The 1,153,433-nt window shown below is 33.6% G+C and overlaps 2 protein-coding genes and 1 long non-coding RNA gene across 14 annotated transcripts; 2 read left to right on the plus strand and 1 right to left on the minus strand.

The window, feature by feature from the left end:
• Positions 1–613,095: 613,095 nt before the first annotated feature.
• Positions 613,096–613,701, plus strand: LOC145819477 (uncharacterized). Its single transcript, XR_014360233.1, has 2 exons — positions 613,096–613,468; positions 613,557–613,701. It is a non-coding gene; the product is annotated as an uncharacterized LOC145819477 (long non-coding RNA).
• A 266,298-nt stretch (positions 613,702–879,999) lies between these two features.
• LOC145819830 (leucine-rich repeat receptor protein kinase HPCA1-like) lies at positions 880,000–887,617 on the minus strand. 12 transcript variants are annotated; one of them, XM_082913690.1, is made up of 12 exons: positions 887,496–887,614; positions 886,522–886,563; positions 884,836–884,890; positions 882,171–882,242; positions 881,794–881,868; positions 881,635–881,706; positions 881,372–881,545; positions 880,906–880,947; positions 880,698–880,769; positions 880,544–880,612; positions 880,376–880,450; positions 880,000–880,244 (listed from the first exon to the last, which is right to left on the minus strand). In XM_082913690.1, the coding sequence occupies exons 4-12, from the start codon at positions 882,227–882,229 to the stop codon at positions 880,166–880,168; spliced, it is 717 nt and encodes a 238-aa protein (XP_082769816.1). In that variant the 5' UTR covers positions 882,230–882,242; positions 884,836–884,890; positions 886,522–886,563; positions 887,496–887,614; the 3' UTR covers positions 880,000–880,165. The 12 variants fall into 12 exon arrangements, 10 of the variants coding, with proteins under 10 accessions (XP_082769816.1, XP_082769823.1, XP_082769814.1 ...); XR_014360602.1 differs by lacking the exon at positions 886,522–886,563 and having other exon boundaries at positions 880,544–880,565; positions 880,906–880,930; positions 881,487–881,545; positions 887,496–887,617; XR_014360601.1 differs by lacking the exon at positions 886,522–886,563 and having other exon boundaries at positions 880,544–880,565; positions 887,496–887,617.
• A 58,424-nt stretch (positions 887,618–946,041) lies between these two features.
• Positions 946,042–946,983, plus strand: LOC145820746 (uncharacterized). Its single transcript, XM_082917346.1, has 2 exons — positions 946,042–946,405; positions 946,550–946,983. Exons 1-2 carry the CDS (start codon positions 946,042–946,044, stop codon positions 946,981–946,983), a joined length of 798 nt encoding a protein of 265 aa, XP_082773472.1.
• Positions 946,984–1,153,433: the final 206,450 nt, after the last annotated feature.

The following is a 1,153,433-nucleotide window of genomic DNA, read 5'->3' on the forward strand; positions in this document are numbered from 1 at the left end:
TTGAACTTCCATTTTTAATTATACACAACTTTCATTTTTGTTTTCATTCAACTTCCATTTTTATTCAAGTAATTTTTTATTTTACTTCATTTTTTATTTAATTTCCCAATAGATCGTTAAGGTATAGTGGTTTCTTCAATGAACTTCCATTTTTAATTTTCAGCGACTTCCATTTTTATTTTTTTTCAACGTCCTTTTTTATTCATGTTTCTTTTCTCTTCAACTTCCTTTTTTATTTAATTTCCAAATAGATCGTTAATGTATAGTGGTTTCTTTAATGAACTTCCATTTTTAATTTTCTGCAACTTCTATTTTTATTTTTATTAAACTTCTATTTTTATTCAGGTTATTTTTCTATTCAACTTCATTTTTTATTCATTTTCCATATAGATCATTAAGGTATAGTGGTTTCTGGAATGAACTTCCATTTTTAATTTCACGCAACTTTCATTTTTCATTTTCTTCAACTTCCATTTTTATTCAATTTACTGTTCTATTCCACTTGCTTTTTTATTTAATTTCCAAATAGATCGTTAAGGTATAGTGGTTTCTTGAATGAACTTCCATTTTTAATTTTCTGCAACTTCTATATTTATTTTTATTCAACTTCTATTTTTATTCAAGTTATTTTTCTATTCAACTTCCTTTTTTATTTAATTTCCAAATAGATCGGTAAGGTATAGTGGTTTCTTGAATGAACTTCCATTTTTAATTTTCTGCAACTTCTATTTTTATTTTTATTCAACTTCTATTTTTATTCACTTTGTTTTTCTATTCAACTTCCTTTTTTATTTATTTTTCAAATAGATCATTAAGGTATAGTGGTTTCTTGAATGAACTTTCATTTTTAATTCTCTGCAACTTCCATTTTTATTTTTTTTCAACTTCCTTTTTTATTCAAGTTTCTTTTCTATTCTGCTTCCTTTTTTATTTAATTTCCAAATAGATCGTTAAGGTATAGTGGTTTCTTGAATGAACTTCCATTTTTAATTTTCTGCAACTTCTATTTTTATTTTTATTCAACATCTATTTTTATTGAAGTTACTTTTCTATTCAAGTTCCTTTTTTATTTAATTTCCAAATAGATCGTTAAGGTATAGTGGTTTCTGGAATGAACTTCCATTTTTAATTTTCTGCAACTTCTATATTTATTTTTATTCAACTTCTATTTTTATTCAAGTTATTTTTCTATTCAACTTCCTTTTTTTATTTAATTTCCAAATAGATCGTTAAGATATAGTGGTTTCTTGAATGAACTTCCATTTTTAATTTTCTGCAACTTCTATTTTTATTCACTTTATTTTTCTATTCAACTTCCTTTTTTATTTATTTTTCAAATAGATCATTAAGGTATAGTGGTTTCTTGAATGAACTTCCATTTTTAATTTTCTGCAACTTCCATTTTTATTTTTTTTCCACTTCCTTTTTTATTCAAGTTTCTTTTCTATTCAGCTTCCTTTTTTATTTAATTTTTAAATAGATCGTTAAGGTATAGTGGTTTCTTGAATGAACTTCCATTTTTAATTTTTTACAACTTCTATTTTTATTTTTATTCAACTTCTATTTTTATTGAAGTTACTTTTCTATTCAACTTCCTTTTTTATTTAATTTCCAAATAGATCGTTAAGGTATAGTGGTTTCTGGAATGAACTTTCATTTTTAATTTCGTGCAACTTTCATTTTTATTCAATTTACTTTTCTATTCAGCTTGCTTTTTTTTTAGTTTCCAAATAGATCGTTAAGGTATAGTGGTTTCTTGAATGAACTTCCATTTTTAATTTCATGGTACTTTCATTTTTCTTTTTCTTCAACTTCCATTTTTATTCAATTTACTTTTCTATTCAACTTGCTTTTTTATTTAATTTCCAAATAGATCGTCAAGGTATAGTGGTTTCTTGAATGAACTTCCATTTTTAATTTTCTGCAACTTCCACTTTTATTTTTTTTCTACTTGCTTTTTTATTCAAGTTTCTTTTCTAATCAACTTCCTTTTTTATTTAATTTCCAAATAGGTCGTTAAGGTATAGTGGTTTCTGGAATGAACTTCCATTTTTAATTCCATGAAACTTTCATTTTTCTTTTTCTTAAACTTTCATTTTTATTCAATTTACTTTTCTGTTCAACTTGTTTTTTATTTAGTTTCCAAATAGATCGTTAAGGTATTGTGGTTTCTTAAATGAACTTCCATTTTTAATTTCATGCAACTTTCATTTTTCTTTTTCTTCAACTTCCATTTTTATTCAATTTATTTTTCTATTTTACTTCCTTTTTTATTTAATTTCCAAATAGATCATTAAGGGATAGTGGTTTCTTGAATGAACTTCCATTTTTAATTTTCTGCAACTTCCATTTTTTTTTCAACCTCCTTTTTTATTCATGTTTCTTTTCTATTCAACTTTTTTTTTTATTTAATTTCCAAATAGATCGTTAAGGTATGGTCGTTTCTGGAATGAACTTCCATTTTTAATTTTATGCAACTTTCATTTTTATTTTTATTCAACTTCCATTTTTATTCAAATTATTTTTCTATTTTACATGCTTTTTTATTTAATTTTCAAATAGATCGTTAAGGTATAGTGGTTTCTTGAATGAACTTCCATTTTTAATTTTCTGCAACTTCCATTTTTATTGTTATTCAACTTCTATTTTTATTCAAGTTAGTTTTCTATTCAACTTCCTTTTTTTTATTTAATTAACAAATAGATCGTTAAGGTATAGTGGCTTCTGGAATGAACTTCCATTTTTAATTTCATGCAACTTTCATTTTTCTTTTTCTTCAACTTTCATTTTTATTCAATTTACTTTTCGTTTCAGCTTGCTTTTTTATTTAGTTTCCAAATAGATCGTTAAGGTATTGTGGTTTCTTGAATGAACTTCCATTTATAATTTCATGCAACTTTCATTTTTTTTTTCTTCAACTTCCATTTTTATTCAATTTACTTTTCTAATCAGCTTTCTTTTTTATTTAATTTCCAAATAGATCGTTAAGGTATAGTGTTTTCTGGATTGAACTTCCATTTTTAATTTTATGCAACTTTAATTTTTCTTTTTCTTCAACTTCCATTTTTATTCATTTTTCTTTTATCCCGGGTTTGCCCTTGTTGTACAGTGATCCGTACATGTATCCGTGGATGTTGGTAGTTGATTATTATCTTGTTTTCATCTTTTTACTTTGTATTTGGGTTATAAGATGTGTGGGCAGGTTTGTTACAGGTTGGTTGAGTTTAGAAACCAAAACTAGTTGCCCAGATTTTGACCTGTCCGCTCGAGCGGGAGTTTCACCCATCCAGTATTTCCTGTGCAGTGTTGGACGCTCGAGCTTGGGATTGGCCGCTCGAGCGGGATTGTGTGAGTGACGCTCGAGCGGGGAGTTGGAAGCTCGAGCGGAGACCTGGTTCTGTAAAAGTTCTGGGAGTGTGTATCCGCCGCTCGAGCGGGATTGTTGACGCTCGAGCGGGAGTCTGTGAGTGACGCTCGAGCGGGGAGTCTGACGCTCGAGCGGGGCTACTGGGTTTAAGTTCCGAGTTTTGACTTTTCAAATCACTTTTTCACTTTCTCTTCTCTCTCCTACTTTTCCAAAAACACCATTGTTGAGCCTCTCACTCTAGAACTCTACCTTCTCTCTAGGTTTTGATCTAGTAGGAGTGATTTGCTCATCTTTGGCCTCTACAAAAAAATTGTTGATCGTCGAGGGCTACATTTTAATTTGAAAATTTCGGGATTTGGAGCACGTTGGGTTTTGTCATCTTCTCCCTTGGGGCTCCGGAATTGAGGTAGGGATATCCTACTCCTCTCTATGGATTTTGTCTTTAAATTTTAGTATTTTGAGATGTTGGGGTTGGTTTGGTAATTTTGTGAAAGTTTGGGGCTTTTGTGTTATTTTACAAAAGTTGGGGTTTTATTTATAATAAACCTAGATGCATGTTTGGCATAGAGAAATGGAATAAATGTTGAATCATTGATGAAAAAGGGACCTTAAGGGTTGTAATGTTAATTATGGAAAATGACCTAATTACATTGTTTGATTAATTGAGATAATTAATTGTGAGAAATGAGGAAATGAAATGAAACGGAATTGTTGGGATTGGGAATGCATGGGGTTAAAGGGTGTAGTTGAATTATTTATCACTCACCGAATTGAAATGTTGATTGAATATCCATTTGTGCATTTATTTTCTGTTTAGAAATAACCGCTTTGGGCTATCGGTGGAGGATAGTCGTGATTGTTGTAGACAATGCATGATGATTAGGCAAACGAAAACTAATCAATAGAAGGTGTCATGGAATTTGACGGTTGATAGAATACGTTAACTGTATGTATTGAGTGATTGCATATAGAACCAATGTGTTTGTATACATTATGTGTAGAGGAGGAGATGGGGGATGTACTCCGCGGTTTAGGGGAAGATGGGGGATGTACCTCTAAACCGGATAGTGTTGGGAGAAGATAGGGGATGAACTCCGTAGATACAGCTCATATGCTTGTCTAGAGAAGTGAAGATAGAGCTCATATGCTTATCTTTGTGAAGTGTAGATACAGCTTATATGCTTATCTGTGAATGTGGGATATAGTTGTTATACATATCTGTTGAGAATGTGGATATAGCTTATATGCTTATCTGTGAATGTGGGATATAGTTTTTATACATATCTGTTGAGATGATGATAGAGCTAATATGCTTATCTGTTGAAAAAGGAAAAATGAAAAAGTAACTTGGACTCATAAGTCGTATGACATAAAATGTGATTTATGTGGATGCATCAGTGTTGGCCATCTATCAATTGCTAATCTTTTAGTCATTGTTCATGGTTGGTTTAGTGTATTTCTACTGGGCTGTGGCTCACCCTATATGGGATTATCATTTTCAGGTACAGGTAGCATGCCACCTCCAAGGACGTAGCTTGGGAGGCTAGAGGCGGACACACTTTCGTTGTCTTATTTTTGATGTATTACATGTAAATTCAAGCCAAGGGCTTAATGTGTAATTGAGTTAGTACTCTTATGTTGTAACCAAGTGTTAACTTGGAAAGCTGTAAGCCTTTAGGGCACTTGCTTTTGTCGTTAACATGTAATACTTTTTGTAATGAAACTCTGATAAATGGAAGAATGTGGGACTTTTATATGTATCAATGCATGTCTCTATTGATGGGTTTAATGTTGTTATTTTGAGGGCGTTACAGTTAAGGTATAGTGGTTTCTTGAATGATCTTCCATTTTTAATTTTCTGCAACTTCTATTTTTCTTTTTTATTCAACTTCTATTTTTATTCAAGTTATTTTTCTATTCAACTTCTTTTTTTATTTATTTTCCAAATAGATCGTTTAGGTATAGTGGTTTCTTGAATGAACTTCCATTTTTAATTTTCTGCAACTTCCATTTTTATTTTTTTTCAACTTCCTTTTTTATTCAAGTTTCTTTTCTATTCAGCTTCCTTTTTTATTTAATTTCCAAAAAGATCGTTAAGGTATAGTGGTTTCTTGAATGAACTTCCATTTTTATTTTTCTGCAACTTCCATTTATATTTTTATTCAACTTCTATTTTTATTGAAGTGACTTTTCTATTCAACTTCCTTTTTTATTTAATTTCCAAATAGATCGTTAAGGTATAGTGGCTTCTGAAATGAACTTCCATTTTTAATTTCGTGCAACTTTCATTTTTCTTTTTCTTCAACTTTCATTTTTATTCAATTTACTTTTCTGTTCAGCTTGCTTTTTATTTAGTTTCCAAATAGATCGTTAAGGTATAGTGGTTTCTTGAATGAACTTCCATTTATAATTTCATGCAACTTTCATTTTTCTTTTTCTTCAACTTCCATTTTTATTCAATTTACTTTTCTATTCAACTTGCTTTTTTATTTAATTTCCAAATAGATCGTTAAGGTATAATGGTTTCTTGAATGAACTTCCATTTTTAATTTTCTGCAACTTCCATTTTTATTTTTTTTCTACTTCCTTTTTTATTCAAGTTTCTTTTCTAATCACCTTCCTTTTTTATTTAATTTCCAAATAGATCGTTAAGGTATAGTGGTTTCTGGAATGAACTTCCATTTGTAATTTAATGCAACTTTCATTTTTCATTTTATTCAACTTCCATTTTTATTCAATTTACTTTTCTATTCAGCTTGCTTTTTTTATTTAATTTCCAAATAGATCGTTAGGGTATAGTGGTTTTTGGATTGAACTTCTATTTTTAATTTTATGCAACTTCCATTTTTATTCAAGAAATTTTTCCATTTTACTTCCTTTTTTTATTTAATTTCCCAGTGGATCGTTAAGGTATAGTGGTTTCTTGAATGAACTTCCATTTTTAATTTTCTGCAACTTCCATTTCTATTTTTTTTCAACCTCCTTTTTTATTCAGTTTACTTTTCTATTCAACTTCCTTTTTTATTTAATTTCCAAATAGATCGTTAAGGTATAGTGGTTTCTTGAATGAACTTCCATTTTTAATTTTTGTAACTTCTATTTTTATTTTTATTCAACTTCTATTTTTATTCAAGTTATTTTTCTATTGAACTTCCTTTTTTTATTGATTTTTCAAATAGATCGTTAAGGTATAGTGGTTCCTTGAATTAACTTCCATTTTTAATTTTCTGCCACTTCCATTTTTATTTTTTTTCAACTTCTTTTTTTATTCAAGTTTCTTTTCTATTCAGCTTCCTTTTTTATTTAATTTCCAAATAGATCGTTAAGGTATAGTGGTTTCTTGAATGAACTTCCATTTTTAATTTTCTGCAACTTCCATTTTTATTTTTATTCAACTTCTATTTTTATTGAAGTTACTTTTCTATTCAACTTCCTTTTTTATTTAATTTCCAAATAGATCGTTAAGGTATAGTGGCTTCTGGAATGAACTTCCATTTTTAATTTCATGCAACTTTCATTTTTGTTTTTCTTCGACTTTCATTTTTATTCAATTTGCTTTTCTATTTAGCTTGCTTTTTTTATTTAGTTTCCAAACAGATCGTTAAGGTATAGTGCTTTCTTGAATGAACTTTCATTTTTAATTTCATGCAACTTTCATTTTTCTTTTTCTTCAACTTCCATTTTTATTCAATTTACTTTTCTATTCAACTTGCTTTTTCATTTAATTTCCAAATAGGTCGTTAAGGTATAGTGGTTTCTAGAATGAACTTCCTTTTTTAATTTTCTGCAACTTCCATTTTTGTTTTTCTTCAACTTCCATTTTAATTCAATTTACTTTTCTATTTAGCTTTCTTTTTTTATTTAGTTTCCAAATAGATCGTTAAGGTATAGTGGTTTCTTGAATGAACTTCCATTTTTAATTTCATGCAACTTTCATTTTTCTTTTTCTTCAACTTCCATTTTTATTCAATTTACTTTTCTATTCAACTTGCTTTTTTATTTAATTTCCCAATAGATCATTAAGGTATAGTGGTTTCTGGATTGAACTTCCATTTTTAATTTTACGCAACTTTCATTTTTATTTTCATTCAACTTCCATTTTTATTCAAGTTATTTTTCTATTTTACTTTCTTTTTTATTTAATTTCCAAATAGATCGTTAAGGTATAGTGGTTTCTTGAATGAACTTCCGTTTTTAATTTTCTACAACTTCCATTTTTATTTTTTTTCAGCTTTCTTTTTTATTCAAGTTTCATTTCTATTCAACTTCCTTTTTTATTTAATTTCCAAATAAATCGTTAAGGTATAGTGGTTTCTGGAATGATCTTCCATTTTTAATTTCATACAACTTTCATTTTTCTTTTTCTTCACCTTCTATTTTTATTCAATTTACTTTTCTATTCAGCTTGCTTTTTTATTTATTTTCTAAATAGATCGTTAAGATATAGTGGTTTCTGGATTGAACTTCCATGTTTAATTTTATGCAACTTTCATTTTTATTCAACTTCCATTTTTATTCAAGTTATTTTTCTTTTTTACTTCCTTTTTTATTTAATTTCACAATGGATCGTTAAGGTATAGTGGATTCTTGAATGAACTCCCATTTTTAATTTTCTGCAACTTCCATTTTTATTTTTTTCAACTTCCTTTTTTATTCAAGTTTCTTTTCTATTCAACTTCCTTTTTTATTTAATTTCCAAATAGATCGTTAAGGTATAGTGGTTTCGTGAATGAACTTCCATTTTTAATTTTCTGCAACTTCCATTTTTATTTTTATTTAACTTCTATTTTTATTGAAGTTACTTTTCTATTCAAATTCCTTTTTTATTTAATTTCCAAATAGATCGTTAAGGTATAGTGGTTTCTGGAATGAACTTCCATTTTTAATTTTATGCAACTTTCATTTTTCTTTTTCTTCAACATCCATTTTTATTCAATTTACTTTTCTATTCAGCTTGCTTTTTTATTTAATTTCCAAATAGATCGTTAAGGTATAGTGGTTTCTGGAATGAACTTCCATTTTTAATTTTATGCAACTTTCATTTTTCTTTTTCTTCAACATCCATTTTTATTCAATTTACTTTTCTATTCAGCTTGCTTTTTTATTTAATTTCCAAATAGATCGTTAAGGTATAGCGGTTTCTTGAATGAACTTCCATTTTTAATTTCATGCAACTTTCATTTTTCTTTTTCTTGAACTTCCATTTTTATTCAATTTACTTTTCTATTCAACATGCTTTTTTATTTAATTTCCAAATAGATCGTTGAGGTATAGTGGTTTCTTGAATGAACTTCCATTTTTAATTTTCTGCAACCTCCAATTTTATTTTTATTCAACTTCCATTTTTATTTTTATTCAACTTCTATTTTTATTGAATTTACTTTTCTATTCAACTTCCATTTTTATTCAAGTGTCTTTTCTACTCAACTTCCTTTTTTATTTAATTTCCAAATAGATCCTTAAGGTATAGTGGTTTCTTGAATGAACTTTCATTTTTTATTTTCTGCAACTTCCATTTTTATTTTTGTTCAACTTCCTTTTTTATTCAAGTTTCTTGTAACGCCCCAACTTTCGGGCCGTTAAATACATACAGTAATACAACACAAGTAGGATAGATAACCAAAACATCTTATTATACATATATAACTAGAGTTAATATCACTGGTAATTCGTTTATGTTTCATTATAGGATTACCAAAACATTGCCAAACCAAAAGTCAAAAGAAAAAAAAAAAACAACTAGTCTAAGTCTTCAAATGAACCACAACTCCAACACTTCATCATATTTGCCTTCAAAATAACCTTCACCATTGTAAACTGCTTCATCACCTGGCATGACACGCCATGAGCGGTAAAACCACACACACCCCCCATATCTTCTATCAACCAATCAACCATACACAAAACAAATTGGGTAACATAACTTACAATATTACAACAAGGTTCTATGAATTAGTAGTTAGACTAGACGACTAGAATCCCCCAAAGAGATCCTTCTACCCAACCACAAGGATTGAACACCGGACTATTCAAAACTCCCCCTTTTGCTGCTTTACAGACCTTACCATCTATGCCCACCTCCCAGTTATTTACCGGTCAATGACATTGATGGACCTCAAAAGGGACGGCCAAACAAGTGGGCTCGCTTACACCCAAATCGTGCCTAGGGCTCGCTTACACCCTGCACATACCATACCAAATCGTGCCTAGGGCTCGCTTACACCCTGCACATACCATACCAAAGGGCTCGCTTACACCCTGAAACCACCACATAGAGTCTGAATACATCCGTGTCAACCTAGGGGCTCGCTTAGACCGCTTGTACAGGACTTAACTCATTTGGTTTTAATTCCATTCACATGTTTATTACATAAATCATTCTGAAGCACAAGGGTGAACGTCACCCATTACCAACCCCTTTCCATTTCCCATTTTCCCATTTATTAGATCTTTTGCCAAGCAAGCTAGTCACATTCGGTAATTCAGTAATATAAAAGAGCATGAGACAAACATAAGAAATGAAATATAGCCCATGATAATCGTACATAGGTATGGTAAGGCAAGCAAATAACATTAGGCATGCTTTAAAACACTTAGAGACGAACAACAAAACAAAACACCATTTCCAGCATTGTTCAGTTCTGCAGGTCTAACAAGAGTGCTTTGGGAAAAATACTTCTAGGTCAAATTAGGGCCTGAAATTGCACAGAAATAATAATTAACCTGTCTAGTTTCAATTCCAATTCACAGAATGTGCATAGCACCTCCAGAAATTCATCTACAAGCTAAATTCGAAAACCTGTCCAGGTTTGTCATCCGTTGGGAAAACTAGCTTTCCTCTCAATCTACCCAATGATTTTCACCCAAATAAATTCCATTGAAAAGAGGACTCAAAATCCTAAATTTGTATAGAAGAACCAACCTGAGATGATTTTTCTGGAATTTTATAAAATTGCAAGAAGTGGGCTATTTTTCAGAGACTCCGGACCAGATATTTAAAGAAGGTATCCAAGCCCTAAAAACACACAATTAGGGGCTAATAAAATTACCACAAGCTCTAAACACAACAAATATCTCACACTAAATTCAGAATTAAGAAATAAATAAATTTGATATTTCTTTTAAATTAGAGAAATTGCAGCAGTGCCTAATTTGACAAATTTGCAAGACAAAGTCACTAAATCAAACCCACACTATTTTATACATCAAAAACCCTATTTCCCATTAACATGCAACACAAGAGGGCATCTAACAATAGGATGGGATGGTGAAAGAATTGGAGAAGACAAGGGGAAGAAGTGTTCTTACCTTGACTCAAGAAGGTACCATTTTCTTCATTTTCTTTTCTTCTTCTTCTCTACTTCCCTTTAATCACACTCTCCTTCTCTCACCCTCTCCTTGGCTGCTGGTATGTGTGTGTGTGTGTGGAATTGAGACAAGGCTCTCAATTTATAGGAAATAAGCTTGGTCTTAGCTTAATGACTAAGGAAGCATAAAATATCTAGATATTTTTTTATTTTGTTTTTCAATCAATTCCCACCAAAATATTATTTGTGACACCTATGTACATATTCAAATAAATAATATTATATTCAAATAAATAATAAATAAAAGAACAACAAAAACAAAAATAAAAATAAAAATAAAATGTATGAATTAATTTATAAACTAAGAGGTAAATAAATAAAAACCAAGTTTTAGGGTATTTCCAATTATAAAGTGGTGTTCTCGGTTTAATTTTGATAATATACAGGAAAATTATTCTTTATTAGGCCATTTTGCAGACTTTTACGAAACTAGGTGCTAAAATGCTATTAAACTAAGGCTCAGGGTTTCATGTGTAATTACCAAAAATTAGGGTCTCTACATTTCTTTTCTATTCAAATTCCGTTTTTATTTAATTTCCAAATAGATCGTTAAGGTATAGTGGTTTCTGGATTGAACTTCCAATTCCAATTTTATGCAACTTTCATTTTTATTTTTATTCAACTTCTATTTTTATTGAAGTTACTTTTCTATTCAACTTCCTTTTTTATTTAATTTCCAAATAGATCGTTAAGGTATAGTGGTTTCTTTAATGAACTTCCATTTTTAATTTTCTACAACTTCCATTTTTATTTTTATTTAACTTCCATTTTTATTCAAGTGTCTTTTCTACTCAACTTCCTTTTTTATTTAATTTCCAAATAGATCGTTAAGGTATAGTGGTTTCTTGAATGAACTTCCATTTTTAATTTTCTGCAACTTCCATTTTTATTTTTATTCAACTTCTTTTTTTATTCAAGTTTCTTTTCTATTCAACTTCCTTTTTTATTTAATTTCCAAATAGATCGTTAAGGTATAGTGGTTTCTGGATTGAACATCCATTTTTAATTTTATGCAACTTTCATTTTTATTTTTATTCAACTTCCATTTTTATTCGATTTACTTTTCTATTAAACTTGCTTTTTTATTTAATTTCCAAATAGATCATTATGGTATAGTGGTTTCTTGAATGAACTTCCATTTTTTATTTTCGGCAACTTCCATTTTAATTTTTATTCAACTTCCATTTTTATTCAAGTTATTTTTCTATTCAACTTCCTTTTTTATTTAATTTCCAAATAGATCGTTAAGGTAAAATGGTTTATGGATTGAACTTATAGCGATCCCGATTTTTTCCCTTGGTTGTTTAACTGTAATCCGGACTCGGTTCTGTGGTTGTGTTGTCGTCTTATTCTTGTTTCTATCCTTTACTCTTAGTGTTTGAGTTTTAGGATGTGTTGGGCATGTTTCGAACAGGTGGTTTGAGTTTTGGTCTCTAGTGTTGTTGCCCTGGATTTTGGTTTTACGCTCGAACGGATCATTCTGCGCTCGAGCGGAGTTTGGTTTTTGGTTGTCCGCTTGATCGGGTCTTTTTAAGCTCGAGCGGGGTTTACACACTTCCAGTATTTCGTGGCCCTGCAGAACTTCTGCAGGTGTGTTTTCTACGCTCGAGCGGGTTTCTTGCGCTCGAGCGAGTCGTGCTCGAGCGGGATTGTTGGCGCTCGAGCGGGTGGTTCTTTTTCTAAAAAGTTCTGGGAGATGAAAATCTGCACTTGAGCGGACTGGTTCTTCACGCTCGAGCGGATGTGTTTTGCTTTTGTTTCTTGGCACTCGAGCGGTCATCCTTACGCTCGAGCGGTACCAGATATTTGTGCTTAACGCTCGAGCGTTATATTCTCCGCTCGAGCGGGTCGTGCGTATATGAGTTATCCGCTGGGTGATTTTAAATCACTTTTCACTTTTCTTTCTCTCTCTTACTTTTTCTAAAACCATTTTTGAGAGCCTCTCTCTCTAGAAACTCCCTTCTCTCTAGGGTTTGATCAAGTTAGAGTGTCCTCCTTCTCTTCGGCCTTTGTTAAAGTTGTGTTGATCGTCGAGGGCTATCTTTTGATCCGAAAATATTGAGTTTTGGAGCACGTTGAGTTTCTTCGTCTTCTCCGTTGAGTATCATCTTTTGAGGTAGGGATATCCTACTCCTCCTTATGGATTTTGTCTTTAAATTTTAGCATTTTGTTATGTTGGGTGTTGTTGGGTAGATTTGAGAAAGTTTGGGCCTTTTGTGTAATTTTACAAAAAATTGGGGTTTTGTTTGGAATAAACCTATATGCAAGTTTGGTAAAAAGGGGAATGAGTTGGATGATGGATTGTGGATGAAAGTGGAACCTTAGAGTTGTTTTGTTAATTAAGGTAATTTGCCTTAATTGTTTTAATTAATTGATGTATATAATTGATTAAAGGAAACGAGGAATTGAATTGGAAATGTTGAAATTGGGAATGTATGGGACTAAAGGGTGTAGTTAAATCACTTATTGCTGACCTAATTGAAATGTTGATATACTATCCATTTGTGCATTTATTTCCTGTTTAGAAATAATTGCTCTGGGCTACCGGTGGAGGGTAGTGTTGATTGTTGTAGACAATGCATGATGATTAGGCAAACTAAAACTAATCAATCGGATGTGTCATGAGTAGGACGGTTGATAGAATACATTAACTTTATGTGTTGGTTGATTGTGCATATGGCCAATGTGTTTATATGTATTTTGTGTAAACAGTTGACAGAATACATTAACTTTTTGTATTGATTGATTGCGTATGTGATTCTGTGTTTATATGCATTACTTGTGTATGGGAGGAGATGGGGGATGTACTCCACGGTTTAGGGAAAGATGGGGGATGTACCTCTAAACCGGTTAATGGTTAAGGGAAGATGGGGGATGGACCTGGGGATGCAGCTCATATGCTCGCCCATTGTAGTGATGATACAACTCATATGCTTATCTATTGAAGTGTTGATACAGCTCATATGCTTATCTATTGGAACGTTGATACAGCTCATATGCTTATCTGTTATAGTATTGATATAACTCATATGCTTATCTGTTATAGTATTGATATAACTCATATGCTTATCTATTGAAAAGTTTGTTTGATTTGATATAGCACTAAAATGTATATCATCATCATTTGCGAAGTATGGAAGTAGTTTATGTGTTATTGATACAACACCATAATGTGTATCCACCTTGAATTTCGAAAGTGTTCCTGTGATGAACTATAATCTCATCAAATGTTTTGGCCAGAGTACTGAGCCTTGTTTTCAAACTCAAAGTTGAATAAGAAATGGAAAGTGAATTGTAACATAGACTTGACTGTCATGGAACTGTAATAAGATGTAAATGGAAGTGTAAGTATTGACCATCTATCAGTTGCTAATCTTTTAGGCATTGTTCATATCCGGTTTAGTATATTTCAACTGGGCTGTGGCTCACCCTATATGGGAACATCATTTTAAGGCACAGGTAGCATGCCACCTCTGAGGACATAGCTTCGGAGGCTAGAGGCAGACATACTTTTGTTGCCTTATTTTCCTTGATTGTATTACATATAGATTTAAGCCAAGGACATAATGTGTAATTAAGTCAGCAGTCTCTTTGTATCCAAGTGTTAACTTGGAAAACTGTAAGCCTGTAGGGCATTTGCTTTTGCTGTAAACATGTAATACTTTTGTAATGAAATACTCTGATGAATAGATGAATATGGACTTTTATGCATCAATGCATGTCTCTATATGGATGGGTTTAATGTTATTATTTTGAGGGCGTAACAGAACTTCCATTTTTAATTTTACGCAACTTTCATTTTTATTTTTATTCAACTTTCATTTTTATTCAATTTACTTTTCTATTAAACTTCCTTTTTTATTTAATTTCCAAATAGATCGTTAAGGTATAGTGGTTTCTTGAATGAACTTCCATTTTTAATTTTCTGCAACTTCCATTTTTCTTTTTTTTTAACTTCCATTTTTATCCAAGTGTCTTTTCTACTCGACTTCATTTTTTACTTAATTTCCAAATAGATCGTTAAGGTATAGTGGTTTCTTGAATGAACTTCCATTTTTAATTTTCTGCAACTTCCATTTTTATTTTTATTCAACTTCTATTTTTATTGAAGTTACTTTTCTATTCAACTTCTTTTTTTATTTAATTTCCAAATAGATCGTTAAGGTATAGTGGTTTCTGGAATGAACTTCCATTTTTAATTTTATGCAACTTTCATTTTTATTTTTATTCAACTTCCATTTTTATTCAGTTATTTTTCTATTTTACTTCCTTTTTTATTTAATTTCCAAATAGATCGTTAAGGTATAGTGGTTTCTTGAATGAACTTCCATTTTTAATTTTCTGCAACTTTCATTTTTATTTTTATTCAACTTCTATTTTTATTCAGTTTACTTTTCTATTCAACTTCTTTTTTATTTAATTTCCAAATAGATCGTTAAGATATAGTGGTTTCTGGAATAAATTTTCATTTTTAATTTCATGCAACTTCCATTTTTAATCAATTTACTTTTCTATTCAACTTGCTTTTTTATTAAATTTCCAAATAGATCATTAAGGTATAGTGGTTTCTGGAATGAACTTTCATTTTTAATTTCATGCAACTTCCATTTTTAATCAATTTACTTTTCTATTCAACTTGCTTTTTTATTAAATTTCCAAATAGATCGTTAAGGTATAGTGGTTTCTTGAATGAACTTCCATTTTTAATTTTCTGCAACTTCCATTTTTATTTTTGTTCAACCTCCTTTTTTATTCAAGTTTCTTTTCTATTCAACTTCCTTTTTTATTTAATTTCCAAATAGATCGTTAAGGCATAGTGGTTTCTGGATTGAACTTCCATTTCCAATTTTATGCAACTTTCATTTTTATTTTTATTCTGCTTCTATTTTTACTGAAGTTACTTTTCTATTCTACTTCCTTTTTTATTTAATTTCTAAATAGGTCGTTAAGATATAGTGGTTTCTGGAATGAATTTCCATTTATAATTTCATGCAACTTTCATTTTTCTTTTTCTTTAACTTCCATTTTTATTCAATTTATTTTTCTATTCAACTTGCTTTTTTATTTAATTTCGAAATAGATCGTCAAGGTATAGTGATTTCTTGAATGAACTTCCATTTTTAATTTTCTGCAACTTCCTTTTTTATTTTTTTTCAACTTCCTTTTTTATTCAAGTTTCTTTTCTATTCAACATCATTTTTTATTTAATTTCCAAATAGATCGTTAAGGTATAGTGGTTTCCGGATTGAACTTCCATTTATAATTTTATGCAACTTTCATTTTTATTTTTATTCAACTTCCATTTTTATTCAATTTACTTTTCTATTAAACTTCCTTTTTTATTTAATTTCGAAATAGATCGTTAAGGTATAGTGCTTTTTTGAAAAAACTTTCATTTTTATTTTCTACAATTTTCATTTTTTTTTATTCAACTTCCATTTTTATTCAATTTACTTTTCTATTCAACTTCCTTTTTTATTTAATTTCCAAATAGATCGTTAAGGTATAGTGGTTTCTTGAATGAACTTCCATTTTTAATTTTCTGCAACTTCTATTTTTATTTTTATTCCACTTCTATTTTTATTGAAGTTACTTTTCTATTCGACTACCTTTTTTATTTAATTTCCAAATAGGTCATTAAGGTATAGTGGTTTCTGGATTGAACTTCCATTTTTAATTTCATGCAACTTTCATTTTTCGTTTTCTTCAACTTCCATTTTTATTCATTTTACTTTTCTATTCAACTTTCTTTTTTATTTAATTTCGAAATAGATCGTTAAGGTATAGTGGTTTCTTGAATGAACTTCCATTTTTAATTTTCTGCAACTTCCTTTTTTATTTTTGTTCAACTTCCTTTTTTATTCAAGTTTCTTTTCTATTCAACATCATTTTTTATTTAATTTCCAAATAGATCGTTAAGGTATAGTGGTTTCTGAATTTGTCACGCCCCCCAAAAAAATAACATTAATCCCATTAATTTAGACATGCATTGATATAAGAGATGAACATCATCATATTCATCAGAGTAATTCTTTACAAAAGCATTACATGTTAACAACAAAAGCAAATGCCCTACAGGCTTATAGTTTTCCAAGTTAACACTTGGTTACAAAGAGGAGAGTACTAACTCAAATACATATTAAGCCCTTGGCTTGAAATTACATGTAATAAAACAAAAGATAACCCAACCACAAACGTCTGCCTGCTTCTAGCCTCTCAAGCTATGTCCTTGGAGGTAGAATGCTTCCTGTACTTGAAAATGGTGTCCTATATAGGGTGAGCCATAGCCCAGTAGAAATGCACTAAACCAACTATAAACAATGACTAAAAGATTAGCAGTTGATAGATGGTCAATACTTGTGCACTCGTTTACCTCACATTACTATTTCATGACATTCGTGTCCGTGTTACAATTCACTTTCCGTTTCTTATTCACCTTAGAGTTTGAAAACAAGGCTTAGTGCCCTGGCCAAATCATTTGATGAGATCTTAATTCCCCACTAGAACACTTTCAAAATTCATGATGGATATACATGTTGGTGTCATATCTAAGTTTAACAGAACATTTCCATATTTCTCAACGATATACATTTTAGTGCTATATCAAATCAAACAAACAATTCCATATTTCACGAATAATAATGATATACATTTTAGTGCTATATCAAATCAGCAAACAACCACATACTTCACAAATGGTAATGATATACATTTTAGTGCTATATCAAATCAAACAAACACTTCTAATTTGCAGCCTGATACACATTGTAGTGCTGTATCACTGTCACAAGAAAACACTTCAAATTCGCAGCCTGATACACATTGTAGTGCTGTATCACTGTCACAGGATTCGGTTTAGAGGTTCAGCCCCGTTCTTCCAATAAACCGTGGAGTACAGCCCCGTTCTCCTCCCATACAATACAATGCATATAAACAATTATCATGTACAAATTTAACCTATCAATACCAAATTTTGATGTAGTGAACCAATTGTCATGTTCATTAGCATACTCAATAGATTAGCTTTAGATTGCCTAATCATCATACATTGCCTACAACAATCAAGACTATCCTCCACCGATAGTCCAATACATTTATTTCTAAATAGGAAATAAATGCATCAATTTGATATATTATCAATAGTTTAACTAGGTGAGCGATAAGTGAGTCCAATTACACCCTTTAACCCCATACCTTTCTAATTTGAATACTTCCTATTCAATTTCTCAATTCCCAAAATTTCTTGTACAAATTAATTTATCAATGTAATTAGGGCTTTACCCAAATCTACATAACAACACTAAGGTTCCATTTTCTTCAATAGTTCAACATTAGCCTCATTTCTCTTTATCAAACATGCATATAGGTTTACATATAACAAACAACCCCATCTTTTGTAAAATTACACAAAGACCCAAACTTTCTCAAAAATACCCAACAACCCCCAACCTATCAAAATGCTAAAATTCGATGACAAAACTCATAAGGAGGAGTAGGATATCCCTACCTCAAATTCGTAGCTCAAAGGGAGAAGATGATGAAACTCAAAGTGCTCCAAAACTCAATATGTTCGGATCAAAACGTAACCCTCGACGATCAACACAACTTTTGTAAAGGCCAAAGGTGAGGAAATCACTCCTACTAGATCAATACTTAGAGAGAAGTTGAGTTTTAGTGAGAGAAGCTCTCAAATGCCTTTTTCAGAAAAGTAGGAGAGAGAAAGGATGTTGAAATGTGATTTAAAAATGCACAGCTGCCAACTGATATACGCATGATCCGCTCGAGTGGAGAATAGAACGTTCGAGCGTCAAGCACAAAAACTGGACCCGCTCAAGCGCAAGAAGGTCCGCTCGAGCGCCAAGACACAAGAACAAAATACATCCGCTCGAGCGCGAAAACCAGTTCACTCGAGCGTAGATTACCCCCTCTCAGAACTTTCGCAGACAATGAACACCCCGCTCGAGCGTCAACAGATCCGCTCGAGCGTGACCCAGTCGAGCGTAAGGAAACCCGCTTGAGCATGAAAAACACATCTGCAGAAGTTTTACAGAGGCACAGATACTGGAAGTGTGAAAACTCCGCTCGAGCGCAAGAATACCCGCTCGAGCGTACCACTAAGAAACGAACTCCGCTCGAGCGCAGAATCAACCGCTCGAGCGTAACACCAAAAACCTGGGCAACAACACTAAAGACCAAAACTCATCCTACCAGTTCGAAACACGCCCAACACATCCTAAAACTCAAACATAGAGAATTAAAGGATGTCAACAAGATATATAACTACCTGTAGACACCCCATTTTTGACCAACCTTAAGACTCAGACGTCACCGATTGAGCGCTTGGTGATGTTGCATGTTGTGCTTGTTCAGAGGCCTCAGAGTCGCGGCTGCGAGCCCCGCCTCCGGACTTCCGAACCCTCTTCTGTACCTTGTCTCGGTTTGCGAACCAGACTCGGTTTTCTCTGTTTCTTTTCCTGAGGGGAGGGAGAGGTCCCGTAGACCATCTCTTAATGTCCGTAGGCTACATTTGGTGGCCGTAGGCCATTTTACCCATTTCGGAGTCCGGTTCCCGGTTTTCAGAGCCGTCAGGCTGTGTGCCTCGGTTCGGGACCGCTTAACCATCTCCTATTGCTCTGATTTTTGGCATACATCTTATTTCATCCCTTTTGAGGGACACTGGGGGCTGAGAAACCCACTTCGTGGCCGAACGCCACTTTCAGTGTTTAACAGCCCATTTTCGGGATCCCGAACTGCGTGTTTTGGTCCCCGAGCATTCGTTTTGCAACGGTTTTTGTTCATTTTTGGCAGGTACCTCTGTTTTATCACAGGGAAGGTCACTGAAGGGTGGGAGGCCAGCAATTGTTGCAGCAACCAGTTATCTCTCTTCCGGAGCCTCCCGGCGCCCGTTTTTCGCACTTCCGGGCTAATGTTGAATACCTTGGAGCTAGTGTTGCCAACTTTCAACCACATATCTGTGATCTACACACTTGAGAGGCCACTAAAAGTTGGTGGCCGGCCATTAAGGTCACCTGACCCTTTTGACCCCTTTCTTCCGGGCTAATGTTGAACCCCTTGGACTCTTTTTCTTGAACTTTGAACCACATATCTGTGATCTACACACATGAGAGGCCACTAAAAGTTGGTGACCGGCCAGTAATTCAACTTGACCCTTTTGACCCCCTCTTTCCGAGCCAATGTTGAACCCCTTGGACCCACTTTCTTGGAATTTTAACCACATGGTTGTGTTGTACACACATAGGAGTACCTCCCCAGTAGCTGGCCGGCCAGAAAATCACATTGACCCTTTTGACCCCTAGCCGGCCGGCTAGGGGGTGTGGCCGGCCGGCCACCTCCAGCAAAAGTAAGAGGCCGGCCGTGTTCCTCGCACTGTGCACTTTACAGCTGTGGGGCAATATCCCCCAGATATTTTCTGTATCCGGGGGATATTTTGTGGGGGAGTTTTGCTCTCCTTCTCCCCCACCTTTACACCCCTTTTTGAACCCTTATAACCAGCTGGTGGCCTCCTTTGCAAGGGTTAGAAAAACTGTCCTTCAAGCTTCCATAGCCAACTCCATCTTCTTCCTTCTCAACTCTTGAAAAAACCCTAAGTCCCTAACCATTATTCCTTCTACACCACCAAGCTCTACCACCACCATCTCATTTCCAGCAACAAGGAAGGATTCTTGAAGGCTAAAGAAGCTGCAAATCCATCCAAAAAGCAACAAAAGTTTGAATCTTCAAGGGTAAGTAACACTTTTACCCTTTTGACCCTTTCTCTTGATCTATTTCTAAGCCTCACTTCTTTTTGGTTTCAAGCTCCGGCCCTAACTGAAAAGGGCCATCTTTTGAGCTCATATTCACTTCTCATTAAGGGCTCAACCCTGTTTGAGCCCTCCATAATATACTTGCTTCATTGATCCTCTTGTATGTCATAGTTTTGCATGCTATTTTTGGCCCATGAAAAATCTGTTTTTGAGCATGTTATAAACTGATATAAGGCTTATTTTGAGTCCCTCTTCAACATTGGAGAAGGGCTCAACATTGTTTGGTGCTTCCATGTGTCACTTGTAGTTATATCCCCTATTTGGCCCCATTTTTGCATAAATTGATAGCCCTCTTTGCTTCTGTTTTTGGCCCTTGGTCCGAACTAAAAGTGGCCTTATTTTGGCCTATAATTCATGTTTCATTCACACTTTTTTTCTGTTTGGTGATTATTTTATATACTTCATGTTATAGCACCTTTTGAGCCTTGTCTTGCATCATTTTTGGCATATTTGTATACTGATTTGAGGTCTTCCATATACTGTAAATGTTCATATTTTTGGTCCCTCTTCAGTGTTGTAGAAGGAAATTTTTCAGTTTGAGTTTTGCTTATACCACTTGCTTCATTACCCCTCTTTTGGCCCCTACCCTTGCATGCTATTTTTCCCCTACCTATACTTGCTATTTGGCCATGTTTATAACTGTGAAAGTGCATCTTTTGGGACTGTCTAGCTTCTGTCTTTGCATTGCATGTCCATATTGTGCATGTTTGGCATAGCTATAGGCCATTTCGGGTGCCTAATGTTGCATTTCGGGACATTTCCTTGCATTTCATGTCATTTCGCTTCATTTCGGGACTGTTTTCCCCCATATTTTAGTGCTGAAATTCCATTAGTATGCTTGCATATCATTTTTGCCATATTTCATCACATTTTAGCATCGCCTCGGTTTGCGTGCCCGTGTGCACGCATTTCGAGGCACTTCATTTTCTGCCATCGGCATCTCATGCGAGTGCGGCTGAGGCTCTCTCATGTTAGTATAAGTCCATGTTGCATTTTCCATGTCATTCGCATCGCTTTCGCATCGCCTCGGTTTGCGTGCCCGTGTGCATGCATTTCGAGACACTCCTTTTTTTTACCCGCAGGCATCCTATGTGAGTGTGGCTGAGGCTCACTCATGTTGGTATAAGCCCATTTGTCATTTCCATGTCATTTCATCACATCATATCGTCACCTCAGTTTGCGTGCCCACGTGCACGCATTTCGAGACACATATCATCGCCTCGGTTTGCGTGCCCGCATGCACGTATTTCGAGACACATATCATCGTCTCGGTTTGCGTGCCCGCGTACACGCATTTCGAGACACATATCATCGCCTCGGTTTGCGTGCCCGCGTGCACGCATTTCGAGACACATATCATCGCCTCGGTTTGCGTGCCCGCGTGCACATATTTCGAGACACATATCATCGTCTCGGTTTGCGTGCCCGCGTGCACGCATTTCGAGACACATATCATCGCCTCGGTTTGCGTGCCCGTGTGCATGCACTTCGAGGCACCTCATTTTCATAGCATTCTGCCATTTTCTCGATTTGCGCGCCCGTGTGCACGTATTTCAAGGCATGTCATTCCATAGCATTGTGTATGTTAGGATTGTATCTTAGCTGCATTTCACGCATATCATGCATATTGCATCATGTCCGGAATAGGAGTTAGTCCGGGCACGGGAAACGAGGTACATTTCGTACTCCGAGTGACGGAATGCGTCTCAATTCCCCCAGTCACCGACACTCCTGATTATCCATGATGGAGTTAGGTTTTAGCTGTAGTTTCATGTGCATTCATCCTATATTGAGTTGTTCATTTCGACTCCTCGGCCATCATGCCTCGGTATGCGTGATTGGTGGCACGAGGGTCGAGACATGCATATATCTGTGCAAATACATTGCTATGCCCCTTTCCTGGTCTCTGTTGCGGCAAAATCAGGAATCAACAACCTTTTGGGGCTTGGCACGCATTTCAAGAACAGGTGTAAACAGAGGCTAATTGGGGCATTCCGGTGGATTTCCGCGCAAGACAATCCGGACATGCATCATCCATCAGAAGCAAGGCAGTCCCTGGCCTGCACGCCAGTTTTATTTGCTTTCTTAGTTAATTCTTTAATTAATTAGAATTTTGTAATATTTTTGGACTGTAATATTTTTTATTCGGGACTGTAATATTGGGACTGTATATTTATTCGGACCCTCTGCGCGAGGGCATGACTGTAATAAGTGTGGGTGAGTGTGATGTATGTCTTCCAACCCCACGTCTTTCTCCATTTTATTTATCCGCTTACGATGGTTAGATTAGGGCATGTTTAAATTAGCATACAGTATGACAGCATGTTTGCATCATTCATCTGTATTGCATGCACTGGGCTCGGCGCATCATACTAACTGCATCGTACTTTCAATTCCAAGTTGAATGTATGGTAGTTGTAACATTTCATATATCATCTTAGAATAGCCGAGCCTGCTATAATTGCATTTTGCATGTGTTGCATTAGGCATTTCTGTATAGTTAGGATCATGCATAATTTCTAATGAATTTCTATTTTGGCTTGGAGTACTCGGTGAGTTTTATTCTTTAGCATCCTTGCATGCGTGTGAGAGCTGCCATGAATAGCATGCTTACCATGAGGCTATGTGCTTATCTGATATAACTGCCTGAATGCCTGTGGATGAAGGTTGGGTTATCTGAATTGGGATAAATCATCAAATGTTTCAAGCCTACCTGCGGGTAGCAAACCATTTTCAAAAACAAGCATGAAATGTTTCATTCTAATTTGGGCGACCCGGTCTATATTTATATGTTGTGAGCATCGCATAGTAACCTAGGCTAATAACTGGAATACGAACTCACAATGTTTTCCAAAAATTGATATCATGGTTAGTAGAGGCCGGTCTATGACCGGGCGAGCGAGGGTGCTCACGAAGTGACCTTCCCCAATCGTACCCAAGTTCCCGAGCCGAGGCAACTTTGGTGATGACGGACACGTGGCCTTTTGGCACCGAGTCAGGGTTTCTTAAATTTCCCAAAATAAAATATTTAGGTGGCGACTCTGTATCTGGCAAAGCAGTCCATGTTTGGCACTTCTTTCAAAAAAATCTGTTTTCTAAAAACGATTTGCCAGATTTGGACTCTTTGGTTCAGATTAGGAACCGTGACTACAAAGTCGAGTCCGAGCTGTAGCGAGGTCCCCCGCGGGCTTGTTACAGTTTCTGGCGACTCTGCTGGGGATTTAGAGAACTTGACTCGAACTCGTGATATCTGTTTTTGACTACACTTGTGTGTTTCTTTGCATTGCATTTGCATTGGTGCGCCTAGGACACCGTGTTTGCCATCTGCTATTCTTGAACGGTTTGCCGGAGGCTTGTCTTGTCAAGGCATGACCATAAGGCTGACCGGTTGTGGGCTCTGCCAGTATGGGAACACAAACCCCGGTTTTACCGGGGCACCCTTTTTGACCATTCGACCTAGTGCATATTCGGATCCATAGTGACCATTCCAAATTAGGACAGGTTGTTTACCCGTTTATAGGTTGTTTGAAACCGCTGTGTGCGTAATGAAACCCTAGCTCCTGACACAATAGGACAGGGAAACCCTACCCCAACATAGGGGTGTTTTGGCTCTCACTTATCTGTTATGTGCTTTAGAGTGCGTCTCTACAGGAATGCATGTATCAGTATATGAGTTTGGGTATCAAGCCTGCGGGCATCAGTTCAGTATTGTCAGTATCAGGCCTGCGGGCATCAGATCAATATATGAGTACAAGTATCAGGCCTGCGGGCATCAGTTTAGTACATGAGTTTCAACAATTAGGCCTGCGGGCATCAGTTCAGTATTATGGGTATCCGGCCTGCGGGCATCAGCCAGTATTTGCGAACGAGTTATCTGCGGATATCAGATTCTGTTTCAGGGAACAGTGATACAGGGATAATAATCAGTGTTTGAGGCCAGTGTGTATTTCAGCTTATTGACTGTGTGTTGATTATGCCCGACTGTGTGTCTTGCATTTTATTTTAAGCTGTTATGCTGTCCGTTTATCTGTTTATTTATTTCCTTTTCGCTTTATTTATCTTTTGCTAGGTCAGTTTTAGCACGATTGCTTCCAACCCAATAGGCATTCCCCAAGCTCCTTGGACACGAGGTCGTCGACTCCACCGATCTGAGGATCTAATCGACGGACAGCCAGTGTTCCGTTCTCTACCCCCTGTTACCAGAAAGAAGCCAAAAAGGCGCAGTACGTCAGAACAGAGGTTGTCAGAACAGTGGATTACTTTATCAGAGGACTACAGGACTGAGGTCTCAATTACTGCTATAGAAATAGACATACCGGTTAGACAGATGGATCAACCGAATACATCAGGGATGGAGGCTTTGATGCGCCAGATGCAGGAGAGTATGAAGCAAATGCACGATGATGCCGCCCGTCAAGCGGAATTCTCCAAACAGCAGGCCACAGTCATGGCCCAGCAGGCTGAGCTGATTGCCAGACTGCAACAACAGAATACAGCGTCTCCTTCATAACAAATCCCTCCTCCGGCAGGAGCCCCAATACCTGAGCAGGCACTTGTTGTTCAGAATATTCTTCCGAATACCCAGAATACTCTACCAACTGTCCAAATTTTACAAGAGGACACGAGTCTTCCAACGGGGCCGGCTCCGCCCCCGCTTCCACCACAACTGTCCAAGGTCCATACATCCAATCACCCGGACTCTCCATTCGAGGTCGAGGTTGATCACACAGCTCTGAAGTTGAGCAAACTGGAGAAGCTTTTTAAGAAATCCCAAGGGGTCAAGGCCATGCCGGATATCGGAGATGGATATACCGAGGAGGCCGTAACACTCCCCGATAGGTTCAAAATGCCACAAATCGACCGTTTTGACGGGACTGGCGACCCCATGGTCCACATCCGATTGTTTGCGGATGTCTTGCGGCCAATGGGCCTTACACGACCACAGAAGCTCTCACTATTCGGCCGAACCCTATCGGGTGTGGCCTCCCATTGGTACGCAAGATTACAAGATGAAGTGAAGAAGAATTGGGACGAAATGGCTGAGGCCTTTGTCATGCAGTATTTATACAACACTCAGATCGAGGTCACAACCCGTGATCTTGAAACGACGAGGCAAGAGCCCAAGGAATCTTTCTCGGACTTTGTGATCCGATGAAGGGCAAAGGCGTTAACAATGACTTTAAGGCCCACGGACAAAGATCAAATCCGGATGATTGTGCGCAATCTCCACCCGAAACTGATGCTGAGAATGATTGTAGTCCCCTTTCCTACTTTCGCAGATTTACATGATATGGGGGTGCAAATCGAAGACGCAATGAAACAAGGTCTGTTTGACCACGATAGAGAACAACCGAGGAGGACGTTTAACCGTAACAACAATGCGGGCCCGAGCGGCGCTGCAAATACGAGAGCCTCGGAAGTTGGTATGGTCACCACCACTCCCCCTCCCCCTCCAAGGCCCATGACCGCCACACCCTTTTCCGGCGCGTCCGGAAGCAACACACAAGCCAACAGCCGATTCCAACCACGAGGCCAAAGAACCTTTACCCCACTATATGTGCCTCTGACCAAAGTTCTGGGAATACTGATCAGAAAAAATCATTTAAAACCCCTAGAACCAAAGCCATTGCCGAATCCACTCCCCCCCTCATATGACCCGTCAAAGTACTGTGCGTACCACCAACAACACGGTCATGATACCGACCGTTGTTACAGATTGCGTCATGAGATCCAAGATCTTATTGACAAACAGGTAATCGCACCTCCAGATCAACCCAATGTCACAACCAACCCTCTCCCACCACATAACCAAGCTCCTCCTCCCAAAAGAATTAACTTTATCCAGACTGGGGTCGCATCTTACGATCCTAGCATCTATATTACGCCCACCCACCTACCCAAGTCGGAGGTGTTCCTCCCCGATTGCACTGATTTCTTGTGCATGGTGGACATCTCCAAAACCCAACCAGAACCGGTGGTGGTGACCGTCGAAGACGGAACAGGGCAGATTTTGGGAGGAAATGAGATTGTTGAATCTGAAACTGGGCAGAATTTTGTTGGGGGAGCCTATGATCCAAGCAAGTACATCCTATCAACGAGCCGAATTGGGCTAAGTGTAGAATTTCCAGAGACAGGAGAACTATGCATGATCCGGGGGGATGGATCTGGGCTATGGGCAGATGAGCTGACAGCCGTAGAGGATGACTTTGCTAACTTGCAATTTCTCGAGGACCAGGAACTGGGGGATGCGTCGATTAATTGGTATGATTACGAAGGATCAGAGGAGGCCACTGGATGGCTCGAAGATCAACCGGATGCAGTGGGGGAAGCCCAATCAGAACAGAGCCCGGCAGGGGCAGAAATATCAGTTGTGGCCGGAACGGCCGAAAATCAAGTTGTACCGCCGGAGAGCGCCGGTGTTAAGAATTCCGCTCGGGATGTGGGCATTATGGATGTGGAAACTGTTGAACAAACAGCTGTACTGACGCAGCTGGAACAAGAAAAGTTTGAGGCTACTGAGAGAGCCAGGAAGGCGAAAGGCCCTGAGGGAACCGTAAGTGCCGTGTGCACGAGGACAGACAATGCTGCGAGTATATGGATAGAGAGCACTGAGAGTGCGAGTGGACCGGAGCCAGACAGGTGTCTGTTGGCTGCCAGTGGAATGTGGTGGGAAGATGACGATTTGTGTCTTGCCCACACGGATGAAGATTGGGGGAATAACCAGCCGGATGATACTTGGTATCTTGATGAAGTGGATCATATGACAAGAAGTGGGCGGTACTTCAAACCCCCACACCTGGACCAACCCGAGGCATCCGGGAAAGATAGAGAAGCGGAGAGACAGAAGGAGAAGCAGATTGAAGATGAAGCTGTGCTGAAACAGTTAAAAAAGATACAAGCAGACATCTCCATCTGGGGACTGCTAATGGCATCACGAGTGCACAGAGAAGCTGTCCTATCTGCTATGGACAAGTCCAAACTCTCCATAGACACCACGCCTGAACAGCTGGTTGGGCTGGTTTTTCCGGGAGGAGGTTCCCCGGCATTAACCTTTTCGGACAAGGAGCTACCGCCTGAGGGCACAAACCATAACAAACCTCTCTATATTTCTGTGGAATGTAGAGATAAGTGGATACCGGTGGTACTTGTTGATACCGGGTCTGCGATTAATGTCTGCCCGACCAGAACGGCATATGCAATCGGTTTAAAACCCGCGGATTTCGTCCCAACCACCCAAGTGATCAGAGCATACGATAATACCAGCAGAGAGGTGATGGGGACTGTTAAAATTCAAACCAAGGTTGGTCCAGGGCAACACAGCATTGAATTTCATATCTTGGACGTTCCCGCAACCTTTAACCTACTTTTGGGGCGACCGTGGTTGCACCAGGTCAAAGCAGTCTCTTCCACTCTACATCAGATGCTAAAGTACCCCCACGGGAAAGGGGTAGCGATAGTTTTTGGGAATTCATCAATCCATCCGCCGCCGGAGGTGTCTACACCTGTCTTGGAGATTGAGCACGGCACGGAGGATGTGTTTTTGTCGGGGTTTACTTTGGCCGAGGCTCAAGTGGTTCAGAACGTCATGGCTGTGAATGAGGGCATGTATGTTAGTGCACAATCTATCTACCTCATGAACAAACTAAAACATACCCCTGGGATGGGATTAGGGAGAAGTGGCCGGAAGGGCGTCTCAGTGTTGGCCGAAGTGCCACACAACCCTCACGCCTTTGGACTGGGTTATCTGCCCACCAAAGAAGACTGGGTAAGGAAAGGAAAGGAAATGGCCGGCAGGGCCAGAGCGAAGAAGGCCGGGAAGCCATTTGATTTAATGCACAGGCCCATCTGGGGTACTCTAAACGGACGTTTCGTCCGGGAGGGGGAAGATTTTCCATTCTGCGGCTTCTCGGAGCCATGGCTAAACGCGGAGGGGACGCGCGTGCCTGGTTTTGAAATATTCTTCGACATACAATTATGTGGGGATGACGTTGCCGAAGCACAGACAGACCCACCAACTGAGGTTGAGCAATGTGAAGCAGTGGATCCTGAGAGCACAGAGCTTGAAATGGGGGTAGCACTGGCGAGTCTACTATCAGATCCTCCGATCGGCCAAGAGTGCTTGGGGGATAACTCTTCGGTTTCTGTGATTAGAGATGAAATAGCTGCGGGCTTTCCAGCGCCGATCTTGGATGCATCTATCGCACCTTCTCTCATCTGGCAGTATGAAGAAGGCTTTTTATCTAGCAGTTCCGGGTCAGGTAGTGAGCCGGAATCTAATTCTACCGAATCTTGTGCGTCGGAATCAGATTCCAGCTCGACTGAGTCTGAGTCCAGTATTCCTGGGGGTGATAACCCGGATGCCACAGTCCTGTCTAGGTCGTCTTTTTCATTTTCTTTTGAGTCTGTTGTAACAGAGGAATCTGACGGCTTGGAAGTATTTAATGAGAATGATGTGGATGTGGTTTCCGAGTATTTTTCTGTGCCTTTGATTTATTGCTTAAATCAGGATTTTCAAAATTTTGATGAAAACAGCGAGGAAGAAATTCCCCCAGTTTTGCAACGATTAATTGATCAAGAGCAGGAAAGATTTGTTAAACCTTTAATGGATGAAATCACTACTGTGAATGTTGGTACTGAGAAGGACCCGCGGCTGGTCCAGATCGGGTCCACGTTGTCTTCAGAGGAGCGCGAGCGCTTAGTCGCTTTATTAAAAGATTTCAAAGATGTTTTCGCGTGGTCCTATGAAGACATGCCTGGAATCGATCCTGAGATTGTACAGCACCGGATCCCTCTTGATCCAGAGGCCCGCCCTGTCAAACAGAAACTCAGAAGGATTCGCCCGGACTGGGCTCTCAAAATCAAGGAAGAGGTCACCAAGCAAATTGACGCAGGGTTCCTGCTGGTATCTGAATATCCAACTTGGTTGGCCAACATAGTTCCGGTGCCAAAGAAGGACGGCAGAATTCGGGTCTCTGTAGACTTCAGAGATTTGAACAAGGCCAGTCCGAAAGACGACTTCCCTTTGCCGCACATCGATGAATTGGTGGACTTCACGGCAGGACATGCCTTGCTTTCGTTTATGGATGGTTTCTCAGGCTATAACCAGATAGTAATGGCACCCGAAGATCGGGAGAAGACTGCGTTCACTACCCCGTGGGGGACATATTGTTATAGAGTGATGCCATTCGGGTTGAAAAATGCTGGAGCTACGTATCAACGGGCAGCAACTACAATATTGCATGATATGATCCATAAGGAGGTCGAGGTGTATGTGGACGACATGATTGTCAAGTCCAAAGATAGAGAGGGCCACTACACCGCCTTACAAAAATTCTTTCAAAGGATCAAAGAGTTTCGGCTGCGACTGAATCCCCAGAAATGCACGTTTGGTGTTACAGCAGGGAATATGCTAGGGTTTCTGATCACACAAAGGGGCATCGAGGTCGACCCTTCCAAAATCAAGGCCATCTTAGAAATGCCACCACCAAGGACTGAAAAGGAGGTGCGAGGCTTTCTGGGTAAAGTGCAATTCATAAGACGATTTATTTCTAAATTAACCTTGACTTGTGAACCACTTTTTGGCCTCCTGAAGAAAGGAAAGAAATTCCAATGGGACGGCCGATGTCAAGCAGCTTTTGAGCAGATCAAAGAGTATCTACAGAACCCGCCCGTGTTGTCGCCGCCAGAGCTGGGGAGACCGTTGATATTGTACCTTTCGGTAACTGAGACTACCATGGGCTGCATGCTCGTGCAGGAGTCAGAAGACAAAGTGGAAAGAGCCATCTACTATCTGAGCAAAAAGATGCTGGATTACGAGACCCGCTATACACCGCTGGAGAAGGCTTGTTTGGCCTTGGTATGGGCAACCAGGAAGCTGCGGCACTACCTGTTAGCCCACTCTGTAATGTTGGTTTCGCGTTTGGATCCCATCAAATATCTCTTCGAGAAACCAGCACTTACGGGTAGGCTAGCTCGTTGGCTGCTGTTGCTCTCCGAATTTGATTTGAAGTATATAACGCGCAAGTCAGTAAAAGGGAGAGCGGTAGCGGAGTTCCTTGCCGACCACCCGGTTGAGGGGGATGAAGCGGTTGAGTATATATTCCCAGATGAAGCTATTCTACACGTCGAAGATGAAACTTGGACGATGTACTTTGACGGAGCGTCAAACCAGTATGGGTATGGGATAGGGGTGTTGCTGATAGCGCCTAACGATTCCCGTATTCCTTTAGCATTCAAGCTCCGGTTCAAGGTTTCCAACAACGAAGCAGAGTATGAGGCATGTATTGCTGGCCTGGAAGCAGCCCTGGAATTAGGGGCAAAACGGCTGGACGTCATTGGGGACTCGAACCTTGTTGTGTCTCAAGCAAAAGGAGATTGGAAAGTCAAGGAGGAAAGGATGATAATCTACCACCAAACCTTGGATCTGCTAATTCCTCGGTTTGAGAAGCTAAATTTCACCCACCTCGTAAGAGAGAACAACAGGTTTGCAGATTCACTAGCAACTCTATCTTCTATGATAGACATTCCGTCCGGAGTCCGGATGCGTCCAGTCATTATTGATCAAAAGTTTACGCCAGCATACGAGTCAATTTCCGCCATAGATGAGGTTCGAGACGGTAACCCCTGGTACTACGACATCTGGAACTTCTTGGAAAAGGAGACATATCCACTAGGGGCAAATGCCAAAGATAAGAGGGCTGTCAGGAGAATGGCTGCTCAGTTTATCATCTGCGGGGGTAAGCTGTACAAAAGGGGTCATCTGGGAATGCATAAGCTCTGTGTCGAAGCTGAAGAGTCAAAACGCCTGATGGAAGCCATCCATGGGGGGGAGTGCGGTGCACACATGAATGGAGTAATGCTGGCCAGAAAGATCCTCAGACAGGGCTACTACTGGTCAACCATGGAGGAGGATTGTATTAGCTTTGTTCGGCGATGCCACAAGTGTCAAATTCATGCGAACCGCATGAACATCCCGCCGTCAAAACTATACAACATGACTTCCCCATGGCCTTTTTCAGTCTGGGGAATCGATGTGATCGGAGCTGTTACCCTGAAGGGGTCCAACGGGCATGAGTTTATCCTAGTAGCGATAGATTATTTCACAAAGTGGGTCGAGGCCCAATCATACGCGGTGTTGAAGGCATCGCATGTCGCAAAGTTCATCAGGAACAACATCATCTGTCACTACGGGGTGCCAAACGAGATAATTTCAGATAATGGTTCCCACTTCAAGAAAGAAGTGATAGACTTGTTGGAGAAATACAATGTGGCTTTTCATAAGTCATCTACATACCGGCCGTAGACCAACGGAGCGGTTGAGGCCGCCAACAAGAATATCAAGCATATACTACAGAAGATGGTGGAAACCTATCGAGATTGGCCAGACAAGCTGCCATTTGCTCTGTGGGGCTACAGGACTTCAATCAGAACTTCCACTGGAGCAACTCCATATGCATTGGTCTATGGAATGGAGGCTGTTCTACCCATTGAGATTGAGGTTCCGTCGTTACGAGTGTTGGCTGAATGCCGGATAGCCGAAGCAGATTGGCAGCAAAGCAGATTCGAAGAACTCATGCTCTTTGATGAAAGAAGACTGAAAGCACTGTACCACATTCAAGGTTATCAACGCAGAATTGCCCGGGCTTTCAACAAGAAGGTTAAGTCTAGGAATCTGAAAGAAGGAGATTTGGTGCTCAAAGACAACCGAGCTCCCATCCACGACCCAAGGGGCAAGTTCAAACCCAATTGGACTGGTCCTTACATTATCAAAGCTATCTGGTCAGGTGGAGCTGTGGTTCTAATGGATCTAGATGGCTTGGAGTTCTCACAACCGATCAATATGGACAAGTTGAAGAAATACTATCCTTGAGAGGCTCGCTAGGCCGAAAACCCGAAAGGGCGACCTAGGCAAAATTCAGGGCACAAAAAATTAGAAAATATAAAAACTGAGCTCGCAAGGTTGAAAACCCGCAAAGGGCGGCCTTGGCAAAAGTTAGAGCGCAAAAGGAGAGTGAAAATACTCGAGTGAACCTTAGCCTGAACTACATAAGGCTTGATTCCCATCTTTGGGATACGTAGGCAACTTCACCTCGAAGTTCAGCTATAAACTTTTCCCCGATCAACTCTGTCCATTTTGATCATCTCAGTCATCTTTATCCATCAGCATTTATCACGATCTCCGGTACAGTGCTGTTCAGACTAGGGGCAGCTTTCCGTTGCCGCGACGATGCAAAGTTACTCAGACAAGGGGCAACTTTCCGTTGCTTTGCAGTGCCGCATTGTCCTTCAGACTAGGGGCAACTTTCCAGTTGCAGGGATCTGGGGTTGTGCATTTCAGTGACAGATCTCCGGCGTGTCCAATTCTGATCCACATCGAAAATAGTTTTGAAAAGTTTTAATAAAAGTTGACTTTGTTCAAATTAATCTTTTTACGACTAAGACCATTTTTGGACCAAAAACGGAAAATTTTCAGTACCATAACTTTCAATTTCATTGATTTCAAAAACTGAGTTCTCCTGCTCTTGCATACAATCGGGGTTGCTTTTTAGTACATTCATAAAGAAAACTTGAAAATGCTAAATAAGCAATAAATTTGAGGCATAGTTGAATCAAGTATCTCCGCGTCCCCTCCCAGAGCTGGACGGAGCATCTGATGCCAAACTAGGCCCAACCTGTGCCTCCTCATTGAGCCAATCCACGCACTCATCGGACAAAGTGCAACTGAAAGAAGAAGCAGGGGCCAGGAGCTCTCTCGTCCTCCATGCCGTGGCATATCGGGCAAGCTGTGCACCCCGGATCGGGAAAGCAGCTGGATACTCAATCCCCTCCGGTGGGCAGGTCTGATCATGGCCAAACTGACGCAGGAACCGGAACGGAAAATAGAATACACAATGGGTTAGACCAATCAGTTGGATCCCAATCAGCCGAGACATACTGTAGCTCATTGCCGGGAGGTTAAGCCAAGAACAACGCCAAGCAATGCCGTCTCCGGACAAATTGCACATCCAATCGAACCACCACCTTTCGTCAAGAGCATTGACTAGGCGCTGCCGAAAGAAGTAGCCTCGAGCTGAATAAACGGGGCAAGAGTCCACAACCTGCAACTTATCCATTAACCATACCTAGGGGAGGGATGGAAAATGAGAGAATAAAGAATAGAGAGATGTACGATGAGAGAAAAGTAAGACAAGGGTTTTGTGAGAAAAACCGAGCCTGAGGGCCGAGTGATGTGAGCAAATATATATATGTGAGGTCGGGTGGGAAACATTACCTGCAGCAGCAGTGGACTCCCGGCGAACCTAGTTGCCTCCCGGCGATAGACAGAATCTAAGCCCATCAATGTCTTGGCCAAGGTCATGGCAATACAGCTCTTTCCTTCTCTCAAACCTTGGGCGACTTCAATCAGGCGAATGCTAGCCCCGCCGAAGCCCGAGGAAAGCAGAAAGTGAGACAACAAACATAAGCAGAGGGCGTGTTGCCGAAAACCCTGCCAATAATGGTTGCTGCGGTCACCGGCGTCGGAAAAACGATGGATCAAGCCGAGGATGTCCAATTCCCCACTGCAGATCAAAGACCGAGCGTCATGCGCTGTGAGCCCACACATCCGCCCTAAAGCCTGAGCATGGCCAAAACGGAGCTGCGGCAAGATTACTTCAGAGCATTCAGACTCCATCAAAACCTGAAAATCTTTGAAAGTGGGGCACATCTCTTGGCCGCTGAAGCTAAAAACATGCGTCACTGGATTCCAGAACCTTGCCGCAGCATGGAGAAAAGGGAGATGTAGTGGAGTACGGCTTAGCGTGAATAGTGCATTCAAGCCGAAACCCCGGAAATTCAGCTTTTCTGAGCCGTCTAGAGAAGAGATCCAAGATGTGATATTTTCTGCGAGAAACGCCTCCATCTTTGCCTAAAACTAAGATGAAATGAATGTTCCCGAAGTTGAGGCTTTTATAGAAGGAAAAACACTATTCACAGAGACACGTGTCAAAAATCTGGTGGCTGCAGAACTGAATGGCCGGCCAGCCACTTTTTCTGGCTGGCCAGCCATTTACTTTTTCAGAAATGGCCGGCCAGCTGTCTCTCTCCACCAAAAATGGCCGGCCGGCTCCCAGGGATGGTTGGCAATGCTGCAGTGTATCTCCCTGGCCCTGTTTTATCCTTCGAGGGAGAGTTCCAAGTATTTCCATGCAACGGGAAAGTCAGAGGCCTTCATCTCCCTCCGTTTCGGATGCGTTCCGATGCTCAGATTGTTAGAAGAACACTCTGTTGTTGTTGTGTTTTGATTATCGAGTTGTTGTTTTGCTTATCGAGTTGTTTGTCGAGCGGACGTGTTTTGTGTTTTTGAGTCATTGCTCTCTGTTTAAGCAATCTTTGTTAAAGTCTTGTTTATTTGCGTTGTTGCATTTTGTTTATCGAGTTGTAAACTTGCTAAAGATTCTGTTATATCTTAGTAAGTTGAGTTGCTTAGTTTGTTGCGTCGGTTCACTACCTGACTTGGTGATTACACAATGCGCATTACCATTCAATTTCATTTTTGTGCGAAATAAATTGATGCGATACGATGCTAAAAATACAAACACCTTTTCAAAAGCTATTTCATTTCATCATGTTTTACAACAAACAAAGGTACAAGTTTTACAAAAAAAATAAAACTACCTAACAATGTGCAAAGTGCTACAAACTACTAGTAAAAAGAAAAATAAAGCAGGAAACAACAGCATCAAAGTCCTCGGGAGCGGGAACGAGAAGCACGCCTCATCCTCTTCTGCGGGATAATCTCCACACCACCATCTGAGTCGGAGCTGTCATCCTCAGGATCCCCCTCAGCCTCCTTCTCTTCCTCCCCGACAGACGTCTCGAACTGACGATCGGTAGCCTCCTCCTCCTCCTCAGCATCCTCCTCCTCCTCATCAGGCTCCACCTCCACAACGTGAGCCCTGCGTCTGCGGACAGGCCCCCCTCGAGCTCCTCGAAAAGGCCTAGATGGCCCAGCTCCTCGGGAAGGCCGAGATGACCCCGCCCCGTGAAAAGGCCCAGATGGCCCAGCTCCCCAATGAGGCCCGGATGGCCTAGCCTGCGGCTGACCTGACCATGAAGGCATCTGAAAACAAAGAGTTCAATTCAAATACATCAGTCCAAATATATACATCAGATGCAGATACAAGCAGAGGCTACATGAAGTGAGTGCATGTAAATACAGTGTACAAGAGGGGTGTGTGTCAGATGTGCTCTATACAAATAGTCTATCGATGCAATAGAAATCAGCATGTCATCAGAAGTATGATAAATGCCAGAAAACTGAAGGGTACCTGGATGCCCGCGACAGACAACTGTGCCTCCCTACGCAGGACCATGCCCTCGAGTGTGGCCACCAGCCCAACCACCTCCTCCATGTATCCTCATGATGGCTGCAAAAATGAGCTCATAATCATCAGTGAACAGAAGAGTGTCTAAACATCTGAATGATGAATGAAAAGAAGTGGAGCATACCGGCGGTGAGTCCGGATCAATGGCGTATCGATCACTGGGCATCGGAGGCTCTAGTGGAATCAGAGTCGGAGAGCTAGCCCCATACTGCCACGCCATCAACTCAGTAGGCATATCTGGCCATCCGACATGAGGATGAATCGACGGAGTCGGAGGAACCGGTCTACTCCCAGCTCTAGATGTACCGGCCCTGCTAGAAGAAGGGACGTCTGTAGCTCGAGCCCGAGCCTGGTCCGAGGATGACGTACCGGCAGGCCTCATCATCGGGATACGAGCTTCCGTCAATGGAGGCATCAAGTATATGTGACGGTAAGTGGCGTAGTCCCCCTCCTCAATGTATAGTAAAGCATCAGTGCCCAGCATGGCGCCGACTACCTCTGAGTAAGAGAGTCTGTCAGCGGTCCGCATACTGGCTGGGGGTACTGCGGGAATATCCTGAGAAAGATACCCCCATACCTGGCGCAGAAAGCGCTCCCCCAGGAACCATACCCTGCCAACCGGCCCTTCGAGCAGGACCCTATACTGGGAGATGTCCGATGCTCCGGTATACTGAAGACGGAGACCATCACCCAGGGACACCCAGGGCTGCCATGTAATCTGCGGATGATGAATGCATAAACCAATCAGAAATCGAGAATATACAGAGCAAATCAAAGATGAGAATGAAAAGAACTGAAAGTTCTGAGGTACCTCTGAATGTTGCACCGTGTCGAAATACTGTCGCAGGCGAAGGAGGGTCTCTCGAGGCCTCGGCCGGTGCGGGCCCTCGAATATCAATGAATATGGGGTCACGGGAATCCCTACTACCTCCAGCTCTGGGGCTAATGATGGGAAGTATACATAAACCCATAACTGAGAAAAGCAATGCAGAATGTAAGTACGAAATGCTGAGAGCAAAATACAGACTGTAAAAGTGCGCTGTGTGTGCAATGTACAAGTAATGAGAAGCAGGAATGTAAATCAAGGGGACAGAAAGTACCTCCCAGGCTCTCCAGTAGCCGCCAAGTAAGTCGCCCCGCCCGCGGGAGGTCGCGCTCATATAAAAGTAAAGGGTAGCCAGGCCAGCGCCACCCCAATCATATCTACTGACCTGTGATAGGTCAACCAGAGCGCTCAGCAGGTATAGCCCAATGGTGTTCCCTCTGTCGGCGAACAGGGTAGTCCCGAAGAGGAACATCAAGAAACCACGGGCATACTGCTCCGTCTCCTCGGGAGTCTCAGGCACCATCTCCGCCCGCCGGAAATGGGAGGAGAACCAAGTGTATCTAACTCTCCCAGAGACCCTGTCAACAGGTGGGTGAGCCCCCAATAAATACATCCAGGCGGCCTCCCACTCGCCCATGTCCTCGTCGTAGGGCATGGACCAACCTCCGACGTCAAGGCCGGTCAATACAGCAAAGTCAAAAGGGGTCATGGTCATGTCCCCGGTAGCAGAGAAATGAAAGGAATTGGTGGTGTCCCACCATCTCTCTACCAAAGCTGCCATCAATGTCCTCCTGGCAGGACAACGTGACAACCCGACACAGAAGGGGCCGAACCCCGCCAAATCTACCAAGTCTCTGACACCCTCCGGGAGCTCAGCGTACCAATCCCTCGCGGCAGTGGAACCATACCCCCGCACACTGCGGGAGCAAACCTGCATTCAGAATGAATACATGTGTCAATAATGAAATGAAATGGGCTGTGTGCCAATGGAATGAAAAAGGGCTGTATGCCAATGGAATGAAATGGGCTATGTGCCGATGAAGTGAAATAAGCTACTTGCAAAATCTACCTGGGCTGCGTGTTCAGAAAATTCGAAATTTGGGCTGCGTGTTCAACTTTCAGTTAATTTGTGGGCTGCGTGTTCACTATCTACCTGGGCTGCGTGTTCAGAAAATTCGAAATTTGGGCTGCGTGTTCAACTTTCAGTTAATTTGTGGGCTGCGTGTTCACTATCTACCTGGGCTGCGTGTTCAGAAATTCGAAATTTGGGCTGCGTGTTCAACTTTCAGTTAATTTGTGGGCTGCGTGTTCACTATCTACCTGGGCTGTGTGTTCAGAAAATTCGAAATTTGGGCTGCGTGTTCAACTTTCAGTTAATTTGTGGGCTGCGTGTTCACTATCTACCTGGACTGCGTGTTCAGAAAATTCGAAATTTGGGCTGCGTGTTCAACTTTCAGTTAATTTGTGGGCTGCGTGTTCACTATCTACCTGGGCTGCGTGTTCAGAAAATTCGAAATTTGGGCTGCGTGTTCAACTTTCAGTTAATTTGTGGGCTGCGTGTTCACTATCTACCTGGGCTGCGTGTTCAGAAAATTCGAAATTTGGGCTGCGTGTTCAACTTTCAGTTAATTTGTGGGCTGCGTGTTCACTATCTACCTGGGCTGCGTGTTCAGAAAATTCGAAATTTGGGCTGCGTGTTCAACTTTCAGTTAATTTGTGGGCTGCGTGTTCACTATCTACCTGGGCTGCGTGTTCAGAAAATTCGAAATTTGGGCTGCGTGTTCAACTTTCAGTTAATTTGTGGGCTGCGTGTTCACTATCTACCTGGGCTGCGTGTTCAGAAAATTTGAAGTTTGGGCTGCGTGTTCAACTTTCAGTTAAAATTGTGGGCTGCGTGTTCACTATCTACCTGGGCTGCGTGTTCAGAAAATTTGAAATTTGGGCTGCGTGTTCAACTTTCAGTTAAAATTGTGGGCTGCGTGTTCACTATCTAATCTGGGCTGCGTGTTCAGAAAATTTAAAGTATGGGCTGTGTGTTCACTTTCGAATTCGGGCTGTGTGTTCGACAAATCAGTGTTTGAGCCGTGTGTTCTAATGTGGGCTGTGTGTTCGCAATTAATTAATGAGCCGAGTGTTCCGAAATTCAAGTGTTGAAACTACATGTTCAAGATGCAAGCAAAGTACTATGTCATAAGCTAAACTGCGTGTTCAAGCATGGCAAAGGTGCGAAACGTAAAATACAGAAGATAAGGTAAATACCTCTCGGGCCTCGTGAGAGAGATGCTGCTCCGGCTCTCTGAGAAGCAGATCCACGGGTGCTCGCTCGTCAAAACTGGTAAAATGACGGAAGACAGCGCGCGGAAGGACGTGTGCTGGCGGACGGTACCTCCCGGGAATAAAGGGTCGGGTCCTCGGAGGTAGAGTCATGGGATCGAAATCATCTCCGGCACCTGGAAAACCTCCGCCATGGGAAGAAGTACCCGCCATTCTCAAGAATCTGCAAAAGGGGAGCAAAAATGAGCAAAATGGGCTAAAATTGGAAAAAGTCAACAAAAAGTCAACTCTCGAGAAATGAAAAGTCAACAAAAGTCAACCCCCGAGAAAATATTCCAAATATTGAGACAAATTTACCTCAAGTGGTGAAAATGCAAAAAGAAGCTTCGAAGTCGGAATTTAATCGCTCCAAAATGCTTAAAACTGAATGTTTTTACGGAAACAATTTGCGCGAGGTGTTGGAAAACGAGCGTGAAACTTAAAATCTAGAGAGAAAAGTGTTGTAGGAGGCAAGAAATGAAGGAGGCTCGGCTGCCTTTTATAAGCCCCAAGCCTTGGTTGAAGAAGCATGCAAAAAGGAGGGAAAAAGACCGAAATGCCCCCAGAAAAAGGCCATGGCCGGCCGGCCCCTTTTTCTAGCTGGCCAGCCATCTGCTTTTTGCAGAAATGGCCGGCCAGCCATTAGCTTTAATGGAAACCGGTTGGCCACCCCCCCTTGGGAAGTTAAACAGCCGGCCATGCTCCCCACATGCTCACCTAGCTCTCTGCAAATTTTGAGGAAGATCGGAGTTCCCGGGACCTGAAAAAGTTCAAGAAAAGTACACTTCCGGTCGCGAAATAGCTCCGTCGGGACTTCGGCTTCAAGTTTTGACATATGGCTCATCATCATTCATCGAAATCAAAGTATATCCTTTTTGAATGAGTTGTAACCTTTCAAGGAAGCGGATTGAAGGCCGCGATCGAGTCGCCTTCGCCGAAACGCGCATTTCTGTACTCGTTGTTTCATGACAAATGAACACCCTGATTCATGCTCGTTTTGTACTATCATGCACATAACTTGCATTCTATGAGCATACTTGCCTTGTCATGAACATTTCTTGATATTTGTATACCTCTGTGTTTGAGCATGCGTTGTCACGCATGTTCCATTTTTGCATTGCGATGCATTCACTCACCGACACTGCGTGTGTCGAACTTTCGGAATCACATTAAATATATGTTGGTAGCATATTGTGCTCGTTGAGTTTCTCTCTTTTGCAGGCACGATATTGTATGTACGGTTCAATTGAGGCTGGTGCGACCAGACGAATCGCGCAAGTATCGTATCTTCTCCGTGTGAGACGTGGCGGGGATTGAATAATCCTCCGCATTCTTAACTGCATGAAATGTAGTTGTTGCTTTGCATTCTCGCTTAAAACTGTTGCATCTATTTGCGAATACTTGCTTCATTACAGCTTGCTGCATTTGCATAATCATTGGGTTACCTTCGGCTTCTTGCATTTTCATTTGCATTTTGCCCCCTGCCTGCGGGCATGCCTGCGGGCACATCTCTGTTTATCTTGTATGTTTGTCTAAGTCTTCAGCCTTGTCAAAAATGGGTCGTCTCTGGGCTTTGACATTCACTCCCGTCACTTGTGACTTCCGAGTTCTGTCAAAGAGGGGCAACTGTAGACACCCCATTTTTGACCAACCTTAAGACTCAGACGTCACCGATTGAGCGCTTGGTGATGTTGCATGTTGTGCTTGTTCAGAGGCCTCAGAGTCGCGGCTGCGAGCCCCGCCTCCGGACTTCCGAACCCTCTTCTGTACCTTGTCTCGGTTTGCGAACCAGACTCGGTTTTCTCTGTTTCTTTTCCTGAGGGGAGGGAGAGGTCCCATAGACCATCTCTCAATGTCCGTAGGCTACATTTGGTGGCCGTAGGCCATTTTACCCATTTCGGAGTCCGGTTCCCGGTTTTCGGAGCCGTCAGGCTGTGTGCCTCGGTTCGGGACCGCTTAACCATCTCCTATTGCTCTGATTTTTGGCATATATCTTATTTTATCCCTTTTGAGGGACACTGGGGGCTGAGAAACCCACTTCGTGGCCGAACGCCACTTTCGGTGTTTAACAGCCCATTTTCGAGATCCCGAACTGCGTGTTTTGGTCCCCGAGCATTCGTTTTGCAACGGTTTTCGTTCATTTTTGGCAGGTACCTCTGTTTTATCACAGGGAAGGTCACTGAAGGGTGGGAGGCCAGCAATTGTTGCAGCAACCAGTTATCTCTCTTCCGGAGCCTCCCGGCGCCCGTTTTTCGCACTTCCGGGCTAATGTTGAATACCTTGGAGCTAGTGTTGCCAACTTTCAACCACATATCTGTGATCTACACACTTGAGAGGCCACTAAAAGTTGGTGGCCGGCCATTAAGGTCACCTGACCCTTTTGACCCCTTTCTTCCGGGCTAATGTTGAACCCCTTGGACTCTTTTTCTTGAACTTTGAACCACATATCTGTGATCTACACACATGAGAGGCCACTAAAAGTTGGTGACCGGCCAGTAATTCAACTTGACCCTTTTGACCCCCTCTTTCCGAGCCAATGTTGAACCCCTTGGACCCACTTTCTTGGAATTTTAACCACATGGTTGTGTTGTACACACATAGGAGTACCTCCCCAGTAGTTGGCCGGCCAGAAAATCACATTGACCCTTTTGACCCCTAGCCGGCCGGCTAGGGGGTGTGGCCGGCCGGCCACCTCCAGCAAAAGTAAGAGGCCGGCCGTGTTCCTCGCACTGTGCACTTTACAGCTGTGGGGCAATATCCCCCAGATATTTTCTGTATCCGGGGGATATTTTGTGGGGGAGTTTTGCTCTCCTTCTCCCCCACCTTTACACCCCTTTTTGAACCCTTATAACCAGCTGGTGGCCTCCTTTGCAAGGGTTAGAAAAACTGTCCTTCAAGCTTCCATAGCCAACTCCATCTTCTTCCTTCTCAACTCTTGAAAAAACCCTAAGTCCCTAACCATTATTCCTTCTACACCACCAAGCTCTACCACCACCATCTCATTTCCAGCAACAAGGAAGGATTCTTGAAGGCTAAAGAAGCTGCAAATCCATCCAAAAAGCAACAAAAGTTTGAATCTTCAAGGGTAAGTAACACTTTTACCCTTTTGACCCTTTCTCTTGATCTATTTCTAAGCCTCACTTCTTTTTGGTTTCAAGCTCCGGCCCTAACTGAAAAGGGCCATCTTTTGAGCTCATATTCACTTCTCATTAAGGGCTCAACCCTGTTTGAGCCCTCCATAATATACTTGCTTCATTGATCCTCTTGTATGTCATAGTTTTGCATGCTATTTTTGGCCCATGAAAAATCTGTTTTTGAGCATGTTATAAACTGATATAAGGCTTATTTTGAGTCCCTCTTCAACATTGGAGAAGGGCTCAACATTGTTTGGTGCTTCCATGTGTCACTTGTAGTTATATCCCCTATTTGGCCCCATTTTTGCATAAATTGATAGCCCTCTTTGCTTCTGTTTTTGGCCCTTGGTCCGAACTAAAAGTGGCCTTATTTTGGCCTATACTTCATGTTTCATTCACACTTTTTTTCTGTTTGGTGATTATTTTATATACTTCATGTTATAGCACCTTTTGAGCCTTGTCTTGCATCATTTTTGGCATATTTGTATACTGATTTGAGGTCTGCCATATACTGTAAATGTTCATATTTTTGGTCCCTCTTCAGTGTTGTAGAAGGAAATTTTTCAGTTTGAGTTTTTCTTATACCACTTGCTTCATTACCCCTCTTTTGGCCCCTACCCTTGCATGCTATTTTTCCCCTACCTATACTTGCTGTTTGGCCATGTTTATCACTGTGAAAGTGCATCTTTTGGGACTGTCTAGCTTCTGTCTTTGCATTGCATGTCCATATTGTGCATGTTTGGCATAGCTATAGGCCATTTCGGGTGCCTAATGTTGCATTTCGGGACATTTCCTTGCATTTCATGTCATTTCGCTTCATTTCGGGACTGTTTTCCCCCATATTTTAGTGCTGAAATTCCATTAGTATGCTTGCATATCATTTTTTCCATATTTCATCACATTTTAGCATCGCCTCGGTTTGCGTGCCCGTGTGCACGCATTTCGAGGCACTTCATTTTCTGCCATCGGCATCTCATGTGAGTGCGGCTGAGGCTCTCTCATGTTAGTATAAGTCCATGTTGCATTTTCCATGTCATTCGCATCGCTTTTGCATCGCCTCGGTTTGCGTGCCCGTGTGCACGCATTTCGAGACACTCCTTTTTTTTACCCGCAGGCATCCTATGTGAGTGTGGCTGAGGCTCACTCATGTTGGTATAAGCCCATTTGTCATTTCCATGTCATTTCATCACATCATATCGTCGCCTCAGTTTGCGTGCCCACGTGCACGCATTTCGAGACACATATCATCGCCTCGGTTTGCGTGCCCGCATGCACGCATTTCGAGACACATATCATCGTCTCGGTTTGCGTGCCCGCGTGCATGCATTTCGAGACACATATCATCGCCTCGGTTTGCGTGCCCGCGTGCACGCATTTCGAGACACATATCATCGCCTCGGTTTGCGTGCCCGCGTGCACACATTTCGAGACACATATCATCGTCTCGGTTTGCGTGCCCGCGTGCACGCATTTCGAGACACATATCATCGCCTCGGTTTGCGTGCCCGTGTGCACGCACTTCGAGGCACCTCATTTTCATAGCATTCTGCCATTTTCTCGATTTGCGCGCCCGTGTGCACGTATTTCAAGGCATGTCATTCCATAGCATTGTGTATGTTAGGATTGTATCTTAGCTGCATTTCACGCATATCATGCATATTGCATCATGTCCGGAATAGGAGTTAGTCCGGGCACGGGAAACGAGGTACATTTCGTACTCCGAGTGACGGAATGCGTCTCAATTCCCCCAGTCACCGACACTCCTGATTATCCATGATGGAGTTAGGTTTTAGCTGTAGTTTCATGTGCATTCATCCTATATTGAGTTGTGCATTTCGACTCCTCGGCCATCATGCCTCGGTATGCGTGATTGGTGGCACGAGGGTCGAGACATGCATATATCTGTGCAAATACATTGCTATGCCCCTTTCCTGCTCTCTGTTGCAGCAAAATCAGGAATCAGCAACCTTTTGGGGCTTGGCACGCATTTCAAGAACAGGTGTAAACAGAGGCTAATTGGGGCATTCCGGTGGATTTCCGCGCAAGACAATCCGGACATGCATCATCCATCAGAAGCAAGGCAGTCCCTGGCCTGCACGCCAGTTTTATTTGCTTTCTTAGTTAATTCTTTAATTAATTAGAATTTTGTAATATTTTTGGACTGTAATATTTTTTATTCGGGACTGTAATATTGGGACTGTATATTTATTCGGACCCTCTGCGCGAGGGCATGACTGTAATAAGTGTGGGTGAGTGTGATGTATGTCTTCCAACCCCACGTCTTTCTCCCTTTTATTTATCCGCTTACGATGGTTAGATTAGGGCATGTTTAAATTAGCATGCAGTATGACAGCATGTTTGCATCATTCATCTGTATTGCATGCACTGGGCTCGGCGCATCATACTAACTGCATCGTACTTTCAATTCCAAGTTGAATGTATGGTAGTTGTAACATTTCATATATCATCTTAGAATAGCCGAGCCTGCTATAATTGCATTTTGCATGTGTTGCATTAGGCATTTCTGTATAGTTAGGATCATGCATAATTTCTAATGAATTTCTATTTTGGCTTGGGGTACTCGGTGAGTTTTATGCTTTAGCATCCTTGCATGCGTGTGAGAGCTGCCATGAATAGCATGCTTACCATGAGGCTATGTGCTTATCTGATATAACTGCCTGAATGCCTGTGGATGAAGGTTGAGTTATCTGAATTGGGATAAATCATCAAATGTTTCAAGCCTACCTGCGGGTAGCAAACCATTTTCAAAAACAAGCATGAAATGTTTCATTCCAATTTGGGCGACCCGGTCTATATTTATATGTTGTGAGCATCGCATAGTAACCTAGGCTAATAACCGGAATAAGAACTCACAATGTTTTCCAAAAATTGATATCATGGTTAGTAGAGGCCGGTCTATGACCGGGCGAGCGAGGGTGCTCACGAAGTGACCTTCCCCAATCGTACCCAAGTTCCCGAGCCGAGGCAACTTTGGTGATGACGGACACGTGGCCTTTTGGCACCGAGTCAGGGTTTCCTAAATTTCCCAAAATAAAATATTTAGGTGGCGACTCTGTATCTGGCAAAGCAGTCCATGTTTGGCACTTCTTTCAAAAAAATCTGTTTTCTAAAAACGATTTGCCAGATTTGGACTCTTTGGTTCAGATTAGGAACCGTGACTACAAAGTCGAGTCCGAGCTGTAGCGAGGTCCCCCGCGGGCTTGTTACACTACCCACTCCACGGAACCTACGACCGGAACACTGTACATAAAGGGGACAAACCTGGGATCGCTATAACCTCCCCCCTTAAAGAATTTCGTCCCCAAAATTAAGAAAATAACACAATTACAAGGTCAACCGACCACAAAGCACTCAACCCCCGAGCATTTAGGGAAGAACTATTCTCTCAACAAATTTGTAGTTAACTCTCACAAAAGAAAGGACTAACTAAGGGAACACGTTCCAACTACAACACTCAGGCACAAAAGACCTCAACAAAACCAAACTCTTCCCGAGATAGATCACCAAAACACCCGATTAGCGCTCCCAGCTAAGTCACTTCTCAACAATTATAGCTCCAAATAAAACAACCAACGCAAATCCTTTGTATAAATATAAGGAAAATCATTCTCTTGCTCATGAGGCAAATCTCAAAGAAAAATCAAATTTTCAATGTTGGCATTCCAAAACAAACTTTGCATTTTCCATGCGAAACTTAAAAGTTTTGTAAACATTTTTCATAAACACGGTGTCATTCATAACACATGACCATCCACAATTCACTTGCCAAATACCTCTTATTGAAATGTTTCATAACGTTTAAGTTAAATCAATTTCTCAACAATATTACAATTTAATATTTAACAACTTGACCCATTACTGGTCACTTCACCCCTATTCAAGAGGCAATTTACAATGTATGCTACAACATGCATTTCTTCAAATCTAACAATTTCTAATATACATGGTTCACAATTTCATATCATAGTCAGTGTTCATGATATATTTCCAGTTCTGCAATACATTCAACATATGCAATGTTACACAACTTAAGACATGTTTAGTGCTCTTAAATTTTAACAACACAGCAAAGATACAACAAGTGCTCAACAATCAGAGATAGATCCGAAGTTTTCTTGCGGACCTGAAATTCACTTACCCAAGTGGGTTTTAACCCCACTATGTTTCCAGAACACCTCGATTGATTGGAGGATCCCGCTCCCCAAGACCCGACAACAATGATAACAGTAAGACACATGCAACCAATACCGTGTTCTCGACTACCGACAATACCCAAACTAGTATTTAGTACTTACAACCTCTACATAGGAAACACGAAAATATTCGTCCACAAGGCTTCCAGTCAACTCTCACAAAACGCGTATGTAAGACGAAGCACAGGTAAGGAACAACATTACGACACATTACTACCCCAATACTTCAAGGTCTCGTCAAAATCACACAGCATATAACCAGTAACTCAGGCTAGGTCGAGTCTAACTTTCCGTAAAATATTCAGGTTCGTAAGGCTACCACTAAACACGTCATTTACATCTGGCCACAGCCGAACTCAAAGATTTCTCTTAAATTATTTTTTTGAAAATAAGGGTAGTAAAACTCACGTTTCGATTCAAAAATCATTTTAGTTTACGAAGAGTACTCAATGATCCCTGAGTGAATCTCAACACAGCCGACCCACAAAACCCGCCATACTCACAGTGATGACGCAATACCCAAAAACAGAACTTTCAAGAAGGATTCCTAAACATTTGAAGTTCCCAACAACGCAACGACCTAAAGGATAACATTGCACACCCTCGTGCCTTACAACGCATGAACATGGCCCTAACGAACAAAAATGATTCTATAGCAGAGTGTCTCACTCACTCTTCACAACCTTACCACCTCGCTTGTGTTACCACCATCCAAACTGGACAACGGACACTTATAACTAAGTGACCTGGCTTAACCAAACATCTAACCTCTCGACTTCAATAAGGAACCACACCATTGCCTTATCAAGGTATTCACCTGGGATTTTCTAGGACTGATCCCCTTCTACACATCATCTAATAACAACCTACGAACCACACACTAACACGTACCGAACTAGGCAAAACCTCCTTATTTTGCAAGCTATCTTACTCCCATACTGAGTCCCTCCATGATCCAAACCCTGACATCGTCGCCTGTCGCCGACAAGGCTTTCACAGATTCACCATTCTAAATTTCTGGAGGAGTAAAAGTTCTCAACCTTCTCATTATCATCCCAAACCTTTCTTCGCAAAGACCAAACCACAGTGACTCTACTCACGGTTCACACCCAAACCAATCCTACCGCCGGCATCACCTGGTCTACCAGTATTAAGGTACAAACCTATCATATTCTACCATCATAAAGGAGCCTAGAAACTTAAGAAGCACCAATTATACCACCACTCAGGACATAACACCAGCTGCTCACCACACACCACTCCCAATGCCAATAACCACTATCTTATATAAGGTCTCCCACTTCCTTTAATAAAACTGCCAATCAGTACACATGCAAATTTGGCGACGTTACCTATCATGAAGGGATAAGTCTGGTCCTAACGAAACTGTGCACAATGTCTCCGTACAACATCACGTTAAATATATACAACACCAAGTACTAATCGCACACTTCACATCCCCTCGAGGAGTTCTCCCGACAAAAGATCAAAAATCTCTACCGAACACATAAGATTAAATGAGTAGCACCCAAGAAGTTCCGTATACTCGGCAAGTATACCTACTCTAGCCCCATAATAGCCCTGATTAGGATACGCATCCCTCCGTAATGCTTCCAAATTTGAACGCATGGCTTCTCAACCCTCATTTTCCCAAACCAAGTTACACGCATACAAATGCATCAATACAAAAAATTTTATGGTCACACAACAACTTATTACATTAATAAAACTTTAGTGCTACAACAAGCTCCAATCCACCCAATCCAAGGAAGTTAACAAACAAAGCATATATATATATATATATATATATATATATATATATATAAACATACGGTTCAGATGTTTCAATATTCCCAAAACACATTGGTTACACAACAAAACCCAATGATTACAAAACGATAAACCACCAATTACAGAATGGATTAGTCAAAACAAAACCAACCCATCGGTACTACCACTACTGTCGTCCCTCGCTGGACCGTCAAAGTTGGCCATCCCCAAACATAAGATAACCTACGAGCTTACAAGCCACGGACAAGAACTACTGATGTGCCCCAACTGGCCACACCTAGAACAACTGCGGACTTCTCCAAGTGGAACTTGGGAACTTAACTCTCCTGAGGCCCTTGAAGTCTGGCCTGCATGTCTCCCAAAACGGTATTGCCCCTGTCCAGTCAAATAAGGCTGGACCTGACTAGGTTGTAAAACCCTCAAAGACGCCCCTTGCTGAGTACAGAAACGACTGAAATGACCTGGTTGGTTACACACCCAACAAGTAAACGGCTCCTTAGCACAAGACTGGTTGAAAATCTGAGCTGATGAAGACCCCAACGACTGCTTTCCTACCGAACGTTCGATCGGCCCACAACCCGGCTGATTAGATGATTCTGATGGTACAACTATTGGTCGAACTGCCAATCCTGCTCTCTTCTTCTGTGGGCAAGCTAGGGACTTGTGGCCAAGCTGACCACATTCGAAACAAGTGACAACCTTACGTTCAGCCTTTCCCAAACCTAGACTCGGCACTGGAAAAGTAGAGCCGGGCTGAGCTCTCTGAAATTGTTGTGGATTAAAACCCTTCTGCCTCTTAAAAGGCCTACCAACACTCTGAATCACAGGAGTCATCGAAGTGGCCTCCTCTCTAACCCGTCCAACACTAAAAATCGTGGCCTCTCCCCTATTCTACCCCATAGCTAGCACCGCTACCTCCACATGAGTTGCAGCCCGGACAAGCACACTATAACTCCTATGCCAAGACCCCGCAATCCTTTCACGGATGTCATCACACAGCCTACTCTCAAATTCCAAACAACGCAATTCCTCCGTCTCCACCAATTCGGGAGCAAGCCTCGACAGGTTAGCAAACCATGTTTCAAACTGCACCAAGGGTGTAGTACCTTGGCGTAACTCCACAAACTGTTTTCTCAACTCTTCCCCTGCGGAAGGAGGGAAATCACAACTTCCTCACCTAGGCATCCTAGTAAAAGTAACAAAGGTATTAGCACGACGACAAGGGTGCCGAAATTATAACACTAGCATCCCAACACGATGGACAGCTGTAATTCATTCCACGTAAGCACATAAACACCTAAGCACTTATGAATTTCATTTCCGGATAAGGGTAGTCCCGAGGCGTTACTAGAGTTCCGGTTAGAAACAGAATTGATTAGGTGCCTTTCCAACAGGACTCCCAGAAACCCAAGGATCCAATCAACATCCAAGAAACTACATTCCATACCCACATAGTCACATAACATTACATCTAAGTCTCTAGCAAGCGAGACAAACCCATTGTGATACTAATCACTTCCCACGTACCCAAAGTATTCGAACCCGGTACACTCTGATACCAAGTTGTCACGGCCCCCAAAAAAATAACATTAATCCCATTAATTTAGACATGCATTGATATAAGAGATGAACATCATTCTATTCATCAGAGTAATTCTTTACAAAAGCATTACATGTTAACAACAAAAGCAAATGCCCTACGGGCTTACAGTTTTCCAAGTTAACACTTGGTTACAAAGAGGAGAGTACTAACAAAAATACATATTAAGCCCTTGGCTTGAAATTACATGTAATAAAACAAAAGATAACCCAACCACAAACGTCTGCCTGCTTCTAGCCTCTCAAGCTATGTCCTTGGAGGTAGCAAGCTTCCTGTACCTGAAAATGGTGTCCCATATAGGGTGAGCCATAGCCCAGTAGAAATGCACTAAACCAACTATAAACAATGACTAAAAAATTAGCAGTTGATAGATGGTCAATACTTGTACACTCGTTTACCTCACATTACTATTTCATGACATTCGTGTCCGTGTTACAATTCACTTTCCGTTTCTTATTCACCTTAGAGTTTGAAAACAAGGCTCAGTACCCTGGCCAAATCATTTGATGAGATCTTAATTCCCCACTAGAACACTTTCAAAATTCATGATGGATATACATGTTGGTGTCATATCTAAGTTTAACAGAACATTTCCATATTTCTCAACGATATACATTTTAGTGCTATATCAAATCAAACAAACAATTCCATATTTCACGAATGATAATGATATACATTTTAGTGCTATATCAAATCAGCAAACAACCACATACTTCACGAATGGTAATGATATACATTTTAGTGCTATATCAAATCAAACAAACACTTCTAATTCGCAGCCTGATACACATTGTAGTGCGGTATCACTGTCACAAGAAAACACTTCAAATTCGCAGCCTGATACACATTGTAGTGCTGTATCACTGTCACAGGATTCGGTTTAGAGGTTCAGCCCCGTTCTTCCAATAAACCATGGAGTACAGCCCCGTTCTCCTCCCACACAATACAATGCATATAAACAATTATCATGTACAAATTTAACCTATCAATACCAAATTTTGATGTAGTGAACCAATTGTCATGTTCATTAGCATACTCAATAGATTAGCTTTAGATTGCCTAATCATCATACATTGCCTACAACAATCAAGACTATCCTCCACCGATAGTCCAATACAGTTATTTCTAAATAGGAAATAAATGCATCAATTTGATATATTATCAACAGTTTAACTAGGTGAGCGATAAGTGAGTCCAACTACACCCTTTAACCCCATACCTTTCTAATTTGAATATTTCCTATTCAATTTCTCAATTCTCAAAATTTCTTGTACAAATTAATTTATCAATGTAATTAGGGCTTTACCCATAATCTACATAACAACACTAAGGTTCCATTTTCTTCAATAGTTCAACATTAGCCTCATTTCTCTTTATCAAACATGCATATAGGTTTATATATAACAAACCCCCATCTTTTGTAAAATTACACAAAGACCCAAACTTTCTCAAAAATACCCAACAACCCCCAACATATCAAAATGCTAAAATTCGATGACAAAACTCATAAGGAGGAATAAGATATCCCTACCTCAAATTCGGAGCTCAAAGGGAGAAGATGATGAAACTCAAAGTGCTCCAAAACTAAATATGCTCGGATCAAAACGTAGCCCTCGACGATCAACACAACTTTTGTAAAGGCCAAAGGTGTGGAAATCACTCCTACTAGATCAATACTTAGAGAGAAGTTGAGTTTTAGTGAGAGAAGCTCTCAAATGCCTTTTTCGGAAAAGTAGGAGAGAGAAAGGATGTTGAAATGTGATTTAAAAATGCACAGCTGCCAACTGATATACGCATGATCCGCTCGAGCGGAGAATAGAACGCTCGAGCGTCAAGCACAACAACAGGACCCGCTCGAGCGCAAGAAGGTCTGCTCGAGCGCCAAGACACAAGAACAAAATACATCCGCTCGAGCACGAAAACCAGTTCGCTCGAGCGTAGATTACCCCCTCTCAGAACTTTTGCAAACAATGAACACCCCGCTCGAGCGTCAACAGACCCGCTCGAGCGTGACCCGCTCGAGCGTAAGGAAACCCGCTCGAGCGTGAAAAACACATCTGTAGAAGTTTTGCAGAGGCACAGATATTGGAAGTGTGAAAACTCCGCTCGAGCGCAAGAATACCTGCTCGAGCGTACCACTAAGAAACGAACTCCGCTCGAGCGCAGAATCAACCGCTCGAGCGTAACACCAAAAACCTGGGCAACAACACTAGAGACCAAAACTCATCCTACCAGTTCGAAACACGTCCAACACATCCTAAAACTCAAACATAGAGAATTAAAGGATGTCAACAAGATATATAACTACCCACTCCACGGAACCTACGACCGGAACACTGTACATAAAGGGGACAAACCCGGGATCGCTATAGGATTGGACTTCCATTTATAATTTTATGCAACATTCATTTTTATTTTTATTCAACTTCCATTTTTATTCAATTTACTTTTCTATTAAACTTCCTTTTTTATTTAATTTCCAAATAGATCGTTAAAGTATAGTGCTTTCTTGAATAAACTTTCATTTTTATTTTTCTGCAACTTTCATTTTTTTTTTGTATTCAACTTCCATTTTTATTCAATTTACTTTTCTATTCAACTTCCTTTTTTATTTAATTTTCAAATAGATCGTTAAGGTATAGTGATTTTTTGAATGAATTTCTATTTTTAATTTTCTGCAACTTCCATTTTTATTTTTAATTAACTTCCATTCTTATTCAAGTTACTTTTCTATTCAACTTCCTTTTTTATTTAATTTCCAAATAGATCGTTAACGTATAGTGGTTTCTGGAATGAACTTCCATTTTTAATTTTATGCAACTTTCATTTTTATTTTTATACAACTTCCATTTTTATTCAATTTACTTTTCTATTAAACTTCATTTTTTATTTAATTTCCTAATAGATCGTTAAGGTATAGTGGTTTTTTGAATGAACTTCCATTTTTAAATTTCTGCAACTTCAATTTTTATTTTTATTCGACTTCCATTTTTATTCAAGTTATTTTTCTATTCAACTTCATTTTTTGATTAATTTCCAAATTGATCGTTAAGGAAAAGTGGTTTCTTTAATGAATTTCCATTTTGAATTTTCTGCAACTTCCATTTTTATTTTTAATTAACTTCCATTCTTATTCAATTTACTTTCTATTCAACTTCCTTTTTTATTTAATTTCCAAATAGATCGTTAACGTATAGCGGTTTCTGCAATGAACTTCCATTTTTATTCAATTTACGTTTCTATTAAACTTCCTTTTTTATTTAATTTCCAAATAGAACATTAAGGTATAGTGGTTTCTTGAATGAACTTCCATTTTTAATTTTCGGCAACTTCCATTTTTATTTTTATTCAACTTCCATTTTTATTCAATTTACTTTTCTATTAAACTGCCTTTTTTATTTAATTTCCAAATAGATCGTTAAGGTATAGTGGTTTCTTGAATAAACTTTCATTTTTAATTTTCTGCAACTTCCATTTTTATTTTTATTCGACTTCTATTTTTATTGAAGTTATTTTTATTCAACTTCATTTTTTATTTAATTTCCAAATAGATCGTTAAGGTATAGTGGTTTCTTGAATGAACTTCCAATTTTAATTTTCTGCAACTTCCATATTTATTTTTATTCAACTTCCTTTTTTATTCAAATTTCTTTTTTATCCAACTTCCATTTTTATTCAAGTTATTTTTCTATTCAACTTCCTTTTTTATTTAATTTCCAAATAGATCATTAAGGTGTAGGGGTTTCTTGAATGAACTTCCATTTTTAATTTTCTTAAAACACCATTTTTATTTTTATTTAACTTCATTTTTTCTTCAAGTTTCTTTTCTACTCAACTTCCTTTTTATTTTAATTTCCAAATAGATCGTTAAAGTATAGTGGTTTTCGATTGAACTTCCATTTTTAATTTTATGCAACTTCTATTTTTATTTTTATACAACTTCCATTTTTATTCAACTTACTTTTCTATTAAACTTCTTTTTAATTTAATTTCCAAATAGATCGTCAAGGTATAGTGGTTCCTTGAATGAACTTCCAATTTAAATTTTCTGCAACTTCCATTTTTATTTTTATTCAACTTCTTTTTTTATTCAAGTTTCTTTTCTATTCAACTTCCTTTTTTATTTAATTTCCAAATAGATCGTTAAGGTACAGTGGTTTTTGGATTGAACTTTCATTTATAATTTTATGTAACTTTCATTTTTATTTTTGTTCAACTTCCATTTTTATTCAATTTGCTTTTCCATTAAACTTCCTTTTTTATCTAATTTCCAAATAGATCGTTAAGGTATAGTAGTTTCGTGAATGAACTACCATTTTTAATTTTATGCAACTTTCATTTTTATTTTTATTGAAGTTCCATTTTTATTCAAGTTATTTTTATATTCAACTTCCTTTTTTAATTTATTTCCAAATAGATCGTTAAGGTAAAGTGGTTTCTTAAATGAACTTCCATTTTTAATTTTCTGCAACTTTCATTTTTATTTTTATTCAGCTTCCATTTTTATTGAAGTTATTTTTCTATTCAACTTCCTTTTTTATTTAATTTCGAAATAGATCGTTAACGTATAGTTGTTTCTGGAATGAACTTCCATTTTTAATTTTATGCAACTTTCATTTTTCTTTTTATTCAACTTCCATTTTCATTCAATTTACTTTTCTATTAAACTTCCTTTTTTATTTAATTTCCAAATAGATCGTTAAGGTATAGTTGTTTCTTGAATGAACTTCCATTTTTAATTTTCTGCAACTTCCATTTTTATTTTTATTCGACTTCTATTTTTATTGAAGTTACTTTTCTATTAAACTGCCTTTTTTATTTAATTTCCAAATAGATCGTTAAGGTATAGTGGTTTCCTGATTGAACTTCCATTTTTATTTTTATTTAACTTCCTTTTTTATTCAAGTTTCTTTTCTACTCAACTTCTTTTTTTATATAATTTCTAAATAGATCGTTAAGGTATAGTGGTTTCTGGGTTGAACTTCCATTTTTAATTTTATGCAACTTTCATTTTTATTTTTAATCAAATTCCTTTTTTATTCAAGTTTCATTTCTATTTATAGCGATCCCGGTTTTCCTTTTCGTGCTTAACTGTAATCCGAATTCGATTTCAGAAGGGTGCTGTTGTCTTATCGTCTTTCTATCCGTTTCTCTTTGTGTTCGAGCTTGGGGTTGTGTTGGACAAGTTGGGAATAAGTTGGTTGCGTTTAAAAACATAAAGTCTTTGCCCAGTTTTTGGTCTTTCCGCTCGAGCGGCGATTTTGACGCTCGAGCGGGACTCTGTTGTTGCTTGTCCGCTCGAGCGGGGGTGTTGGCTCTCGAGCGGGGAAATCACCCATCCAGTTTTTCGTCTGCAGTGGTATACGCTCAAGCAGGGGATTGGACGCTCGAGCGGGAGTATGTGTCTGACGCTCGAGCGGGGAGTTTGACGCTCGAGCGGGCATCATGTCTGTAAAAGTTCTGGGAGCGTGCATCCGCCGCTCGAGCGGGGGATTGGACGATCGAGCGGGGATCTGTGAGTGACCCTTGAGCGGGGAGTTCGACGCTCGAGCGGGGCGACTTTTATATATAGTCGAGATCCGACCTTTTTGTTCACTTTTCAACATCTTTTCTCTCTCTTACTTTTCCAAAAAGGTATTTTGAGAGCTCCTCTCACTAAAATCCTAACTTCTCTCTTAGGATTGATCTAGTAGGAGTTATTTTCTCACCTTGGGCCTTTACAAAAGTTGTGTTGATCGTCGAGGGCTATCTTCTAATCTGAAAATTTTGAGATTTGGAGCATTTTCGTTTCTTCGTCTCCTTCGTTGAGCCCCGTCATTCGAGGTAGGGATAACCTACTCCATCTTATGAGCTTTGTCTTTAAATTTTAGCATTTTGTTTTGTTGGTGGTTGTTGGGTAATTTTTGAGAAAGTTTGGGCCTTTGTGTAATTTTACAAAAGTTGGGTTTTTTTTTTTATAAATATATACCTATATGCATGTTAGGCATAGAGAAATGAGATTAACGTTGGGACATTGATGGAAATGGAACCTTAGGGTTGTTTTGTGAATTATGGTAATTTTCCCTAATTGGTTTAATTAATTAATGCATATAATTAATTGAAGAAAATGAGGAATTGAATTGAGAATGTTGAAATTGGGAATGTATGGGATTAAAGAGTGCAGATGAATCTTTTATTGCTCATCTAGTTGAAATGTTGATATATTATCCATTTGTGCATTTATTTCCTACTTAGAAATAATTGCTTTGGGCTACCGGTGGAGGGTAGTGTTGATTGTTGTAGACAATGCATGATGATTAGGCAAACTAAAACTAATCAATCGGATGTGTCATAGAGTATGACGGTTGATAGAATACATTAACTTTATGTATTGAGTGATTGTGTATATGACCAATGTGTTTATATGCATTATGTGTAGACGGTTAGTAGAATACATTAACTTTATGTATTGATCGATTGTGTATATGATTCTGTGTTTATATGCGTTGCTTGTGTAGAGGAGGAGATGGGGGATGTACTCTGCGGTTTAGGGGAAGATGGGGGATGTACCTCTAAACCGGATAGGATTGGGAGGAGATGGGGGATGAACTCCGTAGATACAGCTCATATGCTTGTCTAGAGAAGTGAAGATACAGCTCATATGCTTATCTTTGTGAAGTGTAGATACAACTCATATGCTTGTCTAGTGAAGTGTGGATACAGCTAATATGCTTATCTGTGGATGTGTAATATGCTTATCTATTGGAATGTTGATATAGCTCATATGCTTATCGGATTGTAGTATTGATGTAGCTTATATGCTTATCTGTTGTAGTAGTGATGTAGCTCATATGCTTATCTATTGAAAAGTTTGTTTGATTTGATATAGCGTTAAAATGTATATCATCATCGTTTGTGAAGTATGGAAGTAGTTTATGTGTTATTGATACAACACCAAAATGTGCATCCACCGTGAATTTTGAAAGTGTTCTAGTGATGAACTATAATCTCATCAGAATGTTTTGGCCAGAGTACTGAGCCCTGTTTTTCAAACTCAAAGTTGAATAAGAAATGAAAAGTGACTTGTAACGTAGGCTTGGTTGTCATGGAATTGAAATAAGATGTAAATGGAGGTGTAAGTATCGACCATCTTTCAGTTGCTAATCTTTTAGGCATTGTTTATAGTTGGTTTAGTATATCTCTGCTGGGCTGTGGCTCACCCTATATGGGAACATCATTTTAGGTACAGGTAGCATGCCACCTCCAAGGACATAGCTTGGGAGGCTAGAGGCGGACAGACTTTTGTTCTCTTATCTCCTTTTGATGTATTACATGTAAATTCAATGCCAAGGGCTTAATGTGTAACTGAGTCAATACTCTCTTTTGTAACCAAGTGTTAACTTGGAAATCTGTAAGCCCGTAGGGCATTTATTTTTGTTGTTAATGTGTAATACTTTTGTAATGAAGTACTTTGATGAATTGAAGAAATGTGCATCTTTTGTATATAAATGTATGTTTATATTGATGGGTTTAATGTTATTATTTTGAGGGCGTTACAACTTGGTATCAGAGCGTACCGGGTTCGAATACTTTGGGTACGTGGGAAGTGATTAGGATCACAATGGGTTTGTCTCGCTTGATAGAGACTTAGATGTAGTGTCATATGCTATGTGCTTAATTGATAACATGCTTATGTGACTATGTGGGTATGGGATTTAGTTTCTAGGATGTTGATTGGATCCTTGGGTTTCTGGGAGTCCTGTTGGAAAGGCACTTGATCAATGCTGTTTCTGACCGGAACTCTAGCAACGCCTTGAGACTATCATTATCCGGAAATGAAATTCGTAAGTGCTTATGTGTTTATGTGCTTACGTGGAGTGAATTACAGTTGTCCATGTATTAGGACGTGAGTGTTTAGCTTTGGCACATGTGTGAGTGTGCTAACGTGTCTCTGTTACTTTTACTAGGATGCCTAGGGGAGGAAGTTGTGATTTCCCTCCTTCTGCTCGGGAAGAGTTGCGGAAACAATTTGTGGAGTTACGCCAAGGTACTACATCTTTGGTGCAGTTCGAACGATGGTTAGCTAACCTATCGAGGTTTGCTCCAGAATTGGTGGAGACGGAGGACTCGCGTTGTTTCGAGTTTAAGAGTAAGCTGCGTGACGACATCCGTGTAAGGATAGCGGGGTCTTGGCATAAAAGATATAGTGTGCTTGTTGAGGCAGCTGCCCATGTAGAGGTTGCGGTGCTAGCAATGGGGCAGAGTGTGGAGGGAGCCATCTCGCCAACCCCCGTGACTCAGGGTGCTGGTAGGCCTTTTAAGAGGCAGAGGGGTTTAAACCCGCAACAGGGAGGTCGGGCTAGAAATACCCTTCCAGTGTCGGATTTGGGTTTGGAAGAACGTAAACAGAGGGGTGTCTTTTGTTTCAAATGTGGTCTACTGGGCCACAAGGTTTCGGGTTGCCCACAGAGGAAGGGGGCAGGGTTAGCAGTTCAACCAGTAGTCGTACCACCAGGATTATCTAACCAGCCGGGATTTGGGCCGATCAAATGCTCAGTAGGGAGGCAGTTGTTGGCGTCTTCATCAACCCAGATTCTGAACCAGTCTCGTGCTCAGGCACCGCCTACTTGTTGGATGTGTAATCAGCCGGGTCATATTCGACGTTTCTGTACTCAGCCGGGGGCTTCTTTAGGGGTTTTACAACCTAGCCAGGCTCAGTTTCATTCGACTGGGCAGGAACAGTATTGTTTTGGGGAACTAGCAGGCCAGATTGCGAGGGCCTCAGTAGGGTCGAATTCCCAAGCCCCAGTTGGGGAAGTTTGTAGTTGTTCCAGGTGTGGACAGAGGGGGCACGTCGGTAGTTCTTGTCCGTGGTTAGTACGCTCGTAGGTTGTCTTGTGTTTGGGGATGACCAATTTTGGCGGTCCAGCGAGGGACGGCAGTGGTGGTAATACTGAGGGGTTGGTCTTGTTTTGACTAATCCGTTTTGTAATTGGTGGATTATTGTTTTGTGATCATTTGGTTCCGTTATGTAACCAATGTGTTTTGGGAATGTTGAAACATCTAAACTGTTTGTTTATCTATATGCATACATATATGCTTGGTTGTTAATTTCTTCGGATTGGGTGGATTGGAGCATTGTGTAGCTTTAAAGTTTTATTGATGTGATAAGTTGCTGTAAGACCATAAAATTTTTGGTACATGCACTCTTGTGCATGTGTTTTGGTTTGGGAAAAGTGAGGGTCGTTGAGTTGTGTTTTCAAATTTAGAAGGATCACAAAGGGATGCGTATCTTAACCAGAAGTGCAAGGGGGCGAGAACAGTTATACTTACCGGTGTTCGAAATTTCACCAGTGTTATCTAATTGATTTTACGTGTGTGAAAGTGATGTTAGTCTACTGTCGCGGGAACTCCTCGAGAAGATGTGGAGTGTGAGATTAATACTAGATATAGTATGAAATTAACATGGGGTTTTGCAAGGGCATAGCGGATAATCTTGTTAGGATTAGACTTGTATTTCGTGGTGGGTAACGTTGCCAAATTGGCATGTGTTGTGATTGGTCATTCGATAGAGGGAGTGTTAGTCCCTATATAAGGGTGTGACTGTTAACATCGGGAGTGGTGCGTTTTGAGCAGCTGGTGCTATATCTCGAGTAGTAGCTTATGGATGCTTCCTAAGTTTCTGGACTTCCTTACTTTGATCGAAAGTGGTAGGTTTGTACCTTAACACCGGTTAGGTCGGGAGGTGCTGTCGTGAGGATTGATTGGGTGTATAACCCGTAGTTTGGGTGTGGACCATGAGTCGAGTCACCGTAGTAAAGTCTTTGCAGAAAAAGGTTTGGGGATATTAATGAGAGGGCTGGGGGCTTTTGCTCCTCTGGGAATTTAGAGTAGTGCATCTTTGAAAGCCTTGTCGGCAACATGTGATAGTGTCGGGATTGGTTCATGGTGGTTGTCTAACGGTAACATTGGCTAGTGGCGTGGCACGGAGACTAGGTGTCTTGATGGTACTCTCGAGATGAGTGACAAGTAAGATGTAGAGTAACGAGTGGACCCTATGAGTTATTGGGGAACTCGGTGTGGGAGTGAGAGGGCTTGCAAAATAAGGAGGTTTTGCCTAGTACAGTTGAATGTGTTAGATGTGATGGTTTCAAGAGTTGCGTGGTGTTGGCAAGATTATGTGAGAATGTTCGAGGGAATGTGAGATTTGTATCAAAAGTTAGTGGGAATGGTACCTGTATGTTGGTTCGTGTTTTGGGTCTTGCTAGTCAGTGAGTCCGTGGTGACCCCATTGGTTGTATAGGGGTAGCGTTCGTGTTGTGATTGGTTATCAATCGTTGGGTTTGGGTTGTGAGTGGATGCTGGCAGCATTCTTTGAAGGAAGAGCAGTTCGTGTTCTAAAGTAATGAGTATAGCGTTGGTCAAAATGGTCCTTCGTGTTTGGGTTGTTGTGATTGAGGGTGACCATGTCGGTCTTTGGTCAAGGAAGTGAGCAGGCTTGCTAGATAGCCATGGTGGGGGATGGTGATTCCCTTAGACGCAGTGTTGATACGGTTCAATTTTAAGAGATCCGGTGAGATTCCAAAATTTGTGGTTTGTGTAGAGAATTTCGTGGTTGGGGTCAGTGGCTAGAGTGGCACATCAGTGTGTGGATTACTAAGTGTAGAGTTTATTGAGTTGATTAGTCAGCTTGTCGGTATCAGGCTTTGGGTTGACATTAGTCACCTTGAGTTTAGTCTCATTTGTTGTAAACTTTGTATGTTGATTAGGGAAAAACTGAAACTAATCGAACATGTTTTGTCGTTGAATCTGGCGGTTGGAATAATACATCTAATATATGTATTGATTGATCATTGTGAATGATTGGCTTTTTATACATTATGTATGTATGATGTTTGGTTTGATATTGATACAGCACTATAATGTGTATCATTTGTGTATTAAAGGGAGGCGGGATGAACATTGCAAAACCATGATTTTCTTATGCCTTATGTGTTGTTAGTACTGTTGTTATTTCTATTAACCATCATTATGGAAATGTTATATTCTGTGTCGGTTGTGGCATCACTGTGTGAGTGATGGTTGTGGATGGTGCTGTTTTGGAAAGAAATGGAAAACAAAATTTTCCCAGTGTTTGGGCCATCTGAGGGCGTTGTTGAAAAGTTGATTTAAATTCAAGGATTTTAAAGAAATTCTAGATTAATCTTTTGGGCAAATAAACTGTGGATAACTCTGCATTTTGGGTAACACCGTATTTGTGAAAAATGTTTACAAAGCTTTTGAGTTTTCGTATGGAAAATGCAAGATTTATTCCAGAACGTTAACGTTGAAAATTTAAACATCTTTGAGAAATGCCTCTTGAACAAGAAAATGTTTTCTTATTATCTACTCTAAAGATTTGCTTTGGTCGTGTTGTTGAGTAGTGACTTAGCTTGGGGTGCTAGTCGGTTGTTGGTGAATTGTTTCGGGGGAGGTTTGGTTTGTTGAGGCTTGCGTACCTAAGGTGTGGTCGTTTAGAATGTGTTCCCTTGGTTAGTATCTTCCTTGGTAAGAGTGAGTCGGAGGTTTGTTGTGAAAGTAATTTCTTTCCCTGCGGCTCGGTTGTTGAATGCTCTGTGATCAATTGGCCTTGTGTTTTGGCGTACCCTTAATTTCGGAGACGAAATTCTTTAAGGGGGGGAGGTTATAGCGATCCCGGTTTTCCTTTTCGTGCTTAACTGTAATCCGGATTCGATTTCGGAAGGGTGCTGTTGTCTTATCCTCTTTCTATCCCTTTCTCTTTGTGTTCGAGCTTGGGGTTGTGTTGGACAAGTTGGGAATAAGTTGGTTGCATTTTAAAACGTAAAGTCTTTGCCCAGTTTTTGGTCTTTCCGCTCGAGCGGCGATTTTGACGCTCGAGTGGGACTCTGTTGTTGCTTGTCCGCTCGAGCGGGGGTGTTGGCACTCGAGCGGGGAAATCACCCATCCAGTTTTTCGTCTGCAGTGGTATACGCTCAAGCAGGGGATTGGACGCTCGAGCGGGAGTATGTGTCTGACGCTCGAGCGGGCATCATGTCTGTAAAAGTTCTGGGAGCGTGCATCCGCCGCTCGAGCGGGGGATTGGACGATCGAGCGGGGATCTGTGAGTGACGCTCGAGCGGGGAGTTCGACGCTCGAGCGAGGCGACTTTTATATATAGCCGAGATCCGACCTTTTTGTTCACTTTTCAACATCTTTTCTCTCTCTTACTTTTCCAAAAAGGTATTTTGAGAGCTCCTCTCACTAAAATCCTAACTTCTCTCTTAGGATTGATCTAGTAGGAGTTATTTTCTCACCTTGGGCCTTTACAAAAGTTGTGTTGATCGTCGAGGGCTATCTTCTAATCTGAAAATTTCGGGATTTGGAGCATTTTCATTTCTTCGTCTCCTTCGTTGAGCCCCATCATTCGAGGTAGGGATAACCTACTGCATCTTATGAGCTTTGTCTTTAAATTTTAGCATTTTGTTATGTTGGTGGTTGTTGGGTAATTTTTGAGAAAGTTTGGGCCTTTGTATAATTTTACAAAAGTTGGGTTTTTTTTTTTTTTTTTTTAAATATAAACCTATATGCATGTTAGGCATAGAGAAATGAGATTAACGTTGGGACATTGATGGAAATGGAACCTTAGGGTTGTTTTGTGAATTATGGTAATTTTCCCTAATTGGTTTTATTAATTAATGCATATAATTAATTGAAGAAAATGAGGAATTGAATTGAGAATGTTGAAATTGGGAATGTATGGGATTAAAGAGTGTAGACGAATCTTTTATTGCTCATCTAGTTGAAATGTTGATATATTATCCATTTGTGCATTTATTTCCTGCTTAGAAATAATTGCTTTGGGCTACCGATGGAGGGTAGTGTTGATTGTTGTAGACAATGCATGATGATTAGGCAAACTAAAACTAATCAATCGGATGTGTCATAGAGTATGACGGTTGATAGAATACATTAACTTTATGTATTGAGTGATTGTGTATATGACCAATGTGTTTATATGCATTATGTGTAGACGGTTTTTAGAATACATTAACTTTATGTATTGATCGATTGTGTATATGATTCTGTGTTTATATGCGTTGCTTGTGTAGAGGAGGAGATGGGGATGTACTCCGCGGTTTAGGGGAAGATGGGGGATGTACCTCTAAACCGGATAGGATTGGGAGGAGATGGGGGATGAACTCCGTAGATACAGCTCATATGCTTGTCTAGAGAAATGAAGATACAGCTCATATGCTTATCTTTGTGAAGTGTAGATACAGCTCATATGCTTGTCTAGTGAAGTGTGGATACAACTAATATGCTTATCTGTGGATGTGTAATATGCTTATCTATTGGAATGTTGATATAGCTCATATGCTTATCGGATTGTAGTATTGATGTAGCTTATATGCTTATCTGTTGTAGTAGTGATGTAGCTCATATGCTTATCTATTGAAAAGTTTGTTTGATTTGATATAGCGCTAAAATGTATATCATCATCGTTTGTGAAGTATGGAAGTAGTTTATGTGTTATTGATACAACACCAAAATGTGCATCCACCGTGAATTTTGAAAGTGTTCTAGTGATAAACTATAATCTCATCAGAATGTTTTGGCCAGAGTACTGAGCCCTGTTTTTCAAACTCAAAGTTGAATAAGAAATGAAAAGTGAATTGTAACGTAGGCTTGGTTGTCATGGAATTGAAATAAGATGTAAATGGAGGTGTAAGTATCGACCATCTTTCAGTTGCTAATCTTTTAGGCATTGTTTATAGTTGGTTTAGTATATCTCTGCTGCGCTGTGGCTCACCCTATATGGGAACATCATTTCAGGTACAGGTAGCATGCCACCTCCAAGGACATAGCTTGGGAGGCTAGAGGCGGACAGACTTTTGTTCTCTTATCTCCATTTGATGTATTACATGTAAATTCAATGCCAAGGGCTTAATGTGTAACCGAGTCAATACTCTCTTTTGTAACCAAGTGTTAACTTGGAAAGCTGTAAGCCCGTAGGGCATTTATTTTCGTTGTTAACGTGCAATACTTTTGTAATGAAGTACTCTGATGAATTGAAGAAATGTGCATCTTTTGTATATAAATGTATGTTTATATTAATGGGTTTAATGTTATTATTTTGAGAGCGTTACACTATTCAACTTCCTTTTTTTTTTTAATTTCCAAATAGATCGTTAAGGTATAGTGGTTTCTGGATTGAACTTCCATTTTTAATTTTATGCAACTTTCATTTTTATTTTTATTCAACTTCCAATTTTATTCAATTTACTTTTCTATTAAACTTCCTTTTTTATTTATTTTCCAAATAGATCGTTAAGGTATAGTGGTTGTCGAATGAACTTCCATTTTTTATTTTCGGCAACTTCCATTTTAATTTTTATTCAACTTCCATTTTTATTCAAGTTATTTTTCTATTCAACTTCCTTTTTTATTTAATTTCCAAATAGATCGTTAAGGTAAAATGGTTTCTGGATTTAACTTCCATTTTTAATTTTATGCAACTTTCATTTTTATTTTTATTCAACTTCCATTTTTATTCAAGTTTTTTTTTCTATTCAACTTCCTTTTTTATTTAATTTCCAAACAGATCGATAAGGTAAAATGGTTTCTGGATTGAACTTCCATTTTTAATTTTATGTAACTTTCATTTTTATTTTTACTCAACTTCCATTTTTATTCAATTTACTTTTCTATTAAACTTCTTTTTTTATTTAATTTCTAAATAGATCGTTAAGGTATAGTGGTTTCTTTAATGAACTTCCATTTTTAATTTTCTGCAACTTCCATTTTTATTTTTATTTAACTTCCTTTTTTATTCAAGTTTCTTTTCTTCTCAACTTCATTTTTTATTTAATTTCCAAATAGATTGTTAAGTTATAGTGGTTTCTAGATTGAACTTTCATTTTTAATTTTATGCAACTTTCATTTTTATCATTATTCAACTTCCATTTTTATTCAATTTTCTTTTCTATTGAACTTCCTTTTTTATTAAATTTCCAAATAGATCGTTAAGGTATACTGGTTTTTTGAATGAACTTCCATTTTTAATTTTCTGCAACTTTCATTTTTATTTTTATTCAACTTCCATTTTTATTCAAGTTATTTTTCTATTCAACTTCCTTTTTTATTTAATTTCCAAATAGATCGATAAGGTAAAATGGTTTCTGGATTGAACTTCCCTTTTTAATTTTATGCAACTTTCATTTTTCTTTTTATTCAACTTCCATTTTCGTTCAATTTACTTTTCTATTAAACTTCCTTTTTTATTTAATTTCCAAATAGATCGTTAAGGTATAGTGATTTCTTCAATGAATTTCCATTTTCAATTTTCTGCAAATTCCATTTTTATTCAAGTTACTTTTCTTTTCAACTTCCTTTTTTATTTAATTTAGAAATAGATCGTTAACGTATAGTTGTTTCTAGAATAAACTTCTATTTTTAATTTTATGCAACTTTAATTTTTCTTTTTATTCAACTTCCATTTTCATTCAATTTACATTTCTACTAAACTTCCTTTTTTATTTAATTTCCAAATAGATCGTTAAGGTATAGTTGTTTCTTTAATGAACTTCCATTTTTAATTTTTTGCAACTTCCATTTTTATTTTTATTCGACTTCTATTTTTATTGAAGTTACTTTTCTATTCAACTGCCTTTTTTATTTAATTTCCAAATAGATCGTTAAGGCATAGAGGTTTCCTGATTGAACTTCCATTTTTAATTTTCTGAAACTTCCATTTTTATTTTTATTTAACTTCCTTTTTTATTCAAGTTTCTTTTCTACTCAACTTCTTTTTTTATTTAATTTCCAAATAGATCGTTAAGGTATAGTGGTTTCTGGGTTGAACTTCCATTTTGAATTTTATGCAACTTTCATTTTTATTTTGATTCAACTTCCATTTTTATTCAAGTTATTTTTCTATTTTACTTCTTTTTTTGTTTAATTTCCAAATAGATCGTTAAGGTATAGTGGTTTCCTGAATGAACTTCTATTTTTAATTTTCTGCAACTTTCGTTTTTGTGTTTATTCAACTTCTATTTTTATTCAAGTTACTTTTCTATTCAAATTCCTTTTTTATTTAATTTCCAAATAGAGCGATAAGGTATAGTGGTTTCCGGAATGAACTTCCATTTTTAATTTCATGCAAGTTTCATTTTTATTTTTCTTCAACTTCTATTTTTTATTCAATTTACTTTTCTATTCAACTTGATTTTTTATTTAATTTCCAAATAGATCGTTAAGGTATAGTGGTTTCTTGAATGAACTTTCATTTTTAATTTTCTGCAACTTCCATTTTTATTTTTGTTCAACCTCCTTTTTTATTCAAGTTTCTTTTCTATTCAACTTCCTTTTTTATTTAATTTCCAAATAGATCGTTAAGGTATAGTGGTTTCCAGATTGAACTTCCATTTCCAATTTTATGCAACTTTCATTTTTATTTTTATTCAACTTCAATTTTTATTGAACTTACTTTTCTATTCAACTTCTTTTTTTATTTAATTTCCAAATAGATCGTTAAGGTATAGTGGGTTCTTGAATGAACTTCCATTTTTAATTTTCTGCAACTTCCATTTTTATTTTTGTTCAACTTCCTTTTTTATTTGATTTCCAAATAGATCGTTAAGGTATAGTGGTTTCTGGATTGAACTTCCATTTCCAATTTTACGCAACTTTCGTTTTTATTTTTATTCAACTTCTATTTTAATTGAAGTTATTTTTCTATTCAACTTACTTTTTTATTTAATTTCCAAATAGATCGTTAAGGTATAGTGGTTTCTTGAATGAACTTCCATTTTTAATTTTCAACAACTTCCATTTTTATTTTTATTTCACTTCCATTTTTATTCAAGTGTCTTTTCTACTCGACTTCCTTTTTTATTTAATTTCCAAATAGATCGATAAGCTAAAATGGTTTATGGATTGAACTTCCATTTTAAATTTTATGCAACTTTCATTTTTATTTTTATTCAACTTCCATTTTTATTCAATTTATTTTTCTATTAAACTTCCTTTTTTATTTAATTTCCAAATAGATCGTTAAGGTATAGTGGTTTCTATAATGAACTTCCATTTTTAATTTTCTGCAACTTCCATTTTTATTTTTATTTAACTTCCTTTTTTATTCAAGTTTCTTTTCTTCTCAACTTCCTTTTTTATTTAATTTCCAAATAGATTGTTAAGGTATAGTGGTCTCTAGATTGAACTTTCATTTTTAATTTTATGTAACTTTCATTTTTATTGTTATTCAACTTCCATTTTTATTCAATTTTCTTTTCTATTGAACATCCTTTTTTATTTAATTTCCAAATCGATCGTTAAGGTATATTGGTTTTTTGAATGAACTTCCATTTTTAACTTTCAGCAACTTTCATTTCTATTTTTATTCAACTTCTATTTTTATTCAAGTTTCTTTTCTACTAACTTCCTTTTTTATTTAATTTCCAAATAGATTGTTAAGGTATAGTGATTTCTTGAATGAATTTGCATTTTAAATTTTCTGCAAATTCCATTTTTATTTAACTTCCTTTTTTATTTAATTTCGAAATAGATCGTTAACATATAGTAGTTTCTGGAATAAACTTCAATTTTTAATTTTATGCAACTTTCATTTTTCTTTTTATTCAACTTCCATTTTCGTTCAATTTACTTTTCTATTAAACTTCCTTTTTTATTTAACTTTCAAATAGATCGTTAAGGTATAGTTGTTTCTTGAATGAACTTCCATTTTTAATTTTCTGTAACTTCCATTTTTATTTTTATTCGACTTCAATTTTTATTGAAGTTATATTTCAATTCAACTGCCTTTTTTATTTAATTTCGAAATAGATCGTTAAGGTATAGTGGTTTCCTGATTGAACTTCCATTTTTAATTTTCTGAAACTTCCATTTTAATTTTATTTAACTTCCTTTTTTATTCAAGTTTCTTTTCTACTCAACTTCTTTTTTTATTTAATTTCCAAATAGATCGTTAAGGTATAGTGGTTTCTCGGTTAAACTTCCATTTTTAATTTTATGCAACTTTCATTTTTATTTTTATTCAACTTCCATTTTTATTCAAGTTATTTTTCTATTGTACTTCCTTTTTTGTTTAATTTCCAAATAGATCGTTAAAGTATAGTGGTTTTTTTAATGAACTACCATTTTTAATTTTCTACAACTTTCATTTTTGTTTTTATTCAACTTCTATTTTTATTCAAGTTACTTTTCTATTCAAATTCCTTTTTTATTTAATTTCCAAATAGATCGGTAAGGTATAGTGGTTTTCGGAATGAACTTCCATTTCTAATTTCATGCAACTTTCATTTTTTACTTTTCTTCAACTTCCATTTTTTATTCAATTTACTTTTCTATTCAACTTGCTTTTTTATTTAATTTCCAAATAGATCATTAAGGTATAGTGGTTTCTGGGTTGAACTTCCATTTTTAATTTTATACACCTTTCATTTTTATTTTTATTCAACTTCCATTTTTATTCAAGTTATTTTTCTATTTTACTACTTTTTTTGTTTAATTTCCAAATAGATCGTTAAGGTATAGTGGTTATTTTTAATTTTCTGCAACTTTCATTTTTGTGTTTGTTCAACTTCTATTTTTATTCAAGTTACTTTTCTATTCAAATTCCTTTTTTATTTAATTTGCAAATAGAGCGATAAGGTATAGTGGTTTCCGGAATGAACTTCCATTTTTAATTTCATGCAAGTTTCACTTTTATTTTTCTTCAACTTCTATTTTTTATTCAATTTACTTTTCTATTCAACTTGATTTTTTATTTAATTTCCAAATAGATCGTTAAGGTATAATGGTTTCTTGAACGAACTTTCATTTTTAATTTTCGGCAACTTCCATTTTTATTTTTGTTCAACCTCCTTTTTTATTCAAGTTTCTTTTCTATTCAACTTCCTTTTTTATTTAATTTCCAAATAGATCGTTAAGGTATAGTGGTTTCCGGATTGAACTTCCATTTCCAATTTTATACAACTTTCATTTTTATTTTTATTCAACTTCAATTTTTATTGAACTTACTTTTCTATTCAACTTCTTTTTTTATTTAATTTCCAAATAGATCGTTAAGGTATAGTGGTTCTTGAATGAACTTCCATTTTTAATTTTCTGCAACTTCCATTTTTATTTTTGTTCAACTTCCTTTTTTATTTGATTTCCAAATAGATCGTTAAGGTATAGTGGTTTCTGGATTGAACTTCCATTTCCAATTTTACGCAACTTTCGTTTTTATTTTTATTCAACTTCTATTTTAATTGAAGTTGCTTTTCTATTCAACTTACTTTTTTATTTAATTTCCAAATAGATCGTTAAGGTATAGTGGTTTCTTGAATGAACTTCCATTTTTAATTTTCAACAACTTCCATTTTTATTTTATTTCACTTCCATTTTTATTCAAGTGTCTTTTCTACTCGAATTCCTTTTTTATTTAATTTCCAAATAGATCGATAAGCTAAAATGGTTTATGGATTGAACTTCCATTTTAAATTTTATGCAACTTTCATTTTTATTTTTATTAAACTTCCATTTTTATTCAATTTATTTTTCTATTAAACTTCCTTTTTTATTTAATTTCCAAATAGATCGTTAAGGTATAGTGGTTTCTATAATGAACATCCATTTTTAATTTTCTGCAACTTCCATTTTTATTTTTATTTAACTTTCTTTTTTATTCAAGTTTCTTTTCTTCTCAACTTGCTTTTTTATTTAATTTCCAAATATATTGTTAAGGTATAGTGGTTTCTAGATTGAACTTTCATTTTTAATTTTATGTAACTTTCATTTTTGTTGTTATTCAACTTCCATTTTTATTCAATTTTCTTTTCTATTGAACATCCTTTTTTATTTAATTTCCAAATCGATCGTTAAGGTATATTGGTTTTTTGAATGAACTTCCATTTTTAACTTTCAGCAACTTTCATTTTTATTTTTATTCAACTTCAATTTTTATTCAAGTTTCTTTTCTACCAACTTCCTTTTTTATTTAATTTCCAAATAGATTGTTAAGGTATAGTGATTTCTTGAATGAATTTCCATTTTAAAATTTCTGCAAATTCCATTTTTATTCAACTTCCTTTTTTATTTAATTTCGAAATAGATCGTTAACATATAGTTGTTTCTGGAATAAACTTCAATTTTTTATTTTATGCAACTTTCATTTTTCTTTTTATTCAACTTCCATTTTCGTTCAATTTACTTTTCTATTAAACTTCCTTTTTTATTTAACTTTCAAATAGATCGTTAAGGTATAGTTGTTTCTTGAATGAACTTCCATTTTTAATTTTCTGTAACTTCCATTTTTATTTTTATTCGACTTCAATTTTTATTGAAGTTACATTTCAATTCAACTGCCTTTTTTATTTAATTTCCAAATAGATCGTTAAGGTATAGTGGTTTCCTGATTGAACTTCCATTTTTAATTTTCTGAAACTTCCATTTTTATTTTTATTTAACTTCCTTTTTTATTCAAGTTTCTTTTCTACTCAACTTCTTTTTTTATTTAATTTCCAAATACATCGTTAAGGTATAGTGGTTTCTGGGTTAAACTTCCATTTTTAATTTTATGCAACTTTCATTTTTATTTTTATTCAACTTCCATTTTTATTCAAGTTATTTTTCTACTGTACTTCCTTTTTTGTTTAATTTCCAAATAGATCGTTAAAGTATAGTGGTTTTTTTAATGAACTACCATTTTTAATTTTTTACAACTTTCATTTTTGTTTTTATTCAACTTCTATTTTTATTCAAGTTACTTTTTCTATTCAAATTCCTTTTTTATTTAATTTCCAAATAGATCGGTAAGGTATAGTGGTTTTCGGAATGAACTTCCATTTCTAATTTCATGCAACTTTCATTTTTACTTTTCTTCAACTTCCATTTTTTATTCAATTTACTTTTCTATTCAACTTGCTTTTTTATTTAATTTCCAAATAGATCATTAAGGTATAGTGGTTTCTGGGTTGAACTTCCATTTTTAATTTTATTCACCTTTCATTTTTATTTTTATTCAACTTCCATTTTTATTCAAGTTATTTTTCTATTTTACTTCTTTTTTTGTTTAATTTCCAAATAGATCGTTAAGGTATAGTGGTTTCTTGAATGAACTTCTATTTTTAATTTTCTGCAACTTTCATTTTTGTGTTTATTCAACTTCTATTTTTATTCAAGTTACTTTTCTATTCAAATTCCATTTTTATTTAATTTGCAAATAGAGCGATAAGGTATAGTGGTTTCCGGAATGAACTTCCATTTTTAATTTCATGCAAGTTTCACTTTTATTTTTCTTCAACTTCTATTTTTTATTCAATTTACTTTTCTATTCAACTTGATTTTTTATATAATTTCCAAATAGATCGTTAAGGTATAGTGGTTTCTTGAATGAACTTTCATTTTTAATTTTCGGCAACTTCCATTTTTATTTTTGTTCAACCTCCTTTTTTATTCAAGTTTCTTTTCTATTCAACTTCCTTTTTTATTTAATTTCCAAATAGATCGTTAAGGTATAGTGGTTTCCGGATTGAACATCCATTTCCAATTTTATGCAACTTTCATTTTTATTTTTATTCAACTTCTATTTTTATTGAACTTACTTTTCTATTCAACTTCCTTTTTTATTTAATTTCCAAATAGATCGTTACGGTATAGTGGGTTCTTGAATGAACTTCCATTTTTAATTTTCTGCAACTTCCATTTTTATTTTTGTTCAACTTCCTTTTTTATTCAAGTTTCTTTTCTATTCAACTTCCTTTTTTATTTAATTTCCAAATAGATCGTTAAGGTGTAGTGGTTTCTGGATTGAACTTCCATTTCCAATTTTATGCAACTTTCGTTTTTATTTTTATTCAACTTGAATTTATATTGAAGTTGCTTTTCTATTCAACTTCCTTTTTTATTTAATTTCCAAATAGATCGTTAAGGTATAGTGGTTTCTTGAAAGAACTTCCATTTTTATTTTTCTGCAACTTCCATTTTTATTTTTATTACACTTCCATTTTTATTCAAGTGTCTTTTCTACTCGACTTCCTTTTTTATTTAATTTCCAAATAGATCGATAAGGTAAAATGGTTTCTGGATTGAACTTCCGTTTTAAATTTTATGCAACTTTCATTTTTATTTTTCTTCAACTTCCATTTTTATTCAATTTACTTTTCTATTAAACTTTTTTATTTAATTTCCAAATAGATCGTTAAAATATAGTGGTTTCTTTAATGAACTTCCATTTTTAATTTTTTGCAACTTTCATTTTTATTTTTATTTAACTTCTTTTTTTATTCAAGTTTCTTTTCTTCTCAACTTCATTTTTTATTTAACTTCCAAACAGATTGTTAAGGTATAGTGGTTTCTAGATTGAACTTTCATTTTTAATTTTATGCAACTTTCATTTTTATTGTTATTCAACTTCCATTTTTATTCAATTTTCTTTTCTATTGAACTTCTTTTTTTATTTAATTTCCAAATAGATCGTTAAGGTATACTGGTTTTTTGAATGAACTTCCATTTTTAACTTTCTGCAACTTTCATTTTTATTTTTATCCAACTTCCATTTTTATTCAATTTTCTTTTCTACTCAACTTCCTTTTTTTTATTTAATTTCCAAATAGATCGTTAAGGTATAGTGATTTCTTGAATGAATTTCCATTTTAAATTTTCTGCAAATTTCATTTTTATTCAACTTACTTTTCTATTCAACTTTCATTTTTATTCAAGTTATTTTTCCATTCAACTTCCTTTTTTATTTAATTTCCAAATAGATCGATAAGGTAAAATGGTTTCTGGATTGAACTTCCATTTTTAATTTTATGCAACTTTCATTTTTCTTTTTATTCAACTTCCATTTTCGTTCAATTTACTTTTCTATTAAACTTCCTTTTTTATTTAATTTCCAAATAGATCGTTGAGGTATAGTTGTTGCTTGAATGAACTTCCATTTTTAATTTTCTGCAACTTCCATTTTTATTTTTGTTCAACTTCCTTTTTTATTCAAGTTTCTTTTGTACTCAACTTCTTTTTTTATTTAATTTCCAAATATATCGTTAAGGAATAGCGGTTTCTGGGTTGAACTTCCATTTTGAATTTTATGCAACTTTCATTTTTATTTTTATTCAACTTCCATTTTTATCCAAGTTATTTTTCTATTTTACTTCCTTTTTTGTTCAATTTCCAAATAGATCGTTAAGGTATAGTGGTTTCCTGATTGAACTTCCATTTTTAAATTTCTGAAACTTCCTTTTTTATTTTTATTTAACTTCCTTTTTTTTCAAGTTTCTTTTATACTCAACTTCCTTTTTTGTTTAATTTCTGAATAGATCATTAAGGTATAGTGGTTTCTGGATTGAACTTCCATTTTTAATTTTATACAACTTTCATTTTTTATTTTTATTCAACTTCCATTTTTATTCAAATTATTTTTCTATTTTACTTAATTTTTTTTTAATTTCCAAATAGATCGTTAAGGTATAGTGGTTTCTTAAATGAACTTCCATTTTTAATTTTCTGCAACTTCCATTTTTATTTTTATTCCACTTCTATTTTTATTGAAATTGCTTTTCTATTCAACTTCATTTTTTATTTATATAGCGATCCCGGGTTTACCCTTGTTGTATAGTGATCCGGACATGTGTCCGTGGATGTTGGTAGTTGTTTATTATCTTGTTTGCATCCTTTCTTACTTTGTATTTGAGTTATAGGATGTGTTGAGCGGGTTTGTTACAGGTTGGTTGAGTTTAGAAACCAAAACTAGTTGCCCAGATTTTTGGCCTGTACGCTCGAGCGGAGGTGTTGGCGCTCGAGCGTAGATTACACCCATTCAGTATTTTCCTGTGCAGCGTTGTACGCTCGAGCGTGGTATTGGCCGCTCGAGCGGGGTTGTCTGAGTGCCGCTCGAGCGTAGGGTTGGGAGCTCGAGCGGAGGCCTGGTTCTGCAAAAGTGCTGGGCGAGTGCATTCTGCGCTCGAGCGGGAGGTTGGCCGCTCGAGCGGAAGTCTGTGAGTGGCCGCTCGAGCAGGGTGTTTTACGCTCGAGCGGAGACCTGGGTTAAAGTCCCGAATTTGTGACTCTTTAAATCACTTTTTCACTTTCTCTTCTCTCTCTTACTTTTCCAAAATCACCATTGTTGAGCCTCTCACTCTAGACTCTACCTTCTCTCTAGGTTTTGATCTAGTAGGAGTGATTTACTCACCTTTGGCCTTTACAAAAAAGTTGTTGATCGTCGAGGGCTTCATTTTAATCTGAAAATCTCAGGTTTTGGAGCACGTTGGGTTTTGTCGTCTTCTCCTTTGGGACTCCGAATTTGAGGTAGGAATAACCTACTCCTCTCTATGGGTTTTGTCTTTAAATTTTGGTATTTTGAGATGTTGGGCTTGGTTTGGTAATTTTGTGAAAGTTTGGGGCTTTTGTGTAATTTTACAAAAGTTGGGGTTTTATTCATAATAAACCTAGATGCATGTTTGGCATAGAAAAATGGAATGATTGTTGAATCATTGATGAAAATGGGACCTAAGGGTTGAAATGGTAATTATGGAAAATGGCCTAATTACATTGTTTAATTAATTGGTGAGAAATGAGGAAATGAAATGTTGATTGAATATCCATTTGTGCATTTATTTTCTGTTTTAGAAATAACTGCTTTGGGCTATCGGTGGAGGATAGTCGAGATTGTTGTAGACAATGCATGATGATTAGGTAAACGGAAACTAATCAATGGAATGTGTCATGGAACTTGACGGTTGATAGAATACATTAATTGTGTGTATTGTGTGATTGTATATAGAACCAATGTGTTTATATACGTTATGTGTAGAGGAGGAGATAGGGGATGTACTCCGCGGTTTAGGGGAAGATAGGGGATGTACCTCTAAACCGGATAGGTATTGGGAGGAGATAGGGGATGAACTCCGTAGACAGAGCTCATATGCTTGTCTAGAGAAGTGATGATAGAGCTCATATGCTTATCTTTGTGAAGTGTGGATACAGCTTGTATGCTTATCTGTGGATATTGTTGATATACATATCTGTTGTAGAATGTGGATACAGCTTGTATGCTTAGCTGTGGATATTGTTGATATACATATCTGTTGAGAATGTGGATATAGCTTTTATGCTTATCTGAATGTGAGATATAGTTTTTATACATATCTGTGGAAATGATGATAGAGCTAGCATGCTTATCTGTTGAAAAAGGGAAAATGAAAAGTAATTGGGACTTGTAAGTCGTTGACATAAATATGTAATTTATGTGATTGTATCAGTGTTGACCAACTATCAATTGCTAATGTTTTAGTCATTGTCCATGGTTGGTTTAGTGTATTTCTACTGGGCTGTGGCTCACCCTATATGGGAATATCATTTTCAGGTACAGGAAGCATGCCACCTCCAAGGACATAGCTTGGGAGGCTAGAGGCGGACATAGCGTAGTTGTTTTACTTTTGATGTATTACATGTAACTTCAAGCCAAGGGCTTAATGTGTAAACGAGTTAGTACTCTTTTGTTGTAACCAAGTGTTAACTTGGAAAGCTGTAAGCCCGTAGGGCATTTTGTTTTGATGTTAACATGTAATACTTATGTAATGAAACTCAATGAAATAAAGAAATGTGGTTAGTTTAATGTTATTATTTTGAGGGCGTTACAACTTGGTATCAGAGCGTACCGGGTTCGAATACTTTGGGTACGTGGGAAGTGATTAGGATCACAATGGGTTTGTCCCGCTTGATAGAGACGTAGATGTAGTACCATATGCTATGTGTTTATTTGATAACATGCTTATGTGACTATGTGGGTATGGGATTTAATTTCTAGGATGTTGATTGGATCCTTGAGTTTCTGGGAGTCTTGTTGGAAAAGCACTTGATCAACGCTGTTTCTAACCGGAACTCTAGTAACGCCTCGGGACTATCATTATCCGGAAATGAAGTTCGTAAGTGCTTATGTGTTTATGTGCTTATGTGGAGTGAATTACAGTTGTCCATGCATTAGGACGTGAGTGTTTAGTTTCGGCGCACTTATGAATGTGCTAACGTTCTGTGTTGCCTTTATTAGGATGTCAGGACGAGGAAGAGGTGCTAGGCGTGGTAGACCTGCGAGGCAGGAAGTACCGTTACAGGGTGAGATTCCGGCAGTGCAGGAGGGAGTTGGGCAGGCCAATGTGGCCGAGCCAGTGGGTCAGCAGGCTATGGGTGCCTTGGCCAGAGAGATAGCAGGAGCTTTGGGTATTCTTAGAGCTGGGAATCAGGCAGCTGAGACAGGGCCTTCCTTCTTGAAGAGGGAGTTCTTCCGGTGTAATCCGGACGAGTTTATCGGGGATCCTAAAGAGCCGCTTAAGGCAGATGAATGGCTCGAACAGACAACGAAGACGTTTGAGATGCTTGGCATCGAGGACGGAGCACTGAAAGTGACCTTGGCATCCTTCCAACTGAAGGGAGATGCGGGTCAATGGTGGAAGTACGAGAAAGCTCGTGTTGGTGGTACTTGGGAGGCGTTTGTGAATGCTTTTCAGGAGAGGTTTTTATCAGCAGCAGCTAGGGAAAAGCTGAGGGATCAGTTTAGCCAGCTTAATCAGCAGGGCTTGTCAGTGGCCGAGTTTGAGGCTACTTTTACCAGTCTGTCTAGGTTTGCACCTGAACTGGTGGCGTCTGAGGAATGCCGTTGCTATGAGTTTGAGCGGAAGTTGAGGCGGGGCCTCAAGTTGAGAATTGGTGGGTCTTATATTCGAGAGTATAGACACCTAGTGGACGCTGCAGCTCATATGGAGCTTATGATGCAGGAGGAGGATGAGGGCCAGAGAGGCTCCAAGAGGAGCCAGGATAGTCGGGGTGATGGCAGGAGGCAGAGGGGTTCTAACCCTCAGCAGTCGCAGGGTGGTGTTGCTAGATCGACCTTCCCAGTGCCGAGTGCAGGCTCCGGGAGAGGTGGTCAGGGGGATTTCACCTGTTACAAGTGTGGCCAGCTGGGTCACAAGGTATCTGTTTGCCCGCAGAAGGGTGGGGGTCAGAAAGCTGCTTCTTCTTCAGCTAGACCGCAGAGTCAGAGTTTGGGCAGGGGGCAGCTCTTGACTTGTTATCAGTGTGGACAACCTGGGCACATGAAGAGGTTTTGCCCACAGTTGAGTGCCACTTCGGGAGCGTCTGGTTCTAGACAGACGCAGGGTTTTCAGCCAGCTCAGTCTGTGCAGGCCTCGAGGGCCAATCCGGGAGCTTCGTCATCCCAGTCTGTGCAGCAGTCTTTTGCTCCGAGAGGTGAGCAGGTAGACCAGGGGCCTACGGGGCGCGTGTATGCTGTTACCACGCAGGACTTAGTACCGGCTCCATCAGTAGTGAGAGGTACTTTTCTGTTTTGCAACTCAGTTGCTAATGTGTTGATAGACACGGGTGCATCTCATTCTTTTGTATCTGCTGCATTTGCATCTGTTTTGGAATTGAAGTTAGCACAGTTAGCATCTCCTATTTGTGTGGTATCGCCTTTGGGTGGTGAGTTGATTCTGAAACAGGGTGTTAGAGGATGTGATATAGAGGTCGCCGACTATAGGCTTCCTTTTCCGTTTGTTGTCATGCCCATGAAGGGTTTTGATGTTATTTTGGGTATGGACTGGTTATCGTCATACCGGGCTGTTATTGATTGCTACCGCCAGAGGGTTACATTGTGTACCTTGAGCGGGGAGTGGTTCCATTTCTTGGGAGACCGGGTTGGTAGTGTTTTGCCACCGGGGTATGATTCGCGAGGGCGAAGTGAACTTAGTAGTCTACTTGCTAGCTTTGAGAGTGGTGAGAGTGGTGAGACCCAACATGTATTACCGAGGGTGGTTTGTGAGTATTCGGATGTCTTTCCCGAAGATCTTGTTAGTTTGCCACCTCACCGAGAGATAGAGTTCTCTATTGATTTAGTGCCTGGTACGGCGCCGATTTCTATGGCACCTTACCGTTTTGCTCCAGCAGAGTTGGTTGAGTTGAAAGTTCAGCTCCAGGAATTGCTCGATAAGGGCTTTGTTCGCCCTAGTGTTTCACCGTGGGGAGCACCGGCACTCTTTGTTAAAAAGAAAGATGGTGCCTTGAGATTGTGTATAGACTACCGGAAGTTGAATCGGGCTACGGTTAAAAATAAGTACCCTATGCCCCGTATAGATGATTTGTTTGACCAGTTGAAGGGTTCCCGTTGTTTCTCTAAGATAGACTTGAGATCGGGTTACCATCAGTTGAGGGTCAGGGAGGAAGATATTCCTAAGACGGCATTCCGTACGCGGTATGGCCATTACGAGTTTTTGGTGATGCCATTCGGACTTACCAATGCACCGGCAGTCTTTATGGACTTGATGAACCGGATTTTCCGGGAGTTCTTAGACCGATTTGTGGTTGTTTTCGTGGACGATATCCTTATCTATTCGTCTTCTGAGGAGGAGCACGAGGCACACTTGAGAGTGGTGCTTGAGTTACTTAGAGCCCATAGGCTGTATGCCAAGTTTGGGAAGTGTGAGTTCTGGCTGGGGGAAGTCAAATTCTTAGGCCACGTGGTATCCGGGGAAGGGGTGTCTGTTGATACATCCAAGGTTGAGGCAGTGCAAGATTGGGCACAGCCTAAGAGTGTGTTTGAGATCCACAGTTTTCTGGGATTGGCTGGGTATTACCGTCGGTTTGTGAAAGATTTCTCCAGGTTAGCGTCACCGTTGACTAGACTGACTCGGAAGGGAGTCAAGTTTGTGTGGAGAGAGACTTGTGAAAAGTCGTTCCAAGAGTTGAAAATTAGATTGACCACCGCTCCGGTGTTGATTATTCCGGAGAGAGGGTTGGGTTATGCGGTTTATTGTGATGCTTCACGAGAGGGTTTGGGTTGTGTGTTGATGCAAGAGGGAAAAGTGGTAGCTTATGGCTCACGTCAGTTGAAAATACACGAGAAGAATTACCCCACACACGACCTAGAGTTAGCAGCTGTGATCTTTGCCTTGAAAATCTGGAGGCACTACCTTTATGGTGAGAGGTTCGAGGTATTCTCGGATCACAAGAGTTTGAAGTATCTGTTTACACAGAGAGACTTGAATCTGAGGCAGAGGAGATGGATGGAGTTCATCGAGGATTATGATTTTGAGTTGCATTATCATCCGGGAAAGGCCAATGTTGTGGCCGATGCCCTTAGTAGGAAAACCATTAGTGATGTAGCTTGTATAGCCATCCGGGAATGGGTGATGTTGGGAGCACTTGGCGAGTTTGATTTGCTACTGGGCGAATCTGTTGAGGCTGCGGCCTTGTTTTCTGTTGTTGCGCAGCCTACACTTGTGACTAGAGTGTTAGAGGCACAGAGAGGTGACCTTGAGGTAGAATCCCTCCGAGAGAAGATCTCCAGTGGGAAAGTTGAGAAGGGTTTGACGGTGTATCCCGACCTGAGTGTGAGATACCGAGACCGTTTGTTTGTACCGGAGGCTTGCCGTGAGGAAGTACTCCGAGAGTTTCACCATTCGCGCCTTGCGGTGCATCCGGGAGGTACTAAGATGTATCAGGATTTGGGTCGCCAGTTTTGGTGGCGGGGTATGAAGAGAGATGTGGCTGTTTTCGTATCGAAATGCCTTACTTGCCAGCAGGTGAAGGCCGAGCATCAGAGGCCAGCGGGTTTGTTGCAACCCTTGCCTATTGCCGAGTGGAAGTGGGAGCATGTCACTATGGACTTCGTTGTAGGTCTTCCGAGGACTCAGCGGGGTAGTGATGCTATTTGGGTGGTTGTAGACCGGTTGACTAAGTCGGCACACTTTATTCCTATGCGCGTGAGAGATTCGGTAGATCATCTTGCCGATTTGTATATTCGGGATGTAGTGAGATTGCACGGGGTCCCAGTGACGATCGTCTCAGATAGAGATCCTCGTTTTACTGCTAGGTTGTGGCAGAGTTTGCAGAGTGCACTGGGCACTAAGTTGACTTTTAGTACGGCTTATCATCCTCAGACTGACGGACAGTCCGAGCGTACTATTCAGATCCTCGAGGATATGCTTCGGGGTTGTGTCCTGGACTTCAGTGGGACGTGGGAGAGGCACTTGCCATTGGTAGAGTTTGCCTACAACAATAGTTTTCAGTCTAGCATCGGTATGGCACCGTTTGAGGCCTTGTATGGCCGACCGTGTAGGTCTCCAGTTTGTTGGGCCGAGGTGGGTGATGCACCTTTGTTGGGTCCGGAGTTGGTTAGGGAGACGACGGAGAAAGTTGAGCTTATCCGTAGGAGGCTTGTTACAGCCCAGAGTCGACAAAAGAGTTATGCCGACCGTAGGAGGAGGCCTTTGGCGTTTGAGGTAGGTGATCATGTCTTTCTGAAAATATCACCTAGGCGAGGCCTGATGAGGTTTGGGAAGAGTGGGAAATTATCCCCTCGGTTTATTGGTCCTTTTGAGATCCTTGAGAAGATAGGTGAGGTTGCTTATCGGTTAGCCTTACCGCCGCAGTTGTCCGGAGTGCATGACGTGTTTCATGTGAGTATGCTTCGGAAGTATGAGCCAGATCCATCACATGTGCTGGATTGGAGCGATTTAGAGGTAGATGAGGATGCCTCGTATGAGGAGAGACCGGTTCGGGTCTTGGATAGGCGGGATCAGGTCCTGCGTGGTAAGACCATTCCTTTGGTGAAAGTCTTGTGGAAACATCACGGAGTGGAGGAAGCCACTTGGGAACGTGAGTTGGAAGTCCGTGAGAAATATCCGGACTTGTTTGTTGATGTGTGATCTTGTATTTAAATTTTACATTATGTTGAACTTAAGAGCTTTTATATATGTCTTAAGTTGTAAAACATTGAGAATGTTTTGATTATTGGAAGCATGTTTTGGAACTTGCCTCATATGGTAGTTGGATGTAACACTATATATGTTGAATATATTGTTGACATTGGAAAGTTAGTGCATAATGTTGGTGCATGTTAATAATACATATGTTGTTTACATATTGTGATATGTCTCTTGTTAAAGAGATGGGATGACCGGTAATGGGTCGAATTGTTGAATGTTAAAATGTAACATTGTTTAAAATGGAGGAAAACTTGTTTTTGAAAACTTGTGTTTAATTTCGGGGACGAAATTCTTTAAGGGGGGGAGGTTATAGCGATCCCGGGTTTACCCTTGTTGTATAGTGATCCGGACATGTGTCCGTGGATGTTGGTAGTTGTTTATTATCTTGTTTGCATCCTTTCTTACTTTGTATTTGAGTTATAGGATGTGTTGAGCGGGTTTGTTACAGGTTGGTTGAGTTTAGAAACCAAAACTAGTTGCCCAGATTTTTGGCCTGTACGCTCGAGCGGAGGTGTTGGCGCTCGAGCGTAGATTACACCCATTCAGTATTTTCCTGTGCAGCGTTGTACGCTCGAGCGTGGTATTGGCCGCTCGAGCGGGGTTGTCTGAGTGCCGCTCGAGCATAGGGTTGGGAGCTCGAGCGGAGGCCTGGTTCTGCAAAAGTGCTGGGCGAGTGCATTCTGCGCTCGAGCGGGAGGTTGGCCGCTCGAGCGGAAGTCTGTGAGTGGCCGCTCGAGCGGGGTGTTTTACGCTCGAGCGGAGACCTGGGTTAAAGTCCCGAATTTGTGACTCTTTAAATCACTTTTTCACTTTCTCTTCTCTCTCTTACTTTTCCAAAATCACCATTGTTGAGCCTCTCACTCTAGACTCTACCTTCTCTCTAGGTTTTGATCTAGTAGGAGTGATTTACTCACCTTTGGCCTTTACAAAAAAGTTGTTGATCGTCGAGGGCTTCATTTTAATCTGAAAATCTCGGGTTTTGGAGCACGTTGGGTTTTGTCGTCTTCTCCTTTGGGACTTCGAATTTGAGGTAGGAATAACCTACTCCTCTCTATGGGTTTTGTCTTTAAATTTTGGTATTTTGAAATGTTGGGCTTGGTTTGGTAATTTTGTGAAAGTTTGGGGCTTTTGTGTAATTTTACAAAAGTTGGGGTTTTATTCATAATAAACCTAGATGCATGTTTGGCATAGAAAAATGGAATGATTGTTGAATCATTGATGAAAATGGGACCTAAGGGTTGAAATAGTAATTATGGAAAATGGCCTAATTACATTGTTTAATTAATTGGTGAGAAATGAGGAAATGAAATGTTGATTGAATATCCATTTGTGCATTTATTTTCTGTTTTAGAAATAACTGCTTTGGGCTATCGGTGGAGGATAGTCGAGATTGTTGTAGACAATGCATGATGATTAGGTAAACGGAAACTAATCAATGGAATGTGTCATGGAACTTGACGGTTGATAGAATACATTAATTGTGTGTATTGTGTGATTGTATATAGAACCAATGTGTTTATATACGTTATGTGTAGAGGAGGAGATAGGGGATGTATTCCGCGGTTTAGGGGAAGATAGGGGATGTACCTCTAAACCGGATAGGTATTGGGAGGAGATAGGGGATGAACTCCGTAGACAGAGCTCATATGCTTGTCTAGAGAAGTGAAGATAGAGCTCATATGCTTATCTTTGTGAAGTGTGGATACAGCTTGTATGCTTATCTGTGGATATTGTTGATATACATATCTGTTGTAGAATGTGGATACAGCTTGTATGCTTAGCTGTGGATATTGTTGATATACATATCTGTTGAGAATGTGGATATAGCTTTTATGCTTATCTGAATGTGAGATATAGTTTTTATACATATCTGTGGAAATGATGATAGAGCTAGCATGCTTATCTGTTGAAAAAGGGAAAATGAAAAGTAATTGGGACTTGTAAGTCGTTGACATAAATATGTAATTTATGTGATTGTATCAGTGTTGACCAACTATCAATTGCTAATGTTTTAGTCATTGTCCATGGTTGGTTTAGTGTATTTCTACTGGGCTGTGGCTCACCCTATATGGGAATATCATTTTCAGGTACAGGAAGCATGCCACCTCCAAGGACATAGCTTGGGAGGCTAGAGGCGGACATAGCGTAGTTGTTTTACTTTTGATGTATTACATGTAACTTCAAGCCAAGGGCTTAATGTGTAAACGAGTTAGTACTCTTTTGTTGTAACCAAGTGTTAACTTGGAAAGCTGTAAGCCCGTAGGGCATTTTGTTTTGATGTTAACATGTAATACTTATGTAATGAAACTCAATGAAATAAAGAAATGTGGTTAGTTTAATGTTATTATTTTGAGGGCGTTACAATTTAATTTCCAAATAGATCGTAAAGGTATAGTGGTTTCTTAAATGAACTTCCATTTTTAATTTTTTGCAACTTCCATTTTTATTTTTATTTAACTTCCATTTTTTATCAAGTGTCTTTTCTACTCGATTTCCTTTTTTATTCAATTTCGAAATAGATCGTTAACGTATAGTGGTTTCTGGGTTGAACTTCCATTTTGAATTTTATGCAACTTTCATTTTTATTTCTATTCAACTTCCATTTTTATTCAAGTTATTTTTCTATTTTACTTCCTTTTTTGTTTAATTTCCAAATAGATCGTTAAGGTATAGTGGTTTCCTGATTGAACTTCCATTTTTGATTTTCTGAAACTTCCTTTTTTATTTTTATTTAACTTCCTTTTTTATTCAAGTTTCTTTTCTACTCAACTTCCTTTTTTGTTTAATTTCCACATAGATCGTTAAGGTATAGTGGTTTCTGGATTGAACTTCCATTTTTAATTTTATGCAACTTTCATTTTTTATTTTTATTCAAATTATTTTTCTAGTTTACTTCATTTTTTGTTTAATTTCCTAATAGATCATTAAGTTATAGTGGTTTCTTGAATGAACTTCCATTTTTAATTTTCTGCAACTTCCATTTTTATTTTTGTTCAACCTCCTTTTTTATTCAAGTTCTTTTCTATTCAACTTCATTTTTTATTTAATTTCCAAATAGATCGTTAAGGTATAGTGGTTTCTGGATTGAACTTCCATTTCCAATTTTATGCAATTTTCATTTTTATTTTTATTCAACTTCAATTTTTAATGAAGTTACTTTTCTATTCAACTTCTTTTTTTATTTAATTTCCAAATTGATCGTTAAGGTATAGTGGTTCTTGAATGAACTTCCATTTTTAATTTTCTGCAACTTCCATTTTTATTTTTCTTGAACTTCCTTTTTTATTCAAGTTTCTTTTCTATTCAACTTCCTTTTTTATTTAATTTCCAAATAGATCGTTAAGGTATTGTGGTTTCTGGATTGAACTTCCGTTTCCAATTTTATGCAACTTTCTTTTTTATTTTTATTCAACTTCTATTTTTATTGAAGTTACTTTTATATTTAACTTCCTTTTTTATTTAATTTCCAAATAGATCGTAAAGGTATAGCGGTTTCTTAAATGAACTTCCATTTTTAATTTTTTGTAAATTCCATTTTTATTTTTATTTAACTTCCATTTTTTAACAAGTGCCTTTTCTACTCGATTTTCTTTTTTATTTAATTTCCAAATAGATCGTTAACGTATAGTGGTTTCTTGAATGAACATCCATTTTTAATTTTCTACAACTACCATTTTTATTTTTATTTAACTTCCATTTTAATTCAAGTGTCTTTTCTACTTAACTTCCTTTTTTATTTAATTTCCAAAAAGATCGTTAAAGTATAGTGGTTTCTTGAATGAACTTCCATTTATAATTTTTTGCGACTTTCATTTTAATTTTTATTCAACTTCCATTTTTATTCAATTTGCTATTCTATTCAACTTTCTTTTTTATTGAATTTCCAAATAGATCGTTAAGGTATAGTGGTTTCTTGAAAGAACTTCCATGTAACGCCCTCAAAATAATAACATTAAACCCATCAAATAAGACATTCATTTACATATGAAATAACCACATTCTTCTATTCATCAGAGTTTGATTACAAAAGTATTACATGTTAACAAGAAAAGCAAAACGCCCTACGGGCTTACAGCTTTCCAAGTTAACACTTGGTTACAACAAAAGAGTGCTAACTCATTTACACATTAAGCCCTTGGCTTGAATTTACATGTAATACATCAAAAATAAAACGACAAAAGTATGTCCGCCTCTAGCCTCCCAAGCTATGTCCTTGGAGGTGGCATGCTACCTGTACCTGAAAATGATATTCCCATATAGGGTGAGCCACAGCCCAGTAGAAATACACTAAACCAACCATGAATAATGACTAAAAGATTAGCAATTGATAGATGACCAACACTGATACATTCACATAAATAACATATTTATGTCATACGACTTATGAGTCCAAGTTACTTTTCATTTTCCCTTTATCAACAGATAAACATGTTAGCACTATCCACGTTCTCAACAGATATGTATAAAAACAATATCCACATTCACAGATAAGCATATAAGCTATATCCACATTCTCAACAGATATGTATAACAACAATATCCACATTCACAGATAAGCATATAAGCTATATCCACACTTCACAAAGATAAGCATATGAGCTCTATCTTCACTTCTCTAGACAAGCATATGAGCTGTGTCTAGGGAGTTCATCCCCTTTCTTCTCCCAACACTATCCGATTTAGAGGTACATCCCTCATCTTCCCCTAAACCGCGGAGTACATCCCCCATCTCCTCCTCTACACATAACGTATACAAACACATTGGTTCTATATACAATCACTCAATACATATGGTTAATGTATTCTATCAATCGTCAAATTCCATGACACATTCCATTGATTAGTTTTTGTTTGCCTAATCATCATGCATTGTCTACAACAATCACGACTATCCTCCACCGATAGTCCAAAGCAGTTATTTCTAAACAGAAAATAAATGCGCAATGGATATTCAATCAACATTTCATTGCCTCATTTCTCACAATTAATTATCCCAATTAATCAAACAATGTAATTAGGTCTTTATCCATAATTAACATTTCAACCCTTAAGTCCCATTTTCACCAATGATTCAACATTTATTTCATTTCTCTATGCCAAACATGTATCTAGGTTTATTATGAATAAAACCCCAACTTTTGTAAAATAACACAAAAGCCCCAAACATCTACCAAATTACCAAACCAACCCGAACATCTCAAAATACTAAAATTTAAAGACAAAATCCATAGAGAGGAGTAGGATATCCCTACCTCGAAGTTTGAGCCAAAAAGGAGATGAAGACTCGAAGATCAACGTGCTCCAAATCCAAACTTTTTCAGATTAAATCAAAGCTCTCAACGCCCTCTATCTTTTTAACAAAGGCTCAAGGCTAGATTCACACTCTAGGGAGATCAAATCTTAGAGAGAGTGTAAGTTTAGAGAGAGAGAGTCTCGGATCTAGGGTTTGAAAGAAAAAGAATGTGAAAAACTGATGTTCAGAAACGCTACTGTCCGTTGATATAAAACACGCTCGCTCGAGCGAAGACTTTGTCGCTCGAGCGACCAGACACAGAAAACTCTCGCTCGAGCCAAGAAGTTCTCGCTCGAGCTGAAAACTCAGAAGTGCGCTCGAGCGAAAGAATGCTCGCTCGAGCCAACAACTCAAACCCTCAGGTCTGCAACCAGAAGCACGCTCGAGCGACAGACCTCTCGCTCGAGCGAAGAACAAACCAGACCACTCGAGCGAAGAAAGCTCGCTCGAGCCAAGAAATGCAACTCTCAGGTCCAGAACCAGACGCAATCACTCGCTCGAGCGAAGCCACTCTGGCTCGACCCACCAGACACAAACCCAACTCTCGCTCGAGCGACCAACTCCTCGCTCGAGCGAAGATCCAAAAATCTGGGCAGCAGCACTAGGCTCCCAAACACAACTAACCTGTAACAAACCTGCCCAACACATCCTATAACTCAAATACGAAGTAAAAAGGATACAAACAAGATAATAAACAGCTACCAACATCCACGGACACATGTCCGGATCACTGTACAACAAGGGTAAACCCGGGATCGCTATATTCCATTTTTAATTTTTTGCAACTTCCATTTTTATTTTTATTCGACTTGCATTTTTATTCAAGTTATTTTTCTATTCAACTTCCTTTTTTATTTAATATCCAAATAGATGGTTAAGGTATAGTGGTTTCTTGAATGCACTTCCAATTTTAATTTTCTGCCACTTCCATTTTTATTTTTATTCAACTTCTTTTTTTATTCAAGTTTATTTTATATTCAACTTTGTTTTTTATTTAATTTCCAAATAGATCGTTAAGTTATAGTGGTTTCTGGAATGAACTTCCATTTTTAGTTTCATGCAACTTTGATTTTTATTTTTCTTCAACTTCTAATTTTATTCAAGTTTCATTTCTATTCAGCTTCCTTTTTTATTTAATTTCCAAATAGATTGTTAAGGTATAGTGGTTTCTGGATTGAACTTCCATTTCCAATTTTATGCAACTTTCATTTTTATTTTTATTCAACTTCTATTTTTATTGAAGTTACTTTTCTATTCGACTTCCTTTTTTATTTAATTTCCAAATAGATCGTTAAGGTATAGTGGTTTCTTGAATGAACATCCATTTTTAATTTTCTGCAACTACCATTTTTATTTTTATTTAACTTCCATTTTAATTCAAGTGTCTTTTCTACTCAACTACCTTTTTTATTTAATTTCCAAATAGATCGTTAAGGTATAGTGGTTTCTTGAATGAACTTCCATTTTTAATTTTTTGCAACTTCCATTTTTATTTTTATTCGACTTGCATTTTTAATCAAGTTATTTTTCTATTCAACTTCCTTTTTTATTTAATATCCAAATAGATGGTTAAGGCATAGTGGTTTCTTGAATGAACCTCCAATTTTAATTTTCTGCAACTTCCATCTTTATTTTTATTCAACTTCTTTTTTTATTCAAGTTTCTTTTCTATTCAACTTCCTTTTTTATTTAATTTCCAAATAGATCGTTAAGGTATAGTGGTTTCTTGAAGGAACTTCCATTTTTAATTTTCTGCAACTTCCTTTTTTATTTTTGTTCAACTTCCTTTTTTATTCAAGTTCTTTTTCTATTCACCTTCCTTTTTTATTTAATTTCCAAATAGATCGTTAAGGTAAAATGGTTTCTGGATTGAAATTTCATTTTTAATTTTATGCAACTTTCATTTTTATTTTCATTCAACTTCCATTTTTATTCAATTTACTTTTCTATTAAACTTCCTTTTTTTTTAGTTTCCAAATATATCATTAAGGTATAGTGGTTTCTTGAATGAACTTCCATTTTTAATTTTCTGTAACTTCCATTTTTTTTTATTCAACTTCCATTTTTATTCAAGTTATTTTTTTTATTCAACTTCCTTTTTTATTTAATTTCCAAATAGATAGTTAAGGTATAGTGGTTTCTTGAATGAACTTCCATTTTTAATTTTTTGCAACATCCATTTTTATTTTTATTCGACTTGCATTTTTATTCAAGTTATTTTTCTATTCAACTTCCTTTTTTATTTGATATCCAAACAGATGGTTAAGGTATAGTGGTTTCTTGAATGAACCTCCAATTTTAATTTTCTGCAACTTCCATTTTTATTTTTATTCAACTTCTTTTTTTATTCAAGTTTCTTTTCTATTCAACTTCCGTTTTTATTTAATTTCCAAATAGGTCGTTAAGGTATAGTGGTTTCTTGAATGAACTTCCATTTTTAATTTTCTGCAGGTTCCATTTTTATTTTTGTTCAACATCCTTTTTTATTCAAGTTTCTTTTCTATTCAACTTTCTTTTTTATTTAATTTCCAAATAGATCGTTAAGGTATAGTGGTTTCGGGATTGAACTTCGATTTCCAATTTTAAGCAACTCTCATTTTTATTTTTACTCAACTTATATTTTTATTGACGTTACTTTTCTATTCAACTTCCTTTTTTATTTAATTTCCGAATAGATCGTTAAGGTATAGTGGTTTCTTGAATGAACATCCACTTTTTATTTTCGGCAACTTTCATTTTTATTTTTATTCGACTTCTATTTTTATTGAAGTTACTTTTCTATTCAACTTCCTTTTTATTTAATTTCCAAATAGATCGTTAAGATATAGTGGTTTCCTGATTGAACTTCCATTTTTAATTTTCTGAAACTTCCTTTTTTATTTTTATTTAACTTCCTTTTTTATTCAAGTTTCTTTTCTACTCAACTTCCTTTTTTGTTTAATTTCCAAATAGATCGTTAAGGTATAGTGGTTTCTGGATTGAACTTCCATTTTTAATTTTATGCAACTTTTATTTTTATTTTTATTCAACTTCCATTTTTATTCAAGTTATTTTTCTATTTTACTTCCTTTTTTGTTTAATTTCCAAATAGATCGTTAAGGTATAGTGGTTTCTTGAATGAACTTCCATTTTTAATTTTAAGCAACTTTCATTTTGGTTTTTATTCAACTTCTATTTCAATTGAAGTTGCTTTTCTATTCAGCTTCCTTTTTTATTTAATTTCCAAATAGATTGGTAAGGTATAGTGTTTTCCGGAATGAACTTCCATTTTTAATTTCATGCAAGTTTATTTTTATTTTTCTTCAACTTCCATTTTTCATTTAATTTACGTTTCTATTCAACTTGCTTTTTTATTTAATTTCCAAATAGATCGTTAAGGTATAGTGGTTTCATGAATGAACTTCCATTTTTAATTTTCTGCAACTTCCATTTTTATTTTTGTTCAACTTCCTCTTTTATTCAAGTTTCTTTTCTATTCAACTTCCTTTTTTATTTAATTTCCAAATAGATCGTTAAGGTATAGTGGTTTATAGATTCAACTTCCATTTCCAATTTTATGGAACTTTCATTTTTATTTTTATTCAACTTCTATTTTTATGGAAGTTACTTTTCTATTCAACTTCCATTTTTATTTAATTTCCAAATAGATCGTAAAGGTATAGTGGTTTTTTAAATGAACTTCCATTTTTAATTTTTTGCAACTTCCATTTTTATTTTTATTTAACTTCCATTTTTTATCAAGTGCCTTTTCTACTCGATTTCCTTTTTTATTTAATTTCCAAATAGATCGTTAAGGTATAGTGGTTTCTTGAATGAACTTCCATTTTTAATTTTCTGCAACTTCCATTTTTAATTTTATTCAACTTCTATTTTTATTGAAATTACTTTTCTATTCAACTTCCTTTTTTATTTAATTTCCAAATACATCGTAAAGGTATAGCGGTTTCTTAAACGAACTTCCATTTTTAATTTTTTGCAACTTCCATTTTTTATCAAGTGTCTTTCTACTCGATTTCCTTTTCTATTTAATTTCCAAATCGATTGCTAAGGTATAGTGGTTTCTTGAATGAACTTCCATTTTTAATTTTCTGCAACTTCCATTTTTATTTATATTCAACTTCTATTTTTATTGAAATTACTTTTCTATTCAACTTCCTTTTTTATTTAATGTCCAAATAGATCGTTAAGGTACAGTGGTTTCTGGAATGAACTTCCATTTTTAATTTCTTGCAACTTTCATTTTTCATTTTCTTCAACTTCCATTTTTATTCAATTTACTTTTCTATTCAACTTGCTTTTTTATTTAATTTCCAAATATATGGTTAAGGTATAATGGTTTCTTGAATGGACTTCCATTTTTAATTTTCTGCAACTTCCATTTTTATTTTTGTTCAACTTCCTTTTTTATTCAAGTTTCTTTTCTATTTAGCTTCCTTCTTTGTTTAATTTCCAAATAAATCGTTAAGGTATAGTGATTTCTGGATTGAACTTCCATTTCCAATTTTATGCAACTTTCATTTTTATTTTTATTCAACTTTTATTTTTATTCAAGTTACTTTTTTATTCAACTTCCTTTTTTATTTAATTTCCAAATAGATCGTTAAGTTATAGTGGTTTCTTGAATGAACTTCCATTTTTAATTTTCTGCAACTTCCATTTTTGTTTTTATTTTTATTTAACTTCCATTTTTATTCAAGTGTCTTTTCTACTCAACTTCCTTTTTTATTTAATTCCAAATAGGTCGTTAAGGTATAGTTATTTCTTGAATGAACTTCCATTTTCAATTTTCTGCAACTTCCATTTTTCTTTTTATTCAACTTCTTTTTTTATTCAAGTTATTTTTCGATCTTACTTCCTTTTTTGTTTAATTTCCAAATAGATCGTTAAGGTATAGTGGTTTCTGGAATGAACTTCCATTTTTAATTTTCTGCAACTTTCATTTTTATTTTTATTCAACTTCTATTTTTATTGAAGTTACTTTTCTATTCAACTTCCTTTTTTATATAATTTCCAAATAGATGGTTAAGATATAGTGGGTTCTTGAATGAACTTCCATTTTTAATTTTTTGCAACTTCATTTTTATTTTGGTTCGACTTCCTCTTTTATTCAAGTTTCTTTTCTATTCAACTTCCTTTTTTATTTAATTTCCAAATAGATCGTTAAGGTATAGTGGTTTATAGATTGAACTTCCGTTTCCAATTTTATGGAACTTTCATTTTTATTTTTATTCAACTTCTATTTTTATGGAAGTTACATTTCTATTCAACTTCCGTTTTTATTTAATTTCCAAATAGATCGTAAAGGTATAGTGGTTTCTTAAATGAACTTCCATTTTTAATTTTTTGCAACTTCCATTTTTATTTTTATTTAACTTCCATTTTTTATCAAGTGTCTTTTCTACTCGATTTCCTTTTTTATTTAATTTCCAAATCGATCGCTAAGGTATAGTGGTTTCTTGAATGAACTTCCATTTTTAATTTTCTGCAACTTCCATTTTTATTTATATTCAACTTCTATTTTTATTGAAATTACTTTTCTATTCAACTTCCTTTTTTATTTAATTTGCAAATAGATCGTTAAGGTACAGTGGTTTCTGGAATGAACATCCACTTTTAATTTCATGCAACTTTCTTTTTCTTTTTCTTCAACTTCCATTTTTATTCAATTTACTTTTCTATTCAACTTGCTTTTTTATTTAATTTCCAAATAAATGGTTAAGGTATAGTGGTTTCTTGAATGGATTTCCATTTTTAATTTTCTGCAACTTCCATTTTTATTTTTGTTCAACTTTCTTTTTTATTCAAGTTTCTTTTCTATTCAACTTCCTTCTTTGTTTAATTTCCAAATAAATCGTTAAGGTATAGTGGTTTCTGGATTCAACTTCCATTTCCAATTTTATGCAACTTTCATTTTTATTTTTATTTAACTTCCTTTTTTATTTAATTTCCAAATAGATCGTTAAGTTATAGTTGTTTTTTCTTGAATGAACATTCATTTTTAATTTTCTGCAACTTCCATTTTTATTTTTATTTTTATTTAACTTCCATTTTTATTCAAGTGTCTTTTCTACTCAACTTCATTTTTTATTTAATTTCCAAATAGATCATTAAGGTATAGTTATTTCCTGAATGAACTTCCATTTTCAATTTTCTACAACTTCCATTTTTATTTTTATTCAACTTCTTTTTTTATTCAAGTTTCATTTCTATTCAACTTCTTTTTTTATTTAATTTCCAAATAGATCGTTAAGGTATAGTGGTTTATGGATTGAACTTCCATTTTTAATTTTCTGCAACTTCCATTTTTATTTTTGTTCAACTTCCTTTTTTATTCAAGTTTCTTTTCTATTCAACTTCCTTTTTTATTTAATTTCCAAATAAATCGTTAAGGTATAGTGGTTTCTTGATTGAACTTCCATTTCCAATTTTATGCAACTTTCATTTTTATTTTTATTCACCTTATATTTTTATTGAAGTTACTTTTTTATTCAACTTCCTTTTTTATTTAATTTCCAAATAGATCGTTAAGTTATAATGGTTTCTTGAATGAACATCCTTTTTTAATTTTCTGCAACTCCCATTTTTATTTTTATTTAACTTCCATTTTTATTCAAGTGTCTTTTCTACTCAACTTCCTTTTTTCTTTACTTTCCAAATAGATCGTTAAGGTATAGTGGTTTCTTGAATGAACTTCCATTTTCAATTTTCTGCAACTTCCATTTTTATTTTTATTCAACTTCTTTTTTTATTCAAGTTATTTTTCGATTTTACTTCCTTTTTTGTTTAATTTCCAAATAGATCGTTAAGGTATAGTGGTTTCTTGATTGAACTTCCATTTTTAATTTTCTGCAACTTTCGTTTTTATTTTTATTCAACTTCTACTTTTATTCAAGTTACTTTTCCATTCCACTTCCTTTTTTATTTAATTTCCAAATAGATCGTTAAGGTATAGTGGTTTCTGGATTGAACTTCCATTTTTAATTTTATGCAACTTTCATTTTTATTTTTGTTCAACTTTCAATTTTATTCAATTTACTTTCTACTAAACTTCCTTTTTTATTTAATTTCCAAATAGATCGTTAAGGTATTGTGGTTTCTTGAATGAACTTCCATTTTTTATTTTCGGCAACTTCCATTTTAATTTTTATTCAACTTCCATTTTTATTCAATTTATTTTTCTATTCAACTTCCTTTTTTTTTTTTTAATTTTCAAATAGATCGTTAAGGTAAAATGGTTTCTAGATTGAACTTCCATTTTTAATTTTATGTAACATTCCTTTTTATTTTTATTTAACTTCCATTTTTTATCAAGTGTCTTTTCTTCTCGATTTCCTTTTTTATTTAACTTCCAAATAGATCGTTAAGGTATAGTGGTTTCTTGAATGAACTTCCATTTTTTATTTTCGGCAACTTCCATTTTCATTTTTATTCAACTTCCATTTTTATTCAAGTTATTTTGAATTCAACTTCCTTTTTTATTTAATTTCCAAATAGATCGTTAACGTAAAATGATTTCTGGATTGAACTTCCATTTTCATTCAATTCACTTTTCTATTAAACTTCCTTTTTCATTTAATTTCCAAATAGATATAGTGGTTTCTTGAATGAACTTCCATTTTTAATTTACTTCAACTTCCATTTTTATTTTTATTCGACTTCTATTTTTATTGAAGTTACTTTTCTATTCAACTGCCTTTTTATTTAATTTCCAAATAGATCGTTAAGGTATAGTGGTTTCCTGATGGAACTTCCATTTTTAATTTTCTGAAACTTCCTTTTTTATTTTTATCTAACTTCATTTTTTATTCAAGTTTCTTTTCTACGCAACTTCCTTTTATGTTTAATTTCCAAATAGATCGTTAAGGTATAGTGGTTTCTAGATTGAACTTCCATTTTTAATTTTATGCAACTTTCATTTTTATTTTTATTCAACTTCTATTTTTATTCAAGTTAATTTTCTATTCCACTTCCTTTTTTATTTAATTTCCAAATAAATCGTTAAGGTACAGTGGTTTCTTGCTGAATTTCCATTTTTAATTTTCGGCAACTTCCGTTTTTATTTTTAAGCAACTTCCATTTTTATTCAACTTACTTTTCTATTCAACTTCCTTTTTTATTTAATTTCCAAATAGATCGTTAACGTAAAGTGGTTTCTGTATTTAACTTCTATTTTTAATTTTATGCAACTTTCATTTTTATTTTTATTCAACTTCCATTTTTATTCATTTTACTTTTTTATTAAATTTCTTTTTTTATTTAATTTCCGAATAGATCGTTAAGGTATAGTGGTTTTTTGAATGAACTTCCATTTTTAATTTTCTGCAACTTCCATTTTTATTTTTATTCGACTTCTATTTTTATTCAAGTCATTTTTCTATTCAACTTGGTTTCTTGAATGAACTTTCATTTTTATTTTTATTCGACTTCCATTCTTATTCAAGTTACTTTTCCGTTCAACTTCCATTTTTATTTAATTTCCAAATAGATCGTTAACGTATAGTGGTTTCTGGATTGAACTTCTATTTTTAATTTTATGCAACTTTCATTTTATTTTTATTCAACTTCCATTTTTATTCATTTTACTTTTTTATTAAACTTCCATTTTTATTTAATTTCCGAATAGATCGTTAAGGTATAGTGGTTTCTTGAATGAACTTCCATTTTTAATCTTCTGCAATTTCCATTTTTATTTTTATTCGACTTCCATTTTTATTCAAGTCATTTTTCTATTAAACTTCTCTTTTTATTTAATTTCCAAATAGATCGTTAAGGTATAGTGGTTTCTTTAATGAATTTTCATTTTTAATTTTCGGTAACTTCTATTTTTATTTTTAAGCAACTTCCGTTTTTATTCAAGTTACTTTTCTATTCAACTTCCTTTTTTATTTAATTTCCAAATAGATCGTTAACGTATAGTGGTTTCTGGATTGAACTTCTATTTTTAATTTTATGCAACTTTCATTTTTATTTTTATTCAACTTCCATTTTTATTCATTTTACTTTTTTGTTAAACTTCCTTTTTTATTTAATTTCCGAATAGACCGTTAAGGTATTGTGGTTTTTTGAATGAACTTCCATTTTTAATTTTCTGCAACTTCCATTTTTATTTTTATTTAACTTCCTTTTTCAATCAAGTTTCTTTCCTATTCAACTTCCTTTTTTATTTAATTTCCAAATAGATCGTTAAGGCATAGTGGTTTCTAGATTGAACATCCCATTTTTATTTTATGCAACTTTTATTTTTAATTTTATTCAACTTTCATTTTTATTCAATTTAAATTTGTATTAAACTTTCTTTTTTATTTAATTCCAAATACATCGTTAAGGTATAGTGGTTTCTTGAATAAATTTCCATTTTTAATTTTCTGGAACATCCATTTTTATTTTTAAGTAACTTCCATTTTTATTCACCTTACTTTTCTATTCAACTTCCTTTTTTATTTAATTTCCAAATACATCGTTAATGTATAGTGGTTTCTGGATTTAACTTCTATTTTTAATTTTATGCAACTTTCATTTTTATTTTTATTCAAATACCATTTTTATTCATTTTACTTTTTTATTAAACTTCCTTTTTTATTTAATTTCCGAATAGATCGTTAAGGTATTGTGGTTTCTTGAATGAACTTCCATTTTTAATTTTCTGCAACTTCCATTTTTATTTTTATTTGACTTCCATTTTTATTCAATTTACTTTTCTATTCAACTTCCTTTTTTATTTAATTTTCAAATGGATCGTTAACGCATTGTGGTTTTTGGAATGAATTTCCATTTTTAATTTTCTGCAACTTCCAATTTTATTTTTAAGTAACTTCCATTTTTATTCAAGTTACTTTTCTATTCAGCTTCCTTTTTTAGTTAATTTCCAAATAGATCGTTAACGTATAGTGGTTTCTGGATTGAACATCTTATTTTAATTTTATGCAACTTTCATTTTTATTTTTATTCAACTTCCATTTTTATTCAATTTAGTTTTCTATTAAACTTCCTTTTTTATTTAGTTTCCAAATAAATCGTTAAGGTATAGTGGTTTCTTGAATGAACTTCCATTTTTAATTTTATGCAACTTCCATTTTTATTTTTATTCGACTTCCATTTTTATTCAAGTCATTTTTCTAGTCAACTTCATTTTCTATTTAATTTCCAAATAGATCGTTAAGGTATAGTGGTTTCTTCTATGCACTTCCATTTTTAATTTTCTGCAACTTCCATTTTTATTTTTATTTAACTTCCTTTTTCATTCAAGTTTCTTTTCTACTCAACTTCCTTTTTTATTTAATTTCCAAATACATCGTTAAGGTATAGGGGTTTCTGGATTGAACATCCGTTTTTAATTTTATGCAACTTTCATTTTTAATATTATTCAACTTCCATTTTTATTCAATTTACTTTTCCATTAAAGTTTCTTTTTCATTTAATTTCCAAATAGATCGTTATGGTATAGTGGTTTCTTTAATGAACTTTCATTTTTAATTTTCTGCAACTTCCATTTTTATTTTTATTCGACTTCCATTTTTATTCAAGTTATTTTTCTATTCAACTTCCTTTTTTATTTAATTTCCAAATAGATCGTTAAGGTATAGTGGTTTCTTGAATGAACTTCCAATATTAATTTTCGGCAACTTCCATTTTTATTTCTATTCAACTTCTTTTTTTATTCAAGTTTCTTTTCTAGTCAACTTCCTTTTTTATTTAATTTCCAGATAGATCGTTAAGGTATACTGATTTCTGGATTGAACTTTCATTTTTAATTTTATGCAAGTTTCGCTTTTATTTTTATTCAACTTCCCTTTTTATTCAATTTACTTTTCTATTAAACTTCCTTTTTTATTTAATTTCCAAATAGATCGTTAAGGTATAGTGGTTTCTTTAATGAACTTTCATTTTCAATTTTATGGAACTTGCATTTTTATTTTTATTCAGCTTCCATTTTTATTGAAGTTATTTTTCTATTCTACTTCCTTTTTTATTTAATTTCCAAATAGGTCGTTAAGGTATAGTGGTTTCTTTAATGAACTTCCATTTTAATTTTCTGCAGCTTCCATTTTTATTTTTATTGAACTTCCTTTTTTATGTAATTTCCAAATAGATCGTTAAGGTATAGTGGTTTCTGGATTGAACTTCCATTTTTAATTTTCTGCAACTTCCATTTTTATTTTTATTCAATTTCCATATTTATTTTTATGTAACTTCCATTTTTATTCAAGTTACTTTCTGTTCAACTTTTTTTTTATTTCATTTTCAAATAGATCGTTAAGGTATACTGATTTTTGGATTGAACCTCCATTTTTAATTTTATGCAACTTTCACTTTTCTTTTTATTCAACTTCCAGTTTTATTCAATTTACTTTTCTAATAAACTTCATTTTTTATTTAATTTCCAAATAGATCGTTAAGGTATAGTGGTTTCTTTAATGAACTTCCATTTTTAATTTTGTGGAACTTCCATTTCTATTTTTATTCAGCTTCCATTTTTATTCAAGTTATTTTTCTATTCAGCTTCCTTTTTTATTTAATTTCCAAATAGATCGTTGACGTATAGTGGTTTCTTCAATTAACTTCTATAGCGATCCCGGGTTTACCCTTGTTGGACAGTGATCCGGACATGTGTCCGTGGATGTTGGTAGTTGTTTATTATTTTGTTTACATCCTTTTTACTTCGTAATTGAGTTATAGGATGTGTTGGGCTGGTTTGTTACAGGTTGGTTGAGTTTAGAAACCAAAACTAGTTGCCCAGGTTTTGGCCTGTACGCTCAAGCGGGGGTTTTGGCGCTCGAGCGGAGATTACACCCATTCAGTATTTTCCTGTGCAGCGTTGTACGCTCGAGCGTGGTATTGGCCGCTCGAGCGGGGTTGTCTGAGTGCCGCTCGAGCGTAGAGTTGGAAGCTCGAGCGGAGGCCTGGTTCTGTATAGATGCTGGGAGAGTGCATCCGGCGCTCGAGCGGAAGTTTGGACGCTCGAGCGGGAGTCTGTGAGTGACGCTCGAGCGGGGTGTTTTACGCTCGAGCGGGAGACTGGGTTTAAGTCCCGAATTTGTGACTTTTCAAATCACTTTTTACTTTCTCTTCTCTCTCTTACTTTTCCAAAATCACCATTGTTGAGCCTCTCACTCTAGAACTCTACCTTCTCTCTAGGTTTTGATCTAGTAGGAGTGATTTGTTCACCTTTGGCCTTTACAAAAAAGTTGTTGATCGTCGAGGGCTACATTTTAATCTGAAAATCTCGGGTTTTGGAGCACGTTGGGTTTTGTCGTCTTCTCCTTTGGGACTCCGAATTTGAGGTAGGGATATCCTACTCCTCTCTATGGATTTTGTCTTTAAATTTTAGTATTTTGAGATGTTGGGCTCGGTTTGGTAATTTTGTGAAAGTTTGGGGCTTTTGTGTAATTTTACAAAAGTTGGGGTTTTATTCATAATAAACCTGGATGCATGTTTGGCATAGAGAAATTGAATGAATGTTAAATCATTGATGAAAATGGGACCTAAGGGTTGAAATGGTAATTATGAAAAATGGCCTAATTACATTGTTTAATTAATTGGGATAATTAATTGGGAGAAATGAGGAAATGAAATGTTGATTGAATATCCACTTGTGCATTTATTTTCTGTCTAGAAATAACTACTTTGGGCTATCGGTGGAGGATAGTCGTGATTGTTGTAGACAATGCATGATGATTAGGCAAACTGAAACTAATCATGAAATGTGTCATGGAATTTGACGGTTGATAGAATACATTAACTATATGTATTGAGTGATTGTATATAGAACCATTGTGTTTGTATACGTTATGTGTAGAGGAGGAGATAGGGGATGTACTCCGCGGTTTAGGGGAAGATAGGGGATGTACCTCTAAACCGGATAGTGATGGGAGAAGATAGGGGATGAACTCCGTAGATACAGCTCATATGCTTGTCTAAAGAAGTGAAGATAGAGCTTATATGCTTATCTTTGTGATGTGTGGATATAGCTTTTATGCTTATCTGTGGATATTGTTGTTATACATATCTGTTGAGCATGTGGGTAGTGCTTATATGCCTATCTGTTGAAAAAGGGGAAATGAAAAGTAATTGGGACTTGTAAGTCGTTTGACATAAATATATGATTTATGTGATTGTATCAGTGTTGGCCATCTATCAATTGCTAATATTTTAGTCATTGTTCATGGTTGGTTTAGTGTATTTCTACTGGGCTGTGGCTCACCCTATATGGGAATATCATTTTCAGGTGCAGGAAGCATGCCACCTCCAAGGACATAGCTTGGGAGGCTAGAGGCGGACATACTTTTGTCGCTTAACTTTTGATGTATTACATGTAACTTCAAGCCTAGGGCTTAATGTGTAAACGAGTTAGTACTCTTTTGTTGTAACCAAGTGTTAACTTGGAAAGCTGTAAGCCTGTAAGGCATTTTGTTTTGATGTTAACATGTAATACTTATGTAATGGAACTCTAATGAATAAAAAAATGTGGTTAGTTTATATGTAAATGCATGTCTTATCTGACGGGTTTATTGTTATTATTTTGAGGGCGTTACAACTTCCATTTTTAATTTTTTGCAACTTCCAATTTTATTTTTATTTAACTTCCTTTTTTATTCAAGTTTCTTTTCTACTCAACTTCCTTTTTTATTTAATTTCCAAATAGATCGTCAAGGTATAGTGGTTTCTGGATTGAACTTCCATTTTTATTTTTATTCAACTTCCATTTTTATTTTTACTTGACTTCCATTTTTATTCAAGTCATTTTTCTATTCAACTTCAATTTTTAATTTTAGGCAACTTTCGTTTTTATTTTTATTCGACTTCCATTTTTATTCAATTTACTTTTCTATTAAACTTCTTTTTTTATTTAATTTCCAAATTGATCGTTGAGGTATAGTGGTTTTTTGAATTAACTTCCATTTTTAATTTTCAGCAACTTCCAATTTTTTTTTTATTCGACTACCATTTTTATTCAAGTCATTTTTCTATTCAACTTCTCTTTTTATTTAATTTCCAAATAGATTGTTAAGGTATAGTGGTTTCTTGAATTAACTTTTTCTTTTTCATCAACTTCCATTTTTATTCAATTTACTTTTCTATTCAACTTGCTTTTTTATTTAATTTCCAAATAGATCGTTAAGGTATAGTGGTTTCTTGAATGAACTTCCATTTTTAATTTTCTACAACTTCTATTTTTATTTTTATTCAACTTCTATTTTTATTTAGGTTATTTTTCTATTCAACTTCCTTTTTTATTTAAGTTCCAAATAGATCGTTAAGGTATAGTGGTTTCTGGAATGAACTTTCATTTTTCTTTTTCTTCAACTTCCATTGTTATTCAATTTACTTTTCTATTCAACTTGCTTTTTTGTTTAATTTCCAAATAGATCGTTAAGGTATAGTGGTTTCTTGAATGAACTTTCATTTTTAATTTTCTGCAACTTCCATTTTTATTTTTATTCAACTTCTATTTTTCTTGAAGTTACTTTTCTATTCAACTTCCTTTTTTCTTTAATTTCCAAATAGATCGTTATGGTATAGTGGTTTCTGGAATGAACTTCTATTTTTAATTTTCTGCAACTTCCGTTTTTATTTTTTTTCAACTTCTATTTTAGTTTAAGTTACTTTTCTATTCAACTTCCTTTTTTATTTAATTTAAAAATAGATGGTTAAGATGTAGTGGTTTCTGGAATGAACTTCCATTTTTAATTTTAAGCAACTTTCATTTCTTTTTTCTTCAACTTCCATTTTTATTCAATTTACTTTTCTATTCAGCTTGCTTTTTTATTTAATTTCCAAACAGATCGTTAAGGTATAGTGGTTTCTTGAATGAACTTCCATTTTTAATTTCATGTAACTTTCATTTTTCTTTTTTTCAACTTCTATTTTTATTCAATTTACTTTTCTATTCAACTTGCTTTTTTATTTAATTTCCAAATAGATCGTTAAGGTATAGTGGTTTTTTGAATGAACTTCCATTTTTAATTTTCTGCAACTTCCACTTTTATTTTTTTTCTACTTGCTTTTTTATTCAAGTTTCTTTTCTAATCAACTTCCTTTTTTATTTAATTTCCAAATAGATCGTTAAGGTATAGTGGTTTCTGGAATGAACATCCATTTTTAATTTCATGCAACTTTCATTTTTCTTTTTCTTCAACTTCGATTTTTATTCAATTTACTTTTCTATTCAGCATGCTTTTTTTTAATTTCCAAATAGATCGTCACGGTATAGTGGTTTCTGGATTGAACTTTCATTTTTAATTTTATGCAACTTTCATTTTTATTTTCATTCAACTTCCATTTTTATTCAAGTTATTTTTCTGTTTTACTTCCTTTTTTATTTAATTTCCAAATAGATCGTTAAGTTATAGTGGTTTCTTGAATGAACTTCCATTTTTAATTTTCTGCAACTTCCATTTTTTTTTTCAACCTCCTTTTTTATTCATGTTTCTTTTCTATTCAACTCCTTTTTTTATTTAACTTCCAAATAGATCGTTAAGTTATAGTGGTTTCTGGATTGAACTTCCATTTTTAATTTTATGCAACTTTCATTTTTATTTTTATTCAACTTCCATTTTTTTTCAAATTATTTTTCTATTTTACTTGATTTTTTATTTAATTTCCAAATAGATCGTTAATGTATAGTGGTTTCTTGAATGAACTTCCATTTTTAATTTTCTGCAACTTCCATTTTTATTTTTATTCAACTTCTATTTTTATTCAAGTTACTTTTCTATTCAACTTCCTTTTTTTGTTTAATTACCAAATAGATTGTTAAGGTATTGTGGCTTCTGGAATGAACTTCCATTTTGAATTTCATGCAACTTTCCTTTTTCTTTTTCTTCAAATTTCATTTTTGTTCAATTTACTTTTCTATTCAGCATGCTTTTTTATTTAGTTTCCAAATACATCGTTACGATATTGTGGTTTCTTGAATGAACTTCCATTTTTAATTTCATGCAACTTTCATTTTTCTTTTTCTTCAACTTCCATTTTTATTCAATTTACTTTTCTATTCAACATGCTTTTTTATTTAATTTCCAAATAGATCGTCAAGGTATACTGGTCTGTAGATTGAACTTCCATTTTTAATTTTATGCAACTTTCATTTTTATTTTCATTCAACTTCCATTTTTATTCCAGTTATTTTTCTATTTTACTTCCTTTTTTATTTAATTTCCAAATAGATCGTTAAGGTATAGTGGTTTCTTAAATAAACTTCCATTTTTAATTTTCTGCAACTTCCATTTTTTTTGTTTGAACCTCCTTTTTTATTCATGTTTCTTTTCTATTCAGCTTGCTTTTTTGTTTAATTTCCAAGTAGATCATTAAGGTATAGTGGTTTCTAGATTGAACTTCCATTTTTAATTTTATGCAACTTTCATTTTTATTATTATTCAACTTCCATTTTTATTCAAGTTATTTTTCTATTTTACATCCTTTTTTATTTAATTTCCAACTGGATCGTTAAGGTATAGTGGTTTTTGAATGAACTTCCATTTTTAATTTTCTGCAACTTCCATTTTTATTTTTATTCAACTTCTATTTTTATTGAAGTTACTATTCTATTCAACTTCCTTTTTTATTTAATTTCCAAATAGATCGTTAAGGTGTAGTGGTTTCTGGAATGAACTTCCATTTTTAATTTTATGCAACTTTCATTTTTCTTTTTCTTCAACATCCATTTTTATTTAATTTACTTTTCTATTCAGCTTGCTTTTTTATTTAATTTCCAAACAGATCGTTAAGGTATAGTGATTTCTTGAATGAACTTCCATTTTTAATTTCATGCAACTTTCTTTTTTTCTTTTTCTTCAACTTCCATTTTTATTCAATTTACTTTTCTATTCAACTTGCTTTTTTATTTAATTTCCAAATAGATCGTTAAGGTATAGTGGTTTCTTGAATGAACTTCCATTTTTAATTTTCTGCAACTTCTATTTTTATTTTTATTCAACTTCTATTTTTATTCAAGTTATTTTTCTATTCAACTTCCTTTTTTATTTAATTTCCAAATAGATCGTTAAGGTATAACGGTTTCTTGAATGAACTTCCATTTTTAATTTTCTGCAACTTCTATTGTTATTTTTATTCGACTTCTATTTTTATTCACGTTATTTTTCTATTCAATTTCATTTTTTATTTATTTTTCAAATAGATCATTATGGTATAGTGATTTCTTGAATGAGCTTCCATTTTTAATTTTCTACAACTTCCATTTTTATTTTTTATCGACTTCCTTTTTTTATTCAAGTTTCTTTTCTACTCAGCTTCTTTTTTATTTAATTTCCAAATAGATCGTTAAGGTCTAGTGGTTTCTTGAATGAACTTCCATTTTTAATTTTCTGCAACTTCTATTTTTATTTTTATTCAACTTCCATTTTTATTGAAGTTAATTTTCTATTCAACTTCCTTTTTTATTTAATTTCCAAATAGATCGTTAAGGTATAGTGGCTTCTGCAATGAACATCCATTTTTAATTTCGTGCAACTTTCATCTTTCTTTTTCTTCAAGTTTCATTTTTATTCAATTTACTTTTCTATTCAGCTTGCTTTTTTATTTAGTTTCCAAATAGATCGTTAAGGTATAGTGGTTTCTTGAATGAACTTCCATTTTTAATTTCATGGAACTTTCATTTTTCGTTTTCTTCAACTTCCATTTTTATTCAATTTACTTTTCTGTTCAACTTGCTTTTTTATTTAATTTCCAAATAGGTCGTTAAGGTATAGTGGTTTGTTGAATGAACTTCCAATTTTAATTTTCTGCGACTTCCACTTTTATTTTTTTTCTACTTGCTTTTTTATTCAAGTTTCTTTTCTAATCAACTTCCTTTTTTTTTTTTTTTAATTTCCAAATAGATCGTTAAGGTATAGTGGTTTCTTGAATGAACTTCCATTTTTAATTTAATGCAACTTTCATTTTTCTTTTTCTTCAACTTCCATTTTTATTCAATTTACTTTTCTATTCAGCACGCTTTTTTATTTAATTTCCAAATAGATCGTTAAGGTATAGTGGTCTCTGGATTGAACTTCCATTTTTAATTTTATGCAACTTTCATTTTTATTTTCATTCAACTTCCATTTTTATTCAAGTTATTTTTCTATTTTACTTCCTTTTTTATTTAATTTCCAAATAGATCGTTAAGGTATAGTGGTTTCTTAAAGAAACTTCCATTTTTAATTTTCTGCAACTTCCATTTTTTTTTGAACCTCCTTTTTTATTCATGTTTCTTTTCTATTCAATTCCTTTTTTTTATTTAATTTCCAAATAGATCGTTAAGGTATAGTGGTTTCTGGAATGAACTTCCATTTTTAATTTTATGCAACTTTCACTTTTATTTTTATTCAACTTCCATTTTTATTCAAATTATTTTTCTATTTTACTGGCTTTTTTATTTAATTTCCTAATAGATCGTTAAGGTTTAGTGGCTTCTTGAATAAACTTCCATTTTTAATTTTCTGCAACTTTCACTTTTGTTTTTATTCAACTTCTATTTTTATTGAAGTTACTTTTCTATTCAACTTCCTTTTTTTATTTAATTTCCATATATATCGTTAAGGTATAGTGGCTTCTGGAATGAACTTCCATTTTTAATTTCATGCTACTTTCATTTTTCTTTTTCTTCAACTTTCATTTTAATTCAATTTACTATTCTATTCAGCTTGCTTTTTTATTTAGTTTCTAAACAGATCGTTAAGGTATTGTGGTTTCTTAAATGAACTTCCATTTTTAATTTCATGCAACTTTCATTTTTCTTTTTCTTCAACTTCCATTTTTATTCAATTTACTTTTCTATTCAGCTTGTTTTTTTATTTAATTTCCAAATAGATCTTTAAGGTATAGTGGTTTCTGGATTGAACTTCCATTTTTAATTTTATGCAACTTTCATTTTTCTTTTTCTTCAACTTCTATTTTTATTCAATTAACTTTTCTATTCAGCTTGCTTTTTTATTTAATTTCCAAATGGATCGTTAAGGTATAGTGGTTTCTGGAATGAACTTCTATTTTTAATTTTATGAAACTTTCATTTTTATTTTCATTCAACTTCCATTTTTATTCAAGTTATTTTTCTATTTTATTTCCTTTTTTATTTAATTTCCAAATAGATCATTAAGGTATAGTGGTTTCTTGAATGAACTTTCATTTTTAATTTTATGCAACTTCCATTTTTATTTTTTTTCAACTTCATTTTTTATTCCAGTTTCATTTCTATTCAACTTCCTTTTTTATTTAATTTCCAAATAGATCTTTAAGGTATAGCGGTTTCTGGAATGAACTTCCATTTTTAATTTCATGCAACTTTCATTTTTCTTTTTCTTCACCTTCCATTTTTATTCAATTTACTTTTCTATTCAGCTTGCTTTTTTATTTAATTTCCAAATAGATCGTTAAGGTATTGTGGTTTCTAGATTGAACTTCCACTTTTAATTTTATGCAACTTTCATTTTTATTTTTATTCAACTTCCATTTTTATTCAAGTTATTTTTCTATTTTACATCATTTTTTATTTAATTTCCAAATTGGTCGTTAAGGTATAGTGGTTTCTTGAATGAACTTCCATTTTTAATTTTCTGCAACTTCCATTTTTATTTTTATTGAACTTCTATTTTTATTGAAGTTACTTTTCTTTTCAACTTCCTTTTTTATTTAATTTCCAAATAGATCGTTAAGGTATAGTGGTTTCTGGATTGAACTTCCAATTTTAATTTCATGCAACTTTCATTTTTCTTTTTCTCCAACTTCCATTCTTATTCAATTTACTTTTCTATTCAACTTGTTTTTTTGTTTAATTTCCAAATAGATCGTTAAGGTATAGTCGTTTCTGGAATGAACTTCTATAATTATTTTCTGCAACTTCCATTTTTATTTTTTTTCAACCTCCATTTTTATTCATGTTTCTTTTCTATTCAACTTCTTTTTTTATTTAATTTCCAAATAGATCGTTAATGTATACTGGTTTCTTGAATGGACTTCCATTTTTAATTTTCTGCAACTTCTATTTTTATTTTTATTCAACTTCTATTTTTATTCAAGTTATTTTTCTATTTCAACTTCCTGTTTTATTTAATTTCCAAATAGATCGTTAAGGTATAGTGGTTTCTTGAATGAACTTCCATTTTTAATTTTCTGCAACTTCCATTTTTATTTTTATTTAACTTTTATTTTTATTCAAGTTATCTTTCTAATCAACTTCCTTTTTTACTTATTTTTCAAATAGATCATTAAGGCATAGCGGTTTCTTGAATGAACTTCCATTTTTAATTTTCCGCAACTTCCATTTTTATTTTTTTTCAACTTCCTTTTTTATTCAAGTTTCTTTTCTATTCAACTTCCTTTTTTATTTAATTTCCAAATAGATCGTTAAGATATAGTGGTTTCTTGAATGATCTTCTATTTTTAATTTTTTGCAACTTCTATTTTTATTTTTATTCAACTTCTATTTTTATTCAAGTTACTTTTCTTTTCAACTTACTTTTTTATTTATTTTCCAAATAGATCGTTAAGGTATAGTGGTTTCTTGAATTAACTTCCATTTTTAATTTTCTGCAACTTCCATTTTTATTTTTTTTCAATTTCTTTTTACATTCAAGCTTCTTTTCTATTCAGCTTCCTTTTTTATTTAATTTCCAAATAGATCGTATAGGTATAGTGGTTTCTTGAATGAACTTCCATTTTCAATTTTCTGCAATTTCTATTTTCATTTTTATTCAACTTCTATTTTTATTCAAGTTATTTTTCTATTCAACTTCCTTTTTTATTTAAATTCCAAATAGATCGTTAAGGTATAGTGGTTTCTTGAATGAACTTCCATTTTTAATTTTCTGCAACTTCTATTTTTATTTTTATTCAACTTCTATTTTTATTCAGTTTAATTTTCTATTCAACTTCCTTTTTTATTTATTTTTCAAATAGATCATTAAGGTATAGTGGTTTCTGGAATGAACTTCCATTTTTAATTTTCTGCAACTTCCATTTTTAATTTTTTTCAGCTTCCTTTTTTATTCAAGTTTCTTTTCTATTCAGCTTCGCTTTTTTATTTAATTTCCAAATAGATCGTTAAGGTATAGTGGTTTTTTCAATGAACTTCCATTTTTAATTTTCTGCAACTTCTATTTTTTTTTTATTCAACTTCTATTTTTATTGAAGTTGCTTTTCTATTCAAGTTCATTTTTTATTTTATTTCCAAATAGATCGTTAAGGTATAGTGGCCTCGAGAATGAACTTTCATTTTTAATTTCGTGCAACTTTCATTTTTATTCAATTTTTTTTTTTTCTCTTCAGCTTGCTTTTTTATTTTGTTTCCAAATAGATCGTTAAGGTATAGTGGTTTTTTGAATGAACTTCCATTCCTAATTTCATGGAACTTTCATTTTTCTTTTTCTTCAACTTCCATTTTTATTCAATTTACTTTTCTATTCAACCTGCTTTTTTTATTTAATTAGCAAATAGATCGGTAAGGTATAGTTTTTTCTTGAATGAACTTCCATTTTTAATTTCTTGTAACTTCCATTTTTATTTTTTTTCAACTTCCTTTTTTATTGAAGTTTCATTTCTATTCAACTTCCTTTTTTATTTAATTTCCAAATAGATCGTTAAGGTATAGCGGTTTCTGGAATGAACTTCCATTTTTAATTTCAGGCAACTTTCATTTTTCTTTTTCTTCACCTTCCTTTTTTATTCAATTTATTTTTCTATTCAGCTTGCTTTTTTATTTAATTTCCAAACAGATCGTCAAGGTATAGTGGTTTCTAGATTGAACTTCCATTTTTAATTTTATGCAACTTTCATTTTTATTATTATTCAACTTCCATTTTTATTCAAGTTATTTTTCTATTTTACATCCTTTTTTATTTAATTTCCAAATGGATCGTTAAGGTATAGTAGTTTCTTGAATGAACTTCCATTTTTAATTTTCTGCAACTTCCGATTTTATTTTTATTCAACTTCTATTTTTATTGAAATTACTTTTCTATTCAACTTCCTTTTTTATTTAATTTCCAAATAGATCGTTAAGATATAGTGTTTTCTGGAATGAACTTCCAATTTTAATTTCATGCAACTTTCATTTTTCTTTTTCTTCAACTTCCATTGTTATTCAATTTACTTTTCTATTCGACTTGCTTTTTTGTTTAATTTCCAAATAGATCGTTAAGGTATAGTGGTTTCTAGATTGAACTTCCATTTTTAATTTCATGCAACTTTCATTTTTCTTTTTCTTCAACTTCCATTTTTATTCAATTTACTTTTCTATTCAGCTTGCTTTTTTATTTAATTTTCACATAGATCGTTAAGGTATAGTGGTTTCTGGATTGAACTTCCATTTTTAATTATACGCAACTTTCATTTTTATTTTCATTCAACTTCCATTTTTATTCAAGTAATTTTTTATTTTACTTCATTTTTTATTTAATTTCCCAATAGATCGTTAAGGTATAGTGGTTTCTTCATTGAACTTCCATTTTTAATTGTCAGCGACTTCCATTTTTATTTTTTTTCAACGTCCTTTTTTATTCATGTTTCTTTTCTATTCAACTTCCTTTTTTTATTTAATTTCCAAATAGATTGTTAATGTATAGTGGTTTCTTTAATGAACTTTCATTTTTAATTTTCTGCAACTTCTATTTTTATTTTTATTAAACTTCTATTTTTATTCAGGTTATTTTTCTATTCAGCTTCCTTTTTTTATTTAATTTCCAAATAGATCGTTAAGGTATAGTGGTTTCTTGAATGAACTTCCATTTTTAATTTTCTGCAACTCCTATTTTTATTTTTATTCAACTTCTATTTTTATTGAAGTTACTTTTCTATTCAACTTCCTTTTTTATTTAATTTCCAAATAGATCGTTAAGATATAGTGGTTTCTTGAATGAACTTCCATTTTTAATTTTCTGCAACTTCTATTTTTATTCACTTTATTTTTCTATTCAACTTCCTTTTTTATTTATTTTTCAAATAGATCATTAAGGTATAGTGGTTTCTTGAATGAACTTCCATTTTTAATTTTCTGCAACTTCCATTTTTATTTTTTTTCCACTTCCTTTTTTATTCAAGTTTCTTTTCTATTCAGCTTCCTTTTTTATTTAATTTTTAAATAGATCGTTAAGGTATAGTGGTTTCTTGAATGAACTTCCATTTTTAATTTTTTGCAACTTCTATTTTTATTTTTATTCAACTTCTATTTTTATTGAAGTTACTTTTCTATTCAACTTCCTTTTTTATTTAATTTCCAAATAGATCGTTAAGGTATAGTGGATTCTGGAATGAACTTTCATTTTTAATTTCGTGCAACTTTCATTTTTATTCAATTTACTTTTCTATTCAGCTTGCTTTTTTTTTAGTTTACAAATAGATCGTTAAGGTATAGTGGTTTCTTGAATGAACTTCCATTTTTAATTTCATGGTACTTTCATTTTTCTTTTTCTTCAACTTCCATTTTTATTCAATTTACTTTTCTATTCAACTTGCTTTTTTATTTAATTTCCAAATAGATCGTCAATGTATTGTGGTTTCTTGAATGAACTTCCATTTTTAATTTCATGCAACTTTCATTTTTCTTTTTCTTCAACTTCCATTTTTATTCAATTTATTTTTCTATTTTACTTCCTTTTTTATTTAATTTCGAAATAGATCATTAAGGGATAGTGGTTTCTTGAATGAACTTCCATTTTTAATTTTCTGCAACTTCCATTTTTTTTTCAACCTCCTTTTTTATTCATGTTTCTTTTCTATTCAACTGTTTTTTTTATTTAATTTCCAAATAGATCGTTAAGGTATGGTGGTTTCTTGAATGAACTTCCATTTTTAATTTTCTGCAACTTCCACTTTTATTTTTTTTCTACTTGCTTTTTTATTCAAGTTTCTTTTCTAATCGACTTCCTTTTTTATTTAATTTCCAAATAGATCGTTAAGGTATAGTGGTTTCTGGAATGAACTTCCATTTTTAAGTCCATGAAACTTTGATTTTTCTTTTTCTTAAACTTTCATGTTTATTCAATTTACTTTTCTATTCAGCTTGTTTTTTATTTAGTTTCCAAATAGATCGTTAAGGTATTGTGTTTTCTTAAATGTACTTCCATTTTTAATTTCATGCAACTTTCATTTTTCTTTTTCTTCAACTTCCATTTTTATTCAATTTATTTTTCTATTTTACTTCCTTTTTTATTTAATTTCCAAATAGATCATTAAGGGATAGTGGTTTCTTGAATGAACTTCCATTTTTAATTTTCTGCAACTTCCATTTTTTTTTCAACCTCCTTTTTTATTCATGTTTCTTTTCTATTCAACTGTTTTTTTTATTTAATTTCCAAATAGATCGTTAAGGTATGGTGGTTTCTGGAATGAACTTCCGTTTTTAATTTTATGCAACTTTCATTTTTATTTTTATTCAACTTCCATTTTTATTCAAATTATTTTTCTATTTTACATGCTTTTTTATTTAATTTTCAAATAGATCGTTAAGGTATAGTGGTTTCTTGAATGAACTTCCATTTTTAATTTTCTGCAACTTCCATTTTTATTTTTATTCAACTTCTATTTTTATTCAAGTTAGTTTTCTATTCAACTTCCTTTTTTTTTATTTAATTAACAAATAGATCGTTAAGGTATAGTGGCTTCTGGAATGAACTTCCATTTTTAATTTCATGCAACTTTCATTTTTCTTTTTCTTCAACTTTCATTTTTATTCAATTTACTTTTCTATTCGGCTTGCTTTTTTATTTAGTTTCCAAATAGATCGTTAAGGTATTGTGGTTTCTTGAATGAACTTCCATTTATAATTTCATGCAACTTTCATTTTTTTTTCTTCAACTTCCATTTTTATTCAATTTACTTTTCTAATCAGCTTTCTTTTTTATTTAATTTCCAAATAGATCGTTAAGGTATAGTGTTTTCTGGATTGAACTTCCATTTTTAATTTTATGCAACTTTCATTTTTCTTTTTCTTCAACTTCCATTTTTATTCATTTTTCTTTTATCCCGGGTTTGCCCTTGTTGTACAGTGATCCGGACATGTATCCGTGGATGTTGGTAGTTGATTATTATCTTGTTTTCATCTTTTTACTTTGTATTTGGGTTATAAGATGTGTGGGCAGGTTTGTTACAGGTTGGTTGAGTTTAGAAACCAAAACTAGTTGCCCAGATTTTGACCTGTCCGCTCGAGCGGGGGTTTTGGCGCTCGAGCGGGAGTTTCACCCATCCAGTATTTCCTGTGCAGTGTTGGACGCTCGAGCGTGGGATTGGCCGCTCGAGCGGGATTGTGTGAGTGACGCTCGAGCGGGGAGTTGGAAGCTCGAGCGGAGACCTGGTTCTGTAAAAGTTCTGGGAGTGTGTATCCGCCGCTCGAGCGGGATTGTTGACGCTCGAGCGGGAGTCTGTGAGTGACGCTCGAGCGGGGAGTCTGACGCTCGAGCGGGGCGACTGGGTTTAAGTTCCGAGTTTTGACTTTTCAAATCACTTTTTCACTTTCTCTTCTCTCTCCTACTTTTCCAAAAACACCATTGTTGAGCCTCTCACTCTAGAACTCTACCTTCTCTCTAGGTTTTGATCTAGTAGGAGTGATTTGCTCATCTTTGGCCTCTACAAAAAAATTGTTGATCGTCGAGGGCTACATTTTAATCTGAAAATTTCGGGATTTGGAGCACGTTGGGTTTTGTCATCTTCTCCCTTGGGGCTCCGGAATTGAGGTAGGGATATCCTACTCCTCTCTATGGATTTTGTCTTTAAATTTTAGTATTTTGAGATGTTGGGGTTGGTTTGGTAATTTTGTGAAAGTTTGGGGCTTTTGTGTTATTTTACAAAAGTTGGGGTTTTATTTATAATAAACCTAGATGCATGTTTGGCATAGAGAAATGGAATAAATGTTGAATCATTGATGAAAAAGGGACCTTAAGGGTTGTAATGTTAATTATGGAAAATGACCTAATTACATTGTTTGATTAATTGAGATAATTAATTGTGAGAAATGAGGAAATGAAATGAAACGGAATTGTTGGGATTGGGAATGCATGGGGTTAAAGGGTGTAGTTGAATTATTTATCACTCACCGAATTGAAATGTTGATTGAATATCCATTTGTGCATTTATTTTCTGTTTAGAAATAACCGCTTTGGGCTATCGGTGGAGGCTAGTCGTGATTGTTGTAGACAATGCATGATGATTAGGCAAACGAAAACTAATCAATAGAAGGTGTCATGGAATTTGACGGTTGATAGAATACGTTAACTGTATGTATTGAGTGATTGCATATAGAACCAATGTGTTTGTATACGTTATGTGTAGAGGAGGAGATGGGGGATGTACTCCGCGGTTTAGGGGAAGATGGGGGATGTACCTCTAAACCGGATAGTGTTGGGAGAAGATAGGGGATGAACTCCGTAGATACAGCTCATATGCTTGTCTAGAGAAGTGAAGATAGAGCTCATATGCTTATCTTTGTGAAGTGTAGATACAGCTTATATGCTTATCTGTGAATGTGGGATATAGTTGTTATACATATCAGTTGAGAATGTGGATATAGCTTATATGCTTATCTGTGAATGTGGGATATAGTTTTTATACATATCTGTTGAGATGATGATAGAGCTAATATGCTTATCTGTTGAAAAAGGAAAAATGAAAAAGTAACTTGGACTCATAAGTCGTATGACATAAAATGTGATTTATGTGGATGCATCAGTGTTGGCCATCTATCAATTGCTAATCTTTTAGTCATTGTTCATGGTTGGTTTAGTGTATTTCTACTGGGCTGTGGCTCACCCTATATGGGATTATCATTTTCAGGTACAGGTAGCATGCCACCTCCAAGGACGTAGCTTGGGAGGCTAGAGGCGGACACACTTTCGTGGTCTTATTTTTGATGTATTACATGTAAATTCAAGCCAAGGGCATAATGTGTAATTGAGTTAGTACTCTTATGTTGTAACCAAGTGTTAACTTGGAAAGCTGTAAGCCTTTAGGGCAGTTGCTTTTGTCGTTAACATGTAATACTTTTTGTAATGAAACTCTGATAAATGGAAGAATGTGGGACTTTTATATATATCAATGCATGTCTCTATTGAAGGGTTTAATGTTGTTATTTTGAGGGCGTTACAGTTAAGGTATAGTGGTTTCTTGAATGATCTTCCATTTTTAATTTTCTGCAACTTCTATTTTTCTTTTTTATTCAACTTCTATTTTTATTCAAGTTATTTTTCTATTCAACTTCTTTTTTTATTTATTTTCCAAATAGATCGTTTAGGTATAGTGGTTTCTTGAATGAACTTCCATTTTTAATTTTCTGCAACTTCCATTTTTATTTTTTTCAACTTCCTTTTTTATTCAAGTTTCTTTTCTATTCAGCTTCCTTTTTTATTTAATTTCCAAAAAGATCGTTAAGGTATAATGGTTTCTTGAATGAACTTCCATTTTTATTTTTCTGCAACTTCCATTTATATTTTTATTCAACTTCTATTTTTATTGAAGTGACTTTTCTATTCAACTTCCTTTTTTATTTAATTTCCAAATAGATCGTTAAGGTATAGTGGATTCTGAAATGAACTTCCATTTTTAATTTCGTGCAACTTTCATTTTTCTTTTTCTTCAACTTTCATTTTTATTCAATTTACTTTTCTGTTCAGCTTGCTTTTTATTTAGTTTCCAAATAGATCGTTAAGGTATAGTGGTTTCTTGAATGAACTTCCATTTATAATTTTATGCAACTTTCATTTTTCTTTTTCTTCAACTTCCATTTTTATTCAATTTACTTTTCTATTCAACTTGCTTTTTTATTTAATTACCAAATAGATCGTTAAGGTATAATGGTTTCTTGAATGAACTTCCATTTTTAATTTTCTGCAACTTCCATTTTTATTTTTTTTCTACTTCCTTTTTTATTCAAGTTTCTTTTCTAATCAACTTCCTTTTTTATTTAATTTCCAAATAGATCGTTAAGGTATAGTGGTTTCTGGAATGAACTTCCATTTGTAGTTTAATGCAACTTTCATTTTTCATTTTATTCAACTTCCATTTTTATTCAATTTACTTTTCTATTCAGCTTGCTTTTTTTATTTAATTTCCAAATAGATCGTTAGGGTATAGTGGTTTCTGGATTGAACTTCTATTTTTAATTTTATGCAACTTCCATTTTTATTCAAGAAAATTTTCCATTTTACTTCCTTTTTTTATTTAATTTCCCTGTGGATCGTTAAGGTATAGTGGTTTCTTGAATGAACTTCCATTTTTAATTTTCTGCAACTTTCATTTCTATTTTTTTTCAACCTCCTTTTTTATTCAGTTTACTTTTCTATTCAACTTCCTTTTTTATTTAATTTTCAAATAGATCGTTAAGGTATAGTGGTTTCTTGAATGAACTTCCATTTTTAATTTTTGTAACTTCTATTTTTATTTTTATTCAACTTCTATTTTTATTCAAGTTATTTTTCTACAGAACTTCCTTTTTATTGATTTTCCAAATAGATCGTTAAGGTATAGTGGTTCCTTGAATTAACTTCCATTTTTAATTTTCTGCCACTTCCATTTTTATTTTTTTTTCAACTTCTTTTTTTATTCAAGTTTCTTTTCTATTCAGCTTCCTTTTTTATTTAATTTCCAAATAGATCGTTAAGGTATAGTGGTTTCTTGAATGAACTTCCATTTTTAATTTTCTGCAACTTCCATTTTTATTTTTATTCAACTTCTATTTTTATTGAAGTTAGTTTTCTATTCAACTTCCTTTTTTATTTAATTTCCAAATAGATCGTTAAGGTATAGTGGCTTCTGGAATGAACTTCCATTTTTAATTTCATGCAACTTTCATTTTTGTTTTTCTTCAACTTTCATTTTTATTCAATTTGCTTTTCTATTTAGCTTGCTTTTTAATTTAGTTTCCAAACAGATCGTTAAGGTATAGTGCTTTCTTGAATGAACTTTCATTTTTAATTTCATGCAAGTTTCATTTTTCTTTTTCTTCAACTTCCATTTTTATTCAATTTACTTTTCTATTCCACTTGCTTTTTTATTTAATTTCCAAATAGGTCGTTAAGGTATAGTGGTTTCTAGAATGAACTTCCTTTTTTAATTTTCTGCAACTTCCATTTTTGTTTTTCTTCAACTTCCATTTTAATTCAATTTACTTTTCTATTCAGCTTTCTTTTTTTATTTAATTTCCAAATAGATCGTTAAGGTATAGTGGTTTCTTGAATGAACTTCCATTTTTAATTTCATGCAACTTTCATTTTTCTTTTTCTTCAACTTCCATTTTTATTCAATTTACTTTTCTATTCAACTTGCTTTTTTATTCAATTTCCCAATAGATCATTAAGGTATAGTGGTTTCTGGATTGAACTTCCATTTTTAATTTTACGCAACTTTCATTTTTATTTTCTTTCAACTTCCATTTTTATTCAAGTTATTTTTCTATTTTACTTTCTTTTTTATTTAATTTCCAAATAGATCGTTAAGGTATAGTGGTTTCTTGAATGAACTTCCATTTTTAATTTTCTACAACTTCCATTTTTATTTTTTTTCAGCTTTCTTTTTTATTCAAGTTTCATTTCTATTCAACTTCCTTTTTTATTTAATTTCGAAATTGATCGTTAAGGTATAGTGGTTTCTGGAATGATCTTCCATTTTTAATTTCATACAACTTTCATTTTTCTTTTTCTTCACCTTCTATTTTTATTCAATTTACTTTTCTATTCAGCTTGCTTTTTTATTTATTTTCTAAATAGATCGTTAAGGTATAGTGGTTTCTGGATTGAACTTCCATGTTTAATTTTATGCAACTTTCATTTTTATTTTTATTCAACTTCCATTTTTATTCAAGTTATTTTTCTTTTTTACTTCCTTTTTTATTTAATTTCACAATGGATCGTTAAGGTATAGTGGATTCTTGAATGAACTCCCATTTTTAATTTTCTGCAACTTCCATTTTTATTTTTTTTCAACTTCCTTTTTTATTCAAGTTTCTTTTCTATTCAACTTCCTTTTTTATTTAATTTCCAAATAGATCGTTAAGGTATAGTGGTTTCGTGAATGAACTTCCATTTTTAATTTTCTGCAACTTCCATTTTTATTTTTATTTAACTTCTATTTTTATTGAAGTTACTTTTCCATTCAAATTCATTTTTTATTTAATTTCCAAATAGATCGTTAAGGTATAGTGGTTTCTGGAATGAACTTCCATTTTTAATTTTATGCAACTTTCATTTTTCTTTTTCTTCAACATCCATTTTTATTCAATTTACTTTTCTATTCAGCTTGCTTTTTTATTTAATTTCCAAATAGATCGTTAAGGTATAGTGGTTTCTTGAATGAACTTCCATTTTTAATTTCATGCAACTTTCATTTTTCTTTTTCTTGAACTTCCATTTTTATTCAATTTACTTTTCTATTCAACATGCTTTTTTATTTAATTTCCAAATAGATCGTTAAGGTATAGTGGTTTCTTGAATGAACTTCCATTTTTAATTTTCTGCAACCTCCAATTTTATTTTTATTCAACTTCCATTTTTGTTTTTATTCAACTTCTATTTTTATTGAATTTACTTTTCTATTCAACTTCCATTTTTATTCAAGTGTCTTTTCTACTCAACTTCCTTTTTTATTTAATTTCCAAATAGATCCTTAAGGTATAGTGGTTTCTTGAATGAACTTTCATTTTTAATTTTCTGCAACTTCCATTTTTATTTTTGTTCAACTTCCTTTTTTATTCAAGTTTCTTGTAACGCCCCAACTTTCGGGCCGTTAAATACATACAGTAATACAACACAAGTAGGATAGATAACCAAAACATCTTATTATACATATATAACTAGAGTTAATATCACTGGTAATTTGTTTATGTTTCATTACAGGATTACCAAAACATTGCCAAACCAAAAGTCAAAAGAAAAAAAAAAACCAACTAGTCTAAGTCTTCAAATGAACCACAACTCCAACACTTCATCATATTTGCCTTCAAAATAACCTTCACCATTGTAAACTGCTTCATCACCTGGCATGACACGCCATGAGCGGTAAAACCACACACACACCCCATATCTTCTATCAACCAATCAACCATACACAAAACAAATTGGGTAACATAACTTACAATATTACAACAAGGTTCTATGAATTAGTAGTTAGACTAGACGACTAGAATCCCCCAAAGAGATCCTTCTACCCAACCACAAGGATTGAACACCGGACTATTCAAAACTCCCCCTTTTGTTGCTTTGCAGACCTTACCATCTATGCGCACCTCCCAGTTATTTACCGGTCAATGACATTGATGGACCTCAAAAGGGACGGCCAGACAAGTGGGCTTGCTTACACCCAAATCGTGCCTAGGGCTCGCTTACACCCTGCACATACCATACCAAATCGTGCCTAGGGCTCGCTTACACCCTGCACATACCATACCAAAGGGCTCGCTTACACCCTGAAACCACCACATAGAGTCTGAATACATCCGTGTCAACCTAGGGGCTCGCTTAGACCGCTTGTACAGGACTTAACTCATTTGGTTTTAATTCCATTCACATGTTTATTACATAAATCATTCTGAAGCACAAGGGTGAACGTCACCCATTACCAACCCCTTTCCATTTCCCATTTTCCCATTTATTAGATCTTTTGCCAAGCAAGCTAGTCACATTCGGTAATTCAGTAATATAAAAGAGCATGAGACAAACATAAGAAATGAAATATAGCCCATGATAATCGCACATAGGTATGGTAAGGCAAGCAAATAACATTAGGCATGCTTTAAAACACTTAGAGACGAACAACAAAACAAAACACCATTTCCAGCATTGTTCAGTTCTGCAGGTCTAACAAGAGTGCTTTGGAAAAAATACTTCTAGGTCAAATTAGGGCCTGAAATTGCACAGAAATAATAATTAACCTGTCTAGTTTCAATTCCAATTCACAGAATGTGCATAGCACCTCAGAAATTCATCTACAAGCTAAATTCGAAAACCTGTCCAGGTTTGTCATCCGTTGGGAAAACTAGCTTTCCTCTCAATCTACCCAATGATTTTCACCCAAATAAATTTCATTGAAAAGAGGACTCAAAATCCTAAATTTGTATAGAAGAACCAACCTGAGATGAGTTTTCTGGAATTTTATAAAATTGCAAGAAGTGGGATATTTTTCAGAGACTCCGGACCAGATATTTAAAGAAGGTATCCAAGCCCTAAAAACACACAATTAGGGGCTAATAAAATTACCACAAGCTCTAAACACAACAAATATCTCACACTAAATTCAGAATTAAGAAATAAATAAATTTGATATTTCTTTTAAATTAGAGAAATTGCAGCAGTGCCTAATTTGACAAATTTGCAAGACAAAGTCACTAAATCAAACCCACACTCTTTTATACATCAAAAACCCTATTTCCCATTAACATGAAACACAAGAGGGCATCTAACAATAGGATGGGATGGTGAAAGAATTGGAGAAGACAAGGGGAAGAAGTGTTCTTACCTTGACTCAAGAAGGTACCATTTTCTTCATTTTCTTTTCTTCTTCTTCTCTACTTCCCTTTAATCACACTCTCCTTCTCTCACCCTCTCCTTGGCTGCTGGTATGTGTGTGTGTGTGTGGAATTGAGACAAGGCTCTCAATTTATAGGAAATAAGCTTGGTCTTAGCTTAATGACTAAGGAAGCATAAAATATCTAGATATTTTTTTATTTTGTTTTTCAATCAATTCCCACCAAAATATTATTTGTGACACCTATGTACATATTCAAATAAATAATATTATATTCAAATAAATAATAAATAAAAGAACAACAAAAACAAAAATAAAAATAAAAATAAAATGTATGAATTAATTTATAAACTAAGAGGTAAATAAATAAAAATCAAATTTTAGGGTATTTCCAATTATAAAGTGGTGTTCTCGGTTTAATTTTGATAATATACAGGAAAATTATTCTTTATTAGGCCATTTTGCAGACTTTTACGAAACTAGGTGCTAAAATGCTATTAAACTAAGGCTCAGGGTTTCATGTGTAATTACCAAAAATTAGGGTCTCTACATTTCTTTTCTATTCAAATTCCGTTTTTATTTAATTTCCAAATAAATCGTTAAGGTATAGTGGTTTCTGGATTGAACTTCCAATTCCAATTTTATGCAACTTTCATTTTTATTTTTATTCAACTTCTATTTTTATTGAAGTTACTTTTCTATTCAACTTCCTTTTTTATTTAATTTCCAAATAGATCGTTAAGGTATAATGGTTTCTTTAATGAACTTCCATTTTTAATTTTCTACAACTTCCATTTTTATTTTTATTTAACTTCCATTTTTATTCAAGTGTCTTTTCTACTCAACTTCCTTTTTTATTTAATTTCCAAATAGATCGTTAAGGTATAGTGGTTTCTTGAATGAACTTCCATTTTTAATTTTCTGCAACTTCCATTTTTATTTTTATTCAACTTCTTTTTTTATTCAAGTTTCTTTTCTATTCAACTTCCTTTTTTATTTAATTTCCAAATAGATCGTTAAGGTATAGTGGTTTCTGGATTGAACATCCATTTTTAATTTTATGCAACTTTCATTTTTATTTTTATTCAACTTCCATTTTTATTCGATTTACTTTTCTATTAAACTTGTTTTTTTATTTAATTTCCAAATAGATCATTATGGTATAGTGGTTTCTTGAATGAACTTCCATTTTTTATTTTCGGCAACTTCCATTTTAATTTTTATTCAACTTCCATTTTTATTCAAGTTATTTTTCTATTCAACTTCCTTTTTTATTTAATTTCCAAATAGATCGTTAAGGTAAAATGGTTTATGGATTGAACTTATAGCGATCCCGGTTTTTCCCCTTGGTTGTTTAACTGTAATCCGGACTCGGTTCTGTGGTTGTGTTGTCGTCTTATTCTTGTTTCTATCCTTTACTCTTAGTGTTTGAGTTTTAGGATGTGTTGGGCATGTTTCGAACAGGTGGTTTGAGTTTTGGTCTCTAGTGTTGTTGCCCTGGATTTTGGTGTTACGCTCGAACGGATCATTCTGCGCTCGAGCGGAGTTTGGTTTTTGGTTGTCCGCTTGATCGGGTCTTTTTAAGCTCGAGCGGGTTTACACACTTCCAGTATTTCGTGGCCCTGCAGAACTTCTGCAGGTGTGTTTTCTACGCTCGAGCGGGTTTCTTGCGATCGAGCGAGTCGTGCTCGAGCGGGATTGTTGGCGCTCGAGCGGGTGGTTCTTTTTCTAAAAAGTTCTGGGAGATGAAAATCTGCACTTGAGCGGACTGGTTCTTCACGCTCGAGCGGATGTGTTTTGCTTTTGTTTCTTGGCACTCGAGCGGTCATCCTTACGCTCGAGCGGTACCAGATATTTGTGCTTAACGCTCGAGCGTTATATTCTCCGCTCGAGCGGGTCGTGCGTATATGAGTTATCCGCTGGGTGATTTTAAATCACTTTTCACTTTTCTTTCTCTCTCTTACTTTTTCTAAAACCATTTTTGAGAGCCTCTCTCTCTAGAAACTCCCTTCTCTCTAGGGTTTGATCAAGTTAGAGTGTCCTCCTTCTCTTCGGCCTTTGTTAAAGTTGTGTTGATCGTCGAGGGCTATCTTTTGATCCGAAAATATTGAGTTTTGGAGCACGTTGAGTTTCTTCGTCTTCTCCGTTGAGTATCATCTTTTGAGGTAGGGATATCCTACTCCTCTTTATGGATTTTGTCTTTAAATTTTAGCATTTTGTTATGTTGGGTGTTGTTGGGTAGATTTGAGAAAGTTTGGGCCTTTTGTGTAATTTTACAAAAAATTGGGGTTTTGTTTGGAATAAACCTATATGCAAGTTTGGTAAAAAGGGGAATGAGTTGGATGATGGATTGTGGATGAAAGTGGAACCTTAGAGTTGTTTTGTTAATTAAGGTAATTTGCCTTAATTGTTTTAATTAATTGATGTATATAATTGATTAAAGGAAACGAGGAATTCAATTGGAAATGTTGAAATTGGGAATGTATGGGACTAAAGGGTGTAGTTAAATCACTTATTGCTGACCTAATTGAAATGTTGATATACTATCCATTTGTGCATTTATTTCCTGTTTAGAAATAATTGCTCTGGGCTACCGGTGGAGGGTAGTGTTGATTGTTGTAGACAATGCATGATGATTAGGCAAACTAAAACTAATCAATCGGATGTGTCATGAGTAGGACGGTTGATAGAATACATTAACTTTATGTGTTGGTTGATTGTGCATATGGCCAATGTGTTTATATGTATTTTGAGTAAACAGTTGACATAATACATTAACTTTATGTATTGATTGATTGCGTATGTGATTCTGTGTTTATATGCATTACTTGTGTATGGGAGGAGATGGGGGATGTACTCCACGGTTTAGGGAAAGATGGGGGATGTACCTCTAAACCGGTTAATGGTTAAGGGAAGATGGGGGATGGACCTGGGGATGCAGCTCATATGCTCGCCCATTATAGTGATGATACAGCTCATATGCTTATCTATTGAAGTGTTGATACAACTCATATGCTTATCTATTGGAACGTTGATACAGCTCATATGCTTATCTGTTATAGTATTGATATAACTCATATGCTTATCTGTTATAGTATTGATATAACTCATATGCTTATCTATTGAAAAGTTTGTTTGATTTGATATAGCACTAAAATGTATATCATCATCATTTGCGAAGTATGGAAGTAGTTTATGTGTTATTGATACAACACCATAATGTGTATCCACCTTGAATTTCGAAAGTGTTCCTGTGATGAACTATAATCTCATCAAATGTTTTGGCCAGAGTACTGAGCCTTGTTTTCAAACTCAAAGTTGAATAAGAAATGGAAAGTGAATTGTAACATAGACTTGACTGTCATGGAACTGTAATAAGATGTAAATGGAAGTGTAAGTATTGACCATCTATCAGTTGCTAATCTTTTAGGCATTGTTCATATCCGGTTTAGTATATTTCAACTGGGCTGTGGCTCACCCTATATGGGAACATCATTTTAAGGCACAGGTAGCATGCCACCTCTGAGGACATAGCTTGGGAGGCTATAGGCAGACATACTTTTGTTGCCTTATTTTCCTTGATTGTATTACATATAGATTTAAGCCAAGGACATAATGTGTAATTAAGTTAGCAGTCTCTTTGTATCCAAGTGTTAACTTGGAAAACTGTAAGCCCGTAGGGCATTTGCTTTTGCTGTAAACATGTAATACTTTTGTAATGAAATACTCTGATGAATAGATGAATATGGACTTTTATGTATCAATGCATGTCTCTATATGGATGGGTTTAATGTTATTATTTTGAGGGCGTAACAGAACTTCCATTTTTAATTTTATGCAACTTTCATTTTTATTTTTATTCAAATTTCATTTTTATTCAATTTACTTTTCTATTAAACTTCCTTTTTTATTTAATTTCCAAATAGATCGTTAAGGTATAGTGGTTTCTTGAATGAACTTCCATTTTTAATTTTCTGCAACTTCCATTTTTCTTTTTTTTTAACTTCCATTTTTATCCAAGTGTCTTTTCTACTCGACTTCATTTTTTACTTAATTTCCAAATAGATCGTTAAGGTATAGTGGTTTCTTGAATGAACTTCCATTTTTAATTTTTTGCAACTTCCATTTTTATTTTTATTCAACTTCTATTTTTATTGAAGTTACTTTTCTATTCAACTTCTTTTTTTATTTAATTTCCAAATAGATCGTTAAGGTATAGTGGTTTCTGGAATGAACTTCCATTTTTAATTTTATGCAACTTTCATTTTTATTTTTATTCAACTTCCATTTTTATTCAGTTATTTTTCTATTTTACTTCCTTTTTTATTTAATTTCCAAATAGATCGTTAAGGTATAGTGGTTTCTTGAATGAACTTCCATTTTTAATTTTCTGCAACTTTCATTTTTATTTTTATTCAATTTCTATTTTTATTCAGTTTACTTTTCTATTCAACTTCCTTTTTTATTTAATTTCCAAATAGATCGTTAAGATATAGTGGTTTCTGGAATAAACTTTCATTTTTAATTTCATGCAACTTCCATTTTTAATCAATTTACTTTTCTATTCAACTTGCTTTTTTATTAAATTTCCAAATAGATCATTAAGGTATAGTGGTTTCTGGAATGAACTTTCATTTTTAATTTCATGCAACTTCCATTTTTAATCAATTTACTTTTCTATTCAACTTGCTTTTTTATTAAATTTCCAAATAGATCGTTAAGGTATAGTGGTTTCTTGAATGAACTTCCATTTTTCATTTTCTGCAACTTCCATTTTTATTTTTGTTCAACCTCCTTTTTTATTCAAGTTTCTTTTCTGTTCAACTTCCTTTTTTATTTAATTTCCAAATAGATCGTTAAGGCATAGTGGTTTCTGGATTGAACTTCCATTTCCAATTTTATGCAACTTTCATTTTTATTTTTATTCAGCTTCTATTTTTACTGAAGTTACTTTTCTATTCTACTTCCTTTTTTATTTAATTTCTAAATAGGTCGTTAAGGTATAGTGGTTTCTGGAATGAATTTCCATTTATAATTTCATGCAACTTTCATTTTTCTTTTTCTTTAACTTCCATTTTTATTCAATTTATTTTTCTATTCAACTTGCTTTTTTATTTAATTTCGAAATAGATCGTCAAGGTATAGTGGTTTCTTGAATGAACTTCCATTTTTAATTTTCTGCAACTTCCTTTTTTATTTTTTTTCAACTTCCTTTTTTATTCAAGTTTCTTTTCTATTCAACACCATTTTTTATTTAATTTCCAAATAGATCGTTAAGGTATAGTGGTTTCCGGATTGAACTTCCATTTATAATTTTATGCAACTTTCATTTTTATTTTTATTCAACTTCCATTTTTATTCAATTTACTTTTCTATTAAACTTCCTTTTTTATTTAATTTCGAAATAGATCGTTAAGGTATAGTGCTTTTTTGAAAAAACTTTCATTTTTATTTTCTACAATTTTCATTTTTTTTTATTCAACTTCCATTTTTATTCAATTTACTTTTCTATTCAACTTCCTTTTTTATTTAATTTCCAAATAGATCGTTAAGGTATAGTGGTTTCTTGAATGAACTTCCATTTTTAATTTTCTGCAACTTCTATTTTTATTTTTATTCAACTTCTATTTTTATTGAAGTTACTTTTCTATTCGACTACCTTTTTTATTTAATTTCCAAATAGGTCATTAAGGTATAGTGGTTTCTGGAATAAACTTCCATTTTTAATTTCATGCAACTTTCATTTTTCGTTTTCTTCAACTTCCATTTTTATTCATTTTACTTTTCTATTCAACTTGCTTTTTTATTTAATTTCGAAATAGATCGTTAAGGTATAGTGGTTTCTTGAATGAACTTCCATTTTTAATTTTCTGCAACTTTCTTTTTTATTTTTGTTCAACTTCCTTTTTTATTCAAGTTTCTTTTCTATTCAACATCATTTTTTATTTAATTTCCAAATAGATCGTTAAGGTATAGTGGTTTCTGAATTTGTCACGCCCCCCAAAAAAATAACATTAATCCCATTAATTTAGACATGCATTGATATAAGAGATGAACATCATCATATTCATCAGAGTAATTCTTTACAAAAGCATTACATGTTAACAACAAAAGCAAATGCCCTACAGGCTTATAGTTTTCCAAGTTAACACTTGGTTACAAAGAGGAGAGTACTAACTCAAATACATATTAAGCCCTTGGCTTGAAATTACATGTAATAAAACAAAAGATAACCCAACCACAAACGTCTGCCTGCTTCTAGCCTCTCAAGCTATGTCCTTGGAGGTAGAATGCTTCCTGTACTTGAAAATGGTGTCCTATATAGGGTGAGCCATAGCCCAGTAGAAATGCACTAAACCAACTATAAACAATGACTAAAAGATTAGCAGTTGATAGATGGTCAATACTTGTGCACTCGTTTACCTCACATTACTGTTTCATGACATTCGTGTCCGTGTTACAATTCACTTTCCGTTTCTTATTCACCTTAGAGTTTGAAAACCAGGCTTAGTGCCCTGGCCAAATCATTTGATGAGATCTTAATTCCCCACTAGAACACTTTCAAAATTCATGATGGATATACATGTTGGTGTCATATCTAAGTTTAACAGAACATTTCCATATTTCTCAACGATATACATTTTAGTGCTATATCAAATCAAACAAACAATTCCATATTTCACGAATAATAATGATATACATTTTAGTGCTATATCAAATCAGCAAACAACCACATACTTCACGAATGGTAATGATATACATTTTAGTGCTATATCAAATCAAACAAACACTTCTAATTCGCAGCCTGATACACATTGTAGTGCGGTATCACTGTCACAAGAAAACACTTCAAATTCGCAGCCTGATACACATTGTAGTGCTGTATCACTGTCACAGGATTCGGTTTAGAGGTTCAGCCCCGTTCTTCCAATAAACCGTGGAGTACAGCCCCGTTCTCCTCCCATACAATACAATGCATATAAACAATTATCATGTACAAATTTAACCTATCAATACCAAATTTTGATGTAGTGAACCAATTGTCATGTTCATTAGCATACTCAATAGATTAGCTTTAGATTGCCTAATCATCATACATTGCCTACAACAATCAAGACTATCCTCCACCGATAGTCCAATACATTTATTTCTAAATAGGAAATAAATGCATCAATTTGATATATTATCAATAGTTTAACTAGGTGAGCGATAAGTGAGTCCAACTACACCCTTTAACACCATACCTTTCTAATTTGAATACTTCCTATTCAATTTCTCAATTCCCAAAATTTCTTGTACAAATTAATTTATCAATGTAATTAGGGCTTTACCCATAATCTACATAACAACACTAAGGTTCCATTTTCTTCAATAGTTCAACATTAGCCTCATTTCTGTTTATCAAACATGCATATAGGTTTACATATAACAAACAACCCCATCTTTTGTAAAATTACACAAAGACCCAAACTTTCTCAAAAATACCCAACAACCCCCAACCTATCAAAATGCTAAAATTCGATGACAAAACTCATAAGGAGGAGTAGGATATCCCTACCTCAAATTCGGAGCTCAAAGGGAGAAGATGATGAAACTCAAAGTGCTCCAAAACTCAATATGTTCGGATCAAAACGTAGCCCTCGACGATCAACACAACTTTTGTAAAGGCCAAAGGTGAGGAAATCACTCCTACTAGATCAATACTTAGAGAGAAGTTGAGTTTTAGTGAGAGAAGCTCTCAAATGCCTTTTTCAGAAAAGTAGGAGAGAGAAAGGATGTTGAAATGTGATTTAAAAATGCACAGCTGCCAACTGATATACGCATGATCCGCTCGAGTGGAGAATAGAACGTTCGAGCGTCAAGCACAAAAACTGGACCCGCTCAAGCGCAAGAAGGTCCGCTCGAGCGCCAAGACACAAGAACAAAATACATCCGCTCGAGCGCGAAAACCAGTTCACTCGAGCGTAGATTACCCCCTCTCAGAACTTTCGCAGACAATGAACACCCCGCTCGAGCGTCAACAGATCCGCTCGAGCGTGACCCGCTCGAGCGTAAGGAAACCCGCTTGAGCATGAAAAACACATCTGCAGAAGTTTTACAGAGGCACAGATACTGGAAGTGTGAAAACTCCGCTCGAGCGCAAGAATACCCGCTCGAGCGTACCACTAAGAAACGAACTCCGCTCGAGCGCAGAATCAACCGCTCGAGCGTAACACCAAAAACCTGGGCAACAACACTATAGACCAAAACTCATCCTACCAGTTCGAAACACGCCCAACACATCCTAAAACTCAAACATAGAGAATTAAAGGATGTCAACAAGATATATAACTACCCACTCCACGGAACCTACGACCGGAACACTGTACATAAAGGGGACAAACCTGGGATCGCTATAACCTCCCCCCTTAAAGAATTTCGTCCCCAAAATTAAGAAAATAACACAATTACAAGGTCAACCGACCACAAAGCACTCAACCCCCGAGCATTTAGGGAAGAACTATTCTCTCAACAAATTTGTAGTTAACTCTCACAAAAGAAAGGACTAACTAAGGGAACACGTTCCAACTACAACACTCAGGCACAAAAGACCTCAACAAAACCAAACTCTTCCCGAGATAGATCACCAAAACACCCGATTAGCGCTCCCAGCTAAGTCACTTCTCAACAATTATAGCTCCAAATAAAACAACCAACGCAAATCCTTTGTATAAATATAAGGAAAATCATTCTCTTGCTCATGAGGCAAATCTCAAAGAAAAATCAAATTTTCAATGTTGGCATTCCAAAACAAACTTTGCATTTTCCATGCGAAACTTAAAAGTTTTGTAAACATTTTTCATAAACACGGCGTCATTCATAACACATGACCATCCACAATTCACTTGCCAAATACCTCTTATTGAAATGTTTCATAACGTTTAAGTTAAATCAATTTCTCAACAATATTACAATTTAATATTTAACAACTTGACCCATTACTGGTCACTTCACCCCTATTCAAGAGGCAATTTACAATGTATGCTACAGCATGCATTTCTTCAAATCTAACAATTTCTAATATACATGGTTCACAATTTCATATCATAGTCAGTGTTCATGATATATTTCCAGTTCTGCAATACATTCAACATATGCAATGTTACACAACTTAAGACATGTTTAGTGCTCTTAAATTTTAACAACACAGCAAAGATACAACAAGTGCTCAACAATCAGAGATAGATCCGAAGTTTTCTTGCGGACCTGAAATTCACTTACCCAAGTGGGTTTTAACCCCACTATGTTTCCACAACACCTCGATTGATTGGAGGATCCCGCTCCCCAAGACCCGACAACAATGATAACAGTAAGACACATGCAACCAATACCGTGTTCTCGACTACCGACAATACCCAAACTAGTATTTAGTACTTACAACCTCTACATAGGAAACACGAAAATATTCGTCCACAATGCTTCCAGTCAACTCTCACAAAACGCGTATGTAAGACGAAGCACATGTAAGGAACAACATTACGACACATTACTACCCCAATACTTCAAGGTCTCGTCAAAATCACACAGCATATAACCAGTAACTCAGGCTAGGTCGAGTCTAACTTTCCGTAAAATATTCAGGTTCGTAAGGCTACCACTAAACACGTCATTTACATCTGGCCACAGCCGAACTCAAAGATTTCTCTTAAATTATTTTTTTGAAAATAAGGGTAGTAAAACTCACGTTTCGATTCAAAAATCATTTTAGTTTACGAAGAGTACTCAATGACCCCTGAGTGAATCTCAACACAGCCGACCCACAAAACCCGCCATACTCACAGTGATGACGCAATACCCAAAAACAGAACTTTCAAGAAGGATTCCTAAACATTTGAAGTTCCCAACAACGCAACGACCTAAAGGATAACATTGCACACCCTCGTGCCTTACAACGCATGAACATGGCCCTAACGAACAAAAATGATTCTAACAGAGTGTCTCACTCACTCTTCACAACCTTACCACCTCGCTTGTGTTACCACCATCCAAACTGGACAACGGACACTTATAACTAAGTGACCTGGCTTAACCAAACATCTAACCTCTCGACTTCAATAAGGAACCACACCATTGCCTTATCAAGGTATTCACCTGGGATTTTCTAGGACTGATCCCCTTCTACACATCATCTAATAACAACCTACGAACCACACACTAACACGTACCGAACTAGGCAAAACCTCCTTATTTTGCAAGCTATCTTACTCCCATACTGAGTCCCTCCATGATCCAAACCCTGACATCGTCGCCTGTCGCCGACAAGGCTTTCACAGATTCACCATTCTAAATTTCTGGAGGAGTAAAAGTTCTCAACCTTCTCATTATCATCCCAAACCTTTCTTCGCAAAGACCAAACCACAGTGACTCTACTCACGGTTCACACCCAAACCGATCCTACCGCCGGCATCACCTGGTCTACCCAGTATTAAGGTACAAACCTATCATATTCTACCATCATAAAGGAGCCTAGAAACTTAAGAAGCACCAATTATACCACCACTCAGGACATAACACCAGCTGCTCACCACACACCACTCCCAATGCCAATAACCACTATCTTATATAAGGTCTCCCACTTCCTTTAATAAAACTGCCAATCAGTACACATGCAAATTTGGCGACGTTACCTATCATGAAGGGATAAGTCTGGTCCTAACGAAACTGTACACAATGTCTCCGTACAACATCACGTTAAATATATACAACACCAAGTACTAATCGCACACTTCACATCCCCTCGAGGAGTTCTCCCGACAAAAGATCAAAAATCTCTACCGAACACATAAGATTAAATGAGTAGCACCCAAGAAGTTCCGTATACTCGGCAAGTATACCTACTCTAGCCCCATAATAGCCCTGATTAGGATACGCATCCCTCCGTAATGCTTCCAAATTTGAACGTATGGCTTCTCAACCCTCATTTTCCCAAACCAAGTTACACGCATACAAATGCATCAATACAAAAAATTTTATGGTCACACAACAACTTATTACATTAATAAAACTTTAGTGCTACAACAAGCTCCAATCCACCCAATCCAAGGAAGTTAACAAACAAAGCATATATATATATATATAAACATACGGTTCAGATGTTTCAATATTCCCAAAACACATTGGTTACACAACAAAACCCAATGATTACAAAACGATAAACCACCAATTACAGAATGGATTAGTCAAAACAAAACCAACCCATCGGTACTACCACTACTGTCGTCCCTCGCTGGACCGTCAAAGTTGGCCATCCCCAAACATAAGATAACCTACGAGCTTACAAGCCACGGACAAGAACTACTGATGTGCCCCAACTGGCCACACCTGGAACAACTGCGGACTTCTCCAAGTGGAACTTGGGAACTTAACTCTCCTGAGGCCCTTGAAGTCTGGCCTGCTTGTCTCCCAAAACGGTATTGCCCCTGTCCAGTCAAATAAGGCTGGACCTGACTAGGTTGTAAAACCCTCAAAGACGCCCCTTGCTGAGTACAGAAACGACTGAAATGACCTGGTTGGTTACACACCCAACAAGTAAACGGCTCCTTAGCACAAGACTGGTTGAAAATCTGAGCTGATGAAGACCCCAACGACTGCTTTCCTACCGAACGTTCGATCGGCCCACAACCCGGCTGATTAGATGATTCTGATGGTACAACTACTGGTCGAACTGCCAACCCTGCTCTCTTCTTCTGTGGGCAAGCTAGGGACTTGTGGCCAAGCTGACCACATTCGAAACAAGTGACAACCTTACGTTCAGCCTTTCCCAAACCTAGACTCGGCACTGGAAAAGTAGAGCCGGGCTGAGCTCTCTGAAATTGTTGTGGATTAAAACCCTTCTGCCTCTTAAAAGGCCTACCAACACTCTGAATCACAGGAGTCGTCGAAGTGGCCTCCTCTCTAACCCGTCCAACACTAAAAATCGTGGCCTCTCCCCTATTCTACCCCATAGCTAGCACCGCTGCCTCCACATGAGTTGCAGCCCGGACAAGCACACTATAACTCCTATGCCAAGACCCCGCAATCCTTTCACGGATGTCATCACACAGCCTACTCTCAAATTCCAAACAACGCAATTCCTCCGTCTCCACCAATTCGGGAGCAAGCCTCGACAGGTTAGCAAACCATGTTTCAAACTGCACCAAGGGTGTAGTACCTTGGCGTAACTCCACAAACTGTTTTCTCAACTCTTCCCGTGCGGAAGGAGGGAAATCACAACTTCCTCACCTAGGCATCCTAGTAAAAGTAACAAAGGTATTAGCATGACGACAAGGGTGCCGAAATTATAACACTAGCATCCCAACACGATGGACAGCTGTAATTCATTCCACGTAAGCACATAAACACCTAAGAACTTATGAATTTCATTTCCGGATAAGGGTAGTCCCGAGGCGTTACTAGAGTTCCGGTTAGAAACAGCATTGATTAGGTGCCTTTCCAACAGGACTCCAAGAAACCCAAGGATCCAATCAACATCCAAGAAACTACATTCCATACCCACATAGTCACATAACATTACATCTAAGTCTCTAGCAAGCGAGACAAACCCATTGTGATACTAATCACTTCCCACGTACCCAAAGTATTCGAACCCGGTACGCTCTGATACCAAGTTGTCACGGCCCCCAAAAAAATAACATTAATCCCATTAATTTAGGCATGCATTGATATAAGAGATGAACATCATTCTATTCATCAGAGTAATTCTTTACAAAAGCATTACATGTTAACAACAAAAGCAAATGCCCTACGGGCTTACAGTTTTCCAAGTTAACACTTGGTTACAAAGAGGAGAGTACTAACAAAAATACATATTAAGCCCTTGGCTTGAAATTACATGTAATAAAACAAAAGATAACCCAACCACAAACGTCTGCCTGCTTCTAGCCTCTCAAGCTATGTCCTTGGAGGTAGCAAGCTTCCTGTACCTGAAAATGGTGTCTCATATAGGGTGAGCCATAGCCCAGTAGAAATGCACTAAACCAACTATAAACAATGACTAAAAAATTAGCAGTTGATAGATGGTCAATACTTGTACACTCGTTTACCTCACATTACTATTTCATGACATTCGTGTCCGTGTTACAATTCACTTTCCGTTTCTTATTCACCTTAGAGTTTGAAAACAAGGCTCAGTACCCTGGCCAAATCATTTGATGAGATCTTAATTCCCCACTAGAACACTTTCAAAATTCATGATGGATATACATGTTGGTGTCATATCTAAGTTTAACAGAACATTTCCATATTTCTCAACGATATACATTTTAGTGCTATATCAAATCAAACAAACAATTCCATATTTCACGAATGATAATGATATACATTTTAGTGCTATATCAAATCAGCAAACAACCACATACTTCACGAATGGTAATGATATACATTTTAGTGCTATATCAAATCAAACAAACACTTCTAATTCGCAGCCTGATACACATTGTAGTGCGGTATCACTGTCACAAGAAAACACTTCAAATTCGCAGCCTGATACACATTGTAGTGCTGTATCACTGTCACAGGATTCGGTTTAGAGGTTCAGCCCCGTTCTTCCAATAAACCGTGGAGTACAGCCCCGTTCTCCTCCCACACAATACAATGCATATAAACAATTATCATGTACAAATTTAACCTATCAATACCAAATTTTGATGTAGTGAACCAATTGTCATGTTCATTAGCATACTCAATAGATTAGCTTTAGATTGCCTAATCATCATACATTGCCTACAACAATCAAGACTATCCTCCACCGATAGTCCAATACAGTTATTTCTAAATAGGAAATAAATGCATCAATTTGATATATTATCAACAGTTTAACTAGGTGAGCGATAAGTGAGTCCAACTACACCCTTTAACCCCATACCTTTCTAATTTGAATATTTCCTATTCAATTTCCCAATTCTCAAAATTTCTTGTACAAATTAATTTATCAATGTAATTAGGGCTTTACCCATAATCTACATAACAACACTAAGGTTCCATTTTCTTCAATAGTTCAACATTAGCCTCATTTCTCTTTATCAAACATGCATATAGGTTTATATATAACAAACCCCCATCTTTTGTAAAATTACACAAAGACCCAAACTTTCTCAAAAATACCCAACAACCCCTAACATATCAAAATGCTAAAATTCGATGACAAAACTCATAAGGAGGAATAGGATATCCCTACCTCAAATTCGGAGCTCAAATGGAGAAGATGATGAAACTCAAAGTGCTCCAAAACTCAATATGCTCGGATCAAAACGTAGCCCTCGACGATGAACACAACTTTTGTAAAGGCCAAAGGTGTGGAAATCACTCCTACTAGATCAATACTTAGAGAGAAGTTGAGTTTTAGTGAGAGAAGCTCTCAAATGCCTTTTTCGGAAAAGTAGGAGAGAGAAAGGATGTTGAAATGTGATTTAAAAATGCACAGCTGCCAACTGATATACGCATGATCCGCTCGAGCAGAGAATAGAACGCTCGAGCGTCAAGCACAACAACAGGACCCGCTCGAGCGCAAGAAGGTCCGCTCGAGCGCCAAGACACAAGAACAAAATACATCCGCTCGAGCGCGAAAACCAGTTCGCTCGAGCGTAGATTACCCCCTCTCAGAACTTTTGCAAACAATGAACACCCCGCTCGAGCGTCAACAGACCCGCTCGAGCGTGACCCGCTCGAGCGTAAGGAAACCCGCTCGAGCGTGAAAAACACATCTGCAGAAGTTTTGCAGAGGCACAGATATTGGAAGTGTGAAAACTCCGCTCGAGTGCAAGAATACCTGCTCGAGCGTACCACTAAGAAACGAACTCCGCTCGAGCGCAGAATCAACCGCTCGAGCGTAACACCAAAAACTTGGGCAACAACACTAGAGACCAAAACTCATCCTACCAGTTCAAAACACGTCCAACACATCCTAAAACTCAAACATAGAGAATTAAAGGATGTCAACAAGATATATAACTACCCACTCCACGGAACCTACGACCGGAACACTGTACATAAAGGGGACAAACCCGGGATCGCTATAGGATTGAACTTCCATTTATAATTTTATGCAACTTTCATTTTTATTTTTATTCAACTTCCATTTTTATTCAATTTACTTTTCTATTAAACTTCCTTTTTTATTTAATTTCCAAATAGATTGTTAAGGTATAGTGCTTTCTTGAATAAACTTTCATTTTTATTTTTCTGCAACTTTCATTTTTTTTTTTTTTTTTTGTATTCAACTTCCATTTTTATTCAATTTACTTTTCTATTCAACTTCCTTTTTTATTTAATTTTCAAATAGATCGTTAAGGTATAGTGATTTTTTGAATGAATTTCTATTTTTAATTTTCTGCAACTTCCATTTTTATTTTTAATTAACTTCCATTCTTATTCAAGTTACTTTTCTATTCAACTTCCTTTTTTATTTAATTTCCAAAAAGATCGTTAACATATAGTGGTTTCTGGAATGAACTTCCATTTTTAATTTTATGCAACTTTCATTTTTATTTTTATACAACTTCCATTTTTATTCAATTTACTTTTCTATTAAACTTCATTTTTTATTTAATTTCCTAATAGATCGTTAAGGTATAGTGGTTTTTTGAATGAACTTCCATTTTTAAATTTCTGCAACTTCAATTTTTATTTTTATTCGACTTCCATTTTTATTCAAGTTATTTTTCTATTCAACTTCATTTTTTGATTAATTTCCAAATTGACCGTTAAGGAAAAGTGGTTTCTTTAATGAATTTCCATTTTGAATTTTCTGCAACTTCCATTTTTATTTTTAATTAACTTCCATTCTTATTCAAGTTACTTTCTATTCAACTTCCTTTTTTATTTAATTTCCAAATAGATCGTTAACGTATAGCGGTTTCTGCAATGAACTTCCATTTTTATTCAATTTACGTTTCTATTAAACTTCCCTTTTTATTTAATTTCCAAATAGAACATTAAGGTATAGTGGTTTCTTGAATGAACTTCCATTTTTAATTTTCGGCAACTTCCATTTTTATTTTTATTCAACTTCCATTTTTATTCAATTTACTTTTCTATTAAACTGCCTTTTTTATTTAATTTCCAAATAGATCGTTAAGGTATAGTGGTTTCTTGAATAAACTTTCATTTTTAATTTTCTGCAACTTCCATTTTTATTTTTATTCGACTTCTATTTTTATTGAAGTTATTTTTATTCAACTTCATTTTTTATTTAATTTCCAAATAGATCGTTAAGGTATAGTGGTTTCTTGAATGAACTTCCAATTTTAATTTTCTGCAACTTCCATATTTATTTTTATTCAACTTCCTTTTTTATTCAAATTTCTTTTTTATCCAACTTCCATTTTTATTCAAGTTATTTTTCTATTCAACTTCCTTTTTTATTTAATTTCCAAATAGATCATTAAGGTGTAGGGGTTTCTTGAATGAACTTCCATTTTTAATTTTCTTAAAACACCATTTTTATTTTTATTTAACTTGATTTTTTCTTCAAGTTTCTTTTCTACTCAACTTCCTTTTTAATTTAATTTCCAAATAGATCGTTAAAGTATAGTGGTTTTCGATTGAACTTCCATTTTTAATTTTATGCAACTTCTATTTTTATTTTTATTCAACTTCCATTTTTATTCAACTTACTTTTCTATTAAACTTCTTTTTCTGCAACTTCCATTTTTATTTTTATTCAACTTCTTTTTTTATTCAAGTTTCTTTTCTATTCAACTTCCTTTTTTATTTAATTTCCAAATAGATCGTTAAGGTACAGTGGTTTCTGGATTGAACTTTCATTTATAATTTTATGTAACTTTCATTTTTATTTTTGTTCAACTTCCATTTTTATTCAATTTGCTTTTCCATTAAACTTCCTTTTTTATCTAATTTCCAAATAGATCGTTAAGGTATAGTAGTTTCGTGAATGAACTACCATTTTTAATTTTATGCAACTTTCATTTTTATTTTTATTGAAGTTCCATTTTTATTCAAGTTATTTTTAAATTCAACTTCCTTTTTTAATTTATTTCCAAATAGATCGTTAAGGTAAAGTGGTTTCTTAAATGAACTTCCATTTTTAATTTTCTGCAACTTTCATTTTTATTTTTATTCAGCTTCCATTTTTATTGAAGTTATTTTTCTATTCAACTTCCTTTTTTATTTAATTTCGAAATAGATCGTTAACGTATAGTTGTTTCTGGAATGAACTTCCATTTTTAATTTTATGCAACTTTCATTTTTCTTTTTATTCAACTTCCGTTTTCATTCAATTTACTTTTCTATTAAACTTCCTTTTTTATTTAATTTCCAAATAGATCGTTAAGGTATAGTTGTTTCTTGAATGAACTTCCATTTTTAATTTTCTGCAACTTCCATTTTTATTTTTATTCGACTTCTATTTTTATTGAAGTTACTTTTCTATTAAACTGCCTTTTTTATTTAATTTCCAAATAGATCGTTAAGGTATAGTGGTTTCCTGATTGAACTTCCATTTTTATTTTTATTTAACTTCCTTTTTTATTCAAGTTTCTTTTCTACTCAACTTCTTTTTTTATTTAATTTCTAAATAGATCGTTAAGGTATAGTGGTTTCTGGGTTGAACTTCCATTTTTAATTTTATGCAACTTTCATTTTTATTTTTAATCAAATTCCTTTTTTATTCAAGTTTCATTTCTATTTATAGCGATCCCGGTTTTCCTTTTCGTGCTTAACTGTAATCCGGATTCGATTTCGGAAGGGTGCTGTTGTCTTATCATCTTTCTATCCCTTTCTCTTTGTGTTCGAGCTTGGGGTTGTGTTGGACAAGTTGGGAATAAGTTGGTTGCGTTTTAAAACGTAAAGTCTTTGCCCAGTTTTTGGTCTTTCCGCTCGAGCGGCGATTTTGACGCTCGAGCGGGACTCTGTTGTTGCTTGTCCGCTCGAGCGGGGGTGTTGGCTCTCGAGCGGGGAAATCACCCATCCAGTTTTTCGTCTGCAGTGGTATACGCTCAAGCAGGGGATTGGACGCTCGAGCGGGAGTATGTGTCTGACGCTCGAGCGGGGAGTTTGACGCTCGAGCGGGCATCATGTCTGTAAAAGTTCTGGGAGCGTGCATCCGCCGCTCGAGCGGGGGATTGGACGATCGAGCGGGGATCTGTGAGTGACGCTTGAGCGGGGAGTTCGACGCTCGAGCGGGGCGACTTTTATATATAGTCGAGATCCGACCTTTTTGTTCACTTTTCAACATCTTTTCTCTCTCTTACTTTTCCAAAAAGGTATTTTGAGAGCTCCTCTCACTAAAATCCTAACTTCTCTCTTAGGATTGATCTAGTAGGAGTTATTTTCTCACCTTGGGCCTTTACAAAAGTTGTGTTGATCGTCGAGGGCTATCTTCTAATCTGAAAATTTTGAGATTTGGAGCATTTTCGTTTCTTCGTCTCCTTCGTTGAGCCCCGTCATTCGAGGTAGGGATAACCTACTCCATCTTATGAGCTTTGTCTTTAAATTTTAGCATTTTGTTTTGTTGGTGGTTGTTGGGTAATTTTTGAGAAAGTTTGGGCCTTTGTGTAATTTTACAAAAGTTGGGTTTTTTTTTTTTAAATATATACCTATATGCATGTTAGGCATAGAGAAATGAGATTAACGTTGGGACATTGATGGAAATGGAACCTTAGGGTTGTTTTGTGAATTATGGTAATTTTCCCTAATTGGTTTAATTAATTAATGCATATAATTAATTGAAGAAAATGAGGAATTGAATTGAGAATGTTGAAATTGGGAATGTATGGGATTAAAGAGTGTAGACGAATCTTTTATTGCTCATCTAGTTGAAATGTTGATATATTATCCATTTGTACATTTATTTCCTGCTTAGAAATAATTGCTTTGGGCTACCGGTGGAGGGTAGTGTTGATTGTTGTAGACAATGCATGATGATTAGGCAAACTAAAACTAATCAATCGGATGTGTCATAGAGTATGACGGTTGATAGAATACATTAACTTTATGTATTGAGTGATTGTGTATATGACCAATGTGTTTATATGCATTATGTGTAGACGGTTGGTAGAATACATTAACTTTATGTATTGATCGATTGTGTATATGATTCTGTGTTTATATGCGTTGCTTGTGTAGATGAGGAGATGGGGGATGTACTCTGCGGTTTAGGGGAAGATGGGGGATGTACCTCTAAACCGGATAGGATTGGGAGGAGATGGGGGATGAACTCCGTAGATACAGCTCATATGCTTGTCTAGAGAAGTGAAGATACAGCTCATATGCTTATCTTTGTGAAGTGTAGATACAGCTCATATGCTTGTCTAGTGAAGTGTGGATACAGCTAATATGCTTATCTGTGGATGTGTAATATGCTTATCTATTGGAATGTTGATATAGCTCATATGCTTATCGGATTGTAGTATTGATGTAGCTTATATGCTTATCTGTTGTAGTAGTGATGTAGCTCATATGCTTATCTATTGAAAAGTTTGTTTGATTTGATATAGCGCTAAAATGTATATCATCATCGTTTGTGAAGTATGGAAGTAGTTTATGTGTTATTGATACAACACCAAAATGTGCATCCACCGTGAATTTTGAAAGTGTTCTAGTGATGAACTATAATCTCATCAGAATGTTTTGGCCAGAGTACTGAGCCCTGTTTTTCAAACTCAAAGTTGAATAAGAAATGAAAAGTGACTTGTAACGTAGGCTTGGTTGTCATGGAATTGAAATAAGATGTAAATGGAGGTGTAAGTATCGACCATCTTTCAGTTGCTAATCTTTTAGGCATTGTTTATAGTTGGTTTAGTATATCTCTGCTGGGCTGTGGCTCACCCTATATGGGAACATCATTTTAGGTACAGGTAGCATGCCACCTCCAAGGACATAGCTTGGGAGGCTAGAGGCGGACAGACTTTTGTTCTCTTATCTCCTTTTGATGTATTACATGTAAATTCAATGCCAATGGCTTAATGTGTAACCGAGTCAATACTCTCTTTTGTAACCAAGTGTTAACTTGGAAAGCTGTAAGCCCGTAGGGCATTTATTTTTGTTGTTAACGTGTAATACTTTTGTAATGAAGTACTTTGATGAATTGAAGAAATGTGCATCTTTTGTATATAAATGTATGTTTATATTGATGGGTTTAATGTTATTATTTTGAGGGCGTTACCACTTGGTATCAGAGCGTACCGGGTTCGAATACTTTGGGTACGTGGGAAGTGATTAGGATCACAATGGGTTTGTCTCGCTTGATAGAGACTTAGATGTAGTGTCATATGCTATGTGCTTAATTGATAACATGCTTATGTGACTATGTGGGTATGGGATTTAGTTTCTAGGATGTTGATTGGATCCTTGGGTTTCTGGGAGTCCTGTTGGAAAGGCACTTGATCAATGCTGTTTCTGACCGGAACTCTAGCAACGCCTTGAGACTATCATTATCCGGAAATGAAATTCGTAAGTGTTTATGTGTTTATGTGCTTACGTGGAGTGAATTACAGTTGTCCATGTATTAGGACGTGAGTGTTTAGCTTTGGCACATGTGTGAGTGTGCTAATGTGTCTCTGTTACTTTTACTAGGATGCCTAGGCGAGGAAGTTGTGATTTCCCTCCTTCTGCTCGGGAAGAGTTGCGGAAACAATTTGTGGAGTTACGCCAAGGTACTACACCTTTGGTGCAGTTCGAACGATGGTTTGCTAACGTATCGAGGTTTGCTCCAGAATTGGTGGAGACGGAGGACTCGCGTTGTTTCGAGTTTAAGAGTAAGCTGCGTGACGACATCCGTGTAAGGATAGCGGGGTCTTGGCATAAAAGATATAGTGTGCTTGTTGAGGCAGCTGCCCATGTAGAGGTTGCGGTGCTAGCAATGGGGCAGAGTGTGGAGGGAGCCATCTCGGCAACCCCCGTGACTCAGGGTGCTGGTAGGCCTTTTAAGAGGCAGAGGGGTTTAAACCCGCAACAGGGAGGTCGGGCTAGAAATACCCTTCCAGTGTCTGATTTGGGTTTGGAAGAACGTAAACAGAGGGGTGTCTTTTGTTTCAAATGTGGTCTACTGGGCCACAAGGTTTCGGGTTGCCCACAGAGGAAGGGGGCAGGGTTAGCAGTTCAACCAGTAGTCGTACCACCAGGATTATCTAACCAGCCGGGATTTGGGCCGATCAAATGCTCAGTAGGGAGGCAGTTGTTGGCGTCTTCATCAACCCAGATTCTGAACCAGTCTCGTGCTCAGGCACCGCCTACTTGTTGGATGTGTAATCAGCCGGGTCATATTCGGCGTTTCTGTACTCAGCCGGGGGCTTCTTTAGGGGTTTTACAACCTAGCCAGGCTCAGTTTCATTCGACTGGGCAGGAACAGTATTGTTTTGGGGAACTAGCAGGCCAGATTGCGAGGGCCTCAGTAGGGTCGAATTCCCAAGCCCCAGTTGGGGAAGTTTGTAGTTGTTCCAGGTGTGGACAGAGGGGGCACGTCGGTAGTTCTTGTCCGTGGTTAGTACGCTCGTAGGTTGTCTTGTGTTTGGGGATGACCAATTTTGGTGGTCCAGCGAGGGACGACAGTGGTGGTAATACTGAGGGGTTGGTCTTGTTTTGACTAATCCGTTTTGTAATTGGTGGATTATTGTTTTGTGATCATTTGGTTCCGTTATGTAACCAATGTGTTTTGGGAATGTTGAAACATCTAAACTGTTTGTTTATCTATATGCATACATATATGCTTGGTTGTTAATTTCCTCAGATTGGGTGGATTGGAGCATTGTGTAGCTTTAAAGTTTTATTGATGTGATAAGTTGCTGTAAGACCATAAAATTTTTGGTACATGCACTCTTGTGCATGTGTTTTGGTTTGGGAAAAGTGAGGGTCGTTGAGTTATGTTTTCAAATTTAGAAGGATCACAAAGGGATGCGTATCTTAACCAGAAGTGCAAGGGGGCGAGAACAGTTATACTTACCGGTGTTCGAAATTTCACCAGTGTTATCTAATTGATTTTACGTGTGTGAAAGTGATGTTAGTCTACTGTCGCGGGAACTCCTCGAGAAGATGTGGAGTGTGAGATTAATACTAGATATAGTATGAAATTAACATGGGGTTTTGCAAGGGCATAGCGCATAATCTTGTTAGGATTAGACTTGTATTTCGTGGTGGGTAACGTTGCCAAATTGGCATGTGTTGTGATTGGTCATTCGATAGAGGGAGTGTTAGTCCCTATATAAGGGTGTGACTGTTAACATCGGGAGTGGTGCGTTTTGAGCAGCTGGTGCTATATCTCGAGTAGTAGCTTATCGACGCTTCCTAAGTTTCTGGACTTCCTTACTTTGATCGAAAGTGGTAGGTTTGTACCTTAACACCGGTTAGGTCGGGAGGTGCTGTCGTGAGGATTGATTGGGTGTATAACCCGTAGTTTGGGTGTGGACCGTGAGTCGAGTCACCGTAGTAAAGTCTTTGCAGAAAAAGGTTTGGGAATATTAATGAGAGGGCTGGGGGCTTTTGCTCCTCTGGGAATTTAGAGTAGTGCATCTTTGAAAGCCTTGTCGGCAACATGTGATAGTGTCGGGATTGGTTCATGGTGGTTGTCTAACGGTAACATTGGCTAGTGGCGTGGCACGGAGACTGGGTGTCTTGATGGTACTCTCGAGATGAGTGACAAGTAAGATGTAGAGTAACGAGTGGACCCTATGAGTTATTGGGGAACTCGGTGTGGGAGTGAAAGGGCTTGCAAAATAAGGAGGTTTTGCCTAGTACAATTGAATGTGTTAGATGTGATGGTTTCAAGAGTTGCGTGGTGTTGGCAAGATTATGTGAGAATGTTCGAGGGAATGTGAGATTTGTATCTCGAGTTAGTGGGAATGGTACCTGTATGTTGGTTCATGTTTTGGGTCTTGCTAGTCAGTGAGTCCGTGGTGATCCCATTGGTTGTATAGGGGTAGCGTTCGTGTTGTGATTGGTTATCAATCGTTGGGTTTGGGTTGTGAGTGGATGCTGGCAGCATTCTTTGAAGGAAGAGCAGTTCGTGTTCTAAAGTAATGAGTATAGCATTGGTCAAAGTGGTCCTTCGTGTTTGGGTTGTTGTGATTGAGGGTGACCATGTCGGTCTTTGGTCAAGGAAGTGAGCAGGCTTGCTAGATAGCCATGGTGGGGGATGGTGATTCCCTTAGACGCAGTGTTGATGCGGTTCAATTTTAAGAGATCCGGTGAGATTCCAAAATTTGTGGTTTGGGTAGAGAATTTTGTGGTTGGGGTCAGTGGCTAGAGTGGCACATCAGTGTGTGGATTACTAAGTGTAGAGTTTATTGAGTTGATTAGTCAGCTTGTCGGTATCAGGCTTTGGGTTGACATTAGTCACCTTGAGTTTAGTCTCATTTGTTGTAAACTTTGTATGTTGATTAGGGAAAAACTGAAACTAATCGAACATGTTTTGTCGTTGAATCTGGCGGTTGGAATAATACATCTAATATATGTATTGATTGATCATTGTGAATGATTGGCTTTTTATACATTATGTATGTATGATGTTTGGTTTGATATTGATACAGCACTATAATGTGTATCATTTGTGTATTAAAGGGAGGCGGGATGAACATTGCAAAACCATGATTTTCTTATGCCTTATGTGTTGTTAGTACTGTTGTTATTTCTATTAACCATCATTATGGAAATGTTATATTCTGTGTCGGTTGTGGCATCACTGTGTGAGTGATGGTTGTGGATGGTGCTGTTTTGGAAAGAAATGGAAAACAAAATTTTCCCAGTGTTTGGGCCATCTGAGGGCGTTGTTGAAAAGTTGATTTAAATTCAAGGATTTTAAAGAAATTCTAGATTAATCTTTTGGGCAAATAAACTATGGATAACTCTGCATTTTGGGTAACACCGTATTTGTGAAAAATGTTTACAAAGCTTTTGAGTTTTCGTATGGAAAATGCAAGATTTATTCCAGAACGTTAACGTTGAAAATTTAAACATCTTTGAGAAATGCCTCTTGAACAAGAAAATGTTTTCTTATTACCTACTCTAAAGATTTGCTTTGGTCGTGTTGTTGAGTAGTGACTTAGCTTGGGGTGCTAGTCGGTTGTTGGTGAATTGTTTCGGGGGAGGTTTGGTTTGTTGAGGCTTGCGTACCTAAGGTGTGGTCGTTTAGAATGTGTTCCCTTGGTTAGTATCTTCCTTGGTAAGAGTGAGTCGGAGGTTTGTTGTGAAAGTAATTTCTTTCCCTGCGGCTCGGTTGTTGAATGCTCTGTGATCAATTGGCCTTGTGTTTTGGCGTACCCTTAATTTCGGAGACGAAATTCTTTAAGGGGGGGAGGTTATAGCGATCCCGGTTTTCCTTTTCGTGCTTAACTGTAATCCGGATTCGATTTCGGAAGGGTGCTGTTGTCTTATCCTCTTTCTATCCCTTTCTCTTTGTGTTCGAGCTTGGGGTTGTGTTGGACAAGTTGGGAATAAGTTGGTTGCATTTTAAAACGTAAAGTCTTTGCCCAGTTTTTGGTCTTTCCGCTCGAGTGGCGATTTTGACGCTCGAGTGGGACTCTGTTGTTGCTTGTCCGCTCGAGCGGGGGTGTTGGCGCTCGAACGGGGAAATCACCCATCCAGTTTTTCGTCTGCAGTGGTATACGCTCAAGCAGGGGATTGGACGCTCGAGCGGGAGTATGTGTCTGACGCTCGAGCGGGCATCATGTCTGTAAAAGTTCTGGGAGCGTGCATCCGCCGCTCGAGCGGGGCATTGGACGATCGAGCGGGGATCTGTGAGTGACGCTCGAGCGGGGAGTTCGACGCTCGAGCGGGGCGACTTTTATATATAGCCGAGATCCGACCTTTTTGTTCACTTTTCAACATCTTTTCTCTCTCTTACTTTTCCAAAAAGGTATTTTGAGAGCTCCTCTCACTAAAATCCTAACTTCTCTCTTAGGATTGATCTAGTAGGAGTTATTTTCTCACCTTGGGCCTTTACAAAAGTTGTGTTGATCGTCGAGGGCTATCTTCTAATCTGAAAATTTCGGGATTTGGAGCATTTTCATTTCTTCGTCTCCTTCGTTGAGCCCCATCATTCGAGGTAGGGATAACCTACTCCATCTTATGAGCTTTGTCTTTAAATTTTAGCATTTTGTTATGTTGGTGGTTGTTGGGTAATTTTTGAGAAAGTTTGGGCCTTTGTATAATTTTACAAAAGTTGGGTTTTTTTTTTTTTTTTTTAAATATAAACCTATATGCATGTTAGGCATAGAGAAATGAGATTAACGTTGGGACATTGATGGAAATGGAACCTTAGGGTTGTTTTCTGAATTATGGTAATTTTCCCTAATTGGTTTTATTAATTAATGCATATAATTAATTGAAGAAAATGAGGAATTGAATTGAGAATGTTGAAATTGGGAATGTATGGGATTAAAGAGTGTAGACGAATCTTTTATTGCTCATCTAGTTGAAATGTTGATATATTATCCATTTGTGCATTTATTTCCTGCTTAGAAATAATTGCTTTGGGCTACCGGTGGAGGGTAGTGTTGATTGTTGTAGACAATGCATGATGATTAGGCAAACTAAAACTAATCAATCGGATGTGTCATAGAGTATGACGGTTGATAGAATACATTAACTTTATGTATTGAGTGATTGTGTATATGACCAATGTGTTTATATGCATTATGTGTAGACGGTTGGTAGAATACATTAACTTTATGTATTGATCGATTGTGTATATGATTCTGTGTTTATATGCGTTGCTTGTGTAGAGGAGGAGATGGGGATGTACTCCGCGGTTTAGGGGAAGATGGGGGATGTACCTCTAAACCGGATAGGATTGGGAGGAGATGGGGGATGAACTCCGTAGATACAGCTCATATGCTTGTCTAGAGAAGTGAAGATACAGCTCATATGCTTATCTTTGTGAAGTGTAGATACAGCTCATATGCTTGTCTAGTGAAGTGTGGATACAGCTAATATGCTTATATGTGGATGTGTAATATGCTTATCTATTGGAATGTTGATATAGCTCATATGCTTATCGGATTGTAGTATTGATGTAGCTTATATGCTTATCTGTTGTAGTAGTGATGTAGCTCATATGCTTATCTATTGAAAAGTTTGTTTGATTTGATATAGCGCTAAAATGTATATCATCATCGTTTGTGAAGTATGGAAGTAGTTTATGTGTTATTGATACAACACCAAAATGTGCATCCACCGTGAATTTTGAAAGTGTTCTAGTGATAAACTATAATCTCATCAGAATGTTTTGGCCAGAGTACTGAGCCCTGTTTTTCAAACTCAAAGTTGAATAAGAAATGAAAAGTGAATTGTAACGTAGGCTTGGTTGTCATGGAATTGAAATAAGATGTAAATGGAGGTGTAAGTATCGACCATCTTTCAGTTGCTAATCTTTTAGGCATTGTTTATAGCTGGTTTAGTATATCTCTGCTGGGCTGTGGCTCACCCTATATGGGAACATCATTTCAGGGACAGGTAGCATGCCACCTCCAAGGACATAGCTTGGGAGGCTAGAGGCAGACAGACTTTCGTTCTCTTATCTCCATTTGATGTATTACATGTAAATTCAATGCCAAGGGCTTAATGTGTAACCGAGTCAATACTCTCTTTTGTAACCAAGTGTTAACTTGGAAAGCTGTAAGCCCGTAGGGCATTTATTTTTGTTGTCAACGTGCAATACTTTTGTTATGAAGTACTCTGATGAATTGAAGAAATGTGCATCTTTTGTATATAAATGTATGTTTATATTAATGGGTTTAATGTTGTTATTTTGAGAGCGTTACACTATTCAACTTCCATTTTTTTTTAATTTCCAAATAGATCGTTAAGGTATAGTGGTTTCTGGATTGAACTTCCATTTTTTATTTTATGCAACTTTCATTTTTATTTTTATTCAACTTCCAATTTTATTCAATTTACTTTTCTATTAAACTTCCTTTTTTATTTATTTTCCAAATAGATCGTTAAGGTATAGTGGTTGTTGAATGAACTTCCATTTTTTATTTTCGGCAGCTTCCATTTTAATTTTTATTCAACTTCCATTTTTATTCAAGTTATTTTTCTATTCAACTTCCTTTTTTATTTAATTTCCAAATAGATCGTTAAGGTAAAATGGTTTCTGGATTTAACTTCCATTTTTAATTTTATGCAACTTTCATTTTTATTTTTATTCAACTTCCATTTTTATTCAAGTTTTTTTTCTATTCACCTTCCTTTTTTATTTAATTTCCAAATTGATCTATAAGGTAAAATGGTTTATGGATTGAACTTCCATTTTTAATTTTATGCAACTTTCATTTTTATTTTTATTCAACTTCCATTTTTATTCAATTTACTTTTCTATTAAACTTCTTTTTTTATTTAATTTCTAAATAGATCGTTAAGGTATAATGGTTTCTTTAATGAACTTCCATTTTTAATTTTCTGCAACTTCCATTTTTATTTTTATTTAACTTCCTTTTTTATTCAAGTTTCTTTTCTTCTCAACTTCCTTTTTTATTTAATTTCCAAATAGATTGTTAAGTTATAGTGGTTTCTAGATTGAACTTTCATTTTTAATTTTATGCAACTTTAATTTTTATCGTTATTCAACTTCCATTTTTATTCAATTTTCTTTTCTATTGAACTTCCTTTTTTATTTAATTTCCAAATAGATCGTTAAGATATACTGGTTTTTTGAATGAACTTCCATTTTTAATTTTCTGCAACTTTCATTTTTATTTTTATTCAACTTCCATTTTTATTCAAGTTATTTTTCTATTCAACTTCATTTTTTATTTAATTTCCAAATAGATCGATAAGGTAAAATGGTTTCTGGATTGAACATCCATTTTTAATTTTATGCAACTTTCATTTTTCTTTTTATTCAACTTCCATTTTCGTTCAATTTACTTTTCTATTAAACTTCCTTTTTTATTTAATTTCCAAATAGATCGTTAAGGTATAGTGATTTCTTCAATGAATTTCCATTTTCAATTTTCTGCAAATTCCATTTTTATTCAAGTTACTTTTCTTTTCAACTTCCTTTTTTATTTAATTTAGAAATAGATCGTTAACGTATAGTTGTTTATAGAATGAACTTCCATTTTTAATTTTATGCAACTTTAATTTTTCTTTTTATTCAACTTCCATTTTCATTCAATTTACATTTCTACTAAACTTCCTTTTTTATTTAATTTCCAAATAGATCGTTAAGGTATAGTTGTTTCTTTAATGAACTTCCATTTTTAATTTTTTGCAACTTCCATTTTTATTTTTATTCGACTTCTATTTTTATTGAAGTTACTTTTCTATTCAACTGCCTTTTTTATTTAATTTCCAAATAGATCGTTAAGGTATAGAGGTTTCCTGATTGAACTTCCATTTTTAATTTTCTGAAACTTCCATTTTTATTTTTATTTAACTTCCTTTTTTATTCAAGTTTCTTTTCTACTCAACTTCTTTTTTTATTTAATTTCCAAATAGATCGTTAATGTATAGTGGTTTCTGGGTTGAACTTCCATTTTGAATTTTATGCAACTTTCATTTTTATTTTGATTCAACTTCCATTTTTATTCAAGTTATTTTTCTATTTTACTTCTTTTTTTGTTTAATTTCCAAATAGATCGTTAAGGTATAGTGGTTTCTTGAATGAACTTCTATTTTTAATTTTCTGCAACTTTCATTTTTGTGTTTATTCAACTTCTATTTTTATTCAAGTTACTTTTCTATTCAAATTCCTTTTTTATTTAATTTCCAAATAGAGCGATAAGGTATAGTGGTTTCCGGAATGAACTTCCATTTTTAATTTCATGCAAGTTTCATTTTTATTTTTCTTCAACTTCTATTTTTTATTCAATTTACTTTTCTATTCAACTTGATTTTTTGTTTAATTTCCAAATAGATCGTTAAGGTATAGTGGTTTCTTGAATGAACTTTCATTTTTAATTTTCTGCAACTTCCATTTTTATTTTTGTTCAACCTCCTTTTTTATTCAAGTTTCTTTTCTATTCAACTTCCTTTTTTATTTAATTTCCAAATAGATCGTTAAGGTATAGTGGTTTCCGGATTGAACTTCCATTTCCAATTTTATGCAACTTTCATTTTTATTTTTATTCAACTTCAATTTTTATTGAACTTACTTTTCTATTCAACCTCTTTTTTATTTAATTTCCAAATAGATCGTTAAGGTATAGTGGGTTCTTGAATGAACTTCCATTTTTAATTTTCTGCAACTTCCATTTTTATTTTTGTTCAACTTCCTTTTTTATTTGATTTCCAAATAGATCGTTAAGGTATAGTGGTTTCTGGATTGAACTTCCATTTCCAATTTTACGCAACTTTCGTTTTTATTTTTATTCAACTTCTATTTTAATTGAAGTTGCTTTTCTATTCAACTTACTTTTTTATTTAATTTCCAAATAGATCGTTAAGGTATAGTGGTTTCTTGAATGAACTTCCATTTTTAATTTTCAACAACTTCCATTTTTATTTTTATTTCACTTCCATTTTTATTCAAGTGTCTTTTCTACTCGACTTCCTTTTTTATTTAATTTCCAAATAGATCGAAAAGCTAAAATGGTTTATGGATTGAACTTCCATTTTAAATTTTATGCAACTTTCATTTTTATTTTTATTCAACTTCCATTTTTATTCAATTTATTTTTCTATTAAACTTCCTTTTTTATTTAATTTCCAAATAGATCGTTAAGGTATAGTGGTTTCTATAATGAACTTCCATTTTTAATTTTCTGCAACTTCCATTTTTATTTTTATTTAACTTCCTTTTTTATTCAAGTTTCTTTTCTTCTCAACTTCCTTTTTTATTTAATTTCCAAATAGATTGTTAAGGTATAGTGGTTTCTAGATTGAACTTTCATTTTTAATTTTATGTAACTTTCATTTTTATTGTTATTCAACTTCCATTTTTTTTCAATTTTCTTTTCTATTGAACATCCTTTTTTATTTAATTTCCAAATCGATCGTTAAGGTATATTGGTTTTTTGAATGAACTTCCATTTTTAACTTTCAGCAACTTTCATTTCTATTTTTATTCAACTTCTATTTTTATTCAAGTTTCTTTTCTACTAACTTCCTTTTTTATTGAATTTCCAAATAGATTGTTAAGGTATAGTGATTTCTTGAATGAATTTCCATTTTAAATTTTCTGCAAATTCCATTTTTATTCAACTTCCTTTTTTATTTAATTTCGAAATAGATCGTTAACATATAGTTGTTTCTGGAATAAACTTCAATTTTTAATTTTATGCAACTTTCATTTTTCTTTTTATTCAACTTCCATTTTCGTTCAATTTACTTTTCTATTAAACTTCCTTTTTTATTTAACTTTCAAATAGATCGTTAAGGTATAGTTGTTTCTTGAATGAACTTCCATTTTTAATTTTCTGTAACTTCCATTTTTATTTTTATTCGACTTCAATTTTTATTGAAGTTACATTTCAATTCAACTGCCTTTTTTATTTAATTTCCAAATAGATCGTTAAGGTATAGTGATTTCCTGATTGAACTTCCATTTTTAATTTTCTGAAACTTCCATTTTTATTTTTATTTAACTTCCTTTTTTATTCAAGTTTCTTTTCTACTCAACTTCTTTTTTTATTTAATTTCCAAATAGATCGTTAAGGTATAGTGGTTTCTGGGTTAAACTTCCATTTTTCATTTTATGCAACTTTCATTTTTATTTTTATTCGACTTCCATTTTTATTCAAGTTATTTTTCTATTGTACTTCCTTTTTTGTTTAATTTCCAAATAGATCGTTAAAGTATAGTGGTTTTTTTAATGAACTACCATTTTTAATTTTCTACAACTTTCATTTTTGTTTTTATTCAACTTCTATTTTTATTCAAGTTACATTTCTATTCAAATTCCTTTTTTATTTAATTTCCAAATAGATCGGTAAGGTATAGTGGTTTTCGGAATGAACTTCCATTTCTAATTTCATGCAACTTTCATTTTTACTTTTCTTCAACTTCCATTTTTTTTTTCAATTTACTTTTCTATTCAACTTGCGTTTTTATTTAATTTCCAAATAGATCATTAAGGTATAGTGGTTTCTGGGTTGAACTTCCATTTTTAATTTTATACACCTTTCATTTTTATTTTTATTCAACTTCCATTTTTATTCAAGTTATTTTTCTATTTTACTTCTTTTTTTGTTTAATTTCCAAATAGATCGTTAAGGTATAGTGGTTTCTTGAATGAACTTCTATTTTTAATTTTCTGCAACTTTCATTTTTGTGTTTATTCAACTTCTATTTTTATTCAAGTTACTTTTCTATTCAAATTCCGTTTTTATTTAATTTGCAAATAGAGCGATAAGGTATAGTGGTTTCCGGAATGAACTTCCATTTTTAATTTCATGCAAGTTTCACTTTTATTTTTCTTCAACTTCTATTTTTTATTCAATTTACTTTTCTATTCAACTTGATTTTTTATTTAATTTCCAAATAGATCGTTAAGGTATAGTGGTTTCTTGAATGAACTTTCATTTTTAATTTTCTGCAACTTCCATTTTTATTTTTGTTCAACCTCCTTTTTTATTCAAGTTTCTTTTCTATTCAACTTCCTTTTTTATTTAATTTCCAAATAGATCGTTAAGGTATAGTGGTTTCCGGATTGAACTTCCATTTCCAATTTTATGCAACTTTCATTTTTATTTTTATTCAACTCCAATTTTTATTGAACTTACTTTTCTATTCAACTTCTTTTTTTATTTAATTTCCAAATAGATCGTTAAGGTATAGTGGGTTCTTGAATGAACTTCCATTTTTATTTTTGTTCAACTTCCTTTTTTATTTGATTTCCAAATAGATCGTTAAGGTATAGTGGTTTCTGGATTGAACTTCCATTTCCAATTTTACGCAACTTTCGTTTTTATTTTTATTCAACTTCTATTTTAATTGAAGTTGCTTTTCTATTCAACTTACTTTTTTTTATTTTTTTTCCAAATAGATCGTTAAGTTATAGTGGTTTCTTGAATGAACTTCCATTTTTAATTTTCAACAACTTCCGTTTTTATTTTTATTTCACTTCCATTTTTATTCAAGTGTCTTTTCTACTCGAATTCCTTTTTTATTTAATTTCCAAATAGATCGATAAGCTAAAATGGTTTATGGATTGAACTTCCATTTTAAATTTTATGCAACTTTCATTTTTATTTTTATTCAACTTTCATTTTTATTCAATTTATTTTTCTATTAAACTTCCTTTTTTATTTAATTTCCAAATAGATCGTTAAGGTATAGTGGTTTCTATAATGAACTTCCATTTTTAATTTTCTGCAACTTCCATTTTTATTTTTATTTAACTTCCTTTTTTATTCAAGTTTCTTTTCTTCTCAACTTCCTTTTTTTTTTAATTTCCAAATAGATTGTTAAGGTATAGTGGTTTCTAGATTGAACTTTCATTTTTAATTTTATGTAACTTTTATTTTTATTGTTATTCAACTTCCATTTTTATTCAATTTTCTTTTCTATTGAACATCCTTTTTTATTTAATTTCCAAATCGATCGTTAAGGTATATTGGTTTTTTGAATGAACTTCCATTTTTAACTTTCAGCAACTTTCATTTCTATTTTTATTCAACTTCTATTTTTATTCAAGTTTCTTTTCTACTTACTTCCTGTTTTATTTAATTTCCAAATAGATTATTAAGGTATAGTGATTTCTTGAATGAATTTCCATTTTAAATTTTCTGCAAATTCCATTTTTATTCAACTTCCTTTTTTATTTAATTTCGAAATAGATAGTTAACATATAGTTGTTTCTGGAATAAACTTCAATTTTTAATTTTATGCAACTTTCATTTTTCTTTTTATTCAACTTCCATTTTCGTTCAATTTACTTTTCTATTAAACTTCCTTTTTTATTTAACTTTCAAATAGATCGTTAAGGTATAGTTGTTTCTTGAATGAACTTCCATTTTTAATTTTCTGTAACTTCCATTTTTATTTTTATTCGACTTCAATTTTTATTGAAGTTACATTTCAATTCAACTGCCTTTTTTATTTAATTTCCAAATAGATCGTTAAGGTATAGTGGTTTCCTGATTGAACTTCCATTTTTAATTTTCTGAAACTTCCATTTTTATTTTTATTTAACTTCCTTTTTTATTTAAGTTTCTTTTCTACTCAACTTCTTTTTTTATTTAATTTCCAAATAGATCGTTAAGGTATAGTGGTTTCTGGGTTAAACTTCCATTTTTAATTTTATGCAACTTTCATTTTTATTTTTATTCCACTTCCATTTTTATTCAAGTTATTTTTCTATTGTACTTCCTTTTTTGTTTCATTTCCAAATAGATCGTTAAAGTATAGTGGTTTTTTTTAATGAACTACCATTTTTAATTTTGTACAACTTTCATTTTTGTTTTTATTCAACTTCTATTTTTATTCAAGTTACTTTTCTATTCAAATTCCTTTTTTATTTAATTTCCAAATAGATCGGTAAGGTATAGTGGTTTTTGGAATGAACTTCCATTTCTAATTTCATGCAACTTTCATTTTTACTTTTCTTCAACTTCCATTTTTTATTCAATTTACTTTTCTATTCAACTTGCTTTTTTATTTAATTTCCAAATAGATCATTAAGGTATAGTGGTTTCTGGGTTGAACTTCCATTTTTAATTTTATACACCTTTCATTTTTATTTTTATGCAACTTCCATTTTTATTCAAGTTATTTTTCTATTTTACTTCTTTTTTTGTTTAATTTCCAAATAGATCGTTAAGGTATAGTGGTTTCTTGAATGAACTTCTATTTTTAATTTTCTGCAACTTTCATTTTTGTGTTTATTCAACTTCTATTTTTATTCAAGTTACTTTTCTATTCAAATTCCTTTTTTATTTAATTTGCAAATAGAGCGATAAGGTATAGTGGTTTCCGGAATGAACTTCCATTTTTAATTTCATGCAAGTTTCACTTTTATTTTTCTTCAACTTCTATTTTTTATTCAATTTACTTTTCTATTCAACTTGATTTTTTATTTAATTTCCAAATAGATCGTTAAGGTATAGTGGTTTCTTGAATGAACTTTCATTTTTAATTTTCGGCAACTTCCATTTTTATTTTTGTTCAACCTCCTTTTTTATTCAAGTTTCTTTTCTATTCAACTTCCTTTTTTATTTAATTTCCAAATAGATCGTTAAGGTATAGTGGTTTCCGGATTGAACTTCCATTTCCAATTTTATGCAACTTTCATTTTTATTTTTATTCAACTTCTATTTTTATTGAACTTACTTTTCTATTCAACTTCCTTTTTTATTTAATTTCCGAATAGATCGTTACGGTATAGTGGGTTCTTGAATGAACTTCCATTTTTAATTTTCTGCAACTTCCATTTTTATTTTTGTTCACCTTCCTTTTTTATTCAAGTTTCTTTTCTATTCAACTTCCTTTTTTATTTAATTTCCAAATAGATCGTTAAGGTATAGTGGTTTCTGGATTGAACTTCCATTTCCAATTTTATGCGACTTTCGTTTTTATTTTTATTCAACTTGAATTTATATTGAAGTTGCTTTTCTATTCAACTTCCTTTTTTATTTAATTTCCAAATAGATCGTTAAGGTATAGTGGTTTCTTGAAAGAACTTCCATTTTTATTTTTCTGCAACTTCCATTTTTATTTTTATTACACTTCCATTTTTATTCAAGTGTCTTTTCTACTCGACTTCCTTTTTTATTTAATTTCCAAATAGATCGATAAGGTAAAATGGTTTCTGGATTGAACTTCCATTTTAAATTTTATGCAACTTTCATTTTTATTTTTCTTCAACTTACATTTTTATTCAATTTACTTTTCTATTAAACTTCCTTTTTTATTTAATTTCCAAATAGATCGTTAAAATATAGTGGTTTCTTTAATGAACTTCCATTTTTAATTTTCTGCAACTTTCATTTTTGTTTTTATTTAACTTCTTTTTTTATTCAAGTTTCTTTTCTTCTCAACTTCATTTTTTATTTAACTTCCAAACAGATTGTTAAGGTATAGTGGTTTCTAGATTGAACTTTCATTTTTAATTTTATGCAACTTTCATTTTTATTGTTATTCAACTTCCATTTTTATTCAATTTTCTTTTCTATTGAACTTCTTTTTTTATTTAATTTCCAAATAGATCGTTAAGGTATACTGGTTTTTTGAATGAACTTCCATTTTTAACTTTCTGCAACTTTCATTTTTATTTTTATCCAACTTCCATTTTTATTCAATTTTCTTTTCTACTCAACTTCCTTTTTTTTTATTTAATTTCCAAATAGATCGTTAAGGTATAGTGATTTCTTGAATGAATTTCCATTTTAAATTTTCTGCAAATTCCATTTTTATTCAACTTACTTTTCTATTCAACTTTCATTTTTATTCAAGTTATTTTTCTATTCAACTTCCTTTTTTATTTAATTTCCAAATAGATCGATAAGGTAAAATGGTTTCTGGATTGAACTTCCATTTTTAATTTTACGCAACTTTCATTTTTCTTTTTATTCAACTTCCATTTTCGTTCAATTTACTTTTCTATTAAACTTCCTTTTTTATTTAATTTCCAAATAGATCGTTGAGGTATAGTTGTTGCTTGAATGAACTTCCATTTTTAATTTTCTGCAACTTCCATTTTTATTTTTGTCCAACTTCCTTTTTTATTCAAGTTTCTTTTGTACTCAACTTCTTTTTTTATTTAATTTCCAAATATATCGTTAAGGAATAGCGGTTTCTGGGTTGAACTTCCATTTTGAATTTTATGCAACTTTCATTTTTATTTTTATTCAACTTCCATTTTTATCCAAGTTATTTTTCTATTTTACTTCCTTTTTTGTTCAATTTCCAAATAGATCGTTAAGGTATAGTGGTTTCCTGATTGAACTTCCATTTTTAAATTTCTGAAACTTCCTTTTTTATTTTTATTTAACTTCCTTTTTTTTCAAGTTTCTTTTCTACTCAACTTCCTTTTTTGTTTAATTTCTGAATAGATCGTTAAGGTATAGTGGTTTCTGGATTGAACTTCCATTTTTAATTTTATACAACTTTCATTTTTTATTTTTATTCAACTTCCATTTTTATTCAAATTATTTTTCTATTTTACTTCATTTTTTTTTAAATTTCCAAATAGATCGTTAAGGTATAGTGGTTTCTTAAATGAACTTCCATTTTTAATTTTCTGCAACTTCCATTTTTATTTTTATTCGACTTCTATTTTTATTGAAATTGCTTTTCTATTCAACTGCCTTTTTTATTTAATTTCCAAATAGATCGTTAAGGTATAGTGGTTTCCTGATTGAACTTCCATTTTTAATTTTCTGAAACTTCCTTTTTATTCAAGTTTTTCTTCTACTCAACTTCTTTTTTTATTTAATTTCCAAATAGATCGTTAAGGTATAGTGGTTTCTGGGTTAAACTTCCATTTTTAATTTTATGCAACTTTCATTTTTATTTTTATTCCACTTCCATTTTTATTCAAGTTATTTTTCTATTGTACTTCCTTTTTTGTTTAATTTCCAAATAGATCGTTAAAGTATAGTGGTTTTTTTAATGAACTACCATTTTTAATTTTCTACAACTTTCATTTTTGTTTTTATTCAACTTCTATTTTTATTCAAGTTACTTTTCTATTCAAATTCCTTTTTTATTTAATTTCCAAATAGATCGGTAAGGTATAGTGGTTTTCGGAATGAACTTCCATTTCTAATTTCATGCAACTTTCATTTTTACTTTTCTTCAACTTTCATTTTTTATTCAATTTACTTTTCTGTTCAACTTGCTTTTTTATTTAATTTCCAAATAGATCATTAAGGTATAGTGGTTTCTGGGTTGAACTTCCATTTTTAATTTTCTACACCTTTCATTTTTATTTTTATTCAACTTCCATTTTTATTCAAGTTATTTTTCTATTTTACTTCTTTTTTTGTTTAATTTCCAAATAGATCGTTAAGGTATAGTGGTTTCTTGAATGAACTTCTATTTTTAATTTTCTGCAACTTTCATTTTTGTGTTTATTCAACTTCTATTTTTATTCAAGTTACTTTTCTATTCAAATTCCTTTTTTATTTAATTTGCAAATAGAGCGATAAGGTATAGTGGTTTCCGGAATGCACTTCCATTTTTAATTTCATGCAAGTTTCACTTTTATTTTTCTTCAACTTCTATTTTTTATTCAATTTACTTTTCTATTCAACTTGATTTCTTATTTAATTTCCAAATAGATCGTTAAGGTATAGTGGTTTCTTGAATGAACTTTCATTTTTAATTTTCGGCAACTTCCATTTTTATTTTTGTTCAACCTCCTTTTTTATTCAAGTTTCTTTTCTATTCAACTTCCTTTTTTATTTAATTTCCAAATAGATCGTTAAGGTATAGTGGTTTCCGGATTGAACTTCCATTTCCAATTTTATGCAACTTTCACTTTCATTTTTATTCAACTTCTATTTTTATTGAACTTACTTTTCTATTCAACTTCCTTTTTTATTTAATTTCCAAATAGATCGTTACGGTATAGTGGGTTCTTGAATGAACTTCCATTTTTAATTTTCTGCAACTTCCATTTTTATTTTTGGTCAACTTCCTTTTTTATTCAAGTTTCTTTTCTATTCAACTTCCTTTTTTATTTAATTTCCAAATAGATCGTTAAGGTATAGTGGTTTCCGGATTGAACTTCCATTTCCAATTTTATGCAACTTTCATTTTTATTTTTATTCAACTTCTATTTTTATTGAACTTACTTTTCTATTCAACTTCCTTTTTTATTTAATTTCCGAATAGATCGTTACGGTATAGTGGGTTCTTGAATGAACTTCCATTTTTAATTTTCTGCAACTTCCATTTTTATTTTTGTTCAACTTCCTTTTTTATTCAAGTTTCTTTTCTATTCAACTTCCTTTTTTATTTAATTTCCAAATAGATCGTTAAGGTATAGTGGTTTCTGGATTGAACTTCCATTTCCAATTTTATGCGACTTTCGTTTTTATTTTTATTCAACTTGAATTTATATTGAAGTTGCTTTTCTATTCAACTTCCTTTTTTATTTAATTTCCAAATAGATCGTTAAGGTATAGTGGTTTCTTGAAAGAACTTCCATTTTTATTTTTCTGCAACTTCCATTTTTATTTTTATTACACTTCCATTTTTATTCAAGTGTCTTTTCTACTCGACTTCCTTTTTTATTTAATTTCCAAATAGATCGATAAGGTAAAATGGTTTCTGGATTGAACTTCCATTTTAAATTTTATGCAACTTTCATTTTTATTTTTCTTCAACTTACATTTTTATTCAATTTACTTTTCTATTAAACTTCCTTTTTTATTTAATTTCCAAATAGATCGTTAAAATATAGTGGTTTCTTTAATGAACTTCCATTTTTAATTTTCTGCAACTTTCATTTTTGTTTTTATTTAACTTCTTTTTTTATTCAAGTTTCTTTTCTTCTCAACTTCATTTTTTATTTAACTTCCAAACAGATTGTTAAGGTATAGTGGTTTCTAGATTGAACTTTCATTTTTAATTTTATGCAACTTTCATTTTTATTGTTATTCAACTTCCATTTTTATTCAATTTTCTTTTCTATTGAACTTCTTTTTTTATTTAATTTCCAAATAGATCGTTAAGGTATACTGGTTTTTTGAATGAACTTCCATTTTTAACTTTCTGCAACTTTCATTTTTATTTTTATCCAACTTCCATTTTTATTCAATTTTCTTTTCTACTCAACTTCCTTTTTTTTTATTTAATTTCCAAATAGATCGTTAAGGTATAGTGATTTCTTGAATGAATTTCCATTTTAAATTTTCTGCAAATTCCATTTTTATTCAACTTACTTTTCTATTCAACTTTCATTTTTATTCAAGTTATTTTTCTATTCAACTTCCTTTTTTATTTAATTTCCAAATAGATCGATAAGGTAAAATGGTTTCTGGATTGAACTTTCATTTTTAATTTTACGCAACTTTCATTTTTCTTTTTATTCAACTTCCATTTTCGTTCAATTTACTTTTCTATTAAACTTCCTTTTTTATTTAATTTCCAAATAGATCGTTACGGTATAGTGGGTTCTTGAATGAACTTCCATTTTTAATTTTCTGCAACTTCCATTTTTATTTTTGTTCAACTTCCTTTTTTATTCAAGTTTCTTTTCTATTCAACTTCTTTTTTTATTTAATTTCCAAATAGATCGTTAAGGTATAGTGGTTTCTGGATTGAACTTCCATTTCCAATTTTATGCAACTTTCGTTTTTATTTTTATTCAACTTCAATTTATATTGAAGTTGCTTTTCTATTCAACTTCCTTTTTTATTTAATTTCCAAATAGATCGTTAAGGTATAGTGGTTTCTTGAAAGAACTTCCATTTTTATTTTTCTGCAACTTCCATTTTTATTTTTATTACACTTCCATTTTTATTCAAGTGTCTTTTCTACTCGACTTCCTTTTTTATTTAATTTCCAAATAGATCGATAAGGTAAAATGGTTTCTGGATTGAACTTCCATTTTAAATTTTATGCAACTTTCATTTTTATTTTTCTTCAACTTACATTTTTATTCAATTTACTTTTCTATTAAACTTCCTTTTTTATTTAATTTCCAAATAGATCGTTAAAATATAGTGGTTTCTTTAATGAACTTCCATTTTTAATTTTCTGCAACTTTCATTTTTGTTTTTATTTAACTTCTTTTTTTATTCAAGTTTCTTTTCTTCTCAACTTCATTTTTTATTTAACTTCCAAACAGATTGTTAAGGTATAGTGGTTTCTAGATTGAACTTTCATTTTTAATTTTATGCAACTTTCATTTTTATTGTTATTCAACTTCCATTTTTATTCAATTTTCTTTTCTATTGAACTTCTTTTTTTATTTAATTTCCAAATAGATCGTTAAGGTATACTGGTTTTTTGAATGAACTTCCATTTTTAACTTTCTGCAACTTTCATTTTTATTTTTCTCCAACTTCCATTTTTATTCAATTTTCTTTTCTACTCAACTTCCTTTTTTTTTATTTAATTTCCAAATAGATCGTTAAGGTATAGTGATTTCTTGAATGAATTTCCATTTTAAATTTTCTGCAAATTCTATTTTTATTCAACTTACTTTTCTATTCAACTTTCATTTTTATTCAAGTTATTTTTCTATTCAACTTCCTTTTTTATTTAATTTCCAAATAGATCGATAAGGTAAAATGGTTTCTGGATTGAACTTCCATTTTTAATTTTACGCAACTTTCATTTTTCTTTTTATTCAACTTCCATTTTCGTTCAATTTACTTTTCTATTAAACTTCCTTTTTTATTTAATTTCCAAATAGATCGTTACGGTATAGTGGGTTCTTGAATGAACTTCCATTTTTAATTTTCTGCAACTTCCATTTTTATTTTTGTTCAACTTCCTTTTTTATTCAAGTTTCTTTTCTATTCAACTTCTTTTTTTATTTAATTTCCAAATAGATCGTTAAGGTATAGTGGTTTCTGGATTGAACTTCCATTTCCAATTTTATGCAACTTTCGTTTTTATTTTTATTCAACTTCAATTTATATTGAAGTTGCTTTTCTATTCAACTTCCTTTTTTATTTAATTTCCAAATAGATCGTTAAGGTATAGTGGTTTCTTGAAAGAACTTCCATTTTTATTTTTCTGCAACTTCCATTTTTATTTTTATTACACTTCCATTTTTATTCAAGTGTCTTTTCTACTCGACTTCCTTTTTTATTTAATTTCCAAATAGATCGATAAGGTAAAATGGTTTCTGGATTGAACTTCCATTTTAAATTTTATGCAACTTTCATTTTTATTTTTCTTCAACTTCCATTTTTATTCAATTTACTTTTCTATTAAACTTCCTTTTTTATTTAATTTCCAAATAGATCGTTAAAATATAGTGGTTTCTTTAATGAACTTCCATTTTTAATTTTCTGCAACTTTCATTTTTATTTTTATTTAACTTCTTTTTTTTATTCAAGTTTCTTTTCTTCTCAACTTCATTTTTTATTTAACTTCCAAACAGATTGTTAAGGTATAGTGGTTTCTAGATTGAACTTTCATTTTTAATTTTATGCAACTTTCATTTTTATTGTTATTCAACTTCCATTTTTATTCAATTTTCTTTTCTATTGAACTTCTTTTTTTATTTAATTTCCAACTAGATCGTTAAGGTATACTGGTTTTTTGAATGAACTTCCATTTTTAACTTTCTGCAACTTTCATTTTTATTTTTATCCAACTTCGATTTTTATTCAATTTTCTTTTCTACTCAACTTCCTTTTTTTTTATTTAATTTCCAAATAGATCGTTAAGGTATAGTGATTTCTTGAATGAATTTCCATTTTAAATTTTCTGCAAATTCCATTTTTATTCAACTTACTTTTCTATTCAACTTTCATTTTTATTCAAGTTATTTTTCTATTCAACTTCCTTTTTTATTTAATTTCCAAATAGATCGATAAGGTAAAATGGTTTCTGGATTGAACTTCCATTTTTAATTTTATGCAACTTTCATTTTTCTTTTTATTCAACTTCCATTTTCGTTCAATTTACTTTTCTATTAAACTTCCTTTTTTATTTAATTTCCAAATAGATCGTTGAGGTATAGTTGTTGCTTGAATGAACTTCCATTTTTAATTTTCTGCAACTTCCATTTTTATTTTTGTCCAACTTCCTTTTTTATTCAAGTTTCTTTTGTACTCAACTTCTTTTTTTATTTGATTTCCAAATATATCGTTAAGGAATAGCGGTTTCTGGGTTGAACTTCCATTTTGAATTTTATGCAACTTTCATTTTTATTTTTATTCAACTTCCATTTTTATCCAAGTTATTTTTCTATTTTACTTCCTTTTTTGTTCAATTTCCAAATAGATCGTTAAGGTATAGTGGTTTCCTGATTGAACTTCCATTTTTAAATTTCTGAAACTTCCTTTTTTATTTTTATTTAACTTCCTTTTTTTTCAAGTTTCTTTTCTACTCAACTTCCTTTTTTGTTTAATTTCTGAATAGATCGTTAAGGTATAGTGGTTTCTGGATTGAACTTCCATTTTTAATTTTATACAACTTTCATTTTTTATTTTTATTCAACTTCCATTTTTATTCAAATTATTTTTCTATTTTACTTCATTTTTTTTTAATTTCCAAATAGATCGTTAAGGTATAGTGGTTTCTTAAATGAACTTCCATTTTTAATTTTCTGCAACTTCCATTTTTATTTTTATTCCACTTCTATTTTTATTGAAATTGCTTTTCTATTCAACTTCATTTTTTATTTAATTTCCAAATAGATCGTAAAGGTATAGTGGTTTCTTAAATGAACTTCCATTTTTAATTTTTTGCAACTTCCATTTTTATTTTTATTTAACTTCCATTTTTTATCAAGTGTCTTTTCTACTCGATTTCCTTTTTTATTTAATTTCGAAATAGATCGTTAACGTATAGTGGTTTCTGGGTTGAACTTCCATTTTGAATTTTATGCAACTTTCATTTTTATTTTTATTCAACTTCCATTTTTATTCAAGCTATTTGTCTATTTTACTTCCTTTTTTGTTTAATTTCCAAATAGATCGTTAAGGTATAGTGGTTTCCTAATTGAACTTCCATTTTTGATTTTCTGAAACTTCCTTTTTTATTTTTATTTAACTTCCTTTTTTATTCAAGTTTCTTTTCTACTCAACTTCCTTTTTTGTTTAATTTCCACATAGATCGTTAAGGTATAGTGGTTTCTGGATTGAACTTCCATTTTTAATTTTATGCAACTTTCATTTTTTATTTTTATTCAAATTATTTTTCTATTTTACTTCATTTTTTGTTTAATTTCCAAATAGATCATTAAGTTATAGTGGTTTCTTGAATGAACTTCCATTTTTAATTTTCTGCAACTTCCATTTTTATTTTTGTTCAACCTCCTTTTTTATTCAAGTTCTTTTCTATTCAACTTCCTTTTTTATTTAATTTCCAAATAGATCGTTAAGGTATAGTGGTTTCTGGATTGAACTTCCATTTCCAATTTTATGCAATTTTCATTTTTATTTTTATTCAACTTCAATTTTTAATGAAGTTACTTTTCTATTCAACTTCTTTTTTTATTTAATTTCCAAATTGATCGTTAAGGTATAGTGGGTTCTTGAATGAACTTCCATTTTTAATTTTCTGCAACTTCCATTTTTATTTTCTTGAACTTCCTTTTTTATTCAAGTTTCTTTTCTATTCAACTTCCTTTTTTATTTAATTTCCAAATAGATCGTTAAGGTATTGTGGTTTCTGGATTGAACTTCCGTTTCCAATTTTATGCAACTTTCATTTTTATTTTTATTCAACTTCTATTTTTATTGAAGTTACTTTTATATTTAACTTCCTTTTTTATTTAATTTCCAAATAGATCGTAAAGGTATAGCGGTTTCTTAAATGAACTTCCATTTTTAATTTTTTGTAAATTCCATTTTTATTTTTATTTAACTTCCATTTTTTAACATGTGCCATTTCTACTCGATTTTATTTTTTATTTAATTTCCAAATAGATCGTTAACGTATAGTGGTTTCTTGAATGAACATCCATTTTTAGTTTTCTACAACTACCATTTTTATTTTTATTTAACTTCCATTTTAATTCAAGTGTCTTTTCTACTCAACTTCCTTTTTTATTTAATTTCCAAAAAGATCGTTAAAGTATAGTGGTTTCTTGAATGAACTTCCATTTATAATTTTTTGCGAATTTCATTTTAATTTTTATTCAACTTCCATTTTTATTCAATTTGCTATTCTATTCAACTTTCTTTTTTATTTAATTTCCAAATAGATCGTTAAGGTATAGTGGTTTCTTGAAAGAACTTCCATGTAACACCCTCAAAATAATAACATTAAACCCATCAAATAAGACATTCATTTACATATGAAATAACCACATTCTTCTATTCATCAGAGTTTGATTACAAAAGTATTACATGTTAACAAGAAAAGCAAAACGCCCTACGGGCTTACAGCTTTCCAAGTTAACACTTGGTTACAACAAAAGAGTGCTAACTCATTTACACATTAAGCCCTTGGCTTGAATTTACATGTAATACATCAAAAATAAAACGACAAAAGTATGTCCGCCTCTAGCCTCCCAAGCTATGTCCTTGGAGGTGGCATGCTACCTGTACCTGAAAATGATATTCCCATATAGGGTGAGCCACAGCCCAGTAGAAATACACTAAACCAACCATGAATAATGACTAAAAGATTAGCAATTGATAGATGGCCAACACTGATACATTCACATAAATAACATATTTATGTCATACGACTTATGAGTCCAAGTTACTTTTCATTTTCCCTTTATCAACAGATAAACATGTTAGCACTATCCACGTTCTCAACAGATATGTATAAAAACAATATCCACATTCACAGATAAGCATATAAGCTATATCCACATTCTCAACAGATATGTATAACAACAATATCCACATTCACAGATAAGCATATAAGCTATATCCACACTTCACAAAGATAAGCATATGAGCTCTATCTTCACTTCTCTAGACAAGCATATGAGCTGTGTCTACGGAGTTCATCCCCTTTCTTCTCCCAACACTATCCGATTTAGAGGTACATCCCCCATCTTCCCCTAAACCGCGGAGTACATCCCTCATCTCCTCCTCTACACATAACGTATACAAACACATTGGTTCTATATACAATCACTCAATACATATGGTTAATGTATTCTATCAATCGTCAAATTCCATGACACATTCCATTGATTAGTTTTTGTTTGCCTAATCATCATGCATTGTCTACAACAATCACGACTATCCTCCACCGATAGTCCAAAGCAGTTATTTCTAAACAGAAAATAAATGCGCAATGGATATTCAATTAACATTTCATTGCCTCATTTCTCACAATTAATTATCCCAATTAATCAAACAATGTAATTAGGTCTTTATCCATAATTAACATTTCAACCCTTAAGTCCCATTTTCACCAATGATTCAACATTTATTTCATTTCTCTATGCCAAACATGTATCTAGGTTTATTATGAATAAAACCCCAACTTTTGTAAAATAACACAAAAGCCCCAAACATCTACCAAATTACCAAACCAACCCGAACATCTCAAAATACTAAAATTTAAAGACAAAATCCATAGAGAGGAGTAGGATATCCCTACCTCGAAGTTTGAGCCAAAAAGGAGATGAAGACTCGAAAATCAACGTGCTCCAAATCCAAACTTTTTCAGATTAAATCAAAGCTCTCAACGCCCTCTATCTTTTTAACAAAGGCTCAAGGCTAGATTCACACTCTAGGGAGATCAAATCTTAGAGAGAGTGTAAGTTTAGAGAGAGAGAGTCTCGGATCTAGGGTTTGAAAGAAAAAGAAAGTGAAAAACTGATGTTCAAAAACGCTACTGTCCGCTGATATAAAACACGCTCGCTCGAGTGAAAACTTTGTCGCTCAAGCGACCAGACGCAGAAAACTCTCGCTCGAGCCAAGAAGTTCTCGCTCGAGCCGAAAACTCAGAAGTGCGCTCGAGCGAAAGAATGCTCGCTCGAGCCAACAACTCAAACCCTCAGGTCTGCAACCAGAAGCACGCTCGAGCGACAGACCTCTCGCTCGAGCGAAGAACAAACCAGACCGCTCGAGCGAAGAAAGCTTGCTCGAGCCAAGAAATGCAACTCTCAGGTCCAGAACCAGACGCAATCACTCGCTCGAGCGAAGCCACTCTGGCTCGACCCACCAGACACAAACCCAACTCTCGCTCGAGCGACCAACTCCTCGCTCGAGCGAAGATCCAAAAATCTGGCCAGCAGCACTAGGCTCCCAAACACAACTAACCTGTAACAAACCTGCCCAACACATCCTATAACTCAAATACGAAGTAAAAAGGATGCAAACAAGATAATAAACAGCTACCAACATCCACGGACACATGTCCGGATCACTGTACAACAAGGGTAAACCTGGGATCGCTATATTCCATTTTTAATTTTTTGCAACTTCCATTTTTATTTTTATTCGACTTGCATTTTTATTCAAGTTATTTTTCTATTCAACTTCCTTTTTTATTTAATATCCAAATAGATGGTTAAGGTATAGTGTAACGCCCTCAAAATAATAACAATAAACTCATCAGATAAGACATGAATTTACATTTAAACTAACCGCATTCCTTTCATTCATTAGAATTCCAAGACATAAGTATTACATGTTTAACCTCATAATAAAATGCCCTACGGGCTTACAGCTTTCCAAGTTAACACTTGGTTACAACAAAGAGTTCTAACTCGTTTACACATTAAGCCCTTGGCTTGAAATTACATGTAATACATCAAAGTAAAATGACAAAACTATGCCCGCCACTAGCCTCCCAGCTATGTCCTTGGAGGTGGCATGCTTCCTGTACCTGAAAATGATATTCCCATATAGGGTGAGCCACAGCCCAGTAGAAATACACTAAACCAACCATGGACAATGACTAAAACATTAGCAATTGATAGTTGGTCAACACTGATACAATCACATAAATTACATATTTATGTCAACGACTTACAAGTCCCAATTACCTTTCATTTTCCCTTTTTCAACAGATAAGCATGCTAGCTCTATCATCATTTCCACAGATATGTATAAAAACTATATCTCACATTCAGATAAGCATAAAAGCTATATCCACATTTTCAACAGATATGTATATCAACAATATCCACAGATAAGCATACAAGCTGTATCCACATTCTACAACAGATATGTATATCAACAATATCCACAGATAAGCATACAAGCTGTATCCACACTTCACAAAGATAAGCATATGAGCTCTATCTTCACTTCTCTAGACAAGCATATGAGCTCTGTCTACGGAGTACATCCCCTATCTCCTCCAAATACCTATCCGGTTTAGAGGTACATCCCCTATCTTCCCCTAAACCGCGGAGTACATCCCCTATCTCCTCCTCTACACATAACGTATATAAACACATTGGTTCTATATACTACCACACAATACAAACAATTAATGTATTCTTGCAACTGTCAAGTTCCATAACACATTCCATTGATTAGTTCCAGTTTGCCTAATCAACATACATTGTCTACAACAATCTCGACTATCCTCCACCGATAGCCCCAAGCAGTTATTTCTAAAACAGAAAATAAATGCGCAAATGGATATTCAATCAACATTTCATTTCCTCATTTCTCACCAATTAATTATCCCAATTAATTAAACAATGTAATTAGGCCATTTTCCATAATTACCATTTCAACCCTTAGGTCCCATTTTCATCAATGATTCAACAATCATTCCATTTTCTTCATGCCAAACATGCATCTAGGTTTATTATGAATAAAACCCCAACCTTTGTAAAATTACACAAAAGCCCCAAACTTTCACAAAATTACCCAACCAAGCCCAACATCTCAAAATACCAAAATTTAAAGACAAAACCCATAGAGAGGAGTAGGTTATCCCTACCTCAAATTCGGAGTCCCAAAGGAGAAGACGACAAAACCCAACGTGCTCCAAAACCCGAGATTTTCAGATTAAAATGAAGCCCTCGACGATCAACAACTTTTTTGTAAAGGCCAAAGGTGAGTAAATCACTCCTACTAGATCAAAACCTAGAGAGAAGGTAGAGTCTAGAGTGAGAGGCTCAACAATGGTGTTTTGAGAAAAGTAAGAGAGAGAAGAGAAAGTGAAAAAGTGATTTGAAAAGTCACAATTTCGGGATTTAAACCCAGTCTTCCGCTCGAGCGTAAAACACCCCGCTCGAGCGGCCACTCACAGACTTCCGCTCGAGCGGTCAACCTCCCGCTCGAGCGCAGAATGCACTCGCTCAGCACTTTCGCAGAACCAGACCTCCGCTCGAGCTCCCAACCCTACGCTCGAGCTCACAACACTGCACAACAAGATACTGGATGGATGTAATCTGCGCTCGAGCGTCAACACCTCCGCTCGAGCGTACAGGCCAAAAATCTGGGCAACTAGTTTTGGTTTCTAAACTCAACCAACCTGTAACAAACCCGCTCAACACATCCTATAACTCAAATACGAAGTAAAAGGATGTAAACACAATAATAAACAACTACCAACATCCACGGACACATGTCCGGATCACGGTATAACAAGGGTAAACCCGGGATCGCTATAACCTCCCCCCCTTAAAGAATTTCGCCCCCGAAATTAAGCACAAGTTTTCAAAACAAGTTTTTCTCCAATTTAGACAATGTTACACTTGAACATTCAACAATTCGACCCATTACCGGTCATCCCATCCCTTTAACAAGAGACATATCACAATATGTAAACAACATATGTACTTTCAACATGCATTAACATTATGCACTATCTTTCCAATTTCAACAATATATATTCAACATATACAATGTTACATTCAACTGCCATATGAGGCAAGTTCCCAAAACATACTTCCAATAAACCAAAACATTCTCAATGTTTCACAACTTAAGACATATATAAAAGCTCTTAAGTTCAACAAAATACAAAATTTAACTACAAGATCACATATCAACAAACAAGTCCGGATATTTCTCACGGACTTCCAACTCACGTTCCCAAGTGGCTTCCTCCACTCCGTGATGTTTCCACAAGACTTTCACCAAAGGAATGGTCTTGCCACGCAGGACCTGATCCCGCCTATCCAAGACCCGAACCGGTCTCTCCTCATACGAGGCATCCTCATCTACCTCTAAATCAGTCCAATCCAACACATGTGATGGATCTGGCTCATACTTCCGAAGCATACTCACATGAAACACGTCATGCACTCCGGACAACTACGGTGGTAAGGCTAATCGATAAGCAACCTCACCAATCCTCTCAAGGATCTCAAAAGGACCAATAAACCGAGGGGATAACTTCCCACTCTTCCCAAACCTCATCAAACCTCGCCTAGGTGATATCTTCAGAAAGACATGATCACCTACCTCAAACGCCAAAGGCCTCCTCCTACGGTCAGCATAAGATTTCTGCCGACTCTGGGCTGTAACAAGCCTCCAGCGGATAAGTTCAACTTTCTCCGTCGTCTCCCTAACCAACTCCGGACCCAACAAAGGTGCATCACCCACCTCGGCCCAACAAACTGGAGACCTACACGGTCGGCCATACAAGGCCTCAAACGGTGCCATACCGATGCTAGACTGAAAACTGTTGTTGTAGGCAAACTCTACCAATGGCAAGTGCCTCTCCCACGTCCCACTGAAGTCCAGGACACAACCCCGAAGCATATCCTCGAGGATCTGAATAGTACGCTCGGACTGCCCGTCAGTCTGAGGATGATAAGCCGTACTAAAGGTCAACTTAGTGCCCAAGGCACTCTGCAAACTCTGCCACAACCTAGCAGTAAAACGTGGATCTCTATCTGAGACGATCGTCACTGGGACCCCGTGCAATCTCACTACGTCCCGAATATACAAGTCGGCAAGATGATCTACCGAATCTCTCACGCGCATAGGAATAAAGTGCGCCGACTTAGTCAACCGGTCTACAACCACCCAAATAGCATCACTACCCCGCTGAGTCTTTGGAAGACCTACAACGAAGTCCATAGTGACATGCTCCCACTTCCACTCGGCAATAGGCAAGGGTTGCAACAAACCCGCTGGCCTCTGATGCTCAGCCTTCACTTGCTGGCAAGTAAGGCACTTCGATACGAAAACAGCCACATCTCTTTTCATACCCCGCCACCAAAACTGGCGACCCAAATCCTGATACATCTTAGTACCTCCCGGATGCACCGCAAGGCGCGAATGGTGAAACTCTCGGAGTACTTCCTCTCGGCAAGCCTCCGGTACAAACAAACGGTCTCGGTATCTCACACTCAGGTCGGGATACACCGTCAAACCCTTCTCAACTTTCCCACTGGAGATCTTCTCTCGGAGGGATTCTACCTCAAGGTCACCTCTCTGTGCCTCTAACACTCTAGTCACAAGTGTAGGCTGCACCACAACAGAAAACAAGGCCGCAGCCTCAACGGATTCGCCCAGTAGCAAATCAAACTCGCCAAGTGCTCCCAATATCACCCATTCCCGGATGGCTATACAAGCTACATCACTAATGGTTTTCCTACTAAGGGCATCGGCCACAACATTGGCCTTTCCGGGATGATAATGCAACTCAAAATCATAATCCTCGATGAACTCCATCCATCTCCTCTGCCTCAGATTCAAGTCTCTCTGTGTAAACAGATACTTCAAACTCTTGTGATCCGAGAATACCTCGAACCTCTCCCCATAAAGGTAGTGCCTCCAGATTTTCAAGGCAAAGATCACAGCTGCTAACTCTAGGTCGTGTGTGGGGTAATTCTTCTCGTGTATTTTCAATTGACGTGAGCCATAAGCTACCACTTTCCCCTCTTGCATCAACACACAACCTAAACCCTCTCGTGAGGCATCACAATAAACCGCATAACCCAACCCTCTCTCCGGAATAATCAACACCGGAGTGGTGGTCAATCTAACTTTCAACTCTTGGAACGACTTTTCAAAAGTCTCATTCCATACAAACTTGACTCCCTTCCGAGTCAGCCTAGTCAACGGTGACGCTAACCTGGAGAAATCTTTCACAAACCGACGGTAATACCCAGCTAATCCCAGAAAACTGCGGATCTCAAACACACTCTTAGGCTGTGCCCAATCTTGCACTGCCTCAACCTTGGATGTATCAACAGACACCCCTTCCCCGGATACCACGTGGCCTAAGAATTTGACTTCCCTCAGCCAGAACTCACACTTCCCAAACTTAGCATACAACCTATGGGCTCTAAGTAACTCAAGCACCACTCTCAAGTGTGCCTCGTGCTCCTCCTCAGAAGACGAATAGATAAGGATATCGTCCACGAAAACAACCACAAATCGGTCTAAGAACTCCCGGAAAATCCGGTTCATCAAGTCCATAAAGACTGCCGGTGCATTGGTAAGCCCGAATGGCATCACCAGAAACTCATAATGGCCATACCGCGTACGGAATGCCGTCTTAGGAATATCTTCCTCCCTGACCCTCAACTGATGGTAACCCGATCTCAAGTCTATCTTAGAGAAACAACGGGAACCCTTCAACTGGTCAAACAAATCATCTATACGGGGCATAGGGTACTTATTCTTAACCGTAGCCCGATTCAGCTTCCTGTAGTCTATACACAATCTCAAGGCACCATCTTTCTTTTTAACAAAGAGGGCCGGTGCTCCCCACGGCGAAACACTAGGGCGAACAAAGCCCTTATCGAGCAATTCCTGGAGCTGAACTTTCAACTCAACCAACTCTGCTGGAGCAAAACGGTAAGGTGCCATAGAAATCGGCGCCGTACCAGGCACTAAATCAATAGAGAACTCTATCTCTCGGTGAGGTGGCAAACTAACAAGATCTTCGGGAAAAACATCCGAATACTCACAAACCACCCTCGGCAACACATACTGGGTCTCACCACGCTCACCACTCTCAAAGCTAGCAAGTAGACTACTAAGTTCACTTCGCCCTCGCGAATCAAACCCCGGTGGCAAAACACTACCAACCCGGTCTCCCAAGAAATGGAACCACTCCCCGCTCAAGGTACACAACGTGACCCTCTGGCGGTAGCAATCAATAACAGCCCGGTATGACGATAACCAGTCCATACCCAAAATAACATCAAAACCCTTCATGGGCATGACAACAAACGGAAAAGGAAGCCTATAGTCGGCGACCTCTATATCACATCCTCTAACACCCTGTTTCAGAATCAACTCACCACCCAAAGGTGATACCACACAAATAGGAGATGCTAACTGTGCTAACTCCAATTCCAAAACAGATGCAAATGCAGCAGATACAAAAGAATGAGATGCACCCGTGTCTATCAACACATTAGCAACTGAGTTGCAAAACAGAAAAGTACCTCTCACTACTGATGGAGCCGGTACTAAATCCTGCGCGGTAACAGCATACACGCGCCCCGTAGGCCCCTGGTCTACCTGCTCACCTCTCGGAGCAAAAGACTGCTGCACAGACTGGGATGACGAAGCTCCCGGATTGGCCCTCGAGGCCTGCACAGACTGAGCTGGCTGAAAACCCTGCGTCTGCCTAGAACCAGACGCTCCCGAAGTGGCACCCAACTGTGGGCAAAACCTCTTCATGTGCCCAGGTTGTCCACACTGATAACAAGTCAAGAGCTGCCCCCTGCCCAAACTCTGACTCTGCGGTCTAGCTGAAGAAGAAGCAGCTTTCTGACCCCCACCCTTCTGCGGGCAAACAGATACCTTGTGACCCAGCTGGCCACACTTGTAACAGGTGAATTCTCCCTGACTACCTCTCCCCGAGCCTACACTAGGCACTGGAAAGGTCGATCTAGAGACTGCACCCTGAGACTGCTGAGGGTTATTACCCTTCTGTCTCCTGCCATCACCCTGACTATCCTGGCTCCTCTTGGAGCCTCTCTGACCCTCATCCTCCTCCTGCATCATAAGCTCCATATGAGCTGCAGCGTCCACTAGGTGTCTATACTCTCGAATATAAGACCCACCAATTCTCAACTTGAGGCCCCGCCTCAACTTCCGCTCAAACTCATAGCAACGGCGTTCCTCAGACGCCACCAGTTCAGGTGCAAACCTGGACAGACTGGTAAAAGTAGCCTCAAACTCGGCCACTGACAAGCCCTGCTGATTAAGCCGGCTAAACTGATCTCTCAGCTTCTCCCTAGCTGCTGCTGATAAAAACCTCTCCTGAAAAGCATTCACAAACGCCTCCCAAGTACCACCAACACGAGCTTTCTCGTACTTCCACCATTGACCCGCATCTCCCTTCAGTTGAAAGGATGCCAAGGTCACTTTCAGTGCTCCGTCCTCGATGCCAAGCATCTCAAACGTCTTCGTTGTCTGTTCGAGCCATTCATCTGCCTTAAGCGGCTCTTTAGGATCCCCGATAAACTCGTCCGGATTGCACCGAAAGAACTCCCTCTTCAAGAAGGAAGGCCCTGTCTCTGCTGCCTGATTCCCAGCTCTAAGAATACCTAAAGCTCCTGCTATCTCTCTGGCCAAGGCACCCATAGCCTGCTGACCCACTGGCTCGGCCACATTGGCCTGCCCAACTCCCTCCTGCGCTGCCGGAATCTCACCCTGTAACGGTACTTCCTGCCTCACAGGTCTACCACGCCTAGCACCTCTTCCTCGTCCTGACATCCTAATAAAGGCAACACAGAACGTTAGCACATTCATAAATGTGCCGAAACTAAACACTCACGTCCTAGTGCATGGACAATTGTAATTCACTCCACATAAGCACATAAACACATAAGCACTTACGAATTTCATTTCCGGATAATGATAGTCCCGAGACGTTACTAGAGTTCCGGTTAGAAACAGCATTGATCAAGTGCTTTTCCAACAAGACTCCCAGAAACTCAAGGATCCAATCAATATCCCAGAAATTAAATCCCATACCCACATAGTCACATAAGCATGTTATCAAATAACCACATAGCATATGGTACTACATCTACGTCTCTATCAAGCGAGACAAACCCATTGTGATCCTAATCACTTCCCACGTACCCAAAGTATTCGAACCCGGTACGCTCTGATACCAAGTTGTAACGCCCTCAAAATAATAACAATAAACTCATCAGATAAGACATGAATTTACATTTAAACTAACCGCATTCCTTTCATTCATTAGAATTCCAAGACATAAGTATTACATGTTTAACCTCATAATAAAATGCCCTACGGGCTTACAGCTTTCCAAGTTAACACTTGGTTACAACAAAGAGTTCTAACTCGTTTACACATTAAGCCCTTGGCTTGAAATTACATGTAATACATCAAAGTAAAACGACAAAACTATGCCCGCCACTAGCCTCCCAGCTATGTCCTTGGAGGTGGCATGCTTCCTGTACCTGAAAATGATATTCCCATATAGGGTGAGCCACAGCCCAGTAGAAATACACTAAACCAACCATGGACAATGACTAAAACATTAGCAATTGATAGTTGGTCAACACTGATACAATCACATAAATTACATATTTATGTCAACGACTTACAAGTCCCAATTACCTTTCATTTTCCCTTTTTCAACAGATAAGCATGCTAGCTCTATCATCATTTCCACAGATATGTATAAAAACTATATCTCACATTCAGATAAGCATAAAAGCTATATCCACATTTTCAACAGATATGTATATCAACAATATCCACAGATAAGCATACAAGCTGTATCCACATTCTACAACAGATATGTATATCAACAATATCCACAGATAAGCATACAAGCTGTATCCACACTTCACAAAGATAAGCATATGAGCTCTATCTTCACTTCTCTAGACAAGCATATGAGCTCTGTCTACGGAGTACATCCCCTATCTCCTCCAAATACCTATCCGGTTTAGAGGTACATCCCCTATCTTCCCCTAAACCGCGGAGTACATCCCCTATCTCCTCCTCTACACATAACGTATATAAACACATTGGTTCTATATACTACCACACAATACAAACAATTAATGTATTCTTGCAACTGTCAAGTTCCATAACACATTCCATTGATTAGTTCCAGTTTGCCTAATCAACATACATTGTCTACAACAATCTCGACTATCCTCCACCGATAGCCCCAAGCAGTTATTTCTAAAACAGAAAATAAATGCGCAAATGGATATTCAATCAACATTTCATTTCCTCATTTCTCACCAATTAATTATCCCAATTAATTAAACAATGTAATTAGGCCATTTTCCATAATTACCATTTCAACCCTTAGGTCCCATTTTCATCAATGATTCAACAATCATTCCATTTTCTTCATGCCAAACATGCATCTAGGTTTATTATGAATAAAACCCCAACCTTTGTAAAATTACACAAAAGCCCCAAACTTTCACAAAATTACCCAACCAAGCCCAACATCTCAAAATACCAAAATTTAAAGACAAAACCCATAGAGAGGAGTAGGTTATCCCTACCTCAAATTCGGAGTCCCAAAGGAGAAGACGACAAAACCCAACGTGCTCCAAAACCCGAGATTTTCATATTAAAATGAAGCCCTCGACGATCAACAACTTTTTTGTAAAGGCCAAAGGTGAGTAAATCACTCCTACTAGATCAAAACCTAGAGAGAAGGTAGAGTCTAGAGTGAGAGGCTCAACAATGGTGTTTTGAGAAAAGTAAGAGAGAGAAGAGAAAGTGAAAAAGTGATTTGAAAAGTCACAATTTCGGGATTTAAACCCAGTCTTCCGCTCGAGCGTAAAACACCCCGCTCGAGCGGCCACTCACAGACTTCCGCTCGAGCGGTCAACCTCCCGCTCGAGCGCAGAATGCACTCGCTCAGCACTTTCGCAGAACCAGACCTCCGCTCGAGCTCCCAACCCTACGCTCGAGCTCACAACACTGCACAACAAGATACTGGATGGATGTAATCTGCGCTCGAGCGTCAACACCTCCGCTCGAGCGTACAGGCCAAAAATCTGGGCAACTAGTTTTGGTTTCTAAACTCAACCAACCTGTAACAAACCCGCTCAACACATCCTATAACTCAAATACGAAGTAAAAGGATGTAAACACAATAATAAACAACTACCAACATCCACGGACACATGTCCGGATCACGGTATAACAAGGGTAAACCCGGGATCGCTATATATAGTGGTTTCTTGAATGCACTTCCAATTTTAATTTTCTGCCACTTCCATTTTTATTTTTATTCAACTTCTTTTTTTATTCAAGTTTATTTTATATTCAACTTTGTTTTTTATTTAATTTCCAAATAGATCGTTAAGTTATAGTGGTTTCTGGAATGAACTTCCATTTTTAGTTTCATGCAACTTTCATTTTTATTTTTCTTCAACTTCTATTTTTATTCAAGTTTCATTTCTATTCAGCTTCATTTTTTATTTAATTTCCAAATAGATTGTTAAGGTATAGTGGTTTCTGGATTGAACTTCCATTTCCAATTTTATGCAACTTTCATTTTTATTTTTATTAACTTCTATTTTTATTGAAGTTACTTTTCTATTCGACTTCCTTTTTTATTTAATTTCCAAATAGATCGTTAAGGTATAGTGGTTTCTTGAATGAACATCCATTTTTAATTTTCTGCAACTACCATTTTTATTTTTATTTAACTTCCATTTTAATTCAATTGTCTTTTCTACTCAACTACCTTTTTTATTTAATTTCCAAATAGACCGTTAAGGTATAGTGGTTTCTTGAATGAACTTCCATTTTTAATTTTTTGCAACTTCCATTTTTATTTTTATTCGACTTGCATTTTTATTCAAGTTATTTTTCTATTCAACTTCCTTTTTTATTTAATATCCAAATAGATGGTTAAGGTATAGTGGTTTCTTGAATGAACCTCCAATTTTAATTTTCTGCAACTTCCATCTTTATTTTTATTCAACTTCTTTTTTTATTCAAGTTTCTTTTCTATTCAACTTTCTTTTTTATTTAATTTCCAAATAGATCGTTAGGGTATAGTGGTTTCTTGAAGGAACTTCCATTTTTAATTTTCTGCAACTTCCTTTTTTATTTTTGTTCAACTTCCTTTTTTATTCAAGTTCTTTTTCTATTCACCTTCCTTTTTTATTTAATTTCCAAATAGATCGTTAAAGTAAAATGGTTTCTGGATTGAAATTTCATTTTTAATTTTATGCAACTTTCATTTTTATTTTCATTCAACTTCCATTTTTATTCAATTTACTTTTCTATTAAACTTCCTTTTTTATTTAATTTCCAAATATATCATTAAGGTATAGTGGTTTCTTGAATGAACTTCCATTTTTAATTTTCTGTAACTTCCATTTTTATTTTTATTCAACTTCCATTTTTATTCAAGTTATTTTTTTATTCAACTTCCTTTTTTATTTAATTTCCAAATAGATAGTTAAGGTATAGTGGTTTCTTGAATGAACTTCCATTTTTAATTTTTTGCAACATCCATTTTTATTTTTATTCGACTTGCATTTTTATTCAAGTTATTTTTCAATTCAACTTCCTTTTTTATTTGATATCCAAACAGATGGTTAAGGTATAGTGGTTTCTTGAATGAACCTCCAATTTTAATTTTCTGCAACTTCCATTTTTATTTTTATTCAACTTCTTTTTTTATTCAAGTTTCTTTTCTATTCAACTTCCGTTTTTATTTAATTTCCAAATAGGTCGTTAAGGTATAGTGGTTTCTTGAATGAACTTCCATTTTTAATTTTCTGCAACTTCCATTTTTATTTTTGTTCAACTTCCTTTTTTATTCAAGTTTCTTTTCTATTCAACTTTCTTGTTTATTTAATTTCCAAATAGATCGTTAAGGTATAGTGGTTTCGGGATTGAACTTCGATTTCCAATTTTAAGCAACTTTCACTTTTATTTTTACTCAACTTCTATTTTTATTGACGTTACTTTTCTATTCAACTTCCTTTTTTATTTAATTTCCGAATAGATCGTTAAGGTATAGTGGTTTCTTGAATGAACATCCACTTTTTATTTTCGGCAACTTCCATTTAAATTTCTATTCAACTTCCTTTTTTATTTAATTTTCAAATAGATCGTTAAGTTAAATGGTTTCGGGATTGAACTTCTATTTTCATTCAATTCACTTTTCTATTAAACTTTCTTTTTTATTTAAATTCAAAATAGATCGTTAAGGTATAGTGGTTTCTTCAATGAACTTCCATTTTTAATTTTCTGCAACTTTCATTTTTATTTTTATTCGACTTCTATTTTTATTGAAGTTACTTTTCTATTCAACTTCCTTTTTATTTAATTTCCAAATAGATCGTTAAGATATAGTGGTTTCCTGATTGAACTTCCATTTTTAATTTTCTGAAACTTCCTTTTTTATTTTTATTTAACTTCCTTTTTTATTCAAGTTTCTTTTCTACTCAACTTACTTTTTTGTTTAATTTCCAAATAGATCGTTAAGGTATAGTGGTTTCTGGATTGAACTTCCATTTTTAATTTTATGCAACTTTCATTTTTATTTTTATTCAACTTCCATTTTTATTCAAGTTATTTTTCTATTTTACTTCCTTTTTAGTTTAATTTCCAAATAGATCGTTAAGGTATAGTGGTTTCTTGAATGAACTTCCATTTTTAATTTTAAGCAACTTTCATTTTGGTTTTTATTCAACTTCTATTTTAATTGAAGTTGCTTTTCTATTCAGCTTCCTTTTTTATTTAATTTCCAAATAGATTGGTAAGGTATAGTGTTTTCCGGAATGAACTTCCATTTTTAATTTCATGCAAGTTTCATTTTTATTTTTCTTCAACTTCCATTTTTTATTTAATTTACTTTTCTATTCAACTTGCTTTTTTATTTAATTTCCAAATAGATCGTTAAGGTATAGTGGTTTCATGAATGAACTTCCATTTTTAATTTTCTGCAACTTCCATTTTTATTTTTGTTCAACTTCCTCTTTTATTCAATTTTCTTTTCTATTCAACTTCCTTTTTTATTTAATTTCCAAATATATCGTTAAGGTATAGTGGTTTGTAGATTCAACTTCCGTTTCCAATTTTATGGAACATTCATTTTTATTTTTATTCAACTTCTATTTTTATGGAAGTTACTTTTCTATTCAACTTCCGTTTTTATTTAATTTCCAAATAGATCGTAATGGTATAGTGGTTTCTTAAATGAACTTCCATTTTTAATTTTTTGCAACTTCCATTTTTATTTTTATTTAACTTCCATTTTTTATCAAGTGCCTTTTCTACTCGGTTTCCATTTTTATTTAATTTCCAAATAGATCGTTAAGGTATAGTGGTTTCTTGAATGAACTTCCACTTTTAATTTTCTGCAACTTCCATTTTTAATTTTATTCAACTTCTATTTTTATTGAATTTACTTTTCTATTCAACTTCCTTTTTTATTTAATTTCCAAATACATCGTAAAGGTATAGCGGTTTCTTAAACGAACTTCCATTTTTAATTTTTTGCAACTTCCATTTTTATTTTTATTTAACTTCCATTTTTTATCAAGTGTCTTTCTACTCGATTTCCTTTTCTATTTAATTTCCAAATCGATTGCTAAGGTATAGTGGTTTCTTCGATGAACTTCCATTTTTAATTTTCTGCAACTTCCATTTTTATTTATATTCAACTTCTATTTTTATTGAAATTACTTTTCTATTCAACTTCCTTTTTTATTTAATTTCCAAATAGATCGTTAAGGTACAGTGGTTTCTGGAATGAACTTCCATTTTTAATTTCATGCAACTTTCATTTTTCATTTTCTTCAACTTCCATTTTTATGCATTTTACTTTTCTATTCAACTTGCTTTTTTATTTAATTTCCAAATATATGGTTAAGGTATAATGGTTTCTTGAATGGACTTCCATTTTTAATTTTCTACAACTTCCATTTTTATTTTTGTTCAACTTCCTTTTTTATTCAAGTTTCTTTTCTATTCAGCTTCCTTCTTTGTTTAATTTCCAAATAAATCGTTAAGGTATAGTGCTTTCTGGATTGAACTTCCATTTCCAATTTTATGCAACTTTCATTTTTATTTTTATTCAACTTTTATTTTTATTTAAGTTACTTTTTTATTCAACTTCCTTTTTTATTTAATTTCCAAATAGATCGTTAAGTTATAGTGGTTTCTTGAATGAACTTCCATTTTTAATTTTCTGCAACTTCCATTTTTATTTTTATTTTTATTTAACTTCCATTTTTATTCAAGTGTCTTTTCTACTCAACTTCCTTTTTTATTTAATTCCAAATTGGTCGTTAAGGTATAGTTATTTCTTTAATGAACTTCCATTTTCAATTTTCTGCAACATCCATTTTTCTTTTTATTCAACTTCTTTTTTTATTCAAGTTATTTTTCGATCTTACTTCCTTTTTTGTTTAATTTCCAAATAGATCGTTAAGGTATAGTGGTTTCTGGAATGAACTTCCATTTTTAATTTTCTGCAACTTTCATTTTTATTTTTATTCAACTTCTATTTTTATTGAAGTTACTTTTCTATTCAACTTCCTTTTTTATTTAATTTCCAAATAGATGGTTAAGGTATAGTGGGTTCTTGAATGAACTTCCATTTTTAATTTTTTGCAACTTCCATTTTTATTTTGGTTCAACTTCCTCTTTTATTCAAGTTTCTTTTCTATTCAACTTCCTTTTTTATTTAATTTCCAAATAGATCGTTAAGGTATAGTGGTTTATAGATTGAACTTCCGTTTCCAATTTTATGGAACTTTCATTTTTATTTTTATTGAACTTCTATTTTTATGGAAGTTACATTTCTATTCAACTTCCGTTTTTATTTAATTTCCAAATAGATCGTAAAGGTATAGTGGTTTCTTAAATGAACTTCCATTTTTAATTTTTTGCAACTTCCATTTTTATTTTTATTTAACTTCCATTTTTTATCAAGTGTCTTTTCTACTCGATTTCCTTTTTTATTTAATTTCCAAATCGATCGCTAAGGTATAGTGGTTTCTTAAATGAACTTCCATTTTTAATTTTCTGCAACTTCCATTTTTATTTATATTCAACTTCTATTTTTATTGAAATTACTTTTCTATTCAACTTCCTTTTTTATTTAATTTGCAAATAGATCGTTAAGGTACAGTGGTTTCTGGAATGAACATCCACTTTTAATTTCATGCAACTTTCATTTTCTTTTTCTTCAACTTCAATTTTTATTCAATTTACTTTTCTATTCAACTTGCTTTTTTATTTAATTTCCAAATAAATGGTTAAGGTATAGTGGTTTCTTGAATGGACTTCCATTTTTAATTTTCTACAACTTCCATTTTTATTTTTGTTCAACTTCCTTTTTTATTCAAGTTTCTTTTCTATTCAACTTCCTTCTTTGTTTAATTTCCAAATAAATCGTTAAGGTATAGTGGTTTCTGGATTCAACTTCCATTTCTAATTTTATGCAACTTTCATTTTTATTTTTATTTAACTTCCTTTTTTATTTAATTTCCAAATAGATCGTTAAGTTATAGTGGTTTCTTGAATGAACATCCATTTTTAATTTTCTGCAACTTCCATTTTTATTTTTATTTTTATTTAACTTCCATTTTTATTCAAGTGTCTTTTCTACTCAACTTCCTTTTTTATTTAATTTCCAAATAGATCGTTAAGGTATAGTTATTTCCTGAATGAACTTCCATTTTCAATTTTCTACAACTTCCATTTTTATTTTTATTCAACTTCTTTTTTTATTCAAGTTTCATTTCTATTCAACTTCTTTTTTTATTTAATTTCCAAATAGATCGTTAAGGTATAGTGGTTTCTGGATTGAACTTCCATTTTTAATTTTCTGCAACTTCCATTTTTATTTTTGTTCAACTTCCTTTTTTATTCAAGTTTCTTTTCTATTCAACTTCCTTTTTTATTTAATTTCCAAATAAATCGTTAAGGTATAGTGGTTTCTTGATTGAACTTCCATTTCCAATTTTATGCAACTTTCATTTTTATTTTTATTCACCTTCTATTTTTATTGAAGTTACTTTTTTATTCAACTTCCTTTTTTATTTAATTTCCAAATAGATCGTTAAGTTATAATGGTTTCTTGAATGAACATCCTTTTTTAATTTTCTGCAACTCCCATTTTTATTTTTATTTAACTTCCATTTTTATTCAAGTGTCTTTTATACTCAACTTCCTTTTTTCTTTACTTTCCAAATAGATCGTTAAGGTATAGTGGTTTCTTGAATGAACTTCCATTTTCAATTTTCTGCAACTTCCATTTTTATTTTTATTCAACTTCTTTTTTTATTCTAGTTATTTTTCGATTTTACTTCCTTTTTTGTTTAATTTCCAAATAGATCGTTAAGGTATAGTGGTTTCTTGATTGAACTTCCATTTTTAATTTTCTGCAACTTTTATTTTTATTTTTATTCAACTTCTACTTTTATTCAAGTTACTTTTCCATTCCACTTCCTTCTTTATTTAATTTCCAAATAGATCGTTAAGGTATAGTGGTTTCTGGATTGAACTTCCATTTTTAATTTTATGCAACTTTCATTTTTATTTTTGTTCAACTTTCATTTTTATTCAATTTACTTTCTACTAAACTTCCTTTTTTATTTAATTTCCAAATAGATCGTTAAGGTATTGTGGTTTCTTGAATGAACTTCCATTTTTTATTTTCGGCAACTTCCATTTTAATTTTTATTCAACTTCCATTTTTATTCAAATTATTTTTCTATTCAACTTCCTTTTTTTTTTAATTTTCAAATAGATCGTTAAGGTAAAATGGTTTCTAGATTGAACTTCCATTTTTAATTTTATGTAACATTCCTTTTTATTTTTATTTGACTTCCATTTTTTATCAAGTGTCTTTTCTTGTCAATTTCCTTTTTTATTTAACTTCCAAATAGATCGTTAAGGTATAGTGGTTTCTTGAATGAACTTCCATTTTTTATTTCCGGCAACTTCCATTTTCATTTTTATTCAACTTCCATTTTTATTCAAGTTATTTTGAATTCAACTTCCTTTTTTATATAATTTCCAAATAGATCGTTAACGTAAAATGATTTCTGGATTGAACTTCCATTTTCATTCAATTCACTTTTCTATTAAACTTCCTTTTTCATTTAATTTCCAAATAGATATAGTGGTTTCTTGAATGAACTTCCATTTTTAATTTACTGCAACTTCCATTTTTATTTTTATTCGACTTCTATTTTTATTGAAGTTACTTTTCTATTCAACTGCCTTTTTATTTAATTTCCAAATAGATCGTTAAGGTATAGTGGTTTCCTGATGGAACTTCCATTTTTAATTTTCTGAAACTTCCTTTTTTATTTTTATCTAACTTCCTTTTTTATTCAAGTTTCTTTTCTACGCAACTTCCTTTTATGTTTAATTTCCAAATAGATCGTTAAGGTATAGTGGTTTCTAGATTGAACTTCCATTTTTAATTTTATGCAACTTTCATTTTTATTTTTATTCAACTTCTATTTTTATTCAAGTTACTTTTCTATTCCATTTCCTTTTTTATTTAATATCCAAACAGATCGTTAAGGTATAATGGTTTCTGGAATGAACTTCCATTTTTCATTTCATGCAACTTTCATTTTTATTTTTATTCAACTTCTATTTTTATTGAAATTACTTTCTATTTAACTTCCTTTTTTATTTAATTTCCGAATAGATCGTTAAGGTACAGTGGGTTTTTGAATGTTCTTCCATTTTTAATTTTTTGCAACTTCCGTTTTTATTTTTTTTCAACTTCCTCTTTTATTCAAGTTTCTTTTCTATTCAACCTCCTTTTTTATTTAATTTCCAAATAGATCGTTAAGGTATAGTGGTTTCTGGATTGAACTTCCGTTTCCAATTCTATGGAACATTCATTTTTATTTTTATTCAACTTCTATTTTTATTGAACTTACTTTTCTATTCAACTTCCTTTTTTATTTAAGTTCCAAATAGATCGTAAAGGTAGAGTGGTTTCTTAAATGAACTTCCATTTTTAATTTTTTGCAACTTCTATTTTCATATTTATTTAACTTCCATTTTTTATCAAGTGTCTTTTCTACTCGATTTCGTTTTTTATTTAATTTCCAAATAGATCGTTAAGGTATAGTGGCTTCTTGAATGAACTTCCATTTTTAATTTTCTGCAACTTCCATTTTTATTTTTATTCAACTTCTATTTTTATTGAAATTACTTTTCTATTCAACTTCCTTTTTTATTTAATTTCCAAATAGATCGTAAAGGTATAGCGGTTTCTTAAATGAACTTCCATTTTTAATTTTTTGCAACTTCCATTTTTATTTTTTTTTAACTTCCATTTTTTATCAAGTGTCTTTTCTACTCGATTTCCTTTTTTATTCAATTTCTAAATAGATCGTTAACGTATAGTGGTTTCTTGAATAAACTTCCATTTTTAATTTTCTGCAACTTCCATTTTTATTTTTGTTCAACTTCTATTTTTATTGAAATTACTTTTCTATTCAACTTCCTTTTTTATTTAATTTCCAAATAGATCGTTAAGGTATAGTGGTTTCTGGAATGAACTTCCATTTTTAATTTCATGCAACTTTTATTTTTCTTTTTCTTCAACTTCCATTTTTATTCAATTTACTTTTCTATTCAACTTGCTTTTTTATTTAATTTCCAAATAGATGGTTAAGGTATAGTGGTTTCTTGAATGGACTTCCATTTTTAATTTTCTGCAACTTCCATTTTAATTTTTGTTCAACTTCCTTTTTTTTTCAAGTTTCTTTTCTATTCAACTTCCTTTTTTATTTAATTTCCAAATAAATCGTTAAGGTATAGTGGTTTCTGGATTGAACTTCCATTTCCAATTTTATGAAACTTTCATTTTTATTTTTATTCAACTTCTATTTTTATTGAAGTTACTTTTTTATTCAAATTCCTTTTTTATTTAATTTCCAAATAGATCGTTAAGTTATAGTGGTTTCTTGAATGAACATCCATTTTTAATTTTCTGCAACTTTCATTTTTATTTTTTTTAACTTCCATTTTTTGTCAAGTGTCTTTTCTACTCGATTTCCTTTTTTATTTAATTTCTAAATAGATCGTTAAGGTATAGTGGTTTCTTGAATGAACTTCCATTTTTAATTTTCTGCAACTTTCATTTTTATTTTTATTCCACTTCTATTTTTATTGAAATTACTTTTCTATTCAACTTCCTTTTTTATTTCATTTCCAAACAGATCGTAAAGGTATATCTTAAATGAACTTCCATTTTTAATTTTTTGCAACTTCCATTTTTATTTTTATTTAACTTCCATTTTTTATCAAGTGTCTTTTCTACTCGATTTCCTGTTTTATTTAATTTCGAAATAGATCGTTAAGGTATAGTGGTTTCTTGGATGAACTTCCATTTTTAATTTTCTGCAACTTCCATTTTTGTTGTTATTCAACTTCTATTTTTATTGAAATTACTTTTCTATTCAACTTCCTTTTTTACTTAATTTCCAAATAGATCGTAATGGTATAGCGATTTCTTAAATGAACTTCCATTTTTAATTTTTTGCAACTTCCATTTTTATTTTTATTTAACTTCCATTTTTTATCAAGTGTCTTTTCTACTCGATTTCCTTTTTTATTTAATTTCCAAATAGATCGTTAAGGTATAGTGTTTTCTTGAATGAACTTCCATTTTTAATTTTCTGCAACTTCCATTTTTATTTTTATTCAACTTCTATTTTTATTGAAATTACTTTTCTATTCAACTTCCTTTTTTATTTAATTTCCAAATAGATCGTAAAGGTATAGCGGTTTCATAAATGAACTTGAATTTTTAATTTTTTGCAACTTCCATTTTTATTTTTATTTAACTTCCATTTTTTATCAAGTGTCTTTTCTACTCGATTTCCTTTTTGATTTAATTTCCAAATAGATCGTTAAGGTATAGTGGTTTCTTTAATGAACTTCCATTTTTAATTTTCTGCAACTTACATTTTTTTTTTTATTCAGCTTCTATTTTTATTGAAATTACTTTTCTATTCAACTTCCTTTTTTACTTAATTTCCAAATAGATCGTTAAGGTATAGTGGTTTCTGGAATGAACTTTTATTTTTAATTTCATGCAACTTTCATTTTTCTTTTTCTTCAACTTCCATTTTTATTCAATTTACTTTTCTATTCAACTTGCTTTTTTATTTAATTTCGAAATAGATGGTTAAGGTATAGTGGTTTCTTGAATGGACTTCCATTTTTAATTTTCTGCAACTTCCATTTTTATTTTTGTTCAACTTCCTTTTTTATTCAAGTTTCTTTTCTATTCAACTTCCTTTTTTATTTAATTTCCAAATAAATCGTTAAGGTATAGTGGTTTCTGGATTGAACTTCCATTTCCAATTTTATGCAACTTTCATTTTTATTTTTATTCAACTTCTATTTTTATTGAAATTACTTTTTTATTCAACTTCCTTTTTTATTTAATTTCCAAATAGATCGTTATGTTATAGTGGTTTCTTGAATGAACATCCATTTTTAATTTTCTGCAACTTCCAGTTTTGTTTTTATTTAACTTTCATTTTTATTCAAGTTAATTTTCTATTCAACTTCCTTTCTTATTTAATTTCGAAATAGATCGTTAACGTATAGTTTTTTCTTGAATGAACCTCCATTTTTAATTTTATGCAAATTTCATTTTTATTTTTATTCAACTTCCATTTTCAATCAATTCACTTTTATATTAAACTTCTTTTTTATTTAATTTCCAAATAGATCGTTAAGGTATAGTGGTTTATGGATTGCACTTCCATTTTTAATTTTCTGCAACTTCCATTTTTATTTTTGTTCAACTTCCTTTTTTATTCAAGTTTCTTTTCTGTTCAACTTCCTTTTTTATTTAATTTCCAAATAAATCGTTAAGTTATAGTGGTTTCTGGATTGAACTTCCATTTCCAATTTTATGCAACTTTCATTTTTATTTTTATTCAACTTCTATTTTTATTGAAGTTACTTTTTTATTCAACTTCCTTTTTTATTTAATTTCCAAATAGATCGTTAAGTTATAGTGGTTTCTTGAATGAACATCCATTTTTAATTTTCTGCAACTTCCATTTTTATTTTTATTTAACTTTCATTTTTATTCAAGTGACTTTTCTATTCAACTTCCTTTTTTATTTAATTTCAAAATAGATCGTTAACGTATAGTTGTTTCTTGAATAAACCTCCATTTTTAATTTTATGCAAATTTCATTTTTATTTTTATTCAACTTCCATTTTCAATCAATTCACTTTTCTATTAAACTTCTGTTTTATTTAATTTCCAAATAGATCGTTAAGGTATAGTGGTTTCTGGATTGCACTTCCATTTTTAATTTTCTGCAACTTCCATTTTTATTTTTGTTCAACTTCCTTTTTTATTCAAGTTTCTTTTCTGTTCAACTTCCTTTTTTATTTAATTTCCAAATAAATCGTTAAGTTATAGTGGTTTCTGGATTGAACTTCCATTTCCAATTTTATGCAACTTTCATTTTTATTTTTATTCAACTTCTATTTTTATTGAAGTTACTTTTTTATTCAACTTCCTTTTTTATTTAATTTCCAAATAGATCGTTAAGTTATAGTGGTTTCTTGAATGAACATCCATTTTTAATTTTCTGCAACTTCCATTTTTATTTTTATTTAACTTTCATTTTTATTCAAGTGACTTTTCTATTCAACTTCCTTTTTTATTTAATTTCAAAATAGATCGTTAACGTATAGTTGTTTCTTGAATAAACCTCCATTTTTAATTTTATGCAAATTTCATTTTTATTTTTATTCAACTTCCATTTTCAATCAATTCACTTTTCTATTAAACTTCTGTTTTATTTAATTTCCAAATAGATCGTTAAGGTATAGTGGTTTCTGGATTGCACTTCCATTTTTAATTTTCTGCAACTTCCATTTTTATTTTTGTTGAACTTCCTTTTTTATTCAAGTTTCTTTTCTATTCAACTTCCTTTTTTATTTAATTTCCAAATAAATCGTTAAGGTATAGTGGTTTCTGGATTGAACTTCCATTTCCAATTTTATGCAACTTTCATTTCTATTTTTATTCAACTTCTATTTTTATTGAAGTTACTTTTTTATTCAACTTCCTTTTTATTTAATTTCCAAATAGATTGTTAAGTTATAGTGGTTTCCTGAATGAACATCCATTTTTAATTTTCTGCAACTTCCATTTTTTTTATTATTTAACTTCCATTTTTATTCAAGTATCTTTTCTACTCAACTTCCTTTTTTACTTAATTTCCAAATAGATCGTTAAGGTATAGTGGTTTCTTGAATAAACTTCCATTTTCAATTTTCTACAACTTCCAATTTTATTTTTATTCTACTTCTTTTTTTATTCAAGTTTCATTTCTATTCAACTTACTTTTTTATTTAATTTCCAAATAGGTCGTTAAGGTATAGTGGTTTCTGGATTGAACTTCCATTTTGAATTTTGTGCAACTTTCATTTTTATTTTTATTCAACTTTCATTTTTATTCAATTTACTTTTCTATTAAACTTCCTTTTTTATTTTATTTCGAAATAGATCGTTAAGGTATAGTGGTTTCTTGAATGAACTTCCATTTTTTATTTTCGGCAACTTCCATTTTAATTTTTATTCAACTTTCATTTTTATTCAAGTTATTTTTCTATTCAACTTCCTTTTTTTTTTTAATTTCCAAATAGATCGTTAAGGTAAAATGGTTTCTGGATTGAACTTCCATTTTTAATTTTATGCAACATTCATTTTTATTTTTATTTAACTTCCATTTTTTATCAAGTGTCTTTTCTACTCGATTTCCTTTTTTATTTAAATTCCAAATAGATCGTTACGGTATAGTGGTTTCTTGAATGAACTTCCATTTTTTTATTTTCGGCAAATTACAATTTAATTTTTATTCGACTTCCATTTTTATTCAAGTTATTTTTGTATTCAACTTCCTTTTTTATTTAATTTCCAAATAGATCGTTAAGGTAAACTGGTTCTGGATTGAACTTCCATTTTCATTCAATTCACTTTTCTATTAAACTTCATTTTTTATTTAATTTCCAAATAGATCGTTAAGGTATAGTGGTTTCTTGAATGAACTTCCATTTTTAATTTTCTGTAACTTCCATTTTTATTTTTATTCGACTTCTATTTTTATTGAAGTTACTTTTCTATTCAACTGCCTTTTTTTTTTAATTTCCAAATAGATCGTTAAGGTATAGTGGTTTCCTGATTGAACTTCCATTTTTAATGTAGCAACCCTCACCTTACTCTAGCCATACTTGCATACATTCATGCATGATCTTGTCTTGTTATGATGTTTTGAAGGTTTTGCCTTGCCCTGTTTTATTTAAGTATTGCTTGCGTGATTTTGTTCCTTGCTGGGTGTGTAGCCGAGGTTACCTTGAGCTTAGTTCGCCTTTGAACCTTTGTACTTAGAACTGTTTTGAGACCTTGGTCGACCCCCATCTTCACCTCGGGTATTATTGCCGAGATGTTTTGCACTTAGTGAACCTTGTCCGCAGGCAGGTACGGCCTAGACCGAGATGTGGCACACCCCGGCCAAGGTGTGGCACAGCTTAGTCAAGCGTCGTCCTCCTTAGCCGATGTCTTTGTTATCCTATTGCTGAAGCTTTGACTTGAGCCGATGTCATCTCTTGCCGATGTGTCTTGCCCAGCTTGCTGCATACGCTTTGTCAGAGACTTGTCTTATCTATCAATCACCTTTTTGAGTTGAGCCAACCCGGTAGCGCCACGTGTCTGAGCTGATTGTTAAGACAGCCAGCAGAGCTAGAAACAAATCATTTTTGTCTCAAATCTTTGCCTTTAGAGAGAGAAGCTCTAGAGAAAGAAGGAGAAGTTTTTGAGTGAGAATAGATCTTCCAAGCTTGATCTTCGAGGTTTGAACCGTTGGATTCGAGTTTTGAGGTTAGAATCTTAACCTACTCTTGTTGTTCTTATTGATCATCTAGCTGCATTGCATGATCGAATTTGTTTTGCATGTCATGCATCGATTTGAAGTTGGTTTCGAAAGAGAAAGATAGTATTCATATATTCTTGAAGAAGTCTCGTTTTGATCCGAAAGTTTGGAGCAAGAACCATGTTTTTGTGTTCGTTCTTGTATGATCTTTCTTGTATGGGTACCCAGGTCCATGTTTTGAACTCATGGCATGAAACCTCAGATTTTTGTAACAAGTTATGATCTTGCATTCATCTTCTTCATGATCATGTTCATCATGTTCTTCATATTCTTCAAGGGGAAACCCAAGTTTTTCTCGACTTTGCTTTTGAATGAGGCCATCGGTACCACACCTCGGCAAGGAGGTGTAGGACCTCGGCAAAGACCTGGTTGGTGCCCAGTATGTTTTCATGAGACGGGAGCAGTGTTAAACTCCCAGCATGTTTTGCTTTGTTATTGACTTGGATCTGGTGAGAAAGCCGGGATCATTTGCATGCATATAAAGCTTGTTTTGAGAATGTGATTGCCATGTGATTGTAGGTCCTTCATCTTTGCTTTGAGCCTACACCCGAGGAGATCTATGTGAGTGGTATTTCTAATAAAGCTATGTTATACTGTTTTGATAAATCTCGCTTTGCTTTATTTTGACGAAAGTATTTGTTAAGCATGAATGAATAGCTCTGTTTTGATGTATCAAGTATAAGCCTTGTTTTGATGTCATTCTTGAAAAGTCCCTGGTGCTGGAGGACTCTAAATTTTCGCAGCACTAAGTATAAAAGGATACGGTCCTTTCTTGGAAAGACTACTATGTTAAATCGAGCTTCGGGCCTAAGTAACACAAGTTCTGTTATGTTAAATCGGGCTACGGGCCTAAGTAACACAAGTTCTGTTATGTTAAATCGGGCTTCGGGCCTAAGTAACACAAGTTCTATTATGTTAAATCGGGCTACGGGCCTAAGTAACACAAGTCCCTTGTGCTGGAGGACTATAAACTTTCGCAGTACCTTTGGCTAATCGATTACGGATCGTGCAGTCTTTGTTTTGCCACTGACGGTTTACCACGTCGACTTCCTTGATACTTGTAAGATTTGATTGATGAATACAGTTCATCCCTTGTTTTGCCGATGTCAGTAAGCATTCCTTGATACTTGTAAGATTTGATTGATGAATACGGTTCATCCCTTGTCTTGATAAAGTTTGATGTGTTTTATTTTGAAAGACCCCGGCTATATTCATGCAAAACCTTTATTATTAGTACCATTCACTGAGTATTCAGGCTCACCCCCTCTATATATATGTAGGTGATGAGCAGGACGTCGGCGACGCCTAGACTGTTTTGAAAGCTTGTTTTGGATCCGTGCTTATGTCGGCTTTATTTTGTATTCATGTCGGCGAATCTTGAAAATCATGCTTCTTGACTTGTATTCACTGTATTTTGTATATGTCAGCTCGAGAAGCCTTTTGATCAAGATGTAACATTTATTTTGCTTTGTTGTATTCAAGTTATAAAGATATATGCCATTACATTGGATCTATGCACCGCTCTTATGGATCACTTGTATTTGATTTATTGCTTCCGCATTTGTGAGCCCCCTATATCCATACTCTGTTTGTGTTAAACTTTTGGAAGTTGGCCTTCGGTAATTATGAATTACTGGCCATCACAGCACCAAACTACGAGGGGCGGTTTGGGGTCGTGACAGAATGGTATCAGAGCACAAGTTCCTCAGTATACGTTATTCACACACTTTGAGTCCTAAAGAGCATAGGATTTCCCTTAGAAGGATGTTAGGGTTGCATCATGGTACTTGCTATTTGAACAAGGTGTGCATTGTCTTGACATACCTACTTGTTACTTGCCTACGTGGTTATTTGCTTATTTGTTTTAAAGTCACACTTTGCATGCTCATAGCATCATGAGGAGAGGTAGACCTCCAACTGGCCAGGATCAGCCCGAAGACAGAATGGATAGATTGGAAAGATTAGTTGAAGGTTTGGCCCGCGAGCTGAGGCAAACAAGACAGCAGTTCGCCAGTGCCATGTCGACTCAGGCCGAGCAGATCAACGGCCGAAATGTAGTTCCACCTCCACCTCCTCCAGTGCCGCAAGTTCCCCCGTAACCAGCCTTATATGGGGATGGCACGATAGCTTTGATTAGGGAGTTCAAGAAAATGAGACCACCAAGATTCTCTGGGGGTATAGAGCCAATGAAGGCTGAGGCATTTGGAGATGGAAAAGTTGTTCGAGATCTTTCCTAGCACCGACGCTCAGAAAGTGACGTTGGCAGCATTCACATTAGATGATGACGCTCGCAGGTGGTGGATGATGATGAGAGAGAGAGCAATCCAGATCTGACCTGGACTCGATTCTTAGAGTTGTTCTACAACAAACATTTTCCCCTAAGTGTTCGAAACCGCAAGGCTACCGAATTTCATACGTTGACGCAAGGTAACCGAACAGTGGCGGAATACGACCGCGCTTTTACGGAATTGGCAAGGTTTGTACCCCACATGGCCAACGATGAATACATGAAGGCCAGGAAGTTCGAGTGCGGGCTTCGTGGACCGATTCAAGACCGGGTTAACTTGCTCAATATGCCGACTTATGCCGAAGTCCTGGACAAAGCCATTCAGGCCGAAGCTAACCTAAATCGATACCAGAGCTCAGGGGAGAACCAGCGAAAGAGATAGAACTATGACAATCGCCAAACGTAGCTGGGCACCAAGAAAAAGACGAACATGGGCAGTGCTGGTAACCTAAGGCAGGAAGGTAGTGCTAAACCGACGTGTTCGGATTGTGGGAAACAACATTTCGGGATCTGTCGTCGAACGTCTGGAGCTTGTTATGAATGCGGCGAAATGGGCCATTATGTGAAAGATTGCCCTAAGGCAAGGGCTGATAATAACAGGAAAGGTGAGAATACCTCGGGTTCCGTTCAGAAGGGTAATGCTGGAAAAGAGCAGATGAGGCAGGGCAGAGTCTTTGCGCTAGTACCAGGGGATACTCAGAACGCTGAAACAGTAGTGTCAGGTATACTCTTAATTTGCTCCCAATATGCCTATGTGTTGATTGATTCGGGTTCTACGCACTCGTTTGTATCTGCTAAGTTTGCCGAGAAAATTGATAGAGAACTAGAGCCCCTTGATTATGTGTTATCTGTATCTATTCCATCTGGGAGATCTATGATTGTTGCATCCATTTACAGAGCATGTGTCGTTGTGATTGAGAATGTTGAATTGTTAGTAGATTTAATGCCTCTAGATATAGCTCATTTTGATGTTATACTGGGAATGGACTGGTTAGTCGCAAATGATGCATCTATTAATTGTGTTTCGAAAAGTGTCACGCTGAGACCCCCAAACCTAGCCGAGGTTAATTTCCAGGGTAAAGGGATAGTGCCCCCACCTTATTTGATTTCGTCCATTAAGGCCTATAAGTTAATTCAGAAGGGGTGCCGAGGCTACTTGTGTAGTATACTGAGTGATCAGAACGAAAATGTTAATTTAGCCGACATCCCAGTTGTTAGTGAATTCCCCGACGTCTTTCCAAACGAATTGCCTGGCCACTTAACTCATAGAGAAATAGAGTTTACTGTTGACATCATGTCGGGAACACAGCTGATCTCCAAAACACCTTATAGGATGGCCGCAGCTGAACTTAGAGAACTGAAGCTACAATTACAAGAATTGTTGGATAAGGGGTTTATTAGGCCGAGCACTTCACCATGGGGAGCACCTCTTTTATCTGTTAAGAAAAAGGATAGCACACTCCGTCTTTGCATCGATTATAGAGAACTTAATAAGGTCACCATCAAGAACAAGTACCCATTACCTAGGATTGATGATCTGCTTGACCAATTACAAGGAGAACGAGTTTTTTCTAAGATTGACCTTAGGTCTGGTTACCACCAGCTCAAAGTTAAAGCTGAAGATGTTGAGAAGACCGCTTTTCGGACAAGATATGGTCACTACGAGTTTTTGGTAATGCCCTTTGGAGTGACTAATGCCCCTGCTGCATTCATGGATTTAATGAACAGAGTCTTCAAGCCATATTTAGATGAGTTTGTAGTCGTCTTCATTGATGATATACTGATCTATTCCAAGAGTAAAGCTGAGCATGAAAATCATTTGAGACTTGCCTCACAGATTTTGAGAAAATGAAAATTGTATGCTAAGTTTAACAAGTGTGAGTTTTGGCTTTCTACTATCTCCTTTTTGGGTCATGTGATTAATGAAGAGGGTATCTCGGTTGATCCTAGAAAAATTGAAGCCATAGTAAATTGACCGAGGCCGACTAATGTGTCCGAGATCTGTAGTTTTCTGGGTTTGGCAGGTTATTACAGGAAGTTTGTGAAGGACTTCTCAAGGATTGCAATTCCATTGACGCAATTAACTAAGAAGGGAACACTGTACGAATGGACTAAAGATCGGGAGTCAGCTTTCCAGGAACTGAAGACGAGGTTAGTTACAGCACCAGTACTCGTACTTCCATCAGGTAACGAAGAATTTCATATCTATAGTGATGCATCGCATAAGGGTTTGGGTTGTGTATTAATGCAAAAGGGTAAGGTTATAGCTTATGCATCTCGTCAGTTGAAACCTCATGAGAAAAACTATCCTACCCATGATTTAGAATTAGCGGCCGTGGTATTTGCTTTGAAGATTTGGCGTCACTATTTGTATGGAGCTTCTTGTCAGGTTTTTACAGATCATAAGAGTTTGAAGTATCTATTCACACAGAAGGAATTGAATTTGAGACAGAGAAGGTGGCTTGAGTTGTTGAAAGACTATGATATGCAAATCCAATATCACCCAGGTAAAGCTAACAGTGTAGCCGACGCATTGAGCAGAAAGTCAGATGGAACCTTGACGTGTTTGACTATGATGACAGTGGAGCCGACTATTGTTGATGAGGTAAAGACAAGACAGATGGAAGATAAACTCTTCAAGAAAATAGCCGAGGAAATTGACACAAAACCGAGACCAGGGTATACCATCGAAAACCAACTGCTCAAGTTTGAAGGTAGGTTATGTGTGGCCGACATCCCAGAGTTAAAAAGGAAGATTTTGCTAGAAGCTCATAATTCCAAGTTTGCTGTTCATCCAGGGAACACTAAGATGTATCAGGATGTGAAACAGATGTTTTGGTGGCCAAATATGAAAAGAGATATAGCCGAATTCGTGTCCCGGTGTTTGCATTGTCAACAAGTAAAAGTAGAACATCAAAGACCAGCAGGACTTCTTCAACCATTGCCGATTCCTGAGTGGAAATGGGAGCACATCTCCATGGATTTTGTGATTGGTTTGCCGAAGACACCGAAAGGTATGGATTCGATTTGGGTTGTTGTTGATAGATTAACTAAGTCAGCACACTTTCTACCTGTTAAGACTACCTTCAACGCCGATCAACTTGCCTTGCTATATGTGAACGAGATTGTCAGACTTCATGGAGTGCCGATGTCAATTGTGTCAGACCGAGATCCTAAATTTGTTTCCAGATTTTGGCAGAGTCTACAGAGGGCTTTCGGAGCCGAGCTGAGATTTAGTACAGCTTTTCATCCCCAGATAGATGGGCAGATAGAGAGGACAATTCAAACACTCGAAGATATGCTTAGGCTTTGTGTATTGGACTTCCTAGGAAGTTGGGGAACACATTTGCCCTTAATGGAATTCGCTTACAATAGCAGTTACCAAGCTAGCATTGGCATGGCGCCGTATGAGGCCTTGTACAGAAGAAAGTGTAGGTCGCCGATATGTTGGACCGAAGTTAGAGACAGAGCCCTGCTTGGTCCCGAATTGATTCAAGTAACAATAGAGAAGATTAAACTTATCCAACAGAGGATTAAAATCGCCCAGAGCCGACAAAAGAGCTACACCGACCAGAAAAGGAATGAGTTAGAATTCGAGGTCGGGAATCATGTATTCCTGAAAGTTTCACCAATGAAAGGAGTTTCAAGATTTGGAAAGAAAGGTAAATTAGCACCCCGGTATATTGGACCGTTTGAAATTCTTGAGAGAATTAACCCCGTTGCCTATAGGCTTGCATTGCTGCCAGATTTAAGCCAAGTCCACAATGTGTTTCATGTTTCGATGTTGAGGAAGTACATCCGAGATCCACTGCATATAATTGGTCATTCTGGGATTACGGTTAATGAGGATTTGGGCTACGAGGAGAAGCCAATGAGGATTATTGACAGGCAAGTGAGGCAGTTGAGAAACAAGTCAATATCAATGGTAAAGGTCGAATGGAAGGAGCATTATGGCACAAATGCCACGTGGGAAAAGGAGGAGGATATGAGAGACCGTTACCCAGAGTTGTTCATAGAGCAAGGTAATTTAAGTTTGGGGACCAAACTTCTTTAAGGAGGGTAGGATGTAGCAACCCTCACCTTACTCTAGCCATACTTGCATACATTCATGCATGATCTTGTCTTGTTATGATGTTTTGAAGGTTTTGCCTTGCCCTGTTTTATTTAAGTATTACTTGCGTGATTTTGTTCCTTGCTGGGTGTGTAGCCGAGGTTACCTTGAGCTTAGTTCGCCTTTGAACCTTTGTACTTAGAACTGTTTTGAGACCTTGGTCGACCCCCATCTTCACCTCGGGCATTATTGCCGAGATGTTTTGCACTTAGTGAACCTTGTCCGTAGGCAGGTATGGCCTAGACCGAGATGTGGCACACCCCGGCCAAGGTGTGGCACAGCTTAGTCAAGCGTCGTCCTCCTTAGCCGATGTCATTGTTATCCTATTGCTGAAGCTTTGACTTGAGCTGATGTCATCTCTTGCCGATGTGTCTTGCCCAGCTTGCTACATATGCTTTGTCAGAGACTTGTCTTATCTATCAATCACCTTTTTGAGTTGAGCCAACCTGGTAGCGCCACGTGTCCGAGCTGATTGTTAAGACAGCCGGCAGACCTAGAAACAAATCATTTTTGTCTCAAATCTTTGCCTTTAGAGAGAGAAGCTCTAGAGAAAGAAGGAGAAGTTTTTGAGTGAGAATAGATCTTCCAAGCTTGATCTTCGAGGTTTGAACCGTTGGATTCGAGTTTTGAGCTTAGAATCTTAACCTACTCTTGTTGTTCTTATTGATCATCTAGCTGCATTGCATGATCGAATTTGTTTTGCATGTCATGCATCGATTTGAAGTTGGTTTCGAAAGAGAAAGATAGTATTCATATATTCTTGAAGAAAGTCTTGTTTTGATCCGAAAGTTTGGAGCAGGAACCATGTTTTTGTGTTTGTTCTTGTATGATCTTCTTGTATGGGTACCCAGGTCCATGTTTTGAACTCATGGCATGAAACCTCAGATTTTTGTAACAAGTTATGATCTTGCATTCATCTTCTTCATGATCATGTTCATCATGTTCTTCATGTTCTTCAAGGGGAAACCCAGGTTTTTCCCGACTTTGCTTTTGAATGAGGCCATCGGTACCACACCTCGGCAAGGAGGTGTAGGACCTCAGCAAAGACTTGGTTGGTGTCCAGTATGTTTTCATGAGACGGGAGCAGTGTTAAACTCCCAGCATGTTTTGCTTTGTTATTGACTTGGATCTGGTGAGAAAGCCAGGATCATCTGCATGCATATAAAGCTTGTTTTGAGAATGTGATTGCCATGTGATTGTAGGTCCTTCATCTTTTCTTTGAGCCTACACCCGAGGAGATCTATGTGAGTGGTATTTCTAATAAAGCTATGTTATACTGTTTTGATAAATCTCGCTTTGCTTTATTTTGACGGAAGTATTTGTTAAGCATGAATGAATAGCTCTGTTTTGATGTATCAAGTATAAGCCTTGTTTTGATGTCATTCTTGAAAAGTCCCTGGTGCTGGAGGACTCTAAACTTTCGCAGCACTAAGTATAAAAGGATACAGTCCTTTCTTGGAAAGACTACTATGTTAAATCGGGCTTCGGGCCTAAGTAACACAAGTTCTGTTATGTTAAATCGGGCTACGGGCCTAAGTAACACAAGTTCTGTTATGTTAAATCGGGCTTCGGGCCTAAGTAACACAAGTTCTATTATGTTAAATCGGGCTACGGGCCTAAGTAACACAAGTCCCTTGTGCTGGAGGACTATAAACTTTCGCAGTACCTTTGGCTAATCGATTACGGATCGTGCAGTCTTTGTTTTGCCACTGACGGTTTACCGCGTGGACTTCCTTGATACTTGTATGATTTGATTGATGAATACGGTTCATCCCTTGTTTTGCCGATGTCAGTAAGCATTCATCAATACTTGTAAGATTTGATTGATTAATACGGTTCATCCCTTGTTTTGCCGATGTCAGTAAGCATTCCTTGATACTTGTAAGATTTGATTGATGAATACGGTTCATCCCTTGTTTTGCCGATGTCAGTAAGCATTCCTTGATACTTGTAAGATTTGATTGATGAATACAGTTCATCCCTTATCTTGATAAAGTTTGATGTGTTTTGTTTTGAAAGACCCCGGCTATATTCATGCAAAACCTTTATTATTAGTACCATTCACTGAGTATTCAGGCTCACCCCCTCAATATATATGTAGGTGATGAGCAGGACGTCGGCGACGCCTAGACTGTTTTGAAAGCTTGTTTTGGATCCGTGCTTATGTCGGCTTTATTTTGTATTCATGTCGGCGAATCTTGAAAATCATGCTTCTTGACTTGTATTCACTGTATTTTGTATATGTCGGCTCGAGAAGCCTTTTGATCAGGATGTAACACGTATTTTGCTTTGTTGTATTCAAGTTATAAAGATATATGCCATTACATTGGATCTATGCACCGCTCTTATGGACCACTTGTATTTGATTTATTGCTTCCGCATTTGTGAGCCCCCTATATCCATACTCTGTTTGTGTTAAACTTTTGGAAGTTGGCCTTCGGTAATTACGGATTACTGGCCATCACGGCACCAAACTTGGGGTCATGACATTTAATTTTCTGAAACTTCCTTTTTTTTTTTAATTTAACTTCCTTTTGTATTCAAGTTTCTTTTCTACTCAACTTTTTTTTTGTTTAATTTCCAAATAGATCGTTAAGATATAGTGGTTTCTGGATTGAACTTCCATTTTTAATTTTATGCAACTTTCATTTTTATTTTTATTCAACTTCCATTTTTATTCAAGTTATTTTTCTATTTTACTTCCTTTTTTGTTTAATTTCCAAATAGATCGTTAAGGCATAGTGGTTTCTTGAATGAACTTCCATTTTTCATTTTTCTGCAACTTTCATTTTTATTTTTATTCAACTTCTACTTTTATTCAAGTTACTTTTCTATTCCACTTTCTTTTTTATTTAATTTCCAAATAGATCGTCAAGGTATAATGGTTTCTGGAATGAACTTCCATTTTTCATTTCATGCAACTTTCATTTTTATTTTTATTCAACTTCTATTTTTATTGAAGTTACTTTTCTATTCAACTTCCTTTTTTATTTAATTTCCAAATAGATCGTTAAGGTACAGTGGGTTTTTGAATGAACTTCCATTTTTAATTTTCTGCAACTTCCATTTTTATTTTTGTTCTACTTCCTTTTTTGTTCAAGTTTCTTTTCTATTCAACTTCCTTTTTTATTTAATTGCCAAATAGATCGTTAAGGTATAGTGGTTTCTGGAATGAGCTTCCATTTTTAATTTCATGCAAATTTCATTTTTCTTTTTCTTCAACTTCCATTTTTATTCAATTTACTTTTCTATTCAACTTGCTTTTTTATTTAATTTCCAAATAGAAGGTTAAGGTATAGTGGTTTCTTGAATGGACTTCCATTTTTAATTTTCTGTAACTTCCATTTTTATTTTTGTTGAAATTCCTTTTTTATTCATCTTTCTTTTCTATTCAACTTCCTTTTTTATTTAATTTCCAAATAAATCGTTAAGGTATAGTGGTTTCTGGATTGAACTTCCATTTCCAATTTTTTGCGACTTTCTATTTTATTTTTATTCAACTTCTATTTTTATTGAAGTTACTTTTCTATGAAACTGCCTTTTTTATTTAATTTCCAAATACATCGTTAAGGTATAGTGGTTTCTTGAATGAACTTCCATTTTAAATTTTCTGCAACTTCCATTTTTATTTTTATTCAACTTCTTTTTTTATTCAAGTTTCATTTCTATTCAGCTTCCTTTTTTATTTAATTTCCAAATAGATCGTTAAGGCATAGTGGTTTCTGCATTGAACTTCCATTTTTAATTTTATGCAACTTTAATTTTTATTTTTATTCACCTTTCATTTTTATTCAATTTACTTTTCTATTAAACTTCCTTTTTTATTTAATTTCCAAATAGATCGTTAAGGTATAGTGGTTTCTTGAATGAACTTCCATTTTTTATTTTCGGCAACTTCCATTTAAATTTTATTCAAATTCCATTTTTATTCAAGTTATTTTTCTATTCAACTTCCTTTTTTATTTAATTTCCAAATAGATCGTTAAGGTAAAATGGTTTCCGGATTGAACTTCCATTTTTAATTTTATGCAACTTTCATTTTTATTTTTATTCAACTTCCATTTTTATTCAAGTTATTTTTCTATTCAACTTCCTTTTTTTATTTAATTTCCAAATAGATCGTTAAGGTATAGTGGTTTCTTGAATGAACTTCCATTTTTTATTTTCTGCAACTTCCATTTTTATTTTTATTCAACTTCCATTTTTATTCATGTTATTTTTTATTCAACTTCCTTTTTTATTTAATTTCCAAATAGATCGTTAAGGTGTAGTGGTTTCTTGAATGAACTTCTATTTTTAATTTTTTGCAACTTCCATTTTTATTTTTATTCGACTTCCATTTTTATTCAAGTTATTTTTCTCTTCAACTTCTTTTTTTATTTAATATCCAAATAAATGGTTTAGGTATAGTGGTTTCTTGAATAAACTTCCAATTTTAATTTTCTGCAACTTCCATTTTTATTTTTATTCAACTTCTTTTTTTATTCAAGTTTCTTTTCTATTCAACATCCTTTTTTATTTAATTTCCAAATAGATCGTTAAGGTATAGTGGTTTCTGGATTGAACTTCCATTTATAATTTTATGCAACTTTCATTTTTATTTTTATTCAACTTCCATTTTTATTCAATTTGCTTTTCTATTAAACTTTCTTTTTTATTTGATTTCCAAATAGATCTTTAAGGTATAGTGGTTTCTTTAATGAACTTCCATTTTTAATTTTCTGCAACTTTCATTTTTATTTTTATTTAACTTCCATTTTTATTCAAGTTTCTTTTCTTCTCAACTTCCTTTTTTATTTAATTTCCAAATAGATTGTTAAGGTATAGTGGTTTCTATATTGAACTTTCATTTTTAATTTTATGCAACTTTAATTTTTATTTTTATTCCACTTCCGTTTTTATTCAATTTACTTTTCTATTCAACTTCTTTTTTTATTTAATTTCCAATTTGATCGTTAAGGTATAGTGATTTTTTTGAATGAATTTCAATTTTTAATTTTCTGCAACTTCCATTTTTATTCAAGTTACTTTTCTATTGAACTTCCTTTTTTATTTAATTTCGAAATTGATCAATAACGTATAGTTGTTTCTTGAATGAACTTCCATTTTTAATTTTATGCAAATTTCATTTTTATTTTTATTCAACTTCCATTTTCATTCAATTCACTTTTCTATTAAACTTCCTTTTTTATTTAATTTCCAAATAGATCGTTAAGGTACAGTGGTTTCTGGATTGAACTTCCATTTTTAATTTTCTGCAACTTCCATTTTTATTTTTGTTCAACTTCCTTTTTTATTCAAGTTTCTTTTCTATTCAACTTCCTTTTTTATTTAATTTCCAAATAAATCGTTAATGTATAGTGGTTTCTGGATTGAACTTCCATTTCCAATTTTATGCAACTTTCATTTTTATTTTTATTCAACTTCTATTTTTATTGAAGTTACTTTTTTATTCAACTTCCTTTTTTATTTAATTTCCAAATAGATCGTTAAGTTATAGTGGTTTCTTGAATGAACATCCATTTTTAATTTTCTGCAACTTCCATTTTTATTTTTATTTAACTTCCATTTTTATTCAAGTGTCTTTTCTACTCAACTTCCTTTTTTATTTAATTTGCAAATAGATTGTTAAGGTATAGTGGTTTCTTGAATGAACTTCTATTTTTAATTTTCTGCAACTTCTATTTTTATTTTTATTCAACTTCTTTTTTTATTCAAGTTTCATTTCTATTCAACTTTTTTTTTTATTTAATTTCCAAATAGATCGTTAAGGTATAGTGGTTTCTGGATTGAACTTCCATTTTTAATTTTATGCAACTTTCATTTTAATTTTTATTCAACTTCCATTTTTATTCAAGTTATTTTTCTATTCAACTTCCTTTTTTATTTAATTTCCAAATAGATCGTTAAGGTAAAATGGTTTCTGGATTGAACATCCATTTTTAATTTTATGCAACATTCATTTTTATTTTTATTTAACTTCCATTTTTATTCAATTTACTTTTCTATTAAACTACTTTTTTTTATTTAAATTTCAAATAGATCGTTAAGGTATAGTGGTTTCTTGAATGAACTTCCATTTTTAATTTTCTGCAACTTTCATTTTTATTTTTATTCAACTTCCATTTTTATTCAAGTTATTTTTGTATTCAACTTCCTTTTTTATTTAATTTCCAAATAGATCGTTAAGGTTAAATGGTTTCTGGATTGAACTTCCATTTTCATTCAATTCACTTTTCTATTAAACTTCCTTTTTATTTAATTTCCAAATAGATCGTTAAGGTATAGTGGTTTCTTGAATGAACTTCCATTTTTAATTTTCTGCAACTTCCATTTTTATTTTTATTCGACTTCTATTTTTATTGAAGTTACTTTTCTATTCAACTACCTTTTTTATTTAATTTCCAAATAGATCGTTAAGGTATAGTGGTTTCTTGATTGATCTTCCATTTTTAATGTAGCAACCCACATTTGATGTCCTAGTCATGTTGCATGCATTTATATGTTTTGCCATGTTAAGTTGCTGCAACAATACATATTCGTGTTGTAGTCATGATCATGTTCACTTACACAACTTTGTCTTGCTATGTTTGCATCCATGAATCTTGTCTTGCCTTGTTTTGATGCCTATGTGATCTGTCTAAGTGTTGCTGCATGCTTTGCTCCATCCTTGATGTGAAGCCTAGGTCACGCCAAGCCTAAGTTATGTTAGCCGATGTTATGCCAAGCCTAGGTTACGTTATGCCTAGATCATTCCAAGCCGAGGTCATCTTCAGTTAGAAGTATCTTGGAACCCCTTCGTTTGACCTCCACCTTTGCTTTGACATATTGGCCGAGATGTCATTATCTAGGCCGAGGTGTGAATCACCAAGGCCGAGATGTGTATTATCTAGGCCGAGATGTTACCTTTGCACCTGAGCGACCTTGTCCTGGAGTGGTATGACCTAGACCGAGATGTGGCACATCTAGGCCAAGGTGTGGCACAGCTTAGTCAAGTGTTGTCCTTCCTGGCCGAGGTCATTGTGTCACGCCCTCAAAATAAACCCATTATATATATATCATTGACATGCGATATTTAAAGAAAACAATTCATTAATTCATTCATCAGAGTATTACTAAATAAAAGCATTAGATGTAACATCAAATTAAATGCCCTACGGGCTAACATCTTTCCAAGCCAACACTTGGATACAAAATATGAGTTCTAACCCAAATACAGGTAAAGCTCTAGGCTTGAATGTTTACATGTAATATCAAATAAATAAATAACAACTAAACTAAACGGAGTCTTCAACTCCAATTCCTTCCAAGCTAAGTTCTTGGAGGTAGCTTATCACCTGAACCTAAAAATGATGTTCCCATAAAGGGTGAGCCACAGCTCAGTAGAAAAATACTAAACCAAATATAAGCATTGAATAAAGCTATAGCATTCAATAGATGGTTAACCAAGATAATCAATTGTATCATTGTACAGTCTCATGACACTAATGCCTAAGACACATTTCACTTTCCATTATTATCAATATGGCTCAGAACCTGGCCAAACTTACAACAGTGAACTATATATCATATTCACATTACTTTCAATATCAACAAAACAAATGAGACTCAGGCTCATATTAAAACACTTCATACTTCCCGTTTGATACACATTGTAGTGCTGTATCAATAACATATAAAAACACTTCAATATAATAAGCACACATAATAGTGATGCTAATGGAGTCCATCCCCTATCTCCTCCCAAACAAAATCCGGTTTAGAGGTCCATCCCCTATCATCCCCTAAACCGTTGAGTACATCCCCTATCTCCTCCCAAACAATATGCATATGCAATGCTCAATCAATACATGTAATTTCTGTATTAATTCAATAGTCTAAATTTATGACTTAAACCATTTGATTAGTTTCAATTTTCCCTAATCGACATGTAATGTCTACAACAAACACAACTATCCTCCACCGATAGCCCAAAACAGTTATTTCTAGACTGGAAATAAATATATCAACAATTCAATAGGCGAGTGATTTTAATTATCCAACTACACCATTTAATCAATGAATTCCTCAATTTCATGCATTTAACCAATTTCCCAATTTCTTTAAATTAATTATACAAATTAACTTATTAATACAACTAGGGTTTTTCCCAAAATTACCAAAGTACTCCCAACATATCAAAATACCAAAACTTAGAACAAAACTTATAGGATGGAGTAGGAAATCCCTACCTTGAAGAAAATAACCCGAATGGAGAAGATGGAGATGAAGACCAAAGACCAACGTGCTCCAAATCCCAAGTTTCTCAGATTAAAACGAAGCCCTCAACCCACTCTAACTTTTTAATAAAGGACCAAGGTTAGATACTCACCCTAGGTAGATCAATTCTTAGAGAGAAGACAAGTTTAGAGAGAGAGAGAGAGAGAGAGAGAGAGACTCTCAAGGGGCGGTTTATAAAAGTTAAGAAAGGAAAAGTAGGTCAAAAAGTGATCCAAAAAGTGAAATCACGGACTGATGTAGTCGACTCCTCGCTCGAGCGTGAAACACCCCGCTCGAGCGTCAAACACAGACTCACGCTCAAGCGTGAAAAGAGCCGCTCGAGCGTCGATTGCACACTTCTAGAAAGTTTTGCAGGCGATGATATCCGCTCGAGCGTAAAACTCTCCGCTCGAGCGTGAGAACAAAAACAAGAGATCACGCTCGAGCGTAAAAACTTCCGCTCGAGCGGACTAACTGCAGAGTAAAGTACTGGGAGATGGAAAACCACGCTCGAGCGTCAACACTCCCGCTCGAGCGGATAAACAACAACGAAGAGCCCGCTCGAGCGTTAAAACTTCCGCTCGAGTGTGAAGGTCAAAATCTGGGCATCACCTTTTGGTTTTAAAGTGCAACCAACCTGTTTTAAACCTGCCCATCACAACCCAAGACTCAAATACAAAGAGTAAAGGCTAGAAACAATAATGATACAAAAACAAGTCCATGGAATCAAGTCTAGAATACAGTATACAAAGGAAGGAAAAGCCGGGATCGCTATAACCTCCCCCCCTTAAAGAATTTCGTCCCCGAAATTAGGTACAAGATTTTTTTTAATTTTTTTTTAAAAAAAGGTTTTCTCTATTTCTCACAATATGCCAACATTCTATTAAACAACCTGACCCATTACCGGTCAATCCCATCTCTTTTCAAAAGGCATTTCACATTATACATAACAACTTGCATTATCAACATGCATTTTCTTTTCAAATTCAACAGTTTTCAATATCTATAATTTCCATTTCCATATCATAATCAATATCATGATATAACTCCAATTCTACAACACATTCAACATATGCAGTGTTGCACTAACTTCCATTATGAGGCAAGTTCCAAAATACAATCATTAATCAAAACATAAACTATGTTTCACAACTTAAGTTATATTCAATACACTTAAGGTGCAATGTTACAATAAAATAAGCAACATACGCTCAAGCATCTACAAATAGATCCGAATATTTCTCTCGGACCTCTAACTCGCATTCCCAAGTGGCTTCCTCCACCCCGTGATGTTTCCACAAAACCTTTACCAAAGGGATGGTCTTGCCTCGCAAAACTTGATCCCGTCTATCCAAGACCCGAACTGGTCTCTCCTCATACGAGACATCCTCATCTACCTCTAAGTCGGTCCAATCCAATACATGCGATGGATCCGGCTCATACTTCCGGAGCATACTCACATGAAACACGTTATGTACTCCGAATAACTGCGGCGGCAAAGCTAAACGATAAGCAGCCTCGCCAATCCTCTCAAGGATCTCAAAAGGGCCTATAAATCGAGGGGATAACTTCCCGCTCTTCCCGAACCTCATCACTCCCCGCCTAGGTGATACATTCAGAAAGACATGATCACCCACCTCAAACACCAAAGGTCTCCTCCTACGGTCGGCATAGGATTTCTGACAACTCTGGGCTGTAACAAGCCTCTTACGGATAAGCTCAACTTTCTCCGTCGTTTTCCTTACCAATTCCGGACCCAACAAAGGTGCATCGCCCACCTCGGCCCAGCAAACTGGAGACCTACACGGTCGGCCGTACAAGGCCTCAAACGGTGCCATACCGATACTAGACTGAAAACTGTTGTTGTAGGCAAACTCCACCAACGGCAAGTGCCTCTCCCACGACCCACTAAAGTCTAGAACGCAACCCCGAAGCATATCCTCAAGGATCTGAATAGTGCGCTCGGACTGCCCGTCAGTCTGAGGATGATAAGCCGTGCTAAAGGTCAACTTGGTGCCCAAGGCACTCTGCAAACTCTTCCACAACCTAGCAGTAAAACGAGGATCTCTATCCGAGACGATCGTCACTGGGACCCCGTGCAATCTCACTATGTCCCTAATATACAAGTCGGCAAGATGGTCTACCGAATCTCTTACGCGCATAGGAATGAAGTGCGCCGACTTAGTCAACCGGTCTACAACTACCCAAATGGCGTCACTACCCCGCTGAGTCCTCGGAAGGCCTACAACGAAGTCCATAGTGACATGCTCCCACTTCCACTCGGCAATAGGCAAGGGTTGTAACAAACCCGCTGGCCTTTGGTGCTCGGCCTTCACTTGCTGACAAGTAAGGCACTTAGACATGAAAGCTGCCACATCTCTCTTCATACCCTGCCACCAAAACTGGCGACCCAAATCCCGATACATCTTAGTGCCTCCCGGATGCACCGCAAGGCGTGAATGATTAAACTCTCGGAGTACCTCCTCTCGACAAGACTCCGGCACAAACAGACGGTCTCGATATCTCACACTCAGGTCGGGATACACCGTCAAACCCTTCTCAACTTTCCCACCGGAAATCTTCTCACGGAGGGATTCTACCTCAAGGTCACCCCTCTGAGTCTCTAACACTCGAGTCACAAGTGTAGGCTGTGCAACAACAGAAAACAAGGCCGCAGCCTCAACGGATTCGCCCAGAAGTAAATCAAACTCCCCAAGTGCACCCAACATCTCCCATTCCCGGATGGCTATACTAGTGATGTCACCAACAGATTTCCTGCTAAGGGCATCAGCCACCACATTGGCCTTCCCCGGATGATAATGCAACTCGAAGTCATAATCCTCAATAAACTCCATCCACCTCCTCTGCCTCAAGTTCAAGTCTTTCTGTGTAAACAAATATTTCAGACTCTTATGATCCGAGAATACCTCGAACCTCTCACCATAAAGATAATGCCTCCAAATCTTCAAGGCAAATATCACAGCTGCTAACTCTAAATCATGCGTAGGGTAATTCTTCTCGTGAATTTTCAACTGACGTGAGCCATAGGCAACTACGTTTCCTTCTTGCATCAACACACAACCCAGACCCTCTCGTGAGGCGTCACAATAGACTGCATAACCCAACCCTCTCTCCGGAATAATCAAGACTGGAGCGGTGGTCAGTCTAACTTTCAACTCCTGGAACGACTTTTCACAAGTCTCACTCCATACAAACTTGACTCCCTTCCGAGTCAATCTAGTCAAAGGTGAAGCTAACCTGGAGAAATCCTTCACAAACCGGCGATAATACCCAGCTAACCCCAGAAAACTGCGGATCTCAAACACACTCTTAGGCTGTGCCCAATCTTGCACTGCCTCAGTCTTGGATGTATCAACAGATACTCCTTCCCCAGAAACTACATGGCCTAAGAACTTGACCTCTTCTAGCCAGAACTCACACTTCCCAAACTTAGCATAAAGCTTATGGGCTCTAAGTAACTCAAGCACCACTCTCAAATGTTTCTTGTGCTTCTCCTCAGAAGGTGAATAGATAAGGATGTCGTCCACGAAGACAACTACAAAACGATCTAAAAATTCCCGAAATATCCGGTTCATCAAATCCATAAATACTGCCGGTGCATTGGTGAGCCCAAATGGCATCACCAAAAACTCATAGTGGCCATACCGCGTACGGAATGCCGTCTTCGGAATATCCTCCTCCCTGACTCTCAACTGATGATAACCCGATCTCAAGTCTATCTTCGAGAAACAACGGGAACCCTTCAACTGATCGAACAGACCATCTATACGAGGCATAGGGTACTTATTCTTAACCGTAGCCCGATTCAATTTCCGGTAATCTATACAAAGTCTCAAAGCACCACCTTTCTTTTTAACAAAGAGGGCCGGTGCTCCCCATGGCGAAACACTAGGACGTACAAAGCCCTTATCTAGCAACTCCTGGAGTTGGATCTTCAATTCAACTAACTCAGCTGGGGCAAAACGATAAAGTGCCATAGAAATCGGCACCGTGCCAGGCACAAGGTCAATAGAGAACTCAATCTCTCGATGCGGTGGCAAACCAGCAAGATCCTCGGGAAAGACATCCGAGTACTCACAAACCACTCTTGGCAACATAGTCTGGGTCTCATTACACTCACCACTCTCAAAGCTAGCAAGTAGACCACTAAGCTCACTCCGCCCTCGTAGATCATACCCCGGTGGCAAAACACTACCAACCCGGTCCCCCAGAAAATGAAAACATTCCCCGCTCACGGTACAACAAGTGACCCTCTGGCGGTAGCAATCAATAACTGCCCGGTATGACGATAACCAGTCCATACCCAAAATAACATCAAAGCCCTTCATGGGCATAACTACAAAAGGAAACAGAAGTCTATGATCGGCGACCTCTATATCACAACCCCTAACCCCTTGTTTCAAGATCAATTCACCCCCAAGAGGTGACACTACACAAATAGGAGATGCTAACTGTGCTAACTCTAACTCCAAAACAGATGCAAATGCAGCAGACACAAAGGAATGAGATGCACCCGTATCAATCAAAACATTAGCAACCGAGTTGCAAAACAAGAAGGTACCTCTCACAACTGATGGTACCGGCACAAGATCCTGCGCGGTAACAGCGTACACGCGCCCAGACGACCTCTGATCAACCTGCTCACCCCTAGGAGCATAAGATTGCTGCACCGACTAGGACGATGAAGCCCCCTAATTGGCCCTCGAGGCCTGACCCGACTGAGCTGGCTGCTGACCCTGAATCTGCCTCAAACCAGATGCACCAGATGTGCCACCCAACTACGGGCAATACCTCTTCATATGCCCTGGCTGACCACACTGATAACACGAGAGTGGCTGGCCTCTACCCTGACTCTGGCTCTAAGATCGAGCCGCAGATGATGCTGCTCTCTGCACTCCTCCCTTCTGAGGACAAACTGGAGACTTGTGGCCCAACTGGCCACACTTGAAACAGGTAATGTCTCCCTGACTGCCTTTCCCCGAACTAGCACTCGGCACAGGAAAAGTCGATCTAGAAAAACTACCCTGAGACTGTTGAGGATTAAAACCCTTCTGTCTCCTACCATCACTCTGACCATCCTGACTCCTCTTGGAGCCCTTCTGTCCTTCCTCCTCTTCCTGCATCATGATTTCCATGTGGGCTGTAGCATCAACCATACGCCCATAATCCCGAATCATAGTTCCCCCAACTCGCAGCTTGAGGCCACGCCTCAACTTCTTCTCAAACTCGATACAACGGCGTTCCTCAGATGCCACCAACTTAGGTGCAAACCTGGACAAGCTAGTAAATGCAGCCTCAAACTCGGCCACTGAAGAACTCGACTGCTTAAGCTGGCAGAACTGGTCTCTCAGCTTCTCCCTAACTGCTGGAGATAAGAACCTCTCCTGGAAAGCATTCACAAAAGCCTCCCATGTACCTCCTATACGACCCTTAGTGAACTTCCACCACTGACCCGCATCCCCCTTCAGCTGGAAAGATGCCAAGGTCACTTTTAACCCCTCGTCTTCGATGCCAAGCATCTCAAACGTCTTCGTTGTCTATTCGAGCCATTCATCTGCCTTAAGTGGCTCTTTAGGATCACCCACAAATTCATCCGGGTTAGACCGGAAGAACTCCCTCTTCAGAAAGGAAGGTCCTGCATCCGCAACAACAACCCGAGCTTGATTCTCAGCTCTAAGAATGCCTATCGACTCCCTGAATGCCCCTGCTATCTCTCGGGCTAGAGCGCCCATAGCCTGCTGGCCTACTGGCTCGGCCACATTGGCCTGGCCAACTCCCTCCTGTACTGCCGGAACCTCCTCTGGCACAGGCACCTCCTGCCTACCCGGCCTACCATGCCTACCGCGCCCTCGTCCTCGTCCTGACATTCTAATAAAGAAAACAAAGACGTTAGCACATTAATAAATGTGCCGAAGCTAAACACTTGCGTCCTAATGCATTGAATAACAATAATTCATTCCACATAAGCACATAATCACATAAGCACCTACGAATTTCATTCCTGGATGATACTAGTCCCAAAGCGTCACTATAGTTCCGGTTGGAAGCAGCATTGATCAAGTGCCTTTCCAACAAGACTACTAGAAACTCAAGGGTCTAATTAACATCCCAGAAACTACGTTCCATACCCACATAATCACATAAACATGTTATCATATAAGCATATAACATTTCACTAAGTCTCTATCAAACAAGACGAACCCATTGTGATACTAATCACTTCCCACGTACCCAAAGTATTCAAACCCGGTACGCTCTGATACCAAGTTGTCACGCCCTCAAAATAAACCCATTATATATATATATATATATATATATATATATCATTGACATGCGATATTTAAAGAAAACAATTCATTAATTCATTCATCAGAGTATTACTAAATAAAAGCATTACATGTAACATCAAATTAAATGCCCTACGGGCTAACATCTTTCCAAGCCAACACTTGGATACAAAATATGAGTTCTAACCCAAATACAGGTAAAGCTCTAGGCTTGAATGTTTACATGTAATATCAAATAAATAAATAACAACTAAACTAAACGGAGTCTTCAACTCCAATTCCTTCCAAGCTAAGTTCTTGGAGGTAGCTTATCACCTGAACCTGAAAATGATGTTCCCATAAAGGGTGAGCCACAGCCCAGTAGAAAAATACTAAACCAAATATAAGCATTGAATAAAGCTATAGCATTCAATAGATGGTTAACTAAGATAATCAATTGTATCATTGTACAGTCTCATGACACTAATGCCTAAGACACATTTCACTTTCCATTATTATCAATATGGCTCAGAACCTGGCCAAACTTACAACAGTGAACTATATATCATATTCACATTACTTTCAATATCAACAAAACAAATGAGACTCAGGCTCATATTAAAACACTTCATACTTCCCGTTTGATACACATTATAGTGCTGTATCAATAACATGTAAAAACACTTCAATATAATAAGCACACATAATAGTGATGCTAATGGAGTCCATCCCCTATCTCCTCCCAAACAAAATCCGGTTTAGAGGTCCATCCCCTATCTTCCCCTAAACCGTGGAGTACATCCCCTATCTCCTCCCAAACAATATGCATATGCAATGCTCAATCAATACATGTAATTTCTGTATTAATTCAATAGTCTAAATTTATGACTTAAACCATTTGATTAGTTTCAATTTTCCCTAATCCACATGTAATGTCTACAACAAACACAACTATCCTCCACCGATAGCCCAAAACAGTTATTTCTAGACTGGAAATAAATATATCAACAATTCAATAGGTGAGTGATTTTAATTATCCAACTACACCATTTAATCAATGAATTCCACAATTTCATGCATTTAACCAATTTCCCAATTTCCTTAAATTAATTATACAAATTAACTTATTAATACAACTAGGGTTTTTCCCAAAATTACCAAAGTACTCCCAACATATCAAAATACCAAAACTTAGAACAAAACTTATAGGATGGAGTAGGAAATCCCTACCTTGAAGAAAATAACCCGAATGGAGAAGATGGAGATGAAGACCAAAGACCAACGTGCTCCAAATCCCAAGTTTCTCAGATTAAAACGAAGCCCTCAACCCACTCTAACTGTCACGCCCTCAAAATAAACCCATTATATGTATATCATAGACATGCATTATTTAAAGAAAACAATTTGTTCATTCATTCATCAGAGTATTACTATTGAAAGACATCACATGTAACATCTTGCAACATCAAAATAAATGCCCTAAGGGCTTACATCTTTCCAAGCTAACACTTGGACACAAAAGGGATGAGTACTAACTCATTTACAAGTTAAGCCCTAAGCTTGAATGTTTACATGAAATCTCAAAAATAACAAAATAAAACATATAACTAAAGACAAGTCTTCAAAATCCCAAACATCAAATCCTTCCAGGCTAAGTCCGTGGAGGTAGCTTATCACCTGAACCTGAAAATGATGTTCCCATAAAGGGTGAGCCACAGCCCAGTAGAAAAATACTAAACCAAATATAAGCATTGAATAAAGCTATAGCATTCAATAGATGGTTAACTAAGATAATCAATTTTATCGTTAAACAGTCTCATGACACTAATGTCTAAGACACATTTCACTTTCCATTATTATCAACATGGCTCAGAACCTGGCCAACTTACAACAGTGAATTGTATATCATATTCACATTACTTCCAATATCAACAAAACAAACGAGACTCATGCTCATGTCAAAACACTTCATACTTCCCATTTGATACACATTTTAGTGCTGTATCAATAATCATGTAAAAATACTTCAATATAATAAGCACACATAAAAATGGTGCTAATGGAGTCCATCCCCTATCTCCTCCCAAACAAAAATCCGGTTTAGAGGTCCATCCCCTATCTTCCCCTAAACCGTGGAGTACATCCCCTATCTCCTCCCACACAAAACAATGTATGCAAATGCAATGCTCAATCAATACACGTATTTTCTGTATCAATGCAATAGTCAAAATTAATGACTTAACCAATGTGATTAGTTTCAGTTATTCCTAATCCACATGCAATGTCTACAACAATCACGACTATTCTCCACCGATAGCCCAAAACAGTTATTTCTAGACTGGAAATAAATATATCAACAATTCAATAGGTGAGTGATTTAAATCATCCAACTACACCATTTAATCAAAGAATTCATCAATTTCATGAATTTAACCAAATTCCCCAATTCCCTTAAATTAATTTTACAAATTAATTAATTAATACAACTAGGGTTTTTCCCAAAATTATCTAAGTAACCCCAACATCTTGAAATACCAAAACTTAGAACAAAGCTTATAAAATAGAGTAGGAAATCCCTACCTTGAAGATCACAACTAAAATAGAGAAGATGGAGATGGTGACCCAAAATCCAAAGTGCTCCGAATCCTCTCTTTTTCAGATTAAAAGAAAGATCTCGCGAAGCTCTACCTTTCTTCCAAAAGAACTAGGGTAGAAGACCACAAGGAATAGATCAAATCTTGGAGAGAAGGTAAGAGTAGAGAGAGAAACTCTCAAGGGGCGGTTTTTTAAAAGTTAAGAGATGAAAAGTAGGTCAAAAAGTGATCAGAAAAGTGAAATCACGGACTGATGTAGTCGACTCTACGCTCGAGCGTAGAAAGCCCCGCTCGAGCGTAAGACACAGAATCATGCTCGAGCGTGAAGAAAGCCGCTCGAGCGTCGATTGCACCCTTTCAGAAGTTTTGCAGGCGCTGCACCCGCTCGAGCGTCAAACTCCCCGCTCGAGCGGAGGAGCAAAAACAAGGGATCACGCTCGAGCGTAAAAACTACCGCTCGAGCGGAAGAACTGCAGAGCAAAATACAGGGAGATGGAAAATCCCGCTCGAGCGTCAAAACTCCCGCTCGAGCGGATAAGCAACAACGAAGGGCCCGCTCGAGCGTTAAAACCTCCGCTCGAGCGTGAAGGCCAAAATCTGGGCATCACCTATTGGCATCAAAATTCAACCAACCTGTACCAGACCCGTCCAACACAACCTATACTTCAAATACAAAGAGATTAAAGGACAACAACAACCAATAAATAATGACAGGATCTACGGAGCCTAAGTCCGGATACAATAATCTAAAGAGAAAAGACCGGGGTCGCTATAACCTCCCCCCCTTAAAAGAATTTCGTCCCCGAAATTAAGCACAAGGTTTTAAAAACAAGTTTTCTCAAATTCCAACAATATGTTAACTCAATAATAAACAACTTGACCCAACACCGGCCATTCCATCTCTTAACTAAGAGGCATGCCACAGTATGCAAAACAAACATATATTTCAACCTGCATTAACACTATGCAATTTTCTTTCAATTTGAAGGATTTTCAATATATTCAACATATACAATGTTCCATTAAACTTCCATTTCGAGACAAGTTCCAAAATATTTCCATTAACCAAAACATTCACAATGTTTTACAGCTTAAGACATATATATATAAAGCTCTAAAGTTCGACCATATTACAAAATCTACATACAAGATTACAAATCGATAAGCATGTCCGGATATTTTTCGCGGACTTCCAACTCACGTTCCCAAGTGGCTTCCTCCACACCATGATGTTTCCACAAAACTTTAACCAAAGAAATGGTCTTGCCTCGCAAGACTTGATCCCGCTTATCCAAAACTCTAACCGGTCTCTCCTCATACGAGACATCCTCGTCAACTACTAAATCGGTCCAATCCAATACATGTGATGGATCCGGTTCATACTTCCGAAGCATACTCACATGAAACACGTCATGTACTCCGGACAACTGCGGTGGTAAAGCTAAATGATAAGCAGCCTCGCCAATCCTCTCAAGGATCTCAAAAGGGCCAATAAATCGAGGGGACAACTTCCCGCTCTTCCCAAACCTCATCAATCCCCGTCTTGGTGATATCTTCAAAAAGACATGATCACTCACCTCAAACACCAAAGGTCTCCTCCTACGGTCGGCATAAGATTTCTGACGACTCTGGGCTGTAACAAGCCTCTTACGGATAAGCTCAACCTTCTCCGTCGTTTCCCTCACTAACTCCGGACCCAACAGAGGTGCATCACCCACCTCGGCCCAACAAACAGGAGACCTACACGGTCGGCCGTATAAGGCCTCAAACGGTGCCATACCGATACTAGACTGGAAGCTGTTGTTGTAGGCAAACTCCACTAATGGCAAGTGCCTCTCCCACGACCCGCTAAAGTCAAGAACACAACCCCGAAGCATATCTTCAAGGATCTGAATAGTACGCTCCGACTGCCCATCAGTCTGAGGATGATAAGCTGTGCTAAAGGTCAACTTAGTACCTAAGGCGCTCTGCAAGCTCTGCCATAATCTGGCAGTAAAACGAGGGTCTCTATCTGAAACGATCGTCACTGGAACCCCGTGTAACCTCACTATGTCCCGAATATACAAGTCGGCAAGATGATCTACTGAATCTCTAACGCGCATAGGAATGAAGTGCGCCGACTTAGTCAACCGGTCTACAACCACCCAAATAGCATCACTGCCCCGCTGAGTCCTCGGAAGACCTACAACGAAGTCCATAGTGACATGCTCCCACTTCCACTCGGCAATAGGCAAGGGTTGCAACAAACCCGCTGGCCTCTGATGTTCGGCCTTCACTTGCTGACAAGTAAGGCACTTAGATACGAAAGCTGCCACATCTCTCTTCATACCCCGCCACCAAAACTGGCGACCCAAATCCCGATACATCTTAGTACCTCCCGGATGCACCGCAAGGCGTGAATGATGAAACTCTCGGAGTACCTCCTCTCGATGAGACTCCGGCACAAACAGACGGTCTCGGTATCTCACACTCAGGTCGGGATACACCGTCAAACCTTTCTCAACCTTCCCACCAGAAATCTTCTCACGGAGGGATTCTACCTCAAGGTCGCCCCTCTGAGCCTCTAACACTCGAGTCACAAGTGTAGGTTGCGCAACAACAGAAAACAAGGCCGCAGCCTCAACGGATTCGCCCAGAAGCAAATCAAACTCTCCAAGTGCACCTAACATCTCCCACTCTCGGATGGCTATACTAGCTATGTCACCAACAGGTTTCCTGCTAAGGGCGTCGGCCACCACATTGGCCTTTCCCGGATGATAATGCAATTCAAAGTCATAATCCTCAATAAATTCCATCCACCTCCTCTGCCTTAAGTTCAAGTCTTTCTGTGTGAACAGATATTTCAGACTCTTATGATCCGAGAATACCTCGAACCTCTCACCGTAAAGATAATGTCTCCAAATCTTCAAGGAAAATATCACAGCTGCTAACTCTAAGTCATGCGTAGGGTAATTCTTCTCGTGAACTTTCAACTGACGTGAGCCATAGGCAACCACTTTCCCCTCTTGCATCAACACACAACCAAGACCCTCTCGTGAGGCGTCACAATAGACTGCATAACCCAACCCTCTCTCCGGAATAATCAAGACTGGAGCAGTGGTCAGTCTAACTTTCAACTCCTGGAACGACTTTTCACAAGTCTCACTCCAAGCAAATTTGACTCCCTTCCGAGTCAATCTAGTCAAAGGCGAAGCTAATCTGGAGAAATCTCTTACAAACCGGCGATAATACCCAGCTAATCCCAGAAAACTGCGGATCTCAAACACACTCTTAGGCTGTACCCAATCTTGTACTGCCTCTGTCTTGGATGTATCAACAGACACCCCTTCCCTAGAAACTACATGGCCTAAGAACTTCACCTCCTCTAGCCAGAACTCACACTTCCCAAACTTAGCATAAAGCTGATGGGCTCTAAGTAAATCAAGCACCACCCTCAAGTGTTCCTCGTGCTCTTCCTCTGAAGGTGAATAGATAAGAATGTCGTCCACGAAGACGACTACAAAACGATCTAGAAATTCCCGGAATATCCGGTTCATCAAATCCATAAATACTGCCGGTGCATTGGTGAGCCCAAATGGCATCACCAAAAACTCATAGTGGCCATACCGCGTACGGAATGCCGTCTTTGGAATATCCTCCTCCCTGACTCTCAACTGATGATAACCTGATCTCAAGTCTATCTTCGAGAAACAACGGGAACCTTTCAACTGATCGAACAGATCATCTATACGGGGCATAGGGTACTTATTCTTAACCGTAGCCCGATTCAATTTCTGGTAATCTATACAAAGTCTCAAAGCACCACCTTTCTTTTTAACAAAGAGGGCCGGTGCTCCCCAAGGCGAAACACTAGGACGTATAAAGCCTTTATCTAGCAACTCCTGGAGTTGGATCTTCAACTCAACTAACTCAGCTGGGGCAAAACGATAGGGTGCCATAGAAATCGGCGCCGTGCCGGGCACTAAGTCAATAGAGAATTCAATCTCTCGATGCGGTGGCAAACCAACAAGATCCTCGGGAAAAACGTCCGAGTACTCACACACCACCCTTGGCAACACAATCTGAGTCTCACCGTCCTCACTAATCGAAAGGTTAGCAAGTAGACCACTAAGCTCACTCCGTCCCCGCGGAACATACCCCGGTGGCAAAACACTACCAACACGGTCCCCCAGAAAATGAAAACACTCACCATTCACGGTACAACAAGTGACTCTCTGGCGGTAGCAATCAATAACTGCCCGGTATGACGATAACCAGTCCATACCCAAAATAACATCGAAACCTCTCATAGGCATAACTACAAAGGAAAATGGGATTCTATGGTAATCAACCTCTATATCACAACCCCTAACACCGTGTTTCAAAATCAATTCACCCCCAAGAGGCGACACTACACAAATAGGAGATGCTAACGGTGCTAACTCCAACTCCAAAACAGATGCAAATGCAGCAGACACAAAGGAATGAGATGCACCCGTATCAATCAAAACATTAGCAACCGAGTTGCAAAACAAAAAAGTACCTCTCACAACAGATGGAGCCGGTACAAGATCCTGCGCGGTAACAGCATACACGCGCCCAGATGACCTCTGATCAACCTGCTCACCCCTAGGAGCATACGATTGTTGCACCGACTGAGACGATGAAGCCCCCTGATTGGCCCTCGAGGCCTGACCCGACTAAGCTGGCTGTTGACCCTGAATCTGCCTCAAACCAGATGCACCAGGTGTGCCACCCAACTGCGGACAATACCTCTTCATATGCCCTGGCTGACCACACTGATAACACGAGAGTGGCTGGCCTCTACCCTGACTCTGGCTCTGAGATCGAGCCGAAGATGATGCTGCTCTCTGCACTCCTCCCCTCTGAGGACAAGCTGGAGACTTGTGGCCCAGCTGGCCACACTTGAAGCAGGTAATGCCTCCTTGACTGCCTTTCCCCGAACTAGCACTCGGCACAGGAAAAGTTGATCTAGAAAAGCTACTCTGAGACTGTTGGGGATTAAAACCCTTCTGTCTCCTACCATCACTCTGACCATCCTGACTCCTCTTGGAGCCCTTCTGTCCTTCCTCCTCCTCCTGCATCATGATTTCCATGTGGGCTGCAGCATCAACCAAACGCCCATAATCCCGAATCATAGTTCCCCCAACTCTCAGCTTGAGGCCACGCCTCAACTTCCTCTCAAACTCAATACAACGGCGTTCCTCAGACGCCACCAATTCAGGTGCAAACCTGGATAAACTAGTAAATGCAGCCTCAAACTCGGCCACTGAAGAACTCGACTGCTTAAGCTGGCAGAACTGGTCTCTCAGCTTCTCCCTAACTGCTGGAGATAAGAACTTTTCCTGGAAAGCATTCACAAAAGCCTCCCATGTACCTCCTATACGCCCCTTAGTGAACTTCCACCACTGACCCGCATCCCCCTTCAACTGGAATGATGCCAAGGTCACCTTCAACCCCTCGTCTTCGATGCCAAGCATCTCAAACGTCTTCGTTGTCTGTTCGAGCCATTCGTCTGCCTTAAGCGGCTCTTTAGGATCACCCACAAATTCATCCGGATTAGACCGGAAGAACTCCCTCTTCAGAAAGGAAGGTCCTGCATCCGCAACAACAACCTGGGCTTGATTCTCAGCCCTAAGAATGCCTACTGACTCCCTGAATGCCCCTGCTATCTCTCGGGCTAAAGCGCCCATAGCCTGCTGGCCTATTGGCTCGGCCACATTGGCCTGGCCAATTCCCTCATGAACTGCCGGAATCTCCTCTGGCACAGGCACCTCCTGCCTACCCGGCCTACCACGCCTACCGCGTCCTCGTCCTTGCCCTGACATCCTAATAAAGGAAACAAACAAAGACGTTAGCACATTAATAAATGTGCCGAAACTAAACACTCGCGTCCTAATGCATCGGACAAAAATAATTCATTCCACGTAAGCACATAATCACATAAGCACCTACGAATTTCATTCCTGGATAATAATAGTCCCGAAGCGTTACTATAGTTCCGGTTGGAAGCAGCAGTGATCAGGTGCCTTTCCAACAAGACTACTAGAAACTCAAGGGTCAAATCACCATCCTAGAAACTACATTCCATACCCACATAGTCACATAAACATGTTATCACGTAAGCATATAACATTACACTAAGTCTCTATCAAACGAGACGAACCCATTGTGATACTAATCACTTCCCACGTACCCAAAGTATTCAAACCCGGTACGCTCTGATACCAAGTTGTCACGCCCTCAAAATAAACCCATTATATGTATATCATAGACATGCATTATTTAAAGAAAACAATTTGTTCATTCATTCATCAGAGTATTACTATTGAAAGACATCACATGTAACATCTTGCAACATCAAAATAAATGCCCTAAGGGCTTACATCTTTCCAAGCTAACACTTGGACACAAAAGGGATGAGTACTAACTCATTTACAAGTTAAGCCCTAAGCTTGAATGTTTACATGAAATCTCAAAAATAACAAAATAAAACATATAACTAAAGACAAGTCTTCAAAATCCCAAACATCAAATCCTTCCAGGCTAAGTCCGTGGAGGTAGCTTATCACCTGAACCTGAAAATGATGTTCCCATAAAGGGTGAGCCACAGCCCAGTAGAAAAATACTAAACCAAATATAAGCATTGAATAAAGCTATAGCATTCAATAGATGGTTAACTAAGATAATCAATTTTATCGTTAAACAGTCTCATGACACTAATGTCTAAGACACATTTCACTTTCCATTATTATCAACATGGCTCAGAACCTGGCCAACTTACAACAGTGAATTGTATATCATATTCACATTACTTCCAATATCAACAAAACAAACGAGACTCATGCTCATGTCAAAACACTTCATACTTCCCATTTGATACACATTTTAGTGCTGTATCAATAATCATGTAAAAATACTTCAATATAATAAGCACACATAAAAATGGTGCTAATGGAGTCCATCCCCTATCTCCTCCCAAACAAAAATCCGGTTTAGAGGTCCATCCCCTATCTTCCCCTAAACCGTGGAGTACATCCCCTATCTCCTCCCACACAAAACAATGTATGCAAATGCAATGCTCAATCAATACACGTATTTTCTGTATCAATGCAATAGTCAAAATTAATGACTTAACCAATGTGATTAGTTTCAGTTATTCCTAATCCACATGCAATGTCTACAACAATCACGACTATTCTCCACCGATAGCCCAAAACAGTTATTTCTAGACTGGAAATAAATATATCAACAATTCAATAGGTGAGTGATTTAAATCATCCAACTACACCATTTAATCAAAGAATTCATCAATTTCATGAATTTAACCAAATTCCCCAATTCCCTTAAATTAATTTTACAAATTAATTAATTAATACAACTAGGGTTTTTCCCAAAATTATCTAAGTAACCCCAACATCTTGAAATACCAAAACTTAGAACAAAGCTTATAAAATAGAGTAGGAAATCCCTACCTTGAAGATCACAACTAAAATAGAGAAGATGGAGATGGTGACCCAAAATCCAAAGTGCTCCGAATCCTCTCTTTTTCAGATTAAAAGAAAGATCTCGCGAAGCTCTACCTTTCTTCCAAAAGAACTAGGGTAGAAGACCACAAGGAATAGATCAAATCTTGGAGAGAAGGTAAGAGTAGAGAGAGAAACTCTCAAGGGGCGGTTTTTTAAAAGTTAAGAGATGAAAAGTAGGTCAAAAAGTGATCAGAAAAGTGAAATCACGGACTGATGTAGTCGACTCTACGCTCGAGCGTAGAAAGCCCCGCTCGAGCGTAAGACACAGAATCATGCTCGAGCGTGAAGAAAGCCGCTCGAGCGTCGATTGCACCCTTTCAGAAGTTTTGCAGGCGCTGCACCCGCTCGAGCGTCAAACTCCCCGCTCGAGCGGAGGAGCAAAAACAAGGGATCACGCTCGAGCGTAAAAACTACCGCTCGAGCGGAAGAACTGCAGAGCAAAATACAGGGAGATGGAAAATCCCGCTCGAGCGTCAAAACTCCCGCTCGAGCGGATAAGCAACAACGAAGGGCCCGCTCGAGCGTTAAAACCTCCGCTCGAGCGTGAAGGCCAAAATCTGGGCATCACCTATTGGCATCAAAATTCAACCAACCTGTACCAGACCCGTCCAACACAACCTATACTTCAAATACAAAGAGATTAAAGGACAACAACAACCAATAAATAATGACAGGATCTACGGAGCCTAAGTCCGGATACAATAATCTAAAGAGAAAAGACCGGGGTCGCTATACTAACTTTTTAATAAAGGACCAAGGTTAGATACTCACCCTAGGTAGATCAATTCTTAGAGAGAAGACAAGTTTAGAGAGAGAGAGAGAGAGAGACTCTCAAGGGGCGGTTTATAAAAGTTAAGAAAGGAAAAGTAGGTCAAAAAGTGATCCAAAAAGTGAAATCACGGACTGATGTAGTCGACTCCCCGCTCGAGCGTGAAACACCCCGCTCGAGCGTCAGACACAGACTCACGCTCGAGCGTGAAAAGAGCCGCTCGAGCGTCGATTGCACACTTCCAGAAGTTTTGCAGGCGATGATATCCGCTCGAGCGTAAAACTCTCCGCTCGAGCGTGAGAACAAAAACAAGAGATCACGCTCGAGCGTAAAAACTACCGCTCGAGCGGACTAACTGCAGAGTAAAGTACTGGGAGATGGAAAACCACGCTCGAGCGTCAACACTCCCGCTCGAGCGGATAAACAATAACGAAGAGCCCGCTCGAGCGTTAAAACTTCTGCTCGAGCGTAAAGGTCAAAATCTGGGCATCAACTTTTGGTTTTAAAGTGCAACCAACCTGTTTTAAACCTGCCCATCACAACCCAAGACTCAAATACAAAGAGTAAAGGCTAGAAACAATAATGATACAAAAACAAGTCCACGGAATCAAGTCTAGAATACAGTATACAAAGGAAGGAAAAGCTGGGATCGCTATAATTGTCACCTTAGTTGCCGAAGCCTTGTCCTTAGCCGATGTCACCACTTGCCGGAGTGCCATTCCGAGTAGCTTGTTAGATACGCTTTGTCATTGCCTTGTCTTGTCAATCTATCACCTTTTTGAAGAGAACCAACCAGCCGTTGCCACGTGTCTGAGCTGAGAGTTAAGTCAGCCGATAGAGAGAGAGAACCCATCATTTTGTTGTATACTTGTTTTGAAGAGGAGAGAGAAGCTCTAGGAGAGGAAGAAGAGTTCTTGAGAGAGAGCAGATTTCCAAGCTTGATCCCTAGAGATCGGACCGTTAGATCCGTGTTCTAAGGTTAGATTCTTGATCTGCTCATGTTGTTCTCTATGTTTATGTTATTGCATTGCATGATTGAATAAGATTTGTAAGCCATGCATTGCTTTGAAGTTCGGTTTTAGAAAGAGAAAATGGCATTCATGTGTTCTTCAAGAAAAGTCATGTTTTGATCCGAAGGCTCATGCCTAGATCCATGTTTTTGTGTTTGTCTTCGTATGATTTTCAAGTATGGGTACCCAGGTCCATGTTTTCGAACTCATGGCATGAAATCCCAGATTTTTGTAACAAGTTACGATCTTGCATTCATCTTTCTCATGATCATGTTCATCATGTTCTTCATGTTCTTCAAAGGGAAACTCAGGTTTTCCCGACTTTGTTTTTGAATGAGGCCACCGGGACCACACCTCGGCAAGGAGGTGTAGGACCTCGGCTTAGACCTGGTTGGTACCCAGCATGTCTTCCTGACATGTAAAATAGTGTTTTGACTTCTAGCATGTTTTCCCGAGATCATTCCCATGCATGTGAGACTTGTTTTGAGAAGTATGTTCAGTATGCTTTGCCATGTGTTTGTAGGACTTGGACCTTTGTCGTGACCCCGACGTCCCAAGAACTAAAGTGAGTGGTATTTTTAATGAAGTTATGTTCTTAAGGTTTTGATAAAACTTTGCCTTGTTTCGATAAAAGTATTTGTTAAGCATGAATGATATCCCTATTTTATGTATCAAGTGTAAGCTTTGTTTTGAATGACAAGTTATCAAGTAAGCTTTGTTTTGAATGACAAGTTATCAAGTAAGCTTTGTTTTGAATGACAAGTTATCAAGTAAGCTTCGTTTTGATGACCTTCTCGGATAGTCCCTTGTGCTGGAGGACTCTAAACTTTCGCAGCACTAAGTATAAAAGGATACGTTCCTTTCTTGGAAAGACTATCGTGTTAAAGCGGGCTACGGGCCTAAGTAACACGAGCTCCATGATGTTAAAGCGGGCTACGAGCCTAAGTAACACAAGTCCCTCGTGCTGGAAGGTTACGCCGAGGTTATGTTATAAGATTTGACGCATGTTAAGTATGTAAGTTTTGCTAGATCAAGTTTGATGAACAAGATTTATCTCATGTTTTGTACAAGCTATGATACGTATGGTTTTGACAAGATATATTATGTATTGTTTTGAAAGACCTCGGGAATCATTCATTTAACCCCTTTATTACTTGTACCATTCACTGAGTATCCAAGCTCACCCTCCCTATGTATATATGTAGGTATCAAGCAAGAAGTCGGCTACGCCGAGATGTGTGTGTTGTATGCATGTTATGTCGGCTTTGAGGATGTCGGCAATCTGAAGATTATGTATTCATGATTTGTATTTCATGTGTTATATTTATGTCGGCTTGAGAAGCCTTTTGCCAAGATGTATTTTTGTACTTTTGTATTCAAGTTTTAAAGCTACGTAAAGATGTATGCCATTCCATTTGACTTATGCACAGCTCTTATGGACAACTTGTATTTTGAATTATTGCTTCCGCATTTGTGAGCCCCCTATACATATACTCTGATTGTGTGTGAACTCTGGAAGTTGGCCTTCGGTAATTACGGATTACTGGCCATCACGGCACCAAACTACTAGGGGCGGTTTGGGGTCGTGACATTTAATTTTCTGAAACTTCCTTTTTTATTTTTATTTAACTTCCTTTTGTATTCAAGTTTCTTTTCTACTCAACTTTCTTTTTTGTTTAATTTCCAAATAGATCGTTAAGGTATAGTGGTTTATGGATTGAACTTCCATTTTTAATTTTATGCCACTTTCATTTTTATTTTTATTGAACTTCCATTTTTATTCAAGTTATTTTTCTATTTTACTTCCTTTTTGGTTTAATTTCCAAATAGATCGTTAAGGCAGAGTGGTTTCTTGAATGAACTTCCATTTTTAATTTTCTGCAACTTTCATTTTTATTTTTATTCAACTTCAACTTTTATTCAAGTTACTTTTCTATTCCACTTCCTTTTTTATTTAATTTCTAAATAAATCGTTAAGGTATAGTGGTTTCTGGAATGAACTTCCATTTTTCATTTCGTGCAACTTTCATTTTTATTTTTATTCAACTTCTATTTTTATTGAAGTTACTTTTCCATTCAACTTTCTTTTTTATTTAATTTCCAAATAGATCGTTAAGGTATAGTGGGTTTTTGAATGAACTTCCATTTTTAATTTTCTGCAACTTCCATTTTTATTTTTGTTCTACTTCCTTTTTTATTCAAATTTCTTTTCTATTCAACTTCCTTTTTTATTTAATTTCCAAATAGATCGTTAAGGTATAGTGGTTTCTGGAATGAACTTCCATTTTGTAATTTCATGCAACTTTCATTTTTCTATTTCTTCAACTTCCATTTTTATTCAATTTACTTTTCTATTCAACTTTCTTTTTTATTTAATTTCCAAATAGATGGTTAAGGCATAGTGGTTTCTGGAATGAACTACCATTTTTAATTTCATGCAACTTTCATTTTACTATTTCTTCAACTTCCATTTTTATTCAATTTACTTTTCTATTCAACTTGCTTTTTTATTTAATTTCCAAATAGATCGTTAAGGTATAGTGGTTTCTTGAAAAGACTTCCATTTTTAATTTTCTGCAATTTCCATTTTTATTTTTGTTCAAATTCCTTTTTTATTCAAGTTTCTTTTCTATTCAACTTCCTTTTTTATTTAATTTCCAAATAAATCGTTAAGGTATAGTGGTTTCTGGATTGAACTTCCATTTCCAATTTTATGCAACTTTCATTTTTATTTTTATTCAACTTCTATTTTTATTGAAGTTACTTTTTTATTCAACTTCCTTTTTTATTTAATTTCCAAATAGATCGTTAAGTTATAGTGGTTTCTTGAATGAACATCCATTTTTAATTTTCTGCAACTTCCATTTTTATTTTTATTTAACTTCCAATTTTATTCAAGTGTCTTTTCTACTCAACTTCATTTTTTATTTAATTTCCAAATAGATCGTTAAGGTATAGTGGTTTCTTGAATGAACTTCTATTTTTTATTTTCTACAACTTCTATTTTTATTTTAATTCAACTTCTTTTTTTATTCAAGTTTCATTTCTATTCAACTTCCTTTTTTATTTAATTTCCAAATAGATCGTTAAGGTATAGTGGTTTCTGGATTGAACTTTCATTTTTATTTTTATTAAACTTTCATTTTTATTCAATTTACTTTTCTATTAAACTTCATTTTTTATTTAATTTCGAAATAGATCGTTAAGGTATAGTGGTTTCTTGAATGAACTTCCATTTTTTATTTTCGGCAACTTCCATTTTAATTTTTATTCAACTTCCATTTTTATTCAAGTTATTTTTCTATTCAACTTCATTTTTTATTTAATTTTCAAATAGATCGTTAAGGTAAAATGGCTTCTGGATTGAACATCCATTTTTAATTTTATGCAACAATCATTTTTATTTTTATTCAACTTCTATTTTTATTCAAGTTATTTTTCTGTTCAACTTCCTTTTTTATTTAATTTCCAAATAGATCGTTAAGGTATAGTGGTTTCTTCAATGAACTTCCATTTTTAATTTTCTGCAACTTCCATTTTTCATTTTGTTCAACTTCCTTTTTTATTCAAGTTTTTTTTCTATTCAACTTTCATTTTTATTTAATTACCACATAGATCGTTAAGGTATAGTGGTTTCTGGATTGAACTTTCATTTCCAATTTTATGCAACTTTCATTTTTATTTTTATTCAACTTCTATTTTTATCGAAGTTACTTTTCTATTCAACTTCCTTATTTATTTAATTTCAAAATAGATCGTTACGGTATAGTGGTTTCTTGAATGAACATTCATTTTTAATTTTCTGCAACTTCCATTTTTATTTTTATTTAACTTCCATTTTTATTCGAGTGTCTTTTCTACTCAACTTCCTTTTTTATTTAATTTCCAAATAGATCGTTAAGGTATAGTGGTTTCTCGAATGGACTTCTATTTTAAATTTTCTGCAACTTCCATTTTTATTTTTGTTCAACCTCCTTTTTTATTCAAGTTTCTTTTCTATTCAACTTCCTTTTTTATTTAATTTCCAAATAGATCGTTAAGGTATATTGGTTTCTGGATTGAACTTCCATTTCCAATTTTCTGCAACTTTCATTGTTATTTTTATTCAACTTCTATTTTTATTGAAGTTACTTTTCTATTCAACCTCCTTTTTTATTTAATTTCCAAATAGATCGTTAAGGTATAGTGGGTTCTTGAATGAACTTCCATTTTTAATTTTCTGCAACTTCCATTTTTTTTTTTGTTCAACTTCCATTTTTTTTTTTTGTTCAACTTCCATTTTTATTCAATTTGCTTTTCAATTAAACTTCCTTTTTTGTTTAATTTTCAAATAGATCGTTAAGGTACAGTAGTTTCTTGAATGAACTTCCATTTTTTATTTTCGGCAACTTCCATTTTAATTTTTATTCAACTTCCATTTCGATTCAAGTTATTTTTCTATTCAACTTCCTTTTTTATTTAATTTCCAAATAGATCGTTAAGGTATAGTGGTTTCTTGAATGAACTTCCATTTTTAATTTTTTGCAACTTCCTTTTTTATTTTTATTCGACTTGCATTTTTATTCATGTTATTTTTCTTTTCAACTTCCTTTTTTATTTAATATCCAAATAGATGGTTAAGGTATAGTGCTTTCTTGAATGAACCTCCAATTTTAATTTTCTGCAACTTCCATTTTTATTTTTATTCAACTTCTTTTTTTATTCAAGTTTCTTTTCTATTCAACATCCTTTTTTATTTAATTTCCAAATAGATCGTTAAGGTATAATGGTTTCTGGATTGAAGTTCCATTTATAATTTTATGCAACTTTCATTTTTATTTTTATTCAACTTCCATTTTTATTCAATTTGCTTTTCTATTAAACTTCATTTTTTATTTAATTTCCAAATAGATCGTTAAGGTATAGTGGTTTCTTTAATGAACTTCCATTTTTAATTTTCTGCAACTTTCATTTTTATTTTTATTTAACTTCCTTTTTTATTTAATTTCCGAATAGATTGTTAAGGTACAGTGGTTTCTAGATTGAACTTTCATTTTTAATTTTATGCAACTTTAATTTTTATTTTTATTCCACTTCCGTTTTTATTCAATTTACTTTTCTACTCAACTACTTTTTTTATTTAATTTCCGAATTGATCGTTAAGGTATATTGATTTCTTGAATGAATTTCAATTTTTAATTTTTTGCAACTTCCATTTTTATTCAAGTTACTTTGCTATTCAACTTCCTTTTTTATTTAATTTCGAAATAGATCATTAACGTATAGTTGTTTCTTGAATGAACTTCCATTTTTAATTTTATGCAAATTTCATTTTTATTTTTATTCAACTTCCATTTTCATTCAATTCACTTTTCTATTAAACTTCCTTTTTTATTTAATTTCCAAATAGATCGTTAAGGTATAGTGGTTTTTTGAAAGAACTTCCATTTTTAATTTTCTGCAGCTTCCATTTTTATTTTTATTCGACTTCTATTTTTATTGAAGTTATTTTTCTATTCAACCGCCTTTTTTCTTTAATTTCCAAATAGATCGTTAAGGTATAGTGGTTTCCTGATTGAACTTCCATTTTTAATTTTCTGAAACTTCCTCTTTTACTTTTATTTAACTTCCTTTTTTATTCAAGTTTCTATATACTCAACTTCCTTTTTTGTTTAATTTCCAAATAGATCGTTAAGGTATAGTAGTTTCTTGAATGAACTTCCATTTTTAATTTTCTGTAACTTCCATTTTTATTTTTGTTCAACCTCCTTTTTTATTCAAGTTTCTTTTCTATTCAACTTCCTTTTTTATTTAATTTCCAAATAGATCGTTTAGGTATAGTGGTTTCTAGATTGAACTTTCATTTCCAATTTTATGCAACTTTCATTTTTATTTTTATTCAACTTCTATTTTTATTGAAGTTACTTTTCTATTCAACTTCCTTTTTTATTTAATTTCAAAACAGATCGTTACGGTATAGTGGTTTCTTGAATGAACATCCATTTTTAATTTTCTGCAACTTCCATTTTTATTTTTATTTAACTTCCATTTTTATTCGAGTGTCTTTTCTACTCAACTTCCTTTTTTATTTAATTTCCAAATAGATCGTTAAGGTATAGTGGTTTCTTGAATTAACTTCCATTTTAAATTTTCTGCAACTTCCATTTTTATTTTTGTTCAACCTCCTTTTTTATTCAAGTTTCTTCTCTATTCAACTCCTTTTTTATTTAATTTCCAAATAGATCGTTAAGGTATAGTGGTTTCTGGATTGAACTTCCATTTTCAATTTTCTGCAACTTTCATTTTTAATTTTTATTCAACTTCGATTTTTATTCAAACTATTTTTCTATTCAACTTCCCTTTTTTATTTAATTTCCAAATAGATCGTTAAGGTATAGTGGTTTCTGGATTGAACTTCCATTTTTAATTTTATGCAACTTTCAGTTTTCTTTTTATTCAATTTTCATTTTTATTCAATTTACTTTTCTATTAAACTTCCTTTTTTATTTAATTTCCAAATAGATCGTTAAGCTATAGTGGTTTCTTGAATGAACTTCCATTTTAATTTTTATTCTACTTCCATTTTTATTCAAGTTATTTTTCTTTTCAACTTCCTTTTTTATTTAATTTCAAAATAAATCGTTAAGGTAAAATGGTTTCATGATTGAACTTCCATTTTTAATTTTATACAACATTCATTTTTATTTTTATTCAACTTCCATTTTTATTCAATTCACTTTTCTATTAAACTACTTTTTTTATTTAATTTCAAAATAGATCGTTAAGGTTTAGTGGTTTCTTGAATGAACTTCCATTTTTAATTTTCTACAACTTCCATTTTCATTTTTATTCAACTTCCATTTTTATTCAAGTTATTTTTTTATTCAACTTTTTTATTATTTAATTTCCAAATAGATCGTTAAGGTATAGTGGTTTCTTGAATGAACTTCCATTTTTAATTTTTTGCAACTTCCATTTTTATTTTTATTCGACTTGCATTTTTATTCTAGTTATTTTTCTATTCAACTTCCTTTTTTATTTACTATCCAAATAGATGGTTAAGATCTAGTGGTTTCTTGAATGAACCTCCAATTCTAATTTTCTGCAACTTCCATTTTTATTTTTATTCAACTTCTTTTTCTATTCAAGTTTCTTTTCTATTCAACTTCCTTTTTTATTTAATTTCCAAATATATCGTTAAGGTATAGTGGTTTCTAGATTGAACTTCCATTTATTATTTTATGCTACTTTCATTTTTATTTTTATTGAACTTCCATTTTTATTCAGTTTACTATTCTATTCAACTTCCTTTTTTATTTAATTTCCAAATAGATCGTTAAGGTATAGTGGTTTCTTGAATGAAATTCCATTTTTAATTTTGTACAACTTCTATTTTTATTTTTATTCAACTTCTATTTTTATTCAAGTTATTTTTCTGTTCAACTTCCTTTTTTATTTAATTTCCAAATAGATCGTTAAGGTATAGTGGTTTCTTAAATGAACTTCCATTTTTAATTTTCTGCAACTGCCATTTTTATTTTTGTTCAACTTCCTTTTTTATTCAAGTTTCTTTTCTATTCAACTTCCTTTTTTATTTAATTTCCACATAGATCGTCAAGGTATAGTGGTTTCTGGATTGAACTTCCATTTCCAATTTTCTGCAACTTTCATTTTTATTTTTATTCAACTTCTATTTTTATTGAAGTTACTTTTCTATTCAATTTCCTTTTTTATTTAATTTCCACATAGATCGTTAAGGTATAGTGGTTTCTGGATTGAACTTCCATTTCCAATTTTATGCAACTTTCATTTTTATTTTTATTCAACTTCTAGTTTTATATAAGTTATTTTTCTATTCAACTTCCTTTTTTATTTAATTTCAAAATAGATAGTGCTTTCTTGAATGAACTTCCATTTTTTATTTTCGGCAACTACCATTTTAATTTTTATTCAACTTCCATTTTTATTCAAGTTATTTTTCTATTCAACTTGCATTTTTATCCAAATAGATGGTTACGGTATAGTGGTTTCTTGAATGAATTTCCAATTTTAATTTTCTGCAACTTCCATTTTTATTTTTATTCAACTTCTTTTTTTATTCAAGTTTCTTTTCTATTCAGCATCCTTTTCTATTTAATTTCCAAATAGATCGTTAAGGTATAGTGGTTTCTGGATTGAACTTCCATTTATAATTTTATGCAACTTTCATTTTTATTTTTATTCAACTTCCGTTTTTATTCAATTTGCCTTTCTATTAAACTTCTTTTTTTATTTAATTTCCAAATAGATCGTTATGGTATAGTGGTTTCTTGAATGAACTTCCATTTTTAATTTTCTGCAACTTCCATTTTTATTTTTATTCAACTTCCATTTTTATTTATGTTATGTTTTTTATTCAACTTCCTTTTTTATTTAATTTCCAAATAGATCGTTAAGGTAAAATGGTTTCTGGATTGAACTTTCATTTTTAATTTTATGCGACTTTCATTTTTATTTTCATTCAACTTCCATTTTTATTCAATTTACTTTTGTATTAAACTTCCTTTTTTATTTAATTTCCAAATATATCGTTAAGGTATAGTGGTTTCTTGAATGAACTTCCATTTTTAATTTTTTGCAACTTCCATTTTTATTTTTATTCGACTTGCATTTTTATTCAAGTTATTTTTCTATTCAACTTACTTTTTTATTTAATATCCAAATAGATGGTTAAGGTATAGTGGTTTCTTGAATGAGCTTCCAATTTTAATTTTCTACAACTTCCATTTTTATTTTTATTCAACTTCTTTTTTTATTCAAGTTTCTTTTCTATTCAACATCCTTTTTTATTTAATTTCCAAATAGATCATTAAGGTATAGTGGTTTCTGGATTGAACTTCCATTTATAATTTTATGCAACTTTCATTTTTATTTTTATTCAACTTCCATTTTTATTCAATTTGCTTTTCTATTAAACTTTCTTTTTTATTTAATTTCCAAATAGATCGTTAAGGTATAGTGGTTTCTTTAATGAACTTCCAGTTTTAATTTTCTGCAACTTTCATTTTTATTTTTATTTAACTTCCTTTTTTAATCAAGTTTCTTTTCTTCTCAGCTACCTTTTTTATTTAATTTCCAAATAGATTGTTAGGGTATGGTGGTTTCTAGATTGAACTTTCACTTTTAATTTTATGCAACTTTAATTTTTATTTTTATTCCACTTCCGTTTTCATTCAAATTACTTTTCTATTCAACTTCTTTTTTTATTTAATTTCCAAATTGATCGTTAAGGTATAGTGATTTCTTGAATGAATTTCAATTTTTAATTTTCTGCAACTTCCATTTTTATTCAAGTTACTTTTCTATTCAACTTCCTTTTTTTATTTAATTTCAAAATAGATCGTTAACGTATAGTTGTTTCTTAAATGAACTTCCATTTTTAATTTTATGCAAATTTCATTTTTATTTTTATTCAACTTCCATTTTCATTCAATTCACTTTTCTATTAAACTTCCTTTTTTGTTTTATTTCCAAATATGTCGTTAAGATATAGTAGTTTCTTGAATGAACTTCCATTTTAATTTTTCTGCATCTTCCATTTTTATTTTTGTTCAACCTCCTTTTTTATTCAAGTTTCTTTTCTATTCAACTTCATTTTTTATTTAATTTCCAAATAGATCGTTAAGGTATAGTGGTTTCTGGATTGAACTTCCATTTCCAATTTTCTGCAACTTTCATTTTATTTTTATTCTACTTCTATTTTTATTGAAGTTACTTTTCTATTCAACTTCCTTTTTTATTTAATTTCCAAATAGATCATTAAGGTATAGTGGGTTCTTGAATGAACTTCCATTTTTAATTTTCTGCAACTTTCATTTTTATTTTTGTTCAACTTCCTTTTTAATTCAATTTACTTTTCTATTAAACTTCCTTTTTTATTTAATTTCCAAATAGATCGTTAAGGTATAGTGGTTTCTTGAATGAACTTCCATTTTTTATTTTCGGCAACTTCCATTTTAATTTTTATTCAACTTCCATTTTTATTCAAGTTATTTTTCTATTCAACTTCCTTTTTTATTTAATTTCCAAATTGATCGTTAAGGTAAAATGGTTTCTGGATTGAACTTCCATTTTTAATGTTATGCAACTTTCATTTTTATTTTTATTCAACTTCCATTTTTATTCAAGTTACTTTTCTATTCCACTTCCTTTTTTATTTAATTTCCAAATAGATCGTTAAGGTATAGTGGTTTCTGGAATGAACTTCCTGTCACGCCCCACTTTTTATTACTCGAAGTCAATACCAAGTTCTTTAACTTAATTCAATTTCAGAGATAACATGCGGAAATAAACTCAAATGTTCAACTAAAAGGAGTGAACAACAACTCTCTCTTTCGAATGCTAATTAAATACTACATGAGTATTCTGAATAAGTTGCCCTCAGGCTTACAACATTAAGTAATCAAATGAAGGGTACAACCCTTTTTCATATATGGCATTCCGCCTACAACAAAGAGGCCCCGTGGCCAACAAATAAGAATGTCCAAATCATGTAGCACATCCTGTTAAACACCTGAAAAATTTTCAACAACGTGGGATGAGCATATAGTCCAGTAGGGATCTCAACATGGCCCTCAACAATAACAACATACAGATAGCTATGATCATGAATGCTCAGTCTCATACTAGAATAGTAATGTGATAGTTTATACAAAATATACATAAGTATGCACTTTCCTTGAAAGCAACCATTTCAATCAACGCCATAGGCGATTCATCTTTCTTTTTTTTTTCTTTAATCCCCTGTTCCCGATCTTTCATAACATTAACAATACCTTAGGAAATAATTTCACTAAGCCCACTACTCTCTTCCATTTTCCAAACATACACAGATATGTCTTTTCCAAATATATATTTCTTTAAAAATATCCGTTCTCCTTCACACTTTCCAAAAGACAAAATGACATTTTGGCTTCTTCCTAACACAAACAAATCTATACATGCACCGTTATAAAAAGGGAGATAACAACTCACCAACATGCGTAAGATAAAACAATGAGGCAACTCGGCCCTCCAAAACTGTAACTGACACAATCCATGATATTCCCAGACACACTGAAATATCAACAACAAAACTTTGCTCTACTAGCTATGTGCGTTGTAAGCCAAGGATACACCTCTCACAACAACATGCCAGTTTACCAGGCGCTAGCTGGAAAGGTATGGTGCCTTATATTCTCAGCGCAGTCAGTTCTCCAGGCGCTAGCTGGAAGGTCACGGTACCTCTGATTCTTAGCGCAAGGTATAACACCACCAACCCAACACAACAGGGCATAATCAACATGTATAACACATATACACAAACCATCAAGATGCAAGCAATGTGTTAAAGTGTATGAACACATAACTACCTCCTCCCAAGCAAGCATACATATATATAATGTATCTCAGCACTTCATTACATACGATGTTCAATCAATAATGGTATAATGCATACGCGACAATTCAACACAACCACGTCATCCTCCACCGATGACCAAGGACAAAGCCTCTAGATGCATATATATCGTACATCTATTAACAAACTCAATTATCATGAGATCCCAAACCCAACAACAACCCAAGCATGGCAGCTACAAATCAATTCCCCCAAATAGGTGCACTCAACATGCATAATACAACAATCCAATTCCCATATTTATTTTCTATGACTCACATAGAGTTAAAGTTTCATTCTTCACTTTCAAAATCAACTTTCATAATTTTCCAAATCAACATTTTCCCCCACTTATTCCAAAAACACTTTTCTCATTTCCCAAAACCAATTCCATTCCTTTCATAACCTTCCAAATTAATTATGCAAATTAAGTCATAATTATTAAGTTAGGGTTTTTCTCCCTCTTTCTCAACATTGACCGAAAAGGTTCAATCAACAACGATAAACAACAAAGACCTCATTAAGACCCAAATTACACAAGTATTTGCCCAAAGAACAAAACCCCTCTTTTAATTTATCATGACCCATATACATTAGGGCTTTTCTATATTTTAACAACAACATGCTATTTTACGCCACAAATAGACCAATGAACAACCAAAGACAATAAATCCATTTTTAATCAACCAACTCTAGATTCCCTCATGATTTTCAAACAAACCCAACATAGGTATGGTTTTCATGCAATACAAAACTACCACATGTCTATCTATAGACGAAGCATTGAAAAAGAACAAGGAAATCCCTACCTCAAATGTAGAACTCAAGGAGAAGAAGAGCAAAACTCGGAAGTGCTCCAAATCCCAAATTTCTCGGATCAAAACGAAGCCCTCGACGATCAACACAACTTTTACAAAGGCCAAAGGGTAGGAAAACACTCTAACTAGATCAATCCTAAGAGAGAAGTTAGGTTTTAGAGTGAGGTGCTCTCCAATGAAGGTTTTGAAAAAGTAAGAGAGAGAAAGGAGATCAAAAAGTGATCAAAAAAGTGATTTCACGGACTGATATAAAAACAGGTCCGCTCGAGCGTACAACACCCCGCTCGAGCGTCAGACACAAGTTCACGCTCGAGCGTCCAAAGATCCGCTCGAGCGCCGGATGCACTCTCCCAGAATTTTCTGCAGACGTCCAAAATGCTGAGAGAAGGAAATTCACGCTCGAGCGTCCAAACTGCCGCTCGAGCGGAAAGGCAACAACAAAATCCCGCTCGAGCGTCAAATCGCCTGCTCGAGCGGAGATACCAAAACCTGGGCAAAAATTCTAAGTTTTAAAACACGGCCAAATTATTCCCAACTTGCCCAACACAACCCAAAACTCTAACACAAAGAGTAAGGGATAGAAATGAGGATAGGACAACAACGAATCTACGGAACCGAGTCCGGATTACAGTTAAACAACAACAGGGAATACCGGGATCGCTATACTTCCATTTTTCATTTCATGCAACTTTCATTTTTATTTTTATTCAACTTCTATTTTTATTGAAGTTACTTTTCTATTCAACTTCCTTTTTTATTTAATTTCCAAATAGATCGTTAAGGTGTAGTGGTTTCTTGAATGAACTTCCATTTTTATTTTTATTCGACTTGCATTTTTATTCAAGTTATTTTTCTATTCAACTTCCTTTTTTATTTAATATCCAAATAGATGGTTAAGGTATAGTGGTTTCTTGAATGAACTTCCAACTTTAATTTTCTACAACTTCTATTTTTATTTTTATTCAACTTCTTTTTTTATTCAAGTTTCTTTTCTATTCAACATCCTTTTCAATTTAATTTCCAAATAGATCGTTAAGGTATAGTGGTTTCTGGATTGAACTTCCATTTATAATTTTATGCAACTTTCATTTTTATTTTTATTCAACTTCAATTTTTATTCAAGTTATTTTTCTATTAAACTTCCTTTTTTATTTAATTTCCAAATAGATCGTTAAGGTATAGTGGTTTTGTAGCAACCCTCACCTTACTCTTGTCACACTTGCATACATTCATACATGATCTTGTCTTATTATGTTGTTTTGCAAGTTTTGCCTTGCCTTGTTTTGTTTAAGTATTGCTTGCATGATTTTGTTCCTTGCTTGGTGTGTAGCCGAGGTCATCTTGAGCTTAGTTCACCTCTGAACCTTTGTACTTAGAATTGTTTTGGAACCACTTGGTCAGCCCCCATCTTCACCTCGGGCCTTGTTTGCCGAGATGTTTTGTACTTAGTAATCCTTGTCCTTGGGCAGGTATGGCCTAGACCGAGGTGTGGCACACCCCAGCCAAGGTGTGGCACAGCTTAGTCAAGTGTCGTCCTCCCTAGCCGATGTCTTTGTTACCCTGTTGCCGAGCTTTTACCTTAGCCGATGTTATTACTTGCCGATGTGTCTTGCCTTAGCTTGCTGTGTACACTTTGTCATAGACTTGTCTTATGAATCAATCACCTTTTGAGTTGAACCAACCCGATAGCGCCACGTGCCCGAACTGAAGGTTAAGACAGCCTGCAGACCTAGAAACAAATCATTTTGTCTCAAATCTTTGTCTTTAGAGAGAGAGAAGCTCTAGAGGAAGGAGGAGAAGTTCTTGAGTGAGAATAGATCTTCGAGGTTTGAGCCGTTAGATTCGAGCTTTGGGGTAAGAATCTTAACCTACTCTTGTTGTTCTCATTGATCATCTAGCTGCATTGCATGATCGGATCTATTTTGCATGTCATGCATCGATTTGAAGTTGGTTTTGGAAGAGAAAAATAGTATTCATGTGTTCTTGAAGAAAAGTCTCGTTTTGATCCGAAAGTTTGGAACTAGAACCATGTTTTTGTGTTTGTTCTTGCATGATCTTCTTGTATGGGTACCCAGGTCCATGTTTTGAACTCATGGCATGAAATCTCAGATTTTTTGTAACAAGTTATGATCTTTGCATTCGTCTTCTTCATGATCATGTTCTTCAAAGGGAAAACCCAGGTTTCCCGACTTTGCTTTTGAATGAGGCCATCGGGACCACACCTCGGCAAGGAGGTGTAGGACCTCGGCAAAGACCTGGTTGGTACCCAGTGTGTTTCCATGAGACGAAAATAGTGTTAAAACTCCTAGCATGTTTTGCTTTGTTATTGACTTGGATTTGGTGAAAATGCGAGATCATTTGAATGAATAAAGCTTATTTTGAGAATGTGATTGCCGTGTGATTGTAGGACCTTGATCTTTGCTTTGATCCTACACCTGAAGAACTAGGTGAGTGGTGTTTTTAATAAAGCTATGTTATACTGTTTTGATAAATCTTGTTCTGCCTTGTTTTGACGAAAGTATTTGTTAAGCATGAATGAATAGCTGTGTTTTGAAGTATAAGCCTGGTTTTGATGTCGTTCTTGAGAAGTCCCTTGTGCTGGAGGACTCTAAACTTTCGCAGCACTAAGTATAAAAGGATACGGTCCTTTCTTGGAAAGACTATTGTGTTAAAGCGGGCTACGGGCCTAAGTAACACAAGACTATCGTGTTAAAAAGAGCTACGGGCTTAAGTAACACAAGTCCCTTGTGCTGGAGGACTATAAACTTTCGCAGTACCTGTGACTAATCGATTACGGATCGTGCAGTCTTTGTTTTGCCACTGACGGTTTACCGCGTGGGTTTGTTTGTTCGGAAAGCTTGATCTGTGTTTTGCCGATGCCAGTAAGCATCCCTTGAGACTTGTAAGACTTGATAGATGAATACGGTTCATCCCTTGTTTTGATAAGGTTTCGATCTGTGTTTGGCCAATGCTAGTAAGCATCCCTTGAGACTTGTAAGACTTGATAGATGAATACGGTTCATCCCTTGTTTTGATAAGGTTTTGATGTGTTTTACCGATGTCAGTAAGCATCCCTTGAGACTTGTAAGACTTGATAGATGAATGCGGTCCATCCCTTGTTTTGATAAAGTTTTGACGTGTTTTGGTTCTGTAAGGACCTCGGCTAAATTCGTATGGTTTTGGCATGTTTTGTTTTGAAAGACTTCGGCTATATTCATGCAAAAACCTTTATTATTTGCACCATTCACTGAGTATCCAAGCTCACCCCTCTCTATATATATGTAGGTGATGAGCAGGACAACGACGACGCCTAGATGTGTTTTTGAAAGACTGTTTTTGGATCCTTGATTTTTGGTCGGCTTTGTTTTGTATTCAGGTCGGCGATATCATTTCTTTTACGTCGGCGAATCTTGAAAATCATGCTTCTTGGCTTGTAATCACTGTATTTTGTATATGTCGGCTCGAGAAGCCTTTTGATCAAGATGTAATACGTATTTTGCTTTGTTGTATTCAAGTTGTAAAGATGTATGCCATTTCATTGGACTTATGCACTGCTCTTATGGACCACTTGTATTTTGATTTATCGCTTCCGCATTTGTGAGCCCCGTTTGTTATACTCTGATTGTGTTAAGTTTTTGAAAGTTGGCTTTCGGTAATCTCAGATTACTGGCCATCACGGCACCAAACTACTAGGGGCGGTTTGGGGTCGTGACAGAATGGTATCAGAGCACAAGTTCCTCAGTATACGTTATTCACACACTTTGAGTCCTAAAGAGCATAGGATTTCCCTTAGAAAGATGTTAGGATTTGCATCATGGTACTTGCTATTTGAACGAGGTGTGCATTGTCTTGACATACCTATTTGTTACTTGCCTACGTGGTTATTTGCTTATTTGTTTTAAAGTCACACTTTGCATGCTCATAGCATCATGAGGAGAGGTAGACCTCCAATTAGCCGGGATCAGGCCGAAGACAGATTGGACAGACTGGAAAGATTAGTTGAAGGTTTGGCCCGCGAGTTGAGGCAAACAAGACAGCAATACGCTAGTGCTATGTCGACTCAGGCCGAGCAGACCAACGGCCGAAATGTAGTTCCGCCTCCACCCCCTCCAGTGCCGCAAGTTCCCCCGTAGCCAGCCTTATATGGGGATGGCACGATAGCTTTGATCAGGGAGTTCAAGAAGATGAAACCATCGAGATTCTCTGGGGGTATAGAGCCAATGAAGGCTGAGGCGTGGGTTTTAGAAATGGAAAAGTTGTTCGAGATCTTTCCTAGCACCGACGCTCAGAAGGTGACGTTGGCAGCATTCACCTTAGATGATGACGCTCGCAGATGGTGGATGATGGTTCGAGAAAGCAATCCAGACCTAGACCCGATTCTTAGAGTTATTCTACAACAAACACTTTTCCCTAAGTGTTCGAAACCACAAAGCTACCGAATTTCAGACCTTGACGCAAGGCAACAGGACAGTGGCGGAATACGACCGCACTTTTACTGAATTGGCAAGATTTGCACCTCACATGGCCAACGATGAATACATGAAGGCCAGGAAGTTCGAGAGTGGGCTTCGCAGACCGATTCAAGACCGGGTTAACTTGCACAATATCCCGACTTATGCCGAAGTGTTGGACAAAGCCATTCAGGCCGAAGCTAACCTGAATCAATACCAGAGCTCGGGGGAGAACCAGCGGAAGAGACAGAACTATGACAATCGCCGAGCACAGCTGGGCACCAAGAAGAAGACGAACATGGGCAGTGCTGGTAACCTAAGGCGAGAAAGTAGTGCTAAGCCGACGTGTTCGGATTGTGGGAAGCAACATTTCGGGATCTGCCATCGGACATCTGGAGCTTGTTATGAATGTGGCGAAATGGGTCATTATGTGAAAGATTGCCCTAAGACAAAGGCAGATAACAACAAGAAAGGTGAGAACACCTCGGGTTCCGTCCAGAAGGGTAATGTTGGAAAAGGGCAGATGAGACAGGGCAGAGTATTTGCGCTAGTACCAGGGGACACTCAGAATGTGAGACAGTGGTGTCAGGTATACTCCTAATTTGCTCCCAAAATGCCTATGTGTTTATTGATTCGGGTTCTACGCATTCTTTTGTGTCTGCTAAATTTGCCGAGAAAATTGATAGAGAACTAGAGCCCCTTGATTATGTGTTATCTGTGTCTACTCCATCTGGGAGATCTATGATTGTTGCATCCATCTATAGAGCATGTGTTGTTGTGATTGAGAATGTTGAATTGTTAGTAGATTTAATGCCTCTGAACATAACTCATTTTGATGTTATACTGGGAATGGATTGGTTAGTCGCGAATCATGCATCTATTAATTGTGTTTCGAAAAGTGTCACACTGAGACCCTCGAACCTAGCCGAGGTTATTTTCCAGGGTAAGGGGATAGTGCCCCCACCTTACTTGATTTCGTCCATTAAAGCCTATAAGTTAGTTCAGAAAGGGTGTCGAGGCTACTTGTGTAGTATACTGAGCGATCAGAATGGAAATGTTAATTTAGCCGACATCCCAGTTGTTAGTGAATTCCCCGACGTCTTCCCAAATGAATTGCCTGGCCACTTAGCCGATAGAGAGATAGAGTTTACTGTTGATATCATGCCGGGAACCCAGCCGATCTCCAAAACACCCTACAGGATGGCCCCAGCTGAACTTAGGGAATTGAAGCTGCAATTACAAGAATTGTTGGATAAGGGATTTATTAGGCCGAGCACTTCACCATGGGGAGCACCTGTTTTATTTGTTAAGAAAAAGGATGGCACACTCCGTCTTTGCATCGATTATAGAGAACTTAATAAGGTCACTATCAAGAACAAGTACCCATTACCTAGGATTGACGATTTGCTTGACCAATTACAAGGAGCACGAGTCTTTTCTAAGATTGACCTTAGGTCTGGTTACCACCAGCTTAAAGTTAAAGCCGAAGATGTTGAGAAGACTGCTTTTCGGACAAGATATGGCCACTACGAGTTTTTAGTAATGCCTTTTGGAGTGACCAATGCCCCTGCTGCATTCATGGATTTAATGAACAGAGTCTTCAAGCCATATTTAGATGAGTTTGTAGTTGTCTTCATTGATGATATATTGATCTATTCCAAGAGTAAAGCTGAACATGAAAATCATTTGAGACTTGCCTTACAGATTTTGAGAGACCGGAAATTGTATGCTAAGTTTAACAAGTGTGAGTTTTGGCTTCCTACTATCTCATTCTTGGGTCATGTGATTAATGAAGAGGGTATCTCAGTTGATCCTAGCAAAATTAAAGCCGTAGTAAATTGGCCGAGGTCGACTAATGTGTCCGAGATTCGTAGTTTTCTGGGTTTGGCAGGTTATTACAGGAAGTTTGTGAAGGATTTCTCAAGGATTGCAATTCCATTGACGCAATTGACTAAGAAGGGAACACTGTATGAATGGACTAAAGATCGGGAGTCAGCTTTCCAGGAACTGAAGATGAGGTTAGTTACAGCACCAGTATTCGTACTTCCATCAGGTAACGAAGAGTTTCATATCTATAGCGATGCTTCACATAAGGGCTTGGGTTGTGTGTTAATGCAAGGGGGTAAGGTTATAGCTTATGCATCTCGTCAGTTGAAACCCCATGAGAAGAACTATCCTACCCACGATTTAGAATTAGTGGCCGTGGTATTTTCTTTGAAGATTTGGCGTCACTATTTGTATGGATCTTCTTGTCAGGTTTTTACAGATCATAAGAGTTTAAAGTACCTGTTCACTCAGAAGGAATTGAATTTGAGACAGAGAAGGTGGCTTGAGTTGTTGAAAGACTATGATATGCAAATTCAATATCACCCAGGTAAAGCTAACAGCGTGGCCGACGCTTTGAGCAGGAAGTCAGATGGAAATTTAGCGTGTTTGACCATGATAGCAGTGGAGCCGACTATTGTTGATAAGGTAAAGACAAGACAGATGGAGGATAAATTCTTCAAGAAAATAGCCGAGGAGATTGTCACAAAGCCGAGATCAGGATACACCATCGAAAATCAAGTGCTCAAGTTTGAAGGAAGGTTATGCGTGGCCGACATCCCAGAGTTGAAAAGGAAGATTTTGCAAGAAGCCCACAACTCCAAATTTACCGTCCATCCAGGAAGCACCAAGATGTATCAAGATGTGAAACGGACCTTCTGGTGGCCAAATATGAAAAGAGAAATAGCTGAGTTCGTATTGCAGTGTCTGTGTTGTCAGCAAGTGAAGGTAGAACACCAGAGACCAGCAGGACTTCTACAACCCTTGTCAATTCCTGAGTGGAAATGGGAACACATCTCCATGGATTTTGTGGTGGGTTTGCCGAGGACACAAAGAGGTATGGATTCAATTTGGGTTATCGTTGACAGGTTAACTAAGTCAGCACACTTCTTGCCAGTTAAAACTACGTTCAATGCTTACCGACTTGCCGAACTGTATATGAATGAGATTATTAGACTTCACGGTGTGCCAGTGTCCATTGTATCAGACCGAGATTCGAAATTCGTTTCTAGATTTTGGCAGAGCCTGTAAAGAGCCTTAGGGACTGAGTTGAGGTTTAGCACAGCTTTCCATCCCCAGACTGATGGGCAAATGGAAAGAACCATTCAGACACTTGAGGACATGCTCAGAATGTGTGTATTGGATTTCAAGGGAAGTTGGGAATCGCATCTACCATTAGTAGAGTTCGCATACAACAACAGTTATCAAGCCAACATTAGAATGGCGCCGTATGAAGCTTTGTATGGAAGGGAGTGCAGGTCGCCGACATGTTGGACCGAGGTGGGAGATACAGCTTTGATTGGCCCCGAGATAGTTCAAAGAACAACCGAAAAGATTAAGCTCATTCAGCAGAGAATTAGGACCGCGCAAAGTTGACAGAAGAGTTATGCCGACCAGAGGAGAAGGGAGCTAGAATTCGAGGTTGGGGATCATGTATTTTTGAGGATCTTGCCGATGACAGGAGTTTCAAGATTTGGAAAGAAAGGTAAATTAGCACCTCGGTATATTGGACCGTTTGAGATTCTTGAGAGAATTAACCCTGTTGCCTACAGACTTGCTTTGCCGCCAGATTTAAGCCAAGTCCACAATGTGTTTCATGTTTCGATGTTGAGGAAGTACATCCGAGATCCACTGCATATAATTGATCATTCTAGGATTACGATTAATGAGGATTTGGGCTACGAGGAGAAGCCAATGAGGATTATTGACAGGCAAGTGAGACAGTTGAGAAACAAATCGATACCAATGGTAAAGGTCGAAAGGAAGGAGCATTACGGCATAGAAGCCACGTGGGAAAAGGAAGTGGATGTGAGAATCCGTTATCCGGAGTTGTTTATAGAGCAAGGTAATTTAAATTTGGGGACCAAACTTCTTTAAGGGGGGTAGACTGTAGCAACCCTCACTTTACTCTTGTCACACTTGCATACATTCATACATGATCTTGTCTTATTATGTTGTTTTGCAAGTTTTGCCTTGCCTTGTTTTGTTTAAGTATTGCTTGCATGATTTTGTTCCTTGCTTGGTGTGTAGCCGAGGTCATCTTGAGCTTAGTTCACCTCTGAACCTTTGTACTTAGAATTGTTTTGGAACCACTTGGTCAGCCCCCATCTTCACCTCGGGCCTTGTTTGCCGAGATGTTTTGTACTTAGTAATCCTTGTCCTTGGGCAGGTATGGCCTAGACCGAGGTCTGGCACACCCCGGCCAAGGTGTGGCACAGCTTAGTCAAGTGTCGTCCTCCCTAGCCGATGTCTTTGTTACCCTGTTGCCGAGCTTTTACCTTAGCCGATGTTATTACTTGACGATGTGTCTTGCCTTAGCTTGTTGTGTACGCTTTGTCATAGACTTGTCTTATCAATCAACCACCTTTTGAGTTGAACCAACCCGATAGCGCCACGTGTCCGAGCTGAAGGTTAAGACAGCCTGCAGACCTAGAAACAAATCATTTTGTCTCAAATCTTTGTCTTTAGAGAGAGAGAAGCTCTAGAGGAAGGAGGAGAAGTTCTTGAGTGAGAATAGATCTTCGAGGTTTGAGCCGTTAGATTCGAGCTTTGGGGTAAGAATCTTAACCTACTCTTGTTGTTCTCATTGATCATCTAGCTGCATTGCATGATCGGATCTATTTTGCATGTCATGCATCGATTTGAAGTTGGTTTTGGAAGAGAAAAATAGTATTCATGTGTTCTTGAAGAAAAGTCTCGTTTTGATCCGAAAGTTTGGAACCAGAACCATGTTTTTGTGTTTGTTCTTGCATGATCTTCTTGTACGGGTACCCAGGTCCATGTTTTGAACTCATGGCATGAAATCTCAGATTTTTTGTAACAAGTTATGATCTTTGCATTCGTCTTCTTCATGATCATGTTCTTCAAAGGGAAAACCCAGGTTTCTCGACTTTGCTTTTGAATGAGGCCATCGGGACCACACCTCGGTAAGGAGGTGTAGGACCTCGGCAAAGACCTGGTTGGTACCCAGTGTGTTTTCATGAGACGGAAGCAGTGTTAAAACTCCCAGCATGTTTTGCTTTGTTATTGACTTGGATTTGGTGAGAATGCCGAGATCATTTGCATGAATAAAGCTTGTTTTGAGAATGTGATTGCCGTGTGATTGTAGGACCTTGATCTTTGCTTTGAGCCTACACCTGAAGAACTAGGTGAGTGGTGTTTTTAATAAAGCTATGTTATACTATTTTGATAAATCTTGTTTTGCCTTGTTTTGACGAAAGTATTTGTTAAGCATGAATGAATAGCCGTGTTTTGAAGTATAAGCCTGGTTTTGATGTCGTTCGTGAGAAGTCCCTTATGCAGGAGGACTATAAACTTTCGCAGCACTAAGTATAAAAGGATACGGTCCTTTCTTGGAAAGACTATCGTGTTAAAGCGGGCTACGGGCCTAAGTAACACAAGACCATCGTGTTAAAAAGAGCTACGGGCTTAAGTAACACAAGTCCCTTGTGCTGGAGGACTATAAACTTTCGCAGTACCTGTGACTAATCGATTACGGATCGTGCAGTCTTTGTTTTGCCACTGACGGTTTACCGCGTGGGTTTGTTTGTTCGGAAAGCTTGATCTGTGTTTTGCCGATGCTAGTAAGCATCCCTTGAGACTTGTAAGACTTGATAGATGAATACGGTTCATCCCTTGTTTTGATAAGGTTTCGATCTGTGTTTGGTCGATGCCAGTAAGCATCCCTTGAGACTTGTAAGACTTGATAGATGAATACGGTTCATCCCTTGTTTTGATAAGGTTTTGATGTGTTTTGCCAATGTCAATAAGCATCCCTTGAGACTTGTAAGACTTGATAGATGAATATGGCCCATCCCTTGTTTTGATAAAGTTTTGACGTGTTTTGGTTCTGTAAGGACCTCAGCTAAATTCGTATGGTTTTGGCATGTTTTGTTTTGAAAGACTTCGGCTATATTCATGCAAAAACCTTTATTATTTGCACCATTCACTGAGTATCCAAGCTCACCCCTCTCTATATATATGTAGGTGATGAGCAGGACGGCGGCGACGCCTAGATGTGTTTTTGAAAGACTGTTTTGGATCCTTGATTTTTGGTCGGCTTTGTTTTGTATTCACGTCGGCGATATCATTTCTTTTACATCGGCGAATCTTGAAAATCATGCTTCTTGGCTTGTAATCACTGTATTTTGTATATGTCGGCTCGAGAAGCCTTTTGATCAAGATGTAATACGTATTTTTCTTTGTTGTATTCAAGTTGTAAAGATGTATGCCATTTCATTGGACTTATGCACTGCTCTTATGGACCACTTGTATATTGATTTATCGCTTCCGCATTTGTGAGCCCCGTTTATTAGACTCTGATTGTTTTAAGTTTTTGAAAGTTGGCTTTCGGTAATCTCGGATTACTGGCCATCACGGCACCAAACTACTAGGGGCGGTTTGGGGTCGTGACAGGTTTCTTGAATGAACTTCCATTTTTAATTTTCTGCAACTTCCATTTTTATTTTTATTCGACTTCTATTTTTATGGAAGTTACTTTTCTATTCAACTGCCTTTTTTATTTAATTTCCAAATAGATCGTTAAGGTATAGTGGTTTCCTGATTGAACTTCCATTTTTAATTTTCTGAAACTTCCTTTTTTTATTTTTATTTAACTTCCTTTTTTATTCAAGTTTCTATTCTACTCAACTTCCTTTTTTGTTTAATTTCCAAATAGATCGTTAAGGTATAGTGGTTTCTGGATTGAACTTCCATTTTTAATTTTATGCAACTTTCATTTTTATTTTTATTCAACTTCCATTTTTATTCAAGTTATTTTTCTATTTTATTTCCTTTTTTGTTTAATTTCCAAATAGATCGTTAAGGTATAGTGGTTTCTTGAATGAACTTCCATTTTTAATTTTCTGCAACTTTCATTTTTATTTTTATTAAACTTCTACTTTTATTCAAGTTACTTTTCTATTCCACTTCCCTTTTTATTTAATTTCCAAATAGATCGTAAAGGAATAGTGGTTTCTGAAATGAACTTCCATTTTTCATTTCATGCAACTTTGATTTTTATTTTTCTTCAATTTACATTTCTATTCAATTTACATTTCTATTCAACTTGCTTTTTTATTTAATTTCCAAATAGATCGTTAAGGTGTAGTGGGTTCCTGAATGAACTTTCATTTTTAATTTTCTGCAACTTCCATTTTTATTTTTGTTCAACTTCCTTTTTTATTCAAATTTCTTTTCTATTCAACTTCCTTTTTTATTTAATTTCCAAATAGATCGTTAAGGTATAGTGGTTTCTGGATTGAATTTCCATTTCCAATTTTATGCAATTTTCATTTTTATTTTTATTTTTATTCAAATTCTATTTTTATTGAAGTTACTTTTCTATTCAACTTCATTTTTTATTTAATTTCCAAATAGATCGTAAAGGTATAGCAGTTTCTTAAATGAACTTCCATTTTTAATTTTTTGCAACTTCCATTTTTATTTTTATTTAACATCCATTTTTTATCAAGTGTCTTTTCTACTCGATTTCCTTTTTTATTTAATTTCCAAATAGATTGTTAAGGTATAGTGGTTTCGTGAATGAACTTCCATTTTTAATTTTCTGCAACTTCCATTTTTATTTTTACTCAACTTCTATTTTTATTGAAATTACTTTTCTATTCAACTTCCTTTTTTATTTAATTTCCAAATAGATCGTTAAGGTATAGTGGTTTCTTGAATGAACTTCCATTTTAAATTTTCTGCAACTTCGATTTTTATTTTTTGTTCAACCTCCTTTTTTATTCAAGTTTCTTTTCTATTCAACTTCCTTTTTTATTTAATTTCCAAATAGATCATTAAGGTATAGTGGTTTCTGGATAGAACTTCCATTTTCAATTTTCTGCAACTTTCATTTTTATTTTTATTCAACTTCTAATTTCATTGAAGTTACTATTCAACTTCCTTTTTTATTTAATTTCCAAATAGATCGTTAATGTATAGTGGGCTTTTGAATGAACGTCGATTTTTGTTTTTGTTCAACTTCCTTTTTTATTCAATTTACTTTTCTATTTAACTTCCTTTTTTATTTAATTTCCCAATAGATCGTTAGGGTATAGTGGTTTCTTGAATGAACTTCCATTTTAATTTTTATTCAACTTCCATTTTTATTCAAGTTATTTTTCTATTCAACTTCCTTTTTTATTTAATTTCCAAATAGATCGTTAAGGTAAAATGATTTCTGGATTGAACTTCCATTTTTAATTTTATGCAACTTTCATTTTTATTTTTATTGAACTTCCATTTTTGTTCAAGTTATTTTTCTATTCAACTTCCTTTTTTTTTATTTAATTTCCAAATAGATCGTTAAGGTATAGTGGTTTCTTGAATGAACTTCCATTTTTAATTTTCTGCAACTTCCATTTTTATTTTTATTCAACTTCCATTTTTAATCATGTTATTTTTTTATTCAACTTCCTTTGTTATTTAATTTCCAAATAGATCGTTAAGGTGTAGTGGTTTCTTGAATGAACTTCTATTTTTAATTTTTTGCAACTTCCATTTTTATTTTTATTGACTTGCATTTTTATTCAGGTTATTTTTCTATTCAACTTCCTTTTTTATTTAATATCCAAATAGATGGTTAAGATATAGTGGTTTCTTAAATGAACTTCCAATTTTAATTTTCTGCAACTTCCATTTTTATTTTTATTCAACTTCTTTTTTTATTCAAGTTTATTTTCTATTCAACATCCTTTTTTTATTTACTTTCCAAATAGATCGTTAAGGTATAGTGGTTTCTGGATTGAACTTCCATTTATAATTTTATGCAACTTTCATTTTTATTTTTATTCAACTTACATTTTTATTCAATTTGCTTTTCTATTAAACTTCCTTTTTTCTTTAATTTCCAAATAGATCGTTAAGGTATAGTGGTTTCTTTAATGAACTTCCATTTTTAATTTTTTGCAACTTTCATTTTTAATTTTATTTAACTTCCTTTTTTATTCAAGTTTCTTTTCTTCTCAACTTCCTTTTTTTATTTAATTTCCAAATAGATTGTTATGGTATAGTGGTTTCTAGATTGAACTTTCATTTTTAATTTTGTGCAACTTTAATTTTTATTTCTATTCCACTTCCGTTTTTATTCAATTTACTTTTCTATTCAACTTCTTTTTTTATTTAATTTCTTGAATGAATTTCAATTTTTAATTTTCTGTAACTTCCTTTTTTATTTAATTTCGAAATAGATCGTTAACATATAGTTGTTTCATGAATGAACTTCTATTTTAAATTTTCTGCAACTTCCATTTTTATTTTTGTTCAAACTCCTTTTTTATTCAAGTTTATTTTTTATTCAACTTCTTTTTTATTTTATTTCCAAATAGATTATTAAGGTATAGTGGTTTCTGGATTGAACTTCCATTTCCAATTTTCTGCAACTTTCATTTTCATTTTTATTGAACTTCTATTTTTATTGAAGCTACTTTTCTATGCAACTTCCTTTTTTATTTAATTTCGAAATAGATCGTTAAGGTATAGTGGGTTCTTGAATGAACTTTCATTTTTTATTTTCTGCAACTTCCTTTTTTATTTTTGTTCAAGTTCCTTTTTTATTCAATTTACTTTTCTGTTAAACTTCCTTTTTTATTTAATTTCCAAATAGATCGTTAAGGTATAGTGGTTTCTTGAATGAACTTCCATTTTTTATTTTCGGCAACTTCCATTTTAATTTTTATTCAACTTCCATTTTTATTCAAGGTATTTTTCTATTCAACTTCCTTTTTTATTTAATTTCCAAATAGATTGTTAAGGTAAAATGGTTTCTGGATTGAACTTCCATTTTTAATTTTATGCAACTATCATTTTTATTTTTATTCAGCTTCCGTTTTTATTCAAGTTATTTTTCTATTCAACTTCCTTTTTTATTTAATATCCAAATAGATGGTTAAGGTATAGTGGCTTCTTGAATGAACTTCCAATTTTAATTTTCTGCAATTTCCATTTTTATTTTTATTCAACTTCTTTTTTTATTCAAGTTTCTTTTCTATTCAACATCCTTTTTTATTTAATTTCCAAATAGATCGTTAAGGTATAGTGGTTTCCGGATTGAACTTCCATTTGTAATTTTATGTAACTTTCATTTTTATTTTTAATCAACTTCCATTTTTATTCAATTTGTTTTTCTATTAAACTTCCTTTTTTTTTTTTTAATTTCCAAATAGATCGTTAAGGTATAGTGGTTTCTTTAATGAACTTCCATTTTTAATTTTCTGCAACTTCCATTTTTATTTTTATTTAACTTCCTTTTTTATTCAAGTTTCTTTTCTTCTCAACTTCCTTTTTTATTTAATTTCCAAATAGATTGTTAACGTATAGTGGTTTCTAGATTGAACTTTCATTTTTAATTTTATGCAACTTTAATTTTTATTTTTATTCCACTTCCGTTTTTATTCAATTTACTTTTCTATTCAGCTTCTTTTTTTATTTAATTTCCAAATTGATCGTTAAGGTATAGTGATTTCTTGAATGAATTTCAATTTTTAATTATCTGCAACTTCCATTTTTATTCAAGTTACTTTTCTATTCAACTTCCTTTTTTATTTAATTTCGAAATAGATCGTTAAGGTATAGTTTTTTCTTGAATGAACTTTCATTTTTAATTTTATGCAAATTTCATTTTTATTTTTATTCAACTTCCATTTTCATTCAATTCACTTTTCTATTAAACTTTCTTTTTTATTTAATTTCCAAATAGATCGTTAAGGTATACTGGTTTCTTGAATTAACTTCCATTTTAAATTTTTTGCAACTTCCATTTTTATTTTTGTTCAACCTCCTTTTTTATTCAAATTTCTTTTCTGTTCAATTTCCTTTTTTATTTAATTTCAAATAGATCGTTAAGGTATAGTGGTTTCTGGAATGAACTTCCATTTCCAATTTTCTGCAACTTCCATTTTTATTTTTATTCAACTTCTATTTTTATTGAAGTTACTTTTCTATTCAACTTCCTTTTTTATTTAATTTCCAAATAGATCGTTAAGGTATAGTGGGTTCTTGAATGAACTTCCATTTTTAATTTTCTGCAACTTCCATTTTTATTTTTGTTCAACTTCCTTTTTTATTCAATTTACTTTTCTATTAAACTTTTTTTTATTTAATTTCCAAATAGATCGTTAAGGTATAGTGGTTTCTTGAATGAACTTCCATTTTTTATTTTCGGCAACTTCCATTTTAACTTTTATTCAACTTCCATTTTTATTCAAGTTTTTTTTCTATTCAACTTCCTTTTTTATTTAATTTCCAAATAGATCGTTAAGGTAAAATGGTTCTTGGATTGAACTTCCATTTTTAATTTTATGCAACTTTCATTTTAATTTTTTTTCAACTTCCATTTTTATTCAAGTTATTTTTCTATTCAACTTCCTTTTTTTATTTAATTTCCAAATAGATCGTTAAGGTATATTGGTTTGTTGAATGAACTTCCATTTTTAATTTTCTGCAACTTTCATTTTTATTTTTATTCAACTTCCATTATTATTCATGTTATTTTTTTATTCAACTTCCTTTTTTATTTAATTTCCAAATAGATCGTTAAGGTGTAGTGGATTCTTGAATAAACTTCCATTTTTAATTTTTTGCAACTTCCATTTTTATTTTTATTCGACTTGCATTTTTATTCAAGTTATTTTTCTATTCAACTTCCTTTTTTATTTAATATCCAAATTGATGGTTAAGGTATAGTGGTTTCTTGAATGAACTTCCAATTTTAATTTTCTGCAACTTCCATTTTTATTTTTATTCAACTTCTTTTTTTATTCAAGTTTCTTTTCTATTCAACATCCTTTTTATATTTAATTTCCAAATAGATCGTTAAGGTATAGTGGTTTCTGGATTGAACTTCCATTTTTAATTTTATGCAACTTTCATTTTTATTTTTATTCAATTTGCTTTTCTATTAAACTTCATTTTTTATTTAATTTCCAAATAGATCGTTACGGCAAAATGGTTTCTGGATTGAACTTCCATTTTTAATTTTATGCAACTTTCATTTTTATTTTTATTCGACTTCCATTTTTGTTCAAGTTATTTTTCTATTCAACTTCCTTTTTTTATTTAATTTCCAAATAGATTGTTAAGGTATAGTGGTTTCTAGATTGAACTTTCATTTTTAATTTTATGCAACTTTAATTTTTATTTTTATTCCACTTCCATTTTTATTCAATTTATTTTTCTATTCAACTTCTTTTTTTATTTAATTTCCAAATTGATCGTTAAGGTATAGTGATTTCTTGAATGAATTTCAATTTTTAATTTTCTGCAACTTCCATTTTTATTCAAGTTACTTTTCTATTCAACTTCCTTTTTTGTTTAATTTCGAAATAGATCGTTAACGTATAGTTGTTTCTTGAATGAACTTCCATTTTTAATTTTAGGCAAATTTCATTTTTATTTTTATTCAACTTCCATTTTCATTCAATTCACTTTTCTATTAAACTTCCTTTTTTATTTAATTTCCAAATAGATCGTTAAGGTATAGTGGTTTCTTGAATGAACTTCCATTTTAAATTTTTTGCAACTTCCATTTTTATTTTTGTTCAACCTCCTTTTTATTCAAGTTTCTTTTCTATTCAACTTCCTTTTTTATTTAATTTCCAAATAGATCGTTAAGGTATAGTGGTTTCTGGATTGAACTTCCATTTCCAATTTTCTGCAACTTTCATTTTTATTTTTATTCAACTTCTATTTTTATTGAAGTTACTTTTCTATTCAACTTCCTTTTTTATTTAATTTCCAAATAGATCGTTAAGGTATAGTGGGTTCTTGAATGAACTTCCATTTTTAATTTTCTGCAACTTCCATTTTTATTTTTGTTTAACTTCCTTTTTTATTCAATTTACTTTTCTATTAAACTTCTTTTTTTATTTAATTTCCAAATAGATCGTTAAGGTATAGTGGTTTCTTGAATGAACTTCCATTTTTTATTTTCGGCAACTTCCATGTTAATTTTTATTCAACTTCCATTTTTATTCAAGTTATAGTGGTTTCTTTAATGAATTTCCATTTTTAATTTTCTGCAACTTTTATTTTTATTTTTATTTAACTTCCTTTTTTTTTATAGCGATCCCGATTTTTCCCCTTGGTTGTTTAACTGTAATGCGGACTCGGTTCTGTGGTTGTGTTGTCGTCTTATTCTCGTTTCTATCCTTTACTCTTAGTGTTTGAGTTTTAGGATGTGTTGGGCATGTTTCGAACAGGTGGATTGGGTTTTGGTCTCTAGTGTTGTTGCCCTGAATTTTGGCGTTACGCTCGAGCGGATCATTCTGTGCTCGAGCGGAGTTTGGTTTTTGGTTGTCCGCTCGAGCGGGTCTTATTAAGCTCGACTGGGGTTTACACACTTCCAGTATTTCGTGGCCCTGCAGAACTTCTGCAGGTGTGTTTTCTACGCTCGAGCGGGTTTGTTGCGCTCGAGCGAGTAGCGCTCGAGCGGGATTGTTGGCGCTCGAACGGGTGGTTCTTTTTCTGAAAAGTTCTAGGAGATGAAAATCTGCGCCCGAGCGGACTGGTTCTTCACGCTCGAGCGGATGTGTTTTGCTTTTGTTTCTTGGCGCTCGAGCGGTCATCCTTACACTCGAGCGGTACCAGATATTTGTGCTTGACGCTCGAGCGTTCTATTCTCCGCTCGAGCGGGTCGTGCGTATATGAGTTATCCGCTGGGTGATTTTAAATCACTTTTCACTTTTCTTTCTCTCTCTTACTTTTTCAAAAACCCATTTTTGAGAGCTCCTCTCTCTAGAATCTCCCTTCTCTCTAGGGTTTGATCTAGCTTGGGTGTTCTCCTTACCTTTGGTCCTTTTAAAAGTTGGGTTGATCGTCAAGGGCTATCTTTTGATCCGAAAATATTGAGTTTTGGAGCACGTTGAGTTTCTTCGTCTTCTCCGTTGAGTGTCATCTTTTGAGGTAGGGACATCCTACTCTTCCTTATGGATTTTGTCTTTAAATTTTAGCATTTGGATATGTTGGGTGTTGTTGGGTAGATTTGAGAAAGTTTGGGCCTTTTGTGTAATTTTACAAAAATTGGGGTTTTGTTTGGAATAAACCTATATGCAAGTTTGGTAAAAAAAAATGGGGAATGAGTTGGATGATGGATTGTGGATGAAAGTGGAACCTTGGAGTTGTTTTGTTAATTAAGGTAATTTTCCCTAATTGTTTTAATTAATTAATGTATATAATTGATTAAAGGAAATGAGGAATTGAATTGGAAATGTTGAAATTGGGAATGTATGGGAGTAAGGGGTGCAGTTAAATCACTTATTGCTGACCTAATTGAAATGTTGATATACTATCCATTTGTGTATTTATTGCCTGTTTAGAAATAATTGCTCTGGGCTACCGGTGGAGGGTAGTATTGATTGTTGTAGACAATGCATGATGATTAGGCAAACTAAAACTAATCAATCGGATGTGTCATAGAGTATGACGGTTGGTAGAATACATTAACTTTATGTATTGATTGAGTGTATATATGACCAATGTGTTTATATGCATTATGTGTAGACGGTTGATAGAATACATTAACTTTATGTATTGATTGATTATGTATATGATTCTGTGTTTGTATGCATTGCTTGTGTATGGGAGGAGATGGGGGATGTACTCCACGGTTTAGGGGAAGATGGGGGATGTACCTCTAAACCGGTTAATGGTTAAGGGAAGATGGGGGATGGACCCAGGGATGCAGTTATCTCAGTTTGCCTAATCATCATGCATTATCTACAACAATCAAGACTATCCTCCACCGATAGCCCAAAGCAGTTATTTCTATACAGAAAATAAATGCAACAATGGATATATAATCAACATTTCAACTAGGTGAGCGATAAATAATCCAACTACACCCTTTCATCCCATGCCTTTCCAAATCAATTCTTCATTTCTCATAATTAATTATACAAATCAATTAATCAATGTAATTAGGACATATTCTATAATTAACATTACAACCCTTAGGTTCCATTTTCACTAGTGTTTCAACATTAATTTCACTTTTCCATGCCAAACATGCATCTAGGTTTTATATAGCCAAAACCCCAACTTTTGTAAAAATTACACAAAGGCCCAAACTCTCTCAAAATTACCCAACAACCCCCAACATATCAAAATGCAAAAATTTAAAGACAAAGCTCATAAAGAGGAGTAGGATATTCCTACCTCGAAGTTAGAGCTCGGATGGAGAAGAGACCAAAACCAAAGTGCTCCAAAGACCAAGATTTTCGGATCAAAACGACGCCCTCGACGATCCACACAACTTTTATAAAGGCCGAAGGTAAGGAACTCACTCCTACTAGATCAATACCTAGAGAGAAGTCAAGGTTTCAGAGAGAGGAGCTCTCAAAATGAGTTTTAGAAAAAGTAGGAGAGAGAAAGAAAAGTAAAAAGTGATTTAAAATCACCCAGCGGATAACTCATATACGCATGACCCGCTCGAGCGGAGAACACAACGCTCGAGCGCCAAGAACAAAAATCTGAACACGCTCGAGCGCAATAAGGCCCGCTCGAGCGCCAAGACACAAGAATAAAGCACTTCCGCTCGAGCGCGAAAACCAGTCCGCTCGAGCGTAGATTTCCACCTCCCAGAACTTATACCCAAAAAGTACTACCCGCTCGAGCGCCACCAGACCCGCTCGAGCGCCACCGCTCGAGCGTAAACAAACCCGCTCGAGCGTAAAAATCACATCTGCAGAAGTTTTGCAGGAACACGAAATACTGGAGGTGTGCAATCCCCGCTCGAGCACAAGAAGACCCGCTCGAGTGGATCGCCTAAAAACTGGACAACAAGGAATTGAAGCCAAGGCCTAACCAACCTGTAACAACCCTGCTCAAAACATCCTAAAACTCAATCAAGTGGAATTAAAGGACAGCAACAAGATAGACACCACTACCAACTTCACGGAACCGAGTCCGGAACACAACAGAACAGTAAAGGGACAACCGGGATCGCTATAACCTCCCCCCCTTAAAGAATTTCGTCTCCGAAATTAAACACAAGTTTTTCAAAAAACAGATTTTCTCCATTCTCAACAATATTACGACATAATATTTAAACACTTCGAACCATTACCGGTCAATTCCATCTCTTTTCAAAAGGCAAAACATAACATATATTACAAGTGCATTATCAATCATGCAATTTTCTTCCATTTCCAACCATTTCCAATAGACATGGTTCACAGTTCATATCATAATTAATATACATGATACAACTCCAATTCTACAATATAGCCAACATATGCAATATCATAATCAACTCCCATATCAAGGTAAGCTCTACAACATACTTCCATTAAACCAAAACATTACCAATGTTTTACAACTAAAGACATATATAAAGCTCTTAAGTCGAACAACATTACAAAATTTAAATACAAGATTACTCATCAACAAACAAGTCCGGATATTTCTCGCCGACCTCCAACTCACGTTCCTAAGTGGCTTCCTCCACTCCGTGATGTTTCCACAAAACCTTAACCAAAGGGATGGTCTTGCCACGCAGGACTTGATCCCGCCTATCCAAGACCCGAACCGGTCTCTCCTTATACGAGGCATCCTCATCTACCTCTAAGTCGGTCCAATCTAACACATGCGATGGATCCAGCTCATACTTCCAAAGCATACTCACATGGAACACGTCATGAACTCCGGACAACTGTAGCGGCAACGCTAAACGATAAGTAACCTCGCCAATCCTCTCCAGGATCTCAAAGGGACCAATAAATCGAGGGGATAACTTCCCACTCTTCCCAAACCTCATCAAACCTCGCCTAGGTGATATTTTCAAGAAGAAATGATCACCTACCTCGAACGCCAAAGGCCTCCTCCTACGGTTGGCATAACTCTTTTGGCGACTCCGGGCTGTAACAAGCCTCCTACGGATAAGCTCAACTTTCTCCGTCGTCTCTCTAACTAACTCCGGACCCAACAAAGGTGCGTCACCCACCTCGGCCCAACAAATCGGAGACCTACACGGTCGGCCATACAAGGCCTCAAACGGTGCCATACTGATGCTAGACTGAAAACTGTTGTTGTAGGCAAACTCCACCAATGGTAAGTGCCTCTCCCACGTCCCACTAAAGTCAAGGACACAACCCCGAAGCATATCCTCAAGGATCTGAATAGTACGCTCGGACTGCCCGTCAGTCTGAGGATGATAAGCCGTACTAAAGGTCAACTTAGTACCCAAGGCACTCTGCAAACTCTGCCACAACCTAGCAGTAAAACGAGGATCTCTATCTAAGACGATCATCTTGGGACCCCGTGCAATCTCACTATGTCCCGAATATACAAGTCGGCAAGATGATCTACTGAATCTCTCACGCGCATGGGAATGAAGTGCGCCGATTTAGTCAACCGGTCTACAACCACCCAAATAGCATCACTATCCCGCTGAGTCCTTGGAAGACCTACAACGAAGTCCATAGTGACATGCTCCCACTTCCACTCAGCAATAGGCAAGGGTTGCAACAAACCCGCTGGCCTCTGATGCTCGGCCTTCACTTGCTGGCAAGTAAGTCACTTAGATACGAAAACTGTCACATCTCTCTTCATACCCCGCCAACCCAAATCCCGATACATCTTAGTACCTTCCGGATGCACCGCAAGACGTGAATGATGGAACTCTCGGAGTACTTCCTCTCGATAAGACTCCGGTACAAACAAACGGTCTCGGTATCTCACACTCAGGTCGGGATACACCGTCAAACCCTTCTCAACTTTCCCACTGAAGATCTTCTCTCGGAAGGACTCTACCTCAAGGTCACCTCTCTGTGCCTCTAACACTCTAGTCACAAGTGTAGGCTGCGCAACAACAGAAAACAAGGCCGCAGCCTCAACAGATTCGCCCAGATGCAAATCAAACTCGCCAAGTACACCCAACATCCCCCATTCCCGGATGGCTATACAAGCTACATCACTAATGGATTTCCTACTAAGGGCATCGGCCACAACATTGGCCTTCCCCGGATGATAGTGCAACTCAAAATCATAGTCCTCAATGAACTCCATCCATCTCCTCTGCCTCAAATTCAAGTCTCTCTGTGTAAACAGATACTTCAAACTCTTGTGGTCCGAGAACACCTCGAACCTCTCACCATAAAGGTAGTGCCTCCAAATCTTCAAGGCAAAGATCACTGCTGCTAACTCTAGGTCGTGTGTAAGGTAATTCTTCTCGTGAATTTTCAACTGACGTGAGCCATAAGCTACCACTTTCCCCTCTTGCATCAACACACAACCCAAACCCTCTCGTGAGGCATCACAATAAACCGCGTAACCCGACCTTCTCTCCGGAATAATCAAGACCGGAGCAGTGGTCAATCTAACCTTCAGCTCTTGGAACAACTTTTCACAAGTCTCACTCCACACAAATTTGACTCCCTTCCGAGTCAATCTAGTCAACGGCGAAGCTAGCCTGGAGAAATCTTTCACAAACCGACGGTAATACCCAGCTAATCCCAGAAAACTGCGGATCTCAAACACACTCTTAGGCTGTGCCCAATCTTGCACTGCCTCAACCTTGGATGCATCAACGGTGTCACGACCCCAAACCGCCCCTAGTAGTTTGGTGCCGTGATGGCCAGTAATCCGAGATTACCGAAGGCCAACTTTCAAAAGCTTAACACAATCAGAGTATAATATACGGGGCTCACAAATGCGAAAGCGATGAATCAAAATACAAGTGGTCCATAAGAGCAGTGCATAAGTCCAATGAAATGGCATACATCTTTACAAAGCTTTACAATTTGAATACAACAAAGTAAAATACGTATTACATCTTGATCAAAAGGCTTCTCGAGCCGACATATACAAAATACAGTGAATACAAGCCAAGAAGCATGATTTTCAAGATTCGCCGACATAAAAGAAATGACATCGCCGACGTGAATACAAAACAAGGCCGACAAAATCATGGATCCAAAACAAGCTTTCAAAAACACATTCTAGGCGTCACCGACGTCCTGCTCATCACCTACATATATATAGAGAGGGTGAGCTTGGATACTGAGTGAATGGTACAAGTAATAAAGGTTTTGCATGAATATAGCCGAAGTCTTTTCCAACAAAACATGCCAGAACCTTACGAATATTAGCCAAGATCCTTTCAAAGCCAAGATCCTTTCAAAGCAAAACACATCAAAACTTTATCAAAACAAGGGATGAACCGTATTCATCTATCAAAGTCTTACAAGTCTCAAGGGATGCTTACTGACATTGGCAAAACACAAATCAAGCTTTCCGAACAAACAAGTCCACGCGGTAAACCGTCGGTGGCAAAACAAAGACTGCACGATCCGTAATCGATTAGCCAAAGGTACTGCGAAAGTTTATAGTCCTCCAGCACAAGGGACTTGTGTTACTTAAGCCCGTAGCTCTTTTTAACACGATGGTCTTGCGTTACTTAGGCCCGTAGCCCGCTTTAACACGTTGGTCTTGTGTTACTTAGGCCCGTAGCCCGCTTTAACACGATAGTCTTTCCAAGAAAGGACCGTATCCTTTTATACTTAGTGCTGCGAAAGTTTAGAGTCCTCCAGCACAAGGGACTTTTCAAGGATGACATCAAAACAAAGCTTATACTTGATACATCAAAACAGGGCTATTCATTCATGCTTAACAAATACTTTCGTCAAAACAAAGCAAAGCAAGATTTATCAAAACAGTATAACATAGCTTTATTAGAAATACCACTCACCTAGTTCTTCAGGTGTAGGCTCAAAGCAAAGATCAAGGTCCTACAATCACACGACAATCACATTCTCAAAACAAGCTTTATTCATGCAAATGATCTCGGCATTCTCACCAAATCCAAGTCAATAACAAAGCAAAACATGCTGGCAGTTTAAACACTGCTTCCGTCTCATGGAAACACACTGGGTACCAACCAGGTCTTTGCTGAGGTCCTACACCTCCTTGCCGAGGTGTGGTCCCGATGGCCTCATTCAAAAGCAAAGTCGGGAAAACCTGGGTTTCCCTTTGAAGAACATGATCATGAAGAAGACGAATGTAAAGATCATAACTTGTTACAAAAATCAGAGATTTCATGCCATGAGTTCAAAACATGGACCTGGGTACCCATACAAGAAGATCATGCATGAACAAACACAAAAACATGGTTCTGGTTCCAAACTTTCGGATCAAAACGAGACTTTTCTTTAAGAACACATGAATACTATTTTTCTCTTCCAAAACCAACTTCAAATCGATGCATGACATGCAAAACAGATCCGATCATGCAATGCAGCTAGATGATCAATGAGAACAACAAGAGTAGGTTAAGATTCTTACCCCAAAGCTCGAATCTAACGGCTCAAACCTCGAAGATCAAGCTTTGAAGATCTATTCTCACTCAAGAACTTCTCCTCCTTCCTCTGGAGCTTCTCTCTCTGTACAGACAAAGATTTGAGACAAAATGATTTGTTTCTAGGTCTACCGATTGTCTTAACAATCAGCTCGGACACGTGGCGCTACCGGGTTGGTTCAACTCAAAAGGTGATTGATTGAGAAGACAAGTCTATGACAAAGCGTATGCAGCAAGCTAAGGCAAGACACATCGTCAAGTAATGACATCGGCTGAAGTCAAAGCTCGGCAACAGGGTAACAAAGACATCGGCTAGGGAGGACGACACTTGACTAAGCTGTGCCACACCTTGGCCGGGGTGTGCCACACCTCGGTCTAGGCCATTCCTGCCCGGGGACAAGGATTTCTAAGTGAAAAACATCTCGGCAACCATGCCCGGGGTGAAGATGGGGGTCGACCAAGGGGTTCCAAAACAGTTCTAAATACAAAGGTTCAGAGGTGATCTAAGCTGAAGATGACCTCGGCTACACGCCAAGCAAGGAACAAAATCATGCAAGCAACACTTAAACAAACAAGGCAAGGCAAAACTTGCAAAACAACATAACAAGACAAGATCATGCATGAATGTATGCAAGTATGACGAGGGTAAGGTGAGGGTTGCTACAAACGGACACCCCTTCCCCGGATACCACGTGGCCTAAGAATTTGACTTCCCTCAGCCAGAACTCACACTTTCCAAACTTGGCATACAGCCTATGGGCTCTAAGCAGCTCAAACACCACTCTCAAGTGTTCCTCGTGCTCCTCCTCTGAAGGTGAGTAAACCAGTATGTCGTCCATGAAAACGACTACAAATCGATCCAAGAATTCCTGGAAGATCCGGTTCATCAAGTCCATAAAGACTGCTGGTGCATTGGTAAGCCCAAATGGCATCACCAAAAACTCATAATGGCCATACCGTGTGCGGAATGCCATCTTAGGAATATCCTCCTCCCTGACCCTCAACTGGTGGTAACCCGATCTCAAGTCTATCTTAAAGAAACAACGGGAACCCTTCAACTGATCAAACAAATCATCTATACGGGGCATAGGGTACTTATTCTTGACCGTAGCCCGATTCAACTTTCAATAGTCGATACACAATCTCAAGGCACCATCTTTCTTTTTAGCAAAGAGGGTCGGTGCTCCCCACGGCGAAACACTAGGGCGAACAAAACCCTTATCTAGCAATTCCTGGAGCTGAACTTTCAACTCAACCAACTCTGCTGGGGCAAAACGGTAAGGTGCCATAGAAATCGTTGCCGTGCCGGGCACTAGATCAATAGAGAACTCTATCTCTCGGTGAGGTGGCAAACTAACAAGGTCTTCCGGAAAGACATCCGAATACTCACAAACCACCCTCAGCAACACAAGCTGGGTCTCACCACACTCACCACTCTCAAAGCTAGTAAGTAGACCACTAAGCTCACTCCGCCCTCGCGAATCATACCCCGGTGGCAAAACACTACCAACTCGGTCTCCCAAGAAATGGAACCACTCCCCGCTCAAGGTACATAACGTAACCCTCTGGCGGTAGCAATCAATAACAGCCCGGTATGATGATAGCCAGTCTATACCCAAAATAACATCAAAACCCTTCATGGGCATAACTACAAAGGGAAAAGGAAGCCTATGGTCGGCGACCTCTATATCACAACCTCTAACACCTTGTTTCAAGATCAACTCACCACCAATAGGCGATACCACACAAATAGGAGATGCTAACTGTGCCAACTCCAATTCCAAAACAGATGCAAATGCAGCAGATACAAAAGAATGAGATGCACCCGTGTCTATCAACACACTAGCAACCGAGTTGCAAAATAGAAAAGTACCTCTCACTACTGATGGAGCCGGTACTAGATCCTGCGCGGTAATAGCATACACACTCCCTGTAGGCCCCTGATCCACCTGCTCACCCCACGGAGCATATGACTGCTGCACTGACTGGGATGACGAAGCTCCCGGATTGACCCTCGAGGCCTGCACAGACTGAGCTGGCTGATAACTCTGCGTCTGCCTAGAACCAGACGCTCCTGAAGTAGCACTCAACTGTAGGCAATACCTCTTCAGGTGCCCAAGCTGGCCATACTGATAGCAAGACAAGGGTTGGCCCCTGCCCTGACTCTGGCCCTGAGATCTAGCTGAAGAGGAAGCAGCTCGCTGACCCCCTCCCTTCTGCGGGCAAACCGAAGACTTGTGACCCAGCTGGCCACACGCAAAACAAGTCGAGCCTCCCTGATTGCCTCTTCCCGAGCCTGCACTCGGCACCGGAAAGGTCGATCTAGTAACTCCACCCTGAGACTGCTGGGGGTTATAACCCCTTTGTCTCCTGCCATCACCCTGACCCTCCTGGCCCCTCTTGGAGCCTCTATGTTTCTCCTCGTCCTCCTCCTGAATCATAAGCTCCATATGAGCTGCAGCATCCACTAAATGTCTATACTCTCGGATGTAAGACCCACCAACCCTCAACTTGAGGCCCCGCCTCAACTTCCGCTCAAACTCATAGCAACGGCGTTCTTCGGACGATCAAGTGTCTTTAACTTCCATTTTTATTCAAGTGTCTTTTCTACTCAACTTCCTTTTTTATTTAATTTCCAAATAGATCGTTAAGGTATAGTGGTTTTTTGAATGAACTTCCATTTTTAAATTTCTGCAACTTCCATTTTTATTTTAATTCAACTTCTATTTTTATTCAAGTTTCATTTCTATTCAACTTCCTTTTTTATTTAATTTCCAGATAGATCGTTAACGTATAGTGTTTCTGGATTGAACTTCCATTTTTAATTTTATGCAACTTTCATTTTTATTTTTATTCAACTTCCATTTTTATTCAAGGTATTTTTCTATTTTACTTCCTTTCTTGTTTAATTTCCAAATAGATCGTTAAGGTATAGTGGTTTCTTGAATGAACTTCCATTTTTAATTTTCTGCAACTTTCATTTTTATTTTTATTCAACTTCTAATTTAATTCAATTTACTTTTCTATTCAACTTGCTTTTTTATTTAATTTCCAAATAGATCGTTAAGGTATAGTGGTTTCTTGAATGAACTTCCATTTTTAATTTTCTGCAACTTCCATTTTTATTTTTGTTCGACCTCCTCTTTTATTCAAGTTTCTTTTCTATTCAACTTCCTTTTTTATTTAATTTCCAAATAGAACGTTAAGATATAGTGGTTTCTGGATTGAACTTCCATTTCCAATTTTATGCAACTTTCATTTTTATTTTTATTCAACTTTTATTTTTATTGAAGTTACTTTTCTATTCAACTTCCTTTTTTATTTAATTTCCAAATAGATCGTTAAGGTATAGTGGTTTCTGGATTGAACTTCCATTTTTAATTTTATGCAACTTTCATTTTTATTTTTATTCAACTTCCATTTTTATTCAAGATATTTTTCTATTTTACTTCCTTTTTTGTTTAATTTCCAAATAGATCGTTAAGGTATAGTGGTTTCTCGAATGAACTTCCATTTTTAATTTTCTACAACTTCCATTTTTATTTTTATTCAACTTCTTTTTTTATTCAAGTTTCTTTTCTACTCAACTTCCTTTTTTATTTAATGTCCAAATAGATCGTTAAGGTATAGTGGTTTCTGGATTGAACTTCCATTTATAATTTTATGCAACTTTCATTTTTATTTTTACTCAACTTCTATTTTTATTCAATTTACTTTTCTATTAAACTTCATTTTTTATTTAATTTCCAAATAGATCGTCAAGGTATAGTGGTTTCTTGAATGAACTTCCATTTTTAATTTTCTGCAACTTCCATTTTTATTTTTAGTCAACTTTCATTTTTATTCAAGTTATTTTTTTATTCAATTACCTTTTTTATTTAATTTCTAAATACATCGTTAAGGTATATAGTAGTTTTTTGAATAAACTTCCATTTTTAATTTTTTGCAACTTCCATTTTTATTTTTATTCGACTTGCATTTTTATTCAAGTAATTTTTCTATTCAACTTCCTTTTATATTTAATATCCAAATAGATGGTTAAGGTGTACTGGTTTCTTGAAACCTCCAATTTTAATTTCCTACAACTTCCATTTTTATTTTTATTCAACTTCTATTTTTGTTCAAGTTTCTTTTCTATTCAACATCCTTTTGTTATTTAATTTCCAAATAGATTGTTAAGGTGTAGTGGTTTCTGGATTGAACTTCCATTTATAATTTTATGCAACTTTCATTTTTATTTTTATTCAACTTCCATTTTTATTCAATTTGCTTTTCTATTAAATTTCCTTTTTTATTTTATTTCCAAATAGATCATTAAGGTATAGTGGTTTCTTTAATGAACTTCCATTTTTAATTTTCTGCAACTTTCATTTTTATTCAACTTCCTTTTTTATTCAAGTTTCTTTTCTCCTCTACTTCCTTTTTTATTTAATTTCCAAATAGATTGTTATGGTATAGTGGTTTCTAGATTGAATTTTCATTTTTAATTTAATGCAACTTTAATTTTTATTTTTATTCCACTTCCGTTTTTATTCAATTTACTTTTCTATTCAACTTCTTTTTTTATTTAATTTCCAAATTGATCGTTAAGTTATAGTGATTTTTGAATGAATTTCAATTTTTAATTTTCTGCAACTTCCGTTTTTATTCAAGTTACTTTTCTAATCAACTTCCTTTTTTATTTAATTTCGAAATAGATCGTTAACGTATAGTTGTTTATTGAATGAACTTCCAGTTTTTAATTTTACGCAAATTACATTTTTATTTTTATTCAACTTTCATTTTCATTCAATTCACTTTTCTATTAAACTTCCTTTGTTATTTAATTTCCAAATAGATCGTTAAGGTATAGTGGTTTCTTGAATGAACTTCCATTTTTAATTTTCTGCAACTTCCATTTTTATTTTTATTCGACTTCTTTTTTTATTGAAGTTACTTTTCTATTCAACTGCCTTTTTATTTAATTTCCAAATAGATCGTTAAGGTATAGTGGTTTCCTGATTGAACTTCCATTTTTAATATTCTGAAACTTCCTTTTTTATTTTTATTCAAATTTCTTTCCTACTCAACTTCCTTTTTTGTTTAATTTCCAAATAGATCGTTAAGGTATAGTGGTTTCTGGATTGAACTTCCATTTTTAATTGTATGCAACTTTCATTTTTATTTTTTTTCAACTTCCATTTTTATTCAAGGTATTTTTCTATTTTACTTCCTTTTTTGTTTAATTTCCAAATAGATCGTTAAGGTATAGTGGTTTCTTGAATGAACTTCCATTTGTAATTTTCTGCAACTTTCATTTTTATTTTTATTCAACTTCTACTTTTATTCAATTTACTTTTCTATTCAACTTGCTTTTTTATTTAATTTCTAAATAGATCGTTAAGGTATAGTGGTTTCTAGAATGAACTTCCATTTTTAATTTTCTGCAACTTCCATTTTTATTTTTGTTCAACCTCCTTTTTTATTCAAGTTTCTTTTCAATTCAACTTCCTTTTTTATTTAATTTCCAAATAGATCGTTAAGATATAGTGGTTTCTGGATTGAACTTCCATTTCCAATTTTATGCAACTTTCATTTTTATTTTTATTTAACTTCTATTTTTATTGAAGTTACTTTTCTATTCAACTTCCTTTTTTATTTAATTTCCAAATAGATCGTTAAGGTATAGTGGTTTCTGGATTGAACTTCCATTTTTAATTTTATGCAACTTTCATTTTTATTTTTATTCAACTTCCATTTTTATTCAAGGTATTTTCCTATTTTACTTCCTTTTTTGTTTAATTTCCAAATAAATCGATAAGGTATAGTGGTTTCTCGAATGAACTTCCATTTTTAATTTTCTGCAACTTTCATTTTTATTTTTATTCAACTTCTACTTTTATTTTTATTCAACTTCTATTTTTATTGAAGTTACTTTTCTATTCAACTTCCTCTTTTATTTAATTTCCAAATAGATCGTAAAGGTATAGTGGTTTCTGGAATGAACTTTCATTTTTAATTTCATGCAGCTTTCATTTTTCTTTTTCTTCAACTTCCATTTTTATTCAATTTCCTTTTCTATTCACTTTACTTTTTTATTTAATTTCCAAATAGATCGATAAGATATAGTGGTTTCTTGAATAAACTTCCATTTTTAATTTTCTGCAACTTCCATTTTTATTTTTGTTCAACCTCCTTTTTTATTCAAGTTTATTTTCCATTCGACTTCTTTTTTTATTTAATTTCCAAATAGATCGTTAAGGTATAGTGGTTTCTTGAATGAACTTCCATTTTTAATTTTATGAAACCTCCTTTTTTATTCAAGTTTCTTTTCTATTCAACTTCCTTTTTATTTAATTTCCAAATTAATCGTTAAGGTATAGTGGTTTTGGATTGAACTTCCATTTCCAATTTTATGCAACTTTTATTTTTATTTTTATTCAACTTCTATTTTTATTGAAGTTACTTTCTTATTCAACATCCTTTTTTATTTAATTTCCAAATACATCGTTAAGGTATAGTCGTTTCTTGAATGAACATCCATTTTTAATTTTCTGCAACTTCCATTTTGATTTTTATTTAGTTTCCATTTTTATTCAAGTGTCTTTCCTACTCAACTTCTTTTTTTATTTAATTTACAAATAGATCGTTAAGGTATAGTGGTTTCTTGAATGAACTTCCATTTTTAATTTTCTGCAACTTCCATTTTAATTTTTATTCAACTTCTTTTTTTATTCAAGTTTCATTTCTATTCAATTTCTTTTTTTATTTACTTTCCAAATAGATCGTTAAGGTATAGTGGTTTCTGGATTGAACTTCCATTTTTAATTTTATGCAACTTTCATTTTTATTTTTATTCAACTTCCATTTTTATTCAATTTACTTTTCTATTAAACTTCCTTTTTTATTTAATTTCCAAATAGATCGTTAAGGTATAGTGGTTTCATGAATGAACTTCCATTTTTAATTTTTTGCAACTTCCATTATTATTTTTATTCGACTTGCATTTTTATTCAAGTTACTTTTCTATTCAACTTCCTTTTTTATTTAATATCCAAATAGATGGTTAAGGTATAGTGGTTTGCTGAATGAACCTCCAATTTTAATTTTCTGCAAATTCCATATTTATTTCTATTCAACTTCTTTTTTTATTCAAGTTTCTTTTCTATTCAACTTCCTTTTTTATTTAATTTCCAAATAGATCGTTAAGGTATAGTGGTTTCTTGAATGAACTTCCATTTTTTATTTTCGGCAACTTCCATTTTAATTTTTATTCAACTTCCATTTCTATTCAAGTTATTTTTCTATTCAACTTCCATTTTTATTTACTTTCCAAATAGATCATTAAGGTATAGTGGTTTCTTGAATGAACTTTCATTTTTAATTTTATGCAACTTTCATTTTTATTTTTATTCAACTTCCATTTTTATTCAATTTCTTTTCTATTAAACTTCTTTTTTTATTTAATTTCCAAATAGATCGTTAAGGTATATTGGTTTCTTGAATGAACTTCCATTTTTTATTTTCGGCAACTTCCATTTTAATTTTTATTCAAATTCCATTTTTATTCAAGTTATTTTTCTATTCAACTTCCTTTTTTATTTAATATCCAAATAGATGGTTAAGGTATAGTGGTTTTTTGAATGAACCTCTAATTTTAATTTTCTGCAACTTCCATTTTTATTTCTATTCAACTTCTTTTTTTATTCAAGTTTCATTTCTATTCAACTTCCTTTTTTATTTACTTTCCAAATAGATCGTTAAGGTATAGTGGTTTCTGGATTGAACTTTCATTTTTAATTTTATGCAACTTTCATTTTTATTTTTATTCAACTTCCATTTTTTTTCAATTTACTTTTCTATTAAACTTCCTTTTTTATTTAATTTCCAAATAGATCGTTAAGGTATAGTGGTTTCTTGAATGAACTTTCATTTTTTATTTTCGGCAACTTCCATTTTAATTTTTATTCAACTTCCAATTTTATTCAAGTTATATTTCTATTCAACTTCCTTTTTTATTTAATATCCAAATAGATGGTTAAGGTATAGTGGTTTCTTGAATGAACCTCCAATTTTAATTTTCTGCAACTTCCATTTTTATTTCTATTCAACTTCTTTTTTTATTCAAGTTTCATTTCTATTCAACTTCCTTTTTTATTTACTTTCCAAATAGATCGTTAAGGTATAGTGGTTTCTGGATTGAACTTTCATTTTTAATTTTATGCAACTTTCATTTTTATTTTTATTCAACTTCCATTTTTATTCAATTTCTTTTCTATTAAACTTCCTTTTTTATTTAATTTCCAAATAGATCGTTAAGGTATAGTGGTTTCTTGAATGAACTTCCATTTTTTATTTTCGGCAACTTCCATTTTAATTTTTATTCAAATTCCATTTTTATTCAAGTTATTTTTTTATTCAACTTCCTTTTTTATTTAATATCCAAATAGATGGTTAAGGTATAGTGGTTTCTTGAATGAACCTCCAATTTTAATTTTCTGCAACTTCCATTTTTATTTCTATTCAACTTCCTTTTTTATTCATGTTTCTTTTCTATTCAGCTTCCTTTTTTATTTAATTTCCAAATAGATCGTTAAGGGATAGTGGTTTTTGGATTGAACTTCAATTTATAATTTTATGCTACTTTCAATTTTATTTTTATTCAACTTCCATTTTTATTCAATTTATTATTCTATTCAACTTCCATTTTTATTTAATTTCCAAATAGATCGTTAAGGTATAGTGGTTTCCTGAATGAACTTCCATTTTTAATTTTCTACAACTTCTATTTTTATTTTTATTCAAGCTATTTTTCTATTCAACTTCCTTTTTTATTTAATTTCCAAATAGATCGTTTAGGCATAGTGGTTTATTGAATGAACTTCCATTTTTAATTTTCTGCAACTTCCATTTTTATTTTTATTCAACTTCTTTTTTTATTCGAGTTTCATTTCTATTCAACTTCCTTTTTTATTTACTTTCCAAATAGATCGTTAAGGTATAGTGGTTTCTGGATTGAACTTTCATTTTTAATTTTATGCAACTTCCATTTTTATTTCTATTCAACTTCCTTTTTTATTCATGTTTCTTTTCTATTCAGCTACCTTTTTTATTTAATTTCCAAATAGATCGTTAAGGCATAGTGGTTTTTGGATTGAACTTCAATTTATAATTTTATGCTACTTTCAATTTTATTTTTATTCAACTTCCATTTTTATTCAATTTATTATTCTATTCAACTTCCTTTTTTATTTAATTTCCAAATAGATCGTTAAGGTATAGTGGTTTCCTGAATGAACTTCCATTTTTAATTTTCTGCAACTTCTATTTTTATTTTTATTCAAGCTATTTTTCTATTCAACTTCCTTTTTTATTTAATTTCCAAATAGATCGTTTAGGTATAGTGGTTTATTGAATGAACTTCCATTTTTAATTTTCTGCAACTTCCGTTTTTATTTTTATTCAACTTCTTTTTTTATTCGAGTTTCATTTCTATTCAACTTCCTTTTTTATTTACTTTCCAAATAGATTGTTAAGGTATAGTGGTTTCTGGATTGAACTTTCATTTTTAATTTTATGCAACTTTCATTTTTATTTTTTTTCAACTTCCATTTTTATTCAATTTACTTTTGTATTAAACTTCCTTTTCTATTTAATTTCCAAATAGATCGTTAAGGTATAGTGGTTTCTTGAATGAAGTTCCATTTTTAATTTTCGGCAACTTCCATATTAATTTTTATTCAACTTCCATTTTTATTCAAGTTATTTTTCTATTCAACTTCCTTTTTTATTTAATTTCCAAATAGATCGTTAAGGTAAAATGGTTTCTGGGTTGAATTTCCATTTTTAATTTTATGCAACATCCATTTTTATTTTTATTCAACTTCCATTTTTATTCAATTTACTTTTCTACTAAACTTCTTTTTTTATTTAATTTCCAAATAGATCGATAAGATATAGTGGTTTCTTGAATGAACTTCCATTTTTAATTTTCTGCAACTTCCATTTTTATTTCTATTCAACTTTTTTTTTTTATTCAAGTTTCTTTTCTATTCAACTTCCTTTTTTATTTAATTTCCAAATTGATCGTTAAGGAATAGTGGTTCTGGATTGAACTTCAATTTATAATTTTATGCTACTTTCAATTTGATTTTTATTCAACTTCCATTTTTATTCAATTTCTTATTCTATTCAACTTCCGTTTTATTTAATTTCCAAATAGATCGTTAAGGTATAGTGGTTTCCTGAATGAACTTCTATTTTTAATTTTCTGCAACTTCTATTTTTATTTTTATTCAACTCCTATTTTTATTCAAGCAATTTTTCTATTCAACTTCTTTTTTTATTTAATTTCCAAATAGATCGTTAAGGTATAGTGGTTTATTGAATGAACTTCCATTTTTAATTTTCTGCAACTTTCATTTTTATTTTTATTCAACTTCTTTTTTTATTCAAGTTTCATTCTATTCAACTTCCTTTTTTATTTACTTTCCAAATAGATCGTTAAGGTATAGTGGTTTCTGGATTGAACTTTCATTTTTAATTTTATGCAACTTTCATTTTTATTTTTATTCAACTTCCATTTTTATTCAATTTACTTTTGTATTAAACTTCCTTTTCTATTTAATTTCCAAATAGATCGTTAAGGTATAGTGGTTTCTTGAATGAACTTCCATTTTTTATTTTCGGCAACTTCCATTTTAATTTTTATTCAACTTCCATTTTTATTCAAGTTATTTTTCTATTCAACTTCCTTTTTTATTTAATTTCCAAATAGATCGTTAAGGTAAATTGGTTTCTGTATTGAACTTCCTTTTTTAATTTTATGCAACGTTCGTTTTTATTTTTATTCAACTTCCATTTTTATTCAATTTACTTTTCTACTAAACTTCTTTTTTTATTTAATTTCCAAATAGATCGATAAGATATAGTGGTTTCTTGAATGAACTTCCATTTTTAATTTTCTGCAACTTCCATTTTTATTTCTATTCAACTTTTTTTTTTATTCAAGTTTCTTTTCTATTCAACTTCCTTTTTTATTTAATTTCCAAATTGATCGTTAAGGTATAGTGGTTTCTGGATTGAACTTCATTTATAATTTTATGCTACTTTCAATTTTATTTTTATTCAACTTCCATTTTTATTCAATTTACGATTCTATTCAACTTCCTTTTTTATTTAATTTCCAAATAGATCGTTAAGGTATAGTGGTTTCCTGAATGAACTTCCATTTTTAATTTTTTGCAACTTCTATTTTTTTTTTATTCAACTTCTATTTTTATTCCAGCTATTTTTCTATTCAACTTCCTTTTTTATTTAATTTTCAAATAGATCGTTAAGGTATAGTGGTTTCTTGAAGGAACTTCCATTTTTAATTTTCTGCAACTTCCATTTTTATTTTGGTTCAACTTCCTTTTTTATTCAAGTTTCTTTTCTATTCAACTTTCCTTTTTATTTAATTTCCAAATAGATCGTTAAGGTAAAATGGTTTCTGGATTGAACTTCCAATTCCAATTTTATGCAACTTTCATTTTTATTTTTATTCAGCTTCTATTTTTATTCAAGTTACTTTTCTATTCAACTTCCATTTTTATTTAATTTTCAAATAGATCGTTACGGTATAGTGGTTTGTTGAATGAACATCCATTTTTAATTTTCTGCAACTTTCATTTTTATTTTTATTTAACTTCCATTTTTATTCATGTGTCTTTTCTACTCAACTTCCTTTTTTATTTAATTTCCAAATAGATCGTTAAGGTATAGTGGTTTCTTTAATGACCTTCCATTTTAAATTTTCTGCAACTTCCATTTTTATTTTTATTCAACTTCTTTTTTTATTTAAGTTTCATTTCTATTCAACTTCCTTTTTTATTTAATTTCCGAGTAGATCTTTAAGGTATAGTGGTTTCTTGAATGAAATTCCATTTTTTATTTTCGGCAACTTCCATTTTAATTTTTATTCAACTTCCATTTTTATTCAAATTATTTTTCTATTCAACTTCCTTTTTTGTTTAATTTCCAAATAGATCGTTAAGGTAAAATGGTTTCTGGATTGAACTTCCATTTTTAAATTTATGCAACATTCATTTTAATTTTTATTCAACTTCCATTTTTATTCAAGTTATTTTTCTACTAAACTTCCTTTTTTATTTAATTTCCAAATAGATCGATAAGATATAGTGGTTTCTTGAATGAACCTCCATTTTTAATTTTCTGCAACTTCCATATTTATTTCTATTCAACTTCTTTTTTTATTCATGTTTCTTTTCTATTCAACTTCCTTTTTTATTTAATTTCCAAATTGATCGTTAAGGTATAGTGGTTTCTGGATTGAACTTCAATTTTGAATTTTATGCTACTTTCAATTTTATTTTTATTCAACTTCCATTTTTATTCAATTTATTATTCTATTCAACTTCCTTTTTTATTTAATTTCCAAATAGATCGTTAACGTATAGTGGTTTCCTGAATGAACTTCCATTTTTAATTTTCTGCAACTTCTATTTTTATTTTTATTCAACTTCTATTTTCATTCAAGCTATTTTTCTATTCAACTTCCTTTTTTATTTAATTTCCAAATAGATCGTTAAGGTATAGTGGTTTCTTGAATGAACTTCCATTTTTTATTTTCGGCAACTTCTATATTAATTTTTATTCAACTTCCATTTTTATTCAAGTTATTTTTCTATTCAACTTCATTTGTATTTAATTTCCAATTAGGTCGTTAAGGTAAAATGGTTTCTGAATTGAACTTCCATTTTTAATTTTATGGAACTTTCATTTTTATTTTTATTCAACTTCCATTTTTATTCAATTTACTTTTCTATTAAACTTCTTTTTTTATTTAATTTCCAAGTAGATCGTTAAGATATAGTGGTTTCTTGAATGAACTTCCATTTTTAATTTTCTGCAACTTCCATTTTTATTTTTATTCAACTTTCATTTTTATTCAAGTTATTTTTTTATTCCACTTCCTTTTTTATTTAATTTCCAAATAGATCATTAAGGTGTAGTAGTTTCTTAAATGAACTTCCATTTTTAATTTTTTGCAACTTCCATTATTATTTTTATTCGACTTGCATTTTTATTCAAGTTTCTTTTCTATTCAACATCATTTTTTATTTAATATCCAAATAGATGGTTAAGGTATAGTGGTTTCTTGAATGAACCTCCAATTTTAATTTTATGCAGCTTTCATTTTTATTTCTATTCAACTTCTTTTTTTATTCAAGTTTCTTTTCTATTCAACTTCCTTTTTTGTTTAATTTCCAAATTGATCGTTAAGGTATAGTGGTTTTTGGATTGAACTTCCATTTATAATTTTATGCTACTTTCAATTTTATTTTTATTCAACTTTCATTTTTATTCAATTTACTATTTTATTGAACTTCCTTTTTTATTTAATTTCCAAATAGATCGTTAAGGTAAAATGGTTTCTTGAATGAACTTCCATTTTTAATTTTCTGCAACTTCTATTTTTATTTTTATTCAACTTCTATTTTTATTCAAGCTATTTTTCTATTCAACTTCCTTTTTTATTTAATTTCCAAATAGATCGTTAAGGTATAGTGGTTTCTTGAAGGAACTTCCATTTTTAATTTTCTGCAACTTCCATTTTTATTTTTGTTCAACTTCCTTTTTTATTCGAGTTTCTTTTCTATTCAACTTTCCTTTTTATTTAATTTCCAAATATATCGTTAAGGTATAGTGGTTTCTGCATTGAACTTCCAATTCCAATTTTATGCAACTTACATTTTTATTTTTATTCAACTTCTATTTTTATTGAAGTTACTTTTCTATTCAACTTCCATTTTTATTTAATTTTCAAATAGATCGTTACGGTATAGTGGTTTCTTGAATGAACATCCATTTTTAATTTTCTGCAACTTCAATTTTTATTTTTATTTAACTTCCATTTTTATTCATGTGTCTTTTCTACTCAACTTCCTTTTTTATTTAATTTCAAAATAGATCGTTAAGGTATTGTGGTTTTTTGAATGACCTTCCATTTTAAATTTTCTGCAACTTCCATTTTTATTTTTATTCAACTTCTTTTTTTATTTAAGTTTCATTTCTATTCAACTTCCTTTTTTATTTAATTTCCAAGTAGATCGTTAAGGTACAGTGGTTTCTGGATTGAACTTCCATTTTTAATTTTATGCAACTTTCATTTTTATTTTTATTCAACTTCCATTTTTATTCAATTTATTTTTCTATTAAACTTCCTTTTTTATTTAATTTCCAAATAGATCGTTAAGGTATAGTGGTTTCTTGAATGAACTTCCATTTTTTATTTTCGGCAACTTCCATTTTTATTTTTATTCAACTTCCATTTTTATTCAAGTTATTTTTCTATTCAACTTCCTTTTTTTATTTAATTTCCAAATAGATCGTTAAGGTAAAATGGTCTCTGAATTGAACTTCCATTTTTAATTTTATTCAACTTCCATTTTTATTTTTATTCCACTTCCATTTTTATTCAATTTACTTTTCTATTAAATTTTCTTTTTTATTTAATTTCCAAATAGATCGTTAAGGTATAGTGGTTTCTTGAACGAACTTGTAGGAACCCGCACTTTATGTCCTCATCATGTTCATGAGCATCGGTATGATTATGACTTGTTTAGCTTGCATGTGTGTGTTGTGATTTGTTTCGCTTGAGCTAATGCGATCCATGTCTTGATTTGAAGCCTTGTGATTTGTCTAAGTGTAGTATGCTTGTCTTGTTCCTTCCTTAATGTGAAACTTAGGTCACGCCTTGCCTGAGTTATGCTAGCCGATGTTATTCCAAGCCGAGGTCATCCTTAGTCTAGTATTAGTATCTTGAAACCCCTTGTCGACCTCAGTCCTTGCCTTGACCACATTAGCCGAGATGTTACCTTGCACCAAGTGATCTCGTCCTGGAAGTGGTATGACCTAGGCCGAGGTGTGGCGCATCTAGGCCAAGATGTGGCACAGCTTAGTCAAGTGTTGTCCCTCCTAGCCGAGGTCATTGTCATCTTAGTTACCGAAGTCTTTTGTTAGCCGATGTCACTCCTTGCCGGAGTGCCACTCCGTGTAGCTTGTTAAGTATGCCTTGTTGTTAGCCGATGTCATAGCCTGTCAGAGAGCCCATACCGCTTTGCTTGTTGAACACCCTTCCACCATGCTTTGTCTGGCCTGTCAGCCACCTTTTCAGAATGAACCCAACCAGTCGCCGCCACGTGTCTCAGCAGAGGGTTAACCCCAGAACCGGGTATAGAAAACTATCATTTGGTGTCATAACCTTGTCTTGTAGAGAGAGAAGCTCTAGGAGGAAGAAAGAGTTTTAGAGTGAGGAAGTAGATCTTCAAGCTTGATTTCTAGAGATCCAACCGTTAGATCCGCGTTCTAAGGTTAGATTCTTGATCTACTCGTGATGTTCTTTATGTTTATGTTATTGCATTGCATGATTGAAAATGATTTGTAAGCCATGCATCGTTTTGAAGCTCGATTTTAGAAAGAGAAAATGACATTCATGTGTTCTTCAAGAAAGTCTTGTTTTGATCCGAAAGCTTTATGCCTAGATTCACGTTTTGTGTTTGTTCTTGCATGATTTCCAAGTATGGGTACCCAGGTCCATGTTTTCAAACTCATAGCACGAAAACCCCAGATTTGTGATGACAGATTATGATCAAACATTCGTATTTTTCATGTTTTCACACTCATGTTCTTCATGTTCATCAACAGAGGGAAACCCAGAGTTTCCCGACCTCTTTCCTTACATGTGGCCCTCGGGAACACACCTCGGCAAGGAGGTGTGGAACCTCGGCCTAGACCTGATTGGTGCCCAGCATGTTTTCCGAAAACATTTGTGTATATGAGAGACTTGTTTGAAAGCGCATTCAATAGGCTTTGCCATGTGTTGTAGGACTTGGGCTTGTCTCGACCCCGACGTGTGAAGAAACGATGTGAGTGGTATTTTTAATAAAGCTATGTTACACTTGCTTTCATAAATCTCGTCTTGCCTTGTTCTGAAAAGTACTTGATCTAGCATGAATGACTATCCCTATTTTGTATATCAAATGCTATCTTGTTTTGATGACTTGTCTTGACAGTCCTTAGTGCTAGAGGACTCTAAACTTTTGCAGCACAGCTTGTCTTGACAGTCCTTAGTGCTAGAGGACTCTAAACTTTCGCAGCACAGCTTGTCTTGACAGTCCTTAGTGCTAGAGGACTCTAAACTTTCGCAGCACAGCTTGTCTTGAAACTCTTGTCTTGATATGTCATCACCCCTTGAAATAAGTAGATGTTATTAACATCCAAGGAACTTGAAAGCCGGCAAATGAACTTGATTTCCCTCTTGATCGAAAAGTATGCTATGTATAGTTTTGAAAGAAATCTTGGATATCAATCATGCAAAACCTTTATTTCTAGTATCATTCACTGAGTATCCAAGCTCACCCTCTCTATATATATGTAGGTGATGAACAAGAAGGCATTGAGGCCTAGACGTGATTGCCGATGTGTTTTGGGTGCTTTGCCGACATGTTTTGGATTTGCGTTTTGCATCGTCTTGAAGATTATGCTTCTCGGCTTATGTTTTCTTTGTTTGTTTTGGCATATGTCGGCTTGAGAAGCCTTTTGGTCAGGATGTATTTTGTGTTCTATTTTGTTGTATCTAAAATCGTAAGACTTGTAAAGATGTTTGATGTATGGCATTCCATTGGACTTATGCATGGCTCTCATGGACAACTCGGTTTATATGTATATTTTGCTTCCGCTCTTGTAAGCCCCATATTTCATACTCTGATTGTGTGTGATTTTTGTAAGACGGCCTTCGGTAACCTCGGGTTACTGGCCATCACGGCACCAAACTACTAGGGGCGGTTTGGGGGCGTGACAGAACTTCAGTTTTTAATTATCTGCAACTTCCATTTTTATTTTTAATCAACTTCTTTTTTTATTCAAGTTTCATTTCTATTCAACTTCCTTTTTTATTTAATTTCCAAATAGATCGTTAAGGTATAGTGGTTTCTGGATTGAACTTCCATTTTTAATTTTATGTAACTTTCATTTTTATTTTTATTCAACTTCCATTTTTATTCAATTTACTTTTCAATTAAACTTCCTTTTTTATTCAATTTCCAACTAGATCGTTAAGGTATAGTGGTTTCTTGAATGAACTTCCATTTTTTATTTTCGACAACTTCCATTTTAATTTTTATTCAACTTCCATTTTTATTCAAGTTATTTTTCTATTCAACTTCCTTTTTTATTTAATTTCCAAATAGATTGTTAGGGTAAAACGGTTTCTGGATTGAACTTCCATTTTTAATTTTATGCAACTTTCATTTTTATTTTTATTCAACTTCCATTTTTATACAATTTACTTTTCTATTAAACTTCCTTTTTTGTTTAAATTCCAAATACATCGTTATGGTATAGTGGTTTCTTGAATGAACTTCCATTTTTAATTTTCTGCAGCTTCTATTTTTATTTTCATTCAACATCTATTTTTATTCAATTTATTTCTTTATTCAACTTTTTTTTAATTAATTTCCAAATAGATCGTTACGGTACAGTGGTTTTTTGAATGAACATCCATTTTTAATTTTCTGCAACTTCCATTTTTATTTTTATTTAACTACCATTTTTATTCAAGTGTCTTTTCTACTCAACTTCCTTTTTTATTTAATTTCCAAATACATCGTTAAGGTATAGTTGTTTTTTGAATGAACTTCCATTTTTAATTTTCTGCAACTTCCATTTTTTTTTTAATTCAACTTCTTTTTTTATTCAAGTTTCTTTTCTACTCAACATCCTTTTTTATTTAATTTCCAAATAGATCGTTATGGTATAGTGGTTTCTAGATTGAACTTCCATTTTTAATTTTATGCAACTTTCATTTTTATTTTTATTCAACTTTCATTTCTATTCAGTTTACTTTTCTATTAAACTTCCTTTTTTATATAATTTCCAAATATATCGTTAAGGTATAGTGGTTTCTTGAATGAACTTCCATTTTCAATTTTTTGCAACTTCCATTTTTATTTTTATTCGACTTGAATTTTTATTCAAGTTATTTTTCTACTCAACATCCTTTTCTATTTGATATCCAAATAGATCGTTAAGGTATAGTAGTTTCTTGAATAAACTTCAATTTTTAATTTTCTGCAACTACCATTTTTATTTTTATTCAACTTCTTTTTTTATTCAAGTTTCTTTTCTACTCAACTTCCTTTTTTATTTAATTTCCAAATAGATCGTTAAGGTATCGTGGTTTTTGGATTGAACTTCCATTTATAAGTTTATGCTACTTTCATTTTTATTTTTACTCAACTTCCATTTTTATTCAAGTTATTTTTCTATTTTACTTCCTTTTTGGTTAAATTTCCAAATAGATAGTTAAGGTATTGTGGTTTCTTGAATGAACTTCCATTTTTAATTTTTTGCAACTTCCATTATTATTTTTATTCGACTTCAATTTTTATTCAGGTTATTTTTCTATTCAACTTCCTTTTTTATTTAATATCCAAATAGATCGTTAAGGTATAGTGGTTTCTTGAATAAACTTCCAATTTTAATTTTCTGCAACTTCCATTTTTATTTTCATTCAACTAATTTTTTTATTCAAGTTTCTTTTCTATTCAACATCCTTTTTTATTTAATTTCCAAATAGATCGTTAAGGTATAGTGGCTTCTAGATTGAACTTCCATTTATAATTTTATGCTACTTTCATTTCTATTTTTATTCAACTTCCATTTTTATTCAATTTACTATTCTATTCAACTTCCTTTTTTATTTAATTTCCAAATAGATAGTTAAGTTATAGTGGTTTCTTGAATAAACTTCCATTTTTAATTTCCTGCAACTTCTATTTTTATTTTTATTCAACTTCTATTTTTATTCAAGTTATTTTTCTATTCAACTTCCTTTTTTATTTAATTTCCAAATAGATCGTTAAGGTATAGTGGTTTCTTGAATGAACTTCCATTTTTAATTTTTGCAACTTCCTTTTTTATTTTTGTTCAACTTCCTTTTTTATTCAAGTTTCTTTTCTACTCAACTTCCTTTTTTATTTAATTTCCAAATAGATCGTTAAGGTATCGTGGTTTTTGGATTGAACTTCCATTTATAAGTTTATGCTACTTTCATTTTTATTTTTACTCAACTTCCATTTTTATTCAAGTTATTTTTCTATTTTACTTCCTTTTTGGTTAAATTTCCAAATAGATAGTTAAGGTATTGTGGTTTCTTGAATGAACTTCCATTTTTAATTTTTTGCAACTTCCATTATTATTTTTATTCGACTTCAATTTTTATTCAGGTTATTTTTCTATTCAACTTCCTTTTTTATTTAATATCCAAATAGATCGTTAAGGTATAGTGGTTTCTTGAATAAACTTCCAATTTTAATTTTCTGCAACTTCCATTTTTATTTTCATTCAACTAATTTTTTTATTCAAGTTTCTTTTCTATTCAACATCCTTTTTTATTTAATTTCCAAATAGATCGTTAAGGTATAGTGGCTTCTAGATTGAACTTCCATTTATAATTTTATGCTACTTTCATTTCTATTTTTATTCAACTTCCATTTTTATTCAATTTACTATTCTATTCAACTTCCTTTTTTATTTAATTTCCAAATAGATAGTTAAGTTATAGTCGTTTCTTGAATAAACTTCCATTTTTAATTTCCTGCAACTTCTATTTTTATTTTTATTCAACTTCTATTTTTATTCAAGTTATTTTTCTATTCAACTTCCTTTTTTATTTAATTTCCAAATAGATCGTTAAGGTATAGTGGTTTCTTGAATGAACTTCCATTTTTAATTTTTGCAACTTCCTTTTTTATTTTTGTTCAACTTCCTTTTTTATTCAAGTTTCTTTTCTACTCAACTTCCTTTTTTATTTAATTTCCAAATAGATCGTTAAGGTATCGTGGTTTTTGGATTGAACTTCCATTTATAAGTTTATGCTACTTTCATTTTTATTTTTACTCAACTTCCATTTTTATTCAAGTTATTTTTCTATTTTACTTCCTTTTTGGTTAAATTTCCAAATAGATAGTTAAGGTATTGTGGTTTCTTGAATGAACTTCCATTTTTAATTTTTTGCAACTTCCATTATTATTTTTATTCGACTTCAATTTTTATTCAGGTTATTTTTCTATTCAACTTCCTTTTTTATTTAATATCCAAATAGATCGTTAAGGTATAGTGGTTTCTTGAATAAACTTCCAATTTTAATTTTCTGCAACTTCCATTTTTATTTTCATTCAACTAATTTTTTTATTCAAGTTTCTTTTCTATTCAACATCCTTTTTTATTTAATTTCCAAATAGATCGTTAAGGTATAGTGGCTTCTAGATTGAACTTCCATTTATAATTTTATGCTACTTTCATTTCTATTTTTATTCAACTTCCATTTTTATTCAATTTAATATTCTATTCAACTTCCTTTTTTATTTAATTTCCAAATAGATAGTTAAGTTATAGTGGTTTCTTGAATAAACTTCCATTTTTAATTTCCTGCAACTTCTATTTTTATTTTTATTCAACTTCTATTTTTATTCAAGTTATTTTTCTATTCAACTTCCTTTTTTATTTAATTTCCAAATAGATCGTTAAGGTATAGTGGTTTCTTGAATGAACTTCCATTTTTAATTTTTGCAACTTCCTTTTTTATTTTTGTTCAACTTCCTTTTTTATTCAAGTTTCTTTTCTATTCAACTTCCTTTTTTATTTAATTTCCAAATAGATCGTTAAGGTATAGTGGTTTCTGGATTGAACTTCCATTTCCAATTTTATGCAATTTTCATTTTTATTTTTATTCAACTTCTATTTTTATTGAAGTTACTTTTCTATTCAACTTCCTTTTTTATTTAATTTCCAAATAGATCGTTAAGGTATAGTGGTTTCTTGAATGAACATCCATTTTTTATTTTCTGCAACTTCCATTTTTATTTTTATTTAACTTCCATTTTTATTCAAGTGTCTTTTCTACTCAACTTCCTTTTTTATTTAATTTTCAAATACATCGTTAAGGTATAGTGGTTTCTTGAATGAACTTCCATTTTAAATTTTCTGCAACTTCTATTTTTATTTTTATTCAACTTCTATTTTTATTCAAGCTATTTTTCTATTCAACTTCGTTTTTTATTCAATTTCCAAATAGATTGTTAATATAGCGATCCCGGTTGTACCTTTACTGTTTTGTTGTATTCCGGACTCGGTTCCGTGGAGTGGTAGTGGTATCTACCTTGTTGTTGTCCTTTAATTCCCTTTGATTGAGTTTTAGGATGTTTTGAGGAAGGTTGTTACAGGTTGGTTAGGCCTTGGTTTCAATTCCTTGTCGTTCAGTTTTTAGGCGGTCCGCTCGAGCGGGTCTTCTTGTGCTCGAGCGGAGATTGCACACTTCCAGTATTTTCGTGTTCCTGCAAAACTTCTGCAGATGTGGTTTTTACGCTCGAGCGGGTTTGTTGGCGCTCGAGCGGTGGAGCTCGAGCGGGCTGTTTGGCGCTCGAGCGGGTAGTACTTTCTGGGTGTAAGTTCTGGGAGGTGGAAATCTACGCTCGAGCGGACTGGTTTTCGCGCTCGAGCGGAAGTGCTTTATTCTTGTGTCTTGGCGCTCGAACGGGCCTTATTGCGCTCGAGCGTGTCCAGAGTTTTGTTCTTGGCGCTCGAGCGTCGTGTTCTCTGCTCGAGCGGGTCATGCGTATATGAGTTATCCGCTGGGTGGTTTCAAATCACTTTTTGCTTTTCTTTCTCTCTCCTACTTTTCTAAAAACCCTTTTTGAGAGCCTCTCTCTCTAGATACTCCCTTCTCACTAGGGTTTGATCTAGTTAGAGTGTTTTCCTTTCCTTCGGCCTTTGTAAAAGAGTTGTTGATCGTCGGGGGCTACGTTTTAATCTGAAAATCTCGGGTTTTGGAGCACGTTGGGTTTTGTCATCTTCTCATTTGGGGCTCCGAATTTGAGGTAGGGATATCCTACTCCTCTCTATGGATTTTATCTTTAAATTTTAGTAATTTGAGATGTTGGGGTTGGTTTGGTAATTTTGTGAGAGTTTGGGGCTTTTGTGAAATTTTACAAAAGTTGGGGTTTTACTTATAATAAACCTAGATGCATGTTTGGCATAGAGAAATGGAATAAATGTTAAATCATTGATTAAAAAGGGACCCTAAGGGTTGTAATGTAAATTATGGAAAATGACCTAATTACATTGTTTGATTAATTGGGATAATTAATTGTGAGAATTGAGGAAAAGGAATGGAATTGTTGAGATTGAGAATGCATGGGGTTAAAAGGGTGTAGTTGAATTAATCATCACTCACCGAAATAAAATGTTGATTGAATATCCATTTGTGCATTTATTTTCTGTTTAGAAATAACTGCTTTGGGCTATCGGTGAAGGATAGTCGTGATTGTTGTAGACCATGCATGATGATTAGGCAAATGAAAACTAATCAATGGAAAGTGTCATGGAATTTGACAATTGAATAGAATACATTAACTGTATGTATTGAATGATAAGTATATAGAACCAATGTGTTTGTATACGTTATGTGTAGAGGAGGAGATGGGGGATGTACTCCGCGGTTTAGGGGAAGATGGGGGATGTACCTCTAAACCGGATAGTGTTGGGAGAAGATAGGGGATGAACTCCGTAGACACAGCTCATATGCTTGTTTAGAGAAATGAAGATAGAGCTCATATGCTTATCTTTGAGAAGTGTAGATATAGCTCTTATGCTTGTCCAGAGAAGTGAAGATAGGGCTAATATGCTTATCTTTGTGAGATGTGGATGTAACTAATCTGTTTATCTGTGAATGTGGGATATAGTTTTCTTTATACATATCTGTTGAGAAGATGATAGAGCTAGTATGCTTATCTGTTGAAAAAGGGAAAATAAAAAGTAACTTGGACTCATAAGTCGTATGTCATATAATGTGATTTATATGGATGTATTAGTGTTGGCCATCTATCAATTGCTAATCTTTTAGTCATTGTTCATGGTTGGTTTAGTGTATTTCTACTGGGCTGTGGCTCACCCTATATGGGAATATCATTTTCAGGTACAGGTAGCATGCCACCTCCAAGGACATAGCTTGGGAGGCTAGAGGCGGATATACTTTTGTCATTTTATTTTGATGTATTACATGTAATTTCAAGCCAAGGGATTAAAGTGTAAATGAGTAGTACTCTTTTGTTGCAACCAAGTGTTAACTTGGAAAGCTGTAAGCCTGTAGGGCATTTGCTTTTGTTGTTAACATGTAATACTTTTGTAAGGATCAACTCTGATTAATAGAAGAATGTGGATATTTTGTATGTCAATGAATGTCTTAATTGATGGTTTAATGTTATCTTTTTGAGGGCGTTACAACTTGGTATCAGAGCGTACCGGGTTCGAATACTTTGGGTACGTGGGAAGTGATTAGTATCACAATGGGTTTGTCTCGCTTGGTAGAGACTTAGATGTAGTGTCGCATGCTATGTGTTTAATTGATAACATGCTTATGTGTTTATTTGGGTATGGGATTTAATTTCTAGGATGTTGATTGGATCCTTGGGTTTCTGTGAGTCTTGTTGGAAAAGCACTTGATCAATACTGTTTCTGACCAGAACTCTAGTAACGCCTCGGGACTATCATTATCCGGAAATGAAATTCGTAAGTGCTTATGTGTTTATGTGCTTACGTGGAGTGAATTATAGTTGTCCATGCATTAGGACGCGAGTGTTATAGCTTCGGCACATTTGTGAATGTGCTAATAGTCTTGGTTACCTTTATTAGGATGTCAGGACGAGGAAGAGGTGCTAGGCGTGGTAGACCTACGAGGCAGGAGGTACCTGTACCGGATGACGTTCCGACAGTACAGGAAGGAGTTGCTCAGGCCAACGTGGCCGAGCCAGCGGGTCAGCAGGCTATGAGTGCCTTGGCCCGAGAGATAGCAGGAGCTTTGGGTATTCTCAGAGCAGGGAATCAGGCAGCTGAGGCAGTGCCTTCTTTCTTGAAGAGAGAGTTCTTCCGGTCTAATCCAGATGAGTTTATCGGGAATCCGAAGGAGCCACTGAAGGCTGATGAGTGGCTCAAGCAAATGAGTAAGACGTTCGAGATGCTTAGCATCGAGGACGGAGCACTGAAGGTGACCTTGGCATCCTTCCAATTGAAGGAAGATGCGGGTCAATGGTGGAAGTACGAGAAGGCTCGTGCTGGTGGTACTTGGGAGGCATTTGTGAATGCTTTTCAGGAGAGGTTTTTGTCTGCGGCAGCTAGGGAGAAGCTGAGGGACCAGTTTAGCCGGCTTAATCAGTAGGGCTTGTCAGTGGCTGAGTTTGAGGCTACTTTTACCAGTCTATCCAGGTTTGCACCTGAACTGGTGGCGTCTGAGGAACGCCGTTGTTATGAGTTTGAGCGGAAGTTGAGGCGGGGCCTCAAGTTGAGGGTTGGTGGGTCTTTCATCAGGGAGTATAGACACCTAGTGGATGCTGCAGCTCATATGGAGCTCTTGATGCAGGAGGAGGATGAGGGGCAGAGAGGCTCCAAGAGGAGCCAAGATGGCCAGGGTGATGGCAGGAGGCAGAGGGGTTCTAACCCTCAGCAGTCACAAGGTGGTGTGGCTAGATCGACCTTTCCAGTGCCGAGTGCAGGCTCCGGGAGAGGTAGTCAGGGGGATTTCACCTGTTACAAGTGTGGCCAGCTGGGTCACAAGGTTTCGGTTTGCCTGCAGAAGGGTGGGGGTCAGAGAGCTGCTTCTTCTTCAGCTAGACCGCAGAGTCAGAGTTTGGGCAGGGGGCAGCCCTTGTCTTGTTATCAGTGTGGTCAGCCCGGGCACCTGAAGAGGTTTTGCCCGCAGTTGAGTGCCACTTCGGGAGCGTCTGGTTCTAGGCAGACGCAGAGTTTTCAGCCAGCTCAGTCTATGCAGGCCTCGAGGGCCAATCCGGGAGCTTCGTCATCCCAGTCTGTGCAGCAGTCGTTTGCTCCGAGAGGTGAGCAGGTAGATCAGGGGCCTACTGGGCGCGTGTATGCTGTTATCGCGCAGGATTTAGTACCGGCTCCATCAGTGGTGAGAGGTACTTTTCTGTTTTGCAACTCGGTTGCTAGTGTGTTGATAGACACTGGTGCATCTCATTCTTTTGTATCTGCTGCATTTGCATCTGTGTTGGAATTGGAGTTAGCGCTATTAGCATCTCCTATTTGTGTTGTGTTGCCTGTTGGGGGTGAGTTGGTTTTGGAACATGGATGTAATGGTTGTGATATAGAGGTCGCCGACCGTAGGCTTCCTTTTCCATTTGTTGTCATGACCATGAAGGGTTTTGATGTTATTTTGGGTATGGACTGGTTATCGTCATATCGAGCTGTTATAGATTGTTACCGTCAGAGGGTAACGGTGTGTACTCCGAGCGGGGAGTGTTTCCATTTCTTGGGAGATCGGGTTGGTAGTGTTTTGCCACCGGGGTATGATCCGCGAGGGCGGGGAGAGGTTAGTGGTCTACTTGCTAGCTTTGAGAGTGGTGAGTGTGATGAGACCCAGGTTGTGTTGCCGAGGGTAGTTTGTGAGTACTCGGACGTCTTTCCCGAGGATCTCGTTAGTTTGCCACCTCATCGGGAGATCGAGTTCTATAGCGACCCCGGTCTTTTCTCTTTAGATTATTGTATCCGGACTTAGGCTCCGTAGATCCTGTCATTATTTATTGGTTGTTGTTGTCCTTTAATCTCTTTGTATTTGAAGTATAGGTTGTGTTGGACGGGTCTGGTACAGGTTGGTTGAATTTTGATGCCAATAGGTGATGCCCAGATTTTGGCCTTCACGCTCGAGCGGAGGTTTTAACGCTCGAGCGGGCCCTTCGTTGTTGCTTCTCCGCTCGAGCGGGAGTTTTGACGCTCGAGCGGGATTTTCCATCTCCCTGTATTTTGCTCTGCAGTTCTTCCGCTCGAGCGGTAGTTTTTACGCTCGAGCGTGATCCCTTGTTTTTGCTCCTCCGCTCGAGCGGGGAGTTTGACGCTCGAGCGGGTGCAGCGCCTGCAAAACTTCTGAAAGGGTGCAATCGACGCTCGAGCGGCTTTCTTCACGCTCGAGCATGATTCTGTGTCTTACGCTCGAGCGGGGCTTTCTACGCTCGAGCGTAGAGTCGACTACATCAGTCCGTGATTTCACTTTTCTGATCACTTTTTGACCTACTTTTCATCTCTTAACTTTTAAAAAACCGCCCCTTGAGAGTTTCTCTCTCTACTCTTACCTTCTCTCCAAGATTTGATCTATTCCTTGTGGTCTTCTACCCTAGTTCTTTTGGAAGAAAGGTAGAGCTTCGCGAGATCTTTCTTTTAATCTGAAAAAGAGAGGATTCGGAGCACTTTGGATTTTGGGTCACCATCTCCATCTTCTCTATTTTAGTTGTGATCTTCAAGGTAGGGATTTCCTACTCTATTTTATAAGCCTTGTTCTAAGTTTTGGTCTTTCAAGATGTTGGGGTTACTTAGATAATTTTGGGAAAAACCCTAGTTGTATTAATTAATTAATTTGTAAAATTAATTTAAGGGAATTGGGGAATTTGGTTAAATTCATGAAATTGATGAATTCTTTGATTAAATGGTGTAGTTGGATGATTTAAATCACTCACCTATTGAATTGTTGATATATTTATTTCCAGTCTAGAAATAACTGTTTTGGGCTATCGGTGGAGAATAGTCGTGATTGTTGTAGACATTGCATGTGGATTAGGAATAACTGAAACTAATCACATTGGTTAAGTCATTAATTTTGACTATTGCATTGATACAGAAAATACGTGTATTGATTGAGCATTGCATTTGCATACATTGTTTTGTGTGGGAGGAGATAGGGGATGTACTCCACGGTTTAGGGGAAGATAGGGGATGGACCTCTAAACCGGATTTTTGTTTGGGAGGAGATAGGGGATGGACTCCATTAGCACCATTTTTATGTGTGCTTATTATATTGAAGTATTTTTACATGATTATTGATACAGCACTAAAATGTGTATCAAATGGGAAGTATGAAGTGTTTTGACATGAGCATGAGTCTCGTTTGTTTTGTTGATATTGGAAGTAATGTGAATATGATATACAATTCACTGTTGTAAGTTGGCCAGGTTCTGAGCCATGTTGATAATAATGGAAAGTGAAATGTGTCTTAGACATTAGTGTCATGAGACTGTTTAACGATAAAATTGATTATCTTAGTTAACCATCTATTGAATGCTATAGCTTTATTCAATGCTTATATTTGGTTTAGTATTTTTCTACTGGGCTGTGGCTCACCCTTTATGGGAACATCATTTTCAGGTTCAGGTGATAAGCTACCTCCACGGACTTAGCCTGGAAGGATTTGATGTTTGGGATTTTGAAGACTTGTCTTTAGTTATATGTTTTATTTTGTTTTTTTTGAGATTTCATGTAAACATTCAAGCTTAGGGCTTAACTTGTAAATGAGTTAGTACTCATCCCTTTTGTGTCCAAGTGTTAGCTTGGAAAGATGTAAGCCCTTAGGGCATTTATTTTGATGTTGCAAGATGTTACATGTGATGTCTTTCAATAGTAATACTCTGATGAATGAATGAACAAATTGTTTTCTTTAAATAATGCATGTCTATGATATACATATAATGGGTTTATTTTGAGGGCGTGACAAGTTCTCCATTGATTTGGTGCCCGGCACGGCGCCGATTTCTATGGCACCTTACCGTTTTGCTCCAGCAGAGTTGATTGAGTTGAAAGTTCAGCTTCAGGAGTTGCTAGATAAGGGTTTTGTTCGCCCTAGCGTTTCGCCGTGGGGAGCACCGACCCTCTTTGCTAAAAAGAAAGATGGGGCCTTGAGATTGTGTATTGACTACAGGAAGTTGAATCGGGCTACGGTTAAGAACAAGTACCCTATGCCCCGTATAGATGATCTGTTTGATCAGTTGAAGGGTTCCCGTTGTTTCTCTAAGATAGACTTGAGATCGGGTTACCACCAGTTGAGGGTCAGGGAAGAGGATATTTCGAAGACGGCATTCCGTACGCGGTATGGCCATTATGAGTTTCTGGTGATGCCATTTGGGCTTACCAATGCACCGGCAGTCTTTATGGACTTGATGAACCGAATCTTCTGGGAATTCTTGGATCGTTTTGTGGTTGTCTTCGTGGACGACACCCTTATCTATTCGCCTTCTGAGGAGGAGCACGAGGAACACTTGAGAGTGGTGCTTGAGTTACTTAGAGCCCATAGACTGTATGCCAAGTTTGGGAAATGTGAGTTCTGGCTAGGAGAAGTCAAATTCTTAGGCCACGTGGTATCCGGGGAAGGGGTGTCTGTTGATACATCCAAGGTTGAAGCAGTGCAAGATTGGGCACAGCCTAAGAGTGTGTTTGAGATCCACAGTTTTCTGGGATTAGCTGGGTATTATCGTCGGTTTGTGAAAGATTTCTCCAGGTTAGCGTCACCGTTGACTAGGCTGACTCGAAAGGGAGTCAAGTTTGTGTGGAGTGAGACTTGCGAAAAGTCATTCCAAGAGCTGAAAGTTAGATTGACCACCGCTCCGGTGTTGATTATTCCGGAGAGAGGGTTGGGTTATGCGGTTTATTGTGACGCCTCACGAGAGGGTTTGGGTTGTGTGTTGATGCAAGAAGGGAAAGTGGTAGCCTATGGCTCACGTCAGTTGAAAATACACGAGAAGAATTACCCCACACACGATCTAGAGTTAGCGGCTGTGATCTTTGCCTTGAAAATCTGGAGGCATTACCTTTATAGTGAGAGGTTCAAGGTATTCTCGGACCACAAGAGTTTGAAGTACCTGTTTACATAGAGGGACTTGAATTTGAGGCAGAGGAGATGGATGGAGTTCATCGAGGACTATGATTTTGAGTTGCATTATCATCCGGCAAAGGCCAATGTTGTGGCCGATGCCCTTAGTAGGAAATTCATTAGTGATATAGCTAGTCTAGCCATCCGAGAATGGGAGATGTTGGGTGCACTTGGCGAGTTTGATTTGCTACTGGGCGAATCTGTTGAGGCTGCGGCCTTGTTTTCTGTTGTTGCGCAGCCTACACTTGTGACTAGAGTGTTAGAGGCTTAGAGAGATGACCTTGAGGTAGAATCCCTCCGAGAGAAGATCTCAGGTGGAAAGGTTGAGAAGGGTTTGACGGTGTATCCCGACCAGAGTGTGAGATACCGAGACCGTTTGTTCGCGTCGGAGTCTTGCCGAGAGGAGGTACTCCGAGAGTTTCATCATTCGTGCCTTGCGGTGCATCCGGGAGGTACTAAGATATATCAGGATTTAGGTCGCCAGTTTTGGTGGCGGGGTATGAAGAGAGATGTGGCTGTTTTCGTATCGAAGTGCCTTACTTGCCAGCAAGTGAAGGCCGAGCATCAGAGGCCAGAGGGTTTGTTGCAACCCTTGCCAATTGCCGAGTGGAAGTGGGAGCATATCACTATGGACTTCGTTGTAGGTCTTCCGAGGACTCAGCAGGGTAGTGATGCTATTTGGGTGGTTGTAGACCGGTTGACTAAGTCGGCGCATTTTATTCCTATGCGCGTGAGAGATTCGATAGATCATCTTGCCGACTTGTATGTTCGGGACATAGTGAGATTGCACGGGGTCCCAGTGACGATCGTCTCAGATAGAGATCCTCGTTTTACTGCTAGGTTGTGGCAGAGTTTGCAGAGTGCCTTGGGCACTAAGTTGACCTTTAGTACGGCTTATCACCCTCAGACTGACGGGCAGTCCGAGCATACTATTCAGATCCTTGAGGATATGCTTCAGGGTTGTGTCCTTGATTTCAGTGGGACGTGGGAGAGGCACTTACCCTTGGTAGAGTTTGCATACAACAACAGTTTTCAGTCTAGTATCAGTATGGCACCGTTCGAGGCCTTGTATGGCCGACCGTGTAGGTCTCCAGTTTGTTGGGCCGAGGTGGGTGATGCACCTTTGTTGGGTCCGGAGTTGGTTAGGGAGACGATGGAGAAAGTTGAGCTTATCCGTAGGAGGCTTGTTACAGCCCAGAGTCGCCAAAAGAGTTATGTCGACCGTAGGAGGAGGCCTTTGACGTTTGAGGTAGGTGATCATGTCTTTTTGAAGATATCACCTAGGCGAGGTTTAATGAGGTTTGGGAAGAGTGGGAAGTTGTCCCCTCGGTTTATTGGACCTTTTGAGATCCTTGAGAGGATTGGCGAGGTTGCTTATCGGTTAGCTTTACCGCCACAGTTGTCCGGAGTTCATGACGTGTTTCATGTGAGTATGCTTCGGAAATATGAGCCAAATCCATCACATGTGTTGGATTGGACCGATTTAGAAGTAGATGAGGATGCCTCGTATGAGGAGAGACCGGTTCGAGTCTTGGATAGGCGGGATCAGGTCCTGCGTGGCAAGACCATTCCTTTGGTGAAGGTCTTGTGGAAACATCACGGAGTGGAGGAAGCCACTTGGGAACGTGAGTTGGAGGTCCGTGAAAAATATCCGGACTTGTTTGTCATTGTATAATCTTGTATGTAATCCCGTATTTACGTTTTGGATTATTGTTGAACTTAAGAGCTTTTGTATATGTCTTAAGTGTGAAACATTGAAAATGTTTTGATTTATTGAAAGTATGCTTTGGAACTTGCCTCATATGGAAGTTGAATGTAACATTATATATGTTGAGATATATTGTTGAAATTGGAAAGGAAATGCGTAATGTTGATGCATGTTGAAAGTACATATGTTGTTTACATATTGTGAAATGCCTCTTGATAAGAGATGGAATGACCGGTAATGGGTCGAATTGTTGAATGTTAAAAATGTAACATTGATAAAAATGGAGGAAAACCTATTTTTGAAAACTTGTGCTTAATTTCGGGGACGAAATTCTTTAAGGGGGGGAGGTTATAGCGATCCCGGTTGTACCTTTACTGTTTTGTTGTATTCCGGACTCGGTTCCGTGGAGTGGTAGTGGTATCTACCTTGTTGTTGTCCTTTAATTCCCTTTGATTGAGTTTTAGGATGTTTTGAGGAAAGTTGTTACAGGTTGGTTAGGCCTTGGTTTCAATTCCTTGTCGTTCAGTTTTTAGGCGGTCCGCTCGAGCGGGTCTTCTTGCGCTCGAGCGGAGATTGCACACTTCTAGTATTTTCGTGTTCCTGCAAAACTTCTGCAGATGTGGTTTTTACGCTCGAGCGGGTTTGTTGGCGCTCGAGCGGTGGAGCTTGAGCGGGCTGTTTGGCGCTCGAGCGGGTAGTACTTTCTGGGTGTAAGTTCTGGGAGGTGGAAATCTGCGCTCGAGCGGACTGGTTTTCACGCTCGAGCGGAAGTGCTTTATTCGTGTGTCTTGGCGCTCGAGCGGGCCTTATTGCGCTCGAGCGTGTCCAGAGTTTTGTTCTTGGCGCTCGAGCGTCGTGTTCTCTGCTCGAGCGGGTCATGCGTATATGAGTTATCCGCTGGGTGGTTTCAAATCACTTTTTGCTTTTCTTTCTCTCTCCTACTTTTCTAAAAACCCTTTTTCAGAGCCTTTCTCTCTAGATACTCCCTTCTCACTAGGGTTTGATCTAGTTAGAGTGTTTTCCTTTCCTTCGGCCTTTGTAAAAGAGTTGTTGATCGTCGGGGGCTACGTTTTAATCTGAAAATCTCGGGTTTTGGAGCACGTTGGGTTTTGTCATCTTCTCCTTTGGGGCTCCGAATTTGAGGTAGGGATATCCTACTCCTCTCTATGGATTTTGTCTTTAAATTTTAGTAATTTGAGATGTTGGGGTTGGTTTGGTAATTTTGTGAGAGTTTGGGGCTTTTGTGCAATTTTACAAAAGTTGGGGTTTTACTTATAATAAACCTAGATGCATGTTTGGCATAGAGAAATGGAATAAATGTTAAATCATTGATGAAAAAGGGACCCTAAGGGTTGTAATGTAAATTATGGAAAATGACCTAATTACATTGTTTGATTAATTGGGATAATTAATTGTGAGAATTGAGGAAAAGGAATGGAATTGTTGAGATTGAGAATGCATGGGGTTAAAAGGGTGTAGTTGAATTAATCATCACTCACCGAAATGAAATGTTGATTGAATATCCATTTGTGCATTTATTTTCTGTTTAGAAATAACTGCTTTGGGCTATCGGTGGAGGATAGTCGTGATTGTTGTAGACAATGCATGATGATTAGGCAAATGAAAACTAATCAATGGAAAGTGTCATGGAATTTGACAATTGAATAGAATACATTAACTGTATGTATTGAATGATAAGTATATAGAACCAATGTGTTTGTATACGTTATGTGTAGAGGAGGAGATGGGGGATGTACTCCGCGGTTTAGGGGAAGATGGGGGATGTACCTCTAAACCGGATAGTGTTGGGAGAAGATAGGGGATGAACTCCGTAGACACAGCTCATATGCTTGTCTAGAGAAATGAAGATAGAGCTCATATGCTTATCTTTGAGAAGTGTAGATATAGCTCTTATGCTTGTCCAGAGAAGTGAAGATAGGGCTAATATGCTTATCTTTGTGAGATGTGGATGTAACTAATCTGTTTATCTGTGAATGTGGGATATAGTTTTCTTTATACATATCTGTTGAGAAGATGATAGAGCTAGTATGCTTATCTGTTGAAAAAGGGAAAATGAAAAGTAACTTGGACTCATAAGTCGTATGTCATATAATGTGATTTATATGGATGTATCAGTGTTGGCCATCTATCAATTGCTAATCTTTTAGTCATTGTTCATGGTTGGTTTAGTGTATTTCTACTGGGCTGTGGCTCACCCTATATAGGAATATCATTTTCAGGTACAGGTAGCATGCCACCTCCAAGGACATAGCTTGGGAGGCTAGAGGCGGATATACTTTTGTCGTTTTATTTTGATGTATTACATGTAATTTCAAGCCAAGGGCTTAAAGTGTAAATGAGTAGTACTCTTTTGTTGCAACCAAGTGTTAACTTGGAAAGCTGTAAGCCTGTAGGGCATTTGCTTTTGTTGTTAACATGTAATACTTTTGTAAGGATCAACTCTGATTAATAGAAGAATGTGTATATTTTGTATGTCAATGAATGTCTTAATTGATGGTTTAATGTTATCTTTTTGAGGGCGTTACAGTTAAGGTATAGTGGTTTCTTGAATGAACTTCCATTTTTAATTTTCTGCAACTTCCATTTTTATTTTTGTTCAACTTCCTTTTTTATTCAAGTTTCTTTTCTATTCAACTTCCTTTTTTATTTAATTTCCAAATAGATCGTTAAGGTATAGTGGTTTCTGGATTGAACTTCCATTTCCAATTTTATGCAACTTTCATTTTTATTTTTATTCAACTTCTATTTTTATTGAAGTTACTTTTCTATTCAACTTCCTTTTTTATTTAATTTCCAAATAGATCGTTAAGGTATAGTGGTTTTTTCAATGAACATCCTTTTTTAATTTTCTGCAACTTCCATTTTTTTTTTATTTAACTTCCATTTTTATTCAAGTGTCTTTTCTACTCAACTTCTTTTTTTATTTAATTTCCAAATATATCGTTAAGGTATAGTGGTTTCTTGAATGAACTTCCATTTTTTATTTGCGACAGCTTCCATTTTAATTTTTATTCAACTTCCATTTTTATTCAAGTTATTTTTCTATTTTACTTCCTTTTTTGTTTAATTTCCAAATAGATCGTTAAGGTATAGTGGTTTCTTGAATGAACTTGCATTTTTAATTTTTTGCAACTTCCATTTTTTTATTTATTCGACTTGCATTTTTATTCAAGTTATTTTTCTATTCAACTTCCTTTTTTATTTAATATCCAAATAGATCATTAAGGTATAGTGGTTTCTTGAGTAAACTTCCAATTTTAATTTTTGGCAACTTCTATTTTTATTTTTATTCAACTTCTTTTTTTATTCAAGTTTCTTTTTTATTCAACAAGCTTTTTTATTTAATTTCCAAATAGATCGTTAAGGTATAGTTGTTTATGGATTGAACTTCCGTTTATAATTTTATACTACTTTCATTTTTATCTTTATTCAACTTTCATTTTTATTCAATTTACTATTCTATTCAACTTCCTTTTTTATTTAATTTCCAAATAGATCGTTAATGTATAGTGGTTTCTTGAATGAACTTCAATTTTTAATTTTCTGCAACTTCTATTTTTATTTTTATTCAACTTCTATTTTTATTCAAGTTATTTTGCTATTCAACTTCCTTTTTTATTTAATTTCCAAATAGATCGTTAAGGTATATTAGTTTCTTGAATGAACTTCCATTTTTAATTTTCTGCAACTTCCATTTTTATTTTTGTTCAACTTCCTCTTTTATTCAAGTTTCTTTTCTGTTCAATTTCCTTTTTATTTAATTTCCAAATAGATCGTTAAGTTATAGTGTTTCTGGATTGAACTTCCATTTCCAATTTTATGTAGCTTTCATTTTTATTTTTATTCAACTTCCATTTTTGTTGAAGTTACTTTTCTATTCAATTTCCTTTTTTTATTTAATTTTCAAATAGATCGTTAAGGTATAGTGCTTTCTTGAATGAACTTCCATTTTTAATTTCATGCAACTTTTATTTTTCTTTTTCTTCAACTTCCATTTTTATTCAATTTACTTTTTTATTCAACTTTCTTTTTTATTTAATTTCCAAATAGATCGTTAAGGTATAGTGTTTCTTGAATGAACTTCCGTTTTAAATTTTCTGCAACTTCTATTTTTATTTTTATTCAACTTCTATTTTTATTCAAGTTATTTTTCAATTCAACTTCCTTTTTTATTTAATTTCCAAATAGATCGTTAAGGTATAGTGGTTTCTTTAATGAACTTCCATTTTTAATTTTCTGCAACTTCCATTTTTATTTTGGTTCAACTTCCTTTTTTATTTAATTTCCAAATAGATCGTTAAGGTATAGTGGTTTCTGGATTGAACTTCCATTTCCAATTTTATGCAACTTTCATCTTTATTTTTATTCAACTTCTATTTTTATTGAAGTTACTTTTCTATTCAATTTCCTTTTTTATTTAATTTCCAAATAGATCGTTAACGTATAGTGGTTTCTTGAATAAACAACCATTTTTAATTTTCTGCTACTTCCATTTTTATTTTTATTTAACTTCCATTTTTATTCAAGTGCCTTTTCTACTCAACTTCCTTTTTTATTTAATTTCCAAATAGATCGTTAAGGTATAGTGGTTTCTTGAATGAACTTTCATTTTTTATTTTTGACAAATTCTATTTTAATTTTTATTCAACTTCCATTTTTATTCAAGTTATTTTTCTATTCAACTTCATTTTTATTTAATTTCCAAATAGGTCGTTAAGGTAATATGGTTTTTGGATTGAAGTTTCATTTTTAATTTTATGCAACTTTCATTTTTATTTTTATTCAACTTCCATTTTTATTCAATTTACTTTTCAATTAAACTTCCTTTTTTAATTAATTTCCAAATAGATCGTTAAGGTATAGTGGTTTCTTGAATGAACTTCCATTTTTTATTTTCGACAACTTCCATTTTAATTTTTATTCAACTTCCATTTTTATTCAAGTTATTTTTCTATTCAACTTCATTTTTTATTTAATTTCCAAATAGGTCATAAAGGTAAAATGGTTTTTGGATTGAACTTTCATTTTTAATTTTATGCAACTTTCATTTTTATTTTTATTCAACTTCCATTTTTATTCAATTTACTTTTCAATTAAACTTCCTTTTTTAATTAATTTCCAAATAGATCGTTAAGGTATAGTGGTTTCTTGAATGAACTTCCATTTTTTATTTTCGACAACTTCCATTTTAATTTTTATTCAACTTCCATTTTTATTCAAGTTATTTTTCTATTCAACTTCATTTTTTATTTAATTTCCAAATAGGTCATAAAGGTAAAATGGTTTTTGGATTGAACTTTCATTTTTAATTTTATGCAACTTTCATTTTTATTTTTATTCAACTTCCATTTTTATTCAATTTACTTTTCAATTAAACTTCCTTTTTTAATTAATTTCCAAATAGATCGTTAAGGTATAGTGGTTTCTTGAATGAACTTCCATTTTTTATTTTTGACAACTTCCATTTTAATTTTTATTTAACTTCCATTTTTATTCAAGTTATTTTTCTATTCAACTTCCTTTTTTATTTAATTTCCAAATAGATCGTTAAGGTAAAATGGTTTCTGGATTGAACTTCCATTTTTAATTTTATGTAACTTTCATTTTTATTTTTATTCTACTTCCATTTTTATTCAATTTACTTTTCTATTAAACTTCCTTTTTTATTTAAATTCCAAATAGATCGTTATGGTATAGTAGTTTCTTGAATGAACTTCTATTTTTAATTTTCTGCCGCTTCTATTTTTATTTTCATACAACTTCTATTTTTATTCAATTTATTTTTTTATTCAACTTCCTTTTTTATTTAATTTCCAAATAAATCGTTAAGGTATAGTGGTTTCTTGAATGAACTTCCATTTTTAATTTTTTGCAAATTCCATTTTTATTTTTATTCGACTTGCATTTTTATTCAAGTTATTTTTCTATTCAACTTCCTTTTTTATTTAATATCCAAATAGATGGTTAAGGTATAGCGGTTTCTTGAATGAACTTCCAATTTTAATTTTCTGCGACTTCTATTTTTATTTTTATTCAACTTCTTTTTTTATTCAAATTTCTTTTCTATTCAACTTTCTTTTTTATTTAATTTCCAAATATATCGTTAAGGTATAGTGGTTTCTGGAATGAACTTCCATTTTTAATTTCATGCAACTTTCATTTTTATTTTTCTTCAACTTCCTTTTGTATTCAAGTTTCTTTTCTATTCAACATCCTTTTTTATTTAATTTCCAAATAGATCGTTAAGGTATAGTGGTTTCTGGATTGAACTTCCATTTATAATTTTATGCTACTTTCATTTTTATTTTTATTCAACTTCCATTTTTATTCAATTGACTATTCTATTCAACTTCATTTTTTATTTAATTTCCAAATAGATCGTTAAGGTATAGTGGTTTCTTGAATGAACTTCCATTTTAAATTTTCTGCAACTTCTATTTTTATTTTTATTCGACTTCTATTTTTATTCATGTTATTTTCTATTCAACTTCATTTTTTATTTAATTTCCAAATAGATCGTTAAGGTATAGTGGTTTCTTGAATGAACTTCCATTTTTAATTTTCTGCAACTTCCATTTTTATTTTTGTTCAAGTTCCTTTTTTATTCAAGTTTCTTTTCTATTCAACATCCTTTTTTATTTAATTTCCAAATAGATCATTAAGGTATAGTGGTTTCTGGATTGAACTTCCATTTCCAATTTTATGCAACTTTCATTTTTATATTTATTCAACTTCTATTTTTATTGAAGTTACTTTTCTATTCAACTTACTTTTTTATTTAATTTCCAAATAGATCGTTAAGGTATAGGGGTTTCTTGAATGAACATCCATTTTTAATTTTCTGCAACTTCCATTTTTATTTTTATTTAACTTCCATTTTTATTCAAGTGTCTTTTCTACTCAACTTCCTTTTTTATTTAATTTCCGAATAGATCGTTATGGTATAGTGATTTCTTGAATGAACTTCCATTTTAAATTTTCTGCAACTTCCATTTTTATTTTTATTTAACTTCTTTTTTTATTCAAGTTTCATTTCTATTAAACTTCCTTTTTTATTTAATTTCCAAATAGATCGTTAAGGTATAGTGGTTTCTGGATTGAACTTCCGTTTTTAATTTTATGCAACTTTCATTTTTATTTTTATTCAACTTCCATTTTTATTCAATTTACTTTTTCATTAAACTTCCTTTTTTATTTAATTTCCAAATAGATCGTTAAGGTTTAGTGGTTTCTTGAATGAACTTCCATTTTCGGCAACTTCTGTAACGCCCTCAAAAAAATACATAAAACCCAACATTTCAGACATGCATTAATACAAAAGAAATCTACCATTTCTATTTATCAGAGTAATTCTTACAACTGTATTACATGTTAATAGCAAAAGCAAATGCCCTAAGGGCTTACGGCTTTCCAAGTTAACACTTGGTTACAAAAAGAAGAGTACTAACTCAATACATATTAAGCCCTTGGCTGGAATTTACATGTAATACATCAAAATAAACAAAAGAAAGAGTCTTCAACTCCCATTATCATCCAAGCTACGTCCTTGGTGGTGGCATACTACCTGTACCTGAAAATAATGTCCCATAAAGGGTGAGCCAACGCCCAGTAGAGATATGCTAAACACAGCATGAGCAATAACTAAGACATTAGCAATTGATAAATGCTCAATTTTCATAAACCAATTCATAACCCATTTCCATCTCATGACCACTACGTTCATGTTTCATTTCAGTTTCCATTTCTTATCAATTTCACAATTTACATCAATGGCTCAGAACCTGGCCAACCACTTATATGAGACAGTGACTCATATTAAACATTTCCCATTATCACAATAGATAAACATATTAGTTGTATCAACATCTCAACAGGTAAGCATACAAGTCGTACCCACATTTCAACAGATATGCATATTAGCTATATCAACACTTCTAATGACAAGCATATGAGTTGTATCAACACTTCCAAAGATAAGCATATGAGCTATATCATCACATTATCTGACAAGCATATGAGCTGTATCAGTGGAGTCCATCCCCTATCTCCTCCCAAACAACATCCAGTTTAGAGGTCCATCCCCTATCTTCCCCTAAACCGTGGAGTACATCCCCTATCTCCTCCTAGTTATAGCGATCCCGGATTTACCCTTGTTGTACAGTGATCCGGACATGTGTCCGTGGATGTTGGTAGTTGATTAATATCTTGTTTACATCCTTTTTACTTCATATTTGGGTTATAGGATGTGTGGGCAGGTTTGTTACAGGTTGGTTGAGTTTAGAAACCAAAACTAGGTGCCCAGATTTTGACCTGTCCGCTCGAGCGGGGGTTTTGGCGCTCGAGCAGGAGTTTCACCCATCCAGTATTTCCTGTGCAGTGTGTATCCACCGCTCCAGCGGGATTGTTGACGCTCGAGCGGGAGTCTGTGAGTGACGCTCGAGCGGGGTGTTTGACGCTCGAGCGGGGCGACTGGGTTAAAGCTCCGTATTTTGACTTTTGAAATCACTTTTCACTTTCTCTTCTCTCTCCTACTTTTCCAAAAACACCATTGTTGAGCCTCTCACTCTAGGACTCTACCTTCTCTCTAGGTTTTGATCTAGTAGGAGTGATTTGCTCATCTTTGGCCTTTACAAAAAAGTTGTTGATCGTCGAGGGCTACATTTTAATATGAAAATTTCAGGATTTGGAGCACGTTGGGTTTTGTCATCTTCTCCCTTGGGGCTCCAAATTTGAGGTAGGGATATCCTACTCCTCTCTATGGATTTTGTCTTTAAATTTTAGTATTTTGAGATGTTGGGGTTGGTTTGGTAATTTTGTGAAAGTTTGGGGCTTTTGTGTTAATTTACAAAAGTTGGGGTTTTATTTATAATAAACCTAGATGCATGTTCGGCATAGAGAAATGGAATAAATGTTGAATCATTGATGAAAATGGGACCTAAGGGTTGTAATGTTAATTAAGAAAAAATGACCTAATTACATTGTTTGATTAATTGGGATAATTAATTGTGAGAAATGAGGAAATGAAATAGAATTGTTGAGATTGGGAATGTATGGGGTTAAAGGGTGTAGTTGAATTATTTGTCACTCACCGAAATGAGATGTTGATTGAATATCCATTTGTGCATTTATTTTCTGTTTAGAAATAACTGCTTTGGGCTATCGGTGGAGGATAGTCGTGATTGTTGTAGACAATGCATGATGATTAGGCAAATGAAAACTAATCAATGGAATGTGTCATGGAATTTGACGGTTGATAGAATACATTAACTGTATGTATTGAATGATGGTATATAGAACCAATGTGTTTGTATACGTTATGTGTAGAGGAGGAGATGGGGGATGTACTCCGCGGTTTAGGGGAAGATGGGGGATGTACCTCTAAACCGGATAGTATTGGGAGAAGATAGGGGATGAACTCCGTAGACACAGCTCATATGCTTGTCTAGAGAAGTGAAGATAGAGCTCATATGCTTATCTTTGTGAAGTGCGGATATAGCTTATATGCTTATCTGTGAATGTGGGATATAGTTGTTATACATATCTGTCGAGAATGTGGATATAGCTTAAATGCTTATCTGTGAATGTGGGATATAGTTTTTATACATATCTGTTGAGATGATGATAGAGCTAACATGCTTATCTGTTGAAAAAGGGAAAATGAAAAGTAACTTGGACTCATAGGTCGTATGACATAAAATGTGATTTATGTGGATGTATCTGTGTTGGCCATCTATCAATTGCTAATCTTTTAGTCATTGTTCATGGTTGGTTTAGTGTATTTCTACTGGCTGTGGCTCACCCTATATGGGAACATTATTTTCAGGTACAGGTAGCATGCCACCTCCAAGGTCATAGCTTGGGAGGCTGGAGGTGGACAGATTTTGTTGTTTAAGTTCTTTTTGAAGTATTACATGTATATTCAAGCCGAGGGCTTAATGTGTAGATGAGTTAGCACTCTTTTGATGTGACCAAGTGTTAACTTGGAAAGCTGTAAGCCCGTAGGGCATTTTGCTTTTGTTGTTAACATGTAATATTTTTGTAATGAAATTCTGATGAATAGATGAATGTGGATATTTCGCATGTCAATGAATGTTTTATTTGATGGGTTTAATGTTGTTATTTAGAGGGCGTTACAACTTGGTATCAGAGCGTACCGGGTTCGAATACTTTGGGTACGTGGGAAGTGATTAATATCACAATGGGTTTGTCTCGCTTGATAGAGACTTAGATGTAGTGTTATATGCTATGTGCTTAAGTGATAACATGCGTATGTGATTATGTGGGTATGGAATGTCGTTTCTAAGATGTTGATTGGATCCTTGGGTTTCTGGGAGTCTTGTTGGAAAGGCACTTGATTAATGTTGTTTCTAACCGGAACTCTAGTAACGCCTCGGGACTGTCGTTATCCGGAAATGAAATTCGTAAGTGCTTATGTGTTTATGTGCTTACGTGGAGTGAATTACAGTTGTCCATGCATTAGGATGTGAGTGTTTAGTTTTGGCACATTTGTGAATGTGCTAACGTTCTGTATTACCTTTATTAGGATGTCAGGACGAGGAAGAGGTGATAGGCGTGGTAGGCCTGCGAGGCAGGAAGTACCCTTACCGGATAATATTCCGGCAGTACAGGAGGGAGTTGGTCAGGCCAATGTGGCCGAGCCAGGGGGTCAACAGGCTATGAGTGCCTTGGCACGAGAGATAGCAGGGGCTTTGGGTATTCTCAGAGTAGGGAATCAGGCAGCTGAGGCAGGGCCTTCCTTCTTGAAGAGGAAGTTCTTCCGGTCTAACCCGGATGAGTTTGTTGAAGATCCAAAGGAGCCACTGAAGGCTGACGAGTGGTTAGAGCAGATGAGTAAGACGTTCGAGATGCTTGGCATCGAGGACGGGGCACTGAAAGTGACCTTGGCATCCTTTCAGCTGAAGGGGGATGCGGGTCAATGGTGGAAGTACGAGAAGGCTCGTGTTGGTGGTACATGGGAGGCGTTTGTGAATGCTTTCCAGGAGAGGTTCTTATCTACAGTGGCTAGGGAGAAGCTGAGGGATAAGTTTAGCCGGCTTAATCAGCAGGGTATGTCTGTGGTAGAGTTCGAGGCCACTTTCACTAGTTTGTCCAGGTTTGCACCTGAGTTAGTGGCGTCCGAAGAACGCCGTTGCTATGAGTTTGAGCGGAAGTTGAGGCGGGGCCTCAAGCTGAGAGTTGGTGGGTCTTACATCCGAGAGTATAGAAATTTAGTGGATGCTGCAGCTCATATGGAGCTCATGATGCAGGAGGAGGATGAGGGGCAGAGAGGCTCCAAGAGGAGCCAGGATGGTCAGGGTGATGGCAGGAGACAGAGGGGTTATAACCCTCAGCAGCCTCAGGGTGCAGTTTCTAGATCGACCTTCCCAGTGCCGAGTGCAGGCTCGGGGAGAGGCAATCAGGGGGAGTTTACTTGTTACAAGTGTGGCCAACTGGGTCACAAGGTTTCAGTTTGCCCGCAGAAGGGTGGGGGTCAGAGAGCTGCTTCTTCTTCAGCTAGACCGCAGAGTCAGAGTTTGGACAGGGGGCAGCCCTTGTCTTGTTATCAGTGTGGGCAGCCTGGGCACCTGAAGAGGTTTTGCCCACAGTTGAGTGCCACTTCGGGAGCGTCTAGTTCCAGGCAGACGCAGAGTTTTCAGCCAGCTCAGTCTGTGCAGGCCTCGAGGGCCAATCTGGGGGCTTCGTCGTCCCAGTCAGTGCAGCAGTCGTATGCTCCTAGAGGTGAGCAGGTAGATCAGGGGCCTACAGGGCGCGTGTATGCTGCTACCGCGCAGGATTTAGTACCGGCTCCATCGGTAGTGAGAGGTACTTTTCTGTTTTGCAACTCGGTTGCTAGCGTGTTGATTGACACGGGTGCATCTCATTCATTTGTATCTGCTGCATTTGTATCTGTTTTGGAATTGGAGTTAGCACAGTTAGCATCTCCTATTTGTGTAGTGTCACCTCTTGGTCGTGAGTTGATCCTGAAACAGGGTGTTAGAGGTTGTGATATAGAGGTCGCCGACCATAGGCTTCCTTTTCCATTTGTGGTCATGCCCATGAAGGGCTTTGATGTTATTTTGGGTATGGACTGGCTATCGTCATACCGAGCTGTTATCGATTGCTACTGCCAGAGGGTCACGTTATGCACCTTGAGCGGGGAGTGGTTCCATTTCTTGGGAGATCGGGTTGGTAGTGTTTTTCCACCGGGGTATGATTCGCGAGGGCGAAGTGAGCTTAGTGGTCTACTTGCTAGCTTTGAGAGTGGTGAGTGTGATGAGACCCATGTTGTATTGCCGAGGGTGGTTTGTGAGTATTCGGATGTCTTTCCCGAAGACCTTGTTAGTTTGCCACCTCACCGAGAGATAGAGTTCTCTATTGATTTAGTGCCCGGCACGGCGCCGATTTCTATGGAAGCTTATCGTTTTGCTCCAGCAGAGTTGGTTGAGTTGAAAGTTCAGCTCCAGGAATTGTTAGATAAGGGTTTTGTTCGCCCTAGTGTTTCACCGTGGGGAGCACCGGCCCTCTTTGCTAAGAAGAAAGATGGTGCCTTGAGATTGTGTATAGACTACCGGAAGTTGAATCGGGCTACGGTCAAGAATAAGTACCCTATGCCCCGTATAAATGATTTGTTTGACCAGTTGAAGGGTTCCCGTTGTTTCTCTAAGATAGACTTGAGATCAGGTTACCACCAGTTGAGGGTCAGGGAGGAGGATGTTCCTAAGACGGCATTCCGTATGCGGTATGGCCATTATGAGTTTCTGGTGATGCCATTCGGGCTTACCAATGCACCGGCAGTCTTTATGGACTTGATGAACTGGATCTTCCGGGAATTCTTGGATCGATTTGTAGTCGTTTTCGTGGACGACATTCTTGTCTATTCGCCTTCAGAGGAGGAGCACGAGGCACACTTGAGAGTGGTGCTTGAGTTACTTAGAGCCCATAGGCTGTATGCCAAGTTTGGGAAGTGTGAGTTCTGGCTAGAAGAAGTTAAGTTCTTAGGCCATGTGGTATCCGGGAAAGGGGTGTCCGTCAATACATCCAAGATTGAGGCAGTGCAAGATTGGGCACAGCCTAAGAGTGTATTCGAAATCCGCAGTTTTTTGGGATTAGCTGGGTATTACCGTCGGTTTGTGAAAGATTTCTCCAGGCTAGCTTCGCCTTTGACTAGATTGATGCGGAAAGAGGTCAAGTTTGTGTGGAATGAGACTTGTGAAAAGTCGTTCCAAGAGTTGAAAGTTAGATTGACCACCGCTCCGGTGTTGATTATTCCGGAGAGAGGGTTGGGTTATGCGGTTTATTGTGATGCCTCACGAGAGGGTTTGGGTTGTGTGTTGATGCAAGAGCGGAGCGTGGTAGCTTATGGCTCACGTCAGTTGAAAATTCACGAGAAGAATTACCCTACTCATGACCTAGAGTTAGCAGCAGTGATCTTTGCCTTGAAAATCTGGAGGCACTACCTTTATGGTGAGAGGTTCGAGGTGTTCTCGGACCACAAGAGTCTGAAGTATCTGTTTACACAGAGAGACTTGAATCTGAGGCAGAGGAGATGGATGGAGTTCATTGAGGACTATGACTTTGAGTTACACTATCACCCGGGAAAGGCCAATGTTGTGGCCGATGCCCTTAGTAGGAAATCCATTAGTGATGTAGCTTGTAATGCCATCCGAGAATGGGAGATGTTGGGAGCTCTTGGCGAGTTTGATTTGCTACTGGATGAATCTGTTGAGGCTGCAGCCTTGTTTTCCGTTGTCGCGCAGCCTACACTTGTGACTAGAGTGTTAGAGGCACAGAGAGGTGACCTTAAGGTAGAATCCCTCCGAGAGAAAATCTCAGGTGGAAAGGTTGAGAAGGGTTTGACAGTGTATCCCGACCTGAGTGTGAGATACCCAGACCGTTTGTTTGTGCCGGAGTCTTGCCGAGAGGAAGTACTCCGAGAGTTTCACCATTCACGCCTTGCGGTGCATCCAGGAGGCACTAAGATGTATCGGGATTTGGGTCGCCAGTTTTGGTAGCGGGGTATGAAGAGAGATGTGGCTGTTTTCATATCGAAGTGCCTTACTTGCCAGCAAGTGAAGGCCGAGCATCAGAGGCCAGGGGGTTTGTTGCAATCCCTGCCTATTGCCGAGTGGAAGTGGGAGCATGTCACTATGGACTTCGTTGTAGGTCTCCCGAGGACTCAGCGGGGTAGTGATGCTATTTGGGTGGTTGTAGACCGGCTGACTAAGTCGGCGCACTTCATTCCTATGCGCGTGAGAGATTCGGTAGATCATCTTGCCGACTTGTATATTCGGGACATAGTGAGATTGCACGAGGTCCCAGTGACGATCGTCTCAGATAGAGATCCTCGTTTTACTGCTAGGTTGTGGCAGAGCTTGCAGAGTGCCTTGGGCACTAAGTTGACCTTTAGTACGGCTTACCATCCGCAGACTGACGGGCAGTCCGAGCGTACTATTCAGATCCTCGAGGATATGCTTCGGGGTTGTGTCCTGGACTTCAGTGGGACGTGGGAGAGGCACTTACCCTTGGTAGAGTTTGCCTACAACAACAGTTTTCAGTCTAGCATTGGTATGGCACCGTTTGAGGCCTTGTATGGCCGACCGTGTAGGTCTCCAGTGTGTTGGGCCGAGGTGGGTGACGCACCTTTGTTGGGTCCGGAGTTGGTTAGAGAGACGACGGAGAAAGTTGAGCTTATCCGTAGGAGGCTTGTTATAGCCCAGAGTCGTCAGAAATCTTATGCTGACCGTAGGAGGAGGCCTTTGGCGTTTGAAGTAGGTGATCATGTCTTTCTAAAGATATCACCTGGCGAGGTTTGATGAGGTTTGGGAAGAGTGGGAAGTTATCCCCTCGGTTTATTTGTCCTTTTGAGATCCTTGAGAGAATTGGCGAGGTTGTTTATCGGTTAGCCTTACCGCCGCAGTTGTCCGGAGTTCATGACGTGTTTCATGTGAGTATACTTCGGAAGTATGAGCCAGATCCATCACATGTATTGGATTGGACCGATTTAGAGGTAGATGAGGATGCCTCGTATGAGGAGAGACCGGTTCGGGTCTTGGATAGGCGGGATCAGGTCCTGCGTGGCAAGACCATTCCTTTGGTGAAAGTCTTGTGGAAACATCACGGAGTGGAGGAGGCCACTTGGGAACGTGAGTTGGAAGTCCGTGAGAAATATCCGGACTTGTTTGTTGATATGTAATCTTGTATTTAGATTTTGAACTATTGTTAAACTTAAGAGCTTTTATATATGTCTTAAGTCGCGAAACATTGAAAATGTTTTGGTTTATTGGAAATGTGTTTTGGAACTTGCCTCATATGGAAGTTGAATGTAACATTATATGTGTTGAATATATTGTTGAAATTGGAAAGGAAATGCGTAATGTTGATGCATGTTGAAAGTACATATGTTGTTTACATATTATGAAATGCCTCTTGTTAAAGGGATGGGATGACCAGTAATGGGTCGAACTGTTGAATGTTAAAATGTAACATTGTTTAAAATGGAAGAAAACCTGTTTTTGAAAACTTGTGCTTAATTTCGGGGACAAAATTCTTTAAGGGGGGGAAGTTATAGCGATCCCGGATTTACCCTTGTTGTACAGTGATCCGGACATGTGTCCGTGGATGTTGGTAGTTGATTATTATCTTGTTTACATCCTTTTTACTTCATATTTGGGTTATAGGATGTGTGGGCAGGTTTGTTACAGGTTGGTTGAGTTTAGAAACCAAAACTAGTTGCCCAGATTTTGACCTGTCCGCTCGAGCGAGGGTTTTGGCGCTCGAGCGGGAGTTTCACCCATCCAGTATTTCCTGTGCAGTGTTGGACGCTCGAGTGTGGTATTGGCCGCTCGAGCGGGATTGTGGGAGTGACGCTCGAGCGGGGAGTTAGAAGCTCGAGCAGGGACGTGGTTCTGTAAAAGTTCTGGGAGTGTGTATCCACCGCTCGAGCGGGATTGTTGACGCTCGAGCGGGAGTCTGTGAGTGACGCTCGAGCGGGGTGTTTGACGCTCGAGCGGGGCGACTGGGTTAAAGCTCCGTGTTTTGACTTTTCAAATCACTTTTCACTTTCTCTTCTCTCTCCTACTTTTCCAAAAACACCATTGTTGAGCCTTTCACTCTAGGACTCTACCTTCTCTCTAGGTTTTGATCTAGTAGGAGTGATTTGCTCATCTTTGGCCTTTACAAAAAAGTTGCTGATCGTTGAGGGCTACATTTTAATCTGAAAATTTCGGGATTTGGAGCACGTTGGGTTTTGTCATCTTCTCCCTTGGGGCTCCAAATTTGAGGTAGGGATATCCTACTCCTCTCTATGGATTTTGTCTTTAAATTTTAGTATTTTGAGATGTTGGGGTTGGTTTGGTAATTTTGTGAAAGTTTGGGGCTTTTGTGTTATTTTACAAAAGTTGGGGTTTTATTTATAATAAACCTAGATGCATGTTCGGCATAGAGAAATGGAATAAATGTTGAATCATTGATGAAAATGGGACCTAAGGGTTGTAATGTTAATTAAGGAAAAATGACCTAATTAGATTGTTTGATTAATTGGGATAATTAATTGTGAAAAATGAGGAAATGAAATGGAATTGTTGAGATTGGGAATGTATGGGGTTAAAGGGTGTAGTTGAATTATTTGTCACTTACCGAAATGAGATGTTGATTGAATATCCATTTGTGCATTTATTTTCTGTTTAGAAATAACTGCTTTGGGCTATCGGTGGAGGATAGTCGTGATTGTTGTAGACAATGCATGATGATTAGGCAAATGAAAACTAATCAATGGAATGTGTCATGGAATTTGACGGTTGATAGAATACATTAACTGTATGTATTGAATGATGGTATATAGAACCAATGTGTTTGTATACGTTATGTGTAGAGGAGGAGATGGGGGATGTACTCCGCGGTTTAGGGGAAGATGGGGGATGTACCTCTAAACCGGATAGTGTTGGGAGAAGATAGGGGATGAACTCCGTAGATACAGCTCATATGCTTGTCTAGAGAAGTAAAGATAGAGCTCATATGCTTATCTTTGTGAAGTGCGAATATAGCTTATACGCTTATCTGTGAATGTGGGATATAGTTGTTATACATATCTGTCGAGAATGTGGATATAGCTTAAATGCTTATCTGTGAATGTGGGATATAGTTTTTATACATATCTGTTGAGATGATGATAGAGCTAACATGCTTATCTGTTGAAAAAGGGAAAATGAAAAGTAACTTGGACTCATAGGTCGTATGACATAAAATGTGATTTATGTGGATGTATCTGTGTTGGCCATCTATCAATTGCTAATCTTTTAGTCATTGTTCATGGTTGGTTTAGTGTATTTCTACTCGGCTGTGGCTCACCCTATATGGGAACATTATTTTCAGGTACAGGTAGCATGCCACCTCCAAGGTCATAGCTTGGGAGGCTAGAGGCGGACAGATTTTGTTGTTTAAGTTCTTTTTGAAGTATTACACGTATATTCAAGCCGAGGGCTTAATGTGTAGATGAGTTAGCACTCTTTTGATGTGACCAAGTGTTAACTTGGAAAGCTGTAAGCCCATAGGGCATTTTGCTTTTGTTGTTAACATGTAATATTTTTGTAATGAAATTCTGATGAATAGATGAATGTGGATATTTCGCATGTCAATGAATGTTTTATTTGATGGGTTTAATGTTGTTATTTAGAGGGCGTTACAACACTTCCAATGACAAGCATATGAGCTGTATCAACACTTCCAAAGATAAGCATATGAGCTATATCAACACATTATCTGACAAGCATATGAGCTGTATCAGTGGAGTCCATCCCCTATCTCCTCCCAAACAACATCCGGTTTAGAGGTCCATCCCCTATCTTCCCCTAAACCGTGGAGTACATCCCCTATCTCCTCCCACACACACACAATGCATATATACACAAAGGTCATAGACACAATCAATCAATACATAACGTTAATGTATTCTAACAACTGCCATACTCTATGACATATCCAATTGATTAGTTTTAGTTTGCCTAATCATGATGCATTGTCTACAACAATCAAAACTACCCTCCACCGGTAGCCCAAGCAATTATTTCTAAACAGATAATAAAAGCTCCAACAGATAAAATATCAATGTTTTCAAAAGTGAGCGATTTATAAATCCAACTCCATCATTTCACAACATAATGAGCCAATTTCATTATTTCCAACTCAATTCCATAAGTTCACAATTTTCCCAAATTAATTATACCAATTAATTTTAAACAATAAATTAGGGCTTTTACCCCCAACTTTCGATATTAACCCAAAAGTTCCAATATCACCAACCAACAACAATATCATCATTTTGAAACCAAAAATACATATTATAAGCCCAAAATCATAAAACCCTCTTTAACACATTTTGAAACCCTAAGTCCCAAAATCAACCATTTAAAAAATAGGCTCAAAATCTAGGTTAAAACCCATAAGAGTGAGTAGGAATCCCTACTTCAAAAGATGAGACCCAATGAGGAAGATGGTGAAAACGAAGTTGCTCCAAACCACGAGTTTCTCGGATCAAAAGATAGCCCTCGACGATCAACAACCTTTTTGTAAAGGCCAAAGGTGAGGAAAACACCCTAGCTAGGTCAATATCTAGAGAGAAGGCAAGGTCTTAGAGAGAGAGAGGCTCTCAAATGGCCTTTTCAGAAAAATAAGAGAGAGAAAGGATGAGAAAAAGTGATTTAAAACTGTCTCACAGCCAACTGATATACGACATTCCCGCTCGAGCGGAAAACACAACGCTCGAGCGTCAAGAACAAAAACTAGGTTCGCTCGAGCGCAAAAAGACCCGCTCGAGTGCCAAGACACAAGAATAAAGTAAACCCGCTCGAGCGCGAAAACCAGTCCGCTCGAGCGTAGATTTCCTGCTCCCAGAACTTACACCCACAAGTACTACCCGCTCGAGCGCCAAAGTACCCGCTCGAGCGCCACCGCTCGAGGGTAGAGAAACCCGCTCGAGCGTAAAAATCACACCCGCAGAAGTTTTGCAGGGACACGAAAATACTGGGATTGTGCAATCCCCGCTCGAGTGTAAGAAGACCCGCTCGAGCGGAACGCCTAAAAACTGGGCAACAAGGAATTGAAACCAAGGCCTAACCAACCTGTAACAACCCTGCCCAAAACATCCAAAAACTCGATCAAGCGGAATTAAGGGACGACAACAAGGTGTATCACTACCAACATCACGGAACCGAGTCCGGAATACAACAAAACAGTAAAGGGACAACCGGGATCGCTATAACTTCCATTTTAATTTTTATTCAACTTCTATTTTTATTCAAGTTATTTTTCTATTCAACTTCCGTTTTTATTCAATTTACTTTTCTATTAAACTTCCTTTTTTATTTAATTTCCAAATAGATCGTTAAGGTATAGTGATTTCTTGAATGAACTTCCATTTTTAATTTTCTGCAACTTCCATTTTTATTTTTATTCAACTTCCATTTTTATTCAAGTTATTTTTTTATTCAACTTCCTTTTTTATTTAATTTCCAAATAGATCGTTAAGGTATAGTGATTTCTTGAATGAACTTTCATTTTTAATTTTTTGCAACTTCCAATTTTATTTTTATTCGACTTGCATTTTTATTCAAGTTATTTTTCTATTCAATTTCCTTTTTTATTTAATACCCAAATAGATGGTTAAGGTATAGTGGTTTCCTGAATGAACTTCCAATTTTAATTTTCTGCAACTTCCATTTTTATTTTTATTCAACTTCTTTTTTTATTAAAGTTTCTTTTCTATTCAACTTCATTTTTTATTTAATTTCCAAATTGATCGTTAAGGTATAGTGGTTTCTGGAATGAACTTCCATTTTTAATTTCATGCAACTTTCATTTTTATTTTTCTTCCGCTTCCATTTTTATTCAATTTACATTTCTATTCAACTTCCTTTTTTATTTAATTTCCAAATATATCGTTAAGGTATAGTGGTTTCTTGAATGAACTTCAATTTTTAATTTTTTGCAACTTGCATTTTTATTTTTGTTCAACCTCCCTTTTCATTCAAGTTTCTTTTCTATTCAACTTCCTTTTTTATTTAATTACCAAATAGATCGTTAAGGTATCGTGGTTTCTGGATTGAACTTCCATTTCTAATTTTATGCAACTTTCATTTTAATTTTTATTCAACTTCTATTTTTATTCAAGTTATTTTTCTATTCGACATCCTTTTTTTATTTAATTTCCAAATAGATCGTTAAGGTAAAATGGTTTTTGGATTAAACTTCCATTTTTAATTTTATGCAACTTTCATTTTTATTCTTATTCAACTTCCATTTTTATTCAATTTACTTTTCTATTAAAATTCCTCTTTTACTTATTTCCAAATAGATCGTTAAGGTATAGTGGTTTCTTGAATGAACTTCCGTTTTTAATTTTCTGCAACTTCCATTTTTATTTTTATTCAACTTCCATTTTTATTCAATTTATTTTTTTATTCAACTTCCTTTTTCATTTAATTTCCAAGTACATCGTTAACGTATAGTGGTTTCTTGAATGAACTTTCATTTTTAATTTTCTGCAACTTCCATTTTTATTTTTTTTCAACCACCTTTTTATTCATGTTTCTTTTCTATTCAACTTTTTTTTTATTTAATTTCCAAATAGATCGTTAAGGCATAGTGGTTTCTGGAATGAACTTCTATTTTTAATTTTCTGCAACTTCCATTTTTATTTTTATTCAACTTCTATTTTTATTGAAATTACTTTTCTCTTCAACTTCCTTTTTTTTTTTAATTTCCAAATAGATCGCAAAGGTATAGTGGTTTCTGGAATGAACTTCCATTTTTAATTTCAGGCAACTTTCATTTTTCTTTTTCTTCAACGTCCATTTTTATTCAATTTACTTTTCTATTCAACTTGCTTTTTTGTTTAATTTCCAAATAGATGGTTAAGGTATAGTGGTTTCTTGAATGAACTTCCATTTTTAATTTTCTGCAACTTCCATTTTTATTTTCGTTCAACTTCCTTTTTTATTCAAGTTTTTTTTTCTATTCAACTTCCTTTTTTATTTAATTTCCAAATAAATCGTTAAGGTATAGTGGTTTCTGGATTGAACTTCCATTTCCAATTTTGTGCAACTTTCATTTTTATTTTTATTCAACTTCTGTTTTTATTGAAGTTACTTTTTTATTCAACTTCCTTTTTTATTTAATTTCCAAATAGATCGTTAAGGTATAGTGGTTTCTTGAATGAACATCCATTTTTAATTTTATGCAACTTCCATTTTTATTTTTATTTAACTGCCATTTTTATTCAAGTGTCTTTTCTACTCAACTTCCTTTTTTATTTAATTTCCAAATAGATCGTTAAGGTATAGTGGTTTCTTGAAAGAACTTCCATTTTAAATTTTCTGGAACTTCCATTTTTATTTTTATTCATATTCTTTTTTTATTCAAGTTTCATTTCTATTCAACATCCTTTTTTATTTAATTTCCAAATAGATCGTTAAGGTATAGTGGTTTCTGGATTGAACTTCCATTTTTAATTTTATGCAACTTTCATTTTTATTTTTATTCAACTTCCATTTTTATTCAATTTACTTTTCTATTAAATTTCCCTTTTTATTTAATTTCCAAATAGATCGTTAAGGTATAGTGGTTTCTTGAATGAACTTCCATTTTTTATTTTCGGCAACTTCCATTTTAATTTTTATTCAACTTCCATTTTTATTCAAGTTATTTTTCTATTCAACTTCCTTTGTTATTTAATTTCCAAATAGATCGTTAAGGTAAAATAGTTTCTGGATTGAACTTCTATTTTTAATTTTATGCAACATTCATTTTTATTTTTATTCAACTTCCATTTTTATTCAATTTACTTTTCTATTAAACTTCTTTTTTTATTCAATTTCCAAATAGATCTTTAAGGTATAGTGGCTTCTTGAATCAACTTCCATTTTTAATTTTCTGTAACTTCCATTTTTATTTTTATTCAACTTCCATTTTTATCCAAGTTATTTTTTTATTCAACTTCCTCTTTTATTTAATTTTCAAATAGATCGTTAAGGTATAGTGGTTTCTTGAATGAATTTCCATTTTTATTTTTATTCGACTTGCATTCTTATTCAAGTTATTTTTCTATTCAACTTCCTTTTTTATTTAATATCCAAATAGATGGTTAAAGTATAGTGGTTTCTTGAATGAACCTCCAATTTTAATTTTCTGCAACTTCCATTTTTATTTTTATTCAACTTCTTTTTTTATTCAAGTTTCTTTTCTATTCAACATCCTTTTTTATTTAATTTCCAAATAGATCGTTAAGGTATAGCGGTTTCTGGATTGAACTTCCATTTATAATTTTTTGCAACTTTCCCTTTTATTTTTATTCAACTTCCATTTTTATTCAATTTAATATTCTATTCAACATCCTTTTTTTATTTAATTTCCAAACAAATCGTTAGGGTATAGGGTTTCTTGAATGAACTTCCATTTTTATTTTTTTGCAACTTCTATTTTTAGTTTTATTCAACTTCTATTTTTATTCAAGTTATTTTTTTATTCAACTTCCTTTTTTATTTAATTTCCAAATAGATCGTTAAGGTATAGTGGTTTCTTGAATGAACTTCCATTTTTAATTTTTTGCAACTTCCATTTTTATTTTTATTTGACTTGCATTTTTATTCAAGTTACTTTTCTGTTCAACTTCCTTTTTTATTTAATATCCAAATAGATGGTTAAGGTATAGTGGTATCTTAAATGAACTTCCCATTTTAATTTTCTGCAGCTTCCATTTTTATTTTTATTCAACCTGTTTTTTATTGAAGTTTCATTTCTAATGAACTTCTTTTTTATTTAATTTCCAAATAGACCGTTAAGGTAAAGTGGTTTCTGGAATGAACTTCCATTTTTAATTTCATGCAACTTCCATTTTTATTTTTCTTCAACTTCCATTTTTATTCAATTTGCTTTTCTATCCAACTTGCTTTTTTATTTAATTTCCAAATAGATCGTTAAGGTATAGCAGTTTCTTGAATGAACTTCCACTTTTAATTTTTTGCAACTTCCATTTTTATTTTTGTTCAATCTCCTTTTTTATTCTAGTTTCTTTTCTATTCAACTTCCTTTTTTATTTAATTTCCAAATAGATCGTTAAGGTGTAGTGGTTTCTGGATTGAACTTCCATTTCCAATTTTATGCAACTTTCATTTTTATTTTTATTCAACTTCTATTTTTATTGAAGTTACTTTTCTATTCAACTTCCTTTTTTATTTAATTTCCAAATAGATCGTTAAGGTATAACGGTTTCTTGAATGAACATCTATTTTTAATTTTCTGCAACTTCCAATTTTATTTTTGTTCAACTTCCTTTTTTATTCAAGTTTCTTTTCTATTCAACTTCTTTTTCTATTTAATTTCCAAATAGATCGTTAAGGTATAGTGGTTTCTGGACTGAACTTCCATTTCCAATTTTATGCAACTTTCATTTTTATTTTTATTCAACTTCTATTTTTATTGAAGTTACTTTTCTATTCAACTTCCTTTTTTATTTAATTTCCAAATATATCGTTAAGGTATACTGGTTTCTTGAATAAACTTCCATATTTAATTTTCTGCAACTTCCATTTTTATTTTTATTTAACTTCCATTTTTATTCAATTGTCTTTTCTACTCGACATCCTTTTTTATTTAATTTCCAAATAGATCGTTAAGGTATAGTGGTTTTTGAATGAACTTCCATTTCTAATTTTCTGCAACTTTATTTTTTATTTTAATTCAACTTCTATTTTTATTGAAAATACTTTTCTATTCAACTTCCTTTTTTATTTAATTTCCAAATAGATTGTTAAGGTATAGTGGTTTCTGGAATCAATATCCATTTTTAATTTTCTGCAACTTCCATTTTTATTTTTGTTCAATCTCCTTTTTTATTCAAGTTTCTTTTCTATTCAACTTCCTTTTTTATTTAATTTCCAAATAGATCGTTATGGTGTAGTGGTTTCTAGATTGAACTTCCATTTCCAATTTTATGCAACTTTCATTTTTATTTTTATTCAACTTCTATTTTTATTGAAGTTACTTTTGTATTCAACTTCATTTTTTATTTAATTTCCAAATAGATCGTTAAGGTATAACGGTTTCTTGAATGAACTCCCAATTTTAATTTTCTGCAACTTCCATTTTTATTTTTGTTCAACTTCCTTTTTTATTCAAGTTTCTTTTCTATTCAACTTCCTTTTCTATTTAATTTCCAAATAGATCGTTAAGGTATAGTAGTTTCTGGACTGAACTTCCATTTCCAATTTTATGCAACTTTCATTTTTATTTTTATTCAACTTCTATTTTTGTTGAAGTTACTTTTCTATTCAACTTCCTTTTTTATTTAATTTCCAAATATATCGTTAAGGTATAGTGGTTTCTTGAATAAACTTCCATTTTTAATTTTCTGCAACTTCCATTTTTATTTTTATTTAACTTCTATTTTTATTCAATTGTCTTTTTTTCTCGACATCCTTTTTTATTTAATTTCCAAATAGATCGTTAAGGTATACTGGTTTCTTGAATGAACTTCCATTTTTAATTTTCTGCAACTTCCTTTTTTATTTTTATTCAACTTCTATTTTTATTGAAGTTACTTTTCTATTCAACATCCTTTTTTATTTAATTTCCAAATAGATCGTTTAAGGTATAGTGGTTTCTGGATTGAACTTCCATTTCCAACTTTATGCAACTTTTATTTATATTTTTACTCGTCTTCTATTTTTATTGAAGTTTCTTTTCTATTCAACTTCCTTTTTTATTTAATTTCCAAATATATAGTTAAGGTATAGCGGTTTCTTGAATGAACATCCATTTTTAATTTTCTGCAACTTTCATTTTTATTTTTATTTAACTTCCATTTTTATTAAAGTGTCTTTTCTACTCAACTTTCTTTTTTTTTTTAATTTCCAAATAGATCGTTAAGGTATAGTGGTTTCTTGAATGAACTTACATTTTAAATTTTCTGCAACTTCCATTTTTCTTTTTATTCAACTTCTTTTTTTATTCAAGTTTCATTTCTATTCAACTTCCTTTTTTGTTTAATTTCCCAATAGATCGTTAAGGTATAGTGGTTTCTTGATTGAACTTCCATATTTTATTTTCGGCAACTTCCATTTTAATTTTTATTCAACTTCCATTTTTATTCAAATTGTTTTTCTATTCAACTTCCTTTTTTATTTAATTGCCAAATAGATCATTAAGGTAAAATGGTTTCTGGATTGAACTTCCATTTTTAATTTTATGCAACTTTCAATTTTATTTTTATTCAACTTCCATTTTTATTCAAGTTTTTTTTCTATTCAACTTCCTTTTTTTATTTAATTTGCAAAGAGATCGTTAAGGTATAGTGGTTTCTTGAATGAACTTCCATTTTTAATTTTCTGCAACTTCCATTTTTATTTTTATTCAACTTCCATTTTTATTCAAGTTATTTTTTTATTCAGCTTCCTTTTTTATTCAACTTCCAAATAGATCGTTAAGGTATAGTGGTTTCTTGAATGAACTTCCATTTTTAATTTTTTGCAACTTCCATTTTTATTTTTATTCGACTTGCATTTTTATTCAAGATATTTTTCTATTCAACTTCCTTTTTTATTTAACATCGAAATAGATGGTTAAGGTATTGTGGTTTCTTGAATGAACTTCCAATTTTAATTTTCTGCAACTTCCATTTTTATTTTTATTCAACTTCTTTTTAATTCAAGTTTCTTTTCTATTCAACTTCCTTTTTTATTTAATTTCTAAATAGATCGTTAAGGTATAGTGGTTTCTGGATTGAACTTCCATTATTAATTTCATGCAACTTTCATTTTTATTTTTCTTCAACTTCCATTTTTATTCAATTTACTTTTCTATTCAACTTGGTTTTTTATTTAATTTCCAAATAGATCGTTAAGGTATAGTAGTTTCTTGAATGAACTTCCATTTTTAATTTTCTGTAACTTCCATTTTTATTTTTGTTCAATCTCCTTTTTTATTGAAGTTTCTTTTCTATTCAACTTCATTTTTTATATAATTTCCAAATAGATCGTTATGGTATAGTGGTTTTTGGATTGAACTTCCATTTCCAATTTTATGCAACTTTCATTTTTATTTTTATTCAACTTCTACTTTTATTGAAGTTACTTTTCCATTCAACTTCCTTTTTTATTTAATTTCCAAATAGATCGTTAAGGTATAATGGTTTCTTTAATGAACTTCCATTTTTAATTTTCTGCAACTTCCATTTTTATTTTTGTTCAACTTCCTTTTTTATTCAAGTTTCTTTTCTATTCAACTTCGTTTTTTATTTAATTTCCAAATAAATCGTTAAGGTATAGTGGTTTCTGGATTGAACTTCCATTTCCTATTTTATGCAACTTTCATTTTTATTTTTATTCAACTTCTATTTTTATTGAAGTTACTTTTTTATTCAACTTCCTTTTTTATTTAATTTCCAAGTAGATCGTTAAGGTATAGTGGTTTCTTGAATGAACATCCATTTTTAATATTCTGCAACTTCCATTTTTATTCAAGTGTCTTTACTACTCAACTTCCTTTTTTATTTAATTTCCAAATAGATCGTTAAGGTATAGTGGTTTCTTCAATGAACTTCCATTTGAAATTTTCTGCAATTTCCATTTTTATTTTTGTTCAACTTCTTTTTTTTATTCAAATTTCATTTCTATTCAACTTCCTTTTTTGTTTAATTTCCAAATAGATCGTTAAGGTATAGTGGCTTCTGGATTGAACTTACATTTTAAATTTTCTGCAACTTCCATTTTTATTTTTATTCAACTTCTTTTTTTATTCAAGTTTCATTTCTATTCAACTTCCTTTTTGTTTAATTTCCCAATAGATCGTTAAGGTATAGTGGTTTCTTGATTGAACTTCCGTTTTTTATTTTCGGCAACTTCCATTTTAATTTTTATTCAACTTCCATTTTTATTCAAGTTGTTTTTCTATTCAACTTCCTTTTTTATTTAATTGCCAAATAGATCATTAAGGTAAAATGGTTTCTGGATTGAACTTCCATTTTTAATTTTATGCAACTTTCAATTTTATTTTTATTCAACTTCCATTTTTATTCACGTTTTGTTTCTATTCAACTTCCTTTTTTTATTTAATTTCCAAATACATCGTTAAGGTATAGTGGTTTCTTGAATGAACTTCCATTTTTAATTTTCTGCAACTTCCATTTTTATTTTTATTCAACTTCCATTTTTATTCAAGTTATTTTTTTATTCAGCTTCCTTTTTTATTTAATTTCCAAATAGATCGTTAAGGTATAGTGGTTTCTTGAATGAACATCCATTTTTAATTTTTTGCAACTTCCATTTTTATTTTTATTCGACTTGCCTTTTTATTCAAGATATTTTTCTATTCAACTTCCTTTTTTATTTAATATCCAAATAGATGGTTAAGGTGTTGTGGTTTCTTGAATGAACTTCCAATTTTAATTTTCTGCAACTTCCATTTTTCTTTTTATTCAACTTCTTTTTTTATTCAAGTTTCTTTTCTATTCAACTTCCTTTTTTATTTAATTTCCAAATAGATCGTTAAGGTATAGTGGTTTCTGGATTGAACTTCCATTATTAATTTCATGCAACTTTCATTTTTATTTTTTTTTCAACTTCCATTTTTATTCAATTTACTTTTCTATTCAATGTGCTTTTTTATTTAATTTCCAAATAGATCGTTAAGGTATAGTGGTTTCTTGAATGAACTTCCATTTTTAATTTTCTGCGACTTCCATTTTTATTTTTATTCAACTTCTATTTTTATTCAAGTTATTTTTCTATTCAACTTCTTTTTTTATTTTATTTCCAAATCGATCGTTAAGGTATATTGGTTTCTTGAATGAATGCATTCCGCCTACAACAAAGAGGCCCCGTGGCCAACAAATAAGAAGGTCCAAATCTTGTAGCACATCCTGCTAAACACTTAAAAAAGATTCAACAACGTGGGATGAACATATAGTCCAGTAGGGATCTCAACATGGCCCTCAACAATAACAACATACAGATAGCTATGATCATGAATGCTCAATCTCATACTAGCATAAGAGCACTATCACACTTCCAATGACAAGCATATGAGCTCTGTCAACACATTACTAGATAAGCATTTGAGCTCTATCTATGGAGTACATCCCCTATCTCCTAACAACATCCGATTTAGAGGTCCATCCCCTATCTTCTCCTAAACCGTGGAGTACATCCCCTATCTCCTCCAATACAACACATGAATTTAATGTATTCTTTCAGTCGTCATACTCAATGACACATTCCAGTGATTAGTCTCAGTTTGCCTAATCAACACACAAAGTCTACAACGAATGAGACTAACCTCACGGTGACAGATGTCAACCCAAAACCCGATACCAAAAGCTGACTAATCAACTCAACAAACCACCACTCTTAGTAAACCACATACTGAAGTGCCACTAACCCCAAACATGGAGTTCCCCACACAAACCCCCAAATTTTGAAATCTCAACGGATCTCCTAAAATCAAACCACATCAACACTGTGTCTAAGGGAATTACTATTTGCCGCTCCCATTGCTACCTAGCAAGCCTACTCATCTCCTCGACTCAAGACCGACATGGTCAACCTCAATCACGAAGGACAATTTTGACCAATGCTATTCTCATTACTCTAGAACTCAAACTGTTCTTCCTCTTAAGAATGCTGCCAGGATCCACTCACAAATCATACCCAACGACTGATAGCCAATCACAATACGAACACTACCCCTAGACAACCGATGGGGTCACCACGGACTCCTTAACTAGCAAAGCCCAGAACACGAAACAACATACAGGTACCAAGCAAGCAACAACATCAGGATCATTGATCCCTTTAACAACTCCTCAACAGAAAAAGAGGATTCGAGATTCCATACATACTCCCCAATACATGAGGGTTAAACAAACAACACTATGCATACATAATCGATACATAAACATGGTGCCTCAGCATCCAACAGTACACCAGTCAACAACAAAATGATTCATATAATACATCACCGGTCAATAACACAAAAATCCCCCTTCCAGGGTAATACTATAGGGCTAGCTAATAAGTCGCCCCTCGCCAGGCTCTCGAAGCCTGGCCTGCACGTTTCTGGTACCGATAATGTCCCCGACTGGACGGGCACGACTGAGTCTGACTGGGTTTTGAAACACCCGAAGAATTTACACGCAAAGGACAAAAACATCTACCATGGCCTAGCTGACCACAAACAAAACAACCACCAGGCCCCCTACTCTGAGACTGGTCTGAAACCTGCACCTCCCCGGACCTCCCAAAAAAAGAGTCCGAAACCCCTGGCGAAGAAAAGGAACCAGCCCCTAACTGAGCGTGTTTCTGCCTCCACCCCTTATTGAGCCTAGAGTATTTAGGAACCGAAGGACTTACCGCAATGGTCTCCTCCTTAACCCCATCATCACTCGCAACCATGGCCTCCACATGGGCCGCTGCCTCAACTAAATAATAATAATCCTTCCAAAAGGATCCAGCTACCTTCTCCCGAATATCGAAACACAACCGTTTCTCAAACTCAAAACAACGACGCTCCTCTATTGCCACCAACTCTGGAGCGAACCTCGACAAACTATTAAACCGCATCTCAAACTGCGCCACAGGAGTATCATCCTGACGCAACTCCAAAAACTGATCCCTCAACCTTTCCCGAGCAGAAGGAGGGAAATACTTGGCCAAAAAGGCCTTGGTAAAAGCAACCCACGTGCTACCCACATTATTCTTAGCATACTTCCACCAATAACTCGCATCACTCTTCAACTAAAAAGTCGCCAAAGAAACCCTAAACTCCTCATCTTCGACTCTGAACATATCAAGAGTCTTGGTAATCTGTTCTAGCCAACTCTCTGCCTCCAACGGTTTAACCTCCCCCACAAACTCTGGTGGACTGGAGCGAAAGAACTCCTTAGTAAGTTTGAGAGCATGCCCGCTGCTGCCCTCAATGCGAGCTAGGGCGTCCTGCACTGCTCTCACAATCTCACGTGCGACATCCTCACCGATAACCGATGCTGCAACGGCAGGTACTAAAGGAACTGCTGTGCCCCTACCGACACACCTACTCAACCGTCCTCTACTTCCTCGTGTAGACATCCTATAAAGCACAAAATAAATCACACTTAGTGCATAACACAATAGCCTTCTCCGAGGCACACACTACCGCCAAAAGGTCACAAGACACACTTAGTCTCAAAACATACATCTCTATTGCATATAATCATCTAAACATGTAAACACATAATCGAATCGAGTCCACAAAGATAGCCACTCATCCCGGAACTCTCAAGGAATTCCCATCAGAAACCACGTTGATCAGGCGTGTTTCCAAAAGGACCTCAAAGAAAGTTTACCGGGTATGAATACTATCCAGGAGACTGAATCCCATGCTCACATAAATGCAACACTGAAGTCCTAACTTTCATGATATCTATATGCAATGTCCTCACTATACGTAGTAAACCCACTGTGGTAAAAACCACTTCCCACGAGCCCAAAGTATTCAAACCCGGCTCGCTCTGATACCAAGTTGTCACGCCCCACTTTTTATAACTCGAAGTCATTACCAAGTTCTTTAACTTAATTCAATTTCAGAGATAACATGCGGAAATAAACTCAAATGTTTAACTAAAAGGAGTGAACAACAACTCTCTCTTTCGAATGCTAATTAAATACTACATGAGTATTCTGAATAAGTTGCCCTCAGGCTTACAACATTAAATAATCAAATGAAGGGTACAACCCTTTTTCATATATGGCATTCCGCCTACAACAAAGAGGCCCCGTGGCCAACAAATAAGAAGGTCCAAATCTTGTAGCACATCCTGCTAAACACCTGAAAAAGATTCAACAACGTGGGATGAACATATAGTCCAGTAGGGATCTCAACATGGCCCTCAACAATAACAACATACAGATAGCTATGATCATGAATGCTCAATCTCATACTAGAATAGTAATGTGACAGTTTATACAAAATATACATAAGTATGCACTTTCCTTGAAAGCAACCATTTCAATCAACGCCATAGGCGATTCATCTTTTTCTTTTTTTTTTCATTAATCCCCTGTTTCCGATCTTTCATAACATTAACAATACCTTAGGAAATAATTTCACTAAGCCCACTACTCTCTTTCATTTTCCAAACATACACAGATATGTCTTTTCCAAATATATATTTCTTTAAAAATATCTGTTCTCCTTCACACTTTCCAAAAGACAAAATGACGTTTTGGCTTCTTCCCAACACAAACAAATCTATACATGCACCGTTATAAAAAGGGAGATAACAACTCACCAACATGCATAAGATAAAACAATGAGGCAACTCGGCCCTCCAAAACTGTAACTGACACAATCCATGATATTCCCAGACACACTGAAATATCAACAACAAAACTTTGCTCTACTAGCTATGTGCGTAGTAAGCCAAGGATACACCTCTCACAACAACATGCCAGTTTACCAGGCGCTAGCTGGAAGGGTATGGTGCCTTATATTCTCAGCGCAGTCAGTTCTCCAGGCGCTAGCTGGAAGGTCACGGTACCTCTTATTCTTAGCGCAAGGTATAACACCACCAACCCAACACAACAGGGCATAATCAACATGTATAACACATATACACAAACCATCAAGATGCAAGCAATGTGTTAAAGTGTATGAACACATAACTACCTCCTCCCAAGCAAGCATACATATATATAACGTATCTCATCACTTCATTACATACGATGTTCAATCAATAATGGTATAATGCATACGCGACAATTCAACACAACCACGTCATCCTCCACCGATGACCAAGGACAAAGCCTCTAGATGCATATATATAGCGATCCCGACTTTTCCTTCCTTTGTATACTGTATTCTAGACTTGATTCCGTGGACTTGTTTTTGTATCATTATTGTTTCTAGCCTTTACTCTTTGTATTTGAGTCTTGGGTTGTGATGGACAGGTTTAAAATAGGTTAGTTGCACTTTAAAACCAAAAGGTGATGCCCAGATTTTGACCTTCACGCTCGAGCGGAAGTTTTAACGCTCGAGCGGGCTCTTCGTTGTTGTTTATCCGCTCGAGCAGGAGTTTTGACGCTCGAGCGTGGTTTTCCATCTCCCAGTACTTTACTCTGCAGTTAGTCCGCTCGAGCGGTAGTTTTTACGCTCGAGCGTGATCTCTTGTTTTTGTTCTCACGCTCGAGCGGAGAGTTTTACGCTCGAGCGGATATCATCGCCTGCAAAACTTCTGGAAGTGTGCAATCGACGCTCGAGCGGCTCTTTTCACGCTCGAGCGTGAGTCTGTGTCTAACGCTCGAGCGGGGTGTTTCACGCTCGAGCGGGGAGTCGACTACATCAGTCCGTGATTTCACTTTTTGGATCACTTTTTGACCTACTTTTCCTTTCTTAACTTTTATAAACCGCCCCTTGAGAGTCTCTCTCTCTCTCTCTCTTTCTCTCTCTCTCTCTCTCTCTAAACTTGTCTTCTCTCTAAGAATTGATCTACCTAGGGTGAGTATCTAACCTTGGTCCTTTATTAAAAAGTTAGAGTGGGTTGAGGGCTTCGTTTTAATCTGAGAAACTTGGGATTTGGAGCACGTTGGTCTTTGGTCTTCATCTCCATCTTCTCCATTCGGGTTATTTTCTTCAAGGTAGGGATTTCCTACTCCATCCTATAAGTTTTGTTCTAAGTTTTGGTATTTTGATATGTTGGGAGTATTTTGGTAATTTTGAGAAAAACCCTAGTTGTATTAATAAGTTAATTTGTATAATTAATTTAAAGAAATTGGGGAAATTGGTTAAATGCATGAAATTGAGGAATTCATTGATTAAATGGTGTAGTTGGATAATTAAAATCACTCGCATATTGAATTGTTGATATATTTATTTCCAGTCTAGAAATAACTGTTTTGGGCTATCGGTGGAGGATAGTTGTGTTTGTTGTAGACATTACATGTGGATTAGGGAAAATTGAAACTAATCAAATGGTTTAAGTCATAAATTTAGACTATTGAATTAATACAGAAATTACATGTATTGATTGAGCATTGCATATGCATATTGTTTGGGAGGAGATAGGGGATGTACTCCACGGTTTAGGGGAAGATAGGGGATGGACCTCTAAACCGGATTTTGTTTGGAAGGAGATAGGGGATGGACTCCATTAGCATCACTATTATGTGTGCTTATTATATTGAAGTGTTCTTACATGTTATTGATACAGCACTACAATGTGTATCAAACGGGAAGTATGGAGTGTTTTAATATGAGCCTGAGTCTCATTTGTTTTGTTGATATTGAAAGTAATGTGAATATGATATATAGTTCACTGTTGTAAGTTTGGCCAGGTTCTGAGCCATATTGATAATAATGGAAAGTGAAATGTGTCTTAGACATTAGTGTCATGAGACTGTACAATGATACAATTGATTATCTTGGTTAACCTTCTATTGAATGCTATAGCTTTATTCAATGCTTATATTTGGTTTAGTATTTTTCTACTGGGCTGTGGCTCACCCTTTATGGGAACATCATTTTCAGGTTCAGGTGATAAGCTACCTCCAAGAACTTAGCTTGGAAGGAATTGAAGTTGAAGACTCTGTTTAGTTTAGTTGTTATTTATTTATTTGATATTACATGTAAACATTCAAGCCTAGGGCTTTACCTGTATTTGGGTTAGAACTCATATTTTGTATCCAAGTGTTGGCTTGGAAAGATGTTAGCCCGTAGGGCATTTAATTTGATGTTACATGTAATGCTTTTATTTAGTAATACTCTGATGAATGAATTAATGAATTGTTTTCTTTAAATATCGCATGTCAATGATATATATATATATATATATATATATATAATGGGTTTATTTTGAGGGCGTGACAATATATATCGTACATCTATTAACAAACTCAATTATCATGAGATCCCAAACCCAACAACAACCCAAGCATGGCAGCTACAAATCAATTTCCCCAAATAGGTGCACTCAACATGCACAATACAACAATCCAATTCCCATATTTATTTTCTATGACTCACATAGAGTTAAAGTTTCATTCTTCACTTTCAAAATCAACTTTCATAATTTTCCAAATCAACATTTTCCCCCACTTATTCCAAAAACACTTTTCTCATTTCCCCAAAACCAATTCCATTCCTTTCATAACCTTCCAAATTAATTATGCAAATTAAGTCATAATTATTAAGTTAGGGTTTTTCTCCCTCTTTCTCAACATTGACCAAAAAGGTTCAATCAACAACGATAAACAACAAAGACCTCATTAAGACCCAAATTACACAAGTATTTGCCCAAAGAACAAAACCCCTCTTTTAATTTATCATGACCCATATACATTAGGGCTTTTTTGAAGGTCTCGCCGATGACAGGAGTTTCGAGATTTGGGAAGAAGGGTAAACTTGCACCCCGATATATTGGGCCGTTTGAAATTCTTGAGAAAGTTAACACCGTTGCGTACAGACTCGCTTTGCCGCCAGATTTGAGCCAAGTCCACAGCGTGTTCCATGTTTCGATGCTGAGAAAATATATCCGAGACCCACTGCATGTAATAGATTACTCTGGGGTTGTAGTTAATGAAGACTTGGGCTACGAAGAGAAGCCGATGAGAATTATCGACAGACAAGTGAGGCAGTTGAGAAACAAGTCGATATCAATGGTGAAAATCGAATGGGAGAAGCATTATGGCGAGGAGGCCACATGGGAAAAAGAAGAGGAGATGAAAATCCGTTACCCGGAGTTATTCGTAGGACAAGGTAACTTAAGTTTGGGGACCAAACTTCTTTAAGGAGGGTAGACTGTAAGAACCCACACTGCATGTCCTCATCATGTTCATGAGCATCGGTATGATTATGACTTGTTTAGCTTGCGTGTGTATGTTGTGATTTGTTTCGCCTGAGCTAATGCGATCCATGTCTTGATTTGAAGCCTTGTGATTTGTCTAAGTGTAGTATGCTTGTCTTGTTCCTTCCTTGATGTGAAACTTAGGTTACGCCTTGCCTGAGTTATGCTAGCCGATGTTATTCCAAGCCGAGGTCATCCTTAGTCTAGTATTAGTATCTTGAAACCCCTTGTCGACCTCAGTTCTTGCCTTGACCACATTAGCCGAGATGTTACCTTGCACCCAAGTGATCTCGTCCTGGAGTGGTATGACCCAGACCGAGGTGTGGCGCATCTAGGCCAAGATGTGGCACAGCTTAGTCAAGTGTTGTCCTTCCTAGCCGAGGTCATTGTCACCTTAGTTGCCGAAGTCTTTTGTTAGCCGACGTCACCCCTTGCCGGAGTGCCACTCCGTGTAGCTTGTTAGATATGCCTTGTTGTTAGCCGATGTCATAGCCTGTCAGAGAGCCCATACCGCTTTGCTTGTTGAACACCCTTCCACCATGCTTTGTCTGGTCTGTCAGTCACCTTTTCAGGTAGAACCCAATCAGTCGCCGCCACGTGTCTCAGCAGAAGGTTAACCCCAGAACCGGGTATAGAAAACTATCATTTGGTGTCATAAACTTGCCTTGTAGAGAGAGAGAAGCTCTAGAAGAGGGAGAAGAGTTCTTGAGAGAGAAGTAGATCTTCAAGCTTGATTCCTAGAGATCGAACCGTTAGATCCGTGTTCTAAGGTTAGATTCTTGATCCGCTCATGATGTTCTTTATGTTTATGTTATTGCATTGCATGATTGAAAATGATTTGTAAGCCATGCATCGTTTTGAAGCTCGATTCTAGAAAGAGAAAATGACATTCATGTGTTCTTCAAGAAAGTCTTGTTTTGATCCGAAAGCTTTTCGCCTAGACTCAAGTTTTGTGTTTGTTCTTGCATGATTTTCAACTACGGGTACCCAGGTCCATGTTTTCAAACTCATAGCACGAAAATCCCAGATTTGTGATGGCAGATTATGATCAAACATTCGTATTTTTCATGTTTTCACACTCATGTTCTTCATGTTTATCAGCAGAGGGAAACCCAGAGTTTCCCGACCTCTTTTCCTTGCATGTGGCCCTCGGGAACACACCTCGGCAAGGAGGTGTGGAACCTCGGCCTAGACCTGGTTGGTGCCCAGCATGTTTTCCGAAAACATTTGTGTACATGAGAGACTTGTTTGAAAGCGCATTCAATAGGCTTTGCCATGTGTTGTAGGACTTGGGCTTGTCTCGACCCCGACGTGTGAAGAAACGATGTGAGTGGTATTTTTAATAAAGCTATGTTACACTTGCTTTCATAAATCTCGTCTTGCCTTGTTTTAAAAAGTACTTGATCTAGCATGAATGACTATCCCTATTTTGTATATCAAATGCTATCTTGTTTTGATGACTCGTCTTGAAAGTCCTTAGTTGCAGGGGACTATAATGCAACTGCACTCTTGTCTTGACAGTCCTTAGTGCTAGAGGACTCTAAACTTTCGCAGCACAGCTTGTCTTGACAGTCCTTAGTGCTAGAGGACTCTAAACTTTCGCAGCACAGCTTCTCTTGACAGTCCTTAGTGCTAGAGGACTATAAACTTTCGCAGCACAGCTTGTCTTGAAAGTCCTTAGTTGCAGGGGACTATAATGCAACTGCACTCTTGTCTTGGGAATGTCATCACCCTCTTGTATTAAGTAGATGTAATAACATCCAAAGAACTTGAAAGGCCGGCAATGAACTTGATTTCCCTCTTGATTGTAAAGTATGCTATGTATTGTTTTGAAAGAAATCTTGGATATCAATCATGCAAAACCTTTATTTCTAATATCATTCACTGAGTATCCAAGCTCACCCTCTCTATATATATGTAGGTGATGAACAAGAAGGCATTGAGGCCTAGACGTGATTGCCGATGTGTTTTGGGCGTATAGCCGACATGTTTTGGATTTGCGTTTTGCATCGTCTTGAAGATTATGCTTCTCGGCTTATGTTTCTTTGTTTGTTTTGGCATATGTCGGCTTGAGAAGCCTTTTGGTCAGGATGTGTTTGTATCTCATTCTTGCTGTATCTAAATTGTAAGACTTGTAAAGATGTTTGATGTATGACATTCCATTGGACTTATGCACGGCTCTCATGGACTATTTAGATTTTGTATATGTATATATATTGCTTCCGCACTTGTAAGCCCCATATTTTATACTCTGATTGTGTGTGATTTTTGTAAGACGGCCTTCGGTAACCTCGGGTTACTGGCCATCACGGCACCAAACTACTAGGGGCGGTTTGGGGGCGTGACAGAATGGTATCAGAGCACAAGATCCTTGTAGTACGTTAATCACACACCTTGAGTCCTAGAGAGCCTAGGATTTCCCTTAGAAGAATGTTAAGATTTCATCATATTGCTTGCTACTTGACTATGTGTGCATCGTTTTGGCCTAGACGCTCGTTACTTGCATATGTGTTATCTGTTTAGTTGTTTTAAAGTCTCATCTTGCATCCCCCCCCTAGCATCATGAGGAGAGGTAGACCCCCGGTTGGCCGAGATCGATCGGAAGACAGGTTGGAGAGATTGGAAAGGTTAGTCGAAGGCTTGGTTCGTGAGCAGAGACAACCTAGGCCGCAGGATACTGGTACCACTTCTATGCATGCCGAACAGACGAATGGCCGATATGCAACTCCACCCCCTCCAGTGCCACAAGTGCCTCCGCAGCAAGCTTTGTATGGGAACGACACGATAACTCTAATCAGAGAGTTCAAGAAGATGAAACCGCCTAGATTTCAGGGAGGCATAGAACCAATGAAAGCCGAGGCATGGGTTTTAGAGATGGAGAAGTTGTTTGAAGTTTTCCCCAGTACAGACGCCCAGAAGGTATCTCTGGCAGCATTCACATTGGACGACGATGCTCGTAGGTGGTGGATGATGGTCCGAGAAAGCAATCCGGGTTTGACTTGGGCAAAATTTTTGGAGTTGTTTTACAACAAGCATTTCCCCCTCAGCGTCCGAGACCGAAAGACCACGGAGTTTCAGAATCTGATCCAAGGGAACAAGACGGTCGCAGAATACGATCGTGCCTTTACTGAACTAGCGAGATATGCACCTCATATGGTTGACGACGAGTACCAAAAGACGAGGAAGTTCGAAAGTGGGTTGCGTGGACCGATACAAGATCGGGTCAATATGCTCAATATGCCAACGTACGCCGGAGTACTGGACAAGGCCATCCTGGCTGAAGCTAACTTGAACCGATACCAGAGTTCAGGTGAGGGTCAGAGGAAGAGACAGAGTTATGACAATCGCCGAGTTCCGTTCAATGCCAAGAAGAAGATAAGCACAGACAGTTCCAGCAACTCAAATCAGGAAGGTAACGTTAAGCCGATGTGCGCGAGTTGTGGAAAGCTACATTTCGGGGTTTGTCGTTGGGCAACAGGAGCTTGCTACGAGTGTGGCGAGATAGGCCATCGAGTGAAGGACTGCCCGAAAGCAAGGACCGATGATGGGAAGAGGACTGGAAGCACCTCGGGCTTTACACAGAAGAATAACATCGGGGGAATACAGGCGAGGCAAGGCAGAGTTTTTGCATTAGTACCAGGAGACGCCCAGAATGCCGAGGCGGTAGTGTCAGGTACCCTCTCAATTTGTTCTCAAGATGTATACGTATTGATTGATTCGGGTTCTACGCATTCATTTGTGTCCACTATATTCGCCGAGAAGTTGGATAGAGAATTAGAACCCCTTGATTATGTATTATCTGTGTCTACTCCATCTGGGAGAAATATGATTGTTACATCCATTTATAGGGCGTGTATTGCTATGATTGAGAGTGTAGAATTGTTAGTTGATTTGATGCCATTAAACATGACTCACTTCGATGTTATATTGGGAATGGATTGGTTAGTGGCGAATCATGCATCCATTAATTGTGTTACTAAGAACGTCACATTGAAGACCCCAAGTCAAGCCGAGGTCATTTTCCAGGGTAAAGGAGTAGTACCCCCACCTTACTTAATCTCATCCATGAAGGCCTACAAGTTGATCCAAAAAGGATGTAAGGGTTATTTATGCAGTATACTAAGTGATCTGAATGGAAATGTTGAGTTAGCCGACATACCCGTTGTTGAGGAATTCCCCGACGTCTTTCCGAATGAGTTGCCTGGCCACCTTGTCGATAGAGAAATAGAGTTTACTGTGGACGTCTTGCCAGGAACACAACCTATCTCCAAAACACCCTACAGAATGGCTCCAGCTGAACTTAGAGAACTGAAATCGCAATTACAGGAATTGTTGGATAAGGGATTCGTCAGGCCGAGCACTTCACCGTGGGGAGCACCCGTTCTATTTGTTAGGAAAAAGGACGGCACCCTTCGTCTTTGCATTGACTACAGAGAACTTAATAAGGTGACCATTAAGAACAAATACCCATTGCCAAGAATCGATGATTTGCTTGATCAACTACGAGGAGCACGAGTCTTTTCCAAGATTGACCTTAGGTCAGGCTACCACCAGTTGAAGGTTAAAGCCGAGGACATTGAGAAAACCGCTTTTCGGACAAGATATGGCCACTATGAATTTTTGGTAATGCCCTTCGGAGTAACCAATGCCCCAGCAGCATTCATGGACCTGATGAACGGAGTCTTTAAGCCGTACCTAGATGAGTTCGTCATTATTTTTATCGACGACATATTGATCTATTCCGGGAGTGCGAGCGAGCACGAGAATCATCTGAGACTTGCCCTACAGACCTTGAGAGATAAGAAGTTGTACGCCAAGTTAAGTAAATGCGAGTTTTGGCTTTCCAGCATTTCATTTCTAGGGCATGTGATCAATGAAGACGGTATATCAGTTGACCCCAGTAAGATTGAAGCCATTGTGAATTGGCCGACGCCGACCAACGTGTCCGAGGTTCGTAGTTTTCTGGGTTTGGCAGGTTATTACAGAAAGTTTGTGAAGGACTTCTAGAGGATCGCAGTGCCATTGACACAACTAACCAAGAAGGGAGCAGCTTATGAATGGACCAATGAAAGGGAATCAGCTTTCCAGGAACTGAAGACGAGGTTAGTCACAGCACCAGTTCTAGTACTACCATCAACTAATGAGGAATTTCAGATTTACAGTGATGCTTCACATAAAGGTTTGGGTTGCGTGTTAATGCAAGAAGGTAAAGTCATAGCGTACGCGTCTCGTCAGTTGAAGCCCAATGAAAAGAATTATCCTACCCATGATTTGGAGCTAGCTGCCGTGGTTTTTGCCTTGAAGATATGGCGTCATTACCTGTACGGAACATCTTGCCAAGTTTTCACCGACCACAAGAGTCTGAAATACTTGTTCACCCAGAAAGAGTTAAATATGAGGCAGAGAAGATGGCTCGAGCTGTTGAAGGACTACGACATGCAGATTCAGTATCACCCAGGTAAGGCAAACTCCGTAGCCGACGCATTAAGCAGGAAACTAGTCGGAAGTTTGGCGTGTCTGGCAACGGTCTCAGCGGAACCGACCATCGTTGAGGAAGTGAAGAACAGGCAGATGGAAGATAAGTTCCTAAAAAGGGTAATTGATGAATTCGTCTCCAAGCCGAGGCCAGGTTACACAGTGGAAAATCAGGTGCTTAGGTTCGAAGGAAGATTGTGTGTAGCCGACGTACCAGAGTTAAAAAGGAAGATTTTGCAAGAGGCCCATAGTTCCAAATTTGCCATTCATCCAGGGAGCACCAAGATGTATCGGGACGTAAAGCGGACCTTTTGGTGGCCAAACATGAAAAGAGAGATAGCCGAGTTTGTATCTCAGTGTCTGTGTTGTCAACGAGTGAAGGCAGAACACCAGAGACCAGCAGGACTTCTTCAACCCTTGTCAATTCCTGAGTGGAAATGGGAGCACATCTCCATGGATTTCGTAGTGGGTTTGCCGAGGACGCAAAGAGGTATGGATTCCATTTGGGTTATAGTTGACAGGTTTACTAAGTCAGCTCACTTTTTGCCGGTCAAGACTACATTCAATGCCAACCGACTTGCCGAATTGTACATGAATGAGATCGTTAGGCTTCATGGTGTGCCGATGTCCATTGTGTCAGACCGAGACCCGAAGTTCGTTTCTAGATTTTGGCAGAGTCTACAAGGAGCCTTGGGAACAGAGTTAAGATTTAGCACAGCCTTTCACCCCCAGACCGACGGACAGACAGAAAGAACGATTCAGACACTCGAAGACATGCTCAGACTGTGCGTGTTGGACTTCCAGGGAAGTTGGGAATCGCATTTGCCATTAGTAGAGTTCGCGTACAACAACAGTTATCAAGCCAGCATAGGCATGGCGCCGTATGAAGCTTTGTATGGAAGGGAGTGTAAATCGCCGATATGTTGGACTGAAGTAGGAGACAAAGCTCTAATTGGCCCCGAGTTGGTTCATATGACAACTGAAAAGATCAAACTCATTCAGCAGAGGATTAAAACTGCACAGAGTCGACAGAAGTGTTATGCCGACCAAAGAAGGAGGGAGTTAGAATTTGAAATAGGGGATCATGTATTTTTGAAGGTCTCGCCGATGACAGGAGTTTCGAGATTTGGGAAGAAGGGTAAACTTGCACCCCGATATATTGGGCCGTTTGAAATTCTTGAGAAAGTTAACACCGTTGCGTACAGACTCGCTTTGCCGCCAGATTTGAGCCAAGTCCACAGCGTGTTCCATGTTTCGATGCTGAGAAAATATATCCGAGACCCACTGCATGTAATAGATTACTCCGGGGTTGTAGTTAATGAAGACTTGGGCTACGAAGAGAAGCCGATGAGAATTATCGACAGACAAGTGAGGCAGTTGAGAAACAAGTCGATATCAATGGTGAAAATCGAATGGGAGAAGCATTATGGCGAGGAGGCCACATGGGAAAAAGAAGAGGAGATGAAAATCCGTTACCCGGAGTTATTCGTAGGACAAGGTAACTTAAGTTTGGGGACCAAACTTCTTTAAGGAGGGTAGACTGTAAGAACCCACACTGCATGTCCTCATCATGTTCATGAGCATCGGTATGATTATGACTTGTTTAGCTTGCGTGTGTATGTTGTGATTTGTTTCGCCTGAGCTAATGCGATCCATGTCTTGATTTGAAGCCTTGTGATTTGTCTAAGTGTAGTATGCTTGTCTTGTTCCTTCCTTGATGTGAAACTTAGGTTACGCCTTGCCTGAGTTATGCTAGCCGATGTTATTCCAAGCCGAGGTCATCCTTAGTCTAGTATTAGTATCTTGAAACCCCTTGTCGACCTCAGTTCTTGCCTTGACCACATTAGCCGAGATGTTACCTTGCACCCAAGTGATCTCGTCCTGGAGTGGTATGACCCAGACCGAGGTGTGGCGCATCTAGGCCAAGATGTGGCACAGCTTAGTCAAGTGTTGTCCTTCTTAGCCGAGGTCATTGTCACCTTAGTTGCCGAAGTCTTTTGTTAGCCGACGTCACCCCTTGCCGGAGTGCCACTCCGTGTAGCTTGTTAGATATGCCTTGTTGTTAGCCGATGTCATAGCCTGTCAGAGAGCCCATACCGCTTTGCTTGTTGAACACCCTTCCACCATGCTTTGTCTGGTCTGTCAGTCACCTTTTCAGGTAGAACCCAATCAGTCGCCGCCACGTGTCTCAGCAGAAGGTTAACCCCAGAACCGGGTATAGAAAACTATCATTTGGTGTCATAAACTTGCCTTGTAGAGAGAGAGAAGCTCTAGAAGAGGGAGAAGAGTTCTTGAGAGAGAAGTAGATCTTCAAGCTTGATTCCTAGAGATCGAACCGTTAGATCCGTGTTCTAAGGTTAGATTCTTGATCCGCTCATGATGTTCTTTATGTTTATGTTATTGCATTGCATGATTGAAAATGATTTGTAAGCCATGCATCGTTTTGAAGCTCGATTCTAGAAAGAGAAAATGACATTCATGTGTTCTTCAAGAAAGTCTTGTTTTGATCCGAAAGCTTTTCGCCTAGACTCAAGTTTTGTGTTTGTTCTTGCATGATTTTCAACTACGGGTACCCAGGTCCATGTTTTCAAACTCATAGCACGAAAATCCCAGATTTGTGATGGCAGATTATGATCAAACATTCGTATTTTTCATGTTTTCACACTCATGTTCTTCATGTTTATCAGCAGAGGGAAACCCAGAGTTTCCCGACCTCTTTTCCTTGCATGTGGCCCTCGGGAACACACCTCGGCAAGGAGGTGTGGAACCTCGGCCTAGACCTGGTTGGTGCCCAGCATGTTTTCCGAAAACATTTGTGTACATGAGAGACTTGTTTGAAAGCGCATTCAATAGGCTTTGCCATGTGTTGTAGGACTTGGGCTTGTCTCGACCCCGACGTGTGAAGAAACGATGTGAGTGGTATTTTTAATAAAGCTATGTTACACTTGCTTTCATAAATCTCGTCTTGCCTTGTTTTAAAAAGTACTTGATCTAGCATGAATGACTATCCCTATTTTGTATATCAAATGCTATCTTGTTTTGATGACTCGTCTTGAAAGTCCTTAGTTGCAGGGGACTATAATGCAACTGCACTCTTGTCTTGACAGTCCTTAGTGCTAGAGGACTCTAAACTTTCGCAGCACAGCTTGTCTTGACAGTCCTTAGTGCTAGAGGACTCTAAACTTTCGCAGCACAGCTTCTCTTGACAGTCCTTAGTGCTAGAGGACTATAAACTTTCGCAGCACAGCTTGTCTTGAAAGTCCTTAGTTGCAGGGGACTATAATGCAACTGCACTCTTGTCCTGGGAATGTCATCACCCTCTTGTATTAAGTAGATGTAATAACATCCAAAGAACTTGAAAGGCCGGCAATGAACTTGATTTCCCTCTTGATTGTAAAGTATGCTATGTATTGTTTTGAAAGAAATCTTGGATATCAATCATGCAAAACCTTTATTTCTAATATCATTCACTGAGTATCCAAGCTCACCCTCTCTCTATATATGTAGGTGATGAACAAGAAGGCATTGAGGCCTAGACGTGATTGCCGATGTGTTTTGGGCGTATAGCCGACATGTTTTGGATTTGCGTTTTGCATCGTCTTGAAGATTATGCTTCTCGGCTTATGTTTCTTTGTTTGTTTTGGCATATGTCGGCTTGAGAAGCCTTTTGGTCAGGATGTGTTTGTATCTCATTCTTGCTGTATCTAAATTGTAAGACTTGTAAAGATGTTTGATGTATGACATTCCATTGGACTTATGCACGGCTCTCATGGACTATTTAGATTTTGTATATGTATATATATTGCTTCCACACTTGTAAGCCCCATATTTTATACTCTGATTGTGTGTGATTTTTGTAAGACGGCCTTCGGTAACCTCGGGTTACTGGCCATCACGGCACCAAACTACTAGGGGCGGTTTGGGGGCGTGACATCTAGATTCCCTCATGATTTTCAAACAAACCCAACATAGGTATGGTTTTCATGCAATACAAAACTACCACATGTCTATCTATAGACGAAGCATTGAAAAAGAACAAGGAAATCCCTACCTCAAATGTAGAACTCAAGGAGAAGAAGAGCAAAACTTGGAAGTGCTCCAAATCCCAAATTTCTCGGATCAAAACGAAGCCCTCGACGATTAACACAACTTTTACAAAGGCCAAAGGGTAGGAAAACACTCTAACTAGATCAATCCTAAGAGAGAAGTTAGGTTTTAGAGTGAGGTGCTCTCCAATGGAGGTTTTGAAAAAGTAAGAGAGAGAAAGGAGATCAAAAAGTGATCAAAAAAGTGATTTCACGGACTGATATAAAAACAGGTCCGCTCGAGCGTACAACACCCCGCTCGAGCGTCAGACACAGGTTCACGCTCGAGCGTCCAAAGATCCGCTCGAGCGCCGGATGCACTCTCCCAGAATTTTCTGCAGACGTCCAAAATGCTGAGAGAAGGAAATTCACGCCCGAGCGTCCAAACTGCCGCTCGAGCGGAAAGGCAACAACAAAATCCCGCTCGAGCGTCAAATCGCCTGCTCGAGTGGAGAGACCAAAACCTGGGCAAAAATTCTAAGTTTTAAAACACGGCCAACTTATTCCCAACTTGCCCAACACAACCCAAAACTCTAACACAAAGAGTAAGGGATAGAAATGAGGATAAGACAACAACGAATCTACGGAACCGAGTACGGATTACAGTTAACAACAACGGGGAATACCGGGATCGCTATATTATTCAAGTTATTTTTCTATTCAACTTCCTTTTTTATTTAATTTCCAAATATATCGTTAAGGTATAATGGTTTCTGGATTGAGCTTCCATTTTTAATTTTATGCAACTTTCATTTTTATTTTCATTCAACTTCCATTTTTATTGAATTTAGTTTTCTATTAAACATCCTTTTTTATTTAATTTCCAAATAGATCGTTAAGGTATAGTTGTTTCTTGAATGAACTTCCATTTTTAATTTTCTGCAACTTCCATTTTTATGTTTATTCAACTTCCATTTCTATTCAAGTTACTTTTTTATACAACTTCCTTTTTTATTTAATTTCCAAATATATCGTTAAGGTGTAGTGGTTTCTAAAATGAACTTCCATTTTTAATTTTCTGCAACTTCCATTTTTATTTTTATTTAACTTCATTTTTTCTTCAAGTTTCTTTTCTACTCAACTTTCTTTTTTATTTAATTTCCAAATAGATCGTTAAGGTATAGTGGTTTCTGGATTGAACTTCCAATTTTAATTTTATGCAACTTCCATTTTTATTTTTATTCATCTTCCATTTTTATTCAAGTTACTTTTTTATACAACTTCCTTTTTATTTAATTTCCAAATAGATCGTTAAAGTGTAGTGGTTTCTTAAATGAACTTCCATTTTTAATTTTCTGCAACTTCCATTTTTATTTTTATTTAACTTCATTTTTTCTTCAAGTTTATTTTCTACTCAACTTCCTTTTTTATTTAATTTCCAAATATATCGTTAAGGTATAGTGGTTTCTGGATTGAGCTTCTATTTTTCATTTTATGCAACTTTCATTTTTATTTTTATTCAACTTCCATTTTTATTCAATTTACTTTTCGATTATACTTCCTTTTTTATTTAATTTCCAAATAGATCGTTAAGGTATAGTGGTTTCTTGAATGAACTTCCAATTTAAATTTTCTACAACTTCCATTTTTATTTCAATTCAACTTTTTTTTTTTATTCAAGTTTCTTTTCTATTCAACTTCCTTTTTTATTTAATTTCCGAATAGATCGTTAAGGTACAGTGGTTTCTAGATTGAACATCCATTTATAATTTTATGCAACTTCCATTTTTATTTTTATTCAACTTCCATTTTTATTCGAATTACTTTTCTATTAAACTTCCTTTTTATCTAATTTCCAAAAAGATCGTTAAGGTATATTGGTTTCATGAATGAACTTACATTTTTATTTTTATTCAACTTCCAATTTTATGTAAGTTATTTTTCTATTCAACTTCCTTTTTTGTTTAATTTCCAAATATATCGTTAAGGTAAAGTGGTTTCTGGATTGAACTTCTATTTTTAATTTTATGCAACTTTCATTTTTATTTTTATTCAACTTTCTTTTTTATTCAATTTAGTTTTCTATTAAACTTCCTTTTTTATTTAATTTCCAAATAGATCGTTAAAGTATAGTGGTCTTTTGAATGAACTTCCATTTTAAATTTTATGCAACTTCCATTTTTATTTTTATTCAACTTCTTTTTTTAATCAAGTTTCTTTTCTATACACATTCAACTTCCTTTTTTTATTTAATTTCCAAAATAGATCGTTAAGGTATAGTGGTTTCTTGATTGAACTTCCATTTTTAATTTTCTGCCACTTCCATTTTTATTTTTATTCAACTTCCATTTTTATTCAAGTTGTTTTTCTATTTAACTTCCTTTTTTATTTAATTTCCAGATAGATCGTTAAGGTATAGTGGTTTCTTGAATGAACTTCCATTTTTAATTTTCTGCAACTTCCATTTTTATTTTTATTCAACTTCTTTTTTTATTCAGGTTTCTTTTCTATTCAACTTCCTTTTTTATTTAATTTTCAAGTAGATCGTTAAGATATAGTGGTTTCTGGATTGAACTTCCATTTTTAATTTTATGCAACTTTCATTTTTATTTTTATTCAACTTCCATATTTATTCAATTTACTTTTCTATTTAACTTCCTTTTTTATTTAATTTCCAAATAGATCGTTACGGTACAATGGTTTCTAGAATGAACTTCCATTTTTAATTTTCTGCAACTTCTAATTTTATTTTTATTCAACTTATTTTTTTATTCAAGTTTCTTTTCTATTAAACTTCCTTTTTTATTTAATTTCCAAATAGATCGTTAAGGTATAGTGCTTTATGAATTGAACTTCCATTTTTAATTTTATGCAACTTTCATTTTTATTTTTATTCAACTTCCATTTTTATTCAATTTTGTTTTCTATTAAACATCCTTTTTTATTTAATTTCCAAATAGATCATTAAGGTATAGTGGTTTCTTGAATGAACTTCATTTTTAATTTTTTGCAACTTTCATTTTTATTTTTATTCAACTTCCATTTTAATTCAAGTTATTTTTCTATTTAACTTCCTTTTTTATTTAATTTCAAATTAGATCGTTAAGGTATAGTGGTTTCTGGATTGAACTTCCATTTTTAATTTTATGCAACTTTCATTTTAATTTTTGTTCAATTTCCATTTTTATTCAATTTAATTTTCTTTTAAACTTCTTTTTTATTTAGTTTGCAAATAGATCGTTAAGGTATAGTTGTTTCTTGAATGAACTTCCATTTTAAATTTTATGCAACTTCCATTTTTTATTTTTATTCAACTTCCATTTTTATTCAAGTTATTTTACTATTTAACTTCCTTTTTTATTTAATTTCCAAATAGATCGTTAAGGTACAGTGGTTTCTGTATTGAACTTTAATTTTTAATTTTATGCAACTTTCATTTCTATTTTTATTCAACTTCCTTTTTTATTCAATTTACTTTTCTATTAAACTTTCTTTTTGGTTTAATTTCCAATTAGATCGTTAAGGTATAGTGGTTTCTTGAATTAACTTCCATTTTTAATTTTCTGCATCTTTCATTTTCATTTTTATTCAACTTCCATTTTTATTCAAATTATTTTTCTATTTAACTTCCTTTTTTATTTCATTTCCAAATAGATCGTTAAGGTATAGTGGTTTCTGGATTGAACATCCATTTTTAATTTTATGCAACTTTCATTTTTATTTTTATTCAACTTCCATTTTTATTCAATTTACTTTTCTATTAAACTTCCTTTTTTATTTAATTTCCAAATAGACCGTTAAGGTATAGTGGTTTTTTGAATCAACTTCCATTTTTAATTTTCTACCACTTCCATTTTTAATTTTATTCAATTTCAATTTTTATTCAAGTTATTTTTCTATTTAACTTCCTTTTTTATTTAATTTCCGAATAGGTCGTTAAGGTATAGTGGTTTCTTGAATGAACTTCCATTTTTAATTTTTTGCAACTTCCGTTTTTATTTTTATTCAACTTCTTTTTTTATTCAAGTTTCTTTTCTATTCAACTTCCTTTTTTATTTAATTTCCGAATAGATCGTTAAGGTATGGTGGTTTATGGATTGAACTTCCATTTTTAATTTTATGCAACTAGCATTTTTATTTTTATTCAACTTCCATTTTTATTCAATTTAGTTTTCTATTAAACATCCATTTTTATTTAATTTCCAAATTGATCGTTAAGGTATATTGGTTTCTTGAATAAACTTCCATTTTTAATTTTCTGCAACTTCCATTTTTATTTTTATTCAACTTCCATTTTTATTCAAGCAATTTTTCTATACAACTTCCTTTTTTATTTAATTTCCAAATTGATCGTTAATGTGTAGTTGTTTCTTAAATGAACTTCCATTTTTAATTTTCTGCAACTTCCATTTTTATTTTTTTTAACTTCATTTTTTCTTCAAGTTACTTTTCTACTCAACTTCCTTTTTTATTTAATTTCCAATTAGATCGTTAAGGTATAGTAATTCTGGATTGAACTTCCATTTTTAATTTTATGTAACTTCCATTTTTATTTTTATTCAAGTTACTTTTCCATTAAACTTCTTTTTTTTTAATTTCCATATAGATCGTTAAGGTATAGTGGTTTCTGGATTGAACTTCCACTTTTAATTTTATGCAACATTCATTTTTATTTTTGTTCAACTTCTTTTTTTATTCAAGTTTCTTTTCTACTCAACATCCTTTTTTATTTAAGGTCCAAATAGATCGTTAAAGTATAGTGGTTTCTGGATAGAACTTGCATTTTTAATTTTTTGCAACTTTCATTTTTATTTTTATGCAACTTCCATTTTTATTCAATTTACTTTTCTATTAAACTTCATTTTTTATTTAATTTCCAAATAGATCGTTAAAGTATAGTGGTTTCTTGAATGAACTTCCATTTTTAATTTTCTGTAACTTCCATTTTTATTTTTATTCAACTTCCATTTTTATTGAAGTTATTTTTCTATTTAACTTCCATTTTTATTTAATTTCCCAATAGATCGTTAAGGTATAGTAGTTTCTGGAATGAACTTCCATTTTTAATTTTCTGCAACTTCAATTTTTATTTTTATTCAACTTCTTTTTTTATTCAGGTTTCTTTTCTATTCGACTTCCTTTTTTATTTAATTTCCAAATAGATGGTTAAGGTATAGTGGTTTCTGGATTGAACTTCCATTTTTAATTTTATGCAACTTTCATTTGTACTTTTTTTCAACTTCCATTTTTATTCAATTTAGTTTTCTATTGAACATCCATTTTTATTTAATTTCCAAATAGATCGTTAAGGTATAGTAGTTTCTTGAATGAACTTCCATTTTTAATTTTCTGCAACTTCCATTTTTATTTTTATTCAACTTCCATTTTTATTCAAGTTACTTTTCTATTAAATTTCTGTTTTATTTAATTTTCAAATAGAACGTTAAGGTATAGTGGTTTCTTGAATGAACTTTGATTTTTAATTTTCTGCAACTTCCATTTTTATTTTTATTCAACTTCCATTTTTATTTAAGTTACTTTTCTATTAAACTTATTTTTTATTTAATTTCCAAATTGATCGTTAAGGTATAGTGGTTTCTTGAATGAACTTAGATTTTCAATTTTCAGCAACTTCCATTTTTATTTTTATTCGACTTCCATTCTTATTCAAGTTATTTTTCTATTCAACTTCCTTTTTTATTTAATTTCCAAATAGATCATTAAGGTATAGTGGTTTCTTTATTGAACTTCCAATTTAAATTTTTCGCAACTTCTAATTTTATTTTTATTCTACTTCTTTTTTTATTCAATTTTCTTTTCTATTCAACTTCCTTTTTTATTTAATTTCCAAATAGATCGTTAAGGTATAGTGGTTTCTAGATTGAACTTCCATTTTTAATTTCATGCAACTTTCATTTTCATTTTTATTCAACTTTCAATTTTATTCAATTTAGTTTTCTACTAAACTTCCTTTTTTATTTAATTTCCAAACAGATCGTTAAGGTATAGTGGTTTCTTGAATGAACTTCCATTTTAAATTTTACGCAACTTCCATTTTTATTTTTATTCAACTTCTTTTTTTATACAAGTTTCTTTTCTATTCACATTCAACTTCCTTTTTTATTTAATTTCCAAATAGATCGTTAATGTATAGTGGTTTCTGGATTCAACTTCCATTTTTAATTTTATGCAACTTTGATTTTTATTTTTATTCAATTTACTTTTTTTTTAAACTTCCTTTTTTATTTAATTTCCAAATAGATCGTTATGGTATAGTGGTTTTTTGAATGAACTTCCATTTTTAATTTTTTGCAACTTCCTTTTTTATTTTTATTCAACTTCCATTTTTATTCAAGTTATTTTTCTACTTAACTTCCTTTTTTATTTAATTTCCAAATAGATCGTTAAGGTATAGTGGTTTCTGGATTGAACTTCCATTTTTAATTTTATGCAACTTTCATTTTTATTTTTATTCAACTTGCATTTTCAATCAATTCAGTTTTCTTTTAAACTTCCTTTTTTATTTAGTTTCCAAATAGATCGTTAAGGTATAGTGGTTTCTTGTATGAACTTCCATTTTTAATTTTCTGCAACTTCCATTTTTATTTTTATTAAACTTCCATTTTTATTCAAGTTATTTTTCTATTTTACTTCATTTTTTATTTAATTTTCCAAATAGATCGTTAAGGTATAGTGGTTTCTGGATTGAACTTCCATTTTTAATTTCATGCAACTTTCATTTCTATTTTTATTCAACTTCCATTTTTATTCAATTAAATTTTCTATTAAACTTTCTTTTTTGTTTAATTTCCCAATAGATCGTTTAGGTATAGTGGTTTCTTGAACGAACTTCCATTTTTAATTTTCTGCAATTTCCAATTTTATTTTTATTCAACTTCCATTTTTATTCAAGTTACTATTCTATTAAACTTCTTTTTTATTTAATTTCAAAATAGATCGTTAAGGTATAGTGGTTTCTTGAATGAACTTCCATTTTTAATTTTTTGCAACTTCCATTTTTATTTTTATTCAACTTCTTTTTTTATTCAAGTTTCATTTCTATTCAACTTCCTTTTTTATTTAATTTCTAAATAGATCGTTAAGGTGTAGTGGTTTCATGATTGAACTTCCATTTTTAATTTTCTGCAACTTCCATTTTTATTTTTATTTCACTTGATTTTTTCTTCAAATTTCTTTTCTACAGAACATCCTTTTTTTATTTAATTTCCAAATAGATCGTTAAGGTATAGTGGTTTCTGGATAGAACTTGCATTTTTAATTTTAAGCAACTTTCCTTTTTATTTTTATTCAACTTCCATTTTTATTCAATTTACTTTTCTATTAAACTTCCTTTTTTATTTAATTTCCAAATAGATCGCTAAGGTATAGTGGTTTCTTGAATGAACTTCGATTTTTAATTTTCTGCAACTTCCATTTTCATTTTTATTTAACTTCCATTTTTATTCAAGTTATTTTTCTATTTAACTTCCATTTTTATTTAATTTCCCAACAGATCGTTAAGGTAGAGTGGTTTCTGGAATGAACTTCCATTTTTAATTTTCTGCAACTTCCATTTTTATTTTTATTCAACTTCTTTTTTTATTCAAGTTTCTTCACTATTCAACTTCTTTTTTTATTTAATTTCCAAATAGATCGTTAAGGTATAGTGGTTTCTGGATTGAACTTCCATTTTTAATTTTATGCAACTTTCATTTTTACTTTTTTTCAACTTCCACTTTTATTCAATTTACTTTTCTATTAAACTTCTTTTTTATTTAATTTCCAAATAGATCGTTAAGGTGTAGTGGTTTCTGGATTGAACTTCCATTTTTAATTTTATGCAACTTTCAATTTTATTTTTATTCAACTTCCATTTTTATTCAATTTACTTTTTTGTTAAACTTCCTTTTTTATTTAATTTCCAAATAGATCGTTAAGGTGTAGTGGTTTCTGGATTGAACTTCCATTTTTAATTTTATGCAACTTTCAATTTTATTTTTGTTCAACTTCCATTTTTATTCAATTTACTTTTTTGTTAAACTTCCTTTTTTATTTAATTTCCAAATAGATCGTTAAGGTATACTGGTTTCTTCAATGAACTTCCATTTTTAATTTTCTACCACTTCCATTTTTATTTATAATCAAGTTATTTTTCTATTTATCTTCCTTTTTTATTTAATTTCCAAATAGATCGTTAAGGTATAGTGGTTTCTTGAATGAACTTCCATTTTTAATTTTCTGCAGCTTCCATTTTTATTTATATTCAACTTCCATTTTTATTCAATTTAGTTTTCTATTCAACATCCTTTTTTATTTAATTTCCAAATAGATCGTTAAGGTATAGTGGTTTATTGAATGAACTTCCATTTTTAATTTTTTGCAACTTCTATTTTTACTTTTATTCAACTTCCATTTTTATTCAAGTTATTTTTCTATTTAACTTCCTTTTTTATTTAATTTCCAAATAGATCGTTAAGGTATAGTGGTTTCTGGATTGAACTTCCATTTTTAATTCTATGCAACTTTCATTTTTATTTTTATTCAACTTCCATTTTCATTCAATTTAGTTTTCTTTTAAACTTCCTTTTTTATTTAGTTTCCAAATAGATCGTTAAGGTATAGTGGTTTCTTGAATGAACTTCCATTTTAAATTTTATTCAAATTCCATTTTTATTTTTTACCACTTCCATTTTTATTTTTAATCAAGTTATTTTTATATTTAACTTCCTTTTTTATTTAATTTCCAAATAGATCGTTAAGGTATAGTGGTTTCTGGATTGAACTTCCATTTTTAATTTTATGCAACTTCCATTTTTATTTTTATTCAACTTCCATTTTTATTCAATTTAATTTTCTATTAAACTTTCTTTTTTGTTTAATTTCCAAATCGATCGTTAAGGTATAGTGGTTTCTTGAATGAACTTCTATTTTTAATTTTCTGCATCTTCCATTTTTATTTTTATTCAACTTCCATTTTGATTCAAGTTATTTTTCAATTTAACTTCCTTTTTTATTTAATTTCCAAATAGATCGTTAAGGTGTAGTGGTTTCTGGAATGAACTTTCATTTTTAATTTTATGCAATTTTCATTTCTATTTTTATTCAACTTCCATTTTAATTCAGTTTATTTTTCTATTAAACTTTCTTTTTTGTTTAATTTCCAAATCGATCGTTAAGGTATAGTGGTTTCTTAAATGAACTTCCATTTTTAATTTGTTGCAACTTCCATTTTCATTTTTATTCAACTTCTTTTTTTATTCAAGTTTCTTTTTGATTCAACTTCCTTTTTTATTTAATTTCTAATAGATCGTTAAGGTATAGTGGTTTCTGGATTGAACTTCCATTTTTAATTTTATGCAACTTTTATTTTTATTTTTATTTAACTTCCATTTTTATTCAATTTAGTTTTCTATTAAACACCCTATTTTATTTAATTTCCAAATAGATCGTTAAGGTATAGTGGTTTCTTGAATGAACTTCCATTTTTAATTTTTCGCAACTTCCATTTTTATTTTTATTCAACTTCCGTTTTTGTTCAAGTTATTTTTCTATTCAACTTCCATTTTTATTTAATTCCAAATAGATCGTTAAGGTGTTGTGGTTTTTTGAATGAACTTCCATTTTTAATTTTCTGCAACTTCCATTTTTATTTTTATTTAACTTCATTTTTTCTTCAAGTTTCTTTTCTGCTCAACATCCTTTTTTTATTTAATTTCCAAATAGATCGTTAGGGTATAATGGTTTCTGGATAGAACTTGCATTTTTAATGTTATGCAACTTTCATTTTTATTTTTATTCAACTTCCTTTTTTTATTCAAGTTATTTTTCTATTTAACTTCCTTTTTTATTTAATTTCGAAATAGATCGTTAAGGTATAGTGGTTTCTGGAATGAACTTCCATTTTTAATTTTCTGCAACTTCCATTTTTATTTTTTTTCAACTTCTTTTTTTATTCAAGTTTCTTTTCTATTCAATTTCCTTTTTTATTTAATTTCTAACTATATCGTTAAGGTATAGTTCTTTCTGGATTGAACTTCCATTTTTGATTTTATGCAACTTTTATTTTTATTTTTTTTCAACATCCATTTTTATTCAATTTAGTTTTCTATTAAACATCCTTTTTTATTTAATTTCCAAATAGATCGTTAAGGTATAGTGGTTTCTTGAATGAATTTCCCTTTTTAATTTTCTGCAACTTCCATTTTTATTTTTATTCAACTTCCTTTTTTATTCAAGTTACTTTTCTATTAAACTTCTTTTTTATTTAATTTCCAAACAGATCGTTAAGGTGTAGTGTTTTCTTGAATGAACTTCCATTTTTAATTTTCTGCAACTTCCATTATTATTTTTATTTAACTTCATTTTTTCTTCAAGTTTCTTTTCTACTCAACTTCCTTTTTTATTTAATTTCTAAATGGATTGTTAAGGTATAGTGGTTTCTGGATTGAACTTCCATTTTTAATTTTATGCAACTTTCATTTTTATTTTTATTCAACTTCCATTTTTATTCAATTTAGTTTTCTATTAAGCATTCTTTTTTATTTAATTTCCGAATAGATCGTTAAGGTATAGTGGTTTCATGAAAGAACATCCATTTTTATTTTTATTCAACTTCCGTTTTTATTCAAGTTATTTTTCTATTCAACTTCCATTTTTATTTTTTTTCAACTTCTTTTTTTATTCAAGTTTCTTTTCTATTCAATTTCCTTTTTTATTTAATTTCTAAATATATCGTTAAGGTATAGTTCTTTTTGGATTGAACTTCCATTTTTAATTTTATGCAACTTTTATTTTTATTTTTTTTCAACATCCATTTTTATTCAATTTAGTTTTCTATTAAACATCTTTTTTTATTTAATTTCCAAATAGATCGTTAAGGTATAGTGGTTTCTTGAATGAATTTCCCTTTTTAATTTTCTGCAACTTCCATTTTTATTTTTATTCAACTTCCTTTTTTATTCAAGTTACTTTTCTATTAAACTTCTTTTTTATTTAATTTCCAAACAGATCGTTATGGTGTAGTGTTTTCTTGAATGAACTTCCATTTTTAATTTTCTGCAACTTCCATTTTTATTTTTATTTAACTTCATTTTTTCTTCAAGTTTCTTTTCTACTCAACATCCTTTTTTATTTAATTTCCAAATAGATCGTTAAGGTATAATGGTTTCTGGATAGAACTTGCATTTTTGATTTTATGCAACTTTCATTTTTATTTTTATTCAACTTCCATTTTTATCCAATTTACTTTTCTATTTAACTTCCTTTTTTATTTAATTTTGAAACAGATCGTTAAGGTATAGTGGTTTTTTGAATGAACTTCCATTTTTAATTTTCTACAACTTCCATTTTTATTTTTATTCGACTTCCATTTTTATTCAGGTTATTTTTCTAGTTAACTTTCTTTTTTATTTAATTTCCAAATAGATCATTAAGGTATAGTGGTTTCTGGATTGAACTTCCATTTTTTATTTTTTAAAACTTCCATTTTTATTTTTGTTCAACTTCCATTTTTAATAAATTTAGTTTTCTTTTATACTTCCTTTTTAATTTAGTTTCCAAATAGATCGTTAAGGTAGTTTGTTTTCTTGACTGAACTTCCATTTTAAGTTTTATCCAACTTTCATTTTTATTTTTATTCAACTTCCATTTTTATTCAAGTTATTTTTCTATTTAACTTCCTTTTTTATTTAATTTCCAAATAGATCGTTAAGGTATAGTGGTTTCTGGATTGAACTTCCATTTTTAATTTTATGCAATTTTCATTTCTATTTTTATTCAACTTCTATTTTTATTCAATTTACATTTCTATTAAACTTTCTTTTTTGTTTAAGTTCCAAATAGATCGTTAAGGTATAGTGGTTTCCTGAATTAACTTCCATTTTTAATTTTCTGCAACTTCTATTTTTATTTTTATTCAACTTACATTTTTATTCAAGTTATTTTTCTATTTAACTTCCTTTTTTATTTAATTTCCAAATAGATCGTTAAGGTGTTATAGTGGTTTCTTGAAAGAACTTCCATTTTTAATTTTCTGCAACCTCCATTTTTATTTTTATTCAACTTCTTTTTTTATTCAAGTTTATTTTATATTCAACTTCCTATTTTATTTAATTTCCAAATAGGTCGTTAAGGTATAGTGGTTTATGGATTGAACTTCCATTTTTAATTTTCTGCAACTTTCATTTTTATTTTTATTCAACTTCCATTTTTATTCAATTTAGTTTTCTATTAAACGTCCTTTTTTATTTAATTTCCAAATAGATCGTAAAGGTATAGTGGTTTCTTAAATGAACTTCCATTTTTAATTTTCTGCAACTTCCATTTTTATTTTTATTCATGTTATTTTTCTATCCAACTTCCATTGTTATTTAATTCCAATTAGATCGTTAAGGTGTAGTGGTTTTTTGAATGAACTTCCATTTTTAATTTTCTACAACTTTCATTTTTAGTTTTATTCAACTTCCGTTTTTATTCAAGTTATTTTTCTATTCAGCTTCCATTTTTATTTAATTACAAATAGATCGTTAAGCTGTAGTGCCTTTTTGAATGAACTTCCATTTTTAATTTTCGGCAACTTTCATTTTTATTTTTATTTAACTTCATTTTTTCTTCAAGTTTCTTTTCTACTCAACATCCTTTTTTATTTAGTTTCCAAATAAATCGTTAAGGTATAGTGGTTTCAGGATAGAACTTGCATTTTTAATTTTATGCAACTTTCATTTTTATTTTTATTCAACTTCCATTTTTATTCAATTTACTTTTCTATTAAACTTCCTTTTTTATTTAATTTCCACCTAGATCGTTAAGGTATAGTGGTTTCTTGAATGAACTTCCATTTTTAATTTTCTGCAACTTCCATTTTTATTTTTATTCAACTTCCATTTTTATTCAAGTTATTTTCTATTTAACTTCCTTTTTTATTTCATTTCCAAATAGATCGTTAATGTATAGTGGTTTCTGGATTGAGCTTCCATTTTTAATTTTATGCCACATTCATTTTTATTTTTATACAACTTCCATTTTCATTCAATTTAGTTTTCTTTTAAACTTCCTTTTTTGTTTAGTTTCCAATTAGATCGTTAAGGTATAGTGGTTTCTTGAATGAATTTCCATTTTTAATTTTATGCAACTTCCATTTTTATTTTTCTTTCACTCCCATTTTTATTTTTAATTAAGTTATTTTTCTATTTAACTTCATTTTTTATTTAATTTCCAAATAGATTGTTAAAGTATAGTGGTTTCTGGATTGAACATTCATTTTTAATTTTATGCAACTTTCATTTTTATTTTTATTCAACTTCCATTTTTATTCAATTTACTTTTCTATTAAACTTTATTTTTTATTTAGTTTCCAAATAGATCGTTAAGGTATAGTGGTTTCTTGAATGAACTTCCATTTTTAATTTTCTGCAACTTCCATTTTTATTTTCATGCAACTTCCATTTTTATTCAAGTTATTTTTCTATTTAACTTCCTTTTTTATGTAATTTCCAAATAGATCGTTAAGGTATAGTGGTTTCTGGATTGAACTTCCCTTTTTAATTTTATGCCATTTTTATTTTTATTTTTATTTAACTTCCATTTTTATTCAATATAGTTTTCTATTAAACACCCTATTTTATTTAATTTCCAAATAAATCGTTAAGGTATAGTGGTTTCTTGAATGAACTTTCATTTTTAATTTTCGACAACTTCCATTTTTATTTTTATTCAACTTCAGTTTTTATTCAAGTTATTTTTCTATTCAACTTCCATTTTTATTTAATTCCAAATAGATCGTTAAGGTGTAGTGGTTTTTTGAATGAACTTCCACTTTTAATTTTCTGCAACTTCCATTTCTATTTTTATTTAACTTCATTTTTTCTTCAAGTTTCTTTTCAACTCAACATCCTTTTTTATGTAATTTCCAAATAGATCGTTAAGGTATAGTGGTTTCTGGATAGAACTTGCATTTTTTATTTTATGCAACTTTCATTTTTATTTTTATTCAACTTCCATTTTTATTCAAGTTATTTTCTATTTAACTTCCTTTTTTATTTCATTTCCAAATAGATCGTTAATGTATAGTGTTTTCTGGATTGAGCTTCCATTTTTAATTTTATGCCACATTCATTTTTATTTTTATACAACTTCCATTTTCATTCAATTTAGTTTTCTTTTAAACTTCCTTTTTTATTTAGTTTCCAATTAGATCGTTAAGGTATAGTGGTTTGTTGAATGAACTTCCATTTTAAATTTTATGCAACTTCCATTTTTATTTTTCTTTCACTCCCATTTTTATTTTTAATTAAGTTATTTTTCTATTTAACTTCATTTTTTATTTAATTTCCAAATAGATTGTTAAAGTATAGTGGTTTCTGGATTGAACTTTCATTTTTAATTTTATGCAACTTTCATTTTTATTTTTATTCAACTTCCATTTTTATTCAATTTACTTTTCTATTAAACTTCATTTTTTATTTAGTTTCCAAATAGATCGTTAAGGTATAGTGGTTTCTTGAATGAACTTCCATTTTTAATTTTCTGCAACTTCCATTTTTATTTTCATGCAACTTCCATTTTTATTCAAGTTATTTTTCTATTTAACTTCCTTTTATATGTAATTTCCAAATAGATCGTTAAGGTATAGTGGTTTCTGGATTGAACTTCCATTTTTAATTTTATGCCATTTTTATTTTTATTTTTATTTAACTTCCATTTTTATTCAATATAGTTTTCTATTAAACACCCTATTTTATTTAATTTCCAAATAGATCGTTAAGGTATAGTGGTTTCTTGAATGAACTTCCATTTTTAATTTTCGACAACTTCCATTTTTATTTTTATTCAACTTCAGTTTTTTTTCAAGTTATTTTTCTATTCAACTTCCATTTTTATTTAATTCCAAATAGATCGTTAAGGTGTAGTTGTTTTTTGAATGAACTTCCATTTTTAATTTTCTGCAACTTCCATTTCAATTTTTATTTAACTTCCTTTTTTCTTCAAGTTTCTTTTCAACTCAACATCCTTTTTTATTTAATTTCCAAATAGATCGTTAAGGTATAGTGGTTTCTGGATAGAACTTGCATTTTTTATTTTATGCAACTTTCATTTTTATTTTTATTCAACTTCCATTTTTATTCAAGTTATTTTCTATTTAATTTCCTTTTTTATTTCATTTCCAAATAGATCGTTAATGTATAGTGGTTTCTGGATTGAGCTTCCATTTTTAATTTTATGCCACATTCATTTTTATTTTTATACAACTTCCATTTTCATTCAATTTAGTTTTCTTTTAAACTTCCTTTTTTATTTAGTTTCCAATTAGATCGTTAAGGTATAGTGGTTTCTTGAATAAACTTCCATTTTAAATTTTATGCAACTTCCATTTTTATTTTTCTTTCACTCCCATTTTTATTTTTAATTAAGTTATTTTTCTATTTAACTTCATTTTTTATTTAATTTCCAAATAGATTGTTAAAGTATAGTGGTTTCTGGATTGAACATTCATTTCTAATTTTATGCAACTTTCATTTTTATTTTTATTCAACTTCCATTTTTATTCAATTTACTTTTCTATTAAACTTCATTTTTTATTTAGTTTCCAAATAGATCGTTAAGGTATAGTGGTTTCTTGAATGAACTTCCATTTTTAATTTTCTGCAACTTCCATTTTTATTTTCATGCAACTTCCATTTTTATTCAAGTTATTTTTCTATTTAACTTCCTTTCTTATGTAATTTCCAAATAGAACGTTTAGGTATAGTGGTTTCTGGAATGAACTTCCATTTTTAATTTTTTGCAACTTCCATTTTTATTTTTTTTCAACTTCTTTTTTTATTCAAGTTTCTTTTCTATTCAACTTCCTTTTTTATTTAATTTCCAAATATATCGTTAAGGTATAGTGTTTTCTGGATTGAACTTCCATTTTTATTCAATTTAGTTTTCCATTACACATCCTTTTTTATTTAATTTCCGAATAGATCGTTAAGGTATAGTGGTTTCTTGAATGAACTCCCATTTTTAATTTTCTGCAACCTTCATTTTATTTTTATTCAACTTCCACTATACCTTAACGATTTATTTGAAAATTAAATAAAAAAGGAAGTTGAATAGAAAAGAAACTTGAATAAAAAAGGAAGTTAAACAAAAATAAAAATGGAAGCTGCAGAAAATTAAAAATGGAAGTTCACTCAATAAACCACAATACCTTAACGATCTATTTGGAAATTAAATAAAAAAGTATGTAAAATAGAAAAATAACTTGAATAAAAATAGAAGTTGAATAAAAATAAAAATGAAAGTTGCATAAAATTAAAAATGGAAGTTCAATCCAGAAACCACTATACCTTAACGATCTTTTTCTAAATTAAATAAAAAAGCAATCTAAATAGAATAGTAAATTGAATAAAAATGGAAGTTGAAGAAAAAGAAAAATGAAAGTTGCGTGAAATTAAAAATGGAAGTTCAATCCAGAAACCACTAGACCTTAACGATTTATTTGGAAATTAAATAAAAAAGGAAGTTGAATAGAAAAAACAAATTGAATAAAAAAGGAAGTTGAAAAAAAAATAAAAATGTAATATGCAGAAAATTAAAAATGGAAGTTCACTCAAGAAACCACAATACCTTAACGATCTATTTGGAAATTGAATAAAAAAGGATGTAAAATAGAAAAATAACTTGAATAAAAATAGAAATGAAAGTTGCAAAAAATTAAAAATGGAAGTTCATTCAAGAAACCACTATAACTTAACCATCTGTTTGGATATTAAACAAAAAAGCAAGTTGAATAGAAAAGTAAATTGAATAAAAATAGAGTTAAATAAAATTAAAAATGAAAGTTGCATAAAATTAAAAATGGAAGTTCAATCCAGAAACCATTTTACCTTAACGATCTATTTGGAAATTAAATAAAAAAAGAAGTTGAAAAGAAAAATAACTTGAATAAAAATGAAAGTTGAATAAAAATTGAAATGGAAGTTGCCGACAATAAAAAATGGAAGTTCATTCAAGAAATCGCTATACCTTAACGATCTATTTGGAAATTAAATAAAAAAGGAAGTTTAATTGAAAAGTAAATTGAATAAAAACAGAAGTTGAATAAAAAGAAAAATGAAAGTTGCATAAAATTAAAAATGGAAGTTCAATCCAGAAACCACTTTACCTTAACTATCTATTTGGAAATTAAATAAAAAAGGAAGTTGAATAGAAATGAAACTTGAATAAAAAAAGAAGTTGAATAAAAATAAAAATGGAAGTTGCAGAAAATTTAAACTGGAAGTTCATTCAAGAAACCACTATACCTTACCGATCTATTTGGAAATTAAATAAAAAAGGAAGTTGAGTAGAAAAGACACTTGAATTAAAATGGAAGGTAAATAAAAATAAAAATAGAAGTTGCAGAAAATTAAAAATGGATGTTCATTCATGAAACCACTATACCTTAACGATCTATTCGGAAATTAAATAAAAAAGGAAGTTGAATAGAAAAGTAACTTCAATAAAAATAGAAGTTGAATAAAAATAAAAATGAAAGTTGCATAAAATTGGAAATGGAAGTTCAATCCAGAAACCACTATACCTAAACGATTTATTTGGAAATTAAATAAAAAAGGAAGTTGAACAAAAATAAAAATGGAAGTTGCAGAAAATTGAAAATGGAAGCTCATTTAAGAAACCACAATACCTTAACGATCTATTTGGAAATTAAATAAAAATGGAAGTTGAATAGAAAAGTAATTTCAATAAAAATAGAAGTTGAATAAAAATCAAAATGGAAGTTGCAGAAAATTAAAAATGAAAGTTCATTAAAGAAACCACTATACCTTAACGATCTATTTGGAAATTAAATAAAAAAGGAAGTCGAGTAGAAAAGACACTTGAATAAAAATGGAAGTTAAATAAAAATGAAAGTGGAAGTTGCAGAAAATTAAAAATCGCAGTTCATTCAAGAAACCATTATACCTTAATGATCTATTTGGAAATTAAATACAAAGAGAAGTTGAATCGAAAAGTAACTTTCTAAAAATATAAGTTGGATGAAAATAAAAACGAAAGTTGCATAAAATTGAAAATGGAAGTTCAATCCAGAAACCACTATACCTTAATGATATATTTGGAAATTGAATAGAAAAGAAAGTTGAATAGAAAAGAAACTTGAATAAAAAAGGAAGTTGAAAAAAATAAAAATAGAAGTTGCAGAAAATTGAAAATGGAAGCTCATTCAAGAAACCACTATACCTTAACGATCTATTTGGAAATTAAATAAAAAAGGAAGTTGAATAGAAAAGTAATTTCGATAAAAATAGAAGTTGAATAAAAATAAAAATGGAAGTTGCAGAAAATTAAAAATGGAAGTTCATTAAAGAAACCACTATACCTTAACGATCTATTTGGAAATTAAATAAAAAATGAAGTCGAGTAGAAAAGACACTTGAAAAAAAATGGAAGTTCAATAAAAATAAAAATGGAAGTTGCAGAAAATTAAAAATGGCAGTTCATTCAAGAAACCACTATACTTTAAAGATTTATTTGGAAATTAAATAAAAAGGGAAGTTGAATAGAAAAGTAACTTCAATAAAAATAGAAGTTGAATGAAAATAAAAATGAAAGTTGCATAAAATTGAAAATGGAAGTTCAATCCAGAAACCACTATACCTTAATGATATATTTGGAAATTAAATAAAAAAAGAAGATGAATACAAAAGAAAGTTGAATAAAAAAGGAAGTTGAACAAAAATAAAAATGGAAGTTGCAGAAAATTGAAAATGGAAGCTCATTCAAGAAACCACTATACCTTAACGATCTATTTGGAAATTAAATAAGAAAGGAAGTTGAATAGAAAAGTAATTTCAATAAAAATAGAAGTTGAATAAAAACAAAAATGGAAGTTGCAGAAAATTAAAAATGGAAGTTCATTAAAGAAACCACTATACCTTAACGATCTATTTGTAAATTAAATAAAAAAGGAAGTCGAGTAGAAAAGACACTTGAATAAAAATGGAAATTAAATAAAAATAAAAATGGAAGTCACAGAAAATTAAAAATGGCAGTTCATTCTAGAAACCACTATACCTTAACGATCTATTTGGAAATTAAATAAAAAGGGAAGTTGAATAGAAAAGTAACTTCAATAAAAATAGAAGTTGAATGAAAATAAAAATGAAAGTTGCATAAAATTGGAAATGGATGTTCAATCCAGAAACCACTATACCTTAATGATATATTTGGAAATTAAATAAAAAAGGAAGTTGAATAGAAAAGAAACTTGAATAAAAAAGGAAGTTGAACAAAAATAAAAATGAAAGTTGCAGAAAATTAAAACTGGAAGTTCAATCAAGAAACCACTATACCTTAACGTTCTATTTTGAAATTAAATAAAAAAGCAAGTAAAATAGAAAAATAACTTGAATAAAAATGGAAGTTGAATAAAAATAAAAATGAAAGTTGCATAAAATTAAAAATGGAAGTTCGATCCAGAAACCACTATACCTTAACGTTCTTTTTGGAAATTAAATAAAAAAGCAATCTAAATAGAATAGTAAATTGAATGAAAATGGAAGTTGAAGAAAAAGAAAAATGAAAGTTGCATGAAATTAAAAATGGAAATTCTTTCCAGAAACCACTAGACCTTAACGATTTATTTGGAAATTAAATTAAAAAGGAAGTTCAATCGAAAAAAAAAATTGAATAAAAAAGGAAGTTGAAAAAAATAAAAATGTAATATGCAGAAAATTAAAAATGGAAGTTCACTCAAGAAACCACAATACCTTAACGATCTATTTGGAAATTAAATAAAAAAGAATGTAAAATAGAAAAATAACTTGAATAAAAATAGAAGTTAAATAAAAATAAAAATGAAAGTTGCTTAAAATTAAAAATGGAAGTTCAATCCAGAAACCACTGTACCTTAACAATCTATTTGGAAATTAAATAAAAAAGCAAGCTGAATAGAAAAATAACTTGAATAAAAATGGAAGTTGAATAAAAATAAAAATGGAAGTTGCAGAAAATTTAAAATGGAAGTTCAATCCAGAAACCACTATACCTTAACGATCTATTTGGAAATTAAATAAAAAAGGAAGTTGAGTAGAAAAGACACTTGAATAAAAATGGAAGCTAAATAAAAATAAAAATGGAAGTTGCAGAAAATTAAAAATGGATGTTCATTCAAGAAACCACTATACCTCAACGATCTATTCGGAAATTAAATAAAAAAGGAAGTTGAATAGAAAAGTAAATTGAATAAAAATGGAAGTTGAATAAAAATAAAAATGAAAGTTGCATAAAATTAAAAATGGAAGTTCAATCCAGAAACCATTTTAGCTTAACGATCTATTTGGAAATTAAAGAAAAAAGGAAGTTGAATACAAAAATAATTTGAAAAAAAATGGAAGTTGAATAAAAATTGAAATGGAAGTTGCCGAAAATAAAAAATGGAAGTTCATTCAAGAAACCACTATACCTTAACGATCTATTTGGAAAATAAATAAAAAAGAAGTTTTTGAAAACTAAATTGAATAAAAATGGAAGTTGAATAAAAAGAAAAATGAAAGTTGCAAAAAATTAAAAATGGAAGTTTAATCCAGAAACCACTATACCTTAACGATCTATTTGGAAATTAAATAAAAAAGGGAGCTTAATAGAAATGAAACTTGAATAAAAAAAGAAGTTGCAGAAAATTTAGAATGGAAGTTCATTCAAGAAACCACTGTACCTTACCGATCTGTTTGGAAATTAAATAAAAAAGGAGGTTGAGTAGAAAAGACACTTGAATAAAAATGGAAGTTAAATAAAAATAAAAATGGAAGTTGTAGAAAATTAAAATGGATGTTCATTCAAAAACCACTATTGTAACGCCCTCAAAATTAACCCATTATATATCATTGACATGCATTATTTAAAGAAGACAATATATATTAATTCATTCATCAGAGTATTACTAAATAAAGCATTACATGTAACATCAAATAAAATGCCCTACAGGCTTACATCTTTCCAAGCCAACACTTGGATACAAAAATATGAGTTCTAACTCAATACAAGAAAAGCCCTAGGCTTGAATGTTTACATGTAATAATAATTAAAGACAATTAACTAAAGGTAGTCTTCTCCAATCCAGAAGCCAAACCCTCCCAAGCTAAGTCCTTGGAGGTAGTTTATCACCTGAACCTGAAAATGATGTTCCCATATAGGGTGAGCCACAGCCCAGTAGAAATATACTAAACCACATATAAGCAATGAATAAAGCAATAGCATTCAACAGATGGTTAACCAAAATAATCAATTACTTCATTTTACAGACTCATGACATTATTGCCAAAGATACGTTTTACTTTCCAGTTTTATCAAAATGGCTCAGAACCTGGCCAAACTTATAACAGTGAAATCACATATATCATATTCACATCCTTCCAATATTAACAACAAATGAGACTCAAGCTCAAATCAAACACTTCATACTTCCAGATTGATACACATTTTAGTGCTGTATCAATAAAACACTTCTATATAAATAAGCACACATAAAAGTGATGCTAATGGAGTCCATCCCCTATCTCCTCCCAAACAAAATCCGGTTTAGAGGTCCATCCCCTATCTTCCCCTAAACCGTGGAGTACATCCCCTATCTCCTCCCACACACAAACAATGTATGCAAATGCAATGCTCAATCAATACACGTATTATCTGTATCAATGCCACAGTCAAAAGTAATGACTTAACCAATGTGATTAGTTTCAGTTATTCCTAATTCACATGCACTGTCTACAACAATCACGACTATCCTCCACCGATAGCGCAAAACAGTTATTTCTAAACTGAAAATAACCATGTCAACAATTCAATGGACAAATGATACCAATTACCCAATTATGCCATTTAATCAATAAATTCCCCAATTCCGTGAATTTAACCCTCTTTTCCCAATTTCATGAATTACTTATACAAATTAATTCAATAATACAACTAGGGTTTTTCCCAAAATTTACCCAAGTATTCCCAACATATCAAATTACCAAAACTTAGAACAAAACCTATAAGATGGAGTAGGAAATCCCTACCTCAAAGAAAACAACCCAAAAGGTGAAGAAATAGATGAGTGCCCAAATACCAAAGTGCTCCAAATCGCCAAATGCTCAGATTAAATGGTAGCCCTTGCCTCACTCTATCTTTTACTGAAGGATCTAGGGTAGAAACACACCCTAAGTGGATCAAATCTAAGAAAGAAGGTGAGTAGGGAGAGAGAGAAGTCGGACCTAGGGTTTGGAATCAAAAGAAAATGAAAAAGACTGATCAAATCCCGCTGCTGTGTATATAAACTGGACAGGCTCGCTCGAGCGAAGACTTGGTCGCTCGAGCGACCAGACACAGAGAAACTACGCTCGAGCCAAGGAAGCCTTGCTCGAGCCAACAACTCAAATACTCGCTCGAGCGAAAGAAAGCTCGATCGAGCGAAGAACTCAAACCCTCAGGTCTGAACCCAGACACACGCTCGAGCGAAGGAACTATAGCTCGAGCGAAGGATGAACTAACTCGCTCGAGCGAAGAAAAGCTCGCTCGAGCCAAGAATGCACAGCTACAGGTCCAAATCAAACACTACCTCTCGCTCGAGCGAACAACTCCTCGCTCGAGCGAAGAACCAAAAACCTGGACAGCAACTCTTGGTTTCTAAACCCAACCAACCTGAAACAAACCTGCCCAACACATCCTATAATTCCAAATGAGAAAATAAGGAATAACAACAACAACCATTATACAAATGACAGAATCTACGGAACAGTCCGGATACAATAATTAAATGAGAAAAGACCGGGGTCGCTATAACCTCCCCCCCTTCAAAGAATTTCGTCCCCGAAATTAGGCACAAATTTGAAAACAGGTTTTTTTTTCTCAATACCCAAAGATAGTATATAACAATAATAAACAACTTGACCCAATACTGGTCACTTTATCTCTTTATCAAGAGGCATCCCACAATATATATAAAACAACATATATTTCAACCTGCACCACTATTATGCATTATTCCTTTCAATGTTAACAATTTCCATATCATATTCAACTGCACGATATATATACCACATCCAACAATGTAATCAACATATACAATGTTACACTAATCTTTCTATAATGAAACAAGTTTCAAGATACACTCATTTACCAAAACATACTCAATGTTTTACAACTTAAGACATATGTAAAGCTCTTAAGTTCAACAATATAACAGAATCTAATTATAAGATTACAAATCAACAAACATGTCCGGATATTTCTCGCGGACTTCCAATTCACGTTCCCAAGTGGCTTCCTCCATTCCGTGGTGTTTCCACAAAACTTTGACCAAAGGGATGGTCTTGCCTCGCAAAACTTGATCCCGCCTATCCAAGACTCGAATCGGTCTCTCCTCATATGAAACATCCTCATCAACTACTAAATCGGTCCAATCCAACACATGTGATGGATCCGGCTCATACTTCCGAAGCATACTCACATGAAACACGTCATGTACTCCGGACAACTGCGGCGGCAAAGCTAAACGATAAGCAGCCTCGCCAATCCTCTCAAGGATCTCAAACGGACCAATGAATCGAGGGGACAACTTCCCACTCTTCCCAAACCTCATCAAACCCCGTCTAGGTGATATCTTCAGAAAGACATGATCACCCACCTCAAACACCAAAGGTCTCCTCCTACGGTCGGCGTACGATTTCTGACGACTCTGTGCTGTAACAAGCCTCTTACGGATAAGCTCAACTTTCCCCGTCGTTTCCCTCACCAACTCTGGACCCAACAGAGGTGCATCACCCACCTCGGCCCAACACACAGGAGATCTACACGGTCGGCCATACAAGGCCTCAAATGGTGCCATACCGATACTAGACTGAAAACTGTTGTTGTAGGCAAACTCCACCAACGGTAAGTGCCTCTCCCACGACCCACTAAAGTCAAGAACACAACCCCGAAGCATATCCTCAAGTATCTGAATAGTACGCTCGGACTGTCCATCAGTCTGAGGATGATAAGCCGTGCTAAAGGTCAACTTAGTGCCTAAGGCACTCTGCAAACTCTGCCACAACCTGGCAGTAAAACGAGGATCTCTATCTGAGACGATCGTCACTGGGACCCCGTGCAATCTCACTATGTCCCGAATATACAAGTCGGCAAGATGATCTACCGAATCTCTCACACGCATAGAAATAAAGTGCGCCGACTTAGTCAACCGATCTACAACCACCCAAATAGCATCACTACCCCGCTGAGTCCTCGGAAGACCCACAACGAAGTCCATAGTGACGTGTTCCCACTTCCACTCAGCAATAGGCAAGGGTTGCAATAAACCCGCTGGCCTCTGATGTTCAGCCTTCACTTGCTGACAAGTAAGGCACTTAGATACGAAAGTTGCCACATCTCTCTTCATACCCCGCCACCAGAACTGACGACCCAAATCCCGATACATCTTAGTGCCTCCCGGATGCACCGCAAGGCGTGAATGATGAAACTCTCGGAGTACCTCCTCTCGGCAAGACTCCGGCACAAACAGACGGTCACGGTATCTCACACTCAGGTCGGAAAATACCATCAAACCCTTCTCAACCTTCCCACCGGAAATCTTCTCACGGAGAGATTCTACCTCAAAGTCACCTCTCTGAGCCTCTAACACTCGAGTCACAAGTGAAGGCTGTGCAATAACAGAAAACAAGGCCGCAGCCTCAACGGATTCGCCCATAAGTAAATCAAACTCTCCAAGTGCACCCAACATCTCCCACTCTCGGATGGCTATGCTAGCTATGTCACCAACAGGTTTCCTGCTAAGGGCATCGGCCACCACATTGGCCTTTCCCGGATGATAATGCAACTCAAAGTCATAATCCTCTATGAACTCCATCCACCTCCTCTGCCTCAAGTTTAAGTCTTTCTGTGTAAATAAATACTTCAAACTTTTATGATCCGAGAACACCTCGAATTTCTCACCATAAAGATAATGCCTCCAAATCTTCAAGGCAAATATCACAGCTGCTAACTCTAGATCATGTGTAGGGTAATTCTGCTCGTGAATTTTCAACTGACGAGAGCCATAGGCAACTACCTTCCCTTCTTGCATTAATACACAACCCAGACCCTCTCGTGAGGCGTCACAATAGACCGTATAACCCAACCCTCTCTCTGGAATAATCAATACTGGAGCGGTAGTCAGTCTAACTTTCAACTCCTGAAACGACTTTTCACAAGTCTCACTCCATACAAATTTGACTCCCTTCCGAGTCAGTCTAGTTAACGGTGATGCTAACCTGGAGAAATCTTTCACAAACCGACGGTAATACCCAGCTAATCCCAGAAAACTGCGGATCTCAAATACACTCTTAGGCTGTGCCCAATCCTGCACTGCCTCTACCTTGGATGTATCAACAGACACTCCTTCACCGGATACCACATGGCCTAAGAATTGGACTTCCCTCAGCCAGAACTCACACTTCCCAAACTTGGCATACAGCCTATGGGCTCTAAGTAACTCAAGCACCACCCTCAAGTGTGCCTCGTGCTCCTCCTCAGAAGGCAAATAGATAAGGATGTCGTCCACAAAAACGACTACAAACCGATCCAAGAATTCCCGGAAGATTCGGTTCATCAAGTCCATAAAGACTGCCGGTGCATTGGTGAGTCCGAATGGCATCACCAGAAACTCATAATGGCCATACCGCGTACGGAATGCCGTCTTCGAAATATCCTCTTCCCTGACCCTCAACTGGTGGTAACCCGATCTCAAGTCTATCTTAGAGAAACAACGGGAACCCTTCAACTGGTCAAACAGGTCATCTATACGGGGCATAGGGTACTTATTCTTGACCGTAGCCCGATTCAACTTCCGATAATCTATACAAAGTCTCAAAGCACCACCTTTCTTTTTAACAAAGAGGGCCGGTGCTCCCCACGGCGAAACGCTAGGACGTATAAAGCCCTTATCTAGCAACTCCTGGAGTTGGATCTTCAACTCAACTAACTCAGCTGGGGCAAAACGGTAAGGTGCCATAGAAATCGGCGCCGTGCCGGGCACCAGGTCAATAGAGAACTCAATCTCTCGATGCGGTGGCAAACCAACAAGATCCTCGGGAAAAACGTCCGAGTACTCACAAACCACCCTTGGCAACACAATCTGAGTCTCAACATCCTCACTAATTGACAGGTTAGCAAGTAGACCACTAAGCTCACTCCGTCCTCGTGGAACATACCCCGGTGGCAACACATCACCAACCCGGTCCCCCAGAAAATGAAAATACTCTCCGCTCACGGTACAACAAGTGACCCTCTGGCAGTAGCAATCAATAACTGCCCGGTATGACGATAACCAGTCCATACCCAAAATAACATCGAAACCCCTCATAGGCATAACTACAAAGGAAAATGGGATTCTATGATAATCAACCTCTATATCACAACCCCTAACACCTTGTTTCAAAATCAATTCACCCCCAAGAGGTGACACTACACAAATAGGAGATGCTAGCTGTGTTAACTCCAACTCCAAAACAGATGCAAATGCAGCAGACACAAAGGAATGAGATGCACCCGTATCAATCAAAACATTAGCAACCGAGTTGCAAAACAAGAAGGTACCTCTCACAACTGATGGTGCTGGCACAAGATCCTGCGGTAACAGCATACACGCGCCCAGACGACCTCTGATCAACCTGCTCAACCCTAGGAGCATAAGATTGCTGCACCGACTGGGACGATGAAGCCCCCTGATTGGCCTTTGAGGCCTGACCCGAATGAGCTAGCTGCTGACCCTGAATCGGCCTCAAACCAGATGCACCAGATGTGCCACCCAACTGCGGGCAATACCTCTTCATATGCCCTGGCTGACCACACTGATAACACGAGAGTGGCTGACCTCTACCCTGACTCTGGCTCTGAGATCGAGCCGAAGAAGATGCTGCTCTCTGAACTCCTCCCCTTTGAGGACAAACTGGAGACTTGTGGCCCTGCTGGCCACACTTGAAACAGGTAATGTCTCCCTGACTGCCTTTCCCCGAACTAACACTCGGTACAGGAAAAGTCGATCGAGAAAAGCTACCCTGAGACTGCTGGGGATTAAAACCCTTCTGTCTCCTACCATCATTCTGACCATCCTGACTCCTCTTGGAGCCCTTCTGCCCTTCCTCCTCCTCCTGCATCATGATTTCCATGTGGGCTGCAGCATCAACCATACGCCCATACTCCCGAATCATAGTTCCCCCAACTCTCAGCTTGAGGCCACGCCTCAACTTCTTCTCAAACTCAATACAACGGCGTTCCTCAGACGCCACCAACTCAGGTGCAAACCTGGACAAACTAGTAAATGCAGCCTCAAATTCGGCCACTGAAGAACTCGCCTGCTTAAGCTGACAAAACTGGTCTCGCAGCTTCTCCCTGACTGCCGGAGATAAAAACTTCTCCTGGAATGCATTCACAAAAGCCTCCCACGTACCTCCTATACGCCCCTTAGTAAACTTCCACCACTGACTCGCATCCCCCTTCAACTGGAAAGATGCCAAGGTCACTTTCAACCCCTCGTCTTCGATGCCAAGCATCTCAAACGTCTTCGTTGTCTGTTCGAGCCATTCATCTGCCTTAAGTGGCTCTTTAGGATCACCCACAAATTCATCCGGATTGGACCGGAAGAACTCCCTCTTCAGAAAGGAAGGTCCTGCATCCGCAATACCAGCCTGAGCTTGATTCTCAGCTCTAAGAATGCCTACTGACTCCCTGAATGCCCCTGCTATCTCTCGGGCTAGAGCGCCCATAGCCTGCTGGCCTACTGGCTCGGCCACATTGGCCTGGCCAATTCCCTCTTGAACTGCCGGAATCTCCTCTGGCACAGGCACCTCCTACCTACCCGGCCTACCACGCCTACCGCGTCCTCGTCCTCGTCCTGACATCCTAATAAAGGAAACAAAGACATTAGCACATTAATAAATGTGCCGAAGCTAAACACTCGCGTCCTAATGCAATGGACAACAATAATTCATTCCACGTAAGCACATAATCACATAAGCACCTACGAATTTCATTCCCAGATAATGATAGTCCCAAAGGGTTACTATAGTTCCGGTTGGAAGCAGCAGTGATCAAGTGCCTTTCCAACAAGACTACAAGAAACTCAAGGGTCCAATCAACATCCTAGAAACTACATTCCATACCCACATAATCACATAAACATGTTATCACATAAGCATATAACATTACACTAAGTCTCTATCAAACGAGACGAACCCAATGTGATACTAATCACTTCCCACGTACCCAAAGTATTCAAACCCGGTACGCTCTGATACCAAGTTGTAACGCCCTCAAAATTAACCCATTATATATCATTGACATGCATTATTTAAAGAAGACAATATATATTAATTCATTCATCAGAGTATTACTAAATAAAGCATTACATGTAACATCAAATAAACTGCCCTACAGGCTTACATCTTTCCAAGCCAACACTTGGATACAAAAATATGAGTTCTAACTCAATACAAGAAAAGCCCTAGGCTTGAATGTTTACATGTAATAATAATTAAAGACAATTAACTAAAGGTAGTCTTCTCCAATCCAGAAGCCAAACCCTCCCAAGCTAAGTCCTTGGAGGTAGTTTATCACCTGAACCTGAAAATGATGTTCCCATATAGGGTGAGCCACAGCCCAGTAGAAATATACTAAACCACATATAAGCAATGAATAAAGCAATAGCATTCAACAGATGGTTAACCAAAATAATCAATTACTTCATTTTACAGACTCATGACATTATTGCCAAAGATACGTTTTACTTTCCAGTTTTATCAACATGGCTCAGAACCTGGCCAAACTTATAACAGTGAAATCACATATATCATATTCACATCCTTCCAATATTAACAACAAATGAGACTCAAGCTCAAATCAAACACTTCATACTTCCAGATTGATACACATTTTAGTGCTGTATCAATAAAACACTTCTATATAAATAAGCACACATAAAAGTGATGCTAATGGAGTCCATCCCCTATCTCCTCCCAAACAAAATCCGGTTTAGAGGTCCATCCCCTATCTTCCCCTAAACCGTGGAGTACATCCCCTATCTCCTCCCACACACAAACAATGTATGCAAATGCAATGCTCAATCAATACACGTATTATCTGTATCAATGCCACAGTCAAAAGTAATGACTTAACCAATGTGATTAGTTTCAGTTATTCCTAATTCACATGCACTGTCTACAACAATCACGACTATCCTCCACCGATAGCCCAAAACAGTTATTTCTAAACTGAAAATAACCATGTCAACAATTCAATGGACAAATGATACCAATTACCCAATTATGCCATTTAATCAATAAATTCCCCAATTCCGTGAATTTAACCCTCTTTTCCCAATTTCATGAATTACTTATACAAATTAATTCAATAATACAACTAGGGTTTTTCCCAAAATTTACCCAAGTATTCCCAACATATCAAATTACCAAAACTTAGAACAAAACCTATAAGATGGAGTAGGAAATCCCTACCTCAAAGAAAACAACCCAAAAGGTGAAGAAATAGATGAGTGCCCAAATACCAAAGTGCTCCAAATCGCCAAATGCTCAGATTAAATGGTAGCCCTTGCCTCACTCTATCTTTTACTGAAGGATCTAGGGTAGAAACACACCCTAAGTGGATCAAATCTAAGAAAGAAGGTGAGTAGGGAGAGAGAGAAGTCGGACCTAGGGTTTGGAATCAAAAGAAAATGAAAAAGACTGATCAAATCCCGCTGCTGTGTATATAAACTGGACAGGCTCGCTCGAGCGAAGACTTGGTCGCTCGAGCGACCAGACACAGAGAAACTATGCTCGAGCCAAGGAAGCCTTGCTCGAGCCAACAACTCAAATACTCGCTCGAGCGAAAGAAAGCTCGGTCGAGCGAAGAACTCAAACCCTCAGGTCTGAACCCAGACACACGCTCGAGCGAAGGAACTATAGCTCGAGCGAAGGATGAACTAACTCGCTCGAGCGAAGAAAAGCTCGCTCGAGCCAAGAATGCACAGCTACAGGTCCAAATCAAACACTACCTCTCGCTCGAGCGAACAACTCCTCGCTCGAGCGAAGAACCAAAAACCTGGACAGCAACTCTTGGTTTCTAAACCCAACCAACCTGAAACAAACCTGCCCAACACATCCTATAATTCCAAATGAGAAAATAAGGAATAACAACAACAACCATTATACAAATGACAGAATCTACGGAACAGTCCGGATACAATAATTAAATGGGAAAAGACCGGGGTCGCTATAACTATACCTTAACGATCTATTTGGAAAATAAATAAAAAAGGAAGTTGAATAGAAAAGTAAGTTCAATAAAAATAGAAGTTCAATAAAAATAAAAATGAAAGTTGCATAAAATTGGAAATGGAAGTTCAATCCAGAAAACAACTATACCTTAACGATTTATTTGGAAATTAAATAAAAAAGGAAGTTGAATAGAAAAGAAACTTGAATAAAATAGGAAGTTGAACAAAAATAAAAATGGAAGTTGAAGAAAATTAAAAATGGAAGTTCATTCAAGAAACCGCTATACCTTAACGATCTATTTGGAAATTAAATAAAAAAGTAAGTTGAATAGAAAAGCGATTTCAATAAAAACAGACGTTGAATAAAAATAAAAATGGAAGTTGCAGAAAATTAAAAATGGAAGTTCATTCAAGAAACCACTATACCTGAACGATCTATTTGGAAATTAAATAAAAAAGGAAGTCGAGTAGAAAAGACTCTTGATTAAAAATAGAAGTTGAATAAAAATAAAAATGAAAGTTGCATAAAATGAAAAATGGAAGTTCAATCCAGAAACCACTATACCTTAACGATCTATTTGGAAATTAAATAAAAAAGCAAGATGAATAGAAAAATAACTTGAATAAAAATGGAAGTTGAAGAAAAAGAAAAATGAAAGTTGCAAGAAATTAAAAATGAAAGTTTATTCCAGAAACCACTATACCTTAACGATCTATTTGGAAATTAAATAAAAAAGAAAGTTGAATAGAAAAGCAATTTCAATAAAAATAGACGTTGAATAAAAATAAAAATGGAAGTTGCAGAAAATTAAAAATGGAAGTTCATTCAAGAAACCACTATACCTGAACGATCTATTTGGAAATTAAATAAAAAAGGAAGTCGAGTAGAAAAGACTCTTGAATAAAAATAGAAGTTGAATAAAAATAAAAATCAAAGTTGCATAAAATGAAAAATGGAAGTTCAATCCAGAAACCACTATACCTTAACGATCTATTTGGAAATTAAATAAAAAAGCAAGCTGAATAGAAAAATAACTTGAATAAAAATGGAAGTTGAAGAAAAAGAAAAATGAAAGTTGCAGGAAATTAAAAATGAAAGTTTATTCCAGAAACCACTATACCTTAACGATCTATTTGGAAATTAAATAAAAAAGAAAGTTAAATAGAAAAGCAATTTCAATAAAAATAGACGTTGAATAAAAATAAAAATGGAAGTTGCAGAAAATTAAAAATGGAAGTTCATTCAAGAAACCACTATACCTGAACGATCTATTTGGAAATTAAATAAAAAAGGAAGTCGAGTAGAAAAGACTCTTGAATAAAAATAGAAGTTGAATAAAAATAAAAATGAAAGTTGCATAAAATGAAAAATGGAAGTTCAATCCAGAAACCACTATACCTTAACGATCTATTTGGAAATTAAATAAAAAAGCAAGCTGAATAGAAAAATAACTTGAATAAAAATGGAAGTTGAAGAAAAAGAAAAATGAAAGTTGCAGGAAATTAAAAATGAAAGTTTATTCCAGAAACCACTATACCTTAACGATCTATTTGGAAATTAAATAAAAAAGAAAGTTAAATAGAAAAGCAATTTCAAAAAAAATAGACGTTGAATAAAAATAAAAATGGAAGTTGCAGAAAATTAAAAATGGAAGTTCATTCAAGAAAACACTATACCTGAACGATCTATTTGGAAATTAAATAAAAAAGGAAGTCGAGTAGAAAAGACTCTTGAATAAAAATAGAAGTTGAATAAAAATAAAAATGAAAGTTGCATAAAATGAAAAATGGAAGTTCAATCCAGAAACCACTATACCTTAACGATCTATTTGGAAATTAAATAAAAAAGCAAGCTGAATAGAAACATAACTTGAATAAAAATGGAAGTTGAAGAAAAAGAAAAATGAAAGTTGCATGAAATTAAAAATGGAATTTCATTCCAGAAACCACTAGACCTTAACGATTTATTTGGAAATTAAATAAAAAAGGAAGTTGAATAGAAAAAAAACATGAATAAAAAAGGGAGTTGAAAAAAAATAAAAATATAAGTTGCAGAAAATTAAAAATGGAAGTTCACTCAAGAAACCACAATACCTTAACGATCTATTTGGAAATTAAATAAAAATGGAAGTTGAATAGAAAAATAACTTGAATAAAAATAGAAGTTGAATAAAAATAAAAATGAAAGTTGCTTAAAATTAAAAATGAAAGTTCAATCCCGAAACCACTGTACCTTAACGATCTATTTGGAAATTAAATAAAAAAGCAAGCTGAATAGAAAAATAACTTGAATAAAAATGGAAGTAGCAGAAAATTTAAAATGGAAGTTCATTCAAGAAACCACTATACCTTAACGATCTATTTGGAAATTAAATAAAAAAGGAAGTCGAATAGAAAAGAAACTTGAATAAAAAAGGAGGTTGAACAAAAATAAAAATGGAAGTTGCAGAAAATTAAAAATGGAAGTTCATTCAAGAAACCACTACACCGTAACGATCTCTTTGGAAATTAAATAAAAAAGGAAGTTGAATAGAAAAATAATTTGAAAAAAAATGGAAGTTGAATAAAAATTGAAATGGAAGTTGCCGAAAATAAAAAATGGAAGTTCATTCAAGAAACCACTATACCTTAACGATCTATTTGGAAAATAAATAAAAAAGGAAGTTTTTGAAAACTAAATTGAATAAAAATGGAAGTTGAATAAAAATAAAAATGAAACTTGCATAAAATTAAAAATGGAAGTTCGATCCAGAAACCACTATACCTTAACGTTCTTTTTGGAAATTAAATAAAAAAGCAATCTGAATGGAATAGTAAATTGAATAAAAATGGAAGTTGAAGAAAAAGAAAAATGAAAGTTGCATGAAATTAAAAATGGAAATTCATTCTTGAAACCACTAGACCTTAACGATTTATTTGGAAATTATATAAAAAAGGAAGTTCAATCGAAAAAAAAAAAATTGAATAAAAAAGGAAGTTGAAAAAAAAAATGTAATATGCAGAAAATTAAAAATGGAAGTTCACTCAAGAAACCACAATACCTTAACGATCTATTTGGAAATTAAATAAAAAAGGAAGTAAAATAGAAAAATAACTTGAATAAAAATAGAAGTTGAATAAAAATATAAATGAAAGTTGCATAAAATTAAAAATGAAAGTTCAATCCAGAAACCACTATACCTTAACGATCTATTTCGAAATTAAATAAAAAAGCAAGCTGAATAGAAAATAACTTGAATAAAAATGGAAGTTGCAGAAAATTTAAAATGGAAGTTCATTCAAGAAACCACTATACCATAACGATCTATTTGGAAATTAAATAAAAAAGGAAGTTTAATTAGAAAAGACACTTGAATAAAAATGTAAGCTAAATAAAAATAAAAGTGGAAGTTGCAGAAAATAAAAAATGGATGTTCATTCAAGAAACCACTATACCTTAACGATCTATTTGGAAATTAAATAAAAAAGGAAGTTCAATAGAAAAGTAAATTGAATAAAAATGGAAGTTGAATAAAAATAAAAATGAAAGTTGCATAAAATTAAAACTGGAAGTTCAATCCAGAAACCATTTTACCTTAACGATCTATTTGGAAATTAAATAAAAATGGAAGTTGAATTGAAAAATAACTTGAATAAAAATGGAAGTTGAATAAAAATTGAAATGGAAGTTGCCGAAAATAAAAAATAGAAGTTCATTCAAGAAACCACTATACCTTAACGATCTATATGGAAATTAAATAAAAAAGGAAGTTTAATAGAAAAGTAAATTTAATTAAAATAGAAGTTGAATAAAAAGAAAAATGAAAGTTGCATAAAATTAAAAATGGAAGTTCAATCCAGAAACCACTATACCATAACGATCTATTTGGAAATTAAATAAAAAAGGAAGTTGAATAGAAATGAAACTTGAATAAAAAAAGAAGTTGAACAAAAATAAAAATGGAAGTTGCAGAAAATTTAAAATAGAAGTTCATTCAAAAAACCACTATACCTTACCGATCTATTTGGAAATTAAATAGAAAAGGAAGGTAAGTAGAAAAGACACTTGAATAAAAATGGAAGTTAAATAAAAATAAAAATGGATGTTCATTCAAGAAAACACTTACCTTAACGATCTATTTGGAAATTAAATAAAAAAGGAAGTTGAATAGAAAAGTAACTTCAATAAAAATAGAAGTTGAATAAAAATAAAAATGAAAGTTGCATAAAATTGGAAATGGAAGTTCAATCCAGAAACCACTATACCTTAACGATTTATTTGGAAATTAAATAAAAAAGGAAGTTGAATAGAAGGGAAACTTGAATAAAAAAGGAAGTTCAACAAAAATAAAAATGGAAGCTGCAGAAAATTAAAAATGGAAGTTCATTCAAGAAACCACTATACCGTAACGAACTATTTGGAAATTAAATAAAAAAGCAAGTTGAATAGAAAAGTAAATTGAATAAAAATGGAAGTTGAAGAAAAAGTAAAATGAAAGTTGGAAATTAAATAGAAAAGGAAGGTAAGTAGAAAAGACACTTGAATAAAAATGGAAGTTAAATAAAAATAAAAATGAAAGTTGCATAAAATTAAAAATGAAAGTTTATTCGAGAAACCACTATACCTTAACGATCTATTTGGAAATTTAATAAAAAAGAAAGATGAATAGAAAAGCAATTTCAATAAAAATAGACGTTGAATAAAAATAAAAATGGAAGTTGCAGAAAATTAAAAATGGAAGTTCATTCAAGAAACCACTATACCTGAACGATCTATTTGGAAATTAAATAAAAAAGGAAGTCGAGTAGAAAAGACTCTTGAATAAAAATAGAAGTTGAATAAAAATAAAAATGAAAGTTGCATAAAATGAAAAATGGAAGTTCAATCCAGAAACCACTATACCTTAACGATCTATTTTGGAAATTAAATAAAAAACAAAGTTGAATAGAAAAGTAATTTCAATAAAAATAGAAGTTGAAAAAAAATAAAAATGGAAGTTGCAGAAAATTAGAAATGGAAGTTCATTCAAGAAACCACTATACCTTAACGATCTATTTGGAAATTAAATAAAAAAGGAAGTCGAGTAGAAAAGACACTTGAATAAAAATGGATGTGAAATAAAAATAAAAATGGAAGTTGCAGAAAATTAAAAATGGAAGTTCATTCAAGAAACCACTATACCTTAACGATCTATTTGGAAATGAAATAAAAAAGGAAGTTGAATAGTGAAAATCCTAAGTGATTCGTGATTAGATCAAGATTAAAATATTCCAAATCCCAAGTATCCAAAACACACAATCTAAACCAACAAGCACTTACGAAAGTGATTTAGATTGTTTGTTTTTCGGAAGAAACAATAAATCGACACAAACGATTTTTACGTGGAAAAAACCACAGTTGAAGAACCTTCAATTCTAATAAAAAACCACGGGCGAAACGCCACTAATCAATCACTACTGAAGTAAGAAAGATTACAAAGATAACACACAAATTACCCCACTCAGTCAATTTGCCTTCGAATCTTCTGTAACTCTTCCACCACGCCTTCGTCTCGGAACTGATCAATCCTGAAGTTGAATCCACAACTTCACTTGTCGAATGAACGACTACGTACAGAATCAAACTCCTTTTGATACTCTACGCTTGAATCTTCGGAATCCACTGAAGAGATCTCTCTCTTGAATTTAAAGTAACCAACTCCTTGATGTATGCATCTTAGATCATGATTGAAGAACTCTTCTCAAAACATCAAGGAAAAACTCATAAAAACCTCAGAACAAAACTCCCAACAAAACCCTAGGACTCTTGAATAAGATCCAGGAAAAAATAGTCCTAAAAACAACCTAAACAGATATAAATAGGAATCCTGAGTCCGCGATCTCCGCTTGAGCGTCCAACATCCCGCTCGAGCGGCCTCAGCAAAATCTGCGTGCGACAAACCAGTTTTCCGCTCGAGCGCTTGATGACCCGCTCAAGCGCGAAATCATACCTTCCAGTATTTTTACAGACCTGACAAAATACTGAGAGACTACAATATCCGCTCGAGCGCCAATAGTCCCGCTCGAGCGGGAAGAACAAAAACACAGGAAAAAAATACAACTTGTTCAACACAAAGTTTTGTACTCGGATTTGACAATCAAGGGACCTAACAAATAGAAAAGTAACTTCAATAAAAATAGAAGTTGAACAAAAATAAAAATGAAAGTTGCATAAAATTGGAAATGGAAGTTCAAGCCAGAAACCACTATACCTTAACGATCTATTTGGAAATTAAATAAAAAAAGAAGTTGAATAGAAAAGAAACTTGAATAAAAAAGGAAGTTGAACAAAAATAAAAATGGAAGTTGCAGAAAATTAAAAATGGAAGTTCGTTCAAGAAACCAGTATACCTTAACGATCTATTTGGAAATTAAATAAAAAAAGAAGTTGAATAGAAAAGTAACTTCAATAAAAATAGAAGTTGAATAAAAATAAAAATGAAAGTTGCATAAAATTGGAAATGGAAGTTTAATGCCGAAACCACTATAACTTAACGATCTATTTGGAAATTAAATAAAAAAGGAAGTCGAATAGAAAAGAAACTTGAATAAAAAAGGAGGTTGAACAAAAATAAAAATGGAAGTTGCAGAAAATTAAAAATGGAAGTTCATTCAAGAAACCACTATACCGTAACGATCTATTTGAAAATTAAATAAAAAAGCAAGTTGAACAGAAAAGTAAATTGAATAAAAATGGAAGTTGAAGAAAAATAAAAATGAAAGTTGCATGAAATTAAAAATAGAAGTTCATTCCAGAAACCACTATACCTTAACGATCTATTTTGAAATTAAATAAAAAAGGAAGTTTAATAGAAAAGTAAATTGAATAAAAATGGAAGTTGAATAAAAAGAAAAATGAAAGTTGCATAAAATTAAAAATGGAAGTTCAATCCAGAAACCACTATACCTTGACAATCTATTTGGAAATTAAATAAAAAAGGGAAGTTGAATAGAAATGAAACTTGAAAAAAAAAAGAAGTTGAATAAAAATAAAAATGGAAGTTGCAGAAAATTTAAAATGGAAGTTCATTCAAGAAACCTGTAACAACCCTCATTTTGACTTAGTCATACTTGCTTACATTTATGGATGGTCTTGTATTAATGTGTGCATTTGCGAATCTTGTCCTGTTTTGCTTGAATGATTGCTTGCATGCCTTGTTCTTGGCTGGTTTGTTGCCGAGGTCATCTTAAGTCTTGGCACCTTCGAGACCTTTGTCACTTAGAACTATCTTAGAACCCCGTTGGTTGACCTCCATCTTCGCCCTGGCATATTGGCTGAGATGTCACCATCTAGGCCGAGGTGCGCGTTGCCTAGGCCGAGATGTGCACCATCTGGGCCGAGATGTTAATATCTAGGCGTTCGAGATCCTTGATCCTTGCATGAGTGATTTTGTTCCTGGAATGGTATGACCTAGACCGAGGTGTGGCACACCTAGGCCAGGGTGTGGCACAGTTTAGTCAAGTGTTGTCCTTCCAAGCCGATATCTTTGCCCCTTAATTCCCGGAGTCTTGTTTTAGCCGATGTCATTTCTTGTCGGTGTGTTCGTGCCGCCTAGCTTGCTGAGTACGCTCTGTCTTGGTCTTGTCTTGTCAAGTCAGTCACCTTTTTGAGTTGAGCAAATCAGCCGATGCCACGTGTCCCGACAGAGGGACTAAGTCAGTGTTTGTCGTGTGTAGCTTATCATTTTGTTTCAATCTTGCCTTTTAGAGAGAGAAACTCAAGTGAGGAGGAGGAGAAGTTTGAGCTAGAGAGGGTGACTTTCAAGCTTGATCATTAGAGCTTGAGCCGTTAGATTCGAGTTTTGAGGTTAGAATCTTAACCTATTCTTGTTATTCTTATCCATCATCTAGCTGCATTGCACGATCAAACCTGTTTTACACACCATTCATCGATTTAAAGTTGGTTTTAGAAAGAGAAAACGGTTTTCATGTGTTTTTGAAGAAAAGCCTCGTTTGATCCGAAAGTTTGCATCGAAGCTCATGCATTTGTGTTTGTTTTGATAAGATCCTTGAGTATGGGCACCCAGGTCCTCGTTTCGTAGTTGTGGCATGAAATCTAAGCTTTTGTATAGCAATTTTGATCTTTGCATTCATCTTCCTCATGTTCATGTTCTTCAAGATTCTTCAAGCTCATGTTCTTCATGTTTATCAAGAGGGAAACCCAGATTTTTCCCGACTTCACTCTTGAATGTGGCCATCGAGGCTACACCTCGGCAAGGAGGTGTGGGACCTCGGCCTGGACCTGGTAGCTGCCCAGCGTGTTTTTCCAAGGATAAGAAACTGTGTTTCAACTTGATTGGCTTAGTTTTTGAAAAATGCCGAGGTCATTTGCATGTAAGCTAGACTTGTTTTGAGTAGTGCATTCAATAAACCTTGCCATGTGTTGTAGGACTTGGACTTTCCTTGACCCCGACGTTTGAAGAACTAGGTGAGTGGTATTTTTAATAAAGCTATGTTATACGTTTTGATAAAGACTTTGCTTTGCTTTGTTTTGAAAGTGTTTGTTAAGCATGAATAATTGTCCCTGTTTGTATATCTAGTATGATCTTGTCTTTGATGACCCTCCCAGAAAGTCCCTCGTGCTGGAGGACTCTAAACTTTCGCAGCACATCTTGCTTTGAAAGTCCCTCGTGCTGGAGGACTCTAAACTTTCGTAGCCTGTCTTGCTTTGAAAGTCCCTCGTGCTGGAGAACTCTAAACTTTCGCAGCACGTCTTGCTTTGAAAGTCCCTCATGCTGGAGGACTCTAAACTTCCGCAGCACCCTTGATTTGTACTCTAGTGTTAAAGGGCTACGGGCCTTTGTAACATAGGTCCCTCGTGCTGGAGGACTCTAAACTTTCGCAGCACATCTTGTCTTGAAAGTCCCTCGTGCTAGAGGACCCTAAACTTTTGTAGCACCCTCGTTTGAAATGCCTATCTTGCTTTGTCTTCCTTTGCCACGGACGGTTTACCGCGTGGGCACGTTTACCGGAATGTTATTGTCTGTAATATGTGATGCTAGCAAGTATCCCTTGGAACTTGGAGATTTGTTAGGTGGACGAGATCCATTCCTTCCTTATATATATATATAGAGTTTTGTCTTGTATTGTTTCGAAAGGATTTCGGCTATTATTCATGCAAACCCCTTTATTATTTATGTCATTCACTGAGTATCCAAACTCACCCTCTCTATATACATGTAGGTGATGAACGAGAAGGCGGTGACGCCTAGATGTGATTTCTAGAGCTTGTTTTGGGTCCTTCTTATGTCGGCTTAACTTGGATTTATGTCGGCAGTCTTGAAAATCATGCTTCTCGTCTTGTAATATTTGTATTTCAAACACGTCGGCTGAGAAGCCTTTTGATCAAGACTTATGTTTTTGTATGATTGTCGTGTCGGCAGTAAGGATGTTGGCAATCCTGAAGGTTTTGCTTCTAGCTGTGTTTCATATATTTTGTTCATGTCGGCTTGTGAAGCCCTTTTGTTAATATGTAAGATGTAATTTGTACTTTGCTTCGGGTGTAATTGAGTTGTAACCCATCTGCAGATGATTGCCATTTCATTTAACTTATGCACAGCTCTTATGGACTAATCTGATTGTATGTATCGCTTCCGTACTTGTGAGCCCCCTATATTTATACTCTGTTGTGTGTGAATTTTGAAGGTCGGCCTTTGGTAATCTCGCATTACTGGCCATCACGGCACCAAACTACTACGGGCGGTTTGGGGTCGTGACAAAACCACTATACCTTACCGATCTATTTGGAAATTAAATAAAAAAGGAAGTTGAGTAGAAAAGACACTTGAATAAAAATGGAAGTTCAACAAAAATAAAAATAAAAATGGAAGTTGCAGAAAATTAAAAATGGATGTTCATTCAAGAAACCACTATACCTTAACGGTCTATTTCAAAATTAAATAAAAAAGGAAGTTCAATAGAAAAGTAACTTCAATAAAAATAGAAGTTGATTAAAAATAAAAATGAAAGTTGCATAAAATTCAAAATGGAAGTTCAATGCAGAAACCACTATACCTTAACGATCTATTTGGAAATTAAATAAAAAAGGAAGTTGAATAGAAAAGAAACTTGAATAAAAAAGGAAGTTGAACAAAAATAAAATAGAAGTTGCAGAAAATTAAAAATGGAAGTTCATTCAAGAAACCACTATACCTTAACGATCTATTTGGAAATTAAATAAAAATGCAAGTAGAACAGAATAGTAAAATGAATAAAAATGGAAGTTGAAGAAAAAGAAAAATGAAAGTTGCATGAAATTAAAAATGGAAGTTCATTCCAGAAACCACTATACCTTAACGATCTATTTTGAAATTAAATAAAAAAGGAAGTTGAATAGAAAAGTAATTTCAATAAAAAGAGAAGTTGAATAAAAATAAAAATTGAAGTTGCAGAAAATTAAAAATGGAAGTTCATTCAAGAAACCACTATACCTTAACGATCTATTTGGAAATTAAATAAAAAAGGAAGACGAGTAGAAAAGACACTTGAATAAAAATGGAAGTTAAATAAAAATAAAAATGGAAGTTGCAGAAAATTAAAAATGGAAGTTCATTCAAGAAACCACTATACCTTAACGATCTATTTGGAAATTAAATAAAAAAGGAAGTTGAATAGAAAAGTAACTTCAATAAAAATAGAAGTTGAATAAAAATAAAAATGAAAGTTGCATAAAATTGAAAATGGAAGTTCAATCCAGAAACCACTATACCTTAACGATCTATTTGGAAATTAAATAAAAAAGGAAGTTGAATAGAAAAGAAACTTGAATAAAAAAGGAAGTTGAACAAAAATAAAAATGGAAGTTCATTCAAGAAACAACTATACCTTAACGATCTATTTGGAAATTAAATAAAAAAGGAAGTTGAATAGAAAAGTAACGTCAACAAAAATAGAAGTTGAATAAAAATAAAAATGAAAGTTGCATAAAATGGAAAAAGGAATTTCCATCCAGAAACTACTATACCTTAACGATCTATTTGGAAATTAAATAAAAAAGGAACTTTAATAGAAAAGAAACTTGAATAAAAAAGGAGGTTGAACAAAAATAAAAATGGAAGTTGCAGAAAATTAAAAATGGAAGTTCATTCAAGAAACCACTATACCTTAATGATCTATTTGGAAATTAAACAAAAAAAGAAGTTGAATAGAAAAGTAACTTCAATAAAAATAGAAGTTGAATAAGAACAAAAATGAAAGTTGCATAAAATTGGAAATGGAAGTTCAATGCAGAAACCACTATACCTTAATGTTCTATTTGGAAATTATATAAAAAAGGAAGTTGAATAGAAAAGAAACTTGAATAAAAAAGGAAGTTGAACAAAAATAAAATAGAAGTGGCAGAAAATTAAAAATGGAAGTTGATTCAAAAGACCACTATACCTTAACGATCTACTTGCAAATTAAATAAAAATGCAAGTTGAACAGAATAGTAAAATGAATAAAAATGGAAGTTGAAGAAAAAGAAAAATGAAAGTTGCATGAAATTAAAAATGGAAGTTCATTCCAGAAACTACTATACCCTAACGATCTATTTGGAAATTAAATAAAAAAGGAACTTGAATGGAAAAGTAATTTCAATAAAAATAGAAGTTGAATAAAAATAAAAATGGAAGTTGCAGAAAATTAAAAATGGAAGTTCATTCAAGAAACCACTATACCTTAACGATCTATTTGGAAATTAAATAAAAAAAGAAGTTGAATAGAAAAGTAACTTCAATAAAAGTAGAAGTTGAATAAAAACAAAAATGAAAGTTGCATAAAATTGGAAATGGAAGTTCAATGCAGAAACCACTATACCTTAACGATCTATTTGGAAATTAAATAAAAAAGGAAGTTGAATAGAAAAGAAACTTGAATAAAAAAGGAAGTTGAACAAAAATAAAATAGAAGTTGCAGAAAATTAAAAATGGAAGTTCATTCAAGAGACCACTATACCTTAACGATCTACTTGGAAATTAAATAAAAATGCAAGTTGAACAGAATAGTAAAATGAATGAAAATGGAAGTTGAAGAAAAAGAAAAATGAAAGTTCGATGAAATTAAAAATAGAAGTTCATTCCAGAAACTACTATACCTTAACGATCTACTTGGAAATTAAATAAAAAAGGAACTTGAATGGAAAAGTAATTTCAATAAAAATAGAAGTTGAATAAAAATAAAAATGGAAGTTGCAGAAAATTAAAAATGGAAGTTCATTCAAGAAACCACTATACCTTAACGATCTATTTGAAAATTAAATAAAAAAGGAAGTCGAGTAGAAAAGACACTTGAATAAAAATGGAAGTTAAATAAAAATAAAAATGGAAGTTGTAGAAAATTAAAAATGAAAGTTCATTCAAGAAACCACTATACCTTAACGATCTATTTGGAAATTAAATAAAAAAAGAAGTTGAATAGAAAAGTAACTTCAACAAAAATAGAAGTTGAATAAAAACAAAAATGAAAGTTGCATAAAATTGGAAATGGAAGTTCAATGCAGAAACCACTATACGTTAACGATCTATTTGGAAATTAAATAAAAAAGGAAGTTGAATAGAAAAGAAACTTGAATAAAAAAGGAAGTTGAACAAAAATAAAATAGAAGTTGCAGAAAATTAAAAATGGAAGTTCATTCAAGAGTCCACTATACCTTAACGATCTACTTGGAAATTAAATAAAAATGCAAGTTGAACGAATAGTAAAATGAATAAAAATGGAAGTTGAAGAAAAAGAAAAATGAAAGTTGCATGAAATTAAAAATGGAAGTTCATTCCAGAAACTACTATACCTTAACGATCTATTTGGAAATTAAATAAAAAAGGAACTTGAATGGAAAAGTAATTTCAATAAAAATAGAAGTTGAATAAAAATAAAAATGGAAGTTGCAGAAAATTAAAAATGGAAGTTCATTCAAGAAACCACTATACCTTAACGATCTATTTGGAAATTAAATAAAAAAAGAAGTTGAATAGAAAAGTAACTTCAATAAAAATAGAAGTTGAATAAAAACAAAAATGAAAGTTGCATAAAATTGGAAATGGAAGTTCAATGCAGAAACCACTACACCTTAACGATCTATTTGGAAATTAAATAAAAAAGGAAGTTGAATAGAAAAGAAACTTGAATAAAAAAGGAAGTTGAATAAAAATAAAATAGAAGTTGCAGAAAATTAAAAATGGAAGTTCATTCAAGAGACCACTATACCTTAACGATCTACTTGGAAATTAAATAAAAATGCAAGTTGAACAGAATAGTAAAATGAATAAAAATGGAAGTTGAAGAAAAAGAAAAATGAAAGTTGCATGAAATTAAAAATGGAAGTTCATTCCAGAAACCACTATACCTTAACGATCTATTTGGAAATTAAATAAAAAAGGAACTTCAATGGAAAAGTAATTTCAATAAAAATAGAAGTGGAATAAAAATAAAAATGGAAGTTGCAGAAAATTAAAAATGGAAGTTCATTCAAGAAACCACTATACCTTAACGATCTATTTGAAAATTAAATAAAAAAGGAAGTCGAGTAGAAAAACACTTGAATAAAAATGGAAGTTAAATAAAAATAAAAATGGAAGTTGCAGAAAATTAAAAATGGAAGTTCATTCAAGAAACCACTGTACCTTAACGATCTATTTGGAAATTAAATAAAAAAGGAAGACGAGTAGAAAAGACACTTGAATAAAAATGGAAGTTAAATAAAAATAAAAATAGAAGTTGCAGAAAATTAAAAATGGAAGTTCATTCAAGATACCACAATACCTTAACGATCTATTTGGAAATTAAATAAAAAAGGAAGTTGAATAGAAAAGTAACTTCAATAAAAATAGAAGTTGAATAAAAATAAAAATGAAGGTTGCATAAAATTGAAAATGGAAGTTCAATCCAGAAACCACTATACCTTAACGATCTATTTGGAAATTAAATAAAAAAGGAAGTTGAATAGAAAAGAAACTTGAATAAAAAAGGAAGTTGAACAAAAATAAAAATGGAAGTTGCAGAAAATTAAAAATGGAAGTTCATTCAAGAAACAACTATACCTTAACGATCTATTTGGAAATTAAATAAAAAAAGAAGTTGAATAGAAAAGTAACTTCAATAAAAATAGAAGTTGAATAAAAATAAAAATGAAAGTTGCATAAAATGGGAAAAGGAATTTCCATCCAGAAACTACTATACCTTAACGATCTATTTGGAAATTAAACAAAAAAGGAAGTTGAATAGAAAACAAACTTGAATAAAAAAGGAGGTTGAACAAAAATAAAAATGGAAGTTGCAGAAAATTAAAAATGGAAGTTCATTCAAGAAACCCCTATACCTTAATGATCTATTTGGAAATTAAACAAAAAAAGAAGTTGAATAGAAAAGTAACTTCAATAAAAATAGAAGTTGAATAAAAACAAAAAAGAAAGTTGCATAAAATTGGAAATGGAAGATCAATGCAGAAACCACTATACCTTAACGTTCTATTTGGAAATTAGATAAAAAAGGAAGTTAAATAGAAAAGAAACTTGAATAAAAAAGGAAGTTGAACAAAAATAAAATAGAAGTGGCCGAAAATTAAAAATCGAAGTTCATTCAAGAGACCACTATACCTTAACGATCTACTTGGAAATTAAATAAAAATGCAAGTTGAACAGAAGAGTAAAATGAATAAAAATGGAAGTTGAAGGAAAGGAAAAATGAAAGTTGCATGAAATTAAAAATGGAAATTCATTCCAGAAACTACTATACCTTAACGATCTATTTGGAAATTAAATAAAAAAAGAACTTGAATGGAAAAGTAATTTCAACAAAAATAGAAGTTGAGTAAAAATAAAAATGGAAGTTGCAGAAAATTAAAAATGGAAGTTCATTCAAGAAACCACTAAACCTTAATGATCTATTTGGAAATTAAATAAAAAAAGAGGTTGAATAGAAAAGTAACTTCAACAAAAATAGAAGTTGAATAAAAAAAAAAATGAAAGTTGGAAACGGAAGTTCAATGCAGAAACCGCTATACCTTAAAGATCTATTTGGAAATTAAATAAAAAAGGAAGTTGAATAGAAAAGAAACTTGAATAAAAAAGGAAGTTGAACAAAAATAAAATAGAAGTTGTAGAAAATTAAAAATGGAAGTTCATTCAAGAGACCACTATACCTTAACGATCTACTTGGAAATTAAATAAAAATGCAAGTTGAATAGAATAGTAAAATGAATAAAATTGTAAGTGGAAGAAAAAGAAAAATGAAAGTTCCATGAAATTAAAAATGGAAGTTCATTCCAGAAACTACTATACCTTAACGATGTATTTGGAAATTAAATAAAAAAGGAACTTGAATGGAAAAGTAATTTCAATAAAAATAGAAGTTGAATAAAAATAAAAATGGAAGTTGCAGAAAATTAAAAATGGAAGTTCATTCAAGAAACCACTATACCGTAACGATCTATTTGGAAATTAAATAAAAAAAGAAGTTGAATAGAAAAGTAACTTCAATAAAAATAGAAGTTGAATAAAAACAAAAATGAAAGTTGCATAAAATTGGAAATGGAAGTTCAATGCAGAAACCACTATACCTTAACGATCTATTTGGAAATTAAATAAAAAAGGAAGTTGAATAGAAAAGAAACTTGAATAAAAAAGGAAGTTGAACAAAAATAAAATAGAAGTTGCAGAAAATTAAAAATGGAAGTTCATTCAGGAGACCACTATACCTTAACGATCTACTTGGAAATTAAATAAAAATGCAAGTTGAACAGAATAGTAAAATGAATAAAAATGGAAGTTGAAGAAAAAGAAAAATGAAAGTTCTATGAAATTAAAAATGGAAGTTCATTCTAGAAACTACTATACCTTAACGATCTATTTGGAAATTAAATAAAAAAGGAACTTGAATGGAAAAGTAATTTCAATAAAAATAGAAGTTGAATAAAAATAAAAATGGAAGTTGCAGAAAATTAAAAATGGAAGTTCATTCAAGAAACCACTATACCTTAACGATCTATTTGAAAATTAAATAAAAAAGGAAGTCGGGTAGAAAAGACACTTGAATAAAAATGGAAGTTAAATAAAAATAAAAATGGAAGTTGCAGAAAATTAAAAATGGAAGTTCATTCAAGAAACCACTATACCATAATGATCTATTTGGAAATTAAATAAAAAAAGAAGTTGAATAGAAAAGTAACTTCAATAAAAATAGAAGTTGAATAAAAACAAAAATGAAAGTTGCATAAAATTGGAAATGGAAGTTCAATGCAGAAACCACTATACCTTAACGATCTATTTGGAAATTAAATAAAAAAAGGAAGTTAAATAGAAAAGAAACTTGAATAAAAAAGGAAGTTGAACAAAAATAAAATAGAAGTTGCAAAAAATTAAAAATGGAAGTTCATTCAAGAGAACACTATACCTTAACGATCTACTTGGAAATTAAATAAAAATGCAAGTTGAACAGAATAGTAAAATGAATAAAAATGGAAGTTGAAGAAAAAGAAAAATGAAAGTTCCATGAAATTAAAAATGGAAGTTCATTCCAGAAACAACTATACCTTAACGATCAATTTGGAAATTAAATAAAAAAGGAACTTGAATGGAAAAGTAATTTCAATAAAAATAGAAGTTGAATAAAAATAAAAATGGAAGTTGCAGAAAATTAAAAATGGAAGTTCATTCAAGAAACCACTATATCTTAACGATCTATTTGAAAATTAAATAAAAAAGGAAGTCGAGTAGAAAAGACAATTGAATAAAAATGGAAGTTAAATAAAAATAAAAATGGAAGTTGCAGAAAATTAAAAATGGAAGTTCATTCAAGAAACCACTGTACCTTAACGATCTATTTGGAAATTAAATAAAAATGGAAGACGAGTAGAAAAGACACTTGAATAAAAATGGAAGTTAAATAAAAATAAAAATAGAAGTTGCAGAAAATTAAAAATGGAAGTTCATTCAAGATACCACTATACCTTAACGATCTATTTGGAAATTAAATAAAAAAGGAAGTTGAATAGAAAAGTAACTTGAATAAAAATAGAAGTTGAACAATAATAAAAATGAAAGTTGCATAAAATTGAAAATGGAAGTTCAATTCAGAAACCACTATACCTTAACGATTTATTTGGAAATTAATTAAAAAAGGAAGTTGAATAGAAAAGAAACTTGAATAAAAAAGGAAGTTGAACAAAAATAAAAATGGAAGTTGCAGAAAATTAACAATGGAAGTTCATTCAAGAAACAACTATACCTTAACGATCTATTTGGAAATTAAATAAAAAAAGAAGTTGAATAGAAAAGTAACTTCAATAAAAATAGAAGTTGAATAAAAATAAAAATGAAAGTTGCATAAAATGGGAAAAGGAATTTCCATCCAGAAACTACTATACCTTAACGATCTATTTGGAAATTAAATAAAAAAGGAAGTTGAATAGAAAAGAAACTTGAATAAAAAAGGAGGCTGAACAAAAATAAAAATGGAAGTTGCAGAAAATTAAAAATGGAAGTTCATTCAAGAAACCCCTATACCTTAATGATCTATTTGGAAAATAAACAAAAAAAAGAAGTTGAATAGAAAAGTAACTTCAATAAAAATAGAAGTTGAATAAAAACAAAAATGAAAGTTGCATAAAATTGGAAATGGAAGATCAATGCAGAAACCACTATACCTTAACGTTCTATTTGGAAATTAAATAAAAAAGGAAGTTAAATAGAAAATAAACTTGATTAAAAAAGGAAGTTGAACAAAAATAAAATAGAAGTGGCAGAAAATTAAAAATGGAAGTTCATTCAAGAGACCACTATACCTTAACGATCTACTTGGAAATTAAATAAAAATGCAAGTTGAACAGAATAGTGAAATGAATAAAATTGGAAGTTGAAGAAAAAGAAAAATGAAAGTTCCATGAAATTAAAAATGGCAGTTCATTCCAGAAACTACTATACCTTAACGATCTATTTGGAAATTAAATAAAAAAGGAACTTGAATGGAAAAGTAATTTCAATAAAAATAGAAGTTGAATAAAAATAAAAATGGAAGTTGCAGAAAATTAAAAATGGAAGTTCATTCAAGAAACCACTATACCTTAACGATCTATTTGGAAATTAAATAAAAAAAGAAGTTGAATAGAAAAGTAACTTCAATAAAAATAGAAGTTGAATAAAAACAAAAATGAAAGTTGCATAAAATTGGAAATGGAAGTTCAATGCAGAAACCACTATACCTTAACGATCTATTTGGAAATTAAATAAAAAAGGAAGTTGAATAGAAAAGCAACTTGAATAAAAAAGGAAGTTGAACAAAAATAAAATAGAAGTTGCAGAAAATTAAAAATGGAAGTTCATTCAGGAGACCACTATACCTTAACGATCTACTTGGAAATTAAATAAAAATGCAAGTTGAACAGAATAGTAAAATGAATAAAAATGGAAGTTGAAGAAAAAGAAAAATGAAAGTTCTATGAACTTAAAAATGGAAGTTCATTCCAGAAACTACTATACCTTAACGATCTATTTGGAAATTAAATAAAAAAGGAACTTGAATGGAAAAGTAATTTCAATAAAAATAGAAGTTGAATAAAAATAAAAATGGAAGTTGCAGAAAATTAAAAATGGAAGTTCATTCAAGAAACCACTATACCTTAACGATCTATTTGAAAATTAAATAAAAAAGGAAGTCGGGTAGAAAAGACACTTGAATAAAAATGGAAGTTAAATAAAAATAAAAATGGAAGTTGCAGAAAATTAAAAATGGAAGTTCATTCAAGAAACCACTATACCTTAACGATCTATTTGGAAATTAAATAAAAAAAGAAGTTGAATAGAAAAGTAACTTCAATAAAAATAGAAGTTGAATAAAAACAAAAATGAAAGTTGCATAAAATTGGAAATGGAAGTTCAATGCAGAAACCACTATACCTTAACGATCTATTTGGAAATTAAATAAAAAAAGGAAGTTGAATAGAAAAGAAACTTGAATAAAAAAGGAAGTTGAACAAAAATAAAATAGAAGTTGCAAAAAATTAAAAATGGAAGTTCATTCAAGAGAACACTATACCTTAACGATCTACTTGGAAATTAAATAAAAATGCAAGTTGAGCAGAATAGTAAAATGAATAAAAATGAAAGTTGAAGAAATAGAAAAATGAAAGTTCCATGAAATTAAAAATGGAAGTTCAATCCAGAAACAACTATACCTTAACGATCAATTTGGAAATTAAATACAAAAGGAACTTGAATGGAAAAGTAATTTCAATAAAAATAGAAGTTGAATAAAAATAAAAATGGAAGTTGCAGAAAATTAAAAATGGAAGTTCATTCAAGAAACCACTATACCTTAACGATCTATTTGAAAATTAAATAAAAAAGGAAGTCGAGTAGAAAAGACAATTGAATAAAAATGGAAGTTAAATAAAAATAAAAATGGAAGTTGCAGAAAATTAAAAATGGAAGTTCATTCAAGAAACCACTGTACCTTAACGATCTATTTGGAAATTAAATAAAAATGGAAGACGAGTAGAAAAGACACTTGAATAAAAATGGAAGTTAAATAAAAATAAAAATAGAAGTTGCAGAAAATTAAAAATGGAAGTTCATTCAAGATACCACTATACCTTAACGATCTATTTGGAAATTAAATAAAAAAGGAAGTTGAATAGAAAAGTAACTTGAATAAAAATAGAAGTTGAACAATAATAAAAATGAAAGTTGCATAAAATTGAAAATGGAAGTTCAATTCAGAAACCACTATACCTTAACGATTTATTTGGAAATTAATTAAAAAAGGAAGTTGAATAGAAAAGAAACTTGAATAAAAAAGGAAGTTGAACAAAAATAAAAATGGAAGTTGCAGAAAATTAACAATGGAAGTTCATTCAAGAAACAACTATACCTTAACGATCTATTTGGAAATTAAATAAAAAAAGAAGTTGAATAGAAAAGTAACTTCAATAAAAATAGAAGTTGAATAAAAATAAAAATGAAAGTTGCATAAAATGGGAAAAGGAATTTCCATCCAGAAACTACTATACCTTAACGATATATTTGGAAATTAAATAAAAAAGGAAGTTGAATAGAAAAGAAACTTGAATAAAAAAGGAGGCTGAACAAAAATAAAAATGGAAGTTGCAGAAAATTAAAAATGGAAGTTCATTCAAGAAACCCCTATACCTTAATGATCTATTTGGAAATTAAACAAAAAAAAGAAGTTGAATAGAAAAGTAACTTCAATAAAAATAGAAGTTGAATAAAAACAAAAATGAAAGTTGCATAAAATTGGAAATGGAAGATCAATGCAGAAACCACTATACCTTAACGTTCTATTTGGAAATTAAATAAAAAAGGAAGTTAAATAGAAAATAAACTTGATTAAAAAAGGAAGTTGAACAAAAATAAAATAGAAGTGGCAGAAAATTAAAAATGGAAGTTCATTCAAGAGACCACTATACCTTAACGATCTACTTGCAAATTAAATAAAAATGCAAGTTGAACAGAATAGTAAAATGAATAAAAATGGAAGTTGAAGAAAAAGAAAAATGAAAGTTGCATGAAATTAAAAATGGAAGTTCATTCCAGAAACTACTATACCTTAACGATCTATTTGGAAATTAAATAAAAAAAGGAACTTGAATGGAAAAGTAATTTCAATAAAAATAGAAGTTGAATAAAAATAAAAATGGAAGTTGCAGAAAATTAAAAATGGAAGTTCATTCAAGAAACCACTATACCTTATCGATCTATTTGAAAATTAAATAAAAAAAGGAAGTCGGGTAGAAAAGAAACTTGAATAAAAATGGAAGTTAAATAAAAATAAAAATGGAAGTTGCAGAAAATTAAAAATGGAAGTTCATTCAAGAAACCACTATACCTTAACGATCTATTTGGAAATTAAATAAAAAAAGAAGTAGAATAGAAAAGTAACTTCAATAAAAATAGAAGTTGAATAAAAACAAAAATGAAAGTTGCATAAAATTGGAAATGGAAGTTCAATGCAGAAACCACTATACCTTAACGATCTATTTGGAAATTAAATAAAAAAAGGAAGTTGAATAGAAAAGAAACTTGAATAAAAAAGGAAGTTGAACAAAAATAAAATAGAAGTTGCAAAAAATTAAAAATGGAAGTTCATTCAAGAGAACACTATACCTTAACGATCTACTTGGAAATTAAATAAAAATGCAAGTTGAACAGAATAGTAAAATGAATAAAAATGGAAGTTGAAGAAAAAGAAAAATGAAAGTTCCATGAAATTAAAAATGGAAGTTCATTCCAGAAACAACTATACCTTAACGATCAATTTGGAAATTAAATAAAAAAGGAACTTGAATGGAAAAGTAATTTCAATAAAAATAGAAGTTGAATAAAAATAAAAATGGAAGTTGCAGAAAATTAAAAATGGAAGTTCATTCAAGAAACCACTATACCTTAACGATCTATTTGAAAATTAAATAAAAAAGGAAGTCGAGTAGAAAAGACAATTGAATAAAAATGGAAGTTAAATAAAAATAAAAATGGAAGTTGCAGAAAATTAAAAATGGAAGTTCATTCAAGAAACCACTGTACCTTAACGATCTATTTGGAAATTAAATAAAAATGGAAGACGAGTAGAAAAGACACTTGAATAAAAATGGAAGTTAAATAAAAATAAAAATAGAAGTTGCAGAAAATTAAAAATGGAAGTTCATTCAAGATACCACTATACCTTAACGATCTATTTGGAAATTAAATAAAAAAGGAAGTTGAATAGAAAAGTAACTTGAATAAAAATAGAAGTTGAACAATAATAAAACTGAAAGTTGCATAAAATTGAAAATGGAAGTTCAATTCAGAAACCACTATACCTTAACGATTTATTTGGAAATTAATTAAAAAAGGAAGTTGAATAGAAAAGAAACTTGAATAAAAAAGGAAGTTGAACAAAAATAAAAATGGAAGTTGCAGAAAATTAACAATGGAAGTTCATTCAAGAAACAACTATACCTTAACGATCTATTTGGAAATTAAATAAAAAAAGAAGTTGAATAGTAAAGTAACTTCAATAAAAATAGAAGTTGAATAAAAATAAAAATGAAAGTTGCATAAAATGGGAAAAGGAATTTCCATCCAGAAACTACTATACCTTAACGATCTATTTGGAAATTAAATAAAAAAGGAAGTTGAATAGAAAAGAAACTTGAATAAAAAAGGAGGCTGAACAAAAATAAAATTGGAAGTTGCAGAAAATTAAAAATGGAAGTTCATTCAAGAAACCCCTATACCTTAATGATCTATTTGGAAATTAAACAAAAAAAAGAAGTTGAATAGAAAAGTAACTTCAATAAAAATAGAAGTTGAATAAAAACAAAAATGAAAGTTGCATAAAATTGGAAATGGAAGATCAATGCAGAAACCACTATACCTTAACGTTCTATTTGGAAATTAAATAAAAAAGGAAGTTAAATAGAAAATAAACTTGATTAAAAAAGGAAGTTGAACAAAAATAAAATAGAAGTGGCAGAAAATTAAAAATGGAAGTTCATTCAAGAGACCACTATACCTTAACGATCTACTTGGAAATTAAATAAAAATGCAAGTTGAACAGAATAGTAAAATGAATAAAAATGGAAGTTGAAGAAAAAGAAAAATGAAAGTTGCATGAAATTAAAAATGGAAGTTCATTCCAGAAACTATTATACCTTAACGATCTATTTGGAAATTAAATAAAAAAAGGAACTTGAATGGAAAAGTAATTTCAATAAAAATAGAAGTTGAATAAAAATAAAAATGGAAGTTGCAGAAAATTAAAAATGGAAGTTCATTCAAGAAACCACTATACCTTAACGATCTATTTGGAAATTAAATAAAAAAAGAAGTTGAATAGAAAAGTAACTTCAATAAAAATAGAAGTTGAATAAAAACAAAAATGAAAGTTGCATAAAATTGGAAATGGAAGTTCAATGCAAAAACCACTATACCTTAACGATCTATTTGGAAATTAAATAAAAAAGGAAGTTGAATAGAAAAGAAACTTGAATAAAAAAGGAAGTTGAACAAAAATAAAATAGAAGTTGCCGAAAATTAAAAATGGAAGTTCATTCAAGAGACCACTATACCTTAACGATCTACTTGGAAATTAAATAAAAATGCAAGTTGAACAGAATTGTAAAATGAATAAAAATGGAAGTTGAAGAAAAAGAAAAATGAAAGTTCCATGAAATTAAAAATGGAAGTTCATTCCAGAAACTACTATACCTTAATGATCTATTTGGAAATTAAATAAAAAAGGAACTTGAATGGAAAAGTAATTTCAATAAAAATAGAAGTTGAATAAAAATAAAAATGGAAGTTGCAGAAAATTAAAAATGGAAGTTCATTCAACAAACCACTATACCTTAACGATCTATTTGAAAATTAAATAAAAAAGAAGTCGAGTAGAAAAGACACTTGAATAAAAATGGAAGTTAAATAAAAATAAAAATGGAAGTTGCAGAATTTTAAAAATGGAAGTTCATTCAAGAAACCACTATACCTTAACTATCTATTTGGAAATTAAATAAAGAAGGAAGACGAGTAGAAAAGACACTTGAATAAAAATGGAAGTTAAATAAAAATAAAAATAGAAGTTGCAGAAAATTAAAAATGGAAGTTCATTCAAGATACCACTATACCTTAACGATCTATTTGGAAATTAAATAAAAAAAGAAGTTGAATAGAAAAGAAACTTGAATAAAAAAGGAAGTTGAACAAAAATAAAATAGAAGTTGCAGAAAATTAAAAATGGAAGTTCATTCAAGAGACCACTATACCTTAACGATCTACTTGGAAATTAAATAAAAATGCAAGTTGAACAGAATAGTAAAATGAATAAAAATGGAAGTTGAAGAAAAAGAAAAATGAAAGTTCCACGAAATTAAAAATGGAAGTTCATTCCAGAAACTACTATACCTTAACGATCTATTTGGAAATTAAATAAAAAAGAAACTTGAATGGAAAAGTAATTTCAATAAAAATAGAAGTTGAATAAAAATAAAAATGGAAGTTGCAGAAAATTAAAAATGGAAGTTCATTCAAGAAACCACTATACCTTAACGATCTATTTGAAAATTTGAATAAAAAAGGAAGTCGAGTAGAAAAGACACTTGAATAAAAATGGAAGTTGCAGAAAATTAAAAATGGAAGTTCATTCAAAAAACCACTATACCTTAATGATCTATTTGGAAATTAAACAAAAAAAGAAGTTGAATAGAAAAGTAACTTCAATAAAAATAGAAGTTGAATAAAAACAAAAATGAAAGTTGCATAAAATTGGAAATGGAAGTTCAATGCAGAAACCACTATACCTTAAAGTTCTATTTGGAAATTAAATATAAAAGAAAGTTAAATAGAAAAGAAACTTGATTAAAAAAGGAAGTTGAACAAAAATAAAAGAGAAGTGGCAGAAAATTAAAAATGGAAGTTCATTTAAGAGACCACTATACCTTAACGATCTACTTGCAAATTAAATAAAAATGCAAGTTGAACAGAATAGTAAAATGAATAAAAATGAAAGTCGAAGAAAAAGAAAAATGAAAGTTGCATGAAATTAAAAATGGAAGTTCATTCCAGAAACTACTATACCTTAACGATCTATTTGGAAATTAAATAAAAAAGGAACTTGAATGGAAAAGTAATTTCAATAAAAATAGAAGTTGAATAAAAATAAAAATGGAAGTTGGAGAAAATTAAAAATGGAAGTTCATTCAAGAAACCACTATACCTTAACGATCTATTTGGAAATTAAATAAAAAAAGAAGTCGAATAGAGAAGTAACTTCAATAAAAATAGAAGTTGAATAAAAATAAAAATGAAAGTTGCATAAAATTGGAAATGGAAGTTCAATGCAGAAACCACTATACCTTAACGATCTATTTGGAAATTAAATAAAAAAGGAAGTTGAATAGAAAAGAAACTTGAATAAAAAAGGAAGTTGAACAAAAATAAAATAGAAGTTGCAAAAAATTAAAAATGGAAGTTCATTCAAGAGACCACTATACCTTAACGATCAACTTGGAAATTAAATAAAAATGCAAGTTGAACAGAATAGTAAAATGAATAAAAATGGAAGTTGAAGAAAAAGAAAAATGAAAGTTGCATGAAATTAAAAATGGAAGTTCATTCCAGAAACTACTATACCTTAACTATCTATTGGGAAATTAAATAAAAAAAGGAACTTGAATGGAAAAGTAATTTCAATAAAAATAGAAGTTGAATAAAAATAAAAATGGAAGTTGCAGAAAACTAAAAATGGAAGTTCATTAGAGAAACCACTATACCTTAACGATCTATTTGGAAATTAAATAAAAAAAGAAGTTGAATAGAAAAGTAACTTCAATAAAAATAGAAGTTGAATAAAAACAAAAATGAAAGTTGCATAAAATTGGAAATGGAAGTTCAATGCAGAAACCACTATACCTTATCGATCTATTTGGAAATTAAATAAAAAAGGAAGTTGAATAGAAAAGAAACTTGAATAAAAAAGGAAGTTGAACAAAAATAAAATAGAAGTTGCCGAAAATTAAAAATGGAAGTTCATTCAAGAGACCACTATACCTTAACGATCTACTTGGAAATTAAATAAAAATGCAAGTTGAACAGAATAGTAAAATGAATAAAAATGGAAGTTGAAGAAAAAGAAAAATGAAAGTTCCATGAAATTAAAAATGGAAGTTCATTCCAGAAACTACTATACCTTAATGATCTATTTGGAAATTAAATAAAAAAGGAACTTGAATGGAAAAGTAATTTCAATAAAAATAGAAGTTGAATAAAAATAAAAATGGAAGTTGCAGAAAATTAAAAATGGAAGTTCATTCAAGAAACCACTATACCTTAACGATCTATTTGAAAATTAAATAAAAAAGGAAGTCGGGTAGAAAAGACACTTGAATAAAAATGCAAGTTAAATAAAAATAAAAATGGAAGTTGCAGAATATTAAAAATGGAACTTCATTCAAGAAAGCACCGTACCTTAACGATCTATTTGGGAATTAAATAAAAAAGGAAGACGAGTAGAAAAGACACTTGAATAAAAATGGAAGTTAAATAAAAATAAAAATAGAAGTTGCAGAAAATTAAAAATGGAAGTTCATTCAAGATACCACAATACCTTAACGATCTATTTGGAAATTAAATAAAAAAGGAAGTTGAATAGAAAAGTAACTTCAATAAAAATAGAAGTTGAATAATAATAAAAATGAAAGTTGCATAAAATTGAAAATGGAAGTTCAATCTAGAAACCACTATACCTTAACGATCTATTTGGAAATTAAATAAAAAAGGAAGTTGAATAGAAAAGAAACTTGAATAAAAAAGGAAGTTGAACAAAAATAAAAATGGAAGTTGCAGAAAATTAAAAATGGAAGTTCATTCAAGAAATAACTATACCTTAACGATCTATTTGGAAATTAAATAAAAAAGGAAGTTGAATAGAAAAGTAAGTTCAATAAAAAGTTCAATAAAAATAGAAGTTGAATAAAAATAAAAATGAAAGTTGCATAAAATTGGAAAAGGAATTTCCATCCAGAAACTACTATACCTTAACGATCTATTTGGAAATTAAATAAAAAAAGAAGTTGAATAGAAAAGTAACTTCAATAAAAATAGAAGTTGAATAAAAATAAAAAAAAAAGTTGCATAAAATTGAAAATGGAAGTTCAATCCAGAAACCACAAGACCTTAACGATCTATTTTGAAATTAAATAAAAAGGAAGTTGAATAGAAAAGAAACTTGAATAAAAAAGGAAGTTGAACAAAAATGAAAATGGAGGTTGCAGAAAATTAAAAATGGAAGTTTATTCAAGAAACCACTATACCTTAACGATCTATTTTGGAAATTAAATAAAAAAGGAAGTTGAATAGAAAAGTAACTTCAATAAAAATAGAACTTGAATAAAAATAAAAATGAAAGTTGCATAAAATTGGAAAAGGAATTTCCATCCAGAAACCACTATACCTTAACGATCTATTTGGAAATTAAATAAAAAAGGAAGTTTAATAGAAAAGAACTTGAATAGAAAAGGAGGTTAAACAAAAATAAAAATGGAAGTTGCAGAAAATTGAAAATGAAGTTCATTCAAGAAACCACTATACCTTAACGATCTATTTGGAAATTAAATAAATGAAGAAGTTGAATAGAAAAGTAACTTCAATAAAAATAGAAGTTGAATAAAAATCAAAATGAAAGTTGCTTAAAATTGGAAATGGAAGTTCAATGCAAAAACCACTATACCTTAACGATCTAGTTGGAAATTAAATAAAAATGGAAGTTGAATAGAAAAGAAACTTGAATAAAAAAAGAAGTTGAGCAAAAATAAAATAGAAGTTGCAGAAAATTAAAAATGGAAGTTCATTTAAGAGACCACTATACCTTAACTATCTATTTGGAAATTAAATAAAAATGCAAGTTGAATAGAAAAGTAATTTCAATAAAAAATAGAAGTTGAATAAAATTAAAAATGGAAGTTCATTCAAGAAGCCCCTATACCTTAACGATCAATTTGGAAATTAAATAAAAAAGGAAGTCGAGTAGAAAAGACACTTGAATAAAAATGGAAGTTAAATAAAAATAAAAATGGAAGTTGCAGAAAATTAAAAATGGAAGTTCATTCAAGAAACCACTATACCTTATTGATCTATTTGGAAATTAAATAAAGAAGGAAGTTGAATACAAAAGTAACTTCAATAAAAATAGAAGTTGAATAAAAATAAAAATGAATGTTGCATAAAATTGAAAATGGAAGTTCAATCCAGAAACCACTATACCTTAACGATCTATTTGGAAATTAAATAAAAAAGGAAGTTGAACAAAAATAAAAATGGAAGTTGCAGAAAATTAAAAATGGAAGTTCATTCAAGAAACCACTATACCTTAACGATCTATTTGGAAATTAAATAAAAAAGGAAGTTGAATAGAAAAGTAACTTCAATAAAAATAGAAGTTGAATAAAAATAAAAATGAAAGTTGCATAAAATTGGAAAAGGAGTTTCCATACAGAAACCACTATACCTTAACGATCTATTTGGAAATTAAATAAAAAAAGGAAGTTGAATAGAAATGAAATTTGAATAAAAAAGGAGGTTGAACAAAAATAAAAATGAAAGTTGTAGAAAATTAAAAATGGAAGTTCATTCCAGAAACCACTATACCTTAACGATCTTATAGCGATCCCGGGTTTACCCTTGTTGTACATTGATCCGGACATGTATCCGTGGATGTTGGTAGGTGATTATTATCTTGTTTACATCTTTTTACTTCGTATTTGGGTTATAGGATGTGTGGGCAGGTTTGTTACAGGTTGGTTGAGTTTAGAAACCAAAACTAGTTGCGCAGATTTTGACCTGTCCGCTCGAGCGGGGGTTTTGGTGCTCGAGCGGGAGTTTCACCCATCCAGTATTTCCTGTGCAGTGTTGGACGCTCGAGCGTGGGTTTGGTCGCTCGAGCGGGAGTCTGTGAGTGACGCTCGAGCGGGGCGACTGGGTTTAAGTTCCGAGTTTTGACTTTTCAAATCACTTTTTCACTTTCTCTTCTCTCTCCTACTTTTCCAAAAACACCATTGTTGAGCCTCTCACTCTAGAACTCTACCTTCTCTCTAGGTTTTGATCTAGTAGGAGTGATTTGCTCATCTTTGGCCTTTACAAAAAAAGTTGTTGATCGTCGAGGGCTACATTTTAATCTGAAAATTTCGGGATTTGGAGCACGTTGGGTTTTGTCATCTTCTCCCTTGGGGCTCCAGAATTGAGGTAGGGATATCCTACTCCTCTCTATGGATTTTGTCTTTAAATTTTAGTATTTTGAGATATTGGGGTTGGTTTGGTAATTTTGTGAAAGTTTGGGGCTTTTGCGTTATTTTACAAAAGTTGAGGTTTTATTTATAATAAACCTAGATGCATGTTTGGCATAGAGAAATGGAATAAATGTTGAATCATTGATGAAAAAGGGACCTTAAGGGTTGTAATGTTAATTATGGAAAATGACCTAATTACATTGTTTGATTAATTGGGATAATTAATTGTAGGAAATGAGGAAATGAAACGGAATTGTTGAGATTGGGAATGCATAGGGTTAAAGGGTGTAGTTGAATTATTTATCACTCACCGAATTGCAATGTTGATTGAATATCCATTTGTGCATTTATTTTCTGTTTAGTAATAACTGCTTTGGGCTATCGGTGGAGGATAGTCGTGATTGTTGTAGACAATTCATGATGATTAGGCAAACGAAAACTAATCAATGGAAGGTGTCATGGAATTTGACGGTTGATAGAATACGTTAACTGTATGTATTGAGTGATTGTATATAGAACCAATGTGTTTGTATACGTTATGTGTAGAGGAGGAGATGGGGGATGTACTCCGCGGTTTAGGGGAAGATGGGGGATGTACCTCTAAACCGGATAGTGTTGGTAGAAGATAGGGGATGAACTCCGTAGATACAGCTCATATGCTTGTCTAGAGAAGTGAAGATAGAGCTCATATGCTTATCTTTGTGAAGTGTAGATACAGCTTATATGCTTATCTATGAATGTGGGATATAGTTGTTATACATATCTGTTGAGAATGTGGATATAGCGTATATGCTTATCTGTGAATGTGGGATATTGTTTTTATACATATCTGTTGAGATGATGATAGAGCTAATATTCTTATCTGTTGAAAAAGGAAAAATAAAAAAGTAACTTGGACTCATAAGTCGTATGACATAAAATGTGATTTATGTGGATGTATCAGTGTTGGCCATCTATCAATTGCTAATCTTTTAGTCATTGTTCATGGTTGGTTTAGTGTATTTCTACTGGGCTGTGGCTCACCCTATATGGGAATATCATTTTCAGGTACAGGTAGCATGCCACCTCCAAGGACGTAGCTTGGGAGGCTAGAGGCGGACACACTTTTGTTGTCTTATTTTTGATGTATTACATGTAAATTCAAGCCAAGGGCTTAATGTGTAATTCAGTTAGTACTCTTTTGTTGTAACCAAGTTTTAACTTGGAAAGTTGTAAGCCTTTAGGGCACTTGCTTTTGTCGTTAACATGTAATACTTTTTGTAATGAAACTCTGATAAATGGAAGAATATGGGACTTTTATATATATCAATGCATGTCTCTATTGATGGGTTTAATGTAGTTATTTTGAGGGCGTTACAGATCTATTCGGAAATTAAATAAAAAAAGAAGTTGAATAGAAAAGTAACTTCAATAAAAATACAAGTTGAATAAAAATAAAAATGAAAGTTGCAAAAAATTGGAAATGGAAGTTCAATGCAGAAACCACTATACCTTAACGATCTATTTGGAAATTAAATAAAAAAGGAAGTTGAATAGAAAAGAAACTTGAATAAAAAAGGAACTTGAACAAAAATAAAATAGAAGTTGCAGAAAATTAAAAATGGAAGTTCATTCAAGAGACCACTAAAAATGGAAATTAAATAAAAAAGGAAGTTTAATAGAATGGTAAATTGAATAAAAATGGAAGTTGAATAAAAATAAAAATAAAAGTTGCATAAAATTAAAAATGGAAGTTCAGTCCAGAAACCACTATACCTTAACGATCTATTTGGAAATTAAATAAAAAAGGAAGTCTAATAGAAAAGTAAATTGAATGAAAATGGAAGTTGAATAAAATTAAAAATGAAAGTTGCATAAAATTAAAAATGGAAGTTCAATCCAGAAACCACTACACCATAACGATCTATTTGGAAATGAAATAAAAAAAGGAAATTGAGTAGAAAAGAAACTTGAATAAAAAAGGAAGTTAAATAAAAATAAAAATGGAAGTTGAACAAAATTAAAAATGGAAGTTCATTCATGAAACCACTATACGTTAACGATCTATTTGGAAATTAAATAAAAAAAGAAGTTGAATAGAAAAGAAACTTGAATAAAAAAAGACGTTGAATAGAAATAAAAATGGAAGTTGCAAAAAATTAAAACTGAAAGCTCATTCAAGAAACCACTATACCTTAACGATCTATTTGGAAATTAAATAAAAAATGAAGTTGAATAGAAAAATAACTTGAATAAAAATGGAAGTCGAAGAAAAATAAAAATGAAAGTTGCAGAAAATTAAAAATGGAAGTTTATTCAAGAAACCACTATACATTAACGATCCATTTGGAAATTAAATAAAAAATGAAGTTTAATAGAATGGTAAATTGAATAAAAATGAAACTTGAATAAAAATAAAAATAAAAGTTGCATAAAATTAAAAATGGAAGTTCAATCCAGAAACCACTATACCTTAACGATCTATTTGGAAATTAAATAAAAAAGGAAGTCTAATAGAAAAGTAAATTGAATGAAAATGGAAGTTGAATAAAAATAAAAATGAAAGTTGCAAAAAATTAAAAATGGAAGTTCAATCCAGAAACCACTATACCTTAACAATCTATTTGGAAATTAAATAAAAAAGGAAGTTGAGTAGAAAAGAAACTTGAATGAAAAAGGAAGTTAAATAATAATAAAAATGGAAGTTTAAGAAAATTAAAAATGGAAGTTCATTCAAGTTGTAAAGTTAATTGGAAATGTTTGGCATTGCTTTGATCTACGCACGGCCCTTATGGACCACTTGTATTTGATTTATTGCTTCCGCATTTGTGAGCCCCCTATATCCATACTCTGATTGTGTTAAGTTTTTGAAAAGTTGGCCTTCGGTAATTACGGATTACTGGCCATCACGGCACCAAACTACTAGGGGCGGTTTGGGGTCGTGACATGGAAGCTGAATAAAAATAAAAATGCAAGTCCCATAAAATTAAAAATGGAAGTTCATTCAAGAAACCACTATACCTTAACGATCTATTTGGAAATTAAATAAAAAATGAAGTTGAATAGAAAAGTAACTTGAATAAAAATGGAAGTTACTTAAAAATAAAAATGGAAGCCGAATAAAAAAAAATGGAAGTTGCATAAAATTAAAAACGGAAGTTCATTCAAGAAACCACTATACCTTAACGATCTATTCGGAAATGAAATAAAAAAGGAAGTTTAATCGGAAAGTAAATTGAATAAAAATGGAAGTTGAATAAAAGTAAAAATGAAAGTTGTATAAAATTAAAAATGGAAGTTCAATCCAGAAACTACTATACCTTAACAATCTATTTGGAAATTAAATAAAAAAGGAAGTTGAGTAGAAAAGAAACTTGAATGAAAAAGGAAGTTAAATAATAATAAAAATGGAAGTTTAAGAAAATTAAAAATGGAAGTTCATTCAAGAAACCACTATACCTTAACGATCTATTAGGAAATTAAATAAAAAAGGAAGTTGAATAGAAAAATAACTTGAATAAAAATGGAAGTTGAATAATAATAAAAGGAAGTTGCAGAAAATTAAAAATTGAAGTTCATTCAAGAAACCACTATACCTTAATGATCTATTTGGAAATTAAATAAAAAAGGATGTTAAAGAGAAAAGTAAATTGAATAAAAATGGAAGTTGAATAAAAATAAAAATGGAAGTTGCAGAAAATAAAAAATGGAAGTTCAATCCAGAAACCAGTATACCTTAACGATCTATTTGGAAATTAAATAAAAAGGAAGTTGAGTCGAAAAGCAACTTGAATAAAAAAGGAAGTTAAATAAAAATAAAAATGGAAGTTGCAGAAAATTAAAAATGGAAGTTCATTCAAGAAACCATTATACCTTAACGATCTATTAGGAACTTAAATAAAAAAGGAAGTTGAATAGAAAAATAACTTGAATAAAAATGGAAGTTGAATAAAAATATAAATGGAAGTTGCATAAAATTAAAAATGAAAGTTGAGTAGAAAAGAAAATTGAATAAAAAAGGAAGTTACGTGAAAATAAAAATGGAAGTTGCAGAAAATTGAAAATGGAAATTCATTCAAGAAACCACAATACCTTAATGATCTATTAGGAAATTAAATAAAAAATGAAGTTGAAAAGAAAAATAACTTGAATAAAAATGGAAGTCGAATAAAAATAAAAATGGAAGTTGCAAAAAATTGAAAATGGAAATTCATTCAAGAAACCACTATACCTTAATTATAGCGATCCCGGGTTTACCCTTGTTATACCGTGATCCGGACATGTGTCCGTGGATGTTGGTAGTTGTTTATTATTGTGTTTACATCCTTTTACTTCGTATTTGAGTTATAGGATGTGTTGAGCGGGTTTGTTACAGGTTGGTTGAGTTTAGAAACCAAAACTAGTTGCCCAGATTTTTGGCCTGTACGCTCGAGCGGAGGTGTTGACGCTCGAGCGCAGATTACATCCATCCAGTATCTTGTTGTGCAGTGTTGTGAGCTCGAGCGTAGGGTTGGGAGCTCGAGCGGAGGTCTGGTTCTGCGAAAGTGCTGAGCGAGTGCATTCTGCGCTCGAGCGGGAGGTTGACCGCTCGAGCGGAAGTCTGTGAGTGGCCGCTCGAGCGGGGTGTTTTACGCTCGAGCGGAAGACTGGGTTTAAATCCCGAAATTGTGACTTTTCAAATCACTTTTTCACTTTCTCTTCTCTCTCTTACTTTTCTCAAAACACCATTGTTGAGCCTCTCACTCTAGACTCTACCTTCTCTCTAGGTTTTGATCTAGTAGGAGTGATTTACTCACCTTTGGCCTTTACAAAAAAGTTGTTGATCGTCGAGGGCTTCTTTTTAATCTGAAAATCTCGGGTTTTGGAGCACGTTGGGTTTTGTCGTCTTCTCCTTTGGGACTCCGAATTTGAGGTAGGGATAACCTACTCCTCTCTATGGGTTTTGTCTTTAAATTTTGGTATTTTGAGATGTTGGGCTTGGTTGGGTAATTTTGTGAAAGTTTGGGGCTTTTGTGTAATTTTACAAAGGTTGGGGTTTTATTCATAATAAACCTAGATGCATGTTTGGCATGAAGAAAATGGAATGATTGTTGAATCATTGATGAAAATGGGACCTAAGGGTTGAAATGGTAATTATGGAAAATGGCCTAATTACATTGTTTAATTAATTGGGATAATTAATTGGTGAGAAATGAGGAAATGAAATGTTGATTGAATATCCATTTGCGCATTTATTTTCTGTTTTAGAAATAACTGCTTGGGGCTATCGGTGGAGGATAGTCGAGATTGTTGTAGACAATGTATGTTGATTAGGCAAACTGGAACTAATCAATGGAATGTGTTATGGAACTTGACAGTTGCAAGAATACATTAATTGTTTGTATTGTGTGGTAGTATATAGAACCAATGTGTTTATATACGTTATGTGTAGAGGAGGAGATAGGGGATGTACTCCGCGGTTTAGGGGAAGATAGGGGATGTACCTCTAAACCGGATAGGTATTTGGAGGAGATAGGGGATGTACTCCGTAGACAGAGCTCATATGCTTGTCTAGAGAAGTGAAGATAGAGCTCATATGCTTATCTTTGTGAAGTGTGGATACAGCTTGTATGCTTATCTGTGGATATTGTTGATATACATATCTGTTGTAGAGTGTGGATACAGCTTGTATGCTTATCTGTGGATATTGTTTATATACATATCTGTTGAGAATGTGGATATAGCTTTTATGCTTATCTGAATGTGAGATATAGTTTTTATACATATCTGTGGAAATGATGATAGAGCTAGCATGCTTATCTGTTGAAAAAGGGAAAATGAAAGGTAATTGGGACTTGTAAGTCGTTGACATAAATATGTAATTTATGTGATTGTATCAGTGTTGACCAACTATCAATTGCTAATGTTTTAGTCATTGTCCATGGTTGGTTTAGTGTATTTCTACTGGGCTGTGGCTCACCCTATATGGGAATATCATTTTCAGGTACAGGAAGCATGCCACCTCCAAGGACATAGCTGGGAGGCTAGTGGCGGGCATAGTTTTGTCGTTTTACTTTGATGTATTACATGTAATTTCAAGCCAAGGGCTTAATGTGTAAACGAGTTAGAACTCTTTGTTGTAACCAAGTGTTAACTTGGAAAGCTGTAAGCCCGTAGGGCATTTTATTATGAGGTTAAACATGTAATACTTATGTCTTGGAATTCTAATGAATGAAAGGAATGCGGTTAGTTTAAATGTAAATTCATGTCTTATCTGATGAGTTTATTGTTATTATTTTGAGGGCGTTACATTAATGATCTATTAGGAAATTAAATAAAAAAGGAAGTTGAAAAGAAAAATAACTTGAATAAAAATGGAAGTCGAATAAAAATAAAAATGGAAGTTGCAAAAAATTAAAAATGGAAGGTCATTCAACAAACCACTATACCATACCGATCTATTTGGAAATTAAATAAAAAAGAAAGTTTAATAGAAAAGTAAATTGAATAAAATTGGAAGTTGAATAATAATAAAAATGAAAGTTCCATAAAATTAAAAATGGACGTTCAATCCAGAAACCCCTATACCTTAACGATCTATTTGGAAATTAAATAAAAAAGGAAGTTGAATAGAAAAGTAAATTGAATAAAAATGGAAGTCGAATAATAATAAAAATGAAAGTTGCATAAAATTAAAAATGGATGTTCAATCCAGTAACCCCAATACCTTAACGATCTATTTGGAAATTAAATGAAGGAGGAAGTTGAGTAGAAAAGAAACTTGAATGAAAAAGGAAGTAAAATAAAAATAAAAATGGAAGTTGCAGAAAATTAAAAATGGGAGTTCATTCAAGAAACCAATATACCTTAACGATCTATTCCGAAATTAAATAAAAAAGGAAGTTGAATAGAAAAATAATTTGAATAAAAATGGAAGTTGAATAATAATAAAAACGGAAGTTGCAGAAAATTAAAAATGAAAGTTAATTAAAGAAACCACTATACCTGAACGATCTATTTGGAAATTAAATAAAAAAGGAAGTTTAATAGAAAAGTAAATTGAATAAAAATGGAAGTTGAATAAAAAGAAAATTGAAAGTTGCATAAAATTAAAAATGGAAGTTCAATCCAGAAACCAGTATACCTTAACGATCTATTTCGAAATTAAATAAAAAAGGAAGTTGAATAGAAAAGAAACTTGAAAATAAAAAGAAGTTGAATACAAAGAAAAATGAAAGTCGCAGAAAATTAAAATTGGAAGTTCATTCAAGAAACCATTGTACCTTAACGATCTATTTGAAAATTAAATAAAAAAGGAAGTTGAATAGAAAAGTAAATTGAATAAAAAAGGAAGTTGAATAAAAATAAAAGTGAAAGTTGCATAAAAGTAAAAATGGAAGTTCAATCCCGAAATCAGTATACCTTAACGATCTATTTGGAAATTAAATAAAAAAGGAAGTTGAATTGAAAAGAAACTTTAATAAAAATAGAAGTTGAATAGAAATAAAAATGGAAGTAACAGAAAATTAAAATTGGAAGTTCATTCAAGAAACCACTATACCTTAACGATCTATTTGGAAATTATATAAAAAAGGAAGTTGCATAGAAAAATAACTTGAATAAAAATGGAAGTTGAATAAAAATAAAAATGGAAGTTGCCGAAAATTAAAAATGGAAGTTCATTCAAGAAACCACTATACCATAACGATCTATTTGGAAATTAAATAAAAAAGAAAGTTTTATAGAAAAGCAAATTGAATAAAAATGAAAGTTGAATAATATAAAAAATGAAAGTTGCATAAAATTAAAAATGAATGTTCAATCTAGAAACCCCTATACCTTAACGATCTACTTGGAAACTAAATAAAAAAAGGAAGTTGAGTAGAAAAGAAACTTGAATGAAAAAGGAAATGAAATAAAAAAAAATGGAAGTTGCAAAAAATTAAAAATGGAAGTTCATTCAAGAAACCACTATACCTTAACGATCTATTTGGAAATTAAATAAGGAAGGAAGTTGAATAGAAAAATGACTTGAATAAAAATGGAAGTCGAATAAAAATAAAAATGGAAGTTCACTCAAGAAACCACTATACCTTAACGATCTAATTGGAAATTAAATGAAAAAGGAAGTTTAATAGAAAAGTAAATTGAATAAAAATGGAAGTGGAATGAAAATAAAAATGAAAGTTGCATAAAATTAAAATTAGAAGTTCAATCCAGAAACCACTATACGTTAATGATCTATTTGGAAATTAACTAAAAAAAGAAGTTGAACAGAAAAGTAACTTGAATAAAAATGGAATTTACTTAAAAATAAAAATGGAAGTTGCAGAAAATTAAAAATGGAAATTCATTCAAGAAACCACTATACGTTAACGATCTATTTGGATATTAAATAAAAAAGGAAGTTGAATAGAAAAGAAAATTGAATAAAAATGGAAGTCGAATAAAAATAAAACTGAAAGTTGCAGAAAATTAAAAACGGAAGTTCATTCAAGAAACCACTATACTTTAACGATCTATTTGGAAATTAAATAAAAAAATAAAGTTTAATAGAAAAGTAAATTGAATAAAAATGGAAGTTGATTAAAAATAAAAATGAAAGTTGCATGAAATTAAAAATGGAAGTTCATTTGAGAAACCACTATACCTTAACGATCTATTTGGAAATTAAATAAAAAGGAAGTTTAATAGAAAAGTAAATTGAATAAAAATGGAAGTGGAATAAAAAGAAAAGTGAAAGTTGCACAATATTAAAAATAGTAGTTCAATCCAGAAACCAGTATACCTTGAAGTTCTATTTGGAAATTAAATAAAAAAAGAAGTTGAATAGAAAAGAAACTTGAATAAAAAAAGAAGTTGAATAGAAATGAAAATGGAAGTTGCAGAAAATTAAAATTGGAAGTTCATTCAAGAAACCACTATCCCTTAACGATCTATTTGGAAATTAAATAAAAAATGAAGTTTAATAGAAAAAAAACTTGAATAAAAATGGAAGTCGAATAAAAATAAAACTGAAAGTTGAAGAAAATTAAAAATGGAAGTTCATTCAAGAAACCACTATACCTTAACGATCTATTTGGAAATTAAATAAAAAGGAAGTTTAATAGAAAAGTAAATTGAATAAAAATGAAAGTGGAATAAAAAGAAAAGTGAAAGTTGCACAATATTAAAAATAGTAGTTCAATCCAGAAACCAGTATACCTTGAAGATCTATTTGGAAATTAAATAAAAAAAGAAGTTGAATAGAAAAGAAACTTGAATAAAAAAAGAAGTTGAATAGAAATAAAAATGGAAGTTGCAGAAAATTAAAATTGGAAGTTCATTCAAGAAACCACCACTATTTGGAAATTAAATAAAAAATGAAGTTGAATAGAAGAATAACTTGAAGCTAAGGACAAGAGTGCAGTCGCATTATAGTCCCCTGCAGCTAAGGACTTTCAAGAAATGTCATCAAAACAAGATAGTGTTTAATATACAAGTAGGGATAGTCATTCATGCTAAATCAAATACTTTTCAAGACAAGGCAAAACAAGATTTATCAAAACAAGTGTAACATAGCTTTATTAGAAATACCACTCACATAGTTTCTTCACACGTCGGGGTTGAGGCAAGCCCAAGTCCTACAAACACAGGGCAAAGCCTATTGAATGCGCTTTCAAACAAGTCTCTCATGTACACAAATGTTTTCAGAAAACATGCTGGCACCAACCAGGTCTAGGCCGAGGTTCCACACCTCTTCGCCGAGGTGTGTCCCCGAGGGCCACATGCAAGGAAAAGAGGTCGGGAAACTCTGGGTTTCCCTCTGTTGATGAACATGAAGAACATGAGTGTGAAAACATGAAAAATACGAATGTTTGATCGTAATCTGCCATCACAAATCTGAGGTTTTCGTGCTATGAGTTTGAAAACATGGACCTGGGTACCCATACTTGGAAATCATGCAAGAACAAACACAAAACGTGAATCTAGGCATAAAGCTTTCGGATCAAAACAAGACTTTCTTGAAGAACACATGAATGTCATTTTCTCTTTCTAAAATCGAGCTTCAAAACGATGCATGGCTTACAAATCATTTTCAATCATGCAATGCAATAACATAAACATAAAGAACATCACGAGTAGATCGAGAATCTAACCTTAGAACGCGGATCTAACGGTTGGATCTCTAGAAATCAAGCTTGAAGATCTACTTCCTCACTCTAAAACTCTTTCTTCCTCCTAGAGCTTCTCTCTCTACAAGACAAGGTTATGACACCAAATGATAGTTTTCTATACCCGGTTCTGGGGTTAACCCTCTGCTGAGACACGTGGCGGCGATTGGTTGGGTTCATCCTGAAAAGGTGGCTGACAGGCCAGACAAAGCATGGTGGAAGGGTGTTCAACAAGCAAAGCGGTATGGGCTCTCTGACAGGCTATGACATCGGCTAACAACAAGGCATACTTAACAAGCTACACGGAGTGGCACTCCGGCAAGGAGTGACATCGGCTAACAAAAGACTTCGGCAACTAAGATGACAATGACCTCGGCTAGGAGGGACAACACTTGACTAAGCTGTGCCACATCTTGGCCTAGATGCGCCACACCTCGGCCTAGGTCGTACCACTCCAAGACGATATTACTTGGGTGCAAGGTAACATCTCGGCTAATGTGGTCAAGGCAAGGACGGAGGTCAACAAGGGGTTTCAAGATACTACTACGAGACTAAGGATGACCTCGGCTTGGAATAACGTCGGCTGGTATAACTCAGGCAAGGCGTGACCTAAGTTTCACATTAAGGAAGGAACAAGACAAGCATACTACACTTAGACAAATCACAAGGCTTCAAATCAAGACATGGATCGCATTAGCTCAAGCGAAACAAATCACAACATACACATGCAAGCTAAACAAGTCATAATCATACCGATGCTCATGAACATGATGAGGACATAAAGTGTGGGTTCCTACAACCTTAACGATCTATTTGGAAATTAAATAAAAAAGGAAGTCTAATAGAAAAGTAAATTGAATAAAAATTGAAGTTTAATAAAAATAAAAATGGAAGTTCAATCCAGAAACAACTATACCTTAACGGTCTATTTGGAAATTAAATAAAAAAGGAAGTTGAGTAGAAAAGAAACTTGAATAAAAATGGAAGTTGAATATAAATAAAAATGGAAGTTCATTCAAGAAACCACTATACCTTAACGATCTATTTTGAAATTAAATAAAAAAGGAAGTTGAATAGAAAAATAACCTGAATAAAAATGGAAGTCGAAAAAAAATAAAACTGAAAGTTGAAGAAAATTAAAAATGGAAGTTCATTCCAGAAACAACTATACCTTAACGATCTATTTGGAAATTACATAAAAAGGAAGTTTAATAGAAAAGTAAATTGAATAAAAATGGAAGTTGAATAAAAAGAAAAGTGAAAGTTGCATAAAATTAAAAATGGAAGTTCAATTCAGAAACCACTATACCTGAACGATCTATTTGGAAATTAAATAAAAAAGGAAGATTAATAGAAAAGTAAATTGAATAAAAAAGGAAGTTAAATAAAAATAAAAATGGAAGTTGAAGAAAATTAAAAATGGAAGTTCATTCAAGAAACCACTATACCTTAACGATCTATTTGGAAATCAAATTAAAAGGAAGTTTAATAGAAAAGTAAATGGAATAAAAAAGGAAGTTAAATAAAAATCAAAATGGAAGTTGAAGAAAATTAAAAATGAAAGTTCATTCAAGAAACCACTATACCTTAACGATCTATTTGGAAATTAAATGAAAAGGAAGTTTAATAGAAAAGTAAATTGAATAAAAGTGGAAGTGGAATAAAAAGAAAAGTGAAAGTTGCATAAAATTAAAAATGGAAGTTCAATCTAGAAACCAGTATACCTTAAAGATCTATTTGGAAATTAAATAAAAAAAGAAGTTGAATAGAAAAGAAACTTGAATAAAAAATGAAGTTGAATAGAAATAAAAATGGAAGTTGCAGAAAATTAAAATTGGAATTTCGTTCAAGAAAGTACTATACCTTAACGATCTATTTGGAAATTAAATAAAAAATGAAGCTGGATAGAAATATAACTTGAATAAAAATGGAAGTCTAATAAAAATAAAATTAAAAGTTGCAGATAATAAAAAACGGAAGTTCATTCAAGAAACCACTATACTTTAACGATTTATTTGGAAATTAAATAGAAAAAGAAGTTTAATAGAAAAGTAAATTGAATAAAAATGGAAGTTGAATAGAAATAAAAATGAATGTTGCAGAAAATTAAAATTGGAAGTTCACTCAAGAAACCACTATACCTTAACGATCTATTTGGAAATTAAATAAAAAATGAAGTTGAATAGAAAAATAACTTGAATAAAAATGGAAGTTGAATAAAAATAATACTGAAAGTTGAAGAAAATTAAAAATGGAAGTTCATTCAAGAAACCAATATACATTAATGATCTATTTGGAAATTAAATAAAAAGGAAGTTTAATAGAAAAGTAAATTGAATAAAAATGGAAGTGGAATAAGAAGAAAAGTGAAAGTTGCATAAAATTAAAAATGGAAGTTCAATCCAGAAACCAGTATACCTTAAAGATCTATTTGGCAATTAAATAAAAAAAGAAGTTGAATAGAAAAGAAACTTGAATAAAAAAAGAAGTTGAACAGAAATAAAAATGGAAGTTGCAGAAAATTAAAATTGGAAGTTCATTCAAGAAACCACTATATCTCAACGATCAATTTGGAAATTAAATAAAAAATGAAGTTGAATAGAAAAATAACTTGAATAAAACTGGAAGTCGAATAAAAATGAAACTAAAAGTTGCAGAAAACAAAAAACGGAAGTTCATTCAAGAAACCACTATACTTTAACGATCTGTTTGGATATTAAATAGAAAAGGAAGTTTAATAGAAAAGTAAATTGAATAAAAATGGAAGTTGAGTAAAAATAAAAATGAAAGTTGCATAAAATTAAAAATGGAAGTTCATTCAAGAAACCACTATATCTTAACGATCTATTTGGAAATTAAATAAAAAATTAAGTTGAATAGAAAAATAACTTGAATAAAAATGGAAGCTGAATAAAAATAAAAATGGAAGTTCCATTAAATTAAAAATGGAAGTTCATTAAAGAAACCACTATACCTTAACGATCTATTTGGAAATTAAATAAAAAAGGAAGTTTAATAGAAAAGTAAATTGAATAAAAATGGAAGTTGAATAAAAAGAAAAGTGAAAGTTGCATAAAATTAAAAAAGGAAGTTCAATCCAGAAACTACTATATCTTAACTATCTATTTGGAAATTAAATAAAAAAGGAAGTTTAATAGAAAAGTAAATGGAATAAAAACGGAAGTTAAATAAAAATAAAAATGGAAGTTGAAGAAAATTAAAAATGGAAGTTCATTCAAGAAACCACTATACCTTATCGATCTATTTGGAAATCAAATAAAAAGGAAGTTTAATAGAAAAGTAAATTGAATAAAAAAGGAAGTTGAAAAAAATTAAAAATGAAAGTTCATTCAAGAAACCACTATACGTTAACGATTTATTTGGAAATTAAATAAAAAAGGAAGTTGAATAGAAATGAAACTTGAATAAAAAAAGAAGTTGAATAGAAAGAAAAATGGAAGTTGCAGCAAGTTGAAATTGGAAGTTTATTCAAGAAACCACTATACCTTAACGATCTATTTGGAAATTAAATAAAAAATGAAGTAGAATAGAAAAATAACTTGAATAAAAATGGAAGTCGAATAAAAATAAAAATGAAAGTTGCCGAAAATTAAAAATGGAAGTTTATTCAAGAAACCACTATACATTAACGATCCATTTGGAAATTAAATAAAAAAGGAAGTTTAATAGAAAAGTAAATTGAATAAAAATGGAAGTTGAATAAAAATAAAAATAAAAGTTGCATAAAATTAAAAATGGAAGTTCAATCCAGAAACCACTATACCTTAACGATCTATTTGGAAATTAAATAAAAAAAGAAGTCTAATAGAAAAGTAAATTGAATGAAAATGGAAGTTGAATAAAAATAAAAATGAAAGTTGCATAAAATTAAAAATGGAAGTTCAATCCAGAAACCATTATACCTTAAAGATCTATTTGGAAATTAAATAAAAAAGGAAATTGAGTAGAAAAGAAACTTGAATAAAAAAGGAAGTTAAATAAAACTAGAAATGGAAGTTGAACAAAATTAAAAATGGAAGTTCATTCATGAAACCACTATACGTTAACGATCTATTTGGAAATTAAATAAAAAAAGAAGTTGAATAGAAAAGAAACTTGAATAAAAAAAGACGTTGAATAGAAATAAAAATGGAAGTTGCAAAAAATTAAAACTGAAAGCTCATTCAAGAAACCACTATACCTTAACGATCTATTTGGAAATTAAATGAAAAATGAGGTTGAATAGAAAAATAACTTGAATAAAAATGGAAGTCGAAGAAAAATAAAAATAAAAGTTGCAGAAAATTAAAAATGGAAGTTTATTCAAGAAACCACAATACATTAACGATCCATTTGGAAATTAAATAAAAAAGGAAGTTTAATAGAATGGTAAATTGAATAAAAATGGAAGTTGAATAAAAATAAAAAAAAAGTTGCATAAAATTAAAAATGGAAGTTCAGTCCAGAAACCACTATACCTTAACGATCTATTTGGAAATTAAATAAAAAAGGAAGTCTAATAGAAAAGTAAATTGAATGAAAATGGAAGTTGAATAAAAATAAATATGAAAGTTGCATAAAATTAAAAATGGAAGTTCAATCCAGAAACCACTATACCATAACGATCTATTTGGAAATGAAATAAAAAAAGGAAATTGAGTAGAAAAGAAACTTGAATAAAAAAGGAAGTTAAATAAAAATAAAAATGGAAGTTGAACAAAATTAAAAATGGAAGTTCATTCATGAAACCACTATACGTTAACGATCTATTTGGAATTTAAATAAAAAAGGAAGTTGTATAGAAAAGAAACTTGAATAAAAAAAGACGTTGAATAGAAATAAAAATGGAAGTTGCAAAAAATTAAAACTGAAAGTTCATTCAAGAAACCACTATACCTTAACGATCTATTTCGAAATTAAATAAAAAAGGAAGTCTAATAGAAAAGTAAATTGAATGAAAATGGAAGTTGAATAAAAATAAAAATGAAAGTTGCATAAAATTAAAAATGGAAGTTCAATCCAGAAACCACTATACCTTAACGATCTATTTGGAAATTAAATAAAAAAAGGAAATTGGGTAGAAAAGAAACTCGAATAAAAAAGGAAGTTAAATAAAAATAAAAATGGAAGTTGAACAAAATTAAAAATGGAAGTTCATTCATGAAACCACTATACGTTTACGATCTATTTGGAAATTAAATAAAAAAGGAAGTTGAATAGAAAAGAAACTTGAATAAAAAAAGACGTTGAATAGAAATAAAAATGGAAGTTGCAAAAAATTAAAACTGAAAGTTCATTCAAGAAACCACTATACCTTAACGATCTATTTGGAAATTAAATAAAAAATGAAGTTGAATAGAAAAATAACTTGAATAAAAATGGAAGTTGAATAAAAATAAAAAAGAAAGTTGCAGAAAATTAAAAATGGATGTTCATTCAAGAAACCACAAAACCTTAACGATCTATTTGGAAATTAAATAAAAAAGGAAGTCTATTAGAAAAGTAAATTGAATAAAAATGGAAGTTGAATAGAAATAAAAATGAAAGTTGCATAAAACTAAAAATGGAAGTTCAATCCAGAAACCACTATACCTGAACGATCTGTTTGGAAATTAACTAAAAAAGGAAGTTGAGTAGAAAAGAAACTTGAATAAAAATGGAAGTTGAATAGAAATAAAAATGGAAGTTGTAAAAAATTAAAATTGGAAGTTCATTCAAGAAACCACTATACCTTAACGATCTATTTTGAAATTAAATAAAAAAGGAAGTTGAATAGAAAAATAACTTGAATAAAAATGGAAGTCGAAAAAAAATAAAACTGAAAGTTGAAGAAAATTAAAAATGGAAGTTCATTCAAGACACAACTATACCTTAACGATCTATTTGGAAATTAAATAAAAAATGATGTTTAATAGAAAAGTAAATTGAATAAAAATGGAAGTTGAATAAAAAGGAAAGTGAAAGTTGCGTAAAACTAAAAATGGAAGTTCAATCCAGAAACCACTATACCTGAACGATCTAATTGGAAATTAAATAAAAAAGGAAGATTAATAGAAAAGTAAATTGAATAAAAAATGAAGTTAAATAAAAATAAAAATGGAAGTTGAAGAAAATTAAAAATGGAAGTTCATTCGAGAAACCACTATACCTTAACGATCTATTTGGAAATCAAATAAAAAGGAATTTAATAGAAAAGTAAATTGAATAAAAAAGGAAGTTAAGTAAAAATCAAAATGGAAGTTGAAGAAAATTAAAAATGGAAGTTCATTCAAGAAACCACTATACCTTAACGATCTATTTGGAAATTAAATAAAAAATGAAGTTGAATAGAAAAATAACTTGAATAAAAATGGAGTCGAATAAAATTCAAAATGAAAGTTGCAAAAAATTAAAATTGGAAGTTTATTCTAAAAACCACTATACCTTAACGATCTATTTGGAAATTAAATAAAAAAGGAAGTCTAATAGAAAAGTAAATTGAATAAAAATGGAAGTTGAACAAAAATAAAAATGAAAGTTGCATAAAATTAAAAATGAAAGTTCAATCCAGAAACCACTGTACCTTAACGATATATTAGGAAATTAAATAAAAAAGGAAGTTGAGTAGAAAAGAAACTTGAATAAAAAAGTTAGAAGAAAATAAAAATGGAAGTTGAAGAAAATTAAAAATGGAAGTTCATTCATCAAACCACTATACGTTAACGATCTATTTGGAAATTAAATAAAAAAAGGAAGTTGAATGGAAAAGAAACTTGAACAAAAAAAGACGTTGAATTGAAATAAAAATGGAAGCTGCAGAAAATTAAAATTGGAAGTTCATTCAAGAAACCACTATACCTCACCGATCTATTTGGAAATTAAATAAAAAATTAAGTTGAATAGAGAAATAACTCGAATAAAAATGGAAGTCGAATAAAAATAAAAATGAAAGTTGCAGAAAATTAAAAATGGAAGTTCATTCAAGAAACCAAAATACCTTAACGATCTATTTGGAAATTAAATAAAAAAGGAAGTCTAATAGAAAAGTAAATTGAATAAAAATTGAAGTTTAATAAAAATAAAAATGAAAGTGGCATAAAATTAAAAATGGAAGTTCAATCCAGAAACAACTATACCTTAACGGTCTGTTTGGAAATTTAATAAAAAAGGAAGTTGAGTAGAAAAGAAACTTGAATAAAAATGGAAGTTGAATATAAATAAAAATGGAAGTTCATTCAAGAAACCACTATACCTTAACGATCTATTTTGAAATTAAATAAAAAAGGAAGTTGAATAGAAAAATAACCTGAATAAAAATGAAAGTCGAAAAAAAATAAAACTGAAAGTTGAAGAAAATTAAAAATGGAAGTTCATTCCAGAAACAACTATACCTTAACGATCTATTTGGAAATTACATAAAAAAGGAAGTTTAATAGAAAAGTAAATTGAATAAAAATGGAAGTTGAATAAAAAGAAAAGTGAAAGTTGCATAAAATTAAAAATGGAAGTTCAATTCAGAAACCACTATACCTGAACGATCTATTTGGAAATTAAATAAAAAAGGAAGATTAATAGAAAAGTAAATTGAATAAAAATGGAAGTTAAATAAAAATAAAAATGGAAGTTGAAGAAAATTAAAAATGGAAGTTCATTCAAGAAACCACTATACCTTAACGATCTATTTGGAAATTAAATGAAAAGGAAGTTTAATAGAAAAGTAAATTGAATAAAAGTGGAAGTGGAATAAAAAGAAAAGTGAAAGTTGCATAAGGTTAAAAATGGAAGTTCAATCCAGAAACCAGTATACCTTAAAGATCTATTTGGAAATTAAATAAAAAAAGAAGTTGAATAGAAAAGAAACTTGAATAAAAAATGAAATTGAATAGAAATAAAAATGGAAGTTGCAGAAAATTAAAATTGGAAGTTCATTCAAGAAAGCACTATACCTTAACGATCTATTCGGAAATTAAATAAAAAATGAAGTTGAATAGAAATATAACTTGAATAAAAATGGAAGTCGAATAAAAATAAAACTAAAAGTTGCAGATAATAAAAAACGGAAGTTCATTCAAGAAACCACTATACTTTAACGATTTATTTGGAAATTAAATAGAAAAGGAAGTTTAATAGAAAAGTAAATTGAATAAAAATGGAGGTTGAATAGAAATAAAAATGAAAGTTGCAGAAAATTAAAATTGGAAGTTCACTCAAGAAACCACTATACCTTAATGATCTATTTGGAAATTAAATAAAAAATGAAGTTGAATAGAAAAATAACTTGAATAAAAATGGAAGTCGAATAAAAATAATACTGAAAGTTGAAGAAAATTAAAAATGGAAGTTCATTCAAGAAACCAATATACATTAACGATCTATTTGGAAATTAAATAAAAAGGAAGTTTAATAGAAAAGTAAATTGAATAAAAATGGAAGTGGAATAAGAAGAAAAGTGAAAGTTGCATAAAATTAAAAATGGAAGTTCAATCCAGAAACCAGTATACCTTAAAGATCTATTTGGCAATTAAATAAAAAAAGAAGTTGAATAGAAAAGAAACTTGTATAAGAAAAGAAGTTGAATAGAAATAAAAATGGAAGTTGCAGAAAATTAAAATTGGAAGTTCATTCAAGAAACCACTATATCTCAACGATCTATTTGGAAATTAAATAAAAAATGAAGTTGAATAGAAAAATAACTTGAATAAAAATGGAAGCTGAATAAAAATAAAAATGGAAGTTCCATTAAATTAAAAATGGAAGTTCATTAAAGAAACCACTATACCTTAACGACCTATTTGGAAATTAAATAAAAAAGGAAGTTTAATAGAAAAGTAAATTGAATAAAAATGGAAGTTGAATAAAAAGAAAAGTGAAAGTTGTATAAAATTAAAAAAGGAAGTTCAATCCAGAAACTACTATATCTTAACGATCTATTTGGAAATTAAATAAAAAAGGAAGTTTAATAGAAAAGTAAATGGAATAAAAAAGGAAGTTAAATAAAAATAAAAATGGAAGTTGAAGAAAATTAAAAATGGAAGTTCATTCAAGAAACCACTATACCTTATCGATCTATTTGGAAATCAAATAAAAAGGAAGTTTAATGGAAAAGTAAATTGAATAAAAAAGGAAGTTGAAAAAAATTAAAAATGAAAGTTCATTCAAGAAACCACTATACGTTAACGATTTATTTGGAAATTAAATAAAAAAGGAAGTTGAATAGAAAAGAAACTTGAATAAAAAAAGAAGTTGAATAGAAAGAAAAATGGAAGTTGCAGCAAATTGAAATTGGAAGTTTATTCAAGAAACCACTATACCTTAACGATCTATTTGGAAATTAAATAAAAAATGAAGTAGAATAGAAAAATAACTTGAATAAAAATGGAAGTCGAATAAAAATAAAAATGAAAGTTGCAGAAAATTAAAAATGGAAGTTTATTCAAGAAACCACTATACATTAACGATCCATTTGGAAATTAAATAAAAAAGGAAGTTTAATAGAAAAGTAAATTGAATAAAAATGGAAGTTGAATAAAAATAAAAATAAAAGTTGCATAAAATTAAAAATGGAAGTTCAATCCAGAAACCACTATACCTTAACGATCTATTTGGAAATTAAATAAAAAAGGAAGTCTAATAGAAAAGTAAATTGAATGAAAATGGAAGTTGAATAAAAATAAAAATGAAAGTTGCATAAAATTAAAAATGGAAGTTCAATCCAGAAACCACTATACCTTAACGATCTATTTGGAAATTAAATAAAAAAGGAAATTGAGTAGAAAAGAAACTTGAATAAAAAAGGAAGTTAAATAAAACTAGAAATGGAAGTTGAACAAAATTAAAAATGGAAGTTCATTCATGAAACCACTATACGTTAACGATCTATTTGGAAATTAAATAAAAAAAGAAGTTGAATAGAAAAGAAACTTGAATAAAAAAAGACATTGAATAGAAATAAAAATGAAAGTTGCAAAAAATTAAAACTGAAAGCTCATTCAAGAAACCGCTATACCTTAACGGTCTATTTGGAAATTAAATAAAAAATGAAGTTGAATATAAAAATAACTTGAATAAAAATGGAAGTCGAAGAAAAATAAAAATGAAAGTTGCAGAAAATTAAAAATGGAAGTTTATTCAAGAAACCACTATACATTAATGATCCATTTGGAAATTAAATAAAAAATGAAGTTTAATAGAATGGTAAATTGAATAAAAATGGAAGTTGAATAAAAATAAAAATAAAAGTTGCATAAAATTAAAAATGGAAGTTCAATCCAGAAACCACTATACCTTAACGATCTATTTGGAAATTAAATAAAAAAGGAAGTCTAATAGAAAAGTAAATTGAATGAAAATGGAAGTTGAATAAAAATAAAAATGAAAGTTGCAAAAAATTAAAAATGGAAGTTCAATCCAGAAACCACTATACCATAACGATCTATTTTGTAACGCCCTCAAAATAAACCCAATATATATATGTCATTGACATGCACTATTTAAAGAAAACAATTCATTAATTCATTCATCAGAGTATTACTAAATAAAAGCATTACATGTAACATCGAATAAAATGCCCTACAGGCTTACATCTTTCCAAGCCAACACTTGGATACAAAAAGATGAGTTCTAACTCAATACAAGAAAAGTCCTAGGCTTGGATGTTTACATGTACTAATAAATAAAGACAATTAACTAAAGATAGTCTTTGAAATCCAAATCCCTTCCAAGCTAAGTCCTTGGAGGTAGCTTATCACCTGAACCTGAAAATGATGTTCCCATATAAGGTGAGCCACAGCCCAGTAGAAATATACTAAACCACATATAAGCAATGAATAAAGCAATAGCATTCAACAGATGGTTAACCAAGATAATTAATTACTTCATTTTACAGTCTCATGACACTATTGTCTATGACACGTTTTACTTTCCAATTTTATCAACATGGCTCAGAACCTGGCCAAACTTACAACAGTGAATTATATATATCATTTTCACATTCTCCCAATATCAACAAACAAATGAGACTCAAGCTCAATTCAAAACACTTCATACTTCCAGATTGATACACATTTTAGTGCTGTATCAATAAAACACTTCTATATAAATAAGCACACATAAAAGTGATGCTAATGGAGTCCATCCCCTATCTCCTCCCAAACAAAATCCGGTTTAGAGGTCCATCCCCTATCTTCCCCTAAACAGTGGAGTACATCCCCTATCTCCTCCCACACACAAAAACAATGCATGCAAATGCAATGCTCAATCAATACACGTATTTTCTGTATCAATGCAATAGTCAAAATTAATGACTTAACCAATGTGATTAGTTTCAGTTATTCCTAATCCACATGCAATGTCTACAACAATCACGACTATCCTCCACCGATAGCCCAAAACAGTTATTTCTAAACTGAAAATAACCATGTCAACAATTCAATAGACAAATGATTCAAATTATCCAACTACGCCATTTAATCAATGATTTCCCCAATTCCATGAATTAATTATACAAATTAATTTAATAATACAACTAGGGTTTTTCCCAAAATTTACAAAGTATCCCCAACATATCAAAATACCAAAACTTAGAACAAAACCTATAAAATGGAGTAGGAAATCCCTACCTCAAAGAAAACAACCCAAATGGTGAAGACAGAGATGAGTGCCCAAATACCAATATGCTCCAAATCGCCAAATGTTCAGATTAAATGAAAGCCCTCGACTCCCTCTATATTTTTAATAAAGCAACTAGGGTAGAAACACCCTCTAAATAGATCAAATCTAAGAAAGAAGGTGAGTAGGGAGAGAGAGAAGTCGGACCTAGGGTTTGGAATCAAAAGAAGATGAAAAAGACTGATCAAAACCCGCTGCTGTGTATATAAACTGGACAGGCTCGCTCGAGCGAAGACTTGGTCGCTCGAGCGACCAGACACAAGAAGCTACGCTCGAGCCAAGGAAGCCTTGCTCGAGCCAGCAACCCAAAAGCTCGCTCGAGCGAAAGAAAACTCGATCGAGCGAAGAACTCAAACCCTCAGGTCTGAAACCAGACACACGCTCGAGCGAAGGAACTATAGCTCGAGCGAAGGATGAACTAACTCGCTCGAGCGAAGAAAAGCTCGCTCGAGCCAAGAATGCAAAGCTACAGGTCCATACTTAACGATCTATTTGGAAATTAAATAAAAAAGGAAGTTTAATAGAAAAGTAAATTGAATAAAAAAGGAAGTTAATTAAAAATAAAAATGGAAGTTGAAGAAAACTAAAAATGGAAGTTCATTCAAGAAACCACTATACCTTAACGATCTATTTGGAAATCAAATAAAAAGGAAGTTTAATAGAAAAGTAAATTGAATAAAAAAGGAAGTTAAATAAAAATAAAAATGGAAGTTGAAGTTGAAGAAAATTAAAAATGGAAGTTCATTCAAGAAACCTCTATACGTTAACGATCTATCTGGAAATTAAATAAAAAATGAAGTTGAATAGAAAAGAAACTTGAATAAAAAAAGAAGTTGAATAGAAAGAAAAATGGAAGTTGCAGAAAATTGAAATTGGAAGTTCATTCAAGAAACCACTATACCTTAACGATGTATTTGGAAATTAAATAAAAAATGAAGTAGAATAGAAAAATAACTTGAATAAAAATGGAAGTCGAATAAAAATAAAAATGAAAGTTGCAGAAAATTAAAAATGGAAGTTTATTCAAGAAACCACTATACATTAACAATCCATTTGGAAATTAAATAAAAAAGGAAGTTTAATAGAAAAGTAAATTGAATAAAAATGGAAGTTGAATAAAAATAAAAATAAAAGTTGCATAAAATTAAAAATGGAAGTTCAATCCAGAAACCACTATACCTTAACGATCTATTTGGAAATTAAATAGAAAAGGAAGTCTAATAGAAAAGTAAATTGAATGAAAATGGAAGTTGAATAAAAATAAAAATGAAAGTTGCATAAAATTAAAAATGGAAGTTCAATCCAGAAACCACTATACCATAACGATCTATTTGGAAATTAAATAAAAAAAGGAAATTGAGTAGAAAAGAAACTTGAATAAAAAAGGAAGTTAAATAAAAATAAAAATGGAAGTTGAACAAAATTAAAAATGGAAGTTCATTCATGAAACCACTATACGTTAACGATCTATTTGGAAATTAAATAAAAAAGGAAGTTGAATAGAAAAGAAACTTGAATAAAAAAAGACGTTGAATAGAAATAAAAATGGAAGTTGCAAAAAATTAAAACTGAAAGTTCATTCAAGAAACCACTACACCTTAACGATCTATTTGGAAATTAAATAAAAAATGAAGTTGAATAGAAAAATAACTTGAATAAAAATGGAAGTCGAATAAAAATAAAAATGAAAGGTGCAGAAAATTAAAAATGGAAGTTCAATCAAGAAACCACAAAACCTTAGCGATCTATTTGGAAATTAAATAAAAAAGGAAGTCTAATAGAAAAGTAAATTGAATAAAAATGGAAGTTGAATAGAAATAAAAATGAAAGTTGCATAAAATTAAAAATGGAAGTTCAATCCAGAAACCACTATACCTGAATGATTTGTTTGGAAATTAACTAAAAAAGGAAGTTGTGTAGAAAAGAAACTTGAATAAAAATGGAAGTTGAATAGAAATAAAAATGGAAGTTGCAAAAAATTAAAATTGGAAGTTCATTCAAGAAACCACTATACCTTAACGATCTATTTTGCAATTAAATAAAAAAGGAAGTTGAATAGAAAAATAACTTGAATAAAAATGGAAGTCGAAAAAAAATAAAACTGAAAGTTGAAGAAAATTAAAAATGGAAGTTCATTCAAGAAACAACTATACCTTAACGATCTATTTGGAAATTAAATAAAAAATGATGTTTAATAGAAAAGTAAATTGAATAAAAATGGAAGTTGAATAAAAAGAAAAGTGAAACTTGCATAAAACTAAAAATGGAAGTTCAATCCAGAAACTACTATACCTTAACGATCTATTTGGAAATTAAATAAAAAAGGAAGATTAAAAGAAAAGTAAATTGAATAAAAAAGGAAGTTAAATAAAAACAAAAATGGAAGTTGAAGAAAATTAAAAATGGAAGTTCATTCAAGAAACCACTATACCTTAACGATCTATTTGGAAATCAAATAAAAAGGAAGTTTAATAGAAAAGTAAATTGAATAAAAAAGGAAGTTAAATAAAAATCAAAATGGAAGTTGAAGAAAATTAAAAATGGAAGTTCATTCAAGAAGCCATTATACCTTAACGATCTATTTGGAAATTAAATAAAAAATGAAGTTGAATAGAAAAATAACTTGAATAAAAATGGAAGTCGAATAAAAATAAAACTAAAAGTTGCAGATAATAAAAAACGAAAGTTCATTCAAGAAACCACTATACTTTAACGATTTATTTGGAAATTAAATAGAAAAGGAAGTTTAATAGAAAAGTAAATTGAATAAAAATGGAAGTTGCAGAAAATTAAAATTGGAAGTTCACTCAAGAAACCACTATACCTTAACGATCTATTTGGAAATTAAATAAAAAAAGAAGCTGAATAGAAAAGAAACTTGAATAAAAAAAGTAGTTGAATAGAAATAAAAATGGAAGTTGCAGAAAATTAAAATTGGAAGTTCATTCAAGAAACCACTATATCTTAACGATCTATTTGGAAATTAAATAAAAAATGAAGTTGAATAGAAATATAACTTGAATAAAACTGGAAGTCGAATAAAAATAAAACTAAAAGTTGCAGAAAATAGAAAATGGAAGTTCATTCAAGAAACCACTACACTTTAACGATCTATTTGGAAATTAAATAGAAAAGGAAGTTTAATAGAAAAGTAAATTGAATAAAAATGGACGTTGAATAAAAATAAAAATGAAAGTTGCATAAAATTAAAAATGGAAGTTCATTCAAGAAACCACTATATCTTAACGATCTATTTGGAAATTAGATAAAAAAGTAAGTTGAATAGAAAAATAACTTGAATAAAAATGGAAGCTGAATAAAAATAAAAATGAAAGTTCCATAAAAATAAAAATGGAAGTTCATTAAAGAAACCACTATAACTTAACGATCTATTTGGAAATTAAATAAAAAAGGAAGTTTAATAGAAAAGTAAATTGAATAAAAAAGGAAGTCAAATAAAAATAAAAATGGAAGTTGAAGAAAACTAAAAATGGAAGTTCATTCAAGAAATCACTATACCTTAACGATCTATTTGGAAATCAATTAAAAAGGAAGTTTAATAGAAAACTAAATTGAATAAATAAGGAAGGTAAATAAAAATAAAAATGGAAGTTGAAGTTGAAGAAAATTAAAAATGGAAGTTCATTCAAGAAACCTCTATACGTTAACGATCTATTTCGAAATTAAATAAAAAAGGGAGTTGAATAGAAAAGAAACTTGAATAAAAAAAGAAGTTGAATAGAAAGAAAAATGGAAGTTGCAGAAAATTGAAATTGGAAGTTCATTCAAGAAACCACTATACCTTATCGATCTATTTGGAAATTAAATAAAAAATGAAGTAGAATAGAAAAATAACTTGAATAAAAATGGAAGTCGAATAAAAATAAAAATGAAAGTTGCAGAAAATTAAAAATGGAAGTTTATTCAAGAAACCACTATTCATTAACGATCCATTTGGAAATTAAATAAAAAAGGAAGTTTAATAGAAAAGTAAATTGAATAAAAATGGAAGTTGAATAAAAATAAAATTAAAAGTTGCATAAAATTAAAAATGGAAGTTCAATCCAGAAACCACTATACCTTAACGATCTTTTGGGGAATTAAATAAAAAAGGAAGTCTAATAGAAAAGTAAATTGAATGAAAATGGAAGTTGAATAAAAATAAAAATGAAAGTTGCTTAAAATTAAAAATGGAAGTTCAATCCAGAAACCACTATACCTTAACGATCTATTTGGAAATTAAATAAAAAAGGAAGTCTAATAGAAAAGTAAATTGAATGAAAATGGAAGTTGAATAAAAATAAAAATGAAAGTTGCACAAAATTAAAAATGGAAGTTCAATCCAGAAACCACTATACCTTAACGATCTATTTGGAAATTAAATAAAAAAGGAAATTGAGTAGAAAAGAAACTTGAATAAAAAAAGAAGTTAAATAAAAATAAAAATGGAAGTTGAACAAAATTAAAAATGGAAGTTCATTCATGAAACCACTATACGTTAACGATCTATTTGGAAATTAAATAAAAAAGGAAGTTGAATAGAAAAGAAACTTGAATAAAAAAAGACGTTGAATAGAAATAAAAATGGAAGTTGCAAAAAATTAAAACTGAAAGTTCATTCAAGAAACCACTATACCATAACGATCTATTTGGAAATTAAATAAAAAATGAAGTTGAATAGAAAAATAACTTGAATAAAAATGGAAGTCGAATAAAAAATAAAAATGAAAGTTGCAGAAAATTAAAAATGGTCGTTCATTCAAGAAACCACAAAACCTTAACGATCTATTTGGAAATTAAATAAAAAAGGAAGTCTAATAGAAAAGTAAATTGAATAAAAATGGAAGTTGAATAAAAATAAAAATGAAAGTTGCATAAAATTAGAAATGGAAGTTCAATCCAGAAACCATTATACCTTAACGATCTGTTTGGAAATTCACTAAAAAAGGAAGTTGAGTAGAAAAGAAACTTGAATAAAAATGGAAGTTGAATAGAAATAAAAATGGAAGTTGCAAAAAACTAAAATTGGAAGTTCATTCAAGAAACCACTATACCTTAACGATCTATTTTGAAATTAAATAAAAAAGGAAGTTGAATAGAAAAGAAACTTGAATAAAAAAAGACGTTGAATAGAAATAAAAATGGAAGTTGCAAAAAATTAAAATTGAAAGTTCATTCAAGAAACCACTATACCTTAACGATCTATTTGGAAATTAAATAAAAAATGAAGTTGAATAGAAAAATAACTTGAATAAAAGTGGAAGTTGAATAAAAATAAAAATGAAAGTTGCAGACAATTAAAAATGGAAGTTTATTCAAGAAACCACTATACCTTAACGATCTATTTTGAAATTAAATAAAAAAGGAAGTCTAATAGAAAAGTAAATTGAATAAAAATGGAAGTTGAATAAAAATAAAAATGAAAGTTGCATAAAAATAAAAATGGACGTTCAATCCAGAAACCACTATACCTTGACGATCTGTTTGGAAATTAAATAAAAAAGGAAGTTTAATAGAAAAGTAAATTGAATAAAAATAGAGGTTGAATAAAAATAAAAATGAAAGTTGCATAAAATTAAAAATGGAAGTACAATCCAGAAACCACGATACCATAACGATCTATTTGGAAATTAAATAAAAAATGAAGTTGAATAAAAAAATAACTTGAATAAAAATGGAAGTCGAATAAAAATAAAAATGAAAGTTGCAGAAAATTAAAAATGGAAGTTTATTCAAGAAACCACTATACCTTAACGATCTATTTGGAAATTAAATAAAAAAGGAAGTCTAATAGAAAAGTAAATTGAATAAAAATGAAAGTTGAATAAAAATAGAAATGTAAGTTGCATAAAAATAAAAATGGAAGTTCAATCCAGAAACCACCATACCTTAACGATCTATTTGGAAATTAAATAAAAAAGGAAGTTGAGTAGAAAAGAAATTTGAATAAAAAAGGAAGTTAAATAAAAATAAAAATAGAAGTTGAAAAAAATTAAAAAAGGAAGTTCATTCATGAAACCACTATACGTTAACGATCTATTTGGAAATTAAATAAAAAAGGAAGTTGAATAGAAAAGTAACTTGAATAAAAATGGAAGTCGAATAGAAATAAAAATGGAAGTTGCAGAAAATTAAAAATGGAAGTTCATTCAAGAAACCACTATACTTTAACGATCTATTTGGAAATTAAATAAAAACGGAAGTCTAATAGAAAAGTAAATTGAATAAAAATAGAAGTTGAATAAAAATAAAAATGAAAGTTGCATAAAATTAAAAATGGAAGTTCATTCAAGAAACAACTATACCTTAACGATCTATTTGGAAATTAAATAAAAAGGAAGTTTAATAGAAAAGAAACTTGAATAAAAATGGAAGTGGAATAGAAATAAAAATGGAAGTTGCAGAAAATTAAAATTGGAAGTTCATTCAAGAAACCACTATACCTTAACGATCTATTTTGAAATTAAATAAAAGAGGAAGTTGAATAGAAAAATAACTTGAATAAAAATGGAAGTCGAAAAAAAATAAAACTGAAAGTTGAAGAAAATTAAAAATGGAAGATCATTAAAGAAACAACTATACCTTAACGATCTATTTGGAAATTAAATAAAAAGGAAGTTTAATAGAAAATAAATTGAATAAAAGTGGAAGTGGAATAAAAAGAAAAGTGAAAGTTGCATAAAATTAAAAATGGAAGTTCAATCCAGAAACCAGTATACCTTAAAGATCTATGTGGAAATTCAATAAAAAAAGAAGTTGAATAGAAAAGAAACTTGCAAAAAAAAAAGAAGTTGAATAGAAATAAAAATGGAAGCTGGAAAAAATTAAAATTGGAAGTTCATTCAAAAAACCACTATACCTTAATGATCTATCTGGAAATTAAATAAAAAAGAAAGTTAAATAGAAAAGTAAAGTGAATAAAAATGGAAGTTCAATAAAAATAAAAATGGAAGTTGCAGAAAATTAAAAATGACAGTTCAATCCAAAAACCAGTGTACCTTAACGATCTATTAGGAAATTAAATAAAAAAGGAAGTTGAGTAGAAAAGAAACTTGAATGAAAAAGGAAGTTGCAGAAAATTAAAAATGGGAGTTCATTCAAGAAACCACTATACCATATCGATCTATTTGGAAATTAAATAAAAAATGAAGTTGAATAACAATAAAACTAAAAGTTGCAGACAATAAAAAACGGAAGTTCATTCAAGAAACCACTACACTTTAACGATTTATTTGGAAATTAAATAGAAAAGGAAGTTTAATAGAAAAGTAAATTGAATAAAAATAAAAATGAAAGTAGCATAAAATTAAAAATGGAAGTTTATTCAAGAAACCACTATATCTTAACGATCTATTTGGAAATTAAATAAAAAAGTAAGTTGAATAGAAAAATAACTTGAATAAAAATGGAAGCTGAATAAAAATTAAAATGGAAGTTCCATAAAATTAAAAATGGCAGTTCATTAAAGAAACCACTATACCTTAACATCTATTTGGAAATTAAATAAAAAAGGAAATTTAATAGAAAAGTAAACTGAATAAAAAGAAAATTGAAAGCTGCATAAAATTAAAAATGGAAGTTCAATCCAGAAACCACAATACCTTAACAATCTATTTGGAAATTAAATAAAAAAGGAAGTTTAATAGAAAAGTAAATTGAATAAAAAAGGAAGTTAAATAAAAATAAAAATGGAAGTTGAAGAAAATTAAAAATGGAAGTTCATTCATGAAACCATTATACCTTAACGATTTATTTGGAAATCAAACAAAAAGGAAGTTTTATAGAAAATTAAATTGAATAAAAAAGGAAGTTAAATAAAAATAAAAATGGAAGTTGAAGTTGAAGAAAGTTAAAAATGGAAGTTCATTCAAGAAACCACTATACGTTAACGATCTATTTGGAAATTAAATAAAAAAGGAAGTTGTATAGAAAAGAAACTTGAATAAAAAAAGAAGTTGAATAGAAAGAAAAATGGAAGTTTTAGAAAATTGAAATTGGAAGTTCATTCAAGAAACCACTATACCTTAACGATCTATTTGGAAATAAAATAAAAAATGAAGTAGAATAGAAAAATAATTTGAATAAAAATGGAAGTCGAATAAAAATAAAAATGAAAGTTGCAGAAAATTAAAAATGGAAGTTTATTCAAGAAACCACTGTACATTAACGATCCATTTGGAAATTAAATAAAAAAGGAAGTCTAATAGAAAAGTAAATTGAATAAAAATGGAAGTTGAATAAAAATAAAAATGAAAGTTGCATAAAATTAAAAATGGAAGTTCAATCCAGAAACCACTATACCTTAACGATCTGTTTGGAAATTAAATAAAAAAGGAAATTGAGTTGAAATAAACTTGAATAAAAAAGGAAGTTAAATAAAAATAAAAATGGAAGTTGAAGAAAATTAAAAATGGAAGTTCATTTATGAAACTACTATACGTTAACGATCTATTTCGAAATTAAATAAAAAAGGAAGTTGAATAGAAAAGAAACTTGAATAAAAAAAGACGTTGAATAGAAATAAAAATGGAAGTTGCAAAAAATTAAAATTGAAAGTTCATTCAAGAAACGACTATACCTTAACGATCTATTTGGAAATTAAATAAAAAATGAAGTTGAATAGAAAAATAACTTGAATAAAAATGGAAGTCGAATAAAAATAAAAATGAAAGTTGCAAAAAATTAAAAATGGAAGTTTATTCAAGAAACAACTATACCTTAACGATCTATTTGGAAATTAAATAAAAAAGGAAGTCTAATAGAAAAGTAAACTGAATAAAAATGGAAGTTGAATAAAAATAAAAATGAAAGTTGCATAAAAATAAAAATGGACGTTCAATCCAGAAACCACTATACCTTGACGATCTATTTGGAAATTAAATAAAAAAGGAAGTTGAATAGAAAAGAAACTTTAATAAAAAATGAAGTTGAATAGAAATAAAAATGAAAGTTGCAGTCAATTAAAATTGGAAATTCATTCAAAAAACCACTATACCATAACGATCTATTTGGAAATTAAAGAAAAAATGAAGTTGAATAGAAAAATAATTTGAATAAAACTGGAAGTCGAATAGAAATAAAAATGGAAGTTGCAGAAAATTAAAAATGGAGGTTCAGTCAAGAAACCACTATACTTTAACGATCTATTTGGAAATTAAATAAAAAATGAAGTTGAATAGAAAAATAACTTGAATAAAACTGGAAGTCGAATAGAAATAAAAATGGAAGTTGCAGAAAATTAAAAATGGAGGTTCATTCAAGAAACCACTATACTTTAACGATCTATTTGGAAATTAAATAAAAACGGAAGTCTAATAGAAAAGTAAATTGAATGAAAATGGAAGTTGAATAAAAATAAAAATGCAAGTTGCATAAAATTAAAAATGGAAGTTCATTCAAGAAACAAATATACCTTAACGATCTATTTGAAAATTAAATAAAAAGGAAGTTTAATAGAAAAGAAACTTGAATAAAAATGGAAGTGGAATAGAAATAAAAATGGAAGTTGCAGAAAATTAAAATTGGAAGTTCATTCAAGACACCACTATACCTTAACGATCTATTTGGAAATTAAATAAAAAAGGAAGTTGAATAGAAAAATATCTTGAATAAAAATGGAAGTCGAAAAAAAATAAAACTGAAAATTGAAGAAAATTAAAAATGGAAGTTCATTCAAGAAACAACTATACCTTAACGATCTATTTGGAAATTAAATAAAAAGGAAGTTTAATGGAAAAGTAAATTGAATAAAAATGGAAGTGGAATAAAAAGAAAAGTGAAAGTTGCATAAAATTAAAAATGGAAGTTCAATCCAGAAACCAGTATACCTTAAAGATCTATGTGGAAATTAAATAAAAAAAGAAGTTGAATAGAAAAGAAACTTGCAAAAAAAAAGAAGTTGAATAGAAATAAAAATGGAAGCTGGAAAAAATTAAAATTGGAAGTTCATTCAAGAAACCACTGTACCTTAATGATCTATCTGGAAATTAAATAAAAAAGAAAGTTAAATAGAAAAGTAAAGTGAATAAAAATGGAAGTTCAATAAAAATAAATATGGAAGTTGCAGAAAATTAAAAATGGCAGTTCAATCCAAAAACCAGTGTACCTTAACGATCTATTAGGAAATTAAATAAAAAAGGAAGTTGAGTAGAAAAGAAACTTGAATAAAAAAGGAAGTTGCAGAAAATTAAAAATGGAAGTTCATTCATGAAACCACTGTACCTTAAGGATCAATTTGGAAATTAAATAAAAAAGGAAGCTTAATAGAAAAGTAAATTGAATAAAAATGGAAGTTGAATAAAAATAAAAATGAAAGTGGCATAAAATTAAAAATGGAAGTTCAATCTAGAAACCACTATACCTTATCGATCTATTTGGAAATTAAATAAAAGAGGAAGTTGAGTAGAAAAGAAACTTGAATGAAAATGGAGGTTAAATAAAAATAAAAATTGAAGTTGCAGAAAATTAAAAATGGATGTTCATTCAAGAAACCACTATACCTTAACGATCTATTTGGAAATTAAATAAAAATGGAAGTTGAGTAGAAAAGAAACTTGAATGGAAAAGGAAGTGAAATATAAATAAAAATGGAAGTTGCAGAAAATTAAAAATTGAAGTTCATTCAAGAAACCACTATACCTTACTGATCTATTTGGAAATTAAATAAAAAAAGAAGTTAAATAGAAAAGTAAATTGAATAAATATGGAAGTTGAATAAAAATAAAAATGGAAGTTGCAGAAAATTAAAAATGGAAGTTCAATCCAGAAACCAGTATTCCTTAACGATCTATTTGGAAATTAAATAAAAAAGGAAGTTGAATAGAAACGAAGATTGAATTAAAAAAGAAGTTGAATAGAAATAAAAATGGAAGTTGCAGAAAATTAGAATTGGAAGTTCATTCAAGAAACCACTATACCTTAACGATCTATTTGGAAATTAAATAAAAAAGGAAGTTGAATAGAAAAGAAGATTGAATTAAAAAAGAAGTTGAATAGAAATAAAAATGGAAGTTGCAGAAAATTAAAATTGGAAGTTCATTCAAGAAACCACTATACCTTAACGATATATTTGGAAATTAAATAAAAAGGAAGTTTAATAGAAAAGTAAATTGAAAAAAATGAAAGTTGAAATAAAATAAAAATGGAAGTTCAATCCAGAAACCACTATACCTTGACGATCTATTTGAAAATTAAATAAAAAAGTAAATTGAGTAGAAAAGAAACTTGAATAGAAAAGGAAGTTAAATAAAAATAAAAATGGATGTTGAAGAAAATTAAAAATGGAAATTCATACAGGAAACCACTATACCTTAACGATCAATTTGGAAATTAAATAAAAAAGGAAGTTGAATAGAAAAGAAACTTTAATAAAAAATGAAGTTGAATAGAAATAAAAATGAAAGTTGCAGACAATTAAAATTGGAAGTTCATTCAAAAAACCACTATACCATAACGATCTATTTGGAAATTAAATAAAAAATGAAGTTGAATAGAAAAATAATTTGAATAAAAATGCAAGTCGAATAAAAAGAAAAGTGAAAGTTGCAGATAATTAAAAATGGGAGTTCATTCCAGAAACCACTATACCTTAACGATCTATTTGGAAATTAAATAAAAAGAAAGTTTAATAGAAAAGTAAATTGAATAAAAATGGAATTTGAATAAAAAGAAAAGTGAAATTGACATAAAATTAAAAGTGGAAGTTCAATCCAGAAAGCAGTATACCTTAACGATCTGTTTGGAAATTAAATAAAAAAGGAAGTTGAATAGAAAAGAAACTTGAATAAAAAAAGAAGTTGAATAGAAACAAAAATGGAAGTTGCAGGAAATTAAAATTGGACGTTCATTCAAAAAACCACTATACCTTAACGATCTACTTGGAAATTAAATAAAAAATGAAGTTGAATAAAAAAATAACTTGAATAAAAATGGAAGTCGAATAAAAATAAAAATGAAAGTTACCGAAAATTAAAAATGGAAGTTCATTTAAGAAACCACTATACCTTAACGATCTATTTGGAAATTAAATAAAAAAGGAAGTTTAATAGAAAAGTAAATTGATTAAAAATGGAAGTTGAGTAAAAATAAAAATGAAAGTTGCATAAAATTAAAAATGGAAGTTCAATCCAGAAACCACTATACCTTAACGATCTATTTGGAAATTAAATAAAACAGGAAGTTGAGTAGAAAAGAAACTTGAATGAAAAAGGAAGTTATGTCACGCCCTCAAAATAAACCCATAATAACCATAACATTAACATGCATTTATACAAGAAACTGAATCATTTGAGTTATTCATCAGAGTATTCTTATTGAAAGACATCACATGTAACATCCTGCAACATCAAAATAAATGCCCTAAGGGCTTACATCTTTCCAAGCTAACACTTGGACACAAAAAGGATGAGTACTAACTCATTTACAAGTTAAGCCCTAGGCTTGAATGTTTACATGAAATCTCAAAAATAACAAAATAAAACATATAACTAAAGACAAGTCTTCAAAATCCCAAACACCATATCCTTCCAGGCTAAGTCCGTGGAGGTAGCTTATCACCTGAACCTGAAAATGATGTTCCCATAAAGGGTGAGCCACAGCCCAGTAGAAAAATACTAAACCAAATATAAGCATTGATTAAAGCTATGGCATTCAATAGATGGTTAACTAAGATAACCAATTTTACCATTATACAGTCTCATGACACTAATGTCTAAGACACATTTCACTTTCCATTATTATCAACATGGCTCAGAACCTGGCCAAACTTACAACAGTGAAATATATATCATATTCACATTACTTCCAATATCAACAAAACAAATGAGACTCATGCTCATATCAAAACACTTCATACTTCCCATTTGATACACATTTTAGTGCTGTATCAATAATCATGTAAAAACACTTCAATATAATAAGCACACATAAAAATGGTGCTAATGGAGTCCATCCCCTATCTCCTCCCAAACAAAAATCCGGTTTAGAGGTCCATCCCCTATCTTCCCCTAAACCGTGGAGTACATCCCCTATCTCCTCCCACACAAAACAATGTATGCAAATGCAATGCTCAAACAATACACGTATTTTCTGTATTAATGCAATAGTCAAAATTAATGACTTAACCAATGTGATTAGTTTCAGTTATTCCTAATCCACATGCAATGTCTACAACAATCACGACTATCCTCCACCGATAGCCCAAAACAGTTATTTCTAGACTGGAAATAAATATAACAACAATTTCACTAGGCGAGTGGTTTAAATTATCCCACCACACCATTTAATCAATGAATTCCTCAATTTCATGAATTTAACCAAATTCCCCAATTTCCTTAAATTAATTATACAAATTAATTAATTAACACAACTAGGGTTTTTCCCAAAATTACCAAAGTATCCCCAACATATCAAATACCAAAACTTAGAACAAAACTTATAGAATGGAGTAGGAAATCCCTACCTCGAAGAAAATAACCCGTATGGAGAAGATGGAGATGAAGACCAAAGACCAACGTGCTCCAAATCCTAAGTTTCTCAGATTAAAATGAAGCCCTCAACTCACTCTAACTTTTTAATAAAGGATCTAAGGTAGAAACTCACTCTAAGTAGATCAATCGAAAGAGAGAAGGTGTGTAGAGGGAGAGAGAGAGATAAAAACACTCCAGGGGCGGTTTTTTTAAAAGTTATGAAGGAAAAGTAGGTCAAAAAGTGATCCAAAAAGTGAAATCACGGACTGATATAATCGACTCTACGCTCGAGCGTAGAAAGCCCCGCTCGAGCGTAAGACACAGAATCATGCTCGAGCGTGAAGAAAGCCGCTCTAGCGTCGATTGCACCCTTCCAGAAGTTTTGCAGGCGCTGACACCCGCTCGAGCGTCAAACTCCCCGCTCGAGCGGAGGAGCAAAACAAGGGATCACGCTCGAGCGTAAAAACTACCGCTCGAGCGGAAGAACTGCAGAGCAAAATACTGGGAGATGGAAAATCACGCTCGAGCGTCAAAATTCCCGCTCAAGCGTAGAAGCAACAACGAAGGGACCGCTCGAGCGTTAAAACTTCCGCTCGAGCGTAAAGGCCAAAATCTGGGCATCACCTATTGGCATCAAAATTCAACCAACCTGTACCAGACCCGTCCAACACAACCTATACTTCAAATACAAAGAGATTAAAGGACAACAACAACCAATAAATAATGACAGGATCTACGGAGCCTAAGTCCGGATACAATAATCTAAAGAGAAAAGACCGGGGTCGCTATAACCTCCCCCCCTTAAAAGAATTTCGTCCCCGAAATTAAGCACAAGGTTTTAAAAACAAGTTTTCTCAAATTCCAACAATATGTTAACTCAATAATAAACAACTTGACCCAACATCGGCCATTCCATCTCTTAACTAAGAGGCATGCCACAGTATGCAAAACAAACATATATTTCAACCTGCATTAACACTATGCAATTTTCTTTCAATTTCAAGGATTTTCAATATATTCAACATATACAATGTTCCATTAAACTTCCATTTCGAGGCAAGTTCCAAAATATTTCCATCAACCAAAACATTCTAAATGTTTTACAGCTTAAGACATATATAAAAAGCTTTAAAGTTTGACAATATTACAAAATCTAACTACAAGATTACAAATCAATAAACATGTCCGGATATTTTTCGCGGACTTCCAACTCACGTTCCCAAGTGGCTTCCTCCACACCATGATGTTTCCACAAAACTTTAACCAAAGAAATGGTCTTGCCTCGCAAGACTTGATCCCGCTTATCCAAAACTCTAACCGGTCTCTCCTCATACGAGACATCCTCGTCAACTACTAAATCGGTCCAATCCAATACATGTGATGGATCCGGTTCATACTTCCGAAGCATACTCACATGAAACACGTCATGTACTCCGGACAACTGCGGTGGTAAAGCTAAACGATAAGCAGCCTCGCCAATCCTCTCAAGGATCTCAAAAGGACCAATGAATCGAGGGGACAACTTCCCGCTCTTCCCAAACCTCATCAATCCCCGTCTTGGTGATATTTTCAAAAAGACATGATCACTCACCTCAAACACCAAAGGTCTCCTCCTACGGTCGGCATAAGATTTCTGACGACTCTGGGCTGTAACAAGCCTCTTACGGATAAGCTCAACCTTCTCCGTCGTTTCCCTCACTAACTCCGGACCCAACAGAGGTGCATCACCCACCTCGGCCCAACAAACAGGAGACCTACACGGTCGGCCGTATAAGGCCTCAAACGGTGCCATACCGATACTAGACTGGAAGCTGTTGTTGTAGGCAAATTCCACTAATGGCAAGTGCCTCTCCCACGACCCGCTAAAGTCAAGAACACAACCCCGAAGCATATCTTCAAGGATCTGAATAGTACGCTCGGACTGCCCATCAGTCTGAGGATGATAAGCTGTGCTAAAGGTCAACTTAGTACCTAAGGCGCTCTGCAAGCTCTGCCATAATCTGGCAGTAAAACAAGGGTCCCTATCGGAGACGATCGTCACTGGAACCCCGTGCAACCTCACTATGTCCCGAATATACAAGTCGGCAAGATGATCTACTGAATCTCTAACGCGCATAGGAATGAAGTGCGCCGACTTAGTCAACCGGTCTACAACCACCCAAATAGCATCACTGCCCCGCTGAGTCCTCGGAAGACCTACAACGAAGTCCATAGTGACATGCTCCCACTTCCACTCGGCAATAGGCAAGGGTTGCAACAAACCCGCTGGCCTCTGATGTTCGGCCTTCACTTGCTGACAAGTAAGGCACTTAGATACGAAAGCTGCCACATCTCTCTTCATACCCCGCCACCAAAACTGGCGACCCAAATCCCGATACATCTTAGTACCTCCCGGATGCACCGCAAGGCGTGAATGATGAAACTCTCGGAGTACCTCCTCTCGATGAGACTCCGGCACAAACAGACGGTCTCGGTATCTCACACTCAGGTCAGGATACACCGTCAAACCTTTCTCAACCTTCCCACCAGAAATCTTCTCACGAAGGGATTCTACCTCAAGGTCGCCCCTCTGAGCCTCTAACACTCGAGTCACAAGTGTAGGTTGCGCAACAACAGAAAACAAGGCCGCAGCCTCAACGGATTCGCCCAGAAGCAAATCAAACTCTCCAAGTGCACCTAACATCTCCCACTCTCGGATGGCTATACCAGCTATGTCACCAACAGGTTTCCTGCTAAGGGCGTCGGCCACCACATTGGCCTTTCCTGGATGATAATGCAATTCAAAGTCATAATCCTCAATAAATTCCATCCACCTCCTCTGCCTCAAGTTCAAGTCTTTCTGTGTGAACAGATATTTCAGACTCTTATGATCCGAGAATACCTCGAACCTCTCACCGTAAAGATAATGTCTCCAAATCTTCAAGGCAAAAATCACAGCTGCTAACTCTAAATCATGCGTAGGGTAATTCTTCTCGTGAACTTTCAACTAACGTGAGCCATAGGCAACCACTTTCCCCTCTTGCATCAACACACAACCAAGACCCTCTCGTGAGGCGTCACAATAGACTGCATAACCCAACCCTCTCTCCGGAATAATCAAGACTGGAGCAGTGGTCAGTCTAACTTTCAACTCCTGGAACGACTTTTCACAAGTCTCACTCCAAGCAAATTTGACTCCCTTCCGAGTCAATCTAGTCAAAGGCGAAGCTAATCTGGAGAAATCTCTTACAAACCGGCGATAATACCCAGCTAATCCCAGAAAACTGCGGATCTCAAACACACTCTTAGGCTGTACCCAATCTTGCACTGCCTCTGTCTTGGATGTATCAACAGACACCCCTTCCCTAGAAACTACATGGCCTAAGAACTTCACCTCCTCTAGCCAGAACTCACACTTCCCAAACTTAGCATAAAGCTGATGGGCTCTAAGTAAATCAAGCACCACCCTCAAGTGTTCCTCGTGCTCTTCCTCTGAAGGTGAATAGATAAGGATGTCGTCCACGAAGACGACTACAAAACGATCTAGAAATTCCCGGAATATCCGGTTCATCGAATCCATAAATACTGCCGGTGCATTGGTGAGCCCAAACGGCATCACCAAAAACTCATAGTGGCCATACCGCGTACGGAATGCCGTCTTAGGAATATCCTCCTCCCTGACTCTCAACTGATGATAACCTGATCTCAAGTCTATCTTCGAGAAACAACGGGAACCTTTCAATTGATCGAACAGATCATCTATACGGGGCATAGGGTATTTATTCTTAACCGTAGCCCGATTCAATTTCCGGTAATCTATACAAAGTCTCAAAGCACCACCTTTCTTTTTAACAAAGAGGGCCGGTGCTCCCCAAGGCGAAACACTAGGACGTATAAAGCCTTTATCTAGCAACTCCTGGAGTTGGATCTTCAACTCAACTAACTCAGCTGGGGCAAAACGATAGGGTGCCATAGAAATCGGCGCCGTGCCGGGCACTAAGTCAATAGAGAATTCAATCTCTCGATGCGGTGGCAAACCAACAAGATCCTCGGGAAAAACGTCCGAGTACTCACACACCACCCTTGGCAACACAATCTGAGTCTCACCGTCCTCACTAATCGAAAGGTTAGCAAGTAGCCCACTAAGCTCACTCCGTCCTCGCGGAACATACCCCGGTGGCAAAACACTACCAACACGGTCCCCCAAAAAATGAAAACACTCACCATTCACGGTACAACAAGTGACTCTCTGGCGGTAGCAATCAATAACTGCCCGGTATGACGATAACCAGTCCATACCCAAAATAACATCGAAACCTCTCATAGGCATAACTACAAAGGAAAATGGGATTCTATGGTAATCAACCTCTATATCACAACCCCTAACACCGTGTTTCAAAATCAATTCACCCCCAAGAGGCGACACTACACAAATAGGAGATGTTAACGGTGCTAACTCCAACTCCAAAACAGATGCAAATGCAGCAGACACAAAGGAATGAGATGCACCCGTATCAATCAAAACATTAGCAACCGAGTTGCAAAACAAGAAAGTACCTCTCACAACAGATGGAGCCGGTACAAGATCCTGCGCGGTAACAGCATACACGCGCCCAGATGACCTCTGATCAACCTGCTCACCCCTAGGAGCATAAGATTGTTGCACCGACTGAGACGATGAAGCCCCCTGATTGGCCCTCGAGGCCTGACCCGACTGAGCTGGCTGTTGACCCTGAATCTGCCTCAAACCAGATGCACCAGGTGTGCCACCCAACTGCGGGCAATACCTCTTCATATGCCCTGGCTGACCACACTGATAACACGAGAGTGGCTGGCCTCTACCCTGACTCTGGCTCTGAGATCGAGCCGAAGATGATGCTGCTCTCTGAACTCCTCCCCTCTGAGGACAAACTGGAGACTTGTGGCCCAGCTGGCCACACTTGAAACAGGTAATGTCTCCCTGACTGCCTTTCCCCGAACTAGCACTCGGCACAGGAAAAGTCGATCTAGAAAAGCTACTCTGAGACTGTTGGGGATTAAAACCCTTCTGTCTCCTACCATCACTCTGACCATCCTGACTCCTCTTGGAGCCCTTCTGTCCTTCCTCCTCCTCCTGCATCATGATTTCCATGTGGGCTGCAGCATCAACCAAACGCCCATAATCCCAAATCATAGTTCCCCCAACTCTCAGCTTGAGGCCACGCCTCAACTTCCTCTCAAACTCAATACAACGGCGTTCCTCAGACGCCACCAATTCAGGTGCAAACCTGGATAAACTAGTAAATGCAGCCTCAAACTCGGCCACTGAAGAACTCGACTGCTTAAGCTGGCAGAACTGGTCTCTCAGCTTCTCCCTAACTGCTGGAGATAAGAACTTCTCCTGGAAAGCATTCACAAAAGCCTCCCATGTACCTCCTATACGCCCCTTAATGAACTTCCACCACTGACCCGCATCCCCCTTCAACTGGAATGATGCCAAGGTCACCTTCAACCCCTCGTCTTCGATGCCAAGCATCTCAAACGTCTTCGTTGTCTGTTCGAGCCATTCGTCTGCCTTAAGCGGCTCTTTAGGATCACCCACAAATTCATCCGGATTAGACCGGAAGAACTCCCTCTTCAGAAAGGAAGGTCCTGCATCCGCAACAACAACCTGGGCTTGATTCTCAGCCCTAAGAATGCCTACTGACTCCCTGAATGCCCCTGCTATCTCTCGGGCTAAAGCGCCCATAGCCTGCTGGCCTACTGGCTCGGCCACATTGGCCTGGCCAATTCCCTCATGAACTGCCGGAATCTCCTCTGGCACCAGTACCTCCTGCCTACCCGGCCTACCACGCCTACCGCGTCCTCGTCCTCGCCCTGACATCCTAATAAAGGAAACAAACAAAGACGTTAGCACATTAATAAATGTGCCGAAACTAAACACTCGCGTCCTAATGCATTGGACAAAAATAATTCATTCCACGTAAGCACATAATCACATAAGCACCTACGAATTTCATTCCTGGATAATAATAGTCCCGAAGCGTTACTATAGTTCCGGTTGGAAACAACATTGATCAAGTGCCTTTCCAACAAGACTACTAGAAACTCAAGGGTCCAATTAACATCCTAGAAACTACGTTCCATACCCACATAATCACATAAACATGCTATCATATAAGCACATAACAGTACATCTAAGTCTCTATCAAGCGAGACGAACCCATTGTGATACTAATCACTTCCCACGTACCCAAAGTATTTGAACCCGGTACGCTCTGATACCAAGTTGTCACGCCCTCAAAATAAACCCATAATAACCATAACATTAACATGCATTTATACAAGAAACTGAATCATTTGAGTTATTCATCAGAGTATTCTTATTGAAAGACATCACATGTAACATCCTGCAACATCAAAATAAATGCCCTAAGGGCTTACATCTTTCCAAGCTAACACTTGGACACAAAAAGGATGAGTACTAACTCATTTACAAGTTAAGCCCTAGGCTTGAATGTTTACATGAAATCTCAAAAATAACAAAATAAAACATATAACTAAAGACAAGTCTTCAAAATCCCAAACACCATATCCTTCCAGGCTAAGTCCGTGGAGGTAGCTTATCACCTGAACCTGAAAATGATGTTCCCATAAAGGGTGAGCCACAGCCCAGTAGAAAAATACTAAACCAAATATAAGCATTGATTAAAGCTATAGCATTCAATAGATGGTTAACTAAGATAACCAATTTTACCATTATACAGTCTCATGACACTAATGTCTAAGACACATTTCACTTTCCATTATTATCAACATGGCTCAGAACCTGGCCAAACTTACAACAGTGAAATATATATCATATTCACATTACTTCCAATATCAACAAAACAAATGAGACTCATGCTCATATCAAAACACTTCATACTTCCCATTTGATACACATTTTAGTGCTGTATCAATAATCATGTAAAAACACTTCAATATAATAAGCACACATAAAAATGGTGCTAATGGAGTCCATCCCCTATCTCCTCCCAAACAAAAATCCGGTTTAGAGGTCCATCCCCTATCTTCCCCTAAACCGTGGAGTACATCCCCTATCTCCTCCCACACAAAACAATGTATGCAAATGCAATGCTCAAACAATACACGTATTTTCTGTATTAATGCAATAGTCAAAATTAATGACTTAACCAATGTGATTAGTTTCAGTTATTCCTAATCCACATGCAATGTCTACAACAATCACGACTATCCTCCACCGATAGCCCAAAACAGTTATTTCTAGACTGGAAATAAATATAACAACAATTCACTAGGCGAGTGGTTTAAATTATCCCACCACACCATTTAATCAATGAATTCCTCAATTTCATGAATTTAACCAAATTCCCCAATTTCCTTAAATTAATTATACAAATTAATTAATTAACACAACTAGGGTTTTTCCCAAAATTACCAAAGTATCCCCAACATATCAAATACCAAAACTTAGAACAAAACTTATAGAATGGAGTAGGAAATCCCTACCTCGAAGAAAATAACCCGTATGGAGAAGATGGAGATGAAGACCAAAGACCAACGTGCTCCAAATCCTAAGTTTCTCAGATTAAAATGAAGCCCTCAACTCACTCTAACTTTTTAATAAAGGATCTAAGGTAGAAACTCACTCTAAGTAGATCAATCGAAAGAGAGAAGGTGTGTAGAGGGAGAGAGAGAGATAAAAACACTCCAGGGGCGGTTTTTTTAAAAGTTATGAAGGAAAAGTAGGTCAAAAAGTGATCCAAAAAGTGAAATCACGGACTGATATAATCGACTCTACGCTCGAGCGTAGAAAGCCCCGCTCGAGCGTAAGACACAGAATCATGCTCGAGCGTGAAGAAAGCTGCTCTAGCGTCGATTGCACCCTTCCAGAAGTTTTGCAGGCGCTGACACCCGCTCGAGCGTCAAACTCCCCGCTCGAGCGGAGGAGCAAAACAAGGGATCACGCTCGAGCGTAAAAACTACCGCTCGAGCGGAAGAACTGCAGAGCAAAATACTGGGAGATGGAAAATCACGCTCGAGCGTCAAAATTCCCGCTCAAGCGTAGAAGCAACAACGAAGGGACCGCTCGAGCGTTAAAACTTCCGCTCGAGCGTAAAGGCCAAAATCTGGGCATCACCTATTGGCATCAAAATTCAACCAACCTGTACCAGACCCGTCCAACACAACCTATACTTCAAATACAAAGAGATTAAAGGACAACAACAACCAATAAATAATGACAGGATCTACGGAGCCTAAGTCCGGATACAATAATCTAAAGAGAAAAGACCGGGGTCGCTATAAGTTAAATAAAAATAAAAATGGAAGTTGAAGAAAATTAAAAATGGAAGTTCATTCAAGAAACCACTATACCTTAACGATCTATTAGGAAATTAAATAAAAAAGAAAGTTGAGTAGAAAAGAAACGTGAATGAAAAAGTAAGTTAAATAAAAATAAAAATGGAAGTTGCAGAAAATTAAAAATTGAAGTTCATTCAAGAAACCGCTATACCTTAATGATCTGTTTGGAAATCAAATAAAAAAGGAAGTTAAATAGAAAAGTAAATTCAACAAAAACGGAAGTTGAATAAAAATAAAAATGGAAGTTGCAGAAAATTAAAAATGGAAGTTAAATCCAGAAACCAGTATACCTTAACGATCTATTTGGAAATTAAATAAGAATGGAAGTTGAGTAGAAAAGAAACTTGAATAAAAAAGGAAGTTAAATAAAAATAGAAATGGAAGTTGCCGAAAATTAAAAATGGAAGTTCATTCAAGAAACCACTATAACTTAACGATCTATTTGGAAATTAAATAAAAAAGGAAGTTTATTAGAAAAATAAATTGAATAAAAATGGAAGTCGAATAAAAATAAAAATGAAAGTGGCATAAAATTAAAAATGGAAGTACAATCTGGAAACCACTATACCTTAACGATCTTTTATGAAATTAAATAAAAGAGGAAGTTGTGTAGAAAAGAAACATGAATGAAAAAGGAAGTTAAATAAAAATAAAAATGAAAGTTGCAAAAAATTAAAAATGGAAGTTCATTGAAGAAACCACTATACCTTAACGATCTGTGTGGAAATTAAATAAAAAAGGAAGTTGAGTAGAAAAGAAACTTGAATGAAAAAGGAAGTTAAATATAAATAACAATGGAAGTTGCAGAAAATTAAAAATTGAAGTTCATTCAAGAAACCACTATACCTTAATGATCTATTTGAAAATTAAATAAAAAAGGAAGTTAAATAGAAAAGTAAATTGAATAAAAATGGAAGTTGAATAAAAATAAAAATGGAAGTTGCAGAAAATTAAAAATGGAATTTCAATCCAGAAACCAGTACACCTTAACGATCTATTTGGAAATTAAATAAAAAAGAAAGTTGAGTAGAAAAGAAACTTGAATAAAAAAGGAAGTTAAATAAAAATAAAAATGGAAGTTGAAGAAAATTAAAAGTGGAAGTTCATTCAAGAAACCACTATATGTTAACGATCTATTTGGAAATTAAATAAAAAAGGAAGTTGAATGGAAAAGAAACTTGAATAAGAAAAGAAGTCGAATAGAAATAAAAATGGAAGTTGCAGAAAATTAAAATTGGAAGTTCATTCAAGAAACCACTATACCTTAACGATCTATTTGGAAATTAAATAAAAAATGAAGTTGAATAGAAAAATAACCTGAATAAAAATGGAAGTCAAATAAAAATAAAACTGAAAGTCGCAGAAAATTAAAGAAGGAAGTTCATTCAAGAAACCACTATACCTTAACGATCTATTTGCAAATTAAATAAAAAAGGAAGTTGAATGGAAAAGAAACTCGAATAAAAAAAGAAGTTGAATAGAAATAAAAATGGAAGTTCCAGAAAATTAAAATTGGAAGTTCATTCAAGAAACCACTATACCTTAACGATCTATTTGGAAATTAAAAAAAAAAATAAAGTTGATTAGAAAAATAACTTGAATAAAAATGGAAGTCGAATAAAAATAAAACGGAAAGTTACAGAAAATTTAAAATGGAAGTTCATTCAAGAAACTACTATACCTTAACGATCTGTTTGGAAATTAAATAAAAAGGAAGTTTAATAGACAAGTAAATTGAATAAAAATGGAAGTCGAATAGAAACATAAATGGAAGTTGCAGAAAATTAAAATTGGAAGTTCATTCAAGAAACCACTATACCTTAACGATCTACTTGGAAATTAAATAAAAAATGAAGTTAAATAGAAAAATATCTTGAATAAAAATGGAAGTCGAATAAAACTAAAAATGAAAGTTACAAAAAATTAAAAATGGAAGTTCATTCAAGAAACCACTATACCTTAACGATCTATTTGGAAATTAAATAGAAAAGGAAGTTTAATAGAAAAGTAAATTGAATAAAAATGGAAGTTGAATAAAAATAAAAATGAAAGTTGCATAAAATTAAAAATGGAAGTTCATTCAAGAAACCACCATACCTGAACAATCTATTTGGAAATTAAATAAAAAAGAAAGTTGAATAGAAAAATAACTTGAATAAAAATGGAAGCTGAATAAAAATAAAAATGGAAGTTCCATAAAATTAAAAATGGAAGTTTATTAAAGAAACCACTATTCCTTAACGATCTATTTTGAAATTAAATAAAAAAGGAACTTTAATAGAAAAGTAAATTGAATAAAAATGGATGTTGAACGAAAATAAAAATGAAAGTTGCATAAAATTAAAAATGTAAGTTCAATCCAGAAACCACTATACCTTAACGATCTTTTTGGAAATTAAATAAAAATGGAAGTCGAATAGAAAAGAAGCTTGAATAAAAAAAGAAGTTGAATAGAAATAAAAATGGAAGTTGCAGGAAATTAAAATTGGAAGTTCATTCAAAAATCACTATACCTTAACGATCTATTTGGAAATTAAATAAAAAAGAAGTTTAATATAAAAGTAAATTGAATAAAAATAAAAATGGAAGTTGCAGAAAATTAAAAATGGAAGTTCAATCCAGAAACCACTATACCTTAACGATCGATTTGGAAATCAAATAAAAAAGGAAGTTGAGTAGAAAAGAAACTTGAATAAAAAAGGAAGTTAAATAAAAATAAAAATGGAAGTTGAAGAAAATTAAAAATGGAAGTTCATTCAAGAAACCACTATACGTTAACGATCTATTTGGAAATTCAATAAAAAAGGAAGTTGAATTGAAAAAAACTTGAATAAAAAAAGAAGTTGGATAGAAATAAAAATGGAAGTTGCACTAAATTAAAATTGGAAGTTCATTCAAGAAACCACTATACCTTAACGATCTATTTGGAAATTAAATAAAAAATGAAGTTGAATAGAAAATAACATGAATAAAAATGGAAGTCGAATAAAAATAAAACTGAAGGTTGCAGAAAATTAAAAATGGAAGTTCATTCAAGAAACCACTATACCTTAACGATATATTTGGAAATTAAATAAAAAAGGAAGTTGAGTGGAAAAGAAACTCGAATAAAAAAAAAAGTTGAATAGAAATAAAAATGAAAATTGCCGAAAATTAAAATTGGAAGTTCATTCAAGAAACCACTATACCTTAACGATCTATTTGGAAATTAAATAAAAAATAAAGTTGAATAGAAAAATAACTTGAATAAAAATGGAAGTCGAATAAAAATAAAACTGAAAGTTGCAGATAATTTAAAATGGAAGTTCATTCAAGAAACCACTATACCTTAACGATCTATTTGGAAATTAAAGAAAAAGGAAGTTTAATAGAAAAGTAAATTGAATAAAAATGGAAGTTGAATAGAAACATAAATGGAAGTTGCAGAAAATTAAAATTGGAAGTTCATTGAAGAAACCACTATACCTTAACGATCTACTTGTAAATTAAATAAAAAATGAAGTTAAATAGAAAAATATCTTGAATAAAAATGGAAGTCGAATAAAAATAAAAATGAAAGTTACTGAAAATTAAAAATGGAAGTTCATTCAATAAACCACTATACCTTAACGATCTATTTGGAAATTAAATAAAAAAGGAAGTTGAATTAAAATAAAAATGAAAGTTGCATAAAATTAAAAATGGAAGTTCAATCCAGAAACCACTATACCTTAACGATCTATTTGGAATTTAAATAAAAAAGGAAGTTGAGTAGAAAAGAAACTTGAATGAAAAAGGAAGTTAAATAAAAATAAAAATGGAAGTTGGAGAAAATTAAAAATGGAAGTTCATTCAAGAAACCACTATACCTTAACGATCTATTTGGAAATTAAATAAATAAGGAAGTTGAGTAGAAAAGAAACTTGAATGAAAAAGGAAGTTAAATAAAAATAAAAGTGGAAGTTGCAGAAAATTAAAAATTGAAGTTCATTCAAGAAACCATTATAACTTAATGATCTATTTGGAAATTAAATAAAAAAGGAAGTTAAATAGAAAAGTAAATTGAATAAAAATGGAAGTTGAGTAAAAATAAAAATGGAAGTTGCAGAAAATTAAAAATAGAAGTTCAATTCAGAAACCAGTATACCTTAACGATCTATTTTGAAATTAAATAAAAAAGGAAGTTGAGTAGAAAAGAAACTTGAATAAAAAAGGAAGTAAAATAAAAATAAAAATGGAAGTTGCAGAAAATTAAAAATGTAAGTTCATTCAAGAAACCACTATACCTTAACGATTTATTTGGAAATTAAATAAAAAAGGAAATGTGCCCCAACTGGCCACATTTGGAACAACTGCGGACTTTCCCAAGTGGGACTTGTGAACTCGACTCTCCTGTGGCCCTCGAGATCTGGCCTGACTGTCCCCCAAGACAGTATTGGTCCTGACCAGTCGGATAAGGCTGGACCTGACTCGGTTGCAAAACTCTCAAAGAAGTCCCCGGCTGGGTACAGGAACGTTTAAGATGGCCCTGCTGCTTACACACCCAGCAAGCAAGTGGATCCCGGATAAGCGACTGGTGCAAAGTCTGAGCTGGTGGGGATCCCAACAACTGCCTCCCCACAGTGCGTTCGGTCGGCCCAAAATTTGGCTAACCAAAAGATTCTGGTGGTGCTACTACTGGTCGAATTGTCAAACCAGCCCCCTTCCTCTGTGGGCAAACCGAAACCTTGTGGCCCAGCAGACCACATCTGAAACAAATGACGCCCCTCTGTTTACTTTCTCCCGAACCCAAATCCGACACTGGATGGGTAGTTCTAGCCCGACCTCCCTGCTGCGAGTTTAAACCCCATTGCTAGCACCGCAGCCTCTACATGGGCGGCCGCCTCAACAAGCACCCTATAACTTCTATGCCAAGACCCCGCAATCCTATCACGGATGTCGTCACGCAGCTTACTCTCAAACTCAAAACAACGCAATTCCTCCGTCTCCACCAATTCTGGAGCAAACCTTGACAGGTTAGCAAACCATCTTTCAAACCGCACCAAAGGTGTAGTACCTTGGCGTAACTCCACAAACTGTTTCCGCAACTCTTCCCGAACGGAAGGAGGGAAATCACAACTTCCTCGCCTAGGCATCCTAGTAAAAGTAACAAAGGATATTAGCACATTCATAACTGTACCGAAACTAGACACTCGCGTCCTAATGCTTGGACAATTATAATTCACTCCACGTAAGCACATAAACACATAAGCACTTACGAATTTCATTTCCGGATAATGATAGTCCCGAGGCGTTACTAGAGTTCCGGTCCGAAACAGCATTGATCAAGTGCCTTTCCAACAGAACTCCCAGAAACCCAAGGATCCAATCAACATCCTAGAAACTAAATCCCATACCCAAATAGTCACATAAACATGTTATCACCTAAGCACATAACATTACATCTAAGTCTCTATCAAGCGAGACAAACCCATTGTGATTCTAATCACTTCCCACGTACCCAAAGTTTTCGAACCCGGTACGCTCTGATACCAAGTTGTAGCGCCCCAATAAAAGTAAACATTTTAACTCATCAATTTAGACATGCATTGATATAAGAAACAATAATCGTTCTATTCCACAGAGTAATTCTTTACCGGAAGCATTACATGTTAACAATAGAATCAAATGCCCTATGGGCTTACAACTTTCCAAGCTAACACTTGGTTGCAAAGAGGAGAGTACTAACTCAAATACACGTTTAAGCCCTTGGCTTGAAATTACATATAATACAACAAAGATAACAAACCACAAACGTCTGCCTGCCTCTAGCCTCCCAAGCGATGTCCTTGGAGGTGGCATGCTTCATGTACCTGAAAATGGTATCCCATATAGGGTGAGCCACAGCCCAGTAGAAATATACTAAACCAACTATGAACAATGACTAAAAGATTAACAGTTGATAAATGGTCAACACTTATACTTCCATTTACATCTTATTACAGTTCCATGACGATCAAGTCTAGGTTACAATTCACCTTCCATTTCTTATTCAACTTTGAGTTTGAAAACAAGGTTCAGTACTCTGGCCAAAACATTTGATGAGATTATAGTTCATCACGGGAACATCTTCGAAATTCAAGATGGATACACATTTTGGTGTTGTATCAATAACACATAAACTACTTCCATACTTCACAAATGATGATGACATACATTTTAGTGTTATATCAAATCAAACCAACTTTTCAATAGATAAGCATATGAGCTATATCATCACTACAACAGATAAGCATATGAGCTATATCAATACTTCAACAGATAAGCATATGAGCTATATCACTACTACAACAGATAAGCATATGAGCTGTATCAACACTTCAATGGGTGAGCATATGAGCTACATCCCTGGGTCCATCCCCCATCTTCCCTTAACCATCAACCAGTTTAGAGGTACATCCCCCATCTTCCCCTAAACCATTAACCAGCTTAGAGGTACATCCCCCATCTTCCCCTAAACCGTAGAGTACATCCCTTATCTCCTCTCATACACAAGTAATGCATATAAACACAGAATCACATACGCAATCAATCATTACAAAAAGTTAATGTATTTCATCAACTGTCTACACATAACGCATATAAACACATTAGCCATATGCGCAATCAACCAACACATAAAGTTAATGTATTCAATCAACCGTCATGCTCTATGACGCATCCAACTGATTAGTTTTAGTTTGCCTAATCATCATGCATTGTCTACAACAATCAACACTACCCTCCACCGGTAGCCCAAAGCAATTATTTCTAAGCAGGAAATAAATGCACAAATGGATAATATATCAACATTCAATTAGATGAGCAATGAAAGATTCGACTACACTCTTAGTCCCATACATTCCCAATTTCAACATTTTCAATTCAATTCCTCGTTTTCTTCAATTAATTATATGCATTAATTTATTTCCAATTAGGACAAATTACCATAAATCACAAGACAACCCTAAGGTTCCATTTCCATCAATGTCACAACATTGTTCTCATTTCTCTATGCCTAACATGCATATAGGTTTATATATATAAAACCCAACTTTTGTGAAATTACACAAAGGCCCAAACTTTCTCAAAATTACCCAATAACCCCCAACATATCAAAATGCTAAAATTCAAAGACAAAGTTCATAAGATGGAGTAGGTTATCCCTACCTCGAATGATGGGGCTCAACGAAGAAGATGAAGAAACGAAAATGCTCCAAATCCCGAAATTTTGAGATTAAAAGATAGCCCTCGACGATCAACACAACTTTTGTAAAGGCCCAAGGTGAGAAAACATGTAACGCCCTCAAAATGAACCCATTATATTTACATCATTGACATGCAATATTTAAAGAAAACATTTTGATAATTCATTATAATATTCATCAGAGTCTTACTAAACAAAAGCATTACATGTAACATCAAATTAAATGCCCTACAGGCTTACATCTTTCCAAGCCAACACTTGGACACAAAAGTATGAGTTCTAACTCAATTACAATTAAAGCCCTAGGCTTGAGTGTTTACATGTACTAACAAATAAAAGAAAACAACTAAAAATAGTCTTCAGAATCCAAGTCCTTCAAAGCTAAGTCCTTGGAGGTAGCTTATCACCTGAACCTGAAAATGATGTTCCCATAAAGGGTGAGCCACAGCCCAGCAGAAATATACTAAACCACATATAAGCAATGAATAAAGCAATAGCATTCAACAGATGGTTAACCAAGATAATCAATTACTTCATTTTACAGTCTCATGACACTATTGTCTAAGACACGTTTTACTTTCCAACTTTATCAACATGGCTCAGAACCTGGCCAAACTTACAACAGTGAATTATATATATCGTATTCACATTCTTCCAATATCAACAAACAAATGAGACTCAAGCTCAAATCAAAACACTTCATACTTCCAGATTGATACACATTTTAGTGCTGTATCAATAAAACACTTCTATATAAATAAGCACACATAAAAGTGATGCTAATGGAGTCCATCCCCTATCTCCTCCCAAACAAAAATCCGGTTTAGAGGTCCATCCCCTATCTTCCTCTAAACCGTGGAGTACATCCCCTATCTCCTCCCACACACAAAACAATGTATGCAAATGCAATGCTCAATCAATACACGTATTTTTTGTATCAATGCCATAGTCAAAATTAATGACTTAACCAATGTGATTAGTTTCAGTTATTCCTAATCCACATGCAATGTCTACAACAATCACGACTATCCTCCACCGATAGCCCAAAATAGTTATTTCTAAACTGAAAATAACTATGTCAACAATTCAATAGACAAATGATTCCAATTACCCAATTATGCTATTTAATCGATGAATTCCCCAATTCCATGAATTTAACCATCTTTTCCCAATTCCATGAATTACTTATACAAATTAATTCAATAATACAACTAGGGTTTTTCCCAAAATTTACCAAAGTATCCCCAACATATCAAATTACCAAAGCTTAGAACAAAACCTATAAAATGGAGTAGGAAATCCCTACCTCGAAGAAAATAACTCGTATGGAGAAGATGGAGATGAAGACCAAAGACCAACGTGCTCCAAATCCCAAGTTTCTCAGATTAAAACGAAGCCCTCAACTTACTCTAACTTTTTAATAAAGGATCTAAGGTAGAAATACACTCTAAGTAGATCAAACCTAAGAGAGAAGGTGTGTAGGGAGAGGGAGAAGACGGTTCTAGGGTTTTAAAATAAAAAAGGAGATGAAAAAATGATCCTGAAAGTCGGATCTCGAATTTTTATACCCGTCGCCCCGCTCGAGCGTGGAAACCCCCGCTCGAGCGCCACTCACAGACTCCCGCTCGAGCGGCCAAACTCCCGCTCGAGCGGCGAATGCACTCTCCCAGAAGTTTTTGCAGACAGGTCCCCGCTCGAGCGCCCAACTCCCCGCTCGAGCGTCACTCACGACTTCCCGCTCGAGCGTCCAATCCCCCGCTCGAGCGGCCAACACTACACAGGACATACTGGATGGGTGTATTCCCCGCTCGAGCGTCCAATTCCCCGCTCGAGCGGACAAGCCAAAATCTGGGCAACTAGACTTGGTTCCTAAGCTCAACCAACCTGCTCCAAAACTTCCCAACACAACCCAAGACTCAAAATAAGAAAATAATGAATGACAACAACAATTATACAATGACGGAATCTACGGAACCTAAGTCCGGATACAATAATCAAATGGGAAAAGACCGGGGTCGCTATAACCTCCCCCCCTTAAAAGAATTTCGTCCCCGAAATTAAGCATAAGTTTGTAAATAAAAACAAGTTTTTCTCAATTCTCAAAGATATTGTATAACAACAATAAACAACTTGACCCAATACTGGTCACTTCATCTCTTTATCAAGGGGTATCTCACAATATATATAAAACAACATATATTTCAACCTGTATCATTATTATGGATTATTCCTTTTAATGTTAACATTTCCCATATCATATTCAATCGCATGATATAAACAACACATTCAACGATGTACTCAACAGATGCAATGTTACACTAAACTTCTACAATGAAGCAAGTTTCAAGACACACCCATTTATCAAAACATACTCACGTTTTACAACTTAAGACATATGTAAAGCTCTTAAGTTTAACAATATTACAAAATCTAAATACTAGATTACAAATCGACATGAGGATGTCAAACGGACCAATGAACCGAGGGGACAACTTCCCACTCTTCCCAAACCTCATCAAACCCCGTCTAGGTGATATCTTCAGAAAGACATGATCACCCACCACAAACACCAAGGGTCTCCTCCTACGGTCGGCATAAGATTTCTGACGACTCTGGGCTGTAACAAGCCTCTTACGGATAAGCTCAACCTTCTCCGTCGTTTCCCTCACCAACTCCGGACCCAACAGAGGTGCATCACCCACCTCAGCCCAACAAACAGGAGATCTACACGGTCGGCCATACAAGGCCTCAAATGGTGCCATACCGATACTAGACTGGAAACTGTTGTTGTAGGCAAACTCTACCAACGGCAAGTGCCTCTCCCACGACCCACTAAAGTCTAGAACACAACCCCGAAGCATATCCTCAAGTATCTGAATAGTACGCTCGGACTGTCCGTCAGTCTGAGGATGATAAGCCGTGCTAAAGGTCAACTTAGTGCCTAAGGCACTCTGCAAACTCTGCCACAACCTGGCAGTAAAACGAGGATCTCTATCCGAGACAATCGTCACTGGAACCCCGTGTAACCTCACTATGTCCCGAATGTACAAGTCGGCAAGATGATCTACCGAATCTCTCACGCGCATAGGAATGAAGTGCGCCGACTTAGTCAACCGGTCTACAACCACCCAAATAGCATCACTACCCCGCTGAGTCCTCGGAAGACCCACAACGAAGTCCATAGTGACGTGTTCCCACTTCCACTCAGCAATAGGCAAGGGTTGCAACAAACCCGCTGGCCTCTGATGTTCAGCCTTCACTTGCTGACAAGTAAGGCACTTAGATACGAAAGCTGCCACATCTCTCTTCATACCCCGCCACCAGAACTGGCGACCCAAATCCCGATACATCTTAGTGCCCCCCGGATGCACCGCAAGACGTGAATGATGAAACTCTCGGAGTACCTCCTCCCGGCAAGACTCCGGCACAAACAGACGGTCTCGGTATCTCACACTCAGGTCGGAATATACCGTCAAACCCTTCTCAACCTTCCCACCGGAAATCTTCTCACAGAGAGATTCTACCTCAAGGTCGCCCCTCTGAGCCTCTAACACTCGAGTCACAAGTGTAGGTTGCGCAACAACAGAAAACAAGGCCGCAGCCTCAATGGATTCGCCCAGAAGCAAATCAAACTCTCCAAGTGCACCTAACATCTCCCACTCTCGGATGGCTATACTAGCTATGTCACCAACAGGTTTCTTGCTAAGGGCGTCGGCCACCACATTGGCCTTTCCCGGATGATAATGCAACTCAAAGTCATAATCCTCTATGAACTCCATCCACCTCCTCTGCCTTAAGTTCAAATCTTTCTGTGTAAACAAATATTTCAGACTCTTATGATCCGAGAATACCTCAAATCTCTCACCATAAAGATAATGCCTCCAATTCTTCAAGGCAAATATCACAGCTGCTAACTCTAAATCATGCGTAGGGTAATTCTTCTCGTGAACTTTTAACTGACGTGAGCCATAGGCAACCACTTTCCCCTCTTGCATCAACACACAACCAAGACCCTCTCGTGAGGCGTCACAATAGACTGCATAACCCAACCCTCTCTCCGGAATAATCAAGACTGGAGCAGTGGTCAGTCTAACTTTCAACTCCTGGAACGACTTTTCACAAGTCTCACTCCAAACAAATTTGACTCCCTTCCGAGTCAATCTAGTCAAAGGCGAAGCTAATTTGGAGAAATCTCTTACAAACCGGCGATAATACCCAGCTAATCCCAGAAAATTGTGGATCTCAAACACACTCTTAGGCTGTACCCAATCTTTCACTGCCTCTGTCTTGGATGTATCAACAGACACCCCTTCCCTAGAAATTACATGGCCTAAGAACTTCACCTCCTCTAGCCAGAACTCACACTTCCCAAACTTAGCATAAAGCTGATGGGCTCTAAGTAAATCAAGCACCACCCTCAAGTGTTCCTCGTGCTCTTCCTCTGAAGGTGAATAGATAAGGATGTCGTCCACGAAGACGACTACAAAACGATCTAGAAATTCCCGGAATATCCGGTTCATCAAATCCATAAATACTGCCGGTGCATTGGTGAGCCCAAATGGCATCACCAAAAACTCATAGTGGCCATACCGCGTACGGAATGTCGTCTTTGGAATATCCTCCTCCCTGACTCTCAACTGATGATAACCTGATCTCAAGTCTATCTTCGAGAAACAACGGGAACCTTTCAACTGATCGAACAGATCATCTATACGGGGCATAGGGTACTTATTCTTAACTGTAGCCCGATTCAATTTCCGGTAATCTATACACAGTCTCAAAGCACCACCTTTCTTTTTAACAAAGAGGGCTGGTGCTCCCCACGGCGAAACACTAGGACGTATAAAACCCTTGTCTAGCAACTCCTGGAGCTGAATCTTCAACTCAACTAACTCGGCTGGGGCAAAACGATAAGGTGCCATAGGAATCGGCGCCGTGCCGGGCACCAGGTCAATAGAGAACTCAATCTCTCAATGCGGTGGCAAACCAACAAGATCCTCGGGAAAAACGTCCGAGTACTCACACACCACCCTTGGCAACACAATCTAAGTCTCACCGTCCTCACTAATCGAAAGATTAGCAAGTAGACCACTAAGCTCACTCCGTCCTCGCGGAACATACCCCGGTGGCAAAACACTACCAACACGGTCCCCCAGAAAATGAAAACACTCACCATTCACGGTACAACAAGTGACTCTCTGGCGGTAGCAATCAATAACTGCCCGGTATGACGATAACCAGTCCATACCCAAAATAACATCGAAACCTCTCATAGGCATAACTACAAAGGAAAAAGGGATTCTATGGTAATCAACCTCTATATCACAACCCCTAACACCGTGTTTCAAAATCAATTCACCCCCAAGAGGCGACACTACACAAATAGGAGATGCTAACTGTGCTAACTCCAACTCCAAAACAGATGCAAATGCAGCAGACACAAAGGAATGAGATGCACCCGTATCAATCAAAACATTAGCAATCGAGTTGCAAAACAAGAAAGTACCTCTCACAACAGATGGAGCCGGTACAAGATCCTGCGCGGTAACAGCATACACGCGCCCAGAAGACCTCTGATCAACCTGCTCACCCCTAGGAGCATAAGATTGCTGCACCGACTGAGACGATGAAGCCCCCTGATTGGCCCTCGAGGCCTGACCCGACTGAACTGGCTGTTGACCCTGAATCTGCCTCAAACCAGATGCACCAGGTGTGCCACCCAACTGCGGGCAATTCCTCTTCATATGCCCTGGCTGACCGCACTGATAACACGAGAGTGGCTGGCCTCTACCCTGACTCTGGCTCTGAGATCGAGCCGAAGATGATGCTGCTCTCTGCACTCCTCCCCTCTGAGGACAAACTGGAGACTTGTGGCCCAGCTGGCCACACTTGAAACCGGTAATATCTCCCTGACTGCCTTTCCCCGAACTAGCACTCGGCACAGGAAAAGTCGATCTAGAAAAGCTACCCTGAGACTGCTGAGGATTAAAACCCTTTTGTCTCCTACCATCACTCTGCCCATCCTGACTCCTCTTGGAGCCCTTCTGTCCTTCCTCCTCCTCCTGCATCATAATTTCCATGTGGGCTGCAGCATCAACCATACGCCCATAATCCCGAATCATAGTTCCCCCAACTCTCAGCTTGAGGCCACGCCTCAACTTCTTCTCAAACTCAATACAACGGCGTTCCTCAGACGCCACCAACTCAGGTGCAAACCTGGACAAACTAGTAAATGCAGCCTCAAACTCGGCCACTGAAGAACTCGACTGCTTAAGCTGGCAGAACTGGTCTCTCAGCTTCTCCCTAACTGTTGGAGATAAGAACTTCTCCTGGAAAGCATTCACAAAAGCCTCCCATGTACCTCCTATACGCCCCTTAGTGAACTTCCACCACTGACCCGCATCCCCCTTCAACTGGAATGATGCCAAGGTCACCTTCAACCCCTCGTCTTCGATGCCAAGCATCTCAAACGTCTTCGTTCTCTGTTCGAGCCATTCATTTGCCTTAAGCGGCTCTTTTGGATCACCCACAAATTCATCCGGATTAGACCGGAAGAACTCCCTCTTCAGAAAGGAAGGTCCTGCATCTGCAATAACAGCTTGAGCTTGATTCTCAGCTCTGAGAATGCCTACTGACTCCCTGAATGCCCCTGCTATCTCTCGGGCTAGAGCGCCCATAGCCTGCTGGCCTACTGGCTCGGCCACATTGGCCAGGCCAATTCCCTCTTGAACTGCCGGAATCTCCTCTGGCACCGGCACCTCCTGCCTACCCGGCCTACCACGCCTACCGCGTCCTCGTCCTCGTCCTGACATCCTAATAAAGGAGACAAAGACATTAGCACATTAATAAATGTGCCGAAGCTAAACACTCGCGTCCTAATGCAATGGACAACAATAATTCATTCCACGTAAGCATATAATCACATAAGCACCTACGAATTTCATTCCCGGATAATGATAGTCCCAATGCATTACTATAGTTCCGGTTGGAAGCAGCAGTGATCAAGTGCCTTTCCAACAAGACTACTAGAAACTCAAGGGTCCAATCATCATCCTAGAAACTACATTCCATACCCACATAATCACATAAACATGTTATCACATAAGCATATAATATTACACTAAGTCTCTATCAAACGAGACGAACCCAATGTGATACTAATCACTTCCCACGTACCCAAAGTATTCAAACCCGGTACGCTCTGATACTAAGTTCTAACGCCCTCAAAATGAACCCATTATATTTACATCATTGACATGCAATATTTAAAGAAAACATTTTGATAATTCATTATGATATTCATCAGAGTCTTACTAAACAAAAGCATTACATGTAACATCAAATTAAATGCCCTACATGCTTACATCTTTCCAAGCCAACACTTGGACACAAAAGTATGAGTTCTAACTCAATTACAATTAAAACCCTAGGCTTGAGTGTTTACATGTACTAACAAATAAAAGAAAACAACTAAAAATAGTCTTCAGAATCCAAGTCCTTCAAAGCTAAGTCCTTGGAGGTAGCTTATCACCTGAACCTGAAAATGATGTTCCCATAAAGGGTGAGCCACAGCCAAGCAGAAATATACTAAACCACATATAAGCAATGAATAAAGCAATAGCATTCAACAGATGGTTAACCAAGATAATCAATTACTTCATTTTACAGTCTCATGACACTATTGTCTAAGACACGTTTTACTTTCCAACTTTATCAACATGGCTCATAACCTGGCCAAGCTTACAACAGTGAATTATATATATCGTATTCACATTCTTCCAATATCAACAAACAAATGAGACTCAAGCTCAAATCAAAACACTTCATACTTCCAGATTGATACACATTTTAGTGCTGTATCAATAAAACACTTCTATATAAATAAGCACACATAAAAGTGATGCTAATGGAGTCCATCCCCTATCTCCTCCCAAACAAAAATCCGGTTTAGAGGTCCATCCCCTATCTTCCTCTAAACCGTGGAGTACATCCCCTATCTCCTCCCACACACAAAACAATGTATGCAAATGCAATGCTCAATCAATACACGTATTTTCTGTATCAATGCCATAGTCAAAATTAATGACTTAACCAATGTGATTAGTTTCAGTTATTCCTAATCCACATGCAATGTCTACAACAATCACACTATCCTCCACCGATAGCCCAAAACAGTTATTTCTAAACTGAAAATAACTATGTCAACAATTCAATAGACAAATGATTCCAATTACCCAATTATGCTATTTAACCGATGAATTCCCCAATTCCATGAATTTAACCATCTTTTCCCAATTCCATGAATTACTTATACAAATTAATTCAATAATACAACTAGGGTTTTTCCCAAAATTTACCAAAGTATCCCTAACATATCAAATTACCAAAGCTTAGAACAAAACCTATAAAATGGAGTAGGAAATCCCTACCTCGAAGAAAATAACCCGTATGGAGAAAATGGAGATGAAGACCAAAGACCAACGTGCTCCAAATCCCAAGTTTCTCAGATTAAAACGAAGCCCTCAACTTACTCTAACTTTTTAATAAAGGATCTAAGGTAGAAATACACTCTAAGTAGATCAAACCTAAGAGAGAAGGTGTGTAGGGAGAGGGAGAAGACGGTTCTAGGGTTTTAAAATAAAAAAGGAGATGAAAAAATGATCCTGAAAGTCGGATCTCGAATTTTTATACTCGTCGCCCCGCTCGAGCGTGGAAACCCCCGCTCGAGCGCCACTCACAGACTCCCGCTCGAGCGGCCAAACTCCCGCTCGAGCGGCGAATGCACTCTCCCAGAAGTTTTTGCAGACAGGTCCCCGCTCGAGCGCCCAACTCCCCGCTCGAGCGTCACTCACGACTTCCTGCTCGAGCGTCCAATCCCCCGCTCGAGCGGCCAACACTACACAGGACATACTGGATAGGTGTATTCCCCGCTCGAGCGTCCAATTCCCCGCTCGAGCGGACAAGCCAAAATCTGGGCAACTAGACTTGGTTCCTAAGCTCAACCAACCTGCTCCAAAACTTCCCAACACAACCCAAGACTCAAAATAAGAAAATAATGAATGACAACAACAATTATACAATGACGGAATCTACGGAACCTAAGTCCGGATACAATAATCAAATGGGAAAAGACCGGGGTCGCTATAAAACAACTCCTACTAGATCAATCCTAAGAGAGAAGTTAGGGTTTTAGAGTGAGGTGCTCTCCAATGGAGGTTTTGAAAAAGTAAGAGAGAGAAAGGAAATCAGAAAGTGATCAAAAAAGTGATTTCACGGACTGATATAAAAACAGGCCCGCTCGAGCGTAGAATGCCCCGCTCGAGCGTCAGACACAGGTTCACGCTCGAGCATCACAAGATCCGCTCGAGCGCCGGATGCACTCTCCCAGAATATTCTGTAGATGTCTAAAATGCTGAGAGAAGGAAATTCATACTCGAGCGTCCAAACTGCCGCTCGAGCGGAGAGGCAACAACAAAATCCCGCTTGAGCGTCAAATCGCCGCTCGAGCGGAGAGACCAAAACCTGGGCAAAATTTCTAAGTTTTAAAAACACGACCAACTTATTCCCAACTTGCCCAACACAACCCAAAACTCTAATTAAAAGAGTAAGGGATAGAAATGAGGATAAGACAACAACGAATCTACGGAACCGAGTCCAGATTACAGTTAAACAACAACAGGAAATACCGGGACTGCTATAGAAACTACTATACCTTAACGATCTATTTGGTAATTAAATAAAAAAGGAATTTTAATAGAAAAGTAAATTGAATAAAAATGGAAGTTGAATAAAAAGAAAAGTGAAAGTTACATAAAATTAAAAATCGAAGTTCAATCCAGAAACCAGTATACCTTAACGACCTATTTGGAAATTAAATAAAAAAGGAATTTTAATAGAAAAGTAAATTGAATAAAAATGGAAGTCGAATAAAATTAAAAATGGAAGTTGCAGAAAATTAAAAATGGAAGTTCATTGAAGAAACCACTATACCTTAGCGATCTAATTGGAAATTAAATAAAAAAGGATGTTTAATAGAAAAGTAAATTGAATAAAAATGGAAGTTGAATAGAAATAAAAACAGAAGTTGCGGAAAATTAAAAATGGAAGTTCAGTCCAGAAACCACTATACCTTAACGATCTATTTGGAAATTAAATAAAAAAGGAAGTTGAGTAGAAAACAAACCTGAACAAAAAAGGAAGTTAACTAAAAATAAAAATTGAAGTTGGAGAAAATTAAAAATGTAAGTTCATTCAAGAAACCACTATACCTTAACGATGTATTTGAAAATTAAATAAAAAACGAAGTTGAATAGAAAAGTAAATTGAATAAAAATGGAAGCAGAATAAAAATAAAAACGAAAGTTGCAGAAAATTAAAAATGGAAGTTTATTCGAAAACCAATATACCTTAACTATCTATTTGGAAATTAAACAGAAAAGGAGGTTTAATAGAAAAGTAAATTGAATAAAAATGGAAGTTGAATAGAAATAAAAATGAAAGTTGCATAAAATTAAAAATGGAAGTTCAATCCAGAAACCACTATACCTTAACGATCTATTTGGAAATTAAATAAAAAAGGAAGTTGAACAGAAAAGAAGCTTGAAAAAAAAAAGTTGCAGAAAATTAAAATTGGAAGTTCCATAAAATTAAAAATGAAGTTCCATAAAATTAAAAATGGAAGTTCATTAAATAAACCACTATACCTTAACGATCTATTTCGAAATTAAATAAAAAAGGAAGTTTAATAGAAAAGTAAATTGAATAAAAATGGAAGTTGAATAAAAAGAAAAGTGAAAGTTGCATAAAATTAAAAATGGAAGTTCAATCCAGAAACCAGTATACCTTATCGATCTATTTGGAAAATAAATTAAAAAGGAAGTTGAATAGAAAAGTAAATTGAAAAAAAAATGGAAGTCGAATAAAAATAAAAATGGAAGTTGCAGAAAATTAAAAATGGAAGTTCATTCAAGAAACCACTATACCTTAACGACGTATTTGGAAATTAAATAAGAAAAGAAGTTTAATAGAAAAGTAAATTGAATAAAAATAGAAGTTGAATAAAAATAAAAATGAAAGATGCATAAAATTAAAAATGGAAGTTCAATCCAAAAACCACTACACCTTAACGATCGATTTGGAAATTAAATAAAAAAGGAAGTTAAATAAAAATAAAAATGGAAGTTGCAGAAATTTGAAAATGGAAGTTCATTCAAGAAACCACTATACCTTAACGATCTTTTTGGAAATTAAATAAAAAAGGAAGTTGAATATAAAAGTAAATTGAATTAAAATGGAAGTCGAATAAAAATAAAAATGGAAGTTGCAGAAAATTAAAAATGGCAGTTCATTCGAAAACCAATATACCTTAACGATCTATTTGAAATTAAACAGAAAAGGAGGTTTAATTGAAAAGTAAATTAAATAAAAATTGAAGTTGAATAAAAATAAAAATGAAAGGTGCATAAAATTAAAAATGGAAGTTTAATCCAGAAACCCGTATACCTTAACGATGTATTTGGAAATTAAATAAAAAAAGAAGTTGAGTAGAAAAAAAACTAGATTGAAAAAGGTAGTTCAATAAAAATAAAAATAAAAATGGAAGTTGCAGAAAATTGAAAATGGAAGTTCATTCAAGAAACCACTATACCGTAACGATCTATTTGGAAATAAAATAAAAAAGGAAGTTGAATATAAAAATGACTTGAATAATATTGGAAGTCAAATAAAAATAAAAATGGAAGTTGCATAAAATTAAAAATGGAAGTTCATTCAATATACCACTATACCTTAACGATCTATTTCAAATTAAATAAAAAAGGAATTTTAATAGAAAAGTAAATTGAATAAAAACGGAAGTTGAATAAAAATAAAAATGGAAGTTGCAGAAAATTAAAAATGGAAGTTCATTCAAGAAACCACTATACCTTAACGATCTATTAGGAAATTAAATAAAAAAGGAAGTTGAATAGAAAAATAACTTGAATAAAAATGGAAGTTGAATAAAAATAAAAATGGAAGTTACACAAAATTAAAAGTGGAAGTTCATTAAAGAAACCACTATACCTTAACGTTTATTTGTAAATTAAATAAAAAAAGGAACTTTAATAGAAAAGAAAATTGAATAAAAATGGAAGTTGAATAAAAATAAAAATGAAAGTTGCATGAAATTAAAAATGTAAGTTCAATCCAAAAACCATTATACCTTAACTGTAACGCCCTCAAAATAACAACAATAAACCCATCAGATAAGACATGCATTTACATATAAACTAACCACATTCTTTTATTCATTAGAGTTCCATTACATAAGCATTACATGTTAACATCAAAACAAAATGCCCTACGGGCTTACAGCTTTCCAAGTTAACACTTGGTTACAACAAAGAGTACTAACTCGTTTACACGTTAAGCCCTAGGCTTGAAGTTACATGTAATACATCAAAAGTTAAGCGACAAAAGTATGTCCGCCACTAGCCTCCCAGCTATGTCCTTGGAGGTGGCATGCTTCCTGCACCTGAAAATGATATTCCCTTATACGGTGAGCCACAGCCCAGTAGAAATACACTAAACCAACCATGAGCAATGACTAAAATATTAGCAATTGATAGATGGCCAACACTGATACAATCACATAAATCACATATTTATGTCTTACAACTTATGAGTCTAAGTTACCTTTCATTTTCCCTTTTTCAACAGATAAGCATGCTAGCTCTATCATCATTTCCACAGATATGTATAAAAACTATATCTCACATTTAGATAAGCATAAAAACTATATCCACATTCTCAACAGATATGTATAACAACAATATCCCACATTCACAGATAAGCATATAAGCTCTATCTTCACTTCTCTAGACAAGCATATGAGCTATGTCTACGGAGTTCATCCCCTATCTTCTCCCAATACTATCCGGTTTAGAGGTACATCCCCTATCTTCCCCTAAACCGCGGAGTACATCCCTTATCTCCTCCTCTACACATAATGTATATAAACACATTGGTTCTATATACAATCACCCAATACATACAGTTAATGTATTCTATCAACCGTCAAGTTCCATGACACATTTCATTGATTAGTTTCAGTTTACCTAATCATCATGCATTGTCTACAACAATCACGACTATCCTCCACCGATAGCCCAAAGCAGTTATTTCTAAACAGAAAATAAATGCACAAATGGATATTCAATCAACATTTCATTTCCTCATTTCTCACCATTAATTATCCCAATTAATTAAACAATGTAATTAGGCCATTTTCCATAATTACCATTTCAACCCTTAGGTCCCATTTTCATCAATGATTCAACATCAATTCCATTTCTCCATGCCAAACATGCATCTAGGTTTATTATGAATAAAACCCCAACTTTTGTAAAATTACACAAAAGCCCCAAACTTTCACAAAATTACCAAACCAAGCCCAACATCTCAAAATACCAAAATTTAAAGACAAAACCCATAGAGAGGAGTAGGATATCCCTACCTCGAAGTTTAAGCCACAAAGGAGATGAAGACTCGAAGATCAACTTGCTCCAAATCCAAAATTTTTCAGATTAAATCGAAGCCCTCAACGCCCTCTATCTTTTTAACAAAGGCCCTAGGCTAGATTCACACCCTAGGGAGATCAAATCTTAGAGAGAGTGCAAGTTTAGAGAGAGAGAGTGTCGGATTTAGGTTTTGCTCAAAGAAAGGGACTGAAAAAGTGATGTTTAAGACGCTATTGTCCGCTGATATAAAACACGCTTGCTCGAGCGAAGACTTGGTCGCTCGAGCGACCAGACACAGAAAACTCTCGCTCGAGCCAAGAAGTTCTCGATCGAGCGAAGAAAAACCCACACCGCTCGAGCGAAGGAAGCTCACTTGAGCCAAGAAAGGCAACTCTCAGGTCCAGAACCAGACGCAACACTACTCTCGCTCGAGCGACAAACTCCTCGCTCGAGCGAAGGACCAAAAATCTGGGCAGCAACACTAGGCTCCCAAACACAACCAACCTGTAACAAACCTGCCCAACACATCCCATAACTCAATATACAAAGTACAAAGGATGCAAACACGATAATAAACAACAACCAACATCCACGGACACATGTCCGGATCACTGTACAACAAGGGTAAACCCGGGATCGCTATATTGACGATCTATTTGGAAATTAAATAAAAAAGGAAGTTGAATAGAAAAGAAGCTTGAATAAAAAATGAAGTTGAATAGAAATAAAAATGAAAGTTGCAGAAAATTAAAATTGGAAGTTCATTGAAGAAACCACTATACCTTAACGATATATTTGGAAATTAAATAAAAAAGAAAGTTTAATAGAAAAGTAAATTGAATAAAAATTGAAGTTGAATAAAAAAAAATGGGAGTTCCAGAAACCACTATACCCTGACGATCGATTTGGAAATTGAATAAAAAAGGAAGTTGACAAAAAAGAAACATGAATAAAAAAGGAAGTTAAATAAAAATAAAAATGGAAGTTGCAGAAATTAAAAATGGAAGTTCATTTAAGAAACCACTATACCTTAACGATCTATTTGGAAATTAAATAAAAAAGGAAGTTTAATAGAAAAGTAAATTGAATAAAAATGGAAGTTGAATAAAAATAAAAATGGAAGTTGCATAAAATTAAAAATGGAAGTTCATTCAAGAAACCAATATACCTTAACGATCAATTTGGAAATTAAAAAAAAAAAGGAAGTTGAATAGAAAAATAACTTCAATAAAAATGGAAGCTGAATAAAAATAAAAATGGAAGTTCCATAAAATTGAAAATGGAAGTTCATTAAAGAAACTACTATACCTTAACGATCTATTTGGAAATTAAATAAAAAAGGAATTTTAATAGAAAAGTAAATTGAATAAAAATGGAAGTTGAATAAAAAGAAAAGTGAAAGTTGCATAAAATTAAAAATCGATGTTCAATCCAGAAACCAGTATATCTTAACGATCTATTTGGAAATTAAATAGAAAAGGAATTTTAATAGAAAAGTAAATTGAATAAAAATGGAAGTCGAATTAAATTAAAAATGGAAGTAGCAGAAAATTAAAAATGGAAGTTCATTGAAGAAACCACTATACCTTAGCGATCTATCTGGAAATTAAATAAAAAAGGATGTTTAATAGAAAAGTAAATTGAATAAAAATGGTAGTTGAATAGAAATAAAAATAGAAGTTTCGAAAAATTAAAAGTGGAGGTTCAGTCCAGAAACCACTATACCTTAACGATCTATTTGGAAATTAAATAAAAAAGGAAGTTGAGTAAAAAAGAAACCTAAACAAAAAAGGAAGTTAACTAAAAATAAAAATTGAAGTTGGAGAAAATTAAAAATGGAAGTTCATTCAAGAAACCACTACCTTAACGATCTATTTGGAAATTAAATAAAAAAACAAGTTGAGTAGAAAAGAAACCTGAACAACAAAGGAAGTTAACTAAAAGTAAAAATTGAAGTTGAAGAAAATTAAAAATAGAAGTTCATTCAAGAAACCACTATACCTTAACAATCTATTTGGAAATTAAATAAAAAAGGAAGTTGAACAGAAAAGTAAATTGAATAAAAATGGAAGTAGAATAAAAATAAAAATGGAAGTTGCAGAAAATTAAAAATGGAAGTTCATTCGAAAACCAATATACCTTAACGATCTACTTGGAAATTAAACAGAAAAGGAGGTTTAATAGAAAAGTAAATTGAATAAAAATGGAAGTTGAATAGAAATAAAAATGAAAGTTGCATAAAATTAAAAATGGAAGTTCAATCCAGAAACCACCATACCTTAACGATCTATTTGGAAATTAAATAAAAAAGGAAGTTGAATAGAAAAGAAGCTTGAAAAAAAAAGAAGTTGCAGAAAATTAAAATTGAAATTTCCATAAAATTAAAAATGGAAGTTCATTAAATAAACCACTATACCTTAACGATCTATTTGGAAATTAAATAAAAAGGGAAGTCTAATAGAAAAGTAAATTGAATAAAAATGGAAGTTGAATAAAAAGAAAAGTGAAAGTTGCATAAAATGAAAAATGGAATTTCAATCCAGAAACCAGTATACCTTATCGATCTATTTGGAGATTAAATTAAAAAGAAAGTTGAATAGAAATTAAATTGAAAAAAATGGAAGTCGAATAAAAATAAAAATGGAAGTTGCAGAAAATTAAAAATGGAAGTTCATTCAAAAAATCACTATACCTTAACGACCTATTTGGAAATTAAATAAAAAATGAAGTTCAATAGAAAAGTAAATTGAATAAAAATGGAAGTTGAATAAAAATGAAAATGAAATTTGCATAAAATTAAAAATGGAAGTTCAATCCAGAAACCACTATACCTTAACGATCTATTTGGAAATTAAATAAAAAAGGAAGTTGAGTAGAAAAAAAACTTGATTGAAAAAGGAAGTTAAATAAAAATAAAAATGGAAGTTGCAGAAAAATAAAAATGGAAGTTCATTCACGAAACCACTATACCGTAACGATCTATTTGGAAATTAAATAAAAATGGAAGTCGAATAGAAAAATAACTTGAATAAAAATGGAAGTCGAATAAAAATCAAAATGGAAGTTGCAGAAAATTAAAAATGGAAGTTTATTCAAGAAACCACTATACCTTAACGATCTATTTGGAAATTAAATAAGAAAGGAAGTTTAATAGAAAAGTAAATTGACTAAAAATGGAAATTGAATAAAAATAAAAATGAAAGTCGCACAAAATTAAAAATGGAAGCTCAATCCAGAAACCACTATACCTTAACGATCTATTTGGAAATTAAATAAAAAAGGAAGTTGAGTAGAAAAGAAACTTGAATGAAAAAGGAAGTTAAATAAAAATAAAAATGGAAGCTGCGGAAAATTAAAAATGGAAGTTCATTCAAGAAACCACTATACCTTAACGATCTATTTGGACATTAAATAAAAAAGGATGTTGAATAGAAAAATGACTTGAATAAAAATAGAAGTCGAATAAAAATAAAAATGGAAGTTGCATAAAATTCAAATTAGAAGTTCATTCAAGATACCACTATACATTAATGATCTATTTGGAAATTAAATAAAAAAGGAAGTATAATAGAAAAGTAAATTGAATAAAAATGGAAGTTGAATTAAAATAAAAATGGAAGTCCCAGAAAATTAAAAATGGAAGTTCATTCAAGAAACCAATATACCTTAACGATCTATTAGGAAATTAAATAAAAAAAGAAGTTGAATAGAAAAATAACTTGATTAAGAATAAAAATGGAAGTTGCATAAAATTAAAAATGGAAGTTCATTAAGGAAACCACTATACCTTAACGATCTATTTGGAAATTAAATAAAAAAAGGAACTTTAATAGAAAAGAAAATTGAATAAAAATGGAAATTCAATAAAAATAAAAATGAAAGTTGTATAAAATTAAAAATGTTAGTTCAATCCAAAAACCATTATACCTTAACGATCTATTTGGAAATTAAATAAAAAAGGAAGTTGAATAGAAAAAAAGTTTGAATAAAAAAAGAAGTTGAATAGAAATAAAAATGGAAGTTGCAGAAAATTAAAATTGGAAGTTCATTCAAGAAAGCACTATACCTTAACGATCTATTTGGAAATTAAGTAAAAAAAGGAAGTTTAATAGCACAGTAAGTTGAATAAAAATGGAAGTTGAATAAAAATAAAAATGGAAGTTCAATCCAGAAACCATTATACCTTAACGATCTATTTGGAAATTAAATAAAAAAGGAAGTTGAATAGAAAAAAAGTTTGAATAAAAAAAGAAGTTGAATAGAAATAAAAATGGAAGTTGTAGATAGTTAAAAATGGAAGTTAATTCAAGAAACTACTATACCTTAACCATCTATTTGGAAATTAAATAAAAAAGTAAGTTGAATAGAAAAATAACTAGAATAAAAATAAAAATAGAAGTTCCATAATATTAAAAATGGAAGTTCATAAAAAAAACCACTAAACCTTGACGATCTATTTCGAAATTGAATAAAAAAGGATGTTGAATAGAAATGTAAATTGAAAAAAATGGAAGTTGAATAAAAAGAAAAGTGAAAGTTGCATAAAATTAAAAATGGAAGTTCAATCCAGAAACCAGTATGCCTTAACGATCTATTTGGAAATTAAATAAAAAAGGAAGTTGAATAGAAAAGAAATTTGAATAAAAAAAGAAGTTGAATAGAAATAAAAATGGAAGTCGCAGAAAATTAAAATTGGAAGTTCATTCAAGAAACCACTATACCTTAACGATTTATTTGGAAATTAAATAAAAAAGGAAGTTGAATAGAAAAATGACTTGAATAAAAATGGAAGTCGAATAAAAATAAAAATAGAAGTTGCATAAAATTAAAAATGGAAGTTCATTCATGAAACCACTATACCTTAACGATCTATTTGGAAATTAAATAAAAAAGGAACTTTAATAGAAAAGAAAATTGAATAAAAATGGAAGTTGAATAAAAATAAAAATGGAAGTTCATTCAAGAAACCACAATACCTTAAAGATCTATTTGGAAATTAAATAAAAAAGGAAGTTGAGTAGAAAAGAAACTTGATTGAAAACGGAAGTTAAATAAAAATAAAAATGGAAGTTGCAGAAAATTGAAATTGGAAGTTCTTGCAAGAAACCACTATACCTTAACGATCTATTTGGAAATAAAATAAAAAAGGAAGTTGAATATAAAAATGACTTGAATAAAAATGGAAGTTGAAGAAAAATAAAAATGGAAGTTGCATAAAATTAAAAATGGAAGTTCATTCAAGATACCACTATACCTTAACGATCTATTTGAAATTAAATAAAAAAGAAAGTTTAATAGAAAAGTAAATTGAATAAAAATGGAAGTTGAATAAAAATAAAAATGAAAGTTGCATAAAATTAAAAATGGAAGTTCAATCCAGAAACCACTATACCTTAACGATCTATTTGGAAATTAAATAAAAAAGGAAGTTGAGTAGAAAAGAAACTTGATTGAAAAAGGAAGTTAAATAAAAATAAAAATGAAAGTTGCAGAAAATTGAAAATGGAAGTTCATTCAAGAAACCACTATACCTTAACGATCTTTTTGGAAATTAAATAAAAAAGGAAGTTGAATATAAAAGTAAATTGAATTAAAATGGAAGTCGAATAAAAATAAAAATGGAAGTTGCAGAAAATTAAAAATGGAAGTTCAATCCAGAAACCATTATACCTTAACGATCTATTTGGAAATGAAATAAAAAAGGAAGTTGAATAGAAAAGAAGTTTGAATAAAAAAAGAAGTTGAATAGAAATAAAAATGGAAGTTACAGAAAATTAAAATTGGAAGTTCATTCAAGAAACCACTATACCTTAACGATATATTTAGAAATTAAATAAAAAAGTAAGTTTAATAGAAAAGTAAATTGAATAAAAATGGAAGTTGAATAAAAATAAAAATGGAAGTTCAATCCAGAAACCACTATACCTTGACGATCAATTTTGAAATTAAATAAAAAAGGAAGTTGAGTAGAAAAGAAACTTGAATAAAAATGGAAGTTAAATAAAAATAAAAATGGAAGTTGCAGAAAATTAAAAATGGAAGTTAATTCAGGAAACCACTATACCTTAACGATCTATTTGGAAATTAAATAAAAAAGGAAGTTAAATAGAAAAATAACTTGAATAAAAATGCAAGCTGAATAAAAATAAAAATGGAAGTTCCATAAAATTAAAAATGGAAGTTCATTAAAAAACAACTATACCTTAATGATCTATTTGGAAATTAAATTAAAAAGTAAGTTTAATAGAAAAGTAAATTGAATAAAAATGGAAGTTGAATAAAAAGAAAAGTGAAAGTTGCATAAAATTAAAAATGGAAGTTCAATCCAGAAACCACTATACCTTAACCATATATTTGGAATGTAACAACCCTCGCCTTACACTTGTCATACTTGCATACATTCTTGCATGATCTTGCCCTGTTATGATAATTGGAAGGATTTGCTTGCCTTGTTTTGATTGTATTGCTTGCGTGGTTTTATTCCTTGTTCGGTGTATGTGTGTGGCCGAGGTTACCTTGAACCTAGCTCACCTTTGAACGTTTGTACTTAGAACTGTTTTAGAACCTTGGTCGACCCCCATCTTCACCTCGGGCATTATTGCCGAGATGTTTTGCACTTGATGATCCTTGTCCGCGGGCAGGTATGGCCTAGGCCGAGATGTGGCACACCCCGGCCAAGGTGTGGCACAGCTTAGTCAAGTGTCGTCCTCCCTAGCCGATGTTTTGTTATCCTGTTACCGGATCCTTGTTTGAGCCGATGTCATTATTTGCCGATGTGTCCTACCCAGCTTGCTGCATACGCTTTGTCAGAGACTTGTCTTATCAATCAATCACCTTTTTGAGTTGAACCAACCCGTTAGCGCCACGTGTCCGAGCTGTTTGTTAAGACAGCCGGCAGACCTTAAAACAAATCATTTTGTCTCAAATCTTTGCCTTTAGAGAGAGAAGCTCTAGAGAGAAGGAGGAGAAGTTCTTGAGTGAGAATAGATTTTCCAAGCTTGATCTTCGTGGTTTGAGCCGTTAGACTCGAGCTTTGGGGTATGAATCTTGATCTACTTTGTTTGTTGTTATCGATTATCTAGCTGCATTGCATGATCGGATCTGTTTTGCATGTCATGCATCGATTTGAAGATGGTTTTGAAAAGAGAAAATGGTTTTCATGTGTTCTTAAAGAAAAGTCCCGTTTTGATCCGGAAGTTTGGAACGAAAGCCATGTTTTTGTGTTTGTTCCTGCATGACTTTCTTGTGTGGGTACCCAGGTCCATGTTTTGAACTCATGGCATGCAATCTCAGATTTTTGTAACGAGTTTTGATCTTGCATTCATCTTTCTTATGATCAAGTTCATCATGATCTGCATGTTCTTCAAAGGGAAACCCAGGTTTTCCCGACTTTGCTTTTGAATGAGGCCAGCGGGACCACCCCTCGGCAAGGATGTGTGGGACCTCGGCAAGGGCCTGGGTGGTACCCGGTGTGTTTACATGAGACGGGAGCAGTGCTCAAACTCCCAACATGTTTTACTTTGTTTTTGACTTGGATCTGGTGAGAATGCCGAGATCACTTGCATGCATATAAGGCTTGTTTTGAGAATGTGGTTTGCTATGTGATTGTAGGACTTTGATCTTTGCTTTGAGCCTGCATCCGAGGAAAACTATGTGAGTGGTATTATTGATAAAGCTATGTTATACTTGTTTTGATAAATCTTGCTTTGCTTTGTTTTGACGAAAGTATTTGTTAAGCATGAATGAATAGCTCTATTTTGATGTATCAAGTATAAGCTTCGTTTGATGTTAACCTTGAAAAGTCCCTTGTACTGGAGGACTCTAAACTTTCGCAGTACTAAGTATAAAAGGATACGGTCCTCTCTTGGAAAGTCCCTTGTGTTGGAGGACTCTAAACTTTCGCAGCACTAAGCATAAAAGGATACGGTCCTTGTTAAATCGGGCTACGGGCCTAAGTAACACCAGTTTTGCTATGTTAAATCGGGCTACGGGCCTAAGTAACACCAGTTTTGCTATGTTAAATCGGGCAACGGGCCTAAGTAACACAAGTCCCTTGTGCTGGAGGACTATAAACTTTCGTGGTACCTTTGACTAAACGATTACGGATCGTACAGCCCTTGTTTTGATGAGCTTGATGTGTTTCGCCGATGTTAGTAAGCACCCTTTGAGACTTGTAATACTTGATTGATGAATACGGTTCATCCCTTGCTTCCCCGATGTCAGTAAGCATCCCTTGTGACTTGTGATATTTGATTGATGAATACGGTTCATTCCTTGTCCTGATAAAGTTTGATGCGTTTGTTTTGAATGACTCCGGCTATATTCATGCAAAACCTTTATTTCTAGTACCATTCACTGAGTATCCAAGCTCACCCTCTCTATATATATGTAGGTGATGAGCAGGACGTCGGCGACGCCTAGACTGTTTTGAAAGCTTGTTTTGGATCCGTGCTTATGTCGGCTTTGTTTTTGTATTTACGTCGGCGATGCCTTTTATTTCATGTCAGCGAATCTTGAAAATCATGCTTCTTGGCTTGTAATTGCTGTATTTTGTATATGTCGGCTCAAGAAGCCTTTTGATCAAGATGTAACACGTATTTTACTTTGTTGTATTCGAGCTATAAGGATGTATGCCATTACATTGGATCTATGCACTGCTCTTATGGACTACTTGTATTTGATTTACTGCTTCCGCATTTGTGAGCCCCCTATATCTATACTCTGATTGTGTTAAGTTTTTTGAAAGTTGGCCTTTGGTAATTACGGATTACTGGCCATCACGGCACCAAACTACTAGGGGTGGTTTGGGGTCGTGACATGGAAATTAAATAAAAAAGAAAGTTGAACAGAAAAATAACTTGAATAAAAATGGAAGCTGAAGAAAAATAAAAATGGAAGTTTCATAAAATTAAAAATGGAAGTTCATTAAAGAAACCACTATACCTTAACGATCTATTTGGAAATTAAATAAAAATGGAAGTTGAATAGAAAAATGACTTGAATAAAAATGGAAGTCGAATAAAAATAAAAATGGAAGTTGCATAAAATTAAAAATGGAAGTTCATTCAAGAAACCACAATACCTTAACGATCTATTTGGAAATTAAATAAAAAAGGAAGTTTAATAGAAAAGTAAATTGAATAAAAATGGAAGTTGAATAAAAATAAAAATGGAAGTTGCAGAAAATTAAAAATGGAAGTTCATTCAAGAAACCACTATACCTTAACGATCTATTAGGAAATTAAATAAAAAATTAAGTTGAATGGAAAAATAACTTGAATAAAAATGGAAGTTGCACAAAATTAAAAATGGAAGTTAATTAAAGAAACCACTATACCTTAACGATCTATTTGGAAATTAAATAAAAAAGGAACTTTAATAGAAAAGAAAATTGAATAAAAATGGAAGTTGAATAAAAATAAAAATGAAAGTTGCATAAAATTAAAAATGTAAGTTCAATCCAGAAACTATTATACCTTAACGATCTATTTGGAAATTAAATAAAAAGGAAGTTGAATAGAAAAGAAACTTGAATAAAAAATGAAGTTGAATAGAAATAAATGTTGGACAATCTTCACTGTATTTAATTAAGTTAAATTCTGTTGTGTACAAAACAACAACAAGAATATAAAGAAATAAAGAAAATGAGAGAATATGTTTGATTACAAAAATCAAACTCGAAATAGTAAATAAATAAATAAAACCACAGATTTTATTTTGTTACAAAAACAAAAATAAAATCTGATTAAATAAACAAATAAAAACAGAATAAAATTAAACAACTTACTTGGTTAATTTATTTGAATAACTTTTCTGATCAAGTCCAGTGTTTAACACTGTGTTCTTAAGACAGATTCGTCCTCTCCACGGTGCTATCAGAATTTGGACGTCTATCTCCCAGGATAAAATGATCTTATCAACGAATAAAAGCAGCACTACAATTTAATCGTTCGTCGAACACACAAAGTGTTTACACTATTTCTTTCAGAAATAAAATGCAACAAAATGCAGAGATTTAAAACAGAGGATGGAGTACGAAAATTGGAGTGAAATCCAAATGGGAGGCTAGTCTATTTATAGATGTAAAGGTGGCTCTAGGTTTTGAATTGAATAGGTATGAAACCTGTTAGTTTCAAATTTAAACAGATTTGAATCTGTTGGGTTAATAATTCAAACAGATAAAAAACAGGAAGGGCTCTGTTTGGATGAACAGTAAATCCAAACCAGTTTAATTCTGTTTGAAAATAGGAAGGGCCCTGTTTGGATGAATAGTAAATCCAAACCAGTTTAATTTGAATTCTGGATTTTATTTTAATAAAAATAAAATTAAATTCAAATGTTTTTAACCCAAAAAGATTAATATCGGGCCGAACAAGCCCAACCACACACCACGTGCCCGCGCCCAAGCCCAGGCCCAGCCCGCCTGACCGGATGGACGGCAGCAGCGCGTGCGTGGTGATTTTTGGGTCCAATGGGTCTAGCCCATTTTGCCCATAACCTCTCCCTCTAAAACACTTGGGTACCCCTTGGGGCACACCCCAAGTATCTAACCCAAGCCTTATAAACCCTTTCAAAACTTCCCACCAAATCAATGTGGGACAAGCCAATTTACAACCTTAAGGAATTTCCACCAAAACTCCATTTCCATGGAGCACACTTTGGCTTCAATTTCCCATTCACTCAGTAATGGTTTTGAGCAACCAAATATACCACGTGAATCACAACGCGGCATAGAACGCGTTACCACTTTGACCCGAGCAAATCGACGCTCGGGGGCCACCTAAAAAATAGACTAAACTTGAGAAAAAATTCTGGTTTTACCCAGAATTTTTCTACCATTTCCAACAACAAAAATGAAAGTTGCAGAAAATTAAAATTAGAAGTTCATTCAAGAAACCACTATACGTTAACGATATATTTGGAAATAAAATAAAAAAGGAAGTTTAATTGAAAAGTAAATTGAATAAAAATGGAAGTTGAATAAAAAAAAATGAAAGTTCAATCCAGAAATGACTATACCTTGACGATCGATTTGGAAATTAAATAAAAAAAAAGTTGAATAGAAAAGAAACTTGAATAAAAAAGGGAGTTAAATAAAAATAAAAATGGAAGCTGCAAAAAATTAAAAATGGAAGTTAATTCAAGAAACCACTATACCTTAACCATCTATTTGGAAATTAAATAAAAAAGAAAGTTGAATAGAAAAATAATTGAATAAAAATGGAAGTTCCATAAAATTAAAAATGGAAGTTCATTAAAGAAACCACTATACCTTAACGATCTATTTGGAAATTAAATAAAAAAGGAAGTTTAATAGAAAAGAAAATTGAATAAAAATGGAAGTTGAATAAAAATAAAAATGAAAGTTGCATAAAATTAAAAATGCAAGTTCATTCAAGAAATCACTATACCTTAACGATCTATTTCGAAATTAAATAAAAAAGGAAGTTGAATAGAAAAATAACTTGAATAAAAATGGAAGCAGAATAAAAATAAAAATGGAAGTTCCATAAAATTGAAAATGGAAGTTCATTAAAGAAACCACTGTACCTTAACGATCTATTTGGAAATTAAATAAAAAAGGAATTTTAATAGAAAAGAAAATTGAATAAAAATGGAAGTTGAATAAAAAGAAAAGTGAAAGTTGCATAAAATTAAAAATGGAAGTTCAATCCAGAAACTAGTATACCTTAACGATCTATTTGGAAATTAAATAAAAAAGGAATTTTAAAAGAAAAGTAAATTGAATAAAAATGGAAGTCGAATAAAAATAAAAACGGAAGTTGCAGAAAATTAAAAATGGAAGTTCATTCAAGAAACCACTATACCTTAGTGATCTATTTGGAAAGTAAATAAAAAAGGATGTTTAATAGAAAAGTAAATTGAATAAAAATGGGAGTTGAATAGAAATAAAAATAGAAGTTGCAGAAAATTAAAAATGGAAGTTCAATCCAGAAACCGCTATACCGTAACGATCTATTTGGAAATTAAATAAAAAAGGAAGTTGAGTAGAAAAAAACCTGAACAAAAAAGGAAGTTAACTAAAAATAAAAATTGAAGTAGGAGAAAATTAAAAATGGAAGTTCATTAAAGAAACCACTATACCTTAACGATCTTTTTGGACATTAAATAAAAAAGGAAGTTGAATAGAAAAGTAAATTGAATAAAAATGGAAGTCGAATAAAAATGAAAATGGAAGTTGCAAAAAATTAAAAATGGAAGTTCATTCAAAAACCAATATACCTTAACGATCTATTTTGAAATTAAATAGAAAACAAAGTTTAATAGAAAAGTAAATTGAATAAAAATGGAAGTTGAATAAAAATAAAAATAAAAGTTGCATAAAATTAAAAAAGGAAGTTCAATCCAGAAACCACTATACCTCAACGATCTATTTGGAAATTAAATAAAAAAGAAAGTTGAATAGAAAAGAAGCTTGAATAAAAAAAGAAGTTGCAGAAAATTAAAATTGGAATTTCATTCAAGAAACCACTATACATTAACGATATATTTAGAAATTAAATAAAAAAGGAAGTTTAATAGAAAAGTAAATTGAATAAAAATGGAAGTTGAATAAAAATAAAAATGGAAGTTCAATCCAGAAACCACTATACCTTGACGATCTATTTGGAAATTAAATTAAAAAGGTAGTAGAGTAGAAAAGTAAGTTGAATAAAAATAAAAATGAAAGTTCAATCCAGAAACCACTATACCTAAAGGATCTATTTGGAAATTAAATAAAAAAGGAAGTTAAACAGATAAGTAAATGGAATAAAAATGGAAGTTGAATAAAAATAAAAACGAAAGTTACATAAAATTAAAAATGGAAGTTCAATCCAGAAACCTGTATACCTTAACGATCTATTTGGAAATTAAATAAAAAAAGAAGTTGAGTAGAAAAGAAACTTGAATAAAAAAGGAAGTGAAATAAAAATAAAATTGGAAGTTGAAGAAAATTAAAAATGGAAGTTCATTCAAAAAACCACTATACCTTAACGATCTATTTGGAAATTAAATAAAAAAGAAAATTGAATAGAAAAATAACTTGAATAAAAATGGAAGCGGAATAAAAATAAAAATGGAAGTTCCATAAAATTAAAAATGGAAGTTCATTAAAGAAACAACTATACCTTAACGATTTATTTGGAAATTAAATAAAAAGGAAGTTTAATAGAAAAGTAAATTGAATAAAAATGGCAGTTGAATGAAAAGAAAAGTGAAAGTTGCATAAAATTAAAAATGGAAGTTCAATCCAGAAACCAGTATAACTTAACGATCTATTTGGAAATTAAATAAAAAAGAAAGTTGAATAAAAAAGAAACTTGAATAAAAAAAGAAGTTGAATACAAATAAAAATGGCAGTTGCAGAAAATTAAAACTGGAAGTTCATTGAAGAAACCACTATACCTTAACGATCTATTTGGAAATTAAATAAAAAATGAAGTTGAATAGAAAAATAACTTGAATAAAAATGGAAGTCGAATAAAAATAAAAATGAAAGTTGCAGAAAATTAAAAATGGAAGTTCATTAAAGAAACCACTATACCTTAACAATCTATTTGGAAATTAAATAAAAAATGAAGTTGAATAGAAAAATAACTTGAATAAAAATGGAAGTCGAATAAAAATAAAAATGAAAGTTGCAGAAAATTAAAAATGGAAGTTTATTCAAGAAACCACTATACTTTAATGATCTGTTTGGAAATTAAATAAAAAAGGAAGTCTAATAGAAAAGTAAATTGAATAAAAATGGAAGTTGAATAAAAATAAAAATGAAAGTTGCATAAAATTAAAAATGGAAGTTCAATCCAGAAACCACTATACCTTAACGATCTATTTGGAAATTAAATAAAAAAGGAAATTGAGTAGAAAAGAAACTTGAATAAAAAATGAAGTTAAATAAAAATAAAAATGGAAGTTGAAGAAAATTAAAAATGGAAGTTCATTCATGAAACCACTATACCTTAACGATCTATTTGGAAATTAATTAAAAAAGGAAGTTGAATAGAAAAATAACTTGAATAAAAAAAGACGTTGAATAGAAATAAAAATGGAAGTTGCAGAAAATTAAAATTGAAAGTTCATTCAAGAAACCACTATACCTTAACGATCTATTTGGAAATTAAATAAAAAATGAAGTTGAATAGAAAAATAACTTGAATAAAAATGGAAGCTGAATAAAAATAAAAATGGAAGTTCCATAAAATTAATAATGAAAGTTCATTAAAGCAACCACTATACCTTAACAATCAATTTGGAAATTAAATAAAAAAGGAAGTTAAATAAAAATAAAAATGGAAGTTGAAGAAAATTAAAAATGGAAGTTCATTCAAGAAACCACTATACCTTAACGAACTATTTGGAAATTAAATAAAAAGGAAGTTTAATAGAAAAGTAAATTGAATAAAAATGGAAGTGGAATAAAAAGAAAAGTGGAAGTTGCATAAAATTAAAGATAGAAGTTTAATCCAGAAACCAGTATACCTTAAAAATCTATATGGAAATTAAATAAAAAAAGAAGTTGAATAGAAAAGAAACTTGAATAAAAAAAGAAGTTGATTAGAAACAAAAATGGAAGTTGCAGAAAATTAAAATTGGAAGTTCATTCAAGAAACCCCTATACCTTAACGATCTATTTGGAAATTAAATAAAAAATGAAGTTGAATGGAAAAATAACTTGAACAAAAATGGAAGTCGAATAAAAATAAAACTAAAAGTTGTAGATAATAAAAAACGGAAGTTCATTCAAGAAACCACTATACTTTAACGATCTCTTTGGAAATTAAATAGAAAAGGAAGTTTAATAGAAAAGTAAATTGAATAAAAATGGAAGTGGAATAAAAAGAAAAGTGAAAGTTGCTTAAAATTAAAAATGGAAGTTCAATCCAGAAACCAGTATACCTTAAAGACCTATTTGGAAATTAAATAAAAAAAGAAGTTGAATTGAAAAGAAACTTAAATAAAAAATGAAGTGGAATAGAAATAAAAATGGAAGTTGCCGAAAATTAAAATTGGAAGTTCATTCAAGAAACCACAATACCTTAACGATCTATTTGGAAATTAAATAAAAAATGAAGTTGAATAGAAAAATAACTTGAATAAAACTGGAAGTCGAATAAAAATAAAACTAAAAGTTGCAGAAAATAAAAAACAGAAGTTCATTCAAGAAACCACTATACTTTAACGATCTATTTGGAAATTAAATAGAAAAGGAAGTTTAATAGAAAAGTAAATTGAATAAAAATGGAATTGAATAAAAATAAAAATGAAAGTTGCATAAAATTAAAAATGAAAGTTCATTCAAGAAACCACTATATCTTAACGATCTATTTGGAAATTAAATAAAAAATGAAGTTGAATAGAAAAATAACTTGAATAAAAATGGAAGTCGAATAAAAATAAAAATGAAAGTTGCAGAAAATTAAAAATGGAAGTTTATTCAAGAAACCACTATACCTTGACGATCTATTTGGAAATTAAATAAAAAAGGAAGTCTAATAGAAAAGTAAATTGAATAAAAATGGAAGTTGAATAAAAAGAAAAATGAAAGTTGCATAAAATTAAAAATGGAAGTTCAATCCAGAAACCACTATACCTTAACGATCTATTTGGAAATTAAATAAAAAAGGAAATTGAATAGAAAAGAAACTTGAATAAAAAAGGATGTTAAATAAAAATAAAAATGGAAGTTGACGAAAATTAAAAATGGAAGTTCATTCATGAAACCACTATACCTTAACGATCTATTTGGAAATTAAATAAAAAAAGAAGTTGAAAAAAAAATAACTTGAATAAAAAAAGACGTTGAATAGAAATAAAAATGGAAGTTGCAGAAAATTAAAATTGAAAGTTCATTCAAGAAACCACTATACCGTAACGATCTATTTGGAAATTAAGTAAAAAATGAAGTTGAATAGAAAAATAACTTGAATAAAAATGGAAGTCGAATAAAAATAAAAATGAAAGTTGCAGAAAATCAAAACTGGAAGTTTTTTCAAGAAAAACAACTATACCTTAACGATCTATTTGGAAATTAAATAAAAAAGGAAGTCTAATCGAAAAGTAAATTGAATAAAAATGGAAGTTGAATAAAAATAAAAATGAAAGTTGCATAAAATTAAAAATGGAAGTTCAATCCAGAAACCACTATACCTTAACGATCTATTTGGAAATTAAATAAAAAAGGAAGTCTAATCGAAAAGTAAATTGAATAAAAATGGAAGTTGAATAAAAATAAAAATGAAAGTTGCATAAAATTAAAAATGGAAGTTTAATCCAGAAACCACTATACCTTAACGATCTATTTGGAAATTAAATAAAAAAGAAAATTGAGTAGAAAAGAAACTTGAATAAAAAAGGAAGTTAAATAAAAATAAAAATGGAAGTTGAAGAAAATTAAAAATGGAAGTTCATTCATGAAACTACTATACCTTAACGATCTATTTGGAAATTAAATAAAAAAGGAAGTTGAATAGAAAAATAACTTGAATAAAAAAAGACGTTGAATAGAAATAAAAATGGAAGTTGCAGAAAATTAAAATTGAAAGTTCATTCAAGAAACCACTATACATTTACGATCTATTTGGAAATTAAATAAAAAATGAAGTTGAATTGAAAAATAACTTGAATAAAAATGGAAGTCGAATAAAAATAAAAATGAAAGTTGCAGAAAATTAAAAATGGAAATTTATTCAAGAAACCACTATACTTTAACGATCTATTTGGAAATTAAATAAAAAAGGAAGTCTAATAGAAAAGTAAATTGAATAAAAATGGAAGTTGAATAAAAATAAAAACGGGAGTTGCATAAAATTAAAAATGGAAGTTCAATCCAGAAACCACTATACCTTAACGATCTATTTGGAAATTAAATAAAAAAGGAAATTGAGTTGAAAAGAAACTTGAATAAAAAATGATGTTAAATAAAAATAAAAATGGAAGTTGAAGAAAATTAAAAGTGGAAGTTCATTCATGAAACCACTATACCTTAACGATCTATTTGGAAATTAAATAAAAAAGGAAGTTGAATAGAAAAATAACTTGAATAAAAAAAGACGTTGAATAGAAATAAAAATGGAAGCTGCAGAAAATTAAAATTGAAAGTTCATTCAAGAAACCACTATACCTTAACGATCTATTTGGAAATTAAATAAAAAATGAAGTTGAATAGAAAAATAACATGAATAAAAATGGATGTCCAATAAAAATAAAAATGAAAGTTGCAGAAAATTAAAAATGGAAGTTAATTAAAGTAACCACTATACCTTAACGATCTATTTGAAAATTAAATAAAAAATGAAGTTGAATAGAAAAATAACTTGAATAAAAATGGAAGTCGAATAAAAATAAAAATGAAAGTTACAGAAAATTAAAAATGGTTGTTTATTCAAGAAACCACTATACTTTAATGATCTATTTGAAATTAAATAAAAAAGGATGTCTAATAGAAAAGTAAATTGAATAAAAATGGAAGTTGAATAAAAATAAAAATGAAAGTTGCATAAAATTAAAAAAGGAAGTTCAATCCAGAAACCATTATACCTTAACGATCTATTTGGAAATTAAATAAAAAAGGAAATTGAATAGAAAAGAAACTTGAATAAAAAAGGAAGTTAAATAAAAATAAAAATGGAAGTTGAAGAAAATTAAAAATGGAAGTTGATTCATGAAACCACTATACCTTAACGATCTATTTGGAAATTAAATAAAAAAGGAAGTTGAATTGAAAAATAACTTGAATAAAAAAAGACGTTGAATAGAAATAAAAATGGACGTTGCAGAAAATTAAAATTGAAAGTTCATTCAAGAAACCACTATACCTTATCGATCTATTTGGAAATTAAATAAAAAATGAAGTTGAATAGAAAAATAACTTGAATAAAAATGGAAGTCGAATAAAAATAAAAATGAAAGTTGCAGAAAATTAAAAATGGAAGTTCATTACAGAAACCACAATACCTTAACGATCTATTTGGAAATTAAATAAAAAATGAAGTTGAATAGAAAAATAACTTGAATAAAAATGGAAGTTGAATAAAAATAAAAATGAAAGTTGCAGAAAATTAAAAATGGAAGTTTATTGAAGAAACCACTATACTTTAACGATCTATTTGAAAATTAACTAAAAAAGGAAGTCTAATAGGAAAGTAAATTGAATAAAAATGGAAGTTGAATAAAAATAAAAATGAAAGTGTCATAAAATTAAAAATGAAAGTTCAATACAGAAACCATTGTACCTTAACGATCTATTTGGAAATTAAATAAAAAAGGAAGTTGAGTAGAAACAAACTTGAATAAAAAAGGAAGTTAAAAAAAATAAAAATGGAAGCTGAAGAAAATTAAAAATGGAAGTTCATTCATGAAACCACTATACGTTAACGATCTATTTGGAAATTAAATAAAAAAGGAAGTTGAATAGAAAAGAAACTTGAATAAAAAAAGACACTGAATAGAAATAAAAATGGAATTTGCAGAAAATTAAAATTGGAAGTTCATTCAAGAAACCACTATACCTTAACGATCTATTTGGAAATTAAATAAAAAATGAAGTTGAATAGAGAAATAACTTGAATAAAAATGGAAGTCGAACAAAAATAAAAATGAAAGTTGCAGAAAATTAAAAATGGAAGTTCATTCAAGAAACCACAATACCTTAACGATCTATTTAGAAATTTAATAAAAAAGGAAGTCTAATAGAAAAGTAAATTGAATAAAAATTGAAGTTGAATAAAAATGAAAATGAAAGTTGCATAAAATTAAAAATGGAAGTTCAATCCAGAAACCACTATACCTTAACGATCTATTTGGAAATTAAATAAAAAAGGAAATTGAGTAGAAAAGAAACTTGAATAAAAAAGGAAGTTAAATAAAAATAAAAATGGAAGTTGAAGAAAATTTAAAATGGAAGTTGATTCATGAAACCACTATACCTTAACGATCTATTTGGAAATTAAATAAAAAAGGAAGTTGAATAGAAAAATAACTTGAATAAAAAAAGACGTTGAATAGAAATAAAAATGGAAGTTGCAGAAAATTAAAATTGAAAGTTCATTCAAGAAACCACTATATCTTAACGATCTATTTGGAAATTAAATAAAAAATGAAGTTGAATAGAAAAATAACATGAATAAAAATGGAAGTCCAATAAAAATAAAAATGAAAGTTGCAGAAAATTAAAAATGGAAGTTCATTAAAGAAACCACTATACCTTAACGATCTATTTGGAAATTAAATAAAAAATGAAGTTGAATAGAAAAATAACTTGAATAAAAATGGAAGTCGAATAAAAATAAAAATGAAAGTTGCAGAAAATTAAAAATGGAAGTTTATTCAAGAAACCACTATACTTTAATGATCTATTTAGAAATTAAATAAAAAAGGAAGTCTAATAGAAAAGTAAATTGATTAAAAATGGAAGTTGAATAAAAATAAAAATGAAAGTTGCATAAAATTAAAAATGGAAGTTCAATCCAGAAACCACTATACCTTAACGATCTATTTGGAAATTAAATAAAAAAGGAAATTGAGTAGAAAAGAAACTTGAATAAAAAAGGAAGTTAAATAAAAATAAAAATGGAAGTTGAAGAAAATTAAAAATGGAATTTCATTCATGAAACCACTATACCTTAACGATCTATTTGGAAATTAAATAAAAAAGGAAGTTGAATAGAAAAATAACTTGAATAAAAAAAGACGTTGAATAGAAATAAAAATGGAAGTTGCAGAAAATTAAAATTGAAAGTTCATTCAAGAAACCACCATACCTTAACGATCTATTTGGAAATAAAATAAAAAATGAAGTTGAATAAAAAAATAACTTGAATAAAAATGGAAATCGAATAAAAATAAAAATGAAAGTTGCAGAAAATTAAAAATGGAAGTTCATTAAAGAAACCACTATACCTTAACGCTCTATTTGGAAATTAAATAAAAAATGAAGTTGAATAGAAAAATAACTTGAATAAAAATGGAAGTCGAATAAAAATAAAAATGAAAGTTGCAGAAAATTAAAAATGGAAGTTCATTAAAGAAACCACTATACCTTAACAATCTATTTGGAAATTAAATAAAAAATGAAGTTGAATAGAAAAATAACTTGAATAAAAATGGAAGTCGAATAAAAATAAAAATGAAAGTTGCAGAAAATTAAAAATGGAAGTTTATTCAAGAAACCACTATACTTTAATGATCTATTTGGAAATTAAATAAAAAAGGAAGTCTAATAGAAAAGTAAATTGAATAAAAATGGAAGTTGAATAAAAATAAAAATGAAAGTTGCATAAAATTAAAAATGGAAGTTCATTCATGAAACCACTATACGTTAACGATCTATTTGGAAATTAAATAAAAAAAGGAAGTTTAATAAAAAAGAAACTTGAATAAAAAAAGTCGTTGAATAGAAATAAAAATGGAAGTTTCAGAAAATTAAAATTGAAAGTTCATTCAAGAAACCACAATACCTTAACGATCTATTTGGAAATTAAATAAAAAACGAAGTTGAATAGAGAAATAACTTGAATAAAAATGGAAGTCGAATAAAAATAAAAATGAAAATTGCAGAAAATTAAAAATGGAAGTTCATTCAAGAAACCTGTCACGCCCTCAAAATAAACCCATTATATATATATCATTGACATGCGATATTTAAAGAAAACAATTCATTAATTCATTCATCAGAGTATTACTAAATAAAAGCATTACATGTAACATCAAATTAAATGCCCTACGGGCTAACATCTTTCCAAGCCAACACTTGGATACAAAATATGAGTTCTAACCCAAATACAGGTAAAGCCCTAGGCTTGAATGTTTGCATGTAATATCAAATAAATAAATAACAACTAAACTAAACAGAGTCTTCAACTCCAATTCCTTCCAAGCTAAGTTCTTGGAGGTAGCTTATCACCTGAACCTGAAAATGATGTTCCCATAAAGGGTGAGCCACAGCCCAGTAGAAAAATACTAAACCAAATATAAGCATTGAATAAAGCTATAGCATTCAATAGATGGTTAACCAAGATAATCAATTGTATCATTGTACAGTCTCATGACACTAATGTCTAAGACACATTTCACTTTCCATTATTATCCATATGGCTCAGAACCTGGCCAAACTTACAACAGTGAACTATATATCATATTCACATTACTTTCAATATCAACAAAACAAATGAGACTCAGGCTCATATTAAAACACTCCATACTTCCCGTTTGATACACATTGTAGTGCTATATCAATAACATGTAAAAACACTTCAATATAATAAGCACACATAATAGTGATGCTAATGGAGTCCATCCCCTATCTCCTCCCAAACAAAATCCGGTTTAGAGGTCCATCCCCTATCTTCCCCTAAACCGTGGAGTACATCCCCTATCTCCCCCCAAACAATATGCATATGCAATGCTCAATCAACACATGTAATTTCTGTATTAATTCAATAGTCTAAATTTATGACTTAAACCATTTGATTAGTTTCAATTTTCCCTAATCCACATGTAATGTCTACAACAAACACAACTATCCTCCACCGATAGCCCAAAACAGTTATTTCTAGACTGGAAATAAATATATCAACAATTCAATAGGCGAGTGATTTTAATTATCCAACTACACCATTTAATCAATGAATTCCTCAATTTCATGCATTTAACCAATTTCCCCAATTTCCTTAAATTAATTATACAAATTAACTTATTAATACAACTAGGGTTTTTCCCAAAATTACCAAAGTACTCCCAACATATCAAAATACCAAAACTTAGAACAAAACTTATAGGATGGAGTAGGAAATCCCTACCTTGAAGAAAATAACCCGAATGGAGAAGATGGAGATGAAGACCAAAGACCAACGTGCTCCAAATCCCAAGTTTCTCAGATTAAAACGAAGCCCTCAACCCACTCTAACTTTTTAATAAAGGACCAAGGTTAGATACTCACCCTAGCTAGATCAATTCTTAGAGAGAAGACAAGTTTAGAGAGAGAGAGAGAGAGAGAGAGAGACTCTCAAGGGGCGGTTTATAAAAGTTAAGAAAGGAAAAGTAGGTCAACAAGTGATCCAAAAAGTGAAATCACGGACTGATGTAGTCGACTCCCCGCCCGAGCGTGAAACACCCCGCTCGAGCGTCAGACACAGACTCACGCTCGAGCGTCGATTGCACACTTCCAGAAGTTTTGCAGGCGATGATATCCGCTCGAGCGTAAAACTCTCCGCTCGAGCGTGAGAACAAAAACAAGAGATCACGCTTGAGCGTAAAAACTACCGCTCGAGCGGACTAACTGCAGAGTAAAGTACTGGGAGATGGAAAACCACGCTCGAGCGTCAAAACTCCCGCTCGAGCGGATAAACAACAACGAAGAGCCCGCTCGAGCGTTAAAACTTCCGCTCGAGCGTGAAGGTCAAAATCTGGGCATCACCTTTTGGTTTTAAAGTGCAACCAACCTGTTTTAAACCTGTCCATCACAACCCAAGACTCAAATACAAAGAGTAAAGGCTAGAAACAATAATGATACAAAAACAAGTCCACGGAATCAAGTCTAGAATACAGTATACAAAGGAAGGAAAAGCCGGGATCGCTATAAAACCACAATACCTTAACGATCTATTTGGAAATTAAATAAAAAAGGAAGTCTAATAGAAAAGTAAATTGAATAAAAATTGAAGTTGAATAAAAATAAAAATGAAAGTTGCATAAAATTAAAAATGGAAGTTCAATCCAGAAACCACTATACCGTAACGATCTATTTGGAAATTAAATAAAAAAGGAAATTGAGTAGAAAAGAAACTTGAATAAAAAAGGAAGTTAAATAAAAATAAAAATGGAAGTTGAAGAAAATTAAAAATGGAAGTTCATTCATGAAACCGCTATACCTTAACGATCTATTTGGAAATTAAATAAAAAAGGAAGTTGAATAGAAAAATAACTTGAATAAAAAAAGACGTTGAATAGAAATAAAAATGGAAGTTGCTGAAAATTAAAATTGAAAGTTCATTCAAGAAACCACTATATCTTAACGATCTATTTGGAAATTAAATAAAAAATGAAGTTGAATAGAAAAATAATTTGAATAAAAATGGAGGTCCAATAAAAATAAAAATGAAAGTTGCAGAAAATTAAAAATGGAAGTTCATTAAAGAAACCACTACACCTTAACGATCTATTTGGAAATTAAATAAAAAATGAAGTTGAATAGAGAAATAACTTGAATAAAAATGGAAGTCGAATAAAAATAAAAATTGTAACGCCCTCAAAATAATAACATTCATTGACATATGAAATAACCACATTCTTCTATTCATCAGAGTTTCATTACAAAAGTATTACATGTTAACAACAAAAGCAAAATGCCCTACGGGCTTACAGCTTTCCAAGTTAACACTTGGTTACAACAAAAGAGTACTAACTCATTTACACATTAAGCCCTTGGCTTGAATTTACATGTAATACATCAAAAATAAAACGACAAAAGTATGTCCGCCTCTAGCCTCCCAAGCTATGTCCTTGGAGGTGGCATGCTACCTGTACCTGAAAATGATATTCCCATATAGGGTGAACCACAGCCCAGTAGAAATACACTAAATCAACCATGAATAATGACTAAAAGATTAGCAATTGATAGATGGCCAACACTGATACATTCACATAAATCACATATTTATGTCATACGACTTATGAGTCCAAGTTACTTTTCATTTTCCCTTTTTCAACAGATAAGCATGTTAGCTCTATCATCGTTTCAATAGATATGTATAAAAACTATATCCCACATTCACAGATAAGCATATAAGCTCTATCCACATTCTCAACAGATATGTATAACGACAATATCCCACATTCACAGATAAGCATATAAGCTGTATTCACACTTCACAAAGATAAGCATATGAGCCCTATTTTCACTTCTCTAGACAAGCATATGAGCTGTATCTACGGAGTTCATCCCCTATCTTCTCCCGATACTATCCGGTTTAGAGGTACATCCCCCATCTTCCCCTAAACCGCGGAGTACATCCCCCATCTCCTCCTCTACACATAACGTATACAAACACATTGGTTCTATATACAATCACTCAATACATACAGTTAATGTATTCTATCAACCGTCAAATTCCATGACACATTCCATTGATTAGTTTTCGTTTGCCTAATCATCATGCATTGTCTACAGCAATCACGACTATCCTCCACCGATAGCCCAAAGCAGTTATCTCTATACAGAAAATAAATGCACAATGGATATTCAATCAACATTTCAATTCGGTGAGTGATAAATAATTCAACTACACCCTTTAACCCCATACATTCCCAATCTCGACAATTTCATTTCATTTCCTCATTTCTCACAATTAATTATCCCAATTAATCAAATAATGTAATTAGGTCATTTTCCATAATTACCATCTCAGCCCTTAGGTCCCATTTTCATCATTGATTCAACATTAATTCCATTTCTCTATACCAAACATGCATCTAGGTTTATTAAAAATAAAACCCCAACCTTTGTAAAATAACACAAAAGCCCCAAATCTTCACAAGATTACCAAACCAACCCCAACGTCTCAAAATACCAAAATTTAAAGACAAAATCCATAGAGAGGAGTAGGATATCCCTACCTCAAATTCGGAGCTCCAAGGGAGAAGATGACAAAACCCAACGTGCTCCAAATCCCGAAATTTTCAGATTAAAATGTAGCCCTCGACGATCAACAACTTTTTTATAAAGGCCAAAGATGAGCAAATCACTCCTACTAGATCAAAACCTAGAGAGAAGGTAGAGTTCTAGAGTGAGAGGCTCAACAATGGTGTTTTTGGAAAAGTAAGAGAGAGAAGAGAAAGTGAAAAAGTGATTTGAAAAGTCAAAACACGGAACTTAAACCCAGTCACCCCGCTCGAGCGTCCAACGCCCCGCTCGAGCGTCACTCACAGACTCCCGCTCGAGCGTCAACCATCCCGCTCGAGCGGCGGATGCACACTCCCAGAACTTTTACAAAACCAGGTCTCCGCTCGAGCTTCCAACTCCCCGCTCGAGCGTAACTCACACAACCCCGCTCGAGCGGCCAACTCCACGCTCGAGCGTCCAACACTGCACAGGAAATACTGGATGGGTGCAATTCCCGCTCGAGCGCCAAAACCCCGCTCGAGCGGACAGGTCAAAATCTGGGCAACTAGTTTTGGTTTCTAAACTCAACCAACCTGTAACAAACCTGCCCAACACATCCTATAACTCAAATACGAAGTAAAAAGGATGTAAACAAGATAATAATCAACAACCAACACCCACGGACACATGTCCGGATCACTGTACAACTTGGGTAAATTCGGGATCGCTATAAAAATGAAAGTTGCAGAAAATTAAAAATGGAAGTTTATTCAAGAAACCACTATACTTTAATGATCTATTTGGAAATCAAATAGAAAAGGAAGTCTAATAGAAAAGTAAATTGAATAAAAATGGAAGTTGAATAAAAATAAAAATGAAAGTTGCATAAAATTAAAAATGGAAGTTCAATCCAGAAACCACTATACCTTAACGATCTATTTGGAAATTAAATAAAAAAGGAAATTGAGTAGAAAAGAAACTTGAATAAAAATGGAAGTTGAATAAAAATAAAAATGAAAGTTGCAGAAAATTAAAAATGGAAGTTTATTCGAGAAACCACTATACCTTAACGATCTATTTGGAAATTAAATAAAAAAGGACGTTGAATAGAAATAAAAATGAAAGTTGCAGAAAATTAAAAATGGAAGTTCATTCAAGAAACCACAATACCTTAACGATCTATTTTGAAATTAAATAAAAAAGGAAACTGAGTAGAAAAGAAACTTAAATAAAGAAGGATGTTAAATAAAAATAAAAATGGAAGTTGAAAAAAATTAAAAATGGAAGTTCATTCATGAAACCACTATACCTTAACGATCTATTTGCAAATTAAATAAAAAATGAAGTTGAATAGAAAAATAACTTGAATGAAAATGGAAGTTGAATAAAATTAAAAATGGAAGTTCAATCCAGAAACCACAATACCTTAACGATCTATTTGGAAATTAAATAAAAAAGGAAATTGAGTAGAAAAGAAACTTGAATAAAGAAGGATGTTAAATAAAAATAAAAATGGAAGTTGAAGAAAATTAAAAATGGAAGTTCATTCATGAAACCACTATACCTTAACGATCTATTTGGAAATTAAATAAAAAATGAAGTTGAATAGAAAAATAACTTGAATAAAAATGGAAGTTGAATAAAAATAAAAATGAAAGTTGCAGAAAATTAAAAATGGAAGTTTATTCGAGAAACCACTATACCTTAACGATCTATTTGGAAATTAAATAAAAAAGGACGTTGAATAGAAAAATAACTTGAATAAAAAAAGACTTTGAATAGAAATAAAAATGGAAGTTGCAGAAAATTAAAATTGAAAGTTCATTCAAGAAACCACTATACCTTAACGATCTATTTGGAAATTAAATAAAAAATGAAGTTGAATAGAAAAATAACTTGAATAAAAATCGAAGTCGAATAAAAATAAAAATGAAAGTTGCAGAAAATTAAAAATGGAAGTTCATTAAAGAAACCACTATACCTTAACGACCTATTTGGAAAATAAACAAAAAATGAAGTTGAATAGAAAAATAACTTGAATAAAAATGGAAGTTGAATAAAAATAAAAATGAAAGTTGCAGAAAATTAAAAATGGAAGTTTATTCAAGAAACCACAATACTTTAACGATCTATTTGGAAATTAAATAAAAAAGGAAGTCTAATAGAAAAGTAAATTGAATAAAAATGGAAGTTGAATAAAAATAAAAATGAAAGTTGCATAAAAGTAAAAATGAAAGTTCAATCCAGAAACCACTATACCTTAACGATCTATTTAAAAATTAAATAAAAAAGGAAGTTGAATATAAAGGAAACTTGAATAAAAAAAGAAGTTGAATAGAAATAAAAATGAAAGTTGAAGAAAATTAAAAATGGAAGTTCATTCATGAAACCACGATACGTTAACGATCTATTTGGAAATTAAATAAAAAAGGAAGTCGAATAGAAAAGAAACTTGAATAAAAAAAGATGTTGAATAAAAATAAAAATGGAAGTTGCAGAAAATTAAAATTGGAAGTTCATTCAAGAAACCACTATACCTTAACGATCTATTTGGAAATTAAATAAAAAATGAAGTTGAACAGAGAAATAACTTGAATAAAAATGGAAACCGAATAAAAATAAAAATGAAAGTTGCAAAAAATTAAAAATGGAAGTTCATTCAAGAAACCACAATACCTTAACGATCTATTTGGAAATTAAATAAAAAAAGAAGTCTAATAGAAAAGTAAATTGAATAAAAATTGAAATTGAATAAAAATAAAAATGAAAGTTGCATAAAATTAAAAATGAAAGTTCAATCCAGAAACCACTATACCTTAACGATCTATTTGAAAATTAAATAAAAAAGGAAATTCAGTAGAAAAGAAACTTGAATAAAGAAGGATGTTAAATAAAAATAAAAATGGAAGTTGAAGAAAATTAAAAATGGAAGTTCATTCATGAAACCACTATACCTTAACGATCTATTTGGAAATTAAATAAAAAAGGAAGTTGAATAGAAAAATAACATGAATAAAAATGGAAGTCCAAAAAAATTAAAATGAAAGTTGCAGAAAATTAAAAATGGAAGTTCATTAAAGAAACCACTATACCTTAACGATCTATTTGGAAATTAAATAAAAAATGAAGTTGAATAGAAAAATAACTTGAATAAAAATGGAAGTCGAATAAAAATAAAAATGAAAGTTGCAGAAAATTAAAAATGGAAGTTTATTCAAGAAACCACTATACTTTATTGATCTATTTAGAAATTAAATAAAAAAGGAAGTCTAATAGAAAAGTAAATTGATTAAAAATGGAAGTTGAATAAAAATAAAAATGAAAGTTGCATAAAATTAAAAATGGAAGTTCAGTCCAGAAACCACTATACATTTGCGATCTATTTGGAAATTAAATAAAAAAGGAAATTGAGTAGAAAAGAAACTTGAATAAAAAAGGATGTTAAATAAAAATAAAAATGGAAGTTGAAGAAAATTAAAAATGGAAGTTCATTCATGAAACCACTATACCTTAACGATCTATTTGGAAATTAAATAAAAAAGGAAGTTGAATAGAAAAATAACTTGAATAAACAAAGACGTTGAATAGAAATAAAAATGGAAGTTGCAGAAAATTAAAATTGAAAGTTCATTCAAGAAACCACTATACCTTAACGATCTATTTGGAAATTAAATAAAAAATGAAGTTGAATAAAAAAATAACTTGAATAAAAATGGAAATCGAATAAAAATAAAAATGAAAGTTGCATAAAATTCAAAATGAAAGTTCAGTCCAGAAACCACTATACCTTAACGATCTATTGGGAAATTAAATAAAAAAGGAAGTTGAGTAGAAAAGAAACAGATTGAAAAAGGAAGTTAAATAAGAATAAAAATGGAAGTTGCAGAAAATAAAAAATGGAAGTTTATTCAAGAAACCACTATACCTTAACGATCTATTTGGAAATTAAATAAAAAAGGAAGTCTAATAGAAAAGTAAATTGAATAAAAATGGAAGTTGAATAAAAATAAAAATAAAAGTTGCATAAAAATAAAAATGGAAGTTCAGTCCAGAAACCACTACACCTTAACGATCTATTTGGAAATTAAATAAAAAATGAAGTTGAATAGAAAAATAACTTGAATAAAAATGGAAGTTGAATAAAAATAAAAATGAAAGTTGCAGAAAATTAAAAATGGATGTTTATCCGAGAAACCACTATACCTTAACGATCTATTTGGAAATTAAATAAAAAAGGACGTTGAATAGAAAAATAACTTGAATAAAAAAAGACTTTGACTAGAAATAAAAATGGAAGTTGCAGAAAATTAAAATTGAAAGATCAATCAAGAAACCACTATACCTTAGCGATCTATTTGGAAATTAAATAAAAAATGAAGTTGAATAGAAAAATAACTTGAATAAAAATGGAAGTCGAATAAAAATAAAAATGAAAGTTGCAGAAAATTAAAAATGGAAGTTCATTCATGAAACCAATATACCTTAACGATCTATTTGGAAATTAAATAAAAAAGGAAGTTGAATAGAAAAGAAACTTGAATAAAAAAAGACGTTGAATAAAAATAAAAATGGAAGTTGCAAAAAATTAAAATTGGAAGTTCATTCAAGAAACCACTATACCTTAACGATCTATTTGGAAATTAAATAAAAAATGAAGTTGAATAGAGAAATAACTTGAATAAAAATGGAAGCCGAATAAAAATAAAAATGAGAGTTGCAGAAAATTAAAAATGGAAGTTCATTCAAGAAACCACAATACCTTAACGATCTATTTGGAAATTAAATAAAAAAAGAAGTCTAATAGAAAAGTAAATTGAATAAAATTTGAAGTTGAATAAAAATAAAAATGAAAATTGCATAAAATTAAAAATGAAAGTTCAATCCAGAAACCACTATACCTTAACGATCTATTTGGAAATTAAATAAAAAAGGAAATTGAGTAGAAAAGAAACTTGAATAAAGAAGGATGTTAAATAAAAATAAAAATGGAAGTTGAAGAAAATTAAAAATGGAAGTTCATTCATGAAACCACTATACCTTAACGATCTATTTGGAAATTAAATAAAAAATGAAGTTGAATAGAAAAATAACATGAATAAAAATGGAAGTCGAATAAAAATAAAAATGAAAGTTGCAGAAAATTAAAAATGGAAGTTTATTCAAGAAACCACTATACTTTATTGATCTATTTAGAAATTAAATAAAAAAGGAAGTCTAATAGAAAAGTAAATTGATTAAAAATGGAAGTTGAATAAAAATAAAAATGAAAGTTGCATAAAATTAAAAATGGAAGTTCAGTCCAGAAACCACTATACATTTACGATCTATTTGGAAATTAAATAAAAAAGGAAATTGAGTAGAAAAGAAACTTGAATAAAAAAGGATGTTAAATAAAAATAAAAATGGAAGTTGAAGAAAATTAAAAATGGAAGTTCATTCATGAAACCACTATACCTTAACGTTCTATTTGGAAATTAAATAAAAAAGGAAGTTGAATAGAAAAATAACTTGAATAAAAAAAGACGTTGAATAGAAATAAAAATGGAAGTTGCAGAAAATTAAAATTGAAAGTTCATTCAAGAAACCACTATACCTTAACGATCTATTTGGAAATTAAATAAAAAATGAAGTTGAATAGAAAAATAACATGAATAAAAATGGAAGTCCAATAAAAATAAAAATGAAAGTTGCAGAAAATTAAAAATGGAAGTTCATTAAAGAAACCACTATACCTTAACGATCTATTTGGAAAATAAATAAAAAATGAAGTTGAATAGAAAAATAACTTGAATAAAAATGGAAGTCGAATAAAAATAAAAATGAAAGTTGCAGAAAATTAAAAATGGAAGTTTATTCAAGAAACCACTATACCTTAACGATCTATTTGGAAATTAAATAAAAAAGGAAGTCTAATAGAAAAGTAAATTGAATAAAAATGGAAGTTGAATAAAAATAAAAATGAAAGTTGCATAAAAATAAAAATGGAAGTTCAGTCCAGAAACCACTATACCTTAACGATCTATTTGGAAATTAAATAAAAAAGGAAATTGAGTAGAATAGAAACTTGAATAAAAAGGGATGTTAAATAAAAATAAAAATGGAAGTTGAAGAAAATTAAAAATGGAAGTTCATTCATGAAACCACTATACCTTAACGATCTATTTGGAAATTAAATAAAAAAGAAAGTTAAATAGAAAAATAACTTGAATAAAAAAGACGTTGAATAGAAATAAAAATGGAAGTTGCAGAAAATTAAAATTGAAAGTTCATTCAAGAAACCACTATACCTTAACGATCTATTTGGAAATTAAATAAAAAATGAAGTTGAATGGAGAAATAACTTGAATAAAAATGGAAGCCGAATAAAAATAAAAATGAAAGTTGCAGAAAATTAAAAATGGAAGTTCATTCAAGAAACCACAATACCTTAACGATCTATTTGGAAATTAAATAAAAAATGAAGTCGAATAGAAAAATAACTTGAATAAAAATGGAAGTCGAATAAAAATAAAAATGAAAGTTGCAGAAAATTAAAAATCGAAATTTATTCAAGAAACCCCTATACCTTAACGATCTATTTGGAAATTAAATAAAAATGTAATTCTAATAGAAAAGTAAATTGAATAAAAATGGAAGTTGAATAAAAATAAAAATGAAAGTTGCATAAAATTAAAAATGGAAGTTCAATCCAGAAACCACTATATCTTAACGATCTATTTGGAAATTAAATAAAAAAGGAAATTGAGTAGAAAAGAAACTTGAATAAAAAAGGAAGTTAAATAAAATTAAAAATGGAAGTTTATTCAAGAAACCACTATACTTTATTGATCTATTTAGAAATTAAATAAAAAAGGAAGTCTAATAGAAAAGTAAATTGATTAAAAATGGAAGTTGAATAAAAATAAAAATGAAAGTTGCATAAAATTAAAAATGGAAGTTCAGTCCAGAAACCACTATACATTTACGATCTATTTGGAAATTAAATAAAAAAGGAAATTGAGTAGAAAAGAAACTTGAATAAAAAAGGATGTTAAATAAAAATAAAAATGGAAGTTGAAGAAAATTAAAAATGGAAGTTCATTCATGAAACCACTATACCTTAACGTTCTATTTGGAAATTAAATAAAAAAGGAAGTTGAATAGAAAAATAACTTGAATAAAAAAAGACGTTGAATAGAAATAAAAATGGAAGTTGCAGAAAATTAAAATTGAAAGTTCATTCAAGAAACCACTATACCTTAACGATCTATTTGGAAATTAAATAAAAAATGAAGTTGAATAGAAAAATAACATGAATAAAAATGGAAGTCCAATAAAAATAAAAATGAAAGTTGCAGAAAATTAAAAATGGAAGTTCATTAAAGAAACCACTATACCTTAACGATCTATTTGGAAAATAAATAAAAAATGAAGTTGAATAGAAAAATAACTTGAATAAAAATGGAAGTCGAATAAAAATAAAAATGAAAGTTGCAGAAAATTAAAAATGGAAGTTTATTCAAGAAACCACTATACCTTAACGATCTATTTGGAAATTAAATAAAAAAGGAAGTCTAATAGAAAAGTAAATTGAATAAAAATGGAAGTTGAATAAAAATAAAAATGAAAGTTGCATAAAAATAAAAATGGAAGTTCAGTCCAGAAACCACTATACCTTAACGATCTATTTGGAAATTAAATAAAAAAGGAAATTGAGTAGAATAGAAACTTGAATAAAAAGGGATGTTAAATAAAAATAAAAATGGAAGTTGAAGAAAATTAAAAATGGAAGTTCATTCATGAAACCACTATACCTTAACGATCTATTTGGAAATTAAATAAAAAAGAAAGTTAAATAGAAAAATAACTTGAATAAAAAAGACGTTGAATAGAAATAAAAATGGAAGTTGCAGAAAATTAAAATTGAAAGTTCATTCAAGAAACCACTATACCTTAACGATCTATTTGGAAATTAAATAAAAAATGAAGTTGAATGGAGAAATAAATTGAATAAAAATGGAAGCCGAATAAAAATAAAAATGAAAGTTGCAGAAAATTAAAAATGGAAGTTCATTCAAGAAACCACAATACCTTAACGATCTGTTTGGAAATTAAATAAAAAATGAAGTCGAATAGAAAAATAACTTGAATAAAAATGGAAGTGGAATAAAAATAAAAATGAAAGTTGCAGAAAATTAAAAATCGAAATTTATTCAAGAAACCCCTATACCTTAACGATCTATTTGGAAATTAAATAAAAATGTAATTCTAATAGAAAAGTAAATTGAATAAAAATGGAAGTTGAATAAAAATAAAAATGAAAGTTGCATAAAATTAAAAATGGAAGTTCAATCCAGAAACCACTATATCTTAACGATCTATTTGGAAATTAAATAAAAAAGGAAATTGAGTGGAAAAGAAACTTGAATAAAAAAGGAAGTTAAATAAAATTAAAAATGGAAGTTTATTCAAGAAACCACTATACTTTATTGATCTATTTAGAAATTAAATAAAAAAGGAAGTCTAATAGAAAAGTAAATTGATTAAAAATGGAAGTTGAATAAAAATAAAAATGAAAGTTGCATAAAATTAAAAATGGAAGTTCAGTCCAGAAACCACTATACATTTACGATCTATTTGGAAATTAAATAAAAAAGGAAATTGAGTAGAAAAGAAACTTGAATAAAAAAGGATGTTAAATAAAAATAAAAATGGAAGTTGAAGAAAATTAAAAATGGAAGTTCATTCATGAAACCACTATACCTTAACGTTCTATTTGGAAATTAAATAAAAAAGGAAGTTGAATAGAAAAATAACTTGAATAAAAAAAGACGTTGAATAGAAATAAAAATGGAAGTTGCAGAAAATTAAAATTGAAAGTTCATTCAAGAAACCACTATACCTTAACGATCTATTTGGAAATTAAATAAAAAATGAAGTTGAATAGAAAAATAACATGAATAAAAATGGAAGTCCAATAAAAATAAAAATGAAAGTTGCAGAAAATTAAAAATGGAAGTTCATTAAAGAAACCACTATACCTTAACGATCTATTTGGAAAATAAATAAAAAATGAAGTTGAATAGAAAAATAACTTGAATAAAAATGGAAGTCGAATAAAAATAAAAATGAAAGTTGCAGAAAATTAAAAATGGAAGTTTATTCAAGAAACCACTATACCTTAACGATCTATTTGGAAATTAAATAAAAAAGGAAGTCTAATAGAAAAGTAAATTGAATAAAAATGGAAGTTGAATAAAAATAAAAATGAAAGTTGCATAAAAATAAAAATGGAAGTTCAGTCCAGAAACCACTATACCTTAACGATCTATTTGGAAATTAAATAAAAAAGGAAATTGAGTAGAATAGAAACTTGAATAAAAAGGGATGTTAAATAAAAATAAAAATGGAAGTTGAAGAAAATTAAAAATGGAAGTTCATTCATGAAACCACTATACCTTAACGATCTATTTGGAAATTAAATAAAAAAGAAAGTTAAATAGAAAAATAACTTGAATAAAAAAGACGTTGAATAGAAATAAAAATGGAAGTTGCAGAAAATTAAAATTGAAAGTTCATTCAAGAAACCACTATACCTTAACGATCTATTTGGAAATTAAATAAAAAATGAAGTTGAATGGAGAAATAACTTGAATAAAAATGGAAGCCGAATAAAAATAAAAATGAAAGTTGCAGAAAATTAAAAATGGAAGTTCATTCAAGAAACCACAATACCTTAACGATCTGTTTGGAAATTAAATAAAAAATGAAGTCGAATAGAAAAATAACTTGAATAAAAATGGAAGTGGAATAAAAATAAAAATGAAAGTTGCAGAAAATTAAAAATCGAAATTTATTCAAGAAACCCCTATACCTTAACGATCTATTTGGAAATTAAATAAAAATGTAATTCTAATAGAAAAGTAAATTGAATAAAAATGGAAGTTGAATAAAAATAAAAATGAAAGTTGCATAAAATTAAAAATGGAAGTTCAATCCAGAAACCACTATATCTTAACGATCTATTTGGAAATTAAATAAAAAAGGAAATTGAGTAGAAAAGAAACTTGAATAAAAAAGGAAGTTAAATAAAATTAAAAATGGAAGTTTATTCAAGAAACCACTATACTTTATTGATCTATTTAGAAATTAAATAAAAAAGGAAGTCTAATAGAAAAGTAAATTGATTAAAAATGGAAGTTGAATAAAAATAAAAATGAAAGTTGCATAAAATTAAAAATGGAAGTTCAGTCCAGAAACCACTATACATTTACGATCTATTTGGAAATTAAATAAAAAAGGAAATTGAGTAGAAAAGAAACTTGAATAAAAAAGGATGTTAAATAAAAATAAAAATGGAAGTTGAAGAAAATTAAAAATGGAAGTTCATTCATGAAACCACTATACCTTAACGTTCTATTTGGAAATTAAATAAAAAAGGAAGTTGAATAGAAAAATAACTTGAATAAAAAAAGACGTTGAATAGAAATAAAAATGGAAGTTGCAGAAAATTAAAATTGAAAGTTCATTCAAGAAACCACTATACCTTAACGATCTATTTGGAAATTAAATAAAAAATGAAGTTGAATAGAAAAATAACATGAATAAAAATGGAAGTCCAATAAAAATAAAAATGAAAGTTGCAGAAAATTAAAAATGGAAGTTCATTAAAGAAACCACTATACCTTAACGATCTATTTGGAAAATAAATAAAAAATGAAGTTGAATAGAAAAATAACTTGAATAAAAATGGAAGTCGAATAAAAATAAAAATGAAAGTTGCAGAAAATTAAAAATGGAAGTTTATTCAAGAAACCACTATACCTTAACGATCTATTTGGAAATTAAATAAAAAAGGAAGTCTAATAGAAAAGTAAATTGAATAAAAATGGAAGTTGAATAAAAATAAAAATGAAAGTTGCATAAAAATATAAATGGAAGTTCAGTCCAGAAACCACTATACCTTAACGATCTATTTGGAAATTAAATAAAAAAGGAAATTGAGTAGAATAGAAACTTGAATAAAAAGGGATGTTAAATAAAAATAAAAATGGAAGTTGAAGAAAATTAAAAATGGAAGTTCATTCATGAAACCACTATACCTTAACGATCTATTTGGAAATTAAATAAAAAAGAAAGTTAAATAGAAAAATAACTTGAATAAAAAAGACGTTGAATAGAAATAAAAATGGAAGTTGCAGAAAATTAAAATTGAAAGTTCATTCAAGAAACCACTATACCTTAACTGTAAGAACCCACTTTTTTCATCTTGATCCTGTTCATGAGCATTTGTATGATTATGACTTGTTTAGCTTGCATGTGTGTGTTGCGATTTGTTTCGCTGAGTTAATGTGATCCATGTCTTGATTTGATACCCTTGTGATTTGTCTAAGTGTTATGTGCTTGTCTGAGTTATGATTAGCCGACGTTATTTCGATGCCGAGGTCATCCTTAGTCTGGCATTAGTACCTTAGAACCCCTTGTTGACCTCCGTCCTTGCCTTGAACACATTAGCCGAGATGTTACCTTGCACCCCGGTGATCTCGTCCTGGAAGTGGTGTGACCTAGGCCGAGGTGTGGCGCATCTAGGCCAAGATGTGGCACAGCTTAGTCAAGTGTTGTCCTTCCTAGTCGAGGTCATTGTCACCTTAGTCGCCGAAGTCTTTTGTTAGCCGATGTCACCCCTTGCCGGAGTGTCATTCTGTGTAGCTTGTTAGATACGCCTTGTTGCCATTGCCTCGTCAGAAAGCCCATACCGCTTTGCTTGTTGAACACCCTTTCCACCATGCTTTGTCTGGCCTGTCAGCCACCTTTTCAGGTAAAACCCAATCAGCCGCCGCCACGTGTCTCAGCAGAGGGTTAACCCCAGAACCGGGTATAGAAAACTATCATTTGGTGTCATAACCTTGTCTTGTAGAGAGAGAAGCTCTAGGAGGAAGAAAGAGTTTTAGAGTGAGGAAGTAGATCTTGAAGCTTGATTTCTAGAGATCCAACCGTTAGATCCGCATTCTAAGGTTAGATTCTTGATCTACTCATAATGTTCTTTATGTTTATGTTATTGCATTGCATGATTGAAAATGATTTGTAAGCCATGCATCGTTTTGAAGCTCGATTCTAGAAAGAGAAAATGACATTCATGTGTTCTTCAAGAAAGTCTTGTTTTGATCCGAAAGCTTTTCGCCTAGACTCATGTTTCGTGTTTGTTCTTGCATGATTTTCAACTACGGGTACCCAGGTCCATGTTTTCAAACTCATAGCACGAAAATCCCAGATTTGTGATGGCGGATTATGATCAAGCATTCGTATTTTTCATGTTTTCACACTCATGTTCTTCATGTTCATCAACAGAGGGAAACCCAGAGTTTCCCGACCTCTTTCCTTGCATGTGGCCCTCGGGAACACACCTCGGCGAGGAGGCGTGGAACCTCGGCCTAGACCTGGTTGGTGCCCAGCATGTTTTCCGAAAACATTTGTGTATATGAGAGACTTGTTTGAAAGCGCATTCAATAGGCTTTGCCATGTGTTGTAGGACTTGGGCTTGTCTCGACCCCGACGTGTGAAGAAACGATGTGAGTGGTATTTTTAATAAAGTTATGTTACACTTGCTTTCATAAATCTCGTCTTGCCTTGTTTTGAAAAGTACTTGATCTAGCATGAATGACTATCCCTATTTTGTATATCAAATGCTACCTTGTTTTGATAGCTTGTCTTGACAGTCCTTAGTGCTAGAGGACTATAAACTTTCGCAGCACAGCTTGTCTTGACAGTCCTTAGTGCTAGAGGACTATAAACTTTCGCAGCACAGCTTGTCTTGACAGTCCTTAGTGCTAGAGGACTATAAACTTTCGCAGCACAGCTTGTCTTGACAGTCCTTAGTGCTAGAGGACTATAAACTTTCGCAGCACAGCTTGTCTTGACAGTCCTTAGTGCTAGAGGACTATAAACTTTCGCAGCACAGCTTGTCTTGACAGTCCTTAGTGCTAGAGGACTCTAAACTTTCGCAGCACAGCTTGTCTTGAAACTCTTGTCTTGATATGTCATCACCCCTTGAAATAAGTAGATGTTATTAACATCCAAAGAACTTGAAAGGCCGGCAATGAACTTGATTTTCCCTCTTGATTGTAAAGTATGCTATGTATTGTTTTGAAAGAAATCTTGGATATCAATCATGCAAACCTTTATTTCTAATATCATTCACTGAGTATCCAAGCTCACCCTCTCTATATATATATGTAGGTGATGAACAAGAAGGCATTGAGGCCTAGACGTGATTGCCGATGTGTTTTGGGCGCATAGCCGACGTGTTTTGGATTTGTGTTTTGCATCGTCTTGAAGATTATGCTTCTCGGCTTATGTTTTCTTTTGTTTGTTTTGACATATGTCGGCTTGAGAAGCCTTTTGGTCAAGATGTGTTTTGTACCTCATTTCCTTATTGTAATTAAGTTGTAAGACTCTATAAAGATGTATGTCATTTCATTTGACTTATGCACTGCTCTTATGGACCACTTGCATCTTGAATTATTGCTTCCGCATTTGTGAGCCCCCTATATAAATACTCTGATAGTGTGTGATTCTTGTAAGTTGGCCTTCGGTAATTATGGATTACTGGCCATCACGGCTCCAAACTACTAGGGGCGGTTTGGGGGTGTGACAGATTGGTATCAGAGCACAAGATCCTTGTAGTACGTTAATCACACACCTTGGGTCCTAGAGAGCCTAGGATTTCCCTTAGAATGATGTTAGGAATTGCATCATATTGCTTGCTACTTGACTATGTGTGCATCATTTTGGCCTAGACGCTCGTTACTTGCGCATGTGTTATCTGTTTAGTTGTTTTAAAGTCTCATCTTGCATTCCCCCTAGCATCATGAGGAGAGGTAGACCCCCGGTTGGCCGAGATCGATCGGAAGACAGGTTGGAGAGATTGGAAAGGTTAGTCGAAGGCTTGGTTCGTGAGCAGAGGCAATCTAGGCCGCAGGATACTGGTACCACTTCTATGCATGCCGAACAGACGAATGGCCGATATGCAGCTCCACCCCCTCCAGTGCCACAAGTGCCTCCGCAGCAAGCTTTGTATGGGAACGACACGATAACTCTAATCAGAGAGTTCAAGAAGATGAAACCGCCGAGATTTCAGGGAGGCATAGAACCAATGAAAGCCGAGGCATGGGTTTTAGAGATGGAGAAGTTGTTTGAAGTTTTCCCCAGTACAGACGCCCAGAAGGTATCTCTGGCAGCATTCACATTAGACGACGATGCTCGTAGGTGGTGGATGATGGTCCGAGAAAGCAATCCGGGTTTGACTTGGGCAAAATTTTTGGAGTTGTTCTACAACAAGCATTTCCCCCTCAGCGTCCGAGACCGAAAGACCACGGAGTTTCAGAATCTGGTCCAAGGGAACAAGACGGTCGCAGAATACGATCGTGCCTTTACTGAACTGGCGAGATATGCGCCTCATATGGTTGATGACGAGTATCGAAAGGCGAGGAAGTTCGAAAGTGGGTTGCGTGGGCCGATACAAGATCGGGTCAATATGCTCAATATGCCGACGTACGCCGGAGTACTGGACAAGGCCATCCTGGCTGAAGCTAATTTAAACCGATACCAGAGTTCAAGTGAGGGTCAGAGGAAGAGACAGAATTATGATAGTCGCCGAGTTCCGTTCAATGCCAAGAAGAGAATGAGCACAGACAGTTCCAGCAACTCAAATCAGGAAGGTAACGCCAAGCCGATGTGCGCGAGTTGTGGAAAGCAACATTTCGGGGTTTGTCGTTGGGCAACAGGAGCTTGTTATGAGTGCGGCGAGATAGGCCATCGCGTGAAGGACTGCCCGAAAGCAAGGACCGATGATGGGAAGAGGAATGGAAGCACCTCGGGCTCTACACAGAAGAATAACATCGGGGGAATACAGGCGAGGCAGGGCAGAGTTTTTGCATTAGTACCAGGAGACGCCCAGAATGCCGAGGCGGTAGTGTCAGGTACCCTCTCAATTTGTTCTCAAGATGCATACGTACTGATTGATTCGGGTTCTACGCATTCATTTGTGTCCACTATATTCGCCGAAAAGTTGGATAGAGAATTAGAACCCCTTGATTATGTATTATCTGTGTCTACCCCATCTGGGAGAAATATGATTGTTACATCCATTTATAGAGCGTGTATTGCTATGATTGAGAGTGTAGAATTGTTAGTTGATTTGATGCCATTAAACATGACTCACTTCGATGTTATATTGGGAATGGACTGGTTAGCGGCGAATCATGCGTCCATTAATTGTGTTACTAAGAACGTCACATTGAAGACCCCAAGTCAAGCCGAGGTCATTTTCCAGGGTAAAGGAGTTGTACCCCCACCTTACTTAATCTCATCCATGAAGGCCTACAAGTTGATCCAAAAAGGATGTAAGGGTTACTTATGCAGTATACTAAGTGATCTGAATGGAAATGTTGAGTTAACCGACATACCCGTTGTGGAGGAATTCTCCGACGTCTTTCCGACTGAGTTGCCTGGCCACCTTGTCGATAGAGAAATAGAGTTTGCTGTGGATGTCTTGCCAGGAACACAACCTATCTCCAAAACACCCTACAGAATGGCTCCAGCTGAACTTAGAGAACTGAAATCGCAATTACAAGAATTGTTGGATAAGGGATTCGTCAGGCCGAGCACTTCACCGTGGGGAGCACCCGTTTTATTTGTTAAGAAAAAGGACGGCACCCTTCGTCTTTGCATCGACTACAGAGAACTTAATAAGGTGACCATTAAGAACAAATACCCATTGCCAAGAATCGATGATTTGCTTGATCAGCTACGAGGAGCACGAGTCTTTTCCAAGATTGACCTTAGGTCGGGCTACCACCAGTTGAAGGTTAAAGCCGAGGATATCGAGAAGACTGCTTTTCGGACAAGATATGGCCACTACGAATTTTTGGTGATGCCCTTCGGAGTAACCAATGCCCCAGCAGCATTCATGGACCTGATGAACAGAGTCTTTAAGCCATACCTAGATGAATTTGTCATTATTTTTATCGACGACATATTGATCTATTCTGGGAGTGCGAGCGAGCACGAGAATCATCTGAGACTTGCCCTGCAGACCTTGAGAGATGAGAAGTTGTACGCCAAGTTAAGTAAATGCGAGTTTTGGCTTTCCAGCATTTCGTTTCTAGGGCATGTGATTAATGAAGACGGTATATCAGTTGACCCCAGTAAGATTGAAGCCATTGTGAATTGGCCGACGCCGACCAACGTGTCCGAGATTCGTAGTTTTCTGGGTTTGGCAGGTTATTACAGAAAGTTTGTAAAGGATTTCTCGAGGATTGCAGTGCCATTGACACAACTAACGAAGAAGGGAACAGCTTATGAATGGACCGACGAAAGAGAATCAGCTTTCCAGGAGCTGAAGGCGAGGTTGGTTACAGCACCAGTTTTGGTACTACCATCAGCTAATGAGGAATTTCAGATTTACAGCGATGCTTCACACAAAGGTTTGGGTTGCGTTTTAATGCAAGAAGGTAAAGTCATAGCGTACGCGTCTCGTCAATTGAAGCCCAATGAAAAGAATTATCCTACCCATGACCTGGAGTTAGCTGCCGTGGTTTTTGCTCTGAAGATCTGGCGTCATTACCTGTACGGAACATCTTGCCAAGTTTTCACCGACCACAAGAGTCTGAAATACTTGTTCACCCAGAAAGAGTTAAATATGAGGCAGAGAAGATGGCTCGAGCTACTGAAGGATTATGACATGCAGATTCAGTACCACCCAGGTAAGGCAAATTCCGTAGCCGACGCATTGAGCAGGAAGTTAGTTGGAAGTTTGGCGTGCCTGACAGCGGTTTCGGTGGAACCAACTATTATTGAGGAAGTGAAGACTAGTCAGAGGGAGGATAAATTCCTCAAGAAGGTAACTGATGAATTCGTCACCAAGCCGAGGCCGGGATACACTATAGAGAATCAGGTGCTTAAGTTTGAAGGAAGATTGTGCGTGGCCGACGTACCAGAGTTAAAAAGGAAGATTTTGCAAGAAGCCCATAGTTCCAAATTTGCCGCCCATCCAGGGAGCACCAAGATGTATCGGGACGTAAAGCGGACCTTTTGGTGGCCAAACATGAAAAGAGAGATAGCCGAGTTTGTATCCCAGTGTCTGTGTTGTCAGCAAGTGAAGGCAGAACACCAGAGACCAGCAGGACTTCTTCAACCCTTGTCAATTCCTGAGTGGAAATGGGAGCACATCTCCATGGATTTCGTAGTGGGTTTGCCGAGGACGCAAAGAGGTATGGATTCCATTTGGGTTATAGTTGACAGGTTTACTAAGTCAGCTCACTTTTTGCCTGTCAAGACTACATTCAATGCCGACCGACTTGCCGAATTGTACATGAATGAGATCGTTAGGCTTCATGGTGTGCCGATGTCCATTGTGTCAGACCGAGATCCGAAGTTCGTTTCTAGATTTTGGCGGAGTCTACAAGGAGCCTTGGGAACAGAGTTGAGGTTTAGCACAGCCTTTCACCCCCAGACCGACGGACAGACAGAAAGGACGATTCAGACACTCGAAGACATGCTCAGACTGTGCGTGTTGGACTTCCAGGGAAGTTGGGAATCGCATCTGCCATTAGTAGAGTTCGCGTACAACAACAGTTATCAAGCCAGCATTGGCATGGCGCCGTATGAAGCTTTGTATGGAAGGGAATGCAGATCGCCGATATGTTGGACTGAAGTAGGAGACAAAGCCCTAATTGGCCCCGAGTTGGTCCAGGTGACAACCGAAAAGATCAAACTCATTCAACAGAGGATTAAAACTGCACAGAGTCGACAGAAGTGTTATGCCGACCAAAGAAGGAGGGAGTTAGAATTTGAAATTGGGGATCATGTATTTTTGAAGGTCTCGCCGATGACAGGAGCTTCGAGATTTGGGAAGAAGGGTAAACTTGCACCCCGATATATTGGGCCGTTTGAAATTCTGGAGAAAGTTAACACCGTTGCTTACAGACTCGCTTTGCCGCCAGATCTGAGCCAAGTCCACAGTGTGTTCCATGTTTCAATGCTGAGAAAATATATCCGAGACCCACTGCATGTAATAGATTACTCCGGGGTTGTAGTTAATGAAGACTTGGGCTACGAAGAGAAACCGATGAGGATTATTGACAGACAAGTGAGACAGTTGAGAAACAAGTCGATATCGATGGTGAAAATCGAATGGGAGAAGCATTATGGCGGGGAGGCCACATGGGAAAAGGAAGAGGAGATGAAAATCTGTTACCCGGAGTTATTCGTAGGTCAAGGTAACTTAAGTTTGGGGACCAAACTTCCTTAAGGAGGGTAGACTGTAAGAACCCACTTTTTTCATCTTGATCCTGTTCATGAGCATTTGTATGATTATGACTTGTTTAGCTTGCATGTGTGTGTTGCGATTTGTTTCGCTGAGTTAATGTGATCCATGTCTTGATTTGATACCCTTGTGATTTGTCTAAGTGTTATGTGCTTGTCTGAGTTATGATTAGCCGACGTTATTTCGATGCCGAGGTCATCCTTAGTCTGGCATTAGTACCTTAGAACCCCTTGTTGACCTCCGTCCTTGCCTTGAACACATTAGCCGAGATGTTACCTTGCACCCCGGTGATCTCGTCCTGGAAGTGGTGTGACCTAGGCCGAGGTGTGGCGCATCTAGGCCAAGATGTGGCACAGCTTAGTCAAGTGTTGTCCTTCCTAGTCGAGGTCATTGTCACCTTAGTCGCCGAAGTCTTTTGTTAGCCGATGTCACCCCTTGCCGGAGTGTCATTCTGTGTAGCTTGTTAGATACGCCTTGTTGCCATTGCCTCGTCAGAAAGCCCATACCGCTTTGCTTGTTGAACACCCTTTCCACCATGCTTTGTCTGGCCTGTCAGCCACCTTTTCAGGTAAAACCCAATCAGCCGCCGCCACGTGTCTCAGCAGAGGGTTAACCCCAGAACCGGGTATAGAAAACTATCATTTGGTGTCATAACCTTGTCTTGTAGAGAGAGAAGCTCTAGGAGGAAGAAAGAGTTTTAGAGTGAGGAAGTAGATCTTGAAGCTTGATTTCTAGAGATCCAACCGTTAGATCCGCATTCTAAGGTTAGATTCTTGATCTACTCATAATGTTCTTTATGTTTATGTTATTGCATTGCATGATTGAAAATGATTTGTAAGCCATGCATCGTTTTGAAGCTCGATTCTAGAAAGAGAAAATGACATTCATGTGTTCTTCAAGAAAGTCTTGTTTTGATCCGAAAGCTTTTCGCCTAGACTCATGTTTCGTGTTTGTTCTTGCATGATTTTCAACTACGGGTACCCAGGTCCATGTTTTCAAACTCATAGCACGAAAATCCCAGATTTGTGATGGCGGATTATGATCAAGCATTCGTATTTTTCATGTTTTCACACTCATGTTCTTCATGTTCATCAACAGAGGGAAACCCAGAGTTTCCCGACCTCTTTCCTTGCATGTGGCCCTCGGGAACACACCTCGGCGAGGAGGCGTGGAACCTCGGCCTAGACCTGGTTGGTGCCCAGCATGTTTTCCGAAAACATTTGTGTATATGAGAGACTTGTTTGAAAGCGCATTCAATAGGCTTTGCCATGTGTTGTAGGACTTGGGCTTGTCTCAACCCCGACGTGTGAAGAAACGATGTGAGTGGTATTTTTAATAAAGCTATGTTACACTTGCTTTCATAAATCTCGTCTTGCCTTGTTTTGAAAAGTACTTGATCTAGCATGAATGACTATCCCTATTTTGTATATCAAATGCTACCTTGTTTTGATAGCTTGTCTTGACAGTCCTTAGTGCTAGAGGACTATAAACTTTCGCAGCACAGCTTGTCTTGACAGTCCTTAGTGCTAGAGGACTATAAACTTTCGCAGCACAGCTTGTCTTGACAGTCCTTAGTGCTAGAGGACTATAAACTTTCGCAGCACAGCTTGTCTTGACAGTCCTTAGTGCTAGAGGACTATAAACTTTCGCAGCACAGCTTGTCTTGACAGTCCTTAGTGCTAGAGGACTCTAAACTTTCGCAGCACAGCTTGTCTTGAAACTCTTGTCTTGATATGTCATCACCCCTTGAAATAAGTAGATGTTATTAACATCCAAAGAACTTGAAAGGCCGGCAATGAACTTGATTTTCCCTCTTGATTGTAAAGTATGCTATGTATTGTTTTGAAAGAAATCTTGGATATCAATCATGCAAACCTTTATTTCTAATATCATTCACTGAGTATCCAAGCTCACCCTCTCTATATATATATGTAGGTGATGAACAAGAAGGCATTGAGGCCTAGACGTGATTGCCGATGTGTTTTGGGCGCATAGCCGACGTGTTTTGGATTTGTGTTTTGCATCGTCTTGAAGATTATGCTTCTCGGCTTATGTTTTCTTTTGTTTGTTTTGACATATGTCGGCTTGAGAAGCCTTTTGGTCAAGATGTGTTTTGTACCTCATTTCCTTATTGTAATTAAGTTGTAAGACTCTATAAAGATGTATGTCATTTCATTTGACTTATGCACTGCTCTTATGGACCACTTGCATCTTGAATTATTGCTTCCGCATTTGTGAGCCCCCTATATAAATACTCTGATAGTGTGTGATTCTTGTAAGTTGGCCTTCGGTAATTATGGATTACTGGCCATCACGGCTCCAAACTACTAGGGGCGGTTTGGGGGTGTGACATTAACGATCTATTTGGAAATTAAATAAAAAATGAAGTTGAATGGAGAAATAACTTGAATAAAAATGGAAGCCGAATAAAAATAAAAATGAAAGTTGCAGAAAATTAAAAATGGAAGTTCATTCAAGAAACCACAATACCTTAACGATCTATTTGGAAATTAAATAAAAAATGAAGTTGAATAGAAAAATAACTTGAATAAAAATGGAAGTCGAATAAAAATAAAAATGAAAGTTGCAGAAAATTAAAAATCGAAATTTATTCAAGAAACCCCTATACCTTAACGATCTATTTGGAAATTAAATAAAAATGTAATTCTAATAGAAAAGTAAATTGAATAAAAATGGAAGTTGAATAAAAATAAAAATGAAAGTTGCATAAAATTAAAAATGGAAGTTCAATCCAGAAACCACTATATCTTAACGATCTATTTGGAAATTAAATAAAAAAGGAAATTGAGTAGAAAAGAAACTTGAATAAAAAAGGAAGTTAAATAAAATTAAAAATGGAAGTTTATTCAAGAAACCACTATACTTTATTGATCTATTTAGAAATTAAATAAAAAAGGAAGTCTAATAGAAAAGTAAATTGATTAAAAATGGAAGTTGAATAAAAATAAAAATGAAAGTTGCATAAAATTAAAAATGGAAGTTCAGTCCAGAAACCACTATACATTTACGATCTATTTGGAAATTAAATAAAAAAGGAAATTGAGTAGAAAAGAAACTTGAATAAAAAAGGATGTTAAATAAAAATAAAAATGGAAGTTGAAGAAAATTAAAAATGGAAGTTCATTCATGAAACCACTATACCTTAACGTTCTATTTGGAAATTAAATAAAAAAGGAAGTTGAATAGAAAAATAACTTGAATAAAAAAAGACGTTGAATAGAAATAAAAATGGAAGTTGCAGAAAATTAAAATTGAAAGTTCATTCAAGAAACCACTATACCTTAACGATCTATTTGGAAATTAAATAAAAAATGAAGTTGAATAGAAAAATAACATGAATAAAAATGGAAGTCCAATAAAAATAAAAATGAAAGTTGCAGAAAATTAAAAATGGAAGTTCATTAAAGAAACCACTATACCTTAACGATCTATTTGGAAAATAAATGAAAAATGAAGTTGAATAGAAAAATAACTTGAATAAAAATGGAAGTCGAATAAAAATAAAAATGAAAGTTGCAGAAAATTAAAAATGGAAGTTTATTCAAGAAACCACTATACCTTAACGATCTATTTGGAAATTAAATAAAAAAGGAAGTCTAATAGAAAAGTAAATTGAATAAAAATGGAAGTTGAATAAAAATAAAAATGAAAGTTGCATAAAAATAAAAATGGAAGTTCAGTCCAGAAATGTCACGACCCCAAACCGCCCCTAGTAGTTTGGTGCCGTGATGGCCAGTAATCCGTAATTACCGAAGGCCAACTTTTCCAAAACTTAACACAATCAGAGTATGAATATAGGGGGCTCACAAGTGCGGAAGCAATAAATCAAATACAAGTGGTCCATAAGAGCTGTGCGTAGATCAAAGCAATGCCAAACATTCCAATTAACTTCACAATTTAAATACAACAAGGTACAAAAATACATGTTACATCTTGATCAAAGGCTTCTCGAGCCGACATATACAAAATACAGCTAATACAAGCCAAGAAGCATGATTTTCAAGAATTCGCCGACATGCAAAACAGGGCATCGCCGACGTAAATACAAGGTAAGGCCGACAAATACACGAATCCAAAACAAGTATCCCAACGAACTAGGCGTCGCCGCCGTCCTGCTCATCACCTACATATATATAGAGGGGTGAGTACAAAACTCAGTGAATGGTACTAAAAATAAAGGTTTTACATGAATAAAGCCGAGGCCCTTCAAAACGAAACACACCAAAACTTTAGCAAGGCAAGTGATGAACCGTATTCATCATCAAATATCGTAACATCAGCGAGACAAGGGATGAACCGTATTCATCATCAAATATCGTAACATCGGCGAGACAAGGGATGAACCGTATTCATCATCAAATATCGTAACATCAGCGAGACAAGGGATGAACCGTATTCATCATCAAATATCGTAACATCGGCGAGACAAGGGATGAACCGTATTCATCATCAAATATCGTAACATCGGCGAGACAAGGGATGAACCGTATTCATCATCAAATATCGTAACATCGGCGAGACAAGGGATGAACCGTATTCATCATCAAATATCGTAACATCAGCGAGACAAGGGATGAACCGTATTCATCATCAAATATCGTAACATCGGCGAGACAAGGGATGAACCGTATTCATCATCAAATAACAAAAGCTGTACGATCCGTAATCGTTTGGTCAAAAGTATTGCGAAAGTTTAGAGTCCTCCAATACAAGGGACTTGTGCACTTGGTACCGCGAAAGTTTAGAGTCCTCCAGTACAAGGGACTTGTGTTACTTAGGCCCGTAGCCCGATTTAACAAGGACCGTATCCTTTACACATAGTACTGCGAAAGTTTAGAGTCCTCCAGCACAAGGGACTTGTGTTACTTAGGCCCGTAGCCCGATTTAACAAGGACCGTATCCTTTCCAAAGATGGCATCAAAACAAGGAGTATACTTGACTCATCAAACAAGAGCTATTTATTCATGCTATCAAATACTTTCGTCAAAACAAGCAAGCAAGATTTATCAAAACGAGTATAACATAGCTTTATCAATAATACCACTCACCTAGTTCTTCAGGTGTAGGCTCAAGCAAATATCAAGGACCTACAATCACATGGCAAGTCACATTCTCAAAGCAAGCTCCAAATACATGCAAATGATCTCGGCATTCTTGCCAGATCCAAGTCAAAGACAAAGCAAAACAAGCTGGGAGTTTAATCACTGCTCCCGCTCATAAAAACACACCGGGTACTGACCAGGATTAAGCCGAGGTCCCGCTAAACAAGGTCAGGAAAAATCTGAGTTTTCCTTTGGAGAATATGAAGAACATGATCATTGAAAGATGGATGCAAGCTCACAACTTGTTACAAAAATCTGAGTTTTCATGCCAAGAGTTCAAAATATATGGACCTAAGTACCCATTCAAGAAGGTCATGCAAGAACAAACACAAAACATGATTTTCGTTTCAAACTCTTCGATCAAAATGGGACTTTGTTCAAGAACACATGAAAAACCATTTTCTCTTTCTAAACCAACTTCAAAACGATGCATGGCATGCAAAACAAAACCGATCATGCAATGCAGCTAGATATTCAGCAAGAGCAACCAAAGGAGATCAAGATTCTAACCTCAAAACTCGGATCTAACGGTTCAAGCCACAAAGATCAAGCTTGGAAGACAACTCTCACTCAAGAACTCTTCTTCCTCCTTTCTAGAGCTTCTCTCTCTAAAACAAAGATTTGAGACAAGAAATGATTTGTTTCAAGGTCTGTCGGCTGCCTTAACAAACAGCTCGGACACGTGGCATTACCGGGTTGGTTCAGCTCCAAAAAGGTGATTGATGGACAAGACAAGTCTCTGACAAAGCTTATGCAGCAAGCTCGGGTAAGACACATCGACAACAAGATGACATCGGCTCAAAACAAGGATCCAGCAACGGGATGGAAAAACATCGGCTAGGGAGGACGACACTTGACTAAGCTGTGCCACACCTTGGCCGGGGTGCGCCACATCTCGGCCTAGGCCATACCTGCCTGCGGACAAGATTCAAGTACGAAACATCTCGGCAAAGAATGCCCGAGGTGAAGATGGGGTTAAACAAGACCTCAAGATAGTTCTAAGTACAAAGGGTCAAAGGCGGACTAAGCCCAAGATGATCTCGGCTACACACACATACTAAGCAAGGAACAAAATCATGCAAGCAACTTAAGCAAATCAAGCCAAGATAAAACCTTTAAATTAACATAAGCGGCAAGACCATGCAAGAATGTACACAAATATGGCAAGAGTAAGGTGAGGGTTGTTACAAGAAACCACTATACCTTAACGATCTATTTGGAAATTAAATAAAAAAGGAAATTGAGTAGAATAGAAACTTGAATAAAAAGGGATGTTAAATAAAAATAAAAATGGAAGTTGAAGAAAATTAAAAATGGAAGTTCATTCATGAAACCACTATACCTTAACGATCTATTTGGAAATTAAATAAAAAAGAAAGTTAAATAGAAAAATAACTTGAATAAAAAAGACGTTGAATAGAAATAAAAATGGAAGTTGCAGAAAATTAAAATTGAAAGTTCATTCAAGAAACCACTATACCTTAACGATCTATTTGGAAATTAAATAAAAAATGAAGTTGAATGGAGAAATAACTTGAATAAAAATGGAAGCCGAATAAAAATAAAAATGAAAGTTGCAGAAAATTAAAAATGGAAGTTCATTCAAGAAACCACAATACCTTAACGATCTATTTGGAAATTAAATAAAAAATGAAGTCGAATAGAAAAATAACTTGAATAAAAATGGAAGTCGAATAAAAATAAAAATGAAAGTTGCAGAAAATTAAAAATCGAAATTTATTCAAGAAACCCCTATACCTTAACGATCTATTTGGAAATTAAATAAAAATGTAATTCTAATAGAAAAGTAAATTGAATAAAAATGGAAGTTGAATAAAAATAAAAATGAAAGTTGCATAAAATTAAAAATGGAAGTTCAATCCAGAAACCACTATATCTTAACGATCTATTTGGAAATTAAATAAAAAAGGAAATTGGGTAGAAAAGAAACTTGAATAAAAAAGGAAGTTAAATAAAATTAAAAATGGAAGTTTATTCAAGAAACCACTATACTTTATTGATCTATTTAGAAATTAAATAAAAAAGGAAGTCTAATAGAAAAGTAAATTGATTAAAAATGGAAGTTGAATAAAAATAAAAATGAAAGTTGCATAAAATTAAAAATGGAAGTTCAGTCCAGAAACCACTATACATTTACGATCTATTTGGAAATTAAATAAAAAAGGAAATTGAGTAGAAAAGAAACTTGAATAAAAAAGGATGTTAAATAAAAATAAAAATGGAAGTTGAAGAAAATTAAAAATGGAAGTTCATTCATGAAACCACTATACCTTAACGTTCTATTTGGAAATTAAATAAAAAAGGAAGTTGAATAGAAAAATAACTTGAATAAAAAAAGACGTTGAATAGAAATAAAAATGGAAGTTGCAGAAAATTAAAATTGAAAGTTCATTCAAGAAACCACTATACCTTAACGATCTATTTGGAAATTAAATAAAAAATGAAGTTGAATAGAAAAATAACATGAATAAAAATGGAAGTCCAATAAAAATAAAAATGAAAGTTGCAGAAAATTAAAAATGGAAGTTCATTAAAGAAACCACTATACCTTAACGATCTATTTGGAAAATAAATAAAAAATGAAGTTGAATAGAAAAATAACTTGAATAAAAATGGAAGTCGAATAAAAATAAAAATGAAAGTTGCAGAAAATTAAAAATGGAAGTTTATTCAAGAAACCACTATACCTTAACGATCTATTTGGAAATTAAATAAAAAAGGAAGTCTAATAGAAAAGTAAATTGAATAAAAATGGAAGTTGAATAAAAATAAAAATGAAAGTTGCATAAAAATAAAAATGGAAGTTCAGTCCAGAAACCACTATACCTTAACGATCTATTTGGAAATTAAATAAAAAAGGAAATTGAGTAGAATAGAAACTTGAATAAAAAGGGATGTTAAATAAAAATAAAAATGGAAGTTGAAGAAAATTAAAAATGGAAGTTCATTCATGAAACCACTATACCTTAACGATCTATTTGGAAATTAAATAAAAAAGAAAGTTAAATAGAAAAATAACTTGAATAAAAAAGACGTTGAATAGAAATAAAAATGGAAGTTGCAGAAAATTAAAATTGAAAGTTCATTCAAGAAACCACTATACCTTAACGATCTATTTGGAAATTAAATAAAAAATGAAGTTGAATGGAGAAATAACTTGAATAAAAATGGAAGCCGAATAAAAATAAAAATGAAAGTTGCAGAAAATTAAAAATGGAAGTTCATTCAAGAAACCACAATACCTTAACGATCTATTTGGAAATTAAATAAAAAATGAAGTTGAATAGAAAAATAACTTGAATAAAAATGGAAGTCGAATAAAAATAAAAATGAAAGTTGCAGAAAATTAAAAATCGAAATTTATTCAAGAAACCCCTATACCTTAACGATCTATTTGGAAATTAAATAAAAAAGTAATTCTAATAGAAAAGTAAATTGAATAAAAATGGAAGTTGAATAAAAATAAAAATGAAAGTTGCATAAAATTAAAAATGGAAGTTCAATCCAGAAACCACTATATCTTAACGATCTATTTGGAAATTAAATAAAAAAGGAAATTGAGTAGAAAAGAAACTTGAATAAAAAAGGAAGTTAAATAAAATTAAAAATGGAAGTTGCAGAAAATTAAAATTGAAAGTTCATTCAAGAAACCACTATACCTTAACGATCTATTTGGAAATTAAATAAAAAATGAAGTTGAATAGAAAAATAACTTGAATAAAAATGGAAGTCGAATAAAAATAAAAATGAAAGTTGCAGAAAATTTAAAGTGGAAGTTCATTAAAGAAACCACTATACCTTAACGATCAATTTGGAAATTAAATAAAAAATGAAGTTGAATAGAAAAATAACTTGATTAAAAATAAAAATGAAAGTTGCAGAAAATTAAAAATGGAAGTTTATTCGAGAAACCACTATACCTTAACGATCTATTTGGAAATTAAATAAAAAAGGACTTTGAATAGAAAAATAACTTGAATAAAAAAAGACGTTGAATAGAAATAAAAATGGAAGTTGCAGAAAATTAAAATTGAAAGTTCATTCAAGAAACCACTATACCTTAACGATCTATTTGGAAATTAAATAAAAAATGAAGTTGAATAGAAAAATAACTTGAATAAAAATGGAAGTCGAATAAAAATAAAAATGAAAGTTGCAGAAAATTTAAAATGGAAGTTCATTAAAAAACCACTATACCTTAACGATCTATTTGGAAATTAAATAAAAAATGAAGTTGAATAGAAAAATAACTTGAATAAAAATGGAAGTCGAATAAAAATAAAAATGAAAGTTGCAGAAAATTTAAAATGGAAGTTCATTAAAGAAACCACTATACCTTAACGATCTATTTGGAAAATAATTAAAAAATGAAGTTGAATAGAAAAATAACTTGAATAAAAATGGAAGTTGAGTAAAAATAAAAATGAAAATTGCAGAAAATTAAAAATGGAAGTTTATTCGAGAAACCACAATACCTTAACGATCTATTTGGAAATTAAATAAAAAAGGAAGTCTAATAGAAAAGTAAATTGAATAAAAATTGAAGTTGAATAAAAATAAAAATGAAAGTTGCATAAAATTAAAAATGGAAGTTCAATCCAGAAACCACTATACCTTAACGATCTATTTGGAAATTAAATAAAAAAAGAAGTTGAGTAGAAAAGAAACTTGAATAAAATGGAAGTTGAATATAAATAAAAATGGAAGCTGCAGAAAATTAAAATTGGAAGTTCATTCAAGAAACCACTATACCTTAACGATCTATTTTGAAATTAAATAAAAAATGAAGTTGAATAGAAAAATAACTTGAATAAAAATGGAAGTCGAATAAAAATAAAAATGAAAGTTGCAGAAAATTGAAAATGGAAGTTTATTCAAGAAAGCACTATACATTAACGATCTATTTGGAAATTAAATAAAAAAGGAAGTCAAATAGAAAAGTAAAATGAATAAAAATGGAAGTTGAATAAAAATAAAAATAAAAGTTGCATAAAATTAAAATTGGAAGTTCAATCCAGAAACCACTATACCTTAACGATCTATTTGGAAATTAAATAAAAAAGGAAATTGAGTATAAAAAAAACTTGAATAAAAAAGGAAGTTAAATAAAAATAAAAATGGAAGTTGATGAAAATTAAAAATGGAAGTTCATTCATGAAACCACTATACGTTAACGATCTATTTGGAAATTAAATAAAAAAGGAAGTTGAATAGAAAAGAAACTTGAATAAAAAAAGACGTTGAATAGAAATAAAAATGGAAGTTGCAGAAAATTAAAATTGGAAGTTCATTCAAGAAACCACTATACCTTAACGATCTATTTGGAAATTAAATAAAAAATGAAGTTGAATAGAGAAATAACTTCAATAAAAATGGAAGTCGAATAAAAAAAAAAATGAAAGTTGCAGAAAATTAAAAATGGAAGTTTATTCAAGAAACCACTATACCTTAACGATCTATTTGGAAATTAAATAAAAAAGGAAGTCTAATAGAAAAGTAAATTGAATAAAAATGGAAGTGGAATAAAAATAAAAATAAAAGTTGCATAAAATTAAAAATGAAAGTTCAATCCAGAAACCACTATACCTTAACGATCTATTTGGAAATTAAATAAAAAAGGAAATTGAGTAGAAAGGAAACTTGAATAAAAAAGGAAGTTAAAAAAAAATAAAAATGGAAGTTGAAGAAAATTAATAATGGAAGTTCATTCATGAAACCACTATACGTTAATGATATATTTGGAAATTAAATAAAAAAGGAAGTTGAATAGAAAAGAAACTTGAATAAAAATGGAAGTTGAATATAAATAAAAATGGAACTGTAGAAAATTAAAATTGGAAGTTCATTCAAGAAACCACTATACCTTAACGATCTATTTGGAAATTAAATAAAAAATGAAGTTGAATAGAGAAATAACTTCAATAAAAATGGAAGTCGAATAAAAATAAAAATGAAAGTTGCAGAAAATTAAAAATGGAAGTTTATTCAAGAAACCACTATACCTTAACGATCTATTTGGAAATTAAATAAAAAAGGAAGTCTAATAGAAAAGTAAGTTGAATAAAAATGGAAGTGTAATAAAAATAAAAATAAAAGTTGCATAAAATTAAAAAAGAAAGTTCAATCCAGAAACCACTATACCTTAACGATCTATTTGGAAATTAAATAAAAAACGAAATTGAGTAGAAAGGAAACTTGAATAAAAAAGGAAGTTAAAAAAAAAATAAAAATGGAAGTTGAAGAAAATTAATAATGGAAGTTCATTCATGAAACCACTATACGTTAATGATATATTTGGAAATTAAATAAAAAAGGAAGTTGAATAGAAAAGAAACTTGAATAAAAATGGAATTTGAATATAAATGAAAATGGAAGCTGCAGAAAATTAAAATTGGAAGTTCATTCAAGAAACCACTATACCTTAACGATCTATTTGAAAAATAAATAAAAAATGAAGTTGAATAGAGAAATAACTTCAATAAAAATGGAAGTCGAATAAAAATAAAAATGAAAGTTGCAGAAAATTAAAAATGGAAGTTCATTCAAGAAACCACAATACCTTAACGATCTATTTGGAAATTAAATAAAAAAGGAAGTCTAATAGAAAAGTAAATTGAATAAAAATTGAAGTTGAATAAAAATAAAAATGAAAGTTGCATAAAATTAAAAATGGAAGTTCAATCCAGAAACCACTATACCTTAACGATCTATTTGGAAATTAAATAAAAAAGGAAGTTGAGTAGAAAAAAAACTTGAATAAAAATGGAAGTTGAATATAAATAAAAATGGAAGCTGCAGAAAATTAAAATTGGAAGTTCATTCAAGAAACCTCTATACCTTAACGATCTATTTTGAAATTAAATAAAAAATGAAGTTGAATAGAAAAATAACTTGAATAAAAATGGAAGTCGAATAAAAATAAAAATGAAAGTTGCAGAAAATTGAAAATGGAAGTTTATTCAAGAAAGCACTATACCTTAACGATCTATTTGGAAATTAAATAAAAAAGGAAGTCTAATAGAAAAGTAAATTGAATAAAAATGGAAGTTGAATAAAAATAAAAATAAAAGTTGCATAAAATTAAAAATGGAAGTTCAATCCAGAAACCACTATACCTTAACGATCTATTTGGAAATTAAATAAAAAAGGAAACTGAGTAGAAAAGAAACTTGAATAAAAAAGGAAGTTAAATAAAAATAAAACTGGAAGTTGATGAAAATTAAAAATGGAAGTTCATTCATGAAACCAGTATACGTTAACGATATATTTGGAAATTAAATAAAAAAGGAAGTTGAATAGAAAAGAAACTTGAATAAAAAAAGTCGTTGAATAGAAATAAAAATGGAAGTTGCAGAAAATTAAAATTGGAAGTTCATTCAAGAAACCACTATACCTTAACGATCTATTTGGAAATAAATAAAAAATGAAGTTGAATAGAGAAATAACTTGAATAAAAATGGAAGTCGAATAAAAATAAAAATGAAAGTTGCAGAAAATTAAAAATAGAAGTTCATTCAAGAAACCACAATACCTTAACGATCTATTTGGAAATTAAATAAAAAAGTAAGTCTAATAGAAAAGTAAATTGAATAAAAATTGAAGTTGAATAAAAATAAAAATGAAAGTTGCAGAAAATTAAAATTGGAAGTTCACTCAAGAAACCACTATACCTTAACGATCTATTTGGAAATTAAATAAAAAAAGAAGTTGAATAGAAAAGAAACTTGAATAAAAAAAGAAGTTGAATAGAAATAAAAATGGAAGTTGCAGAAAATTAAATTTGGAGTTCATTCAAGAAACCACTATATCTTAACGACCTATTTGGAAATTAAATAAAAAATGAAGTTGAATAGAAAAATAACTTGAATAAAACTGGCAGTCGAATAAAAATAAAACTAAAAGTTGCAGAAAATAAAAAACGGAAGTTCATTCAAGAAACCACTACACTTTAACGATCTACTTGGAAATTAAATAGAAAAGGAAGTTTAATAGAAAACTAAATTGAATAAAAATGGAAATTGAATAAAAATAAAAATGAAAGTGCATAAAATTAAAAATGAAAGTTCATTCAAGAAACCGTTATATCTTAACGATCTATTTGGAAATTAAATAAAAAGTAAGTTGAATAGAAAAATAACTTGAATAAAAATGGAAGCTGAATAAAAATAAAAATGAAAGTTCCATAAAATTAAAAATGGAATTTCATTAAAGAAACAACTATACCTTAACGATCTATTTGGAAATTAAATAAAAAAGGAAGTTTACTAGAAAAGTAAATTCAATAAAAATGGAAGTTGAATAAGAAGAAAAGTGAAAGTTGCATAGAATTAAAAATGGAAGTTCAATCCAAAAACCACAATACCTTAACGATCTATTTGGAAATTAAATAAAAAATGAAGTTTAATAGAAAAGTAAATTGAATAAAAAATGAAGTTAAATAAAAATAAAAATGGAAGTTGAAGAAAATTAAAAATGGAAGTTCATTCAAGAAACCACTATACCTTAACGATCTATTTGGAAATCAAATAAAAAGGAAGTTTAATAGAAAAGTAAATTGAATAAAAAAGGAAGTTAAATAAAAATAAAAATGGAAGTTGAAGTTGAAGAAAATTAAAAATGGAAGTTCATTCAAGAAACCACTATACGTTAACGATCTATTTGGAAATTAAATAAAAAAGGAAGTTGAAAAGAAAAAAAACTTGAATAAAAAAAGAAGCTGAATAGAAAGAAAAATGGAAGTTGTAGAAAATTGAAATTGGAAGTTCATTCAAGAAACCACTATACCTTAACGATCTATTTGGAAATTAAATAAAAAATGAAGTAGAATACAAAAATAACTTGAATAAAAATGGAAGTCGAATAAAAATAAAAATGAAAGTCGCAGAAAATTAAAAATGGAAGTTTATTCAAGAAACCACTATACATTAACGATCCATTTGGAAATTAAATAAAAAAGGAAGTCTAATAGAAAAGTAAATTGATTAAAAATGGAAGTTGAATAAAAATAAAAATGAAACTTGCATAAAATTAAAAATGGAAGTTCAATCCAGAAACCACTATACCTTAACGATCTATTTGGAAATTAAATAAAAAAGGAAGTCTAATAGAAAAATAAATTGAATAAAAATGGAAGTTGAATAAAAATAAAAATGAAAGTTGCATAAAATTAAAAATGGAAGTTCAATCCAGAAACCACTATACCTTAACGATCTATTTGGAAATTAAATAAAAAAGGAAGTTGAGTAGAAAAAAAACTTGAATAAAAAAGGAAGTTAAATAAAAATAAAAATGAAAGTTGATGAAAATTAAAAATGGAAGTTCATTCATGAAACCACTATACGTTAACGATCTATTTGGAAATTCAATAAAAAAGGAAGTTGAATAGAAAAGAAACTTGAAGAAAAAAAGACGTTGAATAAAAATAAAAATGGAAGTTGCATAAAATTAAAATTGGAAGTTCATTCAAGAAACCACTATACCTTAACGATCTATTTGGAAATTAAATAAAAAATGAAGTTGAATAGAAAAATAACTTGAATAAAAATGGAAGTCGAATAGAAATAAAAATGGAAGTTGCAGAAAATTAAAAATGGAAGTTCATTCAAGAAACCACTCTACTTTAACGATCTATTTGGAAATTAAATAAAAACGGAAGTCTAATAGAAAAGTAAATTGAATAAAAATGGAAGTTGAATAAAAATAAAAATGAAAGTTGCATAAAATTAAAAATGGAAGTTCATTCAAGAAACAACTATACCTTAACGATCTATTTGGAAATTAAATAAAAAGGAAGTTTAATAGAAAAGAAACTTGAATAAAAATGGAAGTGGAATAGAAATGAAAATGGAAGTTGCAGAAAATTAAAATTGGAAGTTCATTCAAGAAACCACTATACCTTAACGATCTATTTTGAAATTGAATAAAAAAGAAAGTTGAATAGAAAAATAACTTGAATAAAAATGGAAGTCGAAAAAAAATAAAACTGAAAGTTGAAGAAAATTAAAAATGGAAGTTCATTCAAGAAACAACTATACCTTAACGATCTATTTGGAAATTAAATAAAAAGGAAGTTTAATAGAAAAGTAAATTGAATAAAAATGGAAGTGGAATAAAAAGAAAAGTGAAAGTTGCATAAAATTAAAAATGGAAGTTCAATCCAGAAACCAGTATACCAAAAAGATCTATTTGGAAATTAAATAAAAAAAGAAGTTGAATAGAAAAGAAACTTGCAAAAAAAAAGAAGTTGAATAGAAATAAAAATGGAAGTTGCAAAAAATTAAAATTGGAAGTTCATTCAAGAAACCACTATACCTTAATGATCTATCTGGAAATTAAATAAAAAAGGAAGTTAAATAGAAAAGTAAATTGAATAAAAATGGAAGTTCAATAAAAATGAAAATGGAAGTTGCAGAAAATTAAAAATGGAAGTTCAATCCAGAAACCAGTATACCTTAACGATCTATTTGGAAATTAAATAAAAAAGGAAGTTGAGTAGAAAAGAAACTTGAATAAAAAAGGAAGTTAAATAAAAATAAAAAAGGAAGTTGCAGAAAATTAAAAATGGAAGTTCATTCAAGAAACCACTGTACCTTAACGATCAATTTGGAAATTAAATAAAAAAGGAAGTTTAACAGAAAAGTAAATTGAATAAAAATGGAAGTTGAATAAAAATAAAAATGAAAGTGGCATAAAATTAAAAATGGAAGTTCAATCTAGAAATCATTATACCTTATCGATCTATTTGGAAATTAAATAAAAGAGGAAGTTGAGTAGAAAAGAAACTTGAATGAAAAAGGAGGTTAAATAAAAATAAAAATTGAAGTTGCAGAAAATTAAAAATGGAAGTTCATTCAAGAAACCACTATGCCTTAACGATCTATTTGGAAATTAAATAAAAAAGGAAGTTGAGTAGAAAAGAAACTTGAATAAAAAAGGAAGTTAAATAAAAATAAAAATGAATGTTGCAGAAAATTAAAAATGCAAGTTCATTCAAGAAACCACTATACCTTAACGATCTATTTGGAAATTAAATAAAAAAGGAAGTTGATTAGAAATATAACTTGAATAAAAATGGAAGTCGAATTAAAATAATAATGGAAGTTGCATAAAATTAAAAATGGAAGTTCATTCAAGAAACCACTATACCTGAACTATCTATTTGGGAATTAAATAAAAAAGGAAGTTTAATAGAAAAATAAATTGAATAAAAATGGAAGTTGAGCAAAAATAAAAACGGAAGTTGCAGAAAATTAAAAATGGAACTTCAATCCTGAAACCAGTATACGTTAACGATCTATTAGGAAATTAAATAAAAAAGGAAGTTGAGTAGAATAGAAACTTGATTGAAAAAGGAAGTTAAATAAAAATAAAAAAGGAAGTTGCAAAAAATTGAAAATGGAAGTTCATTCAAGAAACCACTATACCTTAACGATCTATTTGGAAATTAAATAAAAAATGAAGTTGAATAGAAAAATAACTTGAATAAAAATGGAAGTCGAATAGAAATAAAAATGGAAGTTGCAGAAAATTAAAAATGGAAGTTCATTCAAGAAACCACTCTACTTTAACGATCTATTTGGAAATTAAATAAAAACGGAAGTCTAATAGAAAAGTAAATTGAATAAAAATGGAAGTTGAATAAAAATAAAAATGAAAGTTGCATAAAATTAAAAATGGAAGTTCATTCAAGAAACAACTATACCTTAACGATCTATTTGGAAATTAAATAAAAAGGAAGTTTAATAGAAAAGAAACTTGAATAAAAATGGAAGTGGAATAGAAATGAAAATGGAAGTTGCAGAAAATTAAAATTGGAAGTTCATTCAAGAAACCACTATACCTTAACGATCTATTTTGAAATTGAATAAAAAAGAAAGTTGAATAGAAAAATAACTTGAATAAAAATGGAAGTCGAAAAAAAATAAAACTGAAAGTTGAAGAAAATTAAAAATGGAAGTTCATTCAAGAAACAACTATACCTTAACGATCTATTTGGAAATTAAATAAAAAGGAAGTTTAATAGAAAAGTAAATTGAATAAAAATGGAAGTGGAATAAAAAGAAAAGTGAAAGTTGCATAAAATTAAAAATGGAAGTTCAATCCAGAAACCAGTATACCAAAAAGATCTATTTGGAAATTAAATAAAAAAAGAAGTTGAATAGAAAAGAAACTTGCAAAAAAAAAGAAGTTGAATAGAAATAAAAATGGAAGTTGCAAAAAATTAAAATTGGAAGTTCATTCAAGAAACCACTATACCTTAATGATCTATCTGGAAATTAAATAAAAAAGGAAGTTAAATAGAAAAGTAAATTGAATAAAAATGGAAGTTCAATAAAAATGAAAATGGAAGTTGCAGAAAATTAAAAATGGAAGTTCAATCCAGAAACTAGTATACCTTAACGATCTATTTGGAAATTAAATAAAAAAGGAAGTTGAGTAGAAAAGAAACTTGAATAAAAAAGGAAGTTAAATAAAAATAAAAAAGGAAGTTGCAGAAAATTAAAAATGGAAGTTCATTCAAGAAACCACTGTACCTTAACGATCAATTTGGAAATTAAATAAAAAAGGAAGTTTAACAGAAAAGTAAATTGAATAAAAATGGAAGTTGAATAAAAATAAAAATGAAAGTGGCATAAAATTAAAAATGGAAGTTCAATCTAGAAATCACTATACCTTATCGATCTATTTGGAAATTAAATAAAAGAGGAAGTTGAGTAGAAAAGAAACTTGAATGAAAAAGGAGGTTAAATAAAAATAAAAATTGAAGTTGCAGAAAATTAAAAATGGAAGTTCATTCAAGAAACCACTATGCCTTAACGATCTATTTGGAAATTAAATAAAAAAGGAAGTTGAGTAGAAAAGAAACTTGAATAAAAAAGGAAGTTAAATAAAAATAAAAATGAATGTTGCAGAAAATTAAAAATGCAAGTTCATTCAAGAAACCACTATACCTTAACGATCTATTTGGAAATTAAATAAAAAAGGAAGTTGATTAGAAATATAACTTGAATAAAAATGGAAGTCGAATTAAAATAATAATGGAAGTTGCATAAAATTAAAAATGGAAGTTCATTCAAGAAACCACTATACCTGAACTATCTATTTGGGAATTAAATAAAAAAGGAAGTTTAATAGAAAAATAAATTGAATAAAAATGGAAGTTGAGCAAAAATAAAAACGGAAGTTGCAGAAAATTAAAAATGGAACTTCAATCCTGAAACCAGTATACGTTAACGATCTATTAGGAAATTAAATAAAAAAGGAAGTTGAGTAGAATAGAAACTTGATTGAAAAAGGAAGTTAAATAAAAATAAAAAAGGAAGTTGCAGAAAATTGAAAATGGAAGTTCATTCAAGAAACCACTATACCTTAACGATCTATTTGGAAATTAAATAAAAAAGGAAGTTGAATATAAAAATGACTTGAATAAAAATGGAATTCGAATGAAAATAAAAATGGAAGTTGCATAAAATTAAAAATGGAAGTTCATTCAAGATAGCACTATACCATAACGATCTATTTGGAAATTAAATAAAAAAAGAAGTTTAATAGAAAAGTAAATTGAATAAAAACGGAAGCTGAATAAAAATAAAAATGGAAGTTGCAGAAAATGAAAAATGGAAGTTCATTCAAGAAACCAGTATACCTTAACGATCTATTAGGAAATTAAATAAAAAAGGAAGTTGAATAGAAAAATAACTTGAATAAAAATAAAAATGAAAGTTGCATAAAATTAAAAATGGAAGTTCATTAAAGAAACCACTATACCTCAACGATCTATTTGGAAATTAAATAAAAAAGGAACTTTAATAGAAAAGAAAATTGAATAAAAATGGAAGTTGTATAAAATTAAAAATGAAAGTTCAATCCAGAAACCATTATACCTTAACGATCCATTTGGAAATTAAATAAAAAAGGAAGTTGAATAGAAACGAAGATTGAATTAGAAAAGAAGTTGAATAGAAATAAAAATGGCAGTTGCTGAAAATTAAAATTGGAAGTTCATTCTAGAAACCACTATACCTTAACGATCTATTTGGAAATTTAATAAAAAAGGAAGTTGAATAGAAAAGACGATTGAATTAAAAAAGAAGTTGAATAGAAATAAAAATGGAAGTTGCAGAAAATTAAAATTGGAAGTTCATTCAAGAAACCACTATACCTTAACGATATATTTGGAAATTAAATAAAAAAAGGAAGTTTAATAGGAAAGTAAATTGAAAAAAATGAAAGTTGAATAAAAATAAAAGTGGAAGTTCAATCCAGAAACTACTATACCTTAACGATCTATTTGAAAATTAAATAAAAAAGTAAATTGAGTAGAAAAGAAACTTGAATAGAAAAGGAAGTTAAATAAAAAAAAATGGATGTTGAAGAAAATTAAAAATGGAAGTTCATTCAAGAAACCACTATACCTTAACGATCAATTTGGAAATTAAATAAAAAAGGAAGTTGAATAGAAAAGAAACTTGAATAAAAAAAGAAGTTGAATAGAAATAAAAATGAAAGTTGCAGAAAATTAAAATTGGAAGTTCATTCAAGAAACCACTATACCTTAACGATCTATTTGGAAATTAAATAAAAAATGAAGTTGAACAGAAAAATAATTTGAATAAAAATGCAAGTCGAATAAAAAAAAAAGTGAAAGTTGCAGATAATTAAAAATGGAAGTTCATTCAAGAAACCACTATACCTTAACGATCTATTTGGCAATTAAATAAAAAGGAAGTTTAATAGCAAAGTAAATTGAATAAAAATGGAATTTGAATAAAAAGAAAAGTGAAAGTGGCATAAAATTAAAAATGGAAGTTCAATCTAGAAAGCAGTATACCTTAACGATCAATTTGGAAATTAAATAAAAAAGGAAGTTGAATAGAAAAGAAAATTGAATAAAAAAAGAAGTTGAATAGAAACAAAAATGGAAGTTGCAGAAAATTAAAATTGGAAGTTTATTCAAAAAACAACTATACCTTAACGATCTACTTGGAAATTAAATAAAAAATGTAGTTGAATAGAAAAATAACTTGAATAAAAATGAAAGTCGAATACAAATAAAAATGAAAGTTACCGAAAATTAAAAATGGAAGTTCATTCAAGAATCCACTATACCTTAACTTTCTATTTGGAAATTAAATAAAAAAGGAAGTTTAATAGAAAAGTAAATTGATTAAAAATGGAAGTTGAATAAAAATAAAAATGAAAGTTGCATAAAATTAAAAATGAAAGTTCAATCCAGAAACCACAATACCTTAACGATCTATTTGGAAATTAAATAAAAAAGGAAGTTGAGTAGAAAAGAAACTTGAATGAAAAAGGAAGTTAAATAAAAATAAAAATGGAAGTTGAAGAAAATTAAAAATGGAAGTTCATTCAAGAAACTACTATACCTTAACGATCTATTTGGAAATTAAATAAAAAAGAAAGTTGAGTAGAAAAAAAACTTGAATGAAAAAGGAAGTTAAATAAAAATAAAAATGGAAGTTGCAGAAAATTAAAAATTGAAGTTCATTCAAGAAACCACTATACCTTAATGATCAGTTTGGAAATTAAATAAAAAAGGAAGTTAAATAGAAAAGTAAATTCAATAAAAATGGAAGTTGAAAAAAAATAAAAATGGAAGTCGCAGAAAATTAAAAATGGAAGTTCAATCCAGAAACCAGTATACCTTAACGATCTATTTGGAAATTAAATAAAAAAGGAAGTTGAGTAGAAAAGAAACTTGAATAAAAAAGGAAGTTAAATAAAAATAAAAATGGAAGTTGCAGAAAATTAAAAATGGAAGTTTATTCAAGAAACCACTATACCTTAACGATCAATTTGGAAATTAAATAAAAAAGGAAGTTGAGTAGAAAAGAAACTTGAATAAAAAAGGAAGTTAAATAAAAATAAAAATAAAAGTTGCAGAAAATTAAAAATGGAAGTTCATTCAAGAAACCACTATACCTTAACGATCTATTTGGAAATTAAATAAAAAAGGAAGTTTAATAGAAAAGTAAATTGAATAAAAATGGAAGTTGAATAAAAATAAAAATGAAAGTGGCATAAAATTAAAAATGGAAGTACAATCCGGAAACCACTATACCTTTACGATCTTTTTCGAAATTAAATAAAAGAGGAAGTTGTGTAGAAAAGAAACATGAATGAAAAAGGAAGTTAAATAAAAATAAAAATGAAAGTTGCAAAAAATTAAAAATGGAAGTTCATTGAAGAAACCACTATACCTTAACGATCTATTTGGAAATTAAATAAAAAAGGAAGTTGAGTAGAAAAGAAACTTGAATGAAAAAGGAAGTTAAATATAAATAAAAATGGAAGTTGCAGAAAATTAAAAATTGAAGTTCATTCAAGAAACCGCTATACCTTAATGATCTATTTGAAAATTAAATAAAAAAGGAAGTTAAATAGAAAAGTAAATTGAATCAAAATGGAAGTTGAATAAAAATAAAAATGGAAGTTGCAGAAAATTAAAAATGGAAGTTCAATCCAGAAACCAGTATACTTTAGCGATCTATTTGGAAATTAAATAAAAAAGAAAGTTGAGTAGAAAAGAAACTTGAATAAAAAAGGAAGTTAAATAAAAATAAAAATGGAAGTTAAAGAAAATTAAAAATGGAAGTTCATTGAAGAAACCACTATATGTTAACGATCTATTTGGAAATTAAATAAAAAAGGAAGTTGAATGGAAAAGAAACTTGAATAAAAAAAGAAGTCAAATAGAAATAAAAATGGAAGTTACAGAAAATTAAAATTGGAAGTTCATTCAAGAAACCACTATACCTTAACGATCTATTTGGAAATTAAATAAAAAATGAAGTTGAATAGAAAAATAACTTGAATAAAAATGGAAGTCGAATAAAAATAAAACTGAAAGTTGTAGAAAATTAAAAATGGAAGTTCATTCAAGAAACCACTATACCTTCACGATCTATTTGGAATTTAAATAAAAAAGGAAATTGAATGGAAAAGAAACTCGAATAAAAAAAGAAGTTGAATAGAAATAAAAATGGAAGTTCCAGAAAATTAAAATTGGAAGTTCATTCAAGAAACCACTATATCTTAACGATCTATTTGGAAATTAAAAAAAAAATAAAGTTGAATAGAAAAATAACTTGAATAAAAATGGAAGTCGAATAAAAATAAAATTGAAAGTTGTAGAAAATTTAAAATGGAAGTTCATTCAAGAAACCACTATACCTTAACGATCTATTTGGAAATTAAATAAAAAGGAAGTTTAATAGAAAAGTAAATTGAATAAAAATGGAAGTTGAATAGAAACATAAATGGAAGTTGCAGAAAATTAAAATTGGAAGTTCATTCAAGAAACCACTGTACCTTAACGATCTACTTGGAAATTAAATAAAAAATGAAGTTAAATAGAAAAATATCTTTAATAAAAATGGAAGTCGAATAAAACTAAAAATGAAAGTTACAGAAAATTAAAAATGGAAGTTCATTCAAGAAACCACTATACCTTAACGATCTATTTGGAAATTAAATAGAAAAGGAAGTTTAATAGAAAAGTAAATTGAATAAAAATGGAAGTTGAATAAAAATAAAAATGAAAGTTGCATAAAATTAAAAATGGAAGTTCATTCAAGAAACCACCATACCTTAACAATCTATTTGGAAATTAAATAAAAAAGGAAGTTGAATAGAAAAATAACTCGAATAAAAATGGAAGTTCCATAAAATTAAAAATGGAAGTTCATTAAAGAAACCACTATACCTTAACGATCTATTTTGAAATTAAATAAAAAAGGAACTTTAATAGAAAAGTAAATTGAATAAAAATGGATGTTGAACAAAAATAAAAATGAAAGTTGCATAAAATTAAAAATGTAAGTTCCATCCAGAAACCACTATACCTTAACGATCTTTTTGGAAATTAAATAAAAAAGGAAGTCGAATAGAAAAGAAGCTTGAATAAAAAAAGAAGTTGAAAAGAAATAAAAATGGAAGTTGCAGAAAATTAAAATTGGAAGTTCATTCAAAAACCACTATACCTTAACGATCTATTTGGAAATTAAATAAAAAAGAAGTTTAATAGAAAAGTAAATTGAATAAAAATGGAAGTTGAAGAAAAATAAAAATGGAAATTGCAGAAAATTAAAAATGGAAGTTCAATCCAGAAACCACTATACCTTAACAATATATTTGGAAATCAAATAAAAAAGGAAGTTGAATAAAAATAAAAATGGAAGTTGAAGTTGAAGAAAATTAAAAATGGAAGTTCATTCAAGAAACCACTATACGTTAACGATCTATTTGGAAATTAAATAAAAAAGGAAGTTGAATAGAAAAGAAACTTGAATAAAAAAAGAAGTTGGATAGAAATAAAAATGGAAGTTGCAGAAATTTAAAATTGGAAGTTCATTCAAGAAAGCACTATACCTTAACGACCTATTTGGAAATTAAATAAAAAATGAAGTTGGATAGAAAAATAACTTGAATAAAAATGGAAGTCGAATAAAAATAAAGCTGAAGGTTGCGGAAAATTAAAAATGGAAGTTCATTCAAGAAACCACTATATCTTAACGATATATTTGGAAATTAAATAAAAAAGGAAGTTGAATGGAAAACAAACTCGAATAAAAAAAGAAGTTGAATAGAAATAAAAAAGAAAATTGCCAAAAATTAAAATTGGAAGTTCATTAAAGAAACCACTATACCTTAACGATCTATTTGGAAATTAAATAAAAAATAAAGTTGAATAGAAAAATAACTTGAATAAAAATGGAAGTCGAATAAAAATAAAACTGAAAGTTGCAGAAAATTTAAAATGGTAGTTCATTCAAGAAACCACTATACCTTAACGATCTACTTGGAAATTAAATAAAAAATGAAGTTAAATAGAAAAATATCTTGAATAAAAATGGAAGTCGAATAAAAATAAAAATGAAAGTTACAGAAAATTAAAAATGGAAGTTCTTTCAAATAACCACTATACCTTAACGATCTACTTGGAAATTAAATAAAAAATGAAGTTAAATAGAAAAATATCTTGAATAAAAATGGAAGTCGAATAAAAATAAAAATGAAAGTTACAGAAAATTAAAAATGGAAGTTCATTGAAGTAACCAGTATACCTTAACGATCTATTTGGAAATTAAATAAAAAAGGAAGTTGAATTAAAATAAAAATGAAAGTTGCATAAAATTAAAAATGGAAGTTCAATCCAGAAACCACTATACCTTAACGATCTATTTGGAATTTAAATAAAAAAGGAAGTTGAGTAGAAAAGAAACTTGAATGAAAAAGGAAGTTAAATAAAAATAAAAATGGAAGTTGGAGAAAATTAAAAATGGAAGTTCATTCAAGAAACCACTATACCTTAACGATCTATTTGGAAATTAAATAAAAAAGGAAGTTGAGGAGAAAAGAAACTTGAATGAAAAAGGAAGTTAAATAAAAATAAAAATGGAAGTTGCAGAAAATTAAAAATTGAAGTTCATTCAAGAAACCACTATAACTTAATGATCTATTTGGAAATTAAATAAAAAAAGGAAGTTAAATAGAAAAGTAAATTGAATAAAAATGGAAGTTGAGTAACAATAAAAATGGAAGTTGCAGAAAATTAAAAATAGAAGTTCAGTCCAGAAACCTATATACCTTAACGATCTATTTTGAAATTAAATAAAAAAGGAAGTTGAGTAGAAAAGAAACTTGAATAAAAAAGGAAGTAAAATAAAAATAAAAATGGAAGTTGCAGAAAATTAAAAATGGAAGTTCATTCAAGAAACCACTATACCTTAACGATCTAGTTGGAAATTAAATAAAAAAGGAAATGTGCCCCAACTGGCCACATTTGGAACAACTGCGGACTTCCCCAAGTGGGACTTGTGAACTCGACTCTCCTGAGGCCCTCGAGATCTGGCCTGACTGTCCCCCAAGACAGTATTGGTCCTATCCAGTTAGATAAGGCTGGACCCGACTCAGTTGCAAAACTCTCAAAGAAGTCCCCGGCTGGGTACAGGAACGTTTAAGATGGCCCTGCTGCTTACACACCCAGCAAGCAAGTGGATCCCAGATAAGCGACTGGTGCAAAGTCTGAGCTGGTGGGGATCCCAACAACTGCCTCTCCACAGTGCGTTCGGTCGGCCCAAAATTTGGCTGACCAAAAGATTCTGGTGGTGCTACTACTGGTCGAATTGTCAAACCAGCCCCCTTCCTCTGTGGGCAAACCGAAACCTTGTGGCCCAGCAGACCACATCTGAAACAAATGACGCCCCTCTGTTTACTTTCTCCCGAACCCAAATCCGACACTGGATGGGTAGTTCTAGCCCGACCTCCCTGCTGCGAGTTTAAACCCCATTGCTAGCACCGCAGCCTCTACATGGGCGGCCGCCTCAACAAGCACCCTATAACTTCTATGCCAAGACCCCGCAATCCTATCACGGATGTCGTCACGCAGCTTACTCTCAAACTCGAAACAACGCAATTCCTCTGTCTCCACCAATTCTGGAGCAAACCTTGACAGGTTAGCAAACCATCTTTCAAACTGCACCAAAGGTGTAGTACCTTGGCGTAACTCCACAAACTATTTCCGCAACTCTTCCCGAACGGAAGGAGGGAAATCACAACTTCCTCGCCTAGGCATCCTAGTAAAAGTAACAAAGGATATTAGCACATTCATAATTGTACCGAAACTAGACACTCGCGTCCTAATGCTTGGACAATTATAATTCACTCCACATAAACACATAAACACATAAGCACTTACGAATTTCATTTCCGGATAATGATAGTCCCAAGGCGTTACTAGAGTTCCGGTCCGAAACAGCATTGATCAAGTGCCTTTCCAACAGGACTCCCAGAAACCCAAGGATCCAATCAACATCCTAGAAACTAAATCCCATACCCAAATAGTCACATAAACATGTTATCACCTAAGCACATAACATTACATCTAAGTCTCTATCAAGCGAGACAAACCCATTGTGATTCTAATCACTTCCCACGTACCCAAAGTTTTCGAACCCGGTACGCTCTGATACCAAGTTGTAGCGCCCCAATAAAAGTAAACATTTTAACTCATCAATTTAGACATGCATTGATATAAGAAACAATCATCGTTCTATTCCATAGAGTAATTCTTTACCGGAAGCATTACATGTTAACAATAGAATCAAATGCCCTATGGGCTTACAACTTTCCAAGCTAACACTTGGTTGCAAAGAGGAGAGTACTAACTCAAATACACGTTTAAGCCCTTGGCTTGAAATTACATATAATACAACAAAGATAACAAACCACAAACGTCTGCCTGCCTCTAGCCTCCCAAGCGATGTCCTTGGAGGTGGCATGCTTCATGTACCTGAAAATGGTATCCCATATAGGGTGAGCCACAGCCCAGTAGAAATATACTAAACCAACTATGAACAATGACTAAAAGATTAACAGTTGATAAATGGTCAACACTTATACTTCCATTTACATCTTATTACAATTCCATGACGATCAAGTGTAGGTTACAATTCACCTTCCATTTCTTATTCAACTTTGAGTTTGAAAACAAGGTTCAGTACTCTGGCCAAAACATTTGATGAGATTATAGTTCATCACGGGAACATCTTCGAAATTCAAGGTGGATACACATTTTGGTGTTGTATCAATAACACATAAACTACTTCCATACTTCACAAACGATGATGACATACATTTTAGTGTTATATCAAATCAAACCAACTTTTCAAAAGATAAGCATATGAGCTATATCATCACTACAACAGATAAGCATATGAGCTATATCAATACTTCAACAGATAAGCATATGAGCTATATCACTACTACAACAAATAAGCATATGAGCTATATCAACACTTCAATGGGTGAGCATATGAGCTACATCCCTGGGTCCATCCCCCATCTTCCCTTAACCATCAACCAGTTTAGAGGTACATCCCCTATCTTCCCCTAAACCATTAACCAGCTTAGAGGTACATCCCCCATCTTCCCCTAAACCGTAGAGTACATCCCCTATCTCCTCCCATACACAAGTAATGCATATAAACACAGAATCACATACGCAATCAATCATTACAAAAAGTTAATGTATTCCATCAACTGTCTACACATAGCACATATAAACACATTGGCCATATGCGCAATCAACCAACACATAAAGAGAATGTATTCAATCAACCGTCATGCTCTATGACGCATCCAACTGATTAGTTTTAGTGTAACGCCCTCAAAATAATAACATTAAACCCATCAAATAAGACATGCATTGACATATTAAAATAACAACATTCTTTTATACATCAGAGTTTCATACAAAAGTATTACATGTTAACAACTAAAGCAAAATGCCTTACAGGCTTACAGCTTTCCAAGTTAACACTTGGTTACAACAAAAGAGTTCTAACTCGTTTACACATAAAGCCCTTGGCTTGAAGTTACATGTAATACATCAAAAGATACGACAAAAGTATGTCCGCCTCTAGCCTCCCAAGCTATGTCCTTGGAGGTGGCATGCTACCTGCACCTGAAAATGATATTCCCATATAGGGTGAGCCACAGCCCAGTAGAAATACACTAAACCAACCATGAACAATGACTAAAATATTAGCAATTGATAGATGGCCAACACTGATACATTCACATAAATCGCATATTTATGTCATAAGACTAATGAGTCCAAGTTACTTTTCGTTTTTCCTTTTTCAACAGATAAGCATATAAGCTATATCCACCTTCTCAACAGATATGTATATCAACAATATCCACATTCACAGATACGCAAATAAGCTATATCCATATTCTACAACAAACATGTATATCCACAATATCCACAGATAAGCATATAAGCTATATCCACATTTCACAAAGATAAGCATACGAGCTCTATCTTCACTTCTTAGACAAGCATATGAGCTGTATCTCCGGAGTTCATCCCCTATCTTCTCCCAACACTATCCGGTTTAGAGGTACATCCCCTATCTTCCCCTAAACCGCGGAGTACATCCCCCATCTCCTCCTCTACACATAACGTATACAAACACAATGGTTCTATATACAATCACATAATACATACAGTTAATGTATTCTATCAACCGTCAAGTTCCATGACACATTCTATTGATTAGTTTCCGTTTGCCTAATCATCATGCATTGTCTACAACAATCACGACTATCCTCTACCGATAGCCCAAAGCAGTTATCTCTAAACAGAAAATAAATGCACAATGGATATTCAATCAACATTTCATTTCCTCATTTCTCACAATTAATTATCCCAATTAATCTAACAATGTAATTAGGTCGTTATCCATAATTACCATTTCAACCCTTAGGTCCCATTTTCATCAATGACTCAACATTTATTCCACTTCTCTATGCCAAACATGCATCTAGGTTTATTATGAATAAAACCCCAACTTTTGTGAAATTGCACAAAAGCCCCAAACTTTCACAAAATTACCAAACCAACCCCAACATCTCAAAATACTAAAATTTAAAGACAAAATCCATAGAGAGGAGTAGGATATCCCTACCTCGAAGTTTGAGCCAAAAAGGAGATGAAGACTCGAAAATCAACGTGCTCCAAATCCACACCTTTTCAGATTAAATCGAAGCTCTCAACGCCCTCTATCTTTTTAACAAAGACCCTAGGCTAGATTCACACTCTAGGGAGATCAAATCTTAGAGAGAGTGTAAGTTTAGAGAGAGAGGGTCCCGGATCTAGGGGTTGATCAAAAAAATAAAGTGAAAAAGTGATGTTCAAAAACGCTACTGTCTGCTGATATAAAACACGCTCGCTCGAGCGTAGACTTGGTCGCTCGAGCGACCAGACACAGAAAACTCTCGCTCGAGCCAAGAAGTTCTCGCTCGAGCCAACAACTCAAAAGTGCGCTCGAGCGAAAGAATGCTCGCTCGAGCCAACAACTCGAACCCTCAGGTCTGCAACTAGAAGCTCGCTCGAGCGACAAACCTCTCGCTCGAGCGAAGAACAAACCAGACCGCTCGAGCGAAGAAAGCTCGCTCGAGCCAAGAAATACAACTCTCAGGTCCAGAACCAGACGTAATCGCTCGCTCGAGCGAAGCCACTCTGGCTCGACCCACCAGACACGAACTCAATTCTCACTCGAGCGACCAACTCCTCGCTCGAGCGAAGGTCCAAAAATCTGGGCAGCAACACTAGGCTCCCAAACACAACCAACCTGTAACAAACCTGCCCAACACATCCTATAACTCAAATAAGAAGTAAAAAGGATGCAAACAAGATAATAAACAACTACTAACATCCACGGACACAAGTCCGGATCATTGTACAACAAGGGTAAACCCGGGATCGCTATATTTAGTTTGCCTAATCATCATGCATTGTCTATAACAATCAACACTACCCTCCACCGGTAGCCCAAAGCAATTATTTCTAAGCAGGAAATAAATGCACAAATGGATAATATATCAACATTCAATTAGATGAGCAATGAAAGATTCGACTACACTCTTAGTCCCATACATTCCCAATTTCAACATTTTCAATTCAATTCATCGTTTTCTTCAATTAATTATATGCATTAATTTATTTCCAATTAGGACAAATTACCATAATTCACAAAACAACCCTAAGGTTCCATTTCCATCAATGTCACAACATTGTTCTCATTTCTCTATGCCTAACATGCATATAGATTTATATATATATAACCCAACTTTTGTGAAATTACACAAAGGCCCAAACTTTCTCAAAATTACCCAACAACCCCCAACATATCAAAATGCTAAAATTCAAAGACAAAGTTCATAAGATGGAGTAGGTTATCCCTACCTCGAATGATGGGGCTCAACGAAGAAGATGAAGAAACGAAAATGCTCCAAATCCCAAAATTTTGAGATTAAAAGATAGCCCTTGACGATCAACACAACTTTTGTAAAGGCCCAAGGTGAGAAAACAACTCCTACTAGATCAATCCTAAGAGAGAAGTTAGGGTTTTAGAGTGAGGTGCTCTCCAATGGAGGTTTTGAAAAAGTAAGAGAGAGAAAGGAAATCAAAAAGTGATCAAAAAAGTGATTTCACGGACTGATATAAAAACAGGCCCGCTCGAGCGTCAGACACAGGTTCACGCTCGAGCATCACAAGATCCGCTTGAGCGCCGGATGCACTCTCCCAGAATATTCTGCAGATGTCTAAAATGCTGAGAGAAGGAAATTCACGCTCGAGCATCCAAACTGCCGCTCGAGTGGAGAGGCAACAAAAAAATCCCACTCGAGCGTCAAATCGCCGCTCGAGCGGAGAGACCAAAACCTGGGCAAAATTTCTAAGTTTTAAAAACACGACCAACTTATTCCCAACTTGCCCAACACAACCCAAAACTCGAATTAAAAGAGTAAGGGATAGAAATGAGGATAAGACAACAATGAATCTACGGAACCGAGTCCGGATTACAGTTAAACAACAACAGGAAATACCGGGACTGCTATAGAAACTACTATACCTTAACGATCTATTTGGTAATTAAATAAAAAAGGAATTTTAATAGAAAAGTAAATTGAATAAAAATGGAAGTTGAATAAAAAGAAAAGTGAAAGTTACATAAAATTAAAAATCGAAGTTCAATCCAGAAACCAGTGTACCTTAACGATCTATTTGGAAATTAAATAAAAAAGGAATTTTAATAGAAAAGTAAATTCAATAAAAATGGAAGTCGAATAAAATTAAAAATGGAAGTTGCAGAAAATTAAAAATGGAAGTTCATTGAAGAAACCACTATACCTTAGCGATCTATTTGGAAATTAAATAAAAAAGGATGTTTAATAGAAAAGTAAATTGAATAAAAATGGAAGTTGAATAGAAATAAAAATAGAAGTTGCGGAAAATTAAAAATGGAAGTTCAGTCCAGAAACCACTATACCTTAACGATCTATTTGGAAATTAAATAAAAAAGGAAGTTGAGTAGAAAACAAACCTGAACAAAAAAGGAAGTTAACTAAAAATAAAAATTGAAGTTGGAGAAAATTAAAAATGTAAGTTCATTCAAGAAACCACTATACCTTAACGATCTATTTGGAAATTAAATAAAAAAGGAAGTTGAATAGAAAAGTAAATTGAATAAAAATGGAAGTAGAATAAAAATAAAAACGGAAGTTGCAGAAAATTAAAAATGGACGTTCATTCGAAAACCAATATACCTTAACGATCTATTTGGAAATTAAGCAGAAAAGGAGGTTTAATAGAAAAGTAAATTGAATAAAAATGGAAGTTGAATAGAGATAAAAATGAAAGTTGCATAAAATTAAAAATGGAAGTTCAATCGAGAAACCACTATAGCTTAACAATCTATTTGGAAATTAAATAAAAAAGGAAGTTGAATAGAAAAGAAGCTTGAAAAAAAAAGAAGTTGCAGAAAATTAAAATTGGAAGTTCCATAAAATTAAAAATGGAAGTTTATTAAATAAACCACTATACCTTAACGATCTATTTGGAAATTAAATAAAAAAGGAAGTTTAATAGAAAAGTAAATTGAACAAAAATGGAAGTTGAATAAAAAGAAAAGTGAAAGTTGCATAAAATTAAAAATGGAAGTTCAATCCAAAAACCAGTATACCTTATCGATCTATTTGGAAAATAAATTAAAAAGGAAGTTGAATAGAAAAGTAAATTGAAAAAAAATGGAAGTCGAATAAAAATAAAAATGGAAGTTGCAGAAAATTAAAAATGGAAGTTCATTCAAGAAACCACTATACCTTAACGACCTATTTGGAAATTAAATAAAAAGAGAAGTTTAATAGAAAAGTAAATTGAATAAAAATAGAAGTTGAATAAAAATAAAAATGAAAGATGCATAAAATTAAAAATGGAAGTTCAATCCAGAAACCACTACACCTTAACGATATATTTGAAAATTAAATAAAAAAGGAAGTTGAGTAGAAAAGAAACATGATTGAAAAAGGAAGTTAAATAAAAATAAAAATGGAAGTTGCAGAAATTTGAAAATGGAAGTTCATTCCAGAAACCACTATACCTTAACGATCTTTTTGGAAATTAAATAAAAAAGGAAGTTGAATATAAAAGTAAATTGAATTAAAATGGAAGTTGAATAAAAATAAAAATGGAAGTTGCAGAAAATTAAAAATGGAAGTTCAATCCAGAAACCAGTATACCTTAACGATCTATTTGGAAATTAAATAAAAAAGGAAGTTGAGTAGAAAAGAAACTTGACTGAAAAAGGTAGTTCAATAAAAATAAAAATGGAAGTTGCAGAAAATTGAAAATGGAAGTTCATTCAAGAAACCACTATACCGTAACGATCTATTTGGAAATAAAATAAAAAAGGAAGTTGAATATAAAAATGACTTGAATAATAATGGAAGTCGAATAAAAATAAAAATGGAAGCTGCATAAAATTAAAAGTGGAAGTTCATTCAAGATACCACTATACCTTAACGATCTATATGGAATTAAATAAAAAAGGAATTTTCATAGAAAAGTAAATTGAATAAAAATGGAAGTTGAATAAAAATTAAAATGGAAGTCGCAGAAAATTAAAAATGGAAGTTCATTCAAGAAACCACTATACCTTAACGATCTATTTAGAAATTAAATAAAAAAGCAAGTTGAGTAGAAAAGAAACCTGAATAAAAAAGGAAGTTAACTAAAAATAAAAATTGAAGTTGGAGAAAATTAAAAATGGAAGTTCATTCAAGAAACCACTATACCTTAACGATCTATTTGGAAATTAAATAAAAAAGTAAGTTGAGTAGAAAAGAAACCTGTACAAAAAAGGAAGTTAACTAAAAATAAAAATTGAAGTTGGAGAAAATTAAAAATGGAAGTTCATTCAAGAAAGCACTATACCTTAACGATCTATTTGGAAATTAAATATAAAAGGAAGTTGAATAGAAAAGTAAATTGAATAAAAATGGAAGTAGAATAAAATTAAAAATGGAAGTTGCAGAAAATTAAAAACGGAAGTTCATTCGAAAACCAATATACCTTAACGATCTGTTTGGAAATTAAGCAGAAAAGGAGGTTTAATAGAAAAGTAAATTGAATAAAAATGGAAGTTGAATATAAATAAAAATGAAAGTTGCATAAAATTAAAAATGGAAGTTCAATCTAGAAACCACCATACCTTAACGATCTATTTGGAAATTAAATAAAAAAGGAAGTTGAATAGAAAAGAAGCTTGAAAAAAAAAGAAGTTGCAGAAAATTAAAATTGGAGTTTCCATAAAATTAAAAATGGAAGTTCATTAAATAAACCACTATACCTTAATGATCTATTTGGAAATTAAATAAAAAGGGAAGTTTAATAGAAATGTAAATTGAATAAAAATGGAAGTTGAATTAAAAGAAAAGTGAAAGTCGCAAAAAATTAAAAATGGAATTTCAATCCAGAAACCCGTATACCTTATCGATCTATTTGGAAATTAAATTAAAAAGGAAGTTGAATATAAAAGAAAATTGAAAAAAAATGGAAGTCGAAAAAAAATAAAAATGGATGTTGCAGAAAATTAAAAATGGAAGTTCATTCAAAAAACCACTATACCTTAACGACCTATTTGGAAATTAAATAAAAAATGAAGTTCAATAGAAAAGCAAATTGAATAAAAATGGAAGTTGAATAAAAATAAAAATGAAATTTGCATAAAATTAAAAATAGAAGTTCAATCCAGAAACCACTATACCTTAACGATCTATTTGGAAATTAAATAAAAAAGGAAGTTGAGTAGAAAAGAAACTTGATTGAAAAAGGAAGTTAAATAAAAATAAAGATGGAAGTTGCAGAAAATTGAAAATGGAAGTTCATTCAAGAAACCACTATACCTTAACGATCTTTTTGGAAATTAAATAAAAAAGGAAGTTGAATATAAAAGTAAATTGAATTAAAATGGAAGTCGAATAAAAATAAAAATGGAAGTTGCAGAAAATTAAAAATGGTAGTTCATTCGAAAACCAACATACCTTAACGATCTTTTTGGAAATTAAACAGAAAAGGAGGTTTAATAGAAAAGTAAATTGAATAAAAATTGAAGTTGAATAAAAATTAAAATGAAAGTTGCATAAAATTAAAAATGGAAGTTCAATCCAGAAACCACTATACCTTAACGATCTATTTGGAAATTAAATAAAAAAGGAAGTTGAGTAGAAAAGAAACTTGATTGAAAAAGGAAGTTAAATAAAAATAAAAATGGAAGTTGAAGAAAAATAAAAATGGAAGTTCATTCAAGAAATCACCATACCCTAACGATCTATTTGGAAATTAAATAAAAATGGAAGTCGAATAGAAAAATAACTTGAATAAAAATGGAAGTCGAATAAAAATCAAAATGGAAGTTGCAGAAAATTAAAAATGGAAATTCATTGAAGAAACCACTATACCTTAACGATCTATTTGGAAATTAAATAAAAAAGGAAGTTTAATAGAAAAGTAAATTGACTAAAAATGGAAATTGAATAAAAATAAAAATGAAAGTCGCACAAAATTAAAAATGGAAGCTCAATCCTGAAACCACTATACCTTAACGATCTATTTGGAAATTAAATAAAAGAGGAAGTTGAGTAGAAAAGAAACTTGAATGGAAAAGGAAGTTAAATAAAAATAAAAATGGAAGCTGCGGAAAATTAAAAATAGAAGTTCATTCAAGAAACCACTATACCTTAACGATCTATTTGGACATTAAATAAAAAAGGAAGTTGAATAGAAAAATGACTTGAATAAAAATAGAAGTCGAATAAAAATAAAAATGAAAGTTGCATAAAATTCAAATTAGAAGTTCATTCAAGATACCACTCCACATTAATGATCTGTTTGGAAATTAAATAAAAAAGGAAGTATAATAGAAAAGTAAATTGAATAAAAATGGTAGTTGAATAAAAATAAAAATGGAAGTTGCAGAAAATTAAAAATGAAAGTTCATTCAAGAAACCACTATACCTTAACGATCTATTAGGAAATTAAATAAAAGAAGAAGTTGAATAGAAAAATAACGTGAATAAGAATAAAAATGGATGTTGCATAAAATTAAGAATGGAAGTTTATTATGGAAACCACTATACCTTAACGATCTATTTGGAAATTAAATAAAAAAGGAACTTTAATAGAAAAGAAAAATGAATAAAATTGGAAGTTCAATAAAAATAAAAATGAAAGTTGTATAAAATTAAAAATGTTAGTTCAATCCAAAACCATTATACCTTAACGACCTATTTGGAAATTAAATAAAAAAGGAAGCTGAATAGAAAAAAAGTTTGAATAAAAAAAGAAGTTGAATAGAAATAAAAATGGAAGTTACAGAAAATTAAAATTGGAAGTTCATTCAAGAAACAACTATACCTTAACGATCTATTTGGAAATTAAATAAAAAAGGAAGTTTAATAGAAAAGTAAGTTGAATAAAAATGGAAGTTGAATAAAAATAAAAATGGAAGTTCAATCCAGAAACCATTATACATTAACGATCTATTTGGAAATTAAATAAAAAAGGAAGTTGAATGGAAAAAAAGTTTGAATAAAAAAAGAAGTTGAATAGAAATAAAAATGGAAGTTGTAGAAAGTTAAAAATGGAAGTTAATTCAAGAAACCACTATACCATAACCATCTATTTGGAAATTAAATAAAAAAGGAAGTTGAATAGAAAAATAACTAGAATAAAAATGAAAGCAGAGTAAAAATAAAAATAGAAGTTCCATAATATTAAAAATGGAAGTTCATAAAAGAAACCACTATACCATAACGATCTATTTGGAAATTGAATAAAAAAGGAAGTTTAATAGAAAAGTAAATTGAATAAAAATGGAAGTTGAATAAAAAGAAAAGTGAAAGTTGCATAAAATTAAAAATGGAAGTTCAATCAAAAAATCAGTATACCTTAACGATCTATTTGGAAATTAAATAAAAAAGGAAGTTGAATTGAAAAGAAACTTGAATAAAAAAAGAAGTTGAATTGAAATAAAAATGGAAGTCGCAGAAAATTAAAATTGGAAGTTCATTCAAGAAACCAGTATACCTTAACGTTCTATTTGGAAATTAAATAAAAAAGGAAGTTGAATAGAAAAATGACTTGAATAAAAATGGAAGTCGAATAAAAATAAAAATAGAAGTTGCATAAAATTAAAAATGGAAGTTCATTCAAGAAACCACTATACCTTAACGATCTATTTGGAAATTAAATAAAAAAAAAGAACTTTAATAGAAAAGAAAATTGAATAAAAATGGAAGTTGAATAAAAATAAAAATGGAAGTTCATTCAAGAAACCACAATACCTTAACGATCTATTAGGAAATTAAATAAAAAAGGAAGTTGAATAGAAAAATAACTTGAATAAAAATGGAAGCTGAATAAAAACAAAAATGGAAGTTCCATAAAATTGAAAATGGATGTTCATTCAAGAAACCACTATACCTTAACGATCTATCTGGAAATTAAATAAAAAAGGAAGTTGAATATAAAAATGACTTGAATAAAAATGGAAGCCGAATAAATATAAAAATGGAAGTTGCATCAAATTAAAAATGGAAGTTCATTCAAGAAACCACTATACCTGAACTATCTATTTGGGAATGAAATGAAAAAGGAAGTTTAATAGAAAAGTAAATTGAATAAAATGAAAGTTGAATAAAAATAAAAATGGAAGTTGCAGAAAATTAAAAATGGAAGTTCAATCCAAAAACCTGTACACCTTAAAGATCTATTTGGAAATTAAATAAAAAAGGAAGTTGAGTTGAAAAGAAACTTGATTGAAAAAGGTAGTTAAATAAAAATAAAAATGGAAGTTGCAGAAAATTGAAAATGGAAGTTTTTGCAAGAAACCACTATACCTTAACGATCTATTTGGAAATAAAATAAAAAAAGAAGTTGAATATAAAAATGACTTGAATAAAAATGGAAGTCGAATAAAAATAAAAATGGAAGTTGCAAAAAATTAAAAATGGAAGTTCATTCAAGATACCACTATACCTTAACGACCTATTTGAAATTAAATAAAAAAGAAAGTTTAATAGAAAAGTAAATTGAATAAAAATGGAAGCAGAATAAAAATAAAAATGAAAGTTGCATAAAATTAAAAATGGAAGTTCAATCCAGAAACCACTATACCTTAACGATCTATTTGGAATTGAAATAAAAAGGGAAGTTGAGTAGAAAAGAAACTTGATTGAAAAAGGAAGTTAAATAAAAATAAAAATGAAAGTTGCAGAAAATTGAAAATGGAAGTTCATTCAAGAAACCACTATACTTTAACGATCTTTTTGGAAATTAAATAAAAAAGGAAGTTGAATATAAAAGTAAATTGAATTAAAATGGAAGTCGAATAAAAATAAAAATGGAAGTTCAATCCAGAAACCATTATACCTTAACGATCTATTTGGAAATTAAATAAAAAAGGAAGTTGAATAGAAAAGAAGCTTGAATAAAAAAAGAAGTTGAATAGAAATAAAAATAGAAGTTACAGAAAATTAAAATTGGAAGTTCATTCAAGAAACCACTATACCTTAACGATATATTTGGAAATTAAATAAAAAAGGAAGTTTAATAGAAAAGTAAATTGAATAAAAATGGAAGTTGAATAAAAATAAAAATGGAAGTTCAATCCAGAAACCACTATACCTTGACGATCCATTTTGAAATTAAATAAAAAGGGAAGTTGAGTAGAAAGGAAACTTGAATAAAAATGGAAGTTAAATAAAAATAAAAATGGAAGTTGCAGAAAATTAAAAATGGAAGTTAATTCAGGAAACCACTATACCTTAACGATCTATTTGGAAATTAAATAAAAAAGGAAGTTAAATAGAAAAATAACTTGAATAAAAATGCAAGCTGAATAAAAATAAAAATGGAAGTTCCATAAAATTAAAAATGGAAGTTCATTAAAAAACAACTATACCTTAAAGATCTATTTGGAAATTAAATAAAAAAGTAAGTTTAATAGAAAAGTAAATTGAATAAAAATGGAAGTTAAAAAAAAAGAAAAGTGAAAGTTGCATAAAATTAAAAATGGAAGTTCAATCCAGAAACCACTATACCTTAACCATATATTTGGAAATTAAATAAAAAGGGAGTTGAACAGAAAAATAACTTGAATAAAAATGGAAGCTGAAGAAAAATAAAAATGGAAGTTTCATAAAATTAAAAATGGAAGTTCATTAAAGAAACCACTATACCTTAACGATCTATTTGGAAATTAAATAAAAATGGAAGTTGAATAGAAAAATGACTTGAATAAAAATGGAAGTCGAATAAAAATAAAAATGGAAGTTGCATAAAATTAAAAATGGAAGTTCATTCAAGAAACCACTATACCTTAACGATCTATTAGGAAATTAAATAAAAAAGTAAGTTGAATGGAAAAATAACTTGTATAAAAATGGAAGTTGCACAAAATTAAAAATGGAAGTTAATTAAAGAAACCACTATACCTTAACGATCTATTTAGAAATTAAATGAAAAAGGAACTTTAATAGAACAGAAAATTGAATAAAAATGGAAGTTGAACAAAAATAAAAATGAAAGTTGCATAAAGTTAAAAATGTAAGTTCAATCCAGAAACTATTATACCTTAACGATCTATTTGGAAATTAAATAAAAAAGGATGTTGAATAGAAAAGAAACTTGAATAAAAAATGAAGTTGAATAGAAATAAATGTTGGACAATCTTCACTGTATTTAATTAAGTTAAATTCTGTTGTGTACAAAACAACAACAAGAATATAAAGAAATAAGGAAAGGGAGAGAATATGTTTGATTACAAAAATCAAACTCGAAATAGTAAATAAATAAATAAAACCACAGATTTTATTTTGCTACAAAAACAAAAATAAAATCTGATTAAATAAACAACTAAAAACAAAATAAAATTAAACAACTTACTTGGTTAATTTATTTGAATAACTTTTCTGATCAAGTCCAGTGTTTAACACTGTGTCCTTAAGACAGATTCGTCCTCTCCATGGTGCTATCAGAATTTGGACGTCTATCTCCCAGGATAAAATGATCTTATCAACGAATAAAAGCAGCACTACAATTTAATCGTTCGTCGAACACACAAAGTGTTTACACTCTTTCTTTCAAAAATAAAACGCAACAAAATGTAGAGATTTAAAGCAGAGGATGGAGTACGAAAATTGGAGTGAAATCCAAATGGGAGGCTAGTCTATTTATAGATGTAAAGGTGGCTCTAGGTTTTGAATTGAACAGGTATGAAACCTGTTAGTTTCAAATTTAAACAGATTTGAATCTGTTGGGTTAATAATTCAAACAGATAAAAAACGGGAAGGGCTCTGTTTGGATGAACAGTAAATCCAAACCAGTTTAATTCTGTTTGAAAACGGGAAGGGCCCTGTTTGGATGAATAGTAAATTCAAACCAGTTTAATTTGAATTCTGGATTTTATTTTAATAAATATAAAATTAAATTCAAATGGTTTTAACCCAAAAAGATTAATATCGAGCCGAACAAGCCCAACCACACACCACGCACCCGTGCCCAAGCCCAGGCCCAGCCCAGCCCGCCCGACCGGATGGACGGCGGCGGCGCGCGCGCGTGGTGATTTTTGGGTCCAATGGGTCTAGTCCATTTTGTCCATAACCTCTCCCTCTAAAACACTTGGGTACCCCTTGGGGCACACCCCAAGTATCTAACCCAAGCCTTATAAACCCTTTCAAAACTTCCCACCAAATCAATGTGGGACAAACCAATTTACAACCTTAAGGAATTTCCACCAAAACTCCATTTCCATGGAGCACACTTTGGCTTCAATTTCCCATTCACTCAGTAATGGTTTTGAGCAACCAAATATACCACGTGAATCACAACGCGGCATAGAACGCGTTACCACTTTGACCCGAGCAAATCGACACTCGGGGCCCACCTAAAAAATAGACCAAACTTGAGAAAAAATTCTGGTTTTACCCAGAAATTTTCTACCATTTCCAACAATAAAAGAGAAAGTTGCAGAAAATCAAAATTAGAAGTTCAATCAAGAAACCACTATACGTTAACGATATATTTGGAAATAAAATAAAAAAGGAAGTGTCACGCCCCCAAACCGCCCCTAGTAGTTTGGTGCCGTGATGGCCAGTAACCCGAGGTTACCGAAGGCCGTCTTACAAAAATCACACACAATCAGAGTATAAAATATGGGGCTTACAAGTGCGGAAGCAATATATATATATACATATACAAAATCTAAATAGTCCATGAGAGCCGTGCATAAGTCCAATGGAATGTCATACATCAAACATCTTTACAAGTCTTACAATTTAGGTACAGTAAGAATGAGATACAAAACACATCCTGACTAAAAGGCTTCTCAAGCCGACATATGCCAAAACAAACAAAGAACATAAGCCGAGAAGCATAATCTTCAAGACGATGCAAAACGCAAATCCAAAACATGTCGGCTATACGCCCAAAACACATCGGCAATCAAAACACATCAGCAATCACGTCTAGGCCTCAATGCCTTCTTGTTCATCACCTACATATATATATAGAGAGGGTGAGCTTGGATACTCAGTGAATGATATTAGAAATAAAGGTTTTGCATGATTGATATCCAAGATTTCTTTCAAAACAATACATAGCATACTTTACAATCAAGAGGGAAATCAAGTTCATTGCCGGCCTTTCAAGTTCTTTGGATGTTATTACATCTACTTAATACAAGAGGGTGATGACAATTCCAAGACAAGAGTGCAGTTGCATTATAGTCCCCTGCAACTAAGGACTTTCAAGACAAGAGTGCAGTTGCATTATAGTCCCCTGCAACTAAGGACTTTCAAGACAAGAGTGCAGTTGCATTATAGTCCCCTGCAACTAAGGACTTTCAAGACAAGAGTGCAGTTGCATTATAGTCCCCTGCAACTAAGGACCTTCAAGACAAGCTGTGCTGCGAAAGTTTAGAGTCCTCTAGCACTAAGGACTGTCAAGACAAGCTGTGCTGCGAAAGTTTAGAGTCCTCTAGCACTAAGGACTGTCAAGACAAGCTGTGCTGCGAAAGTTTAGAGTCCTCTAGCACTAAGGACTGCCAAGACAAGAGTGCAGTTGCATTATAGTCCCCTGCAACTAAGGACTTTCAAGACGAGTCATCAAAACAAGATAGCATTTGATATACAAAATAGGGATAGTCATTCATGCTAGATCAAGTACTTTTCAAAACAAGGCAAAACAAGATTTATCAAAACAAGTGTAACATAGCTTTATTAGAAATACCACTCACATAGTTTCTTCACACGTCGGGGTTGAGGCAAGCCCAAGTCCTACAAACACAGGGCAAAGCCTATTGAATGCGCTTTCAAACAAGTCTCTCATGTACACAAATGTTTTCGGAAAACATGCTGGCACCGACCAGGTCTAGGCCGAGGTTCCACACCTCTTCGCCGAGGTGTGTCCCCGAGGGCCACATGCAAGGAAAAGAGGTCGGGAAACTCTGGGTTTCCCTCTGTTGATGAACATGAAGAACATGGGTGTGAAAACATGAAAAATACGAATGTTTGATCGTACTCTGCCATCACAAATCTGAGGTTTTCGTGCTATGAGTTTGAAAACATGGACCTGGGTACCCATACTTGGAAATCATGCAAGAACAAACACAAAACGTGAATCTAGGCATAAAGCTTTCGGATCAAAACAAGACTTTCTTGAAGAACACATGAATGTCATTTTCTCTTTCTAAAATCGAGCTTCAAAACGATGCATGGCTTACAAATCATTTTCAATCATGCAATGCAATAACATAAACATAAAGAACATCACGAGTAGATCAAGAATCTAACCTTAGAACGCGGATCTAACGGTTGGATCTCTAGAAATCAAGCTTGAAGATCTACTTCCTCACTCTAAAACTCTTTCTTCCTCCTAGAGCTTCTCTCTCTACAAGACAAGGTTATGACACCAAATGATAGTTTTCTATACCCGGTTCTGGGGTTAACCCTCTGCTGAGACACGTGGCGGCGACTGGTTGGGTTCATCCTGAAAAGGTGGCTGACAGGCCAGACAAAGCATGGTGGAAGGGTGTTCAACAAGCAAAGCGGTATGGGCTCTCTGACAGACTATGACATCGGCTAACAACAAGGCATACTTAACAAGCTACACGGAATGGCACTCCGGTAAGGGGGTGACATCGGCTAATCATAAGACTTTGGCAACTAAGGTGACAATGACCTCGGCTAGGAAGGACAACACTTGACTAAGCTGTGCCACATCTTGGCCTAGATGCGCCACACCTCGGCCTAGGTCATACCACTTCCAGGACGAGATCACTTGGGTGCAAGGTAACATCTCGGCTAATGTGGTCAAGGCAAGGACTGAGGTCGACAAGGGGTTTCAAGATACTAATACTAGACTAAGGATGACCTCGGCTTGGAATAACATCGGCTAGTATAACTCAAGCAAGGCGTGACCTAAGTTTCACATTAAGGAAGGAACAAGACAAGCATACTACACTTAGACAAATCACAAGGCTTCAAATCAAGACATGGATCGCATTGGCTCAAGCGAAACAAATCACAACATACACATGCAAGCTAAACAAGTCATAATCATACCGATGCTCATGAACATGATGAGGACATAAAGTGCGGGTTCCTACAGTCTACCCTCCTTAAAGAAGTTTGGTCCCCAAACTTAAGTTACCTTGTCCTACGAATAACTCCGGGTAACGGATTTTCATCTCCTCTTCTTTTTCCCATGTGGCCTCCTCGCCATAATGCTTCTCCCATTCGATTTTCACCATTGATATCGACTTGTTTCTCAACTGCCTCACTTGTCTGTCGATAATTCTCATCGGCTTCTCTTCGTAGCCCAAGTCTTCATTAACTACAACCCCGGAGTAATCTATTACATGCAGTGGGTCTCGGATATATTTTCTCAGCATCGAAACATGGAACACACTGTGGACTTGGCTCAAATCTGGCGGCAAAGCGAGTCTGTAAGCAACGGTGTTAACTTTCTCAAGAATTTCAAACGGCCCAATATATCGGGGTGCAAGTTTACCCTTCTTCCCAAATCTCGAAACTCCTGTCATCGGCGAGACCTTCAAAAATACATGATCCCCAGTTTCAAATTCTAACTCTCTCCTTCTTTGGTCGGCATAACACTTCTGTCGACTCTGTGCAGTTTTAATCCTCTGCTGAATGAGTTTGATCTTTTCAGTTGTCATCTGAACCAACTCGGGGCCAATTAGAGCTTTGTCTCCTACTTCAGTCCAACATATCGGCGATCTACACTCCCTTCCATACAAAGCTTCATACGGCGCCATGCCTATGCTGGCTTGATAACTGTTGTTGTACGCGAACTCCACTAAGGGCAAATGCGATTCCCAACTTCCCTGGAAGTCCAACACGCACAGTCTGAGCATGTCTTCGAGTGTCTGAATCGTTCTTTCCGTCTGTCCGTCGGTCTGGGGGTGAAAGGCTGTGCTAAATCTCAACTCTGTTCCCAAGGCTCCTTGTAGACTCTGCCAAAATCTAGAAATGAACTTCGGGTCTCGGTCTGACACAATGGACATCGGCACACCATGAAGCCTAACGATCTCGTTTACGTACAATTCGGCAAGTCGGTCGGCATTGAATGTAGTCTTGACAGGCAAGAAGTGAGCTGACTTAGTAAACCTGTCAACTATAACCCAAATGGAATCCATACCTCTTTGCGTCCTCGGCAAACCCACTACGAAATCCATGGAGATGTGCTCCCATTTCCACTCAGGAATTGACAAGGGTTGAAGAAGTCCTGCTGGTCTCTGGTGTTCTGCCTTCACTCGCTGACAACACAGACACTGAGATACAAACTCGGCTATCTCTCTTTTCATGTTTGGCCACCAAAAGGTCCGTTTTACGTCCCGATACATCTTGGTGCTCCCTGGATGAATGGCAAATTTGGAACTATGGGCCTCTTGCAAAATCTTCCTTTTTAACTCTGGTACGTCGGCCACGCACAATCTTCCTTCAAACTTAAGCACTTGATTCTCCATAGTGTATCCCGGCCTCGGCTTGGTGACGAATTCATCAATTACCTTCTCGAGGAATTTATCCTCCCTCTGTCTGGTCTTCGCTTCCTCAATAATGGTTGGTTCCACCGAAACCGCTGTCAGGCACGCCAAACTTCCAACTAACTTCCTGCTAAATGCGTCGGCTACGGAATTTGCCTTACCTGGGTGGTACTGAATCTGCATGTCATAATCCTTCAGTAGCTCGAGCCATCTTCTCTGCCTCATATTTAACTCTTTCTGAGTGAACAAGTACTTCAGACTCTTGTGGTCGGTGAAAACTTGGCAAGATGTTCCATACAGGTAATGACGCCATATCTTCAAGGCAAAAACCACGGCAGCTAGCTCCAAATCATGGGTAGGATAATTCTTTTCATTGGGCTTCAACTGACGAGACGCGTACGCTATGACTTTACCTTCTTGCATTAACACGCAACCCAAACCTTTATGTGAAGCATCACTGTAAATCTGAAATTCCTCATTAGCTGACGGTAGTACTAGAACTGGTGCTGTGACTAACCTCGTCTTCAATTCCTGGAAAGCTGATTCCCTTTCATTGGTCCATTCATAAGCTGCTCCCTTCTTGGTTAGTTGTGTCAATGGCACTGCAATCCTCGAGAAGTCCTTCACAAACTTTCTGTAATAACCTGCCAAACCCAGAAAACTACGAACCTCGGACACGTTGGTCGGCGTCGGCCAATCCACAATGGCTTCAATCTTACTGGGGTCAACTGATATACCGCCTTCATTAATCACATGTCCTAGAAATGAAATGCTGGAAAGCCAAAACTCGCATTTACTTAACTTGGCGTACAACTTCTTATCTCTCAAGGTCTGTAGGGCAAGTCTCAGATGATTCTCGTGCTCGCTCGCACTCCCGGAATAAATCAATATGTCGTCGATAAAAATAATGACGAACTCATCTAGGTACGGCTTAAAGACTCTGTTCATCAGGTCCATGAATGCTGCTGGGGCATTGGTTACTCCGAAGGGCATTACCAAGAATTCGTAGTGGCCATATCTTGTCCGAAAAGCAGTTTTCTCAATGTCCTCGGCTTTAACCTTCAACTGGTGGTAGCCCGACCTAAGGTCAATCTTGGAAAAGACTCGTGCTCCTCGTAGTTGATCAAGCAAATCGTCGATTCTAGGCAATGGGTACTTGTTCTTGATGGTCACCTTATTAAGTTCTCTGTAGTCAATGCAAAGACGAAGTGTGCCATCCTTTTTCTTAACAAATAGAACGGGTGCTCCCCACGGCGAAGTGCTCGGCCTAACAAATCCTTTGTCCAACAATTCTTGTAATTGCGATTTCAGCTCTCTAAGTTCGGTTGGGGCCATTCTGTAGGGTGTTTTGGAGATAGGTTGCGTTCCTGGCAGGACGTCCACAGTAAACTCTATTTCTCTATCGACAAGGTGGCCAGGCAACTCATCCGGAAAGACGTCGGGGAATTCCTCAACAACGGGTATGTCGGCTAACTCAACATTTCCATTCAGATCACTTAGTATACTGCATAAATAACCCTTACATCCTTTTTGGATCAACTTGTAGGCCTTCATGGATGAGATTAAGTAAGGTGGGGGTACTACTCCTTTACCCTGGAAAATGACCTCGGCTTGACTTGGGGTCTTCAATGTGACGTTCTTAGTAACACAATTAATGGATGCATGGTTCGCCACTAACCAATCCATTCCCAATATAACATCGAAGTGAGTCATGTTTAATGGCATCAAATCAACTAACAATTCTACACTCTCAATCATAGCAATACACGCCCTATAAATGGATGTAACAATCATATTTCTCCCAGATGGAGTAGACACAGATAATACATAATCAAGGGGTTCTAATTCTCTATCCAACTTCTCGGCGAATATAGTGGACACAAATGAATGCGTAGAACCCGAATCAATCAATACGTATGCATCTTGAGAACAAATTGAAATGGTACCTGACACCACTGTTTCATCATTCTGGGCGTCTCTTGGCACCAATGCGAAAACTCTGCCCTGCCTCGCCTGTACTCCCCCGATGTTATTCTTCTGCGCAGAGCCCGAGGTGCTTCCAGTCCTCTTCCCATCATCGGTCCTTGCTTTCGGGCAGTCCTTCACGCGATGGCCCATCTCGCCACACTCATAACAAGCTCCTGTTGCCCAACGACAAACCCCGAAATGTAGCTTTCCACAACTCGCGCACATCGGCTTAACGTTACCTTCCTGATTTGAGTTGCTGGAACTGTCTGTGCTTATCTTCTTCTTGGCATTGAACGGAACTCGGCGATTGTCATAACTCTGTCTCTTCCTCTGACCCTCACCTGAACTCTGGTACCGGTTCAAGTTAGCTTCAGCCAGGATGGCCTTGTCCAGTACTCCGGCGTACGTCGGCATATTGAGCATATTGACCCGATCTTGTATCGGTCCACGCAACCCACTTTCGAACTTCCTCGCCTTTCGGTACTCGTCGTCAACCATATGAGGCGCATATCTCGCTAGTTCAGTAAAGGCACGATCATACTCTGCCACTGTCTTGTTCCCCTGTGTCAGATTCTGAAACTCCGTGGTCTTTCGGTCTCGGACGCTAAGGGGAAAATGCTTGTTGTAGAACAACTCCAAAAATTTTGCCCAAGTCAAACCCGGATTGCTTTCTCGGACCATCATCCACCACCTACGAGCATCGTCGTCTAATGTGAATGCCGCCAGAGATACCTTCTGGGCGTCTGTACTGGGGAAAACTTCAAACAACTTCTCCATCTCTAAAACCCATGCCTCGGCTTTCATTGGTTCTATGCCTCCCTGAAATCTCGGCGGTTTCATCTTCTTGAACTCTCTGATTAGAGTTATCGTGTCGTTCCCATACAAAGCTTGCTGCATAGGCACTTGTGGCACTGGAGGGGGTGGAGCTGCATATCGGCCATTCGTCTGTTCGGCATGCATAGAAGTGGTACCAGTATCCTGCGGCCTAGGTTGTCTCTGCTCACGAACCAAGCCTTCGACTAACCTTTCCAATCTCTCCAACCTGTCTTCCGATCGATCTCGGCCAACCGGGGGTCTACCTCTCCTCATGATGCTAGGGGGAATGCAAGATGAGACTTTAAAACAACTAAACAAATAACACATACGCAAGTAACGAGCGTCTAGGCCAAAATGATGCACACATAGTCAAGTAGCAAGCAATATGATGCAATTCCTAACATCATTCTAGGGGAAATCCTAGGCTCTCTAGGACTCAAGGTGTGTGATTAACGTACTACAAGGATCTTGTGCTCTGATACCAATCTGTCACGCCCCCAAACCGCCCCTAGTAGTTTGGTGCCGTGATGGCCAGTAACCCGAGGTTACCGAAGGCCGTCTTACAAAAATCACACACAATCAGAGTATAAAATATGGGGCTTACAAGTGCGGAAGCAATATATATATATACATATACAAAATCTAAATAGTCCATGAGAGCCGTGCATAAGTCCAATGGAATGTCATACATCAAACATCTTTACAAGTCTTACAATTTAGGTACAGCAAGAATGAGATACAAAACACATCCTGACTAAAAGGCTTCTCAAGCCGACATATGCCAAAACAAACAAAGAACATAAGCCGAGAAGCATAATCTTCAAGACGATGCAAAACGCAAATCCAAAACATGTCGGCTATACGCCCAAAACACATCGGCAATCAAAACACATCGGCAATCACGTCTAGGCCTCAATGCCTTCTTGTTCATCACCTACATATATATATAGAGAGGGTGAGCTTGGATACTCAGTGAATGATATTAGAAATAAAGGTTTTGCATGATTGATATCCAAGATTTCTTTCAAAACAATACATAGCATACTTTACAATCAAGAGGGAAATCGAGTTCATTGCCGGCCTTTCAAGTTCTTTGGATGTTATTACATCTACTTAATACAAGAGGGTGATGACAATTCCAAGACAAGAGTGCAGTTGCATTATAGTCCCCTGCAACTAAGGACTTTCAAGACAAGAGTGCAGTTGCATTATAGTCCCCTGCAACTACGGACTTTCAAGACAAGAGTGCAGTTGCATTATAGTCCCCTGCAACTAAGGACTTTCAAGACAAGAGTGCAGTTGCATTATAGTCCCCTGCAACTAAGGACCTTCAAGACAAGCTGTGCTGCGTAAGTTTAGAGTCCTCTAGCACTAAGGACTGTCAAGACAAGCTGTGCTGCGAAAGTTTAGAGTCCTCTAGCACTAAGGACTGTCAAGACAAGCTGTGCTGCGAAAGTTTAGAGTCCTCTAGCACTAAGGACTGTCAAGACAAGAGTGCAGTTGCATTATAGTCCCCTGCAACTAAGGACTTTCAAGACGAGTCATCAAAACAAGATAGCATTTGATATACAAAATAGGGATAGTCATTCATGCTAGATCAAGTACTTTTCAAAACAAGGCAAAACAAGATTTATCAAAACAAGTGTAACATAGCTTTATTAGAAATACCACTCACATAGTTTCTTCACACGTCGGGGTTGAGGCAAGCCCAAGTCCTACAAACACAGGGCAAAGCCTATTGAATGCACTTTCAAACAAGTCTCTCATGTACACAAATGTTTTCGAAAAACATGCTGGCACCGACCAGGTCTAGGCCGAGGTTCCACACCTCTTCGCCGAGGTGTGTCCCCGAGGGCCACATGCAAGGAAAAGAGGTCGGGAAACTCTGGGTTTCCCTCTGTTGATGAACATGAAGAACATGGGTGTGAAAACATGAAAAATACGAATGTTTGATCGTACTCTGCCATCACAAATCTGAGGTTTTCGTGCTATGAGTTTGAAAACATGGACCTGGGTACCCATACTTGGAAATCATGCAAGAACAAACACAAAACGTGAATCTAGGCATAAAGCTTTCGGATCAAAACAAGACTTTCTTGAAGAACACATGAATGTCATTTTCTCTTTCTAAAATCGAGCTTCAAAACGATGCATGGCTTACAAATCATTTTCAATCATGCAATGCAATAACATAAACATAAAGAACATCACGAGTAGATCAAGAATCTAACCTTAGAACGCGGATCTAACGGTTGGATCTCTAGAAATCAAGCTTGAAGATCTACTTCCTCACTCTAAAACTCTTTCTTCCTCCTAGAGCTTCTCTCTCTACAAGACAAGGTTATGACACCAAATGATAGTTTTCTATACCCGGTTCTGGGGTTAACCCTCTGCTGAGACACGTGGCGGCGACTGGTTGGGTTCATCCTGAAAAGGTGGCTGACAGGCCAGACAAAGCATGGTGGAAGGGTGTTCAACAAGCAAAGCGGTATGGGCTCTCTGACAGACTATGACATCGGCTAACAACAAGGCATACTTAACAAGCTACACGGAATGGCACTCCGGTAAGGGGGTGACATCGGCTAATCATAAGACTTTGGCAACTAAGGTGACAATGACCTCGGCTAGGAAGGACAACACTTGACTAAGCTGTGCCACATCTTGGCCTAGATGCGCCACACCTCGGCCTAGGTCATACCACTTCCAGGACGAGATCACTTGGGTGCAAGGTAACATCTCGGCTAATGTGGTCAAGGCAAGGACTGAGGTCGACAAGGGGTTTCAAGATACTAATACTAGACTAAGGATGACCTCGGCTTGGAATAACATCGGCTAGTATAACTCAAGCAAGGCGTGACCTAAGTTTCACATTAAGGAAGGAACAAGACAAGCATACTACACTTAGACAAATCACAAGGCTTCAAATCAAGACATGGATCGCATTGGCTCAAGCGAAACAAATCACAACATACACATGCAAGCTAAACAAGTCATAATCATACCGATGCTCATGAACATGATGAGGACATAAAGTGCGGGTTCCTACAGGAAGTTTAATTGAAAAGTAAATTGAATAAAAATGGAAGTTGAATAAAAAAAAATGGAAGTTCAATCCAGAAACGACTATACCTTGACGATCGATTTGGAAATTAAATAAAAAAAGAAGTTGAGTAGAAAAGAAACTTGAATAAAAAAGGGAGTTAAATAAAAATAAAAATGGAAGCTGCAGAAAATTAAAAATGGAAGTTAATTCAAGAAACCACTATACCTTAACCATCTATTTGGAAATTAAATAAAAAAGGAAGTTGAACAGAAAAATAATTGAATAAAAATGGAAGCTGAATAAAAATAAAAATGGAAGTTCCATAAAATTAAAAATGGAAGTTCATTAAAGAAACCACTATACCTTAACGATCTATTTGGAAATTAAATAAAAAAGGAAGTTTAACAGAAAAGAAAATTGAATAAAAATGGAAGTTGAATAAAAATAAAAATGAAAGTTGCATAAAATTAAAAATGGAAGTTCATTCAAGAAATCACTATACCTTAACGATCTATTTCGAAATTAAATAAAAAAGGAAGTTGAATAGAAAAATAACTTGAATAAAAATGGAAGCAGAATAAAAATAAAAATGGAAGTTCCATAAAATTGAAAATGGAAGTTCATTAAAGAAACCACTGTACCTTAACGATCTATTTGGAAATTAAATAAAAAAAGAATTTTAATAGAAAAGAAAATTGAATAAAAATGGAAGTTGAATAAAAAGAAAAGTGAAAGTTGCAAAAAATTAAAAATGGAAGTTCAATCCAGAAACCAGTATACCTTAACGATCTATTTGGAAATTAAATTAAAAAAGAATTTTAATAGAAAAGAAAATTGAATAAAAATGGAAGTTGAATAAAAAGAAAAGTGAAAGTTGCATAAAATGAAAAATGGAAGTTCAATCCAGAAACCAGTATACCTTAACGATCTATTTGGAAATTAAATAAAAAAGGAATTTTAATAGAAAAGTAAATTGAATAAAAATGGAAGTTGAATAGAAAAAAAAATAGAAGTTGCAGAAAATTAAAAATGGAAGTTCAATCCAGAAACCACTATACCTTAACGATCTATTTGGAAATTAAATAAAAAAGGAAGTTGAGTAGAAAAAAACCTGAACAAAAAAGGAAGTTAACTAAAAATAAAAATTGAAGTTGGAGAAAATTAAAAATGGAAGTTCATTTAAGAAACCACTATACCTTAACGATCTTTTTGGAAATTAAATAAAAAAGGAAGTTGAATAGAAAAGTAAATTGAATAAAAATGGAAGTCGAATAAAAATAAAAATGGAAGTTGCAGAAAATTAAAAATGGAAGTTCATTCAAAAACCAATATACCTTAACGATCTATTTTGAAATTAAATAGAAAAGGAAGTTTAATAGAAAAGTAAATTGAATAAAAATGGAAGTTGAATAAAAATAAAAATGAAAGTTGCATAAAATTAAAAAAGGAAGTTCAATCCAGAAACCACTATACCTCAACGATCTATTTGGAAATTAAATAAAAAAGAAAGTTGAATAGAAAAGAAGCCTGAATAAAAAAAGAAGTTGTAGAAAATTAAAATTGGAAGTTCATTCAAGAAACCACTATACATTAACGATATATTTGGAAATTAAATAGAAAAGGAAGTTTAATAGAAAAGTAAATTGAATAAAAATGGAAGTTGAATAAAAATAAAAATGGAAGTTCAATCCAGAAACCACTATACCTTGACGATCTATTTGGAAATTAAATTAAAGAGGAAGTAGAGTAGAAAAGTAAGTTGAATAAAAATAAAAATGGAAGTTCAATCCAGAAACCAATATACCTGAAGGATCTATTTGGAAATTAAATAAAAAAGGAAGTTACATAGAAAAGTAAATGGAATAAAAATGGAAGTTGAATAAAAATAAAAATGGAAGTTACATAAAATTAAAAATGGAAGTTCAATCCAGAAACCTGTATACCTTAACGATCTATTTGGAAATTAAATAAAAAAGGAAGTTGAATAGAAAAGAAACTTGAATAAAAAAGGAAGTGAAATAAAAATAAAAATGGAAGTTGAAGAAAATTAAAAATGGAAGTTCATTGGAAAAACCACTATACCTTAACGATCTATTTGGAAGTTAAATAAAAAAGGAAATTGAATAGAAAAATAACTTGAATAAAAATGGAAGCGGAATAAAAATAAAAATGGAAGTTCCATAAAATTAAAAAAGGAAGTTCATTAAAGAAACAACTATACCTTAACGATCTATTTGGAAATTAAATAAAAAAGGAAGTTTAATAGAAAAGTAAATTGAATAAAAATGGCAGTTGAATAAAAAGAAAAGTGAAAGCTGCATAAAATTAAAAATGGAAGTTCAATCCAGAAACCAGTATACCTTAACGATCTATTTGGAAATTAAATAAAAAGAAAGTTGAATAGAAAAGAAACTTGAAGAAAAAAAGAAGTTGAATACAAATAAAAATGTTAGTTGCTGAAAATTAAAACTGGAAGTTCATTCAAGAAACCATTATACCTTAACGATCTATTTGGAAATTAAATAAGAAAAGGAAGTTTAATAGAAAAGTAAATTGAATAAAAATGGAAGTTGAATAAAAATAAATATAAAAGTTGCATAACATTAAAAATGGAAGTTCAATCCAGAAACCACCATACCTTAACGATCTATTTTGAAATTAAATAAAAAAGCAAGTTGAGTAGAAAAGAAAATTGAATAAAAATGGAAGTTGAATAAAAATAAAAATGAAAGTTGCATAAAATTAAAAAAGGAAGTTCAATCCAGAAACCACTATACCTCAACGATCTATTTGGAAATTAAATAAAAAAGAAAGTTGAATAGAAAAGAAGCCTGAATAAAAAAAGAAGTTGCAGAAAATTAAAATTGGAAGTTCATTCAAGAAACCACTATACATTAACGATATATTTGGAAATTAAATAAAAAAGGAAGTTTAATAGAAAAGTAAATTGAATAAAAATGGAAGTTGAATAAAAATAAAAATGGAAGTTCAATCCAGAAACCACTATACCTTGACGATCTATTTGGAAATTAAATTAAAAAGGAAGTAGAGTAGAAAAGTAAGTTGAATAAAAATAAAAATGGAAGTTCAATCCAGAAACCAATATACCTGAAGGATCTATTTGGAAATTAAATAAAAAAGGAAGTTACATAGAAAAGTAAATGGAATAAAAATGGAAGTTGAATAAAAATAAAAATGAAAGTTACATAAAATTAAAAATGGAAGTTCAATCCAGAAACCTGTATACCTTAACGATCTATTTGGAAATTAAATAAAAAAGGAAGTTGAGTAGAAAAGAAACTTGAATAAAAAAGGAAGTGAAATAAAAATAAAAATGGAAGTTGAAGAAAATTAAAAATGGAAGTTCATTCAAAAAACCACTATACCTTAACGATCTATTTGAAAGTTAAATAAAAAAAGAAATTGAATAGAAAAATAACTTGAATAAAAATGGAAGCGGAATAAAAATAAAAATGAAAGTTCCATAAAATTGAAAATGGAATTTCATTAAAGAAACAACTATACCTTAACGATCTATTTGGAAATTAAATAAAAAAGGAAGTTTAATAGAAAAGTAAATTGAATAAAAATGGCAGTTGAATAAAAAGAAAAGTGAAAGTTGCATAAAATTAAAAATGGAAGTTCAATCCTGAAAAATCTAGAAATCCCCTAGATGTTGATTTGTGATTATGTATCAATTTTAAGCAGAATATAACAATCCCAATCAAACAATCAAACAATCAAACAATCAAGACAAAGAGACACAATGATTTTAACGTGGAAAAAACCACAATTGGACACCTCCAACTGTGATAAAAAAACCACGGGCAACAGCCACAAGACAATCCACTAAGAAGAATTAAAGGAATTACACAGGTATACTCTCAATTACCTAGCGAATCCACAACGCCTAATTGAACCAACCTCTATGTGCCTCTTCCAACCCCATCTTCACCACGGAATTGTCTTTCTGATGAGCCACTCCGGATTCCACCAAAGCTTCAGGCTCGAATTCTTCAGAATCCACAACTGAAGAATAACTCTCTCTTTTGTGTATAGCAAACAAACCTTTGATGTACTCTCTTTAGATCATGAGTTGAAAACTCAATAAAAACATCAAAGAAAACTCCCAAAGTATCCCCAGATATAAACCCTAGAAACCAAAAATAAGATCTGGAGCAGTTATCCTAAAAATCTGACCCAATACGCGAATTTATAGAATCTGTCCCGCGATCTCCGCTTGAGCTCAACACAGCCCGCTCGAGCGGACTGACCAAAAACTGCGTGCGAACAAACTGAGATGCGCTCGAGCGTAGGAGAATCCGCTCGAGCGTAAAATCACACATTCCAGTATTTTTACAGGCGACTGCAGAGATGCTGAGAGCTTCCAATCCCCGCTCGAGCGTCACTTTCCCCGCTCGAGCGGGAAGGCCAAAAATGGAAAAACTGGAAAAAAAATAACATGATCGGACAGGCAGCTCGATCCCCGTCATAATCAGCGAAGTGGCAATCTTGAAAGCTTTATCATCACAAACTTCTCTGAAATGCTTGATTCGGGTTGGATTCGCATCTAACAACTCATAGCCTCACTGAAATAAAAATGCGAATAAAATTACAACTCAAAGGAGTTTTGTCAAACGGGATTGCCAAGAAATAAAACCTAACAAATCCAGAAACCAGTATACCTTAACGATCTGTTTGGAAATTAAATAAAAAGAAAGTTGAATAGAAAAGAAACTTGAAGAAAAAAAGAAGTTGAATACAAATAAAAATGTTAGTTGCAGAAAATTAAAACTGGAAGTTCATTCAAGAAACTAGTATACCTTAACGATCTATTTGGAAATTAAATAAGAAAAGGAAGTTTAATAGAAAAGTAAATTGAATAAAAATGGAAGTTGAATAAAAATAAATATAAAAGTTGCATAACATTAAAAATGGAAGTTCAATCCAGAAACCACCATACCTTAACGATCTATTTGGAAATTAAATAAAAAAGCAAGTTGAGTAGAAAAGAAACTTGAATGAAAAAGGAAGTTAAATAAAATTAAAAATGGAAGTTGCGGAAAATTAAAAATGGAAGTTCTTTCAAGAAACCACTATACCTTAACGATCTATTCGAAAATTAAATAAAAAAAGAAGTTGAATAGAAATATAACTTGAATAAAAATGGAAGTCGAATAAAAATGAAAATAGAAGTTGCGTAAAATTAAAAATGGAAGTTCATTCAAGAAACCACTATACCTGAACTATCTATTTGGGAATTAAATAAAAAAGGAAGTTTAATAGAAAAGTAAATTGAATAAAAAAGGAAGTTGAATAAAAATAAAAATGGAAGTTGCAGAAAATTAAAAATGGAAGTTCAATCCAGAAACCAGTATACCTTAACGATCTATTTGGAAATTAAATAAAAAAAGGAAGTTGAGTAGAAAAGAAACTTGATTGAAAAAGGTAGTTAAATAAAAATAAAAATGGAAGTTGCAGAAAATTGAAAATGGAAGTTCATTCAAGAAATCACTACACCGTAACGATCTATTTGGAAATTAAATAAAAAAGGAAGTTGAATATAAAAATGACTTGAATAAAAATGGAAGTTGCATAAAATTAAAAATGGAAATTCATTCATGATACCACTATACCTTAACGATCTATTTGAAATTAAATAAAAAAAGAATTTTAATAAAAAAGTAAGTTGAATAAAAATGGAAGCTGAATAAAAATAAAAATGGAAGTTGCAGAAAATTCAAAATGGAAGTTCATTCAAGAAACCACTATACCTTAACGATCTATTTGGAAATTAAATAAAAAAGGAAGTTGAATAAAAAAATAACTTGAATAAAAATGGAAGTTGAATAAAAATAAAAATGGAAGTTGCATAAAATTAAAAATGGAAGTTCATTGAAGAAACCACTATACCTTAATGATCTATTTGGAAATTAAATAAAAAAGGAAGTCGAATAGAAAAACGACTTGAATAAAATTGGAAGTCGAATAAAAATAAAAATAAAAGTTGTATAAAATTAAAAACGTAAGTTCAATCCAGAAACCATTATACCTTTTCGATCTATTTGGAAATTAAATAAAAAAGGAAGTTGAGTAGAAAAGAAACTTGATTGAAAAAGGTAGTTAAATAAAAAGAAAAATGGAAGTTGCAGAAAATTGAAAATGGAAGTTCATTCAACAACCACTATACTGTAACGATCTATTTGGAAATTAAATAAAAAGGAAAGTTGAATATAAAAATGACTTGAATAAAAATGGAAGTCGAAGAAAAATAAAAATGGAAGTTGCATAAAATTAAAAATGGAAGTTCATTCAAGATACCACTATACCTTAACGATCTATTTGAAATTAAATAAAAAAGGAATTTTAATAGAAAAGTAAATTGAATAAAAATGGAATTGGAATAAAAATAAAAATGGAAGTTGCAGAAAATTAAAAATGGAAGTTCATTCAAGAAACCACTATACCTTAACGATCTATTAGGAAATTAAATATTAAAGGAAGTTGAATAAAAAGAAAAATGGAAGTTGCATAAAATTAAAAATGGAAGTTCATTAAAGAAACCACTATAACTTAACGATCTATTTGGAAATTAAATAAAAAATGAACTTTAGTGGAAAAGAAAATTGAATAAAAATGGAAGTTGAATAAAAATAAAAATGAAAGTTGTATGTAATTAAAAACGTAAGTTCAATCCAGAAACCATTATACCTTAACGATCAATTTGGAAATTAAATAAAAAAGGAAGTTGAATAGAAAAGAAGCTTGAATAAAAAAAGAAGTTGAATAGAAATAAAAATGGAAGTTGCAGAAAATTAAAATTGGAAGTTCATTCACGAAACCACTATACCTTAATGATATATTTGGAAATTAAATAAAAAAGGAAGTTTAATAGAAAAGTAAATTGAATAAAAATGGAAGTTGAATAAAAATAAAATTGGAAGTTTCAAAAAATTGAAAATGGAAGTTCATAAAAGAAACCGCTATACCATAACGATCTATTTGGAAATTAAATAAAAAAGGAAGTTTAATAGAAAAGTAAATTGAATAAAAATGGAAGCTGAATAAAAATAAAAGTGGAAGTTGCAGAAAATTAAAAATGGAAGTTCATTCAAGACACCACTATACCTTAACAATCTATTTGGAAATTAAGTAAAAAAGGAAGTTGAATAGAAAAATAACTTGAATAAAAATGGAAGTTGAATAAAAATAAAAATGGAAGTTACACAAAATTAAAAGTGGAAGTTCATTAAAGAAACCACTATACCTTAACGATCTATTTGGAAGTTAAATAAAAAAGGAACTTTAATAGCAAAGAAAATTGAATAAAAATGGAAGTTGAATAAAAATAAAAATGAAAGTTGCATAACATTTAAAATGTAAGTTCAATCCAGAAACCATTATACCTTAACGATCTATTTGGAAATTAAATAAAAAGGAAGTTGAATAGAAAAGAAGCTTGAATAAAAAATGAAGTTGAATAGAAATAAAAATGGAAGTTGCAGAAAATTAAAATTGGAAGTTCATTCAAGAAACCACTATACGTTAACGATATATTTGGAAATTATATAAAATGGGAAGTTTAATAGAAAAGTAAATTGAATAAAAATTGAAGTTGAATAAAAAAAAATGGAAGTTCCAGAAACCACTATATCTTGACGATCGATTTGGAAATTAATTGAAAAAGGAAGTTGACAGAAAAGAAACTTGAATAAAAAAGGAAGTTAAATAAAAATAAAAATGAAAGTTGCAGAAAATTAAAAATGGAATTTCATTCAAGAAACCACTATACCTTAACCATCTATTTGGAAATTAAATAAAAAAGGAAGTGGAATAGAAAAATAATTGAATAAAAATGGAAGCTGAATAAAAATAAAAATGGAAGTTCATTAAAGAAACCATTGTACCTTAACGATCTACTTGGAAATTAAATAAAAAAAGAAGTTTAATAGAAAAGTAAATTGAATAAAATTGGAAGTTGAATAAAAATAAAAATTGAAGTTGCATAAAATTAAAAATGGAAGTTCATTCAAGAAACCACTATACCTTAACGATCTATTTGGAAATTAAAAAAAAAAAGGAAGTTGAATAGAAAAATAACTTTAATAAAAATAGAAGTTGAATAAAAATAAAAATGGAAGTTCCACAAAATTGAAGAAACTACTATACCTTAACGATCTATTTGGAAATTAATTAAAAAATGAATTTTAATAGAAAAGTAAATTGAATAAAAATGGAAGTTGAATAAAAAGAAAAGTGAAAGTTGCATAAAATTAAAAATGGAAGTTCAATCCAGAAACCAATATACCTTAACGATCTATTTGGAAATTAAATAAAAAAAGAATTTTAATAGAAAAGTAAATTGAATAAAAATGGAAGTCGATTAAAATTAAAAATGGAAGTTGCAGAAAATTAAAAATGGAAGTTCGTTGAAGAAACCACTATACCTTAGCGATCTATTTGGAAATTAAATAAAAAAGGATGTTTAATAGAAAAGTAAATTGAATAAAAATGGAAGTTGAATAGAAATTAAAATAGAAGTTGCGGAAAATTAAAAATGGAAGTTCAATCCAGAAACCACTATACCTTAAAGATCTATTTGGAAATTAAATAAAAAAGGAAGTTGAGTAGAAAAGAAAACAGAACGAAAAAGGAAGTTAACTAAAAATAAAAATTTAAGTTGCAGAAAATTGAAAATGGAAGTTCATTCAAGAAACCAGTATACCTTAAAGTTCTTTTTGGAAATTAAATAAAAAAGAAAGTTGAATATTAAAGTAAATTGAATTAAAATGGAAGTAAAATAAAAATAAAAATGGAAGTTGCAGAAAATTAAAAATGGAAGTTCATTCGAAAAGCAACATACCTTAACGATCTATTTGGAAATTAAACAGAAAAGGAGGTTTAATAGAAAAGTAAATTGAATAAAAATTGAAGTTGAATAAAAATAAAAATGAATGTTGCATAAAATTAAAAATGGAAGTTCAATCCAGAAACCACTATACCTTAACGATCTATTTGGAAATTAAATAAAAAGGAAGTTGAATAGAAAAGAAGCTTGAAAAAAAAAAGAAGCTGCAGAAAATTAATATTGGAAGTACCACAAAATTAAAAATGGAAGTTCATTAAATAAACCATTATACCTTAACGATCTGTTTGGAAATTAAATAAAAAAGGAAGTTTAATAGAAAAGTAAATTGAATAAAAATGGAAGATGAATAAAAAGAAAAGTGAAAGTTGCATAAAATTAAAAATGGAAGTTCAATCCAGAACCAGTATAACTTAACGATCTATTTGGAAATGAAATTAAAAAGGAAGTTGAATAGAAAAGTAAATTTAATAAAAATGGAAGTCGAATAAAAATAAAAATGGAAGTTCATTCAAGAAACCACTATACCTTAACGACATATTTGGAAATTAAATAAAAAAGGTAGTTTAATAGAAAAGTAAATTGAATAAAAATGGAAGTTGAATAAAAATAAAAGTGAAAGTTGCATAAAATTAAAAATGGAAGTTTAATCCAGAAACCACTATACCTTAACGATCTATTTGGAAATTAAATAAAAAGGAAGTCGAATAGAAAAGAAGCTTGAAAAAAAAAAAGTTGCAGAAAATTAATATTGGAAGTTCCACAAAATTAAAAATGGAAGTTCATTAAATAAACCATTATACCTTAACGATCTATTTGGAAATTAAATAAAAAAGGAAGTTTAATAGAAAAGTAAATTGAATAAAAATGGAAGTTGAATAAAAAGAAAAGTGAAAGTTGCATAAAATTAAAAATGGAAGTTCAATCCAGAAATCAGTATAACTTAACGATCTATTTGGAAATTAAATTAAAAATGAAGTTGAATAGAAAAGTAAATTTAATAAAAATGGAAGTCGAATAAAAATAAAAATGGAAGTTGCAGAAAATTAAAAATGGAAGTTCATTCAAGTAACCACTATACCTTAACGACATATTTGGAAATTAAATAAAAAACGTAGTTTAACAGAAAAGTAAATTGAATAAAAATGGAAGTTGAATAAAAATAAAAATGAAAGTTGCATAAATTTGAAAATGGAAGTTCAATCCAGAAACCACTATACCTTAACGATCTATTTGGAAATTAAATAAAAAAGGAAGTTGAGTAGAATAGAAACTTGATTGAAAAAGGAAGTTAAATAAAAATAAAATGGAAGTTGCAGAAAAATAAAAATGGAAGTTCATTCAAGAAACCACTATACCTTAACGATCTATTTGGAAATTAAATAAAAATGAAAGTCGAATAGAAAAATAACTTGAATAAAAAGGGAAGTCGAATAAAAATAAAAATGGAAGTAGCAGAAAATTAAAAATGGAAGTTCATTCAAGAAACCATTATACCTTAACGATCTATTTGGAAATTAAACAAAAAAGGAAGTTTTATAGATAAGTAAATTGAATAAAAATAGAAATTGAATAAAAATAAAGATGAAAGTCGCATAAAATTAAAAATGGATGTTCAATTCAGAAACCAGTATACCTTAACGATCTATTTGGAAATTAAATAAAAAAGGAAGTTGAGTAGAAAAGAAACTTGATGGAAAAAGGTAGTTAAATAAAAATAAAAATGGAAGTTGCAGAAAATTGAAAATGGAAGTCCATTCAAGAAACCACTATACCGTAACGATCTATTTGGAAATTAAATAAAAAGGGAAGTTGAATATAAAAATGACTTGAATAAAAATGGAAGTCGAATAAAAATTAAAATGGAAGTTGCATAAAATTAAAAATGGAAGTTCATTCAAGATACCACTATACCTTAACGATCTATTTGACATTAGATAAAAAAGGAATTTTAATAGAAATGTAAATTGAATAAAAATGGAATTTGAATAAAAATAAAAATGGAAGTTGCAGAAAATTAAAAATGGAAGTTCATTCAAGAAACCAATATACCTTAACGATCTATTAGGAAATTAAATAAAAAAGGAAGTTGAATAAAAAAATAACTTGAATAAAAATGGAAGTTGAATAAAAATGGAAGTTGAAAAAAAAGAAAAATGGGAGTTGCATAAAATTAAAAATGGAAGTTCATTAAATAAACCACTATACCTGAACGATCTATTTGGAAATTAAATAAAAAAGGAACTTTAATAGAAAAGAAAATTGAATAAAAATGGAAGTTGAATAAAAATAAAAATGAAAGTTGTATAAAATTAAAAACGTAAGTTCAATCCAGAAACCATTATACCTTAACGATCTATTTGGAAATTAAATAAAAGAGGAAGTTGAATAGAAAAGAAGCTTGAATAAAAAAAGAAGTTGAATAGAAATAAAAATGGAAGTTGCAGAAAATTAAAATTGGAAGTTCATTCACGAAACCACTATACCTTAACGATATATTTGGATATTAAATAAAAAAGGAAGTTTAATAGAAAAGTGAATTGAATAAAAATGGAAGTTGAATAAAAATAAAATTGGAAGTTGCATCAAATTAAAAATAGAAGTTCATTAAAGAAACCGCTATACCTTAACGATCTATTTGGAAATTAAATAATAAAGAAACTTTAATAGAAAAGAAAATTGAATAAAAATGGAAGTTGAATAAAAATAATAATGAAAGTTGCATAAATTAAAAATGTAAGTTCAATCCAGAAACCATTATACCTTAACGATCTATTTGGAAATTAAATAAAAAAGGAAGTTGAATAGAAAAGAAGCTTGAATAAAAAATGAAGTTGAATAAAAATAAAAATGGAAGCTGCAGAAAATTAAAATTGGAAGTTCATTCAAGAAACCACTATACCTTAACGATATATTTGGAAATTAAATAAAAAAGGAAGTTTAATAGAAAAATAATTTGAATAAAAATGGAAGTTGAATAAAAATAAAAATGGAAGTTCCATAAAATTAAAAATGGAAGTTCATAAAAGAAACCGCTATACCTTAACGATCTATTTGGAAATTAAATAAAAAAGGAAGTTTAATAGAAAAGTAAATTGAATAAAAACGGAAGTTGAATAAAAAGAAAAGTGAAAGTTGCATAAAATTAAAAATGGAAGTTCAATCCAGAAACCACTATTCCTTAACCATCCATCTGGAAATTAAATAAAAAAGGAAGTTGAATAGAAAAATAACTTGAATAAAAATGGAAGCTGAATAAAAATAAAAGTGGAAGTTGCAGAAAATTAAAAATGGAAGTTCGTTCAAGAAACCACTATACCTTAACAATCTATTTGGAAATTAAGTAAAAAAGGAAGTTGAATAGAAAAATAACTTGAATAAAAATGGAAGTTGAATAAAAATAAAAATGAAAGGTGCACAAAATTAAAAGTGGAAGTTCATTAAAAAAACCACTATACCTTAACGATCTATTTGGAAATTAAATAAAAAAGGAACTTTAATAGCAAAGAAAATTGAATAAAAATGGAAGTTGAATAAAAATAAAAATGAAAGTTGCATAAAATTAAAAATGTAAGTTCAATCCAGAAACCATTATACCTTAACGATCTATTTGGAAATTAAATAAAAAAGGAAGTTGAATAGAAAAGAAGCTTGAATAAAAAATGAAGTTCAATAGAAATAAAAATGGAAGTTGCAGAAAATTAAAATTGGAAGTTCATTCTAGAAACCACTATACCTTAACCATCTATTTGGAAATTAAATAAAAAAGGAAGTGGAATAGAAAAATAATTGAATAAAAATGGAAGCTGAATAAAAATAAAAATGGAAGTTCCATAAAATTAACCATGGAAGTTCATTAAAGAAACCACTATACCTTAAAGATCTATTTGGAAATTAAATAAAAAAGGAAGTTTAATCGAAAATAAAATTGAATAAAAATGGAAGTTGAATTAAAATAAAAATGGAAGTTGCATAAAATTAAAAATGGAAGTTCATTCAAGAAACCACTATACCTTGACGATCTATTTGGAAATTAAACAAAAAAGGAAGTTGAAGAGAAAAATAACTTGAATAAAAATGGAAGCTGAATAAAAATAAAAATGGAAGTTCCATAAAATTGAAAATTGAAGTTCATAAAAGAAACCGCTATACCTTAACGATCTATTTGGAAATTAAATAAAAAAGGAATTTTAATAGAAAAGTAAATTAAAAAAAAATGGAAGTTGAATAAAAAGAAAAGTGAAGGTTGCATAAAATTAAAAATGGAAGTTCAATCCAGAAACTAGTATACCTTAACGATCTCTTTGGAAATTAAATAAAAAAGGAATTTTAATAGAAAAGTAATTTGAATAAAAATGGAAGTCGAATAAAATTAAAAATGGAAGTTGCAGAAAATTAAAAATGGAAGTTCATTGAAGAAACCACTATACCTTAGTGATCTATTTGGAAATTAAATAAAAAAAGATGTTTATTAGAAAAGTAAATTGAACAAAAATGGAAGCTGAATAGAAATTAAAATAGAAGTTGCGGAAATTAAAAATGGAAATTCAATCCAGAAACCACTATACCTTAACGATCTATTTGGAAATTAAGTAAAAAAGGAAGTTGAGTAGAAAAGAAAGCTGAACAAAAAAAGAAGTTAACTAAAAATAAAAATTGAAGTTGGAGAAAATTAAAAATGGAAGTTCATTCAAGAAACCACTATACCTTAACGATCTATTTGGAAATTAAATAAAAAAGGAAGTTGAATAGAAAAGTAAATTAAATAAAAATGGAAGTAGAATAAAAATAAAAAATATAGCGACCTCGGTCTTTTCCCATTTGATTATTGTATCCGGACTTAGGTTCCGTAGATTCTGTCATTGTATAATTGTTGTTGTTGTCTTTTTTTTTCTCATTTGGAATTATAGGATGTGTTGGGCAGGTTTGTTTCAGGTTGGTTGGGTTTAGAAACCAAGTGTTGCTGTCCAGGTTTTTGGTTTTTCGCTCGAGCGAGGAGTTGGTCGCTCGAGCGAGATGTCGTTTTGGTTCTTCGCTCGAGCTGGGGTTTGGTCGCTCGAGCGAGAGATGGCGTCCAGTATGGACCTGCAGCTTTGCATTCTTGGTTCGAGCGAGCTTTTCTTCGCTCGAGCGAGTTAGTTCATCCTTCGCTCGAGCTATAGTTCTTTCGCTCGAGCGTGTGTCTGGTTTCAGACCTGAGGGTTTGAGTTCTTTGCTCGATCGAGTTTTCTTTCGCTCGAGCGAGCTTTTGGGTTGCTGGCTCGAGCAAGGCTTCCTTGGCTCGAGCGTAGCTTCTTGTGTCTGGTCGCTCGAGCGACCAAGTCTTCGCTCGAGCGAGCCTGTCCAGTTTATATACACAGCAGCGGGTTTTGATAAGTCTTTTTCATCTTCTTTTGATTCCAAACCCTAGGTCCGACTTCTCTCTCTCCCTACTCACCTTCTTTCTTAGATTTGATCTATTTAGAGGGTGTTTCTACCCTAGTTGCTTTATTAAAAATATAGAGGGAGTCGAGGGCTTTCATTTAATCTGAACATTTGGCGATCTGGAGCATATTGGTATTTGGGCACTCATCTCTGTCTTCACCATTTGGGTTGTTTTCTTTGAGGTAGGGATTTCCTACTCCATTTTATAGGTTTTGTTCTAAGTTTTGGTATTTTGATATGTTGGGGATACTTTGTAAATTTTGGGAAAAACCCTAGTTGTATTATTAAATTAATTTGTATAATTAATTCATGGAATTGGGGAAATCATTGATTAAATGGCGTAGTTGGATAATTTGAATCATTTGTCTATTGAATTGTTGACATGGTTATTTTCAGTTTAGAAATAACTGTTTTGGGCTATCGGTGGAGGATAGTCGTGATTGTTGTAGACATTGCATGTGGATTAGGAATAACTGAAACTAATCACATTGGTTAAGTCATTAATTTTGACTATTGCATTGATACAGAAAATACGTGTATTGATTGAGCATTGCATTTGCATGCATTGTTTTTGTGTGTGGGAGGAGATAGGGGATGTACTCCACGGTTTAGGGGAAGATAGGGGATGGACCTCTAAACCGGATTTTGTTTGGGAGGAGATAGGGGATGGACTCCATTAGCATCACTTTTATGTGTGCTTATTTATATAGAAGTGTTTTATTGATACAGCACTAAAATGTGTATCAATCTGGAAGTATGAAGTGTTTTGAATTGAGCTTGAGTCTCATTTGTTTGTTGATATTGGGAGAATGTGAAAATGATATATATAATTCACTGTTGTAAGTTTGGCCAGGTTCTGAGCCATGTTGATAAAATTGGAAAGTAAAACGTGTCTTAGACAATAGTGTCATGAGACTGTAAAATGAAGTAATTAATTATCTTGGTCAACCATCTGTTGAATGCTATTGCTTTATTCATTGCTTATATGTGGTTTAGTATATTTCTACTAGGCTGTGGCTCACCCTATATGGGAACATCATTTTCAGGTTCAGGTGATAAGCTACCTCCAAGGACTTAGCTTGGAAGGGATTTGGATTTCGAAGACTATCTTTAGTTAATTGTCTTTATTTATTAGTACATGTAAACATCCAAGCCTAGGGATTTTCTTGTATTGAGTTAGAACTCATCTTTTTGTACCCAAGTGTTGGCTTGGAAAGATGTAAGCCTGTAGGGCATTTTATTCGATGTTACATGTAATGCTTTTATTTAGTAATACTCTGATGAATGAATTAATGAATTGTTTTCTTTAAATAGTGCATGTCAATGACATATATATATTGGGTTTATTTTGAGGGCGTTACAAAAATGGAAGTTGCAGAAAATTAAAAAAGAAAGTTCATTCGAAAACCAATATACCTTAACGATCTATTTGGAAATTAAACAGAAAAGGAGGTTTAATAGAAAAGTAAATTGAATAAAAATGGAAGTTGAATAAAAATAAAAATGAAAGTTGCATAAAATTAAAAATGGAAGTTCAATCCAGAAACCTCTATACCTTAACGATCTATTTGGAAATTAAATAAAAAAGGAAGTTGAATAGAAAAGAAGCTTGACAAAAAAAATAGAAGTTGCAGAAAATTAAAATTGGAAGTTCCATAAAATTAAAAATGGAAGTTCATTAAATAAACCACTATACCTTAACGATCTATTTGGAAATTAAATAAAAAAGGAAGTTTAATAGAAAAGTAAATTGTATAAAAATGGAAGTTGAATAAAAAGAAAAGTGAAAGTTGTATGAAATTAAAAATGGAAGTTCAATCCAGAAACCTGTATGCCTTAACGATCTATTTGGAAATTAAATTAAAAAGGAAGTTGAATAGAAAAGTAAACTGAATAAAAATGGAAGTCGAATAAAAATAAAAATGGAAGTTGCAAAAAATTAAAAATGGAAGTTCATTCAAGAAACTATTATACCTTAACGACCTATTTGGAAATTAAATAAAAAAGGAAGTTTAATAGAAAAGTAAATTGAATAAAAATGGAAGTTGAATAAAAATAAAAATGAAAGTTGCATAAAATTAAAAATGGAAGTTAGATCCAGAAACCACTATACCTTAACGAACTATTTGGAAATTAAATAAAAAAGGAAGTTGAGTAGAAAAGAAACTTGATTGAAAAATGAAGTTAAGTAAAAATAAAAATTGAAGTTGCAGAAAAATTAAAATGGAAGTTCATTCAAGAAACCACTATACCTTAACGATCTATTTGGAAATTATATAAAAATGGAATTCGAATAGAAAAATAACCTGAATAAAAATGGAAGTTGAGTAAAAATAAAAATGGAAGTTGCATAAAATTAAAAATGGAAGTTCATTCAAAAAACCACTATACCATAACGATCTATTTGAAAATTAAATGAAAAAGGAAGTTTAATAGAAAAGTCAATTGAATAAAAATGGAAATTGAATAAAAATAAAAATGAAAGTCGCTTAAAATTAAAAATGGAAGTTCAATCCAGAAACCACTATACCTTAACGATCTATTTGGAAATTAAATAAAAATGGAAGTTGAGTAGAAAAGAAACTTCAATGAAAAAAGAAATGAAATAAAAATTAAAATGGAAGCTGCGGAAAATTAAAAATGGAAGTTCATTCAAGAAACCACTATACCTTAACGATCTATTTGGACATTAAATAAAAAAGGAAGTTGAATAGAAAAATGACTTGAATAAAAATGGAAGTCGAATAAAAATAAAAATGGAAGTTGCATAAAATTAAAAATGGAAGTTCATTCAAGAAACCACTATACCTGAACTATCTATGCGGAAATTCAATAAAAAAGGAAGTTTAATAGAAAAGTAAAATGAATAAAAATGGAAATGGAATAAAAATAAAAATGGAAGTTGCAGAAAATTAAAAATAGAAGTTCAATCCAGAAACCAGTATACCTTAACGATCTATTTGGAAATTAAATAAAAAAGGAAGTTAAATAAAAATAAAAATGGAAGTTGCAGAAAATTAAAAATGGAAGTTCATTCAAGAAACCACTATACCTTAACGATCTATTTGGAAATTAAATAAAAAAGAAGTTGAATAGAAAAATGACTTGAATAAAAATGGAAGTCGAATAAAAATAAAAATGGAAGTTGCATAAAATTCAAATTAGAAGTTCATTCAAGAAACCACTATACCTTAACGATCTATTTGGAAATTAAATAAAAATGAAAGTCGAATAGAAAAATAACTTGAATAAAAATGGAAGTCGAATAAAAATAAAAATGGAAGTTACAAAAATTAAAAATGGAAGTTCATTCAAGAAACCACTATACCTTAACGATCTATTTGGAAATTAAATAGAAAAGGATGTTTAATAGAAAACTAAATTGAATAAAAATGGAAGTTGAATAAAAATAAAAATGAAAGTTGCATAAAATTAAAAATGGAAGTTCAATCCAGAAACCACTATACCTTAACGTTTTATTTGGAAATTAAAGAAAAAGGCAAGTTGAATAGAAAAGAAACTAGAATAAAAAAAGATGTTGAATAACAATAAAAATGGAAGTTGCATAAAATTAAAAATGGAAGTTCATTCAAGAAACCACTATACCTTAACCATCTATTTGGAAATTAAATAAAAAAGGAAGTTGAATAGAAAAATAACTTGAATAAAAATAGAAGCTGAATAAAAATAAAAATCGATGTTCCATAAAATTAAAAATGGGAGTTCATTAAAGAAACCACTATACCTTAACGATCTATTTGGAAATTAAATAAAAAAGGAAGTTTAATAGAAAAGTAAATTGACTAAAAATGGAAGTTGATTAAAAATAAAAATGAAAGTTGCCTAAAATTAAAAATGGAAGTTCATTCAAGAAACCACTATACCTTAACGATCTATTTGGAAATTAAATAAAAAAGGAAGTTGAATAAAAAATAATTTAATAAAAATGGAAGCTGCATAAAAATAAAAGTGGAAGTTCCATAAAATTGAAAATGGAAGTTCATTAAATAAACCACTATACATTAACGATCTATTTGGAAATTAAATAAAGAAAGAATTTTAATAGAAAAGTAAATTGAATAAAAATGGAAGTTGAATAAAAAGAAAAGTGAAAGTTGCATAAATTTAAAAATGGAAGTTCAATCCAGAAACAAGTATACCTTAACAATCTATTTGGAAATTAAATAAAAAAGGAAGTTGAATAGAAAAGTAAATTTAATAAAAATGTACGTCGAATAAAAATAAAAATGGAATTTGTAGAAAATAAAAAGTGGAAGTTCATTCAAGAAACCACTATACCTTAACGATCTATATGGAAATTAAATAAATATGGATGTCGAATTGAAAAATAACTTGAATAAAAATGGAAGTCGAATACAAATAAAAATGGAAGTTGCAGAAAATTAAAAATGGAAGTTCATTCAAGAAACCACTATACCTTAACGATCTATTTGGAAATTAAATTAAAAAGGAAGTTGAATAGAAAAATAACTTGAATAAAAATGGAAGCTGAATAAAAATAAAAATGGAAGTTCATTAAAGAAACCAATATACCTTAACGATCTATTTGGAAATTAAATAAAAAAGGAAGTTTAATAGAAAAGTAAATTGAATAAAAATGGAAGTTGAATAAAAAGAAAAGTGAAAGTTGCATAAAATTAAAAATGGAAGTTCAATCCAGAAACCACTATACCTTAACGATATATTTGGAAATTAAATAAAAAAGGAAGTTTAATAGAAAAGTAAATTGAATAAAAAAGGAAGTTGAATAAAAATAAAAATGAAAGTTGCAAAAAATTAAAAATGGAAGTTCAATCCAGAAACCACTATATCTTAACGATCTATTTGGAAATTAAATAAAAAAGTAAGTTGAATAGAAAAGAAACTTGAACAAAAAAAGAAGTTGAATAAAAATAAAAATGGAAGTTGCATAAAATTAAAAATGGAAGTTCATTCAAGAAACCTCTATACCATAATGATCTATTTGGAAATTAAATAAAAAAGGAAGTTGAATAGAAAAATAACTTGAATAAAATTGGAAGCTTAATAAAAATAAAAATGGAAGTTCCACAAAATTGGAAATGGAAGTTCATTAAATAAACCACTATACCTTAACGATCTATTTGGAAATTAAATAAAAAATGAATTTTAATAAAAAAGTAAATTAAATAAAAATGGAAGTTGAATAAAAAGAAAAGTGAAAGTTGCATAAAATTAAAAATGGAAGTTCTATCCGGAAACCATTATACCTTAACGATCTATTTGGAAATTAAATAAAAAAGGAATTTTAATAGAAAAGTAAATTGAATAAAAAAGGAAGTCGAATAAAAATTAAAATGGAAGTTGCAGAAAATTAAAAATGGAAGTTCAATCCAGAAACCAGTATACCTTAACGATCTATTTGGACATTAAATAAAAAAGGAAGTTGAGTAGAAAAGAAACATGATTGAAAAAGGAAGTTAAAGAAAAAAAAATGGAAGTTGCAGAAAATTAAAAATGGAAGTTCATTCTAGAAACCACTATACCTTAACGATCTATTAGGAAATTAAATAAAAAAGAAAGTTGAATAGAAAAATAACTTGAATAAAAATGGAAGTCGAATAAAAATAAAAATGGAAGTTGCATAAAATTAAAAATGGAAGTTGATTCAAGATACCACTATACCTTAACGATCTATTTGCAAATTAAATAAAAAAGAAAGTTTAATAGAAAAGTAAATTGAATAAAAATGGAAGTTGAATAAAAACAAAATGGAAGTTGCAGAAAATTAAAAATGGAAGTTCATTAAAGAAACCACTATACCTTAACGATCTATTTGGAAATTAAATTAAAAAGGAACTTTAATAGAAACGAAAATTGAATAAAAATAGTAGTTGAATAAAAAAAAATGAAAATTGTATAAAATTAAAAATGTAAGTTCAATCCAGAAACCATTATACCTTAACGATCTATTTGGAAATTAAATAAAAAAGGAAGTTGAATAGAAAAGAAGCTTGAATAAAAAAAGAAGTTGAATAAAAATAAAAATGGAAGTTGCAGAAAATTAAAATTGGAAGTTCATTCAAGAAACCACTATACCTTAACGATATATTTGGAAATTAAATAAAAAAGGAAGTTGAAAAGAAAATTAGCTAGAATAAAAATGGAAGCTGAATAAAAATAAAAATGGAAGTTCCATAAAATTAAAAATGGAAGTTCATTAAAGAAACCACTATACCTCAACGATCTATTTGGAAATTAAATAAAAAAAGAAGTTGAATAGAAAAGAAAAATGAATAAAAATGGAAGTTGAATGAAAATAAAAATGAAAGTTGCATAAAATTAAAAACGTAAGTTCAATCCAGAAACCATTATACCTTAATGATCTATTTGGAAATTAAATAAAAAAGGAAGTTGAGTAGAAAAGAAACTTGAATAAAAAATGAAGTAAAATAAAAATAAAAATGGAAGTTGCAGAAAATTAAAAATGGAAGTTAATTCAAGAAACCACTATACCTTAACGATCTATTTGGAAATTAAATAAAAAAGGAAGTTGAATAGAAAAATAACTTGAACAAAAGTGGAAGCTGAATAAAAATAAAAATGGAAGTTCCATAAAATTAAAAATGGAAATTCATTAGAGAAACCACTATACCTTAACGATCTATTTGAAAATTAAATAAAAAAGGAAGTTTAATAGAAAAGTAAATTGAATAAAAATGGAAGTTGAATAAAAATTAAAAGGGAAGTTGCAGAAAATTAAAAATGGAAGTTCAATCCAGAAACCAGTATACCTTAACGATCTATTTGGACATTAAATAAAAAAGGAAGTTGAGTAGAAAAGAAACTTGATTGAAAAAGGAAGTTAAATAAAAAAAAATGGAAGTTGCAGAAAATTAAAAATGGAAGTTCATTCTAGAAACCACTATACCTTAAAGATCTATTTGGAAATTAAATAAAAAATGAAGTTAAATAGAAAAATGACTTGAATAAAAATAGAAGTCGAATAAAAATAAAAATAGAAGTTGCATAAAATTAAAAATGGAAGTTCATTCAAGATACCACTATACCTTAACGATCTATTTGGAAATTAAATAAAAAAGGAAGTTTAATAGAAAAGTAAATTGAATAAAAATGGAAGTTGAATAAAAACAAAAATGGAAGTTGCAGAAAATTAAAAATGGAAGTTCAATCTAGAAACCCTTATACCTTAACGATATATTTGGAAATTAAATAAAAAGGGAAGTTGAGTAAAAAGAAACTTGAATAAAAAAGGAAGTTAAATAAAAATAAAAATAGAAGTTGCAGAAAATTAAAAATGGAAGTTCATTCAAGAAACCACTATATCTTAACGATCTATCAGGAAATTAAATAAAAAAAGGAAGTTGAATAGAAAAATAACTTGAATAAAAATGTAACTTGAATAAAAATAAAAATGGAAGTTGCATAAAATTAAAATTGGAAGTTCATTAAAGAAACCACTATATCTTAACGATCTATTTGAAAATTAAATAAAAAAGGAACTTTAATAGAAAAGAAAAATGAATAAAAATGGAAGTTGAATAAAAATAAAAATGAAAGTTGTATAAAATTAAAAATGTAAGTTCAATCCAGAAACCATTATACCTTAACGATTTATTTGGAAATTAAATAAAAAAGGAAGTTGAATAGAAAAGAAGTTTGAATAAAAAAAGAAGCTGAATAGATATAAAAATGGAAGTTGCAGAAAATTAAAATTGGAAGTTCAGTCAAGAAACCACTATACCTTAACGATATATTTGAAAATTAAATAAAAAAGGAAGTTTAATAGAAAAGGAAATTGAATAAAAACGGAAGTTGATTAAAAATAAAAATGGAAGTTCAATCCAGAAACCACTATACCTTGACGATCTATTTGGAAATTAAATAAAAAAGGAAGTTGAGTAGAAAAAAAACTTGAATAAAAAAGGAAGTTAAAAAAAAATATAAACGGAAGTTGCAGAAAATTAAATGTAACAACCCTCACCTCACTCTTGTCACACTTGCATACATCCGTGCATTGTCTTGTCTTGTTTTGATGTTTTGAAGGATTTGCCTTGCCCTGTTTTATTTATGTATTGCTTGCGCGATTTTGTTCCTTGCTGGGTGTGTAGCCGAGGTTAGCTTGAGCCTAGTTCACCTTTGAACGTTTGTACTTAGAACTGTTTTAGAACCTTGGTCGACCCCCATCTTCACCTCGGGCTTGTTTTGCCGGGATGTCTTGCACTTAGTGAACCTTGTCCGCAGGCAGGTATGGCCTAGGCCGAGATGTGGCACACCCCGGCCAAGGTGTGGCACAGCTTAGTCAAGTGTCGTCCTCCCTAGTCGATGTCTTTGTTATCCTGTTGCCGGATCCTTGATTGAGCCGATGTCATTGTGTCACGCCCCCAAACCGCCCCTAGTAGTTTGGTGCCGTGATGGCCAGTAATCCGTAATTACCGAAGGCCGACTTACAAAATTCACACACAATCAGAGTATTTATATAGGGGGCTCACAAATGCGGAAGCAATAATCTAAAATACAAGTGGTCCATAAGAGCAGTGCATAGTCAAATGGAATGGCATACATCTTTACATAACTTATAACTTGATTACAAAAGTACATGTTACATCTTGGCAAAGGGCTTCTCAAGCCGACATAAATATAACACATGAAATACAAAACATGGAACATAATCTTCAGGATTGCCGACATCCTTACAGCCGACCAAACAAGCATACAAAACACACATCTTGGCGAAGCCGACCTCTTGCTTATTACCTACATATATACATAGGGAGGGTGAGCTTGGATACTCAGTGAATGGTATAAGTAATAAAGGGGTTAAATGAATGATTTCCAAGGTCCTTGTCAAAACAATACATATATCATAGCTTTGTTCAAAACATGGGATGAATCAAGTTCATCAATCAAATCTTGGCCTTTCAAATCTTGCTTGGGATGTTAATAACATCTACATAATACATGGGGTGATGACATATCAAGACAAGAGTGCAGTTGCATTATAGTCCCCTGCAACTAAGGACTTTCAAGACAAGAGTGCAGTTGTATTATAGTCCCCTGCAACTAAGGACTTTCAAGACAAGAGTGCAGTTGTATTATAGTCCCCTGCAACTAAGGACTTTCAAGACAAGAGTGCAGTTGCATTATAGTCCCCTGCAACTAAGGACTTTCAAGACAAGAGTGCAATTGTATTATAGTCCCCTGCAGCTAAGGACTTTCAAGACATGTCATCAAAACAAGATAGTATTTGATATATAAATAGGGATAACCATTCATGCTTGATCAAATACTTTTATCAAAACGAGGCAAAGCTTTGTCAAAACGTTATAACATAACTTTATTAAAAATACCACTCACTTAGTTCTTGGGACGTCGGGATCAAGGCAAAGGTCCAAGTCCTACAAACACATGTCAAAGTCTATTGAATGCACTCTTAAAAACAAGCTTCACATGAATGCAAATGATCTAGGGAAAACATGCTGACAACATCTAGGGAAAACATGCTGAAAACATCTAGGGAAAACATGCTGAAAACATCTAGGGAAAACATGCTGAAAATACCTAGGGAAAACATGCTGAAAACATCTAGGGAAAACATGCTGAAAATACCTAGGGAAAACATGCTGAAAACATCTAGGGAAAACATGCTGAAAACATCTAGGGAAAACATGCTGAAAACATCTAGGGAAAACATGCTGAAAATACCTAGGGAAAACATGCTGGAAATCATCTAGGGAAAACATGCTGAAAATACCTAGGGAAAACATGCTGAAAACATCTAGGGAAAACATGCTGGAAATCATCTAGGGAAAACATGCTGAAAATACCTAGGGAAAACATGCTGGAAATCATCTAGGGAAAACATGCTGAAAATACCTAGGGAAAACATGCTGGAAACATCTAGGGAAAACATGCTGGAAACATCTAGGGAAAACATGCTGGAAATCATCTAGGGAAAACATGCTGAAAATACCTAGGGAAAACATGCTGGAAACATCTAGGGAAAACATGCTGGGTACCAAGCAGGTCTTGGAATGGATGCACAGAAATGATCTAGGCAAAAATGACCTAGCTGAGTGAACTCAGGAGGTCTTGGCCGAGGTCCCACACCTCTTGGCCGAGGTGTGATTACCTAGGCTTCAGTATGCAGCTGCCTGCCGAGGTGTTACAAGGTGCCGGCAAGGGTGTACCATGGTCGGCCTAGGTGTGCAGTGGTTAGCCTAGGTGTGCGTGCAAGATAAACTAACGTGCAAGTGATCATGCAAGGTAGGCCAAGGTGAGATACGATGCTTGGCCTAAGTGTGTGATCTAGGCAAGAGTGGTCTCGGTGATCACACCTAGGGAAATGAAGCCTGGAAATCTGGGTTTCATCCTTGAAGAACATGGGCATGAAGAACATGAAGAACATGAATGCTAAAATCATAACTTGTTATTACAAGATCTGGGATTTCGTGACATGAGTTCGAAAACATGGACCTGGGTACCCATACTTGAAAATCATGCAAGAACAAACACAAAAACATGGATCTAGGCATGAGCCTTCGGATCAAAACATGACTTTTCTTGAAGAACACATGAATGCTATTTTCTCTTTCTAAAACCGAACTTCAAAACAATGCATGGCTTACAAATCATTTTCAATCATGCAATGCAATAACATAAACATAAAGAACATCATGAGCAGATCAAGAATCTAACCTTAGAACGCGGATCTAACGGTTGGATCTCTAGGAATCAAGCTTGGAAATCTACTCTCTCTTAAGAACTCTTCTCCCTCTTCTAGAGCTTCTCTCTCTACTCTTCAGAACAATATACAACAAATGATGGGTCTCTCCCTCTGCCGGCTGACTTAACTCTCAGCTCGGACACGTGGCAACGGTTGGTTGGTTCTCCTCAAAAAGGTGATAGATTGACAAGACAAGGCCCTGACAAGGCGTATCTAGCAAGCTACTCGGAATGGCACTCCGGCAAGAGGTGACATCGGCTAACCACAAGACTTCGGCAACTAGGGTGACAATGACCTCGGCTAGGAAGGACAACACTTGACTAAGCTGTGCCACACCTCGGCCTAGATGTGCCACACCTCGGTCTAGGTCATTCCAGTCCCAGAACAAGGTCACTAGGTGCAAGGATTAAGGATCTCGGACGCCTAGGTGATAACATCTCGGCCAATATGCCTAGGTGATGGTGGAGGTCACAAAAGCGGTTCCAAGATGGTCCAAGGTGTAAGAGGTTCAAAGGTGTGACCTAGGCTTAAGATGACCTCGGCTTAACATGACCTAGGCTTAACATGACCTAGGCTTGGTATGACCTAGGCTTGGTATGACCTAGGCTTGGCATGACCTAGGCTTGACATGACCTAGGCTTAACATGACCTAGGCTTAACATGACCTAGGCTTGGCATGACCTAGGCTTAACATGACCTAGGCTTAACATGACCTAGGCTTAACATGACCTAGGCTTAACATGACCTAGGCTTGGCATGACCTAGGCTTGACATGACCTAGGCTTAACATGACCTAGGCTTGGCATGACCTAGGCTTAACATGACCTAGGCTTGGCATGACCTAGGCTTGACATGACCTAGGCTTAACATGACCTAGGCTTAACATAGCAAGGAAGGAACAAAACATGCATACAACACTTAGGCAAATCACATAAGCACAAAACAAGACAGGTATCTTTACTTAGGCAAAACAAGTCAAAGTCTGCAAATGCAAGCTTAACATGAGAAAATCATGCAATGTACATGAACATGACTAAGACATGAATGTGGGTTATTACACATTGATTGCTGAGGTGTCTTACCCAGCTTGCTGCATACGCTTTGTCAGAGACTTGTCTTATCTATCAATCACCTTTTGAGTTGAGCCAACCCGGTAGCGCCACGTGTCCGAGCTGATTGTTAAGACAGTCGGCAGATCTAGAAAACAAATCATTATTGTCTTAAAATCTTTGCCTTTAGAGAGAGAAGCTCTAGAGAGAAGGAGGAGAAGTTCTTGAGTGAGAATAGATTTTCCAAGCTTGATCTTCGTGGTTTGAGCCGTTAGATTCGAGCTTTGGGGTAAGAATCTTGATCTACGTTGATTGTTGTTATTGATTATCTAGCTGCATTGCATGATCGGATCTGTTTTGCATGTCATGCATCAATTTGAAGCTGGTTTTGGAAAGAGAAAATGGTTTTTATGTGTTCTTGAAGAGAGCCTCGTTTTGATCCAAAAGTTTGAAACAAGAACCATGTTTTTGTGTTTATTTTTGCATGACCTCCTTGTATGGGTACCCAGGTCCATGTTTTGAACTCTTTGCATAAATCTCAGATTTTGTAACAAGTTATGATCTTTGCATTCGTCTTCTTCATAATCATGTTCTTCATATTCTTTAAAGGGAAGCCCAAGTTTTTCCCGACTTTGTTTGATGAGGCCTTCAGGACCACACCTCGGCAAGGAGGTGTGGGACCTCGGCAAAGACCTGGATGGTACCCAGTGTGTTTACATGAGACGGGAGCAGTGCTCAAACTCCTAACATGTTTTGCTTTGTTATTGACTTAGATTTGGTGGAAACGCCGAGACCATTCGCTTGTATATATAAAGCTCGTTTTGAGAATGTGATTGTCATGTGATTGTAGGACCTTGATCCTTGCTTTGAGCCTACACCTGAAGAACTAGGTGAGTGGTATTTTTGATAAAGCTATGTTACACTTGTTTTTGATAAGTCGTGCTTGTTTTGTTTTGACGAAAGTATTTGCTAAGCTTGAATGAATAGCCCTGTTTTGATGTATCAGGTATAAGCTCTGTTTTGATGTCATCCTTGAAAAGTCCCTTGTACTGGAGGAGTCTAAACCTTCGCAGTACCAAGTACAAAAGTCCCTTGTGCTGGAGGACTCTAAACTTTCGCAGCACTAAGTATAAAAAGGATACGGTCCTTCCTTGGAAAGGCTACAATGTTAAATCGGGCTACGGGCCTAAGTAACACTAGATCATCGTGTTCAAAGGAGCTACGGGCTTAAGTAACACAAGTCCCTTGTGCTGGAGGACTATAAACTTTCGCAGTACCTTTGATTAAACGATTACGGATCGTACAGTCCTCATCTTGATAAGCTTGACTTGTTTTGCCGATGTCAGTAAGCTTCCCTTGATACTTGTAATGTTCGATTGATGAATACGGTTCATCCCTTGTTTTGCCGATGTCAGTAAGCTTCCCTTGATACTTGTAATGTTCGATTGATGAATACGGTTCATCCCTTGTTTTGCCGATGTCAGTAAGCTTCCCTTGATACTTGTAATGTTCGATTGATGAATACAGTTCATCCCTTGTTTTGCCGATGTCAGTAAGCATCCCTTGATACTTGTAATGTTCGATTGATGAATACGGTTCATCCCTTGTTTTGCCGATGTCAGTAAGCATCCCTTGATACTTGTAATGTTCGATTGATGGATACGGTTCATCCTTTGTTTTGCCGATGTCAGTAAGCATCCCTTGATACTTGTAATGTTCGATTGATGAATACGGTTCATCCCATGTCTTGATAAAGTTTGATGTGTTTTATAGCGATCCCGGGTTTACCCTTGTTGTACAGAGATCCGGACATGTGTCCGTGGATGTTAGTAGTTGATCATTATCTTGTTTACATCATTTTTTTTCTTCGTATTTGGGTTATAAGATGTGTTGGGTGGATTTGTTTCAGGTTGGTTGAGTTTAGAAACCAAAACTAGTTGTCCAGATTTTTGGCCTGTCCGCTCGAGCGGAGGTGTTGGCGCTCGAGCGGGGAATACACCCATCCAGTATTTCTTGTGCAGTGTTGTACGCTCGAGCGTGGAGTTGGCCGCTCGAGCGGGGTTGTGTGAGTTACGCTCGAGCGTAGAGTTGGGAGCTCGAGCGGAGGCCTGGTTCTGCGAAAGTGCTGGGCGAGTGCATTCTGCGCTCGAGCGGGAGTTTGTGCGCTCGAGCGAAAGTCTGTGAGTTACGCTCGAGCGGAGTGTTTTACGCTCGAGCGGAGAACTGGGTTAAAGCTCCGTGTTTTGGCTTTTCAAATCACTTTTTCACCTTCTCTTCTCTCTCTTACTTCTCCAAAAACACCATTGTTGAGCCTCTCTCTCTAGATACTACCTTCTCTCTAGGTTTTGATCTAGTAAGAGTGGTTTGCTCACCTTTAGCCTTTACAAAAGAGTTGTTGATCATTGAGGGCTACTTTTTAATCTGAAAATTTCGGGTTTTGGAGCACGTTGGGTTTTGTCATCTTCTCCTTTGGGGCTCCGAATTTGAGGTAGGGATACCCTACTCCTCTCTATGGATTTTGTCTTTAAATTTTAGTATTTTGAGATGTTGGGGTTGGTTTGGTAATTTTGTGAAAGTTTGGGGCTTTTGTGCAATTTTACAAAAGTTGGGGTTTTATTTATAATAAACCTAGATGCATGTTTGGCATAGAGAAATGGTATAAATGTTGAATCATTGTTGAAAATGGAACCTAAGGGTTGAAATGTTAATTATGGGTAATGACCTAATTACATTGTTAGATTAATTGGGATAATTAATTGTGAGAAATGAGGAAATGAAATGGAATTGTCGAGATTGGGAATGTAAGGGGTTAAAGGGTGTAGTTGAATTGTTTATCACACACCGAAATGAAATGTTGATTGAATATCCATTTGTGCATTTATTTTCTGTTTAGAAATAATTGCTTTGGACTATCGGTGGAGGATAGTTGTGATTGTTGTAGACAATGCATGATGATTAGGCAAACGGAAACTAATCAATGGAATGTGTCATGGGATTTGACGGTTGATAGAATACATTAACTGTATGTATTGAGTGATTGTATATAGAACCATTGTGTTTGTATACGTTATGTGTAGAGGAGGAGATGGGGGATGTACTCCGCGGTTTAGGGGAAGATGGGGGATGTACCTCTAAACCGGATAGTGTTGGGAGAAGATAGGGGATGAACTCCGTAGATACAGCTCATATGCTTGTCTAGAGAAGTGAAGATAGAGCTCATACGCTTATCTTTGTGAAGTGTGGATATAGCTTATATGCTTATCTGTGGGATATTGTTGATATACATATCTGTTGTAGAATGTGGATATAGCTTATTTGCTTATCTGTGAATGTGGATATTGTTGTTATACATATCTGTTGAGGATGTGGATATAGCTAATATGCTTATCTGTTGAAAAAGGGAAAATGAAAAGTAACTTGGACTCATAAGTCGAATGACATAAATATGAGATTTATGTGAATGTATCAGTGTTGGCCATCTATCAATTGCTAATCTTTTAGTCATTGTTCATGGTTGGTTTAGTGTATTTCTACTGGGCTGTGACTCACCCTATATGGGAACATCATTTTCAGGTGCAGGTAGCATGCCACCTCCAAGGACATAGCTTGGGAGGCTAGAGGCGGACATACTTTTGTTGTTTTACTTTTTGATGTATTACATGTAAATTCAAGCCAAGGGCTTAATGTGTAACGAGTTAGTACTCTTTTGTGTAACCAAGTGTTAACTTGGAAAGCTGTAAGCCCATAGGGCATTTACTCTTGTTATTAACATGTAATGCTTATGTAATGGAACTCGGATAAATAGAAGAATGTGGTTATTTCATATGTCAATGAATGTCTTAATTGATGGGTTTAATGTTATTATTATGAGGGCGTTACATGTTTTGTTTTAAAGACTTCGGCTATATTCATGCAAAACCTTTATTATCAGTACCATTCACTGAGTATCCAAGCTCACCCTCTCTATATATATGTAGGTGATGAGCAGGACGTCGGCGACGCCTAGACTGTTTTTGAAAGCTTGTTTGGATTCTTGATTATGTCGGCTTTGTTTTTGTATTCATGACGGCGATGCCATTTATTTCATGTCGGCGAATCTTGAAAATCATGCTTCTTGACTTGTATTTATTGTATTTTGTATATGTCGGCTCAAGAAGCCTTTTGATCAAGATGTAACACATATTTTGCTTGGTTGTATTCAAGTTGTAAAGATGAATGACATTGCATTGGATCTATGCACTGCTCTTATGGATCACTTGTATTTGATTTATTGCTTCCGCATTTGTGAGCCCCCTATATCCACACTCTGATTGTGTTAAGTTTTTGAAAGTTGGCCTTCGGTAATTACGGATTACTGGCCATCACGGCACCAAACTACTAGGGGCGGTTTGGGGTCGTGACAGAATGGTATCAGAGCACAAGTTCCTCGGTATACGTTATCCACACACTTTGAGTCCTAAAGAGCATAGGATTTCCCTTAGAAAGATGTTAGGATTACATCATGGTATTTGTTATTTGAACGAGGTGTGCATTGTCTTGACATGTCTACTTGTTACTTGCCTACGTGGTTATTTGCTTATTTGTTTTAAAGCCACACTTTGCATGCTCATAGCATTATGAGGAGAGGTAGACCTCCAATTGGCCGGGATCAGCCCGAGGACAGAATGGATAGACTGGAAAGATTAGTTAAAGGTTTGGCCCGCGAGTTGAGGCAAACCAGACAGCAGTACGCTAGTGCTACGTCGACTCAGGCCGAGCAGACCAACGGCCGAAATGTAGTTCCGCCTCCACCCCCTCCAGTGCCGCAAGTTCCTCTGCAGCCAGCCTTATATGGGGATGGCACAATAGCTTTGATTAGGGAGTTCAAGAAAATGAGACCACCGAGATTCTCTGGCGGTATAAAGCCGATGAAGGCTGAGGCATGGGTTTTGGAAATGGAGAAATTGTTTGAGATCTTCCCTAGCACCGACGCGCAGAAGGTGACGTTGGCAGCATTCACCTTAGATGATGACGCTCGCAGATGGTGGATGATGGTTCGAGGGAACAACCCAGATCTGACCTGGACCCGATTCTTAGAGTTGTTCTATAACAAGCACGTCCCAGTGAGTGTTCGAAACTGCAAGGCTACCGAATTTCATACTTTGATGCAATGCAACCGAACAGTGGCGGAATACGATCGCGCTTTTACTGAATTGGCGAGGTTTGTACCTCACATGGCCAACGATAAATACATGAAGGCCAGAAAATTCGAGAGTGGGCTTCGCGCACCGATCCAAGACCGGGTTAACCTGCACAATATGCCGACTTACGCCGAAGTGTTGGACAAATCCATTCAGGCCGAAGCCAACCTGAATCGATACCAGGGCTCGGGTGAGAACCAGCAAAAGAGACAAAACTACGACAATCGCCGAGGACAGCAGGGCACCAAGAAAAGAACGAACATGGGCAGCACTAGTAACCTAAGGCAGGAAAGTAATGTTAAACCGACGTGTTCGGATTGTGGGAAGTCACATTTCGGGGTCTGTCGTTGGGCGTCAGGAGCTTGTTATGAGTGTGGCGAAGTGGGTCACTATGTGAAGGATTGTCCTAAGATAAAAGTAGATAACAACAAGAAAGGTAAGAATACCTCGGGCACCGTCCAGAAGGGTAATGTTGGGAGAGGACAGATGAGACATGGCGAGTATTTGCACTAGTACCAGGGGACACTCGGAATGCTGAGACAGTGGTATCAGGTATGCTTCTAATTTGCTCCCAAAATGCCTATGTGTTGATTGACTCGGGTTCTATGCATTCGTTTGTGTCTGCTAAATTTGCCGAGAAAATTGATAGAGAACTAGAGCCCCTTGATTATATGTTATCTGTGTCTACTCCATCTGGGAGATCTATGATTGTTGCATCCATCTATAGAGCGTGTGTTGTTGTGATTGAGAATGTGGAATTGTTAGTAGATCTAATGCCTCTAGACATAGCCCATTTTGATGCTATACTGGGAATGGATTGGTTAGTCGCGAATCATGCATCTATTAACTGTGTTTCGAAAAGTGTCACACTGAGACCCCCAAACCTAGCCGAGGTTATTTTCCAGGGTACAGGGATAGTGCCCCCACCTTACTTGATTTCGTCCATTAAGGCCTATAAGTTAATTCAAAAGGGGTGCCGAGGTTACTTGTGTAGTGTACTGAGTGATCAGAATGGAAATGTTAATTTAGCCGACATCCCAGTTGTTAATGAATTTTCCGACGTTTTCCCAAACGAATTGTCTGGCCACTTAACCGATAGAGAAATAGAATTTACTGTCGACATCATGTCAGGAACACAGCCGATCTCCAAAACACCCTACAGAATGGCCCCAGCAGAACTTAGGGAATTGAAACTGCAATTACAAGAATTGTTGGATAAGGGATTTATTAGGCCAAGCACTTCACCATGGGGAGCACCTGTTTTATTTGTTAAGAAAAAGGATGGCACACTCCGCCTTTGTATTGATTATAGGGAACTTAATAAGGTCACTATCAAGAACAAGTACCCATTACCTAGAATTGATGATTTGCTTGATCAGTTACAAGGAGCACGAGTCTTTTCTAAGATTGACCTTAGGTCTGGTTATCACCAACTCAAGGTAAAAGCCGAAGATGTTGAGAAGACTGCTTTTCGAACAAGATATGGCCACTACGAGTTTTTAGTAATGCCTTTTGGGGTAACCAATGCCCCTACAGCATTTATGGATTTAATGAACAGAGTCTTCAAGCCGTATTTAGATGAGTTTGTAGTTGTCTTCATTGACGATATATCGATCTATTCCAAGAGTAAAACTGAACATGAAAATCATTTGAGACTTGCCTTATAGATTCTGAGAACACGGAAATTGTATGCTAAGTTTAACAAGTGTGAGTTTTGGCTTTCTACTATCTCATTCTTGGGTCATGTGATTAGTGAAGAGGGTATCTCGGTTGATCCTAGCAAAATTGAAGCCGTAGTAAATTGGCCGAGGCCGACTAATGTGTCCGAGGTTCATAGTTTTCTAGGTTTGGCAGGTTATTACAGAAAGTTTGTGAAAGATTTCTTAAGGATTGCAATTCCATTGACGCAATTGACTAAGAAGGGAACACTGTATGAATGGACTACAGATCGGGAATCAGCTTTCCAGGAATTGAAGACGAGGTTAGTTACAGCACCAATACTCGTACTTCCATCAGGTAATGAAGAGTTTCATATCTATAGTGATGCATCGCATAAGGGTTTGGGTTGTGTATTAATGCAAAAGGGTAAGGTTATAGCATATGCATCTCGTCAGTTGAAACCCCATGAGAAAAACTATCCTACCCATGACTTAGAATTAGCGGCCGTGGTATTTGCTTTGAAGATTTGGCGTCACTATTTGTACGGAGCTTCTTGTCAGATTTTTACAGATCATAAGAGTTTAAAATACCTGTTCACTCAGAAGGAATTGAATTTGAGACAGAGAAGGTGGCTTGAGTTGTTAAAAGACTATGACATGCAAATTCAATATCACCCAGGTAAAGCTAACAGTGTAGCCAACGCTCTGAGCAGAAAGTTAGATGGAAATTTGGCATGTTTGACCATGATAACAGTGGAGCCGACTATTGTTAATGAGGTAAAGACCAGACAGATGGAGGATGACTTCTTCAAGAAAATAGCCGAGGAAATTGACGCAAAGCCGAGATCAGGGTATACTATCGAAGAGCAAGTACTCAAGTTTGAGGGAAGGTTATGTGTGGCCGACATCCCAGAGTTGAAAAGGAAAATTTTGCAGGAAGCTCACGGTTCTAAGTTTGCTGTTCATCTAGGGAACACCAAAATGTATCAAGATGTGAAGCAGAACTTCTGGTGGCCAAATATGAAAAGAGAGATAGCCGAATTCGTGTCCCAGTGTTTACATTGTCAACAAGTGAAAGCAAAACATCAAAGACCGACAGGACTTCTTCAACCTTTACTGATCCCTGAGTGGAAATGGGAACACATCTCCATGGATTTTGTGACTGGTCTACCGAAGACACCGAGAGGTATGGATTCGATTTGGGTCGTTGTGGATAGATTAACTAAGTCAGCACACTTTTTACCTGTTAAGACTACCTTCAACGCCAATCAACTTGCCTTGTTATATGTGAACGAGATTGTCAGACTTCATGGAGTGCCGATGTCAATTGTGTCGGACCGAGATCCTAAGTTTGTTTCCAGATTTTGGCAGAGTCTGCAGAGGCTTTCGGAGCCGAACTGAGATTTAGTACAGCTTTTCATCCCCAAACGGATGGGCAGACAGAGAGGACAATTCAGACACTTGAAGATATGCTTAGACTTTGTGTATTGGACTTCCTAGGGAGTTGGGGAACACATTTGCCCTTAGTGGAATTTGCTTGCAATAACAGTTATCAAGCTAGCATTGGCATGGCGCCTTATGAGGCCTTGTACGGAAGAAAGTGTAGATCGCCGATATGTTGGACCGAAGTTGGAGACAGAGCTCTGCTTGGTCCCGAATTGATTCAAGTGACAACAGAGGAGATTAAACTTATCCAACAGAGGATTAAAACTGCCCAGAGCCGACAAAAGAGCTACGCCGACCAGAGAAGGAATGGCTTAGAATTCGAAGTTGGGGATCACGTATTCCTGAAAGTTTCACCAATGAAAGGAGTTTCAAGATTTGGAAAGAAAGGTAAATTAGCACCCCAGTATATTGGACCGTTTGAAATTCTTGAGAGAATTAACCCCGTTGCCTACAGACTTGCTTTACCGCCAGATTTAAGCCAAGTCCACAATGTGTTCCATGTTTCGATGTTGAGGAAGTACATCCGAGATCCACTGCACATAATCAATCATTCTGGGATTACGGTTAATGAAGATTTGGGCTACGAGGAGAAGCCAATGAGGATTATTGACAGACAAGTGAGGCAATTGAGAAACAAGTCGATACCAATGGTAAAGGTAGAATGGAAAGAGCACCACGGCAAGGATGCCACTTGGGAAATGGAAGAAGAGATGAGAACTCGACATCCAGAATTGTTCCTGAAACAAGGTAATTTAAGTTTGGGGACCAAACTTCTTTAAGGGGGGTAGGATGTAACAACCCTCACCTCACTCTTGTCACACTTGCATATATTCGTGCATTGTCTTGTCTTGTTTTGATGTTTTGAAGGATTTGCCTTGCCCTGTTTTATTTATGTATTGCTTGCGCGATTTTGTTCCTTGCTGGGTGTGTAGCCGAGGTTACCTCAAGCCTAGTTCACCTTTGAACGTTTGTACTTAGAACTGTTTTAGAACCTTGGTCGACCCCCATCTTCACCTCGGGCTTGTTTTGCCGGGATGTCTTGCACTTAGTGAACCTTGTCCGCAGGCAGGTATGGCCTAGGCCGAGATGTGGCACACCCCGGCCAAGGTGTGGCATAGCTTAGTCAAGTGTCGTCCTCCCTAGCCGATGTCTTTGTTATCCTGTTGCCGGATCCTTGATTGAGCCGATGTCATTGATTACCGAGGTGTCTTACCCAGCTTGCTGCATACACTTTGTCAGAGACTTGTCTTATCTATCAATCACCTTTTGAGTTGAGCCAACCCGGTAGCGCCACGTGTCCGAGCTGATTGTTAAGACAGCCGGCAGATCTAGAAAACAAATCATTATTGTCTCAAAATCTTTGCCTTTAGAGAGAGAAGCTCTAGAGAGAATGAGGAGAAGTTCTTGAGTGAGAATAGATTTTCCAAGCTTGATCTTCGTGGTTTGAGCCGTTAGATTCGAGCTTTGGGGTAAGAATCTTGATCTACGTTGATTGTTGTTATTGATTATCTAGCTGCATTGCATGATCGGATCTGTTTTGCATGTCATGCATCAATTTGAAGCTGGTTTTGGAAAGAGAAAATGGTTTTCATGTGTTCTTGAAGAGAGCCTCGTTTTGATCCAAAAGTTTGAAACAAGAACCATGTTTTTGTGTTTATTTTTGCATGACCTCCTTGTATGGGTACCCAGGTCCATGTTTTGAACTCTTTGCATAAATCTCAGATTTTGTAACAAGTTATGATCTTTGCATTCGTCTTCTTCATAATCATGTTCTTCATATTCTTCAAAGGGAAGCCCAAGTTTTTCCCGACTTTGTTTGATGAGGCCTTCGGGACCACACCTCGGCAAGGAGCTGTGGGACCTCGGCAAAGACCTGGATGGTACCCAGTGTGTTTACATGAGACGGGAGCAGTGCTCAAACTCCCAACATGTTTTGCTTTGTTATTGACTTAGATTTGGTGGAAACGCCGAGACCATTCGCTTGTATATATAAAGCTCGTTTTGAGAATGTGATTGTCATGTGATTGTAGGACCTTGATCCTTGCTTTGAGCCTACACCTGAAGAACTAGGTGAGTGGTATTTTTGATAAAGCTATGTTACACTTGTTTTTGATAAGTCTTGCTTGTTTTGTTTTGACGAAAGTATTTGCTAAGCATGAATGAATAGCCCTGTTTTGATGTATCAGGTATAAGCTCTGTTTTGATGTCATCCTTGAAAAGTCTCTTGTACTGGAGGACTCTAAACTTTCGCAGTACCAAGTACAAAAGTCCCTTGTGTTGGAGGACTCTAAACTTTCGCAGCACTAAGTATAAAAAGGATACGGTCCTTCCTTGGAAAGGCTACAATGTTAAATCGGGCTACGGGCCTATGTAACACCAGATCATCGTGTTCAAAGGAGCTACGGGCTTAAGTAACACAAGTCCCTTGTGCTGGAGGACTATAAACTTTCGCAGTACCTTTGATTAAACGATTACGGATCGTACAGTCCTCATCTTGATAAGCTTGACTTGTTTTGCCGATGTCAGTAAGCTTCCCTTGATACTTGTAATGTTCGATTGATGAATATGGTTCATCCCTTGTTTTGCCGATGTCAGTAAGCTTCCCTTGATACTTGTAATGTTCGATTGATGAATACGGTTCATCCCTTGTTTTGCCGATGTCAGTAAGCTTCCCTTGATACTTGTAATGTTCGATTGATGAATACGGTTCATCCCTTGTTTTGCCGATGTCAGTAAGCTTCCCTTGATACTTGTAATGTTCGATTGATGAATACGGTTCATCCCTTGTTTTGCCGATGTCAGTAAGCATCCCTTGATACTTGTAATGTTCAATTGATGAATACGGTTCATCCCTTGTTTTGCCGATGTCAGTAAGCATCCCTTGATACTTGTAATGTTCGATTGAGGGATACGGTTCATCCCTTGTTTTGCCGATGTCAGTAAGCATCCCTTGATACTTGTAATGTTCGATTGATGAATACGGTTCATCCTATGTCTTAATAAAGTTTGATGTGTTTTGTTTTAAAGACTTCGGCTATATTCATGCAAAACCTTTATTATCAGTACCATTCACTGAGTATCCAAGCTCACCCTCTCTATATATATGTAGGTGATGAGCAGGACGTCGGCGACGCCTAGACTGTTTTTGAAAGCTTGTTTGGATTCTTGATTATGTCGGCTTTGTTTTTGTATTCATGACGGCGATGCCATTTATTTCATGTCGGCGAATCTTGAAAATCATGCTTCTTGACTTGTATTTATTGTATTTTGTATATGTCGGCTCGAGAAGCCTTTTGATCAAGATGTAACACAAATTTTGCTTGGTTGTATTCAAGTTGTAAAGATGAATGACATTGCATTGGATCTATGCACTGCTCTTATGGATCACTTGTATTTGATTTATTGCTTCCGCATTTGTGAGCCCCCTATATCCACACTCTGATTGTGTTAAGTTTTTGAAAGTTGGCCTTCCGTAATTACGGATTACTGGCCATCACGGCACCAAACTACTAGGGGCGGTTTGGGGTCGTGACATTAAAAATGGAAGTTCATTCAAGAAACCACTATACCTTAACCGTCTATTTGGAAATTAAATAAAAAAGGAAGTTGAATAGAAAAATAACTTGAATTAAAATGGAAGCCGAATAAAAATAAAAATGGAAGTTCCATAAAATTAAAAATGGAAGTTCATTAAAGAGGCCACTATACCTTAACGATCTATTTGGAAATTAAATAAAAAAGGAAGTTTAATAGAAAAGTAAATTGAATAAAAATGGAAGTTGAATAAAAATAAAAATGGAAGTTGCAGAAAATTAAAAATGGAAGTTCAATCTAGAAACTAGTATACCTTAACAATCTATTTGGAAATTAAATAAAAAAGGTAGTTGAGTAGAAAAGAAACTTGATTGAAAAAGGAAGTTGAATAAAAATAAAAATGGAAGTTGCAGAAAATTGAAAATGGAAGTTCTTTCAAGAAACCACTATACCTTAACGATCTATTTGGAAATTAAATAAAAAAGAAAGTTTAATAGAAAAATGTCTTGAATAAAAATGGAAGTCGAATAAAAATAAAAATGGAAGTTGCGTAAAATTAAAATTGGAAGTTCATTCAAGATACCACTATACCTTAACGATCTATTTGGAAATTAAATAAAAAAGGAAGTTTAATAGAAAAGGAAATTGAATAAAAATGGAAGTTGAATTACCAGAAACAGTTAGAACAGAATATAATATTTGGCATACGGCTTATTCCCGTGCCTATTCATATTTAAATAAAAACAGAGAATTGTCTATCCGAAAATCCGTTGTCCATTTTTCTATCCGCTTCAGTATTCCTTGGATATGGAAATGGGACTTTGCCTATGATTACCAGAATAATGTTCCCCGTCTCAAAAGAATCTTTTTTGTGAAATGGTGGGATAAGATGGATCTCAAGGATCTCTTTCTGAAAATTCAACAGCACACCAAGGCTTGCTGGGATTCTGTCAAGCAACCGGCCTTACCAGCACCATCCTCTTCTCCAGTTACAAATCCTTTTATCCAAATGCAAAAGGAGTTAAAACAGAAATACCCTAATCTTTCAGATAATGAATTAATTCTGAAAAGCATGGACTATCTGAAAGAACAATTTCTTCAATCCGTTAATCCAGAAGATGACGTCTCCATGAAGTCAGGTACCAGTCATACTCCATCCGAACCAGAGACAGATCCAACCGACCACGTATTAGCAGGAGAGTCTCAATCCGAAGATGATGTGTAGCCCAGCCTCGGTGATTTCTGGGATTCCTTCACAGCTGTAATTGCAGAAAAGATAGCTCAAGACAAAACCAGTAAAGGTAAGGGCCCCGAGCTTTAAGCGTCGGCACAACAAGACAAACAACTTTCAGGAAAAGCAGATGCTCCATCAGTATCAGGGATAAAGCTGTTCCCCATTCCGATAAAGTTGAAGATAAGTAGATAAGTGTAATCTGTCGGTGCAATAGAAGATTGCCACTTGTCTTTATGTAATAATTTCTCTTATCTTCTTTGTAGTATTTAAAGGGATGTCCTCACCCTTGTTGGGACACGGTTTTATTTTTAAGTTTTCTCTCCTCTCTCCTTTGTAATCCGCTTCCAAACCCCCTCTTGTAAAATATTTTACTTCCTCAATAAAAGTTTACTATTCGTGTTTTAATATGTATGCCCTCTGTTGATTTATTAGAATCATTATTATCTGCTAAACAATTCTGGGAACAACAGAAAAATTACTATCTTAGCTTACCCGTAGACCGTTATACCCAACAGTATATATCGGAGCGAATCTCACAGTGTGATCGGTATCTAGAGGAGATCCAGGTCCTGATCAACGAACAGCTAGTGGCGTGGGCGGCCAGAAGGCCACCGCCACCCCAACAGTAAAGGTAATATGAGATCATATATGTCCTAATTTATTCAATTTATATTGTTATTATGTGTGTATTAATTCTTGGGTTTGTGCTTTGGTAAGGTTAATTAAATGTTAGGGTTAGTGGGACGTCACCCAAGTCGCGTAGGGTTTAGGTCGTATTGCAGAGAGTGCGTTTGACCGTTTGATGCCCGTAAGCCGTTGACAGACGTGCTAGCCTTTCCTTTAGTGAGCACCTTTCATGGTATCAGAGCCAAGTTTTAATTATCACATAATAAAAATATAAATGTAATAAATTAGACATATATGATCACAATACAACCATGTCAGAACAACAAGATAATACCGTAGAAATACCAGAATCAGGATCAGTAACCGCCGTAGGAAATACAGTTTCCTCTCTAGCCGAAGCCGCTGAAATGGTAGCTTACCAGGATGTTAAGGAAGCCCTAGATAGATGGACTATCCCAACCGTAGACCCTAAAGCCATTTACAGTAAAGGAACTTTTAGTTTCCTAAGCAAAACAATTATCAAGACATTTGAACATGCATCTTGCATCCAGAATAATGATGAAATAATAAAATTAATTCACATAAATGACTTTATTCCGTTTGTAAAACAGTATAAGTACATCCACATAGGATTAGTACAAATTGCGTTTAAACCTTTGACCTTTCTTGGTCAAAACACCAGTATTCAGTGCACCCTTCGAGATGGCAGATGCCTTAATTGGAGAGCTTCTCTTATGGGAGCAATTGAGACAAGCCTGTCTCATGGACCAGTATACTTTGACATATACCCGAATCTTAGCGTTGCTTTGTGTGATGCTAATCTTTCCGATGTTTTAGAACTTAGAGTTCTTACTCATGGATATGAGTATAAACCAGGAACTCCCCCTTTTTCAATCCATTCCCGAATTTACATTAAGGCTTTAACAACTTTAAATCCTTATGTTAGAAAGAAAACTGAAACAGGTGGAACAGTACTTATAGAAACCAATCTATACAGTAGCCAAGTAGCCGTACCCAAGTTAATCCCTTGGAAGGATATAACTTTTCCAGAACGATGGCATATTCCGAATGCTGTTCCTCCAAAACCTCTTATCCAGTATAACATCGATGATGTTATCCAGACACAAGGAGGTAATGTTTATCTCCAATTCCAGAGACCTTTGCTTACCAGAAGTAATTCTTCTAATGCTAGTTTTAGAACTGCACCAAGAAGCTTTTCAAATAACAGTTTCCGATCTATCCCTCCTTATCATGTGGACCTTCCAGAATCAAGTCGCCAATCTGTTGGTGATGCACCCTCTGGAAGACAAATCGAAAATATCCTTCAACAGATACCCTCTAGGCCTCCTAGTCGACCACCTAGTGATCCCTAGGAAGACCCTATGACTTCAGAAATTCAAGGGATCTGTTTATCCCAAAACAAAATCCCTCATGGTGTTTATACTACACCTGCTCCAGATAGCCCCATGGCCAGTGACATGAATTTTGAGATTTAATGGATTTTACACCAGGAAGTGAAAATAGAAAACTTTTAAACCAGGAATTTAACCAGTCAAAATATAAAGAATTTCGGGATTGGTACTTTGCCAATCATACTTCAGACCAGTTAACTAAGTTTAAGACTCATTATTATCAACATCTTGAACTCCACCAGCAATTAATACCTTTCGTAGAATGGTATCAATCAGTAACTCAACCCCAAATTACAGCCATTGAAGATCAGTATAAGACCTGGACAACCACAGAAGGACAAGTTATCCATTCTGTATATCCTCCACCACAAGCTTTAGAATTAGCCCCTAATGGAGAAACCACCAGACAACCATTACTCGCTACCGCCTATATGGATGCACAATCCACAAAATTTACTAAAGCCGAAGGATCTCTAGCCCGGCAACATAATTATACTAATTTAATTTGTCAGACTATGAGTAAACAATTAATCCGACTTGAAGAAGCTGTTTCTACCTTTAAAGATAGAACTCTAGCACCACCAGTTACAGGTACTTCTACCTTACATCCAGTCTCCATCAAACCTTCATTAGACATCACTAACTTTAAGTTAAAATCATCTAATCATGAGTTTATGGACACCCTTTTACAGAAAATGCAGACACTTAATGTTCGTCCCCCAGAACCTCCTAAACCACCAGGACAGTCGAGTAGTGGTTCCATCCACATGCTCAGGGCTGAGTCAAGCCCAGACCAGGACACTCTCACACCAGAACAAATTAATGAAATTCAACTAAATTTTCAAGAACCATCATCAGTCAATAAACTTCACTCGTACAGTTCTCGACCAGCTACTTTACCTTACACCAGAAATTATTATGCCAGACCTACTCCTCCTGATATTCTCTATGAAGAGACATATCTTAATGACCAGGGTAGTTATCATGGAAAAACTATCTATGAATGGAATATAGATGGTGAATCAGAATATGAAATTTATAAAAAATTACACCAGATGATGATGTACGCCACTGTTTGTCGTCAATACAGTAATAATGACCAAGCCATTGCTAAATTTATTATTAATGGTTTTACCGGTATTTTAAAAGGCTGGTGGGATAATATCCTTATTGCCGTCCAACAGACTGAAATTCTTACTTCCGTTAAGATTGAACTGGATCCAACCACCAACCAGCCAGTGCAACAACAGGATGCTGTTTATACCCTTATTCAAACTATCATCCTCCACTTTGTGGGTACCGGTACTTCTACTCAAGACCGTGGTCGTGAGTTACTGCAGAATCTTCGATGTCCATCCTTAACCCATTTCCGTTGGTATAAGGATGTCTTCCTCCTTAAGGTCACCCAACGACCTGATGCCAACAGTACCCACTGGAAAGCCAAATTTATTGATGGCCTTCCTACCCTCTTTGCGGAACGAGTTAGAAAAAAACTTCGGGACCGCCATGACCGGATGTCTATTCCTTACGAACAGTACACTTATGGACAACTTTGCTCCATCGTTACAGACGAAGGTCTTTCTTTGTGTAATGACCTCAAACTCCAGTATCAAATGAAACAACAAAACCTCACCGGTAGAAAAGAATTAGGAGAATTTTGTGACCAGTTTGCCTATGAACCCGTCATTAAATATCCTAGTAAAACCCGAAAAATTTCTCATAAGAAATCTTCTAAACCTTTCCGCAAAAAGTCTCAAAAGACTAGCCATCCGAAACCAACCAAGAAGTTTTATCCGAAGAAATCAACCAGTAAATCTAAAGGAAAATCTAAATCCGAAATAAAATGCTACAAATGTGGCCAAACAGGACATTATGCTAACAGATGTAAATCAAAAGCTAAATCCAAAGTTAATGAATTAAATCTTGATCCAAATATTAAGGAACAGTTAATCCAAGCTTTGGAAGCCGAAGAAAACTCTACCAGCGACGAAGAAAACCCTTCTGATGATGAGATTAATCAGTTATATTCAACTTCAGATAGTGAAGATGAACCAGAAGAATCTTTCCCCTGTAGCACTAACCAGGAACAAATCTCCGAGATAAACTATTGGAAAGCAATTGTTGAAATGAATGGTTTAAATTTAGGAGAACCAAGCAGTATTAATGTTTTAACAGACACTCAAAAGGATATGTTAGCTGTAGCAGACCAAATCCAAGATCCAGAAATAAAACTAAAATATTTAAAAATGTGTTATGAACATCAACAGACTGCTCAGGAAACCCCTCCTATTCCAGATTACTCTTATAACCTTCAACATGTTTTAAACAGAATTCAGACTAGATCAGTAGTCGAACAACCAACCTCTTTACAGGATTTGAAAATGGAAATTAACATTTTAAAAACAGAAGTAAAACACTTGCAAACTGCTAGTGAAGCTGCAACCAAAGATATCAAATATCTTCATAGCCAGCTATCAAAACAGAAGAACCAAAAAGATTCAGAAACTGAACAAAAACTTGAAACAAAGAACAAACTAGAATCTTCTACCCCTTATCTTCTACTTGTTAACCAGGTAACCTTCCAGAAATGGTACATAAAAATTTCTTTCATGATTAAACCGGATTTTATTATCAAAGATGCTATTGCCTTAGTAGATAGCGGAGCAGATATGAACTGTATCCAAGAAGGTATAGTTCCAACCAGGTATTTTGAAAAAACTACTCAAAGTCTCACCAGCGCTAGTGGTAATTCCCTTCAGATCAGGTATAAAATTCCAGAAGCTTATATTTGTAATCAAGATCTTTGCCTTCCTACATCCTTTGTGTTAGTCTGAAATCTTGCAACAAATATTATTTTAGGCACACCCTTTTTATGTCTGTTGATGCCTATCCAGAAAATTGACCAAACAGGAATTTACTCTCAATTACAGGGAAAATCAGTAATTTTTGAATTTATCACTCAACCGTATACTAAAGAATTAGATCAAATTCGTGATTTAATATCCGTAAAAGAAAATCAGATAAATTTAATTCAAAAAGAAGTTCAATTCTTAACAACAGAACAAAGATTACAACAACCCTCTTTTCAGCAAAAAAAATAGACTAATTGAACAGGAATTTCAAACAGAAGTGTGTGGTAATGTTCCTAATGCTTTTTGGAATCGCAAAAAGTATACAGTAACTTTGCCATATGACCCAGATTTTGATGAAAAATATATTCCAACTAGAGCTCGCCCTAGTCAGATGAAAAAGGAATATATGGAATTATGTAAAACAGAAATTCAAAGCCTTCTAGATAAAAAGTTAATCAGACCAAGTCACTCCCCGTGGAGTTGTACCGCTTTTTATGTTAATAAAAATGCTGAATTAGAACGAGGCGTTCCTCGCCTTGTGATTAATTACAAACCGTTAAATGATAAATTAAAATGGATTCGTTATCCAATTCCGAATAAGAAAGATCTTTTAGATCGCCTCCAGGATGCTATAATTTTTTCAAAATTTGATTTAAAATCAGGATATTGGCAAATTGAAATTGCAGGACAGGATCGCTACAAGACAGCTTTTACAGTACCCTTTGGGCATTATGAATGGAATGTTATGCCATTTGGCTTGAAAAATGCCCCATCAGAATTTCAACATATCATGAATGATATTTTTAATCCATATACTAAATTTACTTTGTCTTATATTGATGATGTTTTAATTTTCTCCTCATCTATTGATCAGCATGTTAAACATCTTAATATTTTTAAGAATGTTATCATCAGAAATGGTTTAGTTCTTTCTGCACCAAAAATGCAACTTTTTCAAACCACCATCAGATATTTAGGACATAATATTACTAATGGTAGTATTATCCCCATTAACCGTAGCATGGAGTTTGCTTCTAAATTTCCAGATGAAATTAAGGACAAAACTCAATTACAGAGATTTTTAGGCAGTCTTAACTATGTTAGAGACTACTATCATAATCTATCTGCTGATGCTAGTATTCTTTACCAGAGATTAAGAAAGAATCCACCAGCATGGTCACCAGAACATACTTTAGCCGTTCAGAAAATTAAAGCTAAAGTCCAACAGTTACCTTGCTTACATCTACCTAATCCTGCATGGAAAAAAATTGTTGAAACAGACGCTTCCAATGAAGGATTCGGTGGTATTTTAAAATAGTTTAATCCCAACACTCAGAAAGAAAAACTTCTACGTTTTCATTCTGGGCATTGGAATCAAGCTGCTTTAAATTATCCAACCATTAAACAGGAATGCTTAGCCATTGTAAAATGTGTTATCAAATTTCAGGATGATCTGTTAAATCAGCATTTTCTCATCAGAGTTGATTGCTCTGCTGCTAAACAGATATTTAAGCAAGACGTTAAAAATCTTTCTTCCAAACAGATATTCTTAAGTTGGCAGAGTTATTTATCCAATTTTGATTTTGATATTGAATACATTAAAGGAGAAACTAACTCTTTGCCTGACTTTTTGACCCGTGAGTATTTGCAGAAATCAGCAAATGACCAGTAGAGGCCATCGTGGGCGTGGTCGTGGCAGGGGTTCTAACCCTCGCTATGATCCATCAGAATATCCACCCCTCTCTCGTGGAGGAGGTCAAACCAGTAATCCAACGGCTAAGGATATCCTCCTTAGGCCTGAAGACCCGTATACGCCAAACAGTATTTCTGACGAAACTGTTCTTTGGATTGAACCATCTGATGAACAGTGGATGACAAATCCGTGGGAGATAAAATGCCGTTATCTTACCACTTAACAGTCACCACCTCACTTTGACCAGTACAGGTATATTTATGAAAAGATACTCATTGAAACTGGAGCTGCTAAAATCAAGCATACCCTGCATGATATCAATAAAGCTGCCAGTCCTATTCAGTACAACAAAATTGTTATCAGCCACATTATGCCCATCTCTGCTTGGGGCATTCATCCGCACACTACTCGGGATCTTGATCTCCGCAACAAACAGACCAAACATTCTTACTGGGATTACATTAACGCTAACTGTTTCTGGTAAAATATCTAAGGAAAGTCCGAACTTATCCCACCAAAGAATTAATACACACATAATAACAATATAAATTGAATAAATTAGGACATATATGATCTCATATTACCTTTACTGTTGGGGTGGCGGTGGCCTTCTAGCCGTCCACGCCACTAGCTGTTCGTTGATCAGGACTTGGATCTCCTCTAGATACCGATCACACTGTGAGATTCGCTCCGATATATACTGTTGGGTATAACGGTCTATGGGTAAGCTAAGATAGTAATTTTTCTGTTGTTCCCAGAATTGTTTAGCAGATAATAATGATTCTAATAAATCAACAGAGGGCATACATATTAAAACACGAATAGTAAACTTTTATTGAGGAAGTAAAATATTTTACAAGAGGGGGTTTGGAAGCGCGGATTACAAAGGAGAGAGGAGAGAAAACTTAAAAATAAAACCGTGTCCCAACAAGGGTGAGGACATCCCTTTAAATACTACAAAGAAGATAAGAGAAATTATTACATAAAGACAAGTGGCAATCTTCTATTGCCCCGACAGATTACACTTATCTACTTATCTTCAACTTTATCGGAATGGGGAACAGCTTTATCCCTGATACTGATGGAGCATCTGCTTTTCCTGAAAGTTGTTTGTCCTGTTGTGCCGACGCCTAAAGCTCGGGGCCCTTACCTTTACTAGTTTTGTCTTGAGCTATCTTTTCTGCAATTACAGTTGTGAAGGAATCCCAGAAATCACCGAGGCTGGGCTCCACATCATCTTCGAATTGAGACTCTCCTGCTAATACGTGGTCGGTTGGATCTGTCTCTGGTTCGGATGGAGTATGACTGGTACCTGACTTCATGGAGACGTCATCTTCTGGATTAACGGATTGAAGAAATTGTTCTTTCAGATAGTCCATGCTTTTCAGAATTAATTCATTATCTGAAAGATTAGGGTATTTCTGTTTTAACTCCTTTTGCATTTGGATAAAAGGATTTGTAACTGGAGAAGAGGATGGTGCTGGTAAGGCCGGTTGCTTGACAGAATCCCAGCAAGCCTTGGTGTGCTGTTGAATTTTCGGAATGAGATCCTTGAGATCCATCTTATCCCACCATTTCACAAAAAAGATTCTTTTGAGACGGGGAACATTATTCTGGTAATCACAGGCAAAGTCCCATTTCCATATCCAAGGAATACTGAAGCGGATAGAAAAATGGACAACGGATTTTCTGATAGACAATTCTCTGTTTTTATTTAAATATGAATAGGCACGGGAATAAGCCGTATGCCAAATATTATATTCTGTTCTAACTGTTTCTGGTAAAATATCTAAGGAAAGTCCGAACTTATCCCACCAAATGAGGAACCAGTTTGGAACATCATTTTTAAGAATAATTGCGTACTGAAGACGAATAAACCAAGAGTGATTCTTGATTGGGTTCTGGTAGTAGAAAACCTGGGTAAAAGCGTTAATGTAATCCCAGTAAGAATATTTGGTCTGTTTGTTGCAGAGATCAAGATCCCGAGTAGTGTGCGGATGAATGCCCCAAGCAGAGATGGGCATAATGTGGCTGATAACAATTTTGCTATACTGAATAGGACTGGCAGCTTTATTGATATCATGCAGGGTATACTTGATTTCAGCAGCTCCAGTTTCAATGAGTATCTTTTCATAAATATACCTGTACTGGTCAAAGTGAGGTGGTGACTGTTGAGTGGTAAGATAACGGCGTTTTATCTCCTACGGATCTGTCATCCACTGTTCATCAGATGGTTCAATCCAAAGAACAGTTTCGTCAGAAATACTGTTTGGCGTATACAGGTCTTCAGGCCTAAGGAGGATATCCTTAGCCGTTGGATTACTGGTTTGACCTCCTCCACGAGAGAGGGGTGGATATTCTGATGGATCATAGCGAGGGTTAGAACCCCTGCCACGACCACGCCCACGATGGCCTCTACTGGTCATTTGCTGATTTCTGCAAATACTCACGGGTCAAAAAGTCAGGCAAAGAGTTAGTTTCTCCTTTAATGTATTCAATATCAAAATCAAAATTGGATAAATAACTCTACCAGCTTAAGAATATCTGTTTGGAAGCAAGATTTTTAACGTCTTGCTTAAATATCTGTTTAGCAGCAGACCAATCAACTCTGATGAGAAAATGCTGATTTAACAGATCATCCTGAAATTTGATAACACATTTTACAATGGCTAAGCATTCCTGTTTAATGGTTGGATAATTTAAAGCAGCTTGATTCCAATGCCCAGAATGAAAACGTAGAAGTTCTTCTTTCTGAGTGTTGGGATTAAACTGCTTTAAAATACCACCGAATCCTTCATTGGAAGCGTCTTTTCAACAATTTTTTTCCATGCAGGATTAGGTAGATGTAAGCAAGGTAACTGTTGGACTTTAGCTTTAATTTTCTGAACGGCTAAAGTATGTTCTGGTGACCATGCTGGTGGATTCTTTCTTAATCTCTGGTAAAGAATACTAGCATCAGCAGATAGATTATGATAGTAGTCTCTAACATAGTTAAGACTGCCTAAAAATCTCTGTAATTGAGTTTTGTCCTTAAAGTTGAATAAAAATAAAAATTAAAGTTGCATAAAATTGAAAATGTAAGTTCAATCCAGAAACCATTATACCTTAACGATCTATTTGGAAATTAAATAAAAAAGGAAGTTGAATAGAAAAGAAGCTTGAATAAAAAAAGAAGTTGAATAGAAATAAAAATGGAAGTTGCAGAAAATTAAAATTGGAAGTTCATTCAAGAAACCACTATACCTTAACGATATATTTGGAAATTAAATAAAAAAGGAAGTTTAATAGAAAAGTAAATTGAATGAAAATGGAAGTTGAATAAAAATGAAAATGGAAGTTCAATCTAGAAACCACTATACATTGACGATCTATTTGGAAAATGAATAAAAAAGGAAGTTCAGTTGAAAAGAAACTTGAATAAAAAAGGAAGTTAAATAAAAATAAAAATGGAAGTTGTAGAAAATGAAAAATGGAAGTTAATTCAAGAAACCACTATACCTTAACCATCTATTTGGAAATTAAAGTTGCATAAAATTGAAAATGTAAGTTCAATCCAGAAACTATTATACCTTAACGATCTATTTGGAAATTAAATAAAAAAGGAAGTTGAATAGAAAAGAAGCTTGAATAAAAAAAGAAGTTGAATAGAAATAAAAATGGAAGTTGCAGAAAATTAAAATTGGAAGTTCATTCAAGAAACCACTATACCTTAACGATATATTTGGAAATTAAATAAAAAAGGAAGTTTAATAGAAAAGTAAATTGAATGAAAATGGAAGTTGAATAAAAATGAAAATGGAAGTTCAATCTAGAAACCACTATACCTTAACGATCTATTTGGAAAATGAATAAAAAAGGAAGTTGAGTTGAAAAGAAACTGGAATAAAAAAGGAAGCTAAATAAAAATAAAAATAGAAGTTGCAGAAAATGAAAAATGGAAGTTAATTCAAGAAACCACTATACCTTAACCATCTATTTGGAAATTAAATAAAAAAGGAAGTTGAATAGAAAAATAGCTTGAATAAAAATGGAAGCTGAATAAAAATAAAAATGAAAGTTCCATAAAATTAAAAATTGAAGTTCATTAAAGAAACCACTATACCTTAACGGTCTATTTGGAAATTAAATAAAAAAGGAAGTTTTATAGAAAAGTAAATTGAATAAAAATGGAAGTTGAATAAAAATAAAAATGGAAGTCGCAGAAAATTAAAAATAGAAGTTCAATCTAGAAACCAGTATACATTAACGATCTATTTGGAAATTAAATTAAAAAGGAAGTTGAGTAGAAAAGAAACTTGATTGAAAAAAGAAGTTAAATAAAAATAAAAATGGAAGTTGCAGAAAATTAAAAATGGAAGTTCATTCAAGAAACCACTATACCGTAACGATCTATATGGAAATTAAATAAAAAAAAAATTGAATAGAAAAATGACTTGAATAAAAATGGAAGTCGAATAAAAATAAAAATGGAAGTTGCGTAAAATTAAAAATGGAAGTTCATTCAAGATACCACTATACCTTAACGATCTATTTGGAAATTAAATAAAAAAGGAAGTTTAATAGAAAAGTAAATTGAATAAAAATGGAAGTTGAATAAAAATAAAAATGGAAGTTGCAAAAAATTAAAAATGGAAGTTCAATCCAGAAACCACTATACCTTAACGATCTATTTGGAAATTACATAAAAAAGGAAGTTGAGTAGAAAAGAAACTTGAATAAAAAAGGAAGTTAAATAAAAATAAAAATGGAAGTTGCAGAAAATTAAAAATGACAGTTCATTCAAGAAACAACTATGCCTTAACGATCTATTTGGAAATTAAACAAAAAAGAAAGTTGAATAGAAAAATGACTTGAATAAAAATAGAAGTCGAATAAAAATAAAAATGGAAGTTGCAGAAAATTAAAAATGGAAGTTCATTCAAGAAATCACTATACCTTAACGATCTATATGGAAATTAAATAAAAAAGAAAGTTGAATAGAAAAATGACTTGAATAAAAATGGAAGTCGAATAAAAATAAAAATGGAAGTTATAGCGATCCCGGGTTTACCCTTGTTGTACAGTGATCCGGACATGTGTCTGTGGATGTTGGTAGTTGATTAATATCTTGTTTACATCCTTCTTATTTCATTTTTGAGTTATAGGATGTGTTGGGAGGGTTTGTTGCAGGTTGGTTAGGCCTTGGTTTCAAATCCCTTGTTGTTGAGTTTTTTAGACAGTCCGCTCGAGCGGGTCTTCTTGCGCTCGAGCGGATATTGCACACTTCCAGTATTTTCGTGTTCCTGCAAAACTTCTGCATATGTGATTTTTACGCTCGAGCGGGTTTGTTTACGCTCGAGCGGGCTGTTTGGCGCTCGAGCGGGTAGTACTTTCTGGATGTAAGTTCTGGGAGGTGGAAATCTGCGCTTGAGCGGACTGGTTTTCGCGCTCGAGCGGAAGTGCTTTATTCTTGTGTCTTGGCGCTCGAGCGGGCCTTATTGCACTCGAGCGTGTCCAGAGTTTTGTTCTTGACGCTCGAGCGTCGTGTTCTCCGCTCGAGCGGGTCATACGTATATGAGTTATCCGCTGGGTGATTTTAAATCAATTTTTACTTTTCTTTCTCTCTCCTACTTTTTCCAAAAACCATTTTGAGAGCCTCTCTCTCTAGATACTCCCTTCTCTCTAGGGTTTGATCTAGTTAGAGTGTCCTCCTTCTCTTCGGCCTTTGTAAAAGAGTTGTTGATCGTCGGGGGCTACGTTTTAATCTGAAAATCTCGGGTTTTGGAGCACGTTGGGTTTTGTCATCTTCTCCTTTGGGGCTCCGAATTCGAGGTAGGGATATCCTACTCCTCTCTATGGATTTTGTCTTTAAATTTTAGTAATTTGAGATGTTGGGGTTGGTTTGGTAATTTTGTGAAAGTTTGGGGCTTTTGTGTAATTTTACAAAAGTTGGGGTTTTACTTATGATAAACCTAGATGCATGTTTGGCATAGAGAAATGGAATAAATGTTAAATCATTGATAAAAATGGAACCTTAAGGTTGTAAATGTTAATTTTGAAAAATGACATAATTGCATTGTTTGATTAATTGGGTTAATTAATCGTGGAAAATGGGGTTATGAAATGGAAATGTTGAGATTGGGAATATATGGGAAGAAGGGTGTAGTTGTATTATTTATCACTCACCGAATTGAAATGTTGATTTAATATCCATTTGTGCATTTATTTCCTGTTTAGAAATAACTGCCTTGGGCTATCGGTGGAGGATAGTCGTGATTGTTGTAGACAATGCATGATGATTAGGCAAACTAAAACTAATCGATTGAATGTGTCATAGAATATGACGGTGGATTGAATACATTAAATTTATGTATTGATTGATTGTATATAGAACCCTTGTGTTTATATGCATTGTGTGTAGAGGAGAAGATGGGAGATGTACTCCGCGGTTTAGGGGAAGATGGGGGATGTACCTCTAAACCGGATAGTGTTGGGAGAAGATAGGGGATGAACTCCGTAGACACAACTCATATGCTTGTCTAGAGAAATGAAGATAGAGCTCATATGCTTATCTTTGAGAAATGTAGATATAGCTCATATGCTTGTCTAGAGAAGTGAAGATAGGACTAATATGCTTATCTTTGTGAAATGTGGATGTAGCTTATATACTTATCTGTGAATGTGGGATATAGTTTTTATACATATCTGTTGAGAAGATGATAGAGCTAGTATGCTTATCTGTTGAAAAAGGGAAAATGAAAAGTAACTTGGACTCATAAGTCGTATGTCACATAATGTGATTTATATGGATGTATCAGTGTTGGCCATCTATCAATTGCTAATCTTTTAGTCATTGTTCATGGTTGGTTTAGTGTATTTCTACTAGGCTGTGGCTCACCCTATATGGGAATATCATTTTCAGGTACAGGTAGCATGCCACCTCCAAGGTCATAGCTTGGGAGGCTAGAGGCGGACATACTTTTGTCGTTTTATTTTGATGTATTACATGTAATTTCAAGCCAAGGGCTTAAAGTGTAAATGAGTAGTACTCTTTTGTAACGCCCTCGAAATAAACCCATTATATGTATATCATTTACATGCATTATTTAAAGAAAACAATTTATTCATTCATTCATCAGAGTATTACTAAATAAAAACATTACATGTAACCTCAAATTAAATGCCCTATGGGCTTACATCTTTCCAAGCCATCACTTGGACACAAAATATGAGTTCTAACTCAAATACAAAATAAGCCCTAGGCTTGATTATTCATCAAATAAAAGCAAACAACTAAAGCTAGTCTTCAAAATCCAAATCCTTCCAAGCTAAGTCCTGGGAGGTAGCTTATCACCTGGACCTGAAAATGATGTTCCCATAAGGGTGAGCCACAGCCCAGTAGAAATATACTAAACCAAATATAAGCATTGAATAAAGCATTAGTATTTAATAGATGGTTAACCAAGATAATCAATTACATTACTATCCAGTCTCATGACACTAATGTCTAAAACACGTTTTACTTTCCAACATTATCAATCTGGCTCAGAACCTGGCCAAACTTACAACAGTGAACTATATATATCATATTCACATTCTTCCAATGTCAACAAACAATTGAGACTCAGGCTCAAATCAAAACACTTCATACTTCCAGTTTGATACACATTTTAGTGCTGTATCAATTAAACACTTCAATAAAAATAAGCACACATAAAAGTGATGCTAATGGAGTCCATCCCCTATCTCCTCCCAAACAAAATCCGGTTTAGAGGTCCATCCCCTATCTTCCCCTAAACCGTGGAGTACATCCCCTATCTCCTCCCACACAAAACAATGTATGCATACACATAACATTTACAACACACAATCAATACACATAATGTCTGTATTAATTCAGCAGTCAATATTGATGACTTAATCAATGATTAGTTTCAGTTATCCCTAATCCACATGCAGTGTCTACAACAAGCATGACTATCCTCCACCGATAGCCCACAACAGTCATTTCTAGATTTGGAAATAAATATACCATCAATTCAATAGGCGTGTGATTTACATTATCCAACTACACCATTTAACCAATAACTTTCCCAATTTCATGAATTTAACCAAATTCCCCAATTCCCTTAAATTAATTATACAAATTAATTAATTAACACAACTAGGGTTTCTCCCAAAATTATCAAAGTAACCCCAACATATCATTATACCAAAACTTAGAACAAAACTTATAAATTGGAGTAGGAAATCCCTACCTCGAAGAAAATAACCCGAATGGAGAAGACGGAGATGAAGACCAAAGACCCACGTGCTCCAAATCCCAAGTTTCTCAGATTAAAACAAAGCTCTCGCGAAGCTCTACCTTTCTTCCAAAGGAACTAGGGTAGAAGACCACCGGAAATAGATCAAATCTTGGAGAGAAGGTAAGAGTAGAGAGAGAAACTCTCAAGGGGCGGTTTTTAAAAGTTAAGAGATGAAAAGTAGGTCAAAAAGTGATCAGAAAAGTGAAATCACGGACTGATGTAGTCGACTCTACGCTCGAGCGTAGAAAGCCCCGCTCGAGCGTAAGACACAGAATCATGCTCGAGCGTGAAGAAAGCCGCTCGAGCGTCGATTGCACCCTTTCAGAAGTTTTGCAGGCGCTGCACCCGCTCGAGCGTCAAACTCCCCGCTCGAGCGGAGGAGCAAAAACAAGGGATCACGCTCGAGCGTGAAAACTACCGCTCGAGCGGAAGAACTGCAGAGCAAAAATACTGGGAGATGGAAAATCCCGCTCGAGCGTCAAAACTCCCGCTTGAGCGGAGAAGCAACAACGAAGGGCCCGCTCGAGCGTTAAAACCTCCGCTCGAGCGTGAAGGCCAAAATCTGGGCATCACCTATTGGCATCAAAATTCAACCAACATGTACCAGACCCGTCCAACACAACCTATACTTCAAATACAAAGAGATTAAAGGACAACAACAACCAATAAATAATGACAGGATCTACGGAGCCTAAGTCCGGATACAATAATCTAAAGAGAAAAGACCGGGGTCGCTATAACCTCCCCCCCTTAAAAGAATTTCGTCCCCGAAATTAAGCACAAGGTTTTAAAAAACAAGTTTTCTCAAATTCCAACAATATGTTAACTCAATAATAAACAACTTGACCCAACACCGGCCATTCCATCTCTTAACTAAGAGGCATGCCACAATATGCAAAACAAACATATATTTCAACCTGCATTAACACTATGCAATTTTCTTTCAATTTCAAGGATTTTCAATAAATTCAACATATACAATGTTCCATTAAACTTCCATTTCGAGACAAGTTCCAAAATATTTCCATTAACCAAAACATTCACAATGTTTTACAGCTTAAGACATATATATAAAGCTCTAGAGTTCGGCAATATTACAAAATCTACATACAAGATTACAAATCGATAAGCATGTCCGGATATTTTTCGCGGACTTCCAACTCACGTTCCCAAGTGGCTTCCTCCACACCATGATGTTTCCACAAAACTTTAACCAAAGGAATGGTCTTGCCTCGCAAGACTTGATCCCGCTTATCCAAAACTCTAACCGGTCTCTCCTCATACGAGACATCCTCGTCAACTACTAAATCGGTCCAATCCAATACATGTGATGGATCCGGTTCATACTTCCGAAGCATACTCACATGAAACACGTCATGTACTCCGGACAACTGCGGTGGTAAAGCTAAACGATAAGCAGCCTCGCCAATCCTCTCAAGGATCTCAAAAGGGCCAATAAATCGAGGGGACAACTTCCCGCTCTTCCCAAACCTCATCAATCCACGCCTTGGTGATATCTTCAGAAAAACATGATCACCCACCTCAAACATCAAAGGTCTCCTCCTACGGTCGGCATAAGATTTCTGACGACTCTGGGCTGTAACAAGTCTCTCACGGATAAGCTCAACTTTCTCCGTCGTTTCCCTCACTAATTCTGGACCCAACAAAGGTGCATCACCCACCTCGGCCCAGCAAACAGGAGATCTACAAGGTCGGCCATACAAGGCCTCAAATGGTGCCATACCGATACTAGACTGGAAACTATTGTTATAGGCAAACTCCACCAAAGGCAAGTGCCTCTCCCACGACCCACCAAAGTCAAGAACACAACCCCGATGCATATCCTCAAGGATCTGAATAGTACGCTCGGACTGCCCGTCAGTCTGAGGATGATAAGCTGTGCTAAAGGTCAACTTAGTGCCTAAGGCACTCTGCAAGCTCTGCCACAACCTGGCAGTAAAACGAGGATCTCTATCTGAAACGATCGTCACTGGAACCCCGTGTAACCTCACTATGTCCCGAATATATAAATCGGCCAGATGATCAACTGAATCTCTAACACGCATAGGAATAAAATGCGCCGACTTAGTCAACCGGTCCACAACTACCCAAATAGCATCACTACCCCGTTGAGTCCTCGGAAGACCCACAACGAAGTCCATAGTGACATGTTCCCACTTCCACTCGGCAATAGGCAAGGGTTGCAACAAACCCGCTGGCCTCTGATGTTCGGCCTTCACTTGCTGACAAGTAAGGCACTTAGATACGAAAACTGCCACATCTCTCTTCATACCCCGCCACCAGAATTGGCGACCCAAATCCCGATACATCTTAGTGCCTCCCGGATGCACCGCAAGGCGTGAATGATGGAACTCTCGGAGTACCTCCTCTCGACAAGACTCCGGCACAAACAGACGGTCTCGGTATCTCACACTCAGGTCGGGATACACCGTCAAACCTTTCTCAACCTTCCCACCAGAAATCTTCTCACGGAGGGATTCTACCTCAAGGTCGCCCCTCTGAGCCTCTAACACTCGAGTCACAAGTGTAGGCTGTGCAACAACAGAAAACAAGGCCGCAGCCTCAACAGATTCGCCCAGAAGGAAATTAAACTCTCCAAGTGCACCCAACATCTCCCATTCCCGGATGGCTATACTAGCTATGTCACCAACAGGTTTCCTGCTAAGGGCGTCGGCCACCACATTGGCCTTTCCCGGATGATAATGCAATTCAAAGTCATAATCCTCAATAAATTCCATCCACCTCCTCTGCCTCAAGTTCAAGTCTTTCTGTGTGAACAGATATTTCAGACTCTTATGATCCGAGAATACCTCGAACCTCTCACCGTAAAGATAATGTCTCCAAATCTTCAAGGCAAATATCACAGCTGCTAACTCTAAATCATGCGTAGGGTAATTCTTCTCGTGAACTTTCAACTGACGTGAGCCATAGGCAACCACTTTCCCCTCTTGCATCAACACACAACCAAGACCCTCTCGTGAGGCGTCACAATAGACTGCATAACTCAACCCTCTCTCCGGAATAATCAAGACTGGAGCAGTGGTCAGTCTAACTTTCAACTCCTGGAACGACTTTTCACAAGTCTCACTCCAAGCAAATTTGACTCCCTTCCGAGTCAATCTAGTCAAAGGCGAAGCTAATCTGGAGAAATCTCTTACAAACCGGCGATAATACCCAGCTAATCCCAGAAAACTGCGGATCTCAAACACACTCTTAGGCTGTACCCAATCTTGCACTGCCTCTGTCTTGGATGTATCAACAGACACCCCTTCCCTAGAAACTACATGGCCTAAGAACTTCACCTCCTCTAGCCAGAACTCACACTTCCCAAACTTAGCATAAAGCTGATGGGCTCTAAGTAAATCAAGCACCACCCTCAAGTGTTCCTCGTGCTCTTCCTCTGAAGGTGAATAGATAAGGATGTCGTCCACGAAAACGACTACAAAACGATCTAAAAATTCCCGGAATATCCGGTTCATCAAATCCATAAATACTGCCGGTGCATTGGTGAGCCCAAATGGCATCACCAAAAACTCATAGTGGCCATACCGCGTACGGAATGCCGTCTTCGGAATATCCTCGTCCCTGACTCTCAACTGATGATAACCCGATCTCAAGTCTATCTTCGAGAAACAACGGGAACCCTTTAATTGATCGAACAGATCATCTATACGAGGCATAGGGTACTTATTCTTAACTGTAGCTCGATTCAATTTCCGATAATCTATACAAAGTCTCAAAGCACCACCTTTCTTTTTAACAAAGAGAGCCGGTGCCCCCCACGGTGAAACACTAGGACGTATAAAGCCCTTATCTAGCAACTCCTGGAGCTGAATCTTCAACTCAACTAACTCGGCTGGGGCAAAACGATAAGGTGACATAGAAATCGGCGCCGTGCCGGGCATTAGGTCAATAGAGAATTCAATCTCTCGATGCGGTGGCAAACCAACAAGATCCTCGGGAAAGACGTCCGAGTACTCACAAACCACCCTTGGCAACACAACCTGGGTCTCATCATCCTCACTAATCGAAAGGTTGGCAAGTAGACCACTAAGCTCACTCCGTCCTCGCGGAACATACCCTGATGGCAACACATTACCAACCCGGTCCCCCAGAAAATGAAATTACTCTCCGCTCACGGTACAACAAGTGACCCTCTGGCGGTAGCAATCAATAACTGCCCGGTATGACGATAGCCAGTCCATACCCAAAATAACATCGAAACCTCTCATAGGCATAACTACAAAGGAAAATGGGATTCTATGGTAATCAACTTCTATATCACAACCCCTAACACCGTGTTTCAAAATCAATTCACCCCCAAGAGGCGACACTACACAAATAGGAGATGCTAACTGTGCTAACTCCAACTCCAAAACAGATGCAAATGCAGCAGACACAAAGGAATGAGATGCACCCGTATCAATCAAAACATTAGCAACCGAGTTGCAAAACAAGAAAGTACCTCTCACAACAGATGGAGCCGGTACAAGATCCTGCGCGGTAACAGCATACACGCGCCCAGATGACCTCTGATCAACCTGCTCACCCCTAGGAGCATAAGATTGTTGCACCGACTGAGACGATGAAGCCCCCTGATTGGCCCTCGAGGCCTGACCCGACTGAGCTGGCTGCTGACCCTGAATCTGCCTCAAACCAGATGCACCAGGTGTGCCACCCAAATGCGGGCAATACCTCTTCATATGCCCTGGCTGACCACACTGATAACACGAGAGTGGCTGGCCTCTCCCCTGACTCTGGCTCTGAGATCGGGCCGAAGATGATGCTGCTCTCTGCACTCCTCCCCTCTGAGGACAAACTGGAGACTTGTGGCCCAGCTGGCCACACTTGAAACAGGTAATGTCTCCCTGACTGCCTTTCCCCGAACTAGCACTCGGCACAGGAAAAGTCGATCTAGAAAAGCTACTCTGAGACTGCTGAAGATTAAAACTCTTCTGTCTCCTACCATCACTCTGACCATCCTGACTCCTCTTGAAGCCCTTCTGTCCTTCCTCCTCCTCCTGCATCATGATCTCCATATGGGCTGCAGCATCAACCATACGCCCATAATCCCGAATCATAGTTCCCCCAACTCGCAGCTTGAGGCCACGCCTCAACTTCCTCTCAAACTCAATACAACGGCGTTCCTCAGACGCCACCAATTCAGGTGCAAACCTGGATAAACTAGTAAATGCAGCCTCAAACTCGGCCACTGAAGAACTCGACTGCTTAAGCTGGCAGAACTGGTCTCTCAGCTTCTCCCTAACTGCCTGCTGGAGATAAGAACTTCTCCTGGAAAGCATTCACAAAAGCCTCCCATGTACCTCCTATACGACCTTTAGTGAACTTCCACCACTGACCCGCATCCCCCTTCAACTGGAATGATGCCAAGGTCACCTTCAACCCCTCGTCTTCGATGCCAAGCATCTCAAACGTCTTCGTTGTCTGTTCGAGCCATTCATCTGCCTTAAGCGGCTCTTTAGGATCACCCACAAATTCATCCGGATTAGACCGGAAGAACTCCCTCTTCAGAAAGGAGGGTCCTGCATCTGCAACGACATCCCGAGCTTGATTCTCAGCTCTGAGAATGCCTACTGACTCCCTGAATGCCCCTGCTATCTCTCGGGCTAGAGCGCCCATAGCCTGCTGGCCTACTGGCTCGGCCACATTGGCCTGGCCAACTCCCTCCTGAACTGCTGGAATCTCCTCTGGCACAGGCACCTCCTGCCTACCCGGCCTACCACGCCTACCGCGTCCTCGTCCTCGTCCTGACATACTAATAAAGGAAACAAAGACGTTAGCACATTATCAAATGTGCCGAAACTAAACACTCGCGTCCTAATGCATGGGACAGCAATAATTCATTCCACGTAAGCACATAATCACATAAGCACCTACGAATTTCATTCCTGGATAATGATAGTCCCAATGCGTTGCTATAGTTCCGGTTGGAAGCAGCAGTGATCAGGTGCCTTTCCAACAAGACTACTAGAAACTCAAGGGTCAAATCACCATCCTAGAAACTACATTCCATACCCACATAGTCACATAAACATATTATCACGTAAGCATATAACATTACACTAAGTCTCTATCAAACGAGACGAACCCATTGTGATACTAATCACTTCCCACGTACCCAAAGTATTCAAACCCGGTACGCTCTGATACCAAGTTGTAACGCCCTCGAAATAAACCCATTATATGTATATCATTTACATGCATTATTTAAAGAAAACAATTTATTCATTCATTCATCAGAGTATTACTAAATAAAAACATTACATGTAACCTCAAATTAAATGCCCTATGGGCTTACATCTTTCCAAGCCATCACTTGGACACAAAATATGAGTTCTAACTCAAATACAAAATAAGCCCTGGGCTTGATTATTCATCAAATAAAAGCAAACAACTAAAGCTAGTCTTCAAAATCCAAATCCTTCCAAGCTAAGTCCTGGGAGGTAGCTTATCACCTGGACCTGAAAATGATGTTCCCATAAGGGTGAGCCACAGCCCAGTAGAAATATACTAAACCAAATATAAGCATTGAATAAAGCATTAGTATTTAATAGATGGTTAACCAAGATAATCAATTACATTACTATCCAGTCTCATGACACTAATGTCTAAAACACGTTTTACTTTCCAACATTATCAATCTGGCTCAGAACCTGGCCAAACTTACAACAGTGAACTATATATATCATATTCACATTCTTCCAATGTCAACAAACAATTGAGACTCAGGCTCAAATCAAAACACTTCATACTTCCAGTTTGATACACATTTTAGTGCTGTATCAATTAAACACTTCAATAAAAATAAGCACACATAAAAGTGATGCTAATGGAGTCCATCCCCTATCTCCTCCCAAACAAAATCCGGTTTAGAGGTCCATCCCCTATCTTCCCCTAAACCGTGGAGTACATCCCCTATCTCCTCCCACACAAAACAATGTATGCATACACATAACATTTACAACACACAATCAATACACATAATGTCTGTATTAATTCAGCAGTCAATATTGATGACTTAATCAATGATTAGTTTCAGTTATCCCTAATCCACATGCAGTGTCTACAACAAGCATGACTATCCTCCACCGATAGCCCACAACAGTCATTTCTAGATTTGGAAATAAATATACCATCAATTCAATAGGCGTGTGATTTACATTATCCAACTACACCATTTAACCAATAACTTTCCCAATTTCATGAATTTAACCAAATTCCCCAATTCCCTTAAATTAATTATACAAATTAATTAATTAACACAACTAGGGTTTCTCCCAAAATTATCAAAGTAACCCCAACATATCATTATACCAAAACTTAGAACAAAACTTATAAATTGGAGTAGGAAATCCCTACCTCGAAGAAAATAACCCGAATGGAGAAGACGGAGATGAAGACCAAAGACCCACGTGCTCCAAATCCCAAGTTTCTCAGATTAAAACAAAGCTCTCGCGAAGCTCTACCTTTCTTCCAAAGGAACTAGGGTAGAAGACCACCGGAAATAGATCAAATCTTGGAGAGAAGGTAAGAGTAGAGAGAGAAACTCTCAAGGGGCGGTTTTTAAAAGTTAAGAGATGAAAAGTAGGTCAAAAAGTGATCAGAAAAGTGAAATCACGGACTGATGTAGTCGACTCTACGCTCGAGCGTAGAAAGCCCCGCTCGAGCGTAAGACACAGAATCATGCTCGAGCGTGAAGAAAGCCGCTCGAGCGTCGATTGCACCCTTTCAGAAGTTTTGCAGGCGCTGCACCCGCTCGAGCGTCAAACTCCCCGCTCGAGCGGAGGAGCAAAAACAAGGGATCACGCTCGAGCGTGAAAACTACCGCTCGAGCGGAAGAACTGCAGAGCAAAAATACTGGGAGATGGAAAATCCCGCTCGAGCGTCAAAACTCCCGCTTGAGCGGAGAAGCAACAACGAAGGGCCCGCTCGAGCGTTAAAACCTCCGCTCGAGCGTGAAGGCCAAAATCTGGGCATCACCTATTGGCATCAAAATTCAACCAACATGTACCAGACCCGTCCAACACAACCTATACTTCAAATACAAAGAGATTAAAGGACAACAACAACCAATAAATAATGACAGGATCTACGGAGCCTAAGTCCGGATACAATAATCTAAAGAGAAAAGACCGGGGTCGCTATATCTTTTGTTGTAACCAAGTGTTAACTTGGAAAGCTGTAAGCCTGTAGGGTATTTGCTTTTGTTGTTAACATGTAATACTTTTGTAAGGATCAACTCTGATTAATAGAAGAATGTGGATATTTTGTATGTCAATGAATGTCTTAATTGATGGTTTAATGTTATTTTTTTGAGGGCGTTACAACTTGGTATCAGAGCATACCGGGTTCGAATACTTTGGGTACGTGGGAAGTGATTAGGATCACAATGGGTTTGTCTCGCTTGATAGAGACTTAGATGTAGTGTCACATGCTATGTGGTTAATTGATAACAGCTTATGTGTTTACTTGGGTATGAGATTTAATTTCTAGGATGTTGATTGGATCCTTGGGTTTCTGGGAGTCTTGTTGGAAAAGCACTTGATCAATGCTATTTCTAACCGGAACTCTAGTAACGCCTCGGGACTATCATTATCCGGAAATGAAATTCGTAAGTACTTATGTGTTTATGTGCTTACGTGGAGTGAATTACAGTTGTCCATGCATTAGGACGCGAGTGTTATAGCTTCGGCACATTTGTGAATGTGCTAATAGTCTTGGTTACCTTTATTAGGATGTCAGGACGGGGAAGAGGTGCTAGGCATGGTAGACCTGCGAGGCAGGAGGTACCTGTACCGGATGACGTTCCGGCAGTACAGGAAGGAGTTGGTCAGGCCAATGTGGCCGAGCCAGCGGGTCAGCAGGCTATGAGTGCCTTGGCCCGAGAGATAGCAGGAGCTTTGGGTATTCTCAGAGCAGGGAATCAGGCATCTGAGGCAGGGCCTTCTTTCTTGAAGAGGGAGTTCTTCCGGTCTAATCCGGATGAGTTTATCGGGGATCCGAAGGAGCCACTGAAGGCTGATGAGTGGCTAGAGCAAATGAGTAAGACATTCGAGATGCTTGGCATCGAGGACGGAGCACTGAAGGTGACCTTGGCATCCTTCCAGTTGAAGGGAGATGCGGGTCAATGGTGGAAGTACGAGAAGGCTCGTGTTGGTGGTACTTGGGAGGCATTTGTGAATGCTTTTCAGGAGAGGTTTTTGTCTGCAGCAGCTAGGGAGAAGCTGAGGGACCAGTTTAGCCGGCTTAATCAGCAGGGCTTGTCAGTGGCCGAGTTTGAGGCTACTTTTACCAGTCTATCCAGGTTTGCACCTGAACTGGTGGCGTCTGAGGAACGCCGTTGTTATGAGTTTGAGCGGAAGTTGAGGCGGGGCCTCAAGTTGAGGGTTGGTGGGTCTTTCATCAGGGAGTATAGACACCTAGTGGATGCTGCAGCTCATATGGAGCTCTTGATGCAGGAGGAGGATGAGGGACAGAGAGGCTCCAAGAGGAGCCAAGATGGCCAGGGTGATGGCAGGAGGCAGAGGGGTTCTAACCCTCAGCAGTCGCAGGGTGGTGTGGCTAGATCGACCTTTCCAGTGCCGAGTGCAGGCTCCGGGAGAGGTAGTCAGGAGGATTTCACCTGTTACAAGTGTGGCCAGCTGGGTCACAAGGTTTCGGTTTGCCTGCAGAAGGGTGGGGGTCAGAGAGCTGCTTCTTCTTCAGCTAGACCGCAGAGTCAGGGTTTGGGCAGGGGGCAGCCCTTGTCTTGTTATCAGTGTGGTCAGCCTGGGCACCTGAAGAGGTTTTGCCTACAGTTGAGTGCCACTTCGGGAGCGTCTGGTTCTAGGCAGACGTAGAGTTTTCAGCCAGCTCAGTCTGTGCAGGCCTCGAGGGCCAATCCAGGAGCTTCGTCATCCCAGTCTGTGCAGCAGTCGTTTGCTCTGAGGGGTGAGCAGGTAGATCAGGGGCCTACCGGGCGCGTGTATGCTGTTACCGCGTAGGATTTAGTACCGGCTCCATTAGTGGTGAGAGGTACTTTTCTGTTTTGCAACTTGGTTGCTAGTGTGTTGATAGACACGGGTGCATCTCATTCTTTTGTATCTGCTGCATTTGCATCTGTGTTGGAATTGGAGTTAGCGCTATTAGCATCTCCTATTTGTGTTGTGTCGCCTGTTGGGGGTGAGTTGGTTTTGGAACATGGATGTAATGGTTGTGATATAGAGGTCGCCGACCGTAGGCTTCATTTTCCATTTGTTGTCATGCCCATGAAGGGTTTTGATGTTATTTTGGGTATGGACTGGTTATCATCATACCGAGCTGTTATAGATTGTTACCGTCAGAGGGTAACGGTGTGTACTCCGAGCGGGGAGTGTTTCCATTTCTTGGGAGATCGGGTTGGTAGTGTTTTGCCACTGGGGTATGATCCGCGAGGGCGGGGAGAGCTTAGTGGTCTACTTGCTAGCTTTGAGAGTGGTGAGTGTGATGAGACCCAGGTTGTGTTGCCGAGGGTAGTTTGTGAGTACTCGGACGTCTTTCCCGAGGATCTCGTTAGTTTGCCACCTCATCGGGAGGTCGAGTTCTCCATTGATTTAGTGCCCGGCACAGCGCCGATTTCTATGGCACCTTATCGTTTTGCTCCAGCAGAGTTGGTTGAGTTGAAAGTTCAGCTTCAGGAGTTGTTAGATAAGGGTTTTGTTCGCCCTAGTGTTTCGCCGTGGGGAGCACCGGCCCTGTTGTTCTTACAGTCGAAAATTTAACAAATGTAACTGTGGATGTATCTAATTTGTTGACTTTCAGGTATGTTTGGGAATCACAAGCTGATGGGGCATTTGCAATTTCTAAGGATACATGGAATGAACCACTTGGCTGTGGATTTGTTATGTTTGGTTTATAATTTTGGATTTGTTGATTCTATATATATTTTTGGTTTTATGACTTTAAAATATTTAGCCATACATTGAAGATTTTTATTTTGGATTTATTGATTCTATGTATATGTCATATTTATATATGGTAATACAAACGTTTTATACTAGTAACAATTAAAGTTGTTATTCCTTTTCTATTGATGCAGGGGATGAAGAGTTAGTGTGATGAGAAAATTGTCTTTTGTAAGACAAGAATAGTCTCTACAAAAGTAGTAAGTTCATTCATATGCTTCTAGTGGTTTCTGAATTAATTTGTGGTTTTATTTTTCAGGTCAAAAATTTCCTGGAGATATGCAAAATATGGTTAAAGAATTCAACAACTTAGTTTTTTTAAGTTTTTTATTTTTTATTTTTTAATATATGTAAACACAGTTAAAAACTTTTTACTAATTCCTTTGGAGTATATATTTTTTGAACATTGAACTTTCATTTATGAAATATATGATGTTATTCTATTCAATATATGGTTGTGATTCAAAATATAGTATATAGTGTATATTACATTCTTTAAATGCATATAACATGTGATCTTATCTAATTATTAATCACGTGTTTTATTAGATATTAATCACATTTAAAATTTGTGATTTAAATGTTTATTATCACATGTTTTATTAGTTATTAATAACACTTAAAACATGTGATCTAAATATTTTTAATCACACTTAAAATGTGTGATCTAAATGTTTTTAATCACGCTTAAAAGGTGTGATCTAAATGTTAACAATCACACTTAAAAGGTATGATCTAAATGTTTTTAATCACACTTAAAAGGTTTTTAATCACACTTAAAAGGTGTGATCTAAATGTTATCAATCACACTTAAAAGGTGTGATCTAAATGTTTTAATCACATTTAAAAGGTGTGATCTAACTGTTATTAATCACACTTAAAAGGTGTGATCTAAATGTTTTTAATCACACTTAAAAGGTTTTTAATCACACTTAAAAGGTGTGATCTAAATGTTTTAATCACACTTAAAAGGTGTGATCTAAATGTTATCAATCACACTTAAAAGGTGTGATCTAAAAGTTTTAATCACACTTAAAAGGTGTGATCTAAATGTTATCAATCACACTTAAAAGGTGTGATCTAACTGTTATTAATCACACTTAAAAGGTGTGATCTAAATATTTTTAATCACACTTAAAAAGTGTGATTAAAAATGACCCCTTTTAATCACACTCCCAAAGACCACACTTAAATAAAACTAAAAAAGTGTGATTAAATAACAAACATCACACAAAAAAAGTGTGATCTTTATCTATTTTTGTAGTAGTGAAATAATAAAGGAAGTTGAATAGAAAAAGAACTTGAATAAAAATGAAAGTCGAATAAAAATAAAAATGGAGGTTGCAGAAAATTAAAAATGGAAGTTCATTCAAGAAACCACTCTACCTTAACGATCTATTTGGAAAATAAATAAATAAAAATTCAACGGAAAAGTAAATTGAATAAAAATGGAAGTTGAATAAAAATAAAAATGAAAGTTGCATAAAATTAAAAATGAAAGTTCAATCCAGAAACCACTATACCTTAATGATCTATTTGGAAATTAAATAAAAAATGAAGTTGAATAGAAAAGAAACTGATTGAAAAAGGAAGGTAAATAAGAATAAAAATGGAAGTTGCAGATAATTAAAAATGGTAGTTCATTCAAGAAACCACTATATCTTAACGATCTATTTGGAAATTAAATAAGAAAATAAGTTGAATAGAAAAATAACATGAATAAAAATTGAAGTCAAATAGAAATAAAAATGGAAGTTGCAGAAAGTTAAAAATGGAAGTTCATTCCAGAAACCAATATACCTTAATGATCAATTTGGAAAATAAATAAAAAATGAAGTTTAATAGAAAAGTAAATTGAATAAAAATGGAAGTTGAACAAAAACAAAAATGGAAGTTGCAGAAAATTTAAAATGGAAGTTCAATCCAGAAACTAGTATACCTTAATGATCTATTTGGAAATTACATAAAAAAGGAAGTTGAGTTGAAAAGAAACTTGAATAAAAAAGGAAGTTAAATAAAAGTAAAAATGAAAGTTGTAGAAAATTAAAAATGGAAGTTCATTCAAGAAACCACTATACCTTAACAATCAATTTGGAAGTTAAATAAAAAAGGAAGTTGAATAGAAAAATAACTTGAATAAAAATGGAAGCTGAATAAAATTAAAAATGGAAGTTCAATAAAATTAAAAATGGAAGTTCAATCCAGAAACCAGTATACCTTAAAGATTTATTTGGAAATTAAATAAAAAAAGGAAGATTAATAGAAAGGTAAATTGATTAAAAATGGAAGTTGAATAAAAATAAAAGTGAAAGTTTCATAAAATTAAAAATGGAAGTTCCATCCAGAAACCATTATACCTTAACGATCTATTTGGAAATTAAATAAAAAAGGAAGTTGAATAGAAAAGAAACTTGAATAAAAAAAGAAGTTGGAAAGAAATAAAAATGGAAGTTGCAGAAAATTAAAATTGGAAGTTCATTCAAGAAACCACTATACCTTAACGATCTATTTGGAAATTAATTAAAAGGAAGTTGAATAGAAAAATAACTTGAATAAAAAAGGAAGTCGAATAAAAATAAAAATGGATGTTGCAGAAAATTAAAAATGGAAGTTCATTCAAGAAACCACTATACCTTAACGATCTATTTGGAAATTAAACAAAAAAGGAAGTTTAATAGAAAGGTAAATTTAATAAAAATGGAAGTTGAATAAAAATAAAAATGAAAGTTGCATAAAATTAAAAATGAAAGTTCAAACCAGAAACCACCACACCTTAACGATCTATTTGGATATTAAATAAAAAAGGAAGTTGAGTAGAAAAGAAACTGATTGAAAAAGGAAATTAAATAAGAGTAAAAATGGAAGTTGCAGAAAATTAAAAATGAAAGTTCATTCAAGAAACCACTAGAACTTAATGATCTATTTCGAAATTAAATAAAAAAGGAAGTTGAGTAGAAAAGAAACTTAAATGAAAAAGGACGTTAAATATAAATAAAAATGGAAGTTGCAGCAAATTAAAAATGGAAATTCATTCAAGAAACCACTATACCTTAACGATCTATTTGGAAATTAAATAAAAAAGGAAGTTGAATAGAAAAAGAACTTGAATAAAAATGAAAGTCGAATAAAAATAAAAATGGAAGTTCAATCTAGAAACCACTATACGTTAACGATCTATTTGGAAATAAAACAAAAAAGGAAGTTGAACAGAAAAGTGACTTGAATAAAAATGGAAGTTACTTAAAAATAAAAATGGAAGTTGCAGAAAATTGAAAATGGAAGTTCATTCAAGAAACCACTATACCTTAACGATCTATTTGGAAATTAAATAAAAAAGGAAGTTTAAGTATAAAAATGGAAGTTTAATAAAAATAAAAATGAAAGTTGCATAAAATTAAAAATGAAAGTTCAATTTAGAAACCACTATACCTTAACGATCTATTTGGAAATTAAATAAAAAAGGAAGTTGAGTAGAAAAGAAACTGATTGAAAAAGGAAGTTAAATAAGAATAAAAATGGAAGTTGCAAAAAATTAAAAATGGAAGTTCATTCAAAAAATCACTATACCTTAACGATATATTTGGAAATTACATAAAAAAGGAAGCTGATTAATAAAATAACTTGAATAAAAATGGAAGTCAAATAAAAATAAAAATGGAAGTCGCAGAAAAGTAAAAATGGAAGTTCATTCAAGAAACCACTATACCTTAACGATCTATTTGGAAATTAAATAAAAATGGATGTTGAATAGAAAAGTAAATTGAATAAAAATGGAAGTCGAATAAAAATAAAAATGGAAGTTGCAGAAAATTAAAAATGGAAGTCGAATAAAAATAAAAATGGAAGTTGCAGAAAATTAAAAATGGAAGTTCATTCAAGAAACCACTATAACTTAACGATCAATTTGGAAATTAAATAAAAAAAGAAGTTTAATAGAAAAGTAAATTGAATAAAAATGGAAGGTGAATAAAAATAAAAACGAAAGTTGCATAAAATTAACAATGGAAATTCAGTCCAGAAACCACTATACCTTAACGATCTATTTGGAAATTAATTAAAAAAGGAAGTTGAGTAGAAAAGAAAGTTGAATGAAAAAGGAAGTTAAATAAAAATAAAAATGGAAGTTGCAGAAAATTAAAAATGGAAGTTCAATCCAGAAACCCCTATACGTTAACGATCTATTTGGAAATTAAATAAAAAAGGAAGTTGAACAGAAAAGTAACTTGAATAAAAATGGAAGTTACTTGAAAATAAAAATGGAAGTTGCAGAAAATTAAAAACGAAAATTCATTCAAGAAACCACTATACCTTAACGATCTATTTGGAAATTAAATAAAAAAGGAAGTTGGATAGAAAAGTAAATTGCATAAAAATGGAAGTCGAATAAAAATAAAAATGGAAGTTGCAGAAAATTAAAATTGGAAGTTCATTCAAGAAACCACTATAACTTAACGATCTATTTTTAAATTAAATAAAAAAGGAAGTTTAATAGAAAAGTAAATTGAATAAAAATGGAAGGTGAATAAAAATAAAAAAGAAAGTTGCATAAAATTAACAATGGAAGTTCAATCCAGAAACCACTATACCTAAACGATCTATTTGGAAATTAATTAAAAAAGGAAGTTGAGTAGAAAAGAAAGTTGAATGAAAAAGGAAGTTAAATAAAAATAAAAATAGAAGTTGCAGAAAATTAAAAATGGAAGTTCAATCCAGAAACCACTATACCTTAACGATCTATTTGGAAATTAAATAAAAAAGGAAGTTGAATAGAAAAATAAACTGAATAAAAATGGATGTTGAATAAAAAGAAAAGTGAAAGTTGCATAAAATTAAAAATGGAAGTTCAATCCAGAAACTAGTATACCTTAACGATCTATTTGGAAATTAAATAAAAAAGGAAGTTGAATAGAAAAGAAACTTGAATAAAAAAAGAAGTTGAATAGAAATAAAAATGGAAGTCGCAGAAAATTAAAATTGGAAGTTCATTTAAGAAACCACTATACCTTACTGATCTATTTGGAAATTATATAAAAAAGGAAGTTGAATAGAAAAATAACTTGAATAAAAATGGAAGTCGAATAAAAATAAAAATGAAAGTTGCAGATAATTAAAAATGGAAGTTCATTCAAGAAACCAATATACCTTAACGATCTATTTGGAAATTAAATAAAAAAGGAAGTTTAATAGAAAAGTAAATTGAATAAAAATGGAAGTTGGATAAGAATAAAAATGGAAGTTGCAGAAAATTAAAAATGGAAGTTCAATCCATAAACCACTATACCTTAACGATCTATTTTGAAATTACATAAAAAACGAGGTTGAGTAGGAAAAAAACTTGAATAAAAAAGGAAGTCAAATAAAAGTAAAAATCGAAGTTGCAGAAAAGTAAAAATGGAAGTTCATTCAAGAAACCACTATACCTTAACGATCTATTTGGAAGTTAAATAAAAAAGGAAGTTGAATATAAAATAACTTGAATAAAAATGGAAGTTCCATAAAATTAAAAATGGAAGTTCATTAAAGAAACCACTATACCTTAACGATCTATTTGGAAATTAAATAAAAAAGGAAGATTAATAGAAAAGTAAATTGATTAAAAATAGAAGTTGAATAAAAATAAAAGTGAAAGTTTCCTAAAATTAAAAATGGAAGTTCAATCCAAAAACCAGTATACCATAATGATTTATTTGGAATTAAATAAAAAAGGAAGTTGAATAGAAACGAAACTTGAATAAAAAAAAGAAGTTGAATAGAAATAAAAATGGAAGTTGCAGAAAATTAAAATTGGAAGTTCATTCAAGAAACCACTATACCTTAACTATAGCGATCTCGGTTGTCCCTTTGTTGTTCTGTTGTATTCCGGACTCGGTTCCGTGAGGCTGGTAGTTGTATCTATCTTCTGTCGTCCCTTAATTCCGCTTGATTGAGTTTTAGGATGTTTTGGGCAGGGTTGTTACAGGTTGGTTAGGCCTTGGTTTCAATTCCTTGTTGCCCAGTTTTTAGGCGTTCCGCTCGAGCGGGTCTTCTTGCGCTCGAGCGGAGATTGCACACTCCTAGTATTTTCGTGTCCCTGCAAAACTTCTGCAGGTGTGATTTTTACGCTCGAGCGGGTTTCTCTACGCTCGAGCGGGTACTTTGGCACTCGAGCGGGTAGTACCTTTGGGTGTAAGTTCTGGGAGCAGGAAATCTACGCTCGAGCGGGTTTACTTTATTCTTGTGTCTTAGCGCTCGAGCGGGTCTTTTTGCGCTCGAGCGGACCTAGTTTCTGTTCTTGACGCTCGAGCGTTGTGTTTTCCGCTCGAGCGGGAATGTCGTATATCAGTTGGCTGTGAGGTAGTTTTAAATCAATTTTTCTCATCCTTTCTCTCTCTTACTTTTTCGAAAAGGCCATTTGAGAGTCTCTCTCTCTAAAACCTTGCCTTCTCTCTACATATTGACCTAGCTAGGGTGTTTTCCTCACCTTTGGCCTTTACAAAAAGGTTGTTGATCGTCGAGGGCTATCTTTTGATCCGAGAAACTCGTGGTTTGGAGCAACTTCGTTTTCACCATCTTCCTCGTTGGGTCTCATCTTTTGAGGTAGGGATTCCTACTCACTCTTATGGGTTTTAACCTAGATTTTGAGCCTATTGTTTAAATGGTTGATTTTGGGACTTAGGGTTTCAAAATGTGTTAAAGAGGGTTTTATGATTTTGGGCTCATAATATGTATTTTGGGTTTCAAAATGATGATATTGTTGTTGGTTGGTGATATTGGAACCTTTGGGTTAATATCGAGAGTTGGGGGTAAAAGCCCTAATTTGTTGTTTAAAATTAATTGGTATAATTAATTTGGGAAAGTTGTGAACTTATGGAATTGAGTTGGAAACAATGAAATTGGCTCATTATGTTGTGAAATGATGGAGTTGGATTTATAAATCGCTCACTTTTGAAAATATTGATATTTTATCTGTTGGAGCTTTTATTATCTGTTTAGAAATAATTGCTTGGGCTACCTGTGGAGGGTAGTTTTGATTGTTGTAGACAATGCATGATGATTAGGCAAACTAAAACTAATCAATTGGATATGTCATAGAATATGAGGGTTGATAGAATACATTAACGTTATGTATTGATTGATTGTGTATATGACCTTTGTGTATATATGCATTGTGTGTGTGGGAGGAGATAGGGGATCTACTCCACGGTTTAGGGGAAGATAGGGGATGGACCTCTAAACCGGATGTTGTTTAGGAGGAGATAGGGGATGGACTCCATTGATACAGCTCATATGCTTGTCAGATAATGTGTTGATATAGCTCATATGCTTATCCTTGGAAGTGTTGATACAGCTCATATGCTTGTCATTGGAAGTGTTGATATAGTAAATATGCATATCTGTTGAAATATGGGTACAGCTTGTATGCTTACCTGTTGAGATGTTGATACAACTAGTATGTTTATCTATTGTGATAATGGGAAATGTTTAATATGAGTCACTGTCTTATATAAGTGGTTGGCCAGGTTCTAAGCCATTGATGTAAATTGTGAAATTGATAAGAAATGGAAACTGAAATGAAACATGAATGTAGTGGTCATAAGATGGAAATGGGTTACGTATTGGTTTATGAAAATTGAACATTTATCAATTGCTAATGTCTTAGTTATTGCTCATACTGTGTTTAGCATATCTCTACTGAGCGTTGGCTCACCCTTTATGGGACATTATTTTCAGGTACAGGTAGTATGCCACCTCCAAGGACGTAGCTTGGACGATAATGAGAGTTGAAGACTCTTTCTTTTGTTTATATTGATGTATTACATGTAAATTCCAGCCAAGGGCTTAATATGTATTGAGTTAGTACTTTTTTTTTTTTTTTGTAACCAAGTGTTAACTTGGAAAGTTGTAAGCCCATAGGGCATTTGCTTTTGGTGTTAACATGTAATACATTTGTAAGAATTACTCTGATAAATAGAAATGGTTGATTTCTTTTGTATCAATGCATGTCTGAAATGTTGGGTATTATGTATTTTTTTTTAGGGCATTACAACTTGGTATCAGAGCGTACCGGGTTCGAATACTTTGGGTACGTGGGAAGTGATTAGGATCACAATGGGTTTGTCTCGCTTGATAGAGACTTAGATGTAGTGTCATATGCTATGTGCTTAATTGATAACATGCTTATGTGACTATGTGGGTATGGGATTTAGTTTCTAGAATGTTGATTGGATCCTTGGGTTTTTGTGAGTCTTGTTGGAAAGGCACTTGATCAATGCTGTTTCTAACCAGAACTCTAGTAACGCCTCGGGACTATCATTATCCGGAAATGAAATTCGTAAGTGCTTATGTGTTTATGTGCTTACGTGGAGTGAATTACAGTTGTCCATGCATTAGGACGCGAGTGTTATAGCTTCGGCACATTTGTGAATGTGCTAATAGTCTTGGTTACCTTTATTAGGATGTCAGGACGAGGGCGTGGTAGGCGTGGCAGGCATGGCAGGCAGGAGGTACCTCTACCGGATGACGTTCCGGCAATGCAGGAGGGAGTTAGTCAGGCCAACGTAGCCGAGCCAACGGGTCAGCAGGCTATGGGCGCCTTGGCCCGAGAGACAACAGGAGCTTTGGGGATTCTCAGAGCTGAGAATCAGGTTATTGAGGCAGGGCCTTCTTTCTTGAAGAGGGAATTCTTCCGGTCTAATCCGGACGAGTTTGTTGGGGATCCAAAGGAGCCACTTAAGGCTGACGAGTGGTTGGAACAGATGGAGAAGACGTTCGAGATGCTGGGCATCGAGGACGGGGCTTTGAAGGTGACCCTGGCATCCTTCCAGCTGAAGGGAGATGCAAGTCAATGGTGGAAGTACGAGAAGGGCAGTGTTGGTGGTGCATGAGAGGCGTTTGTGAATGCTTTCCAGGAGAAGTTTTTATCTTCTGCTGCGAGGGAGCAGTTTTGCCAGCTTAAACAGCAGGGCTTGTCAGTGGCCGAGTTTAAGGCTACTTTTACTAGTCTGTCCAGGTTTGCACCTGAACTGGTGGCGTCCGAGGAACGTCGTTGCGTTGAGTTTGAGCGAAAGTTGAGGCGTGGGCTCAAGCTGAGGATTGGAGGGTCGTTTATCCGGGAGTACAGATGTTTGGTAGATGCTGCTGCTCATATAGAGATTATGATACAGGAGGAAGATGAGGGACAGAGAGGCTCCAAGAGGAGTCATGATGGTCAGGGTGATGGCAAGAGACAGAGGGGTTCTAACCCTCAATAGTCTCAGGGTGGTGTGGCTAGATCGACCTTTCCAGTGCCGAGTACGGGCTTTGGGAGAAGTAGTCAGGGAGGCTTGACTTGTTTTGCGCGTGGCCAGCTGGGTCACAAGTCTTCGGTTTTCCCACAAAAGGGAGGGGGTCAGCGAGCTGCTTCTTCTTCAGCTAGACCTCAGGGCCAGAGTCAAGGCAGGGGCCAGCCTTTGTCTTGCTATCAGTGTGGTCAGCCTGGGCACCTGAAGAGGTATTGCCCACAGTTGAGTGCTACTTCAGGTGCGTCTGGTTCTAGGCAGACGCAGAGTTATCAGCCAGCTCAGTCTGTGCAGGCCTCGAGGGCCAATCCGGGAGCTTCGTCATCCCAGTTAGTGCAGCAGTCTTTTGCACCTAGAGGTGAGCAGGTAGATCAGGGGCCTATAGGGCGCGTGTATGCTGTTACCGCGCAGGACCTAGTACCGGCTCCATTAGTAGTGAGAGGTACCTTTCTGTTTTACAACTCGGTTGCTAGTGTATTGATTGATACGGGTGCATCTCATTCTTTTGTATCTGCTGCATTTGCATCTGTTTTGGAATTGGAGTTAGCACAGTTAGCATCTCCTATATGTGTGGTATCGCCTATTGGTGGTGAGTTGACCTTGAAACAAGGTGTTAGGGGTTGTGATATAGAGGTCGCCGACCATATGCTTCCTTTTCCGTTTGTGGTCATGCCCATGAAGGGTTTTGATGTTATTTTGGGTATGGACTGGCTATCATCATACCAGGCTATTATTGATTGCTACCGCCAGAGGGTCACGGTTTGTACCTTGAGCGGGGAGTGTTTCCATTTCCTGGGGGATCGGGTTGGTAGTGTGTTGCCACCGATGTATGATCCGCGAGGGCGGAATAAGCTTAGTGGTCTACTTGCTAGCTTTATAAGTGGTGAGTGTGACGAGACCCAGATTGTTTTACCGAGGGTGGTTTGTGAGTATTCGGATGTTTTTCCCGAGAATCTCGTTAGTTTGCCACCTCACCGAGAGATAGAGTTCTCTATTGATTTAGTGCCCGGCACAGCGCCGATTTTTATGGCACCTTATCGTTTTGCTCCAGCAGAGTTGGTTGAGTTGAAAGTTCAGCTCTTGGAATTGCTAGATAAGGATTTTGTTCGCCCTAGTGCTTCGCCGTGGGGAGCACCGGCCCTCTTTGCTAAAAAGAAAGATGGTGCCTTGAGATTGTGTATAGACTACCGGAAGTTGAATCGGGCTACGATCAAGAATAAGTACCCTATGCCCTGTATAGATGATTTGTTTGACCAGTTGAAGGGTTCCCGTTGTTTCTCTAAGATAGACATGAGATCGGGTTACCACCAGTTGAGGGTCAGGGAGGAGGATATTCCAAAGACGGCATTCCGTACGCGGTATGGCCATTATGAATTTCTGGTGATGCCATTCGGGCTTACCAATGCACCGGCAGTCTTTATGGATTTGATGAACCGGATCTTCGGGGAATTCTTAGACCATTTTGTAGTCATTTTCGTGGACGACATTCTTATCTATTCCCCTTCTGAGGAGGAGCACGAGGAACACTTGAGAGTGGTGCTCGAGTTGCTTAGAGCCCATAGGCTATATGCCAAGTTTGGGAAGTGTGAGTTCTGGCTAGGAGAGGTGAAATTCTTAGGCCATGTGGTATCTGGGGAAGGGGTGTCTGTTGATACATCCAAGGTAGAGGCGGTGCAAGACTGGGTACAGCTTAAGAGTGTGTTTGAGATCCGCAGTTTTCTGGGATTAGCTAGGTATTACCGTCGGTTTGTGAAAGATTTCTCCAGGCTAGCTTCGCCATTGACTAGATTGACGCGAAAAGGGGTCAAGTTTGTATGGAGTGAGACTTGTGAAAAGTCGTTCCAAGAGTTGAAGGTTAGATTGACCACTGCTCCAGTTTTGATTATTCCTGAGAGAGGGTTGGGTTATGCAGTCTATTGTGATGCCTCACGAGAGGGTTTGGGTTGTGTGTTGATGCAAGAGGGGAAAGTGGTAGCTTATGGCTCACGTCAGTTGAAAATACACGAGAAGAATTACCCTACACATGACCTAGAGTTAACAGCAGTGATCTTTGCCTTGAAGATTTGGAGGCACTACCTTTATGGTGAGAGGTTCGAGGTGTTCTCGGACCACAAGAGTTTGAAGTACCTGTTTACACAGAGGGACTTGAATTTGAGGCAGAGGAGATGGATGGAGTTCATTGAGGACTATGATTTTGAGTTGCACTATCACTCGGGAAAGGCCAATGTTGTGGCCGATGCCCTTAGTAGGAAATCCATTAGTGATGTAGCTTGTATAGCCATCCGGGAATGGGGGATGTTGGGTGTACTTGGCGAGTTTGACTTGCTTCTGGGTGAATCAGTTGAGGCTACGGCCTTGTTTTCTGTTGTTGCGCAGCCTACACTCGTGACTCGAGTGTTAAAGGCACAGAAATGTGACCTTGAGGTAGAGTCCTTCCGAGAGAAGATCTCAAATGGGAGGGCTGAGAAGGGTTTGACGGTGTATCCCGACCTGAGTGTGAGATACCGAGACCGTCTATGTGTGCCGGAGTCGTGCCGAGAGGAAGTGCTCCAAGAGTTCCATCATTCACGCCTTGCGGTGCATCCAGGAGGCACTAAGATATATCGGGATTTGGGTCGCCAGTTTTGGTGGCGGGGTATGAACAGAGATGTGGCTGTTTTCGTGTCTAAGTGCCTTACTTGCCAGCAAGTGAAGGCCGAGCATCAGAGGCCAGCGGGTTTGTTGCAACCCTTGCCTATTGCCGAGTGGAAGTGGGAGCATATCACTATGGACTTCATTGTAGGTCTTCCGAGGACTCAGCGGGGTAGTGATGCCATTTGGGTGGTTGTAGACCGGTTGACTAAGTCGGCGCACTTCATTCCTATACGCGTGAGAGATTCGGTAGATCATCTCGCCGACTTGTATATTCGGGACATAGTGAGATTGCACGGGGTCCCAGTGATGATCATCTCAGATAGAGATCCTCGTTTTACTGCTAGGTTGTGGCAGAGTTTGCAGAGTGCCTTGAGCACTAAGTTGACCTTTAGTACGGCCTATCATCCTCAGACTGACGGGCAGTCCGAGCATACTATTTAGATCCTTGAGGATATGCTTCGAGGGTGTGTCCTGGACTTCAGTGGGACGTGGGAGAGGCACTTGCCATTGGTAGAGTTTGCCTACAACAACATTTTTCAGTCTAGCGTCGGTATGGCACCGTTCGAGGCCTTGTATGGTCGACCGTGTAGGTCTCCAGTGTGTTGGGCCGAGGTGGGTGATGCACCTTTATTGGGTCCGGAGTTGGTTAGAGAGACGACGGAGAAAGTTGAGCTTATCCGTAGGAGGCTTGTTACAGTCCAGAGTCGCCAAAAGAGTTATGCCGACCGTAGGACGAGGCCTTTGGCGTTTGAGGTAGGTGATCATATCTTCTTGAAAATATCACCTAGGCGAGGTTTGATGAGGTTCGGGAAGAGTGGGAAGTTATCTCCTCAGTTTATTGGTCCCTTTGAGATCCTCGAGAGGATTGGGAAAGTTGCTTATCGTTTGGCTTTACCACCACAGTTGTCCGGGGTTCATGACGTCTTTCATGTTGGTATGCTTTGGAAGTATGAGCCGGATCCATCCCATGTGTTAGATTGGACCGACTTGGAGGTAGATGAGGATGCCTCGTATGAGGAGAGACCGGTGCGGGTCTTGGATAGACGGGATCAAGTCTTGCAAGGCAAGACCATTCCCTTGGTAAAGGTTTTGTGGAAACATCACGGAGTGGAGGAAGCCACTTGGGAACGTGAGTTGGAAGTCCGTGAGAAGTATTCGGACATGTTTGTTGATGTGTAATTTTATAATGAAATTCTGTAATATTATTGAACTTTAAGAGCATTGTATATGTCTTAAGTTGTAAAACATTGTGAATGTTTTGGTTAATGAAAATTTGTATAACATTGCATATGTTCAATGTATCGTGGGAATGCAAGCATGATGATAATGTTGCATGTATGATTGAATTGTGGAAAATGAGTTGAAATTGGTAAATTTCAAAGAAATGCATGTTGATAATGCAAGTTGTTTTAAAAAAATGTGTTTTGCCTCTTGAAAAGAGATGGGATTGACCGGTAATGGGTCGGGTTGTTTAATATTCTGTTGTAATATTGTTAAGAATTGAGAAAATCTTGTTTTTGAAAAACTTGTGTTTAATTTCGAGGACGAAATTCTTTAAGGGGGGGAGGTTATAGCGATCCCGGTTGTCCCTTTGTTGTTTTGTTGTATTCCGGACTCGGTTCCGTGAGGCTGGTAGTTGTATCTATCTTGTGTTGTCCCTTAATTCCGCTTGATTGAGTTTTAGGATGTTTTGGGCAGGGTTGTTACAGGTTGGTTAGGCCTTGGTTTCAATTCCTTGTTGCCCAGTTTTTAGGCGTTCCGCTTGAGCGGGTCTTCTTGCGCTCGAGCGGAGATTGCACACTCCCAGTATTTTCGTGTCCCTGCAAAACTTCTGCAGGTGTGATTTTTACGCTCGAGCGGGTTTCTCTACACTCGAGCGGTGGAGCTCGAGCGGTAGTACCTTTGGGTGTAAGTTCTGGGAGCAGGAAATCTATGCTCGAGTGGACTGGTTTTCGCGCTCGACCGGGTTTACTTTATTCTTGTGTCTTGGCGCTCGAGCGGGTCTTTTTGCGCTCGAGCGGACCTAGTTTTTGTTCTTGACGCTCAAGCGTTGTGTTTTCCGCTCGAGCGGGAATGTCGTATATCAGTTGGCTGTGAGGCAGTTTTAAATCACTTTTTCTCATCCTTTCTCTCTCTTACTTTTTCGAAAAGGCCATTTGAGAGTCTCTCTCTCTAAAACCTTGCCTTCTCTCTAGATATTGACCTAGCTAGGGTGTTTTCCTCACCTTTGGCCTTTACAAAAAGGTTGTTGATCGTCGAGGGCTATCTTTTGATCCGAGAAACTCGTGGTTTGGAGCAACTTCGTTTTCACCATCTTCCTCGTTGGGTCTCATCTTTTGAGGTAGGGATTCCTACTCACTCTTATAGGTTTTAACCTAGATTTTGAGCCTATTGTTTAAATGGTTGATTTTGGGACTTAGGGTTTCAAAATGTGTTAAAGAGGGTTTTATGATTTTGGGCTCATAATATGTATTTTGGGTTTCAAAATGATGATATTGTTGTTGGTTGGTGATATTGGAACCTTTGGGTTAATATCAAGAGTTGGGGGTAAAAACCCTAATTTGTTGCTTAAAATTAATTGGTTGTTTAAAATTAATTGGTATAATTAATTTGGGAAAGTTGTGAACTTATGGAATTGAGTTGGAAACAATGAAATTGGCTCATTATGTTGTGAAATGATGGAGTTGGATTTATAAATCGCTCACTTTTGAAAATATTGATATTTTATCTGTTGGAGCTTTTATTATTTGTTTAGAAATAATTGCTTGGGCTACCGGTGGAGGGTAGTTTTGATTGTTGTAGACAATTCATGATGATTAGGCAAACTAAAACTAATCAATTGGATATGTCATAGAATATGAGGGTTGATAGAATACATTAACGTTATGTATTGATTGATTGTGTATATGACCTTTGTGTATATATGCATTGTGTGTGTGGGAGGAGATAGGGGATGTACTCCATGGTTTAAGGGAATATAGGGGATGGACCTCTAAACCAGGTGTTGTTTGGGAGGAGATAGGGGATGGACTCCACTGATACAGCTCATATGCTTGTCTGATAATGTGTTGATATAGCTCATATGCTTATCCTTGGAAGTGTTGATACAGCTCATATGCTTGTCATTGGAAGTGTTGATATAGCTAATATGCATATCTGTTGAAATGTGGGTACAACTTGTATGCTTACCTGTTGAGATATTGATACAACTAGTATGTTTATCTATTGTGATAATGGGAAAAGTTTAATATGAGTCACTGTCTCATATAAGTGGTTGGCCAGGTTCTGAGCCATTGATGTAAATTGTGAAATTGATAAGAAATGGAAACTGAAAAGAAACATGAACGTAGTGGTTATGAGATGGAAATAGGTTACGAATTGGTTTATGAAAATTGATCATTTATCAATTGCTAATGTCTTAGTTATTGCTCAAACTGTGTTTAACATATCTCTACTGGGCGTTGGCTCACCCTTTATCGGACATAATTTTCAGGTACAGGTAGTATGCCACCTCCAAGGACGTAGCTTGGACGATAATGAGAGTTGAAGACTCTTTCTTTTGTTTATATTGATGTATTACATGTAAATTCCAGCCAAGGGCTTAATATGTATTGAGTTAGTACTCTTCTTTTTTTTGTAACCAAGTGTTAACTTGGAAAGCTGTAAGCCCATAGGGCATTTGCTTTTGGTGTTAACATGTAATACAGTTGTAAGAATTACTCTGATAAATAAAAATGGTTGATTTCTTTTGTATCAATGCATGTCTGAAATGTTGGGTATTATGTATTTTTTTTTGAGGGTGTAACATTAACGATCTATTTGGAAGTTAATTAAAAAAAGGAAGTGGAATAGAAAAATAACTTCAATAAAAATGGAAGTCGAATAAAAATAAAAATGGAAGTTGCAGAAAATTAAAAATTGAAGTTCATTAGAGAAACCACTATACCTTAACGATCTATTTGGAAATTAAATAAAAAAGGAAGTTTAATAGAAAAGTAAATTGAATAAAAATGGAAGTTGAATAAAAATAAAATGAAAGTTCAATCTAGAAACAAATATACCTTAACGACCTATTTGGAAATTAAATAAAAAAGGAAGTTGAGTAGAAAAGAAACTGATTGAAAAAGGAAGTTAAATAAGAATAAAAATGGAAGTTGCAGAAAATTAAAAATAGAAGTTCATTCAAGAAACCACTATACATTAACGATCTATTTCGAAATTAAATAAAAAAAGAAGTTGAATAGAAAAATAACTTGAATAAAAATGGAAGCTGAATAAAAATAAAAATGGAAGTTGCAGAAAATTAAAAATGGAAGTTCATTCAAGAAACCAATATACCTTAACGACCTATTTGGAAATTAAATAAAAAAGGAATTTAATAGAAAAGTAAATTGAAAAAAAATGGAAGTTGAATACAAATTAAAATGGAAGTTGCAAAAAATTAAAATGAAAGTTCAATCCGGAAACCACTATACCTGAACGATCTATTTGGAAATTAAATAAAAAAGGAAGTTGAGTAGAAAAGAAACTGATGGAAAAAGGAAGTTAAATAAGAATAAAAATGGAAGTTGTAGAAAATTAAAAATGGAAGTTCATTCAAGAAACCACTATACCTTAATGATCTATTTGGAAATTAAATAAAAAATGAAGTCGAATAGAAAAATAACTTGAATAAAAATGGAAGTCGAATAAAAATAAAAATGGAGGTTGCAGAAAATTAAAAATGGAAGTTCACTCACGAAACCACTATACCTTAACGATCTATTTGGAATTTAAATAAAAAAGGAAGTTCAATAGAAAAGTAAATTGAATAAAAATGGAAGTTGAATAAAAATAAAAATGGAAGTTGCATAAAATTAAAAATGAAAGTTCAATCCAGAAACCACTATACCTTAACGATCTATTTGGAAATTAAATAAAAAAGGAAGCTGTGCAGAAAGAAACTGATTGAAAAAGGAAGTTAAATAAGAAAAAAAATGAAAGTTGCAGAAAATTGAAAATGGTAGTTCATTCAAGAAACCACTACACCTTAACGATCTATTTGGAAATGAAATAAAAAAAAGAAGTTGAATAGAAAAATAACTTCAATAAAAATGGAAGTCGAATAAAAATAAAAATGGAAGTTGCAGAAAATTAAAAATGGAAGTTCATTCAAGAAACGAATATACCTTAAGGATCTATTTGGAAATTAAATAAAAAAGGAAGTTTTATAGAAAAGTAAATTGAATAAAAATGGAAGTTGAATAAAAATAAAAATGGAAGTTGCAGAAAATTAAAAATGGAAGTGCAATCCAGAAACCACTATACCTTAACGATCTATTTGAAATTACACAAAAAAGGAACTCGAGTAGAAAAGAAACTTGAATAAAAAAGGAAGTTAAATAAAAGTAAAAATGGAAGTTGCAGAAAATTAAAAATGGAAATTCATTCAAGAAACCACTATACCTTAACGATCTATTTGGAAGTTAAATAAAAAAGGAAGTTGAGTAGAAAAATAACTTGAATAAAAATGGAACCTGAATAAAAATAAAAATGGAAGTTCATTAAAGAAACCACTATACCTTAACGATCTATTTGGAAATTAAATAAAAAAGGAAGATTAATAGAAAAGTAAATTGATCAAAAATGGAGGTTGAATAAAAATAAAAGTGAAAGTTTCATAAAATTAAAAATGGAAGTTCAATCCAGAAACCAGTATACCTTAACGATCTTTTTGGAAATTAGATAAAAAAGGAAGTTGAATAGAAAAGAAACTTGAATAGAAAAAGAAGTTGAATAGAAATAAAAATGGAAGTTGCAAAAAATTAAAATTGGAAGTTCATTCAAGAAACCACTATACCTTAACGATCTATTTGGAAATTAATTAATAAAGGAAGTTGAATAGAAAAATAACTTGAATAAAAATAGAAGTCCAATAAAAATAAAAATGGAGGTTGCAGAAAATTAAAAATGGAAGTTCATTCAAGAAACCACTATACCTTAACGATCTATTTGGAAATTAAATAAAAAAGGAGTTTAATAGAAAAGTAAATTGAATTAAAATGTAAGTTGAATAAAAATAAAAATGAAAGTTGCATAAAATTAAAAAAGAAAGTTCAATCCAGAAACCACTATACCTTAACGATCTACTTGGAAATTAAATAAAAAAGGAAGTTGCAGAAAATTAAAAATGGAAGTTCATTGAAGAAACCACTATACCTTAACGATCTATTTGGAAATTAAATAAAAAATGAAGCCGAATAGAAAAATAACTTGAATAAAAATGGAAGTCGAATAAAAATAAAAATGCAGGTTGCAGAAAATTAAAAATGGAAGTTCATTCATGAAACCACTATACCTTAACGATCTATTTGGAAAATAAATAAAAATGGAAGTTCAATAGAAAAGTAAATTGAATAAAAATGGAAGTTGAATAAAAATAAAAATGAAAGTTGCATAAAATTAAAAATGAAAATTCAATCCAGAAACCACTATACCTTAACGATCTATTTGGAAATTAAATAAAAAAGGAAGCTGAGTAGAAAAGAAACTGATTGAAAAAGGAAGTTAAATAAGAATAAAAATGGAAGTTGCAGAAAATTAAAAATGGTAGTTCATTCAAGAAACCACTATACCTTAACAACCTATTTGGAAAGGAAATAAAGAAAGAAGTTGATCAGAAAAATAACTTGAATAAAAATGGAAGTTGAATAAAAATAAAAATGGAAGTTGCAGAAAATTGAAAATGGAAGTTCATTCAAGAAACCAATATACCTTAAGGATCTATTTGGAAATTAAATAAAAAAGGAAGTTTTATAGAAATGTAAATTGAATAAAAATGGAAGTTGAATAAAAATAAAAATGGAAGTTGCAGAAAATTAAAAATGGAAGTTCAATCCAGAAACCACTATACCTTAACGATCTATTTGGAAATTACACAAAAAAGGAACTCGAGTAGAAAAGAAACTTGAATAAAAAGGGAAGTTAAATAAAAATAAAAATGGAAGTTGAAAAAAAATAAAAATAGAAGTTTATTAAAAAAACTACTATACCTTAACGATCTATTTGGAAATTAAATAAAAAAGGAAGATTAATAGAAAAGTAAATTTATTAAAAATGGAGGTTAAATAAAAATAAAAGTGAAAGTTTCATAAAATTAAAAATGGAAGTTCAATCCAGAAACCAGTACACCTTAAAGATCTATTTGGAAATTAAATAAAAAAGGAAGTTGAATAGAAAAGAAACCTGAATAAAAAAAGAAGTTGAATAGAAATAAAAATGGAAGTTGCAAAAAATTAAAATTGGAATTTCATTCAAGAAACCACTATACCTTAACGATCTATTTGAAAATTAATTAAAAAAGGAAGATGAATAGAAAAATAACTTGAATAAAAATGGAAGTCGAATAAAAAAAAAATGGAAGTTGCAGAAAATTAAAAATGGAAGTTCATTTAAGAAACCACTATACCTTAACGATCTACTTGGAAATTAAATAAAAAAGGATGTTTAATAGAAAAGTAAATTGAATTAAAATGTAAGTTGAATAAAAATAAAAATGAAAGTTGCATAAAATTAAAAATGAAAGTTCAATCCAGAAACCACTATACCTTAACGATCTATTTGGAAATTAAATAAAAAAGGAAGTTGAGTAGAAATGAAACTAATGGAAAAAGGAAGTTAAATAAAAAGAAAAATGGAAGTTGCAGAAAATTAAAAATGGAAGTTCATTCAAGAAACCACTATACCTTAACGATCTATTTGGAAATTAAATAAAAAATGAAGTCGAATAGAAGAATAACTTGAATTAAAATGGAAGTCGAATAAAAATAAAAATGGAGGTTGCAGAAAATTAAAAATGGAAGTTCATTCATGAAACCACTATACCTTAACGATCTATTTGGAAATTAAATAAAAAAGGAAATTCAATAGAAAAGTAAATTGAATAAAAATTGAAGTTGAATAAAAACAAAAATGAAAGTTCAATCCAGAAACCACTATACCTTTACGATCTATTTCGAAATTAAATAAAAAAGGAAGCTGAGTAGAAAAGAAACTGATTGAAAAAGGAAGTTAAATAAGAATAAAAATGGAAGTTGCAGAAAATTAAAAATGGTAGTTCATTCAAAAAACCACTATACCTTAACGATCTATTTGGAAATTAAATAAAAAAAGAAGTTGAATAGAAAAATAACTTGAATAAAAATGGAATTGAATAAATGTAAAAATGGAAGTTGCAGAAAATTAAAAATGGAAGTTCATTCAAGAAACCAATATACCTTAAGGATCTATTTGGAAATTAAATAAAAAAGGAAGTTTTATAGAAAAGAAAATTGAATAAAAATGGAAGTTGAATAAAAATAAAAATGGAAGTTGCAGAAAATTAAAAATGAAAGTTCAATCCAGAAACCACTATACCTTAACGATCTATTTGGAAATTACACAAAAAAGGAACTTGAGTAGAACAGAAACTTGAATAAAAAAGGAAGTTAAATAAAAATAAAAGGGGAAGTTGCAGAAAATTAAAAATGGAAGTTCATTCAAGAAACCACTATACCTTAACGATCTATTTGGAAGTTAAATAAAAAAGGAAGTTGAATAGAAAAATAACTTGAATAAAAATTGAAGCTGAATAAAAATAAAAATGGAAGTTCCTTAGAGAAACCTCTATACCTTAACGATCTATTTGGAAATTAAACAAAAAAGGAAGATTAATAGAAAAGTAAATTGATTAAAAATGGAGGTTGAATAAAAATAAAAGTGAAAGTTTCATAAAATAAAAAATGGAAGTTCAATCCAGAAACCAGTATACATTAACGATCTATTTGGAAATTAAATAAAAAAGGAAGTTGAATAGAAACGAAACTTGAATAAAAAAAGAAGTTGAATAGAAATAAAAATGGAAGTTGCAGAAAATTAAAATTAAAAGTTCATTCAAGAAACCACTATACCTTAACGATCTATTTGGAATTAATTAAAAAAGGAAGTTGAAAAGAAAAATAACTTGAATGAAAATGGAAGTTGCAGAAAATTAAAAATGGAAGTTCATTCAAGAAACCACTATACCTTAACGACCTATTTGGAAATTAAATAAAAAAGGAAGTTTAATAGAAAAGTAAATTGAATTAAAATGGAAGTTGAATAAAAATAAAAATGAAAGTTGCATAAAATTAAAAATGAAAGTTCAATCCAGAAACCACTATACCTGAACGATCTATTTGGAAATTAAATAAAAAAGAAAGTTGAGTAGAAAAGAAACTGATGGAAAAAGGAAGTGAAATAAGATTAAAAATGGAAGTTGCAGAAAATTAAAAATGGAAGTTCATTCAAGAAACCACTATACCTTAATGATCTATTTGGAAATTAAATAAAAAATGAAGTCGAATAGAAAAATAACTTGAATAAAAATGGAAGTCGAATAAAAATAAAAATTGAGGTTGCAGAAAAATAAAAATGGAAGTTCATTCACGAAACCACTATACCTTAACGATCTATTTGGAATTTAAATAAAAAAGGAAGTTCAATAGAAAAGTAAATTGAATAAAAATGGAAGTTGAATAAAAATAAAAATGAAAGTTGCATAAAATTAAAAATGAAAGTTCAATCCAGAAACCATAATACCTTAATGATCTATTTGGAAATTAAATAAAAAAGGAAGCTGAGTAGAAAAGAAACTGATTGAAAAAGTAAGTTAATTAAGAATAAAAATGGAAGTTGCAGAAAATTGAAAATGGTAGTTCATTCAAGAAACCACTATACTTTCACGATCTATTTGGAAATGAAATAAAAAAAGAAGTTGAATAGAAAAATAACAAAAAATAAAAATGGAAGTCGAATAAAAATAAAAATGGAAGTTGCAGAGAATTAAAAATGGAAGTGCAATCCAGAAACCACTACACCTTAACGATCTATTTGAAATTACACAAAAAAGGAACTCGAGTACAAAAGAAACTTGAATAAAAATGGAAGTTAAATAAAAGTAAAAATGGAAGTTGCAGAAAATTAAAAATGAAAATTCATTCAAGAAACCACTATACCTTAACGATCTATTTGGAAGTTAAATAAAAAAGGAAGTTGAATAGAAAAATAACTTGAAGAAAAATGGAACCTGAATAAAAATAAAAATGGAAGTTCATTAAAGAAACCACTATACCTTAACGATCTATTTGGAAATTAAATAAAAAAGGAAGATTAATAGAAAAGTAAGTTGATCAAAAATGCAGGTTGACTAAAAATAAAAGTGAAAGTTTCATAAAATTAAAAATGGAAGTTCAATCCAGAAACCAGTATACCTTAGCGATCTATTCGGAAATTAAATAAAAAAGGAAGTTGAATAGAAAAGAAACTTGAATAAAAAAAAGAAGTTGAATAGAAATAAAAATGGAAGTTGCAAAAAATTAAAATTGGAAGTTCATTCAAGAAAACACTATACCTTAACGATCTATTTGGAAATTGATTAATAAAGGAAGTTGAATAAAAAAATAACTTGAATAAAAATGGAAGTCGAATAAAAATAAAAATGGAAGTTGCAGAAAATTAAAAATGGAAGTTCATTCAAGAAACCACTATACCTTAACGATCTATTTGGAAATTAAAAATTAAAAGGAAGTTTAATAGAAAAGTAAATTGAATTAAAATGTAAGTTGAATAAAAATAAAAATGAAAGTTGCATAAAATTAATATAGCGGTCCCGATATTTCCTGTTGTTGTTTAACTATAATCCGGACTCGGTTCCGTAGATTCGTTGTTATCTTATCCTCATTTCTATCCCTTACTCTTTTAATTAGAATTTTGTGTTGTGTTGGGCAGGTTGGGAATAAGTGGGTCGTGTTTTAAAACTTAGAAATTTTGCCCAGGTTTTGGTCTCTCCGCTCGAGCGGCGATTTGACGCTCGAGCGGGATTTTGTTGTTGCCTCTCCGCTCGAGCGGCAGTTTGGACGCTCGAGCGTGAATTTCCTTCTCTCAGCATTTTGGTCGTCTGCAGAAAATTCTGGGAGAGTGCACCCGGCGCTCGAGCGGATCTTTGGACGCTCGAGCGTGAACCTGTGTCTGTACGCTCGAGCGGGGTGTTGTACGCTCGAGCGGACCTGCTTTTATATCAGTTCGTGAAACCACCTTTTTGATCACTTTTTGATTTCCTTTCTCTCTCTTACTTTTTCAAAACCTCCATTGGAGAGCACCTCACTCTAAAACCGAACTTCTCTCTTAGGATTGATCTACCTAGAGTGTTTTCCTCACCTTGGGCCTTTGTAAGAAGTGTGTTGATCGTCGAGGGCTTTGTTGAGATCTGAGAAATTTGGGATTTGGAGCACTTCTGAGTTTTACTCATCTTCTCCCTTGGAGCTCTGAATTTGAGGTAGGGATATCCTACTCCTCTCTATGGATTTTGTCTTTAAATTTTGGTAATTTGAGAGGTTGGGGTTGGTTTGGTAATTTTGTGAAAGTTTGGGCCTTTTGTGTTATTTTACAAAAGTTGGGGTTTTATTTGTAATAAACCTAGATGCATGTTTGGTATAGAGAAATGGAATAAATGTTGAATCATTGATGAAAATGGGACCTAAGGGTGGTAATGGTAATTATGGAAAATGACCTAATTACATTGTTTAATTAATTGAGATAATTAATTGTGGGAAATGAGGAAATGAAATGGAATTGTTGAGATTGGGAGTGCATGGGGTTAAAGGGTGTAGTTGAATTATTTATCACTCACCGAATTGAAATGTCGATTGAATATCCATTGTGCATTTATTTCCTGCTTAGAAATAATTGCTTTGGGCTACCGGTGGAGGGTAGTGTTGATTGTTGTAGACAATGCTTGATGATTAGGCAAACTAAAACTAATCAATTGGATGTGTCATAGAGCATGTCGGTTGATAGAATACATTAATTTTATGTATTGATTGATTGCATATGTGATTCTGTGTTTATATGCATTACTTGTGTATGGGAGGAGATAGGGGATGTACTCCACGGTTTAGGGGAAGATGGGGGATGTACCTCTAAACCGGTTAATGGTTTAGGGGAAGATGGGGGATGTACCTCTAAACCGGTTGTTGGAATGTTGATATAGCTCATATGCTTATCGGTTGAAGTGTTGATACAACTCATATGCTTATCTGTTGTAGTAGTGATATAGCTCATATGCTTATCTATTGAAAAGTTTGTTTGATTTGATATAGCACTAAAATGTATATCATCATTGTTTGCGAAGTATGGGAGTAGTTTATGTGTTATTGATACAACACCATAATGTGTATCCACCTTGGATTTCGAAAGTGTTCTAGTGATGAACTATAATCTCATCAAACGTTCTGGCCAGAGTACTGAGCCTTGTTTTCAAACTCAAAGTTGAACAAAAATGAAAAGTGAATTGTAATATAGACTTGGCTGTCATGGTAACGTAGGGAGATGTAAATGGAAGTGTCAGTGTTGACCATCTATCAGTTGCTAATCTTTTAGTCATTGTTCATGGTTGGTTTAGTGTATTTCTACTGGGCTGTGGCTCACCCTATATGGGAATATCATTTTCAGGTACAGGTAGCATGCCACCTCCAAGGACGTAGCTTGGGAGGCCAGAGGCGGACTTTTTGTTGTTTTACTTTTGATGTATTACATGTAAATTCAAGCCAACGGCTTAACGTGTTTGAGTTAGTACTCTTTTGTTGTAACCAAGTGTTAACTTGGAAAGCTGTAAGCCCATAGGGCATTTGCTTTTGTTGTTAACATGTAATATTTTTTGTAATGAAACTCTGATAAATGAAAGAATGTGAAGCTTTTGAATATCAATGCATGTCTTATTTAATGGGTTTAAAGTTATTATTTTGAGGGCGTTACAATTAAAAATGAAAGTTCAATCCAGAAACCACTATACCTTAACGATCTATTTGGAAATTAAATAAAAAAGGAAGTTGCATTAAATTAAAAATGGAAGTTCATTCAAGAAACCACTATACCTTAAGGATCTATTTGGAAATTAAATAAAAAATGAAGTCGAATAGAAAAATAACTTGAATAAAAATAGAAGTCGAATAAAAATAAAAATGGGGGTTGCAGAAAATTAAAAATGGAAGTTCATTCATGAAACCACTATACCTTAACGATCTATTTGGAATTTAAATAAAAAAGGAAGTTCAATAGAAAAGTAAATTGAATAAAAATGGAAGTTGAATAAAAATAAAAATGAAAGTTTCATAAAATTAAAAATGAAAGTTCAATCCAGAAACCACTATACCTTAACGATCTATTTGTAAATTAAATAAAAAAGGAAGCTGAGTAGAGAAGAAACTGATTGAAAAAGGAAGTTAATTAAAAATAAAAATGGAAGTTGCAGAAAATTGAAAATGATAGTTCATTCAAGAAAGCACTATACCTTAACGATCTATTTGGAAATGAAATAAAAAAAGAAGTTGAATAGAAAATAACTTGAATAAAAATGGAAGTCGAATAAAAATAAAAATGCAAGTTGCAAAAAATTAAAAATGGAAGTTCATTCAACAAACCAATATACCTTAGGGATCTATTTGGAAATTAAATTAAAAAGGAAGTTTTATAGAAAAGTAAATTGAATAAAAATGGAAGTTCAATCCAGAAACCACTATGCCTTAACGATCTATTTGGAAATTACACAAAAAAGGAACTCGAGTAGAAAAGAAACTTGAATAAAAAAGGAAGTTAAATAAAAATAAAAATGGAAGTTGCAGAAAATTAAAAATGGAAGTTCATTCAAGAAACCACTATACCTTAACGATCTATTTGGAAGTTAAATAAAAAAGGAAGTTGAATTGAAAAATAACATGTATAAAAATGGAAGCTGAATAAAAATAAAAATGGAGGTTGCAGAAAATTAAAAATGGAAGTTCATTCATGCAACCACTATACCTTAACGATCTATTTGGAAATTAAATTAAAAAGGAAGTTCAATAGAAAAGTAAATTCAATAAAAATGGAAGTTGAATACAAATAAAAATGAAAGTTGCATAAAATTAAAAATGAAAGTTCAATCCAGAAAGCAATATACCTTAACGATCTATTTGGCAATTAAATAAAAAAGGAAGTGGAGTTGAAAAGAAACTGATTGAAAAAGGAAGTTAAATAGGAATAAAAATGGAAGTTGCAGAAAATTAAAAATGGAAGTTCATTAAAGAAACCACTATACCTTAACGATCTATTTGGAAATTAAATAAAAAAGGAAGATTAATAGAAAAGTAAATTGATTAAAAATGGAGGTTGAATAAAAATAAAAGTGAAAGTTTCATAAAATTAAAAATGGAAGTTCAATCCAGAAACCAATATACCTTAACGATCTATTTGGAAATTAAATAAAAAAGGAAGTTGAATAGAAAAAAAACATGAATAAAAAAAGAAGTTGAATAGAAATTGAAATGGAAGTTGCAGAAAATTAAAATTGGAAGTTCATTTAAGAAACCACTATACCTTAATGATCTATTTGGAAATTAATTAAAAAAGGATGTTGAATAGAAAAATAACTTGAATAAAAATGGAAGTCGAATAAAAATAAAAATGGAAGTTGTAGAAAATTAAAAATGGAAGTTCATTCAGGAAACCACTATACCTTAACGATCTATTTGGAAATTAAATAAAAAAGGAAGTTTAATAGAAAAGTAAATTGAATTAAAATTGAAGTTGAATAAAAATAAAAATGAAAGTTGCATAAAATTAAAAATGAAAGTTCAATCCAGAAACCACTATACCTTAACGATCTATTTGGAAATTAAATAAATAAGGAAATTGAGTAGAAAAGAAACTGATTGAAAAAGGAAGTTAAATAAGAATAAAAATGCAAGTTACAGAAAATTAAAAATGGAAGTTCATTCAAAAAACCACTATACCTTAACGATCTATTTGGAAATTAAATAAAAAAGGAAGCTAAATAGAAAAATAACTTGATTAGAAATGGAAGTCGAACAAAAATAAAAATGGAAGTTGCAGAAAATTAAAAATGGAAGTTCATTCCAGAAACCACTATACCTTAACGATCTATTTGGAAATTAAATATAAAAGGAAGTTTAGTAGAAAAGTAAATTGAATAAAAATGGAAGTTGAATAAAAATAAAAATGAAAGTTGCATAAAATTAAAAATGAAAGTTCAATCCAGAAACCACTATACCTTAACGATCTATTTGGAAATTAAATAAAAAAGGAAATTGCGTAGAAATGAAACTGATGGAAAAAGGAAGTTCAATAAGAATAAAAATGGAAGTTGCAGAAAATTAAAAATGGAAGTTCATTCATGAAACCACTATACCTTAACGATCTATTTGGAAGTTAAATAAAAAAGGAAGTTGAATAGAAAAATAACTTGAATAAAAATGGAAGCTGAATAAAAATAAAAATGGAGGTTGCAGAAAAGTAAAAATGGAAGTTCATTCATGAAACCACTATACCTTAACGATCTATTTGGAAATTAAATTAAAAAGGAAGTTCAATAGAAAAGTAAATTGAATAAAAATGGAAGTTGAATACAAATAAAAATGAAAGTTGCATAAAATTAAAAATGAAAGTTCAATCCAGAAAGCAATATACCTTAACGATCTATTTGGCAATTAAATAAAAAAGGAAGTGGAGTTGAAAAGAAACTGATTGAAAAAGGAAGTTAAATAGGAATAAAAATGGAAGTTGCAGAAAATTAAAAATGGAAGTTCATTAAAGAAACCACTATATCTTAACGATCTATTTGGAAATTATATAAAAAAGGAAGATTAATAGAAAAGTAAATTGATTAAAAATGGAGGTTGAATAAAAATAAAAGTGAAAGTTTCATAAAATTAAAAATGGAAGTTCAATCCAGAAACCAGTATACCTTAACGATCTATTTGGAAATTAAATAAAAAAGGAAGTTGAATAGAAAAAAAACATGAATAAAAAAAGAAGTTGAATAGAAATTGAAATGGAAGTTGCAGAAAATTAAAATTGGAAGTTCATTCAAGAAACCACTATACCTTAACGATCTATTTGGAAATTAATTAAAAAAGGATGTTGAATAGAAAAATAACTTGAATAAAAATGGAAGTCGAATAAAAATAAAAATGGAAGTTGTAGAAAATTAAAAATGGAAGTTCATTCAAGAAACCACTATACCTTAACGATCTATTTGGAAATTAAATAAAAAAGGAAGTTTAATAGAAAAGTAAATTGAATTAAAATTGAAGTTGAATAAAAATAAAAATGAAAGTTGCATAAAATTAAAAATGAAAGTTCAATCCAGAAACCACTATACCTTAACGATCTATTTGGAAATTAAATAAATAAGGAAATTGAGTAGAAAAGAAACTGATTGAAAAAGGAAGTTAAATAAGAATAAAAATGCAAGTTACAGAAAATTAAAAATGGAAGTTTATTCAAAAAACTACTATACCTTAACGATCTATTTGGAAATTAAATAAAAAAGGAAGCTAAATAGAAAAATAGCTTGATTAAAAATGGAAGTCGAACAAAAATAAAAATGGAAGTTGCAGAAAATTAAAAATGGAAGTTCATTCCAGAAACTACTATACCTTAACGATCTATTTGGAAATTAAATATAAAAGGAAGTTTAGTAGAAAAGTAAATTGAATAAAAATGGAAGTTGAATAAAAATAAAAATGAAAGTTGCATAAAATTAAAAATGAAAGTTCAATCCAGAAACCACTATACCTTAACGATCTATTTGGAAATTAAATAAAAAAGGAAGTTGCGTAGAAATGAAACTGATGGAAAAAGGAAGTTCAGTAAGAATAAAAATGGAAGTTGCAGAAAATTAAAAATGGAAGTTCATTCAAGAAACCACTATACCTTAACGATCAATTTGGAAATTAAATAAAAAATGAAGTTTAATAGAAAAATAACTTGAATAAAAATGGGAGTCGAATAAAAATAAAAATGGAGGTTGCAGAAAATTAAAAATGGAAGTTCATTCCAGAAACCACTATACCTTAACGATCTATTTGGAAATTGAATTAAAAAGGAAGTTCAATAGAAAAGTAAATTGAATAAAAATGGAAGTTGAATAAAAATAAAATTGAAAGTTGCATAAAATTAAAAATGAAAGTTCAATCCAGAAACCACTATACCTTAACGATCTATTTGGAAATTAAATAAAAAAGGAAGTGGAGTTGAAAAGAAACTGATTGAAAAAGGAAGTTAAATAGGAATAAAAATGGAAGTTCATTCAAGAAACCACTATACCTTTACGATCTATTTGGAAATGAAATAAAAAAAGAAGTTGAATCGAAAAGTAACTTAAATAAAAATGAAAGTAGAATAAAAATAAAAATGGAAGTTCATTCAAGAAACCAATATAGCTTAAGGATCTATTTGGAAATTAAATAAAAAAGGAAGTTTTATAGAAAAGTAAATTGAATAAAAATGGAAGTTGAATAAAAATAAAAATGAAAGTTGCAGAAAATTAAAAATGGAAGTTCAATCCAGAAACCACTATACCTTAACGATCTATTTGGAAATTACACAAAAAAGGAACTTGAGTAGAAAAGAAACTTGAATAAAAAAAGAAGTTAAATAAAAATAAAAATGGAAGTTGCAGAAAATTAAAAATGGTGGTTCATTCAAGGAACAACTATACATTAACGATCTATTTGGAAGTTAAATAAAAAAAGAAGTTGAGTAGAAAAATAACTTGAATAAAAATGGAAGCTGATTAAAAATAAAAATGGAAGTTCCATAAAATTAAAAATGGAAATTCATTAAAGAAACCACTATACCTCAACGATCTATTTCGAAATTAAATACAAAAGGAAGATAAATAGAATAGTAAATTGATTAAAAATGGAGGTTGAATCAAAATAAAAGTGAAAGTTTCATAAAATTAAAAATGGAAGTTCAATCCAGAAACCACTATACCTTAATGATCTATTTGGAAATTAAATAAAAAAGGAAGTTGAATAGAAAAGAAACATGAATAAAAAAAGAAGTTGAATAGAAATAGAAATGGAAGTTGCAGAAAATTAAAATTGCAAGTTCATTCAAGAAACCTGTAGGAACCCACATTTTATGTCCTCATCATGTTCATGAGCATCGGTATGATTATGACTTGTTAAGCTTGCATGTGTATGTTTGTGACTTGTTTCGCTTGAGCGGATGTGATCCATGCCTTGTTTTGAAGCCTTGTGATTTGTCTAAGTGTAGTATGCTTGTCTTGTTCCTTCCTTGATGTGAAACTTAGGTCACGCCTTGCCTGAGTTATGCTAGCCGATGTTATTCCAAGCCGAGGTCATCCTTAGTCTAGTAGTAGTATCTTGGAACCCCTTGTTGACCTCCGTTCTCGCCTTGACACATTAGCCGAGATGTTACCTTGCACCCAAGCGATCTCGTCCTGGAGTGGTATGACCTAGGCCGAGGTGTGGCGCATCTAGGCCAAGATGTGGCACAGCTTAGTCAAGTGTTGTCCTTCCTAGCCGAGGTCGATTCCACCCCTTGCCGGAGTGCCATTCCGTGTAGCTTGTTAGATACGCCTTGTTGTTAGCCGATGTCATTGCCTCGTCAGAGAGCCCATACCGCTTTACTTGTTGAACACCCTTCCACCATGCTTTGTCTGGTCTGTCAGCCACCTTTTTCAGGGAAACCCAACCAGTCGCCGCCACGTGTCTCAGCAGAGGGTTAACCCCAGAACCGGGTAAAGAAAACTATCATTTGGTATCATAACCTTGCCTTGTAGAGAGAGAAACTCTAGGAGGAAGAAGGAGTTTTAGAGTGAGGAAGTAGATCTTCAAGCTTGATTCCTAGAGATCGAACCGTTAGATCCGTGTTCTAAGGTTAGATTCTTGATCTGCTCATGATGTTCTCTATGTTCATGTTATTGCATTGCATGATCGGATATGATTTGTAAGCCATGCATTGTTTTGAAGTTCGATTTTGGAAAGAGAAAATGACATTCATGTGTTCTTCAAGAAAGTCTTGTTTTGATCCGAAAACTTGCATAAAGAATCATGTTTTTGTGTTTATTTCCGCAAGAATTCCAAGTACGGGTACCCAGGTCCATGTTTTCAAACTCATAGCACGAAAATCCCAGATTTGTGATGACAGATTATGATTGAACATCCATATTTTTCATGTTTTCACACTCATGTTCTTCATGTTCATCAGCAGAGGGAAACCCAGAGTTTCCCGACCTCTTTTTCTTGCATGTGGCCCTCGGGAACACACCTCGGCGAGGAGGTGTGGAACCTCGGCCTAGACCTGGTTGGTGCCCAGCATGTTTTCCGAAATCAATTGTGTACATACGAAACTGTTGAGGGTGCATTCAATAGGCTTTGCCATGTGTTTGTAGGACTTGGGCTTGTCTCGACCCCGACGTTTGAAGAAACTATGTGAGTGGTATTTCTAATAAAGCTATGTTACACTTGCTTTCATAAATCTCGTCTTGCCTTGTTTTGAAAAGTACTTGATCTAGCATGAATGACTATCCGTACTTGTATATTAAACACTATCTTGTTTTGATGACATTTCTTGAAAGTCCTTAGCTGCAGGGGACTATAATGCAACTGCACTCTTGTCTTGAAAGTCCTTAGCTGCAGGGGACTATAATGCAACTGCACTCTTGTCTTGAAAGTCCTTAGCTGCAGGGGACTATAATGCAACTGCACTCTTGTCTTGAAAGTCCTTAGTTGCAGGGGACTATAATGCAACTGCACTCTTGTCTTGGAATTGTCATCACCCCCTTGTATTAAGTAGATGTAATAATGTCCAAAGAACTTGAAAGGCCGGCAATGAACTTGATTTCCCCCTTGATTGTAAAGTATGCTATGTATTGTTTTGAAAGAAATCTTGGATATCAATCATGCAAAACCTTTATTTCTAATATCATTCACTGAGTATCCAAGCTCACCCTCTCTATATATATGTAGGTGATGAGCAAGAAGGCAATGAGGCCTAGACGTGTAGCCGATGTGTTTTTGGGTGCATTGCCGACGTGTTTCGGATTAGCATTTTGCACCATCTTGAAGATTATGCTTCTTAGTCTATATTTCATGTGTACTTGTATATGTCGGCTTGAGAAGCCTTTTGGTCAAGATGTATTTTGTATCTCATTCCCTTATTGTATCTAAGTTGTAAGACTTTGTAAAAATGTATGTCATTTCATTGGACTTAAGCACGGCTCTCATGGACTATTAGATTCAGTATATGTATATGTGTAGCTTCCGCACTTTTAAGCCCCATATTTTATACTCTGATTGTGTGTGATTCTTGTAAGTCGGCCTTCGGTAATCTCGGATTACTGGCCATCACGGCACCAAACTACTAGGGGCGGTTTGGGGGCGTGACAGAATGGTATCAGAGCACGAGATCCTTATAGTACGTTAATCACCCACCTTGAGTACTAAAGAGCATAGGGTTTTCCTTAGAATGATGTTAGGATTGCATCATATTACTTGCTACTTGACTACGTGTGCATCATTTCGGCATAGACATTTGTTACTTGTATATGTATTATCTGTTCAGTTATTTTAAAGTCTCATCTTGCATCCTCCTAGCATCATGAGGAGAGGTAGACCTCCAGTTGGCCGAGATCGTTCAGAAGATAGATTGGAGAGATTGGAAAGGTTAGTCGAAGGCTTGGTTCGTGAGCAGAGACAACCTAGGCCACAGGATACTGGTATGACTTCCACGCAGGCTGAGCAGACGAATGGCCGTTATACAGCTCCACCCCCCCCAGTGCCACAAGTGCCTTTACAACAGGCTTTGTATGGGAACAACACTATAACCCTAATCAGAGAGTTCAAGAAAATGAAACCGCCGAGATTTCAAGGAGGTATAGAACCAATGAAAGCCGAGGCATGGGTTTTAGAGATGGAGAAGTTGTTTGAGATCTTCCCCAGTACAGACGCCCAGAAGGTATCTCTGGCAGCATTCACGCTAGACGACGATGCTCGTAGGTGGTGGATGATGGTCCGAGAAAGCAATCCGGGTTTGACTTGGGCAAAATTTTTGGAGTTGTTCTACAACAAGCATTTCCCCCTCAGCGTCCGAGACCGAAAAACCACGGAGTTTCAGAATCTGATGCAAGGGAACAAGACGGTCGCAGAATACGATCGTGCCTTTACTGAACTGGCGAGATATGCGCCTCATATGGTTGACGACGAATACCGAAAGGCGAGAAAGTTCAAAAGTGGGTTACGTGGACCGATACAAGATAGGGTCAATATGCTCAATATGCCAACATACGCTGGAGTACTGGACAAGGCCATCCTGGCTGAAGCTAATTTAAACCGATACCAGAGTTCAGGTGAGGGTAAGAGGAAGAGACAGAATTATGATAATCGCCGAGTTCCGTTCAATGCCAAGAAGAGAATGAGCACAGACAGTTCCAGCAACTCAAATCAGGAAGGTAACGCCAAGCCGGTGTGCGCGAGTTGTGGAAAGCTACATTTCGGGGTTTGTCGTTGGACAACAGGAGCTTGCTATGAGTGCGGCGAGATAGGTCATCGTGTGAAGGACTGCCCGAAGGCAGGGACTGACAATGGAAAGAGGAATGGAAGCACCTCGGGCTCTGCACAGGACAACAACATCGGCAGAATACAGGCAAGGCAAGGCAGAGTTTTTGCATTGGTACCCGGAGACGCCCAGAATGCCGAGACGGTAGTGTCAGGTACCCTTCCAATTTGTTCTCAAGATGCATACGTATTGATTGATTCGGGTTCTACGCATTCATTTGTGTCCACTATATTCGCCGAGAAGTTGAGTAGAGAATTAGAACCCCTTGATTACGTATTGTCTGTGTCTACTTCATCTGGGAGAAATATGATTGTTACATCCATTTATAGGGCGTGTATTGTTATGATTGAGAATGTAGAGTTGTTAGTTGATTTAATGCCATTAAGCATGACCCATTTCGATGTCATATTGGGAATGGATTGGTTAGTAGCGAACCATGCATCCATTAATTGTGTTACTAAGAGCGTCACATTGAAGACCCCAAGTCAAGCTGAGGTCATTTTCCAAGGTAAAGGAGTAGTACCCCCACCTTACTTAATCTCATCCATGAAGGCCTACAAGTTGATCCAAAAAGGATGTCAGGGTTATCTGTGCAGTATACTAAGTGATTTGAATGGGAGTGTTGAGTTAGCCGACATACCCGTTGTTGAGGAATTCCCCGATGTCTTTCCGAATGAGTTGCCTGGCCACCTTGTCGATAGGGAAATAGAGTTTACCATGGACATCCTGTCAGGAACACAACCCATCTCCAAAACACCCCACAGAATGGCCCCAGCCGAACTTAGAGAACTGAAATCGCAATTACAAGAATTGTTGGACAAAGGATTTGTTAGGCCGAGCACTTCACCGTGGGGAGCACCCGTTCTATTTGTTAAGAAAAAGGATGGCACACTTCGTCTTTGCATTGACTACAGAGAACTTAATAAGGTGACCATTAAGAACAAGTACCCATTGCCTAGAATCGATGATTTGCTTGATCAACTACGGGGAGCACGAGTCTTTTCCAAGATTGACCTTAGGTCAGGCTACGACCAGTTGAAGGTTAAAGCCGAGGACATCGAGAAAACTGCTTTTCGGACAAGATATGGCCACTACGAATTTTTTGGTAATGCCCTTCGGAGTAACCAATGCCCCAGCAGCATTCATGGACTTGATGAACAGAGTCTTTAAGCCGTACCTAGATGAGTTTATCATTATTTTTATCGACGACATATTGATCTATTCCGAGAGTACGAGCGAGCACGAGAATCATCTGAGACTTGCCCTGCAGACCTTGAGAGATAAAAAGTTGTACGCCAAGTTAAGTAAATGCGAGTTTTGGCTTTCCAGCATTTCATTTCTAGGGCATGTGATTAGTGAAGACGGTATATCAGTTGACCCCAGTAAGATTGAAGCCATTGTGAATTGGCCGACGCCGACCAACGTGTCCGAGGTTCGTAGTTTTCTGGGTTTGGCAGGTTATTACAGAAAATTTGTGAAGGATTTCTCGAGGATTGCAGTGCCATTGACACAACTAACTAAGAAGGGAGCAGCTTATGAATGGACCAATGAAAGAGAATCGGCTTTCCAGGAGCTGAAGACGAGGTTAGTTACAGCACCAGTTCTGGTACTACCATCAGCTAATGAGGAATTTCAAATTTACAGTGATGCTTCACATAAGGGTTTGGGTTGCGTGTTAATGCAAGAAGGTAATGTCATAGCGTACGCGTCTCATCAGTTGAAGCCCAATGAAAAGAATTATCCTACCCATGATCTGGAGCTAGCTGCCGTGGTTTTTGCTTTGAAGATATGGCGTCATTACTTGTATGGAACATCTTGCCAAGTTTTCACCGACCACAAGAGTCTGAAGTACTTGTTCACTCAGAAAGAGTTAAATATGAGGCAGAGAAGATGGCTCGAGCTACTGAAGGATTATGACATGCAGATTCAGTATCACCCAGGTAAGGCAAATTCCGTAGCCGACGCATTGAGCAGGAAGTTAGTTGGAAGTTTGGTGTGCCTGACAGCGGTTTCGGTGGAACCGACCATTATTGAGGAAGCGAAGACCAGACAGAGGGAGGATAAATTCCTCAAGAAGGTAATTGATGAATTCGTCACCAAGCCGAGGCCGGGATACACTATGGAGAATCAAGTGCTTAAGTTTGAAGGAAGATTGTGCGCGGCCGACGTACCAGAGTTAAAAAGGAAGATTTTGCAAGAGGCCCATAGGTCCAAGTTTGCCATTCATCCAGGGAGCACCAAGATGTATCAGGACGTAAAGCGGACCTTTTGGTGGCCAAACATGAAAAGAGAGATAGCCGAGTTTGTATTTCAGTGTCTGTGTTGTCAGCAAGTGAAGGCAGAACACCAAAGACCGGCAGGACTTCTTCAACCCTTGTCAATTCCTGAGTGGAAATGGGAGCACATCTCCATGGATTTCGTAGTGGGTTTGCCGAGGACGCAAAGAGGTATGGATTCCATTTGGGTTATAGTCGACAGGTTTACTAAGTCAGCTCACTTTTTGCCTGTCAAGACTACATTCAATGCCGACCGACTTGCCGAATTGTACATGAATGAGATCGTTAGGCTTCATGGTGTGCCGATGTCCATTGTGTCAGACCGAGATCCGAAGTTCGTTTCTAGATTTTGGCAGAGTCTACAAGGAGCCTTTGGAACAGAGTTGAGATTTAGCACAGCCTTTCACCCCCAGACCGACGGGCAGACAGAAAGAACGATTCAGACACTCGAAGACATGCTCAGACTGTGCGTGTTGGATTTCCAGGGAAGTTGGGAATCGCATTTGCCATTAGTAGAGTTCGCGTACAACAACAGTTATCAAGCCAGCATAGGCATGGCGCCGTATGAAGCTTTGTATGGAAGGGAGTGCAGATCGCCGATATGTTGGATTGAAGTAGGAGACAAAGCTCTAATTGGCCCCGAGTTGGTTCAGATGACAACTGAAAAGATCAAACTCATTCAGCAGAGGATTAAAACTGCACAGAGTCGACAGAAGTGTTATGCCGACCAAAGAAGGAGGGAGTTAGAATTTGAAATTGGAGATCATGTATTTTTGAAGGTCTCGCCGATGACAGGAGTTTCGAGATTTGGGAAGAAGGGTAAGCTCGCACCCCGATATATTGGGCCGTTTGAAATTCTTGAGAAAGTTAACACCGTTGCTTACAGACTCGCTTTGCCGCCAGAATTGAGCCAAGTTCACAGCGTGTTCCATGTTTCAATGCTGAGAAAATATATCCAAGACCCGCTGCATGTAATAGATTACTCCGGGATTGTAGTTAATGAAGACTTGGGCTACGAAGAGAAGCCGATGAAAATTATCGACAGACAAGTGAGACAGTTGAGAAACAAGTCGATATCAGTGGTGAAAATCGAATGGGAGAAGCATTATGGCGAGGAGGCCACATGGGAAAAGGAAGAGGAGATGAAAATCCGTTACCCGGAGTTATTCGTAGGGCAAGGTAACTTAAGTTTAGGGACCAAACTTCTTTAAGGAGGGTAGGCTATAGGAACCCACATTTTATGTCCTCATCATGTTCATGAGCATCGGTATGATTATGACTTGTTAAGCTTGCATGTGTATGTTTGTGACTTGTTTCGCTTGAGCGGATGTGATCCATGCCTTGTTTTGAAGCCTTGTGATTTGTCTAAGTGTAGTATGCTTGTCTTGTTCCTTCCTTGATGTGAAACTTAGGTCACGCCTTGCTTGAGTTATGCTAACCGATGTTATTCCAAGCCGAGGTCATCCTTAGTCTAGTAGTAGTATCTTGGAACCCCTTGTTGACCTCCGTTCTCGCCTTGACACATTAGCCGAGATGTTACCTTGCACCCAAGCGATCTCGTCCTGGAGTGGTATGACCTAGGCCGAGGTGTGGCGCATCTAGGCCAAGATGTGGCACAACTTAGTCAAGTGTTATCCTTCCTAGCCGAGGTCATTGTCACCCCTTGCCGGAGTGCCATTCCGTGTAGCTTGTTAGATACGCCTTGTTGTTAGCCGATGTCATTGCCTCGTCAGAGAGCCCATACCGCTTTACTTGTTGAACACCCTTCCACCATGCTTTGTCTGGTCTGTCAGCCACCTTTTTCAGGGAAACCCAACCAGTCGCCGCCACGTGTCTCAGCAGAGGGTTAACCCCAGAACCGGGTAAAGAAAACTATCATTTGGTATCATAACCTTGCCTTGTAGAGAGAGAAACTCTAGGAGGAAGAAGGAGTTTTAGAGTGAGGAAGTAGATCTTCAAGCTTGATTCCTAGAGATCGAACCGTTAGATCCGTGTTCTAAGGTTAGATTCTTGATCTGCTCATGATGTTCTCTATGTTCGTGTTATTGCATTGCATGATCGGATATGATTTGTAAGCCATGCATTGTTTTGAAGTTCGATTTTGGAAAGAGAAAATGACATTCATGTGTTCTTCAAGAAAGTCTTGTTTTGATCCGAAAACTTGCATAAAGAATCATGTTTTTGTGTTTATTTCCGCAAGAATTCCAAGTACGGGTACCCAGGTCCATGTTTTCAAACTCATAGCACGAAAATCCCAGATTTGTGATGACAGATTATGATTGAACATCCATATTGTGAGTGGTATTTCTAATAAAGCTATGTTACACTTGCTTTCATAAATCTCGTCTTGCCTTGTTTTGAAAAGTACTTGATCTAGCATGAATGACTATCCGTACTTGTATATTAAACACTATCTTGTTTTGATGACATTTCTTGAAAGTCCTTAGCTGCAGGGGACTATAATGCAACTGCACTCTTGTCTTGAAAGTCCTTAGCTGCAGGGGACTATAATGCAACTACACTCTTGTCTTGAAAGTCCTTAGTTGCAGGGGACTATAATGCAACTGCACTCTTGTCTTGGAATTGTCATCACCCCCTTGTATTAAGTAGATGTAATAACATCCAAAGAACTTGAAAGGCCGGCAATGAACTTGATTTCCCCCTTGATTGTAAAGTATGCTATGTATTGTTTTGAAAGAAATCTTGGATATCAATCATGCAAAACCTTTATTTCTAATATCATTCACTAAGTATCCAAGCTCACCCTCTCTATATATACGTAGGTGATGAGCAAGAAGGCAATGAGGCCTAGACGTGTAGCCGATGTGTTTTTGGGTGCATTCCCGACGTGTTTTGGATTAGCATTTTGCACCATCTTGAAGATTATGCTTCTTAGTCTATATTTCATGTGTACTTGTATATGTCGGCTTGAGAAGCCTTTTGGTCAAGATGTATTTTGTATCTCATTCCCTTATTGTATCTAAGTTGTAAGACTTTGTAAAAATGTATGTAATTTCATTGGACTTAAGCACGACTCTCATGGACTATTAGATTCAGTATATGTATATGTGTAGCTTCCGCACTTGTAAGCCCCATATTTTATACTCTGATTGTGTGTGATTCTTGTAAGTCGGCCTTCGGTAATCTCGGATTACTGGCCATCACGGCACCAAACTACTAGGGGCGGTTTGGGGGCGTGACAAAACCACTATACCTTAACGATCTATTTAGAAATTAATTAAAAAAGGATGTTGAATAGAAAAATAACTTGAATAAAAATGGAAGTCAAATAAAAATAAAAATGGAAGTTGTAGAAAATTAAAAATGGAAGTTCATTCAAGAAACCACTATACCTTAACGATCTATTTGGAAATTAAATAAAAAAGGAAGTTTAATAGAAAAGTAAATTGAATTAAAATGGAAGTTGAATAAAAATAAAAATGAAAGTTGCATAAAATTAAAAACGAAAGTTCAATCCAGAAACCACTATACCTTAACGATCTATTTCGAAATTAAATAAAAAAGGAAATTGGGTAGAAAAGAAACTGATTGAAAAAGGAAGTTAAATAAGAATAAAAATGGAAGTTATAAAAAATTAAAAATGGAAGTTCATTTAAAAAACCACTATACCTTAACGATCTATTTGGAAATTACATAAAAAAGGTAGCTAAATAGAAAAATGAAAGTTGCAGAAAATTAAAAATGGAAGTTCATTCAAGAAACCAATATGCCTTAAGGATCTATTTGCAAATTAAATAAAAAAGGAAGTTTTATAGAAAAGTAAATTGAATAAAAATGGAAGTTGAATAAAAATAAAAATGGAAGTTCAATCCAGAAACAACTATACCTTAACGATCTATTTGGAAATTACACAAAAAAGGAACTTGAGTAGAAACAAAACTTGAATAAAAAAGGAAGTTAAATAAAAATAAAAATGGAAGTTGCAGAAAATTAAAAATGGAAGTTGATTCAAGAAATCACTATACCTTAACGATCTATTTGGAAGTTAAATAAAAACGGAAGTTGAATAGAAAAATAACTTGAATAAAAATGGAAGCTGAATAAAAATAAAAATGGAAGTTCCATAAAATTAAAAATTGAAGTTCATTAAATAAACCACTATACCTTAACGATCTATTTGGAAATTAAATAAAAAAGGAAGATTAATAGAAAAGTAAATTGATTAAAAATGGAAGTTGAATAAAAACAAAAGTGAAAGTTTCATAAAATTAAAAATGGAAGTTCAATCCAGAAACCAGTATACATTAACGATCTATTTGGAAATTAAATAAAAAAAGAAGTTGAATAGAAATAAAAATGGAAGTTGCAAAAAATTAAAATTGGAAGTTCATTCAAGAAACCACTATACCTTAACGATCTGTTTGGAAATTAATTAAAAAAGGAAGTTGAATAGAAAAATAACTTGAATGAAAATGGAAGTCGAATAAAAATAAAAAAGGAAGTTGCAGAAAATTAAAAATGGAAGTTCATTCAAGAAACCACTATACCTTAACGATCTATTTGGAAATTAAATATAAAAGGAAGTTTAATAGAAAAGTAAATTGAATTAAAATGGAAGTTGAATAAAAATAAAAATGAAAGTTGCATAAAATTAAAAATGAAAGTTCAATCCAAAAAACACTATACCTTAACGATCTATTTGGAAATTAAATAAAAAAGGAAGTTGAGTAGAAAAGAAACTGATGGAAAAAGGAAGATAAATAAGAATAAAAATGGAAGTTGTAGAAAATTAAAAGTGGAAGTTCATTCAAGAAACCACTATACCTTAATGATCTATTTGTAAATTAAATAAAAAATGAAGTCGAATAGAAAAATAACTTGAATAAAAATGGAAGTCGAATAAAATTAAAAATGGATGTTCACTCATGAAACCACTATACCTTAACGATATATTTGGAATTTAAATAAAAAAAGAAGTTCAATAGAAAAGTAAATTGAATAAAAATGAAAGTTGAATAAAATTAAAAATGAAAGTTGCATAAAATTAAAAATGAAAGTTCAATCCAGAAACCACTATACCTTAACGATCTATTTGGAAATTAAATAAAAAAGGAAGCTGAGCAGAAAAGAAACTGATTGAAAAAGGAAGTTAAATAAGAATAAAACTGGAAGTTGCAGAAAATTGAAAATGGTAGTTCATTCAAGAAACCACTATACCTTAACGATCTATTTGGAAATGAAATAAAAAAAAGAAGTTGATTAGAAAAATAACTTCAATAAAAATGGAAGTCGAATAAAAATAAAAATGGAAGTTGCAGAAAATTAAAAATGGAAGTTCATTCATGAAACCAATATACCTTAAGGATCTGTTTGGAAATTAAATAAAAAAGGAAGTTTTATAGAAATGTAAATTGAATAAAAATAGAAGTTGAATAAAAATAAAAATGGAAGTTGCAGAAAATAAAAAATGGAAGTTCAATCCAGAAACCACTATACCTTAATGATTTATTTGGAAATTACATAAAAAAGGAAGTTGAGTCGAAAAGAAACTTGAATAAAAAAGGAATTTAAATAAAAATAAAAATGAAAGTTGCAGAAAATTAAAAATGGAAGTACATTCAAGAAACCACTATACCTTAACGATCTATTTGGAAGTTAAATAAAAAAGGAAGTTGAATAGAAAAATAACTTGTATAAAAATGGAAGCTGAAAAAAAATAAAAATGGAAGTTCCATAAAATTAAAAATGGAAGTTCATTAAAAAAACTACTATACCTTAACGATCTATTTGGAAATTAAATAAAAAAGGAAGATTAATAGAAAAGTAAATTGATTAAAAATGGAGGTTGATTGAAAAAAAAAGTGAAAGTTTCATAAAATTAAAAATGGAAGTTCAATCCAGAAACCAGTATACCTTAACGATCTATTTGGAAATTAAATAAAAAAGGAAGTTGAATAGAAAAGAAACTTGAATAAAAAAAGAAGTTGAATAGAAGTAGAAATGGAAGTTGCAGAAAATTAAAAATGGAAGTTCATTCAAGAAACCACTATACCTCTATGATCTATTTGGAAGTTAAATAAAAAAGGAAGTTGAATAGAAAAATAACTTGAATAAAAATGGAAGCCGAATAAAAATAAAAATGGAAGTTCCATAAAATTAAAAATGGAAGTTCATTAAAGAAACCACTATACCTTGACGATCTATTTGGAAATTAAATAAAAAAGGAAGGTTAATAGAAAAGTAAATTGATTAAAAATGGAGGTTGAATAAAAATAAAAGTGAAAGTTTCATAAAATTAAAAATGGAAGTTCAATCCAGACACCAGTATACCTTACCGATCTATTTGGAAATTAAATAAAAAAGGAAGTTGAATAGAAAAGAAACATGAATAAAAAAAGAAGTTGAATAGAAATAGAAATGGAAGTTGCCGAAAATTAAATTGGAAGTTCATTCAAGAAACCACTATACCTTAACGATCTATCTGGAAATTAATTAAAAAATGAAGTTGAATAGAAAAATAACTTGAATAAAAATGGAAGTCGAATAAAAATAAAAATGGAAGTTGCAGAAAATTAAAAATGGAAGTTCATTCAAAAAACCACTATACCTTAACGATCTATTTGGAAATTAAATAAAAAAGGAAGTTTAATAGAAAATTAAATTGAATAAAAATGGAAGTTGAATAAAAATAAAAATGAAAGTTGCATAAAATTAAAAATGAAAGTTCAATCCAAAAACCACTATAACTTAACGATCTATTTGGAAATTAAATAAAAAAGGAAGTTGAGTAGAAAAGAAACTGATTGAAAAAGGAAGTTAAATAAGAATAAAAATGGAAGTTGCAGAAAATTAAAAATGGTAATTCATTCAAGAAACCACTAAACTTTAACGATCTATTTGGAAATGAAATAAAAAATGAATTTGAATAGAAAAATAACTTCAATAAAAATGGAAGTCGAATAGAAATAAAAATGGAAGTTGCTGAAAATTAAAAATGGAAGTTCATTCAAGAAACCAATATACCTTAAGGATAAATTTGGAAATTAAATAGAAAAGGAAGTTTTATAGAAAAGTAAATTGAATAAAAATGGAAGTTGAATAGAAATAAAAATGGAAGTTGCAGAAAATAAAAAATGGAAGTTCAATCCAGAAACCACTATACCTTAACGATTTATTTGGAAATTACATAAAAAAGGAAGTTGAGTCGAAAAGAAACTTGAATAAAAAAGGAATTTAAATAAAAATAAAAATGGAAGTTGCAGAAAATTAAAAATGGAAGTACATTCAGGAAACCACTATACCTTAACGATCTATTTGGAAGTTAAATAAAAAAGGAAGTTGAATAGAAAAATAACTTGTATAAAAATGGAAGCTGAAAAAAAATAAAAATGGAAGTTCCATAAAATTAAAAATGGAAGTTCATTAAAAAAACCACTATACCTTAACGATTTATTTGGAAATTAAATAAAAAAGAAGATTAATAGAAAAGTAAATTGATTAAAAATGGAGGTTGAATAAAAATAAAAGTGAAAGTTTCATAAAATTAAAAATGGAAGTTCAATCCAGAAACCAGTAGACCTTAACGATCTATTTGGAAATTAAATAAAAAAGGAAGTATAATAGAAAAGAAACTTGAATAAAAAAAGAAGTTGAATAGAAATAGAAATGGAAGTTGCAAAAAATTAAAATTGGAAGTTCATTCATGAAACCACTATACTTTAACGATCTATTTGGAAATTAATTAAAAAAGGAAGTTGAATAGAAAAATAACTTGAATAAAAATGGAAGTCGAATAAAAATAAAAATGGAAGTTGCAGAAAATTAAAAATGGAAGTTCATTCAAGAAACCACAATACCTTAACGATCTATTTGGAAATTAAATAAAAAAGGAAGTTTAATAGAAAATTAAATTGAATAAAAATGGAAGTTGAATAAAAATAAAAATGAAAGCTGCATAAAATTAAAAATGAAAGTTCAATCCACAAACCACTATACCTTAACGATCTATTTGTAAGTTAAATAAAAAAGGAAGTTGAGTAGAAAAGAAACAGATTCGAAAAGGAAGTTAAATAAGAATAAAAATGGAAGTTGCAGAAAATTAAAAATGGAAGTTCATCCAAAAAACCACTATACCTTAACGATTTATTTGAAAATTAAATAAAAAAGGAAGTTAAATAGAAAAATAACTTGAATAAAAATGGAAGTCGAATAAAAATAAAAATGGAAGTTGCAGAAAATTAAAAATGGAAGTTCATTCGAGAAACCATTATACCTTAAGGATCTATTTGGAAATTAAATAAAAAAGGAAGTTTTATAGAAAAGTAAATTGAATAAAAATGGAAGTTGAATAAAAATAAAAATGGAAGTTGCAGAAAATAAAAAATGGAAGTTCAATCCAGAAACCACTATACCTTAACGATTTATTTGGAAATTACATAAAAAAGGAAGTTGAGTCGAAAAGAAACTTGAATAAAAAAGGAATTTAAATAAAAATAAAAATGGAAGTTTTAGAAAATTAAAAATGGAAGTACATTCAAGAAACCAATATACCTTAACGATCTATTTGCAAGTTAAATAAAAAAGGAAGTTGAATTGAAAAATAACTTGTATAAAAATGGAAGCTGAAAAAAAATAAAAATAGAAGTTTATTAAAAAAACTACTATACCTTAACGATCTATTTGGAAATTAAATAAAAAAGGAAGATTAATAGAAAAGTAAATTTATTAAAAATGGAGGTCAAATAAAAATAAAAGTGAAAGTTTCATAAAATTAAAAATGGAAGTTCAATCCAGAAACCAGTATACCTTAACGATCTATTTGGAAATTAAATAAAAAAGGAAGTTGAATAGAAAAGAAACTTGAATAAAAAAAGAAGTTGAATAGAAATAGAAATGGAAGTTGCAGAAAATTAAAATTGGAAGTTCATTCAAGAAACCACTATACCTTAACGATCTATTTGCAAATTAATTAAAAAAGGAAGTTGAATAGATAAATAACTTGAATAAAAATGGAAGTCGAATAAAAATAAAAGTGGAAGTTGCAAAAAATTAAAAATGGAAGTTCATTCAAGAAACCACTATACCTTAACGATCTATTTGGAAATTAAATAATAAAGGAAGTTTAATAGAAAATTAAATTGAATTAAAATGGAAGTTGAATAAAAATTAAAAATGAAAGTTCAATCCAGAAACCACTATACCTTAACGATCTATTTGGAAGTTAAATAAAAAGGAAGTTGAGTAGAAAAGAAACAGATTGAAAAAGGAAGTTAAATAAGAATAAAAATGGAAGTTCATTCAAAAAACCACTATACCTTAACGATTTATTTGAAAATGAAATAAAAAAGGAAGTTAAATAGAAAAATAACTTGAATAAAAATGTAAGTCGAATAAAAATAAAAATGGAAGTTACAGAAAATTAAAAATGGAAGTTCATTCAAGAAACCACTATATTTTAACGATCTATTTGGAAATTAAATAAAAAAGGAAGTTTAATAGAAAAGTAAATTGAATAAAAATGAAAGTTGAATAAAAATAAAAATGAAAGTTGCATAAAATTAAAAATGAAAGTTCAATCCAAAAACCACTATACCTTAACGATCTATTTGGAAATTAAATAAAAAAGGAAGTTGAGTAGAAAAGATACTGATTGAAAAAGGAAGTCAAATAAGAATAAAAATGGAAGTTTTAGAAAATTAAAAATGGAAGTACATTCAAGAAACCACTATACCTTAACGATCTATTTGGAAGTTAAATAAAAAAGGATGTTGAATTGAAAAATAACTTGTATAAAAATGGAAGCTGAAAAAAAATAAAAATAGAAGTTTATTAAAAAAACTACTATACCTTAACGATCTATTTGGAAATTAAATAAAAAAGGAAGATTAATAGAAAAGTAAATTTATTAAAAATGGAGGTTAAATAAAAATAAAAGTGAAAGTTTCATAAAATTAAAAATGGAAGTTCAATCCAGAAACCAGTATACCTTAACGATCTATTTGGAAATTAAATAAAAAAGGAAGTTGAATAGAAAAGAAACTTGAATAAAAAAATAAGTTGAATAGAAATAGAAATGGAAGTTGCAGAAAATTAAAATTGGAAGTTCATTCAAGAAACCACTATACCTTAACAATCTATTTGCAAATTAATTAAAAAAGGAAGTTGAATAGATAAATAACTTGAATAAAAATGGAAGTCGAATAAAAATAAAAGTGGAAGTTGCAAAAAATTAAAAATGGAAGTTCATTCAAGAAACCACTATACCTTAACGATCTATTTGGAAATTAAATAAAAAAGGAAGTTTAATAGAAAATTAAATTGAATTAAAATGGAAGTTGAATAAAAATTAAAAATGAAAGTTCAATCCAGAAACCACTATACCTTAACGATCTATTTGGAAGTTAAATAAAAAAGGAAGTTGAGTAGAAAAGAAACAGATTGAAAAAGGAAGTTAAATAAGAATAAAAATGGAAGTTCATTCAAAAAACCACTATACCTTAACGATTTATTTGAAAATGAAATAAAAAAGGAAGTTAAATAGAAAAATAACTTGAATAAAAATGGAAGTCGAATAAAAATAAAAATGGAAGTTACCGAAAATTAAAAATGGAAGTTCATTCAAGAAACCACTATATTTTAACGATCTATTTGGAAATTAAATAAAAAAGCAAGTTTAATAGAAAAGTAAATTGAATAAAAATGAAAGTTGAATAAAAATACAAATGAAAGTTGCATAAAATTAAAAATGAAAGTTCAATCCAGAAACCACTATACCTTAACGATCTATTTGGAAATTAAATAAAAAAGGAAGTTGAGTAGAAAAGATACTGATTGAAAAAGGAAGTTAAATAAGATTAAAAATGGAAGTTTTAGAAAATTAAAAATGGAAGTACATTCAAGAAACCACTATACCTTAACGATCTATTTGGAAGTTAAATAAAAAAGGAAGTTGAATTGAAAAATAACTTGTATAAAAATGGAAGCTGAAAAAAAATAAAAATAGAAGTTTATTAAAAAAACTACTATACCTTAACGATCTATTTGGAAATTAAATAAAAAAGGAAGATTAATAGAAAAGTAAATTTATTAAAAATGGAGGTTAAATAAAAATAAAAGTGAAAGTTTCATAAAATTAAAAATGGAAGTTCAATCCAGAAACCAGTATACCTTAACGATCTATTTGGAAATTAAATAAAAAAGGAAGTTGAATAGAAAAGAAACTTGAATAAAAAAAGAAGTTGAATAGAAATAGAAATGGAAGTTGCAGAAAATTAAAATTGGAAGTTCATTCAAGAAACCACTATACCTTAACGATCTATTTGCAAATTAATTAAAAAAGGAAGTTGAATAGATAAATAACTTGAATAAAAATGGAAGTCGAATAAAAATAAAAGTGGAAGTTGCAGAAAATTAAAAATGGAAGTTCATTCAAGAAACCACTATACCTTAACGATCTATTCGGAAATTAAAAAAAAAAGGAAGTTTAATAGAAAATTAAATTGAATTAAAATGGAAGTTGAATAAAAATTAAAAATGAAAGTTCAATCCAGAAACCACTATACCTTAACGATCTATTTGGAAGTTAAATAAAAAAGGAAGTTGAGTAGAAAAGAAACAGATTGAAAAAGGAAGTTAAATAAGAATAAAAATGGAAGTTCATTCAAAAAACCACTATACCTTAACGATCTATTTGAAAATGAAATAAAAAAGGAAGTTAAATAGAAAAATAACTTGAATAAAAATGGAAGTCGAATAAAAATAAAAATGGAAGTTACAGAAAATTAAAAATGGAAGTTCATTCAAGAAACCACTATATTTTAACGATCTATTTGGAAATTAAATAAAAAAGGAAGTTTAATAGAAATGTAAATTGAATAAAAATGAAAGTTGCATAAAATTAAAAATGAAAGTTCAATCCAAAAACCACTATACCTTAACGATCTATTTGGAAATTAAATAAAAAAGGAAGTTGAGTAGAAAAGATACTGATTGAAAAAGGATGTTAAATAAGAATAAAAATGGAAGTTTTAGAAAATTAAAAATGGAAGTACATTCAAGAAACCACTATACCTTAACGATCTATTTGGAAGTTAAATAAAAAAGGAAGTTGAATTGAAAAATAACTTGTATAAAAATGGAAGCTGAAAAAAAATAAAAATAGAAGTTTATTAAAAAACTACTATACCTTAACGATCTGTTTGGAAATTAAATAAAAAAGGAAGATTAATAGAAAAGTAAATTTATTAAAAATGGAGGTTAAATAAAAATAAAAGTGAAAGTTTCATAAATTTAAAAATGGAAGTTCAATCCAGAAACCAGTATACCTTAACGATCTATTTGGAAATTAAATAAAAAAGGAAGTTGAATAGAAAAGAAACTTGAATAAAAAAAGAAGTTGAATAGAAATAGAAATGGAAGTTGCAGAAAATTAAAATTGGAAGTTCATTCAAGAAACCACTATACCTTAACGATCTATTTGCAAATTAATTAAAAAAGGAAGTTGAATAGATAAATAACTTGAATAAAAATGGAAGTCGAATAAAAATAAAAGTGGAAGTTGCAGAAAATTAAAAATGGAAGTTCATTCAAGAAACCACTATACCTTAACGATCTATTTGGAAATTAAATAAAAAAGGAAGTTTAATAGAAAATTAAATTGAATTAAAATGGAAGTTGAATAAAAATTAAAAATGAAAGTTCAATCCAGAAACCACTATACCTTAACGATCTATTTGGAAGTTAAATAAAAAGGAAGTTGAGTAGAAAAGAAACAGATTGAAAAAGGAAGTTAAATAAGAATAAAAATGGAAGTTCATTCAAAAAACCACTATACCTTAACGATTTATTTGAAAATGAAATAAAAAAGGAAGTTAAATAGAAAAATAACTTGAATAAAAATGTAAGTCGAATAAAAATAAAAATGGAAGTTACAGAAAATTAAAAATGGAAGTTCATTCAAGAAACCACTATATTTTAACGATCTATTTGGAAATTAAATAAAAAAGGAAGTTTAATAGAAAAGTAAATTGAATAAAAATGAAAGTTGAATAAAAATAAAAATGAAAGTTGCATAAAATTAAAAATGAAAGTTCAATCCAGAAACCACTATACCTTAACGATCTATTTGGAAATTAAATAAAAAAAGAAGTTGAGTAGAAAAGATACTGATTGAAAAAGGAAGTCAAATAAGAATAAAAATGGAAGTTTTAGAAAATTAAAAATGGAAGTACATTCAAGAAACCACTATACCTTAACGATCTATTTGGAAGTTAAATAAAAAAGGATGTTGAATTGAAAAATAACTTGTATGAAAATGGAAGCTGAAAAAAAATAAAAATAGAAGTTTATTAAAAAAACTACTATACCTTAACGATCTATTTGGAAATTAAATAAAAAAGGAAGATTAATAGAAAAGTAAATTTATTAAAAATGGAGGTTAAATAAAAATAAAAGTGAAAGTTTCATAGAATTAAAAATGGAAGTTCAATCCAGAAACCAGTATACCTTAACGATCTATTTGGAAATTAAATAAAAAAGGAAGTTGAATAGAAAAGAAACTTGAATAAAAAAAGAAGTTGAATAGAAATAGAAATGGAAGTTGCAGAAAATTAAAATTGCAAGTTCATTCAAGAAACCACTATACCTTAACGATCTATTTGCAAATTAATTAAAAAAGGAAGTTGAATAGATAAATAACTTGAATAAAAATGGAAGTCGAATAAAAATAAAAGTGGAAGTTGCAAAAAATTAAAAATGGAAGTTCATTCAAGAAACCACTATACCTTAACGATCTATTTGGAAATTAAATAAAAAAGGAAGTTTAATAGAAAATTAAATTGAATTAAAATGGAAGTTGAATAAAAATTAAAAATGAAAGTTCAATCCAGAAACCACTATACCTTAACGATCTATTTGGAAGTTAAATAAAAAAAGAAGTTGAGTAGAAAAGAAACAGATTGAAAAAGGAAGTTAAATAAGAATAAAAATGGAAGTTCATTCAAAAAACCACTATACCTTAACGATTTATTTGAAAATGAAATTAAAAAGGAAGTTAAATAGAAAAATAACTTGAATAAAAATGGAAGTCGAATAAAAATAAAAATGGAAGTTACCGAAAATTAAAAATGGAAGTTCATTCAAGAAACCACTATATTTTAACGATCTATTTGGAAATTAAATAAAAAAGGAAGTTTAATAGAAAAGTAAATTGAATAAAAATGAAAGTTGAATAAAAATACAAATGAAAGTTGCATAAAATTAAAAATGAAAGTTCAATCCAGAAACCACTATACCTTAACGATCTATTTGGAAATTAAATAAAAAAGGAAGTTGAGTAGAAAAGATACTGATTGAAAAAGGAAGTTAAATAAGAATAAAAATGGAAGTTTTAGAAAATTAAAAATGGAAGTACATTCAAGAAACCACTATACCTTAACGATCTATTTGGAAGTTAAATAAAAAAGGAAGTTGAATTGAAAAATAACTTGTATAAAAATGGAAGCTGAAAAAAAATAAAAATAGAAGTTTATTAAAAAAACTACTATACCTTAACGATCTATTTGGAAATTAAATAAAAAAGGAAGATTAATAGAAAAGTAAATTTATTAAAAATGGAGGTTAAATAAAAATAAAAGTGAAAGTTTCATAAAATTAAAAATGGAAGTTCAATCCAGAAACCAGTATACCTTAACGATCTATTTGGAAATTAAATAAAAAAGGAAGTTGAATAGAAAAGAAACTTGAATAAAAAAAGAAGTTGAATAGAAATAGAAATGGAAGTTGCAGAAAATTAAAATTGGAAGTTCATTCAAGAAACCACTATACCTTAACGATCTATTTGCAAATTAATTAAAAAAGGAAGTTGAATAGATAAATAACTTGAATAAAAATGGAAGTCGAATAAAAATAAAAGTGGAAGTTGCAGAAAATTAAAAATGGAAGTTCATTCAAGAAACCACTATACCTTAACGATCTATTTGGAAATTAAAAAAAAAAAGGAAGTTTAATAGAAAATTAAATTGAATTAAAATGGAAGTTGAATAAAAATTAAAAATGAAAGTTCAATCCAGAAACCACTATACCTTAACGATCTATTTGGAAGTTAAATAAAAAAGGAAGTTGAGTAGAAAAGAAACAGATTGAAAAAGGAAGTTAAATAAGAATAAAAATGGAAGTTCATTCAAAAAACCACTATACCTTAACGATCTATTTGAAAATGAAATAAAAAAGGAAGTTAAATAGAAAAATAACTTGAATAAAAATGGAAGTCGAATAAAAATAAAAATGGAAGTTACAGAAAATTAAAAATGGAAGTTCATTCAAGAAACCACTATATTTTAACGATCTATTTGGAAATTAAATAAAAAAGGAAGTTTAATAGAAATGTAAATTGAATAAAAATGAAAGTTGAATAAAAATAAAAATGAAAGTTGCATAAAATTAAAAATGAAAGTTCAATCCAAAAACCACTATACCTTAACGATCTATTTGGAAATTAAATAAAAAAGGAAGTTGAGTAGAAAAGATACTGATTGAAAAAGGATGTTAAATAAGAATAAAAATGGAAGTTTTAGAAAATTAAAAATGGAAGTACATTCAAGAAACCACTATACCTTAACGATCTATTTGGAAGTTAAATAAAAAAGGAAGTTGAATTGAAAAATAACTTGTATAAAAATGGAAGCTGAAAAAAAATAAAAATAGAAGTTTATTAAAAAACTACTATACCTGAACGATCTGTTTGGAAATTAAATAAAAAAGGAAGATTAATAGAAAAGTAAATTTATTAAAAATGGAGGTTAAATAAAAATAAAAGTGAAAGTTTCATAAATTTAAAAATGGAAGTTCAATCCAGAAACCAGTATACCTTAACGATCTATTTGGAAATTAAATAAAAAAGGAAGTTGAATAGAAAAGAAACTTGAATAAAAAAAGAAGTTGAATAGAAATAGAAATGGAAGTTGCAGAAAATTAAAATTGGAAGTTCATTCAAGAAACCACTATACCTTAACGATCTATTTGCAAATTAATTAAAAAAGGAAGTTGAATAGATAAATAACTTGAATAAAAATGGAAGTCGAATAAAAATAAAAGTGGAAGTTGCAGAAAATTAAAAATGGAAGTTCATTCAAGAAACCACTATACCTTAACGATCTATTTGGAAATTAAATAAAAAAGGAAGTTTAATAGAAAATTAAATTGAATTAAAATGGAAGTTGAATAAAAATTAAAAATGAAAGTTCAATCCAGAAACCACTATACCTTAACGATCTATTTGGAAGTTAAATAAAAAGGAAGTTGAGTAGAAAAGAAACAGATTGAAAAAGGAAGTTAAATAAGAATAAAAATGGAAGTTCATTCAAAAAACCACTATACCTTAACGATTTATTTGAAAATGAAATAAAAAAGGAAGTTAAATAGAAAAATAACTTGAATAAAAATGTAAGTCGAATAAAAATAAAAATGGAAGTTACAGAAAATTAAAAATGGAAGTTCATTCAAGAAACCACTATATTTTAACGATCTATTTGGAAATTAAATAAAAAAGGAAGTTTAATAGAAAAGTAAATTGAATAAAAATGAAAGTTGAATAAAAATAAAAATGAAAGTTGCATAAAATTAAAAATGAAAGTTCAATCCAGAAACCACTATACCTTAACGATCTATTTGGAAATTAAATAAAAAAGGAAGTTGAGTAGAAAAGATACTGATTGAAAAAGGAAGTCAAATAAGAATAAAAATGGAAGTTTTAGAAAATTAAAAATGGAAGTACATTCAAGAAACCACTATACCTTAACGATCTATTTGGAAGTTAAATAAAAAAGGATGTTGAATTGAAAAATAACTTGTATGAAAATGGAAGCTGAAAAAAAATAAAAATAGAAGTTTATTAAAAAAACTACTATACCTTAACGATCTATTTGGAAATTAAATAAAAAAGGAAGATTAATAGAAAAGTAAATTTATTAAAAATGGAGGTTAAATAAAAATAAAAGTGAAAGTTTCATAGAATTAAAAATGGAAGTTCAATCCAGAAACCAGTATACCTTAACGATCTATTTGGAAATTAAATAAAAAAGGAAGTTGAATAGAAAAGAAACTTGAATAAAAAAAGAAGTTGAATAGAAATAGAAATGGAAGTTGCAGAAAATTAAAATTGCAAGTTCATTCAAGAAACCACTATACCTTAACGATCTATTTGCAAATTAATTAAAAAAGGAAGTTGAATAGATAAATAACTTGAATAAAAATGGAAGTCGAATAAAAATAAAAGTGGAAGTTGCAAAAAATTAAAAATGGAAGTTCATTCAAGAAACCACTATACCTTAACGATCTATTTGGAAATTAAATAAAAAAGGAAGTTTAATAGAAAATTAAATTGAATTAAAATGGAAGTTGAATAAAAATTAAAAATGAAAGTTCAATCCAGAAACCACTATACCTTAACGATCTATTTGGAAGTTAAATAAAAAAAGAAGTTGAGTAGAAAAGAAACAGATTGAAAAAGGAAGTTAAATAAGAATAAAAATGGAAGTTCATTCAAAAAACCACTATACCTTAACGATTTATTTGAAAATGAAATTAAAAAGGAAGTTAAATAGAAAAATAACTTGAATAAAAATGGAAGTCGAATAAAAATAAAAATGGAAGTTACCGAAAATTAAAAATGGAAGTTCATTCAAGAAACCACTATATTTTAACGATCTATTTGGAAATTAAATAAAAAAGGAAGTTTAATAGAAAAGTAAATTGAATAAAAATGAAAGTTGAATAAAAATACAAATGAAAGTTGCATAAAATTAAAAATGAAAGTTCAATCCAGAAACCACTATACCTTAACGATCTATTTGGAAATTAAATAAAAAAGGAAGTTGAGTAGAAAAGATACTGATTGAAAAAGGAAGTTAAATAAGAATAAAAATGGAAGTTTTAGAAAATTAAAAATGGAAGTACATTCAAGAAACCACTATACCTTAACGATCTATTTGGAAGTTAAATAAAAAAGGAAGTTGAATTGAAAAATAACTTGTATAAAAATGGAAGCTGAAAAAAAATAAAAATAGAAGTTTATTAAAAAAACTACTATACCTTAACGATCTATTTGGAAATTAAATAAAAAAGGAAGATTAATAGAAAAGTAAATTTATTAAAAATGGAGGTTAAATAAAAATAAAAGTGAAAGTTTCATAAAATTAAAAATGGAAGTTCAATCCAGAAACCAGTATACCTTAACGATCTATTTGGAAATTAAATAAAAAAGGAAGTTGAATAGAAAAGAAACTTGAATAAAAAAAGAAGTTGAATAGAAATAGAAATGGAAGTTGCAGAAAATTAAAATTGGAAGTTCATTCAAGAAACCACTATACCTTAACGATCTATTTGCAAATTAATTAAAAAAGGAAGTTGAATAGATAAATAACTTGAATAAAAATGGAAGTCGAATAAAAATAAAAGTGGAAGTTGCAGAAAATTAAAAATGGAAGTTCATTCAAGAAACCACTATACCTTAACGATCTATTTGGAAATTAAATAAAAAAGGAAGTTTAATAGAAAATTAAATGGAATTAAAATGGAAGTTGAATAAAAATTAAAAATGAAAGTTCAATCCAGAAACCACTATACCTTAACGATCTATTTGGAAGTTAAATAAAAAAGGAAGTTGAGTAGAAAAGAAACAGATTGAAAAAGGAAGTTAAATAAGAATAAATATGGAAGTTCATTCAAAAAACCACTATACCTTAACGATCTATTTGAAAATGAAATAAAAAAGGAAGTTAAATAGAAAAATAACTTGAATAAAAATGGAAGTCGGATAAAAATAAAAATGGAAGTTACAGAAAATTAAAAATGGAAGTTCATTCAAGAAACCACTATATTTTAACGATCTATTTGGAAATTAAATAAAAAAGGAAGTTTAATAGAAATGTAAATTGAATAAAAATGAAAGTTGAATAAAAATAAAAATGAAAGTTGAATAAAATTAAAAATGAAAGTTCAATCCAAAAACCACTATACCTTAACGATCTATTTGGAAATTAAATAAAAAAGGAAGTTGAGTAGAAAAGATACTGATTGAAAAAGGATGTTAAATAAGAATAAAAATGGAAGTTTTAGAAAATTAAAAATGGAAGTACATTCAAGAAACCACTATACCTTAACGATCTATTTGGAAGTTAAATAAAAAAGGAAGTTGAATTGAAAAATAACTTGTATAAAAATGGAAGCTGAAAAAAAATAAAAATAGAAGTTTATTAAAAAACTACTATACCTTAACGATCTGTTTGGAAATTAAATAAAAAAGGAAGATTAATAGAAAAGTAAATTTATTAAAAATGGAGGTTAAATAAAAATAAAAGTGAAAGTTTCATAAATTTAAAAATGGAAGTTCAATCCAGAAACCAGTATACCTTAACGATCTATTTGGAAATTAAATAAAAAAGGAAGTTGAATAGAAAAGAAACTTGAATAAAAAAAGAAGTTGAATAGAAATAGAAATGGAAGTTGCAGAAAATTAAAATTGGAAGTTCATTCAAGAAACCACTATACCTTAACGATCTATTTGCAAATTAATTAAAAAAGGAAGTTGAATAGATAAATAACTTGAATAAAAATGGAAGTCGAATAAAAATAAAAGTGGAAGTTGCAGAAAATTAAAAATGGAAGTTCATTCAAGAAACCACTATACCTTAACGATCTATTTGGAAATTAAATAAAAAAGGAAGTTTAATAGAAAATTAAATTGAATTAAAATGGAAGTTGAATAAAAATTAAAAATGAAAGTTCAATCCAGAAACCACTATACCTTAACGATCTATTTGGAAGTTAAATAAAAAAGGAAGTTGAGTAGAAAAGAAACAGATTGAAAAAGGAAGTTAAATAAGAATAAAAATGGAAGTTCATTCAAAAAACCACTATACCTTAACGATCTATTTGAAAATGAAATAAAAAATGAAGTTAAATAGAAAAATAACTTGAATAAAAATGGAAGTCGAATAAAAATAAAAATGGAAGTTACAGAAAATTAAAAATGGAAGTTCATTCAAGAAACCACTATATTTTAACGATCTATTTGGAAATTAAATAAAAAAGGAAGTTTAATAGAAAAGTAAACTGAATAAAAATGAAAGTTGAATAAAAATTAAAATGAAAGTTGCATAAAATTAAAAATGAAAGTTCAATCCAGAAACCACTATACCTTAACGATCTATTTGGAAATTAAATAAAAAAGGAAGTTGAGTAGAAAAGATACTGATTGAAAAAGGAAGTTAAATAAGAATAAAAATGGAAGTTGCAGAAAATTAAAATTGGTAGTTCATTCAAGAACCCACTAAACTTTAACGATCTATTTGGAAATGAAATAAAAAAAAGAATTTGAATAGAAAAATAACTTGAATAAAAATGGAAGTCGAATAGAAATAAAAATGGAAGTTGCAGAAAATTAAAAATGGAAGTTCATTCAAGAAACCAATATACCTTAAGGATCTATTTGGAAATTAAATAAAAAAGGAAGTTTTATAGAAAAGTAAATTGAATAAAAATGGAAGTTGAATAAAAATAAAAATGGAAATTGCAGAAAATAAAAAATGGAAGTTCAATCCAGAAACCACTATACCTTAACGATTTATTTGGAAATTACATAAAAAAGGAAGTTGAGTAGAAAACAAACTGATTGAAAAAGGAAGTTAAATAAAAATAAAAATGGAAGTTTTAGAAAATTAAAAATGGAAGTACATTCAAGAAACCACTATACCTTAACGATCTATTTGGAAGTTAAATAAAAAAGGAAGTTGAATAGAAAAATAACTTGTATAAAAATGGAAGCTGAAAAAAAATAAAAATGGAAGTTCATTAAAAAAACTACTATACCTTAACGATCTATTTGGAAATTAAATAAAAAAGGAAGATTAATAGAAAAGTAAATTGATTAAAAATGGAGGTTGAATAAAAATAAAAGTGAAAAGTTTCATAAAATTAAAAATGGAAGTTCAATCCAGAAACCAGTATACCTTAACGATCTATTTGGAAATTAAATAAAAAAGGAAGTTGAATAGAAAAGAGACTTGAATAAAAAAAGAAGTTGAATAGAAATAGAAATGGAAGTTGCAGAAAATTAAAATTGGAAGTTCATTCAAGAAACCACTATACCTTAACGATCTGTTTGGAAATTAATTAAAAAAGGAAGTTGAATAGAAAAAGAACTTGAATAAAAATGGAAGTTGCAGAAAATTAAAAATGAAAGTTGCAGAAAATTAAAAATGAAAGTTCCAGAAAATTAAAAATGGAAGTTCATTCAAGAAACCACTATACCTTAACGATCTATTTGGAAATTAAATAGAAAAGGAAGTTTAATAGAAAAGTAAATTGAATAAAAATGGAAGTTGAATAAAAATAAAAATGAAAGTTGCATAAAATTAAAAATGAAAGTTCAATCCAGAAACCACTATACCTTAACGATCTATTTGGAAATTAATTAAAAAAGGAAGTTGAGTAGAAAAGAAACTGATTGAAATAGGAAGTTAAATAAGAATAAAAATGGAAGTTTCAGAAAATTAAAAATTGAAGTTCATTCAAAAAACCACTATACCTTAACTATCTATTGTAAAATTAAATAAAAAAGGAAGTTAAATAGAAAAATAACTTGACTAAAAATGGAAGTCGAATAAAAATAAAAATGGATGTTACAGAAAATTAAAAATGGAAGTTCATTCAAGAAACCACTATATTTTAACGATCTATTTGGAAATTAAATAAAAAAGGAAGTTTGATAGAAAAGTAAATTGAATAAAAATGGAAGTTGCATAAAATTAAAAATGAAAGTTGCATAAAATTAAAAATGAAAGTTCAATCTAGAAACCACTATACCTTAACGACCTATTTGGAAATTAAATAAAATAGGAAGTTGAGTAGAAGAGAAACTGATTGAAAAAGGAAGTTAAATAAGAATAAAAATGGAAGTTGCAAAAAATTAAAATTGGTAGTTCATTCAAAAAACCACTAAACTTTAACGATCTATTTGGAAATGAAATAAAAAAAGAATTTGAATAGAAAAATAACTTGAATAAAAATGAAAGTCGAATAGAAATAAAATTGGAAGTTGCAGAAAATTAAAAATGGAAGTTCATTCAAGAAACCAATATACCTTAAGGATCTATTTGGAAATTAAATAAAAAAGGAAGTTTTATAGAAAAGTAAATTGAATAAAAATGGAAGTTGAATAAAAATAAAAATGAAATTTGCATAAAATTAAAAATGAAAGTTCAATCCAGAAACCACTATACCTTAACGACCTATTTGGAAATTAAATGAAAAAGGAAGTTGAGTAGAAAAGAAACTGATTGAAAAAGGAAGTTAAATAAGAATAAAAATGGAAGTTGCAGAAAATTAAAAATGGTAGTTGATTCAAGAAACCACTAAACTTTAACGATCTATTTGGAAATGAAATAAAAAAAAGAATTAGAATAGAAAAATAACTTGAATAAAAATGGCAGTCGAATAGAAATAAAAATGGAAGTTGCAGAAAATTAAAAATGGAAGTTCATTCAAGAAACCAATATACCTTAAGGATCTATTTGGAAATTAAATAAAAAAGGAAGTTTTCTAGAAAAGTAAATTGAATAAAAATGGAAATTGAATAAAAATAAAAATGGAAGTTGCAGAAAATAGAAAATGGAAGTTCAATCCAGAAACCATTATACCTTAACGATTTATTTGGAAATTACATAAAAAAGGAAGTTGAGTCGAAAAGAAACTTGAATAAAAAAGGAATTTAAATAAAAATAAAAATGGAAGTTGCAGAAAATTAAAAATGGAAGTACATTCAAGAAACCACTATACCTTAACGATCTATTTTGAAGTTAAATAAGAAAGGAAGTTGATGAGAAAAATAACTTGTATAAAAATGGAAGCTGAAAAAAAATAAAAATGGAAGTTCCATAAAATTAAAAATGGAAGTTCATTAAAAAAACCACTATACCTTAACGATTTATTTGGAAATTAAATAAAAAAGAAGATTAATAGAAAAGTAAATTGATTAAAAATGGAGGTTGAATAAAAATAAAAGTGAAAGTTTCATAAAATTAAAAATGGAAGTTCAATCCAGAAACCAGTATACCTTAACGATCTATTTGGAAATTAAATAAAAAAGGAAGTTGAATAGAAAAGAAACTTGAATAAAAAAAGAAGTTGAATAGAAATAGAAATGGAAGTTGCAGAAAATTAAAATTGGAAGTTCATCCAAGAAACCACTATACCTTAACGATCTATTTGGAAATTAATTAAAAAAGGAAGTTGAATAGAAAAATAACTTGAATAAAAAAGGAAGTCGAATAAAAATAAAAATGGAAGTTGCAGAAAATTAAAAATGGAAGTTCATTCAAGAAACCACTATACCTTAACGATCTATTTGGAAATTAAATAAAAAAGGATGTTTAATAGAAAATTAAATTGAATAAAAATGGAAGTTGAATAAAAATAAAAATGAAAGTTGCATAAAATTAAAAATGAAAGTTCAATCCAGAAACCACTATACCTTAACGATCTATTTGGAAGTTAAATAAAAAAGAAGTTGAGTAGAAAAGAAACAAATTCAAAAAGGAAGTTAAATAAGAATAAAAATGGAAGTTGCAGAAAATTAAAAATGGAAGTTCATTCAAAAAACCACTATACCTTAACGATTTATTTGAAAATTAAATAAAAAAGGAAGTTAAATAGAAAAATAACTTGAATAAAAATGGAAGTCGAATAAAAATAAAAATGGAAATTACAGAAAATTAAAAATGGAAGTTCATTAAAGAAACCAATATATTTTAACGATTTATTTGGAAATTAAGTAAAAAAGGAAGTTTAATAGAAAAGTAAATTGAATAAAAATTGAAGTTGAATAAAAATAAAAATGAAAGTTGCATAAAATTAAAAATGAAAGTTCAATCCAGAAACCATTATACCTTAACGATCTACTTGGAAATTAAATAAAAAAGGAAGTTGAGTAGAAAAGAAACTGATGGAAAAAGGAAGTTAAATAAGAAAAAAAATTGAAGTTGCAGAAAATTAAAAATGGAAGTTCATTCAAGAAACAACTATACCTTAACGATCTATTTGCAAATTAAATAAAAAATGAAGTTGAATAGAAAAATAACTTGAATAATAATGGAAGTCGAATAAAAATAAAAATGGAGGTTGCAAAAAATTAAAAATGAAAGTTCATTCATGAAACCACTATAACTTAACGATCTATTTGGAAATTAAATAAAAAAGGAAGTTCAATAGAAAAGTAAATTGAATAAAAATGGAAGTTGAATAAAAATAAAAATGAAAGTTGCATAAAATTAAAAATGAAAGTTCAATCCAGAAACAACTATACCTTAACGATCTATTTGGAAATTAAATAAAAAAGCAAGTTGAGTAGAAAAGAAACTGATTAAAAAAGGAAGTTCAATAAGAATAAAAATGTAAGTTGCAGAAAATTAAAAATGGTAGTTCATTCAAGAAACCACTATACCTTAACAATCTATTTGGAAATGAAATAAAAAAAAAAGTTGAATAGAAAAATAACTTGAATAAAAATGGAAGTTGAATAAAAATAAAAATGGAAGTTGCAGAAAATTAAAAATGGAAGTTTATTTAAGAAACCAATATACCTTATGGATCTATTTGGAAGTTAAAGAAAAAAGGAAGTTTTATAGAAACGTAAATTGAATAAAAATGTAAGTTGAATAAAAATAAAAATGGAAGTTGCAGAAAATTAAAAATGGAAGCTCAATCCAGAAACCACTATACCTTAACGATCTATTTCGAAATTACAAAAAAAAAGAAACTTGAGTAGAAAAGTAAATTGAAAAAAAAAGGAAGTTGTATAAAAATAAAAATGGAAGTTGCAGAAAATTAAAAATGGAAGTTCAATGCAGAAACCACTATACCTTAACGATCTACTTGGAAATTACGTAAAAAATGATGTTGAGTCGAAAAAAACTTGAATAAAAAAGGAATTTAAATAAAAATAAAAATGGAAGTTGTAGAAAATTAAAAAGGGTTTGGTTATGGTGTGCAACTTACACCTTACACCTTATACCTTACACTTACACCTTACACTTACACTTTTTGTAAAAAATTAAACCTTACACTTACACCTTTTTTGAGGTTGCACACCATGTGCAACCCACTTACACCTTACACCTTACACTTACACCTTACACTTACACCTTATACTTATACTTACACCTTACACTTACACTTTTTGTGTAAGTGGCACATGGTGTGCACTTGCACACTTAAGAAAACTCCAATTAAAAAATGGAAGTTCATTAAAGAAACCACTATACCTTAACGATCTATTTGGAAATTAAATAAAAAAGAAAGATTAATAGAAAAGTAAATTTATTAAAAATGGAGGTTGAATAAAAATAAAAGTGAAAGTTTCATAAAATTAAAAATGGAAGTTCAATCCAGAAACCAATGTACCTTAAGGATCTGTTTGGAAATTAAATAAAAAAGGAAGTTGAATAGAAAAGAAACTTGAATAAAAAAAGCAGTTGAATAGAAATAAAAATGGAAGTTGCAAGAAATTAAAATTGGAAGTTCATTCAAGAAACCACTATACCTTAACGATCTATTTGGAAATTAATTAAAAAAGTAAGTTGAATAGAAAAATAACTTGAATAAAAATGGAAGTCGAATAAAAATAAAAATGGAAGTTGCAGAAAATTAAAAATGGAAGTTCATTCAAGAAACCACTATACCTTAGCGATCTATATGGAAATTAAATAAAAAAGGAAGTTTAATAGAAAAGTAAATTGAATAAAATTGGAAGTTGAATAAAAATAAAAATGTAAGTTGCATAAAATTAAAAAAGAAGGTTCAATCCAGAAACCACTACACCTTAACGATCTATTTGGAAAGTAAATAAAAAAGAAAGTTGAGTCGAAAAGAAACTGATTGAAAAAAGAAGTTAAATAAGAACAAAAATGGAAGTTGCTGAAAATTAAAAATGGAAGTTGCTCAAAATTAAAAATGGAAGTTCATTCAAAAAACCACCATACCTTAACGATCTATTTGGAAATTAAATAAAAAAGGAAGTTAAATAGAAAAATAACTTGAATAAAAATGGAGGTCGAATAAAAATGAAAATGGAAGTTGCAAAAAATTCAAAATGGAAGTTCATTCAAGAAACCACTATACCTTAACGATCTATTTGGAAATTATATAAAAAAGGAAGTTTAATAGAAAAGTAAATTGAATAAAAATTGAAGTTGAATAAAAATAAAAATGAAAGTTGCATAAAATTAAAAATGAAAGTTCAATCCAGAAACCACTATACCGTAACGATCTATTTGGAAATTAAATAAAAATGGAAGTTGAATAGAAAAGAAACTAGAATAAAAAAAGAAGTTGAATAGAAATAAAAATGGAAGTTGCAGAAAATTAAAATTGGAAGTTCATTCAAGAAACCACTATAACTTAACGATCTATTTGGAAATTAATTAAAAAAGGAAGTTGAATAGAAAAATGACTTGAATAAAAATGGAAGTCAAATAAAAATAAAAATGGAAGTTGCAGAAAATTGAAAATGGAAGTTCATTCAAGAAACCACTATACCTTAACGATCTATTTGGAAATTAAATAAAAAAGGAAGTTTAATAGAAAATTAAATTGAATAAAAATGGAAGTTGAATAAAAATAAAAATGAAAGTTGCATAAAATTAAAAATGAAAGTTCAATCCAGAAACCACTATACCTTAACAATCTATTTGGAAATTAAATAAAAAAGAAAGTTGAGTAGAAAAGAAACTGATTGAAAAAGGAAGTTAAATATGAATAAAAATGGAAGTTGCAGAAAATTAAAAATGGAAGTTCATTCAAAAAACCACTATACCTTAACGATCTATTTGGAAATTAAATTAAAAATGAAGTTAAATAGAAAAATAACTTGAATAAAAATGGAAGTCGAATAAAAATAAAAATGGAAGTTACAGAAAATTAAAAATGGAAGTTTATTCAAGAAACCACTATACCTTAACGATCTATTTGGAAATTAAATAAAAAAGGAAGTTTAATAGAAAAGTAAATTGAATAAAAATGGAAGTTGAATAAAAATAGAAATGAAAGTTCAATCCAGAAACCACTATACCTTAACGATCTATTTGGAAATTAAATAAAAAAAGAAGTTGAGTAGAAAAGAAACTAATGGAAAAAGGAAGTTAAATAAGAATAAAAATGGAAGTTGCAGAAAATTAAAAATGGAAGTTCATTGAAGAAACAACTATACCTTAACGATCTATTTGGAAATTAAATAAAAAATGAAGTTGAATAGAAAAATAACTTGAATAAAAATGGAAGTCGAATAAAAATAAAAATGGAGGTTGCAGAAAATTAAAAATGGAAGTTCATTCATGAAACCACTATACCTTGACGATCTATTTGGAAATTAAATAAAAAAAGAAATTCAATAGAAAAGTAATTTGAATAAAAATGGAAGTTGAATAAAAATACAAATGAAAGTTGCATAAAATTAAAAATGGAAGTTCAATCCAGAAACCACTATACCTTAACGATCTATTTGGAAATTAAATAAAAATGGAAGTTGAGTAGAAAAGAAACATTTTTGAAAAAGGAAGTTAAAAATGAATAAAAATGGAAGTTGCAGAAAATTAAAAATGGAAGTTCTTCCAAAAAACCACTATACCTTAACGATCTATTTGGAAATTAAGTTAAAAAGGAAGTTAACTAGAAAAATAACTTGAATAAAAATGGAAGTCGAATAAAAATAAAAATGGAAGTTACAGAAAATTAAAAATGGAAGTTCATTCAAGAAAACACTATACCTTAACGATCTATTTGGAAATTAAATAAAAAATGAAGTTTTATAGAAAAGTAATTTGAATAAAAATGGAATTTGAATAAAAATAAAAATGGAAGTTGCAGAAAATTAAAAATGGAAGTTCAACCCAGAAACCACTATACCTTAACGATCTATTTGGAAATTACATAAAAAAGGAAGTTGAGTTGAAAAAAACTTGAATAAAAAAGGAATTTAAATAAAAATAAAAATGGAAGTTGCAGAAAATTAAAAATGGAAGTTCATTCAAGAAACCACTATACCTTAACGATCTATTTGGAAGTTAAATAAAAAAGGAAGTTGAATAGAAAAATAACTTGCATAAAAATGGAAGCTGAATAAAAATAAAAATGGAAGGTCCATAAAATTAAAAATGGAAGTTCATTCAAAAAACCACTATACCTTAACGATCTATTTGGAAATTAAATAAAAAATGAAGATTAATAGAAAAGTAAATTGATTAAAAATGGAGGTCGAATAAAAATAAAAGTGAAAGTTTCAAAAAATTAAAAATGGAAGTTCAATCTAGAAACCAGTATACCTTAACGATATATTTGGAAATTAAATAAAAAAGGAAGTTGAATAGAAAAGAAACTTGAATAAAAAAAGAAGTTGAATAGAAATAAAAGTGGAAGTTGCAGAAAATTAAAATTGGAAGTTCATTCAAGAAACCACTATACCATAACGTTCTATTTCGAAATTAATTAAAAAAGGAAGTTGAATAGAAAAATAACTTGAATAAAAATGGAGGTCGAATAAAAATAAAAATGGAAGTTGCAGAAAATTAAAAATGGATGTTTATTCAAGAAACCAATATGCCTTAACGATCTATTTGGAAATTAAATAAAAAAAGGAAGTTTAATAGAAAAGTAAATTGAATAAAAATGGAAGTTGAATAAAAATAAAAATGAAAGTTACATATATTTTAAAATGAAAGTTCAATCCAGAAACCACTATACCGTAACGATCTATTTGGAAATTAAATTAAAAAGAAAGTTGAGTAGAAAAGAAACTGATGGAAAAACGAAGTTAAATAAGAATAAAAATGGAAGTTGCAGAAAATTAAAAATGGTAGTTCATTCAAGAAACCAATATACCATAAGGATCAATTTGGAAATTAAATAAAAAAAGATGTTTCATAGAAAAGTAAATTGAAAAAAAATGGAAGTTCAATAAAAATAAAAATGGAAGTTGCAGAAAATTAAAAATGGAAGTTCAATGCAGAAACCACTATACCTTAACGATCTATTTGGAAATTACATAAAAAAGGAAGTTGAGTCGAAAAAAACTTGAATAAAAAAGGAATTTAAATAAAAATAAAAATAGAAGTTGCAGAAAATTAAAAAATGGAAGTTCATTCAAGAAACCACTATAACTTAACGATCTATTTGGAAGTTAAATAAAAAAGGAAGTTGAATAGAAAATAACTTGTATAAAAATCAAAGCAGAAGAAAAATAAAAATGGAAGTTCCATAAAATTAAAAATGGAAGTTCATTAAATAAACCACTATACCTTAACGATCTATTTGGAAATTAAATAAAAAAGGAAGATTAATAGAAAAGTAAATTGATTAAAAATGGAGGTTGAATATAAATAAAAGTGAAAGTTTCATAAAATTAAAAATGGAAGTTCAATCCAGAAACCAGTATACCTTAACGATCTATTTGGAAATTAAATAAAAAAGGATGTTGAATAGAAAAGAAACTTGAATAAAAAAAGAAGTTGAATAGAAATAAAAATGGGAGTTGCAGAAAATTAAAATTGGAAGTTCATTCAAGAAACCACAATACCTTAACGATCTATTTGGAAATTAATTAAAAAAGGAAGTTGAAGAGAAAAATAACTTGAAAAAAAATGAAAGTCGAATAAAAATAAAAATGGAAGTTGCAGAAAATTAAAAATGGATGTTTATTCAAGAAACCACTATGCCTTAACGATCTATTTGGAAATTAAATAAAAAGGAAGTTTAATAGAAATGTAAATTGAATAAAAATGGAAGTTGAATAAAAATAAAAATGAAAGTTGCATAAAATTAAAAATGAAAGTTCAATCCAGAAAGCACTATACCTTAACAATCTACTTGGAAATTAAATAAGAAAAGAAGTTGAGTAGAAAAGAAACTGATGGAAAAAGGAAGTTAAATAAGAACAAAAATGGAAGTTGCAGAAAATTAAAAATGGAAGTTCATTCAAGAAACCACTATACCTTAACGACCTATTTGGAAATTAAATAAAAAAGGAAGTTTAATAGAAAAGTAAATTGAATAAAAATGGAAGTTGAATAAAAACAAAAATGAAAGTTGCATAAAATTAAAAATGAAAGTTCAATGCAGAAACCACCATACCTTAACGATCTAATTGAAAATTAAATAAAAAAAGGAAGTTGAATAGAAAAGTAACTTGAATAAAAATGGAAGTCGAATAACAATAAAAATGGAAGTTGCAGAAAATTAAAATTGGAAGTTCATTCAAGAAGCCACTATACCTTAACGATCTATTTGGAAATTAATTAAAAAAGGAAGTTGAAGAGAAAAATAACTTGAATAAAAATGGAAGTCGAATAAAAATAAAAATGGATGTTTATTCAAGAAACCACTATGCCTTAACGATCTATTTGGAAATTAAATAAAAAAGAAGTTTAATAGAAATGTAAATTGAATAAAAATGGAAGTTGAATAAAAATAAAAATGAAAGTTGCATAAAATTAAAAATGAACGTTCAATCCAGAAACCACTATACCTTAACAATCTACTTGGAAATTAAATAAAAAAAGAAGTTGAGTAGAAAAGAAACTGATGGAAAAAGGAAGTTAAATAAGAATAAAAATGGAAGTTGCAGAAAATTAAAAATGGAAGTTAATTCAAGAAACCACTATACCTTAACGATCTATATGGAAATTAAAGGAAAAATGAAGTTGAACAGAAAAATAACTTGAATAAAAGTGGAAGTCGAATAAAAAGAAAAATGGAGGTTGCAGAAAATTAAAAATGGAAGTTCATTCATGAAACCACTATACCTTAATGATCTATTTGAAAATTAAATAAAAAGCGAAGTTCAATAGAAAAGTAAATTGAATAAAAGTGGAAGTTAAATAAAAATAAAAATGAAAGTTGCATAAAATTAAAAATTAAAGTTCAATCCAGAAACTACTATACCTTAACGATCTATTTGGAAATTAAATAAAAAAGGAAGTTGAGTCGAAAAAAACTGATTGAAAAGGGAAGTTAAATAAGAATAAAAATGGAAGTTGCAGAAAATTAAAAATGGTAGTTCATTCAAGAAACCACTATACCTTAACGATCTATTTGGAAATGAAATAAAAAAAGAAGTTGAATAGAAAAACAACTTGAATAAAAATGGAAGTCGAATAAAAATAAAAATGGAAGTTGCAGAAAATTAAAAATGGAAGTTCATTCAAGAAACCAATATACCTTAAGGATCTATTTGGAAATTAAATAAAAAATGAAGTTTTATAGAAAAGTAAATTGAATAAAAATGGAAGTTGAATAAAATTAAAAATGAAAGTTCAATCCAGAAACCACTATACCTTAACGATCTATTTGGAAATTAAATAAAAAAGGAAGTTGAGTAGAAAAGAAACTGATTGAGAAAGGAAGTTAAATAAGAATAAAAATGGAAGTTTCATAAAATTAAAAATGGAAGTTCATTCAAAAAACCACTATATCTTAACAATCTATTTGGAAATTAAATTAAAAAGGAAGTTAAATAAAAAAATAACTTGAATAAAAATGGAAGTCAAATAAAAATAAAAATTGAAGTTGCAGAAAATTAAAAATGGAAGTTCATTAAAGAAACCACTATACCTTAACGATCTATTTGGAAATTAAATAAAAAAGGAAGATTAATAGAAAAGTAAATTGATTTAAAATGGAGGTTGAATAAAAATAAAAGTGAAAGTTTCATAAAATTAAAACTGGAAGTTCAATCCAGAAACCAGTATACCTTAGCGATATATTTGGAAATTAAATAAAAAAAGGAAGTTGAATAGAAAAGAAACTTGAATAAAAAAAGAAGTTGAATAGAAATAAAAATGGAAGTTGCAAAAAATTAAAATTGGAAGTTCATTCAAGAAACCACTATACCTTAACAATCTATTTGGAAATTAATTAAAAAAGGAAGTTGAATAGAAAAAGAACTTGAATAAAAATGGAAGTTGCAGAAAATTAAAAATGGAAGTTGCAGAAAATTAAAAATGGAAGTTCATTCAAGAAACCATTATACCTTAACGATCTATTTGGAAATTAAATAAAAAAGGAAGTTTAATACAAAAGTAAATTGAATAAAAATGAAAGTTGAATAAAAATAAAAATGAAAGTTGCATAAAATTAAAAATGAAAGTTCAATCCAGAAACCACTATACCTTAACGATCTATTTGGAAATTAAATAAAAAAGGAAGTTGAGTAGAAAAGAAACTGATTGAAAAAGGAAGTTAAATAAGAATAAAAATGGAAGTTTCAGAAAATTAAAAAAGGAAGTTCATTCAAAAAACCACTATACCTTAACGATCTATTTGGAAATTAAATAAAAAAGGAAGTTAAATAAAAAAATAACTTGAATAAAAATGGAAGTCGAATAAAAATAAAAATGGAAGTTGCAGAAAATTAAAAATGGAACTTCATTCAAGAAACCACTATACCTTAACGATCTATTTGGAAATTAAATAAAAAATGAAGTTGAATAGAAAAATAACTTGAATAAAAATGGAAATCGAATAAAAATAAAAATGGAGGTTGCAGAAAATTAAAAATGGAAGTTCATTCATGAAACCACTATACCTTAACGATCTATTTGGAAATTAAATAAAAAAGGAAGTTCAATAGAAAAGTAAATTGAATAAAAATGGAAGTTGAATAAAAATAAAAATGAAAGTTGCGTAAAATTAAAAATGAAAGTTCAGTCCAGAAAGCACTATACCTTAACGATCTATTTGGAAATTAAATAAAAAATGAAGTTGAGTAGAAAAGAAACTGATTGAAAAAGGAAGTTAAATAAAAATAAAAATGGAAGTTGTAGAAAATTAAAAATGGAAGTTCATTGAGAAAACCACTATACCTTAACGATCTATTTGGAAATTAAATAAAAAAGGAAGTTAAATAAAAAAATAACTTGAATAAAAATGGAAGTCGAATAAAAATAAAAATGGAAGTTGCAGAAAATTAAAAATGGAAGTTCATTCAAGAAACCACTATACCTTAACGATTTATTTGGAAATTAAATAAAAAATGAAGTTGAATAGAAAAATAACTTGAATGAAAATGGAAATCGAATAAAAATAAAAATGGAGGTTGCAGAAAATTAAAAATGGAACTTCATTCATGAAACCACTATACCTTAACGATCTATTTGGAAATGAAATAAAAAAGGAAGTTCAATAGAAAAGTAAATTGAATAAAAATGGAAGTTGAATAAAAATAAAAATGAAAGTTGCATAAAATTAAAAATGAAAGTTCAGTCCAGAAACCACTATATCTTAACGATCTATTTGGAAATTAAATAAAAAAGGAAGTTGAGTAGAAAAGAAACTGATTGAAAAAGGAAGTTAAATAAGAATAAAAATGGAAGTTGCAGAAAATTAAAAATGGTAGTTTATTCAAGAAACCTGTGATAACCAACATTCATGTCTTAGTCATGTTCATGTGCACTTGCATAACCTTGCCTTATTAAGTTTACATTCGTGAATCTTATCTTGTTTTGCCTAAGTGTTACGTGCATGCTTTGCTCCCTCCTTGATGTGAAGCCTAGGTCGCGCAAAGCCTAAGTTATGTTAGCCGATGTTATGCCAAGCCTAGGTTGCGTTATGCCTAGATCATTCCAAGCCGAGGTCATCTTCAGTCTAGAAGTATCTTGGAACCCCTTCGTTTGACCTCCACCTTTGCTTTGACATATCGGCCGAGATGTCATTGTCTAGGCCGAGGTGTGCATCACCAAGGCCGAGATGTGTATTATCTAGGCCGAGATGTTACCTTTGCACCTGAGCGACCTTGTCCTGGAGTGGTATGACCTAGACCGAGGTGTGGCACATCTAGGCCAAGGTGTGGCACAACTTAGTCAAGTGTTGTCCTTCCTAGCCGAGGTCATTGTCACCTTAGTTGCCGAAGCCTTGTCCTTAGCCGATGTCACCACTTGCCGGAGTGCCATTCCGAGTAGCTTGTTAGATACGCTTTGTCATTGCCTTGTCTTGTCAATCTATCACCTTTTTGAAGAGAACCAACCAGCCGTTGCCACGTGTCCGAGCTGAGAGTTAAGTCAGCCGATAGAGAGAGAGAACCCATCATTTTGTTGTATCCTTGTTTTGAAGAGGAGAGAGAAGCTCTAGGAGAGGAAGAAGAGTTCTTGAGAGAGAGTGGATTTCCAAGCTTGATCCCTAGAGATCGAATCGTTAGATTCGTGTTCTAAGGTTAGATTCTTGATCCGCTCTTGTCATCCTTTATGTTCATGTTATTGCATTGCATGATTGAATATGATTTGTAAGCCATGCGTTGCTTTGAAGTTCGGTTTTAGAAAGAGAAAATAGCATTCATGTGTTCTTCAAGAAAAGCCATGTTTTGATCCGAAGGCTCATGCCTAAATCCATGTTTTTGTGTTTGTTCTTGCATGATTTTCAAGTATGGGTACCCAGGTCCATGTTTTCGAACTCATGGCATGAAATCTCAGATTTTTGTAACAAGTTACGATCTTGCATTCATCTTTCTCATGATCATGTTCTTCATGTTCTTCAAAGGGAAACCCAGGTTTTCCCGACTTTGCTTTTGAATGAGGCCATCGGGACCACACCTTGGCAAGGAGGTGTAGGACCTCGGCTTAAACCTGGTTGGTACCCAGCGTATCTTCCTGACATGTAAAACAGTGTTTTGACTTCTAGCATGTCTTCCCGAGATCATTTGCATGCATGTAAGACTTGTTTTGAGATGTATGCTCAGTATGCTTTGCCATGTGTTTGTAGGACTTGGACCTTTGCCTTGACCCCGACGTCCCAAGAACTAGTGTGAGTGGTATTTTTAATAAAGTTATGTTCTTAAGGTTTTGATAAAGCTTTGCCTTGTTTTGATAAAAGTATTTGTTAAGCATGAATGATATCCCTATTTTAAGTATCAAGTATAAGCTTTGTTTTGAATGACAAGTTATCAAGTAAGCTTTGTTTTGATGACCTTCTCGGAAAGTCCCTTGTGCTGGAGGACTCTAAACTTTCGCAGCACTAAGTATAAAAGGATACGGTCCTTTCTTGGAATGTAACGCCCTCAAAATAACAACATTAAACCCATCAATAGAGACATGCATTGATATATATAAAAGTCCCACATTCTTCCATTTATCAGAGTTTCATTACAAAAAGTATTACATGTTAACGACAAAAGCAAGTGCCCTAAAGGTTTACAGCTTTCCAAGTTAACACTTGGTTACAACAAAAGAGTACTAACTCAATTACACATTAAGCCCTTGGCTTGAATTTACATGTAATACATCAAAAATAAGACAACGAAAGTGTGTCCGCCTCTAGCCTCCCAAGCTACGTCCTTAGAGGTGGCATGCTACCTGTACGTGAAAATGATATTCCCATATAGAGTGAGCCACAGCCCAGTAGAAATACACTAAACCAACCATGAACAATGACTAAAAGATTAGCAATTGATAGATGGCCAACACTGATACATCCACATAAATCACATTTTATGTCATACGACTTATGAGTCCAAGTTACTTTTCATTTTTCCTTTTTCAACAGATAAGCATATTAGCTCTATCATCATCTCAACAGATATGTATAAAAACTATATCCCACATTCACAGATAAGCATATAAGCTATATCCACATTCTCAGCAGATATGTATAACAACTATATCCCACATTCACAGATAAGCATATAAGCTGTATCTACACTTCACAAAGATAAGCATATGAGCTCTATCTTCACTTCTCTAGACAAGCATATGAGCTGTATCTACGGAGTTCATCCCCTATCTTCTCCCAACACTATCTGGTTTAGAGGTACATCCTCCATCTTCCCCTAAACCGCGGAGTACATCCCCCATCTCCTCCTCTACACATAACGTATACAAACACATTGGTTCTATATACAATCACTCAATACATACAGTTAATGTATTCTATCAACCGTCAAATTCCATGATACATTCCATTGATTAGTTTTCGTTTGCCTAATCATCATGCATTGTCTACAACAATCACGACTATCCTCCACCGATAGCCCAAAGCAGTTATTTCTAAACAGAGAATAAATGCACAAATGGATATTCAATCAACATTTCAATTCGGTGAGTGATAAATAATTCAACTACACCCTTTAACCCCATGCCTTCCCAATCTCAACAATTTCGTTTCATTTTCTCATTTCTCACAATTAATTATCACAATTAATCAAACAATGTAATTAGGTCATTTTCCATAATTAACATTACAACCCTTAAGTCCCATTTTCATCAATGATTCAACATTTATTCCATTTCTCTATGCCAAACATGCATCTAGGTTTATTATAAATAAAACCCCAACTTTTGTAAAATAACACAAAGCCCCAAACTTTCACAAAATTACCAAACCAACCCCAACATCTCAAAATACTAAAATTTAAAGACAAAATCCATAGAGAGGAGTAGGATATCCCTACCTCAAATCCGGAGCCCCAAGGGAGAAGATGACAAAACCCAACGTGCTCCAAATCCTGAAATTTTCAGATTAAAATGTAGCCCTCGACGATCAACAACTTTTTTGTAAAGGCCAAAGATGAGCAAATCACTCCTACTAGATCAAAACCTAGAGAGAAGGTAGAGTTCTAGAGTGAGAGGCTCAAAAATGGTGTTTTTGGAAAAGTAGGAGAGAGAAGAGAAAGTGAAAAAGTGATTTGAAAAGTCAAAACTCGGAACTTAAACCCAGTCGCCCCGCTCAAGGGTCAAACTCCCCGCTCGAGCGTCACTCACAGACTCCCGCTCGAGCGTCAACAATCCCGCTCGAGCGGCGGATACACACTCCCAGAACTTTTACAGAACCAGGTCTCCGCTCAAGCTTCCAACTCCCCGCTCGAGCGTCACTCACACAATCCCGCTCGAGCGGCCAATCCCACGCTCGAGCGTCCAACACTGCACAGGAAATACTGGATGGGTGAAACTCCCGCTCGAGCGCCAAAACCCCCGCTCGAGCGGACAGGTCAAAATCTAGGCAACTAGTTTTGGTTTCTAAACTCAACCAACCTGTAACAAACCTGCCCACACATCCTACAACCCAAATAGGAAGTAAAAAGGATGTAAACAAGATAATAATCAACTACCAACATCCACGGACACATGTCCGGATCACTGTACAACAAGGGTAAACCCAGGATCTCTATAACCTCCCCCCCTTAAAGAATTTCGTCCCCGAAATTATGCATAAGTTTCAAAAACAGGTTTTCCTCCATTTTTAACAATGTTACATTTTAACATTCAACAGTTCGACCCATTACCGGTCATCCCATCCCTTTAACAAGAGGCATTTCACAATATGTAAACAACATATGTACTTTCAACATGCATCATGCTGGAAATTTGTGTTAATGCATATAATAAGATAGTGGCATATGATAGTGGTGTTGGTGGTAGATAGTGGCATGTATAGAATATGATAGTGGTGTTGGTGGTAGATAGTGGCATGTATAGAATATGATAGTGGTGTTGGTGGTAGATAGTGGCATGTATATAATATGATAGTGGTAGATAGTGGTAATATATAATATGTAAGTGGCATATAATGGGTTATAATGATGTTTGTAATATCTCCTATATAAGGAGTGTCATTTGGTCTTGTAAAATAAGAAGTTTTGAATATAACAGAAATATATTCCTTCTTCCTCATATTTTCGGAGTTCTTCTTCCTCATATTTTCTAAGTTGGTATCAGAGCTACAAAAAACACAGTAGCCCTAAAACCGTCATAGCCATGTCGGAAGTCACGTCCGAAACCACTTCAACCCCTGCCGCTGCCATTCCGTTGAAAACATCAAACTCTCACTCTGTCCAAATCACCACCATCCGCCTAAATGGTGATAATTTTCTCCACTGGTCACAATCTATCCGGATGTATATCCGTGGGCAAGGAAAGATCGGTTACATCACTGGTGACAAGAAGGCTCCTACTGTTAATGATCCGCTGTTCGACAGTTGGGACGCTGAAAACTCCATGGTTATGACATGGTTGGTCAATTCCATGGAGGAGGATATAAGCTCTAATTACATGTGCTATCCTACTGCACAAGAATTGTGGGATAATGTTAGCCAGATGTATTCTGACCTAGGAAATCAATCTCAAGTTTTCGAATTAACTTTGAAGTTGGGAGAGATTCGTCAAGGAGATGATTCCGTCACCAAATATTTCAATTCGTTGAAAAGGTTGTGGCAGGATCTTGACATCTTCAACACATACGAATGGAAATCGGTTGACGACTGCAACCACTACAAGAAAACTGTGGAAGACAGCCGTATTTACAAGTTTCTTGCCGGCCTCAACATTGAGTTCGATGAAGTGCGAGGAAGAATTATTGGGAGACCTCCTCTCCCATCCATTGGCGAAGTATTTTCCGAAGTCAGAAGGGAAGAGAGCCGAAGGAGCGTCATGCTTAAGAAAAAAGGTACTGGTGAATCAATTGAAATTTCTACTTTAATTAGCGATGCTGCGGCCAACAAGGCTGCAAATTACCAGCGCAGGTTTGATGATAAGCCACGGGTCTGATGTGATTTTTGCAACAAGCCTCGCCATACACGTGAAACGTGTTGGAAGATCCATGGCAAACCTGTTAACTGGAAAAGCAGCAAACAAGGAGAGAAGAATCGTGGCTTTCCTACGGCTAATGAAGCCGATTCAGGTCCCTTCAACAAAGAGCAGATTGATCAACTCTTAAAGCTGATAAAATCCAACTCCTCATCCGGTACTCCTAGTGTTTTGTTGGCACAAACAGGTAGAAATCCTAAAGCCTTCTCTTGCCTAAACTTCTCTCCGTTGATCATAGATTCCGGTGCCTCCGATCACATGACTAGTTTTTCCCATTTATTTAGTACCTATTTCCCTTGTTCCGGTCATGACAAAATCAGAATAGCCGATGGTAGTTTTTCACCTATTGCAGGAAAATGATTTATTAAACTAACTGAGAAAATTAATCTCAATGCTGTTCTTCACGTCCCCAACTTAGCCTGTAACCTTTTGTCTGTCAGTAAACTATCTAAGGATTCTAATTGTCGTGTTACATTTTTTGAATCCCATTGTGAATTTCAGGACCAGAACTCGGGGATGATGATTGGGCGTGCTAGGATGCTTGAAGGTCTTTACTACTTTGACGAAGTACCTGTTAGTAATAAAAAAGCTCAGAGCTTTAATAGTACTAGTTCAATCTCTGTTCGAGAAAAAATAATGCTATGGCACTATAGGCTAGGACATCCTAGTTTTCTTTATCTGAAACATTTATTTCCAGAATTATTTAAAGGGATTGATTGTTCTTCTTTTCATTGTGAAAGTTGCATTTTTGCAAAATTTCATCGGTCTACTTATTTGCCAAAACCTTACCAGGCTTCCAAACCTTTTTATTTGATTCATAGTGATGTTTGGGGCCCTTCTAAAATCACTACTCTTTCTGGTAAAAGATGGTTTGTTACATTTATTGATGACCATACCCGCTTATGTTGGATTTATTTGATGAATAAAAAATCTGACGTGAAAAATTTATTCACAAATTTTTACAATATGATTGAAAACCAATTTCAAACCAAAATTGGTATTTTACATTCTGATAATGGAACAGAATATTTCAATGAGCAGTTGGGTGAGTTTTTGGAAAAAAAAGGGAATTTTTCATTAATCTACATGTCGGGATACCCCTCAACAAAATGTCATTGCAGAACGAAAAAATAAACATCTACTTGAAGTAGCACGTGCTATAATGTTTTACATGCATGTTCCTAAATATTTATGGGGTGAAGCAATTTTAACAGCCTCTTATTTGATAAACAGGATGCCTACAAAGGTATTAACATACAAAACGCCTTTCGATTGTCTCAAAACTTTTTTTCCTGACACGAGGTTGTTTTCTGATTTACCCGCCAAAGTTTTTGGATGTACTGCCTATGTTCATGTTCCTAGTCAATTTCGTTCAAAACTTGACCCCCGTGCTATAAAATGTGTTTTTTTGGGTTATTCCTCAAACAAAAAGGGGTATAAGTGTTTCGACCCTCAAACCAAGAAATTTCATGTGAGTATGGATGTGTCATTTGTGGAAACAAAATCCTATTTCCCCAACACTTCTCTTCAGGGGGAGACAAGTGGAGTAGAAGACCGTTTTTGGGATATTTCTATCCCGCTCCCCAATGTCATTTATCCTACACAAAAACCACATCTGTCTGATAATGATCACTTAGGAGAACCAAGTTCTATGGTGCCTAGTCAAGAAGATTCTTGTTTAGGGGGAGAAGTACTACAAAATGATCTAAATCCTGAGCTTCAGGTTTATACTAGGAAGCGATTTCATCTGAGGAATAATGACCCGAATGTCCATCCTAATGACCCGAATGTCCACCCGAGTTCTGTCATCGAAATTTTAGGTAATCCTATTCCTTCTATTTCCGACCTTGATGTTCCTATAGCAATTAGGAAAGGTGTCCGAAATTGCATTAAACATCCTATTGCAAATTACCTCTCCTATCAAAGACTGCCTAAAAACCATAGAGCTTTCACATCTAGGATTTCACACTTGTTTGTTCCAAGGAATATACAGGAAGCATTGGATGATCCGAATTGGAAATTAGCAGTCATGGAGGAGATGAATGCTTTAAGGAGAAGTGGTACTTGGGAGATAGTTGATCTACCCAAAGACAAGAAAACAGTTGGGTGTAAATGGGTGTTTACGATAAAATGTAACGCAGATGGAAGCGTTGAGAGATATAAGGCGAGACTGGTGGCTAAAGGCTTCACTCAAACTTATGGGATCGACTATCAGGAGACGTTTGCTCCTGTTGCTAAAATAAATTCCATCAAAGTACTGTTATCTCTTGCAGTAAATTCAGATTGGCCTTTACATCAACTTGACATTAAAAATGCATTTCTCAATGGTGATCTTGAAGAGGAGGTGTTCATGAGCCTACCGCCGGGATTTGAGCAGAGACTTGGAAGCGACAGAGTATGCAGATTGAACAAGTCATTATACGAACTCAAACAATCACCAAAAGCATGGTTTGAACGCTTTGGGAAGGCAGTTATCAGTTGTGGCTTCTCGCAGAGTCAAGCAGATCACACAATATTTTATAAACATTCAAAAAACAGTAAAATTGCAATTTTGATTGTTTATGTTGATGACATCATTTTAACTGGTAATGATGAAGCAGAGTTAGCAGCCCTCAAAGAGAAACTCGCAAAAGAATTTCACATTAAGGATCTGGGAGCCCTCAAGTATTTCCTCGGAATGGAATTTGCAAGATCCAAGGAAGGTATATTCGTTAATCAGAGAAAATATGTTCTTGATCTCCTTGGAGAAACAGGTATGCTTGGTTGTAAGATGGTAGAGACTCCGATCGAGCCTAACTTGAAGTTACAAGCTGCTAAGGCTGAAGAAGTCAAAGAGAGAGAACAATATCAGCGACTTGTCGGGAAATTGATTTACTTGTCTCATACGCGGCCTGATATTGCCTTTGCAGTCAGCATGGTAAGTCAGTTCATGCACTCACCAGGGGCAGAGCACTTTGAGGCCGTTTATAAGATCTTAAGATATTTGAAAGGAACTCCAGGGAGAGGCTTACTGTTCAAGAAACATGGACATCTTCAAGTTGAAGTATACACAGATGCAGACTAGGCAGGAAGTGTTACAGACAGGAGATCAACATCCGGATACTGCTCCTTTGTAGGTGGGAACCTAGTTACATGCCGGAGTAAAAAACAGAATGTGGTAGCTAGAAGTAGTGCAGAAGCAGAGTTCAGAGCTGTTGCCCATGGAATCTGTGAAGTAATGTGGATTAAAAGAATTCTTGAAGAATTAAAGCTTTCTCACCCGACACCTATGAAGGTCTATTGTGACAACAAAGCAGCTATATCTATAGCTCATAATCCAGTTCTACATGATCGCACAAAACATATAGAAGTGGATAAACATTTCATCAAGGAGAAAATCAATGCTGGCATAATCTGTATGACCTACCTTCCAACAGGTGAACAATTAGCTGATGTGCTAACGAAGGGACTACACAAGAAGCAATTTGATAAGCTGACTAGCAAGCTGGCTATGGAAGATATCTTCAAACCAGCTTGAGGGGGAGTGCTGGAAATTTGTGTTAATGCATATAATAAGATAGTGGCATATGATAGTGGTGTTGGTGGTAGATAGTGGCATGTATAGAATATGATAGTGGTGTTGGTGGTAGATAGTGGCATGTATATAATATGATAGTGGTAGATAGTGGTAATATATAATATGTAAGTGGCATATAATGGGTTATAATGATGTTTGTAATATCTCCTATATAAGGAGTGTCATTTGGTCTTGTAAAATAAGAAGTTTTGAATATAACAGAAATATATTCCTTCTTCCTCATATTTTCGGAGTTCTTCTTCCTCATATTTTCTAAGTCATCAACATTACGCATTTCCTTTCCAATTTCAACAATATATTCAACATATATAATGTTACATTCAACTTCCATATGAGGCAAGTTCCAAAACATACTTCCAATAAACCAAATCATTTTCAATGTTTCACAACTTAAGACATATATAAAAGCTCTTAAGTCCAACAATAGTTCAAAATCTAAATACAAGATTACATATCAACAAACAAGTCCGGATATTTCTCACAGACTTCCAACTCACGTTCCCAAGTGGCTTCCTCCACTCCGTGATGTTTCCACAAGACTTTCACCAAAGGAATGGTCTTGCCACGCAGGACCTGATCCCGCCTATCCAAGACCCGAACCGGTCTCTCCTCATATGAGGCATCCTCATCTACCTCTAAATCGGTCCAATCCAATACATGTGATGGATCTGGCTCATACTTCCGAAGCATACTTACATGAAACACGTCATGAACTCCGGACAACTGCGGCGGTAAAGCTAACCAATAAGCAACCTCGCCAATCCTCTGAAGGATCTCAAAAGGACCAATAAACCGAGGGGATAACTTCCCACTCTTCCCAAACCTCATCAAACCTCGCCTAGGTGATATCTTCAGAAAGACATGATCACCTACCTCAAACGCCAAAGGCCTCCTCCTACGGTCGGCATAGCTCTTTTGGCGACTCTGGGCTGTAACAAGCCTCCTACGGATAAGCTCAACCTTCTCCGTCGTCTCCCTAACCAACTCCGGACCCAACAAAGGTGCATCACCCACCTCGGCCCAACAAACTGGAGACCTACACGGTCGGCCATACAAGGCCTCAAACGGTGCCATACCGATGCTAGACTGAAAACTATTGTTGTAGGCAAACTCTACCAATGGTAAGTGCCTCTCCCATGTCCCACTAAAGTCAAGGACACAACCTCGAAGCATATCTTCAAGGATCTGAATAGTACGCTCGGACTGCCCGTCAGTCTGCGGATGGTAAGCCGTACTAAAGGTCAACTTAGTGCCCAAGGCACTCTGCAAACTTTGCCACAACCTAGCAGTAAAACGAGGGTCTCTATCTGAGACGATCGTCACTGGGACCCCGTGTAATCTCACTATGTCCCGAATAAACAAGTCGACAAGATGATCTACTGAATCTCTCACGCGCATAGGAATGAAGTGCGCCGACTTAGTCAATCGGTCTACAACCACCCAAATAGCATCACTACCCCGCTGAGTCCTCGGAAGACCTATAACGAAGTCCATAGTGACATGCTCCCACTTCCACTCGGCAATAGGCAGGGGTTGCAACAAACCCGCTGGCCTCTGATGCTCGGCCTTCACTTGCTGGCATGTAAGGCACTTAGACACGAAGATTGCCACATCTCTCTTCATGCCCCGCCACCAAAACTGGCGACCTAAATCCTGATACATCTTAGTACCTCCCGGATGCACCGCAAGGCGTGAATGGTGAAACTCTCGGAGTACTTCCTCTCGGCAAGACTCCGGCACAAACAAACGGTCTCAGTATCTCACACTCAGGTCGGGATACACCGTCAAACCCTTCTCAACCTTTCCACTGGAGATCCTCTCTCGGAAGGACTCTACCTCAAGGTCACCTCTCTGTGCCTCTAACACTCTAGTCACAAGTGTAGGCTACGCGACAACGGAAAACAAGGGCACAGCCTCAACAGATTCGCCCAGTAGCAAATCAAACTCGCCAAGTGCTCCCAACATCTCCCATTCTCGGATGGCAATACAAGCTACATCACTAATGGATTTCCTACTAAGGGCATCGGCCACAACATTGGCCTTTCCCGGGTGGTAGTGCAACTCAAAGTCGTAGTCCTCAATGAACTCCATCCATCTCCTCTGCCTCAAATTCAAGTCTCTCTGTGTAAACAGATACTTCAGACTCTTGTGGTCTGAGAGCACCTCGAACCTCTCACCATAAAGGTAGTGCTTCCAGATTTTCAAGGCAAAGATCACTGCTGCTAACTCTAGGTCGTGAGTAGGGAAATTCTTCTCGTGAATTTTCAACTGACGTGAGCCATAAGCTACCACGCTCCCCTCTTGCATCAACACATAAGCCAAACCCTCTCGTGAGGCATCACAATAAACTGCATAACCCAACCCTCTCTCCGGAATAATCAAAACTGGAGCGGTTGTCAACCTAACCTTCAGCTCTTGGAACGACTTTTCACAAGTCTCATTCCACACAAACTTGACCCCTTTCCGCGTCAATCTAGTCAAAGGCGAAGCTAGCCTGGAGAAATCTTTCACAAACCGGCGGTAATACCCAGCTAATTCCAGAAAACTGCGGATTTCGAATACACTCTTAGGCTGTGCCCAATCTTGCACTGCCTCAATCTTGGATGTATCTAAAGACACCCCTTCCCCGGACACCACATGGCCTAAGAACTTTACCTCTCCTAGCCAGAACTCACACTTCCCAAACTTGGCATACAGCCTATGGTGTCACGCCCCCAAACCGCCCCTAGTAGTTTGGTGCCGTGATGGCCAGTAATCCGTGATTACCGAAGGCCAACTTCCAAAATTCACACACAATCAGAGTACAATATACGGGGCTCACAAGTGCGGAAGCAATAATCTAAAATACAAGTGGTCCTTAAGAGCAGTGCATAGTCAAATGGAATGGCATACATCTTTACATAACTTATAACTTGATTACAAAAGTACATGTTACATCTTGGCAAAGGGCTTCTCAAGCCGACATAAATATAACACATGAAATACAAAACATGGAACATGATCTTCAGGATTGCCGACATCCTTACAGCCGACCAAACAAGCATACAAAACACACATCTTGGCGAAGCCGACCTCTTGCTTATTACCTACATATATACATAGGGAGGGTGAGCTTAGATACTCAGTGAATGGTATAAGTAATAAAGGGGTTAAATGAATGATTTCCAAGGTTCTTGTCAAAACAATACATATATCATAGCTTGTTCAAAACATGGGATGAATCAAGTTCATCGATCAAATCTTGGCCTTTCAAATCTTGCTTGGGATGTTAAGTAACATCTACATAATACATGGGGTGATGACATATCAAGACAAGAGTGTAGTTGCATTATAGTCCCCTACAACTAAGGACTTTCAAGACAAGAGTGCAGTTGTCACGACCCAAACCCGGCCCTATGGGTTTAGTACCGTAACCGGCCAGTAATCCGAGATTACCGAAGGCCTGCAGAACAGTAATACAGTAAAACAGAGTACAGGGCCTGGCGGAAGCCAATACAGTAAATAAATAGTGTCCATTGAGCTGTGACAGTCTGTATGCAAAAAGGCTTTTCACACATTTATACATAAACAGTACAGAACAGTATACACAATATTCACATCCATTCAACTAGGGACTCAACCCTACAAAACAGTACAGAAACATTCCGTCTGTACAAAACAGTACGGTCTATACAAAACAGTAAAACAGTACAGAAGGGGGAAAAACAGACAAAACACCCCCAAGCCATAGCATGGCAACTCGGAACCTCACAGTGAGGCACAAAGGCTGGCTTGACAAAACTGGAGTAACCCTGACGCCTCTAGCTGCGGTCTGGTGCCTGAACACCTACATATATATATGAGCAGTGAGCTAAAGCCCAGTGAATAACATAAAGCGTAAAGGGGTTTAGAATGAATGTCCTTACAGTAATGAAAACAGTTCATTTCAATCAGTAATTCAGTTGCTCAGTACAGTAAACAGTCATATGTGGTACATCCATTAGCATAACAGTAACAGTAGGTCTTAAAAGACCGAACAGTAATGATGGCCATCAGTCAGTAAACAGTAGTGGTTCCACAAGGAAACCGACAGAGATCTCTGTGACAGTAACAGTAACAGTAAACCGTAGATACTAAGGATGCCACAGTACAGTTCAGAAATAAAGGACATACATTCATTCAGTAAATAATACCAGTTCAGTAAACAGTTCAGTTCAGTATTCAGAAGATAATCAGTTGAACATATCTTTACACAATTGTTACTCACAGAGTTCTGGGCTACAGTATGCTAGAGCGTGTCTCCCCAGTTGCCAACCCTACACAGTTCACAGGTTGAACACACACTAAGCTACACAGTTGGGAAATCTTATAACTTAATCCCTAATTTGCCTTGGTGTGTTCTACAACGATATCCTCATCTAAATGTCTTAAACTAGGCCTAAGAATGCCTAGGATGGGATGAGGATGCAAAAATACACTTAGAAAATATTTCGCAAAGTTTGCTGAAAATAGGAGCCTCGCTCGAGCGAGACTTTCTACGCTCGAGCGTAAGTCCAAAATCAAAGGATCCGCTCGAGCGAGGAATCCTTCGCTCGAGCGGTCTGCAAAACAGTAAAAGTACTGGATGCTGAAATTTTACGCGCGATGGTCGCTCGATGGTCGCTCGGGCGGAGCCCTGGACAAAGGTGCTCGCTCGAGCGGGGAATCCTTCGCTCGAGCGAGGAAGCCAAATCTGGAATTTCCAGATTTGCCTCCCAAGCTCAAACCAAGCATTCAACCACTCCAAACTCGACATCTTGGGCCCAAATTCTGGAAAACATCATTAAATTCAATGTATAACAAGTTTCAAAGCTCAATTTATGAATTCAAGCCCCAAGGGTGAGTCAATTAGAACCATATTCAAACCCATTTTCAAGAATATGAAGAACATACAAACATGCAAGGATTTAAACCAAATCAAAGCTCCAAAGCTTGATCAAATGAGCTCATTTCTTTTCAAATCAGATGGAAACATGGTCTATAACAACAATATGAGCATGCATGCACTAATGTCCATGTAATCAACCTCAAAATGCAACAATACCAACATGCATGCAAGAAATGATCTTCAATCCATCATTAATGGACCAAATCATGGCTTAGCTCTACAAATGAGGCATGAATTGTGCAAGAATGAACTCAAGAACAGCAACAAGAAGATGGATGTCCTACCTTGGGTGTAGAATTAGAGGTGAGGGAGCTCAAACATGCAAATACACTTTCAATTCTTCAAGATTCACAAGCTAAATCAACAAGAACACTTCTATTCTCTCCCTCTCTCCCTCAAGGTCGGTGATGTGCTCAAAATGGCTGAGCAAAATGTTCTTCAAGTGTGTACATAAGGCTCAAGTGTGTGTATATGAGATAGTGGCAAAATGGTAAATATGGCAAACTCTTTAATTGGCTTATTTAATCTAATTTAATCATACCTAATCAATTTTCAGATAAATATACCATAAAATCACATTAATTATGAGGGTCACGGAACATCAATCGGTTTCTAATTCGGCCGCCGATAAGGCCTTCAATTAGCAGTTTAAACATATCAACATGAACAGATAATCAGACAATCAAACAGATAGAATGAAATTAACTAACATATACTCAGTCAATTCAGTTCCAGTTTCAGTCAGTCAGTTCAGTACTTTTAATCAGTTCAATTATCGGTCAGTTATCAGTCATTATCAGTTCCGTTTAACAGTAACTGGTGATCAATCGGTCATTAATCAGTAAACAGTATGAGGGTTGTTACAGTCTCCCCTCCTTAAAAAGAGTTTAGTCCTCTAAACTCGAGTTACCTTCATTCTGGAAGAAAACAGGATTCAGTGGAAACAGTTCAGGATATCGTTTGGCCATGTCATCTTCCCTTTCCCAAGTGGCATACACGCCACCATGGTTCTGCCAGTCAACTTTCACTAACGGGATCTCTTTGTTCCTCAGTTTCTTGATCCGTCGGTTTACAATCTGTATAGGCCGTTCCTCGTAAGTGTAGTCACCACTCAACACTACGTGGGTAGGCTCTATTACATGGAAGGGATCCCGAAGGTAATCTCTTAACATAGAAATGTGGAAGACGTTATGCATGTGCTCCATTTCAGGAGGAAGCGCAACTTGATACGCCACCGGATTGATTTTCTCAATAATCTCGTATGGTCCGACGTATCTCGGTGCTAGCTTGCCTTTGACTCCGAAACGAGTCTGGCCTTTCATTGGTGTCACTTTCACAAAAACGTGATCACCCACTTCATACTCTCTGTCCCGTCTTCTGACGTCTGCATAACTTTTCTGTCTACTCTGTGCAGTTTTCAATCTTTGCTGTATCAGTTTCACTTTTTCAGTTGTTTCATATACAATCTCGGGCCCAAGCAAAGGCCCATCTCCAACTTCTGCCCAGCAAATTGGAGATCTACATTTCCTGCCATACAATGCCTCAAAAGGCGCCATACCAATACTCGAATGGTAGCTGTTGTTGTAGGCGAATTCAACTAATGGCAGATGACTTTCCCAGTCTCCCTGAAAATCAAGGACACACATTCTCAGTAAATCCTCCAGAGTTTGGATGGTCCTTTCTGATTGGCCATCTGTCTGAGGATGATAGGCACTACTCAGTCTCAATTCAGTACCCAATGCAGTCTGTAGACTCTGCCAAAACCTCGATGTAAACTTCGAATCCCTGTCAGAAACAATAGACACAGGCACTCCATGCAGTCTCACAATTTCATCAATATAGATGACAGCCAATTTGTCCGCATTATAAATCGTCTTGACAGGTAAGAAGTGAGCAGATTTGGTTAGTCTATCAACAATAACCCAAATTGAATCCATACCTTTTCTGGAGCGAGGTAATCCCACAATAAAATCCATGGTGATATGCTCCCACTTCCACTCTGGTATGGGTAGAGGTTGCAATAATCCGGCAGGTCGCTGATGTTCAGCTTTGACCTGTTGGCAATGAAGACATTTGGACACAAAGTCGGCAATCTCTTTCTTCATTCCCGGCCACCAGAAATTCTGTTTCAGATCTTGGTACATTTTCGTATTCCCCGGATGGATAGACAATCTTGAGTTGTGGCCCTCTTCCAGAACTCTTCTTTTCAGTTCAGTATCATTTGGTACACACAGTCTTTCTTGAAATTTCAGTACGTTATTCTCAAATTTGAATCCCGGTCTCGGTTTAGATTCTCTTTCTTCGATGATCTTCTTCAAGAAGTCATCCAGTTGCTGTTTCTCTTTAATCTCTTCAATCAGCGCCGGTTGAGCAGAAATAGCAGCTAAGGTTCCACCTTGTTCTCTCAAAACAATTTCAATTTTAGATTTTTCAAGGTCACAAAGCAACTCTTTCTGTCCTGTAAGCAAATAGGCTAAGTTTCCAATCGATTTCCGGCTCAATGCATCGGCAACGGTATTGGCTTTTCCCGGATGGTACAATATCTGTAGGTCATAATCTTTAATCAGTTCTAGCCATCTCCGCTGTCTCATATTCAGTTCTTTCTGTGTGAAGAAATACTTTAAACTCTTGTGGTCGGTATATACTTCACATGTCACCCCGTAGAGATAGTGACGCCAGATTTTCAGGGCAAATACTACTGCAGCAAGTTCCAGATCATGGGTCGGGTAGTTCTTTTCATGTGGTCTCAGTTGTCGGGAAGCATAAGCAATAACTCTCCCATTCTGCATTAAAACACACCCCAAACCCTTATGAGAAGCATCACTAAATACAGTATAACCATCCGTACCTGAAGGTAGGGTAAGAACTGGTGCAGTCACTAATCGAGTTTTCAACTCCTGGAAAGCAGATTCTCTTTGGTCAGTCCAGTCAAATGATGTCCCCTTCTGAGTTAACTGTGTCAGCGGTAGGGCAATTTTGGAGAAATCTTTGACAAATCTTCTGTAATATCCAGCCAATCCCAAAAAGCTTCGGACTTCAGTCACATTGGTCGGTCTAGGCCAGTTCACTACAGCTTCAATTTTCTGCGGATCAACAGAAATTCCATTTTTGCTAACAACATGCCCCAAAAACATAACATGGTCAAGCCAAAATTCACATTTAGACAGTTTAGCATACAGTTTCTGTTCCCTTAAGGTTTGTAGGGCAAGTCTCAGATGATGTTCATGCTGTTCTATACTTTTGGAGTAAATCAATATGTCATCGATAAATACAACAATAAAGTCATCAAGGTACGGTTTAAAAACTCTGTTCATGAGGTCCATAAAAGCAGCTGGTGCATTCGTGACTCCAAAAGGCATAACTAGAAATTCGTAATGTCCATACCTCGTTCTAAAAGCAGTTTTATCAATGTCTTCCGGTTTAACCTTCAGTTGATGATACCCCGATCTGAGATCAATCTTAGAAAACACTTGCGCACCCTGTAACTGATCAAATAAATCATCAATGCGCGGTAATGGGTATTTATTCTTTACAGTTACCTTATTCAGTTCACGGTAGTCAATGCACAGTCTCAGTGAGCCATCTTTCTTCTTGACAAACAAAACAGGAGCACCCCATGGTGAAGTGCTAGGTCTGATAAACTTTTTGTCTAACAGTTCTTGCAGTTGCACTTTCAGTTCTTTCAGTTCAGTTGGAGCCATTCGGTAGGGAGCTTTAGAAACTGGTTGTGTTCCGGGAATCACATCAACGGTAAATTCAATCTCCCTATCAGTCAAATCTCCTGGAAGATTATCTGGAAAAACATCTGGGAATTCTCTGACTATGGGAATACAATTCACATCAGTTTTAACACTATCATCAGTAGACACAGTCAGTACAGAACACAGATATCCTTTACACCCCTTTCTAATTAATTTAACAGCTTTTACTGACGAAATCAAATACGGAGGAGGTACTACTCCACTCCCATTAAACACAAATTCAGGTAGACCAGGTGGACGGAAAACAACTTGCTTGGTCACACAGTCAATAGTGGCATGATATTTTTGTAACCAATCCATCCCCAGTATTACGTCAAAATGATCAATGTTCAATGGCAGTAAATCAATAAACAGATGCATATCCCCAACAATAATTTCACATGCGGGGTACATATAAGCACATGTCATGGATCCCCCTACGGTGATGATACGACTAGCAGATAGTTCATAGGTTCTAAGGGTCTATTCAATTTCCGTGAGAAAGCATGCGATACATAAGAATGCGTAGACCCCGAATCAATTAATACATATGCATTTTGTGCACAAATAGAGAGAATACCTGACACAACGGTCTCGGTATTCTGCACATCTCCCGGTACTAGTGCGAACACTCGGCCTTGCCTCACAGGCTCTTTCCCGGTAGCTCTGGGGTTAGGCTTTGGTGGAGCATTTGATGCTGCTGCGCTTGGTGCAGCTTTACCACTGGCTTGTGGAGCAGAGGGGCAGTCTTTAACCATGTGGCCCACCTTGCCACACCTGTAACAGGCTCCAGATATTCTGTAGCAAACCCCTTTGTGCTTCTTGCCACATTCAGAACAGGGTGGTATGAAACCACTCCCTTGGCTGGGGCTAGTTGTCAACCCCGTATTCTGTTTCTTATTGGCTGGGTTGTGCTTGCCTTTCTTAAATTTGAAACCCTGCCTTTTTCCATGCCATTCAGTTGTTGGTGTTTCAGATTGTTTCACCGCTGCAATGTTCGACTCGGCCATCAATGCCCGGTCAAGAACACCCACAAAAGTCGGTAATTTCAAAACATTTATCCGGTCAAGTATTGCCACATTAAGGCCACCTTCAAATTTTCTGGCCTTCTTATACTCAGTATCCACCATGTGCGGTGCATAACGGGCAAGTTCAGTAAATTTCGTCTCATATTCTGCAACGGACATTGTGCCCTGCTTCAGCTGTTCAAATTCGGTCACTTTTCTATCCCTGACACACTGAGGGAAGTACTTTTCAAAGAAGGACTCCTTGAACTGAGCCCAAGTCATAACAGTGTTTGTTTCACGGATTAACATCCACCACCTTCTAGCCTCTTCTTGTAGGGTGAAGGTAGCTAACAATACTTTGTTTGCTTCTGAGCACGGAAACACTTCAAATAGTTTCTCTGTTTCCAGAACCCAAGCTTCAGCCTTTAACGGTTCAAGGCCTCCCTGAAAGGATGGCGGTTTCATCTTGCTGAATTTATGGGTGAGAGCAATAATATCCCCATCATCCACATTCACATTAGGTTCCGGCTGTACCGGAGGAGGAGGAGGTGGGGGCGGTTGGTTCTGTTGTTGTTCAAGTCTAGCAGTTATTAGTTCTATCATTCTTTCCATTCTTTCCATCCTTGCCTCGGTAGACGAGGATTCAGGTTCATTTGCATTATCCATTTCACTATAAGCAGTTATAACAGTTTTAAACATAAGCAGTCATTTGTTTAACAGTTTAACACATTAACAGATATTCAGTCATAACATAACCACACACTTATCATGCTCATGAGATGCCCTAATCACTTTCTAGGACACCCTATAGCTCATTTGGACACGTGTGTGCGGTATAACTCGTGGTTAAGTATCGCTCTGATACCACTCTGTCACGACCCAAACCCGGCCCTATGGGTTTAGTACCGTAACCGGCCAGTAATCCGAGATTACCGAAGGCCTGCAGAACAGTAATACAGTAAAACAGAGTACAGGGCCTGGCGGAAGCCAATACAGTAAATAAATAGTGTCCATTGAGCTGTGACAGTCTGTATGCAAAAAGGCTTTTCACACATTTATACATAAACAGTACAGAACAGTATACACAATATTCACATCCATTCAACTAGGGACTCAACCCTACAGAACAGTACAGAAACATTCCGTCTGTACAAAACAGTACGGTCTATACAAAACAGTAAAACAGTACAGAAGGGGGAAAAACAGACAAAACACCCCCAAGCCATAGCATGGCAACTCGGAACCTCACAGTGAGGCACAAAGGCTGGCTTGACAAAACTGGAGTAACCCTGACGCCTCTAGCTGCGGTCTGGTGCCTGAACACCTACATATATATATGAGCAGTGAGCTAAAGCCCAGTGAATAACATAAAGCGTAAAGGGGTTTAGAATGAATGTCCTTACAGTAATGAAAACAGTTCATTTCAATCAGTAATTCAGTTGCTCAGTACAGTAAACAGTCATATGTGGTACATCCATTAGCATAACAGTAACAGTAGGTCTTAAAAGACCGAACAGTAATGATGGCCATCAGTCAGTAAACAGTAGTGGTTCCACAAGGAAACCGACAGAGATCTCTGTGACAGTAACAGTAACAGTAAACCGTAGATACTAAGGATGCCACAGTACAGTTCAGAAATAAAGGACATACATTCATTCAGTAAATAATACCAGTTCAGTAAACAGTTCAGTTCAGTATTCAGAAGATAATCAGTTGAACATATCTTTACACAATTGTTACTCACAGAGTTCTGGGCTACAGTATGCTAGAGCGTGTCTCCCCAGTTGCCAACCCTACACAGTTCACAGGTTGAACACACACTAAGCTACACAGTTGGGAAATCTTATAACTTAATCCCTAATTTGCCTTGGTGTGTTCTACAACGATATCCTCATCTAAATGTCTTAAACTAGGCCTAAGAATGCCTAGGATGGGATGAGGATGCAAAAATACACTTAGAAAATATTTCGCAAAGTTTGCTGAAAATAGGAGCCTCGCTCGAGCGAGACTTTCTACGCTCGAGCGTAAGTCCAAAATCAAAGGATTCGCTCGAGCGAGGAATCCTTCGCTCGAGCGGTCTGCAAAACAGTAAAAGTACTGGATGCTGAAATTTTACGCGCGATGGTCGCTCGATGGTCGCTCGAGCGGAGCCCTGGACAAAGGTGCTCGCTCGAGCGGGGAATCCTTCGCTCGAGCGAGGAAGCCAAATCTGGAATTTCCAGATTTGCCTCCCAAGCTCAAACCAAGCATTCAACCACTCCAAACTCGACCTCTTGGGCCCAAATTCTGGAAAACATCATTAAATTCAATGTATAACAAGTTTCAAAGCTCAATTTATGAATTCAAGCCCCAAGGGTGAGTCAATTAGAACCATATTCAAACCCATTTTCAAGAATATGAAGAACATACAAACATGCAAGGATTTAAACCAAATCAAAGCTCCAAAGCTTGATCAAATGAGCTCATTTCTTTTCAAATCAGATGGAAACATGGTCTATAACAACAATATGAGCATGCATGCACTAATGTCCATGTAATCAACCTCAAAATGCAACAATACCAACATGCATGCAAGAAATGATCTTCAATCCATCATTAATGGACCAAATCATGGCTTAGCTCTACAAATGAGGCATGAATTGTGCAAGAATGAACTCAAGAACAGCAACAAGAAGATGGATGTCCTACCTTGGGTGTAGAATTAGAGGTGAGGGAGCTCAAACATGCAAATACACTTTCAATTCTTCAAGATTCACAAGCTAAATCAACAAGAACACTTCTATTCTCTCCCTCTCTCCCTCAAGGTCGGTGATGTGCTCAAAATGGCTGAGCAAAATGTTCTTCAAGTGTGTACGTAAGGCTCAAGTGTGTGTATATGAGATAGTGGCAAAATGGTAAATATGGCAAACTCTTTAATTGGCTTATTTAATCTAATTTAATCATACCTAATCAATTTTCAGATAAATATACCATAAAATCACATTAATTATGAGGGTCACGGAACATCAATCGGTTTCTAATTCGGCCGCCGATAAGGCCTTCAATTAGCAGTTTAAACATATCAACATGAACAGATAATCAGACAATCAAACAGATAGAATGAAATTAACTAACATATACTCAGTCAATTCAGTTCCAGTTTCAGTCAGTCAGTTCAGTACTTTTAATCAGTTCAATTATCGGTCAGTTATCAGTCATTATCAGTTCCGTTTAACAGTAACTGGTGATCAATCGGTCATTAATCAATAAACAGTATGAGGGTTGTTACAGCAGTTGCATTATAGTCCCCTGCAACTAAGGACTTTCAAGACAAGAGTGCAGTTGCATTATAGTCCCCTGCAACTAAGGACTTTCAAGACAAGAGTGCAGTTGCATTATAGTCCCCTGCAACTAAGGACTTTCAAGACAAGAGTGCAGTTGCATTATAGTCCCCTGCAACTAAGGACTTTCAAGACATGTCATCAAAACAAGATAGTATTTGATATACAAAATAGGGATAATCATTCATACTTGATCAAATACTTTTCTAAAACGAAGCAAGGCTTTGCCAAAACTTTATAACATAACTTTATTAAAAATACCACTCACATAGTTCTTGGGGCGTCGGGATCAAGGCAAAGGTCCAAGTCCTACAAACACGTGGCAAAGTCTATTGAACGCACTCTTAAAACAAGCTTCACATGAATGCAAATGATCTAGGGAAAACATGCTGAAAATCATCTAGGGAAAACATGCTGAAAACATCTAGGGAAAACATGCTGGAAATACCTAGGGAAAACATGCTGGAAATCATCTAGGGAAAACATGCTGAAAACACCTAGGGAAAACATGCTGAAAATACCTAGGGAAAACATGCTGAAAACACCTAGGGAAAACATGCTGGAAATCATCTAGGGAAAACATGCTGAAAACACCTAGGGAAAACATGCTGAAAATACCTAGGGAAAACATGCTGAAAACACCTAGGGAAAACATGCTGGGTACCAACCAGGTCCTGGAATGGATGCACAGAGATGATCTAGGCTAAAACGACCTAGCTGGGTGAACTCAAGAGGTCTTGGCCGAGGTCCCACACCTCTTGGCCGAGGTGTGATTACCTAGGCTTCAGTATGCAGCTGCCTGCCGAGGTGTTACAAGGTGCCGGCAAGGGTGCACCATGGTCGGCCTAGGTGTGCAGTGGTTAGCCTAGGTGTGCATGCAAGATAAACTAACGTGCAAGTGATCATGCAAGGTAGGCCAAGGTGAGATACGATGCTTGGCCTAAGTGTGTGATCTAGGCAAGAGTGGTCTCGGTGATCACACCTAGGGAAATGAAGTCTGGAAATTTGGGTTTCCTCCTTGAAGAACATGAAGAACATGAGCATGAAGAACATGAAGAATATGAATGCTAAAATCATAACTTGTTATTACAAGATTTGGGATTTCATGACATGAGTTCGAAAACATGGACCTGGGTACCCATACTTTGAAAATCATGCAAGAACAAACACAAAAACATGGATCTAGGCATGAGCCTTCGGATCAAAACATGACTTTTCTTGAAGAACACATGAATGCCATTTTCTCTTTCTAAAACCGAACTTCAAAGCAATGCATGGCTTACAAATCATTTTCAATCATGCAATGCAATAACATAAACATAAAGAACATCATGAGCAGATCAAGGATCTAACCTTAGAACGCGGATCTAACGGTTGGATCTCTAGGAATCAAGCTTGGAAATCTACTCTCTCTCAAGAACTCTTCTCCCTCTTCTAGAGCTTCTCTCTCTACTCTTCAAAACATTATACAACAAATGATGGGTTTCTCTCTCTGCCGGCTGACTTAACTCTCAGCTCGGCCACGTGGCAACGGCTGGTTGGTTCTCTTCAAAAAGGTGATGGATTGACAAGACAAGGTTCTGACAAGGCGTATCTAACAAGCTACTCGGGATGGCACTCCGGCAAGTGGTGACATCGGCTAACCACAAGACTTCGGCAACTAGGGTGACAATGACCTCGGCTAGGAAGGACAACACTTGACTAAGCTGTGCCACACCTCGGTCTAGGTCATTCCAGTCCCAGAACAAAGGTGCAAGGATTAAGGATCTCGAATGCCTAGGTGATAACATCTCGGCCAATATGCCTAGGTGATGGTGGAGGTCACAAAAGCGGTTCCAGGATGGCCCAAGGTGTAAGAGGTTCAAAGGTGTGACCTAGGCTTAAGATGACCTCGGCTTGGCATGACCTAGGCTTGGCATGACTTAGGCTTAACATGACCTAGGCTTGACATGACCTAGGCTTGGCATGACCTAGGCTTGGCATGACTTAGGCTTAACATGACCTAGGCTTGGCATGACCTAGGCTTAACATGACCTAGGCTTGACATGACCTAGGCTTGGCATGACCTAGGCTTAACATGACCTAGGCTTGGCATGACCTAGGCTTGGCATGACTTAGGCTTAACATGACCTAGGCTTAACATAACAAGGAAGGAACAAAACATGCATACAACACTTAAGCAAATCACATAAGCACAAAACAAGACTGGTACCTTTACTTAGGCAAAACAAGTCAAAGTCTGCAAATGCAAGCTTAACATGACAAAATCATGCAATGTACATGAACATGACTAAGACATGAATGTGGGTTATTACAGTCTACCCTCCTTAAAGAAGTTTGGTCCCCAAACTTAACTTACCTTGTCCCCGGATTGATCTCGGCTAACTGGGGGTCTACCTCTTCTCATGATGCTGGGGGGTATGCAGGATGTGACACTTAAACAAAATGAACAAATGAACATGTATGCAAGGGAACATGATCATGCCGATGTAACAAAATGTTCATGCCGAGATGATGCACACCTTGTCAAGTAGCAAGCAACATGATGCAATCCTAACATTCTTCTAAGGGACATCCTATGCTCTTTAGGACTCAAAGTGTGTGAATAACGTACTATAAGGATCTTGTGCTCTGATACCATTCTGTCACGCCCCCAAACCGCCCCTAGTAGTTTGGTGCCGTGATGGCCAGTAATCCATGATTACCGAAGGCCAACTTCCAAAATTCACACACAATCAGAGTACAATATACGGGGCTCACAAGTGCGGAAGCAATAATCTAAAATACAAGTGGTCCTTAAGAGCAGTGCATAGTCAAATGGAATGGCATACATCTTTACATAACTTATAACTTGATTACAAAAGTACATGTTACATCTTGGCAAAGGGCTTCTCAAGCCGACATAAATATAACACATGAAATACAAAACATGGAACATGATCTTCAGGATTGCCGACATCCTTACAGCCGACCAAACAAGCATACAAAACACACATCTTGGCGAAGCCGACCTCTTGCTTATTACCTACATATATACATAGGGAGGGTGAGCTTGGATACTCAGTGAATGGTATAAGTAATAAAGGGGTTAAATGAATGATTTCCAAGGTTCTTGTCAAAACAATACATATATCATAGCTTGTTCAAAACATGGGATGAATCAAGTTCATCGATCAAATCTTGGCCTTTCAAATCTTGCTTGGGATGTTAAGTAACATCTACATAATACATGGGGTGATGACATATCAAGACAAGAGTGTAGTTGCATTATAGTCCCCTACAACTAAGGACTTTCAAGACAAGAGTGCAGTTGCATTATAGTCCCCTGCAACTAAGGACTTTCAAGACAAGAGTGCAGTTGCATTATAGTCCCCTGCAACTAAGGACTTTCAAGACAAGAGTGCAGTTGCATTATAGTCCCCTGCAACTAAGGACTTTCAAGACATGTCATCAAAACAAGATAGTATTTGATATACAAAATAGGGATAATCATTCATACTTGATCAAATACTTTTCTAAAACGAAGCAAGGCTTTGCCAAAACTTTATAACATAACTTTATTAAAAATACCACTCACATAGTTCTTGGGGCGTCGGGATCAAGGCAAAGGTCCAAGTCCTACAAACACGTGGCAAAGTCTATTGAACGCACTCTTAAAACAAGCTTCACATGAATGCAAATGATCTAGGGAAAACATGCTGAAAATCATCTAGGGAAAACATGCTGAAAACATCTAGGGAAAACATGCTGGAAATACCTAGGGAAAACATGCTGGAAATCATCTAGGGAAAACATGCTGAAAACACCTAGGGAAAACATGCTGAAAATACCTAGGGAAAACATGCTGAAAACACCTAGGGAAAACATGCTGGAAATCATCTAGGGAAAACATGCTGAAAACACCTAGGGAAAACATGCTGAAAATACCTAGGGAAAACATGCTGAAAACACCTAGGGAAAACATGCTGGGTACCAACCAGGTCCTGGAATGGATGCACAGAGATGATCTAGGCTAAAACGACCTAGCTGGGTGAACTCAAGAGGTCTTGGCCGAGGTCCCACACCTCTTGGCCGAGGTGTGATTACCTAGGCTTCAGTATGCAGCTGCCTGCCGAGGTGTTACAAGGTGCCGGCAAGGGTGCACCATGGTCGGCCTAGGTGTGCAGTGGTTAGCCTAGGTGTGCATGCAAGATAAACTAACGTGCAAGTGATCATGCAAGGTAGGCCAAGGTGAGATACGATGCTTGGCCTAAGTGTGTGATCTAGGCAAGAGTGGTCTCGGTGATCACACCTAGGGAAATGAAGTCTGGAAATTTGGGTTTCCTCCTTGAAGAACATGAAGAACATGAGCATGAAGAACATGAAGAATATGAATGCTAAAATCATAACTTGTTATTACAAGATTTGGGATTTCATGACATGAGTTCGAAAACATGGACCTGGGTACCCATACTTTGAAAATCATGCAAGAACAAACACAAAAACATGGATCTAGGCATGAGCCTTCGGATCAAAACATGACTTTTCTTGAAGAACACATGAATGCCATTTTCTCTTTCTAAAACCGAACTTCAAAGCAATGCATGGTTTACAAATCATTTTCAATCATGCAATGCAATAACATAAACATAAAGAACATCATGAGCAGATCAAGGATCTAACCTTAGAACGCGGATCTAACGGTTGGATCTCTAGGAATCAAGCTTGGAAATCTACTCTCTCTCAAGAACTCTTCTCCCTCTTCTAGAGCTTCTCTCTCTACTCTTCAAAACATTATACAACAAATGATGGGTTTCTCTCTCTGCCGGCTGACTTAACTCTCAGCTCGGCCACGTGGCAACGGCTGGTTGGTTCTCTTCAAAAAGGTGATGGATTGACAAGACAAGGTTCTGACAAGGCGTATCTAACAAGCTACTCGGGATGGCACTCCGGCAAGTGGTGACATCGGCTAACCACAAGACTTCGGCAACTAGGGTGACAATGACCTCGGCTAGGAAGGACAACACTTGACTAAGCTGTGCCACACCTCGGCCTAGATGTGCCACACCTCGGTCTAGGTCATTCCAGTCCCAGAACAAAGGTGCAAGGATTAAGGATCTCGAATGCCTAGGTGATAACATCTCGGCCAATATGCCTAGGTGATGGTAGAGGTCACAAAAGCGGTTCCAGGATGGCCCAAGGTGTAAGAGGTTCAAAGGTGTGACCTAGGCTTAAGATGACCTCGGCTTGGCATGACCTAGGCTTGGTATGACTTAGGCTTAACATGACCTAGGCTTGACATGACCTAGGCTTGGCATGACCTAGGCTTGGCATGACCTAGGCTTGGCATGACTTAGGCTTAACATGACCTAGGCTTGGCATGACCTAGGCTTAACATGACCTAGGCTTGACATGACCTAGGCTTGGCATGACCTAGGCTTAACATGACCTAGGCTTGGCATGACCTAGGCTTGGCATGACTTAGGCTTAACATGACCTAGGCTTAACATAACAAGGAAGGAACAAAACATGCATACAACACTTAAGCAAATCACATAAGCACAAAACAAGACTGGTACCTTTACTTAGGCAAAACAAGTCAAAGTCTGCAAATGCAAGCTTAACATGACAAAATCATGCAATGTACATGAACATGACTAAGACATGAATGTGGGTTATTACATATGGGCTCTAAGTAACTCAAGCACCACTCTCAAGTGTGCCTCGTGCTCCTCCTCAGAAGGCGAATAAACAAGAATGTCGTCCACAAAAACGACTACAAATCGATCCAAGAATTCCCGGAAGATCCGGTTCATCAAGTCCATAAAGACTGCCAGTGCATTGGTAAGCCCGAATGGCATCACCAGAAACTCATAATGGCCATACCGCGTACGGAATGCCGTCTTAGAAATATCTTCCTCCCTGACCCTCAACTGGTGGTAACCCGATCTCAAGTCTATCTTAGAGAAACAACGAGAACCCTTCAACTGGTCAAACAGGTCATCTATACGGGGCATAGGGTACTTATTCTTGACCGTAACCCGATTCAACTTCCGGTAGTCTATACACAATCTCAAGGCACCATCTTTCTTTTTAGCAAAGAGGGCCGGTGCTCCCCACAGCGAAACACTAGGGCGAACAAAGCCCTTATCTAGCAATTTCTGGAGCTGAACTTTCAACTCAACCAACTCTGCTGGAGCAAAATGGTAAGGTGCCATAGAAATCGGCGCCGTGCCAGGCACTAAATCAATAGAGAACTCTATCTCTCGGTGAGGTGGCAAACTAACAAGGTCTTTGGGAAAGACATCCGAATATTCACAAACCACCCTCGGCAACACAACATGGGTCTCATCACACTCACCACTCTCAAAGCTAGCAAGTAGACCACTAAGTTCACTTCGCCCTCGCGAATCATACCCCGGTGGCAAAACACTACCAACCCGGTCTCCCAAGAAATGGAACCACTCCCCGCTCAAGGTACATAACGTGACCCTCTGGCGGTAGCAATCGATAACAGCCCGGTATAACGATAGCCAGTCCATACCCAGAATAACATCAAAGCCCTTCATGGGCATGACCACAAATGGAAAAAGGAAGCCTATGGTCAGCGACCTCTATATCACAACCTCTAACACCCTGTTTCAAGATCAACTCACCACCAATAGGTGATACTACACAAATAGGAGATGCTAACTGTGCCAACTCCAATTCCAAAACAGATGCAAATGCAGCAGATACAAAAGAATGAGATGCACCCGTGTCAATCAACACGCTAGCAACCGAGTTGCAAAACAGAAAAGTACCTCTCACTACCGATGGAGCCGGTACTAAATCCTGCGCGGTAACAGCATACACGTGCCCTGTAGGCCCCTGATCTACCTGCTCACCTCTAGGAGCATACGACTGCTGCACTGACTGGGACGACGAAGCCCCGGGATTGGCCCTCGAGGCCTGCACAGACTGAGCTGGCTGAAATCCCTGCATTTGTCTAAAACCAGACGCTCTTGAAGTGGCACTCAACTGTGGGCAAAACCTCTTCAGGTGCCCAGGCTGTCCACACTGATAACAAGACAAGGGCTGCCCCCTGCCCAAACTCTGACTCTGCGGTCTAGCTGAAGAAGAAGCAGCTCTCTGACCCCCACCCTTCTGCGGACAAACTGAAACCTTGTGACCCAGCTGGCCACACTTGTAACAAGCAAACTCCCGCTGATTGCCTCTCCCCAAACCGCCCCTAGTAGTTTGGTGCCGTGATGGCCAGTAATCCATAATTACCGAAGGCCAACTTTCAAAAAACTTACCATAATCAGAGTATGATAAACGGGGCTCACAAATGCGGAAGCAATAATCTAAAATACAAGTGGTCCATAAGAGCTGTGCATAGATCAAATGTAATGTCATTCATCTTACAACTTGAATACAACCAAACAAAATACGTATTACATCTTGATCAAAAGGCTTCTTGAGCTGACATATACAAAATACAGTAAATACAAGTCAAGAAGCATGATTTTCAAGATTCGCCGACATGAAATAAATGGCATTGCCGACGTGAATACAAAAACAAAGCCGACATAATCAAGAATCCAAACAAGCTTTCAAAAACAGTCTAGGCGTCGCCGACGTCCTGCTCATCACCTACATATATATAGAGAGGGTGAGCTTGGATATTCAGTGAATGGTACTAATAATAAAGGTTTGCATGAATATAGCCGAGGTCTTTCAAAACAAACGCATCAAACTTTATCAAGACAAAGGATGAACCGTATTCATCAATCAAGTATTACAACATCGGCGAAGCAAGGGATGAACCGTATTCATCAATCAAGTATTACAACATCGGCGAAGCAAGGGATGAACCGTATTCATCAATCAAGTATTACAACATCGGCGAAGCAAGGGATGAACCGTATTCATCAATCAAGTATCACAAGTTTCAAGGGATGCTTACTGACATCGGCAAAACACATCAAGCTCATCAAAACAAGGGTTGTACGATCCGTAATCGTTTAGTCAAAGGTACTGCGAAAGTTTAGAGTCCTCCAGCACAAGGGACTTGTGTTACTTAGGCCTGTAGCCCGATTTAACATAGCAGAACTGGTGTTACTTAGGCCCGTAGCCCGATTTAACATAGCAAAACTGGTGTTACTTAGGCCCGTAGCCCGATTTAACATAGCAAAACTGGTGTTACTTAGGCCCGTAGCCCGATTTAACATGGACCGTATCCTTTTATGCTTAGTACTGCGAAGGTTTATAGTCCTCCAGTACAAGGGACTTTTCAAGGTTAACATCAAACGAAGCTTATACTTGATACATCAAAACAGGGCTATTCATTCATGCTTAACAAAACACTTTCGTCAAAACAAAGCAAGCAAGATTTATCAAAACAAGTATAACATAGCTTTATCAATAATACCACTCACCTAGTTCTTCAGGTGTAGGCTCAAAGCAAGGGTCAAAGTCCTACAACCACATAGCAAACCACATTCTCAAAACAAGCCTTACATGCATGCAAATGATCTCGGCATCCTCACCAGATCCAAGTCAATAACAAAGCAAAACATGATGGGAGTTTAAACACTGCTCCCATCTCATGAAAGCTCACTGGGTACCAACCAGGTCTTTGCCGAGGTCCCACACATCCTTGCCGAGGTGTAGTCCCACTGGTCTTAACCAAAAGCAAAGCCGGGGAAACCTGGTTTCCCCTTTGAAGGACATGAAGAACATGATGAACATGATCGAGAGGAAGATGAATGCAAGTTCAAAACTTGTTACAAAAATCTGAGATTTCATGCCATGAGTTCAAAACATGGACCTGGGTACCCATACAAGAAGGTCATGCAAGAACAAACGTGAAAAACATGATTCTTATTCCAAACTTCCAGATCAAAACGAGGCTTTCTTCAAGAACACATGAAAACCATTTTCTCTTTCCAAAATAAACTTCAAAACGATGCATGACATGCAAAACAAATCCAATCATGCAATGCAGCTAGAGGATCAACAACAACAATCAAAGTAGATCAAGATTCTAACCTCAAAACTCTAATCCAACGGATCAAACCATGAAGGTCAAGCTTGGAAGACTTGCTCTCACTCAAGAACTTCTCTTCCTTCCCTCTAGAGCTTCTCTCTCTAAAATCAAAGATTGAGACCAAAAATGATTTATTTCTAGGTCTGCCGGCTGTCTTAACAATCAGCTCGGACACATGGCGCTACCGGGTTGGTTCAACTCAAAAAGGTGATTGATAGATAAGACAAGTCTCTGACAAAGCGTATGCAGCAAGCTCGGTAGAACACATCGGCAATAAATGACATCGACTCAAATCAAGGATCCGGCAACAGGGTAACAAAGACATCGGCTAGGGAGGACGACACTTGACTAAGCTGTGCCACACCTTGGCCGGGGTGTGCCACATCTCGGCCTAGGCCATACCTGCCTGCGGACAAGGTTCACTAAGTGCAAAACATCTCGGCAATAATGCCCGAGGTGAAGATGGGGGTCGACCAAGGTCTCAAAACAGTTCTAAGCACAAAGGTTCAGAGGTGACTAGCCCCAAGGTGACCTCGGCCACACACACACCGAACAAGGAACAAAACCACGCAAGCAACACTTAAACAAAACAAGGCAAGGCAAAACCTTCAAATTATCAATCAGGGCAAGGTCATGCAGGAATGTATGCAAGTATGACAAGAGTAAGGTGAGGGTCGTTACATAAATAAAAAAGGAAGTTGAAGAGAAAAATAACTTGAATAAAAATGTAAGCTGAATAAAAATAAAAATGGAAGTTCCATAAAATTAAAAATGGAAGTTCATTCAAGAAACCACTATACCTTAACGATCTATTTGGAAATTAAATAAAAAAGGAAGTTGAATAGAAAAATGACTTGAATAAAAATGGATGTCGAATAAAAATAAAAATGGATGTTGCAGAAAAGTAAAAATAGAAGTTCATTCAAGAAACCACTAAACCTTAACGATCTATTTGAAAATTAAATAAAAAAGGAAGTTTAATAGAAAAGTAACTTGAATAAAACTGGAAGTTAGTTAAAAATAAAAATGAAAGTTGCAGAAAATTAAAAATGGAAGTTCATTTAAGAAACCACTATACCTTAACGATCTATTTGGAAATTAAATAAAAATGGAAGTTTAATAGAAAAATAACTTGAATAAAAATGGAAGTTGAATAAAAATAAAAATGGCAGTTGCAGAAAATTATAAATGGAAGCTCATTAAAAAACCACTATACCTTAACGATCTATTTGGAAATTAAATAAAAAAGGAAGTTTAATAGAAAAGTAAATTGAACAAAAATGGAAGTTGAAAAAAAATAAAAATGAAAGTTGCATAAAATTAAAAATGGAAGTTCAATCCAGAAACCACAATACCTTAACGATCTATTTGGAAATTAAATAAAAAAGGAAGTTGAAAAGAAAAATAACTTGAATAAAAACGAAAGCTGAATAAAAATAAAAACGGAAGTTCCATAAAATTAAAAGTGGAAGTTCGTTAAAGAAACCACTATACCTTAACGATCTATTTGGAAATTAAATAAAAATGGAAGTTGCAGAAAATTAAAAATGGAAGTTAATTCAAGAAACCACTATACCTTAACGACCTATTTGGAAATTAAATAAAAATGGAAGTTGAAGAGAAAAATAACTTGAATAAAAATGGAAGTTCCATAAAATTAAAAATGGAAGTTCATTAAAGAAACCACTATACCTTAACGATCTATTTGGAAATTAAATAAAAAAGGAAGTTTAATAGAAAAGTAAATTGAATAAAAATGGAAGTTGAATAAAAATAAATATGAAAGTTGCATAAAATTAAAAATGGAAGTTCAGTCAAGAAACCACTATACCTTAACGATCTATTTGGAAATTAAATAAAAAAGGAAGTTTAATAGAAAAATAACTTGAATAAAAATGGAAGTTGAATAAAAATAAAAATAAAATTTGCATAAAACTAAAAATGAAAGTTCATTTAAGAAACCACTATACCTTAACGATCTATTTGGAAATTAAATAAAAAAGGAAGTTTAATAGAAAAATAACATGAATAAAAATGGAAGTTGAATAAAAATAAAAATGGCAGTTGCAGAAAATTATAAATGGAAGCTCATTAAAAAACCACTATACCTTAAAGATCTATTTGGAAATTAAATAAAAAAGAAAGTTTAATAGAAAAGTAAATTGAACAAAAATGGAAGTTGAAAAAAAAATAAAAGTGAAAGTTGCATAAAATTCAAAATGGAAGTTCAATCCAGAAACCACAATACCTTAACGATCTATTTGGAAATTAAATAAAATAGCAAGTTGAATAGATAAGAAACTAGAATAAAAAAAGAAGTTGAATAGAAATAAAAGTGGAAGTTGCAGAAAATTAAAATTGGAAGTTCATCCAAGAAACGACTATACCTTAACGATCTATTTGGAAATTAAATAAAAAAGAAAGTTGAATAGAAAAATGACTTGAATAAAAATGGAAGTCGAATAAAAATAAAAATGGAAGTTGCAGAAAAGTAAAAATGGAAGTTCATTCCAGAAACCACTATACCTTAACGATCTATTTGGAAAATAAATAAAAAAGGAAGTTGAATAGAAAAGTAACTTGAATAAAAATGGAATTTCGTTAAAAATAAAAATGGAAGTTGCAGAAATTTAAAAATAGAAGTTAATTCAAGAAACCACTATACCTTAACGATCTATTTGGAAATTAAATAAAAAAGGAAGTTGAAGTGAAAAATGACTTGAATAAAAATGAAAGCTGAATAAAAATAAAAATGAAAGTTGCTTAAAATTAAAAATGGAAGTTCATTAAAGAAACCACTATACCTTAACGATATATTTGGAAATTAAATAAAAAAAGGAAGTTTAATAGAAAACTAAATTGAATAAAAATGGAAGTTGAATAAGAATAAAAATGGAAGTTGCGTAAAATTAAAAATGGAAGTTCATTCAAGAAACTACTATACCTTAACGATCTATCTGGAAATTAAATAAAAAAGGAAGTTTAATAGAAAAATAACTTGAATAAAAATGGATGTTGAATAAAAATAAAAATGGAATTTGCCAAAATTTAAAAATGGAAGTTCATTTAAGAAACCACTATACCTTAACGATCTATTTGGAAATTAAATAAAAAAGGATGTTTAATAGAAAAGTAAATTGAATAAAATATGAAGTTGAATAAAAATAAAAATGGAAGTTCCATAAAATTAAAAATGGAAGTGCATCAAGGAAACCACTATACCTTAACGATCTATTTGGAAATTAAATAAAAAAGGAAGTTGAATAGAAAAATAACTTGAATAAAAATGGAAGTTGAATAAAAATAAAAATGGAAGTTGCATAAAATTAAAAGTGGAAGTTCATTAAAGAAGCCACTATACCTTAACGATCTATTTGGAAATTAAATAAAAAATGAAGTAGAATAGAAAAATAACTTGAATAAAAATGAAAGTTGAATAAAAATAAAAATGGAAGTTGCATAAAATTAAAAATAGAAGTTTATTAAAGAAACCACTATACCTTAACGATCTATTTGGAAATTAAATAAAAAAGGAAGTTTAATAGAAAAGTAAATTGAATAAAAATGGAAGTTGAATAAAAATAAAAATGAAAGTTGCATAAAATTAAAAATGGAAGTTCATCCAAGAAACCACTATACCTTAACGATCTATTTGGAAATTAAATAAAAAAGGAAGTTTAATAGAAAAATAACTTGAATAAAAATGGAAGTTGAATAAAAATAAAAATGGAATTTGCATAAAATTAAAAATGGAAGTTCATTAAAGAAACCACTATACCTTAATGATCTATTTGGAAATTAAATAAAAAAGGAAGTTTAATAGAAAAATAACTTGAATAAAAATGGAAGTTGAATAAAAATAAAAATGGAAGTTGCAAAAAATTATAAATGGATGCTCATTCAAAAACCACTATACCTTAACGATCTATTTGGAAATTAAATAAAAAAGGAAGTTTAATAGAAAAGTAAATTGAACAAAAATGGAAGTTGAAAAAAAATAAAAGTGAAAGTTGCATAAAATTAAAAATGAAAGTTCAATCCAGAAATCACAATACCTTAACGATCTATTTGGAAATTAAATAAAAAAGGAAGTTGAATAGAAAAATGACTTGAATAAAAATGGATGTCGAATAAAAATAAAAATGGATGTTGCAGAAAAGTAAAAATAGAAGTTCATTCAAGAAACCACTAAACCTTAACGATCTATTTGAAAATTAAATAAAAAAGGAAGTTTAATAGAAAAGTAACTTGAATAAAACTGGAAGTTAGTTAAAAATAAAAATGAAAGTTGCAGAAAATTAAAAATGGAAGTTAATTAAAGAAACCACTATACCTTAACGATCTATTTGGAAATTAAATAAAAAAGGAAGTTGAATTGAAAAGTAAATTGAATAAAACTGGAAGTTGAATAAAAATAAAAATGAAAGTTGTAAAAAATTAAAAATGGAAGTTCATTCAACAAACAACTATACCTTAACGATCTATTTGGAAAATAAATAAAAAAGGAAGTTTAATAGAAAAATAACTTGAATAAAAATGGAAGTTGATTAAAAATAAAAATGGAATTTGCCTAAAATTAAAAATGGAAGTTCATTTAAGAAACCACTATACCTTAACGATCTATTTGAAAATTAAATAAAAAAGGATGTTTAATAGAAATGTAAATTGAATAAAAATGGAAGTTGAATAAAATAAAAATGGAAGTTCATTAAAGAAACCACTATACCTTAATGATCTATTTGGAAATAAAATAAAAAAGGAAGTTGAATAGAAAAATAACTTGAATAAAAATGGAAGTGGAATAAAAATAAAAATGGAAGTTGCATAAAATTAAAAGTGGAAGTTCATTAAAGAAACCACTATACCTTAACGATCTATTTGGAAATTAAATAAAAAAGGAAGTAGAATAGAAAAATAACTTGAATAAAAATGAAAGTTGAATAAAAATAAAAATGGAAGTTGCATAAAATTAAAAATGGAAGTTCATTAAAGAAACCACTATACCTTAACGATCTATTCGGAAATTAAATAAAAAAGGAAGTTTAATAGAAAAGTAAATTGAATAAAAATGAAAGTTGAATAAAAATAAAAATGAAAGTTGCATAAAATTAAAAATGGATGTTCATTAAAGAAACCACTATACCTTAACGATCTATTTGGAAATTAAATAAAAATGGAAGTTTAATAGGAAAGAAAATTGAATAAAAATGGAAGTTAAATAAAAATAAAAATGGAATTTGCATAAAATTAAAAACGGAAGTTCATTTAAGAAACCACTATAGCTTAACGATCTATTTGGAATTTAAATAAAAAAGGAAGTTTAATACAAAATAACTTGAATAAAAATAGAAGTTGAATAAAAATAAAAATGGATGTTGCAGAAAATTATAAATGAAAGCTCATTCAAAAACCACTATACCTTAACGATCTATTTGGAAATTAAATAAAATAGGAAGTTTAATAGAAAAGTAAATTGAACAAAAATGGAAGTTGAAAAAAAATAAAATTGAAAGTTGCATAAAATTAAAAATGGAAGTTCAATCCAGAAACCACAATACCTTAACGATCTATTTGGAAATTAAATAAAAAAGGAAGTTGAATAGAAAAGAAATTAGAATAAAAAAAGAAGTAGAATAGAAATAAAAATGGAAGTTGCAGAAAATTAAAATTGGAAGTTCATTCAAGAAACCACTATACCTCAACGATCTATTTGGAAATTAAATAAAAAAGGAATTTGAATAGAAAAATGACTTGAATAAAAATGGAAGTCGAATAAAAATAAAAATAGAAGTTGCAGAAAAGTAAAAATTGAAGTTCGTTCAAGAAACCACTATACCTTGACGATCTATTTGAAAATTACATAAGAAAGAAAATTGAATATAAAAATAACTTGAATAAAAATGGAAGTAGAATAAAAATAAAAATGGAAGTTGCAGAAAATTATAAATGGAAGCTCATTCAAGAAACCACTATACCTTGACGATCTATTTGAAAATTAAATAAAAAATGAAGTTTAATAGAAAAGTAAATTGAATAAAAATGGAAGTTGAAAAAAAATAACAGTGAAAGTTGCATAAAATTAAAAATGGAAGTTCAATTCAGAAACCACTATACCTTAACGATCTATTTGGAAATTAAATAAAAAATGAAGTTGAATAGAAAAATAACTTGAATAAAAAAAGAAGCTGAATAGAAATAAAAATGGAAGTTGCAGAAAATTAAAATTGGAAGTTCATTCAAGAAACCACTATACCTTAACGATCTATTTGGAAATTAAATAAAAAAGGAAGTTGAAGAGAAAAATGACTTGAATAAAAATAGAAGTCGAATAAAAATATAAATGGAAGTTGCAGAAAATTAAAAATGGAAGTTAATTCAAGAAACCACTATACCTTAACGATCTATTTGGAAATCAAATAAAAAAGGAAGTTGAAGAGAAAAATAACTTGAATTAAAATGAAAGTTGAATAAAAATGAAAATGGAAGTTCCATAAAATTAAAAATGGAAGTTCATTAAAGAAACCACTATACCTTAACGATCTATTTGGAAATTAAATAAAAAAGGAAGTTTAATAGAAAAGTAAATTGAATAAAAATGGAAGCTGAATAAAAACAAAAATGGAAGTAGCATAAAATTAAAAATGGAAGTTCAATCAAGAAACCACTATTCCTTAACGATCTATTAGGAAATTAAACAAAAAAGGAAGTTGAATAGAAAAATAACTTGAATAAAAATGGAAGTTGAATAAAAATAAAAAAGGAAGGTGCATAAAATTAAAAGTGGAAGTTCATTAAAAAAACCACTACACCTTAACGATCTATTTGGAAATTAAATAAAAAAGGAACTTTAATAGAAAAGAAAATTGAGTAAAAATGGAAGTTGAATAAAAATAAAAATGAAAGTTGAATAAATCTAAAAATGTAAGTTCAATCCAGAAACCATTATACCTTAACGATCTATTTGGAAATTAAATAAAAAAGGAATTGGAATAGAAAAAAAGCTTGAATAAAAAAAGAAGTTGAATAGAAATAAAAATGGAAGTTGCAGAAAATTAATATTGGAAACTCATTCAAGAAACCACTATAGCTTAACGATCTATTTGGAAATTAAATAAAAAAGGAAGTTTAATAGAAAAGTAAATTGAATAAAAATGGAAGTTGAATAAAAATAAAAATGGAAGTTGCAGAAAATTAAAAATGGAAGTTCATTCAAGAAACCACTATACCTTAACGACCTATTAGGAAATTAAATAAAAAAGGAAGTTGAATAGAAAAATAACTTGACTAAAAATGGAAGTTGAATAAAAATAAAAATGGAAGTTGCATAAAATTAAAAGTGGAAGTTCATTAAAGAAACCACTATACCTTAACGATCTATTTGGAAATTAAATAAAAAAGGAACTTTAATAGAAAAGAAAATTGAATAAAAATGGAAGTTGAATAAAAATAAAAATAAAAGTTGCATAAAATTAAAAATGTAAATTCAATCCAGAAACCATTATACCTTAACGATCTATTTGGAAATTAAATTAAGAAGGAAGTTGAATATAAAAGAAGCTTGAAAAAAAAAGAAGTCGAATAGAAATAAAAAAGGAATTTGCAGAAAATTAAAATTGGAAACTTATTCAAGAAAACACTATACCTTAACGATCTATTTTGAAATTAAATAAAAAAGGAAGTTTAATAGAAAAGTAAATAGAATAAAAATGGAAGTTGAATAAAAATAAAAATGAAAATTCAATTCAGAAACCACTATACCTTGACGATCTATTTGGAACTTAAATAAAAAAGGAAGTTGTGTAGAAATGAAACTTGAATAAAAAAAAAAGTAAAATAAAAATAAAACTGGAAGTTGCAGAAAATTAAAAATGAAAGTTAATTCAAGAAACCACAATACCTTAACGATATTTTTGTAAATTAAATAAAAAAGGAAGTTGAATAGAAAAATAACTTGAATAAAAATGGAAGCTGAAAAAAAATAAAAATGGAAGTTGCAGAAAATTATAAATGGAAACTCATTCAAGAAACCACTATACCTTAACGACCTATTTGAAAATTAAATAAAAAAGAAAATTGAATATAAAAATAACTTGAATAAAAATGGAAGTAGAATAAAAATAAAAATGGAAGTTGCAGAAAATTGTAAATGGAAGCTCATTCAATAAACCATTATACCTTGGCAATCTATTTGAAAATTAAATAAAAAATGAAGTTTAATAGAAAAGTAAATTGAATAAAAATGGAAGTTGAAAAAAAATAACAGTGAAAGTTGCATAAAATTAAAAATGGAACTTCAATCCAGAAACCACTATACCTTAACGATCTATTTGGAAATTAAATAAAAAAAGAAGTTGAATAGAAAAGAAACTAGAATAAAAAAAGAAGTTGAATAGAAATAAAAATGGAAGTTGCAGAAAATTAAAATTGGAAGTTCATTCAAGAAACCACTATACCTTAACGATCTATTTGGAAATTAAATAAAAAAGGAAGTTGAAGAGAAAAATGACTTGTATAAAAATAGAAGTCGAATAAAAATATAAATGGAAGTTGCAGAAAATTAAAAATGGAAGTTAATTCAAGAAACCACTATACCTTAACGATCTATTTGGAAATTAAATAAAAAAGGAAGTTGAAGAAAAAAATAACTTGAATTAAAATGAAAGCTGAATAAAAATAAAAATGGAAGTTCCATAAAATTAAAAATGGAAGTTCATTAAAGAAACCACTATACCTTAACGATCTATTTGGAAATTAAATAAAAAAGGAAGTTTAATAGAAAATTAATTGAATAAAAATGGAAGTTGAATAAAAACAAAAATGGAAGTTGCATAAAATTAAAAATGGAAGTTCATTCAAGAAACCACTATTCCTTAACGATCTATTAGGAAATTAAATAAAAAAGGAAGTTGAATAAAAAAATAACTTGAATAAAAATGGAAGTTGAATAAAAATAAAAATGGAAGGTGCATAAAATTAAAAGTGGAAGTTCATTAAAGAAACCACTATACCTTCACGATCTATTTGGAAATTAATTAAAAAAGGAACTTTAGTAGAAAAGAAAATTGAGTAAAAATGAAAGTTGAATGAAAATAAAAATGAAAGTTGCATAAATCTAAAAATGCAAGTTCAATCCAAAAACCATTATACCTTAACGATATATTTGGAAATTAAATAATAAAGGAAGTGGAATAGAAAAAAAGCTTGAATAAAAAAAGAAGTTGAATAGAAATAAAAATGGAAGTTGCAGAAAATTAAAATTGGAAACTCATTCAAGAAACCACTATAGCTTAACGATCTATTTGGAAATTAAATAAAAAAGGAAGTTGAGTAGAAAAGTAAATTGAATAAAAATGGAAGTTGAATAAAAATAAAAATGGAATTTGCAGAAAATTAAAAATGGAAGTTCATTCAAGAAACCACTATACCTTAACGATCTATTAGGAAATTAAATAAAAAAGGAAGTTGAATAGAAAAATAACTTGACTAAAAATGGAAGTTGAATAAAAATAAAAATGGAAGTTGCATAAAATTAAAAGTGGAAGTTCATTAAAGAAACCAGTATACCTTAACGATCTATTTGGAAATTAAATAAAAAAGGAACTTTAATAGAAAAGAAAATTGAATAAAAATGGAAGTTGAATAAAAATAAAAATGAAAGTTGCATAAAATTAAAAATGTAAGTTCAATCGAGAAACCATTATACCTTAACGATCTATTTGGAAATTAAATTAAGAAGGAAGTGGAATATAAAAGAAGCTTGAATAAAAAAAGAAGTCGAATAGAAATAAATATGGAATTTGCAGAAAATTAAAATTGGAAACTCATTCAACAAAACCACTATACCTTAACGATCTATTTGGAAATTAAATAAAAAAGGAAGTTTAATAGAAAAGTAAATTGAATAAAAATGGAAGTTGATTAAAAATAAAAATGAAAATTTAATTCAGAAACCACTATAACTTGACGATCTATTTGGAACTTAAATAAAAAAGGAAGTTGAGTAGAAATGAAACTTGAATAAAAAAAAAAGTAAAATAAAAATAAAACTGGAGGTTGCAGAAAATTAAAAATGAAAGTTAATTCAAGAAACCACAATACCTTAACGATATTTTTGGAAATTAAATAAAAAAGGAAGTTGAATAGAAAAATAACTTGAATAAAAATGGAAGCTGAATAAAAATAAAAATGGAAGTTGCAGAAAATTATAAATGGAAGCTCATTCAAGAAAACACTATACCTTAACGACCTATTTGAAAATTAAATAAAAAAGAAAATTGAATATAAAAATAACTTGAATAAAAATGGAAGTAGAATAAAAATAAAAATGGAAGTTGCAGAAAATTATAAATGGAAGCTCATTCAAGAAACCACTATACCTTGACGATCTAATTGAAAATTAAATAAAAAATGAAGTTTAATAGAAAAGTAAATTGAATAAAAATGGAAGTTGAAAAAAAATAACAGTGAAAGTTGCATAAAATTAAAAATGGAAGTTCAATCCAGAAACCACTATACCTTATCGATCTATTTGGAAATTAAATAAAAAAGGAAGTTGAATAGAAAACAAACTAGAATAAAAAAAGAAGTTGAATAGAAATAAAAATGGAAGTTGCAGAAAATTAAAATTGGAAGTTCATTCAACAAACCACTATACCTTAACGATCTATTTGGAAATTAAATAAAAAAGGAAGTTGAAGAGAAAAATGACTTGAATAAAAATAGAAGTCGAATAAAAATATAAATGGAAGTTGCAGAAAATTAAAAATGGAATATCATTCAAGAAACCACTATACCTTAACGATCTTTTTGGAAATTAAATAAAAAAGGAATTTTAATAGAAGAGTAACTTTAATAAAAATGGAAGTTAGTTAAAAATAAAAATGGAAGTTGCAGAAAATTAAAACTGGAAGTTAATTCAAGAAACCACTATACCTTAACAATCTATTTGGAAATTAAATAAAAAAGGAAGATGAATGGAAAAATAACTTGAATAAAAATGAAAGCTGAATAAAAATAAAAATGGAAGTTCCATAAAATTAAAAATGGAAGCTCATTAAAGAAACCACTATACCTTAACAATCTATTTGGAAATTAAATAAAAAAGGAAGTTTAATAGAAAAGTAAATTGAATAAAAATGGAAGTTGAATAAAAACAAAAATGGAAGTTGCAGAAAATTTAAAATGGACGTTCACTCAAGAAACCACTATACCTTAACGATCTATTAGGAAATTAAATAAAAAATGAAGTTGAATAGAAAAATAACATGAATAAAAATGGATGTTGAATAAAAATAAAAATGGAAGTTGCATAAAATTAAAAGTGGAAGTTCATTAAAGAAACCACTATACCTTAACGATCTATTTGGAAATTAAATAAAAAAGGAACTTTAATAGAAAAGAAAATTGAATGAAAATAGAAGTTGAATAAAATTATAAATGAAAGTTGCATAAAATTGAAAATGTAAGTTCAATCCAGAAACCATTATACCTTAACGATGTATTTGGAAATTAAATAAAAAAGAAAGTTGAATAAAAAAGAAGCTTGAATAAAAAAAGAAGTTGAATAGAAATAAAAATGGAAGTTGCAGAAAATTAAAATTGGAAGCACATTCAAGAAACCACTATACCTTAACGATCTATTAGGAAATTAAATAAAAAAGAAAGTTGAATAGAAAAATAACTTGAATAAAAATGGAAGTTGAATAATAAAAAAAATGAAAGTTGCAGAAAAGTAAAAATTAATGTTCATTCGAGAAACCACTATACCTTAATGATCTATTTGGAAATTAAATAAAAAAGGAAGTTAAATAGAAAAGTAAATTGAATAAAAATAGAAGTTGAATAAAAATATAAATGAAAGTTCCAGAAAATAAAAAATGGAAGTTCAATCCAGAAACCAGTATACCTTAACGATCTATTTGGAAATTAAATAAAAAAGGAAGTTGAGTAGAAAAGAAACTGGAATAAAAAAGGATGTTAAATAAAAATAAAAATGGAAGTTGCAGAAAATTAAAAATGGAAGTTCATTCTAGAAACCACTATACCTTAACGATCTATTAGGAACTTAAATAAAAAAGGAAGTTGAATAGAAAAATAACTTGAATCAAAATGGAAGTTGAATAAAAATTTAAATGAAGTTGCATAAAATTAAAAATGGAAGTTCATTAATGTAACGCCCTCAAAATAATAACATTCATTGACATATGAAATAACCACATTCTTCTATTCATCAGAGTTTCATTACAAAAGTATTACATGTTAACAACAAAAGCAAAATGCCCTACGGGCTTACAGCTTTCCAAGTTAACACTTGGTTACAACAAAAGAGTACTAACTCATTTACACATTAAGCCCTTGGCTTGAATTTACATGTAATACATCAAAAATAAAACGACAAAAGTATGTCCGCCTCTAGCCTCCCAAGCTATGTCCTTGGAGGTGGCATGCTACCTGTACCTGAAAATGATATTCCCATATAGGGTGAGCCACAGCCCAGTAGAAATACACTAAACCAACCATGAACAATGACTAAAAGATTAGCAATTGATAGATGGCCAACACTGATACATTCACATAAATCACATATTTATGTCATACGACTTATGAGTCCAAGTTACTTTTCATTTTCCCTTTTTCAACAGATAAGCATGTTAGCTCTATCATCGTTTCAACAGATATGTATAAAAACTATATCCCACATTCACAGATAAGCATATAAGCTCTATCCACATTCTCAACAGATATGTATAACGACAATATCCCACATTCACAGATAAGCATATAAGCTGTATCCACACTTCACAAAGATAAGCATATGAGCTCTATCTTCACTTCTCTAGACAAGCATATGAGCTGTATCTACGGAGTTCATCCCCTATCTTCTCCCGATACTATCCGGTTTAGAGGTACATCCCCCATCTTCCCCTAAACCGCGGAGTACATCCCTCATCTCCTCCTCTACACATAACGTATACAAACACATTGGTTCTATATACAATCACTCAATACATACAGTTAATGTATTCTATCAACCGTCAAATTCCATGACACATTCCATTGATTAGTTTTCGTTTGCCTAATCATCATGCATTGTCTACAACAATCACGACTATCCTCCACCGATAGCCCAAAGCAGTTATCTCTATACAGAAAATACATGCACAATGGATATTCAATCAACATTTCAATTCGGTGAGTGATAAATAATTCAACTACACCCTTTAACCCCATACATTCCCAATCTCGACAATTCCATTTCATTTCCTCATTTCTCACAATTAATTATCCCAATTAATCAAATAATGTAATTAGGTCATTTTCCATAATTACCATCTCAACCCTTAGGTCCCATTTTCATCAATGATTCAACATTAATTCCATTTCTCTATACCAAACATGCATCTAGGTTTATTAAAAATAAAACCCCAACCTTTGTAAAATAACACAAAAGCCCCAAATCTTCACAAGATTACCAAACCAACCCCATCGTCTCAAAATACCAAAATTTAAAGACAAAATCCATAGAGAGGAGTAGGATATCCCTACCTCAAATTCGAAGCTCCAAGGGAGAAGATAACAAAACCCAACGTGCTCCAAATCCTGAAATTTTCAGATTAAAATGTAGCCCTCGACGATCAACAACTTTTTTATAAAGGCCAAAGATGAGCAAATCACTCCTACTAGATCAAAACCTAGAGAGAAGGTAGAGTTCTAGAGTGAGAGGCTCAACAATGGTGTTTTTGGAAAAGTAAGAGAGAGAAGACAAAGTGAAAAAGTGATTTGAAAAGTCAAAACACGGAACTTAAACCCAGTCGCCCCGCTCGAGCGTCCAACGCCCCGCTCGAGCGTCACTCACAGACTCCCGCTCGAGCGTCAACCATCCCGCTCGAGCGGCGGATGCACACTCCCAGAACTTTTACAGAACCAGGTCTCCGCTCGAGCTTCCAACTCCCCGCTCGAGCGTAACTCACACAACCCCGCTCGAGCGGCCAACTCCACGCTCGAGCGTCCAACACTGCACAGGAAATACTGGATGGGTGCAATTCCCGCTCGAGCGCCAAAACCCCCGCTCGAGCGGACAGGTCAAAATCTGGGCAACTAGTTTTGGTTTCTAAACTCAACCAACTTGTAACAAACCTGCCCAACACATCCTATAACTCAAATACGAAGTAAAAAGGATGTAAACAAGACAATAATCAACTACCAACACCCACGGACACATGTCCGGATCACTGTACAACAAAGGTAAATCCGGGATCGCTATAATTAAAGAAACCATTATACCTTAACGATCTATTTGGAAATTAAATAAAAAATGAAGTTGAGCAGAAAAGAAACTTGAATGAAAAAGGAAGTTACATAAAAATAAAAATGGATGTTGCAGAAAATTAAAAATGGAAATTCATTCAAGAAACCACTCTACCTTAACGATCTATTAGGAAATTAAATAAAAAAAGGAAGTTGAATAGAAAAATAACTTGAATAATAATAAAAACGGAAGTTGTAGAAAATTAAAAATTGAAGTTCATTCAAGAAACCACTATACCTTACTGATCTATTTGGAAATTAAATAAAAAAGGAAGTTGAATAGAAAAATGACTTAAATAAAAATGGAAACTGAATAAAAACAAAAATGGAAGTTGCATAAAATTAAAAATGGAAGTTCATTCAAGAAACCACTATACCGTACGATCTATTTTGAAATTAAATAAAAAAGGAAGTTGAGTAGAAAAGAAACTTGAATAAAAAATGAAGTTAAATAAAAATAAAAATGGAAGTTGCAGAAAATTAAAAATAGAAGTTCATTCAAGAAACCAGTATACCTTAACGATCTATTAGGAACTTAAATAAAAAAGGAAGTTGAATAGAAAAATAACTTGAATAAAAATGGAAGTTGAATAAAAATATAAATGGAAGTTGCATAAAATTTAAAATGGAAGTTCATTAATGAAACCACAATACCTTAACGATCTATTTGGAAATTAAATAAAAAAGGAAGTTGAGTAGAAAAGAAACTTGAATGAAAAAGGAAGTTACATAAAAATAAAAACGGAAGTTGCAGAAAATTAAAAATTGAATTTCATTCAAGAAACTACTATACCTTAATGATCTATTTGGAAATTAAATAAAAAAGGAAGTTAAATAGAAAAGTAAATTGTATAAAAATGGAAGTTGAACAAAAATAAAAATGGAAGTTACAGAAAATTAAAAATAGAAGTTCAATCCAGAAACCAGTATACCTTAACGATCTATTTGGAAATTAAATAAAAAAAGAAGTTGAGTAGAAAAGAAACTTGAATAAAAAAGGTAGTTAAATAAAAATAAAAATGGAAGTTGCAGAAAATTAAAAATGAAAGTTCATTCAAGAAACCACCATACCTTAACGATCTATTAGGAACTTAAATAAAAAAGGAAGTTGAATAGAAAAATAACTTGTATAAAAATGGAAGTTGAATAAAAATATAAATGGAAGTTGCATAAAATTAAAAATGGAAGTTCATTAAAGAAACCACTATACCTTAACGATCTATTTGGAAATTAAATAAAAAATGAACTTTAATAGAAAAGTAAATTGAATAAAAATGGAAGTTGAATAAATATAAAAATGAAAGTTGCATAAAATTAAAAAAGTAAGTTCAATCCAGAAATCACTATACCTTAACGATCTATTTGGAAATTAAATAAAAGGGAAATGCTAGGTGTCATGAAGAATTTTCACGAAAACTGTCCTGAAAACCATCTGCATCGTTAGATCAGGTATGTGTCTCATGATCCAACGGTGCAGATGGTTTTCAAGACAGTTTTCATGACAATTTTCATGAAACGTAGCAGGACCCTAAATAAAAAAGGAAGTCGAATAGAAAAGAAGCTTGAATAAAAAAAGAAGTTGAATAGAAATAAAAATGGAAGTTGCAGAAAATTAAAATTGGAAGTTTATTCAAGAAACCACTATACCTTAACGATCTATTTGGAAATTAAATAAAACTGGAAGTTGAGTAGAAAAGAAATTTGAATAAAAATGGAAGTTGAATAAAAATAAAAATGAAAGTTGCATAAAATTAAAAAAGAAATTTCAATCCAGAAACCACTATACCTTAACGATCTATTTGGAAATTAAATAAAAAAGGAAATCGAACAGAAAAGAAGCTTGAATAAAAAAAGAAGTTGAATAGAAATAAAAATGGAAGCTGCAGAAAATTAAAATTGGAAGTTCATTCAAGAAACCACTATACCTTAACGATCTATTTGGAAATTAAATAAAAAAGGAAGTTGAATAGAAAAATAAATTGAATAAAAATGGAAGCCGAATAAAAATAAAAATGGAAGTTGTATAAAATTAAAAATGGAAATTCTTTCAAGAAACCACTATACCTTAACGATCTATTTGGAAATTAAATAAAAACGCAAGTTTAATAGAATAGTAAATTGAATAAAAATAAAAGTTGAATAAAAATAAAAATGGAAGTTGCAGAAAATTAAAAATGGAAGTTCAATCTAGAAACCACTTAACCTTAACGATCTATTTGGAAATTAAATAAAAAAGGAAGTTTAGTAGAAAAGAAACTTGATTGAAAAAGGAAGTTAAATAAAAATAAAAATGGAAGTTGCAGAAAATTAAAAGTGGAAGTTCATTCAAGAAACCACTATACCTTAACGCTCTATTTGGAAATTAAATAAAAAAGGAAGTTGAATAGAAAAATAACTTAAATAAAAATGGAAGTTGAATAAAAATAAAAATGGAAGTCGCAGTAAATTAAAAATGGAAGTTCATTCAAGAAACCACTATACCTTCACGATCTATTTGGAAATTAAATAAAAAAGTAAGTTTAATAGAAAAGTAAATTGAATAAAAATGGTCACATAAGCATGTTATCACTTAAGCACATAGTATATGATACTACATCTAAGTCTCTATCAAGCGAGACAAACCCATTGTGATACTAATCACTTCCCACGTACCCAAAGTATTCGAACCCGGTACGCTCTGATACCAAGTTGTAACGCCCTCAAAATAAAAACAACAAACCCATCAGATAAGACATGCATTTACATATAAACTAACCCCATTCTTTTATTCATTGGAGTTCCATTACATAAGTATTACATGTTAACATCATAAACAAAATGCCCTACGGGCTTACAGCTTTCCAAGTTAACACTTGGTTACAACAAAGAGTACTAACTCGTTTACACATTAAGCCCTAGGCTTGAAGTTACATGTAATACATCAAAAGTTAAGCGACAAAAGTATGTCCGCCACTAGCCTCCCAGCTATGTCCTTGGAGGTGGCATGCTTCCTGCACCTGAAAATGATATTCCCTTATAGGGTGAGCCACAGCCCAGTAGAAATACACTAAACCAACCATGGACAATGACTAAAATATTAGCAATTGATAGATGGCCAACACTGATACAATCACATAAATTACATATTTATGTCATACAACTTATGAGTCTAAGTTACCTTTCATTTTTCCCCTTTTCAACAGATAAGCATGCTAGCTCTATCATTATTTCCACAGATATGTATAAAAACTATATCTCACATTCAGGTAAGCATAAAAGCTATATCCACATTTCTCAACAGATATGTATAACAACAATATCCCACATTCACAGATAAGCATATAAGCTGTATCCACACTTCTCTAGACAAGCATATGAGCTATGTCTACGGAGTTCATCCCCTATCTTCTCCCAACACTATCCGGTTTAGAGGTACATCCCCTATCTTCCCCTAAACCGCGGAGTACATCCCCTATCTCCTCCTCTACACATAACGTATATAAACACATTGGTTCTATATACAATCACCCAATACATACAATTAATGTATTCCATCAACCGTCAAGTTCCATGACACATTTCATTGATTAGTTTCAGTTTGCCTAATCATCATGCATTGTCTACAACAATCACGACTATCCTCCACCGATAGCCCAAAGCAGTTATTTCTAAACAGAAAATAAATGCACAAATGGATATTCAATCAACATTTCATTTCTTCATTCTTCTCAATTAATTATCCCAATTAATTAAACAATGTAATTAGGTCAATTCCCATAATTAACATTTCAACCCTTAGGTCCCATTTTCATCAATGATTCAACATTCATTCCATTTTTCTATGCCAAACATGCATCTAGGTTTATTATGAATAAAACCCCAACTTTTGTAAAATTACACAAAAGCCCCAAACTTTCACAAAATTACCAAACCAAGCCCAACATCTCAAAATACCAAAATTTAAAGACAAAATCCATAGAGAGGAGTAGGATATCCCTACCTCGAAGTTTAAGCCACAAAGGAGATGAAGACTCGAAGATTAACTTGCTCCAAATCCAAACTTTTTCAGATTAAATCGAAGCTCTCAACGCCCTCTATCTTTTTAACAAAGGCCCTAGGCTAGATTCACACCCTAGGGAGATCAAATCTTAGAGAGAGTGCAAGTTTAGAGAGAGAGGGTGTCGGATTTAGGTTTTGCTCAAAGAAAGGAAGTGAAAAAGTGATGTTTAAGACGCTACTGTCCGTTGCTATAAAACACTCTCGCTCGAGCGAAGACTTGGTCGCTCGAGCGACCAGACACAGAAAACTCTCGCTCGAGCCAAGAAGTTCTCGATCGAGCGAAGAAAAACCCAGACCGCTCGAGCCAAGAAAGACAGCTCTCAGGTCCAGAACCAGGTGCAACCGCTCGCTCGAGCGAGCCACTCTGGCTCGACCCACCAAACACGAACCCCACTTTCGCTCGAGCGACAAACTCCTCGCTCGAGCGAAGGTCCAAAATTCTGGGCAGCAACACTAGGCTCCCGAACACAACCAACCTGTAACAAACCTGCCTAACACATCCTATAACTCAAATATGAAGAAAAAGGAATGTAAACACGATAATAACCAACTACCAACATCCACGGACACATGTCCGGATCACTGTACAACAAGGGTAAACCCGGGATCGCTATAACCTCCCCCCCTTAAAGAATTTCGCCCCCGAAATTAAGCATAAGTTTTCAAAAACAGGTTTTCCTCCATTTTAAACAATGTTACACTTGAACATTCAACAATTTGACCCATTACCGGTCATCCCATCCCTTTAACAAGAGACATATCACAATATGTAAACAACATATGTATTTTCAACATGCATCAACATTATGCACTATCTTTCCAATTTCAACAATATATTCAACATATACAATGTTACATTCAACTCCCATATGAGGCAAGTTCCCAAAACATACTTCTAATAAACCAAACATTTTCAATGTTTCACAACTTAAGACATATACAAAAGCTCTTAAGTTCAACAAAATGCAAAATGTAAATACAAGATCACATATCAACAAGCAAGTCCGGATATTTCTCTCGGACTTCCAACTCACGTTCCCAAGTGGCTTCCTCCACTCCGTGATGTTTCCACAAGACTTTCACCAAAGGAATGGTCTTGCCACGCAGGACCTGATCCCGCCTATCCAAGACCCAAACCGGTCTCTCCTCATACGAGGCATCCTCATCTACCTCTAAATCAGGCCAATCCAACACATGTGATGGATCTGGCTCATACTTCCGAAGCATACTCACATGAAACACGTCATGCACTCCGGACAACTGCGGCGGTAAGGCTAACCGATAAGCAACCTCACCTATCCTCTCAAGGATCTCAAAAGGACCAATAAACCGAGGGGATAGCTTCCCACTCTTCCCAAATCTCATCAGACCCCGCCTAGGTGATATCTTCAGAAAGACATGATCACCTACCTCGAACGCCAAAGGTCTCCTCCTACGGTCGGCATAACTCTTTTGTCGACTCTGGGCTGTAACAAGCCTCCTACGGATAAGCTCAACTTTCTCCGTCGTCTCCCTAACCAACTCCGGACCCAACAAAGGTGCATCACCCACCTCGGCCCAACACACTGGAGACCTACACGGTCGGCCATACAAGGCCTCAAACGGTGCCATACCGATGCTAGACTGAAAACTGTTGTTGTAGGCAAACTCTACCAAGGGCAAGTGCCTCTCCCATGTCCCGCTAAAGTCCAGGACACAACCCCGAAGCATATCCTCGAGGATCTGGATAGTACGCTCGGACTGCCCGTCAGTCTGAGGATAATAAGCCGTACTAAAGGTCAACTTAGTTCCCAAGGCACTCTGCAAACTCTGCCACAACCTAGCAGTAAAACGAGGATCTCTATCTGAGACAATCGTCACTGGGACCCCGTGCAATCTCACTATGTCCCGAATATACAAGTCGGCAAGATGATCTACCGAATCTCTCACGCGCATAGGAATAAAGTGCGCCGACTTAGTCAACCGGTCTACAACCACCAAAATAGCATCACTACCCCGTTGAGTCCTCGGAAGACCTACAACGAAGTCCATAGTGACATGCTCCCACTTCCACTCGGCAATAGGCAAGGGTTGCAACAAACCCGCTGGCCTCTGATGCTCGGCCTTCACTTGCTGGCAAGTAAGGCACTTCGAGACGAAAACAGCCACATCTCTCTTCATACCCCGCCACCAAAACTGGCGACCCAAATCCTGATACATCTTAGTACCTCCCGGATGCATCGCAAGGCGCGAATGATGAAACTCTCGGAGTACTTCCTCACGGCAAGACGCCGGTACAAACAAACGTTCTCGGTATCTCACACTCAGGTCGGGATACACCGTCAAACCCTTCTCAACTTTCCCACTGGAGATCTTCTCTCGGAGGGATTCTACCTCAAGGTCACCTCTCTGTGCCTCTAACACTCTAATCACAAGTGTAGGCTGCGCAAAAACAGAAAACAAGGCCGCAGCCTCAACAGATTCGCCCAGTAGCAAATCAAACTCGCCCAGCGTTCCCAACATCTCCCATTCCCGGATGGCTATACTAGCAACATCACTAATGGTCTTCCTACTAAGGGCATCGGCCACAACATTGGCCTTTCCCGGATGATAATGCAACTCAAAATCATAATCCTCGATGAACTCCATCCACCTCCTCTGCCTCAAATTCAAGTCTCTCTGTGTAAACAGATACTTCAAACTCTTATGATCCGAGAATACCTCGAACCTCTCACCATAAAGGTAGTGCCTCCAGATTTTCAAGGCAAAGATCACTGCTGCTAACTCTAGGTCGTGTGTGGGGTAATTCTTCTCGTGTATTTCCAACTGACGTGAGCCATAAGCTACCACTTTCCCCTCTTGCATCAACACACAACCCAAACCCTCTCGTGAGGCATCACAATAAACCACATAACCCAACCCTCTCTCCGGAATAATCAACACCGGAGCGGTGGTCAATCTAACTTTCAACTCTTGGAACGACTTTTCACAAGTCTCACTCCACACAAACTTGACTCCCTTCCGAGTCAGTCTAGTCAACGGTGACGCTAACCTGGAGAAATCTTTCACAAACCGACGGTAATACCCAGCTAATCCCAGAAAACTGCGGATCTCAAACACACTCTTAGGCTGTGCCCAATCTTGCACTGCCTCAACCTTGGATGTATCAACAGACACCCCTTCCCCGGATACCACGTGGCCTAAGAATATGACTTCCCTCAGCCAGAACTCACACTTCCCAAACTTGGCATACAGCCTATGGGCTCTAAGTAACTCAAGCACCACTCTCAAGTGTGCCTCGTGCTCCTCCTCAGAAGGCGAATAGATAAGAATGTCGTCCACGAAGACGACCACAAATCGGTCTAAGAACTCCCGGAAAACCCGGTTTATCAAGTCCATAAAGACTGCCGGTGCATTGGTAAGCCCAAATGGCATCACCAGAAAGTCGTAATGGCCATACCGCGTACGGAATGCCGTCTTCGGAATATCCTCTTCCCTGACCCTCAACTGGTGGTAACCCGATCTCAAGTCTATCTTAGAGAAACAACGGGAACCCTTCAACTGGTCAAACAAATCATCTATACGGGGCATAGGATACTTATTCTTAACCGTAGCCCGATTCAACTTCCGGTAGTCCATACACAATCTCAGGGCACCATCTTTCTTTTTAACAAAGAGGGCCGGTGCTCCCCACGGCGAAACACTAGGGCGAACAAAACCCTTATCTAGCAATTCCTGGAGCTGAACTTTCAACTCAACCAACTCTGCTGGAGCAAAACGGTAAGGTGCCATAGAAATCGGCGCCGTACCAGGCACTAAATCAATAGAGAACTCTATCTCTCGGTGAGGTGGCAAACTAACAAGATCTTCGGGAAAGACATCCGAATACTCACAAACCACCCTCGGCAATACATCCTGGGTCTCACCACTCTCACCACTCTCAAAGCTAGCAAGTAGACTACTAAGCTCACTTCGCCCTCGCGAATCATACCCCGGTGGCAAAACACTACCAACCCGGTCTCCCAAGAAATGGAACCACTTCCCGCTCAAGGTACATAACGTGACCCTCTGGCGGTAGCAATCAATAACAGCCCGGTATGACGATAACCAGTCCATACCCAAAATAACATCAAAACCCTTCATGGGCATGACAACAAATGGAAAAGGAAGCCTATAATCGGCAACCTCTATATCACATCCTCTAACACCCTGTTTCAGAATCAACTCACCACCCAAAGGCGATACCACACAAATAGGAGATGCTAACTGTGCTAACTCCAATTCCAAAACCGATGCAAATGCAGCAGATATAAAAGAATGAGATGCACCCGTGTCTATCAATACACTAGCAACCTAGTTGCAAAATAGAAAAGTACCTCTCACTACTGATGGAGCCGGTACTAAATCCTGCGCGGTAACAGCATACACGCGCCCCGTAGGCCCCTGGTCTACCTACTCACCTCTCGGAGCAAAAGACTGCTGCACAGACTGGGATGACGAAACTCCCGGATTGGCCCTCGAGGCCTGCACAGACTGAGCTGGCTGAAAACCCTGCGTCTTCCTAGAACCAGATGCTCCCGAAGTGGCACTCAACTGCGGGCAAAACCTTTTCAGGTGCCCAGGCTGTCCACACTGATAACAAGTCAAGGGCTGCCCCCTGCCCAAACTCTGACTCTGCGGTCTAACTGAAGAAGAAGCAGCTTTCTGACCCCCACCCTTCTGCGGGCAAACTGAAACCTTGTGACCCAGCTGGCCACACTTGTAACAAGTGAATTCCCCCTGACTGCCTCTCCCCGAGCCTACACTCGGCACTGGAAAGGTCGATCTAGAGACTGCACCCTGAGACTGCTGAGGGTTATAACCCTTCTGTCTCCTGCCATCACTCTGACTATCCTGGCTCCTCTTGGAGCCCCTCTGTTCTTCCTCCTCCTCCTGCATCATAATCTCCATATGAGCAGCAGCATCAACTAGGTGTCTATACTCTCGGATGTAAGACCCACCAACTCTCAACTTGAGGCCCCGCCTCAACTTCCGCTCAAACTCATAGCAACGGCGTTCCTCAGACGCCACCAGTTCCGGTGCAAACCTGGACAGACTGGTAAAAGTAGCCTCAAACTCGGCCACTGACAAGCCCTGCTGTTTAAGCCGGCTAAACTGATCCCTCAGCTTCTCCCTAGCTGCTGCAGACAAAAACCTCTCCTGAAAAGCATTTATAAACGCCTCCCAAGTACTGCCCACACGAGCCTTCTCGTACTTCCACCATTGACCCGCATCTCCCTTCAGCTGGAAGGATGCCAAGGTCACTTTCAGTGCTCCGTCCTCAATGCCAAGCATCTCGAACGTCTTACTCATCTGTTCCAACCACTCATCAGCCTTCAGTGGCTCCTTCGGATCCCCGACAAACTCATCCGGATTAGACCGGAAGAACTCCCTCTTCAAGAAAGAAGGTCCTGTCTCAGCGGCCTGATTCCCAGCTCTAAGAATACCCAAAGCTCCTGCTATCTCTCTGGCCAAGGCACCCATGGCCTGCTGACCCACTGGCTCGGCCACATTGGCCTGACCAACTCCCTCCTGCACTGCTGGAATCTCACCCGGTAACGGTACTTCCTGCCTCGCAGGTCTACCACGCCTAGCTCCTTTTCCTCGTCCTGACATCCTAATAAAGGCAACACAGAACGTTAGCACATTCATAAATGTGCCGAAACTAAACACTCACGTCCTAATGCATGGACAACTGTAATTCACTCCATATAAGCACATAAACACATAAGCACTTACGAATTTCATTTCTGGATAATGATAGTCCCGAGACGTTACTAGAGTTCCGGTTAGAAACAGCATTGATCAAGTGCTTTTCCAACAAGACTCCCAGAAACTCAAGGATCCAATCAACATCCCAGAAATTAAATCCCATACCCACATAGTCACATAAGCATGTTATCACTTAAGCACATAGCATATGATACTACATCTAAGTCTCTATCAAGCGAGACAAACCCATTGTGATACTAATCACTTCCCACGTACCCAAAGTATTCGAACCCGGTACGCTCTGATACCAAGTTGTAACGCCCTCAAAATAAAAACAACAAACCCATCAGATAAGACATGCATTTACATATAAACTAACCCCATTCTTTTATTCATTGGAGTTCCATTACATAAGTATTACATGTTAACATCATAAACAAAATGCCCTACGGGCTTACAGCTTTCCAAGTTAACACTTGGTTACAACAAAGAGTACTAACTCGTTTACACATTAAGCCCTAGGCTTGAAGTTACATGTAATACATCAAAAGTTAAGCGACAAAAGTATGTCCGCCACTAGCCTCCCAGCTATGTCCTTGGAGGTGGCATGCTTCTTGCACCTGAAAATGATATTCCCTTATAGGGTGAGCCACAGCCCAGTAGAAATACACTAAACCAACCATGGACAATGACTAAAATATTAGCAATTGATAGATGGCCAACACTGATACAATCACATAAATTACATATTTATGTCATACAACTTATGAGTCTAAGTTACCTTTCATTTTTTCCCTTTTCAACAGATAAGCATGCTAGCTCTATCATTATTTCCACAGATATGTATAAAAACTATATCTCACATTCAGGTAAGCATAAAAGCTATATCCACATTCTCAACAGATATGTATAACAACAATATCCCACATTTGCAGATAAGCATATAAGCTGTATCCACACTTCTCTAGACAAGCATATGAGCTATGTCTACGGAGTTCATCCCCTATCTTCTCCCAACACTATCCGGTTTAGAGGTACATCCCCTATCTTCCCCTAAACCGCGGAGTACATCCCCTATCTCCTCCTCTACACATAACGTATATAAACACATTGGTTCTATATACAATCACCCAATACATACAATTAATGTATTCCATCAACCGTCAAGTTCCATGACACATTTCATTGATTAGTTTCAGTTTGCCTAATCATCATGCATTGTCTACAACAATCACGACTATCCTCCACCGATAGCCCAAAGCAGTTATTTCTAAACAGAAAATAAATGCACAAATGGATATTCAATCAACATTTCATTTCTTCATTCTTCTCAATTAATTATCCCAATTAATTAAACAATGTAATTAGGTCAATTCCCATAATTAACATTTCAACCCTTAGGTCCCATTTTCATCAATGATTCAACATTCATTCCATTTTTCTATGCCAAACATGCATCTAGGTTTATTATGAATAAAACCCCAACTTTTGTAAAATTACACAAAAGCCCCAAACTTTCACAAAATTACCAAACCAAGCCCAACATCTCAAAATACCAAAATTTAAAGACAAAATCCATAGAGAGGAGTAGGATATCCCTACCTCAAAGTTTAAGCCACAAAGGAGATGAAGACTCGAAGATTAACTTGCTCCAAATCCAAACTTTTTCAGATTAAATCGAAGCTCTCAACGCCCTCTATCTTTTTAACAAAGGCCCTAGGCTAGATTCACACCCTAGGGAGATCAAATCTTAGAGAGAGTGCAAGTTTAGAGAGAGAGGGTGTCGGATTTAGGTTTTGCTCAAAGAAAGGAAGTGAAAAAGTGATGTTTAAGACGCTACTGTCCGCTGATATAAAACACTCTCGCTCGAGCGAAGACTTGGTCGCTCGAGCGACCAGACACAGAAAACTCTCGCTCGAGCCAAGAAGTTCTCGATCGAGCGAAGAAAAACCCAGACCGCTCGAGCCAAGAAAAGCTCGCTCGAGCCAAGAAAGACAGCTCTCAGGTCCAGAACCAGGTGCAACCGCTCGCTCGAGCGAGCCACTCTGGCTCGACCCACCAAACAGGAACCCCACTCTCGCTCGAGCGACAAAATCCTCGCTCGAGCGAAGGTCCAAAATTCTGGGCAGCAACACTAGGCTCCCGAACACAACCAACCTGTAACAAACCTGCCTAACACATCCTATAACTCAAATATGAAGAAAAATGAATGTAAACACGATAATAACCAACTACCAACATCCACGGACACATGTCCGGATCACTGTACAACAAGGGTAAACCCGGGATCGCTATAATAAAAACAAAAATGGAAGTTACATAAAATTAAAAATGGTGATTCATTCAAGAAACCACTATACCTTAACGATCTATTTGGAAATTAAATAAAAAAGGAAGTTGAATAGAAAATTAAATTGAATAAAATTGGAAGCCGAATAAAAATAAAAATGGAAGTTGCAGAAAATTAAAAATGGAAGTTCATTCAAGATACCACTATACTTTAACGATCTATTTTGAAATTAAATAAAAAAGGAAGTTGAATTGAAAAGTAAATTGAATAAAAATGGAAGCCGAATAAAAATAAAAATGGAAGTTGCAGAAAATTAAAAATGGAAGTTCATTCAAGAAACCACTATACCTTAACGATCTATTTGGAAATTAAATAAAAAAAGGAAGTTTAATAGAAAAGTAAATTGAATAAAAATGGAAGTTGAAAAAAAATAAAAATGGAAGTTGCAGAAAATTAAAAATGGAAGTTCAATCAGGAAACCACTATACCTTAACGACCTATTTGGAAATTAAATAAAAATTTAAGTTAAGTAGAAAAGAAACTTGATTGAAAAAGGAAGTTAAAGAAAAATAAAAATGGAAGTTGCAGAAAATTAAAAATGAAAGTTAATTCAAGAAACCACTATACCTTAACGATCTATTTGGAAATTAAAAAAAAAAGGGGAGTTGAATAGAAAAATAACTTGAATAAAAACGGAAGTCCAATAAAAATAAAAATGGAAGTTACAGAAAATTAAAAATGGAAGTTCATTAAAGAAATCAGTATACCTTGACAATCTATTTGGAAATTAAATAAAAAAGGAAGTTTAATAGAAAAGTAAATTGAATAAAAATGGAAGTTGAATAAAAATAAAAATGGAAGTTGAAGAAAATTAAAAATGGAAGTTCATTCAAGAAACCACTATACCTTAACGATCTATTTGGAAATTAAATAAAAAAGGAAGTTGAATAGAAAAATAACTTGAATAAAAATGCAAGTCGAATAAAAATAAAAATGGAAGTCACAATAAATTAGAAATGGAAGTTCATTCAAGAAACCACTATACCTTCACGATCTATATCGAAATTAAATAAAAAATGAAGTTTAATAGAAAAGTAAATTGAATAAAAATGAAAATTGAATAAAAATAAAAATGAAAGTTGCATAAAATTAAAAATGGAAGTTCAATCCAGAAACCATTATACCTTAACGATCTATTTGGAAATTAAATAAAAAAGGAAGTTGAGTAGAAAAGAAACTTGAATGAAAAAGGAAGTTAAATAAAAATATAAATGAAAGTTGCAGAAAATTAAAATTGGAAGTTCATTAAAAAAACCACTATACCTTAACGATCTATTTGGAAATGAAATAAAAAAAGGAAGTTGAATAGAAAAATGACTTGAATAAAAATGGAAGCTGAATAAAAACAAAAATGGAAGTTGCGTAAAATTAAAAATGGAAGTTCATTCAAGAAACCACTATACCTTAACGATCTATTTGGAAATTAAAAAATAAAAGGAAGTTGAATAGAAAAATAACTTGAATAAAAATGGAAGTCGAATAAAAATAAAAATGAAATTAGCATAAAATTAAAAATGGAAGTTCATTCAAGAAACCACTATACCTTAACGATCTATTTGAAAATTAAATAAAAAAGGAAGTTGAATAGAAAGTAAATGGAATAAAATTGGAAGTCGAATAAAAATAAAAATGGAAGTTGCAGAAAATTAAAAATGGAAGTTCATTCAAGAAACCACTATACCTTAACGATCTATTTGGGAATTAAATAAAAAAGGCAGTTTAATAGAAAACTAAATTGAATAAAATGGAAGTTGAATAAAAATAAAAATGGAAGTTGCAGAAAATTAAAAATGGAAGTTCAATCCAGAAACCACTATACCTTAACGATCTATTTGGAAATTAAATAAAAAAGGAAGTTGAGTAGAAAAGAAACTTGAATAAAAAAGGAAGTTAAATAAAAATAAAAATGAAAGTTACAGAAAATTAAAAATGGAAGTTCATTCAAGAAACCACTATACCTTAACGATCTATTTTGAAATTAAATAAAAAAGGAAGTTGAATAGAAAAGTAACTTGAATAAAAATGGAAGTTACTTAAAAATAAAAATGGAAGTTGAATAAAAATAAAAATGAAAGTGGCATAAAATTAAAAATAGAAGTTCATTAAAGAAACCACTATACCTTAATGATCTATTTGGAAATTAAATAAAAAAGGAAGTTGAATAGAAAAGTAACTTGAATAAAAATGGAACTTACTTAAAAATAAAAATGGAAGTTGAATAAAAATAAAAATGAAAGTTGCATAAAATTAAAAATGGAAGTTCATTCAAGAAACCTCTATACCTTAACGATCTATTTGGAAATTAAATAAAAAAAGGAAGTTGAATAGAAAAGTAAATTGAACAAAAATGGAAGTCGAATAAAAATAAAAATGGAAGTTACAGAAAATTAAAAATGAAAGTTCAATCCAGAAACCACTATACCTTAACGATCTATTTAGAAATTAAATAAGAAAAGGAAGTTGAGTAGAAAAGAAACTTGATTGAAAAAGGAAGTTCAATAAAAATAAAAATGGAAGTTGCAGAAAATTAAAAATGGAAGTTCATTCAAGAAACCACTATACCTTAATGATCTATTTGGAAATTAAAGAAAAAAGGAAGTTGAATAGAAAAATAACTGTAATAAAAATGGAAGTCGAATAAAAATAAAAATAGAAGTTGAAGAAAATTAAAAATGGAAGTTCATTAAAGAAACCGTTATACCTTAACAATCTATTTGGAAATTAAAAAAAAAAAGTTTAATAGGAAAGTAAATTGAATAAAAATGGAAGTTGAATAAAAATAAAAATGACAATTGCACAAAATTAAAATTGGAAGTTCAATCCAGAAACCACTCTACCTTAACGATCTATTTGGAAATTAAATAAAAAATGAAGTTGAGTAGAAAAGAAACTTGATGGAAAACGGAAGTTAAATAAAAATAAAAATAGAAGTTGCAGAAAATTAAAAGTGGAAGTTCATTCAAGAAACCACTATACCTTAACGATCTATTTGGAAATTAAATAAAAAAGGAAGTTGTATTGAAAAATAACTTGAATAAAAATGAAAGCTGAATAAAAATAAAAATGGAAGTTCATTCAAGAAATCACTACACCTTCACGTTCTATTTGGAAATTAAATAAAAAAGGAAGTTTAATAGAAAAGTAAATTGAATAAAAATAAAAATAAAAGTTGCATAAAATTAAAAATGGAAGTTCAATCCAGAAACCATTATACCTTAACGATCTATTTGGAAATTAAATAAAAAACAAAGTTGAGTAGAAAAGAAACTTGAATGAAAAAGGAAGTTAAATATAAATGAAAATAAAAGTTGCTGAAAATTAAAAATGGAAGTTCATTCAAGAAACCACTATACCTTAACGATCTATTTGGAAATTATAGCGATCCCGGTTTCCCTTTTCTTTAATTGTTGTATCCGGACTTAGGTTCCGTGGAGTTGGTTGTTGTGTATACCTTATTGACATCCTTTCTTACTTTGTATCTGAGTTATAGGATGTGTTGGACAGGTTTGTTACAGGTTGGTTGAGGTTTAGAAACCAAAACTAGTTGCCCAAATTTTGACCTGTCCGCTCGAGCGGGGAGTTTGACGCTCGAGCGGGGATCGTTTTGTTGCTTGTCCGCTCGAGCGGGGGTTTTGGCGCTCGAGCGGGAAAAACACCCATCCAGTATCTCCTCTGTAGTGTTGTACGCTCGAGCGGCGGTTGTGACGCTCGAGTGGGAGTTTGTGAGTGCCGCTCGAGCGGGGAGTTGGATGCTCGAGCGGGAGACCAGTCTGCAAAAGTGCTAGGAGTGTGCATCCGCCGCTCGAGCGGGAGTTTGGCCGCTCGAGCGGGAGTCTGTGAGTGACGCTCGAGCGGGGGTTTGGCCGCTCGAGCGGGGAGACTGGGTTAAAGCTCCGTATTTTGACTTTTTAAATCACTTTTTCCACTTCTCTTCTCTCTCTTACTTTTCCAAAAACACCATTGTTGAGCTTCTCACTCTAGAGCTCTACCTTCTCTCTGGGTATTGCTCCAGTAGGAGTGATTTCCTCACCTTTGGCCTTTACAAAAAAGTTGTTGATCGTCGAGGGCTATCTTTTGATCCGAAAAGTTCGTGGTTTGGAGCATTTTCGTTTCCATTATCTTCTTGGTTGGGTGTCATTCTTTGAGGTAGGGATAACCTACTCCTCACTATGGGTTTTTTCTTTAAATTTTAGCATTTTGAGATGTTGGGGTTGGGTTGGTAATGTTGTGAAAGTTTGGGGCTTTTGTGTAAATTTACAAAAGTTGGGGTTTTAGCTATATAAAACCTAGATGCATGTTTGGCATGGAAAAGTGAAATTAATGTTAAAACATTAATGAAAACGGAACCTAAGGATTGTAATGTTAATTATGGAAAATGCCCTAATTACATTGGTTAATTAATTCGCATAATTAATTATGAGGAATGAGAAATTGATTTGGAAATGTATGGAATTAAAGAGTGTAGTTGGATTATTTATCACTCACCTGGTTGAAATGTTGATTATATATCCATTGTTGCATTTTTTTTTTGTATAGAAATAACTGCTTTGGGCTATCGGTGGAGGATAGTCTTGATTGTTGTAGACAATGCATGATGATTAGGCAAACTGAAACTAATCACTGGAATGTGTCATTGAGTATGACGGTTGAAAGAATACATTAAATTTATGTGTTGTGTGATGATGTGTATAATTATTGTTTATATGTATAGCGATCTCGAGTTTACCCTTGTCGTACAGTGATCCGGACATGTGTCCGTGGATGTTGGTAGTTGTTTATTATCTTGTTTGCATCCTTTTTACTTCGTATTTGAGTTATAGGATGTGTTGGGCAGGTTTGTTACAGGTTAGTGGTGTTTGGAAGCCTTGTGCTGCTGCCCAGATTTTTGGATCTTCGCTCGAGCGAGGAGTTGGTCGCTCGAGCGAGAGTTGAGTTTGTGTCTGGTGGGTCGAGCCAGAGTGGCTTCGCTCGAGCGAGCGATTGCGTTTGGTTCTGGACCTGAGAGCTTCATTTCTTGGCTCGAGCGAGTTTTCTTTGCTCGAGCGGTCTGGTTTGTTCTTCGCTCGAGCGAGAAGTCTGTCGCTCGAGCGTGCTTCTGGTTGCAGACCTGAGGGTTTGAGTTGTTGGCTCGAGCGAGCATTCTTTCGCTCGAGCGCACTTCTGAGTTTTCGGCTCGAGCGAGAACTTCTTGGCTCGAGCGAGAGTTTTCTGTGTCTGGTCGCTCGAGCGACAAAGTCTTCGCTCGAGCGAGCGTGTTTTATATCAGCGGACAGTAGCGTTTTTGAACATCAGTTTTTCACTTTCCTTTTCTTTCAAACCCTAGATCCGAGACCCTCTCTCTCTAAACTTACACTCTCTCTAAGATTTGATCTCCCTAGAGTGTGAATCTAGCCTAGGGTCTTTGTTAAAAAGATAGAGGGCGTTGAGAGCTTCGACTTAATTTGAAAAAGTTTGGATTTGGAGCACGTTGATCTTCGAGTCTTCATCTCCTTTTTGGCTCAAACTTCGAGGTAGGGATATCCTACTCCTCTCTATGGATTTTGCCTTTAAGTTTTGGTATTTTGAGATGTTGGGGTTAGTTTGGTAATTTTGTGAGAGTTTGGGGCTTTTGTGTTATTTTACAAAAGTTGGGGTTTTATTTATAATAAACCTAGATGCATGTTTGGCATGGAGAAACGAAATAAATGTTGAATCATTGATGAAAATGGGACCTAAGGGTTGAAATGTTAATTATGGAAAATGACCTAATTACATTGTTTGATTAATTGGGATAATTAATTGTGAGAAATGAGGAAATGAAATAGAATTGTTGAGATTGGGAATGTATGGGGTTAAAGGGTGTAGTTGAATTGTTTATCACACACCGAAATAAAATGTTGATTGAATATCCATTGTGCATTTATTTTCTGTATAAAAATAACTGCTTTGGGCTATCGGTGGAGGATAGTCGTGATTGTTATAGACAATGCATGATGATTAGGCAAACAAAAACTAATCAATGGAATGTGTCATGGAATTTGATGATTGATAGAATACATTAACTATATGTATTGAGTGATTGTATACAGAACCAATGTGTTTGTATACGTTATGTGTAGAGGAGGAGATGGGGGATGTACTCCGCGATTTAGGGGAAGATGGGGGATGTACCTCTAAACCGGATAGTGTTGGGAGAAGAAAGGGGATGAACTCCGTAGATACAACTCATATGCTTGTCTAGAGAAGTGAAGATAGAGCTCATATGCTTATCTTTGTGAAGTGTGGATACAGCTTATATGCTTATCTGTGAAAGTGGGATATTGTCGTTATACATATCTGTTGAGAATGTGGATACAGCTTATATGCTTATCTGTGAGTGTGTGGTATAGTTTTTATACATATCTGTTGAAATGATGGTAGAGATAATATGCTTATCTGTTGAAAAAGGGGAAAATGAAAAGTAACTTGGACTCATAAGTCGTATGACATAAATAAGTGATTTATGTGAATGTATCAGAGTTGGCCATCTATCAATTGCTAATCCTTTAGTCATTGTTCATGGCTGGTTTAGTGTATTTCTACTGGGCTGTGGCTCACCCTATATGGGAATATCATTTTCAGGTACAGGTAGCATGCCACCTCCAAGGACATAGCTTGGGAGGCTAGAGGCGAACATACTTTTGTCGTTTTATTTTTGATGTATTACATGTAAATTCAAGCCAAGGGCTTAAGGTGTAAATGAGCTAGCACTCTTTTGTTGTAACTAAGTGTTAACTTGGAAAGCTGTAAGCCCGTAGGGCATTTTGCTTTTGTTGTTAACATGTAATACTTTTGTAATCAAACTCTGATGAATAGAAGAATGTGGTTATTTCATATGTCAATGACTGTCTTATTTGATGGGTTTAATGTTATTATTTTGAGGGCGTTACAATATGCATTGTGTCGTGTTGGAGGAGATAGGGGATGTACTCCATGGTTTAGGGGATGATAGGGGATGGACCTCTAAACCGGATGTTGTTGGGAGAAGATAGGGGATGGACTCCATAGATAGAGCTCATATGCTTATCTAGTAATGTGTTGACATAGCTCATATGCTTGTCTTTGGAAGTGTGATAGTGCTCTTATGCATATCTATGGAAGTGATGATATAGCTTGTATGCTTATCTGTTGATGTGTTGATATAGCTAGTACGCTTATCTAATATGAATTGGGAAGAAGTTTAATATGAGTTACTGTCTCATATAAGTTGTTTGGCCAGGTTCTGAGCCATGGTTATAAATTGAGAATTGAAAAGAATTGGAAAATGGATTGTAACATGGACTTGTATGTCATGAAACCATAAAGTGTGATAAGGGAAAGTATCAGTGTTGGCCATCTATCAATTGCCAATCTTTTAGACATTGTTCATATTTGGTTTAGTGTATTTCTATTGGGCTGTGGCTCACCCTATATGGGAATATCATTTTCAGGTACAGGTAGCATACCACCTCCAAGGACGTAGCTTGGGAGGCTAGAGATGGGCAGACTTTTGTTGTTTAGTTTCTTTGATGTATTACATGTATATTCAAGCCAAGGGCTTAATGTGTAAATGAGTTAGCACTCTTTTGTTGTAACCAAGTGTTAACTTGGAAAGCTGTAAGCCTTTAGGGCATTTGCTTTTGTCGTTAACATGTAATACTTTTTGGTAATGGAACTCTGATGAATAGAAGAATGAGGAACTTTTATATATCAATGCATGTCTATATTGATGGGTTTAATGTTATTATTTTGAGGGCGTTACAGAAATTAAATAAAAAAGGAAGTTGAACAGAAAAATGACTTGAATAAAAATGGAAGCTGAATAAAAACAAAAATGGAAGTTGCATAAAATTAAAAATGGAAGTTCATTCAAGAAACCACTATACCTTAACGATCTATTTGGAAATTAAATAAAAAAGGAAGTTTAATAGAAAAGTAAATTGAATAAAAATTGAAATTGAATAAAAATAAAAATGGAAGTTGTAGAAAATTAAAAATAGAAGTTTATTCACGAAATCACAATACCTTACCGATCTATTTGGAAATTAAATAAAAAAGGAAGTTGAATTGAAAAGTAAATTGAATAAAAATGGAAACCGAATAAAAATAAAAATGGAAGTTGCTGAAAATTAAAAATGGAAGTTCATTCAAGAAACCACTATACCTTAACGATCTGTTTGGAAATTAAATAAAAAAAGGAAGTTTAATAGAAAGTAAATTGAATAAAAATGGAATAAAAGTGGAAGTCGAATAAAAATAAAAATGAAAGTTGCAGAAAATTAAAAATGGAAGTTCATTCAAGAAACCACTATACCTTAACGATCTATTTGGAAATTAAATAAAAAAGGAAGTTTAATAGAAAAGTAATTGAATAAAAATGGAAGTTGAATAAAAATAAAATTGAAAGTTGCATAAAATAAAAAATGGAAGTTCAATCCAGAAACAAGTATACCTTAACGATCTATTTGGAAATTAAATAAAATAGGAAGTTGAGTAGAAAAGAAACTTGATTGAAAAAGGAAGTTAAATAAAAATAAAAATGGAAGTTGCAGAAAATTAAAAATGGAAGTTCATTCAAGAAACCACTATACTTTAATGATCTATATGGAAATTAAATAAAAAAGGAAGTTTAATAGAAAAGTAAATTGAATAAAAATGGAAGTTGAATAAAAATAAAAATGAAAGTTGCATAAAATTAAAAATGGAAGTTCATTCAAGAAACCACTATACCTTAACGATCTATTTGAAAATTAAATAAAAATGGAAGTTGAATGGAAAAATAACTTGAATAAAAATGGAAGCTGAATAAAAATAAAAATGGTAGTTCCATAAAATTAAAAATGGAAGTTCATTAAAGAAACCACTATACCTTAACGATCTATTTAGAAATTAAATAAAAAAGGAAGTTTAATCGAAAAGTAAATTGAATAAAAATGGAAGTTGAATAAAAAGAAAAGTGAAAGTTGCATAAAATTAAAAATGGAAGTTCAATCCAGAAACCAGTATACCTTAACGATCTATTTGGAAATTAAATAAAAAAGGAAGTTGTATAGAAAAGAAACTTGAATAAAAAAAGAAGTTGAATAGAAGTAAAAATGGAAGTTGCAAAAAATTAAAATTGGAAGTTCATTCAAGAAACCACTATACCTTAACGATCTATTTGGAAATTAAATAAAAAACAGAAGTTGAATAGAAAATAACTTGAATAAAAATGGAAGTCGAATAAAAATAAAAATGAAAGTTGTAGAAAATTAAAAATGGAAGTTCATTCAAGAAACCTGTAACGCCCTCAAAATAATAACATAAATCCCATCAATATAAACATGTATTGATTTACAAAAGTTCCACATTCTTCAATTAATCAGAGTTTCATTACAAAAAGTATTACATGTTAACAATAAAAACAAATGCCCTAGAGGCTTACAGCTTTCCAAGTTAACACTTGGTTACAACAAAAGAGTGCTAACTCATTTACACATTAAGCCCTTGGCTTGAATATACATGTAATACATAAAAAATAAGACAACAAAAGTGTGTTCGCCTCTAGCCTCCCAAGCTACGTCCTTGGAGGTGGCATGCTACCTGTACCTGAAAATGATATTCCCATATAGGGTGAGCCACAGCCCAGTAGAAACATACTAAACCAAATATGAACGATGACTAAAAGATTAGCAGTTGATAGATGGCCAACACAGATACTTTCCTTTATCACACTTTACGGTTTCATGACATACAAGTCCATATTACATTCCATTTTCAAATTCCTTTCAATTCTCAATTTACAACCATGGCTCAGAACCTGGCCAAACATCTCATATGAGATAGTAACTCATATCAAACACTTCTCATTTCATAATAGATAAGCATACTAGCTATATCACACAACAGATAAGCATACAAGCTATATCATCACTTCCACAGATATGCATATGAGCACTATCACACTTCTAATGACATGCATATGAGCTCTGTCAACACATTACTAGATAAGCATATGAGCTCTATCTACGGAGTCCATCCCCTATCTCCTCCCAACACATCCGGTTTAGAGGTCCATCCCCTATCTTCCCCTAAACCGTGGAGTACATCCCATATCTCCTCCAACACAACGCAATGCATATAAACAACAATTATACACATCATCACACAATACATAAATTTAATGTATTCCTTCAATCGTCAATCTCAATGACACATTCCAGTGATTAGTTTTAATTTGCCTAATCATCATGCATTGTCTACAACAATCACGACTATCCTCCACCGATAGCCCAAAGCAGTTATTTCTATACAGAAAATACATGCAACAATGGATATATAATCAACATTCCAATTAGGTGAGTGATAAATAATCCAACTACACCCTTTTATCCCATAACTTCCCAAATCAATTCCTCATTTCTCATAATTAATTACACAAATTAATTAACCAATGTAATTAGGGCATTTTCCATAATTTACATTACAACCCTTAGGTTCCATTTTCATTAATGTTTCAACATTAGTTCCACTTTCCCATGCCAAACATGCATTTAGGTCTTATATAAATAAAAACCCCAACTTTTGTAAAATTTACACAAAAGTCCCAAACTTTCACAAAATTACCAAACCTTCCCCAACATCTCAAAATACTAAAATTTAAAGACAAAGCTCATAGTAAGGAGTAGGTTATCCCTACCTCAAAGAATGACTCCCAACCAAGAAGGTGAAGAAAACGAAAATGCTCCAAACTACGAACTTTTCGGATCAAAAGATAGCCCTCGACGATCAACAACTTTTTTGTAAAGGCCAAAGGTGAGGAAATCACTCCTACTAGATCAATACCTAGAGAGAAGGTAGAGCTCTAGAGTGAGGAGCTCAACAATGGTGTTTTTGGAAAAGTAAGAGAGAGAAGAGAAGTGGAAAAAGTGATTTAAAAAGTCAAAACACAGAGCTTTAACCCAGTCGCCCCGCTCGAGCGTCAAATGCCCCGCTCGAGCGTCACTCACAGACTCCCGCTCGAGCGTCAACAATCCCGCTCGAGCGGCGGATGCACACTCCCAGAACTCTTGCAGACAGGTCTCCCGCTCGAGCTTCCAACTCCCCGCTCGAGCGTCGAACACTGCACAGGAAATACTGGATGGGTGAAACTCCCGCTCGAGCGCCAAAACCCCCGCTCGAGCGGACAGGTCAAAATCTGGGCAACTAGTTTTGGTTTCTAATCTCAACCAACCTGTAACAAACCTGCCCAACACACCCTATAACTCAAATACAAAGTAAGAAAGGATGTACACCAGGTAATAATCAACTACTATCATCCACGGACACATGTCCGGATCACTGCACAACAAGGGTAAACCCGGGATCGCTATAACCTTTCCCCCGTAAAGAATTTCGTCCCCGAAATTAAACACAAGTTTTTTCAAAAACAGGTTTTATCCATTTTTCAATAATATTACAACATAATATTAAAGAACCCGACCCGTTACCGGTCGATTGCATCTCTTTTCAAGAGGCAAAACACAAAATATATTACGAGTGCATTATCAACATGCAATTTCCTTTCATTTCCAACCATTTTCAACATACATGGTTCACAGTTCATATCATAATCAATATACATGATATAACTCCAATTCTACAATATAGCCAACATATGCAATATCATAATCAACTCCCATATCAGGGTAAGTTCTACAACATATTTCCATTAACCAAAACATTACCAATGTTTTACAACTTAAGACATATATAAAGCTCTTAAGTCCAACAATATTACAAAATCTAAATACAAGATTACTCATCAATAAACAAGTCCGGATATTTCTCGCGGACTTCCAACACACGTTCCCAAGTGGCTTCCTCCACTCCGTGATGTTTTCACAAAACCTTTACCAAAGGAATGGTCTTGCCACGCAGGACTTGATCCCGCCTATCCAAGACCCGAACTGGTCTCTCCTCATACGAGGCCTCCTCATCTACCTCTAAGTCGGTCCAATCTAATACATGCGATGGATCCGGCTCATACTTCCGAAGCTTACTCACATGAAACACGTCATGAACTCCGGACAACTGTGGCGGCAAAGCCAAACGATAAGCAACCTCGCCGATCCTCTCAAGGATTTCAAAAGGCCCAATAAATCGAGGGGATAACTTCCCACTCTTCCCGAACCTCATCAAACCTCGCCTAGGTGATATTTTCAAGAAAACATGATCACCTACCTCAAACGCCAAAGGCCTCCTCCTACGGTCGGCATAAGATTTCTGACGACTCTAGGCTGTAACAAGCCTCCTACGGATAAGTTTAACTTTCTCCGTCGTCTCCCTAACCAACTCCGGACCCAACAAAGGTGCGTCGCCCACCTCGGCCTAACAAACTGGAGACCTACACGGTCGGCCATACAAGGCCTCAAACGGTGCCATACCGATACTAGACTGAAAGCTGTTGTTGTAGGCAAACTCCACCAATGGTAAGTGCCTCTCCCACGTCCCACTAAAGTCAAGGACACAACCCCGAAGCATATCCTCAAGGATCTGAATAGTACGCTCGGACTGCCCGTCAGTCTGCGGATGATAAGCCGTACTAAAGGTCAACTTAGTTCCCAAGGCACTCTGCAAACTCTGCCACAACCTAGCAGTAAAACGAGGATCTCTATCTGAGACGATCGTCACTGGGACCCCGTGCAATCTCACTATGTCCCGAATATACAAGTCGGCAAGATGATCTACCGAATCTCTCACGCGCATAGGAATGAAGTGCGCCGACTTAGTCAACCGGTCTACAACCACCCGAATAGCATCACTACCCCGCTGAGTCCTCGGAAGACCTACAACGAAGTCCATAGTGACATGCTCCCACTTCCACTCGGCAATAGGCAAGGGTTGCAACAAACCCGCTGGCCTCTGATGCTCGGCCTTCACTTGCTGGCAAGTAAGGCACTTCGATACGAAAACAGCCACATCTCTCTTCATACCCCGCCACCAAAACTGGCGACCCAAATCCCGATACATCTTAGTACCTCCCGGATGCACCGCAAGGCGCGAATGATGGAACTCTCGGAGTACTTCCTCTCGGCAAGACTCCGGCACGAACAAACGGTCCCGGTATCTTACACTCTGGTCGGGATACACCGTCAAACCCTTCTCAACCTTCCCACTTGAGATCTTCTCTCGGAGGGATTCTACCTCAAGGTCACCTCTCTGTGCCTCTAACACTCTAGTCACAAGTGTAGGCTGCGCGACAACGGAAAACAAGGCCGCAACCTCAACAGATTCGCCCAGTAGCAAATCAAACTCGCCAAGTGCCCCCAACATCCCCCATTCCCGGATGGCTATACAAGCTACATCACTAAAGGATTTCCTGCTAAGGGCATTGGCCACAACATTGGCCTTTCCCGGGTGATAATGCAACTCAAAATCATAATCCTCAATGAACTCCATCCATCTCCTCTGCCTCAAATTCAAGTCTCTCTGTGTAAACAGATACTTCAAACTCTTGTGGTTCGAGAACACCTCGAACTTCTCACCATAAAGGTAGTGCCTCCAAATCTTCAAGGCAAAGATCACTGCTGCTAACTCTAGGTCGTGTGTAGGGTAATTCTTCTCGTGAATTTTCAACTGACGTGAGCCATACGCTACCACTTTTCCCTCTTGCATCAACACACAACCCAAACCCTCTCGCGAGGCATCACAATAAACTGCATAACCCAACCCTCTCTCCGGAATAATCAAAACCGGAGCGGTGGTCAATCTAACCTTCAACTCTTGGAACGACTTTTCACAAGTCTCACTCCACACAAACTTGGCTCCTTTCCGCGTCAACCTAGTCAACGGCGAAGCTAGTCTGGAAAAATCCTTCACAAACCGACGGTAATACCCAGCTAATCCCAGAAAACTGCGGATCTCAAACACACTCTTGGGTTGTGCCCAATCTTGCACTGCCTCAACCTTGGATGTATCAACAGACACCCCTTCCCTGGATACCACATGGCCTAAGAATTTCACCTCTCCTAGCTAGAACTCACACTTCCCAAACTTGGCATACAGCCTATGGGCTCTAAGCAACTCAAGCACCACTCTCAAGTGTTTCTCGTGCTCCTCCTCAGAAGGCGAGTAGATAAGGATGTCGTCCACGAAAACGACTACAAATCGATCCAAGAATTCCTAGAAAATTTGGTTCATCAAGTCCATAAAGACTGTCGGTGCATTGGTAAGCCCGAATGGCATCACCAGAAACTCATAATGGCCATACCGCGTACGGAATGCCATCTTAGGAATATCCTCCTCCCTGACCCTCAACTGGTGGTAACCCGATCTCAAGTCTATCTTAGAGAAACAACGGGAACCCTTCAACTGGTCAAACAGATCATCTATACGGGGCATAGGGTACTTATTCTTGACCGTAGCCCGATTCAACTTCCGGTAGTCTATACACAATCTCAAGGCACCATCTTTCTTTTTAGTAAAGAGGGCCGGTGCTCCCCACGGTGAAACACTAGGGCGAACAAAACCCTTATCTAGCAATTCCTGGAGCTGAACTTTCAACTCAATCAACTCTGCTAGAGCAAAACGGTAAGGTGCCATAGAAATCGGCGCCGTGCCGAGCACTAAATCAATAGAGAACTCTATCTCTCGGTGAGGTGGCAAACTAACAAGGTCTTCGAGAAAGACATCCGAATACTCACAAACCACCCTCGGCAATACAATCTGGGTCTCATCACACTCACCACTCTCAAAGCTAGCAAGTAGACCACTAAGCTCACTCCGCCCTCGCGGATCATACATCGGTGGCAACACACTACCAACCCGATCCCCCAAGAAATGGAAACACTCCCCGCTCAAGGTACAAACTGTGACCCTCTGGCGGTAGCAATCAATAACGGCCCGGTATGACGATAGCCAGTCCATACCCAAAATAACATCAAAGCCCTTCATGGGCATGACAACAAACGGAAAAGGAAGCCTATGGTCGGCGACCTATATATCACAACCTCTAACACCCTGTTTCAAAATCAGTTCACCCCCAAGAGGTGACACTACACAAATAGGAGATGCTAACTGTGCTAACTCCAACTCCAAAACAGATGCAAATGCAGCAGATACAAAAGAATGAGATGCACCCGTGTCAATCAACACACTGGCAACTAAGTTACAAAACAGAAAAGTACCTCTCACTACTGATGGAGCCGGTACTAGATCCTGCGCGGTAACAGCATACACGCGCCCTGTGGGTCCCTGATCCACCTGCTCACCTCTCGGAGCAAAAGACTGTTGCACAGACTGGGATGACGAAGCTCCCGGATTGGCCCTCGAGGCCTGCACAGACTAAGCTGGCTGATAACTCTGCGTCTGCCTAGAACCAGACGCTCCCGATGTGGCACCCAACTATGGGCAATACCTTTTCAGGTGCCCAGGCTGACCACACTGATAACAAGACAAAGGCTGGCCCCTGCCCTGACTTTGGCCCTGAGGTCTAGCTGAAGAAGAAGCAGCTCGCTGACCCCCTCCCTTCTGCGGGCAAACTGAAGACTTGTGACCCAGCTGGCCACACGCAAAACAAGTCAGGCCTCCCTGACTGCCTCTCCCCGAGCCTGCACTCGGCACCGGAAAGGTCGATCTAGCAACTCCTCCCTGAGACTGCTGAGGGTTAGAACCCTCTGTCTCCTGCCATCACCCTGACCATCTTGGCTCCTCTTGGAGCCTCTCTGCCCCTCATCCTCCTCCTGCATCATGAGCTCCATATGAGCTGCAGCATCCACTAAATGTCTATACTCTCGAATGTAAGACCCACCAACTCTCAGCTTGAGGCCCCGCCTCAACTTCCGCTTAAACTCATAGCAACGGCATTCTTCAGACGCCACCAACTCAGGTGCAAACCTGGACAAACTAGTGAAAGTGGCCTCAAACTCTGCCACAGACATACCCTGCTGATTAAGCCGGCTAAACTGATCCCTCAGCTTCTCCCTAGCCACTGCAGATAAGAACCTCTCCCGGAAAGCATTTACAAACGCCTCCCATGTACCACTAACACGAGCCTTCTCGTACTTCCACCATTGACCCTCATCTCCCATCAGCTGGAAGGATGCCAAGGTCACTTTCAATGCTCCGTCCTCGATGCCAAGTATCTCGAACGCCTTACTCATCTGTTCCAACCACTCGTTAACCTTCAGTGGTTCCTTTGGATCCCCAACAAATTCATCCGGGTTAGACCGAAAGAACTCCCTCTTCAGGAAAGAAGACCCTGCCTCAGTTGCCTGATTCCCTGCTCTGAGAATACCCAAAGCCCCTGCTATCTCTCGTGCCAAGGCACTCATAGCCTGTTGACCCGCTGGCTCAGCCACATTGGCCTGGCCAACTCCCTCCTGCATTGCCGGAATATCATCCGGTAAAGGTACTTCCTGCCTCGCAGGTCTACCACGCCTAGCACCTCTTCCTCGTCCTGACATCCTAATAAAGGTAGTACAGAACGTTAGCACATTCACAAATGTGCCAAAACTGAACACTCACGTCCTAATGCATGGACAACTGTAATTCACTCCACGTAAGCACATAAACACATAAGCACTTACGAATTTCATCTCCGGATAATGATAGTCCCGAGGCGTTACCAGAGTTCCGGTTAGAAACAGCATTGATCAAGTGCCTTTCCAACAAGACTCCCAGAAACCCAAGGGTCCAATCAACATCCTAGAAACTACATTCCATACCCACGTAGTCACATAAGCATGTTATCAATTAAGCACATAGCATATGACACTACATCTAAGTCTCTATCAAGCGAGACAAACCCATTGTGATCCTAATCACTTCCCACATACCCAAAGTATTCGAACCCGGTACGCTCTGATACCAAGTAGTAACGCCCTCAAAATAATAACATAAATCCCATCAATATAAACATGTATTGATTTACAAAAGTTCCACATTCTTCCATTAATCAGAGTTTCATTACAAAAAGTATTACATGTTAACAATAAAAGCAAATTCCCTAGAGGCTTACAGCTTTCCAAGTTAACACTTGGTTACAACAAAAGAGTGCTAACTCATTTACACATTAAGCCCTTGGCTTGAATATACATGTAATACATCAAAAATAAGACAACAAAAGTGTGTTCGCCTCTAGCCTCCCAAGCTACGTCCTTGGAGGTGGCATGCTACCTATACCTGAAAATGATATTCCCATATAGGGTGAGCCACAGCCCAGTAGAAACATACTAAACCAAATATGAACGATGACTAAAAGATTGGCAGTTGATAGATGGCCAACACAAATACTTTCCTTTATCACACTTTACGGTTTCATGACATACAAGTCCATATTACATTCCATTTTCAAATTCCTATCAATTCTCAATTTACAACCATGGCTTAGAACCTGGCCAAACATCTCATATGAGACAGTAACTCATATCAAACACTTCCCATTTCATAATAGATAAGCATACTAGCTATATCACACAACAACAGATAAGCATACAAGCTATATCATCACTTCCACAGATATGCATATGAGCACTATCACACTTCCAATGACAAGCATATGAGCTCTGTCAACACATTACTAGATAAGCATATGAGCTCTATCTACGGAGTCCATCCCCTATCTCCTTCCAACACATCCGGTTTATAGGTCCATCCCCTATCTTCCCCTAAACCATGGAGTACATCCCCTATCTCCTCTAACACAACACAATGCATATAAACAACAATTATACACATCATCACACAATACATAAATTTAATGTATTCTTTCAATCGTCAATCTCAATGACACATTCTAGTGATTAGTTTCAATTTGCCTAATCATCATGCATTGTCTACAACAATCACGACTATCCTCCACCGATAGCCCAAAGCAGTTATTTCTATACAGAAAATAAATGCAACAATGGATATATAATCAACATTCCAATTAGGTGAGTGATAAATAATCCAACTATACCCTTTTATCCCATAACTTCCCAAATCAATTCCTCATTTCTCATAATTAATTACACAAATTAATTAACCAATGTAATTAGGGCATTTTTCATAATTTACATTACAACCCTTAGGTTCCATTTTCATTAATGTTTCAACATTAATTCCACTTTCCCATGCCAAACATGCATTTAGGTCTTATATAAATAAAAACCCCAACTTTTGTAAAATTTACACAAAAGCCCCAAACTTTCACAAAATTATCAAACCTTCCCCAACATCTCAAAATACTAAAATTTAAAGACAAAGCTCATAGTAAGGAGTAGGTTATCCCTACCTCAAAGAATGACTCCCAACCAAGAAGGTGAAGAAAACGAAAATGCTCCAAACCATGAACTTTTCGGATCGAAAGATAGCCCTCGACGATCAACAACTTTTTTGTAAAGGCCAAAGGTGAGGAAATCACTCCTACTAGATCAATACCTAGAGAGAAGGTAGAGCTCTAGAGTGAGGAGCTCAACAATGGTGTTTTTGGAAAAGTAAGAGAGAGAAGAGAAGTGAAAAAAGTGATTTGAAAAGTCAAAACACGGAGCTTTAACCCTGCAACAACCCTCACCTTACTCTTGTCATACTTGCATACATTCTTGCATGGTCTTGCTTTGTTATGTTAATTTGAAGGTTTTGTCTTGCCTTGTTTTAATAATTGGAAGGATTTGTTTGCCTTGTTTTGTTAGTATTACTTGCGTGATCTTGTCCCTCGTTCGGTGTGTGCGTAGCCGAGGTCATCTTAAGCTTACTCCGCCTTTGAACCTTGTACTTAGATTTGTTTTGAGATCTTGTTCAACCCCATCTTCACCTCGGGCATTCATTGCCGAGATGTTTCGCACTTAGTGAACCTTGTCCTTGGGCAGGTATGGCCTAGGCCGAGATGTGGCACACCCCGGCCAAGGTGTGGCACAGCTTAGTCAAGTGTCGTCCTCCCTAGCCGATGTTTTGTTATCCTGTTGCTGGATCCTTGATTTGAGCCGATGTCATCTTATTGCCGATGTGTCTTACCCGAGCTTGCTGCATACGCTTTGTCAGAGACTTGTCTTGTCTATCAATCACCTTTTTGGAGCTGAACCAACCCGATAACGCCACGTGTCCGAGCTGATTGTTAAGGCAGCCGGCAGACTTAGAAACAAATCATTTTTCTTGTCTCAAATCTTTGTTTTAGAGAGAGAAGCTCTAGAGAAGTTCTTGAGTGAGAGTAAGTCTCCCAAGCTTGATCTTCGTGGCTTGAACCGTTGGATCCGAGTTTTGAGGTTAGAATCTTGATCTCCTTTGGTTGTTCTTGCTGATTATCTAGCTGCATTGCATGATCGGATCTGTTTTGCATGTCATGCATTGTTTTGAAGTTGGTTTTGGAAAGAGAAAATGGTTTTTCATGTGTTCTTGAAGAAAGTCTCGTTTTGATCCGAAAGTTGGAACGAAAACCATGTTTTTGTGTTTGTTCTTGCATAACTTTCTTGAATGGGTACCCAGGTCCATATTTTGAACTCTTGGCATGAAAACTCAGATTTTTGTAACAAGTTGTGAGCTTGCATCCATCTTTCAAATGATCATGTTCTTCATATTCTTCAAAGGAAAACCCAGGTTTTTCCTGACTTTGTTTAGCGGGACCTCGGCATAGTCCTAGACGGTACCCGGTGCGTTTTCATGAAACGGGAGCAGTGATTAAGCTTCCAGCTTGTTTTGCTTTGTCTTTGACTTGGATCTGGCAAGAATGCCGAGATCATTTGCATGTATATAGAGCTTGCTTTGAGAATGTGACTTGCCATGTGATTGTAGGTCCTTGATATTTGCTTTGAGTCTACACCTGAAGAACTAGGTGAGTGGTATTTCTAGTAAAGCTATGTTACACTTGCTTTTGATAAATCTTGTTTTGTTTGTTTTGACGTGGTATTTGCTAAGCATGAATAAATAGCCTTGTTTTGATTGTTATCCTCGAAAAGTCCCTTGTGCTGGAGGACTCTAAACTTTCGCAGTACTAAGTATAAAAGGATACGGTCCTTGTTAAATCGGGCTACGGGCCTAAGTAACACAAGTCTCTTGTACTGGAGGACTCTAAACTTTCGCGGTACCAAGTGCACAAGTCCCTTGTGTTGGAGGACTCTAAACTTTCGCAGTACTATGTGTAAAAGGATACGGTCCTTTCTTGAAAAGATTTCTATGTTAAATCGGGCTACGGGCCTAAGTAACGCAAGTCCCGTGTGCTGGAGGACTACAAACTTTCGCAGTACCTTTGACCAAACGATTACGGATCGTACAGCTTTAATACTTGACTGATGAATACGGTTCATCCCTTGCTTCGCCGATGTTATGATACTTGACTGATGAATACGGTTCATCCCTTGCTTCGTCGATGTCATGATACTTGAATGATGAATACGGTTCATCCCTTGCTTCGCCGATGTTATGATACTTGACTGATGAATACGGTTCATCCCTTGCTTCGTCGATGTTATGATACTTGACTGATGAATACGGTTCATCCCTTGCTTCGCCGATGCTATGATACTTGAATGATGAATACGGTTCATCCCTTGCTTTGCCTATGTCAGTAAACATCTTTGGATACTTGTAATATTTGATTGATGAATACGGTTCATCCCTCGTCTTGCTAAAGTTGATGAGTTTTGATTTGAAGGACCTCGGCTATATTCATGCAAAACCTTTATTATTAGTACCATTCACTGAGTATTTGTACTCACCCCTCTATATATATGTAGGTGATGAGCAGGACGGCGGCGACGCCTAGATCGTTTTGGATGCTTGTTTTGGATTCGTACTTATGTCGGCTTTGCTTTTGTATTTACGTCGGCGATGCCCTGCTTTGCACGTCGGCAAATCTTGAAAATCATGCTTCTTGACTTGTATTAGCTGTATTTTGTATATGTCGGCTCGAGAAGCCTTTTGATCAAGATGTAACATGTATTTTACCTTGTTGTATTCAAGTTGTAAAGTTAATTGGAATGTTTGGCATTGCTTTGATCTACGCACAGCTCTTATGGACCACTTGTATTTGATTTATTGCTTCCGCATTTGTGAGCCCCCTATATCCATACTCTGATTGTGTTAAGTTATTGAAAAGTTGGCCTTCGGTAATTACGGATTACTGGCCATCACGGCACCAAACTACTAGGGGCGGTTTGGGGTCGTGACAAACCCAGTCGCCCCGCTCGAGCGTCAACAATCCGGCTTGAGCGGCGGATGCACACTCCCAGAACTCTTGCAGACAGGTCTCCCGCTCGAGCTTCCAACTCCCCGCTTGAGCGGCACTCACACAATCCCGCTCGAGCGGCCAATCCCACGCTCGAGTGTCGAACACTGCACAGGAAATACTGGATGGGTGAAACTCCCGCTCGAGCGCCAAAACCCCCGCTCGAGCGGACAGGTCAAAATCTGGGCAACTAGTTTTGGTTTCTAATCTCAACCAACCTGTAACAAACCTGCCCAACACATCTTATAACTCAAATACAAAGTAAGAAAGGATGTACACCAGGTAATAATCAACAACTATCATCCACGGACACATGTCCGGATCACTGCACAACAAGGGTAAACCCGAGATCGCTATAAAACCACTATACCTTAACGATCTATTTGGAAATTAATAAAAAATGAAGTTGAATTGAAAAATAACTTGAATAAAAATGCAAGTCGAATAAAAATAAAAATGAAAGTTGCAGAAAATTAAAAATGGAAGTTCATTCAAGAAACCACTATACCTTAACGATCTATTTGGAAATTAAATAAAAAAGAAAGTTTAATAGAAAAGTAAATTGAATAAAAATGGAAGTTGAATAAAAATAAAAACGAAAGTTGCATAAAATTAAAAATGGAAGTTCAATCCAGAAACCACTATACCTTAACGATCTATTTGGAAATTAAATAAAAAAGGAAGTTGAGTAGAAAAGAAACTTGATTGAAAAAGGAAGTTAAATAAAAATAAAAATGGAAGTTGCAGAAAATTAAAAATGGAAGTTCATTCAAGAAACCACTATACCTTAACGATCTATTTGGAAATTAAATAAAAAAGGAAGTTGAGTAGAAAAGAAACTTGAATGAAAAAGGAAGTTAAATAAAAATAAAAATGGAAGTTGCAGAAAATTAAAAATGGAAGTTCATTCAAGAAACCACTATGCCTTAACGATCTATTAGGAAATTAAACAAAAAAGGAAGTTGAATAGAAAAATAACTTGAATAAAAATGGAAGTTGAATAATAATAAATACGGAAGTTGCAGAAAATTAAAAATTGAAGTTCATTCAAGAAACCACTATACCTTAATGATCTATTTGGAAATTAAATAAAAGAGGAAGATAAATAGAAAAGTAAATTGAATAAAAATGGAAGTTGCAGAAAATTAAAAATGTAAGTTCAATCCAGAAACCAGTATACCTTAACGATCTATTTGGAAATTAAATAAAAAAGGAAGTTGAGTAGAAAAGAAACTTGAATAAAAAAGGAAGTTAAATAAAAACAAAAATGAAAGTTGCAGAAAATTAAAAATGGAAGTTCATTCAAGAAATCGCTATACCTTAACGATCTATTAGGAACTTAAATAAAAAAGGAAGTGGAATAGAAAAATAACTTGAATAAAAATGGAAGTTGAATAAAAATATAAATGGAAGTTGCATAAAATTAAAAATGAAAGTTCATTAACGAAACCACTATACCTTAACGATCTATTTGGAAATTAAATAAAAAATGAAGTTTAATAGAAAAGTAAATTGAATAAAAATGAAAGTTGAATAAAAATAAAAATGAAAGTTGCATAAAATTAAAAATGTAAGTTCAATCCAGAAACCATTATACCTTAACGATCTATTTGGAAATTAAATAAAAAAGGAAGTTGAGTAGAAAAGAAACTTGAATAAAAAAGGAAGTTAAATAAAAATAAAAATGGAAGTTGAAGAAAATTAAAAATGGAAGTTCATTCAACAAACCACTATACCTTAACGATCTATTTGGAAATTAAATAAAAAAGGAAGTTGAATAGAAAAGAAACTTGAATGAAAAAAGAAGTTGAATAGAAATAAAAATGGAAGTTGCAGAAAATTAAAATTGGAAGTTCATTCAAGAAACCACTATACCTTAACGATTTATTTGAAAATTAAATAAAAAATGAAGTTGAATAAAAAATAACTTGAATAAAAATGGAAGTGGAATAAAAATAAAACAGAAAGTTGCAGAAAATTAAAAATAGAAGTTCATTCAAGAAACGACTATACCTTAACGATCTGTTTGGAAATTAAATAAAAAAGGAAGTTGAACAGAAAAGAAACTTGAATAAAAAAAGAAGTTGAATAGAAATAAAAATGGAAGTTGCAGAAAATTAAAATTGGAAGTTCATTCAAGAAACCACTATACCTCAACGATCTATTTGGAAATTAAATAAAAAATGAAGTTGAATAGAAAAATAACTTGAATAAAAATGGAAGTCGAATAAAAATAAACCTGAAAGTTGCAGAAAATTAAAAATGGAAGTTCATTCAGGATACCACTATACCTTAATGATCTATTTGGAAATTAAATAAAAAGGAAGTTCAATAGAAAAGTAAATTGAATAAAAATGAAAGTTGAATAAAAAGAAAAGTGAAAGTTGTATAAAATTAAAAATGGAAGTTCAATCCAGAAACCAGTATACCTTAACGATCTATTTGGAAATTAAATAAAAAAAGAAGTATAATAGAAAAGAAACTTGAATAAAAAAAGAAGTTGAATAGAAATAAAAATGGAGGTTGCAGAAAATTAAAATTGGAAGTTCATTCAAGAAACCACTATACCTTAACGATCTATTTGGAAATTAAATAGAAAATGAAGTTGAATAGAAAAATAACTTTGAATAAAAATGGAAGTCGAATAAAAATAAAAACGAAAGTTACAGAAAATTAAAAATAGAAGTTCATTCAAGAAACCACTATACCTTAACGATCTATTTGAAAATTAAATAAAAAAAGAACTTTAATAGAAAAGTAAATTGAATAAAAATGGAATTGAATAAAAATAAAAATGAAAGTTGTATAAAATTAAAAATGGAAGTTCAATCCAGAAACCACTATACCTTAACGATCTATTTGGAAATTAAATAAAATAGGAAGTTGAGTAGAAAAGAAACTTGATTGAAAAAGGAAGATAAGTAAAAATAAAAATGGAAGTTGCAGAAAAATAAAAATGGAAGTTCATTCAAGAAACCACTATACCTTAACGATCTATTCGGAAATTAAATAAAAAGGAAGTTGAATAGAAAAATAACTTCAATAAAAATGGAAGTTGAATAATAATAAAAACCGAAGTTGCAGAAAATTAAAAATGGAAGTTTATTAAAGAAACCACTATACCTTAACGATCTATTTGGAAATTAAATAAAACAGAAAGTTTAATAGAAAAGTAAATTGAATAAAAATGGAAGTTGAATAAAAAGAAAAGTGAAAGTTGCATACAATTAAAAATGGAAATTCAATCCAGAAACCAGTATACCTTAACGATCTATTTGGAAATTAAATAAAAAAAGAAGTGGAATAGAAAAGAAACTTGAAAAAAAGAAGAAGTTAAATACAAATAAAAATGGCAGTCGCAGAAAATTAAAATTGGAAATTCATTAAAGAAACCACTATACCTTAACGATCTATTTGGAAATTAAATAAAACAGAAAGTTTAATAGAAAAGTAAATTGAATAAAAAAGGAAGTTGAATAAAAATAAAAGTGAAAGTTGCATAAAATTAAAAATGGAAGTTCAATCCAGAAATCAGTATACCTTAACGATCTATTTGGAAATTAAATAAAAAAGGAAGTTGAGTAGAAAAGAAACTTGAATAAAAAAGGAAGTTAAATAAAAATAAAAGTGAAAGTTGCAGAAAATTAAAAATGGAAGTTCATTCAAAAAACCGCTATACCTTAACGATCTATTAGGAACTTAAATAAAAAAGGAAGTGGAATAGAAAAATAACTTGAATAAAAATGGAAGTTGAATAAAAATATAAATGGAAGTTGCATAAAATTAAAAATGAAAGACCTTAACGATCTATTTGGAAATTAAATGAAAAAGAAAGTTTAATAGAAAAGTAAATTGAATAAAAATGGAAGTTGAATAATATTAAAAATGAAAGTTGCATAAAATTAAAAATGGATGTTCAATCCAGAAACCCCTATACCTTAACGATCTATTTGGAAATTAAATAAAAAAGGAAGTTGAGTAGAAAAGAAACTTGAATGAAAACGGAAGTTAAATAAAAATGAAAATGGAAGTTGCAGAAAATTAAAAATGGAAGTTCATTCAAGAAACAACTATACCTTAACGATCTATTTGGAAATTAAATAAAAAAGTAAGTTGAATAGAAAAATGACTTGAATAAAAATGGAAGTCGAATAAAAATAAAAATGGAAGTTGCATAAAATTAAAAATGGAAGTTCACTCAAGAAACCAATATACCTTAACGATCTATTTGGAAATTAAATAAAAAGGAAGTTTAATAGAAACGTAAATTGAATAAAAATGGAAGTTGAATAAAAAGAAAAGTGAAAGTTGCATAAAATTAAAAATGGAAGTTCAATCCAGAAACCAGTATACCTTAACGATCTATTTGGAAATTAAATAAAAAAGGAAGTTGAATAGAAAAGCAACTTGAATAAAAATGGAAGTTGCAGAAAATTAAAAATGGAAATTCATTCAAGAAACCACTATACCTTAACGATCTATTTGGATATTAAATCAAAAAGGAAGTTGAATAGAAAAGTAAATTGAATAAAAATGGAAGTCAAATAAAAATAAAAATGGAAGTTTATTCAAACAACTACTATACCTTAACGATCTATTTGGAAATTAAATAAAAAATGAAGTTTAATAGAAAAGTAAATTGAATAAAACTGGAAGTTGAATAAAAATAAAAATGAAAGTTGCATAAAATTAACAATGAAAGTTCAATCCAAAAACCGATATACCTTAAAGATTTATTTGGAAATTAATTAAAAAGTGAAGTTGAGTAGAAAAGAAACTTCAATAAAAAAGGAAGTTAAATAAAAATAAAAATGGAAGTTGCAGATAATTAAAAATGAAAGTTCATTTAAGAAACCACTATACCTTAACGATCTATTTGGAAATTAAATAAAAAAAGAAGTTGAATAGAAAAATGACTTGAATAAAAATGGAAGTCGAATAAAAATAAAAATGGAAGTTGCCGAAAATTAAAAATGGAAGTTCATTCAAGAAGCCACTATACCTTAACGATCTATTCAGAAATTAAATAAAAAATGAAGTTTAATAAAAAAGTAAATTGAATAAAAATAGAAGTTGAATAAAAATAAAAATGAAAGTTGCATAAAATTAAAAATAGAAGTTCAATCCAGAAACCACTATACGTTAACGATCTATTTGGAAATTAAATAAAAAAGGAAGTTGAATAGAAAAGTAACTTGAATAAAAATGGAAGTTACTTAAAAATAAAAATGGAAGTTGCAGAAAATTAGAAATGAAAATTCATTCAAGAAACCACTCTACCTTAACGATCTATTTGCAAATTAAATAAAAAAGGAAGTTGAATAGAAAAATAACATGAATAAAAATGGAAGTCCAATAAAAATAAAAATGGAAGTTGCAGAAAATTAAAATTGGAAGTTCATTCAAGAAACCACTATACCTTAACGATGTATTTGAAAATTAAATAAAAAAGAAAGGTCAATAGAAAAATAAATTGAATAAAAATGAAAATTGAATAAAATTAAAAATGAAAGTTGCATAAAATTAAAAATGGATGTTCAATCCAGAAACCGCTATACCTTAACGATCTATTTGGAAATTAAATAAAAAAGGAAGTTGTGTGGAAAAGAAACTTGATTGAAAAAGAAAGTTAAATAAAAATAAAAATGGAAGTTGCAGAAAATTAAAAATGGAAGTTCATTGAAGAAACCACTATACCTTAACGACCTATTTGGAAGTTAAATAAAAAAGGAAGTTGAATAGAAAAATAACTTGAATAAAAATGGAAGTCGAATAAAAATAAAAATGGAAGTTGCAGAAAATTAAAAATGGAAGTTCATTCAAGAAACCACTATACCATAACGATGTATTTGGAAATTAAATAAAAAAGAAAGTTAATAGAAAAGTAAATTGAATAAAAATGAAAGTTGACTAAAATTAAAATTGAAAGTTGCATAAAATTAAAAATGGACGTTTAATCAAGAAACCACTATACCTTAACAATCTATCTGGAAATTAAATAAAAAACGAAGTTGAGTAGAAATGAAATTTGATTGAAAAAGGAAGTTAAATAAAAATAAAAATGGAAGTTACAGAAAATTAAAAATGGAAATTCATTCAAGAAACCACTATACCTTAACAATCTATTTGGAAATTAAATAAAAAAGGAAGTTGAATAGAAAAATAACTTGAATAAAAATGGAAGTCGAACAAAAATAAAAATGGAAGTTGCAGAAAATTAAAAATGAAATTTCATTGAAAAAACCACTATACCATAACGATCTATTTGGAAATTAAATAAAAAAGGAAGTTGAATAGAAAAGTAACTTGAATAAAAACGAAAGTTACTTAAAAATAAAAATGGAAGTCGAATAAAAATAAAAATGGAAGTTGCATAAAATTAAAAACGGAAGTTCATTCAAGAAACAACTATACTTTAACGATCTATTTGGAAATTAAATAAAAAAGGCATTTCAATCAAAAAGTAAATTGAATAAAAATGGAAGTTGAATAAAAGTAAAAATGAAAGGTGCATAAAATTAAAATTTGAAGTTCAATCTAGAAACCAGCATACCTTAACGATCTATTTGGAAATTAAATAAAAAAGGAAGTTGAGTAGAAAAGATACTTGAATGAAAAGGAAGTTAAATAAAAATAAAAATGGAAGTTGCAGAAAATTAAAAATGGAAGTTCATTCAAGAAACCACTATACCTTAACGATCTTTTAGGAAATTAAATAAAAAAGGAAGTTGAATAGAAAAATAACATGAATAAAAATGGAAGTTGAATAGTAATAAAAACGGAAGTTGCAGAAAATTAAAAATTGAAGTTCATTCAAGAAACCACTATACCTTAATGATCTATTTGGTAAGTAAATAAAAAAGGAAGTTAAACAAAAAAGTAAATTGAATAAAAATGGAAGTTGAATGAAAATAAAAATGGAAGTTGCAGAAAATAAAAAATGCAAGTTCAATCCAGAAACCAGTATACCTTAGCGATCTATTTGGAAATTAAATAAAAAAGGAAGTTGAGTTGAAAAGAAACTTGAATAAAAAAGGAAGTTAAAAAAAATAAAAATGGAAGTTGCAGAAAATTAAAAATGGAAGTTCATTCAAGAAACCACTATACCTTAACGATCTATTAGGAACTTAAATAAAAAAGGAAGTTGAATAGAAAAATAACTTGAATAAAAATGGATGTTGAATAAAAATATAAATAGAAGTTGCATAAAATTAAAAATGGAAGTTCATTAAAGAAACCACTATACCTTAACAATCTATTTGGAAATTAAATAAAAAAGGGAGTTGAGTAGAAAAGAAACTTGAATGAAAATGGAAGTTACATAAAACTAAAAATGAAAGTTGCAGAAAATTAAAAATGGAAATTCATTCAAGAAACCACTATACCTTAACGATCTATTAGGAAATTAAATAAAAAAGAAAGTTGAATAGAAAAATAACTTGATTAAAAATGGAAGTCGAATAAAAATAAAAATGGAAGTTGCAGAAAATTAAAAATGAAAGTTCATTAAACAAACCGCTATACCTTAAAAATCTATTTGGAAATTAAAAAAAAAAATAGGAAGTTTAAAAAAAAAGTAAATTGAATAAAAATGTAAGTTGAATAAAAATAAAAATGAAAGTTGCACAAAATTAAAAATGGAAGTTCATTCAAGAAACCACTATACCTTAACGATCTATTTGGAAATTAAATAAAAAAGGAAGTTAGTGGAAAAGAAACTTGATTGAAAAAGGAAGTTAAATAAAAATAAAAATGGAAGTTGCAAAAAATTATAAATGGAAGTTCATTCAAGAAACCACTATACCTTAACGATGTATTTGGAAATTAAATAAAAAAGAAAGTTTAATAGAAAAGTAAATTGAAAAAAAATTAAAGTTGAATAAAATTAAAAATGAAAGTTGAATAAAATTAAAAATGAGAGTTGCATAAAGTTAAAAATGGATGTTCAATCCAGAAACCGCTATACCTTAACGATATATTTGGAAATTAAATAAAAAAGGAAGTTGAGTGGAAAGGAAACTTGATTGAAAAAGGAAGATAAATAAAAATAAAAATGGAAGTTGCGGAAAATTAAAAATGGAAGTTCATTGAAGAAACCACTATACCGTAACAATCTATTTGGAAATTAAATAAAAAAGGAAGTTGAGTAGAAAAATAACTTGAATAAAAAAGGAAGTCGAATAAAAATAAAAATGGAAGTTGCAGAAAATTAAAAATGGAAGTTAATTAAAGAAACCACTGTACCTTAACGATCTCTTTGAAAATTAAATAAAAAACGAAGTTTAGTAGAAAAGTAGATTGAATAAAAATGGAAGTTGAATAAAAAGAAAAGTGAAAGTTGCATAAAATTAAAAATGGAAGTTCAATCCAGAAACCAGTATCCCTTAACGATCTATTTGGAAATTAAATAAAAAAGGAAGTTGAATATAAAAGAAACTAGAAAAAAAAAGAAGTTGAATACAAAGAAAAATGGAAGTCGCAAAAATTAAAATTGGAAGTTCATTCAATAAACCACTATACCTTAACGATCTATTTGGAAATTAAATAAAAAAGGAAGTTGAATAGAAAAATAACTTGAATAAAATTGGAAGCTGAATAAAAATAGAAATGCAAGTTCCATAAAATTAAAAATGGAAGTTCATTCAAGAAACCACTATACCTTCACGATCTATTTGGAAATTAAATAAAAAATGAAGTTTAACAGAAAAGTAAATTGAATAAAAAAGGAAGTTGAATAAAAATAAAAGTGAAAGTTGCATAAAATTAAAAGTGGAAGTTCAATCCAGAAATCAGTATACCTTAACGATCTATTTGGAAATTAAATAAAAAAGGAAATTGAATAGAAATAAAAATCGAAGTTGCAGAAAATTAAAATTGGAAGTTCATTCAAGAAACCACTATATCTTAACGATCTATTTGGAAATTAAATAAAAAAGGAAGTTGAATAGAAAAATAACTTGAATAAAAATGGAAGTCGAATAAAAATAAAAATGAAAGTTGCAGAAAATTAAAAATGGAAGTTCATTCAAGAAAACACTATACCATAACGATCTATTTGGAAATTAAATAAAAAAGGAAGTTAGTGGAAAAGAAACTTGATTGAAAAAGGAAGTTAAATAAAAATAAAAATGGAAGTTGCAAAAAATTATAAATGGAAGTTCATTCAAGAAACCACTATACCTTAACGATGTATTTGGAAATTAAATAAAAAAGAAAGTTTAATAGAAAAGTAAATTGAAAAAAAATTAAAGTTGAATAAAATTAAAAATGAAAGTTGAATAAAATTAAAAATGAGAGTTGCATAAAGTTAAAAATGGATGTTCAATCCAGAAACCGCTATACCTTAACGATCTATTTGGAAATTAAATAAAAAAGGAAGTTGAGTGGAAAGGAAACTTGATTGAAAAAGGAAGATAAATAAAAATAAAAATGGAAGTTGCGGAAAATTAAAAATGGAAGTTCATTGAAGAAACCACTATACCGTAACAATCTATTTGGAAATTAAATAAAAAAGGAAGTTGAGTAGAAAAATAACTTGAATAAAAAAGGAAGTCGAATAAAAATAAAAATGGAAGTTGCAGAAAATTAAAAATGGAAGTTAATTAAAGAAACCACTGTACCTTAACGATCTCTTTGAAAATTAAATAAAAAACGAAGTTTAGTAGAAAAGTAGATTGAATAAAAATGGAAGTTGAATAAAAAGAAAAGTGAAAGTTGCATAAAATTAAAAATGGAAGTTCAATCCAGAAACCAGTATCCCTTAACGATCTATTTGGAAATTAAATAAAAAAGGAAGTTGAATATAAAAGAAACTTGAAAAAAAAAGAAGTTGAATACAAAGAAAAATGGAAGTCGCAGAAAATTAAAATTGGAAGTTCATTCAATAAACCACTATACCTTAACGATCTATTTGGAAATTAAATAAAAAAGGAAGTTGAATAGAAAAATAACTTGAATAAAATTGGAAGCTGAATAAAAATAAAAATGCAAGTTCCATAAAATTAAAAATGGAAGTTCATTCAAGAAACCACTATACCTTCACGATCTATTTGGAAATTAAATAAAAAATGAAGTTTAACAGAAAAGTAAATTGAATAAAAAAGGAAGTTGAATAAAAATAAAAGTGAAAGTTGCATAAAATTAAAAGTGGAAGTTCAATCCAGAAATCAGTATACCTTAACGATCTATTTGGAAATTAAATAAAAAAGGAAATTGAATAGAAATAAAAATGGAAGTTGCAGAAAATTAAAATTGGAAGTTCATTCAAGAAACCACTATATCTTAACGATCTATTTGGAAATTAAATAAAAAAGGAAGTTGAATAGAAAAATAACTTGAATAAAAATGGAAGTCGAATAAAAATAAAAATGGAAGTTGCAGAAAATTAAAAATGGAAGTTCATTCAAGAAAACACTATACCATAACGATCTATTTGGAAATCAAATAAAAAAGTAAGTTTAATAGAAAACTAAATTGAATAAAAATGGAAGTCGAATAAAAAGAAAAGCGAAAGTTTAATAAAATTCAAAATGGAAGTTCAATCCAGAAGCCAGTATACCTTAACGATCTATTTGGAAATTAAATAAAAAAAGAAGTTGAATAGAAATCAAAATGGAAGTTGCAGAAAATTAAAATTGGAAGTTCATTCAAGAAAACACCATACCTTAACGATCTATTTGGAAATTAAATAAAAAAGGAAGTTAAATAGAAAAATGACTTGAATAAAAATGGAAGTCGAATAAAAATAAAAATGGAAGTTGCATAAAATTAAAAATGGAAGTTCATTAAAGAAACCACTATACCTTAACGATCTATTTGGAAATTAAATAAAAAAGGAACTTTAATAGAAAAGAAAATTGAATAAAAATGGATGTTGAAGAAAAATAAAACTGAAAGTTGTATAAAATTAAAAACGTAAGTTAAATCCAGAAACCATTATACCTTAACGATCTATATGGAAATTAAATAAAAAAGGAAGTTGAATAGAAAATAACTTGAATAAAAATGGAAGCTGAATAAAAATAAAAATGGAAGTTCCATAAAATTAAAAATGGAAGTTCATTAAAGAAACCACTATACCTCAACGATCTATTTGGAAATTAAATAAAAAAGGAAGTTGAATAGAAAAGAAACTTGAATAAAAAAGGAAGTTAAATAAAAATAAAAATGGAATTTGCAGAAAATTAAAAATGGAAGTTAATTCAAGAAGCCACTATACCTTAACAATCTATTTGGAAATTAAATAATAAAGGACGTTGAATCGAAAAATAACATGAACAAAAATGGAAGCTGAATAAAAATAAAAATGGATGTTCCACAAAATTAAAAAAGAAAATTCATTACAGAAACCACAATACATTAACGAGCTATTTGGAAATTAAATAAAAAAAGGAAGCTTAATAGAAAAAGAAATTGAATAAAAATGGAAGTTGAATAAAAATAAAAATGGAAGTTGCAGAAAATTAAAAATAGAAGTTCAATCCAGAAACCGGTATACCTTAACATCTATTTGGAAATTAAATAAAAAAGGAAGCTGAGTAGAAAAAAACTTGATTGAAAAAGGAAGTTAAATAAAAATAAAAATGGAAGTTGCACAAAATTAAAAATAGAAGTTCATTCAAGAAACCACTATACCTTAACGATCTATTGGGAAATTAAATAAAAAAGGAAGTCGAATAGAAAAATGACTTGAATAAAATTGGAAGTCGAATAAAAATAAAAATGGAAGTTGCATAAAATTAAAAATGGAAGTTCATTCAAGATACCACTATACCTTAACGATCTATTTGGAAATTAAATAAAAAAGGAAGTTGAATAGACAAATAACTTGAATAAAAATGGAAGCCGAATAAAAATAAAAATGGAAGTTGCATAAAACTAAAAATGGAAGTTCATTAAAGAAACCACTATACCTTAACGATCTATTTGGAAATTAAATAAAAAAGGAACTTTAATAGAAAAGAAAATTGAATAAAAATAAAAATGAAAGTTGTATAAAATTAAAAATGTAAGTTAAATCCAGAAACCATTATACCTTAACGATATATTTGGAAATTAAATAAAAAAGGAAGTTGAATAGAAAAGAAGCTTGAATAAAAAAAGAAGCTGAATAGAAATAAAAATGGAAGTTGCAGAAAGTTAAAATTGGAAGTTCATTCAAGAAACCACTATACCTTAATGATACATTTGAAAATTAAATAAAAAAGGAAGTTTAACAGAAAAGTAAATTGAATAAAAATGGAAGTTGAATAAAAATAAAAATGGAAGTTCAATCCAGAAACCACTATACCCTCACGATCTATTTGGAAATTAAATAAAAAAGGAAGTTGAGTAGAAAAGAAACTTGAATAAAAAAGGAAGTTAAATAAAAATAAAAATGGAAGTTGCAGAAAATTAAAAATGGAAGTTAATTCAAGAAACCACTATACCTTAACCATCAATTTGGAAATTAAATAAAAAATGAAGTTTAATAGAAAAATAACTTGAGTAAAAATGGAAGCTGAATAAAAATAAAAATGGAAGTTCCACAAAATTAAAAATGGAAGTTCATTAAAGAAACCACAATACCTTAACGATCTATTCGGAAATTAAATAGAAAAGGAAGTTTAATAGAAAAGTAAATTAAATAAAAATGGAAGTTGAATAAAAATAAAAATGGAAGTTGCATAAAATTAAAAATGGAAGTTCAATCCAGAAACCGGTATACCTTAACGATCTATTCGGAAATTAAATAAAAAAGGAAGTTGAGTAGAAAATAAACTTGATTGAAAAATGAAGTTAATTAAAAATAAAAATGGAAGTTGCAGAAAATTAAAAATGGAAGTTCATCCAAGAAACCACTATACCTTAACGATCTATTTGGAAATTAAATAAAAAAGGAAGTCGAATAGAAAAATGACTTGAATAAAAATGGAAGTCGAATAAAAATAAAAATGGAAGTTGCATACAATTAAAAATGGAAGTTCATTCAAGATACCACTATACCTTAACGATCTATTTGGAAATTTAATAAAAAAGGAAGTTTGGTTGAAAAGTAAATTGAATAAAAATGGAAGTTGAATAAAAATAAAAATGGAAGTTGCAGAAAATTAAAAATGGAAGTTCATTCAGGAAACCACTATATCTTAATGATCTATTAACAAATTAAATAAAAAAGGAAGTTGAATAGAAAAATAACTTGAATAAAAACGGAAGTGGAATAAAAATAAAAATGGAAGTTTCAGAAAATTAAAAATGGAAGTTCATTCAAGAAACCACTATACCTTAACTATCTATTTGGAAATTAAATAAAAAAGAAAGTTGAATTGAAATAAAAATGGAAGTTGCATAAAATTAAAATTGAAGTTCCTTAAAGAAACCACTATACCTTAACGATCTATTTGGAAATTAAATAAAAAAGGAACGTTAATAGAAAAGAAAATTGAATAAAAATGGAAGTTGAATAAAAATAAAAATGAAGTTGAATAAAATTAAAAATGCAAATTCAATCCAGAAACCATTATACGTTAACGATCTATTTGGACATTAAATAAAAAATGAAGTTGTTTAGAAAAGAAGCTTGAATAAAAAAAGAAGTTGAATAGAAATAAAAATGCAAGTTGCAGAAAATTAAAATTAGAAGTTCATTCAAGAAACCACTATACCTTAATGATATATTTGGAAATTAAATAAAAAGGAAGTTTAATAGAAAAGTAAATTGAATAAAAATGGAAGTTGAATAAAAATAAAAATGGAAGTTCAATCCAGAAACCAGTATACCTTGACGATCTATTTGGAAATTAAATAAAAAAGGAAGTTGAGTAGAAAAGAAACTTGAATAAAAAAGGAACTTAAATAAAAATAAAAATGGAAGTTGCAGAAAATTAAAAATGGAAGTTCATTCAAGAAACCACTATACCTTAACCATCTATTTGGAAATTAAATAAAAAAGGAAGTTGAATTGAAAAATAACTTGAATAAAAATGGAAGCTGAGTAAAAATAAAAATGAAAGTTCCATAAAATTAAAAATTGAAGTTCATTAAAGAAACCACAATACGTTAACGATCTATTTGGAAATTAAATAAAAAAGAAAGCTTAATAGAAAAGTAAATTGAATAAAAATGGAAGTGGAATAAAAATGAAAATGGAAGTTGCAGAAAACTAAAAATGGAAGTTCAATCCAGAAACCGGTATACCCTAACGATCTATTTGGAAATTAAAAAAAAAAGGAAGTTGAGTAGAAAAGAAACTTGATTGAAAAAGGAAGTTAAATAAAAATAAAAATGGAAGTTGCAGAAAATTAAAAATAGAAGTTCATTCAAAAAACCACTATACCTTAACCATCTATTTGGAAATTAAATAAAAGAGAAAGTTGAATAGAAAAATGGCTTGAATAAAAATGGAAGCCGAATAAAAATAAAAATGGAAGTTGCAGAAAATTAAAAATGGAAGTTCATTCAAGATACCACAATACCTTCACGATCTATTTGGAAATTAAATAAAAATGGAAGTTTAATATAAACTAAATTGAATAAAAATGGAAGTTGAATAAAAATACAACTGGAAGTTGCAGAAAATTAAAAATGGAAGTTCTTTCAAGAAACCACTATACCTTAACGATCTATTAGGAAATTAAATAAAAAAGGAAGTTGAATCGAAAAATAGCTTGATTAAAAATGGAAGTTGAATAAAAATAAAAATGGAAGTTGCATAAAATTAAAAATGGAAGTTCATTAAAGAAACAACTATACCATAACGATCTATTTCGAAATTAAATAAAAAAGGAAGTTGAATAGAAAAGAAACTTAAATAAAAAAGGAAGTTAAATAAAAATAAAAATGGAAGTTGCAGAAAATTAAAAATGGAAGTTCATTCAAGAAACCACTATACCTTAACGATCTATTTGGAAATTAAAAAAAAAAGGAAGTCGAATAGAAAAATGACTTGAATAAAAATGGAAGTCGAAGAAAAATAAAAATGGAAGTTGCATAAAATTAAAAATGGAAGTTCATTCAAGATACCACTATACCTTAACGATCTATTTGGAAATTCAATAAAAAAGGTAGTTCAGTAGAAAAATAAATTGAATAAAAATGGAAGTTGAATAAAAATAAAGATGGAAGTTGCAGAAAATTAAAAATGGAAGTTCATTCAAGAAACAACTATACCTTAAAAATGGAAGTTCATTCAAGATACCACTATACCTTAGCGATCTATTTGGAAATTCAATAAAAAAGGTAGTTTAGTAGAAAAATAAATTGAATAAAAATGGAAGTCGAATAAAAATAAAAATGGAACTTGCAGAAAATTAAAAATGGAAGTTCATTCAAGAAACCACTATACCTTAACGATCTATTAGCAAATTAAATAAAAAAGGAAGTCGAATAGAAAAATAACTTGAATAAAAATGGAAGTTGAATAAAAATAAAAATGAAAGTTGTATAAAATTAAAAATAGAAGTTCATTAAAGAAACCACTATACCTTAACGATCTATTTCGAAATTAAATAAAAAATGAACTTTAATGGAAAAGAAAATTGAATAAAAATGGAAGTTGAATAAAAATAAAAATGAAAGTTGTATAAAATTAAAAATGTAAGTTCAATCCAAAAACCATTATACCTTAACGATCTATTTGGAAATTAAATAAAAAAGGAAGTTGAATAGAAAAGAAACTTGAATAAAAAAAGAAGTTGAATAGAAATAAAAATGGAAGTTGCAGAAAATTAAAATTGGAAGTTCATTCAAGAAAACACTATACCTTAATGATATATTTGGATATTAAATAAAAAAGGAAGTTTAATTGAAAAGTAAATTGAATAAAAATGGAAGTTGAATAAAAATAAAAATGGAAGTTCAATCGAGAAACCACTATACCTTGACGATCTATTTGGAAATTAAATAAATATGGAAGTTGAATAGAAAAGAAACTTGTATAAAAAAGGAAGTTAAATAAAAATAAAAATGAAAGTTGCAGAAAATTCAAAATGGAAGTTCATTCAAGAAACCACTATACCTTAACGATCTATTTGGAAATTAAAGAAAAACGGAAGTCGAATAGAAAAATGACTTGAATAAAAATGGAAGTCGAATAAAAATAAAAATGGAAGTTGCATAAAATTAAAAATGGAAGTTCATTCAAATACCACTATACCTTAACGATCTATTTGGAAATTCAATAAAAAAGGAAGTTTAGTAGAAAAGTAAATTGCATAAAAATGGAAGTTGAATAAAAATAAAAATGGAAGTTGCAGAAAATTAAAAATGGAAGTTCATTCAAGAAACCAGTATACCTTAACGATCTATTTGGAAATTAAATAAAAACGGAAGTCGACTAGAAAAATGACTTGAATAAAAATGGAAGTCGAATAAAAATAAAAATGGAAGTTGCATAAAATTAAAAGTGGAAGTTCATTCAAATACCACTATACCTTAACGATCTATTTGGAAATTCAATACAAAAGGAAGTTTAGTAGAAAAGTAAATTGAATAAAAATGGAAGTTGAATAAAAATAAAAATGGAAGTTGCAGAAAATTAAAAATGGAAGTTCATTCAAGAAACCACTATACCTTAACGATCTATTAGCAAATTAAATAAAAAAGGAAGTTCAATAGAAAAATAACTTGAATAAAAATGGAAGTTGAATAAAAATAAAAATGAAAGTTGCATAAAATTAAAAATGGAAGTTCATTAAAGAAATCACTATACCTTAACGATCTATTTGGAAATTAAATAAAAAATGAACTTTAATGGAAAAGAAAATTGAATAAAAATGGAATTTGAATAAAAATAAAAATGAAAGTTATATAAAATTAAAAATGTAAGTTCAATCCAGAAACCATTATACCTTAACGATCTATTTGGAAATTAAATAAAAAAGGAAGTTGAATAGAAAAGAAGCTTGAATAAAAAAAGAAGTTGAATAGAAATAAAAATGGAAGTTGCAGAAAATTAAAATTGGAAGTTCATTCAAGAAACCACTATACCTAAATGATATATTTGGATATTAAATAAAAAAGGAAGTTTAATAGAAAAGTAAATTGAATAAAAATGGAAGTTGAATAAAAATAAAAATGGAAGTTCAATCCAGAAACCACTATACCTTCACGATCTATTTGGAAATTAAATAAAAAAGGAAGTTAAGTAGAAAAGAAACTCGAATAAAAAAGGAAGTTAAATAAAAATAAAAATGGATGTTGCAGAAAATTAAAAATGGAAGTTAATTCAAGAAATCACTATACCTTAACCATCTATTTGGAAATTAAATAAAAAAGGAAGTTGAATAGAAAAATAACTTGAATAAAAATGGAAGCTGAATAAAAATAAAAATGGAAGTTCCGTAAAATTAAAAATGGAAGTTCATTAAAGAAACCACAATACTTTAACGATCTATCTGGAAATTAAATAAAAAAGGAAGTTTAACAGAAAAGTAAATTGAATAAAAATGGAAGTTGAATAAAAATAAAAATGGAAGTTGCAGAAAATTAAAAATGGAAGTTCAATCCAGAAACCATTATACCTTAACGATCTATTTGGAAATTAAATAAAAAAGGAAGTTGAATAGAAAAGAAGCTTGAATAAAAAAAGAAGTTGAATAGAAATAAAAATGGAAGTTGCAGAAAATTAAAATTAGAAGTTCATTCAAGAAACCGCTATACCTTAATGATATATTTGGATATTAAATAAAAAAGGAAGTTTAATAGAAAAGTAAATTGAATAAAAATGGAAGTTGAATAAAAATAAAAATGGAAGTTCAATCCAGAAACCACTATACCTTCACGATCTATTTGGAAATTAAATAACAAAGGAAGTTAAGTAGAAAAGAAACTCGAATAAAAAAGGAAGTTAAATAAAAATAAAAATGGATGTTGCAGAAAATTAAAAATGGAAGTTAATTCAAGAAATCACTATACCTTAACCATCTATTTGGAAATTAAATAAAAAAGGAAGTTGAATAGAAAAATAACTTGAATAAAAATGGAAGCTGAATAAAAATAAAAATGGAAGTTCCACAAAATTAAAAATGGAAGTTCATTAAAGAAACCACAACACCTTAACGATCTATCTGGAAATTAAATAAAAAAGGAAGTTTAATAGAAAACTAAATTGAATAAAAATGGAAGTTGAATAAAAATAAAAATGGAAGTTGCATAAAATTAAAATTGGAAGTTCAATCCAGAAACCATTATACCTTAACGATCTATTTGGAAATTAAATAAAAAATGAAGTTGAATAGAAAAGAAGCTTGAATAAAAAAAGAAGTTGAATAGAAATAAAAATGTAAGTCGCAGAAAATTAAAATTAGAAGTTCATTCAAGAAACCACTATACCTTAATGATATATTTGGATATTAAATAAAAAAGGAAGTTTAATAGAAAAGTAAATTGAATAAAAATGGAAGTTGAATAAAAATAAAAATGGAAGTTCAATCCAGAAACCACTATACCTTCACGATCTATTTGGAAATTAAATAAAAAAGGAAGTTAAGTAGAAAAGAAACTCGAATAAAAAAGGAAGTTAAATAAAAATAAAAATGGATGTTGCAGAAAATTAAAAATGGAAGTTAATTCAAGAAATCACTATACCTTAACCATCTATTAGGAAATTAAATAAAAAAGGAAGTTGAATAGAAAAATAACTTGAATAAAAATGGAAGCTGAATAAAAATAAAAATGGAAGTTCCATAAAATTAAAAATGGAAGTTCATTAAAGAAACCACAATATTTTAACGATCTGTCTGGAAATTAAATAAAAAAGGAAGTTTAACAGAAAAGTAAATTGAATAAAAATGGATGTTGAATAAAAATAAAAATGGAAGTTGCAGAAAATTAAAAATGGAAGTTCAATCCAGAAACCATTATTCCTTAACGATCTATTTGGAAATTAAATAAAAAAGGAAGTTGAATAGAAAAGAAGCTTGAATAAAAAAAGAAGTTGAATAGAAATAAAAATGGAAGTTGCAGAAAATTAAAATTAGAAGTTCATTCAAGAAACCACTATACCTTATTGATATATTTGGATATTAAATAAAAAAGGAAGTTTAATAGAAAAGTAAATTGAATAAAAATGGAAGTTGAATAAAAATAAAAATGGAAGTTCAATCCAGAAACCACTATACCTTCTTGATCTATTTGGAAATTAAATAAAAAAGGAAGTTAAGTAGAAAAGAAACTCGAATAAAAAAGGAAGTTAAATAAAAATAAAAATGGAAGTTGCAGAAAATTAAAAATGGAAGTTAATTCAAGAAATCACTATACCTTAACCATCTATTTGGAAATTAAATAAAAAAGGAAGTTGAATAGAAAAATAAATTGAATAAAAATGGAAGCTGAATAAAAATAAAAATGGAAGTTCCATAAAATTAAAAATGGAAGTTCATTAAAGAAACCACAATACGTTAACGATCTATCTGGAAATTAAATAAAAAAGGAAGTTTAATAGAAAAGTAAAATAAATAAAAATGGAAGTTGAATAAAAATAAAAATGGAAGTTGCAGAAAATTAAAAATGGAAGTTCAATCCAGAAACCATTATACATTAACGATCTATTTGGAAATTAAATAAAAAAGGAAGTTGAATAGAAAAGAAGCTTGAATAAAAAAAGAAGTTGAATAGAAATAAGAATGGAAGTTGCAGAAAATTAAAATTAGAAGTTCATTCAAGAAACCACTATACGTTAATGGTATATTTGGATATTAAATAAAAAATGAAGTTTAATAGAAAAGTAAATTGAATAAAAATGGAAGTTGAATAAAAATAAAAATGGAAGTTCAATCCAGAAACCACTATACCTTGGCGATCTATTTGGAAATTAAACAAAAAAGGAAGTTAAATAAAAATAAAAATGGAAGTTGCAGAAAATTAAAAATGGAAGTTAATTCAAGAAATCACTATACCTTTACCATCTATTTGGAAATTAAATAAAAAAGGAAGTTGAATAGAAAAATAACTTGAATAAAAATGGAAGCTGAATAAAAATAAAAATGGAAGTTCCATAAAATTAAAAATGGAAGTTCATTAAAGAAACCACAATACCTTAACGATCTATCTGGAAATTAAATAAAAAAGGAAGTTTAATAAAAAAGTAAATTGAATAAAAATGGAAGTTGAATAAAAATAAAAATGGAAGTTGCAGAAAATTAAAAGTGGAAGTTCAATCTAGAAACCGGTATACCATAACGATCTGTTTGGAAATTAAATAAAAAAGGAAGTTGAGTAGAAAAGAAACTTGATTGAAAAAGAAAGTTAAATAAAAATAAAAATAAAAATGGAAGTTGCAGAAAATTAAAAATGGAAGTTCATTCAAGAAACCAATATACCTTAACCATCTATTTGGAAATTAAATAAAAAGAAAGTTGAAAAGAAAAATGACTTCAATAAAAATGGAAGTCGAATAAAAATAAAAATGGAAGTTGCAGAAAATTAAAAATGAAAGTTCAATCCAGATACCACTATAACTTCACGATCTATTTGGAAATTAAATAAAAAAGGAAGTTTAATAGAAAAGTAAATTGAATAAAAATGGAAGTCGAATAAAATTAAAGATGGAAGTTGCAGAAAATGAAAAATGGAAGTTAATTCAAGAAACCACTATACCTTTACGATATATTTGGAAATTAAATAAAAAAGGAAGTTGAATAGAAAAATAACTTGAATAAAAATGGAAGCAGAAGAAAAATAAAAGTGGAAGTTCCAAAAAATTAAAAATGGAAGTTCATTAAAGAAACCACTATACCTCAACGATATATTTGGAAATTAAATAAAAAAGGAAGTTGAATAGAAAAGAAACTTGAATGAAAAAGGAAATTAAATAAAAACAAAAATGGAAGTTGCAGAAAATTAAAAATGGTAGTTAATTCAAGAAACCACTATACCTTAACGATCTATTTGAAAATTAAATAAAAAAGGAAGTTGAGTAGAAAAGAAACTTGAATAAAAAAGGAAGTTAAATAAAAAAAAAATGGAAGTTGCAAAAAATTAAAAATAGAAGTTCATTCAAGAAACCACTATACCTTAACGACCTATTTGGAAATTAAATAAAGAAGGAAGTTGAATAGAAAAATAACTTGAATAAAAATGGAAGTTGAATAAAAATAACAATGGAAGTTGCATAAAATTAAAAATGGAAGTTCATTAAAGAAACCACTATACCTTAACGATCTATTTGGAAATTAAATAAAAAAGAGTTTAATAGAAAAGTAAATTGAATAAAAATGGAAGTTGAATAAAAATAAAAATGACAGTTGCATAAAATTAAAAATGAAAGTTCAATCCAGAAACCAATATACCTTAACGATGTATTTGGAAATTAAATAAAAACAGAAGTTGAGTGGAAAAGAAACTTGAACAAAAAAGGAAGTTAAATAAAAATAAAAATGGAAGTTCATTCAAGAAACCACTATACCTTAACGACCTATTTGAGAATTAAATAAAAAAGAAAGTTGAATAGAATAATAACTTGAATAAAAATGGAAGTTGAATAAAAATAAAAATGGAAGTTGCATAAAATTATAAATGGTAGCTTATTCAAGAAACCACTATATCTTAACGATCTATTTGGAAATTAAAAACAAAAGGAAGTTTAATAGAAAAGTAAATTGAATAAAAATGGAAGTTGAAAAAAAATAAAAGCGAAAGTTGCGTAAAATTAAAAATGGAAGTTCAATCCAGAAACCACTATACCTTAACGATCTATTTGGAAATTAAATAAAAAAGGAAGTTGAATAGATAAGTAAATTGAATAACAGTGGAAGTTGAATAAAAATAAAAATGGAAGTTGCAGAAAATTAAAAATGGAAGTTCAATCCAGAAACCACTATACCTTAACGATCTATTTGGAAATTACATAAAAAAGGAAGTTGAGTAGAAAAGAAACTGCAATAAAAAAGGAAGTTAAATAAAAATAAAAATGGAAGTTGTAGAAAATTAAAAATGGAAGTTCATTCAAGAAACCACTATACCTTAACGATCTATTTGGAAATTAAATGAAAAAGGAAGTTGAATAGAAAAATAACTTGAATAAAAATGGAAGCTGAATAAAAATAAAAATGGAAGTTTCATAAAATTAAAAATGGAAGTTTATTAAAAAAACCACTATACCTTAACGATCTATTTGGAAATTAAATAAAAAAGGAAGTTTATTAGAAAAGTAAATTGAATAAAAATGAAAGTTGAATAAAAATAAAAGTGAAAGTTGCATAAAATTAAAAATGGAAGTTCAATCCAGAAACCAGTATACCTTAACCATCTATTTGGAAATAAAATAAAAAAAGGAAGTTGAATAGAAAAATAACTTGAATAAAAATGAAAGCTGAATAAAAATAAAAATGGAAGTTCCATAAAAGTAAAAATGGAAGTTCATTAGAGAAACCACTATACCTTAACTATCTATTTGGAAATTAAATAAAAAAGGAAGTTGAATAGAAAAGTAACTTGAATAAAAATGGAAGTCGAATAAAAATAAAAATGGAAGTTGCAGAAAATTAAAAATGGAAGTTCATTCAAGAAACCACTATACCTTAACGATCTATTTGGAAATTAAATAAAAAAGAAAGTTTAACAGAAAAGTAAATTGAATAAAAATGGAAGTTGAATAAATATAGAAAAGAAAGTTGCATAAAATTAAGAATGAAAGTTCTATCCAGAAACCACTATACCTTAACGATCTATTTGGAAATTAAATAAAAAAGGAAGTTGAGCAGAAAAGAAACTGAGTGAAAAAGGATGTTAAATAAGAACAAAAAATGGAAGTTGCAGAAAATTAAAAATGGAAGTTCATTCAAGAAACCACTATACCTTAACGATCTATTTGGAAATTAAATAAAAAAGGAAGTTGAATAGAAAAATAACTTGAAGAAAAATGAAAGTCGATTAAAAATAAAAATGGAAGTTGCAGAAAATTAAAAATGGAAATTCATTCAAGAAACCACTATACCATAACGATCTATTTGGAAATTAAATAAAAAAGGAAGTTTAATAGAAAAGTAAATTGAATAAAAATGGAAATTGAAAAAAAACTAAAATGAAAGTTGCATAAAATTAAAAATGGAAGTTCAATTCAGAAACCACTATACGTTAACGATCTCTTTGGAAATTAAATAAAAAAGGAAGTTGAATAGAAAAGTAACTTGAATAAAAATGGATGTTACTTAAAAATAAAAATGGAAGTTGCAGAAAATTAAAAATGGATGTTAATTCTAGAAACCACTATACCTTAACGATCTATTTGGAAATTAAATAAAAAAGGCAGTTGAATAGAAAAGTAACTTGAATAAAAATAGAAGTCGAATAAAAATAAAAATGGAAGTTCATTCAAAAAACCACTATACCTTAACGATCTATTTGGAAATTAAATAAAAAAAGAAGTTTAATAGAAATGTAAATTGAATAAAAATGGAAGTGGAATAAAAATAAAAATGAAAGTTGCATAAAATTAAAAACGAAAGTTCAATCCAGAAACCACTATACCTTAACGATCTATTTCGAAATTAAATAAAAAAGGAAGTTGAGTAGAAAAGAAACTTGAATAAAAAAGGAAGTTAAATAAAAATGAAAATGGAAGTTGCAAAAAATTAAAAATGAAAGTTCATTCAAGAAACCACTATACCTTAACGATCTATTTGGAAATTAAATTAAAAGGAAGTTGAATATAAAAATAACTTGAATAAAAATGAAAGTCGAATATAAATAAAAATGAAAGTTGCAGAAAATTAAAAATGGAAATTCATTCAAGAAACCACTATACCTTAACGATCTATTTGGGAATTAAATAAAAAAGGAAGTTTAATAGAAAAGTAAATTGAATAAAAATGGAAGTTGAATAAAAATAAAAATGGAAGTTGCAGAAAATTAAAAATAGAAGTTCAATCCAGAAACCGGTATACCTTAACGATCTATTTGGAAATTAAATAAAAAAGGAAGTTTAATAGAAAAGAAACTTGATTGAAAAAGGAAGTTAAATAAAAATAAAAATGGAAGTTGCAGAAAATTAAAAATGGAAGTTCATTCAAGAAACCACTATACCTTAAAGATTTATCTGGAAATTGAATAAAAAAGAAAGTTGAATAGAAAAATAACTTGAATAAAAATGGAAGTCGAATAACAGTAAAAATGGAAGTTGCAGAAAATTAAAAATGGAAGTTCATTCAAGAAACCACTATACCTTCACGATCTATTTGGAAATTAAATAAAAAAGGAAGTCTAATTGAAAAGTGCAACAATGGATATATAATCAACATTTCAACTAGGTGAGCGATGAATAATCCAACTACACCCTTTCATCCCATGCCTTTCCAAATCAATTCCTCATTTCTTATAATTAATTATACAAATTAATTAACCAATGTAATTAGGACATATTCCATAATTAACATTACAACCCTTAGGTTCCATTTTCACTAGTGTGTCAACGTTAATTTCATTTTTCCATGCCAAACTTGCATCTAAGTTTTATATAGCCAAAACCCCAACTTTTGTAAAAATTACACAAAGGCCCAAACTCTCTCAAAATTTCCCAACAACCCCCAACATATCAAAATGCAAAAATTTAAAGACAAAGCTCATAAAGAGGAGTTGGATATCCCTACCTCAAAGAATGACACCCAACCAAGAAGATAATGGAAACGGAAATGCTCCAAACCACGAACTTCTCGGCTCAAAAGATAGCCCTCGACGATCAACAACCTTTTTGTAAAGACCAAAGGTAAGGAAATCACTCCTACTAGATCAATACCTAGAGAGAAGGCAAGGTTTTAGAGAGAGGAGCTCTCAAAATGAGTTTTAGAAAAAGTAGGAGAGAGAAAGGAAAGTGAAAAGTGATTTAAAATCACCCAGCGGATAACTCATATACGCATGACCTGCTCGAGCAGAGAACACAACGCTCGAGCGCCAAGAACAATAATCTGAACACGCTCGAGCGCAATAAGGCCCGCTCGAGCGCCAAGACACAAGAATAAAGCACTTCCGCTCGAGCGCGAAAACCAGTCCGCTCGAGCGTAGATTTCCACCTCCCAGAACTTATACCCAGAAAGTACTACCCGCTCGAGCGCCATCAAACCCGCTCGAGCGCCACCGCTCGAGCGCAAACAAACCCGCTCGAGCATAAAAATCACATCTGTAGGAGTTTTGCAGGAACACGAAATACTGGAAGTGTGCAATCCCCGCTTGAGCGCAAGAAGACCCGCTCGAGCGGACCGCCTAAAAACTGGACAACAAGGAATTGAAACCAAGGCCTAACCAACCTGTAACAACCTTGCTCAAAACATCCTAAAACTCAATCAAGTGGAATTAAAGGACGGCAACAAGATAGATACCACTACCAACTTCACGGAACCGAGTCTGAACACAACAGAACAGTAAAGGGACAACCGGGAACGCTATATGAGTAGAAAAGAAATTTGAATGAAAAGGGAAGTTAAATAAAAATAAAAATGGAAGTTGCAGCAAATTAAAAATGGAAATTCATTCAAGAAACCACTATACCTTAACGATCTATTTGGAAATTAAATAAAAAAGGAAGTTTAATAGAAAAGTAAATTGAATAAAAATGGAAATTGAATAAAAATAAAAATGAAAGTTGCATAAAATTAAAAATGGAAGTTCAATCCAGAAACCACACTACGTTAAGAATCTATTTGGAAATTAAATAAAAAAGGAAGTTGAATAGAAAAATAAATTGAATAAAAAAGGAAGTTACTTAAAAATAAAAATGGAAGTTGCAGAAAATTAAAAATGGAAGTTCAATCCAGAAACCAGTATACCTTAACGATCTATTTGGAAATTAAATAAAAAAGGAAGTTGAATAGAAAAATAACTTGAATAAAAATGGAAGCCGAATAAAAAAAAAATAGAAGTTCCATAAAATTAAAAACGGAAGTTCATTAAAGAAACCATTATACCATAACGATCTATTTAGAAATTAAATAAAAAAGGAAGTTTAATAGAAAAGTAAAATGAATAAAAATGGAAGTTGAATAAAAATAAAAATGGAAGTTGAAGAAAATTAAAAATGGAAGTTCAATCCAGAAACCACTATACTTTGATGATCTATTCGGAAATTAAATAAAAAAGGAAGTTGAGTAGAAAAGAAACTTGAATAAAAAAGAAAGTCAAATATAAATAAAAATGGAAGTTGCAGAAAATTAAAAATGGAAGTTAATTCAAGTAAACACTATACCTTAACCATCTATTTGGAAATTAAACAAAAAAGGAAGTTGAATAGAAAAATAACTTGAATAAAAATGAAAGCTGAATAAAAATAAAAATGGAAGTTCCATAAAATTAAAAATGGAAGTTCATTAAAGAAACCACTATACCTTAACGGTCTATTTGGAAATTAAATAAAAATGGAAGTCGAATAAAAATAAAAGTGAAAGTTGCATAAAATGAAAAATGGAAGTTCAATCCAGAAACCAGTATACCTTAGCGATCTATTTGGAAATTAAATAAAAAAGGAAGTTGAATAGAAAAGAAACTTGAATAAAAAAAGAAGTTGAATAGAAATAAAAATGGAAGGTACAGAAAATTAAAAATGGAAGTTCATTGAAGGAACAACTATACCTTAACGATCTATTTGGAAATTAAATAAAAAAGAAAGTTGAATAGAAAAATAACTTGAATAAAAATGGAAGTCGAATAACAATAAAAATGGAAGTTGTAGAAAATTAAAAATGGAAGTTCAATCCAGAAACCACTATACCTTAGCGATCTATTTGGAAATTAAATAAAAAAAAGAATTTTAATAGAAAAGTAAATTGAAAAAAAATTGTAATTGAATAAAAATAAAAATGAAAGTTGCATAAAATTAAAAATGGAAGTTCAATCCAGAAACCACAATACCTTAACGATCTATTTGGAAATTAAATAAAAAAGGAAGTTGAGTAGAAAAGAAACTTGAATGAAAAACGAAGTTAAATAAAAATAAAAATGGAAGTTGCAGCAAATTAAAAATGGAAATTCATTCAAGAAACCACTATACCTTAACGATCTATTTGGAAATTAAATAAAAAAGGAAGTTTAATAGAAAATAAATTGAATAAAAATGGAAATTGAATTGAAATAAAATGAAAGTTGCATAAAATTAACAATGGAATTTTAATCCAGAAACCACTCTACGTTAACGATCTATTTGGAAATTAAATAAAAAATGAAGTTAAATAGAAAAGTAACTTGAATAAAAATGGAAGTCACTTAAAAATAAAAATGGAAGTTGCAGAAAATTAAAAATGGAAGTTCAATCCAGAAACCAGTATACCTTAACGATCTATTTGGAAATGAAATAAAAAAGGAAGTTGAATAGAAAACTAACGTGAATAAAAATGGAAGCTGAATAAAAATAAAAATGGAAGTTCCATAAAATTAAAAATGGAAGTTCATTAAAGAAACAATTATACCATAACGATCTATTTGGAAATTAAATAAAAAAGGAAGTTTAATAGAAAAGTAAATTGAATAAAAATGGAAGTTGAATAAAAATAAAAGTGGTAGTTGAAGAAAATTAAAAATGGAAGTTCAATCCAGAAACCAGTATACCTTAACGTTCTATTTGGAAATTAAATAAAAAACGAAGTTGAGTAGAAAAGAAACTTGATTGAAAAAGGAAGTTAAATAAAAATAAAAATGGAAGTTGCAGAAAATTAAAAATGGAAGTTCATTCAAGAAACCACTATACCTTAACGATCTATTAGCAAATTAAATAAAAAAGGAAGTTGAATAGAAAAATAACTTGAATAGAAATGGAAGTTGAATAAAAATAAAAATGAAAGTTGCATAAAATTAAAAATGGAAGTTCATTAAAGAAACCACTATACATTAACGATCTATTTGCAAATTAAATAAAAAAGGAACTGTAACAGAAAAGAAAATTGAATAAAAATGGAAGTTGAATAAAAATAAAAATGAAAGCTGTATAAAATTAAAAATGTAAGTTAAATCCAGAAACAGTTATAGCTTAACGATCTATTTGGAAATTAAATAAAAAAAGGAAGTTGAATAGAAAAGAAGCTTGAATAAAAAAAGAAGTTGAATAGAAATAAAAATGGAAGTTCATTAAAAAAACCACTATACCGTAACGGTCTATTTGGAAATTAAATAAAAAAGGAAGTTCAATAGAAAAATAACTTTAATAAAAATGGAAGTCGAATAAAAATAAAAATGGAAGTTGCCGAAAATTAAAAATGGAAGTTCAATCCGGAAACCGGAATACCTTAAAGATCTAGTTGGAAATTAAATAAAAAAGGAAGTTGAGTAGAAAAGAAACTTGATTGAAAAAGGAAGTTAAATAAAAATAAAAATGGAAGTTGCAGAAAATTAAAAATGGAAGTTCATTCAAGAAACCACTATACCTTCACGATCTATTTGGAAATTAAATAAAAAAGGAAGTTTAATAGAAAAGGAAATTGAATAAAAATGGAAGTTGAATAAAAATAAAAATGGAAGTTGCAGAAAATTAAAAATGGAAGTTCATTCAAGAAACCACTATACCTTAACGATCTATTAGGAAATTAAATAAAAAAGGAAGTTGAATAGAAAAATAACTTGAATAAAAATGAAAGTTGAATAAAAATAAAAATGGAAGTTGCATAAAATTAAAAATGGAAGTTAATTCAAGAAACCACTATACCATAACGATCAATTTCGAAATTAAATAAAAAAGGAAGTGGAATAGAAAAGAAAGTTGAAAAAAAAGGAAGTTAAATAAAAATAAAAATGGAAGTCGCAGAAAATTAAAAATGGAAGTTCAGTCAACAAACCACTATACCTTAACGATCTATTTGGAAATTAAATAAAAAAGGAAGTCGAATAGAAAAATGACTAGAATAAAAATGGAAGTCGAATAAAAATAAAAATGGAAGTTGCATAAAATTAAAAATGGAAGTTCATTCAAGATACCACTATACCATAACGATCTATTTGGAAATTCAATAAAAAAGGAAGTTTAGTAGAAAACTAAATTGAATAAAAATGGAAGTTGAATAAAAATAAAAATGGAAGTTGCAGAAAATTTAAAATGGAAGTTCATTCAAGAAACCACTATACCTTAACGATCTATTAGGAAATTAAATAAAAAAGGAAGTTGAATAGAAAAGAAGCTTGAATAAAAAATGAAGTTGAATAGAAATAAAAATGGAATTTGCAGATTGGAAATTCATTCAAGAAACCACTATACCTTAATGATATATTTGGAAATTAAATGAAAAAGGAAGTTTAATAGAAAAGTAAATTGAATAAAAATGGAAGTTGAATAAAAATAAAAATGGAAGTTTAATCCAGAAACCACTATACCTTGACGATCTATTTGGAAATTAAATAAAAAAGGAAGTTAAATAAAAATAAAAATGGAAGCTGTAGAAAATTAAAAATGGAAGTTAATTCAAGTAACCACTATACCTTAACCATCTATTTGGAAATTAAATAAAAAAGGAAGTTGAATAGAAAAATAACTTGAATAAAAATGGAAGTAGAATAAAAATAAAAATGGAAGTTCATTAAAGAAACCACAATACCTTAACGATATATTTGGAAATTAAATAAAAAAGGAAGTTTAATAGAAAAGTAAATTTAATAAAAATGGAAGTTGAATAAAAATAAAAATGGACGTTGCCGAAAATTAAAAATGGAAGTTCATTCAAGAAACCACTATACCTTAACGATCTATTAGGAAAGTAAGTAAAGAAGGAGGTTGAATAGAAAAATAATTTGAATAAAAATGGAAGATGAATAAAAATAAAAATGGAAGTTGCATAAAATTAAAAATGGAAGTTCATTAAAGAAACCACTATACCATAACGATCTATTTCAAAATTAAATAAAAAAGGAAGTTAAATAAAAATAAAAATGGAAGTTGCAGAAAATTAAAAATGGAAGTTCATTCAAGAAACCACTATACCTTATCGATCTATTTGGAAATTAAATAAAAAAGGAAGTCGAATAGAATAATGACTTGAATAGAAATGGAAGTCAAATAAAAATAAAAATGGAAGTTGCATAAAATTAAAAATGGAAGTTCATTCAAGATACCACTATACCTTAACGATCTATTTGGAAATTCAATAAAAAAGAAAGTTTAGTAGAAAAGTAAATTGAATAAAAATGGAAGTGGAATAAAAATAAAAATGGAAGTTGCATAAAATTAAAAATGAAAGTTCATTAAAGAAACCACTATACCTTAACGATCTATTAAATAAAAAAGAAAGTTTAATAGAAAAGTAAATTGAATAAAAATGGAAGTTGAATAAAAATAAAAATGGAAGTTCAATCCAGAAACCACTATACCTTGACGATCTATTTGGAAATTAAATAAAAAAGGAAGTTGAGTAGAAAAGAAACGTGAATAAAAAATGAAGTTAAATAAAAATAAAAATGGAAGTTGCAGAAAATTAAAAATGGAAGTTAATTCAAGTAACCACTATACCTTAACCATCTATTTGGAAATTAAATAAAAAAGGAAGTTGAATAGAAAAATAACTTGAATAAAAATGGAAGCTGAATAAAAATAAAATTGGAAGTTCCATAAAATTAAAAATGGAAGTTCATTAAAAAAACCACAATACCTTAACGATCTATTTGGAAATTAAATAAAAAAGGAAGTTTAATAGAAAAGTAAATTGAATAAAAATGGAAGTTGAATAAAAATAAAAATGGAAGTTGCAGAAAATTAAAAATGGAAGTTCAATCCAGAAACCGATATACCTTAAAGATCTAGTTGGAAATTAAATAAAAAAGGAAGTTGAGTAGAAAAGAAACTTTAATGAAAAAGGAAGTTGAGTAAAAATAAAAATGGCATTACATCATTTATATAACATATGGCAAATTCTGTATAAGGATTAAAAATATCATTCATAATAAGCTGGAATTCTGATGGTGCATTCTTTAATCCAAATGCATTACATTCCATTCAAGATGCCCAAAGGGTACTGTAAAAGCAGTTTTATAACGATCATTTTCTACAATTTGAACCTGCCAGTATCCTGACTTCATGTCAAATTTAGAAAATATTACTGCATCCTCTAATCTATCTAACAAATCCTTTTTATTTGGTACTGGATATCTAATCCACTGTAAGGCTTCATTCAAAGGTTTGTAATTAATTACTAACCTAGGGACACCACGTTCAATTTCTGCATTTTTATTTACATAGAAAGCAGTACAACTCCAAGGAGATCTACTGGGTCTAATCAATTTTTTCTGGAGAAGAGTATTAATTTCATTTTTACAAAGTTCCATATACTCTTTTTTCATTTGACTGGGACGAGCTTTCGTAGGAATTCTCTTTTCATCAAAAGTAGGCTCATAAGGCAATGAAACCATGTGTTTCTTGCGATCCCAAAAAGCATTAGGAACATCACTGCAAATTTCATTCTGAAATTCTTTTTCAAGTAATTTAATTTTTTGCTGAAAAGATGTTTGCTGTAATCTTTGTTCTGTAGTTAAAAAGCTAACTTCCTTTTGGAGAAAATTTATCTGGTTTTGTTTTGAAGAAACTAAATCAGTAATGTGATCTAATTCTTTTGTATAAGGAGAAGTGATAAATTCAAAAACAATGTTTTGATTATCAAGAGTTGTATGAATTCCTATTGTATCAATTTTAGTAATAGGCATTAAAAGGTTCAGGAATGGAGTACCAAGAATTATGTTTTGCGCCATATTTTTAATTAAAACAAAAGAGGTTTTTAAACATAATCCTTGATTGCAAATTAAAACTTCTGGAAGTTTGTAATCAATATACAAACTGTTACCACTAGCACTGGTAAGCGACTGGCTTGTTTTCTGGAAATACTTAGTAGGTACCAAGCCTTCTTGTATGCAATTCATATCTGCACCACTATCAACCAGAGCAATTGCATCTCGAATAATATAATCTGGTTGAATCATAAATGTGATGCGGATATACCATTTTTGAAACGTTATCCTGTTTAATAACATTAAATAATCTGGATCTGTTTCAGACATTTCTGTTTTATTACTTTTCTCATTCTGTAATTGGTTATTAATTTTCTTAATTTGTGAATTAATAACAAGATTGGAATTCTGTAAATGTTTAATTTCTACTTTTAAAGCATTAATTTCCATTTTTAGTTCTTGAACTGTAATGGGTTTTTCTGAACTAGATGTCACTGTCTGGCTACGGCTAAAAACTTCTTTCATATTATAATGTTTAGGGGGAAGTACTTCTTCCTTCTTCTGATTATAGCATATTTCAAGAAATTTTAATTTAGTGGCTGGATCTTTGATGCCATCAGCAATTTCTAAAAGATTTTGCTGTAAATCAGTAAGGACATTAATACTGGGACCAATATTAAGTCCATTCATTTCAACGATAGCTTTCCAATAATTGACTTCATCAGAGACTTGGTTTACTGTAGTTTTACATGGGCAAAGTTCATTTTCTGGATTATCATCAGTTTCTGGATCTGAACTATCTGAATAAATTGCTGCTAGCTCGTTATCAGAAGGTCCTGATGATGAGCTGGAATCAGAGATTAACTGTAATATTTTTTGCTGTAAATCTTCATCTAATGCTAATTCATTAAGCTTAAACTGAATTTTAACTCGGCATTTATTAGCATAGTGACCAATCTGTCCACATTTATAACATTTAATACTAGATTTATTCTTCTGAAAAGACTTTCCTTTAGTTTTGGATTTATATTTATGTTTAGCAGTCTGAGGCTGTGTCTGGACCTTAGATTTGGAATACTTCCTATGTTTTTTATAAGATTTAACATAATTTTTATGTTTTCTTTGTTTATGAGGATATTGTACTGGAGGATCATAAGCAAATTGTTCACAGAATTCTCCTAATTCTTTTCTTCCTGTAATATGCTGTTGTCTAAGTTGTTGCTGGAGCTTAAGGACGTTACAAAGTGCAAGACCTTCAGAAGTGACAAAACTAATAAGTTGGCCGTAAGTATACTGGTAATAAGGTATGTCTATCAAGCGATGGACATCTCTTAATTTCTTACGAACACGTTCAGCAAAGAGTGTCGGAAGTCCATCAATGAATTTAGCTTTCCAGTGATCTGCACTACCATCACCTCGCTGCATGACTTTCATCAGGAAGATATCTCTATACCATCGAAAATGGGATAAAGAAGGACATCGTAATTTCATCAGAAGTTCCCTGTTACAGTCTGATATTCCTGTAGCATGTCTAATGAAATGGGTAATTATGGTATTGATTAATGTGTAGACAGCATCTTCTTCTTCGACTTGTACAGCAGCTTCACCGCTAGCACCAACAGCGTCAGTATCAATAACAGGATGGGTGGATGAAAGGATTTCTGTACACTGATGAGGTGTAAGGATATTATCCCACCATCCTTTCAGAACACCGGTAAAACCACTAACAATATAGTGGGCAACTTGATGGTCAGAATTATTATTTTGTTTGCAAACAGTGGCAAACATGAGCATTTGATGGAGAAGTTCATAAATCTGGTATTCAGAAAGACCATTAATATTCCATTCATAAATGGTATTACTATGGTAAGAATGTTGGGTCTGGAAAAAGTCTTCTTCGTACAAAAGATCCATAGGACTAGGCCGAGGATAATAATGCCGATGAGGAGCGGATAAAGATAAATGTTGGGTAGTGACCCGGTTGACCGAGGAGGGCCGATCATCAGGTTGGAAATTTTGCTGGATTTCAAGAATTTCTTGAGGTGATATAGAATCAAAGGGGTCTGGATCAAAAGATAAACGAGTACTACTGGAGAGTACATTAACTTGCGACGTGGTTGTCGGAGGTGGTTCACTGATATTGAGATTTTTAATGCGGGAAAGGAGGGTCTCCATAAACTCAGAATCTTCCTTAGATTTTAATTTAAAATCGCGAAGGACTGGAGTTGGTTTAATCAGAACTGGTTCAATATTAGCAGGTGGTTTGGGTTCTACTTTGCAGCTTTTCTTAACATGGGATACCATTTCTTCAATGCGTGTAAGCTGCTTTCCTGCTGTTTGACAGAAAAGATTTGTGTAATTGTTTTGTTTGAAAACAGGAATTATGTCTTGAATATGGACTGGATCCTTATATTGGCTTCTATGTGGCATATCTGTATAAGCTGCAATAGGCGTAGGCTTGGTATTTGGTCCTGTAGGTTGGAGTTCTAAAGTTTGGGTAGGAGGATGAATAGTAACAATTTCTCTACCATCAGTGGTAACCCATTTCTGCTGGATGCCTTCGAGAACATTAAGCTGAGAAGTTGGAGGATAAACATTCTGGACATACCATAATGGAAAAGGAAATAAAACTTGGATTTCCTCAAGATAAGAATAATACTGAATTTTATACTCATGTAGTTGTTCCTTATTATGGACAGCAAAATACCATTTTCTAAAGTCTGAATACTTATCTTGTAAAAGATTCTGATTTAGAATCTTACGATTTTCACTTCCTGGCGTAAAATCCATCTAAAGTCTGAAGTCCATATCACTAGCTGTGGGCTATACTGTCCTTTACTGGATCCTCCAGGAATAGGGTAAATATTTGGAGGTATAGGTGGTTCATAAACTCCATGAGGTATTTGTTGGTTGGAATACTGGACACCGCGAACTATGGGATCTTGATCAGATTCCTGGGGTTCATCCGAGTTAGGTCTAGAATAGGATCTAGAAGGTTGTCCCTGAAATATAGCATCTGGAGGTTCAGAATAAGATTGTCTTGAGGATCCTGGATAATCAACTTTGTAAGGTTGATGAGAAGGGGCAGTTCTAAAACTTGCAGATGACATACTTCTGGCTAATTGAATTGGAGGTCTCTGGAATTGGAGGTAAACATTACCTTGATGGGTCTGAATTATATCATCCAAATTGTGTCGAACAATTGGTCTGGTAGGGACAGCATTAGTTATCTTCCATCTTTCTGGAAAAGAAATTTTTTCCTATTCAATTATCTTAGGAACTGCAACTTGGCTACTGTAAAGATTAGTATCGATTAACACAGTTTGTCCATCAATACTTTTCTTCCTAACATATGGATTCAAAGTAGATAATACTTTTAAATAAATTCGGGATATTACTGAAAAATGTGGAGATCCGGAAAGGTACTCATAACCATGAGTAAGAATTCTGAATTCTAAAACTTTTGATAAGTTTTGGTCAGAAAGGGCAATACTAAAATTGGGATATATATCGAAATATACTGGACCATGGGCTAAACTGGTTTCCATAGCACCCATAAGTGATGCCCGCCAATTAGTACACCTACCATCTCGTAGAGTACACTGCATGCTAGTGTTTTGACCTAAAGGAGTCAAGGGTTTTAAAGCGATCTGGACAAGTCCTATGTGAATATATTTATAATCTTTAAAAAAGGGCATAAGATCCTGGACACTTAATAAATACATTAAGGCATCATTATTATTTACTGGAGCTGCATGTTCAAAGGTTTTAATAATCTTTTTACTGAAAAAATTTAAAGTACCAATTTTATAAATGGCCTTTGGATCTACTTTCGGAATTGTCCACTTGTCAAGGGCTTCTTTGACTTCCTGGTATGCTACAAGTTCTCTGGCTTCTGAAGTAGAGGCTTCTGTTTCAGCTACTGTAGGGGCTACTGTATTCTCCTCTGTAGGAACAGTACTCATCTCGATGTACATGACTATATATGAATAATTAATAATGAATAAAACAAACTATTCAAAACGTTAAACATGGCTCTGACACCAATCAGATGTGCTTACACAGGGGTAGACGGAGCACGTCTGTCAACGACTTATGCTACCATAACATCCTTACCGCTAACTGCTTGACGGACACTGGACACTGGAGCTACGCGACTTGGCTGACGTCCCACTCAGCCTCTCACTATGCTACCTCTCAAAGGCACAAATCCAGGAATAACATAATAAATAGTTTATTTTTATTTAGAATTAATTACTTCATATATAGTCCATGAATCTACGATTCTGAAGGAGGAGGAGGAGCAAGAGGCCGATTGGCCCTTGCTAAAAAGCAAATATGTTTGTTAATTAACGTCTGGACTTGATTAATTTTATTATTACACTCCTCTAATTGTGCATGAGCCCAACTATCTGAAAGTTGCATAAAATTAAAAATGGAAGTTCAATCCAGAAACCACTATACCTTAACGATCTATTTGGAAATTAAATAAAAAAGGAAGTTGAGTAGAAAAGAAACTTGAATGAAAAATGAAGTTAAATAAAAATAAAAATGGAAGTTGCAGCAAATTAAAAATGGAAATTCATTCAAGAAACCACTATACCTTAACGATCTATTTGGAAATTAAATAAAAGAGGAAGTTTAATAGAAAGTAAATTGAATAAAAATGGAAATTGAATAAAAATAAAAATGGAAGTTCAATCCAAAAACCACTATACCTTAACAAATATTTGGAAATTAAATAAAAAAGGAAGTTGAATAGAAAAATTACTTGAATAAAAATGGAAGTTACTTATAAATAAAAATTGAAGTTGCAGAAAATTAAAAATGGAAATTGATTCAAGAAACCACTATATCTTAACGATCTATTTGGAAATTAAATAAAAAAGGAAGTTGAATAGAAAATAACTTGAATAAAAATGGAAGTCGAATAAAAATAAAAATGGAAGTTGCAGAAAATTAAAAATGGAAGTTTTTTCAATAAACCACAATACCTTAACGATCTATTTGGAAATTAAATAAAAAAGGAAGTTGAATAGAAAAGTAACTTGAATAAAAATGGAAGTCGAATAACAATAAAAATGGAAGTTGCAGAAAATTAAAAATGGAAGTTCATTCAAGAAACCACTATACCTTAACGATCTATTTGGAAATTAAATAAAAAAGGAAGTTTAACAGAAAAGTAAATTAAAAAAAAATAGAAATTGAATAAAAATAAAAATGAAAGTTGCATAAAATTAAAAATGGAAGTTCAATCCAGAAACAACTATACCTTAACGATCTATTTGGAAATCAAATAAAAAAGGAAGTTGAGTAGAAAAGAAACTTGAATGAAAAAGGAAGTCAAATAAAAATAAAAATGGAGGTTGCAGCAAATTAAAAATGGAAATTCATTGAAGAAACCACTATACCTTAACGATCTATTCGGAAATTAAATAAAAAAGGACCTTTAATAGAAGAGTAAATTGAATAGAAATGGAAATTGAATAAAAATAAAAATGAAAGTTGCATAAAATTAAAAATGGAAGTTCAATCTAGAAACCACTATACGTTAACGATCTATTTGGAAATTAAATAAAAAAGGAAGTTGAATAGAAAAGTAACTTGAATCAAAATGGAAGTTAAATAAAAATAAAAATGGGAGTTGCAGAAAATTAAAAATGGATGTTCATTCAAGAAACCACTATACCTTAACGACCTTTTTGAAAATTAAATAAAAAAAGAAAGTTGAATAGAAAAATAACTTGAATAAAAATGGAAGTCGAATAACAATAAAAATGGAAGTTGCAGAAAATTAAAAATGGAAGTTCATTCAAGAAACCACTATACCTTAACGATCTATTTGGAAATTAAATAAAAAAGGAAGTTTAACAGAAAAGTAAATTAAAAAAAATGGAAATTGAATAAAAATAAAAATGAAAGTTGCATAAAATTAAAAATAGAAGTTCAATCCAGAAACAACTATACCTTAACGATCTATTTGGAAATTAAATAAAAAAGGAAGTTGAGTAGAAAAGAAACTTGAATGAAAAAGGAAGTTAAATAAAAATAAAAATGGAAGTTGCAGCAAATTAAAAATGGAAATTCATTGAAGAAACCACTATACCTTAACGATCTATTTGGAAATTAAATAAAAAAGGAAGTTTAATAGAAGTGTAAATTGAATAAAAATGGAAATTGAATAAAAATAAAAATGAAAGTTGCATAAAATTAAAAATGGAAGTTCAATCCAGAAATCACTATACGTTAACGATCAATTTGGAAATTAAATAAAAAAGGAAGTTGAATAGAAAAGTAACTTGAATAAAAATGGAAGTTACTTGAAAATAAAAAAGGAAGTTGCAGAAAATTAAAAATGGAAATTCATTAAAGAAACCACTATACCTTAACGATCTATTTGGAAATTAAATAAAAAAGGAAGTTGAGTAGAAAAGAAACTGATTGAAAAAGGTAGTTAAATAAAAATAAAAATGGAAGTTGCAGAAAATTAAAAATGGAATTTCTTTCAAGAAACCACTATACCTTAATGATCTATTTGGAAATTAAATAAAAAAGGAAGTTGAATAGAAAAATAACTTGAATAAAAATGGAAGTCGAATAACAATAAAAATGGAAGTTGCAGAAAATTAAAAATGGAAGTTCATTCAAGAAACCAGTATACCTTAACGTTCTATATGGAAATTAAATAAAAAATGAAGTTTAATAGAAAAGTAAATGGAAAAAAAATGGTAATTGAATAAAAATAAAAATGAAAGTTGCATAAAATTAAAAATGGAAGTTCAATCCAGAAGCCACTATACCTTAACGATCTATTTTGGAAATTAAATAAAAAAGGAAGTTGAGTAGAAAAGAAACTTGAATGAAAAATGAAGTTAAATAAAAATAAAAATGGATGTTGCAGCAAATTAAAAATGGAAATTCATTCAGGAAACCACTATACCTTAACGATCTATTTGGAAATTAAATAAAAGAGGAAGTTTAATAGAAAAGTAAATTGAATAAAAATGGAAATTGAATAAAAATAAAAATGGAAGTTCAATCCAAAAACCACTATACCTTAATGATCTATTTGGAAATTAAATAAAAAAGGAAGTTGAATGGAAAAATTACTTGAATAAAAATGGAAGCTGAATAAAAATAAAAATGGAAGTTTCATAAAATTAAAAATGGAAGTTCATTAAAGAAACCACTATACCTTAATGATCTATTTGGAAATTAAATAAAAAAGGAAGTTTAATAGAAAAGTAAATTAAATAAAATTAAAAGTTGAATAAAAATAAAAATGGAAGTTGCAGAAAATTAAAAATGGAAGTTCAATCCAGAAACCAGTATACCTTAACGATCTATTTGGAAATTAAATAAAAAAAGGAAGTTGACTAGAAAAGAAACTTGATTGAAAAAGGAAGTTAAATAAAAATAAAAATGGAAGTTGCAGAAAATTAAAAATGGAAGTTAATTCAAGAAACCTCTATACCTTAACGATCTATTTGGAAATTAAATAAAAAAGGAAGTCGAATAGAAAAATGACTTGAATAAAAATGGAAGTCGAATAAAAATGAAAATGAAGTTGCAGAAAATTAAAAATGGAAGTTCATTCAAGATACCACTATACCTTAACGATCTATTTGGAAATTAAATAAAAAAGGAAGTTTAGTAGAAAAGTAAATTGAATAAAAATGGAAGTTGAATAAAAATAAAAATGGAAGTTGCAGAAAATTAAAAGTGGAAGTTCATTCAAGAAACCACTATACCTTAACGATCTATTAGCAAATTAAATAAAAAAGGAAGTCGAATAGAAAAATAACTTGGATAAAAATGAAAATTGAATAAAAATAAAAATGGAAGTTGCATAAAATTAAAAATGGAAGTTAATTAAAGAAACCACTATACCTTAACGATCTATTTGGAATCTAAATAAAAAAGGAACTTTAACAGAAAAGACAAAAATTGAATAAAAATAGAAGTTGAATAAACAAAAAAATGAAAGTTGTATAAAATTAAAAATGTAAGTTCAATCCAGAAACCATTATACATTAACGATCTATTTGGAAATTAAATAAAAAAGGAAGTTGAATAGAAAAGAAGCTTGAATAAAAAAAGAAGTTGAATAGAAATAAAAATGGAAGTTGCAGAAAATTAAAATTGGAAGTTCATTCAAGAAACCACTATACCTTAATAATATATTTGGAAATTAAATAAAAAAGGAAGTTTAATAGAAAAGTAAATTGAATAAAAATGGAAGTTGAATAAAATAAAAATGGAAGTTCAATCCAGAAACCACTATACCTTGACGATCTATTTGGAAATTAATTAAAAAAGGAAGTTGAGTAGAAAAGAAACTTGAATAAAAAAGGAAGTTAAATGAAAATAAAAATGGAAGTTGCAGAAAATTAAAACTGGAAGTTAATTCAAGAAACCACTATACCTTAACCATCTATTTTGAAATTAAATAAAAAAAGGAAGTTGAATAGAAAAATAACTTGAATAAAAATGGAGGCTGAATAAAAATAAAAATGGAAGTTCCATAAAATTAAAAATGAAAGTTCATTAAAAAAACCACTATACCTCAACGATCTATTCGGAAATTAAATAAAAAAGGAAGTTGAATAGAAAAGAAGCTTTAATAAAAAAGGAAGTTAAATAAAAATAAAAATGGAAGTTGCAGAAAATTAAAAATGGAAGTTAATTCAAGAAACCTCTATACCTTAACCATCTATTTGGAAATTAAATAAAAATGGAAGTTGAATAGAAAAATAACTTGAATAAAAAAGGTAGTTGAATAAATATAAAAATGGAAGTTCCATAAAATTAAAAATGGAACTTCATTCAAGAAACCACTATACCTTAACGATCTATTTGGAAATTAAATAAAAAAGGAAGTTGAATAGAAAAATAACTTGAATAAAAATGGAAGTTGAATAAAGATAAAAATGGAAGTTGCATAAAATTAAAAATGGAAGTTCATTAAAGAAACCATTGTACCTTAACGATCTATTTGGAAATTAAATAAAAAAGGAAGTTTAATAGAAAAGTAAATTGAATGAAAATGGAAGTGGAATAAAAATAAAAATGGAAGTTACATAAAATTAAAAATGGAAGTTCAATCCAGAAACCACTATACCTTAACAATCTATTTGGAAATTAAATAAAAACGGAAGTTGAGTTGAAAAGAAACTTGAAGAACAAAGGAAGTTAAATAAAAATAAAAATGGAAGTTTCAGAAAATTAAAAATGAATGTTCATTCAAGAAACCACTATACCTTAACGACCTTTTTGAAAATTAAATAAAAAAAGAAAGTTGAATAGAAAAATAACTTGAATAAAAATGGAAGTTAAATAAAAAATAAAAATGGAAGTTGTAGAAAATTATAAATGGAAGCTCATTCAAGAAACCACTATACCTTAACGATCTATTTGGAAATTAAATAAAAAATGAAGTTTAATAGAAAAGTAAATTGAATAAAAATGGAAGTTGAAAAAAAATAAAAGTGAAAGTTGCATAAAATTAAAAATGGAAGTTCAATCCAGAAACAACTATACCTTAACGATCTATTTGGAAATTAAATAAAAATGGAAGTTGAATAGAAAAGAAACTAGAAAAAAAAAAGAATTTGAATAGAAATAAAAATGGAAGTTCATTCAAGAAACCATTATACCTTAACAATCTATTTGGAAATTAAATAAAAAAGGAAGTTGAATAGAAAAATGACTTGAATAAAAATGGAAGTCGAATAAAAATTATAGCGATCCCGGTTGTCCCTTAACTATTCTGTTGTGTTCCGGACTTGGTTCCGTGAAGTTAGTAGTTGTATCTATCTTGTTGTCGTCCTTTAATTCCGCTTGATTGAGTTTTAGGATGTTTTGGGGCGGGGTTGTTACAGGTTGGTTAGGCCTTGGTTTCAATTCCTTGTTGCCCAGTTTTTAGGCGGTCTGCTCGAGCGGGTCTTATTGCGCTCGAGCGGGGATTGCACACTCCTAGTTTTTCGTGTCCTTGCAAAACTTCTGCAGGTGTGATTTTTACGCTCGAGCGGGTTTCTTTACGCTCGAGCGGTGGCGCTCGAGCGGGCATTCTGACGCTCGAGCGGGTAGTACCTTTTCGGTGTAGGTTCTGGGAGGGGGAAATCTACGCTCGAGCGGACTGGTTTTTGCACTCGAGCGGATGTGCTTTATTCTTGTGTCTTGGCGCTCGAGCGGGTCTTCTTGCGATCGAGCGGAACTAGTTTTTGTTCTTGACGCTCGAGCGTTGTGTTTTCCGCTTGAGCGGGAATGTCGTATATCAGTTGATTGTTGTAGAGACCCTAATTTTTTTTTAATTACACTTGAAACCTTGAGCCTTAGGTTAATAGCATTTTAACCCTAGTTCCGTAAAAATCTGTGTAAGGGCCCAAGTAAAGAATAATTTCTCCGTGTGTTACCATAATTAAATCATAGAACACCACCTTATGATTGGAACTATCCTAAAACTTGGTTTTATTTATTTACCTCATAATTTCTAAATTAATTCACACATTTTATTCTTATTTCTATTTTTTTTTTATTATTGTTCTTTCATTAATTATTTATTTGAGTGGAATATTATTGTGTACTTGAATATATACATAGTTTATATTTATATATATAATATTGGTGGAAGATAACAACTAAGAAGTAAATAAAATAAATAAATAAATAAATAAATATCTAGATATTTTGTCCCTTAGCCATTAAGCTACTTATATTATATAAATTGAGAGTTGGTCCCAATCCACACCCACGTTTTTCATCAGCTCAAGGGAAGTCAAGGGGAGTAGAGAAGTGAGAAGAAAAAAAAAAAAAAGAAAGAAAGACTTCTTGAAGGTAAACATACACCTCTCCCTTGTCTTCTCAAATTTTCTTTTTCTTTAACCATCTCATCCTATTGTCTAGATGCTCCCTTGGGTTATGTATTAATGGTAAATTGAGTCTTTGGTGTGTATGCATGTGTGGGTGTGAATTGGTGACATTGTCTTACAATTTTATTCAAAAATGCACTGCTGCAATTTCTACTATTTAAAAGAAATATCAAACCTGGTTATTTCTCAAATCTGAATTTATTGTAAGATAATTGGTGTGTTTAGAGCTTGTGACAATTTTATTAGCCCCTAATTGTGTGTTTTTAGGGCTTGGATAATTTGTTGAAAAATCTGGTCCTGAATCTCTGAAAAACAGTCCACTTTTAGTAATTTTATAAAATTCTAGAAAAATCATCTCGTGTTGGTTCTTTTGTCAAAATTTAGAGATCGGAGTCCTCTTTCCAACAGATTTTATTTGAGTGAAAACCATCAGGTAGATTGAGAGAAATGCTAGTTTTCCCAATGGGTGACAAATCTGGACAGGTTTTTGAATATAGCTTGTGGATGAATTTCTGGAGGTGCTATGCACATTCTGTGAATTGGAATTGAAACTAGAAAGGTTAATTATTATTTCTGTGTAATTTCAGCCCCTAATTTGACCTAGAAGTATTTTTACCAAAGCGTTCTTGTTAGCATTGCAGAACCGACCGGTGCTGGAAATTGTGTTCTACTATGTGATTTATCTCTAAGTGTTTCAGGCCTTTTTAATGTTATTTCTTGCTTAACTAGACTTATGTACTTATGTATGATGATCATGGACTATATTTCCTCTAGTATGTTTTTCCCATACTCGTTTAATTGACCAAATTACCGAATGTGACTAACTCACCTAGCAAAAGATCTAATAAACGGGAAATGATAAGGGGTTGGCAATGGGTGACGTTTATCTTAGTGTTTTAGAACAATTTTATACATATGCATGACATGAATTATGATAGGGTTAATACCAAATGAGTTAAGTCTTGCGTAAGCAGTTTAAGCGAGCCCCTAGGTTGACCTGGATGTATTCAGACTCTATGCGGCGGTTTCAGGGTGTAAGCGAGCCCTTTGGTATGGTATGTGCAGGGTGTAAGCAAGCCCTTTGGTATGATATGTGCAGGGTGTAAGCGAGCCCAAGGCATGATTTGGGTGTAAGCAAGCCCACTTGTTGGCCGTCCCTTTTGAGGTCCATCAATGCCACTGATAGGTAAATAATCGGAAGGTGGGCATAGGTGGTAAGGTCTGCAAAGCAGCAAAAGGGGGAGTTCTGAATAGTTTGGTGTTCAATCCTTGTGGTTGGGTAGAAGGATCTCTTTGGGGGGTCCTAAATGCCTAGTCTAACTACTGATTTATAAAACCTTAACGTAAGTATGTTATGTTACTTGATTTGTTTTGTGTATGATTGATTGATAGAAGATATGGGAGTGTGTGTGTTTTTACTGGGCATTCCAAGCTCATGGCGTGTCATGCCAGGTGAAGAAGCAGCTTACGACGGGGAAGGTTATCCCGAAGACAATCAAGATGAAGTTTTAGAGCCGTGGTTCACTTGAAAATTGAGACTAGTAGTTTGTTTTTGGTGTTCTCTCTTCTTTTACCTTTTGGTTGACAATATTTGTAAACCTCTAGTGGAACTCAAATCAGTATCCATGTTATAACTCCGCTTGTATGTGTATATTAACGTATTGTGGTTATCTATTTTGTTTGAGTTGTACTTTATATATTTCTCTTGCGGTCTCAAATTTTGGGGCGTGACAATTGTGGGACAATTTTAAATCACTTTTTCTCATCCTTTCTCTCTCTTACTTTTCCGAAAAGGCCATTTGAGAGCCTTTCTCTCTAAAACCTTGCCTTCTCTCTAGATATTGGCCTAGCTAGGGTGTTTTCCTCACCTTTAGCCTTTACAAAAGAGTTGTTGATCGTCGAGGGCTATCTTTTGATCCGAGAAACTCGTGGTTTGGAGCAAGTTCATTTTTGTCATCTTCTTCGTTGGTTGTCATCTCTTGAGGTAGGGATTCCTACTCACTCTTATGGTCTTTGACCTAGATTTTTAGTTGTTTTGATAGAGTGTTGAACTTGGTTGATTTTGGGACTTAGGGTTTCAAGATGGGTTAAAGAGGGTTTTGTGATTTTGAGCTCATAATGTGTATTTTGGGTTTAAAATGATGATATAGTTGTTGGTTGGTGATATTGGAACCTTCGGGTTAATATCGAGAGTTGGAGGTAAAAGCCCCAACTTGTTGTTTAAAATTAATTGGTATAATTAATCTGGGAAAATTGTGAACTTATGGAATTGAGTTGGAAATAATGAAATTGGCTCATTATGTTATGAAATGATGGAGTTGGATTTATAAATCGCTCGCTTATGAAAACATTGATATTTTATCTGTTGGAGCTTTTACTATCTGTTTAGAAATAATTGCTTGGGCTACCGGTGGAGGGTAGTTTTGATTGTTGTAGACAATGCATGATGATTAGGCAAACTAAAACTAATCAATTAGATATGTCATTGAGTATGACGGTTGATAGAATACATTAATGTTATGTATTGATTGATTGCGTATATGACCCTTGTGTATATATGTTGTGTGTGTGGGAGGAGATAGGGATGTACTCCACGGTTTAGGGGAAGATAGGGGATGGACCACTAAACCAGATGTTGTTTGGGAGGAGATAGGGGATGGACTCCACTGATACAGCTCATATGCTTGTCCAATAATGTGTTGATACAGCTCGTATGCTTATCTTTGGAAGTGTTGATACAGCTCATATGCTTGTCATTGGAAGTGTTGATATTGCTAATATGCATATCTGTTGAAATGTGGATACAGCTTGTATGCTTATCTGTTGAGATGTTGATACAACTAATATGTTTATCTATTGAAAAATGGGAAATGTTTAATATGAGTCATTGTCTCATATAAGTGGTTGGCCAGGTTCTGAGCCATTGATGTAAATTGTGAAATTGATGGGAAATGAAAATTGAAATGAAACATAAACATAGTGATCATGAAGTGGAAATGGATTATGAATTGGTTCATTGTCACGCCCCACTATTTATTACTCGAAGTCATTACCAAATTCTTTAACTTAATCCAATTTCAGAGATAACATGCGGAAATAAACTCATACATTCAATCTGTAGAAATGATTAACAATACTCTCATTCGTATGCAAAGTAAACATTACATGAACTAACTTAATAAATTGCCCTTGGGCTTACATCATTAAAAGTACAAGAAGAAGGGTGTAACCCTTTACAACAATGGCATTCCGCCAACATAACTAAGGCCCCATGGCCAACATATAAGAAGATCCAAATCTTGTAGCACACCCTGCTAAACACCTGAAAAGATTCAACAACGTGGGATGAACATATAGTCCAGTAGGGATCTCAACATGATCCTCAACAATAACAACATTACAGATAGCTATGATCATGAACACCCATTCTCATACTAGAATAATAATGTGACAGTTTATACAAAATATATATATAAATATATATATGAACTTTTCTTGAAAACAATCATTTAATTCACCGCTATAAGCGATTTATCCTCCCTTTTTCCTTTCATTAACCCCCGTTCCCAATCTTTTATAACATTAACAACTACTTAGAAACATAGATTCACTAAGCCATTACTCTTCCATTTGCCACACATACAACAGATGTGCCTTTTCAAAACATGTTTGGCATTTCAATGCAATTCCAATTATATCGTAATCATTCATGCACACCTCTATAAAAAAGATAACAACTCAACTACATACATAAAATCAATCAATGAGTCAACTCGTCCCTCCAACACTATAACAAATACAATCCACAATGTTTCCAGATACACTGAAACAATAACAAAACAACACTGCACTACTAGCTATATGCGTAGTAAGCCAAAGATACACTTCTCACCACAATCTACCAGTTTACCAGGCGCTAGCTGGAAGGGTATGGTACGTTAGATTATCAGCGCGTCAGTTCTCCAGGCGCTAGCTAGAAGGGTATGATACCTTTGATTATAAGCGCTGAACACATAAGTGTGTGGAGTCCATCCCCTATCTTCTCACACACACTGGAGTACAACCCCTCTCTTCTCCCAAACCAGTATACAAATATAATGTAATTCAGCATTTCATTACATATAATGTTCAATCAACAATGGTGTATTACATACACAGCAATTCAACACAACCACGTCATCCTCCACCGATGACCAAGGATAAAACCTCTAGATGCAAATATTTAGCACACCTATTAAAGACTCAATTACTATGAGACCACAAACCCGACAACAACATTGACATGGTAGTTCAAGATACAATTCCACACATGTGTGTGTTCAACACTCATGAAACAATAATCCAATTTTCATACGTATTTCAAAACACTTTTCCCATTTCACAAAATGAATTCCACTTCCTTTGTTTTCACAAAATCATTCCCATGGACAAAAGCCATAACTCATTTAAATTCACTACATTCTTTTCAAAGCCATTTCGAACTAATTATGCAAATTAAGTAATAAACAATAAATTAGGGTTTTTTCCTTCCTCTTTCTCAATATTGACCAAAAAGGCCCAATTTACATCAACAAACAACAATAACCACAATTAAGACTCAAAATACCTAAGTATTTGCCCCAAAGATCAAAACCCCTCAATTAATTTATTAAATCAAATAAAAGAAATTAGGGTTTCCTCTCCTTTCAATAACCACATGCTAATTAACACTCCAAATAGCCCAAAACAACTCTCAATGATAACATAACCATTTCAAATACCCAACCCTAGGTTCCTTCCCATGATTTCAAACAAATCCAACATGGATATGATTTTTATGCAATACAAAATTACCACATGTCTATCTATAGACGAAGTATTGAAGAGAAACAAGGAGAATTCCCTACCTCAAATGGAGAACTCGAATAGAGAAGACGACCCGAAATCAAAGTGCTCCAAATCCCAAATTTCTTGGATCACAACGAAGCCCTCGACGATCAACACACTTCTTGCAAAGGCCCAAGGTGAGGAAAGCACTCTAGCTAGATCAATCCTAAGAGAGAAGTTAGGTTCTAGAGTGAGGTGCCCTCCAATGGAAGTTTTGAAAAAAATAAGAGAGAGAAAGGAAATCAAAAAGTGATCAAAAAGTGATTTCACGGACTGATATAATAACAGGTCCGCTCGAGCGTACAACACTCCGCTCGAGCGTCAGACACAGGTTCACGCTCGAGCGTCCAAATTTCTGCTCGAGCGCCGGATGCACTCTCCCAGAATTTTCTGCAGACGACCAAAATGCTGAGAGAAGGAAATTCACGCTCGAGCGTCCAAACTGCCGCTCGAGCGGAAAGGCAGCAACAAAAGCCCGCTCGAGCGTCAAACCGCTGCTCGAGCGGAGAGACCAAAACCTGGGCAAAAATTTCAAAGCTTTAAAACACCACCAACTAATTCCCAACTTGCCCAACACAACCCAAAACTCTAAAACAAAGAGTAGGGGATAGAAATGAGGATAAGACAACAACGAATCTACGGAACTGAGTCCAGATTATAGATATACAACAACAGGGAATACCGAGATCGCTATAACCTCCCCCCCTTAAAGAATTTCGTCCCCGAAATTAAGGATGCGCCAAAACACATGGCCAACTGATCACACCACACCAACACCCGAGTACTAGGAAAGAAACTACTCTCACTACAAACCTTCGATTCACTCTTACCAAGAAAGAGACTAACCAAGGGAACACGTTCCAAATGACAACACTGTAGGCATAAAGCCACAATAAAATCAACCCTTCTGAAACAGTTTACTCACATCTGACCAGTGCTTCAAGCTAAGTCACTATGCAACAACACGACCCAAACAACTTTTGGAGTAAATAATAAGAAAACATTTTCTTGCTCAAGAGACATTTCTCAAAGATAGCCAAATTTTCAATGCTGACATTGCGAAATAAATTTTGCATTTTCCATGCGAAACTCAAAAACTTTGTATACATTTTTCACCAACACGGTGTTATCTAAAACACAGTCATCCATCATTTATTTGCCAAAAATCATTCATTTGAAATTCCTCAAAACCCTTGAATTAAATCAATCTCTCAACAACACATTTAGATGGCCCAAACACTAGGAAAATTTTGTTTTCCGTTTCTTTTCCAAAACAACACCATCAACAACCATCACTCACACAGTGATGTCACAACTAACATGGAACAAAACATTTCTATAATGATAGTTAATAGAAATAACAACAGTATTATCAACACAAAAGGCATAAGAAATTCACAGTTTTGCAATTTCAGCCGGCCTCCCTTTACTTAATCAGTTTAATAACATACACCTGGCTCAGAACCTGGCCAACAAATTAAATGAGATAGTAACCCATATAAAACATTTTCCACTTCACCATAGACAAGCATATAAGCTATATCAATCTTTCAATAGATACACATTTTGGTGCTGTATCGTCGGAGTCCATCCCCTATCTCCTCCCAAACAATATACATATATAATGTATAAAAAAAAATCCAATCATTTACAATGATCATTCAATGTACAAATTTGCTGTATTACTATAACCGTCATATTCAATGACACAACCGGATGATTAGTTTCGGTTTTCCTCAATCAACACACAAAGTCTACAACGAATGAGACTAACTTCACGGTGACCAAGGTCAACCCAAAACCCTATACCAGTGAGCTGACTAATCAACTCAATAAACTCCACACTCAGTAATCCACCCACTGATGTGCCACTAACCCCACACACGGAGTTCCCCACACAAACCCCCAAATTTTGGAATCTCATTGGATCTCCTAAAATCAAACCATACCAACACTATGTCTAAGGGAATTACTATTTCCCCCCCCCCCCCCCATGGCTACGTAGTAAGCCTACTCATCTCCTCGACCAAAACCGACTTGGTAAACCTCAATTACAACAACCCAATCACGAAGGACAATTTTGACCAACGCTATTCTCATTACTCTAGAACTCAAACTGTTCTCCCTCCAAAGAATGTTGCCAGCATTCACTCACAAACCATACCCCACAATTGATAACCAATCTCAATACAAACACTACCCCAATACAATCGATGGGGTCACCATGGACCTCTTAACTAGCAGGGCCCAAAACACAAACCAACCAAAAGGTACCAAGCAAGCAACAACATTAGGATCATTGACCCCACTAACAACTTCTCAATATAAATGAGAGCTTAAAACCCATACATACTCCCCAATACCTGAGGATTAAACAAACAACAACAATATGCATACATAAGCGATACATAAACATGGTGCCTCAGCAACCAACAGTACCCCGGTCAACAACAAAGTGATTCATATAATATACCACTGGCTAACAATACAAAAGTCCCCCTCCAGGGTAATACCAAAGGACTAACTAATAAGTCGCCCCTCGTGAGGCTCCTGAAGCCTGGCCTGCCCGTTTCTGGTACCGAAAGCGCCCCCGACTGGACGGGTACGACTGAGTCTGACTAGGTTTTGAAACACTTGCAGAATTCACACGCAAAGGGCAAAAACGCCTACCATGGCCCTGCTGGCCACAAACGAAACAACCATCAGACCCCCTACTCTGAGACTGGCCTGAAACCTGCACCTCCCCGGACCTCTCAACAGAAGAGTCCGAAAACCCTGGCGAAGAAAAGGAACCAGCCCTCGACTGAGCATGTTTCCGCCTCCACCCCTTACTGAGCCTAGAGTATTTAGAAATCGAAGGACTTACCGCAATGGTCTCCTCCTTAACCCCATCATCTCTTGCAATCATGGCCTCCACATGGGCCGCTGCCTCAACTAAATAATAATAATCCTTCCAAAAGGATCCAGCTACCTTCTCCCGAATATTGAAACACAACCGCCTTTCAAACTCAAAACAACGACGCTCCTCTGTTGCCACCAACTCTGGAGCAAACCTCGACAAGCTAGTAAACCGCATCTCAAACTGCGCCACAGGAGTATCATCCTGACGCAACTCCAAAAACTGATCCCTCAACCTTTCCCGAGCAGAAGGAGGGAAATACTTGGCCAAAAAGGCCTCGGTAAAAGCAACCCACGTGCTACCTACGGTATTCTTAGCATACTTCCACCAATAACTCGCATCACTCTTCAATTGAAAAGTTGCCAAAGAAACCCTCAACTCCTCATCTTCGACTCTGAGCATATCAAGAGTCTTGGTAATCTGTTCCAACCAACTTTCTGCCTCCAACGGTTTAGCCTCCCCCGCAAACTCTGGTGGGCCGGAGCGGAAAAACTCCTTAGTAAACTTGAGAGCATGCCCACTGCCGCCCCCAGTGCGAGCTAGGGCGTCTTGTACTGCTCTCACAATCTCACGTGCGACATCCTCGCCGATAGCCGATGCTGCAACGGCAGGTACTAAAGGAACTGTTGTGCCTCTACCGACATTCCTACTACTCAATCGTCCTCTACTTCCTCGTGTAGACATCCTATAAAGCACAAAAGCAATAACCACGCTTAGTGTACAACACAATAGCCTTCTCCGAGGCACACTCCACTACTAAGTCACAAGATATACACCTCTATTGCATATAAACATCTAAACATATAAACACGTAATTGAATCAAGTCTACAAAGATAGCCACTCATCCCGGAACTCTCAAGGAATTCCCTTCAGAAACCACGTTGATCAGGCGTGTTTCCAAAAGGACCTCAAAGCAAGTTCACCGGCTATGAATACTATCCGAGAGACTAAATCCCATGCTCACATAAATGCAACACATAAGTTCTAACTTTCATGATATCTATATGCAACGTCCTCACAATACGTAGTAAACCCACTGTGGTAAAAACCACTTCCCACGAGCCCAAAGTATTCAAACCCGGCTCGCTCTGATACCAAGTTGTCACGCCCCACTATTTATTACTCGAAGTCATTACCAAATTCTTTAACTTAATCCAATTTCAGAGATAACATGCGGAAATAAACTCATACATTCAATCTGTAGAAATGATTAACAATACTCTCATTCGTATGCAAAGTAAACATTACATGAACTAACTTAATAAATTGCCCTTGGGCTTACATCATTAAAAGTACAAGAAGAAGGGTGTAACCCTTTACAACAATGGCATTCCGCCAACATAACTAAGGCCCCATGGCCAACATATAAGAAGATCCAAATCTTGTAGCACACCCTGCTAAACACCTGAAAAGATTCAACAACGTGGGATGAACATATAGTCCAGTAGGGATCTCAACATGATCCTCAACAATAACAACATTACAGATAGCTATGATCATGAACACCCATTCTCATACTAGAATAATAATGTGACAGTTTATACAAAAAATATATATAAATATATATATGAACTTTTCTTGAAAACAATCATTTAATTCACCGCTATAAGCGATTTATCCTCCCTTTTTCCTTTCATTAACCCCCGTTCCCAATCTTTTATAACATTAACAATTACTTAGAAACATAGATTCACTAAGCCATTACTCTTCCATTTGCCACACATACAACAGATGTGCCTTTTCAAAACATGTTTGGCATTTCAATGCAATTCCAATTATATCGTAATCATTCATGCACACCTCTATAAAAAAGATAACAACTCAACTACATACATAAAATCAATCAATGAGTCAACTCGTCCCTCCAACACTATAACAAATACAATCCACAATGTTTCCAGATACACTGAAACAATAACAAAACAACACTGCACTATTGGCTATATGCGTAGTAAGCCAAAGATACACTTCTCACCACAATCTACCAGTTTACCAGGCGCTAGCTGGAAGGGTATGGTACCTTAGATTATCAGCGCGTCAGTTCTCCAGGCGCTAGCTAGAAGGGTATGATACCTTTGATTATAAGCGCTGAACACATAAGTGTGTGGAGTCCATCCCCTATCTTCTCACACACACTGGAGTACAACCCCTCTCTTCTCCCAAACCAGTATACAAATATAATGTAATTCAGCATTTCATTACATATAATGTTCAATCAACAATGGTGTATTACATACACAGCAATTCAACACAACCACGTCACCCTCCACCGATGACCAAGGATAAAACCTCTAGATGCAAATATTTAGCACACCTATTAAAGACTCAATTACTATGAGACCACAAACCCGACAACAACATTGACATGGTAGTTCAAGATACAATTCCACACATGTGTGTGTTCAACACTCATGAAACAATAATCCAATTTTCATACGTATTTCAAAACACTTTTCCCATTTCACAAAATGAATTCCACTTCCTTTGTTTTCACAAAATCATTCCCATGGACAAAAGCCATAACTCATTTAAATTCACTACATTCTTTTCAAAGCCATTTCGAACTAATTATGCAAATTAAGTAATAAACAATAAATTAGGGTTTTTTCCTTCCTCTTTCTCAATATTGACCAAAAAGGCCCAATTTACATCAACAAACAACAATAACCACAATTAAGACTCAAAATACCTAAGTATTTGCCCCAAAGATCAAAACCCCTCAATTAATTTATTAAATCAAATAAAAGAAATTAGGGTTTCCTCTCCTTTCAATAACCACATGCTAATTAACACTCCAAATAGCCCAAAACAACTCTCAATGATAACATAACCATTTCAAATACCCAACCCTAGGTTCCTTCCCATGATTTCAAACAAATCCAACATGGATATGATTTTTATGCAATACAAAATTACCACATGTCTATCTATAGACGAAGTATTGAAGAGAAACAAGGAGAATTCCCTACCTCAAATGGAGAACTCGATTAGAGAAGACGACCCGAAATCAAAGTGCTCCAAATCCCAAATTTCTTGGATCACAACGAAGCCCTCGACGATCAACACACTTCTTGCAAAGGCCCAAGGTGAGGAAAGCACTCTAGCTAGATCAATCCTAAGAGAGAAGTTAGGTTCTAGAGTGAGGTGCCCTCCAATGGAAGTTTTGAAAAAAATAAGAGAGAGAAAGGAAATCAAAAAGTGATCAAAAAGTGATTTCACGGACTGATATAATAACAGGTCCGCTCGAGCGTACAACACTCCGCTCGAGCGTCAGACACAGGTTCACGCTCGAGCGTCCAAATTTCTGCTCGAGCGCCGGATGCACTCTCCCAGAATTTTCTGCAGACGACCAAAATGCTGAGAGAAGGAAATTCACGCTCGAGCGTCCAAACTGCCGCTCGAGCGGAAAGGCAGCAACAAAAGCCCGCTCGAGCGTCAAACCGCTGCTCGAGCGGAGAGACCAAAACCTGGGCAAAAATTTCAAAGCTTTAAAACACCACCAACTAATTCCCAACTTGCCCAACACAACCCAAAACTCTAAAACAAAGAGTAGGGGATAGAAATGAGGATAAGACAACAACGAATCTACGGAACTGAGTCCAGATTATAGATATACAACAACAGGGAATACCGAGATCGCTATAACCTCCCCCCCTTAAAGAATTTCGTCCCCGAAATTAAGGATGCGCCAAAACACATGGCCAACTGATCACACCACACCAACACCCGAGTACTAGGAAAGAAACTACTCTCACTACAAACCTTCGATTCACTCTTACCAAGAAAGAGACTAACCAAGGGAACACGTTCCAAATGACAACACTGTAGGCATAAAGCCACAATAAAATCAACCCTTCTGAAACAGTTTACTCACATCTGACCAGTGCTTCAAGCTAAGTCACTATGCAACAACACGACCCAAACAACTTTTGGAGTAAATAATAAGAAAACATTTTCTTGCTCAAGAGACATTTCTCAAAGATAGCCAAATTTTCAATGCTGACATTGCGAAATAAATTTTGCATTTTCCATGCGAAACTCAAAAACTTTGTATACATTTTTCACCAACACGGTGTTATCTAAAACACAGTCATCCATCATTTATTTGCCAAAAATCATTCATTTGAAATTCCTCAAAACCCTTGAATTAAATCAATCTCTCAACAACACATTTAGATGGCCCAAACACTAGGAAAATTTTGTTTTCCGTTTCTTTTCCAAAACAACACCATCAACAACCATCACTCACACAGTGATGTCACAACTAACATGGAACAAAACATTTCTATAATGATAGTTAATAGAAATAACAACAGTATTATCAACACAAAAGGCATAAGAAATTCACAGTTTTGCAATTTCAGCCGGCCTCCCTTTACTTAATCAGTTTAATAACATACACCTGGCTCAGAACCTGGCCAACAAATTAAATGAGATAGTAACCCATATAAAACATTTTCCACTTCACCATAGACAAGCATATAAGCTATATCAATCTTTCAATAGATACACATTTTGGTGCTGTATCGTCGGAGTCCATCCCCTATCTCCTCCCAAACAATATACATATATAATGTATAAAAAAAAATCCAATCATTTACAATGATCATTCAATGTACAAATTTGCTGTATTACTATAACCGTCATATTCAATGACACAACCGGATGATTAGTTTCGGTTTTCCTCAATCAACACACAAAGTCTACAACGAATGAGACTAACTTCACGGTGACCAAGGTCAACCCAAAACCCTATACCAGTGAGCTGACTAATCAACTCAATAAACTCCACACTCAGTAATCCACCCACTGATGTGCCACTAACCCCACACACGGAGTTCCCCACACAAACCCCCAAATTTTGGAATCTCACTGGATCTCCTAAAATCAAACCATACCAACACTATGTCTAAGGGAATTACTATTTCCCCCCCCCCCCATGGCTACGTAGTAAGCCTACTCATCTCCTCGACCAAAACCGACTTGGTAAACCTCAATTACAACAACCCAATCACGAAGGACAATTTTGACCAACGCTATTCTCATTACTCTAGAACTCAAACTGTTCTCCCTTCAAAGAATGTTGCCAGCATTCACTCACAAACCATACCCCACAATTGATAACCAATCTCAATACAAACACTACCCCAATACAATCGATGGGGTCACCATGGACCTCTTAACTAGCAGGGCCCAAAACACAAACCAACCAACAGGTACCAAGCAAGCAACAACATTAGGATCATTGACCCCACTAACAACTTCTCAATATAAATGAGAGCTTAAAACCCATACATACTCCCCAATACCTGAGGATTAAACAAACAACAACAATATGCATACATAAGCGATACATAAACATGGTGCCTCAGCAACCAACAGTACCCCGGTCAACAACAAAGTGATTCATATAATATACCACTGGCTAACAATACAAAAGTCCCCCTCCAGGGTAATACCAAAGGACTAACTAATAAGTCGCCCCTCGCGAGGTTCCTGAAGCCTGGCCTGCCCGTTTCTGGTACCGAAAGCGCCCCCGACTGGACGGGTACGACTGAGTCTGACTAGGTTTTGAAACACTTGCAGAATTCACACGCAAAGGGCAAAAACGCGTACCATGGCCCAGCTGGCCACAAACGAAACAACCATCAGACCCCCTACTCTGAGACTGGCCTGAAACCTGCACCTCCCCGGACCTCTCAACAGAAGAGTCCGAAAACCCTGGCGAAGAAAAGGAACCAGCCCTCGACTGAGCATGTTTCCGCCTCCACCCCTTACTGAGCCTAGAGTATTTAGAAATCGAAGGACTTACCGCAATGGTCTCCTCCTTAACCCCATCATCTCTTGCAATCATGGCCTCCACATGGGCCGCTGCCTCAACTAAATAATAATAATCCTTCCAAAAGGATCCAGCTACCTTCTCCCGAATATTGAAACACAACCGCCTTTCAAACTCAAAACAACGACGCTCCTCTGTTGCCACCAACTCTGGAGCAAACCTCGACAAGCTAGTAAACCGCATCTCAAACTGCGCCACAGGAGTATCATCCTGACGCAACTCCAAAAACTGATCCCTCAACCTTTCCCGAGCAGAAGGAGGGAAATACTTGGCCAAAAAGGCCTCGGTAAAAGCAACCCACGTGCTACCTACGGTATTCTTAGCATACTTCCACCAATAACTCGCATCACTCTTCAATTGAAAAGTCGCCAAAGAAACCCTCAACTCCTCATCTTCGACTCTGAGCATATCAAGAGTCTTGGTAATCTATTCCAACCAACTTTCTGCCTCCAACGGTTTAGCCTCCCCCGCAAACTCTGGTGGGCCGGAGCGGAAAAACTCCTTAGTAAACTTGAGAGCATGCCCACTGCCGCCCCCAGTGCGAGCTAGGGCGTCTTGTACTGCTCTCACAATCTCACGTGCGACATCCTCGCCGACAGCCGATGCTGCAACGGCAGGTACTAAAGGAACTGTTGTGCCTCTACCGACACTCCTACTACTCAATCGTCCTCTACTTCCTCGTGTAGACATCCTATAAAGCACAAAAGCAATAACCACGCTTAGTGTACAACACAATAGCCTTCTCCGAGGCACACTCCACTACTAAGTCACAAGATATACACCTCTATTGCATATAAACATCTAAACATATAAACACGTAATCGAATCAAGTCTACAAAGATAGCCACTCATCCCGGAACTCTCAAGGAATTCCCTTCAGAAACCACGTTGATCAGGCGTGTTTCCAAAAGGACCTCAAAGCAAGTTCACCGGCTATGAATACTATCCGAGAGACTAAATCCCATGCTCACATAAATGCAACACATAAGTCCTAACTTTCATGATATCTATATGCAACGTCCTCACAATACGTAGTAAACCCACTGTGGTAAAAACCACTTCCCACGAGCCCAAAGTATTCAAACCCGGCTCGCTCTGATACCAAGTTGTCACGCCCCACTATTTATTACTCGAAGTCATTACCAAATTCTTTAACTTAATCCAATTTCAGAGATAACATGCGGAAATAAACTCATACATTCAATCCGTAGAAATGATTAACAATACTCTCATTCGTATGCAAAGTAAACATTACATGAACTAACTTAATAAATTGCCCTTGGGCTTACATCATTAAAAGTACAAGAAGAAGGGTGTAACCCTTTACAACAATGGCATTCCGCCAACATAACTAAGGCCTCATGGCCAACATATAAGAAGATCCAAATCTTGTAGCACACCCTGCTAAACACCTGAAAAGATTCAACAACGTGGGATGAACATATAGTTCAGTAGGGATCTCAACATGATCCTCAACAATAACAACATTACAGATAGCTATGATCATGAACACCCATTCTCATACTAGAATAATAATGTGACAGTTTATACAAAATATATATATAAATATATATATGAACTTTTCTTGAAAACAATCATTTAATTCACCGCTATAAGCGATTTATCCTCCCTTTTTCCTTTCATTAACCCCCGTTCCCAATCTTTTATAACATTAACAATTACTTAGAAACATAGATTCACTAAGCCATTACTCTTCCATTTGCCACACATACAACATATGTGCCTTTTCAAAACATGTTTGGCATTTCAATGCAATTCCAATTATATCGTAATCATTCATGCACACCTCTATAAAAAAGATAACAACTCAACTACATACATAAAATCAATCAATGAGTCAACTCGTCCCTCCAACACTATAACAAATACAATCCACAATGTTTCCAGATACACTGAAACAATAACAAAACAACACTGCACTACTAGCTATATGCGTAGTAAGCCAAAGATACACTTCTCACCACAATCTACCAGTTTACCAGGCACTAGCTGGAAGGGTATGGTACGTTAGATTATCAGCGCGTCAGTTCTCCAGGCGCTAGCTAGAAGGGTATGATACCTTTGATTATAAGCGCTGAACACATAAGTGTGTGGAGTCCATCCCCTATCTTCTCACACACACTGGAGTACAACCCCTCTCTTCTCCCAAACCAGTATACAAATATAATGTAATTCAGCATTTCATTACATATAATGTTCAATCAACAATGGTGTATTACATACACAGCAATTCAACACAACCACGTCATCCTCCACCGATGACCAAGGATAAAACCTCTAGATGCAAATATTTAGCACACCTATTAAAGACTCAATTACTATGAGACCACAAACCCGACAACAACATTGACATGGTAGTTCAAGATACAATTCCACACATGTGTGTGTTCAACACTCATGAAACAATAATCCAATTTTCATACGTATTTCAAAACACTTTTCCCATTTCACAAAATGAATTCCACTTCCTTTGTTTTCACAAAATCATTCCCATGGACAAAAGCCATAACTCATTTAAATTCACTACATTCTTTTCAAAGCCATTTCGAACTAATTATGCAAATTAAGTAATAAACAATAAATTAGGGTTTTTTCCTTCCTCTTTCTCAATATTGACCAAAAAGGCCCAATTTACATCAACAAACAACAATAACCACAATTAAGACTCAAAATACCTAAGTATTTGCCCCAAAGATCAAAACCCCTCAATTAATTTATTAAATCAAATAAAAGAAATTAGGGTTTCCTCTCCTTTCAATAACCACATGCTAATTAACACTCCAAATAGCCCAAAACAACTCTCAATGATAACATAACCATTTCAAATACCCAACCCTAGGTTCCTTCCCATGATTTCAAACAAATCCAACATGGATATGATTTTTATGCAATACAAAATTACCACATGTCTATCTATAGACGAAGTATTGAAGAGAAACAAGGAGAATTCCCTACCTCAAATGGAGAACTCGATTAGAGAAGACGACCCGAAATCAAAGTGCTCCAAATCCCAAATTTCTTGGATCACAACGAAGCCCTCGACGATCAACACACTTCTTGCAAAGGCCCAAGGTGAGGAAAGCACTCTAGCTAGATCAATCCTAAGAGAGAAGTTAGGTTCTAGAGTGAGGTGCCCTCCAATGGAAGTTTTGAAAAAAATAAGAGAGAGAAAGGAAATCAAAAAGTGATCAAAAAGTGATTTCACGGACTGATATAATAACAGGTCCGCTCGAGCGTACAACACTCCGCTCGAGCGTCAGACACAGGTTCACGCTCGAGCGTCCAAATTTCCGCTCGAGCGCCGGATGCACTCTCCCAGAATTTTCTACAGACAACCAAAATGCTGAGAGAAGGAAATTCACGCTCGAGCGTCCAAACTGCCGCTCGAGCGGAAAGGCAGCAACAAAAGCCCGCTCGAGCGTCAAACCGCTGCTCGAGCGGAGAGACCAAAACCTGGGCAAAAATTTCAAAGCTTTAAAACACCACCAACTAATTCCCAACTTGCCTAACACAACCCAAAACTCTAAAACAAAGAGTAGGGGATAGAAATGAGGATAAGACAACAATGAATCTACGGAACTGAGTCCAGATTATAGATATACAACAACAGGGAATACCGAGATCGCTATATTCATGAAAGTGGAACATTTATCAATTGCTAATGTCTTAGTCATTGCTCATACTGTGTTTAGCATATCTCTACTGGGCGTTGGCTCACCCGTTATGGGACATTATTTTCAGGTACAGGTAGTATGCCACCCCCAAGGACATAGCTTGGATGATGATGAGAGTCGAAGACTCTTTCTTTTGCTTATTTTGATGTATTACATGTAAATTCAAGCCAAGGGCTTAATATGTATTGAGTTAGTACTTTTTTTTGTAACCAAGTGTTAACTTGGAAAGCCGTAAGCCCTTAGGGCATTTGCTTTTGTTGTTAACATGTAATACAGTTGTAAGAATTACTCTGATGAATGGAAATGGTTGATTTCTTTTGTATCAATGCATGTCTAAAAATGTGGGTTTAATGTTATTATTTTCTGGGCGTTACAAAAATAAAAATGGAAGTTGCAGAAAATTAAAAATGGATGTTCATTCAAGAAACCACTATACCTTAACGATCTATTTGCAAATTAAATAAAAAAGGAAGTTTAACAGAAAAGTAAATTGAATAAAAATGGAAGTGGAATAAAAATAAAAATGAAAGTTGCATAAAATTAAAAATGAAAGTTCAATCCAGAAACCACTATACCTTAACGATCTATTTGGAAATTAAATAAAAAAGGAAGTTGAGTAGAAAAGAAACTGATTGAAAAAGGAAGTTAAATAAAACTAAAAATAGAAGCTGCAGAAAATTAAAAATGGAAGTTCATTAAAGAAACCACTATACCTCAACGATCTATTTGGAAATTAAATGAAAAAGGAAGTTGAGTAGAAAAGAAACTTGAATAAAAAAGGAAGTTAAATAAAAATAAAAATGGAAGTTGCAGAAAATTAAAAATGGAAGTTAAATCAAGAAACCACTATACCTTAACCATCTATTTTGAAATTAAATAATAAAGGAAGTTGAATAGAAAAATAACTTGAATAAAAATGGAAGCTGAATAAAAATAAAAATGGAAGTTCCATAAAATTAAAAATGGAAGTTCATTAAAGAAACCACAATACCTTAACGATCTATTTGGAAATTAAATAAAAAAGGAAGTTTAATAGAAAAGTAAATTGAATAAAAATGGAAGTTGAATAAAAATAAAAATGGAAGTTGCAGAAAATTAAAAATGGAAGTTCAATCCAGAAACCGGTATACCTTAACGATCTATTTGGAAATTAAATAAAAAAGGAAGTAGAGTAGAAAAGAAACTTGATTGAAAAAGGAAGTTAAATAAAAATAAAAATGGAAGTTCATTCAAGAAACCACTATACCTTAACGATTTATTTGGAAATTAAATAAAAAAGAAAGTTGAATAGAAAAATAACTTGAATAAAAATGGAAGTCGAATAACAGTAAAAATGGAAGTTGCAGAAAATTAAAAATGGAAGTTCATTCAAGAAACCACTATACCTTCACGATCTATTTGGAAATTAAATAAAAAAGGAAGTTTAATAGAAAAGTAAATTGAATAAAAATGGAAGATGAATAAAGATAAAAATGGAAGTTGCAGAAAATTAAAAATGGAATTTCATTCAAGAAACCACCATACCTTAACGATCTATTAGGAAATTTAATAAAAAAGGAAGTTGAATAGAAAAATAACTTGAATAAAAATGGAAGTAGAATAAAAATAAAAATGGTAGTTGCATAAAATTAAAAATGGAAGTTCATTAAAGAAACCACTATACCTTAACGATCTATTTCGAAATTAAATAAAAAAGGAACTTTAATAGAAAAGTAAATTGAATAAAAATGGAAATTGAATAAAAATAAAAATGAAAGTTGCATAAAATTAAAAATGGAAGTTCAATCCAGAAACCACTATACCTTAACGATCTATTTGGAAATTAAATAAAAAAAGAAGTTGAGTAGAAAAGAAACTTGAATGAAAAAGGAAGTTAAATAAAAATAAAAATGAAAGTTGCAACAAATTAAAAATGGAAATTCATTCAAGAAACCACTATACCTTAACGATCTATTTGGAAATTAAATAAAAAAGGAAGTTGAGTAGAAAAGAAACTTGAATGAAAAAGGAAGTTAAATAAAAATAAAAATGGAAGTTGCAGCAAATTAAAAATGAAAGTTCGTTCAAGAAACCAATATACCTTAACGATCTTTTTGGAAATTAAATAAAAAAGGAAGTTTAATAGAAAAGTAAATTGAAAAAAATGGTAACTGAATAAAAATGAAAATGAAAGTTGCATAAAATTGAAAATGGAAGTTCAATCGACAAACCAGTATACCTTAACGATCTATTTGGAAATTAAATAAAAAAATGAAGTTGAATAGAAAAGAAGCATGAATAAAAAAAGAAGTTGAATAGAAATAAAAATGGAAGTTGCAGAAAATTAAAAATGGAAGTTCATTCAAGAAACCACAATATCTTAACGATCTATTTGGAAATTAAATAAAAAAGAAAGTCGAGTAGACAAATAACTTGAATATAAATGGAAGTCGAATAAAAATAAAAATGGAAGTTGCAGAAAATTAAAAATGGAAGTTCATTCAAGAAACCACTATACCTTGACGATCCATTTGGAAATTAAATAAAAAAGGAAGTGGAAAAAAAATAAAAATGAAAGTCGCATAAAATTAAAAATGGAAGTTAATTCAATAAACCACTATACCTTAACCATCTATTTGGAAATTAAATAAAAAAGGAAGTTGAAAAGAAAAATAACTTGAATAAAAATGGAAGCTGAATAAAAATAAAAATTGAAGTTCTATAAAATTAAAAATGGAAATTCATTAAAGAAACCACTATACCTTAATGATCTATTTGGAAATTAAATAAAAAAGGAAGTTTAATAGAAAAGTAAATTGAATAAAAATTGAAGTTGAATAAAAATAAAAATGGAAGTTGCAGAAAATTAAAAACGGAAGTTCAATCCAGAAAGCTATATACCTTAACGATCAATTTGTAAATTAAATAAAAAAGGATGTTGAATAGAAAAATAATTGAATAAAAATGGAAGTTGAATAAAAATAAAAATGGAAGTTGCAGAAAATTAAAAATGGAAGTTCAATCCAGAAACCTGTATACCTTAACGATCAATTTGGAAATTAAATAAAAAAGATGTTGAATAGAAAAATAATTGAATAAAAATGGAAGTTGAATAAAAATAAAAATGCAAGTTGCAGAAAATTAAAAATGGAAGTTCATTCAAGAAACCGCTATACCTTAACGATCTATTTGGAAATTAAATAAAAAAGGAATTTTAATAGAAAAGTAAATTGAAAAAAAAGGAAATTGAATCAAAATAAAAATGAAAGTTGCATAAAATTAAAAATGGAAGTTCATTCCAGAAACCACTATACCTTAACGATCTATTTGGAAATTAAATAAAAAAGGAAGTTGAGTAGAAAAGAAACTTGAATCAAAAAGGAAGTTAAATAAAAATAAAAATGAAAGTTGCAGCAAATTAAAAATGGAAATTCATTCAAGAAACCACTATACCTTAACGATCTATTTGGAAATTAAATAAAAATGGAAGTTTAATAGAAAAGAAAATTGAATAAAAATGGAAATTGAATAAAAACAAAATTGAAAGTTGCATAAAATTAAAAATGGAAGTTCAATCCAGAAACCACTATACGTTAACGATCTAATTGGAAATTAAATAAAAAAGGAAGTTGAATAGAAAAGTAACTTGAATAAAAATGGAAGTTACTTAAAAATAAAAATAGAAGTTGCAGAAAATTAAAAATGGAAGTTCAATCCCGAAACCACTATACCTTAACGATCTATTTGGAAATTAAATAAAAAAGTAAGTTGAATAGAAAAATAACTTCAATAAAAATGGAAGCTGAATAAAAATAAAAATGGAAGTTCCATAAAATTAAAAATGGAAGTTCATTAAAGAAGCCAGTATACCTTAACGATCTATTTGGAAATTAAATAAAAAAGGATGTTGAATAGAAAAGAAACTAGAGTAAAAAAAGAAGTTGAATAGAAATAAAAATGGTAGTTGCAGAAAATTAAAAATGGAAGTTCATACAAGAAACCATTATACCTTAACGATCTATTTGGAAATTAAATAAAAAAGGAAGTTTAATAGAAAATTAAATTCAAAAAAATGGTAATTGAATAAAAATAAAAATGAAAGTTGCATAAAATTTAAAATGCAAGTTCAATCCAAAAACCACTATACCTTAACGATCTATTTGGAAATTAAATAAAAAAAGAAGTTGTGTAGAAAAGAAACTTCAATGATAAGGGAAGTCAAATAAAAATAAAAATGGAAGTTGCAGCAAATTAAAAATGAAAATTCATTCAAGAAACCACTATACCTTAACGATCTATTTGGAAATTAAATAAAAACGGAAGTTTCATAGAAAAGTAAATTGAATAAAAATGAAAATTGAATAAAAATAAATATGAAAGTTGCATAAAATTAAAAATGAAAGTTCAATCCAGAAACCACTCTATGTTAACGATCTATTTGGAAATTAAATAAAAAAGGAAGTTACTTAAAAATAAAAATGGAAGTTGCAGAAAATTAAAAATGGAAGTTCAATCCAGAAACCAGTATACCTTAACGATCTATTTGGAAATTAAATAAAAAAGGAAGTTAAATAGAAAAATAACTTGAATAAAAATGGAAGCTGAAAAAAAAAATGAAAGTTCCATAAAATTAAAAATGGAAGTTCATTAAAGAAACCATTATACCATAACGATCTATTTGGAAATTAAATAAAAAAGGAAGTTTAATAGAAAAGTAAATTGAATAAAAATGGAAGTTGAATAAAAATAAAAATGGAAGTTGAAGAAAATTAAAAATGGAAGTTCAATCCAGAAACCACTATACTTTGACGATCTATTCGGAAATTAAATAAAAAAGGAAGTTGAGTAGAAAACAAACTTGAATAAAAAAGAAAGTTAAATATAAATAAAAATGGAAGTTGCCGAAAATTAAAAGTGGAAGTTAATTCAAGTAACCACTATACCTCCATCTATTTGGAAATTAAATAAAAAATGAAGTTGAATAGAAAACTAACTTGAATAAAAATGGAAGCTGAATAAAAATAAAAATGGAAGCTCCATAAAATTAAAAATGGAAGTTCATTAAAGAAACCACTATACCTTAACGATCTACTTGGAAATTAAATAAAAAAGGAAGTTAAATAGAAAAATAACTTGAATAAAAATGGAAGTCGAATAAACATAAAAGTGAAAGTTCCATAAAATTAAAAATTGAAGTTCAATCCAGAAACCAGTATACCTTAGCGATCTATTTGGAAATTAAATAAAAAAGGAAGTTGAATAGAAAAGAAACTTGAATAAAAAAAGAAGTTGAATAGAAATAAAAATGGAAGTTGCAGAAAATTAAAAATGGAAGTTCATTCAAAGAACCACTATACCTTCACGATCTATTTGGAAATTAAATAAAAATGTAACGCCCTCAAAATAATAACAATAAACCCATCAGATAAGACATGCATTTACATTTAAACTAACTGCATTCCTTTCATTCATTAGAATTCCAAGACATAAGTATTACATGTTAACCTCATAACAAAATGCCCTACGGGCTTACAGCTTTCCAAGTTAACACTTGGTTACAACAAAGAGTTCTAACTCGTTTACACATTAAGCCCTTGGCTTGAAATTACATGTAATACGTCAAAGTAAAACGACAAAACTATGCCCGCCACTAGCCTCCCAGCTATGTCCTTGGAGGTGGCATGCTTCCTGTACCTGAAAATGATATTCCCATATAGGGTGAGCCACAGCCCAGTAGAAATACACTAAACCAACCATGGATAATGACTAAAACATTAGCAATTGATAGTTGGTCAACACTGATACAATCACATAAATTACATATTTATGTCAACGACTTACAAGTCTCAATTACTTTTCATTTTCCCTTTTTCAACAGATAAGCTTGCTAGCTCTACCATCATTTCCACAGATATGTATAAAAACTATATCTCACATACAGATAAGCATAAAAGCTATATCCACATTCTCAACAGATATGTATATCAACAATATCCACAGATAAGCATACAAGCTGTATCCACACTCTACAACAGATATGTATATCAACAATATCCACAGATAAGCATACAAGCTGTATCCACACTTCACTTCACAAAGATAAGCATATGAGCTCTATCTTCACTTCTCTAGACAAGCATATGAGCTCTGTCTACGGAGTTCATCCCCTATCTCCTCCCAATACCTATCCGGTTTAGAGGTACATCCCCTATCTTCCCCTAAACCGCAGAGTACATCCCCTATCTCCTCCTCTACACATAACGTATATAAACACATTGGTTCTATATACAATCACACAATACACACAATTAATGTATTCTATCAACCGTTAAGTTCCATGACACATTCCATTGATTAGTTTCCGTTTACCTAATCATCATGCATTGTCTACAACAATCTCGACTATCCTCCACCGATAGCCCAAAGCAGTTATTTCTAAAACAGAAAATAAATGCACAAATGGATATTCAATCAACATTTCATTTCCTCATTTCTCACCAATTAATTATCCCAATTAATTAAACAATGTAATTAGGCCATTTTCCATAATTACCATTTCAACCCTTAGGTTCCATTTACATCAATGATTCAACAATCATTCCATTTTTTCATGCCAAACATGCATCTAGGTTTATTATGAATAAAATCCCAACTTTTGTAAAATTTACACAAAAGCCCCAAACTTCCCCAAATTACCAAACTAAGCCCAACATCTCAAAATACCAAAATTTAAAGACAAAACCCATAGAGAGGAGTAGGTTATCCCTACCTCAAATTCGGAGCTCCAAGGGAGAAGAAGACAAAACCCAACGTGCTCCAAAACCCGAGATTTTCAGATTAAAATGAAGCCCTCGACGATCAACAACTTTTTTGCAAAGGCCAAAGGTGAGTAAATCACTCCTACTAGATCAAAACCTAGAGAGAAGGTAGTATCTAGAGAGAAAGACTCAACAATGGTGTTTTTGGAAAAGTAAGAGAGAGAAGAGAAAGTGAAAAAGTGATTTGAAAAGTCACAACTTCGAAACTTAAACCCAGTCTTCCGCTCGAGCGTCCACTCACAGACTTCCGCTCGAGCGGCCAACCTCCCGCTCGAGCGCAGAATGCACTCGCCCAGCACTTTTGCAGAACCAGGCCTACGCTCGAGCTCCCAACCCTACGCTCGAGCTCACAACACTGCACAACAAGATACTGGATGGATGTATTCCCCGCTCGAGCGCCAACACCTCCGCTCGAGCGGACAGGCCAAAAATCTGGGCAACTAGTTTTGGTTTCTAAACTCAACCAACCTGAAACAAAACCACCTAACACATCCTATAACTCAAATACGAAGTAAAAGGATGTAAACACAATAATAAACAACTACCAACATCCACGGACACATGTCCGGATCACGGTATAACAAGGGTAAACCCGGGATCGCTATAACCTCCCCCCCTTAAAGAATTTCGCCCCCGAAATTAAGCACAAGTTGCAAAACAAGCTTTCCTCCATTTTAAACAGTGTTACACTTGAACAGTCAACAATTCGACCCATTACCGGTCATCCCATCCCTTAAACAAAAGACATATCACAATATGTAAACAACATATGTACTTTCAACATGCATCAACATTATGCACTATCCTTCCAATTCCAACAATATATTCAACAGATATAATGTTACATTCAACTTCCATATGAGGCAAGTTCCAAAACATACTTTCAATAAACCAAACATTTTCAATGTTTCACAACTTAAGACATATATAAAAGCTCTTAAGTTCAACAAAACGTAAAATTTAAATACAAGATCACATATCAACAAACAAGTCCGGATATTTCTCACGGACTTCCAACTCACGTTCCCAAGTGGCTTCCTCCACTCCGTGATGTTTCCACAAGACTTTCACCAAAGGAATGGTCTTGCCACGCAGGACCTGATCCCGCCTATCCAAGACCCGAACCGGTCTCTCCTCATACGAGGCATCCTCATCTACCTCTAAATCAGTCCAATCCAACACATGTGATGGATCTGGCTCATACTTCCGAAGCATACTCACATGAAACACGTCATGCACTCCGGACAACTGCGGCGGTAAGGCTAACCGATAAGCAACCTCACCTATCCTCTCAAGGATCTCAAAAGGACCTATAAACCGAGGGGATAACTTCCCACTCTTCCCAAACCTCATCAGACCTCGCCTAGGTGATATCTTCAGAAAGACATGATCACCTACCTCAAACGCCAAAGGCCTCCTCCTACGGTCGGCATAACTCTTTTGTCGACTCTGGGCTGTAACAAGCCTCCTACGGATAAGCTCAACTTTCTCCGTCGTCTCCCTAACCAACTCCGGACCCAACAAAGGTGCATCACCCACCTCGGCCCAACAAACTGGAGACCTACACGGTCGGCCATACAAGGCCTCAAACGGTGCCATACCGATGCTAGACTGAAAACTGTTATTGTAGGCAAACTCTACCAATGGCAAGTGCCTCTCCCACGTCCCACTGAAATCCAGGACACAACCCCGAAGCATATCCTCGAGGATCTGAATAGTACGCTCGGACTGCCCGTCAGTCTGAGGATGATAAGCCGTACTAAAGGTCAACTTAGTGCCCAAGGCACTCTGCAAACTCTGCCACAACCTAGCAGTAAAACGAGGATCTCTATCTGAGACGATCGTCACTGGGACCCCGTGCAATCTCACTACGTCCCGAATATACAAATCGGCTAGGTGATCTACCGAATCTCTCACGCGCATAGGAATAAAGTGCGCCGACTTAGTCAACCGGTCTACAACCACCCAAATGGCATCACTACCTCGCTGAGTCCTCGGAAGACCTACAACGAAGTCCATAGTGACATGCTCCCACTTCCACTCGGCAATAGGCAAGGGTTGCAACAAACCCGCTGGCCTCTGATGCTCAGCCTTCACTTGCTGGCAAGTAAGGCACTTCGATACGAAAACAGCCACATCTCTTTTCATACCCCGCCACCAAAACTGGCGACCCAAATCCTGATACATCTTAGTACCTCCCGGATGCACCGCAAGGCGCGAATGGTGAAACTCTCGGAGTACTTCCTCTCGGCAAGCCTCCGGTACAAACAAACGGTCTCGGTATCTCACACTCAGGTCGGGATACACCGTCAAACCCTTCTCAACTTTCCCACTGGAGATCTTCTCTCGAATGGATTCTACCTCAAGGTCACCTCTCTGTGCCTCTAACACTCTAATCACAAGTGTAGGTTGCGCAACAACGGAAAACAAGGCCGCAGCCTTAACAGATTCGCCCAGTAGCAAATCAAACTCACCAAGTGCTCCCAACATCACCCATTCCCGGATGGCTATACTAGCAACATCACTAATGGTCTTCCTACTAGGGCATCGGCCACAACATTGGCCTTTCCCGGATGATAATGTAACTCAAAATCATAGTCCTCGATGAACTCCATCCATCTCCTCTGCCTCAGATTCAAGTCTCTCTGTGTAAACAGATACTTCAAACTCTTGTGATCCGAGAATACCTCGAACCTCTCACCATAAAGGTAGTGCCTCCAGATTTTCAAGGCAAAGATCACAGCTGCTAACTCTAGGTCGTGTGTGGGGTAATTCTTCTCGTGTATTTTCAACTGACGTGAGCCATAAGCTACCACTTTCCCCTCCTGCATCAACACACAACCCAAACCCTCTCGTGAGGCATCACAATAAACCGCATAACCCAACCCTCTCTCCGGAATAATCAATACCGGAGCGGTGGTCAATCTAACTTTCAACTCTTGGAACGACTTTTCACAAGTCTCACTCCACACAAACTTGACTCCCTTCCGAGTCAGTCTAATCAACGGTGACGCTAACCTGGAGAAATCTTTCACAAACCGACGGTAATACCCAGCTAATCCCAGAAAACTGCGGATCTCAAACACACTCTTAGGCTGTGCCCAATCTTGCACTGCCTCAACCTTGGATGTATCAACAGACACCCCTTCTCCGGATACCACGTGGCCTAAGAATTTGATTTCCCTCAGCCAGAACTCACACTTCCCAAACTTGGCATACAACCTATGGGCTCTAAGTAACTCAAGCACCACTCTCAAGTGTGCCTCATGCTCCTCCTCAGAAGACGAATAGATAAGGATATCGTCCACGAAAACAACCACAAATCGGTCTAAGAACTCCCGGAAAATCCGGTTCATCAAGTCCATAAAGACTGCCGGTGCATTGGTAAGTCCGAATGGCATCACCAAAAACTCGTAATGGCCATACCGCGTACGGAATGCCGTCTTAGGAATATCTTCCTCCCTGACCCTCAACTGATGGTAACCCGATCTCAAGTCTATCTTAGAGAAACAACGGGAACCCTTCAACTGGTCAAACAAATCATCTATACGGGGCATAGGGTACTTATTTTTAACCGTAGCCCGATTCAACTTCCGGTAGTCTATACACAATCTCAAGGCACCATCTTTCTTTTTAACAAAGAGTGCCGGTGCTCCCCACGGTGAAACACTAGGGCGAACAAAGCCCTTATCGAGCAATTCCTGGAGCTGAACTTTCAACTCAACCAACTCTGCCGGAGCAAAACGGTAAGGTGCCATAGAAATCGGCGCCGTACCAGGCACTAAATCAATAGAGAACTCTATCTCTCGGTGAGGTGGCAAACTAACAAGATCTTCGGGAAAAACATCCGAATACTCACAAACCACCCTCGGCAATACATGCTGGGTCTCACCACTCTCACCACTCTCAAAGCTAGCAAGTAAACTACTAAGCTCACTTCGCCCTCGCGAATCATACCCCGGTGGCAAAACACTACCAACCCGGTCTCCCAAGAAATGGAACCACTCCCCGCTCAAGGTACACAATGTAACCCTCTGGCGGTAGCAATCAATAACAGCCCGGTATGACGATAACCAGTCCATACCCAAAATAACATCAAAACCCTTCATGGGCATGACAACAAACGGAAAAGGAAGCCTATAGTCGGCGACCTCTATATCACAACCTCTAACACCCTGTTTGAGAATTAACTCACCACCCAAAGGCGATACCACACAAATAGGAGATGCTAACTGTGCTAACTCCAATTCCAAAACAGATGCAAATGCAGCAGATACAAAAGAATGAGATGCACCCGTGTCTATCAACACATTAGCAACTGAGTTGCAAAACAGAAAAGTACCTCTCACTACTGATGGAGCCGGTACTAAATCCTGCGCGGTAACAGCATACACGCGCCCCGTAGGCCCCTGGTCTACCTGCTCACCTCTCGGAGCAAAAGACTGCTGCACAGACTGGGATGACGAAGCTCCCGGATTGGCCCTCGAGGCCTGCACAGACTGAGCTGGCTGAAAACCCTGCGTCTGCCTAGAACCAGACGCTCCCGAAGTGGCACTCAACTGTGGGCAAAACCTCTTCATGTGCCCAGGTTGTCCACACTGATAACAAGTCAGGAGCTGCCCCCTGCCCAAACTCTGACTCTGTGGTCTAGCTGAAGAAGAAGCAGCTTTCTGACCCCCACCCTTCTGCGGGCAAACAGATACCTTGTGACCCAGCTGGCCACACTTGTAACAAGTGAATTCTCCCTGACTGCCTCTCCCCGAGCCTACACTAGGCACTGGAAAGGTCGATCTAGAGACTGCACCCTGAGACTGCTGAGGGTTATAACCCCTCTGCCTCCTACCATCACCCTGACTATCCTAGCTCCTCTTGGAGCCTCTCTGGCCCTCATCCTCCTCCTGCATCATGAGCTCCATATGAGCTGCAGCGTCCACTAGATGTCTATACTCTCGAATATAAGACCCACCAATTCTCAACTTGAGGCCCCGCCTCAACTTCCGCTCAAACTCATAGCAACGGCGTTCCTCAGACGCCACCAGTTCAGGTGCAAACCTAGACAGACTGGTAAAAGTAGCCTCAAACTCGGCCACTGACAAGCCCTGCTGATTAAGCCGGCTAAACTGATCCCTCAGCTTCTCCCTAGCTGCTGCTGATAAAAACCTCTCCTGAAAAGCATTCACAAACGCCTCCCAAGTACCACCAACACGAGCTTTCTCGTACTTCCACCATTGACCCGCATCTCCCTTCAATTGGAAGGATGCCAAGGTCACTTTCAGTGCTCCGTCCTCGATGCCAAGCATCTCAAACGTCTTCGTTGTCTGTTCGAGCCATTCATCTGCCTTAAGCGGCTCTTTAGGATCCCCGATAAACTCGTCCGGATTACACCGAAAGAACTCCCTCTTCAAGAAGGAAGGCCCTGCCTCAGCTGCCTGATTCTCAGCCCTAAGAATACCCAAAGCTCCTGCTAACTCTCTGGCCAAGGCACCCATAGCCTGCTGACCTACTGGCTCGGCCACATTGGCCCGCCCAACTCCCTCCTGCACTGCCGGAATCTCACCCTGTAATGGTATTTCCTGCCTCGCAGGTCTACCACGCCTAGCACCTCTTCCTCGTCCTGACATCCTAATAAAGGCAACACAGAACGTTAGCACATTCCTAAGTGTGCCGAAACTAAACACTCACGTCCTAATGCATGGACAACTGTAATTCACTCCACATAAGCACATAAACACATAAGCACTTACGAACTTCATTTCCGGATAATGATAGTCCCGAGGCGTTACTAGAGTTCCGGTTAGAAACAGCGTTGATCAAGTGCTTTTCCAACAAGACTCCCAGAAACTCAAGGATCCAATCAATATCCCAGAATTTAAGTCCCATACCCACATAGTCACATAAGCATGTTAGCATTTAAGCACATAGAATATGATACTACATCTAAGTCTCTATCAAGCGAGACAAACCCATTGTGATACTAATCACTTCCCACGTACCCAAAGTATTCGAACCCGGTACGCTCTGATACCAAGTTGTAACGCCCTCAAAATAATAACAATAAACCCATCAGATAAGACATGCATTTACATTTAAACTAACTGCATTCCTTTCATTCATTAGAATTCCAAGACATAAGTATTACATGTTAACCTCATAACAAAATGCCCTACGGGCTTACAGCTTTCCAAGTTAACACTTGGTTACAACAAAGAGTTCTAACTCGTTTACACATTAAGCCCTTGGCTTGAAATTACATGTAATACGTCAAAGTAAAACGACAAAACTATGCCCGCCACTAGCCTCCCAGCTATGTCCTTGGAGGTGGCATGCTTCCTGTACCTGAAAATGATATTCCCATATAGGGTGAGCCACAGCCCAGTAGAAATACACTAAACCAACCATGGATAATGACTAAAACATTAGCAATTGATAGTTGGTCAACACTGATACAATCACATAAATTACATATTTATGTCAACGACTTACAAGTCTCAATTACTTTTCATTTTCCCTTTTTCAACAGATAAGCTTGCTAGCTCTACCATCATTTCCACAGATATGTATAAAAACTATATCTCACATACAGATAAGCATAAAAGCTATATCCACATTCTCAACAGATATGTATATCAACAATATCCACAGATAAGCATACAAGCTGTATCCACACTCTACAACAGATATGTATATCAACAATATCCACAGATAAGCATACAAGCTGTATCCACACTTCACTTCACAAAGATAAGCATATGAGCTCTATCTTCACTTCTCTAGACAAGCATATGAGCTCTGTCTACGGAGTTCATCCCCTATCTCCTCCCAATACCTATCCGGTTTAGAGGTACATCCCCTATCTTCCCCTAAACCGCAGAGTACATCCCCTATCTCCTCCTCTACACATAACGTATATAAACACATTGGTTCTATATACAATCACACAATACACACAATTAATGTATTCTATCAACCGTTAAGTTCCATGACACATTCCATTGATTAGTTTCCGTTTACCTAATCATCATGCATTGTCTACAACAATCTCGACTATCCTCCACCGATAGCCCAAAGCAGTTATTTCTAAAACAGAAAATAAATGCACAAATGGATATTCAATCAACATTTCATTTCCTCATTTCTCACCAATTAATTATCCCAATTAATTAAACAATGTAATTAGGCCATTTTCCATAATTACCATTTCAACCCTTAGGTTCCATTTACATCAATGATTCAACAATCATTCCATTTTTTCATGCCAAACATGCATCTAGGTTTATTATGAATAAAATCCCAACTTTTGTAAAATTTACACAAAAGCCCCAAACTTCCCCAAATTACCAAACTAAGCCCAACATCTCAAAATACCAAAATTTAAAGACAAAACCCATAGAGAGGAGTAGGTTATCCCTACCTCAAATTCGGAGCTCCAAGGGAGAAGAAGACAAAACCCAACGTGCTCCAAAACCCGAGATTTTCAGATTAAAATGAAGCCCTCGACGATCAACAACTTTTTTGCAAAGGCCAAAGGTGAGTAAATCACTCCTACTAGATCAAAACCTAGAGAGAAGGTAGTATCTAGAGAGAAAGACTCAACAATGGTGTTTTTGGAAAAGTAAGAGAGAGAAGAGAAAGTGAAAAAGTGATTTGAAAAGTCACAACTTCGAAACTTAAACCCAGTCTTCCGCTCGAGCGTAAAACACTCCGCTCGAGCGTCCACTCACAGACTTCCGCTCGAGCGGCCAACCTCCCGCTCGAGCGCAGAATGCACTCGCCCAGCACTTTTGCAGAACCAGGCCTACGCTCGAGCTCCCAACCCTACGCTCGAGCTCACAACACTGCACAACAAGATACTGGATGGATGTATTCCCCGCTCGAGCGCCAACACCTCCGCTCGAGCGGACAGGCCAAAAATCTGGGCAACTAGTTTTGGTTTCTAAACTCAACCAACCTGAAACAAAACCACCTAACACATCCTATAACTCAAATACGAAGTAAAAGGATGTAAACACAATAATAAACAACTACCAACATCCACGGACACATGTCCGGATCACGGTATAACAAGGGTAAACCCGGGATCGCTATAAAAAAAGAAAGTCGAACAGAAAAATAACTTGAATAAAAATGGAAGTTGAATAACAATAAAAATGGAAGTTGCAAAAAATTAAAAATGGAAGTTCATTCAAGAAACCACTATACTATAACGATCTATTTGGAAATTAAATAAAAAAGGAATTTTAATAGAAAATAAAATTGAAAAAAATGGTAATTGAATAAAAATAAAAATGAAAGTTGCATAAAATTAAAAATGGAAGTTCAATCCAGAAACCACTATACCTTAACGATCTATTTGGAAATTTAATAAAAAAGGAAGTTGAGTAGAAAAGAAACTTGAATGAAAAAAGAAGTTAAATAAAAATAAAAATGGAAGTTGCAACAAATGAAAAATGAAAATTCATTCAAGAAACCACTAGACCTTAAAATCCATTTGGAAATTAAATAAAAAAGGAAGTTTAATAAAAAATGAAATTGAATAAAAATGGAAATTGAATAAAAATAAAAATGAAAGTTGCATAAAATTAACAATGGAAGTTTAATCCAGAAACCACTCTACGTTAACGATCTATTTGGAAATTAAATAAAAAAGGAAGTTGAATAGAAAAGCAACTTGAATAAAAATGGAAGTCACTAAAAAATAAAAATGAAAGTTGCAGAAAATTAAAAATGGAAGTTCAATCCGAAAACCAGTATACCTTAATGATCTATTTGGAAATTAAATAAAAAAGGAAGTTGAACAGAAAAATAACGTGAATAAAAATGGAAGCTGAACAAAAATAAAAATGGAAGTACATTAAAGAAACCATTATACCATAACGATCTATTTGGAAATTAAATAAAAAAGGAAGTTGAATAGAAAAGTAAATTGAACAAAAATGGAAGTTGAATAAAAATAAAAGTGGAAGTTGAAGAAAATTAAAAATGGAAGTTCAATCCAAAAACCAGTATACCTTAACGATCTATTTGGAAATTAAATAAAAATGGAAGTTGAGTAGAAAAGAAACTTGATTGAAAAAGGAAGTTAAATAAAAATAAAAATGGAAGTTGCAGAAAATTAAAAATGGAAGTTCATTCAAGAAACCACTATACCTTAACGATCTATTTGGAAATTAAATAAAAAAGGAAGTTGAATAGAAAAATGAAATCATTTGAATAAAAATGGAAGTTGCATAAAATTAAAAATGGAAGTTCATTCAAGATACCACTATAACTTTACGATCTATTTGGAAATTCAATAAAAAAGAAAGTTTAATAGAAAAGTAAATTGAATAAAAATGAAAGTTGAATAAAAATAAAAATGGAAGTTGAAGAAAATTAAAAATGGAAGTTCATTCAAGAGACAACTATACCTTAACGATCTGTTTGGAAATTAAATAAAAAAGGAAGTTTAATAGAAAAGTAAATTGAATAAAAATGGACGCTGAACAACAATAAAAATGGAAGTTCCATAAAATTAAAAATGGAAGTTCATTAAAGAAACTATTATACCATAACGATCTATTTGGAAATTAAATAAAAAAGGAAGTTTAATAGAAAAGTAAATTGAATAAAAATGGAAGTTGAATAAAAATAAAAGTGGAAGTTGAAGAAAATTAAAAATGGAAGTTCAATCCAAAAACCAGTATACCTTAACGATCTATTGGGAAATTAAATAAAAAAGGAAGTTGAGTAGAAAAGAAACTTGATTGAAAAAGGAAGTTAAATAAAAATAAAAATGGAAGTTGCATAAAATTAAAAATGGAAGTTCATTGAAGAAACCACTATACCTTAACAATCTATTTGGAAATTAAATTAAAAAGGAACTTTAATAGAAAAGAAAATTGAATAAAAATGGAAGTTGAATAAAAATAAAAATGAAAGTTGTATAAAATTAAAAATGTAAGTTAAATCCAGAAACAATTATACCTTAACGATCTATTTGGAAATTAAATAAAAAAAGGAAGTTGAATAGAAAAGAAGCTTGAATAAAAAAAGAAGTTGAATAGAAATAAAAATGGAAGCGGCAGAAAATTAAGAATGGAAGTTCGTTAAATAAAAAAGGAAGTTAAATAGAAAAATAACTTGAATAAAAATGGAAGTCGAATAAAAATAAAATGGAAGTTACAGAAAATTAAAAATGAAAGTTCATTCAAGAAACCAATATACCTTAACGATCTATTTGGAAATTAAATAAAAAAGGAAGTTTAATAGAAAAGTAAATTGAATAAAAATGGAAGTTGAATAAAAATAAAAATGAAAGTAGCAGAAAATTAAAAATGGAAGTTCATTCAAGAAACCACTATACCTTAACGATCTATTAGGAAATTAAATAAAAAAGGAAGTTGAATAGAAAAATAACTTGAATAAAAATTGAAGATGAATAAATATAAAAATGAAGTTGCATAAAATTAAAAATGGAAGTTCATTAAAAAACCACTATACCATAACGATCTATTTCGAAATTAAATAAAAAAGGAAGTTGAATAAAAAAGAAACTTGAATAAAAACGGAAGTTAAATAAAAATAAAAATGGAAGTTGCAGAAAATTAAAAATGGAAGTTCATTCAAGAAACCACTATATCTTAACGATCTATTTGGAAATTAAATAAAAAAGGAAGTCGACTAGAAAAATGACTTGAATAAAAATGGAAGTCAAATAAAAATAAAAATGGATGTTGCATAAAATTAAAAATGGAAGTTCATTCAAGATACCAGTATACCTTAACGATCTATTTGGAAATTCAATAAAAAAGAAAGTTTAGTAGAAAAGCAAATTGAATAAAAATGGAAGTTGAATAAAAATAAAAATAGAAGTTGCATAAAATTAAAAATGGAAGTTCATTAAAGAAACCACCATACCTTAACGATCTATTAAATAAAAAAGGAAGTTTAATAGAGAAGTAAATTGAATAAAAATGGAAGTTGAATAAAAATAAAAATAGAAGTTTAATCTAGAAACCACTATACCTTGACGATCTATTTGGAAACTAAATAAAAAAAGATGTTGAGTAGAAAAGAAACTTGAATAAAAAAGGAAGTTAAATAAAAATAAAAATGGAAGTTGCAGAAAATTAAAAATGGCTGTTAATTCAAGTAACCACTATACCTTAACCACCTATTTGGAAATTAAATAAAAAAGGAAGTTGAATAGAAAAATAACTTGAATAAAAATGGAGGCTGAATAAAAATAAAAATGGAAGTTCAATAAAATTAAAAATGGAAGTTCATTAAAGAAACCACAATACCTTAACGATCTGTTTGGAAATTAAATAAAAAAGGAAGTTTAATAAAAAAGTAAATTGAATAAAAATGGAAGTTGAATAAAAATAAAAATAGAAGTTGCAGAAAATTAAAAATGGAAGTTCAATCCAGAAACCGGTAGACCTTAAAGATCTAGTTGGAAATTAAATAAAAAAGGAAGTTGAGTAGAAAAGAAACTTGATTGAAAAAGGAAGTTAAATAAAAATAAAAATGGAAGTTGCAGAAAATTAAAAATGGCAGTTAATTCAAGTAACCACTATACCTTAACCATCTATTTGGAAATTAAATAAAAAAGGAATTTGAATACAAAAATAATTTGAATAAAAATGGAAGCTGAATAAAAATAAAAATGGAAGTTCCATAAAATTAAAAATGGATGTTCGTTAAAGAAACCACAATACCTTAACGATCTGTTTGGAAATTAAATAAAAAAGGAAGTTTAATTGAAAAGTAAATTCAATAAAAATGGAAGTTGAATAAAAATAAAAATAGAAGTTGCAAAAAAATAAAAATGGAAGTTCAATCCAGAAACCGGTATACCTTAAAGATCTAGTTGGAAATTAAATAAAATGGGAAGTTGAGTAGAAAAGAAACTTGATTGAAAAAGGAAGTTAAATAAAAATAAAAATGGAAATTGCAGAAAATTAGAAATGGAAGTTCATTCAAGAAACCACTATACCTTAACGATCTATTAGGAAATTAAATAAAAAAGGAAGTTGAATAGAAAAATAACTTGAATAAAAATTGAAGATGAATAAATATAAAAATGAAGTTGCATAAAATTAAAAATGGAAGTTCATTAAAAAACCACTATACCATAACGATCTATTTCGAAATTAAATAAAAAAGGAAGTTGAATAAAAAAGAAACTTGAATAAAAACGGAAGTTAAATAAAAATAAAAATGGAAGTTGCAGAAAATTAAAAATGGAAGTTCATTCAAGAAACCACTATATCTTAACGATCTATTTGGAAATTAAATAAAAAAGGAAGTCGAATAGAAAAATGACTTGAATAAAAATGGAAGTCAAATAAAAATAAAAATGGATGTTGCATAAAATTAAAAATGGAAGTTCATTCAAGATACCAATATACCTAAACGATCTATTTGGAAATTCAATAAAAAAGAAAGTTTAGTAGAAAAGCAAATTGAATAAAAATGGAAGTTGAATAAAAATAAAAATAGAAGTTGCATAAAATTAAAAATGGAAGTTCATTAAAGAAACCACCATACCTTAACGATCTATTAAATAAAAAAGGAAGTTTAATAGAGAAGTAAATTGAATAAAAATGGAAGTTGAATAAAAATAAAAATAGAAGTTTAATCTACAAACCACTATACCTTGACGATCTATTTGGAAATTAAATAAAAAAAGATGTTGAGTAGAAAAGAAACTTGAATAAAAAAGGAAGTTAAATAAAAATAAAAATGGAAGTTGCAGAAAATTAAAAATGGCTGTTAATTCAAGTAACCACTATACCTTAACCACCTATTTGGAAATTAAATAAAAAGGGAAGTTGAATAGAAAAATAACTTGAATAAAAATGGAGGCTGAATAAAAATAAAAATGGAAGTTCAACAAAATTAAAAATGGAAGTTCATTAAAGAAACCACAATACCTTAACGATCTGTTTGGAAATTAAATAAAAAAGGAAGTTTAATAAAAAAGTAAATTGAATAAAAATGGAAGTTGAATAAAAATAAAAATAGAAGTTGCAGAAAATTAAAAATGGAAGTTCAATCCAGAAACCGGTAGACCTTAAAGATCTAGTTGGAAATTAAATAAAAAAGGAAGTTGAGTAGAAAAGAAACTTGATTGAAAAAGGAAGTTAAATAAAAATAAAAATGGAAGTTGCAGAAAATTAAAAATGGCAGTTAATTCAAGTAACCACTATACCTTAACCATCTGTTTGGAAATTAAATAAAAAAGGAATTTGAATACAAAAATAATTTGAATAAAAATGGAAGCTGAATAAAAATAAAAATGGAAGTTCCATAAAATTAAAAATGGATGTTCGTTAAAGAAACCACAATACCTTAACGATCTGTTTGGAAATTAAATAAAAAAGGAAGTTTAATTGAAAAGTAAATTCAATAAAAATGGAAGTTGAATAAAAATTAAAATAGAAGTTGCAAAAAAATAAAAATGGAAGTTCAATCCAGAAACCGGTATACCTTAAAGATCTAGTTGGAAATTAAATAAAATGGGAAGTTGAGCAGAAAAGAAACTTGATTGAAAAAGGAAGTTAAATAAAAATAAAAATGGAAATTGCAGAAAATTAGAAATGGAAGTTCATTCAAGAAACCACTATACCTTAACGATCTATTAGGAAATTAAATAAAAAAGGAAGTTAAATAGGAAAATAACTTGAATAAAAATGGAAGTTGAATAAAAATAAAAATGGAAGTTGCATAAAATTAAAAATGGAAGTTAATTCAAGAAACCACTATACCATAACGATCTATTTCGAAATTAAATAAAAAAGGAAGTTGAATAGAAAAGAAAGTTGAATAAAAAAGGAAGTTAAATAAAAATAAAAATGGAAGTTGCAGAAAATTAAAAATGGAAGTTCATTCAAGAAACCACTATACCTTAACAATCTATTTGGAAATTAAATAAAAAAGGAAGTCGAATAGAAAAATGACTAGAATAAAAATGGAAGTCGAATAAAAATAAAAATGGAAGTCGAATGAAAATAAAAATGGAAGTTCATTTAAGATACCATAATACCTTAACGATCTATTTGGAAATTCAATAAAAAAGGAAGTTTAGTAGAAAAGTAAATTGAATAAAAATGGAAGTTGAATAAAAATAAGAATGGAAGTTGCAAAAAATTAAAAATGGAAGTTTATTCAAGAAACCACTATACCTTAACGATCTATTAGGAAATTAAATAAAAAAAGGAAGTTGAATAGAAAAGAAGCCTGAATAAAAATAGAAGTTGAATAGAAATAAAAATGGAAGTTGCAGAAAATTAAAATTGGAAATTCATTCAAGAAACCACTATACCTTAATGATATATTTGAAAATTAAATGAAAAAGGAAGTTTAATAGAAAAGTAAATTGAATAAAAATGGAAGTTGAATAAAAATAAAAATGGAACTTCAATTCAGAAACCACTATACCCTGACGATCTATTTGGAAGTTAAATAAAAATAAAAATGGAAGTTGCAGAAAATTAAAAATGGAAGTTAATTCAAGTAACCACTATACCTTAACCATCTATTTGGAAATTAAATAAAAAAGGAAGTTGAATAGAAAAATAACTTGAATAAAAATGGAAGCTGAATATAAATAAAAATGGAAGTTCCATAAAATTAAAAATGGAAGTTCATTAAAGAAACTAGAATACCTTAACGATCTATTTGGAAATTAAATAAAAAAGGAAGTTTAACAGAAAAGTAAAATGAATAAAAATGGAAGTTGAATAAAAATAAAAATGGAAGTTGCAGAAAATTAAAAATGGAAGTTCAATCAAGAAACCACTATACCTTAACGATCTATTTGGAAATTAAATAAAAAAGGAAGTCGAATAGAAAAATGACATGAATAAAAATGGAAGTCAAATAAAAATAAAAATGGAAGTTGCATAAAATTAAAAAGGGAAGTTCATTAAAGAAACCACTATACCATAACGATCGATTTCGAAATTAAATAAAAAAGGAAGTTGAACAGAAAAGAAACTTGAATAAAAAGGAAGTTAAACAAAAATAAAAATGGAAGTTGCAGAAAATTAAAAATGAAAGTTCACTCAAGAAACCACTATACCTTAACGATCTATTTGGAAATTAAAGAAAAAAGGAAGTCGAATAGAAAAATGACTTGAATAAAAATTGAAGTCAAATAAAAATAAAAATGGAAGTTGCATAAAATTAAAAATGGAAGTTCATTCAAGATACCACTATACCTTAACGATCTATTTTGAAATTAAATATAAAAGGAAGTTTAATAGAAAATTAAATTGAATAAAAATGGAAGTTGAATAAAATAAATATGGAAATTGCAGAAAATTAAAAATGGAAATTCATTCAAGAAACCACTATACCTTAACGATCTATTAGGAAATTAAATAAAAAAGGAAGTTGAATAGAAAAATAACTTGAATAAAAATGGAAGATGAATAAAAATAAAAATGGAAGTTGCATAAAATTAAAAATGGAAGTTCATTAAAGAAACCACTATACCATAACGATCTATTTCAAAATTAAATAAAAAAGCAAGTTGAATAGAAAAGAAACTTGAATAAAAAAGGAAGTGACATAAAAATAAAAATGGAAGTTGCATAAAATTAAAAATGGAAGTTCATTCAAGAAACCACTATACCTTAACGATCTATTTGGAAATGAAATAAAAAAGGAAGTCGAATAGAAAAATGACTTGAATAAAAATGGAAGTCAAATAAAAATAAAAATGGAAGTTGCATAAAATTAAAAATGGAAGTCCATTCAAGATACCGCTATACCTTAACGATATATTTGGAAATTCAATAAAAAAGGAAGTTTAGTAGAAAAGTAAATTGAATAAAAATGGAGGTTGAATAAAAATAAAAATGGAAGTTGTATAAAATTAAAAATGGAAGTTCATTAAAGAAACCACTATACCTTAACGATCTATTAAATAAAAAAGGATGTTTAATAGAAAAATAAATTGAATAAAAATGGAAGTTGAATAAAAATAAAAATGGAAGTTCAATCCAGAAACCACTATACCTTGACGATTTATTTGGAAATTAAATAAAAAAGGAAGTTGAGTAGAAAAGAAACTTGAATAAAAAAGGAAGTTAAATAAAAATAAAAATGGAAGTTGCAGAAAATTAAAAATGGAAGTCAATTCAAGTAACCACTATACCTTAACCATCTATTTGCAAATTAAATAAAAAAGAAAGTTGAATAGAAAAATAACTTGAATAAAAATGGAAGCTGAATAAAAATAAAAATGGAAGTTCCATAAAATTAAAAATGAAAGTTCATTAAAGAAACCACAATACCTTAACGATCTATTTGGAAATTAAATAAAAAAAGGAAGTTTAATAGAAAAGTAAATTGAATAAAAATGGAAGTTGAATAAAAAAAAATGGAAGTTGCAGAAAATTAAAAATGGAAGTTCAATCCAGAAACCGGTATACCTTAAAGATCTAGTTGGAAATTAAATAAAAAAGGAAGTTGAGTAGAAAAGAAACTTGATTGAAAAAGGAAGTTAAATAAAAATAAAAAAGGAATTTGCAGAAAATTAAAAATGGAAGTTCATTCAGGAAATCACTATACCTTCACGATCTATTTAGAAATTAAATAAAAAAGGAAGTTTAGTAGAAAAATAACTTGAATAAAAATGAAAGTCGAATAAAAATAAAAATGGAAGTTGCAGAAAAATAAAAATGGAAGTTCATTCAAGAAACTACTATATCTTAACGATCTATTTGGAAATTAAATAAAAAAGGAAGTTGAATAGAAAAATAACTTGAATAAAAAGAGAAGCTGAATAAAAATAAAATTCAAAGTTGCATAAGATTAAAAATGAAAGTTCAATCCAAAAACCACTATAGCTTAACGATCTATTTTGAAATTAAATAAAAAAGGAAGTTGAGTAGAAAAGAAATAGATTGAAAAAGGAAGTTAAATAAAAATAAAAATGGAAGTTGCAGAAAATTAAAAATTGAAGTTCATTTAAGAAACCACTATACCTTAACGATCTACTTGGAAATTAAATAAAAAAGGAAGTTGAATAGAAAAATAACTTGAATAAAAATGAAAGTCGAATAAAAATAAAAACTGAAGTTGCAGAAAATTAAAAATGGAAGTTCATTCAAGAAACCACTATACCTGAACGATCAATTTGGAAATTAAATAAAAAAGGAAGTTTAATAGAAAAGTAAATTGAATAAAAATGAAAATTGAATAAAAATAAAAATGAAAGTTGCATAAAATTAAAAATGGAAGTTCAAACCAGAAACCACTATACCTTAATGATCTATTTGGAAATTAAATAAAAAAGGAAGTTGAGTAGAAAAGAAACTTGAATGAAAAAGGAAGTTAAATAAAAATAAAAATGGAAGTTCCAGCAAATTAAAAATGGAAATTCATTCAAGAAACTACTATACCTTAATGATCTATTTGGAAATTAAACAAAAAAGGAAGTTTAATAGAAATATAAATTGAATAAAAATTGAAATTGAATAAAAATAAAAATGAAAGTCGCATAAAATTAAAAAAGGAAGTTCAATCCAGAAAGCACTATACGTTAAGGATCTATTTTGAAATCAAATAAAAAAGGAAGTTGAATAGAAAAGTAACTTGAATAAAAATGGAAGTTACTTAAAAATAAAAATTGAAGTTGCAAAAAATTAAAAATGGAAATTCATTCATGAAACCACTATACCATAACGATCTATTTGGAAATTAAATAAAAAAGGAAGTTGACTAGAAAAGAAACTGATTGAAAAAGGATGTTAAATAAAAATAAAAATGAAAGTTGCAGAAAATTAAAAATGGAAGTTTTTTCAATAAACCACTATACCTTAACGATCTATTTGGAAATTAAATAAAAAAGGAAGTTGAATAGAAAATAACTTGAATAAAAATGGAAGTCGAATAACAATAAAAATGGAAGTTGCAGAAAATTAAAAATGGAAGTTCATTCAAGAAACCACTATACCTTAACGATCTGTTTGGAAATTAAATAAAAAAGGAAGTTTAACAGAGAAGTAAATTAAAAAAAATGGAAATTGAATAAAAATAAAAATGAAAGTTCAATAAAATTAAAAATGGAAATTCAATCCAGAAACAACTATACCTTAACGATCTATTTCGAAATTAAATAAAAAAGGAAGTTGAGTAGAAAAGAAACTTGAATGAAAAAGGAAGTTAAATAAAAATAAAAATGGAAGTTGCAGCAAATTAAAAATGGAAATTCATTGAAGAAACCACTATACCTTAACGATCTATTTGGAAATTAAATAAAAAAGGAAGTTTAATAGCAGAGTAAACTGAATAAAAATGGCAATTGAATAAAAATAAAAATGAAAGTTGCATAAAATTAAAAATGGAAGTTCAATCCAGAAAGCACTATACGTTAACGATCTATTTGGAAATTAAATAAAAAAGGAAGTTGAATAGAAAAGTAACTTGAATAAAAATGGAAGTTACTTTAAAATAAAAATGGAAGTTGCAGAAAATTAAAAATGGAAATTCATTCAAGAAACCACTATACCTTAACGATCTATTTGGAAATTAAATAATAAAGGAAGTTGAGTAGAAAAGAAACTGATTGAAAAAGGAAGTTAAATAAAAATAAAAATGGAAGTTGCAGAAAATTAAAAAGGGAAGTTCTTTCAAGAAACCACTATACCTTAATGATGTATTTGGAAATTAAATAAAAAAGGAAGTTCAATAGAAAAATAACTTGAATAAAAATGGAAGTCGAATAACAATAAAAATGGAAGTTGCAGAAAATTAAAAATGGAAGTTCATTCAAAAAACCACTATACCTTAACGATCTATTTGGAAATTAAATAAAAAAGGAAGTTTAATAGAAAAGTAAATTGAAAAAAAAATGGTAATTGAATAAAAATAAAAATGAAAGTTGCATAAAATTAAAAATGGAAGTTTAATTCAGAGACCACTATACCTTAACGATCTATTTTGGAAATTAAATAAAAAAGGAAGTTGAGTAGAAAATAAACTTGAATGAAAAAGGAAGTTAAATAAAAATAAAAATGGAAGTTGCAGCAAATTAAAAATGGAAATTCATTCAAGAAACCAATATACCTTAACGATCTATTTGGAAATTAAATAAAAAACGAAGTTTAATAGAAAAGTAAATTGAATAAAAATGGAAATTGAATAAAAATAAAAATGGAAGTTCAATCCAAAAACCACTATACCTTAACGATCTATTTGGAAATTAAATAAAAAAGGAAGTTAAGTAGAAAAGAAACTTGAATGAAAAAGGAAGTTAAATAAAAATAAAAATGGAAGTTGCAGCAAATTAAAAATGGAAATTCATTCAAGAAACCACTATACCTTAACCATCTATTTGGAAATTAAATAAAAATGGAAGTTTAATAGAAAAGTAAATTGAATAAAAATGGAAATTGAATAAAAATAAAAATGGAAGTACAATGCAAAAACCACTATACCTGAACGTTCTATTTGGAAATTAAATAAAAAATGAAGTTGAATAGAAAAATTACTTGAATAAATATGGAAGCTGAATAAAAATAAAAATGGAAGTTCCGTAAAATTAAAAATAGAAGTTCATTAAAGAAGTCACTATACCTTAACGATCTATTTGGAAATTAAATAAAAAGGGAAGTTTAATAGAAAAGTAAATTGAATAAAATTGGAAGTTGAATAAAAATAAAAATGGAAGTTGCAGAAAATTAAAAATGGAAGTTCAATCAAGAAACCAGTATACCTTAACGATCTATTTGGAAATTAAATAAAAAAGGAAGTTGAGTAGAAAAGAAACTTGATTGAAAAATAAAAATAAAAATGGAAGTTGCAGAAAGTTAAAAATGGAAGTTCATTCAAGACACCACTATACCTTAACGATCTATTTGGAAATTAAATAAAAAAGGAAGTTGAATAGAAAAATGACTTGAATAAAAATGGAAGTCGAATAAAAATAAAAATGAAGCTGCAGAAAATTAAAAATCGAAGTTCATTCTATATACCACTATACCTTAACGATCTATTTGGAAATTAAATAAAAAAGGAAGTTTAGTAGAAAAGTAAATTGAATAAAAATGGAAGTTGAATAAAAATAAAAATGGAAGTTGCAGAAAATTAAAAGTGGAAGTTCATTCACGAAACAGCTATACCTTAACGATCTATTAGCAAATTAAATAAAAAAGGAAGTTGAATAGAAAAATAACTTGAATAAAAATGGAAGTTGAATAAAAATAAAAATGGAAGTTGCATAAAATTAAAAATGGAAGTTCGTTAAAGAAACCACTATACCTTAACGATCTATTTGGAAATTAAATAAAAAAGGAACTTTAATAGAAAAGAAAATTGAATAAAAATGGAAGTTGAATAAACAAAAAAATGAAAGTTGTATAAAATTAAAAATGTAAGTCCAATCCAGAAACCATTATACCTTAACGATCTATTTGGAAATTAAATAAAAAAGGAAGTTGAATAGAAAAGAAACTTGAATAAAAAAAGAAGTTGAATAGGAATAAAAATGGAAGTTGCAGAAAATTCAAATTTGAAGTTCATTCAAGAAACCACTATACCTTAATAATATATTTGGAAATTAAATAAAAAAGGAAGTTTAATAGAAAAGTATATTGAATAAAAATGGAAGTTGAATAAAAATAAAAATGGAAGTTCAATCTAGAAACCAGTATACCTTGACGATCTATTTGGAAATTAAATAAAAAAGGAAGTTGAGTAGAAAAGAAACTTGAATAAAAAAGGAAGTTAAATAACAATAAAAATGGAAGTTGCAGAAAATTAAAACTGGAAGTTAATTCAAGAAACAACTATACCTTAACCATCTATTTGGAAATTAAATAAAAAAAGGAAGTTGAATAGAAAAATAACTTGAATAAAAATGGAGGCTGAATTAAAATAAAAATGAAAGTTCCATAAAATTAAAAATGAAAGTTCATTAAAGAAACTAGTATACCTCAACGATCTATTCCGAAATTAAATAAAAAAAGGAAGTTGAATGGAAAAGAAGCTTGAATAAAAAAGGAAGTTAAATAAAAATAAAAATGGAAGTTGTAGAAAATTAAAAGTGGAAGTTAATTCAAGAAACCTCTATACCTTAATCATCTATTTGGAAATTAAATAAAAAAGGAAGTTGAATAGAAAAATAACTTGAAGAAAAAGGTAGTTGAATAAAAATAAAAATGGAAGTTCCATAAAATTAAAAATGGAATTTCATTCAAGAAACCACTATACCTTAACAATCTATTTGGAAATTAAATAAAAAAGGAAGTTGAATAGAAAAATAACTTGAATAAAGATTGAAGTTGAATAAAGATAAAATTGGAAGTTGCATAAAATTAAAAATGAAAGTTCATTAAAGAAACCACTGTACCTTAACGATCTATTTGGAAATTAAATAAAAAAGGAAGTTTAATTGAAAAGTAAATTGAATGAAAGTGGAAGTTGAATAAAAATAAAAATGGAGGTTGCATAAAATTAAAAATAGAAGTTCAATCCAGAAACCACTATACCTTAGAAATCTATTTGGAAATTAAAGAAAAACGGAATTTGGGTTGAAAAGAAACTTGAAGAAAAAGGGAAGTTAAATAAAAATAAAAATGGAAGTTGCAGAAAATTAAAAACGGAAGTTCATTCAAGAAACCACTATACCTTAACGACCTATTTGAAAATTAAATAAAAAAGGAAGTTGAATATAAAAATAACTTGAATAAAAATGGAAGTTGAATAAAAATAAAAATGGAAGTTGCAGAAAATTATAAATGGAAGCTCATTCAAGAAACCACTATACCTTAACGATATATTTGGAAATTAAATAAAAAAGGAAGTTTAATAGAATAGTAAATTGAATAAAAATGGAAGTTGAAAAAAAATAAAAGTGAAAGTTGCGTAAAATTAAAAATGGAAGTTCAATCCAGAAACAACTATACCTTAACGATCTATTTGGAAATGAAATAAAAAAGGAAGTTGAATAGAAAAGAAACTAGAAAAAAAAAAAAAGAATATGAATAGAAATAAAAATGGAAGTTTTTTTAAGAAACCACTATACCTTAACGATCTATTTCGAAATTAAATAAAAAAAAGAAGTTGAATAGAAAAATAACTTGAAGAAAAAAGTAGTTGAATAAAAATAAAAATGGAAGTTCCATAAAATTAAAAATGGAATTTCATTCAAGAAACCACTATACCTTAACGATCTATTTGGAAATTAAATAAAAAAAGGAAGTTGAATAGAAAAATAACTTGAATAAAAATGGAAGTTGAATAAAGATAAAAGTGGAAGTTGCATAAAATTAAAAATGGAAGTTCATTAAAGAAACCACTGTACCTTAACGATCTATTTGGAAATTAAATAAAAAAGGAAGTTTAGTTGAAAAGTAAATTGAATGAAAATGGAAGTTGAATAAAAATAAAAATGGATGTTGCATAAAATTAAAAATGGAAGTTCATTCCAGAAGCCACTATACCTTAGCAATCTATTTGGAAATTAAATAAAAACGGAAGTTGGGTTGAAAAGAAACTTGAAGAAAAAGGGAAGTTAAATAAAAATAAAAATGGAAGTTGCAGAAAATTAAAAACGGAAGTTCATTCGAGAAACCACTATACCTTAACGACCTATTTGAAAATTAAATAAAAAAGGAAGTTGAATAGAAAAATAACTTGAATAAAAATGGAAGTTGAATAAAAATAAAAATGGAAGTTGCAGAAAATTATAAATGGAAGCTCATTCAAGAAACCACTATACCTTAACGATCTATTTGGAAATTAAATAAAAAAGGAAGTTTAATAGAATAGTAAATTGAATAAAAATGGAAGTTGAAAAAAAATAAAACTGAAAGTTGCGTAAAATTAAAAATGGAAGTTCAATCCAGAAACAACTATACCTTAACGATCTATTTGGAAATGAAATAAAAAAGGAAGTTGAATAGAAAAGAAATTAGAAAAAAAAAAAGAATTTGAATAGAATTAAAAATGGAAGTTTATTGAAGAAACCACTATACCTTAATGATCTATTTGGAAATTAAATAAAAAAAGAAGTTGAATAGAAAAATGACTTGAATAAAAATGGAAGTCGAATAAAAATTATAGCAATCCCGGTTGTCCCTTTACTATTCTGTTGTGTTCCGGACTTGGTTCCGTGAAGTTAGTAGTTGTATCTATCTTGTTGTCGTCCTTTAATTATGCTTGATTGAGTTTTATGATGTTTTGGGGCGGGGTTGTTACAGGTTGGTTAGGCCTTGGTTTCAATTCCTTGTTGCCCAGCTTTCAGGCAGTCCGCTCGAGCGGGGATTGCACACTCCCAGTTTTTCGTGTCCCTGCAAAACTTCTGCAGGTGTGATTTTTACGCTCGAGCGGGTTTCTTTACGCTCGAGCGGTAGCGCTCGAGCGGGCATTCTGACGCTCGAGCGGGAAGTACCTTTTCGGTGTAGGTTCTGGGAGGGGGAAATCTACGCTCGAGCGGACTGGTTTTCGCGCTCGAGCGGATGTGCTTTATTCTTGTGTCTTGGCGCTCGAGCGGGTCTTCTTGCGCTCGAGCGAAACTACTTTTTGTTCTTGACGCTCGAGCGTTGTGTTTTCCGCTCGAGCAGGAATGTCGTATATCAGTTGATTGTGGGACAATTTTAAATCACTTTTTCTCATCCTTTCTCTCTCTTACTTTTCCGAAAAGGCCATTTGAGAGCCTCTCTCTCTAAAACCTTGCCTTCTCTCTAGATATTGGCCTAGCTAGGGTGTTTTCCTCACCTTTAGCCTTTACAAAAGAGTTGTTGATCGTCGAGGGCTATCTTTTGATCCGAGAAACTCGTGGTTTGGAGCAAGTTCGTTTTCGTCATCTTCTTCGTTGGTTGTCATCTCTTGAGGTAGGGATTCCTACTCACTCTTATGGTCTTTGATCTAGATTTTTAGTTATTTTGATAGAGTGTTGAACTTGGTTGATTTTGGGACTTAGGGTTTCAAGATGGGTTAAAGAGGGTTTTGTGATTTTGGGCTCATAATGTGTATTTTGGGTTTAAAAATGATGATATAGTTGTTGGTTGGTGATATTGGAACCTTCGGGTTAATATCGAGAGTTGGGGGTAAAAGCCCCAACTTGTTTAAAATAAATTGGTATAATTAATTTGGAAAAATTGTGAACTTATGGAATTGAGTTGGAAATAATGAAATTGGCTCATTATGTTGTGAAATGATGGAGTTGGATTTATAAATCGCTCGCTTATGAAAACATTGATATTTTATCTGTAGGAGCTTTTACTATCTGTTTAGAAATAATTGCTTGGGCTACCGGTGGAGGGTAGTTTTGATTGTTATAGACAATGCATGATGATTAGGCAAACTAAAACTAATCAATTGGATATGTCATTGAGTATGATGGTTGATAGAATACATTAATGTTATGTATTGATTGATTGCGTATATGACCCTTGTGTATATATGTTGTGTGTGTGGGAGGAGAGAGGGGATGTACTCCACGGTTTAGGGGAAGATAGGGGATGGACCTCTAAACCAGATGTTGTTTGGGAGGAGATAGGGGATGGACTCCACTGATACAGCTCATATGCTTGTCAGATAATGTGTTGATACAGCTCGTATGCTTATCTTTGGAAGTGTTGATTCAGCTCATATGCTTGTCATTGGAAGTGTTGATATTGCTAATATGCATATCTGTTGAAATGTGGATACAGCTTGTATGCTTATCTGTTGAGATGTTGATACAACTAATATGTTTATCTATTGAAAAATTAGAAATGTTTAATATGAGTCATTGTCTCATATAAGTGGTTGGCCAGGTTCTGACCATTGATGTAAATTGTGAAATTGATGGGAAATGAAAATTGAAATGAAACATAAACATCGTGATCATGAAGTGGAAATGGATTATGAATTGGTTCATGAAAGTGGAACATTTATCAATTGCTAATGTCTTAGTCATTGCTCATACTGTGTTTAGAATATCTCTACTGGGCGTTGGCATACCCATTATGGGACATTATTTTCAGGTACAGGTAGTATGCCACCCCCAAGGACATAGCTTGGATGATGATGAGAGTTGAAGACTCTTTCTTTTGTTTATTTTGATGTATTACATGTAAATTCAAGCCAAGGGCTTAATATGTATTGAGTTAGTACTTTTTTTTGTAACCAAGTGTTAACTTGGAAAGCTGTAAGCCTTTAGGGCATTTGCTTTTGTTGTTAACATGTAATACAGTTGTAAGAATTACTCTGATGAATGGAAAAGGTTGATTTCTTTTGTATCAATGCATGTCTAAAAATGTGGGTTTAATGTTATTATTTTCAGGGCGTTACAAAAATAAAAATGGAAGTTGCAGAAAATTAAAAATGGAAGTTCATTCAAAAAACCACTATACCTTAACGATCTATTTGGAAATTAAATAAAAAGGAAGTTTAACAGAAAAGTAAATTGAATAAAAATGGAAGTGGAATAAAAATAAAAATGAAAGTTGCATAAAATTAAAAATGAAAGTTCAATCCAGAAACCACTATACCTTAACGATCTATTTGGAAATTAAATAAAAAAGGAAGTTGAGTAGAAAAGAAACTGATTGACAAAGGAAGTTAAATAAAAATAAAAATGGAAGTTGCAGAAAATTAAAAATGGAAGTTCATTAAAGAAACCACTATACCTCAACGATCTATTTGGAAATTAAATGAAAAAGGAAGTTGAGTAGAAAAGAAACTTGAATAAAAAAGAAAGTTAAACAAAAATAAAAATGGAAGTTGCAGAAAGTTAAAAATGGAAGTTAAATCAAGAAACCAACATACCTTAACCATCTATTTGGAAATTAAATAATAAAGGAAGTTGAATAGAAAAATAACTTGAATAAAAATGGAAGCTGAATAAAAATAAAAATGGAAGTTCCATAAAATTAAAAATGGAAGTTCATTAAAGAAACCACAATACCTTAACGATCTATTTGGAAATTAAATAAAAAAGGAAGTTTAATAGAAAAGTAAATTGAATAAAAATGGAAGTTGCAAAAAATTAAAAATGGAAGTTCAATCCAGAAACCGGTATACCTTAACGATCTATTTGGAAATTAAATAAAAATGGAAGTTGAGTAGAAAAGAAACTTGATTGAAAAAGGAAGTTAAATAAAAATAAAAATGGAAGTTGCAGAAAATTAAAAATGAAAGTTCATTCAAGAAACCACTATACCTTAACGATTTATTTGGAAATTAAATAAAAAAGAAAGTTGAATAGAAAAATAACTTGAATAAAAATGGAAGTCGAATAACAGTAAAAATGGAAGTTGCAGAAAATTAAAAATGGAAGTTCATTGAAGAAACCACTATACCTTCACGATCTATTTGGAAATTAAATAAAAAAAGAAGTTTAATAGAGAAGTAAATTGACTAAAAATGGAAGTTGAATAAAAATAAAAATGGAAGTTGCAGAAAATTAAAAATGGAATTTCATTCAAGAAACCACCATACCTTAACGATCTATTAGGAAATTAAATAAAAAAGGAAGTTCAATATAAAAATAACTTGCATAAAAATGGAAGTAGAATAAAAATAAAAATGAAAGTTGCATAAAATTAAAAATGGAAGTTCATTAAAGATACAACTATACCTTAACGATCTATTTCGAAATTAAATAAAAAAGGAACTTTAAAAGAAAAGTAAATTAAATAAAAATGGAAATTGAATAAAAATAAAAATGAAAGTTGCATAAAATTAAAAATGGAAGTTTAATCCAGAAACCACTATACCTTAACAATCTATTTGGAAATTAAATAAAAAAGAAGTTGAGTAGAAAAGAAACTTGAATGAAAAATAAAGTTAAATAAAAATAAAAATGGAAGTTGCAACAAATTAAAAATGGAAATTCATTCAAGAAACCACTATACCTTAACGATCTATTTGGAAATTAAATAAAAAAGAAAATTGAGTAGAAAAGAAACTTGAATGAAAAAGGAAGTTAAATAAAAATAAAAATGGAAGTTGCGGCAAATTAAAAATGGAAATTCATTCAAGAAACCACTATACCTTAACGATCTATTTGGAAATTAAATAAAAAAAGGAAGTTTAATAGAAAAGTAAATTGAATAAAAATGGAAATTGAATAAAAATAAAAATGAAAGTTGCATCAAATTAAAAATGGAAGTTCAATCCAGAAACCACTATACCTTAACGATCTATTTGGAAATTAAATAAAAAAGGAAGTTGAAAAGAAAAATTACTTGAATTAAAATGGAAGCTGAATAAAAATAAAAATGGAAGTTCCGTAAAATCAAAAATGGAAGTTCATTAAAGAAACCACAATACCTTAACGATCTATTTGGAAATCAAATAAAAAAGGAAATTTAATAGAAAAGTAAATTGAATAAAAATGGAAGTTGAACAAAAATAAAAATGGAAGTTGCAGAAAATTAAAACTAGAAGTTCAATCCAGAAACCAGTATACCTTAACGATCTATTTGGAAATTAAATAAAAAAGGAAGTTGAGTAGAAAAGTAAATTGAATAAAAATAGAAGTTGAATAAAAATAAAAATGGAAGTTCATTCAAGAAACCACTATACCTTAACGATCTATTAGCAAATTAAATAAAAAAGGAAGTTGAATAGAAAAATAACTTGAATAAAAATGGAAGTTGAATAAAAATAAAAATGGAAGTTGCATAAAATTAAAAATGGAAGTTCATTAAAGAAACCACTATACCTTAACGATCTATTTGGAAATCAAATAAAAAAGGAACTTTAATAGAAAAGAAAATTGAATAATAATGGAAGTGGAATATACAAAAAAATGAAAGTTGTATAAAATTAAAAATGCACGTTCAATCCGAAAACCATTATACCTTAACGATCTATTTGGAAATTAAATAAAAAAGAAGTTGAATAGAAAAGAAGCTTGAATAAAAAATGAAGTTGAATAGAAATAAAAATGGAAGTTGCAGAAAATTAAAATTAGAAGTTCATTCAAGAAACCACTATACCTTAATGATATATTTGGAAATTATATGTAAAAGGAAGTTTAATAGAAAAGTAAATTGAATAAAAATGGAAGTTGAATTAAAATAAAAATGGATGTTCAATCCAGAAACCACTATACCTTTACGATCTATTTCGAAATTAAATAAAAAAGGAAGTTGAGTAGAAAAGAAAATTGAATAAAAAAGGAAGTTAAATAAAAATAAAAATGGAGGTTGCAGAAAATTAAAACTGGAAGTTAATTCAAGAAACCATTATACCTTAAACATCTATTTGGAAATTAAATAAAAAAAGAAAGTTTAATAGAAAAATAACTTGAATAAAAATGGATGCTGAATAAAAATAAAAATAGAAGTTCCATAAAATTACAAATAGAAGTTCCTTAAAAAAACCACTATACCTCAACGATCTATTCGGAAATTAAATAAAAAAGAAAGTTGAATAGAAAAGAAACTTGAATAAAAAAGGAAGCAAAATAAAAATAAAAATGAAAGTTGGAAAAAATTAAAAATGGAAGTTAATTCAAGAAACCACTATACCTTAACCATCTATTTGGAAATTAAATAAAAAAGGAAGTTAATTCAAGAAACCACTATACCTTAACCATATATTTGGAAATTAAATAAAAAAGGAAGTTGAATAGAAAAATAACTTGAATAAAAATGGGAGTTGAATAAAAATAAAAAGGGAAGTTCATTCAAGAAACCACTATACCTTAACGATCTATTTGGAAATTAAGTAAAAACGGAAGTTGAATAGAAAAATAACTTGAATAAAAATGGAAGTCAAATAAAAATAAAAATGGAAGTTGCAGAAAATTAAAAATGGAAGTTCATTCAAGAAACCAATATACCTTAACGATCTATTTGGAAATTAAATAAAAAAAGGTAGTTTAATAGAAAAGTAAATTGAATAAAAATGGAAGTTGCAGAAAATTAAAAATGGAAGTTCAATCCAGAAACCACTATACCTTAATGATCTATTTGGAAATTACATAAAAAAGGAAGTTGAGTAGAAAAGAAACTTTAATAAAAAAGGAAGTTAAATAAAAATAAAAATGGAAGTTGCAGAAAATTAATACTGGAAGTTCATTCAAGAAACCACTATACCTTAACGATCTATTTGGAAATTAAATAAAAAAGGAAGTTGAATAGAAAAATAACTTGAATAAAAATTGAAGCAGAATAAAAATAAAAATGGAAGTTCCATAAAATTAAAAATGGAAGTTTATTAAAGAAACCAATATAGCTTAACGATCTATATGGAAATTAAATATAAAAGGAAGTTTAATAGAAAAGAAAATTGAATAAAAATAGAAGTTGAATAAAAATAAAAGTGAAAGTTGCGTAAAATTAAAAATGGAAGTTCAATCCAGAAACAGTATACCTTAACGATCTATTTGGAAATTAAATAAAAAAGGAAGTTGAATAGAAAAGAAACTTGAATAAAAAAAGAAGTTGAATAAAATAAAAATGGAAGTTCATTCAAGAAACCACTATACCTTAACGATCTATTTGGAAATTAAATAAAAAAGGAAGTTGAATAGAAAAATAACTTGAGTAAAAATGGAAGTCGAATAAAAATAAAAATGGAAGTTGCAGAAAATTAAAAATGAAAGTTCATTCAAGAAACCACTATACCTTAACGATCTATTTGGAAATTAAATAAAAAAGGAAGTTTAATAGAAAAGTAAATTGAATAAAAATGGAAGTGGAATAAAAAAAAATGAAAGTTCAATCCAGAAACCACTATACCATAACGATCTATTTGGAAATTAAATAAAAAAATGAAGTTGAGTAGAAAAGAAACTGATTGAAAAAGAAAGTTAAATTAAAATAAAAATGGAAGTTGTAGAAAATTAAAAATGGAAGTTCATTCTAGAAACCACTATACCTTAACGACCTATTTGGAAATTAAATAAAAAAGGAAGTTGAATAGAAAAATAACTTGAATAAAAATGAAAGTCGAATAAAAATAAAAATGGAAGTTGCAGGAAATTAAAAATGGAAGCTCATTCAAGAAACCACTATACATTAAATATCTATTTGGAAATGAAATAAAAAAGGAAGTTTAATGGTAAAGTAAATTGAAAAAAAAATGGAAATTGAATAAAAATAAAAATAAAAGTTGCACAAAATTAAAAATGGAAGTTCAATCCAGAAACCACTATACCTTAACGATCTATTTGGAAATTAAATAAAAAAGGAAGTTGAGTAGAAAAGAAACTTGAATGAAAAAGGAAGTTAAATAAAAATAAAAATAAAAATGGAAGTTGCAGCAAATTAAAAATGGAAATTCATTCAAGAAACCACTATACCTTAACGATCTATTTGGAAATTAAATAAAAAAGGAAGTTTAATAGAAAAGTAAATTGAATAAAAATAAAAATGGAAGTTCAATCCAGAAACCACTATACCTTGACGATCTATTTGGAAATTAAATAAAAAAGGAAGTTGAGTAGAAAATGTAACGCCCTCAAAACAATACATTAAACCCATCAATATAAACATACATTTATATACAAAAGATCCACATTTCCTCAATTCATCAGAGTACTTCATTACAAAAGTATTACACGTTGACAACAAAAGTAAATGCCCTACGGGCTTACAGCTTTCCAAGTTAAGACTTGGTTACAAAAGAGAGTATTGACTCGGTTACACATTAAGCCCTTGGCATTGAATTTACATGTAATACATCAAAAGGAAAATAAGGCAACAAAAGTAAGTTTGCCCCTAGCCTCCCAAGCTATGCCTCAGAAGTAGCATGCTACCTGTACCTGAAAATGATGTTCCCATAAAGGGTGAGCCACAGCCCAGCAGAGATATACTAAACCAACTATAAACAATGCCTAAAAGATTAGCAACTGAAAAATGGTCGATACTTACACCCCCATTTACATCTTATTTCAATTCCATGACAACCAAGCCTACGTTACAATTCACTTTTCATTTCTTATTCAACTTTGAGTTTGAAAAACAGGGCTCAGTACTCTGGCCAAACATTTGATGAGATTGTAGTTCATCACTAGAACACTTTGAAAATCAAGGTGGATACACATTTTGGTGTTGTATCAATAACACATAAACTACTTCTACACTTCACAAACGATGATGATATACATTTTAGTGCTATATCAAATCAACAAACTTTTCAATAGATAAGCTTATGAGCTATATCACTACTACAACAGATAAGCATATGAGCTATATCAATATTACAACAGATAAGCATATGAGCTATATCAATACTACAACAGATAAGCATATGAGCCATATCAATACTACAACAGATAAGCATATGAGCTATATCTACACTTCACTAGACAAGCATATGAGCTATATCTACACTTCACTAGACAAGCATATGAGCTATATCTACACTTCACTAAACAAGCATATGAGCTATATCTACACTTCACAAAGATAAGCATATGAGCTGTATCTTCACTTCTCTAGACAAGCATATGAGCTGTGTCTATGGAGTTCATCCCCCATCTCCTCCCAATCCTATCCGGTTTAGAGGTACATCCCCCATCTTCCCCTAAACCGCGGAGTACATCCCCCATCTCCTCCTCTACACAAGCAATGCACATAAACACAGAGTCATATACACAATCGATCAATACATAAAGTTAATGCATTCTACCAACCGTCTACACATAATGCATATAAACACATTGGTCATATACACAATCACTCAATACATAAAGTTAATGTATTCTATCAACCGTCATACTCTATGACACAACCGATTGATTAGTTTTAGTTTGCCTAATCATCATGCATTGTCTACCACAATCAACACTACCCTCCACCGGTAGCCCAAAGCAATTATTTCTAAGCAGGAAATAAATGCACAAATGGATAATATATTGACATTTTAACTAGATGAGCAATAAAAGATTCGTCTACACTCTTTAATCCCATACATTTCCAATTTCAACATTCTCAATTCAATTCCTCGTTTTCTTCAATTAATTATATGCATTAATTAATTAAACCAATTTGGGCAAATTACCATAATTCACAAAACAACCCTAAGGTTCCATTTCCATCGTCGAACTCCTCGCTCGGGCGTCACTCACAGATCCCCGCTCGAGCGTCCAATCCCCCGCTCGAGCGGCGGATGCACGCTCCCAGAACTTTTACAGACAAGATGCCCGCTCGAGCATCAAACTCCCCGCTCGAGCGTCAGACACAAACTCCCGCTCGAGCGTCCAATCCCCTGCTCGAGCGTACACCACTGCAAACGAAAAACTGGGTGGATGATTTCCCCGCTCGAGCGCCAACACCCCCACTCGAACGGACAAGCAACAACAGAGTCCCGCTCGAGCGTCAAAAGCGCCGCTCGAGCGGAGGGACCAAAAACTGGGCAAAGATCTTACGTCTTAAAACACAACCAACTTATTCCCAACTTGCCCAACACAACCCAAAGCTCGAACACAAAGAGAAGGAATAGAAAGAGGATAAGACAGCAGCACTCTTACGAAACCGAAACTGGATTACAGTTAAGCACGAAAGGGAAAATCGGGATCGCTATAACCTCCCCCCCTTAAAGAATTTCGTCCCCGAAATTAAGGGTACGCCAAAACACAAGGCCAATTGATCACAGAGCATTCAACAACTGAGCCCCAAGGAAAGAAATTACTTTCACAACAAACCTCCGACTCACTCTTACCAAGGAAGATACTAACCAAGAGAACGCATTCTAAATGGCCACACCTTAGGTACGCATGCCTCAACAAACCAAACCTCCCCCGAAACAATTCACCAATAACCGACTAGTGCTTCAAGCTAAGTCACTACTCAACAACACGGCCAAAGCAAATCTTTAGAGTAGATAATAAGAAAACATTTTCTTGTTCAAGAGGCATTTCTCAAAGATGTTTAAATTTTCAACATTAACGTTCCGGAATACATCTTGCATTTTCCATACGAAAACTCAAAAGCTTTGTAAACATTTTTCACAAATACGGTGTTACCCAAAACGCAAAGTCACCCACAGTTTATTTGCCCAATAGATTAATCGGGAATTCTTTAAAATCCTTGAATTAAATCAACTTTTCAACAATGCATTTAGACGGTCCCAAACACTAGGAAAAGTTTGTTTTCCATTTCTTTCCAAAGTGACACTATCAACAACCATCACTCACATGGTGATGCCACAACCAACATGGAACACAACATTTCTATAATGATAGTTAATAGAAATAACAACAGTACTATCAACACATAAGGTATAAGAAATTTATGGTTTTGCAATTTTATCCCGCCTCCGTTTACAAAAAAGAAAGTCATAACTACGGCTCAGGACCTGGCCAACAACCAAATGAGATCACATCTCATTCCCACAATACCCCCCTTTAACACACAAATGATACACATTTTAGTGCTGTATCAATATCAAACCAGACATCATACATACATAACGTATAAAAGCCAATCATTCACAATGATCAATCAATACATTTATTAGATGTATTATTCCAACCGTCAGATTCAACGACAAAACATGTTCGATTAGTTTCAGTTTTCCCTAATCAACATACAAAGTTTACAACCAACGAGACGAAACTCAAGGTGACCAAAGCCAACCCAAAACCCGTTACCGACAAGCTGACTAATCAACTCAATAAACTCTACACTCAGTAATCCACACACTGATGTGCCACTCTAGCCACTGACCCCAACCACGGAGTTCTCTACACAAACCACAAATTTTGGAATCTCACCGGATCTCCTAAAATTGAACCGCATCAACACTGCGCCTAAGGGAATCACCATCCCCCACCATGGCTATCTAGCAAGCCTGCTCACTTCCTTGACCAAAGACCTACATGGTCACCCTCAATCACAACAACCCAAACACGAAGGACCACTTTGACCAATGCTATACTCATTACTTTAGAACACGAACTGCTCTTCCTTTAAAGAATGCTGCCAGCATCCACTCACAACCCAAACCCAACGATTTATAATCACTCACAACACGAACGCTTCCCTTATACAACCAATGGGGTCACCACGGGCTTGCTAACTAGCAAAGTCCAAAACACGAACTAGCCTACAGGTACCATTCCCACTAACTCGAGATACAAATCTCACATTCCCTCGAACATTCTCACATAATCTTGCCAACACCACGCAACTCTTGAAACCATCACATCTAACACATTCAACTGTACTAGGCAAAACCTCCTTATTTTGCAAGCCCTCTTACTCCCACACCGAATCCCCCAATAACTCATAGGGTCCACTCGTTACTCTACATCTTACTCGTCACTCATCTCGAGAGTACCATCAAGACACCCAGTCTCCGGGCCACACCACTAGCCAATGTTACCGCTAGACAACCACCATGAACCAAACCCCAACACCGTTCCAAGTCGCCGACAAGACTCTCAAAGATTCACTCTTCTAACTTTCCGGAGGAGTAAAAGTCCTCGCCTCCCTCGTCATTAACCCACATCTTCATCCGCAAACACCATACCACTGTGACTCCATCCACGGGTCACAGTAAATTGAATAAAAATAAAAATGAAAGTTGCATAAAATTAAAAATGAAAGTTCAATCCAGAAACCACTATACCTTAACGATCTATTTGGAAAATAAATAAAAAAGGAAGTTGAGTAGAAAAGAAACTTTAATAAAAAAGGAAGTTAAATAAAAAAAAATGGAAGTGGCAAAAAATTAAAAATGGAAGTTCATTCAAGAAACCACTATACCTTAACGATGTATTTGGAAATTAAATAAAAAAGGAAGTTGAATAGAAAAATAACTTGAATAAAAATGAAGTTGAATAAAAATAAAAATGGAAGTAGCAGAAAATTATAAATGGAAGCTCATTCAAGAAACCACTATACCTTAACGATCTATTTGGAAATTAAACAAAAAAGGAAGTTTAATAGAAAAGTAAATTGAATAAAAATGAAAGTTGAAAAAAAATAAAAGTGAAAGTTGCATAAAATTAAAAATTGAAGTTTAATCCACAAACCACTGCACATTAACGATCTATTTGGAAATTAAATAAAAAGGAAGTTGAATAGAAAAGAAACTAGAATAAAAAAAGAAGTTGAATAGAAATAAAAATGGAAGTTGCAGAAAATTAAAATTGGAAGTTCATTGAAGAAACCACTATACCTTAACGATCTATTTGGAAATTAAATAAAAAAGGAAGTTGAATAGAAAAATGACTTGAATAAAAATGGAAGTCGAATAAAAATAAAAGTGGAAGTTGCAGAAAATTTAAAAGGGAAGTTCATTCAAGAAACCACTATACCTTAACGATCTATTTGGAAATTAAATAAAAAAGAAAGTTCAATAGAAAAGTAACTTCAAGAAAAATGGAAGTTACGTAAAAATAATAATGGAAGTTGCAGAAAATTAAAAATGGAAGTTAATTCAAGAAACCACAATACCTTAACGATCTATTTGGAAATTAAATAAAAAAGGAAGCTGAATAGAAAAATAATTTGAATAAAAATGAAAGCTGAATAAAAATAAAAATGGAAGTTCCACAAAATGAAAAATGGAATTTCATTAAAGAAATCACTATACCTTAACGATCTATTTGGAAATTAAATAAAAAAGGAAGTTGAATAAAAAAGTAACTTGAAAAAAAATGGAAGTTACTTAAAAATAAAAATGGAAGTTGCAGATAATTAAAAATGGAAGTTTATTCAAGAAACCACTATACCTTAACGATCTATTTGGACATTAAATAAAAAAAGAAGTTGAGTAGAAAAGAAACGTGAATAAAAAAGGAAGTTAAATAAAAAAAAATGGAAGTTCATTCAAGAAACCACTATATCTTAACGATCTATTTGGAAATTAAATAAAAAAGGAAGTTGAATAGAAAAATAACTTGAATAAAAATGGAAGTTGAATAAAAATAAAAATGGAAGTTGCATAAAATTAAAAATGGAAGTTCATTAAAGAAACCACTATACCATAACGATTTATTTGGAAATTAAATAAAAAAGGAAGTTGAGTAAAAATAAAAATGAAAGTTGCATAAAATTAAAAATGGAAGTTCAATCCAGAAACCACTGTACCTTAACGATCTATTTGGAAATTAAATAAAAACGGAAGTTGAGTACAAAAGAAACTTGAACAAAAATGGAAGTTAAATAAAAATGAAAATGGAAGTTGCAAAAAATTAAAAATGGAAGTTCATTCAAGAAACCACTATACCTTAACGACCTATTAAAAAATTACATAAAAAAGAAAGTTGAATAGAAAAATAACTTGAATAAAAATGGATGTTGAATAAAAATAAAAATGGAAGTTGCAGAAAATTATAAATGGAAGCTCACTCAAGAAACGACTATACCTTAACGATCTATTTGGAACATAAATAAAAAAAGGAAGTTTAATAGAAAAGTAATTTGAATAAAAATGAAAGTTGAAAAAAAATAAAAGTGAAAGTTACATAAAATTAAAAATGGAAGTTCAATCCATAAACCACTATACCTTAACGATCTAATTGGAAATTAAATAAAAAAGGATGTTGAATAAAAAAATAACTTGAATAAAAATGAAAGTCGAATAAAAATAAAAATGGAAGTTGCAGAAAATTAAAAATGGAAGTTAATTCAAGAAACCACTATACCTTAACCATCTATTTGGAAATTAAATAAAAAAGGAAGTTGAATAGAAAAATGACTTGAATAAAAATGACAGCTGAATAAAAATGAAAATGGAAGTTCCATAAAATTAAAAATGGAAGTTCATTAAAAAACCACTATACCTTGACGATCTATTTGGAAATTAAATAAAAAAGGAAGTTGAATAGAAAGTAACTTGAATAAAAATGGAAGTCGTATAAAAATAAAAATGGAAGTTCGTTTTAGAAACCAGTATACCTTAACGATCTATTTGGAAAGTATATAAAAAAAGAAGTTGAATAGAAAAGTAACTTGAATTAAAATGGAAGTCAAATAAAAATAAAAATGGAAGTTGCAGAAAATTAAAAATGGAAGTTCATTCAAGAAACCACTATACTTTAACGATCTATTTGGAAATTAAATAAAAAAGGAAGTTTAACAGAAAAGTAAATTGAATAAAAATGGAAGTGGAATAAAAATAAAAATGAAAGTTGCGTAAAATTAAAAATGAAAGTTCAATCCAGAAACCACTATACCATAACGATCTATTTGGAAATTAAATAAAAAAGGAAGTTGAGTAGAAAAGAAACTGATTGAAAAATGAAGTTAAATAAAAATAAAAATGGAAGTTGCAGAAAATTAAAAATGGAAGTTCTTTCAAGAAATCACTATACCTTAACGATCTATTTGGAAATTAAATAAAATAGGAAGTTGAATAAGAAAATAACTTGAAGAAAAAAGAAAGTCGAATAAAAATAAAAATGGAAGTTGCAGAAAATTAAAAATGAAAGTTAATGCAAGAAACCACTATACCTTAACCATCTACTTGGAAATTAAATAAAAAAGGAAGTTCAATAGAAAAATGACTTGAATAAAAATGAAAGCTGAATAAAAAAGAAAATGGAAGTTCCATAAAATTAAAAATGGAAGTTCATAAAAAAACCACTATACCTTGACGATCTATTTGGAAATTAAATAAAAAAGGAAGTTGAATAGAAAAGTAACTTGAATAAAAATGGAAGTCGTATAAAAATAAAAATGGAAGTTCGTTCAAGAAACCAGTATACGTTAACGATCTATTTGGAAATTAAATAAAAAACGAAGTTGAATAGAAAAGTAACTTGAATAAAAATAGCGGTTACTTAAAAATAAAAATTGAAGTTGCAGAAAATTAAAAATGGAAGTTAATTCAAGAAACCACAATATCTTAACCATCTATTTGGAAATTAAATAAAAAAGGAAGTTGAATAGAAAAATGACTTGAATGAAAATGAAAGCTGAATAAAAATAAAAATGGACGTTCCATGAAATTAAAAATGGAAGTTCATTAAAAAAACCACTATACCTTAACGATCTATTTGGAAATTAAATAAAAAATGAAGTTTAATAGAAAAATAACTTGAATAAAAATGGAAGTTGCAGAAAATTAAAAATGGAATTTCATTCAAGAAACCACAATACCTTAACGATCTATTTGGAAATTAAATAAAAAAGGAAGTTTAATAGAAAAGTAAATTGAATAAAACTGGAAGTGGAATAAAAATAAAAATGAAAGTTGCATAAAATTAAAAATGAAAGTTCAATCCAGAAACCACTATACCTTAACGATCTATTTGGAAATTAAATAAAAAAGGAAGTTGAGCAGAAAAGAACCTGATTGAAAAAGGAAGATAAATAAAAATAAAAATGAAAGTTTTAGAAAATTAAAAATGGAAGTTTATTCAAGAAACCACTATACCTTAACGATCTATTTGGAAATTAAATAAAAAAGGAAGTTGAATGAAAAAATAACTTGAAGAAAAATGAAAGTCGAATAAAAATAAAAATGGAAGTCGCAGAAAATTAAAAATGGAAATTCATTCAAGAAACCACTATACCTTAACGATCTATTTGGAAATTAAATAAAAAGGAAGTTTAACAGAAAAGTAAATTGAATAAAAATGGAAATTAAAAAAAAACAAAAATGAAAGTTGCATAAAATTAAAAATGGAAGTTCAATCCAGAAACCACTATACGTGAACGATCTCTTTGGAAATTAAACAAAAAAGGAAGTTGAATAGAAAAGTAACGTGAATAAAAGTGAAAGTTATTTAAAAATAAAAATGGAAGTAGCAGAAAATTAAAAATGGAAGTTAATTCAAGAAACCACTAGACCTTAACGATCTATTTGGAAATTAAATAAAAAAGGTAGTTGAGTAGAAAATAAACTTGAATAAAAAATGAAGTTCAATAAAAAAAAATGGAAGTTGCAAAAAATTAAAAATGGAAGTTCATTCAAAAACCACGATACCTTCACGACCTATTTGGAAACTAAATGAAAAAGGAAGTTGAATAGAAAAATAACTTGAATAAAAGTGGAAGTTGAAAAAAAATAAAAATGGAAGTTGCAGAAAATTATAATTGGAAGCTCATTCAACAAACCAATATACCTTAACGATCTATTTGGAAATTAAATAAAAAAAGAAGTTTAATAGAAAAGTAAATTGAATAAAAATGGAAGTTGAAAAAAAATAAAAGTGAAAATTGCATAAAATTAAAAATGGAAGTTCATTGAAGAAACCAGTATACCTTAACGATCTATTTGGAAATTAAATAAAAAAGGAAGTTGAATAGAAAAATGACCTGAATAAAAATGGATGTCGAATAAAATTAAAACTGGAAGCTGCAGAAAATTAAAAATGGAAGTTCATTCAAGAAGCCACTATACCATAACGACATATTTGGAAATTAAATAAAAAAGGAAGTTGAATAGAAAAATGACTTGAATAAAAATGGAAGTTACTTAAAAATAAAAATGGAAGTTGCAGAAAATTAAAAATGGAAGTTAATTCAAGAAACCACTATACCTTAACGATCTATTTGGAAATTAAATAAAAAAGGAAGTTGAATAGAAAAATAACTTGAATAAAAATGAAAGCTAAATAAAATAAAAATGGAAGTTCAATAAAATTAAAAATGGAAGTTCATTAAACAAACCACTATACGTTAACGATCTATTTGGAAATTAAATAAAAAAGCAAGTTGAATTGAAAAATAATTTGAATAAAAATGGAAGTCGAATAAAAATAAAAATGGAAGTTGCAGAAAATTAAAAATGAAGTTCATTCAAGAAACCACTATACCATAACGATATATTTGGAACTTAAATAAAAAAGGAAGTTGAATAAAAAAATGACTTGAACAAAAATGGAAGTTACTCAAAAATAAAAATGGAAGTTGCAGAAAATTAAAAATGGAAGTTAATTCAAGAAACCATTATACCTCAACGATCTATTTGGAAATTAAATAAAAAAGGAAGTTGAATAGAAAAATAACATGAATAAAAATGAAAGCTAAATAAAAACAAAAATGGAAGTTCCATAAAATTAAAAATGGAAGTTCATTAAACAAACCACTATACGTTAACGATCTATTTGGAAATTAAATAAAAAAGGAAGTTGAATTGAAAAATAATTTAAACAAAAATGGAAGTCGAATAAAAATAAAAATAGAAGTTGCAGAAAATTAAAAATGGAAGTTCATTAAAGAAACCACTGTACCCTAACGATCTATTTGGAAATTAAATAAAAAAGGAAGTTTAATAGAAAAGTAAATTGAATAAAAATGGAAGTGGAATAAATGTAAAAATGAAAGTTGCAAAAAATTAAAAATAAAAGTTCAATCTAGAAACCACTATACCTTAATGATCTATTTGGAAATTAAATAAAAAAGGAAATTGAGCAGAAAAGAAATTGATTGCAAAAGGAAGTTAAATAAAAATAAAAATGGAAGTTGCAGAAAATTGAAAATGGAAGTTCATTCAAGAAACCATTATACCTTAACGATGTATTTGGAAATTAAATAAAAAAGGAAGTTGAATAAAAAAATAACTTGAATAAAAAGGAAAGTCGAATAAAAATAAAAATGGAAGTTGCAGAAAATAAAAAATGGAAATTCATTCAAGAAACCACTATACCTTAACGATCTATTTGGAAATTAAATAAAAAGGGAAGTTTAACAAAAAAGTAAATTGAATAAAAATGGAAATTGAAAAAAAACAAAAACGAAAGTTGCCTAAAATTAAAAATGGAAGTTCAATCCAGAAACCACTATACGTTAACGATCTCTTTGGAAATTAAATAAAAAAGAAAGTTTAATAGAAAAGTAACTTGAATAAAACTGGAAGTTACTTAAAAATAAAAATGGAAGTTGCAGAAAATTATAAATGGAAGCTCATTCAAGAAACCACTATACCTTAACGATCTATTTGGAAATTAAATGAAAAAGGAAGTTTAATAGAAAAGTATATTGAATAAAAATGAAAGTTGAAAAAAAAAATAAAAGTGAAAGTTGCATAAAATTAAAAATTGAAGTTCAATCCAGAAACCACTATACCTTAACGATCTATTTGGAAATTAAATAAAAAAGGAAGTTGAGTAGAAAAGATACTGATGGAAAAAGGAAGTTAAATAAGAATAAAAATGGAAGTTGCAGAAAATTAAAATTGGAAGTTCATTGAAGAAACAACTATACCATAACGATCTATTTGGAAATTAAATAAAAAAGGAAGTTGAATAGAAAAATGACTTGAATAAAAATGGAAGTCGAATAAAATTAAAACTGGAAGTTGCAGAAAATTATAATTGGAAGCTCATTCAAGAAACCAATATACCTTAACGATGTATTTGGAAATTAAATAAAAAAGGAGGTTTAATAGAAAAGTAAATTGAATAAAAATGGAAGTTGAAAAAAAATAAATGTGAAAGTTGCATAAAATTAAAAATTGAAGTTCAATCCAGAAACCACTATACCTTAACGATCTATTTGGAAATTCAAGAAAAAAGTAAGTTGAATTGAAATAAAAATGGAAGTCGCAGAAAATTAAAATTGGAAGTTCATCGAAAAAACCACTATACATTAACGATCTATTTGGAAATTAAATAAAAAAGGAAGTTGAATAGAAAAATGACCTGAATGAAAATGGATGTCGAATAAAATTAAAACTGGAAGTTGCAGAAAATTAAAAATGCAAGTTCATTCAAGAAACCACTATACCTTAACGATATATTTGGAAATTAATTAAAAAAGGAAGTTGAATAGAAAAATAACTTGAATAAAAATGGAAGTTGAATAAAAATAAAAATGAAAGTTGCAGAAAATTAAAAATGGAAGTTAATGCAAGAAACCACTATACCTTAACGATTTATTTGGAAATTAAATAAAAAAGGAAGTTGAATAGAAAAATAACTTGAATTAAAATGAAAGCAGAATAAAAATAAAAATGGAAGTTCCATAAAATTAAAAATGGAAGTTCATTAAAGAAACCACTATAACTTAACGATCTATTTGGAAATTAAATAAAAAAGGAAGTTGAATAGAAAAATAACTTGAATAAAAATGATAGCTAAACAAAAATAAAAATGGAAGTTCATTAAAATTAAAAATGGAAGTTCATTAAACAAACCACTATACGTTAACGATCTATTTGGAAATTTAATAAAAAAGGAAGTTGAATTGAAAAATAATTTGAATAAAAATGGAAGTCGAATAAAAATAAAAATGGAATTTCCAGAAAATTAAAAATGGAAGTTCATTTAAGAAACCACTATACAATAACGATCTATTTGGAAATCAAATAAAAAAGGAAGTTGAATAGAAAAATAACTTGAATAAAAATGAAAGCTAAATAAAAATAAAAATGGAAGTTCAATAAAATTAAAAATGGAAGTTCATTAAACAAACCACTATACGTTAACGATCTATTTGGAAATTAAATAAAAAAGGAAGTTGAATTGAAAAATAATTTGAATAAAAATGGAAGTCGAATAAAAATAAAAATAAAAATGGAAGTTGCAGAAAATTAAAAATGGAAGTTCATTCAAGAAACCACTATACCATAACGATATATTTGGAATTTAAATAAAAAAGGAAGTTGAATAAAAAAAGGACTTGAACAAAAATGGAAGTTACTTAAAAATAAAAATGGAAGTTGCAGAAAATTAAAAATGGGAGTTAATTCAAGAAACCATTATACCTTAACGATCTATTTGGAAATTAAATAAAAAAGGAAGTTGAATAGAAAAATAACATGAATAAATATGAAAGCTAAATAAAAATAAAAATGGAAGTTCCATAAAATTAAAAATGGAAGTTCATTAAACAAACCACTATACGTTAACGATCTATTTGAAAATTAAATAAAAAAGGAAGTTGAATTGAAAAATAATTTAAATAAAAATGGAAGTCGAATAAAAATAAAAATGGAAGTTGCAGAAAATTAAAAATGGAAGTTCATTAAAGAAACCACTGTACCTTAACGATCTATTTGGAAATTAAATAAAAAAGGAAGTTTAATAGAAAAGTAAATTGAATAAAAATGGAAGTGGAATAAATGTAAAAATGAAAGTTGCATAAAATTAAAAATAAAAGTTCAATCTAGAAACCACTATACCTTAATGATCTATTTGGAAATTAAATAAAAAAAGGAAGTTGAGCAGAAAAGAAATTGATTGCAAAAGGAAGTTAAATAAAAATAAAAATGGAAGTTGCAGAAAATTGAAAATGGAAGTTCATTCAAGAAACCACTATACCTTAACGACATATTTGGAAATTAAATAAAAAAGGAAGTTGAATAAAAAAATAACTTGAATAAAAATGAAAGTCGAATAAAAATAAAAATGGAAGTTGCAGAAAATAAAAAATGGAAATTCATTCAAGAAACCACTATACCTTAACGATCTATTTGGAAATTAAATAAAAATGGAAGTTTAACAAAAAAGTAATTTGAATAAAAATGGAAATTGAAAAAAAACAAAAACGAAAGTTGCAAAAAATTAAAATTGGAAGTTCAATCCAGAAACCACTATACGTTAACGATCTCTTTGGAAATTAAATAAAAAAAAAAGTTTAATAGAAAAGTAACTTGAATAAAAAAGGAAGTTACTTAAAAATAAATATGGAAGTTGCAGAAAATTATAAATGGAAGCTCATTCAAGAAACCACTATACCTTAACGATCTATTTGGAAATTAAATGAAAAAGGAAGTTTAATAGAAAAGTAAATTGAATAAAAATGAAAGTTGAAAAAAAAAATAAAAGTGAAAGTTGCATAAAATTAAAAATTGAAGTTCAATCCAGAAACCACTATACCTTAACGATCTATTTGGAAATTAAATAAAAAGGAAGTTGAATAGAAATGAAACTAGAATAAAAAAAGAAGTTGAATAGAAATAAAAATGGAAGTTGCAGAAAATTAAAATTGGAAGTTCATTGAAGAAACCACTATACCATAACGATCTATTTGGAAATTAAATAAAAAAGGAAGTTGAATAGAAAAATGACTTGAATAAAAATGGAAGTTGAATAAAATTATAACTGGAAGTTGCAGAAAATTATAATTGGAAGCTCATTCAAGAAACCAATATACCTTAACGATCTATTTGGAAATTAAATAAAAAAGGAAGTTTAATAGAAAAGTAAATTGAATAAAAATGGAAGTTGAAAAAAAATAAAAGTGAAAGTTGCATAAAATTAAAAATTGAAGTTCAATCCAGAAACCACTATACCTTAACGATCTATTTGGAAATTCAAGAAAAAAGTAAGTTGAATTGAAATAAAAATGGAAGTCGCAGAAAATTAAAATTGGAAGTTCATTGAAGAAACCACTATACATTAACGATCTATTTGGAAATTAATTAAAAAAGGAAGTTGAATAGAAAAATGACCTGAATGAAAATGGATGTCGAATAAAATTAAAACTGGAAGTTGCAGAAAATTAAAAATGGAAGTTCATTCAAGAAACCACTATACCTTAACGATATATTTGGAAATTAATTAATAAAGGAAGTTGAATAGAAAAATAACTTGAATAAAAATGGAAGTTGAATAAAAATAAAAATGGAAGTTGCAGAAAATTAAAAATGGAAGTTAATTCAAGAAACCACTATACCTTAACGATTTATTTGGAAATTAAATAAAAAGGAAGTTGAATAGAAAAATAACTTGAATTAAAATGAAAGCTGAATAAAAATAAAAATGGAAGTTCCATAAAATTAAAAATTGAAGTTCATTAAAGAAACTACTATAACTTAACGATCTATTTGGAAATTAAATAAAAAAGGAAGTTGAATTGAAAAATAATTTGAATAAAAATGGAAGTCGAATAAAAATAAAAATGGAAGTTCATTCAAGAAACCACTATACCTTAACGATCTATTTGGAAATTAAATAAAATAGAAAGTTGAATAGAAAAGTAACTTCAATAAAAATGGAAGTTACGTAAAAATAATAATGGAAGTTGCAGAAAATTAAAAATGGAATTTAATTCAAGAAACCACAATACCTTAACGATCTATTTCGAAATTAAATGAAAAACGAAGTTGAATAGAAAAATAACTTGAATAAAAATGAAAGCTGAATAAAAATAAAAATGGAAATTCCACAAAATGAAAAATGGAATTTCATTAAAGAAACCACTATACCTTGACGATCTATTTGGAAATTAAATTAAAAAGGAAGTTGAATAAAAAAGTAACTTGAAAAAAAATGGAAGTTACTTAAAAATAAAAATGGAAGTTGCAGAAAATTAAAAATGGAAGTTTATTGAAGAAACCACTATACCATAACGATCTATTTGGAAATTAAATAAAAAAGGAAGTTGAGTAGAAGAGAAACTTGAATAAAAAAGGAAGTTAAATAAAAATAAAAATTGAAGTTGCAAAAAATTAAAAATGGAAGTTCATTCAAGAAACCATTATACCTTAACGATCTATTCGGAAATTAAATAAAAAAGGAAGTTGAATAGAAAAATAACTTGAATAAAAATGGAAGTTGAATAAAGATAAAAATGGAAGTTGCATAAAATTAAAAATGGAAGTTCATTAAAGAAACCACTGTACCTTAACGATCTATTTGGAAATTAAATAAAAAATCAAGTTGAATAGAAAAGTAACTTGAATAAAAATGGAAGTTACTTAAAAAGAAAAATGGAAGTTGCAGAAAATTAAAAATGGAAGTTAATTCAAGAAACCACTATACCTTAACCATCTATTTGGAAATTAAATAAAAAAGGAAGTTGAATAGAAAAATTACTTGAATAAAAATGAAAGCTGAATAAAAATAAAAAAGGAAGTTCCATAAAATTAAAAATGGAAGTTCATTAAAGAAACCACTATACCTTAACGATCTATTTGGAAATTAAATAAAAAAGGAAGTTGAATAGAAAAGTAACTTGAATAAAAATGGAAGTCGAATAAAAATAAAAATGGAAGTTGCAGAAAATTAAAAATGGAAGTTCATTCAAGAAACCACTATACGTTAACGATCTATTTGGAAATTCAATAAAAAAGGAAGTTGAATAGAAAAGTAACTTGAATAAAAATGGAAGTCGAATAAAAATAAAAATGGAAGTTGCAGAAAATTAAAAATGGAAGTTCATTCAAGAAACCACTATACCTTAACGATCTATGTGGAAATTAAATAAAAAAGAAAGTTTAACAGAAAAGTAAATTGAATAAAAATGGAAGGGGAGTAAAAATAAAAATGAAAGTTGCATAAAATTAAAAATGAAAGTTCAATCCAGAAACCACTATACCTTAACGATCTATTTGGAAATTAAATAAAAAAGGAAGTTGAGCAGAAAAGAAACTGATTGAAAAAGGAAGTTAAATAAAAATAAAAATGGAAGTTGCAGAAAATTAAAAATGGAAGTTCATTCAAGAAATCACTTTACCTTAACGATCTATTTGGAAATTAAATAAAAAAGGAAGTTGAATAAAAAAATAACTTGAATAAAAATGAAAGTCGAATAAAAATAAAAATGGAAGTTGCAGAAAATTAAAAATGGTAGTTAATTCAAGAAACCACTATACCTTAACCATCTATTTGGAAATTAAATAAAAAAGGAAGTTGAATAGAAAAATGACTTGAATAAAAATGAAAATGGAAGTTCCATAAAATTAAAAATGGAAGTTCATTAAAGAAACCAATATACCTTAACGATCTATTTTGAAATTAAATAAAAAAGGAAGTTTAATAGAAAAATAACTTGAATAAAAATGGAAGTCGAATAAAAATAAAAATGGAAGTTGTAGAAAATTAAAAATGGAAGTTCATTCAAGAAACCACAATACCTTAACGATCTATTTGGAAATTAAATAAAAAAGGAAGTTTAATAGAAAAGTAAATTGAATAAAACTAGAAGTGGAATAAAAATAAAAATGGAAGTTGCATAAAATTAAAAATGAAAGTTCAATCCAGAAACCACTATACCTTAACGATCTATTTGGAAATTAAATAAAAAAGGAAGTTGAGCAGAAAAGAACCTGATTGAAAAAGTATAGCGATCCCGGATTTACCCTTGTTGTACAGTGATCCGGACATGTGTACGTGGGTGTTGGTAGTTGATTATTATCTTGTTTACATCCTTTTTACTTCGTATTTGAGTTATAGGATGTGTTGGGCAGGTTTGTTACAGGTTGGTTGAGTTTAGAAACCAAAACTAGTTGCCCAGATTTTGACCTGTCCGCTCGAGCGGGGGTTTTGGCGCTCGAGCGGGAATTGCACCCATCCAGTATTTCCTGTGCAGTGTTGGACGCTCGAGCGTGGAGTTGGACGCTCGAGCGGGGTTGTGTGAGTTACGCTCGAGCGGGGAGTTGGAAGCTCGAGCAGAGACCTGGTTCTGTAAAAGTCCTGGGAGTGTGCATCCGCCGCTTGAGCGGGATGGTTGACGCTCGAGCGGGAGTCTGTGAGTGATGCTCGAGCGGGGCGTTGGACGCTCGAGCGGGGCGACTGGGTTTAAGTTCCGTGTTTTGACTTTTCAAATCACTTTTTCACTTTCTCTTCTCTCTCTTACTTTTCCAAAAACACCATTGTTGAGCCTCTCACTTTAGAACTCTACCTTCTCTCTAGGTTTTGATCTAGTAGGAGTGATTTTCTCATCTTTGGCCTTTATAAAAAAGTTGTTGATCGTCGAGGGCTACATTTTAATCTGAAAATTTCGGGATTTGGAGCACGTTGGGTTTTGTCATCTTCTCCCTTGGAGCTCCGAATTTGAGGTAGGGATATCCTACTCCTCTCTATGGATTTTGTCTTTAAATTTTGGTATTTTGAGACGTTGGGGTTGGTTTGGTAATCTTGTGAAGATTTGGGGCTTTTGTGCTATTTTACAAAGGTTGGGGTTTTATTTTTAATAAACCTAGATGCATGTTTGGTATAGAGAAATGGAATTAATGTTGAATCATTGATGAAAATGGGACCTAAGGGTTGAGATGGTAATTATGGAAAATGACCTAATTACATTATTTGATTAATTGGGATAATTAATTGTGAGAAATGAGGAAATGAAATGGAATTGTCGAGATTGGGAATGTATGGGGTTAAAGGGTGTAGTTGAATTATTTATCACTCACCGAATTGAAATGTTGATTGAATATCCATTGTGCATTTATTTTCTGTATAGAGATAACTGCTTTGGGCTATCGGTGGAGGATAGTCGTGATTGTTGTAGACAATGCATGATGATTAGGCAAACGGAAACTAATAAATGGAATGTGTCATGGAATTTGACGGTTGATAGAATACATTAACTGTATGTATTGAGTGATTGTATATAGAACCAATGTGTTTGTATACGTTATGTGTAGAGGAGGAGATGGGGGATGTACTCCGCGGTTTAGGGGAAGATGGGGGATGTACCTCTAAACCGGATAGTATCGGGAGAATATAGAGGATGAACTCCGTAGATACAGCTCATATGCTTGTCTAGAGAAGTAAAGATAGAGCTCATATGCTTATCTTTGTGAAGTGTGGATACAGCTTATATGCTTATCTGTGAATGTGGGATATTGTCGTTATACATATCTGTTGAGAATGTGGATAGAGCTTATATGCTTATCTGTGAATGTGGGATATAGTTTTTATACATATCTGTTTAAACGATGATAGAGCTAACATGCTTATCTGTTGAAAAAGGGAAAATGAAAAGTAACTTGGACTCATAAGTCGTATGACATAAATATGTGATTTATGTGAATGTATCAGTGTTGGCCATCTATCAATTGCTAATCTTTTAGTCATTGTTCATGGTTGGTTTAGTGTATTTCTACTGGGCTGTGGCTCACCCTATATGGGAATATCATTTTCAGGTACAGGTAGCATGCCACCTCCAAGGACATAGCTTGGGAGGCTAGAGGCGGACATACTTTTGTCGTTTTATTTTTGATGTATTACATGTAAATTCAAGCCAAGGGCTTAATGTGTAAATGAGTTAGTACTCTTTTGTTGTAACCAAGTGTTAACTTGGAAAGCTGTAAGCCCGTAGGACATTTTGCTTTTGTTGTTAACATGTAATACTTTTGTAATGAAACTCTGATGAATAGAAGAATGTGGTTATTTCATATGAAAATTAAAAATGGAAGTTCAATCCAGAAACCACTATACCTTAACGATCTATTTGGAAATTACACAAAAAAGGAACTTGAGTAGAAAAGAAACTTGAATAAAAAAGGAAGTTAAATAAAAATAAAAATGAAAGTTGCAGAAAATTAAAAATGGAAGTTCATTCCAGAAACCACTATACCTTAACGATCTATTTGGAAGTTAAATAAAAAAGGAAGTTGAATAGAAAAATAACTTGAATAAAAATAAAAATGGAAGTTACATAAAATTAAAAATGGAAGTTCATTAAAGAAACCACTATACCTTAACGATCTATTTGGAAATTAAATAAAAAAGGAAGATAAATAGAAAAGTAAATTGATTAAAAATGGAAGTAGAATAAAAACAAAAGTGAAAGTTTCATACAATTAAAATTGGAAGTTCAATCCAGAAACCAGTATACCTTAACGATCTATTTGGAAATTAAATAAAAAAGGAAGTTGAATAGAAAAGAAACTTGAATAAAAAAAGAAGTTGAATAGAAATAAAAATGGAAGTTGCAGAAAATTAAAATTGAAAGTTCATTCAAGAAACCACTATACCTTAACGATCTATTTGGAAATTAATTAAAAAAGAAATTGAATAGAAAAATAACTTGAATGAAAATGGAAGTCGAATAAAAATAAAAATGGAAGTTGCAGAAAATTAAAAATGGAAGTTCATTCAAAAAACCACTATACCTTAACGATCTATTTGGAAATTAAATAAAAAAGGAAGTTTAATAGAAAAGTAAATTGAATTAAAATGGAAGTTGAATAAAAATAAAAATGAAAGTTGCATGAAATTAAAAATGAAAGTTCAATCCAGAAACCACTATACCTTAACGATCTATTTGGAAATTAAATAAAAAAGGAAGTTACGTACAAAAGAAACTGCTGGAAAAAGGAAGTTAGATAAGAATAAAAATGGAAGTTGCAGAAAATTAAAAATGGAAGTTCATTCAAGAAACCACTATACCTTAACGATCTATTTGGAAATTAAATAAAAAATGAAGTCGAATAAAAAAATAACTTGAATAAAAATGGAAGTCGAATAAAAATAAAAATGGAGGTTGCAAAAAATTAAAAATGGAAGTTCATTCATGGAACCACTATACCTTAACGATCTATTTGGAAATTAAATAAAAAGGAAGTTCAATAGAAAAGTAAATTGAATAAAAATAGAAGTTGAATAAAAATAAAAATGAAAGTTGCATAAAATTAAAAATGAAAGTTCAATCCAGAAACCACGTTACCTTAACGATCTATTTGGAAATTAAATAAAAAAGGAAGCTGAGTAGAAAAGAAACTGATTGAAAAAGGAAGTTAAATAAGAATAAAAATGGAAGTTGCAGAAAATTAAAAATGGTAGTTCATTCAAGAAACCACTATACCTTAACGATCTACTTGGAAATGAAATAAAAAAAGAAGTTGAATAGAAAAATAACTTGAATAAAAATGGAAGTCGAATAAAAATAAAAATGGAAGTTGCAGAAAATTAAAAATGGAAGTTCATTCAAGAAACCAATATACCTTAAGGATCTATTTGGAAATTAAATAAAAAAAGGAAGTTTTATAGAACAGTAAATTGAATAAAAATGGAAGTTGAATAAAAATAAAAATGGAAGTTGCAGAAAATTAAAAATGGAAGTTCAATCCAGAAACCACTATACCTTAACGATCTATTTGGAAATTACACAAAAAAGGAACTTGAGTAGAAAAGAAACTTGAATAAAAAAGGAAGTTAAATAAAAATAAAAATGGAAGTTGTAGAAAATTAAAAATGGAAGTTCATTCAAGAAACCACTATACCTTAACGATCTATTTGGAAGTTAAATAAAAAGGGAAGTCGAATAGAAAAATAATTTGAATAAAAATGGAAGCTGAATAAAAATAAAAATGGAAGTTCCGTAAAATTAAAAATGGAAGTTCATTAAAGAAGCCACTATACCTTAACGATCTATTTGGAAATTAAATAAAAAAGGAAAATTAATAGAAAAATAAATTGATTAAAAATGGAGGTTGAATAAAAATAAAAGTGAAAGTTTCATAAAATTAAAAATGGAAGTTCAATCCAGAAACCAGTATACCTAAACGATCTATTTGGAAATTAAATAAAAAAGGAAGTTGAATAGAAAAGAAATTTGAATAAAAAAAGAAGTTGAATAGAAATAAAAATAGAACTTGCAAAAAATTAAAATTGGAAGTTCATTCAAGAAACCACTATACCTTAACGATCTATTTGAAAATTAATTAAAAAAGGAAGTTGAATAGAAAAATAACTTGAATAAAAATGGAAGTCGAATAAAAATAAAAATGGAAGTTGCAGAAAATTAAAAATGGAAGTTCATTCAAGAAACCAATATACCTTAACGATCTATTTGGAAATTAAATAAAAAAGGAAGTTTAATAGAAAAGTAAATTCAATAAAAATGGAAGTTGAATAAAAATAAAAATGAAAGTTGCATAAAATTAAAAATGAAAGTTCAATCCAGAAACCACTATTCCTTAACGATCTATTTGGAAATTAAATAAAATATGAAGTTGAGTAGAAAAGAAACTGATTGAAAAAGGAAGTTAAAAAAGAATAAAAATGGAAGTTACAGAAAATTAAAAATGGAAGTACATTCAAAAAACCACTATACCTTAACGATCTATTTGGAAGTTAAATAAAAAAGGAAGTTGAATTGAAAAATAATTTGAATAAAAATGGAAGCTGAATAAAAATAAAAATGGAAGTTCCATAAAATTAAAAATGGAAGTTCATTAAAGAAACCACTATACCTTAACGATCTATTTGGAAATTAAATAAAAAAGGAAAATTAATAGAAAAATAAATTGATTAAAAATGGAGGTTGAATAAAAACAAAAGTGAAAGTTTCATAAAATTAAAATTGGTAGTTCAATCCAGAAACCAGTATACCTTAACGATCTATTTGGAAATTAAATAAAAAAGGAAGTTGAATAGAAAAGAAACTTGAATAAAAAAAGAAGTTGAATAGTAATAAAAATGGAAGTTGCAGAAAATTAAAATTCACTACAACAAGTTGGGTCTTGAATGACGAAATTTTTTTGTCTCCAAAGAGCTAATTTCGTCACTATAGATATTTGTGAGGAAATATTTTCGTCACCGGTTTCGTCATTGAATGTTTGTCACTAAAAACCAACGTGACGAAAAATAATTTCGTCACCAATGAAATTACTTCAGTGATGAAATTTTTTGTCACCAATAAAACAACATTTTGTCGCCAAAAATTCTCATTTTCGTCACCAAATAGTTATTCAATACCATATTTATGACTTTAGTTGACGAATAAATTTGTCACGCATGTTGATCATTGATGAGGAAATAATTTCGTCAAAATAAGATGTAAAGATGACAAAATTTTTCGTCTTCAAAAGTCATAATTTTTTGTCACCAATAAAACAAAATTTTGTCGCCAAAAGTTCTCATTTTTGTCACCAAATAGTTGTTCAGTACCATATTTATAACTTTAGTTGACGAATAAATTTGTCACGCATGTTAATCATTGATGAGGAAATAATTGTCACAATAAGATGTAAAGGTGACGAAATTTTTTGTCTTCAAAAGTCATACATGGGTGACGAAATATATTTCGTCATAAATATATATACACGTGACAAAATTTTTAGTCACCAAACAACAAAATAAATAAAAACTTTCATATATAAACTGCAGTAAATTTTGTCACAAAATTTTTTTTATTAGTGACGAATAGTCAATTTGTCATAATAAGAAGTACAAATGACGAAAAAATTCGTCACTAAAGTTGTTCCATATTTTATATTCAATTTAAGTTATTATTTCACAAATATCCCTGCTCAGATCCCAATAGCCTTTTAATTGTACTAAGAAATCCACTAGCTATTATACTCCACTCCACACAAAAATTCACTAAACCATTATATTATAAATCAAAATGTATCCATCAAACAACTTTAATAATAATCCATTATGTATAACAAAAAAATCATCAAAGCAAATCCCAAAATGAACTAATGTGGAGTCCACAAAAAAAATCAACACTCAATCTTGATTTGCAACTACAACTAAGTATCAGTTCAGGAAATAAATAAATAATTCAACACTTGATCTTGATTTGCAAATATGCTTCCAAACGTCATCAAAAACCAATCTGCAAAGAAAATAAATAAGGAAGACATTAATATATTATTAATTACATCTAAAATCATATTTAATTATTCCAAGATCCCCTAAACTATTAGTGAGAACTAGATCAACAAATGATGAGGATTAAGATGGTACAATGTCGTCAAAGCCTCTAGGCTTGTATGCCATGGATGATCAGCTGATGAATTGAAACTATTGTTGTTCATGTCCCTGCATACCATCATCTTATGGTCAGAAAATGCAAATAGATTTCACATGCATTGCTAACAAAATTGAATATCGAAGGAAATTGCAAGAACTTACAGAGAGTTGAGAAAGTTCATCCCTGTGAGATTGGGCGAAGGTCCATTCAAATTATTGTTCGACAAGTACCTCAAAAGGCATAACCAAAACACTTTCTTAATGACACAAGTTGAATTCTACATGAAGTTGGAAAATTTTCTGTGTGTGTACTTACAGCTCCCTGACACTTGTAAGGTTGTTGAGGTTTGAAGGAACAGGCCCATTTAATGAATTCCAATTGAAGCATCTGTTTGCAAGGCAAAAGTTTCAATCCAAAACAAGAAACCAAATTTGTTACTATAGGAACATGAAAGCCAATCACAGAATGGTTTCTGTAAGAAGCTTAGTAAGAAGTTTCTAGAGTACATGACATAGATACTCACATGGCCTCCAAAGTCTGCGCATATCCTAGTGTGTCAGGGATGCTTCCAGTGAGTTTGTTGACATAAAAAATCTTGCTCAATATAAAATTATAATTATTTATTAGAGACTATAACAAGATAATGTCTAAATTGGCATTAGTTGGAACATAGGATCGCCTATTGTCACAACAACTGAATCAAATGCTCCACATGAAGTCAAAATATGCTAATTAATGACTAAGTTTTGTCGTTCATAACATCAAAGATTACAATTTGGAAACTTATGCATGTATCAGATTCATGTTCAAGTGGAAAAGTTTAGATGGAATGCTGCCGAATAGCTGATTCATTCCTAGATGACTGTGAATAATGGGCAGAAATTTGCTTAAATTTAAATAACAATAATACTAAAACATGTTATCTTCAAAAGAATTTGAAAAAAATAAAATAAAATTTAAGTTTGATATTTCAAAGAGGTGAGACATACAAGTGCCTTGCTTTAACTAGCATATCCAGACCAGTTGTGCTCCCACTAGAGACTGGAATTGTTCCATTAAGCTGGTTCTCAGTTAAATCTAGCCATGAAAGATTAGACAAATTACCAATGGAAGGCGGGATTGGTCCACTGAAGTTGTTCGCATTCAGAGCTCTGCAGACAATGCTAATAAAAGTTTAATATATTTACTGTACCATAATTAAAAAGACCAAAGACATGAGACTAGACATATACACTGGACTTGAAATTCTTACAAGAAGACCAGTTGCTGCAGAGATCCTATTGAGTCTGGAATTGGACCAAAGAAACTGCAACCAATGAGGATTCTGTATGTAACAAAGAGCAAATGATTCAATGTAAGGAGTGAAATTTCACGAGTTGTTGATACTAAGAAATAGATAGAATTTTCTTACAAGGTTGTAAGCTGATTCAAATTCCCGATCAATGATGGAAGAGTTCCAGTCAGACCCTTGTTGTTAGATAGATCCCTGTATGCAAAAGTTAATAATGAGAAATTATCTCTCTTTTTTCTATCAAGAATGAAGAATATAAAAAATAATGTAGCTAATTAAGCAAGGAACTAAAAATAGTCATATGGAAGTAATGTTATTTAAGATATCCAAAATAATAATTCAACAATTATGTCTATGATGAATCAAGCTATTGAAAATGCCAAGGATATCCAATTCCAAGCACTATAGTCTACAAAGATGATGGTAACGAAAATTGAATATGCCATTTATATTACATCTAAATGGATTAAAAGCAAAAGAAAAATTAGAAAACCTACAGATATTGCAATTCAGATAATGATAGGATGTCACTGGAAAGGGAACCCGTCAAATCCATGCCTGCTAGTATCCTGAAATTGAAAGTTAACTGGTTCAAGATCAAAGATTGTCAAGTTTTTTAAAATAGTAGAACATGATTGCATTACATGGAGGTCACTTGGGAATTGGTGCAAGAAATTCCTTAATTAAAAAGTGACAAAAAATAAATACTATCACACTTAATTAAATTAGGTGTGATTAAAATATTAATTTGATTTTTTTAATCACATTTTCATTAAAAGTTTCATGTTTTAGTTTCTTAAGTATGATCTTTAAGCATTTTGTAGTAGTGCTGTCAAAACAAAGATTCTTATCAAATCGAAGCCACAATATGAGACTTGCAAAATGGCACTCTTAACATTTAAAGACCAAAGATTCATAGCTCGCAAAAAAGGTTTACTCGAGATGATTCGCCATAAATTATTTTCCAATTTCTTAAAAAAGAATGCCATCGTAGAAGACAAAAATCGCTAATAAAGCCTTTAGTTGAACCAGACGAAAAATAAACAACATAAATTACAAAAATCTAACCAAGGAAACACTTAGTTTAACAATGTTTGCATTTGATGTGTTATGTACATTAAAAAATGATGAAACATGCATATTTTGCACCATAAAGGATCAAAATCTATGTGAAAGTCCTCCAAACAGAAAAGAAGAAATATATTTCACATAGGTAAGGTGATATATTTCATGGAGGTAAGGTGCACTATTGGTATATTAGTTGTGCTATGTAAGAAATGGCTTATCAACACTACTATAAATGTCAATAAGACATGCAATTGGCACAGATATGTATAGATTTTCAAAACAAAATAAAATTATTTTAAACATGAATTGGTAGGATGATAGCAAGAATTGTCAGTAATTAATTCCAGTTTTAAGCTACTAACCTCCCGGAAGTTCCACAACTGATTATGCAAGCAACTCCAAAATGGGGATGAACAGAAATATGAACGTGTTTAAGTGTTAAACCATCCACAAGCACATTTCAAAATCATAGAACAATCTTTCTTATTACTAGCACAAGCTAATACTCTGTTGCAACTCAATCTAGTGTTGGATCTATTATTTCCAAAGCAAGCAATGCTAATGCTGATCTCTTTGTTGAGCTTGGTGATAAAATATGTTTTGGTGATCTTTTCTTGGAGGTACTGCATTATTAGGTAGGGTAGTTCTGTATAATAATGGTGAAATGTGAACCTGATGTTGTTGAATTCAATCCTCAAGGGATGCAATTACATTTTTTATTTGAACTGAATGATATGTGGTGTGTATTCTTGGAAAGGAAAGACTGTTTTCATCATCAAAAGGAAGGGTGCCACAAAGAAGCGCATACAAGATAACCCCACAGCTCCATACATCTACCATAGGAGCATACAATTTCCCAGATATAACCTATGAAAATAGATGAATTTATTAAACTTGGATATTCAACAGTTACTTTAGATACAAATAGCATTCAATTGAAAAATCTCACTGACTTGTTTCACTGTCTTAAATTATTCCATAGATACCATAACTCTGGGAAACATAATTTGGGCTTCCATAACATGTTTTCAGAAAATGACCATCCCACATGATATTGCTCAGACCAAAATCAGCAATCTTCACATTGCACTTGGAATCCAAAAGCAGGTTCTCAGGCTTAAGATCTCTGTGAACCACCATATTGTTTTGGTTTCCTTAAGAATTCGGTATGATTTCCTTAAACAATTTACTTCTTACTTCTTAGCAAAAGAGAAGATAACCACAGAGGTCTTATACAAGTTTTATGGTTAAAAATATTTGATATTTGCACCTGAAAGATCTCAAGAGTCAAATTTTATGATCTAGAGGAGGATTTGTGAAAGTGGAGACAGTTCCAAACCATGTTCTTTCTTTCTCAGGAGAGGAAGAAGGCATTATTCACCCAAAAAGGAAAAAGGCATTGTTGTTTGCTAGTGGCAGACACAATTCAGTTTCTGATTCTTTCTTCCACGTTAAATTTTTTTTTTTTCTTTTCTTATTCTCTCATTACTTCATATATGTCTATGTAAGCCCCCAAAAAAGGTTGAGATAGAAATAATAATTTCCTCAATTGAAATAGTTACAAAGTGGTATTATAGTTTTGTTATGAACGTTAGAAAATTATTATGAATAATTATAATGTAGTTAAAAAAAATGCATATGTATTTTTTAATAGAGCACAATTTTCCTATAGAAACACAGATAAATGGTGTTGGGGAAAACATTAGACAAGCTTTAAAAAAGTGAATTATGGAGTAGGTGTTGACCCATTAATTATCTAACCATATCTACATTTAGTGAAAAAGGCAAAACCTAGATCTAAGTTTTTCATAATATATAGATGATATAGCTAAATCTACACAAATGCAAATAAAAGCTTGATAATATTAAAGTTGGTGCAAGTTATGATTTCTTTTGGAATTCCACTTTCGAAACCAGTATAAAAAGTAACATATATGCAAGAGCAATATTATTTTTCCAAGAAGATCATAATTTCTAGTCCATGAAGTGCAGATAGAAGTGTAAATGTGTCGGCTTTACAAACAATAAAAAAACATCAATATTTTATTTATATTTGTTCATATAAACTTTATAACTTGGTCACTGAAATTTAACCTGAAACATGATTTCCTTGCTGGAAGCACTTTCAACTCTTCAAATGAGTCCAAATCTAATATTGAGTGGATGAAGAAAAGGATTGAATGAATTAGTCTTTCAGTTCAACACTTCCATAGAAGACAGAAAAGCGAAAGACAAGAATTTTACATACCTTGTTGTCCGGATTCGCAGCAAATCAATCACCAACATAAAAATACAAAAGTGAATGGAATTACAAATATTAGCAGAACATAGAGAAAAGGGGGTACAAAACACACACAAATGAAGAACAAACAAATAAAAAATCATGTACTAAATAAAAAAGCAAAAAATCCATAAATTTCATATAAACAATACTTAATCACTTCCTTACCAAAACTATACAAATTGCAATCCCTAATAAGTAATTAAATCAATGCACAATAAATCCAGAAATTGCAACACCCAGACTCGTAGATTCAACTAATTCCTACAAAATTAACTCAAATTCCAATGCTAATACCTATATGTACATTCACATATATAAAAAATGAGTATGGTGGGAATCGATTGAATTACCCGTAGCTCTCTAGGGTTTGGTCGTCCTTCAAGATCTGCCATTGCCGGCACTGAGGTGATGGTTCTGCGGCAGAATGAGGTGTTGCACGACGGGCAACAACGGTGGATCGGTGATGGTAGATCTAACACTGATGGTGATTGTTGTTGTTGGGGAAGGGAGTTTCAACGCTAGGGTTTCTATAAGGGGAGAGGAAGATAATAAAACCCTAGCTATTGCTGAGTGGTGAGAGGGAGAGGGGGAGACGGCGAGAGAGATGGTTTGATTTGTTTGTGTTTCACTGTGGATACTATACATATATATATATATATATATAAATAAATAAAATATAATCACACTTAATTAAAAATATACATATAATCAAAGTGTGATTAAAAAAATATATATAATCACACTTAATTAAAAAATATGATTAAAAATATATATATAACCACACTTACTTAAAAAGTGTGATTAAAAAAATATATATATAATCGCACTTAATTAAAAAGTGACATAAAAAATAAATATTATCACACTCAATCAAATTAAGTGTGATTAAAATATCAATCTAATTTTTTTTTATCACACTTCTAATAAAAGTGTGATCTTTAATTGTTTTTGTAGTAGTGTTTCGTTCCTAGAAGCAAAATACACAATTTTGCTGAAGAAGTTTTTGGCAACATTCTAACAGATACAAGCAATGGAGGTTATAGGGTAATAAACTATCCTGGTCAATTAGATTTATAGGGTAATAAACTATCCTGGCAACATTCTATTAGAAAGAAAAAAAACATTGACCAATTAGATTTATAGGGTAATAAACTATCCTGGCCATAAAATCTAGAAATAATACATGTATATATACATATGTTTTATATAAGCACATGTTCTTTAGAAAGAATAAAATGAAGGCAACACATCTATAGAAAGAGGTCCAAAAACAAAATAGCTTCAAGCTTCCAGCTATGCAATCGAGGTTATCTTCTGGATGTAAGTAGATGTAAATAATAAATACAAATCTTTATGCCAACAGTTTAAATATAATTGTCATAGCCCTACAGTTCTCCAAACAAGTTCATCTACTTCCAAAAAGAGAAAAAAAAAATATATATATATATAGAGAGAGAGAGAGTACAAACCAATAAACCAACTTCAATAAAACATACCAAAATACCCCACACCCTACGAGAAGCAGCAGAGTCCACACCCTGGGGATCATCAATGAATAGTTCCAGAGATTTTCAGCTACAACAAAAATGTATCTCGGAACATTGTTTGTGACAACACAAACACCATAAAACAATAAAAACTACAAAGAATGCTAACAACCAAGGCACTAACTCTCCACCAGGTACAACTGGCAAAATCAATTTCAGTATATAAACAAAAAGATAATTTCTGATCTAAAATTAATCATCTAATTGTCTCAAATCAATTAGGATGTAATAAATAATTTTAGACCCAACCACACTAAATAACTAATTCACTAGGATGTAACAATCATCCTAGGACACAACCACACTGAATAATTAACTAAGTTGTATAAAAAACACACCCACACGGGATAAAATCTGTCTTCTTCTTCAAAGAATAGAATGAAACCAAAGCAAAATTCAATTCTCTCTCTCTCTCTCACTCTCTCTCGGTTTTCTTCATCAAATCTTCATCATTTTCTTTCATTTTTGTTTCATTGTACTCACAAAATCAATGTCTTTCACTTTCTTAACTCAAAAATAAAGTAAACCCAAATATATTTTAGAAATTTCTGTTCAAAAAAAATAGCAAATTTTTTTATTCCAGAATTTCTTTTCCCCCCAAATCTTTGTTCAATATGAGGAAACGAAGCACAAATCACCAGAATTGAATCCCTATTTTATAAATCTAATCCCTAAGCAGAGCATTGATGGCTAACAATCAACTACCAAGAAAAACCCAAAAAATACATATAAACTTGAAAACCCAAATGATAAATCAAAGCTTTTAAATCGCTCAATGAAGAAAACAATTCCAAATTTATTACCAAATCAACAATAAAGCCAGATTATAAGCTAAAAAAAATGTGCAGATTGAAACCCATAAAATTTTTGAAACAACTCAATTAAATCGATGCACTACAAGGAAAAAATAGAGAAAAAAGAACCTGGGTTTGATGCAAAAAGTGGAGCCCTATTCATACAGGAAGGGCCGACGGTAGCAAGGGAAAGAGCAATGGTGGAGAGGTATTACGTGTGTGTTTTGAGAGAGAGAGAGAGAGAGAGAGAGAGAGAGAGAGACAGAGAGAGAGAGAGTTGATAAACAGAGAGAGGGCAACAAAATTAATACCCTATTTTGAGAGAGAGAGAGAGAGAGAGATGGTAAACAGAAAAGGATAAAAAAAAATTAACTTTTTGGTTCCAGTTTTTAGAGATGAGTTTTCAGAAAATTCTATTTATTTATTTTTGATCATATTTTAATATTTTTAATTAATTTTTTAATATTTTAAGTTTTTTTTTTAATTTAGACACACCTAATATAAATATACTTAAAAAGTATAATACATGTGAAAAAAATATTTAAAAAATACACTAAATTCCAAAAAATATAAAAAAAATATATGAAAATTCATTACATTTTTCATATTTTTGTGTATTTATTAATTTTTTAAAATATTTTTTCACAAATATTTTACTATTTAGATACATCTAAATAAGGTGCATCTAAAAAAGTAAAAAATTACTTAAAATTTTAAAAATATTAACTAAAAACTAAAAAATACGAAAAATAAAACACACTATTTTTAGAAAACTGAAATCAAACACACTGATATATATATATATATATATATATATATATATATATATATATATATATATATATATATATATATATATATTTATTGTTGCTCAATACATTAAAATTTTTCTACCAAAATTGGTGACAACATTATTTTCTCACCAAAAGATCTCAAAAATATTTGGTGACGAAACTTATTTTTTTTCTCACCTAAAAGTAAGTATTTAGTGACGGAAATAAATTTCGTCACCTATTATTTTTATATTTTTATTATACGTGACAAAATTATAATTCCTCATGGATTATTCCTATTTAGTGACGAAATTTGTTTTCTTCACTAATTTTCGCCACCATACCAATACAGAGAATAAGAGAAAGAGACACCAGAAAAAGAGGAAAGAGAAATCACATACCAAATCACCAAGCAAAGAAGATGTGGCGGTTACCGGCAAGGCTACTAGTGGCGGCGATTATAGGCAAGGCTAATAGAGGCGACGATGGCGATCAGCGTGGTGGAGGAGCAAGAGGTAAGACAAATTAATACCCTATTTTGAGAGAGAGAGAGATAGAGATGATAAACAGAAAAGGGGTAAAAAAAATTAATACCCTATATTTTTTTTAATTGCCGCTCAATATATCAAAAAATTTTCACCAAAATTGGTGACGATATTATTTCCTCACCAAACGATATCAAAAATATTAAAACGTTTTGGTGACGAAAATATATTCCTCACAAATAATTTTATAATTAGTGACAAATTTTTTTCTCACCAAAAGTCCCAAAATTTTGGCGCCACCAAAAAAAAGTAGCGGGAAAATTTTTGGTGACGAAACTTAATTTTTCCTCACTTAAAATGAAGTATTTATTGACGAAAATAAATTTTATCACCTATCATTTTCATTTTTTTATTATATGTGACAAAATTTATAAATTCCTCACGAATTATTTTTATTTAGTGACGAATCTTATTTTCTTCACTAGTTTTCGTCACCATAGGTTACTTTTGTTGTAGTGATTGAAAGTTCATTCAAGAAACCACTATACCTTAACGATCTGTTTAGAAATTAATTAAAAAATAAATTGAATAGAAAAATAACTTGAATGAAAATGGAAGTTTTAGAAAATTAAATGTAATAACCCACGTTCATGTCTTAGTCATGTTCATGTACATTGCGTGATTTTGTCTTGTTAAGCTTGCATTTGCAGACTTTGACTTGTTTTGCCTAAGTAAAGGTGCCTGTCTTGTTTTGTGCTTATGAGATTTGCCTAAGTGTTGTATGCATGTTTTGTTCCTTCCTTGCTATGTTAAGCCTAGGTCATGTTATGCCTAGGTCATGCCAAGCCTAGGTCATGTTAAGCCTAGGTCATGTGAAGCCTAGGTCATGCCAAGCCTAGGTCATGTTAAGCCTAGGTCATGTTAAGCCTAGGTCATGCCAAGCCTAGGTCATGTTAAGCCTAGGTCATGCCAAGCCTAGGTCATGCCAAGCCTAGGTCATGTTAAGCCTAGGTCATGTTATGCCTAGGTCATGCCAAGCCTAGGTCATGTTAAGCCTAGGTCATGCCAAGCCTAGGTCATGCCAAGCCTAGGTCATGTGAAGCCTAGGTCATGCCAAGCCTAGGTCATGCCAAGCCTAGGTCATGTTAAGCCTAGGTCATGTTAAGCCTAGGTCATGCCAAGCCTAGGTCATGCCAAGCCTAGGTCATGCCAAGCCTAGGTCATGTTAAGCCTAGGTCATGTTATGCCTAGGTCATGCCAAGCCTAGGTCATGTTAAGCCTAGGTCATGCCAAGCCTAGGTCATGCCAAGCCTAGGTCATGTTAAGCCTAGGTCATGTGAAGCCTAGGTCATGCCAAGCCTAGGTCATGTTAAGCCTAGGTCATGCTAAGCCTAGGTCATGTTAAGCCTAGGTCATGCCAAGCCTAGGTCATGTTAAGCCTAGGTCATGCCAAGCCTAGGTCATGTTAAGCCTAGGTCATGCCAAGCCTAGGTCATGCCAAGCCGAGGTCATCTTAAGCCTAGGTCACACCTTTGAACCTCTTACACCTTGGACCATCTTGGAACCGCTTTTGTGACCTCCACCATCACCTAGGCATATTGGCCGAGGTGTTATCACCTAGGCATCCGAGATCCTTAATCCTTGCACCTAGTGATCTTGTTCTGGGACTGGAATGACCTAGACCGAGGTGTGGCACATCTAGGCCGAGGTGTGGCACAGCTAGGTCAAGTGTTATCCTTCCTAGCCGAGGTCATTGGAACCTTACTTGCCGAAGCTTTGTCCTAAGCCGAGATCATTACTTGCCGGAGTTCCCTTGCCATCTAGCTTGTTGAGTACGCCTTGTCAGGGCCTTGTCTTGTCAATCTATCACCTTTTTGAAGAGAACCAACCAACCGTTGCCACGTGTCCGAGCTGAGAGTTAAGTCAGCCGGCAGAGAGAGAAACCCCTCATTTGTTGTATCTTGTTTTGAAGAGTAGAGAGAGAAGCTCTAGAAGGGGGAGAGGAGTTCTTGAGGAAGAGTAGATTTGCAAGCTTGATCCCTAGAGATCGAACCGTTAGATTCGTGTTCTAAGGTTAGATTCTTGATCTGCTCATGTTGTTCTTTATGTTCATGTTATTGCATTGCATGATTGAATATGATTTGTAAGCCATGCATTGCTTTGAAGTTCGGTTTTAGAAAGAGAAAATGGTTTTCATGTGTTCTTCAAGAAAAGTCATGTTTTGATCCGAAAGCTCATGCCAAGATCCATGTTTTTGTGTTTGTTTCCACATGATTTTCAAGTATGGGTACCCAGGTCCATGTTTTCGAACTCATGTCATGAAATCCCAGATCTCGTAATAACAAGTTATGATTTTAGCATTCATGTTCTTCATGTTCTTCATGCTCATGTTCTTCATGTTCTTCAAGGAGGAAACCCAGATTTCCAGGCTTCATTTCCCTAGGTGTGATCACCGAGACCACTCTTGCCTAGATCACACACCTTGGTCTACCTTGCATGATCACTTGCACGTTAGTTTATCTTGCATGCACACCTAGGCTAACCACTGCACACCTAGGCCAACCATGGTACACCCATGCCGGCACCTTGTAACACCTCGGCAGACAGCTGCATACTGAAGCCTAGGTAACCACACCTCGGCCAAGAGGTGTGGGACCTCGGCCAAGACCTCCTGAGTTCACCCAGCTAGGTCGTTTTAGCCTAGATCATCTCTGTGCATCCATTCCAGGACCTGGTTGGTACCCAGCATGTTTTCCCTAGGTATTTTCAGCATGTTTTCCCTAGGTATTTTCAGCATGTTTTCCCTAGGTATTTTCAGCATGTTTTCCCTAGATCATTTGCATTCATGTGAAGCTTGTTTTTTAAGAGTGCATTCAATAGACTTTGACATGTGTTTGTAGGACTTGGACCTTTGCCTTGATCCCGACGTCCCAAGAACTAGGTGAGTGGTATTTCTAATAAAGATATGTTCTTAAGGTTTTGATAAAGCTTTGCTTTGGTTTGATAAAAGTATTTGTGAAGCATGAATGATATCCCTATTATATATATCAAGTATAAGCTTTGTTTTGAATGACAAGTTATCAAGTATAAGCTTTGTTTTAATGTCAATCTTTGAAAGTCCGTACGTGCTAGGGGACTTTAAGCATTAGTAGCACACATGTGAAGTCCGTACGTGCCAGGGGACTTTAAGCATTAGTGGCACAAGTCCGTACGTGCTAGGGGACTTTAAGCATTAGTAGCACACATGTGAAGTCCGTACGTGCCAGGGGACTTTAAGCATTAGTGGCACAAGTCCGTACGTGCTAGGGGACTTTAAGCATTAGTAGCACACATGTGAAGTCCGTACGTGCCAGGGGACTTTAAGCATTAGTGGCACAAGTCCGTATGTGCTAGGGGACTTTAAGCATTAGTAGCACACATGTTAAGCAAACAAGTTTTGAAGGACCAAGGTTATGCCGAGGTTATGTTATAAGTTTTGACGCATGTTAAGTATGTAAGTTTTGCAAGATTAAGTTTGATGAACAAAGATTTATCTCATGTTTTGTACAAGCTATGATAGGTATGGTTTTGACAAGATATATTATGTATTGTTTTGAAAGACCTCGGGAATCATTCATGTAACCCCTTTATTACTTGTACCATTCACTGAGTATCCAAGCTCACCCTCCCTATGTATATATGTAGGTAACAAGCAAGAAGTCGGCTACGCCGAGATGTGTGTTTTGCAAGATGTTTTGGATGCATGTTATGTCGGCAATGTTTATGTCGGCAATCCGAAGATTATATTTCTTAACTTGCATTTCATGTATTTTGTTTATGTCGGCTTGTGAAAGCCCTTTGTAAGATGTAATATGTATTTTTGTACTTGGCTTTAATTGTGTTCAAGTTGTAAAGCTCTGTAAAGATGTATGCCATTCCATTTGACTTATGCACTGCTCTTATGGACCACTTGTATTTTAGATTATTGCTTCCGCACTTGTGAGCCCCCTATATCTATACTCTGATTATGTGTGAATTTTGAAAGTTGGCCTTCGGTAATTACGGATTACTGGCCATCACGGCACCAAACTACTAGGGGCGGTTTGGGGTCGTGACAGAATGGTATCAGAGCACAAGATCCTTATAGTACGTTATTCACACACTTTGAGTCCTAAAGAGCATAGGATGTCCCTTAGAAGAATGTTAGGATTGCATCATGTTGCTTGCTACTTGAAAAGGTGTGCATCATCTCGGCATGAGCATTTTGTTACATCGGCATGATCATGTTTACTTGCATACACGTTCATTTGTTCATTTTATTCTAAGAGTCACATCCTGCATACCCCCAGTATCATGAGAAGAGGTAGACCCCCAGTTGGTCGAGATCAATCCGAGGACAGAATAGACAGATTAGAAAGATTGGTTGAAAGTTTGACCGACGAGTTAAGGCAGGCAAGGCAGCAGAACACCGGTACCACCTCCACCCAGGCCGAGCAGCGCCAACATGCAGTTCCACCACCGCCAGTACCACAAGTGCCTCCGCAGCCAGCTTTGTATGGAGATGACACATTGACCCTGATCAGAGAATTTAAGAAGATGAAACCGCCAAAGTTCCATGGAGGTATAGAGCCGATGAAGGCAGAAGCATGGATTCTTGAGATGGAGAAGTTGTTCGAGGTTTTTCCCAGCACCGACGCTCAGAAAGTGTCATTAGCAGCATTCACTTTGGAGGACGACGCTCGAAGATGGTGGATGATGATCCGAGAAGGTAACCCAGACTTGACTTGGGCCAGATTTTTGGAGCTGTTCTATGACAAGCATTTCCCACTCAGTGTCCGAGATCGCAAAACCACAGAATTTCAGATGTTGACCCAGGGTAGCAAAACAGTGGCGGAGTATGATCGTGCTTTCACCAAGTTGGCAAGGTATGCACCTCACATGGTCGACAACGAATACAGGAAAGCTCGCAAGTTTGAGAGTGGACTTCGAGGGCCAATTCAAGACCGGGTTAATTTGCTTAACATGCCGACGTATGCTGGAGTGTTAGATAAAGCCATCCTTGCAGAAGCCAACTTGAACAGAAGTCAGAGTTTAGGGGAGAATCAGAAAAAGAGGCAGACCTATGACAATCGCCAAGACCAGCATAATGCCGAGAAGAAGACGAATGTGGACAATTCCAATAACACAAATCGGGAAGGTGGCGCCAGGCCGACATGTACAAGTTGCCAGAAACGACATTTTGGAGTTTGTCACTGGGCATCGGGGGCTTGCTTTGAATGTGGTGAGATGGGTCATCGTATTAAGGATTGTCCCAAGGTAAAGGCTAAGGATGATAAGAAGAGATAAGAACTCGACATCGGGAGTCGTTTTGGAACAAGGTAAGTGAAGTTTGGGGACCAAACTTCTTTAAGGGGGGAAGTATGTAATAACCCACGTTCATGTCTTAGTCATGTTCATGTACATTGCGTGATTTTGTCTTGTTAAGCTTGCATTTGCAGACTTTGACTTGTTTTGCCTAAGTAAAGGTGCCTGTCTTGTTTTGTGCTTATGAGATTTGCCTAAGTGTTGTATGCATGTTTTGTTCCTTCCTTGCTATGTTAAGCCTAGGTCATGTTATGCCTAGGTCATGCCAAGCCTAGGTCATGTTAAGCCTAGGTCATGTGAAGCCTAGGTCATGCCAAGCCTAGGTCATGTTAAGCCTAGGTCATGTTAAGCCTAGGTCATGCCAAGCCTAGGTCATGTTAAGCCTAGGTCATGCCAAGCCTAGGTCATGCCAAGCCTAGGTCATGTTAAGCCTAGGTCACGTTATGCCTAGGTCATGCCAAGCCTAGGTCATGTTAAGCCTAGGTCATGCCAAGCCTAGGTCATGCCAAGCCTAGGTCATGTGAAGCCTAGGTCATGCCAAGCCTAGGTCATGCCAAGCCTAGGTCATGTTAAGCCTAGGTCATGTTAAGCCTAGGTCATGCCAAGCCTAGGTCATGCCAAGCCTAGGTCATGCCAAGCCTAGGTCATGTTAAGCCTAGGTCATGTTATGCCTAGGTCATGCCAAGCCTAGGTCATGTTAAGCCTAGGTCATGCCAAGCCTAGGTCATGCCAAGCCTAGGTCATGTTAAGCCTAGGTCATGTGAAGCCTAGGTCATGCCAAGCCTAGGTCATGTTAAGCCTAGGTCATGTTAAGCCTAGGTCATGTTAAGCCTAGGTCATGCCAAGCCTAGGTCATGTTAAGCCTAGGTCATGCCAAGCCTAGGTCATGTTAAGCCTAGGTCATGCCAAGCCTAGGTCATGCCAAGCCGAGGTCATCTTAAGCCTAGGTCACACCTTTGAACCTCTTACACCTTGGACCATCTTGGAACCGCTTTTGTGACCTCCACCATCACCTAGGCATATTGGCCGAGGTGTTATCACCTAGGCATCCGAGATCCTTAATCCTTGCACCTAGTGATCTTGTTCTGGGACTGGAATGACCTAGACCGAGGTGTGGCACATCTAGGCCGAGGTGTGGCACAGCTAGGTCAAGTGTTATCCTTCCTAGCCGAGGTCATTGGAACCTTACTTGCCGAAGCTTTGTCCTAAGCCGAGATCATTACTTGCCGGAGTTCCCTTGCCATCTAGCTTGTTGAGTACGCCTTGTCAGGGCCTTGTCTTGTCAATCTATCACCTTTTTGAAGAGAACCAACCAACCGTTGCCACGTGTCCGAGCTGAGAGTTAAGTCAGCCGGCAGAGAGAGAAACTGTCACGCCCCCAAACCGCCCCTAGTAGTTTGGTGCCGTGATGGCCAGTAACCCGAGGTTACCGAAGGCCGTCTTACAAAAATCACACACAATCAGAGTATGAAATATGGGGCTTACAAGAGCGGAAGCAAAATATACATATAAACCGAGTTGTCCATGAGAGCCGTGCATAAGTCCAATGGAATGCCATACATCAAACATCTTTACAAGTCTTACAATTTTAGATACAACAAAATGGAACACAAAATACATCCTGACCAAAAGGCTTCTCAAGCCGACATAAGCCAAAACAAACAAAGAAAACATAAGCCGAGAAGCATAATCTTCAAGACGATGCAAAACGCAAATCCAAAACATGTCGGCAAAGCACCCAAAACACATCGGCAATCACGTCTAGGCCTCAATGCCTTCTTGTTCATCACCTACATATATATAGAGAGGGTGAGCTTGGATACTCAGTGAATGATACTAGAAATAAAGGTTTTGCATGAATAATATCCAAGATTTCTTTCAAAACTATACATAGCATACTTTTCGATCAAGAGGGAAATCAAGTTCATTTGCCGGCTTTCATGTTCCTTGGATGTTAATAACATCTACTTATTTCAAGGGGGTGATGACATATCAAGACAAGAGTTTCAAGACAAGCTGTGCTGCGAAAGTTTAGAGTCCTCTAGCACTAAGGACTGTCAAGACAAGCTGTGCTGCAAAAGTTTAGAGTCCTCTAGCACTAAGGACTGTCAAGACAAGCTGTGCTGCAAAAGTTTAGAGTCCTCTAGCACTAAGGACTGTCAAGACAAGCTGTGCTGCAAAAGTTTAGAGTCCTCTAGCACTAAGGACTGTCAAGACAAGCTGTGCTGCAAAAGTTTAGAGTCCTCTAGCACTAAGGACTGTCAAGACAAGCTGTGCTGCAAAAGTTTAGAGTCCTCTAGCACTAAGGACTGTCAAGACAAGTCATCAAAACAAGATAGCATTTGGTATACAAAATAGGGATAGTCATTCATGCTAGATCAAGTACTTTTCAAACAAGGCAAGACGAGATTTATGAAAGCAAGTGTAACATAGCTTTATTAAAAATACCACTCACATCGTTTCTTCACACGTCGGGGTCGAGACAAGCCCAAGTCCTACAACACATGGCAAAGCCTATTGAATGCGCTTTCAAACAAGTCTCTCACATACACAAATGTTTTCGGAAAACATGCTGGGCACCAACCAGGTCTAGGCCGAGGTTCCACACCTCCTTGCCGAGGTGTGTTCCCGAGGGCCACATGCAAGGAAAAGAGGTCGGGAAACTCTGGGTTTCCCTCTGCTGATGAACATGAAGAACATGGGTGTGAAAACATGAAAAATACGAATGTTTGATCATAATCTGCCATCACAAATCTGGGGTTTTCGTGCTATGAGTTTGAAAACATGGACCTGGGTACCCATACTTGGAAATCATGCAAGAACAAACACAAAACGTGAATCTAGGCATAAAGCTTTCGGATTAAAACAAGACTTTCTTGAAGAACATATGAATGTCATTTTCTCTTTCTAAAATCGAACTTCAAAACGATGCATGGCTTACAAATCGTTTTCAATCATGCAATGCAATAACATAATCATAAAGAACATCACGAGTAGATCAAGAATCTAACCTTAGAACGCGGATCTAACGGTTGGATCTCTAGAAATCAAGCTTGAAGATCTACTTCCTCACTCTAAAACTCTTTCTTCCTCCTAGAGCTTCTCTCTCTACAAGACAGGGTTATGACACCAAATGATAGTTTTCTATACCCGGTTCTGGGGTTAACCCTCTGCTGAGACACGTGGCGGCGACTGGTTGGGTTCATCCTGAAAAGGTGGCTGACAGGCCAGACAAAGCATGGTGGAAAGGGTGTTCAACAAGCAAAGCGGTATGGGCTTTCTGACGAGGCAATGACATCGGCTGACAACAAGGCGTATCTAACACGCTACACAGAATGACACTCCGGCAAGGGGTGACATCGGCTGACCAAGGACTTCGTCAACTAAGGTGACAATGACCTCGGCTAGGAAGGACAACACTTGACTAAGCTGTGCCACATCTTGGCCTAGATGCGCCACACCTCGGCCTAGGTCATACCGCTCCAGGACGAGATCACTAGGGTGCAAGGTGACATCTCGGCTAACGTGGTCGAGGCAAGGACTGAGGTTGACAAGGGGTTTCAAGATACTAAGGCCAGACTAAGGAAGACCTCGGCATTGAAATAACGTCGGCTAGAGGCAAGGCGTGACCTAAGTTTTAACATCAAGGAAGGAACAAGACAAGTACACTACGCTTAGACAAATCACAAGGCTTCAAATCAAGGCACGAATCTCACTTGCTAAAGCAAAACAAGTCACAACACACACATGCAAGCTTAACAAGTCATAATCATGCAAATGCTCATGAACATGATTAAGATGAAAAAATGTGGGTTCTTACAGAAACCCCTCATTTGTTGTATCTTGTTTTGAAGAGTAGAGAGAGAAGCTCTAGAAGGGGGAGAGGAGTTCTTGAGGAAGAGTAGATTTGCAAGCTTGATCCCTAGAGATCGAACCGTTAGATTCGTGTTCTAAGGTTAGATTCTTGATCTGCTCATGTTGTTCTTTATGTTCATGTTATTGCATTGCATGATTGAATATGATTTGTAAGCCATGCATTGCTTTGAAGTTCGGTTTTAGAAAGAGAAAATGGTTTTCATGTGTTCTTCAAGAAAAGTCATGTTTTGATCCGAAAGCTCATGCCAAGATCCATGTTTTTGTGTTTGTTTCCACATGATTTTCAAGTATGGGTACCCAGGTCCATGTTTTCGAACTCATGTCATGAAATCCCAGATCTCGTAATAACAAGTTATGATTTTAGCATTCATGTTCTTCATGTTCTTCATGCTCATGTTCTTCATGTTCTTCAAGGAGGAAACCCAGATTTCCAGGCTTCATTTCCCTAGGTGTGATCACCGAGACCACTCTTGCCTAGATCACACACCTTGGTCTACCTTGCATGATCACTTGCACGTTAGTTTATCTTGCATGCACACCTAGGCTAACCACTGCACACCTAGGCCAACCATGGTACACCCATGCCGGCACCTTGTAACACCTCGACAGACAGCTGCATACTGAAGCCTAGGTAACCACACCTCGGCCAAGAGGTGTGGGACCTCGGCCAAGACCTCCTGAGTTCACCCAGCTAGGTCGTTTTAGCCTAGATCATCTCTGTGCATCCATTCCAGGACCTGGTTGGTACCCAGCATGTTTTCCCTAGGTATTTTCAGCATGTTTTCCCTAGGTATTTTCAGCATGTTTTCCCTAGGTATTTTCAGCATGTTTTCCCTAGATCATTTGCATTCATGTGAAGCTTGTTTTTTAAGAGTGCATTCAATAGACTTTGACATGTGTTTGTAGGACTTGGACCTTTGCCTTGATCCCGACGTCCCAAGAACTAGGTGAGTGGTATTTCTAATAAAGATATGTTCTTAAGGTTTTGATAAAGCTTTGCTTTGGTTTGATAAAAGTATTTGTGAAGCATGAATGATATCCCTATTGTATATATCAAGTATAAGCTTTGTTTTGAATGACAAGTTATCAAGTATAAGCTTTGTTTTAATGTCAATCTTTGAAAGTCCGTACGTGCTAGGGGACTTTAAGCATTAGTAGCACACATGTGAAGTCCGTACGTGCCAGGGGACTTTAAGCATTAGTGGCACAAGTCCGTACGTGCTAGGGGACTTTAAGCATTAGTAGCACACATGTGAAGTCCGTACGTGCCAGGGGACTTTAAGCATTAGTGGCACAAGTCCGTACGTGCTAGGGGACTTTAAGCATTAGTAGCACACATGTGAAGTCCGTACGTGCCAGGGGACTTTAAGCATTAGTGGCACAAGTCCGTATGTGCTAGGGGACTTTAAGCATTAGTAGCACACATGTTAAGCAAACAAGTTTTGAAGGACCAAGGTTATGCCGAGGTTATGTTATAAGTTTTGACGCATGTTAAGTATGTAAGTTTTGCAAGATTAAGTTTGATGAACAAAGATTTATCTCATGTTTTGTACAAGCTATGATAGGTATGGTTTTGACAAGATATATTATGTATTGTTTTGAAAGACCTCGGGAATCATTCATGTAACCCCTTTATTACTTGTACCATTCACTGAGTATCCAAGCTCACCCTCCCTATGTATATATGTAGGTAACAAGCAAGAAGTCGGCTACGCCGAGATGTGTGTTTTGCAAGATGTTTTGGATGCATGTTATGTCGGCAATGTTTATGTCGGCAATCCGAAGATTATATTTCTTAACTTGCATTTCATGTATTTTGTTTATGTCGGCTTGTGAAAGCCCTTTGTAAGATGTAATATGTATTTTTGTACTTGGCTTTAATTGTGTTCAAGTTGTAAAGCTCTGTAAAGATGTATGCCATTCCATTTGACTTATGCACTGCTCTTATGGACCACTTGTATTTTAGATTATTGCTTCCGCACTTGTGAGCCCCCTATATCTATACTCTGATTATGTGTGAATTTTGAAAGTTGGCCTTCGGTAATTACGGATTACTGGCCATCACGGCACCAAACTACTAGGGGCGGTTTGGGGTCGTGACATTAAAAATGGAAGTTCATTCAAGAAACCACTATACTTTAACGATCTATTTGGAAATTAAATAAAAAAGGAAGTTTAATAGAAAAGTAAATTGAATAAAAATGGAAGTTGAATAAAAATAAAAATGAATGTTGCATAAAATTAAAAATGAAAGTTCAATCCAGAAACCACTATACCTTAACGATCTATTTGGAAATTAAATAAAAAAAGGAAGTTGAGTAGAAAAGAAACTGATGGAAAAAGGAAGTTAAATAAGAATAAAAATGGAAGTTACAGAAAATTAAAAATGAAAGTTCATTCAAGAAACCACTACACCTTAACGATCTATTTGGAAATTAAATAAAAAATGAAGTTGAGCAGAAAAATAACTTGAATAAAAATGGAAGTCGAATAAAAATAAAAATGGAGGTTGCAGAAAATTAAAAATGGAAGTTCATTCAAGAAACCACTATACCTTAACGATCTATTTAGAAATTAAATAAAAAAGGAAGTTTAATGGAAAAGTAAATTGAATAAAAATGGAAGTGGAATAAAAATTAAAATGAAAGTTGCATAAAATTAAAAATTAAAGTTCAATCCAGAAACCACTATACCTTAACGATCTCTTTGGAAATTAAATAAAAAAGGAAGTTGAGTAGAAAAGAAACTAATGGAAAAAGGAAGTTAAATAAGAATAAAAATGGAAGTTGCAGAAAATTAAAAATGGAAGTTTATTCAAGAAACCACTATACCTTAACGATCTATTTGGAAATTAAATAAAAAATGAAGTTGAATAGAAAAATAACTTGAATAAAAATGGAAGTCGAATAAAAATAAAAATGGAGGTTGCAGAAAATTAAAAATCAAAGTTCATTCATGAAACCACTATACCTTAACGATCTATTTAGAAACTAAATAAAAATGGAAGTTTAATAGAAAAGTAAATTGAATTAAAATGGAAGTCGAATAAAAATAAAAATGAAAGTTGCATGAAATTAAAAATGAAAGTTGAATCCCGAAACCACTATACCTTAACGATCTATTTCGAAATTAAATAAAAAAGGAAGTTGAGTAGAAAAGAAACTGATGGAAAAAGGAAGTTAGATAAGAATAAAAATGGAAGTTGCAGAAAATTAAAAATGGAAGTTCATTCAAGAAACCACTATACCTTAACGATCTATTTGGAAATTAAATAAAAAATGAAGTTCAATAGAAAAATAACTTGAATAAAAATGGAAGTCGAATAAAAATAAAAATGGAGGTTGTAGAAAATTAAAAATGGAAGTTCATTCATGAAACCAAAATACCTTAACGATCTATTTCGAAATTAAATAAAAAAGGAAGTTCAACAGAAAAGTAAATTGAATAAAAATGGAAGTTGAATAAAAATAAAAATGAATGTTGCATAAAATTAAAAATGAAAGTTCAATCCAGAAACTACTATACCTTAACGATCTATTTGGAAATTACATAAAAAAGGAAGTTGAGTAGAAAAGAAACTGATTGAAAAAGGAAGTTAAATAAGAATAAAAATGGAAGTTGCAGAAAATTCAAAATGGTAGTTCATTCAAGAAACCACTATACGCTAACGATCTATTTGGAAATGAAATAAAAAAAAGAAGTTGAATAGAAAAATAACTTGAATAAAAATGGAAGTCGAATAAAAATAAAAATGGAAGTTGAATAAAAATAAAAATGAAAGTTGCATAAAATTAAAAATGAAAGTTCAATCCAGAAACCACAATACCTTAACGATCTATTTGGAAATTAAATAAAAAAGGAAGTTGAGTAGAAAAGAAACTGATTGAAAAAGGAAGTTAAATAAGAATACAAATGGAAGTTGCAGAAAATTAAAAATGGAAGTTCATTCAAAAAACCACAATACCTTAACGACCTATTTGAAAATTAAATAAAAAAAGAAGTTAAATAGAAAAATAACTTGAATAAAAATGGAAGTCGAATAAAAATAAAAATGAAAATTGCAGAATATTAACAATGGAAATTCATTCAAGAAACCACTATACCTTAACGATCTATTTGGAAAGTAAATAAAAAAGGAAGTTGAATAGAAAAGTAAAGTGAATAAAAATGGAAGTTGAATAAAAATAAAAATGAAAGTTGCATAAAATTGAAAATGAAAGTTCAATCCAGAAACCACTATACCTTAACGATCTATTTGGAAATTAAATAAAAAAGGAAGTTGAGTAGAAAAGAAACTGATGGAAAAAGGAAGTTAAATAAGAATAAAAATGGAAGTTGCAGAAAATTAAAAGTGAAAGTTCATTCAAGAAACCACTATACCTTAACGATCTATTTGGAAATTAATTAAAAAATGAAGTTGAATAGAAAAATAAATTGAATAAAAATGGAAGTCGAATAAAAATAAAAATGGAGGTTGCAGAAAATTAAAAATGGAAGTTCATTCATGAAACCACTATACCATAACGATCAATTTGGAAATTAAATAAAAAAGGAAGTTCAGTAGAAAAGTAAATTGAATAAAAATGGAAGTTGAATAAAAATAAAAATGAAAGTTGCCTAAAATTAAAAATGAAAGTTCAATCCAGAAACCACTATACCTTAATGATCTATTTGGAAATTAAATAAAAAAGGAAGTCGAGTAGAAAAGAAACTGATTGAAAAAGGAAGTTAAATAAGAATAAGAATGGAAGTTGCAGAAAATTAAAAATGGAAGTTCATTCAAAAAACCACTATACCTTAACGATCTAATCGGAAATTAAATAAAAAATGAAGTTAAATAGAAAAATAACTTGAATAAAAATGTAGTCGAATAAAAATAAAAATAGAAGTTGCAGAAAATTAAAAATGGAAGTTCATTCAAGAAACCACTATTCCTTAACGATCTATTTGGAAATTAAATAAAAAAGGAAGTTTAATAGAAAAGTAAATTGAATAAAAATGGAAGTTGAATAAAAATAAAAGTGAAAGTTGCATAAAATTAAAAATGGAAGTTCAATCCAGAAACCACTATACCTTAACGATCTATTTGGAAATTAAATAAAAAAGGAAGTTGAGTTGAAAAGAAACTGATGGAAAAAGGAAGTTAAATAAGAATAAAAATGGAAGTTGCAGAAAATTAAAAATGGAAGTTCATTCAAGAAACCACTATACCTTAACGATCTATTTGGAAATTAAATAAAAAATGAAATTGAATAGAAAAATAACTTGAATAAAAATGGAAGTTGAATAAAAATAAAAATGGAGGTTGCAGGAAATTAAAAATGGAAGTTCATTCATGAAACCACTATACCTTAACGATCTATTTGGAAATTAAATAAAAAAGGAAGTTCAATAGAAAAGTAAATTGAAGAGAAATGGAAATTGAATAAAAATAAAAATGAAAGTTGCATAAAATTAAAAATGAAAGTTCAATCCAGAAACAACTATACCTTAACGATCTATTTGGAAATTAAACAAAAAAGGAAGTAGAGTAGAAAAGAAACTGATTTAAAAAGGAAGTTAAATAAGAATAAAAATGGAAGTTGCAGAAAATTAAAAATGGTAGTTCATTCAAAAAACCACTATACCTTAACGATCTATTTGGAAATGAAATAAAAAAAGAAGTTGAATAGAAAAATAACTTGAATAAAAATGAAAGTCGAATAAAAATAAAAGTGGAAGTTGCAGAAAATTAAAAATGGAAGTTTATTCAAGAAACCAATATACCTTAAGGATCTATTTCCAAATTAAATAATAATGGAAGTTGAATAAAAATAAAAATGAAAGTTGCAGAAAATTAAAAATGGAAGTTCAATTCAGAAACCACTATACCTTAACGATCTATTTGGAAATTACATAAAAAAGGAAGTTGAGTAGAAAAGAAACTTGAATAAAAAAGGAATTTAAATAAAAATAAAAATGGAAGTTGGAGAAAATTAAAAATGGAAGTTCATTCAAGCAACCACTATACCTTAACGATTTATTTGGAAGTTAAATAAAAAAGGAAGTTGAATAGAAAAATAACTTGTATAAAAATGGAAGTTAAATAAAAATAAAAATGGAAGTTCCATAAAATTAAAAATGGAAGTTTATTAAAGAAACCACTATACCACAACGATCTATTTGGAAATTAAATAAAAAAGGAAGATTAGAAAAAAAAAGTAAATTGATTAAAAATGGAGGTTGAATAAAAATAAAAGTGAAAGTTTCATAAAATTAGAAATAGAAGTTCAATCCAGAAACCAGTATACCTTAACGATCTATTTGGAAATTAAATAAAAAAGGAAGTTGAGTAGAAAAGAAACTGATTGAAAAAGGATGTTAAATAAGAATAAAAATGGAAGTTGCAGAAAATTAAAAATGGTTGTTCAATCAAGAAACCACTATACCTTAACGATCTATTTGGAAATGAAATAAAAAAAGAAGTTGAATAGAAAAATAATTTGAATAAAAATGGAAGTCGAATAAAAATAAAAAAGGAAGTTGCCGAAAATTAAAAATGGAAGTTCAATCCCGAAACCGCTATACCTTAAGGATCTATTTCCAAATTAAATAAAAAAGGAAGTTTTATAGAATAGTAAATTGAATAAAAATGGAAGTTGAATAAAAATAAAAATGGAAGTTGCAGAAAATTGAAAGTGGAAGTTCAATCCAGAAACCCCTATACCTTAACGATCTATTTGAAAATTACATAAAAAAGGAAGTCGAGTAGAAAAGAAACTTGAATAAAAATGGAATTGAAATAAAAATAAAAATGGAAGTTGTAGAAAACTAAAAATGGAAGTTCATTCGAGAAACCAATATACCTTAAGGATCTATTTGGAAATTAAATAAAAAAGGAAGTTTTAAAGAAAAGTAAATTGAATAAAAATGGAAGTTGAATAAAAATAAAAATGGAAGTTGCAGAAAATTAAAAATGGAAGTTCAATCCAGAAACTAGTATACCTTAACGATCTATTTGGAAATTAAATAAAAAAGGAAGTTGAATAGAAAAGAAACTTGAATAAAAAAAGAAGTTGAATGGAAATAAAAATGGAAGTTGCAGGAAATTAAAATTGGAAGTTCATTCAAGAAACCACTATACCTTAACGATCTATTTGGAAATTAATTAAAAAAAGAAGTTGAATAGAAAAATAACTTGAATAAAAATAAAAATGGAAGTTGCAAAAAATTAAAAATGGAAGTTCATTCAAGAAACCGCTATACCTTAACGATCTATTTGGAAATTAAATAAAAAAGGAAGTTTAATAGAAAAGTAAATTGAATAAAAATGGAAGTTGAATAAAAATAAAAATGAAAGTTGCATAAAATTAAAAATGAAAGTTCAATCCAGAAACCACTATACCTTAACGATCTATTTGGAAATTAAATAAAAAAGGAAGTTGAGTAGAAAAGAAACTGATTGAAAAATGAAGTTAAATAAGAATAAAAATGGAAGTTGCAGAAAATTAAAAATGGAAGTTCATTCAAAAAACCACTATACCTTAACGATCTATTTGGAAATTAAATAAAAAAGGAAGTTAAATAGAAAAATAACTTGAATAAAAATGGAAGTCGAATAAAAATAAAAATGGAAGTTGCAGAAAATTAAAAATGGAAGTTCATTCAAGAAAGAACTATTTCTTAACGATCTATTTGGAAATTAAATAAAAAAGGAAGTTGAATAAAAATAAAAATGAAAGTTGCATAAAATTAAAAATGAAAGTTCAATCCAGAAACCACTATACCTTAACGATCTATTTGGAAATTAAATAAAAAAGGAAGTTGAGTAGAAAAGAAACTGATGGAAAACGGAAGTTAAATAAGAATAAAAATGGAAGTTGCAAAAAATTAAAAATGGAAGTTCATTCAAGAAACCACTATACCTTAACGATCTATTTGGAAAATAAATAAAAAATGAAATTGCATAGAAAAATAACTTGAATAAAAATGGAAGTCGAACAAAATAAAAATGGAGGTTGCAGAAAATTAGAAATGGAAGTTCATTCATGAAACCACTATACCTTAACGATCTATTTGGAAATTAAATATAAAAGGAAGTTCAATAGAAAAGTAAATTGAATAAAAATGGAAGTTGAATAAAAATTAAAATGAAAGTTGCATAAAATTAAAAATGAAAATTCAATCCAGAAACAATTATACCATAACGATCTATTTGGAAATTGAACAAAAAAGGTAGTAGACTAGAAAAGAAACTGATTGAAAAAGGAAGTTAAATAAGAATAAAAATGGAAGTTGCAGAAAATTAAAAATGGTATTTCATTCAAAAAACCACTATACCTTAACGATCTATTTGGAAATGAAATAAAAAAAGAAGTTGAATAGAAAAATAACTTGAATAAAAATGAAAGTCGAATAAAAATAAAAATGGAAGTTACAGAAAATTAAAAATGGAAGTTTATTCAAGAAACCAATATACCTTAAGGATCTATTTCCAAATTAAATAAAAAAGGAAGTTTTATAGAAAAGTCAATTGAATAATAATGGAAGTTGAATAAAAATAAAAATGAAAGTTGCAGAAAATTAAAAATGGAAGTTCAATCCAGAAACCACTATACCTTAACGATCTATTTGGAAATTACATAAAAAAGGAAGTTGAGTAGAAAAGATAGTTGAATAAAAAAGGAATTTAAACAAAAATAAAAATGGAAGTTGCATAAAATTAAAAATGAAAGTTCAATCCAGAAACCACTATACCTTAACGATCTATTTGGAAATTAAATAAAAAAGGAAGTTGAGTAGAAAAGAAACTGATGGAAAACGGAAGTTAAATAAGAATAAAAATGGAAGTTGCAAAAAATTAAAAATGGAAGTTCATTCAAGAAACCACTATACCTTAACGATCTATTTGGAAAATAAATAAAAAATGAAATTGCATAGAAAAATAACTTGAATAAAAATGGAAGTCGAATAAAAATAAAAATGGAGGTTGCAGAAAATTAGAAATGGAAGTTCATTCATGAAACCACTATACCTTAACGATCTATTTGGAAATTAAATATAAAAGGAAAGTTCAATAGAAAAGTAAATTGAATAAAAATGGAAGTTGAATAAAAATTAAAATGAAAGTTGCATAAAATTAAAAATGAAAATTCAATCCAGAAACAATTATACCATAACGATCTATTTGGAAATTGAACAAAAAAGGTAGTAGACTAGAAAAGAAACTGATTGAAAAAGGAAGTTAAATAAGAATAAAAATGGAAGTTGCAGAAAATTAAAAATGGTATTTCATTCAAAAAACCACTATACCTTAACGATCTATTTGGAAATGAAATAAAAAAAGAAGTTGAATAGAAAAATAACTTGAATAAAAATGAAAGTCGAATAAAAATAAAAATGGAAGTTACAGAAAATTAAAAATGGAAGTTTATTCAAGAAACCAATATACCTTAAGGATCTATTTCCAAATTAAATAAAAAAGGAAGTTTTATAGAAAAGTCAATTGAATAATAATGGAAGTTGAATAAAAATAAAAATGAAAGTTGCAGAAAATTAAAAATGGAAGTTCAATCCAGAAACCACTATACCTTAACGATCTATTTGGAAATTACATAAAAAAGGAAGTTGAGTAGAAAAGATAGTTGAATAAAAAAGGAATTTAAACAAAAATAAAAATGGAAGTTGCAGAAAATTAAAAATGGAAGTTCATTCAAGCAACCACTATACCTTAACGATTTATTTGGAAGTTAAAAAAAAAAGGAAGTTGAATAGAAAAATAACTTGTCTAAAAATGGAAGCTGAATAAAAATAAAAATGGAAGTTCTATAAAATTAAAAATGGAAGTTTATTAAAGAAACCACTATACCTTAACGATCTATTTGGAAATTAAATAAAAAAGGAAGATTAGAAAAAAATGTAAATTGATTAAAAATGGAGGCTGAATAAAAATAAAAGTGAAAGTTTCATAAAATTAAAAATGGAATTTCAATCCAGAAACCAGTATACCTTAACGATCTATTTGGAAATTAAATAAAAAAGGAAGTTGAATAGAAAAAAAAATGGAAGTTGCAGAAAATTAAAATTGGAAGTTCATTCGAGAAACCACTATACCTTAACGATCTATTTGGAAATTAATTAAAAAGGGAAGTTGAATAGAAAAATAACTTGAATAAAAATGGAAGTCGAATAAAAATAAAAATGGAAGTTGCAGAAAATTAAAAATGAAAGTTTATTCAAGAAACCACTATACCTTAACGATCTATTTGGAAATTAAATAAAAAAGGAAGTTTAATAGAAAAGTAAATTGATTAAAAATGGAAGTTGAAAAAAAATAAAAATGAAAGTTGCATAAAATTAAAAATGAAAGTTCAATCCAGAAACCAGTATACCTTAACGGTCTATTTGGAAATTAAATAAAAAAGGAAGTTGAATAGAAAAAAACTTGAATAAAAAAAGAAGTTGAATAGAAATAAAAATGGAAGTTGCAGAAAATTAAAATTGGAAGTTCATTCAAGAAACCACTATACCTTAACAATCTATTTGGAAATTAATTAAAAAAGGGAGTTGAATAGAAAAATAACTTGAATAAAAATGGAAGTCGAATAAAAATAAAAATAGAAGTTGCAGAAAATCAGAAATGGATGTTTATTCGAGAAACCACTATGCCTTAACGATCTATTTCGAAATTAAATAAAAAAGGAAGTTTAATAGAAAAGTAAATTGAATAAAAATGGAAGTTGAATAAAAATAAAAATGAAAGTTCCATAAAATTGAAAATGAAAGTTCAATCCAGAAACCACTATACCGTAACGATCTATTTGGAAATTAAATAAAAAAGGAACTTGAGTAGAAAAGAAACTGATTCAAAAAGGAAGTTAAATAAGAATAAAACTGGACGTCGGAGAAAATTAAAAATGGAAGTTCATTCAAAAAACAACTATACCTTAACAATCTATTTGGAAATTAAATAAAAAAGGAAGTTAAATAGAAAAATAACTTGAATAAAAATGGAAGTCGAATAAAAATAAAAATGGAGGTTGCAGAAAATTAAAAATGGAAGTTCATTCAAGAAACCACTATACCTTAACGATCTATTTGGAAATTAAATAAAAAAGGAAGTTCAATAGAAACGTAAATTGATTAAAAATGGAAGTTGAAAAAAAAATAAAAATGAAAGTTGCATAAAATTAAAAATGAAAGTTCAATCCAGAAACCACTATACCATATCGATCTATTTGGAAATTAAATAAAAAAGGAAGTTGAGTAGAAAAGAAACTGATGGAAAAAGGAAGTTAAATAAGAATAAAAATGGAAGTTTATTCAAGAAACCACTATACCTTAACGATCTATTTGGAAATTAAAAAAAAAAATGAAGTTGAATAGAAAAATAACTTGAATAAAAAAGGAAGTCGAATAAAAATAAAAATGGTGGTTGCAGAAAATTAAAAATGGAAGTTCATTCATGAAATTACTATATCTTAACGATCTATTTGGAAATTAAATAAAAAAGGAAGTTCAATAGAAAAGTAAATTGAATAAAAATGGAAGTTGAACAAAAATAAAAATGGAAATTGCAGAAAATTAAAAATGAATGTTCAATCCAGAAACCACTATACCTTAACGATCTATTTGGAAATTACACAAAAAAGAAACTTGAGTAGAAAAGAGACTTGAATAAAAAAAGAAGTTAAATAAAAAAAAAAATGGAAGCTGCAGAAAATTAAAAATGGAGGTTCATTCAAGAAACAACTATACCTTAACGATCTATTTGGAAGTTAAATAAAAAAGGAAGTCGAATAAAAAAATAACTTGAATAAAAATGGAAGCGGAATAAAAATAAAAATGGAAGTTCCATAAAATTAAAAATGGAAGTTCATTAAAGGAACCACTATACCTTAACGATCTATTTGGAAATTAAATAAAAAAGGATGATTAATAGAAAAGTAAATTGATTAAAAACGGAGGTTGAATAAAAATAAAAGTGAAAGTTTCATAAAATTAAAAATGGAAGTTCAATCCAGAAACCAGTACACCTTAACGATCTATTTGGAAATTAAACAAAAAAGGAAGTTGAATAGAAAAGAAACTAGAATAAAAAAAGAAGTTGAATAGAAATAAAAATGGAAGTTGAAAAAAATTAAAATTGGAAGTTCATTCAAGAAACCACTATACCGTAACGATCTATTTGGAAATTAATTAAAAAAATGAAGTTGAATAGAAAAATAACTTGAATAAAAATGTAAGTCGAATAAAAATAAAAATGGAAGTTCATTCAAGAAACCACTATACCTTAACAATCTATTTGGAAATTAAATAAAAAAGAAAGTTTAATTGAAAAGTAAATTGAATAAAAACGGAAGTTGAATAAAAATAAAAATGAAAGTTGCATAAAATTAAAAATGAAAGTTCAATCCAGAAACCACTATACCTTAACGATCTATTTGGAAATTAAATAAAAAAGGAAGTTGAGTAGAAAAGATACTGATGGAAAAAGGAAGTTAAATAAGAATAAAAATGGAAGTTGCAGAAAATTAAAAATGGAAGTTCATTCAAGAAACCACTATACCTTAACGATCTATTTGGAAATTAAATAAAAAATGAAATTGAATAGAAAAATAACTTGAATAAAAATGGAAGTTGAATAAAAATAAAAATGGAGGTTGCAGGAAATTAAAAATGGAAGTTCTTTCATGAAACCACTATACCTTAACGATCTATTTGGAAATTAAATAAAAAAGGAAGTTCAATAGAAAAGTAAATTGAATAGAAATGGAAATTGAATAAAAATAAAAATGAAAGTTGCATAAAATTAAAAATGAAAGTTCAATCCAGAAACAACTATACCTTAACGATCTATTTGGAAATTAAACAAAAAAGGAAGTAGAGTAGAAAAGAAACTGATTTAAAAAGGAAGTTAAATAAGAATAAAAATGGAAGTTGCAGAAAATTAAAAATGGTAGTTCATTCAAAAAACCACTATACCTTAACGATCTATTTGGAAATGAAATAAAAAAAGAAGTTGAATAGAAAAATAACATGAATAAAAATGAAAGTCGAATAAAAATAAAAGTGGAAGTTGCAGAAAATTAAAAATGGAAGTTTATTCAAGAAACCAATATACCTTAAGGATCTATTTCCAAATTAAATAATAATGGAAGTTGAATAAAAATAAAAATGAAAGTTGCAGAAAATTAAAAATGGAAGTTCAATTCAGAAACCACTATACCTTAACGATCTATTTGGAAATTACATAAAAAAGGAAGTTGAGTAGAAAAGAAACTTGAATAAAAAAGGAATTTAAATAAAAATAAAAATGGAAGTTGGAGAAAATTAAAAATGGAAGTTCATTCAAGAAACCACTATACCTTAACGATTTATTTGGAAGTTAAATAAAAAAGGAAGTTGAATAGAAAAATAACTTGTATAAAAATGGAAGTTAAATAAAAATAAAAATGGAAGTTCCATAAAATTAAAAATGGAAGTTTATTAAATAAACCACTATACCACAACGATCTATTTGGAAATTAAATAAAAAAGGAAGATTAGAAAAAAAAAGTAAATTGATTAAAAATTGAGGTTGAATAAAAATAAAAGTGAAAGTTTCATAAAATTAGAAATAGAAGTTCAATCCAGAAACCAGTATACCTTAACGATCTATTTGGAAATTAAATAAAAAAGGAAGTTGAGTAGAAAAGAAACTGATTGAAAAAGGATGTTAAATAAGAATAAAAATGGAAGTTGCAGAAAATTAAAAATGGTTGTTCAATCAAGAAACCACTATACCTTAACGATCTATTTGGAAATGAAATAAAAAAAGAAGTTGAATAGAAAAATAATTTGAATAAAAATGGAAGTCGAATAAAAATAAAAAAGGAAGTTGCCGAAAATTGAAAATGGAAGTTCAATCCCGAAACCGCTATACCTTAAGGATCTATTTCCAAATTAAATAAAAAAGGAAGTTTTATAGAAAAGTAAATTGAATAAAAATGGAAGTTGAATAAAAATAAAAATGGAAGTTGCAGAAAATTGAAAATGGAAGTTCAATCCAGAAACCCCTATACCTTAACGATCTATTTGAAAATTACATAAAAAAGGAAGTCGAGTAGAAAAGAAACTTGAATAAAAATGGAATTGAAATAAAAATAAAAATGGAAGTTGTAGAAAACTAAAAATGGAAGTTCATTCAAGAAACCAATATACCTTAAGGATCTATTTGGAAATTAAATAAAAAAGGATGTTTTAAAGAAAAGTAAATTGAATAAAAATGGAAGTTGAATAAAAATAAAAATGGAAGTTGCAGAAAATTAAAAATGGAAGTTCAATCCAGAAACCAGTATACCTTAACGATCTATTTGGAAATTAAATAAAAAAGGAAGTTGAATAGAAAAGAAACTTGAATAAAAAAAGAAGTTGAATGGAAATAAAAATGGAAGTTGCAGGAAATTAAAATTGGAAGTTCATTCAAGAAACCACTATACCTTAACGATCTATTTGGAAATTAATTAAAAAAAGAAGTTGAATAGAAAAATAACTTGAATAAAAATAAAAATGGAAGTTGCAAAAAATTAAAAATGGAAGTTCATTCAAGAAACCACTATACCTTAACGATCTATTTGGAAATTAAATAAAAAAGGAAGTTTAATAGAAAAGTAAATTGAATAAAAATGGAAGTTGAATAAAAATAAAAATGAAAGTTGCATAAAATTAAAAATGAAAGTTCAATCCAGAAACCACTATACCTTAACGATCTATTTGGAAATTAAATAAAAAAGGAAGTTGAGTAGAAAAGAAACTGATTGAAAAATGAAGTTAAATAAGAATAAAAATGGAAGTTGCAGAAAATTAAAAATGGAAGTTCATTCAAAAAACCACTATACCTTAACGATCTATTTGGAAATTAAATAAAAAAGGAAGTTAAATAGAAAAATAACTTGAATAAAAATGGAAGTCGAATAAAAATAAAAATGGAAGTTGCAGAAAATTAAAAATGGAAGTTCATTCAAGAAAGAACTATTTCTTAACGATCTATTTGGAAATTAAATAAAAAAGGAAGTTGAATAAAAATAAAAATGAAAGTTGCATAAAATTAAAAATGAAAGTTCAATCCAGAAACCACTATACCTTAACGATCTATTTGGAAATTAAATAAAAAAGGAAGTTGAGTAGAAAAGAAACTGATGGAAAACGGAAGTCAAATAAGAATAAAAATGGAAGTTGCAAAAAATTAAAAATGGAAGTTCATTCAAGAAACCACTATACCTTAACGATCTATTTGGAAAATAAATAAAAAATGAAATTGCATAGAAAAATAACTTGAATAAAAATGGAAGTCGAATAAAAATAAAAATGGAGGTTGCAGAAAATTAGAAATGGAAGTTCATTCATGAAACCACTATACCTTAACGATCTATTTGGAAATTAAATATAAAAGGAAGTTCAATAGAAAAGTAAATTGAATAAAAATGGAAGTTGAATAAAAATTAAAATGAAAGTTGCATAAAATTAAAAATGAAAATTCAATCCAGAAACAATTATACCATAACGATCTATTTGGAAATTGAACAAAAAAGGTAGTAGACTAGAAAAGAAACTGATTGAAAAAGGAAGTTAAATAAGAATAAAAATGGAAGTTGCAGAAAATTAAAAATGGTATTTCATTCAAAAAACCACTATACCTTAACGATCTATTTGGAAATGAAATAAAAAAAGAAGTTGAATAGAAAAATAACTTGAATAAAAATGAAAGTCGAATAAAAATAAAAATGGAAGTTACAGAAAATTAAAAATGGAAGTTTATTCAAGAAACCAATATACCTTAAGGATCTATTTCCAAATTAAATAAAAAAGGAAGTTTTATAGAAAAGTCAATTGAATAATAATGGAAGTTGAATAAAAATAAAAATGAAAGTTGCAGAAAATTAAAAATGGAAGTTCAATCCAGAAACCACTATACCTTAACGATCTATTTGGAAATTACATAAAAAAGGAAGTTGAGTAGAAAAGATAGTTGAATAAAAAAGGAATTTAAACAAAAATAAAAATGGAAGTTGCAGAAAATTAAAAATGGAAGTTCATTCAAGCAACCACTATACCTTAACGATTTATTTGGAAGTTAAAAAAAAAAAGGAAGTTGAATAGAAAAATAACTTGTCTAAAAATGGAAGCTGAATAAAAATAAAAATGGAAGTTCTATAAAATTAAAAATGGAAGTTTATTAAAGAAACCACTATACCTTAACGATCTATTTGGAAATTAAATAAAAAAGGAAGATTAGAAAAAAATGTAAATTGATTAAAAATGGAGGCTGAATAAAAATAAAAGTGAAAGTTTCATAAAATTAAAAATGGAATTTCAATCCAGAAACCAGTATACCTTAACGATCTATTTGGAAATTAAATAAAAAAGGAAGTTGAATAGAAAAAAAAATGGAAGTTGCAGAAAATTAAAATTGGAAGTTCATTCAAGAAACCACTATACCTTAACGATCTATTTGGAAATTAATTAAAAAAGGAAGTTGAATAGAAAAATAACTTGAATAAAAATGGAAGTCGAATAAAAATAAAAATGGAAGTTGCAGAAAATTAAAAATGAAAGTTTATTCAAGAAACCACTATACCTTAACGATCTATTTGGAAATTAAATAAAAAAGGAAGTTTAATAGAAAAGTAAATTGATTAAAAATGGAAGTTGAAAAAAAATAAAAATGAAAGTTGCATAAAATTAAAAATGAAAGTTCAATCCAGAAACCAGTATACCTTAACGGTCTATTTGGAAATTAAATAAAAAAGGAAGTTGAATAGAAAAAAACTTGAATAAAAAAAGAAGTTGAATAGAAATAAAAATGGAAGTTGCAGAAAATTAAAATTGGAAGTTCATTCAAGAAACCACTATACCTTAACAATCTATTTGGAAATTAATTAAAAAAGGGAGTTGAATAGAAAAATAACTTGAATAAAAATGGAAGTCGAATAAAAATAAAAATAGAAGTTGCAGAAAATCAGAAATGGATGTTTATTCGAGAAACCACTATGCCTTAACGATCTATTTCGAAATTAAATAAAAAAGGAAGTTTAATAGAAAAGTAAATTGAATAAAAATGGAAGTTGAATAAAAATAAAAATGAAAGTTCCATAAAATTGAAAATGAAAGTTCAATCCAGAAACCACTATACCGTAACGATCTATTTGGAAATTAAATAAAAAAGGAAGTTGAGTAGAAAAGAAACTGATTCAAAAAGGAAGTTAAATAAGAATAAAACTGGACGTCGGAGAAAATTAAAAATGGAAGTTCATTCAAAAAACAACTATACCTTAACAATCTATTTGGAAATTAAATAAAAAAGGAAGTTAAAAAGAAAAATAACTTGAATAAAAATGGAAGTCGAATAAAAATAAAAATGGAGGTTGCAGAAAATTAAAAATGGAAGTTCATTCAAGAAACCACTATACCTTAACGATCTATTTGGAAATTAAATAAAAAAGGAAGTTCAATAGAAAAGTAAATTGATTAAAAATGGAAGTTGAAAAAAAAATAAAAATGAAAGTTGCATAAAATTAAAAAAGAAAGTTCAATCCAGAAACCACTATACCATATCGATCTATTTGGAAATTAAATAAAAAAGGAAGTTGAGTAGAAAAGAAACTGATGGAAAAAGGAAGTTAAATAAGAATAAAAATGGAAGTTTATTCAAGAAACCACTATACCTTAACGATCTATTTGGAAATTAAAAAAAAAAATGAAGTTGAATAGAAAAATAACTTGAATAAAAAAGGAAGTCGAATAAAAATAAAAATGGTGGTTGCAGAAAATTAAAAATGGAAGTTCATTCATGAAATCACTATATCTTAACGATCTATTTGGAAATTAAATAAAAAAGGAAGTTCAATAGAAAAGTAAATTGAATAAAAATGGAAGTTGAACAAAAATAAAAATGGAAATTGCAGAAAATTAAAAATGGAAGTTCAATCCAGAAACCACTATACCTTAACGATCTATTTGGAAATTACACAAAAAAGAAACTTGAGTAGAAAAGAGACTTGAATAAAAAAAGAAGTTAAATAAAAATAAAAATAGAAGCTGCAGAAAATTAAAAATGGAGGTTCATTCAACAAACAACTATACCTTAACGATCTATTTGGAAGTTAAATAAAAAAGGAAGTTGAATAAAAAAATAACTTGAATAAAAATGGAAGCGGAATAAAAATAAAAATGGAAGTTCCATAAAATTAAAAATGGAAGTTCATTAAAGGAACCACTATACCTTAACGATCTATTTGGAAATTAAATAAAAAAGGATGATTAATAGAAAAGTAAATTGATTAAAAACGGAGGTTGAATAAAAATAAAAGTGAAAGTTTCATAAAATTAAAAATGGAAGTTCAATCTAGAAACCAGTACACCTTAACGATCTATTTGGAAATTAAACAAAAAAGGAAGTTGAATAGAAAAGAAACTAGAATAAAAAAAGAAGTTGAATAGAAATAAAAATGGAAGTTGAAAAAAATTAAAATTGGAAGTTCATTCAAGAAACCACTATACCGTAACGATCTATTTGGAAATTAATTAAAAAAATGAAGTTGAATAGAAAAATAACTTGAATAAAAATGTAAGTCGAATAAAAATAAAAATGGAAGTTGCCAAAAATTAAAAATGGAAGTTCATTCAAGAAACCACTATACCTTAACAATCTATTTGGAAATTAAATAAAAAAGAAAGTTTAATTGAAAAGTAAATTGAATAAAAACGGAAGTTGAATAAAAATAAAAATGAAAGTTGCATAAAATTAAAAATGAAAGTTCAATCTAGAAACCACTATACCTTAACGATCTATTTGGAAATTAAATAAAAAAAGGAAGTTGAGTATAAAAGAAACTGATGGAAAAAGGAAGTTAAATAAGAATAAAAATGGAAGTTGCAGAAAATTAAAAATGGAAGTTCATTAAAGAAACCACTATACCTTAACGATCTGTTTGGAAATTAAATAAAAACCGAAGATTAATAGAAAAGTAAATTGATTAAAAATGGAAGTTGAATAAAAAAAAAAGTGAAAGTTTCATAAAATTAAAAATGGAAGTTCAATCCTGAAACCAGTATAACTTAACGATCTATTTGGAAATTAAATAAAAAGGGAAGTTGAATAGAAAAGAAACTTGAATAAAAAAAGAAGTTGAATAGAAATAAAAATGGAAGCTGCAGAAAATTAAAATTGGAAGCTCATTCAAGAAACCACTATACCTTAACGATCTATTTGGAAATTAATTAAAAAAGGAAGTTGAATAGAAAAATAACTTGAATGAAAATGGAAGTCGAATAAAAATAAAAATGGAAGTTGCAGAAAATGAAAAATGGAAGATCATTCAAGAAACCACTATACCTTAACGATCTATTTGAAAATTAAATAAAAAAGGAAGTTTAATAGAAAAGTAAATTGAATAAAAATGGAAGTTGAATAAAAATAAAAATGAAAGTTACATAAAATTAAAAATGAAAGTTCAATCAAGAAACCACTATACCTTAACGATCTATTTGGAAATTAAATAAAAAAGGAAGTTAAGTAGAAAAGAAACTGTTGGAAAAAGGAAGTTAAATAAGAATAAAAATGGAAGTTGCTGAAAATTAAAAGTGAAAGTTCATTCAAGAAACCACTATACCTTAACGATCTATTTGGAAATTAAATAAAAAATGAAGTTGAATAGAAAAATAACTTGAATAAAAATGGAAGTCGAATAAAAATAAAAATGGAAGTTGCCAAAAATTAAAAATGGAAGTTCATTCAAGAAACCACTATACCTTAACAATCTATTTGGAAATTAAATAAAAAAGAAAGTTTAATTGAAAAGTAAATTGAATAAAAACGGAAGTTGAATAAAAATAAAAATGAAAGTTGCACAAAATTAAAAATGAAAGTTCAATCTAGAAACCACTATACCTTAACGATCTATTTGGAAATTAAATAAAAAAAGGAAGTTGAGTATAAAAGAAACTGATGGAAAAAGGAAGTTAAATAAGAATAAAAATGGAAGTTGCAGAAAATTAAAAATGGAAGTTCATTAAAGAAACCACTATACCTTAACGATCTGTTTGGAAATTAAATAAAAACCGAAGATTAATAGAAAAGTAAATTGATTAAAAATGGAAGTTGAATAAAAACAAAAGTGAAAGTTTCATAAAATTAAAAATGGAAGTTCAATCCTGAAACCAGTATAACTTAACGATCTATTTGGAAATTAAATAAAAAGGGAAGTTGAATAGAAAAGAAACTTGAATAAAAAAAGAAGTTGAATAGAAATAAAAATGGAAGCTGCAGAAAATTAAAATTGGAAGCTCATTCAAGAAACCACTATACCTTAACGATCTATTTGGAAATTAATTAAAAAAGGAAGTTGAATAGAAAAATAACTTGAATGAAAATGGAAGTCGAATAAAAATAAAAATGGAAGTTGCAGAAAATGAAAAATGGAAGATCATTCAAGAAACCACTATACCTTAACGATCTATTTGAAAATTAAATAAAAAAGGAAGTTTAATGGAAAAGTAAATTGAATAAAAATGGAAGTTGAATAAAAATAAAAATGAAAGTTACATAAAATTAAAAATGAAAGTTCAATCCAGAAACCACTATACCTTAACGATCTATTTGGAAATTAAATAAAAAAGGAAGTTAAGTAGAAAAGAAACTGTTGGAAAAAGGAAGTTAAATAAGAATAAAAATGGAAGTTGCTGAAAATTAAAAGTGAAAGTTCATTCAAGAAACCACTATACCTTAACGATCTATTTGGAAATTAAATAAAAAATGAAGTTGAATAGAAAAATAACTTGAATAAAAATGGAAGTCGAATAAAAATAAAATTGGAGGTTGCAGAAAATTAAAAATGGAAGTACATTCATGAAACCACTATACCTTAACGATCAATTTGGAAATTAAATAAAAAAGGAAGTTCAATAGAAAAGTAAATTGAATAAAAATGGAAGTTGAATAAAAATAAAAATGAAAGTTGCACAAAATTAAAAATGAAAGTTCAATCCAGAAACCACTATACCTTAACGATCTATTTGGAAATTAAATAAAAAAGGAAGTTGAGTAGAAAAGAAACTGATTGAAAAAGGAAGTTAAATAAGAATAAGAATGGAAGTTGTAGAAAATTAAAAATGGAAGTTCATTCAAAAAACCACTATACCTTAACGATCTATTTGGAAATGAAATAAAAAAAGATGTTAAGTAGAAAAATAACTTGAATAAAAATGGAAGTCGAATAAAAATAAAAATGGGAGTTGCCGAAAATTAAAAATGGAAGTTCAATCCAGAAACCACTATACCTTAAGGATCTATTTCCAAATTAAATAAAAAAGGAAGTTTTATAGAAAAGTAAATTGAATAAAAATGGAGGTTGAATAAAAATAAAAATGGAAGTTGCAGAAAATTAAAAATGGAAGTTCAATTCAGAAACCACTATACCTTAACGATCTATTTGGAAATTACATAAAAAAGGAAGTTGAGTAGAAAAGAAACTTGAATAAAAAAGGAATTGAAATAAAAATAAAAATGGAAGTTGCAGAAAATTAAAAATGGAAGTTCATTCAGGAAACCAATATACCTTAAGGATCTATTTGGAAATTAAATAAAAAAGGAAGTTTTATAGAAAAGTAAATTGAATAAAAATGGAAGCTGCAGAAAATTAAAAATGGAAGTTCAATCCAGAAAGATGTATACCTTAACGATCTATTTGGAAATTAAATAAAAAAGAAAGTTGACTAGAAAAGAAACTTGAATAAAAAAAGAAGTTGAATGGAAATAAAAATGGATGTTGCAGAAAATTAAAATTGGAAGTTCATTCAAGAAACCACTATACCTTAACGATCTATTTGGAAATTAATTAAAAAAGGAAGTTGAATATAAAAATAACTTGAATAAAAATGGAAGTCGAATAAAAATAAAAATGGAAGTCGCAAAAAATTAAAAATAGAAGTTCATTCAAGAAACCACTATATCTTAACGATCTATTAGGAAATTAAATAAAAAAGGTAGTTGAATAAAAATAAAAATGAAAGTTGCATAAAATTAAAAATGAAAGTTCAATCCAGAAACCACTATACCTTAACGATCTATTTGGAAATTAAATATAAAAGGAAGTTGAGTAGAAAAGAAACTGATGGAAAAAGGAAGTTAAATAAGAATAAAAATGAAAGTTGCAGAAAATTAAAAATGGCAGTTCATTCAAGAAACCACTATACCTTAACGATCTATTTGGAAATTAAAAAAAAATGAAGTTGAATAGAAAAATAACTTGAATAAAAATGGAAGTCGAATAAAAATAAAAATGGAGGTTGCAGAAAATTAAAAATGGAAGTTCATTCATGAAACCACTATATCTTAACGATCTATTTGGAAATTAAATAAAAAAGGAAGTTCAATAGAAAAGTAAATTGAATAAAAATGGAAGTTGAAGAAAAATAAAAATGGAAGTTGCAGAAAATTAAAAATGGAAGTTCAATCCAGAAACCACTATACCTTAACGATTTATTTGGAAATTACACCAAAAAGAAACTTGAGTAGAAAAGAAACTTGAATAAAAAAGGAAGTTAAATAAAAATAAAAATGGAAGCTGCAGAAAATTAAAAATGGAGGTTCATTCAAGAAGCAAATGTACCTTAACGATCTATTTGGAAGTTAAATAAAAAAGGAAGTTGAATAGAAAAATAACTTGAATAAAAATGGAAGCTGAATAAAAATACAATTGGAAGTTCCATAAAATTAAAAATGGAAGTTCATTAAAGAAACCACTATACCTTAACGATCTATTTGGAAATTAAATAAAAAAGGAAGATTAATAGAAAAGTAAATTGATTAAAAATGGAGGTTGAATAAAAATAAAAGTGAAAGTTTCATAAAATTAAAAATGGAAGTTCAATCCAGAAACCAGTACACAATAACGATCTATTTGGAAATTAAATAAAAAAGGAAGTTGAATAGAAAAGAAACTTGAATAAAAAAAGAAGTTGAATAGAAATAAAAATGGAAGTTGCAAAAAATTAAAATTGGAAGTTCATTCAAGAAACCACTATACCTTAACGATCTATTTGGAAATTAATTAAAAAAGGAAGTTGAATAGAAAAATAACTTGAATAAAAATGTAAGTCGAATAAAAATAAAAATGGAAGTTGCAGAAAATGAAAAATGGAAGTTCATTCAAGAAACAACTATACCTTAACGATCTATTTGGAAATTAAATAAAAAAGAAAGTTTAATTGAAAAGTAAATTGAATAAAAATGGAAGTTGAATAAAAATAAAAATGAAAGTTGCATAAAATTAAAAATGAAAGTTCAATCCAGAAACCACTATACCTTAACGATCTATTTGGAAATTAAATAAAAATGGAAGTTGTAGAAAATTAAAAATGGAAGTTCATTAAAGAAACCACTATACCTTAACGATCTATTTGGAAATTAAATAAAAAAGGAAGATTAATAGAAAAGTAAATTGATTAAAAATGGAAGTTGAATAAAAACAAAAGTGAAAGTTTCATAAAATTAAAAATGGAAGTTCAATCCAGAAACCAGTATACCTTAGCGATCTATTTGGAAATTAAATAAAAATGGAAGTTGAATAGAAAAGAAACTTGAATAAAAAAAGAAGTTGAATAGAAATAAAAATGGAAGTTGCAGAAAATTAAAATTGGAAGCTCATTGAAGAAACCACTATACCTTAACGATCTATTTGGAAATTAATTAAAAAAGGAAGTTGAATAGAAACATAACTTAAATGAAAATGGAAATCGAATAAAAATAAAAATGGAAGTTGCATAAAATGAAAAATGGAAGTTCATTCAAGAAACCACTATACCTTAACGATCTATTTGGAAATTAAATAAAAAGGAAGTTTAATAGAAAAGTAAATTGAATTAAAAAGGAAGTTGAATAAAAATAAAAATGAAAGTTGCATAAAATTTAAAATGAAAGTTCAATCCAGAAACCACTATACCTTAACGATCTATTTGGAAATTAAATAAAAAAGGAAGCTGAGTAGAAAAGAAACTGATGGAAAAAGGAAGTTAAATAAGAATAAAAATGGAAGTTGCAGAAAATTAAAAATGGAAGTTCATTCAAGAAACCACTATACCTTAACGATCTATTTGGAAATTAAATAAAAAATGAAGTTGAATAGAAAAATAACTTGAATAAAAATGGAAGTCGAATAAAAATAAAAATGGAGGTTGCAGAAAATTGAAAATAGAAGTTCATTCATGAAACCACTATACCCTAACGATCTATTAGAAAATTAAATAAAAAAGGAAGTTCAATAGAAAAGTAAATTGAATAAAAATTGTAACGCCCTCAAAATAATAACATAAAACCCAACAATAAAGACATACATTGATATATAAATGTTCCACACTCTTCCATTCATCAGAGTTTCATTACAAAAAGTATTACATGTTAACGACAAAAGCAAATGCCCTAAAGGCTTACAGTTTTCCAAGTTAACACTTGGTTACAACAAAAGAGTACTAACTCATTTACACATTAAGCCCTTGGCTTGAATTTACATGTAATACACCAAAAATAAAACGACAAAAGTGTGTCCGCCTCTGGCCTCCCAAGCTATGTCCTTGGAGGTGGCATGCTACTTGTACCTGAAAATGATATTCCCATATCGGGTGAGCCACAGTCCAGTAGAAATACACTAAACCAAATATGAACAATGACTAAAAGATTAGCAGTTGATAGATGGCCAACACTGATACTTTCTCTTATCACACTTTACGGTTTCATGGCATACAAGTCCATATTACATTCCATTTTCCAATTCCTTTCAATTCTCAATTTACAACCATGGCCCAGAACCTGGCCAGACAACTCATATGAGACAGTAACTCATATCAATCATTTCCCATTTCACAACAGATAAGCATATTAGCTATATCACACAACAACAGATATGCATACAAGCTATATCATCACTTCCACAGATATGCAGATTAGCACTATCACACTTCCAATGACAAGCATATGAGCTCTGTCAACACATTACTAGATAAGCGTATGAGCTCTATCTACGGAGTCCATCCCCTATCTCCTCCCAACACATCCGGTTTAGAGGTCCATCCCCTATCTTCCCCTAAACCGTGGAGTACATCCCCTATCTCCTCCAACACAACACAATGCATATAAACAATCATTATACACATCATCACGCAACACATAAATTTAACGTGTTCTTTCAATCATCATACTCAATGACTCATTCCAGTGATTAGTTTCCGTTTGCCTAATCATCATGCATTGTCTACAACAATCACGACTATCCTCCACCGATAGCCCAAAGCAGTTATTTCTATACAGAAAATAAATGCAACAAATGGATATAAAATCAACATTTCCAACTAGGTGAGTGACATAAAATCCAACTACACCCTTAATCCCATATATTTCCAATCTCAACATTCCCAATTCAATTCCTCATTTCTCACAATTAATTTTACAAATTAATTAACCAATGTAATTAGGGCATTTTCCATAATTAACATTACAACCCTTAGGTTCCATTTTCATTAATGTTATAACATTAATTTCACTTTTCCATGCTAAACATGCATCTAGGCTTATTATAAATAAAACCCTAACTTTTGTAAAATAACACAAAAGCCCCAAACTTTCACAAAATTACCAAACCAGCCCTAACATCTAAAAATACTAAAATTTAAAGACAAAATCCATAGAGAGGAGTAGGATATCCCTACCTCAAATCCGGAGCCCCAAGGGAGAAGATGACAAAACCTAACGTGCTCCAAATCCCGAAATTTTCAGATTAAAATGTAGCCCTCGACGATCAACAACTTTTTTGTAAAGGCCAAAGATGAGCAAATCACTCTTACTAGATCAAAACCTAGAGAGAATGTAGAGTTCTAGAGTGAGAGGCTCAACAATGGTGTTTTTGGAAAAGTAGGAGAGAGACGAGAAAGTGAAAAAGTGATTTGAAAAGTCAAAAATCGGAACTTAAACCCAGTCGCCCCGCTCGAGCGTCAAACTCCCCGCTCGACCGGCACTCACAGACTCCCGCTCGAGCGGCCAAACTCACGCTCGAGCGCCGGATGCACTCTCCCAGCATCTCGACACAACAGATTCCCACTTGAGCGCTCGAAGCCCCGCTCGAGCGTCACTCACAATATCCCGCTCGAGCGTCCAACACTGCACAGGAAATACTGGATGGGTGTTTTGCCCGCTCGAGCTCCAAAACCCCCGCTCGAGCGGACGGGTCAAAATCTGGGCAACTAGTTTTGGTTTCTAAACTCAACCAACCTGTAACAAACCTGCCCAACACATCCTATAACTCAAATACAAAGAAAGAAAGGATGTACACCAGGTAATAATCAATTACTATCATCCACGGATGCATGTCCGGATCTCTGTACAACAAGGGTAAATCCGGGATCGCTATAACCTCCCCCCCTTAAAGAATTTTGTCCCCGAAATTAAGCATAAGTTAAAAAAAAAACAGGTTTTCCTCCACTTTTAACAATGTTACATTTTAACATTCAACAATTTGACCCATTACTGGTCGTCCCATCCCTTTAACAAGAGGCATTTCACAATATGTAAACTGTCACGACCCCAAACCGCCCCTAGTAGTTTGGTGCCGTGATGGCCAGTAATCCGGGATAAGCGAAGGCCAACTTTCAAAAACTTAACACAATCAGAGTATAATAAACGGGGCTCACAAATGCGGAAGCAATAATCTAAAATACAAGTGGTCCATAAGAGCGGTGCATAGATCCAATGTAATGGCATATATCTTTATAACTTGAATACAACAAAGCAAAATACATGTTACATCTTGATCAAAAGGCTTCTCGAGCCGACATATACAAAATACAGTGAATACAAGTCAAGAAGCATGATTTTCAAGATTCGCCGACATGAAATAAATGACATCGCCGACGTGAATACAAAAACAAAGCCGACATAATCATGGATCCAAAACAAGCTTTCAAAAACAGTTTAGGCGTCACCGACGTCCTGCTCATCACCTACATATATACATAGGGAGGGTGAGCTTGGATACTCAGTGAATGGTACTAGAAATAAAGGTTTTGCATGAATATAGCCGAAGTCTTTCAAACCAAACATGCCAAAATCATAGGAATATATATATCGAGATCCTTCTAAAGAAAAACACGTCAAAACTTTACCAAAACAAGGGATGAACCGTATTCATCTATCAAAGTCTTACAAGTCTCAAGGGATGCTCACTGACATCGGCAAAACACAAATCAAGCTTTATCAAACAACAAGCCCACGCGGTAAACCGTCTGTGGCAAAACAAAGACTGTACGATCCGTAATCGATTGGTCGAAGGTACTGCGAAAGATTATAGTCCTCCAGCACAAGGGACTTGTGTTACTTAGGCCCGTAGCCCGATTTAACATAATAGAACTTGTGTTACTTAGGCCCGTAGCCCGATTTAACATAATAGAACTTGTGTTACTTAGGCCCGTAGCCCGATTTAACATAATAGAACTTCCAAGAAAGGACCGTATCCTTTTATACTTAGTGCTGCGAAAGTTTAGAGTCCTCCAGCACAAGGGACTTTCCAAGAATAACATCAAAACAAAGCTTATACTTGGTACATCAAAACAGAGCTATCCATTCATGCTTAACAAATACTTTCGTCAAAACAAAGCAAAGCAAGATTTATCAAACAGTATAACATAGCTTTATCAATAATACCACTCACATAGTTTTCCTCGGGTGTAGGCTCGAAGCGAAGATCAAGGTCCTACAAATCACATGGCAAACCACATTCTCAAAACAAGCCTCATAAGCATGCAGATGATCTCGGCATCCTCACCAGATCCAAGTCAATAACCAAGCAAAACATGCTGGGAGTTTAAACACTGCTCCCGTCTCATGAGAACACACACTGGGTACTAACCAGGTCTTTGCCGAGGTCCCACACATCCTTGCCGAGGTGTGGTCCCGTTGGCCTCATTCAAAAGCAAAGTCGGGAAAACCTGGGTTTCCCTTTGAAGAACATGCAGATCATGATAAACATGATCATGAGAAAGATGAATGCAAGATCAAAACTCGTTACAAAAGTCTGAGATTTCATTCCATGAGTTCAAAACATGGACCTGGGTACCCATACAAGAAGGTCATGCAAGAATCAAACACAAAAACATGGTTTTCGTTCCAAACTTTCGGATCAAAACGAGACTTTTTTCAAGAACACATGAAAACCATTTTCTCTTTCCAAAACCAACTTCAAATCGATGCATGACATGCAAAACAGATTCGATCATGCAATGCAGCTAGATGATCAGCAACAACAATCAAAGTAGATCAAGATTCTAACCTCAAAACTCGAATCCAACGGATCAAACCACGAAGATCAAGCTTGGAAGACTTGCTCTCACTCAAGAACTTCTCTTCCTCCTCTCTAGAGCTTCTCTATCTAAAAACAAAGATTTGAGACCAAAAATGATTTGTTTCTAAGTCTTCCGGCTGTCTTAACTATCAGCTCGGACACGTGGTGCTACCGGGTTGGCTCAACTTAAAAAGGTGATTGATAGATAAGACAAGTCTCTGACAAAGCGTATGCAGCAAGCTGGGTAAGACACATCGGCAATTAATGATATCAGCTCAAATCAAGGATCCGGCAACAGGGTAACAAGGACATCGGCTAGGGAGGACGACACTTGACTAAGCTGTGCCACACCTTGGCCGGGGTGTGCCACATTTCGGCCTAGGCCATACCTGCCTGCGGACAAGGTTCACTAAGTGCAAAACATCTCGGCAACAAGCCCGGGTGAAGGTGGGGGTCGACCAAGGTCTCAAAACAGTTCTAAGTACAAAGGTTCAGAGGCAACTAAGCTCAAGGTGACCTCGGCCACACACACACCGAACAAGGAACAAAAACACGCAAGCAATACTTAAACAAAACAAGGCAAGGCAAAACCTTCAAATTAACATAACAAGGCAAGATCATGCATGAATGTATGCAAGTATGACAAGACTAAGGTGAGGGTTGCTACATAAACAACATATGCACTTTCAACATGCATCAACATTACGCATTTCCTTTCCGATTTCAACAATATATTCAACATATATAATGTTACATTCAACTTCCATATGAGGCAAGTTCTTAAACATACTTCCAATAAACCAAAACATTCTCAATGTTTCACAACTTAAGACATATATAAAAGCTCTTAAGTTCAACAATAGTTCAAAATCTAAATACAAGATTACATATCAACAAACAAGTCCGGATATTTCTCACGGACTTCCAACTCACGTTCCCAAGTGGCTTCCTCCACTCCGTGATGTTTTCACAAAACCTTCACTAAAGGGATGGTCTTGCCACGCATGACTTGATCCCGTCTATCCAAGACCCGAACTGGTCTCTCCTCATACGAGGCATCCTCATCTACCCCTAAGTCGGTCCAATCTAATACATGCGATGGATCCAGCTCGTACTTCCGAAGCATACTCACATGAAACACGTCATGTACTCCGGACAACTGCGGCGGTAAAGCTAACCGATAAGCAACCTCGCCAATCCTCTCAAGGATCTCAAAAGGTCCAATAAACCGAGGGGATAACTTCCCACTCTTCCCAAACCTCATCAAACCTCGCCTAGGTGATATCTTCAGAAAGACATGATCACCTACCTCAAACGCCAAAGGCCTCCTCCTACGGTCGGCATAACTCTTTTGGCGACTCTGGGCTGTAACAAGCCTCCTACGGATAAGCTCAACTTTCTCCGTCGTCTCCCTAACTAACTCCGGACCCAACAAAGGTGCATCACCCACCTCGGCCCAACAAACTGGAGACCTACACGGTCGGCCATACAAGGCCTCAAACGGTGCCATACCGATACTAGACTGAAAACTGTTGTTGTAGGCGAACTCCACCAATGGCAAGTGCCTCACCCACGTCCCACTGAAGTCTAGGACACACCCTCGAAGCATATCCTCAAGGATCTGAATAATACGCTCGGACTGCCCGTCAGTCTGAGGATGATAAGCCGTACTAAAGGTCAACTTAGTGCCCAAGGCACTCTGCAAACTCTGCCACAACCTAGCAGTAAAACGAGGATCTCTATCTGAGCCGATCGTCACTGGGACCCCGTGCAATCTCACTATGTCCTGAATATACAAGTCGGCAAGATGATCTACCGAATCTCTCACGCGCATAGGAATGAAGTGCGCCGACTTAGTCAACCGGTCTACAACCACCCAAATGGCATCACTACCCCGCTGAGTCCTCGGAAGACCTACAACGAAGTCCATAGTGATATGCTCCCACTTCCACTCGGCAATAGGCAAGGGTTGCAACAAACCCGCTGGCCTCTGATGCTCAGCCTTCACTTGCTGGCAAGTAAGGCACTTCGATACGAAAACAGCCACATCTCTCTTTATACCCCGCCACCAAAACTGGCGACCCAAATCCCGGTACATCTTAGTGCCTCCCGGATGCACCGTAAGACATGAATGATGGAACTCTCGGAGTACTTCCTCTCGGCAAGACTTCGGCACGAACAAACGGTCTCGGTATCTCACACTCAGGTCGGGATACACCGTCAAACCCTTCTCAACCTTCCCACTGGAGATCTTCTCCCGGAGGGATCCTACCTCAAGGTCACCTCTCTGTGCCTCTAACACTCTAGTCACAATTGTGGGCTGCGCGACAACGGAAAACAAGGCCTCAGCCCCAACAGATTCGCCCAGTAGCAAATCAAACTCGCCAAGTGCTCCCAACATCTCCCATTCCCGGATGGCTATACAAGCTACATCACTAATGGATTTCCTACTAAGGGCATCGGCCACAACATTGGCCTTTCCCGGGTGATAATGTAACTCAAAGTCGTAGTCCTCAATGAACTCCATCCACCTCCTCTGCCTCAAATTCAAGTCCCTCTGCGTAAACAGATACTTTAAACTCTTGTGGTCCGAGAACACCTCGAACTTCTCACCATAAAGGTAGTGCCTCCAGATTTTCAAGGCAAAGATCACTGCTGCTAACTCTAGGTCGTGTGTAGGGTAATTCTTCTCGTGTATTTTCAACTGACGTGAGCCATAAGCTACCACTTTCCCCTCTTGCATCAACACACAACCCAAACCCTCTCGTGAGGCATCACAATAAACCGCATAACCCAACCCTCTCTCCGGAATAATCAAAACCGGAGCGGTGGTCAATCTAACTTTTAACTCTTGGAATGACTTTTCACAAGTCTCACTCCACACAAATTTGACTCCCTTCCGAGTCAATCTAGTCAACGGAGAAGCTGGCCTGGAGAAATCTTTCACAAACCGACGGTAATACCCAGCTAATCCCAGAAAACTGCGGATCTCAAACACACTCTTAGGCTGTGCCCAATCCTGCACTGCCTCAACCTTGGATGCATCAACAGACACCCCTTCCCCGAATACCACGTGGCCTAAGAATTTGACTTCCCTCAGCCAGAACTCACACTTTCCAAACTTGGCATACAGCCTATGGGCTCTAAGCAACTCAAGCACCACTCTCAAGTGTTCCTCGTGCTCCTCCTCAGAAGGCGAATAGATAAGAATGTCGTCCACGAAGACAACCATAAATCGATCTAAGAACTCCCGAAAAATCTGGTTCATCAAGTCCATAAAGACTGCCAGTGCATTGGTAAGCCCAAATGGCATCACCAGAAACTCATAATGGCCATACCGCGTACGGAATGTCGTCTTCGGAATATCCTCTTCCCTGACCCTCAACTGGTGGTAACCCGATCTCAGGTCTATCTTAGAGAAACAACGGGAACCCTTCAACTGGTCAAACAAATCATCTATACGGGGCATAGGGTACTTATTCTTAACCGTAGCCCGATTCAACTTTCGGTAGTCAATACACAATCTCAAGGCACCATCTTTCTTTTTAGCAAAGAGGGCCGGTGCTCCCCACGGTGAAACACTAGGGCGAACAAAACCCTTATCTAGCAATTCCTGGAGCTGAACTTTCAACTCAACCAACTCTGCTGGAGCAAAACGATAAGGTGCCATAGAAATCGGCGCCGTGCTGGGCACTAAATCAATAGAGAACTCTATCTCTCGATGAGGTGGCAAACTAACAAGGTCCTCGGGAAAGACATCCGAGTACTCACAAACCACTCTCGGAAACACAACACAGGTCTCATCACACTCACCACTCTCAAAGCTAGCAAGTAGACCACTAAGCTCACTTCGCCCTCGCGAATCATACCCCGGTGGCAAAACACTACCAACCCGGTCTCCCAATAAATGGAACCACTCCACGCTCAAGGTACATAACGTGACCCTCTGGCGGTAGCAATCGATAACAGCCCAGTATGACGATAGCCAGTCCATACCCAAAATAACATCAAAGCCCTTCATGAGCATGACAACAAACGGAAAAGGAAGCCTGTGGTCGGCGACCTCTATATCACAACCTCTAACACCCTGTTTCAAGATCAACTCACCACCAATAGGTGATACCACACAAATAGGAGATGCTAACTGTGCTAACTCCAATTCCAAAACAGATGCAAATGCAGCAGATACAAAAGAATGAGATGCACCCGTGTCAATCAACACGCTAGCAATCGAGTTGCAAAACAGAAAAGTACCTCTCACTACTGATGGAGCCGGTACTAAATCCTGCGCGGTAATAGCATACACGCGCCCCGTAGGCCCCTGGTCTACCTACTCACCCCTCGGAGCATACGACTGCTGCACTGACTGGGATGACGAAGCTCCCGGATTGGCCCTCGAGGCCTGCACAGACTGAGCTGGCTGAAATCCCTACGTCTGCCTAGAACCAGACGCTCCCGATGTGGCACTCAACTGCGGGCAATACCTCTTCAGGTGCCCCGACTGACCACACTGATAACAAGACAAAGACTGGCCTCTGCCCTGACTCTGGCCCTGACCTGAGGTCTAGCTGAAGAGGAAGCAGCTCGCTGACCCCCTCCCTTCTGCGGGCAAACTGAAGACTTGTGACCCAGCTGGCCATACGTAAAACAAGTCAGGCCTCCCTGACTACCTCTCCCCGAGCCTGCACTCGGCACTGGAAAGGTCGATCTAGCAACTCCTCCCTGTGACTGCTGAGGGTTAGAACCCCTCTACCTCTTTGCCCCTCATCCTCCTTCTGCATCATAAGCTCCATATGAGCTGCAGTATCCACTAAGTGTCTATACTCTCGGATGTAAGACCCACCAACTCTCAGCTTGAGACCCCGCCTCAACTTCTGCTCAAACTCATAGCAACGGCGTTCTTCAGACGCCACCAACTCAGGTGCAAACCTGGACAAGCTAGTGAAAGTGGCCTCAAACTCTGCCACAGACATACCCTGCTGATTAAGCCGGCTAAACTGATCCCTCAGCTTCTCCCTAGCCACTGCAGATAAGAACCTCTCCTGGAAAGCATTTACAAACGCCTCCCATGTACCACCAACACGAGCCTTCTCGTACTTCCACCATTGACCCGCATCTCCCTTCAGCTGGAAGGATGCCAAGGTCACTTTCAATGCTCCGTCCTCGATGCCAAGCATCTCGAACGTCTTACTCATCTGTTCTAGCCACTCGTCAGCCTTCAGCGGCTCCTTAGGATCCCCAACAAACTCCTCCAGGTTAGATCGGAAGAACTCTCTCTTCAGGAAGGAGGGCCCTACCTCAGCTGCCTGATTCCCTGCTCTGAGAATACCCAAAGCTCCTGCTATCTCTCGTGCCAAGGCACTCATAGCCTGTTGACCCACTGGCTCGGCCACGTTGGCCTGACTAACTCCCTCCTGTACTGCCGGAACCTCCTCCGGTAACGGCACTTCCTGCCTCGCAGGTCTACCACGCCTAGCACCTCTTCCTCGTCCTGACATCCTAATAAAGGTAATACAGAACGTTAGCACATTCACAAATGTGCCAAAGCTAAACACTCACGTCCTAATGCATGGACAATTGTAATTCACTCCACGTAAGCACATAAACACATAAGCACCTACGAATTTCATTTCCGGATAATGATAGTCCCAAGGCGTTACTAGAGTTTCGGTTAGAAACGGCATTGATCAAGTGCCTTTCCAACAAGACTCCCAGAAACCCAAGGATCCAATCAACATCCTAGAAATTAAATCCCAAACCCAAATAAACACATAAGCATGTTATCAATTAAACACATAGCATATGACACTACATCTAAGTCTCTATCAAGCGAGACAAACCCATTGTGATCCTAATCACTTCCCACGTACCCAAAGTATTCGAACCCGGTACGCTTTGATACCAAGTTGTAACACCCTCAAAATAATAACATAAAACCCAACAATAAAGACATACATTGATAAATAAAAGTTCCACACTCTTCCATTCATCAGAGTTTCATTACAAAAAGTATTACATGTTAACGACAAAAGCAAATGCCCTAAAGGCTTATAGCTTTCCAAGTTAACACTTGGTTACAACAAAAGAGTACTAACTCATTTACACATTAAGCCCTTGGCTTGAATTTACATGTAATACACCAAAAATAAAACGACAAAAGTGTGTCCGCCTCTGGCCTCCCAAGCTATGTCCTTGGAGGTGGCATGCTACCTGTACCTGAAAATGATATTCCCATATCGGGTGAGCCACAGCCCAGTAGAAATACACTAAACCAAATATGAACAATGACTAAAAGATTAGCAGTTGATAGATGGCCAACACTGATACTTTCTCTTATCACACTTTACGGTTTCATGGCATACAAGTCCATATTACATTCCATTTTCCAATTCCTTTCAATTCTCAATTTACAACCATGGCTCAGAACCTGGCCAGACAACTCATATGAGATAGTAACTCATATCAATCATTTCCCATTTCACAACAGATAAGCATATTAGCTATATCACACAATAACAGATACGCATACAAGCTATATCATCACTTCCACAGATATGCATATTAGCACTATCACACTTCCAATGACAAGCATATGAGCTCTGTCAACACATTACTAGATAAGCATATGAGCTCTATCTACGGAGTCCATCCCCTATCTCCTCCCAACACATCCGATTTAGAGGTCCATCCCCTATCTTCCCCTAAACCGTGGAGTACATCCCCTATCTCCTCCAACACAACACAATGCATATAAACAATCATTATACACATCATCACGCAACACATAAATTTAACGTGTTCTTTCAATCATCATACTCAATGACTCATTCCAGTGATTAGTTTCCGTTTGCCTAATCATCATGCATTGTCTACAACAATCACGACTATCCTCCACCGATAGCCCAAAGCAGTTATTTCTATACAGAAAATAAATGCAACAAATGGATATAAAATCAACATTTCCAACTAGGTGAATGACATAAAATCCAACTACACCCTTAATTCCATATATTTCCAATCTCAACATTCCCAATTCAATTCCTCATTTCTCACAATTAATTTTACAAATTAATTAACCAATGTAATTAGGGCATTTTTCATAATTAACATTACAACCCTTAGGTTCCATTTTCATTAATGTTATAACATTAATTTCACTTTTCCATGCTAAACATGCATCTAGGCTTATTATAAATAAAATCCCAACTTTTGTAAAATAACACAAAAGCCCCAAACTTTCACAAAATTACCAAACCAGCCCCAACATCTCAAAATACTAAAATTTAAAGACAAAATCCATAGAGAGGAGTAGGATATCCCTACCTCAAATCCGGAGCCCCAAGGGAGAAGATGACAAAACCCAACGTGCTCCAAATCCCGAAATTTTCATATTAAAATGTAGCCCTCGACGATCAACAACTTTTTTGTAAAGGCCAAAGATGAGCAAATCACTCCTACTAGATCAAAACCTAGAGAGAAGGTAGAGTTCTAGAGTGAGAGGCTCAACAATGGTGTTTTTGGAAAAGTAGGAGAGAGAAGAGAAAGTGAAAAAGTGATTTGAAAAGTCAAAACTCGGAACTTAAACCCAGTCGCCCCCCTCGAGCGTCAAAATCCCCGCTCGAGCGGCACTCACAGACTCCCGCTCGAGCGGCCAAACTCACGCTCGAGCGCCGGATGCACTCTCCCAGCATCTCGACACAACAGATTCCCACTCGAGCGCTCGAAGCCCCGCTTGAGCGTCACTCACAATATCCCGCTCGAGTGGCCAACCTCCCGCTCGAGCGTCCAACACTGCACAGGAAATACTGGATGGGTGTTTTCCCCGCTCGAGCGGACGGGTCAAAATCTGGGCAACTAGTTTTGGTTTCTAAACTCAACCAACCTATAACAAACCTGCCCAACACATCCTATAACTCAAATACAAAGAAAGAAAGGATGTACACCAGGTAATAATCAATTACTATCATCCACGGGCGCATGTCCGGATCTCTGTACAACAAGGGTAAATCCGGGATCGCTATAAAAATGGAAGTTGAATAAAAATAAAAATGAACGTTGCATAAAATTGAAAATGAAAGTTCAATCCAGAAACCACTATACCTTAACGATCTATTTGGAAATTAAATAAAAAAGGAAGTTGAGTAGAAAAGAAACTGATTGAAAATGAAAGTTAAATAAGAATAAAAATAGAAGTTGCTGAAGATTAAGAATGGTAGTTCATTCAAGAAAACACTATACCTTAACGATCTATTTGGAAATGAAATAAAAAAAGAAGTTGAATAAAAAAATAACTTGAATAAAAATGGAAGTCGAATAAAATTAAAAATGGAAGTTGCAGAAAATTAAAAATGGAAGTTCATTCAAGAAACCAATATACCTTAAGGATCTATTTCGAAATTAAATTAAAAAGGAAGTTTTATAGAAAAGTGAATTGAATAAAAATGGAAGTTGAATAAAAATAAAAATGGAAGTTGTAGAAAATTAAAAATGGAAGTTCAATCCAGAAACCACTATACCTTAACGATCTATTTGGAAGTTACACAAAAAAGGAACTTGAGTAGAAAAGAAACTTGAATAAAAAAGGAAGTTAAACAAAAATAAAAATGGAAGTTGCAGAAAATTAAAAATGGAAGTTCATTCAAGAAACCACTATACCTTAACGATCTATTTGGAAGTTAAATAAAAAAGGAAGTTGAAAAGAAAAATAACTTGAATAAAAATGGAAGTTGAATAAAAATAAAAATGGAAGTTCCACAAAATTAAAAATTGAAGTTCATTAAAGAAACCACTATAACTTAACTATCTATTTGGAAATTAAATAAAAAAGGAAGCTTAATAGAAAAGTAAATTGATTAAAAATGGAGGTTGAATAAAAATAAAAGTGAAAGTTTCATAAAATTAAAAATGGAAGTTCAATCCAGAAACCAATATACCTTAACGATCTATTAGGAAATTAAATAAAAAAGGAAGTTGAATAGAAAAGAAACTTGAATAAAAAAAGAAGTTGAATAGAAATAAAAATGGAAGTTGCAGAAAATTAAAATTGGAAGTTCATTCAAAAAACCACTATACCTTAACGATCTATTTGGAAATTAATTAAAAAAGGAAGTTGAATAGAAAAATAACTTGAATAAAAGTGGAAGTCGAATAAAAATAAAAAGGGAAGTTGCAGAAAATTAAAAATGGATGTTCATTCAAGAAACCACTATACCTTAACGATCTATTTTGAAATTAAATAAAAAAGGAAGTTTAATAGAAAAGTAAATTGAATAAAAATGGAAGTTGAATAAAAATAAAAATGAAAGTTGCATAAAATTAAAAATGAAAGTTCAATCCAGAAACCACTATACCTTAACGATCTATTTGGAAATTAAATAAAAAAGGAAGTTGAGTAGAAAAGAAACTGATTGAAAAAGGAAGTTAAATAAGAATAAAAATGGAAGTTCATTCAAAAAACCACTATACCTTAACGATCTATTTGGAAATTAAATAAAAAATGAAGTTAAAATGAAAAATAACTTGAATAAAAATGAAGTCGAATAACAATAAAAATGGAAGTTGCAGAAAATTAAAAATGGAAGTTCATTCAAGAAACCACTATACCTTAACGATCTATTTGGAAATTAATTAAAAAAGGAAGTTGAACAGAAAAATAACTTGAATAAAAATGGGAGTCGAATAAAAATAAAAATGGAAGTTGCAGAAAATTAAAAATGGAAGTTCATTCAAGAAACCACTATACTTTAACGATCTATTTGGAAATTAAATAAAAAAAGGAAGTTTAATAGAAAAGTAAATTGAATAAAAATGGAAGTTGAATAAAAATAAAAATGAAAGCTCAATCCAGAAACCACTATACCTTAACGAACTATTTGGAAATTAAATAAAAAAGGAAGTTGAGTAGAAAAGAAACTGATTGAAAAAGGAAGTTAAATAAGAATAAAAATGGAAGTTGCAGAAAATTAAAAATGGAAGTTCATTCAAGAAACCACTATACCTTAACGATCTATTTGCAAATTAAATAAAAAAGGAAGTTAAATAGAAAAATAACTTGAATAAAAATGGAAGTCGAATAAAAATAAAAATGGAAGTTGCAGAAAATTAAAAATGGAAGTTCATTCAAGAAACCACTATACCTTAACGATCTATTTGGAAATTAATTAAAAAAGGAAGTTTAATTGAAAAGTAAATTGAATAAAAATGGAAGTTGTATAAAAATAAAAATGAAAGTTGCATAAAATTAAAAATGGAAGTTCAATCCAGAAACCACTATACCTTAACGATCGATTTGGAAATTAAATAAAAAAGGAAGTTGAGTAGAAAGAAACTGATTGAAAAAGGAAGTTAAATAAGAATAAAAATAGAAGTTGCAGAAAATTAAAAATGGAAGTTCATTCAAAAACCACTATACCTTAACGATCTATTTGGAAATTAAATAAAAAAGGAAGTTGAATAGACAAATAACTTGAATAAAAATGGAAGTCGAATAAAAATAAAAATAGAAGTTGCAGAAAATTAAAAATGGAAGTTCATTCAAGAAACCACTATACCTTAATGATCTATTTGGAAATTTAATAAAAAATGAAGTTTAATAGAAAAGTAAGTAGAATAAAAATGGAAATTGAATAAAAATAAAAATGAAAGTTGCATAAAATTAAAAGTGGAAGTTCAATCCAGAAGCCACAATACCTTAACGATCTATTTGGAAATTAAATAAAAAAGGAAGTTGAGTAGAAAAGAAACTTGATTGAAAAAGGAAGTTAAATAAAAATAAAATTGGAAGTTGCAGCAAATTAAAAATGGAAATTCATTCCAGAAACCACTATATTTTAATGATGTATTTGGAAATTAAATAAAAAAGGAAGTTTAATAGAATAATAAATTGAATAAAAATGGAAAACGAATAAAAATAAAAATGAAAGTTGCATAAAATTAAAAATAGAAGTTCAATCCAGAAACCACTATACGTAAACGATCTATTTGGAAATTAAATAAAAAAGGAAGTTGAACAGAAAAGTAACATGAATAAAAATGGAAGTTATAGCGATCCCGGGTTTACCCTTGTTATACAGTGATCCGGACATGTGTCCGTGGATGTTAGTAGTTGTTTATTATCTTGTTTACATCCTTTCTACTTAGTATTTGAGTTATGGGATGTGTTGGGCAGGTTTGTTACAGGTTGGTTGAGTTTAGAAACCAAAACTAGTTGCCCAGATTTTGACCTGTCCGCTCGAGCGGGGGTTTTGGCGCTCGAGCGGGAATTGCACCCATCCAGTATTTCCTGTGCAGGGTTGGACGCTCGAGCGTGGGATTGGCCGCTCGAGCGGGGTTGTGTGAGTGACGCTCGAGCGGGGAGTTGGAAGCTCGAGCGGAGACCTGGTTCTGTAAAAGTTCTGGGAGTGTGCATCCGCCGCTCGAGCGGGATTGTTGACGCTCGAGCGGGGCGACTGGGTTTAAGTTCCGGGTTTTGACTTTTCAAATCACTTTTTCACTTTCTCTTCTCTCTCCTACTTTTCCAAAAACACCATTGTTGAGCCTCTCTCTCTAGATACTACCTTCTCTCTAGGTTTTGATCTAGTAGGAGTGATTTGCTCATCTTTGGCCTTTACAAAAAAGTTGTTGATCGTCGAGGGCTACCTTTTAATCTGAAAATTTCGGGATTTGGAGCAGATTGGGTTTTGTCATCTTCTCCCTTGGAGCTTCGAATTTGAGGTAGGGATATCCTACTCCTCTCTATGGATTTTGTCTTTAAATTTTAGTATTTTGAGAAGTTGGGGTTGGTTTGGTAATTTTGTGAGAGTTTGGGGCTTTTGTGTTATTTTTACAAAAGTTGGGGTTTTATTTATAATAAACCTAGATGTATGTTTGGCATAGAGAAATGGAAACAAATGTTGAATCATTGATGAAAATGGGACCTAAGGGTTGAAATGTTAATTATGGAAACTGACCTAATTACATTGTTGGATTAATTGGGATAAGTAATTGTGAGAAATGAGGAAATAAAGTGGAATCGTTGAGATTGGGAATGTATGGGGTTAAAGGGTGTAGTTGGATTGTTTATCGCTCACCTAATTGAAATGTTGATTATATATCCATTGTTGCATTTATTTTCTGTATAGAAATAACTGCTTTGGGCTATCGGTAGAAGATAGTCGTGATTGTTGTAGACAATGCATGATGATTAGGCAAACTGTAACTAATCACTGGAATGTGTCATTGAGATTGACGATTGAGAGAATACATTAAATTTATGTATTGTGTGATGATGTGTATAATTGTTGTTTATATGCATTGTGTTGTGTTGGAGGAGATAGGGGATGTACTCCACGGTTTAGGGGAAGATAGGGGATGGACCTCTAAACCGGATGTGTTGGGAGGAGATAGGGAATGGACTCCATAGATAGAGCTCATATGCTTATCTATTAATGTGTTGACAGAGCTCATATGCTTGTCATTGGAAGTGTGATAGTGCTCATATGCATATCTGTGGAAGTGATGATATAGCTTGTATGCTTATCTGTTGTTGTGTGATATAGCTAGTATGCTTATCTAATATGAAATGGGAAGTGTTTGATATGAGTTAGTGTCTCATATGAGTTGTGTGGCCAGGTTCTGAGCCATGGTTGTAGTTTGAGAATTGAAAAGGAATTGGAAAATGAGTTGTAATATGGACTTGTATGTCATGAAAATGTAAAGTGAGATAAGGGAAAGTATCAGTGTTAACCATCTATCAACTGCTAATCTTTTAGTCATTGTTCATATTTGGTTTAGTATGTTTCTACTGGGCTGTGGCTCACCCTATATGGGAATATCATTTTCAGGTACAGGTAGCATGCCACCTCCAAGGACATAGCTTGGGAGGCTAGAGGCGGACACACTTTGACGTTTTGTTTTTGACGTATTACATGTAAATTCAAGCCAAGGGCTTAATGTGTAAATGAGTTAGTACTCTTTTGTTGTAACCAAGTGTTAACTTGGAAAGCTGTAAGCCTTTAGGGCATTTGCTTTTGTCGTTAACATGTAATAATTTTTGTAATGAAATTCTGATAAATGGAAGAATGTGGAACTTTTATATATCAATGCATGTCTATATTGATGGGTTTAATGTTATTTTTTTTGAGGGCGTTACCCAAGTCACTTAAAAATAAAAATGGAAGTTGCAGAAAATTAAAAATGAAAATTCATTCAATAAACCACTATACCTTAACGATCTATTTGGAAATTAAATAAAAAAGGAAGTTGAATAGAAAAGTAAATTGCATAAAAATAGAAGTCGAATAAAAATAAAAATGGAAGTTGCAGAAAATTAAAAATGGAAGTTCATTCAAGAAACCAGTATAACTTAACGATCTATTTGGAAATTAAATAAAAAAGGAAGTTTAATAGAAAAGTAAATTGAATAAAAATGGAAGGTGAATAAAAATAAAAATGAATGTTGCATAAAATTAACAATGGAATTTCAATCCAGAAACCACTATACCTTAACGAACTATTTGGAGATTAATTAAAAAAGGAAGTTAAGTAGAAAAGAAACTTGAATGAAAAAGGAAGTTAAATAAAAATAAAAATGAAAGTTGATGAAAATTAAAACTGGAAGTTCAATCCAGAAACCACTATACCTTAACGATCTATTTGGAAATTAAATAAAAAATGAAGTTGAATAGAAAAATAACTTGAATAAAAATGGAAGTCGAATAAAAATAAAAATGAAAGTTGCAGAAAATTAAAAATGGAAGTTTATTAAAGAAACCACTATACCTTAACGATCTATTTGGAAATTAAATAAAAAATGAAGTTGAATAGAAAGATAACCTGAATAAAAATGGAAGTCGAATAAAAATAAAAATGAAAGTTGCAGAAAATTAAAAATGGAAGTTTATTAAAGAAACCACTATACTTTAATGATCTATTTGGAAATTAAATAAAAAAGGAAGTCTAATAGAAAAGTAAATTGAATAAAAATGAAAAGTTGAATAAAAATAAAAAGGAAAATTGCATAAAATTAAAAATGGAAGTTCAATCCAGAAACCACTATACCTTAACGATCTATTTGGAAATTAAATAAAAAAGGAAATTGAGTAGAAAAGAAACTTGAATAAAAAAGGAAGTTAAAAAAAAATAAAAATGGAAGTTGAAGAAAATTAAAAATGGAAGTTCATTCATGAAACCACTATACCTTAACGATCTATTTGGAAATTAAATAAAAAAGGAAGTTGAATAGAAAAATAACTTGAATAAAAAAAGACGTTGAATAGAAATAAAAATGGAAGTTGCAGAAAATTAAAATTGAAAGTTCATTCAAGAAACCACTATACCTTAACGATCTATTTGGAAATTAAATAAAAAATGAAATTGAATAGAAAAATAACTTGAATAAAAATGGAAGTCGAATAAAAATAAAAATGAAAGTTGCAGAAAATTAAAAATGGAAGTTCATTAAAGAAACCACTATACCTTAACGATCTATTTGGAAATTAAATAAAAAAAGAAGTTGAATAGAAAAATAACTTGAATAAAAATGGAAGTCGAATAAAAATAAAAATGAAAGTTGCAGAAAATTTAAAATGGAAGTTCATTAAAGAAACCACTATACCTTAACGATCTATTTGGAAATTAAATAAAAAAGGAAATTGAGTAGAAAAGAAACTTGAATAAAAAAAGAAGTTAAATAAAAATAAAAATTGAAGTTGAAGAAAATTAAAAATGGAAGTTCATTCATGAAACCACTATACCTTAACGATCTATTTGGAAATTAAATAAAAAAGGAAGTTGAATAGAAAAATAACTTGAATAAAAAAAGACGTTGAATAGAAATAAAAATGGAAGTTGCAGAAAATTAAAATTGAAAATTCATTCAAGAAACCACTATACCTTAACGATCTATTTGGAAATCTAATAAAAAATGAAGTTGAATAGAATAATAACTTGAATAAAAATGGAAGTCGAATAAAAATAAAAATGAAAGTTACAGAAAATTAAAAATGGAAGTTCATTAAAGAAACCACTATACCTTAACGATCTATTTGGAAATTAAATAAAAAAAGAAGTTGAATAGAAAAATAACTTGAATAAAAATGGAAGTCGAATAAAAATAAAAATGAAAGTTGCAGAAAATTAAAAATGGAAGTTTATTCAAGAAACCACTATACTTTAATGATCTATTTGGAAATTAAATAAAAAAGGAAGTCTAATAGAAAAGTAAATTGAATAAAAATGGAAGTTGAATAAAAATAAAAATGAAAATTGCATAAAATTAAAAATGGAAGTTCAATCCAGAAACCACTATGCCTTAACGATCTATTTGGAAATTAAATAAAAAAAGGAAATTGAGTAGAAATGAAACTTGAATAAAAAAGGAAGTTAAATAAAAATAAAAATGGAAGTTGAAGAAAATTAAAAATGGAAGTTCATTCATGAAACCACTATACCTTAACGATCTATTTGGAAATTAAATAAAAAAAGAAGTTGAATAGAAAAATAACTTTAATAAAAAAAGACGTTGAATAGAAATAAAAATGGAAGTTGCAGAAAATTAAAATTGAAAGTTCATTCAAGAAACCACCATACCTTAACGATCTATTTGGAAATTAAATAAAAAATGAAGTTGAATAGAAAAATAACTTGAATAAAAATGGAAGTCGAATAAAAATAAAAATGAAAATTGCAGAAAATTAAAAATGGAAGTTTATTCAAGAAACCACTATACCTTAACGATCTATTTGGAAATTAAATAAAAAACGAAGTTGAATAGAAAAATAACTTGAATAAAAATGGAAGTCGAATAAAAATAAAAATGAAAGTTGCAGAAAATTAAAAATGGAAGTTTATTCAAGAAGACACTATACCTTAACGATCTATTTGGAAATTAAATAAAAAAGGAAGTCTAATAGAAAAGTAAATTGAATAAAAATGGAAGTTGAATAAAAATAAAAATGAAAGTTGCATAAAATTAAAAATGGAAGTTCAATCCAGAAACCACTATACCTTAACGATCTATTTGGAAATTAAATAAAAAAAGAAATTGAGTAGAAAAGAAACTTGAATAAAAAAGGAAGTTAAATAAAAATAAAAATGGAAGTTGAAGAAAATTAAAAATGGAAGTTCATTCATGAAACCACTATACCTTAACGATCTATTTGGAAATTAAATAAAAAAGGAAGTTGAATAGAAAAATAACTTGAATAAAAAAAGACGTTGAATAGAAATAGAAATGGAAGTCGCAGAAAATTAAAATTGAAAGTTCATTCAAGAAACCACTATACCTTAACGATCTATTTGGGAATTAAATAAAAAAATGAAGTTGAATAGAAAAATAACTTGAATAAAAATGGAAGTCGAATAAAAATAAAAATGAAAGTTGCAGAAAATTTAAAATGGAAGTTCATTAAAGAAACCACTATACCTTAACGATCTATTTGGAAATTAAATAAAAAATGAAGTTGAATTGAAAAATAACTTGAATAAAAATGGAAGTCGAATAAAAATAAAAATGAAAGTTGGAGAAAATTAAAAATGGAAGTTTATTCAAGAAACCACTATACCTTAACGATCTATTTGGAAATTAATTAAAAAAGGAAGTCTAATAGCAAAGTAAATTGAATAAAAATGGAAGTTGAATAAAAATAAAAATGAAAGTTGCATAAAATTAAAAATGAAAGTTCAATCCAGAAACCTGTCACGACCCCAAACCGCCCCTAGTAGTTTGGTGCCGTGATGGCCAGTAATCCGTAATTACCGAAGGCCAACTTTCAAAAAACTTAACATAATCAGAGTATGATAAACGGGGCTCACAAATGCGGAAGCAATAATCTAAAATACAAGTGGTCCATAAGAGCTGTGCATAGATCAAATGTAATGTCATTCATCTTACAACTTGAATACAACCAAACAAAATACGTATTACATCTTGATCAAAAGGCTTCTTGAGCCGACATATACAAAATACAGTAAATACAAGTCAAGAAGTATGATTTTCAAGATTCGCCGACATGAAATAAATGGCATTGCCGACGTGAATACAAAAACAAAGCCGACATAATCAAGAATCCAAACAAGCTTTCAAAAACAGTCTAGGCGTCGCCGACGTCCTGCTCATCACCTACATATATATATAGAGAGGGTGAGCTTGGATACACAGTGAATGGTACTAATAATAAAGGTTTGCATGAATATAGCCGAGGTCTTTCAAAACAAACGCATCAAACTTTATCAAGACAAAGGATGAACCGTATTCATCAATCAAGTATTACAACATCGGCGAAGCAAGGGATGAACCGTATTCATCAATCAAGTATTACAACATCGGCGAAGCAAGGGATGAACCGTATTCATCAATCAAGTATCACAAGTTTCAAGGGATGCTTACTGACATCGGCAAAACACATCAAGCTCATCAAAACAAGGGCTGTACGATCCGTAATCGTTTAGTCAAAGGTACTGCGAAAGTTTAGAGTCCTCCAGCACAAGGGACTTGTGTTACTTAGGCCCGTAGCCCGATTTAACATAGCAGAACTGGTGTTACTTGGGCCCGTAGCCCGATTTAACATAGCAAAACTGGTGTTACTTAGGCCCGTAGCTCGATTTAACATAGCAAAACTGGTGTTACTTAGGCCCGTAGCCCTATTTAACATGGACCGTATCCTTTTATGCTTAGTACTGCGAAGGTTTATAGTCCTCCAGTACAAGGGACTTTTCAAGGTTAACATCAAACGAAGCTTATACTTGATACATCAAAACAGGGCTATTCATTCATGCTTAACAAAACACTTTCGTCAAAACAAAGCAAGCAAGATTTATCAAAACAAGTATAACATAGCTTTATCAATAATACCACTCACCTAGTTCTTCAGGTGTAGGCTCAAAGCAAGGGTCAAAGTCCTACAACCACATAGCAAACCACATTCTCAAAACAAGCCTTACATGCATGCAAATGATCTCGGCATCCTCACCAGATCCAAGTCAATAACAAAGCAAAACATGATGGGAGTTTAAACGCTGCTCCCGTCTCATGAAAGCACACTGGGTACCAACCAGGTCTTTGCCGAGGTCCCACACATCCTTGCCGAGGTGTGGTCCCACTGGCCTTAACCAAAAGCAAAGCCGGGGAAACCTGGTTTCCCCTTTGAAGGACATGAAGAACATGATGAACATGATCGAGAGGAAGATGAATGCAAGTTCAAAACTTGTTACAAAAATCTGAGATTTCATGCCATGAGTTCAAAACATGGACCTGGGTACCCATACAAGAAGGTCATGCAAGAACAAACGTGAAAAACATGATTCTTATTCCAAACTTCCAGATCAAAACGAGGCTTTCTTCAAGAACACATGAAAACCATTTTCTCTTTCCAAAACAAACTTCAAAACGATGCATGACATGCAAAACAAATCCAATCATGCAATGCAGCTAGAGGATCAACAACAACAATCAAAGTAGATCAAGATTCTAACCTCAAAACTCTAATCCAACGGATCAGACCACGAAGGTCAAGCTTGGAAGACTTGCTCTCACTCAAGAACTTCTCCTAGAATGAACTTCTATTTTTAATTTTCTTCAACTTTTATTTTTATATTTATTCAACTTTCATTTTTATTCAATTTACTTTTCTATTCAACTTCCTTTTTTATTTAATTTCCAAATAGATCGTTAAGGTATAGTGGTTTCGTGAATGAATTTCCATTTTTAATTTTCTGCAGCTTCCATTTTTATTTTTAAGTAACTTCCATTTTATCCAAGTAACTTTTCTATTCAACTTCCTTTTTTATTCAAATTCTAAATAGATCGTTTATGTACAGTGGTTTCTGGATTGAACTTCCATTTTTAATTTTATGTAAGTTTCATTTTTATTTTTATTCAACTTCCATTTTTATTCAATTTACTTTTCTATTAAACTTCATTTTTTATTTAATTTCCAAATAGATCGTTAAGGTATAGCGGTGTCTTGAACGAACTTCCATTTTTAATTTTCTGCAACTTCCATTTTTATTTTTATTCGATTTCCATTTTTATTCAAGTCATTTTTCTATTCAACTTCCTTTTTTATTTAATTTCCAAATAGATCGTTAATGTATAGTGGTTTCTTGAATGAACTTCCATTTTAATTTTCGGCCACATCCATTTTTATTTTCATTTGACTTCCATTTTTATTCAAGTCATTTTTCTTTTCAACTTCCTTTTTTATTTAATTTCCAAATAGATCATTAAGGTATAGTGGTTTCTGGATTGAACTTCCATTTTTAATTTTATGCAACTTTCAATTTTATTTTTATTCATCTTCCATTTTTATTCAATTTATTTTTCTATTAAACTTTCTTTTTTATTTTATTTCCAAATAGATCGTTAAGGTACAGTGGTTTCTTGAATGAACTTTCATTTTTAATTTTCTGCAACTTGTATTTTTATTTTTATTTAACTTCCTTTTTTGTTCAGGCTGCTTTTCTACTCAACTTCCCTTTTTATTTAATTTCCAAATAGATCGTTAAGGTGTAGTGGTTTCTGGATTGAACTTCCATTGTTAATTTTATGCAAGTTTCATTTTTATTTTTATTCAACTTCATTTTTATTCAATTTACTTTTCTATTAAACTTCCTTTTTTATTTAATTTCCAAATAGATCGTTAAGGTATAGTGGTTTCTTGAATGAACTTCCAATTTTTATTTTCTGCAACTTCCGTTTTTATTTCGATTCAACTTCTTTTTTTGTTCAACCTTCTTTTCTATTCAACTTCCTTTTTTATTTAATTTCCAAATAGGTCGTTAAGGTATAGTGGTCTCTGGATTGAATGCCACTGTTTGTGAATGGAATATTGATGGTGAATCAGAATTTGGTATTTACAAAAAGCTACATCAGATGATGATGTATGCCACTGTTTGTCGCCAATACAGTAATAATGATCAGGCCATTGCTAAATTTATTATTAATGGCTTTACCGGCGTTCTCAAAGGATGGTGGGATAATATCATGACTCCCATCCAACAAACCGAAATCCTTACCGCCATTAAACTTGAGCTTGATCCGACTACCAACCAGCAGGTTCAACAGTCTGACGCTGTTTATACCCTTATCCAGACCATTATCTATCATTTTATTGGCACCAGCACTTCTACTCAGGACCGAGGTCGTGAGCTTCTCCAGAATTTGCGTTGCCCATCCTTAACCCATTTTCGCTGGTATAAGGATGTTTTCCTTCTTAAGGTCACCCAACGACCTGATGCCAACAGTACTCATTGGAAAGCCAAATTTATTGATGGCCTTCCTACCCTCTTTGCCGAACGCGTTAGGAAAAAACTTCGCGACCGCCATGACCGGATGTCTATTCCTTATGAATAGTATACATATGGACAACTCTGTTCCGTTATTACAGATGATGGACTTTCTCTGTGTAATGATCTTAAACTTCATTACCAGATGAAACATCAGAATTTAACAGGCAGAAAAGAATTAGGCGAATTTTGCGAACAATTTGCCTATGAACCAGGTATCAAATATCCTAATTCAACCCGAAAAATGTCTCATCGAAAATCCTCCAAACCCTACAGAAAAAAGTCCTCGAAGACTAGCCATCCGAAACCTACCAAGAAGTTTTATCCCAAGAAATCTACCAGTAAACAAAAGGGAAAACCTAAATCAGAAGTAAAGTGCTACAAATGTGGCCAAACAGGACATTATGCTAATAGATGTAGATCAAAAGCTAAATCTAAGGTTAATGAATTAAATCTTGATTCCGATATTAAAGACCAGTTAATTCAAGCCCTAAAAGCTGAAGAACTTTCAACCGATGATGAAATCCCTTCGTAAGATGAGCTTAACCAGTTATATTCCTCTTCCTCAGAGGAAGATGAACCTGAAGAATCTTGCCCTTGCAACACGAATCAGGAACAAATTTCAGAAATTAACTACTGGAAATCTATTGTAGAAATGAATGGTTTACATTTAGGTGAACCCAGTAGTATCAATGTTTTAACCGATACTCAAAAGGATATGCTAGCTGTAGCAGATCAAATCCAAGATCCAGAAATAAAAATAAAATATTTGAAGATGTGTTACGAACACCAACAGACATTAACAGAGACCCCTCCGATTCCAGATTATTCTTATAATCTTCAAACAGTTATTAACAGAATTCAGACTAAATTTGTAGTAGAACATCCAACTACTCTTCAGGATTTAAGGATGGAAATTAATGTCCTCAAAACAGAAGTAAAACACTTACAAATAGCCAGTGAAGCTGCAATCAAAGATATTAAGTATCTTCATACTCAAATTCCAAAACAGAAAGAAAAAGAAACTGAACAGAAACTTGATCTTAACAAGGATGAACCAGAAGCTTCAACCCCTTACCTATTACTTGTTAATCAGGTAACTTTTCAGAAGTGGTATATTAAAATATCTTTTATGATTAAACCGGATTTTATCATTAAGGATGCTATTGCCTTAGTTGATAGTGGAGCAGATATGAACTGTATCCAAGAAGGTATAGTTCCCACCAGATATTTTGAAAAGACTACCCAGAGCCTTACCAGTGCAAGCGGAAATTCTCTCCAGATTAGGTATAAAATTCCAGAAGCTTATATTTGTAATCAAGATCTTTGTCTTCCAACATCTTTTGTTTTAGTCAGAAATCTTGCAACAAATATTATCTTAGGCACTCCTTTTCTTTGTCTCTTGATGCCTATCCAGAAAATTGACTCAACAGGAATTTACTCCCAGTTACAAGGACAATCAGTGATTTTTGAATTTATCACTCAACCATATACTAAAGAATTAGATCAGATTCGTGATTTAATTTCTGTTAAACAAAACCAGATAAATTTAATTCAAAAAGAAGTCTCTTTTTTGACAACAGAACAAAGACTCAATCAATCTGCTTTTCAACAGAAAATTAAATTAATTGAAAAAGAATTTCAATCAGAAGTTTATGGTACTGTTCCAAATGCTTTTTGGAATCGCAAAAAGTATACTGTAACATTACCATATGAACCAGATTTTGATGAAAAATATATTCCAACTAGGGCTCGCCCTAGCCAGATGAAAAAGGAATATATGGAATTATGCAAAACAGAAATTCAAAGTCTTCTTGATAAGAAACTCATCCGTCCTAGTCACTCCCCGTGGAGTTGTACTGCTTTTTATGTTAACAAAAATGCAGAATTAGAACGAGGCATACCTCGCCTTGTGATTAACTACAAACCGTTAAATGATCATCTGAAATGGATCCGATATCCTATTCCAAATAAAAAAGATCTTCTAGATCGTCTCTAGGATGCCATCATCTTCTCAAAATTTGATCTTAAATCAGGATATTGGCAAATTGAAATTGCTAAACAGGATCGCTATAAAACAACTTTTACAGTACCCTTTGCGCATTATGAATGGAATGTTATGCCATTTGGTCTAAAAAATGCCCCATCAGAATTTCAACATATCATGAATGATATCTTTAATCCTTTTTACCTCATACCAGAAACTATTATTCCAGACCTACTCCACCAGATATACTTTATGAAGAAGCATACCTTAATGAACAGAATAGTTACCATGAAAATTCAATTGTATTTCCTGAATTTGTGCTGGTGATAAAGTATCTTGGTCAGGATTGGATTCAGCTCTAAGCATGTGGATAGATCCACCACTAGATTGTCCTGGAGGTTTAGGAGGTTCTGGAGGGCGGACATTAAGAGTCTGCATTTTCTGTAGAAGGGTATCCATAAACTTAGTATTAGACGATTTTAACTTAAAGTTAGTAATGTCTAATGATGGTTTAATTGATACAGGATGGAGCGTAGAAACTCCGGTCACTGGTGGAGCTAAAGTTCTATCCTTAAAGGTAGAAACAGCTTCTTCAATACGGATTAATTGTTTACTGATGGTTTGACAGATAAGATTAGTATAATTATTCTGTCGGGCTAAAGAGGCTTCAGCTTTACTAAGTTTAACAGATTGTGCATCAATATATGCTGTGGCTAATAAAGGTTGTCTGGTAGTTTCCCCATTGGGTGCCAATTCTAAGGCTTGTGCTGGCGGATGCAGAGAATAAATAACTTGGCCTTCAGTAGTTGTCCAAGCTTTATACTGGTCTTCAATAACTGCTATTTGTGGTTGAACAGTGGTATGATACCAGTCAACAAAGGGAATCAATTTCTGGTGTAACTCAAGATATTGGTAATATTGAGTCTTATAACTGGCTAATTGGTCAGGGGTATAATTGGTAAAATACCAATTTCGAAATTCTTTGTATTTTTCCTGGTTAAATTCCTGGTTTAATATTTTCCTATTTTTACTTCCTGATGTAAAATCCATTAAATATGAAAATTCATATCGCTGGCCGTTGGGCTATCTGGTGATGGTGTTGGTGCGGTATAAACACCATGAGGGATCTGATTTTGGGAAAGACGGATTCCTTGAATTTCGGAAGTCATAGGATCATCCTGAGGATCACTGGGTGGTCTACTAGGAGGTCTTGAAGGTATCTGTTGTAGAATGTTTTCAATCTGTCTTCTGGTAGGGAGATTATCGACAGACTAACGACTGGATTCTGGATAGTCCACTTGGTAAGGAGGGACCGATCTAAAACTGTTATTAGAAAAACTTCTAGGTGCAGTCCTAAAACTGGCATTAGAAGAATTGCTTCTGGTAAGCATGGGTTTCTGAAACCTGAGGTAAACATTACCTCTATCTGTTTGGATAACATCATCTATGTTATGTTGTATGAGCGGTTTTGGAGGGACAGCATTGGGAATTTCCCATCTGTCAGGAAAAGTTATATCCTTCCAAGGGATTAACTTAGGAACGGCTACTTGACTGCTGTAAAGATTTGTTTCAATTAAAACTGTTTTTCCTGCTTCAGTTTTCTTTTTGACATAAGGATTTAAAGTTGTTAAAGCCTTAATACAAATTCTGGAATGAACTGAAAAAGGAGGTGTTCCTGGTTTATACTGATAACCATGAGTAAGAACTCTAAGTTCAAGGGTTTCGGAAAGATTAGTATCACACAGGGCAACACTAAGATTCGGGTAAATATCAAAATAAACTGGTCCATGAGACAAACTTGTCTCAATGGCTCCCATAAGAGAGGCACGCCAATCTAGGCATCGGCCATCTCGAAGGGTGCACTGAATACTGGTGTTTTGACCAAGAAGGGTCAAGGGTTTAAAGGCAATCTGAACTAATCCTATATGGATGTACTTATACTGTTTAACAAATGGAATAAAATCATTTATATGAATTAAATGAATGATTTCATCATTGTTTTGGATACAGGATGCATGTTCAAAAGTTTTAATTATTTTTTTACTAAGAAAGTTAAAAGTTCCTTTCCTGTAAATGGTTGCTGGATCTACTGTTGGGATAGTCCATTTATCTAGGGCTTCCTTAACGTCCTGGTAGGCTACTAATTCAGCAGCTTCGGCTAATGAGGAAATTGTATTTCCTACAGATGTTACTGATCCTGCTTCTGGTATTTCTACGGTATTTGTTTGGGGGTCTGACATGGTTGTCTTGTGATCATATATGTCTAATTTATTAAATTTATATTTTTATTATGTGATAACTAAAACGTGGCTCTGATACCATGAATGGTGCTCACTAAAGGTTTTGGCTAGCACGTCTGTCAACGACTTACGGGCATCAACGGTCAAACGCACTCTCTGCAACACGACCTAAACCCTACGTGACTTGGGTGACGTCCCAGTAACCCTAACATTTAATTAACCTTACAAAAGCACAAACCCAAGAATTAATATACACATAATAATAACATAAATAGAACAAATTAGGACATATATGATCTCATATTACCTTTACTGTTGGGGTGGCGGAGGCCTTCTGGCCGCCCACGTCACTAGCTGCTCGTTAATCAACTCCTGGAGTTCCCGCAGGTACTGGTCACAATTTTCTACCCTTTCTGTGATGTACTGTTGTGTATAACGATCAGGTGGAAGGCTAAGATAATATCTTTTCTGACTAAGCTAGAATTGTTGTGTTGATAAATATAATTCTAATAGATCAACAAAGGACATTCATAGCACACAAATAGTAATTTTATTGAGGAAGTACAAATATTTTACAAGAGGGGGGTTGGAGAGATAATTTATGAGAAAAGAAAGAAAAACTGAAAATTTTTAAGTGCCTCAACAAGGGTGCAGGCCATCCCTTAAATAGAACAAAAAGAAAATAAGAAATTATTTTATAACGACAGGTGGCATTCTTCCGTTGGACCGACAGAATTCCTCCTTATCACCTTATCTTCAATTGTCGGAAGTGGGGAACAGCTTTATCCCTGATACTGATGGAGCATCTGCTTTTCTGGAAAGTTGTTTGTCCTATTGTGCCGACGCCTTAAAGCTCGGGACCCTTGCCTTTACTGTTCTTGTCTTTAGCCATCTTTTCCGCAACAACAGCTGTAAGGGAATCCCAAAAGTCGCCAAGGTTGGGTTCCACTTCATCTTCAGATTAAGATTCTCCTGCTAGCATGTGATCAGTAGGATCATGCTCATGTTCTGGTTCGGATGGAGTCTAACTGGTACCTGACCGCATTGAAACGTCATCATCTGGATGTACTGATTGGAGAAATTGTTCTTTCAGATAATCCATGCTTTTAACAATTAATTCATTATCTGAGAGATGAGGGTATTTCTGTTTTAACTCCTTTTGTATTTGAACAAAGGGGTTAGGGACTGATGACGAAGATGGTGCTGGTAAAGCTGGTTGCTTGACTGAATCCCAGCAAGCCTTGGTGTGCTGTTGAATTTTCGGAATGAGATCCTTAAGATCCATTTTATCCCACCATTTGACGAAAAAGATTCTTTTCAAACGGGGAACCTTATTCTGATAATCACAGGCAAAGTCCCATTTCCATATCCAGGGAATACTGAAGCGGATAGAAAAATGGACAATGGATTTACTGATTGATAATTCTCTGTTTTTGTTTAAAAATGCATAGGCACGGGAATAAGCCACGTGCCAGAGATTATATTCTGTTCTGACAGATTCTGGTAAAATATCCAAAGAAAGTCCGAACTTATCCCACCAAATGAGGAACCAGTTAGGAACATCATTTTTGAGAACATCGGACGTAATACGGATAAACCAAGAATGATTCTTGATGGGGTTCTGATAATAAAAAACCTGGGTAAACGCATCAATGTAATCCCAGTAAGAATATTTGGTCTGTTTATTGCGGAGATCAAGATCCCGTGTGGTATGCGGATGAATGCCCCAAGTAGAAATGGGCATGATATTGCGGATGACAATTTTACTGAACTGAATGGGGCTGGCCGCCTTGTTGACATCATGGAAAGTATGCTTGATTTCAGCAGCGCCAGTTTCAATCATTATCTGTTCATAAATATACCTATACTGATCAAAGTGAGGAGGTGACTGTTGAGTGGTGAGATATCGGCGTTTGATCTCCCACGGATCGGTCATCCACTGTTCATCTGACGGTTCGATCCAAAGGACCGTTTCCTCAGAAATACTGTTTGGGGTATATGGATCTTCAGGCCTAAGGAGAATATCCTTAGCCGTAGGATTACTGGTTTGTCCTCCTCGTCGAGAGAGGGGTGGATATTCTGATGGATCATAGCGAGGATTGGAACCCCGGCCACGACCACGACCTCGATGGCCTCTACTGGTCATTTGCGGATTTCTGCAAATATTCGCGAGTCAAAAAGTCAGGCAAAGAATTAGTTTCTCCTTTAATATATTCAATATCAAAATCGAAATTAGATAAATAACTTTGCCAGCTTACGAATATCTGTTTTGAAACAAGATTTCTAACATCTTGCTTAAATATATGTCGAGCAGCAGAGCAATCAACTCTGATGATAAAGTGCTGGTTTAAAAGATCATCCTGGAATTTATATACACATTTGACAATGGCTAAGCATTCCTGTTTAATGCCTGGATAATTTAAAGCAGCTTTATTCCAATGCCCAGAATGAAAACGTAAAAGTTCTTCGTTCTGAGTTCTGAGTTTTAGTGGTTCCTAGAATGAACTTCCATTTTTAATTTTCTTCAACTTTTATTTTTATATTTATTCAACTTTCATTTTTATTCAATTTACTTTTCTATTCAACTTCCTTTTTTATTTAATTTCCAAATAGATCGTTAAGGTATAGTGGTTTCTTGAATGAATTTCCATTTTTAATTTTCTGCAGCTTCCATTTTTATTTTTAAGTAACTTCCATTTTATTCAAGTAACTTTTCTATTCAACTTCCTTTTTTTTTCAAATTCTAAATAGATCGTTTACGTACAGTGGTTTCTGGATTGAACTTCCATTTTTAATTTTATGTAAGTTTCATTTTTAGTTTTATTCAACTTCCATTTTTATTCAATTTACTTTTCTATTAAACTTCATTTTTTATTTAATTTCCAAATAGATCGTTAAGGTATAGCGGTTTCTTGAACAAACTTCCATTTTTAATTTCCTGCAACTTCCATTTTTATTTTTATTCAATTTCCATTTTTATTCAAGTCATTTTTTTATTCAACTTCCTTTTTTATTTAATTTCCAAATAGATCGTTAAGGTATAGTGGTTTCTTGAATGAACTTCCATTTTTAATTTTCGGCCACATCCATTTTTATTTTCATTTGACTTCCATTTTTATTCGAGTCATTTTTCTTTTCAACTTCCTTTTTTATTTAATTTCCAAATAGATCATTAAGGTATAGTGGTTTCTGGATTGAACTTCCATTTTTAATTTTATGCAACTTTCAATTTTATTTTTATTCATCTTCCATTTTTATTCAATTTATTTTTCTATTAAACTTTCTTTTTTATTTTATTTCCAAATAGATCGTTAAGGTACAGTGGTTTCTTGAATGAACTTTCATTTTTAATTTTCTGCAACTTGTATTTTTATTTTTATTTAACTTCCTTTTTTGTTCAGGCTGCTTTTCTACTCAACTTCCCTTTTTATTTAATTTCCAAATAGATCGTTAAGGTGTAGTGGTTTCTGGATTGAACTTCCATTGTTAATTTTATGCAAGTTTCATTTTTATTTTTATTCAACTTCATTTTTATTCAATTTACTTTTCTATTAAACTTCCTTTTTTATTTAATTTCCAAATAGATCGTTAAGGTATAGTGGTTTCTTGAATGAACTTCCAATTTTTATTTTCTGCAACTTCCGTTTTTATTTCGATTCAACTTTCTTTTTTCTTTAATTTCCAAATAGGTCGTTAAGGTATAGTGGTTTCTGGATTGAACTTATATTTTTAATTTTATGCAACTTCTATTTTTATTTTTATTCGACTTCCATATTTATTCATGTCATATTTTTATTCCACTTCCTTTTTTATTTAATTTCCAAATTGATCGTTAAGGTATAGTGGTTTCTTGAATGAACTTCCATTTTTAATTTTCTGCAACTTCCATTTTTATTTTTATTTATATTTAACTTCCTTTTTCATTCAAGTTTATTTTCTACTCAACTTCCCTTTTTATTTAATTTCCAAATAGAACGTTAAGGTATAGTGGTTTCTGGATTGAACTTCCATTGTAAATTTTATGCAAGTTTCATTTTTATTTTTATTCAACTTCATTTTTATTCAATTTACTTTTCTATTAAACTTCATTTTTTATTTAATTTCCAAATAGATTGTTAAGGTATAGTGGTTTCGCGAATGAACTTCCAGTTTTAATTTTATCCAGCTTCCATTTTTATTTTTGTTCAACTTCCATTTTTATTCAAGTTATTTTTCTATTCAACTTCCATTTTTATTTAATTTCCTAATAGATCGTTAAGGTACAATGGTTTCTTGAATGAACTTCCATTTTTAATTTTCTGCAACTTCCATTTTTATTTTTATTTAACTTCTTTTTTTATTCAAGTTTCTTTTCTACCCAACTTTCTTTTTTATTCAATTTCCAAATAGATCGTTAAGGCATACTGGTTTCTTTATTGAACTTCCATTTTTCATTTTCTGCAACTTCCATTTTTATTTTTATTCAACTTCCATTTTTATTCAATTTACTTTTCTATTAAACTTAATTTTTTATTTAATTTCCCAATAGATCGTTAAGCTATAGTGGTTTCTTCAATGAACTTTCATTTTTAATTTTATGCAACTTCCATTTTTACTTTTATTCAACTTCCATTTTTACTTTTATTCAACTTCCATTTTTATTTAATTTCCTAATAGATCGTTAAGGTATTGTGGTTTCTTGAATGAACTTCTATTTTTAATTTTATGCTACTTCCATTTTTATTTTTATTTAACTTCCTTTTTTATTCAAGTTTCATTTCTACAAAACTTCCTTTTTTATTTAATTTCCAAATAGATCGTTAAGGTATACTGGTTTTTGGATTGAACTTCCATTTTTATTTAATTTCGAAATTGATCGTTAAGGTATAGTGGTTTCTTGAATGAACTTCCATTTTTAATTTTATGCAACTTACATTTTTATTTTTATTCGACTTCCATTTTTATTCAAGTTATTTTTCTATTCAACTTCCTTTTTTCTTTAATTTCAAAATAGATCGTTAAGGTATAGTGGTTTCTTGAATGAACTTCCATTTTTAATTTTCTGCAACTTCCATTTTTATTTTTATTTAACTTCCTTTTTCATTCAAGTTTTTTTTCTACTCAACTTCCTTTTTTTTTTAATTTCCAAATAGATCGTTAAGGTATAGTGGTTTCTGGATTGAACTTCCACTGTGAATTTTATGCAAGTTTCATTGTTATTTTTATTCAACTTCCATTTTTATTCAATTAACTTTTCTATTAAACTTCCTTCTTTATTTAATTTCCAAATAGATCGTTAAGGTATAGTGGTTTCTTGAATGAACTTCCAATTTTAATTTTCTGCAACTTCCATTTTTATTTCTATTCTACTTTTTTTGTTCAACCTTCTTTTCTATTCAACTTCCTTTTTTATTTAATTTCCAAATAGATCGTTAAGGTATAGTGGTTTCTGGATTGAACTTCCGTTTTTAATTTTCTGCAACTTCCATTTTTATTTTTATTTAACTACCTTTTTTATTCAAGTTTCTTTTCTACTCAATTTCCTTTTTTATTTAATTTCCAAATAGATCGTTTAGGTATAGTGGTTTCTGGATTGAATTTCCATTTTTAATTTTCTGCAACTTCCCTTTTTATTTTTATTCAACTTCCATTTTTATTCTATTTACTTTTCTATTAAACAGTCATTTTTATTTAATTTCCAAACAGATCGTTAAGTATAGTGGTTTCTAGAATGAACTTCCATTTTTAATTTTCTTCAACTTTTGTTTTTATATTTATTCAACTTTCATTTTTATTCAATTTACTTTTCTATTCAACTTCCTTTTTTATTTAATTTCCAAATAGATCGTTAAAGTATAGTGGTTTCATGAATGAATTTCCATTTTTAATTTTCTGCAGCTTCCATTTTTATTTTTAAGTAACTTCCATTTTATTCAAGTAACTTTTCTATTCAACTTCCGTTTTTATTCAAATTCTAAAAAGAACGTTTACGTACAGTGGTTTCTGGATTGAACTTCCATTTTTAATTTTATGTAAGTTTCATTTTTATTTTTATTCAACTTCCATTTTTATTCAATTTACTTTTCTATTAAACTTCATTTTTTATTTAATTTCCAAATAGATCGTTAAGGTATAGCGGTTTCTTGAACGAATTTCCATTTTTAATTTTCTGCAACTTCCATTTTTATTTTTATTCAATTTCCATTTTTATTCAAGTCATTTTTCTATGCAACTTCCTTTTTTATTTAATTTCCAAATAGATCGTTAAGGTATAGTGGTTTCTTGAATGAACTTCCATTTTTAATTTTCGGCCACATCCATTTTTATTTTCATTTGACTTCCATTTTTATTCAAGTCATTTTTCTTTTCAACTTCCTTTTTTATTTAATTTCCAAATAGATCATTAAGGTATAGTGGTTTCTGGATTGAACTTCCATTTTTAATTTTATGCAACTTTCAATTTTATTTTTATTCATCTTCCATTTTTATTCAATTTATTTTTCTATTAAACTTTCTTTTTTATTTAATTTCCAAATAGATCGTTAAGGTACAGTGGTTTCTTGAATGAACTTTCATTTTTAATTTTATACAACTTTCATTTTTATTTTTATTCAACTTCCATTTTTATTCCAGTTATTTTTCTATTCGACTTCCATTTTTATTTAATTTCCTAATAGATCGTTAAGGTACAGTGGTTTCTTGAATGCACTTCCATTTTTAATTTTCTGCAACTTCCATTTTTATTTTTATTTAACTTCTTTTTTTATTCAAGTTTCTTTTCTACTCAAATTCCTTTTTTATTCAATTTTGCAAATAAATCGTTAAGGCATACCGGTTTCTTTATTGAACTTCCATTTTTCATTTTTTGCAACTTCCATTTTTATTTTTATTCAATATACTTTTCTATTAAACTTCTTTTTTTATTTAATTCCCCAATTGATCGTTACGCTATAGTGGTTTCTTGAATGAACTTTCATTTTTAATTTTATGCAACTTCCATTTTTACTTTTATTCAACTTCCATTTTTACTTTTATTTAACTTCCATTTTTCTTCAAGTTATTTTTCTATTCAACTTCCCTTTTTATTTAATTTCCAAATAGATCGTTAAGGTATAGTGGTTTCTTGAATGAACTTCCATTTTTAATTTTATGCTACTTCCATTTTTATTTTTATTTAACTTCCTTTTTTTATTCAAGTTTCTTTTCTACAAAACTTCCTTTTTTATTTAAATTCCAAATAGATCGTTAAAGTATACTGGTTTCTGGAGTGAACTTCCATTTTTAATTTTCTGCAACTTTAATTTTTATTTTTATTCAACTTCCATTTTTATTCAATTTACTTTTCTATTAAAATTTCATTTTTATTTAATTTCCAAATAGATCGTTAAGGTATAGTGGTTTCTTGAATGAACTTCCATTTTTAATTTTATGCAACTTCCATTTTTATTTTTATTCGACTTCAATTTTTATTCAAGTTATTTTTCTATTCAACTTCCTCTTTTCTTTAATTTCAAAATAGAACGTTAAGATATAGTGGTTTCTTGAATGAACTTCCATTTTTAATTTTCTCCAACTTCCATTTTTATTTTTATTTAACTTCCTTTTTCATTCAAGTTTTTTTGCTACTCAACTTCCTTTTTTATTTAATTTCCAAATAGATCGTTAAGGTATAGTGGTTTCTGGATTGAACTTCCACTGTTAATTTTATGCAAGTTTCATTTTTATTTTTATTCAATTTACTTTTCTATTAAACTTCCTTCTTTATTTAATTTCCAAATAGATCGTTAAGGTATAGTGGTTTCTTGAATGAACTTCCAATTTTAATTTTCTGCAACTTCCATTTTTATTTCTATTCTACTTTTTTTTGTTCAACCTTCTTTTCTATTCAACTTCTTTTTTTATTTAATTTCCAAATAGATCGTTAAGGTATAGTGGTTTCTGGATTGAACTTCCATTTTTAATTTTATACAACTTTCATTTTTATTTTTATTCAACTTCCATTTTTATTCAAGTTATTTTTCTATTCAACTTCCATTTTTATTTAATTTCCTAATAGATCGTTAAGGTACAGTGGTTTCCTGAATGAACTTCCATTTTTAATTTTCTACAACTTCCATTTTTATTTTTATTTAACTTCTTTTTTTATTCAAGTTTCTTTTCTACTCAACTTCCTTTTTTATTCAATTTCCAAAAAAATCGTTAAGGCATACTGGTTTCTTTATTGAACTTCCATTTTTCATTTTCTGCAACTTCCATTTTTATTTTTATTCAACTTCCATTTTTATTCAATTTACTTTTCTATTAAACTTCCTTTTTTATTTAATTTCCCAATTGATCGTTACGCTATAGTGATTTCTTGAATGAACTTTCATTTTTAATTTTATGCAACTTCCATTTTTACTTTTATTCAACTTCCATTTTTACTTTTACTCAACTTCCATTTTTATTCAAGTTATTTTTCTATTCAACTTCCATTTTTATTTAATTTCCTAATAGATCGTTAAGGTATAGTGGTTTCTTGAATGAACTTCCATTTTTAATTTTATGCTACTTCCATTTTTATTTTTATTTAACTTCCTTTTTTATTCAAGTTTCTTTTCTACAAAACTTCCTTTTTTATTTAATTTCCAAATAGATCGTTAAGGTATGCTGGTTTCCGGATTGAACTTCCATTTTTAATTTTCTGCAACTTTAATTTTTATTTTTATTCAACTTCCATTTTTATTCAATTTACTTTTCTATTAAACTTTCATTTTTATTTAATTTCCAAATAGATCGTTAAGGTGTAGTGGTTTCTTGAATGAACTTCCATTTTTAATTTTATGCAACAACCATTTTCATTTTTATTCGACTTCCATTTTTAGTCAAGTTATTTTTCTATTCTACTTCCTCTTTTCTTTAATTTCAAAATAGAACGTTAAGATATAGTGGTTTCTTGAATGAACTTCCATTTTTAATTTTCTGCAACTTCCATTTTTATTTTTATTTAACTTCCTTTTTCATTCTAGTTTTTTTTTCTACTCAACTTCCTTTTTTATTTAATTTCCAAATAGATCGTTAAGGTATAGTGGTTTCTGGATTGAACTTCCACTGTTAATTTTATGCAAGTTTCATTTTTATTTTTATTCAACTTCCATTTTTATTCAATTTAAATTTCTATTAAACTTCCTTTTTTATTTAATTTCCAAATAGATCGTTAAGGTATAGTGGTTTCTTGAATGAACTTCCAATTTTAATTTTCTGCAACTTCCATTTTTATTTCTATTCTACTTCTTTTTTTTTTTCAACCTTCTTTTCTATTCAACTTCCTTTTTTATTTAATTTCCAAATAGATCGTTAAGGTATAGTGGTTTCTGGATTGAACTTGAATTTTTAATTTTATACAACTTTCATTTTTATTTTTATTCAACTTCCATTTTTATTCAATTTACATTTCTATTGAAGTTCCTTTTTTATTTAATTTCCAAATAGATCGTTATGGTATAGTGATTTCTTAAAGAACTTCCATTTTTAATTTGATGCAACTTCCATTTTTATTTTTATTTAACTTCTTTTTTTATTCAAGTTTCTTTTCTACTCAACTTCCTTTTTTATTCAATTTCCAAAAAAATCGTTAAGGCATACTGGTTTCTTTATTGAACTTCCATTTTTCATTTTCTGCAACTTCCATTTTTATTTTTATTCAACTTCCATTTTTATTCAATTTACTTTTCTATTAAACTTCCTTTTTTATTTAATTTCCCAATTGATCGTTACGCTATAGTGATTTCTTGAATGAACTTTCATTTTTAATTTTATGCAACTTCCATTTTTACTTTTATTCAACTTCCATTTTTACTTTTACTCAACTTCCATTTTTATTCAAGTTATTTTTCTATTCAACTTCCATTTTTATTTAATTTCCTAATAGATCGTTAAGGTATAGTGGTTTCTTGAATGAACTTCCATTTTTAATTTTATGCTACTTCCATTTTTATTTTTATTTAACTTCCTTTTTTATTCAAGTTTCTTTTCTACAAAACTTCCTTTTTTATTTAATTTCCAAATAGATCGTTAAGGTATGCTGGTTTCCGGATTGAACTTCCATTTTTAATTTTCTGCAACTTTAATTTTTATTTTTATTCAACTTCCATTTTTATTCAATTTACTTTTCTATTAAACTTTCATTTTTATTTAATTTCCAAATAGATCGTTAAGGTGTAGTGGTTTCTTGAATGAACTTCCATTTTTAATTTTATGCAACTACCATTTTCATTTTTATTCGACTTCCATTTTTAGTCAAGTTATTTTTCTATTCTACTTCCTCTTTTCTTTAATTTCAAAATAGAACGTTAAGATATAGTGGTTTCTTGAATGAACTTCCATTTTTAATTTTCTGCAACTTCCATTTTTATTTTTATTTAACTTCCTTTTTCATTCTAGTTTTTTTTTCTACTCAACTTCCTTTTTTATTTAATTTCCAAATAGATCGTTAAGGTATAGTGGTTTCTGGATTGAACTTCCACTGTTAATTTTATGCAAGTTTCATTTTTATTTTTATTCAACTTCCATTTTTATTCAATTTACATTTCTATTAAACTTCCTTTTTTATTTAATTTCCAAATAGATCGTTAAGGTATAGTGGTTTCTTGAATGAACTTCCAATTTTAATTTTCTGCAACTTCCATTTTTATTTCTATTCTACTTCTTTTTTTTTTCAACCTTCTTTTCTATTCAACTTCCTTTTTTATTTAATTTCCAAATAGATCGTTAAGGTTTACTGGTTTCCTGAATGAACTTCCATTTTTAATTTTCTGCAACTTCAATTTTTATTTTTATTCGACTTCCATTTTTATTGAAGTTATTTTTCTATTGAACTACCATTTTTATTTAATTTCCCAATAGATCGTTAACGTATTGTGGTTTCTTCAACGAACTTCCATTTTTAATTTTATGAAACTTCAATTTTTATTTCTATTTAACTTCCTTTTTTATTCGAGTTTCTATTCTACTCAACTTCCTTTTTTATTTAATTTCCAAATAGATCGTTAAGGTATACTGGTTTCTGGATTGAACTTCCATTTTTAATTTTCTGCAACTTCCATTTTATTTTTATTGAACTTCCATTTTTATTCAATTTACTTTTCTATTAAACTTCATTTTTTATTTAATTTCGAAATAGAACGTTAAGGTATGGTGGTTTCTTGAATGAACTTCCAATTTTATTTTTATTTGACTTCCATTTTTATTCAAGTGATTTTTCTATTCAACTTCCTTTTTTATTTAATTTCCAAATAGATCGTTGAGGTATAGTGGTTTTTTGAATGAACTTCCAGTTTTAATTTTCTGCAACTTCCATTTTTATTTTATTCGACTTCCATTTTTATTCAAGTTATTTTTCTATTCAACTTCCTTTTTTATTTAATTTTCAAATAGATCGTTACGGTATAGTGGTTTCTAGAATGAACCTCCATTTTTAATTTTCTGCAACTTCCATTTTTATTTTTATTTAACTTCATTTTTCAATCAAGTTTCTTTTCTACACAACTTCCTTTTTTATTTAATTTCCAAATAGATCGTTAAGGTATACTGGTTTCTAGATTGAACTTCCATTTTTATTTTTATTCAACTTCCATTTTTATTCAATTTACTTTTCTATTAAACTTCCTTTTTTATTTAATTTCCGAATAGATCGTTAAGGTTTACTGGTTTCTAGAATGAACTTCCATTTTTAATTTTCTGCAACTTCCATTTTTATTTTTATTCGACTTCCATTTTTATTCAAGTTATTTTTCTATTCAACTTCCTTTTTTATTTAATTTCCCAATAGATCATTAAGGTATTGTGGTTTTTTCAATGAACTTCCATTTTTAATTTTATGAAACTTCCATTTTTATTTTTATTTAACTTCCTTTTTTAATCGAGTTTCTATTCTACCCAACATTCTTTTTTATTTAATTTCCAAATAGGTCGTTAAGGTATACTGGTTTCTGGATTGAACTTTCATTTTTAATTTTCTGCAAATTCCATTTTTATTTCTATTCAACTTCCATTTTTATTCAATTTACTTTTCTATTAAACTTCCTTTTTTATTTAATTTCCAATTAGATCGTTAAGGTATAGTGGTTTCTTGAATGAACTTCCATTTTTAATTTTATGCAACTTCCATTTTTATTTTTATTCGACTTCCATTTTTATTCAAGTGATTTTTCTATTCAACTTCCTCTTTTATTTAATTTCCAAATAGATCGTTAAGGTATAGTGGTTTCTTGAATGAACTTCCATTTTTACTTTTATGCAACTTCCATTTTTATTTTTATTTAACTTCCTTTTTCATTCAAGTTTTTTTTCTACTCAACTTCCTTTTTTATTTAATTTCCAAATAGATCGTTAAGGTATAGTGGTTTCTGGATTGAACTTCCACTCTTAATTTTATGCAAGTTTCATTTTTATTTTTATTCAACTTCCATTTTTATTCAATTTACTTTTCTATTAAAGTTTCTTTTTTATTTAATTTCCAAATAGATCGTTAAGGTATTGTGTTTTCTTGAATGAACTTCCAATTTTAATTTTTTGCAACTTACATTTTTATTTCAATTCAACTTCTTTTTTTGTTCAACCTTCTTGTCTATTCAACTTCCTTTTTTATTTCATTTCCAAATAGATCGTTAAGGTATAGTGGTTTCTGGATTGAACTTACATTTTTAATTTTATACAACTTTCATTTTTATTCAATTTACATTTCTATTAAAGTTCCTTTTTTATTTAATTTCCAAATAGATCGTTATGGTATAGTGGTTTCTTAAAGAACTTCCATTTTTAATTTTATGTAACTTCCATTTTTATTTTTATTCAAGTAATTTTTCTATTCAACTTCCTTTTTTATTTAATTTCCAAATAGATCGTTAAGGCATAGTGGTTTCTGGATTGAACTTACATTTTTAATTTTATGCAACTTTCATTTTTATTTTTATTCAACTTCCATTTTTTTCAATTTACATTTCTATTAAAGTTCCTTTTTTCTTTAATTTCCGAATAGATCGTTAAGGTATAGTGGTTTCTTGAATGAACTTCCATTTTTAATTTTTTGCAACTTCTATTTTTATTGTTATTCGACTTCGATTTTTATTCTAGTTACTTTTCTATTAAACTTCCTTTTTTATTTAATTTCCAAATAGATCGTTAAGGTATAGTGGTTTCTCGAACAAACTTCCATTTTTAATTTTCTGCAACTGCCCTTTTTCTTTTTATTCGACTTCCATTTTTATTCAAGTCATTTTTCTTTTCAACTACCTTTTTTATTTAATTTCCAAATAGGTCGTGAAGGTATAGTGGTTTCCAGATTGAACTTCCATTTTTAATTTTATGCAACTTTCGCTTTTATTTTTATTCGACTTCCATTTTTATTCAATTTACTTTTCTATTAAACTTCCTTTTTTATTTAATTTCTAAATTGATCGTTAGGGTACAGTGGTTTCTTCAACGAACTTCCATTTTTAATTTTTTGTAACTTCCATTTTTGTTTTTAATCGACTTCCATTGTTATTCAAGTTATTTTTCTATTCAACTTCCTTTTTTATTTAATTTCCAAATAGATTGTTAAGGTATAGTGGTCTCTTTAATGAACTTCCATTTTTAATTTTCTGCAACTTGCATTTTTATTTTTGTTTAGCTTCCTTTTTTATTCAAGTTTCTTTTCTACACAACTTCCTTTTTTATTTAATTTCCAAATAGTTCGTTAAGGTATAGTGGTTTCTGGATTGAACTTCCATTTTTAATTTTATGCAACTTTCAATTTTATTTTTATTCAACTTCCATTTTTATTCAATTTACTTTTCTATTAAACTTCCTTTTTTACTTAATGTCGAAATAGATCGTTAAGGTATAGTGGTTTCTTGAATGAACTTCCATTTTTAATTTTATGCAACTTTTATTTTTATTTTTATTCGACTTCCATTTTTATTCAAGTCATTTTTCTATTCAATTTCCTTTTTTTTTTTTAATTTCCAAATAGATCGTTAAGGTATAGTGGTTTCTGGATTGAACTTCCATTTTTAATTTTCTGAAACTTCCATTTTTATTTTTTTTCAACTTTCATTTTTATTTTTATTCATGTAATTTTTCTATTCAACATCCTTTTTTATTTAATTTCCTAATAGATCGTTAAGGTATAGTGGTTTCTTGAATGAACTTCCAATTTTAATTTTCTGACACTTCCATTTTTATTTCTATTCGGCTTCTTTTTTTATTCAAACTTCTTTTCTATTGAACTTCCTTTTTTTATTTAATTTCTAAATAGATCGTTAAGGTATAGTGGTTTCTGGATTGAACTTACATTTTTAATTTTATGCAACTTTCATTTTTATTTTTATTCAACTTCCATTTTTTTTCAATTTACATTTCTATTAAAGTTCCATTTTTATTTAATTTCCAAATAGATCGTTAAGGTATAGTGGTTTCTTGAATGAACTTCCATTTTTAATTTTATGCAACTTCTATTTTTATTTTTATTCGACTTCGATTTTGATTCAAGTTACTTTTCTATTAAACTTCCTTTTTTATTTAATTTCCAAATAGATCCTTAAGGTATAGTGGTTTCTCGAACAAACTTCCACTTTTAATTTTCTGCAACTTCCCTTTTTATTTTTATTCAACTTCCATTTTTATTCAAGTCATTTTTGTATTCAACTTCTTTTTTTATTTAACTTCCAAATAGATCGTTAAGGTATAGTGGTTTCTTGAATGAACTTCCATTTTTAATTTTATGCAACATCCATTTTTATTTTCATTTGACTTCCATTTTTATTCAAGTCATTTTTCTTTTCAACTTCCTTTTTTATTTAATTTCCAAATAGGTCGTTAAGGTATAGTGGTTTCCAGATTGAACTTCCATTTTTAATTTTATGCAACTTTCGCTTTTATTTTTATTCGACTTCCATTTTTATTCAAGTTATTTTTCTATTCAATTTCCTTTTTTATTTAATTTTCAAATAGATCGTTAGGGTATAGTGGTTTCTTGAATGAACTTCCATTTTTATTTTTATTCGACTTCCATTTTTATTCAATTTACTTTTCTATTGAACTTCCTTTTTTATTTAATTTCCAAATAGATCGTTGAGGTATAGTGGTTTCTTGAATGAACTTCCATTTTTAATTTTCTGCAACTTCTATTTTTATTTTTATTTAACTTCCTTTTTCAATGAAGTTTCTGTTCTACTCAACTTCCTTTTTTATTTAATTTCCAAATAGATCGTTAAGGTTTACCGGTTTCTAGATTGAACTTCAATTTTTAATTTTCTGCAACTTCCATTGTTATTTTGATTAAACTTCCATTTTTATTCAATTTACTTTTCTATTAAACTTCCTTTTTTATTTAATTTCCAAATAGATCGTTAAGGTTTAGTGGTTTCCTGAATGAACTTCCATTTTTAATTTTCTGCAACTTCTATTTTTATTTTTATTCGACTTCCATTTTTATTCAAGTTATTTTTCTATTCAACTTCCTTTATTATTTAATTTCCCAATAGATCGTTAAGGTATAGTGGTTTCTTCAATGAACTTCCGTTTTTAATTTTATGCAACTTTCATTTTTATTTTTATTTAACTTCCTTTTTTATTCAAGTTTCTTTTCTACACAACTTGCTTTTTTATTTAATTTCCAAATAGATCGTTAAAATATACTGGTTTCTGGATTGAACTTCCATTTTTAATTTTCTGCAACTTCCATTTTTATTTTTATTCAACTTCCATTTTTATTCAATTTACTTTTCTATTAAACTTCCTTTTTTATTTAATTTCCAAATAGATCGTTAAGGTATGGTGGTTTCTTGAATGAACTTCCATTTTTAATTTTCTGCAACTTCCATTTTTATTTTTATTCGACTTCCATTTTTATTCAATTGATTTTTCCATTCAACTTCCACTTTTATTTAATTTCCAAATAGATCGTTAAGGTATAGTGGTTTCTTGAATGAACTTCCATTTTTAATTTTCTGCAACTTCCATTTTTATTTTTATTTAACTTCCTTTTTCATTCAAGTTTTTTTTTCTACTCAACTTCCTTTTTTATTTAATTTCCAAATAGATCGTTGAGGTATAGTGGTTTCTGGATTGAACTTCCACTATTAATTTTATGCAAGTTAAATTTTTATTTTTATTCAACTTCCATTTTTATTCAATTACTTTTCTATTAAACTTCCTTTTTTGTTTAATTTCTAAATAGATCGTTAAGGTGTAGTGGTTTTGTTGAATGAACTTCCAATTTTAATTTTCTGCAACTTCCGTTTCTATTTCTATTCAACTTCTTTTTTTGTTCAACCTTCTTTTCTATTAAACTTCCTTTTTTATTAAATTTCCAAATAGATCGTTAAGGTGTAGTGGTTTCTTGAATAAACTTCCATTTTTAATTTTCTGCAACTTCCATTTTTATTTTTATTCGAATTCCATTTTTATTCAAGTTATTTTTCTATTCAACTTCCTATTTTATTTAATTTTCAAATAGATTGTTACGGTATAGTGGTTTCTTGAATGAACCTCCATTTTTAATTTTCTGCAACTTCCATTTTTATTTTTATTTAACTTCCTTTTTCAATGAAGTTTCTTTTCTACTCAACTTCCTTTTTTATTTAATTTCCAAATAGATCGTTAAGGTATACCGGTTTCTGGATTGAACTTCAATTTTTAATTTTCTGCAACTTCCATTGTTATTTTGATTAAACTTCCATTTTTATTCAATTTACTTTTCTATTAAACTTCCTGTTTTATTTAATTTCCAAATAGATCCTTAAGGTTTAGTGGTTTTTTGAATGAACTTCCAATTTTAATTTTCTGCAACTTCCATTTTTATTCAAGTTATTTTTCTTTTCAACTTCCTTTTTTATTTAATTTCCCAATAGATCGTTAAGATATAGTGGTTTCTTCAATGAACTTCTATAGCGATCCCGGGTTTACCCTTGTTGTATAGTGATCCGGACATGTGTCCGTGGATGTTGGTTGTTGTTTATTATCGTGTTTGCATCCTTTGTACTTTGTATATTGTGTTATGGGATGTGTTGGGCAGGTTTGTTACAGGTTGGTTGTGTTTGGGAGCCTAGTGTTGCTGCCCAGATTTTTGGTCCTTCGCTCGAGCGAGAGTAGTGTTGCGTCTGGTTCTGGACCTGAGAGTTGCCTTTCTTGGCTCGAGCGAGCTTCCTTCGCTCGAGCGGTCTGGATTTTTCTTCGCTCGATCGAGAACTTCTTGGCTCGAGCGAGAGTTTTCTGTGTCTGGTCGCTCGAGCGACCAAGTCTTCGCTCGAGCGAGCGTGTTTTATATCAGCGGACAGTAGCGTCTTAAACCTCACTTTTTCAGTTCCTTTCTTTGATCAAACCCTTAATCCGACACCCTCTCTCTCTAAACTTGCACTCTCTCTAAGATTTGATCTCCCTAGGGTGTGAATCTAGCCTAGGGCCTTTGTTAAAAAGATAGAGGGCGTTGAGAGCTTCGATTTAATCTGAAAAAGTTTGGATTTGGAGCAAGTTAATCTTCGAGTCTTCATCTCCTTTGTGGCTTAAACTTCGAGGTAGGGATATCCTACTCCTCTCTATGGGTTTTGTCTTTAAATTTTGGTATTTTGAGATGTTGGGCTTGGTTTGGTAATTTTGTGAAAGTTTGGGGCTTTTGTGTAATTTTACAAAAGTTGGGGTTTTGTTCATAATAAACCTAGATGCATGTTTGGAATAGAGAAATGGAATAAATGTTGAATCATTGATGAAAAAGGGACCTAAGGGTTGAAATGGTAATTATGGATAACGACCTAATTACATTGTTTAATTAATTGGGATAATTAATTGTGAGAAATGAGGAAATGAAATGTTGATTGACTATCCATTGTGCATTTATTTTCTGTTTAGAAATAACTGCTTTGGGCTATCGGTGGAGGATAGTCGTGATTGTTGTAGACAATGCATGATGATTAGGTAAACTGAAACTAATCAATGAAATGTGTCATGGAACCTGACGGTTGATAGAATACATTAACTGTATGTATTGGGTGATTGTATATAGAACCATTGTGTTTGTATACGTTATGTGTAGAGGAGGAGATAGGGGATGTACTCCGCGGTTTAGGGGAAGATAGGGGATGTACCTCTAAACCGGATAGTATTGGGAGAAGATAGGGGATGAACTCCGTAGACATAGCTCATATGCTTGTCTAGAGAAGTAAAGATAGAGCTTATATGCTTATCTGTGAATGTGGGATATTGTTGTTATACATATCTGTTGAGAATGTAGATATAGCTTTTATGCTTATCTGAATGTGAGATATAGTTTTTATACATATCTGTGGAAATGATGATAGAGCTAGCATGCTTATCTGTTGAAAAAGGGAAAATGAAAGGTAACTTAGACTCATAAGTTGTAAGACATAAATATGTGATTTATGTGATTGTATCAGTGTTGGCCATCTATCAATTGCTAATATTTTAGTCATTGCTCATGGTTGGTTTAGTGTATTTCTACTGGGCTGTGGCTCACCCTATAAGGGAATATCATTTTCAGGTGCAGGAAGCATGCCACCTCCAAGGACATAGCTGGGAGGCTAGTGGCGGACATACTTTTGTCGCTTAACTTTTGATGTATTACATGTAACTTCAAGCCTAGGGCTTAACGTGTAAACGAGTTAGTACTCTTTGTTGTAACCAAGTGTTAACTTGGAAAGCTGTAAGCCCGTAGGGCATTTTGTTTTGATGTTAACATGTAATGCTTATGTAATGGAACTCTAATGAATAAAAGAATGTGGTTAGTTTATATGTAAATGCATGTCTTATCTGATGGGTTTATTGTTGTTATTTTGAGGGCGTTACAACTTGGTATCAGAGCGTACCGGGTTCGAATACTTTGGGTACGTGGGAAGTGATTAGTATCACAATGGGTTTGTCTCGCTTGGTAGAGACTTAGATGTAGTATCATATGCTATGTGCTTAGTTGATAACATGCTTATGTGATTATGTGGGTATGGGATTTAATTTCTGGGATGTTGATTGGATCCTTGAGTTTCTGGGAGTCTTGTTGGAAAAGCACTTGATCAATGCTGTTTCTAACCGGAACTCTAGTAACGTCTCGGGACTATCATTATCCGGAAATGAAATTCGTAAGTGCATATGTGTTTATGTGCTTATGTGGAGTGAATTACAGTTGTCCATGCATTAGGACGTGAGTGTTTAGTTTCGGCACATTTATGAATGTGCTAACGTTCTGTGTTGCCTTTATTAGGATGTCAGGACGAGGAAGAGGTGCTAGGCGTGGTAGACCTGCGAGGCAGGAAGTACCGTTACCGGGTGAGATTTCGGCAGTGTAGGAGGGGGTTGGTCAGGCCAACGTGGTCGAGCCAGTAGGTCAGCAGGCTATGGGTGCCTTGGCCAGAGAGATAGCAGGAGCTTTGGGTATTCTTAGAGCTGGGAATCAGGCCGCTGAGACAGGACCTTCTTTCTTGAAGAGGGAGTTCTTCCGGTCTAATCCGGATGAGTTTGTCGGGGATCCGAAGGAGCCACTGAAGGCTGATGAGTGGCTAGAACAGATGAGTAAGACGTTCGAGATGCTTGGCATCGAGGACGGAGCACTGAAAGTGACCTTGGCATCCTTCCAACTGAAGGGAGATGCGGGTCAATGGTGGAAGTACGAGAAGGCTCGTGTGGGCAGTACTTGGGAGGCGTTTATAAATGCTTTTCAGGAGAGGTTTTTGTCTGCAGCAGCTAGGGAGAAGCTGAGGGATCAGTTTAGCCGGCTTAAACAACAGGGCTTGTCAGTGGCCGAGTTTGAGGCTACTTTTACCAGTCTGTCCAGGTTTGCATCCGAACTGGTGGCGTCTGAGGAACGCCGTTGCTATGAGTTTGAGCGGAAGTTGAGGCGGGGCCTCAAGTTGAGAGTTGGTGGGTCTTACATCCGAGAGTATAGACACCTGGTTGATGCTGCTGCTCATATGGAGATTATGATGCAGGAGGAGGAGGAAGAACAGAGGGGCTCCAAGAGGAGCCAGGATAGTCAGAGTGATGGCAGGAGACAGAAGGGTTATAACCCTCAGCAGTCTCAGGGTGCAGTCTCTAGATCGACCTTTCCAGTGCCGAGTGTAGGCTCAGGGAGAGGCAGTCAGGGGGAATTCACTTGTTACAGTGTGGCCAGCTGGGTCACAAGGTTTCAGTTTGCCCGCAGAAGGGTGGGGGTCAGAAAGCTGCTTCTTCATCAGCTAGACCGCAGAGTCAGAGTTTGGGCAGGGGGCAGCCCTTGACTTGTTATCAGTGTGGACAACCTGGGCACCTGAAGAGGTTTTGCCCACAGTTGAGTGCCACTTCGGGAGCGTCTGGTTCTAGGCAGACGCAGGGTTTTCAGCCAGCTCAGTCTGTGCAGGCCTCGAGGGCCAATCCGGGAGTTTCGTCATCCCAGTCTGTGCAGCAGTCTTTTGCTCCGAGAGGTGAGCAGGTAGACCAGGGGCCTACGGGGCGTGTGTATGCTGTTACCGCGCAGGATTTAGTACCGGCTCCATCAGTAGTGAGAGGTACTTTTCTGTTTTGCAACTCGGTTGCTAGTGTGTTGATAGACACGGGTGCATCTCATTCTTTTGTATCTGCTGCATTTGCATCGGTTTTGGAATTGGAGTTAGCACAGTTAGCATCTCCTATTTGTATGGTATCGCCTTTGGGTGGTGAGTTGATCCTGAAACAGGGTGTTAGAGGATGTGATATAGAGGTCGCCAACTATAGGCTTCCTTTTCCGTTTGTTGTCATGCCCATGAAGGGTTTTGATGTTATTTTGGGTATGGACTGGCTATCGTCATACCGGGCTGTTATTGATTGCTACCGCTAGAGGGTCACGTTATGTACCTTGAGCGGCGAGTGGTTCCATTTCTTGGGAGACCGGGTTGGTAGTGTTTTGCCACCGGGGTATGATTCGCGAGGGCGAAGTGAACTTAGTAGTCTGCTTGCTAGCTTTGAGAGTGGTGAGAGTGGTGAGACCCAGCATGTATTACCGAGGGTGGTTTGTGAGTATTCGGATGTTTTTCCCGAAGATCTTGTTAGTTTGCCACCTCACCGAGAGATAGAGTTCTCTATTGATTTAGTGCCCGGCACGGCGCCGATTTCTATGGCACCTTACCGTTTTGCTCCAGCAGAGTTGGTTGAGTTGAAAGTTCAGCTCCAAGAATTGCTAGATAAGGGCTTTGTTCGCCCTAGTGTTTCACCATGGGGAGCACCGGCCCTCTTTGTTAAAAAGAAAGATGGTGCCTTGAGATTGTGTATTGACTACCGGAAGTTGAATCGGGCTACGGTTAAGAATAAGTATCCTATGCCCCGTATAGATGATTTGTTTGACCAGTTGAAGGGTTCCCGTTGTTTCTCTAAGATAGACTTGAGATCGGGTTACCACCAGTTGAGGGTCAGGGATGAGGATATTCCGAAAACGGCATTCCGTACGCGGTATGGCCATTATGAGTTTCTGGTGATGCCATTTGGGCTTACCAATGCACCGGCAGTCTTTATGGACTTGATGAACCGGGTTTTCCGGGAGTTCTTAGACCGATTTGTGGTCGTCTTCGTGGACGACATTCTTATCTATTCGCCTTCTGAGGAGGAGCATGAGGCACACTTGAGAGTGGTGCTTGAGTTGCTTAGAGCCCATAGGCTGTATGCCAAGTTTGGGAAGTGTGAGTTCTGGCTGAGGGAAGTCAAATTCTTAGGCCACGTGGTATCCGGGGAAGGGGTGTCTGTTGATACATCCAAGGTTGAGGCAGTGCAAGATTGGGCACAGCCTAAGAGTGTGTTTGAGATCCGCAGTTTTCTGGGATTAGCTGGGTATTACCGTCGGTTTATGAAAGATTTCTCCAGGTTAGCGTCACCGTTGACTAGACTGACTCGGAAGGGAGTTAAGTTTGTGTGGAGTGAGACTTGTGAAAAGTCGTTCCAAGAATTGAAAGTTAGATTGACCACCGCTCCGGTGTTGATTATTCCGGAGAGAGGGTTGGGTTATGCGGTTTATTGTGATGCCTCACGAGAGGGTTTGGGTTGTGTGTTAATGCAAGAAGGGAAAGTGATAGCTTATGGCTCACGTCAGTTGAAAATACACGAGAAGAATTACCCCACACACGACCTAGAGTTAGCAGCAGTGATTTTTGCCTTGAAAATCTGGAGGCACAACCTTTATGGTGAGAGGTTCGAGGTATTCTCAGATCATAAGAGTTTGAAGTATCTGTTTACACAGAGAGACTTGAATTTGAGGCAGAGGAGGTGGATGGAGTTCATCGAGGATTATGATTTTGAGTTGCACTATCATCCGGGAAAGGCCAATGTTGTGGCCGATGCCCTTAGTAGGAAGACCATTAGTGATGTTGCTAGTATAGCCATCAGGGAATGGGAGATGTTGGGAGCACTTGGCGAGTTTGATTTGCTACTGGGCGAATCTGTTGAGGCTGCGACCTTGTTTTCTATTGTTGCGCAGCCTACACTTGTGATTAGAGTGTTAGAGGCACAGAGAGGTGACCTTGAGGTAGAATCCCTCCGAGAGAAGATCTCCAGTGGGAAAGTTGAGAAGGGTTTGACGGTGTATCCCGACCTGAGTGTGAGATACCGAGACCGTTTGTTTGTACCGGAGTCTTGCCGAGAGGAAGTACTCCGAGAGTTTCATCATTCGCGCCTTGCGGTGCATCCGGGAGGTACTAAGATGTATCAGGATTTGGGTCGCCAGTTTTGGTGGCGGGGTATGAAAAGAGATGTGGCTGTTTTCGTATCGAAATGCCTTACTTGCCAGCAAGTAAAGGCCGAGCATCAGAGGCCAGCGGGTTTGTTGCAACCCTTGCCTATTGCCGAGTGGAAGTGGGAGCATATCACTATGGACTTCGTTGTAGGTCTTCCGAGGACGCAGCGGGGTAGTGATGCTATTTGGGTGGTTGTAGACCGGTTGACTAAGTCGGCGCACTTTATTCCTATGCGCGTGAAAGATTCGGTAGATCATCTTGCCGACTTGTATATTCGGGACATAGTGCGATTGCATGGGGTCCCAGTGACGATCGTCTCAGATAGAGATCCTCGTTTTACTGCTAGGTTGTGGCAGAGTTTGCAGAGTGCCTTGGGCACTAAGTTGACCTTTAGTACGGCTTATCATCCTCAGACTGACGGGCAGTCCGAGCGTACTATTCAGATCCTTGAGGATATGCTTCGGGGTTGTGTCCTGGACTTCAGTGGGACGTGGGAGATGCACTTGCCCTTGGTAGAGTTTGCCTACAACAACAGTTTTCAGTCTAGCATCGGTATGGCACCGTTTGAGGCCTTGTATGGCCGACCGTGTAGGTCTCCAGTTTGTTGGGCCGAGGTGGGTGATGCACCTTTGTTGGGTCCGGAGTTGGTTAGGGAGACGACGGAGAAAGTTGAGCTTATCCGTAGGAGGCTTGTTACAGCCCAGAGTCGACAAAAGAGTTATGCCGACCGTAGGAGGAGGCCTTTGGCGTTTGAGGTAGGTGATCATGTCTTTCTGAAGATATCACCTAGGCGAGGCTTGATGAGGTTTGGGAAGAGTGGGAAGTTATCCCCTCGGTTTATTGGTCCTTTTGAGATCCTTGAGAGGATAGGTGAGGTTGCTTATCGGTTAGCCTTACCGCCGCAGTTGTCCGGAGTGCATGACGTGTTTCATGAGAGTATGCTTCGGAAGTATGAGCCAGATCCATCACATGTGTTGGATTGGACTGATTTAGAGGTAGATGAGGATGCCTCGTATGAGGAGAGACCGGTTCGGGTCTTGGATAGGCGGGATCAGGTCCTGCGTGGCAAGACCATTCCTTTGGTAAAAGTCTTGTGGAAACATCACGGAGTGGAGGAAGCCACTTGGGAACGTGAGTTGGAAGTCCGAGAGAAATATCCGGACTTGTTTGTTGATATGTAATCTTGTATTTAAATTTTACATTTTGTTGAACTTAAGAGCTTTTATATATGTCTTAAGTTGTGAAACATTGAAAATGTTTTGATTATTGGAAGTATGTTTTGGGACTTGCCTCATATGGAAGTTGAATGTGACACTATATGTGTTGAATATGTTGTTGAAATTGGAAAGATAGTGCATAATGTTGATGCATGTTGAAAATACATATGTTGTTTACATATTGTGATATGTCTCTTGTTAAATTGATGGGATGACCGGTAATGGGTCGAATTGTTGAATGTTAAATTGTAACATTGTCTAAAATGAAGGAAAAACTTATTTTTTAAAACTTGTGCTTAATTTCGGGGGCGAAATTCTTTAAGGGGGGGAGGTTATAGCGATCCCGGGTTTACCCTTGTTGTATAGTGATCCGGACATGTGTCCGTGGATGTTGGTTGTTGTTTATTATCGTGTTTGCATCCTTTGTACTTTGTATATTGAGTTATGGGATGTGTTGGGCAGGTTTGTTACAGGTTGGTTGTGTTTGGAAGCCTAGTGTTGCTGCCCAGATTTTTGGTCCTTCGCTCGAGCGAGGAGTTTGTCGCTCGAGCGAGAGTAGTGTTGCGTCTGGTTCTGGACCTGAGAGTTGCCTTTCTTGGCTCGAGCGAGCTTCCTTCGCTCGAGCGGTCTGGATTTTTCTTCGCTCGATCGAGAACTTCTTGGCTCGAGCGAGAGTTTTCTGTGTCTGGTCGCTCGAGCGACCAAGTCTTCGCTCGAGCGAGCGTGTTTTATATCAGCGGACAGTAGCGTCTTAAACCTCACTTTTTCAGTTCCTTTCTTTGATCAAACCCTTAATCCGACACCCTCTCTCTCTAAACTTGCACTCTCTCTAAGATTTGATCTCCCTAGGGTGTGAATCTAGCCTAGGGCCTTTGTTAAAAAGATAGAGGGCGTTGAGAGCTTCGATTTAATCTGAAAAAGTTTGGATTTGGAGCAAGTTAATCTTCGAGTCTTCATCTCCTTTGTGGCTTAAACTTCGAGGTAGGGATATCCTACTCCTCTCTATGGGTTTTGTCTTTAAATTTTGGTATTTTGAGATGTTGGGCTTGGTTTGGTAATTTTGTGAAAGTTTGGGGCTTTTGTGTAATTTTACAAAAGTTGGGGTTTTGTTCATAATAAACCTAGATGCATGTTTGGAATAGAGAAATGGAATAAATGTTGAATCATTGATGAAAAAGGGACCTAAGGGTTGAAATGGTAATTATGGATAACGACCTAATTACATTGTTTAATTAATTGGGATAATTAATTGTGAGAAATGAGGAAATGAAATGTTGATTGAATATCCATTGTGCATTTATTTTCTGTTTAGAAATAACTGCTTTGGGCTATCGGTGGAGGATAGTCGTGATTGTTGTAGACAATGCATGATGATTAGGTAAACTGAAACTAATCAATGAAATGTGTCATGGAACCTGACGGTTGATAGAATACATTAACTGTATGTATTGGGTGATTGTATATAGAACCATTGTGTTTGTATACGTTATGTGTAGAGGAGGAGATAGGGGATGTACTCCGCGGTTTAGGGGAAGATAGGTGATGTACCTCTAAACCGGATAGTATTGGGAGAAGATAGGGGATGAACTCCGTAGACATAGCTCATCTGCTTGTCTAGAGAAGTGAAGATAGAGCTTATATGCTTATCTGTGAATGTGGGATATTGTTGTTATACATATCTGTTGAGAATGTGGATATAGCTTTTATGCTTATCTGAATGTGAGATATAGTTTTTATACATATCTGTGGAAATGATGATAGAGCTAGCATGCTTATCTGTTGAAAAAGGGAAAATGAAAGGTAACTTAGACTCATAAGTTGTAAGACATAAATATGTGATTTATGTGATTGTATCAGTGTTGGCCATCTATCAATTGCTAATATTTTAGTCATTGCTCATGGTTGGTTTAGTGTATTTCTACTGGGCTGTGGCTCACCCTATAAGGGAATATCATTTTCAGGTGCAGGAAGCATGCCACCTCCAAGGACATAGCTGGGAGGCTAGTGGCGGACATACTTTTGTCGCTTAACTTTTGATGTATTACATGTAACTTCAAGCCTAGGGCTTAACGTGTAAACGAGTTAGTACTCTTTGTTGTAACCAAGTGTTAACTTGGAAAGCTGTAAGCCCGTAGGGCATTTTGTTTTGATGTTAACATGTAATGCTTATGTAATGGAACTCTAATGAATAAAAGAATGTGGTTAGTTTATATGCAAATGCATGTCTTATCTGATGGGTTTATTGTTGTTATTTTGAGGGCGTTACAACTTCCATTTTTAATTTTATGCAACTTCCATTTTTATTTTTATTTAACTTCCTTTTTTATTCAAGTTTCTTTTCTACTCAACTTCCTTTTTTATTTAATTTCGAAATAGATCGTTGAGGTATACTGGTTTCTGGATTGAACTTCCATTTTTAATTTTCTGCAACTTCCATTTTTATTTCTATTCAACTTCCATTTCTATTCAATTTACTTTTCTATTAAACTTCCTTTTTTATTTAATTTTGAAATAGATCGTTAAGGTATAGTGGTTTCTTGAATGAACTTCCATTTTTAATTTTATGCAACTTCCATTTTTATTCAAGTGATTTTTCTATTCAACTTCCACTTTTATTTAATTTCCAAATAGATCGTTATGGTATAGTGGTTTCTTGAATGAACTTCCATTTTTAATTTTCTGCAACTTCCACTTTTATTTTTATTTAACTTCCTTTTTTATTCAAATTTTTTTTCTACTCAACTTCCTTTTTTATTTAATTTCCAAATAGATCGTTAAGGTATAGTGGTTTCTGGATTGAACTTCCACTCTTAATTTTATGCAAGTTTCATTTTTATTTTTATTCAACTTCAATTTTTATTCAATTTACTTTTCTATTAAACTTCCTTTTTTATTTAATTTCCAAATAGATCGTTAAGGTATTGTGTTTTCTTGAATGAACTTCCAACTTTAATTTTCTGCAGCTTCCATTTTTATTTCTTTTCAACTTCTTTTTTTGTTCAACTTTCTTTTCTATTCAACTTCCTTTTTAATTTCCAAATAGATCGTTGAGGTATAGTGGTTTCATGAATGAACTTTCATTTTTAATATTCTGCAACTTCCATTTTTATTTTTATTCGACTTCCATTTTTATTCAAGTTATTTTTCTATTCAACATCCTTTTTTATTTAATTTCCCAATAGATCATTAAGATATAGTGGTTTCTTCAATGAACTTCCATTTTTAATTTTATGCAACTTCCATTTTTATTTTTGTTTAACAGCCTTTTTTATTCAAGTTTCTTTTCTACTCAACTTCCTTTTTTATTTAATTTCCAAATAAATCGTTAAGGTATACTGGTTTCTGGATTGAACTTCCATTTTTAATTTTCTGCAACTTCCATTTTTATTTCTATTCAACTTCCATTTTTATTCAATTTACTTTTCTATTAAACTTCCTTTTTTACTTAATTTCCAAATAGATCGTTAAGCTATTGTGTTTTCTTGAATGAACTTCCAATTTTAATTTTCTGCAACTTCCATTTTTATTTTTATTCGACTTCCATTTTTATTCAAGTGATTTTTCTATTCAACTTCCTCTTTTATTTAATTTCCAAATAGATCGTTAAGATATAGTGGTTTCTTCAATGAACTTCCATTTTTAATTTTATGCAACTTCCATTTTTATTTTTGTTTAACTTCCTTTTTTATTAAAGTTTCTTTTCTACTCAACTTCCTTTTTTATTTAATTTCCAAATAGATCGTTAAGGTATACTGGTTTCTGGATTGAACTTCCATTTTTAATTTTCTGCAACTTCCACTTTTATTTCTATTCAACTTCCATTTTTATTCAATTTACTTTTCTATTAAACTTCCTTTTTTACTTAATTTCCAAATAAATCGTTAAGGTATAGTGGTTTCTTGAATGAATTTCCATTTTTAATTTTATGCAACTTCCATTTTTATTTTTATTCGACTTCTATTTTTATTCAAGTCATTTTTCTATTCAACTTCATTTTTTATTTAATTTCCAAATAGATCGTTGAGGTATAGTGGTTTCTTGAATGAACTTCCAATTTTAATTTACTGCAACTTCCAATTTTATTTCTATTCAACTTCTTTTTTTATTCATGTTTCTTTTCTATTCAGCTTCCTTTTTTATTTAATTTCCAAATATATCGTTAAGGTATACTGGTTTGTAGATTGTACTTCCATTTTTAATTTTATGCAACTTTCACTATTCTTTTTATTCGACTTCCATTTTTATTCAATTTACTTTTCTATTAAACTTCCTTTTTTATTTAATTTCCAAATAGATCGTTGAGGTATAGTGGTTTCTTGAATGAACTTTCATTTTTAATTTTCTGCAACTTTCAGTTTTATTTTTATTCGACTTCCATTTTTATTCAAGTTATTTTTCTATTCAACTTCCTTTTTTATTTAATTTTCAAATAGATCGTTAGGGTATAGTGGTTTCTTCAATGAACTTCCATTTTTAATTTTTTGCAACTTCCATTTTTATTTTTATTTAACTTCCTTTTTCAATCAAGTTTCTTTTCTACTCAACTTCCTTTTTTATTTAATTTCCAAATAGATCGTTAAGTATACCGGTTTCCGGATTGAACTTCCATTTTTAATTTTCTGCAACTTCCATTGTTATTTTTATTCAACTTCCATTTTTAATCAATTTACTTTTCTATTAAACTTCCTTTTTTATTTAATTTCCAAATAGATCGTTAAGGTTTAGTGGTTTCCTGAATGAACTTCCATTTTTAATTTTCTGCAACTTCCATTTTTATTTTTATTCGACTTCCATTTTTATTCAAATTATTTTTCTATTCAACTTCCTTTTTTATTTAATTTCCCAATAGATCGTTAAGGTATAGTTATTTCTTCTATGAACTTCCATTTTTAATCTTATGCAACTTCCATTTTTATTTTTATTTAACTTCCTTTTTTATTCAAGCTTCTTTTCTACTCAACTTCCTTTTTTATTTAATTTCCAATTAGATCGTTAAGGTATACTGGTTTCTGGATTGAACTTCCATTTTTAATATTCTGCAACTTCCATTTTTATTTCTATTCAACTTCCATTTTTATTCAATTTACTTTTCTATTAAACTTCTTTTTTTATTTAATTTCCAAATAGATCGTTAAGGTATGGTGGTTTCTTGAATGAACTTCCATTTTTATTTTTGTTCGACTTCCATTTTTATTCAAGTGATTTTTCTATTCAACTTCCTCTTTTATTTAAATTCCAAATAGATCGTTAAGGTATGGTGGTTTCTTGAATGAACTTCCATTTTTAATTTTCTGCAACTTCCACTTTTATTTTTATTTAACTTCCCTTTTCATTCAAGTTTTTTTTTTCTACTCAACTTCCTTTTTTATTTAATTTCGAAATAGATCGTTAAGGTATAGTGGTTTCTGGATTGAACTTCCACTATTAATTTTATGCAAGTTAAATTTTTATTTTTATTCAACTTCCATTTTTATTCAATTTACTTTTCTATTAAACTTCCTTTTTTATTTAATTTCCAAATAGATCGTTAAGGTGTAGTGGTTTCTTGAATGAACTTCCAATTTTAATTTTCTGCAACTTCCGTTTCTATTTCTATTCAACTTCTTTTTTTGTTCAACCCTCTTTTCTATTAAACTTCCTTTTTTATTTAATTTCCAAATAGATCGCTAATATAGCGATCCCGGGTTTTCCCTTGTTATACAGTGATCCGGACATGTGTCCGTGGATGTTGGTAGTTGTTTATTATCTTTTTTTACATCCTTTCTACTTAGTATTTGAGTTATGGGATGTGTTGGGCAGGTTTGTTACAGGTTGGTTGAGTTTAGAAACCAAAACTAGTTGCCCAGATTTTGACCTGTCCGCTCGAGCGGGGGTTTTGGCGCTCGAGCGGGAATTGCACCCATCCAGTATTTCCTGTGCAGGGTTGGATGCTCGAGCGTGGGATTGGCCGCTCGAGCGGGGTTGTGTGAGTGACGCTCGAGCGGGGAGTTGGAAGCTCGAGCAGAGACCTGGTTCTATAAAAGTTCTGGGAGTGTGCATCCGCCGCTCGAGCGGGATTGTTGACGCTCGAGCGGGAGTCTGTGAGTGACGCTCGAGCGGGGCGTTTGATGCTCGAGCGGGGCGATTGGGTTTAAGTTCCGCGTTTTGACTTTTCAAATCACCTTTTCACTTTCTCTTCTCTCTCCTACTTTTCCAAAAACACCATTGTTGAGCCTCTCTCTCTAGATACTACCTTCTCTCTAGGTTTTGATCTAGTAGGAGTGATTTGCTCATCTTTGGCCTTTACAAAAAAGTTGTTGATCGTCGAGGGCTACCTTTTAATCTGAAAATTTCAGGATTTGGAGCACGTTGGGTTTTGTCATCTTCTCCCTTGGAGCTCCGAATTTGAGGTAGGGATATCCTACTCCTCTCTATGGATTTTGTCTTTAAATTTTAGTATTTTGAGAAGTTGGGGTTGGTTTGGTAATTTTGTGAGAGTTTGGGGCTTTTGTGTTATTTTTACAGAAGTTGGGGTTTTATTTATAATAAACCTAGATGTATGTTTGGCATAGAGAAATGGAAACAAATGTTAAATCATTGATGAAAATGGGACCTAAGGGTTGAAATGTTAATTATGGAAAATAACCTAATTACATTGTTTGATTAATTGGGAAAATTAATTGGGAGAGATGAGGAAATAAAGTGGAATCGTTGAGATTGGGAATGTATGGGGTTAAAGGGTGTAGTTGGATTGTTTATCGCTCACCTAATTGAAATGTTGATTATATATCCATTGTTGCATTTATTTTCTGTATAGAAATAATTGCTTTGGGCTATCGGTGGAGGATAGTCGTGATTGTTGTAGACAATGCATGATGATTAGGCAAACTGTAACTAATCACTAGAATGTGTCATTGAGATTGACGATTGAGAGAATACATTAAATTTATGCATTGTGTGATGATGTGTATAATTGTTGTTTATATGTATTGTGTTGTGTTGGAGGAGATAGGGGATGTACTCCACGGTTTAGGGGAAGATAGGGGATGGACCTCTAAACCGGATGTGTTGGGAGGAGATAGGGGATGGACTCCATAGATAAAGCTCATATCCTTATCTATTAATGTGTTGACAGAGCTCATATGCTTGTCATTGGAAGTATGATAGTGCTCATATGCATATCTGTGGAAGTGATGATATAGCTTGTATGCTTATCTGTTGTTGTGTGATATAGCTAGTATGCTTATCTAATATGAAATGGGAAGTGTTTGATATGAGTTAGTGTCTCATATGAGTTGTGTGGCCAGGTTCTGAGCCATGGTTGTAGTTTGAGAATTGAAAAGGAATTGGAAAATGAGTTGTAATATGGACTTGTATGTCATAAAAATGTAAAGTGAGATAAGGGAAAGTATCAGTGTTAACCATCTATCAACTGCTAATCTTTTAGTCATTGTTCATATTTGGTTTAGTATGTTTCTACTAGGCTGTGGCTCACCCTATATGGGAATATCATTTTCAGGTACAGGTAGCATGCCACCTCCAAGGACATAGCTTGGGAGGCTAGAGGCGGACACACTTTGTCGTTTTGTTTTTGATGTATTACATGTAAATTCAAGCCAAGGGCTTAATGTGTAAATGAGTTACTACTCTTTTGTTGTAACCAAGTGCTAACTTGGAAAGCTGTAAACCTTTAGGGCATTTGCTTTTGTCGTTAACATGTAATACTTTTTGTAATGAAATTCTGATAAATGGAAGAATGTGGAACTTTTATATATCAATGCATGTCTATATTGATGGGTTTAATGTTATTTTTTTTTGAGGGCGTTACAACTTGGTATCAGAGCGTACCGGGTTCGAATACTTTGGGTACGTGGGAAGTGATTAGGATCACAATGGGTTTGTCTCGCTTGATAAAGACTTAGATGTAGTGTCATATGCTATGTGCTTAAGTGATAACATGCTTATGTGACTATGTGGGTATGGAATGTAGTTTCTAGGATATTGATTGGATCCTTGGGTTTCTGGGAGTCTTGTTGGAAAGGCACTTGATCAATGCTGTTTCTAACCGGAACTCTAGTAATGCCTCGGGACTGTCATTATCCGGAAATGAAATTCGTAAGTGCTTATGTGTTTATGTGCTTATGTGGAGTGAATTACAGTTGTCCATGCATTAGGACGTGAGTGTTTGGTTTGGGCACATTTCTGAATGTGCTAACGTTCTGTATTACCTTTATTAGGATGTCAGGACGAGGAAGAGGTGCTAGGCGTGGTAAACCTGCAAGGCAGGAAGTACCATTATCGGAGGAGGTTCCGGCAGTACAGGAGGGAGTTGGTCAGGCCAACGTGGCCGAGCCAGCGGGTCAGCAGGCTATGAGTGCCTTGGCACGAGAGATAGCAGTAGCTTTGGGTATTCTCAGAGCAGGGAATCAGGCAGCTGAGGTAGGGCCCTCTTTCTTGAAGAGAGAGTTCTTCCGGTCTAACCCAGAGGAGTTTGTCGGGGATCCAAAGGAGCCACTAAAGGCTGACGAGTGGCTAGAACAAATGAGTAAGACGTTCGAGATGCTTGGCATCGAGGACGGGGCACTGAAAGTGACCTTGGCATCCTTCCAGCTGAAGGGAGATGCGGGTCAATGGTGGAAGTACGAGAAGGCTCGTGTTGGTGGTACATGGGAGGCGTTTGTGAATGCTTTCCAGGAGAGGTTCTTATCAGCAGTGGCTAGGGAGAAGCTGAGGGATCAGTTTAGCCGGCTTAATCAGCAGGGTATGTCTGTGGCAGAGTTTGAGGCCACTTTCACTAGTTTGTCCAGGTTTGCACCTGAGTTGGTGGCGTCCGAAGAACGCCGTTGCTATGAGTTTGAGCGGAAGTTGAGGCGGGGCCTCAAGCTGAGAGTTGGTGGGTCTTACATCCGAGAGTATAGACATCTAGTGGATGCTGCAGCTCATATGGAGCTCATGATGCAGGAGGAGGATGAGGGGCAGAGAGGCTCCAAGAGGGGCCAAGATGGTCAGGGTGATGGCAGGAGACAGAGGGGTTCTAACCCTCAGCAGCCTCAGGGTGCAGTTTCTAGATCGACCTTTCCAGTGCCGAGTGCAGGCTCGGGGAGAGGTAGTCAGGGAGGCCTGACTTGTTTTGCGTGTGGCCAGCTGGGTCGCAAGTCTTCGGTTTGCCCGCAGAAGGGTGGGGGTCAGAGAGCTGCTTCTTCTTCAGCTAGACCGCAGAGTCAGAGTTTGAGCAGGGGGCAGCCCTTGTCTTGTTATCACTGTGGTCAGTCTGGGCACCTGAAGAGGTATTGCCCGCAATTGAGTGCCACTTTAGGAGCGTCTGGTTCTAGGCAGACGCAGAGTTTTCAGCCAGCTCAGTCTGTGCAGGCCTCGAAGGCCAATCCGGGGGCTTCGTCGTCCCAATCAGTGCAGCAGTCGTATGCTCCTAGAGGTGAGCAGGTAGATCAGGGGCCTACAGGGCGCATGTATGCTGTTACCGCGTAGGATTTAGTACCGGCTCCATCAGTGGTGAGAGGTACTTTTCTGTTTTGCAACTCGGTTGCTAGCATGTTGATTGACACGGGTGCATCTCATTCTTTTGTATCTGCTGTATTTGCATCTGTTTTGGAATTGGAGTTGGCACAGTTAGCATCTCCTATTTGTGTGGTATCACCTATTGGTAGTGAGTTGATCTTGAAACAGGGTGTTAGAGGTTGTGATATAGAGGTCGCCGACTATAGGCTTCCTTTTCCATTTGTGGTCATGCCCATGAAGGGCTTTGATGTTATTTTGGGTATGGACTGGCTATCGTCATACCGGGCTGTTATCGATTGCTATCGCCAGAGGGTCACATTATGTACCTTGAGCGGGGAGTGGTTCCATTTCTTGGGAGACCGGGTTGGTTGTGTTTTACCACCGGGGTATGATTCACGAGGGCGGAGTGAGCTTAGTGGTCTACTTGCTAGCTTTGAGAGTGGTAAGTGTGATGAGACCCAGATTGTATTGCCGAGGGTGGTTTGTGAGTATTCGGATGTCTTTCCCGAAGACCTTGTTAGTTTGCCACCTCACCGAGAGATAGAGTTCTCTATTGATTTAGTGCCCGGCACGGCGCCGATTTCTATGGCACCTTACCGTTTTGCTCCAGCAGAGTTGTTTGAGTTGAAAGTTTAGCTCCAGGAATTGTTAGATAAGGGTTTTGTTCGCCCTAGTGTTTCACCGTGGGGAACTCCGGCCCTCTTTGCTAAAAAGAAAGATGGTGCCTTGAGATTGTGTATAGACTACCGGAAGTTGAATCGGGCTACGGTCAAGAATAAGTACCTTATGCCCCGTATAGATGATCTGCTTGACCAGTTGAAGGGTTCCCGTTGTTTCTCTAAGATAGACTTGAGATCGGGTTACCACCAGTTGAGGGTCAGGGAGGAGGATATTCCTAAGACGGCATTCCGTACACGGTATGGCCATTATGAGTTTCTGGTGATGCCATTTGGGCTTACCAATGCACCGGCAGTCTTTATGGATTTGATGAACCGAATCTTCCGGGAATTCTTGGATCAATTTGTAGTCATTTTCGTGGACGACATTCTTGTTTATTCGCCTTCTGAGAAGGAGCACGAGGCACACTTGAGAGTGGTGCTTGAGTTACTTAGAGCCCATAGGCTGTATGCCAAGTTTGGGAAGTGTGAGTTCTGGCTGAGGGAAGTCAAATTCTTAGGCCACGTGGTATCCGGGGTAGGAGTGTCTGTTGATACATCCAAAGTAGAGGCAGTGCAGGATTGGACACAGCCTAAGGGTGTGTTTGAGATCCGCAGTTTTCTGGGATTAGCTGGGTATTACCGCCGGTTTGTGAAAGATTTCTCCAGGTTAGCGTCACCGTTGACTAGGCTGACTCGAAAGGGAGTCAAGTTTGTGTGGAGTGAGACTTGTGAAAAGTCGTTCCAAGAGCTGAAAGTTAGATTGACCACCGCTCCGGTGTTGATTATTTCGGAGAGAGGGTTGGGTTATGCAGTTTATTGTGATGCCTCACGAGAGGGTTTGGGTTGTGTGTTGATGCAAGAGGGGAAAGTGGTAGCTTATGGCTCACGTCAGTTGAAAATACACGAGAAAAATTACCCTACACACGACCTAGAGTTAGCGGCTGTGATCTTTGCCTTGAAAATCTGGAGGCACTACCTTTATGGTGAGAGGTTAGAGGTGTTCTCGGACCACAAGAGTTTGAAGTATCTGTTCACACAGAGAGACTTGAATTTGAGGCAGAGGAGATGGATGGAGTTCATCGAGGACTATGATTTTGAGTTGCACTATCACCCGGGAAAGGCCAATGTTGTGGCCGATGCCCTTAGTAGGAAATCCATTAGTGATGTAGCTTGTATAGCCATCCGGGAATGGGAGATGTTGGGAGCACTTGGCGAGTTTGATTTGCTACTGGGCGAATCTGTTGAGGCTGCGGCCTTGTTTTCCGTTGTCGCGCAGCCTACACTTGTGACTAGAGTGTTAGAGGCACAGAGAGGTGACCTTGAGGTAGAGTCCTTCCGAGAGAGGATCTCCAGTGGGAAGGTTGAGAAGGGTTTGACAGTGTGTCCCGACCTGAGTGTGAGATGCCGAGACCGTTTGTTTGTGCCGGAGTCTTGTCGAGAGGAAGTACTCCGAGAGTTTCACTATTCACGTCTTGCGGTGCATCCGGGAGGCACTAAGATGTATCGGGATTTGGGTCGCCAGTTTTGGTGGCGGGATATGAAGAGAGATGTGGCTGTTTTCGTATCGAAGTGCCTTACTTGCCAGCAAGTGAAGGCCGAGCATCAGAGGCCAGCGGGTTTGTTGCAACCCCTGCCTATTGCCGAGTGGAAGTGGGAGCATGTCACTATGGACTTCGTTGTAGGTCGTCCGAGGACTCAATGGGGTAGTGATGCTATTTGGGTGGTTGTAGACCGGTTGACTAAGTCGGCGCACTTTATTCCTATGCGCGTGAGAGATTCGGTAGATCATCTTGCCGACTTGTATATTCGGGACATAGTGAGATTGCACGGGGTCCCAGTGACGATCGTCTCAAATAGAGACCCTCGTTTTACTGCTAGGTTGTGGCAGAGTTTGCAGAGTGCCTTGGGCACTAAGTTGACCTTTAGTACGGCTTACCATCCGCAGACTGACGGGCAGTCCGAGCGTACTATTCAGATCCTTGAGGATATGCTTCGAGGTTGTGTCCTTGACTTTGGTGGGACGTGGGAGAGGCACTTGCCATTGGTCGAGTTTGCCTACAACAACAGTTTTCAGTCTAGTATCGGTATGGCACCGTTTGAGGCCTTGTATGGCCGACCGTGTAGGTCTCCAGTTTGTTGGGCCGAGGTGGGTGATGCACCTTTGTTGGGCCCGGAGTTGGTGAGAGAAACGACGGAGAAAGTTGAGCTTATCCGTAGGAGGCTTGTTACAGCCCAGAGTCGTCAGAAATCTTATGCTGACCGTAGGAGGAGGCCTTTGATATTTGAGGTTGGTGATCACGTCTTCCTGAAAATATCACCTAGGCGAGGTTTGATGAGGTTTGGGAAGAGTGGGAAGTTATCCCCTCGGTTTATTGGTCCTTTTGAGATCCTTGAGAGGATCGGCGAGGTTGCTTATCGGTTAGCTTTACCGCCACAGTTGTCCGAAGTTCATGACGTGTTTCATGTGAGTATGCTTCGGAAGTATGAGCCAGATCCATCACATGTATTGGATTGGACCGATTTAGAGGTAGATGAGGATGCCTCGTATGAGGAGAGACCGGTTCGGGTCTTGGATAAGCGGGATCAAGTCCTGCGCGGCAAGACCATTCCTTTGGTGAAAGTCTTGTGGAAACATCACGGAGTGGAGGAGGCCACCTGGGAACGTGAGTTGGAAGTCCGTGAGAAATATCCGAACTTGTTTGTTGATATGTAATCTTGTATTTAGATTTTGAACTATTGTTGAACTTAAGAGCTTTTATATATGTCTTAAGTTGTGAAACATTGAAAATGTTTTGGTTTATCGGAAGTATGTTTTGGAACTTGCCTCATATGGAAGTTGAATGTAACATTATATATGTTGAATATATTGTTGAAATTGGAAAGGAAATGCGTAATGTTGATGCATGTTGAAAGTACATATGTTGTTTACATATTGTGAAATGCCCCTTGTTAAAGGGATGGAATGGCCGGTAATGGGTCGAACTGTTGAATGTTAAAATGTAACATTGTTTAAGATAGAGGAAAACCTGTTTTTGAAACTTATGTTTAATTTCGGGGACGAAATTCTTTAGGGGGGGAGGTTATAGCGATCCCGGGTTTACCCTTGTTATACAGTGATCCGGACATGTGTCCGTGGGTGTTGGTAGTTGTTTATTATCTTGTTTACATCCTTTCTACTTAGTATTTGAGGTATGGGATGTGTTGGGCAGGTTTGTTACAGGTTGGTTGAGTTTAGAAACCAAAACTAGTTGCCCAGATTTTGACCTGTCCGCTCAAGCGGGGGTTTTGGAGCTCGAGCGGGAATTGCACCCATCCAGTATTTCCTATGCAGGGTTGGACGCTCGAGCGTGGGATTGGCCGCTCGAGCGGGGTTGTGTGAGTGACGCTCGAGCGGGGAGTTGGAAGCTCGAGCAGAGACCTGGTTCTGTAAAAGTTCTGGGAGTGTGCATCCGCCGCTCGAGCGGGATTGTTGACGCTCGAGCGGGAGTCTGTGAGTGACGCTCGAGCGGGGCGACTGGGTTTAAGTTCCGGGTTTTGACTTTTCAAATCACTTTTTCACTTTCTCTTCTCTCTCCTACTTTTCCAAAAACACCATTGTTGAGCCTCTCTCTCTAGATACTACCTTCTCTATAGGTTTTGATCTAGTAGGAGTGATTTGCTCATCTTTGGCCTTTACAAAAAAGTTGTTGATCGTCGAGGGCTACCTTTTAATCTGAAAATTTCGGGATTTGGAGCACGTTGGGTTTTGTCATCTTCTCCCTTGGAGCTCCGAATTTGAGGTAGGGATATCCTACTCCTCTCTATGGATTTTGTCTTTAAATTTTAGTATTTCGAGAAGTTGGGGTTGGTTTGGTAATTTTGTGAGAGTTTGGGGCTTTTGTGTTATTTTTACAAAAGTTGGGGTTTTATTTATAATAAACCTAGATGTATGTTTGGCATAGAGAAATGGAAACAAATGTTAAATCATTGATGAAAATGGGACCTAAGGGTTGAAATGTTAATTATGGAAAATGACCTAATTACATTGTTTGATTAATTGGGATAATTAATTGGGAGAGATGAGGAAATAAAGTGGAATCGTTGAGATTGGGAATGTTTGGGTTAAAGGGTGTAGTTGGATTGTTTATCGCTCACCTAATTGAAATGTTGATTATATATCTATTGTTGCATTTATTTTCTGTATAGAAATAACTGCTTTGGGCTATCAGTGGAGGATAGTCGTGATTGTTGTAGACAATGCATGATGATTAGGCAAACTGTAACTAATCACTGGAATGTGTCATTGAGATTGACGATTGAGAGAATACATTAAATTTATGTATTGTGTGATGATGTGTATAATTGTTGTTTATATGCATTGTGTTGTGTTGGAGGAGATAGGGGATGTACTCCACGGTTTAGGGGAAGATAGGGGATGGACCTCTAAACCGGATGTGTTGGGAGGAGATAGGGGATGGACTCCATAGATAGAGCTCATATGCTTATCTATTAATGTGTTGACAGAGCTCATATGCTTGTCATTGGAAGTGTGATAGTGCTCATATGCATATCTGTGGAAGTGATGATATAGCTTGTATGCTTATCTGTTGTTGTGTGATATAGCTAGTATGCTTATCTAATATGAAATGGGAAGTGTTTGATATGAGTTAGTGTCTCATATGAGTTGTGTGGCCAGGTTCTGAGCCATGGTTGTAGTTTGAGAATTGAAAAGGAATTGGAAAATGAGTTGTAATATGGACTTGTATGTCATAAAAATGTAAAGTGAGATAAGGGAAAGTATCAGTGTTAACCATCTATCAACTGCTAATTTTTTAGTCATTGTTCATATTTGGTTTAGTATGTTTCTACTGGACTGTGGCTCAGCCTATATGGGAATATCATTTTCAGGTACAGGTAGAATGCCACCTCCAAGGACATAGCTTGGGAGGCTAGAGGCGGATACACTTTGTCGTTTTGTTTTTGATGTATTACATGTAAATTCAAGCCAAGGGCTTAATGTGTAAATGAGTTAGTACTCTTTTGTTGTAACCAAGTGCTAACTTGGAAAGCTGTAAGCCTTTAGGGCATTTGCTTTTGTCGTTAACATGTAATACTTTTTGTAATGAAATTCTGATAAATGGAAGAATGTGGAACTTTTATATATCAATGCATGTCTATATTGATGGGTTTAATGTTATTTTTTTTTAGGGCGTTACAGCTAAGGTGTAGTGGTTTCTTGAATGAACTTCCATTTTTAATTTTCTGTGACTTCCATTTTTATTTTTAATCGACTTCCATTTTTATTCAAGTTATTTTTCTATTCAACTTCCTTTTTTATTTAATTTTCAAACAGATCGTTACGGTATAGTGGTTTCTTGAATGAACCTCAATTTTTAATTTTCTGCAACTTACATTTTTATTTTTATTCGACTTCCATTTTTATTCAAGTTATTTTTCTATTTAACTTCCTTTTTTATTTAATTTTCAGATAGATCGTTACGGTATAGTAGTTTCTTGAATGAACCTCCATTTTTAATTTTCTGCAACTTCCATTTTTATTTTTATTTAACTTCTTTTTTCAATCAAGTTTCTTTTCTACTCAACTTCCTTTTTTATTTAATTTCCAAATAGATCGTTAAGGTATACTGGTTTCTGGATAGAACTTCCATTTTTAATTTTCCGCAACTTCCATTGTTATGTTTATTCAACTTCCATTTTTATTCAATTTACTTTTCTATTAAACTTCCTGTTTTATTTAATTTTCAAATAGATCATTAAGATTTAGTGGTTTTTTTAATAAACTTCCAATTTTAATTTTCTGCAACTTCCATTTTTATTCAAGTTATTTTTCTTTTCAACTTCCTTTTTTATTTAATTTCACAATAGATCGTTAAGATATAGTGGTTTCTTCAATGAACTTCCATGTTTAATTTTATGCAACTTCCATTTTTATTTTTATTTAACTTCCTTTTTTATTCAAGTTTCTTTTCTACTCAACTTCCTTTTTTATTAAATTTCCAATAGATCGTTGAGGTATACTGGTTTCTGGATTGAACTTCCATTTTCAATTTTCTGCAACTTCCATTTTTATTTCTATTCAACTTCCACTTTTATTTAATTTACTTTTCTATTAAACTTCCTTTTTTATTTAATTTTCAAATAGATCGTTAAGCTATAGTGGTTTCTTGAATGAACTTCCATTTTTAATTTTATGCAACTTCCATTTTTATTTTTATTCGACTTCCATTTTTATTCAAGTGATTTTTCTATTCAACTTCCACTTTTATTTAATTTCTAAATAGATCGTTATGGTATAGTGGTTTCTTGAATGAACTTTCATTTTTAATTTTCTGCAACTTCCATTTTTATTTTTATTTAACTTCCTTTTCGATTCAAATTTTTTTTCTACTCAACATCCTTTTTTATTTAATTTCCAAATAGATCGTTAAGGTATAATGGTTTCTGGATTGAACTTCCACTCTTAATTTTATGCAAGTTTCATTTTTATATTTATTCAACTTCCATTTTTATTCAATTTACTTTTCTATTAAACTTTCTTTTTTATTTAATTTCCAAATAGATCGTTAAGGTATTGTGTTTTCTTGAATGAACTTCCAACTTTAATTTTCTGCAACTTCCATTTTTATTTCTTTTCAACTTCTTTTTCTGTTCAACCTTCTTTTCTATTCAACTTCCTTTTTAATTTCCAAATAGATCGTTGAGGTATAGTGGTTTCTTGAATGAACTTCCATTTTTAATATTCTGCAACTTCCATTTTTATTTTTATTCGACTTCCATTTTTATTCAAGTTATTTTTCTATTCAACTTCCTTTTTTATTTAATTTCCCAATAGATCGTTAAGATATAGTGGTTTCTTCAATGAACTTCCATTTTTAATTTTATGCGACTTCCATTTTTATTTTTGTTTAACATCCTTTATTATTCAAGTTTCATTTCTACTCAACTTCCTTTTTTATTTAATTTCCAAATAGATCGTTAAGGTATACTGGTTTCTGGATTGAACTTCCATTTTTAATTTTCTGCAACTTCTATTTTTATTTCTATTCAACTTCCATTTTTATTCAATTTACCTTTCTATTAAACTTCCTTTTTTACTTAATTTCCAAATAGATCGCTAAGCTATTGTGTTTTCTTGAATGAACTTCCAATTTTAATTTTTTGCAACTTCCATTTTTATTTTTATTCGACTTCCATTTTCATTCAAGTGATTTTTCTATTCAACTTCCTCTTTTATTTAATTTCCAAATAGATCGTTAAGATATAGTGGTTTCTTCAATGAACTTCCATTTTTAATTTTATGCAACTTCCATTTTTATTTTTGTTTAATTTCCTTTTTTATTCAAGTTTCTTTTCTACTCAACTTCCTTTTTTATTTAATTTCCAAATAGATCGTTCAGGTATACTGGTTTCTGGATTGAACTTCCATTTTTAATTTTATGCAACTTCCACTTTTATTTCTATTCAACTTCCATTTTTATTCAATTTACTTTTCTATTAAACTTCCTTTTTTACTTAATTTCCAAATAAATCGTTAAGGTATAGTGGTTTCTTGAATGAATTTCCATTTTTAATTTTATGCAACTTCCATTTTTATTTTTATTCGACTTCCAATTTTATTCAAGTCATTTTTCTATTCAACTTCCTTTTTTATTTAATTTTCAAATAGATCGTTGAGGTATAGTGGTTTCTTGAATGAACTTCCAATTTTAATTTACTGCAACTTCCAATTTTATTTCTATTCAACTTCTTTTTTTATTCAAGTTTCTTTTCTATCCAGCTTCCTTTTTTATTTAATTTCCAAATATATCGTCAAGGTATACTGGTTTGTAGATTGTACTTCCATTTTTAATTTTATGCAACTTTGACTATTCTTTTTATTCGACTTCCATTTTTATTCAATTTACTTTTCTATTAAACTTCCTTTTTATTTAATTTCCAAATAGATCGTTGAGGTATAGTGGTTTCTTGAATGAAGTTTCATTTTTGATTTTCTGCAACTTTCATTTTTATTTTTATTCGACTTCCATTTTTATTCAAGTTATTTTTCTATTCAACTTCCTTTTTTATTTAATTTTCAAATAGATCATTAGGGTATAGTGGTTTCTTCAATGAACTTCCATTTTTAATTTTTTGCAACTTCCATTTTTATTTTTATTTAACTTCCTTTTTCAATCAAGTTTCTTTTCTACTCAACTTCCATTTTTATTTAATTTCCAAATAGATCGTTAAGTATACCGGTTTCTGGATTGAACTACCATTTTTGATTTTCTGCAACTTCCATTGTTATTTTTCTTCAACTTCCATTTTTAATCAATTTACTTTTCTATTAAACTTCCTTTTTTATTTAATTTCCAAATAGATCGTTAAGGTTTAGTGGTTTCCTGAATGAACTTCCATTTTTCATTTTCTGCAACTTCCATTTTTATTTTTATTCGACTTCCATTTTTATTCAAGTTATTTTTCTATTCAACTTCCTTTTTTATTTAATTTTCAAACAGATCGTTACGGTATAGTGGTTTCTTGAATGAACCTCCAATTTTAATTTTCTGCAACTTACATTTTTATTTTCATTCGACTTCCATTTTTATTCAAGTTATTTTTCTATTTAACTTCCTTTTTTATTTAATTTTCAAATAGATCGTTGCGGTATAGTGGTTTCTTGAATGAACCTCCATTTTTAATTTTCTGCAACTTCCATTTTTATTTTTATTTAACCTCCTTTTTCAATCAAGTTTCTTTTCTACTCAACTTCCTTTTTTATTTAATTTCCAAATAGATCGTTAAGGTGTACTGGTTTCTGGATTGAACTTCCATTTTTAATTTTCTGCAACTTCCATTGTTCTTTTTATTCAACTTCCATTTTTATTCAATTTACTTTTCTATTACACTTCCCGTTTTATTTAATTTCCAAATAGATCGTTAAGGTTTAGTGGTTTTTTGAATGAACTTCCATTTTTAATTTTCTCCAACTTCCATTTTTATTTTTATTCGACTTCCATTTTTATTCAAGTTACTTTTCTATTCAACTTCCTTTTTTATTTAATTTCCCAATAGATCGTTAAGATATAGTGGTTTCTTCAATGAACTTCCATTTTTAATTTTATGCAACTTCCATTTTTATTTTTATTTAACTTCCTTTTTTATTTAAGTTTCTTTTCTACTCAACTTCCTTTTTTATTTAAATTCCAAATAGATCGTTAAGGTATACTAGTTTCTGGATTGAATTTCCATTTTTAATTTTCTGCAACTTCCATTTTTATTTCTATTCAACTTCCATTTTTATTCAATTTACTTTTCTATTAAACTTCCTTTTTTATTTAATTTCCAAATAGATCGTTAAGGTATAGCGGTTTCTGGATTGAACTTCCACTCTTCATTTTATGCAAGTTTCATTTTTATTTTTATTCGACTTCCATTTTTATTCAAGTGATTTTTCTATTCAACTTCCTCTTTTATTTAATTTCCAAATAGATCGTTAAGATATAGTGGTTTCTTCAATGAACTTCCATTTTTAATTTTATGCAACTTCCATTTTTATTTTTGTTTAACTTCCTTTTTTATTCAAGTTTCTTTTCTACTCAACTTCCTTTTTTATTTAATTTCCAAATAGATCGTTCAGGTATACTGGTTTCTGGATTGAACTTCCATTTTTAATTTTCTGCAACTTCCACTTTTATTTCTATTCAACTTCCATTTTTATTCAATTTACTTTTCTATTAAACTTCCTTTTTTACTTAATTCCCAAATAAATCGTTAAGGTATAGTGGTTTCTTGAATGAATTTCCATTTTTAATTTTATGCAACTTCCATTTTTATTTTTATTCGACTTCCATTTTTATTCAAGTCATTTTTCTATTCAACTTCCTTTTTTATTTAATTTCCAAATAGACCGTTGAGGTATAGTGGTTTCTTGAATGAACTTCCAATTTTAATTTACTGCAACTTCCAATTTTATTTCTATTCAACTTCTTTTTTTATTCAAGTTTCTTTTCTATTCAGCTTCCTTTTTTATTTAATTTCCAAATATATCGTTAAGGTATACTGGTTTGTAGATTGTACTTCCATTTTTAATTTTATGCAACTTTCACTATTCTTTTTATTCGACTTCCATTTTTATTCAATTTACTTTTCTATTAAACTTCCTTTTTTATTTAATTTCCAAATAGATCATTGAGGTATAGTGGTTTCTTGAATGAACTTTTATTTTTAATTTTCTGCAACTTTCATTTTTATTTTTATTCGAATTCCATTTTCATTCAAGTTATTTTTCTATTCAACTTCCTTTTTTATTTAATTTTCAAATAGATCGTTAGGGTATAGTGGTTTCTTCAATGAACTTCCATTTTTAATTTTTTGCAACTTCCATTTTTATTTTTATTTAACTTCCTTTTTCAATTAAGTTTCTTTTCTACTCAACTTCCTTTTTTATTTAATTTCCAAATAGATCGTTAAGTATACCGGTTTCCGGATTGAACTACCATTTTTAATTTTCTGTAACTTCCATTGTTATTTTTATTCAACTTCCATTTTTAATCAATTTACTTTTCTATTCAACTTCTTTTTTTTTCAACCTTCTTTTCTATTCGACTTCCTTTTTATTTAATTTCCAAATATATCGTTGAGGTATAGTGGTTTCTTGAATGAACTTCCATTTTTAATTTTCTGCAACTTCCATTTTTATTTTTATTCGACTTCAATTTTTATTGAAGTTATTTTTCTATTCAACTTCCTTTTTTATTTAATTTTCAAATAGATCGTTACGGTATAGTGCTTTCTTGAATAAGCCTCCATTTTTAATTTTCTACAACTTCCATTTTTATTTTTATTTAACTTCCTTTTTCAATCAAGTTTCTTTTATACTCAGCTTCCTTTTTTATTTAATTTCCAAATAGATCATTAAGGTATACTGGTTTCTGGATTGAACTTCCATTTTAAATTTTCTGCAACTTCCATTGTTATTTTTATTCAACTTCCATTTTTATTCAATTTACTTTTCTATAAAACTTCCTTTTTTATTTAATTTCCAAATAGATCGCTAAGGTGTAGTGGTTTCTTGAATGAACTTCCATTTTTAATTTTCTGTAACTTGCATTTTTATTTTTATTCGACTTCCATTTTTATTCAAGTTATTTTTCTATTCAACTTCCTTTTTTATTTAATTTCCCAATAGATCGTTAAGATATAGTGATTTCTTCAATGAACTTCCATTTTTAATTTTATGCAACTTCTATTTTTATTTTTATTCGACTTCCATTTGTATTATATAGTTGTTTCTTTAATGAACTTCCATTTTTAATTTTCTGCAACTTTCATTTTTATTTTTATTTAACTTCATTGTTTTTTCAAGTTTCTTTTCTACTAAACTTCCTTTTTTAATTAATTTCCAAATAAATCGTTAAGGTATACTGGTTTCTGGATTGAACTTCCACTCTTAATTTTATGCAAGTTTCGTTTTTATTTTTATTCAACTTCCATTTTTATTCAATTTACTTTTCTATTAAACTTCCTTTTTTATTTAATTTCCAAATAGATCGTTAAGGTATTGTGTTTTCTTGAATGAACTTCCAATTTTAATTTTCTGCAGCTTCCATTTTTATTTCTATTCAACTTCTTTTTTTGTTCAACCTTCTTTTCTATTCAACTTCCTTTTTTATTTAATTTCCAAATAGATCGTTAAGGTATAGTGGTTTCTTAAAGAACTTCCATTTTTAATTTTTTGCAACTACCATTTTTATTTTTATTCAATTTCCATTTTTATACAAGTTATTTTTCTTTTCAACTACCTTTTTTATTTAATTTGCTAATAGATCGTTAAGGTACAGTGGTTTCTTGAATGAACTTCCTTTTTTAATTTTCTGCAACTTCTATTTTTATTTTTATTTAACTTCCTTTTTTATTCAAGTTTCTTTTCTACTCAACTTCCTTTTTTATTTAATTTCCAAATAGATCGTTAAGGTATACGGGTTTCTGGATTGAACTTCCATTTTTATTTTTATTCAAGTTCCATTTTTATTCAATTTAATTTTCTATTAAACTTCATTTTTTATTTAATTTTCAAATAGATCGTTAAGCTATAGTGATTTCTTGAATGAACTTCCATTTTTAATTTTCTGCAACTTCTATTTTTATTTTTATTCGACTTCCATTTTTATTCAAATCATTTTTCTATTCAACTTCCTTTTTTATTTAATTTCCAAATAGATCGTTAAGGTATAGTGGTTTCTTGAATGAACTTTCAATTTTAATTTACTGCAACTTCCATTTTTATTTCTATTCAACTTCTTTTTTTATTCAAGTTTCTTTTCTATACAGCTTCCTTTTTTATTTAATTTTCAAATATATCGTTAAGTTATACTGGTTTCTAGATTGTACTTCCATTTTTAATTTTATGCAACTTTCACTTTTCTTTTTATTCGACTTCCATTTTTATTCAATTAACTTTTCTATTAAACTTCCTTTTTTATTTAATTTCCAAATATATCGTTGAGGTATAGTGGTTTCTTGAATGAACTTCCATTTTTAATTTTTTGCAACTTTCATTTTTATTTTTATTCGACTTCCATTTTTTTTCAAGTTATTTTTCAATTCAACTTCCTTTTTTATTTAATTTTCAAATAGATCGTTAAGGTATAGTGGTATCTTGAATGAACCTCCATTTTTAATTTTCTGCAACTTCCATTTTTATTTTTATTTAACTTCCTTTTTCAATCAAGTTTTTTTCTACTCAACTTCCTTTTTTATTTAATTTCCAAATAGATCGTTAAGGTATACTGGTTTCTGGATTGAACTTCCATTTTTAATTTTCTGCAACTTCCATTTTTATTTTTATTCAACTTCTATTTTTATTCAATTTACTTTTCTATTAAACTTCCTTCTTTGTTTAATTTCCGAATAGATCATTAAGGTTTCGTGGTTTTTAGAATGAACTTCCATTTTTAATTTTCTGCAACTTCCATTTTTATTTTTATTCGACTTCCATTTTTATTCAAGTTATTTTTCTATTCAACTTCCTTTTTTATTTAATTTCCCAATAGATCGTTAAGATATAGTGGTTTCTTGAATGAACTTCTATTTTTAATTTTATGCAACTTTCATTTTTATTTTTATTTAACTTCCTATTTTATTCAAGTTTCTTTTCTACTCAACTTCCTTTTTTATTTAATTTCCAAATAGATCTTCAGGTATACTGGTTTCGGGATTGAACTTCGATTTTTAATTTTCTCCAACTTCCATTTTTTTTTATTCAACTTCCATTTTTATTCAATTTTCTTTTCTATTAAACTTTCTTTTTCATTTTATTTACAAATAGATCGTTAAGGTATAGTGGTTTCTTGAATGAACTTCCATTTTTATTTTTATTCGACTTCCATTTTTATTCAAGTGATTTTTCTATTCAACTTCCTCTTTTATTTAATTTCCAAATAGATCGTTAAGGTATAACGGTTCCTCAAATGAACTTCCATTTTTAATTTTCTGTAACTTCCATTTTTATTTTTATTTAACTTCATTTTTCATTCAAGTTTTTTTTCTACTCAACTTCCTTTTTAATTTAATTTCGAAATAGATCGTTAAGGTATAGTGGTTTCTGAATTGAACTTCCAATATTAATTTTATGCAAGTTTCATTTTTATTTTTATTCAACCTCCATTTTTATTCAATTTACTTTTCTATTAAACTTCCTTTTTTATTTAATTTCCAAATAGATCGTTAAGGTATAGTGTTTTCTTGAATGAACTTCCAATTTTAATTTTCTGCAACTTCTATTTTTATTTCTATTCAACTTCTTTTTTTGTTCAACCTTCTTTTCTATTCAACTTCCTTTTTTATTTAATTTCCAAATAGATCGTTAAGGTACAGTGGTTTCTGGATTGAACTTACATTTTTAATTTTATACAGCTTTCATTTTTATTTTTATTCAACTTCCATTTTTATTCAATTTTTCTTTCTATTAAAGTTCCTTTTTTATTTAATTTCCAAATAGGTCGTTAAGGTATCATGGTTTCTTAAAGGACTTCCATTTTTAATTTTATGCAACTTCCACTTTTATTTTTATTCAAGTTATTTTTCTATTCAACTTCCTTTTTTATTTAGTTTCCAAATAGATCGTTAAGGTATAGTGGTTTCTTGAATGAATTTCCATTTTTAATTTTCTGCAACTTCCATTTTTATTTCTATTCAACTTCTTTTTTTATTCAAGCTTCATTTCTATTCAACTTCCTTTTTTATTTAATTTCCAAATAGATCGTTAAGGTATAGTGGTTTCTGGATTGAATTTACATTTTTAATTTTATGCAACTTTCATTTTTATTTTTATTCAACTTCCATTTTTATTCAATTTACTTTTCTATTAAACTTCCTTTTTTATTTAATTTCCAAATAGGTCGTTAAGCTATAGTGGTTTCTTGAATGAACTTCCATTTTTAATTTTATGCAACTTCTATTTTTATTTTTATTCAACTTCCATTTTTATTCCATTTATTTTTCTATTCAACTTCCTTTTTTATTTAATTTCCTAATAGATCGTTAAGGTATAGTGGTTTCTTCAATAAACTTACATTTTAAATTTTCGGCAACATCCATTTTTATTTTTATTTAACTTCCTTTTTTATTCAAGTTTCTTTTCTACTCAACTTCCTTTTTAATTTAATTTCCAAATAGATCGTTAAGGCATAGTGGTTTCTGAATTGAACTTCCAATATTAATTTTATGCAAGTTTCATTTTTATTTTTATTCAACCTCCATTTTTATTCAATTTACTTTTCTATTAAACTTCCTTTTTTATTTAATTTCCAAATAGATCATTAAGCTACAGTGGTTTGTTGAATGAACTTCCATTTTTAATTTTTTCAACTTCCATTTTTATTTTCATTCGACTTCCATTTGTATTCAAGTCATTTTTCTATTCAACTTCCTTTTTTATTTAATTTCCAAATAGATCGTTAAGATATAGTTGTTTCTTTAATGAACTTCCATTTTTAATTTTCTGCAACTTTCATTTTTATTTTTATTTAACTTCATTTTTTATTCAAGTTTCTTTTCTACTAAACTTCCTTTTTTATTTAATTTCCAAATAGATCGTTAAGGTATACTGGTTTCTGGATTGAACTTCCACTCTTAATTTTATGCAAGTTTCGTTTTTATTTTTATTCAACTTCCATTTTTATTCAATTTACTTTTCTATTAAACTTCCTTTTTTATTTAATTTCCAAATAGATCGTTTAGGTATTGTGTTTTCTTGAATGAACTTCCAATTTTAATTTTCTGCAACTTCCATTTTTATTTCTATTCAACTTCCTTTTTTATTTAATTTTCAAATAGATCGTTAAGGTATAGCGGTTTCTGGATTGAACTTACATTTTAAATTTTATGCAACTTCCATTTTTATTTTTATTCAAGTAATTTTTCTATTCAACTTCATTTTTTAATTAATTTCCTAATAGATTGTTAAGGTATAGTGGTTTCTTGAATGAACTTTCATTTTTAATTTTCTGCAACTTCCATTTTTATTTTTATTTAACTTCCTTTTTTATTCAAGTTTCTTTTCTACTCAACTTCCTTTTTTATTTAATTTCCAAATAGATCGTTAAGGTATACTGGTTTCTGGATTGCACTTCCATTTTTAATTTTCGGCAACTTCCATTTTTATTTTTATTCAACTTCCATTTTTATTCAATTCACTTTTCAATTAAACTTTTTTTTGTAACGCCCTCAAAATAATAACAATAAACCCATCAGATAAGACAAGCATTTACATATAAACTAACTACATTCCTTTATCTCATTGAGTTTCATTACATAAGTATTACATGTTAACAACGAAACAAAATGCCCTACGGGCTTACAGCTTTCCAAGTTAACACTTGGTTTCAACAAAAGAGTATTAACTCGTTTACACATTAAGCCCTTGGCTTGAAGTTACATGTAATACATCAAAAGTAAAACAACTACTCTATGTCCGCCTCTAGCCTTCCAAGCTATGTCCTTGGAGGTGGCATGCTTCCTGTACCTGAAAATGATATTCCCATATAGGGTGAGCCACAGCCCAGTAGAAATACACTAAACCAACCATGGACAATGACTAAAACATTAGCAATTGATAGTTGGTCAACACTGATACAATCACATAAATTACATATTTATGTCAACGACTTACAAGTCCCAATTACTTTTCATTTTCCCTTTTTCAATAGATAAGCTTGCTAGTTCTATCATCATTTCCGCAGATATGTATAAAAACTATATCTCACATTCAGATAAGCATAAAAGCTATATCCACATTCTCAACAGATATGTATATCAACAATATCCACAGATAAGCATACAAGCTGTATCCACACTCTACAACAGATATGTATATCAACAATATCCACAGATAAGCATACAAGCTGTATCCACACTCTACAACAGATATGTATATCAACAATATCCACAGATAAGCATACAAGCTGTATCCACACTTCACAAGATAAGCATATGAGCTCTATCTTCACTTCTCTAGACAAGCATATGAGCTCTGTCTACGGAGTTCATCCCCTATCTCCTCCCAATACCTATCCGGTTTAGAGGTACATCCCCTATCTTCCCCTAAACCGCGGAGTACATCCCCTATCTCCTCCTCTACACATAACGTATATAAACACATTGGTTCTATATACAATCACACAATACACACAATTAATGTATTCTATCAACCGTCAAGTTCCATGACACATTCCATTGATTAGTTTCCGTTTACCTAATCATCATGCATTGTCTACAACAATCTCGACTATCCTCCACCGATAGCCCAAAGCAGTTATTTCTAAAACAGAAAATAAATGCACAAATGGATATTCAATCAACATTTCATTTCCTCATTTCTCACCAATTAATTATCCCAATTAATTAAACAATGTAATTAGGCCATTTTCCATAATTACCATTTCAACCCTTAGGTCCCATTTTCATCAATGATTCAATAATCATTCTATTTTTCTATGCCAAACATGTATCTAGGTTTATTATGAATAAAACCCCAACTTTTGTAAAATTACACAAAAGCCCCAAACTCTCACAAATTTACCAAACCAAGCCCAACATCTCAAAATACCAAAATTTAAAGACAAAACCCATAGAGAGGAGTAGGTTATCCCTACCTCAAATTCGGAGTCCCAAAGGAGAAGACGACAAAACCCAATGTGCTCCAAAACCCGAGATTTTCAGATTAAAATGAAGCCCTCGACGATCAACAACTTTTTTGTAAAGGCCAAAGGTGAGTAAATCACTCCTACTAGATCAAAACCTAGAGAGAAGGTAGAGTCTAGAGTGAGAGGCTCAACAATGGTGACTTTGGAAAAGTAGGAGAGAGAAGAGAAAGTGAAAAAGTGATTTGAAAAGTCACAATTTCGGGATTTAAACCCAGTCTTCCGCTCGAGCGTAAAACACCCCGCTCGAGCGGCCACTCACAGACTTCCGCTCGAGCGGCCAACCTCCCGCTCGAGCGCAGAATGCACTCGCCCAGCACTTTTGCAGAACCAGGCCTCTGCTCGAGCTCCCAATCCCTACGCTCGAGCTCACAACACTGCACAACAAGATACTGGATGGATGTATTCCCCGCTCGAGCGCCAACACCTCCGCTCGAGCGGACAGGCCAAAAATCTGGGCAACTAGTTTTGGTTTCTAAACTCAACCAACCTGTAACCAACCCGCCCAACACATCCTATAACTCAAATACAAAGTAAGAAAGGATGTAAACAAGATAATAAACAACTACCAACATCCACGGACACATGTCCGGATCACTATACAACAAGGGTAAACCCGGGATCGCTATATTTTTTTTATTTAACTTCCAAATAGATCGTTAAGGTATAGTGGTTTCTTGAATGAACTTCCATTTTTAATTTTATTCGACTTCCATTTTTATTTTTATTCAAGTCATTTTTCTATTCAACTTCCTTTTTTATTTAATTTCCAAATAGATCATTAAGGTATAGTGGTTTCTTGAATAAACTTTCATTTTTATTTTTATTTAACTTCCTTTTTAATTCAAGTTTCTTTTCTACTCAACTTCCTTTTTTATTTAATTTCCAAATAGATCATTAAGGTATAGTGGTTTTAGATTGAACTTCCATTTTTAATTTTATGCAACTTTCATTTTTATTTTTATTCAATTTACTTTTCTATTAAACTTCCGTTTTTATTTAATTTCCAAATAGATCGTTAAGGTATAGTGGTTTCTGGATTGAACTTACATTTTTAATTTTATGCAACTTTCATTTTTATTTTTATTCAACTTCCAATTTTATTCAATTTACATTTCTATTAAACTTCCATTTTAATTTAATTTCCAAATAGACCGTTAAGGTATAGTGGTTTCTAGAATGAACTTCCATTTTTAATTTTCTTCAACCTTTATTTTTATTTTTATTCAATTTTAAATTTTATTCAATTGACTTTTCTATTCAACTTCCTTTTTTATTTAATTTCCAAATAGATCGTTAAGGTATAGTGGTTTCTTGTATAAATTTCCATTTTTAATTTTCTGCAACTTCTATTTTTATTTTTAAGTAACTTCCATTTTTATTCAAGTAACTTTTCTATTCAACTTCCTTTTTTATTTAATTTCCAAACAGATCGTTAAGTATAGTGGTTTTTTGAATGAACTTCCATTTTTAATTTTATACTACTTCCATTTTTATTTTCATTCAACTTCCTTTTTTGTTCAGGTTTCTTTTCTACTCAACTTCCTTTTTTATTTAATTTCCAAATAGATCGTTAAGGTGTAGTGGTTTCTTGAACAAACTTCCATTTTTAATTTTCTGCAACTTCCATTTTTATTTTTATTCGACTTCCATTTTTATTCAATATATTTTTCAATTCAACTTCTTTTTTTATTTAATTTCCAAATAGATTGTTAAGGTATATTGGTTTCTTTAATGAACTCCATTTTTAATTTTCGGCAACTTGCATTTTTATTTTTATTTGACTTCCTTTTTTATTCAGGTTTCTTTTCTACTCAACTTCCTTTTTTATTTAATTTCCAAATAGATCGTTAAGGTATAGTGCTTTCTGGATTGAACTTCCATTTTTCATTTTATGCAACTTTCAATTTTATTTTTATTCATCTTCCATTTTTATTCAATTTATTTTTCTATTAAACTTTCTTTTTTATTTAATTTCCAAATAGATCGATAAGGTATAGTGGTTTCTTGAATGAAATTCCATTTTTAATTTTCTGCAACTTCCATTTTTATTTTTATTCGACTTCCATTTTTATTCATTTTATTTTTCTATTCAAATTCCCTTTTTATTTAATTTCCAAATAGATCGTTAAAGTATAGTGCTTTCTTGAATGAACTTCTATTTTTAATTTTTTGCAACTTCTATTTTTATTTTTATTTAACTTCCTTTTTGTTCAGGTTTCTTTTCTACTCAACTTCCTTTTTTATTTTATTTCCAAATAGATCGTTAACGAATAGTGGTTTCTGGATTGAACTTACATTGTTAAATTTATTCAAATTTTATTTTTATTTTTATTCTACTTCCATTTTTATTCAATTTACTTTTCTATTAAACTTTCTTTTTTTATTTAATTTCCAAATAGATCGTTAAGGTATAGTGGTTTCTTGAATGAACTTCCATATGTAATTTTCTGCAACTTCCATTTATTTTTTTATTCGACTTCCATTTTTATTCAAGTTATTTCTCTATTCAACTTCCTTTTTTATTTAATTTCCAAATAGATCGTTAAGGTATAGTGGTTTCTTGAATGAACTTCCATTTTTAATTTTCTGCAACTTCCATTTTTATTTTTATTTAACTTCCTTTTTCATTCAAGTTTCTTTTCTATTCAACTTCCCTTTTTATTTAATTTCCAAATAGAACGTTAAGGTATAGTGGTTTCTGGATTGAACTTCCATTGTTAATTTTATGCAAGGTTGATTTTTATTTTTATTCCACTTCCATTTTTATTCAATTTACTTTTCTATTAAACTTCCTTTTTTATTTAATTTCCAAATAGATCGTTAAGGTATAGTGGTTTCTTTAATGAACTTCCATTTTTAATTTTCTGCAACTTTCATTTTTATTTTTATTTGACTTCATTTTTTATTCAAGTTTCTTTTCTACTAAACTTCCTTTTTTATTTAATTTCCAAATAGATCGTTAAGGTATACTGGTTTCTGGATTGAACTTCCACTCTTAATTTTAAGCAAGTTTCGTTTTTATTTTTATTCAACTTCCATTTTTATTCAATTTACTTTTCTATTTAACTTCCTTTTTTATTTAATTTCCAAATAGATCGTTAAGGTATTGTGTTTTCTTGAATGAACTTCCAATTTTAATTTTCTGCAACTTCCATTTTTATTTCTATTCAACTTCTTTTTTTGTTCAACCTTCTTTTCTATTCAACTTCCTTTTTTATTTAATTTTCAAATAGATCGTTAAGGTATAGCGGTTTCTGGATTGAACTTACATTTTAAATTTTATGCAACTTCCATTTTTATTTTTATTCAAGTAATTTTTCTATTCAACTTCCATTTTTAATTAATTTCCTAATAGATTGTTAAGGTATAGTGGTTTCTTGAATGAACTTTCATTTTTAATTTTCTGCAACTTCCATTTTTATTTTTATTTAACTTCCTTTTTTATTCAAGTTTCTTTTCTACTCAAATTCCTTTTTTATTTAATTTCCACATAGATCGTTATGGTATACTGGTTTCTGGATTGCACTTCCATTTTTAATTTTCGGCAACTTCCATTTTTATTTTTATTCAACTTCCATTTTTATTCAATTCACTTTTCAATTAAACTTTTTTTTTATTTAACTTCCAAATAGATCGTTAAGGTATAGTGGTTTCTTGAATGAACTTCCATTTTTAATTTTATTCGATTTCCATTTTTATTTTTATTCAAGTCATTTTTCTATTCAACTTCCTTTTTTATTTAATTTCCAAATAGATCATTAAGGTATAGTGGTTTCTTGAATAAACTTTCATTTTTATTTTTATTTAACTTCCTTTTTAATGCAAGTTTCTTTTCTACTCAACTTCCTTTTTTATTTAATTTCCAAATAGATCGTAAAGGTATAGTGGTTTTAGATTGAACTTCCATTTTTAATTTTATGCAACTTTCATTTTTATTTTTATTCAATTTACTTTTCTATTAAACTTCCGTTTTTATTTAATTTCCAAATAGATCGTTAAGGTATAGTGGTTTCTGGATTGAACTTACATTTTTAATTTTATGCAACTTTCATTTTTATTTTTATTCAACTTCCAATTTTATTCAATTTACTTTTCTATTAAAGTTCCCTTTTTATTTAATTTCCAAATAGATAGTTAAGGTATAGTGGTTTCTTTAATGAACATTCATTTTTAATTTTATGCAACTTCCATTTTTATTTTTATTCAACTTCCATTTTTATTGAATTTATTTTTCTATCCAACTTCCTTTTTTATTTAATTTCCAAATCGATCGTTAAGGTATAGTGCTTTCTTGAATGAACTTCCATTTTTAATTTTCTGCAACTTCCATTTTTATTTTTATTTAACTTCCTTTTTTATTCAAGTTTTTTTCTACTCAATTTCCTTTTTTATTTAATTTCCAAATAGATCGTTAAGGTATAGTGGTTTCTAGAATGAACTTCCATTTTTAATTTTCTTCAACCTTTATTTTTATTTTTATTCAATTTTAAATTTTATTCAATTGACTTTTCTATTCAACTTCCTTTTTTATTTAATTTCCAAATAGATCGTTAAGGTATAGTGGTTTCTTGAATGAATTTCCATTTTTAATTTTCTGCAACTTCCATTTTTATTTTTAAGTAACTTCCATTTTTATTCAAGTAACTTTTCTATTCAACTTCCTTTTTATTTAATTTCCAAATAGATCGTTAAGGTATAGTGGTTTCAGGATTGAACTTCCATTTTTAATTTTATGCAAGTTTTATTTTTATTTTTATTCAACTTCCATTTTTATTCAATTTACTTTTCTATTAAACTTTCATTTTCATTTAATTTCCAAATAGATCGTTAAGGTATAGTGGTTTCTTTAATGAACTTCCATTTTTAATTTTATGCAACTTATATTTTTATTTTTATTCGACTTCCATTTTTATTCAAGGTATTTTTCTATTCGACTTCCATTTTTATTTAATTTCCAAATAGATCGTTAAGGTATAGTGGTTTCTTGAATGAACTTCCAATTTTAATTTTCTGCAAGTTCCATTTTTATTTCTATTCAACTTCTTTTTTTATTCAAGCTTCTTTTCTGTTCCACTTCCTTTTTTATTTAATTTCTAAATAGATCGTTAAGGTATAGTGGTTTCTGGATTGAACTTACATTTTTAATTTTATGCAACTTTCATTTTTATTTTTATTCAACTTCCATTTTTATTCAATTTACATTTCTATTAACGTTCCTTTTTTATTTAATTTCAAATAGATCGTTAAGGTATAGTGGTTTCTTTAATGAACTTCCATTTTTAATTGTATACAACTTCCATTTTTATTTTTATTCAACTTCCATTTTTCTTCAAGTTTTTTTTTCTATTCAACTTCCTTTTTTATTTAATTTCCAAACAGATCGTTAAGTATAGTGGTTTTTTGAATGAACTTCCATTTTTAATTTTATACTACTTCCATTTTTATTTTCATTCAACTTCCTTTTTTGTTCAGGTTTCTTTTCTACTCAACTTCCTTTTTTATTTAATTTCCAAATAGATCGTTAAGGTGTAGTGGTTTCTTGAACAAACTTCCATTTTTAATTTTCTGCAACTTCCATTTTTATTTTTATTCGACTTCCATTTTTATTCAAGTTACTTTTCTGTTAAACTTCCTTTTTTATTTAATTTCCAAATAGATCGTTAAGGTATAGTGGTTTCTTGAACAAACTTCCATTTTTAATTTTCTGCAACTTCCATTTTTATTTTTATTCGACTTCCATTTTTATTCAATATATTTTTCAATTCAACTTCTTTTTTTATTTAATTTCCAAATAGATTGTTAAGGTATATTGGTTTCTTTAATGAACTTCCAGTTTTAATTTTCGGCAACTTGCATTTTTATTTTTATTTGACTTCCTTTTTTATTCAGGTTTCTTTTCTACTCAACTTCCTTTTTTATTTAATTTCCAAATAGATCGTTAAGGTATAGTGCTTTCTGGATTGAACTTCCATTTTTAATTTTATGCAACTTTCAATTTTATTTTTATTCATCTTCCATTTTTATTCAATTTATTTTTCTATTAAACTTTCTTTTTTATTTAATTTCCAAATAGATCGTTAATTTATAGTGGTTTCTTGAATGAAATTCCATTTTTAATTTTCTGCAACTTCCATTTTTATTTTTATTCGACTTCCATTTTTATTCATTTTATTTTTCTATTCAAATTCCTTTTTTATTTAATTTCCAAATCGATCGTTAAGGTATAGTGCTTTCTTGAATGAACTTCTATTTTTAATTTTTTGCAACTTCTATTTTTATTTTTATTTAACTTCCTTTTTGTTCAGGTTTCTTTTCTACTCAACTTCCTTTTTTATTTTATTTCCAAATAGATCATTAAGGTATAGTGGTTTCTGGATTGAACTTACATTGTTAAATTTATTCAAATTTTATTTTTATTTTTATTTAACTTCCTTTTTGTTCAGGTTTCTTTTCTACTCAACGTCCTTTTTTATTTTATTTCCAAATAGATCGTTACGGTATAGTGGTTTCTGGATTGAACTTACATTGTTAAATTTATTCAAATTTTATTTTTATTTTTATTCTACTTCCATTTTTATTCAATATATTTTTCAATTCAACTTCTTTTTTTATTTAATTTCCAAATAGATCGTTAAGGTATAGTGGTTTCTTGAATGAACTTCCATATGTAATTTTCTGCAACTTCCATTTAAATTTTTATTCGAATTCCATTTTTATTCAAGTTATTTCTCTATTCAACTTCCTTTTTTATTTAATTTCCAAATAGATCGTTAAGGTATAGTGGTTTCTTGAATGAACTTCCATTTTTAATTTTCTGCAACTTCCATTTTTATTTTTATTTAACTTCCTTTTTCATTCAAGTTTCTTTTCTACACAACTTCCCTTTTTATTTAATTTCCAAATAGATCGTTAAGGTATAGTGGTTTCTGGATTGAACTTCCATTGTAAATTTTTTGCAAGGTTGATTTTTATTTTTATTCCACTTCCATTTTTATTCAATTTACTTTTCTATTAAACTTCCTTTTTTATTTAATTTCCAAATAGATCGTTAAGGTATAGTGGTTTCTTGAATGAACTTCCAATTTTAATTTTCTGCAACTTCCATTTTTATTTCTATACAACTTCTTTTTTTATTCAAGCTTCTTTTCTATTCCACTTCCTTTTTTATTTAATTTCCAAATAGATCGTTAAGGTATAGTGGTTTCTGGATTGAACTTACATTTTTAATTTTATGCAACTTTCGTTTTTATTTTTATTCAACTTCCATTTTTATTCAATTTACATTTCTATTAACGTTCCTTTTTTATTTAATTTCAAATAGATCGTTAAGGTATTGTCACGACCCGAACCCGCCCCCGTGGGTTAAGGACGTAACCGGCCAGTAATCATGAGATTACCTACGGCCTCAAACTGTTCTAAACGTATTCTAACAGAGTTAATGGGGGCCAAACGGAAGCAAAATGAAAAACTTTGTCCATAGAGCCGTGCTTATATGCACATCAAACAAACCATACTCAGATACGTTAATAACTCACATCAAAAGCACAGTTTCACAAAATTCATTACAGACAGGATCGTCCAAAACGAGTCAACCTATAACAGACTATGTACAGACATGCACTAGGTCCTTGCCAACAAGACAAAACATAGGTACATAGTAAAAGGGCAAGGATGGTCTCATGCGCGAGGCACAAGGCTGACTCTCCCAAAACTCCTGTTGTTCCTAGCAGACTTCACTGGGGCTGGGTTTGGACTTCCCTTGGCTCACCTACAAATACATGAATGAGCGTGAGCGATAGCCCAGTGAATAATATCAAATATAACAGTTACATAACAATATGTAGAACAACATGCTCCAAACGGCCTTGGGCCCAATTCATACTTCTGTTTAACAGCAAAATATATATAACTGTACGAAATGCAAGTCAAGTAACTGTAGTTCCAAACATTCTGGCCTTTGGCCCATCCGGGTTTCCATTCATGGCAAAACGGCCTTCGGCCCATTCATTCATGTCAAACGGCCTTTGGCCCATTCATTCATGTCAAACGGCCTTTGGCCCATTCATTCATGTCAAACGGCCTTTGGCCCATTCATTCATGTCAAGCGGCCTTTGGCCCGTTCATTCATGTCAAACGGCCTTTGGCCCATTCATTCATGTCAAACGGCCTTTGGCCCATTCATTCATGTCAAACGGCCTTTGGCCCATTCATTCATGTCAAACGGCCTTTGGCCCGTTCATTCATGTCAAACGGCCTTTGGCCCATTCATTCATGTCAAACTTTTGTCCACAATCCCAATTAACAACTCGTAATATTTATAGGGGAATAACAATTGGACATTGACAAGTTTTCAAATATTGATATTACTCACAGTGATCGGCTTGTGGATGCGCCCTGGAGCTTGACCCTACACATTTCATGAATACAAAAGGGTCACTAACAGTTCAATTCGTTCTTTAATTCACATATTCCTCTTTAGGCTTTGTTCTTATCTCATTAACTCATTTACAATGCTTAACACATGCCTAAGAGTGCTTACAAGTGAAAGAGAACGGAAAACGAATCACAGAATGCATGAACAAAATTCCGGAAAACAGGGTCCCCGCTCGAGCGTAAGCTTCTCCGCTCGAGCGGACCCTTAAGGCCTGCAAGGTACTGGTTGCACCAAAGATGCGCTCGAGCTGAAGGTCCGTCTACAAAGATCCACGCTCGAGCGTGAAATGTCCCGCTCGAGCGGGCATCCAACTCTGCAAAAATGCTGGGAGCACGATTTTCCCGCTCGAGCGGCCATTACCCCGCTCGAGCGGACCTCAAAAATCTGGGTTTCCCAGATCGTGTTCTTGAGCTCCAAATCAGTTTTCCATCTACATTTCTTGCATGCAATGGTTCAAATTACACATTTACACATGCTAACATGCTACTAATGCAGATTACAACATTAGGAAGCTCAATTACATGAATTATCTACATGCATGTCCCAAATTGTCTCAAACCCATCATCAACATGCTCAAATTCAAACATTCAAGACTTATACTCCCATGATTTGTACATGCATGTGGGAGATGCTCATCATTCTCAACTTAGATGGTACAAATGGTGACTACAACATGAGCTTTACCCAAAACTCCACATGAATCATGTGTTTCAAGCTCAAACATGCAATTTCAAGGTAATTTCTCACATGCATGAGTTCTAAGACTTCAATCTCAACAAAAATCAACTCATTACATGTTCTTGATCACAAACAACCCTTGAACTTACAAATTACAAGTAAGAGTTCATGAAATCACTTACCTAAGAGCTTCAACACTCAAGCTCTAGCCAAATCTTGAGCTAGATCTTCAAATTCCCAAGTCTTGAGCCCAAATTACACAAATCTCTCCCTTTTTCTCTCCATGGCCGGCCTCTCTCTCCCTCTCAATTGTCTAACTCAGATTTTGAGTTTTAAGAGAGCTAAAGGGGAGTGCAATGCAAATATAAAACAAGCCCCACTAACAAATATTTTAATATAAAATAATGGGGTACTTAATTTATCAATTTAATCAGTTTAAATTGACCAGAATCAATTTTCAATTAAATTTCACCGTAGGCTCTAAAAATTATGCCAATCACAATGGCGTAATCAATTTCGGGTTCTATGGCCGATAAGGCCCTTAATTTAATTCCAAAGTGGATTATTCAAACAGATATTCCTACGGTGAACAGGTAGAATTCCAAAGTCGCTTATATTCACATAATTGCACACAAAAATCATATCAAAACATATAGTCACATACGTATTAGGGACCAATTAGCATACTACGGAACAGGGGTATTACAGTCTTCCCCCCTTTAGGAAGTTTGGTCCTCCAAACTTATTTTACTTTTAGTCGAAACAATTTGGAAGACTTTTCATTCAACGGTTCCAATCATTCTTATAGCCATTCACTTAGTCTCAAAGTCAAGCAACGCTCTATTCTCAATCAGTCATAGATTTCCCTTTTTCCGCCATACAAGGCTTGTACGGTGCCATGCCAAAACTAGAGCGAGAGCTGTTGTTGGAAGCAAAGTTTGCCAACGATGGATAAACCTTTCCAACTCCCCTGAAAAATCTAATGCATATCTTTGGAGCATTCCTCCCAAAACTATAACAAGTTCTTTCTGATCATACATCAATTTGCGGATGGAAAACAGCGCCGAATCATAATTCAGTTTCGTATCAAATTTATAATTTGCCCAGATCATATACAGAAATCATAAGTCATGATTAAGTTTACGTGATACATCCATTAGCCTTAACAGAACAGAACGGAACAGAATAGAACAGAACATATACACGTGAGGTTACGAATAACCAGTTCCATAAGGGAACCTCCGGGTCCGGGTAACATAACAAAACAGAAGCTGAGCCCCCATTCCTCTTGGAGGCTTTTCAGAATTCAAACACATTTTAGAATTCCTGTCTAAACAATAGATACTGGGACCCCATGTAACGAGCGATCTTATCGATGTAAACAGGGGCTAATCTACAAGCATCATACAAATTTTATAGGGAGAAATGGGCAACTTCAATAATTTTACCTACAATAGCCCAAATGGGACTTATACCTTGGGTGCTCAAGGTAGCCCCACAACGAAATTCGTAGCCACATATTTCCATTTCCATTCCAAAATGGAGGGAGGTTGAAGTAGTCCCGCCACCATCTGAAATTCAACTTCGACCTGTTGGCACCGAAAATTTTTTTGACATATTCACCAACTGACCTCTTCAAGGTAGGTCACCAACATATTTATTTCAATGTCAGCTGACTTTATCACAGAAGTTCGGTCTATTCCGTGTCACAAAAGTTCAATTCATTCTTCAATAATTTCCCAATTCACGATCTGATTCGGTATTTAGTCCAGTAACTCATCACAATTATCCAAGGTCAATTAAAAGTCTTCAGGAATATAAGGTGAATTCAGATACTGATTCCCGAAACAACAAAGGTAACATCGAAGTAATTACCCACACAATACACATAGTCCGTATATCCCCATAGTACCAATTGTAAAATACAACAACACTGAGGCAATCGACTTCTAATAGAATACACGTATTCTCAGTTCATTCAACAGTTTACGGTTTGCAATTCACAATTCAGTTCAGTATTCAATTCTCTGTTCTATCGAGTCTTTCTACTTTATCCGGTAGTCGTTAAAAGCATAAGGCAATTCATATACGTAAATCCCCATGATGTCCAGGCATTATCAAAGGAGTCAAACGCATGTCAAACACAATTCACACATTCTCAGGGCCCCAATTACAGAATATAATGGCGCTGGGCAGGCGTTCACAAGGGGTACTGAATTCGCACACTTATGGATAATCAGGGTTCTTCAAACAAAACAAAGGAATAATCGTCTCGGAATCGAAGCACACCCGTTCGCGACCGTCGGTGGCCGATTCTAGATGGATTAGTCAAACCCACCCGTACGAAACCGTCGGTGGCAAGAGGTATCTCAATCAAAGGTGCTACATAGGCTTAACGTCCCCTAGCACGAAAGGACACTCTAAGAATGTCATCAAAGCAACACAACACCATTCACTATAACCTGATTTTCCCAAAATCTGATAATACTGAATCAACCACTCTCCCTTACAAAACATGTTCTGATCAGTCAAAGACAAAAGTTCAGTACTGCTCAAAATCAAATCAATCTACCGTCATCGGTTCCCATAGCGTCAAACAAACAAAATGGAACAACACTCCTTATGACACCCAATCACGGGGTTTGTGCAATTCAGTTCATCTATAACACATATATTCTCAATAGTTGGGGATTGATTCTCAACGGTGTTCATAGTTAGATCAATCTGTTGATAGCCCACAAAAGGTCTTTTCAAATAAATCAAGTATCCCCAAATGAGTTCAAGTTTTGGTTCTATCAGTTTTTCTGCCAATAATAATCCGGTCATTTATTTATAGACAATTCTTAACCCCCTTTTACCGAATCAACTTAGATAGAGGTTCTTATCAATCAACCCAAGCAAAGGTCTTGTCAGATTAAATCAAACAAAGGTCCCGTCAAATTATATCCAATGAGGGTTCTATCGGGTCAATTCAGACAAAGGTTCTATTGGACCAAGTCAGATAGAGGTTTTCTCAAATAGAGTACATTTGATTCTGTAAAACTCACTTCGTTTGTTTAGGCACATGGCTGATAGTTTCACAACTGTCCTAAATTTATTAGTTCTCAAAGTCATATCAGAATCATTCATCACAACTGTTCATATCAAAGTGTTTCAAATCACGTACAATACGGTATTGTCCACATATGTTTAGGTATAATTACATAAGCATGCAAGTGTTCATATCAGGAGGTACGTATCATAATCAGTATAGCAGTTCCCAAATAAGCCTTACATGCGAGAACATGGTACACAGTAATACATTATACAAGTTCCTCGGGTACATACAGTATGAGATTGTTACGCAAAAGTTCCAAATTAGTCACATCACCCAGTCAACTTTCTACCAATCAAATATATGGTCTCGCAATTAGAGTTCATCATTTAGGGCGCTCAACTTGGTCACACGATTACAAAATCATAATTCCAGTGGTTTAGTCATTGAAGGCGGTGACATAATAAATCACCCTGAGCATAGGTGTAGATACATATGTGCATGTGCAGAGTCAATCAATATCCCAAAACGTATTTCACAAATTTCCCAAACGGGGCATATACCTCCAATGAATACAGTCTCGATCATGTGAGTCTAACCAATCTAGATACACATACAGCAGATATGAAATATATGCCGATCCGAATCAAATAATATCCCAAGCGAAGATGTACAAACGTACTAATTCAGAATCAATCAACACATAAGCATTCATTTGTACACAGCATAGATACCTGGGATGATGGTTACAACATTCTGAGTGCTTTCTGGGATGAGTGTAATTACTCCATCCTGAGTAGCAATTCCTACCACTGGTACAGATTTAGCCAAGGCAGAGGATTCATGCACATTTCGTTCAATCCGGGGACAGTTCCTTGCCGTATGGTCCATTTTACCATATCTATAACGAGCCCCAGAAGTCTGATAACAAACTCCTCGGTGTTTCTCACACTGGTGGTGGCAAAGGTTCTTGCCGTAGCGGCAACTGACACCGCTGTCTCAAGATCTCTGCCAATTCTTGTACTACTCTTTCCGGACTATCAAGTCGGGCTGTGGAAGAACCTTCCAACCCGTATGCCCTTAATTTGCCCATACTCTACACAAATTCTTATCAAACTTTACCAAATACTGGGATGCCCAATACGAAATTAAACACAAAATCACATGAGTACATTCGCACATTGTTATATTCTCCTTTCACATATCGTACGCAATTAATCACTTACGCAACAGATAATTGCATATTTATCAAATATCGCATGCTGAACATTTACTAAGTAATTATATACTCAAATCATGTTCATGTTTCACATAGACACCCGTACGCAGAATTGAATGCACATAGACAACTTTTCATGATGTGCATTATAACAAAACAAACTTATTGTACACATTAGTGTAACAATCTATATCTCATATTCGAATCATGTGTGATATTTCTTTTAGCGTGACATATCATGTTGGTCAAGCATATCAACATATCTCATACATAGGCCACGGTATTATTTCCCCCGGGCGAGGGCCTGTGCCACGGCATTATTTCCCCCGGGCTAGGGCTTCATGACCATAAGCCACAGTATTATATCCCCTGGGCGAGGGCCTCCGCTAAGGATACCACAATTATGTTTAAGGAGAATTTAGGAAATCATTCATTCATTTCATATCATTAACAAATATTTAAAGTTAAACGTAACTTTACGGAGTTCTTATTCACCGTCTGATTAAACTTGCATTATACAATATACAAAAGATTCTACGAATATGCATATACTAGAGAGCATATGTAATCAAACAGTCTGCAATGCAAGTACAACACAACTTAGAGCACATAGTTGCCCAAATCAAAACACTTAAGCATATTCTCGATGCTTTCGAATTCATACTTATCTCATGAATGCATCCTAGATCTTTTCTAGACGCTTATTGCTCTTTTGGACAAGTGCGTGAGTTATTAACTCGTGCTCTGATACCACTCTGTCACGACCCGAACCCGCCCCCGTGGGTTAAGGACGTAACCGGCCAGTAATCATGAGATTACCTACGGCCTCAAACTGTTCTAAACGTATTCTAACAGAGTTAATGGGGGCCAAACGGAAGCAAAATGAAAAACTTTGTCCATAGAGCCGTGCTTATATGCACATCAAACAAACCATACTCAGATACGTTAATAACTCACATCAAAAGCACAGTTTCACAAAATTCATTACAGACAGGATCGTCCAAAACGAGTCAACCTATAACAGACTATGTACAGACATGCACTAGGTCCTTGCCAACAAGACAAAACATAGGTACATAGTAAAAGGGCAAGGATGGTCTCATGCGCGAGGCACAAGGCTGACTCTCCCAAAACTCCTGTTGTTCCTAGCAGACTTCACTGGGGCTGGGTTTGGACTTCCCTTGGCTCACCTACAAATACATGAATGAGCGTGAGCGATAGCCCAGTGAATAATATCAAATATAACAGTTACATAACAATATGTAGAACAACATGCTCCAAACGGCCTTGGGCCCAATTCATACTTCTGTTTAACAGCAAAATATATATAACTGTACGAAATGCAAGTCAAGTAACTGTAGTTCCAAACATTCTGGCCTTTGGCCCATCCGGGTTTCCATTCATGGCAAAACGGCCTTCGGCCCATTCATTCATGTCAAACGGCCTTTGGCCCATTCATTCATGTCAAACGGCCTTTGGCCCATTCATTCATGTCAAACGGCCTTTGGCCCATTCATTCATGTCAAGCGGCCTTTGGCCCGTTCATTCATGTCAAACGGCCTTTGGCCCATTCATTCATGTCAAACGGCCTTTGGCCTATTCATTCATGTCAAACGGCCTTTGGCCCATTCATTCATGTCAAACGGCCTTTGGCCCGTTCATTCATGTCAAACGGCCTTTGGCCCATTCATTCATGTCAAACTTTTGTCCACAATCCCAATTAACAACTCGTAATATTTATAGGGGAATAACAATTGGACATTGACAAGTTTTCAAATATTGATATTACTCACAGTGATCGGCTTGTGGATGCGCCCTGGAGCTTGACCCTACACATTTCATGAATACAAAAGGGTCACTAACAGTTCAATTCGTTCTTTAATTCACATATTCCTCTTTAGGCTTTGTTCTTATCTCATTAACTCATTTACAATGCTTAACACATGCCTAAGAGTGCTTACAAGTGAAAGAGAACGGAAAACGAATCACAGAATGCATGAACAAAATTCCGGAAAACAGGGTCCCCGCTCGAGCGTAAGCTTCTCCGCTCGAGCGGACCCTTAAGGCCTGCAAGGTACTGGTTGCACCAAAGATGCGCTCGAGCTGAAGGTCCGTCTACAAAGATCCACGCTCGAGCGTGAAATGTCCCGCTCGAGCGGGCATCCAACTCTGCAAAAATGCTGGGAGCACGATTTTCCCGCTCGAGCGGCCATTACCCCGCTCGAGCGGACCTCAAAAATCTGGGTTTCCCAGATCGTGTTCTTGAGCTCCAAATCAGTTTTCCATCTACATTTCTTGCATGCAATGGTTCAAATTACACATTTACACATGCTAACATGCTACTAATGCAGATTACAACATTAGGAAGCTCAATTACATGAATTATCTACATGCATGTCCCAAATTGTCTCAAACCCATCATCAACATGCTCAAATTCAAACATTCAAGACTTATACTCCCATGATTTGTACATGCATGTGGGAGATGCTCATCATTCTCAACTTAGATGGTACAAATGGTGACTACAACATGAGCTTTACCCAAAACTCCACATGAATCATGTGTTTCAAGCTCAAACATGCAATTTCAAGGTAATTTCTCACATGCATGAGTTCTAAGACTTCAATCTCAACAAAAATCAACTCATTACATGTTCTTGATCACAAACAACCCTTGAACTTACAAATTACAAGTAAGAGTTCATGAAATCACTTACCTAAGAGCTTCAACACTCAAGCTCTAGCCAAATCTTGAGCTAGATCTTCAAATTCCCAAGTCTTGAGCCCAAATTACACAAATCTCTCCCTTTTTCTCTCCATGGCCGGCCTCTCTCTCCCTCTCAATTGTCTAACTCAGATTTTGAGTTTTAAGAGAGCTAAAGGGGAGTGCAATGCAAATATAAAACAAGCCCCACTAACAAATATTTTAATATAAAATAATGGGGTACTTAATTTATCAATTTAATCAGTTTAAATTGACCAGAATCAATTTTCAATTAAATTTCACCGTAGGCTCTAAAAATTATGCCAATCACAATGGCGTAATCAATTTCGGGTTCTATGGCCGATAAGGCCCTTAATTTAATTCCAAAGCGGATTATTCAAACAGATATTCCTACGGTGAACAGGTAGAATTCCAAAGTCGCTTATATTCACATAATTGCACACAAAAATCATATCAAAACATATAGTCACATACGTATTAGGGACCAATTAGCATACTACGGAACAGGGGTATTACAGGTATAGTGGTTTCTTTAATGAACTTCCATTTTTAATTGTATACAACTTCCATTTTTATTTTTATTCAACTTTCATTTTTATTCAAAATTTTTTTCTATTCAACTTCCTTTTTTATTTAATTTCCAAACAGATCGTTAAGTATAGTGGTTTTTTTAATGAACTTCCATTTTTAATTTTATACTACTTCCATTTTTATTTTCATTCAACTTCCTTTTTTGTTCAGGTTTCTTTTCTACTCAACTTCCTTTTTTATTTAATTTCCAAATAGATCGTTAAGGTGTAGTGGTTTCTGGATTGAACTTCCATTGTTATATTTAAGCAAGTTTTATTTTTATTTTTATTCAATTTACATTTCTATTAAACTTTCTTTTTTGTTTAGTTTCCAAATAGATTGTTAAGGTATAGTGGTTTCTCGAATGAACTTCCATTTGTAATTTTCTGCAACTTCCATTTTTATTCAAGTCATTTTTCTATTAAACTTCCTTTTTTATTTAATTGCCAAATAGATCGTTAAGGTATAGTGGTTTCTTGAATGAACTTCCATTTTTAATTTTCTGCAACTTCTATTTTTATTTTTATTTAACTTCCTTTTTTGTTCAGGTTTCTTTTCCACTCAACTTCCTTTTTTATTTAATTTCAAAATAGATCATGTCACGCCCCACTATTTATTACTCGAAGTCATTACCAAATTCTTTAACTTAATCCAATTTCAGAGATAACATGCGGAAATAAACTCATACATTCAATCCGTAGAAATGATTAACAATACTCTCATTCGTATGCAAAGTAAACATTACATGAACTAACTTAATAAATTGCCCTTGGGCTTACATCATTAAAAGTACAAGAAGAAGGGTGTAACCCTTTACAACAATGGCATTCCGCCAACATAACTAAGGCCCCGTGGCCAACATATAAGAAGTTCCAACTCTTGTAGCACACCCTGCTAAACACCTAAAAAGATTCAACAACGTGGGATGAACATATAGTCCAGTAGGGATCTCAACATGATCCTCAACAATAACAACATTACAGATAGCTATGATCATGAACACCCATTCTCATACTAGAATAATAATGTGACAGTTTATACAAAATATATATATAAATATATATATATGAACTTTTCTTGAAAACAATCATTTAATTCACCGCTATAAGCGATTTATCCTCCCTTTTTCCTTTCATTAACCCCCGTTCCCAATCTTTTATAACATTAACAATTACTTAGAAACAGAGATTCACTAAGCCATTACTCTTCCATTTGCCACACATACAACAGATGTGCCTTTTCAAAACATGTTTGGCATTTCAATGCAATTCCAATTATATCGTAATCATTCATGCACACCTCTATAAAAAAGATAACAACTCAACTACATACATAAAATCAATCAATGAGTCAACTCGTCCCTCCAACACTATAACAAATACAATCCACAATGTTTCCAGATACACTGAAACAATAACAAAACAACACTGCACTACTAGCTATATGCGTAGTAAGCCAAAGATACACTTCTCACCACAATCTACCAGTTTACCAGGTGCTAGCTGGAAGGGTATGGTACCTTAGATTATCAGCGCGTCAGTTCTCCAGGCGCTAGCTGGAAGGGTATGATACCTTTGATTATAAGCGCTGAACACATAAGTGTGTGGAGTCCATCCCCTATCTTCTCACACACACTGGAGTACAACCCCTCTCTTCTCCCAAACCAGTATACAAATATAATGTAATTCAGCATTTCATTACATATAATGTTCAATCAACAATGGTGTATTACATACACAGCAATTCAACACAACCACGTCATCCTCCACCGATGACCAAGGATAAAACCTCTAGATGCAAATATTTAGCACACCTATTAAAGACTCAATTACTATGAGACCACAAACCCGACAACAACATTGACATGGTAGTTCAAGATACAATTCCACACATGTGTGTGTTCAACACTCATGAAACAATAATCCAATTTTCATACGTATTTCAAAACACTTTTCCCATTTCACAAAATGAATTCCACTTCCTTTGTTTTCACAAAATCATTCCCATGGACAAAAGCCATAACTCATTTAAATTCACTACATTCTTTTCAAAGCCATTTCGAACTAATTATGCAAATTAAGTAATAAACAATAAATTAGGGTTTTTTCCTTCCTCTTTCTCAATATTGACCAAAAAGGCCCAATTTACATCAACAAACAACAATAACCACAATTAAGACTCAAAATACCTAAGTATTTGCCCCAAAGATCAAAACCCCTCAATTAATTTATTAAATCAAATAAAAGAAATTAGGGTTTCCTCTCCTTTCAATAACCACATGCTAATTAACACTCCAAATAGCCCAAAACAACTCTCAATGATAACATAACCATTTCAAATACCCAACCCTAGGTTCCTTCCCATGATTTCAAACAAATCCAACATGGATATGATTTTTATGCAATACAAAATTACCACATGTCTATCTATAGACGAAGTATTGAAGAGAAACAAGGAGAATTCCCTACCTCAAATGGAGAACTCGAATAGAGAAGACGACCCGAAATCAAAGTGCTCCAAATCCCAAATTTCTTGGATCACAACGAAGCCCTTGACGATCAACACACTTCTTGCAAAGGCCCAAGGTGAGGAAAGCACTCTAGCTAGATCAATCCTAAGAGAGAAGTTAGGTTCTAGAGTGAGGTGCCCTCCAATGGAAGTTTTGAAAAAAATAAGAGAGAGAAAGGAAATCAAAAAGTGATCAAAAAGTGATTTCACGGACTGATATAATAACAGGTCCGCTCGAGCGTACAACACTCCGCTCGAGCGTCAGACACAGGTTCACGCTCGAGCGTCCAAATTTCCGCTCGAGCGCCGGATGCACTCTCCCAGAATTTTCTGCAGACGACCAAAATGCTGAGAGAAGGAAATTCACGCTCGAGCGTCCAAACTGCCGCTCGAGCGGAAAGGCAGCAACAAAAGCCCGCTCGAGCGTCAAACCGCTGCTCGAGCGGAGAGACCAAAACCTGGGAAAAAATTTCAAAGCTTTAAAACACCACCAACTAATTCCCAACTTGCCCAACACAACCCAAAACTCTAAAACAAAGAGTAGGGGATAGAAATGAGGATAAGACAACAACGAATCTACGGAACTGAGTCCAGATTATAGATATACAACAACAAGGAATACCGAGATCGCTATAGATCATTAAGGTATAGTGGTTTCTGCATTGAACTTCCATTATTAATTTTATGCAAGTTTTATTTTTATTTTTATTCAACTACCATTTTTATTCAATTTACTTTTCTATTAAACTTTCTTTTTTATTTAATTTCCAAATAGATCGTTAAGGTATAGTGGTTTCTTGAATGAACTTCCAATTTTAATTTTCTGCAACTTCGATTTTTATTTCTATTCAACTTCTTTGTTTATTCAAGCTTCTTTTCTATTCAACTTCCTTTTTTAGTTAATTTCCAAATAGATCGTTATGGTATAGTGGTTTCTGGATTGAACTTACATTTTTAATTTTATGCAACTTTCATTTTTATTTTTATTCAACTTCCATTTTTATTCAATTTACATTTCTATTAAAGTTCCTTTTTTATTTAATTTCCAAATAGATCGTTAAGGTATAGTGGTTTTTTAATGAACTTCCATTTTTAATTTTATGCAACTTCCATTTTTATTTTTTTTCAACTTCCATTTTTATTTAATTTCTTAAAAGACCGTTAAGGTATAGTGGTTTCTTGAATGAACTTCCATTTTTTATTTTCTGCAACTTCGACTTTTATTTTTATTTAACTTCCTTTTTTATTCAAGTTTCATTTCTACTCAACTTCCTTTTTTATTTAATTTCCAAATAGATCGTTATGGTATACTGGTTTCTGCATTGAACTTCCATTTTTCAATTTCTGCAACTTTCATTTTTATTTTTATTCAACTTCCATTTTTATACAATTTACTTTTCTATTAAACTTTCTTTTTTATTTAGTTTCCAAATAGATCGTTAAGGTATAGTGGTTTCAGTATTGAACTTCCATTTTTTGTTTTATGCAAGTTTTATTTTTATTTTTATTCAATTTCCATTTTTATTCAATTTACTTTTCTATTAAACTTTCCTTTTTAATTAATTTCCAAATAGATCGTTAAGGTATAGTGGTTTCCTGAATGAACTTCCGTTTTTAATTTTATGCAACTACTATTTTTATTTTTATTCAACTTCCATTTTTATTCATGTTATTTTTCTATTCAAATTCCTTTTTTATTTAATTTCCAAAAGATCGTTAAGGTATAGTGGTTTCTTGAATGAACTTCAATTTTTAATTTTCTGCAACTTCCATTTTTATTTTTATTCAACTTCCATTTTTTTTCAATTTACTTTTCAATTAAACTTCCTTTTTTATTTAATTTCCAAATAGATCGTTAAGGTTTAGTGGTTTCTTGAATGAACTTCCATATTTAATTTTCTGCAACTTCCATTTTTATTTTTATTCAACTTCGCTTTTTATTCAAGTTATTTTTCTTTTCAACTTCCTTTTTTATTTAATTTCCAAATAGATCGTTAAGGTATAGTGGTTTCTTGAATGAACTTCCATTTTTATTTTTCAGAAACTTCCATTTTTATTTTTATTTAACTTCCTTTTTTATTCAAGTTTCTTTTCTACTCAACTTCCTTTTTTATTTAATTTCCAAATAGATCGTTAAGGTATACTGGTTTCTGGATTGAACTTCCATTTTTAATTTTCTGCAACCTCCATTTTTATTTTGGTTCAACTTCCATTTTTATTCAATTTACTTTTCTATTAAACTTCCTTTTTTTATTTAATTTCCAAATAGATCGTTAAGCCATAGTGGTTTCCTGAATGAACTTCCATTTTTAATTTTATGCAACTTCCATTTTTATTTTTATTCAACTTCCATTTTTATTCAAGTCATTTTTCTATTCAACTTCCTTTTTTATTTAATTTTCAAATAGATTGTAAAGGTATAGCAGTTTCTTGAATGAACTTCCAGTTTTAATTTACTGCAACTTCTTTTTTTATTCAAGTTTCTTTTCTATTCAGCTTCCTTTTTTATTTAATTTCCAAATATATCGTTAAGGTATACTGGTTTCTAGAATGTACTTCCATTTTTAATTTTATGCAACTTTCACTTTTCTTTTTATTCGACTTCCATTTTTATTCAATTTACTTTTCTATTAAACTTCCTTTTTTATTTAATTTCCAAATAGATCGTTGAGGTATAGTGGTTTCCTGAATGAACTTCCATTTTTAATTTTCTGCAACTTCCATTTTTATTTTTATTCGACTTCCAATTTTATTCAAGTTATTTTTTAATTCAACTTCCTTTTCTATTTAATTTTGAAATAGATCGTTAGGGTATAGTGGTTTCTTGAATGAACCTCCATTTTTAATTTTCTGCAACTTCCATTTTTATTTTTATTTGACTTCTTTTTTCAATCAAGTTTCTTTTCTACTCAACTTCCTTTTTTATTTAATTTTCAAATAGATCGTTAAGGTATACTGGTTTCTGGACTGAACTTCAATTTTTAATTTTCTGCAACTTCCATTGTTATTTTTATTCAACTTCCATTTTTATTCAATTTACTTTTCTATTAAAGTTCCTTTTTTATTTAATTTCCAAATAGATCGTTAAGGTATAGTGGTTTCTTCAATGAACTTCTATTTTTAATTGTATGCAACTTCCATTTTTATTTTTATTCAACTTCCATTTTTATTCAAGTTATTTTTCTATTCAACTTCCTTTTTTATTTAATTTCCAAACAGATCGTTAAGGTATAGTGGTTTTTGAATGAAGTTCCATTTTTTATTTTCTGCAACTTCCATTTTTATTTTTATTTAACTTCCTTTTTTATTCAAGTTTCTTTTCTACTTGACTTCCTTTTTTATTTAATTTCCAAATAGATCGTTAAGGTATACTGGTTTCTGGATTGAACTTCCACTTTTAATTTTCTGCAACTTTCATTTGTATTTTTATTCTACTTCCATTTTCATTCAATTTAATTTTCTATTAAACTTCCTTTTTTATTTAATTTCCAAATAGATCGTTAAGGTATAGTGGTTTCAGGATTGAACTTCCATTTTTAATTTTATGCAAGTTTTATTTTTATTTTTATTCAACTTCCATTTTTATTCAATTTACTTTTCTATTAAACTATCATTTTCATTTAATTTCCAAATAGATCGTTAAGGTATAGTGGTTTCTTTAATGAACTTCCATTTTTAATTTTATGCAACTTATATTTTTATTTTTATTCGACTTCCATTTTTATTCAAGGTATTTTTCTATTCGACTTCCATTTTTAATTAATTTCCAAATAGATCGTTAAGGTATAGTGGTTTCTTGAATGAACTTCCAATTTTAATTCTATACTACTTTCATTTTTATTTTTATTTAACTTCCTTTTTTGTTCAGGTTTCTTTTATACTCAACTTCCTTTGTTATTTAATTTCAAAATAGATCGTTAAGGTGTAGTGGTTTCTGGATTGAACTTCCATTGTTAAATTTATGCAAGTTTTATTTTTATTTTTTTTCAACTTCCATTTTTGTTCAATTTACTTTTCTATTAAACTTTCTTTTTTATTTAATTTTCAAATAGATCGTTAAGGTATAGTGGTTTCTTGAATGAACTTCCATTTGTAATTTTCTGCAACTTCCATTTTTATTTTTATTCGACTTCCATTTTTATTCAAGTTATTTTTCTATTCAACTTCCTTTTTTATTTAATTTCCAAATAGATCGTTAAGGTATAGTGGTTTCTTGAATGAACTTCCATTTTTAATTTTCTGCAACTTCTATTTTTATTTTAATTTAACTTCCTTTTTTGTTCAGGTTTCTTTTCTACTCAACTTCCTTTTTTATTTAATTTCCAAATAGATCGTTAAGGTATACTGGTTTCTACATTGAACTTGCACTTTTAAATTTCTGCAACTTTCATTTTTATTTTTATTCAACTTCAATTTTTATTCAATTTACTTTTCTATTAAACTTCCTTTTTTATTTAATTTCTAAATAGATCGTTAAGGTATAGTGGTTTCAGGATTGAACTTCCATTTTTAATTTTATGCAAGTTTTATTTTTATTTTTATTCAATTTCCATTTTTATTTAATTTACTTTTCTATTAAACTTTCCTCTTTATTTAATTTCCAAATAGATCGTTAAGGTTTAGTGGTTTCTTGAATGAACTTCCATTTTTAATTTTCTGCAACTTCCATTTTTATTTTTATTCAACTTCCATTTTTATTCAAGTTATTTTTCTTTTCAACTTCCTTTTATATTTAATTTCCAAATAGATCGTTTAGGAATAGTGGTTTCTTAAATGAACTTCCATTTTTATTTTTCTGCAACTTCCATTTTTATTTTTATTTAACTTCTTTTTTTATTCAAGTTTCTTTTCTACTCAACTTCTTTTTTTATTTAATTTCCAAATAGATCGTTAAGGTATACTGTCTTCTGGATTGAACTTCCATTTTTAAATTTCTGCAACTTCCATTTTTATTTTTATTGAACTTTCATTTTTATTCAGTTTACTTTTCTATTAAACTTCATTTTTTATTTAATTTCCAAATAGATCGTTAAGCTATAGTGGTTTCTTGAATGAACTTCCATTTTTAATTTTATGCAACTTCCATTTTTATTTTTATTCGACTTCCATTTTTAGTCACGTCATTTTTCTATTCAACTTCCTATTTTATTTAATTTCCAAATAGATCGTTACGGTATAGTGGTTTCTTGAATGAATTTCCAAATTTAATTTTCTGCAACTTCCATTTTTATTTCTATTCAACTTTTTTTTTATTCAAGTTTCTTTTCTATTCAGCTTCCTTTTTTATTTAATTTCCAAATACATCGTTAAGGTATACTGGTTTCCAGATTGTACTTCCATTTTTAATATTATGCGACTTTCACTTTTCTTTTTATTCGACTTCCATTTTTGTTCAATTTAATTTTCTATTAAACTTCCTTTTTTATTTGATTTCCAAATAGATCGTTGAGGTGTAGTGGTTTCTTGAATGAACTTCCATTTTTAATTTTCTGCAACTTCCATTTTTATTTTTATTCGACTTCCATTTTCATTCAAGTTATTTTTCTATTCAACTTCCTTTTTTATTTAATTTTCAAATAGATCGTTAGGCTATAGTGGTTTCTTGAATGAACCTCTATTTTTAATTTTCTGCAACTTCCATTTTTATTTTTATTTAACTTCCTTTTTCAATCAAGTTTCTTTACTACTCAACTTTCTTTTTTATTTAATTTCCAAATAGATCGTTAAGGTACACTGGTTTCTGGATTGAACTTCCATTTTTTATTTTCTGCAACTTCCATTATTATTTTTATTCAACTTCCATTTTTATTCAATTTACTTTTCTATAAAACTTCCTTTTTTATTTAATTTCCAAATAGATCGTTAAGGTTTAGTGGTTTCTTGAGTGAACTTCCATTTTTAATTTTCTGCAACTTCCATTTTTATTTTTATTCGTCTTCCATTTTTATTTTTATACAACTTCCTTTTTTATTTAATTTCCCAATAGATCGTTAAGGTATAGTGGTTTCTTCAATGAACTTCCATTTTTAATTTTATGCAACTTCCATTTTTATTTTTATTTAACTTCCTTTTTTATTCAAGTTTCTTTTCTACTCAACTTCCTTTTTTATTTAATTTCCAAATAGATCGTTAAGGTATACTGGTTTCTGGATTGAACTTCCATTTTTAATTTTATGCAACTTCCATTTTTAATTTTATTCAACTTCCATTTTTATTCAGTTTACTTTTCTATTAAACTTCCTTTTTTATTTAATTTCCAAATAGATCGTTAAGGTATGGTGGTTTCTTGAATGAACTTCCATTTTTAATTTTATGCAACTTCCATTTTTAATTTTCTGCAACTTCCATTTTTATTTTTATTTAACTTCCTTTTTCATTCAAGTTTTTTTTCTACTCAACTTCCTTTTTTTATTTAATTTCCAAATATATCGTTAAGGTATAGTGGTTTCTGGATTGAACTTCCACTATTAATTTTATGCAAGTTTCATTTTTATTCAATTTACTTTTCTATTAAACTTCCTTTTTTATTTAATTTCCAAACAGATCGTTAAGGTATAGTGGTTTCTTGAATGAACTTCCAATTTTAATTTTCTGCAACTTCCGTTTTTATTTCTATTCAACTTCTTTTTTTGTTCAACCTTCTTTTCTATTCAACTTCCTTTTTTATTTAATTTCCAAATAGGTCGTCAAGGTATAGTGGTTTCTGGATTGAACTTACATTTTTAATTTTATGCAACTTTCATTTTTATTTTGATTCAACTTCCATTTTTATTCAATTTACTTTTCTATTAAAGCTCCTTTTTTATTTAATTTCCAAATAGATCGTTAAGGTATAGTGGTTTCTTAAAGAACTTCCATTTTTAATTTTATGCAACTACCATTTTTATTTTTATTCAATTTCCATTTTTATTCAAGTTATTTTTCATTTCAACTTCCTTTTTTATTTCATTTGCTAATATTTCGTTAAGGTATAGTGGTTTCTTGAATGAACTTCCATTTTTAATTTTCTGCAACTTCCATTTTTATTTTTATTTAACTTCATTTTTTATTCAAGTTTCATTTCTACTCAACTTCCTTTTTTATTTAATTTCCAAATAGATCGTTAAGGTATACTGGTTTCTGGATTGAACTTCCATTTTTATTTTTATTCAACTTCCATTTTTATTCAATTTACTTTTCTATTAAACTTCCTTTTTTATTTAATTTCCAAATAGATCGTTAAGCTATAGTTATTTCTTGAATGAACTTCCATTTTTAATTTTATGCAGCTTCCATTTTTATTTTTATTCGACTTCCATTTTTATTCAAGTCATTTTTCTATTCAACTTCCTTTTTTATTTAATTTCCAAATAGATCGTTAAGGTATAGTGGTTTCTGGATTGAACTTCCAGATAGGGGATGGACCTCTAAACCGGATTTTGTTTGGGAGGAGATAGGGGATGGACTCCATTAGCATCACTATTATGTGTGCTTATTATATTGAAGTGTTTTTACATGTTATTGATACAGCACTACAATGTGTATCAAACGGGAAGTATGAAGTGTTTTAATATGAGCCTGAGTCTCATTTGTTTTGTTGATATTGAAAGTAATGTGAATATGATATATAGTTCACTGTTGTAAGTTTGGCCAGGTTCTGAGCCATATTGATAATAATGGAAAGTGAAATGTGTCTTAGGCATTAGTGTCGTGAGACTGTACAATGATACAATTGATTATCTTGGTTAACCATCTATTGAATGCTATAGCTTTATTCAATGCTTATATTTGGTTTAGTATTTTTCTACTGGGCTGTGGCTCACCCTTTATGGGAACATCATTTTCAGGTTCAGGTGATAAGCTACCTCCAAGAACTTAGCTTGGAAGGAATTGGAGTTGAAGACTCTGTTTAGTTTAGTTGTTATTTATTTATTTGATATTACATGTAAACATTCAAGCCTAGGGCTTTACCTGTATTTGGGTTAGAACTCATATTTTGTATCCAAGTGTTGGCTTGGAAAGATGTTAGCCCGTAGGGCATTTAATTTGATGTTACATGTAATGTTTTTATTTAGTAATACTCTGATGAATGAATTAATGAATTGTTTTCTTTAAATATCGCATGTCAATGATATATATATAACGGGTTTATTTTGAGGGCGTGGCAACTTGGTATCAGAGCGTACCGGGTTTGAATACTTTGGGTACGTGGGAAGTGATTAGTATCACAATGGGTTCGTCTCGTTTGATAGAGACTTAGTGAAATGTTACATGCTTATATGATAACATGTTTATGTGATTATGTAGGTATGGAACGTAGTTTCTGGGATGTTAATTGGACCCTTGAGTTTCTAGTAGTCTTGTTGGAAAGGCACTTGATCAATGTTGCTTCCAACCGGAACTATAGTGACGCTTCGGGACTAGTATCATCCAGGAATGAAATTCGTAGGTGCTTATGTGATTATGTGCTTATGTGGAATGAATTATTGTTATTCAATGCATTAGGACGCAAGTGTTTAGCTTCGGCACATTTATTAATGTGCTAACGTCTTTGTTTTCTTTATTAGGATGTCAGGACGAGGACGAGGGCGCGGTAGGCGTGGTAGGCCGGGTAGGCAGGAGGTGCTTGTGCCAGAGGACGTTCCGGCAGTACAGGAGGGAGTTGGCCAGGCCAATGTGGCCGAGCCAATAGGCCAGCAGGCTATGGGCGCTCTAGCCCGAGAGATAGCAGGGGCATTCAGGGAGTCGATAGGCATTCTTAGAGCTGAGAATCAAGCTCGGTTGTTGTTGCGGATGCAGGACCTTCCTTTCTGAAGAGGGAGTTCTTCCGGTCTAACCCGGATGAATTTGTGGGTGATCCTAAAGAGCCACTTAAGGCAGATGAATGGCTCGAACAGACAACGAAGACGTTTGAGATGCTTGGCATTGAAGACGAGGGGTTGAAAGTGACCTTGGCATCTTTCCAGCTGAAGGGGGATGCGTGTCAGTGGTGGAAGTTCACTAAGGGTCGTATAGGAGGTACATGGGAGGCTTTTGTGAATGCTTTCCAGGAGAGGTTCTTATCTCCAGCAGTTAGGGAGAAGTTGAGAGACCAGTTCAGCCAGCTTAAGCAGTCGAGTTCTTCAGTGGCTGAGTTTGAGGCTGCATTTACTAGCTTGTCCAGGTTTACACCTGAGTTGGTGGCGTCTGAGGAATGCCGTTGTATCGAGTTTGAGAAGAAGTTGAGGCGTGGCCTCAAGCTGCGAGTTGGGGGAACTATGATTCGGGATTATGGGCGTATGGTTGATGTTGCAGCCCACATGGAAATCATGATGCAGGAAGTGGAGGAAGGACAGAAGGGCTCCAAGAGGAGTCAGGATGGTCAGAGTGATGGTAGGAGACAGAAGGGTTTTAATCCTCAGCAGTCTCAGGGTAGTTTTTCTAGATCGACTTTTCCTGTGTCGAGTGCTAGTTCGGGGAAAGGCAGTCAGGGAGACATTACCTGTTTCAAGTGTGGCCAGCTGGGCCACAAGTCTCCAGTTTGTCCTCAGAAGGGAGGAGTGCAGAGAGCAGCATCATCTGCGGCTCGATCTCAGAGCCAGAGTCAGGGTAGAGGCCAGCCACTCTCGTGTTATCAGTGTGGTCAGCCAGGGCATATGAAGAGGTATTGCCCGCAGTTGGGTGGCACACCTGGTGCATCTGGTTTGAGGCAGATTCAGGGTCAGCAGCCAGCTCAGTCGGGTCAGGCCTCGAGGGCCAATCAGGGGGCTTCATCGTCCCATTCGGTGCAGCAATCTTATGCTCTTATGGGTGAGCAGGTTGATCAGAGGTCGTCTGGGCGCGTGTACGCTGTTACCGCGCAGGATCTTGTGCCGGCACCATCAGTTGTGAGAGGTACCTTCTTGTTTTGCAACTCGGCTGCTAATGTTTTGATTGATACGGGTGCATCTCATTCCTTTGTGTCTGCTGCATTTGCATCTGTTTTGGAGTTGGAGTTAGCACAGTTAGCATCTCCTATTTGTGTAGTGTCACCTCTTGGGGGTGAATTGATCTTGAAACAAGGGGTTAGGGGTTGTGATATAGAGGTCGCTGATCATAGACTTCCGTTTCCTTTTGTAGTTATGCCCATGAAGGGCTTTGATGTTATTTTGGGCATGGACTGGTTATCGTCATACCGGGCAGTTATTGATTGCTACCGCCAGAGGGTCACTTGTTGTACCGTGAGCGGGGAATGTTTTCATTTTCTGGGGGACCGGGTTGGTAATGTTTTGCCACTGGGGTATGATCTACGAGGGCGGAGTGAGCTTAGTGGTCTACTTGCTAGCTTTGAGAGTGGTGAGTGTAATGAGACCCAGACTATATTGCCAAGAGTGGTTTGTGAGTACTCGGACGTCTTTCCCGAGGATCTTGCTGGTTTGCCACCGCATCGAGAGATTGAGTTCTCTATTGACCTTGTGCCCGGCACGGTGCCGATTTCTATGGCACCTTATCGTTTTGCCCCAGCTGAGTTAGTTGAATTGAAGATCCAACTCCAGGAGTTGTTAGATAAGGGCTTTATACGTCCTAGTGTTTCGCCATGGGGAGCACCGGCCCTCTTTGTTAAAAAGAAAGGTGGTGCTTTGAGACTTTGTATAGATTACCGGAAATTGAATCGGGCTACGGTTAAGAATAAGTACCCTATGCCTCGTATAGATGATCTGTTCGATCAGTTGAAGGGTTCCCGTTGTTTCTCGAAGATAGACTTGAGATCGGGTTATCATCAGTTGAGAGTCAGGGAGGAGGATATTCTGAAGACGGCATTCCGTACGCGGTATGGCCACTTTGAGTTTTTGGTGATGCCATTTGGGCTCACCAATGCACCGGCAGTATTTATGGATTTGATGAACTGGATATTTCGGGAATTTTTAGATCATTTTGTAGTTGTCTTCGTGGACGACATCCTTATCTATTCACCTTCTGAGGAGAAGCACAAGAAACATTTGAGAGTGGTGCTTGAGTTACTTAGAGCCCATAAGCTTTATGCTAAGTTTGGGAAGTGTGAGTTCTGGCTAGAAGAGGTCAAGTTCTTAGGCCATGTAGTTTCTGGGGAAGGAGTATCTGTTGATACATCCAAGACTGAGGCAGTGCAAGATTGGGCACAGCTTAAGAGTGTGTTTGAAATCTGCAGTTTTCTGGGCTTAGCTGGGTATTATCGCCGGTTTGTGAAGGATTTCTCCAGGTTAGCTTCACCTTTGACTAGATTGACTCGGAAGGGAGTCAAGTTTGTATGGAGTGAGACTTGTGAAAAGTCGTTCCAGGAGTTGAAAGTTAGACTGACCACCGCTCCAGTCTTGATTATTCCGGAGAGAGGGTTGGGTTATACAGTCTATTGTGACGCCTCACGAAAGGGTCTGGGTTGTGTGTTGATGCAAGAAGGGAAAGTAGTTGCCTATGGCTCACGTCAGTTGAAAATTCACGAGAAGAATTACCCTACGCATGATTTAGAGTTAGCAGCTGTGATATTTGCCTTGAAGATTTGGAGGCATTATCTTTATGGTGAGAGGTTCGAGGTATTCTCGGATCATAAGAGTCTGAAATATTTGTTTACACAGAAAGACTTGAACTTGAGGCAGAGGAGGTGGATGGAGTTTATTGAGGATTATGACTTCGAGTTGCATTATCATCCGGGGAAGGCCAATGTGGTGGCTGATGCCCTTAGCAGGAAATCTGTTGGTGACATCGCTAGTATAGCCATCCGGGAATGGGAGATGTTGGGTGCACTTGGGGAGTTTGATTTACTTCTGGGCGAATCCGTTGAGGCTGCGGCCTTGTTTTCTGTTGTTGCACAACCTACACTTGTGACTCGAGTGTTAGAGACTCAGAGGGGTGACCTTGAGGTAGAATCCCTCCGTGAGAAGATTTTCGGTGGGAAAGTTGAGAAGGGTTTGACGGTGTATCCCGACCTGAGTGTGAGATACCGAGACCGTCTGTTTGTGCCGGAGTCTTGTCGAGAGGAGGTACTCCGACAGTTTCATCATTCACGCCTTGCGGTGCATCCGGGAGGCACTAAGATGTATCGGGATTTGGGCCGCCAGTTTTGGTGGCGGGGTATGAAGAGAGATGTGGCAGCTTTCATGTCTAAGTGCCTTACTTGTCAGCAAGTGAAGGCCGAGCACCAAAGGCCAGCGGGTTTGTTACAACCCTTGCCTATTGCCGAGTGGAAGTGGGAGCATGTAACTATGGACTTCGTTGTAGGCCTTCCGAGGACTCAGTGGGGTAGTGACGCCATTTGGGTAGTTGTAGACCGGTTGACTAAGTCGGCGCACTTCATTCCTATGCGCGTGAGAGATTCGGTAGACCATCTTGCCGACTTGTATATTAGGGACATAGTGAGATTGCACGGGGTCCCAGTGACGATCGTCTCGGATAGAGATCCTCATTTTACTGCTAGGTTGTGGCAGAGTTTGCAGAGTGCCTTGGGCACCAAGTTGACCTTTAGCACGGCTTATCATCCTCAGACTGACGGGCAGTCCGAGCGCACTATTCAGATCCTTGAGGATATGCTTCGGGGTTGCGTTCTAGACTTTAGTGGGTCGTGGGAGAGGCACTTGCCGTTGGTGGAGTTTGCCTACAACAACAGTTTTCAGTCTAGTATCGGTATGGCACCGTTTGAGGCCTTGTACGGCCGACCGTGTAGGTCTCCAGTTTGCTGGGCCGAGGTGGGCGATGCACCTTTGTTGGGTCCGGAATTGGTAAGGGAAACGACGGAGAAAGTTGAGCTTATCCGTAAGAGGCTTGTTACAGCCCAGAGTCGTCAGAAATCCTATGCCGACCGTAGGAGGAGACCTTTGGTGTTTGAGGTGGGTGATCATGTCTTTCTGAAGGTATCACCTAGGCGGGGAGTGATGAGGTTCGGGAAGAGCGGGAAGTTATCCCCTCGATTTATAGGCCCTTTTGAGATCCTTGAGAGGATTGGCGAGGCTGCTTATCGTTTAGCTTTGCCACCGCAATTATCCGGAGTACATAACGTGTTTCATGTGAGTATGCTTCGGAAGTATGAGCCGGATCCATCGCATGTATTGGATTGGACCGACTTAGAGGTAGATGAGGATGTCTCGTATGAGGAGAGACCAGTTCGGGTCTTGGATAGACGGGATCAAGTTTTGTGGAAACATCACGGGGTGGAGGAAGCCACTTGGGAACGCGAGTTGGAGGTCCGAGAGAAATATCCGGATCTATTTGTAGATGCTTGAGCGTATGTTGCTTATTTTATTGTAACATTGCACCTTAAGTGTATTGAATATAACTTAAGTTGTGAAACATAGTTTATGTTTTGATTAATGATTGTATTTTGAAACTTGCCTCATAATGGAAGTTAGTGCAACACTGCATATGTTGAATGTGTTGTAGAATTGGAGTTATATCATGATATTGATTATGATATGGAAATGGAAATTATAGATATTGAAAACTGTTGAATTTGAAAGGAAAATGCATGTTGATAATGCAAGTTGTTATGTATAATGTGAAATGCCTTTTGAAAAGAGATGGGATTGACCGGTAATGGGCCAGGTTGTTTAATAGAATGTTGGCATATTCTGAGAAATAGAGAAAACTTTTTAAAAAAAAAAAAAAAAAAATCTTGTACCTAATTTCGGGGACGAAATTCTTTAAGGGGGGGAGGTTATAGCGATCCCGGCTTTTCCTTCCTTTGTATACTGTATTCTAGACTTGATTCCGTGGACTTGTTTTTGTATCATTATTGTTTCTAGCCTTTACTCTTTGTATTTGGGTCTTGGGTTGTGATAGGCAGGTTTAAAACAGGTTGGTTGCACTTTAAAACCAAAAGGTGATGCCCATATTTTGACCTTCACGCTCGAGCGGGCTCTTCGTTGTTGTTTATCCGCTCGAGCGGGAGTGTTGACGCTCGAGTGTGGTTTTCCATCTCCCAGTACTTTACTCTGCAGTTAGTCCGCTCGAGCGGTAGTTTTTACGCTCGAGCGTGATCTCTTGTTTTTGTTCTCACGCTCGAGCGGAGAGTTTTACGCTCGAGCGGATATCATCGCCTGCAAAACTTCTGGAAGTGTGCAATCGACGCTCGAGCGGCTCTTTTCACGCTTGAGCGTGAGTCTGTGTTTGACGCTCGAGCGGGGTGTTTCACGCTTGAGCGGGGAGTCGACTACATCAGTCCGTGATTTCACTTTTTGGATCACTTTTTGACCTACTTTTCCTTTCTTAACTTTTATAAACCGCCCCTTGAGAGTCTCTCTCTCTCTCTCTCTCTCTCTCTAAACTTGTCTTCTCTCTAAGAATTGATCTACCTAGGGTGAGTATCTAACCTTGGTCCTTTATTAAAAAGTTAGAGTGGGTTGAGGGCTTCGTTTTAATCTGAGAAACTTGGGATTTGGAGCACGTTGGTCTTTGGTCTTCATCTCCGTCTTCTCCATTCGGGTTATTTTCTTCAAGGTAGGGATTTCCTACTCCATCCTATAAGTTTTGTTCTAGTTGGATAATTAAAATCACTCGCCTATTGAATTGTTGATATATTTTTTTCCAGTCCAGAAATAACTGTTTTGGGCTATCGGTGGAGGATAGTTGTGTTTGTTGTAGACATTACATGTGGATTAGGGAAAATTGAAACTAATCAAATGGTTTAAGTCATAAATTTAGACTATTGAATTAATACAGAAATTACATGTATTGATTGAGCATTGCATATGCATATTGTTTGGGAGGAGATAGGGGATGTACTCCACGGTTTAGGGGAAGATAGGGGATGGACCTCTAAACCGGATTTTGTTTAGGAGGAGATAGGGGATGGACTCCATTAGCATCACTATTATGTGTGCTTATTATATTGAAGTGTTTTTACATGTTATTGATACAGCACTACAATGTGTATCAAACGGGAAGTATGAAGTGTTTTAATATGAGCCTGAGTCTCATTTGTTTTGTTGATATTGAAAGTAATGTGAATATGATATATAGTTCACTGTTGTAAGTTTGGCCAGGTTCTGAGCCATATTGATAATAATGGAAAGTGAAATGTGTCTTAGGCATTAGTGTCATGAGACTGTACAATGATACAATTGATTATCTTGGTTAACCATCTATTGAATGCTATAGCTTTATTCAATGCTTATATTTGGTTTAGTATTTTTCTACTGGGCTGTGGCTCACCCTTTATGGGAACATCATTTTCAGGTTCAGGTGATAAGCTACCTCCAAGAACTTAGCTTGGAAGGAATTGGAGTTGAAGACTCTGTTTAGTTTAGTTGTTATTTATTTATTTGATATTACATGTAAACATTCAAGCCTAGGGCTTTACCTGTATTTGGGTTAGAACTCATATTTTGTATCCAAGTGTTGGCTTGGAAAGATGTTAGCCCGTAGGGCATTTAATTTGATGTTACATGTAATGCTTTTATTTAGTAATACTCTGATGAATGAATTAATGAATTGTTTTCTTTAAATATCGCATGTCAATGATATATATATAATGAGTTTATTTTGAGGGCGTGACATATTACATCTTGGCCAAAGGCTTCTCAAGCCGACATAAATATAACACATGAAATACAAATCAAGAACACAAAATCTTCAGATTGCCGACATCCTCAAAGTCGACATAACATGCATACAAAACACACATCTTGGCGAAGCCGACTTCTTGCTTGATACCTACATATATACATAGGGAGGGTGAGCTTGGATACTCAGTGAATGGTACAAGTAATAAAGGGGTTAAATGAATGATTCTCGAGGTCTTTCAAAACAATACATAATATATATCTTGTCAAAACCATACGTATCATAGCTTGTACAAAACATGAGATAAATCGTGTTCATCAAACTTGATCTTGCAAAACTTATATACTTAACATGCGTCAAATCTTATAACATAACCTCGGCTTAACATTCCAGCACGAGGGACTTGTGTTCCTTAGGCCCGTAGCCCGCTTTAACATCATGGAGCTCGTGTTACTTAGGCCCGTAGCCCGCTTTAACATCATGGAGCTCGTGTTACTTAGGCCCGTAGCCCGCTTTAACACGATAGTCTTTCCAAGAAAGGACCGTATCCTTTTACACTTAGTGCTGCGAAAGTTTAGAGTCCTCCAGCACAAGGGACTTTCCGAGAAGGTCATCAAAACAAAGCTTACTTGATAACTTGTCATTCAAAACAAAGCTTATACTTGATACTTAAAATAGGGATATCATTCATGCTTAACAAATACTTTTATCAAAACAAGGCAAAGCTTTATCAAAACCTTAAGAACATAACTTTATTAAAAATACCACTCACACTAGTTCTTAGGACGTCGGGGTCAAGGCAAAGGTCCAAGTCCTACAAACACATGGCAAAGCATACTAAACATACATCTCAAAACAAGTCTTACATGCATGCAAATGATCTCGGGAAGACATACTAGAAGTCAAAACACTGTTTTACATGTCAGGAAGACATGCTGGGTACCAACCAGGTCTAAGCCGAGGTCCTACACCTCCTTGCCGAGGTGTGGTCCCGATGGCCTCATTCAAAAGCAAAGTCGGGAAAACCTGGGTTTCCCTTTGAAGAACATGAAGAACATGATCATGAGAAAGATAAATGCAAGATCGTAACTTGTTACCAAAATCTGGGATTTCATGCCATGAGTTCGAAAACATGGACCTGGGTACCCATACTTGAAAATCATGCAAGAACAAACACAAAAACATGGATTTAGGCATGAGCCTTCGGATCAAAACATGGCTTTTCTTGAAGAACACATAAATACTATTTTCTCTTTCTAAAACCGAACTTCAAAGCAATGCATGGCTTACAAATCTTATCCAATCATGGAATGCAATAACATAAACATAAAGGATGACAAGAGCGGATCAAGAATCTAACCTTAGAACACGAATCTAACGGTTCGATCTCTAGGGATCAAGCTTGGAAATCCACTCTCTCTCAAGAACTCTTCTTCCTCTCCTAGAGCTTCTCTCTCCTCTTCAAAACAAGGATACAACAAAATGATGGGTTCTCTCTCTCTCTATCGGCTGACTTAACTCTCAGCTCGGACACGTGGCAACGGCTGGTTGGTTCTCTTCAAAAAGGTGATAGATTGACAAGATAAGGCAATGACGAAGCGCATCTAACAAGCTACTCGGAATGGCACTCCGGCAAGTGGTGACATCGGCTGAGGACAAGGCATCGACAACTAAGGTGACAATGACCTCAGCTAGGAAGGACAACACTTGACTAAGCTGTGCCACACCTTGGCCTAGATGTGCCACACCTCGGCCTAGGTCATACCACTCCAGGACAAGGTCGCTTATGTGCAAAGGTACCATCTCGGCCTAGATAATACACATCTCGGCCTTGGTGATGTACACCTCGGCCTGGACAATGACATCTCGGCCGATATGTCAAAGCAAAGGTGGAGGTCAAACGAAGGGGTTCCAAGATACTTCTAAATTGAAGATGACCTCGGCTTGGAATGATCTAGGCATAACGTAACCTAGGCTTGGCATAACATCAGCTAACATAACTTAGGCTTGGCGTGACCTAGGCTTCACATCAAGGAAGGAGCAAAGCATGCAGCAACACTTAGACAGATCACATAGGCATCACAACAAGGCAAGACAAGATTCATGGATGCAAACTTAGCAAGACAAAGTTGTGTAAGTGAACATGATCATGACTACAACACGAATATGGATTGTTGCAGCAACTTAACATGGCAAAACATATAAATGCCTGCAACATGACTAGGACATGAAATGTGGGTTGCTATACTATTCAACTTCCTTTTTTATTTAATTTCCAAATAGATCGTTAAGGTATAATGGTTTCTTGAATGAACTTCCATTTTTAATTTTCTGTAACTTCCATTTTTATTTTTATTTAACTTCGTTTTTTATTCAAGTTTCTTTTCTACTCAACTTCCTTTTTTTATATAATTTCCAAATAGATCGTTAAGGTATAGTGGTTTCTGGATTGAACTTCCATTTTTAATTTTATGCAACTTTCAATTTTATTTTTATTCATCTTCCATTTTTATTCAATTTATTTTTCTATTAAACTTTATTTTTTATTTAATTTCCAAATAGATCGTTAGGGTATAGTGGTTTCTTAAATGAAATTCCATTTTTAATTTTCGGCAACTTCCATTTTTATTTTTATTCGACTTCCATTTTTATTCATGTTATTTTTCTATTCAAATTCCTTTTTTATTTAATTTCCAAATAGATCGTTAAGGTATAGTGGTTTCTTGAATGAACTTCTATGTTTAATTTTCTGCAACTTCCATTTTTATTTTTATTTAACTTCCTTTTTTGTTCAGGTTTCTTTTCTACTCAACTTCCTTTTTTATTTAATTTCCAAATAGATTGTTAAGGTGTAGTGGTTTCTGGATTGAACTTCTATTATTGAATTTATGCAAGTTTTATTTTTATTTTTGTTCAACTTTCATTTTTGTTCAATTTACTTTTCTATTAAACTTTCTTTTTATTTAATTTGCAAATAGATCGTTAAGGTATAGTGGTTTCTTGAATGAAATTCCATTTTTAATTTTCTGCAACTTCCATTTTTATTTTTATTCGACTTCCATTTAATTCAAATTATTTTTCTATTCAACTTCCTTTTTTATTTAATTCCCCAATAGATCTATAAGATATAGTGGTTTCCTCAATGAACTTCCATTTTCATTTTTATTTAACTTCCTTTTTTATTCAAGTTTCTTTTCTACTCAACTTCTTTTTTTATTTAATTTCCAAATAGATCTTAAGGTATACTGGTTTCTGGATTGAACTTCCATTTTTAATTTTCTGTTACTTCCATTTTTATTTTTATTCAACTTCCATTTTTATTCAATTTACTTTTCTATTAAACTTTCTTTTTTATTTAATTTCCAAATAGATCGTTAAGGTATAGTGGTTTCTTGAATGAACTTCCATTTTTAATTTAATGCAACTTCCATTTAAATTTTTATTCGACTTCCATTTTTATTCAAGTGATTTTTCTATTCAACTTCCTCTTTTATTTAATTTCCAAATAGATCGTTAAGGTATAGTGGTTTCTTGAATGAACTTCCATTTTTAATTTTCTGCAACGTCCTTTTTCATTCAAGTTTTTTTTCTACTCAACTTCCTTTTTTATTTAATTTCCAAATAGATCGTTAAGATATAGTGGTTTCTGAATTGAACTTCCACTATTAATTTTACGCAAGTTTCATTTTTATTTTTATTCAACTTCAATTTTTATTCAATTTACTTTTCTATTAAACTTCTTTTTTTATTTAATTTCCAAATAGATTGTTAAGGTATAGTGTTTTCTTGAATGAACTTTCAATTTTAATTTTCTGCAACTTCCATTTTTGTTTCTATTCAACTTCTGTTTTTGTTCAACCTACTTTTCTATTCAACTTCCTTTTTTATTTAATTTCCAAATAGATCGTCAAGGTATAGTGGTTTCTGGATTGAACTTACATTTTTAATTTTATACAACTTTCATTTTTATTTTTATTCAACTTCCATTTTTATTCAATTTATATTTCTATTAAAGTTCCTTTTTTATTTAATTTCCAAATAGATCGTTAAGGTATAGTGGTTTCTTAAAGAACTTCCATTTTTAATTTTATGCAACTTCCACTTTTATTTTTATTCAAGTTATTTTTCTATTCAACTTCCTTTTTTATTTAATTTCCTAATAGATCGTTAAGGTATTATGGTTTCTTGAATGAACTTCCACTTTTAATTTTCTACAACTTCCATTTTTATTTTTATTTAACTTCCTTTTTTATTCAAATTTCTTTTCTACTCAACTTCCTTTTTTCTTTAATTTCCAAATAGATTGTTAAGGTATACTGGTTTCTGAATTGAACTTCCATTTTTAATTTTCTGCAACTTCCATTTTTATTTTTATTTAACTTCCTTTCTCATTCGTGTTTCTTTTCTACTCAACTTGCTTTTTTATTAAATTTCCAAATAGATCGTTAAGGTATAGTGGTTTTAGATTGAACTCCCATTTTTAATTTTATGCAACTTTCATTTTTATTTTTATTTAACTTCCTTTTTCATTCGTGTTTCTTTTCTACTCAACTTGTTTTTTTATTTAATTTCCAAATAGATCGTTAAGGTATAGTGGTTTTAGATTGAACTTCCATTTTTAATTTTATGCAACTTTCATTTTTATTTTTATTCAATTTCCATTTTTGTTCAATTTACTTTTCTATTAAACTTCCATTTTTATTTTTATTCGACTTCCATTTTTATTCAAGTCATTTTTCTATTCAACTTCCTTTTTTATTTAATTTCCAAATAGAACGTTCCGGTATAGTGGTTTCTTGAATGAACTTCCCATTTTAATTTTCTGTAACTTCCATTTTTATTTTTATTCAACTTCCATTTTTATTCAAGTTATTTTTCTATTCAACATCCTTTTTTATTTAATTTCCTAATAGATCATTAAGTTATAGTGGTTTCTTGAATGAATTTCCATTTTTAATTTTCTGCAACTTCCATTTTTATTTTTATTTAACTTCCTTTTTCATTCAAGTTTTTTTTTCTACTCAACTTCCTTTTTTATTTAATTCCAAATAGCTCCTTAAGGTATAGTGGTTTATGGATTGAACTTCCACTACTAATTTTATGCAAGTTTCATTTTTATTTTTATTCAACTTCCACTTTTATTCAATTTACTTTTCTATTAAACTTCCTTTTTTATTTAAATTTCAAATAGATCGTTAAGGTATAGTGGTTTCTTGAATGAACTTCCAATTTTAAATTTCTGCAACTTCCATTTTTATTTCTATTCAACTTCTTTTTTTGTTCAACCTTCTTTTCTATTCAACTTCCTTTTTTATTTAATTTCCAAATAAGTCGTTAAGGTATAACGGTTTCTGGATTGAACTTACATTTTTAATTTAATAAAACTTTCATTTTTATTTTTATTCAACTTCTATTTTTATTCAATTTACATTTCTATTAAAGTTCATTTTTTATTTAATTTCCAAATAGATCATTAAGGTATAGTGGTTTCTTAAAGAACTTCCATTTTTAATTTTATGCAACTTCCATTTTTATTTTTATTCAAGTTATTTTTCTATTCAACTTCCTTTTTTATTTAATTTCCTAATAGATCGTTAAGGTATAGTGGTTTCTTGAAAGAACTTTCATTTTTAATTTTCTGCAACTTCCATTTTTATTTTTATTTAACTTCCTTTTTTATTCAAGTTTATTTTCTACTGAACTTCCTTTTTTATTTAATTCCCAAATAGATCGTTCAGGTATACTGGTTTCTGGATTGAACTTCCATTTTTAATTTTTTGCAACTTCCATTTTTATTTTTATTCAACATCCATTTTTATTCAATTTGCTTTTCTATTAAACTTCCGTTTTTATTTAATTTCCAAATAGATCGTTAAGCTATAGTGGTTTCTTGAATGAACTGCCATTTTTAATTTTATGCAACTTCCATTTTTATTTTTATTCTACTTCCATTTTTATTCAAGTTATTTTTCTATTCAACATCCTTTTTTATTTAATTTCCTAATAGATCATTAAGGTATAGTGGTTTCTTGAATGAACTTCCATTTTTAATTTTCTGCAACTTCCATTTTTATTTTTATTTAACTTCATTTTTCATTCAAGTTCTTTTTCTACTCAACTTCCTTTTTTATTTAATTTTCAAATAGCTCCTTAAGGTATAGTGGTTTATGGATTGAACTTCCACTATTAATTTTATGCAAGTTTTATTTTTATTTTTATTCAACTTCCATTTTTATTCAATTTACTTTTCTATTAAACTTCCTTTTTTATTTAATTTCCAAATATATCGTTAAGGTATAGTGGTTTCTTGAATGAACTTCCAATTTTAAATTTCTGCAACTTCCATTTTTATTTCTATTCAACTTCTTTTTTTGTTCAACCTTCTTTTCTATTCAACTTCCTTTTTTATTTAATTTCCAAATAGGTCGTTAAGGTATAGTGGTTTCTGGATTGAACTTACATTTTTAATTTAATAAAACTTTCATTTTTATTTTTATTCAACTACCATTTTTATTCAATTTACATTTCTATTAAAGTTCCTTTTTAATTTAATTTCCAAATAGATCATTAAGGTATAGTGGTTTCTTAAAGAACTTCCATTTTTAATTTTATGCAACTTCCATTTTTATTTTTATTCAAGTTATTTTTCTATTCAACTTCCTTTTTTATTTAATTTCCTAATAGATCGTTAAGGTATAGTGGTTTCTTGAAAGAACTTTCATTTTTAATTTTCTGCAACTTCCATTTTTATTTTTATTTAACTTCCTTTTTTATTCAAGTTTCTTTTCTACAGAACTTCCTTTTTTATTTAACTCCCAAATAGATCGTTCAGGTATACTGGTTTCTGGATTGAACTTCCATTTTTAATTTTATGCAACTTCCATTTTTATTTTTATTCAACATCCATTTTTATTCAATTTACTTTTCTATTAAACTTCCTTTTTTATTTAATTTCCAAATAGATCGTTAAGGTGTAGTGGTTTCTTGAATGAACTTCCATTTTTAATTTTAAGCAACTTCCATTTTTATTTTTATTCGACTTCCATTTTTAATCAAGTCATTTTTCTATTCAACTTCCTTTTTTATTTAATTTCCAAATAGATCGTTCAGGTATAGTGGTTTCCTGAATGAACTTCTATTTTTAATTTTCTTCAACTTCCATTTTTATTTTTATTTAACTTCCTTTTTCATTCAAGTTTTTTTTCTACTCAACTTCCTTTTTTATTTAATTTCCAAATATATCGTTAAAGTATAGTGGTTTTAGACAGAACTTCCATTTTTAATTTTATGCAACTTCCATTTTTATTTTTATTCAATTTACTTTTCTATTAAACTTCCGTTTTTATTTAATTTCCAAATAGATCGTTAAGGTATAGTAGTTTCTTGAATGAACTTCCATTTTTAATTTTCTGAACTTCCATTTTTATTTTTATTCGACTTCCATTTTTATTCAAGTTATTTTTCTATTCAACTTCCTTTTTTATTTAGTTTCCAAATAGATCGTTAAGGTATAGTGGTTTCTTGAATGAACTTCCATTTTTAGTTTTCTGCAACTTCCATTTTTATTTTTATTTAACTTCCTTTTTCAATCCAGTTTCTTTTCTACTCAACCACGCTTTTTACTTAATTTCCAAATAGATCGTTAAGGTATAGTGGTTTCACGATTGAACTTCCATTTTTAATTTTATGCAACTTTCATTTTTATTTTTATTCAACTTCCATTTTTATTCAATTTACATTTCTATTAAAGTTCCTTTTTTATTTAATTTCCAAATAGATCGTTAAGGTATAGTGGTTTTTGTAATGAACTTCCATTTTTAATTTTATGCAACTTCCATTTTTATTTTTATTCAAGTTATTTTTCTATTCAACTTCCTTTTTTATTTAATTTCGTAATAGATCGTTAAGGTATAATGGTTTCTTGAATGAACTTCCATTTTTAATTTTCTACAACTTCTATTTTTATTTTTATTTAACTTCCTTTTTTATTCAAGTTTCTTTTCTACTGAACTTCCTTCTTTATTTAATTTCCAAATAGATCGTTAAGGTATACTGGTTTTTGGATTGAACTTCCATTTTTAATTTTCTACGACTTCCATTTTTTATTTTTATTCAACTTCCATTTTTATTCAATTTACATTTCTATTAAATTTCCTTTTTTATTAAATTTCCAAATAGATCGTTAAGGTATAGTGGTTTGTTGAATGAAGTTCCATTTTTAATTTTATGCAACTTCCATTTTTATTTTTATTCGACTTCCATTTTTATTCAAGTCATTTTTCTATTCAACTTCCTTTTTTATTTAATTTCCAAATAGATCGTTAAGGTGTAGTGGTTTCTGGATTGAACCTCCATTGTTGAATTTATGCAAGTTTTATTTTTATTTTTATTCAAATTCCATTTGTATTCAATTTACTTTTCTGTTAAACTTTCTTTTTTATTTAATTTCCAAATAGATCGTTAAGGTATAGTTGTTTTAGATTGAACTTCCATTTTTAATTTTATGTAACTTTCATTTTTATTTTTATTCAATTTCCATTTTTATTCAATTTACTTTTCTGTTAAACTTCCGTTTTTATTTAATTTCCAAGTAGATCGTTAAGGTATCCTGGTTTCTGGATTGAACTTACATTTTTAATTTTATGCAACTTTCATTTTTATTTTTATTCAACTTCCATTTTTATTCAATTTACTTTTCTATTAAAGTTCATTTTTTATTTAATTTCCAAATAGATCGTTAAGGTATAGTGGTCTCTTTAATGAACTTTCATTTTTAATTTTATGCAACATCCATTCTTATTTTTATTTAACTTCCATTTTTATTAAAGTTATTTTTCTACCCAACTTCCTTTTTTATTTAATTTCCAAATTGATCGTTAAGGTATAGTGATTTCTTGAATGAACTTCCATTTTTAATTTTCTGCAACTTCCATTTTTATTTTTATTTAACTTCCTTTTTTATTCAAGTTTCTTTTCTACTCAATTTCCTTTTTTATTTAATTTCCAAATAGATCGTTAAGGTATAGTGGTTTCTGGATTGAACTTCCATTTTTATTTTCTGCAACTTCCATTTTTATTCAGTTTACTTTTCCGTTAAACTTCCATTTTTATTTAATTTCCAAATAGGTCGTTAAGGTATAGTGGTTTCTAGAATGAATTTCCATTTTTAATTTTTTTCAACTTTTATTTTTATTTTTATTCAACTTTCATTTTTATTCAATTTACTTTTCTATTCAACTTTCTTTTTTATTTAATTTCCAAATAGATTGTTAAGGTATAGTGGTTTTTTGAATGAATTTCCATTTTTAATTTTCTGCAACTTCCATTTTTATTTTTAAGTAACTTCCATTTTTATTCAAGTAACTTTTCTATTCAGCTTACTTTTTTATTTAATTTCCAAATAGATCGTTAAGGTGTAGTGGTTTCTGGATTGAACTTCCACTATAAATTTTATGCAAGTTTCATTTTTATTTTTATTCAACTTCCATTTTTATTCAATTCACTTTTCTATTAAACTTCCTTTTTTATTTAATTTCCAAATAGATCGTTAAGGTATAGTGGTTTGTTGAACGAACTTCCATTTTTAATTTTCTGCAACTTCCATTTTTATTTTTATTCGACTTCCATTTTTATTCAAGTCATTTTTCTATTCAACTTCCTTTTTTATTTAATTTCCAAATAGATCGTTAAGGTATAGTGGTTTCTTTAATGAACTTCCATTTTTAATTTTCTGCAACATCCATTATTATTTTCATTTGACTTCCATTTTTATTCAAGACATTTTTCTTTTCCACTTCCTTTTTTATTTAATTTCCAAATAGATCGTTAAGGTATAGTGGTTTCTGGATTGAACTTCCATTTTTAATTTTATGCAACTTTCGATTTTATTTTTATACGACTTCCATTTGTATTCAATTTACTTTTCTATCAAACTTCCTTTTTTATTTAATTTCTAAATTGATCGTTAAGGTACAGTGGTTTCTTCAACGAACTTCCATTTTTAATTTTCTGCAACTTCCATTTTCATTTTTAATCGACTTCCATTTTTATTCAAGTTATTTTTCTCTTCAACTTCTATTTTTATCTCATTTCCAAATAGATCGTTAAAGTATAGTGGTTTCTTTAATGAACTTCCATTTTTAATTTTCTGTAACTTCCATTTTTGTTTTTATTTAACTTCGTTTTTTATTCAAGTTTCTTTTCTACTCAACTTCCTTTTTTTATATAATTTCCAAATAGATCGTTAAGGTATAGTGGTTTCTGGATTGAACTTCCATTTTTAATTTTATGCAACTTTCAATTTTATTTTTATTCATCTTCCATTTTTATTCAATTTATTTTTCTATTAAACTTTATTTTTTATTTAATTTCCAAATAGATCGTTAGGGTATAGTGGTTTCTTAAATGAAATTCCATTTTTAATTTTCAGCAACTTCCATTTTTATTTTTATTCGACTTCTATTTTTATTCATGTTATTTTTCTATTCAAATTCCTTTTTTATTTAATTTCCAAATAGATCGTTAAGGTATAGTGGTTTCTTGAATGAACTTCTATTTTTAATTTTCTGCAACTTCCATTTCTATTTTTATTTAACTTCCTTTTTTGTTCAGGTTTCTTTTCTACTCAACTTCCTTTTTTATTTAATTTCCAAATAGATTGTTAAGGTGTAGTGGTTTCTGGATTGAACTTCTATTGTTGAATTTATGCAAGTTTTATTTTTATTTTTGTTCAACTTTCATTTTTGTTCAATTTACTTTGCTATTAAACTTTCTTTTTTATTTAATTTGCAAATAGATCGTTAAGGTATAGTGGTTTCTTGAATGAACTTCCATTTTTAATTTTCTGCAACTTCCATTTTTATTTTAATTTGACTTCCATTTTTATTCAAGTTATTTTTCTATTCAACTTCCTTTTTTATTTAATTTCCAAATAGATTGTTAAGATATAGTGGTTTCTTGAATGAACTTCCATTTTTAATTTTTTGCAACTTCTGTTTTTATTTTTATTAAACTTCCTTTTTTGTTCAGGTTTCTATTCTACTCAACTTCCTTTTTTATTTAATTTCCAAATAGATCGTTAAGGTGTAATGGTTTCTGGATTTAACTTCCATTGTTGAATTTAGGCAAGTTTTATTTTTATTTTTGTTCAACTTCCATTTTTATTCAATTTACTTTTCTATTAAACTTTCTTTTTTATTTAATTTCCAAATAGATCGTTAAGGTATAGTGGTTTCTTGAATGAACTTCCATTTTTAATTTTCAGCAACTTCCATTTTTATTTTAATTCGACTTCCATTTTTATTCAAGTTATTTTTCTATTCAACTTTCTTTTTTATTTAATTTCCAAATAGATTGTTAAGGTATAGAGGTTTCTTGAATGAACTTCCATTTTTAATTTTTTGCAACTTCTGTTTTTATTTTTATTTAACTTCCTTTTTTGTTCAGGTTTCTTTTCTACTCAACTTCCTTTTTTATTTAATTTCCTAATAGATCGTTAAGGTATAGTGGCTTCTGGATTGAACTTCCATTGTTAATTTTATGCAAGTTTTATTTTTATTTTTATTCAACTACCATTTTTATTCAATTTACTTTTCTATTAAACTTCCTTTTTTATTTAATTTCCAAATATATCGTTAAGGTATAGTGGTTTCTTGAATGAACTTCCATTTTTAATTTTCTGCAACTTCCATTTTAATTTTAATTCGACTTCCATTTTTATTCAAGTTATTTTTCTATTCAACTTCCTTTTTCATTTAATTTCCAAATAGATTGTTAAGGTATAGTGGTTTCTTGAATGAACTTCCGTTTTTAATTTTTTGCAACTTCTGTTTTTATTTTTATTTAACTTCCTTTTTTGTTCAGATTTCTTTTCTACTCAACTTCCTTTTTTATTTAATTTCCTAATAGATCATTAAGGTATAGTGGTTTCTGGATTGAACTTCCATTGTTAATTTTATGCAAGTTTTATTTTTATTTTTATTCAACTTCCATTTTTATTCAATTTACTTTTCTATTAAACTTCCTTTTTTATTTAATTTCCAAATAGATCGTTAAGGTATAGTGGTTTTTTGAATGAGCTTCCAATTTTAATTTTCTGCAACTTCCGTTTTTATTTCTATTCAGCTTCTTTTTTTATTGAAGCTTCTTTTCTATTCAACTTCCTTTTTTATTTAATTTCCAAATAGACCATTAAAGTATATTGGTTTCTGGATTGAACTTACATTTTTAATTTTATGCAACTTCTGTTTTTATTTTTATTTAACTTCCTTTTTTGTTCAGGTTTCTTTTCTACTCAACTTCCTTTTTTATTTAATTTCCAAATAGATCATTAACGTATAGTGGTTTCGGGATTGAACTTCCATTGCTAATTTTATGCAAGTTTTATTTTTATTTTTATTCAACTTCCATGTTTATTCAATTTACTTTTCTATTAAACTTCCTTTTTTATTTAATTTCCAAATAGATCGTTAAGGTATAGTGGTTTCTTGAATGAGCTTCCAATTTTAATTTTCTGCAACTTTCATTTTTATTTCTATTCAGCTTCTTTTTTTATTGAAGCTTCTTTTCTATTCAACTTCCTTTTTTATTTAATTTCCAAATAGATCATTAAGGTATAGTGGTTTCTGGATTGAACTTACATGTTTAATTTTATGCAACTTTCATTTTTATTTTTATTCAACTTCCATTTTATTCAATTTACATTTCTATTAAAGTTCCTTTTTTATTTTATTTCCAAATAGATCGTTAAGATATAGTGGTTTCTTTAATGAACTTCCATTTTTATTTTTATTTAACTTCCTTTTTTGTTCTGGTTTCTTTTCTACTCAACTTCCTTTTTTATTTAATTTCCAAATAGATCGTTAAGGTATAGTGGTTTCTGGATTGAACTTCCATTGTTGAATTTATGCAAGTTTTAGTTTTGTTTTTATTCAACTTCCATTTTTATTCAATTTACTTTTCTATTAAACTTTCTTTTTTATTTAATATCCAAATAGATCGTTAAGGTATAGTGGTTTCTTGAATGAACTTCCATTTTTAATTTTCTGCAACTTCCATTTTTATTTTTATTCGACTTTCATTTTTATTCAAGTTATTTTTCTATTCAACTTCCTTTTTTATTTAATTTCCAAATAGATTGTTAAGGTATAGTGGCTTCTTGAATGAACTTCCATTTTTAATTTTTTGCAACTTCTGTTTTTATTTTTATTTAACTTCCTTTTTTGTTCAGGTTTATTTTCTACTCAACTTCCTTTTTTATTTAATTTCCAAATTGATCATTAAGGTATAGTGGTTTCTGGATTGAACTTCCATTGTTAATTTTATGCAAGTTTTATTTTTATTTTTATTTAACTTCCATTTTTATTCAATTTACTTTTCTATTAAACTTCCTTTTTTATTTAATTTCCAAAGAGATCGTTAAGGTATATTGGTTTCTTGAATGAACTTCCATTTTTAATTTTCTGCAACTTCCATTTTTATTTTTATTTAACTTCCTTTTTTATTCAAGTTTCTTTTCTACTCTATTTCCATTTTTATTTAATTTCCAAATAGATCATTAAGGTATAGTTGTTTCTGGATTGAACTTCCATTTTTAATTTTCTGCAACTTGCATTTTTATTTTTATTCAACTTCCATTTTTATTCAATTTACTTTTCTATTAAACTTCCATTTTTATTTAATTTCCAAATAGATCGTTAAGGTATAGTGGTTTTTTAATGAACTTCCATTTTTAATTTTATGCAACTTCCCTTTTTATTTTTATTCAACTTCCATTTTTATTCAAGTTTTTTTTCTATTCAACTTCCTTTTTTATTTAATTTCCTAATAGATCGTTAAGGTATAGTGGTTTCTTGAATGAACTTCCATTTTTAATTTTCTGCAACTTCCATTTTTATTTTTATTTAACTTCCTTTTTTATTCAAGTTTCTTTTCTACTCAACTTCCTTTTTTATTTAATTTCCAAATAGATCGTTAAGGTATACTGATTTCTGGATTGAACTTCCATTTTTAATTTTCTGCAACTTTCATTTTAATTTTTATTCAACTTCCATTTTTATTCATTTTACTTTTCTATTAAACTTCCTTTTTTATTAAATTTCCAAATAGATCGTTAAGGTATAGTAGTTTCAGGATTGAACTTCCATTTTTAATTTTATGCAAGCTTTTTTTTTTATTCAACTTCCATTTTTATTCAATTTACTTTTCTATAAAATTTTCTTTTTTATTTAATTTCCAAATAGATCGTTAAGGTATAGTGGTTTCTTGAATGAACTTCAATTTTTAATTTTATGCAACTTCTATTTTTATTTTTATTCGACTTCATTTTTATTCAAGTCATTTTTCTATTCAACTTCGTTTTTTATTTAATTTCCAAATAGATCGTTAAGGTATAGTGGTTTCTTGAATGAACTTCCATTTTTAATTTTCTGTAACTTCCATTTTTATTTTTATTTAACTTCCTTTTTCATTCAAGTTTCTTTTCTACTCAACTTCTCTTTTTATTTAATTTCCAAATAGATCGTTAAGGTATAGTGGTTTCTGGATTGAACTTACAGTTTTAATTTTATGCAACTTTCAATTTTATTTTTATTCAACTTTCATTTTTATTCAATTTACTTTTCTATTAAAGCTCCTTTTTTATTTAATTTCCAAATAGATCGTTAAGGTATAGTGGTTTCTTAAAGAACTTCCATTTTTAATTTTATGCAACTTCCATTTTTATTTTTATTCAACTTTCATTTTTATTCAAGTTCTTTTTCTATTCAACTTCTTTTTTTATTATAGCGATCCCGGTTTCCCTTTTCTTTAATTGTTGTATTTGGACTTAGGTTCCGTGGAGTTGGTTGTTGTATATACCTTATTGACATCCTTCCTTACTTCGTATCTGTGTTGTAGGATGTGTTAGGCAGGTTTGTTACAGGTTGGTTGAGGTTTAGAAACCAAAACTAGTTGCCCAGATTTTGACCTGTCCGCTCAAGCGGGGAGTTTGACGCTCGAGCGGGGGTTTTGGCGCTCGAGCGGGAAAAACACCCATCCAGTATCTCCTCTGTAGTGTTGTACGCTCGAGCGGCGGTTGTGACGCTCAAGCGGGAGTTTGTGAGTGCCGCTCGAGCGGGGAGTTGGACGCTCGAGCGGGAGACCTGTCTGAAAAAGTGCTGGGAGTGTGCATCCGCCGCTCGAGCGGGAGTCTGTGAGTGACGCTCGAGCGGGGCGACTGGGTTAAAGCTCCGTGTTTTGACTTTTTAAATCACTTTTTCCACTTCTCTTCTCTCTCTTACTTTTCCAAAAACACCATTGTTGAGCTTCTCACTCTAGAGCTCTACCTTCTCTCTAGGTATTGATCTAGTAGGAGTGATTTCCTCACCTTTGGCCTTTACAAAAAGTTGTTGATTGTCGAGGGCTATCTTTTGATCTGAAAAGTTCGTGGTTTGGAGCATTTTCATTTCCATCATCTTCTTGGTTGGGTGTCATTCTTTGAGGTGGGGACAACCTACTCCTCACTATGGGTTTTGTCTTTAAATTTTAGCATTTTGAGATGTTGGGGCTGGGTTGGTAATGTTGTGAAAGTTTGGGGCTTTTGTGTAAATTTACAAAAGTTGGGGTTTTAGCTATATAAAACCTAGGTGTATGTTTGGCATGGAAAAGTGAAATTAATGTTAAAACATTAATGAAAATAGAACCTAAGGATTGTAATGTTAATTATGGAAAATGCCCTAATTACATTGGTTAATTAATTCGCATAATTAATTATGAGGAATGAGAAATTGATTTGGAAATGTATGGAATTAAAGGGTGTAGTTGGATTATTTATCACTCACCTGGTTGAAATGTTGATTATGTATCCATTGTTGCATTTATTTTCTGTATAGAAATAACTGCTTTGGGCTATCGGTGGAGGATAGTCTTGATTGTTGTAGACAATGCATGATGATTAGGCAAACTGAAACTAATCACTGGAATGTGTCATTGAGTATGACGGTTGAAAGAATACATTAAATTTATGTGTTGTGTGATGATGTGTATAATTATTGTTTATATGCATTGTGTCGTGTTGGAGGAGATAGGGGATGTACTCCACGGTTTAGGGGATGATAGGGGATGGACCTCTAAACCGGATGTTGTCGGGAGAAGATAGGGGATGGACTCCATAGATAGAGCTCATATGCTTATCTAGTAATGTGTTGACATAGCTCATATGCTTGTCTTTGGAAGTGTGATAGTGCTCTTATTCATATCTATGGAAGTGATGATATAGCTTGTATGCTTATCTGTTGATGTGTTGATATAGCTAGTACGCTTATCTAATATGAATTGGGAAGAAGTTTAATATGAGTTACTGTCTCATATAAGTTGTTTGGCCAGGTTCTGAGCCATGGTTATAAATTGAGAATTGAAAAGAATTGGAAAATGGATTGTAACATGGACTTGTATGTCATGAAACCGTAAGGTGTGATAAGGGAAAGTATCAGTGTTGGCCATCTATCAACTGCTAATCTTTTAGTCATTATTCATATTTGGTTTAGTGTATTTCTACTGGGCTGTGGCTCACCCTATATGGGAATAACATTTTCAAGTGCAGGTAGCATGCCACCTCCAAGGACGTAGCTTGGGAGGCTAGAGGCGGGCAGACTTTTGTTGTTAAGTTTCTTTGATGTATTACATGTATATTCAAGCCAAGGGCTTAATGTGTAAATGAGTTAGCACTCTTTTGTTGTAACCAAGTGTTAACTTGGAAAGCTGTAAGCCTTTAGGGCATTTGCTTTTGTCGTTAACATGTAATAATTTTTGGTAATGGAACTCTGATGAATAGAAGAATGTGGAGTTTTTTTAATATCAATGCATGTCTATATTGATGGGTTTAATGTTATTATTTTGAGGGCGTTACATTTATTTAATTTCCTAATAGATCGTTAAGATATAGTGGTTTCTTCAATGAACTTCCATTTTTAATTTTATGCAACTTCCAATTTCAATTTTATGCAACTTCCATTTTTATTCAAGTTTCTTTTCTACTGAACTTCCTTTTTTATTTAATTTCCAAATAGATCGTTAAGGTATACTGGTTTCTGGATTGAACTTCCATTTTTAATTTTCTGCAACTTTCATTTTTATTTTTATTCAACTTCCATTTTTATTCAATTTACTTTTCTATTAAACTTCGTTTTTTATTTAATTTCCAAATAGATCGTTAAGGTATAGTGGTTTCTTGAATGAACTTCCATTTTTAATTTTATGCAACTTCCATTTTTATTTTTTTTCGACTTCCATTTTTATTCAAGTGATTTTTCTATTCAACTTCCTCTTTTATTTAATTTCCAAATAGATCGTTAAGGTATAGTGGCTTCTTGAATGAACTTCCATTTTTAATTTTCTGCAACTTCCATTTTTATTTTTATTCGACTTCCATTTTTATTCAAGTGATTTTTCTATTCAGCTTCTTCTTTTATTTAATTTCCAAATAGATCGTTAAGGTATAGTGGTTTCTTGAATGAACTTCCATTTTTAATTTTCTGCAACTTCCATTTTTATTTTTATTTAACTTCCTTTTTCATTCATGTTTTTTTTTCTACTTAACTTCCTTTTTTATTTAATTTCCAAATAGATCGTTAAGGTATAGTGGTTTCTGGATTGAACTTCCACTATAAATTTTATGCAAGTTTCATTTTTATTTTTGTTCAACTTCCATTTTTATTCAATTTACTTTTCTATTAAACTTCCTTTTTTATTTAATTTCCAAATAGATCGTTAAGGTATAGTGGTTTCTAGAATGAACTTCCAATTTTAATTTTCTGCAACTTCCATTTTTATTTCTATTCAACTTCTTTCTTTGTTCAACCTTCTTTTCTATTCAACTTCCTTTTTTATTTAATTTCCATATAGATCGTTAAGGTATAGTGGTTTCTGCATTGAACTTACATTTTTAATTTTATACAACTTTCATTTTTATTTTTATTCAACTTCCATTTTTATTCAATTTACATTTCTATTAAAGTTCCTTTTTAATTTAATTTCCAAATAGATCGTTAAGGTATAGTGGTTTCTTAAAGAACTTCCATTTTTAATTTTATGCAACTTGCATTTTTATTTTTATTCAAGTTATTTTTCTATTCAACTTCCTTTTTTATTTAATTTCCTAATAGATCGTTAAGGTATAGTGGTTTCTTGAATGAACTTCCATTTCTAATTTTCTGCAACTTCCACTTTTATTTTATTTAACTTCCTTTTTTATTTAAGTTTCTTTTCTACTCAACTTCTTTTTTTATTTAATTTCCAAATAGATCGTTAAGGTATACTAGTTTCTGGATTGAACTTCCATTTTTAATTTTCTGCAACTTCCATTTTTATTTTTATTCAACTTCCATTTTTATTCAATTTACTTTTCTATTAAACTTCATTTTTTATTTAATTTCCAAATAGATCGTTAAGGTATAGTGGTTTCTTGAATGAACTTCCATTTTTAATTTTATGCAACTTCCATTTTTATTTTTATTCGACTTCCATTTTTATTCAAGTGATTTTTCTATTCAACTTCCTCTTTTATTAATTTCCAAATAGATCGTTAAGTTATAGTGGCTTTTTGAATGAACTTCCATTTTTATTTTTATTTGACTTCCATTTTTATTCAAGTGATTTTTCTATTCAACTTCCTCTTTTATTTAATTTCCAAATAGATCGTTAAGGTATACTGGTTTCTTCAATGAACTTCCATTTTTAATTTTCTGCAACTTCCATTTTTATTTTCATTTAACTTCCTTTTTCATTCAAGTTTTTTTTTCTACTCAACTTCCTTTTTTATTTAATTTCTAAATAGATCGTTAAGGTATAGTGGTTTCTGGATTGAACTTCCACTATAAATTTTATGCAAGTTTCATTTTTATTTTTATTCAACTTCCATTTTTATTCAATTTACTTTTCTATTAAACTTCCTTTTTATTTAATTTCCAAATAAATCGTTAAGGTATAGTGGTTTCTTGAATGAACTTCCATTTTTAATATTCTGCAACTTCCATTTTTATTTCTATTCAACTTCTTTTTTTGTTCAACCTTCTTTTCTATTCAACTTCCTTTTTAATTTAATTTCCAAATAGATCGTTAAGGTATAGTGGTTTCTGGATTGAACTTACATTTTTAATTTTACACAACTTTCATTTTTAATTTTATTCAACTTCCATTTTTATTCAATTTACATTTATATTAGAGTTCCTTTTTTATTTAATTTCCAAATAGATCGTTAAGGTATAGTGGTTTCTTAGAGAACTTCCATTTTTAATTTTATGCAACTTCCATTTTTATTTTTATTCAAGTTATTTTTCAATTCAACTTCCTTTTTTATTTAATTTCCAAACAGATCGTTAGGTATAGTGGTTTCTTGAATGAACTTCCATTTTTAATTTTCTGCAACTTCCATTATTATTTTTATTTAACTTCCTTTTTCAATCAAGTTTTTTTCTACTCAACTTCCTTTTTTATTTAATTACCAAATAGATCGTTAAGGTATAGTGGTTTCACGAATGAACTTCCATTTTTAATTTTGTGCAACTTTCATTTTTATTTTTATTCAACTTCTATTTTTATTCAATTTACTTTTCTATTAAAGTTCATTTTTTTTTAATTTCCAAATAGATCGTTAAGGTATAATGGTTTCTTGAATGAACTTCCATTTTTAATTTTATGCAACTTCCATTTTTATTTTTATTCAACTTCCATTTTTATTCAAGTGATTTTTCTGTTCAACTTCCTCTTTTATTTAATTTCCAAATAGATCGTTAAGGTATAGTGGTTCTTCAATGAACTTCCATTTTTAATTTTCTGCAACTTCCATTTTTTTTTTTATTTAACTTCCTTTTTCATTCAAGTTTTTTTTCTACTCAACTTCCTTTTTTATTTAATTTCTAAATAGATCGTTAAGGTATAGTGGTTTCTGGATTGAACTTCCACTATAAATTTTATGCAAGTTTCATTTTTATTGAATTTACTTTTCCATTAAACTTCCATTTTATTTAATTTCCAAACAGAACGTTAAGGTATAGTGGTTTCTTGAATGAACTTCCATTTTTAATTTTTTGCAACTTCTATTTTTATTTCTTTTCAACTTCTTTTTTTGTTCAACCTTCTTTTCTATTCAACTTCTTTTTTAATTTAATTTCAAAATAGATCGTTAAGGTATAGTGGTTTCTGGATTGAACTTACATTTTTAATTTTATACAACTTTCATTTTTATTTTTATTCAACTTCCATTTTTATTCAATTTACATTTATATTAGAGTTCCTTTTTTATTTAATTTCCAAATAGATCGTTAAGGTATACTGGTTTCTTAAAGAACTTCCATTCTTAAATTTATGCAACTTCCATTTTTATTTTTAATCAAGTTATTTTTCAATTCAACTTCATTTTTTATTTAATTTCCAAATAGATCGTTAGGTATAGTGGTTTCTTGATTGAACTTCCATTTTTAATTTTCTGCAACTTCCATTATTATTTTTATTTAACTTCCTTTTTCAATCAAATTTTTTTCTACTCAACTTCCTTTTTTATTTAATTACCAAATAGATCGTTAAGGTATAGTGGTTTCACGATTGAACTTCAATTTTTAATTTTGTGCAACTTTCATTTTTATTTTTATTCAACTTCTATTTTTATTCAATTTACTTTTCTATTAAAGTTCATTTTTTATTTAATTTCCAAATAGATCGTTAAGGTTTAGTGGTTTCTTCAATGAACTTCCATTTTCAATTATCTGCAACTTCCATTTTTATTTTTATTCGACTTCCATTTTTATTCAAGTTCTTTTTCTATTCAACTTCTTTTTTTATTTAATTTCCAAATAGATCGTTAAGGTGTACTGGTTTCTGGATTAAACTTCCATTTTTAATTTTCTGCAACTTTCATTTTTATTTTTATTCAACTTCCATTTTTATTCAATTTACTTTTCTATTAAACTTCCTTTTTTATTTAATTTCCAAATAGATCATTAAGGTATAGTGGTTTCTTGAATGAACTTTCATTTTTAATTTTATGCAACTTCCATTTTTAATTTTATTCGACTTCCATTTTTATTCAAGTGATTTTTGTATTCAACTTCCTCTTTTATTTAATTTCCAAATAGATCGTTAAAGTATAGTGGTTTCTTGAACGAACTTCCAATTTTAATTTTCTGCAACTTCCATTTTTATTTCTATTCAACTTCTTTTTTTGTTGAACCTTCTTTTCTATTCAACTTCCTTTTTTATTTAATTTCCAAATAGATCGTTAAGTTATAGTGGTTTCTGGATTGAACTTACATTTTTAATTTTATACAACTTTCATTTTTATTTTTATTCAACTTCCATTTTTATTCAATTTACTTTTCTATTAAACTTCATTTTTTATTTAATTTCCAAATAGATCGTTAAGGTATAGTGGTTTCTTGAATGAACTTCCATTTTTAATTTTATGCAACTTCTGTAACGCCCTCAAAAAAAATAACATTAAACCATCAATTAAGACATTCATTGACATACAAAATATCCACGTTCTTCTATTAATCAGAGTTGATCCTTACAAAAGTATTACATGTTAACAACAAAAGCGAATGCCCTACAGGCTTACAGCTTTCCAAGTTAACACTTGGTTACAACAAAAGTGTACTACTCATTTACACTTTAAGCCCTTGGCTTGAAATTACATGTAATACATCAAAATAAAACGACAAAAGTATGTCCGCCTCTAGCCTCCCAAGCTATGTCCTTGGAGGTGGCATGCTACCTGTACCTGAAAATGATATTCCCATATAGGGTGAGCCACAGCCCAGTAGAAATACACTAAACCAACCATGAACAATGACTAAAAGATTAGCAATTGATAGATGGCCAACACTGATACATCCATATAAATCACATTTTATGACATACGACTTATGAGTCCAAGTTACTTTTCATTTTCCCTTTTTCAACAGATAAGCATACTAGCTCTATCATCTTCTCAACAGATATGTATATAAGCTACATCCACATTTCACAAAGATAAGCATATTAGTCCTATCTTCACTTCTCTAGACAAGCATATGAGCTATATCTACACTTCTCAAAGATAAGCATATGAGCTCTATCTTCATTTCTCTAGACAAGCATATGAGCTGTGTCTACGGAGTTCATCCCCCATCTCTTCCCAAGTCTATCCGGTTTAGAGGTGCATCCCCCATCTTCCCCTAAACCGCGGAGTACATCCCCCATCTCCTCCTCTACTCACAATGCATATAAACACAAGGGTTCTATATACAATCAATCAATACATAAATTTAATGTATTCAATCCACCGTCATATTCTATGACACATTCAATCGATTAGTTTTAGTTTGCCTAATCATCATGCATTGTCTACAACAATCACGACTGTCCTCCACCGATAGCCCAAGGCAGCTATTTCTAAACAGGAAATAAATGCACAAATGGATATTAAATCAACATTTCAATTCGGTGAGTGATAAATAATACAACTACACCCTTCTTCCCATATATTCCCAATCTCAACATTTCCATTTCATAACCCCATTTTCCACGATTAATTAACCCAATTAATCAAACAATGCAATTATGTCATTTTTCATAATTAACATTGCAACCCTTAAGGTTCCATTTTCAACAATGATTCTACATTTATTCCATTTCTCTATGCCAAACATGCATCTAGGTTTATTATAAATAAACCCCAACTTTTGTAAAATTACACAAAAGCCCCAAACTTTCACAAAATTACCAAACCAACCCCAACATCTCAAAATACTAAAATTTAAAGACAAAGTCCATAGAGAGGAGTAGGATATCCCTACCTCAAATTCGGAGCCCCAAAGGAGAAGATGACAAAACCCAACGTGCTCCAAAACCCGAGATTTTCAGATTAAAACGTAGCCCCCGACGATCAACAACTCTTTTGTAAAGGCCAAAGACAAGGAACTCACCCTAGCTAGATCAAAATCTAGAGAGAAGGTAAGATTTTAGAGAGAGAGGCTCTCAAAATGGTTTTTGGAAAAAGTAGGAGAGAGAAAGAAAAGTAAAAAGTGATTTAAAATCACCCAGCGGATAACTCATACACGTATGACCCGCTCGAGCGGAGAACACGATGCTCGAGCGCCAAGAACAAAACTCTGGACACGCTCGAGCGCAATAAGGCCCGCTCGAGCGCCAAGACACAAGAATAAAGCACTTCCGCTCGAGCACAGATTTCCACCTCCCAGAACTTACACCCAGAAAGTACTACCCGCTCGAGCGCCAACCGACCCGCTCGAGCGCCACCGCTCGAGCTCCAACAAACCCGCTCGAGCGTAAAAACCATATCTGCAGAAGTTTTACAGGAACACGAAAATACTGGAAGTGTGCAATCTCCGCTCGAGCGCAAGAAGACCCGCTCGAGCGGACCGCCTGAAAACTGAACGACAAGGAATTGAAACCAAAGCCTAACCAACCTGTAACAACCTTCCTCAAAACATCCTAAAGCTCAATCAAAGGGAATTAAAGGACAACAACAAGGTAGATACCACTACCACTCCACGAAATCGAGTCCGGAATACAACAAAACAGTAAAGGTACAACCGGGATCGCTATAACCTCCCCCCCTTAAAGAATTTCGTCCCCGAAATTACGCACAAGTTTTCAAAAACAGGTTTTCCTCCATTTTTATCAATGTTACATTTTTAACATTCAACAATTCGACCCATTACCGGTCATCCCATCTCTTATCAAGAGGCATTTCACAATATGTAAACAACATATGTACTTTCAACATGCATCAACATTACGCATTTCCTTTCCAATTTCAACAATATAACTCAACATATATAATGTTACATTTAACTTCCATATGAGGCAACTTCCAAAACATACTTTCAATAAATCAAAACATTTTCAATGTTTCACACTTAAGACATATACAAAAGCTCTTAAGTTCAACAATAATCCAAAACGTAAATACGGGATTACATACAAGATTATACAACGACAAACAAGTCTGGATATTTTTCACGAACCTCCAACTCACGTTCCCAAGTGGCTTCCTCCACTCCGTGATGTTTCCACAAGACCTTCACCAAAGGAATGGTCTTGCCACGCAGGACCTGATCCCGCCTATCCAAGACCCGAACCGGTCTCTCCTCATACGAGGCATCCTCATCTACCTCTAAATCGGTCCAATCCAACACATGTGATGGATCTGGCTCATACTTCTGAAGCATACTCACATGAAACACGTCATGAACTCCGAACAACTGCGGCGGTAAAGCTAACCGATAAGCAACCTCGCCAATCCTCTCAAGGATCTCAAAAGGTCCAATAAACCGAGGGGACAACTTCCCACTCTTCCCAAACCTCATCAAACCTCGCCTAGCTGATATCTTCAAAAAGACATGATCACCTACCTCAAACGCCAAAGGCCTCCTCCTACAGTCGACATAACTCTTTTGGCGACTCTAGGCTATAACAAACCTCCTACGGATAAGCTCAACTTTCTCCGTCGTCTCCCTAACCAACTCCGGACCCAACAAAGGTCACCCACCTCGGCCCAACAACTGGAGACCTACACGGTCGGCCATACAAGGCCTCAAACGGTGCCATACCGATGCTAGACTGAAAACTGTTGTTGTAGGCAAACTCTACCAAGGGTAAGTGCCTCTCCCACGTCCCACTGAAATCAAGGACACAATCCCGAAGCATATCCTCAAGGATCTGAATAGTACGCTCGGACTGCCCGTCAGTCTGAGGGTGATAAGCCGTACTAAAGGTCAACTTAGTGCCCAAGGCACTCTGCAAACTCTGCCACAACCTAGCAGTAAAACGAGGATCTCTATCTGAGACGATCGTCACTGGGACCCCGTGCAATCTCACTATGTCCCGAACATACAAGTCGGCAAGATGATCTATCGAATCTCTCACGCGCATAGGAATAAAATGCGCCAACTTAGTCAACCGGTCTACAACCACCCAAATAGCATCACTACCCCGCCGAGTCCTCGGAAGACCTACAACGAAGTCCATAGTGATATGCTCCCACTTCCACTCGGCAATAGGCAAGGGTTGCAACAAACCCGCTGGCCTCTGATGCTCGGCCTTCACTTGCTGGCAAGTAAGGCACTTCGATACGAAAACAGCCATATCTCTCTTCATACCCCGCCACCAAAACTGGCGACCTAAATCCTGATACATCTTAGTACCTCCCGGATGCACCGCAAGGCACGAATGATGAAACTCTCGGAGTACCTCCTCTCGGCAAGACTCCGGCACGAACAAACGGTCTCGGTATCTCACACTCTGGTCGGGATACACCGTCAAACCCTTCTCAACCTTCCCACCTGAGATCTTCTCTTGGAGGGATTCTACCTCAAGGTCACCTCTCTGAGCCTCTAACACTCTAGTCACAAGTGTAGGCTGCGCAACAACAGAAAACAAGGCCGCAGCCTCGACAGATTCGCCCAGTAGCAAATCAAACTCGCCAAGTGCACCCAACATCTCCCATTCCCAGATGGCTAGACTAGCTACATCACTAATGGATTTCCTACTAAGGGCATCGGCCACAACATTGGCCTTTCTCGGATGATAATACAACTCAAAATCATAGTCCTCGATGAACTCCATCCACCTCCTCTGCCTCAAATTCAAGTCCCTCTGTGTAAACAGATACTTCAAACTCTTGTGGTCCGAGAATACCTCGAACCTCTCACCATAAAGGTAATGCCTCCAGATTTTCAAGGCAAAGATCACAGGCGCTAACTCTAGATCGTGTGTGGGATAATTCTTCTCGTGTATTTTCAACTGACGTGAGCCATAAGCTACCACTTTCCCCTCTTGCATCAACACACAACCCAAACCCTCTCGTGAGGCGTCACAATAAACCGCATAACCCAACCCTCTCTCCGGAATAATCAACACCGGAGCGGTGGTCAATCTAACTTTCAGCTCTTGGAACAACTTTTCGCAAGTCTCACTCCACACAAACTTGACTCCCTTCCAAGTCAGCCTAGTCAACGGTGACGCTAACCTGGAGAAATCTTTCACAAACCGACGATAACACCCAGCTAATCCCAGAAAACTGCGGATCTCAAACACACTCTTAGGCTGTGCCCAATCTTGCACTGCCTCAACCTTGGATGTATCAATAGACACCCCTTCCCCGGATACCACGTGGCCTAAGAATTTGACTTCTCCTAGCCAGAACTCACATTTCCCAAACTTGGCATACAGCCTATGGGCTCTAAGTAACTCAAGCACCACTCTCAAGTGTTCCTCGTGCTCTTCCTCAGAAGGCGAATAGATAAGGATGTCGTCCACGAAGACAACCACAAAACGATCCAAGAATTCCCGGAAGATCCGGTTCATCAAGTCCATAAAGACTGCTGGTGCATTGGTAAGCCCAAATGGCATCACCAGAAACTCATAATGGCCATACCGCGTACGGAATGTCGTCTTCGGAATATCCTCTTCCCTGACCCTCAACTGGTGGTAACCCGATCTCAGATCTATCTTAGAGAAACAACGGGAACCCTTCAACTGGTCAAACAGATCATCTATACGGGGCATAGGGTACTTGTTCTTAACCGTAGCCCGATTCAACTTCCAGTAGTCAATACACAATCTCAAGGCCCCATCTTTCTTTTTAGCAAAGAGGGTCGGTGCTCCCCACGGCAAAACGCTAGGGCGAACAAAACCCTTATCTAGCAACTCCTGAAGTTGAACTTTCAACTCAACCAACTCTGCTGGAGCAAAACGGTAAGGTGCCATAGAAATCGGCGCCGTGCCGGGCACCAAATCAATGGGGAACTCGATCTCCCGATGAGGTGGCAAACTAATGAGATCCTCGGGAAAGACGTCCGAGTACTCACAAACTACTCTCGGCAACACAACCTGGGTCTCATCACACTCACCACTCTCAAAGCTAGCAAGTAGACCACTAAGCTCTCCCCGCCCTCGGGGATCATACCCCGGTGGCAAAACACTACCAACCCGATCTCCCAAGAAATGGAAACACTCCCCGCTCGGAGTACACACCGTTACCCTCTGACGGTAACAATCTATAACAGCTCGGTATGACGATAACCAGTCCATACCCAAAATAACATCAAAACCCTTCATGGGCATGACAACAAATGAAAAAGGAAGCCTACGGTCGGCGACCTCTATATCACAACCATTACATCCATGTTCCAAAACCAACTCACCCCCAACAGGCGACACAACACAAATAGGAGATGCTAATAGCGCTAACTCCAATTCCAACACAGATGCAAATGCAGCAGATACAAAAGAATGAGATGCACCCGTGTCTATCAACACACTAGCGACCGAGTTGCAAAACAGAAAAGTACCTCTCACCACTGATGGAGCCGGTACTAAATCCTACGCGGTAACGGCATACACGCGCCCGGTAGGCCCCTGATCTACCTGCTCACCCCTCGGAGCAAACGACTGCTGCATAGACTGGGATGACGAAGCTCCCGGATTGGCCCTCGAGGCCTGCACAGACTGAGCTGGCTAAAAACTCTGCGTCTGCCTAGAACCAGACGCTCCCGAAGTGGCACTCAACTGCGGGCAAAACCTCTTCAGGTGCCCGGGCTGACCACACTGATAACAAGACACGGGCTGCCCCCTGCCCAAACTCTGACTCTGCGTTCTAGCTGAAGAAGAAGCAGCTCTCTGACCCCCACCCTTCTGCGGGCAAACCGAAACCTTGTGACCCAGCTGGCCACACTTGTAACAGGTGAAATCCCCCTGACTACCTCTCTCGGAGCCTGCACTCGGCACTGGAAAGGTCGATCTAGCCACACCACCCTGCGACTGCTGAGGGTTAGAACCCCTCTGCCTCCTGCCATCACCCTGGCCATCTTGGCTCCTCTTGGAGCCTCTCTGCTCCTTATCCTCCTCCTGCATCAAGAGCTCCATATGAGCTGCAGCATCCACTAGGTGTCTATACTCCCTGATGAAAGACCCACCAACCCTCAACTTGAGGCCCCGCCTCAACTTCCGCTCAAACTCATAACAACGGCGTTCCTCAGACGCCACCAGTTCAGGTGCAAACCTGGATAGACTGGTAAAAGTAGCCTCAAACTCGGCCACTGACAAGCCCTGCTGATTAAGCTGGCTAAACTGGTCCCTCAGCTTCTCCCTAGCTGCTGCAGACAAAAACCTCTCCTGAAAAGCATTCACAAATGCCTCCCAAGTACCACCAACACGAGCCTTCTCGTACTTCCACCATTGACCCGCATCTCCCTTCAACTGGAAGGATGCCAAGGTCACCTTCAGTGCTCCGTCCTCGATGCCAAGCATCTCGAACGTCTTACTCATTTGCTCTAGCCACTCATCAGCCTTCAGTGGCTCCTTCGGATCCCCGATAAACTCATCCGGATTAGACCGGAAGAACTCCCTCTTCAAGAAAGAAGGCCCTGCCTCAGCTGCCTGATTCCCTGCTCTGAGAATATCAAAAGCTCCTGCTATCTCTCGGGCCAAGGCACTCATAGCCTGCTGACCCGTTGGCTCGGCCACATTGGCCTGACCAACTCCTTCCTGTACTGCCAGAACGTCATCCGGTACAGGTACCTCCTGCCTCGCAGGTCTACCACGCCTAGCACCTCTTCCTCGTCCTGACATCCTAATAAAGGTAACCAAGACTATTAGCACATTCACAAATGTGCCGAAGCTATAACACTCGCGTCCTAATGCATGGACAACTGTAACTCACTCCACGTAAGCACATAAACACATAAGCACTTACGAAATTCATTTCCAGATAATGATAGTCCCGAGGCGTTACTAGAGTTCTGGTCAGAAACAGCATTGATCAAGTGCTTTTCCAACAAGACTCACAGAAACCCAAGGATCCAATCAACATCCTAGAAATTAAATCCCATACCCAAATAAACACATAAGCATGTTATCAATTAAACACATAGCATGCGACACTACATCTAAGTCTCTACCAAGCGAGACAAACCCATTGTGATACTAATCACTTCCCACGTACCCAAAGTATTCGAACCCGGTACGCTCTGATACCAAGTTGTAACGCCCTCAAAAAAAATAACATTAAACCATCAATTAAGACATTCATTGACATACAAAATATCCACGTTCTTCTATTAATCAGAGTTGATCCTTACAAAAGTATTACATGTTAACAACAAAAGCGAATGCCCTACAGGCTTACAGCTTTCCAAGTTAACACTTGGTTACAACAAAAGAGTACTACTCATTTACACTTTAAGCCCTTGGCTTGAAATTACATGTAATACATCAAAATAAAACGACAAAAGTATGTCCGCCTCTAGCCTCCCAAGCTATGTCCTTGGAGGTGGCATGCTACCTGTACCTGAAAATGATATTCCCATATAGGGTGAGCCACAGCCCAGTAGAAATACACTAAACCAACCATGAACAATGACTAAAAGATTAGCAATTGATAGATGGCCAACACTGATACATCCATATAAATCACATTTTATGACATACGACTTATGAGTCCAAGTTACTTTTCATTTTCCCTTTTTCAACAGATAAGCATACTAGCTCTATCATCTTCTCAACAGATATGTATATAAGCTACATCCAAATTTCACAAAGATAAGCATATTAGTCCTATCTTCACTTCTCTAGACAAGCATATGAGCTATATCTACACTTCTCAAAGATAAGCATATGAGCTCTATCTTCATTTCTCTAGACAAGCATATGAGCTGTGTCTACGGAGTTCATCCCCCATCTCCTCCCAAGTCTATCCGGTTTAGAGGTGCATCCCCCATCTTCCCCTAAACCGCGGGGTACATCCCCCATCTCCTCCTCTACACACAATGCATATAAACACAAGGGTTCTATATACAATCAATCAATACATAAATTTAATGTATTCAATCCACCGTCATATTCTATGACACATTCAATCGATTAGTTTTAGTTTGCCTAATCATCATGCATTGTCTACAGCAATCACGACTATCCTCCACCGATAGCCCAAGGCAGCTATTTCTAAACAGGAAATAAATGCACAAATGGATATTAAATCAACATTTCAATTCGGTGAGTGATAAATAATACAACTACACCCTTCTTCCCATATATTCCCAATCTCAACATTTCCATTTCATAACCCCATTTTCCACGATTAATTAACCCAATTAATCAAACAATGCAATTATGTCATTTTTCATAATTAACATTACAACCCTTAAGCTTCCATTTTCAACAATGATTCTACATTTATTCCATTTCTCTATGCCAAACATGCATCTAGGTTTATTATAAATAAACCCCAACTTTTGTAAAATTACACAAAAGCCCCAAACTTTCACAAAATTACCAAACCAACCCCAACATCTCAAAATACTAAAATTTAAAGACAAAGTCCATAGAGAGGAGTAGGATATCCCTACCTCAAATTCGGAGCCCCAAAGGAAAAGATGACAAAACCCAACGTGCTCCAAAACCCGAGATTTTCAGATTAAAACGTAGCCCCCGACGATCAACAACTCTTTTGTAAAGGCCAAAGACAAGGAACTCACCCTAGCTAGATCAAAATCTAGAGAGAAGGTAAGATTTTAGAGAGAGAGGCTCTCAAAATGGTTTTTGGAAAAAGTAGGAGAGAGAAAGAAAAGTAAAAAGTGATTTAAAATCACCCAGCGGATAACTCATATACGTATGACCCGCTCGAGCGGAGAACACGACGCTCGAGCGCCAAGAACAAAACTCTGGACACGCTCGAGCGCAATAAGGCCCGCTCGAGCGCCAAGACACAAGAATAAAGCACTTCTGCTCGAGGGCGAAAACCAGTCCGCTCGAGCGCAGATTTCAACCTCCCAGAACTTACACCCAGAAAGTACTACCCGCTCGAGCGCCAACCGACCCTCTCGAGCGCCAACAAACCCGCTCGAGCGTAAAAACCATATCTGCAGAAGTTTTGCAGGAACACGAAAATACTGGAGGTGTGCAATCTCCGCTCGAGCGCAAGAAGACCCGCTCGAGCGGACCGCCTAAAAACTGAACGACAAGGAATTGAAACCAAGGCCTAACCAACCTGTAACAACCTTCCTCAAAACATCCTAAAACTCAATCAAAGGGAATTAAAGGACAACAACAAGGTAGATACCACTACCACTCCACGGAACCGAGTCCGGAATACAACAAAACAGTAAAGGTACAACCGGAATCGCTATAACTTCCATTTTTATTTTTATTCGACTTCCATTTTTATTCAAGTGACTTCTCTATTCAACTTCCTCTTTTATTTAATTTCCAAATAGATCGTTAAGGTATAGTGGCTTCTTAAATGAACTTTCATTTCTAATTTTCTGCAACTTCCATTTTTATTTTTATTCGACTTCCATTTTTATTCAAGTGATTTTTCTATTCAACTTCCTCTTTTATTTAATTTCCAAATAGATCGTTAAGGTATAGTGGTTTCTTGAATGAACTTCCATTTTTAATTTTCTGCAACTTCCATTTTTATTTTTATTTAACTTCCTTTTTCATTCAAGTTTTTTTTCTACTCAACTTCCTTTTTTATTTAATTTCCAAGTAGATCGTTAAGGTATAGTGGCTTCTGGATTGAACTTCCACTATAAATTTTATGCAAGTTTCATTTTTATTTTTATTCAACTTCCATTTTTATTCAATTTACTTTTCTATTAAACTTCCTTTTTTATTTAATTTCCAAATAGATCGTTAAGGTATAGTGGTTTTTTGAATGAAATTTCATTTTTAATTTTATGCAACTTCCATTTTTATTTTTATTCGACTTCCATTTTTATTCAAGTGATTTTTCTATTCAACTTCCTCTTTTATTTAATTTCCTAATAGATCATTAAGGTATAGTGGTTTCTTGAATGAACTTCCATTTTTAATTTTCTGCAACTTTCATTTTTATTTTTATTTAACTTCCTTTTTAATTTAAGTTTCTTTTCTACTCAACTTCCTTTTTTATTTAATTTCCAAATAGATCGTTAAGGTATACTGGTTTCTGGATTGAACTTCCATTTTTAATTTTCTGCAACTTCCATTTTTATTTTTATTCAACATCCATTTTTATTCAATTTACTTTTCTATTAAACTTCCTTTTTTATTTAATTTCCAAATAGATCGTTAAGCAATAGTGGTTTCTTGAATGAACTTCCATTTTTAATTTTATGCAACTTCCATTTTTATTTTTCTTCGACTTCTATTTTTATTCCAGCCCTTTTTCTATTCAACTTCCTTTTTTACTTAACTTCCAAATCGATCGTTAAGGTATAGTGGTTTCTTAAATGAACTTCCAATTTTAATTTACTGCAACTTCCATTTTTATTTCTATTCAACTTTTTTTTTTATTCAAATTTCTTTTCTATTCAGCTTCCTTTTTTATTTAATTTCTAAATATATCGTTAAGGTATACTGGTTTCAAGTTTGTACTTCCATTTTTAATTTTATGCAACTTTCACTTTTCTTTTTATTCGACTTCCATTTTTATTCCATTTACTTTTCTATTAAACTTCCTTTTTTATTTAATTTCCAAATAGATCGTTCAGGTATAGTGGTTTCTTGAACGAACTACCATTTTTAATTTTCTGCAACTTCCATTTTTATTTTTATTCGACTACCATTTTTATTCAAGTTATTTTTCTATTCAACTTCCTTTTTTATCTAATTTCCAAATAAATCGTTAGGGTATAGTGGTTTCTTGAATGAACTTCCATTTTAAATTTTCTGCAACTTCCATTATTATTTTTATTTAACTTCCTTTTTCAATCAAGTTTTTTTATACTCAACTTCCTTTTTTATTTAATTTCTAAATAGATCGTTAATGTATAGTGGTTTCACGATTGAACTTCCATTTTTAGTTTTGTGCAACTTCCATTTTCATTTTTATTCAACTTCCATTTTTATTCAATTTACTTTTCTATTAAACTTCCTTTTTTATTTAATTTCCAAATAGATCGTTAAGGTATAGTGGTTTCTTGAATGAACTTCCATTTTTAATTTTATGCAACTTCCATTTTTATTTTTATTCGACTTCCATTTTTATTCAAGTGATTTTTCTTTTCAACTTCCTCTTTTATTTAATTTCCAAATATATCGTTAAGGTATAGTGGCTTCTTAAATGAAGTTCCATTTTTAATTTTCTGCAACTTCCATTTTTATTTTTATTCGACTTCCATTTTTATTCAAGTAATTTTTCTATTCAACTTCCTCTTTTATTTAATTTCCAAATAGATCGTTAAGGTATAGTGGTTTCTTGAATGAACTTCCATTTTTAATTTTCTGCAACTTCCATTTTTATTTTTATTTAACTTCCTTTTTCATTCAAGTTTTTTTTCTACTCAACTTACTTTTTTATTTAATTTCCAAATAGATCGTTAAAGTATAGTGGTTTTGGGATTGAACTTCCACTATAAATTTTATGCAAGTTTCATTTTTATTTTTATTCAACTTCCATTTTTATTCAATTTACTTTTCTATTAAACTTCTTTTTTTATTTAATTTCCAAATAGATCGTTAAGATATAGTGGTTTCTTTAATGAACTTCCAATTTTAATTTTCTGCATCATCCATTTTTATTTCTATTCAACTTCTTTTTTTGTTCAACCTTCTTTTCTATTCAACATCCTTTATAATTTAATTTCAAAATAGATCGTTAAGGTATTGTGGTTTCTGGATTGAACTTATATTTTTAATTTTATACAACTTTCATTTTTATTTTTATTCAACTTCCATTTTTATTCAATTTACATTTCTATTAAAGTTCCTTTTTTTATTTAATTTCCAAATAGATCGTTAAGGTATAGTGGCTTCTTAAAGAACTTCCATTTTTAATTTTATGCAACTTCCATTTTGATTTTTATTCAAGTTATTTTTCTATTCAACTTCCTTTTTTATTTAATTTCCTAATAGATCGTTAAAGTATAGTGGTTTTTTGAATGAACTTCCATTTTTAATTTTCTACAACTTCCACTTTTATTTTTATTTAACTTCCTTTTCATTTAAGTTTCTTTTCTACTCAACTTCCTTTTTTATTTAATTTCCAAATAGATCGTTAAGATGTACTGGTTTCTGGATTGAACTTCCATTTTTAATATTCTGCAACTTCCATTTTTATTTTTATTCAACTTCCATTTTTATTCAATTTACTTTTCTATTAAACTTCCTTTTTTATTTAATTTCCAAATAGATGGTTAAGCTGTAGTGGTTTCTTGAATGAACTTCCATTTTTAATTTTATGCAACTTTCATTTTTATTTTTATTCGACTTCCATTTTTATTCAAGTCATTTTTCTATTCAACTACCTTTTTTATTTAATTTCCAAATCGATCGCTAAGGTATAGTGGTTTCTTGAATGAACTTCCAATTTTAATTTAATGCAACTTCCATTTTTATTTCTATTCAACATCTTTTTTTATTCAAGTTTCTTTTCTATTCAGCAACCTTTTTTATTTAATTTCCAAATATATCGTTAAGGTATGCTGGTTTCTAGATTGTACTTCCATTTTTAATTTTATGCAACTTTCACTTTTCTTTTTATTCGACTTCCTTTTTTATTTAATTTCCAAATAGATCGTTGAGGTATAGTGGTTTCTTGAATGAACTCCCATTTTTAATTTTCTGCAACTTCCATTTTTATTTTTATTCGACTTCCATTTTTATTCAAGTTATTTTTCAATTAAACTTCATTTTTTATTTAATTTCCGAATAGATCGTTAGGTGTAGTGGTTTCTTGAATGAACTTCCATTTTTAATTTTCTGCAACTTCCATTATTATTTTTATTTAACTTCCTTTTTCAATCAAGTTTTTCTCTACTCAACTTTTTTTTTTTATTTAACTTCCAAATAGATCGTTAAGGTATAGTGGTTTCACGCTTGAACTTCCATTTTTAATTTTGTGCAACTTTCATTTTTATTTTATTCGACTTCCATTTTTATTCAAGTGATTTTTCTATTCAACTTCCTCTTTTATTTAATTTCCAAATAGATCGTTAAGGTATAGTGGTTTCTTAATTGAACTCCCATTTTTAATTTTCTGCAACTTCCATTTTTATTTCTATTCAACTTCTATTTTTATTCAATTTACTTTTCTATTAAAGTTCATTTTTTATTTAATTTCCAAATAGATTGTTATGGTTTAGTGGTTTCTTGAATGAACTTCCATTTTTATTCATGTTCTTTTTCGATTCAGCTTCTTTTTTTATTTAATTTCCTAATAGATCGTTAAGGTGTACTGGTTTCTGGATTGAACTTCCATTTTTAATTTTCTGCAACTTTCATTTTTATTTTTATTCAACTTCCAAATTTATTCAATTTACTCTTCTATTAAACTTTCTTTTTTTATTAAATTTCCAAATAGATCGTTAAGGTATAGTGGTTTCTTGAATGAACTTCCATTTTTAATTTTATGCAACTTCCATTTTTATTTTTATTCGACTTCCATTTTTATTCAAGTGATTTTTCTATTCAACTTCCTCTTTTATTTAATTTCCAAATAGATCGTTAAGGTATAGTGGTTTCTTGATTGAACTTCCATTTTTAATTTCTATTCAACTTCTTTTTTTGTTGAACCTTCTTTTCTATTCAACTTCCTTTTTTATTTAATTTCCAAATAAATCGTTAAGGTATAGTGGTTTCTGGATTGAACTTACATTTTTAATTTTATACAACTTTCATTTTTATTTTTATTCAACTTCCATTTTTATTCAATTTACATTTCTATTAAAGTTCCTTTTTTATTTAATTTCCAAATAGATCGTTATGGTATAGTGGTTTCTTAAAGAACTTCTATTTTTAATTTTATGCAACTTTCATTTTTATTTTTATTCAAATTATTTTTCTATTCAACTTCCTTTTTTATTTAATTTCCTAATAGATCGTTAAGGTATATTGGTTTCTTGAATTAACTTTCATTTTTAATTTTCTGCAACTTTCATTTTTATTTTTATTTAACTTCCTTTTTTATTCAAGTTTCTTTTCTACTGAACTTCCTTTTTTATTTAATTTCCAAATAGATCGTTAAGCTATACAGGTTTCTGGATTGAACTTCCATTTTTAATTTTCTGCAACTTCCATTTTTATTTTTATTCAACTTCTATTTTTATTCAATTTACTTTTCCATTAAACTTCTTTTTTTATCTAATTTCCAAATAGATCATTAAAGTATAGTGGTTTCTTGAATGAACTTCCATTTTTTAATTTTATGCAACTTCCATTTTTATTTTTATTCGACTTCCATTTTTATTCAAGTCATTTTTCAATTCAACTTCCTTTTTTATTCAATTTCCAAATAGATCGTTTAGGTATAGTGGTTTCTTGTATGAATGTCACGCCCCCAAACCGCCCCTAGTAGTTTGGTGCCGTGATGGCCAGTAACCCGAGGTTACCGAAGGCCGACTTACAAAATCACACACAATCAGAGTATAAAATATGGGGCTTACAAGTGCGGAAGCGATATATATACATATACAAAATCTAAATAGTCCGTAAGAGCCGTGCATAAGTCCAATGGAATGTCATACATCAAACATCTTTACAAGTCTTACAATTTAGATACAACAAGAATGAGATACCAAACACATCCTGACCAAAAGGCTTCTCAAGCCGACATATGCCAAAACAAACAAAAGAAGACATAAGCCGAGAAGCATAATCTTCAAGATGGTGCAAAAATGCTAATCCAAAACATGCCGGCAAAGCACCCAAAACACATCGGCAATCACGTCTAGGCCTCAATGCCTTCTTGTTCATCACCTACATATATATATAGAGAGGGTGAGCTTGGATACTCAGTGAATGATATTAGAAATAAAGGTTTTGCATGATTGATATCCAAGATTTCTTTCAAAACAATACATAGCATACTTTACAATCAAGAGGGAAATCAAGTTCATTGCCGGCCTTCCAAGTTCTTTGGATGTTATTACATCTACTTAATACAAGAGGGTGATGACAATTCCAAGACAAGAGTGCAGTTGCATTATAGTCCCCTGCAACTAAGGACTTTCAAGACAAGAGTGCTGCGAAAGTTTAGAGTCCTCTAGCACTAAGGACTGTCAAGACAAGCTGTGCTGCGAAAGTTTAGAGTCCTCTAGCACTAAGGACTGTCAAGACAAGAGTGCAGTCGCATTATAGTCCCCTGCAGCTAAGGACTTTCAAGAAATGTCATCAAAACAAGATAGTGTTTAATATACAAGTAGGGATAGTCATTCATGCTAAATCAAATACTTTTCAAGACAAGGCAAAACAAGATTTATCAAAACAAGTGTAACATAGCTTTATTAGAAATACCACTCACATCGTTTCTTCACACGTCGGGGTCGAGACAAGCCCAAGTCCTACAACACATGGCAAAGCCTATTGAATGCGCTTTCAAACAAGTCTCTCATGTACACAAATGTTTTCGGAAAACATGCTGGGCACCAACCAGGTCTAGGCCGAGGTTCCACACCTCCTTGCCGAGGTGTGTTCCCGAGGGCCACATGCAAGGAAAAGAGGTCGGGAAACTCTGGGTTTCCCTCTGCTGATAAACATGAAGAACATGAGTGTGAAAACATGAAAAATACGAATGTTTGATCATAATCTGCCATCACAAATCTGGGATTTTCGTGCTATGAGTTTGAAAACATGGACCTGGGTACCCGTACTTGGAAATCATGCAAGAACAAACACAAAACGTGAATCTAGGCATAAAGCTTTCGGATCAAAACAAGACTTTCTTGAAGAACACATGAATGTCATTTTCTCTTTCTAAAATCGAGCTTCAAAACGATGCATGGCTTACAAATCATTTTCAATCATGCAATGCAATAACATAAACATAAAGAACATCACGAGTAGATCAAGAATCTAACCTTAGAACGCGGATCTAACGCTTGGATCTCTAGAAATCAAGCTTGAAGATCTACTTCCTCACTCTAAAACTCTTTCTTCCTCCTAGAGCTTCTCTCTCTACAAGACAAGGTTATGACACCAAATGATAGTTTTCTATACCCGGTTCTGGGGTTAACCCACTGCTGAGACACGTGGCGGCGATTGGTTGGGTTCATCCTGAAAAGGTGGCTGACAGGCCAGACAAAGCATGGTGGAAGGGTGTTCAACAAGCAAAGCGGTATGGGCTCTCTGACAGGTTATGACATCGGCTAACAACAAGGCATACTTAACAAGCTACACGGAGTGGCACTCCGGCAAGGAGTGACATCGGCTAACAAAAGACTTCGGCAACTAAGATGACAATGACCTCGGCTAGGAGGGACAACACTTGACTAAGCTGTGCCACATCTTGGCCTAGATGCGCCACACCTCGGCCTAGGTCGTACCACTCCAAGACGATATTACTTGGGTGCAAGGTAACATCTCGGCTAATGTGGTCAAGGCAAGGACGGAGGTCAACAAGGGGTTTCAAGATACTACTACGAGACTAAGGATGACCTCGGCTTGGAATAACGTCGGCTGGTATAACTCAGGTAAGGCGTGACCTAAGTTTCACATTAAGGAAGGAACAAGACAAGCATACTACACTTAGACAAATCACAACATACACATGTAAGCTAAACAAGTCATAATCATACCGATGCTCATGAACATGATGAGGACATAAAGTGTGGGTTCCTACAGTCTACCCTCCTTAAAGAAGTTTGGTCCCCAAACTTAAGTTACCTTGTCCTACGAATAACTCCGGGTAACGGATTTTCATCTCTTCTTCTTTTTCCCATGTGGCCTCCTCGCCATAATGCTTCTCCCATTCGATTTTCACCATTGATATCGACTTGTTTCTCAACTGCCTCACTTGTCTGTCGATAATTCTCATCGGCTTCTCTTCGTAGCCCAAGTCTTCATTAACTACAACCCCGGAGTAATCTATTACATGCAGTGGGTCTCGGATATATTTTCTCAGCATTGAAACATGGAACACACTGTGGACTTGGCTCAAATCTGGCGGCAAAGCGAGTCTGTAAGCAACGGTGTTAACTTTCTCAAGAATTTCAAACGGCCCAATATATCGGGGTGCAAGTTTACCCTTCTTCCCAAATCTCGAAACTCCTGTCATCGGCGAGACCTTCAAAAATACATGATCCCCAGTTTCAAATTCTAACTCTCTCCTTCTTTGGTCGGCATAACACTTCTGTCGACTCTGTGCAGTTTTAATCCTCTGCTGAATGAGTTTGATCTTTTCAGTTGTCATCTGAACCAACTCGGGGCCAATTAGAGCTTTGTCTCCTACTTCAGTCCAACATATCGGCGATCTACACTCCCTTCCATACAAAGCTTCATACGGCGCCATGCCTATGCTGGCTTGATAACTGTTGTTGTACGCGAACTCCACTAAGGGCAAATGCGATTCCCAACTTCCCTGGAAGTCCAACACGCACAGTCTGAGCATGTCTTCGAGTGTCTGAATCGTTCTTTCCGTCTGTCCGTCGGTCTGGGGGTGAAAGGCTATGCTAAATCTCAACTCTGTTCCCAAGGCTCCTTGTAGACTCTGCCAAAATCTAGAAACGAACTTCGGGTCTCGGTCTGACACAATGGACATCGGCACACCATGAAGCCTAACGATCTCATTCATGTACAATTCGGCAAGTCGGTTGGCATTGAATGTAGTCTTGACCGGCAAAAAGTGAGCTGACTTAGTAAACCTGTCGACTATAGCCCAAATGGAATCCATACCTCTTTGTGTCCTCGGCAATCCCACTACGAAATCCATGGAGATGTGCTCCCATTTCCACTCAGGAATTGACAAGGGTTGAAGAAGTCCTGCTGGTCTCTGGTGTTCTGCCTTCACTCGCTGACAACACAGACACTGAGATACAAACTCGGCTATCTCTCTTTTCATGTTTGGCCACCAAAAGGTCCGCTTTACGTCCCGATACATCTTGGTGCTCCCTGGATGAATGGCAAATTTGAAACTATGGGCCTCTTGCAAAATCTTCCTTTTTAACTCTGGTACGTCGGCCACGCACAATCTTCCTTCAAACTTAAGCACTTGATTCTCCATAGTGTATCCCGGCCTCGGCTTGGTGACGAATTCATCAATTACCTTCTCGAGGAATTTATCCTCCCTCTGTCTGGTCTTCGCTTCCTCAATAATGGTTGGTTCCACCGAAACCGCTGTCAGGCACGCCAAACTTCCAACTAACTTCCTGCTCAATGCGTCGGCTACGGAATTTGCCTTACCTGGGTGGTACTGAATCTGCATGTCATAATCCTTCAGTAGCTCGAGCCATCTTCTCTGCCTCATATTTAACTCTTTCTGAGTGAACAAGTACTTCAGACTCTTGTGGTCGGTGAAAACTTGGCAAGATGTTCCATACAGGTAATGACGCCATATCTTCAAGGCAAAAACCACGGCAGCTAGCTCCAAATCATGGGTAGGATAATTCTTTTCATTGGGCTTCAACTGACGAGACGCGTACGCTATTACTTTACCTTCTTGCATTAACACGCAACCCAAACCTTTATGTGAAGCATCACTGTAAATCTGAAATTCCTCATTAGCTGATGGTAGTACTAGAACTGGTGCTGTGACTAACCTCGTCTTCAATTCCTGGAAAGCTGATTCCCTTTCATTGGTCCATTCATAAGCTGCTCCCTTCTTGGTTAGTTGTGTCAATGGCACTGCAATCCTCGAGAAGTCCTTCACAAACTTTCTGTAATAACCTGCCAAACCCAGAAAACTACGAACCTCGGACACGTTGGTCGGCGTCGGCCAATCCACAATGGCTTCAATCTTACTGGGGTCAACTGATATACCGCCTTAATTAATCACATGTCCTAGAAATGAAATGCTGGAAAGCCAAAACTCGCATTTACTTAACTTGGCGTACAACTTCTTATCTCTCAAGGTCTGTAGGGCAAGTCTCAGATGATTCTCGTGCTCGCTCGCACTCCCGGAATAGATCAATATGTCGTCGATAAAAATAATGACGAACTCATCTAGGTACAGCTTAAAGACTCTGTTCATCAGGTCCATGAATGCTGCTGGGGCATTGGTTACTCCGAAGGGCATTACCAAGAATTCGTAGTGGCCATATCTTGTCCGAAAAGCAGTTTTCTCAATGTCCTCGGCTTTAACCTTCAACTGGTGGTAGCCCGACCTAAGGTCAATCTTGGAAAAGACTCGTGCTCCTCGTAGTTGATCAAGCAAATCGTCGATTCTAGGCAATGGGTACTTGTTCTTGATGGTCACCTTATTAAGTTCTCTGTAGTCAATGCAAAGACGAAGTGTGCCATCCTTTTTCTTAACAAATAGAACGGGTGCTCCCCACGGCGAAGTGCTCGGCCTAACAAATCCTTTGTCCAACAATTCTTGTAATTGCGATTTCAGCTCTCTAAGTTCGGTTGGGGCCATTCTGTAGGGTGTTTTGGAGATGGGTTGTGTTCCTGACATGATGTCCACGGTAAACTCTATTTCCCTATCAACGAGGTGGCCAGGCAATTCATTCGGAAAGACGTCGGGGAATTCCTCAACAACGGGTATGTCGGCTAACTCAACATTTCCATTCAAATCACTTAGTATACTGCATAAATAACCCTTACACCCTTTTTGGATCAACTTGTAGGCCTTCATGGATGAGATTAAGTAAGGTGGGGGTATTACACCTTTACCTTGGAAAATGACCTCAGCTTGACTTGGGGTCTTCAATGTGACGCTCTTAGTAACACAATTAATGGATGCATGATTTGCCACTAACCAATCCATTCCCAATATAACATCGAAATGAGTCATGCTCAAAGGCATCAAATCGACTAACAACTCTACGCCCTCAATCATGATAACACACGCCCTATAAATGGGTGCAACAATCATATTTCTCCCAGATGGAGTAGACACAGACAATACGTAATCAAGGGGTGCTAATTCTCTATTCAACTTCTCGGCGAATATAGTGGACACAAATGAATGCGTAGAACCCGAATCAATCAATACGTATGCATCTTGAGAACAAATTGAAATGGTACCTGACACCACTGTTTCAGCATTCTGGGCGTCTCCTGGCAACAATGCGAAAACTCTGCCCTGCCTCGCCTGTATTCCCCCGATGTTACTCTTCTGTGCAGAGCCCGAGGTGCTTCCAGTCCTCTTCCCATTATCGGTCCTTGCTTTCGGGCAGTCCTTCACGCGATGGCCTATCTCGCCACACTCGTAGCAAGCTCCTGTTGCCCAACGACAAACCCCGAAATGTAGCTTCCCACAACTCGCGCACACCGGCTTAACGTTACCTTCTTGATTGGAGTTGCTGGAACTATCCGTACTCATCTTCTTCTTGGCATTGAACGGAACTCGGCGACTTTCATAATTCTGTCTCTTCCTCTGACCCTCACCTGAACTCTGGTATCGGTTCAAGTTAGCTTCAGCCAGGATGGCCTTGTCCAGTACTCCGGCGTATGTCGGCATATTGAGCATATTGACCCGATCTTGTATCGGTCCACGCAACCCACTTTCGAACTTCCTCGCCTTTCGGTACTCGTCGTCAACCATATGAGGCGCATATCTTGCCAGTTCAGTAAAGGCACGATCGTATTCTGCGACCGTCTTGTTCCCTTGGATCAGATTCTGAAACTCCGTTGTCTTTCGGTCTCGGACGCTGAGGGGGAAATGCTTGTTGTAGAACAACTCCAAAAATTTTGCCCAAGTCAAACCCGGATTGCTTTCTCGGACCATCATCCACCACCTACGAGCATCGTCGTCTAATGTGAATGCTGCCAGAGATACCTTCTGGGCGTCCGTACTGGGGAAAACTTCAAACAACTTCTCCATCTCTAAAACCCATGCCTCGGCTTTCATTGGTTCTATGCCTCCCTGAAATCTCGGCGGTTTCATCTTCTTGAACTCTCTGATTAGAGTTATCGTGTCGTTCCCGTACAAAGCTTGCTGCGGAGGCACTTGTGGTACTGGAGGAGGTGGAGGCGGAGCTGCATATCGGCCATTGGTCTGCTCGGCCTGGGTAGAGGTGGTACCAGTATCCTGTGGCCTCGGCTGTCTCAGCTCACGAACTAAGCCTTCGACTAACCTTTCCAGTCTCTCCAACCTATCTTCGAAACGATCTCGGCCAACTGGAGGTCTACCTCTCCTCATGATGCTGGGGTATGCAGGATGTGACACTTAAACAAAATGAACAAAGGAACATGTATGCAAGAGAGTATGATCACGCTGATGTAACAAAATGTTCATGCCGAGATGATGCACACGTAGTCAAGTAGCAAGCAATTATGATGCAATCCTAACATTATTCTAAGGGGAATCCTATACTCTTCAGGACTCAAGGTGTGTGAATAACGTACTATAGGGATCTCGTGCTCTGATACCATTCTGTCACGCCCCCAAACCGCCCCTAGTAGTTTGGTGCCGTGATGGCCAGTAACCCGAGGTTACCGAAGGCCGACTTACAAAATCACACACAATCAGAGTAGAAAATATGGGGCATACAAGTGCGGAAGCGATATATATACATATACAAAATCTAAATAGTCCGTAAGAGCCGTGCATAAGTCCAATGGAATGTCATACATCAAACATCTTTACAAGTCTTACAATTTAGATACAACAAGAATGAGATACCAAACACATCCTGACCAAAAGGCTTCTCAAGCCGACATATGCCAAAACAAACAAAAGAAGACATAAGCCGAGAAGCATAATCTTCAAGATGGTGCAAAAATGCTAATCCAAAACATGCCGGCAAAGCACCCAAAACACATCGGCAATCACGTCTAGGCCTCAATGCCTTCTTGTTCATCACCTACATATATATATAGAGAGGGTGAGCTTGGATACTCAGTGAATGATATTAGAAATAAAGGTTTTGCATGATTGATATCCAAGATTTCTTTCAAAACAATACATAGCATACTTTACAATCAAGAGGGAAATCAAGTTCATTGCCGGCCTTCCAAGTTCTTTGGATGTTATTACATCTACTTAATACAAGAGGGTGATGACAATTCCAAGACAAGAGTGCAGTTGCATTATAGTCCCCTGCAACTAAGGACTTTCAAGACAAGAGTGCTGCGAAAGTTTAGAGTCCTCTAGCACTAAGGACTGTCAAGACAAGCTGTGCTGCGAAAGTTTAGAGTCCTCTAGCACTAAGGACTGTCAAGACAAGAGTGCAGTCGCATTATAGTCCCCTGCAGCTAAGGACTTTCAAGAAATGTCATCAAAACAAGATAGTGTTTAATATACAAGTAGGGATAGTCATTCATGCTAAATCAAATACTTTTCAAGACAAGGCAAAACAAGATTTATCAAAACAAGTGTAACATAGCTTTATTAGAAATACCACTCACATCGTTTCTTCACACGTCGGGGTCGAGACAAGCCCAAGTCCTACAACACATGGCAAAGCCTATTGAATGCGCTTTCAAACAAGTCTCTCATGTACACAAATGTTTTCGGAAAACATGCTGGGCACCAACCAGGTCTAGGCCGAGGTTCCACACCTCCTTGCCGAGGTGTGTTCCCGAGGGCCACATGCAAGGAAAAGAGGTCGGGAAACTCTGGGTTTCCCTCTGCTGATAAACATGAAGAACATGAGTGTGAAAACATGAAAAATACGAATGTTTGATCATAATCTGCCATCACAAATCTGGGATTTTCGTGCTATGAGTTTGAAAACATGGACCTGGGTACCCGTACTTGGAAATCATGCAAGAACAAACACAAAACGTGAATCTAGGCATAAAGCTTTCGGATCAAAACAAGACTTTCTTGAAGAACACATGAATGTCATTTTCTCTTTCTAAAATCGAGCTTCAAAACGATGCATGGCTTACAAATCATTTTCAATCATGCAATGCAATAACATAAACATAAAGAACATCACGAGTAGATCAAGAATCTAACCTTAGAACGCGGATCTAACGCTTGGATCTCTAGAAATCAAGCTTGAAGATCTACTTCCTCACTCTAAAACTCTTTCTTCCTCCTAGAGCTTCTCTCTCTACAAGACAAGGTTATGACACCAAATGATAGTTTTCTATACCCGGTTCTGGGGTTAACCCACTGCTGAGACACGTGGCGGCGATTGGTTGGGTTCATCCTGAAAAGGTGGCTGACAGGCCAGACAAAGCATGGTGGAAGGGTGTTCAACAAGCAAAGCGGTATGGGCTCTCTGACAGGTTATGACATCGGCTAACAACAAGGCATACTTAACAAGCTACACGGAGTGGCACTCCGGCAAGGAGTGACATCGGCTAACAAAAGACTTCGGCAATTAAGATGACAATGACCTCGGCTAGGAGGGACAACACTTGACTAAGCTGTGCCACATCTTGGCCTAGATGCGCCACACCTCGGCCTAGGTCGTACCACTCCAAGACGATATTACTTGGGTGCAAGGTAACATCTCGGCTAATGTGGTCAAGGCAAGGACGGAGGTCAACAAGGGGTTTCAAGATACTACTACGAGACTAAGGATGACCTCGGCTTGGAATAACGTCGGCTGGTATAACTCAGGTAAGGCGTGACCTAAGTTTCACATTAAGGAAGGAACAAGACAAGCATACTACACTTAGACAAATCACAACATACACATGTAAGCTAAACAAGTCATAATCATACCGATGCTCATGAACATGATGAGGACATAAAGTGTGGGTTCCTACAGTCTACCCTCCTTAAAGAAGTTTGGTCCCCAAACTTAAGTTACCTTGTCCTACGAATAACTCCGGGTAACGGATTTTCATCTCTTCTTGTTTTTCCCATGTGGCCTCCTCGCCATAATGCTTCTCCCATTCGATTTTCACCATTGATATCGACTTGTTTCTCAACTGCCTCACTTGTCTGTCGATAATTCTCATCGGCTTCTCTTCGTAGCCCAAGTCTTCATTAACTACAACCCCGGAGTAATCTATTACATGCAGTGGGTCTCGGATATATTTTCTCAGCATTGAAACATGGAACACACTGTGGACTTGGCTCAAATCTGGCGGCAAAGCGAGTCTGTAAGCAACGGTGTTAACTTTCTCAAGAATTTCAAACGGCCCAATATATCGGGGTGCAAGTTTACCCTTCTTCCCAAATCTCGAAACTCCTGTCATCGGCGAGACCTTCAAAAATACATGATCCCCAGTTTCAAATTCTAACTCTCTCCTTCTTTGGTCGGCATAACACTTCTGTCGACTCTGTGCAGTTTTAATCCTCTGCTGAATGAGTTTGATCTTTTCAGTTGTCATCTGAACCAACTCGGGGCCAATTAGAGCTTTGTCTCCTACTTCAGTCCAACATATCGGCGATCTACACTCCCTTCCATACAAAGCTTCATACGGCGCCATGCCTATGCTGGCTTGATAACTGTTGTTGTACGCGAACTCCACTAAGGGCAAATGCGATTCCCAACTTCCCTGGAAGTCCAACACGCACAGTCTGAGCATGTCTTCGAGTGTCTGAATCGTTCTTTCCGTCTGTCCGTCGGTCTGGGGGTGAAAGGCTGTGCTAAATCTCAACTCTGTTCCCAAGGCTCCTTGTAGACTCTGCCAAAATCTAGAAACGAACTTCGGGTCTCGGTCTGACACAATGGACATCGGCACACCATGAAGCCTAACGATCTCATTCATGTACAATTCGGCAAGTCGGTTGGCATTGAATGTAGTCTTGACCGGCAAAAAGTGAGCTGACTTAGTAAACCTGTCGACTATAGCCCAAATGGAATCCATACCTCTTTGTGTCCTCGGCAATCCCACTACGAAATCCATGGAGATGTGCTCCCATTTCCACTCAGGAATTGACAAGGGTTGAAGAAGTCCTGCTGGTCTCTGGTGTTCTGCCTTCACTCGCTGACAACACAGACACTGAGATACAAACTCGGCTATCTCTCTTTTCATGTTTGGCCACCAAAAGGTCCGCTTTACGTCCCGATACATCTTGGTGCTCCCTGGATGAATGGCAAATTTGAAACTATGGGCCTCTTGCAAAATCTTCCTTTTTAACTCTGGTACGTCGGCCACGCACAATCTTCCTTCAAACTTAAGCACTTGATTCTCCATAGTGTATCCCGGCCTCGGCTTGGTGACGAATTCATCAATTACCTTCTCGAGGAATTTATCCTCCCTCTGTCTGGTCTTCGCTTCCTCAATAATGGTTGGTTCCACCGAAACCGCTGTCAGGCACGCCAAACTTCCAACTAACTTCCTGCTCAATGCGTCGGCTACGGAATTTGCCTTACCTGGGTGGTACTGAATCTGCATGTCATAATCCTTCAGTAGCTCGAGCCATCTTCTCTGCCTCATATTTAACTCTTTCTGAGTGAACAAGTACTTCAGACTCTTGTGGTCGGTGAAAACTTGGCAAGATGTTCCATACAGGTAATGACGCCATATCTTCAAGGCAAAAACCACGGCAGCTAGCTCCAAATCATGGGTAGGATAATTCTTTTCATTGGGCTTCAACTGACGAGACGCGTACGCTATTACTTTACCTTCTTGCATTAACACGCAACCCAAACCTTTATGTGAAGCATCACTGTAAATCTGAAATTCCTCATTAGCTGATGGTAGTACTAGAACTGGTGCTGTGACTAACCTCGTCTTCAATTCCTGGAAAGCTGATTCCCTTTCATTGGTCCATTCATAAGCTGCTCCCTTCTTGGTTAGTTGTGTCAATGGCACTGCAATCCTCGAGAAGTCCTTCACAAACTTTCTGTAATAACCTGCCAAACCCAGAAAACTACGAACCTCGGACACGTTGGTCGGCGTCGGCCAATCCACAATGGCTTCAATCTTACTGGGGTCAACTGATATACCGCCTTCGTTAATCACATGTCCTAGAAATGAAATACTGGAAAGCCAAAACTCGCATTTACTTAACTTGGCGTACAACTTCTTATCTCTCAAGGTCTGTAGGGCAAGTCTCAGATGATTCTCGTGCTCGCTCGCACTCCCGGAATAGATCAATATGTCGTCGATAAAAATAATGACGAACTCATCTAGGTACAGCTTAAAGACTCTGTTCATCAGGTCCATGAATGCTGCTGGGGCATTGGTTACTCCGAAGGGCATTACCAAGAATTCGTAGTGGCCATATCTTGTCCGAAAAGCAGTTTTCTCAATGTCCTCGGCTTTAACCTTCAACTGGTGGTAGCCCGACCTAAGGTCAATCTTGGAAAAGACTCGTGCTCCTCGTAGTTGATCAAGCAAATCGTCGATTCTAGGCAATGGGTACTTGTTCTTGATGGTCACCTTATTAAGTTCTCTGTAGTCAATGCAAAGACGAAGTGTGCCATCCTTTTTCTTAACAAATAGAACGGGTGCTCCCCACGGCGAAGTGCTCGGCCTAACAAATCCTTTGTCCAACAATTCTTGTAATTGCGATTTCAGCTCTCTAAGTTCGGTTGGGGCCATTCTGTAGGGTGTTTTGGAGATGGGTTGTGTTCCTGACATGATGTCCACGGTAAACTCTATTTCCCTATCAACGAGGTGGCCAGGCAATTCATTCGGAAAGACGTCGGGGAATTCCTCAACAACGGGTATGTCGGCTAACTCAACATTTCCATTCAAATCACTTAGTATACTGCATAAATAGCCCTTACACCCTTTTTGGATCAACTTGTAGGCCTTCATGGATGAGATTAAGTAAGGTGGGGGTATTACACCTTTACCTTGGAAAATGACCTCAGCTTGACTTGGGGTCTTCAATGTGACGCTCTTAGTAACACAATTAATGGATGCATGATTTGCCACTAACCAATCCATTCCCAATATAACATCGAAATGAGTCATGCTCAAAGGCATCAAATCGACTAACAACTCTACGCCCTCAATCATGATAACACACGCCCTATAAATGGATGCAACAATCATATTTCTCCCAGATGGAGTAGACACAGACAATACGTAATCAAGGGGTGCTAATTCTCTATTCAACTTCTCGGCGAATATAGTGGACACAAATGAATGCGTAGAACCCGAATCAATCAATACGTATGCATCTTGAGAACAAATTGAAATGGTACCTGACACCACTGTTTCAACATTCTGGGCGTCTCCTGGCAACAATGCGAAAACTCTGGCCTGCCTCGCCTGTATTCCCCCGATGTTACTCTTCTGTGCAGAGCCCGAGGTGCTTCCAGTCCTCTTCCCATTATCGGTCCTTGCTTTCGGGCAGTCCTTCACGCGATGGCCTATCTCGCCACACTCGTAGCAAGCTCCTGTTGCCCAACGACAAACCCCGAAATGTAGCTTCCCACAACTCGCGCACACCGGCTTAACGTTACCTTCTTGATTGGAGTTGCTGGAACTATCCGTACTCATCTTCTTCTTGGCATTGAACGGAACTCGGCGACTTTCATAATTCTGTCTCTTCCTCTGACCCTCACCTGAACTCTGGTATCGGTTCAAGTTAGCTTCAGCCAGGATGGCCTTGTCCAGTACTCCGGCGTATGTCGGCATATTGAGCATATTGACCCGATCTTGTATTGGTCCACGCAACCCACTTTCGAACTTCCTCGCCTTTCGGTACTCGTCGTCAACCATATGAGGCGCATATCTTGCCAGTTCAGTAAAGGCACGATCGTATTCTGCGACCGTCTTGTTCCCTTGGATCAGATTCTGAAACTCCGTTGTCTTTCGGTCTCGGACGCTGAGGGGGAAATGCTTGTTGTAGAACAACTCCAAAAATTTTGCCCAAGTCAAACCCGGATTGCTTTCTCGGACCATCATCCACCACCTACGAGCATCGTCGTCTAATGTGAATGCTGCCAGAGATACCTTCTGGGCGTCCGTACTGGGGAAAACTTCAAACAACTTCTCCATCTCTAAAACCCATGCCTCGGCTTTCATTGGTTCTATGCCTCCCTGAAATCTCGGCGGTTTCATCTTCTTGAACTCTCTGATTAGAGTTATCGTGTCGTTCCCATACAAAGCTTGCTGCGGAGGCACTTGTGGTACTGGAGGAGGTGGAGGCGGAGCTGCATATCGGCCATTGGTCTGCTCGGCCTGGGTAGAGGTGGTACCAGTATCCTGTGGCCTCGGCTGTCTCAGCTCACGGACTAAGCCTTCGACTAACCTTTCCAGTCTCTCCAACCTATCTTCGAAACGATCTCGGCCAACTGGAGGTCTACCTCTCCTCATGATGCTGGGGTATGCAGGATGTGACACTTAAACAAAATGAACAAAGGAACATGTATGCAAGAGAGTATGATCACGCTGATGTAACAAAATGTTCATGCCGAGATGATGCACACGTAGTCAAGTAGCAAGCAATTATGATGCAATCCTAACATTATTCTAAGGGGAATCCTATACTCTTCAGGACTCAAGGTGTGTGAATAACGTACTATAGGGATCTCGTGCTCCGATACCATTCTGTCACGCCCCCAAACCGCCCCTAGTAGTTTGGTGCCGTGATGGCCAGTAACCCGAGGTTACCGAAGGCCGACTTATAAAATCACACACAATCAGAGTAGAAAATATGGGGCATACAAGTGCGGAAGCGATATATATACATATACAAAATCTAAATAGTCCGTAAGAGCCGTGCATAAGTCCAATGGAATGTCATACATCAAACATCTTTACAAGTCTTACAATTTAGATACAACAAGAATGAGATACCAAACACATCCTGACCAAAAGGCTTCTCAAGCCGACATATGCCAAAACAAACAAAAGAAGACATAAGCCGAGAAGCATAATCTTCAAGATGGTGCAAAAATGCTAATCCAAAACATGCCGGCAAAGCACCCAAAACACATCGGCAATCACGTCTAGGCCTCAATGCCTTCTTGTTCATCACCTACATATATATATAGAGAGGGTGAGCTTGGATACTCAGTGAATGATATTAGAAATAAAGGTTTTGCATGATTGATATCCAAGATTTCTTTCAAAACAATACATAGCATACTTTACAATCAAGAGGGAAATCAAGTTCATTGCCGGCCTTCCAAGTTCTTTGGATGTTATTACATCTACTTAATAATGTTATTACATCTACTTAATACAAGAGGGTGATGACAATTCCAAGACAAGAGTGCAGTTGCATTATAGTCCCCTGCAACTAAGGACTTTCAAGACAAGAGTGCTGCGAAAGTTTAGAGTCCTCTAGCACTAAGGACTGTCAAGACAAGCTGTGCTACGAAAGTTTAGAGTCCTCTAGCACTAAGGACTGTCAAGACAAGAGTGCAGTCGCATTATAGTCCCCTGCAGCTAAGGACTTTCAAGAAATGTCATCAAAACAAGATAGTGTTTAATATACAAGTAGGGATAGTCATTCATGCTAAATCAAATACTTTTCAAGACAAGGCAAAACAAGATTTATCAAAACAAGTGTAACATAGCTTTATTAGAAATACCACTCACATCGTTTCTTCACACGTCGGGGTCGAGACAAGCCCAAGTCCTACAACACATGGCAAAGCCTATTGAATGCGCTTTCAAACAAGTCTCTCATGTACACAAATGTTTTCGGAAAACATGCTGGGCACCAACCAGGTCTAGGCCGAGGTTCCACACCTCCTTGCCGAGGTGTGTTCCCGAGGGCCACATGCAAGGAAAAGAGGTCGGGAAACTCTGGGTTTCCCTCTGCTGATAAACATGAAGAACATGAGTGTGAAAACATGAAAAATACGAATGTTTGATCATAATCTGCCATCACAAATCTGGGATTTTCGTGCTATGAGTTTGAAAACATGGACCTGGGTACCCGTACTTGGAAATCATGCAAGAACAAACACAAAACGTGAATCTAGGCATAAAGCTTTCGGATCAAAACAAGACTTTCTTGAAGAACACATGAATGTCATTTTCTCTTTCTAAAATCGAGCTTCAAAACGATGCATGGCTTACAAATCATTTTCAATCATGCAATGCAATAACATAAACATAAAGAACATCACGAGTAGATCAAGAATCTAACCTTAGAACGCGGATCTAACGCTTGGATCTCTAGAAATCAAGCTTGAAGATCTACTTCCTCACTCTAGAACTCTTTCTTCCTCCTAGAGCTTCTCTCTCTACAAGACAAGGTTATGACACCAAATGATAGTTTTCTATACCCGGTTCTGGGGTTAACCCACTGCTGAGACACGTGGCGGCGATTGGTTGGGTTCATCCTGAAAAGGTGGCTGACAGGCCAGACAAAGCATGGTGGAAGGGTGTTCAACAAGCAAAGCGGTATGGGCTCTCTAACAGGTTATGACATCGGCTAACAACAAGGCATACTTAACAAGCTACACGGAGTGGCACTCCGGCAAGGAGTGACATCGGCTAACAAAAGACTTCGGCAATTAAGATGACAATGACCTCGGCTAGGAGGGACAACACTTGACTAAGCTGTGCCACATCTTGGCCTAGATGCGCCACACCTCGGCCTAGGTCGTACCACTCCAAGACGATATTACTTGGGTGCAAGGTAACATCTCGGCTAATGTGGTCAAGGCAAGGACGGAGGTCAACAAGGGGTTTCAAGATACTACTACGAGACTAAGGATGACCTCGGCTTGGAATAACGTCGGCTGGTATAACTCAGGTAAGGCGTGACCTAAGTTTCACATTAAGGAAGGAACAAGACAAGCATACTACACTTAGACAAATCACAACATACACATGTAAGCTAAACAAGTCATAATCATACCGATGCTCATGAACATGATGAGGACATAAAGTGTGGGTTCCTACAGTCTACCCTCCTTAAAGAAGTTTGGTCCCCAAACTTAAGTTACCTTGTCCTACGAATAACTCCGGGTAACGGATTTTCATCTCTTCTTGTTTTTCCCATGTGGCCTCCTCGCCATAATGCTTCTCCCATTCGATTTTCACCATTGATATCGACTTGTTTCTCAACTGCCTCACTTGTCTGTCGATAATTCTCATCGGCTTCTCTTCGTAGCCCAAGTCTTCATTAACTACAACCCCGGAGTAATCTATTACATGCAGTGGGTCTCGGATATATTTTCTCAGCATTGAAACATGGAACACACTGTGGACTTGGCTCAAATCTGGCGGCAAAGCGAGTCTGTAAGCAACGGTGTTAACTTTCTCAAGAATTTCAAACGGCCCAATATATCGGGGTGCAAGTTTACCCTTCTTCCCAAATCTCGAAACTCCTGTCATCGGCGAGACCTTCAAAAATACATGATCCCCAGTTTCAAATTCTAACTCTCTCCTTCTTTGGTCGGCATAACACTTCTGTCGACTCTGTGCAGTTTTAATCCTCTGCTGAATGAGTTTGATCTTTTCAGTTGTCATCTGAACCAACTCGGGGCCAATTAGAGCTTTGTCTCCTACTTCAGTCCAACATATCGGCGATCTACACTCCCTTCCATACAAAGCTTCATACGGCGCCATGCCTATGCTGGCTTGATAACTGTTGTTGTACGCGAACTCCACTAAGGGCAAATGCGATTCCCAACTTCCCTGGAAGTCCAACACGCACAGTCTGAGCATGTCTTCGAGTGTCTGAATCGTTCTTTCCGTCTGTCCGTCGGTCTGGGGGTGAAAGGCTGTGCTAAATCTCAACTCTGTTCCCAAGGCTCCTTGTAGACTCTGCCAAAATCTAGAAACGAACTTCGGGTCTCGGTCTGACACAATGGACATCGGCACACCATGAAGCCTAACGATCTCATTCATGTACAATTCGGCAAGTCGGTTGGCATTGAATGTAGTCTTGACCGGCAAAAAGTGAGCTGACTTAGTAAACCTGTCGACTATAGCCCAAATGGAATCCATACCTCTTTGTGTCCTCGGCAATCCCACTACGAAATCCATGGAGATGTGCTCCCATTTCCACTCAGGAATTGACAAGGGTTGAAGAAGTCCTGCTGGTCTCTGGTGTTCTGCCTTCACTCGCTGACAACACAGACACTGAGATACAAACTCGGCTATCTCTCTTTTCATGTTTGGCCACCAAAAGGTCCGCTTTACGTCCCGATACATCTTGGTGCTCCCTGGATGAATGGCAAATTTGAAACTATGGGCCTCTTGCAAAATCTTCCTTTTTAACTCTGGTACGTCGGCCACGCACAATCTTCCTTCAAACTTAAGCACTTGATTCTCCATAGTGTATCCCGGCCTCGGCTTGGTGACGAATTCATCAATTACCTTCTCGAGGAATTTATCCTCCCTCTGTCTGGTCTTCGCTTCCTCAATAATGGTTGGTTCCACCGAAACCGCTGTCAGGCACGCCAAACTTCCAACTAACTTCCTGCTCAATGCGTCGGCTACGGAATTTGCCTTACCTGGGTGGTACTGAATCTGCATGTCATAATCCTTCAGTAGCTCGAGCCATCTTCTCTGCCTCATATTTAACTCTTTCTGAGTGAACAAGTACTTCAGACTCTTGTGGTCGGTGAAAACTTGGCAAGATGTTCCATACAGGTAATGACGCCATATCTTCAAGGCAAAAACCACGGCAGCTAGCTCCAAATCATGGGTAGGATAATTCTTTTCATTGGGCTTCAACTGACGAGACGCGTACGCTATTACTTTACCTTCTTGCATTAACACGCAACCCAAACCTTTATGTGAAGCATCACTGTAAATCTGAAATTCCTCATTAGCTGATGGTAGTACTAGAACTGGTGCTGTGACTAACCTCGTCTTCAATTCCTGGAAAGCTGATTCCCTTTCATTGGTCCATTCATAAGCTGCTCCCTTCTTGGTTAGTTGTGTCAATGGCACTGCAATCCTCGAGAAGTCCTTCACAAACTTTCTGTAATAACCTGCCAAACCCAGAAAACTACGAACCTCGGACACGTTGGTCGGCGTCGGCCAATCCACAATGGCTTCAATCTTACTGGGGTCAACTGATATACCGCCTTCATTAATCACATGTCCTAGAAATGAAATACTGGAAAGCCAAAACTCGCATTTACTTAACTTGGCGTACAACTTCTTATCTCTCAAGGTCTGTAGGGCAAGTCTCAGATGATTCTCGTGCTCGCTCGCACTCCCGGAATAGATCAATATGTCGTCGATAAAAATAATGACGAACTCATCTAGGTACAGCTTAAAGACTCTGTTCATCAGGTCCATGAATGCTGCTGGGGCATTGGTTACTCCGAAGGGCATTACCAAGAATTCGTAGTGGCCATATCTTGTCCGAAAAGCAGTTTTCTCAATGTCCTCGGCTTTAACCTTCAACTGGTGGTAGCCCGACCTAAGGTCAATCTTGGAAAAGACTCGTGCTCCTCGTAGTTGATCAAGCAAATCGTCGATTCTAGGCAATGGGTACTTGTTCTTGATGGTCACCTTATTAAGTTCTCTGTAGTCAATGCAAAGACGAAGTGTGCCATCCTTTTTCTTAACAAATAGAACGGGTGCTCCCCACAGCGAAGTGCTCGGCCTAACAAATCCTTTGTCCAACAATTCTTGTAATTGCGATTTCAGCTCTCTAAGTTCGGTTGGGGCCATTCTGTAGGGTGTTTTGGAGATGGGTTGTGTTCCTGACATGATGTCCACGGTAAACTCTATTTCCCTATCAACGAGGTGGCCAGGCAATTCATTCGGAAAGACGTCGGGGAATTCCTCAACAACGGGTATGTCGGCTAACTCAACATTTCCATTCAAATCACTTAGTATACTGCATAAATAACCCTTACACCCTTTTTGGATCAACTTGTAGGCCTTCATGGATGAGATTAAGTAAGGTGGGGGTATTACACCTTTACCTTGGAAAATGACCTCAGCTTGACTTGGGGTCTTCAATGTGACGCTCTTAGTAACACAATTAATGGATGCATGATTTGCCACTAACCAATCCATTCCCAATATAACATCGAAATGAGTCATGCTCAAAGGCATCAAATCGACTAACAACTCTACGCCCTCAATCATGATAACACACGCCCTATAAATGGATGCAACAATCATATTTCTCCCAGATGGAGTAGACACAGACAATACGTAATCAAGGGGTGCTAATTCTCTATTCAACTTCTCGGCGAATATAGTGGACACAAATGAATGCGTAGAACCCGAATCAATCAATACGTATGCATCTTGAGAACAAATTGAAATGGTACCTGACACCACTGTTTCAGCATTCTGGGCGTCTCCTGGCAACAATGCGAAAACTCTGCCCTGCCTCGCCTGTATTCCCCCGATGTTACTCTTCTGTGCAGAGCCCGAGGTGCTTCCAGTCCTCTTCCCATTATCGGTCCTTGCTTTCGGGCAGTCCTTCACGCGATGGCCTATCTCGCCACACTCGTAGCAAGCTTCTGTTGCCCAACGACAAACCCCGAAATGTAGCTTCCCACAACTCGCGCACACCGGCTTAACGTTACCTTCTTGATTGGAGTTGCTGGAACTATCCGTACTCATCTTCTTCTTGGCATTGAACGGAACTCGGCGACTTTCATAATTCTGTCTCTTCCTCTGACCCTCACCTGAACTCTGGTATCGGTTCAAGTTAGCTTCAGCCAGGATGGCCTTGTCCAGTACTCCGGTGTATGTCGGCATATTGAGCATATTGACCCGATCTTGTATCGGTCCACGCAACCCACTTTCGAACTTCCTCGCCTTTTGGTACTCGTCGTCAACCATATGAGGCGCATATCTTGCCAGTTCAGTAAAGGCACGATCGTATTCTGCGACCGTCTTGTTCCCTTGGATCAGATTCTGAAACTCCGTGGTCTTTCGGTCTCGGACGCTGAGGGGGAAATGCTTGTTGTAGAACAACTCCAAAAATTTTGCCCAAGTCAAACCCGGATTGCTTTCTCGGACCATCATCCACCACCTACGAGCATCGTCGTCTAATGTGAATGCTGCCAGAGATACCTTCTGGGCGTCCGTACTGGGGAAAACTTCAAACAACTTCTCCATCTCTAAAACCCATGCCTCGGCTTTCATTGGTTCTATGCCTCCCTGAAATCTCGGCGGTTTCATCTTCTTGAACTCTCTGATTAGAGTTATCGTGTCGTTCCCATACAAAGCTTGCTGCGGAGGCACTTGTGGTACTGGAGGAGGTGGAGGCGGAGCTGCATATCGGCCATTGGTCTGCTCGGCCTGGGTAGAGGTGGTACCAGTATCCTGTGGCCTCGGCTGTCTCAGCTCACGGACTAAGCCTTCGACTAACCTTTCCAGTCTCTCCAACCTATCTTCGGAACGATCTCGGCCAACTGGAGGTCTACCTCTCCTCATGATGCTGGGGTATGCAGGATGTGACACTTAAACAAAATGAACAAAGGAACATGTATGCAAGAGAGTATGATCACGCTGATGTAACAAAATGTTCATGCCGAGATGATGCACACGTAGTCAAGTAGCAAGCAATTATGATGCAATCCTAACATTATTCTAAGGGGAATCCTATACTCTTCAGGACTCAAGGTGTGTGAATAACGTACTATAGGGATCTCGTGCTCTGATACCATTCTGTCACGCCCCCAAACCGCCCCTAGTAGTTTGGTGCCGTGATGGCCAGTAACCCGAGGTTACCGAAGGCCGACTTACAAAATCACACACAATCAGAGTATAAAATATGGGGCATACAAGTGCGGAAGCGATATATATACATATACAAAATCTAAATAGTCCGTAAGAGCCGTGCATAAGTCCAATGGAATGTCATACATCAAACATCTTTACAAGTCTTACAATTTAGATACAACAAGAATGAGATACCAAACACATCCTGACCAAAAGGCTTCTCAAGCCGACATATGCCAAAACAAACAAAAGAAGACATAAGCCGAGAAGCATAATCTTCAAGATGGTGCAAAAATGCTAATCCAAAACATGCCGGCAAAGCACCCAAAACACATCGGCAATCACGTCTAGGCCTCAATGCCTTCTTGTTCATCACCTACATATATATATAGAGAGGGTGAGCTTGGATACTCAGTGAATGATATTAGAAATAAAGGTTTTGCATGATTGATATCCAAGATTTCTTTCAAAACAATACATAGCATACTTTACAATCAAGAGGGAAATCAAGTTCATTGCCGGCCTTCCAAGTTCTTTGGATGTTATTACATCTACTTAATACAAGAGGGTGATGACAATTCCAAGACAAGAGTGCAGTTGCATTATAGTCCCCTGCAACTAAGGACTTTCAAGACAAGAGTGCTGCGAAAGTTTAGAGTCCTCTAGCACTAAGGACTGTCAAGACAAGCTGTGCTGCGAAAGTTTAGAGTCCTCTAGCACTAAGGACTGTCAAGACAAGAGTGCAGTCGCATTATAGTCCCCTGCAGCTAAGGACTTTCAAGAAATGTCATCAAAACAAGATAGTGTTTAATATACAAGTAGGGATAGTCATTCATGCTAAATCAAATACTTTTCAAGACAAGGCAAAACAAGATTTATCAAAACAAGTGTAACATAGCTTTATTAGAAATACCACTCACATCGTTTCTTCACACGTCGGGGTCGAGACAAGCCCAAGTCCAACAACACATGGCAAAGCCTATTGAATGCGCTTTCAAACAAGTCTCTCATGTACACAAATGTTTTCGGAAAACATGCTGGGCACCAACCAGGTCTAGGCCGAGGTTCCACACCTCCTTGCCGAGGTGTGTTCCCGAGGGCCACATGCAAGGAAAAGAGGTCGGGAAACTCTGGGTTTCCCTCTGCTGATAAACATGAAGAACATGAGTGTGAAAACATGAAAAATACGAATGTTTGATCATAATCTGCCATCACAAATCTGGGATTTTCGTGCTATGAGTTTGAAAACATGGACCTGGGTACTCGTACTTGGAAATCATGCAAGAACAAACACAAAACGTGAATCTAGGCATAAAGCTTTCGGATCAAAACAAGACTTTCTTGAAGAACACATGAATGTCATTTTCTCTTTCTAAAATCGAGCTTCAAAACGATGCATGGCTTACAAATCATTTTCAATCATGCAATGCAATAACATAAACATAAAGAACATCACGAGTAGATCAAGAATCTAACCTTAGAACGCGGATCTAACGCTTGGATCTCTAGAAATCAAGCTTGAAGATCTACTTCCTCACTCTAGAACTCTTTCTTCCTCCTAGAGCTTCTCTCTCTACAAGACAAGGTTATGACACCAATTGATAGTTTTCTATACCCGGTTCTGGGGTTAACCCACTGCTGAGACACGTGGCGGCGATTGGTTGGGTTCATCCTGAAAAGGTGGCTGACAGGCCAGACAAAGCATGGTGGAAGGGTGTTCAACAAGCAAAGCGGTATGGGCTCTCTGACAGGTTATGACATCGGCTAACAACAAGGCATACTTAACAAGCTACACGGAGTGGCACTCCGGCAAGGAGTGACATCGGCTAACAAAAGACTTCGGCAATTAAGATGACAATGACCTCGGCTAGGAGGGACAACACTTGACTAAGCTGTGCCACATCTTAGCCTAGATGCGCCACACCTCGGCCTAGGTCGTACCACTCCAAGACGATATTACTTGGGTGCAAGGTAACATCTCGGCTAATGTGGTCAAGGCAAGGACGGAGGTCAACAAGGGGTTTCAAGATACTACTACGAGACTAAGGATGACCTCGGCTTGGAATAACGTCGGCTGGTATAACTCAGGTAAGGCGTGACCTAAGTTTCACATTAAGGAAGGAACAAGACAAGCATACTACACTTAGACAAATCACAACATACACATGTAAGCTAAACAAGTCATAATCATACCGATGCTCATGAACATGATGAGGACATAAAGTGTGGGTTCCTACAGTCTACCCTCCTTAAAGAAGTTTGGTCCCCAAACTTAAGTTACCTTGTCCTACGAATAACTCCGGGTAACGGATTTTCATCTCTTCTTCTTTTTCCCATGTGGCCTCCTCGCCATAATGCTTCTCCCATTCGATTTTCACCATTGATATCGACTTGTTTCTCAACTGCCTCACTTGTCTGTCGATAATTCTCATCGGCTTCTCTTCGTAGCCCAAGTCTTCATTAACTACAACCCCGGAGTAATCTATTACATGCAGTGGGTCTCGGATATATTTTCTCAGCATTGAAACATGGAACACACTGTGGACTTGGCTCAAATCTGGCGGCAAAGCGAGTCTGTAAGCAACGGTGTTAACTTTCTCAAGAATTTCAAACGGCCCAATATATCGGGGTGCAAGTTTACCCTTCTTCCCAAATCTCGAAACTCCTGTCATCGGCGAGACCTTGAAAAATACATGATCCCCAGTTTCAAATTCTAACTCTCTCCTTCTTTGGTCGGCATAACACTTCTGTCGACTCTGTGCAGTTTTAATCCTCTGCTGAATGAGTTTGATCTTTTTAGTTGTCATCTGAACCAACTCGGGGCCAATTAGAGCTTTGTCTCCTACTTCAGTCCAACATATCGACGATCTACACTCCCTTCCATACAAAGCTTCATACGGCGCCATGCCTATGCTGGCTTGATAACTGTTGTTGTACGCGAACTCCACTAAGGGCAAATGCGATTCCCAACTTCCCTGGAAGTCCAACACGCACAGTCTGAGCATGTCTTCGAGTGTCTGAATCGTTCTTTCCGTCTGTCCGTCGGTCTGGGGGTGAAAGGCTGTGCTAAATCTCAACTCTGTTCCCAAGGCTCCTTGTAGACTCTGCCAAAATCTAGAAACGAACTTCGGGTCTCGGTCTGACACAATGGACATCGGCACACCATGAAGCCTAACGATCTCATTCATGTACAATTCGGCAAGTCGGTTGGCATTGAATGTAGTCTTGACCAGCAAAAAGTGAGCTGACTTAGTAAACCTGTCGACTATAGCCCAAATGGAATCCATACCTCTTTGTGTCCTCGGCAATCCCACTACGAAATCCATGGAGATGTGCTCCCATTTCCACTCAGGAATTGACAAGGGTTGAAGAAGTCCTGCTGGTCTCTGGTGTTCTGCCTTCACTCGCTGACAACACAGACACTGAGATACAAACTCGGCTATCTCTCTTTTCATGTTTGGCCACCAAAAGGTCCGCTTTACGTCCCGATACATCTTGGTGCTCCCTGGATGAATGGCAAATTTGAAACTATGGGCCTCTTGCAAAATCTTCCTTTTTAACTCTGGTACGTCGGCCACGCACAATCTTCCTTCAAACTTAAGCACTTGATTCTCCATAGTGTATCCCGGCCTCGGCTTGGTGACGAATTCATCAATTACCTTCTCGAGGAATTTATCCTCCCTCTGTCTGGTCTTCGCTTCCTCAATAATGGTTGGTTCCACCGAAACCGCTGTCAGGCACGCCAAACTTCCAACTAACTTCCTGCTCAATGCGTCGGCTACGGAATTTGCCTTACCTGGGTGGTACTGAATCTGCATGTCATAATCCTTCAGTAGCTCGAGCCATCTTCTCTGCCTCATATTTAACTCTTTCTGAGTGAACAAGTACTTCAGACTCTTGTGGTCGGTGAAAACTTGGCAAGATGTTCCATACAGGTAATGACGCCATATCTTCAAGGCAAAAACCACGGCAGCTAGCTCCAAATCATGGGTAGGATAATTCTTTTCATTGGGCTTCAACTGACGAGACGCGTACGCTATTACTTTACCTTCTTGCATTAACACGCAACCCAAACCTTTATGTGAAGCATCACTGTAAATCTGAAATTCCTCATTAGCTGATGGTAGTACTAGAACTGGTGCTGTGACTAACCTCGTCTTCAATTCCTGGAAAGCTGATTCCCTTTCATTGGTCCATTCATAAGCTGCTCCCTTCTTGGTTAGTTGTGTCAATGGCACTGCAATCCTCGAGAAGTCCTTCACAAACTTTCTGTAATAACCTGCCAAACCCAGAAAACTACGAACCTCGGACACGTTGGTCGGCGTCGGCCAATCCACAATGGCTTCAATCTTACTGGGGTCAACTGATATACCGCCTTCATTAATCACATGTCCTAGAAATGAAATACTGGAAAGCCAAAACTCGCATTTACTTAACTTGGCGTACAACTTCTTATCTCTCAAGGTCTGTAGGGCAAGTCTCAGATGATTCTCGTGCTCGCTCGCACTCCCGGAATAGATCAATATGTCGTCGATAAAAATAATGACGAACTCATCTAGGTACAGCTTAAAGACTCTGTTCATCAGGTCCATGAATGCTGCTGGGGCATTGGTTACTCCGAAGGGCATTACCAAGAATTCGTAGTGGCCATATCTTGTCCGAAAAGCAGTTTTCTCAATGTCCTCGGCTTTAACCTTCAACTGGTGGTAGCCCGACCTAAGGTCAATCTTGGAAAAGACTCGTGCTCCTCGTAGTTGATCAAGCAAATCGTCGATTCTAGTCAATGGGTACTTGTTCTTGATGGTCACCTTATTAAGTTCTCTGTAGTCAATGCAAAGACGAAGTGTGCCATCCTTTTTCTTAACAAATAGAACGGGTGCTCCCCACAGCGAAGTGCTCGGCCTAACAAATCCTTTGTCCAACAATTCTTGTAATTGCGATTTCAGCTCTCTAAGTTCGGTTGGGGCCATTCTGTAGGGTGTTTTGGAGATGGGTTGTGTTCCTGACATGATGTCCACGGTAAACTCTATTTCCCTATCAACGAGGTGGCCAGGCAATTCATTCGGAAAGACGTCGGGGAATTCCTCAACAACGGGTATGTCGGCTAACTCAACATTTCCATTCAAATCACTTAGTATACTGCATAAATAACCCTTACACCCTTTTTGGATCAACTTGTAGGCCTTCATGGATGAGATTAAGTAAGGTGGGGGTATTACACCTTTACCTTGGAAAATGACCTCAGCTTGACTTGGGGTCTTCAATGTGACGCTCTTAGTAACACAATTAATGGATGCATGATTTGCCACTAACCAATCCATTCCCAATATAACATCGAAATGAGTCATGCTCAAAGGCATCAAATCGACTAACAACTCTACGCCCTCAATCATGATAACACACGCCCTATAAATGGATGCAACAATCATATTTCTCCCAGATGGAGTAGACACAGACAATACGTAATCAAGGGGTGCTAATTCTCTATTCAACTTCTCGGCGAATATAGTGGACACAAATGAATGCGTAGAACCCGAATCAATCAATACGTATGCATCTTGAGAACAAATTGAAATGGTACCTGACACCACTGTTTCAGCATTCTGGGCGTCTCCTGGCAACAATGCGAAAACTCTGCCCTGCCTCGCCTGTATTCCCCCGATGTTACTCTTCTGTGCAGAGCCCGAGGTGCTTCCAGTCCTCTTCCCATTATCGGTCCTTGCTTTCGGGCAGTCCTTCACGCGATGGCCTATCTCGCCACACTCGTAGCAAGCTCCTGTTGCCCAACGACAAACCCCGAAATGTAGCTTCCCACAACTCGCGCACACCGGCTTAACGTTACCTTCTTGATTGGAGTTGCTGGAACTATCCGTACTCATCTTCTTCTTGGCATTGAACGGAACTCGGCGACTTTCATAATTCTGTCTCTTCCTCTGACCCTCACCTGAACTCTGGTATCGGTTCAAGTTAGCTTCAGCCAGGATGGCCTTGTCCAGTACTCCGGCGTATGTCGGCATATTGAGCATATTGACCCGATCTTGTATCGGTCCACGCAACCCACTTTCGAACTTCCTCGCCTTTCGGTACTCGTCGTCAACCATATGAGGCGCATATCTTGCCAGTTCAGTAAAGGCACGATCGTATTCTGCGACCGTCTTGTTCCCTTGGATCAGATTCTGAAACTCCGTGGTCTTTCGGTCTCGGACGCTGAGGGGGAAATGCTTGTTGTAGAACAACTCCAAAAATTTTGCCCAAGTCAAACCCGGATTGCTTTCTCGGACCATCATCCACCACCTACGAGCATCGTCGTCTAATGTGAATGCTGCCAGAGATACCTTCTGGGCGTCCGTACTGGGGAAAACTTCAAACAACTTCTCCATCTCTAAAACCCATGCCTCGGCTTTCATTGGTTCTATGCCTCCCTGAAATCTCGGCGGTTTCATCTTCTTGAACTCTCTGATTAGAGTTATCGTGTCGTTCCCATACAAAGCTTGCTGCGGAGGCACTTGTGGTACTGGAGGAGGTGGAGGCGGAGCTGCATATCGGCCATTGGTCTGCTCGGCCTGGGTAGAGGTGGTACCAGTATCCTGTGGCCTCGGCTGTCTCAGCTCACGGACTAAGCCTTCGACTAACCTTTCCAGTCTCTCCAACCTATCTTCGGAACGATCTCGGCCAACTGGAGGTCTACCTCTCCTCATGATGCTGGGGTATGCAGGATGTGACACTTAAACAAAATGAACAAAGGAACATGTATGCAAGAGAGTATGATCACGCTGATGTAACAAAATGTTCATGCCGAGATGATGCACACGTAGTCAAGTAGCAAGCAATTATGATGCAATCCTAACATTATTCTAAGGGGAATCCTATACTCTTCAGGACTCAAGGTGTGTGAATAACGTACTATAGGGATCTCGTGCTCTGATACCATTCTGTCACGCCCCCAAACCGCCCCTAGTAGTTTGGTGCCGTGATGGCCAGTAACCCGAGGTTACCGAAGGCCGACTTACAAAATCACACACAATCAGAGTATAAAATATGGGGCATACAAGTGCGGAAGCGATATATATACATATACAAAATCTAAATAGTCCGTAAGAGCCGTGCATAAGTCCAATGGAATGTCATACATCAAACATCTTTACAAGTCTTACAATTTAGATACAACAAGAATGAGATACCAAACACATCCTGACCAAAAGGCTTCTCAAGCCGACATATGCCAAAACAAACAAAAGAAGACATAAGCCGAGAAGCATAATCTTCAAGATGGTGCAAAAATGCTAATCCAAAACATGCCGGCAAAGCACCCAAAACACATCGGCAATCACGTCTAGGCCTCAATGCCTTCTTGTTCATCACCTACATATATATATAGAGAGGGTGAGCTTGGATACTCAGTGAATGATATTAGAAATAAAGGTTTTGCATGATTGATATCCAAGATTTCTTTCAAAACAATACATAGCATACTTTACAATCAAGAGGGAAATCAAGTTCATTGCCGGCCTTCCAAGTTCTTTGGATGTTATTACATCTACTTAATACAAGAGGGTGATGACAATTCCAAGACAAGAGTGCAGTTGCATTATAGTCCCCTGCAACTAAGGACTTTCAAGACAAGAGTGCTGCGAAAGTTTAGAGTCCTCTAGCACTAAGGACTGTCAAGACAAGCTGTGCTGCGAAAGTTTAGAGTCCTCTAGCACTAAGGACTGTCAAGACAAGAGTGCAGTCGCATTATAGTCCCCTGCAGCTAAGGACTTTCAAGAAATGTCATCAAAACAAGATAGTGTTTAATATACAAGTAGGGATAGTCATTCATGCTAAATCAAATACTTTTCAAGACAAGGCAAAACAAGATTTATCAAAACAAGTGTAACATAGCTTTATTAGAAATACCACTCACATCGTTTCTTCACACGTCGGGGTCGAGACAAGCCCAAGTCCTACAACACATGGCAAAGCCTATTGAATGCGCTTTCAAACAAGTCTCTCATGTACACAAATGTTTTCGGAAAACATGCTGGGCACCAACCAGGTCTAGGCCGAGGTTCCACACCTCCTTGCCGAGGTGTGTTCCCGAGGGCCACATGCAAGGAAAAGAGGTCGGGAAACTCTGGGTTTCCCTCTGCTGATAAACATGAAGAACATGAGTGTGAAAACATGAAAAATACGAATGTTTGATCATAATCTGCCATCACAAATCTGGGATTTTCGTGCTATGAGTTTGAAAACATGGACCTGGGTACCCGTACTTGGAAATCATGCAAGAACAAACACAAAACGTGAATCTAGGCATAAAGCTTTCGGATCAAAACAAGACTTTCTTGAAGAACACATGAATGTCATTTTCTCTTTCTAAAATCGAGCTTCAAAACGATGCATGGCTTACAAATCATTTTCAATCATGCAATGCAATAACATAAACATAAAGAACATCACGAGTAGATCAAGAATCTAACCTTAGAACGCGGATCTAACGCTTGGATCTCTAGAAATCAAGCTTGAAGATCTACTTCCTCACTCTAAAACTCTTTCTTCCTCCTAGAGCTTCTCTCTCTACAAGACAAGGTTATGACACCAATTGATAGTTTTCTATACCCGGTTCTGGGGTTAACCCACTGCTGAGACACGTGGCGGTGATTGGTTGGGTTCATCCTGAAAAGGTGGCTGACAGGCCAGACAAAGCATGGTGGAAGGGTGTTCAACAAGCAAAGCGGTATGGGCTCTCTGACAGGTTATGACATCGGCTAACAACAAGGCATACTTAACAAGCTACACGGAGTGGCACTCCGGCAAGGAGTGACATCGGCTAACAAAAGACTTCGGCAACTAAGATGACAATGACCTCGGCTAGGAGGGACAACACTTGACTAAGCTGTGCCACATCTTGGCCTAGATGCGCCACACCTCGGCCTAGGTCGTACCACTCCAAGACGATATTACTTGGGTGCAAGGTAACATCTCGGCTAATGTGGTCAAGGCAAGGACGGAGGTCAACAAGGGGTTTCAAGATACTACTACGAGACTAAGGATGACCTCGGCTTGGAATAACGTCGGCTGGTATAACTCAGGTAAGGCGTGACCTAAGTTTCACATTAAGGAAGGAACAAGACAAGCATACTACACTTAGACAAATCACAACATACACATGTAAGCTAAACAAGTCATAATCATACCGATGCTCATGAACATGATGAGTACATAAAGTGTGGGTTCCTACAATGAACTTCCACTTTTAATTTTCTGCAACTTCCATTTTTATTTTTATTTAACTTCTTATGTCATTCAAGTTTCTTTTCTACTCAAATTGCTTTTTATTTTATTTCCAAATAGATCGTTAAGGTATAGTGGTTGTAGATTGAACTTCCATTTTTAATTTTATGCAACTTTCATTTTTATTTTTATTCAATTTCCATTTTTATTCAATTTACTTTTCTATTAAACTTCCGTTTTTATTTAATTTACAAATAGATCGTTAAGGTATAGTGGTTTCTTGAATGAACTTTCATTTTTAATTTTATGCAACTTCCATTTTTATTTTTATTCGACTTCCATTTTTATTCAAGTTATTTTTCGATTCAACTTCCTTTTTTATTTAATTTCCAAATAGATCGTTAAGGTATAGTGGTTTCTTGAATGAACTTCCATTTTTAATTTTCTGCAACTTCCATTTTTATTTTTATTTAACTTCCTTTTTCAATCGAGTTTCTTTTCTACTCAACTTCCTTTTTTATTTAATTTCCAAATAGATCGTTAAGGTATAGTGGTTTCACGACTGAACTTCCATTTTTACTTTTATGAAACTTTCATTTTTATTTTTATTCAACATCCATTTTTATTCAATTTACATTTCTATTAAAGTTCCTTTTTTATTTAATTTACAAATAGATCGTTAAGGTATAGTTGTTTCTTTAATGAACTTCCATTTCTAATTTTATGCAACTTCCATTTTTATTTTTAGTCAACTTCCATTTTTATTCAAGTTATTTTACTCTTCAACTTCCTTTTTTTTTTTAATTTCCTAATAGATCGTTAAGGTATAGTGGTTTCTTGAATGAACTTCAATTTTTAATTTTCTGCGACTTCCATTTTTATTTTTATTTAACTTCCTTTTTTATTCAAGTTTCTTTTCTACTCAACTTCCTTTTTTATTTAATTTCCAAATAGATCGTTATGGTATACTGGTTTCTGGATTGAACTTCCATTTTTAATTTTCTGCAACTTCCATTTTTATTTTTATTTAACTTCCTTTTTTATTCAAGTTTCTTTTCTACTGAACTTCCTTTTTTATTTAATTTCCAAATAGATCGTTCAGGTATACTGGTTTCTGGGTGGAACTTCCATTTTTAATTTTCGGCAACTTCCATTTTTATTTTTATTCAACTTCCATTTTTATTCAATTTACTTTTCTACGCAACTTCCTTTTTTATTTAATTTCCAAATAGATCATTAAGGTATTGTGGTTTCTGGATTGAACTTCCATTGTTAATTTTATGCAAGTTTTATTTTTATTTTTATTCAACTTCCATTTTTATTCAATTTACTTTTCTATTAAACTTTCTTTTTTATTTAATTTCCAAATAGATCGTTAAAGTATAGTGGTTTCTTGAATAAACTTCCAATTTTAATTTTCTGCAACTTCCATTTTTATTTCTATTCAACTTCTTTTTTTATTGAAGCTTCCTTTCTATTCAACTTCCTTTTTTATTTAATTTCCAAATAGATCATTAAGGTATAGTGGTTTCTGGATTGAGCTTACATTTTTAATTTTATGCAACTTTCATTTTTATTTTTATTCAACTTCCATTGTTATTCAATTTACATTACTATTAAAGTTACTTTTTTATTTAATTTCCAAATAGATTGTTAAGGTATATTGGTTTCTTTAATGAACTTCCATTTTTAATTTTATGCAACTTCCATTTTTATTTTTATTCAATTTCCATTTTTATTCAAGTATTTTTTCTATTCAACTTCCTTTTTTATTTAATTTCCTAATAGATCGTTAAGGTATAGTGGTTTCCTGAAAGAACTTACATTTTTAATTTTATGCAACTTCCTTTTTTATTTTTATTCGACTTCCATTTTTATTCAACTGATTTTTCTATTCAACTTCCTCTTTTATTTAATTTCCAAATAGATCGTTAAGGTATAGTGGTTTCTTGAATGAACTTCCATTTTTAATTTTCAGCAACTTCCATTTTTATTTTTATTCGACTTCCATTTTTATTTAAGTGATTTTTCTATTCAACATCATCTTTTATTTAATTTCCAAATAGATCGTTAAGGTATAGTGGTTTCTTGAATGAACTTACATTTTTAATTTTCTGCAACTTCTATTTTTATTTCCATTCAACTTCTTTTTTTATTGAAGCTTTCTTTCTATTCAACTTCCTTTTTTATTTAATTTCCAAATAGATCGTTAAGGTATTGTGGTTTCTGAATTGAACTTCCACTATAAATTTTATGCAAGTTTCATTTTTATTTTTATTCAACTTCCATTTTTATTCAATTTACTTTTCTATTAAACTTCCTTTTTTATTTAATTTTCAAATAGATCGTTAAGGTATAGCGGTTTCTTGAATGAACTTCCAATTTTTATTTTCTGCAATTTCCATTTTTATTTCTATTCAACTTCTTTTTTGTTCAACCTTCTTTTCTATTCAACTTCGTTTTTTATTTAATTTCCAAATAGATCGTTAAGGTATAGTGGTTTCTGCATTGAACTTACATTTTTAATTTTATACAACTTTCATTTTTATTTTTATTCAACTTCCATTTTTATTCAATTTACATTTCTATTAAAGTTCCTTTTTTATTCAATTTCCAAATTGATCGTTAAGGTATAGTGGTTTCTTAAAGAACTTCCATTTTTAATTTTCTGCAACTTCCATTTTTATTTTTATTCAAGTTATTTTTCTATTCAACTTCCTTTTTTATTTAATTTCCTAATAGATCGTTAAGGTATATTGGTTTCTTGAATGAACTTTCATTTTTAATTTTCTGCAACTTCCATTTTTATTTTTATTCAAGTTATTTTTCTATTCAACTTCCTTTTTTATTTAATTTCCTAATAGATCGTTAAGGTATATTGGTTTCTTGAATGAACTTTCATTTTTAATTTTCTGCAACTTCCATTTTTATTTTTATTTAACTTCCTTTTTTATTCAAGTTTCTTTTCTTCTGAACTTCCTTTTTTATTTAATTTCCAAATAGATCGTTCAGGTATACTGGTTTCTGGATTGAACTTCCATTTTTTATTTTCTGCAACTTCCATTTTTATTTTTATTCAACTTCCATTTTTATTCAATTTACTTTTCTACTCAACTTCCTTTTTTATTTAATTTCCAAATAGATCATTAAGGTATAATGGTTTCTGGATTGAACTTCTATTGTTAATTTTATGCAAGTTTTATTTTTATTTTTATTCAACTTCCATTTTTATTCAATTTACTTTTCTATTAATATAGCGATCCCGGTTTCCCTTTTCTTTACTTGTTATATACAGACTTAGGTTCCGTGGAGCTGGTTGTTGAGAGTATGTTGTTCGCACCCTTTAATCCTTATTTTGAGTCTTGGGTTGTGTTGGGAAGATTTGGAGCAGGTTGGTTGAGCTTAGGAACCAAGTCTAGTCGCCCAGATTTTGGCTTGTCCGCTCGAGCGGAGGTTTGGACGCTCGAGCGGGGAATACACCCATCCAGTATGTCCTGTGTAGTGTTGGCCGCTCGAGCAGGGGATTGGATGCTCGAGCGGGAAGTCGTGAGTGACGCTCAAGCGGGGACCTGTCTGCGAAAACTTCTGGGAGTGTGCATTCACCGCTCGAGCGGGAGTTTGGCCGCTCGAGCGGAAGTCTGTGAGTGGCGCTCGAGCGGGGGTTTCCACGCTCGAGCGGGCGACTGGTATAAAGACCCGAGAACCGACTTTCTGGATCATTTTTCATCTCCTTTTTTATTTTAAAACCCTAGAACCGTCTTCTCCCTCTCCCTACACACCTTCTCTCTTAGGTTTGATCTACTTAGAGTGTATTTCTACCCTAAGTCCTTTGTTAAAAAGATAGTGTGAGTCGAGGGTTTCAATTTAATCTGAACTTTTGGTGGTTTGGAGCACTTTGGAATTTGGGTCTTCATCTTCATCTTCTCCATTCGAGTTCTTTGCTTCAAGGTAGGGATTTCCTACTCCATTTTATAAGTTTTGTTCTAAGTTTTGGTATATTAATATGTTGGGGTTACTTTGATAATTTTGGGTAAAACCCTAGTTGTATTAATTAATTAATTTGTTTAATTAATTTAAGGGATTTGGGGATAATGGTTTAATTCATGAAATTGAGGAATTTATTGATTAAATGATGTAGTTGGATAATTTATATCACTCACCTAATGCATTGTTGGTATATTTGTTTCCAAGTCTAGAAATAACTTTGTTGGGCTATCGGTGGAGGATTGTCGTGCTTGTTGTAGACACTGCATGTGGATTAGGGATAATTGAAACTAATTATTGATTAAGTCATCAATTTTGACTGTTGAATTAATACAGACATTATGTGTATTGATTGTGTGTTGTATATGTTATGTGTTTACAAACATTGTTTTGTGTGGGAGGAGATAGGGGATGTACTCCACGGTTTAGGGGAAGATAGGGGATGGACCTCTAAACCGGATTTTGTTTGGGAGGAGATAGGGGATGGACTCCATTAGCATCACTTTTATGTGTGCTTATTTATATTGAAGTGTTTTTGTTGATACAGCACTAAAATGTGTATCAAACTGGAAGTATGAAGTGTTTTGATTTGAGCTTGAGTCTCATTTGTTTGTTGACATTGGAAGAATGTGAATTTGATATATATAGTTCACTGTTGTAAGTTTGGCCAGGTTCTGAGCCATATTGATAATGTTGGGAAGTAAAACTTGTCTTAGACATTAATGTCATGAAACTGTATATTGATGTAATTGATTATCTTGGTTAACCATCTATTAAATACTGATGCTTTATTCAATGCTTATATTTGGTTTAGTATATTTTTACTGGGCTGTGGCTCACCCTTTATGGGAACATCATTTTCAGGTTCAGGTGATAAGCTACCTCCAAGGACTTAGCTTGGAAAGGATTTGGATTGTGAAGACTATCTTTAGTTGTTTGTTTTTATTTGATAAATAATCAAGCCTAGGGCTTTATTTGTATTTGAGTTAGAACTCATATTTTGTGTCCAAGTGTTGGCTTGGAAAGATGTAAGCCCATAGGGCAATTAATTTGATGTTACATGTAATGTTTTTATTTAGTAATACTCTGATGAATGGTATAATAGTTGGTTTTCTTTTGTTAATACATGTCAATGTTATATATATTATGGGTTTATTTTGAGGGCGTTACAATTAAACTTCCCTTTTTATTTAATTTCCAAATAGATCGTTAAAGTATAGTGGTTTCTTGAATGAACTTCCAATTTTAATTTTCTGCAACTTCCATTTTTATTTTTATTCAACTTCTTTCTTTATTGAAGCTTCCTTTCTATTCAACTTCCTTTTTTACTTAATTTCCAAATAGATCCTTAAGGTATAGTGGTTTCTGGATTGAACTTACATTTTTAATTTTATGCAACTTTCATTTTTATTTTTATTCAACTTCCATTTTTATTGAATTTACATTTCTATTAAAGTTTCTTTTTTATTTAGGTTCCAAACAGATTGTTAAGGTATAGTCGTTTCTTTAATGAATTTCCATTCTTAATTTTATGCAACTTCCATTTTTATTTTTATTCAACTTCCATTTTTATTCAAGTTTTTTTTCTATTCAACTTCCTTTTTTATTTAATTTCCTAATAGATCGTTGAGGTATAGTGGCTTCTGGAATGAACTTCCACTTTTAATTTTTTGCAACTTCCATTTTTGTTTTTATTTAACTTCCTTTTTATTCAAGTTTCTTTTCTACTCAACTTCCTTTTTTATTTAATTTCCAAATAGATCGTTAAGGTATACTGGTTTCTGGATTGAACTTCCATTTTTAATTTTCTGCAACTTTCATTTTTATTTTTATTCAACTTCTATTTTTATTCAATTTACTTTTCTATTAAACTTCCTTTTTTATTCAATTTTCAAATAGATCGTTAAGGTATAGTGGTTTCAGGATTGAACTTCCATTTTTAATTTGATGCATGTTTTATTTTTATTTTTATTCAACTTCCATTTTTATTCAATTTACTTTTCTATTAAACTTTCTTTTTTATTTAATTTCCAAATAGATCGTTAAGGTATAGTGGTTTCTTCAATGAACTTCCATTTTTAATTTTATGCAATTTCTGTTTTTATTTTTATTCGACTTCCATTTTTATTCAAGTCATTTTTCTATTCAACTTCCTTTTTTATTTAATTTCCAAATAGGTCGTTAAGGTATATTGGTTTCTTGAATGAACTTCCATTTTTACTTTTCTGCAACTTCCATTTTTATTTTTATTTAACTTCCTTTTTCATTCAAGTTTCTTTTCTACTCAACTTCCCTTTTTGTTTAATTTCCAAATAGATCGTTAAGGTATAGTGGTTTCTTGAATGAACTTCCATTTTTAATTTCATGCAATTTCTATTTTTATTTTTATTCGACTTCCATTTTTATTCCAGTCATTTTTCTATTCAACTTCCTTTTTTATTTAATCTTCAAATAGATCGTTAAGGTATAGCGGTTTCTTGAATGAACTTCCATTTTTAATTTTCTGCAACTTCCATTTTTATTTTTATTCAACTTCCATTTTTATTCAAGTCATTTTTCTATTCAGCTTCCTTTTTTATTTAATTTTCAAATAGATCGTTAAGGTATAGTGGTTTCTTGAATGAACTTCCATTTTTAATTTTCTGCAACTTCCATTTTTATTTTTATTCAAATTCCATTTTTATTCAAGTTATTTTTCTATTCAACTACCTTTTTTATTTAATTTCCAAATAGATCGTCAAGGTATAGTGGTTTCTTGAATGAACTTCCATTTTTAATTTTATGCAATTTCTATTTTTATTTTTATTCGACTTCCATTTTTATTCAAATCATTTTTCTATTCAACTTCCTTTTTTATTTAATTTTCAAGTAGATCGTTAAGGTATAGTGGTTTCTTGAATGAACTTCCATTTTTAATTTTCTGCAGCTTCCATTTTTATTTTTATTCAACTTCCATTTTTATTCAAGTTATTTTTCTATTCAACTTCCTTTTTTATTTAATTTCTTAATAGATCGTTAAGGTATAGTGGTTTCTTGAATGAACTTCCATTTTTAATTTTCTGCAACTTCCATTTTTATTTTTATTTAACTTCCTTTTTTATTCAAGTTTCTTTTCTACTCAACTTCCTTTTTTATTTAATTTCCAAATAGATCGTTCAGGTATACTGGTTTCTGGATTGAATTTCCATTTTTAATTTTCTGCAACTTCCATTTTTAGTTTTATTCAACTTCCATTTTTATTCAATTTACATTTCTATTAAACTTCCTTTTTTTATTTAATTTCCGAATAGATCATTAAGGTATAGTGGTTTCTTGAATGAACTTCCATTTTAAATTTTATGCAACTTCCATTTTTATTTTTCTTCGACTTCCATTTTTATTCAAGTCATTTTTCTATTCAACTTCTTTTTTTATTCAATTTCCAAATAGATCGTTCAGGTATAGTGGTTTCTTGAATGAACTTGCATTTTTAATTTTCTGCAACTTCCATTTTTATTTTTATTTAACTTCTTTTTTCATTCAAGTTTCATTTCTACTCAACTGGCTTTTTTATTTAATTTCCAAATCGATCGTTAAGGTATAGTGGTTTTAGATTGAACTTCCATTTTTAATTTTATGCAACTTTCATTTTTATTTTTATTCAATTTCCATTTTTATTCAATTTACTTTTCGATTAAACTCCCATTTTTATTTAATTTCCAAATAGATCGTTAAGGTATAGTGGTTTCTTGAATGACCTTCCTTTTTTAATTTTCTGCAACTTCCATTTTCATTCAAGTTATTTTTCTATTCAACTTCCTTTTTATTTAATTTCCAAATAGATCGTTAAGGTATAGTAGTTTCTTGAATGAACTTCCATTTTTAATTTTCTGCAACTTCTATTTTTAGTTTTATTTAACTTCGTTTTTCAATCAAGTTTTTTTTCTACTCAACTTCCTTTTTTATTTAATTTGCAAATAGATCGTTAAGGTATAGTGGTTTCACGATTGAACTTCCATTTTTAATTTTATGCAACTTTCATTTTTATTTTTATTCAACTTCCATTTTTATTCAATTTACATTTCTATTAAAGTTCCTTTTTTATTTAATTTCCAAATAGATCGTTAAGGTATAGTTGTTTCTTTAATGAACTTCCATTTTTAATTTTATGCAACTTCCATTTTTATTTTTATTCAACTTCCATTTTTGTTCAAGTTATTTTTCCATTCAACTTCCTTTTTTTATTTAATTTCCTAATAGATCGTTAAGGTATAGTGGGTTCCTGAATGAACTTTCATTTTTAATTTTCTGCAACTTCCATTTTTATTTTTATTTAACTTCCTTTTTTATTCAAGTTTCTTTTCTACTCAACTTCCTTTTTTATTTAATTTCCAAATAGATTGTTAAGGTATACTGGTTTCTAGATTGAACTTCCATTTTTATTTTTATTCAACTTCCATTTTTATTAAATTTACTATTCTATTAAAATTCCTTTTTTATTGAATTTCCAAATAGATCGTTAAGGTATAGTGGTTTCTGGATTGAACTTCCACTATAAATTTTATGCAACTTACATTTTTATTTTTATTCGACTTCCATTTTTATTCAAGTCATTTTTCTAATCAACTTCCTTTTTTATTTAATTTCCAAATAGATCGTTCAGGTATAGTGGTTTCTTGAATGAACTTCCATTTTTAATTTTCTGCAACTTCCATTTTTATTTTTATTTAACTTCCTTTTTCATTCAAGTTTCTTTTCTACTCAACTTCCTTTTTTATTTAATTTCCAAATAGATCGTTAAGGTATACTGGTTTCTAGATTGAACTTCCGTTTTTAATTTTCTGCAACTTTCATTTTTATTTTTATTCAACTTCCAATTTTATTCAATTTGCTTTTCTATTAAGCTTTCTTTTTTATTTAATTTCCAAATAGATCGTTAAAGTATAGTGGTTTCTTGAATGAACTTCCATTTGTAATTTTCTGCAACTTCCATTTTTATTTTTATTCGACTTCCATTTTTATTCCAGTTATTTTTCTATTCAACTTCCTTTTTTATTTAATTTCCAAATAGATCGTTAAGGTATAGTGGTTTCTTGAATGAATTTGCATTTTTTATTTTCTGCAACTTCTATTTTTATTTTTATTTGACTTCCTTTTTTGTTCAAGTTTCTTTTCTACTCAACTTCCTTTTTTATTTAATTTCCAAATAGATCATTAAGGTATAGTGGTTTCTGGATTGAACTTCCATTGTTAATTTTATGCAGGTTTTATTTTTATTTTTATTTTTATTCAACTTCCTTTTTTATTCAATTTACTTTTCTATTAAACTTCCTTTTTTATTTAATTTCCAAATAGATCGTTAAAGTACAGTGGTTTCTTGAATGAACTTCCAATTTTAATTTTCTGCAACTTCCAATTTTATTTCTATTCAACTTCTTTTTTTATTGAAGCTTCCTTTCGATTCAACTTCCTTTTTTACTTAATTTCCAAATAGATCGTGAAGGTATAGTGGTTTCTGGATTGAACTTACATTTTTAATTTTACGTAACTTTCATTTTTATTTTTACTCAACATCCATTTTTATTGAATTTGCATTTCTATTAAAGTTCCTTTTTTATTTAATTTCCAAATAGATTGTTAAGGTATAGTGGTTTCTTTAATGAACTTCCATTTTTAATTTTATGCAACTTCCATTTTTATTTTTACTCAACTTCCTTTTTTATTTAATTTCCTAATAGATCGTTAAGGTATAGTGGTTTCTGGAATGAACTTCCATTTTTAATTTTTTCCACCTTCCATTTTTATTTTTATTTAACTTCCTTTTTTGTTCAAGTTTCTTTTCTACTCAACTTCCTTTTTTATTTAATTTCCAAATAGATCGTTAAGGTATACTGGTTTCTGGATTGAACTTCCATTTTTAATTTTTTGCAACTTTCATTTTTATTTTTATTCAACTACCATTTTTATTCAATTTACTTTTCAATTAAACTTTCTTTTTTATTTATTTTTCAAATAGATCGTTAAGGTATAGCGGTTTCAGGATTGAACTTCCATTTTTAATTTTATGCAAGTTTTATTTTTATTTTTATTCAACTTCCATTTTTATTCAATTTACTTTTCTATTAAACTTTCTTTTTTATTTAATTTCCAAATAGATCATTAAGGTATAGTGGTTTCTTGAATGAACTTCCATTTTTAGTTTTATGCAATTTCTAATTTTATTTTTGTTCGACTTCCGTTTTCCTTCAAGTCATTTTTGTATTCAATTTCCTTTTTTATTTAATTTCCAAATAGATCGTTAAGGTATAGTGGTTTCTTGAATGAACTTCCATTTTTAATTTTCTGCAACTTCCATTTTTATTTTTATTTAACTTCCTTTTTCATTCAAGTTTCTTTTCTACTCAACTTCTTTTTTACTTAATTTCCAAATAAATCGTTAAGGTATAGTGGTTTCTTGAATGAACTTCCATTTTTAATTTTATGCAATTTCTATTTTTATTTTTATTCGACTTCCATTTTTATTCCTGTCATTTTTCTATTCAACTTCCTTTTTTATTTAATTTTCAAATAGATCGTTAAGGTATTATAGCGATCCCGGGTTTACCCTTGTTGTACAGTGATCCGGACATGTGTCCGTGGATGTTGGTTGTTGGTTATTATCTTGTTTACATCCCTTTTTCTTCGTATTTGAGTTCTGGGATGTGTTGGGAGGGTTTGTTGCAGGTTGGTTAGGCCTTGGTTTCAAATCCCTTGTTGTTGAGTTTTTAGGCAGTCCGCTCGAGCGGGTCTTCTTGCGCTCGAGCGGAGATTGCACACTTCCAGTATTTTCGTGTTCCTGCAAAACTTCTGCAGATGTGATTTTTACGCTCGAGCGGGTTTGTTTACACTCGAGCGGTGGCGCTTGAGCGGGCTGTTTGGCGCTCGAGCGGGTAGCACTTTCTGGGTGTAAGTTCTGGGAGGTGGAAATCTGCGCTTGAGCGGACTGGTTTTCACGCTCGAGCAAAAGTGATTTATTCTTGTCTCTTGGCACTCGAGCGGGCCTTATTGCGCTTGAGCGTGTCTAGAGTTTTGTTCTTGGCGCTCGAGCGTCGTGTTCTCCGCTCGAGCGGGTCATACGTATATGAGTTATCCGCTGGGTGATTTTAAATCACTTTTTACTTTTCTTTCTCTCTCCTACTTTTTCCAAAAACCATTTTGAGAGCCTCTCTCTCTAGATACTCCCTTCTCTCTAGGTTTTGATCTAGTTAGAGTGTCCTCCTTCTCTTCGACCTTTGTAAAAGAGTTGTTGATCGTCGGGGGCTACGTTTTAATCTGAAAATCTCGGGTTTTGGAGCACGTTGGGTTTTGTCATCTTCTCCTTTGGGGCTCCAAATTTGAGGTAGGGATATCCTACTCCTCTCTATGGATTTTGTCTTTAGATTTTAGTAATTTGAGAAGTTGGGGTTGGTTTGGTAATTTTGTGAGAGTTTGGGGCTTTTGTGTAATTTTACAAAAGTTGGGGTTTTATTTATAATAAACCTAGATGCATGTTTGGCATAGAGAAATGGAATAAATGTTAAATCATTGATGAAAATGGGTGTCACGCCCCCAAACCGCCCCTAGTAGTTTGGTGCCGTGATGGCCAGTAACCCGAGGTTACCGAAGGCCGTCTTACAAAAATCACACACAATCAGAGTATAAAATATGGGGCTTACAAGTGCGGAAGCAATATATATACATATACAAAATCTAAATAGTCCATGAGAGCCGTGCGTAAGTCCAGTAGAATGTCATACATCAAACATCTTTACAAGTCTTACAACTTAAATACAAGAATGAAATGAAATACAAAACACATCTTGACCAAAAGGCTTCTCAAGCCGACATATGCCAAAACAAACAAAGAAAACATAAGCCGAGAAGCATAATCTTCAAGACGATGCAAAACACAAATCCAAAACATGTCGGCTATGCGCCCAAAACACATCGGCAATCACGTCTAGACCTCAATGCCTTCTTATTCATCACCTACATATATATAGAGAGGGTGAGCTTGGATACTCAGTGAATGATATTAGAAATAAAGGTTTTGCATGATTGATATCCAAGATTTCTTTCAAAACAATACATAGCATACTTTACAATCAAGAGGGAAATCAAGTTCATTGCCGGCCTTTCAAGTTCTTTGGATGTTATTACATCTACTTAATACAAGAGGGTGATGACATTCCCAAGACAAGAGTGCAGTTGCATTATAGTCCCCTGCAACTAAGGACTTTCAAGACAAGCTGTGCTGCGAAAGTTTATAATCCTCTAGCACTAAGGACTGTCAAGACAAGCTGTGCTGCGAAAGTTTATAGTCCTCTAGCACTAAGGACTGTCAAGACAAGTCATCAAAACAAGATAGTGTTTAATATACAAGTAGGGATAGTCATTCATGCTAAATCAAATACTTTTCAAGACAAGGCAAAACAAGATTTATCAAAACAAGTGTAACATAGCTTTATTAGAAATACCACTCACATAATTCTTCAAACGTCGGGGTCAAGCAAGGTCCAGTCCTACAATCACATGGCAAAGCGTACTTGAACATATTCCTCAAAACAAGTCTAACATGCATGCAAATGATTTTGGAAAACCTACTGGGCACCAACCAGGTCTAAGCCGAGGTGTGTTTTCGAGGGCCACATGCAAGAAAAAGAGGTCGGGAAACTCTGGGTTTTCCCTCTGTTGATGAATATGAAGAACATGAGTATGAAAACATGGAAAAATATGAATGCTCGATCACAATCTGTTATCACAAATCTGGGATTTTCATGTTACGGGTTTGAAAACAGGGACCTGGGTACCCATAGTTGGAAATCATGCAAGAACAAACACAAAACATGAGTCTAGGCAAAAAGCTTTCGGATCAAAACGTGACTTTCTTGAAGAACACATGAATGTCATTTTCTCTTTCTAAAACCGAATTTCAAGACAATGCATGGCTTACAAATCATATCCGATCATGCGATGCAATAACATGAACATAAGGAACATCACGAGCAGATCAAGAATCTAACCTTAGAACACGGATTTAACGGTTCGATCTCTAGGAATCAAGCTTGAAGATCTACTTCCTCACTCTAAAACTCTTTCTTCCTCCTAGAGCTTCTCTCTCTACAAGGCAAGTTTTTGATACCAAATGATAGTTTTCTATACCCGGTTCTGGGGTTAACCCTCTGCTGAGACACGTGGCGGCGACTGATTGGGTTCTTCCTGAAAAGGTGGCTGACAGACCAGACAAAGCATGGTGGAAGGGTGTTCAACAAGCAAAGCGGTATGGGCTCTCTGACAGGGTAATGACATCGGCTAATCATCAAGGCGTATCTAACAAGCTACACAGAATGACACTCCGGCAAGGGGTGACATCGGCTAACAAAGGACTTCGGCAACTAAGGTGACAATGACCTCGGCTAGGAAGGACAACACTTGACTAAGCTGTGTCACATTTTGGCCTAGATGCGCCACACCTCGGTCTGGGTCATACCACTCCAGGACGAGATCACTTGGGTGCAAGGTAACATCTCGGCTAATGTGTCAAGGCAAAGACGGAGGTCAACAAGGGGTTCCAAGATACTGCTACTAGACTAAGGGTGACCTCGGCATTGGAATAACGTCGGCTAGCATAACTCAGGCAAGGCGTAACCTAAGTTTCGCATCAAGGAAGGAACAAGACAAGCATACTACACTTAGACAAATCACAAGGCTTCAAATCAAGACATGGATCGCATTGGCTCAAGCGAAACAAATCACAACATACACATGCAAGCTAAACAAGTCATAATCATACCGATGCTCATGAACATGATGAGGACATAAAGTGTGGGTTCCTACAGTCTACCCTCCTTAAAGAAGTTTGGTCCCCAAACTTAAGTTACCTTGTCCTACGAATAACTCCGGGTAACGGATTTTCATCTCCTCTTCTTTTTCCGATGTGGCCTCCTCGCCATAATGCTTCTCCCATTCGATTTTCACCATTGATATCGACTTGTTTCTCAACTGCCTCACTTGTCTGTCGATAATTCTCATCGGCTTCTCTTCGTAGCCCAAGTCTTCATTAACTACAACCCCGGAGTAATCTATTACATGCAGTGGGTCTCGGATATATTTTCTCAGCATCGAAACATGGAACACGCTGTGGACTTGGCTCAAATCTGGCGGCAAAGCGAGTCTGTAAGCAACGGTGTTAACTTTCTCAAGAATTTCAAACGGCCCAATATATCGGGGTGCAAGTTTACCCTTCTTCCCAAATCTCGAAACTCCTGTCATCGGCGAGACCTTCAAAAATACATGATCCCCAATTTCAAATTCTAACTCCCTCCTTCTTTGGTCGGCATAACACTTCTGTCGACTCTGTGCAGTTTTAATCCTCTGCTGAATGAGTTTGATCTTTTCAGTTGTCATATGAACCAACTCGGGGCCAATTAGAGCTTTGTCTCCTACTTCAGTCCAACATATCGGCGATTTACATTCCCTTCCATACAAAGCTTCATACGGCGCCATGCCAATGCTGGCTTGATAACTGTTGTTGTACGCGAACTCTACTAATGGCAAATGCGATTCCCAACTTCCCTGGAAGTCCAACACGCACAGTCTGAGCATGTCTTCGAGTGTCTGAATCGTTCTTTCTGTCTGTCCGTCGGTCTGGGGGTGAAAGGCTGTGCTAAATCTCAACTCTGTTCCCAAGGCTCCTTGTAGACTCTGCCAAAATCTAGAAACGAACTTCGGATCTCGGTCTGACACAATGGACATCGGCACACCATGAAGCCTAACGATCTCATTCATGTACAATTCGGCAAGTCGGTTGGCATTGAATGTAGTCTTGACAGGCAAAAAGTGGGCTGACTTAGTAAACCTGTCGACTATAACCCGAATGGAATCCATACCTCTTTGCGTCCTCGGCAAACCCACTACGAAATCCATGGAGATGTGCTCCCATTTCCACTCAGGAATTGATAAGGGTTGAAGAAGTCCTGCCGGTCTCTGGTGTTCTGCCTTCACTTGCTGACAATTCAGACACTGAAATACGAACCCGGCTATCTCTCTTTTCATGTTTGGCCACCAAAAGGTCCGCTTTACGTCTTGATACATCTTGGTGCTCCCTGGGTGAACGGCAAACTTGGAGTTATGGGCTTCTTGCAAAATCTTTCTTTTCAACTCTGGCACGTCGGCCACGCACAATCTCCCTTCAAACTTAAGCACTTGGTTCTCAATGGTGTATCCTGGCCTCGGCTTGGTGACGAATTCATCAATTACCTTCTTGAGGAATTTATCCTCCCTCTGTCTGGTCTTCACTTCCTCAATAATGGTTGGTTCCACCGAAACCGCTGTCAGGCACGCCAAACTTCCAACTAACTTCCTGCTCAATGCGTCGGCTACGGAATTTGCCTTACCTGGGTGGTACTGAATCTGCATGTCATAATCCTTCAGTAGCTCGAGCCATCTTCTCTGCCTCATATTCAACTCTTTCTGGGTGAACAAGTATTTCAGACTCTTGTGGTCGGTGAAAACTTGGCAAGGTGTTCCGTACAGGTAATGACGCCATATCTTCAAGGCAAAAACCACGGCAGCTAGCTCCAAATCATGGGTAGGATAATTCTTTTCATTGGGCTTCAACTGACGAGACGCGTACGCTATGACTTTACCTTCTTGCATTAACACGCAACCCAAACCTTTATGTGAAGCATCACTGTAAATCTGAAATTCCTCATTAGCTGATGGTAGTACTAGAACTGGTGCTGTGACTAACCTCGTCTTCAGTTCCTGGAAAGCTGATTCCCTTTCATTGGTCCATTCATAAGCTGCTCCCTTCTTGGTTAGTTGTGTCAATGGCACTGCGATCCTCGAGAAGTCCTTCACAAACTTTCTGTAATAACCTGCCAAACCCAGAAAACTACGAACCTCGAACACGTTGGTCGGCGTCGGCCAATTCACAATGGCTTCAATCTTACTGGGGTCAACTGATATACCGTCTTCATTGATCACATGCCCTAGAAATGAAATGCTGGAAAGCCAAAACTCGCATTTACTTAACTTGGCGTACAACTTCTTATCTCTCAAGGTCTGTAGGGCAAGTCTCAGATGATTCTCGTGCTCGCTCGCACTCCCGGAATAGATCAATATGTCGTCGATAAAAATAATGACGAACTCATCTAGGTACGGCTTAAAGACTCTGTTCATCAGGTCCATGAATGCTGCTGGGGCATTGGTTACTCTGAAGGGCATTACCAAAAATTCGTAGTGACCATATCTTGTCCGAAAAGCAGTTTTCTCAATGTCCTCGGCTTTAACCTTCAACTGATGGTAGCCCGACCTAAGGTCAATCTTGGAAAAGACTCGTGCTCCTCGTAGTTGATCAAGCAAATCGTCGATTCTAGGCAATGGGTACTTGTTCTTGATGGTCACCTTATTAAGTTCTCTATAGTCAATGCAAAGACGAAGTGTGCCATCCTTTTTCTTAACAAATAGAACGGGTGCTCCCCACGGTGAAGTGCTCGGCCTAACAAATCCTTTGTCCAACAATTCTTGTAATTGCGATTTTAGCTCTCTAAGTTCGGCTGGGGCCATTCTGTAGGGTGTTTTGGAGATGGGTTGTGTTCCTGACAAGGTGTCCACAGTAAACTCTATTTCCCTATCGACAAGGTGGCCAGGCAACTCATCCGGAAAGACGTCGGGGAATTCCTCAACAACGGGTATGTCGGCTAACTCAACATTTCCATTCAGATCACTTAGTATACTGCATAAATAACCCTTACATCCTTTTTGGATCAACTTGTAGGCCTTCATGGATGAGATTAAGTAAGGTGGGGGTACTACTCCTTTACCCTGGAAAATGACCTCGGCTTGACTTGGGGTCTTCAATGTGACGTTGTTAGTAACACAATTAATGGATGCATGATTCGCCACTAACCAATCCATTCCCAATATAACATCGAAGTGAGTCATGTTTAATGGCATCAAATCAACTAACAACTCTACACCCTCAATCATGATAACACACGCCCTATAAATGGATGCAACAATCATATTTCTCCCAGATGGAGTAGACACAGATAATACATAATCAAGGGGTTCTAATTCTCTATCCAACTTCTCGGCGAATATAGTGGACACAAATGAATGCGTAGAACCCGAATCAATCAACACGTATGCATCTCGAGAACAAATTGAGAGGGTACCTGACACTACCGCCTCGGCATTCTGGGCGTCTCCTGGTACTAATGCAAAGACTCTACCCTGCCTCGCCTGTACTCCCCCGATGTTATTCTTCTGTGTAGAGCCCGAGGTGCTTCCAGTCCTCTTCCCATCATCGGTCCTTGCTTTCGGGCAGTCCTTCACTCGATGGCCTATCTCGCCACACTCGTAGCATGCTCCTGTTGCCCAACGACAAACCCCGAAATGTAGCTTTCCACAACTCGCGCACATCGGCTTGGCGTTACCTTCCTGATTTGAGTTGCTGGAACTGTCTGTGCTTATCTTCTTCTTGGCATTGAACGGAACTCGGCAATTGTCATAACTCTGTCTCTTCCTCTGACCCTCACCTGAACTCTGGTATCGGTTCAAGTTAGCTTCAGCCAGGATGGCCTTGTCCAGTACTCCGGCGTACGTCGGCATATTGAGCATATTGACCCGATCTTGTATCGGTCCACGCAACCCACTTTCGAACTTCCTCGCCTTTCGGTACTCGTCGTCAACCATATGAGGCGCATATCTCGCTAGTTCAGTAAAGGCACGATCGTATTCTGCGACCGTCTTGTTCCCTTGGATCAGATTTTGAAACTCCGTGGTCTTTCGGTCTCGGACGCTGAGGGGGAAATGCTTGTTGTAAAACAACTCCAAAAATTTTGCCCAAGTCAAACCCGGATTGCTTTCTCGGACCATCATCCACCACCTACGAGCATCGTCGTCTAATGTGAATGCTGCCAGAGATACCTTCTGGGCGTCTGTACTGGGGAAAACTTCAAACAACTTCTCCATCTCTAAAACCCATGCCTCGGCTTTCATTGGTTCTATGCCTCCCTGAAATCTCGGCGGTTTCATCTTCTTGAACTCTCTGATTAGAGTTATCGTGTCGTTCCCATACAAAGCTTGCTGCGGAGGCACTTGTGGCACTGGAGGGGGTGGAGCTGCATATCGGCCATTCGTCTGTTCGGCATGCATAGAAGTGGTACCAGTATCCTGTGGCCTAGGTTGTCTCTGCTCACGAACCAAGCCTTCGACTAACCTTTCCAATCTCTCCAACCTGTCTTCCGATCGATCTCGGCCAACCGGGGGTCTACCTCTCCTCATGATGCTAGGGGGGGATGCTAGATGAGACTTTAAAACAACTAAACAGATAACGCATATGCAAGTAACGAGCGTCTAGGCCAAAACGATGCACACATAGTCAAGTAGCAAGCAATATGATGAAATCTTAACATTCTTCTAAGGGAAATCCTAGGCTCTCTAGGACTCAAGGTGTGTGATTAACGTACTACAAGGATCTTGTGCTCTGATACCATTCTGTCACGCCCCCAAACCGCCCCTAGTAGTTTGGTGCCGTGATGGCCAGTAACCCGAGGTTACCGAAGGCCGTCTTACAAAAATCACACACAATCAGAGTATAAAATATGGGGCTTACAAGTGCGGAAGCAATATATATACATATACAAAATCTAAATAGTCCATGAGAGCCGTGCGTAAGTCCAGTAGAATGTCATACATCAAACATCTTTACAAGTCTTACAACTTAAATACAAGAATGAAATGAAATACAAAACACATCTTGACCAAAAGGCTTCTCAAGCCGACATATGCCAAAACAAACAAAGAAAACATAAGCCGAGAAGCATAATCTTCAAGACGATGCAAAACACAAATCCAAAACATGTCGGCTATGCGCCCAAAACACATCGGCAATCACGTCTAGGCCTCAATGCCTTCTTGTTCATCACCTACATATATATAGAGAGGGTGAGCTTGGATACTCAGTGAATGATATTAGAAATAAAGGTTTTGCATGATTGATATCCAAGATTTCTTTCAAAACAATACATAGCATACTTTACAATCAAGAGGGAAATCAAGTTCATTGCTGGCCTTTCAAGTTCTTTGGATGTTATTACATCTACTTAATACAAGAGGGTGATGACATTCCCAAGACAAGAGTGCAGTTGCATTATAGTCCCCTGCAACTAAGGAATTTCAAGACAAGCTGTGCTGCGAAAGTTTATAGTCCTCTAGCACTAAGGACTGTCAAGACAAGCTGTGCTGCGAAAGTTTATAGTCCTCTAGCACTAAGGACTGTCAAGACAAGCTGTGCTGCGAAAGTTTATAGTCCTCTAGCACTAAGGACTGTCAAGACAAGCTGTGCTGCGAAAGTTTATAGTCCTCTAGCACTAAGGACTGTCAAGACAAGTCATCAAAACAAGATAGTGTTTAATATACAAGTAGGGATAGTCATTCATGCTAAATCAAATACTTTTCAAGACAAGGCAAAACAAGATTTATCAAAACAAGTGTAACATAGCTTTATTAGAAATACCACTCACATAATTCTTCAAACGTCGGGGTCAAGCAAGGTCCAGTCCTACAATCACATGGCAAAGCGTACTTGAACATATTCCTCAAAACAAGTCTAACATGCATGCAAATGATTTTGGAAAACCTACTGGGCACCAACCAGGTCTAAGCCGAGGTGTGTTTCCGAGGGCCACATGCAAGAAAAAGAGGTCGGGAAACTCTGGGTTTTCCCTCTGTTGATGAATATGAAGAACATGAGTATGAAAACATGGAAAAATATGAATGCTCGATAACAATCTGTTATCACAAATCTGGGATTTTCATGTTACGGGTTTGAAAACAGGGACCTGGGTACCCATAGTTGGAAATCATGCAAGAACAAACACAAAACATGAGTCTAGGCAAAAAGCTTTCGGATCAAAACGTGACTTTCTTGAAGAACACATGAATGTCATTTTCTCTTTCTAAAACCGAATTTCAAGACAATGCATGGCTTACAAATCATATCCGATCATGCGATGCAATAACATGAACATAAGGAACATCACGAGCAGATCAAGAATCTAACCTTAGAACACGGATTTAACGGTTCGATCTCTAGGAATCAAGCTTGAAGATCTACTTCCTCACTCTAAAACTCTTTCTTCCTCCTAGAGCTTCTCTCTCTACAAGGCAAGTTTTTGATACCAAATGATAGTTTTCTATACCCGGTTCTGGGGTTAACCCTCTACTGAGACACGTGGCGGCGACTGATTGGGTTCTTCCTGAAAAGGTGGCTGACAGACCAGACAAAGCATGGTGGAAGGGTGTTCAACAAGCAAAGCGGTATGGGCTCTCTGACAGGGTAATGACATCGGCTAATCATCAAGGCGTATCTAACAAGCTACACAGAATGACACTCCGGCAAGGGGTGACATCGGCTAACAAAGGACTTCGGCAACTAAGGTGACAATGACCTCGGCTAGGAAGGACAACACTTGACTAAGCTGTGCCACATCTTGGCCTAGATGCGCCACACCTCGGTCTGGGTCATACCACTCCAGGACGAGATCACTTGGGTGCAAGGTAACATCTCGGCTAATGTGTCAAGGCAAAGACGGAGGTCAACAAGCGGTTCCAAGATACTGCTACTAGACTAAGGGTGACCTCGGCATTGGAATAACGTCGGCTAGCATAACTCAGGCAAGGCGTAACCTAAGTTTCGCATCAAGGAAGGAACAAGACAAGCATACTACACTTAGACAAATCACAAGGCTTCAAATCAAGACATGGATCGCATTGGCTCAAGCGAAACAAATCACAACATACACATGCAAGCTAAACAAGTCATAATCATACCGATGCTCATGAACATGATGAGGACATAAAGTGTGGGTTCCTACAATGGGACCCTAAGGGTTGTAATGTAAATTATGGAAAATGACCTAATTACATTGTTTGATTAATTGGGATAATTAATTGTGAGAATTGAGGAAAAGAAATGGAGTTATTGAGATTGGGAATGCATGGGATAAAAAGGGTGTAGTCGAATTAATTATCACTCACCGAAATGAAATGTTGATTGAATATCCATTTGTGCATTTATTTTCTGTTTAGAAATAATTGCTTTGGGCTATCGGTGGAGGATAGTCGTGATTGTTGTAGACAATGCATGATGATTAGGCAAATGAAAACTAATCAATGGAAAGTGTCATGGAATTTGACGATTAAATGGAATACATTAACTGTATGTATTGAATGATAGTATATAGAACCATTGTGTTTGTATACGTTATGTGTAGAGGAGGAGATGGGGGATGTACTCCGCGGTTTAAGGGAAGATGGGGGATGTACCTCTAAACTGGATAGTATTGGGAGAAGATAGGGGATGAACTCCGTAGACACAGCTCATAGGCTTGTCTAGAGAAATGAAGATAGAGCTCATATGCTTATCTTTGAGAAGTGTAGATATAACTCTTATGCTTGTCTAGAGAAGTGAAGATAGGGCTAATATGCTTATCTTTGTGAGATGTGGATGTAGCTCATATGCTTATCTGTGAATGTGGGATATAATTGTTATACATATCTGTTGAGACGATGATAGAGCTAATATGCTTATCTGTTAAAAAGGGAAAATGATAGGTAACTTGGACTCATAAGTCGTATGCCATGTAATGTGATTTATATGGATGTATCAGTATTGGCCATCTATCAATTGCTAATCTTTTAGTCATTGTTCATGGTTGGTTTAGTGTATTTCTACTGGGCTGTGGCTCACCCTATATGGGAATATCATTTTCAGGTACAGGTAGCATGCCACCTCCAAGGACATAGCTTGGGAGGCTAGAGGCGGACATATTTTTGTCGTTTTATTTTGATGTATTACATGTAATTTCAAGCCAAGGCCTTAAAGTGTAAATGAGTAGTACTCTTTTGTTGTAACCAAGTGTTAACTTGGAAAGCTGTAAGCCCGTAGGGCATTTGCTTTTGTTGTTAACATGTAATACTTTTGTAAGAATCAACTCTGATTAATAGAAGAATGTGGATATTTTGTATATCAATGAATGTCTTAAATGATGGTTTAATGTTATTATTTTGAGGGCGTTACAGGTATAGTGGTTTCTTGAATGAACTTCCATTTTTAATTTTCTGCAACTTCCATTTTTATTTTTATTCAACTTCCATTTTTATTCAAGTTATTTTTCTATTCAACTTTCTTTTTTATTTAATTTCCTAATAGATCGTTAAGGTATAGTGGTTTCTTGAATGAACTTCCATTTTTAATTTTCTGCAACTTCCATTTTTATTTTTATTTAACTTCCTTTTTTATTCAAGTTTCTTTTCTACTCAACTACCTTTTTTATTTAATTTCCACATAGATCGTTAAGGTATACTGGTTTCTGTATTGAACTTCCATTTTTAATTTTCTGCAACTTCCATTTTTATTTTTATTCAATTTACTTTTCTATTAAACTTCCTTTTTTATTTAATTTGAAAATAGATCGTTAAGCTATAGTGGTTTCTTAAATGAACTTCCATTTTAAATTTTATGCAACTTCCATTTTTATTTTTATTCGACTTCCATTTTTATTGAAGTCATTTTTCTATTCAACTTCCTTTTTTATTTAATTTCCAAATAGATCGTTAAGGTATAGTGGTTTCTTGAATGAACTTCCAATTTTAATTTACTGCAACTTCCATTTTTATTTCTATTCAACTTCTTTTTTTATTCAAGTTTCTTTTCTATTCAGCTTCCTTTTTTATTTAATTTCAAAATATATCGTTAAGGTATACTGGTTTCTAGATTGTACTTCCATTTTTAATTTTATGCAACTTTCACTTTTCTTTTTATTCGACTTCCATTTTTATTCAATTTACTTTTCGATTAAACTTCCTTTTTTATTTAATTTCCAAATAGATCGTTGAGGTATAGTGGTTTCTATAATGAACTTCGATTTTTAATTTTCTGCAACTTCCATTTTTATTTTTATTCGACTTCCATTTTTATTCAAGTTATTTTTCTATTCAACTTCCTTTTTTATTTAATTTCCAAATAGATCGTTAGGTATAGTGGTTTCTTGAATGAAATTCCAATTTTAATTTACTGCAACTTCCATTTTTATTTCTATTCAACTTCTTTTTTTATTCAAGTTTCTTTTCTATTCAGCATCCTTTGTTATTTAATTTCAAAATATATCGTTAAGGTATACTGGTTTCTAGATTGTACTTCCATTTTTAATTTTCTGCAACTTCCATTTTTATTTTTATTCAACTTCCATTTTTGTTCAAGTTATTTTTCTATTCAACTTCCTTTTTTATTTAATTTCCTAATAGATCGTTAAGGTATAGTGGTTTCTTGAATGAATTTTCATTTTTAATTTTCTGCAACTTCCATTTTTATTTTTATTTAACTTTCTTTTTCATTCAAGTTTTTTTTCTACTCAACGTCCTTTTTTATTTAATTTCCCAAAAGATCGTTAAGGTATAGTGGTTTCCGGATTGAACTTCCACTATTAATTTTATGCAACTTTCATTTTTATTTTTATTCAACTTCCATTTTTATTCAATTTACTTTTCTATTAAACTTCCTATTTTATTTAATTTCCAAATAGATCGTTAAGGTTATAGCTATCCTGGATTTACCCTTGTTGTACAGTGATCCAGACATGTGTCCGTGGGTGTTGGTAGTTGATTATTATCTTGTTTACATCCTTTTTACTTCATATTTGAGTTATAGGATGTGTTGGGCAGGTTTGTTACAGGTTGGTTGAGTTTAGAAACCAAAACTAGTTGCCCAGATTTTGACCTGTCCGCTCGAGCGGGGGTTTTGGCGCTCGAGCGGGAATTGCACCCATCCAGTATTTCCTGTGCAGTGTTGGACGCTCGAGCGTGGAGTTGGCCGCTCGAGCGGGGTTGTGTGAGTTACGCTCGAGTGGGGAGTTGGAAGCTCGAGCGGAGACCTGGTTTTGTAAAAGTTCTGGGAGTGTGCATCCGCCGCTCGAGCGGGATGGTTGACGCTCGAGCGGGGCGTTGGACGCTCGAGCGGGGCGACTGGGTTTAAGTTCCGTGTTTTGACTTTTCAAATCACTTTTTCACTTTCTCTTCTCTCTCTTACTTTTCCAAAAACACCATTGTTGAGCCTCTCACTCTAGAACTCTACCTTCTCTCTAGGTTTTGATCTAGTAGGAGTGATTTGCTCATCTTTGGCCTTTATAAAAAAGTTGTTGATCGTCGAGGGCTACATTTTAATCTGAAAATTTCGGGATTTGGAGCACGTTGGGTTTTGTCATCTTCTCCCTTGGAGCTCCGAATTTGAGGTAGGGATATCCTACTCCTCTCTATGGATTTTGTCTTTAAATTTTGGTATTTTGAGACGTTGGGGTTGGTTTGGTAATCTTGTGAAGATTTGGGGCTTTTGTGTTATTTTACAAAGGTTAGGGTTTTATTTTTAATAAACCTAGATGCATGTTTGGTATAGAGAAATGGAATTAATATTGAATCATTGATGAAAATGGGACCTAAGGGTTGAGATGGTAATTATGGAAAATGACCTAATTACATTATTTGATTAATTGGGATAATTAATTGTGAGAAATGAGGAAATGAAATGGAATTGTCGAGATTGGGAATGTATGGGGTTAAAGGGTGTAGTTGAATTATTTATCACTCACCGAATTGAAATGTTGATTGAATATCCATTGTGCATTTATTTTCTGTATAGAGATAACTGCTTTGGGCTATCGGTGGAGGATAGTCGTGATTGTTGTAGACAATGCATGATGATTAGGCAAACGAAAACTAATCAATGGAATGTGTCATGGAATTTGACGGTTGATAGAATACATTAACTGTATGTATTGAGTGATTGTATATAGAACCAATGTGTTTGTATACGTTATGTGTAGAGGAGGAGATGGGGGATGTACTCCGCGGTTTAGGGGAAGATGGGGGATGTACCTCTAAACCGGATAGTATCGGGAGAAGATAGGGGATGAACTCCGTAGATACAGCTCATATGCTTGTCTAGAGAAGTGAAGATAGAGCTCATATGCTTATCTTTGTGAAGTGTGGATACAACTTATATGCTTATCTGTGAATGTGGGATATTGTCGTTACACATATCTGTTGAGAATGTGGATAGAGCTTATATGCTTATCTGTGAATGTGGGATATAGTTTTTATACATATTTGTTGAAACGATGATAGAGCTAACATGCTTATCTGTTGAAAAATGGAAAATGAAAAGTAACTTGGACTCATAAGTCATATGACATAAATATGTGATTTATGTGAATGTATCAGTGTTGGCCATCTATCAATTGCTAATCTTTTAGTCATTGTTCATGGTTGGTTTAGTGTATTTCTACTGGGCTGTGTCTCACCCTATATGGGAATATCATTTTCAGGTATAGGTGGCATGCCACCTCCAAGGACATAGCTTGGGAGGCTAGAGGCGGACATACTTTTGTCGTTTTATTTTTGATGTATTACATGTAAATTCAAGCCAAGGGCTTAATGTGTAAATGAGTTAGTACTCTTTTGTTGTAACCAAGTGTTAACTTGGAAAGCTATAAGCCCGTAGGGCATTTTGCTTTTGTTGTTAACATGTAATACTTTTGTAATGAAACTCTGATGAATAGAAGAATGTGGTTATTTCATATGTCAATGAATGTTATTACTTTGAGGGCGTTACAAAGGTGGAGTGGTTTCTTGAATGAACTTCCAATTTTAATTTTCTACAACTTCCATTTTTATTTCTATTCAACTTCTTTTTTTGTTCAACCTTCTTTTCTATTCAACTTCCTATTTTATTCAATTTCCAAATAGATCGTTATGGTATAGTGGTTTCTGGATTGAACTTACATTTTTAATTTAACACAACTTTCATTTGTATTTTTATTCTACTTCCATTTTTATTCAATTTACATTTCTATTAAAGTTCCTTTTTTATTTAATTTCCAAGTAGATCGTTAAGGTATAGTGGTTTCTTAAAGAACTTCCATTTTTAATTTTATGCAACTTCCATTTTTTTTTTATTCAAATTATTTTTCTATTCAACTTACTTTTTTATTTAATTTCCTAATAGATCGTTAACGTATAGTGGTTTCTTGAATGAACTTTCATTTTTAATTTTCTGCAACTTCTATTTTTATTTTTATTTAACTTCCTTTTTTATTCAAGTTTCTTTTCTACTGAACTGCCTTTTTTATTTAATTTCCAAATAGATCGTTCAGGTATACTGGTTTATGGATTGAACTTCCATTTTTAATTTTCTGCAACTTTCATTTTTATTTTTATTCAACTTCCATTTTTATTCAATTTACTTTTCTATTAAACTTCCTTTTTTATTTAAGTTTCAAATAGATCGTTAAGGTATAGTGGTTTCAGGATTGAACTTCCATTTTTAATTTTATGCAAATTTTATTTTTATTTTTATTTTTATTCAACTTCCATTTTTATTCAATTTACTTTTGTATTAAACTTTCTTTTTTATGTAATTTCCAAATAGATCGTTAAGGTATAATGGTTTCTTGAATGAACTTCCATTTTTATTTTTATGGAATTTCCATTTTTATTTTTATTCGACTTCCATTTTTATTCAAGTCATTTTTCTATTCAACTTCTTTTGTTATTTAATTTCCAAATAGATTGTTAAGGTATAGTGGTTTCTTGAATGAACTACCATTTTTATTTTTATTTAACTTCCTTTTTCATTCAAGTTTCTTTTCTACTCAACTTTCCTTTTTATTTAATTTCCAAATAAATCATTAAGGTATAGTGGTTTCTTGAATGAACTTCCATTTTTAATTTTATGCAATTTCTATTTTTATTTTTATTCAACTTCCATTTTTATTCAAGTCATTTTTCTATTCAACTTCCTTTTTTATTTAATTTTCAAATAGATCGTTAAGGTATAGTGGTTTCTTGAATGAACTTCCATTTTTAATTTTCTGCAACTTCCATTTTTATTTTTATTTAACTTCTTTTTTCAATCAAGTTTCTTTTCTACTCAACTTCCTTTTTTATTTAATTTCCAAATAGATCGTTAAGGTATAGTGGTTTCACGATTGAACTTCCATTTTAAATTTTATGCAACTTTCATTTTTATTTTTATTCAACTTCCATTTTTATTCAATTTACATTTCTATTAAAGTTCCTTTTTTATTTAATTTCCAAATAGATCGTTAAGGTATACTGGTTTCTGGATTGAACTTCTATTTTTTATTTTCTGCAATTTCCATTTTTATTTTTATTCAACTTCCATTTTTATTCAATTTACTTTTCTATTAAACTTCCTTTTTTATTTAATTTGAAAATAGATCGTTAAGCTATAGTTGTTTCTTGAATGAACTTCCATTTTAAATTTTATGCAACTTCCATTTTTATTTTTATTCGACTTCCATTTTTATTAAAGTCATTTTTCTATTCAACTTCCTTTTTTATTTAATTTCCAAATAGATCGTTAAGGTATATTGGTTTCTTGAATGAACTTCCATTTTTAATTTTCTGCAACATCCATTTTTATTTTTATTTAACTTCCTTTTTCATTCAAGTTTCTTTTCTACTCAACTTCCCTTTTTATTTAATTTCCAAATTGATCGTTAAGGTATAGTGGTTTCTTGAATGAACTTCCATTTTTAATTTCATGCAATTTCTATTTTTATTTTTATTCGACTTCCATTTTTATTCCAGTCATTTTTCTATTCAACTTCCTTCTTTATTTAATTTTCAAATAGATCGTTAAGGTATAGTGGTTTCTTGAATGAACTTCCATTTTTAATTTTCTGCAACTTCCATTTTTATTTTTATTCAACTTCCATTTTTATTCAAGTTATTTTTCTATTCAACTTCCTTTTTTATTTAATTTCCTAATAGATCGTTAAGGTATAGTGGTTTCTTGAATGAACTTCCATTTTTAATTTTCTGCAACATCCATTTTTATTTTTATTTAACTTCCTTTTTTGTTCAAGTTTCTTTTCTACTCAACTTCCTTTTTTATTTAATTTCCAAATAGATCGTTAAGGTATACTGGTTTCTGGATTGAACTTCTATTTTTTATTTTCTGCAACTTCCATTTTTATTTCTATTCAACTTCCATTTTTATTCAATTTACTTTTCTATTAAACTTCCTTTTTTATTTAATTTGAAAATAGATCGTTAAGCTATAGTGGTTTCTTGAATGAACTTCCATTTTAAATTTTATGCAACTTCCATTTTTATTTTTATTCGACTTCCATTTTTATTAAAGTCATTTTTCTATTCAACCTCCTTTTTTATTTAATTTCCAAATAGATCGTTAAGGTATAGTGGTTTCTTGAATGAACTTCAAATTTTAATTTACTGCAACTTCCATTTTTATTTCTATTCAACTTCTTTTTTTATTCAAGTTTCTTTTCTATTCAGCTTCCTTTTTTATTTAAATTCAAAATATATCGTTAAGGTATACTGGTTTCTAGATTGTACTTCCATTTTTAATTTTATGCAACTTTCACTATTCTTTTTATTCGACTTCCATTTTTATTCAATTTACTTTTTGATTAAACTTCCATTTTTATTTAATTTCCAAATAGATCGTTGAGGTATAGTGGTTTCTTGAATGAACTTTCATTTTTAAATTTCTGCAACTTCAATTTTATTTTTATTCGACTTCCATTTTTATTCAAGTGATTTTTCAATTCTACTTCCTCATTTATTTAATTTAAAAACAGGTCGTAAAGGTATAGTGGTTTCTTGAATGAACTTCCATTTTTAATTTTCTGCAACTTCTATTTTTATTTTTATTTAACTTCCTTTCTTTTTCAAGTTTTTTTTTTCTACTGAACGTCCTTTTTTATTTAATTTCCAAATAGATCGTTAAGGTATAGTGGTTTCCTGATTGAACTTCCACTATTAATTTTATGCAAGTTTCATTTTTATTTTTATTCAACTTCCATTTTTATTCAATTTACTTTTCTATTAAACTTCCTATTTTATTTAATTTCCAAATAGATTGTTAAGGTGTAGTGGTTTCTTGAATGAACTTCCAATTTTAATTTTCTGCAACTTCCATTTTTATTTCTATTCAACTTCTTTTTTTGTTCAACATTCTTTTCTATTCAACTTCCTTTTTTATTTAATTTCCAAATAGATCGTTAAGATATAGTGGTTTCTGGATTGAACTTACATTTTTAATTTAGTACAACTTTCATTTTTATTTTTATTCAACTTCCATTTTTATTCAATTTACATTTCTATTAAAGTTCCTTTTTTTATTTAATTTCCAAGTAGATCGTTAAGTTATAGTGGTTTCTTAAAGAACTTTCATTTTTAATTTTATGCAACTTCCATTTTTATTTTTATTCAAATTATTTTTCTATTCAACTTCTTTTTTTATTTAATTTCCTAATAGATCGTTGAGGTATAGTGGTTTCTTGAATGAACTTTCATTTTTAATTTTCTGCAACTTCCATTTTTATTTTTATTTAACTTCCTTTTTTATTCAAGTTTCTTTTCTACTGAACTTCCTTTTTTTATTTAATTTGCAAATAGATCTGTAACGCCCTCAAAATAACAACATTAAACCCATCAAATAAAACATTCATTGACATGCGAAATATCCACATTCTTCTATTCATCAGAATTCATTACAAAAATATTACATGTTAACAATAAAAGCAAAATGCCCTACGGGCTTACAGCTTTCCAAGTTAACACTTGGTTACATCAAAAGAGTGCTAACTCATCTACACATTAAGCCCTCGGCTTGAATATACATGTAATACATCAAAAAGAACTTAAACAACAAAATCTGTCCGCCTCTAGCCTCCCGAGCTATGACCTTGGAGGTGGCATGCTACCTATACCTGAAAATGATGTTCCCATATAGGGTGAGCCACAGCCCAGTAGAAATACACTAAACCAACCATGAACAATGACTAAAAGATTAGGAATTGATAGATGGCCAACACAGATACATCCACATAAATCACATTTTATGTCATACGACCTATGAGTCCAAGTTACTTTTCATTTTCCCTTTTTCAACAGATAAGCATGTTAGCTCTATCATCATCTCAACAGATATGTATAAAAACTATATCCCACATTCACAGATAAGCATTTAAGCTATATCCACATTCTCGACAGATATGTATAACAACTATATCCCACATTCACAGATAAGCATATAAGCTATATCCGCACTTCACAAAGATAAGCATATGAGCTCTATCTTCACTTCTCTAGACAAGCATATGAGCTGTATCTACGGAGTTCATCCCCTATCTTCTCCCAACACTATCCGGTTTAGAGGTACATCCCCCATCTTCCCCTAAACCGCGGAGTACATCCCCCATCTCCTCCTCGACACATAACGTATACAAACACATTGGTTCTATATACAATCCTTCAATACATACAGTTAATGTATTCTATCAACCGTCAAATTCCATGACACATTCCATTGATTAGTTTTCATTTGCCTAATCATCATGCATTGTCTACAAAAATCACGACTATCCTCCACCGATAGCCCAAAGCAGTTATTTCTAAATAGAAAATAAATGCACAAATGGATATTCAATCAACATTTCAATTCGATGAGTGATAAATAATTCAACTACACCCTTTAACCCCATACATTCCCAATCTCAACAATTCCATTTCATTTCCTCATTTCTCACAATTAATTATCCCAATTAATCAAACAATGTAAATAGGTCAACATCCATAATTAACATTTCAACCCTTGGGTCCTATTTTCATCAATGATTCAACATTCATTCCATTTCTCTATGCCAAACATGCATCTAGGTTTATTATAAATAAAACCCAACTTTTGTAAAATAACACAAAAGCCCCAAACTTTCACAAAATTACCAAACCAACCCCAACATCTCAAAATACTAAAATTTAAAGACAAAATCCATAGAGAGGAGTAGGATATTCCTACCTCAAATTCGGAGCCCCAAGGGAGAAGATGACAAAACCCAACGTGCTCCAAATCCCAAAATTTTCAGATTAAAATATAGCCCTCGACGATCAACAACTTTTTTGTAAAGGCCAAAGATGAGCAAATCACTCCTACTAGATCAAAACCTAGAGAGAAGGTAGAGTTCTAGAGTGAGAGGCTCAACAATGGTGTTTTTGGAAAAGTAGGAGAGAGAAGAGAAAGTGAAAAAGTGATTTGAAAAGTAAAAACTCGGAACTTAAACCCAGTCGCCCCGCTCGAGCGTCAAACACCCCGCTCGAGCTTCAACAATCCCGCTCGAGCGGCGAATACACACTTCCAGAACTTTTACAAAACCAGGTCTCTGCTCGAGCTTCCAACTCCCCGCTCGAGCGGCACTCCCACAATCCCGCTCGAGCGGCCAATACCACGCTCGGGCGTCCAACATTGTACAGGAAATACTGGATGGATGAAACTCCCGCTCGAGCGCCAAAACCCCCGCTCGAGCGGACAGGTCTAAATCTGGGCAACTAGTTTTGGTTTCTAAACTCAACCAACCTGTAACAAACCTGCCCACACATCCTATAACCCAAATATGAAGCAAAAAGGATGTAAACAAGATAATAATCAACTACCAACATCCACGGACACATGTCCGGATCCACTGTACAACAAGGGTAAATCCGGGATCGCTATAACCTCCCCCCCTTAAAGAATTTCGTCCCCGAAATTAAGCACAAGTTTACAAAAACAGGTTTTCCTCCATTTTAAACAATGTTACACTTTAACATTCAACAATTCGACCCATTACCAGTCATCCTATCCCTTTAGCAAGAGGCATTTCACAATATGTAAACAACATATGTACTTTCAACATACATCAACATTACGCATTTCCTTTCTAATTTCAACAATATATTCAACATATATAATGTTACATTCAACTTCCATATGAGGCAAGTTCCAAAACATATTTTCAATAAACCAAAACATTTTCAATGTTCGCAACTTAAGACATATATAAAAGCTCTTAAGTCCAACAATGGTTCAAAATCTAAATACAAGATTACATATCAACAAACAAGTCCGGATATTTCTCACGGACTTCCAACTCATGTTCCCAAGTGGCCTCATCCACTCCGTGATGTTTCCACAAAACTTTCACCAAAGGAATGGTCTTGCCACGCAGGACCTGATCCCGCCTATCTAAGACCCGAACCGGTCTCTCCTCATACGAGGCATCCTCATCTACCTCTAAATCGGTCCAATCCAATACATGTGATGGATCTGGCTCATACTTCCGAAGCATACTCACATGAAACACGTCATGAACTCCGGACAACTGCGGCGGTAAGGCTAACCGATAAGCAACCTCGCCAATCCTCTCAAGGATCTCAAAAGGACCAATAAACCGAGGGGATAACTTCCCACTCTTCCCAAACCTCATCAAACCTCGCCTAGGTGATATCTTTAGAAAGACATGATCACCTACCTCAAACGCCAAAGGCCTCCTCCTACGGTCAGCATAAGATTTCTGACGACTCTGGGCTGTAACAAGCCTACTACGGATAAGCTCAACTTTCTCCGTCGTCTCCCTAACCAACTCCGGACCCAACAAAGGTGCGTCACCCACCTCGGCCCAACACACTGGAGACCTACACGGTCGGCCATACAAGGCCTCAAACGGTGCCATACCGATACTAGACTGAAAACTGTTGTTGTAGGCAAACTCTACCAATGGTAAGTGCCTCTCCCACGTCCCACTGAAGTCCAGGACACAACCCCGAAGCATATCCTCGAGGATCTGAATAGTACGCTCGGACTGCCCGTCAGTCTACGGATGGTAAGCCATACAAAACCAGGTCTCCGCTCGAGCTTCCAACTCCCCGCTCGAGCGGCACTCCCACAATCCCGCTCGAGCGGCCAATACCACGCTCGAGCGTCCAACACTGCACAGGAAATACTGGATGGGTGAAACTCCCGCTCGAGCGCCAAAACCCCCGCTCGAGCGGACAGGACAAAATCTGGGCAACTAGTTTTGGTTTCTAAACTCAACCAACCTGTAACAAACCTGCCCACACATCCTATAACCCAAATATGAATTAAAAAGGATGTAAACAAGATAATAATCAACAACCAACATCCACGGACACATGTCCGGATCACTGTACAACAAGGGTAAATCCGGGATCGCTATAAGATCGTTCAGGTATACTGGTTTCTGGATTGAACTTCCATTTTTTATTAAATATACTTTTCTATTAAACTTCCTTTTTTATTTAATTACCAAATAGATCGTTAAGGTATAGTGGTTTCTTGAATGAACTTCCATTTTTAATTTTATGCAACTTCCATTTTTATTTTTATTCGACTTCCATTTTTATTCAAGTCATTTTTCTATTCAACTTCATTTTTTATTTAATTTCCAAATAGATCGTTCTGGTATAGTGGTTTCTTGAATGAACTTTCATTTTTAATTTTCTGCAACTTCCATTTTTATTTTTGTTTAACTCCCTTTTTCATTCAAGTTTCTTTTCTACTCAACTTCCTTTTTTATTTAATTTCCAAATAGATCGTTAAGGTATAGTGGTTTTAGATTGAACTTCCATTTTTAATTTTATGCGACTTTCATTTTTATTTTTTTTCAATTTCCATTTTTATTCAATTTACTTTTCTATTAAACTTCCGTTTTTATTTAATTTCCAAATAGATCGTTAAGGTATAGTGGTTTCTTGAATGAACTTCCATTTTTAATTTTCTGCAACTTTCATTTTTATTTTTATTCGACTTCCATTTTTATTCAAGTTATTTTTCTATTCAACTTCCTTTTTTATTTAATTTCCTAATAGATCGTTAAGGTTTATTGGTTTTTTGAATGAACTTCTATTTTTAATTTTCTGCAACTTCCATTTTTATTTTTATTTAACTTCCTTTTTTATTCAAGTTTCTTTTCTACTCAACTTTCTTTTTTATTAAATTTCCAAATAGATCGTTAAGGTATACTGGTTTCTGGATTGAACTTCCATTTTTAATTTTCTGCAACTTCCATTTTTATTTTTATTCAACTTTCATTTTTATTTAATTTACTTTTCTATTAAACTTCACTTTTTTTTTAATTTCCAAATAGATCGTTAAGCTATAGTTGTTTCTTGAATGAACTTCCATTTTTAATTTTCTGCAACTTCCATTTTTATTTTTATTCAACTTCCATTTTTATTCAAGTTATTTTTCTATTCAACTTCCTTTTTTATTTAATTTCCAAATACATCGTTAAGGTATAGTGGTTTCTTGAATGAACTTCCATTTTTAATTTTCTGCAACTTCCATTTTTGTTTTTATTTAACTTCCTTTTTTATTCAAGTTTCTTTTCTAATCAACTTCCTTTTTGATTTAATTTCCAAATAGATCGTTAAGGTATACTGGTTTCTGGATTGAACTTCCATTTTTAATTTTCTGCAACTTCCATTTTTATTTAATTTACTTTTCTATTAAACTTCATTTTTTATTTAATTTCCAAATAGATCGTTAAGCTATAGTGGTTCTTTAATGAACTTCCATTTTTAATTTTATGCAACTTCCATTTTTATTTTTATTCAACTTCCATTTTTATTCAAGTTATTTTTCTATTTAACTTCCTTTTTTATTTAATTTCCTAATAGATCGTTAAGGTATAGTGGTTTCTTGAATGAACTTCCATTTTTATTTTTATTTAACTTCCTTTTTTATTCATGTTTCTTTTCTACTCAACTTTCTTTTTTATTTAATTTCCAAATAGATCGTTAAGGTATACTGGTTTCTGGATTGAACTTCCATTTTCAATTTTCTGCAACTTCCATTGTTATTTTTATTCAACTTCCATTTTTATTCAATTTACTTTTCTATTAAACTTCCTTTTTTATTTAATTTCCATATAGATCGTTAAGCTATAGTGGTTTCTTGAATGAACTTCCATTTTTAATTTTATGCAACTTCCATTTTTATTTTTATTCGACTTCCATTTTTATTTAAGTCATTTTTCTATTCAACTTCCTTTTTTTTTTTTAATTTCCAAATAGATCGTTAAGGTATAGTGGTTTCTTGAAAGAAATTCCAATTTTAATTTACTGCAACTTCCATTTTTATTTCTATTCAACTTCTTTTTTTATTCATTTTTCTTTTCTATTCAGCTTCCTTTTTTATTTAACTTCCGAATATATTGTTAAGGTAAACTGGTTTCTAGATTGTACTTCCATTTTTAATTTTCTGCAACTTCCATTTTCATTTTTATTCGACTTCCATTTTTATTCATGTTATTTTCTATTAAACTTTCTTTTTTATTTAATTTCCAAATAGATCGTTGAGGTATAGTGGTTTCTTGAATGAACTTCCATTTTTAATTTTCTGCAGCTTTCATTTTTATTTTTATTCGACTTCCATTTTTATTCAAGTTATTTTTCTATTCAACATCCTTTTTTATTTAATTTCCAAATAGATCGTCAGGGTATAGTGGTTTCTTGAATGAACTTCCATTTTTAATTTTCTGCAACTTCCATTATTATTTTTATTTAACTTCCTTTTTCAATCAAGTTTTTTTCTACTCAACTTCCTTTTTTATTTAATTTCCAAATAGATCGTTAAGGTATAGTGGTTTCACGATTGAATTTCCATTTTTAATTTTGTGCAACTTTCACTTTTATTTTTATTCAACTTCCATTTTTATTCAATTTACTTTTCAATTAATGTTCATTTTTTATTTAATTTCCAAATAGATTGTTAAGGTTTAGTGGTTTCTTGAATGAACTTCCATTTTTAATTTTCTGCAACTTCCATTTTTATTTTTATTCGGCTTCCATTTTTGTTCAAGTTCTTTGTCTATTCAACTTCCTTTTTTATTTAATTTCCTAATAGATCGTTATGGTATAGTGGTTTCTTCAATGAACTTCCATTTTTAATTTTATGCAACTTCCATTTTTATTTTTATTTAACTTACTTTTGTATTCAAGTTTGTTTTCTACTCAACTTCCTTTTTTATTTAATTTCAAAATAGATCGTTAAAGTATACTGGTTTCTGGATTGAACTTCAATTTTTAATTTTCTGCAACTTTCATTTTTATTTTTATTCAACTTCTATTTTTATTCAATTTACTTTTCTATTAAACTTCCCTTTTTATTTAATTGCCAAATAGATCGTTAAGGTATAGTGGTTTCTTGAATGAACTTCCATTTTTAATTTTATGTAACTTCTATTTTTATTTTTATTCGACTTCCATTTTTATTCAAGTGATTTTTCTATTCAACTTCCTCTTTTATGTAATTTCCAAATAGATCGTTAAAGTATAGTTGTTTCTTGAATTAACTTCCTTTTTTAATTTTTTGCAACTTCCATTTTTATTTTTATTTAACTTACTTTTTCATTCAAATTTTTTTTCTACTCAACATCAAGTTTTATTTAATTTCCAGGTAGATCGTTAAGGTATAGTGGTTTCTCGATTGAACTTCCACTATTAATTTTATGCATGTTTCATTTTTATTTTTATTCAGCTTCCATTTTTATTCAATTTACTTTTCTATTAAACTTCCTTTTTTATTTAATTTCCAAATAGATCGTTAAGGTATAGTGGTTTCTTGAATGAACTTCCAATTTTAATTTTCTTCAACTTCCATTTTTATTTCTATTCAACTTCTTTTTTTGTGCAACCTTCTTTTCTATTCAACTTCCTTCTTTATTTAATTTCCAAATAGATCGTTAAGGTATAGTGGTTTCTGGATTGTACTTCCATTTTTAATTTTATGCAAGTTTCATTTTTATTTTTATTCAACTTCCATTTTTATTCAATTTACTTTTTATTAAACTTCCTTTTTTATTTAATTTCCAAATAGATCGTTAACGTATAGTGGGTTCTGGATTGTACTTCCATTTTTAATTTTATGCAAGTTTCATTTTTATTTTTATTCAACTTCCATTTTTATTCAATTTACTTTTCTATTAAACTTCCTTTTTTATTTAATTTCCAAATAGATCGTTAAGGTATAGTTGTTTCTTGAACGAACTTCCATTTGTAATTTTCTGCAATTTCCATTTTTATTTTTATTCGACTTCCATTTTTATTCAAGTCATTTTTCTATTCAACTTCCTTTTTTATTTAATTTCCAAATAGATCTTTAAGGTATAGTGGTTTCTTGAATGAACTTCCATTTTTAATTTTCTGCAACATCCACTTTTATTTTCATTTGACTTTCATTTTTATTCAAGACATTTTTCTTTTCAACTTCCTATTTTATTTAATTTCCAAATAGATCGTTAAGGTATAGTGGTTTCGGGATTGAACTTCCATTTTTAATTTTATGCAACGTTCGCTTTTATTTTTATTCGACTTCCATTTTTATTCAATTTACTTTTCTATCAAACTTCCTTTTTTGTTTAATTTCTAAATTGATCGTTAAGGTATAGTGGTTTCTTGAATGAACTTCAATTTTTAATTTTCTGCAAATTCCATTTTTATTTTTATTCGACTTCGATTTTTATTCAAGTTATTTTTCTATTCAACTTCCTTTTTTATTTAATTTCCTAATAGATCGTTAAGGTATAGTGGTTTCTTGAATGAATTTCCATTTTTAATTTTCTGCAACTTCCATTTTTATTTTTAAGTAACTTCCATTTTTATTCAAGTTACTTTTCTACTCAACTTCCTTTTTTATTTAATTTCCAAATAGATGTTATGGTATGGTTGTTTCTGGATTGAACTTCCATTTTTAATTTTATGCAACTTTCATTTTTATTTTTATTCAATTTCTTTTTTTATTCAATTTACTTTTCTATTAAACTTCCTTTTTTATTTAATTTCCAAATAGATCTTTAAGGTATAGTGGTTTCTTGAATGAACTTCCATTTTTAATTTTCTGCAACTTTCATTTTTATTTTTATTCGACTTCCATTCTAATTCAACTTATTTTTCTATTCAACTTCCTTTTTTATTTGATTTCCAAATAGATCGTTGAGGTCTAGCGGTTTCTTGAATGAACTTCCAATTTTAATTTTCTGCAACTTCCATTTTTATTTTTATTTGACTTCCTTTTTCATTCATGTTTCTTTTCTACTCAACTTCCTTTTTTATTTAATTTCCAAATAGATGTTATGGTATGGTTGTTTCTGGATTGAACTTCCATTTTTAATTTTATGCAACTTTCATTTTTATTTTTATTCAATTTCTATTTTTATTCAATTTACTTTTCTATTAAACTTCCTTTTTTACTTAATTTCCAAATAGATCTTTACGGTATAGTGGTTTCTTGAATGAACTTCTATTTTTAATTTTCTGCAACTTTAATTTTTATTTTTATTCGAGTTCCATTCTTATTCAACTTATTTTTCTATTCAACTTCCTTTTTTATTTGATTTCCAAATAGATCGTTGAGGTATAGCGGTTTCTTGAATGAACTTCCACTTTTAATTTTCTGCAACTTCCATTTTTATTTTTATTTCACTTCCTTTTTCAATAACGTTTCTTCTCTAATCAACTTCCTTTTTTATTTAATTTCCAAATAGATCGTTAAGGTATAGTGGTTTCTGGATTGAACTTCCATTTTTAATTTTATGCAACTTTCACTTCTATTTTTATTCAACTTCCATTTTTATTCAATTTACTTTTCTATTAAACTTCCTTTTTTATTTAATTTCCAAATAGATCGTTAAGGTATAGTGGTTTCTTTAATGAACTTCCATTTTTAATTTTATGGAACTTCCATTTTTATTTTTATTCAGCTTCCATTTTTATTCAAGTTATTTTTCTATTCAACTTCCCTTTTTATTTAATTTCCAAATAGATCTTTAAGGTATAGTGGTTTCTTGAATAAACTTTCATTTTTAATTTTCTGCAACTTCCATTTTGATTTTTATTTAACTTCCTTTTTTATTCAAGTTTCCTTTCTACTCAACTTCCTTTTTTATGTAATTTCCAAATAGATCGTTAAGTTATAGTGGTTTCAGGATTAAACTTCAATTTTTAATTTTCTGCAACGTCCGTTTTTATTTTTATTTGACTTCCCATTTTATTCAAGTTATTTTTCTATTCAACTTCCTTTTTTATTTAATTTCCAAATAGATCGTTAAGGTATATTGGTTTCTTTAATGAACTTCCATTTTTAATTTTCTGCAACTTCCATTTTTATTTTTATTTAACTTCCTTTTTTGTTCAGGTTTCTTTTCTACTCAACTTCCTTTTTTATTTAATTTCCAAATAGATCGTTAAGGTATAGTGGTTTCTGGATTGAACTTCCATTTTTAATTTTCTGCAACTTCCATATTTATTTTTATTAAACTTCCATTTTTATTCAATTTATTTTTCTATTAAACTTCCTTTTTTTATTTAATTTCCGAATAGATCGTTAAGGTATAGTGGTTTCTTGAATGAACTTCCACTTTTAATTTTCTGCAACTTCCATTTTTATTTTTATTCGACTGCCATTTTTATTCCCGTCATTTTTTATTCAACTTCCTTTTTTATTTAATTTCCAAATAAATCGTTAACGTATAGTGGTTTCTTGAATGAACTTCCAATTTTAATTTTCAGCAACTTCCATTTTTATTTCTATTCAACTTCTTTTTTTCTTTAAGTTTTTTTTCTATTCAACTTCCTTTTTTATTCAATTTCCAAATAGATAGTTAAGGTATAGTGGTTTCTGGATTGAATTTCCATTTTTAGTTTTATGCAACATTCATTTTTATTTTTATTCACCTTCCATTTTTATTCAATTTAGTTTTCTATTAAACTTCCTTTTTTATTTAATTTCCAAATTGATCGTTCAGGTATAATGGTTTCTTGAATGAACTTCCATTTTTAATTTTATGCAACTTCCATTTTTATTCAAGTCATTTTTCTATTCAACTTGCTTTTTTGTTTAATTTCCAAATAGATCATTAAGGTATTGTGGTTTCTTGAATGGACTTCAATTTTTAATTTTCTGCAACTTCCATTTTTATTATTGTTCAACTTCCATTTTTATTCAAGTTATTTTTCTATTCAACTTCCTTTTTTGTTTAATTTCCAAATTGATCGTTAAGGTATAGTGGTTTCTGGATTGAACTTCCATTTTTAATTTTATGCAACTTTCATTTTTATTTTTATTCAATTTTCATTTTTATTCAATTTACTTTTCTATTAAACTTCCTTTTTTATTTAATTTCCAAATAGATCGTTAAGGTATAGTTGTCACGCCCCACTTTTTATTACTCGGAGTATTACCAACTTCATTTACTTAATTCCATTTCAGCGATAACATGCGGAAATAAACTCGTATATTCAACTCATAGAAGTGAATAACATTGCTCTCATTCGTATGCAAGTAAATACAACATGAGCATAATAAATAATTTGCCCTTGGGCTTACATCATTAACAACGAATCAAGAAGAAGGGTGCAACCCTTTTACACATATGACATTCCGCCCATATAAGAGAGGTCCCGTGGCCAACAAATCAGAAGACCCAAATCTTGCAGCCTATTCAGCTCAACACCTGAAAAAGATTCAACAACGTGGGATGAACATATAGTCCAATAGGGTTCTCAACATGGCCCTCAAGAATAACAACATACAGATAGCTATGATCATGAATACCCAATCTTATACTAGAATAGTAATGTGACAGTTTATACAAAATATACATAAGTATGAACTTTTCTTGAAAACAACCATTTCAATCAACGCCATAGGCGATTCAATTTTCTTTTCTTTTCATTAATCCCCGTTCCCAATCTTTCATAACATTAACAATTCCATAGGAAATAAATTCACTAAGCCCATTACTCTCTTCCATTTTCCAAACATGCACAGATATACCTTTTCAAAATATATATATATATATATATATCTCTTTAAAATATCCGTTCTCCTTCATACTTTCCAAAAGGCAAAAACGACATTTAGGCTTCTTCCTAATACAATCAAATCTATACATGCACCATTATAAAAGGGAGATAACAACTCACCAACATGCATAAGATAAACCAATGAGGCAACTCGGCCCTCCAAAACCGTAATCAACACAATCCATGATGTTCCCAGACACACTGAAACATCAACAACAAAACTTGACTCTACTAGCTATGTGCGTAGTAAGCCACAGATACACCTCTCACAACAACATGCCAGTTTACCAGGCGCTAGCCGGAAGGGTATGGTGCCTTCGATTCTCAGCACAGTCAGTTCTCCAGGCGCTAGCTGGAAGGTCACGGTACCTCTGATTTTTAGCTCAAGGTATAACACCACCAACCCAACACAACAGGGCATAATCAACATGTATAACACATATACACAAACCATCAAGATACAAGCAATGTGTTAAAGTATATGAACACATAACTACCTCTTCCCGAGCAAGCATACATATATAATGTATCTCAACACTTCATCACATACGATGTTCCATCAACAATGATATAATGCATACACGACAATTCAACACAACCGTGTCATCCTCCATCGATGACCAAGGACAAAACCTCTAGATGTAAATATTCAGTACATCTATTAAAGACTCAATTGCTATGAGACCACAAACCCAACAACAACATTAACATGGTAGTTAAAGCTACAATCCTTCACATGTGTGTGTTCAACACTCAAGAAACAACAATCCAATTTTCATTCGTATTTCAAAAATACTTTTCCCATTTTACAAAACAAGTTCCGTTTCCTTTTGTTTTCACAAAACCAACTCCGTCCCTTTTATTGTCGCAAAACCAAATCCGTAGATAATAAAGCCATAACTCATATTAGACCATTATCTTTATTTCAAACCCATTCCACAACCATGGTTAATCCCTTAGGCATTAACACCTTCACCCAACTCACGATAATAATAGAGATTTCCAACATAGGTTAACTACCATCCATTTTTAACTTATCCACCAAAATATAATTTAGGGCTTTTTCTTCTATCAACTACAACATGTTATTTTATGCCACAAATAGTCCAATGAACAACCAAAGACAATAAATCCATTTTCAATCAACCAACTCTAGGTTTCCTCATGATTTTCAAACAAACCCAACATAGGTATGGTTTTCATGCAATATAAAACTACCACATGTGTCACGATCCCAAACTGCCCCTAGTAGTTTGGTGCCGTGATGGCCAGTAATCCGAGATTACCGAAGGCCAACTTTCAAAAGTTTAACACAATCAGAGTATAATAGACGGGGCTCACAAACGCGAAAGCAATAAGTCAAAAAGTAAGTGGTCCATAAGAGCAGTGCATAAGTCCAATGATATGGCATACATCTTTACAAAGCTTTACAATTTGAATATAACAAAGTAAAATACGTATTACATCTTGATCAAAAGGCTTCTCGAGCCGACATATACAAAATACAGTGAATACAAGCCAAGAAGCATGATTTTCAAGATTCGCCGACGTAAAAGAAATAATATCGCCGACATGAATACAAAACAAAGCCGACCAAAAATCAAGGATCCAAAACAGTCTTTCAAAACACATCTAGGCGTCGCCGCCGTCCTGCTCATCACCTGCATATATATAAAGAGGGGTGAGCTTGGATACTCAGTGAATGGTACAAGTAATAAAGGTTTTGCATGAATATAGCTGAAGTCTTTTCCAAACAAAATATGCCAAAACCATACGAATTTAGCCGAGGTCCTTACAGAACCAAAACACGTCAAAACTTTATCAGAACAAGGGATGAACCATATTCATCTATCAAGTCTTACAAGTCTCAAGGGATGCTTACTGACATCGGCAAAACACAGATCAAGTTCTCCGAACAAACAAACCCACGCAGTAAACCGTCAATGGCAAAACAAAGACTGCACGATCCGTAATCGATTAGTCAAAAGTACTGCGAAAGTTTATAGTCCTCCAGCACAAGGGACTTATGTTACTTAAGCCCGTAGCTCTTTTTAACACGATGGTCTTGTATTACTTAGGCTCGTAGCCCGCTTTAACACGATAGTCTTCTCAAGAAAGGACCGTATCCTTTTATACTTAGTGCTGCGAAAGTTTAGAGTCCTCCAGCACAAGGGACTTTTATACTTGGTACTGCGAAAGTTTAGAGTCCTCCAGTACAAGGGACTTTTCAAGAATGACATCAAACAAAGCTTATACTTGATACATCAAAACAGAGCTATTCATTCATGCTTAGAAAATACTTTCGACAAAACAAAGCAAGGCAAGATTTATCAAAACAGTATAACATAGCTTTATTAAAAGCACCACTCACCTAGTTCTTCAGGTGTAGGCTCAAAGCAAAGATCAAGGACCTACAATCACATGGCAATCATATTCTCAAGACAAGCTTTATATACATGCAATTGATCCCGGCATTCTCACCAGATCCAAGTCAAAAGCAAAGCAAAACATGCTGGGAGTTTAAACACTGCTCCCGTCTCATGAAGACACATTGGGTACCAACCAGGTCTTTGCTGAGGTCCCACATCTCCTTGCCGAGGTGTGGTCCCAATGGCCTGATTCAAAAACAAAGTCGGGAAAACCTGGGTTTCCCTTTGAAGAACATGAAGAACATGATGAACATGATCATGAGGAAAAATGAATGCAAGATCACAACTTGTTACAAAAATCTGAGATTTCATGCCATGAGTTCAAAACAGGGACCTGGGTACCCATACAAGAAGGTCATGCAAGAATAAACACGAAAACATGGTTTTGGTTCCAAACTTTCGGATCAAAACGAGACTTTTCTTCAAGAACACATGAATACTATTTTTCTCTTCCAAAACCAACTTCAAATCGATGCATGACATGCAAAACAGATCCGATCATGCAATGCAGCTAGATGATCAATGAGAACAACAAGAGTAGGTTAAGATTCTAACCTCAAAACTCGAATCCTACGGTTCAAACCTCGAAGATCAAGCTTGGAAGACCTATTCTCACTCAAGAACTTTCTCCTCCTTCCTCTAGAGCCTCTCTCTCTAAAGGCAAAGATTTGAGACAAAATGATTTGTTTCTAGGTCTGTCGACTGTCTTAACCCTCAGCTCAGACACGTGGCACTATCGGGTTGGTTCAACTCAAAAGGTGATTGATTGAGAAGACAAGTCTATGGCAAAGCGTATGCAGCAAGCTAAGGCAAGACACATCGGCAAGTAATGACATCGGCTAAAGTCAAAGCTTCGGCAACTGGGTAACAAGGACATCGGCTAGGGAGGACGACACTTGACTAAGCTGTGCCACATCTTGGCCCGGGTGTGCCACACCTCGGTCTAGGCCATACCTGCCCAAGGGCAAGGATCACTAAGTGCAAAACATCTCGGCAAACAAAGCCCGAGGTGAAGATGAGGGCTGAACAAGTGGTTCCAAAACAGTTCTAAACACAAAGATTCAGAGGTGAACTAAGCTCAAGATGACCTCGGCTACACACCAAGCAAGGAACAAAGTCATGCGAGCAACACTTAAACAAAACAAGGCAAGGCAAAACTTGCAAAACAACATAACAAGACAAGACCATGCATGAATGTATGCAAGTATGACAAGAGTAAGGTGAGGGTTGCTACAGTCTACCCCCCTTAAAGAAGTTTGGTCCCCAAACTTAAATTACCTTGCTCTGTAAACAACTCCGGATAACGGATTCTCACATCCTCTTCCTTTTCCCACGTGGCTTCTGTGCCATGATGCTCCTTCCATTCGACCTTTACCATTGGCGTTGATTTGTTTCTCAACTACCTCACTTGCCTGTCAGTAATCCTCATTGGTTTCTCCTCGTAGCCCAAATCCTCATTAACCGTAATCCCAGAATGGTCAATTATATGCAGTGGATCTCAGATGTACTTCCTCAACATCGAAACATGAAACACATTGTGGACTTGGCTTAAATCTGGCGGCAAAGCAAGTCTGTAGGCCACGGGGTTAATTCTCTCAAGAATCTCAAACGGTCCAACATATCAGGGTGCCAATTTACCTTTCTTTCCAAATCTTGAAACTCCTGTCATCGGCGAGATCCTCAAAAATACGTGATCCCCAACCTCGAATTCTAGCTCCCTTCTCCTCTGGTTGGCGTAACTCTTCTGTCGACTTTGCGCGGTTCTAATCCTCTGCTGAATGAGCTTAATCTTTTCGGTCGTTCTTTGAACTATCTCGGGGCCAATCAAAGCTGTATCTCCCACCTCGGCCCAACATATCGGTGACCTGCACTCCCTTCCATACAAAGGCTTCGTACGGCGCCATTCTAATGCTGGCTTGATAACTATTGTTGTATGCGAATTCTACTAATGGCAGATGCGATTCCCAACTTCCCTTGAAATCCAATACACACATTCTGAGCATATCCTCAAGTGTCTGAATGGTTCTTTCTGTTTGCCCATCAGTCTGGGGATGAAAAGCTGTGCTAAACCTCAACTCAGTTCCCAAGGCTCCTTGCAGGCTCTGCCAATATCTAGAAACGAACTTCGAATCTCGGTCTGACACAATGGACACTGGCACACCGTGAAGTCTGATAATCTCATTTATATATAGTTCGGCAAGTCGGTCGGCATTGAACGTAGTTTTAACTGGCAAGAAGTGTGCTGACTTAGTTAGCCTGTCAACGATAACCCAAATTAAATCCATACCTCTTTGCGTCCTCGGCAAACCTACCACAAAATCCATGGAGATGTGTTCCCATTTCCACTCAGGAATCGGCAAAGGTTGAAGAAGTCCTGCCGGTCTTTGATGTTCTGCTTTCACTTGTTGACAATGCAAACATTGGGACACGAATTCGGCTATCTCTCTTTTCATATTTGGCCACCAGAAGGTCCGCTTCACGTCTTGATACATCTTGGTGCTTCCTGGATGAACAGCAAACTTGGAACCATGAGCTTCCTGTAAAATTCTCTCTTTCAACTCTGGGATGTCAGCCACGCATAACCTTCCTTCAAACTTGAGTACTTGTTTTTCGATGGTGTATCCTGATCTCGGCTTTGTGACAATCTCCTCGGCTACTTTCTCGAAGAATTTATCTTCCATCTGTCTTGCCTTTACCTCATCAACAATAGTCGGCTCCACTGCTATCACGGTCAAACACGCCAAATTTCCATCTGACTTTCTGCTCAAAGCGTCGGCCACGTTGTTAGATTTACCTGGGTGATATTGAATTTGAATATCATAGTCCTTTAACAACTCAAGCCACCTTCTTTGTCTCAAATTCAATTCCTTCTGAGTGAACAAGTACTTTAAACTCTTATGGTCTGTAAAAACCTGACAAGAAGCTCCATACAAATAGTGACGCCAAATCTTTAAAGCAAACACCACGGCCGCTAATTCTAAATCATGGGTAGGATAGTTCTTCTCATGGGGTTTCAACTGACGAGATGCATAAGCTATAACCTTACCCCCTTGCATTAACACACAACCCAAGCCCTTATGTGAAGCATCGCTATAGATATGAAATTCTTCGTTACCTGATGGAAGTACGAGTATGGGTGCTGTAACTAACCTCGTCTTCAGTTCCCAGAAAGCTGACTCCCGATCTTTAGTCCATTCATACAGTGTTCCCTTTTTAGTCAATTGCGTCAGTGGAATTGCAATCCTTGAGAAATCCTTCACAAATTTCCTGTAATAACCTGCCAAGCCCAGAAAACTACGAACCTCAGATACATTAGTCGGCCTCGGCCAATTCACTATGGCTTCAATTTTGCTAGGGTCAACCGAGATACCCTCTTCATTAATCACATGACCCAAGAATGAGATAGTAGGAAGCCAAAACTCGCACTTGTTAAACTTAGCATACAATTTCCGGTCTCTCAAAATCTGTAAGGCAAGTCTCAAATGACTTTCATGTTTAGCTTTACTCTTGGAATAGATCAATATATCATCAATGAAGACAACTACAAACTCATCTAAATATGGCTTGAAGACCCTGTTCATTAACAGTCCCGCTCGAGCGCGAGCCGCTCGAGCACCAGAAACCAGCTCGAGCGTACAAAACACATCTGCAGAAGTTTTGCAGAGGCACGAAATACTGGAAGTGTGTAAACCCCGCTCAAGCCCAAGAAGACCCGCTCGAGCGGACGATTCAAAAACTGGGCAACGACAATGGGAGCTAAAGCTCTACCAACCTGCAACAACCAAGCCCAACACATTCTAAAACTCAAACAAAAGAGTTTAAAGGCTGACAACACGATAGGTACAACTACCAACTCCACGGAACCGCGTCCGGAAAACAACAGAACAACAAAGGGATAACTGGGATCGCTATAACCTCCCCCCCTTAAAGAATTTCATCCCCGAAATTAAGGATATGCCAAAACACAAGGCCAACTGATCGCACAACACCAACACCCGAGTACTAGGAGAGGAACTATTCTCCCTACAAACCTTCGATTCACTCTTACCAAGGAAGAGACTAACCAAGGGAACACGTTCCAAATGACAACACTATAGGCACAAAAGCTACAACAAAACCAACCATTCCGAAACAGTTTACCAACAACTGACCAGCGCTTCAAGCTAAGTCACTACTCAACAACCATAATTTCCAATCAAAGGATAATCAAGGCAAATCTTTTACATTAATATAAGGAAAAAATTTTCTTGCTCATGAGACAATTCAAAATAAACCTTGCATTTTCAACGCAAAACTCAAAAGTTTTGTAAACATTTTTCACAAATACGTTGTTATCCAAAAACACATAACCATCCACAGTTTATTTGCCAAAAAGATTCATTTGGAATTCCTCAAAATCCTTGAATTAAACCAATTTCTCCACAACGCCTTTAGGTGGCCCAGCCACTAGAAAAAAATTTTGTTTTCCATTTCTTTCCAAAATAATACCATCAACAGCCATCACTCACACAGTGATGCCGCAACCAACACGAAACACAACCTTTCTATAATGATAGTTAATAGAAATAACAATTGTGCTAACAACACACAAGGCATAAGAAATTTATGATTTTACAATTTCATTCCACCTTCCTTCACTTAATCAATTTAAAATCATAAACATGGCTCAGAACCTGGCCAACAATTCAAAAGAGATCATATCTCACATCAATAATACCTCCTTAATACACAAATGATACACATTTTGGTGTTGTATCAATATAACATAGAAACATTTCTATACTTCACAATTGATAAGGATATACATTTTAGTGCTATATCAAATCAAACAAATCCGGTTTAGAGGTCCATCCCCCATCTTTCAATAAACCGTGGAGTACATCCCCCATCTCCTCCTACACAATACAATGTATATAAGCAATTATCATATACAAGTTCAATCAATCGATACAAAACTTGATGTATTATTCCAACCGTCAGATGCGTTAACATAACATGTTTGATTAGTTTTAGTTTTCCCTAATCAACATACAAGTCTACAACGAATGAGACTAACCTCAAGGTGATAGATGTCAGCCCAAAACCTGATACCAACCAGCTGACTAATCAACTCGATAAACTCCACACTCAGTAATCCACACACTGATGTGCCACTAACCCCAAACACGGAGTTCCCCACACAAACCTCCAAATTTTGGAATCTCAACGGATCTCCTAAAATTGAACCACATCAACACTGTGACTAAGGGAATCACTACTTCCCCTCTCTCATGGCTACATAGCAAGCCTGCTCATCTCCTCGACCGAAGACCGACATGGTAAACCTCAATTACAACAATCCAATCACGAAGGACAATTTGACCGACGCTATTCTCGTCACCCTAGAACACAACCTGTTCTTCCTCTCAAGAACGCTGCTAGAATCCACTCACAAACCATAACCAATAATTGATAGCCAATCACAATACGAACACTACCCCTACACAACCGATGGGGTCACCACGGACTCATTAACTAGCAAAGCCCAAAATACCAATCAACATACAGGTACCAAGCAAGCAACAACATCAGGATCATTGACCCCTTTAACAACTTCTCAATAGAAAAAGAGGATTCGAGATTCCATACACACTCCCCAATACATGAGGGTTAAACAAACAACAATATGCATACATAAACGATACCTGAACATGGTGCCTCAGCATCCGACAGTACTATAGCGACCCCGGTCTTTTCCCATTTGATTATTGTATCCGGACTTAGGTTCCGTAGATTCTGTCATTGTATAATTGTTGTTGTTGTCTTTTTTTTTCTCATTTGGAATTATAGGATGTGTTGGGCAGGTTTGTTTCAGGTTGGTTGGGTTTAGAAACCAAGTGTTGCTGTCCAGGTTTTTGGTTTTTCGCTCGAGCGAGGAGTTGGTCGCTCGAGCGAGATGTCGTTTTGGTTCTTCGCTCGAGCTGGGGTTTGGTCGCTCGAGCGAGAGATGGCGTCCAGTATGGACCTGTAGCTTTGCATTCTTGGCTCGAGCGAGCTTTTCTTCGCTCGAGCGAGTTAGTTCATCCTTCGCTCGAGCTATAGTTCCTTCGCTCGAGCGTGTGTTTGGTTTCAGACCTGAGGGTTTGAGTTCTTCGCTCGATCGAGTTTTCTTTCGCTCGAGCGAGCTTTTGGGTTGCTGGCTCGAGCAGGGCTTCCTTGGCTCGAGCGTAGCTTCTTGTGTCTAGTCGCTCGAGCGACCAAGTCTTCGCTCGAGCAAGCCTGTCTAGTTTATATACACAGCAGCAGGTTTTGATCAGTCTTTTTCATCTTCTTTTGATTCCAAACCCTAGGTCCGACTTCTCTCTCTCCCTACTCACCTTCTTTCTTAGATTTGATCTATTTAGAGGGTGTTTCTACCCTAGTTGCTTTATTAAAAATATAGAGGGAGTCGAGGGCTTTCATTTAATCTGAACATTTGGCGATTTGGAGCATATTGGTATTTGGGCACTCATCTCTGTCTTCACCATTTGGGTTGTTTTCTTTGAGGTAGGGATTTCCTACTCCATTTTATAGGTTTTGTTCTAAGCTTTGGTATTTTGATATGTTGGGGATACTTTGTAAATTTTGGGAAAAACCCTAGTTGTATTATTAAATTAATTTGTATAATTAATTCATGGAATTGGGGAAATCATTGATTAAATGGCGTAGTTGGATAATTTGAATCATTTGTCTATTGAATTGTTGACATGGTTATTTTCAGTTTAGAAATAACTGTTTTGGGCTATCGGTGGAGGATAGTCGTGATTGTTGTAGACATTGCATGTGGATTAGGAATAACTGAAACTAATCACATTGGTTAAGTCATTAATTTTGACTATTGCATTGATACAGAAAATACGTGTATTGATTGAGCATTGCATTTGCATGCATTGTTTTTGTGTGTGGGAGGAGATAGGGGATGTACTCCACGGTTTAGGGGAAGATAGGGGATGGACCTCTAAACCGGATTTTGTTTGGGAGGAGATAGGGGATGGACTCCATTAGCATCACTTTTATGTGTGCATATTTATGTAGAAGTGTTTTATTGATACAGCACTAAAGTGTGTATCAATCTGGAAGTATGAAGTGTTTTGAATTGAGCTTGAGTCTCATTTGTTTGTTGATATTGGGAGAATGTGAAAATGATATATATAATTCACTGTTGTA

The sequence above is a fragment of the Camellia sinensis genome, chromosome 2, assembly GCF_055761805.1.
Source record: "Camellia sinensis isolate YWXY chromosome 2, ASM5576180v1, whole genome shotgun sequence".
Lineage (NCBI taxonomy): Eukaryota > Viridiplantae > Streptophyta > Magnoliopsida > Ericales > Theaceae > Camellia > Camellia sinensis.

What these genes read in the sequence shown, in the direction of transcription:
- LOC145819830 (XM_082913687.1), bottom strand. Translation starts at nt 887,529, where the DNA reads ATGAATAGGGCTCCACTTTTTGCATCAAACCCAG. An exon ending in ACTTTTTGCATCAAACCCAG is followed by an intron (nt 884,891 to 887,495) that starts GTTCTTTTTTCT and finishes ACTCAATATTAG; the next exon opens with ATTTGGACTCATTTGAAGAG. An exon ending in GCGCAGACTTTGGAGGCCAT is followed by an intron (nt 880,770 to 880,905) that starts GTGAGTATCTAT and finishes CCTTGCAAACAG; the next exon opens with ATGCTTCAATTGGAATTCAT.
- LOC145820746 (XM_082917346.1), top strand. Translation starts at nt 946,042, where the DNA reads ATGTATGCCACTGTTTGTCGCCAATACAGTAATAATGATCAGGCCATT. An exon ending in CCAACGACCTGATGCCAACA is followed by an intron (nt 946,406 to 946,549) that starts GTACTCATTGGA and finishes CCGTTATTACAG; the next exon opens with ATGATGGACTTTCTCTGTGT.